The sequence below is a fragment of the Lissotriton vulgaris genome, chromosome 8 (genome assembly GCF_964263255.1).
Source record: "Lissotriton vulgaris chromosome 8, aLisVul1.2, whole genome shotgun sequence".
Lineage (NCBI taxonomy): Eukaryota > Metazoa > Chordata > Amphibia > Caudata > Salamandridae > Lissotriton > Lissotriton vulgaris.
In genome coordinates, this window is record NC_141696.1 from 105159943 (window position 1) to 106313375 (window position 1153433).

At 47.9% G+C, this 1153433-nt stretch overlaps 2 protein-coding genes and 1 long non-coding RNA gene across 4 annotated transcripts; 1 reads left to right on the forward strand and 2 right to left on the reverse strand.

The window, feature by feature from the left end:
- Positions 1–12711: 12711 nt before the first annotated feature.
- On the reverse strand, positions 12712–957650 carry NUP98 (nucleoporin 98 and 96 precursor). Of its 2 annotated transcripts, none has more exons than XM_086933760.1 (33): positions 957444–957650; positions 867244–867347; positions 820941–821042; positions 798724–798900; positions 797018–797157; positions 778937–779044; positions 761077–761257; positions 753683–753849; positions 676173–676313; positions 635079–635160; positions 600985–601077; positions 600300–600437; positions 591332–591465; positions 556664–556848; positions 527825–527941; positions 504971–505242; positions 482422–482535; positions 481936–482074; positions 460976–461153; positions 431759–431920; positions 416205–416381; positions 385214–385367; positions 358228–358657; positions 343394–343617; positions 284750–285016; positions 220844–221001; positions 208841–208984; positions 177145–177296; positions 163961–164182; positions 109790–110031; positions 83599–83753; positions 67491–67599; positions 12712–14815 (listed from the first exon to the last, which is right to left on the reverse strand). In XM_086933760.1, the coding sequence occupies exons 2-33, from the start codon at positions 867317–867319 to the stop codon at positions 14598–14600; spliced, it is 5358 nt and encodes a 1785-aa protein (XP_086789886.1). In that variant the 5' UTR covers positions 867320–867347; positions 957444–957650; the 3' UTR covers positions 12712–14597. The 2 variants fall into 2 exon arrangements, with proteins under 2 accessions (XP_086789886.1, XP_086789885.1); XM_086933759.1 differs by having other exon boundaries at positions 284750–285019.
- Positions 957651–1050060: 92410 nt separating this feature from the next.
- On the reverse strand, positions 1050061–1052214 carry LOC147693546 (uncharacterized). The gene is made up of 4 exons (XR_015299112.1): positions 1052150–1052214; positions 1051292–1051429; positions 1051126–1051176; positions 1050061–1050938 (listed from the first exon to the last, which is right to left on the reverse strand). It is a non-coding gene; the product is annotated as an uncharacterized LOC147693546 (long non-coding RNA).
- Positions 1052215–1069744: 17530 nt separating this feature from the next.
- TAF10 (TATA-box binding protein associated factor 10) lies at positions 1069745–1137913 on the forward strand. Its single transcript, XM_086933761.1, has 5 exons — positions 1069745–1070206; positions 1112531–1112688; positions 1113125–1113189; positions 1136204–1136318; positions 1137083–1137913. The coding sequence occupies exons 1-5, from the start codon at positions 1069966–1069968 to the stop codon at positions 1137170–1137172; spliced, it is 669 nt and encodes a 222-aa protein (XP_086789887.1). The 5' UTR covers positions 1069745–1069965; the 3' UTR covers positions 1137173–1137913.
- The last annotated feature ends 15520 nt before the right edge of the window (positions 1137914–1153433 follow it).

The following is a 1153433-nucleotide window of genomic DNA, read 5'->3' on the forward strand; positions in this document are numbered from 1 at the left end:
AACCATAGTGCACAAGTTACTACTTGTGTAACGATATATCTGTAAGAGACATTAGTTAGTGATAGATTCCTTACCTTAGAATATCCCCAGGCGTCAGACTGGATCCGGAAACTTTTGCGTAGCAGTACCCTTGCGCGTCCGTAGGCGTCGTCTGCGGCTCCGCGTCTGTCGTCAGCGTCGTGGGCGCCGTGATGACGTCGGAGTACTTAGACGCCGCCTCCGCGTGCTGAAGTCAGTTCTTAGACACAGCTTTTCCGCGCCAGAAACGCAGAGCTATGCTAAAAACCAATACTGGTGCCTTGAAACTAGGGCCCTGAAAGGGGTTGACCTTAACCCTAGATATCGGTTCGCAGAACGGGGAGGATGGGTGGGTCGGTAAGGAATATATCACTTACTAATGTCTCTTACAGATATATCGTTACACAAGTAGTAACTTGTGCATCTGAAAGAGACACGTTAGTGATAGATTCCTTACCTTAGAATAGATACCCCAGCAATACCAACCCCGGTGGAGGGTCTGCGAACCAATAATCACACCAGAAAGTCCTGGAGGACGGAACAGCCAAAAAAGCCATCCCTCCGGATTCGGCTGTCCAGGCAATAGTCTCTTGCAAACGTGTGCAGCGAGGCCCACGTAGCCGCCTGGCAAATGTCCTGCAAGGGCACACCTCGGCCCAAGGCATTTGTAGTCGCTGTGGCTCGATTGGAATGAGCCCTCAGCCCAACAGGGGGGTTCCTTCTTTGCCAAGGAGTAACACGTCTGGATACACAAGATGATCCACCGCGAGATGGGCCGCTTGTGTACCGCTTTCCCCTTCTTAGCGCCCACGTAACCAACAAAGAGTTGGTCATCCACCCGGAACGGGCGTGTGCGATCCAGATATAACGAGAGCGCACGTTTTGGGTCCAGACTGTGGAGCCTCTCTTCCTCTCTCGAGGGATGCGGAGGCGGAAAGAAGGTGGGCAAGGAGATGGATTGCCCAATGTGGAAGGCCGTGACCACCTTGGGTAGGAAAGAGGGCCTTGTCCGTAACACAACCTTGTCCGGATGGACTGAAAGGAAAGGAGGTTTACAGGATAGAGCCTGGAGCTCACTCACTCTCCTGGCAGAGGTGATGGCTACCAGGAAGGCAGTCTTCAAAGTAAGAAGGCGAAGAGGACAGTTGTGGAGCGGCTCGAAGGGAGCGCACATCAGAAATGTAAGAACCAAGTTCAAGTCCCACTGAGGCATCACACAGGGAACAGGTGGAAACGTGTGTGTGATGCCTTTCAGGAATCAATTTACAATAGGGGACTTGAACAAAGAAGGTTGATCAGGCAGCGTTAGGAAGGCTGAATGGGCAGAAAGATAGCCCTTGATAGTGCCCAGAGCAGAGCCCTGCTGGGCAAGAGAAAGAAGGAAGAGAAGAACCTCAGAAAGAGGGGCAGAGAGAGGATCCACAGCCTTTGCTGTGCACCATGCCACAAATCTGTTCCACCTGCAGGCGTATACCGACTTTGTGGAGGGACGCCTGGCTGCCAGAATGATTGTACAGACTTCAGGAGGCAAGTTAAATGGCCTCAACTATCGCCGCTCAATCTCCAAGCATGGAGGTGGAGACTGGACAGGTTCGGGTGGAGCACCGTCCCCTGCTGCTGCGACAGAAGGTCCTCCTGAAGAGGCAGACGAACCGGGGGATCGACTGACATACTGAGTAGCTCAGGTTACCAGTACCTTCGTGCCCAGTCCGGAGCCACAAGGATGACTTGTGCCCGGTCGCGCCTGATCTTCAGCACTCTGGGCAGAAGTGGTATAGGCGGAAAGGCATACAACAGACTGCAACTCCACTAGCGACGAAAAGCGTCTCCGAGCGAGTGCCGCCTTGGAAATTCCAACGTGCAGGACCGATGACATTGCGCGTTCTCTTCGGTGGCGAATATATCTAACCAAGGCTCTCCCCACTGCAGAAAGAGACCTTGCGCCACGTCCGAGTTCAGACGCCATTCGTGATCCATCATGCACCGGCGGCTGAGTTCGCCCGCCCTGGCGTTCAGAGAACCTGCCAGGTGTTGAACCACCAGGGTCACGCCCTGATGTTCCAGCCATTGCCAGAGGCGCAGAGCCTCCTGGCAGAGGGTCCACGACCCCACCCCGCCCTGTGTGTTGCAGTACCACACGGCGGTGGTGTTGTCCGTGAACACCTGCACTACACTCCCCCGGACAGAGGGGAGGAATGCCTTCAGTGCTAGACGAATCGCCCGCAGCTCAAAAAGGTTGATATGGAGCCGGGACTCCGCCGGAGACCAGAGGCCTCTGATCTCCGCCTCTCCCATGTGGCCTCCCCAGCCCTGGAGGGACGCGTCCGTCACAACTACGTGCTCCGGTTGGGGAAGGGAGAGGGATCTGCCGCTGACCCAATCGCGGTCCGTGAGCCACCACTGCAGCTGTCTCGCAGTGCCCTCCGAGATCAGGACATGGTCGGACGGGTTGCCCTGATGCTGGCCCCACTGAAACTTCAGGTCCCACTGCAGAGCCCGCATCCGCCAACGGGCGTGATGCATGAGAAGGATGCAGGAAGCCATCAGCCCGAGAAGCTGCAGCGTCAACCGGACCGAAACTCGGGATAACGGCTGGAAGATTGGAATCAGAGCCTGAATATCCCGAACCCGCTGTTCGGGTGGGTAAACCCAAAACTGCGCCGAGTCGAGAACCGCTCCGATGAAAAGGAGCTTCTGAGAGGGACACAGGTGTGACTTTGGCACATTGATGGAGAACCCCAGCTGGTGCAAGAGGTCTGCCGTCGTCTGGAGGTGGTTGACTACTGTCTGGGGCGAGCCCGCCTTCAACAACCAGTTGTCGAGGTAGGGGAAGACTGAAACCTCTAACCTGCGCAGATCAGCTGCGACCACCGCCATCACCTTCGTGAACACCCGTGGGGCGCTTGTAAGGCCGAAGGGGAGCACGGTAAACTGAAAGTGCTCGTGGGCTACCGTGAACCGCAGGCAACGCCGGTGGGCCGGCAGGACGGGGATGTGGAAATAAGCGTCCTGCAAGTCCAACGCTACCATCCAGTCTCCAGGGTCTAGGGCAGCTAAGACCTGAGCCAGAGTCAGCATCTTGAACTTCTCCTTCCGGAGGAAGCCGTTGACGTTCCGTAGGTCCAAGATAGGGCGTAGGCCCCCTTTGCCCTTCTTGGGTACCAGAAAGTAGTGGGAGAAGCAACCACGTCCTACTTCTGGCCCAGGAATGCGCTCGATGGCCCCCTTGGCCAAGAGGACCGAAACGTACTCCTGCAGAAGCCGCAAGTGATCCCCCGATACGCGGTGGTGTTGCATGGCTTGAGGGGTCGTCACGAAGGGGAGGGAGTAGCCCCTCCGGACGATCTGCAGCACCCACCTGTCCGAAGTGACAGTGCGCCAGTGAGAGTGGTGATGGCGAACCCTGCCCCCCACTGGCGTCACATGGGCCGAGAAGCACGGACTAGGAGGGTTTAGAGGCGGATGCTGCGGGGGAAGGTGTGGACTGGCCTCGCCGTTGTCCCCGACCGCCTCCACGGCGATTTCCACGGCCGCCACCGCGCTGGAAGTTAGTCTGCGGCGTGTGGCTGGCAGCACGTGTGGGGGCGCCCTTTCCTTGGCCACGAAAGGAGCGAAAGGCACCAGTTTGCTGGCTCGGGGCCTAGAGGCCCAAGGACTTGGCCGTAGCCCTGGAGTCCTTAAAGCGATCAAGCGGATGGTCTGCCTTGTCGCCAAAAAGGCGACGGCCATCAAACGACATGTCCATCAGAGTGTTTTGGACATCTGCCGAAAAGTTGGCGGACCTCAACCAGGCGTGGCATCTAACCGCCACCGTCGTTGCCATCGCTCTACCTAGTGAGTCGGTGGTATCCAGCCCACACCGGATAGAATATTTGGCTGCATCCTGATCCTCCACAAGGGCTTGGCCGAGTTTGGCCCGTACCTCCAACGGACACTCTGGCAGCACTTCCGCAACCGTCTCCCACAGAGAGTGGGTGTAGCGGCCCAAGAGGCATGCAGTGTTGGAAGACCGCAGTCCCAGACTAAGGGAGGAGAAGATCTTTTTTCCGTACTGCTCGTACCTCTTGGATTCCCTGTCCGGCGGAGCCGACGGGAATGCGGTCTGGGAATTGGAGGCCTGGATGACCAGACTCTCGGGGGTGGGGTGGGTGGACAGGAAACCTGGGTCGCCCGGGGCCGGGCGGTGGCGTCTGGCCACATTCCTATCTACGGGCGAACCCGTAGCGGGCCTGGACCAAGTGCCCAAAAGAACGTCGGTCAAGGCCTCATTAAAGGGCAGCAGAGGCTCGGCTGAGCTTGACTGCGGTTTAAGGACCTCAGTGAGGAGGTTAGTCCTCACGGCCGCGACGGGGAGCTCAAGGCCCAAGGCCTTGGCAGCCCTCAACACCACACTATAGGTTGCCCCCTCCTCCGAAGCCATGGTAGGAGGGGAGACAAAACCAGTGTCTGGAGAGGTGTCCAGGCCACTCACTCCCCAAGTTCCCCTGTCCAGTCCTCTTGAGACTGACAGTCTCGGGTCGGAGGGTCCTCAGACCCCTCCCAATCCTCCTCATCACCCATCTCCTGATACTCAGGGTTTTCAATCAATGGGGCCGATTCATAGAAGTGAAAATCTCCAAACGCGGTCGGAAGCGGCGCCGGGTCGGAGGGTCCTCAGACCCCTCCCAATCCTCCTCATCACCCATCTCCTGATACTCAGGGTTTTCAATCAATGGGGCCGATTCATAGAAGTGAAAATCTCCAAACGCGGTCGGAAGCGGCGCCCAGCGGCGCCGTTCCGACGTCAGAACCGGAGCGAAGGAGGCATCGGGGGCGGCACCGCCCGAGGACGGCGCCGGAGGCGACATCTGACGGACCGACGCCGGGGGGGTCGTAAGGTCCACCGGCTTGACCCTGCGGCGTCGGGCCCGAAGGCGCCGGCGGTGTCGGGACTGTGGTGCCCTACGGCGCCGGCGGCGTCGGGGCCGAAGCACCCGACGGCGTCGGGCCTAAGCCCCCGACCCGCTAGGGGCCCCAGACGCGTCCGCTGGGCCCAAAGGCGCCGCGGAGCCCGTCGGAGGAGAGAGGGACCTCATGGCCATGAGGAAGCGCTCGATCTCCACCCGCGTTGCGTCTCGCCCAGGGACCGGAGGGTGTGGAGCTGGACGCGACACCCGCGACTCCGAAGGAGCCGCGTGGGCAGTGTCACCCAAACCCCCGGCCGCATCGCGCGAGCGTCGGGGGAGTCAGAAAAGCGATGACGCCTCTTCGACTTCTTGTGCTTCTTACCGGACGACGACTTCGACCCGGAGGAGTGGTGCCGACTCTCGGAACTGTGGTGGCTCCGAGCCCGCGACCTGTCCCTCGAACTCCCGTGGGACCGGGACCTCTCACGGCGCGGGCCGACTACCGGAGTTCGAGTCCCCTGCGTGACCGCTCCCGCTGGCTTTCGAAGAGAGGGCCCGGCAGTCGGAGCAGGCCTTGTTGTCGTGGTCGACGCCTAGACAAGTTAGGCACAGGTGGTGAGGATCCGTGACCGACATCGTGCGGTCGCAATCCTTGCAGTGCTTGAAACCAGGCATCCCTACGGCACCGATCGGAGTCGTAAGACTTCGAGAAATGATCAAAAATGATCCAAAAAAAGTTAGTCAAAAATTGACTAAGGGTTACTGCTTTTTCGAGATCTGCGCTTGCTGGTGCGGAAAAAAGAATAACTGACGTCAGCACGCGGAGGCGGCGTCTAAGTACTCCGACGACGTCATCACGGCGCCTACGACGGACCCGCAGACGCCTACCGACGCGCAAGGGTACTGCTACGCAAAAGTTTCCGGATCCAGTTTGACGCCTGGGGATATTCTAAGGTAAAGAATCTATCACTAACGTGTCTCTTTCAGATAAGAACAATAGTTACTTACCTGTAATCTGTGGTTCTCCAGTATTGGTGTCTTTCATAGATTCACATGCCTGAATCATTCCCCGTCGTCGGAGTGGGAGTCCCACGGTACATAAAAAAGCAATAAAATGCTATAAATATATAGTAATACCAATAGAAAAGAACCAGGAAGTAACACAGCCAATGGTACAGTAGGCAAAAACTTCCCATCTATGACTATCATAGTCATTTTGTATGGTCCAAACTACAGCCAATCAGGCGCTAGCACCCACCAGAATGTTCTCCCCAGAGGCTCAGGCTCTCAGATTTTCTCGCAAGGAGTGAAGGTAACCATAATAGCCTAAAAGCCTCTGAGGGGAGGTGGGCGGGTTGCATGTGAATCTATGAAAGACACCAATACTGGAGAACCACAGATTACAGGTAAGTAACTATTGTTCTTCTCCAGTATTAGGGGTGTCTTTCATAGATTCACATGCCTGAATCAGAGTAGCTAGCAGTACATATCTTTGCTGAACAGACGCTCATAACACCTAGCTTGTCCGCTAGTAATGTAAATAACAATGCGAAGTGAATAAACACATATCATATAAAGCATAACATAATGCAATCAAGAAAATATGTGAAAACATAACCTAAGAAGCGTCTGACAGCAGAAACAAGGAGGTGGGAAAACAGAGGCTCACCTTAATGAAACAGGTTCCGTAGAACAGCTCGACCCACAGAAGTATCAGCCTCGCTGATGGACTCTAGACAGTAATGTCTGGTAAAGGTATGGCGGCTTGCCCAAGTCGCCGCCTTGCAGATCTGCTGAAGTGGGACTCCAGCAAATAAGGCCGTAGATGAGGAGACTGCTCTTGTAGAGTGCGCTCTGGGCGCAGATGGTAACGGTCTCCCAGCCTGTGCATGGCAAAAGGCAATGGCAGCAGATATCCATCTTGCAATAGTCTGTTTTGATACTGCCTGCCCTTTACGAATCGCACCGTAGGTAATGAACAACTGGTCGGAGGTGCGTACAGCAGAAGTTCTTTGTAGATAGAATTTGAGACATCTTCTAATGTCAAGCGAGTGTAGAGCTCTTTCCGCAGGAGTTTGCGGGTCTGGAAAAAATGATTTAAGAACAATAGGTTCGTTCAAATGAAAATCCGAAGGCACTTTCGGAATGTATTTGGGATTGGTGCGAAGTATTACAGAATCGCTAGTGAATTGGAGGAAAGGATGATGAACAGTGAAAGCTTGGATATCACTAACTCTCTTGGCGGATGTTAAGGCTAAAAGCAGTGATACTTTCCATGAAAGATACTTCAAGTCAGCTCGATGGATGGGCTCAAATGGGTGACGCATGAGTTGACCCAGAACCACATTCAGATGCCATAAAGGAGGTGGACGACGTACTGGAGGGAACATTCTAAAGAGACCCTTAAAGAACTGTTGAATAATTCTTGATGAATACAGAGAATTGGACCCATCCTGTCGATATCTGGATATTGCAGCTAGAAATACTTTCAAAGTAGCATGGGACAGACCTGTTCGTGCCAACTGCAAGAAAAAAGGAAGAATTTCCTCAGGTTTTGCCAAAAAAGGGTGAACACCTGCTGAACGGCACCAGATACAGAAGCGTTTCCATTTGAGACTGTAAGTCTTGATGGTTGCTGGTGCTCTAGCTTTGGCCAACACCTCTTTACAGTCTGCTGGGATGTTCAAGTGTGCAAACTCATGGTGTTCAGGAGCCAAGCTGCTAATCTCAGCGATGCTGGGTCCGGATGAAAGACTTGACCTTCCTGAACACTGAGCAAGTTCGGGATTGGATGTAACTGAATTGGTTTGATCTCTGATAGTAGGAGGAGCTCTGTAAACCAATACTGGCGCGGCCATCTGGGCGCGATCAGGATCAGTCGGCAAGGTTCCTTCCTCATCTTCCTCAGAACCTTGGGGACTAATGGAATCGGTGGGAAAGCGTACGCAAACCTCAGGGACCAATCGAGGGAGAATGCATTCCCCAGAGAACTCTTGTGGGGGTGCCAGCTGGCGAAGCTCAGGCATTTGCTGTTGGTACTTGTCGCAAATAGGTCTAGGTCTGGCCAACCCCACTGATGAAAGATGTGGTCCACTGTGTTCTGGTGGAGCTCCCATTCGTGGTTGGTGATTGTGGTCCTGCTGAGTGCATCCGCAAGGACGTTTTCCATTCCCGGAACATGCACCGCATGTAACTGTACATTGTGGTGAAGAGCCCATGTCCATAATTCCTGCGCCTCTTGAGACAGGAGAAGAGATCGAGTTCCTCCCTGCTTGTTGACGTAGTGCATACTTGTTGTGTTGTCTGTTCTTATCAACACATTGGTGTTCTGAATGATGGCACAGAACGCCTTGAGGGCAAGGAAAATGGCTCTCAGTTCCAAACGATTGATGTGCCACCGTTTCTGTTGTACAGTCCATTTGCCACTGATCGTGAAGCCTTGCAGATGAGCCCCCCAGCCCTCGAGGGATGCATCTGTAGTGATGGTGAGACTTGGTGGTTCTTGAAGGAACGCATGACCCTGACTGAGATGACATTTCTGTGTCCACCACAGGAGAGACTCTTTCATGAGTGTTGTGATTTGAATGAGGTCCTCGAAAGTGCCTGAAACCTGTTGCCACTGCAGTACTAGTTCCTCCTGGAGCGGCCTCATTTGAAGTCTGCAATTTGGAAGCAATGGAATACAAGCCGATGCCATCCCCAGAAAGGATTTGTATAGTCGGACAGAAGCTGACTTTCTTTGCATGAGATCTTGTGCTAGCCGAATTATTTTCATTTGTCTCTCCTTGGAGACGAAGGCTTTGCATTTGTGAGTGTCCAACATTGCTCCTAAGAATGCTATTCTTTGAGACGATTGCATTTGGGATTTGGAGAAATTTATTGTCAGGCCTAGAGACTGAAACAGGTAGAGACACTGGTGAAGGTGACGATGAACGGTGCCATGAGAATTGGCCTTTATAAGGCAATCGTCCAGATATGGGAAAATTTGTATTCCCTCCAGCCGGAGGTGCGCAGCTACTGGAGCTAAAACCTTCGTAAAAACTCTTGGAGCTGACCGTAGTCCAAAAGGAAGGACTTTGAATTGGTAGTCCCTGCCAGCCACCCTGAAGCGAAGGAATTTCCTGTGGCGAGGTAGGATGGGGATGTGGAAATATGCATCCTGGAGGTCTAGGGTGACCATGCAATCTCCCGGTGATAAAAGATGCAAAATTTCTTGAAGAGAGAGCATCCGGAAAGTTAATTTCCTTAGGTATTTGTTTAATGCTCGAAGGTCGAGGATCGGGCGCCACTCCCCGTTCTTCTTTCTGATCAGGAAGAACCTGGAGTAGAATCCTAGTCCTCTCATCCTCTGAGGAACGCTCTCGATAGCTCCTTTTTGTATCATCATTTTGATTTGGGTAAGCAGCTCCTTCAGGTGAGCTGGAGGCGGGCCCTTTGGCGGTACATTTGGGGGAAATTTTTCGAATTCTAGGGCATGGCCCCTGGCGACAATATCCAGGACCCATTTGTCCGTTGTTATCGACTGCCAATTGGAGTAAAATTTGGAGATTCTTCCGCCAAGTCTTTTGAGAGGGTGAAAGGACGGTGGTGGCAGGTGAAGAGTATCATTGTCGCTTGTCCTTGCCGCGGTATGTTGTCCTACCCCTGTTTGGGGTGTATTGAGATTTTTTCTGCCCATAAGACTGGTAGCGCTGATTTTGGTAGCGCTGATTACCCTGACGGTATGAGGATTGTTGATGTTGTTGCTGGTATCCACCTCTATTGAAGGACGTTCCTCGTCCTCTCGCTCCTCGAAAGGGCGGTTTGTGAAATTGTAGAGTGCCTAAGGATTTGGCCGTTTCGGTATCCTTTTTGATAGTCTGTAAGGCCTCTTCTACCTCGGGGCCGAATAAATATTCGCCATCAAATGGCATGTCTAGAACTCGGTTTTGCACTTCCTGTCTAAAGGCCGTGGAACGTAACCATCCTTGTCTACGGAGAACCGCAGCCCCTGCTAATTGGCGAAAACCTGTAGATGCCACATCAACAGCTGAATCAATTATCTCTTCAGAGGTCCTTTGACCTTCATGGAGAATCTGGAGTGCTTCTGCCTTGGATGGCTCAGGGAGTAGGTCGATAAATGGTGAGATGTCGGACCACATTTGACGGTCGTAACGACCTAAGATGGCTAGTGCGTTAGCAGCACGGACAGTTGTTGCAGCCATGGTGGAAACTCGTTTTCCTATTGAGTCTAGGCGTCTGCCATCTCTATCCGGTGGTGCCGTAACTGCAGAGGACGGATTTCTGGCCCTTTTCTGAGCCGCCTGGACAATTACCGAGTCAAGTTTTGCTTGTCCAATGAGACAGGCAGGCGTCTTGTCTGGAGCTTTATATTTCTTATCAATTCTTGGCAAAACTGGAGGAATGGAAGCCGGTGTTGACATCACCTTAACGCCTTCCTTCCAGATGAATTCCACAATGGGTATTGTTTTAATTTGTCGTCTGGGTTGATCTTTAAAATCGTAAAGGAAACATTCTTGTTGAGTATGCTCCATCTTCATATGAAAACGTGCAGTTGCACGCTCCATCAGCAAGTGGAAATTTGCTACATCAACAGGAGGGGAGGCCGACGCAGTCTGAGGAGATGTAGAAGGAGATTGGACCTGATAGTCCTCCCACTCCGATAAATCATCCACTTCTCCTTCCTCCCGTTGGTCGTCATCTTCCGAGGATTGCGGGTCCTCTTCGTGAGCAGGTTGTGGGTGTGAAGGTGGGACCACCGATGGGAGCACGGGTGGAGGCGTTTCCGAAATTGGAGTTGCTTGTCCAGAACCTGCCGATTCCGAAGGTGGAAACCTCCGATAGTAATCGTCCAGCATAAGTTGTAAATTGGATATTAAATCCAAAGGCACTTGACCAACCGGGGTAGTGACAGGCATCGATACCTCAGCAGGAGTGTGAGGATCCTCATATTCATCATCTTGAAGTTTAATATGTAACTCCGATGGACTAGTGGCCTGTCCAAAAGTATTCTGGGCCATCTCATTGTCACTGTCAGAATCCAGTAGTTGGTCTGGGACTTCAGAGGACACCTTGTGAGGTGAAACACGCAGGGGTGAAAGGCTCATTACAGTGTTGCGCAGCTGTTCTGCTGCTTGGCGTGGTGTTAAGAACACCGTCGACGGAGACCACACCTGTAGTGCCGTGCATGAGGATAACTGCGGCGTCGATGGATTTGTCGCCGACTGATCACCTCTCGTCGACGGGACACTTTTCGGCAACGAAATAGTCGTCGTCGACGGGATACCCGTCGTCGACGGAACACTCGTCGTCGACGGAACACTCGTCGTCGACGGGACACTCTTCGTCGACGGGACACCTTTCGTCGACGGGACACTCTTCGTCGACGGGACACTCTTCGTCGACGGGACACTCCTCGTCGACGGGATACTCTTCGTCGACGGGACAGTCTTCGTCGACGGGACACTCTTCGTCGACGGAACATTCTTCGTCGACGGGGCACTCTTCGTCGACGGGACACCTTTCGTCGACGGGACCGTCTTCATGGTCGAGTCACTCCTCGTCGACGGCGGTATTTTCGTCGACGGCGTAGAGCCTGATGAAGAGCTCGTCGACGGAGTCTTTCTCGTCGGCGGTAAAGCCTTTAAAGACGTCGACGACGAGGCGTCGACGACGGACGTCGACGAGATAGGCCTCACAGAAACAAAAACCATCGTTGGAGATGCCGTAGACGAGGACATAACCATACTAGGTTTAGGAGACGAAAATGTTACCGTAGATGTCACTGAGGTCGTCGTCCTCGTCGACGAGGAAGCTGAAGAAGACTTCACAGGAGACGGAGATGGATTCTGTGGTAAAATCCTGTCAGAAGATAAGGGAAGCTTGAGTTTCTTCCCCTTTGAGGAAGCAGAAGCGCCTTCCATGCCCCTGGAGGTGGGGACAGCCTGAGAAGTGGAAGGCTGATCCAGTCCCTTAGCAGGTGGTTGTTTTTTAGACAGCTTAGCCCTGGGAGATGACATTTCCTCAGGCGCGGATCTCTTCCTGGAGGCTGAAGTGGAAGCAGATGTGACACTGCCTACTTCTGAAACAGGATTTGGAGAATCCTTTAGCCTCTTCAACCACAGCAGTAAACGACCCTCTCTATCTCTGAGAGTCTTCTGAGGCATTTTTCTGCAGATTTTACAATCAGAGGCCTGGTGGTCTGGGTAGAGACAATAAATACACTTATTGTGTGGATCCTTCTCAAAAAGCCGAGGCTTACCACAGCAGTCACAGGTTCTGAAGAGAGATTTCTTTGAAGACATCCTGAAGAGAAGACACAGATGAAGTAGGAATTGAAAAAACTGAGCAGAGCTCAGGGAGACTCCCTTCACACGACGTGCGGTAGAAAATCTGAGAGCCTGAGCCTCTGGGGAGAACATTCTGGTGGGTGCTAGCGCCTGATTGGCTGTAGTTTGGACCATACAAAATGACTATGATAGTCATAGATGGGAAGTTTTTGCCTACTGTACCATTGGCTGTGTTACTTCCTGGTTCTTTTCTATTGGTATTACTATATATTTATAGCATTTTATTGCTTTTTTATGTACCGTGGGACTCCCACTCCGACGACGGGGAATGATTCAGGCATGTGAATCTATGAAAGACACCCCTAATACTGGAGAACTAATCTTACTGAGGTCTCCTGCTTTTCTTCGCACAGGAAACTATTTCAGGCTGTCTATTGTACTGAAATTGTATGTTCACATTATTAGCAGAGGATCTAAATGAGCATACAATCTCAAAGGAAATCACAATTCAATTAAGAGACAATGTTATAAATGTTTTATTTGCTTTTCTTTAAAAATATCAGGTTTCTCAAAAACAGATGGGGCAAAATCTAGGATTTAGTCATAATTTGGCTGTTTTAATAAAAACCTTTTTACATAATCTTCATGCATATGCTCCCTTAATGAATCAATACCAGCAACTTGGTCAAGGTGCATCATACACAGATTAGCAGTGATTGTTTCTGGACGTAGGCAGACACTGCCCAGACACTAGGAATAGATCAACAGGGTTAAAGATAGTCTCTTCAAGAAAAAAATATAGCAATTCCAACAACATTGTACACATTAGTTTCTAACATTAACAAGAAAGTTCACACAAACAAGACAAATTTAACATTTTGCTTGTGTACAAACAATATTTCCATACCATAAAAATACAACAAGAGCATTATATTGTATACCTAAAAAAATATACACATTTTTCAACAAATGGATTTAGACTGAACGGTTAGGGTGTGGTCAACTGAACACCAGACAGGAGAGTGCAGAGATTCTTGTTCACTAAAATAAACTCACAGGTGAGGGTTTCAATGGCCTTTCAGATCAAAAAATTTCCATTTAAGACTAGCTGAAAAGCCCTGCTCCCTTATGAAGTAGCATTGACTATTATTCAGATATTTCATTAACCAGCGATGACCTACTGGGTCAACTCATGCAGTCAAGCCAGTAACACTCCCCATGCATATCCCCCTCTCCTCCATTGGAACAGATGCACTGATCCCTACACTGAGTGACAGGGCATGCACAATCATGTATGCCTCCATGCAAGGGGACACAGCTGCAATGATGGAGGTTGTATAGAAGGAGCGAGGGGAAAGTGGTCAGATCTCCAACAGCCCCTGGCAATAAGACTAGTTTGCTGAAAATGCAAGGCCGGAAGGTGATCAGAAAAATTCAGGCCACATTAACAGTCAGGTTCTTAAAGTTATCAGACCAGGTTGTTAGTTTGAAGAGGTGAGGCTGGGGAAGGTGAGCCTACAGTCTAGTCTGGTGATGAAATTAATTTACTTCTACTTCTTATATTATGGTGCTTTTACAAAGTTTCCTAACAATGAATTCGGAGCAAGACAAGTCAGAGGACGCATGGTCTTCCAACACTAGAGCACCAGAAGCAGCAACTTCACAAAACAGAGAACCAGTGTTTTAATTACCTTGTAATTACATGGGCCCCCAAGAACAAAAAGGTAAAATACCCTTACACATCCTTTTTGTGAAGTTTGGAACATTTTATTAGTGGCTTGTCTTGCTTCCAAAATTTGGCTTAGACAAAAGTAAATACATTGGATTCTATGACTCTTGTGAAACACTCGTCCTTAATACCCGGCTGTGAAATCCTGTTTTCTTTCACAAAATTCCATCTTAAAAAAAAAAAAAAAAATTCAAAGCACTGCACACCCTCTTCATGCAAGGATTTGTAAAAACAGTTTAAAGCTGGTTCTCCCATCTCTCTGGTGAGAAATTCCTCATCACATCTCCTGCCGCTGTGTGTTCTTCTGGTCATGTGGCCTTTGTGCTGTAGAAGAGGAGTTATAAATATGCAAGAGCAGTCAATAAAAGGCTTAGAAAATAGTTGAGCACTGTATACAATCATTGTCTCTGATGTCACGCAGGCCAAGAACTGTGATGAAAAAAGTTGCTTTATTGACTGTGCCAAAGTGTGTTGGATGTGTGTGAATAATGGAGCTCTCTCCACTTTCATAACCAAGTCTGTTAGGTAAGGAGCCCAGCACACAATACGAACACATCCTAATGGCAGACGTCTTTGCCCGGGAGAGGATGATATACCTCTTAATCAAGGGCAACACAAAATGAAAGACTAAGAAATGGTAAAAAGCAGAGTACTTCAAAGCAAGCTGATCTTTTGTCACTGACTGCCAACCGTCAGTTCTCGTAAATAAGACTGCGTGAGACTGCGCAATTCCTCCAAGGCATAGTCCTCTGGCATGGGAAGCCGACCAATGTGGGGGCCAAGCAGGCGTAGTGGAACTCTCTGGAGATCTGGGGTAGGGTCAGATGTGGATTCAGGAGAGTGCTGTAGACTCAAGACCACCCGGAGAATGTTGGCGATGCGCTTGGCCATTTCTAGAAAAGAAAGAAGAATGAGCACTTGTCTTTTGCAGCATACAAAGCTAATTATTTCTGAAACTCACCTACTGAAACAAAGTCAGTATGAATGAACAGAAACTAGTCATCAACATTTCAGAATACCATTTTTAAACAGCACAAAAAGCACTCTCAGAAATCAGGCATTCAGTTTAAAGTACAATAAAACTGAAACATTACAGTAATATCTCAAATATTTGCATAACGGGTCTGAAAGGAAGAAAAAGTTACTTATGAAAAACAGTGACTAAAAAATATGGAATATAAATACTCCCCGCTGATGGCTGTGGAGTGAACTCGCTCCAGTTGCTGTATTTGAGGGTAGATTCCTAGAACAGAGGTTCACTCAACTCTGATGACTGATGTCACATGACGAACAAAGTCTCATAAGTGGATGCATCCATAGCACTTCTTGAATGTGCATCATCCAGTTGGCCAAACTGCATTCAATCAGGAAACAAACTATCAACCCAAGTGATAAGGGAATTCTCTCTATCTCCTTTGTCACCCATGCATCTCTCCTTTGTTACCCATGCAGGTTTTCTTCTCAGCTTGACTGATTTCCAATATTCACTGTAGATTATTGTACCATACTGTTTCATCCAGGCTGGTGCTATGAATAAGTGTTTGAGGACCTTGCACCAGTTTTGATACTAAAGCATTGAACTTGCTTATTCCATCTATATCCATAGTTGCCAGCATCTGCTAGGAGTGGCAATTTGGGGCCGTCTGGTTGCTAACATATTGAGTAGGAGTTTGCCTCACTTTAAGAATATGCTGTGCAAGTGTTCACTGACCAACTTATATCAGTACAACAGTCTCTGATCTTGTTGAATAAATAGTTTGCCTTTCCTGGCAGGTGTTTTGTGGAGATTGAAACTTTGTCTACAGCCCACTTGCAGAGGTGCTGAGCCTCCATTCATAGCATATGGGGACTTGGTTTCTTGTTTGCTTTTTGAAATGATACATCCGCAAGCTGTCCTTGCCTTCAGGGCGATGGGTGTTTCGTGGATTCAGGGCTGAACTGTTCATAGGTAGATTTAAGTGGCTCGGAAATTTTAAAATCTGATGCAGAATTACCTTTAATTGATGGCAAAGTAGTGCTACAGAGAGCTCCCAAAGAAGCATGGCCTTAGCCATTCATCGAGGCATCTGTGATAAAAAAGCAACTGCTATCACAGTTCTTTGATCCAGAGACCTACAGTGACATCACAGGTGCAACCCAGCACCAACAGATCGTTTCTGAGAGCAGAGGTCAGTCTGACCTAGTCATTGTAGTCACCCCTTTTTACATCCGTTTCCAGTCTGTTTGTTCTTCCGATAGCTCCCTCATATGCGGAACAATGAAGAACTACGTAACGAAGGGGAGGACACCACTAGGAGGGACGTGTAAGATGTCACAATGCACGTATCCTCCTTTATGAAGCTTCTAAATAAGAGTTTCTATTTTTGTTTTCATTCTCCTAAGGACAGATCTTATTGGGTGCTCACTAGACCTGCACAGACAGGCCCAAGTTAAGTGGTGATGTTTACTTTCTTGATGGATTTTGCTTTTAAATATATGGAAATACCTGATGTTCTTAAGTCACCACTGGAGGCTTGCATTTTGGAGCCCAAACTGAAGAACTGATGTGATAATCTTTCCTATCAAGACATATCGCAGTCACTTACAGTGCTGTTTGTGGCCAGGAACATAGAAACCAGAATCCTGCAGGGTGCTGGAAACTAGGTATTCTTCACTCTCAAAGTAGAAGATAACAACCTGAAGATCTTTTTTGTGAGAAACATAAGCTGCTGTAGATCCAGAATGGCCAGCCATATTTTGGCATTCTCCTTCACTCAAATACCTGGAGCAAAACTGTGTGTTTCTCTCTGGCTCATGGGCACATTGTATTCATACCCTACACCAACCCGGGCAGAATAATCTCACATACCAACCATATGATACTTCTCAGGATTCACCACTATGGATGATTTAGTCTCAAACGGCTTGCAGTCCAGCCCCCACTTTCAACCTATATCCGGACAGAATGTTTAGACGAGGCGAATAATAGGTTCGGGGGTTTTAAGTAGGCGTGCCCAGTTACCCAAATCGGATTGTTACACCTTATTTTTCCCATGTAAAAGTTCTAAAAACATATTTTTTTTCAAAGCCGAAAAATCGATGAATCTGGGAAGTGAACACAAAGTTTGAAGCTTGAATTATTAATTGGGGTTGCCAGTAGTTCACCACAAGTAATAAAGTCACTAACCTATTAGGTGCAGGCAAACTTTAAATATATCAAATTTAGCTCAACCCCTGTAGCTATGGCATACAGCAGACAGGCTCAACTTTGAGAAAATGTGTTCAGAACCAAAATAGTTATAAAGTAAAAAAAATAAATAAAAAAAAAAGAGGAAAAGCTTAAACAAAATGACAACAAAAATCATATAAGGAGATATGAATTCGTAAAGATTGAAGAGAAAAGGCATTAAGATAAAGTAAAGCGCCAATCATTAATCACTGTTCACAGACCGGAACCTAGGTGCAATTTCAGGCAGACTGCAATGGAGTGCGAGTTGGATACACTAAGCTGGTTCTTACCGGTCAAAGATTTTATCTTCTGACTTAGGCCCTGAAATAGAATTCAAAATCCTTCAGAGTGGGGCGTGGCAGCAGTCTGTATCTTGCAAAGTACCTTCGAAGTCAGATGGGGAAATTGAGTGAGGTCTTTATTTTAGCAGAGTAAGCTCAGAGCTGGAAAAGAAAAGTTTGCGCACAGGGAGGTCATCTCATTTGCAGGATACTTTTGGAGCTTACGCCCAAAGGTTCTACCTTCGGACTTAGTCTATGTGAGAAAATGAGGGTCTGTAGCAAAATCCCAACCACACTTTTTTGCCTGGCTTTTGATCAACTTTGACTATAGAGTACTGGGTCCCTGCTGTCCAGGTTCCCAGTACCAGTGTTTTTTCCCTACAAACATGTCCACAGTTGGTACTTCTGCCCCACTGCAAGTCCCTAGTAAGTTGTACTCTGGGTACCTATGGCAAGGAGGCTGAAGAGGCCCCCCTGTGACAACCTCACTAGGGCTATTCCACTGCCCCTGCAACTGGCATTCCCTGGTGAGGTGAAAAAATGACCAAGTTGACATGGCACACTGACTGTGAGCCATGTCAGCTAGCACTTCCTAAGATATAGGCAAGTCACCCCTGTAGCAGGCCTTATCAGCCCTAAGGCAGGGTGCACTATATCCTAGGTGTGGTCATATCTGCATGAGCAGATATGCCCCTACAATATTGGGTCTATGCCTTAATATTGTAAGTGCCAGGGAAGTCAGAGCGTATATGGGCTGGGAACTGACAACTCTAGTTCCACAGCACCATGATGGCTACACTGAACCCAGGAGTGCTTGGTACCCAACAGCTCCTTGTAAAAAATCCACACTGATCCCAGTGTGGGATTTATTACACCATGTACTCAGAGGGCTATACAGACCCTGGTGTGAAACTTACTGACTTTAGGCAGTCTGCCATGCACAGCCATCTTTCAAGACCCCTGGGTGGAGAGCCTCTGCTCTCTGGGAACGGAAACAATGCAAATCCCGGGCAGAGGTGTCATACCTTCTCCCCTAGGATGGGCTCAGTTCTCCAAGGGGAAGCTTAAAAGGCCTGTCGCCTTTGTAATGTGATGCTCATCCTCTGCTGCTAGCAGCAGATGGCAGCCTCCGGCTTACACCTCCAACCTTTTGGTGGGAAACCAGCTGGAAAACTCAGACTACATCTGCCAACTCCACCCCTCAGGTGGAGGAGGCGAAGGTAAGAACGCTTTTCAGTCCCCTCCTTCTTAAAGATTAGGAGATTCCTCCAATCAGGGCTAGGTCAGCGTCCCCTCTCATTGGAGGGTGGCATAATAGTGGGTGTAGTCACCCTAGGTAAGATGCTCATTGGCCCTACCTGCAACTCCCTAAAACGCCCCCTAAGTTTAGTATTTAGTGGGCTCCCCCAGACATGGAAACTAGATCTGCGATGACTTAGGAATAAAGAAGACATTCCTGCAGAGAAGACTGAAGATGACTGCCTTGGCTCAGCCCTACCGACCTGTCTCCAGCGTCTGCAAACCTAAGATCCTGTCTTGCAGCCAGCGACCTCTGAAAACCCTGGGAGGACGGGTACCTTTGAAAAATAATCTAATCTCCTGTGGACCTATCCAGAAGAAACCTACTCAAAGGACTCTGCGCCAAACATCCACGTCCGAGTCGGAGTAGCCCACCAACTCAGTGAAGTCTACCAAGTGATCTTGACCTCCCATTCAGCATTGGCTGGCCGCGCCTGACCTCCACGATAACACCTGCAGCCTGAATCCAGGGGGTCCCCCCCAACCGTGACAGGCTCCAGTAAAGAGACCCAGACATCAAAAAGGCATCTCTGCACCTGAAGTACCTGGGCCTTGGTGAGATGAACCAACAGTGTCCCTGCGACCCGCTACATCTCTACTTAGCTCTGCTGTCGTTGGTCTCCCTCGAGCAACCACCGATGCGGCGCATGCAGCCTGTTTGTCGAAAGAAGAAACTCAATTGAAAAGGATTGGGCGCCCGACGCTGATTTTGCACCGTGCTCCCGGCCACCCCTGTGCCGCCTGTGGTGTATGTTTGGTGCTGCTTTGTGGCTACCACTGTGTTTGTGCTAACCCCCAAAACTTGGCCTGTGTAACTGATCTACTAACATGCAAGCAGTGTGGCTCCAGGCACCCCCAGTCTCCCATGGAAAGCATTGGATCTAACTCAGACTTTGACCTCTGCACCCAGCAGCCCCAGTGTCGCTAATGGTGCAGTATTGGTACTCACCAGACCATTGCTTCTTGCTGACTTTTGGGCCCGAAGACTGGATTTGTAAGTGTGGTACTTTCCTGTTAAACCACATTATTGTTTTACCCATAGGATAACATTGAACTGATCTGAAAATACTCTGTCGATTTTTGAAAGTGAAGAGTATTATTTAAGAACTTACTAACCTTAATGCGAAGATCTTCGCCTTAAAATAAAGTACAAACAAAGATCATTTTTCTAAAATGAGTGTGGATCTCCTTTTTTCGTCGAGTGTTCATTACTGGTCAATGTTGTGCAACAAATGTCTTACACTCCTCTGTGTTAGGCCTAAGGCTGCTCGCTCACACTACCACTAATAGAGCAATTTGGGTTTTACATTGAGCCCTGTACACTTTTGAATAACCCCTGGACTGGGTGCACGGTATAACCCATTAGTGGGCATACCATATACAGAGCCAGCTTCGTACAGTATATTTTTTGGAGTTTGGATGGATCCAGCAGGGCAACGTAGCAGGTTGTATCTAGCAGCAAACAAAAGTGTGTCTGAGTTGTTTACTTGCCCAGCAAGAGTGAGCCTTTGGCAGACTGATGTGGGTGATTGGGTCAGGCCAACCGGAGATTTGGAAGTCCAACGTCATTCAGAGATTTCAGAATGTGTCTGGCCACAACTTAGGGTCCTCAGACCACTGAGGCAGCACCTAGGGATCGGAACAGACAGGGGGGTAGCTTAGTCATTTACATTCGGGGTTGTGAATCTCAAACTTGCCAACTAAAAAGCAGTGGGCCGCAGGTTGGGGATAGACTGTTTCCATGAAGTACAGGGTCAGTACAAAAGTGTATTAGGTGGGCCTCTGTCTAGAGTGACAGTGAGGGAAAAATGAGGGGCTGGATTGCTATCCAGAGCAATTGACACTGGTTAGGCTATTCACAAGCATTACTTCCATCAACATTTTGGTGTTTGATTGCTAGTAATACACCTGGAAACCTGACTGTGGCACAGCTTTCCAAGTGTACTACAACCAATGTATGTGAATTTCAAAAAGTAGTATATTTTCACCCATTCCATAAGTACTTCCATGAGTGCAGATTTACAATTTTTGGGTAAACAAGTCACTATAAGGGCCTGGTTTACCAAGGTACCTTACATTTTTGAGTAAGTTTGGTACTTTTTGGCTAGTCACAAAATCCAAGTGTAAATTTACTCAAAGTGTAACTTACATGCCTCTACCAAATTGAAGAGCCTGGGACTATTCACAAACAGAATTTTACAGTGCGTTTTGTAGTACTACAATAGTACCACAAAATGCTATTCACAAATTGCACTTCTAAAGTACGAATGCAACGAAGTGCATTTTGTAAATGGCATTTTGTATTATGCTTGTACTGCTCTTGATGTACTTCAAAATTCAGTCTGTGAATAGCCCCCAGGCTCTTCATGTAAATCCTAAACATGGACTATTTTATTGTAGATGGAGCAACATTATAGTCTAGTAGATCAAACATAAGTGTGGCTTGTACAGCGCCTGTCCTGAATTCAAGTATTTAAAAATGCACTGATATGTGAAAATAAAGTCAATGGAGGCTCTCAAATAAATTGTTTGCCTAGAATCTCACAATTTGGAGAAGCAAGAAAGCCAGTATTTAGCTATCCGGGGGGACAGGGGGGGGAGGGGGGTTATTGGGGTGTCACTCCAGGAAATTGGCCTATTGAAGCTTTTGATTACCTTTTAGTCACACAGTTTATCCGCCAACTGGCCTTTGGAGTCCCCTTCTTTGCCCTGAGTACAAGTGGGAGCAGGCCCAGCCCTTGCGGGTTCATTGCGCAGGATCAATCTTTTGTTCTTCCACAGGTCCAGAATGCATTCGGGGAGCTGGGGACAAAGTCCATTTGTGTATAGTACAGTACTCAGTACTTTTACCCCACTCCTACCAGTGGGGAAAAAGTTCCTGGGGTTAATTCTACTTACTTTACAACACAACCTATTTGACTTACGGCAAACAGTCTCAGAGTGCTGTATTCTAAGGGAGCTCCCAAAATAATCTCTGTAAAAACAGAGAGGGACCCAGAGACCCAAAGGAGTAGGGTACCAAAAGACAAGTCTGTCAAAAATAATCCCCTTTGGGATTTTGTAGGAGTATCTTATCTCTTGTGGCCTAGTGCTCCTCCACCAGAACAGAGCATCCTGTTCTGGTGGAGGAGCACTAGGCCACAAGAGATAAGATATTCCTACAAAATTGTGAAATTTATAGATCTGGAGTTACTTAATCACATGTTATCATAATACTGGTGGCTCTCTCTGCTTTTTAATTGGAATCATTTTCCCTATCTACTGTCCCACATTTTATTATGAATTTTTATTCTGACAATGTACTGTTTTTTTAATTTGTTTTTATTATGAATAAAATGTACAAGGTCTTTTGTATGTCTGATTCATGTTAATCATTTATTGCTCCTTACTGTATGTATATGTGTTTGTCTGATAGAAAACTGTGGTTTACTCTCATACTCACCCAAAGGGGATTATTTTTGACAGACGAGCTCCCAAAATAATACAGACCTTCTACTCTTGAAGGAAACTTGTGTGCCAGGCAGGGGTATGTTTAGGGAAAAAACAGTTGTCTTCTCCTATGGTTCTCACTCTGCCAGGTCTCTTCTTAGCTCTAAAATATGAATGGGCAGGCCTCACATCTGCCCCTTTAGAGTTAGTGAAGTTTCTGGAACCTCTCTAGCTGCCCCTTCTGGGATGATAGGGGGCACCTGCCCCATGAGGAGCTTTGTACTGGGAACCAGTCAGCAAATATGCATATTACAAAGGTTTATACTGAAACAATCAAATGAAACTGTCAGCTAGATAAATAAATCTTTGGTAACAACCTTTTATGAAAATAATGTCAACTATATGCAACATTAACTTCAAATTAAACCCAAACCTTGTGGAATCGGGCAATTTATAACCAAAAGCCTTAAAACCTGCAAACAGTAAAGCAAGAGATCAAGAATTAGGACTAATCAAAAAGAATTAAAGGGATCAATACCCCTGTTAAAGGTACAACAGCATCAATTATGGACTAAACTAGGAATCCATTTACAGTAAAAATAAGCACAAGTTTTTGTCACTAGTAGGATTTGGCTCTCATAAGTACAACACAACAGGAGAATGTCACAAGGTATAATAAATGGGGACCATCTTAAGCAATTATATGGCTCTAATAATCAAATACATGTCAAGGTCACAAAAACACTTGTGCCACCAAATTGGAAGTCACTACAGGAAATAAGTGGCTAACTGCAGCAACACAGTATCACATGCCTCAAGACGAATCTAGATCGCAAATTCCGTTATAAAAACAGAAAAGCTAACTAGTCTGTCTGCCTAACTGCAGTGGTTAACCCCATTCTACTCTCAGGCAAAATTTCAACTTCTTGGAAAGATTCAAACATACAATTGATTTATGAACAAGGGCTCAAAACAGAACCCAAAAGTTATTGTATGATATCATTATTGCAGTAGATGGGATTTTTGTTCGCTAAACTGTTACACAAAGAAACACGCAGCGTGGGCAACAGGAAATAATTAAGTTTCATCAAACCGGGTTAAAACCTGGTTGTTAAACCCTAGATAACATGGTTGCATTACCGGTCTTGTCACTGTAGTGCATGTGAAAGATAAGAAGTTACACACATGCTTCATTGACTAGGTAGACCAGAGTAAACTATGATCAACATTTCCAACCTGGGGGAACATACCCCACTAGACCCGATTATCTTTCTTCATTTAGAATCCTGGTCCAGGTAAATGAAAGTGATGGAAGAGGCTGATGCCTAGAATTCAAACATCCAAAGGGCCAAAACAAGGTTGTTTATTAGCCCTGCTCCTTAGATCTCACAGATCTTTACGAAACACGGAAGGACGGCAATATTCCGAACGTTGGCCACATAAACATACCGTGTTTGGCTCATGCAGATGATTTGGAGGTATTCTCAAAAACTCTAAAGGATTACAACCTCAGTTGCCACATCTACATTATATTAAATGATGTCAAAACGATGTACAGTCCCTGTATAAGTGGATGATTGAGCAATGTGAAATAGATCCTGTGAATAATTACGTGCATCTTGGCCAAATGAACAAACATGTCAGGCATTATTAAACATTTCACAACAAATACAGAGTTGCCGCCAAAGGTCTATGATCAAAGCGATTAGTTCAAAACCAATTCCCTTCCTAACATGGCTCTCGAAGTATATATACTGAGGCACTATTGAAACTAGACAAAATATTGATGAACTGTGTAAGAATATTGCACAATAGACTATCAACTCATCATCCTAGAATGAGATTGGAGCTGTGAATACCCTTAATACGAACACAGAAGAATAACGTTTTGAATTACTTATGTGGCTCCCTTCTCAGCGCAAGATAATTCTGTTCTGAGGAGGTAATTCATTCTACTGGGAAACAGGTAATCTTTTCACGCCATGACTTGTTGAGGAGGATGCAAGAAGAATCTTTTCCATTCCTAATCATCCTGGCTAACATGAACAAGATGGAATTCAATGGATAAACAGTTCAATTTGATTTAATATAAAGGCAAGTATTTGGGCTATAAAACAGCAGTTATCTACAGCATAACTATGCTTTAAGGAGTCAACAGAATTTTGATTCATCGCTAAAATTGGCTGTTAAAAAAAAATAATGTTACTTACCCTGTTAGCACCTGTTGCACAAGTTACTTACCTTCGGTAACAATATATCTGTAAGAAACATTAGTTAGTGTTAGATTCCTCCCCTTAGAATATCCCCCGGCCTCAGACTGGATCCAGAAAGTTTTCGTCAGAAGTACCCCTGCGCGTCAGAAGGCATTGTCTGCGGCGTGATCGACAGAATGACGCCGGAGTACTTAGACACCGCCCTCGCGCGCTGACGTCAGTTCTGTACATAGCTTTCCGCGCCAGGAATGCAGAGCCATGCAAGAAACCGACACTGGTGCCATGAAACTAGGGCCCTCAAAGGGAGATACTTTAACCCTAGATATCGGTTCGCAGTACGGGGAGAATGGGTGTGGAGGTAAGGAATCCAACACTCACTAATGTTTCCTACAGATATATCGTTACCGAAGGTAAGTAACTTGTGCATCTGAAAGAAACAGGTTAGTGTTTGATTCCTCACCTTAGAATAGATACCCCAGCAATACCAACCCCAGTGGTGGGCCTGCGAACAAGATCACACCAGAAAGTCCTGGAGAACGGAAAGGCCAAAGAAGCCATCTCTCCGGACTTGGCTGCCCAGGCAGTAGTGCTTGGCAAACGTGTGCAGCGAGGCTCACGTAGCTGCCTGACAAATGTCCTGTAAAGGGACTCCTCGACCCAGGGCAGTAGTAGCCGCCGTGGCAAGAGTGGAAGCGGCGCGCAGCCCCACAGGAGCTTCCTTTTTAGCCAAGGAATAACAGACCTTGATGCACAGAACGACCCACCGAGAGATGGTCCGCTTGTGCACCGCCCGTCCCTTCTTGGCGCCCACATAGTCAACAAAGAGTTGGTCGTCCACCCGGAACTGTTGTGTGCGGTCTAGGTAAAAAGAGCGCACGTTTTGGGTCCCGACGGTGGAGCCTCTCTTCCTCTTTTGAGGGATACGGAGGTAGAAAGAAGCTGGGCAAGGTGATGGACTGCCCGATGTGTAAGGCAGTAACCACCTTGGGCAGGAAAGAAGGACGAGTCCTCAGAACAACTTTGTCCGGATGGACAGAGAGGAAAGGAGGCTTAGAGGAAAGGGCCTGGCGCTCGCTCACTCTTCTGGCAGAGGTGATGGCAACCAGGAAAGCAGTTTCGAGCGTCAAAAGACGAAGAGGGCAATTATGAAGTGGGAGCGCACATCAAATAAGTAAGAACCAGGTTCAAGTCCCACTGAGGCATCACGAAAGGAACAGGAGGGAACATGTGCGTGATGCCTTTCAAGAATCTATTTACAACTGGGGACTGGAAAAGAGAAGGCTGATCAGGAAGCCTCAAGAAGGCTGAAATGGCGGAGAGATAGCCCTTGATAGTGCCAAGAGCAGAGCCCTCCTGGGCAAGAGAAAGAAGAGGAGAACCTCTGAAAGAGGGGCAGAGTGGGTCCACAGCCTATGCTGTGCACCATGCCACAAATTTGTTCCACCTGCAGGCGTATACCGTTTTTGTGGAGGGACGCCTGGCTTCCAGAATGACTCACAGACTTCAGGAGGCAAGTCAAATGGCCTCAACTGTCACGGCTCAGTCTCCACGCATGTAGGAGGAGGCTGGACAGGTTCGGGTGGAGGACCGTCCCCTGCTGCTGCGACAGAATGTCCCCCTGAAGAGGCAGTCGAATTGGGGGATCGATGGACATACTGAGTAGCTCGGATACCAGTACCTTCGTGCCCCATCCGGAGTCACAAGAATGTCTTGGCCCGATCGCGCCTGATCTTCAGCACTCCGCAGAAGTGGTATAGGCGGAAAGGCGTACAACAGACCGCAATACCACTCGCGACGAAAAGAGACCTTGCGCCACGTCCGAGTTCAGACGCCATTAGTGAACCATCATGCACAGTTGGCCGAGTTTGTCCGCCCTGGCGTTCAGGGAACCTGCCAGGTGTTCAACCACCAGGGAGATGCCCTGGTGTTCCAGCCATGTCCAGAGGCGCAGAGCCTCCTGACAAAGGGTCCACGACCCCACCCCCGCCCCGCCCTGTTTGTTACAGTACCACATGGTGGTGGTGTTGTCTGTGAATACCTGCACTATACTTCCCCAGACAGAGGGAAGGAATGCCTTTGGTGCAAGTCAGATCGCCCGCAGCTCCAGAAGGTTGATATGGAGCTGGGATTCCGCCGGAGACCATAGGCCTCTGATCTCCCCCTCTCCTATGTGGCCCCCCATCCCAGGAGAGACACATCCGTCACCACTGTGTGCTCCGGTTGGGGTAGGGAAGAGGGATCTGCCAATGACCCAATCGCTGTCCGTGAGCCACCACTGCAACTGACCCACAGTGTCCTCAGAGATCAGGACGTGGTCGGACAGGTTGACCTGATGCTGTGCCCACTGGAACTTCAGGTCCCACTGCAGAGCCTGCATCCGCCACCTGGCGTGATGCACTGGCAGGAGGCCTTCAGCCCCAGGAGTCGCAGTGTCATCCTGATAAAGGCTGAAAGATCGGAATCAGAGCCTGAATATCCCGAATCCGCTGCTCAGGAGGATAAACCCGAAACTGAGCAGAGTCCAAAACCGCTCCGATGAAGAGGAGCTTTTGGGAGGGACTCAGGTGTGACTTCAGCACGTTGATTGAGAACCCTAGCGAGTGCAGGAGATCGGCCGTAGTCTGGAGGTGGGAGAAGACTGTCTGGGGCGAGCCTGCCTTTAACAACCAGTCGTCGAGATAGGTAAAGACTGGAACCCCTGATCTGCGCAGATGAGCTGCGACCACCACCATCACTTTCGTTAACACCCGAGGGGCACTGGTGAGGCCGAACGGGAGCACAGTAAGCTGAAAGTGCTTGTGGCCTACCGTGAACCACAGGTAGCGCCAGTGGGCCGGCAGGACGGGGATATGGAAATAAGAATCCTGCAAGTCCAAAGCTACCATCCAGTCTCCAGGGTCTAGGGAAGCCAGGACCTGAGCCAAAGTCAGCATCTTGAACTTCTCCTTCTGGAGGAAGCCTTTGACTCTCCTGAGGTCCAAGATAGGGTGTAGGACCCTTGTGCCCTTCTTGGGAACCAGAAAGTAGTGGTTGTAACAACCAGGTCCTACTTCTGGCCCAGGAACGCGCTCGATGGCCCCCTTGGCCAAGAGGGCAGCAACTTCCTCGTGCAGAAGTCGCAAGTGATCCCCCGACATACGGGGGTACTGCGGAGGCATTCCTGGAGGGGTCGCCTCGAAGGGGAGGGAGTAGCCCCTTCGAACTATTTGCAGCATCCACCTATCCGAAATGATGGTACACCAGTGGAGTAGGTGATGGCGAACTCTGCCCCCCACTGGCGTTGAATGGGCCTGAAAGCTTGGACTAGGAAGGCTTTGAGGCAGATGCTGCGGAAGTGGACTGACCGGGCCTCTGTCCCCCTGCACTGCCACGGCGGGTACCACGTCCGTGACCGCGTTGAGGTTGGTTCTGCGGCCTGTGGGTGGACGAACGTGTGGGGGCACCCCTTCCTGGGCCACAAAAGGGGCGAAAAGCAGAAGTTTGCTGGCGCTGGCCTGACAGGCCCAAGAACTTGTCCAACAGCCCGGGAGTCCTTGAAACGCTCAAGCGCACGGTCTGCTTTGTCACCAAAAAGGCGACGGCCATCAAAGGGCATGTCCATGAGTGTGTTCTGGACATCCCCGAAAAATTGGCGGAACTCAGCCAGGCGTGGCGACTGATTGCCACAGTGTGAGAAGTTGGCCTGGTATATAATGCTCACTAGTTCTAGTGATCACTTTGTACCATGCCAAGCAACCCTTATGATGATGGTTGTAATTCAACCTTGTAGACCAGTTATCCTAGTGGTAACGTGGACAAAGCAGTCTTAGGCTAAACTCTGAAAGGCATGTGAAGCCAGCTGTTATACCATACACAACCCCCTTGAATACCAAATGAAAGGGACACCACACAGATATATATTGAAAATATATATTGATTTATTAACTATAAAATCCCCTGGACTCTTTATGAGCACAGAAGCACAAGCGTTAAATCACAAGACAGTTTAAAATACACAAAAGTTGCACAATATGGATGAGCCCTAGGGGCCACCTAAACCATATACTAAATAAGTGGTATAAGAGATACCAGGAGGAAAGTGAAGAGGCCTAGGGCCTTGGGAATCGCTGGAGCTATTCGAGACTGGAAATAACTAAGTCGGGAAAGGCCCACGGGACTCGGATGCAGTGTTCAAAGTGCACGCACTTTACAATACAAAGTCTATGGTGCGTAAAAAGCACAAAGTTAGAAAGTTAGGAACCTTCCGAGTGACCTATGGAGCTGAAACTTAAAACACAGGCCCTTGGGATGTGTACCAGTGCAGGAGCACCGGCGGAGCTGAGTTACCTCACCCACAGGAAGCGGGTGCACAGGGTCGAAGATGTGTCGGGTTTCGTCACGCTGGTCGATGGTGCTTGGAGCTGAAGAGGCTGCAGGCGGCTCGATGAGAAGAGTTCCGGTGGATCCAAGGGTGGATCTGAAGAGTTGAAGACCTGAAAGCAGAGGGGACAGTGTTCAAAGTCACTAGCCAGTGACTACCGTGGAACCAGATTGGAACCAGGCGATGTCGGGTGCAAACAGGCGTTGTCGGGTAGCTTCTTTCTGCAGCCACGTGGATACCCGGGGTCGAGGACGTCCAGGAGTCGGTCACGAGCTGTCCCACGTAGGCTTCTCGCTGTTGGCGATGTCGGCGACCTGATCGGAGCAAACAGGCCTTGGCAAATGCAAGCCACGCAGAAGTCGAAAGATGCTGTTCACTCGGACCAGCAAGGTCAGAGCGGGTGCTCCTTTTCACAGGAGCTTGGGTAGGTCTGGAGCAACCAGACCTGCTGTTTAAATCTTCGGGTTCGTCGCCAAGATGGCCGCTGGCCGCGTGGCTAGTGGCCGGGATGGCGCGTCGAGTGGCACAGTGCAAAAGGGCCCCACGCAGATCGTGGAGATGCTGGGGGGCTGATCTTCGGTGCAAGGGCTGCTCGGTGGTGGGGGTTCTCAGTCCCCAAAGCACAACGTCGAGGATGCCTCAGAAGCTGCGCAGTCAGCTTTACGAGTGTCTTCCAAGAGGTCCGGTCCCACGTCACTCGGTGCCTCCACGGGTCCCTTCTTTGCAGGGACTGTGGATCGGGCTCTGAGAGGTCTGGGAATCTGGTTCTTGTCGGGCTCTGGGCTCGGGCTCCGGCGGGAGGCGGCGGCAAAGCAGACGTCGAGTTGCTGGTTGGTGCCTGTGTTCACAGGGTGGTCACTCCTTGGCCACAAGGGAGATTCTTCTTCAGTCTTCTGTGCAGCAGAATGTCGAAGTCCAGTCTTCTTCTTAGTTTTAAGTTGATTTCGGGATGATCTGCTGTGCAATGGCACTGCTCCCCCTCTTATTCCAATCTAGGGGGTGGATCACCTACTAGGTCCCTCCTCTGGGAGGAACCAGGAAGGGGGGCGGTTACACCCCCTTTCCTTTGTCCAGCTCCGCGCCAGGACTGGGGCTGGAAGGCCCCAGAACCGGTTTGGGCTGGCCTATGCACAGGGACACCTTGTGTGCCCCGGGCATGTCTGATTCTATTCAGCCCTGTCCTACCCAATACACAAAATCCTGTCTGGGGTGGTGCTCGCACCTCCCAAGGCAGGAAACCCTTTGTCCAGGCCACCATCTGCCGAGTTTCGGTCAGCAGCAGGAGGCCAGACTTGTGTCTGTGGTGGCAGCATCCATTTTGTGATGCTGAGGCTCTGTTTAACTTTAACCGGGGTTAAGGCTACACACATGTCGTGTCCCTCTAGAAGGGTGGAATGCTATCCCCGTCGCCAGAATTGGCGAGGGGATAGTATTCCAATTCGTATGACACCTTACTCGACATGTTTTGATAAAGCCAAACCAAAGATAGCATTTAACCGCGAGGATTATAATGCACTTAAGAGTATATGGTATGGCAATATCCCGGAACAGCTTAGGGAGTGGTTCCCGACAGCTGCAGACAGGCTCAGCTCATGCTAGAGCACCATCTCACATATTTCCAAGCACTCTGCCTCCAGGATTGATGAGGCCTTCCATAGGAGTGGCTGATAGGAACATATGTGTCCAGTTTAGGGTTAGGCACAGGCATACTGTACCTAAGTAAGAGGTGATTACACCAACTTACCCCAGCTGAGTGATCAGCCAGTTGTGTCAAATATGGAGGCCAGGCCAGGGGTGGCACAATACATGCTGCAGCCCCTGGTAGGCCTTGGCTACACCTATGCCCTGGGTACCTATGGTACTCTACTACAGGGGCTCATAAGGTGAACCAGTCCCAATTGTGTTATGCACCTAAGGTACATGGAGTCCATTTTAAGGAGAGAGCAATCAGCCTGGGGCCCTGAATAGCAGGATCCCAGGCCAACTAAGTCAAAAACCAGCTAAACACCAGGCAAAAAGTTTGGGGGTAACCATAGTCAGATATCCACCTTCCTACATAACCCCCCCCCAAACGAAAGGAGATAAGGCTATCCTTGACCAGGTAAGCCTATATTGCCTAAGTGGCCATATAAGGAAGTACCAGCTCTGGCTTGGTAACCCCCTGTCTCATGGTCCACTAAGCAATCCCTCACCCTAAGGGTATCTGAGGGTCTCCACCATAGGGAATCTCTACCTGTGGTGTGTCTTTGCAAAGTCAAAGGCTGGTGTTTGGATGGAGTACTGAAGTGAGTTTCCTCTGTAGGGCTCAGCTTCCTCCAATCACTCTCCACCATGTGTGCCTTTCTTTCTCTGACTGAGTTGCACTGTGCTCTCAGGGTCAACCTCTGGCTACCTAAAGCTGGAGGCTGGGTCCCTCTGTTTGGCTTACTGGAGGGACAGTTCAGGTTTGGGCCCTTAGGGTCCCAGGTTTGGCTGTGCCCAACAATATCCATCTGGGGGAGGTCCCTAACTACTTTTAAGGGGGATCCCTCAGGAGTTTTTAAAGTTTTCACCTCACTAGGGCTACTAGTTTCGGTGCCCCTAATCTGCTGATGGGGGTGCTTTATTTGACAGGGGGCCCTTTGGGTCTCACTGTCCTTCTTGTCCTCTGCAGCCCTGGGCTGAGTAAGGCAAGGTAGAGAGGGGCAGGTTACCTGCTCCAGACTGGGTCCCACCTGAGAAGGGTCCACTGCCATCAGAGGCTCTGTTAGGCCAGGCCTAACAACCTCTGGGACAGTTCCTTCATCAGGGGTATGATCAGTTCCCTGAGGAGGCTGATCCTTTCCTAAAGTCTGGTGGGAGGGAGATTTCTCTTCCTCCTCAATGCTCTCTGTTTGGGTGTAGTGATCCATCATTTCAGGCTTCACTACCCATGTATCAGTTTGAGTTTGGGCTGTGGCCATCACAGCCCCACCAACCTTTTCAGGAGGAGACTCAGTCTGGGTATGGGCTGTTACTAGTACAGCCCTGCTACTCTTTTCAGGAGGGAAGTTATCTAAAGATGGGGCTGAGGTTTGCTCAGCCCTCCCAACCTTTTCAGGAAGGACATCTTGAATTGGGGCTGTAGCCATCACAGCCCCACTAACCTTTCCATGGAGATTTACCATTCTAGAATGGGTCTGCTGTTCAACCTCAGCCCAGGCTGAGATTTCCAAATCATTTCCCAGTAGGCAATCTACAGGCAAGTTTGCTGACACTGCCACTCTCTTTGGGCCAGTGACACCTCCCCAGCTAAGATTGACTACTGCCATGGGATGATTGGATTCTATACCATCAATGTTTGTCACCTGATATTTGGCATCAGGTAAAAGTTGCCTTGAGGGGACTAGACATTCAGCCACCATGGTGATGCTAGCCCCTGTGTCTCGGAAGGCCTCAACTTTCAAGCCATTGATGAGGGGCTCCTGTCTATACTTGCTCAAAGTGTTTGGGCAAGCAGTGAAATTGGCAAACCCCATGCCAGTCTCATAGACAAGAGTATCTGAGTTAGGGGACCTGGATAGGCCAGAGTCCACCTGTCCTCCAAAAGTAAACCCACCCAAATTCTTGGGGGTGCTCCCACCACCTGGGGGACCACTGCTAACAGTGACAGGAGGTGTTGGAGCCTTACCTGGAGGTATATTCTCCTTATTGCCATTCTTGGGACAACAGCTATCTGTTTTGTAATGCCCCACCTGTTTACAGGTATGACAATAAGGCTTTTTCTGGGTTGTAGAAGTGTCTTGGGACCCACCCCCATTCTTGGAGTTTTGGGGCCCTGGGGAAGTATTTTCCTTACTTTTATCCCCACCCTTCTCTTGAGGCTTGGTAGTCTCTTTCTTTTGGTCACCACCCTGGTTCTTAGGCCTGATCCTGGTTCTGACCCATTTGTCTGCCCTCCTACCCAATTCTTGTGGGGAGGTCAGATCAGAGTCAACCAGGTGCTGATGTAGAAGCTGATTTTGACAATTACTTAAGATTTGCTCTCTCATAATTAAATTATACAATCCTGTATAGTCAGTAACCTTACTTCCCAGCAACCAGCCCTCCAGAGCCTTAGTGGCACATTCAACAAATTCAGACCAGTCCTGAGTCTGTGTCTTCTGGGTATCTCTGAACATTAACCTGTACTGTTCAGTGGTTAAGCCTAACCCATCAATCAGAGCACTCTTCAGGACCATGTAGTTTCTAGAATCCTCATCACTAACTGTGAGGAGTCTGTCTCTGCCTCTACCTTCAAAGGAGAGCCACAAGATTGCTGCCCACTGCTCCTGAGGGATCTGCTGTACCATGCAGGCTCTCTCAAGTGCAGTCATCCATTTGTGGATATCATCCCCAGCTTTGTAGGGGGGCACAATCTTACTCAGGTTTCCTGTATCAAAAGACCTGTCTTTATCCTTATGGATATTGCTGCCACCAGTGGATCCTAATCCACTCTCTCTAGGCTGTCTTGCTCTAGCAAGTTTCTCCTTGGCCAGGGCAACCTCTAACTCTTGCCTCTGGATCCTAAGCTCAGCCTCTCTCATCTTGGCCTCATGTTCCCTTCTCTGAGGGCTAGTCATCTCTCTTCTAGAGTGACCATGAGAGCCTCTAGAAGCATGGGAGTTGTCAGAGTCACCTGAGTGAGTCCTTCTCCTCCTAGGCCTCTGGTTAAGTCCACCTGGGGGTCTGAATGGGTTGTTACCTGATTCATTCCCAAGTAAGCTTAAGTTAGCCTGGTTCAGTCTACTGACCAGCACCTGACTATTTCTGTCATCATCTGACTCACTGCTTTCCACCTCCTCCTCCTCTTCTTCTTCCTCTACATCTACCTGAGGAGCTCCAGTGGTGGAGGCCTCCTCATCTACCAGGATGATAGGGGCAGGGGTGTCTACAGTGTCATCCTCTGAAGGATGGCCTCCTTCAGCATCCCCTGTGGGGTTTGCTTTAGAGGGCTTTAGAGTCTCAGACTGATCTAAGAGCTCTCTTAGGTGGTCTGTAGTAGGGGAAGGCCCTGTCTTCAGACCCCTTAAGACACAAAGCTGTCTTAATTCCTTAAAGGAAAAAATAGCAAATTTGGATGGTGCCCTTGGAGGGTCACTCTCAACAGGAGTAAGTCCACTGGACCCCTCTGCTCCAGACATTGCTCTAGTGTGGGTGGATGTGTTGCAATCTACCTACACTGGTGTTTACCTACTAAACCTATCTAGTAGTTGTAGCTAGGGTGTGCTACTCCCTTTGCTCTACAACAACTAAGTTCAGTAGAACTTAAGTATACTAGTCTTGTTTTATATGTACCTAGCAGGTACCTGTATGATCTTTCAAATGATAATCTCAAAGATTGTAATGGTAAAACAACAGCAAGCTCAGATCCCACCGCTGCCACCAATGTGAGAAGTTGGCCTGGTATATAATGCTCACTAGTTCTAGTGATCACTTTGTACCATGCCAAGCAACCCTTATGATGATGGTTGTAATTCAACCTTGTAGACCAGTTATCCTAGTGGTAACGTGGACAAAGCAGTCTTAGGCTAAACTCTGAAAGGCATGTGAAGCCAGCTGTTATACCATACACAACCCCCTTGAATACCAAATGAAAGGGACACCACACAGATATATATTGAAAATATATATTGATTTATTAACTATAAAATCCCCTGGACTCTTTATGAGCACAGAAGCACAAGCGTTAAATCACAAGACAGTTTAAAATACACAAAAGTTGCACAATATGGATGAGCCCTAGGGGCCACCTAAACCATATACTAAATAAGTGGTATAAGAGATACCAGGAGGAAAGTGAAGAGGCCTAGGGCCTTGGGAATCGCTGGAGCTATTCGAGACTGGAAATAACTAAGTCGGGAAAGGCCCACGGGACTCGGATGCAGTGTTCAAAGTGCACGCACTTTACAATACAAAGTCTATGGTGCGTAAAAAGCACAAAGTTAGAAAGTTAGGAACCTTCCGAGTGACCTATGGAGCTGAAACTTAAAACACAGGCCCTTGGGATGTGTACCAGTGCAGGAGCACCGGCGGAGCTGAGTTACCTCACCCACAGGAAGCGGGTGCACAGGGTCGAAGATGTGTCGGGTTTCGTCACGCTGGTCGATGGTGCTTGGAGCTGAAGAGGCTGCAGGCGGCTCGATGAGAAGAGTTCCGGTGGATCCAAGGGTGGATCTGAAGAGTTGAAGACCTGAAAGCAGAGGGGACAGTGTTCAAAGTCACTAGCCAGTGACTACCGTGGAACCAGATTGGAACCAGGCGATGTCGGGTGCAAACAGGCGTTGTCGGGTAGCTTCTTTCTGCAGCCACGTGGATACCCGGGGTCGAGGACGTCCAGGAGTCGGTCACGAGCTGTCCCACGTAGGCTTCTCGCTGTTGGCGATGTCGGCGACCTGATCGGAGCAAACAGGCCTTGGCAAATGCAAGCCACGCAGAAGTCGAAAGATGCTGTTCACTCGGACCAGCAAGGTCAGAGCGGGTGCTCCTTTTCACAGGAGCTTGGGTAGGTCTGGAGCAACCAGACCTGCTGTTTAAATCTTCGGGTTCGTCGCCAAGATGGCCGCTGGCCGCGTGGCTAGTGGCCGGGATGGCGCGTCGAGTGGCACAGTGCAAAAGGGCCCCACGCAGATCGTGGAGATGCTGGGGGGCTGATCTTCGGTGCAAGGGCTGCTCGGTGGTGGGGGTTCTCAGTCCCCAAAGCACAACGTCGAGGATGCCTCAGAAGCTGCGCAGTCAGCTTTACGAGTGTCTTCCAAGAGGTCCGGTCCCACGTCACTCGGTGCCTCCACGGGTCCCTTCTTTGCAGGGACTGTGGATCGGGCTCTGAGAGGTCTGGGAATCTGGTTCTTGTCGGGCTCTGGGCTCGGGCTCCGGCGGGAGGCGGCGGCAAAGCAGACGTCGAGTTGCTGGTTGGTGCCTGTGTTCACAGGGTGGTCACTCCTTGGCCACAAGGGAGATTCTTCTTCAGTCTTCTGTGCAGCAGAATGTCGAAGTCCAGTCTTCTTCTTAGTTTTAAGTTGATTTCGGGATGATCTGCTGTGCAATGGCACTGCTCCCCCTCTTATTCCAATCTAGGGGGTGGATCACCTACTAGGTCCCTCCTCTGGGAGGAACCAGGAAGGGGGGCGGTTACACCCCCTTTCCTTTGTCCAGCTCCGCGCCAGGACTGGGGCTGGAAGGCCCCAGAACCGGTTTGGGCTGGCCTATGCACAGGGACACCTTGTGTGCCCCGGGCATGTCTGATTCTATTCAGCCCTGTCCTACCCAATACACAAAATCCTGTCTGGGGTGGTGCTCGCACCTCCCAAGGCAGGAAACCCTTTGTCCAGGCCACCATCTGCCGAGTTTCGGTCAGCAGCAGGAGGCCAGACTTGTGTCTGTGGTGGCAGCATCCATTTTGTGATGCTGAGGCTCTGTTTAACTTTAACCGGGGTTAAGGCTACACACATGTCGTGTCCCTCTAGAAGGGTGGAATGCTATCCCCGTCGCCAGAATTGGCGAGGGGATAGTATTCCAATTCGTATGACACCTTACTCGACATGTTTTGATAAAGCCAAACCAAAGATAGCATTTAACCGCGAGGATTATAATGCACTTAAGAGTATATGGTATGGCAATATCCCGGAACAGCTTAGGGAGTGGTTCCCGACAGCTGCAGACAGGCTCAGCTCATGCTAGAGCACCATCTCACATATTTCCAAGCACTCTGCCTCCAGGATTGATGAGGCCTTCCATAGGAGTGGCTGATAGGAACATATGTGTCCAGTTTAGGGTTAGGCACAGGCATACTGTACCTAAGTAAGAGGTGATTACACCAACTTACCCCAGCTGAGTGATCAGCCAGTTGTGTCAAATATGGAGGCCAGGCCAGGGGTGGCACAATACATGCTGCAGCCCCTGGTAGGCCTTGGCTACACCTATGCCCTGGGTACCTATGGTACTCTACTACAGGGGCTCATAAGGTGAACCAGTCCCAATTGTGTTATGCACCTAAGGTACATGGAGTCCATTTTAAGGAGAGAGCAATCAGCCTGGGGCCCTGAATAGCAGGATCCCAGGCCAACTAAGTCAAAAACCAGCTAAACACCAGGCAAAAAGTTTGGGGGTAACCATAGTCAGATATCCACCTTCCTACACACAGTCACGGAAATCGCTCTGCCTAGCGAGTCCATGGTATCAAGTCCACATCTGATGGAATAGCGTGCTGCGTCCCGCCCCTCAGCAAGAGCCTGGGCGAACGTGTCTGGGCCTCCTCCGGGCACTGGGGCAGCACGTCCGCCACCATATCCCACAGAGAGTGGGTGTAACAGCCCAAAAGGCATGCAGTGTTAATGGATCGCAATCCTAGACTGACCGAGGGGAACAGTTTCTTCCCAAACTGATCTAGCCTTTTGGATTCCTGATCCGGGGGAGCGGTCGGGAATGCGGTCTGGGACGAGGAGGCCTGGATAATGCAAATGCTACTTACCAGTATGCATCTGTTCTTGGCATGTAGGGCTGCTGACATTCATATCTGTGCATAGATCGCCGCCTAGTGTTGGGTCCGGATGATTGCACATTGTTGTCCTGGAAGAGTCTTCGAAGTATCACGAGATAGGTGGCTCCTCCCCTGGACTACAGTGCGCATGGGCATCGCCTCCATCCCCAGATTGTTTTTAGCCATTGGCAGAGATGGAGTGAACTGTGTGAGTGATGATCATGCTATGCGTGTATATAATAAATACTGCAGCTGCTACAGGCGCCGGGGAGGAGGGCGGGCGATATGAATGTCAGCAGCCCTACATGCCAAGAACAGATGCATACTGGTAAGTAGCATTTGCAGTTCGAGGCATGTGGGCTGCTGAATTCATATCTGTGCATAGAATACATAGCAGTGCTCCCCTCATTGGCGGCCGCCCGTGCCAGCTGCAGCAGTTTGAAAAAGTGTTTTGAGAACAGCCTGTCCAACAGCTGCCTGCTGTTTGGAGTGTATGTCTACGCAGTAATGTTTAGTAAAAGTATGTGTGGTAGACCATGTGGCTGCCCTACAAATATCTTCCAAAGGAATGTTCCCAAGGAAGGCCATAGAGGCCCCCAACTTTCTGGTGGAGTGGGCTCTCGGTGGAATTGTGAGAGTACGTTTAGCTTTAGCGTAACAGATTTGAATGCATTTCACAATCCACCTAGCAATACCAGCTTTGGAAATAGCGTTACCCTTGTGGTGTGAGGCAAAAGCAACGAAAAGTTCCTTGGTCTTTCGAAAATCTTTTGTCCTGTCAACGTAGTACATTAAGGCTCTTTTAACGTCAAGAGTGTGGAGCATCCGCTCCGCCAGTGACTCGGGGTTTTGAAAGAACACTGGCAACTCTATTGTCTGGTTTAAGTGGAATTGAGATACCACCTTAGGCAAAAATTTAGGGTTAGTGTGGAGCACCACCCTGTTGGCATGGACTTGGAAAAAAGGCTCTTGGATGGTGAGTGCTTGCAACTCACTAACCCTCCGTAGCGATGTAATTGCTACCAAGAAAGCCACCTTCCAAGTTAGAAACTGCAGCTCACAAGAGTGCAGTGGCTCAAAAGGGGGACCCATCAGCCTTGTAAGAACCACATTGAGGTTCCATTCTGAAGCTGGTGGCGTCCGTGGTGGAATAACCCTTTTTAGCCCTTCCAGAAAGGCCTTAATAGCAGGTACCTTGAAAAGTGATAGGTGCCGCCTATTCTGGAGGTATGCGGCCATTGCAGACAGGTGAATGCGGATGGAAGAATACGCTAAATTGCATTGGTACAGATGAAAGAGGTAACAAATGATGTTCTGGATGGAAGCATCCAACGGGTCAATGTTGTGGTTTGCACAATAAATGACGAACCGCTTCCATTTAGCCGCATAACATGCTCTAGTAGTGGGCTTCCTTGCCTCCCGAATGATGTCCATGCAATCGGGGGGAAGATTGAGGTAGCCAAACTCTAGGACTTCAGGAGCCAGATCGCCAGGTTGAGCTGTTGCGGATCTGGGTGCTGAATGTCGCCATGGCTCTGCGTCAGAAGGCTGGGAGTGAGGTGAAGCCTTTGATGCGGTACCACGGAGAGTTCCAGAAACGTGGTGTACCATGGTTGGCGAGCCCACGTTGGAGCAACCAGGATGAGAGTCATCGAGTGTTGCCTGAGCTTGCCTGCCACCAGCGGAATCAGAGGCGCTGGGGGAAAAGTGTACGCAAATCTGCCTGACCAGTTCATCCACATCGCATTGCCCTGCGATTGCGGGTGTGGGAACCTGGCGGCGAAGCTTTGGCATTTTGCGTTCTCCCTTGTGGCGAACAGGTCTATCTCTGGATGACCCCGCTTTTGGAAGGACGGTTGGAGTACTGATGGATGTATCTCCCACTCGTGCATTTGGTGGCTGTGCCTGCTGAGCAGGTCCGCCATCTGATTGTCCTTGCCTGGGAGGTGCTCCGCCATGAGGAAGATGTTCCTCTGAATGCCCCACTTCCACATGCTCTGAGCCAGATGAGACAGCTGCGGAGAGTGTGTGCCTCCCTGCTTCTGAATGTAGTACATGGCTGTCATGTTGTCGGTCCGGATCAACACGACCTTGTTGCACAGATGTACTTTGAATGCCTTCAAGGCCATGAAGATTGCCATCAGTTCCAATACATTGATGTGCATCTTCCTTTGCTGTAGCGTCCATAGTCCCTGCACTGTGTAGTGGAGTACATGCGCTCCCCAACCCTGGAGGGAGGCGTCCGTTGTCAGGATGATCTGTGGCACTGGCTCTTGAAACGGTCGGCCCTTGCAAAGGTTTTGTGGATTCCACCAATGCAGAGAGTTGTATGCCTGACCGCTCACCAACACTAGGTCTGTTAGTTGCCCATGAGCCTGAGTCCACTGACGTGCTAGGCACTCCTGGAGCGGGCGCATATGTAACCTCGCGTGCGGGACGATGGAGATGCAGGAGGCCATAATGCCTATCAACTGCATGAACACCCTCGCTGGAAGCGAGTGCTGTGGTCTGAATCGTTGGATCAGCGTCTGGATACTGGCGATTCTCACTGAGTTTGGCTGCGCAGTGGCTGCCAAAGTGTCTATTGTCACGCCCAGATACTGCCGTACATGGGCGGGTTGGAGATGTGATTTTGGGTAATTCAGTGAGAATCCCAGATTGTGCAGGAGATGAATGGTGCGGGACACGTGGTTCGCGCACTGCTGTTCCGAACGTGCCTGAATGAGCCAGTCGTCCAGATACGGATAGACGTGGACGTTCTGGCGTCGTAGGTGCGCCGCCACAGTCGCCAGGCACTTTGTAAAAAATCTTGGCGCTGTGGTGACTCCGAAGGGCAGAACCCTGAACTGGTAGTGCTGGTCTTGGATTGTGAACCTGAGGTACTTCCTGTGGGAAGGATGCAGTGGAATGTGAAAGTACGCATCCTTGAGATCTAGCGTTGCCAGGAAGTCCCCCTGCTGAAGCAGAGGGAGAACCTGCTGCAACGTGAGCATATGAAAATGCTCCGACAGAACGTACCGGTTGAGGGGCCTGAGGTCCAGGATGGGCCTGAGGGATCCGTCCTTTTTGGGAATGAGGAAGTACAGAGAGTAAACTCCTGTACCCCTTTCTTGCAGTGGCACGAGCTCTATTGCTCCTTTTTGCAGCAGGACTTTGACCTCCTGCTGCAACAAGAGCAAGTGCTCGCCGGACATAGGACGGTTTCTTGGAGGTATGTTTGGTGGTGTGGACGTGAGTTCCAGACAGTAACCGTACTGAATAAGAGATTTGGCCCACCTGTCCGTGGTGATGGATTTCCACACGGGCAGGAACTGCTGGAGTCTCCCCCCGACCGGTGTTGTGTGGTCGGGGGGCAGTGACAAGGCGTCACTGTTTGTTGGTGGTTGAGGACCTGGAGCTGTTTCCACGTCCCCTGCCTTTGACGTTGTTGCCCCTGTAACCGCCTCTACCCTTGTTGGTGTATGAGGTCTGGGTGTTGGTCTTGTAATACTGGGTGGATTGCGATGCCTGACCCCTTGAGGTGCCTCTGTTACTGGAGCGGCGAAAAGAACCACCCCGAAACTGCTGTGACTGGAGGGCCCCCATAGACTTAGCAGTGTCCGTATCTTTTTTCATTTTCTCAAGGGTTGCGTCCACTTCAGGGACAAACAGGTGGTCTGGATTAACTGTTTGATTTAAGATGGTTGTCTGTATGTCTGGTTTGAAGCCTGATATCCTAAGCCAGGCATGCCTACGCAGTAACACGCTAGTGTTCACAGCCCTGGAGGCGGTATCGGCCACATCCAATGCGCATTTAATGGAAGCATTGGTGATGAGCTTCCCCTCCTGAATTAACATTTCAGCTGCCTCCTTGTACTGATCAGGCAAGTGTTGCAGAAGTGTTTCAAGGGTGTCATAATGCGCCCTATCGTAGCGTGCAAGTAGGGCCTGCGTGTTTGAAATGCGCCAAATATTAGCTGCCTGCGCAGCAATACGTTTGCCTGAGGCCTCAAAGATTTTGGATTTTGTGTCTGGGGGAGGAGCATCACCCGTGGTCTGCGAGTTTGCCCGTTTGCGTGCGTTGGATACCACCAACGAATCCAGTGGCAAGTGTCCCTTGATGTACGTTGGATCAGTGGGCGCTGCCTTGTATTTTTTGTCAATACGCGGATTAATGACTCGCGCCCGAGTGGGCTCCTTGAAGACCTCTGGCGCGTGCTTCAGCACTCCCTTGAGCATAGGCAATGTTTTGACCGACTTTTCAGCCACTGAAAAAGTGTCAAACAGAAAATCCTCATCCACAGGGTCCGCATGGAGTTCGACATCGTGGTTTGCTGCAGCCCTCTCAATCAGAGCATTGAAGGCTGCTGAGTCCTCGAAGTTTTCGCTGCAAAAAGCTGCGGTTGGTGACCCGACTGAGGGTCCACCGGGTCGCCTCCAGCAGACCAAGGTTCGTTGACCTCCTCCGGATCCGAGTACGCAGGATAATTGTACTCGTCTCCCTCATCTCCGTCACCTTCCCCATTGTTAGAATGTGTAGGTGAGAGTTCTAGATTTTGTGGAGATGCCGGCTCCCTAGGGGCAGAAGTACCCGCAGAGTCCAACTTCCTTTTGAGTGGAATACGAAAATGTTCCAACACCGGCTCCGTGGTGATTTTCCTCTTAAGGAGAGATAGTTTGCCTGTGTCGGCGTCGATGACAACCTCTCAACGCTCTTCTTCTGCGAGTGGCTGTAGCTGAAGCTTGGACACTACCAAAGACGCTTTGGGCGTCGACACCGGCTTCAAAGGTACCTCGTCCCCATGCTTTGGAGCGAACGCCTTCGGCGTCTTTTTCGGCGGCAGCAGGAAGCGGATTGGCGTCTGTGCCTTGGCCGCCTGCTGTGCAGGCTTCGGCACCACACTCTTCGGTTCCGGGGCCGCTGCATCCTTCCGAATGCGTTGAAGGGACTCCGTGACCTTCTTTGTTAAGGACGGTGAGGGCTGGACCGGCTCGAGCGATTCCTCCGAGTCGGGTCGACGAGTGAAGGCACGGTCTTCGGAGCCGACACGTCACCACCCTTTCCCTTGACGGCCGGAATTGGCGCAGCCAGAGCCTTGGGGTCGTCCTGACGCTTCTTCGAGGGTCTTTTTGGGTCGTCTACCTCGACCATCTTCGGCGCCGACGCGGCCGCGTCGGTCGTCCTTGCCTTCGGCTTCGACACCAGGGTCTTCTGGTCGGCCATCTTGGCTTGGCTTTTGGTGTTGGCGGCCATTTTAGGCTTCTTTGGAGCTTGAAGTCACGACAGTGAGACTTTCACTTTCGGTTTCGATACCGCTGGCGTGGTGCCCGGTGGTTTCACTTTCAGTTTCTTAACCGGGAGTGGCGCATCACCAATGTCCGTGGCCGGGCCCGTAGGCGGAGCCGTGGGACGAGTAGTAAGGTCTTGGGTAAGGCCCGAAGGCGATCCCTCGACCTGGGCCGTATCAAGGGGATTGACCCCGGAGTCAGTCTGGGGGTGCTCCTCCTCCGAGCTATCCCCCACGGTGGCAATGGCCCCGTCGTCGTCCCCTACCTCTCCGACGCCTTCATCAAACTCCTCGTCCCCCGCGTCGTAGTTTTCATCGTCCGACGCTGGGCTGGAGTCCGAAACTTGTAGGAAGGTGTTGTCGCCAACATCTTCCTCGAAGATGTCGTCCGGCGGGGGTGCTGATAAGTGGGCCTGGAGTCTAGCGGCCCGACGAAGCTTGAGAGTTTTCTTGCACCGGAACTTTGAGCAGGCCATACATCTGGCCTCGTCATGGTCCGGCGACAGACATTTGTTGCACACTGGGTGCACGTCGAGGTGTGAATACTTTGAGGTGCACACCGGGCACCTCTTAAACGGAGTTCGTCCCATGGTAGTAGTCTGGAGCGTCGTGTAGGCCCGTCCGCGCCGACAGCACGCGGAGGGGCAGCAAGAGTTTGGAGCTGAAGAAATAACAACCCGAACGATGGACAATACCGACACCCGTCCTAAAGACCTTTTGGTCTCAAGTTAGAAAAGTTAAACAACTATCGATTCAGACAGAGGGAACCGAAACACATCCGAACCCAATGGCGGAAAAAAACAATCTGGGGATGTAGGCGATGCCCATGCGCACTGTAGTCCAGGGGAGGAGCCACCTATCTCGTGATACTTCGAAGACTCTTCCAGGACAACAATGTGCAATCATCCGGACCCAACACTAGGCGGCGATCTATGCACAGATATGAATTCAGCAGCCCACATGCCTCGAACCCAGACTCTCAGGGGTGGGATGGATGGACAGAAAGCAGGGGTCGCCCAGAGCCGGGCGGTGGCATCGGGCCACGTTCCGATCTACAGGGGGCACTATGGAGGGCCTGGACTAGGTGCCCGTCAGAACGCCAGTGAGGGCCTCATTGAACGGCAGCAGAGGCTCAGAAGAGCTTACAGGCGGTTGAAGCACCTCAGTGAGGAGGTTAGTCCTAACGGCCACTGCAGGGAGCTCAAGTTCCAAGATTGTGGTCACCCTGCGCAACACCACAGCATAAGTAGCCCCCTCCTCAGTAGCGACGGAAGGAGGAGAGAGAAAACCAGAGTCAGGCGATGTGTCAAGACCACTGGCATCCCCCAGCTCATCTGCCCAGTCCTGACTTAACTGTCACTGCTGTGCCAAAAGGTTCTCAGACCCCTCCCAGTCCTCCCATTCATCCGTGTCCAGATAAACCGGCATAAAGAACAGAGCCGGGTCGTAGGTGAAGGGGTCACCCATCGACCCCGGAGATGGTGCTGAGCGGCGCCGTTACGACGTCAGACCCGGACTGAAACCAGGGTCGTCGTCGTCTGAGGACGGTGCCGGGAGTGGCACCATAAGGGTCGGCACCAGCGGAGTAGTCGTGAGGTCGACTGGCGTCGACCGGGATACAGGCCTGGATCCCAGGGGGTCCTGAGGCGCTGGGACCTAAGTCGCCGACGCCGCCGGCACGCTAGGACCCCCAATCGGACCCGTGGGCCCCATAGGCGCACCAGCAGGCCTCGAAGGCGGGAAGAGAGTGCTCATGGCCACAAGAAAATCTCAAATCTCGTCCGGAGTTGCATTAAGCCCAGTGACCGGAGAGTGTGGATATGGACGTGACTCCTGCGGCTCCGACAGAATCGCGCGGGTGGTGCCACCTTAACCCTCGGCCTTGTCGCGCGAGGGGAGTCAGAAGAGCGATGTCTCCTCTTCGACTTCTTTCCATGCCTCTACTTACCTAAATGCGAGGACTTTGAGCCAGACGAGCGGTGATGGCTGCAGCTCAGCGACCGGTCCCTCGATTTTCTCCTTGACCGGGACCTCGAGCGGAGCGGAGCCGACTGCGGAGCTCAAGAAGCTTACAGGACCGCTCCAGCCTAGCTTTCGAGGTCTAGGCCCGGCAGTCGGGGCACAACTTGTCGTCGTGGTCAGCCCCTAAACAGTAGAGACACTGGCGGTGGGGGGTCGGTAACCAACATCAGTCGGTGACCAGCGTCACACGGCTTGAAACCGGGCACCCCTACCGGCACCAGGAATCTAGGTCGACTCGAAAAAGATAGTCAAAAAGACCAAAAAGTTAGTCAAAAATTGACTAAGGGTACTAGCTCTTCCTGGATCTGCGCTTGCTGGCGCGGAAAAAAATAAGAACGGACATCAGCGCGCGAGGGCGACGTCTTAGTACTCAGACAACGTCATTCCAACTATCATGACGCAGACGCGGAGCCACAGAAGACGCTTACCGACTCACAGGGGTACTGCTGAAGAAAACTTTCCGGATCCAGATGAAAAAGAAATCTAACACTAATGTGTTTCTTTCAGATCTTGGCATGTAGAGCTGTAGATTCACATGCTTTGCATACTCCTGCTTAGTATTGTGTCACGATGTTTGCAATTTGTTTTTCTTCTAAGAAGTCTTTCCTAGTCACGAGGTACGGTGACTCCTCCTTTCGGTGATAGTGTGCATGGTCACCGACTTATTTAGATTTTTTTCCCACTAGAGGGTGAGAATGGAATAAGTAAGTTTAGTGTAGAATGTCCATGCGTATAAATGTATAATGAAGAACTGCAACAGCGACAGGTACCCGGGGAGGCAGGTGGGTGCATGTGAATATACAGCTCTACATGCCAAGAACAGATGCTTACTGGGTAAATAACATTATCCGTTCGAGGCATGTGTGCTGTAGATACACATGCTTTGCATAGACTAAAGCAGTATACCCCCAAAGTGGTGGCCAACCTGTAGATGTTGCAGTTGTTTAGAACAGTTTTTAAGTACTGCTTGGCCTACATTAGCCTGTTGTCGTGCTAACACATCTACACAATAGTGTTTGGTAAATGTGTGTGGTGTGAACCATGTAGCTGCTTTACATGTGTCCGCTAGAGAAATTTTACCTAAAAAGGCCATAGAAGCCCCTATTTTGCGAGTGGAATGCGCTCTAGGGGCTATAGTCAAAGTCTTTTTGGCTGTAGCATATCATTTTTGAATGCATTTAACAATCCATCTTCCAATACCAGATTTAGAGATAGAATTGCCTTTATGAGGTGGAGCAAATGCTACAAACAGTTGTTTTTGGGATGTCCTTTTTCCTATCTATGTAGTACAATAAAGCTCTTTTAACGTCAAACATGAGAAGAGCGTGTTCTGCTACAGAATCAGCTTGAGGAAATAAAACTTGTAACTCAACTGATTGGTTTATATGAAAAGCAGAAACTACTTTGGGAAGGAATTTAGGGTTGGTACGAAGAACTATCCTGTCTGTGTAGCTGAAAGAAAGGCTCTTCTAGCGTTAATGCCTGTAACTCACCAACTCCCCTCAGGATGTGATAGTGATGAGGAAAGCAACTTTCCATGAGGGGAACTGTAAAGGGCACTAGTGTAATGGTTCAAAAGGTGGACCCAATAGCCTTGTGAGAATGTTGAGATTCCACAATGAGGCAGGAGAAATCCTTGGTTGCATTACCCTTTTAAGCCTTCCATGCAGGCCTTGATTACTGGAACTCTGAATAGTGACAGAAGTTTCCTATTCTGTAAGTATGCAGCTACTGCTGCAAGGTGCAAACGAATAGACGTGTAAGCAAGTCCTGTTAGTTGTAAATGTAACAAATAATGTTTTGTATAGAAGCATCTAAAGGATTGATTTAGTTGTTATTGTAATATACAGCAAATCTCTTCCATTTTGGGGCTTAGCAAGCTCTGGTGGTAGGCTTTCTTGCTTCTTTTAGAATATCCATACCTTCTGGTGGTAAATTTAAATAACCATACTCTATGACTTCAGGAGCCAGATCGCCAAATTCAGTTATTTGGGATTTGGAGGTCTTATTTCTCAATGTTTATGTGTGAGGAGACTGGAGGTCAGGTGTAGTTTTTTATGTGGAACTGGTGACGGCTACAACAGGGTGGTGTACCATGGTTGAGGAGCCCATGTGGGAGCTACCAGAATTAGTGTGAGGGATGTTTGCCTGAGTTTCCGAACCATCCAGAGAATAAGCGGGAAAGGCGGAAAAGCGTAGCCAAATATTCCTGACCAGTTCATCCATAGGGCAGTGCCCTTTGATAGCGGGTGTGGGTACCTGGAGCCGAAGCTTGGCCATTTGGCGTTTTCGGCTGTGTTGAATAGGTCTATTTGTGGAAATCCCCACTGTTGGAAGTACTGAAGGAGAACTTGGGGGTGAAGTTCTCACTCGTGAATTTGCTGCCTTCTGCTGAGGAGATCGGCAATTTGATTGTTCACTGCTGGGAGATGTTCTGCCTGAAGATAAATCTTGTGATGGATCGCCCAATTCCAAATGAGTGAGTGTTGACAGTTGGAGTGTGTCCCCCCCCTTGCTTCTGCACATAATACTTTTGAGTCAAGTTAGTTCGGACTAGGACAGTTTTGGCTATGAGATGCATTTGAAAAGCTTTTAGTGCTGGGAAAACAGCTAAGAGCTTTAGATAGTTGATGTGGAGAGTCTTGTGCTTGTTGCTCCACATGCATAGTGTACTCTTTGAGATGAGCCCCCAACCTGTTAGAGAGGAGTCTGCTGTGAGCACGATCTGTGGAACAGGGTCGATAAAAGGACGGCCTGCTGATAAGTTTTGGGGCCTCCACCACTGCAGAGAGCGATGGCTACGGCCGTCTACCAACACTAGATCTGTGACTAGACCCTGTGATGGATTACACTGATGTGCTAAGCACTCTTGTAGGGGCCGTATGTGAAGCATTGCATGGGGTACAATTGGGTTGCAAGACGCCATCATGCCCAGTAGTTGCATGAACACTCTGGCTGGTAATGCTTGGGTGGGTTGACACTGTCGAATGGTAGCCTGAATATTGTGAATTCTAGGTACATTGGGAGAGGCTAGAGCTTTGACTGTCTAGACTGTCTCCTAGTTAAGACTGCAGTGCATCTGTGAGGGATGCAGGTGACATTAGTGTGCATTGATGGCGAAGCCAAGTTGATGAAATAGATCTATTGTGATCTGTGTGTACTGCACACAGTTCTGGTGAGTGCTGGCTTTGATGAGCCAGTCATTTAGACAGGGGAACACATGAATGTGTGGTCTTCTGAGATGAGCAACAACTACTGCCAGGCATTTGGTATAAACTCTGGGAACGGTAGTCACTTTGAAGGAAAGTACCTTGAACGGGTAATGCTTGCAGCTATCACAAATCTCAGGTATTTGCGATGAGCCGGATTAATTGGAACATCAAAATATGCATCTTTTAAATCTAGAGTAGACAAAGTCTGCTCTTTGTAAACGTGAGAGTACCTGTTGAAGTGTCACCATGTGAAAATGCTCCGACCGTTTGCAACGGTTTCGCTCTCTCAGAGCTAGAATATGTCTTAGGGAACCGTCCTTTTTGGGGATAACGTACAGAGAGTAAACCCTTGAGCCCTGGTTCTGTAATGGAACTAGCTCTATTGCCCCTTTTAGTAAGAGGGACTGGACCTCTTGTTTTAGCAAGTGCATGTGTTCTGGAAATAACTTGTGAGATCGAGGTGGAATGTTTGGGGGATTGCTGGTAAGCTCCAGGCAATAACCATGTTTGGTAAATCCAAGAACCCATTTGTCTGATGCTATAGACTGCCAAATGGGGAGGAATTGTGGAAGCCTTCCCCCGACAGGTGTGATATAATTGGGGGTAGAGTGGGAAAGTCACTGTTTGTTGGGGGAAGGAGAGTTATGGGATGTGTTGCCTTTACCCCTACCCTTGAAGTTGTTACCTCTATAACCTTGAGAAAATCCTCCAGAGGGAGAGGACTGGTTTTTACCTTTGTAAGTTGAGGAATTTTGATCTGGGGATGGGGTTTTTGACCCTCCTCTGTAGGAGGAGACACAAAAGGAACCTCTGTTGGATGCAATCTGAAGTGCTCCCATAGATTTAGCTACTTCAGTGTCCTTTTTCATATTTTCTAACATCTGGTCAACGATAGGAGCAAATAGGTGTTCCTTCTCAAACGGTGTGTTAAGAATAGATTGTTGGACCTCAGGTTTAAACCCTGAAATCCTTAACCAAGCGTGTCTCCTGAGCAGGATGCTGGTATTAACCTCTCTGACTGCGTTGTCGGCGTCATCTAGAGCACATCGAATAGAGGAATTAGAAATGAGCTTACCCTCATTTACTAAGTCCTGTGTTATAGCCTTATGCTCATCTGGGAGATACTGGAGCAATTGCTCCATTTCATCCCAGTGTGCCCTGTCATACCTGGCTAAAAGGCCTTGGGTATTCGCAATGCAACATTGATTTGCTGCCTGAGCAGCTATGCGCTTGCCAGAAGCGTCAATTAGTTTGGACTCTATATGGCAGAGGAGCATCTCCTGATGTTTGAGAATTTGCTCGCTTGCGAGCATTTGATACTACATTGGAATCTAATGGCAATTGTCCCTTGATAAAGATGGGGTCTGCAGGAGAGGCCTTATATTTGTTGTCCACTCCATTAGTTAAGATGCAGGCTCTGACTGGATCTTAACCTCTTCGATGCTCATGACGGCTCCTGGCAGTCATGAGTCGCGGTGGGCATGTGCTGATGACGGCTGAGAGCCGCCATGACCACGCCCGCGATTGGAATCTTCAGCACTGCGGCGGAATTCGCGACGCAGTGATTAGGTTAAAAATATCATCAGCAAGACGCATCAAACCCTTAAGCATTGGAAGTGATTAAGATGAACTCTGTGTGGATGCTAATGTTGTGGAGCTCTACCACATGGTAATGTGCAGCCCTGGAAATGAGTTCTTAGTGTGATGCATTGTCGCCTGGAGGATCCACTTGGTAATCTGCTCATGAATCTATTGGAATATTCATCCCTCGATCATCTGCATCATCGTCGTCATGATGAGATTGAGGAGATTACTGGAGTGTAATCTGCAAAGGATTCTCAGGTGGTGACGGAGGTGCTGGAGGTGGAGGTAGATGTAAAGGACTTTTGTAAATGTAATGTAAAAAATGTAATGTAATGTAAAAAGGATTTGTATAGCGCTGCGTTCACCGGACGGTTTCTTGGAGCTTATCACCAACCCAGGAGGAGGCAAGGAGGGGAGAAAGAAGAACTTTATGTATAGACACCGCGGAAAAGGTGAGTTTTTAGGAGAGAGCGAAAGTGAGGATAGGAAGAGGAGAGTCTGAGGTCTAAAGGTAGGGAGTTCCAGAGTGAGGGGGCCAAGAAGGAGAATCTAAGACCTCCGTGCTTTTTACGCCTGTACCTAGGTGTCTGGAGGAGGGCGTGATGGGAGGAACGGAGGTGTCTGGGGGGGGGCGTACGGATGAAGAAGAGAGGAGATGAAAGAGGGGCCGATACCGGCCAGGGATTTATGGGTTAGGCAGCCAAGTTTGAACTTGCAGCGCTCCGACACAGGAAGCCAATGAAGGGCTTTGAGGAGGGGACGAACGTGGTGATGTTTTGGCTGACGATGGATAAGACGGGCGGCCTGATTCTGGATTAACTGAAGTCTCTTTATTTGATATTGTGGAATGCCTGCGTATAGGGCGTTGGCGTAGTCGATCCGAGAGATGACTAGCGCCAACAGCGCCAGGGTGAGAGCTTCAGTGGTCAGGAAGTGAGCTATTTTCCGGATTTTTCTGAGCTGGTGGAAGCAGGAGGATACTGTAGCGCTGATCTGATGATTCATGGAAAGATCTTGTGAGATGTAGACCCCTAGGCTTTTTACTTTTTCAGCGGGACTAGGAGGGGGGCCAAGGGAGAGGGGCCAGAAGGTGGAGTTCCATGGATTGGCTGGGCCTCCGACAAGAATGAGCTCCGTCTTGTCGGGGTTAAGCTTAAGGTGGTGAGCGCCCATCCAGTCGCTGATATGGCAAAGGGTGGACTGGAAATCCTGGGCCGCTTCCTGCGAGTCAAGGTTGAAGATGAGCTGAATGTCATCTGCATAATTAAATGCAGAGACATTCCTGCCACATTTTTTCTTCAAGGGGATTTTGTAAGTAGTGTCCTTTTAGAAGCTTGCATTTTTGAGGTGGTTTTATGTGAATATGGCCAGTGTCAGGGTTAATATGTAGTGTCTTTTGCTTCGGATCGGGTGTTAACGGAATAGTGTCCACTTTCGGATCTGAAGGGGTCTCTGTGTTTCGGTACTGATGGAGGCTGGCCTTTCGGCGTAGAAGGTTTTGGCTCCGAGGTTGTTTGGCTGTTGGCGCAGGAGATTTTGGCTCCGAGCTGGACTTGTGCTTGGAACCAGAGGCTTTCGGCTCGGAGGAGGATTTTTGTCGACTTAGTACAGAGCCGGAAGGCTTGACGGGTGGTTTTGGTGCCGGGCCCAGAGGCGGAGCGTCGGAAACATCGTCTTGGTGCCAACATTGGCCAGGACGGCATGTGGTGCCGGAGCCTCGTGTTTTTTCAAAATAGTTTGTGGGGGCAAGGGGTCATTGGTACTCACGTCACCTTGTGCCTGCAGCAGTTCTTTAGCGTCGAGGTCTTTCTCGAGCTCAGAGTCATCTTCGGAGAAGGCTTCTTCCTCCTATGCCGCTTATGCCTCGATTTCTTCTTGGCGGGAGTCTTCACCGAAGATGTCAGGCTTGTCTTTGATACTCTGAAGCTGCATCTCTTGACATCGAGCCAGACGATCGCGAAGAGTCTTCTTCGTTCTGAACAATCTGCAACCGTCGTAGCCTTCTTCCTTGTGCTCCGGAGACAAGCACAAGTTGCACACCTTGTGTGAGTCAGTGCGCTGATACTTCGCGTGGCACTGAGGACAGAATTTAAAACAGTCGATTGAGAGCTGGCCCTGCGCTGTTAGGCTTCGATGGCCACCCACAAAGCTTTCCGATCAAAAATAGATTCCGGTGTTGAAACAATACGCGGAGAAGGGTAGAGAGGATTGCGCGTCAAGTGGAATCCGAAGAACGGTTTCAAACTGGAGCGCAGCAATACACGTCCGAACCAGATGTCGGAAAAAAACAAACAATGGAGTCGATGACCATGCACACTATCCACGTAAGGCGAAGTCACCTTACCTCGTGACTAGGAAAGACTGCTTAGAAGAAAAACTAGCAACCATTCGGGCCCAACACTAGATGGCAGGAATATGCAAAGCATGGGTATGTACAGCACACATGACTCGAAAGAAACAGTTCCCTGGCTACTTTATATGCCACTTATTCAATGAGGGTGGTCCTTGACTAAATTATAGAAACTTCAAGTGGCTTGCCATTTATGTGCCTCTAGTAATTAAGGGCCAGGGACAATAAACAGCAAAACTTCAGACAAGTTGGCTTGCAGTTAATTTAGTGGGTGCTGCACCATGCTGCAAATCTGCCCCAATAATGGTCACACAGTGATTTTGCAGAGGGATGCCTAGCAGACAAGATTACATCAACTACCTTAGGAAGAAGGTCAAATGAGGTCAGCAGTTGCCAATCTCCAAGCATGGAGATGCAAATTGCGCAAGCATGGGTGAAGTACCATGCCATCTGCTGCGATAGAAGACCCTCTTGAAGCAGAAGGTTGATTGGAGACAGATTCATGTCCCGGATTTCCAGGCAGCACACACTCCAGGCCCAATACAGGGCCACTAAGTTGAGTTGAGTCCTCCCTGATCTTTTTCAAAACTTGGTGCAGGAGAGGCAGTGGTGGGAAGGCATTCAGGAGTCCCGAGTGGCACTCTAGGCGAATGAGTCTCAGAGAGACAGGCTTCTTGGGAACTCAACACTCAAAAGGGCTGACTTTACACATTCTCGCAGTGGCGAGAAGATCAAACCAGACTTTTCCTCACAGATGGAAGGTCACTACAGGTCTAACTGCCATACGTGACCCACTAAGTGTTGGTGGCTGAGTTTGTCCGTCATGAAGTTTAGAGATCCTGCTAGTTGGTTCCCATCAAGAGAAATGTTTTGGCAGTCCAGTCACTACCAGGGGCACACATCCTCCTGGGACAGGACCAAAGGCCCCACCAGCCCTGCCTGTTGCAGTACTCTATGGTGGCGGTGTTATGAGCAACAGCTTTCCTTTGATGGTAGGCAGACAGGCCTTCAATTCCAACTAAATCACCCTCAAATTAAACAAATTTATGTGGAGCCAAGCTTCCGAAGGAGACCGGAGGCCTGTAATTGCCACCTCTATCCCAATGGCATCCCCAAACCAGAAGTGATGCACTTATCACAACTGTCTAATCTGGATGGGGTAAAGAGAGGGTCTGCCACTGCCCCGATCACCGTCCAACAGTCACCAGTGCAGGTCATTTCAGTCTTCTGAAATCTGGATACAATCCAACAGATTCCCCTGATGCTGTGCTCATTGGGACTTCAGGTCCCACTGAAAAGTCCACATACAACATCTGGCATGTTTTACTAGCAGGATGCAGGAACCCAACAATCCCAGCATCCTCAGAATGATCCACACAGATCCAGGACAGAAGCTGAAACATCAGGATCACAGCCGGAATGTCCTGAACACTGTACTTCAGGGGAATGTATGGAATCATACCGTATGTGAAAAAACAATCCCAGGCATACACTGAGGAAAATACACAATAGATTAAACAAACAAACTAGTTCAGTTAGAAAAATTATTCATAGTTTAATTTGATAAAAAGGGGATAATAAAAATTGAACACATTAATCACAATTGATAAAAAGAATGATACATATGTATTCACAAAACAGATAAAAAAAGGTTAAATGGTATCCAGTCAACGCGTTTCGACATATACAATATGTCTTCATCAGGACATTAACCATCAACAAGCTCTATGTGGCAGCAAAATATGGGGACATGTGTTGAGTCTCTTCTTTATTTATCCAATGATTGGAAACACGGTCAAGAGATCCCTAAGAGTAGAGTTTATAAGTCCCACAAAGTTGATTCCGGTCTTTAAGTTGGGAGATAAGATAGTTAATTAGAATGCTGTATTGGCTACCTAATGGAAAAGGTGAAGTCGCTTATGGATAGGGACAACTGTTACTAGTAGCAGCTGCACGTGACGATAACTCTAAAGCTGTATTATTGGAAGTGGGGGAGACTCCTTTCAGGACGTTATATAGTCATGATCGTCAAAAAAAGAGACATGGATAATGAAGCCGTATGTAGAGCCGACTTACTGCAAGGCGGATTAAACTCCCAAAGCGTACGTAGGCACTTTAACGCACAGGCGTGTCCGTAAGCGCCAAGGGAAAAACGCCGCTTCCGAGTGAAGTTGCAGTTAAATCTACACGCACGTGATTCCTCCTAAGTACATATAGTTCCGAGAGCGCCAAAGGTAGCCAGCTGCATCCGGGGTTCTGTCAACGGGTCAGTTTGCGAAAATAGAGCGACCAATCATACCGTATCCAGAATGCTATTAACGTACGAGTTACTTACCTTCAGTAACGATATATCTGTAAGACACATTAGTAGTGATAGATTCCTTAACTTCGAAGTACCCCCAGGCGTTCGACTGGATCCGGAATTTTTTTTTGTCAGCAGAACCCCTGAGCGTCGGTAGGCGTTGTCGTGCGGCTCTGCGTGCGTCGTCGGGATGACGTTGCCAGAGCTACTTAGACGCACGCTGATGTCAGTTCTGTACACTACTTTCCGTGCCAGGAACGCAGAGCCATGCAAGATAATGACCACTGGTGCCATGATACTAGGGCCCTGAAAGGGATGACCTTAACCCTAGAAATCAGTTAGCAGAACAGAGAGGATGGGTGGGGCGGTAAGGAATCTATCAATACTAATGTTTCCTACAGATATAGCATTACCAAAGGCAAGTAACTTGTGGACCAGAAAGAAACGCGCAGTGATCGATTCCTGACCTTAGGATACCCCAGCAATACCCACCCCGGTGGTGGGTCTGCGAACCAAGATCATACCAGAAAGTCCTGGAGAATAGAACGGCTAAAGAAGCCGTCTCTCCGGACTTGGTTGTCCAGGCAGTAGTGCTTGGTAAACTTGTGCATTGAGGCCCACGTAGCTGCCTGTCCTGCAGGGGAATGCCAGGTCCCAGAACAGTAGAGGCTGCAGTCACCCTGGTGGAATGGGTGCGCAACCCAACAGAGGCTCCTTTTTAGCCAAGGAGTAACAAGCCTTTATGTACAAAACGACCCACCGAGAGATGGTCAGTTTGTGCACAGCCCAACCATTCTTGGCACCCACGTAGCCAACAAAGAGTTGGTCATCCACCCGGAACTGTTGTGTGGGACTCAGATAGAAAGAGAGCGCACGTTTTGGGTCCAGACGGTGGAGCCTCTCTTACTCTTTAGAGGGGTGCGGAGGCAGAAAGAAGGTGGGCAAAGTGATGGTCTGCCCGATGTGAAAGGCGGTGACAACCTTTGGAAGAAAGGAAGGATTAGTCCACAAAACAACTTTGTCTGGATGGACAGAGAGAAAAGGAGGTTTAGAAGAAAAAGACGGGAGCTCACTCACTCTTCTGGCAGAGGTGATGGCAACCAGGAAAGCAATCTTTAAGGTAAGAAGACTAAGAGAACAATTATGAATTGGCTCAAAGGGAGCGCACATCAGAAAGGTAAGAACTAGATGCAAGTCCCACTGCGGCATCACAAAGGGAACAGGAGGAAACGTGTGATGCCTTTCAAGAACCTATTTACAATAGGGCACTTGAAAAGGGATGGCTGATCAGGGAGCATTAAAAAAGCGGAAATAGCTGAGAGATAGCCCTTGATAGTGCCCAGAGCAGAACCTTGCTGGGCCAAAGAGAGGAGAAAAAGAAGGACCTCTGAAAGAGGGACTGAGAGGGGATCCACAGCCTTCGCTGTGCACCATGCCACAAACTTATTCCACCTGCAGTCATACACCGTTTTTGTGGAGGGACCCCTGGCTGCCAAGATAACATTACAGACTTCGGGAGGCAGGTCGAAAGACGTCAACTGCAGCTGCTCAATCTCCACGCAAGGAGGTGGAGACTGGACAGGTTCGGGTGGAGGCCCGTCCCTTGCTGCTGTAACAGAAGATCCTCCCGAAGAGGCAGATCGAGGGAGCGATGCTCATACTGAGTAGCTCGGGATACATACTCTTCGAGCTCAGTGCGGAGCCACAAGAATGACTTGGGCCCGGCCGTGCCTGATCTTCAGCACTCTGGGCAGAAGTGGTATTGACGGAAAGGCATACAACAGACAGCAACTCCACTCGCGATGAAAAGCGTCGCCGAGCGAGTGCCGCCTTGGAAATTCCAATGCGCAGAACTGATGACATTGCGCGTTCTCTTTGGTGGCGAATAGATCTAACCAAGGCTCTCCCCATTGCTGAAAGAGACCTTGCACCACGTCAGAGTTCAGATGCCATACGTGATCCATCATCAGCTGAGTTCGTCGGCCCTGGCATTCAAGAAACCGCCAGGTTTTGAACCACCAGGGACATACCCTGATGTTCCAGCCAAGCCTAGAGGGGCAGAGCCTCTTGGCATATGGTCCACGTCCCCACCCTGCCCTGTTGCAGTACCACATGGCAGTGGTGTTGTCTGGGAACCAGGGGTGGGGAATTCCTATCTCCCGACGCCCGAGACATCTAGATACCTTACAAGGGCAAGAGGATTTTATTTCGAACTTTTCCAAAGGACAAGTAGACAGTCTTACAGTAATCCGATACACAGATTCAGCATGCAGCTGGTTCAACCCTTTTGGTCACAGCCAGTTAATTAAGAGCTCTGAGCAGTTTACTGGCAGTGAAAGGGTCAATGCAAAAGCTGGGGCCTACACTTTAATTTCCCCAGAGCAGAACAACAACATGATGGCACTCAAATCACTAGAATGTAAGAGGCTGCCTTAAAGGCCTCTTGGCTTCTGCTCTGACTTTAACCTTGTGACCCCATGCCTTTTATTCTGTGCTTCACCCTTGAGCCTCAAATCGGCCCCAAGATCCCTCCTCACCCTCGCTTCTGGGGGCCTGCAGTAAAGCCCATGCGTTCCCTTCTCTTGCAGCCCCTGCACAGCACACCTTGTTTCACCAGGTGCCTGTATTTGCTAACCCCGTCCCACCCCCTCTGCTGTCCCCTTTGACTGCCCTGACCCGCTCCCCTTGGCCTCTCATATCTTACCTCAACCAGTGCTTACATTACAGTTCATTAGTTTCCCCATGTGGAATTCAAGCAATCCTCAGGCACACCCTCATTTCTCTCCTTGCAATGGGGCTCTCATCTCACTTTGTGCGTGCACCAGGGGCATCTGAACAAGCTGCTGTAGCAGCTACAGCAGCTGTGGAGTTCTTAAGGGTCCTCTTCTTCGTGCATGTCCAGACAAAGGTCCATAATTGACATGAAAGGATGGTTGGATATATACATGGATGAATGAGTGAAATGATAGATGTAAGGATGGATGAGTGAAAGAATGGATGGATGAGTGCAAGAATGGATGGATGGGGTGAAAGTGGATGGATGAGTGAAAGGATGGATGGTTGAATGAAAGGGTGGATTGATGGATAAGAGAAAGTGGATGAATGGCTAAAGGAGTGGATGAATGGATGGATGGATGGCTGGGTGGAAGGATGGATGGCTGGGTGGAAGGATGGATGGCTGGGTGGAAGGATGGCTGGGTGGAAGGATGGATGGATGGATGGTTAAGCAAAACGATGGATGGAGGGATGAGTGAAAGGGTGGATGGATATGAGTGAAAGGGTGGATGTATGGGGTGAAAAACCAAAGAGCAGATGGATGGATGGAGGGATGAGTGAAAGGTTGGATGGACATGAGTGAAAGGGTGGGTGGATGGGGTGAAAGACTGAAGAGCAAAAGGATGGATGGATGAGTGAAAGGGTGGATGGATATGAGTGGAAAAGAGGCTGGAGGGGGGAAAGGTGAAGGAGCAAAAGAATGGCTGGATGGATGAGTGAAAGAGTGGATATGAGTGGAAGGGTGGATGGAGGAGGTGAAAGTGGATGGATGGTTGAGCGAAAGGATGGATGAGTGGAAGGAAGGGAGGAGGGATGGATGAGTTTGATTGATAGATTTGGAGCTGTAAGGATAGGTTTGGCCAAGGGTGTTATGAACCACTCACTTTAGCAGCTACAGTGAGGGTGGAGCTCTTGATGAGCCTCTTTTCTCTGCAGCTCGGCAGACAAAGGCCCATAATTAATGTGTAAGAGTGAGTGAGTGAAAGGATGGATGAGTGACAAGGATGGTGGATGGACGATGGATGTATTGATGAAGGAAAGGGTGTAAAGATAGATGGGTTGCAGGGTGGATGGTTCAGTAAGTGGAAGAATGGATGAACGAAAGGGTAAATTGATGGATGAGCGGAATAATGGGTGAGGGAAAGGATGGACAGATGGATGGATGGATACGTTTGGGGATGGATCTGTAGATTTGGATATGGATGGCCGGATGGATGGATTGACAAACAGAATGGTGAAAGGCTGATGAAAGAATGAATGGAGGCCAATGCAAAGGTGAAATGCTAGATATCAGTAGGTGAATGAAAGGATGAATGGGTAGATTTGAAGAAAAGAGGCAAAATATGGAAATCACTAGTATTCATTTCCTTCTATACTATGAGCCTGACCTAACCAGAGAGGCTATTATCTGAGCTCTTCTATAATGAGTGCTGCCATTATTTGACGGTGCACTACATGGCACCAAAGGGATAAGTAGATTTTGTACAGGACAAGTAGATTTATGAAGCTACCTGTCCCATGGACAAGTAGATATTTTATTAAATTCCACACCCCTGGGGAACACCTGCACTACTTTCCCCCTGACAGAGGGGAGGAATGCCTTCAGTGCAAGCCTTAAGCTCCAACAGGTTGATATTGAGCTTGGACTCCACCAGAGACCAGAGGCCTCTGTTCTCCGCCTCTCCCATGTGGCCGCCCCATCCCAGAAGGGACGCGCCCATCACAATCATATGATCCGGTTGGGGAAGTGAGAGGGAACTGCCATTGACCCAATCGCGATTCGTGAGCCACCACTGCAATTGACGTGCAGTGCCCTCCGAGATCTGGATATGATCGGACAGGTTGCCCTGATGCTGTGCCCACTGGAACTTCAGGCCCCACTGCAGAGCCTGCATACGCCATCTGGAATGATCCTCAAGCAGGATGTAGGAGGTCATCAGGCCCAGTATTCGGAGGGTCATCCTGACCGAAATCCGGGACAGAGGCTGAAAGATCGGAATCATAGCCTGAATGTCCCAGACCCGCTGTTCGGGAGGATAAACCTGAAACCGCGCCAAGTCCAGAACCGCTCCTATGAAAAGGAGCTTCTGCGAGAGAATCTGGTGCGACTTCGGCACGTTCGATGGAGAACCCCAGAGAATTCAGGATGTCGGCCGTAGTCTGGAGGTTTGAAAGAACTGCCTGGGGTGAGCCCGCCTTCAACAGCCAGTCGTCGAGATAGGGGAAGACGGAGACCCCTGATCTGCGCAGATGAGCTGCGGCCACCGCTATCACTTTCGTGAACACCGGGGGGCGCTGGTAAGGACAAAGGGAAGCACAGTGAGCTGAAAATGCTCGTGGCCTACCGTGAATCGCAGGTAGCGCCTGCAGGCAGGCAGGACGGGGATGATATGAAAATAGGCGTCCTGCAAGTTCAACGCCACCATCCAGTCTTGCGGGTCTAGGGCGGATAAGACATGAGCAAGCAGGAGCATCTTGAACTTCTCTTTCCGGAGGAAGCGATTTATGTTCCGAAGGTCCAAAATAGGACGCAGGCCTTTGTCCTTCTTTGGAACCAGAAAGTTGTGGGAATAACAACCACAACCTACTTCTGGCGTCGGAACGCGCTCAATGGCCCCCTTGGCCAGGAGGGCCGCAACTTCCTGCTGGAGGAGTGCCAAGTGATCCCCCGACATGCGGTGGTCCTGAGGTGGCATGGCTGGAGGGGGATGTCTCGAAAGGGAGGGAGTAGCCCTATCGGCCAATTTGCAGCACCCACTTGTCCGAAGTGATGGAGATGATGGCGTATTCGTCCACAGACTGTGAAGGCTTGGAAGTGGATGATGCGGGGTTGGAGCTGGAGTGGCCCGCCCGCTGGCCCCCTGAACCACCGCGACGATTCCCACGTCTGCGGCCACGTTGAGACTGTTGCCGCTGTGGCCTGTGGCTTTGTGAAAGCTGTGGGGCACCCCTTCTGTGGCCACGAAAGGAGCAAAAAGCAGAAGGCGGAGGAGGCCGAATGGCCGACATGCCTAAGGACTTGGCCGTAGCCTGGGAGTCCTTGAAGAGCTCCAACGCACTGTCTGCCAAGTTGCCAAAAAGGCGAATGCCATCAAAGGGCATGTCAATCAAGGTGTTTTGGACATTCCCTGAAAAGCCAGTTGTCCTCAAGCAGGCGTGGCACCGAAGCGCCACCGTCGTGGAAATAGTCCTGCCCAGTGAGTCGGCGGTGTCCAACCCACAACATATGGTTAGCTTTGCTGCATCTCTCCCAGACGTAAACGCCGGGATGAGAACTGCTTGGGCCTCCTCCGAGCAGTTGGGCAGCACCTGCGCAACTGTGTCCCACAGAGAGTGGGTATGATGGCCCAAGAGGCATGCGGTTTTCACCAACCACAGCGCTAAGCCGGCAGAGGAAAACAGCTTCTTGCCAAGTTGATCCAGCTTCTTGGATTCCCTATCCGGAGGAGCAGTAGGGAATGCGCTTTGGGAAGCTGAGGTTTGGACAACCAAGCTCTCGGGAGTAGGCTGTTGGGTAAGGAAGAGGGGGGGGGGGGGTCGCCCGGAGCCGGGCAATGGTGTCGGACCATGTTCCTATCCACAGGAGCCCCTGTGGTGGGCCTGGACCAGGTGCCCAAAAGAACGTCTGTCAGTGCTTCATTAAAAGGCAGCAAGTGCTCCGAAGAGGTAGCCACCGGTTGGAGCACTTCCGTCAGGAGGTTAGTCCTGACGGCCACTGTAGGAGAGCCTTGGCTGCCCTACGCAACACCACTGTGTAACTGGAAGACGGTAGCCACGGTAGGAGAGACAGAATGCCAGGGTCAGGTGAGGTATCGAGATCACTAGCGTCCCCAAAATCCTCAGCCCAGTCTGCATCGTAAACACAGTCCTGTGCTAGAGGGTCCTCAGACCCCTCCCCGTCCTCCGAAGTCTGTGGAACAGGCTCAAAATAAAGAGGAGGGACATAGGGCAGAAAAGGGCCAATCGGCGTCTGGCGACGTCGGAAGTGGTGCCGGGGGAGATCGGCGCAGGTGGAGGTGTCACAAGCTCGACCGGCGTCGATTAGGGTCCAATCCCGGATCCCTGGGGGGCCTGCGGCATCCGGGCCGGAGCCGCCGGCGACACCGGGTATGGAGCCGCCAGTGATGGCAAAGAAGACCCTCAGTCGGCCCGCTGGCGCACCGGCAGGGCCAGACGGCCCAAAGAAACTCTTGCACCTGAGCAGGTGTCGCCCCCGCACCTGGAAAGGGGGGGTAGACTGGGGGCGATGTCGCAGACTCCGCCAGAGTCTGAGGGGGTGGCACCGCCCACACCCTCAGCCGCGACAGTCGAGGGGAAGTCGACTTCTTGGAATGCTTTGACTTACCTGACCCAGAGTGCGAGGACTTCGATCCTGAAGAATGGTGAGGACGGCTCCGCGACCGGTCCCGAGACCTCGAAAGGCACGGAGCCGACTGCCGGGCTTCAAGCAACTTTCGGGTCGCTCCTGCAAAGTCTTCGGCGCCATGGCCCGGCAGTCGGGGCACAACTTGGGGCCGTGGTCGCGCCCCAGGCAGTAGAGACACACGCGGTGGGGGTCCGTCACAGACATCATGCGATGACAGCCCCACAGTTCTTGAAACCGGGCATCCTTACGGCACCAAGAGTCGATCGACTCGAAGAATAGAGACAAAAAGCCTAGAAAAAGTCGGTCAAAAAATGACTGGGGGTACTGCTCTTCCCGGATCTGCGCTTGCTGGCGTGAAAAAAGAAAGAACCAACGTCATCCCGGCGCCCACCACGCACGCGGAGCCGCACGACGACACCTACCGACGCGCAGGGGTACTGCTGCCGACGACGGACATGGAGCCGCAGACTATGCCTACCGACACGCAGGGGTACTGCTACGCAAAATTTTCCGGATCCAGTCTGACGCCTGGGGATATTCTAAGGTAATCTAATACTATCCTGTTTCTTTCAGATATTGCGCATTCTTTTGGGTGGCAAATAGATCTAACCAAGGCTCTCCCCACCGCTGAAAGACTTTGCACCAACTCAGAGTGAATAAGCCATTCGTCATCCATCATGCACAAGCGGCTCAGTTCGAGAATCTGCCAGGTCTTGAACCACCAGGGACATACCCTGATGTTCCAGGCCCTTCCGGAGACGAAGGGCTACCTGGCATAGGGTCCACGACCCCATCCTGCCCCTATTTGTTGCACAACCACATGGCGGTGGTGTTGTCTGTGAACACCTGCACTACTCTCCCTTTGACAGAAGGAAGGAATGCCTTCAGTGCAAGACAGATTGCCCGAAGCTCCAGAAGGTTGATGTGGAGCCCAGACTCCGCCGGAGACCAGAGGCCTCTGATCTCCGCCTCTCCCATGTGGCCACCCCACCCCAGAAGTGAGAAATCTGTCACCACTGAACTATGGTTGGGGAATTGAGAGGGATCTGCTTTTGACCCAATCCTGGTTAGTTAGCCACTACTGCAATTGGTGTGCAGTGCCCTCCGACATCTGGACGCAATCGGAAAGATTCCCCTGACGCTGTGCCCAATGGAACTTCAGGTCCTACTGCAGAGCCCACATATGCCACCTGGCACAGTCCACCAGCAGGATGCAGGAGGCCATGGGGCCCAGTAGCCGCAGGGTCCCTCTGACCGAAACCCAGGATAGAGGCTCAAATATCAGAATCATAACCCGAATATCCCAGACTCGCTGCTCGAGAGGATAAGCCGGATACTGCGCTGTGTCCAGAACCGATATGATGAAGAGGATCTTCTGAGAGGGAATCAGGTGCGACTTCGGCACATTGATGGTGAACCCCAGCAAATGCAGGAAGGCGGCCGAAGTCTGGAGATGCGAGTCGACAGACTGGGGCGAGCCCACATTCAACAGCCAGTCGTCGAGATAGGGGAAGAATGGCCCCCCCCTGATCTGCGCAGATGAGCTGCGACCACCACCATCACTTTCGTGAACACCAGAGGGGTGCTGGTAAGACCAAAGAGGAGCATGGTAAACTGAAAGGGCTCTTGGCCTTCCGTGAACCGTAGGTAACACCAATGGGCTGGCAGGACGGGAATGTGAAAATAAGCATCCTGCAAGTCCAACGCTACCATCCAGTCTCTAGGGCCACGGCAGACAGGACCGGCGCCAATGTCAACATCTTGAACGTCTCCTTCCGGTTGACGTTCCTGAGATCCAAGATAAGGCGCAAGCCCTTGTCCTGCTTGGACACCAGAAAGTAGTGGAAATAACAACCACAACTTACTTCTGGGGCAGGAACACGCTTGATGTCTCCCTTGGTAAAGAGGACCGTAACTTCCGGTTGGAGGAGGGCCAGGCGATCCTCCGACATGCAATGGAATTGAGGTGGCATGGATGGAGGGGTAGTCTCGAAGAGGAGGGAGTAGCCCCTTCGTACTATCTGCAAAACCCACCTGTCCAAAGTGATGTTGAGCCACTGGGGGAGGTGATGGCGAATCCTGACACCCTCTGGCAATGGGTGGCCCTGAAAGGTCGGACTAGGAGTGTTTGGAGGCTGCTGCAGAGGGTGCGCTGGTGGACTGGCCCGCAGCTGGCCCCCTACGGTGGGATCAACGTTCCTGGCCGCACCGAGGCAGAGCAGCTTGCGCATGCCAGTGGCTCTAGGCGGAATGTGGCGGGGCACCCCTTTCGTTGCAACGAAAGGGGCGAAAAGCAGACTGCGCTGGGGCGGGAGGTGGAAGTGAAGCTTAGTGTCTGGCAGCAGCCCTAGAATCCTTAAAGCGCTCAAGCGCGGTGTCTTCCAAGTCGCCAAACTGGCGACAGTCATCAAATGGCATGGCCAAAAGTGTTGCTTGGACATCAACGAAAAGTCAGTGGGCCGCAACCAGGCATAACGTCTCAGTGCTACTGACGTGGAAATCGTTTTGCCTAGTGAGTTGGTGGTGTCCAGCCCACATCTGATGGCGAACTTTGCTGCATCTCTCCCTTCGGCAACTGCACAACCGTGCCCCACACTGAGTGAAAGTAACGACCCAAGGGATATGTGTTCACTCGACCGCAGTCCTAAGCTGGAGGAAGAAAACATTCTTCCCAAGGTGGTCCAGCTTCTTGAATTCAGTATCAGGTGGTGCAGTAGGGAATGCACCCTTGTAAGTCTATGCTTGGACCACCAAGCTCTCAGGGGTGGGATGCTAGAAGAGGAAAATGGGGTTGCCCGGGGCTGGGTGGTGGTGTCGGGCAATCATCCTGTCTACCAGAGCCACCGTGTTGGGTTTGGACCAAGGGCCCAAAAGGATTTCCATAAGGGCCTCATAGAATGGCAGCAGAGGCTCAGAGAAGGCCGCTGCCAGTTGAAGCACCTTGGTCAGGAGGTTAGTCCTGAACGCAACTGTAGGAAGCTCAAGGTTGAGGGCCTTGGCCACCTTACACAACATCACTGCTTAAGATGCACCCTCCTCCGTAGCCACGGTAGGGGGAGATAGCATGCACAGGTCTGGGGAGGTGCACAGACCACTGGTTTCCCCCAACTCCTCTCTCCTGTCCGGTTCCTTTAACTGGTCTGCCAAAGGGTCCGCAGACCCCTCCCAGTCCTCCTCGCCCTCCTCTGGTAGGCACTCAGGGCGATAGGGAACACCAGAACAGTGGCACAAAAGTGTCGGTCGGCGCCGTTCCAGATGTCGGTCGATGCCTGTCCGGCTCCGTGCTCAGAGGTGTCACGAGGTCGACCAGTGCCAATACGGATCCAGGCCTGGATCCCTGGGGGCCTTGCGGCACCAAAGCCGCCGGCATCGAAGGCCTAGAACCCCCAGCCGAGCACACCGGGCTCAAACATGCGCCATAGGTGTCGGGCTGCCTAAAGATGGAATGGAGGGCTTCGTAAAAGCTACGAAGTTGGGCAGGGGTTGCTCCGGCACCCGGAAAGGCCGGAGTCGACCCAACCAGCTCCGCGAGCGAAAAGATGTCGCCAAAGATCACAAAAAAGGGATACAAAAAGTGACTCGAGATACCACTCTCTCCAGATCTGCGCTTGCTGGCTCGTAAAAAGAAAGAACTGACGTCAGTGTGCAGGGGAGGTGTCTAAGTAGATACTGCGATGTTATTGCGGCAACCAAATGCCAACGACTAACACGGACAAGACTGACACCACCCACCGACGCACAGGGGTACTGCTGGAGAAAAATTCTCCAGATCCAGTCGGACACGTGGGGTAATTTTAAGGTGAGGAATCCACAACACTTTCAGATACAAGGGTTTTGGCTGGCAAAAACATACCTATTGAGTGCAATAAACCAGATGAAAGGTACTCTAGTTTCATCAGGCGCTCAAGAGAGGCTAATGTTTCTCCTTACATGTGTGTGAAATATGCAATTACTGTTTGCCTTTCAAACAACAAGGCTGGCAGAATGGTAAGGCCCTTTACAACCAGATGGACCATCACTGCTGGATACACAGTTTTGAGTGGAGGCACATTGAAGGGAGACAGCATCAGGTTATAAAAGGTACAGGTCAATGCCTGAACACTAGAAGCGACTGACTGGTTAGGCACTAATGTATGAGTTACTTACCTTTGCTAACAATGTATCTGGTAGAGACGTTGTCTAGCCGCAGATTCCTTAACTTAGAATTATCCCCAGGCGTCAGCACCTCTGCGCGCCGGGGGACGGCGCCACATGACCCCGTCCTGATGTAGTCGACGGACGTGATGTCAGCGAGGTCATATGAGTCCCTCCCGGCGCGCTGACGTCAGTTTCCTTCTTTTCCGCATGCAACGCAGACCCGGAGTAAGAGCTTCCTCTGGCCCGTTTTCAGGCCCCTTTTGACGCTTTGTATCTGGAACAGTGTGTAATGACTTCGGGTCTTTAAGACGTGTGCTTTCTGTTCGCGGCAAATGTCCGCGACGGACCCACACCGTATCTGCATGTGGTGTCTGGGTGAACACCACGACTCGACTGATTGTGACGCCTGCCAACAACTCAAGCCAAAGTCCCAGTGGGAGCGCCGGTTAAAGCTACTTTCGGCTTGCCTGTCCCGGTCGGAGTGTCACGGCCCCCGACCTCCTCGGCGGCAGGTCCCGGTGGCAGTGGGTTCCGTTTGTGGCATCAGTCGCCGTCTGGTTCCCGTGTGCGTCGCTTACCCGTTCCTGGTAAGTCCTGGCGCCTGTCGCCGAGGTACTCGTCCTCCCTTCCTCCTGTTGTAGGGGGCACTACTTCACGGACTTCTCCAGATGTGAGAGTCTGCCCTCCCCTATCAGCCATTTCCTGGCGCGGGGGCGACTCGGACCCAGATAGTGGCTTATGCCGCAGCCCTGCAGGTCTCCCTTGGGTACCCCCTTCTCTCCCTGGGGCGTCCTCGGACCCCCTGCCGCATGCGGGGTCTCCGGTGGACTCGCCGGTGGGTTCGCCCCTGGTGCCCTCTGAGCCCAGTTCCTCTAGGGATGATGGAAGTATGGAGTCTTCAGGGCACGGCCCGACTGGGTTCCCCTCTTCGGCCCATAGCACCCCTAGTGCGCCGCATAGTCCAGTGGGGTCCCTGTGGCGTCACAGGTGGTTGCTGGTACTCGCAGCTCGTCTTCGAGTCACCCTCGGCCCTCCGGACCGGTAGCTGCCTCTTCAGGGCCGAGCGGCGCCGGATCAGCGCCATAGACTTGCCTCCCCAGCTCTGGCTCCGTTCTTAACTTTGGAACCGGAGCCTTTTGTGGTTGAGGCTGAGTCGGCACCAGACGAGGCAGAGTCGGCGCTGGCCGAGGATGCCCTGGCGCCGCTGGATCATCGACTACTCTCCGGAGGAAGTTCGCCATCACCCCAACGTCGCCTGATCCGTCCTTGCCTCTCCCCTCCTTGGAGTTTGTGGCTCCAGCGGACTCTCCGCCTCCTCAAGAACCCCTTTAGGGCCCTCATTCGTCCATGGGGCTTCCTCCCTTTGGACATTGGTCTGCTCAATCCTCTTGGAGGGCGGCTCAGCTTACAGCCCTCACCCACGGATAAGTTACTGTCCCTTCCTCGGAGGGCTACTGAGGCTGGTGTGGCATTTATGAGGGTTGTTTCCATGGCCGCCCACATTCTTCGTATGTAGCCCCCTTCAGTTCCCCTGCCTGTTGACCCCCCCTGTTGGGTGTTCACCACGGTTCGGGGAATGCAGAGCCGCTTCTGCCTTTCGAAGCCTCTCTTTATGATGCCCTTCTGGGGATCTGGGCTCGGCCGGCGTCGGGTGATCCGGTGGCTCGTTCCATCATGCACCGCCACCACCCTGAACGATCTGGTTTGCTTGTTTGTTCATCCAGACGTTCAGGGACTCGTTCTGCAAGCTGCCTTTCCTTCCTTGCCTCCGCTGCCGCTTCATCTCTCCCGGGAGTCCAGATGGCTGGAGTCGTGGGGTCGTAATATTTTCGCCTCCACTAGCGCGGCTCTTCGCTCCCTCAATACAGTGTGTGTCTTGGCTCTGGCTACTTCTGCCCTTTGGGACTCAGCCAAGTCTCCTCTCTTCCACCTCTGAGAGCGCGGCGCAGAGTTGCTGCTGCAAAAAAAATCTGGATTCAGTCCGACGCCTGGGGATAATTCTAAGTTAAGGAATCTGTGGCTAGATGTCGCTATCAGATACCTTTCTGTTACAAAACGTGCTAGTAGTGCTTGTTAACTTATGTTGAGATATAGAAGAGGGTCAACCTTGCATCCAACTAAGGCTCACTGGTCACTGTCCTTCATCCTTCTGTGATACCATTAAATTGGAAAATAGCAAAACATGTTATTTCTAGGGATCAGAACGGGCAAAGGAGCTCTATTTAGTGTTACAAAAATAGGTTATTATATCAAAGAAAGGTTTTATATCAGCTTATATAAATCTTACCTGACTGAGCTAGGCGGTCCTTGGCATTGTGACACTGCAACTGTTCTATTCGGCTGCAAAGAGACGTCACTTTTGTATGCAACCTCTCCAACTCGTACCCTGAAAATTCCTGCAGAAAATACACACTACACTCAGATGTTTTTCATTTTTCAGTATGCCAAGAGTACAAATTGTTAATTTAAGTAAACAATATCCTGTGTCCATAGCCGTGCAAGTAACCAAGTGCAACCTTCTTAAAGTCAACTAAACAGAAAAAAATATACAGCCCTCGATAGGTGCATACAAAGTAGTATTTTTGTTTTCTGTTGCAGGTCACCTCATTAAAAAAATTAGCTTTGAACCCACCTGTAGTAAGATTTAAAGGGCATGCTACCTTCATGGAAATAGCAGCAGCCCGCAAGGAAGCCAGCAAATGTGTTTGGAATTAGAAACAGTTTAGAATTGACAAGGTGAGATGAAATAGGTTTCAAACTGATGTGTGGAGACACCATCTATTACATGGACCGGCATAGCCTACAAGAATGTGGAGCAAGTTACTTACCTTCAGTAACACCCTTTCTGGTGTCCATCTAATCGCAGACTCCACACCTTTGGAATATCCGCAGGCACCAAACGCATTTCGGATATTTTCCTTATCAGGGGTGCTGGCGCTTTGTGGTATGCATTCTGATGTATGTCAGTTTCATTCATTTTTCTCAACCCGAGACTACAGACGCTTATCATTTAACGAACTGTAAGTGACACTGCGCTGATCTCTAAAGTGGGATGTTTTAGATGGGAAGTAAGAAAGAGGCCACTCCACAGAACAGGGAGGTGGGAGGACAGTGAGAAAATCTGAAGTCAGAGTATCCACCAGAAATAGTGCTGCCAAAGGAGTGGCCTGAAGCTACATGAAGCCAGGCATGTGGGCTTGAGCTTCAGCGCTACTGCCCTGCAGAGGCACTAATCCTGACAGAAAGGGGGCTACCATGGACTCCAACTAACAAAGCGTGGCTGCCAGGAGGGGACCCACGGAGGCACTCCACCAAACTCCGGGAGAGACCACCGCAATCAAAGAGGCGGCAAGAGCCGTGTGGCCTCGCATCTAAATTGGCTGGCGGCCCACCCGGGCATGACACATTATAACGGAGGAGGCCATGGGAAGCAGTGGTGCAGTCTTCAGCCCGTGAGCCCCAGGAACAACAAAGGGGGCGGGGCCAGAGAAAGGTGTTCCTCAGTGCAAGTGGGGCAGCCTGAGTAACCAGATCCAGGGAACAGGATCGCCCGAGGCCCTGGGGAGAGTCAGGCAGAGAGCCACATCGACAAACTTATACAAAGAGCTGCCCAGAAGGAGAAAGTTGTGAGGTGGGACAGACATGGACAATGATGAGCCTGCCTGGCGAGTGCCACGGGGGAGAAGAGCAGGGTGCTCGTGCCCACCGGCGGCGGAGTACACTGTGGTGGTGCTGCCTGTGGCCAGGGCTTGCGGGCCTTCGGAGTGGTTTGGGGGGCACAACAGCGTTACTGCTATGGGGAAGCCCCGTATCCACAGAAGACGACTAGGAAAGAGAGCTGTGGGACGTGAGGAGGCTTGTGGTGCAGAGATAAACCAAGACCTGTATGAGGGCTGGAAGAGGTTTTGGGCAGCCAGCACCATGTGGAGGGTGCAGTGAGCTGTGCATGACTGCCGCCTTGGAAATTCGAACGTGCAGAACTGCTGGCATTGCGCATTCTCTTCGGGGGCGAACAGATCAAACCAAGGATATCCCCACTGCTGAAAGAGACCTTGCAGCATCTCCGAGTGAAGACGCCATTCTTGATCCATCATGCACCGATGGCTTAGTTTGTCCGCCCTGGCGCTCAGAGAACCGGCCAGGTGTTGAACCACCAGGGACATGCCCCAACGTTCCAGTCACGTCCAAAGGCGAAGAGCCTCTTGACAAAGGGTCCAAACCCCACCGCTCTGTTTGTTGCAGTACCACATGGCGGTGGTGTTGTCCGTGAATACCTGCACTACCCTTCCTTTGACAGAAGGCTCCAGAAGATTGATGTGGAGCCAGGACTCGACCAGAGACCCTTGATCTCCGCATCTCCCCTGTGGCCGCCCCATCCCAGGAGTGACGCGTCTGTCACCACTGTGAAGTTTGGTTAGGGAAGGGAGAGGGATCTGCTGTTGACCGAATCCTGGTTCGTGAGCCACCTCCGCAATTGGTGTGCATTGCCCTCCGAGATCTGGACGCAATCTGAAAGATTCCCCTGATGCTGTGCCCATTGGAACTTCAGGTCCCACTGCAGAGCCTGCATGTGCCACCTGGCATGATCCACCAGCAGGATGCAGGAGGCCATGAGGCCCAGCAGCATCAGGGTCATTACAACCGAAGTCCGGGATAGAGGCTGAAACATCGGTATCATAGCCTGAAAATCCTCGACTCGCTGCTCGGGAGGATAAGTCCGAAACTGTGCTGTATCCAGAACTGCTCTGATGAAAAAGAGCTTCTGAGAGGGAATCCGGTGCGAACTTGGCACGTTGATAGTGAACATCAGCGCATGCAGGAGGTCCGCCGTAGTCTGGCGGTGGGAGACGACAGCATGGCGAGCCCGCCTTCAATAGACAGTCGTCGAGTTAGGGGAAGACTGGAACCCCTGATCTGCGCAAATGAGCTGCGACCATAGCCATCACCTTCGTGAACATCCTAGGGGTGCTGGTAAGGCCAAGGGGAAGCACGGTAAACTGAAAATGCTCTTGCCCTACAGTGAACAGTAGGTAACGCCTGTGGCCGGCAGGACAGGGATGTGGAAGTAAGCGTCCTGCAAATGCACCGCGACCATCCAGTCTCCTGGGTCGAGGGCAGACAGGACCTGAGATAATGTCAACATTTTGAACTTCTTCAAGAGGGGGCACTGGTGGACTGGCCCGCCCGCTGGCCCCGGGCCAACAGAACTGGGTCCAACGTCCCCGGCCGCACAGCGGCTGGGTAGCTTGCGCTGGTCTGTGGCCCTGGGCACCTCTTCCGTAGCCACAAAAGGGGTGAAAGGCCGACAACTGTGTGAGAGGTGCCAGCGAGGTCCAAGGATCTGGCCGCAGCTCTAGTGTCCTTGAAGCGCTCGAGCGCATTGTCTGCCTTGTCGCCAAACAGGCGACGGCCACAAAGGGCATGTCCAAAAAGGTTGAATGAACATCCCCGGAGAAGCTAGTGGACCTCAGGCAGGCGTAACAATCGTTCTACCCAGCGAGTCGGCGGTATCCAGCCCACATCAAATGGCGAACTTTGATGCGTCTCTACCCTCTGCGACTGCACGGCAGAGTACGGCCCGGGCCTCCTCTAGGCACTATGGCAGCACTTGCGCAAGCGTGTCTCACACAGAGTGGGTTCAACAGCCCAAGAGACATGCGATGTTCACCAAACGCAGTCCTAAGCTGACGGAAAAAAACATCTTTCCAAGATGGTCCAGTTTCTTGGATTCCCTATCCGGGGGAGCAGTAGGGAACGCGTCTTTGGACATTGAGGTTTGATCCACCAAGCTCTCAGGGGTAGGATGTTGGGAGAGGAAAATTGGGTCAACCGGGGCTGGGCGGTGGCGTCAGGCAATCATACTAGCCACAGGAGTGTAAGAAAGTTGCTCTGTATATACTGGGCCAAACTAAGGTACAGTGTGCACACTGGGGTTTGGCAGAGACTAAAGTTCCATATAACCTTACTCTCTAAAGAGGTAGCTTGGTCGAGCAGTAAGGCAGTATCAGAGGACAGTGTAAAGCATTTGTTGTACACACTCAGTCAGCAAATGGTCTCACAAACTCAAGAACTGAACTCTAGGCCAATTGTTTTGTATCAAAAGATAGAGTTTTATTTTAGAGCCAACAAGGTATCAACATATACTTTTTCAGAATGAGTTACTTTAGTTAAATACTTTTTGATTACAATAGTTACAGTGGTGTCAATAGGCAACACAATTTCAAACACAATGATACATTGAGCTCAATGAGAATTTCTAGTTGAATGCAATTAGTTACTTTAAGGATTACTTTTCTAACCACAGGACTGGATCCTAGATTCAGTCCTGGGACATCTCCTGTAAACAATTAAGTAAAAGCATTTTGGTTACAGTAGTGATTTGTAAGGAATATTATTGTATTTTAAAAGTTGACACTTAGAAACTTTTTCACATAGAATCACCAATGTTATCCTATGGGAGGAAATCCACTTAGCAGGTAAATAATGCTATAGTTACTTTTTCTTACTCAGTGTTGGATCCTGGATCCAGCACTGGTGCATCTCCTGTAAACAATTGAAAGAGTTTGATTATGTCATATGGGCGATTTTTAAAAGAAATATTTGTAAGTTTGGAAATTGGACCCTTGGAAAATGTTCTAGTGAAAACCAGACAATGGTTTCCTGAGGAGGAAAATTGAGTTAACAGTAAAATACTGTTATAATAACTTTTCGGGTCCAGTGCTGGGCTGAAAGATGCAGCACTGGGTTCTCTCCTGATAACAGGTGAGTAAATCAGAATTCGTTGTCCGGCTGATTTTAGATGAATATTTTAAAGTTTCAAAACTCCACACTTAGAATAATTTTCAAGTGAAAACAGTTAATGTTACCCTATGGAAAAAAAGTGAGTTATCGGCTTTTGGGTAAGTTCTCGACTGGCAGAGTTAAGGTTCTGGGCATAGACTCAGGGGTCTCCCAGGGTCAGCCGGGTGCAGAGGTAGTAGGCCCAATGTTATTTTATGATAGGCAGGGAGCCTGTGGGTGGTGGCTGATGGCTAGCAGGCCACGAGGCTGTGGGAGCTGGGCTCCTGGTCACTTGCTCGGGGGAAATGGGGAAGTAGATTAGGACAGAAGTTCTACTCCCAGGGGCATTCGGGCGGTTGGGTGCAGGGCGCTTTTGAGCCGTCAGGAGCACAATGTTATTCAATGGGAGACTTGGAAATCAGACAAAGACTGCAGGTTCGGGGACAGAGATTCTTCAGGTGCGACCCCCACTTCGAGAGGTAAGTTAGATAGCTGGGGGTTATGTAGCCACCCAGGAGTTGGGCACAGGGGGCCGTGCGGCGCAGGGGTGTCTTTTGGTGACGGGAAATCTTACCCTCAGCTTGTCGCGGTTGAAGGGGTCCCTGGTTGTGAGGCTGCAGGCATAGTCAAGATCGTCGAGGAGGGTCTTTGGGCACTGGGTTCTGGGTCAGTCGCCGGGGGGACGTCCTCGTGGTCTTTGTCCACTCAGGCACGGGCCAGGTTTGGCGGGTGCAGAGTGTGCTGGATTTGCGGTTCCTGGCTGGCACCAGGGGTGTTGCTGTTTGAGCAGAACCACTGCTCATAGGAGTCCCAGTCTTTTTAGAGGATCAAGGCAGGCAGGTCCTTCGGGGTTTTCAAGGTTGCTGTCCGCAGGAGACGCCAGGGTTAAGCAGGAGCAGGTTCAACGATCAACAAGCCTGTAGGGTTCTGGGGGAAAGACAGTTGGTGTGGTCCTCTTGTTAGCTGCTGCACAGCGGGTCTTGTTTCTTGTTCTTCTTGTTTTCAAATCGGGATCTGAGGAAGGAAGGTTCAGGGTGCCCCTAAATACTAAATTTAGGGGCGTTACTGGTAGGGCAAGGGCAGGGACCAATGTGTCCCTGTCCTGGGGTGACTACACCCCCTATCCTGCTCCTCTCCTGTGGGAGGAGGCAGGTGCCTAGCTCTGATTGGGTAGAGCTCCCCATCCTCAAGATGGCGGTAGCCCGGAGTTGTACCTCACCTCGCCTCTCCCACCTGAGGAGTGGGGTTGGCAGAGGCTGGTACTCCCCCCTTTCCTTCCTTTGTTCTTCCCGCCAGAGTGGGGGGTAAGAACCAATGGGGGCCAGTTGCTGAGTACAGCAAGTGGCCTGGAGAAGCTCACAAAGGCGGCATGCCTTTGAAGCTTCCCCTGCCCATCCTAGGAGAGGAAGCTTGGCACCTCTTCCCAGGATGTGCATTGCTTCAGGCCCCCCGAGAGCAGCAGGCTCTTGGCCCAAGGATCCAGATACATGTCTGGTGGCGGCAGCCTCGGTAGCCACGCAGTCAGGACAATGGGAGTTGGTTAGATTTCAGGGGTCATCTCTAAGATGCCCTCTGTAGTGAAGTTGGCATTAAATCCCACACTGGCATCAGTGTGGGTTTAATGTGCTGAGAAGTTTGATATCAAACGCGTCAGTCTTCAGTGTAGCCATTATGGTGCTGTGGAGTTCGTCATGACAACCTCCCAGCACCATATACTCTTAATGGCATCACTGCACTTACAGTGCCCAGGAATGGCCTTGGGTACTGTAGGGGCACAGGGCTCATGCACCTTTGCCCACACCTCTGGCATAGGACACCCAGCAAGAGGGGTGACTGAGTGGATGCCAGGGCAGTGTGGTTGTGGGCAGGGCACACAGGGATGTGTGCCATGTCGACGGTTTAGTTCTACACCTAGACATTCAGCCTGCGACGGGTGTGTACAGGTGTGTGTGTGTGTACGGGTGGGTGTGTGTGTGTGTACGGGTGGGTGTGTGTGTGTGTACGGGTGGGTGTGTGTGTGTACGGGTGGGTGTGTGTGTGTACGGGTGGGTGTGTGTGTGTACGGGTGGGTGTGTGTGTACGGGTGGGTGTGTGTGTACGGGTGTGTGTGTGTGTGTGTGTGTGTGCGTGCGTGTGTGTGTGTGTGTGTGTGTGTGTGTGTGCGCATGCGTGCGTGCTTGTCAGGCTACAGGGCCCTTAAGGGTGGCAAAATAAGAGCTGCAGCCCTTAGGAGTCTTCTCTGGTCACCATGCCCTGGGTACCTGCGGCACCACTTAACAGGGGCTGACGAACAAGTTACTTACCTTCGGTAACAATATATCTGTAAGAAACATTAGTTAGTTAGATTCCTTAGCTTAGAATATCTCCAGGCGTCAGACTGGATCCAGAAAGTTTTTTTCGTCAGCAGTACCCCTGCGCGTCAGTAGGCGTTGTCTGTGGCTATGGTACGTTGTCGGCACGGGGATCGCCGGGATGATGTAGGAGTACTTAGACGTCGTCCTCGCGCGCTGACATCAGTTCTGTACATAGCTTTCCGCGCCAGGAACGCAGAGCCATGCAAGAAACCAACACTAGTGCCATGAAACTAGGGCCCTCAAAGGGAGATACCTTAACCCTAGATATAGGTTCGCAGAACGGGGAGGATGGGTGGGGCGGTAAGGAATCTAACTAACTAATGTTTCTTACAGATATATCGTTACCGAAGGTAACAAACTTGTTCATCTGAAAGAAACACGTTTGTTAGATTCCTTACCTTAGAATAGATACCCCAGCAATATTATTCCTGGGGTGGGTCTGTGAAACAAGATCTCACCAGGAAGTCCTGAAGAACTGAACGGCCAAAAAGTCATCTCTCAGGAATAGACTGTCCAGGCAGTAGTGCTTGGCAAACGTGCGCAGGGAGGCCCACGTAGCTGCCCGACAAATGTCCTGCAAAGGGATACCCCGACCAAGGGCAGTAGTAGCCGCCGTGGCCCGAGTGGAATGGGATCGCAGCCCGACAGGAGGCTCCTTTTTAGCCAAGGAATAACAGACCTGATGCACAAAATTACCCACCGAGAGATGGTTCGTTTGTGCACCGCCCTTCCCTTCTTATCGCCCACGTAGCCAAAAAAGAGTTGGTCGTCCATCAGGAACTGTTGTGTGCGGTTGAGATAAAAGGAGAGCGCACATTTTGGATCCAGACGGTGGAGCCCCCCTTTCTCTTTCGAGGGATGCGGAGGCGGAAAGAAGATGGGCAAGGTAATGGACTGGACCTTGTGAAAAGCAGTAAGAACCTTGGGCAGAAAAGAAGGATGAGTCCTCAGAACAACCGTGTCCGGATGGACTGAGAGGAAAGGAGGTTTAGAGGAAAGAGCCTGGAGCTCGCTCACTCTTCTGGCAGAGGTGATGGCAACCAGGAAAGCAGTTTTGAGAGTCAGAAGATGAAGAGGGCAATTATGAATGGGTTCAAAGGGAGCGCACATCAGATAAGTAAGAACCAGGTTGAAGTCTCACTGAAGCATCACAAAAGGAACAGGAGGGAACATATGCATGATGCCTTTCAAGAATTGATTTACAACAGGGGACTGGAAAAGAGAAGGATGATCAGGAAGCCTCAAGAAGGCTGAAAAGGCAGAGAGATGGCTTTTTATAGTGCCCAGAGCAGAGCCCTGCTGGGCAAGAGAAAGAAGAAAGAGGAGAACCTCTGAAAGGGGCGCAGAGAGTGGATCCACAGCCTTTGCTGTGCACCATGCCACAAGTTTGTTTCACCTGCAGGCGTATACAGTTTTTGCGGAGGGACGCCAGGCTGCCAGAATGACATCACAGACTTCAAGAGGCAAGTCTATTGGCCTCAACGGTCACGGCTCAATCTCCACGCGTGTAGGTGGAGACTGGAAAGGTTCGGGTGGAGGACGGTCCACTGTTGCTGGAAGGTCCTCTTGAAGAGGCAGACGAATCGGGGGGGATCGACTGACATACTGAGTAGCTCCGGATACCAGTATCTTCGTGTCCAGTCCGGAGCCACAAGGATGACTTGGGCCCGGTCGCGCCTGATCTTCTTAGGCACTCTGGGCAGAAGTGGTATAGGCGGAAAGGCGTACAACAGACCGCAACTCCACTCGCAATGAAAAGCGGCTCCGAGCGAGTGCCGCCTTGGAAATTCCAACGCACAGAACTGATGACATTGCGAGTTCTCTGCTGTGGCGAATAGATCTATCCAAGGCTCTTCCCACTGGTGAAAGAGACCTTGTGCCACGTCGAAGTTCAGACGCCATTCGTGATCCATCATGCACCGATGGCTGAGTTAGTCCGCCCTGGCGTTCAGGCAACCTGCCAGGTGTTAAATCACCAGGGTCACGCCCTGATGTTCCAGCCATTGCTGGGGGGGGGGGGGGGGGGGGGGGGGGGGGGGTGGGAACCAGGGCCAGTGTCGTGCGGGGATGGCTTCGGGGGCGACACCCTAGGGGTCGACGCCGGCGGGGTCGTAAGGTGGACCAGTGGCGATCCGGATCCAGTGGGGCCCTGCGGCGTCGAAGTCACCGACTGCGCCGTGGCCGAAGCACCCAGTGGTGCCGGGGCCTTAGCACCCGGCCCACTTGGGCTCAAAGTCGAGACCGTGGGGTCCGAAGGCGCCGCAGAACCAGACGGAGGAGCGAGCGACCTCATGGCCGTGAAGAAGGCATCGATCTCCTCCGATGTCATGTTCTGCCCAGTGACCGGCGGGTATGGAGCAGGCCGCGCCGTCTGCGGCTCCGGCGGAGCAGCGTGGGCGGTGTCGCCCAAACTCCCGGCCAGTTTGCGTGAGCGTCGGGGGGAGTCAGAAGAGCGATATCGCCTCTTCGACTTCTTGTGCCTCTTACCTGAGGATTTAGAGCCCGACGAGTGGTGTCGACTCGCCGAGCTGTGATGACTCCGGCTCCGCGACCGGTCCCTCGACCTCCTCCCGGACCGGGAACTCTAGCGGCACAGGGCAGACTGCCGGATCTCGAGGCGCTTACGGGACCGCTCCCGCCTAGCCTTCGGCGTCAAGGGCCGGCAGTCAGGGCACGACTTGTCATCATGGTTGGCCGCTTAGCAATACAGGCACCGGCGATGGGGGTCGGTAACAGACATCAGTCAGCTGCAGTCGTCACAGGGCTTGAACCCGGGCATCCCTACTGGCACCGATGGAGTTGTTTGACTCGAAAAACAGATCAAAAGGATCGAAAAAGTTTAGTCAAAGAATGAAAAAGGGTACCCCTTATTCCAGATCTGCGCTTGCTGGCACGGAAAAAAGAAGAACTGACGTCAACGCGCGAGGACGGCGTCTAAGTACTCTGGCGACGTCATCCCGGCGCCAACGACGCCGGACGCGGAGCCGCAGACTACGCCTACCGACGAGCAGGGGTACTGCTACGCAAAACTTTCCGGATCCAGACTGACGCCTGGGGATATTCTAAGGTAAGGAATCTAATACTAACCTTTTTTTCAGATCTTGAGCTTTTGCTTTGTGCTCATCTGGGAGATATTGGAGCAATTGCTCCATTTTATCACAGTGTGCCAACTCATACCTGGCTAGAAGTGACTGGCTGTTGGCAATGCACCAATGATTTGCAGCTTGGGTGGCTACTCTTATCAGAGGCGTGAATTCGTTTTGAATCTGTCTGGAGGGGGAGCATCCCCTGTAGTTTTTTAATTTGCCCATTTACGGGCATTAGAGACAACTAAGGAGTCTAAGAGGTAACTGCCCTTTAATAAAGACTGGATCAGAGGGAGCAGGCTTATATTTTTTGTCTAGGAAACCAATGCAGGATCACACTGCTTCACCTCCCAGCAGGTCGCCCCTGAGCATTGTGGTCAATGCGGTTCACCAAGCGTGTGTGCTTGCAGGATTGTCTCTAGTAATTACGAAGTTGTACTGGCCATCTCTATACACGTGTTTCTGGATCATTATCCTTGGTCAGTAGAGATTAGGCATCAAATATTTGGGGTTGCTGAGCAGGCTGCCAAAGTATTCTCAGGTCACAGTACCTCTCAAGGCACGCAGGTGCCTCTCCACGAGCTCGTCAGCTTAACCGGCTCGAGGGAGCCTTTTAAACAGGAAACCAATGTGGGAGAGGTACTGTGACCTGTGAAGACTTGGGCACCATTTCAGCAACCCCGGATGACTTTTCTCTGCTCCTTAATACTTTTTGCTCTCTGATGACGGGTTAAACCCAGAAACACATGTCTAGAGATAACAGCACTACCTGCACCAACTTTGCTGGAAGACTACAGCAACTTTGAAAGTAAGCGTACTGCATTTAACAGGATGCAATGGGGTGAACTGTGCTGGGATGAGAGTCAGTGGGCTCCACCCCCCCCCCCTATATTTGTTGTCTATTCTGGGGGTGAGAAAACAAGCACGCACCCAGACCTTAAAAATATCATCGGCATGTCTCATCATACCTTTGAGCATAGGTAGTCTGGCAAGCCCTGTGCGCTACTGAGCGTTTCAAATACGAAATCTTCCTCTAAAGATTCTTTCTGTAGCTGTACTCCATGATATTCTGCAGCTTTAGCAAGTAATTATGGATATCCAAAATTGACGTTTGTTTCGGGCTATGGATGTGGACGCTTTAGGTTTTTACGGCGGGCAGTCGCCCGGCAGCAAATACTCTGGGCGTGAAGGATTCCCCCTGCCACAAGCCTAAGGGGTGCCTCCACTACTAATTGATTAATTCCCGGTCTCTCACATTCCGGAGAGGCCATAGGAGACAACACCTGTGCAACTTTTACAAGATAAGGTTGTAAAGTTTTTTGTCCCACACCATTGGTTGAGGCGCCTTAGCGTGCGCCAACCGCAGAGTGAGGACGTTTCTTGGTCCTGATGAATGCTGAGCTGACTATTGGCTCATTAGCAGAAACATGTTGACCCACTTTCTTCTTTTTTGATTGATTTATAGGACTCTATGGTTCAAATTAACATAACCATTCACACGTCCGCTATTCTCACTGGTTTTAATGGAGTTAGAACTACCCTCTTATTAAAAGAATGTTTCAGTTTGGGGAGTAGTCCATACTCCTTTTAATTCACTTCTTCTTATCACACCTTTTGATACTATTCTTTCTATAAGAACCCAATGAAGACAACTGGCTACCAACTTTTAGTTGGTGCCTGAGGGTTCTTTTCTTTCTACTAAGCATGCTCACCTTACCTCCCTACTGTCTTTGGATCTGTTTTGGTGGTAGAAATTAAACTACTCCATGACCTTCTTTTCTTCCTTTTTAAAGTTATGTTGTCACTCTTCTGTTGATTGAAATCCATTATTGCTAAGGGGTACAAGAGCGGCAGAAAAGAAATGAAGCAAGTTTGAAAGCATGACGTCATGCTTTTAAACTTGCTTCATTTCTTTTCTAAATACAGCGCTGCTGGGTGCTGATTGTGGGCCTTTGTGAAAGGATTCCTGTTAATTGCAGCGCATGACGGGCGCTGTGATTAACAGGAATACTTTCCCAAAGGCCTCAGGGGAAACAAGATGGACCTTGGAGGTTTGGACCTTGGAGGTGTGGATCTTGACAGCTGTTGCTGCTTGTGGACAGCCCCCAGAAGCTCGGTTCCTGACACAATGCAATATGAGTGGGAAGCTAGAGTATTGCTCACCTCTCCAAAAAACACAATTCAAACCTAAGTTTCCTGTATATAAGCACTGGAATGGCAATGTAGAAAATTAGATTCTGCATTCATAAATGGACTTCACGAACGCAAAATTCTACACATTGGATGTTAATTTTAGGATTGTGTAAGGTAAGCAACACGTTTGCAAATGCAGACTTCTGTTTTTGTTCACAAGTCAAAAAGTCATTGAATCATATTTTTTACATGATCAAGCATCACAATCTTTTGCCTGGATTTGAAAAAAAATTATTTTCATGTATGTTTTGGTTCTAACTATTTCGGACATGAGTAAACAGTAAAAGAACATTTTTCAATATCTGAAGAGGAGGTCGATGCTCAACAGTTGCAATTATCTATTTGTCCATTGAATCAAAAATGTATGCTTTTACTGATTGATTAGAAATGATACATAAGATATCTTTAAAAGGACTACTATTTAAAGAGAATGTTTCCAACTGGAACTATGTCCGTGAAGCATAGGTAATCCTTAAAGAGCTGGACAGCAGAATCCGTCTATGAGGTAGTGAAAAGGATCGGCTAGTGACTGTTACAACTTTCTATAACATTATACATGTCCAGAGCACTTTGCATTAAAACTCGTCTGGTGAACGTACCACTGTACATTTTGGTCCTAAATGTTACGGCAGCATGATGAAATTCCATTTAGCACTGCACATGCCAAATAGAATTACTTAAACATCTCTAATGTAGCTTCTGTGATACCTGTGTTTTACCAGATCATCATGATCATTTATCCATGTGTAATACAGCATGAATAGCGTGCAGTCTAGCAGCAGGTAACTGTCTTTATTTAACCCTTAGTAGAGTTTGTTCTTTCAGAGTGTCTTGTAGAGCTGGCATTAATTGGCTAATGAGTTCCACAGTACACAATTGTAGATGGAGTGTATTCAATTATTATCCGATTGGCTCTAACTTGAATCTAGGGGTTTATGCTATTTTACATTTTTTTGTTGTTTTCTTTTGCACAGGCATGGCCCAGGGGCATAAAAGCACTTTCCAAGAGAACCAGATCTTACACATTATTTTTTTACGCACCAGGAGATTAAGTGATTTGCCCAGAATCACAGGATGGTGAGCCAAGGTTGGGATTCGAACCTATTTCCCCGGTGCTAAAGTCAGCAGCTTTAGCCCTTAGGCCACATCCCTAGCCAGACCTTTCCAAGTCTCGCCTATAGACAGCCTTTAGCTATTTTCGAAGACGTAGTGTGGGCAAATAGCAAACTAAACCCCCCCCCCCCCCAATTCGACCGGTACCTCAAATTCAATCAGGAGAGTGAAGCTAGTAAGGTCTATCCTCCCTAAAAGAGGTCCTTTCATCTCTCCTATCTATTAATCTCTCCACCCTTTAAGTCTTTCATCCAGCTTCCATTTAATCTGTCTATTCATGCTCCCATCCGTCAGTCTTTTCATCTAATCCATCCATCCTTCCTTTACCATGGCTCCATCCATCCATCCACCCAACCATCCATCCATCATTTTACCCACCTTTTATCAATCACCCATCCTTTCACCCTTCCATCCAGGTTTCCATCCATCTATCCAAACTTTCATCCTTCAATCCATTCTTACGTGCACCCACCCATGCAAATATACCTTTACTCTTCCATCTCTCAAACCTTTCACCTTTGTATCCATCCTATTATTGACCTCTCCTTGTCGTAGTTTCTTCCTTTTCATATTTCCTATATTTCATTCGTCCTTTCTGCCCTCCCTTTCTCTTTCCCTTTATTTTCCTCATTCTTTCTCCATCTCTTATGGCTCCTAGCCCGCATTTAGCAAAGAAAAGCAGCAAGTTTTTATATAGTGCAAACACAACCCAAAAGTTTTAGAGCACTTTACATGATTTATTATTATATATTGTTTTTATTGTTTTGTATGCATGGGGAGTAATTGATTTGCCCAGAATCACAGGATGTTAGGTCTGACCCGAGACTAAAAACCCATCTCCTAAATCGACAGCTCGAGTATTAAGCCACAACCCCAACTTGATGCATGAAACAACCATTGACAAAGCCAATAGTCTTGGCTTCTTGTAGGTGTAATGTTACTTGTATTATATATCTGGATGCAATGACAGAAGCAGCAAAATATCAGTAGAGTGGCACACTATGCGATGCACATATTTGTATGTTAATTGCTTTTAGCCACACCCTTAATTACATCGGTTACGCCCCTTTGAAAGATCCCCGAGTATTTTCATCCCACTCAAAGCCCTGGTCTACACGCGCGGTCAGGTTCTTGGCGCACATAGCCTTGGCTGCAGCGCACAGAGACCTTACTCTGCCGCACACAGAGGAAAATAATTAGAGGGAACATTGGCGTCGGGAAGGCTTTGCAGGGTAAGGATTTGGGTTGCTATCTGTAGGTGAATCAGTGTTGTAATCCTTCGAGGGATCTATTGGTGAAATATTGTCCCCCTATCATCATCATCAGGTGTTGGAGCTAGTTGGTGTAATGAGAAAATGCTCCAAAGCTGCAGAAGATGGTGCAGGGGAAAGTAGTGGGAGGAGGAGGAGGAGGAGGAGGAGAGGGGTTAGTACCTACATTCTTCCTCTTCAAAGGAATATGATAAAGGGTGTCCTCTGACTCAAGTTTGCGTTTGAGGTGATTTAGTATGGACACGTCCTGTATCTGGATTTATATGAAGTTCCTTTTGTTTTGGGTCCGATTTGGCTGTTGGGGCGTCGAAAATCGTGCAACTTCGGAGGAGCAGTTTTTGGTTTTTAGGCACAGAGGATTTCGGTGCTGGGGTAGAATGACTGACGTGGAAGGTTTCGGTTCCGAAGGACTCTTTGATTTCGGTGTCAATGATTTAGTCTCAGAAGCGGTTTTCGGCTATGAGCCTGAAGGTTTCGCCTCAGTGCCAGACTTTGGCCGACTCGATACTGAGCCGGAAGGCTTAGTGACGCATTTCGGTGCCAAGCCAGAGGGTGGGGCGTCAAACATCTTCTTGGTGCCGAATGTGGCCCAAAGGCATGGGTGGAACTGAAGCCTTTTGTTTGGGCCGATTTGGATTTTGGGGCAAGGGGTGTTTGGTACTCACGGGACGATGACCTTGTGGTAAGTCTTCCATCTCGGAGCCCGATTCGGAATAGATGCAAGTTCTTCTTGGTCTTCCTCTGCCCTTGTGAGTCTAATTCATGCTCGGATCCTTCACCGAATAGGTCTGGCGTGTATTCAACGTTTTGACTCTGCATTCCGTGACGTCGAGCCCGACGACCGCAGAGCGTTTTCTTCGATGGAAACGATCTGCATGTCTCGCAGCTCTTAATCTACTATTGAAGCCCAGCATTTAAAAGCTGTATCCGAGGATCACAATCCAATAAAATTTGAGCTTTGAGTCTCTTTGTACGAAGAAGGCACCTGACCACCTCATGATAATGCATCAGCATGTACTGCAAGTAGGTTCCAATTATTGGAAAAAAACAACTTTCTTCCTCAAAAGTAGTCATGCTGTCTATTAGGTTCAACATGATGTGCACATATTACTATTTGGTGGTTATGGAAGGAACATTACGGAAGTTTAACATGCCTCTTTCTTGTTTCACTAGCCTTCACCTCTTCAGGTGAGTGTGGAAAATATGCTTCGAATGGATGTTATTTCCTCAATTTAATATGTAACTTGAGAGCCTTAGGGATGTACATACCTGTCCTACTAACATTAATGCCATATAAACTTGCATGTAGTACGCATGTTATAAAGTATTATATTTCTACTATAGTAAATAAACAGAAGATGAATCTAAGGGAGAGTCCTGCAGCATATGAAAAATTGGGTACAAACTGCAACCCTATAATATAGGAATATTTTTCTTCTTTGAAGTAAACCTTGACCGCATTGGTATCAACCCGACACAGAACTTTCAAAGGCTGCCTTCTCGCAAGTAAACAAAAGCCCTAAAGAAGATTCTTACATAAGGGGCTTGCACACATTTGCCTTTGGGTGTCACATTCAGAAATATATTTATTACATCACCTGCTTAATCCGGTTAAGCATCTCAATAATATAGATATAGTCCAAATAAACCATCCCTGCAGTGTCCCAGTCCTGTATGAGAGTACTGCGCTCAGGCGACGCCAGGTCTTCCAGAAATCCCTTCAGGTATTCATATTTCTCATTAATGATGGCATCTGTGGGAGTAGAGCTATGTATTAAACATCTAGTGAAAGAAAAATGTTCACGTTTCTAGACAAGAAGCAGATCAAATAATATGTAAATCGGTCAAAAATGTATACAATTGCAAAGTGTGTTTACTATTACATGATCAACAAACCTGACTAAAAGAAAAGTAATAGGACATGGAGAAATTACCAGGTATGGTTAGGACAAAAACCAATTGATGCAAATCGCCCCACACCAGCATATTGCCATGGTACTGCTGAACTTCCATTCATACAGATTTATAACAGTTTTTCATCCATACACAATCAATTTCATGAATTCTTCACTTTATCCAGTACCATTAAAGTACAAGTTACTTACCTTCGGTAATGATGTGTTTGGTAGAGACAATTCTAGCTGCAGATTCCTTAACTTAGAATTACCTCCAGGCGTGACTGGATCCGGAAAACTTTTCTGCCATAGAGTCCCTGCGCGCCGGCACCACGTGACTCTGCCCTGACGTTGTCCGTGACGTCAGCGAGGATACAGAAGTCCCACACCGGCACGCCTACGTCAGTTTTCTTCAGCGAACTTGTCTGCGCCACAACGCGGAGCCATCACAAACAAAACTGTGAGAATACTGGAACAGTGTGCGAAGACCCAGCTATACAGAAGGGAAAGAAACGAATGGTGAGGAACAGCACCATACAGAATTAGTGCCAGGTACCAAGGCACCAAGTCATGAAATGAAAGAATAGAGTACAGCTACTGTAAGCAAGCTTGCAACCAACATAACAGCCTCCTTGGCAGTAGAAAGCATGTGAAAAGAAAGAGTACAGCAGACGAAGAAGGCTTCCACCATCGCCCAGAGGCCGAAGGGTTCCAGGCCAGAATGGAAGATCAATGACAAGTCATCCCCCAACGACACCAGCAAGGCGTGGGGACTCCCAAAAAGAACAGAGGGTCGAAACCCAGCCAGGGGACCTCCACCCCAAGGACTATAGAAGTCAGAAGTGCAAGAAACACAAGGAAGCAGGACACAACAAACCCTACATTGGAGACCAAATGCATGGGCACAGAAGTACCCAGGCATTCATCCACTAATCACCAGGAGAAAGGAATGGAGCAACAAGGCGAGCATCCCCCTAGGGAGGGAGCAGGAAAAAGGCACTCGCAGAAGACCGCCACCCTGAAGCAGGAGAGTGCAGAAGACTGAGAAGGGTCCTCGCAGAAACAGGGAGGAAGGGCGGGTAGTAAAGGAATCTGCGGCTAGAATCATCTCTACCAGATACATCGTTACCGAAGGTAAGTAACTCGTACATCTGATAGAGACTACAAGCAGCAGATTCCTTAACGTAGAATAGATACTCTAGCCATACCCAAAGGGGAGGAGGGTCTGCAAGAGGACCTCTCCAGCATAGAAGAGCACAAGACCCCCAATAGGGGACCAGTCACGGGGACAGGGAAATAGCCCCGTCCACCACAACAGGGAATGAATCACAGGCCCTGAGCTGACGAGAACCTCAGCATCATTGAGGAACACCTGACCCACAGGGGATGTGTTATAACGACAAAAGAGGCAACCCAGCCTTCACCAACAAGAGAAGCAAGGGTAAAACAAAGGAGGCCAGGACACCTCAAGCCCAGTCAACGTACCAGGGACCTCCACCAGAAGCCCCAAGGTACAGACAGCGCAGAGGGACAAGAGCTACCTAGAGACTCCAAGGAGAAAGGGCAGAAGTACAGCAAAAGCCTGCCACCGGGAAACATACCCAGTGAACAGGGCAGCCTAGACCAACATAACGTGAGGTCAAGACAGACCAGCACCTCAGCCATAAGGCAGTCAAGAAGGACAAGAACATAATCACCCGATGGCCCTGCAGGGCAAAAAGCAGGAGCGCCAGGGCCCATGCCAAGGTCTCCGGACACAGAAGAGCAGGCGGGGGCGGCCGGCTGCTGACAACGCTACGCAACTAAACGCCCAGACCACGTCAGGCTCAGAACAAGGACAAGGCTAGTAAACCGTCTGGAACGACCCCACAGGGGATCTCCCCGGACAAAACCGATCCACGAAGCGGTGAGATCGGCTAGAAAATAAGAGTAACAAGTAGGATGGGCCAGACCGTCGACACAGGAAACTACGTCCTCAGAAAAACCAGACAGAGGACCAGACAAAACGGCAAATAAAGGCGAAACACTGCGCACAACGCCGTGGATGGCCAAGCCATAGTAAGGACCAAAGGCGGCACCACCGTAAAACAGGAACGCCAGGAAGGGCGAAGAACACGCAAGGAGGAGTCCACACCCTCCCCGCATAAGACAGAGCTGTACAATAGCTACATGTACCCCACATAGGGTAGGATATGTCCCAAGAAAGAATGGGAACCACTCTTAAGGAAAAAACAATCCCGCATCAGAGAACAAAATCATAGACCTGCGGCAGAAACCACAGAAGGCTTAATAATCAGCCAAAATACTCCTTCATACCAAAAAATGGAAGAGCGGGCCAACCAAGAATCCCAGAGGGCACAGTATCCCTCACAGAAAATGTAACATCCCACCAAAAACCAAATATCAGAAGCAAGTGTGATAACATCCCCCACCAAGCCGAAAGATCAGAAAACCAACCTACGGAGGAGGACGACAGAGCCCCACAAGAAGACGCTGAAAGGCGGAGTCTGCATGAGTATTAACAACAGGAACCCATCAACAGGGAGGTCGACCGGACGCTCTCTAATATTTTCAGGAAAAACCGCATCGAGTAGCCAAGCATGGTGACGGAGAGCCACAGGAGTGGCCATAGCACGGCCAACAACATCAGCAACTTCCAAAGCCGCACGAAGAATAAAAGCGGGCAACTCTCTACCATCCAACACATGGCCCCGCAGATCAGCACGGGCCACCTCATGAGAGACATGAGAAAGAAAGGACTGCGCAGAATCCCTCAGGCTAGAATTAGCCCTAGGCAGCACACACAAAGTGTTAAGCGCCCTCAAGGCAGTACTGGAAGAAGCAAAGACATTACGTCCCCATGAATCCAGCCATCGGGCCTCCTGAGACGGAGGGACCACCACCACAGGCAAACGCGGAAAGGCGTTACGCAGTGGAGCGCCTTGAGTAGAAGGGTGGAAAGAAAGGCAGACCGGGTCGTGCGGAGCAGGACAATGACGGTGCAGTAGTGCCTGAGGCACCGGATCGCCTGAGGCAGGGCGCCCCAAGCCCCCATAAGAGAATTATGGAGTGACGCTTCAAAAGAAAAACAACTCCCGTCCACCAGAGCCCTGGTGGAGAATCTCCAAGAGGTTGTCTGTAGGAAATGGAGTGACAGGTTCACCCATCCTCAGAATACTAGCAGACGTGGAAATAGCCCGAACAAAGGCAACACTGGCCTCGGTAGGGTGCCGCGGAGGTGAAAGTAATTCCTCCGTGGGTGACTGTTGCAGACTAAGCCGCCCATCCCCTAGTCTAGGGGGAAGCAGCCAGCCCCGGCATACAGGAGGATCCACAGAGGAATGGAGAACCTGAGGGGCCCCACGGGAGGGCGTAGATGCCGGTAGAGAAGCCTGCAGCGAGCCACGGAAGGAAGAATCCAAGTATTTAGGCCGTGGGGACGGCGTAGAGCATTCCCTGGAAGATGCCAGTGAAAATGCAACTACACGGCACCCGGTCTCCGGGGAGGAACACACCAACAGGTGACAGACCTCAGGAGAAGGGAGCTCAGGAGACTAATCCAGAACCAGGTGAAGCTCCGTGGAGTCCATCGGCGCCTGATCGACGTCGACCGGTGCCGGAGTAGGGCCACATGGTGCCGGGTCGACTCCAGCCACCACATGCTCTCTAGGAGAATGGGGCGAGGCCGGCGCTGAAGAGGCGAAGGCGCGGCACCGAAACAGCGTTGGCTCAACCTCAGACGAGGTAACCGCCCGCGTCGAGGACCGAGAGGGGCTCGGGAAGGCGCCCCAGGCCCCGGCCTCCACCCGCAACTCCCCTGGAGCCGGGGAGGAAGGCTCCTGGGGATGGCTCGACCTCTGGTGAGGCAGCCGCCTGCTCAGAGAATCGAGAGGGACTTGGGGCCAAGCCCGGAGGCCCGGCGGCCACCTGCGACAACACAGGGAGCCCTACAGGGATTTGCGGCGAGGCAGGGACGCTAGGCACCGATGAGGGAAGCCCCGAAGTACTGCACCTAGACGGCGCTACCCCTCCACGACCTGAAGCCGAAACCTGAAGCCAAAACCTTTGCCGCCGGTGACCCAGCTGGAGTCCCCGGACAAGGCAAGAGATCCGCACACATCTCAGGCACCTGAGAACGGCAGGTAGGAGGGCGAAAAGCGGGGGCGCATGTCCCGAGGGGAGTCCGCGCCCATCGCGGAAGTACAAGGCCTCAGACATACTGAAAGACCTACCAGCCGGTGAGCCACGGCGAAAGGCGATTCCGGCGGTTCCTTGCCTCTGAGGTAGGGGACGGACGCTGGGACGACATCGTCCTGGACAGGCTTGCCGACAGCAAATTCATCCGGTGCTCCCGCCAGGCTTAAGGTGTTGGCAGGCATCGCAGCTTTCAGAGTCATGGTGCTCACCCAGTCACCACATACAGATCAGATGAGGGTCCGTCACTGACATGGAAGTGCACAGGATGTACAGGTCTTGAAGCCCGAAAGCATTCGCACATTGTTCCACCAAACGGCAAAGCATAAAAAGAGAATGGAAGGCCTGAAAACAGGCCAGGACAGAATCCGGAACCACGTTGCACGCGGAAATAGAAAAAAGTGACATAGGTGTGCTGGGTCAGGACTTGTGTATCCTCGCTGACGTCGCGAACGACGTCAGGGCGGAGTCACGTGGTGCTGTCCCCCCGGCGCGCAGGGAGGCTGTGGCAAAGTTTTCCGTATTCAGTCTCACGCCTGGGGATAATTCTACGTTAAGGAATCTGCGGCTAGTAGTCTATCAGATTGTTCATTACATGACCTCCTCAAACATATCTCCTTCAGTCACACCACTGCGCTCCATTGGACGGACCACAGCTGCGTTCACTTTATCTACGAAAAGGCCACAACCCACAACCATCCTCAACCTACTCTGCGAAGAAACTGGAACAAAATCACCATCGACCAGATCTCCTCATCGCTTCTTCAAAACCCCCCTGCCCACTCCTCGAACCCCAACCGAGCAGCCATTAACCTCACTCAATGGCTAACCAACAGCGCCGACAAACTTGCTCCCCTGAAAAAACGTCAAATCAAACTTCAGCAACAAAAACGCCCCCTGGTTCAACGATGAGTTTAAGAAATCCAAGAAACTCTGTCGCTCCCTTGAGAAGGCATGGAAAAAAGACCCTAACACCAGCACCAGGAACGCCTTCAAAAACGCCACCCGCATACACCACCAATTGATCCGAACTGCCAAGAAAGCCGCTTTCAAAGACCGACTTGACAACAACGCCCACAACAGCAAGGAATTATTCAACATCGTCAAAGAGTTCACCAACCCCACTGCCAACTCCAACGACATCACTCCCTCCCAAGCCCTCTGCGACTCCTTAGCTTCGTTCTTCCACGACAAAATCGCAGACATCCACAGCAGCTTTGACAACCAACCCGGAGACCAACCCACCCAACCCTCCACGGTACCTTCACCGCCCTTGAACATCCTTAATGACTGGAACCCAATCTCCACTGAGGACACCATTCGCCTGATGAACTCCATCCACTCAGGATCTCCCACAGACCCATGCCCTCACCACATCTTCAACAAAGCAGATTCCATCATTGCACCACACCTCCGAGACATCATCAACTCCGCCACCTTCCCAGAAATCTGGAAACACGCCGAACTCAGCGCCCTTCTGAAAAAACCCACAGCTGACCCCACCGAACTCAAAAACTACCGCCCCATATCGCTCCTTCCATTCCCGGCCAAAGTCATCGAGAAAGCTGTCAACAACCAGCTCGCCGCCTTCCTCGAAACTAACAAATCCCTCGACTCCTCACAGTCCGGCTTCCGAGCCAAACACAGCACTGAGACCGCACTCATCGCAGCAACAGACGACATTCGTACTCTACTGGACAATGGGGACACTGTCGCCCTCATCCTCCTCGACATCTCTGCAGCCTTCGACACAGTCTGTCATAGCACCCTGTTACAACGCCTCAGAAACATCGGAATCCAAGGAAAAGCACTGGAGTGGATCACCTCATTCCTTACCGGAAGAACACAGAGAGTCCGCCTCCCACCTTTCAAATCAGAGGCCACTGAAGTCATTTGCGGCGTGCCACAAGGATCCTCACTCAGTCCCACCCTTTTCAACGTATACATGAGCCCCCTCGCGGCCATCGCACGTCAACACAACCTCAACATCATCTCCTACGCTGATGACACTCAACTGATCCTCTCACTCACCAAAGACCCTAACACCGCCAAAACCAACCTACATAAAGGAATGAAAGAAGTAGCCGAGTGGATGAAGCACAGCCGTCTGAAACTGAATTCCGACAAAACAGAAGTCCTTATCTTAGGTACCTCCCCCTCCGCCTGGGACGACTCGCGGTGGCCAGAGTCCCTTGGAAAAGCACCCATCCCTACTGACCACGCACGGAACCTGGGCATCATCCTGGACTCCTCACTCTCGATGACCAGACAAGTCAACGGCGTTTCATCATCTTGCTTCAACATTCGTCGCATGCTCAAAAAAACATTTCGCTGGATCCCCACTGAAACCAGAAAAACGGTCACCCATGCACTGGTCACAAGCCGCCTGGACTACGGAAACACCCTATACGCCGGTCCTACCGCAAAACTTCAGAAAAAACTCCAACGCATCCAGAACGCATCTTCCAGACTCATACTAGACATTCCGCGTAAAGACCACATTTCTGGTCACCTGAAAAACCTCCACTGGCTCCCCGTCAATAAGAGGATAACATTCCGCCTCCTGACCCACGCACACAAAGCACTTTACGAACTTGGACCCGAATGCCTCAATTCACTACTCTCCTTCTACACCCCCTCCCGCCAGCTACGCTCCGCTCCTCCCGCCAAGCCCTTGCTGCTGTACCTCGCATCAACAAAACCACCATGGGAGGAAGATCCTTATCCTACCTGGCAGCTAAAACCTGGAACTCACTTCCCATTCACCTTCGCCTCACTCAGAACCACCTGGCATTCAGAAAGCAACTTAAAACTTGGATATTCGACAAGTAATTCCCCACATTCCACAGCGCCTTGAGAGCCTCTGGGTATGTAGCGCGCTATATAAATTAACTGAATTGAATTGAATATAACTATTACGTTTGGGCCTGCTTTTCATATGGCCATAGGAACAACCACATTTATTTGAATGATTAAACTGGAATGCATAAGAATAATGTTACTTACCCAGTAAGCATCTGTTCTTGGCATGTAAAGCTTCAGATTCACAAGCTTTGCATACTCCTGCCATCTAGTGTTGGGTCTGGATGTTTGAAAATTGTTTTTCTTCGAAGAAGTCTTTCCAGTCACGAGGTAAGGTGATTCCTTTCGGCAACAGTATGCATGGGCATCAACTCCATTGTCAGATTGTTTTCCCGCAGAGGGTGAGAATTGAGTTAGTAAGTGTAGAATTGAGATGTCCATGCGTATGAATGTAAAGTGAAAACTACAACTACAGGTACCCAGGGAGGCGGGTGGGTGCATGTGAATCTATAGCTCTACATGCCAAGAACAGATGCTTACTGGGTAGGTAACATTATCCGTTCGATGCATGCGAGATGTAGAGAACATGCTTTGCATTGACTATACAGCAGTATACTCCCAAAGCGGTGGCTAACCTGTAGTAGTTGTAGATGTTTGAAACAGTGTTTTAAGTACAGCCTGGCCAACATTAGCTTGTTGCCTTGCTAACTCATCTACAAAATAGTGCTTGGTGGATGTGTGAGGTGTAGACCATGTTGCTGCCTTACAGATGTCAGCTAGGCGAATATTCCCTAAGAAGGCCATAGTAGCCCCTATTTTGCAAGTGGAAAGTACTCTAGGGGGTATTAGCCAAGTTCGGTTTGCTTTCACATAATGTCTGGCTACATTTCATGATCCATCTTGCAATGACTGATTTAGATATGGGATTGCCTTTGTGTGGTGGCGAAAAAGAAATAAAATGCTGCTTTGTTCTGCAAAATTCTTTTGTTCTTTCCACATAATATAGTAAAGCTCTTCTAACATCACTTGTGTGTAGAGCTCGTTCTGCTACAGAACCAGGTTGAGGAAAGAACAAAGGTAACATCTGATTAATACAAAAGGCAGAAACTACTTTAGGATGAAATTTAGGATTGGTTCGAAGAACCATTCTGTCTTTGTGAAGCTGAACGAAAGGCGCTTGTATAGTTAATGCCTGGAGTTCACCAACTCTCCTTAGTGAAGTGATTGCGATGAGAAAAGCAACCCTCCATGAGAGGAATTGTAATTGACACATGTGCATTGGTTCAAATGGTGGACCCATTAGCCTTGTAAGGACTACGTTTAAGTTACATACTGGTGCAGGTGGGACTCCTGGTGGCATCACCCTTTTTAATCGTTCCATAAAGGCTTTAATCACTGGTACCCTGAACAGAGTTAAGCGCTGTCTGTTTTGCAAGTATGTAGCTACTGCTACTAGATGTAAGCAAATGGATGTGTAGGCTAGTCCAGATTTCTGCAAATGTAACAGATAACAGGCGATGTTCTGCACGGTAGCATCAAGAGGATTGATATTGTTATTTTTTACAATAGATAAATTGTTTCCATTTTGCTGCATAACATGCCCTAGGAGTAGGCTTACTAGCCTCTTTTAGGATATTCATACATTCTGGTGGTAATTGTAAATGCCCATTTGTGGGTCCCCTGTTCACTTTGCCAACGGATTCAAGCGAGCCTGGCTGATGAGGGGTGTTACCCCGAAACAGATCTCAGGATGCTTGGTAGTTCGGGCTTGACTGTTCCCATGAGGCACAGGGTCAAGAATGATTTGCATATAGCTCTGTCTGAACTGGGGTGGCAAATGAGCTAAAGAACGATGATGGATTCAACCCAGATCTGTGACTGGGGGCGAGTGTCTGAAAAGTTTAAGCGCTCTGTCCATCATCTCTGTGTTTGGTAATTGCAAATGACCAAACTATGACTTCAGGAGCCAGATCGTTAGGTTGAGTGCTTTGGGATTTGGATGCCTGATTTCTTTATGGCTCCGAGTGAAGTGACTGGAGTTGAGATGCAGCTTTTGGTGATGAACTACTGACAGCTCCAGCAGGGTGGTGAACAGGGGTTGATGTGATGTGCCCATATGGGAGCTTTGTGAATCAGTGTGATGGATGTTTGCCTGAACTTCCAAACTACCAGCGGAATGAGTGGGAGAGGCAGAAAAGCGTAAGCAAATATCTCTGACCAGTTCATCTATAGGGCATTGTTTAGGAGAGCGGTTGTGGGAACCTGGAGGCGAAGCTTGGGCATTTAGCATTTTGTGCTTTGGAGAACAGATCTGTGTGAGGAAATCTCCATTCCTGAAAGTTGAGGAGAAGGACTTTGGGATGAAGTTCCCACTTGTGGATTTTCTGCCTCTGTCTGCTGAGAAGGTCTGCAATCTGATGGTTTACTCCTGGAAGATGCTCTGCCTGGAGATCAATCTTGTGGTGTTTGCCCCATTTCGAAATGGCTTGTGCTAGGAGTGACAGCTGGAGAGTGTGTAAACCCCCCCACCACCCCATCGTTTTTGTATATAGTACATAGCTGTCATGTTGTCCGTGCGGACTAGGACAGCTTGGCCTATGAAGTGAATTTGAAAGGCGCTGAGTGCTAGAAAAATTGCTAGTAGTTTTAGGTGATTTATATGGAGACTTGTGCTTTTGACTCCACAACCCTTGGATTATGTGATAGTGTAAGCAAGCACCCCAACCAGTGAGCGATGTGTCTGCTGTTAGCACGGTCTGTGGAACAAGGCTGATGAAAGGTGAAAGGCCACCCTTTGGATACATTTTGTGGGTTCCACCACTGCGGAGAGCGATGGGTGATGCCATCTACCAACACTAGATCGGTCAATTGACCCTGCGGCTGGTTCCACTGACTTGCGAAGCATTCTTGAAGGGGACACATGTGAAGTCTTGCATGGGGAACGATAACTATGCAAGACACCATTATTGCAAGCAGTTACATGAAGACTCTTGCTGGTAATGATTGATTGGGCTGAAACCGAGCGACAAGAGACTGAATACTGAGAATACTGGCTGCATTGAGAAAGGCTAGAGCTCTTTGAGTGTCAATGGTGGCTCCCAGATAAGTTTGTGTGTTTGAAGGCTGCAGATGAGACTTCAACACATTCACTGTAAACCCTAGTTGGTATAGTAAGTGAATTGTATAATGAGTGTGTTGGAGAAACGTCTGGTAAGTGCTGGCTTTGATGAGCCAGTCATCCAGGTATGGGAAGACATGGATGTGCTGTCTTCTCAGGTGAGCTGGGACTACTGCCAGACATTTGGTAAAAACTCTGGGAGCAGTGGTAATTCCAAACGGTAGTACTTTGAATTGGTAATTTTGACCCTCTATCACAAATCTGAGATACTATCGATGAGCAGGGTGAATTGGAAATACGTGTCCTCTAAGTCTAGAGTAAGCAAAGTCACCCTGCTGTAGAAGTTGGAGCACTTGTTGAAATGTTAAATGTGGAAATGTTCTGACAGTATGTAGTGCCTTAGTTCTCGGAAGTCCAGATTTGTTCTCACGGAGCCGGCCTTTTTGGGAATTAGAAATTACAGGGAGTACATGCCTGACCCTTGATATTATAATGGTACAGGCTCTATTGTTGCTTTTAGGAAGAGAGACTTGGCTCCCGGTTTGAGCAGGTGCAAATGTTCTGGTGACATTTTGTGAGAACGAGGTGGAATGTTTGGAGGATTGTTGGTAAGCTTTGAACGCTCATTTGACCGAACAATCATTTGTCTGTAGTTATGGATTGCCAAATGGGGAGGAATTGTAGAAGACGTCCCACGACAGGTGTAAAATGATCAGGGGGAAGGGTAGGTAAGTAACTGCTTATTAGGGAACAAGAATTACATGGAGTGGAACCCTTGCCCCTACCTTTGCCATTGTCCCCTCTGTATCCTCACCTAAAAAAGCCTCTTGGAGGAAGATGGATTGTTGCCTTTGTACGAGGCAGCATTATTGTCTGAGGATGTGGTCTTTGACCCCCCCATGGTAGAAGGAGCCACACTTTGAAGGAGACTGTAGGGCTCCCATTGAATTCGCTACCTCAGTGTCTTTTTTCTTTTTTTCCAATGCCTGATCTACTTCGGGCCCAAAGAGATGCTTTTAATCAAATGGAGTATTCAAATGGATTGTTGGGTTTAAAACCGGAAATCCTTAACCAGGCGCGTCTCCAAAGTAAGACAGTAGTGTTAATCTCTCGATCTGCGGAGTCCGCAACATCTAATGAAGGAATTAGAGATGAGCTTTCCTTCTTGTACTAAATCCTTTGTACATCTGGGAGATTTTGGAGCAATTGCTCCATTTCATCCCAGTGCGCTCCATTATACCTGGATAAGGGGGCCTGGGTGTTGGCAATGCACCAATAATACTCTGCCTGGGCGGCTACTCACTTACCAGAAGCGTCTAATAATTTTGACTCCTTGTCCGGAGGGGGAGAATCCCCTGAGGTTTGTGAATTGGCCCGTTTACAGGCATTAGAGACAACCAGGGAGTCTAGTGGTAACTGCCCCTTGATAAAGACTGGATCTTACGGAGCAGGCTTTTATTTTTGGTCTATTCTGGGAGTGAGAATACGAGAACAAACAAGGTCTTTAAATAGATCGGCATGTCTCATCATGCCTTTGAGCATAGGGAGAGTGACTGGATCTATGTGTATTACTCAGTTTCAAACAAGAAATCCTCTTCTAGGGATTCTTTATGTAGTTGTACCCACTGATATTCTGCTGCTCTAGCAAGTAATTCTAAATACACCACAATGACGCCAGGAGGGGAAGACTTTGCAGGGTAAAGGTCCAGGTCATTGTCTGTAGGTGAATCAGTACTGTAGTCTTTCCAGGGATCTACCATTAAATGAGTATTGCCATAATCATCATCAGGCTGTGGTGGGTGAGAGTTGGTGAGATATGTAAATGTTCTAATGCTGGAGAAGGTGCTGAATGTGTAGGGGAACGTTGTGGAGGAGGAGGAGGAGGAGGAGGAGGAGGAGAAGTGTTAGTACCAACATTTTTCGTCTTTAAAGGAATTATAAATATCCTCAGACTCGGATTTGCGCTTCTGAGGCAGTTTAGTAAGAAGGTGTTCTGTATAAGGATTAATGTACAGTTCCTTTTGTTTTGGGTCTGATTTGGGAGGTAGGACGTCTAAAGTTCAGATCATGCAGCCTCAGGGTAACATTTTCGGTTTTGGCACCGAGGACTTTGGTGCCGCGGTGGAATGACTTTTCAGCATGGAAGGTTTGGGTTCCGAAGTAGTTTTCGATTTCGGCATTGAGGATTTCGGCTCTGAAACAGTCTTCGGATTCAAGCCCGAAGGTTTCGGCTCAGTGCCTGACTTTGGCCAACTCAATCCCGAGCCGGAAGGCTTGCAATGTGTTTCGGTGTTGACCGTGGCCCAAAGGCGGAGGTGGAACTGAAGCCTTTTGTTTGGGTTGAAATGGATTTCGGGCATGGGGTTTTGGGTACTCAAGGGGCGTTGACCTTTGGGTATGTTGTGTTCCAGCTTGAAGTCCGATTCTGGGATAGATACAGGTTCTTCTGCTCCTCTAGGTCCATTGTGCAATTTTTCTTGCGCGGATCCTTCACCGAAGCTGTCCGGCATGCATTCAATGTTCTGGCTTTGCATTTCACAACTACAAGCCAGACGATCACGGAGCGTTTACTACGATCGAAATTATCTGCACGTGTTGCAGTCCTGTTTGTTGTGCTCCGGAGATAAGCACAAGTTGCACACTTCGTGTGAGTCGGTGGGCGGATACTTTGCGTGGCACAGAGGACAGATTTTGAATGGAGTCCGTTCCATCGACTGCGAGGTAGACCGATGCAGTTAGGCCCAACGACCTTCCATGAGTCTTCCAATCGAAACAGAATTTTTTTTCAACCGATACGATGAGTGGTGGGATACACATATGAAACAATACCGACGTGGGTAGAGTGGATTGCGCACCAAGGGGAATCCGAAGAACGGTTTCCAACCGGAGCGCAGCAATACACGTCCAAATCGATGGCGGAAAAAAGAATCTAACAATGGAGTCCATGTCTATGCACACTATCACCGAAAGGTGAGAAAACAACTAGATGTCAGGAGTATGCAAAGCATGTGATCTACAGCTCACACGGCTCAAACATGTTGTTCGTTGAAGCAAACCCGAGGTATTGCCTGTTTGCTGTTTGCTGGTTGAACTGGAATGTAAAAGTATGCATCTTTTAGGTCTTATGCAGTCATGAAGTCTCCCTGTTGGAGAAGTGGTATGACGTCCTGTTAAGTGACCATATGAAAATGTTCTGACAGGATGCATCTGTTTAAAGGTCTGAGGTCTAGGATGGGTTTTAGAGCTCTGTTCTTTTCGGGTATAAAAAAGTAAAGGGAGAAGACCCCTGTTGAAATTGAACTAGCTCTATTGCTCCTTTGTTCAGTAGAGCTTGAACTTCCTCTTTTAATAGCTTTTGATAGTCTGTTGATAATCTGTGGGTGCGAGGTGGAATGTTTGGAGGTGTTGAAGTGAGCTCCAGACAATAACCATTTTGGATAATAACCAACACCTATTAATCAGATGTGATACTTATCCATGCGGGAAGAAATCTTTGTTGACTTAACCAGACAGGTGTACTGTGACCGGGGTTGGGGGAGGGGGTGGGAGGGTTGGCATAGTGGTTGAGTCAAGGTTTGGTCATGGTTGAGGGGGTTTGTTAAAACAACCTTTACCTCTGCCTCTATTGTTGCCTCATTAGGATCCCTTATAGTATCCTCTAGAGGAGGATGCTTGACTGTTTTATTATATGAGGTGGGATGTCTCAGTGGAGGTTGTTTTAGATCCTCCATGATTGATGAAATGACAAAAGAAACAACTTTGTGATTGTGCCTGAAGGTTCCCATTGCTTTGCTGGTTCTTTGGCTTTTTACATTTTTTCAAGGAGAGTATCCATCTGTGGCCCAAAAAGATCCTCCCCATCAAAGGGAAGGGCTACTAAATTTTATTATGCTTCCAGTTTGAAACCAGATACCCTTAACTAGGCATGACGTCTAAGTAGAAGGCTGATATTTATAACCCTAGCAAGTATGTCAGCTGCATCAAGGGCACATCTTTTACTTGTATTGGAGAGAAGTTTTCCCTCTGAAGCAATTTGGTATGCCCTTTTTTATGTTCTTCTGGGAGGTATTGTAGAATTTCTTCCATCTTGTCCCAGTATGCCCTTTCAGAATGTGATGATAGAACAATGTAGTTATCAATTCTCCAATGATTGCACGATTGTGCTGCTACTCTTTATACAGCTGCTTCTGTACGTTTTGCTCTCTTGTCTGGTGGGGGATCTTCACCAGTTGCTTGAGTTTGCTCATTTACGAGCAGTAGCCACTACTAAAGAGTCTGGTGTGAGTTGACTCAATGTATGTAGTGTCTGCTGCTTATCAATGCTAGGAGTAATAATCCTAGATCCAACTGGGTCGTTAAAAATGTCTGTGGTATCTCAGAGCATTCCTTTAAGAATGGGAAGGTACTGTGTGGAATGTGGAGCAGACGAAATTTACAAACAGAAAATCATTCTACTGCCTCAGTGTGTAGTGTTAGTGTTACCCTGTGAAAGTTAGCTGCCCTACTTATAAGGTCATTGTAAGTAGTGGTGTCATCAGGATGGGAAGGTTTGAATGGATAAAGATACGTATGCGTATTATCTTGAGGGTCTGTGTCAAATGCCCCTCAGCCATCTTCTAGTGGTAATAAATGCTTGTCATCACCATCTACCCCCACCATCCCATGAAAAAAAGTAGTGATCCCTCTGATGAATCTACAGGGCCATCAATTGGTGACTTGCAGTGATTGAGTTTGTACATCTGGTATTGGAGGAGGACTAATGCGAAGTAGGCTTGTATCTTTGTCCTCTATTTTTTGCGACAGTCGGAATATATATCGTTTCTTGAAAAGGAAGTTGTCTTTTTGCTGGTTGTACTTGTTCCTGAGGGGGCCTGGTAAAGATTCTTCCGATATCAGGGTGAATAAAAGTGTTTTTGCCAAGAATCCCGCTGCTGATGCAATTACTCAAGTACTGGCTGTCAATGTCCCCTCTAATTCTTTGCTTCTATGTGCGGCAATAAAGGTTCTGTGTGCACAGTAGCCAAGTCTGTGTGCGCCGAAGGCATGCAAAAACTCACTATGAAAGTAATTGCAGAGCATGAGATGCCAAAGTCAGTAGGTTTTGCCACTTAGTTGTATGTAATGACATATTTAAGTCAGACGTATCATACACTAACATGATCATACCAGTTCGCCATGACATTTACTTTACCAACACTTGCATAAATATATGCAGAAATGACAGAACTCAAACATCTGTACCATTCAGTAAATTTACTTTGAATAGTGTAGGGGAAGCATTAAACAGTTTTCAGGTTTCAGGTTTTCCCTTGTAAGTCATGAGTAGCTGATCTAGACATGGTGTTTCTCGCCATTGCATAACATTTATTATTTCCACCACATTAGAACACCAAGTTTACATGCGTTGGCATGCTAAGTGAGAACAAAGATTTGCTGAGCTAGCTATGCCCGACAGACAGTACTAGATGAGCTAGCCATGCCCTGACATTGGACAGCAACAGTTATCTGCCTCTGGGGCGCAAACATAACTCTGGATCATGTAAGAAGTGAAGCTTCATGTACGCCAAGAACATGAAAGAGTGGAAGGCAGAGCTCTTGATGACATGAGCTTAGGTAAACTGCCAGGCCTCCTGCTTTCTATCGAATGTTGCATCTCCTGGGGCTGACCCTGCACAGTTTGTTGTCATCCAGGCATACTGGCTCTTTTATCCCCCAGCTTTCTCTGGTGCACCTGAAAGTCCCAAGTGCCCTTGGCGCTTCCAAGTAAGATTCCACCAGAGACTATCCCTGGCCCTGGCCTACCCTGCTCAGGCTCTTCCTGACACTGCCATGCAACTGGCCAAACCTCTTCCTCTGTCAAAGGACTTGCCAGTTGATCCACTGCCAGTGTTCCAACCATCACAGATGTGTTACAAAATGTGGCAAATTTCCAAAAGGTGAAAGCCATTTTGATATGATCCCAGTGCCATGCCCAACAGTTGGTGAAGAAAGAGTTCTTGCAGGCCTTCACCTAGTGACAAGTACTTTGGCAGGTTTGATAGGATATTAGGCTCTGAATGAGACCACATTCATATGGCCTATACCTTCAACCATGAGGATGGTAATGAAGTGGGTAATCTGGTAGGGACAGTTTGACTCTGCAGAAAGCAAGTGGCCTGGGCGATTTTCCTGCGGTAGATCTTTAGAGTCCATCAGCACCTCCGAAAGAGGAGGTCGCCTTCTTCATGGCTGTGCTACCCAATGTTGCTGAGGATTCTTGATTGCCTTTGCCCGTAGATGAAAACAAAGCGAACCACATAGAGATTACGCAGTCAGCCTACTTTGCTTTGGATCCCTTGCTCTTTCAACATAGCTCTCATTTTGGTCACATGGAGTAAACCAGTTTCTGCTCAGGTGGTGAATCAGGTCACCCAACGCCTTCATCCTTCACCATAACCTTCCCAGGCTCACTCACAGAGACTCCTAGCATAATCCTGACGTTTTCCTCTCTACATCCTGAGACGGAATCTAAGAGGATTGAGGCAATGGGGATGAAGTTGTTCTTTTCAGGGAGCCTAGCCCTTTTGCTTCATGAAAGCGGCTTGCCTTCTGGCCTGTTACTCTCATGGTCTTTAGGAGATTTCACAAATGTTTTTCCTGAATCTCCCTGATCTCTTTTGGGACCATTTTGCAAAAGTGTTGCATGATGGTCAGGACTCGGCCAAAGAGAACCTCTTCTGTTCCAACCTACTGTGGAATCGTGGGGAGGTCCATGGTCTTCTTCATTACCATGCATCACTATGCCTGGATGATCTCAACTGGCTGTTTGAGGATGGCCAGTTGATTCTTATGAACATTCTCTCTGATGATGCTCATGTTTTTGCAAAGGTAGCTGACTTGCCCTTGGAGCATTTTAAACAGGGCTGTGGCATGGTTCGCTTATTGGCCTGTCTACCCCTGCTCTTCGGTTCCACAGACAATACTGTAAGTTCAGGGGTACTCTTGAGGTATACTTTTCTGGCACCCTTCACAGCACATGAAGTAGAAGTCCAACCAGTTCTTTCAAGAGGACATGGTGGTTCCAAGGGTCGCTAAGGACAGCTGCAACATTCCTCCTCTCCAGAACTGCATAACCATTTTAGATTGCCCTTGAGGGAACACATGTGGTAAAAGGGGGGAGGGGGGGTTTGGGGGGGAATGCCAGTTCACTTATATCATTAGCTGCCCATCACTATAGAACATTGGTTCCTTCAGAGTGTCCAGTATTGCACACCCTTCCAGGACATGTCCTCTGCCATTATACGTTTTCTTTATACCCTTACAAAAAACACGCTTTCACTCACTACCACAAATATTTTTTTACCCTTTGACACTGTCAGCACTTTATAGAGGTGGGCGAACCATTGGAGGCTCGAGCCAGATGCCTGGCTCTCGCTCACTTTGAGGTCATCTTGGAATCTTAAGACCAAAACGAGCTGAGCTTTCATGTGGCTTCGGCCTGCCACCCACACTCTAAGCTCCTATGCCAAGAATTGAAGATAAACAATAACCCTTGATATATAGCAGGAGAGAGAATAAGATACACATCTAGTTCCAGAACTGCACAATGTGAAAAAACCTGGAACCTATCTTAGCTTCCCATCTTGACCAAATTGTGCGATCTTAAGCAAATATATTATTTTCCTGTGCCTCTTTTTTTCTTCATTATTGTATACGAAAGTATCTTGGAATATGTAACATGAGGATGTGTGTAGTACAAAACATCTGGTTCGATTTAATTGACTATAATGTTGCTCCACTTATAATATAAACATAGGCCATATATAGAGCTTACGTGACAACTGACAACTCTTAGTTCACTAATGGCATTTTGTTTCTAAGTTCATATTTAAAAAGTGCCCGTTTTATTAAATGCTTTTCAATGTAGTGAAATATTCTGATTTACTACAGGGAAATTCTTCCGCATGTTAAAGAAATATGCTTTCTGGAATTTTGAAGAGACTCATATTTTTGTATAATGTTTGTTGCACAATTTACACACAATACATTATGAGGACTTGGCTCATGCACATGTTCGAGCCAAGCCATACCCTTGCTTAGGACACCCTTTTCATTTTTTTACTCTCACACCTCTTATACTTCACTATCAATATCTCAACGTTTCTTAAGCAGCAGTGCCTTTGGTGCATGTGTCTCCTTTGTTCCAAATGACACAAATGTGACTTTCACTCTGTGCTCTACAGAGAGGCCAAAGATTGCATGAGAATGCTTCCGGAACACCATAATGACCCAGTGAGAGGCACTAGGAGAAACTCACTGCTTTTAAACAATTTCGGGGCACTCCATCTTGCACCGATAATAAACCCCACCCACACCCTGAACCCATCGAAACACTTGGAGGAAATTCAGCTTGTACGATGCGCTGTACACGAGTCAAAAGCTGAATGAAAAAATATCTTACTGAAGCACATCTGGTAAAGTAAAATATTACTAGAAGCAAGATTGGATATACCATGCAACACGAAGGCAAAAAAGTGAAATATAAGAAGGACTGAATTGCTGATCTGTATTACTTTTAGAGTTCTTGAACATATTCGAGAAAAACTGCTTTTACCTGCAACATTAAGGGCAAGAAGACAGTAGTTGGTGTGAACTCACTTCTAGTTTCACTAGAGCTACCCCCACATAACCCCCTGGCATCAGTCATTCAATCAAGGAAGGCTGCTTGAAACCTGAAAGGCCTGTGTCATACAAAACACGCTTCGATGCTCAAAGCGACTGCTAAGTGTCCAATTTATTTTAGCAGACCCCACCCCCAGGGAACCAGTCACACAGGACTGCTTTACACCTTACCAAAACCGCAGGCCCGCTCCCCCTGCTGAATTCCCGGCCTCCTACATCTAAATTATTTACATGGAACATGCAAGAAGCTGTCCGAAGCAGGTGGCTTCTGCAAAATACGTTTGTTCTGGAACAAAATACCCCGAGTGCACTCACTTCTCTAAGAGGTCGCCGGAGCGAGTGCACGATCCTGCAACCAAGAGAAACTTTTCCGTCGCTCCTTTAAATGAGCACTTGAGAAAGACTCCCTTTGTGCATGTTCAATGTGCATGCCCCACAAGAGAACCTGTTTACAACAAGGGGTGGTGAGGGACAGAGTCTCTGAATTAAGCAGAAAGCTCTCACCCAGTCAAGAGATCAGGGCTAGATCCAACACCGTTTTTCAGCTCACTGCACCATCCCAGTTTCAGAACCTGGCTGTATGCAAATTAGTCTGTTCCTGTCCCAGTTCATCACCACCCCCTTTTCTAAATCGTTTTTGGCCACTATAGGTGTGGCAGGGTATACTCAGACATGAGTCCCTTTCTCACTGCTCCATCAGGATTCAAGCAAGCCGGGCCGAAGAAGGCTGAAATGCCAGAAACCGGTCCCCGGTAGCTTGTCTCCTTTCTGGTGAAGAATTGGCTTGGTAGTTTAGTCTGCCCTGTTCCCATGATGCACTGGGCCAGGGACAGACTGATTTGCATATAGCCAGGTTCTGAGCTGGGATGGGGCAGTGAGATAAATAACGGTGATGGATCAAGCCCTGATCTTTGGACTGGGTAAGAGTGGTCTGTTTAACTCAGACACTCGGTTCATCACCACCCCCTTTTCTAAATCACAAGAGAACCTGGGCACTTTTAAACGGAAAGGCGTGCAGCCTAAAGGGAACATAGCTGGCTGTACAGTCTCTGAAGAATGAGCAACTGTTTGTTTTTTTGGTTCCAACCTTAATTGATCTTCAGCAACTTTCGATGCGAGTGTTAAGGTTCCATACACATGTTTTTCGATGCGGAGTCTGGTCGTTTTTTCAGATCCGAAGGTTTGGGTTCTGAAGGTGTTGTAGCGTCTGCTTTATAGAGATTAGTTGCAGAAAATCGAGTCTATTCTGATGCAGAGTGTTACGGATCAAGGACTTGTGCTTTAGGCTGTTTCTTCTGACCCAATGTTAGATGTTCTGTAATCAACCAGTTGGTGCAGAGTAGACCATGGCCCGTAAGCTATGGTGGCCCAACAGCAGACTTTTGGGGTGTTGGTTGTTTGGGTGGAGACAGACGGGTCAAATTACTCCATTTATTGCCCTGAAGAGATGTCATCATGCTATACATCGGAGTCAGAGCTTTGTTCTGGAGACAAGTTACCCTCGTCTGTAGCCGACGAAAGTACCTCCATTTCTGTTTCCGGTTCCTCCAAACCGAAAGTGTCCGGTTTCTCTCCGATGGTGCGCTAAGATATCTGTAGTCTTCTAGCCTTCAGATCACGTAAAGACTTCTGCAACCAGAATGACCTGCAAGTGACGCAAGTTTCTTTTTGTTGATCAGGAGATAAACAGGAATTACACCTTGTGTAAATCTGTGTGTAGAAATATTGCGTGACACGAAGGACACATTTTAAAAGGTGTTTGATCCATCACCCCGTGGTTGTTCTTTCGTCAAAAAATGTAGAAGAGAATTTACGCTCCGAAGGGCGCAATCAAATAGATTCCACTGAACAAACTTGATATTTATGTAATATTTCTAGAAATACTGCTCCTAATGACTGTGATGAGCAGAGGACAACACGACTGAACCCGATGGCGGGGAAAAACCCCCAAATAATCTAACAATGGAGTGGATGACCATGCGCAATACGAGCAAGAGAAGGCGAAACTATGCCTCATGACTCAAAAGACTTCTTCGAAGAAAAGCAGCTTGCACACTTAAGAGCCCAACTTTAGATGGTAGACTTATGCTAAGCATGTGGATCTGCAGCCACACATGCCATCAAACAGATATATATAGTAAGTTACGGAAACAAAGCAGCTTTTCATACAGACATCCACACTACGAGAAATGGACAACATGTTCAAGCCCAGATGAAAAAGACCATTCCTATTTGAAATCAAGTAGCAAGACCAATGCCCTTAAGTTAAACATTTCTTTTTTAAAAAAGCATTTCTATCTGAAGGTGCTAATGCATCAGGGCTTTCGAACTGGGACATTATAACATTTAAGCAGTAATATGAATAATACATATCAGAGAATAACATATACCATTCTAATAAATAATTATTTTATAGAATGTTGCTACAGCAGAATAAATGGTAGATGGAAAAGTAGGACAGGAATAAAAGCTGCATGGATAATCTACCTTACTTCGTGCAAGAAGGTAAATGCTACTTACCAGTACGCATCAGTTCTTGGCATGTAGGGCTGCAGTGTCACACACTAGTGCATAGATCCCCATTTGGTGGTGGGCCCGGATGATTACACTTTGTTGTTGTCCTGGAAGAGTCTTTGTATGATAGATGACGACTCCTCTGGAGCATAGTGCACATGGGAATTGACTCCATCTTCAGATTGTTTTTCGCCATTAGGGAAAATGATGGAGTTGTGTGAGAACAGAAAGATGTCCATGTATGGTGTATTTATTTAAGATAATACTGGAACAGATAGAGGTAGCCGAGGAGACGGGTGGGCGTGTGCGACTCTGCAGCCCTACATGCCAAGAAAAGATGCATACTGGTAAGTAGCATTTACCGTTCGAGGCATATGGGCTGCAGATCACTCCCTAGTGCATCGATAGAATAGCAGTTCTCTCCATTAGCGGCGAGTACCAGTATCTGTTGCAGTGGTTTGGAATAGTGTTGAGCACAGCCTGGCCCACAGCAGCTTGTTTTGATTGCACATCTACAAAGTAGTGCTTTATGAATGTATATGCAGTGTAGACCATGTAGCTGCTTTGCAGATATCATCTAAGGGATTCTCCTCAAGTCTGTACGTCTCCATCATCCACACCGCCGAACTCCTCTGGACCGACCACCGCTGCATCCACTTCGCCTTCCAGAAACCTACCACACACCACCGCACCCAACAGATCCCCCGCCACTGCTGGAGCAAAATCACTGAAGACCAACTACACGCAAACCTCGCTCTCAGCCCACCAACCGAACCCTTCAACACCGACTAAGCTGCCCACAGCCTCAGACGCTGGATCGAGGACTGCGCCAACACCCTCGCCCGCTGAAGAAACCCCCCCACAGAGACACCAGCAAGAGGGCTAGCTGGTTCACCTCAGAACTCCTAGCCTCCAAGCAAGCCTGCCGGAAACTAGAGAAGAAATGGCACAGTGAACAAACTCCGGACAGCCACGCAGCAAACAAGGACGCCATCCACAACCACCATCACCTCATCAGGGCCGCCAAGAGGACCTCCTTCAAAGACCGCCTCGACAACAACGCACACAACAGCAAGGAGCTCTTCAACATTGTGAAGGAACTCTCCAACCCCAGCTCCAACACCAACGACATCCCGCCGTCGCAATCCCTGTGCGACTCCCTCTCCACCTTCTTCCACCGCAAGATAGCAGACATCTACGACAGCTTCAACACCCAGACAGCCCCAACAGACAGCAACACAACACACCCTCCGTACACCATCGACCACGACCCCCTGCTCGCCTGGGCCAGCATGAGCATCGATGACACTATCAAGACCATGCACTCAATCCACTCCGGCTCTCCGTCAGACCCATTCCCGCACCACGTCTTTAACAGAGCAAGCAGCTCCATCGCACTCCACCTGCGCAACGTCATCAATCTCTCCCTCGAGACCGCGACCTTCCCAGAGATCTGGAAACACGCAGAGATCAACGCCCAACTCAAAAAACCTAAGGCAGACCCAAGAGACCTCAAGAACTTCTGGCCCATCTCTCTGCTCCCCTTCCCTGCCAAGGTTATCGAGAAAACCGCAAACAGACAGCTAACCCGATACCTCGAAGAAAACAGAATCCTGGACCCTTCCCAGTCAGGGTTCCGCAGCAACCACAGCACAGAGACTGCCCTCATCGCCGCCACCGACTACATCTGGACAACGGCGAGACCGCAGCACTCATCCTAGACCTCTCTGCCGCCTTCGACACAGTCTGCCACCGCACAATACGCGCACGCCTCCACGCCGCAAGGATCCGAGACAAGGCTCTGGATTGGACCATCTCCTTCCTCTCTGGCAGAACCCAGAGCGTCCGCCTCCCCCCATTCCTTTCCAAAGCCTCTGAGATCACCTGCGGCGTACCCCAGGGATCCTCTCTCAGCCCGACGCTGTTCAACATTTACATGGCCCGCTCGCACACGTAGCCCAACCTCAACATAATCTCCTACGCAGACAACACTCAGCTGATCCTCTCCCTCACCAAGGACCCCATCACCGCTAAAGCCAACCTCCACGAAGGAATGAAGGCCGTCGCCAACTGGATGAAGACCAGCCGTCTGAAGCTGAACTTTGACAAGACGGAGGTCCTCATCCTCGGCTCCAACCCTTCAGCCTGGGACGACTCCTGGTGGCGGACGCCACTGGGGGAAGCCCGACACCCACCGACCACGCACGCAACCTGGGAATCATCCTCGACTCAACGCTCTCAATGACCATGCTGGTCAACGCAGTCTCCTCCTGCTTCAACACCCTCTGCATGCTCTGCAAGATCTACACATGGATCCCAACAGATACAAGAAAGACGGTCACCCAGGCACTCGTCAGCAGCAGACTCTACGACAGAAACGTCCTCTACGCGGGAGCCCCCACCAAGCTCATCAAACAACTACAACGCATCCAAAATGCCTCGGCACGACTGATCCTCGACGTACCACATCACCCCCCCACCTGAGAAACCTGCACTGGATCCCCGTCAACAAGAGGATAACCTTCAAGCTCCTCCCCCACGCACACAAGGCACTCCACAAGACTGGCCCAGCCTACCTCAACAGAGGGCTCTCCTACATCCCCAACCACCAGCTATGCTCTGCTGACCTCACTCGCCACCATCCCTCGCATCCGAAGAACAACCACCGGTGGGAGATCCTTCTCCCACCTCACCGCCAAGACATGGAACACCCTCCCACTGAGCCTACGACAGACCCAAGACCTACTGACTTTCAGGAGGATACTAAAGACCTGGCTGTTCGATCAGTAGCCCACTCCCCCTAGCGCCTTTAGACCCTCGCGGGTATGTAGTGCGCTATACAAATGATGGATTGATTGATTGGGTCTGGATGGAAAAGCTCTTCTGTAGAAGCATCCTTTTTCGGCACCGGCTTGGTGCAAAGTTGTTTAGAAGGTTTAGAAGTGTCTATTACAGTCTTTGGAGCAGATTTTGGTTTCGGTTCTTAAGACTTGTGGTCACAAGCTTTCTTCGGCTCATGTTTTTTGTTCGGATCCGGAGTTATTGATTCCGAACTGTTTCGGCTCGACCACTTTAGATGCCGAAGTGTTTTTCGGGGCCGAAGTGGGCTTTGGTGTGATTGGTTTTGGTACCGGGTTTGTTTTCGGTCCGATAGTTTTCAGAGCTGAAATATGCTTCGGTGTCTAGCTTGTTCTCGACTCGACTGATTTGGGTACCGAGGTTTGCTTCGGTGCCGGAGTTAATTTTGATTTAAGAACCTTTTGTTTTTCGGGACCGAGAGGGTGGCTCGAGCCCGAGTCGCCTTTAGGCTTTTTGGTAGTTTTCTTTGCCGGGCCCGAAGGTGGGGCGTGGAAAGTTTGTGATCGGTGTGCACCTGGAGGTGGAGGTGGAAGCAAAGCCTGTCCCGGTATGGGGTGTGAGCAGGGTCGACCTTTGTACTCACGACCTATTGACCAGCTGGAATGGGATAGTCATCGTCTGCTTGTTGTTCGGCTCCAGAAGCTGAATCCTCTGCCTCAGAAACAACGTCATCCTGCTGTTGTTCTTCGGACTCTAGATCGATTGGAGTTTAGTCTACGATGAGATATGGTGTTGATGAAGGGGATTGTGCCATGACTCTTCGAGCTCAACAGTCCTTGATCGTTTTCTTGGAACGGAACGAAGAGCAGGCCTGGCAATCTCGGCTCTCGTGCTCTGGGGACTAGCACAGATTGCACACCTCATGTAGATCAGTGTGGGGATATCTGTGTCCACACTGAGGGCACTTCTTGAAGGGAGTTCTTTCCATGAGCCGAAGGCCCAATGGCGCAGTTGGGCCCAACGGCCCCAATGATCGCTGGAATCGAAAAGTGCTGGAGTTTTCGATGTGAGTATGCAGGAAAGTGCGATAGAAAACGATACCGACGGTAGAAATCAAGCAATGGGTGTCGAAAGAAGATCGGTAACTGGACCGAGCGACAAACACATCCGAGCCCGATGGCGGAAAAAAACAATCTGAAGATGGAGTTGATGCCCATGTGCACTATGCTCCAGAGGAGGAGTCATCTATCATACAAAGACTCTTCCAGGACAACAACAAAGTGTAATCATCCGGGCCCACCACCAGATGGCGATCTATGGACTAGTGTGTGATTTGCAGCCCATATGCCTCAAACATGTAAACCTGAGAAAAAAATAAGATCTTTTCTTCTGCAAATGATCATCAATGATAGAGCAATGCAAGAACTTGTCAACATCATACAATCAAAGCTGAGGGGGGAAGTGTCCAATGCTGTCAAGGCATTTGGTCACTGAGGAGTTATCAAAAACTTTTAAAAACAGAAATGAGCTGTGAATACCCTTTACTGCAAACAAAAAGATGATATTTTTGGCCTTGGCTGGATATTTTTTTATTTATACATCACTTGATTTCTATTAGGCCATGTTAGCCTCATCGATGTTACACCTATTCCTCTGCTGTGCTGGACAGCAATAAAAACGGGTGTGGTCATGACGAGCTCAGCTCGTCATGAGCACAGGAGCACTGTGCTGCTTGACGAGCTGAGCTCGTCATGAGCACCGAAGGGGTTAATAATTCAAGGGTTCAGTTTTGAAGATTCAGCTTACCTGATGCTAGATACCTAGTGACCAGTTTGTGACATTGGTTCCAATGTCCGGCTTTGGACAGGTACAGGGCTTCCTTGTGCTTGTCACCTTCCTTCCTGGCTCGCATAGCTTTAGCTTCGTGAATCCAGGATGCAGGAACACAGAGCCTCTTTATCAGGAAGTCCTCCTTATCGTGGGACTCTGGTGTCTCAGACAGGGTGCAGTGACGGTTCAGTAGCTCACGAACTGCCCTCTCACGCATCCTGAAAAAGAGATCATACTTAATATAAAAAATAGAGAGAGGAAACTTTAGATGGAGATTAACATTTGCAGCACCCTGTAAAAAAATCACTAGTATTAAGAGTTTGCACCATTTTCCAACATAAGTGGCAACTTTGGCAAGAAACTGATCAACAACGCAGCAACAATATAAAAACATTTGCCTTTATATGGGCACTTATTGAAGTAATCTTACAAATCTCCATGGAATTCTTAGTCTATTGATAAGTAGTGCCAATGTTATTTTGAAATCACCTAAAGAACACTAATCTCCAAACAAACACACGCATTTGGCTCACTTAAAATGCATCTCAACTCCAATGGTCTGTTTTCGAAAAGTGACCTGTGCATTCAACTCATGAATGATTATATAAAACCTAGTGATAATGTTCTAATACTGCCATCCCTTTTATTGAACTAATATTGCAATGTGAGTTGCATAAAGGTTTGAAGTTAACCATACTTAAGTTGACAAAGGATGAATAAATTACCTTTTATTCACCTACTTGTGACATACCAGGACGTTTCTCAAGAACAAGTTATTTTGCCTTTAGCAATGCTCTTTGTGATGAAAATAATGATTCCAGCAGATTCCTTACACAAGACTTTTCATATCAAATGCCAGACTGGAGTAGGATTTTTATTTAACAGCACTGTGGCGATACCAACACCGGATGGCGCCGTTTGGAGTCGGGTACAGAGCCAGTGATAAAGTCGTTGCAGGGCGACCAATGTGAGAGTAACATTGGTTTGGCCAATTTATTCCATGGTCAAAGTCTTATGATGCAGAGATTGAGCCAAAAAAAAGAAAAACATTGAAAAAAATAAAGTTTCCTTCTCAAGGAGAAGCTGAAGAACAGTGTACGGAAACTGCAGGAGCTATTGTTAGCAATCAAAAAGAGACTACTGAACGTAAGTAACTTGATCTTCTAATGGATACCTGCTGCCTAAATTTCCCTACACCAAACACTTTCAACTATGGTTGATTAATGCAGGTAGAAGAATAGACACGTTTTTATTACACCCAAAAAGAATAAAGGCATGCCGAGCCAATTTGAGATGTTGCTTAATCATCCAAAAATTAAATGAGGTCCAAGTACCTCCATGTCAAATCATCTGGATTTGCAAAAGAGTTTATGTACCACCCCGCAAACACCCTCCATTAGCCCCAGTGACAGGTGTTTCCAAAAGTTCATAGTAGGCCAAACAAAGTTATCTAGAACAGGACTGCTTTGATGGTCTTGTCTAGCTTATTTGCCTCAAAATGTATCGTTTGCAACCTGCTGCTAAAGCTTTTTTTGTGTGGATGGAAAAATGGAGCCCTCCTGGGATACAAAAAAGGCTGGCAAAGAAATCACTTGCCTCATGCAGAACTCCGCGACCACTTTGGAGAGAAAAGGAGGCTTGACTTAGAAGTTGTGTTTGTGCAAAGGGCGAAGGATATCAGGCGGTAATGCATTTAGGAGCCAATTATCAAAAAAAAGTGGTTCACATGGATAATATGCAGTACAGGTGCACTACTACCATTGCCATCATCTTTGTAAACATACGCCGGGATCCAGATGAAAGGTGAGCAGGAACTGCTGATCTTCGCCTGTTTTCTAGGGTTGGGGAGCTATTTTAACACTAAAATAAGAACAAGTACCGCCTAAGCACACCAACATGTCCTGTGATGCACAAGTTACTTACCTTTGGTAACGATATATCTGTAAGAAACAATAGTTCGTGTTAGAATCCTTACCTTAGAATATCCCCAGGCGTCATACTGGATCCGGAAAGTTTGTCAGCAGTACCCCCGCGCCAGTAGGTGTCGTCTGCGGCTCCGCATCCGTCGGCGGCGTCGTGATCGCCAGGATGACGTTAGAGTACTTAGACACCGCCATCGTGCACTTAGGTCAGTTCTGTACATAGCTTTCTGCGCCAAGAACGCAGAGCCATGCAAGAAACCAACACTGGTGCCATGAAACTAGGGCCCTCAAAGGGAGATACCTTAACCCTAGATATCAGTTCGCAGAACGGGGAGGATGGGTGGGGCGGTATGGAATCTAACACGAACTACTGTTTCTTTCAGATATATCGTTACCGAAGGTAAGTAACTTGTGCTTCTGAAAGAAACCAGTTAGTGTTAGATTCCTTACCTTAGAATAGATACCCCAGCAATACCAACCCCGGTGGTGGGTCTGGGAACCAAGATCACACCAGAAAGTCTTGGTGAACGGAACGGCCGAAAAAGCCACCCCCCGGACTGGGCTGTCCAGGCAGTAGTGCTTAGCAAACGTGTGCAGCGAGGCCCACGTAGCTGCTTGACAGATGTCTTGCAAGGGGACTCCCCCAACCCAGGGCAGTAGTAGCCACCGTGGCCCGAGTGGAATGGGCCTGCAGCCCAACAGGAAGCTCCTTTTTCGCCTAGGAGTAACAGACCTTGATGCACAAAACGACCCACCGAGAGATGGTCCGCTTGTGCACAGCCCATCCCTTCTTAGAGCCCACGTAACCAACAAAGAGCTGGTGATCCACCCGGAACTGGCGTGTGCAGTCTAGACAAAAGGAGAGCGCACGTTTTGGGTCCAGATGGTGGAGCCTCTCTTCCTCTTTCGAGGTATGCGGAGGTTGAAAGAAGGTGGGTAAGGTGATGGGACTGCTCGATATGAAAGGCTGTAACCAGGAAAGAAGGACAAGTTCTCAAAACAACTTTGTCCGGATGGACAGAGGAAAGGAGGTTTAGAAGACAGAGCCTGGAGCTTACTCACTCTCCTGGCAGGGGTGACGGCCACCAGAAATACAGTTTTAAGAGTCAGAAGACTAAGAGGACAGTTGTGCAGTGGCTCGAAGGGAGCGCACATCAGATAAGTTAGTACAACGTTCAAGTCCCACTGAGGCATTACGAAGGGAACAGGAGGGAACATGTGGGTGATGCCTTTGAAGAATCTATTTACAACAGGGGACTTGAAAAGAGAAGGCTGATCAGGAAGTCTTAAGAAGGCTGCAATGGCCGAGAGATAGCCTTTGATAGTGCCCAGAGCACAGCCCTGCTGTGCAAGAGAAAGAAGGAAGAGGAGAACCTCTGAAAGAGGGGCAGAAAGTGGATCCACAGCCTTTGCTGTGCACCATGACACAAATTTGTTCCACCTTCAGGCGTTAGCCGATTTTGTGGACGTCAGGCTGCCAGTTGATGTGGAGCCGGGACTCCGCCGGAGATCAGAGGCCTCTGATCTCCACCTATCCCATGTGGCCCCCCATCCCAGGAGGGATGCATCAGTCACTACTACATGCTCCGGATGGGGGAGAGAGAGGGATCTGACGCCGACCCAATCTTGGTCCGTGAGACACCATTGCAACTGTCTCGTAGCACCCTCCGAGATCAGGTTGTGATCGGACAGGTTGCCCTGATGCTGTGCCCACTGGAACTTCAGGTCCCACTGCAGAGCCCAAATCCGCCACCTGGCGTGATGCACCAGTAGGATGCAGGAGGCCATCAGCCCCAGGAGCCGCAGTGTCAACCTGATCGAGACTCAGGATAAAGGCCGAATATCCCGAACCCGCGGCTCGGGAGGATAAACCCGAAACTGTGCAGAGTCCAGAACCGCTCTGATGAAGAGGAGCTTCTGAGAGGGACTCGGGTGTGATTTCCGCACGTTGATGGAGAACCCAAACAAGTGCAGGAGATCGGCTGTTGTCTGGAGGTGGAAGACAACTGTCTGAAGCGAGCCCGCCTTCAACAACCAGTTGTCGAGATAGGGGAAGACTGGAACCCCTAATCTGCGCAGATGAGCTGCGACCACCGCCATCACTTTCGTGAACACCCGAGGGGCACTGGTGAGGCCGAAAGGGAGCACGGTAAACTGAAAGTGCTCGTGGCCTACCGTGAACCGCAGGTAGCGCCGGTGGGCCGGCAGGACGGGGATGTAGAAATATGCTTCCTGCAAGTCCAACGCTACCATTCAGTCTCCAGGGTCTAGGGCAGCTAGGACCTGAGCTAAAGTCAGCATCTTGAACTTCTCCTTCCAGAGGAAGCCGTTGATGCTCCGGAGGGCCAAGATAGGGCGTAGGCCTCCTTTGCCCTTCTTGGGTACCATAAAGTAGTGGGAGTAGCAACCACGTCCTACTTCTGGCCCAGGAAGTGCTCTAAGGCCCCCTTGGCCAAGAGGGCCATAACTCCCTCCTGCAGAAGTTGCAAGTGATCCCCAGACATGCGGTGGTACTACTGTGGCATGGTTGGAGGGGTCGACTCTAAGGGGAGGGAGTAGCCCCTTCTGACGATTTGCAGCACCCACCTGTCCGACGTGATGGTACGCCAGTGGAGGACGTGATGGTGGACCCTGCCCCACACTGGCGTCAAAAGGGCCTGAAAGCTCAGACTAGGAAGGCTTTGAGGCAGATGCTGCGGGAGTGGATGTGGACTGACCTTGCCGTTGTCCCCCTGCACCGCCACGGCAGTTACCACATCCGCAACCGCGTGGAGGTTAATTCTGCGGCGTGTGGCTGGCTGGACGTGTTGGGGCGCCCCTTCCTTGGCCACAAAAGAGGCGAAAAGTAGAAGTTTGCTGGCGCTGGCCCGACAGGCCCAAGGCCTTAGCCGTATCCCTGGAGTCCTTGAAGCACTCAAGCACACTGTCTACTTTGTCGCCAAAAAGGTGACGGCCATCGAAGGGCATGTCCATGAGCGTGGACTGGACATCCCCCGAAACATTGGGGGATCTCAGCGAGGCGTAGCGACGAAACGCCACAGACGTGGAAATCGCCCTGCCCAGCAAGTCCGTGGTATCAAGTCCACATTGTATAGAATAACGTGCTGCATCGCGCCCCTCAGCAGGGGCTTGGGCAAGCTTTGTCCGGTCCTCCTCCGGGCACTGGGGCAGCACGTCCGCAACCGTCTCCTACAGGGAGTGGGTGCAACGGCCCAAAAGGCAAGCGGTTTTGATAGACCGCAGCCCCAAACTCAATGAGGAGAACAGTTTCTTCCCAAACTAGTCAAACCTTTTGGATTCCCGATCCGGGGGAGCGGTCAGGGACGTAGAGGCCTGGATCACCAGGGGGGGGGGGGGAAAGGGGGGGGGGGGGATACGGACAGAAAGCTAGGGTTGCCCGGAGTTGGGCAGTGGCGTTGGGCCACGTTCCGATCCACAGGGGAACAGTGGAGGGCTTGGACCAAGTGCCCATCAGAACGTCCGTGAGGGCTTCATTGAACGGCAGTAGAGGCTCCGAAAAACGTATTGGCGGCTGAAGCACCTCGGTGAGGAGGTTAGTCCTCACAGCCGCGGCAGGGAGCTCGAGAGCCAAGGCCTTGGCTGCCCTGCGCAACACCACACCATAGGTAGCACCCTCCTCTGTAGCCACGTAGGGAGGAGAGATTAATCCAGTCTCAGGCGATGAAACTATACCACTGGCCTCCCCATGCTCATCTGCCCAGCCCTGACTCAACTGGCACTGTTGTGCCAGAGGGTCCTCAGACCACTCCCAGTCCTCCCCTTCATCCATGTCCTGATAAACAGGCAGAAATGACGGAGCCGGGTCGTAGATGAATTGCTCACCCATCGACGCCGGAGACGGCGCTGATCCGACACCGGACCTGGACTGAAACTGGGGACGGCGTTGTCCGAAGACTGCGCCAGGAGCGACACCAGCGGGGTTGGCGCCAGCGGAGGAGTTGTGAGGTCAACTGCGTCGACCGGGATCCAGGCCTGAATCCCCCGGGGCCCTGCGGCGTAGGGAACGAAGTCGACAATGGCGCCGGGGCCGAAGCAGTCGACAATGGCGCCGGGGCCGGAGCCAGTCGGGTCTGCGGGGCCCGAAAGCGCGCAGACCGGCCTAGACGGAGGGATGTGAATCCTCATGGCCACTAGGAAATCACGTATCTCCTCCCGCATCAGCCCAAGGACCGGAGGGTGTGGGGCTGGATGCGGCGCCTGCGGCTTCGGCGGAGCAGCGCGGGTGGTGTCACCCGAACCATCAGCTGCGTTGCGCAACTGGCGAGGGGAGGCGGAAGATCGATGACGTCTCTTCGACTTCTTTTTAGAATGCCTCGACTTACCGGAGGACTTGGAGCCCGACGAGTGGTGATGGTTCGACGAGCGGCGATGGCTGCGGCTCCGCGACCGGTCCCTCAACTTCCTCCTCGACCAGGACCTTGAGCGGAGTGGAGCAGACTGCCGGAGCTCAAGCAGCTTGCGGGACAGCTCCCGCCTAGATTTCGAGGTCAAGGCCCGGCAGTCGGGGCTCGACCTGTAGTGGTCGGCCCGAGGCAGTAGAGACACCGGCGGTGGGGGTCGGTCGCCGACATCAGGTGTTAACGGGCGTCGCACGGCTTGAAACCAGGCATCCCTACTAGCACCAGGAGTCTAAGTCGACTCGAAAAACGATCCAAAACAGCCCAAAAAAGGTAGTCAAAAAATGACTAGAAGTACTGCTCTTCCAGGATAAGCGCTTGATGGCGTGAAAAAAAAAAAAAGAAGAACTGACGTCAGCGCGCGAGGGCGGCGTCTAAGTTCTCAGACGACGTCATCCCGACGATCATGCCAACGACGCACGCGGAGCCGCAGACGACGCTTACCAACGCGCAGGGGTACAGCTGACAAAAACTTTCCGGATCTAGTCTGATGCCTGGGGATATTCTAAGGTAAGGAATCTAACACTAACCTGTTTCTTTCAGATTTCAGTAATTAAACAAGTTGAATGGTCACAATCTTAAACCGTTGTTGCTTAGAAGTTGTGAGGAACTGGTTTAGACATTGCAAGGCCTGGACTGGGCAGAGGGCGCCTCCTTTCTTTGGAACACAATGGACAATTTCTAATAACACACTGTTTCCAAAGGAGACAGCAGCAGGGAAAAGGGTGGAAATCTTTCTAAATAGGGGAGGGAATTTCCTAAGAGAACAATCTGGATGTTCAACAGGTCTGAAGCCATCCAGTCTTGTTTTTTGAAGAAAGAGACCCTTCTCTGTAACCCCATCAATGAATGGAGAACAACTTGTTTACCTATGGTAATGCTCCTTCTGGTGGTTTCCTCACCTTTAGAATATTCCAAGGTGCTAGACTGGACCCGGAAGATACAATACAACATTTCTCCCTCATGCCCGTAGGTGATTTAGAGCGGTTTCACATCAACTTCATTCCGCCCCAGAAGGGAAAAACCTAAGACGCATATGAGGGAAAAAATTGGGTTTACCATGCCAGTGGAAGCACAGTATGGGAGTACATCATCCTCACCATCTCCATTGTCTTCTCAAAAGCCAATTGACTGATCAGAGTTGGTGCTGAAACATGGTGCGCTGAAGAGCAGGAAGGCAGCCCAGTGGCAAAGGCATTGTTCTATCTTAATCAGACTGTACAGAGACAGTGCGTCGGACTGATTCTGGACGATACTTTGGAGGCCATGGTGAATTTGGCACTACTACTGGTACTGAGTCCTCCTCCAGTGCATCAATGCTGAAGAGACCAGCATGAAATACTGAGCTGGAGTGAAAGTCTGCACTGAAGCCAAAGTGGAAAAAGAGACTGGTTACGGAGAACAGACTGCACCGCAGACAAATCTGCCAGCAGTACCCCAACTAGAGGTCTCTCCGGATCTTGGGATGCCGAAAGCTCGTCACAAGGTGCAGCATGAGTGCCAAAATTATGCATCATGACCTCTCCAAAGGCCTTAGTCTGTTGCAGTGTTGCCGTTGGTGCAGCATCTGCTGTGTAATCTGCTCATTACTGGTGGACCGGGAGTGACACCATGAGGCAGTATGACGCACTTGCAACTTCTCTGGTAGAAAGTGGCAGGATGGGGACTTACCAGTAGACTTGGATCACAAAGAGGACCTGTCCCGGGAACAGCCCTGAGAGCAGCGTCAGTGCCTCAACTTTCAAGCAGGTATTGCATGATTGTGTATGGTATTCTAAGATGTACAACATTGATTCACGTTTCCGGATCACCTTCGGATTCATGAGGGCACAATTTTAGCAAGGCTTGGAGTTATGCCTCAAGCCCAAAATCAGAGGCATACCTCGTATGAATCAGTCACAGACATTTGTTTATGACGGTCCTGACAAGGTTTAAACCCTGTAATTTTTGGAGGAGCCATGTTCCTTTGTAATGTGTTTTTCTGGAGCAAGCTCTGGATTCACATTCGAAGATGCAGGAAAAAAGTAGGTGACGTTGGAGACCAGGTGTTGGTGTCACTTATGGGGTGGCACAAAGTCAACACGGAGATGCACAACGTCATATACCAGCTTGCGGAAGCACTGCTGTTTTTCATCTTTTGGCTCTAGTCTGGCTCCTTGCGATATTCTAAATGTGCGAAATCGGTGGTTAGAAGTATCCATAAGAATGTGTCAAAGTTTTAGACGATTGAGGTGGAGGAAGAGGAGAATGAAGACTAGGCCCGCCTACCTCTGCCTCCACATAGGTAAAACAAGGTGTGGTTGGTTACTGCTACACTGAGCAGGTATGCTGAACCTGAAATTGTGATACTGCTGCAAAAAGCATCTTTGAAAAAAATATATTCAGTGTTAAGGATTTCAAAATTGACCACACTTTACATTTAATTTCCAAGTGCTCATGTTTTGGCCAGTGTATAAGATCAAAATGTATATTTCCTTTTTTTAGCTTCCTCAAAAATTGCCCATAAGTCATTACACAGCGATGCAACAGTCCATTTGTCTTGCTGCCTGTTTGCCCCTCCACATATTGATTGATTGTTTCTCTTCATAACTATTTGTGTTAATGCTCAGCAATAGTGACAAAGGTACATGGCAGGGTATTTTCAGTATCGCTTTGGGGGCAACTCAATGCCTGTTTACTTCATGAAATGGAGTCCATGATGAGTAAGCTATGTGGTATTTAAGTAATTTAACCGCATATATTTTTATCAGGTGTTCCTAGATACCCTGTGTTCATGCTCCAGTGCCAATTCCCACTCTTTTCCTTGAAACTGTCTGACTAGTGATTCCTCTCAAATAGAGCACCATGTGGGCATCCGGTCATAGATGGGCTCAGTTTGCTCTGCCATGTGGTGGTGTACCGAACAATTTTCTACTAATCCAGCCACTACCATTGGAGTAGTGCCTCCTAAAACAGGACCAAGGATCCTCTCTATCCTGCTTGTTTCAATACTACATGGAAGGGTCTGTTGGCTGTGAGGACCTGTACTGTCCTTTCCTTGATGGATGCCAGGAAGGCTTTCACAGGACCAGCTGGATCACCTGTAGCTCAAAAGGGATCTGGCTCTACGCCAAAGACCAGAAGAACAACTTACAAACGTTTGGTAATGCTCATTCTGGTGGACACTAAAGATCCCTCACCTTGTGAATACCACCAGAAGCCAGACTGAATCTGGGAGATTTGTCTTAGCAGTTCACTTGAGCGCTAGTAGGCGGCCTCATGTAGCCCTGCATCAGGTCTATCCTGCTCCGGATGTGATGTCAGTGTCACCATATTACTTCCTCACCACACTTCAACAATCAGTTTCTTTCTTATGTCGGTTTGTGCCATTGGACGCAGAGCCTTCAATAATCAAATGTGTCGGAGTACAGATCTCTAAATGGAATATTTTTAATGTGGACCTAAAGAGTCTATTCCACTGAAAGGGGAGGAGGGTAGGTTAGCAGGGACTATGCAGTTACACACAGTATCCACCAGAGAGATGATTACCAAAAGTGAGTAACTTGTTCTTCTGATGGATATAAACCACAGATTCTCGACCGTGTGAATAGATACCAAAGCAGTACCTTCCCAGGTGGAGCGTCTGAGGAATGGCCCAGACCACAAAATCAAGCAGGATTGAACAGACAAAATGCCCCTCCCTGCAAAATGCCAGACCTGGTTGTCCAGACAGTAATGCCTCAAATGTGTGAAGGGATACCCACATAACAGCCTGACAGATGTCTATGAATGGCACTCCACGTGCCAACCCAGTGGCGGTAGCCTTGCCTCTTGGCACAGGACCTACAACCTTACTCCGGCCTGCTTGCTGTCATGCCAAATAGTGGTGGGGTTGTCAATAAGAATCTGCACTAGTTTCCCACCCGGAATCACAGTAGGAAAGCATCCAATGGTAAGAAAATAGCCTGCAACTTCAAACGGTAGATGTGGAGCCAAGTCCCACCGCAGACCAAATGCCTCTAATCTCTAATGTCCACCTCAACCAAGATGCAAAGCCTCAGTCACTGCTTTCAGGTGTGGGTGGGTAGGGTGTAGCAGCTGCTGCTGACCCAATTGCACCCCTTAACAAGCTTGCAGAAGCTTTTAAGGACTAGACAGATGACAAGCAGCTCTAGGTAGTTGAGATACCGACCCAGGTGGTGGTGGAGTCCAAGCACCTTGCTGTCATGTTGCGGAGATGTGCGCACCCCCCAGTAAGCGATCAGGCAGTGGTAATCATCACATTCAGAAGATATCCAAGAAACGCTTCCTGAGCAACAGGTTATTGCTGTACCACCATAGTAAAGAGCCTAATGTGGGCCTTTACCAACACAAGTTTGTCCCAGTGACCTTCTGCTTGTTATCACTGCCTAACAAAACACTGTTGGAGTGGCTGTAAGTGTAATCTGGCATGTGGCAGAAGTGCTATGCAGAATGCGGTCATAGCCAAGAGCTTCATACAGTTAGCAAATGACTGGGCAATAAAACCCAGTAGCAGCTGCTGAAATGCCACTACACTGCTGGTTGGGATACGTTTCAGCTGTGATAGCATTCAACATTGTGCCCAGGAAGGGCTGGATCTGTTGGGGTAGGAACTCGTGTGGTTTTATTTTGAACCCCTAAGCTGTGGTCAGGGTTACAGCTGCATGAGTATCTGCTAGGCATCGCTGACTGCTGCTGATCTTAATCAACCAGTTGTTGAGGTACGAGATGACATGGGTGTTTGCTCGGCACAGATAAGTGGCCACTACCGTCAGACAATTGTAAAGACCATGGGAGCTGTAGTGACTCCAAAGGGTAGAACTGTGAACTGGTACTGTTGTTTACTTGTCACAAAGTAATTGCACTGGTGATGGAGAGGGTAGGTGAAGCTGTGTAGATAGGCATCAAAGAAGTAACCTTTGCAGAGAATGATGAAGCCCTGCAAGGTTGTAATATGCAAGTGCTCAGACAAAATGTACCGGTTCAGTGGCCAGAGGTCTAAGATGGGCCATAGGGAAATGTCTTATGGAATGAGGAAGTACAGCAGGAAGATGCCTATGCCCAATTGGAGCGGGAGAATGGGTTGGAGCGGGGGAATGGGCTGAAGCGGGGGAATGGGCTGAAGCAGACCTTTTAGAGGAGCGCTGGGACCTCTTCTTTGAAGAGGGTGCGGTGGTCTTGGTTGAGGAAGTGTCAGTGTGATGGTACATTGGTGCGGTGTGGAATTCTAAGCAGTAGCTGTACTGAACCGCTAACACTCATTGATCGAAGGTGATATCCTCTCAGCTAGGGTGAAAATCTTTTAGTCTATCACAACAGGTATGTGATCGGAGTGAAGGGATGGCAGAGCACAAGTCAGTCTGTGCTTGGGAGAAGAGACTCTTTTACAGGAGCTACCTCTGCCTCTCTTCTAGCACTTGTTATGCCTGTAACCACCCAGAGTATCCACTGAATTGTGAAAAGCCTGGTATTGGTAGGTTTGAGGCTAGCCAGAGCGCGTAGTCTAGTTACAGCCTCTGGGTTACTGCAAATGAAAGGTGCCCTTGAGTGACAAATTGCAGGGCACCCATGAACTTCGTGAGCTATGTCCTCTATTTCTCATCTTTTCCAACATCTAATCCACTTGGGGCCCAAAGAGATGTTCCCATTGAGTGGGATGTTCAGGAGGAGTTGGACCTTCAGTATGAACCTGTAAACCTATCTATGGCAGCGGTGCAGGCAGTGTCAGTAGCATAGAGGCAGCTGGAAAAGTTGGTGTTGGAAATACTCTTTACTTTAGCAACTAGCTCTGCAACCTCCTTCTACCTTCAAGTCACAGGGAGGTGAAATCTTTCGTAACTTAACAGCAAGCCAACCAAAGTGGCAATAAGCAATTGGGTGGCTGCATCAACTCCAACAAACTTGCTGGCAGCGCGAAGCACTTACTCTTTCTCCTTAAGGGGGCATTCCCATTTGCTTGAGCAGATACCCACTCTCCTGCTGTGTGTACTACCAGGGAATATGGGTGGATCTGGCCATGGATTTAAAGTGGCTTATTAAGAGAAACTTTATATTTCTTCCCTACCTTTGGCATGACAAATTCTCGACAATTGTTTTGGGCGGACATGAACATGCATTGAGCATAGGGAGGAAGTGGACAGAATGTTCTAAAAACCATGCATGTTGACTTTATGGTGGTGGGCTGCACTCAAAATGACTGCATGATTCACATATGTATAATCCGACGGGGATTGCTCAGCTGGGTATGGAAAGAGGAGCAGTTAAGCCTAAAAAAAAACACTAGGATCTTGTCTCTCTCGAAGCAGTACAACACATCCTGTGGCTTGAAGCTTTTTCAATAAGAAAAATAAATTGTAATGTCTGAGGCAAATATTAGATAGCAAGAGTAGGCACACAGTTACACGGAGCCCATTAATAGGATTTACAAAATCTTACCCTCGTGTAAATAAAAAACAAAATCAAAATTATAATAAAATTAGGCACTGTTAGACCTAGTACCATTGGTGTGAGTCTCCCTTCCATTTTTAACTAATTGCCTCCTCTCTTTTTTATATGTTTTGCTGGTTTAGATGCAACAGTGCAAGTGCTCTTTATGTTAAATTGTTGTATTGATTAGTGACCATAGAGCCCGGGGCCTGTAAATCAAATGCTGCTAGTGGGCTTGCAGCACTGATTGTGCCACCCACAGAAGCAACTTGTAAAGTGTGTCTCAGGCCTGCCATTGCAGAGCCTATATGCAGTCTAGTACTGCCATGTCGACTTGGTAAGTGCACCCACTTGCCAGTCCCTAAACCTTCCCTTTTCTACATAGCAGGCACCCCTGAGGTAGGCCCACGGGCAGGGTGCATTGCATGTAAGGGGTAGGACATGCCCTGATGTGTGCGGCATATCCAGATAGTGAATTACAGCAATTTTAGTTTTTTACTATTGCAAGGTTACGTGTCCCCATAGGCCAGAATGGGCAGTTTGATTATAACAGCTTATAATCCTAACTGACCCAGGTAACATGGTAGAAATTATAGTTTAGATGCCTGAACTCAGAATGATGAAATAAATCTTTTAGTGAAATTGGTTTTAACATTCTGTGTTTTTTTAATACCACTTTTAGAAAGTAGGTCTTTTCTTGCCCAACCAACAGTAGCCTGCCTCTGCTAGGTTGTGTATTGCGTGTCTGGTTTGTGATTGACAGGGGCTGGGGAGGCTTCAGGAGACAGGGTGAGTCAGCATATGGCTAAATAGACCAATCTGCACGTAGAGTGGTGGGAGTAGCAGCACCTAGGCCTGAATAGGGCTGTGCCTGCCTTCCACAATGCTGGCTCAACCTCCTGTGGTGTGTCTGAGGACCCTGGCCCAACCTGACAAAGGAAAGGAGTCCTGTAAACAAAGAGCTCCAGGATTGCACAGAACTGGTTTGGACTAGGCACAGACACGCTGCCTTCAGAGACAAAGGATTTGGGGGAGTAAAAATGGGGACCTAGAACTTTAGATCACTTCTGGGAAAACAAGACAAACCTTTGCCAAGGAGAAGAACCAAGGAAGCTGCAGGAGTTTGGACTGGCCCGCTGCCAGTGTGCTGTTTGCTGGGATGGCCTGCAGTGGTTTCTTCATTGCCAAGGAAAGGAGAAGGAACTTTTAAAAAACTTTCATCATCTTGCAGAATATTACTCCAAGGGCTTGATTTGAGCTTGCCTCCTGACCAAAGTTTCGGGGATACCACACTTCACCTTTTCTGTTTGCCTGCATCTGGAACTTGCTGTTCAAGCTGCTACAGAAGGAATTCGACAATACTGACTAGCGACGCCGTCATCTGCATCGAAGCCGTGAGCGCTGCTCGGACTTGCAATGTAGACCCGACACCGGCTGCCGTGCCACATCGACGCCAGCGAATGACATCGTAAGCCTGCCATAGACGTGAGCGCTGCTCCGACTTGCGACGTAGGCCTAACTCCTGCAGCTGTGCACCATCGACTCTGAAGCCGACATCATCGCAAAGCTCGTCTACGTGGGTGGTCAAAAATCCATCAACTTTGTGACATTGTACGGAACCGTGGTTTCGGCGCCGCACCTCCCAGACGTCGTGAGCTGTCTTTTTTCACTTTTCCAAGTTACTGTTCTCTGTGGGTCTGTTTTGAATCCGGGCCCGACGCTGCTCACCTCACGGTCGGCGCAGTACTTTGAGATTTCTTTGACCTTGACGTCGTGATGAAAGAGTTACTTACCTTCGGTATCGATATATCGGGTAGAGATACAGTCTAGCCGCAGATTCCTTAACTTAGAATATCCCCCAGGCGTCAGACTAGATCCGGAAAATCTTTTTTCCCAGCAATACCTCTGAACGCCGGGTGGTGGCGTCGCCCGGCTCAGTCCTGACATCGTCCATGGTGTGCTGGCGCCAGTTTTCTCCTTTTCCGCATCCTAACGCGGATCCGGGAAAGTAATACCGCGGGCCTGTTATTGTTTATTACTAGCCTTTAATGCTTTCGCGTCCAGGAAGAGCGTTCGATGCCCCTTCTAGGCTTCAAACCGCGCCAGTCCTGCTCGTGGCAGATGTCAGCGGCAGACCCTCACAAAACTCTGTAGATGGTGTTTGGGAGAGCATCCTAACTCAGTGGAGTGCGACGTTTGCCGCGTGCAGCTGCTGTCTGCCCGATTGTCCCGAACGGACCCCTCGCACTGCAGGTCTCTTTCTCCAGCGGAGTCATCCACGCAGCGGGGCTGGTCCTGGCACCATCGCCGTCATTTGCCTACCAGGGTCCTACTTCTATCTAATCCAATAAGTGTAACATTTTTATCTATATTTTTATAAATTTAATAAGTAGCTCAACATTTCATCTCTTGTTCCCTGCAAAGGTTTTTTTTTTAAATCATGCAATGAAGTTTTTCTTCTTTCTTTCATTTGCCTAACTCAGGTAAGCATTACCCCCCTACCTGTGGTGCCTCCGGGCCCCACAGGGGGCGGGGGTAGGGATTACAGTTGGGACATAGCCGGCAGGTTTACCCTCGGCTCCAACGGAGTGCCCTGACTCGGACACTAGAGTCGCAGCACTTAAGCATCCCCCCCCCCCGGCGCACCTCCGGGCCCCATAGGGGGGGTAGGTACTCGGGTTGGGTCACCGCCGGCGGGTTTACCCTCGGCTCCAACCGAGTGCCCTAACTCTGAAACCAGAGTCGCCGCAACATCGGGACACAGCCCGGAGGGGCATCCAACGAAGTATAGCCCTTCCATAGCGCTGTCGCACAGCCTTCCGAGGCTCCCTGCAGCATCGCTGGGGGTGGCTGTGGTGCGGTGCACAACACTGTTTCGGCGTACTCTCCCGCAGGTTTCCACCTCGGGAATGTTGAGTCTACGCCGGTCCAACGCCAAGAAGGATTGGGGAGTGGGGTTGTGGGGCCATTTGTGAGTGGAGGTAGGGATGCATTGCTAGATCTACCCAGTGAGAATAGGAGGTCTAATGCCCACATGAAGGAAGCCCTGATGACAAGGTATGGTTTGACCCCAGAACTCTAGACAGAGATTCAGGAATTGTAAGAAGCTGGAGGCAACCACTTGGGTAGAATATGTATCTTTCTTTTGCAGAGCTATGGATGGTTGGGTGAAGGGTAGCAAAGTACTTTTGAGGCGCTTTATGATTTGTTTGCTTGGGAGCACTTGTCTGCTAATTGTTTTCCAGAGCTACGCCAGCACCTTATTGATAGCAAGTTAACTAACCCTAGGAAGCTTGCTGAGGAGGCGGACAGCTGGGTCAGCACCCAGGTCCATAAGGGTCACGTGAGAGACTTCGCCAAAGGTGGGCAGGGTCCCCAGCAGAAGATTGGGGGGAGGACAAGGGTAAACAGAGTGAGTTCCATAAAGGGACCCAAAGTAATTCCCAAGGGAACCAAGAGAAGGGTTCCCAGCCTCCCCCTGAGAAAAAGTCAGATGCCCAGACAGGTAAACCTTGGGGCCCGCTACATGCTTTCAGTGTAAGCAATTTGTACATCGTTGGTATGATCCCCAGTGTCCCCAAAAGGGTCAGTATGTGCCACCCCATCAGAAGGTGAGTGTAGCCCTGTGGGCCAGGGAGGGAGGAGATAGGTGCGCAAGGTGTGTGGAGTCCTTCAGAAATGTCCCTCGTCTGTTTAGGAGACTTTGAGATGGTCCTTAAGACCCAGCTGCTTGATCACACTAAGAAATACAGGCAGTGGGTGACCATCAACGGCACCGGGGCTACTGTGACAGCTGTCTATTGCCAGCTGGGGTTGTATGATTTTACTTCGCAATTAATTAGCACGCATGGCAGTACAACGCATACTTTACTACGCATGAGCAACTGCCACCCTGACATTTAGCACGTAGCTATTTATCATGCTGCTTTTTACCACACTTGTTATTATTGCTGTAATCCATTGGAACACATAAAAAGGCCCATCCCTCACATTGTAATTAGCATATTCCTTTTCTTTATCTGACCAATTCCAAGTAAGTAATGGGTTCGTTTGTCTTGTCACTTTGTGACCCTTACAAACGTTTCTACAAGCAAGACGACAGAAATACCTTACAAAGAAGGTCACCTGCCATTTTCAAACTGCAATTTTAAATATACAAGTAGTCACGTTTTTTCTTATTTTTTAAAAGACTATTCCGAAACTTATTTTGTTCATAATGGTCATTGACCCTCCTAAAAACCTATATAAAGTGTCGTCCAATATTTTGACATCAGTGGTTCGCCGCCATCGAAAGAGATCACACTGTTGTTATTGACCGGAGAAAACATTTTTTCAATTGGACCAACACTGCCATCTAGTGACATAAGTACATTGATTTCATAGAAAGAAGCATTTTCGAACAACAATAGTTTATTCCCTGTAACCTTTTTAAAATAAATATTTATTAATTATACATTACAGAACTTTTGACTAGAAAGTGGCAAGTTCTTAAGAAAGAACAGTCATCTACAGACCAGAGAGACGAGGTAAAGATTTTTTTGCATTGTATTTTAATAGTGAAATGTAAATGTAAAACATATATGTTAACCTTAAAAACTGTTATGTGGAATACATTTTCACAACTTAAGTGTGTGACGTATGATATACATGTACATGTAGTAGAGGATGTGAAGATACCAAAAGAATAAATGTTGTCAGAGAGCATGGGGCAAAATGTTACTTGTAACACAAAACGGCAATGGACAATGTCTTGTGGTGAAAAAGTGTCTTTTTTCCAGTCTCCTTGCAAAGGATCCTTTTCTCAGAGTAAGAGTATATCAGTGAATGGTTGGTTGTCTTATAAATAATACAATTCATTTAATTTATATTGTAAAGTAACTGAGAGGCAGTGATAGAATTTTTATCTGAGGTGGGTGCTTAAATCAGGGAAGGAGTTGGTCAGTGTCTGGGGACAGCTTTTATATTCTTACTCCGCTGGGTCCTTACCTCAGGGAAAGTGTTTGACACTGATTTAAACCCCAAAATAAAGTATCTTTACTCAGTAAATTAGTTCAAAGTAATGGAATAGTTCTAAAGTATAACTAAAACATGTGCTTGACCTTCATGTTTGTTTATCTAACCAAGTATTTCACAGAAAGCAATTTCCATCAATCTTCTGGGAAAAAGGAAGTAAAGCCTGAAACATCAGTTACAGAGAAAACCAAAATAAAAAATAACGAATCTTAAGGTACAAATGACACAATTTTGCCTTAACTAAATTTTTAATTTCAGCAGGAGCAACCATCTAAATCTGAAGATCTTTAAACATGAAGGGTTTTTAGCCTCATCGACGCTCATGACGAGGAGCCACGGTGCTCGTGCTCGTCATGACTATTGGAACGCTCGCACGCTGGGCTAATGCCCCTGCTGTGCGAGCGTTCTGAAGAAATGGGTGTGGTCATGACTAGCTCAGCTCGTCATGAGCACTACCACCGTGGCTCATGACGAGCTGAGCTGGTCATGAGCACAGGGGCGCTGTGCGTGCCCCCCTCCACCCAGCACAGCGGGGGAATCAGCCCCGCATGCAAGGAGCTAAAGTAATACTGAAAATGTTGAGATTGTTGAACTAACTTTAAAAATGTTTGTTTTAATTTGTAGGTTAAACAACATTTTTTTAACAACTTTTCTAATCCTTTTCTTGATACTTCTCATTTCAGCTACCTCTATAAAGAACACCAGGAATACCTATCAAAGGTGGAAAGAGAGACCAGCAAAAGCAGCTCTTCCAATAACACTTTTGAAAACAAAACTCCATCTCCAAAGAACTAAGAAATGCAAACCTCAGGTACAAGGGAAAACCTTTTACTTGTCTTCTAAAAAAGGACCATAATTAACTTTTCTATCTAATTAAAACTGTCGATAAATAGTTTAGCACTTTTCAAATGTGTTGTTTAAACTTTCTCTTGCCTCTTTTCCATTTCAAAAGTAACCTCTTTTTAGGTCTCGGCTAGCGTAGGCGGCGCACATGCGCAGTCTAGCTGGCAAGAATTAATGACTGAGGAGCAAGGGTAAACCAAGCCCCTCTTCTCCATTGGCTGGCTTCCTAAACGGCGGCCAGCCATTGGAGAAGTAGTCTCAGTGACGTCATTCTCTCGATGTAAGCCCCGTCCATTTCGGATTGGGGGGCGTGTTTTTTCAGTTTGTTCTACCCTCTACTCCATTGGCTGAAATGGTAAACAACAAGTCAAAAACATGCCCGTTGTTTACATTCCAGCCGAAGGAAAAGAGAGAAGAAAGAAAAACGCGCCCCCCCAATCTGAAAAGGACGGGGCTTACAGACTCCTGCTGGCTGTCTTGCTGTTTAGGCGTGAGCCTACGTAATGCTGGTTGATCGTAGCTTCCAGCGGCTCTAGCCTTCTGAGGGCCTGTTCCGCAGGGAAGTGTGACCGGTGGCTTTTGATTTGTTTTCGGGCAGCGTCGGGGTCCAGCTACAGCTTCAGTAATGGTGAGTGAGAGGGAATTGCCAGTGTGTAGAGAATGAGCGAGCACCTCAGAGTGCGGGTGTAGCGGAGACAACGCCAAAATGTAGCTTAAAGCACAAAAGTGAAGGGACTGAGTGAGCACCACGAACTGTGGGTTTGAGGCAGTGGGTTAAGATGCATGACTCGTGCGAAGCTCCAAAGGAGTATCGTGTTTTGGGAATCCACGATTTCAGTGTCCATGGTCTGCAGCTTCACATACGAGGTTTGAGAGGTAGCAAGGCTGGGGCGAAGAACACTTCACTATGGCCAGTGAGACGGAACTGGTCAGCAGATGGGGCATGGAAAGCTAGCGCGAGGTATGTAGCATGGGACACTATTCAGGACAAAATTTCGTGGATATTCCTACGAAGTGCACTAGCCAATGGATATCCCGCAAACTGGGTATGGCCAGTGTTGTACGATCGGGCGACCGAATGCAGCCTGAGTAAAGTGGAATATGGAAATTTGTTGGAGCGGAGATACTCAAGGGTGGGGAATTCCTATCTCCCGACGCCCGAGACATCTAGATTTCTTAGGAGGGCTAGAGGTTTTAATTTGCATTTTGTCCAAAGGACAAGTAGACAGTTTTATAGTAATAAGATACACAGCTGTTCAACCCTGTAGGTCACAGCCAGTAAATAAATTGCTCTGAGCAGTTTATTGGCAGTGAAAGGGTCAATGCAAAACTGGGGCCTGCATTTTATTTTCCCCAGAGCAGAACAACAAAATGATAAAGCAGAGCTCAAAGTTTGAGCCAGCTCGATAAGCTTGTGTGGCTTCCAGGTTCTCCCCTGGTCCTTTTATTATCTTCAAGCATGAGACACACATCGAGCTTCTGCAGCTCCAGTACACTCGCAGCAATGACATGTAAGAGGCTGCTTTTTGTGCCTCTTGGCCTCTTGCTCTGACTTGAACTGTATGACCCCTGCCTTGTATTCTCTGCTCCACTCCTGGGCCTCATAGGGCTCCAATATCCCTGCTCATCTCCAACATTTGATTTCCCTTCTTATGCACCCCCTCCTTGGCACTTTGTGTTTTCTGTACACCTTATTACACCCGGTGCCTGAACCACTCCACCCTCCTCTGCACTCTAACATCCCTGACCCGCTCCCCTTGGCCTCTCATATCTTACATTAAAGCTCATCAGTTTCCGCATGGGCTTTCATGCAGGCCGAAGGCCACCCCCGATTCTGTACTTGCACTAGGCCTTTTATCTCACTTTGTGCCTGCATCCGGGGGCATTGTGAAATCACCGCTGTAGTAACTACATCAGCTGTAGAGTTTTTGATGGGCCTCTTCAGTCTGCAGGTCCGCAGACAAAGGCCCATAATTGACTTTAAAGGGTGGGTGGGAGAGTGAGTGAATGGGTGGATGAATAGATGCATGGATGAATAGTGAAAGGGTGGATGGATAGGTGCATATATGAATAAGTGAACAGATGGATGTATAGATGTATGGATGAATACATGGAAGAGTGGATGATAGATGCATACATTAATGAGTGAAAGGGTGAATGGATAGATGCATGTATGAATCAGTAAACGGGTGGATATATAAATGCATGGATGAATACGTGCAAGAGTGGATGATAGATGCATACATTGAGTGAAAGGGTGAATGGATAGATGCATGGATGAATAAGTGAGGCTGGATGGATAGTTGGATGAATGAGTGGAGTGAAAGGGTGGATGTTTAGATGCATGAATGAATGAGTGAAAGGGGGACGGATAGGTGCATGTATGAATAAGTGAAAGGGTGGATGGATAGATGCATGGATGAATACGTGCAAGAGTGGATGATAGATGCATACATTAATGAGTGAAAGGGTGAATGGATAGATATATGGATGAATGAGTGAAAGGCTGGATGGATATATGAATGAATGAGTGTAGTGAAAGGGAAGATACATGGATGAATGAGTGAATGGATGTAAGGATGGATGTTTGAAAGAATGGTAGGATAAGTGCAAGGGTGAATGAAGGGATGGGTGAGTGGATGGATAGGTCGAAAGTGGATTGATGAGTGAAAGGATGGACGGCTTAGTGAAAGGGTGGACTAAGTGATGAGAGAGTAGATGAATAGATGGCTGAGTGGGCGGGGATAGATGGCTGAGTGGGCGGGGATAGATGGCTGAGTGGGCGGGGATGGATGTGTGGGTGGCTGGGTGGAAGGGTTGATGGATGGATGGGTGGACAGTTGAGTGTAAAGGTGGATGGAGGAATTAGTGAAGGGTGGATGAATATATGAGCAAAACGGAAGATGTACGGGTGAAAGGGTGGATGGACGAGCGAAAGCATAAATGGAGGAAGTGAAAGGATAGGTGGATAGGAGTGAAGAGGAGGATGTGTAGAGTGAAAGGATGGATGGATGGATGAGTGAAAGGAAGGCTGGATTGATCAGTTGGGTTGATAGGTTTGGAGATGGCAGGATAGCTTTGAACAGGGGCTTCATGAACACCACACTTTTCAGCTACAGTGGAGGCGGAGCTCTTGATGGGCCTCTTCTGTCTGCAACTCGGCAGACAAAGATTCGTAATTGTGAAAGGATGAAATTGAATGGATGTGGGTGAAAGGATGAGTGAGTGAGTGAAAATGTGGCTGGCTAGATGGATGGATGGATGGATGGGTTACAGGGTTTGAGGATTAGAGAGCGAAAGGATGGATGAGTGTAAAGGATAAATGGATGGATGAGTGGAAGGATGGATTTATGGATGGGTTGAAGAGTGGGTGGAAGGATGAGTGAAAGGGAGGGTGGATAGATGAGTGAAAGGGAGGGTGGATAGATGAGTGGAAGGGAGGGTGTATGGATGAGCAAAAGGATGGATGGATGGTTGAAATGGATAGGTTTAGAGATGGATGGGTAGGTTTGGAAATGGATGAGCGGATGGACTGACGGACGAACAGTTCGGTGAAAGGCTAATGGATAAAAGAATGAATGGGGGCCAATGTAAAGGTGAAATGCCAGATATCAGTGTGTTAAAGGATGAATGGATAGATGCTGAGATGGAAGAGACAAGAGAGCTATTCTGGCGAGGATTCCAATGAATTTTTTGCTTGCTTGGTGTCATAAGAACTTTGGATCAACGTGGTGGGTATTTTAATTTTCTGATTACTCACTTGGCCTACACTATGCTCGTTTCTCTACCTTGGGATTATCAGCTAGGAGTGCTGCTGTATGCAGGCGCGTTCTTACTAGACCGCTGGTATTTGGTCTCAAAAAGTCCATATTGACATAGAAATTCCTGGCACTGAACAAAACTACTTCATAAAAGAGCAGACAATTAAGCCAGCTCACAGATAGGAAGAGATAGCATTTTAATAAAAGCACACGGTCTTGGTTAACTCAGATTTAATTGGGGGCTCAGTTGTTAAAGTCACAAAGGGCACCCATGATATATGACTTTGTATTCCTGCAGATCTATATTTTTCATGAATTCACATGAATTTCCTTAAGTAGGCCAGGAAACCGTAGTCCTAGAAAATCTTTGTGAATTGCATCTTAGCATGAGCAAATAATGAATGCCCCTATGGAAATCTGTTGACTGTTTACAAGTTCACTTTTTCTCCAACCACATTTTTCCCAGCCATGGAAGAAACTTTACTTCTGCCATTGTCAGGGGTAAATTACCGACCTTTCTCAGTATGGGAAAAGATTACAGAAGAGCTGGTAAAAAACTCCAAAATTCAAATCTTTCTATAGTAATAGACTGACATAGCCAGAAAGGCTATTATCAGAGCTCTTCTATAAAGAGATTGCAGCCATTATTTGACGGCGCACTACATGGCACCAAAGGGACAAGTGGATTTTGTTACAGGACATGTAGATTTATAAAGCTACTTGTCCCATGGACAAGTGCATATTTCATAAAATTCCACACCCCTGGATACTGTATCCTTTTTAGATCTTGTGGAAGTAACGTGATCGACCCATCCCTGCAAAGTTGTCCCACTGAAGAAGTATGACATTTTTGTCTGTCTTATATTTGCCCATTTGAGTTATGCAGTATAGCAAGCAGAAATGTAGTCCAATACGGAGCTTGTAAGTCTTCTGTGTTCGTTCAGGGACATGCAGTTTAGTGTTTTGTAATTAAAACATAAGCATTATACTTACCATGCTGCTGCAATTGAAAACAAAAGGACTATATGAACTATGTGTCATGTTTGGGGGACACTAGAACCAAACAAGAGAATGTCCTCCCATGTAAATAGGCTAGGGTACTGGGCACCACTTCCTGCCACATGGACTGGATAGGGTGTGTAGTTAGACCATGGCAATCCAGGCTAGGGCTGCATGCATTATTGTACTTCTTCATCGTATGCACCATTAGTAAATGTGTGTCAGCACCTGGGAGTCCCTACAAAATTAGAGGAGGTGGATGAGCGTTTTATATGGTCTGGCTGTTGAAATAGTTTACTGGAGCCCACGGTGGGGCGTGGGTTGAATTTTGAGCATATAGAGATATAACATGTCTGAACTGTTGATAATTCAAAAGTAGTCTGTGGAGTTGCAGGAGCACAAGTTCATATTGTGCTAACTTTGCACTGAGAAAAGATTTGTGTGAGATTCATATGGAAACCATTTCTTTTCTTTCACTCTCGATGCATGCCTGCTTTATACATTTGGAACAGAATGAAAGTGAGACTGGTCGCTGAACCTCAGATCTCGAGCACTGAAATATTGTCAAGAAGTTATTGTTTATTCGACTTCCCACAAAATATTTCCACCATTCCTGAACTGGGGAATCTGGCCTGAGCTGCCTTTGCAGTGTTCTGGGAAAGTGGTGTGCTCAAACAGAAAATAGTAATTCAACTAGGGCTCAGCAGAAGAAACAGAAAAGGAAGAGTTGATGACCGTGAGCAACAGACTACTTAGAAGAAAGGAAGAAGACAGACATGTGAAATAAAGAGCAAAAAATATGTGTGTTTGTGGAGATGTTGGAGGGATAAATATATATTGGTTTGAGAGAAGGGGAGAAAAAGAGAACTTGTGACAAAAATCTGGCAGATAGACAAGAAAGACTCTGCTTACAGAGACCAAAATAGAAGGTTGTGACAGGACAGAAAAGGTGATAGAGACATCTGAGAGAAGGGAGAGAGACAGCTGAGAAAGATGGGTCAGACCTACAGAGCAGAAGAGTAAGGGACTGGAGTACAAGAAGCCATGTTGTGAGAGAACTCTGAGAGGGAAAAAAAAATAGGGATTCATGTGGAAGAGAGGACCAATGAGACAAACATGATAGAAAGATATACTGAGAGATGGGGGAATGGATATCGATTATGGGTTGCAATGGGTCGCAGTTGTGGCTCCTGGATTGTTCTTTTTTTTTAAGTTTGAAGTTTATTGAAATATAAAGAAACAAAGACAGAAAATGAAGAAACAATCAAGAGTTATGAGAAAATGAGCCCAATCTTACATAATAGCAAATTACATTGGGGAAACTGAAGCATAAAATATAAAAAATAGGCAATGAATATGAGGAACATAGAGGGATGTGGAGATATCTTAAAATATGAAAGTCCTGGATTGTTCTTTGAAAACCCTTGCAGTGCTTTTGCTCTCTCATGACATCTGATGTGACAAAATCGGTGGCAATTACACAGTGGGAGCTGCATTTGTGGGTGTTAGGTCTCCTCCCTTCCTGTTATGTGCCCATTTCTTATTATGCCAATAATGAATAATAGTCTATTACTCAATATTAGTGTAAAAAAATTAGTCATAGTAGCTGTAACAGGACATGTTCTAGCCGCTGCGGTAAGTTAAATAAAATGCTTTTAAATGTATGTTGTGTTCATGTGTGCAAGTGTGCGTGTGTGATATAGCGTGTGTAAGTGCGAGAGTGAGTCTGTTTTTATGTGCAAGCATGTTTGTGTGTGAGTGAGTGAGTGTGAAGCGTGTTAGAGAGAATTAGTTTGAACGAGAAATGAATATAAACAAGCATTTGCAATGCAATAGGTCTTGCATTAGGAAAGTGTGAGCTATTGGTATTGTAAATGACACATTTTTTTAATATGTGTTGGCTTTGAAAATATATAAATGAATAGCATTGTTATTCACAAAGCCAATAGCTTACACTTTCCTAATGCGAATCCTATTGGCTATGGCAATGCTGGTTGGTAGCAGGCAAGGACAGTGCTGTTGTGGTGCTGAGTGATGGTGGTTTATTTAGACCTTTATGTTAAGCAGTTCAGGGCTGAGTGATGCGGTGGTGCCTGTGAGTGATGCGGTGGTGCCTGTGAGTGATGCGGTGGTGCCTGTGAGTGATGCGGTGGTGCCTGTGAGTGATGCGGTGGTGCCTGTGAGTGATGCGGTGGTGCCTGTGAGTGATGCGGTGGTGCCTGTGAGTGATGCGGTGGTGCCCCACAGTGATGCGGTGGTGCCCCACAGTGATGCGGTGGTGCCCCACAGTGATGCGGTGGTGCCCCACAGTGATGCGGTGGTGCCCCACAGTGATGCGGTGGTGCCCCACAGTGATGCGGTGGTGCCCCACAGTGATGCGGTGGTGCCCCACAGTGATGCGGTGGTGCCCCACAGTGATGCGGTGGTGCCCCACAGTGATGCGGTGGTGCCCCACAGTGATGCGGTGGTGCCCCACAGTGATGCGGTGGTGTCCCACAGTGATGCGGTGGTGCCCCACAGTGATGCGGTGGTGCCCCACAGTGATGCAGTGGTGCCCCACAGTGATGCGGTGGTGCCCCACAGTGATGCGGTGGTGCCCCACAGTGATGCGGTGGTGCCCCACAGTGATGCGGTGGTGCCCCACAGTGATGCGGTGGTGCCCCACAGTGATGCGGTGGTGCCCCACAGTGATGCGGTGGTGCCCCACAGTGATGCGGTGGTGCCCCACAGTGATGCGGTGGTGCCCCACAGTGATGCGGTGGTGCCCCACAGTGATGCGGTGGTGCCCCACAGTGATGCGGTGGTGCCCCACAGTGATGCGGTGGTGCCCCACAGTGATGCGGTGGTGCCCCACAGTGATGCGGTGGTGCCCCACAGTGATGCGGTGGTGCCCCACAGTGATGCGGTGGTGCCCCACAGTGATGCGGTGGTGCCCCACAGTGATGCGGTGGTGCCCCACAGTGATGCGGTGGTGCCCCGTGAGTGATGCGGTGGTGCCCCGTGAGTGATGCGGTGGTGCCCCGTGAGTGATGCGGTGGTGCCCCGTGAGTGATGCGGTGGTGCCCCGTGAGTGATGCGGTGGTGCCCCGTGAGTGATGCGGTGGTGCCCCGTGAGTGATGCGGTGGTGCCCCGTGAGTGATGCGGTGGTGCCCCGTGAGTGATGCGGTGGTGCCCCGTGAGTGATGCGGTGGTGCCCCGTGAGTGATGCGGTGGTGCCCCGTGAGTGATGCGGTGGTGCCCCGTGAGTGATGCGGTGGTGCCCCGTGAGTGATGCGGTGGTGCCCCGTGAGTGATGCGGTGGTGCCCCGTGAGTGATGCGGTGGTGCCCCGTGAGTGATGCGGTGGTGCCCCGTGAGTGATGCGGTGGTGCCCCGTGAGTGATGCGGTGGTGTCCCGTGAGTGATGCGGTGGTGTCCCGTGAGTGATGCGGTGGTGTCCCGTGAGTGATGCGGTGGTGTCCCGTGAGTGATGCGGTGGTGTCCCGTGAGTGATGCGGTGGTGTCCCGTGAGTGATGCGGTGGTGTCCCGTGAGTGATGCGGTGGTGTCCCGTGAGTGATGCGGTGGTGTCCCGTGAGTGATGCGGTGGTGCCCCACAGTGATGCGGTGGTGCCCCACAGTGATGCGGTGGTGCCCCACAGTGATGCGGTGGTGCCCCACAGTGATGCGGTGGTGCCCCACAGTGATGCGGTGGTGCCCCACAGTGATGCGGTGGTGCCCCACAGTGATGCGGTGGTGCCCCACAGTGATGCGGTGGTGCCCCACAGTGATGCGGTGGTGCCCCACAGTGATGCGGTGGTGCCCCACAGTGATGCGGTGGTGCCCCACAGTGATGCGGTGGTGCCCCACAGTGATGCGGTGGTGCCCCACAGTGATGCGGTGGTGCCCCACAGTGATGCGGTGGTGCCCCACAGTGATGCGGTGGTGCCCCACAGTGATGCGGTGGTGCCCCACAGTGATGCGGTGGTGCCCCACAGTGATGCGGTGGTGCCCCACAGTGATGCGGTGGTGCCCCACAGTGACGCGGTGGTGCCCCACAGTGATGCGGTGGTGCCCCACAGTGATGCGGTGGTGCCCCACAGTGATGCGGTGGTGCCCCACAGTGATGCGGTGGTGTCTGTGAGTGATGCGGTGGTGTCTGTGAGTGATGCGGTGGTGTCTGTGAGTGATGCGGTGGTGTCTGTGAGTGATGCGGTGGTGTCTGTGAGTGATGCGGTGGTGTCTGTGAGTGATGCGGTGGTGTCTGTGAGTGATGCGGTGGTGTCTGTGAGTGATGCGGTGGTGTCTGTGAGTGATGCGGTGGTGCCCGTGAGTGATGCGGTGGTGCCCGTGAGTGATGCGGTGGTGCCCGTGAGTGATGCGGTGGTGCCCGTGAGTGATGCGGTGGTGCCCGTGAGTGATGCGGTGGTGCCCGTGAGTGATGCGGTGGTGCCCGTGAGTGATGCGGTGGTGCCCGTGAGTGATGCGGTGGTGCCCCACAGTGATGCGGTGGTGCCCCACAGTGATGCGGTGGTGCCCCACAGTGATGCGGTGGTGCCCCACAGTGATGCGGTGGTGCCCCACAGTGATGCGGTGGTGCCCCACAGTGATGCGGTGGTGCCCCACAGTGATGCGGTGGTGCCCCACAGTGATGCGGTGGTGCCCCACAGTGATGCGGTGGTGCCCCACAGTGATGCGGTGGTGCCCCACAGTGATGCGGTGGTGCCCCACAGTGATGCGGTGGTGCCCCACAGTGATGCGGTGGTGCCCCACAGTGATGCGGTGGTGCCCCACAGTGAGGCGGTGGTGCCCCACAGTGATGCGGTGGTGCCCCACAGTGATGCGGTGGTGCCCCACAGTGATGCGGTGGTGCCCCACAGTGATGCAGTGGTGTCTGTGAGTGATGCGGTGGTGTCTGTGAGTGATGCGGTGGTGTCTGTGAGTGATGCGGTGGTGTCTGTGAGTGATGCGGTGGTGTCTGTGTGATGCAGTGGTGTCTGTGAGTGATGCGGTGGTGTCTGTGAGTGATGCGGTGGTGTCTGTGAGTGATGCGGTGGTGTCTGTGAGTGATGCGGTGGTGTCTGTGAGTGATGCAGTGGTGTCTGTGAGTGATGCAGTGGTGTCTGTGAGTGATGCAGTGGTGTCTGTGAGTGATGCAGTGGTGTCTGAGTGATGCAGTGGTGTCTGTGAGTGATGCGGTGGTGTGGATTAGTTACTTACCTGTAATCCTAGTTCTCTTCCAGGCGTATCCTCATCAAAGTCTTAAGCATTAGAATATTCCCGCCCATGCGCGGGACCCCGGAAACAATATATTATATGTGCCCCACATATATATAGACATATATATATATAAATATATATACATATATATATATATATATATATATATATATATATATATATATATATATACACATATATATATATATATATATATATAAAAATAAGCAATTGCAGCCAAATAAAACAGTAGAGCTGGAATATGCTGTGAAGAATTTCCACCATACAGTGTATTTTGCATTAGAAACATGAGAAACAACACCAATGCTTGTTTAGAAACTGTTTTAATGCTCAGAAAACAGTAGAAATTCTTATAACACACTGTAAGCATATACAGCTCCAAGGCTGCATTGCAAATACCCAGTCTAAAAAGACTGAAAAGCTAACTTGTAGCTGAATGTACTAAAACTGACGCTGTGCCTTTAAGGCACCTCTGCCCCTAGCTTCCCATCATGCCACAGGGGTTACAGTTAGGTCAGTTGTTCTTTTCGGAGACTGAAAACCAAACCATGGTAATAACAGGTTAAAAACATCTCCTATTTAATAAACAAAGTCCTTTGCCCGGGGAGGCGGGAGGGTTGCTTATGACTTTGATGAGGATACCCCTGGAAGAGAACTAGGATTACAGGTAAGTAACTAATCCTTCTCTTCCAGGGGATCCTCATCAATAGTCATAAGCATTACAATAGAATAGCGAGCCTCACCTCATCCCTGCGGGCAAAGGAATCAACAGATAACATTCATATTTGTAGGCCCAAAAATAGGCCTTATTCTACCCAAATAGGTTTCTCAAGGAGGCTTGCCCTACTTGAGAATCCGCTCTGGAGTCAGACTCTAGGCAATAATGCCTTGTAAAGGTATGGACTGATTTCCATGTCGCAGCCTTGCATATTTCTGACATAGGAATGTCATGTAAAAACGCTATTGTGGCTGCTTTCCCTCTAGTGGAATGAGCTTTGGGTGAATGTAACAAAGGTTTGCCAGCCAGCTGGTATGCTAGTTTGATACATGAGACAATCCATCTGGAGATGGATCTTTTGGCTGCTGCAAACCCGGTCCTCATTGAACCATAATTGACAAAGAGTTGGTCTGTCTTTCTGGTGTCCTTCGTTTTTTCTAGGTAAAACTTTAGCACTCGTTTAAGATCCAACGAGTGCAACGACCTCTCAGCTGGGGTCGATGGGTTAGGAAAGAACGAAGGAAGGGTAATCGTTTGATTTATATGAAAATCCGATACCACCTTTGGAAGGAAAGATGGATGAGCCCTCATTACTACTCTGTTGTGGTGAAACACTGTGTAAGGTTCCTTGGTGCAGAGTGCTTGTATCTCGCTAACCCTGTGCGCAGAGGTTATTGCCACCAAGAAGGCCGCCTTCCAAGTGAGATGCTGCAAGGAGGCCTTGTGTATAGGCTCAAACGGTGTAGACATCAGCCTGGAGAGAACCAGATTCAACTCCCAGGGAGGAGAAGGATTTCTCACAGGGGGATAGACCTTCTTTAATCCCTGCAGGAAATCCTTAACCACTGGGACTTGAAAAAACGATGTTTGTGTAGGTGATTTTCTGTACGCTACTATGGCGGAGAGATGAACCCTAATAGAAGCGTATTTCAACCCTGATGTAGCCAAGTAAAGAAGGTATGGAAGGACTACCTCTTCTTGTCCTTTGGTGGGATCAAAGCCATGGTCCTTACACCAAATGAAAAATCTTTTCCACTTGAACGCATAAGACGCCCTTGTGGAAGGTCTCTTTGCCTCTCTTAAAATATGCATACATTCCGGAGGCAGATTTAAGTGTCCATATTGCAAGACCTTAGGAGCCATGCAGTCAGGTTCAGAGATGGGAGGTTGGGATGCAGGATCCTCCCGTTCATTTTGCTCAACAGGTCTGGCCTGCACGGCAGGCGTCTGTGTGGACACAGCGACAGATGTAACAGGTCTGGATACCACCATTGTCGCGGCCAATCCAGAGCAATCAGGATCATGTCCTTGCTCGATCTGATGAGCTTGGCCACCACCTTCGGAATCGGTGCCAGAGGAGGAAACGCATAGGCGAACATTCCTGTCCACTCCAGCAGGAGAGCGTTCCCTTGCATCCCTGGCCGGTGGAACCTGGACACGAAGGCGTGGCATTTGGCGTTTTCGTCGTCTGCAAATAAGTCTATGTCTGGACGACCCCAGCAACGGAAGAGTTCTTCGACTACTTCGTTGTTTAGCACCCAGTCTGGCTGATCTTCGAAGTGCCTGCTGAGAGCGTCTGCTTTTGTGTTTAGCTCGCCTGGAAGGTGCACTGCCACCACCGACAGTCCCCGAGCCAGAAGCCAGTGCCAGATTGTCTGGGACTCCAGAGACAGAGGGCGAGATAGAGTTCCTCCCTGCTTGTTCAGATAGAACATAGTTGTAGTGTTGTCCGTCTGAACCAGGATTTTGTCCGTTGTTATTGCTGGAAGGAACGCTTTGAGCGCCAGATGAACTGCACGAAGCTCCAGCATGTTGATGTGGTATGTCTGGAGGTTGGTCGACCAGCGACCCTGAATCTGAAGATGACCCATGTGAGCACCCCAGCCTTCTAGAGATACGTCCGTTACCACAGACAGCGAAGGAAGAGGTTGCTGAAAAGGGACTCCCTGCAGGACATTCCGAGGACGAGTCCACCACTGTACTGAGGTCAGTGCTGCTTGAGACAGGATGATTCGATCCTCCCAATCTCCTGTCGCTTGGTCCCACTGATCTTCCACAGACTCTTGTAGAGGCCGCATCCTCAACCTGGCGTTCGGTATGAGGAAGATGCAGGACGCCATGGAGCCCAATAGAGACGCTACTTCTCGCACCTTTGGACGAGGAAACTGAAGTAACTTTTTGCATTTCTGCCCCATGGAAGATAGTCTCTCATGCGAAGGAAACGCTCTTCCTAACTTTGTGTCTAGAACTGCTCCCAGATAGTGGATAGTTTGCGTGGGCTGCAGGACCGACTTTTCTGTGTTCACGTGGAGGCCGAGCCTGTGTAGTTGTTGAAGACACAGGTGACAGTCTTTGGTGGCTTGACGAGGGGACGGACTCTTCAGGAGCCAGTCGTCTAGATAAGGGTACACAAAGAGACCTTTTTTGTGTAGACATGCCGCTACCACTGCCATGCACTTGGTGAATACCCTTGGTGCGGATTTGAGTCCGAAGGGAAGCACTGGCTAGTCCATCTAAGCCAGTGGTGTGTTCTGTTCCAAGACGACGCTGGAACAAACTCAAGCTGGATGAGTTTTTTCATCTCTTATCGGCTGATCCGCTTGACGTCTCGGGCCCGCCGGATCTGGTATATGACAGGTTTAGCGACTGGGTCTCTAGGGCCTTGGACACCCTTATCCCCTTGGTGACCTGTAAAACTAGAACTGGCAAGACCAGCCCCTGGTACGACGACTCTCTGCGGGCTCTGAAGGTCTCTTGTAAGCGCGCAGAGCGGGCATGGCGCAAAGCCTATTCCAGCTCTGAGAAAGCCCTATATCGGTCAATGGTCAAGGTGTACCATCGGGCGGTATGTAGAACTCGTGCCGCTTTTTATGCGACACAATTCAGGAATAGTTCGAACCCAGCAAAGGCTATCTTCAAGGTACTGAAAGACCTCACTGCCAAAAAAGTCACAACTTCACATCAGAGCTCTGTGGAGCATTGTGAAAAGTTGGCAGAGTTTTTCCTGGAAAAGGTGAATGCCATCTATCGAGCCTTTCCTGTGGTCGTTCCCTCGGCAAATCCATTCTCTAAGCCACCACCATCTGAGGGACTATATTCTCTACCTTTACTAACCTCTGATAGCCTAGGCACTTTGGCCCGCAGAGTGAAGTCTGGGTCCCCAGAGGATCCACTTTGCCCTGAAGTGTTCAGGGACCTAGCGGCACATAACATCTCACCGCTCTGTTCCTTGGTCAATTTGTCACTTACAACTGGCGAAGTTCCATTGAGGTGGAAACGAGCCATGGTTCGTCCTATTCTGAAGAAACCTAGCCTGGACGGGAGCAAGCCGGAGAGCTATCGGCCTATTTCACTCTTGCCATGGCCGGCTAAGGTGATGGAGGCACACGTAAATGCTGTTCTCTCGGAACATCTTCGTCGAGCAGATATACTCGACGCCACGCAGAATGGGTTTAGGGCAGGTCATAGCACGGAGACGGCTCTGCTTTATATGGTGGAGCACCTACGCTCCGTGCTTGACGCGGGACAAACGGCAGCGCTGGTGCTATTAGATCTAAGCGCTGCCTTTGACACCGTCTCGCACCCTATCCTTCTGCAGCGGTTAGAGGAGGCTGGTGTTACCGGCACTGCTCTCGAGTGGTTCCGGTCGTTCTTAACCAACCGGGCCTTTAGCGTGACCGTCCCACCTTATCAGTCCAAATTCCATCCGTTGAACCTGGGCGTCCCCCAAGGCTCCTCGCTGAGCCCTACGCTGTTTAATCTTTACGTAAGGCCGCTAGCTGAGGTTGTCAAACAATGGGGTATGACCATGGTGTCATATGCCGATGACACCCAGCTAGCGGTCACGATCAGCGGGGATGCCGAAGTCGACGCTCCCAGGTTTCAACAAGGACTGAGGGCGGTCGCTAGCTGGATGACGTCCAATTGTCTTCAGCTAAACGCTAGTAAGACCGAGGTCATGGTATTTGGTAGACAGCCGGAACTGTGGGGAGAGAGATGGTGGCCGGAGGAGCTGGGTACTGCTCCCATCCCAGTCGCCGAGCTCAAGAACCTCGGGGTCTGGCTGGACCCTTCCCTTACGTTTGCATGCCACACTAAACGCACGGCTGCATGCTGCTTCGGCATCTTGCGTGGGCTCCGTCCTGTGCTAAAGTTCTTCGATGCCCCCACTAGGCAACTCATGGTCCAAGCTACAGTCATCTCCAGGCTGGACTATGCGAGCTCCTTGCTGGCCGGTTTGAATGTGGCAGAGATAGGGCGCCTGCAAAGGATCCAGAACGCCGCGGCGAGAGCGGTGGTAGGCCTTCCAAGATTCTGTCCTACCTCCAGCACCATACGGGCGTTGCATTGGCTTCCGGTGGCTCAGCGGATTCAGTTTAAGGTCCTCTGCGTCGCCTACAAGATCTTGAAGGGGTCCCCGGCAACGATCCTCACGACCCTACTGGCCAATTACATCCCAGCTCGACCCTTAAGATCAGCAGACCTCGAACTGGCTGTGGTGCCGCGCTTTAAGCGTAGTAGGGCCGGTGGACGCTCATTTCGAGTGCGGCCCGCTGCGTTGTGGAACTCCTTACCCCCGGCAATTCGCGCTATGAGCGATTTGCTTTCTTTTCGTCGCGCTGTGAAAACGTTTTTATTTCCTTAGCTGTTTGCTTGTGTTGTTTTATTTAGTTGTGTTGTGTAGCTGCCTTGTCGGGCGCCAGGACGCTCCTTAGCTGGAGCATCTGTGCGCCAAATAAAAACCACATAACATAACACAACATAACATAACATAACTTTGTACTGGTAATGCTTGTTCCCTACCAGAAATCTCAAGTACTTCCGATGACCTGGTGTTATAGGAATGTGGAAGTACGCGTCTTGTAAATCCACCGAACACATCCAATCTCCAATTTGTAGGTGAGGACATATCTGATGAAGTGCCAGCATGCGAAACTTCTCTTTGACCACCACCTTGTTGAGGGTTCGAAGATCCAAAATCGGTCTGAACTTGTCCTCTTGGTCTCTTTTGGGGACTAGAAAATACCTTGAATACACTCCTCTCCCCTTTTGGGATGGGGGTACCTCTTCGATTGCGTTTTTCTTTAAGAGGACGTTCACCTCCCTTTTGAGGAGTTTTAGATGGTACGAGCGAGTCTTTTTTGAAGGAATCGGTTGTGGTCTCTTCCGGAAACGTAGCGCATATCCATTGCGCAGTATATTCAGCACCCACCGATCTTTTGTGATGCTGACCCACTCTGCCAGGTGTTGCGAAGCACTTCCTCCCACTGGAGTGGGTAACGGCGCCAGAGGAAGCCACTGCTCAGGCCTTGCCTCCTCTAGGCGTGGCAGAGGACTGATGATGTCCGCATCTGCCCGATTTTCCTCCTCTGTATTGCGCCTTCCCTTGTGGCTTGTTTTGAGACCATTGAGGGGTTTGAACCCTCTGTTGGCCTCCCCGGTTCTTGTTGGCCTTGAAGCGTCGCTTGAACGGCTCTTTCTTTTTCTCCAGACCAACAGCCTTCACTGTGTCCAACTCTGTCTTCATGCGGGTCATTTCCTGATCGGCATGCTCCCCGAAGAGTGAAGATCCTGAAAAAGGTAGATTGAGGATGCGCTGCTGGGCATCTGGTTTGAGACCAGTTAAACGCAGCCAAGAAGATCTCCTCGCACATATTCCATGTGAGTAGGCATGTCCTGCTAGAAGGGCGTTATCTGCAGATGAACTAATCATTTGGTTCGCCACCAAACAGCCCTCCGTCACTGTCTCCTCAAAGTCCTTCTGGTCTTCCTTGGGCAATTTCTCTTTGAATCGTTCCATGGAGTCCCACAGGGCTCTATCGTTCCTTCCGAGAAGGGCTGATGCACTAGAGACTTTCAGGGATGAAGCTGCTGTGCTGCATACCCTGCGTCCCCAAGAATCTTGCGTCTTGCTGTCTTTGTCAGGAGGAACTGAAGAAGAAGGAGCGACTGTGTGATTCTTCTTAGCTGAGGCTACTATAACTGAGTCCGCAGCAGGCTCTCCCTTAACAAAGATAGGATCTGAGTCGGCCGGCCTATATTTCTTCTGGATACGTGCCGGTACCGCCCTGATCGTTGCTGGCGTGAGGAAAACCTCTTTGATTGGGTCCATTATCCCTGGAACCAATGGGAGCAAAGGCCGTGTATATGATTTGTGACAAAGGGTCTCAAAAATCACAGTAGTGGAAACCTCTGGAACAGCCATCTCTATATTAAGTTTGTGAGCCCCCCTTTGTAAGACGTCCAGATACGTGTTGACGTCGTCAAGCGGGGAAGCTCTGGAACGAGGGCTGTCTGCCAGCGTTGGAGAGTAATCCCCTTTAGAAGATCTAGACGAAGATGAAGAGGAGGATGATGGAGTTCTCCTTCTCCTGTGGTGAGATTTCTCCTTCCTCACTGGTGATCTTCTCGGTCGTTCTTCCCTTCGAGGAGAACGTGATTCTCTCTGATGCTCCCTTCGTGGAGATCTCGATCTCTCAGTCCGTACCTGCCTTCTCGGTGTTCGAGATCTGGGTTGCTCCCTCCTTGGTGATCGAGAGACCCTGGGGGTATGCGACCTGTCCGCTCGTGAGCGTGATCGGTGACTGGTAGGACTCGGTCTGTCTGCCTCTTCTGCCAGCTGCTGAAGAGGGGACCTGTGTTCTGGACTTAAGTACCTTCGTAGTCTCTCCGTCGCTCCAGAATCCTTCCATTTACTCAACGGACCATACCATCTTGGCGAGAGTCTTGCCTGTGTGATATGCCGTCGCTGGGGTGTCTTTTGCACCGGACTACTACTCCTAGAAGAGGACCTCGATGAACCAGAGGTACTTAAGGAGGAATGGTGAGAAGCAGATTGTGTCACTAGGACTGTCGAAGGCACTGAAGGAGATCTCCGTCTCACCGGTGTTGGAGGACGTCTCAAAAGTCTTTCCCTCGACTTCGAACGCCTCTGCGGCGTCGACGGAGTGATAACCTTCGACGTCGAACGCTTCGACGTTGACCTGTGGTCCCTCGACGTCGATCGGCGATGATGAGCCGACGACGGAGTCTTCTCCCTCGACGTCGAACGGCGTCGTCCTGCCTTCGACGGAGGTCTCGCCCTGAGGTCGACCGAGGTCTCGACGCCGAACGGCGTTGCCCTGCCGTCGACCGAGGTCTCGACGTCGAACAGCGTTGCCCTGCCGTCGACGGTGGTCTCGACGTCGACCGACATTGGTCTGTCGGCGACGGAGATGTCAATCGACGTTGTCCTGTCGTCGACAATGCCCTCGACGTCGACCTGACATGTGGCGACGGCGGAGGATCGGACATCCTCTACGTCGAGCGCCGACGCGCTGTCGACAATGATCCCTTCCTCGACGGCGAGCGTCCGAGGGGGCTCTTGCTCCTCGTCGGCGGAGGTGTCATACTCTTGGAAGCCTGTCGACGTAGAGACGACAGCGAGTGTGACCTGTCCCTCGACGCCGATCGTCGCCTGGTTGACGACGGCGGAGGTGACATATGTCTTGACGTCGATCTTCTCGTCGACGGTGATCTCGTGGCTTCTCTCGACGCCGATCGTCGCCTAGTTGACAGCGGCGGAGCTTTCTTCGTCGTCGGTGAACTTCTTTTCGACGACGATTTCCTCATCGACGCCGGTCCCGACGTCGACGGAGCCTTTTCTCTCGAACTGTCCATCAGATGTTATTTTTTCAGCGCCGAGCCCGGTGCTGAGGTTGATGGACGCTCTGACTTGCCTTTGGAGGGAGTTCTGGGTCTCTTTGAACTCTTCCTCTCTGTAGATCTTCCCCTCATGGATCTCTGGGCCAGACCATAGAGCCTGTTCCTCTCTCTGTCTTTAAGAGTCCTGTCAGACAGATTTTTACAATGTGAACAGTCTTTAGGATCATGATCCTCTGGGGCAAGCATAAAATACAGACCTCATGAGAGTCTGTTTTTGCCTTCTTGTGGCCACAAGAAGGGCAATCATCAAATAATGAGGGCATCCTGACAGGAAAACCTCACAAAAAATCGACTGCTAAGCAGTTATTTACTTGACCCTGATGTTAAAAGTCAAAGTAAATCAAAAAAATTGTTCTTTAGAAGATTTTCTGACTGAAAAAGGCAGAAAAGTGTGGAGCTGTGTATTCAGGGTCCTTCCTGAAGGAGCCGGAAAGAACAACTGACCTAACTGTAACCCCTGAGGCATGATGGGAAGCTAGGGGCAGAGGTGCCTTAAAGGCACAGCGTCAGTTTTAGTACATTCAGCTACAAGTTAGCTTTTCAGTCTTTTTAGACTAGGTATTTGCAATGCAGCCTGGGAGCTGTATATGCTTACAGTGTGTTATAAGAATTTCTACTGTTTTCTGAGCATTAAAACAGTTTCTAAACAAGCATTGGTGTTGTTTCTCATGTTTCTAATGCAAAATACACTGTATGGTGGAAATTCTTCACAGCATATTCCAGCTCTACTGTTTTATTTGGCTGCAATTGCTTATTTTTATATATATATATATTTATATATATAGGTCTATATATATGTGGGGCACATATAATATATTGTTTCCGGGGTCCCGCGCATGGGCGGGAATATTCTAATGCTTATGACTTTGATGAGGATCCCCTGGAAGAGAACTGTGAGTGATGCGGTGGTGCCCGTGAGTGATGCGGTGGTGCCCGTGAGTGATGCGGTGGTGCCCGTGAGTGATGCGGTGGTGCCCGTGAGTGATGCGGTGGTGCCCGTGAGTGATGCGGTGGTGCCCGTGAGTGATGCGGTGGTGCCCGTGAGTGATGCGGTGGTGCCCGTGAGTGATGCGGTGGTGCCCGTGAGTGATGCGGTGGTGCCCGTGAGTGATGCGGTGGTGCCCGTGAGTGATGCGGTGGTGCCCGTGAGTGATGCGGTGGTGCCCGTGAGTGATGCGGTGGTGCCCGTGAGTGATGCGGTGGTGCCCGTGAGTGATGCGGTGGTGCCCGTGAGTGATGCGGTGGTGCCCGTGAGTGATGCGGTGGTGCCCGTGAGTGATGCGGTGGTGCCCGTGAGTGATGCGGTGGTGCCCGTGAGTGATGCGGTGGTGCCCGTGAGTGATGCGGTGGTGCCCGTGAGTGATGCGGTGGTGCCCGTGAGTGATGCGGTGGTGCCCGTGAGTGATGCGGTGGTGCCCGTGAGTGATGCGGTGGTGCCCGTGAGTGATGCGGTGGTGCCTGTGAGTGATGCGGTGGTGCCTGTGAGTGATGCGGTGGTGTCTGTGAGTGATGCGGTTGTGTCTGTGAGTGATGCGGTGGTGTCCCTGAGTCATATGGTGGTGCCCCAGAGTGATGTGGTGGTGTTCCGTGAGTGATGTGGTAACAAAGTCCTTAATAGTGCTCCTTTTATATAACTCAGAAGGATGAAAGGCTGAAGGAACCTTCCACTTTATGAACCCGGATCCACACAATTTAAACAGAGACAGACATGTGCTGTGGATGTATTAGTCAATGAGTAACCAGGCCAGCTCTGCAATTTATATTTGAAATGGTGAAACGCTGTCATTAACTATCTGCTCTTCTTTTATTTGCTAAAGAGAGTACTAGAATGTCCAGTTTTTTTTGTAGCTTTATATAGCGCATAGTCGGCCTGAAAGTATTGGAGCGCCGTACATGAGCGCCAGATACATTACACAAAGACACATTCATTTTTGGGTAGGCACAGGGGGATTAACTGATTTGCACAGATTCAAATGAATCATGTTGGACGAGTCCCTCGAGCGCGTGCAAATGTAGTGAGCGTTTTAATTTAGTAATATGTTTGTAAAACATTTTTTTCTTAACATTTTTAAACATATATTTCTTTTCGTTTAAAAAAAATACCTGGGTATTAAAACACTACCCAACCTAATACCCCTATATCCCAAGCATCCCGCTCCTAAAGGATGGTTTTGTATTTTCTTATAAAATATTGTTCATTATGCATGTTTAATGGGATGAGCATCAAAATGTAATACTCTGATATTTTATTTCAAGCCAGACAAAAAAAGACATGGGTATTAAAACAGTACCCCACCCAATACCCCAGCATCCCGAACATTCCACTCCTAAAGGTTAGCGTACTATTTTCTTATAGATAATTGTTAATATTTACAAAATTAATGCAATGACTCCTCTAATTGAATTTAATACTCTGGGCTTTTTACAAAGAAAAATATCTGGGTATTACACCAATTCTCTTACATCCTAAACATCCCGCATAAAAATAATCATGTACTTCATCCAAAAAGTACTTCATCCTATTAAACATAACATTAACCATAGTAAGTTCAAAATATTTTAATAAATAAAAAATGCCCAATTATTAAAATGAATTCTATTTTTAACCATCGTTAAAAAATATTTCTGTACATCAAACCCCTCCACACACACACAAAACATGCCATCAAATTCTATATATTAATTATGCATTTTTATATGTTGATTAAATCAGAACGTAGGTGCACACTTGACTGAGCTGACTTCCAGGAAACAGCCCAAGAAAGTGAACTGGGCTGACACCTGTCAGAAGGCTATAGATGCCCTGAAGACTGCCATGTGCACAGCACCCGGTGCTTCAGGCGCCCAACATCTCAAAGGAATTTATTGTCCAAACAGACGCTTCAGAGCATGGTGTGGGGGCTGTTCTTTCACAGATTAATGAGGAGGGACTAGACCAACCAGTAGCCTTCATCAGTAGTAGGTTACTTCCATGGGAACAGAGGTGGAGTGCAATGAGGCATTTGCTGTGGTCTGGGCACTGAAGAAGTTGAGACCATAATTGTTTGAGACTCACTTCCGTCCCCCTCAGATGGTTAATGCAGATGGCGGGTGAACCCAAAATTGTTGAGGTCGTCCATTTCCCTACAGGGGATGGACTTTACGGTGGAGCACTGCTCTCATACAGAACACGCCAATGCTGATGGTCTGTCCAAATTTTTCTGCCTTCGGGAACAGAACTCCTAAGGGGAAGGGTAGTTCTCCCCACATTTCAGCTGGAGGGGACACGTAAAAGACCTGGTACCATTGGCGTGAGTCTCCTTTCCATTTTTTACTGATTGCCTCCTCTGGTTTTGATATGTTTTGCTGCTTTAGATGGTTTGGGCACTGTGCTACTGCTATTCAGTGCCACAATGCTCCCTATGTTGAATTGTTGCACAAGTTACTTACCTTCGGTAACGATATATCTGTAAGAAACATTAGTTAGTGTTCTATTCCTTGCATTAGAATATCCCCAGGCGTCAGACTGGATCCGGAAAGTTCGTCAGCAGTAACCCTGCGCGTCGGTAGACGTCGTCTTGCGGCTCCGCATCCTTCGTCAGCGTCATGATCGCCGGAATGACGTCCCCAGAGTACTTAGACGCCGCCCTCGTGTGCTGATGTCAGTTCTGTACATAGCTTTCCGTGCCAGGAACGCAGAGCCAAGCAAGAAACCGACACTGGTGTCATGAAACTAGGGCCCTGACAGGGAAATTCCTTAACCCTAGATATCGGTTCGCAGAACGGGGAGGATGGGTGGGGTGGTAAGGAATCTAAAACTAACTAATGTTTCTTACAGATATATCGTTATCCAAGGTAAGTAACTTGTGCATCTGAAAGAAACACGTTAGTGTTAGATTTCTTACCTTAGAATAGATACCCCAGCAATACCAACATCGGTGGGGGGTCTGCGGAACACAATCACACCAGGAAGTCCTGGAGAACTGAACGGCCAAAGAAGCTGTCTCTCCTGACTTGGCTGTCCAGGCAGTAATGCTTGGCAAACGTGTGCAGCAAGGCCCACGTAGCTGCCTGACAAATGTCCTGCAAAGGGACTCCCCGACCCAGGGCAGTAGTAGCCGCCGTGGCCCGAGTGGAATGGGCGCGCAGCCCTACAGGAGGTTCCTTTTTAGCCAAGGAATAACAGATCTTGATGCACAAAACGACCCACTGAGAGATGGTCCATTTGTGCACAGCCCGTCCCTTCTTAGCGCCCACTTAGCCAACAAAAAGTTGTTCGTCCACCCGGAACTGTTGTGTGCGGTTCAGGTAAAAAGAGAGCACATGTTTTGGGTACAGACGTGGAGCCTCTCCCTCTTTCGAGGGATGCGGAGGTGGATAGAACGTGGGCAAGGTAATGGTCCGTCCGATGTGAAAGGCAGTAACCACCTAGGGTAGAAAAGAAGGACGAGTCCTCAGAACAATACAAATAGAGGTGGGGTCGCACACCACTCACACACCAGCGGGATCGCCCCTAAGGACTGTGGTCAGTGTAGTTCGTATTCTCGTGTTCCGCGATGCATCTTCTTTCGATTCTCTGCTATCTTCGCTTTCTTCGCCATCCCTGTACAAGTGTTTCGGGGTATTTACCCCTCATCAGCAGGGATTAGGCCATCTTCTTATCTTCTGGGGTTGCCGGTGGCTGAGTCCTCAGAACAACTTTGTCCGGATGGACAGAGAGGAAAGGAGGCTTAGAAGAAAGAGCCTGGAGCTCACTCACTCTTCTGGCAGAGGTTATGGCAACAAGCAGTCTTTAGAGTCAGAAGACGTAAAGGGCAGTTATGAAGTGGCTCAAAAGGAGCACACATTAGATAGGTTAACACCAGATTCAAGTCCCACTAAGGCATTACAAAGGGAACAGGAGGAAACATGTGAGTAATGCCTTTCAAGAATCTATTTACAACAGGGGACTTCAAAAGAAAAGGCTGATCAGGAAGCCTCAAGACGGCTGAAATGGCCAAAAGATATCCCTTGATAGTGCCCAGAGCAGAGCCCTGCTGGGCCACGGAAAGAAGAAAGAGGAAAACCGCTGAAAGAGGGGCAGAGAGGATCCACAGCCTTTGCTGTGCACCATGCCACAAATTTGTTCCACCTGCAGGCATATACGGTTTTTGTGGAGGGATGCCTGGCTGCCAGAATTCCATCACAGTGCCCAATCCGGAGCCACAAGGATGACATCGGGCCCGGTCGCGCCTGATCATCTTAAGCACTCTGCGCAGAAGTGGTATAGGCGGAAAGGCGTACAACAGACCGCAACTCCACTCGCAACGAAAAGCGTCTCCGAGCAAGTGCCGCCTTGGAAATTCCAACACTCAGAACTTTTGTCATTGCACGTTCTCTTCGGTGGCGAATAGATCTAACCAAGGCTCTCCCCACTGCCGAAAGAGACCTTGCGCCACGTCCGAGTTCAGACGCCACTTGTGATCCATCATGCACGGACGCCTGAGTTCATCCGCCCTGGCGTTCAGGGAACCTGCCAGGTGTTGAACCACCAGGGTGATGCCCTGATGTTCCAGCCATGTCCAGAGGTGCAGAGCCTCCTGACATAGGGTCTACGACCCCACCCGCCCTGTTTGCTGCAATACCAAATGGCGGTAGTTTTGTCAGTTAACACCTGCACTACACTTCCCGGACAGAGGGAAGGAATGCCTTCAGTGCAAGTCGGATCGCCCGCAGCTCCAGAAGGTTGATATGGAGTCGGGACTCCGCCGGAGACCAGAGGCCTCTGATCTCAGCCTCTCCCATGTGCCCCCCCCATTTCCAGGAGGGACACATCCGTCACCACTGTGTGCTCCGGTTGGGGAAGGGAGAGGGATCTGCCACTGACCCAATAGCGGTCCGCAAGCCACCACTGCAACTGTCTCGCAGTGCCCTCCGAGATCAGGACGTGGTCAGACAGGTTGCCCTGATGCTGTGCCCACTGGAACTTTAGGTCCCACTGCAGAGCCTGCATACGCCACCTGGCGTGATGTACCAGCAGGATGCAGGAGGCCATCAGTCCCAAAAGCCATAGGGTCAACCTGACCGAAACTCGGGATAAAGGCTGAAAGATCGGAATCAGAGCCTGAATATCCCGAACCCGCTGCTCGGGAGGATAAGTCTGAAACTGCGCAGAGTCCAGAACCGCTCCGATGAAGAGGAGCTTCCGAGAGGGACTCCAGTGTGACTTCGGCACATTGATGGAGAACCCCAGCGAATGCAGGAGGTCAGCCGTAATCTGGAGGTGGGAGAGGATTGCTTGGGGCGAGCCCACCTTCAACAACCAATCGTCGATAGGGGAAGACGGGAACCCCTGATCTGCGCAAATGAGCTGCGACCACCGCCATCACTTTTGCAAACACCCGAGGGGCACTGGTGAGGCCGAAGGGGAGCACGGTAATCTGAAAGTGCTTGTGGCCCACCGTGAACCGCAGGTTGCGCCGGTGGGCCTGCAGGACGGGAATATGGAAATAGGCATCCTGCAAGTCCAACGCTACCATCTAGTCTCTAGGGTCTAGGGCAGCCAGAACCTGAGCTAACGTCAGTATCTTGAACTTCTCCTTCCGGAGGAAGGCATTGACGCTCCTGAGGTCCAAGTTAGGGCGCAGGCCCCCTTTGCCCTTCTTGGGAACCAGAAAGTAGTAGGAATAACAACCACGTCCTACTCCTGGCCCAGGAACGGGCTTGATGGCCCCCTTGGCCAAGAGGGCCGTAACCTCCTCCTGCAGAAGTTGCAAGTGATCCCCCGACATGCGGTGGTACTGTGGTGACATGGCTTGAGGGGGTCGCCTCAAAGGAGAGGGTGTAGCCCCTTCAGACGATTTGCAGCACACACCTGTCCGCAGTGATGGTATGCAAGTGGAGTCGGTGAAGGCGAACCCTGCCTCCCACTGGCGTGGAATGGGCCTGAAAGCGCAGACTAGGAAGGCTTTGAGGCTGATGCTGTGGACGTGGACTGACCGGCTCTGACCCGCGGCGGGCTCCGCGACCGCGTTGAGGTTGGTTCTGCGGCCTGTGGCTGGATAAACGTGAAAGGGACGAAAAGCAGAAGTTTGCTGGCGCTGGGCTGAAAGGCCCAAGGACTTGGACGTAGCTCCAGCATGCTATCTGCCTTGTTGCCAAAGAAGCGACGGCCATCAAAGGGCATTTATTTTTCACATTTTTAAAGCGCACTGTTACCCGGAGGTGTCCTGGCGCTGTATGACTGAGAAAGCATGTGTTACATCAGGGAAATCAGTTTGTAAAAAGCCAGGTCTTCAGAGCTCTTCTGAACGATAGAAGGTCTTGTGTCTGTCTTAAGCTGGGCGGTAGAGAATTCCAAGTTTTAGCTGCTCCCAAGGAGAAGCTTCTACCCCCCCAACGAGCTTTCCTGACTCTAGGGACTACCACCAGCCTTTGCTCAGCCGATCTAAGAGCTCTTACTGGTTTGTACCAGTGAAAAAGCGCTTTCAAGCATTGAGGGCCCAGGCCGTTGAGTGCCTTGAAGACTATGCACAGTGATTTAAATATTATTCTTTTCCGGACTGAGAGCCAGTGTAGCATCACCAGGTCCCGCGCCACCGAGTCACGTTTGGACGTTCCTGTGATCAAGCGGGCTGCTGCGTTTTGCAGAATTTGCAGTTTATTAAGAATTCCCTGTTGTGCGTTTAGGAGCAAACTATTGCAATAGTCTAGGCGAGATAACACTAGACTGGTAACCACTGTCTTTTTATGCTCTTCTGTAAGAAGCGGTATAACTTTCCGTATTGTTTTAAGCATAAAATGGATGGATGAGGAAAGGGTGTTTATTTGGGGCCTGAAGGATAGCGAGTCATCCATCATGACTCCCAGATTTTTAACTTCCGTGACCGGTATCGGAGGAGTCCCCATTTCCTCTGGCCACCAGCGGGGGGACCAGAAATTATCTCTGGTACCAAAAAGCAAGACTTCAGTTTTCGCTGAATTCAGTTTTAGGCAGTTTTCTGCCATCCAAGAACTGACTTCACGCATACAGCCTCTGAATCTGTCTGCTGTGTGTTCTGTTTGACCCGGAAGTAGCGACACCACTATCTGGGTGTCGTCTGCATACAATGTTAATTGGAAGCCAAAGGATCTAATCACTGGCGCAAGGGTGGAAACAAACATTAAAAAGGGTGGGGCTCAGGGAGGACCCCTGAGGGACGCCACAGGGGAGTACAAAAGGGTCGGACTCAAAGGTGCCTAATGCTACCTTCTGAGACCTTCTGGATAGGAAGGCATGTAGAATTTTAAGAGCCTTTCCTTGTATCCCACAGGCCCTCAACCGGTCCATTAAGTTTATGGTGGACCGTGTCGAAGGCCGCAGACAAGTCTAGTAAGATCAGAGCCGCTCTACCTCCTGTATCCATTATTGATCTAGTGCTCTGGACATCCCCTGAAAAGTTTGTGGACCTCAGCCAGATGTGACGACGAATCGCCACCGTTGTTGAAATCGCTCTGCCCAGCGAGTCCTTGGTGTCAAGTCCACATCGAATGGAGTATCGTGATGCATCCCGCCCCTCAGCAAGAGCTTGGGCGAGGCGTTTCCTGGCCTCCTCCAGACACTGGGGCAGCACGTCCGCGCCACCGTATCCCACAGAGAGTGGGTGTAACGGCCCAAAAGGCATGCAGTATTAATGGACCGCAACGCTAGACTGACAGAGGAAAACAGTTTCTTGCCAAACTGATCCAGCCTTTTGGATTCCCGATCGCTGGGTGAGGTAGGGAATGAGGTTTGGGACGTGGAGGCCTGAAAAACCAGGCTCCCAGGGGTGGGATGTACGGACAGAAAGCAGGGGTCGTCCGGAGCCGGGCGGTGGTGCCGGCCACGTCCCGATCCACTGGAGGAACTGTGGTGGACTTGGACCAAGTGACCAACAGACTGTCAGTGAGGGCTTCATTAAACTGCAGCATAGGCGCCGAAGTGGTTACTGGCGGTTGAAGCACCTCGGTGAGGAGGTTAGTCTTCACAGCCGCTGCAGAGAGTTCAAGGCTCAAGGCCGCAGCCACCCTGCGCAGCACCACAGCATAAACTGCCCCCTCACATAGGGAGGAAGAGAAAACTAGTGCCAGGCGAAATGTCTAGACCACTGGCATCCCCCAGCTCATCTGCCCAGTCCTGACTTAACTGGCATTGCTGTTCCAGAGGGTCCTCAGACCCCTCCCAGTACCCCCTCCATCATTGTCCTGATAAACAGGCCGAGACCGGGCCGGGGCTGAAACTGGGGACGGCGTAGTCAGAGGACGGCGCCGGGGGCGCCACCGAGGGGGTCAGCGCCGGAGGAGTCGTAAGGTCATCTGGTGTCGAGCAGGATCCAGGTCTGCATCCCACAGGGTCCTGCGACGCCGGGACCGTAGTCGCCAGCGGCACCTAGGCCGAAGCCATCGGCAACACAGGGGTAGGACCCCCAGTCGGACCCACAAGGCCCGAAGGCACGCCTTTGGGTCGCGACGGCGGAATGAGTCCTCATGGCCACGAGGAAGTCTCAAATCTGCTCCAGAGTCGCATCAAGTCCAGGGACCAGAGGGTGTGGGGCTGGATGAGACTGCACAGGCCCTGCCGAAGCAGCGTGGGAGGTGCCACCCGAACCCTCTGCTGAGTCACTCGGCCGGCAACGGGAAGTCTAAGAGCGAAGATGCTTCTTCGACTTCTTTTTGCCATGCCTCTACTTACCCGAATGAGAGGACTTGGATCCAGACGATCGATGAGGACTGGGACCACGAGGGTCGCGGAGCAGACTGCCGGAGCTCGAGCAGAATACGGGAAGGCTCCCGCCTAGCCTTCGACGTCAAGGCCCGGCAATCTGTGCACGACTTGTCATCTTGGTCGGCCCCCAAACAGTAGAGACACCGGCGGTGGGGGTCAGTAACCAACATCAGTCAATGACAGGCGTCACACAGCTTGAAACCGGGCATCCCTAATGGCACCAGGAGTCATTGTCGACTCGAAAAAGATAGACAAAAATGTCCAAAAAGTTAGTAAAAAATGACTAAGGGTACACTCTTCCCGGATCTGCGCTTGCTGCCGCGGAAAAAAGAACTGAGGTCAGCATGCGAGGGCGACGTCTAAGTACTCCGGTGACGTCATTCCGGCGATCACAACGCCGATGACAGACGCGGAGCTGCAAGACTACGCCTATCGATGCGCAGGGGTACTGCTGAAGAAAACTTTCCGGATCCAGTCTGACGCCTGGGGATATTCTAAGGTAAGGAATCTAACACTAATGTGTTTCTTTCAAATGTATTGATTAGTGACTCCATGATTGGCTTATTTGATTAACTTGTCAGACCCTACTACAGTGCACCTTAGTACCCAGGGCCTGTAAATCAAATGCTGCTAGTAGGCTTGCAGCACTGATTGTGCCACCCTCAGAAGCAGCTTGTAAAGTGTGTCTCAGGCCTGCCATTGCAGAGCCTGTGTGCAGTCTAGTACTGCCATGTCGACTTGGTAAGTGCACCCACTAGCCAGTCCCTAAAACCTTCCATACTCTACATAACAGACACCCCTTAGGTAGGCCCAAGGGCAGGGTGCATTGTATGTAAGGGGTAGGACATGCTGATGTGTGTGGCATGTCCTGATAGTGAATTACAGACATTTTTGTTTTGCACTATTGCAAGGTTACCTGTCCCCATAGGCCAGAATGGGCAGTTTGATTATAACACCTTATAATCCTAACTGACCCAGGGAACATGGTAGAAATTCGAGATTAGTATGCCTGAACTGATAAAATACATATTTTAGTGAAATTGGTTTTAACATTCTGTGTTTCAAAATACCACTTTTAGAAAGTAGGTATTTTCTTGCCTAACTATCAACGCCTGCCTCTGCTAGGTTGTGTAATCCTTGTCTGGAGTTTGAGTGACAGAGGCTGGGAATTCCAGGAGACAGAGTGAGTCAGCCCAGTGCTTAATGGAGAGGTGGGAGGAATTGCACCTGGGACCTGAATAGGGCTGTGCCTGCATTCCACAATGCTGGCTCAACCTCCTGTGGTGTGTCTGAGGACCCTGGCCCAACCTGACAAAGGAAAGGAGTCCTGTAAACAAAGTGCTCCAAGACTGCATAGAACTGGTTTGGACTAGGTACAGACACTCTGCCTTCAGAGACAAAGGATTTTGGGGTATAAAAAAGGGGACCCAGACCTCAAATCTTTAGATCACTTCTGGGAAAACAAGACAAACCTTTGCCAAGGAGAAGAACCAAGGAAGCTGCCGGAGTTTGGACTGGCCCGCTGCCTGTGTGCTGTTTGCTGGGATGGCCTGCAGTGGTCTCTTAATGCCAAGGAAAGGAGAAGGAACTTTTAAAGGACTTTCATCATCTTGCAGAAGATAAGCCTGTCTGCTCGTGCCAAGCTACCAAGGGGGTGAGCAGGGGTTATCCACGAGTGTAATCACCTTTCCCTGACTAGAAGCAAGGGTCCCTATTTGGTCAAAGGTACCAACCTCTGCCACTAGAGACCCCCCCAGGTCCAACAGCCACCAACCTGCTAGAAACTCAAAAGAAAAGGTTAGGAGATTAAAACTGAAGGCAAACAGGAAATCTACAGCAAAAACAACTCGTACAATATGAGCCTACTTGTCATACTATCTCCTAACTATGTCTAAGGTAAGGCAGAAAAAACATCCATCGTGTTTTTATTCTGTTTTCAATACACTATTCTATTTAGCTTTCATTAGCGCATTTAATATTGCCTTCAAATTACACAAACTTTGGGTTCTTTGGTGTAGGAAAGTAGGATCTGCTTTCATGATTACTACTACTTTTTGCTGGTGTTACTCTGTTTTCCGACTAGTTTTACTGGGATCCTGCTAATTGGGATCCCAGTCACGGTGCTTTCTATCTAAATTGGACTGTGGTAAGTACTTGGTACCTTCCCAATTGACTACTGGTGTACCCTTCTAAGTCCCTAGTATATGGCACTAAGGTACCCCGGCATAGGTACACCAGGGGTCTCCCATGGGCTGCAGCTTGCATTGTGCTACCCATGAGAGACCACTCAAACTGTGACTATAGGCTTGCCTTGGCAGCCTGTGTAAGCTGGTACTAGCACCACTTACATCAAATGTAAGTTTTCTTATATCTGAGGTCACTGCATTTAAAACCTACAAGTCTCCCCTAAGGTGGGCTTTTCAGTACTGAAGGTAGGGTCTAGGTTATATGTGTGAAGGTGCCCCAGCAAGAGCAGGACACCCACTACAAACCCCGGAGTTGATTCTCCAGGATTTGTAAGTGCGGTCAACCATTTCTATACATATAGTGGCATTACGTAATGGCTATTTATTGGCTGTCCCGAATCAGGGCATGTTTCGTATCAAACATTACCAGTGTTGGAGGTATGATTCCATGCACCAGGGAGCTTCCCCGGAAACCCCCAGTGTTCCCGTTAACAGCCTTTCAAGGTCTGCCAGCAAGCTAGTGCTGCGGCGACCACAGACATGATTCAGCCCTTCTGCCGAGCTCGAGCAGGGGAAGGTAGAATAGGTTTCCTGTCACAAGGAGGTGTGACCACCTCCCAGTCAGGACTTAGTGCGCGCTGGGGGCGCTTGCCAGTGCCACCAGACTGCTTTTTGAGGGGCCCATTTGGTGCCCTCCTTTTATACTCCAGTTGTGAACTGTTCAGGGAGCCCTTGGCTCCTACTATGGCACTAAACTGGACAAAGGACATAGGAGTATCCTCCCCTAAATCCAGTACCTCCTCTGGGCGGGAAGCTTGAATCGTCCCAACCCTTTCCCTAGAGTACATAAGGGCGTACCTATGGATGGCTCTTCAGATTCGTCGTGGGACAAGATTCAAACCCTAAACCACTTCAACTTTGACCGTCTGGGCACCTTGGACTGCGCTTGGAAGTGAGACTGCATCAAGGAACATTCCTGCTACTCCTGGTCTCGCTGTTTGGCAAGTCTTCGTCATCCGTGACTATGCTTCATCCAGGTTCCTCTCCAGGCCTGTGGGCATCAAAGACACTCAAAAGAATCTCCCTCCCTGCAGGCCAAGCAACGAAGCTGACAAGTCTGCTGCGCAAGACATCGTACAGACTCCGAAAGGCTGAGCAACACAGGTAGTGGTTCTGCAACTCCAGAGGCCTATCCTCTCAGCAAGTTTGAGATCAGTAGCCCTCTTCGGAACCGTTGGATACGAATGTCTGTCTTTGTTCTCACCACATCCTCTGCTCCATGGGCCTGCATCTCTGGTGAGCTGCTCAAGGTCGTCTTGAGACTCCTGTGCCTTAGGCCTGTGGGTCCTCTTGAGGTTCTTCTCTGGCTTTAGTGGGTTCCCTTACTTGCTCAAACCCCGCTCTGACTCTCCTGCAATTGGCGAGTCCCTTGCTGTTCTAAACATTACACCTTCTTAGTTTATCACATCTGTTGCTGCTGACAAAGCTTGTTGGTGTTACCGCCGGACACCGACCCCCTGGTTCTCGACTTCCGACATGGGACAGCTTGTGAATGGCTTCTGTCCTTCCACAGTGTCGCCTGGTCCTCACAGCTGCAGCGTCAATGTCACCGTCCTCACTCCTGCATCTTCCGTCATCTGTATTCCATGCCTCCTGATCGACATTCGAGTGGTACAGACTGTCCCCTCTGCTTGCAGGTACTCCTCTTCAAAAAACCATCCTTGGATTTCACCGGACTCTTGCACCATCTTTAACAGCTGTATTTTTCCTGAAGTTGTCCATTGTGGTCTATGGCGGTTTCAAACGCCACTTCGCACCTATTCACCCGACTTCCCTGGTGCAGGTGTCTTGGTTACTGGGGTATTCATGGGTGGGGTGGCTCTCCAACCTTCTGCCTTCCAAGAGGTTTCTTCAAGGTCCTCTGGGAAGGGTCCTACAGTCAGACCATTTTCTCATCCCTTTTTCTGCTAACCTGGCTTGCCTGTGCGTGCCATATACTTTCTAAAAAGTGTGAGAAAGTGGCTCTATTTTTACTGGACCAGAATAAGGTACAGTGTGTATAGAGTCCACAAACCCCAGAGGTATAACAGAGGTTAAAGTCAGGGCTGACCTTACTCTCAAAAGTGGTAGCTTGGTCGAGCAGTTAAACAGTGCCAGAGGACAGTGTAAAGCATTTGTTGTACACACTCAGTAAGCAAAAGGTTTCACACACTCAAGGACTGAACTCCAGGCCAATTGTTTTTATATCAACAGATATAGTTGTTTTATTTTTAGAACCAACAGGTATCAAAATATACTTTTCTCGAGAGGAGTACTCTCATGCAATTACTTTGCAAAGAGGCAAAAAGCTTTGTGAACACAATAGATACAGGGGTTGCAGTAGGCAACAATTCTAAACACACTATAGCATTGAGCTTAATGGGTTTTCATCATATAAGTACAGTTGATTACTTTGTAGATTACTTTGGTAGTTCCAGGACTGGATCCTAGGATTCAGTCCTGGGGTCTAAGCTGAAACCAATTTAGTAAATTGTTTTACTTATTGTAGTGATTTTCCAGGAATATAAAGCGGTTTTAAAAGTTCACACTTAGAAACTTTTCAATGAAAATCTGGCAATGTTATCCAATGGGAGAAAATTCAGGTTGCAGGTAAAGTACTATCTGGTTACTTTTGTAATCTACTACTGGGCTCCTAGGTCAGCACTAGGGTTTCAACTTAAAACAGGTAAGTAATTACGTTTCAGTATTTTGTATGATTTTTAAAGAATATTTCAAGTTTTCAAAAGTAGACAGAAGAAATTTAATAGAAAAGCAGACAATGGATTCCTATGGAGAAAATACAGGATACTAGTAAACCCGGTAAGGATTACTTTTGCAGTTCAGTACTGGGCTACAAGGTACAGTACTGGCTTCTCTCCTGAGCACAGGTGAGTACTTCGGAATTCGGTTGATTATATATGAATATTTTAAGTTTTCAAAAGTAGACACTTGAAAGATTTTTAGAGTCAAACCAGTCAATGGCAGGTAAGTGAGTTATCGGTTTCCAGGTGAGTACTCGACTGGTGAAGTTAAGATTCTGGGCATAGACTCATGGGTCCCTCAGGGTCAGGTAGGTACACCGGGGCAGCTGGGTGCAGAGGTAGTTAGGCACAATGTTATCCAATGAGGGGCAGGGGACTCCGGTTGGTGGCTGCTGGCTAGCAGGCCACGCGGCTGTGGGAGCTGGGCTCCTGGTCACTTTCTCAGGGCAAAGGGGGAAGCAGGATAGGGCAAAGGTTGCACTTGGGTGGCTGGGTGCAAGGTGCTTTTGAGCCGTTGGGAGCTCAATGTTATTTAATGGGAAAGGTAAAAGAAAAGATGAACAAAGGCTGCAGGCTCGGGGAGGAGACTCTTCAAGGGCGACCACCACTTCTAGAGGTATGTTGGGATCTTGGAGCACAGGTAGGTACCCCAAAGGAAGGCGCAGGGGGCTGCAGGGCGCCGGGTGCAGGTGTGTCTTTAGGTGTCGGAAAAGCATACCCTCGGCTGGTCGCGGTTGGGGGGCCCATGGTTCTGTGTCTGCAGGCGTTGTTCTGGGTCGTCGAGGATGGTCTTTGGGCACTGGACTTCGGGTCCAACTCGCCGTGGGGACGTCCTCGTGGTCTTGGATCACTTTGGCACGGGCCGGGCTCGGCGGGTGCAGGGTGGGCTGGTCCGGAGCTTTCTGGTTGGCACCAGGGGTGTGGTTGCAGCAGAGCCTTTGCTGATGGGAGTCCCCATCTTCGAGAGGGTCAAGGCAGGCGGGTCCTCTGGTTGCTGTCCGCAGGAGTCGCCGGGATTAGTCAGGAGCAGGTTCCAGGGTCAACAGGCCGATAGGGCTGGGGCCAAGTCAGTTGTCGTCGTCCTGTTAGCTGCACGGCCTGGATCCAAGGGGGGCCTGCTGCGCCGGAACTGCCGGCAGCGAAGACCTAGGCCCCCCAAACGAGTCCGCAGGGCCTGAAGGCGAGCCGGAGGGGTCGATACGCCCAAAGATGGCATGCATTGCCTTGTAGAACATACAAAGCTGGGCAGGGGTCGCTCCGAGTCCCAGAATGGGAGGAAAGCTGGCAGTCTACCTCCGTGCGCGGAGCCGCTGGAGTGGCACCACCTGCGTGCTTAGTCGGACCGGCTGACCAACTAGGTGAAGTCGAAGAGTGATGATGCTTTTTTGACTTCTTATGCTTCTACTTACTCGACCCAGAGTGCGAAGACTTCGATGATTTTGAACCGGAATGGTGGTGGCTCCGCGACTGGTCCCTCGACCTCCCTCTCGACTGGGACCTCGAACGGCGCAGAGCCGACTGTCTGCGTTCAAGCAGCTCTCGGGACCGTTCAAGCAAAGCCTTCGGCGCCATCAACAGACAGTCGGAGCACGACTTTGGGTAGTGGTCGCGCTCCAGGCAAGAGGCACACGCAGTGCCGATCAGTCATCGACATCAGTCAGGTACAGGAAGCGCAGACCTTGAAGCTGGGCATCCCTCGTGCACCTGTTTTGAGTCGGATACTCGAAACAAGAAGTCGACAAAAGTCAAGAGAAACGTAGTAAAAAAAATGACTGAGGTACTGCTTTTCCCGGATCTGCACAGGCTGGCGAGGAAAAAGAAAGAACTGACGTCAGCGTGCAAGGGCGGCGCCTAAGTAGATGACGCAGTGTCATCCCGGCGACCATGATGCAGACGACTGCCACGGAGCCGACCTGCTCCACATTCCGACGCGCAGAGGTACTGCTGACGAAAAAACTTTCCGGATCCGGTCTGGCGCCTGGGGGTTATTCTAAGGTAAGGTATCTATAACTGACGTTTTTTTCTTTCAGATTTCAACTTTTAAAATGAAGTACATACTGTCAAACAGAAATAATACAACACTTTCTTGACATCAATGTTATCTGAGCAAGCCGTATGCACAGTTATATCCCTACATCTGTCAAATCCAAAGCAGTCTGCCCAAAACCAATGCCCAGAACAAGTAAAGTTGTATTAACCCACCCAGACAGAAGTGTACAATAATTCCTTTTTCTGTTTTACCTTATGTGCACAATGAAGGGCCTAAAAATGTTGAAAAAACAATTAAGTATAAAGCAAACCAAAATGACAGAATTCACATTAAATAAAACAAATACTTCTTAGGGAACATTTTACATCTCAAACTCTGGGTAAGAGTAGATGTTAAGCAGTTTCATAATAACCAGTCAGTTGTTCGTAATCCATAAAGCAAGCTTACTGTGCATTTGTGATGTGTAAAAGAACGAAAATCGCCCATTGCCACAGTCCCGCATTCTCCAGCTGGGCAGCGTAACTGGCATGCAGCACTCCCTGGCTTTGCTCTGATAAATGGGTATAGTTCAAGGCCTGTAGTACTGTCCACAAGTGCCAACTGAGGCGGTAGTCCAGGGGGTCAGAAGTCACGCTGCTAGGATCAAGCAACTGATAGAGCTCATAATGCCTACAAAAAATAAAATAGAAACAACATTTTCATTACATTGTGGCTCATGCCTCGCTAACCACCAGGAGTGTGAACGAGGAATCAGTAACAGAAATTAACATCTACTTACCTATAGTAAAAGCATTGCTGTTTGATATTCTACATTCACAGGCAGTGCATTGATGACATTTAGTGGTTGGGCTCAGAAAAGTATCTTGGCATTGAACAAATTAGTTACCTTTGATAACGCTGTATCTGATAGACAGGATTTAGTTGGAGATTCTTTACTTCAAATCCTCCCAAGGTGCCAGAGTGGATCCAGATACTTTTCTTCCCCCACAGCACATCAGCAGAGTCCATATAATTTCCCAGTCGACACGCTAACGTCAGTTTCCTCTGTGACTAATGTCCGTGCTTGAAAAGTGGAGCCACAGATAGAAACTACCTATTGGAACAGTATGCCAAGATCACAGACATGTGTCACAACCCTACTGAATCAAAATTTCAATAAGAAACAGCCAACAAATGCAAGACAGAAAGCAGGAACAGCAATGTCCTATCATCCTCCAACGAGATAGACATGGCCTTCAAGAATACAACCATACAGGACGCAGCAGTATCCAGATATGAAACCAGAAGAACCTGTGACACAACAAGGATATCCGCAAAGAGGAATATCCCATATCGGGCTCAATATGAAAGAGAGAAAGAACGAAAGAAAGAAAATAGTTTGCAGAGTGGGGAGGATGGGAAGGGCGTAAGGAATCTGCAGCGAAATCATTTCTCTACCAGAAAGAGCGTTAGCCAAGTTAAGTGACTTGTTCATCTGATGGAGACATCTAGCCGCAGATTCCTTGCTTAGAATCTGCTACTCAAGCCATATAATCCCCAGAGGGACTGCACACTGAAACTACAAAAGAATACAGAAGTAAAATAACCAGGTCCAGAAGACAATGAGACAGAAAGAAAAGCTGAGGAAAACATGAAACTCAGCTCTAAAAGTCCCACATAAGGGACCAGACTCAGAAGAATCATACACCGAAAATCATGGGAGCAGAATGTAGGTTAATCAGACACGTCACTGCCTAAGGAATTGAACAGGAGAAACAATAAAGTTTTGATCCGCAACAACATCTGACTCATAATGTAGCAATAACTGTGCACGGACCCACAGGACAGACAAAATAACTAACAATGTTAGGAGAAAACATCCATGTCAAGAAGAAAACGCCAATAAATGATCTAACAAGGCCATAAGAGATCGTGGAACTAATCTAGGAGATTGAACAGGTACTGTGGATCATTGAACCTCTAAAAAGCAAGCATGTGCAATGCAATAGGTCTCGCATTACTGATAGTTTTAGGTACTGGCTTTGCAAATAATAATGCAACGCCAATAGCTCATACTTTCAGTAATGCCAGACCTACTGCATTGTAAATGCTTGCATAGTGAGCCAGGAACCAGCATTGTATTTCTCGGCGCAGTACCGCAAGTTGCTCCTAGATGTCCCTAGTGAGCAAGGTACTAGCACTGCATGTCTAGGTGCAGTAATGCAAGCTGCTCCTAGAGGTCCCTAGTGAGCAGGTTTGAGAAGTTGCTGCTGCTACATTAAAAAGTAGCATTAGTAGATTTATGTAATTCGTCATTTCACTTCAAGGCTTTGATAAGTTGGCCAGGAGTTGTGGTTAGACCGATGTTTACATTTCACCACCCTCTAAGCGACGCATGCCCATTGTTGGAAAAATAGGCATTAGTTGTGAGGCCTGCACAAATGAGGGGTCTACATTTGTCCTTCACTGGGAACCAAACACACCATTGTAGCGCTTGACTCTCAGGGTAGCATTGCAGAGCAGTCTAAGGCTAACTTAAGGGAGGTGGTGAGGGCTAGTAATTGCCATTTACAGGTACGAAGAAATAACACTCAATAACTGATTGTCCAATCTGTACTTTTCTTTATAAAAAGGAAGAGTACATTTATTACACACACTACTCAATACTATGCATCAATTTACAAATAAGCATTAGCTGTTGGAAATACCTCTTGACATTGCATAAACATTCCCACACCTTCGCGGGGGGGTCTAGTACCACCACTCACACGAATGAACATAATTTTGCCCGCAAATGCAACGGGTTGACCATAATCTGGAGTGAGGGCCCTTCCCACTGACATCACCACAGTGGTGGACCACCCAATTATTTCAACAAACATTTATAATGGGAACGCCTGCCATAGTGACACATAACCCTGAATGCGAGCATCTCATACTGACCATACAGCTTACACACTTAAATCACAGTGGCTGACAGTCTGGTTGTTCAACTAACACAGTAGCGAGAATACATGCTTAGGCACCACTTAGAATGACAGGTACTTATCATATCCGATAACATGTATAATGCAAGTCAATCACAGCCCATAAAAGGCATCACATGATTCTGCAATTACAACCAGGCACCCTTGCAGGAATGCCTAGCAAAATATTTCCAAATTACTTATTTCACATATTGCATGTCCCCAAAAGGAACTATGTAAAAGCACCACCAGTGCAATTACACCACCCCCTACCCCAAGGGGATGTCCCCAGGAAGGCAATCCATGTTCAGCCTTTCATACCTCAGTGTAGTCCTAAGCATCGGCTCCTAGCTGAAGAACAAAAGTTCCACCATTAGGTAGGCTTGAAAACATGAATGAACCCTTTTAAGGAGTCCTTTCCTTGAAGACCCCCAGAGACTGGGGTGGGGACTTTTCACTTTTGTGCTAGGGGGTCTGCGTTGCTCCTGTAGCTCCCTCTGCACCTTTGCAAACAAATGGCGATGGCCTAATCCTTCTGGGGCTACCACACACCGAAACAAGCCAGTTTTACTGCAGGCTTCACCATGCCCTGCAAGGCATTATGGGGCGCTTTCTGGAGAAGCGTGAATACTTGAGCAGTGGCTCTCTCGCTGCTCTGGGGAGAGCCACAGTGCCTTTGATGGCGGCTTCACACCGCATCCACTTTCTCTGGGGTCCTGTCCCACCGGAGCTCCCCGCATCATGGCGAGTTGGAGAGCAGCTCTGGGAGCCCACTCATGGCTACTTTCGTCGGCTCCCAGACTGGCCAGCACCCTTGTGTGCTGCCGTGGGAGCCAGCTCTTCATTCTGGACAGACACGGATGATGCAGACGGTCGGGCAGGGCCTCATGGGAGTGAAACAGAACTCCCTCCTGCTTCTTCCTGCAGTGGTGGGGGAGTGTGATGGCACTCCCCCCTCCTCTCTCTAGCCCTGGGCCCAGTGAAGGGTCCTGGACCCCACCCACCTTCACAGGGAGAGCATGGTGCTGCCCGACTTCTGCTTCTTTGGGGCACGAAGATGGGGGCCCGGGCACGAGGAATCTCTTCACGGGGGTGCAAAGGCACTCCCCGGCTTAGACTTCAATGGGCCCCGGAGTTGGGGGGTAACGGGCTGCGCAAACAAGGCTCCAAGGCGCTCCCCGCGCAGCCCTTACACGGATGCACAGGTGTCCACATGTAACCAGTGCGGTGCCCCTTACCCTGGCTGCAGTCCATTTCATCATAAACGAAGATGGGGGGCCCGGGCACGAGGAATCTCTTCACGGGGGGTGCAAAGGCACTCCCCGGCTTAGACTTCAATGGGCCCCGGAGTTGGGGGGTAACGGGCTGCGCAAACAAGGCTCCAAGGCGCTCCCCGCGCAGCCCTTACACGGATGCACAGGTGTCCACATGTAACCAGTGCGGTGCCCCTTACCCTGGCTGCAGTCCATTTCATCATAAGTTCACTGTGGGTGAGTCTCAGCTTATGAGGCTCTCCCACAGTACAAGGTCAAAAATCAGGTGTTCAAAAAGCGAAAAATCCAGGCAGCTTAGATTGTCAGAACCACCTTCTCACATCCACCTTCACGTAAGGAAAGACTTAAACGGGGATGTTGATAACACATAGGTAAAGCCTCTAAAAATGTTAATAGGAGCCATTTCATTGAAAAGTAGCAGCCACGATTGGCAGGGGCTGCTTTAAAAGTGAAAGCGCACATGGCGCATAGGAAAGCATGTCGTGCCTGCAGAAGGACAAAGGCATTAAATAAAATAGTGCTTCCAGACTAAGGAAGACGCACCATGTAACTGAAGTAAAATGGCAGGTACTCATGGGAGGTTACAAATAAAGACAAGGTGGTACCAAAGAGGTACTAACATGCCTATGTATGAATCAGAAACCAGCATTTACGAAGGACGATGACACAAGCCAATGACAAATATGGGTGGAGATTGGGTGGGGCTTCCATTGCATACTTCAATACAGCATGCCACGCAGAGCAAGCAGCGAATGCATGCTGCGGCTAGGCTCGATCTAAAAACACTGAGCAATCTATTAACACCGCAGAAAGAATCATGCAAGCTTTGTTGAAACGATCTGGGGTTGAACAAACCTCGACTACTATCTGCATATAAGCTGCCATCAATAGTAAAAGAGCTAGAAACTAGAAGATCTCTAGGGAAATCTATTGAATATCCATATACTTGGAAACATAAAAACCTAGAATATCACTAGATATACATATAGGACCTAGATCTATAGGTGTATCTTCATGGAGAAGGAAGAGCGTAGGAGTATGCTTATGCCTCCACACTAGAGGGATAAATTGAGGTGACAAAAAAGAATGGTACACAGTACTGATATGGTAACAGACATGGAGCAGTACAGCACACAGAGAAAACAAACTAATTGCCACCAAGGAATGAAGGAAGGTGCATGAAAACCACCACAAAACAAGGTAGCATAAAAAGAGGAAAGAGTCCAACCAAAGGGAACCCCTATAGCACAGTGTAATGCTGGACCTCAAGCGCATGAGTACCTGACCTCAAAAGCTGCGAATAAAAGCATCCACAGATGATGGAAGAAAGAAGGTGAAAGCACAAGGTGGAGTTCATAGCAACCAATTTCGTAGGTAAAATGTGAGAAAGTGCCCTCTTTCTGCATGGTTGCCCCCATTTTTCCTGCTACACAGGTACACAGGGCCTCTGTTCTTTCACTAAAACTGCGTTGAAACCCAACCCCAATTGGCATCTCTGGCCACAGGTATCTAGGGCACTGTGACCAGGGAAGGCTTTTAATGGCTGCAGCATTTATTGTACCACCCCTAGAGGTCCTTTACCTTTACACTTACACGCTGCCTTTGTAGACTGCGTGCAGAACAAAGTGAAGAGTCGACATGGAACACATCCCTGTGTGCCATGCCTACAACCCACTGCCCTGCCATAGATCAGTCACCCCTCTAGCTGGGTGCCCTATACCAGAGGTGAGGATACAGGTGCATGAGCCCTGTATCCCTACAGTGTCTAGGTCAATTCTTAGACATTGTAAGTGCAGTGCTGCCATTAAGAGTACATGGTGCTGTGAGTTTGTCATTACGAACTCCATAGCACCATATTGGCTACACTGAAAACTGAGAAGTTTGGTATCAAACTTCTCAGCACATTAAACCCACACTGATGCCAGTGTGGGATTTAATGAAAAATGCACACAGAGGGCATCTTAGAGATGCCTCCTGAAAAACAACCAACACTAGATGTCAGACGTATGCAAAGCATGTGATCTACAGCTCGCATGCCTCGAACAATATGTTTTCGAAATGCCTCAGCCCTCTTCGACTCCCTATCGGGTGGAGTGATAGCAAATGAAACGGGGTTCATATTGCTGGTTGAAGATTGAACCACCAAGCTCTCTGTAGTTGGACGCTTAGTGAGAAAATCAGGAATGCCAGGAGGCAGTTGGATGCTTGGCCATGTGCCTATTCACTGGTGGGCAGAAAAAGGGTGTTGAGCAATTGTCAATGAAGGTATCCCTGGGGCCTCATTAAATGGGAGCAAGAGCTTAGATGAGGCTGGCCCAAGCTGAAAATGTTTCCCTGAAGAAGTTTATTTTGGTGTCGATTGAAGACAGCTGCAAATCCAGGAACTCAGCAGCCCATCGCACCACTACTGCAAGTGATGCACTCTCTTCAGCTAGTGGTCCAAGTGGGGAGTAAAACCATTTTTCAAGGAAGGCGTCATGCCAACCGGTGACCTCTTGTAAGCCAGTGTAAAAGTTGTCATCAGTATAGTGAAGGAGGAGAAAACCGCCCCAGCCTTCATCAACTCCCTCTTGGGAAGTACCTTGTTCAGATTCAGTCAAAAAGATAATGGAGCCTTTGATGGTACCTCCGATCCGGTAGAGCCACTGGTTCTGAATGATGCTGTGTGATGAACGGTTGCGCTTTTGTAATCTTGTTGTGCAATGTCGTTAGAGATCTGGCTGAAGAGGGTGTTAGATTCTGGCATTCATACAGTATCTTCTGGTGCAAGAGTCGTCACTATAAGAGTCTATGAGGATGGGCCCGAGCACGTCTTAAGGCCGGAGTGGGCATCTGTACTGGAGTCAGTACAGGGTCCAGAGTGGGTTCCAGGGGTTTCCCATGGTGCGGAGGACCAATCAGCTGGCAGTAACCAGATTGGAGGCCCCTGCGGTCCTTTGGTGCTAGAGGGAGCTAGAATTGTGTAAAAAATGTGCAGCATGACCTCCAGAAAGGCTTCAATTTGCTGCAGTATTGCCAATGGCCTGGAAAACTCTGGGCACAATGGAATCAGTTGGGTGGATGGCTCTGTGACTGTGGGCCTAGAGGGAGACTAAAAACATTGTTATGCCCTTGCACCTTTTCTTCGGTTACACAGTGAAGGGATGGAGAAGAGTCCCACTTCGTTTTTTTATGTTTGCTTCTAGACTTCGATTTTGGAGTCTTTTGTAATGGATCTTCAAAATGTCTGCCTACATAAGTCCTTTTTTGTCCACAAGAGAACTTAGTTTCTGTATGCTCTGTGCCACATAGGGAAAACCAGGATATCTTCATTCCAACAATTTACAGTTCTCCATTTCAGAGACCGAGATGTCTGGCAAACAGATACTTTAAGGAGGGAGACAGTAGGTGAAAAATGTCATCTGGCTTCTGTATTTTGACAATCTAGGGGAAAAACGTTTTTCAGATGATAGTGGACGTTTCCTGGCCCTTCAACTGGACTGTTCCCTGAAGCAGGATTTGCACAACTGGTCTTTGACTAGAATTGCATCGACAGCAAAAAAAAAAAAAAAAAGAAGAAGAAAGGAAGTGGCTGTAGTAGAATTACTAGTGGCTATGATCAGCTCAAGGACTCCACCCATCACTGTTTTCTTCGGTTCTGGCATTTTTGATCGATTGTTGCTAGCAAGTCTAGCTATGAATGGTTGTGTATTTCAAATGTTTGACTATAAGCTTGGACTTTGAGGAACTGTTAATCATCTTCCGATATGCATCAGCTTTATGAGTTCACTTCACAGTTTTAGCTTCTATGCACAAGGTGCTCTTTGTTGTCCTTTCTTACTCTTTGAAGCAGTACATGGGTGTATGGCGTTTCTAAATGTCTACATTGTTTTCCTTCAAAAACATATGAAATGACTAATTTTAATGTCATCTGAAGATTCCTTTTTATATCGGGTGCACCCCTCTAATAGATCAACAAAGTGGATGCTGTTGTGAAAGACAAGTCTCTAATGATGGTCTGTCCAAGCTGATCATCAAGATTTGATGTTCTGTCCACCCTGAAAAGGGTAGCAATGCTGCTGCAGGCATTCAAACAACCCAGTTCCCTGGGTGCTTACTCTGTTGCTTCTCCAGACATTTTTGTACGTTTCTCATAGAACTCTGACATTGCAAACAATACAGGATGACAATTAATAAAGAAGAGATCATATGACATAAGTTGTATGTTTTTATTAGCATGCTGCATTTCTGACAATCTGAGGACAGTCTCTTCTCTGAAGAAAATCATTTTGCCCTCCTGGTGTCCTTAAGTGTCCCTAGGATCTGAATGGTGTGTGTCAGAATGACTGCTCTTCAAGCAGTTAACATGTAAGCCTGGTCTGTTCATTACCGATACTGTCTGAAACCCTGTTTTACTCTCTCTTAAAAGCTGGCCATCAGGAGCAAGTTGTCCAGACAAGGATTATTGAAAATCCCTTTCCTTCCTGAACGTGACTACAACGGTCATGCACTTGGAGAACATTTTCAAGTCAATTTCAGGTCAAGTGTAAGCACTTGGAATTGGAAGATTTAGTGTTGCACTACAAGTTGTAGATGTTTGATCTGTTTATGAGAAACTAGCATACAGAATTAAGCATCTTGGGGCGCTATGGCGCAGATTCAATCACTAACAGAGTGGGGAAAGATTTAGTGAAACACTACATTTTTTAACTCTATTCGCAATTCCATAACAGGAATGTACTTCTAGTTCGTCCCTTTTTGATGACCTTGCAGTACCTCAAGAATATGCCCTGTAACTTACCTGCTATTCTCAACACAGTTTCCATACTCATCTTCTGTGCTCTTTCAAGTAATGTGCCTTCATGTGGTTTACTGTTGGAACAAGAGCAGTAATGAGTCACAACAGTGATGTTTTGCAACTCTTATATGTGTGTATGCAGGTAATGAGGGTGGAGTAGGGGACGGCAATATTTTTGGAGGCCTGCGTGGATCGAATTTGGAACACTTAACCTGCTGTGTTCTATGTGGGTTGACCTCTTCCCCCTGAAGTTATTTGATGAAACCGACCTTGGGCAGGAGTATACATGGATGGAGTTTGAAGGTTACTGGTAGTAGTGCTGATGGAACTTGATGGTGTTATCGGCATTTAGTATGTTGGTAAAGGAGCAGAAAGAAATCCAAAAACCATAAGAAGTCAACTGCTTTCTGTGTCTGCATCTGCATATATGTCATGCACTGTTATCTCTGTGCTATGTGAACACTGAATCTTTGAAGGTAATACTCAAGAATTATTGAAATGAAATGAAATTTATAAAGCGCATGGCTGCCCGTAAGCGTCCCAGCGCTACCATGCGAAAATAAGAGGCTCTAAAGGGGGGCAGGGGAATTTAGGCTTTGGGAAAAAGAAGGAATTTAAGACATTTGCGGAATTTGCTAAGGGATGGTTCAGTGCGAATGTGTCTCGGGAGGGCGTTCCAGGTTTTTGCTGCATTTACCGAGAAGCGACGGCCTCCCGAGCGGGCTTTCCTAACTCTGGGGACTATGACCAAGTTTTCAAGGTCCGATCTCAAGGCCCGTGAGGGTCTGTACGGGCGTATCAGGCTATTTAGGGCCTGGGGACCTTTACCTTGAAGAGCTTTGTGGACGATGCATGATGATTTAAAGGAGATACGTTCACGCACTGGGAGCCAGTGCAAGGTTTTCAGCAATGGTTTTGCTGATGCTCTTCTTGGGGCGCCCAGGAGCATCCTGGCAGCAGCGTTTTGTACTCGTTGTAGGGTGTTGATAGTGGCTTCCGGGGCTGCCAGGAGCAAAGCATTACTATAATCCAGTCTGGACAGGATCAGTCCCTGAATTAGTAGTCTTCTAGATTGGAAGGGCAGCAGTGGCAGGACTTTCCGCACAGTTCGGAGCAAGCCGAAACATGTGCCTGCCACTTTCTGGGCATGTGCCCTGAAGGTTAGTTCAGGCTCGAACCATACCCCCAGGCTCTTGATTTTGTCTTTTGGTGAGGGCACCTCTCCCATGCAGGGGGGCTAAGATGTAGTGGGTAGAGAGGAAAGTTGGTGACCCAGCATTAAAATCTCGGTTTTTGCTCCGTTTAATTTGAGCTTGGAGTTAGTCATCCAGGAGAAAATTTCCGAGAGGCAGGCTAAGAGGTTGTCTGAGCATCCCGAATTTTGCGTCAGCGAGACGACTAGTTGGGTGTCATCAGCGTAGGTGACGCATTTAATCCCGAACGGGGCTACTACCTCCTCCAGTGGGGCCATATAAACATTGAATAGGGTAGGGCTCAAGGATGAGCCCTGGGGGACTCCGCACTGGAGGGGAGTAGATTTGGACATGATGCCATTTTCCCAGATCTTAAATGCTCGTTCATCCAGAAAGGATTCCAACCATTTCAGGGCCATTCCCGTGATCCCGAGTCTTGCAAGACGGTGGACTAGTATTTTATGGTCCACCGTATCAAATGCAGCGCTTAGATCCAGGAGGATCAGAACTCCGGACCCCCCTGAATCCAAGATGCATCTTGCCTCCTCAGTACCACTATGAGGGCTGTGTCAGTGCCCTGGCCTGGGCGGAAGCCCGTTTGTGAGCCACTCAGCAGGTCATTGTTTTCTAAAAACCCAGAGAGCTGTTTATTTACAATTCTTTCAGCAATTTTTCCCAGACCAGGCAGCAGCGAGATAGGGCGATAGTTGGCCAAATCGGCCATGTCTAGGCCTGGTTTTTTCAAAAGAGTCTTGATTCTTGCTTGCTTCCAGCTGGGTGGAACCACCCCTTTAATGAACGAAGCATTTAGTAAATCTGTTGCAAGGGGGGTGATGGTGTCAGCTACTTGTTTGAGGATATACATGGGAGTAGGGTCAGAAGGAGATCCGCTCTTCACTGCGGAGAGCGTATTGCGGAAGTCATCCGTGGTGATGGTTCCAAGACTGTCCAGCCGGGGTGAATGAATCGGGGCAGGGGGGGCTTCATCGCCAGCAGCGGGGACAACCTGTGGGAGGGAGTCAAGTATTCGTCGGACTTTGGTGTCGAAATACTCTGCAAGCAGGTCACATCTAGCTTCTGTGCACTCCTGGTTGGTAGTTGGAGTGGGGGATTTAAGCAGTTGCTTCACAATTTTAAAGGTCTCCTTAGAGGAGTTGGCGGATGTGTTAATTTTTTCCTCAAAAAAGGCTGCCTGGGTTTTCTGCCGTGCAGCTTTATACAGTCTTAAAGCCGCCTGGTAGGAGAGCTTACTGTTGGCTGCCCAGTCCTTCCTCCAGGTGCGTTCCAGCTTTTTACAGTTTTTCTTGAGATCCCTCAGTTCATTGGGTCGCTGTGCATTGGGTCTCATGCCAGGAAGCCAATGTCAAGAACACAGTGTCATGGAGAAAGCATGGCAGTATCAGTATGCCTACCAATCTTCATTCACAGACCTTTCCTTTTACTACGACTTTAAGAACATATTGCTAGTCTTTGCTTGGTACTGATTTGGCAAATCTCAACGGAATTCTAGAAACCTGGATCATATTCTGAAGAAGCTGACCACTTTTGCACATTGCTGCATTGTTCCTCAAATCAGTCCCTAACTGCCTTTATTTTGCTTTTCCCTATGTCCATTGTTGGAGAGGTTGAGAAAATATGATCTCTGTTTGATATCCACTGATATAAATTGGGTGAAGTGTCCCCTCACATGAACAGGATCTTGCACTGGTAGGTTTCGTTTATTAGCAGGACAAGGTATTCTTTTTATACAGACAGTTGTAGAGATAACCATCACTGTACCTAGCTGTGCTGGTCTGAGCGATAGGAGAAGCACCAGAATCATTCTGTCAAGAGTTTTAAATGAGTTATTGAGCTTTATTGTTCCCCTCACCAACACATCATTGAAAATTAGTGTTTAGTCTATTGGAGACCTTGAATGGGGAATCTGGAGAAGACATTGGAAGAACAGTCCACCTCGGAGATTAGAAACAGTATCGATAAGGGCTTATGAACTTTAGCAACTAGGTGATTTTGATATATTCCTTTTTCACATCTCTGCAGAGTATAACATTCATGTTAACTTGGAGGAACCCTCTGCTGGACAACTGAAGCTAAATCTGGTGCTTCATGCCTTGGAACATACATTAACATGTCCTGTAGCTGGTCCTGCAAAGTGTCTCTTTGTTAAAAACATAAAAGTTATTTTACTAAAAGTGAAAATGGCCAATAGTGTGTGCCGTGAAATCTATGACCTTGACATGAAGCTTTTAGGCACAATCCTCGATATTGTGAGCTTTGTCTAAGGCAAACGTGTGCAAGATGTGGATATCAGACTCCCTGTATTTTAAGGCTGACAAATGGCAAGCAAAAGTTATTTTTTCAAGATCCGTCTTGACTAGCATGACATCAAATCCTTCAAGGATGATCATCAATACAAGAATGCCGCTCATGAAGCAATCCATCCTCTTTTTTCAATTTTTGATTTAATCCCCATAATGGTGGGGGGGTCAGTACTGTGGTGAAAGTAGACGTTCTCTAACTTTCTGCTGTTGAGCCACAGCAGCAGGTTCTAAGGATAGTCTGGATTGTTCTTTTCCCCTCAAATAGATGCCTTCAAAACACTTTCACTCACAAAGGATATTCTTAGACTATTTGATAAGTAGTGTACAAAGCTTAAAAACTGGCTTGTAGGTCTTTTCTGAACCTCATCCCATTATAGTTAAAGGCACTTCACATAGAATGAAAGTATTTCTGACCAGCAAAATCCGTCTGATCGCAATACACTAAAAACACAACTGAAATACTAAACAGCAGCCTAATTCTGACTGAAAAACACAATCTTAAAGTTGCAAAAGACAGAGGCCAATGTTTAGGGAAACTCTCAGTAGAGAGCAGAAATAAAGTGTTGGAACTGTCCAGGCTGTGCGTTCCAGTTTAGCTGGGTCAGCCTGCAGCCTTAACGCCACAAACCGGTTATTCTTCAATGTATTTATGTTGACTGTGATGGTCTTAAACTGCCGAAGGACTAAAAGGATGGAAGTGGAAACCGCAAAAAGCCCCCAAAAAGAAAAAGGTATTGAAGTTGGACACTGCAAAATAATTCAATAAAGCATAAGAGAAAAGGATTAAGATCCACACAAACGGAAAGAAGGGGGAAACTGAAGCCTGGAAGAATATGGGGGCATCTACATCCACATCAACAACCTTACTTTTTAGAATAAAATACTATAGACTGGCTTGCCACCAGGACACTCCAACATTCTGGATGCAGTATGACTTGCCTACTGTGAAAGGAGGCTAGACAAGGCATGGTGCATACCTCCAAGGAGAGGACATAATTTAGGACTATTCTGCCTTCAACAGTGTAATACTAAGCAGGCTAACTGTTGAAGTAATCCAGATGCTGGTAGGTTCTGTGGAAAGAAAGTTCAGGTAAAGCACAACTTTCCATATTATGACCTACCTGTCACTGTACAGTTTTAAGAGATGGAAGCACACATCTCGAAGGGGTCTCTCCTCTCGCTCTTCCACAAATTCTTCTTCCATGCTTATCCCAGAATCTTCTAAATAGGGAGGTAATGGGCTGCAGGCATATTTTTCTCCTTCTAGAGGGTCCTGTTGAAAAAACACGAGGTGCAGACATTTCAGAATTTTACTTGTACAAAACCTATATGACAGACAAGGCCTGATTTTATTAAAATCAAATTGAAAGTATAAAGAATAAAAACATACAACATTGCTATAAACCAGGCTCCAAATTTAACAGAACAATGGTAGAACTAAAAGAGAAATGAAACTACCATTTGGCCCCCAAACACCAACCAAATACAAAGAATCTTTTTTATTAAAGTTCCTGTAGATTTCTCATCTGTGAAATATGTCTAAGATGAACCTGGAAAACTTAAATTTCACAAATTGGCACATGGTGATGCTAAAGCAGCAGCTACATGGGCATTGCCAGGTGTGATACCAGCTGCTACCAATAACTTGGGTGTATCCAACCTTTCCCACACATTCATAGCAATGACAACAATTTCGAGATTATACGCTTAGAAAAATCATTGCCAAACAATCAGATAGGAGAAAGAGGTAAAGGTGAAATGACCGGAAAATAGAAATATACATTACAAAAAGGCTACTGAATGTGAATTAGCTGGCAAGTCTAATGGAGACTTCTGCCTTCATATTTATCTTTTGAAAGATTCTCTTAGCAGTGGTCCAAAGCAGGGTTCAGGTCTGAGGAACACTGCAAATAGCAACAAACAGCCCTATAACCAGTGTGAGAAAGTGGCTCTATATATACTGGATCAAAGTAAGGTACATTGTGTATAGAGTCCACAATCCCCAGGGGTATAACAGAGGTTAAAGTCAGGTGTGACCTTACTCTCTAAAGAGGTAGCTTGGTCGAGCAGTATGGAAGTACCAGAGGACAGTGTAAAGCATTTGTTGTACACTCTCAGACAGCAAAAGGTTTCACACACTCAAGGACTGAACTCCAGGCCAATTGTTTTTATATCAAAAGATATACTGGTTTTATTTTTAGCAACATCAAAATATACTTTTCTTAATATGAGTGGCTTCAGGTTATTACTTTGCAGAAAGGTAATAGACTTTGTAAACACAATAGATACAGTGGTTGCAGTAGGCAACACAATTCTAAACAATTCAACATTGAGCTCAATGGGTTTTTCGACATAAATGCAGTTGATTACTTTATAGATTACTTTGGTAATTCCAGGACTGGATCCTAGATTCAGTCCTGGGTTCTAAGTTGAAAACAGTTAAGTAAAAACGTTTTGGTTATTGCAATGATTTTAAAAAAATGTAAAGGTATTTAAAAAGTTGACACTTCGAAACTTTTCAGTGAAAAACTAGCATTGTTATCCAATGGAAGGAAATTCAGTTATGAGCAAGTATAGTAAAAATTACTTTTGCGGGTCAGTACTGGGCTGAAAGGTTCCGTACTGGCTCATCTCCTGATTCCAGGTGAGTATTTCAAAATTCGTTACTCGGCTGATTTTATAGGAATATTTTAGAGTTTCAAAACTTCACACAAGATTTTTCGAGTCAAACCAGTCAAAGTTATCCTATGGCAGGAAAGTGAGTTATTGCTTTCCAGGCGAGTACTCGACTGGTGAAGTTAAGGTTCTGAGCATAGACTCAGGGGGCCACCAGGGTCAGGTAGGTACAGTTGGTACACCCTCAGCGGCACAGGGGTAGCCGGGAGCAGAGGTAGTTAGGCCCAATGTTATCCAATTAGAGGCAGGGGGCCTTCGGTTGGTGGCTGCTGGCTAGCAGGTCACGCGGCTGTGGGAGCTGGGCTCCTGGTCACTTGATCAGGACAAATGGGGAAGTAGGATAGGACAGGGTGCACGGCCAGAGGCACTCTGGAGGCTGGGTGCAGAGTGCTTTTGAGCCGTTGGGCGCTCAATGTTATTCAATGGGAAAGGTAAAAAGGGAACAAAGGCTGCAGACTCGGGGACGGTTATTCTTCAGGTGCGACCACCACTTTGAGAGGTAAGTTGGGATCTTGGAGAAGAGGTAGGTACCCCAAATGAAGGCACAGGGAGCCGGGGTATCTTTGGGCGTCAGGAAATCTTACCCTCAGCTGGTCGCGGTTGGAGGGGTCCCTGGTTCTGAGGCTGCAGGCGTCCCCTGCTTCGTAGAGGAGGGTCTTTGGGGACTGGCCTTCGGGTCTTAGTTGCCGGGGGGTCGTCCTCGTGGTCTTGGATCACTCGGGCACGGGCCGGGCTCGGCGGGTGCAGAATGGGTTGGTCTTGTGCTTCTTGGCTGGCACAAGGGGTAGGTTTGTTGAAGCAGCGCCTCTGCTTATGGGAGTCCCAGTCTTTAAGAGGGGCAAGGCAGGCAGGTCCTCCGGGTGTCCCAAGGTTGCTGTCCGCAGGAGTCGCCGGGATTAAGCAGGAGCAGGTTTCCAGGATCGACAGGCCGGTAGGGCTGGGGTCAAATCAGTTGGAGTCGTCCTGTTAGCAGCTGCATGGAGGGTCTTCTTCTTGATCTTCTTTCTTATTTTCTTATCAGGAACTAAAGAAGGAAGGTTCAGGGTGCCCCCAAGTACTGAATTTAGGGGAGTTACAGGTAGGGTATGGGCAGGGACCAATAGGTCCCTGTCCTGGGGTGGGTACACCCCCTAGCCTGCTCCTCTCCTCTCCTGTGGGAGGGGGGCAGGAGCCTAGCTGTGATTGGGCAGGGCTCCCTATCTTCAAGATAGCCGGAGCCCGGGGTCGTGCTTCACCGCGCCTCTCCCACCTGAGGGGTGGGGTTGGCACAGGCTGGCACCCCCCCCCTTCCTGACATAGGGTTTCCCGCCAGTCTTCCCGCCAGAGTGGGGGTTAGAACTGGTGGGGGCCAGTTGCTGAGTACAGCAAGTGGCCGTGAGAAGCTCACAAAGGCAGCAGGCCTTTGAAGCTTCCCCCTGCCCATCCTGGGGGAGGAGACCTAGCACCTCGCCCAAGATGTGCATTGTTGCAGGCCCAGGAGAGCGGGGTGCTCTCCACCCAGGGGTCCAGCAACATGGTTGCTGTGTGTGAGCCTCTGCAGCCATTCAGAACAGACGTGGATTGTAGTTTAGGTCTAAGATGCCCTCTGGTGCATTTTACATTAAATCCCACACTGGCATCAGTGCAGGTTTAGTGTGCTGAGAAGTTTGGTACCAAACTTGTCAGTCTTCAGTGTAGCCATTATGGGGCTGTGGCGTTCGTAATGACAACCTCCCAGCACCATATACTCTTAATGGCATCACTGCACTTACAGTACCCAGGAATGGCCCTGGGTACTGTAGGGGCACAGGGCTCATCCACCTATGCCCACACCCCTGGCATAGGGCACCCAGCTAGAGGGGGGACTGAGGTATGCCATGGCAGTGGGTCCTGTGGGCATGGCACACAGGGATGTATGCCATGTCGACTCTGTTTAGTTCTGTACTTAGACACTCAGCCTGCAAAGGCAGTGTGTGGGTGTCAGGGTACAGGGCCTCTAAGGGTGGCACCAAAAGTGATGCAGCCCTTAGGGGTCTTCTCTGGTCACCCTGCCCTGTGTACCTAGGGTATCATTTACTAGGGGCTGACAGGTGGCCAGAAATGCCAATTGTGTTTGAGGTGAAATACAGTTTTAGGGAAGGAACACAGGCCCTGGATACCTGGTTGGCAGGAGTCCAGGGCACACTCAGTCAAAGCACATCAGCATTTCAGCAAAAAGTGGGGGCATACCAATGCAAGAAAGATGGCACTTTCCGACAACCAGGAATACTGAACAGCATTTCCTAAACCAGCATAGTCCTAGAGTTATGGTAAAAAATGAATGATTGTAATAAGGCTTACATTTCTGCTGACTGTGTCAGAGATGAATACCATTGTGGGGTCCCAATTGCCTCAGTTTCCATCTGTCATTTATACTCAAGGAATGCACAATACAATTCAGTGACTGGTTGACTGGCTAGTACTCTAAAAGTGGCCCTTTCACAGTTAGTCCTGTACCCAGTTGTATAGTAATAGATGTTCTGGCTACTCATTAGGTGTGATGAGCATGGTAGCTTTCTGTGTCGTGGTCCGATCCTGTGCATTTGCACCTGGGTGTCTGTTCATCATAGATCATTACATCATTTGGTATGCTTTCTTTGGCAGCTTAAGCAACTGGTTTGGGGCTCTCATGGGATTATCTTTACTCACAATGGTGGAACTGGTCTGCCTCTGCTGTGTCTTGTGGAAGGGGTGTATGGTTATCAGTCTTGCCCTCTCCTTTGCCTCAACATCTGGTCTTGTCCTTTCATTCTTCCCTTGCCTTCTCTGGATTTAGACCTGCTCATGCCGTGAGGTATATCTGCTAGGCTACCTTTGGGCATCTGTTGAGTTAGTCCACAATGTTGGTTCGGCACTGTGTTCACCATGGTCACTGGCATCTTCCCCTCTCCTTCCCTAAACCTCCCAAGCTTCCTACTTGGATTGAGGCTTGTGGTATAAGTGCCTCATAGTCCTGGCCTAATGTCACAAGTGTACTGCATTAGTGACTTATGTCTGGCTGTATGGGCATCATGGGTGTCTATGATGTGGTGGGCCTTGAGGGTCACACCCTGGTGGGAGTTCTCGTCCCTCAGGTCTTGAGCTAGTCTTGGGGGTCTTGACTTAGGCTCTGTGCTATTCTCAGGGCCTGTTTTTTCAACTTTCTGTAGTGGCACCTGGGTGGCCATTTTTGGTTTGTTGTTCCTTAGGCCTTCTCTTCAGCGAGTATATACTTCGGCATGCAGGAGTTGTTCACGGGCTCTTTGGTAGATTGTCTCCTCTGGTGTATGGGACTTGGCCTGCTGTGGAGTTTTTTTCCCTTGGCCAGGGGTTCTGCTCTATTTCCTTTCTAGATGCCAGGTTACTTGAAGTGGTGGTGAGCATCTTATTTCTGGATGGTCCTGTTATGAAGCCTTCTGCCCAGAATTTGTGTTTGCAGTCTTCCTGTGCGGTTGTTTGTATTCCTGTTCTGCTCTGTTTTTCTGAGCTGTGGCTCAGTTCCCCATTCCTGCGATTCATGATCTGATTCTGCTTTGTTGTAGAGGAAGTCTGCTCATGTTTAGGTTTCCTTTTAGCTATGGGCAGGCTTGGCAGTTCAGTGGGCCGGTTGTCATTTTTCTTTTTTTAGGCTTGCTCCTCCTTATCTCCCATTCTGTGTTTGCTATGAGTGCGAGGTTGATCGTTGCTTTTTTGGGATGGTGTGCTCGTTTGTGACTGGCCTTTCTGAATGTATTTCTTACTGTGTGGATATATTCTTTCTTCCAGGGTACCTGACATTACTTTAAGATTCCAGTGGTTATTGGGGATTAGGACCGGGGATTCCCTGCTTGTATAGCCTCACGAATATAAAAACTGAGACAAGGAAAGACTGAAGAAGCAACACACCGATTAATTACAAGTAATCTAAATTACTTGGATTATCCTTACTTATCCTAGTACTTTAGGCCTGCCCTTAATTGTGTGGTTCCTGTGCCTCTAGGTCCTGCCCGCCTACCTGACCCTTAGTCCACACCCACCTTCCTGTTGGCTCTAGGGTATCTACTCCAAGCTTTCGGTATAGTCAGATCGGAGCATGGTTGTCTCATTACATTCTGTGTTGCAAGTGGAGAGGTCTGAGAATGTGTTCAGAGGGTAGGAGGGAGAGTTTTTCTAGTGTTAATCATGGCCACATGATGCATGTTGGAGAGGGGAACTCGCCACACTGACAAAAGTACTGAGACAATAAAAGGAATATGCTACTTACCAGTATGCATCTGTTCTTGACCTGTAGGGCTGCTGACATTCATATCTGTGCATAGATCGCCGCATAGTGTTGGGTCCGGATGATTGCACATTGTTGTCCTGGAAGAGTCTTCGAAGTATCACGAGATAGGTGGCTCCTCCCTCGGACTACAGTGTGCATGGGCATCCTCTCCATCCCCAGATTGTTTTTCACCATTGTGGCAGAGACGGAGTATAGTCCAGTAAGAGATGGCCATGCAAAGAGTGAATGCTACAGCTGCGACAGGCACCGGGGAGGCGGGTGGGCGATATGAAGGTCAGCAGACAAGAACAGATGCATACTGGTAAGTAGCATATTCCGTTCGAGGCATGTGGGCTGCTGAATTCATCTGTGCATAGAATGTATAGCAGTATCTCCCTTAGCAGTGGTTGCCCGTGCCAGCTGCAGCAGTCTGAAAAAGAGTTTTGAGAACAGCCTGTCCTACAGCAGCTTGCTGTTTGGAATGTACATCTACACACTAGTGTTTGGTAAATGTATGTATGGTTGACCATGTGGCTGCTCTACAAATTTCGTGTAAAGGAATATTTCCTAGGAAAGCCATGGATGCCCCTAGTTTGCCTGTTGAATGCGCTTTAGGGGGAACTGTTAAGGCGCGTTTTGCCTTTAAGTAACATATCTGAATACACTTAACGATCCATCTGGCCTTACCCGATTTAGAAATAGGGTTGCCTTTGTGTTGTGTTGAGAAAGCAACAAACAACTGTTTTGTCTTTCAAAATGCCTTAGTTCTAACTATATAGTATAGCAGAGCTCTTTTGACATCTAGAGTATGCAAGGCCCTTTCAGCAACTGTTTGTGGATTTTGAAAGAACACTGGCAGTCTATTGTTTGATTCATATGAAAATAGGATACCACTTTTGGCATGAATTTAGGGTTTGTTCTGAGAACTACTCTATTCGCATGTATTTGAATGAATGGCTCTTGAATAGTTAGGGCTTGCAGCTCTCTAACTCTTCTAAGTGAAGTAATGGCAATAAGGAAAGCCACCTTCCAAGTAAGAAATTGTAGTTCGCATGAGTGTAGTGGTTCAAAAGGTGGTCCCATAAGTCTGGTTAAAACTATGTTTAGATTCCAGACTGGTGAAGGTGGGTGCCTTGGGGGAATTACTCGTTTAAGTCCCTCCATAAATGCTTTAATTGCTGGCACTCTAAATAGTGAAAGGTGTTGCCTGTTTTGGAGATATGCTGCTAACGCAGCTAAATGTATCCTGATGGATGAGTAGGCTAAATTGCAACATTGTAGGTGCAAGAGATAGCAAATGACGTTTTGTGTAGAAGCATCTAATGGGTTTATATTGTTGTTACTGCAGTAAATGACGAAACGTTTCCACTTTGCTGCATAACATGCCCTAGTAGTGGGTTTTCTTGCCTCTTTGATAATATTCATACAGTCTGGAGGCAAGTTGAGGTATCCAAATTCTAGGATTTCAGGAGCCAGATCGCCAGGTTCAGCTGTTGTGGATTTGGGTGTTGGATTTCTCCATGGCTCCGAGTTAAAAGAGTGGGAGTGAGTCTCAGTCTTTGATGAGGCACCACTGACAGTTCTAGGAACGTTGTGTACCATGGTTGCCTTGCCCATGTGGGAGCAACTAGGATTAGCGCCAGTGAATGTTGGTGCATTTTGCATGCCACTAGCGGTATTAATGGAGCTGGGGGAAAAGCGTACACAAATTTGCCTGACCAGTTCATCCATATCGCATTGCCCTGCCACTGCGGATGTGGGAACCTGGCGGCAAAGTACTGGCATTTTGCGTTTTCGCTTATGGCGAACAGATCTATCTCCGGTTTTCCCACTGCCGGAAGAATGGTTGGAGCACATTGGGGTGAATCTCCCATTCGTGCATCTGTTGACTGTGCCTGCTGAGCAGGTCGGCTATCTGATTGTCCTTGCCTGGGAGGTGTTCTGCCATGAGAAACATGTTCCTTTGAATGGCCCATTTCCACACACTCTGAGCTAGATGCGATAGTTGTGGGGAATGTGTTCCTCCCTGTTTTTGAATAGAATACATAGCTGTTATGTTGTCCGTCCGGATCAACACAGTCTTGTTGCACAAGTGTTTCTTGAACGCTTTTAGTGCTAGAAAGACCGCCGTCAACTCTAGTAGGTTGATGTGCATCTTTTTCTGTTGTACAGTCCATAGACCCTGGACTGTGTAGTGCAGGACATGGGCTCCCCAGCCTAGCAGGGATGCATCCGCTTTTATCACTATTTGTGGGACAGGCTCCTTGAACAGTCGTCCTTTGCAAAGGTTTTGTGGATTCCACCAATGCAGAGAGTTGTATGCCCGACTGGTCACCAACACTAGGTCTTTTAATTGTTCCTGAGCCTGGTTCCACAGTCTTGCTAGACACTTCTGTAGCGGACGCATGTGTAGTCTGGCATGAGGGACTATGAATATGCATGAGGCCATCATGCCTGTTAGCTGCATAAACACTCGAGCTGGCAATGAGTGTTGTGGTTTGAACCTTTGTATTAACGTTTGCATCCCGTTGATCTGTGCTGTGTTCGGATATGCCTTTGCTGCTAGTGTATCTATTGTAGCTCCCAGGTACTGTTGTACGTTGGAGGGTTGTAGGTGTGACTTTGGGTAGTTCAGCGAGAAACCTAGACTGTGCAGGAGATGAATGGTCTTTGACATGTGGCTGGCACATTGCTGGGCCGATGGCGCTTGTATTAGCCAATCGTCCAGGTATGGGTACACGTGAATGTGTTGTCTCCTGAGATGCGCCGCCACTGTTGCTAGGCATTTTGTGAACACCCGTGGAGCTGTTACACCGAATGGCAGGACTTTGAACTGGTAGTGTTGTCCTTGAATTGTAAACCTGAGATACTTTCTGTGAGCAGGGTGTATTGGTATATGAAAGTATGTGTCTTCGAGGTCTAGAGTTGCTAGGAAGTCTCCCTCCCGCAGCAGTGGTAAGACTTGTTGCAGAGTGAGCATGTGAAAATTTTCTGATGAAATGTACTGGTTGAGGGGCCTGAGGTCCAATATTGGTATGAGAGACCCGTCCTTTTTGGGAATGAGGAAGTATAGTGAGTATACTCCTGTTCCTTGATGTTCTAATGGGACTGGTTCTATGGCCCCCTTTTGCAGCATATTGATGACCTCTTGCTGCAATAATGTTATATGCTCCTTTGACATTGGACGGTGTACGGGTGGTATGCTGGCTGGTGTGGACGTGAGTTCTAGGCAATAGCCATGTTGGATAATTTGCCTGACCCACTTGTCTGTAGTGATGTTTAGCCAGACTGGTAGGAACTGTTGTAGCCTTCCCCCGACCGGTGTTGTATGGTCTGGGGGTAGTGCCAGGAAGTCACTGTTTGGTATTAGTGGAGGATCTATTGGCATTGCCTCCACGACCTCTGCTCTTGTTATTATTTCCTCGGTATCCACCACAACTTGGGTTTTTATTGTATGTAGTTTGCGTATTACTCTTGTATGTGGAGGATTGCTGCGATGTGTTACCTTGCGCTCCTCCTCTGTAGTTGGAGCGACGAAAGAAGCCTCTGTGTTGTTGGGACTGAAGAGCCCCCATTGACTTTGCGGTCTCTGTGTCCTTTTTCATTTTGTCCAGAATTGAGTCAACTGCTGGACCAAACAAAAAATCTGGATTGATTGGCTGGTTAAGAATTGTGTTCTGGACCTCAGTCTTAAATCCAGATATGCGAAGCCATGCGTGTCTCCTAAGCAGTACGCTTGTGTTGATAGATCTGGCAGCTGTGTCTGCCGCGTCTAGAGCACACTTAATAGAGGCATTGGTAATGAACTTTCCCTCCTGTACAAGTTCATTGGCCTGAACTTTAAAAGGCTCAGGTAAGTGTTGGAGAAGTGGTTCTAAACTGTCATAGTGCGCCCTATCATATCTAGCCAACAAGGCTTGAGTATTGGCCATTCTCCATGAGTTTGCTGCTTGAGCAGCTACACTTGCCTGATGCCTCTAAAACCTTTGACTCCTTGTCAGGAGGTGGAGCCTCTCCAGTAGTTTGAGAATCTGCACGCTTTTGTGGGTATGGGGACCACCAGTGAGTCCAGAGGCAGTTGTCCCCTAATGTAAGTAGGGTCTAATGGTGCAGCCCTATACTTTTTTTCAATTCTAGGGTGGATGACACGTGCCCTAGCAGTGTCTTTGAATAGGTCATTTGCGTGCTTTAGGACCCCTTTTAACATGGGAAGTGTTTTGACAGTCTTTTCTGATGTTGCAAGAGTATCAAACAGAAAATCTTCCTCTATAGGATCTGCATGCATTTCTACATTATGGTAGAGCGCTGCTCTATCTATTAATGAGTTGAATGCCACTGTGTCTTCTGTAGGTGATGGCTTAGCTGGGTATGCAGGTGCGTCTACAATGTGTTGAGCCTCGTCTGGGTCACCCCCCATGGTTGTGAATTTGGGTCTACATTTGGGTTTTGTGGATAACCAAAACCAACATCTGTGAGGGGTCTGGATGGATGATCTCCTCTTCCACAGTCTTTTGCCTAGGTGCCAATGATTTAGGTTTGACCTTCTTCGGTTCGAAGCTTTGTTTCAGTTCAACCGTTTTCGGTGCCGTGATCTGCTTTTGCGGTTTTATGGGCAGTGTCTGTCCGACAGGTTGTCGGTGCGACGTCTTTTACCGATTGCACCACTTTTTTGGGACCGATTGGTTTTATTCGCTCGACAACCTTTATCGGGAGTCATGGCTTGTTCGGCTGTACGGGTGTTCTTGGAGCCTGTGGCTTCGGCTCGATGCCCTTCTTTGGATCGATGGGCTTCGGCTCGGCGACCTTCTTCGGATCGATGTGCTTCGGCTCAACCGTTCTTGGTTGGTCTACTTTCGGTTTCATTTTCGGGTCGACGACCGGCTTGGGCGTAGCCCATTTGCTTTCGTAGACCAACTTTTGCCCTTTTTCGGCTGTCGAACTGGATTTGTTCGAGTCGACGGCCCTTGATTTCGAAGGTTTATATGGAACGCTGGCCTTCGGCTCGGCGCCCTTTGTGTTTATCCCCTTCGGTTCGACGACGTTCGGTCCGTAGACTGTTGTGTCGATGACTTTCGGTTTCGATTGAACCAGTCTTGGATTACGTGTTTCAGAAGGCTCTTTTTGTATATTCTTAGCCGGGCTGTATTGCGGGGCTATAGAATCAGTGTTTAGATTTTGGCTAAGGCCTGTTGGCGATGCCTAGACCTGAGTCTCTGATATAGGTGTAGTGTCTGTGTGGGGTGTTGTACTCACAGTTCGCCCCTCGTTGTCATCGGAGTCGTCCTCGACAGCTACGATGCCTTGGTCATATTCATCGACCTCAACGATGTGTTCTTCCTCGACAATATAATATTCAGAGTCGTGCTCGGAGTCTTGATCCTCTTCTTGATCAGAGTCTTCGACGTCTACCAGTTCTTCCTCGTCATCGAAGATATTCTCGGGCTCCGGTGCCGACCTTTGCATCTCTTGCCTTGCCGGCCGCCGATTCCGGATCGTCTTTTTGGACCGGAACTAGGCACAAGATAGGCAATCGTCTTCATTATGATCTGGTGATAAGCATTTGTTGCATAAAGGAAGCTTATTTGTATGCGTGAACTTTGAGTTAGACTGCGGGCAATATTGGAGTGGACTTCGTTCCATCGACCGTCTGTCCACGTGGCGTCGAGAAGGCCCAAGGGCCCGATTCGACGACCGGAGTGCACGTAAATTGTGAAGAACGCTTTTCGGTACCGATCGAAAACAATACCGACGAATCGGAAGGCCTTTTGGCTTATTAGAGAAGTTTATTTCGATTCCGAACTTGGAGTACAGGAAAATGCATCCGAATCCAATGGCGGAAAAAAACAATCTGGGGATGGAGAGGATGCCCATGCGCACTGTAGTCCGAGGGAGGAGCCACCTATCTCGTGATACTTCGAAGACTCTTCCAGGACAACAATGTGCAATCATCCTGACCCAACACTAGGCGGCGATCTATGCACAGATGAATTCAGCAGCCCACATGCCTCGAACGTAAAGCTACCAATATGAAAACTCTGCATTACTGACCTTTGACCAACTGAGCTTATATTTTCATTTCAACCTCACAAAAAAAACAAGATAAGCTGATGAAATCCAAGATACAAGGAACGTGGCCTTTCCAGTATATTTCCCTTCTCCCTGGGGCTTGTGACCTGAACAGCAGATAAACAATTCCCTCCATCCCGCCATCCCCTTCCTCAACAGTAGATCCGCCCCCATGGCGACGGTTCAGTATGGAGACAAAACAGAGGATATGTTTAGGGGAATCCCCCAAAAGGTTCTGAGAAACCTGGTAATCTTGAATATGAAAGTAACTATAAAGTGCAATTTGAAAATAAAGCCTGGCCAGTTCATCAGATGGAACACGTATGAATAAGAGCGCGACAGCTGAGGGCACTAGCACTTTCTACCATAGAGTATCTCTGAGGAAATGGGGTGTATTATATGAGGAGGTTGTGCAACCTCACTGTGTAATATACTCACCAAACCCTTTAGGACCCTGACTTTACATATTTCAAACCCTCAGCTTAACCCTGGGTAGCTGTGGCACTGAGCATCAAGGCTTACATGGAGTAACAAGTGCTAAGCATTTTAACAGCACGAAAACAAGAAGAATAAAACACAACACTTATGAAATCCAACACCAATTTATAACAAGCATTTGCAATGCAATAGGTCTCGCATTATTTAAGTTTGAGCTATTAGCATTGTAAATGGCAATTGTTTTTTGCTTTATGCTATAGTTTTTTTTTTTACATAAAAAGCTTCATATAAAATATGTTTTATTAAAGTTATTTATGCAGTATCTAAATTTTGTTTGCATAAAACAGTATAATAATATCTTAGTAAAAAAGTCAAATATTTTAATGGAAATTCACCAAATGTTCATTTATGTGTTGGTTTTGAAAATAGCTAAATTAATAGCTTTGTCATTTACAATGACAATAGTTATAACTTTCGCAAATGTGACACCTATAGCATTTGTAATGCAACATTTGTATTTACGTGACTTAGATGTATTGATATTACAAATAACAATGGCTTTTAATGTTTTTTAATACTTAATAAAAGTGATTGTAATTTATAATGGCAATAGCTTAAACTTTTGTAAATAACTTTTGTGAAGATTATGTTCAGTGTATTTTATTGTAACAAAATCCAAGAACAGAAGTGAAATATTAACATCTTTTTGTGACATTTGTAATAAAGCTTGAAACATTGAGAGAACATATTTGTGCTGTGGTGGTGCTGAGTGATGCTGTGGTGGTGCTGAATGGGGCTGTGGTGGTGCTGAATGGGGCTGTGGTGGTGCTGAATGGGGCTGTGGTGATGCTGAGTGATGCAGTGGTGATGCTGAGTGATGCAGTGGTGATGCTGAGTGATGCAGTGGTGATGCTGAGTGATGCAGTGGTGATGCTGAGTGATGCAGTGGTGATGCTGAGTGATGCAGTGGTGATGCTGAGTGATAATGTGGTGGTGCTGAGTGACTGCACTCACTGTCACTCTGCACTCACTGTCACTCTGCACTCACTGTCACTCTGCACTCACTGTCACTCTGCACTCACTGTCACTCTGCACTCACTGTCACTCTGCACGCACTTGCACTCACTGTCACTCTGCACTCACTCTGCACTCACTCTGCACTCACTCTGCACTCACTCTGCACTCACTCTGCACTCACTCTGCACTCACTCTGCACTCACTCTGCACTCACTGTCACTCTGCACTCACTGTCACTCTGCACTCACTGTCACTGCACGCACTTGCACTCACTGTCACTCTGCACGCACTTGCACTCACTGTCACTCTGCACGCACTTGCACTCACTGTCACTCTGCACGCACTTGCACTCACTGTCACTCTGCACTCACTGTCACTCTGCACTCACTGTCACTCTGCACGCACTTGCACTCACTGTCACTCTGCACGCACTTGCACTCACTGTCACTCTGCACGCACTTGCACTCACTGTCACTCTGCACGCACTTGCACTCACTGTCACTCTGCACTCACTGTCACTCTGCACGCACTTGCACTCACTGTCACTCTGCACGCACTTGCACTCACTGTCACTCTGCACGCACTTGCACTCACTGTCACTCTGCACGCACTTGCACTCACTGTCACTCTGCACTCACTGTCACTCTGCACTCACTGTCACTCTGCACTCACTGTCACTCTGCACTCACTGTCACTCTGCACTCACTGTCACTCTGCACTCACTGTCACTCTGCACTCACTGTCACTCTGCACTCACTGTCACTCTGCACTCACTGTCACTCTGCACTCACTGTCACTCTGCACTCACTGTCACTCTGCACTCACTGTCACTCTGCACTCACTGTCACTCTGCACGCACTGTCACTCTGCACGCACTGTCACTCTGCACGCACTGTCACTCTGCACGCACTGTCACTCTGCACGCACTGTCACTCTGCACGCACTGTCACTCTGCACGCACTGTCACTCTGCACGCACTGTCACTCTGCACGCACTGTCACTCTGCACGCACTGTCACTCTGCACGCACTGTCACTCTGCACGCACTGTCACTCTGCACGCACTGTCACTCTGCACGCACTGTCACTCTGCACGCACTGTCACTCTGCACGCACTGTCACTCTGCACGCACTGTCACTCTGCACGCACTGTCACTCTGCACGCACTGTCACTCTGCACGCACTGTCACTCTGCACGCACTGTCACTCTGCACGCACTGTCACTCTGCACGCACTGTCACTCTGCACGCACTGTCACTCTGCACGCACTCTGCACTCACTGTCACTCTGCACTCACTGTCACTCTGCACGCACTCTGCACTCACTGTCACTCTGCACTCACTGTCACTCTGCACGCACTGTCACTCTGCACGCACTGTCACTCTGCACGCACTGTCACTCTGCACGCACTGTCACTCTGCACGCACTGTCACTCTGCACGCACTGTCACTCTGCACGCACTCTGCACTCACTGTCACTCTGCACTCACTGTCACTCTGCACTCACTGTCACTCTGCACTCACTGTCACTCTGCACTCACTGTCACTCTGCACTCACTCTGCACTCACTCTGCACTCACTCTGCACTCACTCTGCACTCACTCTGCACTCACTCTGCACTCACTCTGCACTCACTCTGCACTCACTCTGCACTCACTCTGCACTCACTCTGCACTCACTCTGCACTCACTCTGCACTCACTCTGCACTCACTCTGCACTCACTCTGCACTCACTCTGCACTCACTCTGCACTCACTCTGCACTCACTCTGCACTCACTCTGCACTCACTCTGCACTCACTCTGCACTCACTCTGCACTCACTCTGCACTCACTCTGCACTCACTGTCACTCTGCACTCACTGTCACTCTGCACTCACTGTCACTCTGCACTCACTGTCACTCTGCACTCACTGTCACTCTGCACTCACTGTCACTCTGCACTCACTGTCACTCTGCACTCACTGTCACTCTACTGTCACTCTGCACTCACTCTGCACTCACTGTCACTCTGCACTCACTGTCACTCTGCACTCACTGTCACTCTGCACTCACTGTCACTCTGCACTCACTGTCACTCTGCACTCACTGTCACTCTGCACTCACTGTCACTCTGCACTCACTGTCACTCTGCACTCACTGTCACTCTGCACTCACTGTCACTCTGCACTCACTGTCACTCTGCACTCACTGTCACTCTGCACTCACTGTCACTCTGCACTCACTGTCACTCTGCACTCACTGTCACTCTGCACTCACTGTCACTCTGCACTCACTGTCACTCTGCACTCACTGTCACTCTGCACTCACTGTCACTCTGCACTCACTGTCACTCTGCACTCACTGTCACTCTGCACTCACTGTCACTCTGCACTCACTGTCACTCTGCACTCACTGTCACTCTGCACTCACTGTCACTCTGCACTCACTGTCACTCTGCACTCACTGTCACTCTGCACTCACTGTCACTCTGCACTCACTGTCACTCTGCACTCACTGTCACTCTGCACTCACTGTCACTCTGCACTCACTGTCACTCTGCACTCACTGTCACTCTGCACTCACTGTCACTCTGCACTCACTGTCACTCTGCACTCACTGTCACTCTGCACTCACTGTCACTCTGCACTCACTGTCACTCTGCACTCACTGTCACTCTGCACTCACTGTCACTCTGCACTCACTGTCACTCTGCACTCACTGTCACTCTGCACTCACTGTCACTCTGCACTCACTGTCACTCTGCACTCACTGTCACTCTGCACTCACTGTCACTCTGCACTCACTGTCACTCTGCACTCACTGTCACTCTGCACTCACTGTCACTCTGCACTCACTGTCACTCTGCACTCACTGTCACTCTGCACTCACTGTCACTCTGCACTCACTGTCACTCTGCACTCACTCTGCACTCACTCTGCACTCACTCTGCACTCACTCTGCACTCACTCTGCACTCACTCTGCACTCACTCTGCACTCACTCTGCACTCACTCTGCACTCACTGTCACTCTGCACTCACTGTCACTCTGCACTCACTGTCACTCTGCACTCACTGTCACTCTGCACTCACTGTCACTCTGCACTCACTGTCACTCTGCACTCACTGTCACTCTGCACTCACTGTCACTCTGCACTCACTGTCACTCTGCACTCACTCTGCACTCTGCACTCACTCTGCACTCACTCTGCACTCACTGTTTCTGCACGCACTCTGCACTCACTGTTTCTGCACGCACTCTGCACTCACTGTCACTCTGCACGCACTGTCACTCTGCACGCACTCTGCACGCACTCTGCACTCACTGTCACTCTGCACGCACTGTCACTCTGCACGCACTGTCACTCTGCACGCACTGTCACTCTGCACGCACTGTCACTCTGCACGCACTGTCACTCTGCACTCACTGTCACTCTGCACTCACTGTCACTCTGCACTCACTGTCACTCTGCACTCACTGTCACTCTGCACTCACTGTCACTCTGCACTCACTCTGCACTCACTGTCACTCTGCACTCACTGTCACTCTGCACGCACTCTGCACTCACTGTCACTCTGCACTCACTGTCACTCTGCACGCACTCTGCACGCACTCTGCACTCACTCTGCACTCACTGTCACTCTTCACTCACTGTCACTCTTCACTCACTGTCACTCTGCACTCACTGTCACTCTGCACTCACTGTCACTCTGCACTCACTGTCACTCTGCACTCACTGTCACTCTGCACTCACTGTCACTCTGCACTCACTGTCACTCTGCACTCAGTCACTCTTCACTCACTGTCACTCTGCACTCACTGTCACTCTGCACTCACTGTCACTCTGCACTCACTGTCACTCTGCACTCACTCTGCACTCACTGTCACTCTGCACTCACTCTGCACTCACTGTCACTCTGCACTCACTGTCACTCTGCACTCACTGTCACTCTGCACTCACTGTCACTCTGCACTCACTCTGCACTCACTCTGCACTCACTCTGCACTCACTCTGCACTCACTGTCACTCTGCACTCACTGTCACTCTGCACTCACTGTCACTCTGCACTCACTGTCACTCTGCACTCACTGTCACTCTGCACTCACTGTCACTCTGCACTCACTGTCACTCTGCACTCACTGTCACTCTGCACTCACTGTCACTCTGCACTCACTGTCACTCTGCACTCACTGTCACTCTGCACTCACTCTGCACTCACTGTTTCTGCACTCACTGTTTCTGCACGCACTCTGCACTCACTGTCACTCCGCACTCACTGTCACTCTGCACTCACTGTCACTCTGCACTCACTGTCACTCTGCACTCACTGTCACTCTGCACTCACTGTCACTCTGCACGCACTCTGCACTCACTGTCACTCCGCACTCACTGTCACTCTGCACTCACTGTCACTCCGCACTCACTGTCACTCCGCACTCACTGTCACTCCGCACTCACTGTCACTCCGCACTCACTGTCACTCCGCACTCACTGTCACTCCGCACTCACTGTCACTCTGCACTCACTCTGCACTCACTGTTTCTGCACGCACTCTGCACTCACTGTCACTCCGCACTCACTGTCACTCTGCACTCACTGTCACTCTGCACTCACTGTCACTCTGCACTCACTGTCACTCTGCACTCACTGTCACTCTGCACTCACTCTGCACTCACTGTTTCTGCACGCACTCTGCACAACATCTAATTATTTTAGTTCCTAAAATTATCTTGCAGAGTAACCTAAATTGAGGACTGTCAGGAAACGCAAAAAGAGTCTGCAGAAAGAAAACCGTATCCATTACACCAAACATTACCAAAGGTTTGCAACTTTTTCGCTGAGGGGGAATACTAAGGAAATACCAATTTTAGGCCTGAATGTGCTGTTTGTCACGTAGTAATATGTTCCCAATATGTGCTGCTCAACCATGACAGCCAAAACTACTTCTACCATGTCATTTCCGAGGGGAGCCAAATGTGCATCTGTACGCTGTTTGGATCTGGGGGGAACATCATGCCCGCATTCTGAGTCTTTAACGAGCTCCGTGGAGCCCACCTTTTTACACTAAAAATAATGCAGGTGATACAGGTGCAAAACGGAGGTTGGGCAGAAGATCGGCATGTCATTTAATTAATAATTGATGATAATCAAATGCCATGCCGATCTTCTGCCCAACCTCCGTTTTACACCTGTATCACCTGCGTTAGTTTTAGTGTAAGAAGGTGGGTCCACGGAGCTCGTTAAAGAAATCAGACATAAAAAGACAAGGCAAAGCCTTCTCTCTGGCTGCTTTAACAAGCTCCGTGGAGCCCGCTTTTTTACAGTCTGGCTTCTTGGCTTGTGTATCACTGCCGTACTCCTGTTCTCCTGTTCTACTGAACAGGAATCCCTCCCATGCCAGTTCCTTACCTTACTTGCGAAGAGGATCCCACGGTGGGCAGCAATAACGTGCCTCAAACGGTCAGAGGCGAGAATAACGTGCCTCAAACGGTCAGAGGCGAGCTGCATATGCCAGTAATGGCGACTACTACGCCTGTGAAAGCACGACTCGTACGTACGTGCGCTCTTGGGCCAAATAATTTTCCCGGATTATGCAGGCAGCAAGTTTTTTGCGCTGCAGCTGCAATAAGGTCAATTTTCCCAACGTGAGCGCGGCGCCCCTGGCTGCTCATGACGGCGCACCGGGGCGCCGCGGCGCACAGTTTGGGAACCACTGTTCTAAGCATTTTTTATGCAGCGTCGTTTTGCGCCGGCCTGCGACCAGGAAGTCAGGCAGGCCGGGCGGGACAACCGGAAGTAGGAGGGCGGGAGCCTACCCCGCCTCCCACGGAAGAGCCGCGATTGTTTGGCGCACCGGAGCAGGCAGGAGCCTACCCTGCGCCCCGGTGCCGAAGAAGGGAAGAAGAGTCTTGCTGCCGGTGGGAGCCGCTGCACTGAGGATGCCGGTGAGTGGGGCTTCGCCTTGTTGGGGGGGGGGGGGGGGGGGGGGGGGGGGGGGGGGGGGGGGGGGAGGGGCATCTGTGTGCGCGCGGCGGACTGTGTATGTGTGTGAGCGTGCATGTGTGTGTGTGTATGTGTCCTGGAGTCTGTGTGTATGCGTGTGTGTGACGGGGGGGGGGGGGTTGCCTGTCTGGGTGCCTGCGTGTCTGTGTAAGTGTAAATGCGTGTGTGTGGAGCCGAGAGGAGAGGGGCTGGTGTGTGTGGAGGGGTCTCTGTGTATGCGTGTAGGTGACGGGGGTGTGCCTGTGTATGCGTGTGTATGTGCGCATGCGTGAGTGCTGTGTATGCGTGTGGCTGTGATGTGCGCATGCGTGAATGTTGACGCGCGTGCACGCAGCTCAATCCAGCCAGGATAAGCTCGTCACAGTTTCTTGTCCCTCATTCCCCCGTGTCAGGCAACATTAAGTCTCCAGCCTGGACGCATCCTTCGGATGCGATGTCCAGGCGAGACCTAAAAATAGACTATTTTTATGAGAATTTAGACCACACAGTGAAAACGATACACCAGAGTGTTACTGAGACCTAGATTATAACAAGTAATAATGAACAAGTTACTTAGCTTTGGTAATGCCATATCTGGTAGAGGCAATCTAGCCGCAGATTCATTACCTTAGATTCCTTATCTTGGAAGTTTCCCCGGGAGTCATACTGGATCTGGAAATTTTCGTGAGCAGTACCCCTGTGCACTGGTAGCTGGCATCATTCGGCTCCACATGGAGTAATCAATGTCGGAATTGACATGCCCCGAGCCTATATAGGCGCCACCGCAGCCTAATGCCATCAGTTTCTTTTCGTAACTTTCCATGCCAGGAGAGTAGAGACACGAAAGGGGCAAGCCGTGTCCCTAGAAATCCGTTCGCAGAGCAGGGAGGATGTGTGGGTCTATAAGGAATCTGCAACAAGACAGTCTACAAGACAAGGGATTACTAAAAGGAAAGTAAATTGTTCATCTGATAGAGAATTCTAGCCACAGATTCCTTACCTTAGAATAGATACCAAGAAAATACCTCCCAAGAGGTGGGTATGCTAAACAATTTCACACTAAGATATCTTGCAGGACCAAACAGACATGCCCAGCACGCCGGATCTGAGCATCTAAGCAGTAGTGTTTGGTCAACGTGTGCAGAGATGCATGGCAGACGTCCAAGACTGGAACGCCACATGCACTATACCAAAGTGAGATATAGTGTGCAGAGTCTAGTGGAACCCCAAAGGTAGGCAGAGGTAAAAGTAGATAGCACCTTACTCTCTATATTGTGGGCGAGCAGTAAGGCTTTATCAGAGGGTAGTGTTAAGCATTTGTTGTACACACTCAATCAGCAAATGATTGCACACTCAAAGATTGAACTTCAGACCAATTGGTTTTGTATATAAATATTCTTTTAGGTATTTTATTTCATAGAACCAAGCAAGCCTGGGACAGATAAGTGATTTTATACTTTGCAGTAATACAGTTTTGAATTGCAGTTGTATATATACTTTGGTATAGTTACAGTAGAATTACTGGTAATGCAATACATTGAAATATTGTACATATACTTTGTATTGACTTAAATAGGATGTCAAGTCAATCACTTTACAGAATCCTTTTCTTACACAGTGTAGTATACCTGGATACTGCACTGGTAAGTAACTGCGCTTTGGTTATTTGGATACAGTTTTAGAGACTTTTATAGATTTTCCAAATCCACACTTAGAAACTTTTTTATAGAAAACAGTCAATGTTATCCTATGGGAGAAAATAGTGTTATCAGTTACGAGGTAAGCACTTTGTTGTGGGAGTTGGGATTCGGAGGGTTGGTTAGACATCGTAGGTTGGGACACAAGGCTGTGGGGCGTCAGGTGCAGGGGTCTCTTTCAGGGTCGGATCGTCTTACCAGCTCCTGGTCGCGGTTGGGGACCTTCCGGATTTAGGCTGCAGGTGTTGGCTGGAGGCAGGTCAGGGATCTTGGGGAGCCCTCCTCGTGGTGATGGACCACTTGAATTCGGGCCGTGGGCAACGGGTGCATAGTGGTGCAGACTTGCATATTTTGCCGGAGCTGGAGTCTGTGGAGGATTTCGCAGATGGAGGGGTCGGCTTCAAGATCAGAGCCAACCAGCCCAAGCAAAGGCAACCCACGCAGGATACACAAGGAGCTTCTGGTGCAGACCAGGAGGGTCTGAGGCACTTCACCTTTGCAGGGAAGCAAGGGCCAGTCTGGAGCAACCAGACCTGCGATGGAGTTTCAAAAAGGATCATCGACAGGGGCTACTAGCCAACGGGCCAGCAACCGGACACCGCGTTGAGCAGAACACAGGCAGAAGGGCCCCACGCAGATCTCGTGGAGTGTGGAGGGCTGGTCTTCGGTGCAGGTGGAGCTCTGTGTCTGGGTGTCTCAGTCCCCAGGGCACAGCTTCGAAGAAGCCTCAGGAGCAGCGCTGTTAGCAAGTTCTCGACTTTAAGTTACCTGCTTCCACGGGTCCAGACGCCTTCCACGGGGCTCAGCTGTGCTGGAGTCGTGCAGTGGGGTCAGAGGGATCCGGGAGTCGAGGTCTTAACACCTGTGCTCGGGTTCCGGCAGGAACGGGGACAAAGCAAGCCGTCGAGTTGCTGGATGGAGCCTGGTTTCCCAGGGTGGTCACTCCTTGGCCACAAGGGAGATTCTTCAGTCTTCAGCTTGGATGAATGTCGAAGGGTCCAGAGTTTCGTCTTCAGTTGATTCCAGGATTAATCTACTTTCTCCTGGGTCAGCTCCTACCTTTATACAACTAAAGGGGGCTGGTTTGCTCACTAGGTCCCTCCTATGGGTGGGACCAGGAAGGGGGGTGGTTACACCCCCTTTCCATTGTCCTGTTTCGCACCAGAACTGGGGCTGGAGTGCCCCAGCAACCGGTTTGAACTGGGGTATGCATGAAGCACCTAGTGTGTCTCAGGCAGGGTCTCAATCTAGTCAGCCCTCCCTGTCCCTATACACATCCTCCTGTCTGGGGTGGTGCTCGCACCTCCCCAAGCAGGAAACCTATTGTCCAAACCTCCGTGACTGGAAGGACTCCCAGCAGCAGAAGGTCAGACTTGTGTCTGTGGCAGCAGCATCTATTTTGTAAAGCTGGGGCTCTGGTTAACTTTAACCGGGATAGTCAGAACATGTCTTCTCCCTCTAGAAGGGTGGAATGCTACCCCCGTTGCCAGAATTGGCGAGGGGGTAGTATTCCAAAGTGTATGACACCTTACACAACATGTTTTGATAAAGCCAAACCAAAGTTAGCATTAACCACGAGGATTATAATGCACTTAAGAGTATATGGCATGGCAATATCATAGAACAGCTATAAGGACGTGGTTCCGAAAGCTGCAGACAGGCTCAGCTCATGCTAGAGCACCATCTCACACATAACCAAGCACTCTGCCTTCAGGATTGTTAAGGCCTGCCATAGGAGTGAATTATAGGTTACTATGTGTCTATATGTAAGTAGGTATAGGAATACTACACCTAAGCAAGGGGTGATTACACGACCTTGCCCCAGCTGAGTGATCAGCCAGTTGTGTCTATTCGAGTGGCCAGCCAGGGGTGGCATAATACATGCTGCAGCCCCTGGTAGGCCTTGGTTAAACCTATGCCCTCAGTACCTAGGGTACACTTTTGCAGGGGCTGACAAGGTGACCCAATTCCGAATTGTGTATGTACCTAGAGTACATGGCTTGAATTTAGAGAGTGCGCATCTGGGCTGTGGGTCTGATTAGCAGGCCCACAGCCACATCTAAGTCGAAAACCAGTAAAGCAAAAGCAAAAAGTGGGGGTGACCATAGGAAGCAGACCCTACTCTCCTACACGTGGGTTAACAAATCAGGTATTCACAGGAGACTAAGTCTTTTATTTGGAAGGCAGGGCAAGTCCCCTGAGTTCTTGAGGTTGCTGGCTGCAGGACACACCGGAGTTTCACCTCTGCAGGTTCGAGGTGGGGACAGGCCAATAGGGCTAGGGCCAAGTCAGAGGGCGTCCTCCTCTTCTCAGCTTCGGCACGGCTGTTTGGACCTTTTCTTGTAGTAGTTTCCTGTCTGAGGGGGGCAAGGTTTGGGGTGCCCCCTAAATACTATATTTAGGGGTGTTTCCGGTTAGTAAAGGTTGGGACCAATGGGTGCCTTCCATGGGGTGGGTACACCCCCTATTATGTCACCCTCCAGTGGGAGGAGAGCATAAACCTCACTCTGGTTGGCTGGGTCCCCCCATCTGCAAGATGGCAGGGACTGAGAGTTGGGCTTCACCTCGCTTCCCCCACCTGAGGGGCGGCGTCAGCAGCCTCCGAAAGGGCTCGAGTCGAGCCAGCAACCTTCGAAGGCCTGGGCTCGAGCTGGCAACCTTCGAAGGCCTCGGCTCCTCGAGTCGAGCCGATGTCTGACCTCCGAAAAGGTCCCGACCGTCCGAGTCGAGCCGGCGTCAGCGACCTCTGAAAAGGTCTCACATTCTCGAGTCGAGCCAGTGACCTCCAAAGAGGCCTCGACCCTTCCAGTTGAGCCAGCGTCAACAACCTCCGAAAGGCCTAGAGTCGAGCTGGCAACCTTCAATGGCCTCGGCTCCTCAAGTCGAGCTGGCGCCGGAGATCTCCGAAAAGGTCCCGACTGTCCGAGTCGAGCCGGTGACCTCCGAAAAGGCCTCGACCGCTTTGAGTCGGACCAGCGTAGACTTTCCCCGGGGTGGAAACCTGTGGGAGAGTACGCCAAAGCAGTGTCGTGCACCGCGCCGTAGCCAGCTCCAGCGATGCCGCAGAAAGCCTCGGAAGGCTGTGCAACGGCGCTATGAAAGAGCTAAATGCAGTGGGGTGCCCCTCTGGGCCATGTCCCGACGTTGCAGTGACTCTGGTGTCAGAGTCAGGTCACTCGGTTGGAGCAGAGGGTAAACCCGCCGGCAGTGTCTAAACTGGAGTCCCTACCCCCCCTATGGGGCCCGGAGGAGCGGGAGGGAGGGGGCAAATGCTTACCTGCGGCGACTCTAGTGTCAGATTCAGGGCACTCGGTTGGAGCCGAGGGTAAACTCGGCGGCTGTGTCCCAACCAGAGTCCCTACCCCCCTGTGGGGCCCTGAAGCACGTCTGGGAGGATGGGGGGGGGGGGGGGGCGCAATACTTACCTGAGGTAGGCGAATGACGGCGATGGTGCTGGAACCGGGCCCGCCGCATGGACGACTCCGCTGGAGAAGAAGACCTGCGTCGCCAGGGGTCCATTTGGGACATACGGGCAGGTAGCAGCTTCATGCGGCTAACGTCTCACTCCACGGAGTGATGGTGCTCTCCCAAGCACCATATACAGAGTTCGTGAGGGTCCGTTGCTGACATCTGTTGCGAGGAGGACCGGTACGGTTTGAATGCCCACAAGGGGCATCGAAAACACTGTTCCAGGACACGAAAGCGTCGAAAAGGCCTGTAATAAACAATAACAGGCCCGAGGTATTACTTTCCCGGATCTGCGTTAGAAACGCGGAAAAGAAGAAAACTGACGTCAGCACACCAGGAGGGGCTTATATAACTACAATGACGTAACTTCCGCGGACGACGTCAGGACGGAGGTAGACGGCCCCACCTCCCGGCATGCAGAGGTATTGCGGGGGGAAAAAAATTCCGGATCCAGTCTGATGCCTGGGGGATATTCCAAGTTAAGGAATCTGAAGCTAGATGTCTCTATCAGATATCTATGGCCCGCACACACAAGTCGTTTGAGAGTTGGTTATATTATAATATGAAACTGCAAAAATCCTTGGGTAGAAGTCTTGTAGAGCATTAGCACGGAGATAGAGTTGGGAAATTTCAAACCAGTGCCGCTTGCCTAAAGTAAAATACATCAGTAACTGCAGAGAGCTGTGACAGGTAATGTAACACTAATCATCTTAGGGAACAAGTTCCATATGGCCCTCAGAGTGGTTATACTCACAGATGATGGTTTTGATTACATTGGATGTATTATATGGAGTGGAAGTGAAACCTCACTATGTAATATACTTACAACCCCTTTAGGAGCCTTAAGAATAGTTTGTTAAACTTTCAGTTCAACCCATGGTAGCTGAGGCTCTGAGCAGCAAGGCTTACACAAAGGAAAGGGTGTAAAGCATTTAAACAGCACCAAAACAATTTAAGAAATCCGACATCACTCAAGAAATCAGACACCAATTTATACAAATGGACTCTTTTTGCATAAATTTCAACATCACATCGAAAAAGATCCACTAGAAGGTTCCGGAGAAATGGAATTTACAGGAAATACATTAAAGCATTTCACTCAACTATGAACAGGCATTGCCAAATTCAACAAATTTTATGCTTAGAAACTTTAATGAAAACTTGGGTAAGTGTCAATACTGTTTGGTAGAGAATTACTTGGGGTAAACAATTCTGCAACAGTTCTATTAATTTTGACATGAGATTAAAGTCGAGCTTAACATAAGTTGTTGGATGTCTTGGAGTGCCCAATTTGGTTGCACAGTTGAGGAGTTAGCACGGCATGTAATCCTGCGATCGCCAATTGGGCAATGAAGCCTTTCCACATTAAAAATTGCATTTTTACTGTCAGGAAATGTAAACTACATGTCCTTCCAGTGTCATACATTGCACCCTCACTTAGGACTCTGTATGCTTGCCAGAGGGGTGACGCACACAGATACCCTGGGGAAGTGGAGCCTTTGCCACTGCTCTCAATGGCAAAGTCAGACCAGCAGCACACAGCCTGTGGGCAGTGGCAGACTAGAAGACCAGTTTTACTTGGGGGACCTTCAGGATAGCACAACTAGTGCTGCAACCCCTGAGGAACCCCTCTAACGTACATGCCCTAGGTATTTGATACCATATACTAAGGACTTTCACTTAGCCAGTTACAATTGGGTGCAGCCAATACGACATACACTTTAGGGGCAGGGCATTGGTACAGAGGTCTGGTTAGTAGTCAGAAAACAGCAGCATCAATCCAAAAACTTGGCGGTGACCACAAAAAAGAGGCCTTTCCTTACAGTGGTATTACATTCAAAAGACTAATAACTAGGGCAAAAGCAGGAGCAAGCACAGAAGCTTTAAACAAGCCAAAAGTACAAGTTACTTACCTTTGGTAACAATGTATCTGGTAGAGACTATTCTAGCCGCAGATTCCTTAACGTAGAATTATCCTCAGACACAAGACTGGATCCAGAAAAACGTTTGGCACAGCATTCCTGCGCGCCTGGGGTGGGCAGCACCACACGACCCTGCCCCGACGTTGTCCACGCACATGACGTCAGCGGGGCCTCACAAGCCCCACCCCGGCGTGCCAACCTCAGTTTTCTTCTGATAACTTTTCTGCGCCACAATGCGGAGTCATCACAAACAAAACTGTGAGTATGTGAACAGTGTGAGAAAAAACAAAGAAACAGAAAAGAAAGAAGCGAATGGTGAGGTAGAGCACCATCAGGACAGTGCCAAGCACTATAACAGTGAAAGAAGCAGAGCATCACTCCAAGGGGCAACCTTGCAAGGGGAGGCAATATCCTCCATGGAGGCAGAATCATGTGAAAAAATGTCATGGCAGACGACAGAAGCCTGCACCCACAGTCCATAACAGTGAAAGGGGCTAACCCTGAACAGAGAAGAAATGACTATCTACCCCAAGACAACAACATCAAAGAGTAACACCCCCCATAAAAAGAACTAAAGGCCGAGGCACAGCCAAGACGCCCAAACCCAGACGACCGCAGAGGAGTCAGAAACCCCAAACAATGACAAAGGGTGAAGAATAGGAGCAGGCCTCGCACTTGGAAAGAACAGGGAGTAGGGAAGTAGAAGGACACAGAAAACCACTGTTCAAGTACCAGAAGGGCAGGAGTGGAACCAATGAACAGAGCAAAGCACTCCGCCAGGAAAGGAGCGAAAGAGGTACTCACAACAGGCAAAACCACCCAGAGAGGAGCAGGAGACCAAGCAGAAGGGCCTGGCAGAACTGGGAGGCAGGGCGGGTCGTGAAGGAATCTGAGGCTAGAATTGTCTCTACCAGATACATAGTTACCGAAGGTAAGTAACTTGTACATCTGATAGAGACTACTAGCCGCAGATTCCTTAACATAGAATTAGATACTCCAGCTATACCCCGAGGGGAGGCGGGTCTGCGAGAGAACCTCACCTAGCTTGGAATAAACACAGGGCCCCAACAGGGGATGTGTGAGGGGGACAGGAGGGAAGGCTCAGCACCCACCAAGAAGAGGTAAGCAAGAACCAGAGAAGGTAAGGCCAGGAGACCACAGTCTACCCGCGGTACAAGGGGCATCCGCCAGAAGAAACCCTCAGAGGGACAGCCAGTGTCAAAGAGTACCAAAATAAGAAGGAACCACCCAAATCCCCCAAATCCAAGGAGAAGAGGTGGAAAACGGAGGCAGAGCCCACCGTAGGGCAGTTGAACAGGCATCAGCCCGAGGCAGTAGACAAGAACGTCTGCAGCCGAGAAGCACAGATGTGAAAAAGGAATACACATTGCAGCAAGCCCCAGCAGAGCAAGGGGCAGGAGCACGCAAGTACACAAAAGTCCACAGAAGGGGACTACAACGACCAGGCATGCGCAGCCAGAACAAGCCAAAAGCAAAACGAGTGCAGGGGCAAGGCCTCAGAAAGGACCGCACCGGTGGCACAACCGGACCCATGGAAAGAGGTGGGGCCAGCCTAATAGAAAGAGGAGAAAAAACAATGCAGAGCAAGCCGATGACCAGAACACAGGAGAACACCCTGGGTACCCTAGCCGACCAGGAACACAAGGCAGAGGGCCAGGCCGGAACAACGGTTAACAAGGTGGAGACACCCTACAGTGGAAGTGAGAGACAATTATTGGTGAGAGGGGAGGAGGACACGCTGTTGGCCCCGCGCCGGACGGCCAAAGACAGTACGTAATTACAGGTGAACCATTACCATGTTCTGTTGCTGTTTTGACCTTGTGCACACAAATGTAACCATCGTGCTAATTGTATAATGCCACTAATGATTGTAGTTCTATGTGATCCTGAAGGTCTGAAGGTTATGATATGATGCTGAAATGGTGTGCAACTCTGCCAGGGATGTCTGTACACTGTCTTTAATGCTGCAGTTTGTTCTCAATAAAACTCTTGTAAAAAAAAATTTACTTATCAGATTGCGATAAACTTTGGTCTTAAAATAAATTACAAACAAGGTGGAGACAGCCCAACACAACGCCTTAGACGGCATACCGGAGCCTGCTTGGCGATTTATTAGATACTGAGCAGGACAGAACCTGGAGAAGTGGAAGCAGGGCCAAGACAGAAGACAGCATCCCGCGGTATACAGGGATGCCAGAGAAAGCGAGGAACCCAAGAAGGTGTCCTCACCCGCCCAGCCTAAGACAGAGCTACACAATAGCTACAAGTACCCCACCTAGGGTATGACACGTCCCAAATAACCAATGGGAACATCTCTTAGAGACAAAATCCTGCAGCAGAGGTCAAGAAACAACAAGGAACCTGCGGAAGCACCACAGATGGCATAATAATCAGCCAAAATTACACAGATGGCTCAATCTAAGGACCCATATGACTTTACCAACAGTCAAAAGAAAAACACACCACTAGATCAAAAGGGCTGTAGCAGCAGCCAACAGCAGAGGGATCAACTAAAGGACCCTGAAGGTATCCACACGGAACACACAGGCGGCCAACCGAAACACCAGGCCGAAACAGCAAAGTGGGATAAAGGACTCCCTAAAGGCACCGGAGTACCAACAAGTCAAAGCCTACGGCTGAGGAGGACGGAGCCCGCAAGAACTCTTTGAATAGCGGAATCCGTGTGGGTGTTAAATAAAAGAACCCCATCAAGGGGCAGGTCAACAAGACGCTCCCTAACATTCTCTGGAAAAAGACCATCCCACAACCAAGCATGGCAGCGGAGAGCCACAGAACTTGCCATAGTGCGACAGTAGGAATCAGAAACCTACAAGGCTGAACGAAGAATAAACGCAGCCAACTCCCGACCTTCTAGCACATGGTGCCGCAGGTCCACAGAGACAGCTTCCTGGGAGCAGCGAGACAGGAGGGACTCCACTGAATCCCATAGGCTGGAGGTAGCCCTGGCCAGCACACAGTGTGTTGAGCGCTCGCAAGGCAGCACTAGTAGAAGCAAAGATGTTACGCCCCAGGAGTCCAATCACCGGACCTCCCGTGACAGAGGGAGTAACAACGAAGGCAAAGAAGGAAAGGCAGTCTGCAGAAGAGGGCCCTCGGTCGAGGGGTGGCAGGAAAGGCAGACTGGATCGTGCTGAGCTGGACGGTGGCGGTGCAGGAGTGGCTGAGGCACCAGAACTCCTGTAGCAGGGCGACCCAGGTCCCCAGAAGAGAGTTGTGGAGCCAAGCCTCAAGAGGAAGAAGCAGCTCCCCTCCACCAGAGCCCTGGTGAAGGACTTCCAACAAATGGTCCATAGGAAAGTGAGTGACCGGTTTGCCCATCTGTAAAATGCCAGCGGCCGTGGTAATGGCTCAGACAAAGGCAACACTTGCCTCCGTAGGACGACGCGGGGAGAGAGCAATTCCTCCATAGGTGAAGGCTGCAAACTTAGCCGCCCATCCCAGAGTCCAGCTGGAGGAAGGAACGGCCTGCCCCTGTAGCAAGGGCGAGTGGGGAATCTGAGGGGGTCTCCAGAGAAGGCGGAGAAGCCTGCTGGGCAACCAACCGTGAGTAGCGGAAGAGAGGGTCCGAGAGTGGAGGCCACGGAGACGGCAAAGAGCCCTCCCTAGAAGAAGCCGGGGAAAAAACAACGACTAGGTGTCCAGTCTCCGGTGAAGAGGAGACGACAAACCTCCAGAGAAGAAGGGACATCTGGAGACGAGTCGACGACCCGACGAAGGGACGGCGCCGTGGAGTCCGGCACAGGCACCGATGTGTTCCCGATGGGTGCCGAAGCGGTCCCCAGGGGCACTGAGTCAACCACCACCATCACATGTTCGCTAGGAGAATGGGGCAGGGTCGGAGCAAGGTTGGCTAAGGAACGGCGCTGCCACACGCGGCACCGCCGGGCCCGGGGAGGAAAGCAGTCTGCGCTGGAAAGGCATCTGCCCGGCCTCTGGTAAGGCAGCCGCCTGCTCAGAGGACAAAGGGGGGCTCGAGGACAAGCCCAGAGTCCCGGCGATCTCCTGCAACACCACAGGGAACCCCACGGGGATTTGCGGCGAGGCAGGGACGCCATGGGTCAAAATGGGGAACCGCGCAGGGCCGCACTTCGACGACACCACACCCTCAACCTGAAGCCGAACTTGTCGGCGCTCGGGCCGAAGCCGCCGGCGACTCTGCGGAAGGCCCCGCGGAAGGCAAGGGATCAACGGACGTTTCAGGGAGAGGAGGGGGGCCAAAGAAGCCTGCAGAGCCGCAGCATAGACTTTCATTTGGGCCCTAGTCGCCCCAATGCAATGAAACTGTGGATAGGGTGGCGAGGGCGCACGTCCCAAGGGGAACCCGCAGCCTCTGCTGAATGAGAACAAGGCCTCTGAGACAAACTGCAGGACCTGGCGAGGGACGCCCTTGGGGCCGCGGTGAAGGACTATGCGGCAGTCAGAATCGGTGGCTCCTGGCGTCAGAGGTAGGGGACGGACGCTGTGACTAGACCGGCCTGGACAAGCAGGCTGACTGCAATTTCATCCAGCGCTCCCACCGAGACTTCGGTTTGAGGTGCTGACAAGCGTCGCAGTCCGTAGAGTCATGGTTCTCGCCCAAACACCACATACAAATCGGGTGAGGGTCTGTCACCAACGCAAAGCGTAAAAGAAGGCCTGAAAACAGGCGGGAACACAATCCTGATCTGCGTTGCGTGCGGAAAAGAAGGAAACTGAGGTTGCTGCGCCGGGGTGGGGCTTGTGTGACCCCGCTGACGTCACATGCGCGGACAAAGTCATGGCAGAGTCCTGTGGTGCCACTCATCCCCGGTGCGCAGGGATGCTGTAGAAATCATTTTTCCCGATCCAGTCTCACGCCTGGGGATAATTCTACATTTAGGAATCTGCGGCTAGTAGTCTCTATCAGATTGTTTAATGCTGAAGTTTATTTATTTTATACAAGATCCTGCAGGCCCTCTTTCCACCTCACCTTTTTAAAGTGATGCGGTTTATACTTAAACAAAATGTCAGATATTTTTCTACAGCTAATTTTAGGTATCTACATAGAAAAGCAGTTAGTCCCAATATAAGTAAGGCTTGACATGATCTCAATGTTCCAAAACTTTAGAAACATATAATCCCTCATTCCTGCACAGATTTTGCCCAATAAAGGTAATTACTGAAGGTTTTTAACCTGGCATTTTACTATTTGAAAGTCATGCTGCCACAATGTGTTATTTATATAGGCTGGCAGTATCAACTGCTAGGTGGTGGGTTTTTAGTGCAGAGTAGCAGAAAGGATTATTAGGGTCTAACTCAGAATATACACCCGTACCTGAAATGCTTCCTCATACATCTTGAGAGCTGCAGCAACAGAGGCAGTAGGGGGTAGCATGTACCACAGATGGACAGCGAGGCAACGCTTCCAGTCCAGTTGAGCGCACACATTTATGCATCTCTTGTCTGACAGATGCCACACCTGCAAAAAATTTAAATGGATTAAAAATATTTAATGCGGACACAACATCAAACAGGAATTTAAATGAAATGTTTCTGTCTTTGCCAAATGTTGTAAGAGAAAGTCTAACAATCCTAAAGCACAAGTTACTTACCTTCGGTAACGATATATCTGTAAGAAACAGTAGTTAGTATTAGATTCCTTACCTTAGAATATTCCCCAGGCGTCAGACTGGATACGGAAACTTTTACGTAGCAGTACCCTTGCGCGTCGGTAGGTGTCGTCTGCGGCTCCGCGTCCGTCGTCTGCGTCGGGATGACGTCGCCGGAGTACTTAGACGCCGCCCTCGCGCGCTGAAGTCAGTTCTTATACATAGCTTTTCCGCGCCAGAAACGCAGAGCCATGATAAAAACCAACACTGGTGCTATGAAACTAGGGCCCTGAAAGAGGATGAACTGAACCCTAGATATTGGTTCGCAGAACGGGGAGGATGGGTGGGGCGGTAAGGAATCTAATACGAACTACTGTTTCTTACAGATATATCGTTACCGAAGGTAAGTAACTTGTTCATCTGAAAGAAACAGGTTAGTATTAGATTCCTTACCTTAGAATAGATACCCCAGCAATACCAACCCCGGTGGTGGCTCTGCAAACCAATAATCACACCAGAAAGTCCTGGAGGAGGGAACGGCCAAAAAAGCCATCCCTCCGGACTTGGCTGTCCAGGCAGTAGTGTCTTGCAAACATGTGCAACGATGCCCACGTAGCTGCCTGACCGATGTCCTGCAAGGGGACACCCCGGCCCAGGTCAGAGGTAGCCGCCGTGGCCCGAGTGGAATGGGGCCTCAGCCCAACAGGAGGCTCCTTCCTTGCCAAGGAGTTACAAGCCTTGATACACAAGACAACCCACTGAGAGATGGTCTGCTTGTGTACCGCCCGTCTCTTCTTAGCGCCCACAACCAACAAAGAGTGGGTCATCCACCCGGAACTGACGTGTGCGATCCAGATAGAATGAGAGCGCACGTTTTCGGTCCAGACGGTCGAGCCACTCTTCCTCCTTTGAGGGATGCGGAGGCGGAAAGAAGATGGGCAAGGTGATAGACTGCCCGATGTGGAAGGCCATGACAACCTTGGGCAGGAAAGAGGGCCTAGTCCGCAACACAACCTTGTCCGGATGGACAGAAAGGAAAGGAGGTTTAGAGGAAAGAGCCTGGAGCTCGCTCACTCTCCTGGCAGAGGTGATGGCAACCAGGAAAGCAGTCTTCACAGTAAGAAGGCGGATAGGACAGTTGTAAAGTGGCTCAAAGGGCGCGTAGATCAGGTAAGTAAGAACCAGGTTCAAGTCCCACTGAGGCATCACGAAGGGAACAGGTGGAAACGTGCGAGTGATGCCTTTCAGAAAACGAGTTACAATAGGGGACTTGAAAAAAGATGGCTGATCAGGCAGCCTTAGAAAGGCTGAAAGGGCAGAAAGGTAGCCCTTGATAGTTGCCAGAGCAGAGCCCTGCTGGGCAAGAGAAAGAAGGAAGAGAAGAACCTCAGAAAGAGTGGCAGAGAGAGGATCCACAGCCTTTGCTGTGCACCAGGTCACAAATCTGTTCCACCTGCAGGCGTATACAGACTTTGTGGCGGGACGCCTGGCTGCCAGAATGATATTACAGACTTCAGGAGGCAAGTCAAATGGCCTCAACTGTCGCCGCTCAATCTCCAAGCATGGAGATGGAGACTGGACAGGTTCAGGTGGAGGACCGTCCCCTGTTGCTGCAACAGAAGGTCCTCCTGAAGAGGCAGACGAACCGGGGAATCGACTGGCATACTGAGTAGCTCGAAATACCAGTACCTTCGTGCCCAGTCCGGAGCCACAAGCATGACTTGGGCCCGGTTGCGTTTGATCTTCTTCAGCACTCTGGGCAGAAGTGGTGTAGGCGGAAAGGCGTACAACAGACCGCAACTCTACTCGCGACGAAAAGCGTCTCCGAGCGTGTGCCGCCTTGGAAATTCCAACGGGCAGAACTGATGACATTGCGCGTTCTCTTCTGTGGCGAATAGATCTATCCAAGGCTCTCCCCACTGCAGAAAGAGACCTTGCGCCACATCCGAGTTCAGACGCCATTCGTGATCCATCATGCACCGGGGGCTGAGTTTGTCCGCCCTGGCGTTCAGAGAACCTGCCAGGTGTTGAACCACCAGGGTCACGCCCTGATGTTCCAGCCACTGCCAAAGGCGCAGAGCCTCCTGGCAGAGGGTCCACGACCCCACCCCGCCCTGTTTGTTGCAGTACCACATGGCGGTGGTGTTGTCCGTGAACACCTGCACTACACTCCCCCGGACAGAGGGGAGGGATGCCTTCAGTGCAAGACTAATCACCCGCAGCTCCAAAAGATTGATATGGAGCCGGGACTCTGCCGGAGACCTCTCCCATGTGGCCTCCCCAGCCCAGGAGAGACACGTTTGTCACAACGTGCTCCAGTTGGGGTAAGGAGAGGGATCTGCCGCTGATCCAATCGTGGTCCGTGAGCCACCACTGCAACTGTCTTGCAGTGCCCTCCGAGATCAAGACATGGTCGGACAAGTTGCCCTGATGCTGGGCCCACTGAAACTTCAGGTCCCACTGCAGAGCCCGCATCCGCCACCTGACGCCTTCAACAACCAGTCGTCGAGGTAGGGGAATACTGAAACCCCTAACCTGCGCAGATGAGCTGGGTCCACCGACATCACTTTCGTGAACACCCGTGGGGCGCTGGTAAGGCCAAAGGGGAGCACGGTAAACTGAAAGTGCTTGTGGCCTACCGTGAACCGGCAGGACAGGGATGTGAAAATAAGAGTCCCGCAAGTCCAACGCTACCATCCAGTCTCCCGGGTCCAGGGCAGCTAAGACCTGAGCCAAAGTCAGCATCCTGAACTTCTCCTTCTGGAGGAAGCCGTAGACTTTCCGCAGGTCCAAGATAGGGCGTAGGCCCCCTTTGCCCTTCTTGGGAACCAGAAAGTAGTGGGAGTAACAACCACACCCTACTTCTGGCCCAGGAACGCGCTCGATGACCCCTTGGCCAAGAGGGCCGTAACTTCCTCTCGCAGAAGACTTAAGTGATCCCCCGACACGCGGTGGTACTGCGGTGGCATAGCTGGAGGGGTCGCCTCGAAGGGGAGAGAGTAGCCCCTTCGGACGATTTGCAGCACCCACCTGTCCGATGTGAAAGTGCGCCAGTGGAGGAGGTGATGGCGAACCCTGCCCCCCACTGGCGTCACATGGGCCTGAAAGCTCGGACTAGGAGGGTTTTGAGTCGGATGCTGCAGGGGTAGGTGTGGACTGACCTCGCTGTTGTCCCCGAACGCCGCAACGGCGGTTACCACGTTCGCCACCGCGCTGGATGTTGGTCTGCGGGCCGTGGCTGGCAGGACGTGTGGGGGCACACCTTCCTTGGCCACGAAAGGAGCGAAAGGCAACAGTTTGCTGGCGCGGGGCCGAGAGGCCCAAGAACTTGGCTGTAGCCCTGGAGTCCTTAAAGCGCTCAAGCGCACGGTCTGCCTTGTCGCCATAGAGGAGATGGTCATCAAACGGCATGTCCATAAGGGTGTTTTGGACATCAGCCGAAAAGTTGGCGGACCTCAGCCAATCGTGGCGACGAATTGCCACCGTTGTTGCCATCGCTCTTCCCAGCGAGCCCGCGGTATTCAGCCCAAACCGGATGGAATACCATGCCGCATCTCGACCCTCCACAAGGTCTTGGGTGAGTTTAGTCCGGAACCCCTCCATACATTGTGGCAGCACGTCCGCAACCATGTCGCACAGAGAGTGGGTGTAGCGGCCCGAGAGGCACGCGGTGTTCACTGACCGCAACCCCAAACTAAGTGAGGAGACAATCTTTTTACCATACTGTTTGTATCTCTTGGATTCCCGATCGGGGGGAGCCGTCGCGAATGCGGTCTGGGAGTTAGAGGCCTGGATGACCAGGCTCTCAGGGGTGGGGTGGGTGGACAGGAAGCAAGGGTCGCCCGGAGTCGAGCAGTGGCGCCTGGCCACGTTCCTATCTACAGGCGGACCTGTAGCAGGCTTGGACCAAGTGCCCAGAGGTAGGCCTGACAAGGCCTCATTAAATGGCAGCAGAGGCTCAGCCGAGCTTGCCTGCGGTTTAAGGACCTCAGTGAGGAGGTTAGTCCTCACGGCCACGACGGGGAGCTCAAGGACCAAAGGCCTTGGCAGCCCGTGTGAGCACCACACTATAGGCAGCCCCCTCCTCCGTAGCCACGTGAGGGGGGGGGGGGGGGGGGGGGGGGGGGGGGGATACCAAAATCAGTGTCAGGTGAAGTGTCCAGACCACTGGCCTCCCCTAGCTCACCTGCCCAGGCCTGAAAAGACTGGCACTCACGTGCCAGAGGGTCCTCGGACCCCTCCCAATCCTTCTCGCCACCCATCTCCTGATACTCCGGGTCAAAGGATGGGGCCGGGTCGTAGAAGTAAAAATCTCCTAGCGGGGTCGAATACAGCGCCGGACCAGAATCGAGGGTAGGACCGGGGACGAAGTCGTCCTGGGACGGCGCCGGAGGAGACACCCTGGGGGACGGCTCCGGCGAAGTCGTAAGGTCGACCTGCGACGACCCGGATCCGGATGTTCATCACCACCCCCTTTTCTGAATCGATTTTGGCCACTATAGGTGTGGCAGGGTATACTCAGACATGAGTCCCTTTCTCACTGCTCCATCAGGATTCAAGCAAGCCGGGCCGAAGACGGCTGAAATGCCAGAAACCGGTCCCCGGTAGCTTGTTTCCTTTCTGGTGAAGAATTGGCTTGGTAGTTTAGTCTGCCCTGTTCCCATGATGCACTGGGCCAGGGACAGACTGATTTGCATATAGCCAGGTTCTGAGCTGGGATGGGGCAGTGAGATAAATAACGGTGATGGATCAAGCCCTGATCTTTGGACTGGGTAAGAGTGGTCTGCTCAATTCGGACACTCTGTTCATCACCACCCCCTTTTCTGAATCGATTTTGGCCACTATAGGTGTGGCAGGGTATACTCAGACATGAGTCCCTTTCTCACTGCTCCATCAGGATTCAAGCAAGCCGGGCCGAAGACGGCTGAAATGCCAGAAACCGGTCCCCGGTAGCTTGTTTCCTTTCTGGTGAAGAATTGGCTTGGTAGTTTAGTCTGCCCTGTTCCCATGATGCACTGGGCCAGGGACAGACTGATTTGCATATAGCCAGGTTCTGAGCTGGGATGGGGCAGTGAGATAAATAACGGTGATGGATCAAGCCCTGATCTTTGGACTGGGTAAGAGTGGTCTGCTCAATTCGGACACTCTGTTCATCACCACCCCCTTTTCTGAACCGGATCCGGATGCAGCAGGGTTCTGCGGCATCGGGACCGAAGTCGCCGACGGCACCGGAGCACCCGACGGCACCGGAGCACCCGGCCTGCTTGGGGACCCAGTCGGGCCGCGGAACCCGTCGGAGGAGTCTGGTTCCGCAGGGGGGTGGGGGGTTAGTCGCCTCTTCGACTTCTTGTGCCTCTTACATGAGGACTTCTAGCCCGAAGACTGATGACGACTCCCGGAACTGTGGTGACTCCGGCCCCGCGACCAGTCCCTCGACCTCCTTCCGGACCGGGACCTCGAGCAGTGCGGGGCTGACTGCCAGAACTCGAGTCGCTTGCGGGACCGCTCCAGTCTAGCTTTGGACGTCAGGGCCCGGCAGTCAGAGCAGGACTTGTCATCGTGGTCGGGGCCCAGACAGTGAAGGCACTGGCGATGAGGGTCGGTAACCGACATCAGTCGGCTACAATCGACGCAGGGTTTGAACCCGGGCATCCCTACCGGCACCGTCAGAGTCGAGTGACTTCGAAAGATGATCAAAAGTGATCGAAAAAGTTAGTTAAAAAATTGACTAAGGGTACTACTTTTTCCCGGATCGGCGCTTGCTGGCGAGGAAAAAAGAAACACTGACGTCAGCGTGCGAGGGCTGCGTCTAAGTACTCCGGCGACGTCATCCCGGCGCCAACGACGCCAGACGTGGAGCCGCAGACGACACCTACCGACGCGCAAGGGTACTGCTACACAAATGTTTCCGGATCCAGTCTGACGCCTGGGGATATTCTAAGGTAAGGAATCTAATACTAACCTGTTTCTTTCAGATTATAGGTTACAGTAAAGCATGCAAACAAGTTAAAGAAAAAGATTACTTTCCTGTCACCATCAGTTTGCAGTTATTTTTTTTTGTCCTGATAGAAGTTGTGGCTTATGACTGAAGAAAGTCATATCCTGCGGTCATGGCATCAATTTCTTTTGTAGACTTGAAGTGGCTTATTTGGGTGGTTAGGGACTCACAACAAAATTCCACTATGGTTGAAGTCAACATAGGGGTGGCAGAGTGGGCTAAAGAACGGTGATGGATTAAACCCAGATCTTTTGACTGAGTGTGAGTTTTTGATTGATTTAGATGCTTCGTCCATCACCACCCTCTTTTGTATCACAACATAGGAATAAAGGCAAATAATACTATGTTTTGGTCTTCCACAAACTTAGGACAATTTAGCCTGCAGCACCTCTAATGGAATACTAACTTTTGTACCCCCCTACCCTAAAACTCCTGAAATATGGGGATGTCAACAATTTGGGATTCTCTGTGAGATTTGGTGAAGAGGAGGAGTATATTATTCCAGGTTGAGTCAGGCATAATACCTGCCTTAGAATCTAAAGTCTCCTAGGAGGAGTTGTGGTGGTCAAGCAAGTGATAGGGTACAAAAGATTGGTCTTTCTTCTGCAGGATAGTGGCATAGTAAGTATGTATTGAGGAGAAGGATTTTGTTTTTCCGCTTAGCAGACAATTCAATGCATTTTATATCCTGCTGGTCCAGAATTGAAAAACATTTTAGTTGCTTAAAGAATAAACGTCTTCACTAGTTGACAAAATGGAAACGCTGTGATTGACTGAATATGAAAAGCTTTGACAGTGTCTGTCGAGGCATAGTAAATTCATGTTGTATAGACTGATGGCATGAGTCTTGATGCAGATCTTACCATAAATGCTTAAGGTGTCAATGCTGACCTAGTGTGCCAAGAGTAGGCAACATGTGCACCCCCTTTTGAATACATTCTTGGGGCTGGCCAAAGTGGTCTTGGATAAAGCTTAGGTGGAGGCAGTGCATTTCCTGAGCATGTCCCTGCTGGTAAACCTACGGGCAGAGGATTACGAAAAGGCTCTGGAACATTCTCTGCGCAGAGGTGTATTTCGTGCCAATATTTTAATATTGATATACTTTCTGGCAATAGAGCACGTTTCCTCATTATAATCTGGAAGGCAGTATGTTCAGAAAGCATATGTGTACTTGTAACATAATTTGTATTTGCTACATGAGGGGCCGCCCCCAGATAGTAAAGGCATACTGGCCGATGGAGGAAACAAAATAAGGTGAAGGGAAAATCCTTTTAAAAAAGTAGGAAGCACAAGTTACTTTTAAAATCTGGACTAAAAATAGATTAAAAAGTAAAATGAACAGAGCCCAGCAGCATGAGAGCATTTTTCAAAGGGGCTGAAAACTGAACAGGCTTAGAGGTTCAAATGTATACCCTCCTGAACAGGATGGGGAGGCTGGACCCTTAAACTGTATTTGTCTCTAGGCACAGTGAGTAATAAAGTCTATCTGACCCTTATCTTTTTGGTTTTAAACGGTATATACAGCAACCCAGACTGTAGTCTGAAGCTTTTATTTTTTTAATTTTTAAGTGAAATCTAACAATTTCCTACAAAAGAAAAAGATAATGTGGTATTAGATCGGAATTTGAAGACCTATTAAAATAATAGGCTATCACCCTTCTTGTAAAAGTATTCTGGGAGATAGTCAGTATTCATAAATGTCAGGTAATTTCATGGTGCAGAAGTAATAGGATACAAAAAAATAAAATAAACCTCAGGAAAGACCGTTTGAAGTTTCCTCCTTAACAGAAATCAATTGCATTTAGCAAGAAGTTTTTTTAATCTAAATTGTCATGGTGCTGCAGAATCCTAATCTATGTTCCTTGGCCAGAAGCAAGACTGGATCCATGAAGAAATATATTTTTACAGTCATACCTACCTGTCAGGACTCTATCCCTCGAGCATTACCTGATAGAATGATGTAATAGGTTTACATTGAATAATTTGTCCTGCCCATTTTCCAAAACCAGAAGAGACAAGGGAGAAAGAGGGATACATCATACTATCAAATACAAAATATATTAGAACATCTCACTTTCTCAAAACAGAGGAGGAGGGTGGTGACAGTCACCTTGACCTTTTCAAGCCTGATCTTATACCGAACGTAGTCCATGACTACTCTTGGAGGCAAAATGCAAGTTGACTTCTACGTCACAGGAGAGAGGTCTTTCCATGAGTTACATAGCTCTAAGCGCTTGCATATTGAAAACAAGATAACTTTCGAGTTCACCATAAACCACTAATGGGATGTTTCTGTAACTAAGCACACAGAGGATTAGTGAAGCTTCTGGAGATAAAATAACAGTCTAAATAGAAAACTTCCCGCTTTGTGCCAGCAATGTAAGGGGACAACCAGGTCTGCGATACTATAATCTTGCTGAGTAATTAGACAAAAAAATGATTTAGTGATATCAGAAAACATAGAATTGATGACATTCTCAGCCTTGTATAAGGAATCAGGTAGAACAAACAGCAAAACGATGGATCCAATGGTTGAATTATTCTCAAGGACTGGTGTAAGCTTAGGGGCACATTCCAGTCAATTGTTTTTCATCTACTATGTCACTCTACACGGAGACCCAACATATGCAACCAGTCTTGGTCCATTATTAATAGTGTAGTCTGAACGGGCCAGGCCTGGGGCATCAAACACACCAAATGAAGCTATGTGATCCCCGAAGACATACAAAGGAACCGTTTGTAATATGATGGGGGGGGAGGAAAAGTGGTATTATTTACCAGATACTGCTTACTCAATATTTAAGCGGAAACACTTTTCCATCCTTGTGTTTGAGACAGCACCCAGGAACTGGAATTTGTCCTGTTTGTAATAGGGAGGACTTTTCCAAATGTACTGATAAGCAACTTACTATTCAACCTAGCATTGTCTACTGTAAATGGACTATGACTAATTCTGGGACAGTACTCTATAAATTTGATATACAACCGAGGAGCAGCTAACACCACTGGTAGAAGCTCCAGAACAAGACCGATGACATACAAGAACATCAAACCGAAAAAAACAGAAAATGTTTTTTTTCTCCAATTACAAACCTTTAATATTTCTAGTGGAACAGTCTGATTGGAATGTTAAAGATACACATCTTGTTCTAGAGACAAACTATGCCTACAATTCCAGGGCTTAAGGAGCTGTTGTAATTAACTTTTATTTCTTATTACCTTTAGAGACTGAGCCCTAAACTTGACCTGCGATGACAAACTGATTTGGAAAATGGATGCAACTATATCATCATAGACCTTTCTCAGACAAGAGTGCTCTTACCTTTGTGCCCATCGGGATGAGATTTCACCTTGATCGTAAGCGGTTTAAAGTGTGCAGTAGGGCCAGAGGCAGCCTTCTGGACAATGGGAGGTAGTGCTCACTATTAATTATCTGCAGGACAGAGGTAACCACCACCCAATTCTACAGAATTCTTGCCTCCTGCCTCATCAGAATGTGGAGTCAATAGAGAGGGATTCAAAAGTTATAGGGGTAGATGTGGAAGATGATTGTTGCCTCGGTCTCTAACAAAAACACTGCCCCTTCAATGACTGAAATAGTGGAGTGGTGTTGGCGAAGAACAATGGTTTCGGATACAGTCTTCTGAACCCAAGAGACTAGTGGAACTGCTAGCCCCAGAGAGGAAGTATTCGGTTAAACTTCTTTAAGGAAGGATCTAACTTTTCACACAAAAAACACTCCATTCAACAGCAAATTCATTCACTGTGTGTAGACACATGAAAACCCTCAATATCTCATTAAGTCATGGTGATGAGTTAACATGTCTAAATCAGTTTTTAGAAAATGCTTAAAATCATTCGCTCTGTGTTTCATTAGCTGCCAGACTAGACTAATCACAAAACACAGCTCTTTGTGGTCAAATTAGACATTTCCTTGAATGTATGGGAATAACAGATCAAGAGGCAACTCTTAAAGAGTAGGCTTTCTGCCCCATCACTTCAGTCTTTTGACTGAGAATCTGGTGGTGCACTGGGCTTCAGCTTTTATGATTAAGCATGAAACAAGAGGCTTTCAAAGGAGAGTGGGCTTTCAAAGGAGAGTAAGAAGCCTAAACTTTGGGACAGACGGTAAGTCTTTGCATAGTTTGGTGGGGCACCCCTGACGTGGAGGTCCATTTTTCCCAGGTGACAATGATCTTGTAAGCTTGTAAAATCTCCTTAAGGTGGTCCTTTTGCTTCACATCTGTTGCAGACAAAGGCATACTCAAGACTTCCACATCATTTGAAATTACTGAGAAGATGGATAAGTGAACCTCTGTTGAAAATGTTGCTTGTACTGTCATTTCAAAGTACATCTTTGTCATAATGGATTCTAGGAAACCACAAGTTCTGCATTATTGCCTTAATCCTCATCTAGCTGCAAAGAATCATGGGAACTAAAATACACACATCTGTCCCAACAATTGCTCGAACCAACAACATTATGGGGTAAAGGCAAAGTCTCTGGTAATATTAGTCATTCAATTCTGCTACTATTTTCCTGTAAGTCTTCTGTATATGGTCATAAGCGTGAGTGGGAGAGCCAGAGGTTTCATGACTGATGTCTTTGGCTTAATTACCTACATCATAACGAACTCCAAAAGTGGCATACTAGTCAACTTGCCTTGAAATCTTTGGTTTCACCAGTGTTCAACAAAGACTACTAGCATTCAAACCATGACCTTGGCAGGGGCAGCAAGGCTACCATCTCTCCCAACATGTGTTGAGAGGGGAAGGGCATTGCAAACTGAGGTGAATTATGCAATGGAGTGTCAAGGGTAATTGCTCCAACAGTAAATGCCACCTGCTTATCTACCAACTCCTATTGACCAGAATATAGTCCTGATATGACCAGGCCAGTCCATTCTTAAAATATATTAAAGGCCTCAATTTGTCATTAAAAGGTCCATTTTTGTTTGACTGAGCAGTGTATCAAACCTTAAAGCTCAATGCCACATTCAAGTTCACATTCAACTACTTCTACAAAGCTATCTGCAGAATTGGAGTTTGGACCTGCAGGCCTATAGTTCGATAGAAAATATGCTGCAGAGGGGAAGTGAACAGCTGTTCAGGGAAGTTATAGCAGAGAATGAAATTTGATGCATTATTTTCAGGATAACCTGCTGCAGCATACAAATGCAAGGTCCATCCAAAAAGCGTGCTAACAGATTAGATAAAAGGCCCTAAAACTGAAGATTTACACCTTTCATTAAATCTGAGCTTCATGAGCTATGCATCATTCCATCATAAGGACTCCAAAATAACCAAATAATAATAGGGAGATTTGTAGAGCGCATGGTGACGCCGACGGCGTGTCCCCGCGCTGAGATCCTGGTGCAGGCTGGAGGGGAGGGAGGAGGAACACTATTGAGAGTAGAGAAGTGTTTTCAGTTTAGCTCTAAAGGTGGATTCTGAGGGTTCCAGGCGGAGCTCCATAGGGAGTTCATTCCAACCAGTTCAAGGTTAGGAACACATTCCTTGCTTTCGAAAGCAGATGTTGCATTTAAGAGCACAAATGTATCAAAAGCCACTTCAGTGGTATTCTCAGAACTGATTAGTTCCATGGTAGCTAGAATGGGACTGGTGTCAGACAGTGACATAGCATGTACATGCAAATAGTGCGATTCTAAGTTAGGACAGTCCATATTTAAGAGGAAATGTCACTAACACTGCATGCCACAGATAAACTTACAGGTTTCCCAGACAACAGTGTGAAGATGCGCATCCTCTCTTCTTGGATGAAGCAATCAGCCTGCAATTTATTCCAGTCCACCAGCTGCATCATCATCAGATCCCTTACCTGCTGGCAGCCCACCAGCTGGGACAGAAGAATGGAAAGCCTGTGATCACCTAAAGCAAGGACACTGTATTAGTATAACATTTGTTTTATTGTTATGCATCATACAGAACTGTGAAACATTATGTAAACAAAGGATATTAGGTGTAAACTGTCAACATTTCATTAATAAGGCCAGTTAGAACCCACATACATAGAAGTTAAAAAACATTCTCAAGCACTTATTTCTGTAAATATACAAGATGGCATACAACAAAGCTCTACAATTTTTCATGAGTACCCCATGACTTTAGCAGGTTCTCGTGCAGTATGTAGTGTCCGGGCCAGCATGCAACACATTTGCTGCATCTGGGCCAGAGAAACCCTGAGGCCTTCCAGGACGACCAGCTAGATCTCACTGGTCATGTTCCATAAATAGAAAAAAGCATTTCAATTGACTATTTGTGGATGCTTGCACCACAGGGCTTGCAGGTGTTTGGGGTCTCGTCAAAAGGTCAAAGTTTCTAGGAACTAGCAAGTGCCTTCTGGCTACAGGCCGGCATATTGCGTCTCAAATGGTTAAAACCTATTTGTCTCCGTTTGGGTATTTCTAATCTGAACAGCTTTCTCCAAGCACTTTATTGGCCTCCTAATGAAATGTTTTGTTTCTATATTTTTAACTTTTTCAAAGGTTTTTTAGCTATTTATTAATATGTTTCTGCAGATGTTTGACATTTGCTTCCTGTTGTAGATTTGTCATGGTATGTTATTTTGTATTCAAATGTGCATCTGAATGTTATTTCTGTGATATGTATTTGTTTTTTCCTTTATCATTGTGAATTTTTATGTGGCCCTCTTTGAGAGCCAAAACATAATAAAATAAATAAATATGTACAGGCCGGCTAACATGAGTGGCCACGCTTGCCTCAAACCAAGTGGCCATGAATGTGCCCTTAAGGACCTCGTGTTCCAGATGAAGTCTGACCTGGTTAAAAAAATTTCAGTCAATGAAATGGATATTGATTCCACAGTAGGGAATTGTAAAGCAAGCACTTCTGCTGCTCGTCGCACTACTGCAGCACAATAGGCGCTTTCTTCCATTGGTGGGGCAGGTCTAATTTTGTCTCTGGTGAGATATCTGCCCATTGGCACTGAGCAAGGATCATTACCGCTCTTCATCAGTTGAATGAAATGGAGCAGGTAGTCTATTGAGAAATCATAAGAATAGTGAGGGATATTGGGCATGCTATGGAACACATCGGAGTCTGACCCAAATGCTTCTGATACAACTGGAACTGAGAGAGGCAGAGGCCGAATGTCTGAATGTATAAACCAATGGTTCTACCACAGTTATTTCATAGAACACAGGCCTGGAACAAGCAGATGTCATTTTGAGGTCAGAGCCCTGTGCCATAATTTAATCTAATATCTGCACCCACATGGCTGGAACTGGAGTGGACCATGGGGCCAGAGTGGGAGTCTGGATAAACTATGGTACAGGTTCAGGAATAGGACCTAAATGGACAGTCTGTATACCGGGAGAGCTTGCCGCTGAAGACAAACTGGGTACTCATACAGCTCCATGAGCCCAAAGTCATGCAGATTTAATCAGTAGTGTGTAGAAAATCTGCAACTTGGCCTTAAAGAATATTTGCTGCTGGTTCAACAATTTCCCAGAAAATATGGGGCCTGCTGGGAACAAATACAGGCCCAGCTCTGAACCAGAAGATTGGATCCTTCAAGTGTCGACTTTGGGACCTCAGCAAACTTCTAGTGGCGGAATGGGATCAAGTTTTGCTTTGTTTTAAGGTTATGGCAACTTTGTATTTCAATTAACCGGAAGACGTTGCCCAGCAACTGAACTTTGAAAGATAAAAGGAATTTGAATACAACCAACCTTGTTACTAGTCCCACACTTTGGAGAGGGACCAGATTCAAATGAGAGCCCTTATGCTTGGTGACAAAGCTTCGCCTTTCACTGCCTGAACAGGGGCATAGAGGCGCACTTGTTGCACAATCTTGAGTCGTGACCAGAGTTCAAGCATCATAGGCATATGTCGAGAGAGCAGGTGACGGACATCTAATTTCTGCTTGAATCCTGCCACTTTCTGGTGCGATATCTTTGGATACTCGAGATACATGTTGAAGGCCATGGAAAGAAAGGAACAGATATAAGCGCACGCATGTGGCCCTTATTTGCAGCTCTGCTTCATCACTTCGGGTGAAAAGGTCACCACAAAACATACATCACCACTTAATGACAAGTGGAAAGTACAGCAGAAAACAAATAAGGATCTCCAGGTGCAGTTGGGCATGCCTGGGATCAGCAGGGGAGTGTGGCGGAGCAGGCTAAGTTGGTAGATGCTTTTGCTTGAGCTCCATTGCCATCACCATTCCATCGACGATTATCCGTAAACTGGTGGGGAGCTCAATATTGCAGAGAGAGTGGCTAATAGCCCTTGGAGTCCCCACTCGTTCGCTGTACGGCTGGCAGTGTGAGGCAACAGAGAAGAGAGCCTGGTGTGGGAAGGAGAGTCAAGAGGCCACGGGGACGACTAGTGTGGCAGCACAGAAGTGATTGGGAGATGCTGCAACGCCAGGGCTACAGACAGCTGTGACTGCTGGCGGGGGGGGGTCAGACTGAGCCTTGCTGTGTCCTGAGGTGGTGCGGTCCCACCCAAGAGTGAACGACCCAGTGGAGGATAGGCCTGTGAGCACAATGCTGCTGGCCCATGGAAACCTGGTTTGCAAGAAGAGGCTGGGAACCTGGGCCCTATGGAGGTTGTGCAGCAGCACACTGGATCGAAGCGGCAACTGAGGTGACAGCAGGCTGTCATACTGCAGAAAGCAGGGGTGTGGGCCTAGAGTGTGTACATAGTCCAAAGAGGAAAGCTAAGACAAGTCGACAATTGGAGGAGGAAGGACCTATTGCATGCCACATTCTCCAGCTAGGAAACATGCAAAGGCTTAGAACAGTGCTGGTAGACAGATTGTAGATGCACTGTAGTGCTCTTTTGGATCATTCAGGGGCACTGACCTGTGCTGGTGGAGGAATACCGCAGGACACCACAAGACTCAGCTATGGGTTAGTGCTTTGCTATTGTTCCTGAACTAGGCTGTCTGCCTCATCCTAGGGTTTACCAAAGAGACAGGTGGGCTGGAGGTAGTTGTCAGAGCACAGGCCCCGATCAGGAGTAAGTCACCCTACTCCAAAACGAAAGGGTTCATTACACCAAATCTCATGAGATCACTGTCAGTGGGTGACATATCTGGTGACAGCAGAAGACAGACCTGATCTAGGTCAGGCTTCTCCCTCCCGCAGCCCAAGGGGGGCATCTGGATTGCACTCCATATCCACCTTGTTTAGTAATAAGGTATAATTTTCATGCCACAGTTGAGCCCAAAGTTCACTTAACTTGTTCATACTACAATTTTTCTGTCTTTTGGCGGTGGCATTATTTTTAAGTTGAGGTTTGTTGTGGGCCAACAGGTGTTTCTGCAGACAAAGTATGGGTAGACAAATTGGGAGAGGGAAGTTTTAAGCCTGGGTTTGAACAGCAGCAAGTTTTCAACGAAAGAAGATGACAGAAGAAAAGAAATACCTTATATAACTCATACTTCTCCATAATATAATAAACATTTGAGTTAAAAAAAAAATACTGGGCTAGTGTTGAGAATGAAAAGGAAAACAGAGTAACGCCCAATCTAACGTGAACCAATGCACTATAGTTAATGGACAAGAACCAAACTATACACCCATGTGGGTAACAATATGAACATGCAGAGGCAACCACAAGAGAGGTCTATACATTGCACTAAGCAGTGAAGTTGTAAGATCATGAAATATACCTAAACTAGAGGTCTATTGATTTGCACAAGGAAAAGGGAAAAACCCCAAAACACCTCGCGGAGAGGTCAAGAAATGTGCATGTATGTGCGGGACAACAGTCCACACAACGTTTGAAACTTGAGGTAAAAGTGTGCACTGAAATAAAAGAGACATACCTCCTATCAGAGGTCAATGTTGTGCAAGAAACTAGCGGGAACACAACCCACGAGAAACACCTTGTGAAGAGTGTGAGAAAGTGGCTCTATATACACTGGACTATAATGAAGTACAGTGTGTATAGAGTCCACAGACCCCAAAGGTATAACAGAGGTTACAGTCAGGACTGACCTTACTCTCATAAGTGGTAGCTTGGTCGAGCAGTAAGGCAGTACCAGAGGGCAGTGGAAAGCATTTGTTGTACACACTCAGTCAGCAAAGGATTTCACACACTCAAAGACTGAACTCCAGGCCAATTGTTTTTATATCCAAAGATATAGTTGTTTTATTTTTAGAACCAACAGGCATAAAAATATACTTATCTAGATACGAGTACTCTCATGTAATTACTTTGTAAGGAAGCAATAAAGTTTTGAACACAATAGATACAGGGGTTGCTGAAGGCAACACAGGTCTAGACACACTTTAGCATTGAGCTCAATGGGTTTTCATCATATAAGTACAGTTGATTACCATACAGATTACTTTAGTAGTTCCAGGACTAGATTCTAGATTCAGTCCTGGGGTATAAACTGAAACCAATTTAGTAAAATCGTTTTAGTTACCAAAGTGAATTTTTATGAATATAAAGCGGTTTTAAAAGTTCACACTTAGAAAATTTTCAAGGTAAATCTGACAATGTTATCCAATGGGAGAAAATTCAGGTGCAGGTAAAGGTAGGTACCCCAAAGGGAGGCACAGGGGGGCTGTAGGGCGCAGGGTGCAGGGGTGTCATTGGGTGTCGGAAAAACTTATTGTCAGCTGGTCCCGGTTGGGATGGCCCCTGGTTCTGAGTTTGCAAGCGTCGTCTGGTTCGTCGAGGAGGGTCTTTGGGCACTGGACTTCGGGTCCCAGTCGCCGGGGGGACGTCCTCGTTGTCTTGGTTGGGTTGGGCTCGGTGGGTGTAGAGTGGGTTGGCACAGAGGGAGTTGTTGCAGCAGAGCCTCTGCTGATGGGAGTCCCAATCTTAAAGAGGGTCAAGGCAGGCAGGTCCTCTGGGTGTTCCAAGGTTGCTGTCCGCAGGAGTTGCCGGGATTAGGCAGGAGCAGGTTCCAGGGTCGACAGGCCGGTAGGGCTGGGGCCAAGTCAGTTGTTGTCATCCTGTTAGCAGCTGCACAGCGGGTCTTCTTCTTGATCTTTTCTTGTTGGGATCTAAGGAAGGAAGGTTAAGGGGGCCCCTAAATACTGAATTTAGGGGCATTACAGGTAGGGGTGAGTAAACCCCCTAGCCTGCTCCTCTCCTGTGGGAGGGGGCAGGAGCTTAGCTGTGATTGGGCAGGGCTCCCCATCTTCAAGATGGCCGGAGCCCGGGGTTGTGCTTCACCTCTTCTCCCCCATCTGAGGGGTGGGGTTGGCACAGGCTGGCACCCCCCCCCTTCCTTATGTAGTTTTTCCCAGCAGTCTTCCTGCCAGAGTGGGGGGTCAGGACTGGTGGGGGCTGGTTGCTGGGTACAGCAATTGGTCTGGAGAAGCTCACAGAGGCGGCATGCCTTTGAAGCTTCCCCCTGCCCATCCAGGGGAAGGAGACCTAGCACCTCGCCCAGGATGTGCATGGTTGCAGGGCCAGGAGAGCGGGGGCTCTCCTACCCAGGGGTCCAGCAACATGCCTGCTGTGTGGCAGCCTCTGCAGCCACTCAGCCCAGACGTGGATTGTTGGTTAGGTTTTTAAGGGGCATCTCTAAGATGCCCTCTGGTGCATTTTATATTAAATCCCACACTGGCATCAGTGCGGGTTTAATGTGCTGAGAAGTTTGGTACCAAACTTGTCGGTCTTCAGTGTAGCCATTATGGTGCTGTGGTGTTCGTAATGACAACCTCCCAGCACCATAAACTCTTAATGGCATCACTGCACTTGCATTGCCCAGGAATGGCCCTGGGTACTGTAGGGGCACAGGGTTCATGCACCCGTGCCCACACCTCTGCATAGGGCACCCAGCTAGAGGGGTGACTGAATTATAGCAGGATGTGTGCCATGTCGCCATGTCGACTCTTCGTTTGGTTCTGCACCAGGGCACTCAGCCCGCAAAGGCAGTGTGTGTGTGTCAGGGTACAGGGCCCCTAAGAGTGGCACAATAAGTGCTGCAGCCTTCCTGTGTCTTCCCTGGTCACCATGCTCTGGGTACCTAGGGTACCATTTACTAGGGGCTTACAGGTGGCCAGACATGCCAATTAGGTTTTAGTTTCAACACAGTTTTAGGGAAGGAACACAGGCCCTGGGTACCTGGTTGGCAGGAACCCAGGGCACACTCAGTCAAAGCACCTCAGCAGTTCAGAAAAAGTGAGGGCTTACCAATGCAAAATACATGGCACTTTCTCACAAAGAGGTGAAAACAATGTGCACCGTAATAAAAGACACATACCTCGTAGAGAGGTCAACATTGTGAAAAATAACAAATGGTCAAAGGACCCATAAACAAAACCTTGGACACCCTATGTAGAGTAAAATGTAAACGTAAGCCAGGACTGAAACCTAGACATTGTGCACTGTGTGAAGGTAAAATATATTGTACACCGTACAACACTAAAATTATTGTGCACAATTAACGGAGTAAAACATTGTGCACTGTGTGAATGAATGTGGAGGTCCATTGCTGTGCACTGTGGTGGCAGGTAAGCCATCAAGAGTAAACCTAGAAGCAAAATTTGCACATGCGCTGTAGTAAACAGACATGGTACACAGTGTGAGGTAAGTGTAAAATTAGAGTACAGACAACCTTGGTAGAGACAAAATCAGTGTGTACTATAGAGATGTGACTTGAACCCTCATGACACCCTAAGTAGAGTAACAGTAAGACAAAAGCTTGGCAAAGGTCTCTTGCAGTGTTCCCGAACGCAAGAACTGAGACCTTAGTGTAAAAACATGTGAGCGAATGCATCACACAAACTGAGTGAGAAACCCCAACTTGCACAGACCAACGACTACCTGCGAAGTAAATTTCACTGTAAAAACCACTGAAAGTGCTGCTGAACTGTCATTTTAGCATAGAATAAAACGTACACACATTGCTTCTGTGCACCAAACTAAAAATAGACCAAAGGTAACACAATAAAAATTTACCTAGTGTGAAAACAAATATATGCGTAGACAAACGTCAACGAGTGGCCCAAAAGTTATAGGTGGTACGGCCAAAAGTGTCCATGTTGTGAAGCAGTCTGTGGCAGGAGTCATGTTCCCAGGGAAACGTCCGATGAGATGCACAGAGCGGAGTGAAGACAAGAGAAGATCGCGGTAAGCAGGGACGGCCGCGCCAGGTGACTTGCGGCAAAGACGTTCAGCGCAACATTGCACAGCAGCAAACTGTGGTACAACAAGGAAAACGTATAATCATGGGGGTGGGGGAGGCAGAGTGAGAATCCTTTCAGTCTCCGTAGGTAACTTTATAATCAGAAGGGGGAAAGGATCACTGGTCCTGCTTAAACCCTGGGCTCACAAGTCAAGGACCTGGTATCTCCCAAAACATATATGACTCTCATACACGTGTATACTGATCGTGATGGTCTCCCTTTTGCGGTATATACGGTGTCCCCGCTTTTCTACACGTGCGTGCGTAATCATCGAGTCATTTTTTTGTCTTGTGCACCCTCCACCAGGAGGTTTGCCTTAAGGTTTAAGGCAGTAGTGATCGTGGAAAGTGGGGGGTAGTAGTGGTGTGGTTAATAAAAAATCCGGAAAACCAGACAAGAATGCTTTAATAAGTCTGGGTTCGGACAAGGGTTAAAAATTACGGATGCACTTTGCGAATTGATAAGGGATTCTAGTGCAGTGCATTTATATTGTTAAAAAGAGGTCAACATGTTTCAGCCTTTGGTAGTCAGAAGATCTATAGGCTTTCGTCAGGACCAATGGGGTAAGTGAATAGTGCAGAAACTGTGAGAAGAAAAAAGGTATATTGACCTGATTCTTCGTGACTTTAAGGTTTCATTGTACCTGCAAATGTAAAAAACATACGCACACAGACAACGACAAAGTAGGGAGAAAAGATAAGGAAAAAACACATAATTATGTACAATAGTACCTTACATTTTTATAAGGATTTTTTATTAACCACACCACTACTACCCCCCACTTTCCACGATCACTACTGCCTTAAACCTTAAGGCAAACCTCCTGGTGGAGGGTGCACAAGACAAAAAAATGACTCAATGATTACGCACGCACGTGTAGAAAAGCGGGGACACAGTATATACCGCAAAAGGGAGACCATCACAATCAGTATACACGTGTATGAGAGTCATATATGTTTTGGGAGATACCAGGTCCTTGACTTGTGAGCCCAGGGTTTAAGCAGGACCAGTGATCCTTTCCCCCTTCTGATTATAAAGTTACCTACGGAGACTGAAAGGATTCTCACTCTGCCTCCCCCACCCCCATGATTATACATGTCAAGCAGCAAACAGCTGTGGGAGAAAGTTGCATAGGCACTAAAAAAAGCCTTTGATATTATACTGCCTACAAATCGTATCAACATGGCAGGAAGCTTGGGACTCAGTTACACAACTGAGGACTATGATGAAATCTTGGCAAGACCACCCCTACTCATTGAAGGTGACCTCAACCAGACTCTGTCCTCAACGGCAGAATGGGACGAGTTAAGCGAATTAAAGAAAGAGCAAGTACGAACAGCAGTGCACGGTATAATAATGACCGAATATCTCCGAGTCAATGCTGCACCAAGAGGTCTATGGGTGACGAATGCACCACGGATTTTCTTAAAAGACCTGGCATTTAGGAAGGATTGGTCTTTCATATCCTGGAAATGTACCAGAGACTATCTGGTATTAATAATAAAAACGGCAACTAGACTTACGGATGAACTCGCGGTCAAGATCGAGATTTTGGAAACAAAACTGAACAACACAATCAACATAACCATCTATAAAACACGTCTCGACGAAATTAATAAAGAAATGAAAGACAGTCAAGAATACCTAACGCAGACTAAATTGCAAAAGTTGGCAAAAGAATTAAAAAGATTCTCTTTGGAACGAATTCACCCCTACAGTAGCAAAGACTACAAACCCAATGATAATTCGGACACGACAAGCATGTCTTCAGACAATAGCTCAGATCAGAGCGGAGACGAAACAACAATCAGAGGCCGTGGGAACTTTAGGAATAAAAGAGGACAACGAAGAGGTCGAGGCAACTATTGGCGACCCCCTTTTTTCCAAGAGAATATGCAAGGAATGCCATTCCACCCATTCAATCCCCAGTTCCAAGGTTGGCCTAACCCATACTTTCAAGTACCCATGAATCAGCAAATGCCACCACAAGGGGCTCAAAATTATCAACAAAGCCGTCCTTTTTTAGGGAATGGCCAGAACAATCGACGGTCAAGACAAAAAGCAGTGACCTGGTCCGACCAAGCTCGACAGGTCCAAACCAGGAGCGTTACCAAAGCCAACACAGGACAAGGTCCGACAATCTAATAGTCAATTTGACAGGATTAGAACTCACAGAGAACCAGACCAATGTCCTGAACAAAGGATTAGGATATGTGCCAACCCCAAAAACAGACGTCTTCAAAACCAAATGCGAACTCGCCAACTTCTGCCGCACGCTGAAACTGAAAGCTTTTTTCAAAGGAGATCAACAACCCCAAGAAGGAGACAACTCTCAGAAGGAAATCTACCTTTTGCCCGCTCAACTCACAAATCCCTATTGAAATAAGCACATTCGAACAGGCCATCATGAAGGAAGTTGAAGAATTGAATCATCAACCTCAAAAAACTTTCCAGAACCTAACTAAAGCAGAAAAAGCTGCTCTGACAGAACTAAAAGACAATCATGACATAGTCATAAAGCCTGCGGACAAAGGCGGAGGGATTGTCCTGCTCACAACAGAAGGATATGATAGACAATGCATGGACCTACTGGCAGACACTAAATTCTACCAAGTGATCACAACCGACCCAACAACGCGCCTACAAAGAACAATATCATTAATGATTGAGGAAGCAGAATGCAATAACTGGATATCAAAGAAAGAGGCGGACTATCTAGTAACAAGAACACCAGTTACACCTTACTTTTATTCTCTGCCCAAGACGCACAAAGACAAGATGCCACCACCAGGAAGACCAATTGTCTCGGGGATCAATTCTATTTTAGAGCCACTATCGCAATTTGCGGACCAGTACTTGAGACCACTGGTCCAAGCCACTCCTACTTACCTAAAAAACACACGAGACTTGATCAATATGCTACAAAACTTCGAATATTCAGAAAGCTGTATGCTCCTAGTAGGACTGGACGTCGAAAGTCTCTATACAAGCCTTCCTCAACAGAAAACTTTAGAGACTCTCGAAACCATCTTGTTTAACATCGACTGGCCACACCGGACCCCCAGACACTTCGTATTGGAATGTTGCAGATTGGCCCTTATGGAAAAAAAATTCCAATATAAGGACACCCTCTACCTCCAGCAACACGGAACATCTATGGGCAGCACCTTTGCGCCTAGCGTAGCGGGTCTGTACGTGAGCACTTTTGAACAGACCTATGTACACAACGCACAGAACCCCTTTTTTCGACATATACTCTTTTGGAAGAGATATATCGATGACATTTTCCTAATCTGGAGAGGAGACAATACGTCACTGACAGAATTCCACAGGTGGCTGAACGATCAGGACGATTGTCTCAAATTTACATACACATCCAATGCACAGAGCCTGGACTTCCTGGACATCACTATTTTCGCAAAGGAGAACAGTCTACAAACAAGAACGTTCTTTAAATCCACTGCAAAAAACAGTCTACTATCCTTCAACAGCTTTCACCCCCGCCCGCTAAGGGAGAATCTCCCATACAGCCAGTTCTTACGGCTAAGAAGAAATTGCAGCGCAATAAATGACTATAAAACGCAAGCAAAAGATCTCTGTGAGAAATTAACAACTCGAGACTACCCAAAAAGAATAATCAACTCCTGTGCAAAACGAGCCAGAAACCAACCGAGAGAATCTCTCCTCGAGAGTCACCCAAAACAGACTGAAGACAGGACCACGTGTGTTACAACGTATAGCCCAATAACAAATCAGGTGAAAAAAATAGTTAACCGCAACTGGAAGATTATAACATCAAACACCTTGACCTGGCCAAAACCAAGATTTGCGAATAAAAGGAGCACCAATATCAAAGATCTGCTGGTCCACACGAGACCACCACCAAGAAAAAAGAAACAACAACCAGGCCTTGGAATAATCCTCCAATTACTGGACACTATCCTTGTGGCTCCTGCGTAGCCTGTGCTACTACAAAACCAACAAAAGAATTACAACTACTCCCAAACATGTTATGGAAATTGAAAAGACACACCAATTGTAACACCAGTCACGTGGTATATATGATCACATGCCTGTGCAACATGAGATATATTGGGATGACATGCCGAAAAGCAAAACAGAGACTCAGTGAACACAGGAGTAATGTTAACTGTCAGAAAAACACAACCAAGATGTCGTCACACTATAAAGAAAAACAACACACTGTCAATGATCTCCACTGGGTGATCCTGGAAAGCCTTGAGACAATCGACAGAAACGCGGAAAACATACTGTTCGAGAAAGAACAGCGTTGGGTTCATAGGTTAAAAACAGACACCTTGGGCCTGAACGATTCTGTTCCATGGCTATCTCTCAATAAATAATCTGTGACTTCAACTCCCTAGAATCCACCTATATAAGGTACCCTAATGTCCTGGTATCCCTGCCCATTTTTGGTGACCACAAAGTATGTACTCTACCAGTGATCCCAAAATTAAGCCCAATACTGTAGCTCAAAAAAGACCTAAAAACCTCTGCATTCTATCTTAAGCGCAAAGACTTATGACCCCACTCGAGCCTGTCTCACTGAATGAGATGTCACAACAAAATAACACCGAGTCCTTTACAAAATTTCCCCATTTTTAATTATGAACTAACCGATTTGTACTCCTTATACCACCAACAATAATGGTAGTTTAATTTTATAAGAGACTATTGGCACCAATCGCGATAGTGTTTCTTTTATTTTTACCGCCACGGAGTTAAAAATCAACCAGGAACCGCATCACCCTGTAGTTCCGGGTGAGGAAAGGCAGAGCCAGCACATGCTGCCGGGACCGAGTAAGAAGGCACTAAGGTACTGGGTAAACTAGACGCACTGAACAAACGGGAAACCGTAAGTAAACAAAGCGCACTTGTTAACTCCCCTCTTTCTGACACCTTACAGTAAGGCCTCTCTCGATCAGCCTAAATCCCCGAGGGAGCAATTTCCGAATTAAAACAAGGTATGCGCATTGTTTAAAAGAGCGCGCATAGCGTATTGAGCATGAAAACAGCCACGCAAAACCAACGACGCGTGGAACACCTTATTGGCACCTTTAGCACGCCTTTAACCCGCATAAATACATCCTTGGATTACTCAGAGTGTGTGCAGTGAAACAGTCCATTCACACTGTTTAGCGCTTTTCATTATAGACCACGCACAGTGAAACTGTTAGAACTATGAGCACTTCATTACAGTATTATGGTCAGTACTATGGGCACCTCAATATAAGTCGAAACGAAGCATGAGAATGGAAGAGTTGACGCCCGAAATGAGTATGACGGGAAGTATTGCCATTTTCTGGTTCCTTATAAAAATTTAAGGTACTATTGTACATAATTATGTGTTTTTTCCTTATCTTTTCTCCCTACTTTGTCGTTGTCTGTGTGCGTATGTTTTTTACATTTGCAGGTACAATGAAACCTTAAAGTCACGAAGAATCAGGTCAATATACCTTTTTTCTTCTCATAGTTTCTGCAGTATTCACTTACCCCATTGGTCCTGACGAAAGCCTATAGATCTTCTGACTACCAAAGGCTGAAACATGTTGACCTCTTTTTAACAATATAAATGCAATGCACTAGAATCCCTTATCAATTCGCAAAGTGCATCCGTAATTTTTAACCCTTGTCCGAACCCAGACTTATTAAAGCATTCTTGTCTGGTTTTCTGGATTTTTTATTAACCACACCACTACTACCCCCCACTTTCCACGATCACTACTGCCTTAAACCTTAAGGAAAACCTCCTGGTGGAGGGTGCACAAGACAAAACAAGCATTGGAAATGCAATAGGTCTCGCACCATTAGAGTTAGTGCTTTTAGAATTGTTTATGGGTTTTTTTTGTAAATGTTTAGCATTTTTGTTTCCTGTAGCCGATGCTAAAGAATTACAAATAAAAAAAGCCATAAACATTTCTTAAAGCTCTAACTGAAATGGTCTGAGACCTATTGCACTGTGTGAGGGTGAGGGGTTGAGGGTGAGTGAGGGTGAGGGTGAGTGAGGGTGAGTGAGGGTGAGTGAGGGTGAGGGGTTGAGGGTGAGGGGTTGAGGGTGAGTGAGGGTGAGTGAGGGTGAGTGAGGGTGAGGGGTTGAGGGTGAGTGAGAGAGTGAGGGTGAGGGGTTGAGGTTGAGGGTGAGGTGTTGAGGGTGAGGGAGGTGTTGAGGGTGAGTGAGGGTGAGGGTGAGTTAGGGTGAGGAGTTGAGGGTGAGGTGTTGAGGGTGAGTGAGGGTGAAGGGTTGAGGGTGAGTGAGGGTGAGGTGTTGAGGGTGAGTGAGGGTGAGGGTGGGTGAGCGTTAGTGAGTGAGGGTGAGTGAGTTGTTGAGGGTGAGGGGTTGAGGGTGAGTGAGGATGAGGTGTTGAGGGTGGGTGAGGGTGAGTGAGGGTGGGGGTGAGTGAGGGTGGGGGTGAGTGAGGGTGAGGGTGAGTGAGGGTGAGTGAGGGTGAGGATGAGTGAGGGTGAGGGGTTGAGGGTGAGTGAGGGTGTATTATTTCTACCAAAAAGAGAGGAGGCATACGCAGCTCAGTGGACTACTGCATCCACTGCAGAGATCTCCAATAGTCTAAAAGGTGTACGAATCCCGGCAGGCCCGCTATTCTTTACGTCCTTCTAATCAAGCATATATTGCCAATCATGCTCTCCAGGGCGCACACGTATGTACAGCCACACCCCCTCCAGCAGTAACACTGTTTCTTTGTAGCTGGATTTATGGGCAGAAAACCCCCCAAACAAACTGGGGGGGGATTGAGGAGGGGCTACGAAACACAAAGGGGATGGCACATACCATGGTTACCGCACAGGGCTTGCCCGCATCCCCCGCCCCCTCCGTGCAAAGGTTTGTCGAAGTGAGCCTTGTGGCAAAGGGTGTTCAAGTGTTGGGTTTAAAAATGTACGTAAGGCATGGTATGTCCATGCTGCTATTAAAGTCCGGGTCTAACAGAGGGAGCCTCCTCTTAAGAGGGGTTTTGCTGCAGCAATCCAAGATGGCGGATTTGTTGAAAAGCTGCGAGTAAACTGACAGCATACTCGGCACCTTTTTATAAAAAAACGATTTGAGATGGCTTCCATCATGTCATGTGGCGATCTGAGTTAGTTCCGTCATTCCTTACGTAATATCTTGTTTGTCAAACTGTAGACATTTTGCTCGTTTCGGTCTGAATTTTATTTTTTTTCCTTCATTTTGCATCATCTTAATCAGTCCGTGTTATGTATGTATTGCCTGTTTTTTTCCAGGCTCTCTCCCGAGCAAGTAGGAGTAGTTTCTGTCCTGTAACTCCAGTTCTGTAGTAGGGGTATCTCTGTTATAGTCATAATCTAGTGAATAGTCCCGCCCATGTGCGTGGACCCCGGCAATCAAAAATAATCTCTTAAGTTGTCAAAAGAATGCAGGAACTGCAAAGACACTTAAGAGAGAATTAAAGACAAATAATGCAGCCTATATCCACAGGCTACACTGTCCAGTACTTCAACTAGAAATTCCACCAAAATTCACCACACACAGCCCAGCCTGCTAGTTTCTACCATAGAGAAACCTGCCTCCCCAGTCAAAGACCCAGGAATGATAGAGAGGAAGGTAGGGACAGACAAGCCCCATAGGCTGCCATTATGTGGCTTAAACAGGATACTGTGCCTTTAAGAGAACCTTCTAGACTTCTCCCAGTATCCCAGAATGCATAGCAGGTCCAACTTACTTTCAGTTCTTTTTGAAGGCGTATAAAACGCCAGACCTGCAGCATTGTTTACATGAAGAATTCTCCACCGGGGAGGAGGGAGGGCGCTTATGACTATAACAGAGATACCCCTACTACAGAACTGGAGTTACAGGACAGAAACTACTCCTTCTGTAGTAGGGGATCTCTGTGTATAGTCATAATCTAGTGAATAGAATGGCAAGCCCATCCCCACAACTAAGCGGCGGTGGAGAGTAAATACATAATGCCACTATTGTGCGAACAAATTCCGCAGTGAAGCCTGTCCAACCTGAGCGTCTGCCCTGGCGTCAGTGTCCAGGCAGTAATGCTTAGCAAAGGTATGAACCGACTTCCAAGTGGCTGCCTTGCAGATTTCAGCAATCGGCACGTTACGGAGCAGAGCCGTCGTGGCAGCTTTGCCCCTGGTGGAATGAGCCTTAGGCTTACCTCCTAAGGTCTTATTAGCCTTCTGATAACACAATTGTATGCAGGACACAATCCACCTAGAGATGGATTGCTTAGAGGTCGCAAGACCTGTCCTGACCGATCCATAATTGATAAACAACTGGTCAGACCTACGAATATCTTTGGTTTTATCCAGATAAAATTTCAACACCCTCCTAACATCCAGAGAATGGAGAGACCTCTCCGCTGGGGACGAAGGGTTCTGAAAGAACGTAGGTAAAGTTATAGTCTGGTTGACATGAAAGTCAGAAATAACCTTGGGAAGAAATTTAGGGTGAGTACGCATAACAACCTTAGCAGCATGAAATACAGTATAAGGTTCATTACAACACAACGCCTGAATTTCACTCACCCTGCGGGCCGATGTAATGGCCACGAGGAACGCCGCCTTCCAGGACAGGTGCTGCAACGAAGCCTTATGAATAGGTTCAAAAGGTTCCTTCATCAACCTGGACAGCACCACATTCAATTCCCATGAAGGCGAGGGAAGCCTGACAGGAGGGAATACTTTCTTCAATCCTTCCAGAAAATCTTTGATCACGGGGATCTGGAAAAAAGGAAGTCTGTGAAGGGCATTTCCTGTAGGCAGTCAATGCAGCCAGATGAACCTTAATGGAATGCACATTAAGGCCAGACTGCGCCAAATGTAAAAGGTAAGGAAGGATGACATCTTCCTTACAGGTCGTAGGATCATGGTTCTTAGACTGGCACCAGATACAAAACCTCTTCCACTTGTAAGCATATGAAGTCCTAGTGGAAGGTCTCTTGGACTCCTTCAGAATGTCCATGCAATCATCGGGCAGATTAAGATGGCCATACTGCACTATCTCAGGAGCCATGCCGCCAAACTCAAAGACGATAGGTTGGGGTGTAACATCCGTCCCCCGAACTTCGTGAGAAGGTCCGGCCTGCACGGCAACCGAATGTGAGGAAGGAGAGACCGGTGAAGCAGGTCCGTGAACCACCACTGCCTGGGCCACTCCGGGGCGATGAGTATCATCCGAGCCCTGGACCGGGCCAGCTTGATGAGCACCGCCGGAATCAGGGGAATGGGAGGAAAGGCGTACAGAAAGTTGTTCGTCCAGTCGATCCATAGCGCATTCCCCAGCGTCCCTTGCTGGAAGTACCTGGAGGCGAAGTCTCTGCACTTGCTGTTTTCGGCGGTGGCGAACAAATCTACGTCTGGAGTTCCCCACCTTGCGAAGACTTCTCCTAGTACTTCGCCGTTTATGACCCATTCGTGGTTTTCCTGAAGCAGTCTGCTCAGTGCGTCTGCCTGAACATTCTGCACACCTGGTAGATGGGTGGCCGTTATCGTCAGTCCTCTGGCCAAGAGCCAGTGCCAGATCGTCTGCGCCTCCTGTGACAGGGTGCGCGATCTCGACCCCCCCTGCTTGTTGAGGTAATACATCGTGGTGGTATTGTCCGTCTGTACAAGCAGAGAGTTGGTCCGGAAGGACGGAAGAAAGGCCTTCAGCGCCAAGTGAACAGCTCTGAGTTCCAGGAAATTGATGTGATACGTGGCCTCCATCGGTGACCACGTGCCTTGAATCTGCAGAGTCCCGGAGTGCGCTCCCCATCCCAGAAGAGACGCATCCGTCACGACCGTCTGCGTGGGAATGTCCTTGTGAAAGGGAACCCCTCTGAGGAGATTCTCCGCCGAACACCACCACTTCAGGGACTGAAGAGCATGCAGCGATAGGCGAATCTCGTCGTCCCAAGATCCTTTCCTCTGATCCCACTGGTCCTCCAAGCACTCCTGCAACGGTCTCATGTGCAGCCGTGCGTGTGGCGTCAGGAAGATACAAGAGGCCATCGATCCCAGTAGAGAAGACACCGTCCTCACTGTTGTAGATGGAGTCGTCATAAGAGCCTGAGCCTTCCGAAGGAGTGATAATCGTCGCTCTTCCGAAGGAGACACGCTTGCTGACAGCGTATTGATGGAGGCTCCCAAGTACTGTATGCATTGGACCGGAGTCGGAACAGACTTGGCCATGTTGATGTGCAACCCCAGCTTGTTCAAGAGAACGCACGTCTTCTGGAAGTGTGCTCGCGCTTCCGAGAAGGAGGATGCCTTGATCAGCCAATCGTCCAAGTAAGGGTAGACGAACACCTTGTTCTTCCTCAGGTGTGCCGCTACCACCGCCATGCACTTCGAGAATGTCCTTGGCGCAGACTTCAGCCCGAATGGGAGTACTGTGTATTGATAGTGATTGGTGCCGACTTGGAACCGCAGGAACTTCCTGTGTTTGTGAGCAATGGGCACATGGAAGTAGGCATCCTGTAGGTCTATCGCGCACAGCCAGTCTCCCTGTTGCAACTGAGGGTAGATCTGGTGCAACGACAGCATGCGGAACTTTTCTCTGCGAATCCACTTGTTTGCCTGTCGCAAATCCAGAATGGGCCTGAACTCGTTCTTGTCCTTCTTGCGAACCAGAAAGAACCGGGAGTACAGACCTCTTCCTCTCTGAGACAGAGGTACGTCTTCTATCGCCCTTTTCCTTAACAGGATATCCGCTTCCGCCTGAAGCTCGCGCAGCTGAAACTGCGAGCTGACCGGGGGAATCGCTGGAGGAGGGCTGGTGAACCGAAGACTGTATCCATTGCAAACAATATTCAGCACCCACTTGTCCTGAGTAATTTTTCTCCACTCTGCCAGAAAAAGTTGGATGCTTCCCCCTACCGGAGTGGGTAACGGATCCGGGGGAAGTAAGTTCCTAGGGCCTAGACCCCGCCTGGCCCTTGGGCGCCGGAGCCGACTGCTGGCCTCCTCTGCCCCTCTGCCGCTTCTGGAACGGCTTACGGAACTGCTGCTGCTGCTGTTGTGAGTGTCCCGAAGCCTGTCCCCGTCCTCGGCCTTGACCTCCGAACCGCCGCTGGAAAGGGCGGTACTGCTTCTTGGTCTCCTTGGGCTTTTCCAAGCCCACAGCCGTCAGCGTTTCGGCCTCCGCCTTCATGCGGGCCATTTCATCATCAGCGTGCTTCCCGAAGAGGGTCTCCCCGGAAAACGGCAGATTGGCCACCCGCTGCTGCGCGTCCGGTTTCAGGGACGTCAGCCGGAGCCATGCGTGGCGCCGTTGGTTGATCCCGTGGCAGAACCCGTGAGCAGCCAACAGGGAGGAGTCCGCAGCCGCACTGATTATCTGGTTGGCCACCAGCATACCCTCACTCAGGACCTCCATGAAGTCTTCACGCTGCTCCCGAGGCAAATGCTCCGCAAAGCGCTCGAGGGAGTCCCAGAGGGCGCGGTCGTAACGCCCCAACAGAGCCGTTGCACTCGCCGCTTTCATGGTTGTCGCGGAAGTCCCACAGATCTTTCGTCCCGCCGAGTCCATCCACCTAGATTCCTTGTCCGGGGGGACCGTGGAGGTCGGAGTGGTGGCGTGCTGCTTGCGGGCCGCCGTGACGATGACGGAGTCAGGCGGAGGCTCCGCTCTCAAGAAGGCCGGATCCGATTCGGGAGCCCGGTATTTCTTCAGTAGCCTGGAAGGGGCCGCTCTCGTCACAGCCGGGGTGAGAAACAGCGCCATAGCCGGTTCTTCCAAGCCCGGTACCAGGGGCAGGAGGGGACGAGACATGTGCCTCTGATGCAGAGTCTCGAAAATGACGGACGTCTTCGGAGTAGGCACCGTCAGTGTAATGCCTAGCTTCGCCGCGCCCCGCAACAGGACGTCTTGAAAGGCAACCAGGTCGTCTATCGGGGACACTCTGGTGTCCGGCGACCCCGACAGCGTAGGTGAATAGTCCCTGGTCCCAGAAGATCTCGTGCGAGAGCGGGATTCGCGCCTCCTATGGCGGTGTCTCGACCTCGTGGGAGACCTGCGCCTAGAGCGAGAACGAGACCTGCCAGCTCTAGGGCGCTCCTTCGGTTTGCGAGGAGGGGTCTTCCGTGGCTTCTCACGGGGACTCTTCGGAGCCTCCCGGGGCTTCGGTTTCGGGGTCCCCTTGGGAGGAACAGGCAGCGACGGCAGCGAAGTGGACCTCGGCGGAGGGACCACCGGCTGCGGGGCGGGCCCATGAGGTGGGACCGGAGGTGGATCAGAATCCCCCTTAGGAAGTGGTGGTATGGGCGGAGGGTCCTCCTTCGGTACGGGTGGAGGAGGAGGAGTCCCGGGTCGAGATGGAGTGTACACTTCCGAGTACACCGAGCCCGGTGACCCTTTAGGGGACGGTCGTGGGGAGCCATCCCCATCCGCAGGCGACCTCTTCCTCTTGCGACCACCGGAAGTGGCGTGACTCCTGGGGCTAGAGCCCCCTCTGCGCCGTTTGGGAGAAGGAGATCTACTCCTCGGCGCTGACCGCTGTCTGCTGGACGCAGAATGACGCTTCTCCGGCGTCGAACGGCGCTTCCTGGACTCCGGCGTCGAACGTCGTCCCCTCGACGTCGACCCTCTCATCCTCGGCGTCGAACGTCGACTCCTCGGCGTCGATCTCCTCTTGCGCGATCTCTCACGCCGTCCTCTCGACGTCGGGCGGTCCGCCCTCGGCGTCGATCGTCGACGTCGCCTTGTTGTCCCCGACGTCGAGGAGCCCCTCGACGTCGAACGTCGGTGTCGCCTCGACGACGACCGACGGTGTCGCCTCGACGGCGAGCGTCGGTGCCGCTTCGACGGCGAGCGCCGAAACACGTCCCTGCGCCTTCGGCGTCGGTATGAAGCCGTCGACGTCGACGAAGACGATGACGTCGACGGCGGCCTCGACGTCGGCTTCTCCTTCGCCGTCGATCCGCCACGCCGTCTCGACCCGGAGCCCCGGGGAGATGGGGAGCACGCCGTCGTCATCCCTCTCGACGCCGTCGTCGAAGCCTTCGACGTCGACGGAGAATGGGACCGTTGGCTGGACTTCCTGCCCCCGGGGAGCCCCCCAGGGGCCTCAGCAGAGGCAGAGGGATCCTTCCCAGGCTGCCCAGACCCACCTGCAGCACGTTGACGCCTATCCTCCAGGCCAGCCAGCCTGATCTTCAATCTGTCCCTGAGGGTCCTAGCAGAAAGCTGCTGGCAGATAGCACACTCCTCAGGGCCATGATTCTCCGGAAGGCACACGATGCAGACATCATGGGGGTCGCTTTTGGCCTTCTTCCTCTCACATGCTGGGCACTTCACAAAAAGGCCAGGCATTTTGGAGCCCCAAAACACCTAAAAACCAGCACAAAAGGGAGAGGAGAGCACCAAGAAATAAACTGTAACACTTTTAAAAGACAAAAGTGCAAAAACGAATTCAATAAACCCTTGAAAAAGGGAGAGCTCAATGCCAGGGTCCTGTAAGCAGGAGCCGGAAAAAAGAACTGAAAGTAAGTTGGACCTGCTATGCATTCTGGGATACTGGGAGAAGTCTAGAAGGTTCTCTTAAAGGCACAGTATCCTGTTTAAGCCACATAATGGCAGCCTATGGGGCTTGTCTGTCCCTACCTTCCTCTCTATCATTCCTGGGTCTTTGACTGGGGAGGCAGGTTTCTCTATGGTAGAAACTAGCAGGCTGGGCTGTGTGTGGTGAATTTTGGTGGAATTTCTAGTTGAAGTACTGGACAGTGTAGCCTGTGGATATAGGCTGCATTATTTGTCTTTAATTCTCTCTTAAGTGTCTTTGCAGTTCCTGCATTCTTTTGACAACTTAAGAGATTATTTTTGATTGCCGGGGTCCACGCACATGGGCGGGACTATTCACTAGATTATGACTATACACAGAGATCCCCTACTACAGAAGTGTGCATAATTGTTTTAGGGGTTCACCAGCATTCCACACTTCTGGCAAGAGTTGGCGGGCCTAGACCTGTGCAGCAGGATTGCATAAATTAACCGGCACCGTTTACAGTGAGCGGACAGATGTAATCGGCCGTGTTTATTCTAGCGCTGGAACGATGCGCTGCAAATGTTCCTTGATTTATGGCGCGGTCTCGAGTTCTACACAGTTTACATTGGTCGAGGACAAAACTCGCTGGGTTTGCTAAAGTAGTTCAGAGGTTTCAAGATGTTTAGAGTAGCCGGATATTTGTAATTTTACGAGGATATGTTCTCTGAGCGGAACCAGAGCGGTGCGAGGAGGGTGCCGGGGAAATGGGTGTGGAGGCTGCAGGCCAATTCAAATCCACCCTTTCTCACAGCCCTTTTAGAAATCTGGCGTATAACACCGATTGACCAGTTTTGTTACCAGTCGCGAGACATGTGTGCATCCGAGCAGGCTAGGATGCACCGAGCCCCTAGAGTGTTGAGACATAAGGGCTTTCCGAAGCCTTCGTTTCCGGTCCAAAGTGAGATTGTGCGCTCAAAATGGAGTCTTTATGTGAGGCCTCCGCCGGATAGATAGCTGGGGCAAAGAAAACGCCTCACGACTCTTACCTTGGTATTCACGGAGAGTCCCCGCCACTGGCCTGCAATGGTGGGAAAAGGAGAGGCCTTTTCCTCCTCCTGCCATGCTCCTCTGGCCTTTATGTTTTCAATTGGCGGCTGCAAAAACAAACAAATGCGACACGGCGGGAAGGGGAGGGGGGCGGAGCGGGGGTGTGGGAGGAGTGCGGCTGGCTGCCTGATAGAGTGGAGAGCGGGCGGGCAGAGAGAGTGAGGGGGCGGAGCGGGGGTGTGGGAGGAGTGCGGGAACAGACGGGAGGGGAGGAGAGTAGGAGGAGGAGTAGGGGAGGCACGGCCTAGCGGCCGTGCAATCAAGAAGTGAGGGGGCGGGAGAGTAGGCAAGGCAGGCGGCTGGGGCCATGTGCACGCGCTTTTAAGCTCAATGCGCATGCGCATTGAGCTTAAAAGTCACGGGCACTGCAAGGAATCGCCACGATTCCTTGCAAGTAGGATAAAGAGTCAATGAGCCCCCATAGTCTCGCTTGCTCGATGCGCATGCGCATCGACAGGCGAGACCTAAAAATGACTCAATGATTACGCACGCACGTGTAGAAAAGCGGGGACACAGTATATACCGCAAAAGGGAGACCATCACGATCAGTATACACGTGTATGAGAGTCATATATGTTTTGGGAGATACCAGGTCCTTGACTTGTGAGCCCAGGGTTTAAGCAGGACCAGTGATCCTTTCCCCCTTCTGACAAAAAGGAAAACGTCAGAGGATCTTCGGATGGAAGCAAGAAGGAGGTAGGTCGGCGCAAGCTACCTTTGACACGCGTAAAAGCGCGAGCAATACTTGCCTTTTGAATTAGAAGGTGGTGGTTAAAGTCAGGTCTCAAAGTAGTCCATAAATTAATTACAAATTAAAGCTCACCTTGCCACGTGTGAATTACGCTGAGTGTCTCTGGACCCGCACACCCTTAAGACTACGCTCTGCCAGACACCGCCAGTGAAGATCTTTTCACATTTCTGTCAATGTGAAAAACTTAGAAAAGCAATAGAAAAGACGCTCCGTATCTCCTCTCTGCTGCCGATCTAAAACTTACATAAGATGTACGAGGATGACGATCGCAGTGAGGGGAAGCTTGTAAGTAAGGCAACAGCTTCTTTTTCTGGAAGCACAGTTGAAGACTGGAGGTTAATTAAAAACCTTCACAGGGCCCAAGAGACACTAAGAACAGCAGGACCAGATCAGTACTGCAGAAATCTCTCTTGATGACTGCCAAGCACTCCCCAAGTAGGTGCTCTCTAAACAGCAGAGATAGGCGCTGTAGCGACAGCATGCAGTACTTTGATCTGCGGTTGAAATCCACTTAGAGTAGATGCAGCTACAGAACAGCCTTGAGCTGTAGCTTGAAACAGACGCTGTAGGGACAGCAGGACAGACCTTTTGAGATGCTTTGGGAACAGCAGGTAGAGGCTTAAACTGCGTAGAAACTGGCGCTTTTGCGTAGAGGGCTACCGATGGGAGGTCACTGGTGGGGCTGATGTACACCAGTAGAGGAGTAAGTGCATCCTTCTGATGTGGGTTGTCCTCTCACATACTTACCTGGCCAGTGTGTGTGTGCGCAAAGGGCAGTCATTGAGTTCTTTTTCTATTATTTCTTTTCTCTTTTATAGAAAGGAGGATGGGAAACAGGAGATTTTTATCTGTTTCTTCAAGTTTCTTGGTTGTTTTCTTCCTCTCTATCTCTGCTATTTTTCTTCCTGTATTTTCCTGTCTTGTACTCTCTTCTCTATTATGTTCATCTAGTTTCAATGCCTGATTTTACTTTCCTCTTCTCTGTTTGGAAGAAAAGAGGATATGTTATATCCTAGATATGTTGTATCATCCATCTCTCCACCAGTGGAACCCTGTAAGGATGATGTAACATGGAATGTTGGTGTAGGAAAACCATAGTTGGAGAAGGGCTGAATTCCTTGCTGGCTGCTCCTGGTGGGGTTGTATTACTGATCATGTAAATAACAAACAAATCTTCATGAACCGCATCTACCTGCGTGGAGTGAGTACTACACACTCATTCACCAAAGATTGAACATTTACACTGTTTACAGCATGTAAGTGGAAAAGGGTGGAGTAACTAAGAAAAAGCCCCTTTTTGCATGGTTGCTCCTCACATTTTGCCAGATACTGATGCTCTTTGAGTGTGACCTGGGTTCTTGCCAACCAGGTACCCAGGGCCTATGTTCTTTCTCTAAAACGACTCGCAGACTGGCTTCAGACCTGGCCAAGGCACAGACACTGCACTCCTTGTGGCAGTGGAAAGAACCAGGGAAATCATCGACTCAGGAGGATCAGTGGCAGTGGTCCTCCTAGACCTAAGTGCGGCCTTTGATACGGTCAGCCACCAGGTTCTAATCCACCGCCTCGGGACTGTTGGAGTTAAGGGCAAAGCCCTGAAGTGGCTCTCGTCCTTTCTCTCCCGACGCTCTTATCAAGTATGGGAAGGCGAAAGCCGGTCCTCTTCCATCCCCCTCCAGTGCGGTGTGCCACAGGGCTCTTCCCTGAGCCCTACGTTATTCAACGTTTATATGGCCCCACTGGAGGAACTTGTCTCACCCTTCGGAATCACCATCGTCAGCTACGCCGACGACACGCAACTGGTGGTCACTCTCTCCCACCCCAAACTCGAGCCCTCCAACCTCCACGACTGCCTTACCAGCATATACCAGTGGATGAGCGACTCCGCCTTGAAGCTTAATGGCTCCAAGACAGAGATCCTGGTCCTCGGACAAAAAACTACTAACATCCCTTCCAACTTCTGGCCCGCCTGCATGGGCGAACCTCCCACTTCCAAAAAGGAGGTCAAGAGCCTTGGCGTGTGGCTGGAGACCGACCTTACCTTCCGGACCCAGGCCAGAAAGACGGCCGGAACCTGCTACGGGTTACTTAAATCCTGCAGGAAAGTAATCCCTCTCCTACCCTTCCAGTCGCGCCTTATGCTGATCCGGGGCTTAATCCTATCCAGGTTGGATTATAGCAACGCCATCTACCTGGGCGCCCCGGAATCCACCTTCCAAACTCTGCAAAAGGCTCAGAACGCCACCGCCAGACTCCTAACAAGCACCCCGGCCAGATCATCGGCCAAACCCGCTCTTAGGAAGCTACACTGGCTCCCGATCAAAGAAAGGGTCATTTTCAAGGCCCTCTGCCTGGCCCACAAGGCTCTCCATAACACCGGCCCCCCCATACTAAACAACTGGATCACCCCCTACAGACCCACGAGAGCGCTTCGCTCAGAGCACGGAAACCTTATCACGATCCCCATGGTGAAAAAGGCCCGGATAGGGGGCCGCCGCTTCTCGGTAAACACCGGACTCAAGTGGAACGCACTCCCTCTGAACCTCAGAACAGAGCCTGATCTACTTCGGTTCAGAAAAACCCTCAAAACTCTCCTCTTCCCCTAATCAGGTCTCTTACCTATCCGCTCCCCCTCATGAGTTACAGGGTTCTAGCGCTGGGATACCCCTGTGGTGACTACGCGCTCTACAAAACTCTAAAATAAAATAAATAAAAACTGTACATTGTACTTCCAAACTGGCACCTCCATGGCCACATGTAAGTCCCTTGTAACAAGTACAATAGGTACCAAGGTCCCTATGAACAGGGGAGGATTCAGAGGAGTGCAGCACATATTAGGCCACACTTAGATGCCCTGTACTCTAATACACAAACACAGCCACTGCAGGCTGCATGTTTTGGTGCAGAAAAAAGTGTAGTCGACATGACACATCCCTGTGTGCCATGCCTACAGCCACTGCCTCTGGTAAAGGTTCGACACCCCTCTCTCTAGCTGGGTGGACTAAACAATTGGTGAGAGTACAGGGGCATGAGCTGTGTACCTCTACAATGGCTGAGTATATTCTCGGGCATTGTAAGTACAGTACAACCATAAAGAGTATATGGTCCGGGAGTTTGTCATTACGAACTCCACAGCTCCATAATGACTACAGATAACTGGGAAGTTTGAGATCAAACTTCTCAGCACATTATACCCACACTGATGCCAGTGTGGGATTTAATGAAAAATGCACTCAAGGGGCATCTTAGAGATGCCCCCTGAAAAACGACCTGACGCACAAGTTACTTACCTTTGGTAACGATATATCTGTAAGAAACAGTAGTTAGTGTTAGGTTCCTTACCTTAGAATATCCCCAGGCGTCAGACTGGATCCGGTAAGTTTTGCGTAACAGTAGCCCTGCACGTCGGTAGGCGTCGACTGCGGCACCGCGTCCGTCGACGGCGCCGGGATGACATCGGAGTACTCGTGCGCAGACGTCAGTTCTTATACACAGCTTTTCCGTGTCAGAAACGCAGAGCCATGATAGAAACCGATACTGGTGCCATGAAACTAGGGCCCTCAAAGGGAAGAACCTTAACCCTAGATATTGGTTCGCAGAACAGGGAGGATGGGTGGGGCGGTAAGGAATCTAACACACTACTGTTTCTTGCCGATATATCGTTACCGAAGGTAAGTAACTTGTGCATCTGAAAGAAACAAGTTAGTGTTAGATTCCTTACCTTAGAATAGATACCACAGTAATACCAACCCCGGTGGTGGGTCTGCGAACCAATGATCACAGAACGGCCGAAAAAGCCATCTCTCCGGACTTGGCTGTCCAGGCAGTAGTGTCTAGCGAACGTGTGCAGCGAGGCCCACGTAGCTGCCTGACAGATGTCCTGCAAGTGGACTCCCCGACCCAGGGCAGTATTAGCCGCCGTGGCCCGAGTGGAATGGGCACGCAGCCCCACAGGAGGCTCCTTTTTAGCCAGTGAATAACAAGCCTTGATGCACAGAACGACCCATCGAGAAATGGTTTGTTTGTGCACCGCCCGTCACTTCGTAGTGCCCACGTAACCAACAAAGAGCTGGTCATCCACCCAGAACTGGCGTGTGCGGTCCAGATAGAATAAGAGCGCACGTTTTGGGTCCAGATGGTGGAGCCTCTCTTCCTCTTTCGAGGGATGCGGAGGTGGGTAAGGTGATGGACTGCCCGATGTGGAAGGCTGTGACTACTTTGGGCAGGAAAGAGGGACACGTTCTCAAAACAACTTTGTCCGGATGGACAGAGGAAAGGAGGTTGAGAAGATAGAGCCTGGAGCTCACTCACTCTCCTGGCGGAGGTGATGGCAACCAGGAATACAGTCTTAAGAGTTAGAAGACGAAGGGGGCAATTGTGAAGTGGCTCGAAAGGAGAGCAAATCAAATACGTCAGAACAAGGTTCAAGTCCCACTGAGGCATCACGCAAGGAACAGGAGGAAACATGTGAGTGATGCCCTTCAAGAATCTATTAACAGGGGACTTGAAAAGAGAAGGCTGATCAGGAAGCCTCAAGAAGGCTGAAATGGCAGAGAGGTAGCCTTTGATAGTGCCCAGAGCAGAGCCCTGCTGGGCAAGAGAAAGAAGGAAGAGGAGAACCTCTGAAAGGGGGGCAGAAAGTGGATCCACAGCCATTGCTGTGTACCATGCCACAAATTTGTTCCACCTGCAGGCGTATATCGTTTTTGTGGAGGGACACCTGGCTGCCATAATCACATCACAGACTTCAGGAGGCAAGTCAAATGGCCTCAACTGTGGCCGCTCAATCTCCCCGCATGGAGGTGGAGACTGGACAGGTTTGAGTGGAGGACCATCCCCTGCTGCTGCGACAGAAGGTCCTCCTGAAGAGGCATACGAATCGGGGGATCGACTGACATGCTGACCAGTATCTCCGTGCCCAGTCCGGAGCCACAAGGATGACTTGGGCCCGGTCGCGCCTGATCTTCAGCACTCTGGGCAGAAGTGGTATAGGTGGAAAGGTGTACAATACACCGCAGCTTCACTCGTGACGAAAAGCGTCTCCGAGCGAGTGCTGCCTTGGAAATTCCAACACGCAGAACTGATGACATTGCGCGTTCTCTTCAGTGGCGAATAGATCTAACCAAGGCTCTCCCCCACTGCTGAAAGAGACTTTGCGCCACGTCCGAGTTCAGACGCCATTCGTGATCCATCATGCACCTGTGGCTGAGTTTGTCCGCCCTGGCGTTCAGGGAACCTGCCAGGTGTTGAACCACCAGTGTTCCAGCCACTGCCAGAGGCGCAGAGCCTCCTGGCAAAGGGTCCACAACCCCACCCGCCCTGTTTTTTGCAGTACCACATGGCGGTGGTGTTGTCCGTGAACACCTGCACTACACTTCCCTGGACAGAGGGAAGGAACCCCTTCAGTGCAAGTCGGATCGCCCGCAGCTCCAGAAGGTTGATATGGAGCCGGGACTCCGCCGGAGACCAGAGGCCTCTGATCTCCACCTCTCCCATGTGGCCCCCCCCAGCCCCGGAGGGAGGCATCCGTCACTACTACATGCTCCGGTTGGGGTAGGGAGAGGGATCTGCCTCTGACCCAATCGCGGTCCGTGAGCCACCACTGCAACCGTCTCGCAGTGCCCTCCGAGATCAGGACGTGGTCGGACAGGTTGCCCTGATGCTGGGCCCACTGAAACATCAGGTCCCACTGCAGAGCCCACATCCGCCATCTGGCGTGATGCACATGAAGGATGCAGGCCACCAGCCGCAGCGTCAACCTGACCGAGACTAGGGATAAAGGCTGAAAGATCAGAATCAGAGCCTGAATATCCCGAACCCGCTGTTCGGGAGGATAAACCCAAAACTGCGCTGAATCCAGAACCGCTCCGATGAAGAGGAGCCTTCTGAGAGGGACACAGGTGTGACTTCGGCACATTGATGGAAAACCCCAGCAGGTCCAGGAGGTCCGCCGTAGTCTGGAGGTGGCTGACGACTGTCTGGGGTGAGCCTGCCTTCAACAACCAGTCGTCGAGATAGGGGAAGACTGAAACCCCTAACCTGCGCATATGAGCTGTGACCACCGCCATCACTTTCGTGAACACCCGAGGGGCGCTGGTAAGGCGGAAAGGGAGCACGGTAAACTGAAAATGGTTGCGTCCTACCGCGAACCGCAGGTAACGCAGATGGGCCGGCAGGACGCGGATGTGAAAATATGCGTCCTGCAAGTCCAACGCTACCATCCAGTCTCCAGGGTCTAGGGCAGCTAAGACCTGAGCCAAAATCAGCATCTTGAACTTCTCCTTCCGGAGGAAGCCGTTGACGTTCCGCAGGTCCAAGATAGGGCACAGACCCCCTTTGCCCTTCTTGGGAACCAGAAAGTAGTGGGAGTAACAACCACGTCCTACTTCTGGCCCAGGAATGCGCTCGATGGCCCCGTTGGCCAAGAGGGCCGTAACTTTCTCTTGCAGAAGTTGCAAGTGATCCCCCGACACACTGTGGTACTGTGGTGGCATGGCTGGAGGAGTCGCCTCGAAGGGGGAGGAGTCGCCTCGAAGGGGAAGGAGTAGCCCCTTCAGACGATTTGCAACACCCACCTGTCCGATGTGATGGTGCGCCAGTGGAGGAGGTGATGGCGAACCCTGCCCCCCCACTGGCGTTAAATGGGTCTGAAAGCTCGGACTAGGAAGGCTTTGAGGCGGATGCTGCAGGGGTGGATGTGGACTGGCCTCGCCGCTGTCCCCTGGCACCGCCACGGCGGTTAACACGTCCGCCGCCGCACTGGATAGTAGTTTGCAGCCCGTGGCTGGCAGGACATATGGGGGCGCCCCTTCCTTGGCCACGAAAGGGGCGAAATGCAGAAGTTTGCTGGTGCTGGGCCGACAGGCCCAAGGACTTGGCCGTAGCCCTGCAGTCCTTAAAGCGCTCAAGCGCACTGTCTGCCTTGTCGCCGAAGAGGAGACGGCCATCGAACGGCATGTCCATGAGAGTGTTCTGGACATCGGCCGAGAAGTTGGCGAACCTCAGCAAGGCGTGGCGGCGAACCGCCACCGTCGGTGCAATCTCCCTGCCCAGCAAGTTCGTAGTATCCTGCCCACATCGGATAGAGTACCGCGCTGCATCTCGCCCTTCCGAAGTGCTTGAGCGAGTTTTACCCGGGCATCCTCCGGGCAAGTTGGCAGAACGTCTGCGACCGTGTCCCACAAAGAGTGGGTGTAACGGCCCAAAAGGCAAGGCGTGTTGACCGACCTCAACCCCAAACTGAGTGAGGAGAACATCTTACTGAACTGTTCATACCTTTTGGATTCCCGATCAGGGGGGAGCTGTCGGGAATGCGGTCTGGGAGTTAGAGGCCTGGATAACCAGACTCTCGGGGTGGGTGGACAGGAAGCTAGGGTTGCCCGGAGCCAGGTGGTGGAGTCTGGCCATGTTCCTATCTACAGGAGAATCAGCAGCAGGCCTGGACCAAGTGCCCAACAGAACCTCAGTAAGGGCCTTATTGAACGGCAGTAGAGGCTCCGAAGAGCTTGCCTGCGGTTTTAAGACCTCAGTGAGGAGGTTTGTCCTCACGCCGTGACAGGGAGCTCAAGAGCCAAGGCCTTGGCCGCCCTCGTCACCACCCAGACAGAGGAGAGAGCGACCTCATGGCCATGAGGAAGGCATCGATCTCCGGTGTCTTGTTCAGCCCAGGGACCGGCGGGTATGGAGCTGGCAGCAGTGCCTGCGGCTGTGGGCGGTGTCACCTGAACCCCCAGCAACATCGTACGAGTTTCGGGGGGGGGAGGAAGTCGGACGAGCGATGTCGTCTCTTCGACTTCTTGTGCCTCTTACCTGAGGACTTGGAGCCCGACGAATGGTGTTGACTCGCCAAGCTGCGAGGACTGTGGCCCGCGACCAGTCTTTCCACCTCCTACTCGACCTGGACCGTGGACGACGCGGGGCAGACTGCCGGAGCTCGAGGCACTTACGGGACCGCTCCCGCCTAGCCTTCGACGTCAAGGCCCGGCAGTCGGGGCACGACTTGTCGTCGTGGTCGGCCCAAAGGCAATACAGGCACCGACAGTGGGGGTCGGTAACCGACATCAGGCAGTTACAGTCAGCACAGGGCTTGAACCCGGGCATCCCTACTGGCACCGAGAGTCTACCAACTCGAAAAAGGACCCAAAAAAGATCAAAAAGTTAGTAAAAAAGTGCCTAAGAAGTACTGCTTTTTCCAGATCTGCGCTTGCTGGCGCAGAAAAAAGAATACCTGACGTCAGAGCGCGAGGGCGGCGTCTAAGTACTCCGACGACGTTATCCCGGCGCCGACGACGGACCAGGAGCCGCAGACTACTCCTACCGACACGCAGGGGTACTGCTACGCAAAACTTTCCGGATCCAGTCTGACGCCTGGGGATATTCTACGGTAAGGAATCTAACACTAACCTGTTTCTTTCAGATTCTAGTGTCTTGGCTGACTGGCTGCTCGCCAGCTACCACCCCCAAACATGTATCCAGGCAAATGGGTTGAGAGCCTACTGCTCTCAGGGTCCTGAAACAAAGCACATCTTGGGCAGAGGTGCCAAACCTCCTTCCCCAGGATGGGCCGGGAGATGGGCAGGGTCCACGAAGGGGAAGCTTCAAAGGCTTGCCACCTTTGTGAGCTGCCTAGTCATTTGCTGCCCCTAGAAACTGGCCCACACCGGTGCAGACCTCCTCCTTTGGGAGGGAGAATCAGCAGGAAAACCGATAGAAGGGAATGGGGGTAGGGGGGGGGGCACCTTTGCCAATCCCACCCCTCAGGTTGGGGATGAGAGGCTAAGTCTCTGCCATCTTGAAGATGGGGGTACCCAGCCGACCCGAGTGAGGGTTATGCAAGCCTCCCACTGAAGGGGGCCATAATAAGGGGGTGTACCCACCCCAGATAAGGGAACCATTAGTCCCAACCTTGACCTACCTCAAACACCCCTAAACGGAGTATTTAGAGGCAACCTTACCTCCTCAGACAAGAAGAAACTAGAAGAAGCTGTGCTGAAGGAAGGTGGAGAACACCAACTGACTTGGCCCCAGCCCTACACGCATGTCCCGGCCTAGACCTGCTCCAGCAAAATCCTGGTGTGGCCTGCAGCCACCAGCCCCCCAGAACCAGGAGGACGTGTCCTGCCTTCCCCAACCAGAATTTGTCTCCTGTGAGCACAGGATTTGCACCCCAACAGACTCTGGCCAAATCCACAAGTCTGCACAACTCTGCACCCAATGCCCACAACCAGAGTTTGAGTGGCCCAACATCATGAGGTGGTCTCCCCAGCGATCCTGCCTTGCCTCGGGTCTCCAGACGACACCTGCAGCCCCTTTCTGGAGGATCCCCTCAACCGGAGCCAATATGAAGAATCAGTTGCTAAAACAGAACCCTGCACCAGACACCCCACAGCCTTGGGTGGCACAACCGACGGTGTCCTGGTATCCCAACTTGCCTCTACAACCGGTGGCCGCCTCCAGAAGATCTTTTTGCCCGATACTACAGTGTTTGTTGCAACCTGAGAATCACCATTGAAAGTCAGAGCACCCGATGCCAAACCACCACCTAGCACCAGGCCGCCCTAGAGCTGCTGCGTGCTTACTTGAAACCCCTTTTGCCCAGAGCTAAAGTCCAGGAGCTTTGCTCCCTCAACCTTGCAGCCTGACTGAGCAGCCACCAACCAGAGGCCCCCTATCCCCCATTGAATAACTTTGGGCCTCAGCACTCTGCACCCGGCTGCCCTAGTGTCACTGACGGTGCGTTCAGAGTGCATCCTTGACCTTGGGGGAACGCTTGTTCTAATCCCAGAAAACCAACTCCCAAAACTAAGTACTTAATGTTGAAACCGATAACTTCATTTTCTCCCAGAGGATTGCATGGACAGCTTTTCTTTGAAAATGTTCTTAGTGTGGAGCTGGAAAATTGTACGGAACCTTAAGAAACTGTATATTTACAAAAACTGATTTACTCACCTTTGATATAGGAAACGTCCCAGTGATAACTAGACATATCACACGGAGTAGAAAAAGTAACAAGAGTGTAGGAAGTTGGCTCTGTATATACTACAGCAGAATGAGGTATAGTGTGCACAGAGTCCAGTGGAACCCCAACGGTAGGCAGATGTAAAGTTAGATAGCACCTCATTCTATATTTGTCGTAGTGTGGTCAAGCAGTAAGGTAGTATCGGAGGATAATGTTAAGCATTTGTTGTACACACTCGGCAAGTGAATTTACACAAAGACTGCACTTCAGACCAATTGTTTTTGTATAAAAAAATTCTTGTGGTCAATTTCTGCAGAGCGTTTCCCTTCTTCATTCTGACATACCCCACAAAGAGTTGGTTCTCCATCCGGAACTCTTTTGTGCTGTCAGGGTAGAACAGCAACACTCTTTGGGTCCAGACGGTGAAGGTGCTACTTTTCCTTAGAGGGATGTGGCGCAGTGTAAAAGGTAGGCAGGGAGGTGGCCTGGCCTACATGAAAAGTAGTGACCACTTTCAGCAGAAAGGAAGCTCTAATGCGAAGAACCAGCTTGCCTGGGAAGATGGTCAGCTATGGAGGCTTAGGTGACAGCCTGAAACTTACGGACCCTTCAGGCAGACAATATTGTCACTAGGAAGAAAGCCTTGATGGTAAGGAGCCTGAGAGGGCAGTTGTGTAGTGGCTCAAAGGGAGAGCACATTAGAAAGGGGAGTAATAGATTAAGCTCCCACTGAGACCGGATGAAGGTGGAAATGTGTTGCAGACATTTCAAAAAACCTATTCACAGAGGGGATTTGAACAATCAATCATATTATATCATTTGTAAAGCGCACTACTCATCCATGAGGGTCTCAAGGCGCTGGGGGTGCTGCTACTGCTCGAAAAGCCGGATCTTGAGGAGCCTTCTGAAGGTCAGTAGGTCTTGGGTCTGCCATAGGTGGGTGGGGAGGGTGTTCCAGGTCTTGGCGGCGAGGTGGGAGAAAGAACAGGGAAGGTTCATCTGGCAACCACAGAACGGCTAAGATGTCGAAAGATAGCCTTTTAAGGTATTTAAAACAAAGCCCTGCTGGACAAAAGAAAGGATAAAGACAACGTCCTGAGAGAGAGGAGAAGAAAGAGGGCCAGTCTGTCTCTCTGCACACCAAGCCACAAACTTTTACAATGGCAGGTGAATACTGTCTTGGTATAGGGACGCCAGGCTGCCAAGAGTACATTGCAGATTTCCGACAGAAGGTCGAGAGCAGTCAACAGTCACAGGCAGAGCATTGGCAGGTTACACATGAAGAACTCTTCCCTGCTCCTGCGACAGAAGATCCTCCTAAAGGGGCATCTTGATCAGAAGACCGATTGCCATGCTCAACAGCTTGGGATACCAAACTCCCCAAACCCAGTCCAGAGCCACAGGGATAAATTGGGCCTGGTCGTTTCTGATCTTCTTGACAACTTTGGACAGGAGTGGTATGAGCAGAAAGGCATACAAGAGGCCTGAGCTCCACTCGAGACTAAAAACATCTGAATGAAAGCCGCCCTGAAAACTCCAGCGCACAAAAGGAATATGCTACTTACCAGTATGCATCTGTTCTTGGCATGTAGGGCTGCTGACATTCATATCTGTGCATAGATCGCCGCCTAGTGTTGGGTCCGGATGATTGCACATTGTTGTCCTGGAAGAGTCTTCGAAGTATCACAAGATAGGTGGCTCCTCCCTTGGACTACAGTGCGCATGGGCATCCTCTCCATGCTCAGATTGTTTTTCGCCATTGTGGCAGAGATGGAGTATAGTACAGTAAGGGATGCCCATGCAAAGAGTGAATGCTACAGCTGCATCAGGCACCGGGGAGGCGGGTGGGCGATATGAATGTCAGCAGCCCTACATGCCAAGAACAGATGCATACTGGTAAGTAGCATATTCTGTTCGAGGCATGTGGGCTGCTGATTTCATATCTGTGCATAGAATGTATAGCAGTATCTCCCCTAGGGTGGCTGCCTGTGCCAGCTGCAGCAGTCTGAAAGAGTTTTGAGAACAGCCTGTCCTACAGCAGCTTGCTGTTTGGAATGAACATCTACACAGTAATGTTTGGTAAATGTATGTATGGTGTTCCATGTGGCTGCTCTGCAAATTTCGTAGAATTTTTCCAAGGGAAGCCCCAAGATTGCGTGTGGAATACGCCCTAGGGGGAACTGTTAAGGTGCGTTTTGCCTTTAACATATTTGAATGCACTTAAGGATCCATCTGGCTATCCCGGATTTAGAAATAGGGTTGCCTTTGTGTTGTGGTGAGAAAGCAACAAACAATTGTTTTGTTTTTCGAAAGGCCTTGGTTCTATCTATATAGTATAGTAGAGCTCTTTTGACGTCTAGAGTATGCAAGGCGCTTTCAGCAACCGTTTGTGGGTTTTGCAAGAACACTGGCAGGTCTATTGTTTGATTTATATGAAAGTGGGATATCACTTTTGGCATGAATTTTGGGTTGGTTCTGAGAACTACCCTATTTGTATGTACTTGAATGAATGGCTCCTGAATAGTTAGGGCTTGTAGCTCACTAACTCCAAGTGAAGTGATGGCAATAAGGAAAGCTACTTTCCAAGTAAGAAATTGTAGTTCGCAAGAGTGTAGTGGTTCAAAAGGTGGTCCCATAAGTCTGGTTAGAACGATGTTTAAATTCCAGACTGGTGAAGGTGGGTGCCTTCGGGGAATTACTCGTTTAAGTCCCTCCATGAATGCTTTAATTGCTGGGACTTTAAATAGTGAAAGGTGTTGCCTGTTTTGGAGATATGCTACTAACGCAGCTAGATGTATCCTGATGGATGAGTAGGCTACATTGCAACGCTGTAGGTGCAAGAGATAGCAAATGATGTTTTGTGTTGAAGCATCTAATGGGTTTATGTCGTTGTTTCTGCAGTAAATGACGAATCATTTCCACTTTGCCGCATAACATGCCCTGGAAGTGGGTCTTCTTGCCTCTTTGATAATATTCATGCAGTCTGGAGGCAAGTTCAGGTATCCAAACTCTAGGATCTCAGGAGCCAGATCGCTAGGTTCAGCTGTTGCGGGTCTGGGTGTTGTATTTCGCCACGGTTCTGAGTTAGAAGACTGGGTGTTAGTCGCAGTCTTTGATGGGGCACCACTGACAGTTCTAGGAACGTTGTGTGCCATGGTTGTCTCGCCCATGTGGGCGCAACTAGGATAAGCGTCAGTGAATAATGGCGCATTTTGCGTGCCACTAGCGGTATTAGTGGAGCTGGGGGCAAAGCGTACACAAATTTGCCTGACCAGTTCATCCATATCGCATTGCTCTGCAACTGCGGATGTGGGAACCTGGCGGCAAAGTACTGGCATTTTGCGTTTTCGCTTGTGGCAGAATGGTTGGAGCACATCGGGGTGAATCTCCCATTCGTGCATCTGATGACTGTGCCTGCTGAGCAGGTCGGCCATCTGATTGTCTTTGCCTGGGAGGTGTTCTGCCATGAGAAATATGTTCCTTTGAATGGCCCATTTCCATATGCTTTGAGCGAGATGCGACAGCTGTGGGGAGTGTGTCCCTCCTTGTTTCTGGATATAATACATCGCTATCATGTTGTCCGTTCGGATCAACACAGTCTTGTTGCATAAGTGTTTTTTGAATGCTTTCAGTGCTAGGAAGATTGCCATCAACTCCAGGAGGTTGATGTGCATTTTTTTCTGTTGCATAGTCCATAGTCCCTGAACTGTGTAATGCAAGACATGAGCTCCCCAGCCTTGCAGGGATGCGTCCGCTGTCATCACTATTTGTGGGACAGGCTCTTGGAACAGTCATCCTTTGCAAAGGTTTTGTGGGTTCCACCAATGCAGAGAGTTGTATGCTCGACTGGTCACCAACACTAGGTCTTTTAATTGCCCTTGAGCCTGGTTCCACTGCCTTGCTAGGCACTCTTGAAGCGGACGCATGTGAAACCTGGCATGAGGGACTATGAATATGCACGAGGCCATCATGCCTAGGAGTTGCATAAACACTCGAGCTGGTAAGGAGGGTTGGGGTTTTGAACCTTTGGATTAAGGTTTGCATTCCGTTTATTCGTGCTGCGTTAGGATATGCCTTTGCTGCTAGTGTATTTATTGTTGCTCCCAGGTACTGTTGTACGTGGGAGGGTTGCAGGTGGGACTTTGGGTAGTTTAGCGAAAATCCCAGGTTGTGCAGGAGATGAATGGTCTTGACATGTGGCGTGCACATTGCTGGGCTGATGGCGCGTGTATTAGCCAATCGTCCAGATATGGGTACACATGAATGTGTTGTCTCCGGAGATGTGCCGCCACTGTTTCCAGGCATTTGGTGAACACCCGTGGAGCTGTTGTTACACCGAATGGTAGGACTTTGAACTGGTAGTGTTGTCCTTGAATAGATACTTTCTGTGAGCAGGGTGTATTGGTATATGAAAGTATGCGTCCTTGAGGTCTAGAGTTGCTAGAAAGTCTCCCTGTTGAAGAAGCTGTAAGACTTGGAGAGTGAGCATATGAAAATGCTCTGACAGAATGTACATGTTGAGGGGCCTGAGGTCTTCTATTGGTCTGAGCAAACCGTCCTTTTTCGGAATGAGGAAGTATAGTGAGTATACTCCTGTTCCCTGATGTTGTAGTGGGACTGGTTCTATGGCCCCCTTTTGTAGCATACTGATGACCTCTTGCTGCAGTAATGTTATATGTTACTGCGACATAGGACGGTGTACGGGTGTATGTTGGGTGGTGTTGACTTGAGTTCTAGGCAATAGCCATGTTGGATAATTTGCCTTACCCACCTGTCTGTTTTGATGTTTACACAATGTAAAGAACAGCCTAGGCGGAAGTCTTAAATTGCCTACACAGTGGTAACAGGACAAGAGACTTAAAGAGGACAGTTTCCAAGAATTACGTATTTGTATAGAACAAATTTATTAAATAAAACAATTAAAAAATACATCTCAAATGGCACATTAAAATTACATTTCAAAAATATAAATCACAATAAAAAACACATAATCAGTTCCTTTTTACAATGAAAATGGGGGAGTGGTGTATCAAGTTGTGTGTCGACGCGTTTCGGAGGCCAGCGCCTTTCTCAAGACAGGGGACAACTTTCTAAAAATAAAGACATATTTTAGTACAACATTTAAACAGATTTCTAACATCATATACGTATCAACAGTTCATATTCAACTCTATAATTTAATGTAAACATTTTTGGTTAGAAAAGCGTGGAAACTGTGCATAAGGAAGCTTCTGTCCTGTCTTTATAGGCAATTTTAAGCTCAGTGAATAAGAGCAAAGGTTAAGGGTTGCCTCTACTGTAGCTCACATAATTAATATTATCAAGGATCTCTCATGGTACAGAATTGCAGGGTTACATTTGCATAATAAACAGAAAAATGATTGACCTTGTATTGGTAAATGATCCGAAGGCTCTTTGGAAAGAGCAGGAAATCCAAGATATATCCTAAAGCTGATATTGCACATAGATAAATTCACATAAATCACGTAAATCACTGTTCCCCAAAATAATGAACAAAAACGTTTTCTTTACAAAAAACACTGCTTGTTTTGATAATGCAATTAGAGTTATACCTTTCGCCCCGAGGATAAACCGGAGATAAACATAAATACATTTTATTCAATTGACCGGATACCCACAGGAGACATCTTCTATTTTGCATTTTATCTTATATAGGGGAAGTGGTAGAGATATGTAGACCAATAGTTGTAGCAGAAGGAAAAATAGGGTGGAGATAAAGAGGAAATGATTCAAAATTTGAAACTCCATATTTATAACGGTACGTTCCTATTGTTTTGTTTCAGAGTATTATTTATATACGAAAAAGTATTATTTATATACAAAAAGGTAGGCCTTATTAAATCAAGAAGGTTTCAAAAAACTATTGATTTATTGTCGACATACCACATTCATGGTTAGATTATGATATTATCTAACTTACCTACAGCTAGGAACAGTCTGTAGAACCACATTTTTTTATATTTCTTTCAGGTCTTTGGACGATTAGAGGATCCAATTGGTATTGGTGACAGAAATCTGCAAAATTCATTATCAAAATAAAAAGATTTATGTAATACTGTAAATTATATGTGGTCTGAATTCAGCGAGATTTTTCCATAAAGATGACGTACCTAATCTGACCAATAATAGTTTCTTATGTAAGGCTGATGACGATGTATATTCCACTTTTTAGATTGATGCGGAATGGATGGATTAATCTGTGGGGAGGTTTAAAAAGGAAAAAATATATGTATATATAATCGGAGGCTACCTCACTACTTAAATGTTGCTTAGTTTAAACACAAGCCTGATATAAACGACTATTTTACCTGATAATCACGGCGATAGTGCGTCGCCTTCACGGAGTATGACCAGTTAGAGAAGGGGCTTCATATTTTTTGGAAATAGCACCTGTGTTAAAAACATATATAGCAATCACAGATCAATATTTTCTGTGTTTGTTTCCAGAGTTAATTCCCATACCTACAGATTTGGGAGGGAGTCTTACCTAATAGTGCATAAACTTCTTAAATGACAGTTGTTTGAAGGTTTCTGAGGATTCTATTTAGCTGCTTGTCATAACTCACAAACCGATAGGAAAATCCGCATTCAGCTGTAAAGGAACAGGGGTTTATTATAATGTTCCTTTTTAACAAGAGCTACCTATATCTTTATAAAAAAATTATAGAATATTTATTGGCATACCTTATGAGCTAGATTATTCAAGGCTTACTTCAGAAGCGTGGGTATTGCCGAACGCCTTGGTTGTAGGTTTCTGGATATTACTTACAACCCAAAATAATTGGAACATTGTTAAAAATAAAGCCAGTGAAGGTTCGTTTAGTTTGAGCGGGGATTGCTATTCTAATTAGCGATCGCGTTTACATACCGGCGGCGTTTCTGGTCGTAGCGTGTGAAGGCGGTCTTCTGTTCCAAACGTGCTTCAATGCTGAAATGAAGCACAGAGTTTCGCGCCTCTAAATATACTGGCAGGTGAAGCCAATTAACCTACTTTCACCGGATGCTTAGGTGATAAAATGCGAGGAAAGACTATAGGGCATACATGGTTATTTACGGAAGACGGACTAATTCGTTTATGCAAAGCGATACTTGCACGCAAAAGAGAATGCATTATAGTCCAAAGGGGTCAAATTCACACAGAACTTTCTTCCTTTTTGTACAATTGGTAACGCTGGCTTAATGGACTAATTCCCATAGTCGTCCGCCAACTCGCCCCTTGTGTGTAAATAGTCATATTTACTTAGATGGAGGATACTATATCTCAGGATCAATTCTAAATGAGAATAGTGCATTAGTAACCACATCGAGCAGTGAATATGCCAGATCAGCCTTTCAAGTGTGGTCAAAAAAATCGCGTTTTAGGGATGAGTTTAAATGAACTCATTCGTGTTAACAATAATTCCTATTTGAGCAAAGATTTCTTTTTCTCATACCCTTATTAAAAAAAGCTTATGTAGATTCTCTAATTGGTAAATTTATATGAAGAGAAGGGTAAATATATTTATTCAAAAAATGAAAGGGAAATTAGTCATTTCCCTGAAAAAGGGGGCAAATATTTATCTTGAAGCTCTAATGTACATGTAGAGCTTCAAGATAAATATTATATAAATTTACCAATTAGAGAATCTACATAAGCTTTTTTTAATAAGGGTATGAGTAAAAGAAATCTTTGCTCAAATAGGAATTATTGTTAACACGAATGAGTTCATTTAAACTCATCCCTAAAACGCGATTTTTTTTACCACACTTGAAAGGCTGATCTGGCATATTCACTGCTCGATGTGGTTACTAATGCACTATTCTCATTTAGAATTGATCCTGAGATATAGTATCCTCCATCTAAGTAAATATGACTATTTACACACAAGGGGCGAGTTGGCGGACGACTATGGGAATTAGTCCATTAAGCCAGCGTTACCAATTGTACAAAAAGGAAGAAAGTTCCGTGTGAATTTGACCCCTTTGGACTATAATGCATTCTCTTTTGCGTGCAAGTATCGCTTTGCATAAACGAATTAGTCCGTCTTCCGTAAATAACCATGTATGCCCTATAGTCTTTCCTCGCATTTTATCACCTAAGCATCCGGTGAAAGTAGGTTAATTGGCTTCACCTGCCAGTATATTTAGAGGCGCGAAACTCTGTGCTTCATTTCAACATTGAAGCACGTTTGGAACAGAAGACCGCCTTCACACGCTACGACCAGAAACGCGCCGGTATGTAAACGCGATCGCTAATTAGAATAGCAATCCCCGCTCAAACTAAACGAACCCTCACTGGCTTTATTTTTAACAATGTTCCAATTATTTTGGGTTGTAGGTAATATCCAGAAACCTACAACCAAGGCGTTCGGCAATACCCACGATTCTGAAGTAAGCCTTGAATAATCTAGCTCATAAGGTATGCCAATAAATATTCTATAATTTTTTTATAAAGATATAGGTAGCTCTTGTTAAAAAGGAACATTATAATAAACCCCTGTTCCTTTACAGCTGAATGCGGATTTTCCTATTGGTTTGTGAGTTATGACAAGCAGCTAAATAGAATCCTCAGAAACCTTCAAACAACTGTCATTTAAGAAGTTTATGCACTATTAGGTAAGATTCCCTCCCAAATATGTAGGTATGGGAATTAACTCGGGAAACAAACAGAAAATATTGATCTGTGATTGCTATATATGTTTTTAACACAGGTGCTATCCCAAAAAAATATGAAGCCCCTTCTCTAACTGGTCATACTCCGTGAAGGCGACGCACTATCGCCGTGATTATCAGGTAAAATAGCCGTTTATATCAGGCTTGTGTTTAAGCTAAGCAACATTTAAGTAGTGAGGTAGCCTCCGATTATATATACATATATTTTTTCCTTTTTAAACCTCCCCACAGATTAATCCATCCATTCCGCATCAATCTAAAAAGTGGAATATACATCGCCATCAGCCTTACATAAGAAACTATTATTGGTCAGATTAGGTACGTCATCTTTATGGAAAAATCTCGTTGAATTCAGACCACATATAATTTACAGTATTACATAAATCTTTTTAATTTGATAATGAATTTTGCAGATTTCTGTCACCAATACCAATTGGATCCTCTAATCGTCCAAAGACCTGAAAGAAATATAAAAAAATTTGGTTCTACAGACTGTTCCTAGCTGTAGGTAAGTTAGATAATATCATAATCTAACCATGAATGTAATATGTCGACAATAAATCAATAGTTTTTTTAAACCTTCTTGATTTAATAAGGCCTACCTTTTTGTATATAAATAATACTTTTTCGTATATAAATAATACTCTGAAACAAAACAATAGGAACGTACCGTTATAAATATGGAGTTTCAAATTTTGAATCATTTCCTCTTTATCTCCACCCTATTTTTCCTTCTGCTACAACTATTGGTCTACATATCTCTACCACTTCCCCTATATAAGATAAAATGCAAAATAGAAGATGTCTCCTGTGGGTATTCGGTCAATTGAATAAAATGTATTTATGTTTATCTCCGGTTTATCCTCGGGGCGAAAGGTATAACTCTAATTGCATTATCAAAACAAGCAGTGTTTTTTGTAAAGAAAACGTTTTTGTTCATTATTTTGGGGAACAGTGATTTACGTGATTTATGTGAATTTATCTATGTGCAATATCAGCTTTAGGATATATCTTGGATTTCCTGCTCTTTCCAAAGAGCCTTCGGATCATTTACCAATACAAGGTCAATCATTTTTCTGTTTATTATGCAAATGTAACCCTGCAATTCTGTACCATGAGAGATCCTTGATAATATTAATTATGTGAGCTACAGTAGAGGCAACCCTTAACCTTTGCTCTTATTCACTGAGCTTAAAATTGCCTATAAAGACAGGACAGAAGCTTCCTTATGCACAGTTTCCACGCTTTTCTAACCAAAAATGTTTACATTAAATTATAGAGTTGAATATGAAGTGTTGATACGTATATGATGTTAGAAATCTGTTTAAATGTTGTACTAAAATATGTCTTTATTTTTAGAAAGTTGTCCCCTGTCTTGAGAAAGGCGCTGGCCGCCGAAACGCGTCGACACACAACTTGATACACCACTCCCCCATTTTCATTGTAAAAAGGAACTGATTATGTGTTTTTTATTGTGATTTATATTTTTGAAATGTAATTTTAATGTGCCATTTGAGATATGTATTTTTAAATTGTTTTATTTAATAATAAATTTGTTCTATACAAATACGTAATTCTTGGAAACTGTCCTCTTTAAGTCTCTTGTCCTGTTACCACTGTGTAGGCAATTTAAGACTTCCGCCTAGGCTGTTCTTTACATTGTGTATTTTTCCCTGACCTAGGGGTGCATGTCTCTATTCAGTTATACAGGGAACCCTTGTTTGATACAAATGTAGTGATGTTTAACCAGACTGGCAGGAATTGTTGTAGTCTTCCCCCGACCGGTGTTATATGGTCTGGGGGTAGTGCCAAGAAGTCACTGTTTGGTGTTAGTGGAGGATCTATTGGCATTGCCTCCACCACCCATGCCCTTTGTGTTATTTCCTCTGTATCCACCTCTGTTTGTGTTTTTATTGTATGTGGATTGCGTATTTGTTTTGTAAGTTGAGGGTTGCTGCGATGTGTTACCTCGCGCCATTCCTCTATAACTGGAGCGACGAAAGGAGCCTCTGTGTTGTTGGAACTGAAGGGCTCCCATGGACTTTGCTGTTTCGTTGTCCTTTTTCATTTTGTCCAGAATTGAGTTAACTGCTGGACCAAACAAAAAATCTGGATTTATAGGCTGGTTAAGCATTGTGGCCTGTACTTCGTTTTTAAATCCAGATATGCGAAGCCATGCGTGCCTTCTAAGCAGCACACTTGTGTTAATGGATCTTGCAGCTGTATCTGCCGCGTCTAGAGCACACTTAATGGAGGCATTGGTGATAAGCTTTCCCTCCTGTATAAGTTCATCTGCCTGCTCTTTGAAAGGCTCGGGTAAATGTTGGAGAAGTCCTTCCAAAGAATCATAGTGTGCCCTGTCATACCTGGCCAGCAAGACCTGTGTATTGGCTATTCTCCATGAGTTTGCTGCTTGCGCTGCTACTCTTTTGCCTGATGCTTCTAAAATCTTAGACTCCTTGTCAGGAGGAGGAGCCTCACCAGTTTGTGAATTTCAACGCTTTCGTGCGTTGGACACTACCAATGAGTCTAGAGGCAGTTGTCCCCTGATGTATGTAGGGTCTACTGGTGCAGCCCTATACTTCTTTTCTATTCTAGGGTTGATGACACGTGCCCTAGCAGAGTCTTTGAAAATGTCATTTGCGTGCTTTAGGACTCCCTTTAACATGGGGAGTGTTTTGACACATCTTTCTGATGTTGCAAGTGTGTCAAATAGAAAGTCCTCTTCTATAGCATCAGAATGCATATCTACATTATGGTAGGTTGCAGCTCTGTCTATTAATGAGTTAAAAGCCACTGTGTCTTCTGTTGGTGATGGCTTAGCTGGGTATACAGTAGGGTCTGTAATGGGTAGAGCCCCCTCATTGTCTGGCTCACCTCCATCACCCCATGGTTGTGTATTGGGGTCTATATATGGGTTTTGTATATCTCCAAAACCCCCCCCTGCATCCTGATCTTCATCTAGGTTGTAGTCAGAGCGTGCAGGTGAGTGTGGTGTGTATGGAGTAGCAGGCATAGATGGAGAGATAGGTTGGAAAAGAATAGGAGAGGTAGCACAGTCTCTTTTCTTTTTTAGGGGAATTTTTGAAAAGCCTTCACTTGGCACTGGTCTTTTCTTCCTTGTATAAACAGTCACTTTCCCAGTATTTGGGTCAATATATAGTTTTGACTGATCTTCTGTGGATGGGTCTGGATGGATGATTTCCTCTTCCACAGTTTTTTTCTTTGGCACCGTAGGTTTTGGTCTGTCCTTTTTCGGTTCGATACCTTTACTCGGTTGGACCGCTTTTGGTGCCTGGATTGGTTTTTGAGGTTTAGTCGGTCCGACGTCTTTTACTGGCTTCACCACTGTTTTCGGACCGAGCGGTTTGGTCGGTTCGATAACCTGTTTAGTGTTTAGAGTTGCGTCTTGAGTTGGTTGTTTTGGTTCGACGCCCCTTTTCGGATCGATGGGCTTTGGCTCCACCAATCTGGTGTGGTCTACTTTTGGTTTCTGTTTCGGTTCGATGACCGCCTTGGGCGTAGGCCTTTTTTGTTCGTCGACACCCTTTTTTCCTTTTTCGACCGTTGAACCCAATTTGCTCGAGTCGACGGCCTTTGGCTTGGAGGTCGATTCGACGGCCTTTGGCTTGGAGGTCGATTCGACGGCCTTTGGCTTGGAGGTCGATTCGACGGCCTTTGGCTTGGAGGTCGATTCGACGGCCTTTGGCTTGGAGGTCGGGCAGAAACTGGAACAAAATCACCACCGACCAGCTCTTCACATTGCTTCACCAAAACCCTCCTGCCAAATTGCAAATGCTACTTACCAGTATGCATCTGTTCTTGGCATGTAGGGCTGCTGATATTCATATCTGTGCATAGTCCGCCACCTAGTGTTGGGTCCGGATGATTGCACATTGTTGTCCTGGAAGAGTCTTCGAAGTATCACGAGATAGGTGGCTCCTCCCCTGGACTACAGTGCGCATGGGCATCGCCTCCATCCCCAGATTGTTTTTAGCCATTGGCAGAGATGGAGTGAAGAAAGTGAGTGATGACCATGCTATGAGCATATGTGTATATGAATGAAGACTGCAGCTGCTACAGGCGCCGGGGAGGAGGGTGGGCGATATGAATATCAGCAGCCCTACATGCCAAGAACAGATGCATACTGGTAAGTAGCATTTGCAGTTCGAGGCATGTGGGCTGCTGAATTCATATCTGTGCATAGAATACATAGCAGTCCCTCCATTAACGGCGGCCGCCCGTGCCAGCTGCAGCAGTTTGAAAAAGCGTTTTTAGAACAGCCTGACCAACAGCTGCCTGCTGTCTGGAATGCACGTCTACACAGTAGTGCTTAGTGAAGGTATGTGTGGTAGACCATGTGGCTGCTCTACAGATGTCTTCCAAGGGAATGTTACCTAGGAAGGCCATAGAGGCCCCCAACTTCCTAGTGGAGTGGGCCCTTGGTGGGATAGTAAGAGTGCGCTTAGCTTTAGCATAACAGATCTGAATGCACTTGACTATCCATCTAGCAATCCCCGCTTTGGATATTGCATTTCCCTTGCGTTGTGTGGCAAAAGCAACAAAGAGTTGTTTGGTTTTGCGGAAATCTTTTGTCCTGTCCACATAATACATCAAGGCCCTTTTCACATCAAGAGTGTGGAGCATGCGCTCCGCCAGCGTCTCTGGGTTTTGGAAAAACACTGGCAATTCAATTGTCTGGTTCATGTGGAACTGTGAGACTACTTTGGGTAAGAATTTAGGGTTAGTGCGGAGCACCACCCTGTTAGCATGTATTTGGAAGAAAGGTTCTTGGATAGTGAGCGCCTGCAGCTCGCTCACCCTCCGCAGCGATGTAATTGCTACTAGGAACGCAACCTTCCAAGTCAAGAACTGGAGCTCACAAGAGTGCAGTGGCTCAAAGGGAGGACCCATCAGCCTTGTAAGAACCACATTGAGGTTCCATTCTGGAGCTGGTGGGGTCCTTGGTGGAATGACCCTTTTGAGTCCTTCCAGAAAGGCCTTGATAGCAGGGACCTTAAAGAGTGACAGGTGCTGCCTATTTTGGAGGTATGCTGCCATGGCAGACAGGTGAATGCGGATGGAAGAGTACGCTAGATTACATCGATACAGGTGAAGGAGGTAACATATGATGTTCTGAATGGAAGCATCTAGCGGGTCAATGCTGTGGTTCGCACAGTAGATGACAAACCTCTTCCATTTAGCCGCATAACAAGCTCTCGTAGTGGGCTTCCTTGCCTCCCGAATGATGTCCATACAATCGGGGGGAAGATTGAGGTAGCCAAACTCTAGGACTTCAGGAGCCAGATCGCCAGGTTGAGCTGTTGCGGATCTGGGTGCTGAATGTCGCCATGGCTCTGCGTCAGAAGGCTGGGAGTGAGGTGAAGCCTCTGATGCGGTACCACGGAGAGTTCCAGAAACGTGGTGTACCATGGTTGGCGAGCCCACGTTGGAGCAACCAGGATGAGCGTCATCGAGTGTTGCCTGAGCTTGCGTGCCACCAGCGGTATCAGAGGCGCTGGTGGAAAAGCGTACGCAAATCTGCCTGACCAGTTCATCCACATCGCATTGCCCTGTGATTGGGGGTGTGGGAACCTGGCGGCGAAGCTTTGGCATTTTGCGTTCTCCTTTGTGGCGAACAGGTCTATCTCTGGATGACCCCACCTTTGGAAGTACGGTTGGAGTACTGATGGATGTATCTCCCACTCGTGCATCTGATGGCTGTGCCTGCTGAGCAGATCTGCCATTTGATTGTCCTTGCCCGGGAGATGCTCTGCCATGAGGAAGATGTTCCTCTGAATGGCCCACTTCCACATGCTCTGAGCCAGGTGAGACAGCTGTGGGGAGTGTGTACCTCCCTGCTTCTGGATGTAGTACATGGCCGTCATGTTGTCCGTCCGGATCAACACGACCTTGTTGCACAGATGTACTTTGAACGCCTTTAGGGCCATGAAGATTGCCATCAGTTCCAACACATTGATGTGCATCTTCCTTTGCTGAAGTGTCCACAGTCCCTGCACAGTGTAGTGGAGTACATGCGCTCCCCATCCCTGGAGAGAGGCGTCCGTCGTCAGGATGATCTGTGGGACAGGCTCCTGGAATGGTCGGCCCTTGCAAAGGTTTTGTGGATTCCACCAATGCAGAGAGTTGTATGCCCGACCGCTCACCAACACTAGGTCTGTCAGTCGCCCATGAGCCTGAGTCCACTGACGTGCAAGGCACTCCTGAAGCGGACGCATATGTAGTCTCGCGTGCGGGACAATGGAGATGCAGGAGGCCATCATGCCTATCAACTGCATGAACACCCTCGCTGGAAGCGAGTGTTGGGGTCTGAATCGTTGGATCAGCGCCTGGATACTGGCGATTCTCACTGAATTTGGCTGCGCAGTGGCTGCCAGAGTGTTGATAGTCGCGCCCAGATACTGTCGCACGTGGGCGGGCTGGAGATGGGACTTTGGGTAGTTCAGAGAGAATCCCAGATCGTGCAGGAGGTGAATGGTGCGTGACACGTGGTCTACGCACTGCTGTTCCGTCTTTGCCTGAATAAGCCAATCGTCCAGGTATGGAAAGACATGGACGTGCTGGCGACGGAGATGCACCGCCACCGTCGCTAGGCATTTTGTAAAAACTCTTGGTGCCGTGGTGACCCCGAACGGCAGGACCCTGAACTGGTAGTGCTGGTCTAAAATCTTGAATCTGAGAAACCTTCTGTGGGAAGGATGCAGGGGAATATGAAAATAGGCATCCTTCAGATCCAGCGTCGCTAGGAAGTCCCCCTGTTGAAGCAGGGGAAGCACCTGCTGCAATGTGAGCATATGGAAGTGCCCCGAGTTGATGTACCAGTTCAGCGGCCTGAGGTCCAGGATCGGCCTGAGTGATCCGTCCTTCTTGGGGATTAGGAAATACAGGGAGTAAACCCCCGTTCCCCGTTCTTGCAATGGAACGAGCTCTATAGCCCCTTTTTGCAGCATGACCAGAACTTCTTGCTGCAACAAGGTCAAGTGCTCGTCGGACATAGCACGGCTTCTTGGCGGTATGTCTGGTGGAATAGATGTAAGTTCTAGACAGTACCCGTACTGGATAAGAGATCTCACCCACCTGTCCGTGGTGATGGATCTCCACGCCGGCAGGAACTGTTGGAGTCTCCCCCCGACAGGTGTCGTGTGATCGGGGGGAAGTGACAAGACGTCACTGCTTGTTGGTGGTGGTGGACCTGGATGCATTGTTTCCACGTCCCCTGCCTTTGATATTGTTGCCTCTGTAGCCACCCCTGCCCTTGTTGTTGTTATACGAGGACTGGGAGCCACTCTTATAGTATTGCGAGGATTGGGATGCCTGGCCCCTTGAGGTGCCTCTTGAGTTGGAGCGTCGAAAAGAACCACCCCGAAACTGCTGGCTTTGTAAAGCTCCCATAGATTTGGCAGTTTCAGTATCTTTTTTTCATTTTTTCTAGGGAGGCATCCACCTCTGGGCCGAACAGATGGTCAGGATTCACTGTCTGCCCCAATATTGTGGTCTGTATGTCGGGTTTGAACCCTGAAATACGAAGCCAGGCATGACGTCTAAGTAAAACACTTGTATTGATGGCCCTTGAGGCAGTGTCAGCTACATCTAGGGCACACTTGATGGACGCATTTGTAATGAGTTTACCCTCCTGAATGAGCATCTCCCCCGCCTCCTTATACTGGTCAGGCAAGTGTTGAAGGATGGCCTCTAATGTGTCATAATGGGCCCTAACATAACGTGCGAGCAGGGCTTGAGTGTTAGAGATCCTCCAGATGTTTGCTGCCTGTGCAGCAATGCGTTTGCCTGATGCCTCAAAGATTTTAGACTCTTTGTCAGGGGGAGGAGCGTCACCAGTCGTTTGCGAATTCGCCCTCTTTCGAGCGTTGGAAACCACCAGGGAGTCCAATGGCAAGTGTCCCTTAATATAAGTGGGATCCGTGGGCGCCGCTTTATACTTCCTGTCGATGCGAGGATTGACCACCCGCGCCCGGGTGGGCTCCTTGAACACCTCCTGTGCATGCTTCAGCACTCCTTTAAGCATTGGAAGCGTCTTGACTTGCTTCTCGGCGACTGAGAAGGTGTCGACCAAAAAGTCCGCATCCACTGGATCCGAGTGGAGCTCGACGTCATGGTTCGCCGCAGCTCTCTCTATCAGTGCATTGAATGCCGCCGAGTCCTCCGTCGGGGACGTCTTTGCGGCAAAAAGTTGAGTGTCCTGCCCCGACTGCGGGTCGTTTGCGTCGTCGCCTGCTGTCCAGGGCACCTGCTCCTCGTCCGGATCAGAGTACGCAGGATAGGTGTACTCGGCCTCTTCCTCGTCGACGTCAGGCACGGGGGAATGGGCCGGCGAGTGTTCCAGGGCTTGTGGAGACAGTGGTTCCATCAGAGCCGAAGAGTCCGCAGAGTACTTTTTGCTCTTGAGTGGAATCTTAAAAGGTTCCAAGGTCGGCTCCGATGTAATCTTCCTCTTGAGGAGCGACAATTTTCCCGTGTTGGCGTCGATGTGCACCGCACGACGTTCTTCCGCCGCGAGCGGCTGGAGCCGAAGCTTTGACACCACCAAGGCAGCCTTCGGCGACAAGATGTCCTGAGAGTGTCCGCTCTGCTTAGGCGCGAAGGCTTTCGGCGCCGACTTGGGAGGAAGGGTAAAACGAATGGGCGTTTGCCCCTTGGCAGGCTTCGTCGAGGGCCTAGGCCCCGCCGGGTCCTGGCTGGGAACCACAGACTGCTGGATCCGCTGTAAGGATTCTCCCACCTTCTTGGTAAGGGACGCCGAGGGCTCAAACGACTCGAGCGATTCATCGTCTTCGAGAGCGTGTTCGACGGTAAGCCTCTTCTTCGGCGCCGACGCCCCATGGCCTGGCGCACTGTCGGCGTGACGCTTTTTAGAAGCCGTCTTCGGGTCCGCGACCCCTTTCGGTGCCGACGCAGCCGCGTCGGATGCCTTCACCTTCGGCGCCGACCCAGATGGCTTTGGGTCGGCCACCTTTGCGCGGCTCCTCTGGTCAGCCATTTTGGCGTGGCTCTTCAAGTCGGCCATTTTGGGTTTCGTGGAAGTTGACGCCTCCAGAACCTTTTTCACCAGCGCCACTTTTGGTTTCGTTTTCGCATCCGAGGGTGCGAGACCAGTTGGCTTCACTTTCGGTTTCTTGTGAGAAATGTCCATGACCGGGCCCGGAGGCGGGGACGTAGGACTGGTCGTTAGATCTTGGGTAAGGCCCGAAGGCGATCCCTCGACCTGGGCCGTATAACGGGGAGTAACCCCGGAGTCTTGTTGGGGATGCTCTTCGTCCGAGCTATCACCCATTGCGGGACAAGCCCGGTCGTCGTCCCCTACCTCGTCGGAGACTTCGTCATAGGCCTCATCACCCGCGTCGCCGGTCTCTTCTTCGGACGCGGGGCCGGAGTCCGATTCTTGTACGTCGTCCTCTCCCTCAACCGATTCCTGGAAGATATCATCAGGTGGGGGTGCCGAAGCCGACAATTGAGCCTGGAGCCGATTAGCCCGGCGAATCTTCAAAGTTTTCTTGCTCCTAAATTTGGAACACGCCATGCAAGTGTCCTCACGATGATCCGGTGACAAGCATGTATTGCACACGGGGTGCACGTCAAGGTGAGAATACTTTGAGTGACACAGCGGACACTTTTTGAATGGCGTCCGCTCCATAGCAAGAGTGTAGTGTAGGCCCGTCCGCGTCGAAGCACGTGGAGGGGCAGTAGGAGATCAGAGCTGAGAGTCAGTAAGGAAAACCGAAACGCAACAATACCGACGCCCAGCCTAAAGACCTTCTGGTCTCGAGAAAAGTAGAACAAACTATCGGTCCCGAGAGAGGGTACCGAAACACATCCGAACCCGATGGCGGAAAAAAACAATCTGGGGATGGAGGCGATGCCCATGCGCACTGTAGTCCAGGGGAGGAGCCACCTATCTCGTGATACTTCGAAGACTCTTCCAGGACAACAATGTGCAATCATCCGGACCCAACACTAGGTGGCGGACTATGCACAGATATGAATTCAGCAGCCCACATGCCTCGAACCATCGGACCCAAACCTAGCAGCCACCAACCTCACACAATGGATCACCCACAGCGCTGACGAATTAGCTCGCTTGAAAATCCATCAAATCAAGCAAGGTAGCAAAAAAGCCAGCTGGTTTAATGATGACCTTAAGAAATCCAAGAAGATCTGTCGCACTCTCGAGAAAGCCTGGCGAAAAAACCCAACCACTGACAACCTAGCTACCTTCAAGAACGCCACCCGCAAAAACCACCAACTGATCCGATCCACCAAGAAATCAGCATTCAAGGATCGACTCGACAACAACGCCCACAACAGCAAGGAACTATTCAACATCGTCAAAGAGTTAACCAACCCCACCGCCGGCACCAACGACATCACCCCCTCACAAGACCTCTGTGACTCTATAGCCTCGTTCTTCCACAACAAAATCGCTGACATACATAACAGCTTTGGAGACCAGTCCGGAGACCAGTCCACCCCACCCACCTCCGAACTAAAACCCCCCTCCAACAACCTTTGCGCCTGGAACCCAATCACCACTGAAGATACCAGCCGCCCGATTAACTCCATCCACTCAGGATCGCCAACCGACCCATGTCCCCACCACATTTTCAACAAAGCAGACTCAATTATCGCACCCCATCTCCGAGACGTCATCAACTGCTCCCTCAACTCCGCGACCTTCCCGGAAAGCTGGTAACATGCCGAACTCAGCGCTCTCCTGAAGAAACCCACAGCAGACCCCACTGAACTTAAAAACTACCGCCCCATTTCGCTCCTCCCATTCCCTGCCAAAGTCATTGAGAAAGCCGTCAACAATCAGCTTGCCGCCTTCCTCAAATCCAACAAATCCCTCGACCCTTCACAATCCGGCTTCCGAGCCAAACACAGCACCGAGACCGCCCTCATCGCACCAACAGACTACATTCGTACTCTACTAGACAATGGAGAAACAGCTGCCCTCATCCTACTTGACCTCTCCACAGCCTTCGACACAGTCTGTCATAGCACCCTTATACAACGCCTCAGCAACGTCGGAATACAAGACAAAGCATTGGACTGGATCATCTCATTACTCGCCGGAAGAACCCAGAGAGTCCGCCCCCCCCCCTCTTCAAATCGGAAGCCACTGAAGTCATCTGCGGCGTTCCACAAGGATCATCACTCAGTCCCACCCTCTTCAACGTATACATGAGTCCCCTAGCATCCATCGCACGCCAGCACAACCTCAACATCATCTCCTACGCAGACGACACCCAGCTGATCCTCTCCATCATCAAAGACCCAAACACCGCCAAAACTAACCTACACGAAGGGATGAAAGAAGTAGCCGAGTGGATGAAGAACAGCCGTCTAAAACTGAACTCGGACAAAACGGAAGTCCTCATCTTAGGATCATCCCCCTCCGCCTGGGACGACTCATGGTGGCCACCGGCCCTGGGAACCGCACCCATACCAACGGACCACGCACGCAACCTGGGCTTCATCCTGGACTCCTCCCTCTCGATGACCAGACAAGTCAACGCCGTCTCATCATCATGCTTCAACATCCTACGTATGCTCAAAAAAATCTTCCGTTGGATCCCCACCGAAACAAGAAAGACGGTCACCCATGCACTGGTCACAAGCAGACTGGACTACGGAAACACCCTTTACCCCGGAACCACAGCCAAAATACAGAAAAAACTCCAACGCATCCAAAACGCATCAGCCAGACTCATCCTTGACATCCCCGCAAAGCTCACATTTCCGGTCACCTGAAAGATCTCCACTAGCTCCCCGTCAACAAGAGAATAACGTTCCGTCTCCACACCCACGCACACAAAGCCCTCTACGACCTAGGACCCGAATACCTCAACATGCGCCTGTCCTTTCACACCCCCACCCGCCAACTACGATCGTCCAATCAAGCCCTCGCCACGATTCCTCGCATCCAAAGATCCACCATGGGGGGGAAGATCCTTCTCCTACTTAGCGGTCAAGACCTGGAATTCTCTTCCCATCCACCTCCGCCTTACACAGAACCACCTCTCCTTCAGAAAACAACTAAAAACTTGGATATTCGATAAGTGAAGTACCTCCCCTCCCTCAAGCGCCTTGAGACCCCCTGGTGAGTAGTGCGCTATACAAATTTTAAACTTGAACTTGTGTCGACGAGTTTTGGTTTCGATGGGCCTGGCCTTGGAAAACGTGTCTCAGATGGCTCTTTTTGTATGTTCTTAGCCAGGCGGTATGGCGGGGCTGTAGAACCAGTATATTGGTCTTGGCTAAGGCCAGTTGGCGATGCCTCGACCTGAGTCTCTGATATTGGTGTAGTGTCTATATGGGGCAGTGTACTCACGGTTCGCCCCTTGTCGCCATCGGAGTCGTCTTCCGCAGCTACGATATCTTGGTCGTATTCTTCGACCTCGACGATTTCTTCGTCGATGTAATAGTCAGAGTCGTGCTCGGAGAAGTGCTCTTCTTCTTGATCCGAGTCTTCGGCGTCAATCAGTTCTTCGTCGAAGATATTCTCAGGCTCTGGTGCCGACCTCTGCATTTCTTGCCTTTGCGCCCGTCGATTCCGAATAGTCTTTTTGGATCGGAACTGGGCACAAGCTAGGCAACTGTCTTCATTGTGATCTGGAGACAAGCATTAGTTGCACACTGGATGTTTATCGGTGTACGGGAACTTCGAGTTGCATTGCGGGCAGTACTTGAATGGACTTCGTTCCATCGACCGTCGGTCCACGTGGCGTCGTACAGGCCTTACAGCCCGATTCGACGACCGGAGTGCAAAGTAAAGTTAAAGGATGTTATCGGTACCGATCGCAAACAATACCCACGAAACCGAAGGCCTTTTGGCCTTTTGAAAAGTTTTCCGAACTTGGAGTGCTTTTAAAGTGCATCCGAACCCAATGGTGGAAAAAAACTGATCATGGAGAGGATGCCCATGCGCACTGTAGTTCAAGGGAGGAGCCACCTATCTCGTGATACTTCGAAGACTCTTCCAGGACAACAATGTGCAATCATCCGGACCCAACACTAGGCGGCGATCTATGCACAGATATGAATTCAGCAGCCCACATGCCTCGAACCTGCAGACATTCGCTCTCTCAGCAGTGGCGAACAGACCTGACCACGGCTCTCCCCACAGCTGAAACAGACCTTGCACCACCTCTGAATGGAGAAGCCATTCGGGATCTGCTAGGAATCTTTGGCTGAGTTCATCCTCTCTGGCATTCAGAGAGCCTGTCAGGTGTTGAACCGCCAGGGATATGGCCTGCTCTTCCAGCCATGTACTTCACAGTCAAAATGAGGCTCCCTCCTCTGTAGCCACGGTAAGAGAGTCCAAGCCAGAATCTGGGGGAGGAGTCCACTCCACTGGCATCTGGTCTCAAAAAAAATATTCGAGAAGAGTAGAAAAGAAATTAAGTGACTGGGGTAGATCTGCTCCAGATCTGTGCTGACTGGCGCAGTAAGAAAAGAACTGACATCAGCGATTTGGGGTGGCGCCTATAGTAGCACTGCGGTACAAAAGGGGGTGGGGATGGACGGAGCATCTGAACCAATCAAACACTCACACCCAATCAACAGATCTGGGTTGAATCCATCACCGTTCTTTAGCCTACTAGGCCACCCCAGTTCAGACATGGCCATATGCAAATCAGTCTGACCCTGTGCCTCATGGAAACAGTCCAGCCCGAACTGCCAAGCCATGCCTTCCCTGGACCGGAAACAAGCTTCCTAGGACCGGTTTCTGGCATTACAGCCGTCTTCAGCCAGGCTTGCATGAATCCAGTGGCAAAGTGAGCAAGGGACTCATGTCTGAGCATACCCTGCAAACTTATGGCGAACAAAGCGGTACAAAAGGGGGTGGTGATGGACGGAGCATCTGAACCAATCAAACACTCACACCCAGTCAACAGATCTGGGTTGAATCCATCACCGTTCTTTAGCCCACTGCCACCCCAGTTCAGACATGGCCATATGCAAATCAGTCTGACCCGGATTGATTGGTTCAGATGCTAGATGAGTGGGCTAAAGAACGGTAAGGGATTAAACCCAGATCTGTTGACTGGAATGCTCCGTCCATCACCACCCCCTTTTGTACCGCTATAGAAGCACTGCAGCATCACTTCTGGCATGGACGATGACACGCGTGTTGGACAGGCCACATGAAGGGCCGCTCTCCCCCGGCCCAACCAGGCCTGAGTACCGTCACGCAAGTACCACACATCATCATTGCACGTCTTCCGCCCTCTCAGGGCCCCTGCCCGCGAGCACGCTAACCTCGTGGGTCCGATCCACTGCCGGCCCACGCTCCCAGCCCGGGCCGCCATCTTGGACACTTCACCACGAGGCCGCCTGGCCCCCGATCGACCTCAACCCAGGGCCTAGCCCGGCCTCAGACATTCCGGCACCACCCTCCACCCAGGAGGTGAGCGGGCTACTTGGCAAGTCAATGGGAGAAAGAGGTGCCGATGGCTCTCCCCCGCCAAGTGCCGCTCGCCCATCGCCTCCCCGGGCGCTGGCTCCACCCCCCTGCTGGGTGTCTGGACTCCCTCATCCCGGACCTCCCGACCTCCAAGTGCGAGGGTCCGGACATCAAAGCACACCAGCCCTATAACTGGGGCAGCTCCAGAGCAGGAAGGCAGTTGTATCTTGGAGTCGAGAGACGTAAAGAGGAACTCATCCTGGACGGACTACTGGCGCTGCCGTAGCTCTGTCCTGTGCACCATCGTCCTGCCTGTTGGCGCTGCCACAGCTGTCGTAAACCTTCATCCTTCATCGTCGTCGGGACCTGCTGGCGTGGCCGCGGACCGTTGTAACCGTCATCTTTCACCGGGACCTGCAGGCTCCGCCGCGGACCGTCATCCTTCCTCCATCCATCTCGGGACCTGCTTGGCTCCTCCACGGCCCGATCATCTAGAACGCCGAGCTCGAGGATTGAGAGCTATTTCTTTACTCATTGGTAACTAAGACTGTCCCGCTACCCCTTTCCTCAGCCAAAGACTAGAATCGAGGGGACCCCTGAGTCCAGACCTCCTTGTATCATACCAACGTAACCTAAGAATTGCAGATAAAGTCTCGTTAACCTTCAATCTTGTGTGGTGTCCGTCTGTGGGGGGGAAGTTACTTGTCTGTACAGTCGTTGGAGACGGCTCTCCCTGGAGACCTCTCCCCGTAATCTCGGCCGACCCTCCAGGTCCGTCTAACATTGGTGGCCAGCGGCGCGATCCGAATCACCGCATAACGTACAGAGAGTAGCTCACCCCACAACGAATCACAATGACAACTAAGGAAAGCGGATCAACCGAGAAGTTCCAAATGGAAAAGCTAGAGGAATACAGCCATCGTGAACTAAAGCAGTTCTGCATCGAACTAGGTATCGCTACCACCGGACTAAGCACCAAGGACGATTTTAAGCATGCCCTAGAATCTTGGGCAGAGACCGGGGATGCCGAAGCCCCTGAGCAAAGCACCGCGAAAAAAACCACCACGGCCCCTGAAGGGCAAAGAACGGGTCTCTCGCAAGACGAGATCCAGGAAAGAGAAAGAACCAGACTACACGAGCTGGAAATGGCCCGACTCAAGATGGACGTAGAACTCAAGTTGGCCGAACAAAAAATCAACTTAGAGCACCTGCGTCTCCGAGAAGAAAGAGAAGAGAAACAGAGACAAAGGGAGCTCGAGGAAAAGAAACTGGCGTATGAGCACGAACGGAACCTAGCCGAGATCAACCTGCGCAAGCAGAATAAAGAGTTAGGGGTGCCCGAGCGACCCCACACCCCAGGGACCACGGAGAGAAAGGTACACATCCCCAAGGATGTTGTCCGAGAATATTTCCGAGAGGACGACATCCAGCAATGGTTTAAGGCCTATGAAATCGCTATGACTGCGCACCGGATCGATAGAAGCGATTGGGGGGCCGGTCTATGGGGCAGATTCCTCAATGAGGGCCGCGATACCCTACTACAGCTCCCGGACCACCAGATGACCTCCTACGACCATATGAAAGCGGCCCTCCTCACCCGCTATGGCCTCACGCCCGAGATGTACCGTCAGAGGTTCCGAGACTGCACACGCATCCCGGGTACAACTTGGGTGGACTATGTAACGTACTTTAGCCGAGCTTTCGAAGGCTGGATCAGAGGGAACAACGTCACGACCTACGAGCAGCTGTTCAATCTGATGGTATGGGAGCATCTGTCCAACAATTGCTTCATTGAACTACGCCAACACCTCCTCGACAGCAAGTTAACCGATCCCCGGCAGCTCGCAGCCGAAGCTGACCGGTGGGAGATCACCAGAGTGGGCCGGAATGGGTCCTACGAGCAGAACAGGAACAACAATGGTCACCACCGACCCAGAGGAGGAGGAGGGGGCCCAGGACGAGGAAGAGACAACACTCCGGCCGCCCCCGTTACCAGCACCACCCCCCCGGCCAACCGGGGCAGCACCCCGGCGCGACCGGGGTACAGAGCCAATGTCACGTGTCACCGATGCCAACGAGTCGGCCACTATGCAAACGACCCAAGCTGCCCGCAGTATCAGAGTCCAAAACCCCGCCATGTGGCCGCCGCGGCACTAGGGGAAGAACAGATCTCCGAGGAACAAGAAACAGACGAGCAAGAGTATCAAGAGTGGGAGCCAGCCGCCATGACTCTCGCGTGCTTAGGGGGAAGAGACATGGTCCCGCGGATCCCCCTACCCGCTAACACCCAGAAGTACAGCCAATGGGTGAGCATTAATGGACAACGGGCCGAAGCCCTTCGGGACACCGGGGCCAGTGTGACAGCCGTCCGCTGTCACCTGGTGACCCCAGAACAATATCTACCGAACATTCTCTGCCCTGTGCGATCAGCCGACAACTCGGAAAGTCTGTGTCGGATGGCCTGCGTCCCCTTTGAGTGGGGAGGGGTCTCCGGCATGTTGAAGGTGACGGTCCGAGACGACGCCCCCGTGGACTGCCTCCTCGGAAATGACCTGGAGAGCTCCCCGTGGGCAGCCGTGGAGCGAAAAGAACACTTGGGGATGTTGGGCGTCCCGGACTGGGCGTGCGTCACCACCCGGTCCATGGCCGCCCGTGCCAACCATCACCTGGAAGAACCAGAATGGCCGGCGCCACCGCCTCCGGTCGCCCCAGCCGAGACCCCCGACCATGACACCCCCCTCGAACCTGCTCAACCTTCCGACCTCGCTAACCTTGACCAGTGGGCCCAAGAGGGGGGACCCACACAAGAACAATTTCGCCAGGAACAGAAGACCTGTCCCTCCCTCGAGGGACTCCGCCAACAAGCGCTCGCCCAAAGCGCAGGGGATACCTCCGGAACTCATTGGGTCTACTGGGACAATGATCTGTTGTACAGCGAGCAACGACTCGCCGAGCTGGGGGCCAACCGAGTACTAGTAGTGCCCCTCCGCTTTAGAGACTTCCTGCTAAACCTGGCCCACGATGTCCCCCTGGCAGGACACCTGGGACAAGATAAAACCTACAGTCGCCTGGTGACCCACTTCTTCTGGCCCAAAATGAGAAACGATGTGCACCAGCATTGTCGATCTTGCCCCACGTGCCAAGCCAGTGGGAAGAGCGGCCGCAAACTAAAGGCCCCCTTGCAACCTTTTCCAGTAGTCACGACCCCATTTGAGAGGGTCGGAATAGACATTGTGGGACCCCTGGACCCGCGTACAAAACAAGGCCATCGCTTCATTCTGGTGCTAGTGGACCACGCCACCCGCTACCCTGAGGCTGTTCCTCTCCGGACCGTGACAGCCCCAGTGGTCGGCCGGGCCTTGATGGGGATCTTCTCCCGTGTGGGGTTCCCCCGAGAAGTCGTCAGCGACAGAGGCACGAACTTTATCTCCAAATACATGAAATCCCTCTGGCAACAGTGTGGGGTCACCTACCGATTCACGACCCCCTATCACCCCCAAGGAAACGGACTTGTTGAGCGGTTCAACTGCACGCTAAAAGGGATGATCGGGGGATTGGAAGAGCCCCTCCGTCGCCAGTGGGATGTGCTGCTGCCGTGCCTCCTCTTCGCCTACCGAGAGGTCCCACAGAAATCCCTAGGCTTCAGCCCATTCGAACTGCTATACGGGCACCCAGTGCGGGGGCCGCTCAGCCTGATCAAAGAAGGCTGGGAGATGCCTCCGGCCAAGAGCCCTCCAGATGTCTTCCGGTACCTCCTCGCCCTCCGCAACCAGTCCCGGCGGTTCAGAGACCTAGCAAAAGCCAACCTAGAGGCCAGTCAAGAGGACATGAAAAAATGGTATGACCAGAACGCCTCATCCATTGAATTCGAGCCGGGGCAACAGGTATGGGTAATGTCCCCCACGGAGCCATGCGCTCTCCAAGACAAATGGACGGGACCCTTCAAGGTAATCGAGCGCAAGGGTCCTGCCACCTATCTGATCGATATGGAGTCCTCCCGGAACCCACTCCGAGTCCTCCACACCAACAGACTGAAACCTCACTTTGCACGAACAGAACTCAGCCTACTGATGGCCACAGACAATGGGGTTGAAGACGACTCCGAGCCTCTCCCTGACCTCCTGCGGACCCAGGAGCAAGACGGCTCCGTGGATGGGGTCCGACTCTCGGAGACCCTCACCAGAGAACAACGCCAAGAGTGCCAAGCCCTCCTGTCACAGTTCGCCAGTCTGTTCTCCCTCACCCCAGGTGTCACTTCCTGGTGTGTGCACGATGTGGACACCGGAGACAGCCCTCCTATCCGCCACCGGGCCTACCGCGTACCTGATCGGGTACGGGCCTGCATCCAGGCGGAAGTGGCTAAGATGCTCACGCTCGGGGTCATCGAGCCCTCAGACAGTCCATGGGCCAGCCCGGTCGTACTGGTCCCCAAAGCAGCCGCCCCCGGAACCACACCAGAACTACGGTTCTGCGTCGACTACCGGGGCCTGAATGAAGTCACCAGAACGGACGCACATCCCATCCCCCGGGCAGATGAACTGGTCGACCGAATGGGAGCTGCCCGCTACCTCAGCATCTTCGACCTGACCGCAGGTTATTGGCAGATCGGCCTCACACCCCGAGCACAAGAACGTTCTGCCTTCTCCACCCCCGATGGGCACTACCATTTTACGGTCATGCCCTTCGGCATGAAAAATGCCCCAGCGACTTTCCAACGGCTCGTCAATCAGGTCCTGGCGGGGCTCGAGGGGTTCAGCGCCGCCTACCTAGACGACATCGCTGTGTACAGCCACCATTGGACCGAGCACCTCCACCACCTCCGAGCAGTGCTGCAAGCCCTTCGGCGAGCTGGCCTCACGATCAAGGCCAGCAAGTGTCAAATTGGACAAGGGTCTGTGACCTACCTCGGACACCAGGTGGGAAGCGGCCTAGTGGCCCCTCTACAGCTGAAAATTGCCGCCATCCAGGACTGGCAGCCCCCTATCACCCAAACCGAGGTACGAGCCTTCCTGGGCCTCACGGGCTATTACCGAAGGTTCGTGAAAGACTATGGTACCATAGTGGGGCCTCTCACCGAACTCACGTCAAAGAATCAGCCCAAGAAGGTGAACTGGACCCCAGAGTGTCAAGCGGCTTTCGAACAGTTGAAGGCCGCCATGTGTTCCGCTCCTGTGCTCCAGGCCCCAGACTACAGCCGGGAGTTCGTCGTCCAGACGGACGCCTCCGACCAGGGCATTGGGGCGGTCCTGTCTCAAGTGAACACCGAAGGCCTTGATCAACCGGTGGCCTTCATCAGCCGGAGACTCCTACCACGGGAGCAACGCTGGAGCACCATAGAGAGGGAAGCCTTCGCTGTAGTATGGGCCCTCAAGAAGCTCCGGCCCTACCTTTTCGGCACCCACTTTCGGGTGCAGACCGACCACCGACCCCTGCAGTGGCTGATGCATATGCGGGGGGAAAACCCAAAGTTGCTACGCTGGTCCATCTCCTTGCAAGGTATGGACTTCACAGTCGAACACCGGCCTGGGTCGGACCACGCCAACGCAGATGGCCTGTCCCGGTTTTTCCGCCTCGACGAGGAGAGTCCCCAAGAGGATGGGTAACTCTCCCCGCCTTCAGATGGGGGGGACGCATGTTGGACAGGCCACATGAAGGGCCGCTCTCCCCCGGCCCAACCAGGCCTGAGTACCGTCACGCAAGTACCACACATCATCATTGCACGTCTTCCGCCCTCTCAGGGCCCCTGCCCGCGAGCACGCTAACCTCGTGGGTCCGATCCACTGCCGGCCCACGCTCCCAGCCCGGGCCGCCATCTTGGACACTTCACCACGAGGCCGCCTGGCCCCCGATCGACCTCAACCCAGGGCCTAGCCCGGCCTCAGACATTCCGGCACCACCCTCCACCCAGGAGGTGAGCGGGCTACTTGGCAAGTCAATGGGAGAAAGAGGTGCCGATGGCTCTCCCCCGCCAAGTGCCGCTCGCCCATCGCCTCCCCGGGCGCTGGCTCCACCCCCCTGCTGGGTGTCTGGACTCCCTCATCCCGGACCTCCCGACCTCCAAGTGCGAGGGTCCGGACATCAAAGCACACCAGCCCTATAACTGGGGCAGCTCCAGAGCAGGAAGGCAGTTGTATCTTGGAGTCGAGAGACGTAAAGAGGAACTCATCCTGGACGGACTACTGGCGCTGCCGTAGCTCTGTCCTGTGCACCATCGTCCTGCCTGTTGGCGCTGCCACAGCTGTCGTAAACCTTCATCCTTCATCGTCGTCGGGACCTGCTGGCGTGGCCGCGGACCGTTGTAACCGTCATCTTTCACCGGGACCTGCAGGCTCCGCCGCGGACCGTCATCCTTCCTCCATCCATCTCGGGACCTGCTCCTCCACGGCCCGATCATCTAGAACGCCGAGCTCGAGGATTGAGAGCTATTTCTTTACTCATTGGTAACTAAGACTGTCCCGCTACCCCTTTCCTCAGCCAAAGACTAGAATCGAGGGGACCCCTGAGTCCAGACCTCCTTGTATCATACCAACGTAACCTAAGAATTGCAGATAAAGTCTCGTTAACCTTCAATCTTGTGTGGTGTCCGTCTGTGGGGGGGAAGTTACTTGTCTGTACAGTCGTTGGAGACGGCTCTCCCTGGAGACCTCTCCCCGTAATCTCGGCCGACCCTCCAGGTCCGTCTAACAACGCGGAGTCGAACAGCGCCACCTACTAGCACGCAGGGGCAGTGCTGTCGAAAAATTCCTGCACGCAGTCCGATGCTTGGGGAATATTTTCTAAGGTAAGGAATCTGCGGCTAGAAGTCTCAATCATATTCTATAATTTAATGAGCACAAAATAAAATAGAGACCAGACTTTGTATAACCCTTGGATCAGCATGCATTACCAGTCAGCCCCAGAACAATTATCAATTAATCGGTCATCTTGAAAGTCAAAAGCTGGTGAAAACAGTTATGCATTTGTTCAAATGTAAGATGCCATCAATTTGGAGATACGTCTTTGTGCTGTGTTCATCGCAGATCTTCTAAAACTAAATACACTGGCAGTGTATTGTACAATTTTTATACAGTCCCTACTGCAGGCATCTCTTTTTGTACTCTCAACCACAGGGGTAACCTTAGCTGGCTTACGAAGGGTGAACGCTGCGCCCTTTTGATGTTCAGCAACTTAGATGCTGTCACCCTTCATTGTGGACGAAGCTGGTCACATTTGTTTAGTACCAGTTGGGATACTCTTGTGTGGTTGTGAGAGATCATGGCAGATCCCGTAGTGATGACGTCCACATGATGAGCTACACGGAAGGTAGCGGAGCTGGCGATGTTTTGGGACAAAGTCAAACTAAGGTCCAGGTCTGACAATGGAACTTGGCTGTTGTACGGATCAGCACTTGGTCCGACGTGGAGACTTGCTACCCTGTTTTTCCTTCCTTTACTTCACAGCGGTGGCTTCTAAACTACAGTAACTAGGTGCTTAGCTTCCTCTTAGAAGCCCCCTGAGGTTCCGTCATCAGCAGGGGAGGGGTTAAAGCCAGGCACACTGTAAACAAATCCGAGACTGATGTGCTAGAAAATAGTGTATTGGGGTCACTGCTCTGCAAACAAAATCAGGCATGTGAACCTGCACCCTGCAAGAGAGGTGTCCATATTGAAGGTCACCTGTCGTTTTCTTTGTCCCTATCTATGTCTTTTTTTTGTCCCCAACTCTGGTACATTCCAACATTGTACCTTTCAACATTGTAACTTTCACTTAACTTCCCTCAGCCCCACTCAAACAAACCTAATTATTCAAACTCTTGACTTCTGTATTTTCTTATATTTTGTTTTTTACATATCTGCAGATTCCATTGAAGAATGATTGTCAGTATGTGACGTGTGTGGCAGGAAAATCTTTTTAACCGCAGGCGAGTGCAGCTTTGGCAGAGTATATGTCACAAAGTGTGAAACAACCCCTTATCAGGATTTTTACCACATGAAAGTCTACCTTTCAGTATTTTATTAAAACATAGAGAAAACAAATTTTCAACCTTCCAAAAATGGAATCAAACCCAGATGAAATCACTAAAGGCTCAATGTCAGAAGGTATCCATACCTGAAAGCTGGGATAGTTTACAAGCTTCACTTATCCTCTGTCCGGTCAGATAGCTGAACACTGCTTCTGTGTGATTATCGCGATGAGATATAGACACTTCCTCCTCAATCCGTTCTGCTGCAGTCTGAGACAGCCAGCGAGAAAATGCTTTCCTGCGTTCCAGACTCTGAACATATTCACTTGGCTCATCCAGACTGGCCTCCAACTCCTTTAAGCTGCCCCAGATTGCCTCGCACAATGTCCATGTTAGGTGCCAGTGCTTAACCACTGCTGAGAAATAGGTGAAATGAAATTAACATTAATGTGAGAACAGGGTGCCGGCTGCAGAAAATATTAACATGTTAGATACAGTGCAAAAACATTTAAAGCACTATACTAAAAACCTACAAGTTACTCAGCATAGCCGTTTGTGTTTTCCCAGTCCCAAGCCTGCACCCTCAGTCCAGACTGATGAATACATTTCTCCCTGAATAGAAACTCCTCCACTGTATACTTCGAAGACATTTGACCCCAAGCACAACAGTCGTTTTCCACACGCTCCCAAATCGCTCTTCCCTATACCGCCAACTATCCTCGAACACACTTGCTTCCCTTCACATCTCCAACTACCAAGCCTACATTTCTAAGAAAGTAAATGGGTTTATGTGCAGAGGTGGTGTCAGATTAGCTATATCAAGTAAGGTGGGTTTTGAACAAGACTGAATGAACTTACTAAGAATAGTAACGTGTTTAGTACCAAACTTTATTAATGTATCCAATATAATTACAGTAAGCAATGATGAGCACAGTAACAAGAAATAACAAAATGGACAGAAAAACTATCACAGGTTCAGATATTGCAAAGGGGTGCTTGATAATTAAAACCATTGCAGCTGAAATGGTGGCAAAAAGAAGTTAAGAGGACAGCAAAGGCAGTGAACAGTATAACTCGGAAGACCTATAACTTTTCTATTTGGCAAACTTCATGACAAGACAGTGTACACAGCAACAGAACCACAGTATGAAATTTCATATACAATCCGCGTGACACCTAGGTTTTTTGCTTGATCCATGATGCGTGTTGACTGGATGACTAAGTGGACGCAAGACAAAACGTACCGGTTTAATGCAGAGAATGAGACATTAACATCCTTCACATAACCTCCACAGTGCAGAGGATGTGTAAGACTTGTCCTTTGCATATGCGGTGAGGTGGAAAACAGTGCTTTCACAAGGATTCTTTTTGAAATGTTCTTCTGACATGATTAAGGAGTTTCCTTTGCGTCCAGAGAATATATATTTTTCCACACTGACAAGTAGCGCACGGACATCAAGCATTGTCAAAATGAAAACATGTGGCACTATTAGGTGCTTGCTGCTTTCACTTTGGTCAGTGATGGAGGGGCTACCTCAGCCCAGATCAATAAGCATTGTTCAATACAAAAGAGGTACTGCTGGAAAGGGGACAATGTTTTCTTTGTAATAGTACCTATTCTGAGTGGGTCCCTCTTTAGAGATTCCCACAGAAAACCTACTAGATGAATAGGTTCCTCACATTTGGTAACGCCTTATCTGATAGAGACTATCTAGCCACAGATTCCTAACCTTAGCATACTCCCCGGGTGTCAGACTGGATCCATAAACTTTCGGTGAGCAGTACAGCACTGTCATTCTACCTTGACTGCACAAAAGAGTTCCGGCTGGACGATCAACTCTTTGTGGGTACGATGGATCATGCTCTGAATTAAGATCTGCTACACATTGGCAAAACAAGTAACCGCCTCAAGGAGGTAAGCTCACTATCCATCTCGATATTGTTTTGTAGAGGCCAAACCAGTTCTTACTGGTCCATAATTGATGAAAAGCCTATCTGATTTTCTATGTTACTAGTTTTGTCCAAACAGAATTTCAACACCCTTGATACATCCAAGAGAATGGAGAGATTTCTCAGCCAAGTTGAAAGATTTGTGTAAGAAAGTGGCTCTATATATACTAGACCAAAGTAAAGTAAAGTGTGTATAGAGTCCCCACTCTCCAGAGGTATGGCAGAGGTTAAAGGTAGATTTAAACCTTACTCTCTAAAGTGGCAGCTTGGTTGAGCAGTAAGGCAGTAACAGAGGACAGTGTAGCAAATGGTCTCAGACACTCCAGAACTGAACTCTAGGCCAATTGTTTTGTATCAAAAGATATAGATGTTTTATTTTAGAACCAACAACAAAATGTACTTTTCTCAATATGAGTGACTTTAGGTAATTACTTTGCAAAAACGCAATAGACTTCATGAACAATAGCTACAGTGGTTGCAATAGGCAACACAATTTCAAACACAATTTAACATTGAGCTCAATGGGTTTTTCTACATAAACGCAGTTGATTACTTTTGTAACTCCAGGACTGGATCCTAGATTCAGTCCCGGGACATAAGCTGAAAACAGTTCAGTAATAGCGTTTTGGTTATTGCAGTGATTTTTAAAGAATATAACTATTTTCAAAGTTGACAGTTCAGTACTGGGCTACAGGGTACAATACTGGCTACTCTCCTGATCACAGGTGAGTAATTCGGAATACGTTATTTGGCTGATTTTAGATGAATATTTTAAACACTTTCCAATTTCCAAGTGAAACCAGTCAATCTTAACCTTTGGAAGGAAAAAGAGTTATTGGCTTTTAGGTAAGTACTCAACTGGTATAGTTAAGATTCTGGGCATAGACGCTGGGGTCTCCCAGGGTCGGAAAGGTACAGTAGTTACACCCTCAGCGGCACAGGGGCTGCCCGGTGCAGAGAGAGTAGGCCCAATGCAATCCTTTGGAGGGTAGGGGGCCTTCGGTTGGTGGCTGCAAGCAAGCAGGCCACGCGGCTGTGGGAGCTGAGCTCCCGGTCACTTACTCAGGGTAAGTGGGGGAAGTAAAGTAGTGTAGTCGTTGCACTTCAAGCGGCACTCGGGCAGCTGGAGGCAGGGTGCTTTTGAACCGTCGGGCACTCAATGTTAACCAATGGGAAACTTAAAAAGTGAACAAAGGCTGCAGATTCTGGGATGGAGATTTTTCAGGTGCGACCACCACTTCGAGAGGTAAGTTGGGATCTTGGAGAAAATGTAGGTACCCCAAAGGAAGGCACAGGGAGCCGCAGGGCGCCGGGGTGTCTTTTGGTGTTGGGGAATCTTACCCTCAGCTGGTCGCGGTTGGAGAGGTCACTGGTTCGGAGGCTGCAGGCGTCGAGGAGGGTCTTTGGGCACTGGACTCCGGGTCACAGTCGTCCAGAGTTGTGCTTCACCTCGCCTCTCCCACAGGAGGGGCCGAGTTGGCATAGGCTGGCACCCCCTCTTTCCTCACTTAGGGTTTCCCGTAGTTCTTCCCGCCAGAGTGTGGGTCAGAACCAGTGGGGGCCAGTTGCTGACTACAGCAAGTGGCCTGGAGAAGCGAACAAAGGCGGCATGCCTTTGAAGCTTCCCCCTGCCCATCCTGAGGGAGGAGGCTTGGCACCTTGTCCCGGGATGTGCATTGTTTCAAGCCCACCCCCCCCTCCCCCTAGCCCCCCCTCCCCCCCCCCCCAACTAGAGCACGGGTTTGGGTGCAGCTCGTACCCGCCACTCCAATTTGTCCACTCGGCGTTGTTTGCACCCTGGGCCCCGGGTATGACTCGTACTTCCGCGCGCTGTCGGTTGGGTCACCTCTCCTGGCGGTGATAGGCCAGGGCCGCTAGTACTCTGGAGCACGAAGGGCTTCGGGGTCCGGTCTCCGGGATGGGGCCCGCCCAGAAGCGCCACTGTCTCCTAGCGCTCCCTGGGAAGTGGCGCACAACGGTCCATGCGTTTCGTACCCTGGAGCGTACCGGCTTCAAACGCCTCCAGGTTCGGGACGGGGCTGATGTCGTCAAGGTGCCGGCTCAGGAGCATAGGTCCACAAGCGTTCCCAAGTACGGGGCGTACTGCGGCAGATGCATGGCATACACTGGAGCGCACAGGTCTGCAAGCGCCTCAACGTACGGGGCGTACTGCGGCAGATCATGGCGTACACTGGAGCGCACAGGTCCACAAGCGCTTCCAAGTACGGGGCCTACTGCGGCAGATGCGTGGCGTACACTGGAGCGCACAGGTCCACAAGCGCTTCCAAGTACGGGGTGTACTGCGGCCGATGCGTTTTGGCTCAAGCCGCGGCAAAGCCAGCTGGGCTCAAGGGGGACAAGTCAAGCTTCCCGTAGGGTCAGGAGAGCCGCGATCCAGTCAGCAGGGCTCTGGGGACTGTGATGGGGACGCAACGTTCTTCTCCTTGGACGGGCCGCGAACAACTCAGCGGGGCCCTCCGGTTCCAGGATAAGCCTGGCTCTTCCCGCCAGATCTCCCCGTTATATTCCCCCTTCTTCCTTTCAAGTCTTGAACAAGCCAGCTGGTGCCTTGTGGCCTCGGGCTGATTGCTGGCGCGCCTGGCCATCTAGCGCTCGTCCTCTTTGAAGTTGGCAGGTGGGGCTTTTCAGCTGCCCGGCAGGTAGCGGGGACGCTCCTGGCAGGAGGTGCGAGTGAAACTCCCCCGCCCCATTCTGCTGGGGGGAAGGATTGTTAACCATCGCTGGACAGGGGGGTGATGGGGGGGCCCAGGCTACTCTGAGGTTGTGGCTCTGGGGGGATGGCGCTGGTGGGCTGGTGTTTCTATTGTGGGTCCCTGGTGCTAGGCTGCCTGCTACTATTCTTCTGGGATCCAAGGGGGGTGGGGGTTCTGGAAGCAGGAAGGCCAACGCCAAGGAGGACGGGTCTAACACACGTCCCCCCCAGCTGAAAGGCAGGGAGAACTACACATTCCCTTGGGAGTTCTCCCCACTGAGGCGGAAAAACCTTGATAGACCATCCGCATTGTCGTGGTCAGTACCCGGGCGGTGTTCGACGGTGAAGTCCATCCCCTGGAGGGAAATGGACCATCGCAACAGCTTGGGATTCTCTCCCCTCATCTGCATGAGCCACTTGAGGGGCCAGTGGTCGGTTTGGACCCGGAAGTGAGTTCCGAACAGGTAGGGCCTCAGTTTCTTCAGGGCCCAAACCACTGCAAAGGCCTCCCGCTCGATGGTGCTCCATCTTCGCTCCCTGGGTAGTAATCTCCTACTGAGGAATGAGACTGGTTGGTCTTGGCCCTCCCTATTTAGCTCGGATAGAACTGCCCCTATGCCATGTTTGGAGGTATCGGTCTGGACAACAAACTCCCGAGAGTAGACAGGGGCCTGGAGTACTGGGGCGGTGCACATGGCTGTCTTCAAGGTGTCAAACGCCTTCTGACAGGTGGGGGTCCAGTGCACGTTCTTAGTCTGTCTCTTAGGGGTCAATTCTGTCAGGGGCCCCACTATGCTGCCATACCCCTTGATGAATCTCCGGTAGGAGCTGGTGAGGCAGAGGAAGGCCCTCACTCCGGTCTGGGTCGTAGGGGGTTCCCAGGCCAGGATGGCGTCGATTTTGGGTTGGAGGGGCGCCACCTGGCCGCTCCTTACCTGGTGCCCGAGGTAGACCACTGACCCTTGCCCAATCTGGCACTTACTGGCCTTGATGGCGAGTCCGCCCAGTGTAGGGCCAGTAACACCTCCCAGGGGTGTCTCAAGTGTTCTCCCCGGTCGGTGCTGAACACTGCAATATCGTCCAGGTATGCAGCGCTGACTTTATCCAGCCCTGCCAGTACTCGGTTGACCAGTCTCTGGAAAGTGGCCGGGGCGTTCTTCATCCTGAAGGGCATCACCCGGAATTGGTAGTGCCCATCGGGGGTGGAGAAGACAGACCTCTCCTTTGCTCCTTCGGTGAGGGCAATTTGCCAGTATCCTGAGGCCAGGTCGAAAGTACTGAGGTAATGGGCCGCTCCTAGACGGTCAATGAGTTAGTCTGCCCGGGGAATGGGTTGGGCATCCGTTCACATGACGGCATGGAGTCCCCGGTAATCCACACAGAACCTTAGTTCGGGCGTGGTCCCTGGGGCGGCAGCTTTCGGGACTAGGACCAGTGGGCTGGCCCACTGACTGTCAGAGGACTCCACTACCCCAAGGGCAAGCATTTTGGAGATCTCCTCCTTAATGCAGGATCGGACTCTGTCTGGGACACAATAGGCTTTGTGCCGCACAGGGGGGCTGTCCCCAGTGTCCTCGTTGTGGACCCACCAGTCGACGACACGGGGGACCAAAGAAAAGAGGTCAGAGAACTGTCTCAATAGCTGGCGACAGTCTTCGTGCTGTTCAGGGGTCAGGGAGGGAGGGAGGGAAGAGGCTCACTCCCTCCACGGAGCCATCCTTTTCCTTAGCACACAGGAGATCGGTAAGGGGCTCGGTCTCCTCCGCCTCGTCATCGGCGACTAGGAGCATGCTCACCTCAGACCGCTCGAAGTGGGGTTTGAGGCGGTTCACGTGGAGGACCCTCAAAGGGTTCCTCGGGGACTGTACATCCACCAGGTAGGTGACCTGGCTCTTGCGCTCCACCACTTTGAAGGGACCGGTCCATTTGTCCTGGAGGGCGCAAGGCTTCACCGGGGCCATCACCCAGACCTGCTGCCCAGGCTGAAACTCGACCAGAGTGGCAATTCTGGTCATACCAGCGTTTCATTTCCTCCTGGCTAGCCTCGAAGTTGGCCATTGCGAGTTCCCTGAATTTTCGAGTCTGATTCCTTAGAGTCAGGATGTAGCGGAATATGTCCTGGGGAGGGTTTCGGGGGCCGTCTCCCAGCCCTCTTTGACTAGGCTTAGCGGCCCGCGGACGGGGTGACCATAGAGTAGTTCAAAGGGGCTGAACCCCAGGGACTTCTGGGGACTTGCCGGTATGTGAACAAGAGGCAGGGTAGGAGGTTGTCCCACTTCCGCCTCAGGGGCTCCTCCAGGCCCATGATCATTCCCTTGAGGGTCCGGTTGAATCTCTCAACCAGACCATTGCCTTGAGGGTGGTATGGGGTGGTGAGCTTGTACGTCACCCCGCACTCCTGTCACAGGGACTTCATGTATTTTGAAATGAAGTTGGTCCCCCGGTCGCTCACCACCTCCCGGGGGAATCCCACCCGGGAGAATATTCCCATCAGGGCCCGCCCCACCACGGGCGCCGTCACTGCTCGGAGGGGGATGGCCTCAGGATACCCGGTGGCATGGTCCACCAGGACGAGGATGAATCTGTGGCCCATGGCGGTCCGGGGGTCCAGAGGTCTCACAATATTGATTCCGACCCGCTCATAGGGGGTACTGACCACCGGAAAGGGCTGGAGAGGGGCCTTGCGCCTTCCCCCACTCTTTTCACTGGCCTGGCAGGACTGACAGTGGGTCGTTACGTTGTGGCGGATCCTGGGCTAGTAGAAATGGGTGACCAGCCGGTGGTAAGTCTTATCTTGTCCCAAGTGCCCAGCTAGAGGCACGTCGTGAGCTAGGCCCAGTAGGAAGTCTCTGAAACATAGGGGTACCACCAGCACCCGGGCTGACACTAGCTCAGCAGATTTAGGCTATCTGTAGAGTAGACCATTCTCCCAGTAGATCCAGTGGGACCCAGACTGGTCTCCGGCCGCCTGGTCGGTGGCCTGTTGCCGTACGCCCAGGAGAGTGGGGCAGGTGGTCTGTTCCTGGCAGAACTCTTCCCGGGAAGGCCCACCCTCCTGTCGCCATTGGTCCAACCCCGGGAGGTACCCCAGCTCTGCGATCTGCTTGCCAGTAGGGCCCCGGGCATCTCCTTCCGGGTCGGTGTCCCTTAGGGGGTCGGGACTGGAGGGGTCCGGTTGTCCGCCCTCCTCTTCTCCCCCCTCTAAGGCGGGGCTCTGGGCCCTTCCTTCAGGTCCCTCGCCTTCTGGAGCACTCATCCGTGCGGCCATGGCCCGAGTGGTGGCGCACACCCACTCGGGTAGGCCCATTATCCTCAGATGGGTCTTTCGTTCCACCTGGGTCCATGGGGAGGTCTCTAGGTCATTGCCCAGTAAACAATTGACTGGCATGGAGGTTCGGACCGCTACCTGCAGGGTGCCAGATACTCCCTCCCATTCAAAGGGAATTTGGGCCATTTTGCAGAGGTTCTCAGAGTTGTCGGCCGCAATGACGGGACAGAGGACGTGAGGGACAATCTAATCCTTCGATACTATATGACAGCGAACAGACGTGACACTGGCACCAGTGTCGCGAAGGGCCTCTACCCGGTGTCCGTTGACGGTCACCCACTGCGCGTACTTCGTAGTGTTGGGTGGTAGCGGAGTTCCGGGGACCATTCCTCCATCCTCTAGGGAAATCAGGGACATCGCTCCGGGTTCCCACTCCTCGGGAGCTTCTAACTCCTCCTCGAGGGTGACTGCTGTCAGGTGACGGGGGGATTTGCCAGAGATGGTCGGCTTTTTGAAGAGGGGACACAGGGGGTCACTGGCATAGTGGCCTGGTTGTTGGCATTTGTAACAAGCTGTGGAGGTCCTTAGCCCCGGTCTGCCGGGGGGGGGGGGGGGGGGGGCTGGGGCAGGGCTTGGTAGGGGGGAAGATGGTGATACTGGCGGCTGGTTTCCTTGGGGGCTACGTTGGGGCCCTGGCGGGAACTCCCGCGGCCTAGCTTGGCCTCGCTGTCAGGGGCCCTTCTCATTTCTAGCACATAGTCACCCACTGGGCCCCTGGGGACCCGGGTGTTCACCCAGCCGGTCTGCCTCCACAGCAAGCTTTCTAGGGTTAGTAAGCTTGCTGTCAAGGAGGTGCTGACTCAGTTCTATGAAGCAATTTAAGGAAAGGTGCTTCCAGGCTATCAGATCAAATAATTCTTCGAAAGTGGTGACCTTGCTGCCCTTGATCCAACCCTAAGGCTCTACTGTAAAAGTTGACATTCTACCCAGGTGGTACCCAGGAGCTTCTTGCAATCCCGGAACCGCTGCCGGTACATCTCTGGGGTGAGCCCGTACCTCTCCAACAGGGCTTCCTTCATATGGCTGTAGGAATTCAGTGCCGTGGATGGTGGCTCTAGCAAGGTATCCCTCCCTTCGCTTAGGACCCGCCCCCACAACCCGGCCCCCCAATCCTTCTCAGGGACCCGGTGGGAGGTCATCGCGCCCTCATAGTTCAGTCAAAAAATGACTAGGGGTAGAGCTTCTCCGGATCTGCACTAGCTGGCGCGGAAAAAAGAAGAACTGACGTCAGCGCGCATGGGCGGAGTCTAAGTTTTCAGATGAGGTCATTCCGGCGCTAACGACGCCGGACGCGGAGCCACAGACGACGCCTACCGACGCGCAGGGGTATTGCTACGCAAAAATTTCCGGATCCAGTCTGACGCCTGGGGATATTCTAAGGTAAGGAATCCATCACTAACGTGTCTCTTTCAGATATACTCCTTGACTACGTCTTTGGGGATGTGGACCTTGGTTTCTACCGGGAGCGGGGTTCCTCTGTTCCCCGGGAGCCCGGCTCCCTCACTCCTAGCCTTGAGCTCGAGCTCCTTCAGGCTCCGTTCGTGCTCTAACTGTAGTTTCCTGCCCTCATGCTCTCGCTGCAACTTCTTTTCTTCCAACTCCCCATGTAACCTCAATTCCTCTATAGATAACTTCCCTTCTGCTAATTTTAACTCCCCTTCAATTTTGAGCTTAGGTAGCTCTAGCTCATGGGCTCTGCTTTTCTCTCGTTCCGCTAGCTCCCCGGGGGACAGTCTTCTATCTGACGGGTTACTACGCGCAGCGGAGGCTGCTCTCTCGTTCTCTGGGGCCCCGGTTTTGTCCTGCCACGCATCCCCAACACTGTTCTCTTCTACTGGGGGAGGAGAGGCTCTCGACTCTACCCAGGCCCTCAGGGCCTTTTGGAGATCCTCCTTGGTGCTCAGGCCAGTGGTAGGGATTTGAGCGTCTTTACAGAACTGTTTCAGGTCTTTGTGGGTGTAGGTGTCAAATTGTTCTTCTTGAAAGACTGGGTTCCCGTTAGGTGCGGTAAGACTCATGGTGGTCAGGGGGTAACCCTCCTTCAACTAGTTCGGTAGATATTTGGGCAAGAAGGTTCAGTTCTGCAATCTCAGGGCTCTGTTCGGCTTCGCCCTTGCTATGTAGTGTGTCAGCTGCTCCCCTATACAATGACCACAAATGCGGATTCTGATCCTTCCTGTTGCTTCCAGTGTTGGAGGTGGGAGGTCTCTGGGGGACAGAGGTAAGTACTCCTGGCCACCCGGGACCCCTCTCCTCCAGGAACGTTACAGAGCTCTAGAGTCAGGCCTCCATGATAGGAGGGTTACGCATTTATGGTCATGTACACAGCCACACCAGCACACTACAAAGGGACACCACACCAATAGGTTATAGCCAAACAAGTTTTTTATATATGACTCTGCATCAGGTCAGGGGGTATGTACACTTGGGTTAGGGGGTTCAGATTTGCTTCTGGAATGACCTGGGCGTCTGGCTTGGATAGGCGGGAGACTTTGTGGGTAACTCTGGATACTCACAGTCTCTAGTCCTGTCGGTTTGGGAGGGCTGTGGGATTCAGCACTCCTAGTCCGGATGTTGGGGGCTAAGTTTCCGGCGCACAGCTCTCAATCCTCAAGCCGCGGGATACGGAGGGTTGCAAGGTAGAGGTATCAGGCGTACGACTCACAATCCTAGAGTCACGTGATACCGAAGGAGTCTAGAGCGCGGGTGTGAGAAGTTGGCCTGATACAAAGTGCTCACTAGAATATCAGTCCAAACAACCCTTATTGATGATTGGTTGCAAGTCAACCGTAGACCAGCTATCCTAGTAGCATGGACAAGAGCAGTCTTTAGGCTAGACTCTAGAGGGCGTGTTAAGCCAGCTGTTATACCATCACATATACCCCTTGAACACCAAGTGAAAGGACACCACACAAGTTGTTATGAAAATAAAAGGATATTTATTTAGAACACAACAACCCTGGACTCTTTATGAGGACAGGGTGCTAAGCACAATACAAAGCTCTTATGAAAATACTCAAAGTCGCACAATTTACACAAATGCCCGAGGGGCACAAAAAACCATATACTCTAAAAGTGGAATGCGAAATTACTAGCAGGTAAGTACTACTCTAATAGGCTTTAGGATCGCTAGGGCTGGACTACTGAACCTTCAGATTACTAGCAGGAGGCCTAGGGGGATCGGGTGCAGAGTGTGCACTCTCACGCGGGATGCGGGACAAAGTCTATGGATGCTAGATTTCGTAAAGTTAGTGATATCGGACGAATCCGACTAGGTAGAGCTGAAACGAAAAAGGATCTGGACCTTTGGATAGTTAAGCTATGCCAGAGCACCGAAATGCTCAGGTTACCTAGCCCAGGGGCTGCGGCTGCATGGTCTGAAAAGTCGTCGGGAATCCTCTTGGCAGTCTATGGAGCCTGAAAGAAGAAGTTGCTGGCAGGCGACCAGTGAAGAGATTCGGAGGGATCCAAACCTGGATCGGTGATGGAGGATACCTGTAAGCAGAGGGGACCAAGTTCTGAATCACTAGCCAGTGATTAGATGGGCACCAGGATGGCACCGGATGGAGTCACCTCGACCAGGTGAGTGGGCGACGCTGGGCTCTGCAGTCTCTCAGACCAGGAGGCGTTGTCGGCGACCAGGATGGAGGTGCGAGCTGTCCCACGAAGGTATCTGCTGTCGACGTCGCTGGACCCAGGATTGGGGCAACAAGTCTTGGCAAATGCAAGCCCACGCGGTGGACTTAAAATGGCGTCTGGAGTGGACCAGGAGGGTCCGGGGTGCTCCTCTGTTGGAGGGGAGCAAGGGCCAGTCTGGAGCAACCAGACCAGCGGTGTTGTCGTCGTGGTGCGTCGTCAAGAGGGCAACAAGCCAGCAGGCAAGTAGCCGGACAACGCAGTGAGCAGCAAAGAGCAGAAGGGCCCCACGCAGATCTGGTGGATGCTGGGGGGTTGGACTTCGGTGCTGGAGCTGCTCAGGGTTAGGGCTTCTCGAACCCCAAAGCACTCACTCGAGGATCCCTCGGCGGTCGTGCTGGATGAGCGTTGTGCAGTTCTGAAGATGGCCGGTCCCTCGAGGTCTCGTCACACCCACGGATCTCAGCTGGGCTGATGATGTAGGTAGAGGTCAGAGGTGCCAGGGAAGCCGGGTCTCGTCGTGCTGGTCGGTCGGATTCCGGAGGAAGGACGTGCAGCAAACCGCAGTGTTCTTAGATGGTGCCTGCGGGTGCAATCTTGAGAAGAAGTCTTGAGTTCCTTTCGTAGAAAGTAGTTTCAGGATTCAAAGATGATCTAATTTGGAAGGGGGCCCGCTCCTATCTTTATACTAAGAAAAGGGGCTGGCACGCGACTAGGTCCTGCCCATGGGTGGGACCAGGAAGGGGGGTGGTTACACCCCTCTCCCATGCCGGACTTTCCCCAGCTCAGGGGCTGGTGTGCCCCTGGACTGGTTCTAGCCGGCCTATGCATAGTGAGCACCGGGGTGCCACTTGCAGTCACCTTCCTCTAAAGCCCTGCCTACCCAGGATACACAAAACCCTGTCTGGGATGGTGCTAGCACCATCCCAGACAGGAAACCCTTTGTCCAAGCTCTCCTCGCTGGAAGGACTCCCAGAAGCAGGAGGTCAGACTTGTGTCTGTGGTGGCAGCATCCATTTTGTGATGCTGAGGCTCGAGTTAACTTTAACCGGGGATCACAGTTACATACATGTCGTGTCCCTCTAGAAGGGTGGAATGCTAACCCAGTCGCCAGAATTGGCGAGGGGTTAGTATTCCAATTCGTATGACACCTTACTCGACATGTTTTGATAAAGCGATACCAGAGTTGGCATATAACCGCGAGGATTATAATGCACTTAAGAGTATATGGTACGCGTTATCATGGAACAGCTATTAGGACTTGGTTCCGCAAGCTGCAAACGAGCTTAGCTCATGCCAGAGCACCATCTCAAATAATTCCAAGCACTCTGCCTTCAGGATTGTCAAGGCCTGCCATAGGAGTGACTGATAGGAATCTATGGGTCCATTTTAGGGTTAGATATAGGTATACTATATCTAAAGCAAAGGGTGAGTACACCACCTTGCCCCAGCTGTCGTGCAGCCAGTTGTGTCAGATTTAGATGGCCAGCCAGGGGTGGCATAATACATGCTGCAGCCCCTGGTATGCCCTGGGTACACCTATGCCCTGAGTTACAGGGTCTGATAAGGTGGCCCAGTACCAATTGGTAAATGCACCTAAGGTACACGTGTCAATTTAGTGAGAGAACAGCTAGGCTGTGGGTCTGATTAGCAGGCCCACAGCCAGGGAAGTCGTAAACCAGTGAAGCAAAAAGCAAAAATCTGGGGTGATCATAGGATTGCAGACCCTACTCTCCTACAACGGGTTTGGGTGCAGCTCGTGCTCGCCACTCCAATTCGTCCACTCGACATTGTTCGCACCCTGGGTCCCGGGTACGACTCGTACTTCTGCGCGCTGTCAGTTGGGTCACCTCTCCTCGCGGTGATAGGCCAGGGTCGCTCGTACTCTGGAGCGTGAAGGGCTTCAGGGTCCAGTCTCCGGCATGGGGCCATCCCAGAAGCGCCACTGTCTCCTAGCGCTCCCTGGGACGTGGCGCACAACGGTCGATGCAGTGCGTACCCTGGAGCGTACCCGCTCTCAAACGCCTCCAGGTATGGGTCGGGGCTGTCGTCGTCGAGGTGCGGGCTCAGGAGCGCACAGGTCCACAAGCACTCCCAAGTACGGGGCGTACTGCGGCAGATGCGTGGCGTACACTGGAGAGCACAGGTCCACAAGCGCATCCAAGTCCGGGGCGTACTGCGGCAGATGCGTGGCGTACACTGGAGCGCACAGGTCTACAAGTGCTCCCAAGTACGGGGCGTACTGCGAAAGATGCGTGGCGTACACTGGAGCGCCAGGTCCACAAGCGCATCCAAGTCCGATGCGTTCTGGCTCAAGCCGCGACGAAGTCAGCTGGGCTCAAGGGGGACAAGTCAAGCGTCTCGTAGGGTCAGGAGAGCCGCGATCCAGTCAGCAGGGCTCTGGGGGACTGTGATGGGGACGCAACATTCTTCTCCTCGGACGGGCCGCGGACAACTCAGCAGAGCCCTCCGGTTCCAGGATACAACTGGCTCTTCCCGCCAGATCTCTCAGTTATATCCCCCCTTCTTCCTTTCAAGTCTTGACCCAGCCAGCTGGTGCCTTGTGGCCTCGGGCTGATTTCTGGCGCGCCTGGCCATCTGGCGCTCGTCCTCTATGAAGTTGGGAGGTGGGGCTTTTCGGCTGCCTGGCAGGGAGGTGCGAGTGAAACTCCCCCGCCACATTCTGCTGGGGGGAAAGGATTGTTAACCATCGCTGGACAGGGGGGTGATGGGGGGCCCAGGCTTCTTGATGGTTGTGGCTCTGGGGGGGATGGCGCTGGTGAGTCGGTGTTTCTATTGTGGGTCCCTGGTGCTAGGCTGCCTGCTACTGGGGGGAATCTGGGGGCGCCCTGCTGATGGTGCTACTATTCTTCTGGGATCTGTGGTGGGTTCTGGAAGTAGGAAGGCCCAAGCCAAGGAGGACGGATCTAACAGAGGGGCAGAGAGTGGATCCACAGCCTTTGCTGTGCACCAAGCCACAAATTTGTTCCACCTGCAGGCGTATATCGTTTTTGTGGAGGGACGCCTGGCTGCCAAAATGACATCATAGACTTCAGGAGGCAAGTCAAATGGCCTCAACTGTCGCCGCTCAATCTCCACGCATGTAGATGGAGGCTGGACAGGTTCGGGTGGAGGACCGTCCCCTGCTGCTGCAACAGAATGACCTCCTGAAGAGGCAGTCGAATCGGGGGATCGATGGACATACTGAGTAGCTCGGGATTTGGGGCCACAAGAATGCCTTGGGTCCGGTCGGACCTGATCTTCAGCACTCTGGGCAGAACTGGTATAGGCGGAAAGGTATACAACAGACCCCAACTCCACTCGCGACAAAAAGCACCTCCGAGCGAGTGCCGCCTTGGAAATTCCAACGAGCAGAACTGATGACATTGCGTGTTCTCTTCAGTGGCGAATAGATCTAACCAAGGCTCTCCCCACTGCTGAAAGAGACCTTGTGCCACATCAGAGTTCAGACACCATTCGTGATCCATCATGCAACGGCGGCTGAGTTCGTCCACCCTGGCATTCAGGGAACCTGCCACGTGTTGAACCACCAGGGAGATGCCCTGGTGTTCCAGCCATGTCCAGAGGCGCAGAACCTCCTGACAAAGTGTCCATAACCCCACCGGCCCGGTTTGTTGCAGTATCACATGGCGGTGGTGTTGTCCGTGAACACCTGCACTACACTTCCCCGGACAGAGGGAAGGAATGCCTTCAGTGCAAGTCAAATCGCCCGCAGCTCCAGAAGGTTGATATGGAGCCGGGACTCCGCCGGAGACCAGAGGCCTCTGATCTCAGCCTCTGCCATGTGGACCCCCCTCCCAGGAGAGACGCATCTGTCACCAGTGTGTGCTCCGGTTGGAGAAGGGAGAGGGATCTACCACTGACCCAATCGCGGTCCGTGAGCCACTACTTCAACTGACTCGCAGTGCCCTCCGAGATCAGGACGTGGTCGGACAAGTTGCCCTGATGCTGTGCCCACTGGAACTTCAGGTTCGACTGCAGGGCCCGCATCCACCACCTGGCGTGATGCACTAGCAGGATTCAGGAGGCTATCAGCCCCAGGAGCTGCAGCGTCATCCTGACCGAAACTCGGGATAAAGGCTTAAAGATCGGAATTAGAGCCTAAATGTCCCGAACCCGCTGTTCAGGAGGATAAACTAGAAACTGTGCCAAGTCCAAAACCGCTCCAATGAAGAGGAGCTTTTGGGAGGGACTCAGGTGGGACTTCGGCACGTTGATTGAGAACCCCAGCGAGTGCAGGAGATAGACCGTAGTCTGGAGGTGGGAGAAGACTGTCTGGGACAAGCCAGCCTTAATAATACCCAGTCGTTGACATAGGGGAAGACTGGAACCCCTGATCTGTGCAGATGAGCTGCGACCACCGCCATCACTTTCGTGAACACCTGAGGGGCACTGGGGAGGCCGAAGGGGAGCACTGTAAACTGAAAGTGCTTATGGCCTACTGTGAACCGCAGGTAGCACCGGTGGGCCTGCAGGAAGGAGATATGGAAATAAGCGTCCTGCGAGTCCAACACTACCATCCAGTCTCCAGGGTCTAGGGCAGCCAGGACCTGAGCTAAAGTCAACATCTTGAACTTCTCCTTCCGGAGGAAGCTGTTGATGTTCCTGAGGTCCAAGATAGGGAGTAGGAGCTCTGTGCCCTTCTTGGGAACCAGAAAGTAGTGGGAGCTCGGGATTTGGGGCCACAAGAATGCCTTGGATCCGGTCGGACCTGATCTTCAGCACTCTGGGCAGAACTGGTATAGGCGGAAAGGTACACAACAGACCCCAACTCCACTCGCGACAAAAAGCACCTCCGAGCGAGTGCCGCCTTGGAAATTCCAACGCGCAGAACTGATTACATTGAGTGTTCTCTTCAGTGGCGAATAGATCTAACCAAGGCTCTCCCCACTGCTGAAAGAGACCTTGTGCCACATCAGAGTTCAGACACCATTCGTGATCCATCATGCAACGGCGGCTGAGTTAGTCCGCCCTGGCATTCAGGGAACCTGCCAGGTGTTGAACCACCAGGGAGATGCCCTGGTGTTCCAGCCATGTCCAGAGGCGCAGAACCTCCTGACAAAGTGTCCATAACTCCACCGGCCCGGTTTGTTGCAGTATCACATGGCGGTGGTGTTGTCCGTGAACACCTGCACTACACTTCCCCGGACAGAGGGAAGGAATGCCTTCAGTGCAAGTCGAATCGCCCGCAGCTCCAGAAGGTTGATATGGAGCCGGTACTCCGCCGGAGACCAGAGGCCTCTGATCTCAGCCTCTGCCATGTGGACCCCCCCTCCCAGGAGAGACGCATAGTATACCTATATCTAAACCTAAAATGGACACATATACTCCTATAAGTCACTCCTAGGCAGGCCTTAACAATCCTGGAGGCAGAGTGCTTGGAACTATGAGAGATAGTGCTCTAGCATGAGCTGAGCCGGTCTACAGCTTTCGGAACCAAGTCCTTTAGCTGTTTCCATGATAACGCTATACCATATACTCAAGTGCATTATAATCCTCGCGGTTATTGCTAACTTTGGCATAGCATTATCAAAACATGTCTTGTAAGGTGTCATACGAATTGGAATACTACCCCCTCGCCAATTCTGGCGACGGGGGTAGCATTCGACCCTATTAGAGGGACACGACATGTTCCTAACTGTGAACCCCGGTTAAAGTTAAACTCGAGCCTCAGCATCACAAAATGGATGCTGCCACCAGACACAAGTCTGACCTCCTGCTGCTGGGAGTCCTTCCAGCGAGGGAGGCTTGGACAAAGGGTTTCCTGCCTTGGGAGGTGCTAGCACCACCCCAGACAGGATTTTGTGTATTAGGTAGGACAGGCCTGAAAGGAATGAGACATGCCTGGGGCACACTAGGTGCCTCTGTGCATACCCCGGTTCAAACCAGTTGCTGGGGCACTCCAGCCCCAGCTCTGGCGCGAAACCGGACAAAGGATAGGGGGTGTAACCACCCCCCTTCCTGGTCCCACCCATAGGAGGGACCTAGTGATAGTACAGCCCCCTTTAGCAGAATAAAGGTAGGAGCTGGTCCCATTCCAAGTTAGATTATCCTGAATTGATTTTACAAGAAGAAACTCTGGACTTCGACGTTCTGCTCTACAGAAGACTGAAGAAATCTCCCTTGTGAGCAAGGAGTGTCCACCCTGCACCAGCAGGCACCATCAAGCGTCCAGCGGCTTCACTTTGTCGTCTTCCCTCGAGGATCCAGACTTCAGAGCCCGACGAGACCCGGATTCCCGGACCTCTCCGACCTCTACCGACATCTGCAGCACAGCTGAGATCCGTGGGTGCGACAAGACACATGGGACCGGCCATCTTGAAGAAACTGCACTTCGCTTCCAGCACGACTTCTGAGGTATCCTCAACTAAGTGCTTTGGGGATTGAGAAGCCCCAGCTCCGAGCAGCTCCTGCACAGAAGATCAGCCCTCCAGCATCCACGAGATCTGCGTGGGGCCCTTTTGCTTGATTGCTGCTCGACGCGTTGTCTGGTCACTTGCCAGCTGGCTAGTGGCCTCCTAGACGACGAACCTTGAAATCCACACCGCTGGTCTGGTTGCTCCAGACTGGCCCCTGCTTCCCTGCAAAGGAGAAGCACCCCGGACCCTCCTGGTCCGCACCAGACGCCGATTCCACTCACCTCGTGGGTTGCCTTTGCCAAGGCCTGTTGACGCCGAATCCGGATTCAACACCGCCGACAGCGAGAGCCTGCGCAGGACAGCTCGTGCCTCCATCCTGGTCGTCAAAGACACCACCTGGTCCACATGGCTGCAGAGTCAAGCGTCCACTCTTCACCTGATTGCGACAACAGCCTCTGGTTCCCTCCTGGTTCCACTTCAGTCACTGGCTAGTGACTTTGAACATTGTCCCCTCTGCTTTCAGGTCTTCAGCTTCACTGATCCACCCTTGGATCACACCGGACATCTTCCTCCTGGTCGCCTGCAGCATATTTTCTTTCAGGCTCCATAGACCTCAACGCAGAAACCCGACACGACTTCGCACCTATGCACCCGCAGCCCGTGGATGAGGTAACGAGAGCATTTCGGTGCTCAAGGGTAGATCGACTCTCCTAGTGTCCAGATTCAGTCGTTTTAGTCCTAACTAGACAGGATTGTCTGTACTCACCTTTTTCTTGAACTGTACTGTCCATAGACGTTGTTACACATCTCGCGTGTGAGTTCACATTCTGCACACGCGTTCCGTGGGCCTCCTATTACTTACCTAAAGTTAGGATAGTGTAGTCCCAGCGATCCTACAGCCTTTGGACAGCTCCATTCCTTCTATCGACTTCCTTATACCACTTGTTTAGTATATGGTTTGTTGCGCCCCTAGGGCAACATTGTAACTCGTGCAACTTAACGTATTTTTCTTAAGAGTCTTGTCATGTGCTTAGCCCTCTGATCTCAAAGAGTTCAGAGGTGTTTGTTAGTTAATAAGGAATATGCTACTTACTAGTATGCATCTGTTCTTGGCATAGAGGGCTGCAGAGTGGTACATTATGAATAGATCGCCATCTGGTGTTGGGCTCGGATGATTGCACTTTGTTTTTCTCTTGGAGAGTCTTTTGTATCCTGGTGACTCCTCCTTTGGTTGGTAGTGCGCATGGGCATCGGCTCCATCCTTAGATTGTTTTGCCATAGTAGGGTTAGATGGAGTAGTATGATAGAATACAGATAGGAATGCCCATGTAAGTGTATCTAAATAAGATAATGTTGGAACAGACACAGGTTTCCGGGGAGGCTGGGAGGGCATGTACCACTCTGCAGCCCTCTATGCCAAGAACAGATGCATACTAGTAAGTAGCATATTCCGTTCGAGGCATATGGGCTGCAGATGGTACATTATGAATAGACTATACAGCAGTTCTCTCCCTAGCGGTGGTCACCCGTGTCTGTTGCAACTGTCTGAAATAAAGTCTTTAATACAGCTTGTCCCACTCTAGCTTGTTGTGTTGTGTGCACATCTACACAATAGTGCTTTGTGAAGGTGTGCAGTGTAACCCAGGTAGCTGCTTTGCATATGTCATCTAGTGGAATGTTTCCGAAAAATGCCATAGATGCTCCTAGTTTACGTGTAGAGTAAGCTCTAGGAGGAACAGTTAATGTTCTCTTTGCTTTTAAGTAGCATATTTGAATACATTTTACAATCCATCTGGCAATGCCCGCTTTAGAGATGGGATTGCCCTTATGTGAAGGAGAAAACGCAACAAACAGCTGTTTTGTCTTTCTGAAAGTTTGTGTTCTTTCTATATAGTACAATATTGCCCTTCTGACATCCAATGTATGTAGGGCCCTTTCCGCTACCGTTTGTGGTTTTGGAAAAAAAAACGGTAATTCCACTGACTGATTGATGTGGAATGCAGAAATTACCTTTGGTAGGAATTTTGGGTTTGTTCTAAGAACCACTTTATTTTGGTGTAACTGCATGAATGGTTCTTGAATCGTAAAAGCCTGCAACTCACTTACTCTTCTAAGTGACGTGATAGCTATGAGGAAGGCCACCTTCCATGTGAGGAATTGTATTTCACACCTATGCATAGGTTCAAATGGTGGCCCCATTAGTCTGGTAAGCACTATGTTGAGATTCCAGACTGGGGAAGGTGGTCGTCTTGGTGGAATGACTCTTTTGAGTCCCTCCATGAAAGCTTTAATTGCTGGTACTTTAAACAGGGACAGATGTTGCCTGTTTTGTAGGTACGCCGCTATACCTGCGAGATGAACTCTGATAGAGATGTATGCTAAGTTACATTGCTGCAAGTGTAGTAAATAGCAAATGATCTGTTTAGTGGATGCGTCCAGAGGGTTGATGTGCTTACTGTTACAGTGTATAGCACACCTCTTCCATTTTGCTGCATAACATCCTCTGGTGGTAGGACGTCTTGCTTGTTTAATGATTTCCATACATTCTGGTGGTAAATCTAAATATTCAAACTCTATGACCTCAGGAGCCAGATCGCTAGGTTCAATTGTTTGGGATCTGGGTGCATTATTTCTCCATGGTTCTGTGTAAGGTGCATGGGTAATAATTTTAGCTTTTGATGTGGCACCTGTAGTAGCGCGGTGAACCACGGCTGTCTTGCCCACGTGGGTGCCACTAGTATCATTGTCATTGAGCGCTGCTGCAGTTTCCGAACCACTAACGGGATTAGTGGGAGAGGGGGGAAAGCGTAAGCAAATCTGTTGGACCAATTTATCCATAGTGCATTGCCCTGGGACCGTTGGTGTGGGTACCTGGATGCGAAGTTTTGGCATTTTGCGTTCTGATGATTGGCAAACAGATCTATCTCTGGTTGCCCCCATCTTGGGAAGAATGGCTGCAGTATTTGGTTGTGCAGCTCCCATTTGTGTACTTGTTCTGACTGTCTGCTTAGGATGTCTGCTATCTGAATTTGAACTCCTGGTAGGTGTTCTGCTAACAGATAGATCTTTTGAGGAATGGCCCATCTCCAAATGTCCTGTGCTAGTTTGGATAGTTGGAGAGAGTGTGTCCCCCCTGTTTTTGAATATAATACATTGCAGTCATGTTGTCTGTTCTGATCAGGACTGCCTTGTTTGTTATCTGTATTTGGAAAGCTTTTAGTGCTAGAAATACTGCTAATAGTTCCAAGTAGTTGATGTGCAGTTTCTTTTGCTGCACACTCCACTTCCCCTGCACTGTGTATTTGTCCATATGCGCTCCCCATCCGGAGAGCGATGCGTCCGCTGTTATTATCACTTGTGGAATCGGTTCTAGGAACGACCGTCCTTTGGAAATGTTTGTTGTGTTCCACCACTTCAGAGAGCGATGCGTACGGTCGTCTACCAACACCAGATCTGTAATCTGACCTTGAGCCTGATTCCACTGTGTCGGTAGACACTCCTGTAGTGGACGCATTTGTAGTCTGGCATGTGGTATTAGCAGTATGCAGGAGGACATCATGCCTAACAGTTGCATAAACACTCGTGCTGGTAGTGAGTGTTGTGGTTGAAATCTTTGTATTAACCCGACCATTGTTTGTATCCTGATCGGATTGGGGTATGCTATTGCTCTTTCTGTGTCTATAGTAGCCCCCAGGTATTGCTGAATCTTGTTTGGTTGCAGGTGTGATTTTTTGTAGTTCACCGTAAACCCTAGGTGGTGCAGCAATTGAATTGTCTTCTGTGTGTTGTGAAGACATTCTTCTTGTGACTTGGCCTTTATTAACCAATCGTCCAAGTAGGGGAAGACATGTATTTGTTGTCTTCTCAGGTGTGCTGCCACCACAGCTAGGCATTTTGTGAACACTCTTGGTGCCATTGTGACCCCGAACGGAAGGACTTTGAATTGATAATGTTGTCCTTCCACTACAAACCTTAGGTATTTTCTGTGGGCTTTGTGAATTGGGATATGAAAGTAAGCGTCTTTTAGATCCAGTGTAGAAAGAAAGTCCCCTTTATTCAGTAAAGGAAGTACTTGTTGGAGCGTGACCATGTGGAAATGTTCCGAATTTATGTATGCATTGAGAGGTCTTCGGTCTAAGATTGGTCTTAGGGACCCATCTTTTTTGGGGATTAGGAAGTATAGAGAGTATACTCCTGTTCCTTGTTGGTGTTTTGGAACATTCTCTATTGCATGCTTTTGTAGCAGTGCTAGTACTTCTTCCTTTAACAATGTCAGATGATCTTGACTCATTGGACGCTGTTTGGGGGGGGATGTTTGGTGGGGTAGCTGTGAGTTCTAGGCAATAACCATGTTGGATAATTTGTCTCACCCACTTGTCTGATGTGATGTTTTCCCAGACAGGTAGGAACTGTGATAGACGTCCCCCGACCGGTGTTATGTGGTCTGGGGGAAGTTCTATGAAGTCACTGTTTTGGGGTTGAGGCGTTGCGGTTGTTCTTATTTCCGCAGCCTCTACCCTTGTTGTTGTTACCCCTGTAACTACCTCTTGAATTACCTTTGGGTGATGTAGGTGTGAAAGAGGTGGATTGCTGATTTGTTCCTGTATTTTTTGAGCCTCCTCTATAGGTGGATCTACGAAAGGAACCTCTTTGTATTGGCTGTTGCAATGCTCCCATTGACTTAGCCGTTTCTGTATCTTTTTTAATTTTTTCTAAGGTCTCATCTGTGCTTGAGCCAAAAAGTGTTTTTTGATCAAATGGTTGGTTCAATAAGGACGGTTGTACTTCCTGTTTGAATCCTGAGATTCTAAGCCATGCATGTCTCCTTAACATAACACTGGTGTTGATGGATCTTGCTGCAGTGTCTGCTGCATCTAGGGCGCACTTAATGGAGATATTAGTTATTATCTTTCCTTCCTGTATTAACTGATCTGCCCTTTTTTGATGTTCTTTGGGGAGATGTGTGATGAGTTTTTCTAATTCATCATAATGTGCCCTGTCATAACGTGCAAGTAGTGCCTGTGTATTGGCTATACGCCAGCTATTTGCTGCTTGTGATGCTACTCTCTTGCCCGATGCATCTATTAATTTTGACTCTTTATCAGGTGGAGGAGCCTCTCCTGTAGATAATGAGTTCGCTCTTTTACGAGCGTTTGAAACTACAAGCAAGTCCAGAGGTACCTGCCCTTTGATAAATATTGGATCCTTTGGAGCCGCCTTATATTTTTTATCAATTCTTGGGTTTAACACCCTAGCCCTCACTGGGTCTTTGAATATTTCCTCTGTGTGGCTGAGAAGACCCTTCAGCATAGGTAGAGTACCTGATGTTCTCTGTGCACTAGGTAGCGTCTCTAATAGGAAGTCCTCTATTTGAGGTTCTGTATGTATATCTACCTTATGATATTTTGCTGCCCTATTAATGAGCTGTACAAACCCTGTGTTATCAGGTGGTGAAGGCTTTGAGGGATATAACTCTGGGTCGTTGTCCTCATCTGACCCTACGTTATAATTTTCCCATGGGTCATCCTCATCTGGGATGGTTTCCTCATCCCCTTGAGGTTCTCCCTCCCCTGGATCACTGTCTACATCAGACTGAGGTGTAGATGGTCTTGGTGTAGAAGGCGCAGGAATATTTGGCATAGTGTGAGGAATAGGAGAAGAGGGTGTGACTTTAGGTCGAGGAGAAGTAGGAGGAGTTGTATTTATCCCCAGTGTTCTCTTTTTTGAAGGAAGAGATTTGTCTTCTATCTGTTTATTCTTCCTCTTCCTCGTCACTACTTTGCCAGTTTGCGGATCGATAAACAAAATCTTTTGTTTGGGATCTGTCTGCTGCTCCTGTATCGGTACCGAAGGCCTTGGTTCCGAAAGGTGCTTTTGTTTTCGATCGTCAATGTTCGGTGTTTTCGGCACCGAGTGTTTACTCGATTCAGACTTCTTCGGTGTCGAGTGAGTCTTCGACGTCGAATCATGTTTCTGTTTCGACATGGAATGTTTCGATGCCGAGCTTTCCCTTGCATGAAGCTTCGGTGTCGAAGTCGATGTCGACCGTTTCTCGGATCCGACATGGTGGGAGACCGAGTGTTTCGGTTTCAGTTTCGGTTTCGGTTTCGTTGCCGGGCCCGAAGGCGGGGCGTCGGAAACTTTTTTCTGCGGTTTGACCGGGCTCGAAGGCGGGGTCGTTACCACACGGGGTCGGTTTTTTGGTAAGGGGACGTCGTCACTCACGGTTTGTTGCACGTCAAGTTCTTCGACATCCGACTCGTCCCCTTCCGACCCCGACTGATCCTCATGATCCTCTTCTTCCTCAAGTTGCTAGTCTCCGAACAGCTCCGGGATCGCCTCCGACTGCATTCTGGAAACCTCGTGTCTTCGAGCTCGACGATTTCTAATCATCGACTTGGAGGAGAATGCTGCGCAGGCTTCGCAGTCCCTGGATCCGTGTTCAGGCGATAGGCAGAGGTTGCACACCTCGTGTAGGTCCTTGTGTGGGAACTTAGCACCACACGTTGGACATTTCTTGAATGGAGTCCTTTCCATGGACTCCGGGCTTGACTGCGACGAGAAAGGCCTCTTGTTCGTCGACGTAGATCAAAGTTTTTTCTTCGATGTTGAAGTCGAAACGCGCCGGAATGGAAATGAAACGCGTTCGATAACAATACCGTCGAATTGGAAAGGGAATACGCGCCGATAAGTCACTTCTTTTCGAAGTTGATCTGGAGCGTCTCAATCCTCATCCGAACCCGATGGCTGAAAAAAACAATCTAAGGATGGAGCCGATGCCCATGCGCACTACCAACCAAAGGAGGAGTCACCAGGATACAAAAGACTCTCCAAAAGAAAAACAAAGTGCAATCATCCGAGCCCAACACCAGATGGCGATCTATTCATAATGTACCATCTGCAGCCCATATGCCTCGAACATATCTTGTTTATTTTCATAACTACCTGTGTGGTGTCCTTTCATTTGGTATTCAAGGGGTTATATGTGGTAAAACAGCTGGCTTCACATGCCAAAAGAGTTTAGTCTAAGACTGCTTTGTCCATGCTACCATTAGGATAGCTGGTCTATAAGGTTGACTTACAACCAATCACCATAAGGGTTGTTTGGACTGATACAAGGTGATCACTAGAACTAGTGAGCATCATATATCAGGCCAACTTCTCACAGCTTGGACAATAGGTTTCCTGCCTTGGAAGGTGCTAGCACCACCCCAGACAGGCTAAAGTGTATTGGGGCAGGGAGGGCTGAAAGGAATGAGACACTGCCTGGGGCACAATGTGTCCGATGCATAGTCCAGTTCAAACCGGTGCTGAGGCACTCCAGCCTCAGCGCGAAACTGGACAAAGGGAAAGGGGTGTATCCACCCCCTTCCCTGGTCCCACCCATAGAGGGGACCTAGCAGGTAATCCAGTCCCTAAATTTGGTATATAGGTAGGAGCTGAGTCCCAAGACTTTAGATTTATCCTGACTGAAACTTGAAACGAAACTCTGGACCTTCGACATTCTACCTGAAGATAGAAGACTGAAGAATCTCCTTTGTGGCCAAGGAGTGGCCACCCTGCACAAGCAGGCACCATCCAGCGATCAACGGCTTGCTTTGTCGACGCTCCCGCCGGAGCCCGAGCACAGAGCCTGACAAGAACCGGACTTCCAGACTTCCTTCAGCCTGATCCACAGCCCCAGCAAAGCTGAGACCCGTGGAGGCGACGCGAGACGTGGGACCGGCCATCTTGAAAAGTCAGCGACTTGCTTTCCGTGCAGCGTCTGAGGCATCCTCGAAGCTGTGCATTGGGGATTGAGAAGCCCCAGCCCCGAGCATCATCTGCACCGAAGATCAGCCCTGCACACTCCACGAGTTCTGCGTGGGGCCCTTCTGCATTTTCCTGCTCGACGAGTCTGTCGGTCACTTGCCCGTTGGCTAGTGGCCATCGTGACAAAACCTTGAATTTACACCGCTGGTCTGGTTGCTCCAGACTGGCCCCTGCTTCCCTGAAAAGAAGCAACCCATCAGACCTTGCTGGTCTGATTAAGAAGCCAACCTGTGTGGGTTGCCTTTGCCAAGGCTTGTTGACTCCAATCCGGAAGCAGACACCGCCGACAGCGAGAGCCTTCGTGGGACAGTCCTGGTAGTCGTCGACGCCTCCTGGTCCACGTGGCTGCAGAGACTAGCTTCACGACATCACCTGATTGCTTAGCGACATCGCCTGGTTCCTTCCTGGTCACTAGCTAGTGACCCAGACTCTGTCCCCTCTGCTTTCAGGTACTCTTCATCTTCGATCCGCCCTTGGATCCAACCGGACACTTCTCTCCTGGTCGCCTGCAGCATCTTTCTTCACGGCTCCATAGGATTCAGCGACGAAACCCGACACATTGACACCTATGCACCCGCTTCCAGTGGGTGAGGTAGAAATGCGTTACTTACCTGTAACTGCAGTTATCCAGTATTGGTGTCTTTCATAGATTCACATGCCTGAATCATTCCCCGTCGTCGAGATGGGAGCCCCGGTAAATAGTAAAGTAATGTCCTATAGACCTACATAGAGAAAAGTAGGCCTAAGGGCCTTGCCTTAGTAGCCTATCTATGTCCTTTTGTAAAAAGGACCAAACTGTAGAAAGTAGCCAATCAGCTACCACCTTCCTCTAGAACCTTCCTGCCAGGAGCCTCAGTCTCTCAGATTTTCGTACGCACCAAGCTAGGTAGGCGTAATATATGATAGAGAGAGAGAGAGGAGACCTTCCTGGGGAGGCGGGAGGGTTGCATGTGAATCTATGAAAGACACCAATACTGGATAACTGCAGTTACAGGTAAGTAACGCATTTCTTATCCAGTATTATGGGTGTCTTTCATAGATTCACATGCCTGAATCAGAGTAGCGAGCAATACATTATGCACATTTGTGAAGAGACAGTATAAGCAGTCTGAGATAATACATATCATACGACTAGCAACCATCAACAAGTAAATAGAATAAAGAAGTAAATGTGCATACCAACAAAGGATGGTGGGAAGGAGGAATGCATCTCACTGGAATAGATGGCGAAGTACAGCCTGGCCTACAGCTGCATCCTGCATCAGTTCCGTATCCAGGCAGTAGTGCCTGGTGAATGTGTGCGGCGACTTCCAGGTCGCTGCTCTGCAAATGTCCAGAATTGGCACCCCAGCGAATAGTGCCGCTGATGTGGACACAGCTCTTGTGGAATGAGCTCTGACTTTGGAGTGTAACGGTCGTCCGGCTTTGTCATGGCAAAAGGCAATTGCAGAGGATATCCATCTTGAAATGCTTGGTTTGGAAAGTTGCATGCCTTTTCTTGGTCTGCTGAAGGCGATGAAAAGCTGATTCGTTTTTCTGAAATGCTTTGTTTTGTCCAGGTAAAATTTAAGACATCTCTTTAGGTCCAAAGAGTGAAGGGATCGTTCAGCTGCAGTACTAGGATTTGGGAAGAATGATCGGAGGACTAGTGGTTCATTTAAGTTAAAGTCCGAAGGGACCTTAGGAATGAAGCGAGGATTAGTCCTTAAAATCACTCTGTCTTCCCTGAACTGCATGAAGGGATCTTGGATGAAAAGAGCTTGTAGCTCGCTGACCCGTCTCGCTGAGGTCAGAGCTAAAAGTAGGGCTGTTTTCCATGAAATATATTTGATATCAGCCCTATGGATGGGCTCAAACGGATGTTTCATTAATTGGTTGAGTACCACATTAAGGTGACGTGTTGGTGGAATTCTGCGTGCCGAGGAAAGGATCTGTAGAGCCCTTTAAGCAATTGCTTAATTAATCTGTGGGACCAGAGAGATGGTCCTTTTGAAGTTCTTGTGAAGCGGGATATGGCTGCCAGATGAACTCTGATGGAGGCATGGGCAAGTCCAGATTGTGCCTAGTGTAATAAATATGGAAGGAGCTGCTCTGGAGTGATCTGAAAGGGATGGAGATCGTTGTCCATACATCAAAAGCAAAAGCGTTTCCATTTTAAGGAATAAGTTTAGTTTGTGCTGTCTGCTCTTGCCTTTACTAGGACATTCTTGCACTCCTGTGGAATGTTTAGTTGGTAGAACTCTCGGTACTCAGGAGCCATGCCGATAATCTGAGAGATTTCAGATTCGGGTGGAGTACTTGGCCTTTGGACATGGTGAGTAGGGATGGATGCTGGCCCAGATGGATTGAGGGTTGGACTGAGAGTCGACAAAGGTCCGTGAACCAATGCTGCCTCAGCCGGAACGGGGCAATGAGAATCAGTGTGCAGTGCTCCGTCTTCATTTTCCGAATGACTCTTGTTATCAGGGGAAATGGCGGAAATGCGTACGCAATCACGTTGCGCCATGCAATGGAAAATGCATTTCCTAGTGACCGCGATTGGGGATGCCAGCTTGCGAAGTTGTGGCATTTGGCGTTCTCCCTGGTGGCAAAGAGATCGATCTGCGGTCTCCCCCATTTCGAGAAAATGTTGTTTAGAACAGTTTGGTTGAGTTCCCATTCGTGGGACAGCGACCTCTGTCTGCTCAGAGCGTCCGCTATGACGTTGTCCTTGCCTGGGACATACTCTGCTGTTAGCTTGATATTGTGCAGTACTAGCCAGTTCCAAATTTTTTGAGATTCGCGAAATAGAGTCAGCGAACGTATCCCTCCCTGCTTGTTCAGGTAGTGCATTGTTGTTGTGTTGTCTGTTCTTACAAGCACTGCTGAGCCTTTGATGCGCGGGAGGAAAGCCAGGAGAGATAGGAAAACTGCCCTCAGTTCTAGGAGGTTGATGTGGAGTTTCCTCTCTTGGTCTGTCCACTTGCCACTGATTTGCAATTCTTGAAGGACTGCTCCCCATCCTTCTAGAGAGGAGTCTGTAGTTATGACATGTGGAGTTGGAGGCAGCAGGAACTTTAGTCCTTGTGATAGGTTTGTGGATGTCTTCCACCAGTGTAAGGCCTTGGTAATTTGTAGAGTAATCACAATGTGATCCTCGAAAGAGTCTGTACACTGAGTCCACTGCTTGGTCAGGGCCTCTTGGAGGGGGCGCATTCTGAGCCGACAGTGAGGAATGAATATGCTACTTACCAGTATGCATCTGTTCTTGGCATGTAGGGCTGCTAACATTCATATCTTAGCATTAGATCGCCGCCTAGTGTTGGGTCCGGATGATCGCACATTGTTGTCCTGGAAGAGTCTTCGAAGTGTCCTGAGATAGGTGGCTCCTCCCCTGGACTACAGTGCGCATGGGCATCGGCTCCATCCCCAGATTGTTTTTCGCCATTGTGGCAGAAGATGGAGTGTAAAGTGTAAATGATGTCCATGCTAATGATTGAATACAATAGTATATCTGCAGCTGCGACAGGCACCGGGGAGGAGGGTGGGCGATATGAATGTTAGCAGCCCTACATGCCAAGAACAGATGCATACTGGTAAGTAGCATATTCAGTTCGAGGCATGTGGGCTGCTAAATTCATATCTTAGCATAGAATATATAGCAGTCCCTCCATCAGCGGCGGTTGCCCGTGCCAGCTGCAGAAACCTGAAAAAGTGTTTTGAGAACAGCCTGTCCTACAGCAGCTTGCTGCTTGGAATGCACGTCAACACAGTAGTGTTTTGTAAAGGTATGTGGTGTAACCCACGTGGCTGCTCTGCAAATGTCCTCTAAAGGAATGTTCCCTAGGAACGCCATGGATGCCCCCAATTTGCGTGTGGAGTGCGCCCTTGGGGGTATTGTTAAAGTGCGCTTGGCCTTGTGATAACAAATTTGGATGCACTTAACAATCCATCTGGCTATTCCTGCTTTGGAAATCGGGTTGCCTTTGTGTTGTGGTGAGAAGGCAACAAAAAGCTGTTTTGTTTTCCTAAAGTGTTGTGTCCTGTCTATGTAGTACATCAACGCCCTCCTTACGTCTAACGTATGGAGCATTCTTTCCGCCACCGTTTGCGGGTTTTGGAAGAATGCCGGCAAGTCTATAGTTTGGTTGAGATGAAACTGTGACACCACCTTTGGAAGGAATTTGGGGTTAGTACGTAGCACTACCCTATTTGGATGAATTTGAATGAATGGCTCTTGTATTGTGAGCGCTTGTAGCTCACTAACACGCCTCAGTGACGTAATAGCAATCAGGAAAGCTACTTTCCACGTCAGGAATTGTAGTTCACACGAGTGTAGTGGCTCAAATGGTGGTCCCATCAGTCTGGTGAGGACCACATTGAGGTTCCACACCGGAGCTGGCGGTGTTCTTGGGGGAATGACTCTTTTCAGACCTTCAAGGAAAGCTTTAATGGCAGGCACTCTGAAGAGAGAGAGATGCTGCCTATTTTGAAGGTAAGCTGCGATGGCGGATAGATGTATCCGAATCGAAGTGAACGCTAGCTTGCACTTGTAAAGATGCAACAGGTAGCAAATGATGTTAGGGATAGATGCATCTAGCGGGTTGATGTCATTGGTGGTGCAGTAAATGACAAAACGCTTCCATTTTGCCGCATAGCATGCTCTGGTTGTTGGTTTCCTTGCCTCCTTGATGATGTCCATGCATTCAGGAGGTAGGTTGAGGTACCCAAACTCTAAGACTTCAGGAGCCAGATCGCCAGGTTGAGCTGTTGCGGATCTGGATGCTGAATTTCTCCATGGTTCTGCGTCAAAAGCCTGGGCGTGAGGCGCAGTCTTTGATGCGGAACCACTGAGAGTTCGAGGAACGTGGTGTACCAGGCCTGGCGCGCCCACGTTGGAGCAACTAGGATGAGTGTCATCGAGTGCTGCCTTAGTTTTTTCGCCACCAGTGGTATCAGAGGTGTCGGCGGAAAAGCGTACGCAAATTTGCCTGACCAGTTCATCCATATCGCATTGCCCTGCGATTGCGGGTGTGGGAACCTGGCGGCGAAGCTTTGGCATTTTGCGTCCTCCCTTGTGGCGAACAGGTCTATCTCTGGATGACCCCACCTTTGGAAGTACGGCTGGAGTACTGATGGATGTATCTCCCACTCGTGCATTTGATGGCTGTATCTGCTGAGCAGATCCGCCATCTGATTGTCCTTCCCTGGGAGGTGCTCCGCCATGAGGAAGATGTTCCTCTGAATGGCCCACTTCCACATGCTCTGAGCCAGATGAGACAGCTGCGGTGAGTGGGTGCCTCCCTGCTTCTGGATGTAGTACATCGCGGTCATGTTGTCCGTCCGGACTAACACCACTTTGTTGCACAGATGTACAATGAAGGACTTGAGCGCCATGAAGATCGCCATCAGTTCTAGATAGTTGATGTGCATCTTCTGTTGCTGCGTTGTCCATAGTCCCTGCACTGTGAAATTGAGCAGATGAGCTCCCCATCCCTGGAGAGATGCGTCCGTTGTTAGGACAATCTGTGGCACTGGCTCCTGGAACAGTCGGCCCTTGCAAAGGTTGTGTGGAGTCCACCAATGCAGAGAGTCGTATGCCCGACTGGTAACCAACACTAGGTCTGTTAATTGTCCCTGAGCCTGTGTCCACTGATTCGCTAAGCACTCCTGGAGCGGGCGCATATGCAACCGTGCGTGAGGGACTATGAAGATGCAGGAGGCCATCATGCCTATCAACTGCATAAACACTCTCGCTGGAAGTGAGTGTTGTGGTCTGAACTTTCGGATTAGAGACTGCATGCTCTCTATCCTGACTTGGTTTGGTTGAGCTGTGGCCGTCAGGGTATCGATTGTCGCACCTAGAAACTGCCGGACATGTGCCGGCTGAAGATGCGACTTTGGGTAATTCAACGAGAAACCCAAGTCGTGAAGGAGGTGAATGGTGGTTGACATGTCTGCGGCGCACTGCTGTTCCGACTTGGCTTGAACAAGCCAGTCGTCCAGGTAGGGGTAGACATGGATGTTCTGCCTCCTGAGGTGCGCTGCCACTGTCGCCAGGCACTTGGTAAACACCCTTGGGGCCGTGGTGACTCCGAAGGGTAGGACCTTGAACTGATAATGCCTGCCTTGGATTGTGAATCTGAGGTATTTTCTGTGGGACGGGTGAAGTGGAATGTGGAAATAAGCATCCTTGAGGTCTAAGGTTGCTAAGAAGTCCCCTTGGTTTAACAAGGGAAGAATCTGTTGCAGTGTAAGCATATGGAAATGTTCTGACAGTATATACAGATTGAGGGGACGGAGATCCAGAATTGGTCTGAGAGAACCGTCCTTCTTTGGAATAAGGAAGTACAGGGAATATACCCCTGTGCCTTCCTCCCCCACTGGCACGAGCTCGATTGCTCCTTTTTGCAGCATCACCACCACTTCCTGCTGCAAATAGTGCAAGTGCTCTGCGGACATAGGCCTTTGCCTTGGTGGAATGTTGGGTGGAGTGGACTTTAACTCTAGACAATAACCGTACTGAACAAGTTGTCGCACCCACCTGTCTGTGGTGATGTTGAACCAGACGGGCAGGAACTGTTGTAGTCTCCCCCCGACAGGTGTTAAGTGGTCGGGGGGCAGTGACAGAGAGTCACTGTTTGCTTGGGGTAGAGGCGCGTGAGTTGTTGTTCCCTCTGCCGCGTCCTCTGGTGCTGTTTCCTCTGTAGCCCCCCTTGTTCTGTTTGGGGTACGAGGATTGTGCTCCACCTCTAGAGAATTGTGACTGCTGACCCATTTGTCCTCTGGTGACTCCACGTGCACCTGAGCGACGAAAAGTATTGCCACGAAACTGTTGTGATTGAAGGGCCCCCATAGATTTGGCAGTTTCGGTGCCTTTTTTAATTTTTTCTAGGGTGGTGTCAACATCTGGACCAAACAGCCTATCAGGATTGACTGGTTGATTAAGTATGGTTGTCTGAATGTCAGGTTTAAACCCCGATATGCGGAGCCACGCCTGTCGTCTCAGCATGACGCTAGTGTTAATGGTCCTAGCGGCTGTGTCCGCGGCATCCAGTGCACACTTTATGGCTGCGTTGGAGATCAGTTGTCCCTCCTGTATAATCATTTTGGTGCCCTCTTGAAACTGTGGAGGCAGGTGTTGCACAATTTGCTCTAGGGTGTCGTAATGCGACCTATCATAACGTGCCAATAGTGCCTGTGTATTTGCAATACGCCAGAAATTGGCAGCCTGCGCAGCTACCCTTTTGCCTCCTGCCTCTAGCACCTTGGACTCTTTATCCGGGGGAGGAGCTTCACCCGTTGTCTGGGAGTTGGCCCTCTTCCGGGCATTTGCGACCACCAGGGAGTCAAGAGGCAACTGTCCCCGAATGTATGCAGGGTCTGCAGGTGCTGGTCTGTACTTTTTTTCAATACGTGGATTGACCACCCTCGCCCTGGTAGGTTCTTTAAAGATGTCCGCCGCATGCTTGAGGACCCCCTTGAGCATAGGCAGTGTCTTTACATTTCTTTCTGAAACTGTAAAAGTGTCAAATAGAAAATCCTCTTCAACAGGGTCAGCATGCATGTCCACATCATGATTAGCAGCTGCCCTTTCAATGAGTGCATGGAAACCTGCAGAATCCTCAGTTGGGGATGCACGTGTACTGAAAGGCTGTGGGTCTTGTCCCACATTATGGGTGTCTTGGTCCCCAAAGTCATCAAATGAATCCGGCTGTGCATCTGGTTCATTAGCTGGGAAAGTGTATTGGTCATCCTCACCATATCCCTCACCGTCAGAGGGGTCTGGAGACGGAGTTGGGCTCCCTCTTGGAGGGGACTGGATAGGTTCCATGAGGCCTGAGGCGTCCTGTGGATACTTTTTCTTCTTCAGGGGGATGACATAGGAGTCCACCGGCTGCGAAGTTATCTTCCTTTTGTAAAGGGTCAATTTGCCAGTATTAGCGTCGATAAAACACTCCGAATCCTCTTCTGAGTCGATTATTCGACCCGAAAGTGCCCCTGCCGTTGACGAATCCGACTTCTTCGGTGCCGATTTTGTTGCGAAGGCCTTCGGCGCCTCCTTTGGCGGCAGAAGGTAGAGGAGTTTACTGGCAGATTTGACCGGAACGTCTATCGCCTTCTGTGGCGATGGCGTCGGCGCCGACGAAGCAGCGGCTTTCTCCCTAATTCTCTGTAGGGAAGCAGCGACGAGGGACGTTTCATTCGCAGTGGCCTTTGGCACAGACGAGGAATCCTTGATCTTTCCCTCGGATCCGACGTTCTGTTGGCCCTTCAAAGTCTTGGACGATGATGCTGCGTCCGCCGCCCCAGAGGCCCTGGATCGATGCGCAGATGTGGCAGCTTTCGATCCATGCGATTTCGACGGCTCCGTTTCTACCACGCGCCCGATCAACTTCCCAGTTGGCGTCGGGGCCGTGCCGCTGTCCCTGGCGGGCTTTGCCGGCGTCGTAGCGGTTGACCTGTGCGTTCCGCCCTTTTTAGAGGATCCCTCCTCTGGCACCGATTTTGACACGGTGGAATCGACAGATTTCTTCGATCCCTGTGGACCGGAGGTCGAGGGAGTCGATGAAGCAGCGTTTTTAATTGTTTTTGGTGGTACCGCCGCCATCTTAGGGACGCTGGAGTCCTTAAGTTTCAGTTTCGTTTTCGATTCGGCCATCTTAGGTGTAGTCGATACCGTATGTTTCGGTTTCGATACAGTCTGCGCAGCAAGTAAGTCCGTGGCCGGGCCTAAAGGCGGGGCCGTGGCTTGCGCGACGGGGTCTTGGGTAAGGCCGACAGGCGATCCCGTGACCCGTTCCATATGTCCGTAAACTTCGGGGCATAGCTCATCCCCTGAGCTATCTTCCACGGCCCCATAAACTTCTTCGACGTCCCCTACCTCGTCGACGTTTTCAAGGTCTTGATCCACGACTCCGTCGTCGTCCTCCGGATCCGCCTCGACCTCGGACTCGGGCGGGGAGATTTGAAGATGACGGCTCAGGCCCTCTTCTTCCTGGTCGTCGAAGATGTCGTCCGGTTCCGGGGCCGTTTGGTAGGCCTCCAGGCGCACCGCGCGCCGAATCTTGAGTGTCTTCTTGGACCTGAAACTTGCACAGGCTCTGCAGTTTCCTTCGTTATGGTCTGGTGAAAGGCATTTGTTACAGACCGGGTGCGCGTCTATATGTGGGTATTTGGCCCCACAGAGCGGACAGAGTTTAAAAGGACTCCGCTCCATGCCGGAAAAGTTGCTGTCGAGTCGCGATGAGAAGGCCTCGAAGTCCGAAGAGCAAAACTCCGCTGATTCCGGCTCCGAGAGACGGAAGAACTCGAGACCGCACGCAAACAATACCGACGTTTGAAATACAAGGCCTTTTGGCCGAATAAAGTTATGTTTTCTCGGTTCCGACAGAGAGACGTCGAGACCGCATCCGAACCCAATGGCGGAAAAAAACAATCTGGGGATGGAGCCGATGCCCATGCGCACTGTAGTCCAGGGGAGGAGCCACCTATCTCAGGACACTTCGAAGACTCTTCCAGGACAACAATGTGCGATCATCCGGACCCAACACTAGGCGGCGATCTAATGCTAAGATATGAATTTAGCAGCCCACATGCCTCGAACTGAGTAGTATACACGAGGACATCATCCCTAGGAGGGACTTGAAAGTACGGACTCGGATGGTGTTCTTTGAAGTCACTGCGGTGGCCATAGTAATTATTTTGTGTTTCCTTTCCTGCGATGGGAATGCTGTTGAAGATGTCGTATTTAGAGTTGCCCCTAGAAAAGTTATAACTCTGGAGGGCTGTAAGGTTGACTTCTTGTGATTGAGTGTCAGGCCCAGTTGTTTGAAAATATTGAGACAGGCGTTGGAAGACATTTGTGCGCCTGCCATCGATGGTGCTTTCACCAGCCAGTCGTCCAGGTAAGGGAAAACCTGGTGTCCCTGCTGACGAAGGAAAGCTGACACTGGAGAGAGGCACTTTGTGAAAACGCGAGGTGCCGATTTGAGGCCGAATGGGAGGACACAGAATTGGTAGTGCTGCCCTGCTACAGCAAATCTTAGGAATTTTTTGTGGCGGTTGTGTATTGGGATGTGGTAATATGCGTCTTGCAGGTCCAAAGACGTCAGAAAGTCTCCTTCCTCTAGAACAACAGGACATAGGCTACTAAGGCAAGGCCCTTAGGCCTACTTTTCTCTATGTATGTCTATAGGACATTACTTTACTATTTACCGGGGCTCCCATCTCGACGACGCGGAATGATTCAGGCATGTGAATCTATGAAAGACACCCATAATACTGGATAAACAAGAGTACTCCGGTGCTCCTGTGGGTATTGACCATCCTAGTGTCTAGGCTTCAAGTAACTTTCATAGAGTCCAGTTAAAAGTGCCCTAACAGAACTAGTTTCAAACTCTTTCGTTACCACACAAACTCTTCGGTAACTTGTGTGTGAGTAAAGACTCTGCGCACGCCTCCCGTGGGCCTCCTGCTTCCTATTCCTTGGTAGTACAGCGTAGCCCCATCGATTCCATAGGCCCTAGGACTATTCATTTTCCGAGCAGTGGTACTTATACCACTTTTAGTCTATGGTTTAGCGTGCCCCTAGGGCCCTACTGTATTTTGTGCAAATTATTGTATTTTAATTAAGTATCTTGTTATGTGCTTGTGCCTCTGACCTCATAAAGAGTTCAGAGGGATTGTTTAGAAATAAATACATATATATTTTATATATATCCTAAGTGGTGTCCTTTCATTTGGTATTAAAGGGGTTACATATGGTAAAACAGCTGTCTTCACATGCCCTCTTGAGTTTAGCCTAAAACAGCTTTGTCCATGCTACCACTAGGATAGCTGGTCTATAAGGTTGACTTAACAACCATCACCATAAGGGTTGTTTGGACTGGTGCAAGGTGCTCACTAGAATATATACCAGGCACACTTCTCACATTGGTGTGCAGTGGTTGGGATTTGAGCTTGCTGTTTTACCAATTGTAATATTTGCAATATCATTTGAAAGATCACATAGGTACCTATAGGTACATATAACACGATTTAGAATACTTAAGATCTACTAAACTTAGTTGTTGTAGAGCAAAGGGCCTAGCACACCCTGACTACAACTCCTAGAGAGGTTCAGTAGGAAAACACTTAGTGTAGGTAGGTGCACACACCTCCACCTCACTAGATGATGTCTGGCACAGGTGAACCAAGTAGATCTCTACCTGTGGTGATTGACCCTCCCAGTGCACCCTCCAAATTTGATATACTCAGCTTCGGGGAACTGAGGCACTTGTGTACCACAAGAAAGCTGAAACAAGGGTCTAACCCTACCCTTCAGCAACTGATAAAACTCCTGGAGGAATCTGAAGCTCTAAAAGCCTCTAGCACAGGCCCTACAGGGAATGCAGATGAGGTCCTACCCTCAACAGATGATGATCCTGACCCCCTAGTCCTAGAAGATGAGGAGGATGAGGTTGATGAAGATTCTGGAGAAGAGGTAGACAGCCAGGTACCAGTCAGAAGACTTAGCCAGGCTAACCTAAGCCAATTTGGGGCGGAGAATGGGACAGCCCCATTCAGGAATCCAAGTGGGCTTAATCAGAGGTACAGGAGGAATAGATCTCCCACAGGGGACTCTTCACTACAATGCTTCTAGGGGTTCTCAGAGGGGAATGACTTCTCCTCAGAGGAGAGAACACCAGGCTAGGATGAGGGAAGTCAATCTCAGAATTGAGAGAGAGGAACTTGCCCTAGCCAAGGAGAAACTTGCTTTTGACAGAAAGGAGGTTAGGTCGGCTAGAGCCCACTGGTGGCAGCAATATCACAGGTCCTATGACAATAGACACCGGAGTAAGATTGTGCCCCCCTACAAAGATGGGATGACATCCACAAATGGATAACTGCTTTGGAGAGGGCCTGCAAAGTACAGCAGGTGCCCCAAAGTCAGTGGTCAGCAATCTTGTGGCTCTCATTGTCAGAAAAAGGTAGAGATAAGCTCCTCACAGTTAGTAGAGGATGCATATAACTACACAGTACTGAAGAGTGCTCTGATTGATGGGTTTGGCTTAACCACGGAACAGTACAGGTGGATGTTCAGGGATACCTAGAAGACAGACTCAGGACTGGACTGATTTTGTAGATTGTGCTACTAAGGCTCTGGAGGGCTGGTTATTGGGCAGCAAAGTACATGACTACACAGGATTGTATAATTTGATTATGAGGGAGCAGATCCTTAGTAATTGTCAAAACCAGCTTCTACACCAGCTTCTACACCAGCACCTGGTGGACTCAGATCTGACCTCTCCACAAGAATTGGGTAAGTGGGCAGACACATGGGTCACAAATGGGTCAGAACCAGGATTAGGCCTAAAGAACAAGTTACTTACCTTCGGTAACTATATATCTGTAAGAAACAGTAGTTAGTATTAGATTCCTTACCTTAGAATATCCCCAGGCGTCAGACTGGATCCGGAAATTTTTGCGTAGCAGTACCCTTGCGCATCGGTAGGCGTCGTCTGCGGCTCCGCGTCCCTGAAAGGGGATGACCTTAACCCTAGATATCGGTTCGCAGAATGGGGGGGGATGGGTGGGGCGGTAAGGAATCTAATACTAACTACTGTTTCTTACAGATATATTGTTACCGAAGGTAAGTAACTTGTTCATCTGAAAGAAACAGGTTAGTATTAGATTCCTTACCTTAGAATAGATACCCCAGCAATACCAACCCCGGTGGTGGGTCTGCGAACCAATAATCACACCAGAAAGTCCTGGAGGACGGAATGGCCAAAGAAGCCATACCTCCGGACTTGACTGTCCAGGCAGTAGTGTCTTGCAAACGTGTGCAGCGATGCCCACGTAGCTGCCCCGGCCCAGGGCAGTGGTAGCCGCCGTGGCCAGGGAGGAATGGGCCCTCAGCCCAACAGGAGGCTCCTTCTTCGCCAAGGAGTAACAAACCTTGATACACAAGACGACCTACCGAGAGATGGTCCACTTGTGAACCGCTCGTTTCTTCTTAGCGCCCACGTAACCAACAAAGAGTTGGTCATCCACCCGGAACTGGCGAGTGTGATCGAGATAAAAGGAAAGTGCACAATTTGGGTCCAGACGGTAGAGCTGCTCTTCCTTCTTGGAGGGATGCGGAGGTGGAAAGAAGGTGGGCAAGGTGATGGACTGCCTGATGTGGAAGGCCGTGACAACCTTGGGCAGGAAAGAGGGTCTAGTCCGCAACCCAACCTTGTCCGGATGGACAGAAAGGAAAGGAGGTTTGGATGAAAGAGCCTGGAGCTCACTCACTCTCCTGGCAGAGGTGATGGCAACCAGGAAAGCAGTCTTCAGAGTGAGAAGGCGGAGAGGACAGTTGTGAAGTGGCTCAAAGGGAGCGCACATCAGATAGTTAAGAACCAGGTTCAAGTCCTACTGAGGCATCACAAACGGAACAGGTGGAAACGGGTGTGTGATGACTTTCAGAAAACGATTTACAATAGGGGACTTGAAGAAAGATGGTTGATCAGGCAGCCTTAGAAAGGCTGAAAGGGCAGAAAGATAGCCCTTGATAGTGCCCAAAGCAGAGCCCTGCTGGGCAAGAGAAAGAAGGAAGAGAAGAACCTCAGAAAGAGGGGCAGAGAGAGGATCCACAGCCTTTGCTGTGCACCATGCCACAAATCTGTTCCACCTGCAGGCGTTTACATACTTTGTGAAGGGATGCCTGGCTGCCAGAATGACATTACAGACTTCAAGAGGCAAGTTAAATGGCCTCAACCGTCGCCACTCAATCTCCAAGCATGGAGGTGGAGACTGGACAGGTTCGGGTGGAGGACAGTCCCCTGCTGCTGTCACAGAAGGCCCTCCTGAAGAGGCAGACAAACCGGGGGATCGACTGACATGCTGAGTAGCTCGGGATACCAGTATCTTCGTGCCCAGTCCGGAGCCACAAGGATAACTTGGGCCAGGTTGCGTTTAATCTTCTTCAGCACTCTGGGCAGATGTGGTATTGGCAGAAAGGCTAACAGACCGCAGCTCCACTCGCGACGAAGAGAGTCTCCGAGCAAGTGCCGCCTTGGAAATTCCAATGCGCAGAACTGATATTGCGTGTTCTCTTCGGTGGCGAATAGATCTAACCAAGGCTCTCCCCATTGCAGAAAGAGACCTTGCGCCACGTCCGAGTTCAGACGCCATTCGTGATACATCATGCACCGGCAGCTGAGTTCGTCCGCCCTGGCGTTCAGAGAACCTACCAGGTGTTGAACCACCAGAGTCACGCCCATATGTTCCAGCCATTGCAAGAGGCACAGAGCCTCCTGGCAGAGGGTACACGACCCCACCCCGCCCTGTTTGTTGCAGTACCACATGGCGGTGGTGTTGTTCGTGAACACCTGCACTACACTCCCCCGGACAGAGGGGGGGGAAGAATGCCTTCAGTGCTAGACGAATCGCCTGTAGCTCCAAAGGTTGATGAGACCAGAGGTCTCTAATCTCCGCCTCTACCATGTGGCCTCCCCAGCCCTGGAGGGACGCGTCAGTCACAACCACATGCTCCGGTTGGGGAAGGGAGAGGGATCTGCCGCTGACCCAATCGCGGTCCGTGAGCCACCACTGCAGCTGTCTCGCAGTGCCTTCCGAGATCAGGACATGGTCGGACAGGTTGCCCTGATGCTGGGCCCACTGAAACTTCTGGTCCCACTGCAGAGCCCGCATCCGCCATCGGGAGTGATGCACCAGAAGGATGCAGGAGGCCATCAGCCCCAGAAGCCGCAGCGTCAACCTGACCGAGACTCGGGATAAAGGCTGAAATATCGGAATCAGAGCCTGAATATCCCGAACCCGCTGTTCGGAAGGATAAACCCGAAACTGCGCAGAGTCGAGAACCGCTCGGATGAAGAGGAGCTTCTGGGAGGGGCACAGGTGTGACTTTGGCACTGATGGAGAACCCCAGCTGGTGGAGGAGTTCTGCCGTCGTCTGGAGGTGGCCGACGACTGTCTGGGGCGAGCCCGCCTTCAACAACCAGTCGTTGAGGTAGGCAAAGACTGAAACCCCTATCCTGCGCAGCTGAGCTGCGACCACCGCATCACCTTCGTGAACACCCATGGGGCGCTGGTAAGGTCGAAGGGGAGCACAGTAAACTGAAAGTGCTCGTGGCCTACCATGAACCGCAGGTAGCGCCTGTGGGCCGGCAGGACAGGGATGTGGAAATAAGCGTCCTGCAAGTCCAACGCTACCGTCCACTCACCTGGGCCCAGGGCAGCTAAGACCTGAGCCAGTGCCAGCATTTTGAACTTCTCCTTCTGGAGGAAGCCATTGACGTTCCGTAGGTCCAAGATAGGGCATAGGCCCCCTTTGCCCTTCTTGGGAACCAGAAAGTAGTGGGAGTAACAACCACGTCCTACTTCTGGCCCAGGAATGCGCTCAATGGCCCCGTTGGCCAAGAGGGCCGTAACTTCCTCTTGCAGAAGTTGCAAGTGATCCCCCGACACACTGTGGTACTGTGGTGGCATGGCTGGAGGGGGTCGCTTCGAAGGGGAAGGAGTAGCCCCTTCGGACGATTTGCAGCACCCACCTGTCCGATGTGACAGTGCGCCAGTGGAGGAGGTGATGGCGAACCCTGCCCCCCACTGGCGTCACATGGGCCTGAAAGCACGGACTAGGAGGGTTTTGAGGCGGATGCTGCAGGGGCAGGTGTGGACTGGCCTCGCCGTTGTCCCCGACCGCCACCACGGCGGTTTGCACGGCCGCCACCGCGCTGGAAATTAATCTGCGGTGCGTGGCTGGCAGCACGTGTGGGGGCGCCCCTTCCTTGGCCACGAAAGGAGCGAAAGGCACCCGTTTGCTGGCGCGGGCCGAGAGGCCCAAGGACTTGGCCGTAGCCCTGGAGTCCTTAAAGCGCTCAAGGGCATGGACTGCCTTGTCGCCAAAAAGGCGACTGCCATCAAACGGCATGTCCATGAGAGTATTCTGGACATCGGCTGAAAAGTTGGCGGACCTCAACCAGGCGTAGCGATGAATCGCCACCGACGTTGCCATCGCTCTACCCAGTGAGTCAGTGGTATCCAGCCCACACCGGTTGGAATAGCGTGCTGCATCTCGACCCTCCTCAAGGACTTGGGTGAGTTTAGCCTTGACCTCCGCCAAGCATTGTGGCAGCACGTCCGCGACTCACAGAGTGGGTGGAGCGGCCCAAGAGGCATGCGGTGTTGGAAGACCGCAGTCCCAAACTCAGGGAGGAGAATACCTTCTTGCCGTATTGCTCATACCTCTTGGATTCCCGATCAGGTGGAGCCGAAGGGAATGCGGTCTGGGAGTTGGAGGCATGGATGACCAGGCTCTCGGGGGTGGGATGGGTGGACAGGAAACAAGGGTCACCCAGGGCCGGGCAGTGGCATCTGGCCACGTTCCTATCTACCGGACCTGTAGCGGGCCTGGACCAAGTGCCCAAAAGAACGTCAGTCAAGGCCTCATTAAACGGCAGCAGAGGCTCGGCCGAGCTTGACAGCGGTTTAAGGACCTCAGTGAGGAGGTTAGTCCTCACGGCCGCGACGGGGAGCTCAAGGCCCAAGGCCTTGGCCACCCGTGTCAACACCACACTGAAGGCTGCCCCCTCCTCCGTAGCCACGGTGGGGGTGAGACAAAACCAGTGTCTGGCGAAGTGTCTAGACCACTGGCATCCCCAAGTTCACCTGTCCAGTCCTGCTGGGACTGACACTCACGTGTCAGAGGGTCCTCAGACCCCTCCCAATACTTCTCATCACCTATTTCCTGATAATCAGGGCTGTGAAAGGATGGGGCCGGTTCATTGAAGTAAAAGTCTCCAAGCGGCGTCTAAAGCGGCGTCTAAAGCGGCGGCGGCGCCCGAAGGCAGCGCCGGAGGTGACACCCTAGCGACCGGCGCCGGTGAGGTCGTCAGGTCAACCGGCGACGACCTGGATCCGAAAGCGGATCCAGCGGGGCCCTGCGGCGCGGGCCTCGAAATTGTCGGCGGCAAAGCACCCGCCGGCGTCGGGCTGAAGCACCCGACCCGCTAGGGCCCCCAGATGGGTCCGCCGGGCCCGAAGGCACCACAGAGCCCGTCGGAGGAGAGAGGGACCTCATGGTCATGAGGAAGCACTATCTCCTCCAGGGTCGCTTGCTGTCCAGGGACCGGAGGGTATGGGGCAGGTTGCGACGCCCGCGACTCCGACGGAGCCGCGTGGGCGGTGTCACCCGAACCCTCGGCCGCATCGCGCGAGCGTCCGGGGGGGGGGGGGGGGGGGGGGGGGGGGCGGGGGTTGGGGGTGTTGAGTCGGAAGAGCAATGACGTCTCTTCGACGTTTTGTGCTTACCTGACTACTTCGAGCCTGAAGAGTGATGTCGAATCCCGGAGCTATGATGGCTCCGAACCCGCGACCGGTCCCTCGACCTCCGTCCAGACCGGGACCTCTCACGGCGCGGGGCCGACAGCCGGAGCTCGAGCCACTTGCGGGACCGCTCCCGCCTAGCTTTGGAAGTCAGGGCTCGGCAGTCTGGGCAGGCCTTGTCGTCGTGGTCGACGCCGAGACAGTGAAGACACCGGCGGTGAGGGTCGGTTACAGACATCAGTCGGTCGCAGTCCTCACAGGGGTTAAAACCAGGGATCCCTACCGGCACTGTTCGAAGACTCGAAAATGATCAAAAGGAATCGTAACAAGTTTAGTCAAAAAGTGACTACGGTACCACTTTTTGCGCATCTGCTCTGCTGGCGCGGAAAAAAGAAGAACTGACGTCAGCGCGCGGAGGCGGCGTCCAAGTACTCCAACGACGTCTTCACGGCGCCCACGACGGACACGGAGCCGCAGACGACACCTACAGACGCGCAAGGGTACTGCTACGTAAAAATTTCCGGATCCAGTCTGACGCCTGGGGATATTCTAAGTTAAGGAATCTAATACTAACCGGTTTCTTTCAGATCATCAGGGTAGTGACCAGAAGAAAGATTCTACCAAGCCTCAAGAGAAAGGTGGGGATAAATCTAAGGACAAGTCCTCCACAGGGCCCCAAAAATACAATGATGGGGGTGGGTCTGAAAACACATCATCCAACCCTAAGAAACCTTATTGTCATGCCTGTAAACAGCCTGGCCACTGGAAGACTGACAGCAGTTGCCCAAGAGCCAACAATAAGGAAAACATTCCCCCAATACTCCCAAACCTGTTACTATTAGTAGTAATCCCCCAGGTGGTGGGAGTGCCCCCAAGAATTTGGCTGGGTTTACTTTGGGAACTCATGTGGACTCTTGCCTAACCAGGTCGCCTAACTTAGCTACTCTTGTCTGTGAAAATGGCATGGGGTTTGCCAACTTCACTGCTTGTCCCAACACTTTGGGGCAAGTACAGACAGGAGTCCCACATCAATGGTCAGAAAGTTGAAGCCTGCTGAGACACAGGGGCTAGCACCACTATGGTGACTGACAGTCTAGTCTCCTCAGGACAACTTCACCTATCAGGTGATCAACATTGATGGAGTGCAGAAAGATCATCCCATGGCAGTAGTTAATCTCAGCTGGGGAGGTGTCACTGGCCCCAAGAGAGTGGCAGTGTCTACAAACTTGCCTGTAGATTGTCTACTGGGGAATGATCTAGAGGTCTCAGCCTGGGCTGGGGTAGAACAAGAAACCCATTCCAAGATGGTAGGCCTTCCAGGAAAGGTTAGTGGGGCTGTGATAGCCACAGCCCCAGCTCAAGCAGAATTCCTTCCTAAAGAGGTTGGAAGGGCTGTGATGGTCACAGCCCAAGCTCAGGCAGGCTTTCCTGAAAAGGTTGGCAGGGCTGTGATGGTCACAGCCCACACCCAAACAGATTTTAGTGTTGTGAAGCCTGAAACTATGGATCACTCCACTCAGACAGAGCATTAAGGAGGAAGAAAAGTCTCCCTCCCACCAGACATTAGGTGAGAGTCAGCCTCCTCAGTGAACTGACCCTACTCCTTGTGAAGGAACTGCCCCAGAGGTAGTCAGGCGATTCCCTAGGCCTATTCATTTTCCGAGCAGTGGTACTTATACCACTATTTTAGTATATGGTTTAGCGTGCCCCTAGGGCCCTACTGTATTTTGTGCAACTTATTGTATTTTAATTAAGTATCTTGTTATGTGCTTGTGCCTCTGACCTCAAAGAGTTCAGAGGGATTGTTTAGAAATAAATACATATATATTTTATATACATCCTGTTTGGTGTCCTTTCATTTGGTATTAAAGGGGTTACATATGGTAAAACAGCTGGCTTCACATGCCCTCTCGAGTTTAACCTAAGACTGCTTTGTCCATGCTACCACTAGGATAGCTGGTCTATAAGGTTGACTTAACCATCACCATAAGGGTTGTTTGGACTGGTGCAAGGTGCTCACTAGAATAGTGAACATCATATACCAGGCCAACTTCTTACTGTGGCGTCCAAGGACTGCGCCGGGAGTGGCACCGTAGGGGTCGCCGTCGGCGGAGTTGTGAGGTCGACTGGCGTCAACAGGGATCCAGGCCTGGATCCTGGGGGTCCTGCGGCGCCGGGACCGAAGTTGCCAACGACGCCGAAGCCGCCTGCACGCTAGGACCCCCAGTCCGACCAGCGGGGCCCGAAGGCGCACCGGCAGGCCTCTAAGGCGGAAAGAGTCCTCATGGCCACGAAAAAAATCTCGAATTTTGCCCGGAGTCGCATTAAGCCCAGGGACTGGAGGGTGTGTGACTGGACGCAAATCCTGCAGCTCTGGCAGAGCCGCGAGGGTGGTGCCACTCGAACCCTCAGCCTAGTCGGGGAGGGGATGTCGCCTCTTCGACTTCTTTTTCCCAAGCCTCAACTTACCTGAGTGCGAGGACTTAGAGCCCGACGAGCGGTGATGGCTGCGGCTCCGCGACCGGTCCCTCGACTTCCTCCTCGACTGGGACCTCGAGCGGCGCGGAGCGGACTGCCGGAGCTCGAGAAGCTTACGGGAACGCTCCCGTCTAGCTTTCGAAGTCCAGGCCTGGCAGTCTGGGCACGACTTATCGTCGTGGTCTGCCCCTAAACAGTGGAGACACCGGCGGTGGGGCTCAGAAACCGACATCAGTCGGTGACCGGCGTCACACGGCTTGAAACTGGGCATCCCTACCGGCACCAGGAGTCGAAGTAGACTCGAAAAGATAGTCAAAAATACCAAAAAAGTTAGTCAAAAAGTGACTAAGGGTACTAGCTCTTCCCGGATTTGCGCCTGCTGGCGCGGAAAAAAGAAGTGAGGGCGGCGTCTAAGTACTCCGACAACGTCATTCCGGCGATCACAACGCTGAACGTGGAGCCGCAGAAGACGCCTACCGACGCGCAGGGGTACAGCTGATGAAAACCTTCCGGATCCAGTCTGACGGATGGGGATATTCTAAGGTAAGGAATCTAACGCTAACATGTTTCATTCAGATCTGCTGGAATAAGAAGGATCGGTGGAAAAGCATAGAGAAATGTCCTTGACCAATCGATCAAAAGAGCATTCCCCTTTGACCCTGGCTGGTAAAATATGGAGGCATAATTTTAGCAATTTTTGTTTTCTGCACCCGCAAACAAGTCTATTTTGGGGTAGCCTCATTCTTGAAAAAAGGTGTTCGAGGACTTTGTTGTTTAGAACCCAGTCATGGTTGTCTTGAATAATACAGCTGAGGCAATCTGCTTCTGTATTTTGACCACATGGAAGGTTTACTGCTGTAATGGTTAGGTTCCTCGCTATGAGCCATTACCAGATATACTGTGATTCGAGGGACAGAGATCTGAAATGTTTTCAACAATTGCGGACAGGGTTTTTAGGTTGAGGGAAATACTGGGCGCACTGCTCACAGGTAATGCGCAGGAGATATAGTGTTAGACAGTATGTGCATGCAGGTGAGCGGCAAATCCCTATAACCTCTCAAAAGTGTGTGTGGAGACACACCGTATACAATATAAACAAAACCTGCTGCACACTAAATACAAAGTACATGCATAAGAGATGTCTCAATGGACATAAAAGTTCAAATTTTCATGGACGAAGAAGGGGACCACCAGAGTTCCGGCTCCTCTTTTATTGTTCATACATAGCCAGCCGACACGTGTTTCGTCGCAAGAAAAAAACACTATTTCCGCGACTCCTCAGGGCTGTGGGTAATGAATGTAGAACCACAGGTCGCAGTGCCGGTGATAATTCCGACCCGGCTCTGCTCGAGACCGGGTTGAGTCTTTGTCAGACTGTATTTCGTAGTTCCGAAGTAATGCTCTCCAGCGAGTATGTGGAGATGCTTCGTTCAGTAGTGTTGCTTAATTAAGAAGTATTCTAGATGAATTGCTCGGGATTGTGTCCTTGTCCACGTTATGAAGCGCGGGCAGTGTTGAGACTTCTGAAGAGTATATCCCTGTAGCGCTGGGAGAAAACGCCGACAGTGCTAGTGTTCCAGTTTTCGGTTCCGGGTACGGAACCGAAAACTGGAACACTCGCACTGTCGGCGTTTTCTCCCCGCATATCCCTTGAGTCTGTAAACGACCAATGTGAACACCCCATCCTTGGAGGGACGCCTCTGTAACAAGAGTTTGCATTGGGAGATTTTGATGGAAGGAGAATCCCACTTTTCGATTTTTCAACTTAGTCCAACATGGGAGAGACTCGAGTGCAGACCGAGAGTTAGTTTCTGTTCCGAGGTGTTTGAGGACTGTTTCAACTGATCCTCCAGACACTGCTCCTGTGGTCTTGTGTGCAGTCTGGCATGGGAAGCTATGAATATTCAAGATGTAATTTATCCCTGTAGGGCTGATCTCGGTCGGGATATGTAGGATGAGTTTGTAACAGACACATTTTAGGCAGAAAGGACAGTCTCTCCTCTGAAGGATACACTTTTGTGGCTATGGAATCTAGGATAGCACCCAGACAGTATCTTTTGGACATTATGTACTATTGATTTATGTTGACTTGATGAAATAGTCATGAGAATGTGTCCAGACAGATCTAGAAATGCTTTAGAGTTGTTTTGGAGGATTGACTCTTTATTAACCAATCGTCTAGATAGGGATAAACACATCTTTTGCTTTCTTAGATGTACTGCTATGCCAGCCATGCATTTCGAAAAAGTCCTGGGTGCAGAATTCAGCCCATATAGAAGAACTGTGAATTGAAAATGTTTGGAGCCTACTAGGAATTGTAGACATTTTCAGTGTTTCTGTACGATCAGTATGTAGACATAGGCATCTCGTAGGTCTATAACACACATCGAGTCTCCTTGTTGTGGCTGGGGGCATACTTGGTATAATGCAAGCCTCCTGAACTTTCATATTTTATACATTTGTTTAGAATTCAAGACTAGCACAGGTCTGAATTCTTGTGTGGGTCTCTTCTTCCTAACCAGAAAGTACTGGGAGTAAACTCCCAATCTTTTTTGATAGTGTGGAACCTCCTCCAATGCATTTTACAACATCAGTCTGTTGACCTCTTTCTGAAACCAATCTATCTAACAGTCCAATGGTTTGGTAAGTGGTATTGAAGGAAGAGGGGATCTGAAACGTAGAGAGTATCCACTCTGCTCAATATTCAAGAACCATGTATTATTTCGCGCCACTCTTGGACATAATTGCCTATACTTCCTCCTACTACTGTAGATGACCAAGAATGACATTCATTCCTTTGCTGGAGGTTTTCCTGTGGAATATAATTTGTAGTTGGAGAACACTTTCTCTAGAAGATTTCCTGTGGTGGCACAGATGCCTTGGTTGCTGCTTCTGTTTGTACAACCAATGAGGGGTTTGAAACCTCGGAATGAAATAACACCAGTCATAAGGCCTGTATAGTCTTCTGAACCCTTTTTTCTTCTCCAGGCCTACTGCTTTTAAAGTTTCTATTTCAGACTTAATTTGTGACATTTGATCATCCACATGCGAGCTGAATAATGTTAAGCCTGAGAATGGCAAATTAGCAATCATCTGTTGTGCTTCAGGTTTTAGGCCGGTCGGACTCAACTAAGTTGCATCTTGTGCAGATGTCATGGCTGTACCCGTGCACTACCAAGTCGGACAAATCTATTGTGGCTACAATTATTTGATTTTAGACTAGCATTCTTTCATTAAGGATCTTTTGGAAGTCTGGTCTATCTTCATTGGGGAGTTTGTCAGTCTATTTTTGTAAAGAGTCCCACAGGGAACAATCATATTTTCCCAAAGGAGCTGTTGTACTTGCTACATTCATAATTGATGCAGAATTTCTGCCCATTTTTCTTTCAAAGGAGTCCATCCTAGTTGGTGCTACAAGTTCCAGGGGGGCTATCCCTTCATGTCTTCCCCCAACTAATCCTGTGAAACATACCCAGAAACCAGTCGCCTAAATCTGCTCCATGAACGGCGACAACACAGCACCGTGTAGACTTCTGTATGGGACGGAGGAAAGGTGTCGGTTGACAGCACAGATGCAAGGAGCCGAGGCAATGCGGACCCTTTGAAACACACAGACATATCATGCACTGACTTGGGCCCGAAGTCCTCCGCCGCAGTAGAAACAGGCACTGGTGGGCCGACTGACGTCACATCGGAGTCAACCAATGTCACTAGTAGAAGCCCCAAAGGTCTGTGTATCCGAGACTAACTGCCAACGAGCCCGAAACCCCCGGCGGTGACTCCGTTACCGCCCCTACAACCTCCTTGGGGCCATCAGGCACTACAGAGGGAGACAAGGGCCCAAAGACAAGATGGCGAGCCATGTAGTACTCCAGCATCTGGTTCCAGGTAGCCCCGGATCCAGAAAAAGTTGGGAGGTGCAGGAGTGACGCCGGAGCAGGAGTAGAAGGGACTTCACGATCCACATCGTGATTCGAAGGAGCCAGAGAGGGCTGGGACTTTCATCTCTTGTGACGCCTCTTACTGCGTAGCCAGAGACTGGGACTTCTGCCGTTTACCACAGTGTAAAGAGCAGAGCTCACAGGAATGACTCCTAGACCAGGAGGATGACAGAGGCCGCAAGGTATTTTTAAATTCTCACTCCCACCCCACTCACACCTTTAAAACTTTACCCAAACATGCAGGTCGTAGCACGCCTCGTTCCGCAGCAAAATGGGAAGAACCCAAGGATGAAGCATGCTAGTACCTCCTCTAAGGTGGCCTAATCTGAAGTGGGCACAACACAACTTTTAAGAGTTGGCCTTGTTTGTGATGGAAAACTTAGGAACTCTGGGAGAGGATTATGCCCACTTCTTACAGGAAGAGGTCATATAGAGGGTGTAGTGACCCCAGAGTAGGAAGCCCATTGGCTACTACCCTGCACTCCCCTAACGCCCCTACATACAGGATTATGGGGAGCCCCTGGCACCGGAAAAGCAGATTATGCCGACCTGAAAAAAGGCGGCGGACAACAAGATTTGCAAAGAACAAGAACAGGAAACTCAGCAACTGACATTGTGCCAACCTTGCCGGCCTGCCTGCTGACAGACAAATGCACCAAACGACAACTTGTCCTGCAGTGGCGTTGTCTTCAAAGAATGGGAGACCCGGTAGCACGTCACCCAGGAAGCAAGAACTCCCATGGAGCAGTGGGCTGTTCCCCTGCCCCTTGCAAGTACCAAAGACATTGCTGTGAGGCTCCAAGACAGTGAGAACCCAACAGGAGAAAGCACCAGTGCACCCGAGCCACCTAGTCCAAGCTGAAGTAGGCCAAATGTGTCAACATGGTCCCCAGATCCTCCAGACTTGAAGCCTACCATGAGTTTCCTCACTGTGGACCTCGACGCCACCTGCTGCCTATGGTGCCTAAACCTATATAAAGATACAGGTCATTTTTATAAATTGGCATGTGGATCTCCTTATTGAGTCGTGTGCATAATTTTTGACTATTGTGTATATTTGTAGATGTGCTACAATCCTCTCTGTAAGCCTACGGCTGCTTGACCACACTACCCTCTAAAAGAGCACCATGGGATTGCTAAAGTATGTCTCTTGTACCCTCATAAGGGAAACCCTGGATTTTTTGCACGATACATCTAATTTTTGTGAGAAAGTGCCATCTTTCTTGCATAGGTATGCCTTCACTTTTTGCTGAATTGCTGATGTACTTTGACTGAGTGTGCCCTGGGCTCCGGTCAACCAGGTGCCCAGGGTATGTGTTCCTTCCCTAAAACTGTGTTGAAACCAAAAACCCAATTGGCATCTCTGGCCACCTGTCAGCCCCTAGTAAATGGCACCATAGGTACCCAGGGCATGGTGACCAGAGAAGACCCCTAAGGGCTGCAGCACTTATTGTGCCACCCTTAGGGGCCCTGTACCCCGACACCCACATACTGCCTTTGCAGGCTGAGTGTCTTGGTGCAGAACTAAACAAAGATTCAACATGGCACATATCCCTCTGTGCCATGCCCACAAGCTCACTGCCCTGGCATCCATCAGTCACCCCTATATCTGGGTGCCATATGCCAGTGGTGTGGGCACAGGTGCATGAGCCCTGTGCCCCTACAGTACCCAGGGCCATTCCTGGGCACTGTAAGTGCAGTGATGCCATTAAGAGTATATGGTGCAGAAGATTGTCATTACAAACTCCACAGCACCATGATGGTTTCACTGAAGACAAAGAAGTTTGGTATCAAACTTCTCAGCACATTAAACCTGTGCTGATGCCAGTGTGGAATTTAATGTAAAATGCACGACAGAGGGCATCTTAGAGATGCCCCCTGAAACCTAACCAACTCCCCGTGTCCTGACTGCGTGGCTACAGAGGCTGCCACCACCAGACATGTTTCTGGACCCCTGGGTCGAGAGCCTGCCGCTCTCGGGGGCCTGAAACCATGCACATCCTGGGACGAGGTGCCAAGCCTCCTCCCCCAGGATTGGCAGGGGAAGCTTCAAAGGCATACCGCCTGTGTGAGCTTCTCCAGGCCACTTGCTATACTCAGCAACTGGCCACCACCGGTAATGACCCCCACTCTGGCGGGAAACCCTAAGTGAGGAAAGGGGGTGTACCAGCCTATGCCAACTCCACCCCACAGGTGGGAGAGCAAAGGTGAAGCACAACTCCGGGCTCTGGCCATATTGAAGATGGGGAGCCCTGCCCAATCAGAGCTAGGCTCCTGCCCCCCTCCCACAGGAGAGGAGCAGGTTAAGGGGTGTACTCATCCCAGGACTGGGACCCATTGGTCCCTGCCCTTGCCCTACATGTAACGCCCCTAAATCTAGTATTTAGGGGCACCCTGAACCTTCCTTACTCAGATCCCGATTGCAACAAGAAGAACAAGAAGAGCTGCTGTGCAGCTGCTAACAAGAGGACGGCACCCACTGACTTGGCCCCAGAACCCTACAGGCCTGTTGATTCTTGAATCTTCTTCTGCGAAACTCCGGCATCTCCTGCGGACAGCAACCTCTAAAACCCCGAAGCACCTGCCTGCCTTGAACCTTCCAAAAGACTGGGACTCCCACAAGCAGTGGTTCTGCTCAAACAGCAATACCCCTGATGCCAGCCAGGAACCGAAAATCCAGCCCACTCTGCACCTGCCGAGCCCGGCCCATGCGATCCAAGACAACGAGGACGTACCCCTGGCGACTGTGACCAGGAGCCAGTTCTCAAAGACACTCCCCAATGAACCAGACAACGCCTGCAGCCTCAGAACCAGGGACCCCTCCAACCGCGACCAGCTGAGGGTAAGATTTCACGACACCAAAAGACACCCCTGCACCCAGCGGCTCCCTGTGCTTTGCTTTGGGGTACCTACCTCTTCCCCAAGATCCCAACTTACCTCTCGAAGTGGTGGTCACACTTGAAGAAGCTCCGTCCCCCAGTCTGCAGTTTTTGTTCACTTTTTAACTTTACCATTGGATAACATTGAGCGCCCGACGGCTCAAAAACATCCTGCACCCAGTCGCCAGAGTGCCGCTAGAAGTGCAATCTCTACACTACTTCCCTTCCCCACTTGCCCGGAGTAAGTGACCAGGAGCTCAGCTCCCCCAGCCGCTTGGCCTGCTTGCTTGCAGCCACCAACCGAAGGCCCCCTACCCTCCATTGGATTGCATTGGGCCTACTCTCTCTGCACCCGGCTGCCCCTGTGTCGCTGAGGGTGTAAATACTGTACCTTTCCGACCCTGGGAGACCTCTGAGTCTATGCCTAGAACCTTAACTTCACCAGTCGAGTACTTACCTAAAAGCCGATAACTCACTTTCCTTCCATAGGATAACATAGAAGAATTTTCGAGTGAAACCAGTCAAAGTGTGAAGTTTTGAAACTTTAAAATATTCATCTAAATTCAGCCGAATAACAAATTCCGAATTACTCACCTGTGATCAGGAGAGAAGCCAGTACTGTACCTTTTAGCCCAGTACTGAACCGTAAAAGTAATTATAACTGTGCTTACTTGTAACCTGAATTTCCTCCCATAGGATAACATTGCTGGGTTTTCACTGAAAAGTTTCTAAGTGTCAACTTTTACTAAACTGTTTTCAGCTTAGGTCCCAGGACTGAATCTAGGATCCAGTCCGGGAGTTACAAAAGTAATCTATAAAGTAATCACCTGCATTTATATGGAAAACCCCATTGAGCTTTATGTTAAATTGTGTTTGAAATGGTGTTGTCTATTGCAACCACTGTAGCTGTTGTACATGAAGTCTATTGCCTTTCTGCAAAGTAAATACCTAAAGTCACTCATATTGTGAGAAGTATATTTTGATACCTTGCTGGTTCTAAAATAAAACTATATATTTTGATACAAAACAATTGGCCTAGAGTTCAGTTCTTGAGTGTGTGAGACCATTTGCTGACTGAGTGTGTACAACAAATGCTTTACACTGTCCTCTGATACTGCCTTACTGCTCGACCAAGCTACCACTTTAGAGAGTAAGGTTATATCTAACTTTAACCTCTGCCATACCTCTGGAGACTGGGGACTCTATACACACTGTACCCTACTCTGGTCCAGTATATATAGAGCCACTTTCTTACAATTTTGATATATCAAAGAGCCAGCATCCTACAGGGGCAAACTTTCTAGGAGGTGTGGGCGGAGGCGGAGGACAAATGATAGTTGCTGGGCCTGCCTCAGTACACCGTAGGAAACTGGTTAGGCTGTTGGATGGGCTAGTGAAAAGGAATTCCTTTGGAAAACCTAGGAAATTCCTATATTGCATGTGCAATTCACACAGGCTGGGGACACCAGGCCAAAAATCTGGGCAGACGATCTTTCATACCACGGATGAATCAGCTTTTTCCGCGAACAGGCAAGAGACATCAAAAGGCATGTTTATCAGGCTGGATTGAATGTTAACTGAAAACCCTGTGGAACACAGTGAGTCATGATTAAAAGCAACCGAGAACCAAAGGCCTGCTCCAAGGATCCTGTCTGGATGCTCCTGGACCATCCTGACCAACTTCAACAAAATTGTCTTTCAGTTGGTCAGGCATACTGGGCACCAAAATGGCTACAATTTCTCAGAGCACATAGCTGTTTCTTGCACGAAGTGAACAGACCCTGGCGGCAGAGTACTTGTGAAGAACACCTTTATACCCATGGTCTCATCTTCTGGAGTCCTCTGTCCAGAAGGGCCGTGTGAAATGTTTTTGGGTTCTGCTTTGAGCATGACTAGGCTTACACTACTTATCTCTCTGGAGAAGGATGGGTAAAGATCAAGTCAAGATCTCTAGGTGTGGTCTATAATGGCAGCAGATAAGTCTGCTCACGGCCAGATAAGGTATATCAGCCAAGATATTAAGAGTTATCCTCAACTGTGTTAAGTGGCATCTCTAGCACCTAAGCGTGTCTTGCTAAAAACTGCCATAAAAGAACGTGCTCCAGGGGGAGCTTGCCATGAATGTCATCTGTGGCACGTTATAAAGTGCACTGTCATCCAGCAGTGCCCAACAGTTAACAATATCAGTCGATGGAGGGAGCAAGTTTGACGAATCACTGCCATCTTCATCATGAGGGTCATTTGAATTTGATCAGAATCTGAACCCAAATAAAATCCCTCAGTTTGGTGAAAAAGCCCCTAAGGTCAGACTCCATTTTAAATAGGCCCAACTCCACTTCAGGTATGGGGAGTAGCCATTTTTACCCCAATTTACTCAGAATAATTGTCACATCTGCCCGTGATACAGATGTCTAACCTAATCATTCTAAGAACCATTTAAGGGTCAAGTCATTCAGACAATGACAGTTATCACACCTGATGCAACATCATCAGTCTGAGACAAGTGTCTAGTTATCACAACCTCAAGCTCAACTAAGAGCAAACACAGACAATGTCAAAACAGTGTGGTCTGAACCGATGTCTATTTATTTAATACGATCATCCGGATAGGTCTAGAACATACACCTTGATGCAAATCGGTCTAATTCCAATCCTTGATGAGAGTTCGTGTTAAGAGGGTTGTCACTTGACCACTTGTCAGGAGAGGTCCTTTTGCCAGATTAGTGGCACAAAATACTCCTGGAGATGGTCTTGACTGCTGCCAGCACACCAAGATGATAAATTGCACTTGATGCAATTAACAAGCAGAGGCCAGGAGAAAGGATGCAGCCGTGTGTTTTAATTTTGGAGAAATCACTTCCTCCATGCCTCTGTGATAACCACAGCTTTTGTCGTCAACAAGATATGCAGAGCATAGCTTCTCCCCGTGAAAGTCTGTACTGCAAGTTCTACTTTCCATGCTCTCCTAGAATAGCGCATAGAAGTATGTGTTTAGGGTGTTATTTTTTAAATGGTGTTTAGTGTCAGAAATGCTAATTTTATTATTGTTCACAACATGCCTATTTGCTATTTTTATGATATTCTGTGTGGTTGTTTTAGTTGTGGGGAGAAACAGGTTTACTGTGTCACAATAAATACTTTTAGTTAAGTGTCTTTTCTTCCTAAAACCATCTGTGTGTGTGCGTGAGAGATATTGTAAAGAGCAAAATAGGTTTGTTTTTGGTACCATGGTGCCTCAGATCCTGGTTTAGTGAATGTTAGTAACCCAAAGGCACTTGAACAATGTGGGACTCAAATAACCGTTTTTTCACATTCAGTGCTGGTGCACTGAACCAAGTCAAACGTATTGTATCTGATGACACTATTATTGACAGACGCCTTATGGAAATGTATAACAGATTCCGTGAACGAGGTTACCCCGACACTGTCTTACAAATAGCACAATCACGTGTGGCCACCATCTCCAGATCCAATAGCCTGGCCAAAACATTGAAAAGCCCAGAACAACGCATGGTACTAGTCTCAAAATTCTCCACGGCAAGCCCAGCTTACAAAAGGATTATATGGAAACATTGGCCCATTCTACAAAATGAAACTGATTTTCAGGGAATCTTTGACAAGCCTCCGATATTCGCTCATACTCGGAGTAGAAACATTAAAGAGATTCTTGCTAGGCCCACCGATGAACCCAAACCCCACCGTGGTACTCAACCTTGCCTGAACTGTAATCATTGCCATAACGTCATCAAAGGTAACACTATACAGCATCCGATGAGAGGACACAACATCAAACTTCAAGTCGATGCAACCTGTGACTCCTCCAACTTAATTTATGCCCTAAAATGTCCATGTGGCAAACTTTACGTTGGTAAGACTGAACGGAAAATAAAAACTCGCCTAAACGAGCATAAATCCAACATTAGATTGAGATTGGAAAAATCCAACATTGCCATGCACTTTATTGATGCACGCCACACCATCGCTCAACTTAAATTCATAGTCTTAGAAATTGTTTCTAGGAAAGAAGGTATTGACAATACTAAACTGCTATTAAGGAGAGAAATGGAATGGATTTATCTATTGCAGACTCTTAAGCCCCATGGGCTCAATGATCGCACTGAATTTAGCGGTTTCCTTTGATATACTGCTCAGATGTATTTATGACATTGTATAATTGTCTGTTTCACCATCCTCCGATTTCCATTTTTACATTTTTTGCACATTTTTTTACTTGTCTCACACTCTGTCACTGCTCCCTCACGTAGTAATCCTCCTCTCTGTAATGGCCGCTGTATTTTCCCCACTAACCACTCCCATCCGCATGAATCAACCTTTGACGTTAGTCCGTCATCACTTGTTTTCCTACATACGCGGTAGCCTTTCACTCGAGCACTGTTGACAACGAGCTGGATACCTGTGGATAGCGGAGCCTCGCGCTACCAGCCACCATGAAGTAAGCCTTGGTTTTCCCCGTAATTACAATGCCCAATAGCGCCTGCTTAAAAGCGCTCGCATGTACGTTTTATAATGCTCGGTTTCAGTTGCACACGCGGTAAAATTCCTTGCACCTACCCCAATACCTCACTCTAGCCCCGTGCACGTTTATTTATGTTCATGAACTACCCAGCCCACACACCATTAGCACGAGTAAATGTCCCCACGACTCCCCCAGTCCACTCACTCCCTGACACCCGTTTTTGCTCTTCCTCTGCAGCTCTCCGTGATCAGGGCTCTTAAGCCCGAAATGCATTGGAGTTAAATGTTCTTATGATAACTTCAAACGAACACGTTGTCTTCTGATATGCTGTTAATATCAAACCAATGCAACATGAAAACAATGAATTGAAGAAAATAAATATCATTGTTAAATGAACTTTGAACCACTTCTTGTGATCCATACCGGTGTGCCTCTTTGGGGATGTATCAGCGGTCTTCCGCATACACTACTTCACCAAGTTCACCCAAGACACCTGTAGGTGGGTAAGCAAACCTTTTAGAGCTACGCCACAGCCATAATTTACGCTACCGTGGCATTAATATTACCTTGGCCGAGGCCCAGGTTAGGTGCCTTTCTTGTATCTGGCCTCTTCGGTTAGCTGTTGCACCTCACTTCTGGAAAGCATAAGTACAGCCTTCGTTTACAAGGAAGAGCTTTGATCAGAGCCAGAAATCAGTGATGGAGTTGGAATTGGAGTCAGACGCCAGAGTACGGAGCAGACAAGCTCTTGCTGGGGCAACCGTCAGAGTAATGTGGGAAAAGGGTGGCTTTAGTAGGCACCAGAAGAACACTTTGAGACACTGTCCTGGATTTAACTGGTGATAAGGGTAAACACTGCTGGTGGTTTACCAATCTGGGGAATTAAACTGTTCCATGACGCCCGCAGGCACATCAGAAGCTGTGGAATGAAACAGAGCAGTGTCGGAAAATCCGTATAAGCATCAGAACTAGAAAATGTGCTGCAGAGAAGCCGGAACGGAGTCTCTACTGGGCCAAGGCCGGAGCTGGCAGTGGCTTTCACCGGATTGATAATCACCAACTCCTGCTCAAAGAACTCAAATCGAGGCGGAGAATAGGGGAGACCGACACCTTGAGCAGGAGCAATCCTTGGGAGAAGAATTATCCTGCAGTCTGGTAAATTTACTTCTCTCCAACTTAAGTTTTCAAGGAAGAAGACCGACTGACATGGAGCATGGTTGCAGGCACAGCCTATCGCTCATCGTACACGCCATAAAAGATTTTGCCTCTAGTTCATTTATTACCTGGTCACACTACTTGGAGTCATGATCCAGCACAAGAACCACAGACCGACTTTGTGGGGAACTGAAATGAACATCTATGACAGGATAGGTAAGGCTTAGAACTTGATTTTTCTGAGAGAGACAACCATAAGCAGTGCAAAACTAAGACCGTTTGTGAAGATATTTACAAGGAGCACCTGAAGATCCGCAAAGGGTGCAGAAAAAAAGAAACTAAAGTCAGGTCAGTTGGGTAGCTCGAAATGGCTATAGTGACCTAACATCCACACCACAATGGATGACTAGTTGGAGCCAGTACAATTTTTCAGCACAGGAGAGCTATTACAAAGTTTTCAAATCCAATCTGGTGCTATATTCTGCACGTAGAATTATCCATCAGAAATATCCACTGCAGTGTTTTATAAAGAGTGATATGATTTCCACTGGCTTCATCAAGGTATTAATGTGAAAAAAGTCACTTTGAAGCTTTTTTTAAAGACTTGCTACTGACATAGCCACAAGCTAGCTGAAAAAAGCAAGCATGCACATCTATTCATTCATTGCAAAGCTATCATACAATATAATGGACTGTACTTTTCAAACGTAAACCTGATCACTTTAACCGTAGATTAGGTTACTTACTTTCAACTTCATTTGATGTATATTGGTCTCTCACCCACTCAGCATAATCGTGAATTGCAGCTACTCCCAGATTGGGAGCTATGAGTGGACATGGTGGAGTGGTGTCAAATGTACTGTGCCTCAGCACAATTTCCAAAGGCATCTGATAACACTGAAGTTCGTCTGCTTTCCTTTCCATCAGGCTTAATTTCTCCACATGCACTTTAAATGATGATTCAGAAAGTCTGCAAAAATAAAAAAGCATAAAAATTCCTACAGTGTGGTCAGACTAACAAACATGCACAGTCACAGTGATATACAATGCCAACGTACATTCTCTCAGTTCTTGCAGGTTGGGTTGACCATGATAAAATGATTTGCCAGTAATGCTATTACTTTATCATGGATGAATTTATATGATAACTAAACATGGATTGGTTTGAATCAAAATCTAAAAGTTAAATGCTGATAAAATATTCATAACCTTACAGGTTTTTTTTTTGGCACCACATCAAGTATTAGAAACATTCTCATTTTACTTTTTCCATAAAGAACACTTAACACCTTGACTGCTGCAGCAATTCCTGCTGGGTGCTGAACTTTTCAGATTTCCATGCTTCATGACGAGCTCAGCTCGTTATAAGCACACAACCAGTGTACTGCATGACGAGCTGAGCTCGTCATGAGCATGGAAGAGGTTAAATTAAAATTGTTTTGATGCTGCTTCTCAAGTCAGTTCCAGTAAATCTGAATGGAAAAATGGTTCAAAATAGCTGCAGAAGAGCAATGTTGATGGTCCCTTTATCCTTCTTTGCTAAGGCCAACTGAGCCCATTTCTGTATAGGAAACTCAAAATGAACAGTAACATTTAATCTTCTATTTTAATCTCACTATGCAGAAAACCTCTAATGAGGGGATGACACATGCTCATCAATCTGGAAGGACATCCTGACTAAGGAATTCTTATTCCTACAGTTATGTAGCATGTCATTCGCCAGCAATGTAAAAATTACAGTTGTAACTACTGGGAGGGTGTAATACTCCTTGATATGCCATGCCACATGTAGTATTAGAAGCATCTGTATAGCACTTACGACAATATAGGGCACTGTAGCACTTCACAGAGGTAGCACTTCACAGAGGTAGCACTTCACAGAGGTAGCACTTCACAGAGGTAGCACGCCACTTCATGTGGGTATACGGTTGGAAGATTGTTGTTTTTGCTCTGAGCCTGTGTAGAAATCATTTCCATGTTGTGCGTGATGACCACCAAGTCGGAGTCATTGAATATAGGATGCAGATATTGGTAGCGTGGTGGATGAGTAAGTGTGAGACAGTCATGCATTTTTTTTGTAGTTTGTAGTTTGACGACAGTTCACAGTAGCTATGCAGGTTCCTTTGAATTGGTATTTTTTTCTTTTATCTTCTCAGTTGGTTACTACAATGGCTGAGGCAATAGGTCATCCACCCAGATCTTATGATTCCAAGAGAGGTAACCGTTGTAGAGAATGGGGAAATTGAAGCTCTACCTAGATCCAGTCCTTCCTTCATATGAGGGCCATTATTAGACCCCAATTAAGGAGATATTTCAAGATGCACTGTGTTATTATCCTTTTTAGTCATTACAGTAAGTGACTACCTGGGACCTGCAGGGTGGACTATACTAGAATCCTCTGATGACAGTTTGTGGTAGACCTCTTAGGTCTTTAATAGACCGTCTGGCTAATACTGAGTAGCTAGTTAAGAAGGCTGGTATCATTTCTATCTGTGCCCTCAAGCAGACATTACAGCTTGCCAGTAGTCACATACATCATTACTTGCCATGAGTGAGACCAGTGCATAACTTGGTAAAGATGTGCTGTTCTGAGATATATCTGTCTCTCTCCATCGATACATACATACATATACACATGGGCACATATACACACACGCACATATATACACACACATACACAGGGAAGGAATTGAGAGGGCGCAGTGTCCTACATTGTCATAATAAGTGCTACACTGATGCTTTTAACACTGTGAGGCATGGCCAATCTAAGATTATTACATCCACCCCCACCAACCCCTGCTAATTGCTACTATAATTTTCTACTTCGCGATTTAAATTTTGTGTGTATTGGAAAGTGACGTACACCTGTTCACACTTGTGAGTATTACAGGCATACATTACAATGCCATCCAAAGGTGTTGGTAATTCAGAGGTTTGATCCGATATCAACATGGCTGCCCGATTAAGGTTATATATTTGAATTCAAGACTTATATTGTGTCAAGTTTCTCCCATGCACCCTCTTTTCATCTACTTCAAGAGTAATCTCCAATTACCTATCACCCACAGGTTACCTTGATATTTCAATGTTATCTTTTCTAAGGGTCATGCATCTGGGAATTATCCCTTGCTGGCGAGTGAAATGTTACATAACTAATCAGAATTACCTGGCCAGGGTATCCTCCCCAGATTGATGAGCAGGCCGTCCCATTGGAGGTTTTCTGAACAGTGAGATTAAAATTGAACGATAAATATTACCTTCATGGGCACCAAAAAATAGCAGGAATAGTAACCACGGCCTACTTCTGCTGCTGGCGGGCAAGGAAAGATAGTCCACCTCAGCCAAGCCTGACGCAAGTGAGTGGCATGGGTGGGGGGTTGTTACGAAGGGCAGGGAGAAGCTCCTTCAGACAATTTGGAGAACCGAGCAGTCAGATGTTATCACCTCCAGTAGTACAGGACATCAGCCACCATCCTCACTACCATAGAAAATGAGGCTCCCACCTCCATAGCCACAGCAAGGCCTCCTAAAATTCGGTAAATTGTGCAGGGGTCGCGATGGCTTTCAGGAAACTAAAGTAGGTGCGGAGACAGCCCAGCGGCACTCAACAGGGGAGCATGCCTCGAGTGCTGATGCCGTCTCATACGACTTTGACGGAATGGGGTTAAGTCTAAGAACGCTTCGAACTCTTGCTCATTTTTTGTGGGGGACTTACAGGAATCAAACAACTTAGACTGTGATGAAGATTGATGGCTCCGCAACCGATCACAGGGTCTTCCTCTTAACCAAGATTGAAACAGTTGTGGCGCTGCATGTCAAGCAACAAGGAACTTGAGGGATGAGTCCCTCAAGGCCTTGGGGTGCAAAATAGCCAGAGGTCTTGGCATTGTGGTTGTAGTTGCCCTCAAAACAAGGACAGATGAGGTGTGGGTCAGTCACCTACATTCGTTGGTGAAGGGTGCTGCCACACCAGGAGACAAGTGTCAGAACAAAGTAGAAAAATTACAGTAAGAAGTGACTGAGGCTAGTTCCCTCCAGAACTGCGCTGGCTGGTGCGAAAAGGAACGGACGTCAGCGCGCTGGGGTGCCACGTATGTAGGCATCGCACATGTCATTTCCAGCACAGACGACACCATGCAGAACTGAATGATGCCACATACCGGCATGTAAGGGTACAGATAATGACAATTTTCCAGATCCAGTTGGATGCCAGGAGATTATTCAAAGGTAAGAGTTCTGCGGATAGAAGTCTGTCAGATAGTGCTGCAGAACCAAGTGGTCAAAATGACCATCCTGAGGACCTGGGAATCAATGCAGTACGGTCTGATGAAAGGATGAGCAGATGCGCACGTGGCTGCCCGGCATTTGTCCAAAACATTAACACCCTGATTTAGGGCCGGACAGCAACATTCACTCTGGTAGAATAAAGATCAGGAGGATCCTTCTTTGACCAGGCATACCAGAGTTTAATACAAAGATCAAGTTCTCATTATACAGTCCCTTTTTTTGACGACTTGCTTTTTTCTCACTGGTGAAGACAATGAACAGTTGAGTATGACAGTAGTTCTTAGTTCTATCTGAACAAAAACCAAGAGCATGTCAAAGGGGTCTAACCAGTGTAGCCTCTACTCCTCTTTAGATAGGTGTGGTGGAGAGAAGAATGAAGGGAGTGTGACACAGTCTAAGCACTACACTGGTGCTAACAGCATGGCCTATACCATTGGTGGTGTCCAGACCAGCACAGTACATGTATGTATGTATAGGCATTTATATAGCGCACTACTTACCCGTAGGGTCCCAAGGCGCTTCGACCGCTGCGAAACCCTTCCTGGCTTCCCTGAGAGATGGTCCCTTAATGGGTATCTCCAGGGTGAGACCAGGCATCCCCGACGGTCTGGTGGGGCCGTTGGTGAAGATGAGGCAAGCTAATGCCCAGAGTTGCCGAGTGTGATCGCTGATCAGAGTGGGCACCGAGGCGAGAGAATTATCGAGTCCGCTGACCCTGGTCCAGAAACCTGCCGCGCCGGGAATCGAACCCTGGTCCCGGGCCGTCCTCTGCTCTCGGGTCTGCCGCCTCTAACCAGTGAGCCACACTACTTCACATATATTGATGCATCCTGTCCATGCAGAATTGTTTAATCAAGTGGAGCCCTGAGGATCAAGGACAGCAATAAGATCTCACGAGCCCTGTCCCACACAACGTAGGTGTACTACACAGAGGGCATACTGAACTGAAGCAGCGTAGGGTCAGGCTAGCCAATGAAAAAACTATGTCAGGTGAATCAATAAGATTTTATTCTCCCTCAAGGCGGTTTTAGGGGAAGGCATTTGAAGTAATGCACAAGTTACTTACCTGCGGTAACGATACATCTGTAAGAAACAGTAGTTAGTATTAGATTCCTTACCTAAGAATATCCCCAGGCGTCAAGACTGGATCCGGAAACTTTTGAGTAGCAGTACCCTTGCGCGTCGGTAGGCGTCGTCTGTGGCTCTGCGTCCATCGTCAACGCCGGGATGACGTCGCCGGAGTACTTAGACGCCGCACTCGCGCGCGGACGTCAGTTCTTATACATAGCTTTTCTGTGCAAGAAACGCAGAGCCATGATAAAAACCAACACTGCTGCCATGAAACTAGGGCCCTTAAAGGGGACGACGTAACCATAGATATCGGTTCGCAGAACGGAGAGGATGGGTGGGGCGGTAAGGAATCTAATACTAACTACTGTTTTACAGATATATTGTTACCGAAGGTAAGTAACTTGTGCATCTGAAAGAAACAGGTTAGTATTAGATTCCTTACCTTAGAATAGATACCCCAGGAATACCAACCCTCGGTGGTGGGTCACACCAGAAAGTCCTGGAGACGGAACAGCCGAAAAAGCCATCTCTCCGGACTTGGCTGTCCAGGCAGTAGTGTCTTGCAAACGTGTGCAGCGAGGCCCACGTAGCTGCCTGACAGATGTCCAGCAAGGGGACTCCCCGACCCAGGGCAGTAGTAGCCGCCGTGGCCCGAGTGGAATGGGCCCTCAGGCCAAAAGGAGGCTCCTTTTAAGCCAAAGAGTAGCATACCGTGATGCACAAGACGACCCACCGAGATATGTCCGCTTGTGCACCGCCCGACCTTTCTTAGCGCCCACGTAACCAACAAAGAGTTGGTCATCCACCCGGAACTGGCGTGTGCGATCCAAATAGAATGAGAGTACACGTTTTGGGTCCAGACGGTGGAGCCTCTCTTCCTCTTTCGAGGGAATCGGAGGCGGAAAAAAGGTGGACAAGGTGATGGACTGCCCGATGTGGAAGGCTGTTTAGTCTGGACCTCCACCGGACATTGTGGCAGCACGTCCGCGACCGTGTCCCACAGAGAGTGGGTGTAACGGCCCAAGAGGCACGCGGTGTTGACTGACCGCATCCCTTAACTCAGGGATGAGAATACCTTTTTCCCGTATTGCTCGTACCTCTTGGAGCCGTCGGGGATGCGGTCGGAGAGTTAGAGGCCTGGATGACCAGGCTCTCGGGGGTGGGTGGACAGGAAGCAAGGGTCGCCCGGAGCCGGGCGGTGGCGTATGGCCACGTTCCTATCTACAGGCTGACCTGTAGCGGGCTTGGACCAAGTGCCCAGAAGAACGTCAGACAGGCCTCATTAAACAGCAGCAGAGGCTCGGCCGAGCTTGCCTGCGGTTTAAAGACCTCAGTGAGGAGGTTAGTCCTCACGGCCGAGACAGGGAGCTCCAGGCCCAAGGCCTTGGCCGCCCGCGTCAACACCACACTGTAAGCAGCCACCTCCTCCGTAGCCACGCTAGGAGAAGAGACAAAGCCAGTGTCCGGCGAGGTGTCCAGACCACTGGCACCCCCTAGCTCACCTGCCCAGTCCTGATAACACTGGCACTTCTGTGCCAGAGTGTCCTCAGACCCCTCCCAATCCGCCTCGCCACCCATCACCTGAGACTCAGGATCAAAGGATGGGGCCGGGTCATAGAAGTAGAAATCTCCCATCAGCGTCGAGAATGGCGCCGAGCGTCCCGGCCCCGGACCCGAATCGAGGGAGGGATCGGGGACGGCGCCGCTCGTAGGCGGCGCCAGGGGCAAATCCGTAGCTGTGAAAACAGTTGAGGCACCGTCACCACCTTAGGGCCCAAAGGCACTCCAGGGGAAGGTGAAGTACCAAAGATGGTGTGGAGAGCACGATGATAATCTCTAATTTGGATCAGAGTCGACCCAGCTCCAGGAAATGAAGGGTGGCGTGGGGGAGACTATTGCACAGGGTCCTCAGGCTGAGGGCATGAAGAGCAGTGTAAAACCAGGTCGTGAAGAGACAATACTGCGACTTTGACCGGTTGCGACAAGACTTCCTACTGGGAGGCGACAGGGAGTGACGCCCAGGGGAACTGTGAAGACTCCGTAGAACAGGAAGGAGACAGATCAATGAGACTTGGAGGGTTGTGACAAGGGCGCTGACAGGAGCAGTAGGCGTCGCTCCCGCAGAACCTTCAGAAGTTGACAAGTGCGCACTCCTCTGAGTCGTGGTGCTTGTCCAAGCACCACATATAGACAGAATGAAGATCTGTGGGAGACCACTGTCGAGCACAAGACCCACAATGATTAAAACCAGAAGGCGGGCGTGGCTTGGTGCCGATGGCAGAGGTCGCCTGAGAGCCGAGCTCTGAGATCGAACCCGCATTAATCCTGTTCAATCCCCCCCAGACTCCCCTTGAAAGTCGGGGGAAGGGGTGCTGCTGCATCGGAGCTGCGGAGCTCTGCCTTGGTGCCCCTCTATGTCCGGGAACAATGATCGGCATATCCCCCGGGGTGGCTTGGGCAAAGCGAATAATATGGCGGCCGAGGGGAGGCCCTGGGACGCCGAGCGGTTGTGACCACGAACGACCCTGCGGGTCCCCCGGGGCTCTGATAGCACTACCGGAGCCCAGGGACACCAGCTGTGGGGCGGCTCGTGTTTGGCCGAGCCAAGCGCAGAGAACGTGAGCGGTGGACGACTGACCCGGTGAGGAGAGCCGCATCGCTTTGCGGCGGGCCGATGCCCTGAGGCCTACGAGGTTGAACCCGCCCTCTCAACAACTACCGAACGCGGAGCCACTGTCTACTGGACCCCTCAGGGCGGATTGCACCACCGCCAGACGACGGAGGAAGGGGCCGGTGCATATCTGGCATTACTAACTGTGTGGGGGGTAGGGGCCGTGGACCGCCCTCCCTCCACGCCCACCTGGCCAAACGTGTGGCACATCCCGAGATTCCCTGGGAGGCATCGGGGCCTGACCCCCGCTGCAGCCGCGGCTGAGGCCAATAACGCGGAGAGACGGAGCTGTGGGGGGGCTGCTCGACGCCCCGTGAGATCCCCGGGGCCTCAGATTGCCAGCCTGAATTACCCGCAGAAACGAACCAGCTGAGCTTCGTGGCGCTGGAGGTGTCTGCGGTTGCATGGCCTGGGGCCCACGCATGGACAATAGCTAGTGGAGGCTGCAATAACATCCGGGGAGCGGGGACGTCATTGTCGGGTGGAGATACCGCTGGTTCCCCCTGGACCCACAATAATGGAGCCCCCGCTCGGCGCCCTACTGACAGCAGTTCGCATCCACGAAGGCGGACTAGAGTACCCTGTGAAGAGACGCTGTGAGGGGCGGTGAGCCGCAACAGTGAAGCACCGTACTGGAGGCGCTGATGGAGGTGAGACGAGGATTCCAGACGGGAGCCCGGGACAGGTGGTGACTGCAGGCTGCCTTAGAGGCCATCGGTGGTAATGAACAGCTGGACGGGGAGAAGGTCGCCGTCTGTTCTGGTAGGGTCACCCGCCATAAGAGCGCAGTGCAAGCCTGCACAGCGATAACAACGGAGCGAGTGAATGTCTATGACTGCACTGGAAGTGGCTTTTGCTGATGAATGCCGCTCACGAGTGTCCTTCCTAATGAAATGGTGTTGAGCCCTGATAATCAGGGCTCCTCCTGACCAACTGAGAGGCGTGTATACGGGACATGGTTATGAAGGGCGGCCCTGCTGGCGATTGCGCCCTGAGATGGCAGTTTCATGAGTTGGAGCTGAGGAAACTGGGTTATGTGCTTTGCAGTAAGAGTGGCCTGTGACGCTCGCTGTGCTGTTGCCCGTCTCACAGTTGACACCGCAGAGGGCGCTGGAATCCTGCTAGCATAACACCCAAGTTGTTCGGTAGGTGTTGGACTGGAGCTTTGTCATGAACTGGGCGACCCCACTTTGAATGGCTGCAGCTGATAGCCGCGGCACTGTGGCCAGAACGGCTTTCGCCTGAGGTGGCTTCCCTGTGTTTTTGCTGGCGGCCTCTGTGCTCGCCGTGCCTGGGTTGTAGCTCAAACAGTGGCAGTGGTGAAGACTTCAGAACGCTGCTCTACGCAGATCCTATTGCTTCTGCGCTATATCTCCCTTCCCCCCAGCTATGAAGTGGGTGGTACACCCCCACCATGGGTAAGCCTAAAGGGACCAAGAGTGGGGCCCAACCAGCGTCGGACACTGAGACACCGGACAAGGGGGAGCCGTCTGACTCGGGCCAGCCACAAGACGCACAACTCCAACTTCAGCTAGACATGATTTGGACTGCGATAGCAGATTCCCGAGATGCCCTCCAGCAGGATATAGCGCAGGTGGCCAGGGGCCTAGGACTGCTGCCAGCTGATCATGGGAAGCTATCCGATAGGGTCAAGCTGATAACGGACACAGTTCAGACCCTCGAGCCGGCACATAAGGACCTTACAATCGCTATGACTAATGCGCTGGAGAGGAGAGAGGAGGAGGAGGCCGATGGGCATAACCGCCAAAACAACATTCGGATAGTGGCCTGCCGGAAAAAGTGGAGGGGCGAGACATGGTACGCTATCTCGAAAACTGGCTCCAAGCGATGGTGGTGCCGGAGGGTCTCCACCTTCTACACACTGGAGCGGGCACATAGAGTTCAGTCTAGACCACCGCAGCAGGGCCGCCCCCGCGCCCGGTGGTAGCCCGGCTATTGCACTATCGGGACCGAGATCTACTACTCCAAACAGCACGAGCGAACGGCCCCTACCAGGTAGAGAACAGCAAGGTTAACATTTTTCCTGACTACACTTACGAAACGCAACGCCGACGTACCTCCTTCCTGGCAGTTAAGAGGGAACTTAGAGATGAGGGCCTGCATTATTCCCTACTCTTCCTGGCTAGACCGAGTAATTGTGGACGATACAACTTGGTTCTTTGATACTCCTGATGATGCCTGTGCTTGGCTAGAACTCTACAAATCTGAAAAGGACGTCATCGGACAACGACCAAGATTAGGCTTGGAAGGATTACCTCAGCGCAAGTCGCAACAGATCCGTAACAGACAAAGGGGACTGAAGAGACCGTCACAGTCGGAGACAACTGCTGAGCGACTGGGATTTTAGAAGTGGTGTCCACCCTATCGGGCACACTGACCTCCCAATTGCAGGGAGATGTGGAGTCGGAAAAAGGCGATGACCAATCAGATAATGAGCGTTCAGAAACGGACAGTGTAACTTTACCCGTGGTGACACCGGCGACGGCGGAGGAAATGCTGGATGAAGGGTAGCGGCACCCGGTGAGCTGTACGAGTTCGACTCAAAGACTGGGGTGAACTGTTTGCTGTGGGCGGGAGTTGCTGAATATGGCTGGGAGGTGGGTGATCATTAAGATGTCGTTTACTTAGGGCTCGATCGATTTGAGAGGAGCTTGGGGACTGGGCGGCTACCCGTTGGCGGCCAACCCTCCTTAACAGCCCTTAAGGCATACCCACAGTGACTACTGTTGGGTTAGTCCAATGTTGCTATGTGGGAGAGTTTGGATGGGAGCTAGATGGAGGTTACTAGGTCCTGTTCTGGGGGGGGGTGTGGAGTTGGGGTTCTTTTGGGGTGTTACGGGGAGGGCTCGTCATCGATGCAGAGGTATTACCAAACCTAGGGCTCCTGAGGGGCGGATGGGGTGGAATGCACAGCGCACTGTGGGACACTGGGTGATTCAGCTAATTTAAGATGTATGACCTGAAATGTGAGGGGGCTTCACACCATGACGAGACGCCACAACATCCACGCTTACCTGATACGCAGGGGAGTACAGGTTGCATTCCTCCAAGAGACGCACTTGACAAAGGCTGAAGGACTGGCATTGCAGCGTAGGTGGAGGGGTCAGATATACAACACCACATATTCGGCATTTGCCAGGGGCGCCTTAATCTGGATTAGAGCTGGGATCCCGTTCCAATTAACTAAGCAGATCATTGACCCAGAGGGCAGGTTTGTAGCAATAGCAGGAAGGTTACGGGGTAAGGATATTGCCTTCTGTAGCGTATATGCGCCCAACGTTGACCAGTTGTCCTTTTTAGCGACCTTGTCCGGATCCTTGGCGCACTTTCTCGTGGGGCCGCTAATAATGGGTGGCGACTTTAACTCTATATTAGACATATCTCTCGATAGGTCACACCCGCCTTTGGCGGACTCTGACGCACCGTACGGCCAAGGGTAGATTAGAATGGCAAACGAGGTGGGGCCTCAGACACCTGGCGTGCACAACATCCTCATGACCGAGATTACTCCTGCTTTTCGGGAATGCACGAGCTTCATGTAAGGCTAGACGCGATGCTATGCTCCCCAACGCTCATGCCGGCGATAGTACGAACTGAAAACTTGTCGAGAACAGTGTCGGACCGTAACCCTTTATTACTCACTTTGCAGTGGTTACCTACCATCTCCAGGGTCCCTACTTGGCGGCTGCGTCCCGAAACGCTGGAAGAACCCCTTGTTCATGATGCGCTGGGAGAGCACACAATACTTTGGCGACAATGATGGCACGACTGAGGCGAGGGCGACTGAGTGGGACGCTTTCAAGGTCGTCATCAGGGGCTTTTTTATAAGGACACATGTAGGGGTGCGGAAAGTACTCCTGGATGACTTGGAACGGGCTGATAAGAGGCTTCGCGAAGCAGAACTATTAAGGCTTGGTCACCCTGAGCTGCAAGGCCAGGTTAGTGAGGCAAAAGAGGCGGTTGCGGCAGAGACGGAGCGCTTGCGCGGCTTCGATTATAAGGCGTACATAGCGAGAACCCATGCAGAGGGGGACAAAGCAGGAACCCTGTTGGCCTGGCTTGCCAACCCCACCAAAAGAGAGTCTCCCATAGTGACCATGCGCACAACGGACGGAGCAGAGGTATACACCCAGGCTGAGATATCGCAGTGCTTTGCAAGCTACTATGAAACTATGTACAAGAGCACATTAGTGACCGGCGCTCCAGACACAGATGCCTTCCGGGAATGGCTTTGCTTTCCAACATTGGATCATGAGCAGGCGAAAGAGCTTGGCGAGGAGATAGAGATAGGGTTAATACGGAGCGCCATAAAACATATGGCGCGCAACAAGACCCCAGGCCTAGACGGTGTCCCCATAGAATTCTCTGGGAAATACACTGACCTAGTGCCCAGGCAACTCGAAGTCTACAAAGAAGCGAAACAGCTGGGGCGACTACCACGCTCCATGCGCGAAGCACTGGTAATACCCTTATTGAAACCAGGGAGTGAGGCCGGAGACACTGCATCATATAGGCCGCTGTTGATGCTCACTACTGATTATAAAATACTAAGCAGCATTCTAGCGTCTCGTCTGTTACATCATATGACGACGCTAGTCCACAAGGACCAAGCTGGTTTCATACTAACGTGCAACACGACTACGAACATACGCCTTTTGGTGCGATAACTGGAGGGAGCTCATCCCGAGGTTTCGCAACCTATGATACTATCAGTAGACATAGAGAAAGCATTCAATAGCCTGGAATGGGAATATCTCTATAAAGTGCTGAAACGCTTCGGTGTGGGGGACGAGTACCTGCGGTGGACGACGGTGCTATATAACTCTGCAGTGGCCAGAGTGAAAACGGCTAGATTGATATCGCCTCAATACTCGGTGGAAAGGGGTACGAGGCAGGGTTGCTCGCTGCCCCCCTTGTTGTTCGTGCTGGCGATGGAACCCCTTGAGATGACCATTCGAATGGGAAACCACTATGGGGGATTACACAGTGGGGTAGGGCGATAATACGTGTCGCTGTACGCAGATGACCTCCTGCTTTTTCTCGAAGATGCTGGCAAGGCATTGCGGAGGGCCGCAGACCTACTTACGAGATTTGGGGTACTATCCGGCCTGAAGGTGAACTGGCCCAAGACGTGCCTGTTCCCAGTGTGTCGGGGGGGAAACCCATCCCCTCACGACTCGAGAGATGCGGTGGGAACCCAGCTGCTTTAAATACTTGGGAGTATACATTTACCACACGCCAGCCGATCTGTTTGAGGGTAATATCGGACGCGGACTACGGGCACTGAAAGGTAGAATGGCCTTTTGGGCTACACTCCCGTTGTCGGTGGCGGGCCGAAGAGCGCTGTTGAAGATGGTGGCGCTTCCACGGCTCATATATTATTTTAGGACATTACCAGTATGGATACCCGCCAAAACCTTCCGCCTTCTAAAATCCATGATAGTGTCTTTCCTCTGGGGGCGGGGCGCCGGAGGGTAGCTCTAACGACATTGAGGTCTAAAACGGAGGGGGGTCTGGCTGTTCCCGATTTAGAGCTATATTATTTGGCAGCTTAACTGCAGGTCTACACACAGGAAATAGCTTGTGAATTCAGAGGTCCAGAGCACAAAAGAGGCCTAGGCATACCTCGCCATGTTCTTTCTTTTATAGCGCTACAGCAGAAATTGGACCTTAGAGAGCTGACTCAGGAGGAAAAAAACATCCGGTTATGCTGGAATCAGTCGCAACGAAGGGCGGGCGGGCTACACCCGTATGCCCCTGAAATCCCCATAGAGATGCTAACAGCGCTGCCACATGGTGGCGATTGGTCGCGACTGCGAGATTGGGAAGAGGCGGGAGTTCAAATGATAGGAGACCTGTATGAAAACAGGGAACTGCTGCCGTACCCGACACTCCTAGAGAGGTTCGATCTACCTGGGGGGGGGATTTTCTGCTGCATGCCACGCTGACGCGAGCTATACAGAAACATTGGAGGGAAGGTGCGATGGAGCCTAGAACGAAATTGGCTTGCCAATATACCATGATGGCGGCGGGCACTTTTAAGGCGGTCACTTGCCTCTACTCCAGAATGCTTAGTGAGGGGCTGCCACCTTTAGCAACTCTGAAGGGAAAATGGGAAGCTGTCGTAGGGAAAGATATTCCCAAGACGGTGTGGGCACGGATAATGCGGAGGGCCTGGAAGAGCGCGTGCAATGCACGGTTTCAGCTCGTGCACTTCTATATCCTCCATCGGGCATACCTGACACCAGGTAAGATCAAAAAATACTTTGGAGTGGATTCGGCAGCGTGCCCCAGGTGCACGACGGCGGGGGCAGAATTAGATCATATGCTGTGGACGTGCCCTGTGTTAGTTCCTTACTGGAATGTGGTAGGAGACACCCTGAAAGCGGTAACTGAGAGGGACCTGGAATTTGACTTTGCCGTGGGTGTTCTACACTGGTTCCCCCATACTCCCAAAAATAAGATTACGAGTAAATTCATAGATATGGGGCTCATATTGGCTAAACACGAAATCACAGCACTGGAATGCGACAGTAGGACCAAATTGCACTAGATGGAAGAATGAATTCCTTAAGTGGGCCGGAGGTGAGGGGGCGCTAAGGTTCCAAACTGCGCGGCGGCAACGCAACGAAAAGGCCTTGGAAGCAGCCCAGGCGTGGGATGCATTAATGCAATCTTTGCGAGACTATGGTATGCAGGAGGAAAAAGTGGAATAATCACACAGCTGGAGAATGTCCCCTAGACATGACAGGCACATCACATAGAACATTATTTAACACTCCTGTGCATGCAGCATATTACAACTGGTGTTGATTGTAATCATCGATGATGGGAAATTGGAGAGGTGGGAGGGTTTATAGGGGAGTTCTTTAAGAAACTTGAAAGAGAGTGTTGAGGTTAATCCTTTACTGGGGTTCTGTATCGTTATCTTGTTTACATCCTAGCCCGTGATGGGATACATAACTGAGGGCCTACTTTGAGAGCGTAGGTGAGCATAGGCATTTACTTGATTTTGTATGATGTATGGAACAAAACCCAATAAAAATTGCTTAAAAAAATAATAATAAAAAATGATTAAAACCAGAAGGCATGGAAAAAGGCACACTGTTCCAGAATAAAAACGGTGTAGTAGGCCAAAAAAGTAGCCTGAGGAACTGCTTCTCCAGATCTGTGTTGTAGCGCAGTAAAGGGCTTATAAGGACTCCATCACATCCGACGGACAAAGTCGCTACAGAGTCGCACAACTACCTCAACCGACGAGCTGAGGTTGTGCTAGAAAGTTTTACGATCCAGTCTGTGCCTGGGGGAAATTTTAAGGTAAGGAATATGTGGCTGATTGCCTCTATCAGACAGCAATGACACACAAAAATAAATCACATCCAATTCTGACAATGCTACAGATGCACAATAGTGGCAGCCACACAAAAAAAAAAACACTACAAATTTGACATTTTAGGATGTGTTTCAATAGGCAGTACACCTTCACTTCCATAATATCGTGAAGTTGTATTCACACAATAAATCACTTACGATTTGGCAGAGACTGGTTTGGGCAAGAATCCGTAGTCCATCGATTCAGAGTTCTGAAGATTGCTAATCTCACCAGATCCACTCAGTTGCTTTCCATTGTGGGCTAATGTCCAATTCGGACCCCAGCCAACACGAAATGATCTTCCCATAAAAAGAGCCATGTCCATGAGAAGCTTGCCGTGGCCATGAGTGACTGACTGCTCTAAAGGCACCGGGCCCTGCAGCCTGCGTGCTCCCACAGTCTTCAAAGGTACTTCAGGTGTTGAACCTGGCATGACAAAGGCAGAACTGAGAGGACCAGGTACAGACCATGGTGAATGAGAAGAGGGTGGGCCTGTTGAGGAGACTCTGGGACTAAAACTATCTTGAGAAGCAGCACGTGGAGAAGGAAGCGCTCCAGTCGAGAACCTTGAGTGAAGCAATCCTCCCACTGAAAGAACAAAAATATAGTAACTTTAATGTAAACACAGGTAAGTGTAAAGGTGACTTTTTATTAAAAAAATTACTCTAGCAAAATAAATGTACATCCAGTATGTAAACATTTGACTAATGGTAAATGTTATATCAATATTTTAGAAGAAGGCAGACTGTACTAAAGTATGATCCGAGCACCGTATTATTCCACAACCTCATTTGAAGGGTAGGAAAAGACAATTACTAATCACACTCACAAAATATGTTCCTAAAATAATTAACCTAACAAACAAGTTACTTACCTTCGGTTATAATCTTTCTGGTGGACATCGTCTACCTGCAGATTTCTCACCTCGAGTGCCCTATAGGAACCAGTATGGGTCCAGAAAATTTGAAATAGCTCCACTTCAGTAACTTGTAGCGCCTTGGCTTAGACTAATTTGGAGTAGTCCCAGGTTATTACATCACTGCATCTTACACAGCACCACATTGGCATGCCGAAGTCAGCATCCAGTCTTTTCTTTTTTTAACAGGATAGGAGGAGACTAGGTTTACTAAATTGACAGAAAATGTGATAAAAAACCTAAGGGCCATATGTATGACCACACATTTTCCCGTAGACACAGAATGGGTAAAACCATTTGATAAATCTGGCCCTCAGTTGCCCAACATTAAAAAATGCAATAACTTGTCTTCAAAAAAGGAGTTGGGCAAGTTCAGTGAGGAATCTGTAGGTAGAAACATAATTCACCAGAAAGATTGTTACTTAAAGTAACTTGTTCTTCTGATTGACTTTTCCAGCAAATTACTCAACTCTTTAATCTATATAGAAGTAGCATCTCCAAGGTGGAAGAAGCAGTACCTCCAATGTGGTGTGAATGAAGTAGTCAATGCAAATCCAGCAACAAAGATCTGTCATAGTTGCCAGCCTTGTGGACTTCAGAGTGCCAGAGTAGTGCCCGGTGAAGGTGTGGAGTGAAACAAACATCGAAGCTCTGTAAATCAGCCCACCATAACAAAACTTCAAGAAGCGGTCTTTGTGCCCTGGAGGAATGGGTCAAAGTTCATTTTGGCAAGGGTGTTGCAGATCTTGTTGCATAAAAAAATAATCAATCTGGAAACTGTCAGCCTCTCAACTGGATTGCACTTGGGGCCAGGTTACTCCCCCAAAAAGTTGGCAATCAACCTGAAAATCGCAGCACTGTTGATGTAGAATCTAAGAGCCCATATGAAACAATTAGAGAGAAAGGGTTTCAACAAAAGGAATACTCCTAGTCACCTTATGATATATACTAGAAATAGAAGGAGTATACTCAAGAAGAAATCAGAGAAACACTATAAGTGAAAAAAAGGAAAACTGATTCTTTTTTAAAAAAGACCCCTCACTCACCAACCTGGTTGGTGACATGCTTTATCATAGGGGTCCCACCCGAGCAGCCGAATGCTACCCAGGTGTGCTTCAACACCTGATTACAGTGGAGCAGGTTATTCGCAACGATGGTGCAGGTGAGTGAAAAAGTGAGTTTAAAATGGTCTTTATCGTACTCCCTAAATTTTTAATATGGAGCAATAGGAAAAGATTAAAACCAGGGTGTGATACCAAAGTAGGCTAAATTGAACTGCGGTATCTACAAAAGATGGTGATCGTGGTGGCCTACTTGTTTCAACCTGTTGGTGATATATTACTAGGTTTTCTTAAGGACCTATAAAAACACCCTAGCGGTATGCACACGCTAAGGTGCACCACGTCTCTGGGTCACTCGTGAACCATGCTGTGTACTTACAGTATGGTAACCTCTCCGCCTTCTGTGAAAGGAAAAAAATATGGTACCCTCTCAGCCTTCTGTGGAAGGGAAATAATCTGAAAAATAAATATACAGTCCCACATAGTTCAAGTTATTATCGTGTGATGACCATTACATTCCTTTCGTTCATATCTTCGTTGAGCTTTTTTACATGGTACGTGCAGGGAGCACACGCACCATGCACGACATAGTTAGTGCGTTGTGAATTCACATACTACTGGTGACGTTTTACCATTCTCGAACAGGAGTGAAAAACCCACCCCTATTCGTGTGAACATAGCCACATTTAAACATTTTTCAAGTCGGTGTCTCATTGCTCAACATAAAAGTGAGCGTGCTTTGTTTGTCGGAGCTATTCAAATATACGTATGCACAACTAGTGTCAATGCGAGCAGACTGTTCTAGGGGACATGGTGTTTTCCTTTCACAGAAGCCTGAGAGGGTCCCATATTATTGTTCCTTTCACAGAAGGCTGAGAGGTTACAATACTGTAAGTACACGGCATGGTTCACGAGTGACTCAGACGTGGTGCATCTTAGCGTGTGCATACCGCTCTGGTCTTTGTTCAGGTCCTGAAGAAAACCTAGAAATACCACAAAGAGGTTGAAACACAAACCACCACAATCACCATTTTATGTAGCTACCGCAGGTCAATCTAGCCTACTTTTATATCCCACCCTAGTTTTAATCTGGTCTTATTGCTCCATATTAAAAATTTAGGGAGTACAATAAAGACAATTTTAAACTCACTTTTTCACTCACCTGCACCATCGTTGCAAATAACCTGCTCCACTGTAATCGGGTGTTGAAGCACACCCGGGTAGAATTCGGCTACTCGGGTGGGACCCCTATGATGAAGCATGTCACCAACCAGGTTGGTGAGTGAAGGATCTTTTTAAAAAAAGGAATAGGTTTTCCTTTTTTTCCACTCTCGTATCTCGCCGATTTTTTTGTGGTATGCTCTTATTGTTTATTGAATCTAAGGGCCCAACAGGGATTCAAACTGTTTAGAGGAAGTGAATAAAAGTAAGCAAGGTGAGAAAGAATGAAGTCTTAGAAGAACTGGATTATTCAGAAAACCATTAAGCTAAAGGAAGGGATAGACAAAGTCAGCAGCTTGCCACATGCTAAGTGGACAATGGTGTGAGAAAGTGCCATCTTTCTTGCATTAGTATACCCCCACTTTTTTCTAACTGCTGATGTGCTTTGAATGAGTGTGCCCTGGGCTCCTGCCAACCAGGTACGCAGGGTCTGTGTTCCTTCCCTAAAACTATTTTGAAACTAAAACCCAATTGGCATCTCTGGCCACCTGTCAGCCCTTAGTAAATGGTACCCTAGGTACCCAGGGCATGTTGACCAGAGAAGACCCCTAAGGACTGCAGCACTTATTGTGCCACCCGTAGGGGCCCTGTACCCTGGCACCCAGACACTGCCTTTGCAGGCTGAGTGCCTAAGTACAGAACTAAACAAAGAGTGAACAAGGCACACATCCCTGAGTGCCATGCCCACAAACCCACTGCTCTGGCATACATCAGTCACTCCTCTAGCTAGATGGCCTATGGCAGTGGTGTGGGCACAGGTGCATGAGCCCTGTGCCCCTTCAGTACCCAGGGCCATTCCTGGGCATTGTAAGTGCAGTGATGTCAATAGGAGTATATAGTGCCGGGAGGTTGACATTACGAACTCCACAACACCATAATGGCTACACTGAAGACTAACAAGTTTGGTATCAAACTTCTTCGCACATTAAATCCACACTGATGCCAGTGTGAGATTTAATGAAAAATGCACCACAGAGGGCATCTTAGAGATGCCCCCTGAAACCTAACCACAATCCACGTCTGGACTGAGAGGCTGCCTAGGCTGCCACACAGCAGACATGTTGCTGGACCCCTAGGTGGAGAGCCCCCCGCACTCTTGGGCCTGCAACAATGCAAATCCTGGACGAGGTGCTAGGTCTCCTCCCCCAGGATGGGCAGGGGGAAGCTTCAAAAGCTGCCACCTCTAAGCTTCTCCAGACCATTTGCTGTACCCAGCAACTGGCCCCCACCAGTCCTAACCCTACTCTGGCGGGAAGACTAGCGGGAAAAACTACGTCAGGAAGGGAGGTGTGCCAGCCTGTGCCAACCCCACCCCTCTGGTGGGTGAGACTAGGTGAAGCACGACCCCGGGCTCAGGCCATCTTGAAGATGGGAAGCCCTGCCCAATCACAGCTAGCTCCTGCCCCCCTCCCATAGGAGAGGAGTAGGCTAGGGGGTGTACCCACCCCATGACCGGGACCTATTGGTCCCTGCCCTACCTGTAAAGCCCCTAAATTCAGTATTTAGGGGCTCCCTGATCCTTCCTTCCTCAGATCTCGATAAGAAAAGAAGAAAGAAGAAGATCAAGAAGAAAACCCGCCGCGCAGCTAACAGGACGACAACAACGGACTTTGGCCCCAGCCCTACCGGCCTGTCGATCCTGGAACCTGCTCCTGCCTAACCTCGGCAACTCCTGCGGACAGCAACCTTGGGACACCCAGAGGACCTGCCTGCCTTGACCCTCTCGAAGATTACGACTCCCATCAGCAGAGGCTCTGCTGCAACCACACCCCAGGTGCCAGTCCGGGAGCTCCGGACCAGCCTACTCTGCACCCGTCGAGACTGGCACGTGCTCGTGTGAACCAAGACCACAAGGACGCTCCCCCGGCGACTGGGACCCGAAGTCCAGTGCCTAAAGACCGTCCTCGACGACCCAGGCGATGCCTGCAGACTCGGAACCAGTGCCCCCCCCCCCAAACGCGACCAGCTGAGGGTAAGCTTTTCCGACACCCAAAGACACCCCGGCGCCCTGCAACCCCCTGCGCCTTCCTTTGGGGCACCTACCTGGGCTTCAAGATCCCAACTTACCTCTCTAAGTGGTGGTTGCCCCTGAAGAGTCTCCATCCCAGAGCCTGCAGCCTTTGTTAATTTTTTGACTTTCCCATTGAATCACATTGAGCGCCCGACGGCTCAAAAGCACCTTGCACCCAGCCGCCCGAGCGCCGCTGGCCTTGCCACCTTTGCCCTATCCTACTTTCCCATTTGCCCTGAGCAAGTGACCAGGAGACCAGCTCCCACAGCCGCATGGCCTGCTAGCCAGCAGCCACCAACCGGAGGCGCCCTGCCCCTCATTGGATATCATTGGGCCTAACTAGCTCTGCACCCGGCCGCCCCTGTGCTGCTGAGGGTGAACACACTGCACCTACCTGACCCTGGGGGACCCCTGAGTCTATGCCCAGAACCTTAACTTCACCAGTCAAGTACTCACCTGGAAACCGGTAACTCACTTACCTGCCAGTGGATAACATTGAATGGCTTGACTCGAAAAATCTTCTAAGTGTGAAGTTTTGGAAACTTACAATATTCATATAAAATCATCCGAATTCCGAAGTACTCACCTGTGATCAGGGGAGAAGCCAGTACTGTACCTTGTAGCCCAGTACTGAACCGCAAAAGTAATCCTTACCGGGTTTACTAGTAATCTGTATTTTCTCTATAGGAATCCATTGTCTGCTTTTCCATGAAATTTCTTCTAAGTGTCTACTTTTGAAAAATTGAAATATTCTTTAAAAAATCATACGAAATACTGCAACGAAATTACTTACCTGTTGTAAGTTGAGACCCCAGTGCTGGACCTAGGAGCCCAGTACTGGATTACAAAAGTAACAAGATCGTACTTTACCTGCAACCTGAATTTTCTCCCATTGGATAACATTGCCAGATTTCTGTTGAAAAGTTTCTAAGTGTGAACTTTTAAAATAGCTTTATATTACTGAAAAAATCACGGCAATAACAAACGTTTTTACTAAAGTGTTTTCAGCTTAGACCCCATGACTGAATCTAGGATCGAGTCCTGGAACTACCAAAGTAATCTACAAAGTAATCAACTGTGTTTATATAGGAAAACCCATTGAGCTCAATGCTAAATTGTGTGTAGAATTGTGTTGCCTACTGCAACCCCTGTACCTATTGTGTTTACAAAGTTTATTGCCTTTCTGCAAAGTACTCATCTGAGACCTCTCATATTGAGAACAGTATATCTTGATACCTGTTGGTTCTAAAAATAAACAACTATCTGTTGATATAAAAACAATTGGCCTGGAGTTCAGTCCTTGTGTGTGTGAAACCTTTTGTTGACTGAGTGTGTACAACAAATGATTTACACTGTCCTCAGGTACTGCCTTACTGCTCGACCAAGCTAGCACTTTTGAGAGTAAGGTCAGCCCTGACTTTAACCTCTGTTATACCTCCGGGGTTTGTGGACTCTATACACACTGTACCTTATTCTGATCCATTATATATAGAGCCACTTTCTCACAAATGGTGATCAGAAAAAACTTTTCATAGTAAGCAGCCTAATTGGTCCAATTTGCAAGGGCTCAAACAGTGGGCATCAGATAAGGTACCAATGTGGGATGACAAACAGCTAATGGTCAAACGAATTTGTAAACCTGTGCAAAAATGAATAACAGGAGGCATGAAAAATAATTGCTGTCAGGAAAAAAATAAAAGCCAAAAGGGCAAGAAGCAACCCTGAACAGCATCTACAGCAAAGCCCTGCTGGTTCAAGAGCAGGCCTGGGAGCAGTTCGCGGAGTTTCGCTACACGGAACTCCGTGAAGTAACAAAAAAGCTCCTCAGAGTTCTGCAAGTGGAAGAGTGCAGTACGAACTGCTGTTCACACTGATCTTCCTACCGCTCAGGTAGGAATTCTACCCGAGCGACAACTATGCGCTCGCCAACTTACCGTTCACAAGCAGGGAAAAAAACTCAGCTGCACTACGTGGAGCGGAGTTTACTACACTGAGTGGAGTTTTCTGCACTCCGAAAGCTCCATGGAGCGCTGAGTGCAGAAAACTCCGCAAACTTTGCGAATGGAGCAGAGTTCACCACCCAGGCCTAATTAAGGGCAGTGTAAATCACAAATCAAACATGTGTTGAGAGGATAAACTTCCTCCTCAGTGCAACCAGTAACAAAGAGTGACCAATGTCCAGATTAAACTGCCTTAACCGACAGGTGACAAGAGGACGTCCCCCAACTCTGCAGGTGGATGAAAAGAACTCACTCAGGAGACAAGAAGGTGGTGACGCTGGAAGTTTGAAGGCAGACCATGTCCTTCCTTCTGCAGGAGAAGGTCCACCCAGAATGGAAGAGGAAAAAGGACAGGTATAGGCGGAGCATCCTAATATTACACCCTTGAAAGCCAGTACAGTACTATTCAGGCGTTTTTTTATAGTGTGCAGCTACCTAATCAGGCCTCCCAGCGCTGAAGACAACATCTGTCAGTTTGCTAGATGCCCCTAAAAGTGAGCGAAAGAAGACGTAAAAAACAAAACGATTTTAGGAGTTTCTTAAAACTAGATTCGGATCGGTTCATTCAGAGGGCGACGAAGTGATCCCCACACCTTAAACAGTTAGCCCTAGAGACTGTAAGCAACCCTAGATTCCAAGACCACAGAGAGCTCCTGGGAGTATAAGGATTGAGGAGTCGCTGTATGAGCAGTGGAGCTCTCCGAATCATAGCCCGATGGGTGAGGAACCGTGTTTTAAAGTGGATTATTTTCTGCACTGGAAGCCAGTGCAGGGCTGCTAAAGCTAGAGAAGCTACCAGGTGTTTGAGAATTTTTAGAAGAATCCTAGCAGCAGCGTTCTTGACACCTTGTAGTCTTTATCACAGACTTGGGGCTTCCTTGATAAGGAAAATGCTACTTACCAGTAGGCATCTGTCCTTGGCATGTAGAGCTGCAGATCCACACACTGTACATAGATCGCCATCTGGTGTTGGGCCCGGATGTTTGCACTTGTTGTATTGGAAAAGTATTTGGAAGTCACGAGATAGGCGACTCCTCCTTTGGACAATAGTGCGCATGGGCATCGACTCCATCATCAGATTGTTTTTTCGCCAAGCAGAGAAATGAGGGAGTTTTGTTAGATTGTCACAAGGAAGGGTGGAGGATTCCACCCTTGGTGGGTGTGTGCACTTGTACAATGACTAATTGTTTATATATCATTAGTTTTTCAATACGGCGTCATGAATTCCACATATACCCTATGCATTTCAGGTCATATGGACCCTTCCTCAGGGGTCTATAAAACGGAACAGAAAAGGAAACTTAGGCTAGCTCTACAGCATATAATTCACAATTAGAATTCACCAATAATAAATCATAAAAAAGTATAAGCATGTTCTCAGTTCATTGATACATATATACATTCTAAAGAAGACTACATGGTTGTATAATGGTAAAATCACGTTTCTCTATTTGTTTTAGATTAGTACTGTTCCTGTATGACCTATGATGACTATCTACTGCTCTGAATTTCTGGCGCCGTTGCATGTAAAAAGAAGAACTGGATAAGACTACTATTAGTCATTGTACAAGTGCACACACCCACCAAGGGTGGAATCCTCCACCGTTCCTTGTGACAAAATATCAAAATAGTGTTTCCAGACAAAAAACTCGGAAGGAGCTGCACAAAGATTAAAAAGAATTAACTTATAAAAAATAAGTGCACACAGAGTGCACCGACAGACTTAAATAGGAGGTTTTTTAGAAAGAGATGTCCATGTATGTTGTATCTAAATAAGATAATACTGGAACAGTTAAAGGTAGCCGGGGAGGTGGGTGGGCGTGTGTAAATCTGCAGCTCTACATGCCAAGAACAGATCCATACTGGTAAGTAGCATTTTCCGTTAGAGGCATATGAGCTGCAGATCACACACTATGCATATGTTATGTTATGTTATATTGTGTCTTTTATAGCGCTCGGCTGCTCAGAAGAGTGTCCCGGCGCTTTATTGACAACCTAGGAAGACAAACACAACACAACAGATTAAAAGAAAGCAGGGTCAACAGAACACAAAGAGACTAGGAGGCAAAAAGCAGGTTTTCAGGCCCTTCCTGAAAGCCAGCAGATTTGGGGTGCTGCGTAGAGTCAGGGGCAGAGTGTTCCAAAGCTGAGGGGCACAGAGCATAAATGAACGACCTCCAATACGGGCCCTCCTCACACGTGCAACAATGGCAAGGAACTTCGACTCTGACCTCAAAGATCGGGCAGGACGATAAGAAACTAGCCTCTTCTGAAGATATTTTGCCCCGTGGCGTAGAAGGCCTTGTGAGCCAGGGTTAGAGCTTTAAAAACTATCCGCTGACGGACAGGCAGCCAATGAAGCGACTGCAACAGGCCAGAGACTTTGACTCGCCTATGCAGGCCAAAAATGGCACATGTTGCCGCGTTCTGGACCACCTGCATCCGTTGCAGGAGATATTCAGGCAGGCCAAGATATAAGACGTATAGTACTGCTGTGCATAGATTGCACAGCAGTACTATCCCTTAGCGGCAACCACCAGTATCTGCTACAGTAGTGTGAAATAGTGTATTGAGTACAGCCTGGCCCACTCAAGCTTGCTGTTTTGTTTGCACATCTACACAATATTGCTTTGTGAATGTGTGCGGTGTAGACCATGTAGCTGCTTTGCAGATGTTTTCCAAGGGAATGTTTCCTAAAAATGCCATTGAAGCCCCTATCTTTCGGGTAGAGTGGGCTTTAGGGGGAACAGATAATGTACATTTTGCTTTGTGATAGCAAATTTGTATCCATTTGACAATCCTCCTTGCAATACCAGACTTTGATATGGGATTGCCTTTATGTGGTGGTGAGAAGGATACGAAAAGTAGTTTTGTTTTGAGAGAAGGTTTTGTTCTGTCAATGTAATAAAGGAGTGCTCTTTTTACGTCTAGAGTAAAAAGAGCTCTTTCTGCGAATGTTTGTGGTTGCAAGAAGAATACTGGCAACTTCACAGACTGATTGAGATGAAAAGGAGAAATTACCTTAGGGAGGAATTTTGGATTGGTTTTGAGAACCACCCTGTTATGATGAAGTTATAAAAATGGTTCTTGAACAGTTAGTGCCTGTAAGTCACTGACTCTTCGAAGGGAAGTAATGGCCCCAAGGAAAGCAACTTTCCATGTAAGAAATTGTAACTTGCATTTATGCAGAGGTTCGCATGGAGGGCCCATTAGTCTTGTGAGAACAATGTTTAAATTCCACACAGGTGAGGGTGGTACCCTGAGAGGAATTATTCTTTTGAGACCTTCAATAAATGCTTTGATGGCAGGTACACTGAATCGTGTTAAGTCTTGTCTATTTTGTAAGTAGGCTGCTATGGCAGCGAGGTGTAACCTAATAGATGTGTATGCTAGATTATACCTTTGAAGATGTAGTAGGTAACATATGATACGTTGAATAGACACAGCTAAAGGATTGATGATGTTAGAGCATAGCACAAATCTTTTCCACTTGGCTACACAGCAGGTTCTAGTGGTGGGGCGTCTAGCCTCTTTGATAACGTTCACACAGTCAGGGGGAAGGTTAAGGTAACCAAATTCCAACACTTCAGGAGCCAGATCACTAGGTTGAGCTGTGCTGGATCCGGGTGTCTGATCTCTCCATGGTGCTGTGTTAAGAGGCGTGGGGAGAGGTGTAGTTTTTGGTGCGGGACTACTGAGTTCCAGCAATGTTGTGTACCATGGTTGTCTGGCACATGGTGGAGCAACTAGGATGAGTGTCAGTGAGTGTTGCTGCAGTTTGAGCACCACCAGTGGAATCAGTGGGAGAGGCGGAAAAGTGTATGCAAATTTGCTTGACCAATTCATCCATATCGCATTGTCTTTGAACAATGGGTGTGGATATCAGACGGCGAAGCTTGGGCATTTTGTGTTGTGATGTGTGGTGTAGAGATCTATGTCCGGTTGCCCACACATTTGGAAAAACGGTTGGAGAACCTGCGGATGAAGTTACCACTCGTGAATGTTGTGTTTGACGACTTAACAGTTCTGCTATGTTGTTCTGGACTCCTGGAACGTGTTGGGCTAGGAGAGAAATTTTTGAGGAATAGCCCATCTCCATATGCTCTGTGCTAATTGAGAGAGCTGTAGGGAGTGTCCCGCCTTGTTTTTGTATGTAGAATATTGCTGTTATGTTGTCAGTGCGGACTAGGACAGCTTTGCCCGATATTTGTTTTTGGAATGATTTTAATGCCAGAAAAACTTGCCACTACCCAATGCTCTACAGTCTACTCAGGGCTGTCTTGGGGTCCAAACGATGAAGCCTCTTCTCCTCCAATCGTGCCCCTCTTCTCCTCCAATCGTGCCCCCCCCCCCCCCAGCGAATTGAGACCCTTATGGGTGAGTTATTGTGCTTTGCAAGCTACTTGATTGATTGGTTCAACATTCAGTAGCTGAGGTACCCAAACATGCGTGCCCATGAACTGCGAAGAGGAGCTCTACCACCTTAATAAATACTCAAGGGACCAAAGTGATACCATAGTGATTCTCCTAACCGGGCTGGAGGAAATAGGCCTACATTCATCAGCAAGTGCCTTGCTGGCCTCCTTTCTGGGAGAAAGATCTTTCTCGGTTCAGCTCGGGGAATTCACTTCAAGGTCCTTCAGTCTGCCTTGGGGGGTACCCCAGGGCTCCTCGCTGAGCCCCTCCCTGTTTAATATTTTGACGCCCCCTTAGCCAACATCATTAGAAATTGTGGGTTCATCCCACTCTCCTACGCGGATGACACCCAAATAGTGGTGGCAATTTCAAATAACACTACCAAGACTGCGGAAAAATTTAGGCATTGCATGGGCCAGGTCAGTCATTGGATGCAGGCTAACTGCTTAAAACTTAATGGCGACAAATCGGAGGTGATGTTTCTGGGGGCTGAACTAAACATCTGGTGTAGCAATTGGTGGCCCGACAGCCTCGGAAGATGTCCATCGCCAGTTGACAACGTAAAGAACCTGGGGGTTACATTCGACTCGAAACTCACCTTTAAGGCACAAATAAACAAACTCGCATCCCCTGTATGGTACACATTAAAACTTATCAGGAAGCTGCTGTCATACATCCCTCCGGACACAAGCAAAACCCTGGTCACCTTGTTGGTCCTCTCAAAATTAGATTATGGAAATGCACTTTATGCATGGTTACAAAAACAGCTATTAGCAAAACTCCAGCGGATGCAGAACGCAGCAGCAAGGCTGGTACTGAACATTCCTAGGTTCAAACCGGTGGCCCAAGAAATGAGGTCTACACTGGCTCCCTATAGATAAAATTATCCAGCTTAAATCAGCTTGCCTGGCCTACAAAACACTGCATGGATCGGGCTCTCACTTCCTAAAGAGAAATCTAAAACCATACGAACCATCCAGGTCACTAAGATTGAGTAATGCTAAGCTTCTCATAACCCCCAGATTTAAACAACTACGTTGGGGGGGAAGAAGCTTCCTAGTAAACACAGCAAAAACATGGAACAAGCTACCGATGGAATTAAAAAACAGCCCCTCACTGTTGGCTTTTCGGAAAAACCTGAAAACTTGGCTTTTCTCAGCTTAGTCCAGAATTGCGGGCCGCAAGGCTCTTTCACTTCTGCAGCTCAGATCATTAGCTCCAAGACGCCCGTGGGCATTCGTGCGCTCTATAAATCCCCCAATCAAATCAAAATCAATCAAATCAAAGGGCAGGACAATGTACTTAAAGTGTTATTTCCCCAAAACAACGCACAAGAAACCCCTGTGAAACTGCAGAATTAAATGAAAGAAGGCATCTTCAAAGTCCAATGACAACACAAACACCAGGAAAGGACATGAGCCAGTCATCATATTGGATTAGTCCTTCTGAATGTAGGTGTTCAAAAAGCGAACATCTAAATCTCGGACTGAGTCCACAGAATTTCTTAAGTACATGGAAGAAACAAGAGTACATCCCATTCCTCCTCCTCTCTGGAAACTCTTTGGTAAGGATAGAGGCATGTTATGCTAAAGCCTGACCATAAATAAGGAGAGCTGTAAGTGCATAATAAACAAGACAACCTGCAGAACCCACTTGCATGGGGTGAGGACACAAACCCAGGGCAGGAGAAAATGTTTTCTGCCCACTATATGCAGCGCATGACTAACAAGGTATCAGAGTTGGTTGATAGCAGTAGGTGAAAAGGATAAGGAAGTCAAACCATGTTGGTGGACCATCTGCTCGATTCCATTTTCTCCAATCTTGGCTGCTTAAAAATCCTCTCCCCGGTCCCGCTGATGTGGACTGACCATTCAGTAATCCCATTCTCTCTACTGTGGCGGAGTAGTCGATGTGGTTCGTCCTGCTGTGGTGGCAAAACGCCCATGGCATAAGCTAGACCGGGAGGTGCTTGCCATGCGGTTAGCAGAACTTAGACCTCAGCTTCCCACAGATATCGAGGAGGCGCATGCGTGCTTTCAGGACTGGCTGATAACTGGTCTGGACAGCTGTATTCCAGCAAAGCAGGGAGGTAAGGGTCATGGGCCATCTAATCCTTGGTTCACAGACCTTCTAACGTAGGCAAAGAAAGGGTGCAAGCTGCTGAACGTGCCTGGCGTCGCTCCTATGAGCCATCGGCCAAAGCTGTATATCGTGGGGCAGTTAAAGATTATCACAAGCTTATCCGCAAAACACGGGCGGAGTTTGTCGCTGATAAAATCTTGACAAGCTCCAATCCCACTAAAACTATTTTTAAATTGCTTAAAAATATGAAGAGTGCAGGTTTAACCAGTATTTCCCCTGTAGCGTCAAATCATCATTGCGAGGCTTTAGCACTCCACTTTGTGGAAAAAGTGGAGTTGATTTATCAGGGCCTATCTACAGGGAACACCCACATTGAAAACGCTGTGCTAGTAGGGCCAGACAATGGGATGAATAAAGGCTTGTTATTCCTGCCATTGCTGTCGCCGGAGGAGTTTGAGATCTTAAGTGCTAAGATCAAGTCGGGTTCGCCGGCTGACCCTTAGGCAGCGAGTCACTTTCGCCAGCTTCAATCTCTCATCTCCCCTGTGGCTTTAGAACTGGTTAACCTCTCACTGAAATCAGCCACCGTCCCAATGGCGTGGAAGATTATTCCATTGTTAGAAAAGCCATCACATGACCCGGACGACCCAGGCAATTATTGCCCCGTATCTCAGCTCCCGTTCATGGCGAAAGTGGTGGAGGCACATGTAAATTCCATCTTATCTAACTACATTGATGAGCATAATATCTTTGACCCATCCCAACATGGGTTTCGCCCCCGCCACAGCACGTAATCAGCTCTTTTGGCGGTCACGGAATCCATCCGTAGTAGGTTGGATGTAGGTGATTCTGCGGCCTTAGTCCTATTGGATCTAAGTGCCGCATTAGATACGGTGTCTCATGAGATTCAACGTCTCTGGATGGTCTGCATTAGGGATGTTGCCCTGGAATAGATCCGGTCCTTCCGGGCTGGGCGGTCGTTCCAAGTATCCGTGCCGCCGTTCCATTCTCAGGAGCATGCCCTGGGCCGGGGGGTTCCTCAAGGTTCCATCTTGAACCCACTTCTATTTAACCTGTATGTGGGACCCTTGGCGGAGGTGGCCAGAGGCAGGGGTTGTCACTGGTGTTGTATGCAGACACCCAGCTGGTGATCGCTTTCTCCAAAAAAATGCTGTATCAATCAGGAGAATTTTAAGGAGGATTTATCGATTATCTCGGACTGGATGAAGGCTAATTGCCTTCAATTAAACGCCAGTAAGTCCGAGATTCTATTGTATGGGAAGGACCAGGGACTCTGGTCAGAGAAATGGTGGCCTGATCATCTGAAACCCGCGCCGTTGCCGAGGGAGACGGTAAAGAACCTGGGTGTTTGGTTCGACACATGACTCACTCAGCACAGGTAGCGGATCCTAACGCTGCCGGCTTGACGATAACCAAACCTTGCCTCTGACGCTCCCAGCGCGAGGACTTAGGCCACGCCTCTTTCAGGCCACGCCCACCCGCGTCGACTATAAAGCGCTGATCACAAGCACCTGACAGCCCACTGACCACACTCCTGAGGCGGTAGCCGGGAGAGCCTAAAGCGATCTTTATTTTAAAAATTGTAAAACTGTCACTATTTTTCTGTGTGCTAGCTTTTAAAAGCACTATTCACCACGCTCCCAGCAACTCACTCAGCACAGGTAGCGGATCCTAACGCTGCCGACTGGACGATAACCAAACCTTGCCTCTGACGCTCCCAGCGCGAGGACTTAGGCCACGCCCCTTTCAGGCCACGCCCACCCGCGTCGACTATAAAGCGCTGATCACAAGCGCCTGACAGCCCACTGACCACACTCCTGAGGCGGAAGCCGGGAGAGCCTAAAGCGATCTTTATTGTAAAAATTGTAAAACTGTCACTATTTTTCTGTGTGCTAGCTTTTAAAAGCACTATTCACCATGCTCCCAGCAACTCACTCAGCACAGGTAGCGGATCCTAACGCTGCCGGCTGGACGATAACCAAACCTTGCCTCTGACGCTCCCAGCGCGAGGACTTAGGACACGCCCCTTTCAGGCCACGCCCCCTGACCTCCCCCTTGGCAACCACTTACATAATGTGCCTCGGACGGAAGCGCAGCGGGAGCGCCGTTTGCGCGCCGAAGGCGCGCCTAAAGCAAGCCCGTCTGCGCCCGTTATCGCCAGACCAATCGCCTCTCGCCAGTCCCCCTGCACAATTCGTTCGTCACACAATACAGTATGACAGGGAGTCTCTCCTCGCACACAACCCCGACGCAAGATGCGACAAGCTGGAAGGCTGTCTAGGACAAACCGGTCTGTACTGCAAGTCCTGCCGATTCTCGACACCCACACCTGGTCTAGCAAGACAAAAAATTACTGCGCATAAATACTCCTCCCTCACTGTCCTCCAACTCAATGTCAGATCCCTTGTGAAACACCACGCTGAAGTGTTCACCCTTATAACTGAGGAATGCCCAGATATTATGTTTCTATGCGAAACCTGGCTCCATGACGAACAAACTAGTATCCAGAACCTCTCGCTACCCGAGGGCTTCTCTATGAAAACCATCAATAGAGACTCTAGGGGTGGTGGGATAGCTGTCGTTTATCGAACGACATACAACTGCTCCTTCATAAAGGAAGCTATCTGGGGTTGCGAAAGCGCTCGGTTTAAGATCTCCACCAGTCCTCAGTTCACCCTCTCTGGACTCTATATCTACCGTCCCCCCGGCCCTACCTCTAGGTTCATTGAAGAACTTCTAGATGTAGCTCACACTCTAGTGGTATCCTCTCCCAACTTCACCATCCTGGGAGACCTCAATCTCCACTTCGACTCTATATCTGATCCAACCATCAAGAACCTACAGGCGGACCTCACTGCCCTTCAGCTAAACCCGCTTATTCACACCCCCACTCACTCTGCCGGGCACCTATTGGACCCTGTTTTCTCTAACCTCTGAGGCCACGGCTGACCCCCCCCAAACCCATGGGCTGGACCGACCATTCCCTTATTAGTTTCTCCTTGAGGGTCAGAGACCCGCTCACGAAAATTACTTCTAGCTCCTGCTATAAGAGGCCTTGGCACAAATTGTCATCTAATGACCTCACTAACAATCTAGGCGACTTCCACCTTAACCCTGAAAACAGAGACATAAATTCAGCCTATGCTGCCTTTCATGAGTGGATCAACACAGGACTTGACTTCCTAATCCCAGCGAAGTGGACCAAAACCCGTAGTACCCCTTCTAACCCATGGTATAATGAGAACCTAAAAACCTTGCGGAAAGACTGCAAAAGAGCTGAACGCCATTGGCCACCCGTGCATCCTTTTATGCTGAAGAAATCAGCTTAAGCACAAACCCCTCCAAAACCATCTTTAAGCTGGTACAAAAACTTCAAAACAGCTCAAATCCAGCCCCATGCATTACCTCCTCACAACAATGTGACGACCTCGCCACCTTCTTTATAGAAAAAGTGAGAAAAATCTACATCACTTTTCCACAGGACCTCCTGGAAAACCCCAAACCTCGTAAACTCTCGCCCGACAACCCCAGTTTGCCTCTTATACCCAGTATAGCCCATGACGATCTAGCCAAACTATGCACAAAGGTTAAGTCCGGCTCACCTACCGATCCTATGAGACCTGCCAAATTTCTAGAATCTCTTGATTTCTTCCTCCCCCCCTGGCCACCCTACTCAACCTCTCCTTCTCCTCTGCGGTGGTTCCCACATGCTGGAAGCAGGCAAGGGTCTCCCCGAAAAAGCCCACACTAGACCCCTCAAAGCCAGAAAATTTTAGACCTATTTCGCTGCTTCCATGGGTTTCGAAACTAGCAGAAGCCCACGTGAACAAAGTACTGTCCAATTATATGGCACAATATCAAATCCTGGACCCCTCTCAGAACGGTTTCAGGCCAGGATTCAGTACCGAGTCCGCCTTGCTGACCACTATTGAACACCTCCGGAACATCCTGGACGCCGGTCAAAGTACTGCGCTGATTTTACTGGATTGATTTTACTTGACCTCAGCGCGGCCTTTGATACGGTCTCCCACCCCCTTTTGCTAAAACGTCTCGAGGCCATAGGGATCAGTGACCTAGCTCTTGAGTGGTTTCGCTCTTTCCTGAAGGATAGATCCTTTCGGGTCTCAGCCCCCCCATTTATCTGTCAGTCTCACCCCATAGAGCAAGGAGTCCCGCAGGGGTCGGCGCTTAGCCCTTCCCTTTTTAATCTCTACGTCCAGCCTCTCGCTGAAGTAGCAAAAGAATGGGACCTCACGCTGGTGTCGTACGCCCGCGACACGCAGCTAGTCATTTCTCTATCTGAAGGCCCCTCGATCTCAGCTGCGAAATTTAAGAATGGCTTAGAGGCAGTCGCGCGTTGGATGTCACAACTGCCTACAGCTGAACGCTGGAAAAACAGAGGTGCTGCTCCTGGGTGAAAATCCCTGTTACTGGAGTGAGCACTGGTGGCTGTCCTTACTCGGCCCCATCCGTTCCCCCAAAAATGTGGTGAAAAATCTAGGTGTCTCGGTGGACTCCTCCCTCAATTTCCAGACACACACCAAGAAAGTGGCTGCTACTTGTGTGGGCCTGCTGAGGAGCCTTCACCCGATACTTGGCTTTTTCGACCCCAGTACGCGCCAACTGATAGTTCAATCTATCATTCTGGCTCGACTGGATTATGCCAATGTTCTTTTCCTAGGCATCAACAAAGCAGAGATGGCTTGGCTGCAACGAATACAAAACTCTGCAGCCAGGGCTGTCGTAGGCCTCCCTCGCAGATGCTCTGCCAGAAATACCATCCAGAAGCTACACTGGCTACGTATTGAAGCCCGTGTTCAATTCAAGGCTCTCACCACTGCTTTTAAAATTCTTAGATCTGACTGTCCCGGGCTCCTACGCCCACTCCTAGTGCCTTACACACCCCAGCATGCCCTACGCTCCTTAGGACAACACTTGGTGGTAGTCCCTCGTACTAGGCTAAGCAGAATGGGTGGCCGTTCTTTCAGAGTTTTAAGGGCGAAGCTCTGGAATTCTCTGCCTCCCCACATTCGCTCCTTGACCAACTTGTTGGCCTTCCGCAAGGCGATTAAAACATTTTTGTTCTCCCTAACTTAATTTTTCTGTAGTTCCTCTTCCTCCTCCTCCTCCCTTCAGGTTTCTGTTATGGTCCAGCGCCGGGACGCCTCGTTGCTGGGGCAGCTGTTTGCGCTTAATAAAATATTAACATAACATAACATAACAATCAATAAGCAAACAAGAGCTGTAACCGCAGTCTGCTTTGGGCTTTTGAGGGTATTGAGGCCCTTGCTTGGCTTCATCCCTCCCAGAGTACGCCAGACCATCCTGCAGGCTTCCATTCTTGCGAGGCTTGACTACGGCAATGCCTTATATCTAGGTGCCAATAAAGCTAGCATCAAGCGCCTGCAGGGGGTCCAGAACGCGGCAGCACACATGTTAGTGGCACTCCCAAGATCTCACTCAGTGGCCCGGTGCTCTTGAAGCTTCACTGGCTGCCAATCGAAGCCCGCATTCAGTTTAAGGTGCTATGTACTGCGCACAAAATTCTGCGGCTCCAAGCCCCTATTGGGTTATTAGGTCTACTGAAGCCATATCTGCCTAGACGTGCTCTGCACTCGGCTAATCAAGGTCTGGTCTGTGTCCCTCGAGTTAATAAAGCGAGGGCAGGGGGTCGCTCGTTTGCTCTCTTGGCGGCCAAACTGTGGAAATCTCTTCCAGCAAGCATCCGAGCCATCCCTAACCTTCTGACATTTCGGAAATCCTTAAAAACTTGGCTGTTCACCACTATTTGATATTTGTCGCTCGCTGTGTCTCCCTGTCTTGTTCTGGTTTCTGGCTGCGCTGGGACGCCTCGTTGCAGAGGCAGCCATGCGCATTATAAAACCTTAAATAAATATTCCTCATTAAACACTATGTCACCCCCCCCCCCCCCCTCCCCCCCTCCTCCTCACACTCTGGTTTCAAAACATCTCACTGGCCTGCTGCATAGGCTGAGATGGCTGCCGCATGTGGTAAAGCTAGGCCCCGTGGGAAACACAAAATTCCGATATTGATCAAAGTGGCAGAATGGCCTTAGCACATCCCACTGTGACCCACTTGAAAGCTGAATCTGTCTTGCCTCTAAATAGTTTGGAGCTATCAAAAGGAATTTCCTTAAGGGATGCTTGCACATCCCCAGAGATATGCATCAGGCCTAGCAGAATCAACACACTAGTTCCCACAAAATCTGTGGTGTCCATAAAATAATTTGGCTGCATTTGGTCGGTCATGGACGGTCTGGATAAATGGATTTTTAAACTGTTGTATGTGATTTCATAGAAAAATGATTTCAGGGAATACCATTACCGAGAAACCATTTAATCTAATCTGTTTAAAAGAGATTTTCAAAATCAATGGCATTTACCTTTCCGTAGAAACCAATTCATAGAATGTCTTTAGTCGAAATTGGCTTTTGAAGGCTTATTTTTGAAGTGTAAATGCAATGGTTGCAGCCTTACTTTCAGAAACTGCGTTGGAGATATTTCAGAGCTTTACTTCACAAGACATTATTGCATATTTATATTTTTTACACTGTCAATTACTTCAGATGCTTTTAATTTGCTGAGCACTCACCACCTGTAAACGCCATCCACCGCTGATCCCTCACAACCCCTAAACACCCTCACCACACCTGAACTACACTCATCTCTGCAGCCTAAATGCCCTTTTGACCCCAAATATCCACTATCCTTGAACCATACACTCACTAACCCCAACTCCACCCATTCCTGAACCCTACAAATCCCTTTCTATGCCTAAACCCAAACCATCCCATAGCCCTTAAAACATCTTAGTACACTCCCACCCATCCCTGAATTCTAAACACTCACTGCCTTTAAATGCCAGCCATCCATGACACAAAAGAACTACACATCATACTAAACTACCCATCACCAAGCCATAAAATATCTTTAACTTTAAAAAGCCATAAACTCCGCCCATCAATGAATCCTCAAACCCCTCAACACCTTTACACTCCCTCCATCCCTGAAACTTCAAAACATCTCACACACCTAGACACCAACCATCCGTGAACCCTAAAAAACCCTCACCACCCCTATACCCACCCATCTCTAAACCTTAAAAAAACCCTTTCTATGCCCGAACTCCATTTACTCCTGGTCACTAAAATCCCCACATCATCCTAAACATTACACAAACCTGAAATCAAAAACACCACAGAAGTCTCCAACTCCAACCAAGTTTAATGCAATTTTGGATTTTTCCTTAAAATTGCCTTTCCTTTTTTGTATATCCTTAAAATTGTTTCACCTTAAAATTGGTTTTCTTTGGTATGGTTTCCTCCAATGTGGTTTCTCAGTTTTAGCTTTCCATTAGTGAACACACATTTTTAAACACCTCAAGGAAAGCTAGCAAGTTCTTGCTCACCATATTCCATGGGGCATCCACCTAACAGGTAAATAGCATTCAGAGACCACAATGATAATCTGGCACAATAGAACACCCTCTTGCAAAATGCATCACAATTCTGCTGTTCCCTGCCTAGCAGTGTGGTAGGAAAGGCATTAGGGTTCACTTTGTAATTCAAAGCCTGCTCCAAGACTTTCTGGTGTTCTGTGCTGTGTTAAGGACATCTATTGAGTCTAGCAAATGCACAATTTACCAGAGGCAACAAAAGAACAAGTTAGTTAAGTTTGACAAAACTCTTTAGAGGATACTCCAACTGCAGGTTCTTCACTTTGTGAATATTCCCTCATGCGTCAGACTGTATCCAGAAACTTAAAAGCATTTCTCCGTCACACTAGGAGGTAGTGGAGTTCTGCTACAATATTGATGTGTGGTCACAACTGCTACCCAAAGTCGCTGGCTTTGGATGCTTTTGAAAGCTGGTCTTTGCCCTCAGACACAGGGCCCCATAGTAAATTGGTATGACCAATGTGCAGCTCTCTAGTTGGAACCCTTTTAGATGTAAAAAAAGACCCTTCCACAAAACTAGGAGATGGGAAGATCAATGAGGAATTTGCAGTTCCAGTATCCATCAGAAAGGGCATAACCAAAGGTAGATAAATGTGTTCTGATGAATACTTCTAACTGTAGAACTCAACTTGTGAAGAGATACTAAAACAGTACCACCAAGGGGTGGAGTCTGTGGAACTGGTTAAATAAAAAGTAGAAGGACTAAACAGGCAAAATACCCACCAGGGAAACAGTACTTAATGAACATGTGCACCAATTCACTCATAGTAACCTGAGAGATATCAAGGACAGGCACTAAAAATGCTAGAGGAGTAGTGGCAGTCTTGGCTCAAGAGGTATGAGCTCTCAATCTTTCAAGTGACTTTTAGGTAGCACAAAGCAGATTTGTATGCAGAGGAGTAGCCACCTGAAGGAACAAGTTACTTACCTTTGGTTATGCTGTTTTTGGCAGAGTATCTAGTTGCAGTGTCCTCAACTTTTGAATATTCCCCAGGCATCAGACTGTATCTGGAAACTTGTTTAGCAGTACTTCTGCGGGCTGATTGGTGATGCAGTCAAGCTGTTTCGGTCCGGAAATTATGAGCGAGCCATATATTCACCACTCCCACATGCTGACACCTGCTGCTTTTGAGATTGTCGACACTGCCAGACAGAGCCTTGTCAGCAGATTAGTGTGACAAAAGTGCAGATTCTTAGAATTGGGATTGGGATAGAGGGTGGAAGAATGGGATAGGACTCTGCAGCTAGAAAGAGTCATTATCAGAAATAGCATTACAAAAGATTCCACACCTTTTGACTGATACCAAAGCGGTACCTATATGGAGGTGGGTCTGTGAATGGTCTCAAATTAGAAAGTTCTACAAGCAAAATAGCCAGCCCTCTGTGACCCTGACAATAAATGTATGGAGGGACACTGCGCAGAGGCCTGACAAATGTCTTGGGAAGTGATTCAGCATGCTAGTAACTTTGGACTTGGTAGAATGAGCAGGGAGTCCTCCCAGGGGCAGCTCTTTGGCCAATGTGTAGCAGACCTTAATGCAGAGCACGATCCAGCAGCAGATTAATCACTTCCATGGACTTGTTCCCCCCCAAAGAGCTGATCATCCACCTGGTTTGGTACGATCCATTGTAGAAGCTCAGTTGTCCCTTGGCGTACATGAGGAGCCTCTCCTACTCCCTAGATGGGTGAGCTGGTGCAAAGAACGCTGTCAGTGTGATGTTTTGACCAAAGTGGAATGGCATCACAACTTTAGGCAGGAAGGATGCCAGGTTCCACAGAACCAGTTTGTCTGGAAAAAAAGGTTGTGTGCAGTGGGTTGACAAAGAGCTTGAAGCTCACTTACGGCATGCTGATCTGATGGCAAAAATACATTTTTGTGAAAAGTCGCAAGAAACAGCTGTGAAGCAGCTCAAATGAAACGGACATCAGAAATGTGAGGACCAAGTTAAGGTTGCACTGTGCCATAACGAAGAAAGATGGAGGATAAAAATGTTGTAAACCTTTCCAAAAGCGCTTAACAACTGGAGACCTACACTAAGAGGGCGAATCCAGCAACCGCAAAAAGGCCGAAAAAACTAAAAAGGTAACCTTTAGCTGTGCCTAGAGCAAGATTTTGCAGGGCGAAGGACAATACAACAAATGAAATGTCCGATATTTTCCCTGGAGGAGATCTATCTGCAGAGAACTGCACCAAGCTACTGATTTGTCCTACCAACTGGGGTTTCTGGCTGCCATGTTGTAATTACTAAAAAACAGAAACCGACATTTGACCTCTGTCCTTTAACAGACAGAAAATGTGTCAATATAAAAACAAGATTTAAAGACATCTTAATTGATCATTTACTTTCTGAATTAACAGAATACCTGTTCCTTTTCAACTCACTAGAAGGGACTAGAAGGTCCTAAAAATACCTTGACAGTATTAAATCTGACTTGCCATAGCAAATGGGTGAATCTATTTTTAGAAGCCTGAAGAGATGATCTGTCAGCTTGTCGCAAGTGGGTGACATGGGTGGAGGAGTAGTCACAAAGGGGAGGGAATAGCCCCTTTGGATTATCTGCAGAACCCAGAGGTCTGGTGTTTTAGACCTCCAGGGGTGAATTAGATGGTGTATACTGCCTCCCACTGTGTGCCCATGATGGTTGGAGGGCACACAAAAAAATATTTTGCGGCTACCGAGGGGATGGGAAAGACTGCCCAACCTCCTTGACCCATGAGATCTATGGGTACAGCGTCACACGGCCACGCAGTGGCTAGGTGCTTGTAGACACGGCTGGAAGCCCCTTCCGAGGCCAGGAAAGGCCATGTAAAGGCTCCAGGAACTGGCAGTAGCCCTACTGTCCGTAAAGCGCAACAACGCTGAATCTGCCTTGTTTACAAAGAGACAGGAGCCATCAAAGGGCGTATTTATAAGCGATGCTTGGACATTCTACAAAAAGTCAGTTGTCCTCAGTCAGGCATGGCGCCGCAAGGCCACTGTCAATGAAATCACTCTGCCCAGCGAGTCGGTGGTATCCAGTCCACATCTGATTATGAACTTTGCTGTGTCTCCCAACAGCCACAGGCTGGGAGAGCATGGGGGTTCGACTGTCCCGACCCATGGAATCGGTGGGGTCCGCATCCTCGGCCACCCAGAGGCTGGGAATCATGCATGCAGTGGTGGCTGAACGGGTAAAGATGTACCTGGAAGCACCTTCCGTGGCCACAAAAGGAGCGAAAGGTGGACTGGGGTTGGAGGGGGGCCATGGAAAACTCCGCTATCCTTGAAACGCTCCAGTGCGGAGTCCACCTTGTCTCCAAAGAGATGGAAGACATCAAAGGGTATGTCAATAAGCAAAGCTTGGACATCCCCTGAAAAGCCAGTCGACCTCACCCAAGTGTGGTGCCATAAGGCACCGACAAAGACACAGGTCTGCCTAGTGAATCAATTGTATCCAGCTCACTCTGCATCATGAACTTTGCTGTATGTCTACCGTCTGCTATAGCTTGCGAGACTATTAGACTATTGGAAGCAAGCTACCTCCAATTCCGGAAGGGAGTCAAAGCTTGGCTTTTTAATCAGTAGCACTTACAATATTTCAGTTAACGCTCGCAGATCCAAGGCGCCGGGAAACCCTCAGGGTAGCTGTTGCGCCTTACAAATGTATTAAATAAAATAAATAAATATTAGGCAGGTGCCCTCTGGGACCCTATCCAGCACCTGCACTACCGATCCCAAACTTCATGGGAGTAATGGCCCAAAAGGAAAGCGGTGTTCACGGACCGTAGTGCTAGGATGGTGGAAGAAAACATGTTCTTGCCTTACCTACGATGTCCCGCCTCTTGGATTTTCTATCTGGTGGGGTGCTAGGGAATGCCCTAGGATTGTCATGCTAGGTGGAGGCTTGGACTACCAAGCTCTCCAGGGGTGAATGACGACGACAACGACGACGACGACGACAACGACGACAACAACAATAATAATCCACATTTGTAAAGCGCAAACCATCACCCGTTAGGGTCTCTAGGCGCTGGGGGCCGTCAGGAAGATTAAGAAAGCTATTGCCCAGAGTCACATGGTGCTGGGCTAATCTGCCTCCGGCCCCAAGGATCGAACCATGATCCCCAGATTCCGGAGTCAGTCACCCTGGCCGCAGCGCCACACCGTGAGGCAACTAGGTACCCTGCAGCTGAAAATGGCAGCTGGCAATCGTCCTGTTCACAGGAGTCCCTGTGCAGGGCGACAGCGGCGGGCAATTGTTCTGTTCACAGGAGTCCTTGTTCAGGGCTTTGACCAGGCCCTGGGAAGGATGACCGTAAAAGTTTTATTAAATGAGAGAAAAGTCTGAGAAGGGGAACTCCTGGCTGAACTACCTGTCAAGATAACAAGGCTGACTGGGGCCAGGGATGGACTCCACCAGTGTGGAATCAGTAGGAGCCCCTACCAAACCTGCAGGTCTGAAGACGCACCAGCGAGGACATGATACCAAAAATGAGGTGCATGACCTCATAAAATTTATAGAGTTGGGTGGGGGTCGCTCTAACTCCCGAAAACTGAAAAGCATGGAGCCGGAACAAGCTACACAGCGGAGCTCGGCCTTGAATGATGACACCCTCTCATCAGATGACTTCAACAGATGGGGTTAAGTCCAAGACCTCTTAAACTTCTTGCTCTGCTTTTTCTTGTGGGACGACTTTGACGAAGATCTATGGCACTACAACTGATCATGAGACCTTCCTATCGACCAGGATCGACATCGAGCAGCAATGAGCTTGAGAGACTGATCCCTCAAGGCTGTGGTGTGCACGGTGCCGCAGATGAAGCCGGTCTTAGCATCTTGGTCGTGCTCAAGACACTAGAGGCAGACAAGATGCGGGTCCGTGACCAACATCTGTTGGTGACAGTTGGCCCAGGGCTTGGCCCCAGCCTTCTCTAGTGGACAAAAGTGCCACACCAATAGAATAATCTCAAAAAACGTTGATAAAAAGTCGAAAAAGGTCAGGGTAGTTCTCTCTGGATCAGCACTGACTGGCACAGAAAGAAAAAAACGAATTTCAGAGAGCTGGAGTGGCGCCTATATAGGCCAGCGCGGATTACGCCACACGGAGCCGATTGACGCCACCTACCAGCACGCAGGAGTACCGCTCATAAAAAATTTCCTATTCTAGTCTGACAATTGGGGATAATTCTAAGGTCCAGGATCTGCAGCTATAAATCTCTATCAGATACCAGAAACAGCTACTCACTGAAGGCATGTAGAATCCAGTCTCTCAGTACTACTACTACTACTACTATCGTTTGATTTTATCGACCCTATTGACTAGGTCGCTCACCAAGACAGAAATCCTTGACACTAGTCTTAAAGCCTCATCTGTATTCTATGTGACTTGCTTTTAAGTATTTCAAGACGCCTTCTTTTTTTTTAAGCTATTACCTGCACTAATGGAGATAGGGTTAGACCCAAGGGCATCCAAGCCACCCCTTTTGCTCCTCTTTCAGGGAACACAGATTCACACAAATAGGGCAAGAGTACTTTCCCTTTGGGAAAAATAAAAACGTTCAACAAATCTAAAAAAAAAAAAAAAGTCTGACGTTTCCCCACAATTAAAAGACTGAGAAAGTGATGACATGTAGTCCACTGACATAAAATGGTTACACTCTTAATGGAAGTGCTGTAAAGGGGGACTATCAAAGTTATATTGTTTACAAAATTGCTCATGATGTTCCAGACTGAGTGAATATTTCTAATGTTACGATGTTAAAGATACTGTAAATGCATGAAGTATGAAAGTAATTGGAACAGTTTCTAATGAATGGCTCTGAACGAAGCTTATTTGGCAATATAAAAGGTGCATTGTGTACCACGCAACCCGTAATGTTGCCTTACCCAGAAAAACTTATATAAAGGAGTCTGTATTTAGCATACATAATAATATGTCCTCACTAATTTCCAGTTACCTGATGGCCGAAGTTTTACTTGTGATTGCGAAATAGAAAGTCTAGGGGTGGTGACCTCTTGAACAACATCAGTCCTTGAAGGAAATGCAGTGAAGTGCTGGTGAAAAACGACATCTGCATCATCTTCTTCAGCAAACAGAGAAGCTTTCATGATCTATTTAAGAAAATGAATATAAAGGTCAGAATGAGATTGTACATTAAATCGAGTGAACTCAACCAATGCAGTAGCAGCTTTCTCTCTCTCCAAGTACATTTCCTATTAAAAATATACTTTTCTGAACGCTTTTACATGTATCTCGGAGCAGTATACATATCCATCCAGATCCACAAACAGAAAATCAAACAAAATCTCACACCCCCAACCAATGTCACATACACAAACAAACTGATGGGGATTGGAACCCACCCCCTTCCTTAATTACAAATATCCATAATACCCAATAAGGTAACAATGATTGTCACAGGATATCCATATGCTGATGTAAATAATTAATTTACTCTCTTAATTTCTATGCAGGTAAGTACTTAATTAATGATAACTCAATCAGAATGAAGGAAAACAGAGTCCGTGGTGTAAGAGTTTCTAAGGGTTTTATTCCTCATAAAGGAATCAGGATATCATGTTCTGACCACCACACAGGGTGTCAGAAGGGATAGATAAGCGCGCTCCCGTTTATTGACAATACATAGCTTATATACTTGATTTACATCATAATGTTCAATGTAAGAGGCGTAACAGCTGAGAGAAAACAAGATAACAGTATACACGTGGTACTAGTACATCATCAAGAGGCGTAAACTAGGCGTAAACTAGGAGTGTGTGCTAGAAACGTCACTGATAGGTGACGCAAATGGGTGGCACCAAGGGGTGGTGCTAACAGAATGTTGCAATGTCAGCAGAAATCGGAAGCTTGGATGCGCGCGCAGCTGCATGACGTGTGATAGACGGGGTGCAGGGGACTTGACATTTACACTGACGGAAAGAGACAGAAGTCTGGCATGTCAGATCAACTTGTGCTTCTATCATATCTGATATCTGATGTTTAGGAACTAAGCTATCTGGGCAGAAAGGTCTCTAGAGCAGAAGCTATTCTATACTTGCTGTGAGTGCGTGTATAAGCGCCTGAGTGTCTGTATGAGAAGCGTGGGGGCATGGGGCCTTCCATGGAAGCATGGCAACAGAGGCTATGAATTACTTGCATAAAGACAGGTCGGCCCTTTAGCCCTGTAGCTGAGGAAGGATGTTTACTGAAACTAGCAGGCTGGAATGTATCTTCGGGGAGGAAAACAGATAACTCGAAGGTTATAGTCAATCTTGGCAGGCAGCAGGCTGAGCTGAGCACGGAGGGCCGCGTTAGAAGTAAGTCAGAGTTCACGGGTACGGGGGCTGCTTGGGCAGGGGCCCTCGCAGTCAGAAGCCAGAAAAGAGGCTCGGTGGCAGAGATTCAGGGCCTACTTTCAGCCAGGCTGAAAAACGTAGGAATACACTTCAAAAAGACGTTGGCATAGCATACTTAGGAACGGACCATCGAACCCATTCATGGTGGGTCTGAAAGAGGACAAGTTAACGTTGGACGCAAATGTATTTGCGTCTTCATAGCTGGCACAGGAGGGAAGTTACATGCACTTTTAACTCGTACATGGAGTCGGTGGGGTACTCGCTAGGGAACACAACATGACCATAAAATTTATATTACCTCAATGCCTACAGTATTTGATAATCCTCCTTCCCCCTTACAATGTTTGATTCCGCAATGTAGCCTAAACACTGAATGTTCATTTCCTAATCCCTATGCCACACCTTCATCCACCCGTTCACTCTACTGTAAATCCAAATCTACCTCTGGTGTATCCCCTGGGTTTGAGAGCCCATGTTACATGTCTCCCAAAAGTGCTCTCAATGAGCTTTTACGTTTGTATGTACTGCTCTCATGCGTCTTCCCTCTGCCTCCTAAACACATTGTGAAGTGCTTACAGACTGCCACAGGGATACAGGTGATAAAAGGAGGACATTTTCATGTGGCTTGATGCTCCTTGTACGTATATCAAAGGATCAAGAAAAAGAGGTCTTGGGAACTCGTGGAATTATTGTATATATATTTTTTTAAGACTATTCCACATTAATTATCGAGTAGCCTTTAAGTCAATAAGAAGGCATAAGAAAGCATTGTGCTTAAAGCAACTGGCAGCTAGGTATTTATTAGAAAAGACAGGAAGAACAATTTTCTATTTTGTCATAATTACCTGCTATCTTCATTAGGAGAAACATTTTTGGAACAGTGAAACCGCTGGGAACAAGCAGTCATGTCTTCACAATTTATTTCATATAAATACACAGCTTTAAAACAGACATACAGTATAGAAAATCAAAAAGTGACTGATTAAAGTGTAATTACCTCAACCAACATAACGAACCGTTACAGATAGAAAATACAACCACTATTATATCAATTAAGATTTATCTTTGCATGTCAACAATTATCTTGACAAAAAGATAAAAGTAGGGGCATCCTCAATATACAACATCCAAGTTACGTTTAGGAATAAATTACAATAACATTTTTGATAAGTGGTCCATGCTTGTCAGTAGATATTTCCTGTACAAAACCGAATTTTAACATTGTCTGTACATTGGCAGAGTGTGTGTGTCTACTTATTATTATATTTCTACAAAAGCGGCTTCGGTCGATGCTTCCTCAAGGTAACTTAAAATGCCAACAAAAAATAAAATTTGATTCAACAATCTGACACTGACGGATTCAACAAGGGGAGTTGTCTGCTTTAAGAGGAGTTTAAGCCAGAAAATGCATGGTACCTAATAAAATCTAAAATGTGAATATGGTAAAGAAGCAGGAAAAATGTGGTTCAGATATAACTCAAATCCTCGCAACCAGCCATTCCTAACCTGTGTTCCACAAACCCTTGGGGTCCGCGAAGCCTACTCAGGGGATTGGCGAGAGTTTAGAAAAAAATAATAACATTAATACAATTAAAGTATATACATAAAAATGTAAAATTTAACATTTTCAATTGCTCTGTAAACGTGAAGGAATTTGAAATTGGACATTAAGATTTACATTGGTATCCTATGATTAATATTTGGAGCAGCACAAGTAAGACAAACAGAATGTAATATGGAGAACGGGTGGCTTCATCCAATGCACTGGTGTGCACGGACAAAGAAAGAGTATGCTTTAGGAAGAATGAAAGCAGTCATGTGATAGACTAGCATATTGCTTTGACAAATACAATGAAGACCAAATTATTTTAAAAAAAAACACCAATCTTCTCATTAAAATTAACATCTCAAATGTTTGTATATTTTTGTTTGTTAACGAATATGCTACTTACCAGTATGCATCTGTTCTTGGCATGTAGGGCTGCTGACATTCATATCTGTGCATAGATCGCCACCTAGTGTTGGATCCAGATGATTGCACATTGTTGTCCTGGAAGAGTCTTCGAAGTATCACGAGATAGGTGGCTCCTCCCCTGGACTACAGTGCGTATGGGCATCCTCTCCATCCCCAGATTGTTTTTCGCCATTGTGGCAGAGATGGAGTGTAGTACTGTAAGTGATGACCATGCTAAGAGTAATTCTGAGTGCTGCAGCCGCTACAGGCGCCGGGGAGGAGGGCGGGCGATATGAATGTCAGCAGCCCTACATGCCAAGAACAGATGCATACTGGTAAGTAGCATATTCGGTTCGAGGCATGTGGGCTGCTGAATTCATATCTGTGCATAGAATACATAGCAGTCCCTCCATTAGCGGCGGCTGCCTGTGCGAGCTGCAGCAGTCTGAAAAAGTGTTTTTAGAACAGCCTGTCCTACAGCTGCCTGCTGTTTGGAGTGCACATCTACGCAGTAGTGTTTAGTAAATGTGTGTATGGTAGACCATGTGGCTGCTCTACAGATTTTCTCTAAAGGAATGTTACCCAGGAAAGCCATGGAGGCCCCTAACTTTCGTGTTGAATGGGCTCTTGGGGGAATCGTTAATGTGCGCTTAGCCTTTTGATAGCAAATTTGTATGCACTTAACGATCCACCTGGCTATACCTGCTTTTGAAATGGGGTTGCCTTTGTGTTGTGGTGAGAAGGCAACAAACAGTTGTTTTGTTTTCCTGAAATCTTTTGTCCCATCAATGTAGTACATGAGAGCTCTTTTGACATCTAGTGTGTGGAGCATTCTTTCTGCCACTGAATCTGGATTCTGGAAGAACACTGGCAGTTCTATAGTTTGATTTATATGGAACTGTGAAACCACCTTACGCAGAAACTTAGGGTTAGTGCGCAGCACAACCCTGTTGGAGTGAATCTGTATGAATGGCTCTTGGATAGTTAGTGCTTGAAGTTCACCAACTCTCCGTAGCGATGTAATTGCTATTAGAAAAGCCACTTTCCACGTTAAGAATTGTATCTCGCATGAGTGGAGAGGCTCAAAGGGTGGACCCATCAGTCTGGTAAGGACCACGTTTAGGTTCCATACAGGTGCTGGTGGGTGTCTGGGAGGAATAACTTGTTTGAGTCCTTCCAGAAAAGCTTTGATGGCGGGTACTCTGAAAAGTGAGAGATGGTGTCTGTTTTGGAGATAAGCTGCTATTGCGGATAAATGTATACGTATGGAAGCGTAGGCCAGATTGCATTTGTATAGATGTAATAGATAATAGATGATGTTTTGAGTGGATGCATCTAGCGGATTAATGTCATTATTGGCACAATAAATGATGAAGCGCTTCCATTTGGCTGCATAGCATGCTCTAGTAGTGGGCCTCCTTGCCTCCTTTATGATATCCATACAGTCTCAGGAGGCAGGTTGAGGTAGCCAAATTCTAGGACCTCAGGAGCCAGATCGCCAGGTTGAGCTGTTGCAGATCTGGATGCTGAATGTCGCCATGGTTCTGCGTTGCCTGACCAGTTCATCCATATCGCATTTCCCTGCGGCTGTGGGTGTGGGAACCTGGCGGCAAAGCTTTGGCATTTTGCGTTCTCCTTTGTGGCGAAGAGGTCTATCTCTGGATGACCCCACTGCTGGAAGTACGGGCGGAGTACGGATGGATGCATCTCCCACTCGTGCATTTGGTGGCTGTGCATGCTGAGCAAGTCCGCCATCTGATTGTCCTTGCCTGGGAGGTGTTCTGCCATGAGGAAGATGTTTCTCTGAATGGCCCACTTCCACATGCTCTGAGGCAGATGAGACAACTGCGGAGAGTGTGTACCTCCCTGCTTCTGTATGTAGTACATGGCAGTCATGTTGTCCGTCCGGATCAACACCACTTTGTTGCACAAATGTACCTTGAATGCTTTCATCGCCATGAAGATTGCCATCAGTTCCAGAAGGTTGATGTGCATCTTCCTTTGCTGTATTGTCCATAGTCCCTGCACTGTGTAGTGGAGTACATGAGCTCCCCATCCCTGGAGAGATGCGTCCGTTGTCAGTATTATCTGTGGTACAGGCTCTTGGAACGGTCGGCCCCTGCAAAGGTTTTGTGGATTCCACCAATGCAGAGAGTTGTATGCGCGACCGGTCACCAACTCTAGGTCTTTTAATTGTCCTTGAGCCTGATTCCACTGACGTGCTAAGCACTCCTGAAGCGGACGCATTTGTAGTCTTGCGTGCGGGACTATGAAGATGCAGGAGGCCATCATGCCTATCAATTGCATGAACACTCGTGCAGGAAGCGAGTGTTGTGGTCTGAATTTTTGTATCAGCAATTGAATGCTGTTGATCCTCACTGAATTTGGCTGTGCTTTGGCTGCCAGAGTGTCTATTGTCGCGCCCAAGTACTGCCGTACGTGGGCGGGCTGAAGGTGGGACTTTGGATAATTCAGTGAAAATCCCAGGCTGTGAAGTAGGTGAATGGTGTGGGACATGTGGGTGGCACATTGCTGGGCCGACTTTGCTTGGACAAGCCAGTCGTCCAGATAAGGGTAGACGTGAACATTTTGTCTCTGTAGGTGTGCAGCTACTGTCGCTAGGCACTTGGTAAACACCCTGGGTGCTGTTGTTACTCCGAAGGGGAGAACTTTGAACTGATAATGTTGATCCTGAATGTTAAATCTGAGATCTTTTCTGTGTGACGGGTGTACTGGTATATGGAAATATGCATCCTTTAGATCTAGTGTTGCGAGGAAATCTCCCTGACTGAGCAACGGTAAAACCTGCTGTAATGTGAGCATATGAGAGTGTTCTGATAGGATGTACTCTTTTAGGGGCCTGAGGTCCAGTATGGGTCTGAGGGACCCGTCCTTTTTTTTGGGATCAAGAAGTACAGCGACTACACCCCTGTACCTCTCTGTTCTACAGGCACGAGCTCTATGACTCCTTTTTGCAGCATGGTGACTACCTCCTGCTGTAATAATTGTATATGCTCTGCGGACATAGGACGGTGTCTTGGGGGTATGTTGGGTGGAGTGGATGTTAACTCCAGAAAATAACCGTACAGGATAAGCGGTCTCACCCACCTGTCTGTGGTGATGGATTTCCAGACTGGCAGGAACTGTTGTATCTCCCCCCGACCTGTGTTGTATGGTCGGGGGGCAGTGACAAGACGTCACTGTTTGTTGGTGGCGGAGGATCAGGAGGAGTTGTTTTCACGACCTCTGCCCTTGGTGCTGTTTCCACGGTAGCCACCCCTATTGGTCTTATTGTAGATGGTCTGCATGCCTCCCTTCCTATACTGTGCCTGCTGGGACACTTGGCCTCTGAAGCTCCTTTATTGTTGGAGCGACGAAAAGAACCACCCCTGAACTGCTGGGACTGAAGAGCTCCCATAGACTTTGCAGTCTCCGTGTCCTTTTTAATTTTTCCAAGGTGGTGTCCACTTCTGGGCCAAATAAGTGATCAGGGTTAACTGGTTGATTGAGTATGGTGGTTTGTATTTCAGGCTTGAAGCCGGAGATTGTCAGCCAGGCGTGTCTACGTAATATAACACTGGTATTAATCGCCCCGGCCGCAGTGTCTGCTACGTCTAGTGCACATTTAATAGACACATTGGAAATAAGTTTTCCTTCCTGAATCAGCATTTCTGCTGCCTCTTTGTACTCATCTGGAAAGTGTTGTAACAGGGTTTCAAGTGCATCATAATGAGCCCTGTCGTATGTGGCTAAGAGTGCCTGTGTGTTGGAGATTCGCTAGACATTGCCCGCTTGAGCCGCCACCCTTTTCCCTGAGGCTTCTAGCACTTTGGACTCCTTGTCAGGGGGAGGAGCATCACCCGTGGTTTGAGAGTTCGCTCTCTTACGAGCATTGGAAACAACTAGCGAGTCCAATGGCAACTGTCCCTTGATATACGCAGGGTCCCCAGGTGCTGGCTTGTATTTCTTTTCAATCCTGGGGTTTACCACTCTGGCCCTTGTGGTCTCCTTAAAGATGTCTCCAGCGTGTTTTAGGACACCTTTTAGCATGGGTAGAATTTTGACAGTTCTCTCAGAGGTTGAGAAGGTGTCAAATAAAAAATACTCCTCAATAGGGTCAGTATGGAGTAGGACATCATGATTTTTGGCTGCCCTCTCAATAAGTGCGTTGAACGCAGCCGTGTCTTCTGTTGGTGATGTCTTAACAGCATAGACATGGCTGTCAGTGGCAGTTTGTGGCTCCCCTGGGTCAACAGCGTCTGTCCAGGGTTCAGTGTGGCCTTCTGGATCAGTGTCGATAGGATAATTATATTCCTCATTGTAAGCGTCTTCTACATCCGCATCTGAATGTGTGGGTGAAGAAAAACCAGGCTCTTGTCCATATGGTTGCAGAGGCTCAGACAGAAGAGGTGACGTTGCTAAATCCCTCTTTTTCTTTAATGGAATCTTATACAACTCCATTGGTTGTTCTGGGACGATCTTTAGCTTGTGAATGGAAAGTCTACCAGTTTCAGCGTCGATGAATTGCCTCGGTTGGTCTTCCTGGAGAGGCTGTCGGTGCTTTGTGGCCGCAAAGCAGTTGCTGGCTTTTTCCCCATGGACACTTTCTTGGCCGGGTCGACGCCAGTGTGTGGGGCGAACGCCTAAGGCGGTACCGGTGGCGCCAGTATAAACTTTCAGTGCCGACGCCTTTGGAGTTTTTCTGACTGGTTTTGGTGGCGGAGCGGTCTTCGGTCCGACAGCTATAGCCTTTTCCTTTATGCGCTGCAGCGAGTCCGATACTTGCTTTGAAAAAGAGGCGGATGGTTGTGTTGAGTCGACGGGATCTTTAGAGCCACGGTGTGTTTTGTGCTCAATGTCCTTGCCGACTTCGGGACGCTTAGGATCGGTAACGTCCTGCGCTTTGAGTCCTTTATTTGTGTCACCGGTCTTTGGCGCCAACGTCTTTGGGTCGATGTTCATGACCTTTTTCTTCGTCGCCCCGGATTTCGGCTCGACACTTTAGCGATCTCTCCGGGTCGATAGTACTCTTTTGTTGCGTCGAAGCCGACGGTCGAGAAGCCTTCGATCCAATCAAAGTTACTTGCACTTTCGGTTTGGTTTCCGGTGCTTTCGGTTTTGTGGTCACCGATGTTGTTGGTTTCGATTTCGATCGACCGATGGCTCTTTAGAAATGTCTGTAGCCGGGCCTTGAAGCGAGGCTGTAGAACCACTTGTTTGATCTTGGGTAAGGCCTTGTAGCGATCCCTCGACCTGAGCATTATTGAGTGTGTTAGTGTCGGTCTGCAAACCATCGGGCGGGCCTAGCTCCTCGCTCGAGCTATCTTCTATGGCCCCAAAGGCCTCATCGTAGTCTCCTACCTCGTCAACGACTTCGTCATGCTCGACCATCTCCTCCTCTTCTGCGTCATAAGTGGAGTTAACCTCCGACGCAGGATCCGACTGGATCTCTTGAACGTCCTGCTCGACCCCTTCATCGTCTTCAGCATCAAAGATGTTCACCGGGTCAGGCGCTGTCTGCTGGGCTTCCTTCCGCGCCGCGCGTCGAATGCGAAGAGTCTTCTTGGACCGGAACCGAGAACAAGCCATACAGCTGGCTTCATCGTGATCCGGAGACAGGCACTTGTTGCACACCGGTCGGACGTCGATGTGAGGATACTTGGAGTTGCAAACGGGACACCTCTTGAATGGGCTCCGTTCCATTACGATCGTCGATAAGGCCTCTGGCGTCGACCGGGCCTTTGGAGCTGAATAGCCACGCAGCTATTCACTAACGCCCGGCTCGAGAATTGAGCTGGAACGAGTACTCGGCACCGATCGCAAAGACAATACCGACGATATCTATAGGCCTTTTGGCCCAAAAGAAAGTTTTCAACCGATTCCGAACTTGAGTTAGTAAATATACATCCGAACCCAATGGCGGAAAAAAACAATCTGGGGATGGAGAGGATGCCCATGCGCACTGTAGTCCAGGGGAGGAGCCACCTATCTCGTGATACTTCGAAGACTCTTCTAGGACAACAATGTGCAATCATCCGGACCCAACACTAGGCGGCGATCTATGCACAGATATGAATTCAGCAGCCCACATGCCTCGAACTTAAATATATTTAATACGTCATCTATTAATCTGATGTATATATCTGTGTGTATTATTTTGAGATTCAAATTGTAGAAATTGTTTAGGCACTGATCGACTGAGGTCTGAAAAGCAGAGTTGCAAATGGATTTGATTGAGCAATTCTTAAATTTGCCCATAATTTTATTTCTTATCACCTCTAATTTTTATTTAAATATTGTACCAGGATTAACCCACCTAGCATTCAAACCTAATTCAGTCACGTTCTACAGTGCATGGGTAATCAAAGGAAGCAGGAGCACGTTATCTTGGGTAAGTCCTGAAGAGCATGTTGGTAGGCAGTAATGGAACAGACCCATAGATAAGTGCAAACCAAAACTTTGACAGCCACAGGATTAGATGTAGTACTCACAGCCAGCTCAAAAGGCAGAGTGGGTGTAGGAAGCTGGCTCTGTATAGGACATTGCCACCACGTGGTACTACTGTACACAGAGTGTAGGGGTTCCCCAAACGTGTACAGGGCTCAAAGCAAAACCCAAAGTGCTCTATTAGTGGTAGTGTTTGTGAGCAGCCTAAGGAGTAACAGGAGTGTAAGGCATTTATTGCACACACAATCGATAATGGACGCTTGACACACGGAGATCCAGATCAAATTTTATAAAATCATACTTTGTACTTTATTTTAAGACCCAGGTCTTCGTACTAACGTAAGTATGTTTTTAATAAAAAAATACTTCGCACTGTCAAAAATCGAAACGTGGAAATTTTTTCACACTATCCAAAGTTATCCTATGGAGAAAACCATATTGTGGTTAAACAGGTGAGTATTGAACTTACAATTTCAGTCTTCGGAGCAAGGACCAGGGGTCAAGTAGGAACCAAAACTGCACCACCAGGAGCACATGGGCGGCTGGGTGCAGAGGTCAAAATCATCAGAGTTCAACCCAATGCTTTCCAATGGAGACAGAGGGTGCCTGGAGCCACACTGCTTGCAAATAAGTACATCAGCTGCAGGGTCCAAGGAATGGTGGTTAGCACAAGCAATAGAGGGGGTGGGGGGGGGGGGACAAAACCGCACCAAGCATACACCACCAACGGCAAAGGGGCAGCCGGGTGCAGGGTGCAAATTCGCAGTCGAGCAACCAATGCTTTTCAATGAGGATTTTCCTGCGGCCTTGGGTGGCCAAACAGACGTGCTAAACCAACCCCTAACCTCCCAACTTACCTTTCGAATAGGTGGTCGCACACAGGAGACTTTTGTCACCAAGCCTGCAGTGCCTTTCCAAACCGGAAGTTTCCCATTGAAAATAGGACACTACCTCAAAACAGCACCCGGCTGCCCTAGTGCCGCTGAGGGTGTACCTTTGGTGCTACTTTGTTTCCCCAATTGCTCTGAGCTAAAGTCCAGGAGCTTTGCTCCCACAACCAAGTGGCCTGCTTGTCCGCAGCCACCAACCAGAGGCCCCTTTCCCCCCATTGGGAAACATTGGGCTTTAGCACTCTGCACACGGCCGCCCCCTAGTGCTGCTGAGGGTGTAACTAGAGTGCATCCTTGACCCTAGGGGACCCCTGAGTCTACCCCCCCAGAACTTCAACTTCCGCTACCAAATACTTACCTCAAAAACGATAACACTATTTCCCTCCTGTGGAAAGTTACTAAGTGTGGAGTTTGACAACCTAAAGAAATTCTTTAAAATTGACATTTACAGGAAATGTCCCAGAGTAGTATCTAGGTACACTACTCTGAGTAAGAAAAGTAATCCAGAAGTATCTTACCTGTAATTTTACTGAAAGTCCCATTCAAAGTATATGTACTGTATTCTGAAAAGCATTGCATTATCAGTAACACTACTGTACTCAAATCAAAGTACATTTAAAATAGCAACCCAAACTGTGTTACAATCTGTACATTTACTGCAAAGTACTTATCACTTACCGGTGCCAGGCTTGCTTGGTTCTAGGAAAGGAAAATGCTAGTTACCAGTATGCATCTGTTCTTGGAATGTAGAGCTGTAGATGTAAATACTTGTACATAGATTGCATTTGGTGTTGGGCTCGGATGTTTGCACTTTGTTTTTGTCTTGGAAGAAGTCTGTTGTCACGAGGTAGGTGACTACTCCTTGGGACGATAGTCCGCAAGGGCATCAACTCCATCTCCAGATTGTTTTGCCATGGAGGATCATGATGGAGTTAGTAAGAAATAGAAAAGGATGTCTATGTGTAATGTATCAAAGTAAGATAGTACTGGAACAGATAGAGGAATCAGGGAAAGCGGGTTGGCGTATATGAATCTACAGCTCTACATGCAAAGAACAGATGCATACTGGTAAGTAGCATTTTCCGTTCGAGGCATATGAGCTGTAGATCGTATACTTGTGCATAGACTACACAGCAGTTACCTCCTTAGCGGTGGCTACCTGAATCTGATGCAGTGCTTTGAAAAAGTGTTCTTAATACAGCCTGGCCCACACTAGCTTGTTGTTTTGCTTGCACGTCTACACAATAGTGTTTTGTGAATGTGTGTGGTGTAGACCAAGTTACTGCTTTGCATGTCATTGAAGGGAATGTTCCCTAAGAATGCTATAGATGCCCCTAGTTTACGTGTGGAGTGAGCCCAAGGGGGCATGGTTAAGGTGCGTTTGGCTTTAGCATAGCATATTTGGATGCATTTAACAATCCACCTTGCAATTCCTGCTTTTGAGATAGGATTGCCTTTATGAAGTGAGGAGAAAGCCACAAAAAGTTGTTTAGTCTTTCTAAAAGGTTTTGTTCTTTCAATGTGGTAAAGTATTGCTCTTTTAACATCTAGCGTGTTAAGAGCCCGTTCTGCAATGGAGTCTGGTAGAGGGAAAAACACTGGGAGTTCTACAGACAGGTTAAGGTGGAAAGCAGAGATGACTTTAGGTAGAAATTCTGCATTAGTCCTAAGAACCACTGGTATGATTGATTTCGAGAAAGGGTTCTTGTATGGTTAATGCCTGGAGTTCACGGACTCTTCTGAAAGAGGTGATCGCAACCAGGAAAGCTACTTTCCAGGTGAGAAATTGTAATTCGCATTTATGCATAGGTTCAAATGGGGGAGCCAGTAGCCTGGTAAGTATCACATTTAGGTTCCATACTGGGGATGGTTGAACGCTAGGTGGAATTATTCTTTTAAGTCCTTCCATAAATGCCTTGATAGCTGGTACCCTAAACAAAGACAAATGTTGTCTGTTTTGGAGATAGGCTGCTATTGCCGCAAGTTGTAGTCTAATGGATGTATACACTAGGTTACATTGTTGTAGATGCAAATGGTAACATATGTATTGAATAGAAGCATCTAGTGGGCTGATTTTGTTATTTGTACAGTAAATTACAAATCTTTTCCACCTTGCGGCATAGCAAGCTCTAGTAGTAGGAAGTCTAGCCTCTTTAATGATGTTCATGCAGTCTGGCGGGAGATTATGGTAGCCAAACTCTAAGACTTCAGGTGCCAGATTGCAAGGGTGAGTTTATTAGGATCTGGATGCCTTATCTCTCCATGGTTCTGAGTGAGAAGTTTGGGTGAGAGGCGTATCTTTTGATGAGGAACTACTGATAGTTCCAAGAGGGTTGTGAACAATGGCTGTGGGGTCCCTGTTGGAGAAATTAGGATCATTGTGAGGGAATGCTGTTTGAGTTTCCGTACCACTAGCGAAATGAGTGGGAGAGGCGGAAAAGCGTAAGCAAATTTGCCCGGACGAGTTCATCCATAGCGCATTACCTTTGGACAATGGGTGTGGATACCTGGATGCGACGCTTGGGCATTTTGCGTTTTGGTGTGTGACCAACAGGTCTATTTCTGGGTGGCCCCACATATGAAAGAATGAAAGCAGAACTTGAGGATGAAGTTCCCATTCATGGATCTCCTGTTTTTGGAGACTGAGTAGATCTGGGTAATTTATGTGGAATTGTTTTTGCTAAGGGGTCCATATGCCCTGAATGGTATGGGATTGAAGATTAGCTCCCCAGCCAGTGAGCGATGCATCTGCTAGCATTATCTGTGGAATCGGGTCGAGGAACGGCCGCCCTTTGGAAATGTTTTGTGTGTTCCACCACTGCAGAGCGCGATGGGCGTGGTAGGCTACCAACACCAGATGTATTAGCTGACCTAGAGCCCGGCTCTACTGACGTGCCAAACACTCCTGTAAGGGACGTATTTGGAGTCTTGCATAAGGGACGATGATAATGCAAGAGGCCATCATCCCGATTAACTGCATGAACACTCGAGCTGGTAGTGAGTGTTGAGGCTGAAATGTTTGTGTTGAAGCTTTTGTGGCACTTATCCTGACTGGGTTAGGGTATGCTAGAGCTCTTGAAGCGTCTATTGTAGCCCCTAGATATTGTTGTATGTTGGACGGTTGGAGGTGGGATTTGGTGAGGTTTACCGTGAATCCCAAGTGGTGAAGCAGTTGGATTGTTGTGTGTGTGTGTGTTGCACACAACTGCTGTGTGATTTGGTTTTTATGAGCCAGTCATCTAGATAAGGGAAAACATGAAAGTGCTGTCTTCTTAAGTGGGCTGCAACTACTGCGAGCCACTTGGTGAAGACTCTGGGTGCTGTAGTCACCCCGAATGGGAGGACCTTGAACTGGTAGTGTTGACCATCTACCACGAACCCGAGATATTTCCTGTGAGCGGGGTGAATGGATTTAAAGAATGCCTACTTTCATATTCCCAGAGTGGAGAGAAAGTCGCCCTGTTGAAGTAGTGGGAGCACCTGTTGAAGAGTGACCATATGGAAGGGGTCTGACTAAATGTTATGTTAAATCCTTTTATAGCACGCAATAGCTACTCCAAAGAGTGCCTAGCGCGGAGCCAAGAGGGGTTTTTAACATAGTAGCCAGCAAATACGGGAACAGGTGAGTTTTTTAAAGTTTCTTAAATACGAGCAAGTCTTGAGTGTTCCGCAAATGGAATGGAAGAGCATTCCAAGCCTGAGAGGCCTTAACAGCAAGAGAGCAGCCACCCAATTTGAAGCGGGAGAAGCAAGGCACCCTCGCCAACAAAAGGGCAGAAGGACGCAGAAGTCTGGGCGGAACAGAAAAAGAGAACCGTTTCTGTAGATAGATCGGCCCATGATCATAAAGTGCACAGTGAGCAATTACCAATGATTTAAATTTGACCGTCTCCACCACGGGCAACCAGTGCAGGGCACGGAGATGAACACGCACACTACTACTCCTAGCGATTCCCAAAAGCAGCCTGGCGGCCACGTTCTCAGTCACCTGAATTTTATTCAAAGAGTAGCCAGGGATGCCAATATACAGGGCATTAGCATAATCCAAGCGAGACAGGACTAATGCCCGAATAACCGTCTCTTCGGTAGACCTAGGGAGGAGAGGGAGAAAACTCCTGGGTGTTTTAAGGAGGCCAAAACAGCAGCCTGAAATCTTTTTCGCCTGAAGAGAAAGGGAGAGGTTATCCTCGAACCATACTCCTAGATTTTTAGTGGATTTCCCATTAAAAGGAGAGGGAAATCCAGAAGGCCAAATCATATTTCCGAAATCAGGCGGAAAGTTGCCGTAGAGAAGAATCTTTGATTTGTCTTGGTTACACTTTAGTTGCACCCTTGCGAGCCACCCAAACACCGAAGACAAGCACTTCTGTACCGGCAGTATGGAGTCCTCATCCTTACCCCATGTAAAGAGGAGCTGGGTGGCGTCAGCGTATGTTTGTTTGTATAACTTTATTCGATGTACAATATCATAAAAGTTTTGTTATTTTCCCTGGTTTAAAGACTTTAAAAAAACATTAAAAAGCATTTACACAATAAAACTATGATATGTTACAAAGTATGCTATCACCTTAGCCCCCAACTCCTCAGCCAAAAAGACCAGAGGAGTAACATAGATATTTAACAGAAGGGGGCTAAGGGAAGACCCCCGAGGTACACCCGTAGTGACCACCTGCAAAGAAGAGGCAGCCGGTGGCAGCCAAACCTGTTGGGTTAGCCCTTCCAGGAAGGACCTCAGCCCCCCCCCGGAGCCAAACCAAAGACACCAATCTTCATGAGGCGGGTGAGCAGCTTGGAGTGCGGGACGTGTCGAAAGCAGCAGACAGATCGAGCATAATCAGAGCTGCTCTACCACCAGCATCTAAACAGTCACGGATGGCTTCACAGATCTCAACCAACGCTGTCTCTGTGCTTTAAGAGGCAAGAAACCCAGACTGCGCCAGATGCAAAGCATCGGATTTGTCCACAAACTCAGTGAGTTGTCTGGTAACCACCTTCTCACAGACTTTGGCTAGGCTGGGGAGGAGGGAAATCGGGCAGAAGTTACCAGGAGTCAGGGGGTCGAGAGTAGGCTTCTTCAAAAGGGGAAGAATTTTGGCCTGTTTCCACTCCGACGGAACCCGGGCTTCACCAAGGGAGGCATCGATAATGGAATTAACCTCAGGGTTAATAGTCTCCACTACTGCTGCCAACAGTCTAGCCGTGCAGGGATCCGTGGGAGAGACAGACTTCAAACCCTTTAGGATCTTCAGAGAGCTGACCAGATCCACAGGGGCAAAAGCTGACAGCACGTCTTTCAAAGCACCCTGCGGTGGCACAGCAGGCCACGCGACAAGGGGAGGACCAGGGCAAGAAGCTAGGGACTACTGAATCAGGGAAATTTTATCGAAGAAAAAATTAGATAAAGTATTGCACCAATCCTCAGTGGGAGGGAGAGCACACTTTTGAGCTTCAGGAGACTTAAAACTCTGAACTATATGGAAAATCTCCTTGGAGTTATTACGGGCCTGCTCAATACGGGCTGTAAAGTATTGTTTTTGGGCCTGAAAAATGGCAGAGTAGTACATTTTTTGTCTCCCCCCATAAGGGCGGCCTTAGCCAAGGGACAGTACCCACTACGGCGCCAAATCCGTTCAAATTGTTTACATTCCTGCTTAACCCCTTAAGTGCTGCTGACGGCCAATGGTCGTCAGCAGCGCTACCTCCCCAGTGCTGCGCACGACCATTGAACGTCCATTCAGCACTAGTTCTAATGGACAGCGCAGCACTGGGGAGAAATGTTTACACGCAGCTAAGGTGTTAAGCAGGCACAAGCTACCTATATTATTTTTATCATTATCAGTTCATGTGTATAAAGGTACCCCTATAACCATGAGTGGGTTTATCCGACTTTTATTGTAGACCCTATAACTATATCTTATTCTTGACATATTCATCGTCAATGCTCCTTATTTGCAAACCTAAACATTCCTCAATATTTTTAAGCATAACTATTAACCCTATGCTTAGCTCTGGAGTAGCGAGCAGTTTTGTTTATCTGTTAATATTGACATATATTTTTTGATTAAATGCTTCCTCTCGCCGCCCACTACATGTCGGCTCGTAAATCAAAGGCAACAGCTGCTATAAAAACATGCCTTTTTCGAATTGTTGGGTGCAATAGACTATAGGCTTTAATTAGTGCACATTGATAGCGTCTAGGAACGCCATCTTAGAATGGGTTATTTCCCCTCTATATTGTGTATTTTCTTTGATTACTACATACCGACGACATTATTCAAAATAATAATTTAGGTATAGATATATAGAGACCATTGTAATCAATTATTGTGTCTATGTTAACGACACTCAGCAGACATAATTTATTCGTTGTCTTATGTACTGCATAAACCTTTGACTCGTTACGCGCTGCATGTTTTATGGAGCGACATTTTGGAACAGGTAGGATTCGTGTTATGCGGCCCAGTATCCGTTATCGCTTTCTACTACCCTTGTGTCTAAGCCCGTAATTTTTGGCGCCAATCTCGGGGCTTTAAATGTCAGCCCGTATTGCGCAGGTTCACTTTCCCGGCTGGAGGTACCTTCGTGACGTGACGTCCCCCGTTGTAGGAGCAGCACTATCTTGTTGCCCATGTCGTCTTTTCTGATGTAAGGTAAGAATGGGCGAGGATATTCTGGGAATCTAGATGCCATCGGACTTCTAATTTGCGAGCTTAGCTCGTACTACCTCCTTTTTATTTTCGAGTACAACCTTGTAAATACCCCCCGTTTTCTCTTTCCCTCCCCCCTCCTTTTATCCCTGCAGTTATATAATATCTGGCACCATCAAAAACGCCATCTTTTTAACCACCCCTAGAATACGGATTAAAGAAACGAAATTTATATACTCTCGTGAATACACAAGGTACGTGTTCACTCTATTTGGTATGTGATGTGTATTGCTTGGTACCAATTGTACAAGCCTGGTTTTAGAATAATGATTCAAATTTAATATAAGTCCATGATCATCCTCCCCATTTAATGGGATTCTTTTTATCCTTTCCTTTTCCTACCCACAGTCACGAGCCATCTGGCCTATTGCGGATGTCCATATCCCCTCCACGAAGTTATACGCTTACAACAGAAATTCATAGGTATTCCTTTTCTCTTTGTGTACCAACCCGTTTTTTAGTAAACGTGTCATTTGAAATTAGTTGACTCCAACATGCTATTTACGTGGTCATTTGTTAACCTCATCCCCATATGTCCCGTTTTTCACCAATATAGTATCTTTGGCTATGCGGACTTTATGATCCTCCCGCATCCTTGGCTTTATCCTCCTTGGTGCTGTTCATGATCAACGTGTTTGAATTTAAGTCGATGTCAATGGTATTCAAGGTATTGGTAATAACATCATGTGGTGTTTATATACGTTATTTAATTACTTGATAGTTATACGTTAGTATACACCCTAATAGCCCACATACTAAGACAACATTGGAACCTTACTACGTAACCGTATAGTCTGCCAGAGTGTCTACTGGCACTCTCTGCCCTGTGAGAGCGTGAATGTATTGCCTCTATAAAGTTAGTTTTCCACAATAGATAGGCCATTGTCAGTATGCTCCTTTAACCCCCTCAAGATGTAAGGAATGCGTTAGACTTACCATCTAGATGGCGCCTTATGTTCATAGTGACTTATCAATTTGAAAACCCCTTAAATTCTCTAACTATCGTTATTTATTTAATCTTTTACATCATTTGTTGATCAGGTATTAGCCTCTATCAAGTGCTTCTGACTACTCACATGTACGAAGATATCAACAGCTTTTATGAGATATCAATGTAAGTGTTTATCTAGATTATAGTAGATTTGTTGTCCTAGATGAATAGAAACCTTTCTGTTTCCATCCTCCTTCTATGAAGGTCATATGTACATAGCTCAATATTAAGGGCAACATAGGCATAACATAGAATAATGCTCTTTGTATGATTAAGTACTGCACAATATAGTTGAAAGTATCTGTCAATCATAAGACAAGAAATGACCACATTTTAATGCCTTTAATTGGTAGTCTGTGAAGATTGATGAATTTGTTAGATATAATATGAACTTGTAGCTTATATGATCTTTGTTTTTAATGTCCTTAGATATTGTTAAATAATGATGTAAGTTATAAAAATAAAACCATGACTTGATGTATATCCTCTTTTTTCTGTATATGTTTTCCAGATTATCAGCAGAGACTCCTGAAGAAGGCGGTTTTCTGCCGAAACACGCGTCGAGTTCTTTTATGATTATATTTCTAATGCTTTTTATGTCATTAATTTATGTGAATGTATTGTGTTTTGCAATGTGTTTGGTTTATAGGATATATACTGATTTGTAATACTTGTGTCTGCTTTTAATGAAGTATACTTTTACCTTATCATATAGCCTGTTTATCTATAGGATTTTTATTCATACTTATTAAATATATATTTGTATACAGTTTAATTTTTTCGTTATTTCTTCACACTACTGGTTTTGGAATAATTGGTTATTTACTCTGATGACGTCCTAGGATTGTTTACCCACATACAAGTCTGAGGAAAACCAGGGATTCGAAGGAGAGGCCCTCGAAAATCTAGATGAAGTTGGAGTAGCAAGCAAGGACATAGACTTAACTAACCAATTCATGAAGCCCGCAAGGCTCCTATTGAGATCTTAGGTAAGGGCAGGTCTAGATGCCGACAGAACCACTGCCAAAGTAGAAAGATCAACTTTTTTAAAAGCTGGTTTCCGAGAGTTCGATCCCATCGCACAGGCCGAAGCTAGCTTCCAAAAAAAAATAAGGGGGATAATATGGTCAGACCATGAAACTGGGTAGGGTCCTCGACCGAAATACTAAAATTAGAGCATATGGGGTGAAGGATAGGACCGCCCTGATGAGTCGGATGGATGACCCATTGCGACAATTGGACAAGCTGAAGGATATCCCCCAGTGCAATGGCATCTTTTTACTCCGCCTGATCAAGGTGGATATTCAAATCCCTTAAAAACAAATTGAAAATAGAAGAGCCCTAGTGGGCAACGCATCACCTCAAGACTGCAAGAAAGAACGAGCAGAGTCAGGGGGTGATAGATCGGAGTGCCTCCTAACAGAAAATGGGGAGAGAACTGTGAGAAGTTGGCCTGGTATATGATGTTCACTATTCTAGTGAACACTTTGCACCAATCCAAACAACCCTTATGGTGATGGTTGTAAAGTCAACCTTTTAGACCAGCTATCCTAGAGGTAGCGTGGACAGAACAGTCTTAGGCTAAAAGACTCTTGGGGGCGTGTAAAGCCAGCTGTTAAACCATATGTAACCCCTTGAATATCAAATTAAAGGACACCACACAGGATATATATAAAATATATATGTATTTATTCACTAACACTCCTCTGAACTCTTTATGGGATCAGAGGCAAAAGCACATAACAAGTTACACTTAGAAATACTTTAAATAGCACAATTTACAGTTAGGCCCTAGGGGCGCGTAAAACCATACACTAAGTAAGTGGTATAAGAACCACGACTCGGGAAAGGAGAAGGCCTAGGGTATCGCTGGGGCAACACTATCTGACCCTTAGGTTAGGAGTAGGAGGCCCAAAGGCGGCGCGTGCAGAATCAGTACTCTCACGCGAGAGTCAATAGAAAGTCAATAGGAACGTAAAAGGTAAACAAATGAAGATTTAGGACGCTTCCAGTCTAGCTAGAAGGTTACAACTAAAAACCTAGGCACTTGGATAGTCAATACCCTTGAGAGTACCGAAGTACTCGCGTTACCTCACCCACAGGAAGCGGGTGCATAGGTGCGAAGATGTGTCGGGTTTCGCCGTTGCAGTCTATGGAGACTGTGAAGAAAGATGGTACAGGCGACCAGGAGGAAGATGTCCGGGTGGATCCAAGGGTGGATCGGAGTTGAAGAGGACCTGAAAGCAGAGGGGACAGAGTCTAGGTCACTAGCCAGTGGCCGGGTGGAACCAGGAAGGAACCAGACATCGTCGAGGAGCAATCAGGTGCTGGGGTGAAGCTTGTCGTTGCAACCACGCGGACCAGGAGGCGTCGAGGACGACCAGGTGCTGGAGAGGAGCTGTCCCACAAAGGTTCTCGCAGATGGAGGGGTCGGCTTCAAGATCAGAGCAAACAAGCCTAAGCAAAGGCAACCCACGCAGGATACCCAAGGAGCTTCTGGTGCAGACCAGGAGGGTCTGAGGTACTTCACCTTCTCAGGGAAGCAAGTGCCAGTCTGGAGAAACCAGACCAGCGGTGGAGTTTCAAAAAGGATCGTCGCCAGGGGCTACTAGCCAACGGGCCAGCAACAGGACAACGCGTCGAGCAGAACACAGGGAGAAGGGCCCCACGCAGATCTCGTGGAGTGTGGAGGGCTGGTCTTCGGTGCAGGTGGAGCTCGGTGTCGGGGTGTCTCAGTCCCCAGGGCACAGCTTCGAGGAGGCCTCAAGAGCTGCGCTGTTAGCAAGTTGTCGACTTTTCAAGTTACCTGCTTCCACGGGTGCCGACGCCTTCCACGGGACTCAGCTGTGCTGGAGTCGTGCAGTGGGGTCAGAGGGATCCGGGAGTAGAGGTCTGGTCACCTGTGCTCGGGTTCCGGCTGGAACGAGGACAAAACAAGCAGTCGAGTTGCTGAATGGTGCCTGGTTTCACAGGGTGGTCACTCCTTGGCCACAAGGGAGATTCTTCAGTCTTCAGCTTGGATGAATGTTGAAGGGTCCAGAGTTTCGTCTTCAGTCGATTCCAGGATTAATCTACTTTCTCCTGGGTCAGCTCCTACCTTTATACAACTAAAGGGGGCTGGTTTGCTCACTAGGTCCCTCCTATGGGTGGGACCAGGAAGGGGGGTGGTTACACCCCCTTTCCTTTGTCCAGTATCGCGCCAGAGCTGGGGCTGGAGTGCCCCAGAAACCGGTTTGAACTGGGGTATGCATGAAGCACCTAGTGTGCCTCAGGCAGTGTCTCAATCTATTCAGTCCTCCCTGTCCCAATACACATCCTCCTGTCTGGGGTGGTGCTCGCACCTCCCCAAGCAGGAAACCTATTGTCCAAACCTCCGTGACTGAAAGGACTCCCAGCAGCAGGAGGTCAGACTTGTGTCTGGCAGCAGCATTCATTTTGTGATGCTGGGGCTCTGGTTAACCTTAACCGGGATAGTCAGAACTAACATGTCTTCTCCCTCTAGAAGGGTGATATGCTACCCCCATCGCCAGAAATGGTTCGTAATGCACTTAAGAGTATATGGTATGGCAATATCATAGAACAGCTATAAGGACTTGGTTACGAAAGCTGCAGACAGGCTCAGCTCATGCTAGAGCACCATCTCACACATAACCAAGCACTCTGCCTTCAGGATTGTTAAGGCCTGCCATAGGAGTGACTTATAGGTTACCATGTGTCTATATGTAAGTAGGTATAGGAATACTACACCTAAGCAATGGGTGATTACACAACCTTGCCCCAGCTGAGTGATCAGCCAGGTGTGTATTTGAGTGGCCAGCCAGGGGCGGCATAATACATGCTGCAGCCCCTGGTAGGCCTTGGGTACCTATGCCTTGGGTACCTATGGTACACTATACAGGGACTCACAAGGTTGACCCAATATCCAATTTGGTATATGCCTACAGTACATGGAGTCCATTTTACAGAGAGAACAGATAGCCTGGGGTCCTGAATAGCAGGATCCCAGGCCAACTAAGTCGAAACCAGCTAAACACTAGGCAAAAAGTTGGGGGCAACCATAGTCAGGTATCCACCTTCCTACAAGAACTTAATACTAAAGTCCAGCGCCTCCCCTTCACCCCAGGCATGGGTCTCACCCCTAATAAAATCCCACTTCTCCCTGAATATGATCGCCATTCCTACACCCCTCCCCTCCAGGTGATCAGCCCTGGCGATTTTATATCCCAAAGTGGTGGCCAAAGTAGGAAATGGGTCGGAAGTTATATTCAACCATTTTTCAGTGATGAACAAAAGGTCGGTCAGAAAGAAGTTCAAACACTTCACAATGACATTTTTTCAGGGAGCGCACCTTGATCAAAGCTGCGGAGATGGAAAGCAGCTTAGAGGGCTTGGGCCGATGGCCCAGGGGTTGCGGGGATACGAGAGGTGCTGAGTGTAAACAAAATCCACAGGCACTACATGTACAATCCTTGGCAACCTGCAGGTCGAACTGGGAATGAATATGCCCTGTCGACTTGCAAAGAGCTTCAAGCACCTCCCTGAGGTAAGACAGCCTAGCCTCGGCGCCCGAAGGCCAACGGGCAGAGTAACTGGCCCTGGCCTCTTCCGAGATGCTGACTGGCGCAGACGGGCTTGCCTTTGGCGCACCGCCTCCGCGCAGCGTGCATATTTATGTGCCGGTAGCCAAAAAAAGCTAGAGAACACCCTGCCAGAAAATGGCGTCTCTGAATGGCTGACCGGCAATGCAGGAAGTGCAGCCCCCTCCCCCTCCTCCTCCCCCCCAGAGATCGGTGTTCAATTCCCCACAAACAGTATTCTTAAAAGACCAAGAATTCGTTTCCAATTAGCAGCAAAGATCACATAACATTCCTATGCTAATTAAAAATGTTTAAAATAAAGTGGCAACTAAAAGATGTACAAAGAGAAATGCTAGTGTGAGGGAATGTAGAGGTTTAGCGGTCTGAGGTTCAAATGGGCCTGAGAGAGCCATCCTTTTTTGGGATTAGAAAATAGAGGGAGTGAACCCTTGTGCTTTGATGAGGCAAGGGGACTGGTTCTATTGCATGTTTTGTAATAAGAGAGAGAACCTCCTGTTTGAGAAGTGTTAGATGTTGTGTGGACATTGGACGTTGTCTGGGAGGAATGTTTGGGGGGGTAGATGCGAATTTCAGGCACTAACCATACTGGATAATTTGTCTTACCCACTTGTCTGTTGTGATTAAATTCCAGACAGGTAGGACCTGTGATAGATATCCCCAGTCAGGAGTGGAATGATCGGGGGTAGTGGAGGGAGGTCACAGATTGGTGGTAGGGGAAGTGCGGGTGGAGTTTCCCCTGCCTCTTCCTCTATTATTATTCCCTATGTATCCTCCCTGAAAAATATCATTTGGAATAGGAGGATTGATTGAGGCTTTTATAAGATGAGGAGGTGTTTTCTGATGCAGCCGTTTGAGACACCCCTATAAAAGGGGCGACGAAAAGAACCTCTATTAGAGGGTAGTTGTAATGCCCCCATGGCTTTAGCAGCGTTGGGGTGTCTTCATTTTTTCCAATGAAGAATCAACTGTGTGGCCAAAAAGGTGTTCTTGATCAAATGCTGACTGTACTTCTTGTTTGAATCCTGAGATTCGATGCCAAGGTTGTCAGCGTAGCAAAACACTGGTGTTAATGGCACGCGAGGCTGTATCAGCTTTATCAAGGGCACATTTGATGGAAGTGTTTGTGATAAGTTTACCCTCTTAAATGAGGTCATGAGCTTTATCCTTGTATTTGTCTGGTAAGCGTTGCATCAGTTTTTCTAGTTAGTCATAGTGAGCGTTTTTTAGGGTCGGTGCCCTTCGGTGCAGGCTGTTTTGGCTCCGAAGGCTTAGTTTTTCCCTGTTACGGATCCGAAGGCTTTTCTTTTGGTTCCGAAATTTTTTCTTTAACTGGTTTCGGCTCCGATGCTTCAGGTTTAGCTGGTTCCAAAGCTTTCGGTCTCGTGTTATCGGTTCTGAAGTCTTTGATGCATGTGAAACTTTTGGGTCCGAAGAGGTCTTCGGTGCCGACAGCAGAGCGTCAGACTTAGCATTGTGTTTCGGTGCCGAAAATGTGGGTTTAACACCTGGACTTGGTTGGCTCAATCCCGCGCCGGAAAACTTGTCTTTATATTTCATAGCCCGGCTCGAAGGCGGGCCGTCTGAAATAGTATCACAGTGTCGAACTGAGCCCGAAGGTGTAACTGGAGTCTTTGTGGCCTGTTGGGGCTCCTTACTCAGGGTTTGTGGAGCCGGAGTGATGTTGGAGTCCTCTTCCATGTATGAGGTGTAGGCTTCAGACACAGAAATGTGTCCTCCTCCTTCGGCGCCGTGTTGGAATTCCAATTCTTCTCTGAAGAGGTTTGGTACCAGACTAGTGCAGAGTCTCATCTCATGATGTCGAGTCAGACGGTCACAAATCATTTTCTTCGATCGGATTGATCAACAGGCCTCACAACTGGTTTCTTCGTGCTCCGGGCAGAGGATACAGACCTTGCGTGAAGTCCATGTGTGGAAACTTAGCACCACACCCAGGGCGTTTCTTAAATGGAGCCTATTCCATGGACTGCTGGTGTAGTCGGTGCGGGTTGATCAAAGTATTTGGATTTTTAAGATGCGCACAGGAGAGGGGGAGGCTAGGGGGTGTATCCACCCCAGGACAGGGACCTATTGATCCCTGCCCTTGCCCTACCTGTAAAGCCCCTAAATTCAGTATTTAGGGGCTCCCTGAACATTCCTTCCTCAGATCCCGATAAGAAAAGAAGATCAAGAAGAAGAAGAATACACGCCGCGCAGCTGCTAACAGGACGACAACAACTGACTTGGCCCCAGCCCTACCGGCCTTTCGACCCTGGAACCTGCTCCTGCCTAATCCCGGCGACTCCTGTGGACAGCAACCTTGGGACACCCAGAGGACCTGCCTGCCTTGACCCTCTAGAAGATTGGGACTCCCATCAGCAGAGGCCCTGCTGCAACCAAAACCCTGGGGCCAGCCAGGAAGCTCCGGACCAGCCCATTCTACACCCGCCGAGCCCGGCCCATGTCAAAGTGATCCAAGACCACGAGGACGTCCCCCTGGCGACTGGGACCCGAAGTCCAGTGCCCAAAGACCCACTTCGACCACCCAGACGACGCCTGCAGACTCAGAACCAGGGCCCCCCCCCCCCCAACCGCAACCAGCCGAGGATAAGCTTTTCCGACACCCAAAGACAACCCAGCGCCCGGCGCCCTGCACCCCCCTGCACCTTCCTTTGGGGTACCTACCTGTGCTCCAAGATCCCAACTAACCTCTCGAAGTGGTGGTCGCCCCTGAAGAGTCTCCGTCCCCGAGCCTGCAGCCTTTGTTCACCTTTTACCTTTCCCATTGAATAACATTGAGCGCCAGACGGCTCAAAAGCACCCTGCACCCAGCCGCCCGAGTGCCTCTGACCGTGCAACCTTTGCCCTATCCTACTTCCCCATTTGCCCAGAGCAAGTGACCAGGAGCACAGCACCCACAGCCGCGTGGCCTGCTAGCCAGCAGCCACTAACCGGAGCCCCCTTGCCCCTCATTGGATAACGTTGGGCCTAACTACCTCTGCACTTGTGCCGCTGAGGGTGAACCAACTGTACCTACCTGACACTGGGGGAACCCTGAGTCTATGCCCAGAACCTTAAGTTCACCAGTCGAGTACTCACATGGAAACCGATAACTCACTTACCTGCCATTGGATGACATTCACTGGTTTGACACAAAAAATCTTCTAAGTGTCTAATTTTTGAAAACTTAAAATATTCATTCAAAATCAACCGAATTCCGAAGTACTCACCTGTGCTCAGGAGAGAAGCCAGTACTGTACCTTATAGCCCAGTACTGAACCGCAAAAGTAATCCTTACAGGGTTTACTAATGACCTGTATTTTCTCTATAGGAATCCATAGTCTGCTTTTCTATGAAATTTCTTCTGTCTACTTTTGAAAATGTGAAATATTCTTTAAAAATCATACGAAATACTGAAACGTAATTACTTACCTGTTTTAAGTTGAGACCCCAGTGATGAACCTAGGAGCCCAGTACTGGATTACAAATGTAACGAGATAGTACTTTACCTGCAACCTGAATTTTCTCCCATTGGATTACATAGAAACTTTTCAATGAAAATCTGGCTAAGTGTGAACTTTTAAAACAGCTTTATATTCCTGAAAAATCACTACAATAACAAACGATTTTACCAAATTGGTTCCAGCTTAGACCCCAGGACTGAATCTAGGATCCAGTCCTGGAACTACCAAAGTAATCTACAAAGTAATCAACTGTACTTACATGATGAAAACCCCTTGAGCTCATTGCTATAATATGTTTAGAATTCTGTTGCCTACTGCAACCCCTGTATCTACTGTGTTCACAAAGTTTGCCTCTTTGCAAAGTAATTACATGAGTACTCATCTCGAGAAAAGTAGATTTTGATACTAAAAATAAAACTATATCTATTGATATAAAAAACAATTGGCCTGGAGTTCAGTCCTTGATATAAAAACAATTGGCCTGGAGTTCAGTCCTTGAGTGTGTGAAACCTTTTGCTGACTGAGTGTGTACAACAAATGCTTTACACTGTCCTCTGGTACTGCCTTACTACCACTACCACTTTTCAGAGTAAGGTCAGCCCTGACTTTAACATCAGTTATACCTCTGGGGTTTGTGGACTCTATACACACTGTACCTTATTCTGGTCCAGTATATATAGAGCCACTTTCTCACACTGGCCCGACAGGCCCAAGGACTTGGCCGTAGCCCTGGAGTCCTTGAAACGCCCAAGAGCACTGTCTGCTTTGTCACCAAAAAGGCGGCGGCCATCGAAGGGCCTGTCCATGAGCGTGGCCTGGACATCCCCCGAAAAATTGGCAGACCTCAGCCAGACTTGGCGACAGACCGCCACCATCGCGGAAATCGCCCTGCCCAGCGAGTCTGTGGTATCGAGTCCACACCTGATCGAATAACGTGCTGCATCCCGCCCCTCAGCAAGGGCTTGGGCGAGCCGTGCCTGGGCCTCCTCGGGACACTGGGGCAGCAGATTCGCAACCGTGTCCCACAGGGAGTGGGTGTAACAGCCCAAAAGGCAAGCGGTGTTGATAGACCGCAACCCCAAACTCTATGAGGAGAACAGTTTCTTGCCAAACTGGTCAAACCTTTTGGATTCCCGATATGGGGGAGCGGTCGGTAACACGGTCTGAGACGTAGAGGCCTGGATCACCAGACTCTTGGGGGTGGGGTGTATGGACAGAAAGCTGGGGTCGCCCTGAGCCGGGCGGTGGAGTCGGGCCACGTTCCAATCCACAGGGGGCACTGTGGAGGGCTTGGACCAAGTGCCCATCAGAACTTCCGTAAGGGTTTCATTGAACGGCAGCAGAGGCTCCGAAGAGCTTACTGGCAGCTGAAGCACCTCGGTGAGGAGGTTAGTCCTCACGGCCGTGGCAGGGAGATCAAGAGCCAAGGCACCATAGGTAGCACCCTCCTCCGTAGCCACAGAGGGAGCAGAGCTGAATCCAGTGTCAGGTGATGTATCCAGACCACTGGCCTCCCTCAGTTCATCCGCCCAGTCCTGACTCAACAGGCACTGTTGTGCCAGAGGGTCCTCAGACCCCTCCCAGTCCTCCCCCTCATCCGTGTCCTGATAAACAGGCAAAAATGACGGAGCCGGGTCGCAGGTGAAAGCTTCACCCATCAACGCCGGAGACGGTGCCGTTCCGACGCCGGACCAGTACTCAAACTTGGGACGGAGCCAACTGAAGACCGTGCCGGAGTAACACCATTGGGGTCAGCACCAGCGGAGGAGTCGTGAGATCAACTGGCGTTTACCGGGATCCAGGCCTAGATCACCCAGGGACTTGCGGCGTCGGGACCGAAGTAGATGACGACGCCAAAGCACCAGACAGCGTCGGGGTGCCTAGTTGGATCTGCGGGGCCCGAAGGCGCGCGGACAGGCCACGACAGAGGGAAGCGAGTCCTCATGGCCACAAGGAAATCACATATCTCCTCCAGCGTCGCATGCAGCCCAGGGACCGGAGGGTATGGGGCCGGATGAGACGCCTGCGGCTCCGGCGGAGCCGCTCGCGAGGTGTCACCTGAACCCTCAACCGCATTGCACGACCGGCGAGGGGAGTCGGAAGAGCGATGTCCCCTCTTCGACTTCTTTTAGAGTGCCTCGACTTACCGGAGGACTTGGAGTCTAACGAGTGGTGATGGCTCGACGAGCGGCGATGGCTGCAGCTCCGCGACCGGTCCCTCGACTTCCTCCTCGACCAGGACCTTGAGCGGCGCGGAGCAGACTGCCGGATCTCGAGCAGCTTGCGGGACCGCTCCCGCCTAGCCTTCGAGGTCATGGCCTGGCAGTCGGGGCACGACTTGTCGTCGTGGTCAGCCCAGAGGCATAGAGACACAGACGGTGGGGGTCGGTCACCGACATCAGGCGGCGACAGGCGTCACACGGCTTGAAGCCAGGCATCCCTACGGCACAAGGAGTCTAAGTCCACTCGAAAAGAGATCAAAACAGATCAAAAAGTTAGTCAAAAAATGACTTGGAGTACTGCTCTTCCCGGATCTGCGCTTGCTGGTGCAGAAAAAAGAAGAACTGATGTCAGCGCGCGAGGGTGGCGTCTAAGTACTCAGACGACATCATCCTGGCGATCATGACGCCGACGGCTGATGTGATGTGATGTGAAATGCATTTGTAAAGCGCAGCATACACTATAAAGTTTCTTGGCGCTTGACGACTGACACGGAGCCGCAGGCGACACCTACCGACGCGCAGGGGTACTTTTCGGATCCAGTCTGACGCCTGGGGATATTCTAAGGTAAGGAATCTAACACTAAACCCGTTTCTTTCAGGACCATTCCAATAGAGAAAAGCAGCAATTACAATATGGACTACAAATTTCTCACTCACTGAAATCTGTACAGCTTCCCCTTGGAAACCTGTTCATACATTCACTAACACTACTTTCTAGATTCAGATACTCTAGCAGAAGCCAAACTATGCCAAGCAAAACTCTGGAAGCTTCTTAAATGACTTCCTCTGTCAGTTCTTTTCGATGCGGACATATTTTGCAGCTAATTCATGTCTAACAGCCCGGTAGGGGGGACCTGGTTGGGGGAGATAGGGCTGTGCACATTGCTTTCTCTCTATTCTAGTGTTTATGACTAGCAATGATGATCCTACAAAGCAGACGAAAAGGGTACATACCTACAGTCCTTGTTCCGCATCAAAGATAGCTTCACTGAAGTGTTTAACGACACTCCTTTCTCGCTGGCCAATACAATCTGTAGATAGTTGGGGCCTCAACTTGCCATAAAAAAAATGCCTCTAGGAGGCAAATTGCCAGTACAAGGCATAGTGCGAAGGGGTGTCTCAGCTTCTTGAAAAGAGTCTCCTTTTTACGTTATCTTTAAGCCCCACAAATTTCCTACCTTCATGTACTCTGTAAATAAATGGCCCTGTATATTACGTGCTGCGATGACGTTCCTTCTTAATCTACATCCATTCAGAAACAAATTAGGCCTCTGATAGGTTTCCGTTATATGTTCTTATTAATGGACACTATTGCTGAAGTTTTAAAAGGAGAAAAACTATGTAAAAAGGTGCTCCAGGGTCCACAAAATGCAGCAGAGAATATTCTACAATTTAGGACTATCAATGAAGATCCAACAATGCAGAAATAATTTTCTTCTGTCGCTCAAGTAGTACATTGGCAAGTCTTTTTAATATTGAGCCCTCTTAAGCCTACAATTTGGGAGGCGGCTTCAACTTGGGATTTGGAGGTCGAAGTCACTGTGCACAAACGTGGAGATGGACTAGACACCTTGCCGAGGTTCTCAACCATATAGAGAAGTTTTGTCAGCGCTGTTTAGCATTGCAGGAACATGTTGAGGGTCAGTGCCCCTTAGTGTGCTAAAGGTAGTATCTGGATCAGCATATACCTCAAGGTCTTGCCCTGCTTTTGTTTTAGCTCCAAGATCAATGCCAGACTCCTGTGGGAGCGATGCTCTGCCTCCACAGCGGATTGGTATAGGGCTAGAGACTGACTTGAGTGTGCCATCCAAGCGTGGCATCTCAACTTAGTTTTCAGCGTATGCTGTTGCATTTTGAAATCTTCTACTTCTATGATTCAGCATCAGAGCTTTCCGGTGGGAATGCAGATTCTTCTTCTTGATGGAATTGTCTGGTTGATGGACCAGCGTCGTCATCCTCAAAGTGTGCATGGGGACTTTCAACATCACAAATATACTGGACGTGCAAGGTATGTGAGATTTCTGATATGCATTTTGTAATGCACCCAGAGACTGTCTCACCGTTGTTTAAGAGTCTTTACTAAGAAATGCGAGGCGGTCCTCACAGCTGGACTCCTATTATTTTACTGCAATTCGCACATAGGTCGATACAGTTTTATTCCAATTCTATGTTGCCTATTTATGTTTTGTTCTCTTTTTAAAACAATTGTGCTTACTTAAAACAAACGTAAAATGAATCACAAAAGGTTTGCCAACCTTAAAAACTATTCAGATAAAGTCGTAACAACTGGCCACAAGTTCAATACCCAACTATGGAATTCACCTGCAGAGTGTGTGGATTTATTCCCAATGAAGAAGCAATGTATGATGACGCAGACATGGGTTCTTGTTCCTCAGTTGTGTCATCATCCATTGTGACATCTGGAAGTGGCTCCTGGGTAATATCTGCCATATCACTATCCAGTTCCATCACACTTCCAAGCTGTTCAACCACGGGGCTCTGTAGAGAACAAACAAATCGAGATTACCATTAGTAAATGAATGGTCAGATAGCACAAAATATACATGGTAGTATTCATAGTTTTTTGATGGCTTAGCAGATGACACATCTAATCCACCAACTGGAATTTAGATGTTGAATGATGAGTTTACTTAACAAAAAATTAGATTGATAACCTCAGTACTTTGAGATGCGAGTTGCACATAAGGAGTTTAAGCATCTTGGCTGAAAGTCATGCAACACAAAGCAATTCAATTAATTGAAAGGTGCCATTAAAGTTACCAGGGTCACCATACACCACTTAAATAGCCATTATAAAGGAGTGTGTCCATTCAATGAAATGTCAAGACAGCAAACAAAGGAAACTATGCCCACAAACACACTAGATTACAGCACTGAATCAGTGTCATTCCCACACCTCCAAATTCAGCACGAATTTAGTATGCCAGAAGGAAATGTGAACAGTTGCAAAATTTGAAATGGGTAATGAGAGAATGTTTCATAATTATGAGGAAAATTAAACTGGACAAATTCAGCTCTACAAATAAATTTGAAAATAATTACGACTTAAAAATTCAAAGATGTTAGATGTGCATAAGCAAAGGTAAACATGTGGTTTAACATACTATATTGGTAAAATGTAATAAGACATGCAATATGTTTGACTGAATGAGTCGACTATTCAGTTGTGTGGCCTTTGAATAAATAGTAACTACCAACTAGATTACTTGGTCATTAATCTCACTAAGCAAAGTTAGATTTTTGGCCAAACCCATAAATCTAACCTGTCAAATTTTAATTTGAAACAGAGAGATTGAGCGCTTGGCTTGCACTTTCCCCAGCTTCACAGATCTGACATAAATTAGTCCGTAAACCTGTCCCTGAATCAGTCACAATAGCTGTAGTGTTAAATGCAAAAATCTTGAAAGGGAGAAGCCAGAGACACAGAAATTTGACTTCCATACAAAACCTCTTAGTCTTCATGCAAACAGAAAAGGTCAGAAAACTAATTCGCATCATCATGAATAATTGTCATACGACAAGAGATTTTTTTTGTCAGAATATACAACCAAGTCAAAAGACTACTTGAGATACATATGCAAAGATGTGTATTTGAATCTAAGATTCCTAGGCCTTATATAACTGTATGCACCAAGGAAACAGCTCAGCAGGTTACGCTATTGGAATGTCCACTCCTGTCTATAATTGTGATTTTTACTCTTCTTCTCTTTGAAAGGAGCTATAGAACATATCAGTCGAAGGGCTATGTTACTCGAGATGGGCAGGAAGGAGCCTCTGCCAATTAGCTGGGCGGCATACTGGAAAACTATCAATGACAGTTGTCACACTGTATTTATCTCTTACCATTTGTCACAAGCAGTCTTTAAGCATAACAGCTTTAGGATATTCATTGTTTTAACAGAAAACACATCATTACTCCCCCAGACTGGAATGTCAGTCGAACACAAATAAAATTGATAGTGCTTTTAACTTTTTGTCCATCCAAACAATAAGATTTGCAAGTGACCTTATGTGCCTACTAATCAGCCACGACTACCTTAGTGGCCTCTTTAAGACTGCACTCAAACTAGACCACAACAATCATAAGTGACAAAGGCACATCACCTCTGCAGATGCAAATTTGAGCCAAACCATGACGCACAACAAAGCAGATATTCAAGGAAGTAACTTGTCTAAGGGAGTAGCTGAAAAGGATTTAAAAGTTTGTATTAGTGCAACAGTGTTAGATCTGTCAGCTCTAGGGTGGTCTTTCCCTTGCTTCATTTTTCCCACCTTCTTTTTTGTTGGCCCTTAGGTCTCCGGGCACCTTTCCATGGCCAATCCATGCTAAGGTGGAGGTGCTCTCTACTCCAAACATGGCTGCCACTGGCCCCTGCTACTGCAGCGTGGTCTTTTTCTAGTAGCACCCTAGTTGCCAGGAGCTGGCTGGGACCCCAAACATTGTTGCAATGCCAGCCTTCCATCGCCTGCCCATAGATAGAGTGGGGAAGCTCCTGGAACTTTCCAGAAGAAAGGCGGAGCCTATTTTTGCCGCCTTAGAGAGTGGTCACCTGACCTGGGCATATATAAGGAAGGGAGGGAAACTTTTTAGTCAGTTGGTCACTGACCTGGGGGACCCACGCAGGAGATTTAGGCGGTAGGGCCTAGTCAGGGACCTATGCCACTGGGAGTGACAGGGCTTAGGCGCTGCCTTCCAAATAGAGTGAGGAACCCTGAACTAGCCCACTGATCTGGCCCGGCGGGAGGGGAACCCATTGACCATCTCCAGTGACCTGCTGAGGAGACTTGATACCAGCCCTCAACTCAACCCCCCCTTTTTAAGGAACATCCCCTCAAGGGCGCAGGACCCATCTAGCGCCAGGAAGACTACTTTCTTGTGTTACCAGGCCTAGTGGGGATCGACCAGGTACGGTGTTGTGCCACTTCTGCCCCCCCCCGGTCTTCACTGTCCTGCCTTCCCCTTGCCTAATTGCCTGGGCCGTCTGTTAAGCGCTCTGACTGCCTGGCGCTGGCCCCCTGGACTGCCTGTTTACTGAGCAAGAGATTGCCTGCATTAACCCCCCCAGCGCTCAACCCCTGTGCCCTCCGGCAGAGCTGCATCTGCAGACTGGTGAAACCTGCCTAATTGCTTTTCAAGCGCTCTCCTGCAGGGCCATCGGAGAAGCACAGCTATCCCCAGAGCTGCAAAGTTCTTAGAAGTGCTATAACCCTTCCCCACCCCGCCCCTCTAAGCGCGGGGCTGTGAGGAACTGCCTCCACTCACGAGCGCTGTGCCAACTAGGCGCTTGAGTGCGAATTCGGGCCCCTCACGATCGTGCCATGATCCTAGAGGCGCTGGGGGCGCGAAGAAGCGCTAGACTGCCTTACTCACCGCCGCGGCCCCGAACTGTTTCACCCAGCTGTAGCCGCTGCTGTTGGGCCTCTGCCGACATCGGAATTAGCCCCCCCGGCGGCCCTCAGAGCCAGGAGAGGGCCGCCGCTGCATTCCCTCAGGCCGCGGTAGGCCTTGAAGCCGGCAACCCGCAGCCCGTGACGGGGGAGTCAGCGGAAACCCCGCCCGCCGTGCACTCATTGGCTCCCTGCGGGCACGCCTTTGCCCCCGATTGGTCCACAGGGGCTCTGCAAGACCGAGAGAGGCCCGGAACCGGCGCCAGAGCCCCAACCAGCCCGGAGGAGAGCCGTATCACGGCAACTCAGCGAGGGGAAGACCGAGGAAAGCCCGAGCCCCTCCCAAAAACCGCTGCAAGGCCTGAGAAGGCCGAAGATAAAAAAAGGTAACCCCGGGGGGAGGAGGGCGGCCGCAGAAGTGCACGCAGGGCCCCCAGGGAGATCGAAGGAGGCCCCGGGGCCGCCTCTCCCCTGCGGGGACTGTTGTTGGGCCCTATTGGCCCCCCTGAAGCGGGAAGACGTAATTTGGACTGGGCCAGGAAAGTATCTCAGCCCCACTAAACCGCCTCCAGAGACCCCTTCTAACGGGAAAGCCAGGGGGGAGAGACAGAATGGTTAAAGGCCCCGAGGAGAGGTGATATATGCCAAAGGCCAGTGAATATGTTCATGACATGCAAATTTGCCACAATTGCCTGGGTCTCCTCGCCTATTGCAATGTTGGACCTACTGTAATGCTCCTTTGAAGCCTGATGCAGGGCCATGGGGGCCTAATGAAATGCTGGGGGAAGAGTGTTGAAACGCTTATTCCTGCCTGATTGGTAATGGCCTGGTTATTCGTGGGCGGTGGAATGTTGGTTCGTGCCCACTAATATGGTTATTGTTCCATAGGGAAATGTTGATGCATTGCCTACCAGTAGATAATGAAATTCCCTACTCTGGTTTAATGTCATGCAAATTTCTGACGCAATGAAAAGTTTAGGGGGAGGTAATGAAAGGCTGAGCCTTCAATGAAATGGTTATTCTTGGTGAAATAATTTAATGATATGTTCCACCTTAGATTAATGCTATGGTTACCGCGACAGGTTATATTGAATACTGAATTGCTCTCTGGATGAAGGGATCTAATGAAATGTTTACCTTGATGCACTGCTCTAGATAAAATGATTGGACTTTTACTTAAGCTCACTGTTGTGGTCTCCATCATTGCGTGTGCACTTATTGTCTCAGTGGGTGTGTGTACTGTGTAGTCACTTAACACCTGAGCTTCTGGGTGCCTACCTGCTCGTGCCAGGCTACCCCCGGGGGACTGGTGACCACAGTTCCTACAAACAGTCTTTCTGGTAGCGAACATTTAAGCATTGTTTATGTTTCATGTAAGTTTAGGTTGTTTCAACAAGCAGTTTCATTCAGCAAGAGAGAAGCACATCAATCTTTATTTCTAAAAATACTTTAGGTCGAGCCTGGGCTGCACATGCACTGCTCTGCTAAACATGCTGTAGTAAAGTACGCTCATACAGTGGCGGCCGTGCCTTTAGTTTATTTGCAAAAAGAACAGTTGATGGACAAAATGCTGACCAATGTCATACATTCACCTCAGTACAGAGATCTGTGCCTAAATCCATCGTTTCTTTGCTCACCATGCCATTCCAGTTTGAACCCACCCATATGCAAATCAGTCTTGACCCTGTGCCCCATGGGAATAGTCCAGCCCGAACTGCCAAGCCAGGTCTTCCCTAAACTGGAAACAAGCATCCTAGGACCGGTTTTGGGCTTTCAGCCATCAACCAGGATAGCTAGATTCCAGTGGCATGGAGAGCACGGGACTCATGTCTGAGCATACCCGTCCCACTCGGGGTGACAAATGCAAAAACAGTTGATGGACAGAATGCAGAACAATGTCATACATTCACCCCAGTACAGAGATCTGGACCTAAATCCATAGTTTTTTTGCTCACCATGCCATGCTCAGACGTGAGTCCTGTGCTCTCCACGCCACTGGAGTGGCCGCCGGACAAGAGGTCGCCTAAGAGGCTCGGGATCACAGTTCATGTGTAAATCCCTGTTTATGCCTTCTACACAGCCTTTTACTATACCTCTACTCCGTGCGGAATTACAACGCTCTACTTAAAGCCTACCTGTGGACTGCTGCACAACGGGAATCTATTTGGACAACGAAGTCCGTGGATGGCTCTGAAGTCGGGTGCGTCCATCGCCCGTGGGGGCTCCTCCTGTACTTTCCCCATTTATAGGGCTGGGGTAAAACGGCACCTTTCTCCACCTCGCCGTGCCTCGACTGCAAACCGGGCACACAGGGGTTGGGACCCCCCCATCGTACATCTCCGACACTCAGCTTCTCTCCGCTTCCCCTCAGCAGTCCCGGTAGGTCGGGCGGCTTGACCAGGGCTGTACACGCGAACTGGGCTACCTCAGACCGCTGCCTCTGAGAGCGCGCTGAGCGCTTTTTTACAAAAGCAGCAATCCAAAGAGCGCTTTTTTACAAAAACGGCAATCCAAAGATTGAGGAGTCGTTGACAAAGCACCGGGATCGCGGTGGAAGTCTCGCGGGACTCACACGACGCCCAGACCTGCTACTCAAGACACAACTGGTGAGTGACGACAGGATAAAGATAAAAAGACTGGCGAAGGAGCAGAGAGGGGATATTGTTTAAAGAAAACAACGGAAAAGACATGAAACGCCCCGCCTGACCTTAAAATGGCGGCCGGTAAGGACATAAAATGGCCTTAAAATGGCGGCCGGCGAGGGCAAGGAAGGAATAAATTATTCATAATCGATAGGCTGTTGACGTCCTTCTCCACTCCGATCTTGCTGAGGCAATAAATACAACGGTACTAACAGTGCTAATGAAAGAATGGGCCAAAATAAGAAAATAGATTTGATACAATCAGATATTGGGGAAGCAGAACACACACCGACTGATTTTAAAATGGCGGCCACCCCGAACATACAATCTAACAAATGACTGGTACATAATTACAATCTTCCTATCGAGATCTGTGCTAGTCGCTCACCGCCACAGCTCCACACCTTGGAGCTTAAGTGAAGTTCATCACTGAAACACACAGCAAGCAGATAGCAGCATCGCCCTGCCTGACCATAAAATGGAAGCCACCTCAGACGTCCTGAATGGGAAATAACCACATTTAACCCCTTCCGTGCTTCGAACGTCCAAAGGTCGTCGCGCGCACTACCTCGCTGGTGCTGGTCACGACCGTTGGACGTCCGAATCCCGTTAGCGCAATCGAACGTCCGCACTGGGGCGGAATGTTCGACGCGCTAAACGGGTTAAGCACAACAAAAATGGAAAATAAACATAAGAAGAAAATAGACACAAGAAGATAATTTAAAAGAACAACATTTAAGAGAGCGCACTCCACCAGATAAAGACCTTAACACCTGTACAAGTGATGCAACTAGCAAGGATGGCCGACAACTTAGAATTGGTCGGTATAAATGCACACTGCATAATATATCCTTCTCACCTATCCAAGACCGCAGTTAAGAAATACAAACACAATCTTATGAGGAAAAACCCGAACACTTTGATTTCCGACCCCTCATTTAACGCTATCAAAGGCATGATTATAAACTACCTGATATTTTTCACCAGAAAAACAGCTAAATGGCGCACTGTCATTACAAAGATGCTCAACATAAAAGCTGTTAACAATACCCCACAGGGCACAAAATTCTTGATCATACCATCTTCAAGACTCAAGGCAGACTTATGCATAACTGTGTACAAGAATGGAATAGTGCTTATTCAAGCCGCCAATAATGACTTAGAAAAATTTGACAACATATTTTTGACATTAAAAGACTATGTAGAGAACCCAAAGGATCAACTACAGCGGAATGAACAAGTGAACAACCCAGACACTACTCACTCTACCACAACACGCTTCATATCACACAGTAATCCGCAGGATCAACAACAAGAAACACCACTAGGAGACGCAGAAACCCTACTTCCAAGAGATCCTCATCATCATCAACAATCTACGATACTAGGAAACAAAACGAGGACGGAAGACAGCCCGGAGGGAGAGGACGCCGAGAACACAGAAACATCGATATATGAGGCTACTGCCCCGGCACAAATACAGAGGGAAGAATCATCAATGCTAGACCAGGAGACGGATCCACAAAGATCATCGAGTCTAGAAGGCAGTATGAAGAATGAAGACAGTCGGGATGAAGAGACTATAGAGAAAACAGAAACACCCTTATTGACACAAAGATCAGAGAGAATGGAAGACATCACGGAGAATACAGAAACCACAAACAGCGAACACAGGAACGAGAGGATGGACACCCCTAATACTTCGCATCAGACCCTGAGAGATATCAAGGGGTTACAGACACAAATTGTCAATATGTCCCAAGACATCCTTAGCACACGGAAAACAATGGAAGAGTTTCTGGAAGTCACGATAAACACGCTTTCCAAAATAAAACACATCCAAGAAGCTACGAGTAATTCCCAAGAAAAAAGGAAGGAGATCGCCATGCCACCGATAAACAGGCAGAACCGTCCTGATAGGTGTTCTAGTTATTTAACAGAGGATGAAACCCTAGCCATACTCCGAACATATGAGCTTTCGAGAACATAGTAGAGGAGAGGAAATAAGAACAGTCCCGATTGATGTGAATAGAACAGCCAGATACAAAGAAAGGAAACCTAACCTTAACAACTTAAAACAAGTCCAATTATCTAACGACTTGTCGGAACAGGTCTCCAGTAACACAAGAAAAGCTCTGAAATATCTTCTGCTCAACTGTAGGTCCGCAGTAAAACATGCTTCAGACATCGCGGCCCTCATTATTAGCGAGGAATACGACCTTGCAATCCTAACAGAGACATGGCTGTCAGAATCATCATCTACAATCATGGATCTGCTAGTGCCCCCTCATTACAACATAGTGAGACTAGACAGACCAAAAAAGATAGGAGGCGGTATAGCCTGCATACACCGATCGGACATAGAAATCAAACTAAATCAATGCGTCTCCCTAGAATCCTGCGAATATCTTAGTCTAAATATACGAGACTCAGAATATCAAAGATGTAACTTACATGCCTTATACCATCCTCCTGGAAATAATGTCACTTTCATAAACCAGCTAATGGAGATCATTACAGAAAACTCTAACACCCAATCTAACGACATATTTCTGGGCGACTTTAACCTACACTGGGACGACAAGAAAGATAAACAGATCAGTGCTCTTAAAGACTTTTTAACTAAGCTGAACCTTACTCAAAATTGCACACAGCCGACTCACGTAAAAGGAGCGACACTGGATTGGATTATATCAAAAAACAAGTACATAATGTTACAATCAACTATGCAATGTGACTGGTCCGATAACCATGCAATAACTTTCCTAATACCCACCGTGAAAAGGAAAAAGACCATGCAGCCTATTAAACTCAAAAAGTGGACCCGGGACAACAAGGATGAGAATATTGAACGGCTAGTTGAAAACTGTGAGAAAGATCTGAATCCACCCGACAACGTGCAGAATGTAAATGAACTCACGGATCACTACACTACAACAATAACAAACATAGTCAACACTACCATGCCATTAAAACAGAAAAGGATAACCGAAAAGGACAAAAACCCTTGGTTCAACGAGGCACTGAATGATGATAGGCGGAAATTAAGAATGGCTGAAAGAAAGTGGAGACAACACCCTTCAACACCCGAACTGAACTCACTCAGAAAAATCAGAAACGAGTATAACTAAAAGATCCTCAATTCCAAAAAAGAATATTTTAGATCAGAACTAGATAATGCTAGAAACCGACCAAGTAAACTCTTCGAGATTTTAAAGCAACAATCCAACAAACTAGCCAAAACAGCCCAAGAAAACACTAAAACTAAGCTGAATTGCACAGAATTTTCAACCTTCTTCACCAACAAGGCCAACACTTTGGAAATTGAGCTCAAGATGGCAGCGGACAACATGCCCGTCAAACCACACAGACTTATCAACCCCATCCCGACAGTCAACCACGAGGAGTCAAAAAACACGGCGCATTGGGATACCTTCAAGCTTTACGATCAGAATACTATCGCCAAAACATTATCGGAAATCAAACCAAATAACCACTATAATGACCCTCTACCTGCCAAATGTTTACAAAAAATCAACCACATCGTCATCCCTGTTTGGACCAGAATAATAAATGCCTCGCTATCACAAGAGATACTTCCTGATTGCTTAAAAAAAGGCCAAGTTGTACCCATCATCAAAAAACCCACAGCGGACCCAGCAGACCCTAATAATTTTCGCCCAGTTACCGATATTCCAGTACTGGCCAAACTAATCGAGAAATGTGTACAAAACCAACTGAGCCAACACATTTCAAAGTTCACACTTCTAGACGACTGCCAATCTGGATTTAGAACAGGACACAGCACAGAAACAGCAATCCTGCATATTGTCGACGATGCATTACAAGCCTAGATCAGAATACATCTTGTCTTCTAGTACTTCTGGACCTGTCCTCTGCATTCGCAACGGTAAATCATGAAAAATTACTAAACAGGCTACATAACAGGATGGGAATATCGGGAAATGTGCTTACATGGTTTGAATCCTTCCTTCAGAATAGATCTCAAAGATTTTTGGTCAGCCAGACACTATCCACATCATGTCCTAATGTGAGCGGAGTCCCACAAGGATCTACACTATCTCCTTCACTCTTCAACCTGTATGTAGAACCATTGACAAATTCTTAGAGGCGCAAACATATCTTATCATATGTAAGCAGACGACACACAGATATACATCAAGATCGCTTCTCTGGAAGAGATCGCTGCAGAGAACGAGGCCTTAAAAATGTCATTAAACTGGTTGACCAGCAATCATCTGAAGCTAAATGCACAAAAAACGGAGTTCCTTTTGATCTCTCCACCTAAGAACCACATGGAAGTGAAAGAATGGGCTAATTTGATCACAGCACTAAACTGCACTCCTACTCTAGTGGACTCAGCAAAATCATTAGGAATCACTTTAGACAAGAACCTTGACATGAGAACACACATCAAATCTATGGCAAAAAATGCACGCTTCCACCTGAACTATATCAGGAAAGTGAAACCATTCATCTCTACGGCTGATCTCAAAATGGCAGTACAATCCTTAGTTATCTCAAGGATTGAATATGGATGTACTACTTTAGCAGGTCTACCAAAAATTTCCACGGCACCCCTAAAAGCATGTCTCAATACTGCTGCAAGGATCATCACCGGAACTAGGAAATTCGATCAGATCACACCACACCTGAAAGCTTTAAACTGGCTACCATATGAAGCGAGAATCCAATTTAAAATGGCATGTATCACACACAAAGCGCTTCACTTCAAAACACCAAGATACCTGGCTCAGAAAATGGAGCTATCTGGAGGAAACAGGCTGGCCAGAAGTGCCAATGAACTGCTGCTGAGACCACCCATCTTCCGGAAGAAGAAAACATACGACAGAGCTTTTTCAGGGGCAGCGCCTAGAATCTGGAACTCACTCCCACCAAATATTAGGAAAATTACTAACACGGCAAAGATTCAAGAGGGAAATTAAGATTTTCCTAATGAATAAGTTTCTCACTTAGGCAAGAAGAGACATCACCTCCGCTGCGACAATGTGGGGCCAAAAGCAGTAATACTAAGGGAAGCAAATAGATATCCTCTAATTGCACAGGGAATAATCTACAGGCGATATACTTACCCAGAACCTGAATGGAAAATGCACAGATAAAGACTAGTGGTCCTATTATTATTATACTACAATTTACAGTACTGTAAGCAATATGATTAGCATGTATGATAAACTTAAGAAGAACACAACCGAACTTATTATGAGAAAAGACTGTACTATCGTATACCTTCCCACCACATATCAATATGAATCGTTCTTCTACATTACTATATACCTTCCTACCTCATTCTCTGAATGTTTTTGATATGCTAGACTTAGCCCTAACCACTTGTATTGTATGGTACTTGTATTTGCATTCCGTGAAGCGCTCTGATACCCAAGGGTCACGTTCGCGCTATACAAAACTTTCTAAATAAATAAATATCCTGGCTGATGATAGCCAGAAACCGGTCCTAGGATGCTCGAGTCTGGTCTAGGGAAGACATGGCTTGGCAGTTCGAGATGGACTGTTCCCATGAGGCACATGGTCAAGGCTGATTTGCATATGGCCATGTCTGAAATGGGGTGGCTTGGTGAGCAAGAAAACTATGGATTTAGGCCCAGATCTCTGTACTGGGGTGAATGTATGACATTGTTCTGCATTCTGTCCTTCAACTGTTTTTGCATTTAGTTTATTTGCGGCACCAAACAATTTTTTTTAATTTATTTTTTTACTATTAAATTCATTTTTTTAAACTGCCCCGTGCAAATGTTTCACTTTAAAGGTGGCCACGCCTCTTTCCTTAGACAAGCCACGCCTATGGAAATGGACACGGTCGCCATTAAAGTAACAAGCATTACAAATGCAATAGGTCTCGCCTTTTATTAAGTTAAAGCTATACAATACCATTAGCAAAGCAAATGGCTTCAACTTAATCAAAGGTGAGACCTATTGCATTATCAATGCTTTTTTTTTAGGCACGGGGAGATTAAGTGATTTGCCCAGAATCACAGGAAGATGAGCGTGGTAGCAGAGACTCGAACCCGGTTACCCAGCTTCAAAGTCGACTTCTCTAGCTGCAAGGATACATCCTCTCCTCAAGCACTCCACCCGTGTTTTTTTTATCTCAATGTTCTTATTGACACCTTTCTCTTTCCCTTCTGCCCACTAAGTGCGACATACGCTCCTGGCACCACCTGTACTCACCCCTCCCCCCAGCCTCCTGTTTTTATTTTCAGTGGTTGGAGCCTGTTCTGTGAGACGCAGGTTGTCTGCTGTGTACACAGCGTGGTTTGGACACGTGTGCGGCATCCACCTGGCCAGGGCTGTCACGTGCACATAGGGTCATGGAGGCTGCCCCCACAGCCCCTCCCTTCTGGAACCTACATAGTGAGTGAAAAGCCTTATTATGAGCGGGGGTCTCCCAGCCCATGTCATGCCACCTGTGGGAGCTTCCGTGGACCATAGGGGCGGGGCTATGGAAAGGGGAACACATGACCGAGCCACCCATCCCCCACCTCATGAAGTGGTATGTCCTGGGTTACTGTAAGGGCAGGGGGGCCCTTGTCACTCCCGGCATCTCTAGGAATGTAGTTACTGTAAACTGCGCGCCAGGTAACTCACTTACGCTTGCATGCAGCCTCAGTGAACTTTGGAGGACACTGGGTAGGGCACCTCCTCAGTCCCACCCCTAAAGTAGTGTAGTGACCACTCACTGTAAACGCTGTCTCTCGAGGAACTCCCTCTCACACCTGTGTATGTTGTGCCATGGAGATCATTGGCAGCCAAGCAGTTCCCTGTCACCCCCTGCGTCAGTGTAACCGTTTACTATAAACTCAGGCTGCCATGGTGCAAATTTGTAGTGCAAAGCTGCACAGCAGCCAAAGTTTCTGCACAGCATTTTTCTAGGTGGAGAGAGCAGGGTAGAGTCATATCTACTAAGATCTCTCTCCCACCGCTGGTGCACAACCAGGGTGCCTAACACTAAGCACGTACCTTTGCACCACAGTGCACCATAGTGCAATGGTGTGAGGCGCGTGAGGGACACTGCACTGAATATGCCTAGAAAAACTTTAAAGCTTTTCACACATTGGATGTATTATACAGTGCCGCAGACATTAAAACGTTTCACCAATTTAACACCAACAACGGTGTGTAGTGAATCTTCCATTATGAAGCTGGAATTTGTGTCGCGCACAGTCTCGCATTAGTATGCCTCACAGCGCTCTCGGCTCCCTGGGATGCATTTCCACAGAGTTCCAAGGTTCCCACCATGGACAGGAGTCTAGGAGGTCCAGGGATGATATGTTGCATGTATTGTGCACTAACCCCTAGCTAGATTGGGTGCCAACGTTTCAAGTAATTAATTTACTTACCTGGCTGCATGAGCGCTATAAAAGATGTGTGGCCAAGACGGAAGGCCAGGACCGTGTCAGTAACGAGCTACAAATCTAGTACAATTGCTCAGAATTTTCTAGAAATTTCTAAACTGCCACAACCCCTCTAAACAAACAAAAGGTTCCTTAACCTAGCATTGATATGAAAAAATGAAAATCCTTACCCTTCCATTAGTGTTGCGAAGTGACTTAGGAGACCTTGGGCGCTATATGAATCTGCCAAATAAATAGATACTGCTTCCATTGAGTAATTCCCATAAACTTTATATATGGACAGGACAAGAAGCCGCTAAATGGATTAGATTTGGTAACATTTAATAGTAAGCTGTATTTTGATAGAGCTGACTAGTGTCTATGTTAACCAGTCTTCTAAACAGCAGGTATGGTTTTTACCTAACCACTAATTTTATCCGTTTCAGGTGGCTAAAACTTTGAGTGGACGTGCCACGATTTTTAACGGTTACCTTTAGGTTAACACACTTCTGCAGGTGAAGCTTAAACGTTCGTAGCGACATCAAAATTAACTTCCCTTTTGCGTTTAAACGGCAAAAATATGTATTGCCGCAGTCACATGCAGTCTTGTCAGCCTGAGGGGGATGAACTGCCGGCCCACCCCTACCTTGTTCTGAGTCTCCATGGGCTACCCAAAGATCACTGCAGTTGGCTCTCAACCCGCTGAGTTATCTAGCAGCCTATAAAACCAGGTTCTAAGCCTTCTGAGATCTTCAGAAGTCACGCAAACTTACACAAAACACCCCTTGATCAGTCACCTATGTTTCGAGTAGACAGACATTCCCCAAACAACAACCCCCAAGATGCAATCAGCCCAAAGATGCCCAGAGCACACAATGTCACAAAGCACAAGCCCCCGGGATGCCCAGAGAACACAAAGTCGCGAAGCACGCAGCCCCAGGGATACAGAGAGCACACAGCCCCCAGGATGTACAGAGCACACAGCTGGGGTCAGGCTTACCATGGTGCTGTGAGTCCACTCAGCAAGTGACTCGGCACACGCCGTGTTACAGACCCATTCCCATGCACTGAATGGGGAGCTATGTCCCGTGCCCGTCAGCCACACGCCAGCCAATCACCACTCGGGCTTTGTGTGTACAGAGAGACAAAGTGATGCTCACCTTTTCACCGGAAGTTACTTTTTTGGAGAGTGGAATCAAGTGTTCAAGGCAACATTCAAAGGGACACTACATTAGTTTTCAAAATATAATAAGAGACAGACACAGGAGCAAGGGAGGGGCCGAGACGTTGACAGGAAATCAACCTGAAGGGTGATTGCCAACCAAAGGTCACCCACCCAAAACGCAGAAAGGTAGAATCAGGGACCCTGCAAGTTAATTCCCTTACTCTTCAGACTCGTACTTTTTCTGACAAGCGTTTTCATTGCTAAAGAGAAATACGCATTTTGGCTATCGGTCCTTGCACCCGTCTACATCTACAGACTGGGCAGCAGTGTTCCATTCAAACCGCAATCTTCCTTTGAATACGCCAGAAGCCGCCTATCAACTAACACCCAGTAAACATACAAAGAGAAGCCATCTTTTGCAGTCTTTGATTAAAGGGGAGGAGAGTAATAACAAGCATCCACCTCTTGTCTTTATGGGGCCATGTGTTTTGAACACATGGACCCAAAAGATAAGAAACCTTTTGCAACAATAGGAAAGCAGGCAAGCCTGTCCAAGTCAGCAGTCTGAAAAAGTCAAAAAGTACACGTCATAAAAAGCTTTTCCAATGGCTGGACACCGTTTAGCATAATCACCGACGCCAGCCAATGTAAAAGAGGGGCAGGGCTTAAAGCCCTTTACAGAAGTTACTCTAAATCATTAATCTTGCCGAGCAAGGTAGCATGTGCGCAGCCACGCTAGCAGAGACCTAAAAACTCAGCAAGGGGCACTTTTACAATTAATAAAAAAATGTTAGGGAAGTTGACAAAAATGCTTTTTTGGTGAAAGCGCCCCATATTGCGCTTTCAATTTAATGGTGGCAGTGTCTTTCTTTAGACACGGCTTGTCTAAGATAAGGGGCGGTCACTTAAGTGAAAGCGCTGCATATGTGCGCTTTCACAAACTAGCATTTGCAATGCAATTGGTCTTGCATTTACGAGAGTTGTGTAACTGTAAGACCTAGTGCATTGCAAATGCTTGCTCTTATTAGTTGCCAAACACCATTGGTGATGTACAAAGACAGAACATGATGAAACTAGTTATCTTTTGGTGGAGAATCCAAGCACCTGTGCTTTCAAATTTAAGCCAACAGGTTTGCCTCAACCCGCAAGACGGCTATAAAAGCAATTTTTATCTGACATCTTAATATCTCTACTGCTGCTTCGGGTATACAGCAACAGGTCACATTTAAACGGATATTCTAATGTATATGCTTTGAATTGGCTTACCGGGGATGGAGGGGTTGGTTTGCCATTGAGCGCCATCTGCTGGACAGTTTGCCCAGGGGGTGGGACAGGTGCAGTTTTTAACTTTTTTGCATCCGTTTTAGCCAAGTTATCTTCTTCTTCCTCATCAGACTCTTGTAAACCATACTTCGAAAAATGATCGACCTATCGAAAAAAGAAAATATATTAGACAGAACATGTCTGGATACTATAATGTATGGCAAACTACATACTCTAGATCTTGACCTACTTTTGTTCATGTTTGGCTCTACTCACCTTAGGTTGAAACTAACATCTGCTATTTGTTTAAGAATACTCGCATATGCCGAGAAGAATATGACCGAAGGTAGTATATAAACACAAATGTTAACAATGTGGGGTGAATGCATGTAGGCTGTAGAGGTGGAGCTCACCTGTTTCGTGCTTGGGTAATACACCCATATGTTGCGGTGCTCTAAAGGAAGAGGAACTCACCCTGCACCCTCCAAATGGGATCCAACAATGAATCCTATCAATAATACGAGACCATGCTCCTAAGCAAAAGCTTCAAATTCACACAAAATTTGCAGGTAATTAAAACACAAAGAATAGTCTTAGTTTCCTTTCTTTCTTCTCTTAGCCAGCCAACACTTGTTTCGTCATGTAGGGAAAACGGGATTTAAGGTATGCGATTAACATATGGCTTGCGGTCACCATACAGGAGTGCTATATATTTTGTATCAAATTCTAACTTTGACTGATCAGACATAGAATAGAGAGAAATACAGGTACACCTTAACATAAGTGGTCGGTGTAAATGTTGGGTTATGCATGAGATTGTTACACCGCACGGTTTGGATATAGATTCATGCCACGTCCTATTTAATTCACAACTGAGCATGGTTAATCTGAGTTGAGGATTATTTTAAAAATTGGGACTTTTTTTTTTCTCAACAGATTGGACTAGAGTTTCATGAGTATTTTGAGCATGGGTTTCCACGCATTTACACTACGAGGTGTTTCCTTATGTAGCACCAAGGCACAGGTGCATTCGGGCGGTGTTTTATATGCACACTGCAACCAGTATGATGTCGTTTATTGTATCTTTTAGCCCTATAGAAGTCATGGTTAATCCCAACACAACAAAACACGTTGGCTGTCTAAGAGAAGAAAGAAAATAAAGAAACAGAGAATATTCATTGTGTTTTAATTACCTGCAAATTTTGTGTGAATTTGAAGCGTGTACTTAGGAGCATGGTGAAGTATATAAACCCAATTTAACACTAGTGACAACTGAATAACCTTGTAACAGCCCATTTATTCCCTATGATCATGCAAACAGCCAAGAAAAACACTGAGTAAATGAGACAAAACTATACCAAACTGTCCACCTGCACACTGCTCTAATAATATGTCCAGACATGTGGAATCATTAGTAAAGTACCACAAAAAAAAGTGCACTGCAAATGTTGTAGCCTTAGAGAAGCGGCTGCTATGTAAAAAATACATACTTTAATTTACCTGCATTTGCGGCTATAAGGAAAATATGCTACATAAAATAAATACCATATTGTTTAAAAATAAATTCACTTTTGCCATTCTATTTGTAACCACTTAAAATGCTGCTGTAAAGAAAGAAAATTACTTTTGAACTCACTAGGTAATTATTTTTCTTCCAAATTGCCAATGTTTCTCATCTGGGGTTTACCACTTACCAAAATATGTCAAAAATATTAAGGTTGTTTTATTGTTTTGATACAAATAAGTTAATGAAGTATGTAAGTTGTAAAGGCACCAGTAACATTCAAACTTTAACTGTGAGAATTGTAAATGGTTATAAATAGTGGTGGAAATTAGTCAAAAGTTATTCTGTGCAAGTGATCTCTGCACTTAGATAAGATAAGCAAAAAAGGGGATTCTAAAAAACTATTCATATCTGAAAACTCACCATTATTCTGAACAGTCGCAGGAGTGACTTGTCCAAACCGGGACAACACTATCCTATTGTGTGATTCTGCTCCTGAAAGCACTCAAAAAGGCATGCCAATATACACTTAAAAATAGTTAACCCACAGGGTGTTCCTACCAGAGGTTACAGAAACAAAAACACAGCCTAGCAATACATCCAATGACACAGATGACACCCAACTTATCCTCTACCCGACAACCACAGCCAGAACCAACTTCACCAACTGCATGCAAATGGTACCAGTCGGGATGCAAAACAACTGCCTGCTGCTCAACTCAGACAAAACATAAGTACTGATATTCAGCAACAAGACCTCCCCATGGTACTCCACCTGGTGGCCGTGAGCGCTAGCACCAACACTCTCACCCACTCCCACAGACCTCACAAGAAATCTAGGGATCATCCTAGATGACAAGCTCAACATGACCGTTAAAGGCAATGCAGTGTGCACCTCCTGCTTCCACATCCTACACATGCTGCGAATGATCGACAAAGGGTTGCCTCAAAATACCAGTTGGACTGTCAAACAGGCACTCATCACTAGCAGGCTGGACTACAGTAACACACCCTGAGCCAGAACCTCTAACAAATCCTACACAGACACTAGACTCTCCAGAACACCTGTGTAAGAGTCATACTCTACCTCCCACCCCACACTGCACCGCGCCCACCTCACACCTCAGGAAGCTTAACTAGCTCCCCTTCACAAGCACTGCCAATTCAAACCCACACATACAAAGACCTACACATCACAGGACCAGAATATCTGAACAGCCACATACACCTTCACCAACCCAACAGACACTGCCTAATTCACACACACACATTCCTCACTTCAGCAAAAACTAAATTGGTGGTCGCTCATTTTCCTACATCTCACCCAAGACATGGAATGACCTCCCTCAACACATCAGTGTCCTCCTCACTTCTTGAGTTCTGCAGAAGCCTAAGACCTGCTATTCGTGTAAGTACCTTGGTGACAACAACCCTACACACCTGCCCAAGCGACAAACTCTTGAGTGATTAGCGCGCTATAAAAATCAATACAACATAAAACCCACATCAAGAGCTTATGCAGACAAGCTGATCCCCACCACTAAACTGAGACACAGCAAATTAGGGACTGAAGACCAACAACTAGTTCAAGGCAGAATTGGGAAATCGAATAAGAGTGTAAATAACAGGAATGTCACGGACTGAAATTGCGCTCTGAAGAGGATAAGACATGCTGCCCACCACACACAAGGGCCTCCCACAAAGCCAACCAACTAAAAATGGGCCTTAGATCAGACGGATGAACCAAAGCACAAACTAAAAAAATCTTCAAGTGACCAGCCCAAAAGTCCTAAAACATCAAGCTGTACCTCCCAACACTGATGAACTGATGACATTCTCAAAAAACAGATGAAAAAATCCCCAATTTCATATTACTTAACCATGTTCTTTTAATATGCTGATTTTAAGCAATTGTATGGCTGGACTGTTATTTAATATAACCAGCAGAGGATAAACGTGCGGAAGATGCTGACTTTTGAACTTTAACAGTAAAAAACCCCAAGAGCTATAAACCTGGCTTTCCAATACATCTCTGCCACGAAACTACTATGAGCCTATGACAAAATGTTGGCATGGAATTAGACTGATTAATGTGAAATTCAGATACTACTTTGAGAAAAAAAACTTGGCTGGGTCCTAATGACTACTTTAAGACTGTGCAGCGTTCATAGTAACAAGAGGCTTGAATATCACTAACCCTCCATGCCATAGTTATAGCTATTAAAAAAAGTAGCCTTCCATGAAGTACATGCAAATGAACCCTATGAATAGTTTTGTAAGAAGAACCCATTAGATTAGAAATACAAAAACTGAATTCCCAAAGATGGTCTAACTGGTGGAAAACCTTTATAATGATCGTAATAGCAGCAAGACATACCTTTAATAAAGAACTGCAAATCTAATCCAGTAAATAAGAGAAAGTCTTAGTTCCCTAACTTTTCTGTCACTTTGTTGGAGAAATGGGTTTTCAATACACCAGATGCAAAATACCTTCCATTTGAAAGCATAGGAAGAGTTTGGCTTATTTAAAACAGCCATACATGTCCCTAGGAAGAATCAGGTGCCTGTACGGTAGCAGTTCCGGAGACGTGACATAAAAAAACAAGACTAGTAAGTTGGGTTGTAGGATGTGACTGCTGAATATTCATTCAGATCCTATCAAGATAAGACTCACTCTGGAGAAAGCAAATTTGATGATTACTGATGGAACTGGAAATATGGTGGGAAGTGCTTGCAGAAGCTTATCTGACCAGTCGATCAAAAGAGCATTTCCCTTTGTTCTTGGTTGGTAGAACCTAGAAGTGAAAACTGGGCATCCAGTTTGCTACGTTTGTGAACTGATTTAGCTGTGAATACCCTCAAGTGCCGAATAATTTTCAAAGTACTTCATTTATGACTCGCTAGTGACTCTCTTGGATAATCACAAGTGAGTATATCTCTGTATTCTAAACCCCTGGAAGGTTAACAGCTGAGTTGCAGGTCTCTGGCTATGCGCCATATCCAAATAGTTTGTGGTTCAACAGCAGTTTGGTCCCTTCTTGCTTGTTGATGTAATGAATTATTGCAGTACTATCCATTTGAACAAGCAAATAATTGGTCTTTAGTGCAGGAAGATACGATATGGGCTGTACTCAACTATAGCAGACTGATACGGTGCAGGTTTCAGGGGAACGTGTGGCAGTTGATAAAACTATGAAATTATCAAAAATTAAGCCAATGCTAACAGGACGCAGCAAACAATCACTCAAAATACAAACTAGACCAAGAAATATCTTAACCTGTCAAAATACAAACACTTAGTCAACTCACAAACCACCTGGAATTATACATTACTAGAAGCTGCAAAGGTATTCTGTCTAATGAGGAACAGTAGATCTGCACTTATATCAATACAGTATAATCTAAGGTCAGTGACAGCCACAGCAGGAGAATGCATATCAGACCTACATGCGGATCGCGTCAGCATGTGATAATGCACTTGCAATCTTACTCATCACACGCCTAAGAAGCCTGCTGTACAGTCCATCACTCACTTGCACTAATTACCACATTATTATCATTATTGTTAGGGACCATATTATCATTATTGTTAGGGACCATATCAAAGTAGACTGTGGCAAGGTAAATTTGTTGATCATGCTTAACAAATGATAGGATTTTAATACTATAAACCATTTAATTCCAATATTCAAAATCATTTTGACAGCAGGTTCTTTGTCAGAAACAGCAAAAACAGTTTGCATCCTTCGTGGACAGAAAATCTCAGTTATCCAAATATTCAAATCACCACAGATTACAATTTCAGTGGTGCACCAAAGGGTTGTCTGTCATCACACATGATCAGTGCATCTCAGAAAGCCCGGTAGAACTTACTCATTGCTAGGTAGATTTTCACAAGAATGCTGAAACAGAACTTTTCCAAATAATACATAACTGCAGTACGGATGACAATGGAAGGAAAGTTTCTTGCCAATGAACTTAATACTAAATGGTCAAAAATAGAATTAGTGCTAACCGGGTTAAAACCTACCAGACTACGACCAACTACAGATCTAATATACTCAATGGAATGGAAGACTTCATTCGTCTTTCACACGAAAACAACTTATCACGTGAACAATTTACTAACCACAGTGAAACGGGTATATAATCTGAAAAACATTCAAATAAAATTGTAGTCAGTTGCATAGATTGCAAGCCCTTCTAGAACAAATAGTGATCATCACAACTGCTATATATCTGTAAGTATGGACTGTTGAAATGTCTTCATCTGGGTATTTAGAAAGAATGGTAACAAGTTTACAACAAAATACAGACCGCTGAAGCTAAGAAAAATAGCAAAGATAACAGGGATAACATACTTCACGGGAATAGCAGAGATTACACCAGCTGACTATCCAACGAATACTGTTCAACACCCCTGTACATGTGGTTTCATCACCTCTGATAATACATGACTGTTGCCCACTTGGAAAAGCCTTAAAATTGTTTAACAAGTAACTTGCTAACTAAAAGTAACAAAGCAGGAGCTGCTAAATTGTCTGAATGATTTTTCCAAAATTATGGACAGGCACATCAACCATTGCTACAATAAGCTAAAACATTTTTTCTTTTCAGTCCATGTCAGAATACAAAAGTGTATATTCTGGGAACCTTCAGGGAAGTCCATGCCTAAAGTGGGAGTGAAGGTGCCACATCGCCCCAAGGGATGAACTATTTTCCCAATTGTAGTAGGAGGGACCGTCAATTCTTTGAGGACTGCTGCTGCTTTCTTCCGAGCAATTTCTGCAGTTAATCCAGCAAACAAATCTGCAAAGAGTGACACATACCGTTTTTGGAAGAGGAAGCTGGGCCTTAGACCAATCTAGATGCTAACATGGTGAGTTTACAGCAGGAGATTTAGCAGTGTGAGCCAGGGTTTTTCACTTTGTAGGCTGTTCATCAACTGACCAGGTAAACCACTCCTTCCCAAAGTGGGGAGGGGGTGTCTTGCTAAGGAAGGGCTCTTTTAGTCATGCATGTTCCCTCGCACCCTTCTATAGCTTCTGAATGTTAGCAGACAACATGCCCAAGGCACCTAGAAATCCACCTTGTGGCTCTCACAACACAAGATTGATACAAGGGGTTTGCAGATCTTGTTGCAGATACTCTACTATTGGATTGGATTAACGTGTAAAGTTGCCTTGCAGTGAAGAGATCCAATACATTTTTCACCTATCTTCAGAACTAACATGGAGTCAGTACTCAGCAAGGATTCGGGACTGTGCCCAGGGTTAGGTGCTGCAGCAACCATCGATGAGAGCACCAGACAGCAGAAAGGCACAACTTGCTTGACTCTGTACCAGCCTGTGTATTTCCATGTTGACCATTTAAGAGGAATGAAGCGTCTCACACCCATCTACTGTCCTTTATATCAATCTATTTTAAACTAGCAATCATCTTCACAAAGTCTTCGAAGTAAATACTGACACGCCCCCACATTTCCACCACTGATTATGTACTCTTGTTTCCAGCCGAAAAGCTCTGGTTATTTCACATTTCACCAGTGCTCTGCCAGACATAGCACTCAAAGAAAATAAAAAGCTAAAGCTAACCAGCTGTTAGTTTTGCTTGCTTTTCCCTGGAGGCAGTGCAGGAGCAGGTTGATTACACAATGAAGTTAAAGGCTTGAGGTTTCTGTCTCTGGTGTATCAGATGAAAGCAATCACAGCATAGAGAATTGAGTAAGGCTCAGAAGCCGAAAGGCTGACATATGCGGATTTGTGTCCTTGAATTCCATTCTAAGCCCAAGTAAAATGACCCTGGAAACAAAACTCATCATTTGGAACTGCAGCTGAATAAGGAAAGGGACCCTCAGACCACCATAATAAATTGGTCCAGAGACCATCAGTTAGACCAATAAGATAAAAAGAGCTCTATATCTAACTGTGGCATATTCAATAGGCCTGCCACATGAAAGGACCACATGGAGAGCATACATTCATATTTTGCAGGACACTCTGGGAACATTTCCAGACGAGTCCGCTGCTCAAAAGTGCACTCATTCAGGTCACCACACAGAATTAAAAAGGTCACACAGTCAGAACATTTCCAAGTTCCAGCACTTTTTCTAGGGACAACAATCCATGAAAGCAAGATAGTGACCTGATTTATTACCAGATGCATTGTGGGGAAGGTTCTGTACCAGACCAATAACCAGATAACCATTAAATCAAGCAAAGGCAGTGAGTATTAAGGTCCCCCTTTTGTTTAATTTGGGCAGAAAAAGAGTTTCATGTCAGATGAATCCAATAACTGGTACATGTGTATTGGTTGAGGTCCAGACACCTTCTGACAAAGCTTCCAGTGTATTCCTGGTCTTAGTACATGCAACCTGTAGCTTCAGCGTAATAAGAGGTCTTATCATCTTAGGTTGTTAGTGCACCTCGGCATACTCAGGCATTGTACCAATAAGTAGGCCTGTGTAAGAGGCTTAGAATGGTGCATTTCAGAAACTGAGTTAGGTTGGGCTTTGTTTCCCCTAACAAAATACTCAAAAATATAATTGGATTATAAAATGTTGGTCATAATATTGAGAATACAAAATATCATGGACGAAAATATGTAAGTATATTATTTTAACAATTTATTATTGTTAACTGTATTGCATTATGTAATTATTTATTTTATTGTGCAATTTATATTTTATCATTTTCAAATATTTTAATTTAGATTTGTTTGGTTCGATTAATTATGAGATTGGGTGGGTAGTGTTTTATTATAAATTCATTTTTTATTATTTGCTTACGTGTTTAATAAAGTTAATTTATCAAATGGATTTTTAACCTGGATTGAGGGAGATTGAGTGACTAGTGTACTTGTATATCAATTTGATACAATATATGATAATTGTTAATTTTTTATCTCTAAGTTTAAATCTAATTTAACAAATGTATATTTGGTACATGGGGCATTTTTGGAATGAGAAGGTAGTGTTATTTTAATAAATATTTGAATAATAGCTAGAATAAAAATTATCGAGTTTACTAATTATCTATTACGTTTCTTTATTTGGGATGGTTGATGGAAAGGGTTTATTAATTATGAAAAATTTATTATTTTGGTGCGACTACATTTGATAATATATATATATTTTTTTACACTTAATAAATGTAGGACTTTCAAATAGATTACATTACGAAAAATTGAACCAGTGTCCTGTTTTTTTACCCATCGTCCCCATTACCCTCACAAGCTGAAAGCAGTTTCGCAAGATTTGACTGTCAAAATAGTAAATCCTGCTGATGGTAAGTTGCTGTTCATCATTTTATCAAGGATTTTTTCAAAGTTATTTTGAGCATAATTAATTTAAAGTAAAACGTATATATTTTAATAAAAAAGTATCTATTTTCTTTAATTTACAATACTTTTGCAATTTAAAACCATTTTCTAAAATGTAAATAATTATAACGGATAAACAAATTTAAAATGCTTGAATTAAAAAAGAATAGTTATCTATATTTTGTTTTAAGTTTCAATATACATTACACAATTTTATTTATAAATTGTGTCAAGTAAATACGTTACTGTAATTTATAATTTAATATGAAATTGAATTTTTATTAATTATAAATGTTTTATAAAAATGAACTAAAATCCTGATAAATTGTCAACTAATTTGATATCTATTTTATTGTAATCATTCCTTTTACACAGTTATTTCATTCATTTTAAAATCTAGAAACACTGATTATTTATAATTAAATACACTTTACATTCAAATGTTGATACTTTGACTGTATTTTTTTAAACTTTACATTCCGTGTGTAAAGTCAATGTTTTCGTGGACTGTTAGCACAATATTTTAGCAAATTATATTTTCTCATACAAACTGGTTGGTAGGGCACCTCGAGCTGAGCAACATACAATGGACCTTCATTTCATAGCTTTCATGGGCATCTCACATGACGCTCCATCTAAAGTATGTGACGCACCTCGAAGTCACCAATGGGGAGTTGGTTCTAATCTGCTTATGGCTTTCTTAACTCTACTTCACCGATGAAAGCCCCACCAATGAAATCATATATAAATGAACTGTAGGCTGGAAGTGCTGCACTGTCAGAGTTACTTAGCACCCATGCACTGCAAAAAATGTGCATATCTGCTTCAGAGAAGGGACATTTGACACTTTAGAATTTACCAATGTCACAGGCAGGGACAAATATAGGACACTAGGGTGGTTGTGACTGATCAGAGCCTGCAATTTACTTTCAGTTGGTTCATTACACCAAGGCTTGCTATTCAAACAGTTTGGTGGTTTTGCCTGCATCTCAGGAGAAACAATTAATCTGAATCGTATGGGAAGAGAATATCCCAGCGCTAAATTCTTTAAAAAAAAATTCAATGGGAAATGAAAGAGCATACGAGAAACCTGCAAATCCTTCTTAGCGAACCCCTTAAAGCAAGCAAAAATTTCATATGAAAAAAGAACAGAATGCTCATCATCATAAGGATTATAAAAGGTCTGACAACCTTTGTTCGTAAACTATTCTGATGAGAAGGGATGCTGCATACTGAAAACATTGCCTCACCATAATGTATGATAAATTGTCTTTATGGGGTGGAGGATCTGGTCATCAGTAGGTCTAAGGACTCTGGCCAGCAAAACACAAGAAACCATGTCATTAGAATAAAATCCTCCAGATCCGATTTGGAGCACAGAGTGGCTCAGAGGTAGGAATAATTCCATTACGGATAAGGTCCAGCTAGTCGTTGTGCAGAAAAAAAGGACTATCCTACTTTTTAAATCTGCATTGTGAACCAAATATTCATGCTCTGAAATCAGTACAGCTTTGTCAGCAAACCAACTCCTCATCAATCCGCATACCAAAAATGATTCAAACTGAGTTATGTCATGCTTCCGAGGCCATAAACTTTCCTGCTTCATCAGTGACCCAGAGCCCAGATCAAGCAGCACTTTGCTTAGATTCAAACATTAGGGCACTCTATTCACAGTAGACTATTAATTAGTTGTTGGGAAGATACTAGCCATGACTTGAAGAAAGCAAATGTCAGTATGGACAGAACTTCTGTACCAAAAAGCACCTTAACCATAGTTACTTGGACATGCAGATTACTTTCCATAGCCTCCAATGACACCAGCAAGTAAAATTCTCTTCTCTATGCACAATTTACTAATACATTTTTGGGCTTTCCCATTTTGCAAAATGCTTGGCTGTTTACATTTTAACGGTGTACACATTTTACTAAAATGAATCTGTAGTGCATAATCAATACTATACTAGAACCTTGATTTTAGATGCAGACTCAAGTGATGTTTATACATTAATAGAAGACTTCCGCATATTAGGCACATCAATAGAAAATGCATGCATAAATAAGGATCTTGCAAGTAGCAAACAATCACATTTGGCTTAAGTCCAGACCGACATAGCACAGATGTAGTGCGCTTAAAGGCCTTGTATGAACTTGAGAAATATTTTTTCCATTGATCTCAAGTACTTATGGCATTCTGGAAGAAATAACCCTGTACCTAGAGAACTGCCTCCAAATGCTTTGCTTTACAAATTAGGTGGTTGAATCACTAAGAAGTTTGCTGAAGGTAATCTAGGGTGTCTTGATTGAACACAGGGTTCAAAAAGAAGTCCGAGAAGCTGGTACACAGCTATGATCAAACCTGCATTCAGTGCACAGTGTTACTGTGGCAGCCAGTGTAGAGATCTGATGGCAAGGGAGAAAAGGGTATTTACATCTCATGACACATGAGCCGCAGTGCTCAACTTAGGACCTTTTGCAGTTTTTTTTTTGGTAGGCCAAGAATATAGTTCCAATGAACAAGACAGGATTACGGCAATGAGGACTGGAGTGATCTTTTGTGGGCTCAGAGGACAAGAAAGATGCCCTAAAGCAAGAATAAATACATGCAGAAAATTTGTTGTCGCAAATATATACTGTAGGAAAGGTTCTCTTAACATGGTCACCCCCACTTTTTGGCCACCGGTACTGAAGCTTTTGATTGGAAGTGCACTGGGTCCCTGCTAACCAGGTGCCAGTGCTCCTCCCCTAAAACAAATGTGCACATGCTAGGCAAGGAATTAAGCACCTGAGTAAGTCCCTGCTAAATTGTACCCCTGGTACTCATTGCATGGGTACTAAAGCGAGTCCCCAAGGTAGCAGCTATTATGCCACCAAAGGGACCCACATACAAACTGCATGCAGACTGCCATTACAGGATGCGTGAAATTGTGACAGCCATTCCGAAAACATGACATTGCCCACACAAGTTTGCAATGCTCATGTACACTACGAGCACAATATGCAAGTCACCCATACAGCAGGTCTTTAGAGCCTTATGGCAGGGTATATTATATATTACAAGTGGGGGCACATCTGCATGAGCAGCTATGCCTCTCTGATGCCTAATTCCATTGCTAGTCATTGCAGGCAATCAGGAAGCCATTTTAAAGATATGAACTTGTCTTTATGAGTTACCCAGTGACAATCACTGAAAATGTTGTTTAGTATCAAATACCATGTCTTGATAAATCTGTACAGATGCCAGCATCAGATTTATTGGGACATGCACACAGAGAGCACCTTAGCGGTACCCCTTGAAGCCCTACTAGTCACCTAGTGTGTTGGCAGACTGGTTTTCATCCAGCCTGTCACCACAGACTAGTTTCTCAACCCCTGGAAGGGAGAGTCCGTTCTCTGAGTTCAAGAACCATGCCTGCTTGGCAGAAGGTTTTTCTCATCTCTTCCAGCAGGACGGCTAGCGATTTAGCATCTCAAGGCCAGAGGCTTCAAAGCCTCTATCACCTTTGAAATGTAACTCAATAGCACACAGTGTGACGAACTTGCAGGTTTTCACTACAAAAATTGAGAAGATTTATCGAGATATATCTGATCAAAACTGAGGTAGCACCCCTCCTCCGGTGGCGACTAGCACGAGCTATATTAGCCATCTGCCCGCTTCCACGCACGCTCCCCTTCTTGGATGGCCAGATCTACATCCAACTGCTCTCTTGGAGAATTTGCTTAAAATAAAATGAGGCTCACCCACTGATCCTCTCCCCATCTAAATTCTCAGACTTCTGGATACTTCACAGCTTTCCACGATTTGTTCAACACTTAATCTCTCTCTGCAACATGCTAGAGTCCCAGCGTGCTGGCAGTATGCTATGGTGACTCCTTTGTTGAAGAAACCCAGGGCGGATCCTAAAGTCCTCTCCAATTTTCGCCGATTTCATTGTTGCCAGCATTCTCTAAGGTTATGGAAAGGCATATCTTCCATCACTTAGCTCAGTTCGTCTCCACCAACAACCTACTGTATCTTTATCAATCTGGGTTTCGTCCGGGCTTTTCGACTGAGACTACGCTTTCGGGCGTCACCGAGAACCTTCGCCTTATGCTCGATAGAGGAGATACAGCCGCACTGATCCTTCTCGATCTCAGTGCGGCTTTCAACACTATCTCCCATAATATCCTCCTCAGATCTCTGGCTGCCATGGGCATTGGTGGCAACGCTCTTAAATGGTTGGCGTCCTTTCTAACCGATCGGACGTTTCAAATCTTCTCTCATTCTTCTACGTCCAGAACATATTCTTCACCTTACGAGGTACCCCAGGGCTCGATTCTTAGCCCTCTTCTCTTCAATCTTTATGTCACTCCCTTGGCTCATATTGTGGATCGTGCAGGACTCACGCTGTTTACCTATGCTGACGACTCACAAATCGGTTTCTCCCCCATCACAATCGGATAAGACCTCCACCTCCCTCCTTTAGTCGGGTCTTAGGGAAATAGCCTTCTGGATGAACCATAACCTACTCAAACTGAATGGAGGGAAGACGGAGGTCCTGATCCTTGGGAAAAAACAAGATCTTTGGAGTTCCAAGCACTGGCCAGTCGAAATGGGACCCCTTCCATCTCCATCCGAGCACGTGCGCAACCTGGGAGTGACTATAGACAATGGGCTGACAATGCAAGCCCAGGTGTATAAAGTGGCGGCCATCTGTTTCACTATTCTGCGCTGGCTGAGGAAGATCCTCTGGATGCTGCCCGTGGACACCCAGAGGTCTGTAGTTAATGCCCTGGTGACCTGGTTGGATTACGGGAACATACTCTACCTGTGGGCTAACAAGGCAGTTACTAGGCGCCTACAACTGGTCCAAAATGCAGCAGCACGTTTACTCTGCGGCTGCAAGAAAGACAAACATCTCAGGGCGCCTCAGGGATCTTCACTGGCTCAGAGTAGAGAGCCGAGTGAAATTCAAAGCCCTGAGCTACATGCACAAAATTAAAACTGGGAAGGCTCCCAGATATCTGCAAACTCTTGTAAAAATGTATTCCCCCGCACGCACACTTCGCTCATCCTCTCAAGTCCTTTTCTGCATGTCTAAATACAGATTGTCAAGAATGGGCGGCAGGTCCTTTTCCTTCTTAGGTCCCAGACTCTGGAACTCCCTTCCTAATGCCATCTGTTCTGATAACTGTTACGGTTGTTTCTGTAAAGCCATCAAAACCTGGCTATTTACTCAGTAAATGTCTTCTGTGTCATATGGCTCCTGTTTCCGTTAGCGCCGGGAAACCCTTCTGGGTAGCTGTCGCTCAATAAATAAATAAATAAATAAATAAATAAATAAATAAATAAACTCCCGCTTCCCCCAGACCTAGGGAGGCCCACCCCTTAATTTGGGGCCCATTTGGCACCAGAGCAAGCAGGAAATTAGTTATTCTGGAGGCGTGTTGGTCAGGCTAACCACATCCCTAAGGCGGACTACCTGAAGTGAACAGCCCGAGAAGCGTTTCATCAGCTTGAATTTTGGTGAAATAGGGATTTCTGGTTTAGGATTATACTCACTCCCTACAGGACGTGAGCATTTAGGGGGGCGTAGTCACCCTAGTGGCAGGTAGTCTGTCGGCTACTACCATACTACCATATACTCTCCTAAACACCCCTAAATTGATTATTATGTGGTCCAGCAGACGCCAGATTAGACTTCCTGGGTACTGAAAGAGAACAAAGAGCAGACACAGTGAGAAACAACGACCTGCACAGAAACTTGCGCCAAATCCTGCTTTGCTGCTTGCTCTTTAAAACTTGCAAAGATCTACTTGTCCTGCAGCTGTGCAACATCCCCCAACAGTTGGAGGATTGTCCAGCACTTCTATAACCAGCTAGCATCCACGTTGGGGTGTAGGAGCCCTCCCCCTGCATCTGTAGGCACTGACGCATCTGCTCGGTTCACTGTGTTGCAGGCCATTGAGCATCACTTCAGGAGGAGATCTTCATGGCTCTAGGTCAGCTCAGTCTCTAACGAGTTTCGAGATGTTAAACCCTCCAGGAGCTCCCCTGCACCAATACCCTGAGTAACGGACACTTGCATCAGCCAAGGCTTGTGTTCTGTCCAGCCTGGACACCAACACCTTGGAAGCCTTCCTGCACATCAAGGGACATCAGGACAGACTAGAGTGGCCCTGCTGTTCTGTTTTTCACCCCTCTTTAGATACAAACTGTGAGAGCCTCAAAACCCAAGTAGTCAGCCAGCCAAAACTTCTGCACCAGAGTCCCACAGCCCCAGGTCTCTGACTTCTGGCTGCCTCCCCTGGACCTAGGGGTCCCCATGACTTGAGCCCTCCTTTCGGTTCACTCGTACTTGCCACAAGTCCCCTTTGCTTCTACGGAGTAGCGTTTGATGCTACCATCCCCACCAACACCTCTGCACCCGGACACAACAGGTCAGTTAAAGGGAAACACTGGTGGTACTTTGGACCTTGGTCCCCTAGCACCTTAAGTCCCAAAGGACACCTCGAAAGCTAATTGCAAGTACCTGTTTGCTAGGTGTGTTTTTCCTCCCATGGGTTATTAACACTGTAGCGTTCAGGCCTCATGTCTCAATACTGTTATTTGAATATTTAACTGTTTTTTTCTAAAATCTATATCTCCTACTGTACTTCAGTTATTCTAAAGATATTTGTGTCTAAATTAATATACAAATGTACTATATTTTTATAAATTGGTCTTGCATGTCTTATTGACTGTGGGCCAATTGTAGGAGCCCTAATACCGGTCGGAAACGGCCGATTTCGGCCGTTTCCGACCGGTATTGGGGTTTTCAGATGTAGGGGCATGTTATTTTAAGAATCGGTAATTTTACCGATTCGGTAAATATACCGACTCTGTAAAATACCGAATCAGTATATTTACCGAATCGGTAAATCCATATGTAGGTGACACTCCTAAGAGTGCCACAGGCCCTTAAGAGTCGGTATTTTACCACACAATGTTATTGTGTGGTAAAATACCGAATTCAGGTGTGCATGCACATCTGTGCAATGTGACACACAGACATGCCCTTAGGGCATGTATGTGTGCCACATGTCACACTAGCCTGTACTTGGGGTGCTAGAGGGTGTCAAAGTGACACCCCCTGCACCCTTGCAGGATTCGGTATTTACCAATTCGGTAAATACCGAATCGGTGTTGCCCATTGATTCCTATGGGCTTCAAGGCCCATAGGAATCAATGGGCAATATCGATTTGGTATTTACAGAATCGGTAAATACCGAATGTTACAGATTCTGTAAATTAGATTTTTAATTTACCTACATCTGCCTCCTTCTAATTTACGGATTCATAAATACCGAATCTGTAAAATTCTGTATTTATGAGTCGGTAAATTAGATTTACTTACATCTAGCCCTGTATGAACTAATTATTTACTGTGTATACAACAAATGCTTAAGACGCCTCTATAATAAGCCTTAGCTGCTCGACCACACTACCACAAATATAGAGCACTTGGAATTATTAAGCTATGTCCTGTAAACCAATAAAGGATAGATAGATAGATAGATAGATAGATAGATAGATAGATAGATAGATAGAAGATAGATAGATAGATAGATATAGTATTTCCTGAAACTGAAGCTCGGCTGCAAATAAAGAAAACTTGAAAATACTGGAGGTCGTGAGTGCTAAGAAGGTGGTGGTGGATATACATATACCTATATAACTATATATATATATATATATATATATACATATATATATACATATATATATATATACATATATATACATATATATATATATATATATATATACACACATATATATATATATATACACACATATATATACATATACACACACACACACACACCCACACACACACACACACACACACACACACACACACACACACACACACACACACACACACACACACACACACACACGCACACACACGCACACACACACATACACAAACTGACAACACTGGCATTCCTTAGGGGTCCATAATATCCCCTCTATTATTCAACATCTACCTAACCCACTTACCAAATCTGATTAAATCATACAACCTCACCTGTTTCGACAATGCAGATGACATCCAAATCATTTAAAAAATGGACAGCCTCTAAGATCCCTACAATTCAAAACTCAATAACTGCCTTCATGCCATAAACACATAGATGAATAACTATCTATCCCTCAATACCGCAAAGACAGAATATGAATGCGGAAAAAGGCAAGCCTATTGTCATAAGGCCTAAGTAAAAGGATGCCCCTCTAACATCAAGAGAAGTTAGAAACCTAAGAGCAACCATGGATTCAGACTTCTCTTTGAAATCTCATGTTAGCAACGTCACAAAGAGTGCCTTGTACACAATGAAGACACTAAGTTGGATCTTACCAACAAACTGCATACCAAACTCTAGCTCGTAATCTCCAAGCTGGACTATGCCAACAGCCTATACCTTGGAGCACCCGCATTCATTTTAAGCAAAACGCAACTCATCCAAAATGCTGATGCAAGGCTTCTTCTCCGCCGTCACCCATGAGAACGTATGACTCTAGACCTGCAATCGCTCCACTGGGCAATGTTCAAGCACTCTGAATTGTCCATAGAGCCTCCCAAGGAAAAGAATACTATACCCACAAAACCAACAGAACACTGCATGCCAGGGTTAAACTATTTATACCAACTTTTACTAAGAAATCTGTAGGAGGCACGGCTTTCTCAGTACAAGTTGTCAAGCTCCAGAGCTTGCCTAAGAGCCAACATTTGAAGCACCCAGGATCAGATACACTTCAGAAGACAGTTGGAAACTTGGCTATTTCCTAGATAACTGCACTAACTGCATCTAGGTAACAGAGCCCAAAAAAAGTATCACACCCTCAAGCGCAATCCTCCGCTTACAAAGTGCTTTCATTCATCGAGTAAGCAAAAAAAGGCTGAGCTCTAGTCCGCTGGGGCAATCCGTAGTTCTGTACTTCCATTTACAACTGCTTTGGCCCACAACATTAGTAAAACCATAATACACAGCAGACGGCAACAAATATTAACATACCTATTAAATTCACATAATACATCTGCTATGAGGGCTGTCCACCATAAACACTGTATACCAAAAAAACACAATCACCACATCATCAACAGGTTTGGAATAACTGAAAAGCTCGGTCACACATTACTGGAGAATCTGGGGATTTTAATACAGTCCATTCACTGCAGGTTCCAAATATCTGTACAATCTGACTGCTTCTTTACATTTCACATTGACACTTGTATATGGGCTGCTGGTAAAAATGTCTATCCCTACAGATCTCTCCACTTCTCTCTCTCCCTTCAGCCAAGCCAGCTCAGGACCACGACTATAGACAAAATCTCAAGACCAAACAACCCAGTTCTGCAACTATCAAAGCAGACTATAAAATATGAAAAACAATCAAAAAGTGGGCAACAGAAATTTCTATAGTACTATCTCCTTTAGGATGATTGTGAGACCCTCAACAGTTATTTTCTATAAGCAGCAGTGTCCTTCTGACGTACTTCTAGTCGATAGTAACATCATAGGGAACATCATAGGGTCTAACCTCCACCAGGAAGATTAGTCTCCTGATTTTCAAAGACAATTCAGGATCCCAAAATTTTGAAAAAGTATAAACATTATCTCCCACCCCCAAATTAAAAGAAAATAATAATTAAAAAACACGTGTGGGGGGTAGTGGCAAGTTTAAAAATGATAAAGTATGTGTACAGGGAATATTAGGTCCCACACATTTATGTGAAATAGCAGGTGAACAGGTTTCAGCCTTCTTGTGCCTTCTGCGCTTTAGTCAGGACCTCTGATTGTTTTCATGGATCCCACTAGGGATACCAGCAGGGACTCTTTCCCCTGCTTTTTTAATCATATACTCGTATAAAAAGGTTCGACATAGGTATTTACACTCTCCTCTTACAGGTGTCCCTTTTCGGGCTTCATAACATTACGAGAGGGATGCGGGTAAAAACGCTCCTCTAGCATCGCGAGCCTCCGACGTCTTAGCCATCCCTCTTGTCCTGAAGTAAGCCACCGCAGAAGACGCAAGTAGGCTGAAACATGTTGACCTGCTATTTCACAAAGATGTGTGGGACCTAATATTCACTATACACATCCTATTTAATTTTTAATCTTGCCACTACCCCCTTTTGTAAATATAACAATGTTTGAGATTTTAGAGGCAAGAGGTCATTTTAATACACTTTTTCACACTTTAGTGATCCTAAATTGTCTCTGAAAATTAAGGGACTATTATTCCTGGTGGAGGTTAGACCCTATAATGTTACTATCGGCTGCAAGTACGTCAGAGGAACACTGCCACTCACAATCAAGCTAAAGGAGATCCTACAGTTGGAATTTAGACAGCTGGGTTAGTATGGCCTGGTGTTCTAGGATACCATCAGGTGCTGCGCCACCATGAAAAACCCTTTGGACTTCAGCCGCATCCAAAGGCGAAGGACCCTCATGGCACAGGGTCCATAACCCCACTCCACCCTGCTTGCTGCAGTACCACATAGTGGTGGTAATGTCCGAACAACTGAACCAGCCTCAGTTTATTAGAAGGCAGGAAGGCTTTCAACACCAAGCAGATGCTTATAACTCCAACAATTTTATGTAAAGCTGAGACTTCGTCGGAAAGCAAAAGCCTCTCATATCCACTTCTCCCAGATGGCCACCTCAGCCCAGAAGAGATACATCTGTCTCCACTGTCAACCCTGGGTGCAAAGGGAGAATGGTCTGCTGCCAACCAAAATCGCAGTCCTGTAGCTACCACAGCAGGACTTTTGCAGTTTCCTACAATATCTGCTCTAGTGCAGAGAAGTCCACTTGATGTTGCTGCCCCAGAGACTTAATATTACACTGCAGAGCCCACACATGCCAGCTGGCATGCTTGACCAGCACGATACAGGTCATCAGCCCCAGCAGCCTCAGAGTCGACTTCGCCGAGATCTAGGATCGAGAAAAAGATTGGGAATCACTGCTCAAATGTACTTGATTTTCTGCTCACTAGAGGCAATACCACAACATCTACAGAATGACTGATCAGAGGAGGAGTCAAGTGTGACTTTGGCCCATTTATAGTGAAACCCAGCGATGAGAAGAGGTTCACTGTAGTCTGGAGGTGGTTGATGACTGCCTTGGGAGAGCCCTCCACCAGTCAGTCAGTCAGTCTTCAAAGTAGGGTAAGACTGGAACAATCTACTTCCAAAGGTGTACTGCCATCACTTTTGTGAACACCCATGGCGCACTGTGCGGACAAGCGGGAGCACAGAAAACTGAAAATGTTCATGGTGCACCATAAACCGCAGGTAAAGCCTGTGGGCCCGGAAGATGGGGATGTGAAAATATGCGTCATTCAGGTCCAACACTACCATCCAGTCCCCAGGGTTTGAGGGAGGAGCATCTTCGATTTATCCTTCAGGAAGGCTTTGAGAGGAACACAGGTCCAGGATTGGACAAAAGACCAAGAAGTAGTGCAATTCTGGGTCCTAAAAAGGGTCTACATGTTGTGCTGCAGCAAAGACAGATGGCTTCCATGTCAGCCATTCTTAAGACTGTTGCATGGACGGAGAGGACACCAAAAACAGGAAGGCATATCACTGAACGATCTGTAACACCCACTCTTCTGAGGTGATGGACTGTGACCTTGGCAGGAAACTCCAGATCCTGTGCCCAACAGGAGGGCAGTGTGCTGGAAAAGGCACATCAAAGAGGCTTGGGGGAGCAGTAGCCAGAGGGACGGTGGACTGTGTAGCTCACTGGCCCTGTTTGTGTATTATGAAGTCCTCTGCCATGGCCACGAAGGGGCTGGGATGGCTGATGGGCCGACAGGGTCTGCTGACTGTGTGGAAACCATCTGCCAAATAAGCGCAAAGGGTGAAACTGGGGAGCTGGTGGGCGCAGAGCAGTAGAGAGACCAAAAGAGCAGGCAGAAGCTCCGCTGTTCGTAAAGCGCTCGAGCACTTAGTCAGCCTTGTTCCCAAAAAGACAGAACCCACCAAAGGGCATGTTCATCGATCAGAGTATTTTGGACACCTCCTAGAAAGCCAGTGGAGCACATACAAGCATGTCACATTGCAACACTCGCCGCACTGGCGCAACCCAAAGAATCTGTGCTATCTATACCACAATCTGTACAAAATTGGCTATGTCCCAGGCATCTCACATGGCCTAGGAAATAAGAGGTACAAGTCTCCTCTGAAACAATAGGCAAGACTGGACTCAGTGAGTCTCGTAGGGCATGGCTGTCGCAAACCATTTAAGCAAGAGTTATTAAAAGATTACCAGACAAGACCTGTGGAGGAGAAAACTCAGTGTACAAAGGGGTCAATACATTTTCATTCCATGTCCAACGGGGAAGCTTGAAAGAAACAAATTAGGTTGCACCCTGCTACCTGAAGCCTGCAACACTCAAGTAGCGAAGGAAGGCTCTCATGCAAGAAAGTCTGAGTCCCCAGGACCTGAACGGTGGCCTCAGGCAATAGTCATGATTTACCAGGGGCCCTTGGAGAGGGTTTACCCAGGTCCCCAAAAGGCTTGTCTTTCGAGGTCTTGTTGCACTGGGGAAGAGGCTCAGAAGCAGCGTGGCCAGGATCAGAATCTATGCCAAAAATGACATAAGGAATATGCTACTTACCAGTATGCATCTGTTCTTGGCATGTAGGGCTGCTGACATTCATATCTGTGCATAGATCTCCGCCTAGTGTTGGGTCCGGATGATTGCACATTGTTGTCCTGGAAGAGTCTTCGAAGTATCACGAGATAGGTGGCTCCTCCCCCGGACTACAGTGCGCATAGGCATCCTCTCCATCCTCAGATTGTTTTTTGCCATAGTGGCAGGGATGGAGTATGATACAGTAAGTGATGTCCATGCTATAGAATAATTCTGAGTGCTACAGCTGCGACAGGCACCGGGGAGGAGGGCGGGCAATATAATTGTCAGCAGCCCTACATGCCAAGAACAGATGCATACTGGTAAGTAGCACATTCCGTTCGAGGCATGTGGGCTGCTGAATTCATATCTGTGCATAGAATGTATAGCAGTCTCGCCCTTAGCGGTGGTTGCCCGTGCCAGCTGCAGCAGTCTGAAAAAGAGTCTTGAGTACAGCTTGTCCTACAGCTGTTTGGAGTGTACAACTACGCAGTAGTGTTTGGTAAATGTATGTATGGTAGTCCATGTGGCTGCTCTACATAAGTCTTCTAGAGGAATGTTTCCCAGGAAAGCTATGGATGCCCCTAACTTGCGTGTTGAATGCGCTCTTGGGGGAACTGTTAATGTGCGTTTAGCTTTCTGATAACAAATTTGTATGCACTTAACAATCCATCTGGCTATACCTGATTTGGAAATGGGGTTGCCTTTGTGCTGTAGTGAAAAGGCAACAAACAGTTGCTTAGTTTTCCTGAAAAGTTTTGTCTTATCTATATGGTACAGGAGAGCTCTTTTAACGTCTAGGGTATGCAGAGCTCTTTCTGCCACTGAATCTGGATTTGGGAAGAACACTGGCAGTTCTATAGTCTGATTGATGTGAAACTGGGATACCACCTTTGGCATAAATTTAGGGTTTGTACGTAGCACTACCCTATTTGCATGAATTTGTATAAATGGCTCCTGAATAGTTAGGGCTTGTAGCTCACTAACTCTTCTAAGTGATGTAATCGCCACTAAAAGCGCCACTTTCCACGTTAGGAATTGTATCTCACACGAGTGTAGAGGTTCAAAAGGTGGTCCCATCAGTCTGGTTAGAACCAGGTTCAGGTTCCAGACAGGTGAAGGTGGGTGTCTTGGAGGAATCACTCGTTTGAGGCCCTCCATAAAAGCTTTAATAGCAGGTACTCTGAAGAGTGAAAGGTGTTGCCTGTTCTGAAGATAAGCTGCCACCGCAGCTAAATGTATACGTATGGAACTGTAGGCTAGATTGCATCTGTGTAAATGTAAGAGGTAACATATGATGTTTTGAGTAGATGCATGTAGCGGATTTGTGTCATTATTGGTACAATAGATGACAAATCGTTTCCACTTCGCCGCATAGCATGCTCTGGTTGTAGGTCTTCTTGCCTCTTTGAGAATATTCATACAGTCAGGAGGCAAGTTCAGGTAACCAAACTATGACTTCAGGAGCCAGATCGCAAGGTTCAACTGTTGCGGATCTGGGTGCTGAATGTCTCCATGGCTCTGCGTTAAAAGACTGGGTGTTAATCGCAGCCTTTGATGAGGCACCACGGAAAGTTCTAGGAACGTGGTGTACCACGGTTGCCTCGCCCACGTTGGAGCAACTAGGATGAGTGTCATGGAGTGTTGTCGCAGTTTGCGTGCCACTAGTGGTATGAGTGGGGCTGGGGGAAAAGCGTACGCAAACCTGCCTGACCAGTTCCTCCATATCGCATTGCCCTGAGACTACGGATGTGGAAACCTGGCGGCGAAGCTTTGGCATTTTGCGTTTTCCCTTGTGGCGAACAGGTCTATCTCTGGGTGACCCCACTGCTGGAAGTACGGTTGTAGCACCGAGGGATGCATCTCCCTCTCGTGAATCTGGTGGCTGTGCCTGCTGAGCAGATCCGCCATCTGGTTGTCCCTGCCTGGGAGGTGTTCCGCCATGAGGAATATGTTCCTCTGAATGGCCCACTTCCACATGCTCTGAGCTAGATGTGACAACTGTGGAGAGTGTGTCCCTCCGTGCTTCAGTATGTAGTACATGGCAGTCATGTTGTCCGTCCGGATCAACATGACTTTGTTGCACAAATGTACCTTGAACGCCTTCATTGCCATGAAGATTGCCATCAGTTCCAGCAGGTTGATGTGTATCTTCTTTTGCTGTGTCGTCCATAGTCCCTGCACCGTGTAATGGAGGACATGCGCTCCCCATCCCAGGAGAGATGCGTCCGTCGTCAGCACTATTTGTGGTACAGGCTCTTGGAACGGTCGTCCCTTGCAAAGGTTTTGTGGGTTCCACCAATGCAGAGAGTTGTATGCGCGACCGGTCACCAACACTAGGTCTTTTAATTGTCCTTGAGCCTGGTTCCACTGCCATGCTAAGCACTCCTGAAGCGGACGCATGTAGTCTCGCGTGAGGGACTATGAAGATGCAGGAGGCCATCATGCCCATCAACTGCATAAACACTTGTGCAGGGAGTGAGTGTTGGGGCTTGAATCTCTGAATCAGTAATTGAATGCGGTTGATTCTTGCTGAGTTTGGCTGTGCCTTTGCTGCCAGAGTGTCTATTGTCGCTCCTAGGTACTGTTGTACGTGGGCGGGTTGGAGATGAGACTTTGTGCAGTTTAATGAGAATCCGAGGCTGTGTAGGAGGTGAATAGTGCAAGACATGTGGCTGGCACATTGCTGGGCTGACTTTGCTTGGATAAGCCAGTCGTTCAGATAGGGGTAGACGTGGACATGGTTTCTCCGTAGGTGCGCAGCTACTGTCGCTAGGCACTTGGTAAACACCCTGGGGGCTGTTGTCACCCCGAAAGGCAGGACCTTGAACTGGTAGTGCTGATTCTGTATTGTAAACCTGAGATACTTCCTGTGTGCTGGATGTATTGGTATGTGGAAATACGCATCCTTTAGGTCTAGTGTTGCGAGGAAGTCTCCCTGAGTGAGCAATGGTAGAACCTGCTGTAAAGTGAGCATGTGAAAATGTTCTGACAAGATGTATTGGTTTAGGGGCCTGAGATCGAGTATTGGCCTGAGAGACCTGTCCTTTTTGGGGATTAAGAAGTACAGCGAGTATAACCCTGTACCTGTATAGGGACGAGTTCTATGGCCCCTTTTTGCAGCATGCTGATGACTTCTTGCTGCAATAAGACTAATAGCTCTGGGGGACATAGGACGGTGTCTTGGGGGTATGTTGGGTGGAGTGGAGGTTAGCTCTAGACAATAGCCGTACTGAATAAGTTGTCTCACCCACCTGTCTGTGGTAATGCTCTCCCAGACTGGCAGGAACTGTTGTAATCATCCCCCGACCGGTATTACATGGTCTGGGGGCAGTGACAAGGCGTCACTGTTTAGTATTGGCGGAGGATCTGGTGTTATTACCTCGTCCTCTGCCTTTGCTGCTGTTGCCACGGTATCCACCTCTATTGTTTTTATTATAGGTGGTCTGCGTGCTCCCTTTATTGTATGGAGTTTGCTGGGAGGCCTGGCCTCGTGTAGCTCCTCTGTTACTGGAGCGACGAAAGGAGCCTCCTCTGAATTGTTGCGATTGCAAGGTACCCATAGACTTGGCTGTCTGTGTCTTTTTTTAATTTTCTCTAAGATTGTGTCCACATCAGGACCAAATAAAAAAATCAGGGTTCACAGGCTGATTTAATAATGTGGTTTGAATCTCAGGTTTGAACCCAGAGATGCGCAACCAAGCATGTCTCCTCAGCATGACACTTGTGTTGATGGCCCTGGCTGCGGTGTCTGCTGCGTCTAGAGCACATTTAATGGATGCGTTAGATATGAGTTTTACCTCTTGTATCAGTGTTTATGCTCCCTCCTTGTAGGCATCATAAAAACATGGCTCTTTCCATAAATGTTTTACACCTTCCCTTCCCCCCTCTGGAACAATAGGTTGCATACCAGCGCTGGGACGCCCTAGGGTAGCTACGCGCTTTAGAAATCCAATTTAAATTTCATCCGGCAAATGTTGTAGCAGTTGCTCTAGTGTGTCATAATGTGCCCTATCATATCTGGCTAATAGGGCCTGTGTATTAGAAATTCTCAAGATATTAGCTGCTTGAGCAGCCACCCTTTTCCCAGAAGCTTCTAATACTTTAGATTCCTTGTCTGGAGGAGGAGCATCACCAGTAGTTTGTGAGTTGGCACGCTTACGAGCATTTGATACCACCAAAGAGTCCAATGGCAGCTGTCCCTTAATATATGTAGGGTCCACAGGCGCCGGTCTGTATTTTCTTTCAATTCTGGGGTTAACAACCCTTGCTCTTGTGGTTTCCTTGAAAATGTCTCCTGCGTGTTTATAGACACCTTTTAACATTGGCAATGTCTTGACTGACTTCTCTGAAGTGGAGAAAGTGTCAAACAGGAAGTCCTCTTCAACTGGGTCAGCATGCATTTCCACATCATGATTTTGTGCTGCCCTTTCAATTAAAGCGTTAAACGCAGCTGTATCTTCTGTTGGCGAAGTTTTAACAGGATAAGAAGGAGTGTCAGGAATGGTCTGTGACTCCCCCTGGTCAGCAGGGTCTGTCCAGGCTTGAGTCTGGTCCTCCTGATCCGTGTCCGCAGGGTAATTATATTGTTGATCATCGTCATACCCCATATCCTCATTAGTGGGTGTTTGTGAGTATGCAGAAGTGTCCTGGCCATGGTACCTCACAGTCTCAAAAAGTAAAGGCGATGTTGAAGAATCCCTTTTCTTTTTGAGCGGAATTTTTTATGATTCCAGAGGATTTTCCGACCTGATCTTTCTTTGATAAATAGTAGGTCTGCCAGATTCGGAGTCGATATGTAGCTTCGACTGGTCATCATATGAGGGCTCTTGGTACACAACGTCCTCTTCTAGAGGATGACTCCTCTTTCCCATTGACACGTTCTTGGGTGTTTCGACCCCAGGTTTCGGATTGAGCGCCTTAGGGCGTGCAGTCGGGGCAGTCCGAATTTTATCGGTGGCATATTGTCTTTAGACAGACTGACCTTCTTCGGGGCCGGCGTCGATGTAGGTCCGACCGACTTTGCCTTTTCGCCAATATGTTTTTGGCCCTGCGTCGACTTCGGTGCTTGTTGCGTCGGAGGCGCGCTCTTCTGCCTCGATTTGACGTGGTCCTTCGAGGTGCTTTTGGATTTCGGCTCGAGGCCTTTGACGAGCTGTGCCTGTTGTCTCGTTGCTTCGGATCAAGAACCTTCCGAGACTCAAGTCCCTTGTTTGTGTCGCTGTCCGTCGACATCGACCTCGTCAGTTCGACGTGCTTGCCTTTAGTGGTGGACTTCAGCGCACCGATCTTCGGTTCGACACCCTCTATTTTTGACCCCGCAGGGTCGTCGACACTTCTTTTCTTCGTCGACTCAGATGGCTTCGAACTCTTCGATCCGAAGACAGCAGTTTCGGTTTCGTTTTCGACTCGATTGCTTTTGGTTTCGTTTTAAGTAGTTCGACCGATGGCTTGTGTGGTATATTCTTAGCCGGGCCGAGACGCGGGCTATAGAATGTTCATAATCTTGGCTAAGGCCTTCTGGCGATGCCTCAACCTGAGCCCTTGGAAGTCTTTCAGTGTCTGTTCCGGGCCCCGTACCCACTGTTGGCCTGGGTTCATCGCTCGAGTCGTCATCGACTGCTCCAATGGGGGATACGTCGACCCTTACCTCGACGACGTTTTCATCTTCGACTTTCTCTTCGTCGTCTTCATAATAGTTGGAGTCATGCCCCGAACCGGGATCCGACTGCTGTTCTGGATCCTCAGTCTCGACGATCTCATCGTCCTCTTCGAAGATATTCACCGGGTCGGGCACTGGCTTCGACATAGTTTGCCTCGCTACGCGTCGGAGTCTAAGTGTCTTTTTCAACTTGAATCGCGCACAAGCTAGACAGTTGTCCTCATTGTGCTCTGGTGATAAGCACTTGTTGCACACCGGGTGTACATCGATGTGCGGGTACTTAGAGTTACAAAGGGGGCATCGTTTGAACGGGCTCCGTTCCATCGACGATCAGCCTCTGGTGTCGAAAGGCCAAGCGGCTCTCTTCGACGTCCTGCTCGAGAATAATTGGAACAAGAACTCGGCACCGATCGAAAACAATACCGACGACCCCGAAGGCCTTTTGGCCTTTAGAAAAGTTTCCGAACTGGAGTAAAGAAAAGTACATCCGAACCCAATGGCGGAAAAAAACAATCTGAGGATGGAGAGGATGCCCATGCGCACTGTAGTCCGGGGGAGGAGCCACCTATCTCGTGATACTTCGAAGACTCTTCCAGGACAACAATGTGCAATCATCCGGACCCAACACTAGGCGGCGATCTATGCACAGATATGAATTCAGCAGCCCACATGCCTCGAACATAAGCATTTCCTGCTTGTAGGCAAGTGAACCATGTCAGAATGAGGGCGGTCTAAGAAGTGGCATCATGCTAGATGCCCGAAAAGGTAGAGACTGCCGAACAAAGGCATTGGTTGGTCTACCAGTGCTGCTAAAGTCTGCTTGGAAAGGTCCTGTCTCAGTGGTGGGGATGGCGCTGGTATCAGCATCGGTACTGGGGTAGGCATAGATTTGAGAACGGATACAGAATGTCCAATTGGCGCAGAGGATGAACTCGCAAGAGGAGTCTCAGTTGGGAGGTAACTCAACCCGAAGGTGCTACAGAGGAGTCGGTTGAACAAACAAGCACATTATGGCCTCCTAAAACCCACGTCGTTGAACAGGAATTGCCCCGGGCCAGGAAAATGCAGGCTGTCTTGGAGGCGATGTCAATACTGGCCCTGGAGAATTGCTTCAGGAGTGGGTCCCGGGTCACCCCGCTCATCACACTATATGGAGGCTAAGCCTGATTAAAATTGCTTCTTCATCCTCTTGGACTTACTGGAGGAGTGCAAACTCAACGTCTCTTGGCACCACTCGCCAGAACAAGATCAGGATTGGCTGTCCCTGAAACTTTAAACAACTAGTCCCTCCCTTGTGCTGGGCAACAAACAACTGTCTTTTGTTTCCAGATCGCCTACAGGTGCATCTGGGCATAGTCCCCAGAGGTTTCGGGATGACCGAGACAGACAAGGTGAGGAAGAAAGACATACATTTGTCTGTGACATTCGCCACAGGGCTTAAATCAGGATGATTTATTTGGGGACAAGTCCCTTGCACACAAACATTTTCAAAAAGTTGATTAAATAAATAGTGCTAGAGAACAAGAGTAGCTTCGGATTCACATCTGTTGGCATGGAAAGAAAGGAACAGACGTCAGCGTGCCTAGGTGGTGCATTTAAATGCCTGTGTAAGTCACATCTGGTGCAGACGAAGAGCCACATGTCACAACTTTCTCAGAGCGCAATGGTAGAGCTTCAAAGATTTCTGGATCCAGTCTGATGCGAGACAAAGAACTTATTGCAATTAATCTCACTTATCAAATTAACTAAAGTTTCTTCACTGGAATGTTCCTTACTGCCACCTTCAACAAGTGAGATATACAGCATGTTACACATGCACAAGCAAAAGAATCAACAAACCACAGAATTTAAGGGGAAGACATTATATTTACACAACTATTTCGTATGTAATTTGACTGGGCCTGAAGACTCTGAAATGGGGTCGCTCACATACAAGATAAGAGACATGACTTAACGAAACAATATATACACATTTTTTATTCATGGTAAAATATAAAAGCTTTACTGGTGTATACTCTTGTGGAAGAAACAACCAGATACAAACAGGTAAGCCGGCTACAGTGCTGGCATTACCTTGAACACCCAAGACCCAGTCTCCGGCCGATAGTCCTTGAAATGAGCACCCTGCTTGCGAGATGCTGCTTCCAATCTGTTTTCATAGTTCATCTCTGCTAGACGTTCTGGAGTCTTTATCAAGGATCGAGTTGTTTTATCCATAGGCCAAACACCATCCAACGTCACCTCAGCTCGTCTGTTAAGAAAGAGAAGAATAATGTCACAACTAGAAATTACTTTGGTGTGGTTTCATTGCTGTGCACTCAAAAGGCAAACACTACAGTATTCTGTATAGGTTTAATCATATTCAGATAAGAGAGGAATACAAATCTACTTATATTAGACGTTTCAATAAAGGTAGAACTGGGCTCAGCACATAAATGGGAAGAGGGCAATTCTATATTAACTTAAGTATCCTAAGGATTCTCCACTTGTTCCTAAAGTACTGGAAAAAGCAGGGTCAAGTAACATTGGACAATATGTTGCTATTCAATACTGTATAATGGACTTCCTCGCCAGGCTGTTCCTTGGTCCATGAATGCTGGATTGTTTGCAGATTTTAACATGAGAATAATTAAAAAGGAAAATAGTCTATATTATTACTAAGAAAACCTGTTTTTGCTCCAGAATTTATTAAGTAACTTTGTATGGACTGTATCCAACCCAGCAAAAAGTAATACATGCCAAAAGATTACCAAATTGCATCTTAAACAAGATTCTTTTGCTAAAATGTTCTAGCCTTTGAGTTTTTAACAAAAGGTGAACATTCTACAGCAGTACCAATATTCTCATCTTTATTTCTGCCTTCGTCAAATTATTGGATACCTCTAGCCTAATCAGCTTTCCTCTTTAAATGGCATTAACTTTAAATCTATTTGCCCATGTAGAAGCACCACTCTTTCAACTGGTTTCGCCAGAAGAATTACACACACCCTTTTGACTGAACATTTTGCAAACATACATAACAAAAAGTAAAATAAGTATCTAAGTATAAAAAATGTTCAACTGGAGAAGCAGTTTCTGTATTGGTTGAACCAATCAACAAGTTAGGTGTGTGTTCTCTTAAATATATATTTCTTGCTGTTCTTAAAGTGCAATGAGGTCAACATTTGCCACTGAAACATGTGCTCACTGGCAAGGCAAGAGTTTGAATCCCACTAAAGATGACTCCGCCTTCCATCCTTCTGAAGTTCAGCAAACTGAGTATCATTAAATGGAATTTTATTTACAGAGCGAATTTATGAAGTTGACGTGGTATGAAGCTCAATATAAACAATGTAGTATTTATATGGGCACCTTTAAGTCTATTAGCAACTGCCTTCCATTTTTGATCCAGTCCACTACATTCTTTTAAAGGGCCAGACCACCATAGCCAGGGTTCACAGTCTGGTATCAGTGCGAATCACAGTGGTGGCTACACATATGTACAATTGATAAGTTCAATCTGATAAAAAGAGTCCTATATGGATAGTATGAAGCTTGTTTCCTAACATTTTTATCCTTTGAGCATCCCCATAGATTATATAACACTTGCACTGTAGATCATTTGTATAGTTTTAGTCATGATTTGTTCAGGGCAAAAGGTACCAGAGGTGACCGCATAATGTAATGTAATGTGTCTTGTAAAGCGCACTGCTGCCCTGAGGCGTCGTGGCGCTGTAGACCGCTGGGGAACCCGTCCTGGCTATCCCTGTGAGATGGTCCCTACTGGGTATCTCCAAGGTGAAACTAGGCATCCCCGGCGAATGTGGGGGGCCGTTGTAGAGATGAGGCAAGCTAATGCCGAGTTGCAGAGTGTGATCCCTGGTTAGAGTAGGCACCGAGGTGAGAATTATCGAGTCCGCTGACCCTGGTCCACGACCCTGCCGCGTCGGGAATTGAACCCTGGTCCCGGGTCGTTCTCGGCTTCCGGGTCTGCCGCCTCTAACCAGTGAGCCACACCACTCCACTAAGATCCTTTACTATACAGAGATAAGGCATTCTCAGGTTCCACTGTGCCTCAGTGTAAGAAAGTGGCTCTGTATATACTGTTCCAAAGTAAGGTACAGTGTGCACAGAGTCCACAATCCTCAGAGGTTTGGCAGAGGTCAAAGTTAGATATAACCTTACTCTCTAAAGTGGTAGCTTGGTCGAGCAGTAAGGCAGTATCAGAGGACAGTGTAAAGCATTTGCTGTACACGCACAGTCAGCAAATGGTCTCACACACTCCGGAACTGAACCCTAGGCCAATTGTTTTGGATAGAAAAATATATTGTTTCATTTTAGAACCACAAGTAGGTATAAAAATACTTTCTCAGAGTGAGATGTTGCAATTGAATACTTTCAATGAGCAATAGACAAATGCAACAGATACAGTTATTGCAATATGCAACACAATCTTAACCCAATAACATTGAGCTCAATGGGAATATTAAGTTAATGCAATATCAATTACTTTGCATAGGTTTTTCTTACTCAGGGCTGGATCCTGGATTCAGCCCTGGTGCATCTCCTGTAAACAGTTGAAAGAAATAGTTTGTTACACAGGCGATTTTTAAGAAATATTTGTATGTTTAAAAAATCGACAAGAGTTTCTGGTAAAAAACAGGCAATGTTATCCTATGGAGGAAAATCAAGTTCTCGGAAAATCACAGTTTTAATTACTTTTTAGGGTCAGTGCTGGGCACAAAGATCCAGCACTGGGATCTCTCCTGGTAACAGGTGAGTAATTTTGTTTTCGTTGATCGGATGGTTTTCAGTGAATATTTCAAAGTTTCAAAACTCTACACTTAAAAGAATTTCCAAGTAAAAACCAGCCAATGTTACCCTATGTAGAAAATGCAAGTTATCGGTTTTCGGGTAAGTACTCGACTGGCAGTTCTGGGGGTTAGACTCAGAGGTCTCCCAGGGTCAAGTAGGTACAGTAGTTACACCCGCAGTGGCACAGGGGCAGCCGGGTGCACTCGCAGGGCCAGACTGGGAACCCAAAGCAGCCCTGGCTATTTTCTTGGACCAGCCCCTGATGAAGCTCTGCCTGGCACCCCGAAGAGTGGGAATGCTTGCTTGCTACTTTGGTTACAGGCTGCCATTATTGCAGCACTGTTACATAACTGGCCCTCAGACTGCAAAACCAGCCCCCACCCTTTCAGCCTCCCAGGGAAATGCCTGATGTCCGCTAAGGCCAGTCCGGCAATGGCTGCATAAATACTTTACACATTACCTCTAAGTCAACCCTGGCTGCTTTTGTGCCAAACTACCAGAGAGTTAAGCACAGATTAATTTAGTGACTTTTGTAGTTCATCCTAATAATCATTCTGAGAAGGATTATGGTTGTTGCCTGAGTTACCCAATTTCTTACAGTTTCTAATATGGCATGGTGCCTGTGAGAAGGTGGCCTGATATGCAGTGCTCACTATTCTAGTGAACACTATGTATCAGTCCAGACAACCCTTATGGATGATTGGTTGTAAGTCAACCTTATAGACCAGCTATCCTAGCAGCGTGGATACGAGCAGTCTAAGGCTATAGACTCGAGAAGGCGTGTTAAGCCAGCTGTTATACCACACATATACCCCTTGAACACCAAGTGAAAGGACACCACACAAGTGTTATGAAAATAAACAGTGTATTTATTAAAATCACAACAGCCCTGTACTCTTTATGAGGACAGGGTACTAAGCACAAAATAAAACTCTTACGAAAATACTTAAGTTAGCACAGTATACACAAATGCCCGAGGGGCACGGAAAACCATATACTCTGAAAGTGGAATGCGAAATTACTAGCAGGTAAGTACAGTACCAATAGGCTTTGGAATCACTAGGACTTGACTATAGAATCGTTAGATTACTTCTAGGAGACCCAGGGGACTCGGGTGCAGAGTGTGCACTCTCACGCGTGATGCGGGACAAAGTCTATGGTAGCTAGTAAAGACAAAGTTAGTGTTCTCGGGCGAACCCGACCTGGTAGGAGGAAAACGAAAGTGGATTCTGACCTTGGATAGTGAGGCTATGCTGGGGCATCGAAATGCCGAAGTTACCTAGCCCAGGGGCTGCAGCTGCATATGTCTCAAAAGACGTCGGGAATCCTCGTAGACGGACCAGGAGTCTGGAAGAAAGATGCTGGCAGGCGACCAGTGAAGAGAGTTCGAAGTGATCCAAGCCTGGATCTTGAAGACAGATGACACCTGAAAGCAGAGGGGACCAAGTTCGTGACTACTAGCCAGTAGTCAGGTGGCACCAGGAGGGCACCGGATGGTAGTCACCTCGACCAGGTGAGTGGGTGACGCTGTGCTCTGCAGATCTCACGGACCAGGAGGCGTTGTCGGCGACCAGGATGGAGGAGCGAGCTGTCCCACGATGGATGAAGCGGTCGGCGTCGCTGGACCCAGGATTGGGCAACAAAGCCTTGGCAAATTCAAGCCCACGCGGTGGACCTAAAATGGCGTCTCGAGTGGACCAGGAGGGTCCGGGGTGCTTCTCTTTTGGAAGGAAGCAAGGGCCAGTCTGGAGCAACCAGACCAGCAGCAGTGATGTCGTCGGGCGTCGTTAAGAAGGCCACAAGCCAGCCGGCTAGTAGCCAAACAACGCGGTGAGCAGCATAAAGCAGAAGGGCCCCACGCAGATCGTGGAGATGCTGGGAGGCTGGACTTCAGTGCTGGAGCTGCTCAGGGTCGGGGCTTCTCGGACCCTAAAGCACTCACCAGAGGGTTACTCGGCGGGCTTGCTGTAAAGAAGTCGTGCAGTCTTGGCGATCGTCGGTCCCTCGAGGTCTCGTCGCACTCACAGTTCTCAGCTTGGCTGTAGAGGTGAGTAGAGGTCAGAGGTGCCAGGGAAGCCAGGTCTCGTCGAGCTGTGTCGTCGGATTCCTGAGGAAGGACTTGCAGCAGACCGCAGTGTTCTCAAGATGGTGCCTGCGGATGCAGGGTGACTACTCCTTAGTCACAAGGGAGAATCTTGAAGAAGAAATCTTGAAGTACTTTTGCAGAAAGTCGTGTCTTGATTCCAAAGATGATCTAATTTGAACAGGGGGCCCGCTCCTATCTTTATACTAAGAAAAGGGGCTGACCCGGTGACTAGGTCCTGCCTATGGGTGGGACTAGGAGGTGGGTGTTTACACCCCTCTCCCATGCCGGACTTCCCCCAGGCCAGGGGCTGGTGTGCCCCTGGAACTGGTTCTGACCGGCCTATGCGTAGTGAGCACCGGGGTGCCACTCAGCAGTCACCTTCCTGTAAAGCCCTGCCTACCCAGGATACACAAAACCCTGTCTGGGATGGTGCTAGCACCGCCCGGACAGGAAACCCTTTGTCCAAGCTCTCCTCGCTGGAAGGACTCCCAGCAGCAGGAGGTCAGACTCGTGTCTGTGGTGGCAGCATCCATTTTGTGGAGCTGAGGCTTCGCTTAACTTTAACCGGGGTTCACAGTTACATACATGTCGTGTCCCTCTAGAAGGGTGGAATGCTAACCCCGTCGCCAGAATTGGCGAGGGGTTAGTATTCCAATTCGTATGACACCTTACTCGACATGTTTTGATAAAGCAATACCAAAGATAGCATTTAACCGCGAGGATTATAATGCCCTTAAGAGTATATGGTATGCGTTATCATGGAACAGCTATTAGGACTTGGTTCCGCAAGCTGCAGACAGGCCCAGCTCATGCCAGAGCACCATCTCACACGATTCCAAGCACTCTGCCTTCAGGATTGTCAAGGCCTGCCATAGGAGTGACTGATAGGAATCTGTGTGCCCATTTTTAGGGTTAGATATAGGTATACTATATCTACAGCAAAGGGTGAGTACACGACTTTGCCCCAGCTGTCATGCAGCCAGTTGTGTCAAATTTAGGAGGCCAGCCAGGGGTGGCATAATACATGCTTCAGCCCCTGGTAGGCCCTGGGTACACCTATGCCCTGAGTTACAGGGTCTGATAAGGTGGCCCAGTACCAATTGGAAATGTACCTAAGGTACATGGAATCCATTTTAGAGAGACAGCAGTAGGCCTGGGGTCCTGATTGGCAGGGTCCCAGGTCGACTATGTCAAAAACCAGCTAAAACACAGGGCAAAAAGTTGGGGGCAACCATAGTCAGGAGGTACCTTCCTACAGTGCCAGTATGAAAAACAATTGCAGATGCTACAATGAGCAGGACCACATATAAGAACCTCACAATTATGTGAATATCAAATTGTATAAAAAAAGACAAATATGTTTTAAAAAGTGTTTGAAGATTTATAGCACTTTGGTTACAATTATTTTTAAAGTTCACAAATAATGGTTTTCTAAATACACTAGGCCCAATGTTTTAAAATGTGTATATAAGTACAAACTGAGCTCGATCAAGGAAGTGGATGGGGCACACCGCAGTATATCATGCACAGTACCATTAAGCAAAAATATTTTCATGCATAAACATTTGAAACCGAAGCAGTAAATGGTTTCTAGACTTTCAAATGAAAACGCATGCAATTCATTTTTTACTAATGTTTCTGAAACTCATTCTGGGAAGAAGGATACCCAGGCTGCGGGGTGATTGCCCCTTTCAGGCACCCCTAACTATACTAAATCCACACCCCTGTCTTAATGCACAACAAAGAGCGTTTTCAGCTCACATTTCCTGTGAAGTGGCCATCTTTACGCCACAAAAATACAAAATAAATTTGGCTGACATCGTTTTTGGATACTCAGAGCAGTTCTGTTCCATTGGACACTAGAAGACACTTTTGGTTGGAGAGAAGACTGGATTCGAAATAACTAGATTGTGTGCATGAGAACACCATAACATTTGAGGCGCGTGCGAGTTTTACAAGTGAACGCAGCAAATTTCCTACGCGCCCTAGAAGATAGGCAGGCTGCTGAATGCAGTTTTAAATACTGTGACACCATTTTTTTCATTTCATGATACAACTAGAACTCAGTGTAAAAGTTTTGCACTGAGTTCAAGCTGTATCATGAAATGAAAAAAATTGTGCGTCACAATATTTACAAATAGCCGCATGCCGAATATTTCCTTGTCTGCACTCCTGCTAAAAAGGTCTTTTTCGCACAGTAGTACTGTGCCGCCCACCACCCATAAATCAGATCTGGCCACCACTGCAAACCAACAAACCGCACTCACCTGCGCTGCGGGCGGCAGACAGGGGAGATTAACTTCTGGGTGCGGATCTCTTTCCTGGCTGGCCTGTCCTGCTGTCTCCCTCTCTGGCCTCTGAATTCCTGCCTCGACTTCGCCTCAAAGCAGTGCAAAAGGGGGTGGTGATGGACGGAGCATCTGAACCAATCAAACACTCACACCCAGTCAACAGATCTGGGTTGAATCCATCACCGTTCTTCAGCCCACTCTGCCACCCCAGTTCAAACATGGCCATATGCAAATCAGTCTGACCCTGTGCTCATTGGAACAGTCAAGCCCGAACTGCCAAGCCATGCCTTCCCTGGACCTTCTTTGACATGAGAATTCATATATATGTGTGAATAATACGCATTTTTATTGTCACTATCCCTTCCTACACCACCCTCACGACTGCACATCCCCCTTATCCCCCAGGGGCACTGTTACAACTGTAATTTGTGTTATTGATTACTTTCCACTATAATGTGAATTAAACATTATAGCTGTCATTTTTGGTTTCATTGAGTATATTTAGATTGTTTTTTTTACTAATACGCTTTTCCCACTGGGACCCCTTCTTCTTAACGCTATATACCCAGGTCCCAGTGACTACATTGGGTTAACCCTCTCCTTTTGTACCATTCCCTGGACCGGAAACAAGCTTCGCCTCAGTCACGCGCCCTTTCCAATGCGCATGCGCCCTTTCCAATGCGCATGCGCCCTTTCCAATGCGCATGCGCCCTTTCCAATGCGCATGCCCATCACTGCAGAGTGCAGACCCTACCCTAAAGAAAACAGCGGCGCTGCGGAGAGGGTGACATATGCACGCGTCTTTAAAAATGAAAATAATTTATTTGAAATCGGAGCGGCACCGCAGCTCAAACCAGGCCTCTGACAGCCAGCCAAGCGGCCTGATTGTGCTTAATGAACTGCTGTAAGCACGGTGTTCTGTTGTTGGGGCCGATTTGGACCGACCACTGTCGGTCCAAATTGGCCCCAACAACAGAACCGGCCCTCTGTCACGAAACCGGCCCCCAACCCATCCAGCCTACCGAGGGATTGCCCGGTGCCCGGAATGACCAGTCCGGCCCTGGGGTGCAGAGAGAGTAGGCCCAATGTTAGCCTATGACGGGCAGGGTTCCTTTGGTCGGTGGCTGCTAGCAGGCAGGCCAAGCGTTTGAGAGCTGAGCTCCTGGTCACTTACACAGGGCAAGTAGGGAAGTAGAATAGAACAGATGCTGCACTTCCAGTGGCACTCGGGCGGCTGGGTGCAGGGTGCTTTTGGACTGTCGGGCGCCAATGTACTTCAATGGGAAAGCTGCAAGATGAACAAAGCCTGCAGGCTCGGGGACAGAGATTCTTCATTTGCAACCACCACTTCGAGACGGAAGTTGTAGGTTGGGTAGACACCCAGGAGTTGGGCACAGGGGGCCGTGGGGCTCCGGGTGCAGGGGAGTATTTTGGTGTCGGGAAATCTTACACTCACCAAGCTGGTCGTGGTTGGAGGGGTATCTGGCCGTTAGGCTGCAGGCGTCCTCAGGGGTGTCGAGGAAGCTCCTTGTGTGCTGGATTCATGGTCACAGTCGGTTGGGGGGGGGGGGGCGGACAGGTCCTCGTGGTGTTTGTTCAATCAGGCACAGGCCAGGCTCAGCAGGTGCAGAGTGTGCTGGATTCGCGGTTCCTGGCTGGCACCAGAGTTTTTTGCTGTTTGAGCAGAACTACTGCTCGTGGGAGTCCCCGTCTTTGGATTAGCTAGGCAGTCCGGTCCTCCAGGGTTTGAGGTTGCTGACCACAAGAGACGCCAGGGTTTAGCAGGAGCAGGTTCGAAGGTCGACATGCCTGTAGGGCTGGGGCCCAGTCAGTTGGTGGTGTTATCTTGTTAGCAGCTGCACATCAGGTTTTCTTTCTTGTTCTTCTTTGTAGTTTCGGAATCGGGATCTGAGGAAGGAAGGTTCAAGGTGCCCCTTAATTACAGGTAGGGGAAGGTCGGGGACCAATGGGTCCCTTCCCTGGGGTGAGTACACCCCCTATTCTGCCACTCTCCAGTGGGAGGGGGGGGGGCAGGAGCCTGCCTCTGATTAGGTAGGGCTCCCCATCATCAAGATGGCGAGAGTCCGGAGTTGTGCTTCACCTCGCCTTCCCCACCTGAGGGGTGGGGTTGGCAGAGGCTGGCACACCCCCTTTCCTCACTTAGGTTTTCCCGCCTGTGTTAAAGTCAGAGTAGGGGTCAGAACCGGTGGGGGCCAGTTGCAGAGTACAGCAAGTGGTCTGGAGAAGCTCACAAAGGCGGCATACCTTTGAAGCTCCCCCTGCCCATCCTGGGGGCAGAGGCCTAGCACCTCACCCCAGGTTGTGCATTGTTGCAGGCCCACGTGAGCGGATGGCTCTCTACCCAGGGCAGGGGTCCATCAACATGTCGGCTGGGTGTCAGCCTAAGAAGCCTCTGTCAGGACGCGGGTTGTGGGTTAGTTTCAGGGGGCAACTCTAAGTTGCCCTCTGTCGTGCATTTTACATTCAATCCCACACTGGCATCAGTGTGGATTTAATGTGCTGAGAAGTTTGATACCAAACTTCTCAGTGTGAGAAAGTGCCATCTTTCTTGCATTGGTATGCCCCCACTTTTTTCTGAACTGCTGATGTGCTTTGACTGAGTGTGCCCTGGGTTCCTGTCAACCAGATACCCAGGGCCTGTGTTCCTTCCCTAAAACTAAGTTGCAACTAAAACCTAATTGGCATCTCTGGCCACCTGTCAGCCCCTAGTAAATGGTACCCTAGGTACCCAGGGCATGGTGACCAGAGAAGACCCCTGAGGGCTGCAGCACTTATTGTGCCACTCTCAGGGGCCCTGTACCCGGACACAGACACACTGTCTTTGCAGGCTGAGTGTCTGAGTACAGAACCAAACAAAGAGTCGACATGGCACACATCCCTGTGTGCCATGCCCACAGAACCCACTGCCCTGGCATACCTCAGTCACCCCTCTAGCTGGGTGCCCAATGCCAGAGGTGTGGGCCCAGGTGCATGAGCCCTTTGCCCCTACAGTGCATATGGTGCTGGAGGTAGTCATTATGAACTCCACAGCACCATAATGGCTACACTGAAGACTGACACGTTCGGTATCAAACTTCTCAGCACATTAAACCCTCACTGATGCCAGTGTGGGATTTAATGTAAAATGCACCAGAGGGCATCTTAGAGATGCCCCCTGAAAACCTAATCTACAATCCACGTCTGGGCTGAGTGGCTGCAGAGGCTGCCACACAGCAACCATGTTGCTGGACCCCTGGGTAGGAGAGCCCCCGCTCTCCTGGGCCTGCAACAATGCACATCCTGGGCGAGGTGCTAGGTCTCCACCCCCAGGATGGACAGGGGGAAGCTTCAAAGGCATGCCGCCTCTATGAGCTTCCCCAGACTATTTGCTGTACCCAGCAACCAGCCCCCACCAGTTCTAACCCTCACTCAGGCGGGAAGACTGACGGGAAAAACTACATCAGGAAGGGGGGTGTGCCAACTTTAGCCAACTCCACCTCTCAGGTGGAGGAGGCGAGGTGAAGCACGACCCCGGGCACCGGCCATCTTGACTTGGCCAATGCCCTACCGGCCTGTCGATCCTGGAATCTGCTCCTGTCTAAACCTGGCGACTCCCGCGGACAGCAACCTTGGGACACCCAGAGGACCTGCCTGCATTGACCCTCTTGAAGATTGGAACTCCCATCAGCAGAGGCTCTGCTGCAACAACCCACCTGGTGCAAGCCAGGAAGCTCCGGACCAGCCCACTCTGCACCAGCCGAGCCCGGGCCGGGCCGGGCCAAACCGAACCAAGACCACGAGGACGTCCCCCAGGCGTCTGGGACCCGAAGTCCAGTGCCCAAAGACCCTCCTCGACGAACCAGACAACGCCTGCAGACTCAGAACCAGGGGCCACCCCAACCGCGACCAGCTGAGGGTAAGTTTTTCCGACACCCAAAGACACCCCTGCACCCAGCGCCCTACAGCTCCCTTTGGGGTACCTACCTGTGCTCCAAGATCCCAACTTATCTCTCAAAGTGCTGGTCGCCCCTGGAGAGTCTCCGTCCCCGAGCCTGCAGCCTTTGTTCCCCTTTGACCTTTCCCACTGGATAACATTGAGCGCCTGACGGCTCAAAAGCACCCTGCACCCAGCCGCCCGAGCGCTGTTGGCTGTGCCACCTTTGTCCTATCCTACTTCCCCCCTTGCCCTGGGCAAGTGACCAGGAGCTCAGCTCCCACAGCCGCGTGGCCTGCTAGCCTGCAGCCACCAACCGGAGGCCCCCTTTCCCCCATTGGATATCATTGGGCCTACCTACCTCTGCACCCGGCCGCCCCTGTGCCTCTAGGGGTGAACTAACTGTACTTACCTGACCCTGGGTGACCCCCGAGTCTATGATCAGAACCTTAACTTCACCAGCCAAGTGCTCACCTGGAAACCGGTAATTCACGTACCTGCCATTGGATGACATTGACCAATTTTGACTCAAAATTTTTTGACGGGTGGCGTTTTGAAAACTGAAAATATTCACATAAAATCAGCCAAATGCCGAATTCCGAAGTACTCACTTGTGATCAGGGGAGAAGCCAGTACTGTACCTTTCAGCCCAGTACTGAACCGCAAAAGTAATCCCTAGCGGGTTTACTAGTAACCTGTATTTTCTCCATAGGAACTCGTCTGCTTTTCTATGAAATTTCTTTTAAGTGTCTACTTTTGAAAACAGCTTTATATTCATGAAAATTCACTACAGTAACTAAAACCTTTTTTATAATCTGGTTTCAGCTTAGATCCCAGGACTGAATCTAGAGTCTAGTCCTGGAACTACCAAAGTAATCTATAAAGTAATCAACTGTAACTTCGTGTGGAAAACCCATTGAGCTCAATGCTATAGTGTGTTTTAAGATTGTGTTGCTCACTGTCAATACTGTATTAACTGTGTGCCCAAACTATATTGCTCCTTTGCAAAGTAATTACGTGAGAACACCCATATCGAGAAAAGTACATTTTTACAACTGTTTGTTCTAAAAATAAAACCACTATATCTGTGGATATAAAAACAATTAGCCTGGAGTTCAGTCCTTGAGTGTGTGAAACCTTTTGATGACCGAGTGTGTACAACAAATGCTTTACACTGTCCTCTGGTACTGCCTTACTGCTCGACCAAGCTACCACTTTGGAGAGTAAGGTCAGTTCTGACTTTAACCTCTGTTATACCTCTGTGGTTGGTGGACTCTATACACACTGTACTTCATTCTAGTCCAGTATATATAGAGCCACTTTCTCACACTCAGTCTTCGGTGTAGCCATCATGGTGCAGTGGAGTTCGTGATGATTACCTCCCAGCACCATATACTCTTAATGGCAGCACTGCACTTACAGTGCCCAGGAATGGACCTGGGTACTGTAGGGGTACAGGGTTCATGCACCTGTACCCACACCACTGGCATAGGGCACCCAGCTAAAGGGGTGACTGAGGTATGCCAGGGCAGTGTTTAGTGGGCATGGCACACAGGGATTTGTGACATGTCGACTATTCGTTTTGTTCTGCACCAAGACACTCAGCCTGCAAAGGCAGTGTAAGTGTGTGGGTGCGTCAGGGTACAGGGCCTCTAAGGGTGGCAAATAAGTGCTGCAGCCCTTAGGGCCTTCTTTGGTCACAGTGCCCTGGGTATCTAGGGGACCACTTACCAAGGGCTGACATGTGGCCAGAGATGCCAATTGGGTTTAGGTTTCAATACAGTTTTTAGGGTAGGAACACAGGCCCTGGGTACCTGATTGGCAGGAGCCCAGGGCACACTCAGTCAAAGTACATCAGCAATTGAGCAAAAAGTAGGGGCATACCATGCAAGAAAGATGGCACTCTCACATTCAGTCTTAACTATTGTGTTTCTCTTAAATAGCAATAAAATTGGGTCTTAGTATAAATGTTCATTTTACATGAGCTACTAATGTTGCCTATATTAGGACAACCCCACCCCAACACCCCTAAATAGAAATATCCACTAATGAAAATCTACTGGTTTTCTTAACAAATTAGTTAGCCAAAATGTATTCATCATGTTACAGTCCTTCAGCACATATAGTCCTAAACCCTCTGTCCAGGCACTTCATCATATCATCTTTTCCACTTTGACTTCGTATTCACCCAGAAGTGATCAGAGTTCATGCCAAACATGGTATTTGTACTTTTTCCAGACATTTGTCCTAGCCATGTCCTCTGCTCTTAAGTTGGTCCTGATTTTTTTCTTATATTAACTAATTAAGGACTATTCGCATGCTAGGAAATAGTCGATAACCAGGACGATACACCTTTCTATTGTGGAAGTCTATCCTCAATTTTCATATATAATTTGGGGATCTGTCCTGCAAGCTTAGTTTGCTAGTAAAAAACAAAAGTTTATTGTCCTTCATATTTTGAACTTTCTTTTAATGGCCATTTTTACCTGCAGATTACCTATCCGCTTAACGGAACCGAAAGCTGCAATCCTCCGAGGAGGTAGGTCTGAAGGGATGATCAAATGTAGAAATTATGGAACACAGTGTGAACATTTTCCATTCCTGCTCACTTCTGAAATCAAGCGATAATGCTTAGCTATGTCTCTGCACAACAAATCTCGGCTACCCGACCACCACAGGCAAGTGCTTTATTCTGAAGGAACAATCGTGGAATCCCCCCAGTGCGTCCTTTTTGGCAAGGGTGAAGCACTTCCTTCCCTCCCCCCTCCCCTCCCCCCCAAGAGTGTTATACTGCGCGACAGAGTGCTGTTCCGCACTGCCTTGCCTTTCTTGCTAGCTGCAAACCCCACAAAGATCTGGTCATCGGATCAGATCTACTTTGGTGCGGTTAACAAAACTGACCACTCTTCAGGGGTCCAGGAGATGTAAACTCTATCCTCCTTGGTGAGAAGGAGTAGAAGGAAAAAAGCAGTAAGGGTGATTAACTCTCCAAGATGGAAAGGGGTCTCAACCTTGGGAAGGAAATCTGCTTTAGTCAAGAAAGACACATTTGAAAAGCAGGCATATGCTCATTGCCTGCAACTCATTGAGTCTTGCTGAAGTGACAACCACAAGGAAAACAGTTCTAAACGTTAACAGACAGGACTGGCAACTCAAGTGCCTCAAAGTAGCAGCCATCAAAAAAGTATAAATTAGGCTTGAGTCCAAAAAAAGAGAGTGGAAATATGTGCAAGTCCATGCAAAATCCTAATCATGGCAGGGAATTTGAAACAGAATGAATGGTCTGGGAGGCAAGGAAAATCCAATAAGACTGCAATGTATCCCTTGATTCCACCCACTGCACAACCCTGCTAGGCCAATGATAGAGAGAAACCAAGGACCAATGAAATGGGCACCTTCAAGGGGGTCTACTTTCTATTCACTATACCAAGCAACACATTTGTTTCAGATTTAAGGATAGACTGACTTTTTGAAGGGGCAACAAGCTGATCGAATAACGTCAACCACCTCCAGGGGCAGCTGGAAGGCGCTTAGGTATCTGTGCTGATCTTCAAAGCCTCCATCTTAATGTTTGGAGGCTGGGCTGCAGTAACTTACCCCCTTCAAGTGGGTGAGAATGGCCTGGTACGAGCTGTAGAGGGAGGTGAACACAAGGAGCACCTCAGGTGACCTGCATACCACTCCCTTCTTGGCAAGATCAAAATGGCAGAGTATGGCTTAGGCCTGGGGAACTTCTGAGAATTAGAGGAATTAAGGGTATGAAAGGAAATAAATAGTAAAGTGGAAAACGCCACCCTAACTAAAACTCATCCCGCAAGGCTCCCTGAAATGAATAATGGAGAGCAGAGAACTGTGGGCAGTGAGTATTCACCTGAGTGGCGACAGTGTCTACCTGAGGAGTCCCCCACACGGCTAAGATGCTTTGCACTACCCTCCAGGTACAGATGCCACTCGCGGTCTACAAGATGGCACTATCGACCCTGCCAATGCGAGTCCTTATTGAAAGCTTCTTTAGTGGGTCTCAGTGAAACAGTAAACCTCAATACTGGTTGCAGCATGTAAAGCTATTTATGACAAAAGCCCCCTGTAGCCAAGAAATGTCATAATAAGATGCTGTCTGAGGAGCAAACTAAGAACACTGGCTCATGTGAAACTTATCCTTACTAGATACTGCAAAAGCCACTCTAATGGAGACTCCTTGGCCACTTGTGTGGCTTCACTCTGAAATGGTCCGCCTCAGCTGATCCAGGGGGCTGAGGATCATTTTCGTTTGAAGAAAAAAGTTAAGACCTGGCTTTGTAAGAGACCATATAACTAGATTTATGGTGCTGTAGCATACATTTTGAAGTGACCAACAGGCTACATGAAGTCTGGTATAAAAGTAATTCCTTAGGTACTAATAGTTAACTGGAAGAGGCCTGCAGAAATGATGGTAAGCATTGCTCTGCATTTGTTTACTACGAGTAGGAAAAGTTATACATTTTTATAGCAACAAAGTAGCTGGAAAATTAAAAATGGGCTAAAAAGCACATGATCGGCATGCTGACAACCATTTTAATTCCTCACTTTAACAAGGGTAAAAGACGAAAGCAAATAGTTTCCATGTGCATATAAAGTGATGCAAAAAGAATTGGTACCATCCTGAGTCTATGATTTGAAGTGAAGACATATCTGTCCTTCAAATAGTCCAAACTTTGTTATAACAGCAAGTAAATTAAACACTAGCTATCGCCACAAGAACATCATAATAACCATCAAACTTGGTGGCAGAACGCCGATATGAGCCTGCGTTGAAATCCCAGGATCATGACACCTCATTCATTGAGTCCACCATGAACTACTCTCTAGAACAGCACACTCTAGAGAAAATGTAAGCCCCTCGATCCACAGATAATGTTTAGCCGAAAGTGGAACATGCAAAAGGGCGAGGGTCCAAATACACTCATACATCTACAACTGTGCCTGAAAAATACTCTGCATTTTAATACAGCAAATCAAATTTTAGAATTGAAATGAAATGCAGTGGAGGTACTTAAAGAGAACCGTGCATAAACAAAAACTATTAAGAATAGGCAAGGGGGTAATAAGGTGAAATAAGGTGAGCATATAACACTGAAGTTGATTCAAAGCATGGTGCGACACACTGTATTGCATAAGAATAAAGGGTGCAATCAAAGGGGGAAAAAAAAGGGCGGGAAAACAGTAAGTCGCTGCAAACTACTCGCTGTTAAAGAATAATCAAAGTTTGAATTCAGCCAGAGGCATTTCTCCTGGAGTTCCAAAGGCGGTGTCATCGTCTGGGGGGAGGGGGGGTTCCTATGGGGGGAGGGGGGGTTGTAGCACTGGGTGGAGGGTATGGGGGGGGGGTAAAAGTTAAAAAATCCTCATATATGGAAAAAGTTCATTTATACAAGGTTCTAGACGGGCAGAAAACAATAGCCGGGTCATGAGCAAGTTACACATTTTTAAAACCCTCTCATGGAACGTGAATGGGTTGGGGGAAATAAGGAAGCAGTCCCGGGTTTGTGAGTTTTTAAGGAATTCAGAAGCGCATCTTATAATGCTTCAGGAAACTCATTTAGAGGCAAATGCTTGTAGCACACACTTCAGGAAGTTGAGGTGGGGCCAGGAAATTATATGCTCTAGGCAGATGGGAACAACTAGGGGGGTTTCAATAATAATTCGGGCAAATTGTGGGATATGTCTGAAAAAATACGAAACAGATCAGACAGGAAGATGGTTGGTGGCAGCCATATCAATTTATAACATCCCTTACACGTTTGCAGTATATTATGGCCCCAACGACGATAACCCTGGCCCGCTATTCAAGTTAGCGGCAGCCTTACTAGAGACTACGGGCCCAGTAATCCTGGGGGGCGATTTTAATTTGGTTTTTGATCATACACTAGACAGAACCTCCAAAGCTAAGTATCACGCTCCCACTAAATCACTCTCTACCTTAGGCTGTATGATGAAAGACTTCAGTCTGTTAGATGTATGGAGGATGAAATCGGTTCCACCAGGTGGGTTTACATTTTACAGCAAAAAGTATAAACACTACTCAAGGATAGACCACTTCCTAACTGATCAACATCTTCTCTCAGACATCAGTTCCCTTTTGTTTATACCCGTCGGGATATCCGACCACGCAGTTTTGGAACTGGTTTTCCTATTAAGCTTGAGTCCCTTAAATACCAGATGGACGTTGGAAAGGACATTGTTGCTTAGTGATCAGGTAAAAAGAGAAGTAAGAGAAAAAACTATTGAATTCTTTGCAATTAATACAGGCTCCTCTACCCCTCAGGTTGTTTGGGAAACTTATAAGGCCTTTTTGACAGGGGTTTGGAGTTCTCTAATGGCGCACAAAAGAAAGGCTATAAAAAACAAAAGGCGGGAAGATATAGAGGCAATAACTAGCAAAGACTCTGAGCTACAAAGAGCCATCCTTTCAAATTCCGAGAGGGTCCCGGCATTAGAGAAGGAGCTTTCAGATCTACAACTTCAACTCAAAATCTGTGACGAGAAAATCATAAAAGAAAAAGGGGAGACCAGTAAATTAAAGAACTTTGAATATGGAGAAAAATGTGGGGCCCTTCTAGCATGGAAATCCAGAGAGGAAAGAAACAGGAACAACATTAAAGTCTTAACTCAGAGAGACAGGGGTCCCAATAGCGGAAGATGGAGGTATTAGAGAAGAAGCCAGGGGGTTTATGCAGAGTCTCTATACTGAGGACAAAAATCCAAAGCTAGAAGAGATAGAGACTTGGCTGTCCCAGAGAAATTTACCCCAAATTTCCGATCTAGATAGGAGGTATCTAGAAAGTGAGATCATGGAGGGAGAAGTATTAAATCAATTACAGAAAATGAAGAGGGGTAAAGCCGCAGGTTCAGAGGGGCTTCCGGCTGAGGTCTATTTAGAATATACGGAACTGCTGCCCGTCCTTACTACACTTTTCAACTGCTTACTATGCCAGGGTCACAGTACCCCCCCCTACATGGGCTGAAACTACAATAACGCTCATTGCAAAACCAAATAAAGACCTTAAGAAAATAGAATCCTACAGGCCAATTTCCCTTCTGAATTCAGATATGAAATTATACTCGGGGATTTTAGCGACCAGACTTGCTAAGATAATAAAATCTATAATCTACTCTGATCAAAGGGGTTTTATCCCGGGGAGACAACTAAACGAATTAACCTTTCAAGTGATAGGAGCTATAGACTACACTGAAGATAAAGGCCTTCCGTTAGCCTAGGTCACGATAGACGCGGCCAAGGCTTTCGATCAGGTCAATTGGAAATATCTCTGGGCCACAATGGCTGCGTTTGGATTCCCCCCAGTTTTTATAGAGGGTATTAAATCATTGTATCATAACCCATTGGCAAAAGTATTGGTTAACGGGGCCCTATCTGATTGGTTTGATATATCCAGAGGAACCCGGCAGGGCTGCCCCCTCTTTTGTTTGACATTTATATGGAGCCTTTTGTTTGTGGTATTAGAGAAGATAATGTAATTCAACCCTTTAGAATGGCAAACATGGAGCTAAAAACTGCCCTATATGCCGGCGACCTTTTATACACTTCTAATCATATAGAAGCTATACCCAGGCTATTTAATCTAGCTGAGGAATTTGGAAGGCTGTCAGGTTACCAGATAACCAAGGAGAAGACAGATAATGGGGTGGAATAATAATATTCCTATACAGGGGGTGAAACAAAAAATGCGATATCTAGGAATTTATTTAACTCAAGAATTAAAGAATATCCCGAAAATCAGTTGGCAGACTGTTGTAAAAGATATTATTAAAACATTAACTAGATGGGGTAGTCTACGATTAAATATATATGGACGAGTTACTCTTATTAAAATGTCTATACTCCCTAAGCTGACCTTTCTATACAATTCCATTCCTCTATCTTTCCCGTTGAAAGAAATCACGAACCTTCAGGGTAAGATCGGCTCTTTTATGTGGGCCTGTAAATCTCCCAGGATAGTCTGGAAAAAATTGAGGGGTTTAAAAATCGGGGGTCTGGCTTTACCAGACTTACTACTCTACTGCCATGCCTTTCATTTAAAAAATTTCAGGCTACTCGCTAACATACTAGATTCATCTTCACAGGGCTGATTATTCCAGGATTTATTACATGACTTACCAAATGGCCAAGAGTTCTTCTTATTTAAGTTTGGCGACCAGAAATTCTTTAAGAAAGTCCGTCTTAAGATTCTGCAGACTGCACTCAGAAATTGGGGGTTTATCCGGAAGGCTTTGGGAATTCCTTATTACCACACTTTGCTCCAATTTGGGATTCCCCGGGCACACCTGCATGTCTCCAGGACCAGCTTTCTCTGCCCTTGAGAATAGCTGGAGTACAGAAATGGGGGGACTTATGGGTGGACTCAGGTCTTATGGATTGGAACTCCCTGACGTCACTAACAAATGGGTCACTGACAAGATTCAAATTTTATCAATTATCTGCATGGTGGTCAAGTCAGACATTACAGCGGGAAACATACTGGAATTCTTGATGCAATTCATAGGGCGGGGGGCCTGGAATCGAGAAGTATCATTTTGGTATAAATTGCTTACAGATGTAAAAGATAATTTAGATCTTGAACTGACAAGCCTCTGGGGTAATACCATAGCTGAATATCCCGAAGAGTTCAGTAAAATTTGGTCAGATTCTTTCTCTTTATCCCAGAGATTAATTAAACCAGCTAATTTAAGGCGTAACCATTTGTTTACGGCTTATCGGGTGTATTGGACCCCGTCTAAATTGCATAAGATAACGCAGGAGAACTACCATTGCCCCTGTGTAAACTTACAGCAGCAGATGACATGCATGTATTCTTGGAATGCCCCGAGATTCAGGAGTACTGGAGGGCGATAGTTGGCTTCTTGGGTGAGGTCTTATCTACAACTATTTCCTGTACTCCTAGGCTAGTATTCTTTGGTTTACCCTGTGAGTATAATAACTTCTTTTCACAGTTTATTTTTTACGTGGTGATTATAGCCAGGAGGGAGATATGCAAAGAGTGGAAGTCAGTGGCCCCTCCTAGATTTGCAGATTGTTTAAAAAGCATAATGAAAGATTGTGACATGGACATGGCTGGTCGAGCTGAAAGCTCTGAGAATGTATGGTCAAAACTGGAGGCCTGGTCGAACAAGTAAACAGTCCGATGATTATGCCAGAGGTTGTGTCGGTCCTGTCCTTCCCAAGTCTGAGGTATTCCATCATAAGACAGGGGAGTTGGATAAGGAAACAACCCACCTCTGGGAGATCTCCGTTAGCCATATACTGACCCCGGGCGGTTTCAGAAATGTCAGTACAGAAGGCGACAGTGAGACCCATCTAGAGCATATAACATCTTGTGGCATATATGAGGACAAAAATGTTTTTTACAATAGGCAAGCTAAAAGCATTTCTGCATGAAGGAGTGGGCTAGAATTCCTCCCAGGTCAGGGGAGAAGCCGATGAACTTTTACAGGAAACGTTTACTTGAAGATGTTGGTGCCAAACTGAGATATGCACACTCCTAAATAAGGGGGCACACTTTTTCGACACAGTGCTACTGTATGCCAGCTAATATGTTTTTCTAAAGTATGAACGTGTTATTGGTCACAGGAGATTAGATTTAGCTACTGGACATACTTGGTGAGGACTAGATGAATGTCATGTGTATCAATGAGTAAAGCCAGTATCTTAACAGGGTGTCATTTTGGCAGATTACAGTAGTTCAAGATGGAAAAATTACACTGTTTAAGGCAGAAGAGGAGCGTCACAGTTACAAAAAATATCACGTAGGAACAGCTAAATACTAAAAGCAAGGAACATGGTTTACAAATTACTATTTCCCAAATCTGAGAAGACGGTACCTGTCTGAAACATTTAATTTGAGGTTATCATATGAATATATAAAAAGTATACCTATTTAACCCTTCTCCAATAGGAGGCTTCTTCTCATCATCCAGATAGACAATCACTTCTTTCCTACGAATGTGCACAATCTCATCAAGGTTCAGGTTTGTCAGATTAACCTCACCTTCAAAAAAGATGGATCCATACCCTGTGAAGCAAATAAACAGTCAAACCTACACAGGGTAAAGCAATGCAAACTTATGAACAAAATGTCACTATTTCTAACACTTAAATACCATGCAGGTAAACGTATTCCATTTGTGGAAAGATTCAAAATGAATAAAAAGTTGACGAATCTGCTTTACTGTGGTACTTCAAGAGCTCAATATTTAAAAGAAAAAATTGTTGCTGTAACAAACATGTATAAAAGATCATGCCAAGCAAATATAAAGAACCAGGGAGATAACAGCCAAGGACCTAAGGCTTTCCATGGCTTACCATAAGGAACTGCAAATTTGGCTTAAAAAGAGTAAACCGTATAGTAACCAGACTCACCTTTGCGCCCAATTGTAAAATTGTTAACTATGCACTCTCCACAATCATCCGTCATCTGTGCAAGCTCATCCATTGAAGGGATGGTATAATATCCCACCCTGGTCAGGATAATACCTGTGACAAAACAATTAGGTTATTACATGTCAGAAACCAATGCTACGCCCGCAAGAGTTGAAAAGTACCATTAGGCAACAGCGAATATATGCATATCCCGTACCACAAGTCATGTACAAGGACATCTACCCAACATATCACATTTTACAATTTGCTTATCATAACTAGCTGTTTTTTCTCAGTAACCAACAGTCTGAGTCTTTAAGGCTAGTTTGGGTGTAATCAGGGTGCTTAAAGGTACTGGGAAAGCCTTGTGAACAGGGACTGGTTATTACTGCGCAACTCACAAAAATGTCAAGACCCGTATTCTGGTCCTAGAATCTCTAGATTGAGCGATGGAGACTTACTCTTGGAGGGGGATGTGGGCTTGGAAGAATAGATAAAGTTAACACAGTCATTAATATCCAGTCACTTGTAATTAGTGTCAATGTCTCAGTAGAACAATAACATCTACACGAAAAGTCTTTACATTGCTGCAATCTAAAAAACAAAATAAAGCAGTACTGAATTCACACATTCTGGAGCCAGGGGGAACACCGGTTTCTTCAACTCAAATTCAACTAGGGTGTTTCAGGTGCAATGAGATCAGGAAGGAGTTGATGAGTGTTTCTGAGTTTAGTTCTTACTCATATATGCGCAAATGGTAGCTGCAAATGGGCAGATGCCAGAGTTGGAACTTGCTGTCCCGGTCATACTGAACAGAATACGATGATCACTGTCCAAGAGCTGGTGACCTATCTAAACAGGCACACGAAGGTTGTCCATAGATTCAGGTGACATCCAGAGCCGACAGGAGGATGCAAACTCATGACAAAAACTGCCATCAGGGTACTGCTCTGCAGACACCAGTGATGGTGCCTTTGCACATAGGAGGATCAGAGGATTTTCAGAAGCCGGAGTGCAAGATGGCCTACATGAGGTGAAGTGCAATGCATAGCCATGACAACTTAAAATAAGGTTATGGAGGTCAACAACACCCGAGGTGGCCTGCAGAAAGACTAGCTTTTCCCATGACAGTAGCCACCACAGCACTACTGAGGAAAACAGAGGTTAAAGGAGGAAGAAGTTATGTGGATGCGCTGAGAAGCGTTCACACCTCTGCAAAGGCTCTTTTTACTGCAACTGGACCTCAGCGCAATGACCAAAACAGTCAGTCCCCGTGGTTTTAAATTTAGGTTGCAGATGGTTTAAAGCACCCTTCACCCTAGCTTCTTGCTGGATCACTGCAACAGCAGACTTCATCTTATTGATCTACAGCATATACATTCCTATATCACTAGGACCTTTACAGCAACTGAGCTCACTGACGGTATTCCATAAGGAAACTCTTTCGCAAGAAAGTGCTTTGTATCCTCACAGGAAGACTGCCAGATTAAATAGAATCATGGCAGGTGCCACTAGAAAGCGACGCTGTATAGGAGGTAGAGGAGGAGCAATTCTACCTCCGGATTGATGAGGGCCTTGTAGATATAGATGCATCATTACAAAAAGCAGTATCTTTGGCCTTTCAACCCATGAGCATGCGGCTCATTATGATGGCAGTGAAAGATGATGGCACACCCCTGTGGCAGAAGGCTTTTACCTAATCACACTCAAGGTACCCAGATGGGTAAGGTAGGGACAAAACCATCACGGCCCCCTGCCTCACATGTGCCTGCCACAGATGCCTCTGAAAGGCTTAGACGAGCCTTACTTATGAACTACAATTTCCTAGACTGCCTTATGGGCAATGAAAATCCTTTAAACAACACAGAGGATGATGTTTACACCCTACAGAGGGAGGAACTCACAAATATCAGGGAAGATTCAAACAATCCAATTAAGATTCCGCAGTCTGGGGAGGAACCGGACCCTAGCAGACTCGGGAGACCAGAACACAGTCCCAAATACAGGGTCAAGAATGAACCTCGTAAATACCAGCAGGTGCAAAAGACCCCTCTGCTTGACAAGCAAGTTTGGGAAGTCTGGAGGCAGAATGCCCAAGACCATCCTTAGCAGAAGAAAAGTCTGCTTAACCACCACATTGGATTGCAAAATTACGACTTTCATTACAAAATTAATTAAAAAAAATAGAAGGGGAAAGACAGTTCTTGAAAATAGTGTACAGATAAACTCCTTCACAGAATGGGGTTACTAAAGAGGATCCTGGACATGCCAAAAAGGGACAGACATACTGGCAACCCTATATCTCCATGGGTCTTTCAGGAACTGTTTTAACTGCTTCTCTTCCTTTCCGCACAACAGATCGCATAGATTCAAATTAAACTAGGATCTGTCCAATCTGACCCCCAGAGACGATCAGGGTTTCTTGAGGTTCCACTCTTTCTCCCACTTTTTAATCTGTAATTCATTTAATCCCAAATTCTCCAACATCTCTTATCACATGTACAAAGATGATACAGAACACTAAATGAAAATATCCTCTCCTGCAGATGTCAAAACACTTAATGATAACTTGCTGAAAACCCAACACTGGCTTACCCTTAAACCATATTGTACTAAAGGCTCCTCCTAAGAGTACTAATCTGGATGCATTACGGCCTGACCATGCTAAACTGTTCTCCCTATGTTATTGACCTACAAATCTCCTTGGAATAATCCTAGATAAAAACTTAGACATGCAGGCCCACATCAGCACCACAACTGTAGGACGACTCTCTTCCTAATCAACTCCCAAAGAAAGATAACACTTTCCCTCCCCCTAGTAGACTTCAAGATGTCAGTTCAAGTCCTTGTAATCTCTAGACTGGAATATGGGAACGCAACCATCATTGTGCCGACCAAAACCAAGATCTCTCCACTCAAGTTTGCCCAAAATGCTGCAGCTCATCTCATCACAGAATCCAGAAAAGAGTAAAATAGCCTGTATGAAACACAAAGCACTTCTCCACAATACCCCAGCCTACATCTCTCAGAAACTTGAGTTCTCTGGGGGCAGTAAAACATCTCAAAGATCCTGCTCTCAGTTACTTAAGACCCCGAAATTCGAAAAGAAGAAAACCTACAAATGCTAAACATTTGAGCAGCATCACAAATTTGGAACACACTACCTCCAGTAATCAGGCTAATCCCCTCTACTGCCTCCTTCAAGAAAGTGGTGAAAGCCCTACTGTTAACGTCTTTTCTTCCATAACTGAGTCTCCCAGTACAATTGCAGGGCTGCCCTAGTGTCTCTTGTTATGGATCGGTCTTGTATTTGTATACTTGAATGCTTGTACAGAGCTCGGATACCCTTAGTCATGTTTGCACTTTATAAAACTAACAAAAAAGTTACTTACCTTCGGTAACGATAGATCTGTAAGAAACAGTAGTTAGTATTAGATTCCTTACCTTAGAATATCCCCAGGAATCAGATTGGATCCGGAAATTTTTGCGTAGCAGTACCCTTGCGCGTCGGTAGGCGTCGTCTGCGGCTCCCCGTCAGTCGTCGGCGCGGTGATGACGTCGGAGTACTTAGATGCCGCTGACGCCAATTCTTAGACATAGCTTTTCCGCGACAAAAACGCAGAGCCATGTTGAAAACCAACATTGGTGCCATTGACACTAGGGCCCTGAAAGGGGATGACCTTAACCCTAGATATCGGTTCGCAGAACGGGGAGGATGGGTGGGGCGGTAAGGAATCTAATACTAACTACTGTTTCTTACAGATATATTGTTACCGAAGGTAAGTAACTTGTTCATCTGAAAGAAACCGGTTAGTATTAGATTCCTTACTTTAGAATAGATACCCCAGCAATACCAACCCGGGTGGTGGGTCTGCGAACCAATAATCACACCAGAAAGTCCTGGAGGACGGAACGGCCAAAGAAGCCATCCCTCCGGACTTGACTGTCCAGGCAGTAGTGTCTAGCTGCCTGACAAATGTCCTGCAAGGGGACTCCCCGACCCAGGGCAGTAGTAGCCGCCGTGGCCCGAGTGGAATGGGCCATCAGCCCAACAGGAGGTTCCTTCTTAGCCAAGGAGTAGCATGCCTTGATACACAACACGACCCACCGAGAGATGGTCCGCTTGTGTACTGCCCGTCCCTTCTTAGCGCCCACGTAACCAACAAAGAGTTGGTCATCCACCCAGAACTGGCGAGTGCGATCGAGATAAAACGAGAGCGCACGTTTTGGGTCCAGACGGTGGAGCCGCTCTTCCTCTTTTGAGGGATGCGGAGGCAGAAAGAAGGTGGGCAAGGTGATGGACTGCCCGATGTGGAAGGCTGTGACAACCTTGGGCAGGAAAGAGGGTCTAGTCTGCAACACAACCTTGTCCTGATGGACAGAAAGGAATGGAGGTTTGGAGGAAAGAGCCTGGAGCTCACTCACTCTCCTGGCAGAGGTGATGGCAACCAGGAAAGCAGTCTTCAGAGTAAGAAGGCGGAGAGGACAGTTGTGAAGTGGCTCAAAGGGAACGCACATCAGATAAGAAAGAACCAGGTTCAAGTCCCACTGAGGCATCACGAATGGAACAGGTGTAAACGGGTGTGTGATGCCCTTCAGAAAACGAGTTACAATAGGGGACTTGAACAAAGATGGTTGATCAGGCAGCCTTAGAAAGGCTGAAAGGGCAGAAAGGTAGCCCTTGATAGGGCCCAGAGCAGAGCCCTGATGGGCAAGTAAAAGAAGGAAGAGAAGAACCTCAGAAAGAGGGGCAGAGAGGATCCACAGCCTTTGCTGTGCACCATGCCACAAATCTGTTCCACCTGCAGGTGTATACCGACTTAGTGGAGGGCCTCCTGGCCGCCAGAATGATATTACAGACTTCAGGAGGCAAGTCAAATGGCCTCAACTGTCGCCGCTCAATCTCCAAGCATGGAGGTGGAGACTGGACAGGTTTGGGTGGAGGACCGACCCCTGCTGCTGCGACAGAAGGTCCTCCTGAAGAGGCAACCGAACCGGGGGATCGACTGACATACTGAGTAGCTCGGGATACCAGTACCTTCGTGCCCAGTCCGGAGCCACAAGGATGACTTGGGCCCGGTCGAGTTTGATCTTCTTCAGCACTCTGGGCAGAAGTGGTATAGGCGGAAAGGCGTCCAACAGACCGCAACTCCACTCGCGACGAAAAGCATCTCCGAGCGAGTGCCGCCTTGGAAATTCCAACGTGCAGAACTGATGACATTGCGCGTTCTCTTCGGTGGCGAATAGATCTAACCAAGGCTCTCCCCACTGCAGAAAGAGACCTTGCACCACGTCCGAGTTCAGACGCCATTCGTGATCCATCATGCACCCGCGGCTGAGTTCGTCCGCCCTGGCGTTCAGAGAACCTGCCAGGTGTTGAATCACCGGGGTCACGCCCTGATGTTCCAGCCACTGCCAGAGGTGCAGAGCCTCCTGGCAGAGGGCCCATGACCCCACCCCCCCCCCGTTTGTTGCAGTACCACATGGCGGTGGTGTTGTCCGTGAACACCTGCACTACACTCCCCCGGACAGAGGGGAGGAATGCCTTCAGTGCAAGAATAATCACCCGCAGCTCCATAAGGTTGATATGGAGCCAGGACTCCCCCAGAGACCAGAGGCCTCTGATCTCCGCCTCTCCCATGTGGCCTCCCCAGCCCTGGAGGGACGCCTTCGTCACAACTACGTGCTCCGGTTGGGGAAGGGAGAGGGATCTGCCGCTGACCCAATCGCGGTCCGTGAGCCACCACTGCAGCTGTCTCGCAGTGCCCTCCGAGATCAAGACATGGTCGGACAGGTTGCCCTGATGCTGGGCCCACTGAAACTTCAGGTCCCACTGCAGAGCCCACATCCGCCAACGGGCGTGATGCACCAGAAGGATGCAGGAAGCCATCAGACCCAGAAGCCGCACCGTCAACCTGACCGAGACTCAGGATAAAGGCTGAAAGATCGTATTCAGAGCCTGAATATCCCGAACCCGCTACTCGGGGGATAAACACGAAACTGCGCCGAGTCGAGAACTGCTCCGATGAAGAGGAGCTTTTGAGTGGGACACAGGTGTGACTTCGGCACACTGATGGAGAACCCCAGCAGGTGCAGGAGGTCTGCCATCGTCTGGAGGTGGCCGACGACTGTCTGGGGCGAGCCCGCCTTCAACAACCAGTCGAGGTAGGGGAAGACTGAAAACCCTAACCTGCGCAGATGAGCTGTGACCACCGCCATCACTTTCGTGAACACCCGTGGGGCGCTGGTAAGTCCGTGAACCGCAGGTAGCGCCGGCAGGACGGGGATGTGGAAATAAGCGTCCTGCAAGTCCAACGCTACCATCCAGTCTCCTGGGTCCAGGGCAGCTTAGACCTGAGCCAGAGTCAGCATTTTGAACTTCTCCTTCCGGAGGAAGCCGTTGACATTCCATAGGTCCAAGATAGGGCGTAGGACCCCTTTGCCCTTCTTGGGTACCAAGAAGTAGCGGGAGTAGCAACCACACTCTACTTTTGGCCGAGGAACGCGCTTGATGGCCCCCTTGGCCAAGAGGGCCGTAACTTCCTCCTGTAGAAGCAGCAAATGATCCAGATATGCGGTGGAATTTCGGTGGCATGGCTGGAGGAGTCGTCTCGAAGGGGAGGGAGTAGCCCCTTCGGGCGATTTGCAGCACCCACCTGTCCGATGTGACAGTGCGCCAGTGGGAGTGGTGATGGCGAACCCTGCCCCCCACTGGCGTCACTTGGGCCTGAAAGCACGGACTAGGAAGGTTTTGAGGCGGATGCTGCGGGGGAAGGTGTGGACTGGCCTCGCCGTTGTCCCCGACCGCCTCCACGGCGGTTTGCACGCCTGCCACCGCGGTGGTTGTTGGTCTGCGGTGGGTGGCTAGGTGCCCCTTCCTTGGCCACGAAAGGAGCAAAAGGCACCCATTTGCTGGCATGGGGCCGAGAGCCGAGAGGCATTGGTCGTAGCCCTGAAGTCCTTAAAGCACTCAAGCGCATGGTCTGCCTTGTCGCCGAAAAGGCGACTGCCATCAAACGGCATGTCCATGAGGGTATTCTGGACACCCACAGAAAAGTTGGTGGACCTCAACCAGGCGTTGCGACGAATCGCCAGCGTCGTTGCCATCGCTCTGCCCAGAGAGTTGGTGGTATCCAGCCCACACTGGATGGAAAAACGTGCCTCATCTCGACCCTCCGCAAGGGCATGGGCGAGTTTAGCCTTAACCTCTGCCGGGCATTGTGGCAGCACGTCCGCGACCGTGTCCCACAGGGAGTGGGTGTAGCGGCCCAAGAGGCATGCGGTGTTGGAAGACCGCAGTCCCAAACTCAGGGAGGAGAATACCTTCTTGCCGTATTGCTCATACCTCTTGGATTCCCGATCAGGCGGAGCTGACGGGAATGCGGTCTGGGAGTTAGAGGCCTGGATGACCAGGCTCTCTGGGGTGGGGTGGGTGGACAGGAAAGAAGGGTCGCCCGGGGCCGGGCATCTGGCCACGTTCCTATCTACAGGCTGTCCTGTAGCGGGCCTGGACCAAGTGCTCAAAAGAACTTCAGTTAAGGCCTCATTAAACGGCAGCAGAGGCTCAGCCGAGCTTGACTGCGGTTTAAGGAGGAGGTTAGTCCTCACGGCCGCGACAGGGAGCTCAAGGGCCAAGGCCTTGGCCGCCCGCGTAAACACCACACTGAAGGATGCCCCCTCCTCCGTAGCCACGGTAGGAGGTGAGACAAAACCAGTGTCTGGCGAAGTGTCCAGACCACTGGCATCCCCAAGACCTGTCTAGTCCTCCTGGGACTGACTCACGTGCCAGAGGGTCCTCAGACCCCTCCCAATACTCCTCATCACCCATCCCCTGATAATCAGGGTTGTCAAATGATGGGGTCGGTTCATTGAAGTAAAACTCCCTAAGCACCGTCGGGAGCGGCGCCGGAACCGGGTCGAAGGAGGCATCGGGGACGGCACCGCCCGAGGACAGCACGGGAGGTGACACCTGAGGGACCGGCGCCGGTGAGGTCGTCAGGTCGACCGGCGACGATCCGGATCCAGAAGCGGATCCAGTGGGGCCCTGCGGCTCCGGGCCTGAAGGCGCCAGCGGCGTCGGGGCGGAAGCACCCGACCCGCTAGGGCCCCCAGACAGGTCCGCTGGGCCCGGAGGTGCCACGGAGCCCGCTGGAGGAGTGAGGGACCTCATGGCCATGAGGAAACGCTCGACCTCCTCCGGCGTCGCTTGCTGGCCAGGGACCGGAGGGTATGGGGCAGATCACGACGCCCGCGCCTCCAACAGAGCCGCGTGGGCGGTGTCACCCGAATCCCTGGCCGCGTCACGCGACCGTCGGGGAGAGTCAGAAGAGCAATGACGTTTCTTCGACTTCTTGTGCTTACCTGAAGACTTCGAGCCTGAGGAGTGATGGTGACTCCCGGAGCTATGATGGCTCCGACCCCGCAACCTGTCCCTCGACCTCCGTCCGGACCAGGACCTCTCGCGGCGCGGGCCGACTGCCGGAGTTCGAGCCGCTTGCGGGACCGCTCCCGCCTAGCTTTCGAAGTCAAGGCCCGGCAGTCGGAGCAGGTCTAGTCGTCGTGATCGACGCCGAGACAGTGGAGGCACCGGCGGTGAGGGTCGGTGACCGACAGTCGGTCGCAGTCCTCACAGGGTTTAAAACCTGGCATCCCTACCGGCACCGTTCGGAGTCAAAGACTCGAAAAAGGATCAAAAGAGATCACAAAAAAGTTTAGTCAAAAGTGACTAAGGTACCACTTTTTCCGGATCTGCGCTGCTGGCGAGGAAAAAAGAAGAAGAACTGATGTCAGTGCGCGGAGGTGGTGTCTAAGTACTCCGACTACGTCATCACGACGCAGACGACGGACCCGCAGACAACGACTACAGACGCGCAAGGGTACTGCTAAGCAAAAATTTCCAGATCCAGTCTGATGCCTGGGGATATTCTAAGGTAAAGAATTTAATACTAACCTGGTTCTTTCAGATTAATTATCACGAGATGTCCTATTGGGACGAGCACAACATGCAGCCTGTGTCTTAGGAAACGCATATTCACTTTTACCTGCTCAAAGAAGCAAGTCCCTACTGAATAAAATCAACCCAAAGTTGGGCAAGCTGGTGACCACAGAGGGAGGAGCAGTGGCTGAAAGTGGTCTCTTTAAAGTCACTTTTGTTAAAGCATTTAGAAAATTTATCACAACCTTCTCTTCTCTGGACAAGGCCAAAAGTCTATGCAGCAAGTTCTTAGTCAGAAGGTTTATGAAAGTGCTGGTAGAATTCCAGCACTAAACAATATTCTCCCTCGTCTCATTTCTGTACAAACTACCAGTTCCTTATCCGATTCATGGACACTCAGGCCACCCATTGTTAGTATACATTATTTTATGTCATTCATTCTCATTTTCATTTTTTAGATTGATTGTTTTTTTATGGATTTCGTATTATAATTTTCTGTATGTTTGTAAAAGCTCTTCTAATTTTATTGCTAGCAATGGATCATATTCTTCCAATTCATTTTGTCTTGTGTAATGTCACCAATTTACAAACGTTCATGTATTATACCCAGTTTCATTTCTAAGAATGCTTATACACAACTGGAGGAAGATAATGTGGGATGCTTCAGACCACAACAGAGTTTCAGCTAGAATTCTATTGACTCCCAAGACAAAAGAACAGGCCCAATTCCCCGTTTTTCTCATAAACAAATACATTGCTTATAGACCAGAAAGTAAAGGCCCTCATTGAAAAAAGGGGCAGGGGCACCAACAATTTTGCATCCAAAGGGATTCTTAAGCAACCTCTTTCTAGAGGAGAAAAATGAGGAATTGCATCACACTGTATTTTTTATTTTTTTTGCTGAGTGTTATATAGCGCAAACTTGACCCGAATCTGGAATCAGAGCGCTTTACATAGCACCAGTTACGTTACATGAGAACACACGTTCATTTTCTTTTTGTTAGGCACGGGGAGATTAAGTGATTTGCCTAGAATCACAGGATGTTGAGCGTCGTTACAGAGACTCAAACCCAGATCCCCAGGTCAGAGGTCGAGCGCCCTAGCAGTTAGGCCAACTCCTCTCCTAATCAACTTGGAGTACAACAAATGGCTGGTTTACCGCAAATTTAAGATGAAAGGGATACACCACCTCAGGCATATTATCGTACCAAACAATTGGATGGTAAAGGCTGGACCTGAAGGATGCAATTAACTGCTTGGAGGAATTTGGAGCTTTCAGGAATGGGGCATAGGACACTGCATTCTTTAGAGAATTCACTGTCCAGTTTACTTTCTTTGGCATAATTTTGAAAGCAAAGTCTGTGAGCGGTCTGAATGGACCGACAGTCCTTCACAAACCTCCTAATACCTGGTCAAGCCAAGGAATGCCCTGACTGAGGTCTGGGTTGTTGGGGAGCTACCCAGGCCATAATTGTATGGATCTTGAGTTGGAGTGGCTGAACATGCCCTTAACCTACCAGGTGGCCCAGGTACACAGCCATTACCTGCCCTAGCTGGTACTTACTTGCCTTGATAGTGAGGCCTGCACTTCTCAAAGCCTCTAGGACCTTGCCAAAGTGGCTCAGGTGATCATGCCAGGTGGAGCTGTAGACTGCAATATCATCAAGATAAGCTGCACTAAAGGATTCCCGCCCAGCAAGGACTTTGTTCACCAACCGTTGGAAGGTGGCAGGGGCAATTTTTTAACCCAAAGGGTATGTTCACCAACCGTTGGAAGGTGGCAGGGGCAATTTTTTAACCCAAAGGGTATCACAGTAAACGAAATGCCCATTTGGGATGGAGAATGCAGATTTTTCTTTTGCTCCAGGGGTCAGACCTACCTGCCAGTCCTCAGATGTGAGCTCAAGCTAAAAGCTACGGAGATATTTGGCTACACCTAACCCATCAATCAGTTCATCTGCTCTAGGGAATGGGTGTGCATTAGTTTTTGGCACAGAATTGAGGCCCCTACAGTCCACATAAAACCTTTCTTTCTTTTCACTGTGGAGCGAGGTTTGGGGACCAAGTCAACTGGACTGGCCCAGGGGCTCTCTGAGAGTTCACGGACACCCAATTTCAGCATCTATCTTACTTCAGCTTGAATGTACTCTCTGACATTATCAGACTGCCTGTAAACTTTGCTTTAGACAGGTAGGATGTCACCAGTGTCCACATCCTACCTACCTGTCAGGTAGTCTGACAAGGGGGTCAGAGAGAAGAGCTCAGCATACTGATTTACTGATTTAGGACTAGCCTGCAGTCAGCTTGGTTGGTGAGGGTGTCTAAAAAGACCACTCCATCAACAGACCCATTTTGTAGATTGATGGAAAGGAGATTAGTGAGAGGTTCACTATTTCCGGTCAATTATCAGTGATCATGAGCAAGGTCATGTCAGCTGTCATAATAGGGCTTCATGCGATAGACATGAATCACGCTTTTAGGGTGTTTGATACTGCCAAGGTACACCAGATAGGTGAACTCCCCTTTTCTTTCAAAGAGAGGCTAGGGCCCACTAGACTTATCTTGGAGTGCACTAGGGGATATAGGCTCAAATTCTCATACCTTCTGGCCCGGTTTCAATTCTACCAGAGGAGCATTTTGGTCACACCACTGCTTTTTGAAGCTCTTGGCTGGCCTGAAGGTGTTGGCTTGCTTTCTACATGTATTCAGCCATCCTGAAACGAAGGCCAAGCACATAGGCCTCTGTCTGGTTTTGGCTCTTTGAGAGGTTTTTTCCCCAACCTTCTCTTACAACACTCAGAGGACCTCTAACCAGGTGCCCAAACAAAAGTTCAAAGGATGAAAACCGCAATACCTTTAGTGGCACTTCCCTGTAGGCAAAAGGCAGCATCTCCGGCTGAGTTTTTGAGTCATGCCTTTCAAAGTGTGGTTGAATCTCTCCACCAGGTCATTGGTTTGTGGGTGATAAGGAGTGGTGAACCTGTAGCTCACTACACTCCTCCCACATGGGTTTTAAGTATGCAGACATGAAGTTTGTACCTCTATCTGATACTACCTCCATCGGAAAATCCACCCTGGCAGAGACACCAAGTTGGGCTTTTGCCGGCAGTGGTGGACCTTAGCAGAATAGCTTCAGGGTACCTGGTGGCATGATCCACTACCACCAGAATGTATTTGTTCCTTGGGCTGTTGGACGGTGCAGGGGCCAAACAATGTTGAGCCCGAACCCTTTCAAAGGCTACCTCAACCACTGGAAGTGGAATTAAGGGGGCCTTCCACGGCCAGATCCCCAATAACTATAGAACACGTCCCTGAAGCGAAAAGCGTTTCTGAAGGGACTTTCGCTTGCAAGAAACAGCGGAGGCAATGGAAACAGGGCTGATGGTATCCATTAAGCAGGGGCCCGCAGGAACAGAGCGACGAGGACCTACATGCCGGGTAGCAGTGAAAATGGAAGTATCTCGCGGGCCACTAATAGTGAAGCGAGCCAGCACGACTATTGAAAGGGAGACAAGCTCTTTAATAAAGAGGGGAGACCACAGGTACGGGAAAGGAGCAAGACACTTTAGTGAAAGGGCGTAGGAGACAGCAAGGCTCATGAACTACTGGGGAGAGAAGACCCCGGAGGAACTGGAAAAGAGTGACAGCAACATTGTAAATAAAAATAAATAAGTAAACATGCGCGGCCGAGCCGGACTAATTAAATAATCAAGCGCGGCCGAGGCGGACCGCACAGAAAATAAAAGCACACCGCTTTAGGGATGAGAACGCTCCCTTTTGCCCTGCGTGGTAAAATAAATAAACAAGCGCGGCCGATATCCAGTACGGGTGGGTGAGCCGGAAAAGAGACAGGGAGCTAACAAAAAAGCCTCACTCCAAATCAAAAGCGCATGTTTAACAAAGTGTGATGCGCGCCAATGAGAAGCAGAGGTGGAGCTTCTACCCCACTTCTGAAAGCAACCCGACAACAATAGATCGCGCAGAGTGAGCAACGCATTAACTGCGACGCTAGGTGCATTTCTCGGACGCGCAGAGGACGAGTGCAACGGGCTCGCCTAAGGCAAGCCCATCTGCGCCCGTCCGCGGCATCCCCCTGAAACACTGTGCAACACCAAGGCCCTTGGGACTTGAATCAAGCAGCGTTGGGTCATATCATTGATGCCGGGATTTTAAGTGCTCACCCCCTACCTTCTCTACCACCCAATCTGCCTTCATTAGTCCGACCTTCCACCTGCCCCAGCTCTTCCACTTCTCAAGCAAGTGACACACCGACCATCTCTGCTTTCTTATTAAACACTCGGTCGGCTGTAAAACACCATCTCGACCTGTTCATCTTCTTGGACACTCAGAAACCTAACCTACTGTTCCTCACGGAAACCTGGTTTTGCCAGGACTCCCTGCCCAACTTGCTTGCGGCCCTGCCCTCTTCTTACTATGCTCTTCGGGCAGATCGACCTCCCGGCAAAGCGGGGGTCGGGGGTTGGGGGTTGGGGGGTGGGGGGGGGGATGATAGACACCTATCACCTGTGTTTTGATGTATCGCCCTCCTAAAAATATGCCGCACTTTCTCCCAGCTCTCCAGGACCTGCTAGCTACATTAGCTGTGAACAACTTGGCGGTCCTGGTACTTGGAGACTTCAACTTTTGGCCATCTGATCCGGCTGAAGACGCCCCCTCCAGAGACTTCACGGAATCACTTCACAGTCTGAACTTTATATCACATATTCATACCCCAACCCACGTTCAGGGTCATATTTTGGACCAGGTTTGGTCCCTTAACATCCCTATCCATGCTCCTGTCGCACAAGTTACTACTTGTAAGAGACATTAGTTAGTGATAGATTCCTTACCTTAGAATATCCCCAGGCGTCAGACTGGATCCGGAAACTTTTGCGTAGCAATACCCCTGCGCGCCGGCAGGCGTCGTCTGCGGCTCCGCGTCCGTCGTCGGCGTCGTGAGCGCCGGGATGACGTCGTCGGAGTACTTAGACGGCGCCCATGCGCGCTGACGTCAGTTCTGACACACAGCTTTTCCGCGCCAGATACGCAGAGCCATGATAGAACTAACACTAGTGCCATGAAACTAGGGCCCTGAAAGGGGATGACCTTAACCCTAGATATCGATTCGCAGAACGGGGAGGATGGGTGGGTCGGTAAGGAATCTATCACTAACTAATGTCTCTTACAGATATATCGTTACACAAGTAGTAACTTGTGCATCTGAAAGAGACACGTTAGTGATAGATTCCTTACCTTAGAATAGATACCCCAGCAATACCAACCCGGTGGTGGGTCTGCGAACCAATATCACACCAGAAAGTCCTGGAGGACGGAACGGCCAAAGAAGCCATCCCTCCGGACTTGACTGTCCAGGCAGTAGTGTCTTGCGAACGTGTGCAGCAAGGCCCACGTAGCTGCCTGGCAAATGTCCTGCAGGGGGACACCTCGGCCCAGGGCAGTTGTTGTCGCCGTGGCCCGAGTGGAGTGAGCCCGCAATCCAGCCGGGGGCTCCTTCCTCGCCATGGAGTAACATGCTTGGATACACAAGATGATCCACCTAGAGATGGTCCTCTTGTGCACAGCCTTACCCTTCTTCGCGCCCACGTAACCAACGAAGAGCTGGTCATCCACCCGGAATTGGCGTGTGCGATCTAGGTAGTAGGAGAGCGCACGTTTTGGATCCAGACGGTGGAGCCTCTCTTCCTCTTTCGAGGGATGCGGAGGCGGAAAGAAAGTGGGCAAGGTAATGGACTGCCCGATGTGGAAGGCCATGACAACCTTGGGCAGAAAGGAAGGTCGTGTACGTAACACCACCTTGTCAGGATGAACAGACAGGAAAGGTGGAGAAGAAGAAAGAGCCTGGAGCTCACTCACTCTCCTGGCAGAGGTGATGGCAACCAGGAAGGCAGTCTTCAGAGTAAGGAGACGAAGAGGACAGTTATGCAGTGGCTCAAAGGGAGCACACATCAGATAAGTGAGAACAAGATTCAAGTCCCACTGGGGCATCACGAAGGGAACAGGAGGGAACATGTGCGTGATGCCCTTCAGAAATCTACTCACAATAGGGGACTTGAATAAAGAAGGCTGATCTGGTAGCCTCAAGAAGGCTGATAGAGCAGAAAGGTACCCTTTAAGAGTGCCCAGAGCAGAGCCCTGCTGGGCCAGGGAAAGAAGAAAGAGCAGCACTTCCGAAAGGGGTGCCGAGAGAGGATCCACAGCCTTTGCTGTGCACCATGCCACAAATCTGTTCCACCGGCAGGCGTATACCGACTTTGTGGAGGGACGCCTGGCTGCCAGAATGATATCACAGACTTCAGGAGGCAAGTCAAATGGCCTCAACTGCCGCCGCTCAATCTCCAAGCTTGTAGGTGGAGACTGGACAGGTTCGGGTGCAGGACCGTCCCCTGCTGCTGCGACAGAAGGTCCTCCCGAAGAGGCAGACGAATCGGGGGATCGACTGACATGCTGAGTAGCTCGGGATACCAGTATCTTCGTGCCCAGTCCGGAGCCACAAGGATAACTTGGGCCCAGTCGCGCCTGATCTTCTTCAGCACTCTGGGCAGAAGTGGTATAGGCGGAAAGGCGTACAACAGACCGCAGCTCCACTCGCGACGAAAAGCGTCTCCGAGCGAGTGCCGCCTTGGAAATTCCAACGCGCAGAACTGATGACATTGCACGTTCTCTTCTGTGGCGAATAGATCTAACCAAGGCTCTCCCCACTGCTGAAAGAGACCTTGCGCCACGTCCGAGTTCAGACGCCATTCGTGATCCATCATGCACCGGCGGCTGAGTTCGTCCGCCCTGGCATTCAGAGAGCCTGCCAGGTGTTGAACCACCAGGGTCACGCCCTGATGTTCCAGCCACTGCCAGAGGCGCAGAGCCTCCTGGCAGAGGGTCCACGACCCCACCCCGCCTTGCTTGTTGCAATACCACATGGCGGTGGTGTTGTCGGTGAACACTTGCACTACGCTCCCTCGGACAGAGGGGAGGAATGCCTTCAGTGCTAGACGAATCGCCCGCAGCTCCAGAAGGTTGATATGGAGCCGGGACTCCGCCGGAGACCAGAGGCCTCTGATCTCCGCCTCTCCCATGTGGCCTCCCCAGCCCTGGAGGGACGCGTCCGTCACAACTACGTGCTCCGGCTGGGGTAGGGAGAGGGGTCTGCCACTGACCCAGTCGCGGTCCGTGAGCCACCACTGCAGTTGTCTCGCAGTGCCCTCCGAGATCAGGACATGATCGGACAGGTTGCCCTGATGCTGGGCACACTGAAACTTCAGGTCCCACTGCAGAGCCCGCATCCGCCACCTGGCGTGACGCACCAGAAGGATGCAGGAGGCCATCAGTCCCAGAAGCCGCAGCGTCAACCTGACCGAGACCCGGGATAACGGCTGGAAGATGGGAACCAGAGCCTGAATATCCCGAACCCGCTGTTCGGGTGGGTAAACCCGAAACCGCGCCGAGTCGAGAACCGCTCCGATGAAGAGGAGCTTCTGAGAGGGACACAGGTGTGACTTCGGCACATTGATGGAGAACCCCAGCAAGTGCAGGAGGTCGGCCGTAGTCTGGAGGTGGCTGACGACTGTCTGGGGCGAGCCCGCCTTCAACAACCAGTCGTCGAGGTAGGGGAAGACTGATATCCCCTGCCTGCGCAGATGGGCTGCGACCACCGCCATCACCTTCGTGAACACCCGTGGGGCGCTGGTAAGGCCGAAGGGGAGCACGGTAAACTGAAAGTGCTCTTGGCCTACCGTGAACCGCAGGTAACGCCGGTGGGCCAACAGGACGGGGATGTGGAAATAGGCGTCCTGCAAGTCCAACGCTACCATCCAGTCTCCTGGGTCCAGGGCAGCCAGGACCTGAGCCAAAGTGAGCATCTTGAACTTCTCCGTCCGGAGGAAGCCGTTGACGTTCCGCAGATCCAAGATAGGGCGTAGGCCCCCTTTGCCCTTCTTGGGTACCAGAAAGTAGTGGGAGTAACAACCACGTCCTACTTCTGGCCCAGGAACGCGCTCGATGGCCCTCTTGGCCAAGAGGGCCGAAACCTCCTCTTGCAGAAGTTGCAAGTGATCCCCCGACACACGGTGGTATTGAGGTGGCATGGATGGAGGGGACGACTCGAAGGGGAGGGAGAAGCCCCTTCGGACAATTTGCAGCACCCACCTGTCCGAAGTGACTGTATGCCAGTGGGAGAGGTGATGGCGCACCCTGCCTCCCACAGGCGTCACATGGGCCTGAAAACTCGGACTAGGAAGGTTTCGAGGCAGGGGCTGCTGAGGGAGGTGTGGACTGGCCTCGCCGCTGGCCCCGACCACCGCCACGGCGGTTCCCACGTCCGCCACCGCGTTGCTGAACATTCTGTGGCGCGTGGCTGACGGTACGTGGTGGGGCGCCCCTTCCGTGGCCACGAAAGGAGCGAAAGGCACCCGATTGCTGGCGTGGGGCCGTAAGGCCCAAGGACTTGGCCGTGGCCCTGGAGTCCTTGAAACGTTCCAGCGCATGGTCTGCCTTGTCGCCGAAGAGGCGACGGCCATCAAACGGCATGTCCAGGAGGGTGGCCTGGACATCGGCCGAGAAGTTGGCGGACCTCAACCAGGCGTGGCGTCGAACCGCAACCGTCGTTGCCATCGCCCTGCCCAGTGAGTCCGTAGTATCCAGCCCACACCGGATAGAAAAGCGTGCTGCATCTCGGCCATCCGCCAGGGCTTGGCTGAGTTTAGCCTGGACCTCCTCCGGGCATCTAGGCAGCACCTCCGCAACCGTGTCCCACAGGGTGTGGGTGTAGCGGCCCAAGAGACAGGCGGTGTTCACAGACCGCAGCCCTAGGCTCACAGACGAGAAAACCTTCTTCCCGAACTGTTCATATCTCTTGGATTCCCTGTCGGGCGGGGCCGACGGGAACGCGGTTTGGGAGTTTGAGGCCTGGATGACCAGACTCTCGGGGGTGGGATGGGTGGACAAAAAGCATGGGTCGCCCGGTGCCGGGCGGTAGCGTCTGGCCACGTTCCTGTCCACAGGGGGGCCTGTGGCGGGCTTGGACCAAGTGCCCAGAAGAACGTCACACAAGGCCTCATTGAACAGCAGGAGGGGCTCCGCGGAGCCGGACTGCTGTTTGAGGACCTCAGTGAGGAGATTAGTCCTCACGGCCGCGACGGGGAGCTGAAGGTTTAAGGCCTTAGCTGCCTTCGTCAACACTACGCTGTAAGCAGAACCCGCCTCCGAAGCCACAGTCGGGGGCGACGTAAATCCAGTGTCTGGCGAGGTGTCAATACCACTGGCCTCCCCAAGCTCATATGTCCAGTCCTGATGTGACTGGCAATCACGTGCCAGAGGGTCCTCGGACCCCTCCCATTGCTCCTCGTCACCTGGCTCCTGGAGACCAGGATTAACAGCCAGGGCCTCCTCGTGGAGATAGAAGTCTCCAAAGGCCGACGGAATCGGCGCCCAGCGGCGCCCCTCCAACTCCTGAGTAGGACCGTAGGAAACATTGGGGGCGGCAACCACATCGGCTGCCGGGGACGACACCTGAAGGGACGGCGCCGGCGAGGTCGTAAGGTCGACCGGCGAGGTCCCGGATCCGGAGCCGGATCCAGCGAGGTCGTGCGGCGCCGGGACCGAAGTCGCCAGCGACGCCGGGGCCGAAGCACCCAACGTCGTCGGGGCCGAAGCACCCGACCCTGAAGGACCTCCAGAGGAAGCCGATCGGCCCGAAGGCGCCACGGGAACCGACTGGGGAGGGAGGGCCCTCATGGCCATGAGGTACCTCTCGACCTCCTCCTGCGACGCGCCGTGCCCAGGGACCCGAAGGTGTGGGGCAGGCGGCGACACTTGCGACTCCCGCGGAGCCGCGTGGGCGGTGTCGCCCGAGTCCCCGGCCGCATCGTGCGAGCGTCGGGGCGGGTCGGAGGATCGATGGTGTCCCTCATGCCTCTTACCTGAGGACTTGGAACCAGACGATCGGTGTCCACTCCCGGAACGTCAATGACTCCGACCTCGCGACCTGTCCCTCGACCTCCCGTGGGACCGGGACCGGGACCTGGAGCGGCGCGGGGCCGACTGCCTCAGCTCGAGACGCTTGCGGGACCGCTCCCGCCTAGCCTTCGACGTCAGGGCCCAGCAGTCGGAGCAGGATCGATCGTCGTGGTCGAGGCCTAAGCACTTCAGGCACCGGCGATGGGGGTCCGTGACCGACATGAGTCGGCCGCACTTCGAACAAGGCTTGAACCCGGGCATCCCTGGCACCGATAGTCGAGAAGTCGACTAAATAGAAGATCAAAAAGATCAAAAAGTTTTCAGTCAAAAAGTGACTGGGGGTAGAGCTTCTTCCGGATCTGCGCTAGCTGGCGCGGAAAAAAGAAGAACTGACGTCAGCGCGCATGGGCGCCGTCTAAGTACTCCGACGACGTCATCCCGGCGCTCACGACGCCGACGACGGACGCGGAGCCGCAGACGACGCCTGCCGGCGCGCAGGGGTATTGCTACGCAAAAGTTTCCGGATCCAGTCTGACGCCTGGGGATATTCTAAGGTAAGGAATCTATCACTAACGTGTCTCTTTCAGATACCCTCTGTCTGTGGTCCGACCACCACTTGATTTCCTTTTCCTTGGATTTCAGTCCGACCACAAAACCCCCCCTGCCCAAGAACACCTGGGCACGTAACTGAGGCAAAGTTGGCATTCCTTTGCTCTGCTCCTCTTTACTAGCCTCTAGTCCAGCCACAGATGAATTATCGTACTCCTCCACCCAGGCTGAGTACAAGACAGCCATCCTAGACGCTAAAACTTGCTATTTCTCGAATAAGATCCTTCGGGCAGAGAACCAACCCAGAGAAATTTTCGCCACAGTCTTTGAATTGGCCTCTTCAGATAGGACCACCTCCAGCCGATACCTTCTCAGCCCCTGTGTGACTCGCTGAATAACTTTTTTATTAACAAAATTGCAGCCATTAAGGCTAACATTCCTCCTCCCTCCCCAGCTTTTTTAAACCCCGACTCACCACCCAACACCTATCACCTCGACCACATAGCCCCCGGTCTAAAGAAATCTTTCTCTCCTTGCTCCCTTGCGTCAGTCTGAATCTCCTTCCGACATCTGCCCGGCCTACATCTTGCGCGACATCTTTCTAACCTGCCCTTCCCCCCCTTACCTTTCTCAATGAGACCCTTAAGTCAGGAATTGCCCCCCCTTGTCACAAATCAGCCACCATCATTCCAATCTTAAAAAAACCAGGTGCAGATCCAACAGCGCTAGTAAATTACCGGCCCATCTCCCTTCTTCCTTACCTGGCCAAAGTCCTCGAACGCCATGCCACTAAAGTCCTCAGTTCTTTCATCGAGGACAGCGGCTATCTCGCACCGTGCCAAGCAGGGTTCTGCCCTCTCCTTTCGACCGAAAAAGTGGTGGTCTCTGTCATTGACACACTCAGAGAGGAGCTAGACGCTAACCTTCGACAGGCACTGGTCCTTCTTGATTTGTCGGCCGCCTTCGACACGGTGGACCACACCATCCTTCTTTCCCGTGTCGAGGCGGCAGGCATTGGAGGTTATGCCCTGGCCCGACTTAGGCAGTCAAATCTGGCGAATTTTTCCTCCCAGGCCCGCAAAGTGCAATGTGGCGTCCCTCAGGGATCTTCTCTCTCCCCCCTTCTTTTTAATTTGTACATCTTCCCGCTTATTTGTGCCTTGCAGAAGATGAAGGTCACTGTGTTTAATTACGCCGATGACCTCCAGCTCATTTTCAACCTCTGATTCTCCTGATTCTATTCATAATTTCCAGTCGGTGATGGTCTTGATCAGGGATTGGATGAGCTTTAACCATCTCAAGCTCAACCCTGATAAGACCGAGCTTCTTTTCACTGGCGGTAAACTCAACCCTTTGACTCCTATTTTTTGGCCCCCCCTCTTTTGGTCCCTCCCCTTCTCCTTCTCCCTCTGTTAAGACACTGGGGATTACCCTTAACCAACAACTTACCTTACACTCTCAGATCAGCACAGTGGTTTCCTCCTGTTTTTTTACTTTGTGTACTATTCGAAAGATCTCAGTTTTTTTCCTTTTCAGCTCTTAAATTGATCCTGATGGCTATGGTCCTTTCCTGTTTAGATTACGGGAACGTTCTGTACAATGGCGCCCCCGCGTACGCCATCCGACGGCTCCAACTGGTGCAGAACCAAGCAGCCCGCTTGGTCTATGGCTTACCCAAATCACACGACACTACCCTCCATTGGCTCCCTATCAGAGAAAGGGCCCTTTTTAAGATGGGATGCATCACGTTCCAGGCCATTGCGGGAACAGCTCCGTCTTTTATCAAGTCCAAAATCGAACCCTATATCCCCAGCAGACAACTGCCTTCTTCCTCTTTGTCCCTCTTGGTGGTGCCCAGGTTCAAGAAGAGCAGAATGGGAGGCTCTAAGTTCTCCGTCCTTGCTCCGCAATTTTGGAATTCTCTACCTCTCCAAATGAGATCAATACCATCCGACCTGGAGTTCCACAGCACCCTGGAAACGACTGTTTTCACAGGCTTTTAAAATCTAAACTGCTTTACCCTCTAACTCAGGAATCATCCTCCTCAACAGCGCCACGAAACCGCCTGGTGTACGAGCGCTCAATAAATACCTTTAAATTCAAATTCAAAAAGGAGCTTGATAAAAGTCGAAAAAAAGTTGGTCAGAAATAGAGAGAGAGGTAGCCCTTTGGATACGTAACTGCTGGCACAGACAGAAAGGAACAAAGAAAATAACATGTGTGCTGGGATGGCCCCTATATAGGCACCACGCACGTCACATCAGGCGTGGGCAACTTCAATACAGAGAAGTCGTGCCACCTACCTGCACGCAGAGGTACTGCTTAAGATATTCTGGATCCATGCGCCTGGGGAATATTCCACTGTATGGAATCAACAGATAGAATTCTCTTAAGAGAAATTCCATACACACTGTACTGATGAAAACGTTTGAAGGAAATATCAGGAACAGCAAGCTCCGAATATGCATTGAATGATATGGAAAAATGCGAACATTGATACACCAAGGTGGACACATTACAGCTCCAATGAAGTTATCTATGCGTTGTTTCTAACGTCAAGACGGAACCAGTGTCCCCTACTGGCACAAGAGAACCATGCAAGCATTTCTGGATCCAGTCCAGCACCTGGGGATATTCAACAGTTGAGGAATCATCAAGTGGAAGAAGCCATTAATTAGAATCTGATTTTAGACTGCTTCACACTGGAAAACATCATTGTTTTGTTTCTACTCTATCGCATCTTTCAACCAGAAATCTTGTTTTCTTCAATCATATTTGAGCTCAAGAATTGTATCATACTACGCTGCACTGTACTTTTAGACAGCATTTTGTTGAAAGTACTTCATAAATACAATAAAATGAAGTATCATTACTGTAAATCTAGGAGTACCTATTATGGCTCTCTTTTCAAACGCATTTAAGTGTAGTTTAAGGTATAAAAAGCTAAACAATTAACCCTTGTGCTGTCTCATTGATCTAGTAAGAATTATTTAGCCCAGGTTACAAGGTCATCACCTCCCTCTCTAATGACGACATCCTGTAAAAAATGTAAAGTCTTCACTAATGCTCTTATGATCATTGTAATGTAAACTTTACCTGCAGGATGCGACGGATGACTAGTACTGAGCTCCTCTTCTCGGTCATCTTGCAAAGAGTCATCATTGAACGAGTTGTCTTCACTACTGCCCTCCAAACCATTGCGCAATGCATTTCGCATATTCAGGGCCACAATGGTGTCATCCACATGGTTATGTTTATTCTCCAGAGTGTGCGGTGTAGGCTTGGCAACTGGATTTGTGTAGAATCTACTCATCTCATTGTCTTCGTCATCATCTCTCTGGGCATCATTTATGTGGTTCTCCACTGACCTGAAAAAAACAACTTTTTATTTTCGTTTTTTACATGAGCTTGTAAATATAACAAAACTATATGCCAGTATAAACATAAGATGCATAACAATGCCAGTTAATCGAGCATTCACTACAAACAAAAGTAAAAAGTGTACTATTGAACTTAAGAGTAAAAAGAAAATGTATGAAATAAATCAAAGGCATAACGCTTTCAAAAGTGAGCAAACACTGCCAGCAGTGTGCAATCCAAAAAGGCAGCACAGCACCAAGCAAGGAAGAGTGCCAGTGGGGCAATTTAGCAGGGCAAGTATGCATCAGCAGAGGACCAGGGTGTAGAATGATGGGTAACTAGGACAAGCGACCCAGTCCAGACTAAGGAGGTCAGAGTCATGAAAGGCAAGCGGTCAGTAGAAAATGGAGTTTAGGAAAGTGGACCAACAGGTGGATCTTTCCAGACACCTTAATTATACCAGCATTTTTCAACTTATGACTGTTCAAATTAAAATAAAGGGGCCGCCAAGGCAATCGCTCTCACTTACAGAACCTTAATGGCGAACACACTGGTAGACCTGAGTAAGCTACTAGGGTGCTGGCAGATAGACGTGCGGGATATAGACAACAGAGACTGGAGGGACGCCGTACAACTTACCCGGGAGGTTGCAATACAAGCGCACTTCCGCCCGATACAACTACAAATACTGCACAGGATCTACTACACTAGGAGATTACTCCACAAAATAGGCCTTGGGTAGCGAGGAACCTTCCTCCACAGTGTGGGACTGATAACAGTTTGGAACGGTGCAGGACAGGGATACAGGCCAGGCCATAGACCGCAGTGGGTATACAGACTGACAGGCATCCCTGGAGGGGATAAGACATCATATCATAACAAAAGATAGTGGTTAACCTGGAGCTGCTGTTGGCAAAAAGGATAATACGGAATTGGGGTGGGCAGATCAACCACAAGTCCAGGACTGGGTGATGAAAATGAATAGGTATTGAACAACAGAAAAACTGGTCTAAGAGGGAAAAGGATGCCCCAAGAAGTTTAGGAAAGTAAGGGAGAGCTGGGTCATTGGGGAAGACTATTACAGTCAGAGAGGGACAGAACATTGGCAGTCAACACCAGTGAGAAGTGCGACAGTGCCAAGGACAGGAAGGAACCACTAGAGTTGGTCAAGCCATTATGAGAGATGGATTACCGCCCAGAACTATACCCAAAGGTACCAAAGAAAAACTGTAGAAAACGGAGTCAGAGGCAGATTCACAAGGGGAAGACTGTGCAAGGCTTGTAGCTGTATGGTTTGTTGATTTGATAACATAGCTTCAAGGTAGGCATGTTGCTACCGACAATGTAACACTAGAAAATACATTTAAAAAATAAAAATAAATAAAGGGCCGGTGTTGCAAAATGACCTGTTTTGAGGTGGTCGCCCCCACCAGTTTTTAATTTTTTCTATGGCTCACCAACGGGTAATCCTAACTTCAAAACGAGACACTGCTATCCAGGCGCAGTGTATATGATTTGATCCGGAAAGCATGTTGATAGTGGTATAACACCAGATTGTCGCATTTAACTGTCTTATAAAACCATTGTGTATGGTGCAGAAATATGCCCATAGCATGGAATGTTAAATGTCACTAGTGGACTGCAGCACTTACTATTCGATCCACTACAGAGGCACTGAAAACATGTCTCAAGGCCTACTCTATGTAGCCTGACCACTGCAATGTAAAACTGGCATGGCCTGTCAAAATATTCTTTTTTGACAGGAAAAGACTACCTTTTACAGATTAGTAAGTCACCTCTATTTAGGCCCTGTAGCCTACAAGGCTGAGAGCATGGTACTTAAAAGTGGGACATGTAGAAATGAATGTACCATTTTGCTACAGTTACAAGACCCCAAAAGCTATTTTCACTGTAGCAGGCCTAGCTATCCAGTGCAGAAAGGTTAAATGCAAGTACAAATAGCAATACTGCTCACTCTGGGATGGGACAAGTTAGAAAAATGATAAAGCACTACTTATAATTGCTATTAAAATATAATTCATTGGAGAGGAGGAGCTACGACACCAACCAAGATGGCCGCATAGTCTCCCGGCTCCGCTGACCTCCGTCCTTTGCTCCATCATCCTGTTGCTTATCCTGATTACCTGCACCGGATCTGTGTGTGTGATCCGACCCGCACTCCAGTGGTGCAATCCCGGAGTTTCTCCGACGTTGTGGAGCGGAGCTACGTCGATGGTCGCATTGAGGCCTAACCCAGCAGAGAAGCCGGGGTCTCGAGTGCTGGCTCTGCCGGGTCCGAGTTGAACAACAACGGACTGCTGAAGGTGGTTGGGTCTGGTCTCTGGAACACTGACTTTTTTGATTGTTTTGCCACCATCAGCTGCCTGGTGCCCTAAAGAAGGTGAGGTGACGAGTGACGCACGGTGCTGTGTCGCGGGGGTCCCTGACCGGGGGTCCGGCATTCATATCGCTGTTCCCCCGGGTCGGTGCCTCGCTGCGTACTACTGCTCGCTAACCGCAGTCCCTCATGGCTTCCTCCTGCTCCGCCTAATTTTGCCCCGGAGAAGGCGCCTCTCCGTGGGGTCCACCATGTTGGAGGACGAAACGAATCTAGCGGAACAGGCTCAAAATGGCCCGTCACTGCGTACGGTGCTGGAGGAACTCATGGCACTTAAGGGAACTATTGAAGTCCAGACTTGCAGTTTGTTGTCTGTGACGGACGGACTCACAGGCATGAGACCGGATCTTGACTCGACGCCCGCGACCCGGCAGCCAGCCCGCTTTTCAATGGATGTCTCGGGGGTGTATCTTGACCCGGCGATGGAAGCAGTGTTTGCCCCTATTGAAGTGGATCTACCTGACTGTACTGTGCCTGGTCATCCCACGGAACCGTTGGAACCCCCGATTGCGTATCCCCCGGAACATTTACATGTCGTCTCCATTTTGGATCCTTCCACTTTCTATCCTTTGCTGTTTCGGACCGTGTCGACTCCCCTCCCCCGTCGGTCTTTCAAGATGGCGGATGGGGTAAAACTTGGCTTCGGAGGCGGGGAGGGTCAACATTGGTACCAGCCATCTACATCGGGCCCTGCCGTTCTTTTCTCAGCTGTGTACTCCTGTTCGGTAGACTTTGACAGTACTTTGTGGGAAGTGCTTTCCTTAATTGATGACTTCAGTGAATTTGATAGACGGGGCCAGGGTTGAGATTCTTCTCCGAGTCTCTCATTGTGGCACTATGTTTAACGGGATTGTTTATTATTGACCTAACGGAGTCCGGGGCGGGGCTGGCTACGACGGGGGGAAGGAGACCGGGAGCCCGTAGAACTATGCCCTCCTCCGATTTCCCTCATTGTGTGGGGTTCTTTGCCTTTTCCTTTACTACTATATTTCGGGTTCTGGTTACTGGGCGACAGGCACGCTGCGAGGGGGGTGGCCGTAGTCATCAGCAGGGGTGCAGGATGGGGGGGTGTGGGGGTGGGTGTTTCGTTTTTATTTTTGTTCTATGGCCTCTTTTCTTCCTTCTCTTCCCTTGCCTTTTCTTTCTTTTTCCTTTTCCGGGTTAGTGTGGTGGGTTCGGCTTTCCTTACATCCTTGTTTCTACATCTGTACCTTGACTTTTCTGAGGTTCTGGTGCTGTGGGGCCGACAATAATGATGGCGTAGACGAATAATAGTGTGCTACTTATCCTGATGTCGTATGTCTTAACGCCGCTGACCTACATGATAGCGAACTTACTTTGGACACGTCGTTCTTTTGCTCGCCCCCTTTTGTGATCCGAGACACTGTACGACACCTGATCCTTTCAACTTTTTATATGTAAAATGAAAACCTCTTATCCTGTTTCCGAGTTGAACTGCTTTTGCAACCGATGTGCTTTGTGGATGGAGTTCCTATGCTCCCCAGGGAGGATGGGTCTGACGTTGGATTGTAATAACGTACTGAAATGCCTAGCGGCCAGCCCTGGGGGTTGTAGGCCAGTGTCTGTATATGATTGCAAATGTTAAATAAAGGTTTTAAAAAATATATATATATATATATAATTCATTGGTGAAGTCGCAATTTAAATAAATACTAGCTTACCCGTCGCGCGTTGCTGCGATCTCAGAAGAAAGGACATTTAAGGAAACTTGTTATGATAACATTCAAATTACATTGTGTCATTTTTATTGAAACTTATTCATTTTAATATGGAAAACATTTTAAAGTGTTGTTTTAATTCTGTTTATTTATTTGAGTGCTTGTGGATACACAGTATTTTTTGTTTCCGTTTTCCGACGCTTGAGCTGGCCACATACAGTTGTCCATGTGAGAAGCACGGATTCTCCAAATCTAGTCCACACACTTGCAGCGATTGTCCTTGTGCTTTGTTGATAGTCATTGCAAAAGCGAGTTGCACCGGAAACTGTAAAGATTCAGTATTGGAAAGACTATGAGGGCATTGGGGGGGTCGATATTTAACAAATTTTTCTTTTCTTTGCCAGAAACCTTCGCTGGAGTGTACAAATTACTTCCCAAAGTTTCATGGTGATCGGATGACTAGTGTAGTAATGCATAAAGGACAAATACATACTTTCGTTTTTATACATATATATAGATTAAAGGAAGGAAAATGCTACATACCAGTATGCATCTGTTCTTGGCATGTAGAGCAGCAGATTACTACACTTCGCATTAGATCGCCACCCGGTATTGGGCTCGAGTGATTGCATGTTGTCTTGAAAGAAGTCTTTTGTAGTCACGAGATAGGCGACTCCTCCCTTGGACGATAGTGTGCATGGGCATCGGCTCCATCCTTAGATTGTTTTTCGCCATGATGGGAAATTATGGAGTTAGTAGAAGTAAAGAAAAGGATGTCCATGCGTGTGCATCTAAGTAACATAAAACTGGAACAGATACAGGTCCTGGGGAGGCAGAAGGGTGTGTAGTAATCTGCAGCTCTACATGCTAAGAACAGATGCATACAGGTAAGTAGCATTCTCCGTTCGAGCCATATGAGCTGCAGATACTACACTTCGCATTGATTGTAAATGTAAATGTAAATGTATTTGAGCTTATATAGTGCACAGCTACCCACAAAGGGTTTCCCGGCGCTTGCTTAGGGAACCCGTCCTGGTATTCCCCTGTGAGATAACCCCGGCAGGGTATCCACAAGGTGAAAGCCAGGCATCCCGCCGCGAGGGGCCGTTGTGGAGATTAAGCAAGCTATTGCCCAGAGTCGCAGAGTGTGAACCCGTGAGTTGAGAAGGCACCGGAGCGAGAATGATCAAGTCCGTGGAATTTTTTGAGCCCAAGACCCGCCGAGGCGGGGAATTGAACCCTGGTCCAGGGCCGATCTCAGCTTCCGGGTCTGCCGCCTCTAACCCCTGAGCCACACTTCTCCACTGTGTGCCGCAGTGTCTCCCCTAGCGGTGGTCACCTGTATCTGTTGCAGTAGTTTGAAAGAGTTTTAAGGACAGCTTGGCCTACTGCAGCTTGCTGCTTGGCTTGCATATCAACACAGTAGTGTTTAGTGAAGGTGTGTGTTGTAGACCATGTTGATGCCTTGCATATGTTCTCTAGGGGGATGTTCCCTAAGAAAGCCATAGAGGCTCATAGTTTGCGTGTGTTGTGCACTCTGGGAGGAACTGTTAATGTACGTTTTGCTTTTTGATAGCATATTTGTATACATTTTACAATCCACAATCCACCTTGCAATTCCACCCTTATAGATGGGGTTGCCTTTATGAGGTGGAGAGAAAGACACACAATTGTTTGTTTTTCGAAAAGATTTAGTTCTATCTATATAGTAGAGAAGAGCTCTTTTAACATCTAGTATGTGTAGAGCTCTTTCTGCTACAGAGTCAGGGTTTTGGAAAAACACAGGTAACTACAGATTGGTTTAAATGAAAAGGAGTAAAGACTTTTGGAAGGAATTTAGGATTAGTTCTTAGAACCACTTTGTTATGATGTAGTTGTAAAAATGGTTCTTGTATTGTGAAAGCTTGTATCTCACTTACTCTTCTAAGAGGTAATAGCAATAAGGAAACCTGTTTTCCACGTAAGGAATTGCAATTCACATTTGTGTAAAGGCTCAAAAGGGGGTCCCATGAGTCTTGTAAGAACAAAGTTTTATGTTCCACACTGGAGAAGGTGGTAACCTGGGGGGAAGGATTCTTTTTAATCCTTCCATAAACGCTTTAATAGCAGGCACTCTAAAAAGAGACAGATGTTGTCTGTCTTGTAAATACGCTGCAATTGCTACAAGGTGCAGGCGTATGGATGAATATGCTAAGTTACATCTTTGTAAATGTAAACGGTAGCAAATGATATTCTGGATAGACTCGTCCAGTGGATCAATTTGGTTATTATTGCAATAAATGGCAAATCTCTTCCATTTAGCAGCATAACAAGCTCTGGTAGTAGGTCTCCTGGCCTCTTTAATGATGTTCATACAGTCTGGTGGTATGTTAAGATAACCAAACTCTAAGACTTCAGGAGTCAGATTGCCAGATTCAGTTGATTTGGGTCTGGATGTCTGATGTCTCCATGGTTCTGCATTAGCAGGGAGGGTGTGAGGCGTAACGTTTGGTGTGGAACTAGAGGAGTTGTAGCAGTGTGGTGAACCACAGTTGGTGTGCCCATGTGAGAGCTACCAGGATTCATTTGAGACTCTGTTGTCAGCTTGCGTACTACTAATGGTATTAGTGGTAGTGGCGGAAAAGCGTGTGCTGTGAGTACTATTTGTGGAACAGGTTTGAGGAACGGGCGCCCTTTTGTCAAGTTTTTGGTGTTCCACCACTGCAGAGAGCGATTTGTGTGTCGCTGTCTACCAACACCAGGTCTGTTAGTTGCTCTTGAGCCTGGTTCCACTGTCGTGCTAGACATTCCTGTATCGGACGCATCTGCAGTCTTGCATATGGCACAATAAAAATACAAGACGCCATCATGCCTATTAGTCTCATGAACACTCTGGCTTGGAGAGAGTGTTTATGTTGGAAGACGGTGACTAAGGTTTGAATGCTCTGTTTCCTTGCTGGACTGGGATACGCTAGAGCTGTAGACATGTTTATTGTAGCCCCTAGATACTGATGTATATGAGGGTTGCAGGTGCGACTTGGTGTAGTTGATTGTGAACCCTAAGTCGTGCAATGTTTGAATTGTCTGATGTGTGTGTTGGACACACTGATTGAATGACTTGGCTTTTATGAGCCAATCGTCTAGATAAGGGAAGACATGTATTTGTTGTCTCCTGAGATGTGCTGCTACTACTGCTAGGCACTTTGCGAATACTCTTGGAGCCATTGTCACTCCGAATGGAAGGACTTTGAACTGATAATGATGTCCTTTCAGTACAAACCTTAGATACTTCCTGTGAGCAGGATGTATAGGAATGTGAAAGTAGGCGTCCTTTAGATCTAGTGTTGTAAGGAAATCGCCTTGTTGCAGCAGTAGGAGCACTTGTTGTAAAGTGATCATATGAAAATGATCTGATTGTATGTAATGATTGAGGGGCCTGAGGTCGAGAATTGGTCTTAGTGTCCCGTCCTTCTTGGGTATTAGAAAACATAGCGAGTAAATCCCTGTTCCTTGCTGTTATAGAGGAACTATTTCTATTGTGTCCTTTTGAAAAAGCGACAGAACTTCTTGTTAGAGCAGAGTAAGGTGTTTTGCAGACATTTGACGCTGCCTGGGTGGTATGTGTGGAGGGGTTGCTATAAGTTTGAGGCAGCAGCCATGCTGGATACTTTGTCTTACCCACTTGTCTGTTGTGATGGAATTCCAGACATGTAGGAATTGTGTTAATCTGCCCCCCACAGGAGCGGAATGCTGTCGGGAAGCAGAGGGAAGTCACGGTTTTGTGGTGGAAGAGGATGAATTATTGTTGTTACCCAGATCTCTTCCTTTGTTGTTGTTTCCTCTATATCCTCCACTAAAATATCCCTTGTTAGAGGATGTTTGTGTGTTAAATTTGAAGGATATTGCATTGTCTACTCCAGTCTGTTTGGAGTCTCCTCTGTAGAAGAAGCGCCGAAAGGAACTTTTAGCTTGTGTGGACTGTAAAGCTCCCATAGATTTGGCAGCGTCTGTATCCTTTATCTTTTCAAGTGCTGTGTCTACCTCTGGTCCAAACAGTTGATTTTGATTAAATGGTTTATTTAAAATGGTAGTTTGCACTTCCCGTTTAAATCCTGAAATGCGTAGGCACGCATGTCTTCTAAGTACGAAACTAGTGTTTACAGCTCTAGATGCGGTGTCTGCCACATCTAGTGCGCACTTGATTGAGGCATTAAAAATTAGCTTGCCTTCTTGTATAAGGTCGTTTGCCTGCTCCTTATATTGGTCAGGTAGATGTTTTAGTAGTTTCTCTAACTGATCATAATGAGCCCTATCATATCTTGAAAGGAGGGCTTGTGTGTTAGCTATACGCCATATGTTGGTAGCTTGCGCAGCTATTCTTTTGCCTGAAGCATCTATTACTTTGGATTCTTTATCAGGTGGGGGTGCCTCACCTGACATTTGTAAGTTTGCCCTTTTCCTAGCATTTGGCACAACTAGTGAATCTAATGGTAGTTGTCCTTTAATGTAGGCAGGATCTGCAGGTGCAAGCCTATATTTTTTCTCAATTCTAGGGTTTAGGATCCTAGTACATACAGGGTCTTTAAATATCTCCGGAGCATGTTTGATGACCCCTTTAATCATGGGAAGAATTTGATCAGACCTGCGGGCGCTAGAGGGCGCGCAAGCAGAATGGCCGCAGTCATGTGAGGCTCCTGCAGCATGGATACAAAATCCGATATTTATCCTTCTTTTCCACCTCCTTTGCCCATCCAAACCACTCTCAGACGAAGAGACTACAGTTATGCAGCCTCGGTGAAAATTTTAACACCCTACGTCTTATCGTCATGGAGATATGACGACCGGAGTTTTAGACCGGAGCTGAGCCTAAGATCGACTGGAAGCGCTGGTGGGTTCTGCAGCCTACGATAGACCGCGGAGTACCACGAGGCGGACAGGCCTCGTAGAGAGAACTCCGGTGGAGCAACCTTCCGGAGTTAAAGTAAGATCCTCTGAGAAGCGGGGGGAATCTGTGGTGCTACTACCGCCCGCAGCTGCACCACTGTTTTCGCGACTCGAGGTTTATGCTGCCGGTGAGAGGACGCTGTACGGTGCGTGAGGCGAGCGGCCTGGGAGAGGAACGGCCATACTGCGCGAACATTAGGATGTGACATCGCACTATAATTGAGCCTGAGCAACCTGATCGGAGACTGGGAGCTTTAAACACCGACCCGCTCCATACCCGGACATTGCAGATTGGGCACTGGCGACGTCGGGAGCTGACCCTTGCTGCTGAATCTCCCTCCCTCTCCTCCCCCATCGGGGACAGATACCTGCATGTCCCGGCGGAGCTCAGAGACATCGCGGAGCCCTTGGCTGGTGGGGACAGCGACCAGCATTAGTGGGTTCGGCTACCGTGCCCCCACCCCTGCAGCGGATACTGCCGGTACTTATCGCCTGTCGGTAAATCGCCGGGACTCCTTACCCGGAGGGCCATAAATTGTGGCGTTATGGACTTCTGACTTGCCGGCTGATAACTTGGGAATCACCTGCCTTTCTGCTGCGTTGTGGCGGACAGAGGAGTGCTGTGTGACATCGATCCGCCGTTTTATGACCCCGCGCTCCTGCTCTCCCTGCATATGTCATAGGAGCTGCTTGCTGAGCCAAGGGGGTGACTTACATCATGCACCTAGACAGCTGGCCAGGCACGACGCGCCCCTGACTCCTTGTATAGAGAAACTGATAACAAGAAATAAATTCCTTTATCTCGAACAGCCACCTGCCGAGGTGAGACTCCCTGCGCTGTGGCTACTCTCCCAGATAAGAGTATTGACTGTATATGTACACCGATGTCACAGAACTGTTCTGACTCCCTACAAGCCTCAGCGTATTAGAGAAGGGGACTACATAACGCGTGGCTCTTACTAATGAGTACAGACACCAGCCCGCCCCGCGAAAACCGCGAAAAGCGTTTCTCACCTTCTGCATCCAGTCCCTACAAACGGCCTGCCATGGGCAAACCAGACAATCGGCAGCCCAAACTGTCGTTCGACTGTGTCACGTCCAAAAAGGGGCTACGAAGCACACAGGATGCGGGAAGCTCTCAGACCCCTTCGGCGACAGAAAATGGCTCCAACTCCGTCACGTCCGAACTGCAACAGATGATGCAGGAAATGAGGCAAGGATTCGCCACAATAGTGGACAAAGTTGACAGGATGTCGTCAAGAATGGATGCCATGGTTCAAAAAATGGAAGTTCATGAAGAGCGCATCGCTGCAACTGAACGGCGTATATCCGAAAATGATGACACCACGGCCTCCCACACGACGCAACTTTTAAGGATGGACAATGTCCTCAGTCATAGCTGCTAAGAATGAGGAGTTGGAAGCCCGCAGTCGTCGAAATAACATTCACGTGATAGGCCTGCCAGAGTCAACCAACACGGGACGCATGGAGGAATATGTGGAGAAGATACTCACTGCGGCGATTGGAGCTGACGCATTTTCCAAACAATTTATTGTTAAAAGGGCGCACTGATCACTTGGGCGAGGCCTAATCCCGGAGCCCCGCCGCGACCCATCTGTGAGAAGTTGGCCTGATATATGATGCTCACTAGTTCTAGTGATCACCTTGTATCAGTCCAAACAATCCTTATGGTGATTGGTTGTAAAGTCAACCTTATAGACCAGCTATCCTAGTAGCGTGGACAAAAGCAGTCTTTAGGCTAAACTCTTTATAGCATGTGAAGCCAGCTGTTTTACCACATATAATCTTTCAATACCAAATGAAAGGGACACCACACAGGTTGTTATGAAAATAAACAGTTATTTATTAACTAACATACACCTCTGAACTCTTTATGAGGTCAGAGGGCTAAGCACATGACAAACTCTTAGGAAAAATATGTTTAAGTTGCACGAATTACAAAGGTGCCCTAGGGGCACGACAAACCATATACTAAGTAAGTGGAATGTGAGAGTCAATAGAAGGAATGGAGCTGTCAAGAGGTTGTAGGATCGCTGGGACCACGCTATACTAACTTGAGGTAAGTAATAGGAGGCCCACGGAGCGCGTGTGCAGAGTGTGAACTCACACGCGAGATGCGTACAAACGTCTATGGACAGTACAGTTTAAAGAAAAGGTGAGTACGGACGTTCCTGACTAGATAGGACAAAAACGACAATAGAACTGGACACTAGGATAGTGAAGCTACCCTTGAGCACCGAAATGCTCGTGTTACCTCACCGACAGGCTGCGGGTGCATACGTGCGAAGTCGTGTCGGGTTTCCGCGTCGAAGTCTATGGAGCCTTGAAGAAAGATGCTGCAGGCGACCAGGAGGAAGATGTCCGGTGCAATCCAAGGGTGGATTGGTGAAGAGAGGAACCTGAAAGCAGAGGGGACAATGTTCAGAGTCACTAGCCAGTGACTGGAGTGGAACCAGGAGTGGAACCAGATGTTGTTGTCGCGATCAGGTGAAGGTGGACGCTTGTCTCGGCAGCCACCTGGACCAGGTGGTGTCTTCGACGACCAGGATAGAGGCACGAGCTGTCCCACGCAGGCTCTCTCTGTCTGCGGGGTCGTCTCCGGATTCGGGTTCAACAGGCCTTGGCAAAGGCAACCCACGCGGTGAGTGGAAACGGCGTCTGGAGTGGACCAGGGGGGTCCGGGGTGCTCCTCTTTTGGAAGGGAGCAAGGGCCAGTCTGGAGCAACCAGACCAGCAGCAAAGTTGTCGGTGTTCGTCGCCTAGGAGGTCACTAGCCAGCCGGCAAGTAACCAGACAACGCGTCGAGCAGCAAACAGGCAGAAGGGCCCCACGCAGATCTCGTGGATGCTGGAGGGCTGATCTTCGGTGCAGGAGCTGCTCGGGTCGGGGCTTCTCAGTCCCCAGAGCACTTGGATGAGGATACCTCAGGAGTCGTGCTGGAGCGAAGTGCTGCTTCTTTCAAGATGGCCGGTCCCACGTGTCTCGTCGCACCCATGGGTTTCAGCTGTGCTGCAGATGTAGGTAGAGGTCGGAGAGGTCTGGGAATCCGGGTCTCGTCGGGCTCTGAAGTCTGGATCCTTGCAGGAAGACAACAAATGGAAGTCGTGGTACGCTGATGGTGCCTGCAGATGCAGGGTGGACACTCCTTGCCCACAAGGGAGATTCCTTCGGTCTTCTGTGGAGCAGAACGTCGAGGTCCAGAGTTTCTTCTTGTGAAGTTGATCAGGATAATCTAATTTGGAATGGGTGCAGCTCCGACCTTTATCCAGCTAAAGGGGGCAGCACTACGACTAGGACCCTCCTCTGGGTGGGACCAGGAAGGGGGTTGGTTACACCCCCTTTCCTTTGTCCGGTCTTGCGCCAGCTCTGGGGCTGGAGTGCCCCAGGAACTGTTTTAGACCGGCATATGCACAGGGACACCTTGTGTGCCCCAGGCATGTCTCATTTCTTTGAGCCCTGTCCTACCTAATACACAAAATCCTGTCTGGGGTGGTGCTAGCACCTCCCAAGGCAGGAAACCCTTTGTCCAAGCCTCCCTCGCTGGAAGGACTCCCAGCAGCAGGAGGTCAGACTTGTGTCTGTGGTGGCAGCATCCATTTTGTGATGCTGAGACTCGAGTTAACTTTAACCGGGGTTCACAGTTACATACATGTCGTGTCCCTCTAGAAGGGTGGGATGCTACCCCCGTCGCCAGAATTGGCGAAGGGGTAGTATCCCAATTCGTATGACACCTTACTCGACATGTTTTGATAATGCTATACCACAGTTAGCATTTGACCGCGAGGTACATAATGCACTTAAGAGTATATGGTATAGTGTTATCATGGAACAGTTATTAGGACTTGGTTCCGCAAGCTGCAAACGGGTTCAGCTCATGCCAGAGCACCATCTCACATAATTCCAAGCACTCTGCCTTCAGGATTGATAAGGCCTGCCATAGGAATATACGTGTCCATTTCAGGTTTAGATATAGGGATATTATATCTAAAGCAAAGGGTGATTACACCACCTTGCCCCAGCTGTCGTGCAGATAGTGGTGTCAGATTTGAATGGCCAGCCAGGGGTGGCATAATACATGCTGCAGCCCCTGGTAGGCCCTGGGTACACCTAGGCCCTGGGTACCTAAGGTACACTGTACAGGGACTGATAAGGTGACTCAGTATCCAATTGGGTATGCACCTAAGGTACATGGAATCCATTTTACAGAGAGAGCAGTGGGCCTGGGGTCCTGAGTAGCAGGGTCCCAGGTCAACTAAGTCGAAAAACCAGTAAAACACCAGGCAAAAAGTTGGGGGCAACCATAGTCTGATATCCACCTTCCTACACCATCGTTGCAAGGCTCCTAAATTACCGCGATCGTGATACTGCATTGAGGGCGGCACGCACCAACCACACCCTTACTTGCGAGGGGGTCAACTTCTCCATTTATCCGGACTTCACGCCTGTGGTGCAGGAACAGTGTAGCAAATTCCTGGAAGTCAAGAAAAAGCTCTGAGCGCTACAAGTGGACTATGCACTACTGTACCCAGCAAAATTGAGTGACACTTCAAGCTAAGCAGCACTTCTTTACGAACCCACAACAGGTGGAAGAGTTTATGAAGAAACTGAAACGAGAACGTGCTGGGAACAGGCGAAATGGCGATGAAAGACAAGAAGATTTCCACTCGGCAAATAAAGATGAGTAATATTAGACACTACCTACCTGAGTGCTGTTCCATCCCATGGGTCTCCCTCTCAGGCCCACTGGCGGGACTAATATGAAAGACGATTCGCTTGCTGTTCGAGGGTCACCGGATGGGCACTGGACTGTTGGTGGTAAAGTATTCCAGGCAACCCTCCCCCACTCCCTTGATTGCGCCCAAGTGTGGCCGAACAGGACGATGGGCGAGGTGTGGTGGGTGGCTATGTGCGCGCCTAGTTCGTACCCCATAGGGAGTACCCCAATGCACTTGTTGACATTGATGCAAATGTTGGGTTGTTTTGGAACTGTTGAGGGTGGGGGGAGGGATGGGGCTACTGGCAAGTTGGGGTTGCTTCAGTGGGAGGAGGGTGGTGGCGCACTGATTGGAGCAGAATGGGACCTTTCTGCTATCTTCCCTGACTCATTTGAACTACTTTTGGCAATATATGCCGTTGTCTAATCGCGATGCGTGCTCCGGCACTTAAATACCAAAGCGCCTAACATATGCTATAACTTAGACTTGCATGTTGACGTGTCTTGGATTTTGATATTTGCCCGAATGCACTATGAGGTTTTGCGATGTGGGGAGGATGGGAGGAGTTACCTTGCACAATATCAGATGAGACTTATCGCATTGATTGTAATTGTGTTTTATGGGATCTTGCGATGTAGGGAGGATGAGGGATGGAACTTTGCGCAATATTGGATAAGACTTATCGCATTGATTGTAAATGTCTTTTAAACTGCTTCCAGAATGGGACTTTTGGTGTTGTTGCACAGAGGGGAGGTGGGAATGTTTGGTTACAATGTTACGAGATAATGTTAGTCGCGAAACCTACCGAAGAGTTGCTATATCTTGATACAACAGGAATTTGTAGTTGTATGCGAGAAGGCATTCTCGCAGTGCAGTTTATACACAAAAGCACAAGGCTACTGACGACCACCGGAATGCATGCTATACTGAAATTCAGAACGATTGATCACTGGCCATCGTCAAATAACCTTTTTAGTGATGAGACCCTACACCACTCATGGGGGACACTGACCTAAATATTTCAACGTGGAATGTAAGAGGCCTTGGGGACCCCAGGAAACGGCGACAGGTTCTATCGTACCTGGATCGCCACTCAATACACATCGCCTTTCTCCAAGAAACTCACTTCAGGGCACAGACCACTCACACCTTTGCCAAGCCAACAGGTGGGCGATCCACACTGTGTTCTCATACTTCTCGACATATGCTAGGGGCACAGCAATTTTGGTAAGAAGGGGTACACCCTTTGCTGTGGCTGGGTCCAAGATAGACTCTCAAGGGAGATACTGCAAGATGTGGGGTAGACTAGGGCACATAGCGGTAACATTGGTGTGCTGCTACGGTCCCAACGTTGACGACCCGGGGTTCTTCACTGAGCTGTGGATGGCGATTGTGGGAACGGGGCCTCACCACCTCATTTGGGGAGGCGACTTTAATACCACACTAGACCCTTCCTTGGACAGATCACACCCAGCCCCACAACATTACACTAGGGCGCGAACGGAACTTCGTGCTGCAGTTACAGACCACAATTTGGTAGACGCCTGGAGACACCTCCACATTGATAAGAGGGAGGGCACGCACTTTACAGCGCAAGCGCGCTCATGGGCCAGGCTTGACTATACATTCCTGACGCCACAGCTATATACCTCGCTTGTTCGATCACAGCACCTCCCCAGAACATATTCGGATCACTCCCCTGTGAGAATCACACTGCGCTCGGCGGACCTAGGCCCCCCCACAACTGCTTGGCAAATGCAACCTACGATGTTACTAGACGCCACCTTTCAAGAAGAGCTCCGTGATGAGTGTCTGGATTCTTTCAGGAGGAATAAAGATTCAGTTAGGGACGTTGAAACTATTTGGGACGCGTTCAAGGTAACGTTAAGAGGGATTTGCATTGCTAAAGGAGCCGGGGTCCTAAAGAACATTGTGGCCCGAATACTGACATTGGAAAAAGAACTTAAACGCCTAGAAACGTCATTGGCTAATGCTCCCACTGATTCTGCCGTCTTGAAGGTACGGGAAAAAATTTCTGAGTACGCTGCTGAAGCCACAAGGGAATCAAAATTTAGAGGCAAGTACTGGACCGCTCGCCGCTATGGCGAAGGCGAAAGACCAGAAAAAGCCTTGGCTTCCACGATTAGACTGGTGCGCACACCCAATATTATATTAGAACTCGAAGACCCAGAAGGTGTGTTGATTCGAGACACTACACAAATCCTTAATTCCTTTGTGTCACATTACAGCACATTGTACGCTTCCTCTAGAGTAGGAGATCTTCGGCTGCAAGACTACCTAGCTGACGTCTTCCTGGGCTGGCTTAGTGATGCACAAAGGGCTTTTCTTAGTGCGCCCTTTGAATAAGATGAAGTGAGAGATGCGATTATGGGTATGAGGTCAGGGAAGGCCACGGGACTAGACGGAATCCCAATAGAATTTTATAAAACTTACATTGACTTTATGGCCCCGGTATTGCGAGAGGTCTATGAAGATGCCCTTGAGGTAGGCCATTTACCACCGTCTATGAGGATTGCACTTATTACATCACTACTCAAACCCGGAAAACCTGCAAACAAATGTGACTCTTATCGTCCACTCTCATTGCTAATCGCATCAGCCTCCTGCTTCCCACCCTGATACTACCCGACCAATCCGGATTTGTGCCTGGCAGGGCAACCTCACATAATTTGCGTACTTTTTTCTCCGTCCTCACTCAGTGCACGAAGACCAACCAATGGCGGCCGTTTTCCTCGATGCCACTAAGGCGTTTGATTCCCTTGAATGGAATTATGTGTTTAGAGTCCTGGAGAGGATGGGCTTTCCGGCAATATTCATCTCCTGGATCCGGCTCCTTTATGAGCGCCCGATGGCCAGAGTACTTATTAATGGCAGACTGTCTGCGGAATTCCCTATTACCAGGGGGACCAGGCAGGGGTGTGGCCTCTCGCCTCTCTTATTCGCGATAGCTACGGAACCTTTAGCCGCCAAACTGCGACAACATCATAGAGACAGTGCACTACGTTGTTTTCAAAGGCAAATACTAATATCGATGTATGCAGATGACATCACTTTGTATATACGTGATCCGAGCGAAAACCTGAACCCCATTCTTAGGGAATTCATACAATTTGGTAGACTCTCAGGAGTTCAGATTAATTGGGGTAAGTCTTGCATATTTCCGCTCACGCCTTCCACAACACGCTTTGACTTGGATTATCCTATCACCTGGAGCGACAGATTTTAAATACCTGGGTATACACAAAGAAAAAGATAGAGATGAGCTACTCCGAGCCAACTATGGCACTACTATGACTCGTATTATTGATAACGTGGCACGTTGGATTACCTTGCCTCTTTCTATGGCAGGCAGGACATCCTTGATCAAAATGGTAATCCTTCCACAACTACTATACCTCTTTTTGAATACTCCGTTCTACCCGGGCAGGTCCTTTTTTCAACAACTTCGGTCAGAACTCATTAAACTTGTATGGGGCGGGAAGTCCCCTCGTCTAAAATGGGACACCCTAATTCGGCCCTATAACCAAGGCTGTTTTGGTGTACCGGCTTTTGAACTATATTACCAGGCAGCTCAAGCTCATTATGCCTATTTTTGGGTACATCAACCTAGATATATGCCCCAGCTAGCCGCTGAGCACTGGCTGGCCCATCCTATCCCTATAGAGGGTGCACACTACGCTTTGGTACCTGGCAGGGACAAAACGCCCACCACAGTGATGAGCACAGTTACCGCATGGGCCCGACTGGCTGCTAGACTGGAGGTGGCAATGCTCTATGCGCCGTTGTTGCCACTGGTCTACCACCCAAATATGCCCTTATTGCAAGAAACGGGATTCCGCAGACTGCTCCACAAGATTCATGTAGAAACATGGGGGGATCTATATCATGATGGTACGTTTCGCTCCATGGAACATCTGTATGAAGGCATACAACCATCTCCGCTTGAAATCTTTCTATACATCAGGCTCCGTCAAGGACTGAAAGCACTGACACCTGACTTTCCGAATGAACCTGTGGCCTTAGTCCCTTTGCAGCTTATACTCCAAAATGACAACCCTTGTAAGCTAGTGTCGACAATATACAGGACAGTACATACACAAATAGATTACCTACCTTTGGCAGCCAAACTGAAATGGGACCTAGATTTAGAAATTCCTCTCACAGACAAGCAATGGGCATTTTGCCTCCAGCAAACAGAACGCATCTCTGCTAGCAGTAGACATAGAATTATACATTATAAGTTTTTACATCGCATATATTACACCCCGGCCCGAATGTGTAGACTTCAACTTCGCACTACTGACAACTGTGATAGATGCCATGCTCCAGGGGCTGACTTCTTACATCTTGCATCGGCGTGCGATGCAGTCCAACTCTACTGGGTTCAGGTACTCGCAGCGCTGTCCAAAATGATTCACACTGTCATAGCTCCCTCCCCTGTTCTAGCGCTATTGGGGTACGTAGAACCCCTACAGGCGGCACATTGCAAGTTTGTTGCACTGGCCCTCTTGGTGGCAAAAAGGAGAGTTGCATGTTGATGGGGCAGGGGCAGGGCCCCTAAATTCAAGGAATGGCTACATGATTTAACTTATTGCCAGGAACAGTTGAATACATATTCTGAATTGTTGCCAATAACTTCACGGCCCAGCGATATTTGGTCCCCTTTGCAATGTTACCTATCCCAAGAGAATACCGATACCGGAGAAAGGCCACCGGTCTAAGAACCCCCTTGCCTGTCTCATTGGGGTACTCTTCACTATACGGACAGATGTGAGGTACCATCGGGTGGCCTGGGTTGTTGAGGCCAAATTGGACGTGATCTTTGGAGGGAGGAGGGTGCTTCACAAACAGACATTGGATCATCCTGCTAGGAGGCTTTTGTATCAGAGCTGACATATGGGGAAGGCTTTCGCTTGCAGTGCGCTGTTTCTGTGATGACCTCCTTTCTCGTGGGACTACAGTGAGGTTATGTGGGGCCTGTGCTATGGTACGTGCTGTAACTGATTGCACTATTGAAATGACTGATGATGCTATTGCATTGAAATACTGTGATATATGTTCCGGTGATCTGACTACACCTGCATTGTGAAAAATAGACTGAAATGTGTAACTGTAATGCACTCTTTGATGAAGGTTATCGATATAAAACCCACAATTAAAGTTTAAAAAAAAAAAAAAGAATTTGAACAGTCTTTTGCGTTTGTTCAGATGTGTTTAACAGAAAATCTTACTCTGCCTCATCAGAATGCATAGTGACTCCATGGTAAATGGCAGCTCTGTTCAGCAGTTGACCAAAACCAATGTTATCTTCTGGGGGAGAAGGTTTTGATGGATATGACTGTGGGTCAGGGATATCTGGCACATCCTGTGGGTTTGGGTACTCACAGTCTGTTTCATCTACAGGGTATGGGAAAGGCTGATCTGTGCCCATCCCTCTTCCTAAACTATACTCATCATTTTGAGTTGAGTGTGAAGACAGAAGAGGAGAATGTGGAGGAGAAATATGTGGTGAATTGTTAAGAGGAACAGGGGATGAAGGAGAAAAGTATAGGAGAAGGATGGTGCATAGGAGATGTGGCAGAGTCCTTCTTGGCAGGTACTACAGGTGTGGGTGTTGCATCTGCCTTCCTCTTCTTGTCTGGTGTAGTGGATCCAGGACCTGTCTTTGGGTCAATGTAGATCTTTTGCAGAGGATCTGGTTAGAAAAGGTCTTCTCCTTGTGGAACCTTTGTCAGCGCCAATTTTTTCGGTTCCAGACGAGGTTGCTGTCTGTCTTTAGCCTTAGGAGGTGTTACAATGTCCTTTGGCGTAGTTTTTGGCACCAAAGGTGTCGTTTTCGGTGTCGTAGGCTGTTTCGAGGGCTTGGGCGCATCGGAATCAGGCCTTGTTGGTTTCGGTAACGAAGACGATGGCTTCGGAGTGGAAGCTGGTCTCGTCGGCTACGAGGCGTCAGACGCTGGCTTCATACCTTTGTCTTTAGAAGTCGACGGTTTCGGAGCAGAGATTACTTTGGGTGCCAAGGGAGCTTGTGGGATCCGCACACGCGGCTTGCTCGGTACAGAGCTACCGGAAGGCTTAATTACTTTCTTCGGAGCCGGGCTCGAAGGCAGGGCTTTCGAAGTGGTTTTTCGGTTGCGCCTGGGCCCGGGAGGCGGAGTGTTGTCCTTTGCCTTCTATCTGGGTGTTGTGTGTGGTGCATCCGAACCCAGTGGCGGAAAAACACAATCTAAGGATGGAGCCGATGCCCATACGCACTATCGTCCAAGGGAGGAGTCACCTATCTCGTGACTACAAAAGACTTCTTCCAAGACGACAACATGCAATCATCCGAGCCCAACACAGGGTGGCAATCTAATGCTAAGTGAAGTATCTGCAGCTCATATGCCTCGAACATCAAGTTTTAGAAAGTCATCTGTTCCTTGCTTGAACCACTAGGAGGATAATTAAAATTAACCTCGGACAGTTGATTCAGCCTGTACTTGGCCTGAATGAAGTGTTATTGAAGTGTGCATTTCCTCCCAGAAGCTAGAGAATAGGTCATTTTGATTGCCAAGAAGACCTGAATGGGCAGCGGTGACGGCTGAGTTGGGCAGAATATTCAAGGCGAGGGCTGGGGTCATTGTGTCGACACAACAGTGCCAGATCCTGCCCGGCAGGTCTAGCACATGTGAAATGTCTGCGCTCTTGAAAGTTATGAAACAGAAGCAGATAATTGCTGTGTACCACCTGCCTGGTCACTGAGGCACCCTGCTTGGTCTTACTAGTCTTCTGTCTCAAACTGGATTTTAGTGTTAAATGTGGGCGGGAACAGGGAATTTCCCTATGGCACTCGAATACACAGCACCAGCCATCAGAGCCCAGGGTTATGGAAGCTGAAGACTTCAGCCATATTGGCACTGCCCTGGCACATGGAATTTTGGGTCTATTTGCAGTAAAGCACACAGAAACTAATTTAAAAAAGTGGGTAGGCTTGCCTCAGGAACGTTTACCCTCATTAGTGACGGAGTGCCCAGGAGTCACCCCACCCAGTAGCTGAGTCCCCAAGACACCATCCTTCGAAATCTTTCTGGACATACAGGAGATCAAAAGAGGACTCGACCTGCCGCATGTGACCCAAGAGGAGGTTTGAAGGGCTGGACGAAACAGGACCTGCGTACCTCAACGACCGCCACACATTCCACGCACCCACCAGAGACCTCTGCTCTACCCAACTAGCCCTGGCCACAGTCTCACGAATCCACACGAACACGTCTGGAGCAAGATCCTTCTACCTCGCAGCAAAGACCTGTAACATCTTGCCTCTCCACCACAGGCAATCGCCATCACTGCCTCAATTCAGGAAGGACTTCAAGACCTGGCTCTTCTACTGAACCACAGTGCAGTAAGATGGCTCAGCAGTCCAGCTTCCCCCTCCTTCAGCGCCTCGAGACCCTTACAGGTGAGTAGTCGCACTTTACAAGACACCGGTTTGATTGACCTGCTCCATCTTGTATCCAGGACAACAATCTGGACTCGCTGGCTCACCTCTTGTGAAGCTACAAGGACACAGGCTACAAGAGACCTTTCCCTGGAAATGACCAGCTGACCAGTAGCTACCAGACCTCAACTGGTCTTTGCTGACTGGCTCTGTCTGACACTTAAGTGTCCCTAATTGCCCTTCCGCTACGTTCTGGAGGCCTTAGAGGTGGGCACCAAAAGAACATATGGAAACTTGGGACAACTTTTCCACTAGAGCAACTCCCCATAAAAAATATCCGGCCAGCACTTCTACAGCATCAGACTGAATTTCATCCCACTCAAGCTACCCAGCACCGCAGAAAAAACAAGCAAGCCCCATTCTGCATTAGGACTTACAAACATTTCAGTGAGAGATCTCCAAAGCTCTAGCGGGACTAACCTGCTTCATGAACCCTGCCTTCAGTTCCATAGTAGCAGCTACAATTTCAGCAGTGGCCCAACCAGGAAGGATTTTTCTTCTCAAAAAGTGACAGATACTTTCTGCGTTGGGACATAGAAGAAATTGCAACTCTTTTTCCTTCAAAAAAATTTTTTTAGTACCTTCCTGAAGTGGGATTTTAAAAACTTTTTCGAACTTTTAGACATCCAACGACACCATTTTACTTTGTGTATCCGCCTCAAATTTTGCCCATCTCCCACTACCATAAACTAATTGCCAATTTGTGCTTTTTCACTTACATTTGGGAACATTTCCATCTGCACTTACCCTTTGGTTTTTCTCTGTTCCTAAAGGTTTTATTTTTTTATTTGTTCGTGGAGTTTTATAGTGGTTTCTATGACTTTTTGTATTGTGTGCACAGCTTAAACACATTACATACTTTCTTTTTTTTAAGTACAACTGTTTTGTGTCACGTTACCAGGGATTAAGCATTTATTCATTTAATTTGTGTAGAATCTAGCAAGCAGTAGCCTTATCCTTCTAGGTGAACCACATGTCCACCCCAAATAATTTCCTCTTTCCTACAGCAAGTATTTCAATTATTAACATTATAATTCTTGAGGGCTTAAAGAATGTGTTCATTTTAAGTGCACATAACGGGGACATTCACCTAGTTTCAAACAAATGCCCGTAAGTGTGTTTTGAGGCAAACATGACATAATTTGTAAGAATGAAACTGAATGTTTCAGCAATGAAGGGCTCTGCCTGTTCATGTCCCAAATTGGTTTGTTTAATCACTTGTTTAATTTTATTGCATGGCCTAACCATTAAACAGCAAACATGACCAGAAAAAGCAGTTCTACAACAGAGGTGTTGTAAAAAAACAAGCAGTACATACAAGCACAACATTTGTTACAGTGATCAATTCTAACTTACCGTCCCCCATTCTCTGGGTACTCTGATGGAGAAGCTAGCTCATCTCCGTCTCTGTTGATTGGTGAATACAAGCTATTGCCACTAAGGTTCTTTAAAACAAGCTTCTTGATGCTTTTCCTAAGAAAAAGTATCAAACATGTAAATTAAATATAGCGCAGAACTGTCAAATTTAGGCAGTAGCAGACTTTAACTAGTTTTTAACACTAGTACAAGACTAAGAACATTGTTTCGGGTTTCCAGGACAACAGTGTTTTACTAGGTATAGAGAAGCAGACTATAACAAACATGATGGTCCATAAGGGGATGATTTCTTTATTGACTGAGGCACAGATCAGCTCAGTTTGCTGTGCACAATTATGGAAAGACCCAAAAGCATAAAAGGTTTTCTATACCGTGCTGTTGAAACGGACGTCTTCTTCATGGCTCTGGAGTGTGTGCTTCCGGGCCCTTTGGTTATTTGCTGGAAGTCATTTTAAAGTTCCTGTAGGATTTTACAATGGAGGAATGTATTTGTGGCTATTATCCACTAGCAAATAGAAGGCTTTCCAGATAGCTAGATATAAGACAGCATTCGTAAAGTCCTCTGGATAGGAACTACCGACTACTTGGATCAACGATAACCTTTGATCGAACAGAAGGCATTGTTTAAGCACACATCAAATCAGCTGGTCCCTTGGTTCAGTTAGTCATCCAGATAGTGGAAATGCATAACGTACTGTCATATAGATGCTTCTTTTCTATATACTGTGTTAAGTTAGCATGAGCTTATTAAATGTTTAAACGCCATTTTTCCTTTGGCTTCAGTTTGCACACGACACATACTTGTTATTGTAGCTTTCAACCTAGAAGAACGTTGTGATTTATTTGAGAATAATATGTTATTACTCTGATATCAGTCTTGCTTGGTACATTGTCTGCACAGTGAGTGCTGAACCCTCTAAGAATAACTCGACACAAGGTTGCTGTGAGGTCTGATCTTCGCACCACATTAGACATAACACAAATACAGTTGCTGCCAACATTGGGCTCTAAGCGGGTTTAAGATAGAGTTACTGGGAATGCAAAGACACACTTGATGATGCCTCGCATGCAGAGCTGGTGGAAGATGATGTGATCCTCTGCCACTGAGATTTAGAGGTATGGGCCCGCCCTGCTAAAACCCAAAAAAGACCTTCATAGATATAATATTATACTAAATAGGGAGGGTGAGAAATAGGTGTTATTAATTCCTATTCATTTCAGCATTATAATATGCTATCACCGTTTGCTTACTATGGACTAGTAACTATGCTGATAACTTTGATTCTTATAATATGTTTGCTTGTATTATATAAGATACTGCGTTTGAGAACCTTGCATTAGTAAATAAATATTTCAAATATGCACGTGTCCTCTTTTACTCCACGTTCTGGTTTGAAATGATTATAGAGCGAAAGAGTGTTCATGTGTTCCACGATACCCGAGGTGACCTTAGTTCATGTTCTGGTTTGTCTAAGCATTGGCAATTTGTTATGACCAATGAGACACTGTAGCTAGCTCGGTAAGGGGATTTTGGGTACTGAGGTGAGTTTTGGGTCATCCTAATTCACTGAGGTTCCAGATCTCTATGCACAGTTCTGTAGGAGAACGGAATCCCTGCTACATGGCGCCCGATCGTTGGTGGTCTTATATCATGACACTCGAGTAGTATATCATTCAATCCTTAACCCCTTCATTGCCGTTTCCGGAAAACGGTGGTGTCGGAAAAACCTACCTATTTTTGAAATAGGTCTTTTTCAAGCTTGAATCTATCTACAACGGTTTCCTTGAATTACTACCCAGTTGTGCTACAAAGTAACTTTTGTTTTTTCACGTTCCTGTGCTGTCATGGCCCAAGCTATGGAGATTCCGCAACATAGTCGCATTGCGGTGCGTGATCATTTGCAGGCTTATAATGTCCCTTTGGAAGGCTTGGCTGTGATAATGGTGGTGAGTGCGGAACATGCTTATCCATACAAACTATTTTATTCATGGGTAACGTTTCCGGCGGTGGACGCAAATTCTGGTGTGTTCCACACGTACACTCCCTCTGCTGTACCTAATGAGTATACTCCGTACAGAGCACAGGAAGTTCCTATTGACGTTTGGCAGCATGGAGTTTGGTGGCGTCCTACCCCATTCTTTAACCGCTCCGAGGTTAGGTCCTTTGTCCATTCCAGGCGCTAGTTGGCCTGTTTTGGCTGGATTTACTCCTCATCCTCTTCACGGCAATTGTAACGTGGCTGAACTCAGACGACTACATGTAATCGCGATTGCCGTGATTAGAGCCTTAGTGCATTACATGGGCCGTAATCTTCCGGGTGGAGCCCCGGGGGGTGCGGCGCTTCCGGCATCGCAGGGTGGTTTGAAAATCAGCCCTGTCATGGTCAATTCCGTAGTGGGCAAGAAGCCCCAGGATAAGGATTATTTTCCTTTCTGGCTTGCCGAGAAATTTGACCAGCTGGAAGCTGTATTTCCTAATACGACTCCTGGTGAAAAACACCGGATTCTTACGCTTAGTTTGCCGAAGGATTTGACCCCTGAACTCGTTGACTGTGAGACCTAGGGTAAGACTTTTGCAGCGGTCTATTCGCGGTGCTACGGCACCCCGTCTATGTCCGTGCTGTCTTCGGTCCTTAAACGTGTTCAAGATGATCACGGACCGGAGTCTGCGCTTAAGTTGGGTATGCGCCTGTGTGGCACCTTTGATGTGGTTTGCGATCTGATCCTTGCAAATGTCAAGGGAGATGCAGTGAACCCCCGACAGTTAGCGAAGATTATTGTGGCGGCTTATAAAACCGTGGGTCGCAATGCCAAGGGTCTTAAGCCTTTTTCTGTTAAGGAGAAAAAGCAGCCCCAGGGACAAACTTCGGAAACGGAGGTTCAGCCGAAGTCCAAAAAACAAATTTGGCCTAAAAAACCGAAACGGGGAAAGCAACAGCAACAACAACAGACCCAGAATTCTCGCCCTGCGTCTCCGTTGCCTGCGCAGTCGGAACGAGTTTATGATTTGCGCGATCGCGCGATGATTAAATCTACTGATCGTTTTCAGGCTTCTGATCAACGCTCTCCTCGTTCCTTTCAGGACTCATCTGCCCCGACAACCGGTGGTGGAGGGGGCGGCAGGGTGACCAGCCCCGCCCGAGGAACGGTGCAGAAAAGCAGGAGGGCTCTACGCCTAAGAGACCGCAGTTTGCAAAGAAGAAAGTCGCAGCCTTAACAGCGCATCGATATGCCCCAGATAGTGAGAACGCGGCTTCGGAATCGGACGTGGGCTCTGACCTTGCTGGACAGCGCAGCGGAGATTTCCATAGTGAGAGAGGCCCTCCGTCCACTAGTGAAGGTGACAGCGACTGATACTTATGTTGTCATTGAAACAGCTGATACCAGAGTTGCTCCCCCTGATAGACTTTTTGAAATTGTCCTGTAATCGAGGGTGACATACAGCGAACCGTAAAAGGGGTATTCTGGGAAAATCTTTCATCTACATATGACATTTTGCTTTCGGAGGCTGACTGGCCCCCACCTTTTGTGCTTGGAGCTCCGCGAGGGGAGGAGGTAATCCTCCCCAGTTTCGCGAACACTGTCTCGAAAGAGGAAGCGCAGTGTTTTGCAGAAGAGTGGTCTCTGGCTCTTGCGCCGGTTGTGTACCGCAATCAATGTGGTTGGGATAAATTGTCACCGTGCCAGGAGATTCCTTTACGGTCTCAGCCGCAGCCTCAACCTCAACATCCCATTCGACGTGAAGCTAAAACTTCAGTCGCGGCGATCCTTGAACAATTGGAATATCAAGGTGTAATTGAAACGTGTGTGTGTGTCACCGATGAATAACCCTCTTTACTGTAAACAAGCCAAACGGCTCATATCGTTTGGTTTTGGATTACCGGCATTTAAACTCTCATTGCCGTAATTGTGCAGTACAGAATACTCATGGCTATGCCCTAGTGAATAGCCTTGTGCGTAAGCGGTTCAAAACCACGCTTGGCATTTCCAATGGTTTTTATGCCCATAGATTGGACGGTCTAAGTTCCAAATGGACCTCCTTTACATGCGGCGGTATACAAAAAAAGTTTTTGCGTCTCCCTATGGGCTATAAGAATAGTCCTAGGGTTTTTTCCGCCCCCATTGTCTCTTTTGGAGAGAATCGACCCGGATGCTTGTTCATATGTGGATGACATATCTCACAGACGACGAACTTTGGGAGCATCTGTGTCGAGTCACCAGGATAATATATAACTTTGTCGATCTCGGTTACAAGTTTAACTTTGCAAAATCGCACATTGCAGAGTACACAGTGTTGTTTCTGGGCTACGAGCTCAACAATGAGGAAAAAGGTTTGGCTCCTCACTTCCTGGAGAAATGCGCCCAGTTGCGCTCTCCGACAACACTGAAAAAATTACAATCTTTACTGGGCTTCTTAAATTTCGGGAGAACATACATTCCGGAATACGCCCAGCATATCAAGCCTTTGTATGCTTTGATACAACCATCTTTTTCCAAATCATGCTGGCTGCCTGAGCATTCGGCAATACTGCAATCTTTGCAAGCTGATCTGCTCGCTTCTGAATATTTACAGACTCGTGATAACCAGACCAACCTGGTGATAAGTTATCCCTGGGACAGTAGGTTTCACGTACCTAACTTTTAATGAAGGAGATACAGTACCTATTGCTTACAAGTCACACTTGTACACTTCGACTGAAATGCGATTTTCCACTGTGGCGAAAGTTTTAACTGCTGTGCAGATGGCAATTCTCAAGGAACGTGCCCCGTCACAGGGAAAACGCATGTTGGTTGTTACCCAGTGTCCTGCCTTGGAGGCAGTTACGAAAGCCAGTGTACCAAATTCCAAAGCTTTGCACCCTCAGTGGATTCAATGGGCTGCATCCTTGACATCCCAGGATGTCACGTTTATTTTTTATGCCACTTTACGGTCTCAGGAGTACTTGCAGTATGAATTTGTTCATCCGGCTCCTTCAGCAATGCAGCCTTTGTAGGATTTCCATTGCATCATTTACACTGATGGTTCGGCGCAGGTTGCGATGGCTCTAAACATGCCTACGTTTCCGCATGCGCCATTGTGGTCCGTGCCATGGTGAACGATGAGTTCAAGTCCAGTGTCGTGCACACGCAGACACTAGGGGACTGCACCGCACAATTAGCAGAGCTTCGTGCTCTGATGCTTGCATTAGAGTACGCTGATCCTTGTGTGACGACTTTGGTCGTAAGTGATTCTTACTACCGTGTCCAGTCTTACAATGAGAACTTGATCTTTTGGATTCAGAATGAATTTCGCGATTCTAAGGGTAGCACAATAAAACATTAAATGATCTGGGTCCGAGTGGCTGAACTTAAGGAGCAGTTGCCACTTGTGTTTGTGATTGATACTCTTGTTCACCAGCGTGTAGGGGTCCACGCTGTTGGCAACTCGCTTGCTGATGAGGCGGCGAAGTCAGCAGTATCAAAATACTTAGTTGCAGCGGTTACACGGTCCAAAAGTAAGATAGATGATGACATCTTGGCGGCTGTAGCTGCCACTGGGAAGGGAGGTAAATATCCTGCGGGGTTCCCTTCGAAGTACACATACCACTTAAGTCCCGATAAGGTTCCTTATGTGAAAATTCCTGATGTTGGTGAATGCTGGATTCCCAACATGGATCGCAGAGCTACGTTGATTACAGCGGCGCATGAAGGTGTGGCGTCTGCGCATGCGGGCGTCTCGGCCACTGTAACTCAGCTACAACAAAGGTTCTGGTGGCGGGGACTGTACAAACAGACGCGCGATTATGTCCTTTAATGAGACATTTGCCAGCAGATTAAGCCTTCGACTGCTGCGCGTCCGCCTCAGACACACTTGTACATATCTAATAAACCACTGGGTTGCGTTTATTTGGATCACTGCGGTCCCTTTTCTTCTGATACTGCGTATAAGTACATCTTAGTAGCAGTTGATTCATGCACACGCTTTGTGTGGGTATGGCCCCATCGCAGCGCTGATTCACGGACTGTCATAAGAGATTTGCGCGTCTTTGTAGGGATTTTTGCCTGTGGTACCTTCCATTCGGATCAGGGTCCAGCTTTCGCCTCTAAGGCGTATAAGGATGCTATGATTTCGTTGGGGGTCCAAGTCAAGTTTTCGTCTCCATACAGGCCTGAGGGTAATAGTGTAGTGGAACGAATGAACCGTGACTTAAAGCAATCTTTGACAGCTCGAGTTATAGGCACTGGCAGAAACTGGTTGGCCCATCTCAATGGCGTGCAGCATGCGCTTAATATTCTCCCTAGAAGGTCTCTGGGTGGGCAGACCCCATACGAAATGCTCTTTGGTATCAAGATGTATGTACCTGACCTCGACGGTCTAGACTGAAAGGCCCAGGCCGCGGCCTTTGACATAGATGAACATTGCAATGTTTTACAGGATCTACAAAAGACCAGAGACAGTCTTGCTAAGGAACATTTGCCCTCCACATCGGATGTTGCATTGCAGATCCCAGTAGTTGGCTGGCTACCCCAAGTTGGAGAACTGGTTCGAGAGAAGATCGATAACAAAGAATTTGGTCCTTCAGATCGAGCTCCGATTCCAGTTCTTGAAGTGAAGGGCACAAGAACAGTCATTTTACCACCGCTTCCAGGTCGTAAGGAAAACAGATTTATCTCTTTTGACAATGTCAAGATACACAGGGTGGCCGATTCTTCATAGCATGACACCGGCGGTCTCCTGTCCTTCGATTGTGAGAAATTCTGTGTTGGCCATTAGTTCTAATACTGTACCAGAGGTGGCCCTCGAGATGCCGGTTATTTCCAATCCTTTATTGAGTACTTTTCCTGTTAATGACAATGATGACCTGAATTACACCTATCCAACTGATTTATCGATGCCCGATTTGCAGACTCGTTTGGCCACAGAATCCCGATTCTCTTTTGACTCCGTTTCAATACATTAAAAAAAACCTCAAGTTTTGCAATTTATGCCACTTTATTTAAAAAACATTTTTTGATTCCCCCTTGGACATATATTTGGGTGATTCTTTTTTCAATGTATCTTTTTATGTCAATTGGTTTTGTGTTTTATTTTTTCCGTCTGATCGATTGACATTATGTCAAAGAGAGAACAGGGGTTCGGCACCTTAATGGAACATTGGCCCCACTTTCCTCATCATATTCAGCACACAGACTGAAAAGAGACTTGAATATTGTTAACATCACTGCTTGGCCTGCTCTTGATGGGATTGTGTGGGATGCGGTTAGATTTCAAATCCATGGCCCCACTGAAGTGATTAATGTTCCTAATGTGCTTAGAGTAAACATGGGGGATGTAGTGAAACAAAACATACGTTCTGATGATTGGGATTTTCAGGCCGTGGAAGCTCTATTCTCTGATTTGAAATATTATGCTGCCTTTGATGCTGAAGATTTATATTTAGATTCCATTAATTATGGTGATTTGTTTTGCTTTCAACATTTTGGTAATCATTTTCTACATAAAACAAGTTCCAGGAGGGTTACTGTAAATTACACTCAGTGGGAACATTGCCCAGCACCGTTACAAGAAAGCTCTAGTACTTTTTTGAAGTACACCTATTTTACCGGCTTTAATTAATCAAGTCCTGAGTCATTTTATTTTAAAATGACACAAAAGTCCATGTCCAAGGTTAGACTTACCGATACTAAATTGTTGTATTCGAAGTCCTTTCTAGACAAATTAGCTGTTGAGGGCTATGAGCTATGGAAGGAAACCATTGACCTTAAATCAGTGTGGGGTTCTAAGAGTTGGCAGGTACAAGGCACTGAGGCTTTGCACCGTGCATGTCTCATCCCGAATCATATGTTGTTTTTAAATTCAACTATTTCACAGACAACATGCTTTGGCTTGGCTACTTCAAAAAAATTGAATACCCCTATTATTCCTGATTTGAATGAATATTCCGGTTGGGATAATTATACTAAATTGTCCATTCGTGATTTGCAGACATTGTTACATAATTCATCCTTTAACATATCCAGTTTGCATCCTAAGGGTTGGCTGTTGTGGCAAAGGAGCTCTGATTCTTGCCAACGTCGCTTTCTTGGGGTAACTGAAGGTTTTACGCAAGTTAGGCCTGATCCCCGTTTTGATGCTGGTCATACTGTCACCACTTACTCAGTGGGCAAATGATGTCAGAATTGGCGACATCATTCAACTTTGGCTGCAGTTAAACTACATCTGTCCCAGTTAAATGATAATGTGGATTTAAATGATTTTATAAAAGGCCCGGCGAATGGTAGATCTAAACGATGGATTTATGCAGTTTACAATGAAATCTGGAAAATTGAGGCTGCTAAACGCCTAAGGGCAATTGACCAAGCTAATTTGGAAAAGGTGCTTGCAGTTGTCGATAACAGTACTAACATGCTTTCTTCCCGAATTTACACGTTGAATAATATTGTTTCTTCTGTTGTTGACATTGTGAATGATGAGGGGTCTATTATACCATGGTCAAAATCAATTGCGTTCTGTAATGCAGTTTACATGGACCCTACAGACACTTAAGGCTGGTCGTGTACCCTGGAGTTACATGAACGTGTCCTCCCTCTTTGCCCCATTTAATTTGAATGACAAACAACGCATGCTTTCAATGCGTGACGCATTATTTTCTATGTTACATATTGAAAGGTTAGAATCTTTACCGTTTTCTGTAGCTGAAGCCACTGCTGCAACGTGGCTTATCCATGGATTAATTACATTACCTTTTGCTTTGTACAAATTTACCAATTATATGCGGTATATTGCAATAGGGCGATATGAACCACTAGGTAGCGCATTCCTCCATGAGGCATGGTCCTCTACCATACACATACAGATGCCTGAAGGATGGAAAGGAAGTGAATCTTAATGGAAAAGAATGCACGCAGTCGCCTGACCGTTCATTAATATGCAGACATATCCAGTTACACGGTTCTTGTAACCAGGACCGGCCAAATTTAGCCTGTGTTTTAAAAGGCACACCAGTTCCCGCAATAGTTCCCACATTCACATTATTGATGAATGGTAGTTATTTGCTTTTAAATAACGAAGAGTGTTGTGGTTTAATTATCGGTATAGCTTATGTGGTAACAGTATCAGAGTGTGTGGTCTGTTGCAAAAATGTTCTGTATCCTCCTACACATGGGAATTCAGATGTTTCCATCTGGCCGCGCATCCCAACCTTGAAAGCAGAGTTCAATGGTATGACTAGAATAAGAGCCCTTTTGTCTCAAAAAGAAGTGGCCCTGAGCAACCCGAGAAACTTTTGTCCTTCACATAGCTAACACACCCACAGAGGTGCAGGCACTTTTAAATACTGACTTGCCATTTCATTTTTGCGAGCTAGTTCATCAAATCTTTAATGCCTCCTCCACGTCTGGCCTCGCTCACTTTTTTAAAATAGTTAGCAGTGGTCTCGTGACTTCCTTTGAGAAAATATTTGGTGTCATCCCTGCGTTCTTTCATTCTATATTTTCAAGTCTGTTTGGCGGATTCCCTGTTTTGCTAGCATTGGCTGCAGGCGTTTTGATAATATTTTGTTTTATTAAACATGGATGCCCGTCATGCACTAGGAGCCGCACAGCCCCTCCTGACACGGTTTCGTAACCGGATGCTTGATTACTATGGCACCCTGCCGCTTGCGACTTTAAGCACGGCATTTGGATTATCATTTTGATTTTCCTATTTCACATGTGTCCAGCCTGTGTTTCATTGCCTGAGCTGCGATTTCGACTGGGCCCTTGATTTCTGTCTCTGCTTGACGGTGTCTCCTGACGTCGATTTTAATCATCTGATGAGCCCCGTAGTTGCTCACGAGTTGGTTTGTTCTGGCAAAAGGATTATGGCCTTGGCAGCGATGCATGGACTAATGGGTCATTGGGACATACTCGCAGCGGCGCATGAGTTCTTGGCACATAGCTTTCTTGAGAACCCACCAAGTTGTCCTCTGATGATGCTAGAGGATCCGGTGCTGGAGGAGCACGTATGTTGGATGGCTGAACTGTTTTCGGATGATGACAGTGATTTCATGTTGGAAGCTGTTGCTGCATATTTTGCATATTCTGTCCAGTCATGAAATGCCTTGGAGACTTTGCTTATTTAGGCACGTACCGGTTTGTATTTTTGGAAGGTGCCTCTTTCTTACGAAGATTTGTTTTTAAACGCCCAGGCCTATTTCCTTGAACTGCTGGGGCCTTGGGTTGAAGACTTTTGATGATTTTGTTTGGCCACTGTAGGCATTCATTTATATTTTTTGAATTTAGCTTAGCTCAATCTTGTTGAACTCTGCTTTCATGTTATGCCTCTATTCTAGTGTTGGCTTTCCTTATTTTTGACCGTGCTCGGATCATTGGGGGGGGGGGGGTGTCATATAGATGCTTCTTTTCTATATACTGTGTTAAGTTAGCATGAGCTTATTAAATGTTTAAACGCCATTTTTCCTTCGGCTTCAGTTTGCAAACGACACATACTTGTTATTGTAGCTTTCACCCTAGAAGAACGTTGTGATTTATTTGAGAATATGTTATTACTCTGATATCAGTCTTGCTTGATACACTGTCTGCACAGTGAGTGCTGAACCCTCTAAGAATAACTCGACACAAGGTTGCTGTGAGGTCTGATCTTCGCACCACATTAGACATAACACAAATACAGTTGCTGCCAACATTGGGCTCTAAGCGGGTTTAAGATAGAGTTACAGGGAATGCAAAGACACACTTGATGATGCCTCGCATGCAGAGAGCTGGTGGAAGATGTGATCCTCTACCACTGAGATTTAGAGGTATGGGCCCGCCCTGCTAAAACCCAAAAGAGACCTTCATAGATATAATATTATGAGGGGGCGCTAGAGGGCGCACTAGCTAATGGCCGCACCTCTGTGAGGCTCTGGCTGCCTGGCCAGCATTATCCTGCTTTCATCCGCTTCCCCTGCAGATGGATGCCTGAAATTCGCACCGCTGCTGGATGCACCTGAGCTGCGGCGCCGGTCCAAATCTGGAGGAGATTCGACGCCCAGCGCCTGAGTTACGGCGCCTTGAGAGTGCCCCGAGGGTCGCTGCTGTGGAGGGCCGCTGGCCGGGGCCGGGAGCTGTGACACCTGAGGCCGTGGCTCTACACGAGGCGGCTAGGCCTCATCATCGCGCAACCCGGCCGGACCTGCGGGAGACCTGCTGGACGTGTGCCGGACTGGCGGAGGTGAGTCTCGCCCCCCCCCCTGAGAAAGCGGCACTGGGGGGTAGGGCTGAGCACCGCGCCACCTCCCCTGCAGCAGCGGCGACAGGTCGGGTGTCTGCACCCTGAACCCGGCGGAGGCCGCGGCGGCCATCCCCAAGGACGCGACCCTCCGCCTGGAGGACTTCACCCGGACCCGGTTGGGTGTGCTGCTGCGCCTGTGCACGGCGGTTGGCTGGGCCCCTGATCCCGTCGGAGGCTGCGGGGGGACTCCCCCAGGGGCGCAATCCTTTACCACGGAGGACTCCAGGAGCATGGCTTCATAAAAATACATCTGCAAAAAAAACCTGATCACAGTACTTCCTACCTCCTCGGAGTCCATGGTATAACCCATATGCAGATAAATCCCTGCTCTCCTAACTGTGCTGTGACTGAGCTCCGAGTACAACTGCAGTGAGCAAGGGTGTGGGGAGGAGGAGGACGTCGGATTACTGCCTCGCCCTGTCGCTGCCTCCCGCGGCTCTCGATATTGCCAGTCTAGTGCATCGGAGCATCTGTGCACCACCGGGACGCCGAATTGCTTCCTCCGGCCCCGGCGGCCCCTCCTGATCTTTGCCTTTCTGCCTTTGCACTTATTTCACCAACGAGTAGCCAACAGCCAAGTTCAGAAGGCACAGCGCACTCTGCTCCCATTCGATAGAGTCGATAGAGTCGGAGCGAGCAGGGAGCAAGGGAGACCCTGTGCGAGGATGCCGAGACTCTAGCTCTCTTTCCTGGCTCATAGCAGCCGTTACACTCCCCTCAGCCAGCGGGGACTGACACTGCTCTCACGCAGGGCGGCAGCGGGTACCGTCGGCGCTCTTGTGCCCCTGAGTGCGTGGTCCCGCCGGCGGCTGCGGCTGGGGCGTAAGCCCTCTGATCTCGCCCTCCACTGCCCTATCCTGCCCAAGGTTCTCCTGCTGCTGTCGGGGGCTGATGTGCTGGGGGCTGGCCGGCTCTCAGGTCAGGTGGGAGCTGCGTTAACCCCGCTGACAAGACTCTGACGCGGTCGCCCCTGGGGCACTATATACGGATCGACCTGCGCGCGGGCTCTGCTCGTGGGGCCTGACGGGCCGATCACTCATTCCAGCCACTGGGTGCTGGCGGATTGGGCACCATGGGCAAGAACGATGCCAAGCAACCCAAACTGTCCTTCGAACCTGCAGCCTCGAAGAAACCAACTCGTGGCGCAACGGGCGCCGGGAGCTCCACGGGACAGCCAAGCACCGAGGTCCCTCCTGCGGTCATAACACCAGAACTGCGCCTGATCATTGAGGAGATGCGTCAGGGATTCGCAACGGTTGTGGACAAGGTTGATCGGCTATCTTCCAGGATGGACGGCGTAGTACAAAAAGTGGAGGTGCATGAAGAGCGGCTCTCTGAGGCGGAGCGACGCATTTCCGCGGCCGAGGACACTGCCGCGACGCACGACACACGCCACACGCCTTGCCCGCATGGACAACATCCTCAGAGTGACAGCGGCGAAGAATGAGGAATTGGAGGCGAGAAGTAGACGCAATAACATCCGCGTCACGGGGGTTCCGGAGTCCACCAACACTGGACGCATGGAGGACTATATTGAGCGCATACTGCAAACGGCTGTGGGCAGGGAGGCCTTCTCGAGTCAATTCATAGTAGAGAGAGCGCACCGCTCACTGGCCCCGGTCCCCAAGCCAGGGGCGCCGCCGCGGCCTATCATCGCCCGGCTACTTAACTACCGCGACAGGGACGTTGCCCTTAGAGCTGCCCGCACGCATCGAAATTTATCCTGTGATGGTGTACAGTTTTCACTCTATCCGGACTTCACGCCCATGGTACAGGATCAGAGGAAAAAGTTCCTTGAAGTGAAAAAGAAATTGAGGGATATGCAGATCGACTACGCCCTTCTTTATCCGGCCCGGCTCCGGGTAACCCATCAGGGCAAACAGCACTTCTTCACGAACCCACAGCACGCTGAGGATTATGTTAAACGGATTCGCACAGAGAGGAGAGACAGGCGTAACGAGGGTGCGGACGAAGCGGGAGGGAATCCTGCTGAACAAGATGAATGACTCATAACGGCGCCCTCGTGTGTTTTCTGCCACTCGCACCCTGTCGCACTGCTGGAGTAGGGGCTGGGTGCTGCTGGCGGTGACATCGGAGTCCCCGCCCTGGCTGCCTTGTGGCGGCATGCTCCCTCATCGTTTGCTTGTTGTACCTGCCTCGCTGCACCATGGACCCCCAGCAGACTACTGGCCCAGCTGGCGCGCACTGCTCCTTTGATTGACTAGCGCCTGGGACGCACGCACTGATATTGCTGCAGGTGACTGGGCGGGTGGCAGTTGGGAATGGAACTGAAATTATTATTGTTTTCTACAATTAGAGGGCTGTGGGTCCGGTGCTGTTGGTTTATTCGTAGAGGCTTACATGTACAGGACTACTTTCGGCCAGGCACCACCCCTTCTTCTCTGTCTTCCCCATATGGTATATGCGGGAGGGGAGGGGAGTGTTGGGGTGAGTAGACGTGTACCTCTGATGCCCCCAGAAGGGGATTCCCCACATGGTTTTGCTGTGGTTCTTGAGTACGGGGTTTGGGAGGGGGGGAGGAATTGCAATACTGGCAAGTTTGGGTTGCTTCAGTGGGTTGGGGGAGGGCTCGGGGAGTGGGGTTTCTGTTACTGTGAATGGAGTGAGGGGGAATGTTTAATTGTTGAGGGGGGGATTGTTGGGAGAATGAATGACTGTGCGGATGGTAGTGGCAGTATCACTGATCTAGACACCCGACGATACTATACGCGGTGGTTTTTGGTACAGGATGTGGCACCACAGGGTGCTGGGACTATTTGCACTCATTGGGTACGGGGATGTGATGATGAGCACGGGTGATCATGCTTTAAATACTGTGTCTATAATCTCCTGGAATGTCGGAGGCCTTAATAATCCGCGGAAATGTAGGAATGTGCTGGGATACTTAGATAGACACCAGGTGCAAATAGCTCTACTCCAGGAGACTCACCTTAATCCACGGAGCATCCCTCGCTTTGCAGACAGATGGGCGACCGTGCGGGAGTTCTCCTCTTATTCCACCTATTCCAGGGGCACTGCCATTTTGATTAATAAACGACTAGCGTTCCAAAAACTGGGTGTTCGGACGGATAGTGAGGGGAGATATGTGATCCTCTGGGGGAGACTGGGCACTGATGTGGTTATGCTCATCAACTGTTACGCACCCAACATTGACACACCTGGGTTCTTCTTGACACTATGGGGACATGCACTTGAGGTCGAGGCCGCACATGTGATCTGGGGGGGGGGGGACTTTAATCTCTCCTTGTACCCGGGGGCGGACAGGTCAGACGGTAGCGGACAGTACAATACGAAAGCCGGGGAGGCGTTGCGGGGCATACTGGAGGAAGCGGGATTGTTGGATAGCTGGAGGCACTTACATCCTGGGGCTAGGGAGGGCACCCACTTCACCACGCATGCACGTTCATGGGCCAGGATTGATTACTGCTTCATCTCACGTGGTCTGGCTGGTGGCGTCGCCAAGGTGCGGCACCTACCTCGAACATATTCGGATCACTGCCCTGTGCTGACCGTCCTGGAATTGCCTGGATATGCGAGAATACGCCCACCGTGGCGGCTATTCCCCTCGGCCCTCCTTGACCCGGTATTCAAACATGAACTCGGAGAGGAAATCGAGGCCTTCTTCCCTAGGAACAAGGGTTCTGTTGCTAAGGTTGAGACGATCTGGGAGGCTTTTAAGGTCACCGTGCGCGGAGTCACAATCTCTAAAAGCTGTGGCGTGTTACGGGACATAGTGCGCACGTTGACTGGTATTGAATCAGAACTTAAAGCGTTGGAGGCGGAGATGGTCGGTAACCCTTGCCCTGACCTAGCGATAGCATTCAGAACCAAGTTATCCGAATTTGAGGAGGAGGCGGCCAGGGAAGCCAAATTCCGTGGTAAGTACTGGACGGCTCGACGCTATTGCGAAGGAGATAGGCCGGGAAAAGTTTTAGCGGCGCTCACTAGACACCAGCGATTTGCCACGCACATACTGGAAATCACTGATGGCGAAGGCAGGACTTATCAGGACACTAGGGGGATACAGGACACCTTTCTGCAGCATTATAAACGGCTGTATACCACGCAGCAGACTGGAGAGGTTGACCTCAGTGGGTTCCTCGACGACATTGCATTGTGTTGGCTGAGTGATAGTGATAGGGCTTTCCTGGGGTGTCCTTTCGAGATTGATGAAATTCGAGATGCGATCATGTCACTCAGTAACGGTAAAGCCGCGGGACTGGACGGCTTGCCGGCCGAATTTTATAAATGTTATATAGGCATAATGGCACCAGTGCTGAAGGAGGTGTTCGAGGAGTCGCTGGAGGAGGGGACACTACCGGGCTCGATGAGGGAGGTGGCGATCACTTCGCTGCTTAAGCCGGGGAAAGACCCGAAGGATACCGATGCCTATAGGCCCTTATCGCTACTAAATTGCGACGCAAAGATTCTTGCGAAAGTGCTCGCCACTAGGTTATCCCTACTTATGACTACCCTGGTGCTGCCGGATCAGGCTGGATTTGTTCCGGGTAGAGCTACGTCCCATAACCTCCGCACCCTGTTCTCCCTCATACCTACCATTTCGCCGGACCTGCCGGTCGCTGCTGTGTTTCTGGACGCCACCAAGGCGTTCGATTCGGTGGAATGGGACTATCTCCTGGCCATTCTAGGCAGGATGGGCTTCCCCCGGATTTTCATTGCCTGGGTGACATTACTCTACACCTCTCCAGTTGCCAGGGTCATCATCAACGGAGTGTTGTCGTCGCAGATACCCATCACGAGAGGGACTCGGCAGGGCTGCCCATTGTCGCCCCTGCTTTTTGCCCTAGCTATCGAACCCCTGGCTTGCAGGATCCGGCAATTGCATAAGGACAGCGCCTTTAACTGCAACCAGAGACAGATAGGCATATCCCTCTATGCGGATGACGTTACCTTATATGTGCGGCGCCCGCAAGTACACCTCAACCCCCTATTGAGAGAATTCGTGTTATTTGGTGGAATCTCCGGCGTACACATCAATTGGAAGAAGTCGCAGTTCTTCCCCCTCACGCCCTCGGTGACCCCTTTCCCGCTTGATTACCCGCTGGAGTGGTGTAGTACGGATTTGAAATACCTGGGAATTGTTGTGTCACTCGCTAAGGAGGACACGGTCCGCCTGAATTATGGGGTGGCCATCTCCAAATTAGCCGATACTGTGACTCGCTGGTTGGCCCTCCCACTGTCGATGGCGGGAAGAGCCTCCCTGATAAAAATGGTCATCCTTCCACGCTTCCTCTACCTCTTTCAAAATATACCCTGTAGGAGAGTAGGGTCTGCAATCCTATGATCACCCAGATTTTTTGCTTTTGTTTCACTGGTTTACGACTTTCTCTGGCTGTGGGCCTGCCAATCAGACCCACAGCCTGGCTATTCTCTTTCTAAATTACCTCATGTACCCTAGGTGCATCCACCAATTGGTACTGGGCCACCTTATCAGACCCTGTAACTCAGGGCATAGGTGTACCCAGGGCTGCCAGGGGCTGCAGCATGTATTATGCCACCCCTGGCTGGCCTCCTAAATTTGACACAACTGGCTGCATGACAGCTGGGGCAAAGTCGTGTAATCACCCTTTGCTGTAGGTGTAGTATACCTATACCTAACCCTAAAATGGACACACAGATTCCTATCAGTCACTCCTATGGCAGGCCTTGACAATCCTGAAGGCAGAGTGCTTGGAATCGTGTGAGATGGTGCTCTGGCATGAGCTGAGCCTGTCTGCAGCTTGCGGAACCAAGTCCTAATAGCTGTTCCATGATATCGCATACCATATACTCTTAAGTGCATTATAATCCTCGCGGTTAAATGCTATCTTTGGTATTGCTTTATCAAAACATGTCGAGTAAGGTGTCATACGAATTGGAATACTAACCCCTCGCCAATTCTGGCGACGGGGTTAGCATTCCACCCTTCTAGAGGGACACGACATGTATGTAACCGTGAACCCCGGTTAAAGTTAACTGAAGCCTCAGCTCCACAAAATGGATGCTGCCACCACAGACACGAGTCTGACCTCCTGCTGCTGGGAGTCCTTCCAGCGAGGGAGGCCTGGACAAAGGGTTTCCTGTCCGGGGCGGTGCTAGCACCGTCCCAGACATGGTTTTGTGTATCCTGGGTAGGCAGGGCTTTTCAGGAAGGTGACTGCTGAGTGGCACCCCGGTGCTCACTACGCATAGGCCAGTCAGAACCAGTTCCAGGGGCACACCAGCCCCTGGCCTGGGGAAGTCCGGCAGGGGAGAGGGGTGTAACCACCCCCCTCCTGGTCCCACCCATAGGCAGGACCTAGTCACCGGGTCAGCCCCCTTTTTTAGTATAAAGATAGGAGCGGGCCCCCTGTTCAAATTAGATCATCTTTGGAATCAAGATACCACTTTCTTCGAAAGGACTTCACGATTTCTTCTTCAAGATTCTCCCTTGAGGCTAAGGAGTAGTCACCCTGCATCAAGCGGGCACCATCCTAAAGAACACTGCGGTCTGCTGCAAGTCCTTCATCACGAATCCGACGACCCAGCTCGACGAGACCCGGCTTCCCTGGCACCTCTGACCTCTACTCACCTCTACAGCCAAGCTGAGAACCGTGAGTGCGACGAGACCTCGAGGGACCGACGATCGCCAAGACTGCACGACATCTTTACTGCAAGCCCACCGTGTCCTCCACTGGTGAGTGCTTTGGGGTCCGAGAAGCCCCGACCCTGCGCAGCTCCAGCACCCAAGGTCAGCCTCCCTGCATCTCCACGATCTGCGTGGGGCCCTTCTGCTGTTTGCTGTGCACCGCGTTGTTTGGCTACTAGCCGGCTGGCTTGTGGCCTTCTGAACGACGCCCAACGACTTCACGACTGCTGGTCTGGTTGCCCCAGACTGGCCCTTGCTTCCTTCTTCAAGAGAGGCACCCCGGACCCTCCTGGTCCACTCCAGACGCCATTTTAGGTCCACCGCGTGGGCTTGAATTTGCCAAGGCTTTGTTGCCCAATCCTGGGTCCAGCGACGCCGACAGCTTCTATCTTCGTGGGACAGCTCGATCCTCCATCCTAGTCGCCGACAACGCCTCCTGGTCCGTGAGATCTTCGAGCTCAAGCGTCACCCACTCACCTTGTCGAGGTGGCTACCATCCGGTGCCCTCCTGGTGCCCACTGACTACTGGCTAGTAGTCTCGAACTTGGTCCCCTCTGCTTTCAGGTGTCATCTATCTTCGAGATCCAGGCTTGGATCCAACTGAACTTTCTTCACTGGTCACCGGCCAGCATCTTTTCTTCCGGCTCCTGGTCCGTCTACGAGGATTCCCGACGTCTTTTCAGACCTATGCAGCTGCAGCCCCTGGGCTAGGTAACTTCGGCATTTCGGTGCCCCAGCATAGCCTCACTATCCAAGGGTCAGAATCTACTTTCGTTTTCTCCCTACCAGGTCGGGTTCGCCCGAGAACACTAACTTTCTACTTCCTAGCTACCATAGACTTTTGTCCGCATCTCGCGTGAGAGTGCACACACTGCACCCGAGTCCCCTAGGCCTCCTAGAAGTAATCTAACGATTCCCTAGTCAAGTCCTAGCGATTCCAAAAGCTATTAGTACTGTACTTACCTGCTAGGAATTTCACATTCCACTTTCAGAGTATATGGTTTTCCGTGTCCCTCGGGCATTTGTATATACTGTGCTAACTTAAGTATTTTTGTAAGAGTTTTGGTTTGTGCTTAGTACCCTGTCCTCATAAAGAGTACAGGGCTGTTGTGATCTTTAATAAATAACTGTTTATTTTCATAACACTTGTGTGGTGTCCTTTCACTTGGTGTTCAAGGGGTATATGTGTGGTAAACAGCTGGCTTAACACGCCCTCTCGAGTCTTTAGCCTTAGACTGCTCGTATCCATTCTACTAGGATAGCTGGTCTATAAGGTTGACTTACAACCAATCATCAATAAGGTTTGCTGGACTGATACATAGTGTTCACTAGAATAGTGAGCACTGCATATCAGGCCACCTTCTCACATACCCTATTACCCGGGAGCCTACTTCTTCAAAAGACTTCGGTCTGAACTGCTTCGCCTATTTTGGGGCGGGAAACAACCGCGCCTCAGCTGGAAAGTATTGACGCAACCGGGGTGGATTCGACGTGCCTGACTTGGAGGTGTATTACCTCAGTGCGCAGGCTCAACATGCTTATTACTGGATTCACCCCACTCCCTTCATGCCTCAGGTGGCAGCTGAGGACTGGATAGTTCACCCGCTGCCGCTTAAGGGCATGCTGCTGGGCCAGATCGGGGACGTTGAAACGCCTGCCACCACTGTAACTTGCACCATGGACGCTTGGCGTAGAGTGACTAGACTACTGGAAGCCCCCATGCTCTACTCACCGGCGCTGCCCCTTTCATATCACCCGAAATTATCGCTCCTGACGGAAAATGGATTTCACTCCATGTGCAACCGCATCCAACTTCATACCTGGGGGGACTTATTTCATGAGAAGCGGTTCCGCACTAAGGAGCAGTTCTTTGGTGCTACTCCCCCGACGCCAATGGAGGTCTTTTATTACATCCGGCTTCGACAGGGTATGAAGGAGATAATTCCTGGCTACCCGGAGGAACCGGGCGCGGTCCTGCCGCTGCACATCATGCTTGTTTCGGACGGCAGACATTTGGTGTCGAAGCTGTATTCGGCCATTCGAGAGCAACGGCCCCCTGTTCCGTCCAAGGCACGTACTGCCTGGGACGCTGACCTACCCATTGCTCTCACTGATGAACAGTGGGGATACTGCTGCTCGGTTACCGCACGAGTCTCCTCTAGTTGTAGACTGAAAATTATCCACTATAAATTTGTGCAACGGTATTACTATACCCCAGTTCGGAAACTGCGATTTCGACTGTCGGATGACGACAGATGCGCGCGGTGCCGTGCGGAGGGCGCAGGTTTCCTCCATCTGGCCTGGGAATGTGGAGTAATTCGGGAATACTGGGAGCAGGTGCATGCCGCGTTGCAGGTGATGATCGATGGTCCTCTTGCCCTTGAGCCGGTGATGATGCTGCTGGGTTATACCAAAAACATTCCCAAATCGGATCGCAAGTTTGTCGATCTCGCGCTCCTTCTAGCTAAACGGAGGATTGCATGCAGATGGGGAGAGGGAGGGCACCTAAGTTTAAGGAGTGGCTGGACGACCTTAAGTACTGCCAGGATCAACATGGCGTTTATGCGGACCTTATGCCTACCCGCTGTAGACCCAGGGACTTCTGGTCCCCCCTGCAGGTTTACTGGCTGTCCCAAGCTACCGGCAGCGACTCCTCTGGTGAGGACGAGCCGATTCCTGGCCCATGAGCATGAAAATGCACATTACACTGCACTCACCTTGATGCACACCACCCGATGGATTGGCCCTTGACCAGTAGTGCTCCACCCCTTATATTCCTCTCGTGGTTAGCTCCCTGGGGCGCGCAGCGGCTCCCTATCCACCTGGGCACACTCATAACATATTGATACACCGGGCGCCGGGGGTGTCTCACTGGGCGACGATAGGGAGACTTCGGACTGATGACATTACGAACTCCTGGTTCTCCTTGCTGAGGGGATGCCTGACTACGAGGGTGGGGGGGGTCCCCCCCTTTGCAAATTGCACAGTTACGATGGCGGGGGGAGGGATGCGGGAACAGTGGCTTCTGACTCCGGAACATTGTTGGAATTCGTCTATGTTGTACCTTGCCCGCTGCAGATGATGGGTGTCCGCTGAATGTACCATGATCGATACTGTACAGGATAATTGATGCTGTTACTGTCATGACTATGTGATGCACAATGTTAATAAAAAAAGGTTTAAAAAAAAAAAAAAAAAATAGATATAATATTATACTAAATAGGGAGGGTGAGAAATAGGTGTTATTAATTCCTATTCATTTCAGCTTTATAATATGCTATCACCGTTTGCTTACTATGGACTAGTAACTATGCTGATAACTTTGATTCTTATAATATGTTTGCTTGTATTATATAAGATACTGCGTTTGAGAACCTTGCATTAGTAAATAAATATTTCAAATATGCACGTGTCCTCTTTTACTCCACGTTCTGGTTTGAAATGATTATAGAGCGAAAGAGTGTTCATGTGTTCCACAATACCTGAGGTAACCTAAGTTCATGTTCTGGTTTGTCTAAGCATTAGGAGTTTGTTATGACCAATGAGACACTGTAGCTAGCTCGGTAAGGGGATTTTGGGTACCGAGGTGAGTTTTGGGTCATCCTAATTCACTGAGGTTCCAGATCTCTATGCACAGTTCTGTGGGAGAACGGAATCCCTGCTACAGTAAGAGTTACTTACCTTCGGTAACGGTATATTTGGTAGAGACTCTGTCTAGCTGCAGATTCCTTAACTTAGAATTATCCCACAGGTGTCAGACTGGATCCGGAATTTTTTTGCAGCAGCACCTCTGCGCGCCAGGGGAATGTGCCACACGACCCCGCCCGGACGTCATATACGGATGTGATGTCAGTGAGGTCATACAAGTCCCTTCCGGTGCAGAGACGTCAGTTTTCTCCGCAGAAATGTATCCGCGACAACGTGGAGCCACCAACAAAACTGTTAAAGTATGGAAACAGTGTGCGGAGGAGGAAAAATCTGTAAAACAAAGAAATCAGATGGTCATAACATCATCATAAAGGACAGTGTTAGACACTGTATACCAAAAAACCAAGAAGTAAAGGCAGAGCACCGCTCTGAGAAACAACCACACAAAGTGAAGCGTAGACCCTCCCCAGAGGCTGAGTAACAAAGGAAGAACGTCCTGATAGACAACAGAAAGGCTGCCATTACAACGCAGAACTGTGCCGGCCAACAAGGTGACATTACAAGGAATGGCGTATTCCCCCGTAGAGATCGAAGGGCTGAGGCACAGCCCAATAGGCCCCAAAAGAGGCGACTACAGAGGAGACAAGAAACTCTAAACCGATGGAGGAGGCGGGAGGTAGGGAAAAGAACAGGAGAAGACCCCACACTGGAAGGACCATATTAGAGGAATGCAGAGAAAGGGAAAAATGAATCACGTGTTGAAGGCGAAAGCAAAAAGCACCACTCCACAGGAAGAGAAGCCACCCAGAGGGAGGCGGCTGCAGAAGGCAAAGTCTGAAAGGGTTGCACCAACTTGAGCACCCTGCATGAAGACCACTGCCAACTGAAAGGAGGCAAGGTGGAGAACCCCACCTGGAAAGGTACTCACAGAACGGGGAGGATGGGTGGGCGTTAAGGAATCTGCAGCTAGACAACGTCTACCAGATACATCGTTACCGAAGTTAAGTAATCGTACATCTGATAGACCTCTAGCTATCAGATTCCTTAACTTAGAATAGACACCATAGCCATACCCCAAGGGGGAGATGGGTCTGGGACAGAACAGAAAGTGCCCGAGAGCACTGAGCCGGCAACAGGGTGACGGACTATGGGGATAGCTGTGGCGGTGCAGCCAATCAGCTTGGAAGAGCAAGAGACAATGGGAGGCAAAGGCACCACAAGACTTCAAGAGGGCACCAGACCTCACCCGTGTGAATACAGGATGGAATAACGGCACTAAGCTACAATCCCAGAAGGAAAGAGTTCATAATGATGGAAGAAAGAACTACTCCCAGAGCCCCCAAGTTGTCACTAGCCAAGATCCAGAGGGCAACATGGAGTGACATAACCAGAGCCTACCCGGCAGGCCTAAGCAAGGGAGGCCAGACAGGCAGCAGCCAGGAAGCAGAGGGCAAGAGGCAGGGACTGAGCAACGTCCCAGAAGCGCAGGCGTGAAACACAAGACACGCCAAGTGCAACACTCAGTCACAAGAAAGCGTTGGGGTCGGACAGCAACCGGCTGAAGCACACAGAGGCGGACCACAACAAAGAACATGCACGTAGCACACAGCTACGGAGACGAGCAAGTGGCGTGGCTAAGACGATTAAGGGACTGCCCAACAAGGTAACTTGAAGGCCAAGGGGAAGAATGCACCCAAAGGGAGACAGATGCAGGGTGCAGCACCCGTGACGACCCCCAGAAGTGGAACTAACCTTCAGACACTGATAAGGGTGAAACCTGAAGGAAAAAAAGACACATCCTAAGGGTGTGTCATCCGAGGCACTAAAGATGCCTATAGGAACCGTGAATAAGTGCACGCAGAGCTGTGGAGAACAACCTCAGATCTCCGGAACCACCACCTCCGACTGGGAGGCAAAATGCAACCCCACAGAAGAGAGGGGCTGTTCAGTACATGAACGGGACAGACAAGACCCCCAAGAAGAAGAGCATCCAGAAGAGGAGGCTCACCCCAGGGAGTGGAACCATGGAAACCCTTGTTGCCGAAGCAGCATGAAAAGGCTCCGATGTGTATTATAAAACGTGCAAAAGAAAAACGCTGCTGTGTAGAACAATGGCAAACCTGAGCACAAGGCACCCAAGTGCTCCCCGAAAAACTGGGATATAGGACCAGACCTCGCAGAAGCGAAGAAAGGCAGAGGCGTATAAAAAGGATACCCAGTGGTCATCAACATGCAGGTATACATAGAAAGGGCGAGCCACTAGACCAACGCAGCTGCGGGCGTTATAGCAGGAACCTGCCTAATGCACCGGTGGCAGGGTGGCAGCCTCGGAAGAAGCGTCTTGAAACACAATGAAAAGACGTCCCAAGGGACAACTGCTGAAGAACATTCAGTAACAAGGTGCAAGCAGGACGGAACCAGTGGCCTGTGGGAGGCAGTGCCAGAAGGCACAACAAAGAAAACCGCCCTAAACAATAAGATAATGATGCATGGGGATGGGAGGAGCCCAAAGGGACTGAGGCAAAGATGGATCTGGTGTCGACAGACGTTGGGGTGACGGCGCACTTTCTCCGAAGAGGAGTATACAACCTGGCGTCGAGGCGGCACCGCCTCAGCCGCGCCCGGCACCAACTCAGCCTCGCCCGGCACCAACTCAGCCTCGCCCGGCACCAACTCAGCCTCGCCCGGCACCAACTCAGCCTCGCCCGGCACCAACTCAGCCTCGCCCGGCACCAACTCAGCCTCGCCCGGCACCAACTCAGCCTCGCCCGGCACCAACTCAGCCTCGCCCGGCACCAACTCAGCCTCGCCCGGCACCAACTCAGCCTCGCCCGGCACCAACTCAGCCTCGCCCGGCACCAACTCAGCCTCGCCCGGCACCAACTCAGCCTCGTCCGGCACCAACTCAGCCTCGTCCGGCACCAACTCAGCCTCGTCCGGCACCAACTCAGCCTCGTCCGGCACCAACTCAGCCTCGTCCGGCACCAACTCAGCCTCGTCCGGCACCAACTCAGCCTCGTCCGGCACCAACTCAGCCTCGTCCGGCACCGGCACCAACTCAGCCTCGTCCGGCACCGGCACCAACTCAGCCTCGTCCGGCACCAACTCAGCCTCGTCCGGCACCGGCACCAACTCAGCCTCGTCCAGCACCGGCACCAACTCAGCCTCGTCCGGCACCAACTCAGCCTCGTCCGGCACCGGCACCAACTCAGCCTCATCCGGCACCGGCACCGACTCAACCACAACCACAACCACAACCACAACCACAACCACAACAGGCCACAGGGAGCCCCACTGGACCATGCGACGCAATAGGAGTGCTATGGGCTGAAGAGGGGGACTCAGCCTGGCCGGGCCCTGACAACGCCATACCTCCATCACCTGAGGCAATGTGCTCAGTCTCCGTCGGGGGCAAACCCACAGCCGAGTCCACCGGAGACCCCGCACACAGCGGGGGGTCTGAGGACGACCCAGGGAGAGGAGAGGATCCAGGGAGGCCTGCAGGGCCAGCGGCATAAGCCGCCATATGGGTCAGAGTCGCCCCTGCACCAGGAAATGGTGGATAGGGGAGGGCAGACTCTCGGGGGAGCACGTCCGGAGAAGTCCGGGAACTAGTGCCCCCTACAACAGGAGGAAGTGAGGTTGATGACCTCGGCACCAGGACTTACCAGGTACAGGTGAGCAACGCACACGGGAACCAGACGGCGACCGATGCCGCAAACGGAACCCTCTACTACCGGGACCTGCCACCGAGGTCAGGGGCCGTGACAACTGACCAGGACAGGCAAGCCGAGAGTATCTTCATCTGGCGCTTTGAGTGCTTGGCAGATTTCGCAATCCGCCGAGTGGTGATGTTCGCCCAGGCAACACATGCAGATAAGGTGTGGGTCCGTCGCGGACATTTGCCGCGAACAGGAGGCACAAGTCTTAAAGCCCGAAGGCATCTCACACTGTTCGAGACACAAAGCGTCAAAAGGAGCCTGAAAAAAGGCCAGAGGAACCCCTTACTCCGGATCCGCGTTGCACGCGGAAAAGAAAGAAACCGACGTCAGCACGCCGGGAGGGACTTATATGACCTTGCTGATGTCACATCCGTGGACAACATAAGGCGGGTCATGTGGCACTGTCCCCCGGGGCTCAGAGGTGGTGCTGCTGCAAAAAAAATTCCAGATCCAGTCTGACGCCTGGGGATAATTTTACGTTAAGGAATCTGCAGCTAGATGTCGGTCAGATACCCTTCTACAATACAAATCAGGCTATGGCTGATAGGAGTTCAGTGAAGACAAAGCTGAACTAAGTCTCAGACTGTACAGTTCAGGGTGTAACGCTAGCTGTGAAATTTGGAAGATTTAATGCAAGCTTAACTTGGGCCAAAAAAACACCACAATTCCAAAAGCAATTAATAAGGATTAGCACCAAGGTAATCATTCTTTGTTTCAAAAGATAGCAAATAAAATCTGGGTTAGAACTTGAAGGCCTTTCTGTAAGCAGAAACAGCTCTATTAATAACTCAATGATCACTGCCACATCTTTGAAGAGCTTTTGGGAGACATTTCCTTTAATAATGTGGGGTCAGTAAAAGACCGCTTGAGCCCTTCAACCCACAAAACCTAACAGTCCCAAATAGATGTTAGGGTTGGGAGATAAATCATTAGCAACATCGAATATCGGAGAAATAAGATCACCATTTACCAAAAGCAGCTGTAGGAACACAAGTGTTTTTCTTTTCCGAGCAAAGCGGTTTGGTTTCTCAGCACAAACTGCCAATTGGTCACTTATTGATCTCGACTCCGACAGTGGGAGTTGAAAAGTGCCTGCTGCTAGCACTCAAATGACAGACTACAATCATTTCTGTGCTCATTTTCTGGATTGTGACAGCAAAACCATTCCCCACATCAGAGGTGTGAAGGTACTGTTCTCCTGGCCCATGTGGTGAGAGAGGGAACAAGACACGGCACACTATGGCCACAGAGTGAGTAGGGAATAGTTCATGCTTTATGTAGCACACAATCATGGTGAGGGACCCAGTTATGCTGATTGGATGATCGCAGTCTTCCACAGACCACAGTAAAAAATGACTGGCTAAAACCAACTGTACACCGCCCCAGTAACGGTTGGACTGGGCTGAGGGTGCAGTAGTTAAACTCACTCAGAGGGTCCTTTGAGTAAAGATCTTATGCCAACAAATTTACACCCAATAATCTTGCAATATTGTCAAGCCTACTAGAGGTATAACAAAGTACACTAGAAAAATATGATGGGCAGGGAGGCAAAGTGTGTACAAGTCAAGTGGAGGACTTTTGTTCCAACATACACCAGCAGCCCCTCTAAGTTAGTATTTTAGTATAATGGCATGATTCTTGAGAAATATATCAACTTGAGATATAAAATTAATCTCGGATAAGGTGGGGGTCAAAGAGGTCTTCAGATTCAGTTTCATTATCGGGTATGGAAAATTGTTGATCACAAGTAAGGCTTACAGGTCTTCCAAATGGAGGAATCTAACTTTTAGAAAATCGAATATTCTTTGTCAGCCAAGCACTGAACCCCTCTGAATTGAAAAAAAAATCCATGCACACAAAGCATCAATTTAACCAGTTTAGCAGAATTAAAATTGACAGGTGGAAAGTGACCAAGCGCCAGATTACAGAGAACATGGTCACGATGCTAAAATAAACATGACTGGGAAAACGAAAAGGCAAACCTATTCTGTGAAAAAAGGGCAATCATAAGCAAGCAATGAATTGAAGTACTAGTTACAAGAGGCAGAAAGAAGGGGGGGGAAATAAGTAACTCACTCACTCAGCTACAGAACCTGCTAACTTTACAGCCTCAGGCCTATTCTACATCAACGTCTGGAACTGTAAAGGGCATTTGCCATCTACAATGCCAACAGCAGAAACAGTAGCCATCCTCAAATACCAAGACTCCCTACATAGACATCCAGCCTCAAGAGCAGCACATTTAGAAAATGTCTTAATCAGCAACTTGGCAATCACATTGCTCAATATCAACTCCTTGGCCATTGAAATCTGGCTTCAGAGGGTCACAGTACTGAAACTGCTATGGTCCATACTGTTGACGCTTTACGCGTACTCGATCAAAAAGAGTTATGCTTACTTATCCTACTTGACTTAGCAGTATTTGACACTGTCAAACACAAGGTTCTCAAGAACCTCTTAGGAATATAGGAGTTGTCTCCCTGGTACCGTCTTAAAATGGTTCTCCTCATTCCTACAAAACAGATCTCAAACAGTCTTGATCAATCACGCCCTATCCAACCAGACGCCAGTCACAATCTGCATTCCCCAAGGCTATACACCTTCCACCACCCACTTCAACCTATACATAGAACCCCTGACCAAAATCCTCAGACTCCAAAATATCATATGTATGCTGGTGATAGACAACTTTACATGAAAATGTCCTCACCTGAAGACATCATTATCCTCAACACCTTGGCTAAAGCTGAATACTGGCTTACTCTCATCTGCCTAAAACCTTGTGCCCACAAAACCAAATTACTATTAATCTCTCCACCCAACTCCACCTCTAACATCAAGGACTGGCTCCCATTTCTTACATCCTTTAACTGTACTCATATCTTTGGATCCACAAAATCCCTATGGATAATTCTAGACAGCAACCCTTCCATGCAGAACCACATCAGCGCCTCCATTAGAGGGGCTAATCACCAACTTCACACATTAAGGAAACTGAAACCCTTCCTGCCCACTGCAGATCTCAAAATAGCAGTTAAAGAACTTGCAATCTCCAAACTTGACTATGTAAATGCTACCCTTGTGGGCCTACCGAAAATAAAACTTGGAACATTGGGGGCTACCCTAAATGCGGCTGGGCAACAAAAAAGGGATCATATCACCCTGTCCTAAATGTAATGATCTGGCTACCTTACCAGGCAATGATTCTTCTAAAAAAAAATTCCAGCTTGATGCATAAAGCCATCCACCACAATACTCCTTGATACCCAACTCAGAAATTGGTCCTATCTGGTGGGATTAGATTCTCTTGTTTGCGTTATATAAAACTTCATAAATAAGAATAAATACAAAATGAGATACTATAACTCTGCACAGCTCGACGTTTTAAATGATACATTAAAATTTTTCGCATTGATACTAAAAAACAGACAAAAGCAGTGCAAATTAACAGAGAAGTCAGTTGACCAAAATGATAGTCCCTAAAAGGATTTGACTGACAATTCATCAAGAGGCACATTAATATACATAACCCTCTTCAAACTTACTTCGGCATAAAGCTTCCGTTGGAAAGTGAGGGTTCATCATCATCCAGTCCATCAAAGAGCTGAGATTTCGAAGATCCCGTCTGCAAGGCCTTCGGTCGAACTCTTGTAGCTGGGCGAGGAGTCAGCTTATAATGCGTGGGAGTCGTCAAGGCTTTTTGTGCAGCTGGATTTGTTGGCTTCAGACGCTAGAATAAAAGTTACACCAATATGAGCTAACAAAAGTGGAATGAGTGGTTAGTCCCAAAGAACTGGACAAAGAGAATTTCACCTACTTTCTCTGATCCAAATTAGAGACTGGAAGTTTAACATGCATTGCATACACTTACTCAACTAACAAATCTCTGGCATTGTTGCCACCACATGTTTCATTCTGTCCAAGGCCTTAGGGAAAATGCTTGACATTTGCCTTCTTTTGCTCACTAATTGATGGTCCAAAACTTAATCACCTCAGATTAGACTACGGGAATTCCCTTTATTTGGGACTTCCTAAGTGCTTTACCCAGCGACTGCGGACGGCTGCTGCTAGACTGATCTTGAATGTACCAAAACACCCAATATGTTGCCTATACATGCAGACCCTCACTGGCTGCCAATTCACAAAAGAATCATTATCAAAGCTTTAGTATTTTTTTGTAGCGTCTTTTCCGATAAGGACCTAACATATCTCCAAAGATTGGTTAGTTCCTATACCACCATAAGACCTCTTCGATTCTCCAATAGCAGTCATAATTATGCCTCTGTTTAAGTGATCTTGACTCTGGGTGGATGCTTCTCCCTCTTAGCTACAAAGCACTGGATCGCGTCCCGTCACGAACTTAAGGTAACCTCTGAATCTTCCTTTAGAAAACGGTTTAATACATGGCTCATTCATTTCAGCAAAGTAGCACCTAGTGCTTAGCCGGAATCTCACTCCATTAGGACACCCTACTTTGGGTAACACCATGAATCTATATTCATTCCTTGATTATTTATTTTCTTAAATCATTTAATTACATTTAATCACCAAATGCAAAGGTTAGTGGGTACAATACACAAACAATACCAATTAGTAAAAAAATTAAAATGTTTTAACATAAGAAAAACCGTATTTGTAAAAGAAAACAAACAACTTGCATCAAACACTGAGAAAAACGGGGCAAGCTTCACTTATACAACACAGGAAGACCAGAGTAAAAAAGAACAGGCATTGGCAAAACCAATGGTCTCACCTCAAAATACAAGAGCTAGCTATTGGTATTGCCAGTCATTTGTAAAGCATCAGCAAAAAAAAGAAACATGCCAATGGTGCATCGTGACATAAGCAGTTGCACTGATGCCCATCTGAGAATGTTCACATATTAGAGCACGTCAATTCTAGGACCAAGAAAAATAGGACTACATCACCCCCATCGTTATGCAACTCCATAAGCCAGTGTTCTTCAATCTGTGGGGCGCCCCACTGGGGGGGGCGCGACACCCTCCCAGGGGGGGGCGCTCACTCCACTTTAATTTGACCTTTGTGCCCTGCAGTCGTCTGTCTATGCAAGTCTTCTTGAAGCACTCCGGACTCCGGTATGTGGAAGGGGGAGGGAGGGGAGATCGATAGCGCAGGAGGTGCCCGTTCTTTTGTTATGTTAACTCTCCCAGGAGGGGGTTAATCACAGAGCTGACAGCTTCAGCTGCAGTGGGACACGCTTTTTAGGTCTCGCCTAGACGAAAGCAAAAGCGAAGCTTTTGCTGTCTATGCGAGACAACTTATGTTGCCACTTTTCTGGGAATATTGTGGACATCAGACTGTTACGAGCTTTTTCTGCTGTAGTCAGGCTGTCACGAGCTTCTCCTTTGGAGATTTGACCTCGTGAGCGCGCCTTGACTGCATCTAATGGGCCGTGCGCTTCCTTTAGTCAGTTTCACTTTGTTTCATTTCAAAGTGCAGGCGTCAATGTGTCTGGTAGTTGTTCATGTGGAGTGCCTTCTGAGTTCGTGAGCGCGCCTTGACTGCATCTAATGTGTGTGGCTTTTTTTTTTCAACGTGGCCCGGGCGCTTGCTTCAGTCAGTTTCGCTTTTAAGGTGCAGGCGTCAATGGGTCTGGTACTTGTTTTATTTCCATTTAATGCTCTTTGGAACAACAATTTTATATTACTTGTGTGTATTACCACTGGCCAGAATTTCAAAGACTTATATTCACGCAGGTGAAATAATACTATTGTGATTAGGGCCGATTTTTGGAGTCTGACCGTTCAGAGTGGAGCTTCAGAGTGGAGCTTCAGAGTGCAGAGTGGAGCTTCAGAGTGCAGAGTGGAGCTTCAGAGTGGAGCTTCAGAGTGCAGAGTGGAGCTTCAGAGTGGAGCTTCAGAGTGCAGAGTGGAGCTTCAGAGTGGAGCTTCAGAGTGGAGCTTCAGAGTGGAGCTTCAGAGTGGAGCTTCAGAGTGGAGCTTCAGAGTGGAGCTTCAGAGTGGAGCTTCAGAGTGCAGAGTGGAGCTTCAGTGTGGAGCTTCAGAGTGCAGAGTGGAGCTTCAGAGTGGAGCTTCAGAGTGCAGAGTGGAGCTTCAGAGTGGAGCTTCAGAGTGCAGAGTGGAGCTTCAGAGTGGAGCTTCAGAGTGGAGCTTCAGAGTGGAGCTTCAGAGTGGAGAGTGGAGCTTCAGAGTGGAGCTTCAGAGTGGAGCTTCAGAGTGGAGCTTCAGAGTGCAGAGTGGAGCTTCAGAGTGGAGCTTCAGAGTGCAGAGTGGAGCTTCAGAGTGGAGCTTCAGAGTGGAGCTTCAGAGTGGAGCTTCAGAGTGGAGAGTGGAGCTTCAGAGTGCAGAGTGGAGCTTCAGAGTGGAGAGTGGAGCTTCAGAGTGCAGAGTGGAGCTTCAGAGTGCAGAGTGGAGCTTCAGAGTGGAGCTTCAGAGTGCAGAGTGGAGCTTCAGAGTGGAGCTTCAGAGTGCAGAGTGGAGCTTCAGAGTGGAGCTTCAGAGTGGAGCTTCAGAGTGCAAAGTGGAGCTTCAGAGTGGAGCTTCAGAGTGCAGAGTGGAGCTTCAGAGTGGAGCTTCAGAGTGGAGCTTCAGAGTGGAGCTTCAGAGTGGAGCTTCAGAGTGGAGCTTCAGAGTGGAGCTTCAGAGTGGAGCTTCAGAGTGGAGCTTCAGAGTGGAGCTTCAGAGTGGAGCTTCAGAGTGGAGCTTCAGAGTGGAGCTTCAGAGTGGAGCTTCAGAGTGGAGCTTCAGAGTGGAGCTTCAGAGTGGAGCTTCAGAGTGGAGCTTCAGAGTGGAGAGTGGAGCTTCAGAGTGGAGAGTGGAGCTTCAGAGTGGAGCTTCAGAGTGGAGAGTGGAGCTTCAGAGTGGAGAGTGGAGCTTCAGAGTGGAGCTTCAGAGTGCAGAGTGGAGCTTCAGAGTAGAGCTTCAGAGTAGAGCTTCAGAGTGCAGAGTGGAGCTTCAGAGTGGAGCTTCAGAGTGCAGAGTGGAGCTTCAGAGTGGAGCTTCAGAGTGGAGCTTCAGAGTGGAGCTTCAGAGTGGAGCTTCAGAGTGGAGCTTCAGAGTGGAGCTTCAGAGTGGAGCTTCAGAGTGGAGCTTCAGAGTGGAGCTTCAGAGTGGAGCTTCAGAGTGGAGCTTCAGAGTGGAGCTTCAGAGTGCAGAGTGGAGCTTCAGAATGCAGAGTGGAGCTTCAGAGTGTCAAGAGCAATGCCAATAGCTCTAACTTTAACAAAGGCAAAACCATTGCATTGTAAATGCTTGTTATTTTACCGAATCACATGCTCATGCTGCTGCCTGGTTTGTCTACATGCACACAGGCAGAATCACTCGGTACAAAATGGCTCCTGTTCACTCGTCAGTACGGTCTTGCGCCGCCCCACCTTCCCCCTGCCAAATACATTCATTCCAAATACTGCTTATTTTCATATCAGACTGACTTCTCACATCTGGGATAGCAGGGGCACCTTCCACAGTGATTAGTGCTTCACAAAAAATAATTCTCGGCTAGCGCTCAGAAGCCTTGAAGCTTTGATTGAATGACACTGCAGTTTGATGCCCCGCTCGTTTTTTGATGCTATGCGTTCCAGACACTGATTTTATTAAGACTCACTTGGAGCTCTAAACTGTCACTTGATCTTTCTTTGGGTCATTTCGTTTGCCCGGAAGGACTAACATATCTGTGAAACCCTCTTCTTTTATAGTTTGAGCATCGTCTTCGTTTAGCAGGATAAAATTATACATTTGAAAATACAAATATCCGGGAAGAGCAGAGAGCAAATCTCCGCGATGTTGGGCATTCTCCTATCATAAAGGAAGCGTGTTGGTGGGACCTGTGGCATCTAACGCATCATTTAACCCTATATGCGTGGGCACCTACCACAATAATGTATAGGATGAGTTTGTTCCGTTCCCGTTTTTTATTTGATGTAAAACTCAAATCACTGCACACTCTCTACTACACACTCTCTACTACAGTCACTACTCTCTACTACACATTCTGCTACACACTCTCTACTACACTCTACTACACACTCTCTACTACTCTCTACTACACACTCTCTACTACACACTCTCTACTACACACTCTCTACTACACACTCTCTACTACACACTCTCTACTACACACTCTCTACTACACACTCTCTACTACACACTCTCTACTACACACTCTCTACTACACACTCTCTACTACACTCTACTACACACTCTCTACTACACACTCTCTACTACACTCTCTACTACACACTCTCTACTACACTCTACTACACACTCTCTACTACAGTCACTACTCTCTACTACACACTCTACTACACACTCTCTACTACAGTCACTACTCTCTGCTACGCACTCTACTCCACACTCCACACTCTACACTACACACTCTCTACTACACACTCTCTACTACACACTCTCTACTACACACTCTCTACTACACACTCTCTACTACACACTCTCTACTACACACTCTCTACTACACACTCTCTACTACACACTCTCTACTACACACTCTCTACTACACACTCTCTACTACACACTCTCTACTACACACTCTCTACTACACACTCTCTACTACACACACTCTACTACACACTCTCTACTACACACTCTCTACTACACACTCTCTACTACACACTCTCTACTACACACTCTCTACTACACACTCTCTACTACACACTCTCTACTACACACTCTCTACTACACACTCTCTACTACACACTCTCTACTACACACTCTCTACTACACACTCTCTACTACACACTCTCTACTACACACTCTCTACTACACACTCTCTACTACACACTCTCTACTACACACTCTCTACTACACACTCTCTACTACACACTCTCTACTACACACTCTCTACTACACACTCTCTACTACACACTCTCTACTACATACTCTCTACTACACTACACATTCTACTACACTCTACTACACACTCTGCTACACACACGCTCTACTACACACTCTACTACACACCCTCTACTACTCTCTACTACTCTACTACACATTCTCTACTACTCTACTACACACTCACTACTTTCTACTACACTCTACTACAGACTCTCCACTCTCTACTCCACACTCTCTACTCCACACTCTCTACTCCACACTCTCTACTTCAATCTCTCTACCTCAATCCCTCTACCTCAATCCCTCTACCTCAATCCCTCTACCTCAATCCCTCTACCTCAATCCCTCTACCTCAATCCCTCTACCTCAATCCCTCTACCTCAATCTCTCTACTTCAATCTCTCTACTTCAATCTCTCTACTTCAATCTCTCTACTTCAATCTCTCTACTTCAATCTCTCTACTTCACATTCTGTATTACACACTCTCTACTACACACTCACTACTCTCTACTACACACTCTCTACTACACACTCTACTACACTCCCTACTACACATTCTCCTACACTCCCTACTACACATTCTCCTACACACTCTACTACACACTCTACTACACACTCACCACTCTACTACACACTCACCACTCTACTACACACTCACTAGTCTCTACTACACACTCTCTACTACACACTCTCTACTACACACTCTCTACTCTCTACTACACACTCACTACTCTCTACTACACACTCACTACTCTCTACTACACACTCTACTACTCACTTACTACTCTCTACTCACTCTCTACTACTCACTACTACTCTCTCTACTACTCACTACTACTCTCTCTACTACACTCTCTACTACTCACTCTCTACTACTCACTCTCTACTACTCACTCTCTACTACTCACTCTCTACTACTCACTCTCTACTACTCACTCTCTACTGCTCATGACAATGCCATTTATTTATCTGTTTCCAAAACCAACACATAAATAAAACATTTGTCATTTACAATGCCAAAAGCGCTAACTTTTGCAAAGGCGAGACCGTTGCATTGTAAATGCTTGTTGTTTTTAGCAGAGGAGACCCCTCGCCTCCCACTGCACCTGAAGCATGTCAGCTCTGTGAATTAACCCCCTCCTGGGAGAGTTAGCTCTTCCCAGAACGGAGACAAAGTTTCCAGGGACATAATGCTCCGTTTACTTTCTCTTGTATTTGTTTGCTCATGATTGTCACTTTTGCCTCATGTAATTTAGCGTTTGCTTTTGTAATTTGTTCACTTGTAATGTTCTCATGTATCAGTTCTGTTCCTATAGTGAAGCGCTCTGACCCCTTCGGGTAAAGTCTGCACTATATAAAAACGCATAAATAAATAAATAAAGGGGTTGGGTGGGGGGGGGCTGAAAGTGCCAGCTCTATTCTACAGTCTTGCCTCATGACCTTGAATCATTTTAAAACACAATGTTGTAAATATCGTTGCTTTTAGTCAGCGGATCACCGCCGATTTGTCGTTCGCCTGCACTGTGGTTCCTGAAGACTGCAAGAGACTGCCAGAGACCTCTCACGGCCCCCGCTTTGCGGGAGCCGTTCGTGCAGAGGTTTTGAGGGATAAGGAGGTCATCTGACCGGAGCCCTTTGTGCCGCGGGACTGCGAGGACCAGCATTCCGTGCGGCGTGGACAAGCCGCAGCTGGTCCTCTTCCCGCCCTGACCTCACCTGGTTTTAAAAGCTGCCTAAGTCCACTGCCGGTTGTTGCTTTTAGTCAGCGGATCACCGCCCATTTGTCGTTCGCCTGCACTGTGGTTCCTGAAGACTGCCAGAGACCTCTCACGGCCCCCGCTTCGCGGGAGCCGTTCGTGCAGAGGTTTTGAGGGAGAAGGAGGTCATCTGACCGGAGCCCTTTGTGCCGCGGGACTGCGAGGACCAGCATTCCGTGCGGCGTGCACAAGCCGCAGCTGGTCCTCTTCCCGCCCTGACCCTCACTATTTAATCTTCCACAGACTCGAAAACGCGGGACGCGCGCGGGTCGTAGCATGGGGCGAAGCCCGGGCCAAGGGCGGGCCCGTTCTAGCCCGTTACTGACCGGGCAAGACCGGACCGGGCCACCCCTCTTGGCTGTCTGGTTGTGCTAGATAGCCTCAGTAATAGTTGTCTTCGCACACTATAGCCCTGGGATATTGCCCAACGATGTATTCGCGTGAAAGTCGGAGCAGGGCTGTTAAAACTGTGAAAAAGGCTACAGGGACTCTGGATGATTTCATCACAAGGACAAATACGAACATTGACATTGAGATCACTAAACTACAGCATAGAGTATCCTTGGAGTTGGAGGCAGCTAGAAGACTGTCTTCAGACCTTGCACTGGGTAAAAAATCCTCCTTAGGTAGCATAGCCCTAGCTAAAACTCCTGAGCGTTCATCTGGCCCCACACCCATTATTATATCGGCCGATGTGCACTTCGCTCCTGAGGAAACCGCCATTTCTTTCCGTTGTCATAATAGACTCACCTCATCACACAGCTAATAGCAATTTATTTCAAAACCCTACTAAAGTGGATATGCTGCTGGTGGATGATAAAGGGGAGAAAGCCATAGGGAAAGAAAAGACCAAGAGCAAACAGGGTGAAAACAAGGTAGAGCCAAAACAAAAGAGAAAACGCAAAGCCATGACAGTGTACGCTAGGAAAAAGGCTAAAGTGGCTAAAAGCCAGTGTCTCATAGGGGGGGCTATGAAACTAGGGAGCGGAAGTAGCTCGAAATATCGGACGCTCTCAACTACGCCAATGTCTAATACTAGTGATAAAATGGAAGCGTTGAATTCGGATACAATAGACGGCCGGGCCCCCTGTTACTAGGGATGAGAAGATCATCACAACTGTGGTAGAGTTAGAGGGGGGTAAAGAAGAGTTTTTGAAAATTGTGTGGGAGACATTAAAGAAACTTCTTAGGCCGCTGGAAGTTAGGTTAACTTGTATTGAAAATCAGCTCATTGAGGTGGAGAAAAGTATCATCACCCTGTCCAGTTTAAGTTTAAGTGGCAGTGAGCTACAAAGCTCTGATGTAGTTGCTAGCTCTTCATTGGCTCCTATTGCGAACCCCTTGGCACCACCGAAAGTAAAACCCTCTAACAAACAACACTTGAAGAAGCACGTACCAAATGTAAATAATCAGATTGTGAGTGTCGTCGATACTCCTATTGCGACCCCCTTGGCACCACTTAAAGGAAAACCCGCTAATAAACCACTCTTGAAGGGTACTGTACCAAATGTGATTAATCAAATAGTGAGTGTTGTCGATACTCATCCTCCAGTGCACACTGCTTCTGCATTAAATGAGTCCTCGGTCCAGAGAACCTCTGTAAATAAAGCTTATAATCACAACTACCAGGCACCCCATGTTAGAGATAATCCAAGCGGAGGATTTATAGATCTTCCGCCTGATGCAAGGCCTTTTGTAGTTGTACTTACCGGGGTCCCTGAACTAGGTAATCAACACGGGGAAACATTTTGGTCCTTGAAAAACAAGGTGATATATTGGCTGAACGAAAACAAGCCTGTTCCTAATCATATGAAAAGCAGAATTTTTATGGTACGAAGGGTGCCTTGGATTGGCCCTATAAACAAATCAATTCCGGGTGACTGTATTGTTGTTTCATTCGAGGAACCCCATACTGCTCAACATATATGTACATGGAACACTTATGCAGGCACATCTATTGAAGTTAGACCCCTAACCTTCTTTTATCCCCCACTGAGGCGTACCAACTATGGGGGTAATTGGGCCATGATCAATCAATATTCTAGGCGTGGTACCGAATTTGGTAGGCAGGGTAACCACAATGTGTGGAATGGAATCCCTACCTACAATAGGTTTAGCTGCTTAGATGGAGTTGATTGACTCGTGCCTCTGCTAAGCTGCACCACTAGTTCCTATGGCACACATCACCCACCCTGTGATGAGAAAACTTCCACCAAATTTGACAATAGTGAGGTAATATGGGCAAAGGGTGAGGGGGGTAATGACCGTTGTAATAATGGGGATGCCCCAGCTAAGGAGTGCCTTCTTGAAGCCACCCTTATGAACCCAGAAAATGAAGAGGGTTGTTTGGGTGATAGAGCCGACAACGTGTAGTGGGTCTGGCTCCTCGAATGGAACCGCACACTGTAGATGGTACGTCGCAGGACAGTGTGATATCACCAGTGGCACCAATACCGGTCACTGTAAAGCCAACTTGTCCTGGTAGCGGGACAAATCCACCACTGCTCTTGATCTCTTGGAATATTGCGGGGGTAAATAAAAATCTGAGGGACCCAGAGTGGGCAGATTATATTGATTCTAGCGACTTTTGTCTATTGCAGGAAACATGGGCAATACACACCTCACAGGATAGGGTTTAAAACATTTGGCATTGGGGCAGTTCAGTCCAATAGGGGTAGGCCTTCGGGGGGACTCATCACATGGGTCAAAATCACACTGAAGATCAAGGCTGAAGTAATAGAAGCTGGCTCATCGGACATTTTGGCCCTAAAATTTACAAATATGAATGGGGTAGAATGCTATATAATTCATGTTTATAATAGACCCTTAGCACACTCTATAGACTCTCCCACTCCTGAAATCCTGGATAGCTTTCTGAAAAGGGTGGTTGGTGAAGCCGCAGTGATCTTGGGTGGTGATATAAACTGTAATTCTGAACCCGTTCTAGGGCTTGCAGACGTTTTTGAGGATGAAGATCAAAAAAAATATCGTTTTTCAACCATTCATTTTTAATGTGTAAAAGTCTATTACATGCATTTTACAGACAAAATGTGTTTATGCGTCATGCGACTTCCATATGAAAAGTTTATTTTAGATCAATACATGACCTCACATATGAGAAATAGAAGGTGGTGACAGATTATTTACAGTAATATTAGTGAACTGCTGTTGTGTCACATACTGAAAACACACATCACTATCCCTGAATATCCGATGTACACACATTTAGTATTTGACCAAAGAAGGCATGAAAGAGCAGAGACTTGATCATAAAATCAAAGCTGGTCCGAACAGGGGCCCCAAAAATACATTTGGGCCACAGGCCCCAAAATCCTTAAAATGTCCCTGAAAGTTTATTTTAAAATTACACAGGCAGGCTTATAAATAAGAATTATGTATTCATTTGAGCTATGTAATAAGCCTCTGTCATTTCACCACACCCACCTACTCACAAACCTGCAGTTTACCAAGCACTCTTATTGTATTGAATGTTATTCGCTGAATATGCCCGGAATGTGCGCGTGGCGGTCGAGTCCAGACATTTCTGTCAGGTGGTGGGGGTGTCCAACATCTAAAAAAAATCAGCTGGGGGGCTCAACCTACAAAAGTTTGAAGACCTCTGCCATAAGCTCCCCTTGCTGGCTCACAATTTACAGCATCTTCAAAACCAACTGCATCATTTCCAAAGCCACCACTACCAGCATCCCCACTTATCTCGCCATCTTTGGTGGCTCATGGTATGCCTGCAGCCAGGCCATGCTCAGTTTGGAGACATTTATTTATTTATTATGCAATTTATACTGCGCAAACTAAACCCTAAGGTGTCAAGGCGCCTTCATAAGACATAAGTATTCAATCTATGCAACCAAGATACGGAACAACATCTCCATAATATTAAGGCAAACGCGTACTGCTCCAATGTAGAAAAAAGTTTAAAAGTTGAAGACCCCTATTTAACACCTTCAATGCTATGGGAATTCCCCTGCTGCGCTCGGTTTGGCCCATTTAAATTAGTTCATGCCGAGCTCAGCTCGTCATGAGTGTAGCAGCAGGCTACTGCATGACGAGCTGGGCTCGTCATGAGCGTGGAAGGAGTTAAAGAACTCTCTCAATGTTGTAACAATCCAACAAACAGTTATCTCCATTACTCGTTGGTTGTAAGCTTGCCTTTGACACTTGCATCACTCAGCTGCCTATTTGGTTAGCATTATACAAATCACATACATAACTATTAAAAAATCCTATTTCAAGATGCGGACTGTAAGAAAGTGTATTAATTTGTGTGGTTTTGAAACCTCATCATGTAATATTGACAATCGTTATCAGGTCCAGGTAGGTTTCTTTAACAAAACTATTAGCTCAGCTCCCTGTAGCACAGAGTAATGTGGCCTAAATAAAGGAACAAGTGTAAAGCAATTAGAAGTACCGAAACAGGTAAGTCAGATTCACAACCCAAAAATCAAACACCAATTCATAAAAATAGAGCGCATTTTTAACTTGTACACTAAAATTACATATTAAGGGAAACCAGAATTTGTTTTTCAAAGGTAAGCAAATTTGCTTTTCAAAAGATTGAATAAATCATTGTAATCGTTTGAGCAGTTTTCAAGCCACTTCTGAGTTAGGTTAAACCTTTTAGTTTGCTACGGCCACAATGGATTTCGTTTTTCAGCAATCTTAGGGTACTCAGTGTCTTTTGCTGCTCCAACACGGTCTACCCAAGAAGTGGTCATGATGCTGGGGATACAGGATGTTTAAGAGATGCGGTGAGTAGTCCTGGGACCACCCTGGTACCGGCAAGCAGCAGATGTCCTCTATGGCCTCAGCGATCTGCCTCCGATGGTGCGGGCCAGACACTGGTCAACTCATCTCCTGGTACCAGCAGTTGCTTGCAGGAGATTATTTTTCTTGCAGGGCACCAAGAGCCCACTTTGAAATCTGCCACTGTTCTCACAGATTTGAGGACAACTTGATAGATCAGGACTGTCTCCCAGCAGGCACTTCAGTATTCTGTAGCGGCAAGCATTCCTGGGCAGCTGGACCCTCGAGAATGCAGGCGTCTCGGCTTTTGTGTCACTGGTGCAGAACAGAGGGCTGGCAAACTAGCCCTTGGAGTCACTTTGTCACATCTTCCATCCTGGCATCAGTGGAGCTCTTTCACAAGTGGGCATAGCTGGCACAGTCCTCTATGTGGGTGTGCGGGTGCAGTCCAGTCTTGGGTGAAGCCTCTTTGCTGGCTCCAGGGAGCAGCAGGGCAGTCCTATCTTCCTTCCAGTCCCGTAGTGATCTGAGAACTGTTTGCCTGGGGTGCCACTTTTATGCAATCTTCTCATTTGTCAAAGAGGACTTACTAGCCAAAGGTGAAATAGTTCATACAAGGCAAACTTTCCCACCTTACTCCAGGATAGCACAAGCCTGCTTTCCCTGTGAGGAACTATGGGACAGGAGGAGTGGCTCATTATGCGGAGGACTCCTGGGATGTACCCAGCATAATGGTTAACACATCCCGGAAAACCAGTTTTGCAACAGGCTTTCCTCCTCTAGAGGCGATGTAAGCCTGTCAGCCTACTAAAATGAACTGGCAGATGAAGGTGCGATCACCATTAGTTTAACATGGATGTAACCTTACGGCTAGAGTGATCGACATAGAAGCGGAGGAACCAGGTTTGTGTCTCGGCAACGACACTCAACATCCTGTGCAAATCACTTAATCTCTCAGTGCCTAACAAAATGAATGTGTCCTCATGTAACAAAACTGGTGCTCTGTAGTGCTCTGATACCCGATATCTTCGGGTCTAGTTCGCATTATATAAGACTCTACAAAAAAAAAAAACAGACAACGGCATCTTTGAAGCTGTGCCATTTATGGCCATCACCCCATAGCCATCCCGGTGGAGGAGTGTTCGTCTCCTTCCATAAACAATTCTTTGTTCACTGTAGGGGGTGATTTTTACATTTTGCGTTTGAAAATACCACTTTTAGAAAGTGGGTATGTTCTTGCTCAGTCATTAAGTGTGCCTCTGATGGAATGTGGATTGCCTGTCTGGGTTTTGGATGGCAGAAGGCTGGAGGGGGGGCAAGAGGGGCTCCAGATGGACTAGGTAGGTCAGGAAAGGGCTGAATAGACCTGGGCTTTGATGGGGAAAGGGGGAGGAGATTTCCGTGCACCTCACAGGGCCTGGTCTATCGCTGACAAATGCAGTCTCCACCTCCTACCAGGTATTCACACCAGAGAAGGCCCAATTGGTTCTGGCCGGGCACAGACACCCTCTGCATGAAAGATCAAAGGATTTTTGGACATAAATACTGGGTCCAAGACTCCTGGACTTCAGAACTCATCTGGAACAAGAACAATGCCAAGAGGGAGAAGCTGCGAAAATGAACGACTGCTTTGCTGGCCTGACCTGCATTAGACACAGCAAAATTAGTTCTGTTGGGGACGCAATCGATTTGAAAAATTTATTGAATACATAAAAGGACAATTATTTCCAGCGAACAATATATTTAGAAAACAAACAACTGACCCCAGTGGAAGAAAGGTAAATCTTTAGTATTTAACCTTTTGGCGGATTGATTCAAAATGCATTAAGCAAGCTGCCCAAAACAAGACAATACATAGACCAAAAATACATGAGTGAGTGGTGACTGGTGACTGGGTGTGGAAAACGGTTTAAACAATAACAGGCCAAATCATACAGTTAGACAAAATAATACATCAAAAATATCCACTGAAACTCGCAATAGTCCCAGACAAATAATTTCTTTGGTTAGTTAGGACTTTGTGCAGGCGGATATATATACAGAACGTCGACGTTTCGACCCTAGACGAAATGCGCTGGTTTATGTGCATCTACAGCGGGTCTTCATCAGGACTGGAATGTGATGGGACAGCCTATGAATGTAAGATAAAATGTGGTCAGGGCCTTGGGTGTATCACTTTGAAAACAAGGACTGGTATTGAGTGTCCAAATCAGCAGCTTGAACACAGAATAAATCAACACACGCAGAGCATGCCTTGAACACCTGCTAATAGGCATAGTGTGTATATAATCATTATGCGTGTCTTACTATTTGACCTCGAAAATCGTTTAAGTCCACCATTCACTGTTTACAGTAGGCACTAAAGATTTACCTTTCTTCCACTGTGGTCAGTTGTTAGTTTTCTAAATATATTGTTCACTGGAAATAATTGTCCTTTTATGTATTCAATACATTTTTCAAATCGATTTAGTCCCCAACAGAACCAATTTTGCTGTGTATATCTCTTACCCAGGTTCTGAGGGTTACTGGGTTACCCCATTATTTTCAAGGGCTGACCTGAAGTGGCTGCTTCTGTCTTGGACAGTGAAAGGGCTGGACTGGACTGTCTGCAATCCAATGTGTGAGTCTCTCCAAGGGCTTGAGGTAGATCTTGCCCCCTGTTCAGGAAGTCTCAGGAACAACAAAGACTTCAAGCTCTTCTGCCCGCAGCACTGGAGACTGGGTGTTTTGTGCTGCTAACAGAGGAAAAGCAACTCAACCAAGTCTACGATGCCGCTGCAGAGTCCGTGTCCTGAAGGCACCGCAGAGGGCACCGCTGCAATACCACACCGCAACCTTGGTTTCACAGACGCCTGTTGACGCCGTCACTGAGCCGCTGCTCATACCGCGACCTGTGGGCATCGCACTCTGCACCGCCTTGCTTAATGAGGACGCCTTGTCCTGCCTGACGCCGCCACTTCCCGCCTTAATAGACGCAGCTGCTTGCACCGTGGTTAGAGGGCACAGCTCGTAAGTCACAACGCACCACCCTCACCCCGGACTGCAGCCTTGGCCTACTGACGCCGGCACCATTAACTCCAATTCGTCAGCAGACAGCGCTTCAGCAACGACAAAGCTGCTGCTTGCACTGGGGCCTGCTAGCACCGTGGCGAGCACCGCCTTCAGCTCACACCGCGACCCTGGTCTCAATGACGACGCCATCTGATGCTGCCACCGAGCCGATGCTCGTACCGCGACCTGGGGGCTCCACATGGCGACCGGGGGCACTGCTGCACTTCACACCGCAGCACCAGACGTCTGCCGGTGCCAGCGCTCCTGCTTCCACCAGAGAAGAGCTCGACCTGCAACGCGATTGACTTTAAGGGTCTCAGTGCCCTGCATTTCTCACAGGTACTGTTTGCGGGTCTTCCCGACACCGTAGCTGGCCCACGACCCGCTGAAGTTACATACCTACCCGATGGCGGAAAAAAACAATCCAAGGATGGAGTTGATGCCCATGCGCACTATCGTCCAAGGGAGGAGTCCCCCATCTCGTGACTACAAAGACTTTTACCAAGACAACAATAAGGTGCAAGCATCGAGCCCACCACCAGATGGCGATTAATGCAAAAGTATGAATTCTGCAGCTCATATGCCTCGAACATCTATTTACAACAGGGGACTATAAAAGAGAAGGCTGATCAGGAAGCCTAAGGAAGGCTGAAATGGCAGAGAGGTAGCCCTTTAAAGTGCCCAGAGCAGTGCCCTGCTGGGCCAAAGAAACCAGGAGCAAGAGAACCTCAGAAAGGGGATCCACAGCCTTTGCTGTACACCATGCCACAAACTTATTCCATCTGCAGGCATATACCATCTTAGTCGAGGGATTGGCTGTCAATTTTAAGTCACAGACTTTGGGAGGCAAATCCAATGACGTAAACTGCTGCTGCTCAACCTCCACGCAAGGAGGTGGAGGCTGGACAGGTTCAGTGGAGGACGGTCACCTACTGTTGTGACAGAAGATCACCCCGAAGAGGCAGTCGGATCGGGGGATCGATGGCCATGTTGAGCAGCTTGGGATACAAGACTCTACGTGCCCAGTCAGGAGCCACAAGAATTACTTGGGCCTGGTCGTGCTTGATCTTCAGCACTCTGGGCAGAACTGGTACAGGTGGAAAGGCGCACAGGAGGCTGCAGTTCCACTCGTGATGAACTGTCACCGAGTAAATGCCGCCTTGGAAACTCCAACACGCAGAATTGCTGACATTGCGCGTTCTCTTTGGTGGCAAATAGATATAACCAATGCTATCCCCACTGTTGAAAAAGCCTGTGCACCACCTCAGAGTGTAGACGCCATTCGTGATCCATCATGCACCTGCGGCTGAGTTCGTCCGCACTGGCATTCAGTGAACTTTCCAAGGGTTGAACCACAAGGGATATGCCTTGATGTTCCAGCCATGTCCAGAGACGGAGGGCCTCTCTACATAAGGTTGATGACCCCACCCCGCCTGGTTAGTTGCTGTACCACATGGCGGTGGTGTTGTTGGTGGTGAGCACCTGCACTACTCTTCCCCGGACAGAGGGAAGGAATGTTTTCAGTGCAAGACAGATCGCCCGGAGCTCCAGAAGGTTGATGAGAAGCTCAGGCTCTGCCGAAGACCAGCGGCCTCTGATCTCCGCCTCTCCCATGTGGGCGACCCATCCCAGAAAGGACACTGAAAAAGAGAAAAAATTATGCAGCGGAATGGATCTGGGAATCTTTTGTACTGGAAGGACCCCTAAATTAATCCTTCACCTGGAATATATATCCAGAAGCTTTCTTTAAATATTCAAAAACCACCACCACCATATGGTTCCCAGTTGTGTTTATATGCATGTTTTTTTTTTTGAATGATCAATACACAACATATAAAAAGTCAACAAGCAACATGTATATACATAAAATTCAATATACATAAATAACAACAAATATCTGTACACAAAAATATACAATTTCTATTTAGCCGAAGTACTATTACGGATGCGAATCAAGATTTTTTGGAACACAATTCTATTTTGCAATTTGTATCAACAAAGATAGCCCATCTATATAGGTACAACGAGAGAATATTCATAAACCTTCTTCAATCATTAGGCTGCGCTGAACAATTCCTTTCTGTACTTAATTCAAATTTTGGGGGATTTCTCCAAAATGTGGTGTCAACGTGTTTCAGCCAGATCAGTTAGGGTCTCATCAGGACTGGTGTAAAAGGAAACCTTTGGTTATTTCAGCTTGCTTAGTGCCTGTGAGAAGTTGGCCTGATATATGATGTTCACTAGTTCTAGTGATCACTTTGTATCAGTCCAAACAACCCTTATGGTGATTGGTTGTAAGTCAACCTTATAGACCGGATATCCTAATGGTAGCATGGACAAAGCAGTCTTAGGCTAAACTCTTTTGGCATGTGAAGCCAGCTTTTTTACCACATATAACCGCTTGAATACCAAATGAAAGGACACCACACAGGTTGTTATGAAAATAAACAAGATAATTATTACTATCAAAACACCTCTGAACTCTTCATGAGATCAGAGGGCTAAGCACATGACAAGACTTAAGAAAAATACGATAAGTTGCACAAATTACAATGGTGCCCTAGGGGCACGTCAAACCATATACTAAGTAAGTGATATAAGGAAATCGATAGAGGAAATGAAGATGCCCAGAGGTTGTAGGATCGCTGGAACTACACTACCCTAACCTTAGGTAAGTAGCAGAAGGCCCACGGGACGCGTGTGCAGAGTGTGAATTCGCACCCGAGATGCGGGACAAAGTCAATGGACACTACAAATTAAGAAAAGGCAATTAAAAGACAGTTCCGACTAGTTAGGACTAAAACGACAGGATACCTGGACACTAGGAGAGTCAATCTACCCTTGAGCACCGAAATGCTCTCGTTACCTCACCGACCGGCTGCGGGTGCATAGGTGTGAAAGTGTGTCAGGTTTCCGCGTCGAAGTCTATGGAGCCTTGAAGAAAGATGCTGCAGGCGACCAGGAGGAAGATGTCTGGTGCGATCCAAGGGTGGATCGAGGAAGATGTGGACCTGAAAGCAGAGGGGACAGAGTTCAAAGTCCCTAGCCAGTGACTGGAGTGGAACTAGGAAGGAACCAGAGGCTGTCATCGCGATCAGGTGAAGAGTGGACGCTTGACTCTGCAGCCACGTGGACCAGGAGATGTCTTCGACGACCAGGATGGAGGCACGAGCTGTTCCACGCAGGCTCTCGCTGTCGGCGATGTTGGTTCCGGATTCGGCGTCAACAGGCCTTGGCAAAGGCAACCCACGCAGTGAGTGGAAAAGGCATCTGGTGCGGACCAGGAGGATCCGGGGTGCTTCTCCTTTGCAGGGAAGCTAGGTCCAGTCTGGAGCAACCAGACCAGCCATGTAGATTTCGTGGATCGTCGTCTAGGAGGTCACTAGCCAGCCGGCAAGTGACCAGACAACGCGTCTAGCAGCAATCAAGCAAAAGGGCCCCACGCAGATCTCGTGGATGCTGGAGGGCTGATCTTCTGTGCAGGAGCTGCTCGGGGCTGGGGCTTCTCAATCCCCAAAGCACTTTCTCGAGGATGTCTCTGAAGTCGTACTGGAAGCGAAGTGCAGTTTCTCCAAGATGGCCGGTCCCACGTGTCTCGTCGCACCCATGGATTTCAGCTGTGCTGCAGATGTAGGTAGAGGTCGGAGAGGTCTGGAAGTCCGGATCTCGTCGGGCTCTGAAGTCTGGTTCCAGGCAGGAAGGACGATAAAGTGAACCGCTAGGACGCTTGATGGTGCCTGCTTGTGCAGGGTGGTCACTCCTTGGCCACAAGGGAGATTTCTCCAGTCTTCTGTGGAGCAGAACGTCGAAGTCCAGAGTTTCTTCTTTGTAGTTTCAAATCAGGATTAATCTAATTTGGAATGGAACCAGCTCCTACCTTTATTCTCCTAAAGGGGGCTGTACTGTGACTAGGTCCCTCCTATGGGTGGGACCAGAAAGAGGGGTGGTTACGCGCCAGAGCTGGGGCTGCAGTGCCCCAGCAACCTTGTGTGCCCCAGGCATGTCTTATTCCTTTCAGCCCGTCCTACCTCAATACACGAAATCCTGTCTGGGGTGGTGCTAGCACCTCCCAAGGCAGGAAACCCTTTGTCCAAGCCTCCCTCGCTGGAAGAACTCCCAGCATCAGGAGGTCAGACTTGTGTCTATGGTGGCAGCATCCATTTTGTGATGCCGAGACTCGAGTTGACTTTAACCGGGGTTCACAGTTACATACATGTTGTGTCCCTCTAAAAGGGTGGAATGCTACCCCCGTCGCCAGAACTGGCGAGGGGGTAGTATTCCAATTCGTATGACACCTTACTCAACATGTTTTGATAATGCTATGCCAAAGCTAGCAATAACCGCGAGGATTATAATGCACTTGAGTATATGGTATAGCGTTATCATGGAAACAGCTAAAGGACTTGGTTCCGAAAGCTGCAGACGGGCTCGCTCATGCTAGAGCACCATCTCACAATTCCAAGCACTCTGCCTCCAGGATTAAGGCCTGCCATAGGAGTGACTTATAGGAGTATGTGTGTCCATTTTAGGTTTAGATATAGGTATACTATATCTAAAGCAAAGGGTGATTACACCACCTTGCCGCAGCTGTGTTACCAGCCAGTTGTGTCTGTTTAGATGGCCAGCCAGGGGTGGCACAATACATGCTGCAGCCCCTGGTAGGCCTTGGGTGCACTTATGCCCTGGGTACCTATGGTACACTGTACAAGGACTTACAAGAGTGTCCCAATACCAATTGGTAAATGCACCTAAAGTACATGGATGTTAATTTAGAGATAACAGCTAGGCTGTGGGTCCGATTAGCAGGCCCACAGCCAGGGAAAGTCGTAAACCAGTGAAGCAAAAAGTACAATCTGGGGTGACCATAGGATTGCAGACCCTACTCTCCTACAGTGCCCAGTAAATGACCAATGCCAAACTAACAATGGTACCAGGAGGATTAGTTTTTTTACAGTATCACAACGTGCCGTTTGTGTTCCCATGAAGGGGCCTCACATGTCACGGAAGTATCGGGCACTCTCTACGATCAAATTTCCCAGTATCTAGGTCGTAAATATAATTTACATCACCACGAGTATGAAGAGTTGTCTGCAGCAGAACTGCTCTCGCAACCCAGCTCCCCAGAAGGGATGAGTCTGTCACCACCAAGGGTTCTGTTTGGGGAAGGGAGTGGGTTCTGCAGTTGCCCCATTCCTGGATTGTGAGTCACCATTGCAATTGTCGTGCAGTGCCCTCCGAGATCTGGACGTAATTGGACAGATTCCCCTGATGCTGATGTTGATTGAGAACCCCAGCAAATGCATGAGTTTGGCCGTGGGAGAGGACTGCCTGGGGCGAGTCCGCCTTTAACAACCAGTGGTCGAGATAGGGAAAGAGAGGAACCCCTGATCTGCGCAGATGAGCTGCGGCCATCACTTTCGTGAACACCCGAGGGGCGCTGGTTTGTCAAAGGGGAGCCCAGTAAACTGAAAGTGCTCGTGGCCCACCTTGAACCGCAGGTAACGCCGGTAGGAATGTGATGTGAAAATAAGCATCCTGCAAGTCCAACGCTAGCTTCCAGTCTCCAGGGTAAAGGGCAGACAAGACCCGAGCAAGGGTCAACATTTTGAACTTCTCCTTCTGGAGGAAGCGGTTGACGTCCCTGAGATCCAAGATAGGACGCAGGCCCTTGTGGTTCTTGTGCACCAGCAAGAAGTGGGAATAACAACCATGACCTACTTCTGGGGCAGGAACGCGCTCGATGGCTCCCTTGGCCAAGAGAGTCGTAACTTCCTGTTGGAGAAGGACCAGACGATCCCCTGACATGCAATGGTACTGGGGTGGCATGGCTGGAGGGATAGTCTTTAAGGGGTAGGAGTAGCATCTTCAGATTATCTGCTAAACCCACCTGTACGAAGGAATGGTGCTCCAGTGGGGAGGTGATGGCGAATACTGCTGCCCACTGGCGTTTGATAGGCCTGAAAGGTCTGACTAAGAGGGTTTGGAGGTTGCTGCAGAGGGGTGGGTGGTGGACTGGCCAGCCGGCTGGTCCCTGAACCACGTTGGTGGTTCTCACGTCCTCAGCCGCGATGAGGTTTAACAGCTTGCGCTGGCCTGTGCCTCTGAAAGGAACGTGTTGGGGCACCCCTTCCGTGGCGACAAAAGGGGCGAAAAGCAGACCATGTCGGAAGCATGGTGGAGAGGCCCAAGGACTTGGCCGTAGCCAGAGAGTCCTTGAAGCGCTCTAGCGTACTGTCTGCCGTGTCTCTGAACAGGCGACGGCCATCAAAGGGCATGTCCATCCAGGTTTTCTGGACATCCCCAGAAAAGAGAATCGTTCTCAACCAGGCGAGGCGACGAAGCGCCACTGACATTTAAATGGTCCTACCCAGTGAGTCAGCAGTGTCCAGTCCACAGCGGATGGTGAACTTTGCGGTTTCTTTTACCCCAGCAACAGCGGGGGAAGAGCACTGCCCGGGCCTCCTCCGGACACCGAGGCAGCACTTGCGTCACTGCATCCCACACGGAGTGGGAATAATGGCCTAAGAGACATGAGGTGTTCACCGACCGAAGCCCTAAGCTGGAAGAAGAAAACTACTTCCCAAACTGATATAGCCTTTTGGATTCCCTGTCCAGTGTTGAGGTAGGGAATGTGCTTTTGGACGCTGAGGCTTGGATTACCAAGCGCTCGGGGAAGGGGTGTTGGGAGAGGAAAGCAGGGTCACCATAGGCCGGGCGGTGGCGTCAGACAACCATCCTATCCACAGGACCCCCTGTAGTGGGCCTGGACCAAGTGCCCAAAAGGGGCTCATCAAACAGCAGCAGGGGCTCCGAAGAGCTTGCTGCCGGTTGAAGCACCTCTGTCAGGAGGTTAGTCCTGACTGCCACAGTAGGTAGCGTGAGGTATAAGGCCTCAGCCACCCTACACAACACAAATGCGTAAGACGCTCCCTCCTCCCTAGCCACAGTAGGAGGAGACATGCAAAGGTCTGGTGAGGTGCCCAGACTACTGGCATCCTCCAGTTCCTCTCTTCGGATCGTATTCCAGCTGAGCAGTGAGAGGGGTCCTCAGACCCCTCCCAGCCTTCCTCACCCTCCTCAGGCAGCCAAACTGGCTAAAAATGGCCAGGGTGGAATCCAGGCACAAAAGTACCCATCAGCGCCGGTCTGCCTCCGTATTCACATTGGGTTGGAAGCTAGGGTCGACGCCAGCTGGAGGTCCAGCCTGAGTCAGCTGCAGACAAGTTGCTGGTGCAGTCGGCACCGGTGGAGGTGTCACGTGGTCGGCCGGTGCTGATCTAGATTCAGGCCTGGATCTAAGGGGGCCCTAATGAGCAGAGGCCATAGCCACCGGCGTCGAAGGACTAGGGCCCCCAGCCGAGTCCGCAGGGCCCGAAGGCACACCAGCGCAGTCGGGCTGCCCAAAAATGGCATGCATCGCTTCACAGAAAGCTCGAAGCTGGGCAGCGGTCGCTCCCGGGAAGGCCGGAGTCGCCCCTGAAGGCTCCGCACGCAGAGCTGCGGGAGAGGCACCACTTGCACCCTTCATCGCGCCGGCCGACGGAAAGTCGAAGAGCAACGATGCTTCTTGCACTTCTTGTGCTTCGACTTAGTTAACTTAGAGTGCGAAGACTTCAACGAGCAGTGATGAGAATGGCTCCGCAACCAGGACCTCGAATGACGCGGAGCTGACTGTCGGGCCTCGAGGAGCTTTCGGGGCCACTCCGGCAAAGACTTCGAGCCATGGTTCGGCAGTCGGAGCACGACTTGGGGTCGTGGTCCCCCTCCAGGCAGAGGCACAAGCGGTGCGGATCAGTCACCGACCGGAACCGCATGCATTGAAACTGGGTATGTAAATGTAAATGTAAAAGCGCACTGTGACTCCAAGGAGTATCCTGGCGCTGAAGACCGCTGGGGAACCCGTCCTGGTTTTCCCTGTGAGATGGTCCCTTTCTGGGTATCTCCAAGGTGAAACCAGGCATCCCCGGCGTCTGTGGGGGGCCGTTGTAGAGATGAGGCAAGCTTAATGCCCAGAGTTGCCGAGTGTGTTCCCTGGTTAGAGTAGGCACCGAGGCGAAAATTATCGAGTCCGTTTGACCCTGGTCCACGACCCTGCCGCGTCGGAAATTGAACCCTGGTCCCGGGCCGTTCTCTGCTTACGGGTCTGCCGCTTCTAACCAGTGAGCCACACCACTCCATCCCTCGTGTACCAGGAGTCGATGTAGGATTCGTAAAGAAGTCGACAAAGTCACAAAAAGTCAGTAAAAAATTGACTCTCCGGATCTGCGCTTGCTGGCGCGGAAAAAGAAAGAACTGATGTCAGCGCGTGAGGGCTGCGTCTAAGTAACTTCTGAGACGTCATCACAGCGACCACGACGCAGACGGACGTGGAATCAAACCGCTTCACGGCTGTGCGGCCAATGCTTGTTCTACTAGTGCAAAGTTACTCCAATATGACCACAGAGGCACTATCACCACGATGTGAAAGTTAATTCAGACACTTATGTTAGTTATGCAGCAGTTTATGTTGAGAGCCGCGAATGCATTAATTTTGCTGGTTAGCCCATGCATTGCACACAGCAAAGCGGGAAACACTGGGCAGTATTCTTGTGCGAAGTTTAAACGATACCAGATGCACTGCTGATATTACGATAGTCACAAACATGGCTGCGCTGCATCCTTCAGCACGTGGGAGCACATGTAAGCGTGGTCTTGCTATGACGGCCTTTGTTGCTGTGAGCCCCTCGGGTCTTAATATCTTCGGTGGTTTGCCTTGCAGTCGTTCCTTGCTCTGGTTAGTGCCAGCTGAGGAGTATGACGCCTTTTTTTTTTTACTGTTTGCTGTTTATTTAATGACGTTTGAACTTCACGCCACTCTCCTGTTATTCAGGTATCTGGGCCAAGGGAGCTGAAGTTATGAGAATCCGTCATGGAGGCTCACTCCCATAGCACTTCCCCGACAGAGAAGAACAAAGTTGTGAATTCCATCTTGAAAGGGTTCAGTCGAACAGATGTATGCAGGAAGGCCGTCACCTCCAGCACAACCTCCAATGGTGAGTAACCGGAGGGATTTACAAGCAGCGGTGCATAGAGTCATTTTGTGCGCACTGCATTCCTTCTGTGTTGAGCATTTGCACCTGGGTCATTGTTTGCCCGAAGTGAGGAAAGGCTAAAATAATCCAAAAAAGGCTTTAGGGAAAGCAAGTAACCCACGCACTGTTTCAAACACTTTTTTTCTTAGAACATCCGAGTTTGCCCGATTGAATCTTCGTAAGTGTGAAATGTATAACCAGAACATTTTGTTCTGGAATTTTGGCGAGCAACTCCGGTTAGCAATGTAGGCATTCAGAGCATTTTTCATTTCCCTGTGTAAGCTGGAGAGGGATTAGCTAGATCTATGCTTACCATACTTAGACCATGTTACGTACACCCTTTTGAGTTGAAAAACGATTGAATTATATTTTAAACTTATCTAAACGTGTGCAGCTAAAAACAGCCAAAGGCTCAAGTTGCCCCATATTTGCCAGTCTCATAGTACCAAAACTAATCTTGAACAAGCACAGAGAAAGACATTTATTTCTGGGTTGTTTCTTTTCCCTCCCCTGTCGCACACGTTTCAAAAGTCCCTTGTTTCCTATTTCTTTATATGCGTGAAGCGGCCACCCGCCATTTCCATTAGGTTGCATTACTTTTATACAATCGTGGCACCCGTGCCAGTATCACGATTGCATCAAAAGTAAAAAAAATTGGAAAAATAAAATGTTTTTCTATTTCTTTACTTTTGATGCAATCGCGGCACCCGTGCCGTTAACGCAATTGGAACAAAAGTAATGAAAAGAAAGGAAATGGCGAGCAGTCACTTTAAGCACGTAAAGAAATAGGAAACAAGTATTTATCTATTTCTTTACTTTTTATGCAACTTATGTACTTGAGACAATCTAAGGCTGGGCGGCCAAATGAGTGTACATTGTAACGAAGGTCACTGGACAACTTTACGTTCCCCACTCGTACAAAGCATTGTTTTAAGATGCCCATTTGTTTAAGGTGAAATGAACTAACTACAACTCCCAGAATGCATCAGGTTGCTGAATGAGAACCTAAGACATGAAAACACGGACGTCATTATGCCATAGTTCTCTCAGTTTTACACCAGAGGCCGAAGGGATTAGGATTCAACATGGACTTTGCAGTTAGTTATAGATCAGATACTAAAAGCAATCCATGAAACGAGTAAACCGTGAAAATTGTGTCTTCCTTAGCAAAAGAGAATCTTAGGCTTGCTAAGCTGCTGGGACCAGATAAACGAGGTCACAAGAGTCACCTTCGGCCGTTCCAGGGTTTTTATGCATTAGCACCCCAAGACTTGTGTTGGGCCCCTACTCAAACTTGAAACTGTATAAACTCGGAGTCTCAAACTCCTCAGTGACCTTGGCTAATAGCCAGAACTAGCGGAAGCCTCTTAATATGGGTCAGGTAGAAACTGAATCATTGTTACGCGGGCAACTGATCACTGCGAACACAAGTGCAAAAATGAATCAAGTTCTGCATTTTTAATATAACTAAAAAACTGCACATATTAGAATACAAAGCACTACGAGCTAAGAGTCAATGGCACAAAACCTCTTGATAGTCTTAGAAAGAAGATGGGGGTGGTCTTGGTTAATCGGTGGAGAGGGAGCAAAAGCTGAAGTAATTTTATTTATTTGTGGAACAGCTTAATTCAGAAACACTGCACCCAGGAAAAGACACAAAGGCAAAATTAATAGTTGCAGGATGTGTGGCTCTTCGACTGACGGTCAAGTTGGTGAACGCTTCCTGGTTCCTGCTTGAAATAGGCAGATCCCACAGCTCAGGTACAGTCACTAAGAGGAAAATGTAATATAGGTCTAGTTTGAAGGCTGCAGGTTTCTAGAGGGCATGCACTTTAAAATAGATTAGATGTATTTATTTTTGAGGTCTCTTTTAGTAGCCTGGAATTGCCATTCTTTTATTGTGCATTGTATTGCAACTGCATTTATACAGTGCTTACTACTCCTACTTTGCGTTTGTGGAAGATTCTAAAAGGACTCACTACTTTTCCAAGAGTCGGTGCAAATTCTATGGTAGTGCTTGCATTGGACATTCTGAGTTCTTTCTATAGTACTCAGGTGCTTTCTTCGTGTTTTCTGCTTATTCGATATGTTTAAAATAAAAACTGTTTCCCCCCCATATTACTAAACTTGGCCTAGATTGAATTTTTTTGACTTAATGCACAAGTTACTACTTGGGTAACGATATATCTGTAAGAGACATTAGTTTGTGATAGATTCCTTACCTTAGAATATCCTCAGGCGTCCGACTGGATCCGGAAATTTTTGCGGCGCCGTGATGTCGTCGTCTGAGTACTTAGACGCCGCCTCTGTGTGCCGACGTCAGTTCTTAGACACAGCTTTTCCGCGCCAGAAACGCAGAGCTATGCTAAAAACCAACACTGGTGCCTTGAAACTAGGGCCCTGAAAGGGGATGACCTTAACCCTAGATATCGGTTTGCAGAACGGGGAGGATGGGTGGGTCGGTAAGGAATCTATCACTAACTAATGTCTCTTACAGATATATCGTTACACAAGTAGTAACTTGTGCATCTGAAAGAGACACTTTAGTGATAGATTCCTTACCTTTGAATAGATACCCCAGCAATACCAACCCCGGTGGAGGGTCTGCGAACCAATAATCACACCAGAAAGTCCTGAAGGACTGAATGGCCAAAGAAGCCATCCCTCCGGACTTGGCTGTCCAGGCAATAGTGTCTTGCAAACGTGTGCAGCGAGGCCCATGTAGCTGCCTGGCAAATGTCCTGCAAGGGCACTCCTCAGCCCAAGGCAGTTGTAGTCACCGTGGCTCGAGTGGAATGAGCCCTCAGCCCAACAGGGGGTTCCTTCTTAGCCAAGGAGTAACACGCCTGGATACACAAGATGATCCACCGCGAGATGGTCCGCTTGTGCACCGCCTTTCCCTTCTTAGCGCCCACGTAACCAACAAAGAGTTGGTCATCCACCCGGAACTGGCGTGTGCGATCCAAATAGAACGAGAGCGCACGTTTTGGGTCCAGACGGTGGAGCCTCTCTTCCTCTCTTGAGGGATGCGGAGGCGGAAAGAAGGTGGGCAAGGTGATGGATTGCCCGATGTGGAAGGCTGTGACTACCTTGGGCAGGAAAGAGGGCCTTGTCCGCAACACAACCTTGTCCGGATGGACTGAAAGGAAAGGAGGTTTACAGGATAGAGCCTGGAGCTCACTCACTCTCCTGGCAGAAGTGATGGCTACCAGGAAGGCAGTCTTCAAAGTAAGAAGGCGAAGAGGACAGTTGTGAAGTGACTCAAAGGGAGCGCACATCAGAAAAGTAAGAACCAAGTTCAAGTCCCACTGAGGCATCACAAAGGGCACAGGAGGGAACGTATGCGTGATGCCTTTTAAGAATCGGTTAACAATAGGGGACTTGAACAAAGAAGGTTGATCAGGCAGCCTCAAAAAGGCTGAAAGAGCAGAAAGGTAGCCCTTGACAGTGCCCAGAGCAGAGCCCTGCTGGGCAAGAGAAAGAAGAAAGAAGAACCTCAGAAAGAGGGGCATATAGAGGATCCACAGCCTTTGCTGTGCACCATGCCACAAATCTGTTCCACCTGCAGGCGTATACAGACTTTGTGGAGGGACGCCTGGCTGCCAGAATGATGTTGCAAACTTCAGGAGGCAAGTCAAATGGCCTCAACTGTCGCCGCTCAATCTCCAAGCATGGAGGTGGAGACTGGACAGGTTCGGGTGGAGGACCGTCCCCTGCTGCTGCGACAGAAGGTCCTCCTGAAGAGGCAGACGAACCGGGGGATCGACTGACATACTGAGTAGCTCGGGATACCAGTACCTTCGTGCCCAGTCCGGAGCCACAAGGATGACTTGTACCCGGTCGCGCCTGATCTTCAGCACTCTGGGCAGAAGTGGTATAGGCGGAAAGGCGTACAACAGACCGCAACTCCACTCGCGACGAAAAGAGTCTCCGAGCGAGTGCCGCCTTGGAAATTCCAACGCACAGAACTGATGACATTGCGCGTTCTCTTCTGTGGCGAATAGATCTATCCAAGGCTCTCCCCACTGCAGAAAGAGACCTTGCGCCACGTCCGAGTTCAGACGCCATTCGTGATCCTTCATGCACCGGCGGCAGAGTTCCTCCGCCCTGGCGTTCAGAGAACCTGCCAAGTGTTGAACCACCAGGGTCACGCCCTGATGTTCCAGCCACTGCCAGAGGCGCAGAGCCTCCTGGCATAGGGTCCACGACCCCACCCCGCCCTATTTGTTGCAGTACCACATGGCGGTGGTGTTGTCCGTGAACACCTGCACTACACTCCCTCAGACAGAGGGGAAGAATGCCTTCAGTGCTAGACGAATCGCCCGCAGCTCCAAAAGGTTTATATGGAGCCGCGACTCCGCCGGAGACCAGAGGCCTCTGATCTCCGCCTCTCCCATGTGGCCTCCGCAGCCCTGGAGGGATGCGTCTGTCACAACTACGTGCTCCGATTGGGGAAGGGAGAGGGATCTGCCACTGATCCAATCGTGGTCCGTGAGCCACCACTGCAGCGGTCTCGCAGTGCCCTCCGAGATCAAGACATGGTCAGACAGGTTGCCCTGATGCTGGGCCCACTGAAACTTCAGGTCCCACTGCAGAGCCTGCATCCGCAAACTGGCGTGATGCACCAGAAGGATGCAGGAAGGGGAGCACAGAATACTGAAAGTGCTCATGGCCTACCGTGAACCGCAGGTAACGCCGGTGGGCCGGCAGGACGGGAATGTGGAAATAAGCGTCCTGCAAGTCCAACGCTACCATCCAGTCTCCTGGGTCCAGGGCAGCTAAGACCTGAGCCAGAGTCAGCATTTTGAACTTCTCCTTCCGGAGGAAGCCGTTGACGTTCCGTAGGTCCAAGATAGGGCGTAGGCCCCCTTTGCCCTTCTTGGGTACCAGAAAGTAGTGGGAGTAGCAACCACGTCCTACTTCTGGCCCAGGAATGCGCTCGATGGCCCCCTTGGCCAAGAGGGCCGAAACTTCCTCCTGCAGAAGCCGCAAATGATCCCCTGATACGCGGTGGTGTTGCGGTGGCATGGCTTGAGGGGTTGTCTCGAAGGGGAGGGAGTAGCCCCATCGGACGATCTGCAGGACCCACCTGTCCGAAGTGACAGTGCGCCAGTGAGAGCGGTGATGGCGAACCCTGCCCCCCACTGGCGTCACATGTGCCGAAAAGCACGGACTAGGAGGGTTTAGAGGCGGATGCTTCGGGGGAAGGTGTGGACTGGCCTCGCCGTTGTCCCCGACCGCCTCCACAGCGCTTTCCACGGCCGCCACCGCGCTGGAAGTTAGTCTGCGGCGTGTGGCTGGCAGCGCGTGTGGGGGCGCCCCTTCCTTGGCCACGAAAGGAGCGAAAGGCACCAGTTTGCTGGCGCAGGGCAGAGAGGCCTAAGGACTTGGCCGTAGCTCTGGAGTCCTTAAAGCGCTGAAGCGCATGGTCTGACTTGTCGCCAAAAAGGCGACGGCCATCAAACTGCATGTCCACTAGTGTGTTTTGTACATCGGCCGAAAAGTTGGCGGACCTCAACCAGGCGTGGCATCTAACCGCCACCGTCGTTGCCATCGCTCTACCTAGTGAGTCAGTGGTATCCAGCCCACACCGGATAGAATATTTGGCTGCATCCCGGCCCTACACAAGGGCTTGGCCGAGTTTGGCCCGTACCTTCAACGGACACTCTGGCAGCACTTCCGCAACCGTCTCCCACAGAGAGTGGGTGTAGCGGCCCAAGAGGCATGCGGTGTTGGAAGACCGCAGTCCCAAATTAAGGGAGGAGAAGATCTTTTTTCCGTACTGCTCGTACCTCTTGGATTCCCTGTCCGGCGGAGCAGACGGGAATGCGGTCTGGGAATTGAATGCCTGGATGACCAGGCTCTCAGGGGTGGGGTGGGTGGACAGGAAACATGGGTCGCCCGGGGCCAGGCAGTGGCGTCTGGCCACGTTCCTATCTACGGGCGAACCCGTAGCGGGCCTGGACCAAGTGCCCAAAAGAACGTCGGTCAAGGCCTCATTAAAGGGCAGCAGAGGCTCGGCCGAGCTTGACTGCGGTTTAAGGACCTCAGTGAGGAGGTTAGTCCTCAAGGCCGCGACGGGGACCTCAAGGCCCAAGGCCTTGGCGGTAATAGGGGAGACAAAACCAGTGTCTGGAGAGGTGTCCAGACCACTGGCATCCCCAAGGTCACCTGTCCAGTTCTCTAGAGACTGACACTCTCGGGTCAGAGGGTCCTCAGACCCCTCCCAATCCTCCTCATCTCCTGATACTCAGGGTTTTCAATTAATGGGGCCGGTTCATTGAAGTAAAACTCTCCAAGCGCCATCGAAAGCGGTGCCCAGCGGCGCCGTTCCGACGTCGGAACCAGAGCGAAGGAGTCATCGGGGACAGCGCCGCCCGAGGACGGCGCCGGAGGCGACACCTGATGGACCGACGCCGGGGGGGTCGTAAGGTCCACTGGCGACGACCCAGATCCCAAAGCAGGTCCAGTGGGGTCCTGCGGCGCCGGGCCCAAAGGCGCTGGCGGCGTCGGGGCCGAAGCACTCGACGGCGTCGGGCCAAAGCCCCCGACCCGCTAGGGGCCCCAGACTGGTCCGCTGGGCCCGAAGGCCTCGCGGAGCCCGTCGGAGGAGAGAGGGACCTCATGGCCATGAGGAAGCACTATCTCCTCCGGCGTTGCGTCTCGCCCAGGGACTGGAGGGTGTGGAGCTGGACGCAGCGCCCGCGACTCCGACAGAGCCGCATGTGTGGTGTCACCCTGCCCCCCCGGACGCATCGCGCGAGCGTCGGGCGAGGGGGGGGAGGGGTCAGAAGAGCGATGACGCGTCTTCAACTTCTTGTGTTTCTTACCTGACGACGACTTCGACCCGGAGGAGTGGTGCCGACTCTCGGAACTGTGGTGGCTCTGAGCCCGCGACCTCCCGTGGGATCGGGACCTCTCGCGGCGCAGGCCGACTGCCGGAGTTTGAGTCGCCTGCGGGACCGCTCCGGCCTGGCTTTCGAAGAGAGGGCCCGGCAGTCGGAGCAGGCCTTGTTGTCGTGGTCGACGCCTAGACAAGTTAGGTACAGGTGGTGAGGATCCGTGACCGACACAGTGCGGTCATAAGACGTCGAGAAATGATCAAAAATTATCCAAAAAGTTAGTCAAAAATTGACTAAGGGTTACTGCTTATTCCAGATCTGCGCTGGTTGGCGTGGAAAAAAGAAGAATTGACGTCAGCACGTGGAGGCGGCGTGCAAGTACTCCGACGACGTCATTGCGGCGCCCACGACGCTGACGACTGACGCGGAGCCGCAGACGACGCCTACCAACGCACAAGGGTACTGCTACGCAAAAATATCCGGATCCAGTCTGACGCATGGGGATATTCTAAGGTAAGGAATCTATCACTAACGTGTCTCTTTCAGATAAAAGGCGCAGTAAAGTTGTTGTTTTTTAGGGTGCTGCAAGCCACAAGAAATGTTCAGTAATTTTACTACAGCACTTAGTAGTGCTGAACAGAACGTCATTTTTTCTTTGACTGAATGAAGGTGTTGGAACCTGTCTTTTACTGCTATCTAACTTTAAAATTAGCCAGACACTCTTTACTTGGTACATACATAAAGTATACATAGCCACTCTACTTAGGCAGGAATGGACGACAAAATGTGCGTCAAAAAACACATTACTGAAAGTTTGAAGATTAGGTGTTGCATTTGTATTTGCAACGCCAATAGCGCAACCCATCACTAATGCGAGACCTAATGCATTGCAAATGCTTGTTATAAATTGGTGTGGATCTCCTTATGGAATTGGGTGCCTCATTTATTGACTATTGTGTATTTGCAGATGTCTAACACTCTTCTCTGATAAGCCTGAGGCTGCGCAACCACACTACCCCGTAGAATAGCGCCTTGGGATTGCAAGAGCAAGCCCCTGTCCACTGTTCGGGTCCAGGGAAGACATGGCTTGGCAGTTCGGGCTGGACTGTTCCCATGAGGCACAGGGTCAGACTGATTTGCATATAGCCATGTCTGAACTGGGGTGGCAGAGTGGGCTAAAGAACGGTGATGGATTAAACCCAGATCTTTTGACTGGGTGTGAGTGTTTGATTGATTCAGATGCTCCGTCCATCACCACCCCCTTTTGTACCACTGAAAGGAAAACCTGGACTCCTGGCAGAGTATAACTTTTTGGTATACAATATAAGGAGCCAGCTTCCTACATTCCCTGTTCCTGGAATGGCTTCACACTTACAAGAATGGGGGCAGCATGCAGTTTCTGAAGCCAATTGCTGCAGATAGAGAGAAAAGGCTATTGGAGGTCTGGGCAACAAAGTAGTGACTTCCTGAAGTCACTTTTCTATTAAAAGTTACATTAATTACAAGCTCAGCAACAAGTCGGGTTTAATGTAACAATTCATTTGAATCCTTGGAGTAATATCTTCGGTGGTCCCAAATGGAAATTATTACTGACCTAAGTAGCTAGTGAACTGCATGTTAGCCAAACGTACCACCAGCCCTGCTACAGTGAAAATGGATTCTGGGAAAGGTGACATGAGCAAATTGATCTATGGCTTTAATGTTCACTTTAAGGAACTAAAAAGTTGGAATTCCCCAGGACAATTGCCATAACCATCACTCTCCCCATGCATTCATTTTCTGGTGAAAACCATTTTGATAGTCATGTTTCAGTTAACTGGCAAACAATGGAATTTGTAATCTTACTTTACATTATCAAGTCAGTCAAAATGCTTGTGGTCGAGTTTCGAATACACTATATGTACGGACAAGCATTTCCTCCTCCAGTAAGTAGCAGTAAATGTACTTTAACAGCGAAGTGTGTCCCAGGCATGCAGCAAGTACCTGTAACATGTGCATTATGGCCAAGTCATGAAACTACTGAATAGCGATATTTGTAAAGCCTGTACAGCAGAATTAATGGACCTGCCAATCCTCAACTATCACAAATGTTTTAGGCCTCCTGAACATTCCTCATGGACCCTCCTCCCTGGAATTACAGGTACAAGACGAAGACCTAAAATCCAGGATTCATCAGACGAGGAATCTGACTAAGTGGATAACACCTATTGGTCTCCAAGCCTATACGCAGTTGAAGTACAGGCCGCACGAAAACAGAGTTTACCTTAACTAAAATATATCAGAAGAGCAATAACACATAAGTTACTTACCTTCGGGTAACACTCTTTATGGCAGGTACTGTAGCTGCTGAGTCCTCCCCTTTAGAACACACTAGGCACCAGACAGCATTAAGCAGTGTTTTCATAGCAGTGCTCTCATGCTCCACTATGCTGTATGAGGAAATAGACGCCGCCCCCACAAGTGACTGAGCTGAATGCAAATGCCACCAATGCACACAGATTCTTCACATTTGCCATTTTGGCAATGTCAGACGTTTGTCAGATTATTCTGGTCGCTGGGATTACCCGTGCTTGTCAGCTGTCCAAAACACTACTGGATGAAAAATGGGTGTAAAGGACAGCTGGGTGTGCATTCAGTTGCTAAGGAAAGAAACCAAGAAGTTAAAATCCTCAATTATCACTTATTCCTCTATCTTAGACCCAGTGAAGGCCGGCCTGGTATGTGGTGGATAGAAGAGTACCTAGAGACACTGGTTCCATTTGTGAACCTAAACTTTGGCAATATCATTTCAAAAGACTTGAGGCACAATTGAGGCAGCCAGATGCATTCTTCTTAATCTATCTGTCAGGAATAGGCAGACAATCTGAGATACAATGTATAGGTTTTATTTTGGACTGCTTCACAAATCAACCACGAATTAGAACCTCAATATGCCTTTAGCTTATTACATAAGCACGATCCAGTTTGAGACTGGATCACTTTAGTTATAATGGTTTATCAGACTTTAAAATGTACCTTATCACTTTTAACCCGTGTAGAAAAGTGCACTGCATATATTCCTTACTTCTGTTTCCTCAAAGTTCGGGTGGTTCTCCACACACCTCCAGCCTTTCTACCAAACTTTCATATTAATCAAGAAAGTAGAATAACGAGCTTCCAGTGTTATACTTAAAAGATGCAAGTAGACTCTAAAATCTTATCGCTCACACATCCTCCCCGCAGAGCTTCGTCAACCATAGCAACTCTTCCTCAAGAACACAGGCACTAAAGGTCCCCCATAAAATTATGCATTCATAAAATGATTGCATGCAAAATTAAACTGGTCCTAGGATGCTTGATTCCGGTCCAGAAAAGACGTGGCTTGGCAGTTCGGGCTGGACTGTTCCCATGAGGCACAGGGTCAAGGCTGATTTGCACATGGCCATGTCTGAACTGGGGTGGTGTGGAGTGCTAAACAACTCATGGATTTAGGCCCAGATCTCAGTACTGGGGTGAATGTATGACATTGTTCTGCATTCTGTCCATCAACAGTTGTTTTTGCATGCAAAATTAAATACCATGCCAACAGTCATTACTAAATTATACTTATAAGCAGCAAAAGGGAGATTAGGAATTTCTCTGCCTCATAGGTGAAATCAGTTAAATTACTATTATACACACACATTGATTTTGGCAGAACACCTAAAAAAAACACCTATGTTCCAAATTTCTCAACAAATTATAAACAAAAAGAAATAATAATCAATAACTTTTGTGAACTTGTAGGGAAAAAACACTTACATTCCTAAATTTTAAAATAGATATAATTGTTTTGTTACAAAAATGTTTTGTTAATTTAATTTTAAAAACCATGCAAGTAATTATATAACTAGTTACAAAAATTACATGAATACCATGCTCACCTCCTCCTTTTTCTTTGGATCAGACATAGGATTTCTGAACAGAGGCGAGTCACCAAATGGTGAGTAGGCCAGCGTATTTATCTGTTGCTGTAGAACAGCCTGCTGCGCAGCTGCAGCATTTGGATCAGTCAAACCTAGATGCATGGCAAAATAGAGGTATGTATCAGTAATTGCCACAGTTTTCACAAAAAAATCTATTGAAGATTTTCAAATGATAAATGGGAAAGTTAATGGTAGGAGGATTTAATTATTCCTCCTTTCCCGAAGAACAAGTTACTTACCTTTGGTAACACTTTCTGGTGGATACTGCAGATTTCCACTTCGCTTTGCCCCAGAAGGGACAGCACATTGCCAAATGTAAGCACTTCACCTGTGTTCATTAGTTTATTTCTACCCCTTCGTGTCCTCGGACACAAAACCTGAACAATTGTTGGTACCTGTGTGCCAATTACTAATTTAGAACCTTTTTTAAATGTTAAAAAGAGGCCACTCCACACAGCTGGGAGGTGGCAAGGAATTGAGAAAGTTGCAGTTAGATAGAATATCCATCAGAAAGTGTTAACGAGGTAAAGAAAGAAAATAAGTTACTTACCTGTAACGGTAGTTAGCCAGTATTGGAATGTTTAATAGATTCATATGCTTGAATCATTCACGGTCATCAAGATGGGAGTCACACGGTACCTTACAAAAGCAATGCAAGGTAGACTAGAAAGGCCCTAGACCCTTCAGTTTAGTAACACAGACCATAAGCATTTACAGTTCGCTGTGCTCCTCTTTGGCTGTGGGTATTTTTAGGCAACCATTTGAAGATCTTTCAAAGCATGTGTAGAATGTGGAAGCAACTGAGGGCCCAACACAGCTATATGTAGGTCAGGCTTGACCCTGTGCCTCATGGGAACAGTTCCAGCTCAAAATGCCAAGCCAGTTCTTTCCTGGACTGGAAACAAGCATCCTGGGACCGGTTTTGGGCTAACAGCCCTCATCAGCCAGGCCAGCTTGAATCCAATGGCAAAGTGAGCAAGGGACCCACGTCTGGGCATACCCTGCCAACTAAGGGCTAACAAAGCAAACAAGGAGATGGACGGAGCGCTAAAACTTTTCAGACACTCACCCCCAGTCACAGATCTGGGTTGAATCCATCATTCTTTAGCTCACTTTGCCAACCCAGGTCAGACACAGCTATATGCAAATCAGTCTTGACCCTGTGCCTCATGGGGCGAGTCCAGACCGAACAGCCAAGCCAGGTCCTCCCTGGATCAGAAACAAGCATCCTGGGACCGGTTTCTGGGTATTACCCTTTATCAGCCAGGCTAGCTTGAATCCAGTGGCACAGTGAGCAAGAGACCCATGTCTGGGAATACCCATCCCACTTAGGCCTGGCAGTTCGGTCTGGACTGTTCCCATGAGGCACAGGGTCAAGAATGATTTGCATATGGCTGGGTCCCTAACTGGGGTGGCGTAGTGGGCAAAAGAATGATGGATTTAACCCATATCTTTTGACTGGGGGAGAAGGTTTGCATTGTTTGCATTCCGTCCATCATTTGTTTGCTTGCTTACTATACAAAGCTTAGACAATACCACTCAAGTTCCCAAAAGCAGTATTTAACAGACTTTAGGAGAAACTACTGTTGTCTTTTTGTGGATAATGGAACACCTATTCACTAGGACTACATGTCAAGCTACTGAGGATAGAGGATTGGGACTTCTAAATATGAGGACTTACATACAAGCATCCCTAATTCGCCCAGCCTTGGATATGAATCACAACATATGGGGGGAAACTATGGCTAAAGGTGAAACGTAGATCCAGTTCTCAAAGTCTTTCACAATCATCATCAGTCCTACAGGATTACCAGTATGAGAAAGGAAGAAAGGGTCCACATCCTTCCCCTCACCAGTGATTCCAACTGTACGCAAACCTAGATTTCAGCCTCAACTTCTGGATCAAGGGCTTTAAAAAATGGAATCTGTATAATCCAATGTTAGGTAATCTTTGTGTTGGGGAACTTTGTACAAGCAAGGAAACCAATATAATGAGCCTAACACAGGAGTAGAACTATCGATTAAGCCAATTATTGCACCGATCAAACAATTAGAGAGGTGTGAGAACAGGCAGGCAGGAAAAAGAACTACTTAGGTCTAGTCATTCCTGTAAACCAAGACAGAGGTGCATAGCATGGCTTTTGTGATAAATAAGCGACCTATAAGCGACCAACAGATAACACAAATAAACATGCAGTGAACTGAAGGAGAGACCTAGTGAAACTGATGCAACTTATGGTCTAAAATTTGGTCTAGGGCATACAGCATTAAGAAAATTCATATAAAATTATGAAAAGGTGGTATCAGTCCCCTTCTTGATTGAAGGATGTGTCTCGGAAGACTGTGGCGAGAAGGGCACACTACTTCATACATGGTGGTCCTGCATTCATATACAAACTATTTAGACGGAGGCAGTGTCCCAGATTAGAACTTTAACAGGTATCACCTTACCACTACATCCTTTTGTTGTATAGCGTTTTAGGACCCTAGTGTAATTTTCCAGATTAATGCCCTTATATAGGTATAACTTACATTACCCTTATATAGGCATAGAAATTATAACCATATTTAGACATAGCCCATGCAGTCTAAATACAGGCATGGATACTTCCACTAGTTCCGAAAAACCACAATTTCTTGGAAAACTCTACTTCAGGAGTCAGGGACATCCCCTTGCTTGAATGTTGATTTGTCCTAAATCATGGAGTTTTCAAAGAACTACCATTCCCTTGGGGTTCTTTGCTGATGTTATTATGCCCGACTTTACGTCAAACCAGGCACCTTCAAGGTAGAAATATGCCTACACTTGCCCTAGCAAACACACAGTGGTTCGGAGCAGCTCGACTATCAGTCAAGAGGTCTTTATTCGTTTCACATCATAAAAGACAAATACATATATATTTTTAAAAAACGATTCATTTTGCATATAAGATAATAAATACATTTCATTTAAAAGCAAGTTAAAAAAAGTATTACATTTTTAGACATTGATGAACGAGAAGACCCCTTGCTACATAAAAACAGTGCTACTTTAAACAAATAGTCATAAAAACTATACAATAAAAACATCATTTGCCAAGGTTACGGGTTCGGATTGACCACGCCCAACTCACAAATTTTGCTACACCAATAGCGATGGAGGGGGAAGTATCAGTTTTAAGTATCCTAAACGCTGCAAGAGCAGAGCTGGTGCCTAGTAACCGACAGACTGGTAAAAGCCAAACTTTCCTGGGTAACAAATATATAGGGCAGCAGAAAAAAAGATGTTCAATATTTTCCACTGCTGTTACACAGAAGGGACACTTATCACTACCACCAGTAGTCCAAGAGTGCGTAAATGTAAATGTATTGGCATTTATATAGCGCACTACTTACCCGTAGGGTCCCAAGGCGCTTCGACCGCTGCGAAACCCTTCCTGGCTTCCCTGAGAGATGGTCCCTTAATGGGTATCTCCAGGGTGAGACCAGGCATCCCCGGCGGTCTGGTGGGGCCGTTAGTGAAGATGAGGCAAGCTAATGCCCAGAGTTGCCGAGTGTGATCGCTGATCAGAGTGGGCACCGAGGCGAGAGAATTATCGAGTCCGCTGACCCTGGTCCAGAAACCTGCCGCGCCGGGAATCGAACCCTGGTCCCGGGCCGTCCTCTGCTCTCGGGTCTGCCGCCTCTAACCAGTGAGCCACACTACTTCACTTACCTGTGCGTAAGCCCCCGCACAGGTAACGAGCCTACTCGTAGTTGGTGGTACAGTTTGCGATCCTTTGGCTTGGTGATTAAGTCCCAATAGGCTTCATATTTAGGGACATCTTTTACAACCAGAAATTCCAGTGTCATGGTAGGACCATCAACCATAGCGGATCTCCTCTGTGATCCAATGCCAGTAAATATCTTTGAGTGCCTTCTTTGAGGGAAAGGTCGCGTGTGCTGGATCAACCCATAATGCCTCCAAATTTAGATTTTTCAAGAGCCTCCTGAGGTGACTGAACCAGGGTACCCTGTAAGACCCTTCAAGACCCCTCACATCGTCAATGGCCTCAGCGAACAAGGATAATTCCGGTGTAGTCCACAGGCGCCGCCAAAACGCCAGTGGTCTATACCGTACCTCATCCTCTATGGATTTGACACCTAGGTCTAGCTGCAGGGGTAAGCAGGGTGTCGATTGTGGGAGACCAGTTGCCATTCTCAGGAACCTATTCTGAGCCACCCTCAAAGAGGATAAATCACTATACCCCCACAGTTCGGCACCGTAGATCGTTGCAGGAATTACCTTGGAACCATAAATTTTAACCAACGGTGCCATGGGTTTGGTGAGAGATTTTGCATACTCCTTCAATAAGGCTCCCCCAAGTTGCGCGTGTTTCAGGGTCATAAGATCCATTTGAGGTTTCCAGCTCAAATTCTCACTTAATGTGACACCCAGGTATGTAAAAACCTCAGTTTGATCCAAAATGGCGCCGCTCATTGACACCTTGGCCTTCACAGCCTTGGGGCCTCGCAGAACCATGAATTTGGTCTTACTGACATTCACCTCTAACTCGTGCTCGCTGCAGAAACACTCAAAACGGGCCAGGGCGGACTGCAATCCCTGCCTCGTTTTAGAAATAATAAGCGTGTCGTCCGCGAATATGAGGAGGGGAATTTTCCTTCCAGCAAGGGTGGGCTCGTCCGTTGGGTAGTTAGAAAAATACTTGGTCACCCCATTAATAAACAAAGAAAAAAGCGTGGGGGCCAACACGCACCCTTGTCTAACCCCCTTAGCTACTTTAAAACTATCAGTGACTTCCCCTGGACCACCCCATCTTACTTTGGCGTAGGTATTTGTGTGCAAATTGATCAGCAGCACCACCAGCTCTTTGGGCATGCCTAGATCCAGCAAAACTTCCCAGAGCTTGATCCTGGGTACAAGGTCGAAGGCTGACCTGAGGTCCACGAATGCCGCAAACAGGCCTCCCCCAAGAAGGACCACCTTCCAATATATTAACATAAATCTAAAAACTTCTCTAAGATCCCCATATGTTGCGGAAAACCCGTCTGGAGAGGACTTAAAACATCATGGTCAGAAATCCAGGTCTGGATCCTACCTAAAAAAAGGCGGGCCACAATCTTTTGTACAGCATCAATGAGGCTTATGGGTCGGTAATTTGCCGTTACTGATCGGTCACCCTTCTTATAAATGGGGAAGATCTCCGCCCCAAGCCATGATTCAGGGACTTTCGCACCCCTTGCCAATGCATTGGCCAGGAGAACAATATATGGGACCCCAAAGGTCCTGTTCCTGCTTAAACATGTCAGCTGGTATGCAGTAAGGACCTGGTGCTTTACCCCCCGGGATAACCCTTAGCACTGCCCTAACTTCAGTAGGTGTAAAAACCAAAGCTTCGTTGGTAGTAAAATGCGTCAAATTAGCGGGACTTGAAACATTCTCTTTGAATTGATTCCCGTAGTACTCAACCCATTCCATTGGCTCTACACTATTTGTGGGGGATCTGTCCTGTGGGCGATTGCCCCATTTAAGCTGCCGCCAGAATTTGGTCATGTTATTACTCTGGCAAGCCTCCAACAATTCCTTCCAACGGATCTCGTCCCAATTCTTCTTAGGAAGTGGCCTGCACAACTTTATAAGTGGCCCTGCAGCAGCGAATTAAGGTCTGATCTCTTGATCTTAAGGCTGCATGTAGCGCCCTTTGTGATTCCCTGCAGGCGCTATCATACCAAGTTAAGGGTTTCAGCTTATGCCTACTAGGGGCAATAGATTTAATAAAGAAGGTTTTGAGATTTAAAAAAAGATCACTATGTAGTGATGTAATATTATCCAGAAGGGCCGACTCCTGACTGAACCCGCTGATTTGGGTCATTGTATCCCTCAACATGGTTCTAATCCTTAACAGAACCTCCTCATCCAGGGCTATTTTGGGCCAACTAACCCTTCTTTCATTGTTGGTCAATAGGACCTGTGGCAGGGACACCTCTGCCACCGTGGGCACTGCAAAAGCTCCTTAATCGATAGAACCAAGGGATGATGGTCACTCTCGACTCTATTTACTACCACCATATCCAGCAAACTAGGGCACATTTCCACATTCACCAGGATATAGTCAATGCGAGAGCCAGATATACCATTATCAAAAGTCATTGCCCCCATCCTATCGGACTTCAGACGCCCATTTACTGCACGCATTCCCTGGTTCAAACAAAGACCCTTCAAAAATATGGCTGATTGGGACCATTTCTTGATGGGTTGTAGTTCCAGACCCCACAAAGAATCCTCGTCCTCGGTGAGCATACCATCATCCAACCCCATAGGTTCGAAACAGGTATTAAAATCCCCCAATACCACCCTGTTTGTATTCACCGGTAAAGAGCTTAGGAATCCGTCCAACATAAACGCAGCAGGAGAACATTTTCCCCCTTGGATACCCCTCATGTAGGTATTTACAATCACCATATTCAGTCCTGAAGACGAGATTACCCGTATGGCTAACATATCGGGGTTATCCAATGGGAACTCTTCCACTGTTACACCTGCATGTTGGCGTACCCAGATGACTAGACCACCCACTGGTCTACCCCTTGCACCCTTCACTGCAGGTCTAGAGTAGTTCAGAAACCCAACACGAAAAATAGGCCCAAGGGCCCAGGTTTCCTGAAATGCCCAAATGTCAGAATTATCTATAAAGGTCCCCCAATCCGGCAGATCAAGCTTTGATTCAAGACCAGCAGTGTTCCAGGAGCATATCCGTAGCTTCGACAAACAAGGGTCGGTTACCCCCATCTATCTACTTGCCCGACGCAGCTCGCCACAGCAAGTGCCGAAGGAAGCCGACCCTCCAGCTGACGCACTGAAAGAGAAGCTGTCCTTTTAGCTCGCTGAGAATCCAGCTCCAGTGTTTCAAAGCTCCCCTCGTGGGGTGTTGGGAAATCTAGTCCGAGACAGAGAGATACCAGACCTCCTTCATTCTAAAACCAAGGTACAGAGCTGATTAGACCCTAAGAAATCTTGGATAGATTCTTGGCAAAAGAAAATAAACCTATACTACACCATACTTCTTCCCTCGTACTAGACTTCGGTTAGGTACATTGGGGTAGACGTATTTTAGGAGCGCCAGTTGAGTACTTTTAGCAATTGTTATTTATGTATGTATTTTATGGCTTAGAAACCATACCATGCTTTTACAGTATTATTTTATAATACTCTTCTCGCTGTACGCATTATACTTTACAGCCTGTATTACGATTGTAGCAGTTCATTTCCTCTGCATGAGAAAGAAGACTGCTCAATAAACCTTTTATTGAAAACGCCAGTCTCTCTATTTCTCTGCAACTCCGATGAAACGAAGTATGCACGATTGACTGAGTAAAATATCTATCTATTGTTTCCACGACTGAAGATACGTTTTTATTCTTGGGGAAACAAAGTTGTCAGAAACTAATACCTTCTTGTTTATTCGAGAAAGTTTCTAGTGTGAGCTAGCTGGCACTCACAATTAAGTTTAATATATTCAATAGAGACCTAGTCGACCTAACTCCTACGTCAATTCTATAGGATATGTTATTCCAATGCGCCGAGCCGATTGGGAATATAGGACCTACACTACACTTTAGTGATACTTTCTGGGGATCCAGGCAAGAACAATATAAATCAATTAACCATACTAATGGGTAAGCTAATTTCCCACCATTTTCTGGTGGCTAGATTAGCAACTGCCCAGGTCTAGAAACTAATCCTTTAATTAGCCTGCGGAGAAGAATGTGGAATCTCTAGGCTATGGAGAAGTTATCTGTCATTATACATATCATGATCAATTTGAGCAGTTCTGGATTCTGTTCAAATTACATATGAAAAGTACCTAAGACTTGGGTGGGGATCCGACATCTATGTCGGATGTCATGAGCCATTCTTGGCAATGTGTTATGCGAGATTCTAGTTCCTCTTTATACTGAGGAAGATGAACAGCATCAAGTAGTTACATGATAAACTTTCAAAGAACCTTACTATAAAATGATATAAACTCCATGGGAAAACAACACTATAATTTTACTTAGACTTGTTGATTGAAGCAAATCATGCATAGGGTGATGTAACAGGATTTAAGCAAATTATGCTATCAAGATGCTGTATAACATATATCCTTGTAATGGATCAAAAACAAAATACTAGTTAAAAAATATGTTTTAGGAGGTTTCTAAAAGGAAATTGTTATTTCGTAGATCATTTCCCCAATAGAAGCAGAATAAATGTTACAGAGGTTGCAAAAATACACGAAGGAGAAGGCTCTTAAATGGAGCAAAAAAGGGGTATAAAAATGCTTATTTATCAGACTCCAGAGGATACTGCACAGAATCCTCTTAAAAGGCACCCCAGAAGAAATATTTTGGGGGGATAATGGAAGATCTTCCCCCATAAGTTCCAGGGCTGATTTGCTAGAGTTTTTCTTAAACACGTAAGCATATTTCCTGTTGCTGTTATACTTTCAGGAGTTGGGTGAAAGATTCTACACTGGGTCACAGGACTGTGATATCCAACTAAATATAACGGACTCCCTCTTCTACAGAAGCGTGAAGGACGTCAGCTACAGTGGGAAGGAGTAGGGGATTTGGAGAGAATGGTGTGGGCACTAGGAAGATAACCGGAGATACAGATAAGCAGAAAAGGTAAAGTATTGGTGGAAGAGTAGCAAATTGTCCAGGCTTGAAGCAACCCCTACTATTCCCATGCTAAAGTAGTCCCAACTATTGTTCATTGATAGCTTTAATAAAAATTATATAAAAGTTTTAAAAAACAGACCAACCCCATCCTGAAATCCTCAACAGCTTAAGTCAACATCTTTAATACAACAATAGAAACTAGTTGAAGGATAAGATCTAGTTTGGAAAGCAAGCTGGGTTAAATTCAGAGGTACCATTTGTAAGAAAACATCAGTTCACATACCCATTTGGCCAGCAGGAGCTCCAAATCCAAGACCGGTGTTTGTGTTGAATCCCCCAGTTCCAAATGCTCCAGTTCCCAACGTTCCACCAAGTTTGGGTTGTGAGTTACCAAACAGAGATGTCTGACCTGCCGAAAGAGCTGCAGGAAAATTAGAATAATGCAGCAGATTAGTTAAATTCAAACAAGAACAGGGGTAGCCTATTGATATTCTTATCTATGAAAATACACAAGTCCCATGTGCCAATACCAACTACTTAGTATGTGAAGCATGTCAGTTCACTAAAAAGTGAGTCTTGTTTGCAACTTTAAAAAAATGACCAACTTGCTCACATAATGAAGGTGCAATCTGAAACATCTTTGTAGTGCAGGTTGCATGCATTAGTATAAGTTTCAAGATATTTAGAAAAGATCCCACTTGGCCAGGGACACCGATGACAAATTCTGACCCACATCCATCAATAGAAGTTATGCCATCTAAAGCCAATTAATTCCAAGTTTGCTGTGAAGAAAACCTTCCGCTAGACAAAAGGAAGGCTGTAATGGCAACTACAACTATTCATATTACAAAGGTTGCAATGCCACAAGAACAAAGGAGGTTCGTTAGTTAACACCACAAATACTGCTTCACACTAATCATAGTGAAGACTGCATGCAAACCACAATTAAGTGTGCGTTGAAGGTTTACCTGTTCCAAATCCTGTTCCAATTCCGGTTCCCAGAGTTCCAGTGGCAGGTTTATTTCCAAACAGACCAGTTCCAGCAGTGTTTGCACCAAAACCTAAAAATACAGAAAAATCAATGCGCCAAAAAAGCCACGAATTTCTAGAATACAAACACTGAGTGCTGTAATTAAAGTCCTTTGACGTCCTGTGTATACCACCTAAAACATTTTCCTCAAATCAAAGTTCACATAAACCAAAATAAAGTTCTGCTATCAGAACAAAAAAAACCTTAACAGTAGAACAGCAAAATAGACAGTGTAATCCAGATCAGTTCAGGTAAAAAAAAAAAATAGATAACTGGAACATCTACCTGGATTTTAAACAATGCCTGATGCAATATAGACAGAAGCTCAATTTTTCTTTACAGTGCCCAAGCACCAAACTGACTGAATTGCAACTAAACTTACACCCCACCAACAGCACAATTGAATTAACCAAGTCATTCATGCTTTTGTGTTTGAATCGATAAGTCAGATCCTGATAGACCGGTTAACACTGACCAGGTTCAGAGTGCAGTTGCATTATGACTATATAAAACTACATACTTGTTTGTGTTGTATGCTTCAAGCAGAACATAACTAGTTTTTCACAAACTTTTAAAAACACAGCATACACTTCTGCTGTGGACTAGCACACTTGCTTTAGTCACAATACATATTAGATTATAACTATGCAAACTAAGTCCTAATAGAATTGGAATGGATTCTTCTTGCGTTAATGTGGTACATACTAACTCAGTACTACATACTGAACATTGCATGACTGGAAAGGACACAAGCCACAAATCCTCCAGCAGAAAAAGGTGTGCCCAGCTCTAGTTCCATTTTACACTGACTACACCACACACAGGAAAATATATCTTTATGGTGTTCTTGGGTACTAATGCTAACCACTCTGGGAAGAACCAACATAATTTGGTGGTGAGACATAAATCTGTAAATCAAAAGAATTAAAGGCCACCTTCAACGCAGGCTTCCCCTATGCATTTGCATGCACAAATAAAGTATTTTAATAATGGAATCAAGGAATAGGAATAGGTTTAGCGATTGTGTGAAGAGTTCACCACACTCTTCCCAAATGCACATTCAAAAAAGATGGAAACTAAGGGAACAATTTCATCAGCAAAATGATAACCAGAGTGTTTTTAGCTAGCAAATGCAAAAGTAAATTAGAAGCATCAATGCTCAAGGCTAAATTTGCTTTATCAATATTGAATTGAATTGCTAAAATCATTTAAAAGATTCAGTTGTTTAGTATGCTACTGCAGTTCAATCCTTAATCTTTATAATTAAAAAAAAACACAAAGTGTCCTATGAAACATGAATTAAGGCACATACCTTTGCTTTCTATTATCCAGTGTAGCCTACTTATCTCAATTGGCTAAAGAAAGTTTAAGAAGGATTAAGCATCAGAATGAAGCTAGATGCAAAATCAGTTAGGAATGTGTCTTTTAAAAGAAACCTCTTTAAAACACTCTTGTAATGACAGCAGTTATGGGGCTCACTTTGGAAAGGTCCATCAAGACGCTGCTCAGCACTCCTCCAGCCATAACCTATGCCGACCTATCCCCATATGTAACAGTATACAGTTTTCAACCTTTTTCCAATGTTTGAACCCAGGTGTACTTGGCATTTTAGAGGAAAGCAAGTTCACAGCAAATTATTATTGAGTTAACAAGAAGCTTAGGGCAATGTGGGTCAGTTTGAACAATATTTTCCGTGCATAGGTACCAGGAGACATGGGCCAAAGTAAACATATTAAAGGATATGAAGGACTTTTTTGTAACAAATTCAAATCTGGCAGATATTCCACCTTCATTGCATTTCTAAGCCAGTATTTCCAAAATAAAGAGAATATAAGATTATGGTCCTTACATAGTTTGAGGAGAACAATGCTGAATCCATTTAATTTCAACAGACATTATTCTAAAGACAGCCTTGGTTACTGAAAACCTCACATTCTATGTTAGGATCAGAGGAGAGGGTTCTGTATTTCCATCTCCAGCAGTCTAAAGAAGCTCAGAAATGAGATCAGCAATAGAAAACTACAATTCACCAGAAGCTTGCCATAGATACTACATCCATCCATCAATCATAGGCAGTCACAATCCATATCGGTCTCAGTTTTCCCCTGTAGCTCCCTATACTTCCTGGTCAGATGTAGTTCATTCCAAGGTCTTGTTCTCAGTTACGAGTTTCCCCCCTCACCATGATCACAAGGATTGCAGCTCAAACAAGGAGGCACAAGGAAGATACAGTCCTACATTGAGAGCTCAAATCTCGTTTCCAGGTCTTCTCAATCTTTACTGGGATTCTCGGATCCTTGTCCATTAGTGTACTCCTGACTGATGCTCAGGTATGATAACACCCTCTGGTGCGTGATGGTTCCCCAAGGATCAAGGCATGATTTAAGAGGCCACTTAACTAGCCCAGGCCTTCTGAGGCTCTTAGTGAGCCTGGGTTGACCGCAGCAGTAAACTGTAAAGTTAGTCTAGGAAATCCCGCTCTGGATGGTTTATGTAGAAGTGTTTGAACTCTATGTAGCAGGGTTTGTATTCTATGGGGCAGGACTTGACCACATAGTAAATTCAGTCCGCCAGAAACAGAACCCTCACCTCTGCCAGAAGGGCAGCCAGAGAGGGAACAGTGGGAGTGATCATCAATTGTTCTGCAAACTGTTATACCATCAGTTTGTGAAAGCCCCCTGAACCCAGACTTTTCACTTCAAGACATGATTTTGCTCTTCTCTCCATCCGATCCTCAGTTCCATTAAAAATTCAACAAAACAGGCTCCCATTGTGGTATCAAAGTGTTTAGCGGGGAAAATGTGTTAAATCTTTTCAACACATCACAAATAGCGATATAAACAAAAACAGAGGATTCAACAAACACAAATAGGCTGATAATCAACCATTAATGTATCCACTTAAAGTCCTTGCTTTACAAAACAATAAGACATTTAACAGGTGGACTTGCAACTGATGTGTGCTGTGAACACACACATGGCCACATTTTATAACATTCACAACCTCAGTCAGCTACTGCTGCTCAATTTTCACAAATGGAGGTGTCAATTTTGTGGGCCCTTGTGCAGAACACTACCTTACTGCTGTGATAAAAGTACCTCCTGAAGCGGCAGCCTGAAGGGAGGAAAAATGCTCAATCCCAGAAGTTACAGTACCACACTCTCCTGGCCCAACCTGGAGGCCCATCCCAGTGACAATAGGTTGGCCTTGGCCCAGTCGTTCCTGATCTTCAAAACACGGTGCAAAAGAGGAAGGGGCAGAAAGGAATACAGGTTTCCAATGCTCTACCCTAGCCCGAACGTATCTCAGAGAGAGCATTACTTGGCACTCCAAAGTGCAGAAGTTTTGACACTTCATGTTAGACTGTGGCAAAAAGATCCAGCCAGGGTATTCTTTACTGCTGGAAGACGTCCTGTGCCACATTTGGGTGCAACAGCCATTCCACATCTGCCTGGGGCAGTCGTCTGATCTCATTTGCCCCGGTGTTTGATGGTCCGTCCAGGAGGTTCATGACCATGGAAATGCCCTGATGTCCCTGGCAACTCCAGTGGCGAAGAGCCTCTTGGCACAAAAATCAGCCCCTCCACACACAAACACAAATAGCACCCTGCTTGGTGTAGTCCCACATAGCACTGGTGCTGTCCATGACGACCTGCAACAGTCTCCCCTTGAAGGATGACAGGAAAATCATCAGGTGAATGGCCAGCAATTCCAACAGCTTGAAGAGGAAGCAGGTGTCCACCTAAGAGTCCTCTGATCTCCAACTCTCCCAGATGACATCCCTGACCCAGCAGCAACGAATCAGTCACCACTGTTAGCTCTAGATGGGAAAGGGGAGGGGTCTGTAGCTAGACCACCTGCTATCCTGCTATCGACCAGCCACCGTAGCTGATCTTTTGCAGTCTACTCCGAAATTAGGATGGAATCCAACAGATTCCCTTGGTGCAGGGCCTACTGAGAATTCAGGTTCCACTAAAGGAGCCCACATATGACACCTGGTCTAGTCGATGAGCATGATGCAGCAAGCCAAGCGGCAAAGAAGCCTAAAAGCCATTCAGTGAGTTCCACGACTGCAGCTGAAATATCAAGATCATAGCTAAACTGCCCTTGCTTGTTGTGACAAAGGGAAGGTCTTTAACTGCACCATAACCCAGATGTTTCGAATGAAAGCAAGGCGTTGCAAAGGAGTCTGTTGTGACTTTAGCACGTTGACTGAACCCCAACAATGTTGGGAGGTTAACAGTCATCTGGAGGTAGCCTACATTGGACGGAGGAGTCCACCCTCCACAACCAGTAGTTGAGGTAGGGGGAAAAGTGACAGCCCCAACCTCCAAAGGTGTGCCACAACTAATGGGCACTAGTGAGGCGAACTTGGAGCATGGCAAATTGATGATGCTCCTGGCCTACCTTGAACCTCTGATAAAGTCTATGGCACACACACATGAAAGTATGCATCCTGCAGGTCCATGGATAGCATCCAGTCGCCCAGCTCCAAGGCAGATAGAAATTAGGCCATTGTGAGCCTTTTAAATATGTTGTTTTGCAGGAAGGCCTCCAGGGTTAAAGAATCGACACAGAACAAAGGCCTCCATCCTTCTTCAGCACAAGGAAATAGAAGTAGTAATAACCCATGGCTGCACCTACAAGCCTCTCGATGGTCACTTTGGACAGTAGAGCTTGCACCTCTTCCAGTAAGCTGGAGAGATGCACATCTGTGATCTGCTCTGATGTGGGACAGAAAGCAATGGAAGGGCAAATCCCTGATGGATGACATGGAGGACCAAATCTTCGAATACGATTGACTGCGACCGTAGGAGAAAATGTTGGATCCTGCCTCCTAGAGGGTGGTTGTGTGCTGCAAACTTAAGAAGCTTGGAATCTTAGGCCGCAGGGGAGGGGGATCTGTGAAGATCAGTGCCCTTGTGTCCAAAATGTCTGCCTGGATTTTACCATAAGGGATGAAACTGCTGGGAAGACTGCATGACAGTCTCCAAAAGGCCAAAGGAACTAATTGTGGCTCAACTCTCCTGAAAGCATTCCATGGCCGTCTCCCCCAAACTGAAGAGATCAGTCTAAAGTTGTATCTGTAAGGGACACCTGAATATCCCTGGAGAAGCATGTAGACTTCGTCCAAGTGTGGTGACTGAGCACCACATGGGTGTACACTGCCTGACCCAAGCAATCAGTATCCAGGAAAGACCTAATAACATGCTTGGTCGCATCTTGCCCCTCCGGAATGGTTTGAGACAAGGAGATGCTCAACTCCTCAGGCACTGCAGGCATGATTGGGCCATCCATGTCTCAGATGGTAAGACTATCTGTGAAGCAGGAAACTGGCATCAGCGGACCTTTAGGCCAGACTACCGATGAGAATATTGGTTTCCCGAATGACTCACGACATCATCTGAGTCCGGGGAGAGCCATGGGAACTAATTTGAATTCACCTTGCTGGTGGAAATTTAAACCACCAGACTCCGTATTCTGATGTGGAGCCAGAAAATCAGGGTTGAATGCTACAGGTCTATGGCGGTCTAAGCTGATGAAGCACATGAGGGCAGCTCCGTGGCAGAGTTCTGTCTGAATCTGATTGTATGGGGGGACTTGGCACATCAAAGTGGATTCAAGGCACTGCCTCTGTCAAGGCTAAGACTATTTTGGATCAGGGTCAGAAAGTAGTATTGTTAGAGTGTTCGCCTTCAGAGTCAAAAGGGTCAGTGTTTAATTGCCAAGCCCAGATTTTGGAGGTAGACTGAAGTCGGCACCAAAGTCGGTGTAGAACTGAGAGACACAGGTTATGGATGGTGGATCCGTTCGTTACAGTCTAACTGGAGGTGCAGTCCCAAATGGCCTCTGTAAATGCCTTGTTTTGGTGAAATTGTATTTGTATGGCACTTACTACCCTTGACAAGGACTTGAAGCGCTTTTCAGCGAGTAGCACACTACTCCTGAACCTAAAAAGGTTTAGTGGTGAATTAGTAGAGAGAAATATTAATTCATTTGAGTGATGGGCACACAAGTCTTAGTTGGAGTGAAAAGGATATTGGGAGGAGGAAGGGTCTAGAAAGTGTTGACTGGGAGATCCTAGTTAATAGGAGGAGGTTTGGGGTGAGTAAAGGAGAGATGGAGAAGGGACGAGTCTCTAGAAATGTATTAGGGAGTACATAGAAGTAAAATGGGGTCTTGGATGAGTCTTAGGAGGGATACATGGGGAAGTATTTAGAAAGTTGTTTGGGAGTTCTTAGTAATAAAATAAGGTTTGGGATTATGCAAGGAGGGAAGAGTCTAGAACACGGGTACTCATAGTACGGCCCGCAGGCCGTCAGCGTCCCGGCAAGCCTTCCCTGGCGGCCCGCGGACCTTGCACAGATCATGCCAGTGTTTTAATTTTTTTATTTTAAAGGGTGTCTGCAAACACAAGTAGCAGCAGCGCGACTCGGAGACTGCTGCTCTGTGGGGGCCGGCCGGGCGATTCCTGCCATAGTTCGAGTGGAGCTGCAGGGGCGCTGAGAGGTGAACAACACAGCCTCATTAACATGTTAATGGTCTTTTAAAGACCTGTTAATGCGCTCGGTGCGGCTGTGTGTGTGCTCTGAAGCTGTCTTAGCCTGGGCTGACACAGAGGCAGGGTGAAATGACAGAGGAAGGGTGAAATGACAGAGGGAGAGGGAGGGAAAGGGAAGGCGAGGGAAAGAAAGTGAGACAAAGTAAGGGAGAGAAAGGGAGACCGGGTGAGGGAGTGAGAGAGGGAAGGAGGGAAAGGGAAAGGGAAGGCGAGGGAGGGAAAGGGAGTGGCTTTACTGGCTACCCTCAACCAAAGTTAAAGGTTTCGAACAAGAATGAACTCTTAACTGGTATAGCCTGCAGCAGAAAGGCTATTTGACATTCTGTACCCTGCGAGTAGAATGTTGTAAATTAAAGGGTGCAACAAAGACCAATGTTGGATTGCTGATGTACAAGTTGTATGCAACACCATTTTCTTTAATTGCGCACTCAACATTCTAGTGACCAAATAGACCAGTTTAATTTGCTGTGACGAGTAACTTTTCCTTGGGTTGTGGGACTTGAAGTTGGCTTCCCCGTCCCCTGCAACTTGCGTTGCATTTTGTATTCCAAGTCTTCATATGTAAAAGTTAGCACAAGAACTGATGTGTTGAAGAATAGCCTAATTTTATCGTGGGCACATAAACACATTAACTACTAACTTGACAATTCACTTGTATCCAACTTGACAATCCTCTGGCTCAAATTTTCCTGTCATTTTGGTTAGGATCTGGGGTTGTAGCAGGTTAATTGGATTGGTAGATTAGAGCTGAAAGTAGGCGGATAAAGTTATCATGGCAGCATTACGAATGTTAAAATGCTTATCTTTACTCATATTTAACTATGTGAAGTTTAGGAGGGTGCCATGTGCTTTACTGCAGAGTCCTTTGCACTCGAGTCTACTGCATTCAAGTATCTATTAGCTTTGATTCAAGAATAGTTTCTGCCTAATACTAATACACTGGTAATAATTGTGAATTCTTCTTACTGCAGGCAAATAATGGAACAAATCAAGGAGTGCAGAATCCCTGAAGTTGAGACAAAGTGAGGGAGGGAAAGGGAGACCGGGTGAGGGAGTGAGAGGGAAGGAAGGAAAGGGAAAGGAAGGAAGGGAAAGGGAGGGTGAGGGAGGGAAAGGGAGTGACAGTGAGGGAGTAAGGGAGGGAAAGGGAGGGAAAGGGAGTGACAGAGTGAGGGAGTGAGAAAGGGAAAGGGAGACAGAGGGAGGGAGACAGAGGGAGGGAGTGAGAAAGGGAGGGAAAGGGAGGGAGAGGGAGGGCGACAGAGAAAGAGCGAGAGGGAGGCAGAGAGAGAAAGAGCGAGAGAGGGAGACGGAGAAAGAGCGAGAGAGAGAGGTGTGTATGCCGGGTCTGGTGGCTCAGTGGACGAAGGTGTCCGCTGCAGGGACCAGTGATCAACCTCATGGTCAGTTTTTTTGGTTGCTCTAGCCCCGCCCCCTCCCCCACTGGCCCCGCCCCCACTGGTGCGGCCCTCAGACACAAACCACAGTGTAAATTTGGCCCCCAAGAGAAAGTTTGTGAGTACCCATGGTCTAGAAAGTGTTATTTTGGAAATCATAGTCAGAGTGGAGGAAGAGGATATATTGAGAGAGGTATAGATTGGGTAGTGCATTGGAAAGTCTCAATTTTCTTTTACAGTAGGAGTATAGTAATAAATATATAGAGACATAAGCACATGGGAGATATACATGAATAAATAAGGAAGGTAGAATAGCAAGATTTAAGATGTATTTAATAAACTTAGAGGTTCTCAAGGCGCTTGGAGAGGGGTCGGAATTACTTCTCGAATATCCAGGTTTTAAGTTGCTTTCTGAATGCTAGGTGGTTTTGAGTGAGGCGAAGGTGCATGGGAAGTGAGTTCCAGGTTTTGGCCGCTAGGTAGGAGAATGATCTTCCTCCCATGGTGGTTTTGTTGACGCGGGGAACAGCAGCGAGGGCTTGGTTGGAAGAGCGCAGCTGGCAGGGGGTGGGTGTAGAAGGAAAGACGTTTATTGAGGCATTCGGGTCCAAGTTCGTAAAGAGCTTTGTGTGCGTGGGTAAGGAGGCGGAAAGTTATCCTCTTATTGACGGGGAGCCAGTGGAGGTTTTTCAGGTGACCAGAAATGTGGTCTTTACGTCTAATATGAGTCTGGCTGATGCGTTCTGGATGCGTTGGAGTTTTTTCTGAAGTTTTGCAGTGGTACCGGCGTAGAGGGTGTTTCCGTAGTCCAGGCGGCTTGTAACCAGTGCGTGGATGACCGTTTTTCTAGTTTCGGTGGGGTTCCAGCGAAATGTTTTTTTGAGCATGCGAAGAGTGTTGCAGCAAGATGAAGAGACGGCGTTGACTTGTCTGGTCATCGAGAGTGAGGAATCCAGGACGACGCCTAGGTTCCGTGCGTACTCCGTCGGGATGGGTACTTTTCCAAGGGCCTCTGGCCACCAAGAGTCGTCCCAGGCGGAGGGGGAGGTACCTAAGATAAGGACTTCTGTTTTGTCTGAATTCAGTTTCAGACGGCTATGCTTCATCCATTCGGCTACCTCTTTCATTCCTTCATGTAGGTTGGTTTTGGCGATGTTTGGGTCTTTGGTGAGTGAGAGGATCAGTTGAGTGTCATCAGCGTAGGAGATGATGTTGAGGTTGTGTTGGCGTGCGATGGTCGCGAGTGGGCTCATGTATACGTTGAAGAGGGTGGGGCTGAGTGAAGATCCTTGTGGCACGCCGCAGATGACTTCAGTGGCCTCTGACTTGAATGGTGGGAGGCGTACTCTCTGAGTTCTTCCGGCAAGGAATGAGGTGATCCATTCCAGTGCTTTTCCTTGGATTCCGATGTTTCTGAGTCGTTGTAACAGGGTGTTATGACAGACTGTGTCGAAGGCTGCGGAGAGGTCGAGGAGGATGAGGGCGAATGTGTCTCCATTGTCCAGTAGAGTTCGGATGTCGTCTGTTGCTGCGATGAGTGCTGTCTCAGTACTTTGTTTGGCTCGGAAGCCGGACTGTGAGGAGTCGAGGGATTTGCTGGCTTCGAGGAAGGCGGCGAGCTGGTTGTTGACAGCTTTCTCGATGACTTTGGCCGGGAATGGAAGGAGCGAGATGGGGCGATAGTTTTCTCGTCTCGAGGTGTGGTGCTATGATGGAGTCTGCTTTGTTGAAGATGTGGTGAGGGCATGGGTCTGTGGGGGATCCTGAGTGGATGGAGTTCATCAGGCGGATGGTGTCCTCAGTGGAGATTGGGTTCCAGTCATTAAGGATGTTCAAGGGGGGTGAAGGTACGGCAGAGGGTTGGGTGGGTTGGTCTTCGGGTTGGTTGTCGAAGCTGTTGTGGATGTCTGCGATTTTGTCGTGGAAGAACGAAGCTAGGGAGTCGCAAAGGGTTTGAGAGGGGGTGATGTCGTTGGAGTTGGCAGTGGGGTTGGTAAACTCTTTGACGATGTTGAATAATTCCTTGCTGTTGTGGGCGTTTTTGTCTAGTCGGTCTTTGAATGCGGTTTTCTTGGCAGTCCGGATCAATTGGTGGTGTATGCGGGTGGCGTTTTTGGAGGATATGTACATATTGTGATGGATAAATTAATGGATAACCATAGGAGTCTACTCAAATGACATAAAACTGCAGTGGCCTATACACCTGCTTAGACTATTAAAACCATAGGTAATATGTACATTTGTTAAGAAGACCTGATTATCTATATTTATAATGTTTACATATTTATACAAATAAAAGCAAATATCTAGATACATATAATCAATTGAAGTGCTAGTCTACACACGGATATGCTGTACATTTGTGTTTGAGGGTGATGGTTATGTAGGAGAGCCAACTCTTCAGAAGTCTTCGGAAGATAAGATAGTTATCCATGCAACTTATGTTTGGGGGTAGTGAGTTCCATAGTTTGGCGACCTGAACAGAGGAGGATGGGCCATCTATGTTTTTTTTCCTTGTATGGGGAGATTTTGAGGCAAGGTGAAAATCTGGAGAGGAAGTTCCTTTGTTGAATGCATTTATTTATTTTATTCCTGATAAAAAAGTAGCCCATTCCATGTATTGCTTTGGGAGTGACAAGACAGCTTGAATGTGGATCTTCTGGCAACCGGTAACAAATAAAGAGCCATCAAGGCAGGGGAGATGTGAGCTTAAGGCTTTACATGGAGGAGTAGTTTGCCAGCAGAGATCTGAATCTGTTCATAGTTGATGAAGATGATCCGTGGTATAGGCCTATTTGCGTCAAGTTTAGACAGTACAAGAGAGATAGTAGCCTGGACCGTGGGTGGCAATCCCAGGTGAGGGAAGATGCGTTGCAGAGATAGCCCATTAAAGAAGCTTGACCTTGCTTATATGTCCACTTAGGCATTCATTGATAGTTTAGAGTCCATGGCAATTCCATGGTTTCTCACTTGCTTGGATACTTTAGGAGGTGGTCCCAAAACGTTAGGGCAGGCGGTGAGTGGGTCATATTTATTCCAGTCGCCACAAGTGAGCATTTCAGTTTTGGAAGCATTCAATTTGAGATGGCTCCATGTAATCCACTGATCAATGGCTCTGAGGCAACTGAAATTCTTTTAGTTGCCAAAGTCTTTGGGGCTTTCCAGTTTAAGGAGCATTTGTGTGTCATCCGCAGAGTTCTAGCATGCGAGCTGAAATTGACTGATCATTGACAGTAATGACTTCATATAGATTTTAAAACGCATGAGTGAGATAGAGGGATCCCTGCTTTTGTGAAGCACAGTTTGAATGAGAAAGTAGGAGAATGGATGATTTTTGCTGTTTTTTTTGTTTAAAAAAAAATCTTATTAGGTTTTGTAAGACAAAAAACATCAACAGCATACAGACCTACACACAGTGACATCCAAAGACTGCGAGCAATGCTCCTATCAATCCGAAAGTACACAGCCTTAGTGCCAACAACCCAGCTAGGGGCAGGCGGCGAATTGCACTCAATGCACATTTACCTGTTACCAAAAGGCCAAATCACCCAAGATAGCTCCGCAATCCCAGAACACATTCTGCCTGCAGCATATTTCCCATATCACCCACCCAGAACCTTTCTTATACCTCAGAAGCAGGCTCTGCCTCCTCTTCACCTTTAAGCATCTGTGCCATAACACACCCCAAAAATTCTTGGGGCAGCTACGTGGTGGAAGTAGTTCATTATAGTTTTCCGACTGCGTGCAGCAATAGATCACATCATGCAACCAGTGCTTAACAGTGGGTATCGGCCCCCTCATCCAACACTGCGCCACCACCCGTTTAGCTATAAGCGTGCCCATGTCCACCAGTCTACGTGCAGCTTTAGGTAGCCTTTTGGAGTATCCCAGGAGTGCCATCGCAGGGTCCGGATCCAGTGTCATCTCAACTATTCTACTCAGTTCCCTGAAAACTTCTACCCAGTATGTGTGAATTCCCGGGCACAGCCATGCCAAGTGTAAGAAGTCTTCTGTTGGGGCGCAGCATCTCACACGTCGCCTCTTACCGTGCTTTTGCTCGGTTTTTAAGGTAGGATCTGATTCAGTCTAGCACAGTCCGCTCCATGCAGGCTTCATAGAGTCTTTGTATTAGGGTGTCACTGTCAACTGTGTTAAAGGAAGCTGAGAGGTCCAAGAGAAGTAGTGCAGTGTTCCAGCCAACAGTGCTTTTAAAGTAAACCCAGGTGGCAATGAGGGCAGATTCTGTGCCTCTTCCAGGATGCAATCTGTTTGTAAGTCAGAAAGTATGGAGTCATCTTCAATGAATTGTGACATCTGGGCGAATGCTGCTCTTTCTATCATTTAGCTCGGGAAAGGTTCATTTGCAAACGGTCTGGAGTTGCTGGGGTCCAGCAGGTTCAGGTTAGTTTTCTTTGATAACGGTCATATGTATGCCTTTTTGTTTTTTTAGGTCTTCTGGTAAGAATCCCATAGTTAAGGAAATGTTGATGATGATTCTTACTGTTGTGGCAGCAGAAGTAGTTAGAGAAGAATGTTCTTGAAGATTTGTGGTGGACCAGGGTCAGAAGGGCTGCCAGCAGTCCTTGCTTGCTTTGACCAGATCCATAAATTCACTTTGTGATATTTGTTTGAAGGAATGCAGAGGCTGGGTTAGCCTACTCTTAGAGGGGATGTTTGGAAATGGTTTGGTACTGGTGGTTTCCCTTTGTTTTAAATAGGAGTCCAATGTGTCTGCTTTGGTTGTGTAGTGATGTGCCAGTTTGTCCATGAATTCTTGAGTAAAATGATAAGTTCCTTCTATGCATTTAGGTTTACAAAATTCTGTGAGAAATTTATAAAATTCTATATTTGCACATTTTGCTTTTTGAATTCTTTCTGAATAGTACCTTTTTTGATTGCTGAGTTGCAGAATCTGTTAGGTTTCTGTAGGTGAAGTTTGTCCTGATTACATTTGAGCCAGGAGCGCTGCAGCTTTCTAATTTGCGGTTTTATCTTTTAATTCTGTATTTCTCTAAAGTGCCCATTTTCTTGTGTCCTGTTTTGTAATTCTTAGTGGTATTAAGATATCAAAAGCTTCCTGAAGCCACTCAAAGTTTTTTAATGGAATTTATCGGGTCTAGATTAGGGTTGGATGCTAGATGGGTTGCCAAGTATTCAAAATGTCGTTTGTTCCACAGTCAATAGAGAGATGCATGCAATGTGGGTTTTGGTGTGTGGCTTGTGGGGTTTTAGGTTTGAAAGCTAGCAAAAGGTGGTCCGACTGACTTGAGTAATCATTTGAAAGGTAACTAGTTCTGTATTTGCTAAAATATACCCTGCGTCTAGCTGTGTGAGCGTTTGTGGACGATCTGATATAGGTTCAATGTGCCTATGCCAGTGATGATTGTTTTCGGATGGGGCATATTGGGTTTGTCAAAACATGCACCAGGTGTCATTACTGCTGGTATTAGCAGTACGAGGATAACAATAGTGTTACTTGGGGTTTTGTAGACAACTCACATTTTTTAGAGGAACGTACTTGGTTCCTTTTTGACATTACAATGGTCAAATTCTGCTTCAGAATCAAAACCTGCTTGACAGGTGTGCTGGGTTCACACAAAAAAACTTGACACTTGGAATGAGAGAACAGAATGCCAAGATAATTCTTGTGGCTCTATAATCTGGTTGCAAAAGGACTCTCCTTTTGTCCTACCAGACTTCTGTCTCTAGGTTGGTTATGGATACAGTACCTGCTCTAAACTGGATTTTAGGGTCATGCTCATCTGCTTAAACATCTCTATTATGAGGATCAAGGGAATTGGTGAAAAAGCATAAACAAATTTACCTGACCATTGTATTGATAGGGCACTCCCGGGGGATTGGCGGCTTAGGTACTTGGACACAAAGTCTTGCCATTTTGCTTTTTTTTGTGTTGCGAACAAGCTTGCCTGTGGGGTTCCCCACTAGTTGAAGCCTCGTAGCACTTGCTAGTTCAGTTCCCATACAGGGTGTGTGTTTTTTCTGCTAGTCTCTCTACTGCAGGGGTTGAAAGTTGGAGTTGAGAAAAAATAAACTGTTTCCATCACTGTATCAGTGTTGTTCTTGCACTTCTGGTAACACCTTGCCTTTATGAGCTAGTCATCCAGGTAGGGGTAGACTGGATCCCCTTTCGCAGTTGTGTTGCTACAGTGCCATGCAATTTGTTAGAACCCGCAGTGCTAATTTTATTCCGAACTCCAGTACTGCGAACTGGTAATGAGACTTGTTAACAAAAAAAGTTTGGAAACTCGTGTCTTGTTCATTGGCATATGGAGGTACACATCCTTGAGGTTCATGGTTGTCATGCAGCCCCCTTTTTCAAGGGGCAGAATAACTTCCTGCAGTGTAGTCATTTGGAATTTCTGCATTTTGAAGTAACTTTTGAGGGTGCAGAGATTCCGGATGGTAATGAATGACAAATCTGCCTTGGTTACTAGGAATATACAGAGTAGGCCTCTATTTCTCTTTATGAGATCAGTACTCTGGACAGACTTTATTTGTAGCAGATCTGTCACTTCTTTCTTTAGGTTCAAAGTGTCCTTGTTGCTTTGGCATCTTACCATTGGTTTTATGTTAGGTGGTGTTTGAAGCAGTTCTGTTCAATATCCAAGTCAGATGAGTTTGATTATCCATTTGTTGGAGGTGATGAGTTTACCATTCCCAGAGGAATTCTAAAAATCTGCCCCTTGGTTGAGTGGCAGGGGTGTTGTGCGCAGCTTCTCCTAATGCTGCTCCCCTTTTGTGGGTAGAACTTAAAAATGCAGTCTGTTGCCTTGCTGTGGCTCAGTTGCTGAGCAGCGAAACAGGCATGGAACCTTGCTGGTTGTGAACTGCCTAGAGAAGGCATTCTCCTGTGAGGGGTGGCTTCGCCCCTGAATTGCCCTCTGGTCTGCAAGGCACCCATAGATCTTTTGTCGCTATCCTTTTTCACTCTTTGGAGGGAGTCATTCACTGCTGGTACGGAAAGTGACTCTCCTGTGAAAGGCATGTTAACTACAGATGGCTACTGCTTGAAACATGAAAAACTCTGCAGGAGTGCCAACCGAGTGCAGTCCCTGTGCACAGCTGTCCGTTTGCAGAACTCGCAGCAGTCAAGGCCGACTTTCAAGAAGTAGTTTCGGTCCTGTAACTCCAGTTCTGTAGTAGGGGTATCTCTGTTATAGTCATAATCTAGTGAATAGTCCCGCCCATGTGCGTGGACCCCAGCAATCAAAAATAATCTCTTAAGTTGTCAAAAAATGCAGAACTGCAAAGACATTTCAGAGAGAATTTAAAGACAAATAATGCAGCCTATATCCACAGGCTACACTGCCCAGTACTTCAACTAGAAATTCCACCAAAAAGACCACACAAACAGCACAGCCTGCCCAGTTTCCGCCATAGAGAAACTTGCCTCTACCAGTAAAAGCCTCAGGAATGATAGAGAGGAAGGCATGGGCAGACAAGCCCCATAGGCTGCCATTATGTGGCTTAAATAGGATACTGTGCCTTTAAGAGAACTTTCCAGAACTTCTCCCAGTATCCCAGAATGCACAGCAGGTCCCTTTTACTTTCAGTTCTTTTTGAAGGCATAACACGCCAGACCTGTCGCATTCCTTACATGAATATCTTTCTCCACCGGGAAGGAGGTTGGGCGCTTATGACTATAACAGAGATACCCCTACTACAGAACTGGAGTTACAGGACAGAAACTACTCCTTCTGTAGTAGGGGATCTCTGTGTATAGTCATAATCTAGTGAATAAAATGGCAAGCCCATCCCCACACCAAAGCGGCGGTGGAGTAAAGAGAAATAATACCACTATTGTGCAAACACATTTCACAGCGAAGCCTGCCCAACCTGAGCGTCTGCCCTGGCATCAGTGTCCAGGCAGTAATGCTTAACAAAGGTATGGACCGACTTCCAAGTGGCCGACTTGCATATTTCTGCAATTGGAACATTACGGAGCAAAGCTGTCTTGGCGGCTTTGCCCCTGGTGGAATGAGCCTTAGGTTTACCTCCTAAGGTCTTATTAGCTTTTTGGTAACACAGCTGTATGCAGGACACAATCCATCTAGAGATGGACTGCTTAGAGGTAGCAAGACCCGTCCTGACCGATCAATAATTGATAAACAATTGGTCTGACCTACGAATATCTTTGGTTTTATCCAGATAAAATTTCAACACCCTCCTAACATCCATGGAATGTAAAGACCTTTCCGCTGGAGATGAAGGATTCTGATAAAACGTAGGCAAAGTTATGGTCTGGTTGACATGAAAATCCGAAATATCCTTGGGAAGAAATTTAGGGTGATTACGCATAACAACCTTAGCAGCATGAAATACAGTACAAGGTTCTTGGCAACACAACGCCTGAATTTCACTCACCCTGCGGGCCGATGTAATGGCCACGAGGAACACCTCCTTCCAGGACAGGTGCTGCAACAAAGCCTTATGAATAGGTTCAAAAGGCTCCATCAACCTGGACAGCACCACATTCAATTCCCATGACGGCTAAGGAAGCCTGACAGGAGGGAATACTTTCTTCAAGCCTTCCAGAAAATCTTTGATCACAGGGATCTGGAAGAAGGAAGTCTGTGAAGGGCATTTCCTGTAGGCAGTCAATGCAGCGAGATGAACCTTAATGGAATGAACATTAAGGCCAAACTGCGCCAAATGTAGAAGGTAAGGACGGATGACATCTTCCTTGCACGTCGTTGGATCATAGTTCTTGGACTTGCACCAGATACAGAACCTCTTCCACTTGTAAGCATAGGAAGTCCGAGAGGAAGGTCGCTTAGACTCCTTCAGTATGTCCATGCAATCTTCTTGCAGATTCAAATGGCCATATTGTACTAATCTGAGGAGCCATGCCGCCAAACTCAAAGACGAGAGGTTGGGGTGCAACATCTGTACCCCAAACTTCGTGAGAAGGTCCGGCCTGCACGGCAGCCGTATGTGCGGAAGGAGAGACCGGTGAAGCAGGTACGTGAACAACCACCACTGCCTGGGCCATTCCGGGGCAATAAGTATCATCCGCGCCCTGGACCGGGCCAGCTTGATGAGCACCGCCAGAATCAGGGGAATGGGTGGAAAAGCATACAGAAAGCTGTTCGACCAGTAGATCCATAGCGCATTCCCCAGCGTCCCCTGCTGGTAGTACATGGAGGCGAAGTCTCGCCATTTGCTGTTTTCGGCGGTGGCGAACATATCTACATCTGGAGTCCCCCACCTTGCGAAGACTTCTCCTAGTACTTCGTCGTTTATGACCCATTCGTGGTTTTCCTGAATCAGTCTGCTCAGTGCGTCCGCCTGAACATTCTGCACACCTGGCAGATGGGTAGCCGTTATCGTCAGTCCTCTGGCCAGAAGCCAGTGCCAGATCGCCTGCGCCTCCTGCGACAGAGTGCGCGATCTCCAACCCCCCTGCTTGTTGAGGTAATACATCGTGGTCGTATTGTCCGTCTGTACAAGCAGAGAGTTGGTCTGAAAGGACGGATGAAAGGCCTTCAGTGCCAAGCGAACAGCTCTGAGTTCCAGGAAATTGATGTGATACGTGGCCTCCATCGGGGACCACGTTCCTTGAATCTTTAAGTCTCCGGAGTGCGCCCCCCAACCGTGGAGAGAAGCATCCGTCACGACAGTCTGAGTGGGAATGTCCTTGTGGAAGGGAACCCCTCTGAGGAGATTCTCCGCTGAACACCACCACTTCAGAGACTGAAGAGCATGCAGAGACAGTCTTATCTTGTTGTCCCAAGATCCTTTCCTCTGATGCCACTGGTCCTCCAAGCATTCTTGCAACGGTCTCATGTGCAGTCGTGCGTGTGGCGTTAGGAAGATACAAGAGGCCATCGATCCCAGTAGAGAAGACACCGTCCTCACTGTTGTAGATGGAGTGGTCATAAGAGCCTGAGCCTTCCGAAGGAGTGATAATCGTCGCTCTTCCGAAGGAGACACGCTTGCTGACAGCGTATTGATGGAGGCTCCCAAGTACTGTATGCACTGGACCGGAGTCGGGACAGACTTGGACATGTTGATGTGCAACCCCAGCTTGTTCAAGAGAACGCACGTCTTCTGGAAGTGTGTTTGAGCTTCCGAGAAGGAGACCTTGATCAACCAATCGTCTAGGTATGAGTATACGAACACCTTGTTCTTTCTCAGGTGCGCTGCTACCACCCCCATGTACTTCGAGAATGTTCTCGGCGCAGACTTCAGTCCGAATGGCAGTACTGTGTATTGATAATGATTGGCGCCGATTTGGAATCGCAGGAACTTCCTGTGTTTGTGTGCAATGGGAACATGGAAGTACGCATCTTGTAGGTCTATAGCACATAGCCAGTCTCCCTGTTGCAACTGAGGATAAATCTGATGCAACGACAGCATGCAAAACTTCTCTCTGCGAATCCACTTGTTTGCTTGTCGCAAGTCCAGAATGGGCCTGAACTCGTTCTTGTCCTTCTTGCGAACCAGGAAGTACCGGGAGTACAGACCTCTTCCTCTTTGAGACAGAGGTACGTCTTCTATCGCCCTTTTCCTTAACAGGATATCGGCCTCCGCCTGGAGCTCGCGCAGCTGAAACTGCGAGCTGACCGGTGGAATTGCTGGAGGCGGGCTGGTGAACCGAAGACTGTATCCATTGCAAACAATATTCAGCACCCACTTGTCCAGAGTAATTTTTCTCCACTCTGCCAGAAAAAATTGAACGCTTCCCCCCACCGGAGTGGGTAACGGATGCAGGGGAAGTAAGCGCTTAGGGCCTAGACCCGGCCGGGCCTTTGGTCGCTGGTGCAGACTGTTGGCCGCCTCTGCCTTTCTGGCGCTTCTGGAACGGTCTTCGGAACTGCTGCTGTTGTTGCTGCTGCTGTCCCGAAGCCTGGCCACGCCCTCTGCCCTGTCCACCGAACCGTCTCTGGAATGGGCTGTACGATTTCTTGTTATCCTTGGGCTTTTCCAGACCCACAGCTGTGAGTGTTTCGGCCTCTGCCTTCATGCGGGCCATTTCGTCATCTGCATGTTTACCAAACAGGGTTTCGCCAGAAAATGGTAAATTGGCAACCCTTTGTTGTGCGTCAGGTTTCAGTGACGTGAGGCGGAGCCAGGCGTGCCTTCGCTGGTTAATCCCATGGTAGAAACCATGCGTCGCCAGGAGGGAAGAATCGGCTGCAGCACTGATAACCTGATTTGCCACCAACATCCCCTCATTCAACACCTCCTGGAAATCTTCTCTTGTCACGAGGCAGGTGTTCTACAAACTGCTGGAGGGATTCCCAGAGGGCTCCGTCATACCGCCCCAACAAGGCCGTAGCACTCGCAGCCTTCATGGAAGTCGCCGACGTCCCACAAACCTTCCTCCCAGCCGAATCCAGCCATCTAGATTCCTTATCTGGTGGGACTGTGGATGACAGAGTGGTGGCATGTTGTTTTCGAGCCGTCGTCACTATCACAGAGTCTGGAGGAGGCTCCACCCTTAGAAAAGCCGGATCCGAGTCGGGAGCCCGGTATTTTTTCTGTAGTCTTGAGGGGGCCGCCTTAGTTACAGCCGGGGTGAGAAAAAGGTCCATGGCCGGATACTCCAGGCCTGGTACCAGTGGTAGCAATGGATGAGACAGGTGTTTCTGGTGCAGCGTCTCAAAGATTACCTATGTCTTAGGCGTGGGCACCGTCAACGAGATGCCCAATTTTGCTGCACCTCTTAACAGGACATCATGAAAGGACACCAGATCGTCAACCGGTGACACCCTTGTCTCCGGTGACTCCGACAAAGTCGGAGAATAGTCCCTGGTCCCTGTAGACCCCGTCTGGGAACGAGACCTGCGCCTCCTGTGGCGTCGTCTCGACCGTGTGGATGACCTGTTGCACGACCGTTCCCTTTTCCTGGAGCGAGATCGTGATCTCCCAGTTCGTGGACGCTGCGCCGGTCTCCGTGGAGGCGTCTTCCGTGGTCTCTCCTGGGGTTTCGGCTTAGGCGTCCCCTTAGGAGGTGTAGGGAGTGGAGGCAGTGACACCGACCTAGGCGGAGGAACAGGAGGCATCTCCGACCGAGGAGCAGGCCCATGAGGCGGAAGCGGTGGTGGTGGTTGTCCCGAGGGAGGAAGTGGTGGAAGCGGAAAGTTGACGGGAGGATCCTCCTTAGGTACAGGAGGTGGGGGCGACTTCGGCCGAGGTGGTGTATAAACCACCGAGTACACCGAGCCCGGTGACTTCTTCGGAGGAGGGGACTGCGAACCAGCCCCGCCAGTAGGCGATCGTTGTCTGTCGTCCTCCACCAGACCCCCAGCGTGACTTCTGGCGCCAGAACTCCTGCGCCGCTTAGGAGAGTTGGAAAGTCTCCGAGACGCCGATCTCTTTCTTCTCGCAGCCGAGAGTCGCTTTTCCGGCGTCGAACGTCGCCTCCGCGACTCCGGCGTCGAACGCCGCCTCCGCGACGTCAAACGTTCAGTCCTAGACGATGAGCGTCGACTCCTTCTCGATGCCAACCGCTTTCTCGAGGTCCGCGACGTCTAGGATCCCCTCGACGCCGACCGTCTTCGACGGCGAACGGCGGTGTCGCCTCGACGGCGAGCGCCGACGCCTGTCGCTCCTCCTTCGACGTCGATGACAACGAAGAATCAGTCAATGGTGATCTCGACGGAGGCCTACCCAGGCCCTTCGACGTCGATCCTTCACGCCGTCTCGACCCGGAGCCCCAGGGGAGATGGGGAACACACCGTCGTCATCCCTCTCGACGTAGTCGATGCAATCAATGCCGACGGAGACCGGGACCGTTCGCTGGGCTTCCTGCCTCTGGGGAGCCCCCCAGAGGCCTCAGCAGAGGCAGAGGGAGCCTTCCCAGCCTGCCCAGACCCACCTGCAGCCTGCAGTCGTCTCTCCTCTAGGCCCTGAAGCCTAATCTTCAGCCTCTCCCTCAGGGTCCTTGCTGAAAAGTTCTGGCAGATGTCACATTCTTCAGGGACATGTGCATCAGGGAGACAGAGTATGCAGACGTCGTGTGGATCAGTCTTGGACTTCTTCCTTCCACATGCTGGGCACTTGTCGAAGAGAGCAGGCAATTTAGAGCCCTAAAAAGCCTGAACAAATACACAGGAGTGAAGGGAAACACCAAGTAATTAAACTGAAAACACTTTTAAAACCAAAAGTGCACGGAGGCGCTAGGGGGCGCACAGAGGAATGGCTGCCTAGGCGCGTAGCTCCGCCGGGCGGGGCACTTGAGCAACCCCTCGGAGCGCTTATGCATACAGCCACTAATACGACCCCGACTGTGGGCATTCCGGCTCACGCTACAGACTGCGATTAGCTTCAGTAAAATGCGCTCTGAGCGGCCTTTGATGTGGCGGTAACTGCCACAGCGTATATCGGATCCCCTAGACAAAATGGCGACGCCTGGCTGCTGTGGTGCCCCGGTTGGTGTGTGTGGTGGGGTGCACTGACCGACTTGCCAGGCTTCACCGCTGCTCTATACCTATATAGAGCGGCATACATAGTCAGTCTCCCAAAAATATTGCGTGCACTGGCAGCGACCACGGCGTGGAACTCCGAGTGCCCCCTGCACTGTGCAATGCACCCCTCTGGAGCACGGAGCAGATGCCGCTACCCATGAGATTGTTGGCGGGATAGACGGGAGACCTCAACATTGGCGCCGATATCACCAACAGGCAGGAATAACGTCAATAGCTAACCGGGCGGCCTAAGGTTCTGCGAAGGGGCCTGATCTAACTTCCCCCATAGACTTGAATTGCAGGACGAGGGCGGCTCCTCTCCACCAACCGCAACGTGTGCAAAGAACTCACGGTGGTCAGGCTCCTGTACTCACACCACCACACAGCCAGGTGGTATCACCGCATCACACTGCGCCATGGGGAAGCCTGAAAAACAACAAACCAGGCTCACATTTGAGACCAAGAAGACGAATAAGACCCAACCAGAGCAGGTGGAGGAGGAACATGACACGGACCCCTCTGAAAGTAATGTCATGGACAATATTCTGAAGGCCATCCAGGCATCAAGGCAGGAAATAAATGAGAAACTAGACCTCCTGACGGGCCGAATAGACACCATGGCGGCGAAACTGGACAAGCAAGGTGAAAGACTGGACGTGACGGAGAAGAGTATCTCCGCAGTAGAGGACGACTCGCGCGCCACGACGGCCAACTGCAAGGGGATGGAGAAGGTGCTGGAGGTAATCAAGGCCAGGTCGGAGGAGTTGGAAGCGAGATCCAGGAGGAACAACATACGTATAGCGGGCCTGCCGGAATCCACGAACACAGGGCGGATGGAGACGTACGTGGAAAACCTGTGCAAAGAACTTTTTGGCGACGATCAACTATCGCCCATTTTTATTGTGGAGCGTGCCCATCGCTCCTTAGCCCCAAAACCAAAACCGGGTGCTACACCTCGGCCGATCATAGCAAGAGTTCTCAATTACCGCGACAGAGACACTATCCTGCGGCTGGCGAGAGAGAAAGGAGAGATCCAACATCAAGGTAATAGGCTGGAATTCTATCCGGATTTCACGGTGGCGGTACAACAGGCACGCAAAGAATTCAATGAGGTCAAGGCCAAACTTCGAGATCTGCAAATACCTTATGCCATAATGTATCCAGCACGCTTACGGATCACTTGGGACGACAAGCCGATATTTTTGGCGACGCCTAGAGCCGCAATGGACTTCTTGAAATCAACGGCCGGCAAAGGTAAAAGAAATAATCGCAGACACAAACATCAGGACTCAGAATGAAGGTAAGACTGTTTTATCACCATTGATACTGTGCCTGAACAGAAGTATGCGCTGACTTGTCTCACTGCCTACCAGACCGCACAGTGTGAGTGGCCTTGCCTCCCCACCTCAGACTTGGGACTCCTACAGGCACATTGAGACGTACGGACTAGCTGCTCCCTTGCCTGTACGAACTATGAACAGAAACATTCTACAGCCCCTTTGCGTACTGTCAAAATGACGGACTACGCGAATGGAACTGTAATGACCTCGCAATGGTCGGCTCTACATAGACTTGGGTAGATTCTCAAACCACTATTCTACATATTATGCTTTACCCCAAGGGAGATCGATTCTTTCTTAAGGCGCCTTCCAGCACTGACTCCTGGTCAGTTGGTGCCATGCCAATGTGAACCCGAGTGATCTGTTTATAACCCATAGATCCGCCCCCATCTTCTTGCGAGGATGGAATGCTGTGCCCTCGGCGGACCTCTACTAGGGTGGTCCCCAACTTGTTATGTTACTTATGGAAATGTTATGGGTAAAATGGCTTCGGCAGGATTGGGTTGCTGAAGTGGGTGGGAAGCGGGGTAGTTGGGGTTTGTTGTTCTTTGGGCCAAAGGACCAATTGAGATGCACTGCTGAACGCCATGTGACAATATGCATCAACTATGAGTCAATGCACGATGTTAGACTTTATATTGTTATGCTAGGATCGAATGAACTGCGATGTACTATGCCAAATTTGATTGATTGCCTAGGCTGTGTAGGGGGCCGCCTAGTCTGGAGAGTGGGTTGCGATGTCCAGCTATGCTGTACTGGGGGGACTGAATTGGCAAGGGGAGGGCAAGACACACTCCTTAGCAGTATGGGGAAGTGGAATAATGACTAGCCATAAGCTGAATTTTATTACATGGAATGTGCGGGGGTTTACTAATCCTAAGAAAGTCAGACAAATCTTTGCTACCCTCGACAGACATCACATTGATATCGCACTGATCCAGGAAACACACATCGACCCTACCACAAAAAGGTCCATTGGCACGCGTTGGGCAGAGTCCACGCACTCAGCGGCCTATTCATCCTACTCTAGCGGGGTCATGACACTGGTAAAGAAAGGGACAAATTACACGGTTACACGCACGATTATTGACACCAATGGCAGATATGTGATAATTTCTGGAAAGCTGAGGGGGCAATGTGTAACAATAGTGAATGTATATGGCCCAAATGTTGACGCTCCCGAATTCTTTCAGGAATTATGGGACCACCTATTGAACTTCACTGACACGACCCTGATCTGGGGGGGCGATTTTAATGTGGCTATGTGTGCTGCTGTAGACCGCTCCTCATCCTCCGTAGAACCACACAAAAAAGCCGGGGAGAAACTGAGGGATATGATCAATCAATCAATCAGTGACACTTATAACGCGCGCTACATACCCGTAGGGTCTCAAGGCGCTGGGGGGGGGGGGGGGGGGGGGGGGGGGGGGGGCGCTACTGCTCGAACAGCCAAGTCTTCAGCTTCTTCCTGAAGGAGAGGTGGTCTTGGGTCAGGCGCAGGTCGGGACGGAGGGAGTTCCAGGTCTTGGCGGCCAGGTAGGAGAAGGACCTTCCTCCTGTAGTCGCTCTTCGGATGCGGGGGACGGCGGCGAGGGCGTGGTTGGCTGATCGGAGGTGGCGTTTGGGAGCGTAGAAGTTGACTCGGCTGTTGAGGTAGCTCGGGCCTTGGTCGTGTAGGGCTTTGTGTGCGTGGGTGAGGAGGCGGAAGGTGATTCTTTTGTTGACGGGGAGCCAGTGAAGGTCTCAGATGTCCGGAGATGTGGCTGGTTCGTGGGATGTCGAGGATGAGTCTGGCTGAGGCGTTCTGGATCCGCTGGAGTCTCTTCTGGAGCTTGGCGGTGGTACCGGCGTAGAGGGCGTTGCCGTAGTCCAGTCGGCTGGTGACGAGGGCCTGGGTGACGGTCTTCCTGGTCTCGGTGGGGATCCACCAGAAGATCTTCCGTAGCATGCGTAGGATGTTGAAGCATGCCGAGGAGACGTTGTTGACTTGCCTGGTCATGGAGAGGGAGGAGTCCAGGATGAAGCCCAGGTTGCGTGCATGGTCTGTCGGTTTGGGTGCGGTGCCCAGGGCGGGAGGCCACCAGGAGTCGTCCCAGGCGGAGGGAGAGGAGCCCAGGATGAGGACCTCCGTCTTGTCCGAGTTCAGTTTCAGGCGGCTGGTCGTCATCCACTCGGCTACCTCTTTCATCCCTTCGTGCAGGTTGGCTCTGGCGGCGGCGGGGTCGTTGGTCAGGGAGAGGATCAGCTGGGTGTCGTCGGCGTAGGAGATTATGCTGAGGTTGTGTTTGCGTACGATGGCCGCAAGGGGGCTCATGTAGACGTTGAAGAGGGTGGGGCTCAGAGATGATCCTTGGGGGACGCCGCAGATGACTTCGGAGGCCTCTGACTTGTACGGTGGTAGGCGGACTCTCTGTGTTCTTCCGTCGAGGAAGGAGATGATCCATTCCAGCGCCTTGTCCTGGATTCCAATGTTGCTGAGGCGCCGTACTAGGGTGCGGTGGCAGACCGTGTCGAATGCCGCGGAGAGGTCTAGGAGGATGAGGGCCGCTGTTTCTCCATTGTCCATCAGGGCTCGGATGTCATCGGTGGCGGCGATGAGGGCGGTCTCGGTGCTGTGGTTGGCTCGGAAGCCGGACTGTGAGGGGTCGAGGGATCCGTTCGTCTCGAGGAAAGCGGCCATCTGCTTGTTGACGGTCTTCTCGATGACTTTGGCTGGAAACGGGAGGAGCGAGATGGGGCGGTAATTCTTGAGGTCGGTGGGGTCCGCTGTTGGTTTCTTGAGTAGAGCGCTGAGTTCGGCGTGTTTCCAGCTCTCGGGGAAGATGGTGGTGTCGAAGGATGTGTTGATGATGTCTCGCAGGTGGGGTGCGATGAGAGCGTCGGCCTTGTTGAAGACGAGGTGAGGGCAGGGGTCGGTCGGAGATCCGGAGTGGATGGAGTTCATCGTGCGGATGGTGTCTTCGGTGCTGATCGGGGTCCAGGCGTGGAGGGTGGTGGTGGGGGGTGGTTGCTCGGTCATGGTGTGCGTTGGTTGGTTGTTGAAGCTGTTGTGTATGTCCGCGATCTTGTTGTGGAAGTATGAAGCGAGGGAGTTGCAGAGGTCTTGCGATGGGGTGATGTCGTTGTTTCCTGCGCTGGGGTTGGAAAGCTCTTTCACGATGTTGAAGAGTTCCTTGCAGTTGTGTGCGTTGTTGTCCAACCGGACCTTGAATGCTGTTTTCTTGGCGGCGCGGATCAGCTGGTGGTGTTTCCGGGTGGCAAGTTTGAAGGAGGTCCTGTTGTCCGGTGTCGGTTCCCTTCTCCAGACTTTCTCGAGGGCTCGGCAGTTCTTCTTGGAGCTCTTGAGTTCGTCGGTGAACCATGGGGCTTTCTTGCTGCCGGGTCTGCTGGGCGGGGTCCTCAGGGGGGCGAGTTCGTCCGCGCAGTTGCTGATCCACTTCGTGAGGTTGTCGGCGGCCTGGCTGGGGTTCGCTGAGCTGGCAGGAGGGTGCTGGCTCAGGGAGGTGGCGAGCTGGTCTGCTGTGATCTTGTTCCAGCTTCTGCGGGCGGCCTGTTGCTGGTGTTGGTGGATCGTCGTTTTCTTGAAGGTGAAGTGGACGCATGGCTATGATGGCGGAACTGGCGCTTAAAGACATCTGGAGGGTAAGGCACCCGACAACACCGGGTGCGACCCACGTCAACCTGGCACATGGAAGCTGGTCGAGGATAGATTATTGGTTGGGGACGGGCAATACTGTGTTGTGGACCACGAACATCGACACTCCCACGCACACTATCCGACCATAACCCTGTGACACTATCACTTCAGGTACCTCACTACCAGCCCCCACCATTTAGCTGGCGGTTTAATGCGCAGGCGTTATTAGATCCTTTATACCTTACTGCTATAACTGAGGCTATTAAGGATTACTTCCGCTTAAATGTGGATTCGGTAGACGATCCCTGTGTACTATGGGAAGCATTTAAGGCTAGCGTCAGAGGGGTATGCATTAGCACGACGTCAGGCATCCTTAAAGACATTAGAGCGCAACTCACCAGGCTAGAACGGGATATGTCTGTCCTAGTACAGGAATATGCCATCACAGGAAATTTAGAGCTTCTGGGCCGACTAAAATTGAAACTCACTGACCACCAAAACTTTGCAGAAGACGAATTAAAATACGTAACTAAACGACCACTGGCCAGAAGTTTCGGTGAGGGAGGCCGTCCTGGCAGGGTACTCGCGAGGAAAATATGCACGGGAAGGGACACACAGTTCATAACTCATGTACATGACAAAAATGGGATACTTCACTCACACCCTACAGACATACTTAACAGTTTTGTTGATAACTATGCAGATCTGTACACATCCCAGGATCCAGCTCCACCGCAGGAAACCTTCCAGAACCTGCAGGATATTGCTTTAGCCTGGTTGTCAGACAACCAACGGGAATACCTGGCTCGGCCCATTACGGTGGAGGAGGTCGTTGAAACCATACAGGCGCTCCCCAACGGGAAAGCACCAGGCCCGGATGGTTATTCTTGTGAATTCTATAAACAATTTGCTGATCTTCTTGCCCCTCATCTGGTTCAGATGTATGGCGCGGCCTTTGACCAGGCAGTACTGCCACCGACGCTACGTGAGGCATTGATAATCACCCTTCTAAAACCGGGCAAACAACCGGATCAATGCGATTCATACCGCCCACTATCGCTTCTAAATGTGGACTCAAAAATCCTGGCCAAACTCCTGGCGGACCGTCTACAGCCCCTGATGACAAACTTGATACTGCCTGACCAAGCCGGCTTTATCCCCACCAGAGCTACATCGCACAATACCACAACATTGTTTGCACTGTCTCACTACCTTCAACCACAGACCAAAGCAGCGGCAGTAATGTTGGACGCTGCTAAGGCCTTCGACTCCATTGAATGGGCCTTCATCCGCACAATTCTACAGAGAATGGGTTTCCCGGTGAGATTCATTACATGGATCACACTACTGTACACACGTCCTACGGCACGGGTAAGAGTAAACGGGTATGTTTCGGGGCCCTTCGAAATAGCGAGGGGGACGAGGCAAGGGTGCCCACTATCGCCCCTACTCTTCGCACTTGCGCTGGAGCCCCTGGCATGTATAATAAGGCAAACACATAATCATTCGGCCTTGCACTTCCCTGGGAGACCCTTGCACATCTCGCTCTATGCGGACGATATGCTCTTATATGTGTGAGACCCGGAGCAGAACCTAAGCCCATTGCTTCGGGACTATGTACGATTTGGGCGGCACTCCGGGTTACAAATCAATTGGGAAAAATCGTCCATAATCCCGCTTACTGACTCCACCGCACAGTTTGTATCGGATTTCCCCTTGAAATGGCAGACGGAACCTACTAGGTATCTAGGTATATGGTACAGTCGAGATCCAGAAGAAGTCATCAGAACGAACTATGGGAGGGTATTCACGGACCTGGAGGGCAAAGTGGCTAGATGGATACAGCTACCATTGTCACTAGCCGACCGTATCGCCATCGTTAAAATGAATGTCCTGCCTAAATTTCTCTACTTATTCAATAACATACCGATCACACCCCCCAAGGTGATTTTCACAAACATCCGATCATTAATATTGAAACTCATTTGGGCGGGTAAACAGGCTCGTATTGATCTCCACACCTTGACCCTACCCTATGAGAAAGGGAGGTTCTGTGTACCAGACTTTAAGCTATACTATTTGTGTGCACAGGCCCAATACCCGTCTCACTGGTACCATCCCACCCCGTACCTCACGCATACGGCGGTTGAAGAGGGAGACACCTCACCAATTCCACTGTCCGCGATAGTGACACACAAACGACCCCCACTTCACTCAAAAGATATCAACACAGTAGACACAACGGCCCGGGCATGGAGGACACTGGGAAGGTTAGCTCACAAATTACCGTTGTACGCACCGGCGCTGCCACTGAACTTTCACCCTGAGGTGCCAGTGACAAACGAAAAAGTGGGTATGGCTATTCTAAGGGATATCGGTATAGCCACATTTGGGGACATGTATCATGATGGGTCTTTCCGCACGGTGGAAGATTTGACATATATAAGCAACCCAACACTACTCTACAAATTCACGCACTACAGGCTGCAAAGGGCGATCCAAGCCCTGTACCCGGACTACCCGAATGAACCACCGATTTTGCAAACACTGCAACTAATCATAACATCTTCAAACACATCGCACCTGGTGTCTAGACTATATAGGATGGCTCAGAGCGAAATCCCACACTCTTCCGCAAAAGCAATGCAGAGATGGAATGACACCTTACCTGAAGCATTGACAGAAAAGGACTGGTCCATCGCCTGCACCCTTCTTAAACTGCTCACCCCTAATGGGAATCTGCGCATCACACATCTGAAATATCTACACCAAACCTATTACACACCCAACAGACTACATAAATATGGGTTACGAGACAATGCAAGGTGTAAACGTTGTGGATGTGATGAGGCAGACTTTGTCCACTTAGCCTGGCATTGCCTAAAGATACATGAATATTGGGAAATGCTAATTGTAGTACTAGGCAAAATGGTGGAACTGGACATAGACTGCACCATGAAAATATGCTTATTGGGTATTCTACCTGAGGTCAGGGCGAGAAAGGGTAAGTTTTGTGCGGTGGCCCTATTGGTTGCTAAAAGGCAGGTGTCCAGGTGTTGGGAAGGGAAAACGGTTCCTACGGTTAAGATGTGGCTTAAGGACCTAACGTACTGCAGAGATAAATTGCTCACCTATGAGGAAGAATTGCAGAGACGACAACGTCCGAAAGACTTTTGGTCCTATCTGTCGGATTACTTGCTAACTATTGAGGGTGACGGGGACTCACTATAGACTTGCATGACCTGTTGTGGTGGCTAGAGTTTTAGTGCCATATTTCAGCATCCTGCATAACCTGAAATACCTTTTTTTTTTTCTCTCATGACACATTGAGACCTTGATATGCATAAGTGGCACCAGAGTGCAGAATTGACCTACGGCTCTTAATTTCACAGTTCGAACTGTTCTGTTTTATGGACTTTTCAAAAAAAAAAAACACCTAAAAAACTGAAGATTCATGTACTAACGAGATGTAATAGGTCTAAGCGAACAGATGTATGAACCTGAACTGATGCATGATGTGCCGCTGGACCCTGCGGGTTGCCAGCTGAATGGCTGTGTACAAATTCCGTATCAGCAGCTGCCGTATGCGGCCGGCCTCCGGGTTGTAGGCCACTGGCAGTAATGACTGATAACTATGTCAATAAAGATTTTGTTGAACTTAAAAAAAAAAGTGCACAAATTCCAATAAACCCTTGAAAAAGGGAGAGCTCAATGCACCAGGGTCCTGTTAGCAGGAGCCAGAAAAAAGAACTGGAAGTAAAAGGGACCTGCTGTGCATTCTGGGATACTGGGAGAAGTTCTGGAAAGTTCTCTTAAAGGCACAGTATCCTATTTAAGCCACCTAATGGCAGCCTATGGGGCTTGTCTTTCCATGCCTTCCTCTCTCATTCCAGAGGCTTTTACTGGTAGAGGCAAGTTTCTCTATGGAGGAAACTGGGCAGGCTGTGCTGTTCGTGTGGTCTTTTTGGTGGAATTTCTAGTTGAAGTACTGGACAGTGTAGCCTGTGGATATAGGCTGCATTATTTGTCTTTAAATTCTCTAAGTGTTTTTGCAGTTCTGCATTTTATGACAACTTAAGAGATTATTTTTGATTGCCGGAGTCCACGCACATGGGCGGGACAATTCACTAGATTATGACTATACACAGAGATCCTCTACTACAGAACAGGTGTTATCGTTTTCTTCTCCTATGCCAAGGCCTTTTTCCTTTTCTGATATTGCTAGAGGAATTGTTAAAGAGTGACTGACTTCCTACTTTTGGTGGGCACACCAATTCTAGGGGGCATTGGAATTTATGATCTTCATTGGACCACTGCTGAATGCCACATTGTCTGACCAAACATATCCACCCGTTTGCTTTTTTCTGCCTGGAGGTGGACCCATAGATGCTGCCGAGCTGGCCCTCCTGCAGGCTACAGACATGATGACTGAACCTGCGGCCAATTACTTAGCCCCTCCACTGTGGAGGGTCTAATTTTTTTCTCCATCCGTGGAGAAACCGCCTACAATGTGGTTAGCTCTATTCCCTGCTCCAACACCCTAGGTAACATTGGGAGGAACTGGCTACAATGCGATGGTAGCAAGGTCTTGAGCAGGATGAAGCATTCCCCTTGCCCCTCTTCTAGTTTAACCCTGTAGGGGTCTGCTGTACTCTTCCCCACTGTGATGTATATCAATAGGTCATATGGCGGGGAGGACTCCAAGGAGTATGTGTCCACCCCCTCTTCCGGGGACTATCTAGAAGTCCTGCCCATCCTCCGGTGGTTCCTCTTCAAAGGTGCCTTCTTGGTACTGGCCATTGCTCCTCCTCTTCTGACAGTCTAATTGCTACCAGTGGGGGCAACTCTGGATGCTCCACTTTGGCCTTAACTACTGTTTCCAAAGAAGTGTACCTGTAATTTATGTTTCAAGGAGTCAAACCCCTTTCTGAGGGCCTCCATTTTAGTTCAGAGACGCCTTTTCTTCCTCACGACTTTAAGCAGTTTGTTTTTTGTGCAGATCACGGGATGCTCCTCTTCTTATGCCGAATCTTTCACTTCTGGGATTGGCTTCCCCCTCCCATTTTCCCTGATCGCCTTTCGGAGTACAGGCCTATCCTGAGGGCCTATCTAGTGTACTCCTGCTATTGTTTGGGGCCTTTGAAGTTGAAGACTTCTTTGATGTGGAGTCTGACCCTTACAGTTATGTCCCCAATCTCCAATGTACCTTGTATCTCCTGCTTTCGGTGTCCTTCGCACCGTTTCTTCAGTACCTTTCCCTTCTCAGCGTCAGCAGTCTCGACCTCGGAGTCCTGCCATTGCGCTGTATTAACGACGCTGTAGGTCACCTCCATCCATCCTGGTGGTACGCTCCTGCATTTACACGGTGGTGTAGTGAACCCACCTCTAATTCTTCCTTAGTTTAAGGGCTTGGTCTGAAACTCAGTGCAGGCTTTGCACCCTTCCATTTCGTGGTCTCTGAGAAGGCACAAGTTGCAGACTTGCTGACTATTCTTCTGTGCCAACTTTTTGTGACATCTAGGCACAACCTGAACAGTTTATGCTCCATATCCCCGATGCATTCTCCGTGCCATACTGCTGAAGACCTTGCGGTCTTGCAGGGTTATCCAACCCAGAGTTTGGCGTTCCTCGCTGATGTTTTCCCAGAGCTCACTTCAGCTCATCCAGGCCCCTTGGTGGAAAAAAGAAGCAGGATATGGCACAGCGCAATAAATCTTCTGGGTCATACGGCTCACGTCATAGTGGAGGGACACTAAAAACTGTTGAAGACTATGCCTCCCCAAAAAAATAATTATCATGTGTCGATGGATACTCAAGCAGTCATGGTAATAGTACACATCACCCAGCTACTTCCATTGCGGGGGACAGATTTTGTGCCACTATCGAAAGAGATACTCTTTACTTTAGACTATGAACCTAAACAATTAAGTTGTATGCATCTTCCAATAGTGGCAAGGACAGAGAAGGAAGATAGATGCTGCTTTCTTCATCGAGAGGCCACCTACATAGAGTAATGTAGCTGCATTCCTATCAAATAGCACAGACGGCACAGATATTTGGAAAAATGCAGGATAAATGTTAAAAACTATTTACCAGGTAAAAGGTTAAAACTGTTGGACAAAGCAACAAAAATATTTATGCCCAAAATATGACTTTTGAAAAAAATTATGTCTAATGCAGAGCCTTGCGTACAGAGATCCTACTATAAAAGAAAGAAAATTCTGAGGGTTCAACTAAGTTGTGCTGAAATATGGGGTGGGAGGAGGTGATTTTTTTGGGTTGCAAAGAAGCAATAATGCAGGTTTTCAGACATGCCAGGTTGTAAGCCAATAAAGACTCCTTTCTGGTATTTCTTTTAATTTTTTTTAAAGAAGATAAATGTTGTGCCGCATGCTAATAAACTTATTTTACAAGTATATATAAATAATTAAAGAGAAAAATAAACATTAAATATTGATTTTGGATAAGTACTTTTTCTAGAATGTTACCTCTTCTCCCCATTGAAAGTTCTAGATTTTACAAATGGGCAGATCTAGTGAATACTGATAAATATATAAGAATCCATGATCGAGATGTGGGTTTGCAGTTCATACTGAAATTAATTTAAATAATGTACAGCTCACTGTGCATCTTTACTACTTAAAAAAAAGTCAAACGTAGGCTATAAGAAAACTTAGAACCTTAAAAGCACTGGCTAACAATCCCATATGGTTGGCAAAATACTGCCAAAATAGAACTTTCGCATACCACAGCACCCTTCATCACAAAGATTGATAAATACAGCACATACATAAACTGATGTGCACAATACTGCACCATATTTTACATACCTGAATCGCGATGCATAGAGAAGAATTTACTCCAAGTAAGCAACAGAAAGCAGACCGCCCTATGCAGAAAAACAGGTGCAGGCTGCAGTACACCACCCTCCACATAAACATAACACTACATTAAGATCTCCCAAATTCAAACTCAATTTTAGCTACAAACTAATCTAATCTACACAACCCCATTATAAACACCATATACTAACTTCAATAAACAGATAAATCAATTGTAGGCCTTCCAAGATCGACTCTAAAGGATGTCCAGCAGGAAAATGGGATGTTACTCGTCATTAACCAACATGTATTCACATATCGAAGCACTTGAATGATAAAAAGTAGAAACATGTTTAAAGTCATGTTTCAAGTGATGATGCTGAATCGCATGGGTACAGATGTAGCCATATACGTGCCCAGTGAACCAATAGTCGGGGTCCCCCCCCCCCCACTTTTGAACAGTGATAAAGGCTTTCCTCTAGTATGATGCTCCACTATAATTATTTTTCAAAGTCAATGGAAAGGCTACTGTCGCCAAACAACTGATTATAAGCAAGTACGACATCTGCTGAAATAAATACGCACAACCACCTCAAAAAGGCTGCCAAAGGAAACATTTAGAATTTCAAAAGTGGGTTTCTTGCAACATGCGCCTATGTGTGCATATCACCCAATTTCCAGATGCCCAACTATCCTCTATTACCTGTAGGACGCTCACTATAACCTGAGTGAGATCGGTTTGTGTTCTACTTGGTGTAATGAAGGATGGTCATCCCAAATTGAATGTATGGCAAGGTTAAAAACATTTGTATCAGTTAATAAAATCAGATTTATTTCATTACCAAAGAGCCCACCAGTGGTTGTACCAAAAGATGGTGCGCTTGTTGTGGTGGTTCCAAATCCAACAGGTTTGTTAAAGAGGCTCTGAAAGGAGAAAACAGCTTGTCATTTAGAAACTTAAGGCAGAACGAAGGAACAAGTCTAACAAGCTTAATATGTAATCATTGTAATATTTAAAATGAGTAAAAACAAAGTAAATCACCATAATGTAGCTCATGCAGCAAGGTAAATGTACCAGTATGGGTCACAATTGTAACAGTTACCATTTACTTAATTTGTGCACTTTACTGCTTTTGAGTAGTAAAGTTCCATTAATTAGATGGGGAAAACATGGTTTATTATAAGTAAAATCCTGCAGTGTGACTTTGAATGTTCTATATTTTATTTAGAGTAAAAGTATGAATTATTAGGATTTAAAATGTACAAAAAACTTGTTGTGGGCAACTTTCTTCTAAAACTTTTTTGGCATCGACTTAAACTTCATGAAATGCATGATGTATATGTCCCCAATAAAAGTGATTTACCCACCCCAAAAAATGACCAAATAAATAAAAGGTGAGCCAGGCAAGACTTACTGATAATGATTTTTTAGCTTAGAAGACAGAATATCAGTAGCCTTTATGACGTAAACTGGCATTGAGAGCCTTAGGATTAAGGCCAGACACCAGCACTTGCCATAAAAGATGTTCCAGTACTTATTTAACAGCATCACAACTCAGATGAAAAAGCAGTTATCGGTACTCTATGCTTTGAACTCATTAGTGGGGTTAGCGATTGACTTTACTTAATACATCACTGTGGACAAAGGATTAGTACAACTGGTTCTCAATTCGAAAGCAATTTATTATTCAATAACAGTAAAAACAAGAAACATTCAGACTGTTAGTTAATGATCAATTATTAACCATATTTAGCTAAACACTGAGCTTCACACAACTGTTGAATGAAAGGCAATGATTGGTGAACAAATAGTTAACCCAATGTGTATTTGCAAGGTGAACCTAAGTTGGCATGTATAGCACCACCCTAAGGCAAGAACGGAGGAAGCCAGGAGACCACAAAGAAACAGTCTCAGACCCACATGTTAAGCAAGGATTGACAACGTCAAACGTTCTGGCTTTTGTTTTGTAAAAATATTTTATTAAATTTCAACAAGAGACACAGATTTGGCAGCACATGGCACCACCAAGCAACCTTCCTTGTACAAGCAGTAGAAATTAACAAGAACAATTTTTTTTAAAAAAACGGTTGTTTGATTTAGTTGCTCGCCGTGAAATGGATCCAAAAAAAAAAAACTGCAGCGAATGGTGCGCACGCGCCACTGCCAGCATCTATCTTTAATTATGGCGGCTGTATCTGGCCGCCATAATTGAAGACATATGGGTTTTAGTGCGCGTAACAGACAATAATAGGCCATAGGCGGAGCTACGCGACCGCCTATGGCCTTTTGTTGTTCTGTTATAAAACATCACGCATGCAAAGTACAATCAAAATGGACCTTGAAAGGCATATGCACGAGCTATGTGGAATTTCAAGGTCCATTTTTGAAACCCTAATAAAAGGGCTTTTCGCTCGCGAGCCCTAAAAATTGATATTTCCTCACCACTTTAAGCTCAGTCCTGCCAGATGGCATTCCGCTACAAACTACAGCAAATTTGAACATTAACAACTGAATGTTCAGTTTGTGCTTAATGGTATGCTTCGATCATCTGCTTTTTGATGGAGACTTCAAGCCCCAGAATCCTCACCTTTTGAATATTCCTCAGACTGAATCCGGAAACTTTTAAGAAGCACCTCTGCATGCCGGTAGGTGGTGCAGTGAGACTCCCCATTGACTGTTCCGCTCAGGAAAAGGATGTGTGAAACCTGCGTATGCGCAACTACCATGCCCAGACATCAGTTTTCTTTCCACACCACCAGGCGCTGATCCAGCGCTTAGTCTCTTTTAGACATCTTCCTCATCCAAATTTCCAACATGCAAGGGGAATATCCCCTTCCAAAACAACGTGTTTTAAATCATGTAAGGACTGTGGCAAGCAAATGTCTGACAGAGCCTCTTGAAATATGCATGTGGTATTTGGAGTCAAGTCATGAATTCAAAGCCTGAAGTGATTAATGAACCTAAAGGCCATACAAGACTGCAAAGCGAAACTATACATCTCCGAGCACGCTAAGTCTCTGTGACGAGGCTGATCCAAGTAGGTAGTTCGGAACCAGATTCTGAAGTTGACGGAATTGTTTCAGAACTCTGTCTTTATCTCGATCAGTCATCAGAAAGTTGAAGGGGAAAAAAACCCACAAGAAATTTAGGTGGGACTTGACTCATTTCCACCACTCACATTCTCCTGAGAAGGCACAAGAGTGGCACTATACATCTCAAACTCACTCCCAAAATCGATCAATGTCAGTATTTCAGAAATTGATTCAACACAATCTGAGATTCTGGGCTATCCACCATACCAAAGCAGATGGAAGAGTTCTGAGAAGCCATGTTCGGACTCTTCAGGTCCTTTAAAACTCCCTCTGGAACTTCTTCGAACATCATGGAGTCGAGAGGACTTCCATCATCTGGATTACTGCAGCAGGTTTACCCTTGGAACCAGTTGTACCCTCCAACCGCATCCCAGGGCAGTCTCCGGCTCAAGTTCCAACGCCCTCTCCAGCACCATGGTTCACACCAGTTTCTGAAACTTCAACGCTGACTCAATCAATGCTGGAAGACGAGATACCTATTGTACACTCTGAGTCAGAGCTGTTCGATATCGACTGATGCTGCACCAAGCCACTGTCGATGCACCACTTCCTCTGTCAACCTGCCACCAGTACAAGGGACAAAACACACCTTGCACTCCCTGTTTGGCACAGAATCGGACAATGATTACCATGCAGATAATGACTTGACTGCCATGCCATTAAAGAGAACTCATATGATGACCCAATAGAGAGTAGTGGCCTCGATATCTCCCTACCAGAGTTGGGGATACTCTCACTCCCTGGTCCTGCCAGTGAAGAGAGCGCTTCAAACGCCTAGGTGATGCGTAGAGTGGTTTAAGTCCTTGATATTCAACTCCCCACCTTGAAGGTTAAGACCAATGTCCTGACAGAAGTCATACATCAAGGGCTAACATCCACTGCACCTCTTGCCTTTCAATGATTCACTTACAAATACCATTTTGGAGGCTGCGCCAAACTTTTCTCTGCCCAACTCCACCCCCCCCCCTCCTTCTAACCGCCAGACCACAAGATACTACCACCCTGACCCAGGCCACCTGCGTTTTCGTCTTAGTTCCACTATCCAGAAAGCCTGGTGGCGCATGAATCTACAAGCAAACCAAACCCAAACATATCCAAACACTTTCCCAGATATTGAATCAAAAAAGAGATGAGCCCTCTGGAAAGAGTATTCTCAGCCACCCCTTTGGCTCTTAGATCAGTGAATGCCAGCTGACTCTTGGGGTGCTAGTCCCAAGCTCTTCTTTGGGATCCACTGGCTCAGGTGTTCCTGAAGATCTCCAGCCTTTTCGTTGGCAGGCTATACAGGATGGCTGTGAAGATCCCAAGTCCACAATTCGTTGTAGCTTGGAAACCACCAATTAATCGGGTGGGTGTATTCGCTACTATGCTTGGCTGGTGTTAACCTGTTTATATGATGTCCAGTCATCCTTCAAGCAACATGCCCTTTGATGGGACTTGCCAGTTTGCAGACAAGGCAGATTCCACTCCAGAGGTTCGAGGAGAGTAGGGCCACGGCACTCTTCCTGGGCTTATCTGCTTTACCTCGAAAACCGGGTCACTCCTATTACTCCTTTCATGGTTTCAGCAGAGGTATCCAGTACCAACAGCCAACCCAACCACAACAAGATGCCCAGCAGTTTTGCAGCTGAGGACATGGTGCCCAACTTTAACGGGATGCCCTGTTCACTGCACCACCACCTGCTAAACCCTTTTAGCGCACCAGGGGCAGAGCACAGCAAACCGCTGGGAGGAAGGATCTGACTATTCTTGCCAGATAGTCTGTCCACAACTTCAGAAAGGTGGGTCCTGAAAATTGTTTGGATGGGGTATGCACTAACATTAGTTTCCACGCCGCCACACAGTATGCACTAACCGTAATTTCCTCGCCGCCACACCTTCCACTATTCTCATGCCCACTGAAGGAGGACCATCTGTCCGTTTTGCAGCAAGAATGTGCAAGCTCTTTTAGCTAAAGTGGCTATTGAGAGGGTGCCTGCGCCAGAAGTACGACGTGGTTGCCATTTCCGCCACTTTCTGGTGCCCAAAAAGGATGGAGTCCTTTGTCCTATTTTAGGTATGCACGCACTCAACTACTTCCTTCGCAGGGAAAGATACAAAATGCTCACTCTAGCCCAGGTCTAGTCTGCACCTGGCCCATCAGCGCAATCATTGGTTCCTGGTGGGTCAGAAGCACTTACAGTCCACAGTGCCCCCCCCCCCCTTTGATCTCAGGTCCCTTGGGTGTTCACGGACATGATGGCAGTGTTAACAGCACACTTTTGGAGGTCGAGCTTGGGGAACCTCGAGCTAGGTGAAGTCTTTCCCTAGCTCGAGGACTGGCTACTGAAGGCAGGCTAGCACCATGCAGACGTCAGCCACCTAGAAACTATGGCCAACCTCCTCATCCTTGGGGTTCACTATCAACATGCTGAAGTCACATCTTACTCCTTTTCAGGCTCTCCCCTTCATCAGAGGTTTGGTTTTGTGACTTTTCCCCGGGGAGTGTCCAGGACATTCAAGCTAGAATTACGATCTTCCAGTCTCAGTCCTGGATTTTAGTGAGGTCGACTCAGGCTGCTGGGAGGGATAGCTGTAGGAATCTGGCTCTGTATATACTATACCAAAATGAGGTATAGTGTGCACAGAGTCCAGGGGAACCTCAAAGGTAGGCAGAGGTAAAGGAAGATAGCACATTACTCTATTTGTGGTAGTGTGGGCGAGCAGCAAGACTTTATCAGAGGGTAGTGTTCAGCATTTGCTGTACACACTCAGGCAAGAAATGGGCTGCACACACTCAGACTGAACTCAGACTAATTTGGTTTGTATAAAAATGTTAAGTTATTTTATTTCAGGAACCAAGCCAAGCCTGGCACCGGTAAATGAAATAAATGCTTTGCAAAATATTATGCAGTATTTACAAGTAAATGCAAGTTCAAATGCAGTTGTTTGAAATACAGGTAAGTCAAGGTATTGAAATTACTGTAACGATTACTTTAAGTTACTTTTTCTGTTCCGTGTGATAGGGCTAAATATCACACTGGACCAAACACGACGGAGCCACTCTATGGAACCCATCCGGCTGCACAGCCCCATCCGGAGTTGTATGAATCCAATAAATCGAACTTTAAATTACGCCTCTTTTAATCTTTCTTTTTACACATGACATTTTTCTTCTTCAATTTATTTTAGTCATTCATCTGCGTGCAATGGTGTGAATACAAACGCAGTAGGGGTACACCCAATGCATTTCGGGAACACTTTCCCTTCATCAGGGGTATCTGTAATGCAAGAATTCAACAACACCTTCAGTATACACATGATGTTCCTGAAATGAATACAAAAACTTCAATTAAACCCATTATATAAACACTGCAGCTGAGCCGATTATGTAAACATGGACTGCCCGGATACAGTTTTAACCGGTCACTCATTACCACCCCCATCCCAATAAACAACCTATACTACGCGTTTTCCCCATTGAGACAACTCTAGTACAAACATCACCAAGCCCACAATGCTACCACTCCATCTAATGGGTAACCCCCTATTCTCAACTCCTTTCTGTGCTTACCGTGGTATTTATTCTTTGTTAAAAACCAAATTCTAAAGTACGTTACACATATCCGTAACATTAAAACAGTTCCACCACGCCATGTCATTTTCCTGCTGTTTCGAGGCCCTTTCTTCTCTTGTCCCAATACTGCTTTACTAACTTACTAATCGTCTCCACCTTATGTATCTCTCTCAATTAAACAACTAACGTACTCATGCATTCATAAAAGGCGGAAGCCAAACTGCTAAAAGGATTCCCTATCTAACACGGTATCCTTCAATCCTGCTGGGATTATCTAATACTACTTGTCACAGAGTGCCCCTGGTTGTCTCGCTAATTAGAGTAACCCGACCCAAACCAAATGGCGAATGTAATGAATCCAATTGCGATTGTTATATTTACCTATTCCTTATTGCACATTCTTAGCCCAGTCTTTCAACTTCAATGTAATGCATTGTGTTCATCAAATAATTTAGCCATGAAAACTTGCTGTTTAAAAGTCTGCACACATGTCCAATGATACCCCCTTATTGTTCTACGCCGTTCGTGACAGGAAAACACCCCTCCTTTGATCATCTTCTTCACGAGTCCCGGTACTCTCCATTTTCCACTTTCAGCTTTGTGGGTGCTATCTCACAGTGAGGACAGAAATTAATTCAGACAACGGGGAAATGGCGCGAACCGAGCTTGCACGCTCAGAGAAAAAGTTTAAATGGTCAAGCATGAAGAAATATAAAACCGAAAAAAAGAAGGTGTGCATCTCACTCAAACAATCATTGTCTAGATATCACACTGGGACATTTCCTAGAGAAAGGGTAAGTAAAATCAGTTTTGCACAATTGTTTTTTTCAGGTTTCCATACAAATTCACGTCACAGAAAATTTTTCAGGGAAAAAACAGTCAATAGGTTCCTAAGAAGAGAAATAAAGTTAACGGTTACCAGGTAAGTAATCGATCTTTGGGGTGGAGTTTCTGGGGTTAGAACGAGGGTTCCCCCAGGGTCAAGGATGCACCCTCAGTGGCACTAAGACAGCTGGGTGCTGAGGCCCAATGTTATCCAAAGAGGACAGGGAGCCTACGGCTGGTGGCTGCTTATGAGCAGGCCTCGGGGTTGTGGGAGCAAAGCTCCTAGTGTTAGGCTCAGGGCAAAGGGGTATCCTGTTAAGCACAAAAGGTGCACCTGCAGCGGTGCAGGGGCGACTGGGTGCTGTTTTGGCGTTGGGTGCCCTGCTGGGTTCAATGGGGATTCTACGGTTTCAACAAAGACTGCAGGCTCGGGACGAAGATCTTCTGGAGGTGACCACCGGCTGAGCCAACCAAGGTCTTGGGGCTTCAGGTACAGGGGTGTCTTTAGGCGTCGAGTTTCTCTTACCAGCTCGGGTCATTCTCCAGAAAGAGGCTGCAGGCTTCGCTGGGGGATTTGAGGCAGGTCAGAGATCACCAGATCTCGGGTCAGAATACCCGGGGAGACCTCCTCGTGGTGTTGGGTCACTTGAATTCAGGCCATGGGAGACCGGTGCAGACTCGCGGATTCGGCCAGAGTCTGTGGGTGAACAAATACAGTGTTCAAGGGAGACAGTCTTTTCCTTGGAAGGCAGGGCAGGTCCTCTGGGTTCTTAAGTTTACTGGCAGGAGGACACCTGAGTTTTGCTTCTGCAGGTTCGAGGTGAGGTCAGGCTAGTAGGGTTCGGCCAAGTTAGTGGGCCAACAACAAGAAGGGGGGGCGGGGGGGGGGGGGGGGGGGGGGGGGGCTCGCGAGCTTGTTATGGTCCAGTGTCCGTGCTCCTCAAATGCTAGCTAGATCATAAGGGACACTGTTCCAGGTGTAGGGTGCGGTATGTCACCCAACCTGAAAGAGGAGGTAAAGAATAGGGGAGAGGTAGAGAAAAGGGGGTGAAAAAGAGAAAGAGGCAGAGGTTCGTTCACAGTATCAAGGATCCAATCCCGAAGGGGAGAGCTAAGTCTTGCCTCTTAGTCGCCCTCACACTCCCCGAAGGACGTCATGCTTCATCATCGGGCCGGTGCTGCAATGCCCGATGGGCCCCCGAAGGGTCTCTTTTGTGGAGATCTTTTAAAGAGAAAAGCCATTTGGTGAGTGTGGGTGTGTGTGTGGGGGGGAGGGGTATCCTGGGAGAAATAGTGGAGAAGTGCGTGCGGAGGTGGATAAAATTACCTAGGGATTTTAGTGTGGTACCCCTGGTAGGTTAAAAAACCAAAGGGTTAGTGAGTCACAATAAGGCATAATGTGCCAGTGTAATTAAACACAAGGTCGACATGTTTCATGCTATGAATGTCCTAGTGATCTGTAGCGTTTCTTCAAGACCTAGAAAAGGAAAGTGAAAGTGCACATCAGAAAGGGGGGGTGGGTTCCGTAGTGGTAACCCCGTTGCTGAGAGGTAGCTCGGAGTGAACCCTAGGATGGTGTACCTAGAGGGGTCCACAATCTCTGGGAGTAGATGTGTCCAAGCGGTGCCCTCTTATTACACGGGAGGTGTATCCCACGGCTATGCGTCGCTGGTTAAGCCCGTATCATAGTGAGGTTATGACTGGTGCCTTGTCCTGTGCACCTACCCTCGCCAGTGGCTGCCTGAGTGTAAGCACGACGGAACACCCCTCCCCCCTCCTTTCTGACGTGCACTTTCACTTTCCTTTTCTAGGTCCTGAAGAAATGCTACAGATCACTAGGACATTCATAGCGTGAAACATGTCGACCTTGTGTTTAATTACACTGGCACATTATGCCTTATTGTGACTCACTAACCCTTAGGTTTTTTTAACCTACCAGGGGTACCACACTAATAAATAACCCACTAGTGGAAACCCCTAGGTAATTTTATCCACCTCCACACGCACTTCACCACTACTTCTCTCTGGATTCCACCCACACTCACCAAACAGCTTTTCTCTTTAAAAGATCTCTGCAAAAGAGACTCTTTGGGGGTCTGTGGGACTTTGCAGCGCCGGCCCGACAAGGAGCATAAAAAGCTAGTTGATGAAGCATGACATCCTTCGGGGTGTGTGAGGGCGACTAAGAGGCAAGACTTGGCCCTGCCCTTCGGGATTGGATCCTTGATACTGGGGTTGAACCTCTGCCTCTCTCTTTTTCACCCCCTTTTTCTCTACCTCTCCCCTATTCTAATCTTTACCTCCTCTTTCATGTTGGGTGACATACCGCACCCTACAACAGGAACAGTGTCCCTTATGATCTAGCCAAGTTAGTGGGCGTCGTCTTCTTAGCTTCAGTACAGCTGGACGGTCCTTTTCTTCTTGGTCGTTTCTTATCAGAGGAGGAAAGGTTCAGGGATGCCCCTAAATGCTAGATTTAGGGGTGTTGCAGGTAAGTACAGGTTGGGAACAATGGGTTCCTTCCTTGGGGTGGGTACACCCCCTATTATCCCATCCTCCAGTAGGAGGGGGGGGGGGCATATGCCTCACTGCTTGGCTGGATCCCCACATCTGCAAGATGGCGGGGACTGAGTTGTGCTTCACCTCGCCTCCCCCACCCACAGTGGGGTTGGCAAAGGTGGGCACACCTCCCTTCCTCACTTTGTTTTCCGGCCGGTTCTCCCGCCCAAAGTGGGGGTCAGAACTGGTGGGAACCAGCTGCTGGAAGCAGCAAAATGCCTGTGGCAGCTCACAAAGGTGGCAAGCCTTTGAAGCTTACCCTTCGTGGACCCTGCCCATCTTGGGGGAGGAGGCTTGGCACCTCGTACCAGGATGTGATTGTTTCAGACCCAAAAGAGAAGCAGGCTCTCGATCCAGGGGTCCAGAAACATGTATAGTGGTTGCAGCTGATGAGTAGCCACTCAGCCTGGGCTCTAGTGTTAGGTCACTTTTCAGGGGGCATCTCTAAGATGCCCTCTTTGTGCATTCTTCATTAAATTCGGCACTGGCATCAGTGTGGGTTTAATGAGCCGAGTAGTTTGATACCGAACTTCACAGTTTTCAGTAAAACCATTAAGGTAATTTGGAGTTTGTAATGACAAACTCCAGGCACCATATACTCTTAATGGCATTACTGCACTTACAATGTGTAGGAATTGGCTTATGCAAATGAAACAATTGATGGACGAAATGCTGGAACATACAAACATTCAACCCCAGTCACAAGGATCTGGGTTAAATCAATCATTCTTTTTCTCACCACACCACCCCAGTTTGTACCCAGCCATATGCAAATCCATCTTGACCCGTCCAGCCCGAATTGCCCAGCCTGTTCCTCCCTGGACCGGAAACATGCATTCCTGGGACAGGTTTCAGGTCATCACCCTTCATCAGCAAAGCTAGCTTAAATCCAGTGGTGTAGTGAGCATGGGACCCACATCTGGGCATACCCTTCCCACTTTTTGTATTTGTCACAGAGTGGGACAGGTATGCCCAGATGTGAGTCCCGTGCTCTCCATGCCACTGGAGGTCAAGCTATCCTGGCTGATGAGGGTTGAAACCCCGAAACTGGTCCTAGGATGCTTGTTTCCAGTCCAGGGAGGACCTGGCCTGGCAGTTCGGCTGGACTGTTCCCATTGGGCACAGGGTTCAGACTGATTTGCAAATGGCTAGGTTTAAACTGGAATGGCATGGGGAGCAAAAAAACGATGGATTAAGGCCCAGATCTATGTACTGGGGACAATGTTTGACATTGTTCTGCATTCTGGCCATCAACTGTTCTTTTTGTAAGAATTAGCTTAAGCACTGTAGGGGTACAGGGCTCATGCACCTCTACCATTGCCACTGGCATAGTGCACCCAGCTGAGGGGCGGCTGATATATGCCGGGACAGTGGGTTGTAGGCATGGCACACAGGGATGTGTGCCAGGTCTACTCTTCACTTTGTTATGCACCAAAACACAGCATGCAAAGGCTGTGTGTGTGTAAAGGTACAGGGCCTCTAAGGGTGGCACAATAAGTGCTGCAGCCCTTAGAGCCCTTCCTTGGTCAGAGTGCCCTGGGTACCTGTAGTACCTTTTAGAAGAGACTTTCATGTGGCCAGGGTGGTGCCAATTGGGGGAGCAAAGGGACATAGGCCCTGGGTCCCTGGTTAGCAGGATCCCAGGGCACACTTAGGCTAAGAGCATCAACACCAGGCAAAAAATAGGGGGCAACCTTGCAAAAAGGGGCACTTTCCTACACTATCAAGGTGCAGATTACTCAATCTCTAATCCTCCCTGTTTTGTGATTGGCCTGTATCCATTAATAAGATCCCAAGTCTACGAATCTACACACTGGTCACAAGCAATTTGCTATTGGGGTTCTGCATCTTGGGGAGAGGATTTTCTTGAAAACTGACGTCAGTGTGCAGAAGTGGCACCCATATGGGCTCCACACATTACTGAGGCGGCATGAACGCGGAGTCGCACAGCAAGAACTACCAGCGTGCAGAAGAACTGCTGAAAAGTTTCCAGAACCATTCGAATACCTGGGGAATATTCAAAAGGTGAAGAATCTGTGACGAAATAGAATTGCTATCACACTCTCGGTCCCCGGCGGCCATCTTTAATTGCCGCACGCTGACAGAGGTCAGTGTTTCACTCCTTGCACACAGACCGGCCCTGCTGTTATTTAAGAGCCATGGTCTTGACGCGCAGCGGTCGCGCCAATGTCTCGACGAAGGCGCGACAAAGGCAAGACCGTCTGACCGTCTGAGACCGAATGGGACCAGGGGCCATAATTTATACCCAAGAACCTTACTCCCCTAAACCAACTATACAATATTCGTCAGGACAACTACTTAGCTTGCAAGGTAGGAGGGGCGTAAATTACTATGTCCGGTAGAGGCTAACTCGTTGTGTAGTGGCTGTAGCTATGGTTTCAATAACCCTAGTACAAACAAAAGGGACTCCAGGCTAAATAAAACATACAATTTCTGGAGCATTAATCGTCGCTCCCTTTCAAAAACACAAGGACATTTTTAATTTGTTAAATAGTGAAGGTCCCGATGCTATTTTTTTAACGGAAACTTGGTTAAACGATAGTTCTGGTCCGGATATGGCATGTGCACTCCCCGACAATTACACTATAATACGGAGAGACAGAATCCTCAGAAAGGTGGGAGGGATTGCGATTCTTTATAAAAAGTGCTACTCATGTAAATGGGAGAATCTCCCGCTGCAGGAGAGCTGCTCTTTTTAAACGTACTCTCTCAACTCGCTCTATCTGGGGCCTTGATCTATCGTCCCCCGGGACCAGCTGGTTCGTGGGTGCCTCTATTGTCAGACCTGTTGGCTCCTTGGCTACTTAAATTAGCCAATTTTACAGTCCAAGGAGACCTAAATCTTCATCTGGAAAACTCACTGTCCTGCAAGTAAGGCGCTTATTGCGGATTTAGCTGCACTGAATCTCTCTTTGTAATGCTGGCCCTACTCATATAGCTGGTCATTTTTTGGACCCTATTTTCGTTAACCTACCTGATATTGTCTGCAGGCACTGCCTTTGTGTTGGTCTGACCATTTTGCAGTTACGTTTCGAAATAGTAGTTTACTTAACCTGTCCCCATTGCCCTCTGACACATCAGGTCGAACCAGAAATTGGGAAAAATTGGATATTGTAAAGTTCAATCAGCTACTGTCAAGCAATACTCCATCTCATAACTCCATATCACTGGCTTCATTGAATAGTATTTATAGTTGGATTAACTCCGCCTCTAATGTTTGCCTGCCAGCCTCGGCGAAAAAACGTAATAACCATCGGCCTCCGGCTCCCTGGTTTACAGAGCAGCTACGAGCTGAAAAGACCAAGTGCAAGGCTTTGGAAAGAAGCTAGCGAAGGAACTACACCCTCGAGTCCAAAAACATCTATAGAGCCACATTGAAAACATATCATGCTCTATGTAAGAAGGCACGAGCTGACTGTCTCCTCTACTATTCTGGGCGCAAAAAACTGTCCTCGTACTTTATTTTCTATGGTTAAGAAGTTAGCAGGTTCAGAGACTCAACCTAGTCCACCTATTCTTGATGAACCACAGTGTGACTCTCTTGCTAACTTCTTTATAATTAACCCCTTCCATGCTGATGACAGAACGGTTCCGTCATCAGCTACGGGTGAGCTGTGCTGATGACGGAACCGTTCCGTCATGAGCCTGTTAGAACCTTAGAACCCTCAGCACAGCGCGAAAATTCGCGCCGCGCTGAAGGGGTTAAAGTTAAACAAATCCATCAGACACTAGGTGGAATTTGTGTTTCAAACCCGGCTCCGCTTGATAGTGAGCGGGTTCATACTATGTTAGAAGATTCCCGGTAAAAATTGGAGCAGAGGTCTTTATTGGACACTGGTGCCTTTAAAAAAATCTTAGCGAGCATTAAATCGGGCTCGCCATGCGACTTGATCCCTTCCACAGTACTTCTACAGATGGACGAACCCGCTTTAAGAGTGGTCATGGAGCTACTAAATGCGCCTCTTAGGGAGGCATTAATGCCAATGGCCTGGAAACAGGCTATGGTCCTGCCATTGTTAAAAAAGCCAAATGCAGATCCGGCCATGCAGTTTAACTTTAGGCCCATTTCCCTGCTCCCAACTTTTTCTAAAGTTTTGGAGAAGCATGTGAATGGCCAATTAGCTATGTTTGTGGAATCTTCTCTAATTTTTGCATACATCACAATCAGGTTTTAGGACAGGGTTTTCTACAGAGACCACATTGCTGGGCGTCACGGAGGTGCTTTGTCAGCGCTTGGATGATGGTAATACAGTGGCCCTTATATTATTAGTGTTAAGAGCCGATTTTGATACGGTTTCACACACCATATTAATAAAATCTTTACAGGCATTGGGCATCGCTGGTTCGGCGCTTGGCTGGCTGTCCTCTTTACTATTGAAGCGAACCTTCCAGTTGTTCTCCTCTAGGGCCACTTCAAAGTCCTTTACATCCCAGTATGGAGTACCTCAGGGGTCTATTTTGAGCCCACTCTTTAACATTAATGTGCAGATCCTAGAAGTGATTGCTGAAGCGGCTGGGCTTACACTGTTTTCATACGCCGATGATACTCAAATCATCTTTTCTCTGTCGGCTGATAGGAAACAGGACCCGTCTACTCTGCAATTGGGATTGCGCAATATTGCAGCATGGATGCAGCTCAATTTGCTTAAGTTAAACCGGGATAATGCGGAAGTGCTTATTTTTGGAAAAAATTGGAACATAGGGGGCCCTCTACATTGGCCAGACGAAATGGGACATTTACCCACGCCCTCCTCTCAGGTCAGCAATCTAGGCGTAATTATTGACAACAAATTGTCAATTAAACAACAGGCAGTACAAATCGCAGCCACCTGTTTTACCATCTTAAAATGGCAAAGAAAAATAATCTGGGTGCTCCCTGTGGACACCAAAAGGACGGTAGTCCATGCACTTGTAACATCTCACTTGGATTACAGCAACATCCTTTTTTGGGGGTCTAACAGATGTATTGCGTAAGCTTCAGGTGGTGCAAAATTCTGCTGTCCGATTGCTATTTGGACTTCCTAGAATGTCTAACACGGGTAATGCTCTGAGAGAACTGCATTGGTTAAAGTAGAACATTGTATAAAATTTAAGGCCCTGTGTTACATGTTCAGAATTAAGATTGGTTCTGCTCCTAAATACTTACAAGATCAGGTTCGCCCTTACTATCCTTCGACTACTTCGCTCTTCTGCGGATGAGCTTTTTGTGATTCCTAGGATTAAGCTGTCAAGAATGGGTGGTCGATCCTCTCTGCTGGGGCCCACCATGTGGAATTCCTTACCTGCTGCAATGCGGAGGGAGAAGCTGCTCCCCAATTTTCGTAAACAATTAAAAACTTTTTTTTAATCAACATTGCTAATGTTAGCCATTGTTAAGCTTCTGTTGGCTTGCGCTGGGAAACCCTTGTTGGGTAGCTGTGCGCATTATAAAACAAATTAACATTACATAACAACAAGCATTTGCAATGTAATAGGTCTCGCATTAGGAAAGTGTGAGCTATTGGTATTGTAATTGACCATTTTTTTAATATGCGTTGGCTTTGAAAATATATAAATTACTAGCATTGTTATTCACAAAGCCAATAGCTTACACTTTCCTAATGCGAGTCCTATTGGCTATGGCAATGCTTGTTGGTAGCAAGCAAGGACAGTGCTGAGTGATGTGGTGGTTAGGCTCCCGAGTGATGTGGTGGTTGGGCTCCCGAGTGATGTGGTGGTTGGGCTCCCGAGTGATGTGGTGGTTGGGCTCCCGAGTGATGTGGTGGTTGGGCTCCCGAGTGATGTGGTGGTTGGGCTCCCGAGTGATGTGGTGGTTGGGCTCCCGAGTGATGTGGTGGTTGGGCTCCCGAGTGATGTGGTGGTTGGGCTCCCGAGTGATGTGGTGGTTGGGCTCCCGAGTGATGTGGTGGTTGGGCTCCCGAGTGATGTGGTGGTTGGGCTCCCGAGTGATGTGGTGGTTGGGCTCCCGAGTGATGTGGTGGTTGGGCTCCCGAGTGATGTGGTGGTTGGGCTCCCGAGTGATGTGGTGGTTGGGCTCCCCGAGTGATGTGGTGGTTGGGCTTCCCGAGTGATGTGGTGGTTGGGCTCCCCGAGTGATGTGGTGGTTGGGCTTCCCGAGTGATGTGGTGGTTGGGCTTCCCGAGTGATGTGGTGGTTGGGCTTCCCGAGTGATGTGGTGGTTGGGCTTCCCGAGTGATGTGGTGGTTGGGCTTCCCGAGTGATGTGGTGGTTGGGCTTCCCGAGTGATGTGGTGGTTGGGCTTCCCGAGTGATGTGGTGGTTGGGCTTCCCGAGTGATGTGGTGGTTGGGCTTCCCGAGTGATGTGGTGGTTGGGCTTCCCGAGTGATGTGGTGGTTGGGCTTCCCGAGTGATGTGGTGGTTGGGCTTCCCGAGTGATGTGGTGGTTGGGCTTCCCGAGTGATGTGGTGGTTGGGCTTCCCGAGTGATGTGGTGGTTGGGCTTCCCGAGTGATGTGGTGGTTGGGCTTCCCGAGTGATGTGGTGGTTGGGCTTCCCGAGTGATGTGGTGGTTGGGCTTCCCGAGTGATGTGGTGGTTGGGCTTCCCGAGTGATGTGGTGGTTGGGCTTCCCGAGTGATGTGGTGGTTGGGCTTCCCGAGTGATGTGGTGGTTGGGCTTCCCGAGTGATGTGGTGGTTGGGCTTCCCGAGTGATGTGGTGGTTGGGCTTCCCGAGTGATGTGGTGGTTGGGCTTCCCGAGTGATGTGGTGGTTGGGCTTCCCGAGTGATGTGGTGGTTGGGCTTCCCGAGTGATGTGGTGGTTGGGCTTCCCGAGTGATGTGGTGGTTGGGCTTCCCGAGTGATGTGGTGGTTGGGCTTCCCGAGTGATGTGGTGGTTGGGCTTCCCGAGTGATGTGGTGGTTGGGCTTCCCGAGTGATGTGGTGGTTGGGCTTCCCGAGTGATGTGGTGGTTGGGCTTCCCGAGTGATGTGGTGGTTGGGCTCCCGAGTGATGTGGTGGTTGGGCTCCCGAGTGATGTGGTGGTTGGGCTCCCGAGTCATGTGGTGGTTGGGCTCCAGAGTCATGTGGTGGTTGGGCTCCAGAGTCATGTGGTGGTTGGGCTCCAGAGTCATGTGGTGGTTGGGCTCCCGAGTCATGTGGTGGTTGGGCTCCCGAGTCATGTGGTGGTTGGGCTCCCGAGTCATGTGGTGGTTGGGCTCCCGAGTCATGTGGTGGTTGGGCTCCCGAGTCATGTGGTGGTTGGGCTCCCGAGTCATGTGGTGGTTGGGCTCCCGAGTCATGTGGTGGTTGGGCTCCCGAGTCATGTGGTGGTTGGGCTCCCGAGTCATGTGGTGGTTGGGCTCCCGAGTCATGTGGTGGTTGGGCTCCCGAGTCATGTGGTGGTTGGGCTCCCGAGTCACGTGGTGGTTGGGCTCCCGAGTCATGTGGTGGTTGGGCTCCCGAGTCATGTGGTGGTTGGGCTCCCGAGTCATGTGGTGGTTGGGCTCCCGAGTCATGTGGTGGTTGGGCTCCCGAGTCATGTGGTGGTTGGGCTCCCGAGTCATGTGGTGGTTGGGCTCCCGAGTGATGTGGTGGTTGGGCTCCCGAGTCATGTGGTGGTTGGGCTCCCGAGTGATGTGGTGGTTGGGCTCCCGAGTCATGTGGTGGTTGGGCTCCCGAGTGATGTGGTGGTTGGGCTCCCGAGTGATGTGGTGGTTGGGCTCCCGAGTGATGTGGTGGTTGGGCTCCCGAGTGATGTGGTGGTTGGGCTCCCGAGTGATGTGGTGGTTGGGCTCCCGAGTGATGTGGTGGTTGGGCTCCCGAGTGATGTGGTGGTTGGGCTCCCGAGTGATGTGGTGGTTGGGCTCCCGAGTGATGTGGTGGTTGGGCTCCCGAGTGATGTGGTGGTTGGGCTCCCGAGTGATGTGGTGGTTGGGCTCCCGAGTGATGTGGTGGTTGGGCTCCCGAGTGATGTGGTGGTTGGGCTCCCGAGTGATGTGGTGGTTGGGCTCCCGAGTGATGTGGTGGTTGGGCTCCCGAGTGATGTGGTGGTTGGGCTCCCGAGTGATGTGGTGGTTGGGCTCCCAAGTGTCCTGGCTGGCTCAGAAGCGGTCGCTCCCCTGGCATTGGTATCGTAGCGCTGACTCTGCTTGTGATTTAAATTGGTGATAGTACTCTGCTAAGATCGTAGCGCTTCACTGCTCCTGGCTGCCCACTCTGCATATTGTAAATGTAAAAGTATTGCGATTTATATAGCGCACGTATCACCCGGAGGCATCAAGGCGCTTGCCTTGGGAACCCGTCCTGGTATTCCCCTGTGAGATAACCCCAGCAGGGTATCCACAAGGTGAAAGCCAGGCATCCCGCCGCGAGGGGCCACAGTGGAGATTATGCAAGCTATTGCCCAGAGTCGCAGAGTGTGAACCCGTGAGTCGAGTAGGCACCGGAACGAGAATTATCGAGTCCGTGGAATTTTTGAGCCCAAGACCCGCCGAGGCGGGGAATTGAACCCTGGTCCAGGACCAATTTCAGCTTCCGGGTCTGCCGCCTCTAACCCCTGAGCCACACTTCTCCACCACCATATTGTGATCTGTGATTAAATTGCTCATAGCGCTGACTCTGCTTGTGATCTAAATTGGTGATTGTACTCTGCTAAGATCGTAGCGCTTCACTGCTCCTGGCTGCCCACTCTGCATACTGTGATCTGTAATCAAATTGCTCGTAGCGCTGACTGCAAAGCTAGCATTGTGTACATTAGCAAAGCCCTGCTTGTGTTGTTTTTGTCTTCGCTTTCTGCTGCCACCATTTAGTTGTTCTGCCTCCCAGCCCCTCTCTCCACCCCGCCCCGCCTCCCAGCTGACCCCACCACGCCCCTCCCCCTCCACTATCCATATATGACCGATGATTCTACGCGGAGCGGACACGCCCTATGCGCGCCGAAGGTGCGCCAAACGTAAGCCCGTCTACGCCTGTCCGCGCCTGGACCGCGCCCAACGCCAGACCCCCTGGCCCTCGCAATACCCACTCCACCCGCATAACGTACGCCGCCGCAACCCTTCTAGACCTTAGCTACGAAGCTGCCCCGGGACGTACCCACGGTCCCTTCACTTGCCACTCCTGCAAATTCACCAGCATCAAGACCCATACCACATCCACTAACCCCACAAACAGCTCCGACTCTAACCACCTGAAGTGCATCTTGCTGAACACCCGATCGATCCACAAACATGCCAGTGACCTCTGGGACCTACTCGACACTAAATCACCAGACGTCGCCTTCCTTACTGAAACATGGATGAACGCATCATCAACACCCGACATCGCCATAGCCATACCGGACAACTACAAGATCATCCGAAAAGACCGCACTGTCCAAACAGGAGGAGGCATCGCCATCGTCCATAAGAACACCATCAAAATCACAACCAGCTCCGACGATATCCTTACAACCGCCGAACACCTCCACTTCCAGATCCACACCGACCCTAGGACCACTGAGGCACCCTCATCTACAGGCCTCCAGGAACCCGTAAACAATTCAGCGAAGACATCACTGACTTCATCAGTCCACATGCTCTCGCCTCCGAGAACTACATTATACTAGGAGACCTCAACTTCCACCTGGAAAAGAAAAACGACAGCAACACCACCAACCTTCTTGACAACCTGGCCAATCTCGGCCTCAAACAACTTGTTGACACCCCCACCCATTTAGCCGGACATACGCGCGACCCAATCTTCACCTCCAGCAAACACATCTCCTTCGATCACACCACAGCTCTCCATTGGACGGACCACAGTTGTGTTCACTTCAGCTACAAAACCACCTCGACCCACAACCTGTTCCCCGCAGAAAATGGAACAAAATCACCACCGACCAACTCCTCACATCGCTCAACCTAAACCCACCCGCCCTCTCTTCGGACCCAAACCAAGCGGCCATCAATTTCAAACAATGGATCACTCACAGCGCTGACGAATTAGCACCCTTGAAAATCCATCACACCAAACAAGACAGCAAAAAGGCCCCCTGGTTCAACGATGACCTTAAGAAATCCAAGAAGCTATGCCGCACCCTCGAGAAAACATGGAGAAAAAACCCAACCACCGACAACATGACCACCTTCAAGGCAGCCACCAGCAAACACCACCAGCTGATTCGGTCCACCAAGAAATCAGCATTCAAGAACCGACTCTACAACAACGCCCATAACAGCAAGGAACTATTCAACATTGTCAAAGAATTCACCAACCCCACCGCAGCCTCAAACGACATCACTCCCTTCCAAGACCTCTGCGATTCGTTATCCTCCTTCTACAACAAAATTGCAGACATACATAACAGTTTCAAAAACAGCTCTAACGAACCATCCTCTCCACCACCCTCAGAACCCAAACCCTCCTCTAACAACCTCAGCGCCTGGAACCCAATCACCACCGAAGACACCATCCGCCTAATGAACTTCATCCACTCTGGCTCACCAACAGACCCATGCCCCCACCACATCTTCAACAAAGCTGACTCCATCATCGCACCCCATCTCCGTGATATCATCAACTACTCTCAATTCTGCTACCTTCCCAGAAAGCTGGAAACATGCCGAAGTCAGCGTCCTCCTGAAGAAACCCACTGCAGACCCTTCTGAACTTAAAAACTACCACCCCATATCCCTCATCCCATTCCCGGCCAAAGTCATTGAGAAAGCCGTCAACAGCCAACTCGCCGCCTTCCTTGAATCCAACAACTCCCTCGATCACTCACAGTCCGGCTTTCGAGCCAAACACAGCACCGAAACCGCCCTCATCGCAGCAACAGACGACATCCGAACACTACTGGACAACGGAGAAACAGTGGCCCTCATTCTACTCGACCTCTCCGCCGCCTTCGACACGGTCTGTCACAGCACCCTCATACAACGCCTCAGCAACATCGGCATAAAAGAAAAAGCCTTGGACTGGATCATCTCGTTCCTAGCTGGGAGAACTCAGAGTCAGACTTCCCCTGTTCAAATCAGAAGCCACCGAAGTCATCTGCGGTGTACCACAAGGCTCATGTGGTGGTGCCCCCCCCCCGAGTGTTGTGGTGGTGCCCCCTGAGTGATGTGGTGGTGCCCCCTGAGTGATGTGGTGGTGCCCCCTGAGTGATGTGGTGGTGCCCCCTGAGTGATGTGGTGGTGCCCCCCCTCCCCCGAGTGATGTGGTGGTGCCCTCCCCCCCCCCCCGAGTGATGTGGTGGTGCCCCCTCCCCCCCCCCCCCCGAGTGATGTGGTGGTGCCCCCCCCCCCCCGAGTGATGTGGTGGTGCCCCCCCACCCCTGAGTGATGTGGTGGTGCCCCCCCCACCCCCGAGTGATGTGGTGGTGCCCCCCGGGTGACGGGGGTGAGGGTGACGGGGGTGAGGGTGACGGGGGTGAGGGTGACGGGGGTGAGGGTGACGGGGGTGAGGGTGACGGGGGTGAGGGTGACGGGGGTGAGGGTGTGTGATGGCTGGGCAGACATACGACAGAGAAGAGACTGCGTGGTGACTGCTTTGGTCAGTTTCAGAATCAGGAGAGGCAGAGTCAGCACAGTCTGCGGGGGATCAACGTGTCTAGAGGCAAAGCATAGCCGATGTAGCATTGCAGCTAGCAAGTCGAGTGTTTTCAAGCTGAGTGTCTCTAGAGAGATGGCAACACAGCAACAGCATTTGAGGAGCAAGGCTACTGTAAACAAGCACGGTATGCTTTCACTTTCGTCCAGAAACAAACTCTCTGCATTGCTATGGTGGGGAGGGGCGGGCGAGAAGGAGAGCATTCCTTTCAAGTCTGATGCAAGGCAGCGTCAGCCTTTGAAGTCTGCTGCAGAGGCACAGACAAATGGTGGTGTGCGATGTGCATGCGGGGGAGCGGCAGCCTTTGAAGTCTGATGCCGAGGCACAGACAAATGGTGGTGTGTTATGTGGCTGGCAATGGTGTGCACGCGCATAGTCACATGAACTGTATGCGATCCGCAGCCGTTTTGGTAGACTTTTCTTTTCCGCTTACTATAATCTCGCCGCAGCAACGCGCAAGCGCATTGGCTCAGGCGAGACCCAAAAAGCGTTACCAAAGGTAAGTAAACTTTTCCAACGAATGAGTCTTATCCAATATAATTTTCTCAAAGTTCAAAATTCACAAATTCGAATCTACAAACTTCACGTCCATATGCAGACGGCTGAAGTCCCCTGTGATCGATTTCTGTAGGGGCCCATTAAAGAGGCACATCTGATGAGGCGATTAATAGCACTACAAAAAGGTCCCAGGTGACACCCTGAATTAGTATCAGCAGGGAATGAAGAAGGCAGAACAGGGACAATAAAACGAGAAGGCATTATTTTTTTTAATGACTATGCCATTAATGAGATGGGAAACCTCCCCTGTGGCCCTAGATTTTAGTTTGGATAATTCAGGGTAATGCAGTAATCCTTGCTTGCTCAATACGTGCAATGAGATGGGTCAGTCCAACTTCATGCTGCTAGACGCTAGAAGTGTTTGCACCTTGAAGTGCTGTATATTGACACACTTTAAGCAGACTTTAATCATCTAGTTTAGGTCACACATTTTGCAAGTGCTTTTCTTCAAAGAAAAGGCTTCCATTTGACTGATGATACTTCCCCCTGAAAGTCACAATGCACCAGGCCATATTCAAACTTATACTGTGAGTAGGTGTAGGAATGTGAAGCAGTATGTGTGTATTGGTAGAGAAATGTGTTTAGAAACAGAGCGTAGTATGACTATTAGAGGTCGTAACGTGACCTCTCATTCTGGAAGTGGGAGCCACATTGTAATCTACAGCGCTACGAGCTGCAAACCAACTGTTACAGGTGACATTTTATGGTAGAAGACATGCTCAGCATAGACTAAAGCAATGCCCATTTCCCTAAAGGTTTGGCTTGAGAACAGTAACGGGAAATATTTGGAACAGTTTTAAGTGCAGACTGTCAGACGTGAAATTTTAGCGTGGCATGAATTGCCGCACAGTAAAGCTTAGGAAATATGTGGAAAGTAGACCACTTAACAGCTTTACAAATGTCTGCAGTTTTGCTTTGTCATAGAAGATTCAAATGTATTTGACGAACTATCTGGCAAGGCCTGCTTTAGAAGGAGAATGCTACTTACCAGTATGCATCTGTTCTTAGCATGTAGAGCTGCAGAATTACATATTTGTGCATAGATCGCCATCTGGTGTTGGGCTCGGATGATTGCAGTTTGGTGTTGTCTTGGAAGAAGTCTTTGTAGTCCCGAGATAGGTGACTCCTCCCTTGGACGATAGTGCTCATGGGCACCGACGCCATCTTTAGATTGTTTTTCGCCATGATGGGAAATTATGGAGTTTGTAGAAAACAGAAAAGATGTCCATGTGTAATGTATCTAAGTAAGATAACATTGGAACAGACAGAGGTTCCGGGGAGGCGGATGGGCGTATGTCATTCTGCAGCTCTACATGTTAAGAACAGATGCATACTGGTAAGTAGCATTTCCCGTTCGAGGCATATGAGCTGCAGAATACATACTTGTGCATAGACTATATAGCAGTGCTCTTCCCTAGTGGTGGTCACCTGTATCTGGTGCAGTGGTCTGAAAAAGTGTTTAAAGAACAGCCTGGCCTACAGAAGCTTGTTTTACATGCACGTCTACACAGTAGTGTTTGGTGAAGGTCTGTGGCATAGACCATGTTGCTGCCTTACAAATGTCATCTAAAGGAATATTCCCTAAGAATACCATGGAAGCTCCTAGTTTGCGCATTGAATGTGCTCTAGGGGAAACTGGTAATGTAAGTTTTGCTTTGTGGTAGCATATTTGAATACATTTGACTATCCACCTAGCAAAGCCAGCTTTTGAGATGGGGTTTCCTCTATGAGGTGGGGAGAAAGCTAAAACCGTTGGTTTGTTTTTCTAAAAGGTTTAGTTCTGTCAATGTAATAAAGTATAGCTCTTTTTGACATGTAGCTTGTGAAGAGCTCTTTCGGCTACAGAATCGGGTTTTGGGAAAAAAACTGGTAATTTCACGGATTGGTTAAGATGAAAAGCGGAGATTACTTTGGGAAGAAATTTGGGATTGGTTCGAAGAACCACCTTGTTATGATGTATTTTTAAGAGTGGTTCTTGTATGGTTAAAGCCTGGATCTCACTTGCTCTTCTAAGAGGTGATTGGGAATAGGAAAGCTACTTTCCATGTAAGGAACTGCAGTTCGCATTTGTGTAAAGGTTCAAATGGAGAACCTGTGAGCCCAGTAAGGACAATGTTTAAATTCCACACAGGAGAGGGTGGGACTGTGGGAGGAATTATCCTTTTATGGCCGTCCATTAACACTTTATTAGCAGGTACCCTAAATAATGACTAATATTGTCTGTTTTGTAGGTTGGCCGCAATAGCCGCAAGATGTAACCTTATGGACGTGTATGCTAGATTACATCTTTGTAGATGAGGTAAGTAGCAAATGAGATTTTGAATCAAAGCTTATAATGGGTCAATTTTGTTGTTATTGCAGTAAATGACAAATCTTTTCCATTTGGCTGCATAGCAATCTCTGGTAGTAGGGAGTCTAGCTTATTTAATAATATTCATACAGTCCGGTGGGAGGTTGAGGAAACCGAACTCTAGGACTTCAGGAGCCAGATTGCCGTGTTCAGTTGAGCTGGGTCTGGATGCCTTATCTCTCCATGGTTCTGTGTAAGAAGCTTTGGGGAGAAGTGTAGTTATTGCTGTGGAACGACAGAGTTCCAGAATTATTGTGAGCCATGGTTGTCGGGCCCATGTTGGACCAACTAGGATCATTTCGAGAGACTGTTTGAGCTTGCGCACTACTAATGGAATGAGTTGGAGTGGCGGAAAAGCATACGCAAATCAGCCTGACCAATTCATCCATACCGCATTGCCGTTGGACAATGGATGTGGATACCTGGCGGCAAAGGTTGGGCATTTTGCGTTAGCGTGTGTGGCGAACAGATCGATGTCTGGATGGCCCCACATGTGAAAGAATGGATGAAGAACTGGAGGAGGAAGTTCCCATTTGTGTATCTGCTGTCTGACGACTGAGCAGATCTGCAATCCGATTTTGTATCCCTGGAAGATGTTCTGCTAAAAGGTATATCTTTTGTGGGATGGCCCATCTTTATATGTTTTGCGCTAGTTGAGAAAGCTGCAAAGAATGTGTTCCTCCTTGTTTTTGTAGGTCATACTTTGCTGTCATATTGTCCATGCTGACAAGGACAGTTTTGTTGGGGAGATGTGGTTGGAATGATTTTAATTTGAGAAAGATTGCTAGTAACTCCAGCTGGTTGATGTGGAACACTTTTTGTTGAGGGGTCCACCTGAACTAAATGGTGTTGTTTGGGACATGGGCTCTCCAGCCGGTGAGTGATGCGTCCACTGTTCGCACTATTTGTGGAACTGGGTCTAGGAACAGACGCCCTTTGGAAAGGTTTTGTGTGTTCCATCACGGCAGAGAGCGATGTGTGCAGCTGTCCAACAACACCAGATCTGAAAGTTGACCTCGAGCCTGGTTCCACGGACGTGCTAAGCATTCCTGTAAAGGGCGCATCTGCAGTCTTGCATGGGGTACTATGAAAATGCAAGAGTCCATCATTCCTATGAGCTGCATGAACACTCAAGCTGGTAATGAGTGTTTGGGTTGACATTTTGTGATGAGGGTATGCATACTGGCTATCCTGGCTGGATTGGGGTATGCAAGAGCTTTGGAAGAGTCTATTGTGGCCCCTAGATACTGATGTATGTGGGATGGCTGGAGATGTGATTTGGTGAGGTTTATGGTGAACCCCAAGTTCTGGAGTAGATGAATTTTTGGGTAAATGTGATGAACACACAGGATGTAGGACAGCCAGTCATCCAGGTAAGGAAGCACATGAATTTATTGTCTCCGCAAGTGGGCAGCTACCACCTCCAGACACTTTGTGAAGACTCTGGGTGCTGTGGTAACTCCGAATAGGAGAACCTTGAACTGATAGTGTTGACCGTCCACTGTAAACCTTAGATATTTCCCGTGAGCGGGGTGTATAGGAATATGGAAGTAAGTGTCCTTGAGATCTAGAGTGGCAAGGAAGTCGCCTTGTTGAAGCAGTGGAAGGACCTGTTGAAGAGTGATCATGTGAAAGTGATCTGACTGTATGTAGATATTGAGAGGTCTAAGGTCCAGTATTGGCCTGAGAGTACAGTCTTTTTTGGGAATGAGAAAGTAAAGGGAGTAAACCCCTGTACCTTGATGCTGGAGGGGAACTGGTACTATTGCATGCTTTTAGAGCAGTGAGAGAACTTCCTGGTCCAGGAGTGTTGGATGTTCTGTGGACGTTGTTTGGGCAGTACGTTTGGGGGATTTTCAGTACGTTCCAGGCAGTAACCATACTGGATAATTTGTCTTACCCGCCCGTCTGTAGTGTTGGAGTTCCAGACAGGTAGGAACTGTTAGTCTTCCTCCGACCGGAGTGGAAAGGTCTAGAGGGAGCAGAGGGAAGTCATTGTTTGGTATAGGGGGAGGATCGATTGTTGTTACCGCGGCCTCTCCCTTTGTTATTATTTCCCCTGTAGCCACCTCTAAAATATCTATTATTGGGGGATGTTTGTGGGGGGCTCTTGTAGGAGGAGGAAGTAGTGTCTGTACTAATGTTTTTGGATCCGCCCCTATAAAAAGAGCTACAAAAGGAGCCTTGTGTTTGAGACTGTTACGCTCCCGTAGATTTTGAAGTGTCTATCTTTTTTCATTTTTTCTAAAGCTGTATCTACAGCTGGGCCGAACAGGTATTCTTGATTGAACGGCTGATTTAAGATTGTGGATTGCACTTCCTGTTTAAAACCGGAAATGAACAACCATGCATGTCTTAAGTAGTAAGACATTGGTGTTGATCGATCTAGAAGCAATGTGTGCTTAATCAAGGGCACACTTGATGGATGCATTTGTAATTAACTTGCCCTCCTGGACCAGATCATTGCCTTTGGCCTTGTATTATTCAGGCAAACGTTGAATTTGGTCTTCAAGTGAGCCCTGTCATATCTGGCAAGTAGTGCCTGTGCATTAGCTATCCTCCAGTAATAGATGCATCAGGCAAACTAGTTGCCTCCCAAGCAGCCAATCAGTTTAGACTCTTTGTGGAGGTGGAGCATCACCAGAGGATTGTAAATTAGCCAGTTTCCTTGCATTGGACACTACCAGAGAATCTAAAGGGAGTTGTCCTTTAATATAGGCCGGATCATTGGGGCAGGTCTATACATTTTTTATAATTTCTAGGATTGAGAATCCTGGTCCTGACAGGGTCTTTAAATAAGTCAGGTGCATGTTTAATGACACCTTTGCGCATAAGCAATGTATGTAGGGTCTTTTGTGACTGGGCCAAAGTATCCAATAGGAAGTCCTCTTCCATGGGGTCTGAATGTAGTTAAACACCATGGTATTGCGCAGCTTTATTAATAAGCGGACTAAACCCTATATTGTCATCTGGGGGAGATGGTCTTGTTTGGTATGCATCTGGTTCAAGAAGGTCTGGAGGATCTGAAGGATCGTTATAATCTGGCCATGTATCCTGTGGTATAGAAGTGTCATCATCGGGGTCATTTAAAGAGTCATTATGGTGTGCACCCCTGCCCCCTAAATCATCCTCATCCTGTGGTGGTAAGGGTGAGCATTGGGGGGAGTGTATGGGAGAGTTTGTAGGAGACAAAGGTTTATTAGAAGGAACAGGAGAAGAGAGTCTTAGTGGGGGAGTTGCAAAGTTTCTTTTCCTGACAGGTACCTCAGGAGAGTATGAGGTATCTAATTCCCTCTTCTTTGATGGGAGGCTGACAATATGGCCTGTTTTAGGGTCCACATGCAAGGTCTTGTTTTGGATCGCTAGGATCTGGTTGAAACAGTTCTCCATCCGTGTTGTCTCCTTTCGTGGCAATTTTTCCGGTTCCGGACGAGGTTTGGATTTGTCCTCTGGAGCAGTAGGAGAGGTTTTGTGCTCCTTTGGCTTGGATGTAGAGTTGGAAATGGGGGGTGATTTAGTATAGTCAAAGTAGTACATATTTTAATGTAAAACATTGGTACAGCTCATTTCACACCTAAATGTGGTTGAGTAGAAATGGTAACTCAATAGATTTATTGATGTTGAAAGGGAAGACTACTTCTGGCAGAAAACAAGTCTGCATGCTACCTTTGTGCAATCTGATAAATGGCTCCTTTACTGTTAAAGCTAGTAATTCACTAACCTTGCAGAGGGAAGTGGGAGCTGATGGGGAAGGCCACTTTCCAGAAAATTAACTGCAGTTGACATAAGTGCAGTAGCTGGAGGCCCACCAGTTTGTGAAAAAGCAATGTTAAGGTCCTGGAAGTGTCTGAGGTAGGGTAACCATTTGGAGACATTCCATAAAGACTTACCATGGATTCCATAGATGTACTGGAATCTACTTGATGTACTAGTGTTCAGTGTATTGCAGGTAAGTGGCTAGATTGACTAGGTACCCAATGGAAGGGTAAACTAGTCCTGATTTTTGGAGGTGCAACCAGTAACAGCTGAAGTTTTGTACTGTAGCTGCTAACAGCCGTTTGTTCAGATTGTTACACTAATGAATCAATCTTTTCCATTTAGCCGCAGAAGCACTTCCGCTTAGTGGCCTTTCTGACTTAAGGATTTGGGTGCAATCCTCTAGAAGCTGCAGGCACCCAAACTCTCGGGCTTCAGGTGCCAAACCACAAGACTAGCAACCAGAGGTTGGGGTGGGGCAACTGGCTGTGATTCTGTATGGACAGATGTCGGTGCTGGGAATCCTTTTTAAGGGGCAAGTGAAAATCTCCTGGGATACCATGTACCACGGCTGCAGGACCCAGCTGGGAGATCTGCAGACTAGAGAACTGCCCATGGATTGTGGGTGCAGTTACCTAGAGGCAATGCATTTGGCAAAGATATCTACCCTGGGGTTTCATCAATGGTAGAAGTATTATCTGAACAAGTGGGCGTTGATTTCCCATTTGTGGGTTTCTTATTGCATTCTGCGGAACAGGCTTGCAATATTATTGTCCACTGCTGGGAGATGTTCTGCTAGGTTGGCAATGTGGTGACATTGCTCAGTGCCAAATTAGCTGGAAAACTGAAATTAGTACATGGCAATCATTTTGACTGCAGTGGCTTGGGGTCCGAAAAGCATGTAGTGCCATGTGTAGACAACGTTCATGTGGTGGCAAGTCACCCTGAACTGCGAGCTAGGCTACGTGTGCTTCCCACCTACTGAGTGAGATATTGATTGTCGTAGTGCCTTGCTATTGAGCAGATCTTTCCTTCACCCAAAGCTGTAACTGTTTACCCATCCCTACAGTGTGGGGCGAACAGTGGGCTCCATCTACACTAGATCATCCCACTGGAAGGTCCGTTATGACCTCGGTCTCACAAGGCACTCTTGAAGAGGGCCCATGAGTAATAGGGCGTTTGAGACATAATTTCCTTCAGTTTCATTATCATTCCCACTGCCAGAGGACGTTGACTGGTAAAGGGGGCCAGGGCACTCTTTGAAATACCACTCTGTTGCTGCTGGGGTAGCCTTTGCCAGTCGCTGAATTTAGTGTGGGCTCCCAAGAACACTAGCCTCTGTTAGAGGAAAAGATGGGAGTTGTTGGTACTACCTGAGAATCCCTGTGCTAACACTTAGCAAGCTATCGACAAAGGCATTTCACTCAACTGCTGTTTTTTATTAGCCAGTTGCGAAGGATTGGACAACCATGAATGCAGTTCTGCCAAATACACCCTCCTCTACTATTGCCAAGCATTTCTTGAACACTCTAGGAGCTGTTCTGACTCCAAAGGATAGTTCTTTGAATTGATACTGAACTGATACTGAACTCCACTTACAACAATCTGAGGTAGTGTGGGGAACTGGGCTGTGAAAATACGTGGCCTTTTACAATCTGGTTTGGGAGTGCCACCAGGTTGCCAAATACTGGCAAATAATCTTCACCACATTATCTATAGTGATTGTGAGGCAGGTAGACCTTTCCCGCACCACTGCACAACTGGGAGTCACACGCAAGTTCAGTGACATGGATGGGGACAAAACCCTGGTGGGGATCAGTGCCACGCTAGGCAAGATGGACATCGCCAGATTCTTGAGGGCCGACTCCCCTCCTCCACTGGATCCTTGGGAGACCGCGATGGACTGGTTTGCCGTGCAGGGAAAGGCAGTCTACATTTCCCAGGGCTGCCCCAGGAAACACAGACATATGGGAGAAGTGGATGGCATACCGAAAGACATACATGTATCTTCCAGTATAGTATAGTGCACATCCAAGACAAATATCATGCTATTGTATGCGGTTAAGACTGGGGCTCTTTGCTAAAAAAAAAAAAAAAAAAAGAAAATCTGATAAAAAAAACAAAAGACAAGGTAAGCCAATTCAAGGCAACAAATAGGAAGCAAGCAAACAAGAGTGACAAAGCCAACCAATCATGAGCAATGGGCGTGCTGCAAGCAGAGTACGTTTTTGGTAAGACCACAGATTGTCCCCTCTGGTAGGTTAGGTTTAAAAATGGACAGAATAGTTACAATTTCAAACCATTGAGCAAAAGAGCTTAGAGGCAACTTGCCAATTTATACATGGGAAAACTAGACCCCTTGAAAAACAAGTTCACATCTAAATACTAGAACGACCAACAATGAATTTCTGCTTCATAAGGCCCTAGGACCATTTGGTTTGTTTTCTTCATCTTGACCTTCTCTATATTTAATGACTGTAAATGCAATCTTTAGTGGACCGGATGATTGCGCCATCGAAGTGTCATACAATCCCAATGGCCTAACTTGTACCACCTTCAAAAGCAAGCTTTGACCATTTGATTAATCCATTGTTGCAGCCAAAATATGTTAAGGCTATCTTGTAAAATCCCAAATGATGAAGGGCGGATCCGAATGGTGACTGATGGGTATTTGTCCTCATCCACGGAGAGCTCTGTGTCACTACCTGGTTGTAAGGGTGAGTTTTGGTCTGGTTTCTTGTTTATGGGCACACTTACCTGAGACCCTCTGGTACCTTTGGTGTATATTTTATCTTGTAAACCTGCCTAACATTTTATAGTGCATTTAGCCTGGAAAGTCAGTGATGCACATTGTTAGTCTTAAACAAGCAGTGGCAATGCCAACAGGTAAGGCTTATGAATACACTGCGAAGCCAGACCTAAAAATCCATGCATGTTAATGACTTCTTCCCCTGCCATCTGTGGTTCTGCCAGAGAGAAATGGAATAAATGAACGAGGCATCTAATACACTTCTACAGCATTACAATGTCATGTGTGGGCCCCTTAAAGGGCAAGCTCAAGCAGCTGGGTAAATAAATTAAATGATCACAGCAGTGTGGAAGGCAAGCACTTTGTGGGAGCACCACTTTTGCCCAATCAAAAACATGTACTCCTGGCTCACAATTTGTGGGCGTAGCCAAAGCCCATCTCCGGATGATTCTCACACGATTGTCTGGCTACAGCTGCACTGTCAAGCCAGGCCATAAACACAAAATCTAGAAGGACCTGCCTGCTACATGACCTGAACATGACCTGCAGCTGCTGCATTTTACAAATACTTTTGGATTTACTGCATTTGCCACATAATCCATTATATGCTGCATAGTAAGTAGATTTTAACAAAAATAATGTATTTCTATCCCTTATCGAGTAACGGTTACTGAACACGAGGTGACTTGTGTCGCTACACAATGTAAAGAACTTCACAAAGACTGAATGGTCATCTTTATGTTGCTTATTGCTCTAGTGGGGTGTTAAACAAGTGCTAAGGAGATGAAACCTACTTGCAGGAAATGTTAACATGTGTAGGAAGCTGGAGTTCTGTCGCAGTACCCATCCACTTTTTGCCTAATACTTGATGCAACTTTGACTGAGTGTGTACTGGGTTCCTGCTAACCTAACCCCAGTACTAGTGTTACTCCCCTAAATTGTACCACTGTTTTTCACAGTTGGCAAAACTCTGGCCTACCTTTAAGTCCCTTGTAATGGGTAACTATGGTACCAAAGGGCATGGTAGTCAGAGAAAGGCCTTTGAGGGCTGCAGCATGTAATATGCCATCCTCCGAGACCTCTCACCACAAATATGCATCACTGCCATTGCAGCCTGTGTGTTTTGGTGCAGCTAAAATTAAGAGTAGACATGGTATACATACATGTGTACCATGACTACCACTCACTGCATGAGGCATATGCAAGTCACCCTTAAGGCAGGGTGCATTATACCTCATGTGAGGACCAACCGGCATGAGCAGATAGGCCCCAATAATATCCAAGTCCATTCCTAGATATTATAAGTGCAGTGAAGCCATAGAAGAGTATATGGTCTGGAAGCTGGTCATTACGAGTTTCACACCACCATAATGGCTTTACTGACTCCTGGGATGTTTGGGATCAAACATCTCAGGATAATAAACCTGCACTAATTTCAGTGCCAGATTTATTGACTCTTCTAGAAGAGACCCCTAAACCAAAACAGCCTCTGGTGGGTTCCGTGACTGGCACCACAACATAAGTTGCAGGACCACGGATATGAGAGCTCTCGCTCGTGCCAGAAACAAAGCCTTTCATGGGTGAAGGTCCTAACACCACCTCTCCCCCCACAACGCACCCGGTCAGGAAGGGCTGTCAGGAAGGGCTGAGCAGCTTCAAAGGCCTTGCAGCCTCTAGGATGTGACACCCCCCCCCCCATCCCCCATCCCTCCTGCTAGTGGGAGAAGGCCCACTTCCTGTCTTCTCCCCCAATTTTGGCTGCAAAGGTTAGCAAGCCTGCGAGGTGTGCCCACCTCTACCACCCCACCCCTCAGGTCGTGGAGGCGAGGTGAAGCCCATTTCTCGGTGCCTGCCATCTTGCTGTTGGAGGGCATCTCCAACATGTGGTGAGCACATCAAGGGTGTAGTCACACTAAGGTAAGTAGCCCAATGGCTAGTACCTCCAGACCCCTAAAAAGCCTCCCAAATACAGTATTTAGGGGGCAGCCCTGAACCCCGGTCGATAGATTCCGGCAACCTACGAAGGACAACGGAATAAGTTGTACATCAGAGGAGACTATAAAGAAGAAGGGACATGGCCCCTGCCCTACCTTCCCACCGTTTCCTTAGATCCAGCACCAAAAGCTGACTTGTCCTGCAGCCAGTGACCTCCAGAATCCCTGGGAGAACTGGCTGTATACTAAAAGACCGAATCTCCTGGGAACGGCAGCTCGGTTCAGAAGAAAAATCCAAATAAAGGCTCTGAGGCTGCTGAGGACAAAGCAACTAAACACCTAGAACAACCAATGCACCAGTCGCCTACAGGCGGGTCGACGTGAGCCCCTTTGGGTATAGTGTTGGTGCTGCTGAGTGCCCAATCCCCCCCCCTTTGTGTGCTGGTTGATCCCATCTCCTGTGTTTACCCATCACGGGCGGCGTGAGACCGCCATCCCCCTTCCTCCATAGGATAACATTGGCACGCTGCATCCGGCCGCCACAGTGCCGCTGGTGGTGCACCCTATGTGCACAATTGACCCTCTGGAACCTTGGTTCTACCCCTACAAATGTAACGTTTTACTTACCTGCAATTGCTAACTTCGTTTTCTTTGTAGGATTTTATGGTGGGTTTTCTCTAAAAAATGCTCTACATAAAGCGGTCTTGTAATGCCAACAAAAGTAACTTATTGCCTTGAAAAGAGTTAACCTGTTTCCTAATGTCCTGTGTTGCTTAGAAGGTGTTATAAGTAGTTTCATGCAAACTATAAAAGTAATTGCAGAGTTATCTAGAAATAATCTCGAAATTATTTTAAAATGTTTTGAACAGTTTACAAAGCTTTTCTCAAATGCAAAAGTAATTTGAATGTTACTAAAAAAACAGTGTTCACTGTATTTTGAAAAAAAAGTAACATTGTATGAAGAGTTTAACTTACCTGCTACGAAGTTTAACTTGGTTGTAGAAATAAAAACAACAAAATAACTTTTTATACAAACAATAGGTCTGATTCAGTCTGAGTGTGTGACATCATTTCCTGCCTTAGTTTGTACAACAAATGCTTAATAACACTCTCCTGCTAAGCGGGACTGCTCAACCACACTACCACAAAAGAGAGTAAGGTATTATCTACTTTAGCCTCTGTAAAGCCTCAGGGGATCCACTGGACTCTGCACACTATACCTTACTTTATATATACAGAGCCACAGCTTCCTACAATGTACAAAAATGACAAAATAATTAACTAATAGTATCACAAAATTGATACATTCCACAGCATAATTTGCCTTTTCTTGCCGCATAATTGAATCAACCCTGCTGCATATCTTTGTCCTCCCCTGCTGCATAATTCCAGTGGCCCAGAGCACCTAAAACATATTTGACAAATGGCATTTTCAACCTTAAAGGTGTCACTGGGCACATAGTAGAAACTTACACCTGAGGCAAACTCAGATCAGATTGGAGTATACTTCACTAAAAGAAAAATCAGGAGGGGGCGTGGCTTGGCGGGCGAAGATGGCGGTCGCAGCCTTGTAGAGCTCCCGCCGGCCCGGACTTAATTCGATCATTTATCCTGACCCCCGAGCCCACTGTTGGTGCCCAGTGATTGCTTTCGATCTGGTGAAGTCTCCTGCCTACTTTGGTGTGCTGATCCTGCAATTCCTCCCTTCCTGTGATCGAAGGGAGGCGGCGGCGGAGTGCGGCCTGGTGGCCGGCCGGAGACCGGGGTCCTCGAGTTTCGCGACGCCTGGTGGCAGCTGTGACCTGGCGGGTGCGGGTGGCATCCGCTACGCCGCCCTTGGCTCATCTCTTCGACCGCGATCGCCTGGAGATCGGGACGGTGCCAACAGCTCCTACCCATCGGCTCACCCCCTGAACGACCAACGAGCGGTGGCGGTGAGGCGTGGCCCCGCGACAGTCTGGAGACGGGATTCCTTGTGCCCAGAGGCGGCCGGGGTTGAACTAGTGGCCGGTGGGGACATCCGATCCGCCTCCCCTGGCTCGGCCCGCTGGATACGGCTGCCCACAGACTGCGGACCCGCAGATTCCTCCTGTTATACCCTGGACGGCTGCTTGTGGGGACGAGCGTGGGTGCGGCCTGTTCTGCCGGGGTGACGCCGGGACCTCGATTTTCGCGACATCCGATCGCGGCGGCCGGCCCGCATCCCTCCCTGGGGCCTCATCTGGGCCGCCCCGCTCAGGATTTGTGACAGTGCCCGAAGGTTCGAAGGTGGTGTCCGCCCTGCCCAGCGCTTGCCATGACCAGGGACAGAGGAGGTGGCCCGCCTAAACATGGCCCAATCGATAAATTCACCGGGCTGAGTGGTGGCGCCGGGGCGGCCGGTGGCAGCGGCGGCCCCGGGCCGGACAATGCAGCTATCCTAGCGGCCATCACCCAATCCCAGGACATGCTCGATGCCAAGATTGGAGCGGTTGGGGCGGATGTCACGCTCCTGCGCCAGGACCTTCGCAACGCGGTGGAGCGGATCGCTGGGGCCGAGACCCGTATCACGGAGACTGAGGCGGACATTAGTGGCCTGAAGAAGCGCCTAGCGGAGGTGGAGAGCGTCCAAAAGACACTGGCGGCCCGCGTGGAAGATGCAGAAGGGCGCGCGCGGCGCAACAACCTCCGCTTCATTGGATTTCCAGAGCGGTGCGAGAAGGACAACATGGAGCGGTTCCTGACCGGGTGGCTGGAGAGCTGGCTCCCCGAAGGGGCACTGTCTACGTGCTTCGTGATTGAGAGGGCCCACAGGGCTCTGACCCAGCGGCCACCGGAGGGTGAGCGCCCACGGCCAGTTATCGCCCGCCTGCTGAACTATCATGACCGGGATGTTATCCTGCGGGAGGCGAGGAACAAGGGCTCCCTCACCTTCGAGAATCATACCGTCATGATTTTCCCGGACTACACGAAGATGGTACAACAGCAGCGGCAATCCTTCATGGACGCTAAGGCTAAGCTTCGGGACCTCAAGCTCCAATACTCGCTCCTGTATCCGGCTCGCCTGCGAGTAATATATCAGTCTCGGACCCATTTCTTCGATTCGCCTGAGGAGGTGTTCCGCTGGACCGATGAGGCGGTGCGACTCCGGCCCCATGCCCAGCCGGGGCTGGACCCGGGCAGGTCTCAGGGATCGTCGCCGGAGCGGACGGATCGCCAGACCAAGAAGGGCCGCCATCGGAGGTCTCGCTCCAAGAAAAGATCGGCTTCCGCCTGTGCGTCGCAATCGGGTGGTGCCAGGGACTCTGAACACTCCGATGCGGGCAGCTGAACATTGTTGGGCCTACACGCACTTTGTATGCTGCATACTGACTTGCTCTGCTTTGGCTGGTGAGACTGTTCCATTTTGTCCTTGATGTGCCAGCCGGTTCCCATGTGAAGACCTCAGTTATTGACATGGGGGCGCTGTGTGGCTCGGAGGGTACCATGTATGGGCCTCAGACCCTCACGGATGTGAGTGTTGTTGGGGGGGTGGTGAGTGTGTGTCATGGTGGGGTTGTGGGGATCCATTGGTATGGCGGGCCCTGGGTCCTCTGTTTTGGACTCGGGTCTCTCCATGCCGCGACAGGTACTTCAATGTTTTCTGAGGTATTGGGGTGGTGGGTGTGGGGTGTGGGGGGGTGTTTTGGTGTTGCACTTGTTGTTGGGGGGGGTCTGGGTTGGGAAGGGGGCGCTGAGTTTGCGGGCTGGGGGGGTGGGTCCACATGTCGGGGGCTGTGATTCTTGTCGATTTGCGGGTTGCACCTGGGTGGGAGGGTGGGCCAGATTTTGGACTATATATTGACAATGGCTGATGCTGCGATTGTGTCTCCTTCGAAGACCCTGCGGGTGGTGACATGGAATGTGCGGGGTATCCTGGATAAGATCAAGCGTGGGGCCGTGCTGCGGTGGGGGAAGAGGGAGATGGTGGATGTCCTCCTGCTTCAGGAAACGCACATGCTGGGCTCCAAGGCCCTTAGCCTCCAGAGGTTCGGTTATCACCAGGTCTATCATGCTGGCTTTACGAGGGGATCACGGGGGTGGCCATATTGATACATCGTAGGGTGGCCTATGTTCATGAGAAGCAATGGATCGACCCTCAGGGCAGGTTTGTCTTTGTTAAGGGCCTACTGGGTTCCGAGCCGGTGGTCTTTGGAAGTGTTTACGCCCCTCCCCCCCTGCAATGGGCACTGTCTGAGCGGCTGTTTGCGTTGTGGGACGAGATCCCCGAGGTCCTGACTGTGGTGGGGGGTGATTGGAATGAAGTCATGGATGTGGGCCTGGACCGCCAGCGGCGAGCGCGTGTGGTGTCTGACCCCCCTCCCGCGGCTGCCCCCACCCGGTTGTGTGCGACGGTGCGCAGTCTGGGCTGGATCGATGTGTGGCGGCATTTTCATCCCGCAGTGCAGGCCTTCACGTATGTATCGGCGGTGCATGGGTCGTTCGAGGCTCGATTATTTGTTTGTACCCGGGGCTTGTCTGAGCCGTGTCAGGGACGCCACGATACTCCCCAGGGGCCTCTCGGATCATTCCCCTGTCCTAGCCACCTTGACCCTCCCCTCTAAACGACAACCCTTTCGCTGGCGTATGTCCGCCTGGCAGTTGCAGCGGCCGGAGTATGTGGCGCACCTACGTGAAGAAATCGATCACTTCTGGCGCGAGAACTTGGTGAGGGGGGGTCGATGCCATTGTTGTGTGGGAGGCGCTGAAGCCCACGATCCGGGGCATTGATATAGCTTGGTGTGCGGCCGCTCGGCGGGAGCGTCGGGAGGCCATTGTGACTGCCGCGGCCCGCGTGGAGGAGCTGGAGCAGCGTGGTCGACTCGGGGGTGAAGAGGGCGTCGTGCGACAGCTCCTGCAGGCCCAGCAGACTTATTCCTCGGTCCTGTACGAGGAGGCCCAGCAGGCGTGGCTCGCCACGCGCAGCAGGGTGTATCAGTGGGGCGATAAGTCCTGCACCATGCTACATAGGCTTTGCCAGGCGACTTTCCAGCCCCTGGAGCTACCCGGCCTTGCGGCGGGGGATGGCTCAGTTATGACCGACCCGGATCGGTTGGCGGCTAGCTTTGCCCGCTACTACGAGGCACAATACGCTCCTCGTGACCCACTGGTGGAGGGCGAGATTGCCTCATACTTGGATGACCTACTCCCGCAGGCAGTCCCGGAGGAGACTAGAACGGCCTTGGAGGCCCCGCTTACGTCCGAGGAGCTTGGGGAGGCCCTTGGCCAATTGAATACTGGGAAGGCGCCCGGCCCTAGCGGTTATCCTGCCGAATTTTATAAAAAGTTTCATGTCCAGCTGGGACCCCACTTTCGCAATGCCCTAGAGGCAGCGCGGTCTAGAGGCGAGCTGCCACCTGACTGGCGTCATGCTGAGATTGTGGTCTTTTTGAAGCCTGGCAGGGCGCCGGACCGCCACGATTCTTACAGGCCAATCTCCCTCCTCAATATCGAGGCCAAGATCTTGGCGAAAGCCCTGGCGAACCGCCTTCTGCCCCACATCGCCGACCTGGTCCACCCTGACCAGGCCGGGTTCATGCCGCACAGGGCCACCCGACATAATATCCGGCGGGCGCAGGCAGCGATCGACGCCATGGGTGCTAGGGATGAACAGGCCGCACTCCTCCTTGCGGACATGGACCGGGCCTTTGACTCGGTGAGTTGGGCGTATCTGTTCACCTTGTTGGCCCGCCTCAACCTCGGGCCTGTTTTCTTGTCCTATATCCGTCTCCTATATACCAATGTCACGGCGTCGGTCCGTGTAGCCGGTGCGGTCTCAGGGCGCTTCCAAATCGGCCGTGGTACTCGGCAGGGCTGCCCGCTGTCCCCCTATCTGTTTGCCCTGGCCATGGAGCCCCTGGCGTCGCGGATACGACTGGATGCCCATCTGCGTGGCTTTGTCTGGAACGATACCCTTACGGATAGAATTGCACTTTACGCAGACGACGTCCTCCTGTTCCTTACCGACCTGCGGCGCTCGGGCCCTCGAGTTTTGGAGATCATGCGGGGGTTTGGCGAAGTCTCAGGGCTCCGCCTTAACCTGTCTAAGTCGACCCTGTGGGTTTTACGTGGCGGAGTGATTGCCGACCCTTGGGCCGCCGACCTGCGCGTGGCGACGGACGGCCTGAAATATTTGGGTGTTTTCCTCTCGACTTCGCGAGCCGTGGCCTGGACACGCAGTGTCTTGCCGGTGTGGGAACGGGTCCAGGCTGATGTTAAAACATGGTCCAGAATGCCACTTACAATCTTTGGGAGGTCGGCCATCTTTAAGATGGTGGCGCTGCCGAGACTGTTGTACCAACTTCAACATTTCCCGCACCCTATTGGCATGGAGTGGTTCCGCCAGGTGAACTCAGTGCTGAGCCGCTTCCTGTGGGATGGCGGAGCAGCCAGGGTGGCCCTGAGGACGTGCTTTCTGTCCACCTACTGTGGTGGTTTGGCCACATCCGACCTCCTCTCCTACTACCAGGCGTCACATCTTCTTGTCCTTAATGAATGGTGGTACGGGGACAGGAGTGACCCGGCTTATGCCCTGGAAAGACATCTCATGGGTGACCGTACACTCCACACCGTTCTTTACTCGGCCCGTATACGCCGTGGGTTGCCGTCGGTGACAAAAGTGGTCTTTGCAGTGTGGCGGCAGTCTTTGCGCCGCATGGGTTGGTGGGGCAAATTAACGGCTGAAACGCCGCTGTGGCACAACGGTTTGCTCCCAGAGCTGGCGGCCCTGGCCGGGTTCGAGGGTTGGGAGGCTATTGGAATTACACAACTGGGCCAGGTCATGTCAGGCGCAACCCTCAAGTCCTTTGAGGAACTCCGAGTGGAGTTCCAGATGCCTCAGTCCCAGTTCTTCCGTTACTTACAGCTGAGACATGCCCTCGCCCCAAGCATTGCCGGCCTCGACTCCCTGCCGGAGTTCAGCCCGATTGAGGCGAAAGTGTTTATGGGAGACTTGGGAGACAAGAAGGTCTCTAGGATTTATCAGTCCCTTGTTACTCACTGCTCATCTACTCTCAGCTCCCTTCGGGAAGCCTGGGAGGTAGACGTGGGCGCCTTGGACGAGGACGACTGGAGGGAGGCACTGGAGTCCCCGCGCGGCTCCGCTATCGCGGTTCGGCTCCGCCTGATACAATTCAAATACCTGCATCGTGCCTATTACACACGTGAAGGCTGGCTTGATTGCGTCATCGGAGTGCCTGCGCTGTGGGGAAGTGCCTGGCTCCCTGTTGCATACGGTGTGGTTGTGTGGTCGCCTGGCTGGCTTCTGGAGGGGCGTATGGAATTGCCTGGCTGAGGTCCTGGGCTGGGATCTTCCTCGAACCCACCGGCTAGGCCTGCTGCACATCATGGAAGGGGTTGGGGGCAACATATATAAACGTCATCTGTTGCTCCTGGGCCTGGTGGTCGCTAAGCGTGACTTGGCTCGGGCCTGGAAATCTGTGAGGGCCCCCCCCCCTGTCTGCGTGGAAGGCTGGGCTGGACTACTTTATGGGTCTTGAGAAACCGGTCTTTGAGGCGCGGGGCTGCCCACGCAAACACTTCAGGATCTGGAAGCGGTGGGCCGACTACCGTGGCCTGTCCTTGGAACCCCCGGCGGAGCAGGAGGAGGACATTTGATCGCAGGGACTTTTCTGGCCCCAATGGCAAAACCCAGGTTGCACTATACCTGCTTCCTCTATGTGAATCGTCTTTATGTTGCTTCTGTACATGTGTGGCGGGGGGGGGGATGGTGGGTACGGGTGGGGGTGTAGTTGGGGTTGGGATGGGTTGTTAGGGCATTTTTAAAGCCGAGCTTCATTGATATATGCTTCGCGAATGCTATGTATGTCATCATTGCATTGATACTGATGTGGTGATCTTGGTGTGTGAAGATGCCACATTCTTGATACTCTTTTGCTCAATAAAACTGGTTGTGAAAAATAAGAAAAATCAGGAAAGACCCACGAACACCTCGACAGCACTTTAGGTCAAGCTCCTGCTTGGTGATGTAATCTCCAAAGGGAAATCACTGGTCCTGTGAAGGGAACCTGTATTAAGTGCTTCGCTGCTGTAGAAATACTAACCCAAGTCTTTTGTTGCCTTTTCTGTTTCTTGAAAACTGCCATAAGCCGAGCAACCCAAAATGAGCCAATCGCAGGTAAAGAATTAAGGTGATAAGCAGATTAACAGTTTGCATCAAGGGAGTGAATCTCAGAAATATAACTGACATGAGTAAACCTCACTTGCCGAGTAGGATCAGAATCAAAACAGTGCAACGTTTGCTATGCAAAAACTAAACAGTCCACCAGCCTACAAAGTGGACATCCACAAGTTTTAACTGACTGGATTTAGCAATAGAGTAGGAAATGGATCAGAGCTAGATGACTTCCTTCACCCGTTTCTTTTACAGAGAAAAATGAACGACATGTGTAGCAACACCTATATTTACTAAGTAAAGGGTGGGGGAGCAGAGGATTCAACAAATCCAATATGGAGCAAAATGATTGCAATAAAATGAACCCATAGTAAAGTTCTTATGAATACTTCCGTCCGCAAAGGAGACTTTACAAGTGCGATAAGTGAATGGCATTAGCTCTTGCAGGGACCAATGAAATAGCAAGTCAGGGCTTCATAATGGCAGACAGAGTATAATCGCACATTCAAAAGTCCCTATAAGGAAAACTAGAATATTTATTGTTTTGTTTGATTATTCTTCTACCCACAAGAAAAGAGTGTGCACAATTAGATAACTGCTCCACAAGTCCCATCGTTGTCGAACTGTTTATACTGATGGTGTTTTGGGTACATAACATTCCAATAAAATAAATATAAAATTTCTCAGATCACATGATTACACAAGCTCTGACAAAATTGTCTCAGACATAATTTTGCACGGAAATTCTTTTGCAGATTTAGCATACTGAGCCAAGAATTTCATGGAAAACCTGATAGGAGTTACTGTCAAATATAATTTTTTAAATGTAAGCATACCGATCCACCAACAGTACCAAATCCGGATGTAGGTTGTCCAAAGAGGTTAGTTCCGGCACCAAACCCAGTACCAGCATTCGTATTAGTAGCTGCTCCAAACAGTCCAGTAGATGGTGTAGCTTGGGTACCTCCAAACAAGCCCTGTTTACAGAAAATAAGCAGATAGTGAATATACAAACCTGAATATGTTGACAGTATCAGTTTACACTGTACGGCAGAACATCTCAATGCAAAGGCACGCTGATAGTATGGCATGCTACATGAGGAAGACAAGGAAATATGAAATTAACGTCCTACTCAGTCAATAAGGCTAGTTACCTAGGAGGATCGTTACCATCTTTAAAAAGAACTCTTGTTGGAACCTTCCAAAAAGCCAAACCTCTTTAGTCAACAAGTTTTTAGTTTTTTTAAATCATTTATTTTCAAATCAGATCTCAATAGGCCTGAAGGGAAAAAAGGAAAATGTTACTCATCCTGCAAGTATCTGTTTGTAGCGGGAAGTTTTGCGGATTCACATGCTGAAAAAACTCCCACCATCCAGCGTTGGGCTCAGACGTTTTTCTTTGACGATGCACTGTGACTCCTCCCATAGTTGGCAAAATTCATGGATACTTTCACCGCATTATATTGTTTTGCGCACAGCAGGTGTGAGTAGTAGGTTATGTTAATTTAACATAATATGCATAAATCACCCAGGGAGGGATATCTCAGTGTCTTAGTAAACCATGAGCAAGGCAACACTAGTATTTGAAAAGCTCAATCTTGAGAATCTTTCTGAAACGAAAGTGGTCTGTGCATTTCCGTATGTGAATAGGTAGTCTATTCCAGTAGTTTGGGGTCAAGTAAGAGAAGGCTCTGCCCCCGGAGTGTGTTTTTCAAATTCGGGGCACAGTGAGAAATCTTTTCCCCATAAATCTTCAGGTCTGCCCGGCTGGTAAGGAATACGTTTCTCAGCTAGGTATCTGGGTCACATGCAGTTTAGTGATTTATGCACTAAGCAGCAGATCTTCAAAGTGATTCTCTTGCGCACCAGAAGTCAATGAAATGTGCGTAAAAAAGAAATAGAGGCTGATCTGGCTTGCATATTTCGGATGAGGCGGGCCGCTGTATTTTGGACCACTTGAAGTTTATCAAGTTGAGAGAGTGGGGAGTAAAGAAAGTATGGTACACATTGGTAAAGGAAGTGTTTAATTAAAGTACAAGATTGGTGATCGGTCACACGCTTCTGTGGAGGAATGTGGGTGGATGAGAATCTCAGGCCTACATGCAACAAACATATACTGTGTTACAGCGTACAAAACATTTTCCATTCGAAGAATGTATTGCTGTAGATACACATGTAGAGAATGCAGTTGTCTGAAACGGTTTCCTTCGGGCGCTTTGGTAAACCATTGGCGGTTGTCTGTCTTAGATATCCACACAATGTGTACTAAAAGTAAGTTCGGATGCATTGAGTATCCATCTGGAAATGCCTGCGTTGGAGATGGGCTGGCCCTAGTGTGGTTTTGAAAAGGCTATGAACAACTGGTCAGCTTCGCGAAAGGACTTGTTCTCGATGTAGTACATGACAGCCCGTTTAACTACTAAAGTGTGAAGTGCTCCTTTTGCTAAAGACTCCAGTTGAGGTCTGAGGTGGAAAGATGAAACTACCTTGGAAAAGAATTTAGGGATAGTCCCGAGTACCACCCCATCATAATCCTGAAAGAAGGGCACTTGTAGTAAGAGGGACTGCTGCTCACTACTATGTCTAAGAAACACTATGGCCACAAGAAAGCCTACATTCCAGTAGAGGTACTGGAGGATGCAAGAGAGCAAAGGCTCAAAGAGAGAGTGGGTTTTCTCAAGTCTAGTGATTATATTGAGGTTCTACACTAGTGCAGGGTGGACTTTGGGAGGGGTGATTTTTTTTATAAGGACCATGAAGAATTCCAGACCGATGTTGGGAAAGGGAGGAATGTTTCCCATTTTGCACCTAAGCAACTTTGCATAATGGCTGCTAAATGTAAGAGTAGACTAGGCCGGACTTCTGCAGGTGAAGCAGATAGGAAATTATGTACTGGACGGAAGGATTTAGAGCAATCCAGATATTTGGGCATGAAGTAACTGACAAAATGGATTCCACTTTGCTACATAACAGGCTTATGTGGTAGGCCTGTGGGACTCTGGTAGGACCTCATAGGTCCTCACGTGCCAGATCTCTAGATTGAGCTGTTTGGAGTCAGTGAGTCTGATCTGTCCTTGACTCTTTGCGAGAAAGTACAGCCTGGTGTAGTGTCTCTGGTGAAGGTGGATTGACCTCTCAAGTAGCACAGAGTACTAGGGCAACCTTACCCACAAGAATGGTATGAGGAGGAGGGTTTAGGAGGTTTGCTGCATCTTCTGGACTGTTAATGGAAAGAGTGGGAGAGACAGAAAAGAGTAAGCTAAGATTCCTGACCAGTTCATTCATAGTGCATTACGCATGGAATGCCTGTGTCTGTACCTGGAGGAAAAGTTATGGCTTATTTGAATTTTCAGGGGTGGTGAATAGCTGTAGGAGTGGCATGCACCAGCACTGGAAGTGGAAGTGGAAAAGCAGAACCTACATTAGAAGTTCCCACTCATGGACTTGTTGATACTTCCTGTTGAGCAGGTCGGCCAGGCGGTTTTCAACCTGGAAGTTCTGGTGCCATGAGGTGAATGTGGTGGCTGAGTGCCCACTGCCATGTCTTGTGGCAGTAGTGACAAGAGGAGTGAGGGAGTACCATCATGTCTCTGGAGGCAGTGCAGGCTGTCATATTGTCGGTTTTTAACAAAAAATACATTGCCCTGAATGAAGGAAAAGGGAGACTGAGGGCAAGGTGTATGGCAAGAAGCTAGAGGTAGTGGATGTGGCGCCCCTGGTAATGGTTCATACGGCTTGTATGGTCCTGGGTTTCAGATGCGTTCTACAGACAGCTCTACTACAGATTGTTGCTGTTCCACCACATTAGAGAACAACAGGGGCTTACACTTACCAACACTAGATCTTAAAGTGAGTTATAGTGTGCCCAGAGTCCAGTCGAACCCCAAAGGTAGGCAAAGGTAAAGTTAGATAGCACCTCTATTTGTGGTAGTGGGGTCGAGCTGTAAGGCAGTATCAGAGGACAGTAGTAAGCATTTGTTGTACACAGTCATCAAATGAATTCACACGCTCAGACTGAACTTCAGACCAAGTGTTTGTATGAAAGGAAAATGCTACTTACCAGTATGCATCTGTTCTTGGCATGCAGGGCTGCAGAACCACACTATTGCATTAGATCACCATCTGGTGGTGGGCCCGGATGATTACACTTTGTTGCTGTCATGGAAGAGTCTTTGTCTGTTGGATGACTCCGCCCTTGGATAGTAGTGCGCATGGGCATCGACCTCATATTCAGATTGTTCTTCGCCATTGGGCAAATGTTGGAGTTGTAGGAGTACAGATAAAGACGACCATGTGTTGTGTATCTAAATAAGATAATACTGTAACAGATACAGGTAGCCGGGTGGGTGTGTGTGGTTGTGCAGCCCTACATGCCAAGAACAGATGCATACTGGTAAGTAGCATATTCCGTTCGAGGCATATGGGCTGCAGACCCCACACTATTGCATAGATTGCACAGCAGTTTCTCCCTTAGTGGCGACCACCCGCATCTGTTGCAGTAGTTTGAAATAATGTTTTGAGTACAGCCTGGCCCACACTTGCTTGTTGTTTTGCCTGCACATCTACACAATAGTGTTTGTAAATGTGTGCGGAGTGGACCATGTAGCTGCTTTACATATGTCATCTAATGGTATATTCCCTAGGAATGCCATAGATGCCCCTAACTTACGAGTAGAATGAGCCCTAGAGGGAATGGATAGAGTGCGTTTTGCTTTTTGGAAACAAATTTGAATGCACTTAACAATCCATCTTGCAATGCCTGATTTTGAAATAGGATTGCCCTTATGTGGAGGAGAAAAGGACACAAACAGTTGTTTAGTTTTACGAAATGGTTTTGTCTTATCAATGTAGTAGATAAGCGCTCTTTACATCTAATGTATGTAGAGCTCTTTCCGCAACTATTTGCGATTGGGGAAAAAATACTGGCAACTCAATAGATTGGTTGAGGTGGAACGGTGAAATGACCTTTGGCAGAACCTTTGGATTTGTTTTAAGAACCACTTTATTGTGATGAAGTTGTATTAATGGTTCTTGAATTGTTAATGCCTGGATCTCACTCAGTCTTCTAAGTGAGATAACCGCTACTAAAAAGGCAACTTTCCATGTAAGGAACTGTAACTCACATTTATGTAATGATTCAAAAGGAGGGCCCATAAGTGGTGAGAACAATATTTAAATTCCATACTGGAGAGGGTGGTATTCTGGGAGGAATTATTCCTTTGAGCCCTTCCATAAACGCTTTAATTGCAGGTACTCAAGTCATAAGCTTTTATTAGATTTGAGAAATACAAATCATACAAGCATAAACATATAAAAAAAACAATTCATTGCATACGTTCTTGTTCTAAAACAAAATGACTCAAGTAAACTCGAGAATAATTCATAAAAGAAGAAGGGAACATACACTGGCGTACGCTGGACAACAATACATAGTTAAAGGTATAATATGGAGCTAAAAAAAAGGTCATGAGTGTACAGACAGGAATAAATATAATTATCGCACAAAGTACTTTTCCTGGCAGCTGTACATTTTGAAGCAAGGGTTCCAATCTGACTCGGGCAAACATGGGGAGGTTAATTTCATGTATAAACAGAAAGATAAAAGACCGTGCATTTACATGCGGTGGGCATGATACAAGATTAAAATACAATATACTGTTAAAAAAGACATTTATGTACAGACAGGAATATATAAAGTTATAACAGCACTATGCTCTTCCTGGCAGCTGTACATTTCAAAATAAAAGTGGCAACAAAGAAACAGATATCCACGTTCTCTAGGGAGGATAGTAGCTCTAGAGATTTTTTTTGAAGATCGAATATTGTATTTTAAAAGGATAGGTTTTAGATATCTTACCCTTAAAAAGTGATAAAATTTACAGAAAAGTAAAAAATGACAGCAGCTCTGGCGTGAAGTATTGTCACACGGGCAGGGAGTCTCAGATCTTATTTTCTGGTTTGGGAATGCGACAAGGTGATGTACAATACCCAACCTGACTGGGGTTAGTACAAATTGGTGTGAGGGACGAGAGACATTCGAAAGGTAGGCTTGAAACCCCGGGGTTAAGTTTAGTTCCTTCTAGAACTTCACAGTGGCTAGCTTGCCATACACCTTATCTCGCCCTTTCTTTTTAAAATTTAAAAATGTTTGTTTGATTTCTTTTTTGGGGATTGCAACCGCCAGTTCAGGGTCAAGGAGAACATCAATTTCAAATAAAGTTTTATTCCAGGAATGAATGTATTTCAACCACTGGATGCGTGATGAATAGTCCAATCCTATACAATCAAGAATAATTTCTTGAGTGAATCGAGTCTCTGGCTTAACCCAAATAGAACGCCACAATAAGAGTGGCCGAACGGCTGCTAAGTCAGAAATAAACTCGATCCCTACCTCATCATGAATTAGTTGGACAGAGGCAGAGGGGGGGGACACAGAACAGTCTTTTTAGAAACTTGTTTTCATCTTTTTGGAGCGAAGAGCCCTCAATATGTCCCCACACACCCGCCCCGTACAATGCAGAAGAAACACAACTTATATTATATATGTTAATCATATCTACGATACTTCTCGATCCGAGCTTGGATGCAAATCGGAAAATACTACTGGTAGTCCGCATCATTTTCAACCTGATGTTATCGAACTCGGATGTCCATGACCCGTCGTTGGCGTAGGTAATTCCCAAATAACAAAATGATTTAACGTGTGTCATCTTGTCGCTATCCAAGAAAAAGCTATACTTCAGTTTATTTGCAGACTGCCCGCACAACATTACATAAGTCTTAGATTTGTTCACGCGGAGCTTCCTGTTTTGAATAAACAGCATAAATCTGTCAATGAGTCGCTGTAACCCAATCTGGGTGCGGGATAAAAGAACAGCGTCGTCCGCATATAGTAAAATTGGGACAGGTTTGCCTCCAATCAGGGGGGCATCTGCTGGGATATCGACCAAGATGCGATCAATATAATTAATAAAAAGGGAAAATAAAAGAGGCGCCAGTACGCATCCTTGGCGAATACCCCGTGAAACTTTGACAAACGGTGTACATTCGCCTGAGGTGCCATAACGGACCTTACAGGATAATTTCTCGTAAAGCCTGGCCAAAAAGTGGACAATTTCCTTCGGTGCCCCTGACTCTAGCAAAACCTGCCAAAGAATAGCGTGATCAACTAAATCAAACGCGCTGCTCAGGTCAGCAAAACATAAAAAAAGATTGCCCTTTTTGACTACAGTGTATTTATTGATAATGAGGTCCAAATGTACACATTGCTCCAAAGTGCCCATGCCTTCCTGAAGCCATACTGCACTTTTGTTAAAATATTCATGTCTGTAGCCCAAGTTTCTAGTCTTTTGAGCAAAATTCTGCTCATGACCTTTACTGAGGCATCCAACAAAGAGATCGGACGATAATTGGAAGCCTCAGATTTGCTACCCTTTTTGAATAGGGGAATAATAACTGATTGGCCCCAGGAGGGAGGAATGTTACCTTCTGCTGCGCAGTTAAAAGTCCTCACCAGGATAGGAGCCCACAAGTTTGGTTCAGCTTTTAGTAAATCGATGGGGACCCCATCGGGGCCCGGGGCCTTCCCCCCCTTGCTATTGGAAAGCCCTTCGTGACCCTCCTCCAAGGTTACTCCCAGGGGTAGAGGTATCCAAGAGGACGACTCGATAGCTGACGCAGTTAGGGGTATCCCTTCTGGGTTAAAAATATTAGTAAAGTGGATGATCCACTCATTACATGCAACGTAGGAAGTTATTTCCAGGATACCATCAGTGTTCAGAAAGGGGCTATTAATTGTTTCCCAATAAAGTTTAGTTTTTGGTATCAGCTGCTTCCTTCAGCTTATCCCAAGCTTCACTTTGTAGAACCTTTTTCCTGTCGGAAATTGCCATTTTATAGTTAGCCCTTAATTGTTTTATTCCATTGCTGTCTCGGGGTTTGATACCTAAAGCTTTCTTCAGTTCCCGTAGGGCTGCTGTACAGGATTTATCAAACCATCCACGTTTTATAACTCTGTTAGATGGGGATTTCTTGGTAAAAATACCTTCAATAATGGTGTTAATCTTGATAAATTGTGACAACAGGAGATCAGGATTAATGACATTTTTAGGTCTCGCCTGTCGATGCGCATGCGCATCGAGCAAGCAAAACTATAGGGGCTTATCCACTCTTTATCCACCACTGCAAGGAATCGTGGCGATTCCTTGCAGTGCACGAGAAATTTAAGCTCAATGTGCATGCGCATTGAGCTTAAATGCGCGTGCACATGCCCCCAGCCGCCTGCCTTGCCTACTCTCCCAGCTGGTGCCGCTCCACCCCCTGCGGCATCAAAGGCTTTCACGGCCGGCCGGCCATGCTTTCAGTTTCACGACCGGCCGGCCGTGTGAAGCCCGCTCTCCCTGCTCCGCCCCCTGCTCCGGCCGAGACGCATTTCTCCTCACTCCTCCCCCCTCCTGGGTCAGGTTACCCTGCTTTGCGTAGACTCTTTCAGGTACCGCCCATCCCGCACATGGAGCAGTCGCAGTCCACTGAACCCGTCGTCTGCATGCGTCTTGCTCTTTCCACTTGCTGTAGATATCCATATACGTTTTGTAAAGCAAGAAGTTGGCTCTTAAAGCCTTCGTTCATCGGCTTGTCTCGCTGCATGAGCCGTTGGTACAATCTCTTGAAATCCACCGTGTTTGACCTGCTAGCCTACAGTATTGTATATCCGGGGGGCTGTTCATTTTTCTAACTTGTTTTCAGAGATATGGACCTGGAAACGAAATGTGTAGTGTGGCAAGAGCTTGCCTGACTTGGCAGGAAGATATGATAGTTGCGTGGGTAATGTCCACTGGTTCATTGATGGGATTTTTTTGCAAAGACCCACTTTCTTTAATTTTTGATGGAGAAATTCAGATTACACATTTTTCTGTTAGCGTGGTTAGTTGGTTCGTCTACCAGGCAATTCCCTGATATTTTCATTCCTAGTATGGCAGTCACTGGTATCACCCTCAACCCCTCACCCTCACTCACCCTCAACCCCTCACCCTCACTCACCCTCAACCCCTCACCCTCACCCACCCTCAACCCCTCACCCTCACTCACCCTCAACCCCTCACCCTCACTCACCCTCAACCCCTCACCCTCAACCCCTCACCCTCACTCACCCTCACTCACCCTCCCTCACCCTCACTCACCCTCAACCCCTCACCCTCAACCCCTCACCCTCACTCACCCTCAACCCCTCACCCTCACTCACCCTCACTCACCCTCAACCCCTCACCCTCACTCACCCTCACTCACCCTCAACCCCTCACCCACAACCCCTCACCCTCACTCACCCTCACTCACCCTCAACCCCTCAAACTCACCCTCACTCACCCTCAACCCCTCACCCACCCTCACCCTCACTCACCCTGACCATCACTCACCCTCAACCCCTCACTCACCCTCACTCTCACTCAACTACTCCCCCTCACCCTCACTCACCCTCAACACCTCACTCACCCTCACTCACCCTCACCCTCACTCACCCTCAACCTCAACCCCTCACCCTCACTCACCCTCACTCACCCTCACTCACCCTCACCCTCACCCTCACTCACCCTCACCCTCAACCCCTCACCCTCACTCACCCTCACCCTCACTCACCCTCACCCTCACTCACCCTCACCCTCACTCACCCTCACCCTCACTCACCCTCACCCTCACCCTCACTCACCCTCACACTCACCCTCACACAGTGCAATAGTTCTCAGACCATTTCAGTTAGAGCTTTTAGAAATGTTTATGGCTTTTTTTATTTGTAATACTTTAGCATTGGCTACAGGAAACAAAAATGCTAAACATTTACAAAAAAACCCATAAACAATTCTAAAAGCACTAACTCTAATGGTGCGAGACCTATTGCATTTCCAATGCTTGTTTAAACAGTAACTGATTTCCATTTTGCAACCAACTATGACCTCCCTCTGTTTGGCCATGGAGCTGGTTCCAGACCATTTGATCCTCAGACCATTTGGTCTGAAAGGTACTATATTGGTGGAACAGGTTTCTCCAGTCACTAGTTTTGCACCCCGTCCCGGTAGGGTAACGCAGATGCGGTTATGGTCACTTAGGCTTTCCTCTCTGATATACAGGTTTAAAAAGTCTCCTGTGCTGGAGAACAGGATATGGTCTATAAATGTCCCAGCATCCCTCCCTGTAAAGGTGGGGCAGATGTCATTCAAACTGTTTTTGTTACAACTTAACAAGTATAAATCTAGTTTATTCAACAGTTTGTTTAAAATTGAACCATAGTGGCAATGTGGGAAGTGAAGGGAATCCTCGCTCTCACCCGCACCCCCCCTATGATTAACCATCTCCGTTCCAAAGCCACAGGGATTCCCTTTTGATAGGTGACATGGCTGCAGATTAAAGTCCCCTGCCCATAGAATGTCTGCCCTTCTATTTGAGATGCCCAGAACCCTTACGATTTCCTTTTCCAAAGGGAATAGAATATTCCTTCTGGAGGCATCAAAGATGTTGTTATAAAAATTAACAAGGACCAAATCATTTCCCTTAGTACATTCGACCCTCACTACCTGGCTGTGGGTTCCCACAATCTAGCTACTTCTGACTTTGCAATTACACAACTTATTGGACAGAAGTAGCAAAAGACCCCCCTTAGCCCTACCTGAACTGGATTTGGTGGCGTTGAGGCAATGGGATGAATAACCTTCTATATTTATATGCTCTTGGCACCAGGTTTCTTGAAGGAGGATTATATCAAATCCCTCCCCTATAAACTTAGGCCAAAAGGGGGTGTCCAGTTTCCCTGCAATTCCGGCAATATTCCAAAAAATGAGGGTAAGGCCAGCAGACTCGATTGGACCATAGACAACCTGCTCCGACTGAGAGGCAAGGGCTATGATCGGGTTATCCTCCCGGGCGCTCGGGCATGGGGCAGTCTTAGGGGCATCGAGGACCACACACGCTTCATTACTAGTACATGGATCACCTCTCCGAGGGTACCCAATTACAGGCCTACAAATGGGAATTTGGTTATTACAGGGGTAGGGTTTGAGAGGGAGAGGTTGTGTGGGTCTGCCTTCCTGAACAGAGATCTCCCATATGGCCACATGTCCACTGGGGTGTATGCAATCCATAAAGAGAACTGCTTGATCACTAGCGTGGACATGTAGCATACGTGCCACCGACCTTAACTGCCTATTGTCGGACTGGCTTGAAGATGGTGAAGCATGAAGTCAGTCAACCATCTCAAGGCAATCAAATCTGTTATTAGTGTGAATACCTCGCCACCCGTCGCCCAAAAAATGGCCTTTGTTGGGATACCAGGGACGAGGTACCCATTCCCTGCTCCTGCTCTTTTGGGTCAGCCATGGACCTCCAGAGTTGTTCTGGGGGTAAAACCCAGTTTGGTGGTGGTATTGGGTGATGATAGTTATATACGGGGGGATAGAAAAAGGAGAGTCGATGGGCGTCGATTCCCCCTTTCTTCTCCAGGTCTGGCCATGAGCAAATATGATTCACGGTGGACGCATCTTCACAAGTAACAATGACGCAGTCCCCCTCAATACTTAGGGCTCGCCCCCACCCATGGTACTCTACGTACAGATGATATTCTACTGGTGTTTGGAGGCTGTAATGGCCTATTAATACTAAGCCATTGGAGGATTTTATTCAAAAGGGACCAGGGTTGTTCGTCTGATCCTGCTGTTAGTTCGGGTACTCACGTTAGGATCACAGTAAAAGGGGATACCTCAGGTGGCAGATGAACTGGGCGTTTGGATCTAGACCCCCTCTTGCCCTCTAAAGGATGTAATTTCGGGGGCACCGGGGGTTTGGTTTGAGGTGGCTGCGAGGACACCTTGGCCGTGGTATGGTTGGCAGCACCTTCTCTAACCCCCTTGAGCCGGGTTACTTGTACAGGATCTTCAGACAGAATCTGCTCAAGGTCCGGGGTAATCTCAAGACTCCCTGTCGAGTCCAATTACAACGACAGGTTGGTGGCTGATAGATCGACCGCATTTGGGATGGAATGAACTTGGGCTGTTGCACCAGTCTGTATTAGAACTGGGATAGGAGAAGCTGATGGAAGCGGGGTTAAAGCCGCTGCTATGAGGCCCATTGAGGATCTCCGGGCAATCGCAAGGTCCTGAGACACCCTACGTTCTAATAAAGAAATATTTTGATTAATAGCCTCAGTAGTTTTTGAGATGAACTGGTCTATAGGGCCTGTAAACAAGGCAGTTCTAAGTGCAGTCTTACTACTGGAACTCCTGGTCATTGTTGTAAAGGTTCGAGGTTTAGTTCCAAAGTACACAAATGTCACAAAGTCAATACCTTTAGTAGATGACGGCGGCGTCTGGTAAGTAGGAACCAAGGGGGGTGGCCCAGCCCAGCCTGGAACGGGCTGAAACGGGCCCGCCCTTGGCCCGGGCTTTGCCTGGCATCCCGCGAGGGAGGCTGTGCGCTACTTTTATGCGCCTCCTGGCGCTTCCAGTTAGGTCAGCTTGGCGCAGTGCCTGTTGGGGGATGTAGTTCCCCAGACCCCGCTCTCCGCTCTGCGGCAGTCTCCCTGGGCCAGCGGGAGGCGTGCGGCGGGAGGCGGGTCTGCTCCTGTGACGGTTCGGCTGTGGCAGAAGTTGTCAGGCACCTTGCGGTGTGTAGTTAGGTCAGCCAGGCGATTTGCAAGGTACTATTCAAAAAGGTTTCCTCTAAACAATGACAAATGTCGGTTTTGAAGAAATGCTGCTATAGCAGCAAGATGTAACATGATTGAGGAGTACGCTAAGTTAGATCTTTGTAGATTTAACAGATAGCATATGATGTTTCGTATGGAAACATCTAAGGGATTGATGTTATCTGTGCAATACACAACAAACCTTTTCCACTTTGCTGCATAACATGCTCTAGTGGTAGGGCATCTTGCTTCTTTTATGAAATTCATGCAATCGGGTGGTAAATTTAAATATCCAAATTCGAAGACCTCAGGAGCCAAATCGCTAGATTGAGCTGCATTTCGGTCTGGATGCATAATCTCTCCATGGCTCTGTGTCAGTAGATGTGGGGAGAGTTTTAATTTGTGATGTGGTATTACTGATCGCTCTAGTAGCGTGGTCTACCAGGGTTGTCTTGCCCACGTTGGTGCTATGAGAATCAATGTGAGAGAATGTTGCTGTAGCTTGAGTACCACTAATTAAATTAGTGGGAGAGGTGGAAAAGCGTACGCAAATTTGTTTGAACAGTTCATCCATACCGCATTGCCGTTGATAATGGGTGTGGGTATCTGGCGGCGAAGCTTGGGCATTTGGAGTTGTGGTGTATAGCAAACAGATCAATTTCTGGCTGACCCCACTTTCGAAAAAATGGCTGAAGAACTGGATGATGAAGTTCCCATTCGTGTATATGTTGCCTCTGACGACTTAACAGATCTGCAACTTGATTGTGAACTCCTGGTAGATGTTCTGCTAAAAGAAAATGTTCTGAGAATGGCCCACCTCCAAATGCTCTGCGCCAGCAGGGAGAGCTGTAGGGAGTGTGTTCCTACTTGTTAGGTCTCGTAGAGAGACCTTTTGCCGTCCATCCACAAAGCTGACTTTTTACGATCCGGATTTTGACGAGTGCATGTGCTCTCGTGCACAAGCTTGCCCGAGCCTTCTGCCTGCCTCCTGCCTTGAAGGCAATCTGCTTCTCTGCCCCCCTGGCAGCCAAACGCTCTTCAAAGGGTTTGCTCCACGCACCCCGCCTGCACCACTCTCCATACTTCTCCCACCTCCCACAGCCGTCCTTTCTGCCTGCCTCGCACACCACATCAAAGCGTCCAGATCACAGCCTGTCCAGCCTGTGCTTTCTCTCCCTACCCTTAACCCTTCACCCTGCCACCACCTCTCGATATCCCTCTCTTCAGGCTGCAGCGGCCTTCTCCTCATCCCTCCTGCTTGTAAATATTTATTTTCTGCTTGCTCTTTGTTGTGGTTTACCTTTGGCTCCAATCCACCCCCCCTCCAAACCTCCCACCTGTCGAGTATTTCGGACCTTTTTTTAATATTGTGTGTGAGGGCTGCTTTCTATCCGGGCCACGTTCATAAGGTTCGCTTATTTAAATTCTGTTCTGCTGACATGCATAATATAAAAGAAACTAAACGTCCTGAACATACAATCCAACCCCGCCATCCCCCTTTTGCTGTTGTCCTCTACAGCAGCTTCAGAAGGCCGGCGCTTTTAGTGCTCGTCATTAAACTTACAAGGGCGCCGCGCTTCAGTTTTCAGCACAGCGCCTGCTTTTATCAAATGCAGGGGGCCCCATCTCCCCTATCGTTGTCGATGTGGTTTGTAGTAAGTAATAACATGTATTCAGTTTGCTGCAGTCACCAACCTATTAAAAGTATCATGTGGCCTTCTAAATAACCGTATCACATATGGGTGGCTTTCAATTTGATGCATGTTAATTACTGGGATGGTATTTGGCGGCGCTGTGAACACAATAAAACATGTCCCTGCAGGCGCCGTCCCACCAGTCACCTGTACATTGGATTCTTGCAGACAACGAAGGTTCGGCTTTTTCTTTCCTCTCTGGTATAAACTTCACGAGACCATAGAAAGCACGGGTGGGACATCTGCCAAGCTGCGACGGACGTCCCGTCTGCTCTATTATAGCGCACAGATGGCCATTCGCTGCGGCTTGGCACATGTCCCGCTTCCATCAAAGTCTGAATCGGGCTGCGAGGCTCTAGTGCTGCGAGGACCAAGTCTGAGCACACTGGTCAACTCTTGCTGTGTGCGAGGATGGATCCATCGTGTCTTAGGGTTTAAAGAACATGGGATGACTTTTGGAGAGAAGCAGAGTGAAGGTCATGTGCGATAAAGTGCCTGGCAGCAGCAGAGAGCGCTGTGCTGACATCAGTGACAGTCCTGCCTTCGTAGCACCCTCACGCAGGCCCCGTGGTATGGACAGCGCCTTGCAGTAATGGCAGATACACTCTCGGCGCTGCACAAAGCGTCACTACCTCATTGTGCATTGGAAGCCGCAACACCCACTAGACCGCGCCTAGAGGCAGTAATCAAGTGCAGTGTGCCCTGCCAGCTTACAAACACACTGCCGCCATCAAGGAGAGTCACCAGGCACTGCGCTGCTGCTCGCTTCGAAGCACCTAGGCGTATGCACACAGTGTCACTCAGTCACGCTCTTCCTCTCGTCCCATTCTTTGCCCAGTTGTCTTCTCTTCTTCTCCATTTCAACCTCTTCTTTCTCTATGCCTCCTGTCTCGTGTGCTCCTCCCGGGTTTGTGTGGTTTCTCGTTTGTTTTTTTCCTCTCTCTCCACAGTGCTTGTATCCGTGTTCCACCTTTCTGCTCCTTCAGTGTTCTCCCTTTTCTGTTCTACTTTCCCCTCACCCCACCCTCTTTGCCCCCTTACCACACCTAACCTTCTCTTCGCGGTCTCTCCACATCTTCCTTTTACATACTTTTCCCTTCTCCCCTGTCCCCAAGCTGAAGACAGTAAAGGGGGGTTGTAAATCCAGTATTTGTAAAGCACGAACAGTTACCCGGAGGCATCCCGGCGTTGGGGGCCGTCAGGAATATTACGCAATTTATTGCCCAGAGTCACATGGTGCTGGGCGGACTTGTTTCCGTTTCCCACCCGCTCCTACATTACGACCGCTCTACCTCACACCAGCTTTTTTATTTATTTTAATTGGAGCTTTTGTGATAAAAAATATTTATTTTTCTATTTGCCGTCTTCCAAACTGAATTGGGAAAAAAAAGAAAACTGGAGCAAAACGCACCTATGTAATGTCAGCGAAGTGCGCATACATTCTGATGCATGCGTTTGACAGTGGAATAACTGCACAGCCATTGTGTGGGCATTTTGTTATACATTTTTATTTTGATGATTGCGGGCAGCATCTCAATGCTTTGCAGCCCCACCAAAAGCAATTGGCAAAGCTAATTCGTTCCAACGACCTGACCTATTTGCTCTACCAATGCTTTTTTCCAGTTTACCCTTCTAGGGATTTTTGTAAGACGGATGCACAGACTCAGTCCGATAGTAGTGATCGGCTAGAAAATGTCTTAAAGACATTGTTTCTAGAAGTGTATATGTTCTTAATCTATTTATGTCACAGATTACGTTCTATGCCCCCACACCCCCTCGCCCCCACACCTCCACACCCCCACACCCTCACCCCCCCTCACCCTAACCCTCACCCCCCCTCACCCTCACCCTCACACCCTCACCCTCATACCCCCTCACTCCCCTCACCCTCATACCCCCTCACCCCCCCTCACCCCCCTCTCACCCCTCTCACCCCTCTCACCCCTCACCTTCACATCCCTCTCACCCTCGCACCCCTCACACACCTTCACATCCCTCTCACCCCTCACACACCTTCACATCCCTCTCACCCTCACACACCTTCACAACACTCACCCTCACACACCTTCACAACACTCACCCTCACACACCTTCACAACACTCTCACCCTCACACACCTTCACAACACTCTCACCCTCACACACCTACACAACACTCTCACCCTCACACACCTTCACAACACTCTCACCCTCACACACCTTCACAACACTCTCACCCTCACACACCTTCACAACACTCTCACCCTCACACACCTTCACAACACTCTCACCCTCACACACCTTCACAACACTCTCACCCTCACACACCTTCACAACACTCTCACCCTCATACCCCCTCACCCCCCCTCACCCTCACACCCCCTCACCCTCACCCCCCCTCACCCTCATACCCCCTCACACCCCCTCACCCTCATACCCCCTCACATCCCTCTCACCCTCGCACCCCTCACCTTCACATCCCTCTCACTCTCGCACCCCTCACCTTCACATCCCTCTCACCCTCCCACACCTTCACATCCCTCTCACCCTCGCACCCCTCACACACCTTCACATCCCTCTGACCCCTCACACACCTTCACATCCCTCTCACCCTCACACACCTTCACATCCCTCTCACCCTCACACACCTTCACATCCCTCTCACCCTCACACACCTTCACATCCCTCTCACCCTCACACACCTTCACATCCCTCTCACCCTCACACACCTTCACATCCCTCTCACCCTCACACACCTTCACAACACTCTCACCCTCACACACCTTCACAACACTCACCCTCACACACCTTCACAACACTCACCCTCACACACCTTCACAACACTCTCACCCTCACACACCTTCACAACCCTCTCACCCCTCACACACCTTCACAACCCTCTCACCCTCACACACCTTCACATCCCTCTCACCCTCACACACCTTCACATCCCTCTCACCCTCACACACCTTCACATCCCTCTCACCCTCACACACCTTCACAACACTCTCACCCTCACACACCTTCACAACACTCTCACCCTCACACACCTTCACAACACTCACCCTCACACACCTTCACAACACTCACCCTCACACACCTTCACAACACTCACCCTCACACACCTTCACAACACTCTCACCCTCACACACCCTCACAACACTCTCACCCTCACACATCCACCCCCCCCCTCACGCCCCCTCACCAGCATAGCATAACAAAACATAGTATAGCATAACAAAACATAGCATAGCAAAACATAGCATAGCAAAAAAAGCATAGGATACACACCCCCTCACCCTCACACCCTCACCCTCACTCACCCACCCTCAATGACCCACCCACCCTCACCCGCATCGCATAACAAAACATAGCACAGCAAAACAAAACAAAACCTAGCACAGCAAAACAAAACCTAGCACAGCACAACAAAACCTAGCACAGCAAAACAAAACAAAACCTAGCATAGCAAAACAAAACAAAACCTAGCATAGCAAAACAAAACAAAACCTAGCATAGCAAAACAAAACAAAACCTAGCATAGCAAAACAAAACAAAACCTAGCATAGCAAAACAAAACAAAACCTAGCATAGCAAAACAAAACAAAACCTAGCATAGCAAAACAAAACAAAACCTAGCATAGCAAAACAAAACAAAACCTAGCATAGCAAAACAAAACAAAACCTAGCATAGCAAAACAAAGCAAAACCTAGCATAGCAAAACAAAGCAAAACCTAGCATAGCAAAACCTAGCATAGCAAAGCAAAACAAAGGAAAGCAAAACAAAGCATAGCAAACCAAAGCATAGCAAACCATAGCATAGCATAGCAAACCATAGCATAGCATAGCAAACCATAGCATAGCATAGCAAACCATAGCATAGCATAGCAAACCATAGCATAGCATAGCAAACCATAGCATAGCATAGCAAACCATAGCATAGCATAGCAAACCATAGCATAGCATAGCAAACCATAGCATAGCAAACCATAGCATAACAAACCATAGCATAACAAACCATAGCATAACAAACCATAGCATAACAAACCATAGCATAACAAACCATAGCATAACAAACCATAGCATAACAAACCATAGCATAACAAACCATAGCATAACAAACCATAGCATAACAAAACAAAGTTTAGCATAGCATAACAAAACATAGCATAACAAAGCATAGCATAACAAAGCATAGCATAACAAAGCATAGCATAACAAAGCATAACAAAGCATAGCATAACAAAGCATAACATAGCATACCATAACAAAGCATAGCAGATCAAAACCTAGCATAGCATAACAAAGCATAGCATAACAAAACAAAGCATAGCATAACAAAACAAAGCATAGCATAACAAAACAAAGCATAGCATAACAAAGCATAACATAGCATACCATAACAAAGCATAGCAGATCAAAACCTAGCATAGCATAACAAAGCATAGCATAGCATAACAAAACAAAGCATAGCATAACAAAACAAAGCATAGCATAACAAAACAAAGCATAGCATAACAAAGCATAACATAGCATACCATAACAAAGCATAGCAGATCAAAACCTAGCATAGCATAACAAAGCATAGCATAACAAAACAAAGCATAGCATAACAAAACAAAGCATAGCATAACAAAACAAAGCATAGCATAACAAAACAAAGCATAGCATAACAAAACAAAGCATAGCATAGCAAAACAAAGCATAGCATAACAAAACAAAACAAAGCATAGCATAACAAAACAAAACAAAACATAGCATAACAAAACAAAGCATAGCATAACAAAACAAAGCATAGCATAACAAAACAAAGCATAGCATAACAAAACAAAGCATAGCATAACAAAACAAAGCATAGCATAACAAAACAAAGCATAGCATAGCATAACAAAGCATAGCATAACAAAGCATAGCATAACAAAACAAAGCATAGCATAACAAAACAAAGCATAGGATAGCAAAACATAGGATAACATAGCATAACAAAACAAAACAAAACACATAGCATGGCTTAACAAAACATAACAAAACATATAATAGCACAGCAAAACACAGCATAGCATACCAAACAAAGCAAAACATAGCATAGCAAAACATAGCAAAGCAAAGCATAGCATAATAAAACGCAACAAAACATACCATAGCATAACAAAGCATAGCAGAACAAAACAAAGCATAGCAGAACAAAACATAGCATAGCATAACAAAACATAGCACAGCAAAACAAAGCATAGCCTAGCAAAACAACAAAACATAGCATAACAAAACACAACAAAACATAGCATAACAAAACAAAGCATAGGATAGCAAAACTAAACATAGCATATCAAAACAAAGCATAGGATAGGATAGCAAAACATAGCATAACAAAACAACAACACATAGCATAACAAAACACAACAAAACAGCATAGCTTAACAAAACACAACAAAACATAGCATGGCTTAACAAAACATAACAAAACATAATAGCATAGCAAAACACGACATAGCCTACCAACACAACAAAACATAGCATACCATTGCATAACAAAACATAGTATAGCAAAACAAAGCATAGCATAATAAAACACAACAAAGCATAGCATAATAAAACACAACAAAGCATAGCAAAACAAAACACAACAAAACATAGCATAGCAAAACATAGTATAGCAAAACAAAGCATAGCATAATAAAACACAACAAAGCATAGCAAAACAAAACACAACAAAACATAGCATAGCAAAACATAGCATAGCAGAGCAAAACATAGCATAGCAAAACATAGCATAGCAAAACATAGCATAGCAAAACATAGCATAGCAAAACATAGCATAGCAAAACATAGCATAGCATAGCAAAACATAGCATAGCAAAACATAGCATAGCATAGCAAAACATAGCATAGCAAAACATAGCATAGCAAAACATAGCATAGCAAAACATAGCATAGCAAAACATAGCATAACAAAACATGGCATAACATAACAAATCAAAGCATAGGACAGCATAGCATAACAAAACATAGGATAGCAAAACAAAACATAGCATAGCATACAGCATCACTCAGCACCACCACAGCATCACTCAGTGGCACCACAGCATCACTCAGTGGCACCACAGCATCAATCTGTGCAACCATTCGACAACAACTGGTTCAAATATGTTATCTCAATGTTTCAAGCTTTATTACAAATGTAACAAAAAGATGTTAATATTTCACTTCTGTTCTTGGATTTTCGTCACAACAAAATACACTGAACATAATCTTCACAAATGTTATTTACAAAAGTTTAAGCTATTGCCATTATAAAGTACAATAACTTATTTAAGTATTAATTATTTAAAAAAATTAAAAACCATTGTTATTTGTAATATCAATACATGTAAGTCACGTAAATACAACACATATTGCATTACAAATGCTATAGATGTCACATTTGCGAAAGTTATAACTATTGGCATTGTAAATGACAAAGCTATTAATTTCGCTATTTTCAAAAACAAAACAAATAAAAAATTTGTCATTTACAATACCAATAGCTCAAACTTTCCTAATACGAGACCTATTGCATTGCAAATGCTTGTTTTTGAATGTAGTACATTGCTGTCATATTGTCCGTCCTGACTAGTACAGCTTTGTTTGATAGGTAATGCTGAAACTATTTTAGAGCTAGAAAGATCGCTAGTAACTCCAGATGATTTATATGGAGTAGTTTTTGTTGCAGTGTCCATGTACCCTGTACTGTGTCTTTGTAAACGCACTCCCCATCCTGTGAGAGATGAGTCTGTGGTTAGTATTATTTGTGGAACAGGTTCTATAAAGGGCCGGCCCTTAGGAAGGTTTTTGATGTTCCACCATTGCAAAGAGCGATATGTACGGTCGTCAACCACCACCAGATCGGTTATTTGTTGTTGAGCCTGATTCCACTGACTTGCCAAGCACTCTTGTATGGGGGGCACTTGTAGTCTTGCGTATGGTACTATGAAAATGCAAGATGCCATCATTCCTATTAATTGCATGAACACTCAAGCTGGAAGTGAGTGTTGTGGCTGGAATCTTTAGATGAGATCCTGTATACTTTGTATTCTTGTTGGGTTGGGGTACGCTATTGCTTTGGAGGTATCTATTGTGGCACCTAGATACTGCTGAGACAGGGACGGTTGGAGATATGACTTCTTTTGATTTACTGTGAATCCTAAATTGTGTAGCAGGCAGATTGTTTGATGCATGTGCTGTACACATTGGTTGTATGATTTTATTAACCAGTCGTCCAGATATGGGAAGAGATGAATGTTGTCCCTTCTTAAGTGTGCTGATACTACTGCTAGACACTTTGTGAACACTCGAGGTGCTGGAGTTACTCCGAAAGGGTGTACCTTGAATTGGTAGTGATGACCTTCTAGTATGAACCGTAAGTTCTTTGTGTGATTGATGGGAATGTGGAAGTAGGCGTCCTTGAGATCTAATGTGGCAAGGAAGTCGCCTTTCTTTAGCAACGGTAGAACCTGTTGTAGTGTGACCATATGAAAGTGGTATGATTGTATGTACAGGTTTAGGGGCCTTAGATCTAGAATAGGTCTGAGGGACCCGTCCTTTTTGGGAATGAGAAAGTATAGAGAATAAACTCCTGTGTTTTGATGTTGTCTTGGGACTGGTTCTATTGCATTCTTTTGCAGTAGAGATGCCACCTCTTGTCTTAGTAGTATGAGGTGTTCCTGTGACATGGGACACTGTCTGGGTGGTATAGTTGGAGAGGTGGAAGTGAGCTCCAGGCAATAACCTGACTGAATTATTTGTCTCACCCACCTGTCTGTGGTGATGGAGTTCCAGACAGGTAGGAACTGTTGTAACCTCCCCCCGACAGGAGTGGAATGGTCCCGGGGGGATGGAAGGAAGTCACTGTTTGGGGGTAGAGGTGTTGCGATTGTTGTTGCCTCTACCTCTGCCCTTATTGTGGTTTCCTCTATACCCTCCTCTATAATAACTCTTGCTGGGCGAGGTTTGGTTGGACGGCTCTGTAGGAAGAGGAGGTATTGTCAGTTTAAAAACTCCTAGAGGCGCCCCTATACGAGGAGCGATGAAAGGAAGGCCTATGGGCTTGGGTTTGTAAAGCTCCCATGGATTTTGCCGTATCTATCTTTTTTCATCTTTTCTAGTGCACGATTGACTGATGGACCGAAAAGGTGTTGCTGGTCAAATGGTTGGATTAAGATACTGGCTTGTACTTCTGGTTTGAACCTAGATATGCATAGACATGCATGGCTACGCAATTGTACTCCTGTATTTATTGCTCTAGAGGCTGTGTCTGCAGTGTCTAGTGCACATCGTATGGAGGTATTTGTAGAAGCCCTGGTCTTATATTGCTCTGGCAAGTGTTGCATGAGTGACTCTAACTCATCATAATGAGCTCTATCATATCTTGCTAACAAAGCTGGAGTGTTAGCAATCCTCTGAGCATTGGCTGCTTGTGAGATGGTGCGTTTCCCTGAAGCATCTAAAAGCTTAGACTGTCAGGGGGTGGAGCATCCCCTGTTGTCTGCGAGTTAGCTCTCGCATTTGACACTACTAACGAGTCCAATGGCAAATGTCCTTTAATATATGCTGGATCAGTTGGAGCCGCTTTGTATTTTCTTTCTAGTCTGGGGTTAATTACCCTGGCTCTGACCGCGTCTTTAAATATTTCAAGTGCATGTCTCACCACTCCACTAAGTATTGGTAGTGTGGTTGTGGTCTTATGTGACGACAGTAGTGTCCATGAGGAAGTCTTCTTCCACTGGATCTGTGTGCAAATCTACTCCATGGAAAGTGGCTGCTCTATGAATGAGCTGCGTAAACCCAATAGTGTCATCTGGGGGAGATGGTCTATACGGGTATGCGTGGTCTTGTAAGAGATCTGGTGCATCTGGCGCATTATAATCTTCCCATGGGTCACCTGATAGCCCAGGAATATCATCTGGGTCATTAATGTAGTCTATGTGTTGTTCACTTTCTACCTCCTGTGAGTAACTGTCCCCATCATCCTCATCTTGTGGTATAAGACTAGGTGTACTAGATGGTGAATGTACAGGAGAAATATCTATTGGTATTTCTACTTCTGGTGAAGGAATCCTTATGAGGGAAGTTTGAGCATGCTTCTTTAGAGGAACTGGCGGTGGTTTAGGATAGTTCATCTTCCTCTTTTCAGGCACTGTAGTGACATGTCCAGTCTTTGGATTAATATGAAGAGTCTTTTGCTTTGGGTCAGGTTGGAAAAGCTCTTGTGCTGGAAAATCCTTTTTCGGTGCAGATTTACCTTGTTTGGGGCCGAAATGTTTAGGTTTTACAGTGTCTATTGTCTTTGGAGCAGGTTTTGGTTTCGGTTCCGAAGACTTATTATCTTGTTTTTTCTTAGGATCCGTGCTCTTTGGATACTTGCTCTTTGGATTCAAGATTTTTGTTCCCGGAGTACATTTGAACTAGTCTACCCTCGGAGCCGACGTATGTTTCGGTACCGGAGCAGGCTTCGGGTCCACTTTTTTCAGAACCGGGGTGGTCTTCGGTTCAGTATCTTTAGGAACGGACTTTCGGTTAACGGCTTGCTTTCGGCTCGACCGCTTTCGGTACCGATGGGTGCTTTGGTGCCGGCGTTGGGTTAAGGACTTTCTGCTTATCGGGACCGACAGACTGACTCGAGCCAGAGTCGACTGGAGGCTTTTTTATATTCTTCGCTGCAGAGCCAGAAGGCGGGGCGTCATAAGGTTTTGGTCAGTGTGCACCTGGACCCGAAGGTAGAGGTGGAACCGAAGCCTGTCCCGGTATGGTGGGGTGAACAGGGTCGATGCTTGTACTCACGACCTGTTGACTAGCTGGAAGATAGTCATCTTCAGATTTATCCTCAGGTCCAGAAGCTGAATCCTCTGCTTCAGAAGCGAGGTCTTTGTGCTGCTCTTCTTCAGCATCCACGTCGATCGGAGCCTAGACTATGATGAGGTCTGCTCTCGATGAAGATGACTGCGCCATTACTCTTCGAACTAGACGGTCCCTGATTGTTTCTTGGACTGGAACGAAGCTCAGGCCTCACAGTCTCGACAATCGTGCTCTGGAGATAAGCACAGATTGCAAACCTCATGAAGATCGGTGTGAGGGAATTGGTGTCCACACCGAGGGCACTTCTTGAAGGGTGTTCTTTCCATGAGCCTAAGGCCCAATGGCGAAGTTGGGCCCGACGAACGCTGGAATAGAGAAGTGAAGCCTTTCTTCGACGCGGATAACCGGAATCCCTGTCGAAGACTATGCAAATGGTATTAGGATTGATTTATGAATTTGAAAAGAGATCGGTAACAGGACCGAACGAAGAACACATCCGAGACTGATGGCGGAAAAAAACAATCTGAAGATGGAGTCGAGGCCCATGAGCACTACGATCCAAGGGAGGAGTCATCCAACAGACAAAGAATCTTCCAGGACAACAAAGTGTAATCATCCGGGCCCACCACCAGATGGTGATCTAATGCAATAGTGTGCGGTGTGCAGCACATATGCCTTAAACATATTCTTTTGCCTGGCACAGGTAAGCAATAAATATTTTACAGTAGTGTAGGAAAGTGGGCTTCTGTTGCAGTAACACCCCCCCCCACACTTTTTGCCAGACTACTGATGCACTTTCACTTGACGTGCACTGGGCCCCTGCCAATCAGGTTCCCAAGGCCTGTGTTCTTTTCCCAAAACTAACCCAATTGGCATCTCTAGCCACAGGTCACCCCCTGGTAAATGGTACCACAGGTACCCAGGGGACTGTGACCAAGGAAGACCTCTAAGGACTGAAACACTTAATGTGCCACCCTTAGAGGTCCTGTACCTATACACACTCACACCTCTACACCCAAACCCAAACCTCTACACCCACACCTCTACACACCCACACACCCACACCCCTACACACACACACCCACACCCAAACCTCTACACACACCCAAACCACACCCACACCCAAACCTCTACACACACCCAAACCACACCCACACCTCTACACACCCCCACACAAACCTCTACACCCCCACACCCAAACTTCTACACACACACACACCTCTACACACACACACACCTCTACACACACACACACCCAGACCCCTACACACACACAGACCCCTACACACACACAGACCCCTACACACACACAGACCCCTACACACACACAGACCCCTACACACACACAGACCCCTACACACACACAGACCCCTACACACACACAGACCCCTACACACACACAGACCCCTACACACACACAGACCCCTACACACACACAGACCCCTACACACACACAGACCCCTACACACACACAGACCCCTACACACACACAGACCCCTACACACACACACACCTCTACACACACACACACCTCTACACACACACACACCCCTACACACACACAGACCCCTACACACACACAGACCCCTACACACACACAGACCTCTACACACACACACCTCTACACACACACACACCTCTACACACACACACACACACACACACCTCTACACACACACACACCTCTACACACACACCTCTACACACACACACCTCTACACACACACACCTCTACACACACACACCTCTACACACACACACCTCTACACACACACACCTCTACACACACACACACCTCTACACACACACACACACACCTCTACACACACACACACACACACACACCTCTACACACACACACACGCACCTCTACACACACACACCTCTACACACACACACACCTCTACACACACACACACACACCTCTACACACACACCTCTACACACACACACACACACACCTCTACACACACACACACACACACACACACACCTCTACACACACACACACACACACCTCTACACACACACACACACGCCTCTACACACACCTCTACACACACCTCTACACACACACACACACACCTCTACACACACACACACACACCTCTACACACACACACACACACCTCTACACACACACACACCTCTACACACACACACACCTCTACACACACACACACCTCTACACACACACACACCTCTACACACACACACACCTCTACACACACACACACCTCTACACACACACACACACACACACACACCTCTACACACACACACACACACCTCTACACACACACACACACCTCTACACACACACACACACACCTCTACACACACACACACACACCTCTACACACACACACACACCTCTACACACACACACACACCTCTACACACACACACACACACCTCTACACACACACACACACCTCTACACACACACACACCTCTACACACACACACACCTCTACACACACACACACCTCTACACACACACACACACACACACACCTCTACACACACACACACACACACACACACCTCTACACACACACACACACACACACACCTCTACACACACACACACACACCTCTACACACACACACCTCTACACACACACACACCTCTACACACACACACACCTCTACACACACACACACACACCTCTACACACACACACACACCTCTACACACACACACCTCTACACACACACACCTCTACACACACACACACACCTCTACACACACACACACACACCTCTACACACACACCTCTACACACACACCTCTACACACACACCTCTACACACACACCTCTACACACACACCTCTACACACACACCTCTACACACACACACACACCTCTACACACACACACACACACCTCTACACACACACACACACACCTCTACACACACACACACCTCTACACACACCTCTACACACACACACACACACACACACCTCTACACACACACACACCTCTACACACACACACACACACCTCTACACACACACACACACACCTCTACACACACACACACACACCTCTACACACACACACACACACCTCTACACACACACACACACACACCTCTACACACACACACACACACACACCTCTACACACACACACACACACACACACCTCTACACACACACACACACACCTCTACACACACACACACACACACACACCTCTACACACACACACACACACACCTCTACACACACACACACACACCTCTACACACACCTCCACTCCAAAGGTCCTGATGGCTTGTGGAGGACCTTGGGATCAAACGGCCAAATTGTCGATGCTCAGAGCAGAGAGCGGCATCGGATTCAAAGCATTTGTTCATGGCATACTGAAGGCCAAAGGTGGCAGCAATCCCAAAGTTGACAGCAGTCCTGAAGATGGTGTGGTCATGGAGGATTATGCCCTACCCCTTAGGGGAAGGTTCTTTGCGCCTACATGAGTTGTGGTCAATCACCAACAGCACTGGTTAACTATGCCTTTATGGAAGCCGGCATGGTCTACTTTCAAAAAACCACATCAGCGAAGACATTTAAAAGTCAACCCCATGAAGTGGGTTTCAAAGGTGGTGGTCATATTCACTTAATACAAATGTAGTGGGATTAAAGCCTGAACACAATGAACTGAAGTGTTGAGAAAGTTTGAACAGTCCCTTAATATCGCTGTACCCCACTGTACTTTGTTTGTTAACTATCTACTAAAAATCCAGCGAAGACAAGTGTCCCTTATTCTACTTCATACAAAGTATGACCACCCCGCCCTCCAAAAAACAGTCATTCCAAATAGTTAATAATGAGCTACAGCTAAGCGGCTCAAATTTTGCATCACAAACTTTAAAAGACCCGTAATGACTGCGGAAAGAAAAGGAGTTACTTACCTGTAACTGCTGTTCTCCAGTATTGGTATCTTTCATAGATCCACATGCTTAAATCATTAGACGTCATCGAAGTGGGAGTCCCACGTTACCAAAGTAAAGCAGTATGTATCACTATCATAAGCTATAATGGCAATGAACAATCAGTTTAATATCCTATCCCCTTTTTAAAAACAGACCAAACTTGAACTATAACCAACCCGGCGTCAGCATCTTCTAGAACACTCCCAAGAGGGGCAGAGTCCCTCAGATTTTAAAGCACAAGAGGGAATTATATAATCCTGAGTTATAAAGGGAGTCTCTCAGGGGACAAGGGTGGGTCACATGTGAATCTATGAAAGATACCAATACTGGAGAACTGCAGTTACAGGTAAGTAACTCATTTGTTTCTCCAGTATTGGATCTTTCATAGACTCGCATGCTTGAATCAGAATAGCAACCAGTTACTGTACGTAACCGTTATGGTAATACAAGTGCCCTTTGAGGAACGGTGGGTAACAGTGGGATACCTCTTAATTTAAAAAAAGTATTACATTACATGATATATATACACGCACACAAACACACACCTCATTGTATGAACACTCAAAATATATGATAAAACAATCATGCAGTATACAATCATATGCATCTGCATCTGCATCTGCATCTGAATTGTAATCATTACTTACCGTTATAAAGCCTCACATTATTGGAACAGATGACTTAAGACGGCCTGGCTTAGGGCTGCATCACTGGCCTGTGTCGATTCCAGGCAGTACTGCTGCATGAATGTGTGGGTGTTCTAACACATAGCAGAATGACATCTTCTGCAGAGGAACGCCTGCAAACAGCGTAGCTCTGGAGAGGCAAAACTGAATGAGGCAAAAAGTCATCATGCAATGGTGTCTTTCATTACTGAAGTACATCGGTGAGATTGACCATAAGACACTAACAATTGATCAGCTATTTAGTACAATGCAGGCATAATTTAAGACATTGCTCAATATCCAATGTAGAAGACCTTTCAGCCGGGGATGCCGTATTTGGAAAACAAATAAAGTGCGATAGGTTAATTAAGATGAAATTGCGATGAAACCTTGAGAATGAATTTTGGATTTGTTCTGAGAAGCACAAAATCAGTTTACTGAAAAAAGTTCTTGCACTGCGAAAGCCTATATGTCGCTGTCTCTTCTAGTGAAAAGTGAGTCAACAGTAAAGTGACTTTCCATATGAGAACATTTGAGGTCTGCTTAGTGAACGTTTCAAATGGAGGTTTCATAATTTGAGAGAGAAGTGCAATGAGATGCCATTCTCCGTGAAGAGTTGGTACCAGGGGGAAAGCGCTCAACCGCTTTATAAATGTTTTTATTATTCTTGTTGAACAGACAGACTGCGCAGAGCATCTGTACCTTGAAATTGCGGCATGATGACCCTTGACAGACGCATGCAGCATTCCTGATCTAGCAAGCAATAGGAGAAAGCAGAATCTGCTCAGGTGATGCCTTTAATGGAGGCAGGTTATATTGTTGACACCATGAACAGAATTGCTTCCATTTTAACTTGTATATTTTGTTTGTGGCTTCCGCTCTTGCTTTGGATAGACTACCCCTACAGTCCTGAGGGATATTGAAGTCTCAGAACTCGTAGAATTCGGGAGCTATGCATGCAAGGGGAGAGAGGCTGGTTCTGGATGTAGGTCCGTGTTCGAGCTGTTGGAATGTAAATGGGATTGGACAGCAGGAGGAGGTCCATAAACCAGTGCTGCCTGAACCACTTGAGAGCGATCAAAATGAGTAGACCATGTTTCATTTTCACCTTATTGAGAACCCTCAGTATGCGAATGAAGGGAGAAAAGCGTATGCATAAATCCCGGGCCATTTTATTGAAACGGCATGCCCACCTATGACCCTGGAAGCAGGTACAGACTGGCGGAGAACTGGCATTTAATGTTATTCTCTGTCACAAAGATCCAATGCTGATTTTCCCAAATGGCAAATGTCCATGGCGATGCTGTGGGTGTCCGCTAAAGTGTTGCTTACGCCTGACAAATGCTCGGCCCTCAAATGTTTTGTGGGCTGTGAGCCAGCTCCAAAGCTCCTGGGTTTCCTGAGAAAGCGTTCGCCACATTGTGCCCCCTTACTTGCTATCGTACATGCTGGCCGTATTGTTTGTGCGTACCAGCACTGAAGATCCTGCCATTCGATGTTGAAAATCTTGCTGGGTGAGAAATTGAATTCAGCTCAAATTGATATGCATGGTTTTCTGATGCGCAGCCCACTACCCTTGAATTTGCAGGTCCTACAAGTGACAGAAATCACCACAAATGCCTCCCTAGAGGCCGGGGCGAAGTCAGGTACCAATGTGAGTCCTTTCGAGAAAGGATATATCGGAGACCACCACACTAACGTTGCCACCATCTTTGGAGTGATGTTGATCAAGTCTTCCAGCAACCCTTCAGATTGTATCCACTGCACTTGCAGCTCTTCTTGCAATGATCTCGTCTTTAGTCATGCTAGCAGGAATAGGTTGATTGTGGAAGAGATCGTGCCCAGTAGCGACGTGTACAGCTGCACATAAACCTATTTGGTTTGAATATCTTTAGAGCCAAAGGTGTTAATCTCCGCTGTCTGTCCCGCGAGAGAAAGGCTTTGTTCTGGTTTGTACCCAGGTTGGCTCCTAGAAATATTGTCTGTCTTGGAGTAGCTGAAGATTCGATGATTCACCATAAGACCCAGTTTGAGAAACAATGAGAGGCAAGCTTTCTTCGCTTTGGACACTTGCAGTGATGTCGAGGCTTTCAGCAGCGAGTCATCTAGGGATGGGAATTCCTGATGACCTTGGTTTCGGAGAGTAGCTTCTACCGGGGCAAGACATTTGGTGAATATGTGGGGGGCTGACTTTAGGTCAGTTAGAAGGAATCTTAACTGGAAATGTGTACCAGCTACAGTAAAGTGGAGATATTTGAGGTATTTAGAATGGATGTGGAAGTAAGCATCCTCTGGGTCCAGAGAGATCATGTAGTCTCGGGTGTTCAGTAGGTGCAGGATATCGGAGTGATCATATGAAAGGATTGCTTGTTTCACTTACCGAGGTCTAAGAAGATAGGAGACTTAAGTGCCCATATACTGGAACAGTTTGTTTGACAAGTGTCGGTTGTAAAAACCAATGGATTCCAGCAAGAGGGACTCCAGTGGACTTTACAAAATGAAGCAGACCCCCTTGAATTGGTGAGACCAGTCCCCCGCCAGCTGCAATAAAATCAAGATGCTTCATGACAATTGCAGCCTGCTGGGCTGGTCTAGAGTGAAGTAGTGTGGCTCACTGGTTAGAGGCGGCAGACCCGAGAGCAGAGGACGGCCCGTGACCAGGGTTCGATTCCCGGCGCGGCAGGTTTCTGGACCAGGGTCAGCGGACTCGATAATTCTCTCGCCTCGGTGCCCACTCTGATCAGCGATCACACTCGGCAACTCTGGGCATTAGCTTGCCTCATCTTCACTAACGGCCCCACCAGACCGCCGGGGATGCCTGGTCTCACCCTGGAGATACCCATTAAGGGACCATCTCTCAGGGAAGCCAGGAAGGGTTTCGCAGCGGTCGAAGCGCCTTGGGACCCTACGGGTAAGTAGTGCGCTATATAAATGCCAATACATTTACATAGACTGAGCCCGAAGTGAAACGGTGCCCTGCAAGCCTGTAGTGGTAGCTAAGCTTTCACCAAGTTTCAAGCAACAACTCCGCTCCTGTCCTGTCTACCTCCAACCGCCAAAGTAACAGAGGACTACATTTGTCGAAGCCAAGCCTTGGTGAGCGCCAGTCGAGTGATCGGCCATTTGAACAACACCTCCAGCCTGAGAGCACCTCACAGCAACGGACATACGCAGCGGCCCCGCTGCTGGGTTCCTGCATCCTGAAGTTGGAATAGTCAAGTGTGGTAAAGCATCTTTGGTGAAATCTGCCCTGGTGATTGGCAGCTTCCAGCTACCTTGCAACTGAAGCCGCCGAGCAAGGTAGAAGAAATCGAGCTGTTGAACCAGGGTCCGAGGACCAAAAAGGCCTCTACTCTCCGTGCATGGAGTCCAAGTGTGGTCTTGTCAAGTGCAGCAAGTTTGACAGCACCCGCAGATCCCGTTCAGTACTAAGGACGGTCAAGTCTCCTCTGCACCTGGGCCCCCTGAGCAAGGTAAAGAAATAACAGATGTTGGAACTTGGTCTAGGGAACTGCATGACCTTATCCACTAGAGTTCGTTTGAACTCACCCTGCAAGTGACCAAGCAGCACCTCAGTTTCTCCCAGTCATTTGTATGGGACCAGTTTGAAAGACATACTTAATTTATTTTTTAACACTTCAAAAGCCCACAACTCTGTATGTTTGTACGTTACAAAGTTAGTTTTGGTATCTATATTTATAGGAAAATAAGCTATTTTTATAAATTGGTTTCCGATTTCTTCCGAGTTGTCTCAGTTATTTATGCACCATAATGGTACTGTAAAATGCTTGTATCACACGTGGAGGAGTAGCGAGTGGTTTTAAGAACATGGCACGTGCTCAGTGAAAAAATACTGCCTATGTCACAATATTGTGACATGTTTCATCATTGTGCTTGCTTCAATACACCCCCATGCAGACCAACACCTGGGGTGGCGCAAAGGGAGGGGGAAGACAATACAAACATGAAAAGAATAATATACAGTTATATTTCTGGGATCACCGAAAGAAAAGTGCAGTGAGGGTTAAAACTAGTGGTGTCTCTGCTCAACAAATGATCCTGGACCCACGGACTAAAGCTAAAAACTTGAAGGATGGTGGTGATAGGAAAGAATTAGGAGTTCCTTCAACCCTCCTTACTGCCAAAGACTCTAACCTAGTTCCCCATATAGGAGGTCAACCACCCTAGCAGTTAGACCACACCCTCTCTCCAAATAATGGAAATATTCACACCGACGGGGCGGGAAGAAATGGATGTAACCAGCACCTGATTGAGGTAACTGTTTACAGCTGGTGTCTCGGGGGAGGGGGGTGATTTTAGAGGGCGGGGGTTAACTCAGGGGGGAAGGGATGTTGCTTTCTGTGGGAGCTTTGTTTTGTATATGCCACCATGAGCGGTTGACTGGACGGTTGATGCGGTCTGTACTGAGACTGGAAGGACTGGTACTGATGGGAGTGCTGATAGCTTCCCCTGTAGGTTGCAAACCTTGTTCCAAGCACCCTCCCCCGAAAGGGCAACTTTCCAAGCTGGGGGGGGGGGGTGGGGGGGGGGGGGGGGTTCAGAGGGATCATGACGTAGCTGTGTCGTTTTGATGGGAAACAGAGCATCACCTACGTACTTTCCAAACAATGATTCTCCAAGCGCTGGTCTTCCTGCAAGATTTCTCTTGCTTCAGATCGCTTTTCCTCAGGCACTAGGTCAATCAGGGTACTAATATTTGACTAATGCTGCCTTTTAGAAGGACCTGAATCACCAGAAAATTGCATGCACCAACGGTGATGGCAGACATGGTGGAGAAACACTTGCCTATGTTGTCCAAGCCTGTTGGCACAAAGATAGGTGCAGAAGGATTTTAGGAGCGACGTTGTGCCACTTGGGAAAATACAGAATCTGGTTTGAAGTATCCTGTGAGGCACGCAAAAGAATCCTCTGGAGTCCCTGCATTTTTTTTTAATTAATACAAGTTAGATAAAGAAAAACTGAGCAAAGCTCAGACTTCCTCCACACGACGTGCAGTGGAAAATCTGAGCTATTCACCCACGCTTGGGAGTGTTCCAGAGGGTGCTGTGATCGGACTAGTTATAGTTCAACTTTGGTCCTTCTTCAAAAAGGACACAGATAGGCTATTAAATTGATTATTCATTGCCATTATAGCCTACGATAGTGATATATACTGAATATTGCTTTACTATGGCACAGTGTGGGACTCCCATGAATGGGAATGATTCAAGTAAGTGAATCCATGATAGATCCAGTACTGGAGAAATGAAGGATACATAGCGAGAGCACCCACCCATTCCATATAGTCCACTAGCATCATATGAATCTTATTCAGGTTTCTTGTGGTGATATTCTAGAGCCTGAGGAGTGTGCTAAGGTGAGGAACCTGTGATTAGATAAGAGTATCCATCAGAAAGTATGATGGATACTTCTAACTGTAGAATCCTAACAGAACAGATTCCAAAGCAGAACCTCTCAGGTGGAAAGTTTGGCAAGGGGTCAGACCGACTGATTAAAACACCCAGCAGGACTGAGCAGCTGAAATGTAATTCCAGCAAGACATGGCTGACAAGGCAGTAGTGCTTTGTGAACATATGCACTAAAGCCCAGGTCACAGCCCAGTAGATGTCCAGGACAGTCACTCCATGTGCCAAAGTAGTGTAAAGATAGCTGGTGGAATAGCCTCTTAGTCTGGCAGCTGCTCCTGGGCAAGAGAGTAGCAGATCTTAATGCAAAAGACTATCTACATCAACAGGGTTCTCTCCCCCACAGCCTTTACTCTTTTCACCCTAGAGTACCATACAAAAAGCTGAACAATCACACTGTGGTCTTTAATCTTATATAACAATTTAACTAAAGAAGCCCCACATACTGTTTCAATCATGGAGTTGCAAAGATCACTGGCAGGGTGATGGATTACCCAGCGCGGAAAGGAGTCATGAAGTTATGCAATGAGGCTGCCTGAGTACTCTGCATCAGTTGCCTTGGCATAAGGTGCTGTAAGGCAGTTGCACAGCCATAGCCTCATGCTCACTCACAAGATTACTTGAAGTAGTTACAATGAGAAAAACGTTATTTTAAAGTCAGGGGACCCAGGAGCAGTTCGACATCAGTTAGTGGGCATACATATGAGAAACGTCAAGACCAAGTTAAGGTCCTACTGGGGCATCACAAACAGTTTGAAAAGAAACGTGCATCAAACTTTTTATAAAGCTCATCACAAAAGGTGAATTAAATGAGGGAAGCTGTTCTGGCAAACAAAGACAGGTCAAAAAGGCAGAAAAATAATCTCTTTTAGGGCCCACTGACACCTTGCTGGACCAAAAACTACATCTACAAATTATTATCTGCCAGCTTCGCTTGGAAAGGGTCAACCTTGCCGACAGCACATCAAGCCACAAATCTGTCCCAGCCCTCAACATAAATGGACTATGTGGAAGTAAAGGATGGCATCCACCACTTCAGGCAACAGATCAAAAAGTCAATTGCCACAATGCAATCAATCTCCATGCATGGAGGCATACAGTCCCAACCCTGCAGTTGGACAAAATCCTCCTAATCTAGTAGCCCGATCAGTGGACTGATGCTCAAGCCCAGATGTTTCAGGTACCACACTCTCCCGGGCACACTAGGACGACCTGGGCAGAGGTATTCCTGATCTTTCTCATAACTTTAAGAAGCCAGGGGAGTGGGAAGGTGTACTGGAGTCTGGTGTTACATATCAGTCAGATTGCATCTCCTAGCAAATGCTTGCGTGGAAACTCAAACGTGTATGTTTGCCACAGCACATTAGACAGTGGCGAAAAAATCTAGCCAGGGTTCTTGGCACTGCCGAAAGATGTTCTGCACCACCAAATGACCATCAGCAAGATTTTTCTGGCCCTGTACCAGAGGGCACAGGTGTAGTGACCCAATAACCCGCTACCCTGTCATCAAGATTGGTCAGTGCCGTTTCTTTATTGGGTTACTGGGAAACGGTCAGCGAGATCGAATCGGTGGTCCTGGAAGACCATACGTCTTCTCTGGCTGAGAGAATTCATGACAGACAATGCACAGGTAAATGTCATTTGTACTTGCCTAGCTTCTACTAACTGCTTGGAAAGGGTGGTTGACACCTGTGTTGTGCTCTCCTGACATGCAAGCATGTGTTCCACAGGACTTTCTGAAGATGCACTTGCATCTCATGGATATGCCCTTTGATGGCCCTGCCTCAGTACTCTTGGATCACTATCAGATGAGCTGTAGGGTATGAATTGAGATTCACTTTAAAGGTTGAGGCCTGACACACAAGACTATCTTGAGTAGGATGGTTAGTGAGAAAATTAGGATCGAATGAACCAGTCTGCAACACAGGACCATCTGTATTCACTGATGCGCAGTAAAGGGTTTGACCAAGCGCCTATCAAGGTATCACTGAGGGCTTGGCTAAAGGGGAGCAACAGCTTAGCTGTGTCTTGCACAGGCAGCAAAATTCATGGTAGTCTTGACTCAAGGTATCTGCAAATTCAGGATCTCATTGCCCTTGAACAACTTTTGCAAAATTGTGCATTGGCCTTCACTGGTGGTTCAAGTGGCTGTGTAGGAGAGTGGGTTTCTGTAGCAGTAATCCCCCCCCCCCAATTTTCTGTCAGACTACTGATGCACTTTCACTTGATGTGCCCTGGGTCCCTGACAATCAGGTTCCCAGGTCTGTATTCTTTCCCCAAAACTAACCCAATTGGCATCTCTGGCCACAGGTCAGTCCCATGTAAATGGTACCACAGGTACCCAGGGAAGACATCTAAGGGCTGCAGCACTTATTGTGCCACCATTAGAGGCCTTGTACCGCTACACACACTGCCTTTGTTGGCTGCGTGTCATGGTGCAGAACAAAGTGAAGAGTCGACATGGCACACTGTGTGCCTTGCCTACAACCCACGGCCGGCATAGATCAGCCGCCCCTCTAGCTGGGTGCACTATACCAGTGGTGAGGGTACAGGTGCACAAGCCCTGTACCTTACAGCGTCTAAGTCCATTCTTAGACATTGTAAGTGTAGTGCTGCCAATAATAGTATATGGTGCTGGGAGGTTGTCATTACTAACTCCACAGCCCCATAATGGCTACACTGAAAACTGAGAAGTTTGGTATCAAACTTCAGCACATTAAACCCACACTGATGCCAGTGTGGGATCTAATGGAAAAGGCCCACAGAGGGCATCTTACAGATGCCCCCTGAAAACAAACCTACCACTAGTGTCCAGGCTGATTGGCTACTTTCAGCTGCCACCACCAGACCATGTTTCTTGACCCCTTGGTCGAGAGCCTGCTGCTCTCTGGGGCCTGAAATAATGCACATCCTGGGATGAGGTGTCAAGCCTCCTCCACAGGATGGGCAGGTTCACGAAGGGGAATCTTAAAAGGCTTGCCGTCTTTGTGATCTTCCGAGGTCACTTGCTGCTCTCAGCAACTGGTCCTCACTGGTTGACCCCCACTTGGGCGGGAGAACTGGCAGGAAAACAAGTGAGGAAGAGAGGTGTGCCAACCTGTCCTGCAGCCAGCAACCTCGAAAACCCCGGAGGACCTGCCTGCCTTCAACCACAAAGTCTTCTTTCTCCCATGAACACAGGATTTGTTCATCTGCAACCTCTGGCTCCGGCCAGACAGAGGATCCGCCCCCCCCCTAGCGCACACCTGCCGTCCAAGGCCCGAGCCTGTGAGAAAGCGGCTCTATATATACTGGACCAAAGTAAGGTACAGTGTGTATAGTGTCCACAATCCCCAGAGGTATAACCGAGGTTAAAGTCAGGTCTGACCTTACTCTCTAAAGTGGAAGCTTGGTCGAGCAGTAAGGCAGTACCAGAGGACAGTGTAAAGCATTTGTTGTACACACTCAGTCCGCAAAAGGTTTCACACACTCAAGAACTAAACTCTAGGCCAATTGTTTTTATATCAACAGATATAGTTTTATTTTTAGAACCAGCAGGCATCAAAATATACTTTTCTCTATAGGAGTACTCTCAAGTAATTACTTTGCAAAGAGGCAATAAACTTTGTAAGCACAATAGGTACAATGGTTGCAGTAGGCAACACAATTCTAAACACAATTTAACACTGAGCTCAGTGGGTTTCTCTACATAAACGCAGATGATTACTTTATCGATTACTTTTGTAACTCCAGGACTGGATCCTAGATTCAGTCCTGAGGTCTAAACTGAAAACAATTTAGTAAAAAAGTTTTAGTTATTGTAATGGTTTTAAAGAATGAAAAGGTATTTTAAAAGTTCACACTTAGAAACTTTTCAGTGAAAATCTAGCAATGTTATCCAATGGGAGAAAATTCAGGTTACAGGTACAGTACGTTCTTGTTACTTTTGTAATTCAGTACTGGGCTCCTAGGTCCAGCACTGGGATCTCTACTTAAGACAGGTAAGTAATTACGTTTCAGTAGTTGGTAGGATTTTTAAGGATTATTTCCAGTTTTCAAAAGTAGACACTCTGAAGAAATTTCATAGAAAAGCAGACAATGGATTCCTATGGAGAAAACTCAGGTTACTAGTAAACCCGGTTAGGATTACTTTTGCGGTTCAGTACTGGGCTACAAGGTACAGTACTGGCTTCTCTCCTGATCACAGGGGACTACTTCGGAATTCGGATGATTTTATAGGAATATTTTAGAGTTTCAAAACTTCACACTTGAGATTTTTCGAGTCAAACCAGTCAATGTTATCCTATGGTAGGTAAGTGAGTTAATGGTTTCCAGGGGAGTACTCGACTAGTGAAGTTAAGGTTCTGGGCATAGACTCAGGGGTCCCCCAGGGTCAGGTAGGTACAGTTGGTACATCCTCGGCGGCACAGGGGCAGCCAGGTGCAGAGGTAGTTAGGCCCAATGTTATCCAATGAGAGGCAGGGGGCCTTCGGTTGGTGGCTGCTGGCTAGCAGGCCAGGCGGCTGTGGGAGCCGAGCTCCTGGTCACTTGCTCAGGGCAAATGGGGTAGTAGAATAGGACAAAGGTTGCACTGCCAGGGGCCCTCGGGCGGCTGGGTGCAGGGTGCTTTTGAGCCGTGGGGCGCTCAATGTTATTCAATGGAGATCTTGAAAAGGGAACAAAGGCTGCAGGCTTGGGGACAGAGGATCCTCTGGTGCGACCAACACTTCGAGGGGTACGTTGGGATCTTGGAGGATACGTAGGCACCCAGGAGTTGGGCACAGGGGGCCGTGGGGCACCGGGTGCAGGGGTGTCTTTTGAGGTCGGGAAATCTTACCCCCTGCTGGTCACGGTTGGAGGGGTCTCTTGTCCTGAGGCTGCAGGCGTCGTCTGGGTAGTTGGAGGGTCCTTGGGCACTGGATTCCAGGTCAGGATCGCTGGGGGATGTCCACAGGGTCTTGATTCACTCCAGCACTGGCTTGGTGGGTGCAGAGTGGGCAGGGTTCGCGGTTCCAGGCTGATGCCAGGGCTTGTTACTTGCTTTGAGCAGTACCACTGCTCGTGGGAGACCCAGGTAGTCGGTACAAAGGCAGTCAGGTCCTCCGGGGTTTGTGAGGTTGCTGATCACTGGAGACGCTGGGGTTTAGCAGGAGCAGGTCTTGTTCCTTGTTGTTCTTTCTTGTTTCGGAATCCGGATCTGTGGAAAAAGGTTCAGGCTGCCCCTACATACTTAATTTAGAGGAGTTACAGGTAGGGCAAGGGCAGGGACCAATGGGTCCCTGTCCTGGGGTGGGTACACCCCCTAGCCTGCTCCTCTCCTGTGGGAGGGGGGGGCGGGAGCCTAGCTGTGATTGGGCAGGGCTCCCCATCTCCAAGATGGGCAGAGCCCGGGTCGTGCATCACCTCGCCTCTCCCACCCGAGGGGTGGAGTTGGCACAGGCTGGCACCCCCCCTTTCTGACGTAGGGTTTCCCGCCAGTCTTCCCGCCAGAGTGGGGGTCAGAACTGGTGGGGGCCAGTTAAGTACAGCTAGTGGTCTGGAGAGGCTCACAAGGCGGAATGCCTTTGAAGCTTCCCCTGCCCATCCTGGGGGAGGAGGCTTGGCACCTCGTCCCAGGATGTGCATTGTTGCAGGCCCAGGAAAGCGGGAGCTCTCCACCCAGGGGTCCAGCAGCATGTCTGCTGTGTGGCAGCCTAGGCAGCCTCTCAGGCAAGACGTGGATTGTAGGTTAGGTTTCAGGGGGCATCTCTAAGATGCCATCTGGTGCATTTTATATTAAATCCCACACTGGCATCAGTGTGGGTTTAATGTGCTGAGAAGTTTGATATCAAACTTGTCAGTGTTCAGTGTAGCCATTATGGTGCAGTGGAGTTCGTAGTGACAACCTCCCAGCACCATATATTCTTAATGGCATCACTGCACTTACAGTGCCCAGGAATGGCCCTGGGTACTGTAGGGGCACAGGGCTCATGCACCTGTGCCCACACCACTGGCATAGGGCACCCAGTTAGAGGAGTGGCTGAGTATGCCAGGGCAGTAGGTTTGTGGGCATGGCACACAGGGATGTGTGCCATGTCGACTCTTGGTTTAGTTCTGCACCAGGGCACTCAGCCTGCAAAGGCAGTGTGTGTGTGTCAAGATATAGGGCCCCTAAGGGTGGCACAATAAGTGCTGCAGCCCTTAGGGGTCTTCTCTTGTCACAATGCCCTGGGTACCTAGGGTACCATTTACTAGGGGCTGACATGTGGCCAGAGATGCCAATTGGGTTTAAGCTTTAGTATAGTTTTTAGGGAAGGAACACAGGCCCTGGGTACCTGATTGGCAGGGACCCAGGGCACACCAAGGAAAAGTGCATCAGGTATCAGGCAAAAAGTGGGGGGGTACTGCAACAGAAACTCACTTTCTCACAGAGCTCACGTGGGCAAACACCACGAGGCAGTCACCCTGACGATCCGGACCCCAGATCCGGTGACCCCTGACATGCCGCAAGCCTCCAGCAGACGCCTGCAGCCTAAATCCAGAAGGCCCCACTAACCGCGACCAGGAGCTGGTAAGAAGATCCGACCCCAAAAGGCACACCTGCACCCGACGCTCCACCGCCTTGAGTGCCCAAACCAACAGTGCCGAACCAACCCCTAATTTTCCAACGTACCTCTCGAAGTGGGGGTCGCACCCAAAAGACCTTCGGCCCCAAGCCTGCAGTGTATTTACAAACCAGAGGTTCTCCATTGAAAACAGGGCATCAGACATCGAAACAGCACTTTGCACCCGGCCGCCCTAGTGCAGCTGAGGGTGCACCTTTGGTGGTACGTTGTTTCTCCATTCGCCCTGAGCTAAAGTCTAGCAACTTTGCTCCCACAGCCAAATGGCTTGCTATTCAACAGCCATCAACTGGAGGCCCCTTATCCCCCATTGGATAACATTGGGCCTCAGCACTCTGCACCCAACCGCCCTAGTGCCGCTGAGGGTGTAACTAGAGTGCATCCTTGACCCTAGGGGATCCCCGAGTCTACCCCAGAACCTAAACTCTCACTACCAAATAATTACCTCAAAACCGATAACACTATATTCCTCCATAGGATAACGTTGACTGTTTCTCTGTGAAAACTTTTTAAGTGTTGAGTTTGAGAAACTAAAGAAATTCTTTAAAAATTGCATAATCTAACAAAAACGATTTTACTTACCTGATTTCAGGAAATGTCCCAGAGTACTATCTAGGTATACTACTATGTGTAAGCCTAGTAATCTCAAAAGGTACGTACCTGCTATTTTACTAAAACGCCTATTTAAGTTTATGTACTGCATTTCTCTGCATCCATACTGTAAATCAAACCAAAGTGCATATACAATTATCATTCAAACTGTATTTCAATTGCATTACTACTGTAAAGTATTTATTGCTTACCTGTGCCAGGCTTGCTTGGTTCTAGAAAATAAAATAAAAGGATATTTGTATACAAAAACATTTGGCCTGAATTTTCAGTCGAAGAGTGTGAATTCATTTGGTAACTGAGTGTGTACAAGAAAAAAGCTAAACACTGCCCTCAGATACTGCCTTACCGATCGACCACACTACCACAAATAGAGAGTAAGGTTCTATCTAACTTTACCTCTGCCTACCTTTGGGGTGCCACTGGACTCTGCACACTATACCTCACTTTGGCATAGCATATAGAGAGCCAGCTTCCTACAGCTGGTCAGTCCCTGTATCAAGGGAGCTTATCAAGCCCACTGGTTTCTTAAAGGTCCTAGTAAAAGTTGTTATCTGTATAGTGAAGGAGGAGAAAATCCATCTCCTTCTCTCCCCACCTTTATTATCTACATCTTAAAGTGTACCTTGTTCAGAGTCAAAGCCAAAATAGTGCCTCTTCTGCTGGAGCACAGGCCTAAATAAAAGCACTTGTTCAAAGTCAGCTGTATGACTGCTTGCACTTTTGCAATTTCTCAACCCAACGTTTGTCAAGATCAGGCTGGAGTTGGTTCAGTGTCAGCCATTGGAATCCGAACCAGATCCTCTTCCAGTGTTGGTACACACGTCGATGAGGAGGTGCCTGGCACTGGTCTTGGGGCTGGAGTGGATGTCTCTGCCATTGGTACAGGGCATGGAGAAGGTGCCAAGGGGTCAGGTGGCACAAAGGACGGATTGTTGGGCTCTTTTATCCCCTGCAGCCTGCGTGGTGCTGCGGATTACCCTCTCCTAAGTTTCGCCGCAAGCAATTACATAAATTAGAGCAAGAGTTTCATTTTGTAAGCGCTTTTTTTAAAAATTCCAGTTTATATGGCGCGTAGTCACCCGGAACATATTGGATTGCTTTACATGAGCACGATGTTGAGCCGACGCTGAGGTTTGAAACTGGTTCCCCAGTGCCAAAGTTGGCAACTCTGGCCATTACGCTACATCCTCTGGTGCTAGTGGCTTATTCTATCTTACTTCAGGGTTTGTTAGAGGTGTTTCTGCATGGACTTCCAGTGTTGTGCTGTGAAAGGAGTATTTTATGCAACTCTGAACCGTGTAAGAAGGCTCTGGGTGGACCGCCGGCACCTGAGTGCTTAGAACAGGACTTTTTTTTCCACATCGCATAGCACCCTCTTTACCTGAATACACAGGCACTTGACCATAGACACGACGAGGGCAATCTGTTCACAGAAATGACACGTCTTCCTGTCTCCTGGGAGAGAGGGAGCTCTCAGTCACAGCTTTGGAGGGTGTATGCAACCTGTTCCAGCTGCCCGCAGAAGACAGGGTCTTTCGCAAAGCCCTCACATATGTTCTGCAAAGAGCAAACCTTGAGTACGTTCATTTTGCACTATTTTTGCTCCTCGGGTAATAGGGAATGGAACAAAGAGGTTTGCGCTTACATTTAGATCAAACCATACTTCCCTGCAACATAAAACCAGCAAGGCAATAAACTTTTTCAAACATTTTTCTGCACTTTATACAAAGCAAAGCAAACAATGTTTTTTAATCACATCTCAAAAGCTAAACCTATGGCTGAATTTGGAGCAAAATGAAGACAGTTTGTTTGAAGCCTTCACCCTGGTCATGTTCTATAGCCATAGTCTTCTGCCACTTAAGACCCTAGTGAGAGTCTGTGAGCACTAGGTTTTCCTTTAAGCCGGAGCACTCAAGACCAGCAGTTGTGGTTTACAGAGCTCTGTTGTAAACAGGGGTGAAAATCTTGCCATATTTGCTGTGCATTTAAAGACTGAGGTCTGTTCCCCTCCCCCCCGTGTTTTGTTTTGGCAGCAAAGCAATGAACGTCGCCAACCACAAGCAACAGACTTTAAATAACGCATTTTCATGAGCAATTAAAATGGAATTTTTATTTTCTTTAGATAACTTGTCCCAGTCTTACACCATTCACATTCTTTTTTAAATTGCAAAGAAAAACAATTTTAGTCAAAAAAAGGACATTACTTGTCATGAGCCACATCTGCGTAACGACATTTAAGTGTATCCCCCAAAATCTAAAACACATACTCTATTAAAAGCAGCACATGCTGTCCATTGCAGCCCTTGCCCCTTGCTTATTTAATTTGGGCGCCGTGTCAGTAAGTGTTCGTGTTTTGTTTACTTCGCTTCCCATCACAATCGCGTGGTCACAGAGCCTTTACTCCAAATACACAAGTTACTACTTGTGTAATGATATAGCTGTAAGAGACATTAGTTAGTGATAGATTCCTTACCTTAGAATATTCCCCAGGCGTCAGACTGGATCCGCAAAGTTTTGCATAGCAGTACCCCTGCGAGTCAGCAGGTGGCATCGTGCGGCTCCGTATCAGTCGCTGGCGTCATATGCACCGAGATGACGTCACGGAGACTACTTAGGCGCCATCCATGCGCGGTCAGTTCTGTACATGACTTTCCGCGCCGAAACGCAGAGCCATGCAAGAAACGGACCACTGGTGCATAAAACTAGGGACCTAAAAGGGGATGACCTTAACCCTAGTAATCAGTTCACAGAACGGGGAGGCTGGGCAGGCCGGTAAGGAATCTATTACTAACTAATGTCTCTTACAGATATATCGTTGCACAAGTAGTAACTTGTGCATCTGAAAGACACGTTAGGGATAGATTCCTTACCTTAGAATAGATACCCCAGCAATACCAGCCCCTGTGGAGGGTCTGCGAACGAGATTACACCAAAAAGTCCCGGAGCACGGAACGGCTAAAGAAGCCAGCTCTCCGGACTGGACTGTCAAGGCAGTAATGTTTGGTAAACATGTGCAGCGAAGCCCACGTAACTGCTTGACAAATGTCCTGCAAAGGAACTCCTCGTCCCAAGGAAGTAGTGGCTGCAGATGCCCTGGTGGAGGAGCACGCAGTCCCACAGGAGGCTCCTTCTTGGCCAAGGAGTAACATGCTTTGATGTACAAAATGACCCACCGGGAGATGGTCCGTTTGTGCACAGCCTGACCTTTTTTAGCGCCCACGTAGCAAACAAAAACCTGATCATCCACCCGGAACGTTTGGGCACGCTGCAGATAGTGCGAGCGCACGTTTTGGGTCCAGACAGTGGAGCCTTTCCTCTTCCCGTGAAGGATGCGGAAAGAAGGTGGGCAAAGTGATGGTCTGCCCGATGTGTAAGGGCGTGACAACCTTTGGCAGGAAAGAAGGACGGGTCCTCAAAACCACCTTGTCCGGATGAACAGAAAGGAAAGCAGGTTTGGGAAAAAAGAGCCTGGAGCTCACTCACTCTTCTGGCAAAGGTGATAGCAACCAGGAAAGCCATCTTTAGAGTGAGAAGACATAAGGGACAGTTATGAAGGGGCTCAAAAGGAGCGCACATCAGAAAGGTCAAAACAAGATTCGAGTCCCACTGAGGCATTATGAAGGGCACAGGTGGGAATATATGAGTAATGCTTTTCAGGAAACGGTTAACAACAGAGGACTTAAAAAGAGAAGGCTGATCTGGAAACCGCAGATAGGCAGAGATGGCAGAAAGATAACCGTTAATAGTGCCCAAAGCAGAGCCCTGCTGGGCAAAAGAGAAGGAACAGAAGGACTTCAGAAAGAGGGGCAGAAAGGGGATCCACAGCCTTTGCTGTGCACTATGCCACAAACGTGTACCACCTGCAGGCGTACACCGTCTTGGTGGAGGGACGCCTAGCTGCCAGAAAGACATCACAGACTTCAGGAGGAAGATCAAAAAGGTGTCAACTGTCGCCGCTCAGTCTCCACGAAGGGAGGTGGAGACTGAACAGGTTCGGGTGGAGAACCGTCCCCTGCTGCTGCGACAGAAGATCCTCGGGGGATCGATGCTCATACTGAGTAGCTCGGGATACCATACTCTTCGAGCCCAGTCTGGAGCCACAAGAATGACTTGGGCCTGGTCGCATCTGATCTTCAGCACTATGGGCAGAAGTGGTATAGGCGGAAAGACGTACAAAAGACCGCAGCTACACTCGCGTCGAAAAGAGTCTCCGAGCGAGTGCCGCCTTGGAAATACCAACGCGCAGAACTGATGACATTGCGCATTCTCTACGGTGGCGAATAGATCTAACCAATGCTCTCACCACTGCAGAAAGACCTTGCACCACGGCAGAGTTCAGACGCCACTCGAGATCCTTCATGCAACAGCGGCTGAGTTCCTCCGCTGTGGCGTTCAGAGAACCTGCCAGGTGTTAAACCACCAAGCTAATGCCTTGATGTTCCAACCATGTCCAGAGGCGCAGAGCCTCCTGACAATGTCCAGGAACCCATGCCGCCCTGCTTGTTGCAATACCACATGGTTGTCTTGGATCACTAAAACAATATCGATGGCAAAAATATAGAACGACAAAAATATCGAGTAAAAAATATAGGACAAAATATCGACTTCCTATCTCTAAACAGGTAAGTACAAAAATATCGAATCAGAAATATCGTTGTAAAAAATAGTCAACATATAGAATTTTGTAAATAGTTAAAAGTAATTTAAAATGAATGAAATAATAAATATAACTAACTTAAATAACATTAAAATTAATAAATAAAAATCTCTCTCTCTCTCTCTCTCTCTCTATCTCTCTCTATCCATCTCTATCTCTCTCTATCCATCTCTATCTCTCTCTATCCATCTCTATCTCTCTCTATCCATCTCTATCTCTCTCTATCCATCTCTATCTCTCTCTATCCATCTCTATCTCTCTCTATCCATCTCTATCCATCTCTATCCATCTCTATCTCTCTCTATCCATCTCTATCTCTCTCTATCTCTCTCTATCCATCTCTATCCATCTCTATCCATCTCTATCCATCTCTATCTCTCTCTATCTCTCTCTATCCATCTCTATCCATCTCTATCCATCTCTATCCATCTCTATCCATCTCTATCCATCTCTATCCATCTCTATCCATCTCTATATCTCTATCCATCTCTCTATCTCTATCCATCTCTCTATCTCTATCCATCTCTCTATCTCTATCCATCTCGCTCTATCTATAACTAAATATATATAGCAGACCGTCCCAACCTTGTTCGGGAGCATTCAGGCTTCCCCTACCCCCGCATGCTCAGACATTGGCAAGCAGCCCGTGCCCCTGCCCGCCCCGTCCCCCGCCTGCCCCGACATTGCCTTTCCTCAGCCGATCTGTTTTCCAGTCTGGCCCGACCCCCGCCTGGCCTGAGTCAATGGAGGTCAGACAGTACTACCTGCAAAATGTTCCACCCGTCACCTTGTTAGTCCATGTGCCCCGCCTGCCCCGACCCCCGCCTGCCCCGAGATTGCCTTTCCTCAGCCGATCTGTGTTGTTGTAACTCCCCGTCCCCCGCCTGGCCCGACACCCGCCTGCACCAACATTGTCCCCGGAGCCTTAGCTCAGCCGCCGCTCCTTAGTTCACCACTCCTCGCCGCTCTGCTCCTCACCGCCTGTGTTGTTGTAACTCCCCGTCCCCTGCCTGGCCTGACACCCGCCTGCCCCGACATTGTCCCCGGAGCCTTACCTCAGCCGCCGCTCCTCAGTTCACCGCTCCTCGCCGCTCTGCTCCTCACCGCCTGTTTGCCGCCGCCGCTCCTCCCCCGCGCCATGTCCGCCTCTCCGCTGCTCGCACCGCCGCTGACCTGTCTGCTGCTCCTCAGGTCACCGCTCCTCCCCCGCGCCATGTCTGCTGCTACTCGGACGCCGCTCCTCCCAGTGCTCCTGACGTGAGCACGCACGTGGCGACCGGCGCTACTTTGGAGGGACTACTTTTTTTTTTTAATAGAAATTTTGTAAATAACGTTTATTTTTTTAATTTATATAGCCTATGTCCTTCTGCTTGCCCTGACGTTTTCAAACATGTATTGGGTGTTTCGATTGGTGGTGTACTTTGAGTTTACCTGGCTCAAAGAACACAGTTCTCTCTTTATAATAGTAGTATAGATATAGATATGAGTGCAACAGTAGGGAAAGCATTGGATACCGGGAAGGTAAAAATTACTATTCCCACTCCAGAGAGTGCAACAGTAGGGAAAGCGTTGGATAGAGTAGGGGTAAATATTACTATTCCCACTCCAGTGAGTGCAATAGTAGGGAAAGCATTGGAATCAGGAAAGGTAAAAATTACTATTCCCACTCCAGAGAGTGCAACAGTAGGGAAAGCGTTGGATAGAGTAGAGGTAAAAATTACTATTCCCAATCCAGAGAGTGCAACAGTAGGGAAAGCGTTGGATAGCGTAGGGGTAAAAATTACTATTCCCACTCCAGATAGTGCAACAGTAGGGAAAGCGTAGGACAGCGTAGCGGTAAAAATTACTATTCCCACTCCAGTGAGTGCAACAGTAGGGAAAACGTTGGACAGCGTAGGGGTAAAAATTACTATTCCCACTCCAGTGAGTGCAACAGTAGGGAAAGTAAATACTATATATATATATATATATATATATATATATATATATATATATATATATATATATATATATATATATATATATATATATATATATATATAAAAAATTATTAATACCAATTACAAATTAATTAAAACAAACACTTATATAATCAATTAAAAATACAAATAAAAAATTACAAATAATTACCTACTAATACAAATTATTTACCAACAATTAACAATTAAAAAATAATTAAAAATTGGATTTAAAAAAAATTAAAAATTGAATTACGTACAATTAAATTACTTCCCACCCTATTCCCCTATAAACCCACTACAGAAAATAAAATGAGCATAATTATCAATTAATAAATTATTAAAATTACCCATTATATTTTAATTAATTACCAATTAATTATCAATTAATTCAAAATAAATGCAAATAAATAAACTTACATATTTAAATATTTATAATTAAATAACTTCCCACCCTATTCCCCTATAAACCCACAACCCGCTACAGAAAATAAATTACTAAAATGAATATATATCAATTAATCAAACATTTTTTACCAATTATATTGTAATTAATTAACAATTAATAATTAATTCAAAATAAATACCAATGAATAAATTAACATTTAATTATAATGAAATTACTTCCCACCCTATTCCCCTATAAACCCACAACAGAAAATACATTACTAAAATTAATATATATCAATTAATCAACAAATTTTACCAATTATATTGTAATTAATTAACAATAATTAATTAACAATGAATTCAAAATGAATACCAATAAATAAAACATATTTAATTAATTATAATTAAATTACCTCCCACCCTATTCCCCTATAAACCCACAACCCGCTACAGAAAATAAATTACTAAAATGAACATAATTATCAATTAATGAAAAAATACCAATTATATTTTATTTAACAATTAATGATTAATTAACAATTCATTCAAAATAAATACCAAAAATAAAACATTTAATTAATTATAATTAAATTAGTTCCCACCCTATTCCCCTATAAACACACAACCCGCTACAGAATTATATTACGCAAAAATTAAATACCATAATAATTAACTAATATAAATAATAAAATAAATACACTTTTCAAACATATACTAACATAAAAAAACCTTTAAAAATTGATAGTAACTTACATCAAATTCGATATTTTTGTAGTCTATATTCTGTCCATTCTATATTTTTGTAATCTATATTCTGTCCATTCTATATTTTTGTAGTCTATATTCTGTCCATTCTATATTTTTGATTCAATATTAATGCTATCCTATTCGAAATTTTTGTAATCTATTTTCTGTCCAGTCGATATTGTGTCCATTCTATATTTTTTAATGGATATTTATGCAAATCGATATTAAAAACTAGATATTTTGAGTGTATACCGGTTGTCTGTGAACACCTGCGCTACACTTCCCCGGACAGAGGGAAGGAATGCCTTCAGTGCAAGTCGGATCGTCCGCAGCTCAAGAAGGTGGATATGAAGCTGGAACTCCGCCGGAGATCAGAGGCCTCTGATCTCCGCCTCTCCCAAGTGGCCTCCCCATCCCAGGAGGGACGCATCAGTCACCACTGTGTGCTCCGGTTGGGGAAGGGAGAGGGATCTGCCACTGACCCAATTGAGATTCGTGAGCCACCACTGCGACTTTCATGCAGCACCCTCCGAGATCTGGACGTGATCAGACAGGTTGCCCTGATTCTGCGCCCACTGGAACTTCGGTCCCACTGCAGAGCCTGCATAGGCCATTTGGCATGTGTCACCAGCAGGATGCGGGAGGCCATCAGGCCCAGAAGTCAGAGGGTCATCATGACCAGGATAGAGGCTGAAAGAGCGAAATTATAGCCTGAATATCCCGGACTCGCTGTTCGGGAGGATAAAGCCGAAACAGTGTGGAGTCTAGAACCGCTCAGATGAAGGGGAGCTTCTGAGAGGGACTCGGGTGCGACTTCGGCACGTAGAACCCAAGCAAATGCAGGAGGTCGGCCATAGTCTGGAGGTGGTTGACGACTGGCTGGGGCGAGCCAGTCTTCAACAGCCAGTTGTAGAGGTAGGGGAAGACTGACACCCCTGACCTGCACAGATGAGCCGTAACTACCGCCATCACCTTCGTGAACACTAAAGGGACACTGAAAATGCTCCTGGCCTACCGTGAACTGCAGGTAATGACGGTTGGCCGGCAGGATGGTAATGTGAAAATAAGCTTCCTGCAAGTCCAACGCTACCCTCCAGGCTACAGGGCAGACAGGACCTGAGCCAGAGTTAGCATCTTGAAGTTCTCCTTCCGGCGGAAGCGATTGACGTTCCGGAGGTCCAAGATGGGGCGCAAGCCCCCCCCCTTGTCCTTCTTGGGGACCAGGAAGTAGTAGGAATAACAACCACTTCCTACTTCCACATCGGGAACGCACTCGATGGCTCCCTTGGCCAGGAGGGCCGTGACTTCCTGACGGAGAAGAGCAAAATGATCCCCTGACATGCGAAGGTACCGAGGTGACATGTCTGGAGGGGAGGACAGAAAGGGGAGAGAATAACCTTGGCAGATTATCTGTAGCATCAACCTGTCCCAGGTAATTACGCACGAGTGGTAGAGGTGATGTTGAACCCTGCCAGCCACTGGCGTGGGCTGCTCCCTGAAGCTCGGATTCGGAAGGTTTGGAGGTGGAAGCAGCGGAGTGGAGGTGGGCCGACAGAGCGCTGTTCCCACACCCGCCCCTGCGGAATCCACAGCCGCGTGGGGCTGGTTCTGCACAAGCTTGGTAGTGGACGAGCTTGAGAGCCCCTGCCCTGGCCACAAAAGGAACGAAATCCAGGAGTGGCAGGGATCTTCGTAGAAGGACCCAAGGACTTGGCCGTGGCCCGACAGTCTTTAAAGCGCTCAAAGGCATTGTTGGCCTTATCGCCAAAGAGGGGGGAGCCATCAAAGGCCATGTCCATGAGCGAGCCCTAGACATTGGGCAAGAACCCAGTCGAATGCAACCAGGCATTGCGCCGCAACGCCAGTCGTGGAAATTGCCCTGCTCTAGGAATCCGTGGTGTCCAGACCACACCTGATGGCAAACTTCGCTGTGTCCTTGCCCTCCGCAATCGCTTGGCAAAGTACAACCTGGACCTCCTCAGGACACAGAGGTAAAACCTCGGCCACCGAATCCCACACTGTGTGGGAGTAACGGCCCAATAAGCAGAAGTGTTAACTGACCGCAACCCCAAGCTGGCTGAGGAGAATAACCAAGTGCCAGGCGATGACGCCTAGCGACCTTCTTATCCACTGGCGCCCCTGAGGCCAGGTGCAACCAAGTGCCCAAGAGTACTTCGGTGAGAGCCTCATTGAAAGGGAGCAGCGGTTTAGACGACGTAGACGCCGTCTGGAGCACTTCCGTAAGGAAATTGGTCTTAAGGGCCACTGTAGGGAGGTCGAGAAGGAGCCTCCGCAGCACGACGCAGCACCATGGTGTAGAAAGCGCCCTCCTCCATCGTAGGTGGGGGAGAGGCAAACCCCAGGTCAGAAGACACATCAAGCTTGCCTGCATCTGGAAGGTCGTCTACCCAATCCTGCTCGGAGTCACACTGCTGGGCAAAGGGGTCCTCGGAGCCGTCCCAGTCCTCGTCCGGCTCCGGAGTAGCTGTGGCGGCAGGGCCAGAGCGAGGGCAGACTGCGTCGGGGACGGCGCCAGGCCGGAGCCGCATCCCAATGCGGATCCCAGGTCGGAACAAAATGGTCCGAGAACCGGGGAAGGAGTGGGATAAATGGCACCCAGTGCGGCACCTGTGGAGGAGCCGGGGGCGGAGGCAAGGGCAGCGCCGGGGCTGGAGCCAGCGGCGCTGCACCCTGTGGCGCTTGGGCCGGAGCCAATGGCCTGTCGCACCGGAGGCGGTGGCGCCGGGCCAACAGGATCTGGAAACGGGACTGCGGGGCCCGCAGGCGCGCCAGCAGTAGCCAGAGGCCTAAAAAGGCAGTCCATAGCAGCAAGAAACTCTTGCATCTGTTTGGGAGTCGCCGACGGACCAGGGTATGGCAGGTAGGCCACAGGACTCCCAGGCTCCGGAGGATCCGCAAGGGCAGAGCGCCCCTGTCCCCCCTGTCCAACTCCGAGGGGGAGTCTGAGAGCGAACACGCTTCTTCAACTTCTATTCATGGCGTAGCTTACAGGAATCTGAAGGCCAAGACTTCGATCCCAAGGAGCGATGGCTTAGCTCCCGCGAGCGTTCCAGTGTACAGCCCCTAGACCCTGAGCGGCGGTGAGAGGAGTGCCGGACCTCCAGCAACTTCCAGCGTGTTGGACTTGGCCCTCTTGGCAGGGTCATCCCTGAACTTTTTGCCTTACTCCAATATTCTCTCTGACCTGTTTTTGTTGGTATAATGACTCTGGGCACTTTACCACTGCTGACCAGTGCTTAAGTGCATATGCTCTCCCTGTATAAAATGTATATGTGATTGATGTCCATGATTGACTTATTTGGATTACTGTCAGACCCCAGTAAAGTGCACCAGGAGTGCCAGGGCTTGTAAAGACAAATGCTGCTGGTGGGCTTGCAGCACTGGTTGTGCCACCCACAGAAGTGGCCTAGTACAATGTGCCTACGGTCTGCCATTGCAAGACCTGCATGCAGTCTGGTACTGTCATGCTAACTGCGCAAGTACACCTGCTTGCCAGTCCCCAAACCTTCCCTTAACTTCATATTAGTCACCCCTATGGTAGGCCCAAGAGCAGGGTGCATTGTAGCATAAGATAGGACATGCCCTGATGTGTGTGGCATGTCCTAATAGTGAATTACAGCCATTTTAGTTTTTCACTATTGTAAGGCTACCTACTCTCCATAAGCCAGAATGGGCTGCTGGAATTATTACACTCTATAATACCAGGAGACTCAGAGAACATAGTAGAAAGTCAAGTTTAGCATGCCTGAACTCAGAATAATAAAATACTTCTTTCAGTAAAGTTTATTTTAATATCCTGTGTTTGCAAATGCTACTTTTAGAAAGTTAGCATTTGCTGCCTAAACATTTCAGCCCGCCTCTGCTCATGTGTATCTGCTGTCTGGGTTCTGTGAGTGACAGGGCTAGGGATGACAGGTGGTGAGTAAGGGGATTACACCAGGATGGGTGGAGGGAGTGCCCCTTGACTCTGAATAGGGCTGTGCTCTGCCACCCCAAAGCTGGCTCCGCCCCCTGGGGAGTGACTGATGACTCTGCAGTGCACCTGGTCCAGGAAGAGAGAAGACTGTCAGAGTGCTCCTGACTGTACTGGTCATCACAATGCTGGCGTATCCACCCCAGGGAAGGGACCCATTGGTCCCTGCCCTTTACCTACCTGTAACACCCCTGAATTTAGTATTTAGGGGCACCCTGAAGAGCATAAGTTACTTACCTGTAAACTGTGGTTCTCCAGTATGAAAACAAGTTACTTACCTGTAACTTTGGTTCCCCAGTATTGGTAACTTTCATAGATTCCCATGCTTTGTATCATTCCCCGTCGTCGGACTGGGAGTCTCGGTAATAAAAAATATCATAGTAGTAGGTACAAAAGAGAAAGGAAAGGCCTAGGCCTCATTCCCTTTTGTAACATATCAGCCTCTTTTTGTAAAAGAGACCAAACTCTAGGCATCAGCCAATCAGAAGAGCCTCACCCTTAGAACCTTCCTGAAGGAACCTCAGATTTTCGTAGCCGTAGTGTGCTAGACACCATACTTGCTGAAGGCTGAGCTTTCCCCGGGAAGGTGGGTGGGCGCATGGGAATCTATGAAAGTTACCAATACTGGGGAACCAAAGTTACAGGTAAGTAACTTGTTTTCTTGCCCCAGTATTGGAACTTTCATAGATTCCCATGCTTTGTATCAGAATAGCAAGCAGTAAACAATATAAACACATTTTGTAAAGAAGTATATCATAACATTAGAAAGAAAATTACAAAATGTGTTACCCATGGAAGGTGGGATAGAAAGGAAAGCTCACCAATCACTGGAAGAGGTTTCTCAGGACAGCCTGGCCCACAGCCACTTCATCCTGCTGCAATGACTAAGCAATAATGCTTAGTGAACGTATGTACGCTGCTCCAGGTAGCAGCCCTGCAAATGTCTTTGATATGTACCCTCGCAAAGAGGGCCGTAGAAGAAGCCACTGATCTCGTTGAGTGAGCACGGATCCTGCCCACCAGAGGTTTTCCTGCTATCTTGTGGCAATGCAGAATAGCACTCGAAATCCATCTTGAGATCCCCTGTTTGGATAGAGGGAGACCTTTGTTTGGACCGCCGAAGGCAATGAACAATTGCGAAGATTTTCTAAAGTCTTTTGTTCGGTCTATGTAGAATTTTAGACATCGTTGCAAATCCAGAGTGTGCAATGTCTTTTCCGCTGGAGTGACTGGGTTCGGAAAAAATGTTTTTAGGATCACAGGCTCATTTAGGTGAAAGTCAGTAGGAACCTTGGGAATGAACCTTGGGTTTGTCCGCAAGATGGTAGTGTTCTTTTTGAACTGCAAAAACGGTTCCTGGATAGTTAGGGCCTGCATCTCCCCCACTCGCCTTGCCGATGTGAGGGCCAAGAGTAAAGCTAACTTTCATGACAAGTATTTTAGGTCTGAGCGGTGAATCGGCTCGAAAGGTCCCTTCATTAGTTGAGCCAGGACTAAGTTTAGATGCCATGTTGGAGGGGGAGATCGAAACTGGCGGATAGACCCTGAACAGGCCTTTGAGGAATTGTTTGACAATTCTTGAAGACCATAACGAAGGACCAGAATCAGATTTTCTGAATCTCGAAATCGCTGCTAAATGAACCTTGATAGTAGAATGGGACAGACTAGACTTAGCTAGCGAGAGTAGGTAAGGCAGGAGTTGATGAGGTTTTGACGTGAAAGGATCAATCTTTTCTTTCTTACACCAAATACAGAATCTTTTCCACTTCAGTCTATGTTTTGTTTGTGGACGGCGCCCTAGACTGAGAGAGGATGTCTTTGATCTCCTTGGAAAGAGGAACATTCATGTATTCTCGCTGGTCAGGAGCCATGCAGTCAGGTGTAACGATCTTGGGTCTGGATGCCAAACTTGTCCTTCGGACATTGTTAGGAGATCCGGAAAATCCTCCAGCCCTATTGGAGGAACTAGCGACAGCAGATGGAGCTCGGTGTACCAGAACGGTCTTGGCCATGCCGGGGCTATAAGGATTAGCTTGCATGGTTCCGTCCTCATTTTCCTGATGAGGCGAGGAATCAGGGGAATCGGTGGAAACGCATAGAGAAACCTCCCCGTCCAGGCTATTGATAGGGCATTGCCCAATGAGCCATGATGGTGGAACTTGCTGGCGTAGGCTCGGCACTTCCTGTTGGTTGGCGTCGCAAAAAGGTCCACCTCTGGTGTGCCCCATGTTTGAAAGAGCAGATGTAGAACCGGTTTCAGCTCCCACTCGTGACTGACTGAGGTGAGTCTGCTAAGCCTGTCGGCGCCCTCGTTTAGCACTCCTGGTAAGTGCTCTGCCTTTAGAGAAATTCCGTGAAGAATTGTCCATTCCAGAATCTGTTGAGCCTCTCGCGACAAGAGGAGTGACCTCGTTCCTCCTTCCTTGTTCACATAATGCATAGCCGTGGTGTTGTCCGTCCTGACTAGCACTTGTGAACCCTGGAGACGCGGAAGAAAGGCTTGAAGAGCTAGCCTGATCGCTCTCAGCTCCAACAGGTTGATGTGTAGCTTTTGGTCGCTTGGAGACCAATGGCCGCTGATCTGCAGGTCCTGCATCACTGCTCCCCATCCCTCCAATGACGTATCCGTTGTCAGTATGTGAGGTGAGGGAACGCTTGCGAAGGATAGACCTTGGCATAAATTGTTGATGCGACCACCAAAGTACTGCCTCCTTCATCTCTCGAGTGACCATCACTTTGTCGTCGAACGATCCGTGCACTTGCTGCCACTGGAGGTCCAGTTGCTCCTGCAGGGGGCGCATCCGGAGCCTGCAGTGAGGGATCAGGGGAATACATGATGACATCACCCCCAGCAGCGACTTGTAGCTGCGTACAGAAAGACACTTTTTTCCTCGAAGGCCTCGTGCTAATCTTTGCAGTTTCTTTATCCTCTCTCGAGTAGGAAATGCTTTTGAGAGCTGCGAATCTAACATTGCTCCCAGGAACTGCGCTGTCCGTGATGGCACCAGCGTGGATTTCTCTGTGTTCAAGGTGAGACCCAGATTTTGGAACAGATTGGTGCAAGCCTGCACTGCGTCCTGCGCGAATGCTCTGGTCGGGGCCTTTAGTAACCAATCGTCCAGGTAAGGGAAGACCTGGAAGTGGTTCCTTCGCAGAAATGCTGCTACCGGTGCCAGCATCTTCGTAAAAATTCTTGGAGCAGAGCGAAGGCCGAACGGCAAAACTCTGAACTGAAAATGGCTCTTGGCTACTGTGAAGCGTAGGAACCTTCTGTGTGCTGGGTGAATCGGGACATGGAAGTACGCATCCTCCAGATCGAGCGTGGCCATGAAATCCCCCGGGTTGACCATCTTCAAAACGTCCTGCAGGGATACCATCCGGAAGGATAAGGAGATGATAGGCATTTAACTCCCTGAGGTCCAGGATGGGGCGCCATTTCTCCTGAGTCTTCCTCACCAGGAAGAACCTGGAATAGAAACCTTGGCCCTGTTGGTTGGAGGGGACCGGCTCCATCGCCCCTTTGCAGAGCATTTGTTGTACTTCGAGTCTTAGGAGACGCAGATGTTTTGATGGAATGGCTGACGGGGGTCTGGGTGGAGGGACTTCCATAAACTCCAAAGTATGTCCTCGTCTGATGATGTTGAGCACCCAACGGTCCGATGTAATTTGGGACCAGTTCTGAAGGAATTTTGACACCCTGCCTCCAACTGATGATCTCTTGGAGGAGGGAGCAGTAGGCAGAGCCAGAAGGCCGCTATTGGCGTTTGGACGAGTCCCGTCCACGGGCAGCCTGCTTGCCTTTGTTGTAAGGCCGTGAGTAACCAGAGGACTGGCCCTGTCTCTGTTGGTATGTCTGGCGGTTAGGCTGGTATCCAGAGCTGTTTGAAGAATAGCGCTGTTGTTGGTATGCCCCTCTAAGCACCTCCTCTGCCTCTTGCGCCTCTAAAAGGAGTTTTGCGGTACTGGAGGGTTCCCAGCGATCTAGCTGTCTCCATGTCTTTTTTGATCTCCTGAAGAGTATCGTCGATCAATTTGCCGAAGAGGGCCTCGCCATCAAAAGGTAGATCAAGGACCTTGTTTTGGATTTCTGGCCTAAACCAAGTCGCCTTTAGCCACCCTTGGCGTCTCAACACTGCCGCTCCTGCCAAAGCCCGAAAGGACGTTGTGGCAATGTCCATGGCACAGTCTATCATCTCCATGGAGACCGCTTTACCTTCTTGTAAAGTTTTCTTGGCTTCCAGCCCAGATTCTGGTGGAAGTTGTTCCAAATAAGAGCTATATCGCACCATAACTGGCGATCATATCGTCCCAATATTGCCAAAGCATTGGCGGCGCAAACCAGAAGGCTAGCAATGGATGAAAATCTCTTGCCCGTGTTATCAAGCCGTCGTCCATCCTTGTCAGGAGGGGCCGTCAAGGGAGCAGAAGGGTTCCGTGACTTCCTTTGCGCTGCCTGTGAGATAACAGAGTCCGGTTTGGGATGTCCTGTTAGCGCTGCAGGTCCATCCTCTGGCGCTTTAAACTTTTTATCTAGGCGCGGTAGCACAGGGACCACCGTCGCTGGGTTTTTCATGGCCTTCAAACCTTCCTCCCATAGGTGTTCCACAATTGTAATGGACCTGGTAGTTTTCCGGTGAGTTTCTTTAAAAATCGTACCTGATCTGAGTCTTGGTTATCACCGGATGACACATCCGTATCATTATCATGATCCCCATCTGGATCATCGGCTGGCTCAGACGTAGCCTGAGGCACTGGCCGCTGTGGTTGAGGAGGAGTCTGTATTGGGTACACAGGAGGGACTACCGAAGATTTGTCCCTCACAGGTGTCGACGGAGCAGACCTCCTCGGTGCTGGTCGCTCAGCTTTCGACTTGTAGTCCTGCAGCATCTTGTGTAGGTCAAGCAGGAATGTCGTCGGGACTGAAACCATGTCTTGTGGTTCATAGTCCCGAGAGTGGTCTGTTTGTGGATAGTCGCCTCCACCTTGTTCATATGCCTCCTCTGAGCCCGTTTCTTGACGAGAAGTTGAGATGGGCTATTCGCATAATCAAAACCATCCTGACCCTCTCCCTCAGAGTCCTCTTGGTCCAGCAACATAGTGGGAGGTAAAGAGGCCACCCTCCTTGGGGGATGTCATTTCAGGCGTGATCCTTGTGAGAGAAATCGTTACCCTTCTCTCTGCAGCCAGTATCGTCGGTTGGTCCGTCGACGCCGGAGAAATCCTCGTCGACAAGATAGGAATTGCAGATGTCGTCGTCGACGCCACCGACGACGAGCCCGCCGTTGATGTAGAAATTGTTGTTGTCGTCTATGCACTCGTCGACGACATGACCGTCGTCGACACCGTCGTCAACGTCGTCGGCACTACTGTCGTCGTCACCGCCGTTGACGATGATGGTTTCTTCGTCGACTATGTCGTCGGCATACTCCCTGTCGACGCTGCCGTCGAGCTCTTCTTAGACGACGACGGAGCTTTTGTCGTCGACGAGCCCGTCGACGGGACCAATTGGATCTTGGGCTTCATTTTCGTCGTCGACGGAGCTACCGCCGACGAAGTCTTCGTCCTAGGGGACTTGGAATTCCTCTCTGAAGAGTGTGATGAGGGTTTTTTGAAGGCTGGGTCTGTCTTCTCACCCCTAGGAGGCGAAATCAGTTCTGCCTTGCCCGTCCCACTGTGGTGGGGGGAACCTCCTGAACCCCGGCCATCAGACTCCCTGGGGGTCTTCTTTGAAGCCTTTGAGGGGCGCCCAATAGAGGAAGATGGGGAACCTCTACCCCTTTTCACTGACCTTCTTGAGGAAGCAAATGAAGCCGATTTCTCCTCATCACTGGAAACTCCATTTTTCCTTTCCTTCTGCCTCTGCAGCCATGTAAGAAGCCTCCCAGCACGATCTCTCAAGGTCTTGGTAGAGAGAGTGCGGCAAATCTTACAGTCCTCCGCCTTGTGATCTGGATAAAGGCAGTAGATGCAGTCCTTGTGTTTGTCCTCCACGAAAAGCCTTTTCTTCCCACAGGTGGAACAGGGCTTGAAAAGTGCTTTCTTCTTCTCAACCTCAGACATCTTGATGAGAAAAGAGTTTTCTGAAGAATTCTGAAGAAAATCTTGAAGAAATAACTGTAGAAATGATTTAGAAAGAGTTGAAAATAGAGCAGAGCTCAATGGAGACACACTAGCACAACATGCGGTAGAAAATCTGAGGCTCTGAGGTTCCTTCAGGAAGGTTCTTAGGGGGAGGCTCTTCTAATTGGCTGATGCCTAGAGTTTGGTCTCTTTTACAAAAAGAGGCTGATATGTTACAAAAGGGAATGAGGCCTAGGCCTTTCCTTTCTCTTTTGTACCTACTACTATGATATTTTTTATTACCGAGACTCCCAGTCCGACGACGGGGAATGATACAAAGCATGGGAATCTATGAAAGTTCCAATACTGGGGCAATGGTGTCTTTCATAGATTCACATGCTATAATATTCCCCGTCGAAGTGGGAGTCCCACGGTACATAAAATAGCAGTAATATATGCATATATAGATGAAAAAATTACATCATCATACATATAGAGCAATAAGATATAAAGAGATCATAAAGTTAAGAAAGTACCATAGAACAGAATAGGCCCACAGCAGCCTAAGGGAGAATTCACTTTAGTAACATATTAGAGTCATTTTAATGGTCCACATTCCAGCCAATCAGGCTATAGCACCCTCTAGAACCTTCTCCTCAGAAGCCCAAGTCCTCAGATTTTCGTAGCACAAAGTGATCAAGCGTGCATGAGGAGAGGAGAGCCTCTGAGGGGAGGAAGGGTGGGCCGCTTGTGAATCTATGAAAGACACCAATACTGGAGAACCATAGTTTACAGGTAAGTAACTTATGTTATTCTCCAGTATTAGGGGTGTCTTTCATAGATTCACATGCTTGAATAAGAATAGAAAGCAGTAAAGCACAACATGAGTCATAAAGGTAGCATAAGCAAAGCGCTTAGAGACCCCTGGGTTATAGAGCGCTATACAAATCGAAATAAATAAATAAATAAAGTACATAACACAACTGTGCATACTAGGATTAGTTTGAGAAAAAACCTTTATGACTGGAGGCGGGAAGCAACAGAGGCTCACCTTATTGGAAAAGATTCCGTAGCACCGCTTGTCCCACAGCCACGTCTGCTGATCCGAGACAGTAGTGCTTCGTAAACGTGTGTCTGCTCGACCACGTTGCAGCTCTGCAGATGTGGCGTAGAGGCAATCCCGCAAAGAGGGCTGTGGAAGTTGACACCGCCCTTGTGGAGTGGGCGCTTACAGGAGTAGAGCGGGGCTTACCAGCCCGTTGGTGGCAAAAAGCAATGGCAGAGGAAATCCACCTAGTGATGGATTGTTTGGTAACTGGCTGTCCTTTGCAGATTGGGCCATAGGCCACGAAGATCTGATCTGATTTTCGAAAAGGCGCAGTGCGCTGAATGTAGAATTTCAAACAGCGGTTTAAGTCCAATGAATGCAGGGAACGTTCTGCAGGAGACTTAGGATTAGGGAAAAATGTCTTAAGGATGACAGGTTCATTAAGGTGGAAATCGCTTGGAACCTTAGGAATACATTTTGGGTTGGTGCGTAGTGTAACCGCTTCTTTAGAAAACTGAAGAAAAGGAGGTTGGATTGTAAATGCTTGAATGTCACTTACTCGCCTGGAGGATGTTAGTGCGATCAGAAGAGCAACCTTCCACGTGAGGAATTTTAAGCCCGCTGGGTCTTCCACTTCAACGACGGGGAATATTTAAGCATGAGAATCTATGAAAGACACCCCTAATACTGGAGAACCTTCCTTCCTCCGATCCAGTAACCACAAGAAAAAGAAGAGTAGAAGGACAAGAAGCCAAGCAGAGCTAACAGGACGACTCCTACTAAATTGGCCCCAGAACTACAGGCCTGTCTGGCCTCGAACCTGCTCCTGCAAAACCCCAATGTGTCCAGCGGTCAGCAACCTCAAAAACCCCGGGAGACATGCCTGCCTTCACTTTCCCAGCTGTTTCTCCCATGAACACCGGACGCATTTGAACTGCAGCTTCTGGTGCCAGCCAGGAACCGCGAATCCAGGCCACTCTGCACCCGCCGAACCCGCCCTGAGCTTGAGTGGAAAAACACCACGAGGAAGCGCTCCGGCGATCCTGACCTGCCTCAAGCCAAAGCCTGCAACCTTAATCCAGAGGACCACCCCACCTACCGCGACTAAATCAGGTAAGAAAATCCGATGTCCCAAGGCACCCCTGCACCAGACTCCCCACAGCCTTGTGTGCCCAACCAAACGGTGGCTAACCAACCCTCAACATCCCTACTTACCCCTCGAAGTGCTGGTCGCTCTTGGTAGATCCTCTTCCCCGAGCCTTCAGTGTTTCTTTGTCCCGGAGAATCTCCATTGAAATCAACAGGGCATCAATACAATCACCCACCTTTCCCCCCCCCCCCCCTACCCCTCCCCACGCCCGAGTCTAATCCCAGAACCCTAACTCAAAAGGTTGATTACTTACCTCGAAACCGATAACCTGTTTTGCCTCACAGAATAACATTTACACTTTTTCTCCCAAAAATGTTTTAAGTGTCGACTTTTCAAAACTAAAAATATTCCTTAAAAATCACACAAATTACCAAAACGCATTTTCTCGGCGGTTTTCAGGAAATGTCCCAGTGCTGAATCTAGGTATCCAGCACGGAGTAAGAAAAGTAAAGTTAAAGTAACTTACCTGCAAATTGAATTTCCTTCTGTAGGATAACATTGCTGATTCTTGTGAAAAAGTTTTTAAGTGTCAACTGGATAACCTCAATGAGGTAGACCGCTTATTAGCAAGGCTGGCCAAAAGATTCGAACTAGAGTCCAGACTCATGGCTCTGGAAAAAGAAAGGAAAGAGATGGGTTTAGCACCCATCAATGGTGGCAGCAATACAAATAACAATGATAAAGAGCAATCTTATGATCCTAAAATCCCCACAGGGATTGTCCCTAAATTTGAGGAGGGTGATGACCTACCTAAATGGTTCACATCCTTTGAGAGGGCTTGTGACATGAGGAAGGTGAAGAAACCTCTCTGGGGGGGCACTCCTGTGGGAACTGTTCTCTGGTAACTGCAGAGACAGGCTTCCGACCCTCTCTGGGCCAGATGCAGGGCCCTATGACCTCATGAAGAAAACTCTGAATGAGGGATTTGGACTCGCCACTGAGGACTACAGAATTAGATTCAGGGGGGTTCAAAAAACGCAGAACCAGCCCAGGATTGATTTTGTAGACTACTCAGTAAAGACACTGGGTGGTTGGTTAACTGGGCACAATGTGCATGACTTTACTGGACTTTACAATTTGTTTATGAAGTAACATATATTAAGTAATTGCAAGAATGTAAAGTTACATCAGCATTTGGTAGACCTAGGTCGAATTTCGCACCAAGAATTGGGAAAGACAGACCACTGGGTCAAGACTAGGGTGTCAAGGACAACCCCTGGGGTGACCAGAAGAAAGTGGTTACAAAACCTCCCCCAGGTGCTTAGAATCTCCAAGATAAAAAGCCTGAGTCTTCTAAAGCACCCCAAAAGCCTGCACAGGGGGTGGGTCCCAAACAACTCTATACCCCATAGCCCTAAAGTGGGAAGAACTTTGATCCTTCAAAAGCCTGGTGTAACAACTGTAAGAAGTTGGGACACAACTGTAGACAAGTCTTGCCCTAGCAATAAGGCCCCTAGTTCAACAAGTACAGCTACTTCTGGTGTAGCAAGTCTATAGATGGGAACAGTGTGCCCAGAGCATATCAGGTTGCACACTAAATCAGTTCTAGTTTCAGAGGGGGGGGGGTTGAATTTGCCACTGTAGCTGTGTGCCCACCCAACTTAAAGAAATACTTACAGTACCCTTGGATCCATGGAACTAGGATAGAAGCTCTGAGGGATACAGGTGCCAGTGTCACTATGGTGAGAGATGCACTGGTTTCCCCTGAGCAATATTTGATTGGGCGTACTTACCCAGTCACCAATGCGGACATTGTTAACACTAATCAGGCTATGGCGATATTAGACTGGGGGGGGACAGAGGGGGGTGGTGGTGGGGGGGGGGGGGTTTACTGGCCTGAAATAGGAAGTGGTCTCTTGTGAGAAAGTGCCTTCTTTCTTGCATTGGTATGCCCCCACTTTTTGCTGAACTGCTGATGTGCTTTGACTGAGTGTGCACTGGGATCCTGCCAACCAGGTGCCCAGGGCCAGTGTTCCTTCCCTAAAACTGTGTTGAAACTAAAACCCAAATGGCATCTCTGGCCACCTGTCAGCCCATAGTAAATGGTAACATAGGTACCAAGGGGATGGTGACCAGAGAAGACCCCTAAGGGCTGCAGCACTTATTGTGCCACCCTTAGGGGCCCTGTACCCTGACACCCACACACTGCCTTGCAGGCTGAGTGTCTAAGTACAAAACTAAACAAAGAGTCGGCATGGCACAAATCCCTGTGTGCCATGCCCATAAGACCCAATGCCCTGGCATACCTCAGTCACCCCTCTAGCTGGGTGCCCTATGCCAGTGGTGTGGGCACAGGTGCATGAGCCCTCTGCCCCTACAGTACCCAGGGCCATTCCTGGGCACTGCAAGTACAGTGATGCTATTAGGAGTATATGGTGATGGGAGCTTGTCATTACGAACTCCACAGCACCATAATGGCCATCCGGATAACTGACAAGTTTGATACCAAACTTCTCATCACATTAAACCTGCACTGATGCCAGTGTAGGATTTAATGTAAAATGCACCAGAGGGCATCTTAGAGATGCCCCCTGAAAACCTAACCTACAATCCACGTCTGGTCTGGGTGGCTGCCGAGGCTGCCACACAGCAGACATGTTGCTGGACCACTGGGTGGAAAGCCCCCCACTCTCCTGGGCCTGCAACAATGCACATCCCGGGCGAGGTGCTAGGTCTCCTCGGTCTCCTCCCCCAGGATGGACAGGGGGCAGCTTCAAAGGCCTGCCGCCTTTGTGAGCTTCTCCAGGCCACTTGCTGTACTCAGCAACTGACCCCCACCAGTTCTAACCCCCCACTCTGGTGGGAAGACTGGCAGGAAACTCTACGTCAGGAAGGGAGGTGTGCCAGCCTGTGCCAACCCCACCCCTCAGGTGGGAGAGGCGAGGTGAAGGACGACCCCGGGCTCCGGCTATCTTGAGGATGGGGAGCCCTTCCCAATCACAGCTAGGCTGTAGCCCCCCTCCCACACTAAAGGAGCAGGCTAGGGGGTGTACCCACCTCAGCCAGGACAGGGACCTATTGGTCCCTGCCTTTGCCCTACCTGTAACGCCCCTAAACTTAGTATTTAGGGGCACCCTGAACCTTCCTTCCTCAGAGCACAATAAGAAAAGAATATCAAGAAGACCCGCCGTGCAGCTGCTAACAGGACGACACCAACTGACTTGGCCTCAGCCCTACCGGCCTGTCGATCCTGAAACCTGCTCAATCCCGGCGACCCCGGCGGACAGCAACCTTGGAAAACCCAGAGGACCTGCCTGCCTTGACTCTCTGAAAGACTGGGACTCCCTTAAGCAGAGACTCTGCTTCAACAACAATACCCCTGGTGCCAGCCAGGAACCGCAAATCCAGCCCACTCAGCACCTGCCGAGCCTGGCCTGTGCCAGAGTGATCCAAACCCACGAGGACGTCCCCCTGGCAACTGGGAACCGAAGTCCAGTGCCCAAAGACCCTCCTCGACGAACCAGATAACGCCTGCAGCCTCAGAACCACGGACCCCTCCAACCGCTACCAGCTGAGGGTAAGATTTCCTGACACAAAAAGACACCCGGGAACCCTGCGGCTCCCTGTGCCTTCCTTTGGGGTACCTACCTCTTCTCTAAGATCCCAACTTACCTCTCGAAGTGGTGGTCGCACCTGAAGAATCACTGTCCCAGAGTCTGCAGCCTTTGTTCCCTTTTTACCTTCCCCATTGGATAACATTGAGCGCCCAACGGTTCAAAAGCACCCTGCACCCAGCCGCCCGAGTGCCGCTGGAAGTGCAACTACTACCCTACTCTACTTCCCCACTTGCCCTGAAGTAAGTGACCAGGACCTCGGCTGCCACAGCTGCATGGCCTGCGTGCTTGCAGCCACCAACCGCAGGCCCCCTCCCCTCAATTGGATTGCCTTGGGCCTAATCTCTCTGCACCTGGCTGCCCCTGTGCCGCTGAGGGTGGAACTACTGTACCTTTCCGACCCTGGGAGGCCCCTAAGTCTATGCCCAGAACCTTACCTTCACCAGTCTAGTACTCACCTGCAAACCGATAACTCACTTCCTGCCATAGGATAACATTGACTGGTTTGACTCGAAAAATCTTCTAAGTATGAAGATTTTAAACTTTAAAACATTCATCTAAAATCAGCCGAATAACGAATTCCGAAGTACTCACCTGTGATCAGGGGAGAAGCCAGTACTGTACCTTGTAGCCCAGTACTGAAACGCAAAAGTAATCTTTACCGTGTTTACTACTAACCTGGATTTTTTTCCATAGGAAACCATTGACTGCTTTGCTATGAAATTTCTTTGAAGTGTCTATTTTTGCAAACTTCAAATATTCCTTAAAAATCGTACTAACTACTGAAACGTAATTACTTACCGGTCTTAAGTATAGATCCCAGTGCTGGACCTAGGAGCCCAGTACTGGATTACAAAAATAACGAGAACGTACTTTATCTGTGACCTAAATTTCCTCCCATAGGATAACATTGCTAGATTTTCACTGAAAAGTCTCGAAGTGTGAACTTTTAAAATACAGTTATATTCTTTAAAAATCACCGCAGTAACCAAAACGCTTTTACTAGACTGTTTTCAGCTTAGGTCCCGGGACTGAATCTAGGATCCAGTCCTGAAGTTCCAAATGTAATCTATAAAGTAATCCAGTGCATTTAGCCCATTGAGCTCAATGTTAAATTGTGTTTGGAATTGTGTTGCCAATTGCAACCACTGTAGCTATATTAACTTTCTGCAAAGTAATTACATAAAGTCACTCATATTGAGAAAAGTATATTTTGATAACTGTTGGTTCTAAAATAAAACTATCTTTTGATATAAAAACAATTGGCCTAGAGTTCAGTTCTTGAGTGTGTGAGACCATTTGCTGACTGAGTATGTACATCAAATGTTATACACTGTCCTCTGATACTGCCTTACTGCTCGACCAAGCTACCACTATAGAGAGTAAGGTCAGTTCTGACTTTAACCTCCGTTATACCTCTGAGGTTTGGGGACTCTATACACACTGTACCTTACTTTGGTCCAGTATATATAGAGCCTCTTTCTTACATCTCTCCAAAGCTACAAGCTGCATGTCTGCTTGGCAATTACCTGGAAACCTCAGCCTGGGCTTAGGTTGAACTAAAAACCCATGCAGCAATGCTGGACATCCCTGTATTGGTGTGTGTAAAAACAAGAGCACCGAGCAAAAGGCAGGATGACAAAACAGATTTGGAGCCTGAAAGAATGGCCCAAACTACTGGGGACTGGGAAACAAGCTTCAGTACAGCAAACAGATCAGGACCCCTCTCCTCCGGAAGAGGACATGGACACCCCAGAGGGAACTGAGCCTATGGAGCTTGACCCTTACCAGGTTGAACTCTCGGGCCCAGGGGGACCCTCTGGGGAAGAGCTGTGCCGGGGTCAGCAAGACTGTCCCACTCTTGAAAGCCTGAGGCAGCAAGCAGTTTCAGAAGCAAAGGGAGATGTCAGTGGTACCCACAGAGATTACTGGGAAGAGGGATTACTGTACACTGAGGAAAAAAAAACAATTCTGGAGCCACCAGGAGAGTGGTAGTGCCACGGAAGTACAAGGAGTTCCTAACTTTAGCTCACGACATCCCCCTAGCTGGACATCTGGACCAAACCAAAACTTGGGAAAGGCTAGTTAGCCACTTTTACTGGCCCCAGATGCACCAAAAGGTGAAGGAGTTTGTCAGCGCCTGTGTTACCCATCAAGCCAGTGTCAAGACAGGTGGCCACCCAAAGGCCCACCTGATACCACTGCCTGTGGTGGGGGTTCCCTTTGAAAGGGTGGGTGTGGACATAGTGGGTCCACTTGAACCACTCACAGCCTCAGGAAACAAATTCATTCTAGTGGTAGTAGGTCATGCTACTAGGTACCCAGCAGCAAATCCACTTAGGACTACTACAGCCACTGCAGTAGCCAATGCTCTCATTGGTGTCTTCGCCATTGTAGGGTTTCCTAAGGAGGTGGTTTCAGACAGAGGTTCCAACTTCATGTCTGCTTACGTAAAACACATGTGGAAGGAGTGTGGAGTGCAGTGCAAGTTTACTACACCATATCACCCACAAACCAATGGTCTTGTTGAGAGATTCAACAAGACATTGAAAGGTATGATTATGGGGCTCCCTGAAAAACTCGAGAAGATGGGATGTCCTTTTACCATGCCTGCTTTTCGCTTACAGACAAGTGCCACAGAAGGGAGTAGGGTTTTCCCCCTTTGAACTTCTGTGTGGCTATCCTGTGCGGGGACCACTGTCTTGTAAAAGAGGTTTGGGAGAAGCCTCTCCAAGAAGCCAAACAAGATATTGTGGACTATGTGCTTGGCCTAAGATCCAGAATGGTTGAGTACATGGAAAAGGCATCCAAGTATCTTGAGGCCAGCTGTGGAGCTTCAGAAGCACTGGTATGACCAAAAGGTTGCAGTAGTTGAATTTCAACCTGGGCAACAGGTGTGGGTTTTGGAGCCAGTGGTACCAAAGGCACTCCAGGACAGATTGAGTGGCCATTACCCTATCCTAGAGAAAAAGAGTGAGGTCACCTACTTAGTTGACCAAAAAAGGGTTATCCATGTAAACCACCTCAAGCTCTACAATGACAGGGCTGACATCACCATGCTGATGGTGATTAAGGAGGAACAGGAAGCAGAGAGGGACCCTCTCCCGGACCTCTCCTACAGCCCAAAAGATAAGTCATTAGATGGAGTAGTCTTTTCAGACACCCTCTCTGCCCAACAGCAGACTGACTGCAAGCAAGTCTTGCAACAGTATGCTAAGCTCTTTTCCCTGACCCCTGGTCTGACAAACTGGTGTAACCATGATGTGGACACTGGTGACAGTGCACCTGTCAAAAACAAGATCTATCGACAGTCAGACCAAGTCAAGGAAAACAACAAAGCTGAAGTCAGCAAGATGCTGGAGTTAGGAGTTATTGAACCCTCTGAGAGCAACTGGGCCAGCCCAGTGGTTCTGGTCCCCAAACCTCATCCACAGGGTGGAAAGAGAAATTAGATGTTGTGTGGACTATAGAGGGCGCAACTCTGTTACCAAGACAGATGCTCACTGTAAGAAACTAGATCTATATATACTGCACCAAAGTGAGGTACGGTGTGTATAGAGTCCAAGAGTCTCCAGAGGTTTGGAGGAGGTTAAAGTTAGATATAACTTTACTCTTCAAAGTGGTAGCTTGGTCGAGCAGTAAGGCAGTATCAGAGGACAGTGTATAATATTTGATGTACATACTCAGTCAGCAAATGGTCTCACACACTCAAGAACTGAACTCTAGGCCAATTGTTTTGTATAAAAAAAATACTGTTATTTTATTTTAGAAGAACAGGACAGATCCCTACATTTCCTTGAGCCTAGTGTCTACTATCTGCAAAAAAGCGATACACTTGGAACATTCCTTCGCCACCATGCAACGCCATATAATTAAACTGCCAGAAATGACTTGTTTATTTGGGAGTTTCTTTTATAGTTTGTAAGTTACATGGGAATTAACTTTACCTAATAGCGCTTTATGTTTAAATGGCATTCCCCGAAGTACGGGTAGTGGGTATTTACTAGGACCAAGAGCTATTTTTTTCCTGCTCTAATTTTTTGTCACTGTGTAGCAGAGTTGTGTGTACAGCGTTGCCAAACCTCGGGGTAGGTTACAGTATAAGCACGATTTTGAACAGGCAGGTGCATTTACTTGCAGAGCGGTCAGTGTTTTATTACCAGGTGTTCATTCCTACGGTAGCCTCCACTTGACTGTGGCCAGTCAATATAAGGCAGGGTGGCATCAATAACATAGCGCGACATCACCTAACGTGCGGTTATAGAATGAAATAAGCACCATACCACTACACGCAACATGATTCAACTCCACATAATTACACTACTCAATACCACATAAACACACCCCACATAAAACCACTATAACATAGCAACAATCCACACAGATACTCCAGATCATGTCACATAATTCCACCCAACCACAGTTTCAAGCAACAAAATTCAACTCCACTCATATCCATTCCCCCCCAACCAATTCAACAGCAAACCCCATAATTCAACTCACAATTGCACAACACACACATCCAATCCATACTCAGAATTCAAAATCATGCCACAAAATTCAACAGCACACCACATAATTATATTCCACTACATACCACTCCAAAACACAAAATACCAATCCACATAATTACACTCCATGACGCACAATGCCACTCCACATAATTGGAGTACTCAATACCATAATTACTATCCACATAATTCCACTGCACACCATGCCACATAATTCCACTGCACAAATCCACTCCACACAATTCCATCAAACACACACACACACACTATTCCATCAGACACACACACACACTATTCCATCAGACACACACACACACACTATTCCATCAGACACACACACACACACTATTCCATCAGACACACACACACACACTATTCCATCAGACACACACACACACACTATTCCATCAGACACACACACACTATTCCATCAGACACACACACTATTCCATCAGACACACACACTATTCCATCAGACACACACACACTATTCCATCAGACACACACACTATTCCATCAGACACACACACACTATTCCATCAGACACACACACACTATTCCATCAGACACACACACACTATTCCAGACACACACACACACTATTCCATCAGACACACACACACACACACACTATTCCATCAGACACACACACACACACACACTATTCCATCAGACACACACACACACTATTCCATCAGACACACACACACACACACTATTCCATCAGACACACACACACACACTATTCCATCAGACACACACACACACACTATTCCATCAGACACACACACACACACTATTCCATCAGACACACACACACTATTCCAGACACACACACACTATTCCATCAGACACACACACACACACACTATTCCATCAGACACACACACACACTATTCCATCAGCCACACACACACACACACACTATTCCATCAGCCACACACACACACACACACTATTCCATCAGCCACACACACACACACACACTATTCCATCAGCCACACACACACACACACACTATTCCATCAGCCACACACACACACACACACACACTATTCCATCAGCCACACACACACACACACACACTATTCCATCAGCCACACACACACACACACACACACTATTCCATCAGCCACACACACACTATTCCATCAGTCACACACACACACACTATTCCATCAGTCACACACACACACTATTCCATCAGTCACACACACACACACTATTCCATCAGTCACACACACACACACTATTCCATCAGTCACACACACACACACTATTCCATCAGTCACACACACACACTATTCCATCAGTCACACACACACACACTATTCCATCAGCCACACACACACTATTCCATCAGTCACACACACACACACTATTCCATCAGTCACACACACACACACTATTCCATCAGTCACACACACACACACTATTCCATCAGCCACACACACACTATTCCATCAGCCACACACACTATTCCATCAGCCACACACACTATTCCATCAGCCACACACACACACACTATTCCATCAGCCACACACACACACACACACTATTCCATCAGCCACACACACTGTTCCATCAGCCACACACACTATTCCATCCGCCACACACACTATTCCATCAGCCACACACACTATTCCATCAGCCACACACACACTATTCCATCAGCCACACACACTATTCCATCAGCCACACACACACTATTCCATCAGCCACACACACTATTCCATCAGCCACACACACACTATTCCATCAGCCACACACACTATTCCATCAGCCACACACACACACTATTCCATCACACACACACACACACACTATTCCATCAGCCACACACACTATTCCATCAGCCACACACACTATTCCATCAGCCACACACACTATTCCATCAGCCACACACACACTATTCCATCAGCCACACACACTATTCCATCAGCCACACACACACTATTCCATCAGCCACACACACTATTCCATCAGCCACACACACACTATTCCATCAGCCACACACACTATTCCATCAGCCACACACACACTATTCCATCAGCCACACACACTATTCCATCAGCCACACACACACACTATTCCATCACACACACACACACACACTATTCCATCAGCCACACACACTATTCCATCAGCCACACACACTATTCCATCAGCCACACACACTATTCCATCAGCCACACACACTATTCCATCAGCCACACACACTATTCCATCAGCCACACACACTATTCCATCAGCCACACACACACACTATTCCATCAGCCACACACACACACACTATTCCATCAGCCACACACACACACTATTCCATCAGCCACACACACACTATTCCATCAGCCACACACACACACACACTATTCCATCAGTCACACACACACACACACTATTCCATCAGTCACACACACACACACTATTCCATCAGCCACACACACACACACTATTCCATCAGCCACACACACACACACTATTCCATCAGCCACACACACACACACTATTCCATCAGCCACACACACACTATTCCATCAGCCACACACACACACACACACACTATTCCATCAGTCACACACTATTCCATCATCCACACACACACTATTCCATCAGCCACACACACTATTCCATCAGCCACACACACTATTCCATCAGCCACACACACTATTCCATCAGCCACACACACTATTCCATCAGCCACACACACTATTCCATCAGCCACACACACTATTCCATCAGCCACACACACTATTCCATCAGCCACACACACTATTCCATCAGCCACACACACTATTCCATCAGCCACACACACTATTCCATCAGCCACACACACTATTCCATCAGCCACACACACTATTCCATCAGCCACACACACTATTCCATCAGCCACACACACTATTCCATCAGCCACACACACACACTATTCCATCAGCCACACACACACACACTATTCCATCAGCCACACACACACACTATTCCATCAGCCACACACACACTATTCCATCAGCCACACACACACTATTCCATCAGCCACACACACACACACACTATTCCATCAGTCACACACACACACACTATTCCATCAGCCACACACACACACACACTATTCCATCAGCCACACACACACTATTCCATCAGCCACACACACACACACTATTCCATCAGCCACACACACACACACACACTATTCCATCAGCCACACACACACACACACTATTCCATCATCCACACACACACACACTATTCCATCAGCCACACACACACACACTATTCCATCAGCCACACACACTATTCCATCAGCCACACACACACACACTATTCCATCAGCCACACACACTATTCCATCAGCCACACACACTATTCCATCAGCCACACACACATACACACTATTCCATCAGCCACACACACACACACTATTCCATCAGCCACACACACACACACACTATTCCATCAGCCACACACACACTATTCCATCAGCCACACACACACACTATTCCATCAGCCACACACACACTATTCCATCAGCCACACACACACTATTCCATCAGCCACACACACACTATTCCATCAGCCACACACACACACACACTATTTTATCAGTCACACACTATTCCATCAGCCACACACACACACTATTCCATCAGCCACACACACACACTATTCCATCAGCCACACACACACACACTATTCCATCACACACACACACACACACTATTCCATCAGCCACACACACACTATTCCATCAGCCACACACACACTATTCCATCAGCCACACACACACACACTATTCCATCAGCCACACACACACACACTATTCCATCAGCCACACACACACACACTATTCCATCAGCCACACACACACACACTATTCCATCAGCCACACACACACACACTATTCCATCAGCCACACACACACACACTATTCCATCAGCCACACACACACACACTATTCCATCAGCCACACACACACACTATTCCATCAGCCACACACACACACACTATTCCATCAGCCACACACACACACACTATTCCATCAGCCACACACACACACACTATTCCATCAGCCACACACACACACACTATTCCATCAGTCACACACACACACACTATTCCATCAGCCACACACACTATTCCATCAGCCACACACACTATTCCATCAGCCACACACACACACACTATTCCATCAGCCACACACACACACACACACTATTCCATCAGCCACACACACACACACACACACACTATTCCATCAGCCACACACACACACACACACACTATTCCATCAGCCACACACACTATTCCATCAGCCACACACACTATTCCATCAGCCACACACACTATTCCATCAGCCACACACACTATTCCATCAGCCACACACACACACTATTCCATCAGCCACACACACTATTCCATCAGCCACACACACTATTCCATCAGCCACACACACTATTCCATCAGCCACACACACACACACTATTCCATCAGCCACACACACACTATTCCATCAGCCACACACACTATTCCATCAGCCACACACACACACACTATTCCATCAGCCACACACACACTATTCCATCAGCCACACACACACACACACACTATTCCATCAGCCACACACACTATTCCATCAGCCACACACACTATTCCATCAGCCACACACACTATTCCATCAGCCACACACACTATTCCATCAGCCACACACACTATTCCATCAGCCACACACACTATTCCATCAGCCACACACACTATTCCATCAGCCACACACACTATTCCATCAGCCACACACACTATTCCATCAGCCACACACACACACACACTATTCCATCAGCCACACACACACACACACTATTCCATCAGCCACACACACACTATTCCATCAGTCACACACACACACACACTATTCCATCAGTCACACACACACACACACTATTCCATCAGCCACACACACACACTATTCCATCACACACACACACACACTATTCCATCAGCCACACACACACACACACACTATTCCATCAGCGCCACACACACACACTATTCCATCAGTGCCACACACACACACTATTCCATCAGTGCCACACACACACACTATTCCATCAGTGCCACACACACACACTATTCCATCAGCCACACACACACACTATTCCATCAGCCACACACACACACACTATTCCATCAGCCACACACACACACACTATTCCATCAGCCACACACACACACACTATTCCATCAGCCACACACACACACACTATTCCATCAGCCACACACACTGTTCCATCAGCCACACACACTGTTCCATCAGCCACACACACTGTTCCATCAGCCACACACACTGTTCCATCAGCCACACACACTGTTCCATCAGCCACACACACTGTTCCATCAGCCACACACACTGTTCCATCAGCCACACACACTGTTCCATCAGCCACACACACTGTTCCATCAGCCACACACACTGTTCCATCAGCCACACACACTATTCCATCAGCCACACACACACACACACTATTCCATCAGCCACACACACTGTTCCATCAGACACACACTATTCCATCAGACACAAACACACTATTCCACAACTAACAATACCAATTCAACCCACAAAATTCCACTCCACATACATCCGCTCCGAACAAAAACACATGGGGCAAAAGACATGGTCATTTACAACACCAATAGCTCTTACACTCACAAATGCAAGGACTATTGTATTGCAAATGCATGTTGGAGTTTGCATTTGGACTTTGATGTGGACTTGCCAAAGGAGTTCAACCAAAAGTATACCTCTCAGAGGAACAGCCTCAGGAGAAGGATAGTCTGCGTCTGCAAATTAGAGCAGCACTTGCACAAGGGCCTCACATTATATTCGGGAACATACATCATGCTTTTTGGTTTCAGATTGCCTTTGCATGTACAAGGGGGCATTTGTTGCATGACTTCAGAGTCCTGTTCCAAATCCAACACTAGAAACAACTCGTGCGGGTCTGTGATAGTCATTTGCTTTCTACATCCAAGCAATGGTTTGACATATATTGTTTAGGATGGGGCATCATTCCCTAGCACACTTGATGAAGTTTGGAAGTTGTTGCGGGGCTGACCATATAAGGAGCAGAGCTCCAGCTCAGCTTCAGAAGGCACAGAATTAAAGGAACTGACAAGCATGCACGGGTGGCACTTATATACAGTGCTGTACAGTGACAAAACTGAACCCCTCAGCGCCACCTAGCAGTTCACAGGAGCATTGATAGAGAAAAGCTTCCAGATCTAGTCTGGTTCCAGGGGACTAGTCTATGCTCCAAGTCAGAACTTAGATTTTCATCAGATTCCCACCAAAGTTTGGGGCAGGTTGCAGTGACAGATTATGTAAACAGATTGTATGTGACCTGTCTGAAGAAACGTTTCAATCCAACTGAACCCCAGATATGCACTTTAGGTTGAAATTGCATGGATTGATTCTCAAATTAAGTAAATCACTACCAGTGGCCTGTTACAGGTTATGGTACATGGCAAGATATTACTGAGTCAAAGATTTTGCCTTTGATATACTAACTCAGGAGGTTTAGAATGCATGGACGATATTATTGGGATTTCCAAGTCTGTGTCGCAGTTGCAGATGAAAATGTTCCTGGATAAGTGAATTTCTTTAGAAGTGAAGCAGTCCAAGGATTAGGCCATTACATTTTTTATTTTGTTTGGGGGGGGTGCAATACATGACATGAAGGTACTGTTCCTCCAGCTGTGTTGTACATGCTACTTTAATAATGTAAAGCAAGAATAATTACGTTTTTGCATTTTCCTTACAGGTGATGGCTTTTTGTTAAGTGGCAAGCACAAAGAGATGATGGACAGATCGCTGAAACTTTAGACACTCACTGCCAGTCACTATTAGATCTGGGGTGAATCCATCATCGTTCTTTAGCTCCTTTCACCACCCCGGTTCAGACACAGTCCTATGCAAATCAGTCTTGACCCTGTTCCTCATGGGAACAGTCGAGCCCGAACTGCCAAGCCAGGTCTTCCCTGGACCTTAAACAAGCATCCTGGGACATGTTTCAGGGTAAGGATGTCACCTTTCACATCCTAAAACACCCAAGATGATGGACGGAATGTTGCACAATGGCAAAACATTCACCCTCAGTCACAGATCTTTGTTAATCCATCATGTTCTTGCTTACCAAGCCATCCCAGTTCAGACATGGCCATATGCAAATCAACCTTGACCCTGTGCCTCATGGGAACCGTCCAGCCCAAACTGCCAAGCCATGTCTTCCTGGACCGGAATCAAGCATCCTTGGACCGGTTTCTGGCTATCGGCCATCTTCAGCCAGGATAGCTTGACTCCAGTGGCGTAGTGAGCACGGGGCCAACGTCTGGGCATACCCTTCCCACATAGGGTGAACAGCAAAACACACAAGAAGGACGGAATGTTGCACAATGGCAAAACATTTACCCAGTCGCATTCTGTCCATCAACTGTTGTTTTTGCATTTGCCACCCAGAGTGGGACGGGTATGTTCAGCCGTGAGTCCCGTGCTCTCCATGCCACTGGAATCAAGCTATCCTGGCTGATGAGGGCTGAAAGCCCGAAACCAGTCTTCATATGCCCGTTTCCAGTCCAGGGAGGACCTGGCTTGGCAGTTCAGGCTGGACTGTTCCCATGGAGCACAGGGTCAAGACTGATTTGCATATGGCTGAGTTCAAACTGCAATGGCATGGTGAGCAAAAAAACGATTGATTTAGGCCCAGATCTCTGTACTGGCGTGATTGTATGACATTGTTCTGCAGTCTGTCCATCAACTGTTGTTTTTGCACCATTCACATCCTAGACAAGGAAACTGATATGCATTGTCCCACAGGATCATTCCCTAGCCCCACCCTTTTCAACATATACATGACAATGCTCGCCATCATCTGACCACAAGACACACTCGACTCCTTCGATGGCGACACCCAAATCATTCTCTCCCTCACGGATCAGATAAACACCATCAGAACCAACTTCACCATCTGCATGACCATGGTAGCAGACTGGATGTGAACCAACTCCCTGAAGCTCAACTCAGACAAGGCAGAAGTACTGTTCTTCAGAAACAAAACCTCCCCATGGGAATCCACCTGGTGGCAATCTGAGCTGGGACCCACAGACCATTAAAGAAATATAGGGATCATCCTAGATGACCAGCCCAACATGACTGCTCCAGTCAATGTGGTGTGCAGCTCCTGCTTCCAGATCCTATGCACGCTGCCAAAAAGATCTTCAAAAGGTTGCCTATGAACATAAGATGGACAGTCACACCAGAGCTCTACTGCAACACTCAACGCCGGAATCTCTAAACAACTCTAACAGACTATAGACCATCCAGAACGCAGCCACAAAACTCATTTTCTACCTCCCATGCCGCAAACACACAACGCAATTCAATTTGCTTCACTGGCTCCCCATTCACAAGCGCAGTCAATTCAAACTTCACACATACATACATAGCACAACACAGGAACAGAATACCCGAACTGCCGCATACACTTTCACCAACCCATCCTATGTCCTGCGCTACACACACACACACACACACGCACACGCACACACACCCTCCGGAAAAGAAAAACTGAAGGACACTTATTTTCCTCCATCGCACCCAAGACATGGAACTACCTCCCTCCTTGGGACAACACACCTACACACCTTGCCCAAGTGCCTGGATATCCTCTTGGGGGATTAGTGCGCTATAGAGACCAACTTAGTTATTTTTCAGCTTTGCTGTCAGAATATGGAATTTGCCTGGCATATTCACCCTTTCAATTTCAGTTAATTCTTAAAAATAAAAGCAACCACACAAAAACAAAGATGCAGATAAAACTGTAATTCCGAGCTTACCATGGTGCTGGGCTGCTGTTGTCCCAAAGTGTTTGTGTTCCCAAATGAAAATCCGGTGTTTTGAGCAGTAGTGGTCTGTCCAAAGGGTTTGCTGAATAGGGTGGTCGGCTGTGTAGGTTGTGAGGGTCCAAAAAGACTTCCTGTGTTTCCTCCAAATCCAGTTGTAGCTTTAACAAGAGAAACATTTAATGAAAAACACTGTAAAAATGATTAAACTTCAAATGAAATTATTAGGAGGAGCAGAACCATTTTTAAACGCCTCTTCAGAAAAGCACTTGCACCCCTCCTCAAACAAGTCAATTTCAAACATAAGATATGCAAAGAAAGTCTAAGCAGGCTCCACTGAAACAAAAATAGAAACAGCAAACATAAGACAATCTTGCTTACTACTGTTGCACCCCACAATCCTCAAAGATAAGCTAGAAACCAGTCACCATTAATTAGAAGACTGAATTAACATCAATTTCCTCCTTCAGTACTACTAGTCCAGGTTCACACTAATCTGTAGAACTGAGAACCTGGTTGTGGAGAAAGCCCTTAGATTTATAACATGCATACCTGTGTCTTTATGGTACGTATGGAGGGATGCATGACTAAGTCTGGCTTGGTTTGATTCAAAACCTGTGACAGAAAACACTGCATTTCCCATCAGCAACTGCTCAGGGAATTACTGAACCATCTCTCTAAAGAACAGCAAAATGACTACACAGAATCCCAACTTTCTGAAGTAACATGCCCAAGATATAAAATATTATCCAACCACCAAACAGACTAGCTCTTTCAGCCCAGTTCAGAAATAAATGGTTTTATGTTTAAAGCACGTCTCTTCAGTCACTTATCAGGACACTCCCAGCTTCTACCAAAAACACCCCAATTCCACCTCCCTCCTAATTGCTCTGAAATATTACATAGTCTTTCTAAAACACATTCCATAGTAGTAGTAAACTTTATTCGGTTTCAGCGTACAATAAAACCATAAAAGTACAAATTAAATACATTCATCATCAAGTAGAGAGAAGGAACATGCATGGATATTTATGAACTGCTAATATTAATATGAAATGAAAAGTATGCAGCGAAAAAGTTTTAAAAAAGAAAAATGGGAAAGAAACCTCCAAAATATAATTAAAGATTCTTCCTATGTACAATACAAAATTAAAAAAACTTGGTAATGAGTAAAACAAAGAATTCAGAATCTAGGTGTTGAAGAATCAAAAGGACGGGGCGACACAGATGTAGGCCTAGCCTTTTTTAAAATAGGTACAAGGTAGTGTTTCCTAGGTTCTAAATACAATTTGAAGAAAAGGATCATATGTATTGTGGATTGGGAAGAGGTACCATCGCAGGGACACTGAGGAAGCGGCCGGAACCAATCGTTTACTTAGGGAAATGTGGTCATTCTAAAAAGGTTATTTAGCCTGAAATGTGTCTGTAAGCGTCTTCCCTGATGTGCTTGACCACATCCGCTTGTGTCCACAGGACCCTCACTATGAGTTTTTCCATGTGTGCTCCTCATCCCTTTTGGGATGCGTATGTGGTGATGGTCACTGTTGGTGTTGGTGGTAATAGAAGCTTCCCCTTTGTTATGTTTCCTTTGTTCCACCATGATATCTCCTCGTGCACTGCGTGCGTTACAACCACTAGGTCCTCTCAACACCCTGCCGCTTGTGACCATTGGTCCTGCAGCCACTCCTGGAGTGGTCTCATGTGTAGTCGTACATTTGGTACTATGTGGATGCATGAGGCCATCATGCCCATCATTTTGCTCACCGTCAGATCTTGCCCCTTCTGGTAGAGGCGCGCCTCCAACAGCGCCATCATTCTCTTCTCGCTGGGGAACACCTTCCCCTGCACGGTGTTGATTGTTGCCCCCAGAAATATCTTGACCTGTTCTGGGTTTATCGAGGATTTCTTCCAGTGGATGGAGAAACCCAGGGCTATCAGTGTGTCTGTCATTATTTGAGCGTGCGGTTTGCACGTGTTGTATGACTTTGCCTTTATTAGCCAGTCGTCTAGGTAAGGGTATACTTGTATCCCTTCCCTCCTTAAGTGCGCAGCGACTGCTGCCAGAAACTTTGTGAATACCCTCGGTGCTGATTTTAGTCCGAAGGCCAATGCTGTGAATTGATAGTGATCTGAGTGGATTGCAAAACGTAGCAGATGTTTGTGCCGTCTGTTCATTGGGATGTGCAGGTAGGCATCTTTTAGGTCTATGGTGACCATGAAGTCCCCTGTTTGTATCTGTGGAAGTACTTCTTGCAGGGATGTCATTTTGAATTTTTGTGTCTTTATGAATTTGTTGAGGAACCTTAGGTCCAGGATGGGTCTCATTGTTTCGTCTACCTTGGGTACTAGGAAGTACGTAGAGTACACCCCCTTGCTTCTTTCCATGGGAGGTACAGGCTCGATAGCCTCCTTTAGTAGGAGCTCCTCTGCCTCCCTCTGAAGAAGCTCTAGTTCCTTCTTTGCTAGTGCTCTTTTCTTTGGTTTTCTGCTTAGTGGTGTCTTTTCTAACTCTATGCAGTACCCGTACTGTATTGTGTTGATGATCCATTTGTCTGTTGTAATCTTTCTCCACTCCTGGAGAAAACGTTTTAATCTTCCTCCCACTGGTGTTACGTGCTCGTGGTCTTTCGGTGCGGGACACTCCTGTTTTTTGTTTTTGTGCTCCACCCTTGGAGTTTTTTTTAGGGTGTGCACTCTCAATGTGGCCGAGTCACTTGGAGGTGGTTTGCTGTCCACCCCTCCTGTTTCCACGTCCACTCACCCTCCCACGAAAGGACTGGCCCCTATGTTGGTATTGCCACTGATGTTTTTGCTGGCCTTGTTGTGTATGGGTGTCGCATTGGTGGGAATGTTGGAAGGTCTGATGCGACGTTCCCGGTTGGTTTCACCCTCTCCCGTGTGGTCTCAGTGACGGGGTCCCTCTCTTCGCTCCCCTGAATTGCAAGGTCCCCATGGATCTTGCGGTGTCATCCTTTTTGAGCTGTGAGAGCTTGTCGTCCACTGGTGCTCCGAACAGTGTTTCACCGTTGAACGGGGTGTTCAGGATGTTGTGTTGCACCTCCGGTTTAAAGCCTGATATTCTGAGCCAGGCTTGTCTTCTTTCTGTGATGCCCAGCATCATAAGCCTGCTGGCCGTGTCTGCCCCGTCCAGTGCTGTTTTTAGGCAAGAGTTTGCCAAGTTCTTCCCCTCCTCTACCAGGTGCGAAGCCCTTTGTTGGTATTCCTGAGGGAGGTGTTTCAACAACTGCCCCAGTTCCTCCATGATTTGGTAATGGTGTCTGTTGAGCAGTGCGTTGGAATTAGCCATGCACCAGTGCATAGCGGCATTCCTTTCGATTCTTCTTCCTGTTAGGTCCATCCTTCTGCTCTCTTTGTCAGGGGGTGGACCTGAAGTAGTGGCACATTGGCCCTTCTTCTTGCTGTTGCAGTGATGATGGAGTCAGCAGCAACTGACCCCTGTATGTAGGGTGGGTCCTTTGACGAGTGCTTGTATTTTTTTCTCCGTCCTTGGCGTGGCGGGTTTACAAGTAGCAGGCTCCTTGAATGCCTCTCTTCCTTGCCCTTTGATGCTTTCAAGCACCGGCTCCTAGTGTGCATTGGGAGTATTGTTTCTACTAGGAAATCCCCTTTCGGCACCTCCTCCTCGAGCTGGACTCTGAACGCTGTTGCTGCGTTCTTGATTCATTCATTGTAAAGTCTAATGTCGTCCGGCGGCGAGGGTCTTGCTGGATATGTGTCCACTCCCTCTTCTGCACTCTCAGCTTCGATGTCCTGCCACTCTACCTCCTGTGTATCAGAGTATGTCAATTCTTGGTACACCCTCTGGTCGTCATCTCCCTCCTCTTCGTAATAGGGGGTATCATCTTCCTGATATGCCAGATCTTCCAAGCTCTCCGACGCTGGTTCTACCTCGAATTCTTCCTCTTCTTCCTCGACCAAATGTACTACCGGTGACTTGGGCCTCGAAGGAATTGTGTAAGATTTCATTTTTTCTTCGAAATCTTTCTTTCGCTGCAGTATGTTCTCCATCTCTGCTTTGAGTCTCTTCTTTCTTTCCAACTCCGCCGCCTGTTCGGCGTAGAGTAGTTGTGCCGCTCTCTTTGGCGCGCTAGATGGTGTCGAGATTGTTTCGGCGGCGAGGCTTTTTTCGGCGTCGAGACTAGTCTTGCGTCGTCTACTTCGAAGATGTTTTCGGAGTCGAGCGCTCCTTTTCTTGGACGCTTTTCGACAACTTTGGTTGGTCGCCGTCCCTCGGCGCCAGGGAGTCCTTCTGTGAGGATCCGCTGGGCCTGGATGTTGCTGCGGACGCCGAAGTTCTCGGCGCTTTCTGGGTCTTGCCCTCGTTTTTTCGAGAGTCTTGGGAAGACTGTCGAGAGTCTTTCGGGCCTTTTTGGGGCGTTGAGTCTCATACCTTTTCTGTAGTCTTCTTATTATCGGTCTCTGCGACCCTGTAGCCGATGTCTTCTTCGGCGACGTAATCCTCCTCGTCAGTCGAGAGTCCCAGGTCTCGAAGGGACGGTGGTTGGTCCTTGCCCTGCATGGTGTAGTTTGCTATTCTTTGCCTCTCTCTCACTCGAAGAGTCTTCGCGGTGAATGCGGAGGAGACGTTGCAGTCCTTGCTTACGTGGTCGACCGGCAGGCAGAGGTTACAGACTGGATGTTGGTCCTTCTGCGCGTACTTATGATGGCAGTTGCGGCAGATTTTGAATGGTGTGTTGTCCATATCTTGCGTTCAGGGGGCCCCTTGATTGCGCATTCTCCTCTGGACGTCGAATTGTGGTGAAATCTTTTCTTTCTTTGTCCTTTCGATGGTGTAGTCTTCCTTTGTCTTCTCCAATGTTTTTCTCTCCAAAAACTTGAGTCTTGCTTCTTCTCTCCTAATCTCTGGAGCCCTCTCGGGAACGATCTAGACCCAACGGCGGAAAAAAGAATCCGAAGATGGCGCCCAAGGGTGGGAGCTTCCGCAGGAAGCATGCCGACGTCAGAGGAAGGTCACCAAAAGGTGGGACGTCGACGCCCACCTGGGCTACGAAAAAAAAAAGACTACGATTCCGGACCCAACCACTAGACTGCGGAAAAATGCACAGCATAGTGAATCCAGAAAAGATTCACGCTGCAAAACTGTAATTATCCCCCTGACTGGGTGACATGTCCAACACGCTATCTGGGGATAGGGATAAGCCACAACATACACAAACTTTGGACGGAAAACTACGGCAGGGCGGTGGACTGGATCGAGGAGATGGTGCGCCGTTGGAAAACGCTTCCCCTCTCCTTGATCAGCCGAAATGAGGTGGCTAAAATGATAATCTTGACCAAATTGCTAAACCTATTTGTCTATGTCCCCATCCCTCTCACTTCGCACTTTTTAAAAACACAGATCCTCATGATCTACCTGGGGTGGGCGGGGAGACAACCTAGGATATCCTGAGAGGTACTTACCTTTCCTCAGGGTGGGCTGGCGGCTCTTGACTTTTCTCTCTACGCTGACAGCGAGCAGGTGCAGTTCCTACACCACTGGGCAGACCCTGCGCCCTTTCAGCCTCATGTGGCCATTGAGCTAGATATGGCAGCACCGTTTCCCCTTGCCACTGCTGTGTATCAACCGTATACGCGACCACACAACGAAGTGGACACTGTTCAAACAATGCGTTGGGCGTGGGCGGACTTGTGCAAACAAGCGAACTTGGATGTGCTCTATGCTCCTTCTATGCCACTGGCCAATAACCCACTGATACCCCCACTCATGGACAATAAGGCGCGGGGACGTGCGCAGATGCATCGGCTGCGGTGGGCAAGGACGTCTTCCTGGGTGACACTTTCCTAACTCTGCAGCAATGAGCGCTTCCTGCACAAGTAAGTTTGACACATTTCCGAACCCCCCCCCCCCTCACAAACACACACACACTCTACCAGCACTTGAGAATGTTCTGGAGGTGGAGTCAAGCCGCAAGCTAATCACTCAAATCTACACTATCACACAGCGCTATTCCCCAATCACTATCACAGGGACTCGCATGGAATTGTAGGGGAGGGGGGGAGGGGGGGGGGGGGTGCAGATATCACAAACAACCAGTGAAAGCTTATCTGCGGGCAGTTGGAGATGCTATCCCCCAACTATCGCCTCAGACTGATCCACTTCAAGTATATTTATCGATTATATCGGACCCCGGTGCAACTGCGCTGCATGGGGCTGCGGCACGATCACGGTTGGAAGTGTGGGGCCACTCAGGCAGCGTTACTACACCTACCATGGCAGTGCAGACCTATAGCTAACTTCTGGTCACAAATACTACACCACATCAACAACATAATTGGTCAGGAGCTGCCCTGCACGCCGCTGGTAGCGCTGCTGGGTGCTATTTCGGATGTCCCGCCGCAGTTGAGGAAATTAACAGCCATGCTCTTGCTTATGGGAAAGAGTCAGGTGGCTCTGCAATGGAGGACAGCCTCCCCACCGACAAAGAAGGAATGGATCTTGAGTGTCACTCAACGCAAGACCCAGCTAGAGGGTTTCTGGGAGCTAATGCCACCACAGTCTCGCCCCGGAGACATATGGGAACCGATTGTCAACTAGTTAAGCACAATAGATACAGATGATCCCTAATATGGCTATCGGGAGGTTGTGTCACTTATGTTGCATCGAAATGCTGGGAAGCTGTTCTATCTACTGCACTGAGTATCTATGAATAGACCCAGGAGTGAAAAAGATTGTATAACAATATGCCTCAAGTGTTGGTCTAAATTCATATGTACTGTACCTACTACGACGTCATCTTTGCATCCTCGACCAAGAGGTCTAAAAGCAATGTACTGCCGTTTTGTTCTGTTTGTAATTTTACAAATAAAACATTTTTTTTAATGTAGGTGGCTCACTATATTTCCTTCAAATGTAAAAAAGTTTTCTGTTGTGTCTAAATTGCTTTTCTATAACATGCAAACAGTAAAGACTTCAAAACCCTGGCTACACTACTTTCTTACTAAATCTCGAAGGATAAAACAAATTGGAATGTTTGGTAGAAATACTCAGGCGGATGCTCTGTTTGTTATAAATAAATATTTCAATAGACCTTTTAAAACAGATTTCTTCTTAATCTTAAAAGCACTAAATAAGACAAATATGTGAGGTTATAAAATGGTGCCTCGATAGTCCAATCTACGATCTTATGAAACAATAGTGGAAGGAGGTTAGTAGGTGAGCACAGGGGGACCATGGATCAGACAGTCTAATCACATGCCAGATAAATCTGTACAGTATGTGCTACCACGGTGATGTTGGTGAAGAGATTCACAAATTAAGGAATATGGACACAGAAGTACTCAAATTAATTCAATAGTTACTGATTTTGTTCTTTTGGGGTCAGGACACAAAATCAGTCAATACGTACTAGTTCCAAAAGCAGTTTTATTCGGGCCAAATCCTGTGTTCGTAGCAGCAGACCCAAACAATCCTGCAGAGGCTGTGGACGTGGCAGCAGGAGTGCCGAACAAGCCAGTAGCCCCTGCCGCTGCAGCCACGGGATTCTGAGGGCCTTTGCGGTTCACCAAGTAGTCTTCTAGTCTCAGTTCCTAAGACAAAAACAAATATTACTTACATTTCACAGATGAACATTAGAGCATCTTCAACAATTCAGTTACAAAGAATTAAAGGGTTTAAATTGGTAAATGGGCATGTGCTTATTGCATAAACGTCTGAATGCCACCAAGAATTCAGCAACTTGCATGCAACGCTAGTGTTCAAATGTCGCTTCTATGAGGTAATATGGAAACTGCTCAGAATATTTAAGGCATTTATATCATTGTCAACATATGCAATAGTAAATCAAATTTAGTTATCTTGAATTGTTTACGTTTCTGAGAATGAAACTATAGTAGGAGAAATTATAGAAATTGTCAGGATTAAAAATGTTTAGTAAGTATGTGAAAGCATTTTTTAAAGCTATTAGGTCCAACTGTTCAAATACAAAAAAACAATAAACAAATTAAAATTAAATTAAAGGAATTTATGAAATTGTAAATAAAGGTATACCAACTTTCAGCATTAAACACTAAACCAAAGTGTAACCTTCAACTGCCAAGCTGAAGTGTTAACCCACTAGGTCTTAAACCTTTGGGGCCAAACCAAATGTGAGTTTCAGTCGCTGTGTGGCATGCTCAAGACTTATTATGACTTGGTTTACAGCCAGCACAAGCAGGAGCAGATATGCGGCCTTTCAAACACCCATTCAGTCATGGAATGGACACTCCTTAGCAATGCCTGGTTAACCTTCCCACGTCCGGCAACCACTTTAGCATTAGGCCCAGTGATTTGGCGACTGAAGTTTAAGCTTTAGTTTTAACACTGATAGACAAAGTATATTTTCAATGGTTAAAACTCCACCAGATATGCTTGTCCCACAACTAGCAGTGTTCCAATTCACAGTCCAGCATCCCCTCATCAATCAAGGTACCACCAGAGATGAGGCAATCCAGGGCACTAATCTTACTCTGGTCTAGAGGACGTACTGGCTTGTACATCCCAGCACCACACGCATTTGGGCACATTAAGAGACAAGGGTAGGCAAAAGGTAGGTCAGAAATCTGACATACCATTTAAATCAATCAATGAATCCTATAGCCTTTACCATTGCCGCAACACCACGACCAAATGAAGCTCAAATGAGCCTGAAAAATCCTGCATACAGTAATAAAGTAAGACATGTACAGAATTAAAGCGGACTAACCATAAACCATCCATCTGCATAGGGTATAACAAAGTTCATCACAGTAAAAATCTTCCACCTAGAGGGTTTGTTGGAAGGAGGTAAGAATACAAAAGCCCTTGTCTAATATGATAAATCGCTGAGATTTCATACCTCAACATGCATGTCTACAGCCTATAACAATATTTCACCCTTAAATGCCTATTGACATGAGCTTTCACAATAAATGTCAGGCCTACTACCTTCATTATAACTTTTCATAATTAACAGAGGAGTCCTGTAGCCTAGCTTAGTTGCAGGTCACGATCACCAATTCAGTTCAGCTGTCCTGAGAATATGCTTCCGCACTATATGATATGAAGAGTTTTTCTACAGCGCCTAACTACCCGGAGGCCTCGTAGCGCTTACGGAAAAGGTAGCAGAATCACATCAGTCTACACCGCTAGGGAAGCATTCCAAACAGGTGTGTTTTTAAGAGCTTGCGAAGGGTTAGCAAGTTGTTGTTCCCCCGCATAGCTTGGGGAAGGGAATTCCACAATTTAGCAACAGTGAATGAGAAAGAGCATCCTCCCCATCTCACCTTCCTTATTTTCTTAGTGGTAGCCAGATATAAAGAGCTAGAACGTAGAGTCCTAAGCGGCAAGTAGGGTGTTAATAATGGGTGTGAGATGGATGGGCCGGTCTTCCACATGGCTTTATGTGCCAAGCACATAGCTTTGAATTGTATCCTGGCAGCAATAGGTATTCAGTGTAACTGTTGCAATGCTGGCCTTGCTGATTGCCGCCGTGGAACCTGCAGGAGCATCCGTGCTGCACAGTTCTGAACTACTTGTAATTTATTTATTGTGGCTTGAGGGGCTCCCAGGTACAGATTATTTCCATAGTCCAGCCGGGACATTATGAGGGCTTGGACCATTATCCTTCTGGCCTCAAATGGGAGGGGAATAATTGTACAGAGCATTCTCAGCAATCCATAGCAGATTGATGAGAGCATGGTGGCCTGGTGTCCAAAGTTAAGGGAGTTGTCAAGCCAGATGCCTAAGCTCTTTATTTGTGGGTTTGGAGATGGTGCGGGACCTAGACATGGCGGCCACATGGGGACCGAGACAGTGGGTGATGGATTCGCCAACAACATGATCTCTGTCTTGTCCCCGTTGAGGCGGAGGTAAGAGCGCTCCATCCATCTGGCCATTGCTTCAAGGCAAGGAGCCAAGGTGCTAGACGAACCCTTGTCATGGTGGAGTGATACCACTAACTGAGTATCGTCTGCATAGCGGACGATCTTAATGCCAAATGGATGGATAATCCTTGCTAACGGCCTCATGTAAATAATAAAGAGCGTCGGACTTAAGGCCCCCACATCCCAGAGGCAAACTGGAGGAGGCCACATCTCCCTCGAAGACCTGGAAGTGGCGGTCGCTGAGGAAGGATGAGAACCATGCCAGTGCAGCGCCTGTTACCCTGACACTCTTTAGACGGTCGGCCAAGATGGTGTGATAGACCTCAGTGCAGCGTTTGATACGGTCAAAGAGAATGATGGCAGCCATTCCCCCCTCCTCCACCAACTTCCTTGCCTCCTCGGTTACCACCAGAGCGGTCCGTCCCGTGGTGAGGACGGAAGCCGGTCTGCGTGGCATGCAGCATGTTGTTGGATTCTAGATGGTTGACCAGGATATTATTGTGTTTCTCCAAAAGTTTCCTCAACCAGGGCAGGAGCGAGATTGGGCGGTAGTTGGAAAGGTTTAATTGATCCAGACTAGGCTTTTTCAATAGGGCCCTGACCATCACGCACTTCCACTGGGAGGGGACTGTACTAGTTGTAATAGAGGAGTTCAATACCTCGATGATTGTTGTACGGACGGAGTCAAGAGCCGCCACGAGATGTTGAGGAGGAGCAGGGTCCGACGGGGAGCCTGAAGACACCTTACCAATGACCTGATCTAGTGTATCTGCGTCCAAAGGGCGAAATTGTTCCAACACCGGAACCGGGACCGAACCAGTTGCCTCGGTTTCCTCTGGCTCAGGCTGATTAAGGGGGAAGGCTGTATAGATGGCTTGGATCTTTTGTTGAAAGAACACTGCTAGTTTGTTGCAGCGGGTCAAAGCCCCTTCCCTCGATGGAGGTATTTGAGGTGGGGTAATCCGAGATTTCGCTATCCAAAAAATCTCCTTGGGAGAGTTGGCGGCCGTGCTGATTTTAATTTCATAGAAATGGGCTTGTGCAACTTTGATTTCAGTTTTATATAGCCTGATGGCCTTCCTATAGGCTTCCTTCCTATGCTGTGTGGAATCCTGTCTCCAGATCCTTTCTAGTTACCGGCAGGATTGTTTTAAAACCCTAAGTTTGGAACAGAACCAAGGGGCTTCGTTTTTCCTAGTTTGTTTTTGAATAACTGTTTTAGGAAGAATTCTATCGAGAGAGTCCTGGATACAGTTATTAAAGTTATTTGCCTCATCAGTGTTAGTTCCCTTTGGGGGTTTCGAGGCCTCTAGGGCTAACTTCCATTCCGCCAAAGGGAGTAGACTAGGGAAAAGTACAGTTAAAAAAAATAACTTTTCTGTGGAAAGAAAGAACTTTCGCTCAAGGGCTTGTGCTTGTCCTGCAGGTTTGTTTCCTTTAAATATAGAATTGATTCTCTTAGTAGTACTGCTGAAATTTGTTTCTTCATACCATAGGATCAAGTGACAGCTCTGCTGTCAAGCTAGACCTCCAGGTAAACCAAGCGATTGACAGAGGAGATTTTACCATGATACAGTAAGTTTTACAATTATCCAAAGACACTATGCTAAAATCAGAAAAAAAACAATGGATAATAAGGCATACGGGTCTGTGTGTGCTTATTATTGATAAAATAGTAGATAGGTTACTGACATTACACCTCACTGCACAGCTAATACAGATCAGTGCAGAACCATATATCCAGGTCGAAGGATGACATACCATTCGAACTTCTGAGACACTTAATGGATGAAACTACACACAGAAAAGATAAAATGGCTTTGTAGTCACTGGACACATAAAAAGCCTATGGCACTATTATGGCACTACCTGTTCTAAGTGCTTGAGGCTATGAATTTTGACCCGACCTTTGTTAAAACTGTTAACCTTTTGTACAAAAAAAACAATGGCAAGGGTAAAGTCCAATGGGGTTACATCTGAAGAATGGGAACTAGAGGGGCACGACACCAGGGTGCCCAAAGTCCTCACAACTGATCACTCTATTAATAGAGCCTTTAGCAGGTCCATTTAGATCCTCATTCATTGGGCAACAGAAATACACTGCGGTAGGCACCTAGTATCGCTGTATGTGGACAACCTATTGATTTATTTAATGAGGCAGACAGAAGCCATTGTTCTTGAGAACCTAAGGCCTGCATCTAGCTCAATATGGTCGGAAGTGATGGCTACCAAGAAGGCATGCTTTCCAGGTAATATTATGTAATGAAGCTTTATGAATTGACTTCAATGGAAGAACCATTAACTTAGAAAGTACCACATACGGTTTCCAAGTAAGAGAAGGTATTGTGGGAGTGGCCACTCTCCTAATACTTTCTAAGAAATCATTAGCCACAGGCATTCTGAAGAATGAGGTTTGTATAGGCAGTAATTTCTGCAAAGTGAACTTTAAGGGATGAAAATCGTAGGGCCAGACATTACTAGATGAAGATAAGGAATAACCAACTCTTCCTGGCCTTTAAACGGCTCATGTTTTTAAAGCACCAAATACCGAATCTCTTCCATTTGAGTGGGTGAGACGATTAGGTGGAAAGACGCTTGGTCAATCATACAATGTCCATACAATTGTGTGCCAAGATCAGATGTTCATAATGTAAGAATTCAAGAGTGCAGAGGCTAATTTAAAGTCTGAGATGCAGAAACTGGCCCTAGAACTTGTACAGGAGATTCTCTGAATGGCAGCGCCATGTGTGGTCACTGATAGATGTAGTAGGTCCGTCAACCACCACTGGTGCAGCTACTCTATTGCCATCAGGATCATCCTGACCTTTGAGTAAAACAGCTTGATCAACACACTGGGCATTAGAGAAAAAAGACAATACTTACAAAAAGTTCTAAAAGCAAATCGAAAGAACACTCCTTTTCGACCCTGGATAGCAGGATCTAGAAGCATAATCTGAGCATGTCCTGTTTCCAGCGCCTGTAAACCAATCTAATTTAGAATAACCCCAGTTGTGAAAGAAGTTTAGCAGAACTTTATTGTTGAAGACACATTCAAGGCTTTCTTGGAACGCCCAGCTAAGCGAGTCTCCTTCTGTACTTTGAGTTATTGGCAAGTGAACACCAGTGCTATTAACCATTTCAAGATAATTAGCGATTCAAGGGAAAGAGATCTGGAATTAGTCCCTCCTTGCTTGTTAAGATAATACATTGTAGCTGTATTGTCTGATCAAAAGTAGTGTGCACTGCGAAGGAAGAACATTTCAAAGCCAGACAGACCGCTCTCAGTTCCAGCAAGTCCAGTATTCAAGACTCATTTGCCGGTCATGGAGTGCTACTTTTGTAGATGGTTGATAATGCACCCTTCACCCGACCCCAGCACACCACCAGCCTTTGAGAAATCTACCTGCTATGGCGAACCAGATTTTATTAGGGAAGAGTTATTTTTAGGGTCTACTGGCACATTCTGGCAGCTGACAAAGAAAATAAGTCCAGTTCGCTCAGAAAGTGAGAGATCAATAAAGATGCCTTTAAATCTGGACTTTAACTTGTCACACTTGCTCAGCGTTCAGAGACTGAGGTCAAATTTCTGCATATTTCTTAAAATTTGCTGCCTAATTTACCCTAAAGGTTGGTGTTTACTTTTCTTTCTCTGACTGCAAAGTTAGAGGATTTTGTTAAGTGAACTACCCGACAATCGTGCTGTATACAGAGTGTGAACTGAAAGACTGTAGTAGGATGGCAATTTTTTTCTCTAACATACAACATTTAAATAGCTTGCAAGAGAACTATACAAACATTTCAAAATATATTTTAGTAGTTATGAAAGCACATTTTTGTAACGGTGATGAAAAAAATATTTATATAGGATGAAAACAAATCATAGCACTTTACGCCATGATGTGAACATCAAATATATTTGCTGAAACCCAATTTTCACAGATTATGGTCTATACGATATATAGCTTTGTCAGTAAAACTGCAAGATTGTGGCAGTTTCAATGGAAAATATGCTTTTTGTAAATGACAGTGCACCATCACATCATGAGTCAGTAAAACATTTATTACAAATTAGTTTTTAAACATGACTAGAGACATTCCTCCTCCCGCCCTGATGACAATCCTATTAGTGACCTAAGAGGCAAGTCATGTGTATCCTATATGTGGGCAAGATTCTTATTAAAAGCATAAGGTAGAGGTAAAAGCGCACAGCCTAGAGTTCAGTTATGTTTCATAGAAAAGTCTCCTCAGATTCAAGCGTGCTGCTCGGGTGGCGCCTCTTGTCTTTGGCATCCTAAATTATAACTTGGGAGTAGTGCTTGCAACACCAGTGAAAGCATACCCAATGCATTTCGGGCATCATAGCCCTTCATCTGGGACTTTAAAGACGTATGTAAATGTCAACTGAATGTTGTCTTGAATACGAGTAGATCCTATGGGATCGTATGGGATTGATGAGCGGGTTGATTGGAAGTGAGGAGCGGAGAAGCAGAGAGAAAAGTACAGAGAGTTTTGGAAAAAAGACGGTCAGCTGTTGCTTAAAACCAATCCGAGTTGGAAAGATCCAGGAGGCCAGGAGTTTGGAGTGTGAAGAGTTCACAGGAAGCAGGCTCGTAATCTACTCTTATTCAAGACAACATTCAGTTGACATTTACATACGTCTTTAAAGTCCCAGATGAAGGGCTATGATGCCCGAAATGCATTGGACTGACGATTTACTTTGTGAATTGATATAAAATGGAAATCTAAAGCAAAATGAATTGAACATGAACATGAATATGAATATCCGAGCATTTTATGAATAAAATAAGAGCATTGGATAATTTGAACAGTTGACCTTTTTGGATTATTCAGATAAGGAATCCTGGGAGGGCCAGGAGATCATTGAGAAGTGCGCTAGGGGATGCTTTCACTGGTGTTGCAAGCACTACTCCCAAGATTCTTATTATACATGGAGCAAGCGTTTAGTCTATTAAATCAAAAACATGTTTTTTGTATAGCAGATGTGCTGAAGTTGCATATTTGAAGGTACAGTCATATGTAGTAACAAAGAAAAAGTAATATCTATAAAAAAAAAATGTGCCTACGATCACACAACTTGAGCTCAGTTTATGGGTCAAGAACATTACAGTAAAGTTGACTATTCAGGTCACTAAGCCTTCATGTCTGGTAATATTTTTACGATTTTTCGAGACCTGAAGTCCGAGCAACTACTGGGGGGCGGGGGGTTTAGGAGATGGCTTCCCTGCAGTAACATATTATTGCTTGCCACCTCTTCCACTGAAGAGTTGCATTAATGGCACCACTGCCTCAGTTAGTATGGTTACATATTAGGAAGGTGACATCACTCGGAGAAAGGAAACTTCTTTCAAAAGGAATGTATCGTCTCCGGTTTTCTTTTTTTTCTCTATGCCTACAGCTCATAGCTTCATTTACAATTTAATGCACCTCATTTAGTCACCTTCATGACACCCAAAAACAGTTGCCTGAGAATGTTAGATTCGAAATACACTGTTGCCTTGGGTTTCATGCCAGTTAGCCTCAACCAAGATTACCACTGGACGCGAATGCCATGTGAGTAGCCATTAGCTGCTAATCAGATATATCCAGAACTGCGCTGATGAGGACTAGAGACAAGCATCCCGCATTAAGTATTTCAAATGCCCATAATGAACTATCTCAAGAGTCATGCTGCTAAACATCAGCAGAAGAGGTTAGGGGGCACCATCTGGCCCACGAATTTCATAAGAAGTTCTAGTCTGCACAGATAATTTTGCCCCTCGAGTAAGTTTGTATGTTGCAACGAGTTCCTCACCAACTACTACCTTAACAACGCTGTATCTTAAACGACTGTTTTAACCATGATTTTTGTCACAAATTCCTTTACCACGAATTTTCATGGTAAATGGAACCCCTCCCACCCCCTAAAAAACGAATCCGTACTCCTTACAACTACCCTGAACCCCTCCCACCACCTAAAAACTAACCTGAACCCCTCCCACCTCCTAAAAACTAACCCAAACCCCTTAACTACCCTGAACACCCATCCCACCCCCACAAAACTACCCTGAACGCCCCCACCCCCTAAGAACTACCCCAAACCCCTCTTACCTGTGCTGTTCCTGTGCTACTTTCCTCTCGCTCCGTCCATCTCAAAAACTAGACAGACTTTGCCTTAACCACGCACATGCGTGGTTAAGACAAAATCTTGTTCGGGCAAGTCGTTGTTCGTCATTTCGGATGTTTCCCCTTGAGTAAAGCAGTTTGATTAGAACCGACTGGATCAGGGGAATCCGAGGAAAGGCGTAGAAAAATCTGCAGGACTAGTTGATCCATAGGGCATTCCCCAGTGTGCCTTGTTGGAAGAACCTCGAGGCAAAGCCTGGGCATTTTTTGTTTTCTGCAGTGGCGAAATAAGTCTCTGTGCAGAGCGCTTAACATTCTGAAAATGTTTGCCACAACATCTTCATGAAGGACCCAATTGTGATTTTCTTGAAGGAATCTACTTCAGGACTCTGCTTGAACAAATGGGAGAAAAGTCAGTGATCTGCAAGTCTCTAGCTATCAGCCACTTCCAAATTGTTTGGATCTCGTGAGATAAAGGTTCGGACCCTCCTTGTTGAGGTAGTACATTGTTGTTTCGTGCAGTCTGCCTGAACAAGCAGGAATTGTGCCTTGAAGGATGAGAGAAAAGCCTTAAATGGTAGGTGAACTGCTCTTAGCTCGGGAGATTGAGATGATAGGTCATCTCTCTCAGACCAGGTTGCCTGGATTTGGAGGAGATCCATGTGCGCTCTCCATCCTAACGAGGCATCTGTTAATATGGTCTGGGAAAGGACATCCTGATAAAAAGTCATTCCTTGACGCAGATTCGTAGGAGAGCACCACCATTTTAGAGACTGCTTTTAGTTTTTTTTGGGGGGGGGGGGTGGTGATCTGGTCAACCCAAGTACCCGTAAGTTGGCCTCTCTGATGTAGACATTCCTGGATAAGTCACATGTGGAGACTGGTATTTGGAGTCTCTACTCCAAAAGATACTCTTGCTTGAATTGTATCGATGGAGGTCCCAAGTAATGCAGAGTTTGGACTGGAGAAGAACTTGACTTGGTGTGATTGATTTGCAGACTTAATCTTTGGAGAGGATTGCTGGTCAACTGGTAATGTAGTCTGGATTCGTAAGGTGTTGACGCCTTGATCCCAGAGCCAGTCATCTAGACAGAAGTAGACAAAAACTCTGAGCTTTCTGAGATGTGCAGCTACTATTGCCATACACTTAAAGAAAGTTCTGGAGGCTGATTAGAGGCCGAACGAAAACACTTTCCACTGGTAATGATCGTAACCTCTGACAAACGTCAAGAATTTGCAATGCTTCTTGGCTATTGGGATATGAAAGTACGCATCTTGGAGATCTATCAAACTTAGCCAGTCTCCCTGATGACTAAGGATAGATCTGATGCAGTGCCTGCATCTCAAGTATTTCTCGTCTAATCTACTTGTTGGCTAATTTCAAATCGAGAATGGGTCTGAACTCATTTCTGGGACCTTTTTTCCACCAGACAATAACAGGAATAAATGCCAGTTTTGGGGGGAGGAATAGTCTCCACCGCATGCTTCTGTAGAAGGTTTACTTCCAAGAGCAACATCTGTCAATGGTGACTGGATGATTTTGGTGGAATATTTGGCAGAGGACTGGTGAACCCAAGACAATGCCCATTTCAAACAATATTTAGTACCCAGGCGTCTCTTGTGACCGCTTGCCACTCTTAGGAAAGGAGATGAACTCGCCCCCCCTCAACCGGAGAGGGTAATGGAAGGGAGGGAAGTAGAGATTCATGTTTTAGAGGCTGTTGTAGGCTTTCCCCCCTGAGCAGGCTGTTGTGTGGCTCTTCCTTTGGGTCGACTACTTTGCAGCTGTTGGAAAGGTTTATGCGGTTGGTTTTGCTGGTGACCTTGGTCCCAGTGAGGGTTTTTAACCCTTTGTGGGTAAAAACAGTAGGTAAGGTTTGTAGGGCATTTGTTATTTCTGCTTTCCCAGACTTACTGCCTTTAGGGTCTCCATTTTGGACTTAATCTGGGTCAATTAATCATCCATATAACTGCCTACTAGTGTAGATCCCGAGAATGGAAGGTTAAGAGTCCTTCGCTGGGATTCATATTTAAGGGCCATAAGATGGAGACCACAAATGCATTCTCAAGGCCCCCTTGTGGAAGTATTTGTGGGCTGCTGGTAATGATGAGTCAACAGCGCCGATTATCTGTTTGGATACCATCATACTCTCATTGACCACTTTCAGGAAGTCCTCTACAGGGAGTTCTGATGAAGATTCTTGAAAATGACCAATGTGAAGGGTGTAGGAGCCGGCATCTGGATGTTTAATTTCAAAGTGCCTCTCACCACCACCTCCTGGAAGGTGTTGATGTCATCAACTGAGGAGACCCATGGCCAAGGCAAATCAGACAGCTTTGCTGAGTATCAGCCTGCACTGGTTTAAGTGGAAGACTAGGACGCGCTAGGTCTTGAGCTTGTTCATGACCTGGACACATGATAACGATGTGAGCATCTGGAGGATGGCTGAGATGAGGAATGCCGGAACCTGTGGCGATGAGTGGAGTAGCTGGAACAATGGGGAGATCTGGAAGGCAATTGTTGTGGAGAAGGTAAAGGCCTCAGAGGAGGAGCTTCGACAGGTTGTGTTTGCGGAAGAGGTACTGGCGCTGGAGGTGGAGGAGGACCTGGAAGTGTAGGTGGTGGAGAAGACGCATGCGGAGGAGTAGGAGAGTCTGGCAGCATTATATGGGCAACAACTGAGAATATACCCTTGTTAAAATGTAAAATCTGTTTAGTTTTTAGGGCTCGGCCTACGTCACCACTTCGTCAGAAGTGGGGCGGAGCTCCGAGCCGCCTTGTTACGGGGCTCAGAATAGTGAAGTAAAAATACCTCACTGCGCGAGATTTTTCCGTAGTTTATTTTGGCATCTGCATGCTAATTGGTCCTCGCAGTGCTGTGTTTCTAGTAGCCTTCACGCAATAGGCCATATGGATTTCAGTTTGTGCACTTCCTGCATATTCTGTGCGGTTACGCGCAGGGGAGTGCAATAAATTGTCAATTACGAGCTGTCAGGGTGCCGCGGTAATTGAACCCAGATGTTCTGGGCGCGTTCACCAGTCTGCAGTGAGTTTGGTGGGTGCGCGTTCGTCTGCATCCTTTAATGTGTAAGTGTTGGCCTTTGAAGAGCTGGCTTGGTCGTGCGCCGATAGAGAGCCACAATCTTCATTACCCCTCAAAGTATGTAAGTGCGTTTGTATTGGAGACAGTAACGTCCAGGTACGAAACTGAATTCTTTTCACTGGCTTACGAACAGTCCCACATTTTGCCGCATTCTCCTCATCTCATCAAAGGGGCTCATGTCTTGTTCAGCAACAAAACCAAACCTCCGAGAGCAGGAATGTGTTTCTGCATGGAGGGTCCGAGCAACCGGGTTGCAACAGTTGTGCTTGTGTGTCTAACCATGGGCCTCATGACAAGTAGGTTGATTTTAGGTGCAGGGATACACAGACACTGTTGACACACACGGGAACTTCTCACACACGCAGGCACTGTCCACACACACAGGCACTGTCCACACACACACACACAGGCACTGTCCACACACACACACACAGGCACTGTCCACACACACACACACAGGCACTGTCCACACACACACACACAGGCACTGTCCACACACACACACACAGGCACTGTCCACACACACACACACAGGCACTGTCCACACACACACACACAGGCACTGTACACACACACACACACAGGCACTGTACACACACACACACAGGCACTGTACACACACACACACACAGGCACTGTACACACACACACAGGCACTGTGCTCACACACACACCCAGGCACTGCTCACACACACACCCAGGCACTGCTCACACACACACCCAGGCACTGCTCACACACACACCCAGGCACTGCTCACTCACACCCAGGCACTGCTCACACACACCCAGGCACTGCTCACACACACACACAGGCACTGCTCACAGGCACTGCTCACACACACACACAGGCACTGCTCACAGGCACTGCTCACACACACACACAGGCACTGCTCACAGGCACTGCTCACACACACACACAGGCACTGCTCACACACACACACAGGCACTGCTCACACACACACACAGGCACTGCTCACACACACACACAGGCACTGCTCACACACACACAGGCACTGCTCACACACACACACAGGCACTGCTCACACACACAGGCACTGCTCACACACACACACACACAGACACTGCTCACACACACACACACACAGACACTGCTCACACACACACACACACAGACACTGCTCACACACACACACACACACACTGCTCACACACACACACACACAGCTCACACACACACACAGACACTGCTCACACACACACACAGACACTGCTCACACACACACACAGACACTGCTCACACACACACACACACAGACACTGCTCACACACACACACACACAGACACTGCTCACACACACACACACAGACACTGCTCACACACACACACACAGACACTGCTCACACACACACACACAGACACTGCTCACACACACACAGACACTGCTCACACACACACACACACAGACACTGCTCACACACACACACACACAGACACTGCTCACACACACACACACACACACAGACACTGCTCACACACACACACACAGACACTGCTCACACACACACACACAGACACTGCTCACACACACACACACAGACACTGCTCACACACACACAGACACTGCTCACACACACACACAGACACTGCTCACACACACACACAGACACTGCTCACACACACACACACACACTGCTCACACACACACAGACACTGCTCACACACACACAGACACTGCTCACACACACACAGACACTGCTCACACACACACAGACACTGCTCACACACACACAGACACTGCTCACACACACACAGACACTGCTCACACACACACAGACACTGCTCACACACACAGACACTGTTCACACACACAGACACTGTTCACACACACAGACACTGCGCGCACACACCGGCACTGCGCGCACACACCGGCACTGCGCGCACACACCGGCACTGCGCGCACACACCGGCACTGCGCGCACACACCGGCACTGCGCGCACACACCGGCACTGCGCGCACACACCGGCACTGCGCGCACACACCGGCACTGCGCGCACACACCGGCACTGCGCGCACACACCGGCACTGCGCGCACACACCGGCACTGGTCACAGTGACTGCAGTTTGTGAGTGTGCCGGGTGAACAGTGTGTAGTGAGTGCAGAGTGAGTGCGAGAGTGACAGTGAGTGCAGAGTGAGTGCAAGAGTGACAGTGAGTGCAGAGTGAGTGCAAGAGTGACAGCGAGTGCAGAGTGAGTGCAAGAGTGACAGCGAGTGCAGACTGAGTGCAGAGTGACAGTGAGTGCAGACTGAGAAGAGTCCCGTTAGCGCCAATGTCGCGAACAAAAACATGATTGTGACGTATCGCGTCCGCGTGATACGCACGGCGTAAGCGCACCCGGAAGCACTCTAGTGAATACGATCGCACAACGTAGACATCAGACGCGCTTACGCGACGCGACCCGGGGCGCGCCCGGGGGAGCGTCGCGTAAGCGCATCTGTCATGTGACCTGAAAATAACACTTTTTATTGGTGCAGAACAGTTTTGGTTTCATAATGATGTAATCCCTGGTCTTGTGACCTGAAAAATAACACTTCTCATTGGTTCAGGCCTTTTTTTTTCCAAATGATGAAATACCCCACCTTTTTTCCTTATTCTGACTTTGTCCTTTGACTGAGGAAGACCTGTTTGTACCTCTCTGTACCTTTTTGAACTAAAAAATGACTTCAGTAGCAGCACCAGCTGGAGCATCTGCACCACCACCACAACCACCAAGAGGACCACCACAAGATTACATTGGTGGTCAACAAGAGGAGGAAGAGGAGGAGGAGGAGGGGGGGGGGGAGGAGAAGATGGCTTGAACACCACAATACCCCATACCAGCCAAGACCACACATTGTATGGGAGTTTTTTTCGATCCCAGAGGGCAAGAAAAAAAGTCAATGCGGCCAAGGTGACATGCCTAATCTGTGAGGTTCTGCGATGGGTTTGTTTTCAGAAATGTAGTGGCGCTAAACGAGTTGTGGATCCGTCGGGAGCAATGTTTATTTGTGGTTGGTGCAAATGGCACAGAGAAAAAACCCTAAACTCTGTGAAACAGGGATGGCAGGGATCCTTCCCTGTAGTAACTTGTGAGCAGAAAGCCAATGCACACAACAAATCAATGTGATCTCAGTAGTCTGCACCATACCCGGCGAGACCCGCCTTCATTCTACTCCTGGATTTTCCTCGAACACCAGATGTTAATCACGACGACTACATCTACTTCTCGGCTTTACCCGCCGTTTTTCTATCGCCCGTCCACATATACCCAGACGCATTCCCACAATCAAGTTTGCTTTGCGGGAACACCCGATTAGGACCGGGTCGGAAGTATCACCGTTCCACCGACCCCGCTCCTCATGCCCTTTTTACAGCCCTGAAGAGTCACGGGTTAACTCCCTGCTTGACGAAACACGTGTCGGCTGGTTTCATGTTCTCAATATATATATCAAAAATTAAATAAAACGACACAAAAAAGAACACATCCGTGTTACTGCTTTCTTAACATTTGCTGAAGACTACTGAGATCACATTGATTTGTTGTGTTCATTGGCTTTCTGCTCACATGCCTAATCTGTGGCATGGAACTTTCTAGGGGGAACCCGAATAAAAAATATTCATTTCGGAAACACCATGATTAGACACATGCAGCGCAAGCATCCAATCAACTATTCTGCTGCAGAGATGAGGGAACTGGACAGTAACCCTCCACAATCTACAAGCACCACCTCCAAAACAAAGCAACCCCCTCCATCGGGACCAGAGGCAAGAGAGACGATCCCTTGCGTTCAGCCACAGTTTGCAGATTTCTGAATAACCTGTAAACATTGTGGGAAGACCATCTCCTACAGTGAACAGAGCATAAAGCTCATCGTCCTAGCTGGGGACAACCACAAATGCCCCAAAAAACCCTAATTATTTATTTTCTTTTGCTCCAGTTGAGCCATTTTCAATTCCCTGTTTTTTCGTTTCTCCCCATGAAAAATACAAACAAAATATAAAACTGTTCAGAAAACCCAAAAAAGGTAAAAAATGTTCAAAAAAACAAAAAAATATAAAACAAAAAGGAAAAAACAGTTTATAACTACCTCCAATTTATAAAAAAAGGCTACATTTTTTTTAAACTGTCATTCTTCTTTCCCCATGGGCTGCTCCCCGGTGCGCGTACCGGGCGCTCCCCCCGCGCCGACACCGGAGCGAAGGAGGTATCTGGGACGGCGCTGGAGGTGACACCTGACGGACTGACGCCGGGGGGGTCGTAAGGTCCACTGGCGACGACCCAGATCCCGAAGCGGGTCCAGTGGGGTCCCGCGGCGCCGGGCCCGAAGGTGCCGGCGGAGTCGGGCCGAAGCACTCGACGGCGTCGGCCCGAAGCCCCCGACCCGCTAGGGGCCCCAGATGGGTCCGCTGGGCACGAAGGCCCAGCGGAGCCCGTCGGTGGAGAGAGGGACCTCATGGCCATGAGCAAGCGCTCGATCTCCTCCGGCGTCTTGTCTCGCCCAGGGACCGGAGGGTGTGGAGCTGGACACGACGCCCGTGACTCCGGAGCACGTGGGCGGTGTCACCCGAACCCCCCCCTGCTGTGTCGCGCGAGCGTCGGGGGAGTCAGAAGAGCGATGACGCCTCTTCGACTTCTTGTGTTTCTTACCTGACGACTACTTCGACCCGGAGGAGTGGTGCCGACACCCGGAGCAGTAGTGGTGCCGACACCCGGAGCTGTGGTGGCTCCGACCCCGCGACCTGTCCCTCGACCTCCCGTGGGACCGGGACCTCTCACGGCGCGGGGCCGACTGCAGGAGTTCGAGTGGCCTGCGGGACCGCTCCCGCCTGGCTTTCGAAGAGAGGGCCCGGCAGTCGGAGCAGGCCTTGTCGTCGTGGTCGATGCCTGGACAAGTTAGACACAGGTGGTGAGGATCTGTGACCGACATTGTGCGGTCGCAATCCTCGCAGTGCTTGAATCCAGGCATCCCTATGTCACCGATCGGAGTCGTACGACTTCGAAAAGACGATCAAAATGATCCAAAAAGTTTGTCAAAAAGTGACAAAGTACTGCTTTTTCCAGATCTGCGTTTGCTGGCGCGGAAAAAAGAACTGACGTCAGCACGCGGAGGCGGCGTCTAAGTACTCAAACGACGTCATCACGGCGCCGACGACTGACGTGGAGCCGCAGACTACGCCTACCGACGCGCAAGGGTAATGCTACGCAAATATTTCCGGATCCAGTCTGACGCCTGGGGATATTCTAAGGTAAGGAATCTATCACTAACGTGTCTCTTTCAGATATATATATATATATATATATATATATATATATATATATATATATATATATCCCATTTTAAATGCAATCTGAAGAAACTTGCCCTAAGAGCCTTCCTTATAGGCTGCACATTATTCTTGTCTTAAGTATTTCTAAAGGCCTTCCTGAAGAAAGGCGAACATTTACACTTAAGACATATTAAAAAGTGATCGGGACCCCACATGTGGCGGGACTATTCTGTTCTTATGACTATCATTGGAGATCCCCTGAGAGAGACGCTCAACAGATACATTATTCTCCGCCAACTATAACCTTCAGCCCGCCATGCCATGGTTTTGTCCTCACATATCTTAGACTCTACTCTAAATCAGAAAAATGTTCTTTCAATGCATTTAGATCTGCTTTCAATGTTTAATGAAAGGCAAGAGAATTATGCTTTTCGCTGAATGCACTTTTATAGAGTGGACCTCCCAATCACAAGATAATGCTTTGGAAAGGCAATCTAGCTTTTGACGGATAAGAAATCGTACTTTTGGAATGCGGCTAAAGATGCTTCACCGCACACAACTGAATGGCCAGAGCACATGAAGAGCAGAATTTACATGTGCATATGCACACACCCCATGATTAGGGCAAAAACACACTCCTTCACAGCAAAGCTCCTTCGTGTATATCTGCCTACATCAGTTTGAATTGGACTTAAATGTTGAAAATTTAAGAGGGGTCAGAGCTGAAAGAGATACTCACATTATTTCAAATTATGTGGAGATGTTTCAAACATTTACTAGATTACACAACACCTTCCTGTTTCAGAACAAATACAAACAAAAGGCACGTCTAGGGCAGGACAATAACTATGCCAGATGGATATACTCACCTCCAGACATTTGGTTTCGTACTCCTTCATGGCAGTTATACACTGATGCTTGGTACTAATGTTAGTGCTGACTCCACCTTTAACCATTGTGTCTGTGCCAGTGGGGGCCTGCAAAACAATTTCACAGAAAGATATAAAGGCTCGTGAAAAAATTACATCATAACCAAGTCACCAAACCAGACGTTTAAAAAGGCGGCCAGGAGATGAATTAAATTTCAGCAAGAGCCGGGAGCAATGTAAGAGGGGATTATGTCATTTCAAAACAAAAGGCAGGCAAGATAACATGACAATACACCTAACTTAAACATATATTCCCGTGCCCATAAACAGTCTGATTAAACTGCACTGAATGAAGTAACAGGGTCTTGATCAAAAAGACTCAAAATAAGCAGTAGATGTACAAGATTGTACTACCTGTAAACTTTATCAAAGATATCTTTATCAGCTCATGAACACAGATTAGTCCTCACCCACATGCAGGAAACTGGAACGCTTAAAACAGAGGAAGATATCGGAACACAAAGCTGAATAGAAGGCACGTGTAAAAGCAGTTTTTGCATTAAATGGCTACTGCTGGCTAACCAACCTGCTCTATATCCAGGGCATTTCACTATACAATACATCCCCTGTGCCAGTTGCCCAGCCATCAAAAAATTGATAGCAAATTGTGAAATATCCATAGCACAGTTGGATCGTTTTTTCAGTCCATGGGACTCAGTTTTCATCATGGGATGTGCTTTTAAGTATCCCTTCCAGTTAGAGCGGGCCTTAAAGTATCATGAACTGCAGTGGTAAATTAAGACAGTGGCAGCTGTGGTGACTTGATTTATGAGCTTTGCGAGCTCTAGCCATGAGTGAGTCACTAGATGTGTGGAAATCCTCTTGTAGTGACCTGAGGAGACGAGTCTCCAAGCCCTAGGACAGAGTTTGCAAGGAGAAGAGAGGTGGGGCAAGTCACTACTGGAAAATCACCATGCCCCATAGTGATGTGGCGAAAGAGTGGAGAAGCCATATTGTCTGAAACTAATCAGAGTACTGTTGGAGGCAGGAGAGGAGTGGCATGGACAACGAAGCACTGGCACTGCTGGTGTGACAAAACTGCCCAGTAGTCGATATAAGGAACAACTGAAAGAAGTGACAGCAGACTGATCTGCCATGCACGCTTACTTTGTGATTAAGATCCAGTTTGGAGGAGTAACAGCCTGTGCGTGCCACTCGGCACCAACATGGGAGTGAGAGTTAGTGTATATGGGTTTGGGGAACAAGAGGGTGCCTGCAGAAGAAAGACTATGATAATGTCAGTCTAATGGTTGGATTATGTGGTTTGAAAACTGAATAAAAATATTGAAACGAAGATATTTAAAAATTTCAATAAGCCTTTTCAAAGCCATGCATGGGAAGATGGACCCTCAAATAGACCGAATATGCTACTTACCAGTATGCATCCGTCCTTGGCATGTAGGGCTGCTGACATTCATATCTGTGCATAGATCGCCGCCTAGTGTTGGGTCCGGATCGCACATTGTTGTCCTGGAAGAGTCTTCGAAGTATCACGAGATAGGTGGCTCCTCCCCCGGACTACAGTGCGCATGGGCATCGACTCCATCCTCAGATTGTTTTTAGCCATTGTGGCAAAGATGGTGTGTAACTTCGTGAATGATGACCATGCTAAGAGTATTTCTGAGTACTGCAGCCGCTACTGGCGCCGGGGAGGAGGGCGGCCGATATGAATGTCAGCAGGCCTACATGCCAAGAACAGATGCATACTGGTAAGTAGAATATTCGGTTCGAGGCATGTGGGCTGCTGAATTCATATCTGTGCATAGAATACATAGCATTCCCTCCATTAGCGGTGGCCGCCTGTGCCAGCTGCAGCAGTTTGGAAAAGTGTTTTTAGAACAGCCTGCCCTACAGCTGCCTGCTGTTTGGAGTGCACATCCACACAGTAGTGTTTGGTAAATGTGTGTGTGGTAGACCATGTGGCTGCTCTACATATGTCTTCTAAAGGAATATTTCCAAGGAAAGCCATGGAGGCCCCCAACTTCCGGGTGGAGTGGGCCCGCGGGGGGATTGTTAGAGTGCGCTTGGCTTTCTGATAGCAGATCTGAATACACTTAACAATCCACCAGGCTATACCAGCCTTGGAAATGAGATTGCCTTTGTGTTGTGGCGAAAAGGCAACAAATAGTTGTTTTGTCTTCCGAAAATCTTTGGTCCTATCAATGTAGTACATCAAGGCTCTCTTGACGTCAAGCGTGTGGAACATTCTCTCCGCCAATGACTCAGGGTTTTGGATGAATACAGGCAGTTCTATAGTTTGGTTGATATGGAACTGTGAAACCACCTTAGGAAGGAACTTGGGGTTAGTGCGAAGCACCACCCTGTTGGAATGAATTTGTATGAATGGCTCTTGGATAGTTAGTGCCTGGAGGTCACTAACGCGTCGTAGCGACTTAATCGCTATTAGGAAAACCACTTTCCATGTTAAGAACTGAATCTCGCATGAATGCAGTGGCTCAAAAGGTGGACCCATCAGTCTTGAGAGGACCACATTTAGGTTCCATTCAGAAGCTGGTGGGATTCGGGGAGGAATGACTCGTTTGAGTCCCTCCAGAAAAGCTTTGATGGCAGGTACTCTGAAAAGGGAGAGATGCTGCCTGTTTTGGAGGTAAGCAGCTATTGTGGATAAATGTTTACAAATGGAAGCATAGGCCAGATTACATTTGTATAGATTTAACAGATAACAAATTATGTTTTGAGTAGATGCGTCCAGCGGGTTGATGTTGTGGTCTGCACAATAAATGACAAACCGCTTCCATTTCACCGCATAGCATGCTCTGGTGGTGGGCTTCCTTGCTTCCCTGATGATGTCCATTCAGTCAGGAGGCAAGTTGAGGTAGCCAAACTCTAAAACCCCAGGAGCCAGATCGCCAGTTTGAGCTGTTGCGGATCTGGATGCTGAATGTCGGCGTGGCTCTGCGTCAAAAGCCTGGGTGTGAGGCGCAGCCTTTGATGCGGTACCATGGATAGTTCTAGAAACATGGTGTACCATGGTTGGCGTGCCCACGTCGGAGCAACCAGGATGAGAGTCATCGAGTGTTGCTTGAGCTTGCGTGCCACCAGCGGTATTAGAGGTGCTGGGGAAAAGCGTACGCAAATTTGCCTGACCAGTTCATCCATATCGCATTGCCCTGCGACTGTGGGTGTGGAAACCTGGCGGCAAAGCTTCGGCATTTGGCGTTTTCCTTTGTGGCGAACAGGTCTATCTCTGGATGACCCCACCTTTGGAAGTACGGGTGGAGTACTGATGCATGTATCTCCCACTCGTGCATTTGGTGGCTGTACCTGCTGAGCAGGTCCGCCATCTGATTGTCCTTGACCAGGAGGTGTTCCGCCATGAGGAAGATGTTCCTTTGAATGGCCCACTTCCACATGCTCTGAGCCAGATGAGACAACTGTGGAGAGTGTGTACCTCCCTGCTTTTGAATGTAGTACATGGCCGTCATGTTGTCCGTACGGATCAACACGACCTTGTTGCACAGATGTACTTTGAATGCTTTCATCGCCATGAAGATAGCCATCAGTTCTAGAACGTTGACGTGCATCTTCTTCTGCTGCGTTGTCCATAGTCCCTGCATCATGTAGTGGAGAACATGAGCTCCCCAACCCTGGAGAGATGAGTCAGTCGTCAGAATGATATGTGGCACAGGCTCCTGGAACGGTCGTCCCTTGCAAAGGTTTTGTGGATTCCACCAATGCAGAGAGTTGTATGCACGACCGGTTACCAACACTAGGTCTTTCAACTGTCCGTGAGCCTGATTCCACTGACGTGCTAAGCACTCCTGAAGCGGACGCATATGTAGTCTCGCGTGCGGGACTATGAAAATGCAGGAGGTCATCATGCCTATCAACTGCATGAACACTCTGGCCTGAAGAGAGTGTTGAGGTCTGAAATTTTGTATCAGCGATTGAATGCTGCTGATCCTCACTGAATTTGGCTGTGCTTTGGCTGCCAAAGTGTCGATGGTCGCACCCAGATACTGCCGTATGTGGGCGGGTTGAAGGTGGGACTTTGGGTAATTCAGTGAGAATCCCAGATCGTGAAGAAGGTGAATGGTGTGGGACATGTGGGCGGCACACTGCTTGGCCGACTTTGCCTGGATAAGCCAGTCGTCCAGATAAGGGTAGACATGAATGTTCCGTCTCCGTAAGTGTGCTGCTACCGTCGCCAGGCACTTTGTAAACACCCTGGGTGCAGTGGTGACTCCGAAAGGTAGGCTTTGAACTGGTAATGTTGATTTTGGATGGTGAACTCGAGGTATTTTCTGTGCGACGGGTGCAGTGGAATATGAAAATACGCATCCTTCAGATCTAATGTTGCGAGAAAATCTCCCTGACTGAACAACGGTATGACTTGCTGCAGTGTTAGCATGTGAAAGTGCTCTGATAGAATGTACTGATTGAGGGGTCTGAGGTCCAGTATGGGTCTGAGGGACCCGTCCTTTTTTGGTATCAAGAAGTACAGTGAGTAAACTCCTGCGCCTCTTTCTTCCACAGGCACGAGCTAGATTGCTCCTTTTTGCAGCATGACGAGTACCTCCTGCTGCAATAAGTGCAAATGCTCTGTGGACATAGGACGGTGTCTTGGGGGTATGTTGGGTGAAGTGGATGTTAACGCCAGACAATAACTGTACTGGATAAGCTTTGTGACCCACCTGTCTGTGGTGATGGACTTCCAGACTGGCAGGAACTGTTGAAGTCTCCCCCGACAGGTATTGTATGGTCGGGGGCAGCGACAAGGCGTCACGGTTTGTTAGTGGCGGAGGACCTGGAGTTGTTTCCACGACCTCTGCCCTTGGCACTGTTTCCACGATAACCACCTCTACTTTGTTTGGTGTATGTTGTTTGCGCGCCACCTTTATTGTACTGAGTTTGCTGGGACAGCTGGCCTCTGGAAACACCTCTATTGCCTGAGCGACTAAAAGAACCACCCCTGAACTGCTGCGACTGTAGAGCCCCCATGGACTTTGCAGTCTGTGTCTTTCTTGATTTTCTTCAAGGTGGTGTCCACCTCTGGGCCAAATAGATGATTAGGGTTTATTGGCAGATTCAGAATGGTGGTCTGTATCTCTGGCTTGAACCCGGAGATTCTGAGTCAGGCATGTCGTCTCAACATGACACTAGTGTTAACGGCTCTGGCCGCGGTGTCTGCTGCGTCCAGTGCACATTTGATAGAAGCATTTGATATGAGCTTCCCTTCCTGTATGAGCATCTCAGCTGCCTCCTTATATTAATCTGGCAGGTGCTGTAACAGGGTCTCCAGTGTGTCGTAATGGGCCCTGTCATACCTGGCTAAGAGTGCCAGAGTGTTTGAAATGTGCCAGATATTGGCCGCTTGAGCTGCCACCCTTTTCCCAGATGCCTCTAGCACCTTAGATTCTTTATCTGGGGGAGGAGCATCACACGTTGTTTGTGAATTAGCCCTCTTCCGGGCATTAGAAACAACAAGAGAGTCCAACGGCAACTGTCCCTTGATGTAGGTAGGGTCCCCAGGCGCCGGTTTGTACTTCTTTTCAATCCTGGGGTTTATCACTCTGGCTCTTGTAGGCTCCTTAAATATTTCCCCAGCATGTTTCAAGACACCCTTCAACATAGGCAGAGTCTTGACAGCCCTCTCAGAGGTGGAAAAGGTGTTGAACAGAAAGTCTACTTCAATAGGGTCAGCATGGAGCTGGACGTCATGATTCTTGGCTGCCCTTTCAATGAGTGCATTAAACGCTGCTGAATCCTCAGTAGGCGACGTTTTTACAGCATACACATGAGTGTCTGGAGCAGTGTGTGGATCTCCAGGGTCAGCAGCATCTGCCCAAGGTTCATTAGTATCATCTGGATCAGTGCCCACAGGATAGCTGTATTCGTCATTATCACCTTCCCCAGTGTCCACATCTGAATAAGTGGTGGAGACACTATGGCCACGTGGAGATACAGGTTCTACAAGAACAGGTGTTGTAGTAGAATCCTTTTTTAGTGGGATTTTATAGGACTCCATTGGCTGTTCCGGGGCAATCTTTTGTTTATAAATAGAAAGTCTGCCTGTCTCGGCATCGATAAACTGTTCCTTTTGCTCTTCAAGCGAGGACTGTCTATGCATTTTGGCTGGGACCACAGTTGTTGGCTTCGGCACCATGGACCCCTTCTTGGGCACGTCGACGGCCATTTTAGGAACGAAAGCCTTCGGCACCACTTTCGGTGGCAGCGTGAAGTGAATGGGCGTCGACGTCTTTTGAGGCTTATCGGCAGGCATCGAAGGTGGAGGATCCTTTGGCTCGACAGCCGCAGCCTTGTCCTCGATGTGCTTCAGGGATTCTGCCACCTGCTTCGAGATGGAGGCGGACGGCTGCGTCGACTCGACGGAATCCTTCGAGGCACCAGCAGGCGTGGACTCGGGGGTTGTACCGCTCTTGGCCTTGTCCGGCCGACGCGGAGGCTCGAGAACCTTCTGATTACCGAGTTCTGTGTCGGTGTCGACTGTTTTTGGCGCCGATTTGTTCGGGTCGACTGCCTTTACCTTTGCCTTCGGCGTGCCAGACTTTGGCTTGACGCCCTTTAGCGGCCTCTTCGGGTCAATAAAGCTCGTCTGCTTCGTCGGTGCCGATAGATCCGAGGACTTCGAGCCGGCCCAAGCAATACGCACTCTCGGTTTTGATTTAGCCTCGAGTGCTTTTGGTTGCCTCGACACCGGAGCTTTCACTTTCGGTTTCCATTTCGCAGATTGCAGCTCCTTAGACATGTCCGAAGCAGAGCCCGAAGGCGGGGCCGTAGAACTTCTTGGAAGATCTTCCAATAAGAGGGCCCGTCTGTGCCCGTCCGTGTCCCGGACGCGGCCAGCGCCAGCCCCCCGGTCGGTACCCCACTTATACCCCACAGGACCAGAACTCGCTACTCCCGTGAGTACCTTATGGCACTAAGAGCGAACTCCTGCCCTTGCAGTGACAAATGGGAGGCTGCTGACAATCCCTCGCGGGTTTGTCAAGCCTGCAACTTTCGCTTTCAGCCCATTCTTACATGTCCTACTCAGCATTCCGATGATTCATCACACATCCGTGCAGGCCTGATCAACGCCAGATCATTGGTCAAGCACACCGATGATATCTTTGAATTACTGAGCGACAATCAGTTCGATCTCCTCTTTGTCACGGAAACTTGGCTAAATGAGACATGCAGCCCAGCGGTCGAATTTGCCATCCCACGAGGTTTTAAAATTGTTAGAAATGATCGCCCTTTAGGCAGAGGTGGCGGCATAGCAGCCATATTTAGAGAACAATGGACACTCTCTCTTGACCTTCAGGGCCCCCCAGCTGATGCCGAGATGCTTCATTTCTCACTATCACTTGGGGCGCATTTTACTTTAGGGGGCACTCTGGTTTACCGACCACCAGGTCATGCAGGTAAATTCCTGGGTACACTGGAGGACATAGTAGTCCCACGGGCTTTGAGATACTCCAGATACCTTCTCCTGGGAGATTTTAATATCCATGTGGATAATCTAGATCTTCCTGACACGGCCCGCTTAAACAAAGCTCTCGCTATGGCCCAGCTTAAACAATGGGTTAAGGCACCCACTCATTCAGGTGGACATGTCCTTGACTTGGTTTGTACCAATTTTGACATTGACATGACTCACCCCGAAATAGTGACCTGGTCAGACCACATGCTGATTAGATTTACCTGGACCCTGACCCGCCAGGCCAAGATCAACCACCCAGCTGTTCACAAACAGAAAATTAACGTAGAGATCTTGTCTGAACATCTAGACACCTCCCGCCCAACTCTTCCTCTTGAAATTGAGTCAGCCGTTAGTTCATTCAATTCATGGATTGCATGTGGGACTGCTGCATCAATAAAAACAGGTCGGGTTTGCAGATTGCGCTCTACCCCTTCCAAACCTTGGTTCTCCCACACCCTCCGTGATCTTAAATCAGGTTGCAAAAAACTTGAACGGATATGGAGACAAGCCTATCTCCCCGAGGCTAAAAAGGACTTGAGGATGGCGCAAAAGAAGTACTATGCAGCGATTAGATCTGCAAAAAGCCAATACTACGAAGGGCGTATAATTAAGGCCAATAACAATAGTAGGGAAATCTTTGCTATTGTGAAAAGCTTAACCTCATCCTGTGCGAACCCAACCTGTACTAACCTCCTCGGAGAAATGGTGTGAAGAACTCTGTGTTCTTTGTTGATAAAATCACCAAAATCCAGGACGATTTACTTACTGTATGCAACAGCTTTCCACCCTCACTGGTCATTCCGTCCCCCGTGATGCCTGCCCCTACGGAACAGTTTGACCATTTCACCCCAGTAGAAAAAACAGACATTGTTAGTATCCTTGCTGCCCTACAATCAGGATCCCCCTCTGACCCCTGTCCTGCCAGAGTGTTTGCGCGTCTTGCAGACACAGTCGGCTATGAGGTAACACATATCATTAACCGCTCTTTCCTCACTGCTACTGTTCCGGCCTGCTGGAAGCAAGCTAAATTGCTCCCACTCTTAAAAAAAAAAAAGGTTTAGATCCCGCTGTCCCCGCTAACTTCCGGCCCATATCACTGTTGCCGGCTCTAGCAAAAATATGTGAAAAGGTTGCTTTCACACAGCTGGACAAATTTGTAGAAACTTCCCAGGGACTCCATCCAGCGCAATCAGGCTTCAGAGCAGCCTTCAGTACGGAGACGGCATTGGTTGAAATATCCGAGGCTATCCGGGAGTGCCTGGACGGAGGTGGCAGAGGGGCTCTGATTTTATTGGACCTCTCTTCCGCCTTCGATACGGTCCCTCACTCCCTCCTGCTCACTAGACTAGCGGCCATAGGCATAACAGGCTCCGCCCTTTACTGGCTGACATCTTTTCTAGACAATAGATCTCAGCAAGTCTGGATGCTGCCCTTTGCCTCCTCTCCCAAGAAACTTGCAACTGGTGTACCTCAGGGCTCTACCCTTAGCCCCCTGCTTTTTAATATATATCTGACCCCGCTCATCTATCTCGCAGAACAGCTGGGAGCAAAAATTATGGCCTACGCTGACGACACTCAACTTCTGTTCACATGGCCAAAAAACAACCTGGATACGTCGGGAGCCCAATCCTGCCTATCATCTGTCTTTCGATGGCTAGCCCTCGCCCAACTAAAATGTAACGAAAGCAAATCGGAAATCCTGCTATATGGTTCTTTCCCAGACAACTTTAGCGACTCTCTTTGGCCTGCCGATCTGCCATGCCCCAAATCCATCGGAGGCCCTGCAAAAAACCTTGGAGTCTGGTTTAACAATGACCTCAGATTCGAGGATCATTTAAAAAAAAACTCACTGGATCTGCTTCTCCACACTTAAAACATTACTCAGGTTCTTCCCTCTCCTCCCGAGAGAGGCCAAGGAGACTGTCATTCGCGCCCTTATACTATCCAGATTGGATTACGCGAATGGCCTCTTCTGTGGCCTACCAGCCTACCTGATTCATCGTCTCCAAGTTATTCAAAATGCCGCTGTGCGGCTTTTGTTTAACATACCCAAAAGTTTAAGTGTTCGTCAACCTCTCCGCACCCTTCACTGGCTCCCAGTTGCTCATAGGATTTCATTTAAAATCCTTGTCCTCGCTTATCGAGCTGTCCATCAAACCGGCCCAGTCTATTTGAGGAAAGGATTTTCCCTATATGTTCCCAACCGACCTCTCAGATCAACTAATCTGCACCAAATGACTGTACCAAAGTTTAAATACAGCAGGCTTGGTGGCCAATCCATCTCTGTCAGAGCTGCGAGAGCCTGGAACACCTTTCCTCTCCATATGAGAACAGCCCCATCTATTACTGTGTTTAAGAAGGGACTGAAGACCCACCTCTTTAACATCACTGTATAGGGTCTCACTCCTTTCTCTACACTGGAATCACTCTGCCTCTCACCTACCTCGCGCCAGGATACTATTTTCTTAGTAACAGAGCGCGCTACAAAAGCCTCTATAATAATATAATAATCTTGGGTAAGGCCCTATGGCGATCCCTCGACCTGTGCCTTATGATGTGTTTTGGGCCCAGTATCAGTTTGTGGGCCTAGCTCCTCGCTCTAGCTATCTTCCATGGCCCCAGAGGACGTCTTCCGCATCGAGCATCTCAACATCAGCGTCGTAGCTGGAGTCGACCTCGGATGCGGGATCCGACAGGTTCTCGAACCTCCTGCTCTGCTCCTTCATCATCCCCGGCATTGAAGATGTCCACCGGTTCAGGTGCCGTCTGCTGGGCTTCCTTGCGTGCAGCGCGCCGATGCAGAAGTGTCTTCTTGGATCGAAAACGGGAACAAGCCATACAGCTGGCTTCATCATGATCCGGCGACAGGCACTTGTTGCACACCGGGTGGACGTCGATGTGGGGATATTTCGAGTTGCACACGGGACATCTCTTGAACGGGCTCTGATCCATGATGGTTCGTCGATAAGGCCTCTGGCGTCGACCGGGCCTTCAGCGTCGAAAAGCACGCGGCTCTTCTGGATATCCGGCTCGGGAACGGAGCTGGAACTGAACTGGGAACCGATCGCAAGACAATACCGACGAAAAAACTAAAGGCCTTTTGGCCTAAAGAAACTGTTCTATTGATTCAGACTTGAGTGAACCAATATGCATCCGAACCTAATGGCGGAAAAAATAAATCGGAGGATGGAGTCGATGCCCATGCGCACTGTAGTCCAGGGGAGGAGCCACCTATCTCGTGATACTTCGAAGACTCTTCCAGGACAACAATGTGCGATCATCCGGACCCAACACTAGGCAGCGATCTATGCACAGATATGAATTCAGCAGCCCACATACCTCGAACTCCCATAAACCAATGCTACAAATGCAAGCTGGCCAGAGAAAAGATTAGCAAACATCACTAGGAGGACTTAACCTGCCTTTTGGGCACAATTTAAAGTTTGGCAGACAGGTTGCATAGTCACAAATGTGCCTGATATTTCATCCCCCTTATTACAAGAGCGTTCTATCCTATGGTACTTTTAATAATACGTATGGATATTAATCACGTTTGTGACAGAATAAAGCTCCTCCAGGCTCAAAACCAGGTTCTTACAACAGATATTCCAAGGTTTTTCAGAAATGGTTTACAGTTACACACAAACAAAACCCCTGCACTGGAAAAACAACAATAATGTCTGGGTGACTTCTAGTTACTGTAGCGTAAGTAAAGAGTGCACATCGAAAGTTTCTCAAAGTCAATAGATTGCAAAGTGCCGAGAAAGGAATTTCAATGAAGTAGAGTTCTTGGTAAAAAAACAACGGTTTATTGTTCCTCTTGTACTGGCCAACACCTGTACTACAAAATCCATGTCACTTTTTTGACACAATGTCACTCCATGGCATGCCCAGTTTTTCACTCACCTATGGTCACCAACCACTTTTCACTCAATTCGTATAGAACAACCATACAAATGCATCTTTTGTATCTATACCCAGCCCTGAAGATTCGCAGTCTGTTTCCCTGCGATGAAACACGTGTTGGCCAGTACAAGAGGAACAATAAACCGGTGTTTTTTTACCAAGAACTCTACTTCATTGAAATTCCTTTCTCGGCACTTTGCAATCTATTGACTTTGAGAAACTTTCGATGTGCACTCTTTACTTACGCTACAGTAACTAGAAGTCACCCAGACATTATTGTTGTTTTTCCAGTGCAGGGGTTTTGTTGTTTGTGTGGATTTTAGGATCCAACTTTGAGCGGTTACGAGGGATTACCGCCCGCCCTTTTGCCTGGATTCTGATACCTCATAGCAGTACAACACTTTGCGGTTACTGGGTTGCGCGCCTGACGTTCTCTGGAATACCTTAAACCCTCCCAGTAGATCAATGGTTTACAGTTACATCCTTCATGGTTTGCCAACAAATACCATCTTAAACATACTTTTGAATATCAAGCATTTCACTATATAACATTGTTGTTCTGTTCCTTAACCTAGTCCTAAGTAGCAAAGTGACCTTTTACCTACATTTGTCCTACCTTGCTCTGCATAACGGTTCTAGCATGGACCTTTTACCCAGTTATGTGCTGAATAAATGTCAATTGCTTTCCCTGAATCCAGCCTCATTATTATGTATTATGTATTAGTAAAATCACTTGCACATGACATACATAACAGGCTCAAAACGTAATGTGAGGAGGGTCACCTGCCCACCAAAATGTGCGCACAATATATCATGAAACGCTCAGGTTTCTTCACAAAGTTCAACTTTATTCAGTTCAATATTTGTAATGCAATCCAAGAACTGGATTCAGTTACACGTTCAAATTAAGCATCATATGCAGGCATAATCATCAACTTATGTTGCAATAGTTAATGCTGTTTACAGTTTTTCATAAGTACCCAATGTATTTCGGGTCGACAAAGCAGGACCCTTCGTCAGGGGTCTGTAAAGAAATGAAACAGGACCGGATAACGTACTCCACTCAACAGTAAATGACAACAATAAATACTCAATTCATGCCAAACGTGCATAATGTGAAAACCTGGTCAAAACTAATCGAGTGAACGGAAGGGTGCAAACTAATCAGGCAGTAAATTACTCTGTGGGTTTAACAAATCGCTTAACAAAATACAATTAATGTGCTCAAAGGAGGCGTAGTGCGGTAGCGATCATGCACAAACTGATATGATCAACTACGAGACATGCGGGATTATCAAAATTACAGGCGAACGTCAGATTTAAATAATCACTACGATATGCTGAAGCACACAGCGCGTGTGTGACGATTCTTGTAAACTAGCTACAATAACTTACATCGCACTGGAACAAGCCGTGTCTCTACTCTACTCGTGAATGGGGGCGTTCAGGAAGTTAATTTACGCACAAGTTAAAAAATAAAAGGACGGACTGGTAGCTATCACCTGATCGGAGTGACTACCAATGAAAACGCGAGAAACGCGGGATGCACTAGTCATGTGACAGGGGTGTATTGGATTCATGCGGAAGTAAACAATAGTGCGCAAATAAAGTTATGTTGAAGCACAAAGACCAAGGTATTCATCATGATAAATCAATGACATCAATAAACATAAAAGTGAGTCCATATACAACAAGCATAATGTGATCAAAACAGCTCAAGATCAGTTAACATGACATCAATGTTAATGGTATGATAATGAGGAACACAGTCTACAGTCAATGTGAGGTTCAAATGGCCTTGTATTAAAGAAAACACGAATATTCTATCCATTCATTTAACCCCATGGGAAGGGTAGAATTCAGTTTTTGGATCCAAAAATATTCGGCTCTTAGTCTTAGTTTGACAGGATCCCTGTTGCGGTACTGCGGTACTGTCTCCAAAACCATGAAACGTAATTGAGAAATTTGGTGTCTTGCTTCATTCCAATGGTTGGCTACTGTGGATTTTTTATTGGCTAGTCTTATATTGCTCTTATGTTCAGTGATACGGACTTTCAATTTGCGTTCCGTTTGACCCACATATGTTTTGCCACAAGGGCATTTGATCATATAGATGCAATTGGTGGTGTCACAAGTGCTTGTGTGGTATAGTTCAATTTGGTGACCTTTTGTTGGATGTGTTATCTTGTTACCAGTTATAACATTACTGCAATGAGTGCAGTTTTGACATCTCAACATACCTCGCCATTTAACATCCTCTTTTTTGGGTGCATTAAGAAGTTCTTTTAAGTTTCTTGATCTTTGAAACGCAAATGTGACTTTGTCATTATACAAACCGATAAGGTCAGGTTCTGATTGAATCAATGGCCAGTGGTTATTAATGATTCATTTTATCCTACTTGATTCAGTGGAATATTTCAACACAGTTTTTTGATCTTGACTTTTTATTTTTCTTTCAACATTTCTCTGGATTGTGTGGAAACTTTTACTAAAGATGAATCAAGGATATCTTGTGGATAACCCCGTTGACGGTATTTTTTCGTTTGTTCTCTCAAGGAATCTTCTAAATCTGCCTTGTTAGTTGTGATCCTTTTCAATCTTATGTATTGTGAAGTGGGTAAATGCTTTTTCAGCAGCACTGGATGGAAACTTTGGAATAGCAAACTTGAGTTCCTATCAGTTTTCTTGATGTGAACTTTGGTACTGATCTTATTGTTCTGCATCAATATTTGCACATCCAAAAATGCTATGGTTTCTTTATCGATGTTATAGGTGAATTTTAATCGATTTACAAAAGGGGTTTACAAAAGGGGGTGGTTTACAAAAGGGGGTGGTGATGAACAGAGTGTCTGAATTGAGCAGACCACTCTTACCCAGTCCAAAGATCAGGGCTTGATCCATCACCGTTATTTATCTCACTGCCCCATCCCAGCTCAGAACCTGGCTATATGCAAATCAGTCTGTCCCTGGCCCAGTGCATCATGGGAACAGGGCAGACTAAACTACCAAGCCAATTCTTTACCAGAAAGGAGACAAGCTACCGGGGACCGGTTTCTGGCATTTCAGCCTCTTCGGCCCGGCTTGCTTGAATCCTGATGGAGCAGTGAGAAAGGGACTCATGTCTGAGTATACCCTGCCACACCTATAGTGGCCAAAATCGATTTACAAAAGGGGGTGGTGATGAACAGAGTGTCTGAATTGAGCAGACCACTCTTACCCAGTCCAAAGATCAGGGCTTGATCCATCACCGTTATTTATCTCACTGCCCCATCCCAGCTCAGAACCTGGCTATATGCAAATCAGGTGAATTTTATGCGCTCATTCACAGTATTCAATGTCATGATGTTTTCTTCCAATCTTTGTCGTGAACCTTTCCAGATAAGGAAAATGTCATCAATAAATCTTTTGAATACCATGAGGCCTTCAGTCCACATAGGGTTCTCCAAAATGTGATCAGTTTCAAATTTGCACATGTATGTATTGGCATAAGAGGGCGCCCCCCCCAAAGCCCATCGAAGTTCCATTGCACGGATTAAAAAATCTTCCCTGCCACTCAAAATAACTAATATAATGCAAATTGCATTAATTCCATGATGAATATTCTCTGCGATTCTTCCAAATCACTGTTCACAAGACTCCATTCCAGGGCTTCAATGCCCTCATTATAGGGAATCGACGTGTACAACGCAGTAACGTCAATCGTACATAACCAGTATGTCACATTTTCAAGATTCACTGAGTTCAGTAAATTTAAAAAGGTTGTAGTGTCTTTTATATAGATTTTGTTCTTCTGCACAATCGGTTGTAGGAACGCATCAACAAACTTCCCTATGGGTTCAGAGATGGACCCGCAGGCCGAAACTATGGGTCTAAAAGGAGGATTGATGGGATCTTTGTGCTTTTTAGGCAACATATATAGTTGCGGTCTTCTTGGAAATTTCATAGTGAAAAATTTGTGAGTCTTTGGGTTGATCCAATTCATTTCTAGTGCGTGATCTACAATTTTTTGAAGGATCAATTGATATTAGTTTGTCGGATCAGATTCCAAAGGTAAATAAATATTTATCAGAAACATGATCATTAACCCTTTCAATGTAAAACTTTGTGTCCATTACGACAAGAGCTCCTCCCTTGTCGGCCTTTTGGAATGTCAAACTTTTGTATCTGCTTAGATTCTTAAGCGTATTCCATTCCTTCACAGACAGGTTGCTTTTCTTTGGTTTAGAGAAAGGAATACATTGCACTTCTGATAGTACAGATCTTTCAAACGCTTCAATAGTCTTATGTGACAATGGTGCACAGAAGCTACTTTTAGGTCTGAGGTCTTTATCCCATGTTTCTTCTGTCACAGTGTCTTGAATGTCTTTAAAGAAAAATCTTAACTTCAGAGACCTAAAGAATTTAAATAGAGCCATTTCTGTTTCTGCAAGGTTGGAACGGAATGTATGAACAAATGTCGAGCCTTTGTTTCTCGCGTTTTCATTGGTAGTCACTCCGATCAGGTGATAGCTAGCGGTCTGTCCTTTTATTTTTTAACTTGCGCGTAAATTAACTTCCTGAACGCCCCCATTCACGAGTAGAGACACGGCTTGTTCCAGTGCGATGCAAGTTATTGTAGCTAGTTTACATGAATCGTCACACACGCTGTGTGCTTCAGCATATCGTAGTGAATATTTAAATCGGACGTTCGCCTGTAATTTTGATAATCCCGCATGTCTCATAGTTGATCATATCAGTTTGTGCAGGATAGCTACCGCACTATGCCTCCCTTGAGCACATTAATTGTATTTTGTTAAGCGATTTGTTAAACCCACAGAGTAATTTACTGCCCAATTAGTTTGCACCCTTCCGTTCACTCGATTAGTTTTGACCAGGTTTTCACATTATGCACGTTTGGCATGAATTGAGTATTTATTGTTGTCATTTACTGTTGAGTGGAGTACGTTATCAGGTCCTGTTTCATTTCTTTACAGACCCCTGACGAAGGGTCCTGCTTTGTCGACCCGAAATGCATTGGGTACTTATGAAAAACTGTGAACAGCATTAACTATTGCAACATAAGTTGATGATTATGCCTGCATATGATGCTTAATTTGAACGTGGAACTGAATCAAGTTCTTCGATTGGATTACAAATATTGAACTGAATAAAGTTGAAATTTGTGAAGAAACCTGAGCGTTTCATGATATATCGTGCGCACATTTTGGTGGGCAGGTGACCCTCCCCACTTTACGTTTTGATATTTAAAGGCACGGCTAGACGACGTGCGACAAATGAAGCGCCAAATCTAAAAGACTTAACAATTTGAAAAACTGAAGAGAAAAAAAGAGTGCACGGGGATAACACTTATTGCATACATAACAGGCTAACATACTCTGTACAAAAGTCATCCCCATCGTCATCATAGGGCGACATGGTTACTTTGCATAATTACAATTATTGATTTAGCTCATCTACATAATCGTACTCACAACAGATTGTAGTAGAACCCCTAAGGCTACCCTTTTGGTATAAAAGTATCATACCTTCACTAGATAAACAGAAGCAACACTTCCACGCTGATAGAAGACACTGAGGACCCTGCACACTGAAGCTTCAACACCCAGCGGTCTGACAACCCTTCCAGAGTGTCCAACTTGTGACCGAAACGGGGCCCTTCATTCTCGCCCAGGGGATTCTTGGCTTCAAACCCACATACATGCTAGGTTCACGTAGGTAGGGTTTGCATAGTAGGCTTACGTACTATTGTCATGTTTATATGCCTTCATAAATTCACTGTTTTTGCACCAAGGTAGAATTCTACATTCTATTTACTCTGTTGGTACTTGTAATCTTTGACATTTGCTTCGGTCTATTGACTTTCACAGCAAACATATTATAAACTAGACTGACGCTGGTTCAATAAAAACTTATTGAAAACATCCCCAACGTTTATTCTGTGTATCTCTCTGAGACTAAGTGAGCACGATTGAGCAAAAATTACTATATCTACGATCACTGCAGGGTCAAGGATTGTCATGATCAATGGTTGCCAGAAACTATTCGCTCCTTGGTAAGATTGAGAGGTTTATGGTGGCACTGTGAGCTAGCTGTTCTATAGGCTGGCAACATGTGGGGGTGTGTAGAATCAGTCTAGAAAACCAATCCCTCAGTTTGTGTTATCTACAAACGTGCAGATCCTTTATATTTTTAGGAACTATACAACACTGTTTTCTTTAACAGTAACAGTCAAACATTACATTCATGTCTTAAACTGGTGTGGGATACACAATGAGACACCATTTGTAAACAAATGTTTGATACCATATCAGAACCTAATAATACAGATAGTAAAAGCTTTGGCACACAATTTAATGACTGGTGAAGGGAATACCGAAATAGTGGTCATTGAGCATATGAATCTTGTAGACAGCTAACAGGCCAAGCAGAGCTATGGTTCTAGTCCACACTCTAAATACACCTATACTCTAGATGATGCATATTCACTAAGTGAACAAAATGTCAAAGAAAAGTGCCAGTGCAGAAAATGTCCTAAAAGAAATACATATGTTGCAAAATAGTGAAACAAATACAACTGCACTTCTCATTTGGTAAGTTCAACTTAAAGGCAAGTTGGTTTGCTAACATTTGTGCATTCAAAGCACTATAGGTTGTATATACAAACTCACGTTGAATTTGATGGTTGTTCCAGTAGGGACTGCTGTAAAGCTGGTTGGTCCGAAGAGTGAGCCAGAAGTACCCCCAAAAGGATTGGTGGTGGTGCTTGTGGTTCCAAAGAGGCCGCCAGTGCTGGTGCTTGTCCCAAAGTCTATATATACAAAAGAACAGAAATGTAAACAATGTGTACAAGTCATTCAACGCGGACATACAACAAAGTAGTAAAACCACACAGTTGAGGCAAGAGGTAAGAATATATATATTTTTCTTTCTTCACTGAGACTACATAATGCTAGTATAGTTGAAAAGGCATTTTCAAATTTAAAAGCAATATTACAAAATGGGCAGAATATGACTGAATTGGCATACTGAATCAATAGACTTGTGTAAATCAAAGTGGGACAGCACTGCTAGAAAGAGCCTGGCCTTTCAGATGGAGTCCAACAGAAAGGGTCAGAGAGTGCAATTCTTCTAGAAGGGAATCACTACCTCAAAATATCACTTTTACAATGTTCACTTTAATCAATTGAAGCTTTTGAACGTAATGTGATGCAGCCCAGTATGTTGAAAGGCTGTATGGCAGATGGGGAAAAAACATCAATGCTGCATACCAAGGACCTGTCAAACAACCATTTCACTAGGTTCAACAGAAACCCTTGGCTTGAGCCTACATCAATAGTAAAACTATTAGCAGAAGAGATCAAATGGAAAGGGTATTGTGATAAGCAATTACTCATTCAGCAATTTGCCTGCAGTTCCATTGAAAGGGGCATCTTTGGGGAATAATTCATAAACATTTACAGGGATCAAGGCGGGAGAAGGGTGTGGGGGCAGACAAATTTACATAAAACGTGGTAAAAGGTAAATGTTGTATAGGAGGGTTTACGGATTTTTCCTTTTTTACCTACAAAGATAAAGTGCTCCCAGACAACAGTAGTTTTGATCCAATCAAAGTGATTGCATTATGAACATGGAGGCAAGAACTATTTGTTTCATCAGTTCTCCAACTTAAGAGGTAAAACACAGAGGATGTCCATTTTGCTTTGCTAAAATTTCATGCACTATCACCAAACCTTCACTATACAAATCGTCTGCTTATTCAATGACTTTGGCAGGAGAATTACTATTGTTAAGGAACTCAAATGACTGTACTGATCTTCCGCATCATTCCCAGCGCCATGCCTCGTGTGCCTCTGATTGCAGAGTTTGAGGGAACAATAAAGTCTCAATAAAACAGTATATTTGGTCATAAATGCAGGAATCTCAACGGGTTATCTATGCAGAAGACATAAGGACAAAGACATAGCCTGAAAATATCCAAACAATTCCTCACTATTTCCTTTCTGATGAATGCTGCGTGGGTTAGAAGAGCACAGGACTTCCTCATCTGGAAACATGAAGGGAAATAAAATCAGTGTTTTTAAAAACCTCTTAAAAAAGGAGAAGGAATCTTAAAAGCCATCATAGGTCCCAATGACAAAGGCAAAAACATTTCTTGTGTTGCTAAATCATGGATAAAACAGACTAACATGCAAAAAAATGTGCAAAAGCAACTAACACTAAATAGCCATTTAAAACAATGATCCGTTAGACACGCAAACCAAACATCGCATTAAGTAAAAGTGGAAGAAAGTATATAAATATGTTTTTAACTGCAGTGAGCTTTATTTATTGCCCAAAATAAAACAAAAGGTAGGCAGAAAACCTGCTCACTTACTTCCAAAACCACCAGGTTTAGTCTGTCCAAAGGCATTGCTCTGGGTTGAAAAGAGGCCGCCTCCAGTGTTAGCAGTCCCAAACAAGCTGTTTGTGGTTCCTGTAGATGCTCCAAATCCAAAGCCAGTGCTCGTGGAAGTTGCTGGCTGGCTAAATGTAGTTGCACCAAAGAGTCCCCCTGAAAAGAAAAGACCAAAGTTATCAATGGAGGCAATCTGAAAATGCAAACCATGATTGTCCCGCATATTTAAGGAAAAGAAACCTTAGAACAAGTTGCATAACTTCAGTAATGCTTTCTGGTGAATACTCGAACCGCAGATGCCTCTCCTTGTGAATATTTCCCCAGGCGTTATACTGCATCTACAAACTCGAACCGCAGATGCCTCTCCTTGTGAATATTTCCCCAGGCGTTATACTGCATCTACAAAAAAGAAAGCAGTACTCCTCCGTGCTGGTAGGTGGCATTGTGCCATTTTGCACCAATGTCGTTCTGCTCAAGAAGTGACCAGGAGGGTTGCATTTAGGCGCCACCCATGCAAAGTGATATCAGTTGCTTTTGAAGGCTTGTACATGCCCTCAGGTGCAGAGCGCACCAGTGTGCACATCTCTAGTTGGAGACCTTTTTTGTCTAATTGTATTTCTATAGCGCTTACTACCCCCTGATAAGGCATTAAAGCACTTTTCTGCAAGTAGCACGCTACTCCGAAAACCAAAGGATTAGTGGTCTAATAATATAGAGAAATGGCTAAAAATAAAAAGGCCATTCTACAAAACGGGGAGGATCTGTGAGGACAGAGGATCAGAAAGGGTAAAGTATTCCCCAGCAAGAGTGTTTCGAACGGTAAGTAACTTGTGCTTCTAAATAGACTCCTCAAATTGTGAATAGACACCAAAGTATTACTTCCCCAAGTGGTCAGTTTGTGGGATGCCTCAGACCAAAAAGTCTGAAAGGACAGAACAGATAAAATGCCCTTCGACAGACCGGACTGTCAAGGTAATAGGGATTTGTGAACATGTGCACTCCTGCTCATGTAGCAGCTTGGCAGATCTCAAGGTCATGCACTCAGTGCGCAAGTGCAATCTTAGCAGCCTTGGCTAAAGTAGAATAAGTTGAATGAGTCCTTAATCCTTCAAGTGGCTGCTTCTTACCTCAATCTTAGGAGATTTATTTTTGCAGAGGACCATCCACCTAGAGACTGCTTTTTTCTGCACACGTTGCCCTCCTTAGCTCTCAAGTACCCCACAAAGCGCTGATCATCCACCTGATGGTCCCGGGTATGAACAATGTACAAACTAAAGGTTACCCTGGGGTCCAAACGTTGGAGTCTTGCCTCTTCTTTCAAGGGGTGAGTTGGGCAAAAGGAAGTCAGAAGGATGACAGCCTGCCCATTATGGACAGTTGTAACTACTTTAAGCAGGTCTGCAGCTCAACTTCTCAAAACAAGTTTGCCTGGAAAAAATGTTGTGAAGGGGGTTCTGACCATCTTATCGGTCTGTTTTTTTTGCTTTTTGTATCAATGTAAAGAGAGTAACCCTTATGTATCAAGGGAACAGGGTAAAGTAAAGCTCAAACAAAGTAAAAGGAGTTCCCTTGAGTTTGCTAAATTTTTTGCTTTTTGGTCACCCGGTTTTTTAACTTTTCCTTTGGGGGACCGTCGTAACCTGTAACCCACACACGGTAAACTCCTGGTAAAATCAACGGTTCGTGTTTTTTGCCAGTGTCTGCCTTTTAAGAAAAGGCCACTGCGAAGCAGCCAGGGTAAGGAGCACTTGGCTGGTTACATGTGAACATGTGTGCACACGCATGTACACACGAGAAGTCTGCATGTGGGAGCGCAAGAACTGCGCACAGGTAGGCAGGCGCTGAAAGGACTATGCAGAGTTGGGTAGTGACCTGGAATAGGCCTTATAATGTGGGTGTACACATGTAAGTCAGTGTGCTTCACTGTTTTACTGTAGGGACGCTTCATACTCCTATGGGAAAGGCTGCCTGTGAGAGTAACTCAAGTTCTCTTTGTGGATAGAGACTACAGAGTCACACCGATGTACACTGTAACCTGTGTAAAAATAACAATTCTGTTGAGTCCAAAAGTTTATCTGTACAGCTTATGGGTCAACCAGGAATGTAATTTGACGCACTAAGAGAAGAATCAGAGTCCAAGCTTGTTGTCAGCATGCTAGACTGGGTTAGTTACTTTTCTTTCCAGCTGCAGGGACAAATTCCTCACCCATCAAAGTAAGCAATTAACAGTGCTTAAGCCAGCTCTGAAGGAGGTCAGGATTGGGTAAACTACTCTGCAGCAATCAGCCAGCTGTGATCCTATGCAAGGAAGAGGACCTGCCACTGGTCACTTAAAGAAGGGAGACCAGACCTCTGGAGCCAAGGCGGGAAAGGAAGGGGGAGGCTCCTTTGAAGATTTATTGGGGAAAGGCCGTGGCAGTAATGTCAGTGAGGGGCGGAGCTGAGACCCACCCCCAGAGCCTATGTGGCAAGTGACTCCATCTTGAGCTATCCCAGAAGACTGTGCAGGGAGTTAGGAACTAGGGTGGAATAATGTGGCACATCAGGATAGGCCAGAGGTGTGACCCTGCTGGACATTCCTGCCCCCACTTAAAAGGTCCTGCGCAGGGGAGCGAACTATCTTGGTTGTGTATTTCTACCTGGCAATGGACTTGGAGGCAGTTATTATGGACAATTGGTAGATTAACCCCCTGAATGCCATCTGGCCCCCAGGACACTGATTGACCACTGGACCAGTGAGGGTACTCCCCAGGTCCACGCACGCTGGTGCCCTTACACCCCCGGAGGACAAGTTGCGGAAAAGACTGGGCTCTGCGGTAAGAGAGAGATCGCAAGAGACCCAGAGAAACCAAAGCGAAAGGCTGGAGCAGAGAGCCGGTGATACCAGCTCCCCTAAAAGTGTGTTCAACTTGCAGGCCAGAAGAAAGTGTGCCAGGTGGCAATGGCTCGCCACCAGGAGGAAAAGGCAACCAGGATCATCACAATCGGCCCAAAAGGGCCGGAGATATGCCCTAGAACGGTTTTGGTGACCTCGGACCATTGGCTGAGGCTCCGCTGCAGTTTTCAGCTGTGCCCCCAGCTGAAAACGGCAGTAGTGGGGTGCCCCAAGGAAAGGCAGGAAGTGGCCTGGGAACGCATCACTGGGCCAGACGAGAGAAGATTGAAGAGGGGGAGCGCCACCACGTCCTCCCATGCGCCACCACGTCCTCCCATGTGCCCCAACCGCCCAGCAAGAATCTGCTTAAAGGAGCTGGTAGACCAGAAACTAAGTGAGGATTCCTGTGGCAGCACACTAGCACTGGCCAGGCTGGCGAGAGCAGCTGGGGTGGGTTCCCCGAGCTGCTCTCCAATTACCCAAGTGCACATAGGGTGCTCAGGTGGGGCCGGGCACCCCAAAGACAAAACAGCTAAATAAACCAGCATCACGGCTCTCCCCAGGGCAGCACAAGAGTCGCTTCTTACAATTTCACTGCCAAGCCAGATGTGCGCCCCATAATGCCCTGCGGGTCCTGGCCATATATTCCTTTACAAAAATCCCTCGTTTTGGTTCTGTGGTGGCCACAGGAGAGCAAAGGCACCACCACCAAAGGAGTAAGTAAGATGTAGGGGAGTTGCAGGAGCAGCGCAGCCTCCCACCATAAGGTTACAAAGATCCCACCCTAAGTTGGCGGGGGCATTAGAAAGTTAACACCTCAAGGTGGTCAAGTGCTTCTCCATGTCGAAACCTTTATTTCATTATTGGGAAAATTACTCTCTATGGGCAAAAGTTAAGACTGGAACCAGTTGTGGCCTGAAAATGTCAATGTGAGTTTTTCACATTAAGAGACACCCACCCTCTAGGAGTTAAAGGTGGTAACTTCTTGTGTATTTACTAAAGTGATGTTGTCCTCTAGGGTCTGTGTGTAAAATGCAGTATTTTTTATAAAAAGTGTTGATGCTGTAAACACCCTCTAGAAGTGAGAACTATAGTTGCATTAATGCGATTAGAATTGTGTTGCTAGGAGGGGCCATTCTAAAAGTGGTATTTCATGCTAAAATCAACTGATTGCTGAGGAAACAATCGCTCCTGTGGTCCAATAAAGGTTTTTATAATCGAAAAAAATGCACAATGGCAATGTACAGGGTTAGATTGATGTCAGAAGGAAGGTTGGCCACAGACACCGAGGACTCCTCAATTTGTAAAATGTTTATATAGTAAGTAGGTAAGGTAAACAATATATACATAGAGCTTGGAAGTTGAAATACTTTTGTACAACAAACAATAGTTAAACAATAGTGAGTGGTGTCCCAGTGAAAACGTTTAGAACCTAAACTAATGGGGACATCTTGACATGTACAGCTGCAGAGTGACATACTTGTGCATAGATAGACATCTGGTGTTGGGCTCCGATGATTGCAGTTTGTTGTTGTCTTGGAAGAAGTCTTTGTAGTCATGAGATAGGAGACTCCTCCCTTGGACGATAGCGCGCATGGGCATCGACTCCATCTTTAGATTGTTATTAGTCATAATGGGAAATGATGGAGTTTGTAGGAAACAGAAAAGATGTCCATGTGTAATGTATCTAAGATAACACTGGAACAGATCGAGGTTCCATGGAGGCGGGTGGGCGTATGTCATTCTGCAGCTCTACATGCCAAGAACAGATGCATACTGGTAAGTAGCATTTTCCGTTCGCTACATATGAGCTGCAGAATACATACTTGTGCATAGACTATATAGCAGTGCTCTCTCCTAGAGGTGGTCACCTGTATCTGTTGTAGTGGTCTGAAAAAGTGTTTTAAGAACAGCTTGTTATTTTGCCTGCACGTCTACACAATAGTGTTTGGTGAAGGTAAGGTGTGTGGCATAGACCATGTTGCTGACTTACAAATGTCAAAGGGAATATTCCCTAAGAATGCCATGGAAGCCCCTAGTTTGCGCGTTGAATGCGCTCTAGGGGGAACTGTTAATGTAAGTTTTGCTTTGTGGTAGCATATTTGAATACATTTGACTATCCACCTAGCAATCTCAGCTTTTTAGATGGGGTTTCCTTTATGAGGTGGTGAGAAAGCTACAAACCGTTGGTTTGTTTTTGTAAAAGGTTTAGTTCTGTCAATGTAATAAAGTATAGCTCTTTTGACATCCAGTGTGTGAAGAGCTTTCTGCTACAGAATCTGGTTTTGGGTAAAAAACATGTAAGTCCACCGATTGATTAAGATGGAAAGCCGAGATTACTTATGGAAGAAATTGTGGGTATGTTCTAAGAACCACCTTTTTTATGATGTATTTGTAGAATGTTTTTTGTATGGCTAAAGCTTGGATCTCACTTACTCTTCTGAGAGAGGTGATTGCGACTAGGAAAGCTACTTTCCATGTAAGGAACTGCAGTTTGCATTTGTGTAAATGCTCAAATGGAGGACCCATGAGCCTAGTAAGGACAATGTTTAAATTCCACACCGGAGAGTGTGGGATTGTGGGAGGAATGATCCTTTTAAGGCCTTCCATGAACGCTTTAATAGCAGGTAGCCTAAATAATGACAAATGTGGTCTGTTTAGTAGGTAAGCCGCAAGGGCCGCAAGATGTAATCTTATGGACGTGTATGCTAGATTACATCTTTGTAGATGCAGTAAGTAGCAAATTATATTTTGAATCATAGCATCTAGTGGGTCAATATTGTTATTGCAGTAAATGACTAAACTTTTCCATTTAGCTGAATAGGTAGGAGGGCATGTAGATTCTTTAATAATGTTCATACAGTCCGGCGGGAGGTTGAGGTAACCGAACTCTAGGGCTTCGGGAGCCAGACTGCCAGGTTCAATTGAGCTGGATCTGGATGCCTTATCTCTCCATGGTTCTGTGTAAGAAGCTTTAGGTAGAGGTGTAGTTTTTGGTGTGGAACGACAAAGTTCCAGAAGTGAACCATGGTTGCCGAGGATGTTGGAGCAACTAGGATAATTTTGAGAGACTGTTACTACTAATGAAATGAGTGGGAGTGGCGGGAAAGCATACACAAATTTGCCTGACCAATTTATCAAGATCACAGTGCCCTTGGACAATGGGTGTGCATACCTGGCAGTGAAGGTTGGGCATTTTTTGTTTGCGTGTGTGGCGAACAGATCTATGTCTGGATGGCCCCATATGTGAAAGAATGGTGAAGAACTGGAGGATGAAGTTCCCATTTGTGTATCTGCGGTGTCTGGCGACTGAGCAGATCGGCAATCAGATCGTGTATCCCTGGAAGATGTTCTGCTAGAAGGTGCATCTTTAGTGGGATGGCCCATCTCCATATGTTTTGCGCTAGTTGAGAAAGCTGCAAAGAATGTGTTCTTCCTTGTTTTTGTATGTAATACATTGCTATCATATTGTCCGTGTGGACAAGGACAGTTTTGTTGGTGAGATGTGGCTGGAATGATTTTAATGCGAGAAAGATTGCTAGTAAATCCAGGTGGTTGATATGGAGCACTTTTTGTTGAGGGGTCCACCTGCCCTGAATGGTGTTGTTTAGAAGATGGGCTCCCCAGCTGGTGAGTGATGCGTCTGCTGTTAGTACTATTTGTGGAACTGGGTCTAGGAACGGCCGCCCCTTGTAAAGGTTTTGTTTGTTCCACCACTGCAGAGAGCGATGTGTGCGGCTGTCCAACACCAGATCTGAAAGTTGACCTTGAGCCTGGTTCCACCGACGTGCTAAGCATTCCTGTAAAGGGCGCATCTGAAGTCTTGCATGTGGTACTATGAAATGCAAGAGGCCATAATTCCTATGCGCTGCATGAACACTCAAGCTGTTAGTGAGTGGAAGGTTTGAAATTTTGTGATGAGGGTTTGCATACTGGCTATCCTGGCTGGATTGGGGTATGCAAGAGCTTTGGAAGTGTCTATTATGGCCTTTTCTTGACAGGTACTTCAGGAGAGTGTGAGATATGTAATTTACTCTTCTTTGATGGGAGGATGACAATATGACCGGTTGTAGGGTCCACATGCAATGTCTTGTTTTGGATCGATAGGATCAGGTTGAAATAGTTCTCCCTCCGTGCGGTCTCCTTTCGGTGCCGATTCCAAACACAGTTTGGATTTGTGCTCTGGAGCCGTAGGAGAGGTTTTGTGCTCCTTTGGCTTGGATGTAGAGTCTGAAATCTTTTTCAGATCCGAAGGTTGTCGATGTTTGTTTGGATCCGAGTCCTTATGGTATTTCGGTGCCAAAGAGCTCGATGCTGAGGCCTTTTTGGACGTAACGGGAGTAGGGTGTATTCCCGATTTCGGTACAGACTGTTCTTTGGGTACTGATATGCGGCTTGCTCGGTCCCGAACTGCTGGAAGGCTTTTCCTTGGTCTTCAAACCGGGCCTGGAGGCGGGGCTTCTGACGTTTTCCCTCGGTCTCGACTATGGCCTTCAGGCAAAGTTTTGACCGGAGCCGCCTTCTTTTCCAAGGGGGCCGAGGCAGGGGCATTTTTACTTACTCGTTGACCTGGAGCAATGTGGTCATCGGAGTCGGAGTCATCAGCTTCGGAAACTATGTTGAGATCCTCAGAGTCTTCTGCCTCTGAACATCGGGACCCTCATCGATGTTGTGTGGCACCTGTGAAGCCTGTTGAGCCAGAACGTGTCGTCGAGCCAAGCAATCACGGATAGTCTTTTTAGAGCGAAAAGAGGCGCAGGCTTGGCAATCCTTTTCTTCGTGCTCTGGCGAGAGGCAAAGGTTGCAGACCTTGTGGTGGTCACGGTGTAGAAATTTAGCTCGACACTGGGGCATTTTTTTAATTGAGTCCTTTCCATTAGCCGTAGGCCCAAATGGCGCAGATAGGCCCAGTGGCTTGCGTCGATGCCCGGAATCGAGGAGTTTGTGGGTTAGCACGTCGAAGTCATGTGATCAAAACAATACCGTCGAGTAGTGATTTGCACGTCGAAAAGGTTTGGAAACACGGTACCTACCAGAGAGACAAAAGTCACATCCGAACCTCATAGCGGAAAAAAACCTAATGGAGTCGATGCCTATGCGCACTATCGTCCAAGGGAGGAGTCACATATCTCGTGACTTCAAAGACAACTTCCAAGACAACAAACTGCAATCATCCGAGCCAAACACCAGATGGCAATCTATGCACAAGTATGTATTCTGCTCCCAGACCTAGGGTCGACATGTCGACATTAGAGTCATTACACAGTCCATGCAATCCCCCTGAACTGAAAAGGAAAAAGTAATCCCTGTCAGAGGGTTATGTTTATAGTTTGGACCAGACTAGAAAATGTTTTTCTCCGCCCCCCCCCCCCCCCCCATTCGTATTTATGTATCATCCATGTTACTTTTGTACAGCACAACCGTTACTCATCACGAAAGGTCACTCATTGCACACTAGTATGTTTTGTAGTTTTTGTTTTTTGTATATCATGTCACAGGACAGCCAATCTAATACACTTTGAAGAGGCAAGCATACCATTTACTGCATACCCAAGTGATTTGGCTTGGTTTGTTTTTGGAAATAATGTCCTTACAGGTTACCACTTTTGTATCCTGCATTATTTTATTAAAAGATAAGTCTACATCTTTACCTAGTGCATTATCTTATTGGGTTACCTGCTTAAATACAGTGAACAAACTGTTCAAATGCACCGCATTACCTTGGCGGTTGATGTGAATGGTTTGTCCACAGTATTGTCAAGGAAAATCCTTCTGGTGGCAGTAAAAACCAAAGTCAGGGCCCCCCTGTCCTAGCATGTCTGGATAAGTGGCCTGGATTGCAGTATGGGATTGGAGTTGGCGATGCATTGATTTTATGTGCTCAAGTATATAATAACACTTTGATTATATAGGTTTTTTGATTAGGATTTACTGGTGTTTTTAACTGAAAGAGAACATTCTATATATATTGTCCTGCGGAAGGTGGCATACAATTATACAAAGGCCATCGAAATGCGTCGACGTATTTTTGGTTGTTACATCCAAGGATCTAGCTGGGTAGTGACTAAATGTAATGATTCAAGGACACCCAAGAGATATTAAAACAATGAATCCTATATGGAGTAACGAATTCTTGATGTTTTTAGGAGTATACATTGTGGTTTGTTCTCTCACTTTATTTTATTGGTTTATCTTGCAAGCACATTTGTGTTTTTCATTACGTATGTATTCGATGAAATACCTTTTTGTGAAAACACTTTTAATCATTGTATAAGTTTTATATATTATATTAAATTTATTTTTGTATAGCATGTGTTTATGAGTATTGTTCTGCCTAGCTGACTATTGGGGCCCTGGTTGTCTCGATTTGGGAGTGTGATTGGGAACGAGAACTCATTAAGGACAAATGATGTTGAGTACATGGGCATGTATGGTTAGGATCAATTAGCACAGCGAAATCAATTTCCCAGGAGAGATTTGCTCTTTTATTGGTGGTGTAGAAGACCCAGGGATGTCCACAAAAGCACCCAAATATATGACCAGCGTGGGAAGATTACAGGGGCATTGTGTTAGAACCGGTCTGCACTATACGATAACTGGTTAATGATGAGATTCGTCTGCTTATGGGATAAGATGGGATCTGAAGGGAACGGACCAAGTGATCTTGTTACTGGACATACTCTATCATATTGCAAAAATGCGGGTGGGGCAAACTGTACAGGTATATGCTTTTCGTTATGCATTTCTTTCTTATGCTCTCAGTTTCTTTATTTATTGCCCTTTTGGGCCTAGTGCATCTTGTAAAACCAATGAAAAGGTGTTTTAAAAAATATATTCATTAAGTGCCAATGATAGTTAATGGTCGTGGTAGACCGCAACCTGGGGCAATTTGACGCTTACCGCGATGGTGCGCAGTTCAGCTACAGCAAACAGATTTGACCTGGTCAAAGACTTTACCTTCTGACTTTTGTATTTTAAAGTCCCAAATCGACCATAAAAGTACACTTCTAAAGCCCCCCTGAACTTCAGAGGAGGCACTCAGACTAAAAGGGTGTCAGGCAGACGCAACCAGTAGTGTCCAACTAAGGTCCAGTTGCCCTGATCAGCTGGGCAGTTTTAGTAAAGGCCTCTTGTAACTTGTATCCCTGGAGCCAGCCCTATGACCCTTTAAGTCAATGTCTTATTACTGGGTAAAAGAGGAAGCCGGTTCAGTTCTCCAGGGATCCTCTCAAATCACAGACCGAAGGTTCAGTCCTCATCTAGAGTCCAGGAGTGTTCTTAAGTGGGTGTCTTGAGATGCCACATTTATTCCTGGTGAAAATTGCAAAAAACACAGTTGATGGACAGAATGTAGAACAATGTCATACATTCACCCCAGTACAAGGATCTGGGCCTAAATCCATCGTTTTTTTGCACTCCACACCACCCTGACTTAGACACTGGCTATATGCAAATCAGCTCTGACCCTGTGCCTCATGGGAACAGTCAAGTCCGAACTACCAAGCCATGTCTTTCCCAGACCGGAATCAAGCATCCAAGGACCGGTTTCTGGCTATCAGCCTTCATCAGCCTGGATAGCTTGACTCCAGTGGTGTGGAGAGCCTGGGATTCACGTCTGAGTATACCCAGCACACTCGGGTGAAAATTGCAAAAAACACAGTTGATGGACAGAATGTAGAACAATGTCATACATTCACCCCAGTACAAGGATCTGGGCCTAAATCCATCGTTTTTTTGCACTCCACACCACCCTGGGTTAGACACTGGCTGTTGGAAGGCGGTGACCCCAGGGGTCAAGAGGACTCTCCTAACCACCCGGGACCTCCTCTCCCACAATTACTGCCGAGTCTTATCGAAGGGGGAGTCCCCGCCGGGTAGGACTGATCGTACACACGGATGACACACCACACTTCCGAACGGACACCACACCGTGATTCTTTATCAAGTATGAACTTTATCAAGATAAAAGTAAGGAGCAATACACAGCGATCGAGGGATCGCGAAAGTCTTGTAGCAAGGGGAACGGGGAAGCGGGAGATTCTTAGAGGGCCAGCTGGCACACCACGTACCCTGCGCACAGTTCTCAATCCTCGAACTGGAGGGTACGGGGACTGGCGATGGGTCTTGCTGTCCTACTCACTTCAAGTTCAGGTGGTCTGTGGGCAGCGTTGCTGATCCAGCCGGACCAGAGAGTTCTTCAAGCCGCGACAAGGTCAGCAGGGCTTGGTCAGGAGTACTTCGTCGTACTCGTAGGCAGGTGGAGCCGCGACAGCGTCCGCAGGGCTCTGGATGGTAACAAGTGTCTCGTATTCTTAAGAGGGGGGCCGCGACGAGGTCAGCAGGGCTGCGGTGGTTCAGATCTTACTCTCGAGAGGGAACCGCGACAGCGTCAGCAGGGCTCCGGTGGTTCAGTTCTGTCGGTTCGAGGATGAGCCGCCACAACGTCAGCAGGGCTCGGTGGGTCAGAGTCTGTTCTCCTCAAGGTCAGCCGCGATCAGATCAGCAGGGCTTTCTTGTCCAAGATACAACTGCCGGCTAGATGGAAGGCAGGCTGTCTTATAGTCCAGGAGCTCTTTGATGTCCGGACCCTCAGAGGCAGGAGGCCGGAGGTCCGAGGGCCAGGCGCCCGATTGTCTGGGTGGCTAGGTCTTTGATGCTTTTGGACCATGCGTCCAGGGAATCCCAGACGCTCATCAAGGCCTGGAGCCAGCTCGCTAGAAAGCCAAAGGGTGCGATCGAAATCAGCCCCAAGGCATCGTTCGGAGGTGTGAGGCCAACCAGTCTCTCTGGAGGGGGGCCGGAGGTGTGATGGAAGCCTTGGTTTCGGGTACTTGGTGAGTCGTTCATCCCCCGGGCGGGTCGGGGCACGCCGGACGCACATGCCCAGCTGCAGCCGGGAGCGGCCAGAGGCTGCCGAAAGGGAAGAAGGCAGCCGGCTGGCGGGGTGGCCAAACATGGAGTCTGATGGTCACGTGCATGGGCACAGGCACGCAGTCTGGAGGTCGCCTCGGGTCCGATATAGGAGTCTTGTGTATAGTTCTGGTTGGACGGGAATCAGTTCCGTCCGTCGTGCTGGGGTTATGGGGGTCAGCGAGGGCCTTGCCACGAGGCCGGGTCCAACATGCGTCCCCTCCAGCTGAAAGACGAGGAAAACTACCCATCCTCTTGGGGGTTCTCTTCGCTGAGGCGGAAGAAGCGGGAGAGGCCGTCTGCGTTGGCGTGGTCGGCACCAGGCCTGTGTTCCACCGTAAAATCCATCCCTTGGAGAGAGATGGACCAGCGTAGCAGTTTAGGGTTCTCTCCTCATCTGCATGAGCCACCGGAGAGGACGATGATCGGTCTTGACCAGGAAGTGGGTACCGAACAGGTAGGGCCTCAGCTTCTTCAAGGCCCAGACTACTGCGAAGGCCTCTCGCTCGATGGTGCTCCATCTCTGCACCCTGGGTAGTAGTCTCCGGCTGATAAAGGCTACTGGGTGATCAATCCCCTGGTCGTCCACCTGGGAGAGCACGGCTCCGATGCCATGTTCGGAGGCGTCGGTCTGGACCACGAACTCTCTGGAGTAATCAGGGGCCTGTAGTACTGGAGCGGTGCACATGGCTGGTTTCAATTCCTCGAACGCCTTCTGGCAGGTGAGGGTCCAGCTAACCTTCTTGGGGTTGGCCTTGGCTGTCAACTCTGTGAGGGGGCCTACAATACTCCCGTAACCCTTGATAAATCTACGGTAGTACTCTGAGTCCTAGGAAGGCCCGCACCTCGGTCTGGGTCATGGGGGTCTCCCAGGCAGTGATCGCGTCTGTCTAGGGTTGGAGGGGGGCTACGAGGCCGCTGCCGACCTGGTGTCCGAGGTATACAACGGAGCTTTGTCCTATTTGGTACTTGCTAGCTTTAATGGTGAGCCCGGCGCGGCGCAGGGCGTCCAACACCTCCCAGAGGTGGTGCAGGTGCTCGGGCCAGTGGGCGCTGAACACCGCAATGTCTTCGAGATACGCTGCGCTGAAACTTTTCAACCCGGCCAGGACCTGGTTGACCAGTCGCTGGAAGGTGGCGGGGGCGTTTTTCATCCCGAAGGGCATCACTCTGAAGTGGAAATGGCCATCCGGAGTGGAGAAAGCAGACCTTTCTTGGGCCCTCTCCGTGAGGCCGATCTGCCAGTAGCCACTGGTGAGATCAAAGGTACTGAGCCGACCCTAGGCGGTCAATGAGTTTGTCGGCTCGGGGGATGGGGTGTGCGTCGGTTCGGGTGACTGCGTTGAGTCCGTGGTAGTCTACGCAGAACCTCAGCTCAGGAACAGCGCCGGGGGCGGCCGCCTTCGGAACCAGGACCATGGGGCTAGCCCATAGGCTGTCGGAGGCTTCTACCAGTCCCAGGTCCAACATTGTCGACTTCGGCCTTGATGCAGGCTCGAACTCGGTCAGGGACTCGGTAGGCTCTGTGTCGTACCGGAGGGCTGTCTCCGGTGTCCACGTCGTGGACGCACCAACTGGTGACGCCAGGTGTGAGGGAGAAGAGGTCTGAGAATTGTCCCAACAACTGGCAACATTCTTCATGCTGCACGGGGGTGAGGGAGGAGGAGAGACTCACTCCCTCTACGGAGCCATCTTGATCCTTTGCACATAGGAGATCTGGTAGAGGGTCAGTCTCCTCTTCTTCTCCGTCGTCGGTGGCAAGGAGTAATCCCAACTCAGAAAGCACAAAGTGGGGTTTGAGCCGGTTCACGTGTAGGACTTTCACGGCATTCCTGGCTGATTTCGTATCAATGAGGTAGGTGACCTGGCTCTTGCGCTCTATCACCTTAAAGGGTCCAGTCCACTTGTCCTGTAGGGCACAAGGTTCCACTGGGGACATGACCCAAACCTGTTGGCCGGGTTGAAACTCGACCAGAGTGGCATTCTGGTCGTACCAGCGTTTCATCTCCTCTTGGCTGGCCTCCAGGTTGGCCTCCAGGTTGGCCTCGGCCAGCTCGCGAAACTTCCGCGTCTGGTTCCAGAGGGTCAGGACGTAGGAAAACACATCGGGGGTGTGCTCGGGGGGGCTGTCTCCCAGCCTTCCTTGACCAGGCTGAGGGGACCCCGGACGGGGTGCCCGTAGAGCAGCTCGAAAGGGCTGAACCCCAAGGATTTCTGGGGAACCTCTCGGTATGAGAACAGGAGGCAGGGCAGGAGGACGTCCCACTTGCGTCGCAAGGGCTCCTCGAGACCCATGATCATTCCTTTCAGGGTGCGGTTGAACCGCTCCACCAGGCCGTTACCCTGGGGATGGTATGGGGTGGTGAACCTGTACGACACCCCACACTGTTGCCAAAGGGACTTCATGTACCGGGAAATAAAGTTTGTGCCTCGGTCGCTCACCACTTCCCGCGGGAATCCCACCCGGGAGAAGATTCCCATGAGTGCCCGGACCACGACCGGGGCCGTCACGGTCCGGAGGGGGATGGCTCTGGGGTATCGGGTGGCGTGATCGACCAGAACCAAAATGAACCGGTGACCTAAGGAGGTCCGGGGGTCCAGAGGTCCGGCGATGTCGATCCCCACCCTCTCGAAGGGGGTACTGACGACTGGAAAGGGCTGGAGGGGAGCCTTGCACTTGCCTCGGCTTTTGCCGCTAGCCTGACACGTGGGGCAGGACTTACAGTGGTGTTCCACGTCGACCCGCATGCGGGGCCAGTAGAAATGGGTCACTAACCGTTGGAATGTTTTATCTTGGCCCAGGTGTCCCGCCAGGGGCACATCGTGGGCCAGGTTGAGGTGGAGGCCGCGGAAACGTAGGGGTACCACCAGCACGCGGGCTGACCCTAGTTCGGCGGTCTTCTGTTCACTGTAAAGTAGGCCGTTTTCCCAGTAAAGGTAATGGGAGCCGGACTGGTCTCCAGCGGCCTGGGCTGCGGCCTGTTGCCGGAGCCCCTCAAGGGCAGGGTAGGAGGTCTGCTCTTGGCATAACTCCTCTCGGGACGGTCCTCCTTCTTGGCGCCACTGGGCCAACTCGGGGATATCTGCTAGGGTGGGGGCTGGCTCGACGGCGGGTCCGAGGGGACCTTCGTCGGATTTGCTTCCTTCGGTGGAGGGCTGGTCGCAGACCGTGGGGTGCTCGCTTCCCTCGGGGACATCAGGGGCTGCACTGGGGAACTCGGACTCTTCGTTCCCAGGGTTGGACATTCTGGCGGTCATGGCTCGGGTGCTCACACAGGCCCATTGGGGCAGACCCAACATTTCTAAATGGGTCCTTCTTTCTACCTCTTTCCACTTGGAGCTCTCTAGGTCATTCCCCAGGAGGCAGTCTACCGGCATGTCCGTGTGGACCGCTACCCGTAGATCGCCCGAACCTCCCTCCGACTCAAATGGGACCTGTGCTATCTGGCAGGTGCGGACGAAATGGTCAGCTGCTATCACTCTACAGGAGGTGTAAGGGATGATCATGGATTCGGGGACTAGCGTGTATCTGACAGACGTGATGCTGGCTCCTGTGTCCCTAAGAGCTCCTATGCTGCGCCTGTTAACCTTAACTGTCTGGCGATACTCTTCTGTGTTGTCGGGCAGGTAGTCTCCTGGGATCAACTCGCTATTCCCCAGGGAGGCTAAGACCATGGCTGCGGGCTCCCACTCCCCCTGTTCTTCTATTTCTTCCTCTTCTAGGGCCACTGAGGATATCTGTCTGGTGGAGGGGCCAGTGGGAGTGGATTTCTGGGTCATGGGACATCGAGGATCACCGGCATAGTGCCCGGGTTGCTGACACTTGTAGCATGTGGCGCTGGGGCGGAGCCCCGGGGGTCCTGCGCTCGGGGCGGGTCTCGTCGCAGGAGGAGAGCGTGGTGCCTGGTTTCTGGGGGGACTACGCTGGGGCCCTGACTGGGATCCTTGCTGTTTGCCTCGACCTCCCCAAACTCGCTGGCGGGAGGATCCTTGGTCGTTCCGGGGGGGGGGGGGGGGGGGGGGGGGGGGGGGTCTCCCCCGGTCGCCCGGAACGACCAAGGATCCTTCTGGACTCGGGTGGCCACCCAGCGATCGACTTCAACAGCCAGTTTCCGCAGGTTGGCGAGCTTGCTGTCCAGGAGATGCTGTCTTAGTTCCACAAAGCAATTGGCGGACAGGTGCTCGTAAGCGACTAGGTCGACTAGGCCTTCGAAGGTGGTCACATTGCTGCCCTTGATCCACCCATCTAGGGCCCAGGTGAAGTAGTTCACATAGTCTACCCATGTGGTGCCAGGAATCTTCTTGCACTCCCTAAACCGCTGGCGATACATTTCTGGCGTTAGACAGTAGCGGAATAGGAGAGCGTCTTTCATGTGGGGGTAGGCGTTCATGTGTGCGGTCGGTAGGTCCAGCAGGGTGTCTCTCCCCTCGCTGAGGAAGCGGCTCCACAGACCGGCCCCCCAGTCCTTCTCGGGGACCCGGTGGGCGGATGTGGCAACCTCGTAGGCTTTGAACCACTGCTGGATGTCGTCCCCTTTGTAAAACTCCTTCACGACGTCTTTGGGGATGTGCACCTTCGTTTCTTTGGGGACCACCTGCTCTCCAAGTCCCGGTGGTCCGGTTGCTTCTGCTCTGGCTTTCAACTCCAGTTCTTTGAGGCTGCGCTCGATCTCAAGCTGGAGTTTCCGACCTTCATGCTCCCTCTGGAGCTTCTTCTCCTCTAGCTCTCCCTGGAGCCGCAACTGCTCGAATGACAACTTCTTCTCTGCAAGTTTGAGTTCGCCCTCCAATTTGAGGCGCGCCAGTTCGAGTTCATGGCTTCGGTTACGTTCTCGGTCGGCCATCTCTTCCGATGACCGATCCCTCCCGGTTGCTGTGCTCCGGGTCGGTTGCTGGATTCTCTCACCGGCCGGCGTACCGGTTTCGGTCTGTGGCCTCCCTCCCTCGTTGTCTTCGGTCGGGGGGAGGGGTGCTCCGGACTCTACCCAAGTGGTAAGCGCTTTCTGGAAATCTTCCTTAGTACTTAGTCCAGTACTTGGGATACTCAGTTCTCTGCAGAACTGTTTTAGCTCTCTATGGGTGTAGTCTTCCAAGAGGTCTTTGTCGAATGTGGTCTTCACACCAGATTCTGTGGTCGTCATTATTGCTCTTTCTTTCTCGTGCGTTTGCTGCGTGTGGGTTCAGGTAGTGTGTCAGTGGTACGATCTTTAGACGTAGGTTTGTATCGCGTCGCTGCAACCAATGTTGGAAGGCGGTGACCCCAGGGGTCAAGAGGACTCTCCTAACCACCCGGGACCTCCTCTCCCACAATTATTGCCGAGTCTTATCGAAGGGGGAGTCCCCACCGGGGAGGACTGATCGTACACACGGATGACACACTACACTTATGAACGGACACCACACCGTGATTCTTTATCAAGTATGAACTTTATCAAGATAAAAGTAAGGAGCAATACACAGCGATCGAGGGATCGCGAAAGTCTTGTAGCAAGGGGAACGGGGAAGCGGGACAGTCTGAGAGGGCCAGCTGGCACACCACGTACCCTGCGCACAGTTCTCAATCCTTAACTGGGGGGTACGGGGACTGGCGATGGGTCTTGCTGTCCTACTCACTTCAAGTTCAGGTGGTCTGTGGGTAGCGTTGCTGATCCAGCCGGACCAGAGAGTTCTTCAAGCCGCGACGAGGTCAGCAGGGCTTGGTCAGGAGTACTTCGTCGTACTCGTAGGCAGGTGTTTCGTATTCTTAAGAGGGGGGCTGCGACGAGGTCAGCGGGGCTCCGGTGGTTCAGATCTTACTCTCGAGAGGGAGCCGCGACAGCGTCAGCAGGGCTCCGGTGGTTCAGGTCTTATTCTTCGAGAGGGAGCCGCAACAGCGTCAGCAGGGCTCCGGTGGTTCAGTTCCGTCGGTTCGAGGATGAGCCGAGACAACGTCAGCAGGGCTCGGTGGGTCAGAGTCTGTTCTCCTCAAGGTCAGCCGCGATCAGATCAGCAGGGCTTTCTTGTCCAAGATACAACCGCCGGCTAGATGGCAGGCTGTCTTATAGTCCAGGAGCTCTTTGATGTCTGGACCCTCAGAGGCAGGAGGCCGGAGGTCCGAGGGCCAGGCGCCCGATTGTCTGGGAGGCTAGGTCTTTGATGCTTTTGGACCATGCGTCCAGGGAATCCCAGACGCTCATAAAGGCCTGGAGACAGCTCGCTAGGAAGCCAAAGGGTGCGATCAAAACCAGCCCCCAGGGATGGTTCGGAGGTGTGAGGCCAACCAGTCTCTCTAGAGGGGGGCCGGAGGTGTGATGGAAGCCTTGGTTTCGGGTACTTGGTGAGTCGTTCACCCCCCCGGGCGGGTCGGGGCACGCCGGACGCGCACGCCCAGCTGCAGCCGGGAGCGGCCAGAGGCTGCCGAAAGGGAAGAAGGCAGCCGGCTGGCGGGGTGGCCAAACATGGAGTCTGATGGTCACGTGCATGGGCACAGGCACACGGTCTGGAGGTCGCCTCGGGTCCGATGTAGGAGTCTTGTGTATAGTTCTGGTTGGACGGGAATCAGTTCCGTCTGTAGTGCTGGGGTTATGGGGGTCAGCGAGGGCCACGCCACGAGGCCGGGTCCAACACTGGCTATATGCAATTTTCACCCCGAGTGTGCTGGGTATACTCAGACGTGAGTCCCAGGCTCTCCACACCACTGGAGTCAAGCTATCCAGGCTGAATAAAGGCGGATAGCCAGAAACCGGTCTTTGGATGCTTGATTCCGGTCTGGGAAAGACATGGCTTGGTAGTTCCGACTGGACCCATGGGGCACAGGGTCAGAGCTGATTTGCATATAGCCAGTGTCTAACCCAGGGTGGTGTGGAGTGCAAAAAAACAATGGATTTAGGCCCAGATCCTTGTACTGGGGTGAATGTATGACATTGTTCTACATTCTGTCCATCAACTGTGTTTTTTACATTTATTCCTGGCATGAGCTAGTGGATTGGAATTACTCGTGGGCGTGCCCTAACCAATGGGATGAAAGTCCACGGAGTCAACTCTACCCAGGTTGGGCATCTTCATGATGATAAAATCTTTCAACCACACTACCTGGGGAGAGTGGTGTGTGTGTGTGTGTGTGTGTGTGTGTGTGTGTGTGTGTGTGTGTGTGTGTGTGTGTGTGTGTGTGTAAGAGGACAGTGTGTGGGTAAGAGGACTGTGTGAGTAAGAGGACTGTGTGAGTAAGAGGACAGTGTGTGTGTGGGTAAGAGGACAGTGTGTGTGTGGGTAAGAGGACAGTGTGTGTGTGGGTAAGAGGGCAGTGTGTGTGTGGGTAAGAGGGCAGTGTGTGTGTGTGTAAGAGGACAGTGTGTGTGTGTGTAAGAGGACAGTGTGTGTGTGTGTAAGAGGACAGTGTGTGTGTGTGTGTAAGAGGACAGTGTGTGTGTGTGTGTGTAAGAGGACAGTGTGTGTGTGTGTGTGTAAGAGGACAGTGTGTGTGTGTGTAAGAGGACAGTGTGTGTGTGTGTGTAAGAGGACAGTGTGTGTGTGTGTGTAAGAGGACAGTGTGTGTGTGTGTGTAAGAGGACAGTGTGTGTGTGTGTGTAAGAGGACAGTGTGTGTGTGTGTGTAAGAGGACAGTGTGTGTGTGTAAGAGGACAGTGTGTGTGTGTGTAAGAGGACTGTGTAGGACAGTGTGCGCGTGCATAAGAGAGGACAGTGCGCGCGTGCATGAGAGAGGACAGTGCGCGCGTGCATGAGCGAGGACAGTGCGCGCGTGCATGAGCGAGGACAGTGCGCGCGTGCATGAGCGAGGACAGTGCGCGCGTGCATGAGCGAGGACAGTGCGCGCGTGCATGAGCGAGGACAGTGCGCGCGTGCATGAGCGAGGACAGTGCGCGCGTGCATGAGCGAGGACAGTGCGCGCGTGCATGAGCGAGGACAGTGCGCGCGTGCATGAGCGAGGACAGTGCGCGCGTGCATGAGCGAGGACAGTGCGCGCGTGCATGAGCGAGGACAGTGCGCGCGTGCATGAGCGAGGACAGTGCGCGCGTGCATGAGCGAGGACAGTGCGCGCGTGCATGAGCGAGGACAGTGCGCGCGTGCATGAGCGAGGACAGTGCGCGCGTGCATGAGCGAGGACAGTGCGCGCGTGCATGAGCGAGGACAGTGCGCGCGTGCATGAGCGGACAGTGCGCGCGTGCATGAGAGAGGACAGTGCGCGCGTGCATGAGAGAGGACAGCGCGCGCGTGCATGAGAGAGGACAGCGCGCGTGCATGAGAGAGGACAGCGCGCGTGCATGAGAGAGGACAGCGCGCGTGCATGAGAGAGGACAGCGCGCGTGCATGAGAGAGGACAGCGCGCGTGCATGAGAGAGGACAGTGCGCGTGCATGAGAGAGGACAGTGCGCGTGCATGAGAGAGGACAGTGCGCGTGCATGAGAGAGGACAGTGAGCGTGTGCATGAGAGAGGACAGTGAGCGTGTGCATGAGAGAGGACAGTGAGCGTGTGCATGAGAGAGGACAGTGTGCGTGTGCATGAGAGAGGACAGTGTGCGTGTGCATGAGAGAGGACAGTGTGCGTGTGCATGAGAGAGGACAGTGTGCGTGTGCATGAGAGAGGACAGTGTGCGTGTGCATGAGAGAGGACAGTGTGCGAGGGAGAGTATGTGCGAGAAAGTGTGCGAGAAAGCGTGTGTGATAAAGCGTGTGCGTGTGAGAAAGCGCTCCTAGCCTACATATTCTGGGAGGCTCAGAAGTTACCTATGCCCATTCAGGTCAGCCTCTTGTTTGCTCCTGGGGGGCATTTCACATCTATTCAAAAGCCAATTACTGCTGGCAGACATGGGAGAGTAAATGCAAATTTTGCCTCTTGGAACTTCAAACAGGGAAAAGTTACTTTCCTTAATATGAATTTAAAAATCTCACTGCCATTAAACTACATTTTTGATAACTATAAAAACATTGTTTAGTTATTCTTCTAGCTAATCCCATTCCCAAGATAAACTATTAGGGTTTTTAAATCGTACTCTGGTTTTCTACATAGAACAGCTAGGCTTGCCACAGTTAAAGACAGCTTTTGGGTGCTGTTCACTCAAAGGAATCCTAAAATAACTTTTCTACATGTCCTTCACTTTAAATACCATGCGTCCGGTATTATGGATGACGTAGTCTATGTTTTTTGGCCTGTCAAAAGGGATTGTTTTGACAGGTCAAATTGTACGGTTTAAAGTGCCACAGTCAGGCTAGAAGAGCAGGCCTGAAACCATGCTGTACAGCGTCACTGTAATGGATGAGACAATAGGTGCTGTGGTCCAATAGCAACATTTAACTTGCAGGCCCTGGGAACCTTTTGCACTATATGCTAGGGACTTACACAAGTTAAATATAACAATTAGGAATAAGCCAATTCAACCATGTTTAAAGGAAGAGCGCAGGCAACTGGTTAGCAGGAGTAAAGTACAAAGAGTTCTAAAGCCAGCAAAAATATAGGGCCCTGCAAGTGGCGAGAAATACGGGGTAAACATGCAGAAAAGATTGATTTGCTACAGGGACAGTGTTAATTTTTCATAATCACCTCTACCAAGTGGATCTCTGCTAGGGGATCGCCCAGAAACAATTCTGTAGCCAGGATCCACACATTAGACAACAGCGATACTTTGAAGGGGGTATAAGAAGCCACCCAGGGCAAGGGAAGGAGCTCCCCCCCAGTCATTCTGGCACCTTGAGCGGGCAAACTAGGAGTTTGCACCCTGCTGACATACAAACAGGGGTGAAGAAAGCCCCCTAGAGCACCATGGATAAATGTTCAAAAAGAGAAGTGGAGCACAAGGCTATGCCCCACTGCCACCAACCCCCTGCCTGCGCCCATGGCAGGAAAGGCTGGATTTCTTTTTAGCAGTTTTTCACTATGAAATTCAAAAACCCTGGGTACATTTAGAATCCTCAACATTGGAGGGGGGAAGGCGCTAATATTGTCTGGATTACTTTAGAGGGAAAAAGTTAAGGTTTAAATCTGAAATGCCCAACAAAAAAGAAAAAAAAGTAATTTAAAAAAATGGCTCATCACTTGGGACGACACAGCAGCTAAGGGATTCCTTATTTAAGAATATGGTGTGTGACTAAGCCGGTGGTCATCATTTACTTATTTATTTTTTGAGCTAGAATTGTTTTAACATTATGCTAAGCACATACATAACAGATATGGGCTCAGCCAATATTGTTAATAGCTTTTGTGTATTGGAAATCTATTTATGAAACGTTCTACACAATAAAATATAAAAAAATAAAAAGATCTAGGTCTGCAGTGTGTAATTGACAATTTATCTTACATGGACACACAAGCTAACTTAAAAAAATATATATAAATCAGTTTTCACTATCAAAGCACCACCTCGAGCCCACAGATCGTCTAACAAGCATGCACCAGTCTCAATGGCAAGTTAGGCACCTGGTTTATTCTGAGTGGTCCCAAAGAGGCCTCCTGCATTGTTATTTGTTCCAAAGGCAGTCGCTCCAAAGCCTGTTGTAGGGGTAGCGCCAAAACCAGCAGCTGTGGGAAAAAGAAAAAAAAAAAGGGCACTGAGGATCAATCAAAATATACTATCTAAAGCATATGCCTACTGCCATGACAAACCAATAGACGATCAAAACTCCATGGAAGATTCTACCATCTTACCACAATCGCTCCATACTCAGTACTGTAGGCACACTGTATCTAAACAATGCAGGGCTGTTAGAAATGGGATCCCTGGCTGGCCGGGGCTTGCGTTAAAGTCAGAGATCACCATTCCTAAGTCAGGGCAAGGGAGTTACACGCCAAGATAACCCCTGCTCACCCTCTAGGTAACGTGACGCGAGCAGCAAGGCTAAACTTGGAGGCTATGTAGCTTGTGTTTGCACGCGCACCCAGCAACAACACCCAAGGCCCACCACAAAGGAAACTCCACACAAGGTTATATGTAAAAATAGCCTTTGTTTTACACCAAAACACATTAGATAAAATCACACACTTTACAATGTGCCAACAGGCACGGGCAGAATTTACAGGGGATTATGTACAAGACAGGGCCACATGGACCACTGTCAGGAATCAGCACTTTTAGAACTAGCACTTAGAACATAGAATTTAAATCACTGTAGCACAAAATAGAAAAATAGAGCACACAACCAGTCACCACTGGTAACAGGTAAGTATCACCTACGCAACCCTACCCACCTTAGGAAAAGGTCACGCAGGGAACCAGGACCTAACTAGCAACACCTGTACTAGCAAGAACAACCACCTAAGTATCACAATACCTGTAGTGGTATAAGCACATCACACATGATGCATCACAACACATTCAGAGGTGTAGGGAAGGAAAACACATGATGCCTAAAAATATTCAGAGGTGTAAGAACAATTGCGCAGCACTCACATAAGTCACCACCTGTGACTGTACCCAGGCCAACTGGCCTTGTGGAGGCTAGGACGCCCTGTGTCCCAAAGTCAGGGGGGCCTAAACGTAGCAGCTGCCCACTAAGTGCTGGGCAGCTGTGCGAGACAATGCTGGGCCAACGCTGGAGCCTTGCAGGCTCTGCCCAACTGACGGTCCCCTGAGCCCCTCTGGACTCTACCAACAAGAAATGCCCCCTAGAGCCTCCGTGGCTCTGAGCAAGAGGTGGGGCAAGTGGAAGGCTCCAGGCTCCGAAGAACAAATGTGCCCCCTGAGCCCTCGTGGGCTCTTCATACAATGTGGGCAAGGTGGGAGCATCCCGCTGCCAACTGGGGCCGCTCGCGCCTTCTCTGTGCTTGAAATGCCACAACAAGCCTCTCTGGGCTCCACGTAAAGAAATATGCGGTATCGTTTGAGCCCCTCCTGGACTCAAGAGAACCAATGCCCCCGGCGTTGGAATCTCTCGTGGGGGACTCGAGAAGCAACTCTCCCCTGGCGTCGGAGCCTCGTGGGCTCTACAACAATGGGGCCCTCACAAGCCTCTTGTGGGCTCTACCAACAACAATGCCCACGGGCTCGAAATACACACATAGGGCCCTGGCAGGCTCTGAACTATGGAAGGGCCGGGGAGGCACGCTGCCACGTGGGGGCGCCCGGGAAAACTAACCGGGCCAATTCCCAGCTCCCCTCCGCTTACCGGGCTCCTGTCTCCTGCGGCTGTTGTGGCTGCCGGGCTCTATCCTGGGGACACCGAAGCCCCGCCTGCTCCTCCGGCTCCGGTCTCCCTCGCACGGGCGGGTCGCTGTGCGGGAGCTCCTGCTCCTCGGGGATCCTGCGGTGTCCTCGGGTTTGGGCGGCCTCTCTCTCGGCAGCTTCCAGGGGAGGCGGGGTGGGCTCCCGGCCTCGTCCTGCTGTCCGGCAGTCCCGCCCCTGGCCTGCCTGACTTCCGGTTCAGGCGCCGGGGACAATCTCGGGCAAACGAGGGGTAGGTACCCTCTTTAATTTAACTATAAAGCGAGGTGGGCACTCGCTTAGGCAATAAAAAGAAATCGCCGCAAGGTCCCTGGCGGAGTGGGCACTCGCCAGGGATTCCAAACTTGGCAAATAAGCGAGGAAAATGCCAGGTGGGCACCGGCTACTAACAGAAAGCATTCCTGTTGGAGCTGGCCCTTTTGGCAGGTTCACCCCGAAACTGGTCTTTTTCCTAGCCTGTTTCTGTGACCTGGTGTTGGGGTTTTTGGGCCTCTGCGCACTTTTTCACTGTGGTACAGTGTAAAGTGCGTGAGCTCTCTGTATGTGTGGTGAGTGACCTGCCCTCTCATAGGAATGGATGGGGAATATGTATGCCCATGGTAGTTCCTGATGTGTGGGGAGTGCAGGGTCAAGTTTGGTATGTGCAAACTCGTGAGATTGAATGCTGCGCATTGATATATGCGGGATGATTGTGTCTAGTGTAGAAGTGCCACTTCTAGAAGTTGGCATATTTGTGTAATTTGTGCCTGGCGTGTGATTGGCTGGAGCCTGGCTCCAGGAGGGTGCCTGGGCCTGCTTGTGGATTGACTGTCTGGTTTGAGGGTGACAGGGGCTGGGGAGACCCCAGGAGGTTGTCTGAGTCAGCCCTTGGTTGAATGACTGCATCTGCAACTAGAATCGTGGGAGGAGGTAGCACCTGGGAGTGAATGGGGCTGGGTTTTCCCCACACAATGCTGGCTCCACCCCCTGTGGTGCGTCTGATGTCCCTAGCCTGGCCTGTGAAAGGAGTTCCCTATAACCAGTTGTAGCTGGTTCTCACACTGCCTGCACCCTGCTAGACCAAGGATTTCTCTGAATAAAAAGGGGCTGTGTCCCCTTACAAAATGTTCCTGTTTCTAACTTGAATCCTGCCAGGGGCGTGCTGCTACTTGGGCTCAGGGGAAGGCTTGCCTCCCTGGGCCCTGCCCAGCCCCTGGATACCTGATAGACTGCTGGAGGACTTCTTCTTGGGGGCCCTTTCTGCCTGGCCGACGATGGCTGGGAGACTTCACTTGCCCTAGAATCCTTGTCCTGTAATGCCCTGCAGCTGCTGGGACCCTCCTTGCTGTGGGGGTCCTTTCTGGGGCGTTTTCGTGATTTCTGGGCTAAGCGCTGTCGTTTTCGCGAGGAGGGAAGCGCTCCTGCCCTTTGTGCCCCTGAGCTTGCAGGTGACTACCCTGCTTGGCGCCCGATTCGTGCTAGGTCTAATTTACAGGTGCCACCCCGCTTATTTAGGTATTTAACGGTGCCCACCCTGTTTCTGCAATTATTTGGTCCTTCGAGGGTGCCCACCCCTCATTATTGCCCCCGTTGGGTCACTGCCGCAGCCGGGCCGCAAAGAGGAAGTCAGGCACGTGGTCCGGACGTGGGCGGAGCCTGCGATCCAGCAGGAAGTCCCGCCCGCCGGCCAGAGAGGGAAGCCTTGGTTTTCGTTGCCGGTCTCCCATGCGATGGGGGGGGAGACCGGAGATGTGCCCAGGGTGTTGCGGCCTGTAGCGGGGCTACCCTGTGCTGAGGGAGCCCCGGAGAAGAAGAGAGAAGAGCCGCTCGCAGCAACGGAGGGTCCCGAGGAGCGGGAGCTCTCCTCCGACGGCCGCCGCCAGACCCGGTGAATGAAGGAGGGCTGGGGCCTTCCAATGAGAAGCAGAGCGGCCGCGATTGATAGCGGGCCGCTCCACCGACAGGGGCATTGTTGCATGTAGAGCCCTGAGAAGGGGGCGTCGGGGCACATTGCCGGTGCCCGCCCCCTCCTGCCTGCAAGAGGTTTGTTCACGAGCCCCGAGAGGCTCACAGCGCCCCATTTGTCGAGGAGCCCACAAGGGGCTCAGGCGCCATAGTTGTTAAGGAGCCCACCAGGGGCTCAAGCATTAGTAGTTCCAGCCCAGAGAGTTTCTTGAGTGCCACATTTGATAAGGAGCCCAGAGAGGCTCGTGGCCGCATTTCTTTGCTTGGAGCCCAGAGAGGCTCAGGGGCGACCAGTTGTTCAGAGCTTGTGTGGCTCCCACGTGGCCCCATCATTTTTCACAGCTGCCCAGCACTTCGTGGGCAGCTGCCACGTTTAGGCCCCTGACTTTTGGACACAGGGTGTCCTAGCCCCAACAAGGCCAGTTGGCCTAGGGACTGCCACAGGTGGTGGTGGCTTATGTAAGTTTGGCACAATTGTATGGTTTTTCCTGCACCTCAATGTTTTTAGGCATCATGTGCTTTTGCGCGATTGAGTTGTGTTCTGGCACCTCTGAATGTTTTTATGCATCGTGTGTCATCCTTGTTCTTACACCTCTGAATGTGTTGGTTTACGCATCATGTGTCTTCCTTCCCTGCACCTCTGAATGGGTTTTTGATGCATCATGTGCCTTGTTCTTACACCGCTGAATGTATGTTTTATCAATCATGTGTTTTCCTTCCCTACACCTCTGAATGTTGGTTATGCATCATGTGTAATGTGTTCTTACCTATACCCCTAAATGTATTTTATTCTTAGGTGGTTGTTCTTTCTAGTACAGGTGGTCCTAGTGAGGTCCTGGTTCCCTGCGTGACATTCTCCTAAGGTGGTTAGGGTTGCGTAGGTGGTACTTACCTGTTACCAGTGGTTACTGGTTGTGGGCTATATTTGCTAATTTGTACTACAGTGATTTTATATCCTATATTCTATGTTCTAGAAGTGCTATTTCTACTAAGTGCTGATTCTGACAGGCACCCACGTGGCACTGTCCTGTGTAAATAATCCCTTGTGAATATTGCCCGTGCCAGTTGGCACCATGTATATTGTGTGATTACTATCTGATGTGTTTTGACAATACAGAAGTTATTTTTATATAACCTTGTGTGGAGTTCCTTTTGTGGTGTGCCTAGGATGTTGCTGTTGTGTGCGTGCGCAAATGCTTTACACATTGCCTCCGGGATAAGCCTGTCTGCTCGTGCCAAGCTACCAAGGGGGTGAGCAGGGGTTATCTTGGCGTGTGACTCCCTTGCCCTGACTAGAATGGTGGTTTCTACCTAGCTTTGGCGTCAGCCTTAGCCAACCAGAAATAGCCGGTTCTAACAGCTCCCAAGGCGCTAGGGGGAGAATCACAGCGCTCCCAAGCGCTATAGGGCAACACAAGTCCAGGACAAAGGTCAGCCCCAAGGTTCCTCAACAGAGCAAGGCAGGGGGGGGGGGGGGGGGGGGGGCAAGGCTGGGCCAGGGGCCAGCTCACTGGGCCCTCCAGGCAGGAAGGCAGTGCCAAGTGGCGGTTCCTCCTGTCGCCCAGCAGCTGCCCCCCTCAGGTAGGATCAGGAAAGAACATTTTCATGGGGTCACAGCCCCTCTTTTATACACCTTTTCCCTTTGTCTGGCTTCAGGGTGAGGGGAAATACCAGTCGCAGCTGGTTTGTGAGCACTCTTGATGTGCTCAGCCCCTCACTCTATTCACTGGCAGGGCTAGGGACTTTAGACGCACCACAGGGGGCGGAGACAGCATTGTGTGGGGAAAGCCCAGCCCTATTCAGGACCCAGGTGCACTCCTCCCCAGCCATCAGCATGCTAATCTCCACACTCATCACCGGGCAGACCCATCCAGACTCCTGGAGCCAGGCTCACCCGCCAGCTCCAGCCAATAACGTGCCAGCACACTCACTGCACACACACACCTATGTCTAGAAGTGGCACTTCCACACTAGACACATACACGCCGCACATATCATTGTGCAGCATTCAATCTCACGAGTCCGCACATACCAAACTCAAGCCTACACACCTCACGCATCAGGAAGGAGTAGTTTCTGTCCATTAACTCCAGTTCTGTAGTAGGGGTATCTCTGTTATAGTCAATCTAGTGAAAAGTCCCGCCCATGTGCGTGGACCACGGCAATCAAAAATAATCTCTTTAAGTTGTCAAAAAATGCAGAACTGCAAAGACACTTAAGAGAGAATTTAAAGACGAATAATGCAGCCTATATCCACAGGCTACACTGTTCAGTACTTCAACTAGAAATTCCACCAAAAGACCACACAAACAGCACAGCCTGCCCAGTTTCCTCCATAGAGAAACTTGCCTCTACCATTAAAAGCCTCTGGAATGAGAGAGGAAGACATGGACAGACAAGCCCCATAGGCTGCCATTATGTGGCTTAAATAGGATACTGTGCCTTTAAGAGAACTTTCCAGAACTTCTTCCAGTATCCCAGAATGCACAGCAGGTCCCTTTTACTTGCAGTTCTTTTTGAAGGCGTAACACGCCAGACCTGTCGCATTCCTTACATGAATATCTTTCTCCATGTACCACCACTGCCTGGGCCATTCCTGGGCAATAAGTATCATCCGCGCCCTGGAACGGGCCAGCTTGATGAGCACCGCCGGAATCAGGGGAATGGGTGGAAAAGCGTACAGAAAGCTGTTAGACCAGTTGATCCATAGCGCATTCCCCAGCGTCCCCTGCTGGTAGTACCTGGAGGCGAAGTCTCGGCATTTGCTGTTTTCGGCGGTGGCGAACAGATCTATGTCTGGAGCCCCCCACCTTGCGAAGACTTCTCCTAGTACTTTGTCGTTTATGACCCATTCGTGGTTTTCCTGAATCAGTCTGCTCAGTGCGTCCGCCTGAACATTCTGCACACCTGGCAGATGGGTAGCCGTTATCGTCAGTCCTCTGGCCAGAAGCCAGTGCCAGATCGCCTCCGCCTCCTGCGACAGAGTGCGCGATCTCCAACCCCCCCCGCTTGTTGAGGTAATACATAGTGGTCGTATTGTCCGTCTGCACAAGCAGAGAGTTGGTCTGAAAGGACGGATGAAAGGCCTTCAGTGCCAAGCGAACAGCTCAGAGTTCCAGGAAATTGATGTGATACATGGCATCTGTAGGAGAGTAGGGTGTGCAATCCTATGATCACCCAGATTTTTTGCTTTTGTTTCACTGGTGTACGACTTTCTCTGGCTGTGGGCCTGCTAATCAGACCCACAGCCTAGCTGTTCTCTCACTAAAATGCCATGTGTACCTTAGGTGCATTATCCAATTGGTACTGGGCCACCTTATCAGACCCTGTAACTCAGGGCATAGGTGTACCCAGGGTCTACCAGGGGCTGAAGCATGTATTATGCCACCCCTGGATGGCCATCTAAATCTGACACAACTGGCTGCACGACAGCTGGGGCAAGGTGGGGTAATCACCCTTTGCTGTAGATATAGTATACCTATATCTAACCCTAAAAATGGACACACAGATTCCTATCAGTCACTCCTATGGCAGGCCTTGACAATCCTGAAGGCAGAGTGCTTGGAATCGTGTGAAATGGTGCTCTGGCATGAGCTGAGCCTGTTTGCAGCTTGCGGAACCAAGTCCTAATAGCTGTTCCATGATAACGCGTACCATATACTCTTAAGTGCATTATAATCCTCGCGGTTAAATGCTATCTCTGGTATAGCTTTATCAAAACATGTAGAGTAAGGTGTCATACGAATTGGAATACTAACCCCTCGCCAATTCTGGCGACGGGGTTAGCATTCCACCCTTCTAGAGGGACACGACATGTATGTAACTGTGAACCCCAGTTAACGTTAACTAAAGCCTCAGCTCCACAAAATGGATGCTGCCACCACAGACACGAGTCTGACCTCCTGCTGCTGGGAGTCCTTCCAGCGAGGAGAGCTTGGACAAAGGGTTTTCTGTCAGGGGCGGTGCTAGCACCATCCCAGACAGGGTTTTGTGTATCCTGGGTAGGCAGGGCTTTACAGGAAGGTGACTGCTGAGTGGCACCCCGGTGCTCACTACGCATCTGCCGGCTAGAACCAGTTCCAGGGGCACACCAGCCCCTGGCCTGGGGAAAGTCCAGAATGGGAGAGGGGTGTAACCACCCCCCTTCCTGGTCCCACCCCTAGGGCAGGACCTAGTCGCGTACCCACCCCTTTCTTTAGGATAAAGGCAGGAGCGGGGACCCTTCCAAATTAGATCATCTTTGAATCAAGAAACTACTTTCTACGAAAGGAACTCTCGACTTCTTCTCAAGATTTCTCCCTTGTGACTAAGGAGTAGTCACCCTGCATCCGCAGGCACCATCTAAGAACTCTGCGGTTTGCTGCACGTCCTTCCTCAGGAATCCGACCGACCAGCACGACGAGACCCGGCTTCCCTGGCACTTCTGACCTACCTCTACAGCTAAGCTGAGAACCGTAGGTGCGACGAGACCGAGGGACCGGCCATCATCAGAACTGCACGACTTCTATCCAGCACGACCGCCGAGGGATCCTCTGGTGAGTGCTTTGGGGTCCGAGAAGCCCCGACCCAGAGCAGCTCCAGCACCGAAGTCCAGCCTCCCAGCATCCACGAGATCTGCGTGGGGCCCTTCTGCTTTTTGCTGCTCACCGCGTTGTTTGGCTACTAGCCCGCTGGCTTGTGGCCTTCCTAACGACGCCCGACGACATCACCGCTGCTGGTCTGGTTGCTCCAGACTGGCCCTTGCTCCCTTCCAAAAGAGGAGCACCCCGGAACCTCCTGGTCCACTCCAGACGCCATTTTAGGTCCACCGCGTGGGCTTGAATTTGCCAAGACTTGTTACCCCAATCCTGGGTCCAGCGACGTCGACAGCATCATCCATCGTGGGACAGCTCGCACCTCCACCCTGGTCGCCGACAACGCCTCCTGGTCCGTGAGACTGCAGAGCCCAGCATCGCCCACTCACCTGGTCGAGGTGACTACCATCCGGTGCCCTCCTGGTGCCATCTGACTACTGGCTAGTGGTCACGAACTTGGTCCCCTCTGCTTTCAGGTGTCATCCATCTTCGATCCAGGCTTGGATCACTCGAACAATCTTCACTGGTCGCCTGCCAGCAACTCCTTTCTTCAGGCTCCTGGTTCGTCTGCGAGGATTCCCGACGTCTTTTCAGACATATGCAGCTGCAGCCCCTGGGCTAGGTAAACTCGGCATTTCGGTGCCCCAGCATAGCCTCACTATCCAAGGGTCAGGATCCACTGTCGTTTTCAACCTACCTTATCGGGTTCACCCGAGAACACTAACTTTGCTTTTACTAGCTCCCATAGACTTTGTCCCGCATCCCGCGTGAGAGTGCACACTCTGCACCCGAGTCCCCTAGGCCTCCTACTAGTAATCTGAAGGTTCAGTAACGTAGTCCTAGCGATTCCAAAGCCTATTAGTACAGTACTTACCGGCTAGTAATTTCGCATTCCACTTCCATAGTATATGGTTTTTCGTGCCCCTCGGGCATTTGTGTAAATTTTGCAACTTGAAGTATTTTCGTAAGAGTTTTGTTGTGTGCTTAGTACCCTGTCCTCATAAAGAGTACAGGGCTGTTGTGATATAAATACACTGTTTATTTTCATAACACTTGTGTGGTGTCCTTTCACTTGGTGTTCAAGGTGTATATGTGATGGTATAACAGCTGGCTTAACACGCCCTCTAGAGTTTAGCCCGAAGACTGCTCGTATCCACGCTACTAGGATAGCTGGTCTATAAGGTTGACTTGCAACCAATCACCATAAGGGTTGTTTGGACTGATGCATAGTGATCACTAGAATAGTGAGCACTGCATATCAGGCCAACTTCTCACAGCATCCGTCGAGAAGCATCCGTCACACAGTCTGAGTGGGAATGTCCTTGTGGAAGGGAACCCCTCTGAGGAGATTCTCCGCTGAACACCACCACTTCAGAGACTGAAGAGCATGCAGAGACAGTCGTATCTTGTCGTCCCAAGATCCTTTCCTCCGATACCACTGGTCCTCCAAGCACTCTTGCAACGGTCTCATGTGCAGTCGTGCGTGTGGCGTTAGGAAGATACAAGAGGCCATCGATCCCAGTAGAGAAGACACCGTCCTCACTGTTGTAGATGGAGTGGTCATAAGAGCCTGAGCCTTCCAAAGGAGTGATAATCGTCGCTCTTCCGAAGGGGACACGCTTGCTGACAGCGTATTGATGGAGGCTCCCAAGTACTGTATGCACTGGACCGTAGTCGGGACAGACTTGGACATGTTGATGTGCAACCCCAGCTTGTTCAAGAGAACGCACGTCTTCTGGAAGTGGAAGTGTGTTTGAGCTTCCGAGAAGGAGGAGGCCTTGATCAACCAATCGTCCAGGTATGGGTAGACGAACACCTTGTTCTTTCTCAGGTGCGCTGCTACCACCGCCATGCACTTCGAGAATGTTCTCTGCGCAGACTTCAGTCCGAATGGCAGTACTGTGTATTGATAATGATTGGCACCAACTTGGAATCGCAGGAACTTGCTGTGTTTGTGCGCAATGGGCACATGGAAGTACGCATCTTGTAGGTCTATAGCACATAGCCAGTCTCCCTGTTGCAACTGAGGATAAATCTGATGCAACGACAGCATGCAAAACTTTTCTCTGCGAATCCACTTGTTTGCCTGTCGCAAGTCCAGAATGGGCCTGAACTCGTTCTTGTCCTTCTTGCGAATCAGGAAGAACCGGGAGTACAGACCTCTTCCTCATTGAGACAGAGGTACGTCTTCTATCGCCCTTTTCCTTAACAGGATATCGGCCTCTGCCTGGAGCTCGCGCAGCTGAAACTGCGAGCTGACCGGTGGAATTGCTGGAGGCGGGCTGGTGAACCGAAGACTGTATCCATTGCAAACAATATTCAGCACCCACTTGTCCAGAGTAATTTTTCTCCACTCTGCCAGAAAAAATTGAACGCTTCCCCCCACCGGAGTGGGTAACGGATGCAGGGGAAGTAAGCGCTCAGGGCCTAGACCCGGCCGGGCCTTTGGTTGCTGGTGCCGACTGTTGGCCGCCTCTGCCTTACTGGCGCTTCTGGAACGGTCTTCGGAACTGCTGCTGCTGTTGCAGCTGCTGTCCCGAAGCCTGGCCACGCCCTCTGCCCTGTCCTCCGAACCGTCTCTGGAACGGGCGGTACGATTTCTTGTTATCCTTGGCCTTTTCCAGACCCACAGCCGTCAGTGTTTCGGCCTCCGCCTTCATGCGGCCCACTTAGTCATCCGCATGTTTACCAAACAGGGTTTCGCCAGAGAATGGTAAATTGGCAACCCTTTGTTGTGCGTCAGGTTTTCAGTGACGTGAGGCGGAGCCAGGCGTGTCTTCGCTGGTTAATCCCATGGCCGAAACCATGCGCCGCCAGGAGGGAAGAATCGGCTGCAGCACTGATGACCTGATTCGCCACCAACATCTCCTCATTCAAAACCTCCTGGAAATCTTCTCTCTTGTCACGAGGCAGGTGTTCTACAAACTGCTGGAGGGAATCACAGAGGGCTCTGTCTTACCGCACCAACAAGGCATTGGCACTCGCAGCCTTCATGGAAGTCGCCGACGTCCCACAAACCTTCCTCCCAGCCGAATCCAGCCATCTAGATTCCTTATCTGGTGGGACTGTGGATGACGGAGTGGTGGCATGTTGTTTTCGAGCCGCCGTCACTATCACAGAGTCTGGAGGAGGCTCCACCCTTAGAAAAGCCGGATCCGAGTCGGGAGCCCGGTATTTTTTCTGTAGTCTTGAGGGGGGCGCCTTAGTTACAGCCGGGGTGAGAAAAAGGTCCATGGCCGGATCCTCCAGGCCCGGTACCAGTGGAAGCAGTAGTGGTGGTTGTCCCGAGGAAGGAAGTGGTGGAAGCGGAGGGTTGACGGGAGGATCCTTCTTCGGTACAGGAGGTGGGGGCGACTTCGGCCGAGGTGGTGTATAAACCACCGAGTACACCGAGCCAAGTGACTTCTTCGGGGGAGGGGACTGCGAACCAGCCCCTCCAGTAGGTGATCGCCGTCTCAGTCGTCCTCCACCAGAACTACTCCTGCGCCGCTTAGGAGAGTTGGAAAGTCTTCTAGACGCCGAGCGTCGCTTTTCCGGCATCGAACGTCTACTCCGGCGTCGAACGCCGCCTCTTCGACGTCGAACGTTCAGTCCTCAACGATGAGCGTCGACTCCTTAGACGCCGACCGCTTTCTCAAGGTCCGCAACGTCGAGGATCCCCTCGACGCAGACCGTCTTCTCGACGGCGAAGTCACCTCGACTGCGAGCGCCGACGCCTGTCGCTCCTTTTTCGACGTCGATGGCTCGACGCAGACGCCGACGAATCAGTCGACAGTGATCTCGACAGAGGCCTACCCAGGCCCTTCGACGTCGATCCTTCACGCCGTCTCGACCCGGAGCCCCGGGGAGATGGGGAACACACCGTCGTCATCCCTCTCGACGTAGTCGATGCAATAGACATCGACGGAGACCGGGACCGTTTGCTGGGCTTCCTGCCTCTGGGGAGCCCCCCAGAGGCCTCAGCAGAGGCAGAGGGAGCCTTCCCAGCCTGCCCAGACCCACCTGCAGCCGTCTCTCCTCTAGGCACTGAAGCCTAATCTTCAGCCTTTCCCTCAGGGTCCTTGCTGAAAAGTTCTGGCAGATGTCACATTCTTCAGGGACATGTGCATCAGGGAGACAGAGTATGCAGACGTCGTGTGGATCAGTCTTGGACTTCTTCCATCCACATGCTTGACACTTGTCTAAGAGAGCAGGCATTTTAGAGCCCTAAAAAGCCTGAACAAATACACAGGAGTGAAGGGAAACACCAAGTAATCAAACTGATAACACTTTTAAAACCAAAAGTGCACAAAATCCAATAAACCCTTGAAAAATGGAGAGCTCAATGCACCAGGGTCCTGTTAGCAGGAGCCGGAAAAAAGAACTGAAAGTAAAAGGGACCTGCTGTGCATTCTGGGATACTGGGAGAAGTTCTGGAAAGTTCTCTTAAAGGCACAGTATCCTATTTAAGCCACATAATGGCAGCCTATGGGGCTTGTCTGTCCATGCCTTCCTCTCTATCATTCCAGAGGCTTTTACTGGTAGAGGCAAGTTTTAGTAAGGAGGAAACAGGGCAGGCTGTGCTGTTTGTGTGGTCTTTTTGGTGGAATTTCTAGTTGAAGTACTGGACAGTGTAGCCTGTGGATATAGGCTGCATTATTTGTCTTTAAATTCTCTCTTAAGTGTCTTTGCAGTTATGCATTTTTTGACAACTTAAAGAGATTATTTTTGATTGCCGGGGTCCACACACATGGGCGGGACTATTCACTAGATTATGAGAATACACCGAGATCCCCTACTACAGAACTACCAGGGACACAGACATTCCCCATGCATTCCTATGGGAGGGCAGGCCAACCTTACTCCACGCACTCACGAGCTCGCACGCACTTTCCACTGGGACACAGTGAAAGTGCGCAGAAACCAAAAATCACCACCACCAATTCACATTAAAATAGCAAAAAGTTTAGGGGTGAACCTGCCAGAAGGGCCAAGTCCAACAAGGACTATTAGAACAAGTAACATTTATTGCAGAAAGAACAAACCATGGAAACATGCAACGTTAAAACAAACTTAAAACAAGTAAAAATGGATTAAATTTTAATTGACATCAATGCTAACAACATTTCATTATAATATTACAAGTTTGTGCAGACTATAAATACCCCAGGAGTTTCAGTATCAATATACAGTGGCAGTCCCCACTGAGAATTAATGATTCAGTCCCTCTTTCCATCAAAAACGCATTTTTAGGCTGGACTTTAACTTTTGACCACATGGACAGATTTGCACCAAATATGGCATGGCTGGGCAGATAGTCCACCAAGGTAAGGCATTCCCTCTTTCGAGCTGCTCCATACAGGGAGGAAAAAGATTAAAGGAGTGAAAAAAAAGTGTTCCCACATTTTACCTCCAAAAGAAAAAAAGTTAGCGCTTGCCTACAGCTTAGCCCACTGAAGGGATTAGCATGTAAATTGAATTTACAGAAACCAGGTTTTTGATTATCTTAAGTACATGTTTTTGGGAAACATGCATTTAAAAAAGTTGCAGATTGTAGTCCTTACAGGTTACCACTTTTGTATCGCTCATTTGGGATTTACGAATCCACAAGTTAAAAAAAAAAAATTTCAAGTGTTGTTCTGCTTCGCGGGTCCGGGGTTGATACAATAGATCAGAGTGATTTGAATGGCTGCAACAAGAAAAGAAAACAAGCATTTACAATGCAATGGTCTCGGCAGCATTAAAGGTAGAGCTATTGGCATTGCTCATGATTTTATTTTTTTTAAATCATAAATAAATGGCATTGTCATTTACATTGCCAATAGCTTAATCGCTTGCATATGCGAGACCTATTGCATTAGCACCCACACAGAGAGTAGGTAGTAGAGTGAGTAGTTGATAGTGAGTAGGATAGAGTTATTAGTAAAGAGAGTATTAGAGAGCGAGTAATAAAAAGTGAAAGAGTGAGTATTATACAGTGAGAGAGTGAGTAGTAAAGAGTCCTAGAGCCACACACAATTACGTGCACAGCCACACCTTTACATATACAAAGTGTATTTTTATTTTTAGTAGTAAAGAGTGAGTAGTATAGTGACTAATTATGAGTGAGTAATGTGGAGTAGTAGAGAGTGTAGCAGAGTGTGTAGTACAGTATTACAGTAAGTACTATACATTAGATGCTTTTTAGTACAGTGAGTAGTAGCGAGTAGCTGATAGAGTATTACAGTGAGTAGAGAGTGTTAGAGTCGTATAGTAAGTATTCGAGTGAGTATTGATAATATTTGATATTGAGTATTATAGAGTGACTATTTGAGTGATATTTGTGAGTAGTAGAGAGCGTAGTAAAGGGTGTGTAGTAGTGTGTAATAGAGCGTTATAGTGAGTACTGTGGAGCATTTATTTGTGAACTAAAGTGAGTAGGGAGTATTAGAGAGTTGTTGAGTAAGTACTTTAGCAGTAGAGTGAGTAGAGACGTTGCCTTCAAACATATGGGTATTTACTTCTGATGGACAGAATATTCATTTTGATAAATATTTTATGGCCAAAACCAATTTCAAAGGTAGGTCTGCCATGATCAAGATATATCTGGCATGCAAAGGAGCCAACATATTGGGATGGAGAGATCAAAAGCGATTAAAAATCACTTTGAAACCCAACATGGCAGATCCAGTTTTGATAGTAAAGGAAGGTAATATGAAAGATCATTTCATTGCTGCTTTTCCTCAAGTGTTCACAAATCTGGGAAAGCTAATAGGATTTGAGCATGAAATAAAACTGAAGATCAATGTTGAACTAGTAAGGCGGAAAGTAAGAAATGTTCCATTCAGTATCCAAAAAGAACTTTAGGAATTACTGAATAACATCCAGGAAGATTATTTTATTGAGGAAATGGTAATCTTCAGATTGGGTGTCTGTGGTGGTACTAGCAAAGAAGAGCAATGGTGTTGTCCGGCTTCGTGTGGAGTTAAATGCATTAAATAATAACAGTTAGATCAATAGACATCCTCCTCCAAGATTACCGATCTGTTATCTGTTCTAAATGGGGCCAATATGTTTTTTACTCTGAATCTGTAAAATGCTTACCACCAGGTGGTGGTGTCTTCTGCTTCACAACTGTGGATTGCATTCATTACTCCAGTTGATGTGTACCAATTTATATGAATGCCAGTTGGACTCGCGTCATTGTCCTCCATGCTCCAAAGGATAATGTTTAGTCTATTTAAGGATATGGAGGATCATGTTTGTTGATTTCAAGATTACTTTTTCGTTTTTTTAAAATATAAAAGTCACCATGTTAAACTTATGTCAGAAGTATGCAAAAGACTGACAGGGGGCTTGTTTTTAGTGCTGACAAATGTTAACATTTTGTCTACCGGGTGGATTATTTGGGTCACACAATATCTGATAAAGGTATGAATTGTAACAAATCCCTGGTAAAAGCAATAAGTGATGCCCCAGCACCAGATGACAAGGAAAAGTTGACGCCCTTAATAGGGCCATGCAAATATTATGGAAAATCTGTGAAGAATTTCACATCGGTAATGGAACCATTACGCATGCTGCTGAGGAAAGGTGTGGAGTTTTAGTGGAGAGCTGCACAAAAGAGGGCTTTTAATGATATAAAAGATCAAATCATCAATACACCTGCTTTGCAACCAATCAACTATGGAAAACATTACATACTTTATGTGGATGCCTGCAGATATGACTTGGCACCGTCTTGTCTCAGAAATCTATGAACTCAGAATGGGTGGGCCTCAAAGACTAAGTGAGACTGAGAGAAAATACTCGGTTATAGAGAGGGAATTTCTTTCTAGTGTTTGGGCAGTCAGCCATTTATGACATTTTGTGTGGGGAACCAATTTTTCTTTACAAACAGACAACAAACCTTTAGTCAATATGCCTTCACCTGTAAGTGGGAAAAATTCTTATGCTTGTATTGCATGTCTGTGTTCAAAATTGTAAGGATGGATAAGTTACTTACCTGTAATCCTAGTTCTCTTCCAGGGGTATCCTCATCAAAGTCATAAGCACTGAATATTCCCGCCCATGTGCGGGACCCCGGAAACAATATAAAAATATATATGTAAAAAACACATATCTCGCTCCACATATATGTATGTACATATATTATTTTTCTCACACCAATGCAGCTCCATAACTGAGGCTAAAACAATGTAAACACATATATATATGCACTGCAATTATTTAGGAAGCAAAAGGAAAGAACACGCATTAGGTCAAATAACCTTTGAACTTTGAGTTTTAATGAGTAAACCACTCATAAATCCTGAACATTGCTTGTAAATAGACATTGTTAGCCCTCAGGCTGCATTGTAAAAACAATAGCATAGAAAATGAAACCATTTTCAGCAAAAACTGGCACCGTGCCTTTAAGGCAGCCATGACCCCAGGCTTCCCATCATGCCTCAGGGGTGACAGTTAGGTCAGTTGTTCTTTGCATAACCCTGAAGACAGGGCTCAACCACAAGATTGAAATAGTACCAAATCTCATTTACCTGGGGAGGCGGGTGGGTTGCTTATGACTTTGATGAGGATACCCCTGGAAGAGAACTAGGATTACAGATAAGTAACTTATCCTTCTCTTCCAGGGGATCCTCATCAATAGTCATAAGCACTGAATAGAATAGCAAGCCCATCAACCACCTGCAGGTAAATGAGAAGTACATGACCCAACCAAATCATAACAGCCAAATACTCAGCTGTTAAACAGATTCCTCAGGGAGGCCTGGCCCACCTGGGTATCTGCTCTCGTGTCAGAATCTAGACAGTAATGTCTGGTAAATGTATGGACAGACCTCCAGGTCGCCGCTTTACAAATCTCAGACATGGGCACATCATGCAGGTAAGCCGCCGTGGCCGCTCTACCTCTAGTGGAATGCGCTTTAGGAGTACCCCCCCCAGGAGGTTTCTGCGACAATTGGTAAGCAAGCTTGATACACGAAACGATACACCTGGAAATGGAACGTTTCGACGCTGCATGAACAGTTCTAATCGATCCGTAATTAACAAACAATTGATCAGAATGTCGAATAGACTTGGACCTGTCCAGATAGAACTTTAAAACCCTTTTCAGGTCCAAAGAGTGTAACGTCCTCTCAGCTGGAGTAGAGGGATTAGGAAAGAAAGTGGGTAAAGAGATAGACTGATTGACATGAAAATCTGATACCACTTTCGGCAGGAAAGAAGGATGCGTTCTAAGCACCACTCTGTTCAAATGAAAAACTGTATACGGTTCTTTAGTACAGAGAGCCTGAATTTCGCTCACCCTACGGGCTGATGTAATCGCTACCAAAAAAGCCGCTTTCCATGAAATATGCTGTAAAGTAGATTTATGAATGGGCTCAAAACGTGGGCCCATCAATTTTGATAGTACTAGGTTCAGCTCCCAGGGCGGAGAAGGAGGCCGTACAGGAGGGTACACCTTTTTCAGACCTTGCAGGAAATCTTTTACTGCTGGAAGCTGAAAAAAAGAAGTCTGTGAAGGTGATCACCTATAAGCTGTTATAGCGGCTAAATGCACCTTAATGGAGTTAAACTTCAAACCTGCTTTAGTCAGGTACAAGTATGGAAGAACTGCTTCTTCCTGACTCTTCACTGGATTGGGACCATTCTGCATGCACCACATATAGAACCTCTTCCACTTGCATGCATAAGAATGTCTTGTGGAAGGACGTTGTGCTTCTCTCAGAAGAGACATGCAGTCCTGTGGCAGTCCTAGATGGCCGTACTGAATGACCTCAGGAGCCATGCTGCCAAGTTCAGTGACGGAAGGTTGGGATGGTGAATCCTCCCGTTCATCTTCGATAACAGGTCCGGCCTGCATGGAAGCCTCTTGTGAGGAGACACTGACAGGTGAAGTAGGTCCGTGTACCACCATTGCCTCGGCCAGTCGGGGGCAATCAGAATCATTGTTGTGCACGAGTGGTTCAGTTTGCTCACCACCTTCGGGATCAGTGGAAAGGGTGGAAAGGCGTACACAAATTGCCCTGACCAGTCGATTAAAAGAGCATTCCCTCTTGTTCCTGGTCGATAGAACCTGGAGGCGAAGCTTGGGCATTTCTTGTTTACGTCGTCCGCGAAAAGATCTATGGAAGGATGACCCCATGACTGGAAAATGTCTTCTAGCACTTCGTCGTTGAGAACCCAGTCTTCTTTGTCTTCGAAGTGCCGACTTAGTGCGTCCGCCGTCACGTTCTGCTCTCCCGGGAGGTGGACTGCTTGAACAGACAACTTGCGAGCCAGAAGCCAATGCCAGATGCGCTGAGCTTCCAGAGACAGCGTCCTTAAGCGAGTTCCTCCCTGCTTGTTCAAATAGTACATCGTGGTGGTGTTGTCCGTCTGTACTAGAACCATTTCCTTCTGAAGCGAGGGAAGGAACACTTTGAGAGCCAGGTGGACCGCTCTCAATTCCAGCAAGTTGATGTGATAAGTGCTTTCTTTGGAAGACCACAGACCCTGCACTTGTAGAGGACCCATGTGCGCCCCCCAGCCTTGCAACGATGAGTCTGTGATGATCGTTTGATTAGGAGGAGGTTGATGGAAGAGAACTCCCACCTGCATGTTCTGTCTCTTTGTCCACCACTGGAGGGAAGATTAAGCTACCTCCGACAAAGTGATCTGATCGTCCCATCGATCTGAATGCTGGTCCCATTTGTCCTCCAGATCCTGCTGAAGAGACCTGTGGCGCAGAATTTGCTGGCACTTAAGCGCTATCGAAAACTGTCTCTCCTCCGAAGGAAACACTTTTCCTACTTCGGAGTCTAGCAGAGCTCCTAGGAAGTGGATCTTCTGAGTGGGTTGAGAGACAGACTTGCTGTAGTTGACATGCAGGCCTAGACGCTGACAAAGTTCTATGCATGTCTGGAATTGATTCCTTACATTGCCTGGAGTTGGACCTTTCAACAGCCAATCGTCTAAGTATGGGTATACAAAGACTCCCCTGCGGCGTAGAGCTGCCGCCACCACTGCGACACACTTCGTGAACATCCTGGGAGCCGACTTCAACCCAAACGGAAGGACTTTGAACTGGTAGTGGGAGGTCCCCACCCGGAATCGTAGGAATCTCCTGTGATCGGGCCGTATTGGGATATGAAAGTACGCATCTTGAAGGTCCATCGAACACATCCAACCCCCCTTCCTGCGATGTGGATATATTTGGTGAAGCGCCAACATGCGAAACTTTTCTTTTCGTACATGCAGATTGAGTGTTCTCAAGTCCAGAATGGGCCTGTATTCCTCCTTTTGGCCTTTTTTTCTGACCAGAAAATACCTCTAGTACACTCCTTTCCCCCTTTGGGCCACCGGAACTCTCTCGATGGCTTCTTTTTCGAGGAGTGTCGCTACTTCTTTCTTTAACCTTTGTAGCTGGTGGCTTGACGTTGACATCGGAGGAACAGGTGGAGGTAGGCGATGGAAACGAAGACAGTACCCATTCTGCAGCGTAGACAACACCCATTGATCTTTCTTAATGGCCTGCCACTCTGTCCTGTGAGGCGCAATGCTTCCCCCCACTGGACTGGACAACGGCGCTGGGGGAAGTGAAGACTAATTGCTTCTGAGACTTATTGAAGTTGTTGCCTTGGCGCTGATTTCCATTTCCTTTGGAATTGTTCTTGTTTTTGTATTGCGACTTGTTGGCCTTGTTGGTTCTGGCCTTTCTGCCAGTGAGGGGTTTGAACCCTCTGTTTCGAAGAGCCTTTGTTGTTCGAACGGAACTTCTTCCGGAAATCCTTTTTCTTTTCAAGCCCCACGGCTTTGAGGGTATCTAACTCGGTCTTCATCTGTTGCATCTCCTCATCAGCACTCGCTCCAAAGAGAGACTTGCCTGAAAAAGGAAGATTTAGGATTCTGGCTTGAGCCTCTGGTTTCAATGCTGTGAGGCGTAACCATGAGGATCTCCTCGCTGTGATTCCATGCACATAGCCATGCGCAGCCAGCGTTGCCCCATCTGCCGCCGCTCCTATAATCTGATTGGAGACTTGACCGCCCTCCATCAGAACCTCCTCAAAGTCCTTTCTATCTTCCTGAGGAAGTTTTGCAGAAAACCTCTGAAGTGAGTCCCACAGAGCTCGATCATACCTGCCGAGCAGCACTTCCGCATTGGAGACTTTGAGGAAAGAAGCTGAGGTGTTACAAACTCTTCTCCCCCATGAGTCTTGCACCTTGCTGTCCTTATCCGGAGGTACTGTGGATGAGGAAGCTACCGCATTGGATTTTCTAGCCGCCGCAATGATTACTGAATCTGGCGGGGGGTCAGATTTGAGGAACAGAGAATCCTCGTCCGGAGGACGATACTTCTTGAGAATCCTCGCTGGAACGGACTTCACCGTTGCCGGAGTGAGGAAGACTTCATTCACTGGTTCCATTATACCCGGGACCAACGGCAACAAAGGTTTGGGTGCCGTTCTGTGTTGTAGGGTTTCAAATATGACAGTCGTCTTGATCTGCGGAGCTGTCATAGGCACTCCCAGCTTCAGGGCTCCCCTGCCTAAGATGTCTTGGAACGAGAAAATATCTTCAGTTGGAGATATCCTCGAGCGTGGACTGTTTGTTAGGGTCGGAGAGTACTCCCTGTGAGATCGGGTCCTCGAAGAACTTGAAGAGCTACGTGTCCTCCTGGACCTAGATCTTCTACTTGAGCGCGTTCTAGAACGAGATCACTCTCTGGGACGAGATTTTCTCCTACTTGAGTGCCTAGAACGAGACCGTTCCTTGCGGGGGAGAGCCTGGTCTTGATACCGTTTTAGCCGATCTGCCGTCTCCTTGTCCTTGGCCCAGTGGTGAAGAGGTCTATTCCACCTTGGGGAAAGACTAATAGTAGGAGATTTGTGGATGGGATCCTTCACTGGTGAACATGACCGAGGAGGCTGATCCTGTTGCGACCTTGCAGGGGATTTGGACCTCTCCCTATCCGATTCGCTGTTTTGTCCATCCGAGTATCTGCCACTCGGAGATGAGGAAGATGAGGAGAGGCTCACTAGAGATCTAGAGGAAGACCTCGACCGAGATCTCTCTTCTGCAACCCTCCTTCTCTTGGCAGGAGGATCCTGTGCTGGAGATTGTTCCACCTCCGCAGCCGATGCTGAGCCTGGAGAACCAAACTGCGGTCCTAGGACGTGAGCCTGGCCCAATGATTCACTCTCTTTCTCCTGAATCACCTTCTTCAAAGGTGACCTCTCCTGTGACCTTGCAGGAGAGATGTTCTCTGGCTGCGAAACGCTCCGTTCCCTGGATCTTCGCTGATCCATCGACGGTGGTTGTATCGACGCAGAGCGCCGAGCAGGTAGACGCTCTCCCGACGTCGACCTTGATTTCTCCAACGTCGACCTCGGGTGGCGAAGACTGTCCTTCGGCGTGGAGCATCTCGCCGTCGAAGGTTGTCTGCTCAACGTCGACGGAGGCTGTTTCGGCGCTGATCGCCGGTGTGTTGTAAGCGACTGGGCGTGCCTCGAGTCCGAATGCCGCTTCGAAGTCAAACGCTCTTGATTGGGCGTCGACGTGGGCTGCTTCGACGACCGACGATGTGTCGACAGAGGCTCCCTCGACGCCGAACGACCATGATTAGTCGTCGATGGAGGATGTCTCGACGCCGAACGCAGATGGCCAGGCGTCGACGGAGAATGCCTCGACGTCACAGCATGACGATGCTGCTTCGACGTCAGGTGGCTCGCCGTCGAGCTCTTCTGCTTCAACGGTGACCTATCCCTCGACGCGGTCTTTAGCGGAGGTACCTTAGATGTAGACGCTGAAGACATCGTCGCAGTCGACTGCTTCTCCAACGCCGATCCCGACGCCGAATGTGAACCAGTCGGGGCTTCTTTCGACGTCGACCGCGCCTTCCGACTTTTCTGCTTCTTGGGAGATCTTCCTCCCTCAGAAAGCCCATAAACCCGAATTCTCTCACGTTCTTTCAGAGTCCTGGATGTTAAAACCTGGCAGTGTTAACAGGTTTTAGAAGAATGAGATTCTGGTAGGCACAGGATACACACTGAATGAGTGTCAGTCTTGGCCATCTTCCTTCCACATGAAGGGCATTTGTCAAAGAGGGAAGGCATCTGACAGAAAAATCATCTTTTTTAAGCCTAAAAAAGGTTTCAGCAACACCCTATGTCTAAAAGACGTCGAGTGAAAGCAAAAGATTGTAGGTAACAGATATTTTTGACAAAAAGCCAAAAATAAAGGGAGCTGTTTCACCAGGGTCCTGACTGAAGGAGCCGGAAAGAACAACTGACCTAACTGTCACCCCTGAGGCATGATGGGAAGCCTGGGGTCATGGCTGCCTTAAAGGCACGGTGCAAGTTTTTGTTGAAAATGGTTTCATTTTCTATGCTATTGTTTTTACAATGCAGCCTGAGGGCTAACCATGTCTATTTACAAGCAATTTTCAGGATTTATGAGTGGTTTACTCATTAAAACACGAAGTTCAAAGGTTATTTGACCTAATGTGTTTTCTTTCCTTTTTGCTTCCTTAATAATTGCAGTGCATATATATATGTGTTTACATTGTTTTAGCCTCAGTTATGGAGCTGCATTGGTGTGAGAAAAATAATATATGTACATACATATATGTGGAGCGAGATATGTGTTTTTTACATATATATTTTTATATTGTTTCCGGGGTCCCGCACATGGGCGGGAATATTCAGTGCTTATGACTATTGATGAGGATCCCCTGGAAGAGAAATAACTTTGATGTCTCTCGTGTCTGGTAAACAAAATAGAGCTGCTGATTGTTTATCGAGATCACCATCTGGTGACGTAGAAGAGAATGCCTTTGGAAGTGAAGATTTAGACGTAGTGGCCTGTGTGACTGAAGTGTTTGCGGCACTAGGAGAAGGCTTGAGGAAGGAAGCATGGATTGAAAAAAATTCCAAGGATAATGAACTTAAGCAGATAACGAAATACATACGTGATGGTTAGCCATCCATTAAAAGTATGAAAGGTGCTCTACATTTTTTATGCTCAAGTGGCTTCTAAATGGAGCGTAATTGGCGATGTTTAGACATGACAAATGCATTCCTCCGGCAGGTATAAGGGAACGGTTGTTGAAATTGTATCATTGGGGGCATATGGGAATGTCTACATTAAAAGATGTATTGTGTGAGAAGTTTTGATGGTGGGGTATGGACGCTTATGCAGACCGAATGGTAAGGCAATGCACAGTATTTTCTGCAGCTGACAAGAATTGTAATACCATAAAACACAGATGCAATATGTAACAGGGCCCAAGTTTGCATGTCAAAAAGGTCGGGTGGATATTTAATTACCATTTAAAAATATCCAGACAATGGCACAGGGGAAAAGGAAGATGGCGGTGTGAAGCAGCATATGCGCCGACGCTCTCCCTGCTCCACCGCTGGCCCCACTACTCACTTCCCAGCTGAGGGTCGCAGAGCTGTGGGAATCGTGAGGCTGCAGGAGCTTCTTCCAGAGGTCTCCTTTGGTCCTGCTGTTTGCCTGCCGATTTTGTGAAGCTGCATCATTACCTGCTGCTTACTGGGATGGTTTGACTGTGGGAGCGGCAAAGCTGTGGGGACGTATAGCATCTCTCCCTCGCGGTCTGCTCTGGTCTATGCCAGTTACTGGTGGGCTCTGCTCCGGTCCACTCTCTGTTTCTGCCTCTATTCATCTTTGTCTGGAGATGGGCAGCCGTGTAGTGGTTAAACACTTCACCTAAGGTCCTCTGAGGTTTGCCTTCGATGAGCTGCCCCATGGTCGGTCTACTTTGATACCTGCCATTGAGGAACGTGGAGCAGTGGGAACCATGAGGCTGTGGGACGCCTCCCCCGAGGCCGGCTTTGATCTCACTGGCTTTGCTTGTGGTCTGCCCACTTGTTGGTGTCGTGAAGCCGGGTCCATGAAGCTTTGTAGACGTCGCAGACTTTCTATCCCGGCTTTTGTTCTGGTCTTGTTCTTGCTGGGCTCCGGTGCAGTCTTGGTCTCAGCTCATCTACACCAGACGCTCGCCCTCCGCTCTCCACTGTAAGACCAGCGGATGTGTTGCATCTCAACTATAGACCGAAGGGTTTTTCAAAGCCGCCGTGCTTGGTGGTTCTCTTGGTCAGACTCGCTCCAGCTCTCTCACGCGCCACAATTTTCCCAACTGCTCTTGCAGTCTATTTTTACGCCGCTATTTTGTCACAGAAAGAGTCCGCACAAGAAATGGGCCCGCCACGCAACGCAAAAACCAGGCGCAACAATACTTTCACACTGGCGGGAGAAAGCGAAACACTGTGCTGGGGGTAAGCCCTATAGATCGATTAATACAAATACTGCTGCGTTCGCTAACATTAATTCAAAAGAAAAGAACAAAAATACAACAATAATAAATCCTGTGGCTGAGAGGCAGGCGGGAAACTAAGCAGCACAACCATGTTGCTCTGAGGCGAGGAAAAAATGCCTCGGAGAAAGCATCGTCATTTTGGGATTCGGGGCGTGGTTTTCATTCTCTCCTCTTCCCATTGGCTGGAAGGTAAAATTCCAGCCAATGGGAAGAGGAGAGAAAGAAAAGAAAGAAGAAAAAAACGCCCCCGGATCTGGAAAAGACGTGGCTTGAACAGAGTGACGCCCTCTTCTCCAATGGCTGGCCTCCGTTTAGGAAGCCAGCCAATGGAGAAGAGGGGCGGGTTCAAGCCCCCATACTAAAAAAACATTAAATCTTGGCTGCGCGAGCACTGCTACGCAGTGCAATGCTAGTCCGAGACCTAAAAGCAGTTTCAGTATGTACAGGACTACAGGACCCTCCTATATCCACTGGAGGAGATGCCAGAGGGGAATCAGGAGGAGGGGACTGAGTATGAGCTTGGTAATTGTCCCAATCTGTGAGAACAGCTTCATCATCCTGGTCCATATTATGATCATCCTCATCAGTGTCCTGAGAAACTGGAGACTGAACCGGTGCAACCAAACGGATACTCTTGTCTATGTTGGCGGTGGAGAGGCCTGCGTAGAGGGTGGAAAGCGAAGATTATAGTCATCCAGCATACATTACAGGTTTGATATTAATGAAATTGGCAACTGAGCCATAGGAACTCCTTGATCGCCATCATAGTCATCTTTTTTATCAGCAATGGAGACAAGAGACTCTAGATCATTATAATCATAGTCCTGGCATTTTATATGTAGTTCCGACTGGCTATTTGCAGCTCGAAAGTGGTCATCTACATCCGATCTGTCGGAGGCATCCTCATCTGCGGACGCAAACAGTTGAGCAGGCAGCCTTGAGGAAGGCTGCAAAGGGCTCAAAACCAGTGGCACTGGTCGTCATTTTTGGGAAGAGACAGCGGTTGTAGCTGTTGCCACTGTGAAGGTGGTTGCAGTCGCCAACGAAAAAAGCACCGTCGACGGTCCTGTCGACGAGCTAGTCGCCGATGTAGTCGACAATGTCTTTGTAGACGACGATTGAACTGGCGATGCTGGTATCGGCGAGGTCTTGGACGTCGACGGAGCCACCGTCGACGGCAAGGATACCGCTGACGAGACTGCCGTCGACGAGGTACTTGCAGACGACAAGATCTTCATCGACGATGATGTTAACGTCGACGATGAAGTACGCGTCAACGTGTTAGTCGACGAGTGTTGTTTTTGAGGAGCCGTCGACGACGTGGTCTTTTTTGAAGTGATCCTGATCGTCGACGAGATAGGTCGAACCTCCAGAACTGTCGACGACGAGGCAGAAGATGTTGTTTTAGTCGACAGAGCAGATAGTCGTCGATGTGGAGATGGCGTCGACTGTTTTAGTCGTCAGCGAGCCCGTCAACGGGCTGGCACCTTTTATAGAGGAAAAGGGCACAGCAGGGGAGGAGCCAAGCTCGCGACCGTGATGGCCGCGTTGTAGCTCGGCTCCGTCAACCTTCTCGCCTGTTCTATTAATCCTGTGCCTTATCCTGCCCCGAGGAGACTTATTCAATGGAATATGGAAACATGACAGATCGCTGATACTTACCATCTGCTCCGGATGCTCCTGGGTGCTGCGGATCCTGAGCTGTGCCCTTGTTCGCTCCGGAGCCTGCGGGGCGGGCCTGGACTTCCCTGCGGCTCCCGACTGGAGCGAGGTTTCTGCGCCGGCTCCTGGGTGAGGAGAGGGGTCGACCGGAGAGGCCAATGTGCGGTTGGACCGGTGGCGACTGACCGGGTCCGGTCTGGCGGTCCGGGGACCTGGTGTGACCTGGTGGCGGGGTGCCGCATCCCACGGACGGGGATTGACCGCATGGGAGACTCGTCTCCCCTTTGTTCTCCTGGCCGGCCATTTTGCAACCCTCCGTCCGGACTCGGCGGGCGGCGCCCATGGGCCGGAGGCGCTGGCTGCCCCCAATATTTTGGTGGCCCGCTTCCCTGCATCGGTGGTGAGGTTGGCTGTCCCCGGCTGGAGTTCGTTGAGCCCCGCTGGCAACCGGATTGGGGCTGGAGTCTGCAGCGGCCTCGCCGTGCCGACAAGATGGCGGCCAGCGCCCTGTATCTCAGACCCGTCGTAGACGGGAACATGGACCTGCCGCACGGCACGTTTGCTGAATACTATAGGGGTGCTCCTACGATTGGCGACGTCCTCGCTGCCTTGAGTTCTTGCCGTGAATCCATGATTTTGAGTGCCGCTGGGCCGGATGACGATCTTGACGGGCTCATTGAGCCACCCCCCACGTGTGCGGACCAACTGCTGAACTGTGCTGCATGGACCTTCCCGGAGGTTGAAGAGACTGCGGCCGTCGCTCGTTTGGAGGTCTGGATGCCCGTTGCACTGCTTCCTCGGGAGTTCGTCCCTGGAGTGGAGATGATGGATGGACTCCGGCCGGGGTCCGTCCGGGCCTGCCTTGCCGTGAATCCCGGTGATTGTTCGCCTTGCCCTGCTGAGCCGGGGTCCGATGCTTGTCCTATTCTTGCGACCCCCCCTTCTTTGTAGGCGGGGCAGTGCTTGTGCTGCCTGCTGTTGTTGTTGTCGTCCCTTCTTGCTGGTCCGATCTGCGGCCGCCATGACTTGTGCGGTGACTCGTGGCCTGGAGTTCTTGCGTTTCACTACTGGCCCGTCCTCTTCTGGTTCATTGTATACTCCGTGTCCATGGCTCTGGACAGAAGGGGACAGGGTTGAGATAACTTGCATCGGCGGACTACTACTTCGTGATATGGACAGTTGGCCTGCTTTCGATTGTACAAGTATGATCGTTTCCTCCTCATGTTCCTGGTATCTGACTTTGAAGTGACTTCCTCTTCTCGTGGTTTAATTGTGTTCAGGTGGGTGGTGGGAGTAGATCGTTTTGATTGTATGTCTCCTCTCCCACTGGTTATTTCTTCTCCCTTCCTTCTTTTTGTCTACATGGTTCTTTCTTACTTATTGACTCTTTTATATTTCGTGTTTCGATTAGGGCGACAGGCACGCTGCTGGGGGGTAGGCCGTAGCCTTCTGCAGGGGTGCAGGGTGGTGTTGGTGGGATAGGGTCTGTATTTTCGTTTTTTCTTTCTTAATTGGTTCTATGGCTCTTATGTATCTCTCTTCCAGGACGCCGCGCCTGCATGTATGCCTCCTGGGGCTTCTGCCAGTATAGTACTTATGGTCTCAATGATATTGATATTGCCTGCACATTTCTGTATCCTGTTTACCTTGAGTCCATGGGCGAGGTTCCTTTTTTGTGTGCTGGGTCGTCGACATGGGGCGTACGCTGTGGTGCTGCGTTCTTTCTTCCCTGTTTTATCATCTTCTTTCCTTGATGCCCTTTTTCCTCTCCCCCCCTCCTTTTTTTTTGGGTTGATATAGCGGATGGTGCCTTCTATGTTATGACTGACTTCCTTAAGCTGTACTGGTGCGTACTTTCGTGGTAGCGGGTGGGGGGGTGGCAGCGGTGGGCATTGTTTGCAGTTATGGGACTGGAGCTTGCTTTACTTCATTGTAGCCACTATTTCTACACCTCGCAGTGTCTTGTATTACTGTTTGCCGACGGCCCATCACGGACTTTTGGATCTCAATAATTGCAATATTCCTGCTATACACCCCATTATATTATAAAATTAACCTTCCTCCATCCTACTCACGGCGGTCTCCTTGGGATTTTCTGCCTTAATTGTTTGCTCTTGGTATGTCGGAGACCTGCCGGAGACCCCTCTCCTGATTTGTGCGCTCATATTGTGTGGTGGCCGGCCCGATGGGTTGTAGGCCCGTATTTGTAAGCTTGTCATGCACAAAGGTTTAAAAAAAAAAAAAAGAAAAGAGCACAGCAGGAGTCTGCGACGCCAGAGAACTAGGTCCCGTAGGCATGGAGGCCGGCAGACGCCGTGGGAAAACTGGATTTTGATCCACAGACAGCTTCTTTTTGAGAAAAGGAGAAGGAATCTCAGTCTCACACCCACGTTTAGGAGAGGTCTTAGAATGATGGGAAGATACAGTCTAAACGTCAGACACAGGGTTGTCTGAAGTCTTCAACTTCTGTAGCCACAGAAGGAGACGGGCCTCTCTATCCTCTAATGTCTTTGTTGAAAAAGTCCTGCACAACTTGCAATTCCTAACCTCATGAATCAGATATAAGCAATAGATTCATTTCTTATGAGGGTCCTCAGAAAAAAGGCGAAGTTTTCCACAGGCAGCAAACGGCCGGAACAAATACTTTTTTGAAGAAGACATTGTAGAAGATTTTGAAGATTAGAAGAAGAACAAACTGAGCAGAGCTCAGGGAGACTCCCTTCACACGACGTGCGGTAGAAAATCTGAGGGCCTGAGCTTCTGAGTAGTAGGTTCTAGAGGGTGCTTCAGCCTGATTGACTGGAATATGGACCAAATAATGACAATGATATGTTAGTAAAGTGATACTCTTTTATGCTTTCTATGAGTCAATGCTGTTCTATGGTACTTTGAAGTTTTATGAAAAATCTTATATCTTCATACATATTGTTTAATGTATAAATTTTATTTATTTACATATGTATATGTACTTTATGTATACATGTTTCTTACTAGTATTTTATGTACCGTGGGACTCCCACTTCGACGACGGGGGAATTATTCAAGCATGTGAATCTATGAAATATACATCCTAATACTGGAGAACTGGACACTTGCTCCTCACATGTCCCGAAGTTAAGAGGCACGGTTCTGACAAACTTACTGTACGCGGACGACCTAGTGCTGATCAGCAGAACCCAGATAGGACTTCTGCACCTCTTAGATGCCACGCACAATTTCTCACGTCTGGAAGCCTTAAAAATAAATTTTTAAAAGTCAAAAGCTGGGAGCGTAAATCCGCACAAGAAGTCACATCCTAGCTGGTGCATGATCGGCAAACGACTGGATCAAGTAACAACCCATAAATATTTGGGCGTGCTTTTAGATAAAAACAATTCTTTTAAGCCACAGCGTGAATCCTTACGAAGGGAGTAATGACCTGCTTGGCATTAAAGCCCCTGAAAAGACTGCTATCGGACGGAACTCTTGATCACCTTTTAAAAGTCCTGCGTGCAAAATTACAGCCAGTAATCACCTTGGGGAGCGAATCCCTGACTGGAAGAGATGCTGCTACCCGCGACTGTATAATTGCAACTTCCTATCGGGCGATATTCCAGCTCCCCAAATAGGTTTCACCAGCTCAAATAAGGATGGAATTTGGCATCCAAAAACAGGAAATAGAAAGGCAGGGAGCCTTCTTAAAGAGCTGGCACAAAATCAGAGCAGCTGATACAGGGTCTTTGAACATTCAACTCTGGCATGAGCTGTCCCGCACTGGAAAGCTGCCAGCTAACGTTTACCTTCTGTACTCCCTGCAGGCTCTTGGCCTGGCAGATGCCTGGAACACTCCAATGGGCCATTTGGTTTTTAAAAAGCTAGTAACAAAATCAACAAGGCTGATATTGGCCATAGAGGAAAAGAAAACGGTATCCAAGAGAGCTCAGGGTTGGGTCGTGCTTAATAATTATGATGCCCTTAAACCTCAGCCCTACCTCAAGGTCGGATCCAAGCTTGAGATCAAAGAAACATTCCTAAGCATACAGCTGGGAGTCGGCCCTATCAACCAGTTTATGCCCCAGTGGGAAAGAGGGGGCGATCAGTTTTGCCGTCTGTGTGAAAATAACAGATTTTGATCCATAAAATATGCAAGAAGCTAGATGATATTCACAAATTACTGTTAAAACCATTATTGAAGCAGCATGGAGTAAGGACCTGCAGGCAGGTAGTGATGCGGTGCTTTAATCCCTCCTTAGTGCAGCAAATCTGTCACCTTACAAAATGATTTGATCTGACAACTTTGAGACTGAAAACTCCTGCCAACAGCAGAGACCAACTATAGAGTGTGGTAGACGCTGAATTGGACCACTCTACTGGTGTAAAATTAGATAGTTCATATAATGGACTTTAAACAGGCTCGGAAACCTGTGCCAGCAGTGCTATCATATTCGAAACAATTTTATGTCTCTTAATTACAAAACAGAAGGATTTCTTAACTTTGTACCTATTTTAACTGTTTTTTTAATGTAACATTTTTGATATTAGTCTAACGTTCTGATGCAACGGTTTTAATTAATCACGCATAATAAAAATTACTTACTTACATTCGTTAAATGCAGAGCTATTGGCTGTGCAAATGGAAAAGTAATATGGTAGACAAAAAAAAAAAAAGTATGTTTCTTTAATTTATTGACTTTTGTAGTAATGGCAACACACCGTTGCGGCATGCCGACAATTACCAAAGTGAATAGAGGGGAAAAATAGTTGCTAGTCCACACTTCTTACTTTTGCATTTGCAATGCCAATAGCTCTGTATTTAACTAATGTGAAACCTATTGAATTGTTTTAGTTAGCGGATGTCCTGGCGAGCATCCACAGACTGAAGGATTTGTCAAGGGTTGCATGGGAGATTCCCAAAGCCCTGTGGCACTCTGCAGAAACGAACAGGAAGATATTAATTCTGGCTCTTGCAAACACCACGAGCAGGAGTGGTGCAGTCTCCGCCCACAAGGACCTTGGGCATGGAAGGGAGTGGTCGGGTCACACCACTAATCCCACCCCCACCCCCACCAGACAAACGCATGGAGTGAGCATCACACCAAGGCAAGGCTGGTTGTTGCCAAAGGGGATATGGTGCTGGGGTCTATATAACTATACCGGTCCTTCACCTTTCTACGGGGTCCAGGAATGGGGTCCCGGGCTCGGCTCTCAGGGAGATGGGGGGTCCTAGGTACTATCGAAGGTCTAGGAAGGTGGCTATGTGCTCACCTGCTCATTTTTCTTAACTTAGGAGGTAACCATTACTACAACACATCACCTATCATTTCTTGCTTGTTTTGCTCTGGATGGTCAGAGCTAGCCACAATGAACATGACTACTGGCCTCTATATAAGTTGCAATTTACAGGGAGCTGGATTTGTCATCTCTCAGCATCAGCCTTTTCCGTTGTCTGGCTACTAGTGATCCTCCGCCACTGGCAGAGGAATTTTGCATAGCCCCTCCACTACCACCCAGCAAACCCCCTCCTAGGCCCCAGAGCCTCCTGGCTGTTTTGCAGGTCACCAGGGTGGCAGTGGAGTCCAGGTATTGCCCCCAACTGATTCTCAGGGGGCATAAAGGAGTCTTATGAGTAGAGTCTCACTCGCAGCACTTTCACAATAGTTAGACTAAGCATGCTTACTGCCAGTGTCCGGCTTTTAGGATCAGGCCACTGCAACGTAGCTAAAGTAAGAGGCACTGGGCTGCACATGTGAAAACACAAATGCATTGCTAGGTAACTATGCACAGGTAGCCTGGTGCAGAACAGACTCTGCAAGGATAGGTGCGGACCAGGGTAGACCTTATGGTATTAGTGGACATTCATAGTGTGAGAAGTTGGCCTGATATACAGTGCTCACTATTCTAGTGATCACTGTGTATCATTCCAAACGACCCTTATTGATGATTGGTTGTAAGTCAACCTTATAGACCAGCTATCCTAGTAGCATGGACAAGAGCAGTCTTTAGGCTAAACTCTAGAGGGCGTGTTAAGCCAGCTGTTATAGCATCACATATACCCCTTGACACCAAGTGAAAGGACACCACACAAGTTGTTATGAAAATAAAAGGATATTTATTTATAACAAGTCTACCCTGAACTCTTTATGAGTCAGGGAGCTAAGCACACAACAAAACTTACGAAAATACTTTAAGTTGCACAATTTACACAAATGCCCGAGGGGCACGAAAAACCATATACACTAAAAGTGGAATGCAAAATACTAGCAGGTAAGTAACAAGATCCAGAGGCCTCAGGATCGCTAGGACTACACTACTGAACCCTAAGGTTAGGAGCAGGAGGCCTAGGGAGATCGGGTGCAGAGTGTGCACTCTCACGCGGGATGCGGGACAAAGTCTATGGATGCTAGTTTTCGGAAAGTTACTGTTATCGGACGAATCAGACTAGCTAGACTGAAAACAACAAAGGATCTGGACACTTGGATAGTGAACCTATGTTGGAGCACCGAAATGCTCAGGTTACCTAGCCCAGGGGCTGCGGCTGCATAGGGTTCAAAAGACGTCGGGAATCCTCGTTGAAGTCTATGGAGCCTAAAAGAAAAAGTTGCTGGCAGGCGACCAGTGAAGATATTCGGAGGGATCCAAGCCTGGATCGATGATGGAGACGACCTGAAAGCAGAGGGGACTCAGTTCTTAATCACTAGCCGGTGATTAGGTGGGCACCAGGATGGCACTGGATGAAGTCACCTCGACCAGGTGAGTGGGCGACGCTGGGCTCTGCGGTCTCTCGGACCAGGAGGCGTTGTCGGCGACCAGGATGGAGGTGCGAGCTGTCCCACGAAGGTGTCTGCTGTCGGCGATGCTGGACCCAGGATTGGGGCAACAAACCTTGGCAAAGTCAAGCCCACGCGGTGGAGTCAAGATGGCGTCTGGAGTGGACCAGGAGGGTCCGGGGTGCTCCTCTTTTGGAAGGGAGCAAGGGCCAGTCTGGAGCAACCAGACCAGCGGTGTAATCGTCGTGGTTCGTCGTCAGGAGGGCCACTAGCCAGCAGGCAAGTGACCGAACAACGCGGTGAGCAGCAAAGAGCAGAAGGGCCCCACGCAGATCTCGTGGATGCTGGGGGGCTGGACTTCGGTGCTGGAGCTGCTCGGGGTTAGGGCTTCTCAAACCCCAAAGCACTCACTCGAGGATCCCTCGGCAGTCGTGCTGGATAAGCGTCGTGCAGGTTTTGAAGATGGCCAGTCCCTCAGGTCTCGTCACACCCACGAATCTCAGCTGGGCTGATGATGCAGGTAGAAGTCAGAGATGCCAGGGAATCCGGGTCTCGTCGATCTGGTCAGTCTTGATCCGGAGGATAGACGTGCAGCAAACCGCAAGCGCTTAGATGGTGCCCGCTGGTGCAGGGTGGCTACTCCTTAGCCACAAGGGAGAGTCTTCAGAAATAGAGTCCTTTCGTGGAAAGTAGTCAAGATTCAGAATTATCTAAATTTGGGAAGGGGGCCCGCTCCTACCTTTATTCTAAAAAAAAAAAGAAAAAAGGGGCTGGCACCCGACTAGGTCCTGCCCATGGGTGGGACCAGGAGGGGGGTGGTTACACCCCTCTCTCTTGTCCCAGCTCAGGGGCTGGTGTGTCCCTGGAACTGGTTCAAGCCGGCATATGCACAGTGAGCACCGGGGTGCCACTTGCAGTCACCTTCCTCTCAGCCTTGCCTACCTGGGATACACAAAACCCTGTCTGGGATGGTGCTAGCACCGCCCCTGACAGGAAACCCTTTGTCCAAGCTCTCCTCGCTGGAAGGACTCCCAGCAGCAGGAGGTCAGATTTGTGTCTGTGGTGGCAGCATCCATTTTGTGGAGCGGAGGCCGTGTTAATCTTTAACTGGGGTTCACAGTTCCATACATGTCGTGTCCCTCTAGAAGGGTGGAATGCTAACCCCGTCGCCAGAATTGGCGAGGGGTTAGTATTCCAATTCGTTTGACACCTTACTCGACATGTTTTGATAAAGGGATAACAAAGTTGGCAAAATAACCGCGAGGATTATAAGGCACTTAAGAGTATATGGTACGCGTTATCATGGAACAGCTATTAGGACTTGGTTCCGCAAGCTGCAAACGGGTTCAGCTCATGCCAGAGCACCATCTCACATAATTCCAAGCACTCTGCCTTCAGGATTGTCCAGGCCTGCCATAGGAGTGACTGATAGGAATACATGTGTCCATTTTAGGGTTAGATATAGGAATACTATATCTAAAGCAAAGGGTGATTACACCACCTTGCCCCAGCTGTCGTGCAGCCAGTTGTGTCAGATTTGGATGACCAGCCAGGGGTGGCATAATACATGCTGCAGCCCCTGGTAGGCCCTGGGTACACCTATGCCCTGGATACCTAAGGTATACTGTACAGGGACTGATAGAAGGCCCAGTACCAATTGGTAAATGCACCTAAGGTACATGTGTGTCAATTTAGAGAGACAACAGCTAGGCTGTGGGTCTGATTAGCAGGCCCACAGCCAGGGAAAGTCGTAAACCAGTGAAGCAAAAAGCAAAAATCTGGGGTCATCATAGGATTGCAGAACCTACTCTCCTACACATAGTTCAGCGAGTAGAGTTTCCTGGAAACTCTGTAGCGCTTATACAGTATATGTATAATTAATTCTACAGGCGTACATGGCATTAGTAGAAAAGATCCATTTATGGAGTAATGTTTATTGAGAAAGAATTTTAAATCTCAAATTATGTTTATTTGACTGTATAAAACAATCAATGTGGAATGTAATTATGAAATGTACTGAAGCAGCAGTATTTCTACCATGTTTATTAATGGCTGCTTTGCACATGCACTTTATAAAGCGAATGGTGATGCCTTTGGGCTGTCATGTGATCAAGGGAGGGATCCCCCGAAACGCGTTATGGTGGCAATGGTTGAATAAAGAAAGCACGATAATCACCGGGTCCACACTCGTTTGTCCTACATTTAAAAAACCTATGAAATTCACTGAAAAAAAAACATAGGTTTCACACCAGTTATAGTTAGGAATTAGCATTTAAAAAAACTATTAAATTCACTAAAAAAACCATAGGTTTCACATCAGTTATAGTTAGCTGGAAATTTTACTGACATAAAACAATTGAAATTCCAAGTTATAGTTAGTTGGACTCACTGTAACTTGCGCGTGTAATGCACTGCTGATGACGTCACATATTACATCACTCATGACATGGTCAGTGACATCACTCATGACATCACTCATGACACCATCCAGTGAATGTGTGCCTTTCTTTAAAATAGGTTTTATATATGTATATGTAAAGGTAGATGGAAAAATAAATGTTTAAATAAGTGTGTAAATGGATGTTTTTAAAAAAAAAAAAATGATTGGTTAACTGGCTTATTAAGTGTATCTTAGTGAATACATATATGTCACGGGTCCGACAAGCAAGAGACTGTAAACCCCAAAGACTGGTGGTCCGCCACCCCCCCTTTCACCATGCACCTTTTCCCCACAGCCACAGACCGGTTCTTGGTACGAGGAAGCTGGAGACATTGAGAAGAATTGGCCTGACAGGATGAACGTATTTGGCTCCTTTAAGGCAGAGGGTTGCGACTACGAAGCTCCACCCCTGGTGACGACAAAAGCAGGAAGTTCAGGCACGAAGGCGGACGGCGTTTCCCAGGAGGCGGAAATCGAGGAGGAAGCAGGACGAGAACGAGGACGAGAAGAAGACGGGAACGACAAGCCAGGAGGCCAACGGTTGGACGCTTCGCCCTGCCACGCACCCACGGGAGTAGCGTGGCTACGAGAGGTACGGGGCCAGGTTGGGAGGTGGAAACAGCCACCACTGTAAACTCCCGCAAGAGATACCCTTTCCCTGAGCACGAGCACTCCCACGCACGTCCGTTAAATAAGTTAAGCACTACGCCTTGGTTGTGTTCCCTCACTCCCGGCCCTTATAGTCATTTCCCGAGTACAGGACGTAACTCGCCTTTCTCTTAGTTTCCTTTCTTTTATGGTACCACGCGAGAACCTTGGGCCAAGACTAATCTGGAAGAAGACTACCAAGACCACAAGGCACCGCGGCGGACCTCCTTGTACAGAGACTAGAGACACCTTTTGAGTTACATGAAAAAGACGTACATTCCAATAAAGCCCTCCTTGAAACCCTTACTGAAGGCACCCGTGTTTCTCTTTGAGCCGACAACCCCTACTCACGTGGTCGAACCCCCTGCTAACCCGGCACCCCCGGGACAATATATTAACGTAATGTTTAAATATTTAAATATATGTATCAGTGTTTCACTTTGTGTATAAGTTGCTGCATGGGTTGGTGAGTAGCTACATGTGTGTGTATATAGATTATTAGATTTTTTTTAGTATCAGTATGAGTGTCTGTATGGTTTGGTGGGAGTGTTACTTAGCACATAGATGCCTCAATGACTGACTCACTGTTTGTATGTGTTTTGAAGACGGCATATGTGCAGGACTGTATGGGTGGATGAGTGTGTATATGCGTGTGTTAGTGAGTGAATGACTGTCTCATTAGTGTCTTTAACAGTAACTACATATGTTTTAATCTAGTATATGTGAGTATTGATGTATATGAGTGAGTATATGTGAGAGTGAGAGATTGAAAGAGTTATTATTTAAATAAGTATGTGTTTCTATAAGTGATTGTTTAAGAGAGTAAGTATGTGTAAGTTTCCTTAGAAGTAAGGTGGTAGTGTGTGTATAGCTGTATATGCAAATAAATGGATGTTTAATAGTTTATTTGCATGTGTGAGTAACTTTTGGATGACTGTCGGTGTGTAACAGGATGTATAGGTGTATCACTACATATGATGAGTGTATATATGTATGAGTGACTATATAGAACTGTTGGTGAATGACTGAATGTGTATATAGATGGTGGAATTATTGAATTGGTTGTTGTAACTGGTATGGGTATCTCCATTTTTAAAAAAAATGTAATTTATATTTTTCAATATGCGTTTCATGGGTTACATTACAGTGAAAGGAGGTCTGTCACTCTGTCACAAGGATGATGTCATGAGTGATGTCACTGACCATGTCATGAGTGATGTAATATGTGACGTCATCAGCAGTGCATTACACGCGCAGGTTATAGTGAGTCCAACTAACTATAACGTGGAATTTCAATGGTTTTAGGTCAGTAAAATTTCCAGCTAACTATAACTGATGTGAAACCTATGTTTTTTATAGTGAATTTCATAGTTTTTTTTAATGCTAATTCCTAACTATAAGTCTCACTTTATAAGTAAGACTGTTAGCGCTCTAGTTGTTTAGAACACTTTGGTACATTCTGTCATTGGGCTACAGTTGGGCTATATTTTTTTTTTGTCTCTGGTGGCCATCTTTGGGCTACATTTGGGCTACATTTTGGCTCTAACATATATATAGCCCAATGTAGCACAATACATATTTTTTCAAAGTTAATTTTCGTAAAAACCACTTAATAGGGCTACCAGTCCCTACAATTTTTCCAATTTTTTTTTTTTTGGGAGCGCTCCCAGTGCGCGCCCCGGGGAGCGCCCCGAAGAGAGTACTTCTATAAAGCGCTCCGGGGCGCGCTCCGGGGAGCGTCCCGTAAGCGCCAATATCGCGAACGAAAAGATGATCGCGACGTATTGCGTAGCCACGTCCGCGTGATACGCACGGCGTAAGCGCACCCGGAAGTACTCGAGCGAATACGATCGCGCAACGTAAACATCTGACGCGCTTAGCCGACGCGACCCGGGGTGCGCCCGGGGGCGCGTAGCGTAAGCGCGTCGGGTCATGTGACCTGAAAATAACACTTCTCATTGGTTCAGGACAGTTTTTTTTCCAAATGATGAAAGACGCCACCTTTTTTCCTTATTCTGACTTTGTCCTTTGACTGAGGAAGACCTGTTTGTACCTCTCTGTACCTTTTTGATCTTTATAATGGCTTCAGTACCAGCAGCAGCTGGTGCATCTGCCCCACCACCACCACCACCACCACAACAACAACCAAGAGGACCAGCTAAAGATTACATTGGTGGTCAACAAGAGGAGGATGGTGGAAGATGGCCAACTGAACAAAATACCCCATACAAGCCCAAGTCACACATTGTATGGGAGTTAAAGTGAGGGCGATAGATAAAGTGAGGGCGATAGATAAAGTGAGGGCGATAGATAAAGTGAGGGCGATAGATAAAGTGAGGGCGATAGATAAAGTGAGGGCGATAGATAAAGTGAGGGCGATAGATAAAGTGAGGGCGATAGATAAAGTGAGGGCGATAGATAAAGTGAGGGCGATAGATAAAGTGAGGGCGATAGATAAAGTGAGGGCGATAGATAAAGTGAGGGCGATAGATAAAGTGAGGGCGATAGATAGATAGAGTGAGCCTATAAATAAACCCATCAAAAAATAAACACCTAAAAAACCAAAATGCCTGATTATTGAAAAGGAATAGACCAAGATATTAGATTTGTGCAAATACAGTGAAGGGGCAGGACAGAGTGAAACGGAAACAGAGGCCAAGACAGTGAAGGGGCAGGAGAGAGTGAGCCGGAAACAGAGGAAGAGTGGAGAGGCCAATACAGGGAAGGGGCAGGAGAGAGTGAGACAGAAGGCCTCATTATTGTAAGGGTGTGCAAAGCAGGTAGGCATTGGCCCACGGAGCTTTTGTGGTGAACACAAGTTATATAGAAAGCTGTATCGGTGGAACCATAGAAACGTTTGTTGTCATTTTTAGGTCTCGCCTGTCGATGCGCATCGAGCTTGCGAGACTATGGGGGCTTAAACAGTCTTTAACCAACTTGCAAGGAATCGTGGCGATTCCTTGCAGTGCCCGTGAAATTCAAGCGCAATGCGCATGCGCATGGGCTTAAACAGTCTTTAACCAACTTGCAAGGAATCGTGGCGATTCCTTGCAGTGCCCGTGAAATTCAAGCTCAATGCGCATGCGCATTGAGCTTAAAAGCGCGTGCACATGCCCCCAGCCGCCTGCCTTGCATGTATTTTCCCTCAGGCGCACTCCTCCCACAACCCCGCTCCGCCCCCTCCCCTGCCTGCCGTGTCGCATTTATTCAGTTGCCTCAGCCGCACTCCAGGCCCCTGCTGCTTTCACACCCTCTCCCCGCTCCGCCCCCTCCCCTGCCCGCCGTGTCGCATTTCTCCTCCCCTTCTCTGCCTTCCCTCCGCCTTGTCTCTTCACTTCTTGGTTGCACGGCCGCTAGGCCGTGCCTCCCCTACTCTCCTCCCCCCTCCTCCTCCTACTCTCCTCCCCCCTCCTCCTCCTCCTACTCTCCTCCCCACTCTCGCTCTCCCAGCACAACTTTGCCGCTCAGGTTTGGACCCCCAGAGCGTTTACTTTTCAAAGTAAGTCGCAGATTAGAGCGTTACAAATCTCCAAGGTGAACTCTTCCAAAGTCGCCCCACCCCAGAAGAAGTCACCATCTGCCACTGGTGTGGTCTTTCACATAGGTAGTAGCCTTCTGCAAGCCAGAAAAGACTGGGGACGGCGACACCATCACCTCCCAACCCCCCAACTCCCCACCTTCACGCCCTCCTCCATTTCCATCTACACTGCCCCTCCTGCTCTGCAGAGTGGTTGTGACAAAAGCCAGCGAGCTCGCTCCGCCGCGGCCACTCCCCTCTGACTGTGCATTTCCAGACATGTTCATTAGCCTCGCAACAGACACCTTTGGGGCTGCCCTGCATGTCTAATTCATTCTCCAAACGTTCCATTTTTGCCAGCGCAAACGAAACGATGGGCTGAGAGTCAGCGTCGGGGAAGATGGTCGAGGTATTTTATGCGGTATTGATGGGCCAATAAGGGTAGACATCGAGGAAATTCTGTGGGTAAAGCTTTTGAAGAAAATTATACGAATATTTCATTATTGAGACCTGGTAATCGACTAAATGAAGTAAACATTTAGATCCGATGAATTCACAATAGCGGATTACGCAAGTCATAATTGTACTGTTTATAAACTTGATAGATTTGTGGTAAAAGTTTGTCTTCTAATGTACTTGAAGATCAAAAAGTCTGTTTAATAATTTATGTTGTTGAATATCAGGACATTCACTTATGGGCTGGCTTAGGCAGATACTGTATGACACAAGTGAAATCTCTTCGCCGCAAAGAAATGGAATCTAAACTCCCTCACCCACAATGCTTTTGAAAAACCCAGAGGTACGGGTTGAGCACTAATACAATAGCTCCGGCCCCTGCTCTACGCCCCCTCCCTTCTCCAACCCCTCCCCACTCTCTCTCCCAGCACAGCACCATCAAAAAACCCCAGCCGACAGTGCAATAGGTCTCGCAGCATTTGAGTTAGAGCTTTTAGAAATGTTTATGGCTTTTTTTATTTGTAATTCTTTAGCATTTTTGTTTCCTGTAGCCAATGCTAAAGATTTACAAAAAAAAAACAAACAATTCTAAAAGCACTAACTCTAATGATGCGAGACCTATTGCATTTCCAATGCTTGTTTAACAGCAGGCAGTGGTCTTAAATGAAAAGAAAACTTACACTGCGATTCGGTATTATGATGGGACATCCTGAACACGCCCGTTCCTAATACCGAATTGTTGTGTAATTGAAATTCCATATTGCGAGTCGGTAACATGTAACCGTATTGCAAATAGGAATTCATACATACCAAAAAGCATTTTACCTGTCGCAAACGGCGCGATTCTGCGAATTGGCCGTTTGCGACCGGTAACATGCATGATAGTTGTGGCCCAGTATCTCTTAAGCAGGAGCCTTTCTACTCAGAGTATTGTCGGCTGCAGCCTGCCTTCTACTCTTTTCGGCGCGCGCTCACCTGCCCCACAGCCGGTTGGGCCTTTGCCGTTAATCAAAGGGCGCCAGCCAGTACCCACGCCGCTTCCCACCCAGGGGCGCACAACTTCCTCCAAATTGCTCTCAGGCAGGCCGCTGGTTCACGCGAAGGCTTCCGTCTATGCTCTCAGATTGCCAATTATGCATAATGAAATAATAAGAGAAAGCAACGACCAGCAGCGAAACAGGAGCTCCCCCGCCTGCTCTCTGTTAATCACCGCCAAACACTTCCGGAATGCAGTCACCTCACAAAGATCTCTGGTTGCCGTGGCACGGTGGGCAGTGACGACATAGGTGCGAGAGCACTAAGGCAGATATCTGCACACAGGCACAGTATACACATGTCTATTTCTTTGCAATAATGATCATGGAAAAAGAGGTTGACTGTGGTTAACCCATGAAATACTATGAAAGATTGTGACATCACGGACTTCATCACCCCACACGCGCTCCCCTCCAAAGATTACATCCTTCTGGGAGACCTCAACTTTCACCTTGAAAAGAACAACGACCGCAACACCACCACCCTCTTGGACAACCTCGCCAACCTCGGACTTAAACAACTGGTCACTTCCCCCACCCACATCGCAGGTCACACACTCGACCCCATCTTCACCTCCAGCAACCATGTCTCCTTCAGCCACACTACGGATCTCCTCTGGACTGACCACAGCTGCGTTCACTTCACCTACAACAAGCCGAAACCCATCATCCACCCCCAACCAACTCTACAAAGAAACTGGAACAAAATCACCACGGATCAGATCTCCACATCGCTCCTTCGAACCTCCCCAGCCCTCTCTTCTGACGCCAACGAAGCCGCCTCCAACCTCACCCTTTGGTTATCCAACACCGCCAACACCTTAGCACCACTGAAAGAACGTCAACACAAACTTGGCAACAAGAAGGCCTCATGGTTCAACGATGATCTCAAAAAGTCCAAGAAACTGTGCCGCTCCCTTGAAAAGGCCTGGAAAAAAGACCCATCCACCAGCAACAAGGACGCCTTCAAAAGTGCCACCCGTACTCACCACCAACTGATCCGAAAAGCCAAGAAAACAGCATTCAAGGATCGACTTGACAACAACGCCCACAACAGCAAGGAACTCTTCAACATCGTCAAGGAATTTTCCAACCCCTCCGCCAACTCCAACGACATCACCCCCTCTCAAACCCTCTGCGACTCCCTAGCCTCTTTTTTCCACAACAAGATTGCCGACATCCACAACAGCTTTGACAACCAACCCGGAAGCCAACCCACCCTACCTTCTGCTGACCATCCTCCCCCCGTAAACACCCTTAACGCCTGGAACCCAATCTCCACTGAGGACACCATCCGCCTGATGAATTCCATCCACTCTGGATCCCCCACAGACCCATGCCCCCACCACATCTTCAACAAAGCAGACTCAGTCATTGCTCCGCACCTCCGGGACGTCATCAACTGCTCCTTCAACTCCGCCACCTTCCCAGAAGATTGGAAACACGCTGAACTCACCGCCCTTCTGAAAAAACCAACAGCAGACCCCACCGAACTCAAAAACTACCGCCCCATCTCACTTCTTCCATTTCCGGCCAAAGTCATCGAGAAAGCCGTCAACAACCAGCTCGCCGCCTTCCTCGAAGCCAACAAATCACTCGACCCCTCACAATCTGGCTTCCGAGCAAAACACAGCACTGAGACCGCCCTCATCGCAGCAACAGACGACATTCGAACTCTACTGGACAATGGAGACACAGTCGCCCTCATCCTCCTCGACCTCTCTGCAGCATTCGACACAGTCTGCCACAGCACCCTTTTACAACGCCTCAGAAACATCGGAATCCAAGAAAAAGCACTGGAATGGATCACCTCGTTCCTAACCGGAAGAACCCAGAGAGTCCGCCTCCCACCATTCAAGTCCGAGGCCTCTGAAATCATCTGCGGCGTACCTCAAGGATCCTCACTCAGTCCCACCCTCTTCAACGTATACATGAGTCCCCTCGCGGCCATCGCCCGCCAACACAACCTCAACATCATCTCTTACGCGGACGACACTCAACTGATCCTTTCTCTCACCAAGGACCCCAGCACCGCCAAAACTAACCTACACGAAGGAATGAAAGAAGTCGCCGAATGGATGAAACAAAGCCGTCTGAAACTGAACTCAGACAAAACAGAAGTCCTCATCTTCGGTACATCCCCCTCTGCATGGGACGACTCCTGGTGGCCAGATGCCCTCGGAAAAGCACCCATCCCGACAGACCACGCACGGAACCTTGGCGTCATCCTGGATTCTTCTCTCTCAATGAACAGACAAGTTAACGCCGTATCCTCTTCCTGCTTTAACATTCTTCGCATGCTCAGAAAAACATTTCGCTGGATCCCCTCCGAAACAAGGAAAACAGTCACCCACGCTCTAGTCACGAGCCGACTGGACTACGGAAACACCCTCTACGCAGGTACCACCGCTAAACTCCAGAAGAAACTACAACGAATCCAAAACGCCTCAGCCAGGCTCATATTAGACATCCCACGCAACGAACACATCTCTGGTCACCTTAAAGACCTCCACTGGCTTCCCGTCAATAAGAGGATCACTTTCCGACTGCTTACCCACGCACACAAATCACTCTACGACATCGGACCAGACTGCCTCAACTCTCGACTGTCCTTCTACACCCCCTCCCGCCAACTTCGCTCTTCCAGCCAAGCCTTCGCCACTGTACCTCGCATCAACAAGACCACCATGGGAGGCAGATCCTTTTCATACCTGGCTGCCAAAACATGGAACTCACTCCCCGCCTACCTTCGCCTAACCCAGAATCACCTAGCCTTCAGAAAGCAGCTTAAAACGTGGATATTTGACAAATAATCCTCCTCCCCTTCCTAAGCGCCTTGAAACCCTCTGGGTATGTAGTGCGCTATACAAATTTTTTGACTTGACTTGACTTGACTGTCCAAACTGAGTCAGAAGAGGACTGTGGCTTGCATTAAAGATAAATGAGGAGAAAATATACAAATCTTTCTAGTGAACTCTAATATTGTCTCACATCTCCTATTTACCAATGAAAAAAACAATGAAAAGTAAACAGTTGAAACCTTACTTGGAAAAGTTAATGCTGCATAATTATTGGTGGGACAATTAATTCATAACAAAGTCACGAAACCTAACCGGTGCATGATGTTCTTTGCGGACTTCCCCTTGTGCATCAAGGACCACTCTCTACTCGTTGGAGTGTTCTCCCTGTCATCTGTTACTAACAACCCATTCACAATCAGCACTGTCCGCCCACCAGGAATGTTTCAGGGTTAATCCTCTGTGCATCACCAATTCACGCGGTTGCTCTTTCTTTCCAATTTGATTTTAAACGCTATATAAATGCAATTTCAATACAATAGTTACTTTCTGAAATCCTCACGGGTTTCTGAAACTGCCTCACGGGTTACCCACTGTGTGTATTACGTGTTCTGTGACGAGACCTGGTAGGGCGGGGGCTGCCCGCGCATGCGCGGCATTTCTCACTTTCATTCCGAAGAGCCCCGGTTAGAAATGCTGCGCATGCGCGGGCAGCCCCCGCCCTACCAGGTCCGGCAGCTGAAGTCCCGTCGTGAAGAACATCGGAAAGGGGCTCCCATGCCTAAGGGGAGAGGAGCCCGGTGAGTGGGGGTGTGCGCACGCGTGGCTGTGTGAGCGCGTGGCTGTGTATGCGTGAGTGTGGCTGTGTATGCGTGAGTGTGGCTGTGTATGCGTGAGTGTGGCTGTGTATGCGTGAGTGTGGCTGTGTATGCGTGAGTGTGGCTGTGTGAGTGTGTTTGCGCACGGGAATATGAGGCACGAGAGGGGCACGGCGCCGTGCGGGCCCACAAGGTGAAATCTGCTCTCGTGCCCCTCTCGTGTCTACATTCCCAAATACGGGCAACAATAGGTCTCGAGCAGACTCTGCTCGACCTAAAAAGGTGGCCTAGCTGTTGTGTTAAGGAAAACATTACACGTCACTAAAGTTGACAACATCTTCATAAAAGATTGTGAGGCCCTTTTCACCAGATGCAATACTACAGTCTTCCTCCTGTAACTTCCTGCTCCTTCACAGACCTCCACCTAGCAAGGCCACATTCCCAGACGCACTACACTACAATCCAACCTATGCATTCTGGGTGACCACAACATTTGGTTTGACAAACCAAATATGCCCCATCCGAAGAAAAAAAAAAAAAAAAAAAAAAGAATCGCTTGCCTAGAAGCACTGAACCAGCATCAGATCGTCCACAAACCCACACACCTCACTGGACACATCTTAGATGTCATTTTTACTAATACAGAACTAGTTTCCTTACAAACGGTGACTCCAGTCACATGGTCAGACAACCATTTGCTAGCCTTCCAACATAAAACACTAAGCGACGCACAGAAACCCACCATACGTGCATGCATCTATCGGCCGTGAAACAAACTCAATTTGGAACACTTGGAATCACAAGTAGCATCCAGTACAAATCCAGAAACAATAAATTCAGTAAAAAAACTATGAGTTACTACAGGAAGTTTGTAATGTCCTAATACCACTAAAAACGACACAACAGAACAAGAGCAAACAAGCCCCTTGGGGGAACACAGAGCTAAAAGAAATAAAACAAATTTCTCAAGCAAACTGTATGTGCATGCGTTAATAGATTATATGCTTCTAAAATCACAAAAAAGAAATGAAAAAGACTGAACAAAGATTAGCTGAGAAACACAATTACCAGAAAACAAATACAACAAAACCATTTCTTATCCAAATATTCTCCTCCAACAGCACAAGCCAATAGGTCTACTAGATTTACCCAAGCAGTTAAGCTTGATGGCTTTCCCTACAAATCTAATAAGTCAATATTTTATTAATAGCGAGGCACTAGACACAGGTGGATGCCTAGTAGCATGTTTGCCTCTATATAGGAATTCATACTAAAAGGTGGCCAAATCAAAAGCTTCAACTGATGCGGACTTCAACATCTGTCAAGTAAATAACCTGTATAAAACGCTCTGATACCCTCTTGGGTCAAGTTTGCGCTATATAAAACTTTATAATTAAATGATAAATAAAACGCTGTGTGGCTCAGGGCAACAGAGCTGGACAGGCTCTTGATCAAGAGAAAGTGAAAAACAATTCAAGAATATTCATTAACCTTTAATTAGGATTCAGATTCCATATTGCAGAAAACATGTACAGTAAGTAGGGAATCAATGGGGAATCTATGTAATAGAACTATTAAACAAAATCAACTATTTAATAAATACATTTAGAAAGCCATGTTACATAGAAAATGTTGCTTACTCTGTCCAAAGGTGGATGTTGCCCCGAAACCACCAGTGCCACCACCAAATGGTGCTCCAAAGGATTTATTGAACATCTTCACAGTAGATTATGGCGTCATATATCTGTGAAAATAAACAAAATTAGACTGATCAACATGATGATAGCCAAACAATTAAACATACTTTGAATCAATTCAATTAAGCTTTATTCGGACATGAAAGTTAGAGTCATACTTAGAATCACAACGGGCAAACTCTAATAATCCAATTAGCTTCAGCAATTAGGTTAAAAAGTTAAAAAAGTGGGATCATGGCAGCGGAGAAAAAAATAGTTGGTTGTCTAGTGCCACTGGAAGGACACGTTTCTATAAAAACTTAAGATGTAGTTCCGGACAGATCAGGATTCTTCAGTCCACTAATTCCAATGAACAGGTGGTAGAAGGGAGTGTAGCTAAAGGATGATTAACAAATGGTTATTCAGGTTTATTCGCACGTCAGAGCCAGTATAGTCAGTCACAAAGGTGGAAGATTACTCCTTGACAGACTAACTTCAGAGTCTAATAGTGTCAAAACATTCTATTAAGTTCTCTAAATCATCTACAAAATGAAACGGTTTCTGAATTGTTTTTATTTAATATAGGAGGAGCAAGTATAATTTACTACAACAAGCTTAGGTAGTCTAGATTTAAACTCTTTATATGCAACCCCAAGCCGATTGATTAAAAATTCTGAAGACAATAAATGACAAAATTTGTCACACCGAAGGGCCCTTAATTTGAGTTTAACACGTATGCTGCCATAAAACTAGATGCCTACAAACCCATTAGCAAATCCTGAGTGATGCTATACTCCCTTAAGGGAGAGTAATCCACTTGTACAGGTCTTTCTCCTATGGTGTAATTTTAAGATCTGCAAGTTCTTTATGTAGGGCCAAAACTTCCATTGTGATGCAAGGTATTATAAAAACAGTAAGGACACTGCCAGTCCTCTGAACCTGGACACCCTAGCATTATAGAAGCCTTTACATTACATATTTATAAAGCACCTTTGTACTTTAAGGTAAATATTAGCAGTAGTATTTGACAAAATATCAACATGCATAGTTATAACAAATGAGTACACATTAACATGGTCACCTATGTACTTGAGCACAGAATGATTAATATTCAGGCTCAGTGTTCGTTGAATAGACAGACAATCCAAGATCAACATTCCAATAAAATTCATCAAGAAGTATTTCACCAAACCTCTGGGTTGGCAGAACTACCTTTGGTCAAGACTGGCAAATTGCACCTCTCCAATTGCACAAATTTTGCATTGATAGAATCCTGTTCACCAGCCATATGTCACTGCAGACCAAGCTGAGTCCTGTTACCATCTTTTCTCATCATTTACAAATACTTGCAGGACATACACATTTGTGTGTTAATTTAATAACTCCCAAACTCTTAACGTAAGATACCAAAACGCCATTATAAGTGACCTGCAGAACACCTAGATGTCATTCAACTTCCTTAAACCCAACCACTCCAAGATTAAATGTTTATTCTTCAGCCTCACCCTACATTTGTACACTCAGATGCCTCTCAATCCCGTTACACATTAACACCATGCCCTCCTCCAAACACCTAGGCATTGCTTTTAACTCCACAACACCATGTTTCCATGAGCTACAAATTCCAGTTGTGACCTTTCAAAATGTAATTGGATTAAGAATACAACAAAAACACAGTATATCAAATGATACCACCGTCATCTACTATGCACCTACAGAAAAATATGGGGAAAATCAAAAATGGGGTGATTGTGGTCAAAGGTGCCCTGGAGGACATGAATACGTTCATATCAAGGAATTAACATGTTCCAAAATATACTCTGGTACAAGGATATATTTTTTTTTTTTGTCCTCATATCCACCATGGTTTAAGAAAGTCATTTAGAATAAGCATAGGTACAGTTGACACAGTATTATAACTGGGAGGAATCATTTCGAGGGGGAAAGCCATGAATCCCACAACTGTCTTAGCTTGATATCCATTTTGGCTACCAATGGGGAGGCCTACTGCAGGGCCTGGGCCGGGCTATGACCGGACAACTTCTGGATTTTGGCACCATAGTAGTGTAATCATTGGACCCGGGAAAAAAAAAAAACCCCGGATCTTTATTGTGCCCATTCGAGCAGATCTTTATTGTGCCCATTCGAGCAGATGCCAAAAGGCCCTTTTGTTTTGGTTTCCTGGTCTGGCTAGATCCATACGTGCCGTCTGTAAAATAGATGTCAACCAATCCCCATGGGAAGAAGGGAGAGAATCCTTCCACCTCCTGCAGATCCCTCTCCTTGCCAAAAGGACCGTGTAAAAGACGAGGCTTTTGGCTGTGTTTTGATTTGTCCTCAGGACTCCAAAGATCACTAATGGTAAATCTATGATAATTGGGAGACCTAACGATGCCGTAAGAGTCTTACCTATGGCCTCCCAATATGCTACAATTCGGGGACATTCAAAAAACATGAATATCTAAAGCTGCTATCTGCCCGCACCTTGCACATGCCACTGAATTTCCTGAGGCAAATTTGGATAATCTTTGGGGAGAGTAATACGCCCTATGAAGGGTAAAAAGATGGTTTCTGCGAAGCCATGAGGGTTTCACGATATTTTTTAAAAGCTCAAATGAGGTAGACCAAAGTTCTTGTACGTCTTGACTCATTATTAAGTCACCCCAAAGTTGAGTTGGTAACTTAAATTCTCCATCAGATTCATCTAGTAGGAGATTATACCATTGTGAAATCTCACGTTTGGTTGAAGGGATACTTACCAATTTAGTTATTAGTAGACTATGCCCACCAAGAGGAAACCTATTTCGTTTTATTGGTGGATTATATGCCTGTGTCCAGCTACTCATTTGTATGTATTTAAACCTTGAAAGGGTTGGACCTATTTTATTCTGTAAATGCTCCCATGAAAGCAGGTCCCCCTCATATAAGAGATTCCCCCATTCTTTAAGGCCTGCCTCTCTCAAAGGAGTGGCTAGAGTATCTTCCAACCAGGCTGGACTATCAGGTAACCCCCAAAGCGGTGTTATATCGCAGTAATACCCCTGTTTAATTGATTTTATTACCTCAGACCAGGTTTTCGCCAAACCAAGCAGGACCTTCAATTTGATCTTTAAGAATTTCGGGTTGCCAAATTTGAATAAGTATCCCGACTGGCTGAGGCCTTCCCCTTTCAACATGGCTGAAAATATTAATCCTACCCCATAGTTTGTAGGTTTTTTTTAAAAGCATTCGAACGTGTGATAGCTGAAAAGCCCACAAATATAATTTTAAGTCTGGTGCGGCTAATCCACCCTTCTCCCATCGCCGTCTAAGCTTCTTCCAAGCTATTCTTGATAGTTTTTTGTTCCAAATAAAAGAAGTGATATCTGATTGTATTTTAGTTATGTGAGTCTGATCAAAATAAAGGGGAATGGTGTTAAAAAGAAAAGAAAGTTTAGGCAAAATGGACATTTTTACGAGACTAACCCTCCCAATCAAGGATAATTGAAGGTGGGACCATGCATGCATTAATTTCCTACATTCTTTAATAATTGCTATGATATTTACTGTGGCTAGCTTATTAATATCTTTTATGAGATTTAGGCCCAGATAGCATAATGAATAACCCTCCTGTATTTCCAAGGAACTCGGATTGTCATTCCAGACCAACATCTCTGTTTTTGATGTATTGATCTGGTATCCTGATATTTTTCCAAACCCCTTAGCAATTTCAAATATAACAGGGAGTGCCATTGTAACGTCTGATGTAAAAACGAGCAGGTCATCAGCATATAAAGCCACCTTTTCCCACCCTCTGTGACAAAAAGGAATGATGGCATTCTCTCTCCTCAGTTGTTGTGCGAGAGGTTCAATATAAAAGTCAAACAGAAGGAGGGAAAGCGGGCAACCCTGCCGAGTCCCTCTGGTTATATTATAGGGGACCGACAACTCGCTGTTAATTAATAGGCTTGCCGATGGACTGGCATACAATAGACTAACTACACGACAGAATCTCTTCCCCACTCCAAATTTAGCCAGGGCCCCCGACAGGTACACCCAATTAACCCTGTCGAAGGCCTTGGTCGCGTCCAGAGTGACAGCAGTCAACGGCAAATTCTGTGACACCGCGATATCTATTGCCCCCATTAAGTTGTATGTCAGTTCATATAGTTGTCGGCCCTTTACAAATCCTTTTTGATCTACATGGAGGACTGCCGGGGCTACCAAGGCCAACCTAGAGGCTAAAATTGTGGTGAAGATCTTATAGTCCACATTTAAGATTGATATGGGCCTGTATGATTCACAGACGTCCTTAGGCTTCCCTGGTTTCAATATGAGTGTAATTGATGCGTTGTCCCATGATGACGCAGGAGTCTGGCCTTCAAGAAGGATCTGATTGAACATCTTAGTAAGGAAGGGGGTTATCTCATCCTCTAAGATTCTATAAATTTCTGCAGGTAGCCCATCGGGCCCCGCAGTCTTTCCCTTCTTGCTTTTTTCTATAGCGGCTTAACTTCTCCTTCGGTGATGATATCCTCCAATGCTTGAGACTGAGCATATGTAAGGCTGGGGAGATTCAAATGTCTTAGCCAGTCGTCGACCTCCCCAGATCGGGTTACAATGTCCTCCTTATAGATAGACTCAAAAAAACCTTAAAGGCCCTTCTAATCTCGATATCCGATGTAAAGGAATCGTTGCCCACCTTGATATTTGCAATATTGTTCCGGACCGGATCTGATTTAGTCTTCCACGCAAGCATTTTACCTGCACCTTCGCTGTACTCAAAATGGGCTAATTTGCTTGCTTCCCATCTCTGCTGCAATCTAAGATTCAATACTGAACCCAGATTGGCTTTCAAGGTCGCCATTTCTTTCCTACAGTTATTTTTAATGGACTCATCTGCCCCAGTATTACTGTCGATAAGACATTGGAGATTTATTATCTTTTCCTCTATGGACAGAATTTGTTCTTTATATTGCTTCCTTTTGTATGACACTTTCCCTGTTAGGAGTCCCCTTAAAAATGCTTTGAACGAGTCCCAGACGATCCTTGTAGTTGCTGAGTCGTTATTGATCAGAAAAAAGTTGTGTGCTTCTCTATTAAGATATGATATATCATCAGGTGAAGAGAGAAGTGAACGATCAAAGCACCATCTAGAAGGCAGTCTCTCCGTTACATAGGTTAGGTCCATTAGTACTGCAGAGTGATCTGAGAGATGCAGAGGTAAGTATTCGATGGATCTTACGAGTTCAGCCAGCTTTCGGCTAATTAAAATAAAGTCAATCCTGGACTGGTGTTTAGATTTATAATTCCGAAAAGACACTCCTTGCTGGTCCCCAGACCTCTCCCTCCATATGTCAAGATACCCATATGTTTTCATTGCAGATTGTAACACTAACCTAGATTTTGACAAAGCTAACGATCGACTATTGGGGGATTTATCCAAAACTGGGTTTAGGACAATGTTAAAATCACCAGCTATAATAGTTGGCTCAGAAAAGGAGAGCAAATGTGAGAACATAGTCCCCAATGTAGTAGGATCATCCTGATTCGGCCCATAGTAGCCCAAAACTGGTTTGAGAGCCTGCTATTACCACGGAGGATATCGACCTGTTGAGATAGCAGCCTAGCTTTAGCCCCTTTCTTGAAAATTATAGAAACCCCTCTAGTATTACTGGCCTGAGTAGTTGAGACCGCAAAGTCTATCCACCTATTTCTTTTAATTAAATCCATCATCTCTGAATGTGTTAAATGAGTCTCCTGGAGAATAAAGACCTGCACATCCAGATCTCGTAAGTATTGCATGATTTTGTTTGCCATAGGTTTGGTGCGCAGGCCGTTAATATTCAAGGAGAAGTATTTTATGTTAACCATCTTTGACATACATATCCAACCAGAGAGAGAAACAAACAGATAAGACTAGACCGACCCATAGTGGTCTAAGACTCTTGATAAGATTGCGATACCACTTTCTATCAAGACTATCATATCTTGGCTTTGAGGACATTTTTACTTTTTTTCCACCCCCCACCACCTACCCTAACTACGTGCCACCCACCCATCCCCCTCCCGTTCCCTGGAAAACCCTTGCGATATCTAACCGGTACAATGTCCGGTTGATAGCGCCCCTCCGTGAGCTCCTGGAGAGATACCCCACCTATATAAATGTAAAAAAAAATAAAGAAACTTATCTAATAGGGACACTCAGTTAATTGTATTACTTATTATCTCTTGGGGAGATTTAGTTTTACTCTGTATGCATAAGAACTTGGAGAAGTCAAGAAGTGGCCGTGGACACTGACTCTTCTTACTGAATCTTATAGTTAAGACTTCTTATTACTTCCCATCTGCATCAGGAGTTCATCCGCTGCTTGCACTGTTCAAATATTTGTCATCTTATTGTTATACATTATTTTCATACCAGCAGGAAATGTTAATTGAGCTGAGGCCCCCAATGCTCTAAAAGCTTCCAGGCGCCTCTCAAACGCCCATTGCTTCTCCAAGGTAATTCTTGAGAGATCTGACCTTTTTAAGAATGTAAACCCCTTTGCAACCAGCCATTTTTGTTTTAGCGCAAGATTAAGTATTTGTTCTTTCAGAACGTATGTATGAAAATTTACTAAGATTTTACGGGGTTTAGATCTCTGGGGGTTACATCTAAAGGGATCCCTGTGAACTCTCTGGATATCCAATGCTAGTTCTTCTAGGGAGAGGTCTAAATTCAGGGACTCTTTTAGCAAGCCAGTTATAAACTGTTTTAAGTCTGAGTCCTCTGAACCTTCAGGCACATTCAAAATTCGGAGATTTCCCCTCCTCGCATTGTTTTCCAAAGTCTCCATCCTTTCACTGAGTACTTGCTCCTCTCTAGAAAGCTTCTGAATATCTACTTTCGCCTGGTCCAAATAGATAGAAAGTGCTCCTGGAAATTAACAGAACCCATTTTTTGAGGACTGTAATTTCACCTCATTCATGTTAAGATTTCAGCACGAGACTGAAGAGAACAGGGGTGGGACAGCGTTTGAGTACACAAGTAGCCCCAATGTGTAGATTTGTCTACCCAAGCCAGGGACCAAAAAATTGAGAGTTGCCTTTGGAGATAATACACTTCGTCACGTAGCCTGCTGCAACTAGAGACTTCCTAGAAAAGCACAACAAAAACGATACCAAGGACGTGAAGAGACTCACACCAGACTCAGATTTTAATGATGCTCAAAGGATTTTATTAATGGACTTGATCTATTATATAGCATGCTCCCTCTGAGCTGTAGTGAGGTACTGTGACTGGAGGAAGTAACTAGTTTTCAAGTTGTAGGTTTAGTCCAACGTACTACTTTCATTACCACCCCTTAGTCCTAGCTAGAGCCAGTGCAGTTAGTTACAGGTATCTTAGGACAGAGTGTTGTTTGCATGTTAAGGATGAGTGTTTCCTATCATTGTACAAGCATTAATTTAAACTAGAGTTGTTTTAGGTCTAATGTCATGTACTTTGTTTTAATTTAATGTAGCTCCATCCTGGTGGAGGTATCAGCAACCTGTACAATGAGACAGTCATGCGATAAGCAGCATCCTTTAGGTTAACATATCTTCATTAACAATAAGTAAAACATTTGAAAAGAGAATTCAGAAAATCAAGTAGAAGGAAGGGTTCGGAGGAAGGAAGTCCAACCTGTTGGACCTCAAGCTGGGTGGGAGCATGGAAAGGAAGAGAGAAAGGTAAGTAATAACAAGCACTGGCATAGCCAATAGGTCTCGCCTCTGGGACCTTGCAAGTGTTTTGCCAGAGGTGTTTGGAAGTTTGATAAGAGATGCAATATAGCATAAAGGGATATAAAAAAAGGAAACCAGGAAAGTGTGATGGAGGAAGAAGAGGGCAGCAGATGAGCTGCTGGGGGCGGAAAGGGGGGACCATCTGGAGGACACTGCGAGGCGCTGAGAGTCGAGCTGCACAACAACTTCAGGCTCCGCTCACGTTTGACGCCGCAAACGTCAAAGTATAAACAATTATGTGACACTTTTTGCAGTTATATGTTGTCTCAACATCCCCAGGCAGTGAAAGTTTAGGGCTTCACGTACGAACTTTAAGGGTAAACTTGGAAGCAAAACAGCCGAAAGTACATGAATAGAGGGTCCTTATTCCCAAACCGATATCGGCTTGTTTTGTTCCCTCTGCAGTGTTGAGTCTGCAGAAGTGGGGGTGGAAAGGTGGGGGGGGGGCAGGGAGGGGGGGGGGGGGGGGGGGTTGGTTCATGCAGAATAAAGCAGCCATGAATGCAGTCAGCCAGGAGGGGGCACCTCAAGCAGGCGCTGCAAAACAAGAGAGGGGCTGCTGGAGGTGCATGGAGCAAAGAACAGGGTGGGGAGGGAGGCGGGGAGAGAAGAAGGAAGGCGCGAGGCAGGAATGTAAAGATAAACAAGTAGGTACTGCTCACTCCCGGAGGCAAAATGCTGATGTGATGAGAGGAATGCAGCTGACACCCTGCGCGCCCCTGCTCGCTCCCAACAGCAAACGCTGTGGGAGTGATCAGTAAACAAAGAGGTGGGACATGCGCCTGCCTTTGGCCATTTGCGTGCTTTCATTATTGAAAATTACACGCAAAGGCCAATCCAATATGTGGGCGGAGTCAAACCCACAAGAAGAAGTTTAGAGCGATTACAAGTAGCCTCCCCATAGAGCAGTGCATGCCTAGGCTCGACCTAAAAAGGGGTAAGGAGAGGTGGAAGCAGATGTAAGGAGAGATGGAAGCAGATATAGGAGAGGTGGAAGCAGATATAGGAGAGGTCGGAGACAGATCAGGCAAAATAGCTTAGCTACATGGATGCCAGAAGAGTGGACCTGGTTTAGATGAACAGGTTTGTATAAGTTAACAAGAGTTTCCTGTCATTTCCTCACCAATAATACATGTTCCCAAAACATATAACTGGCCCTCAGCGAATGATATTTCACCAGATCAAAACATGGCTACAAATATTTTCTTTTGTTAAGTACTATGAAATATAGGGAAGATTGAACAACCGGCATGAGTGGACTCACAGTGGGTCAAGGCAGCGGATTAGCTACATCTGGGATGGTCGGAGGAGGGAAAGTAGGCATGGCAGTCTGATAACATTCTTGTCTAAGAAAAGACCGTAACAAACAATTTAAGGATGGTGCAGGAGCTGAGTGAGGATACAATGTGGTGTAGTGACAAGTGGCATGGGCATTAGTTGGAACTGTGAGCCGGAGCAACTATAGACTGTAGTTGATGGAAGGGATATATGGGTGAACGACTCCGCCAGGTAAGGGCGATTAGGGCATCTCATGGACAATGGTTTTTAGGGCTCGCCTGCTGATGCGCTTGCGCATAGCTGGGAGCAATATTGCAGCTTAAACAGAGTTTAACCAACTCTGCGATTTGTTGCAGTGCCTGAAGCGCGTGCACATCAAAGCCACCAGCCTCCTCAGGCATCTCAAGCTTCCCCCAGCCGGCATTTCTCCTCCCCTAATTATTCACTGCACGGCCGGCCGGCGAGCACATCAAAGGCTGCTGCTCCCGGCCCCTATTCTTCCCTTCTTGCCTCTTCTTGCCTCTCCCCGCCTCCCCTTCCCACCACAGCAATGCCGAGGGATTGTTTGTACTGCAGCCTAACCATCTTGCACGCTGCTCTTGAAACAATAACCGTTGTTGGTCATGATATAATTAAACGCTCTAATTATTTTATCAGGGCCACACAGAATTTTATAAAGTCTTTTGCTGGCATTTTCGTTTTATGCTGATTGCCATTTTACACCTTTCACATGCTGCCGATTTGCTTCGAAGGAATACATTCATCCTGCATCCCGTTACTAGAGCTTTCTCCTCTTCTGCTATATATGGGTTTAAGTTGAATTTCATTGATCTCTTTTACTAATGATTTATAAAAAGTGCCACCCACCACCCAGCTCCACCCACCACTCAGCGCAACCAGAGCACCACTCAGCGCAACCAGAGCACCACTCAGCGCAACCAGAGCACCACTCAGCGCAACCAGAGCACCACTCAGCGCAACCAGAGCATCAGGGATGTGGAATTCTTATAGCCCGACGCCCAGGACATATTGTTTGGGGTCAAGGGCAAAACGTTTTAATGTGTATTTTGTGCTTGGGACAAGTAGGCCTAACCCCTTGCAGCACAAACCCTTTGGCTGCCAGTTTGCAGTAGCACATTAAGGGCCAGGGAAGGACAAATTAAGTTATTTGTGTGCCTATGTTAATGCTGTTCCAACTTCTATTTATGGTTCATTAATTGAAATCCTTTATTATTAGGTGAGTGCTCTGAGCGCTCTAAGTAAATGTAAGTTCTGACTGGACTACTCACAGTGGTTACAGTATAAAAATTTGTACTCACGGTTTCAAAGTTTAGCAATATGAGGCTATGCATAATGCTCCCAGCATGCTCTCCGATTAGATGCAAATATTTGCAGAAGCTGGAGAGCAAGATAAACGACTCTTTGCTTTCAATATAAAATCTTCCTAAAAAAATGAAAGTAGGAAAAAAAACATTTTGCTAAACTGTGAAATTTCAGGTACTGTTTCTTTGCAGCATCATTTAGTAAAATGTGTTGATGCATGCTAGTATTTCGCAAAAACACTCATATTGGAAAATCAGTGTAACCAGCTTCAATAAGATCATGAGAAACATAAAAATAAACAAGCATTGGCAAAGCCAGTAGGTCTGAAATTAGTGGTCAGCCCTCTAGTTTTGCCAATACGTGACATGTTTTGGCAGGGTTTCTGTAAAGCCTTCTTGATGTGAGAGCTGCCTGGCCCTCACCATTATAACAAACAATGGCAAAGCAAAAAAAAAAAATTGATCTAAAAAAAGCACTCACTGCCACATCAGTTACTGCCAATGAACAAAACCACTCTGTGTGCCTACATACTCCCTGCGAAAGAGCCCAACGCCGCCACCCACAGCGAAGCTGATACAGAGAGAGAATTTTAACAAACACAAAAGATTGTGGTCAATGCCAGACCAAACTAGGGGTCATATTATTAAAGAAAGTCTCAAAAGTGCACCCCTGGTATTTGTCCTTGCATTAAGTGCTGCTATATAGCTTTCGTGAATTCACCAGAATTTACAGAAGTAGGCAAGAAATGCACTCCCGGAAAATATCCGTGAACTGCAGTTTATCGTGAGCAAATATGCATGTGTAGATTTGCTAATGCGAAAACACAAGTGTTTGCAAGGTCACCCTCCAATCAAGCGCTCTTCTCCCAGCTCTGGAAGAAGGTCTACGTCTGCCACTGTCAGGAGCAAATCTCCAACACTTCTCAGCATGGGAAAAGATTAGAGAAGAGTTGTTGAAAACCCCTAAAACATGCAAGTCAGTAGATCTGCACAGAAGCAAAGGGCATTACAACCCTGGAACCACCGCTCACCACTACCCCCAGTCCCAGCATGCAGATCCGCAGAAACGCAGCAACACAGAGGGATTGCTAGCATTCAAAAACCACCACATCATGAGCCCTGGCACAATCAGAGAGGTTATACTAGAGCTTGCATATAATGAGTTTGCTGCCACAATCCGTCGCTGAACCACATGGCACCAAAGGGACAAGTGGATTTTGTTACAGGACAAGTAGATTTATGAAGCAATTTGCCCCATGGACAAGTAGATATTTTAATAAATTCCACACCCCTGAGAGCATCACTCAGCACAACCAGAGCATCACTCAGCACAACCAGAGCATCACTCAGCACAACCAGAGCATCACTCAGCACAACCAGAGCATCACTCAGCACAACCAGAGCATCACTCAGCACAACCAGAGCATCACTCAGCACAACCAGAGCATCACTGGTTCAAATATGTTTTCAATGTTTCAAGCCGTTTAAGCTTTCACGCTTTATTACAGATCACAAAAAGATGTTAATATTTCACTTCTGTTCTTGGATTTTCGTCACAATAAAAAACACTAAACATAATCTTCACAAAAGTTATTTACAAAAGTTTAAGCTATTGCCATTACAAATTAAATTATTTAAGTATTAATTATTTTAAAAAATTAAAAGCCATTGTTATTTGTAATATCAATACATCTAAGTCATGTAAATACAAAACATGTTGCATTACAAATGCTATAGGTGTCACATTTGCGAAAGTTATAACTATTGGCATTGTAAATGACAAAGCTATTAATTTAGCTATTTTAAAAAAAAACACACAAATTAAAAAAAATTCATTTATAAGACCAATAGCTCAAACTTTCCTAATGCGAGCCCTATTGCATTTCCAATGCTTTTTTTTTTAAGTTCACAAATTTGTATTGGGAGTTTAAGTGATCAGCTGTGTACTACAGTCATAAACACAAAGGAAAAGGGTACATAAGGGTAAAAACATATGAAAATATACATATGAAATTATACATGTGAAAATATACATAAGAAAATATACATAAGAAAATATACATAAGAAAATATACATAGTTATGTTGCATCAATACACTGATATGAAGGCAAGTCTGCGAGAAGCACACATTATCATATTTAACATATTAACATGTTGCCAGAAGTCTCAGAGTAAGGGGTATATAAAATCCTGTATGGAATAGAGTCTAACATTAGCGCACCAAGATTAATCTTGAGATTGGCAGATTGTCTATAGAAGTGGTGCGCAATTTCACAAGACAATCATGGTGGCTTGTGCAAGTCGAAGTAATCATCTAGTGAGGTCCAGAGTTTCCTATGTGGGGGGGCTCCAAGGGGTAGAGGCAAGGGCTATATTATCGGCTCCTCTGAGGTTGGAGATCCAGTTAAGCCAATGGGGGAAAAGAGGCCTTACTCGTGTCTTTCCAATTCAGTAGGATTTTAACCGCCGCCGTCAACAGTAGGTCAAGTAGGGCTTTGTCGTTATCATTGAGTGTGACGGCTTTGGTAAATCCCAGCACGAGGGTTGAGAATTCTCTCAGGAGCGAGATATGTAAGACTTTGGTGATGAGGTCAAAAATGTTGTCCCAAGAGGTGGTAACACATGGGCATTTAAATATTAAGTGTTCGAGGTCTCCACCTTCTTCTCTGCAATTCCAGCAGGTATCGTCGTCCCTAATGTTGTGTAGAAAGAGCCTCTTAGGCGTCCAAAAGGCTTTGTGGAGTAGCCAGAACTTAGTTTGGGAGAGAGTGGGGCTTATTTTGTGGCGTGTGGTGGATTCCCAAGTCCTGGCCCACTCTATTTCTGAAGTTGGTGTGGACGAGTAAGATTCCCAAAAGAGTTTTAGGGATTTAGTTAAGGTGGATCTTCGTGGGCGAATTAATTTGTAGATTCGAGACTTGATGGCCAAGTCTATTTAGCGTAGTGAGGAAGCCAGGGAGGGAGGAGGTGAGATCACTCAAGTCTGCCTTTGTGAGTGCTACTTTGACGTGAATGAAGTTATAGAATTCTATGTGTTGGAGTTGATATCTGTTCTGTATTTCAGTGAAGGAGAGCGGTGACGATCCCTCAAAGAGTTGGTGAGGGAAGTGTATACCTTTAGCTATCCATGTGGTGTTATGTAGTGGTTTCCCTTTATATGTTAGGGTGTTGTTCTGCCAGATCGATTCCCATTTTGACTTCCGAAATTGGTGTGGTAAGTGTTTGCTCACTTGAAGTAGGGCCGTTTTGGAGTTCTTAAAGATGGGGCCCGAGCCTAGGGTGGGCCTAAGTTTAATGGTAAGAAGGGCGGAGGGGTTGAGGCCTTGGAGAATGGATCTTTCCACGGACAGCCACACTGGGGTGTAGTCCGTCTGCGGCGTTATCCAATATGAGCCTTGTTTGGCCAGAAAGGCTGTTAGGTATAGCTTAAAATCCGCCAGGTTGACTCCCCCCAGGCTTTTATCTAACCGTAGTTTCTTCAAACTAATTCTGGCTTTTTTACTCTGCCAAAGGAAAGAGGAAATAATTTCTGTCCAATTTGTTATGGAATTCTTTGGAGAGGGTAAGGGGAAGCATTGTGCTGAGATAGTTAACTAAAGGGGATACCATCATTTTTATGGTTTCTACCCGACCCCACCATGTAATGAAACGGGGGGACCAACCATCAAGGAGTCGTTTGATTTTGGCAAGGGTAGTGGTCTCATTGTGTCCGAGTGTGCTCAGAAGGGCGTCAGTAAATTCTATCCCCAAGTATTTAACAGCATCCGTTTGCCATGTTAATCCCGAGTCACCTAGGACTTCCTTGGTGGTATGGACGTTTAGGGGTTTGACCTCGGATTTGTCTTTGTTTAATTTATAGCCAGATAGGGTTGAGTATTTACTGATTGAGGACATGAGTCCAGCAATAGAATTTGTAAGGTCTTCTGTTGCGATTAAGATGTCATCAGCGTAAGCTGCTAACTTTACTTGTGTATCTCCGAAAGAAACACCTGCTATGTCTTTGTTGCGCTTGATATCAGTTAGGAGGGGTTCAAGGGCCAGGAGGAAAAGTGCTGGGGAGAGCGGGCAGCCCTGCCTGGTGCCCAGATAGAGTCGAAACGGGTTGGAAAGGGTACCATTGATTGCTATTCTGGCTGATGGGGAGGAGTATAGGGCCATCACCATTTTGACAAAGGAGTGGCCGAGGTTGAAAGTATGCATACATTGCTGGAGAAAAGACCATGAAACCTTATCGAAGGCCTTTTCCGCGTCCAAGGTTATCGCTACCATTGGTGAGGAAGAGTTCTTAGCTTTCTCCAGAAGGTGGCACAGTAGTCTGGTATTGTCGTTCGACATCCGATGTTTCAGGAAACCAACCTGTGCTGGACTAATCAGTTTTGGGAGGAAGGAATTTAGTCTGTTCGCTAAGATTTTGGCATAAATCTTGCAATCAAGATTTATCAAAGAGATGGGGGCGGTAATTTTTGGTGTGAAGAGGGTCTTTCCCTTCTTTGAGGATAACTATCATAGTGGCTTCGCTCATCGAAGGGGAAATGCTTCCACTGGTCGCTGTGGAATTGAAAAGGGTTTGGAGCGTGGGGTTGAGTAGGTCAGTAAAGGCTTTATAGAAGGCTGCAGAGAAGCCTTCTGGCCCGGGGGCCTTGTTGCTCTTCAATGTTTTGATGGCTGCTGTGATCTCTGCGCTTGTGATGGGGGACCCTAGCTGAGTCTTATCTACATCTGACAATTTGGGGAGTTGTAGGGACTCAAGGTAGTAGGTACAGGCTGCCATGTCTAATGGTTTATCGTTTTTATAGAGATCTTCATAGAAGGCTTTAAATGTGTCTAGGATTTTGGATTGTCTGGTGTGGGTGTTGTTTGCGGAGTCTTTTATTGAGGATATGGTTGATCGCTTCTGTTTATGCTTGAGGTAGGAAGCGAGGAGTTTACCTGCTTTGTTTCCCTAACATAATTTTAGGGCATTGAAACGGTTGATCCATACCCCCGCTCTTTTACTAGTGATGGTGTTGTATTCGTATTTCTTTTTGATCAGTAGGTCTAGTGACTTGGCGTCGAGGGGATTGGATTTGTGGCAGGATTCTAAGGTCCTGATCTGTTCCAGTTGTTCTAGGTCCTTATTTAGAGCTTTGTTTGCTTTGGCTCTAATATTGATAATGACCCCTCGGATTGCGGCTTTAAGTGCGTCCCATAGGGTGTTAGGTGCAATGTCTTGGACATCGTTTAATACTAAATATTCCTCAATGGCGTTTGCTATGAGCAATTTGTTTGTGGGGTCGGATAGGATTTCATCATTAAATCGCCATCTTCTAGGGGGAAGGACCGAACGGGATCCAGCAAGTTTGGTGCGGATACAGGCGTGATCAGATAATAGTTTAGGGGCTATTTCAGTTTCTTCTATCAGGTGTGTGAATGAGCTTGAAATTAGGATAAAATCAATGCGTGAATATGATGTGTGGGGCGGAATAGAAAGTATAGTCCCTCCCATCAGGGTTTTGGAGGCGCCAGGAATCTTTTAGGCAGTAACGTTCGCAAAGGCGTAAGAGGGCTTCATGCGAGCGGGAGGAGTGGAATGTGCATTTGGATTGTCTGTCTAATATCGGGTCCAGGGGTAGGTTGAAGTCACCCCCCACTATCAGTAGGTCGTCTTGTGGGATGTGTTGTATTGAGCGAGAGACCGAGTACCAGAATTCAGGATCATCAGAGTTGGGGCAGTAGATGTTTATCACGTGTATGGGGTCATCTTCCCTTAGTAGGTGGATCACTGATAGTCTTCCCTCCTTGTCATGAGAGTGTGAGACTAGTGTCAGGTTAAATTTTTTCGCTAATAAAGTAATTACACCGCCTTTTTTGTGTGTCGCAGGTGAGCTCAGTATGTGTGACGACCAGTGTATGTTCAGAAAACGAGAGTCTTCTGACAGTTTGGTTTCCTGAAATAAGACGATGTCCCCTTTTGTTTTAGCGAGGTATTCAAATATTTTCCGTCTTTTTACCGGGTGGTTGAGGCCCTTGACATTCAAGGAGATTATATTAAGGTCGTCTGCTAATGACTTGGCGTTAGACATCAGTATGATTCAAAGTCGCTAAGTAGTGATCTGGTGAAAAAAAACGCTTGGAGTGCGGGGTGTCGTGAGTTGCCCGCGCGGGTTGGGCGGTGGGTGCAGAATTTGAATCGTTGTATTTAGTGTGTATAGCCTGCATAGTTCAGTGTAAGGAGATGCAACTTTAGGTAAAGGGTGGAGGCTACAGACAGTATACATAATTTGAGGGTGCAGAGAGAAGTGAATGCTGTACCTGTAAGAATTAAACATAAGCAAAAGGCAGTACAAAATGTAAGTAAAAACTCTTAATCTCTGAAGCTTCTTATCCCCCAGTTTCTTCCCCCCCTCACTTTCACCCAGTGTCCTCCCCTCCCTCCCCCCTCCTTCCCCCCTCCCTCCTCTCCTCCCTCCCCTCCCCCCAAATGCGTACATAGGGAGTATGACGACAGCACCTTGCTAGGTAGAACAGAAGTAATAGTAACAGTAACATAGTAACAGTCCCAGTATAGTAAGCAATTGGGCATGATTAAGTCCCGCTGCAAGAACCGGATTAACATATATTTTGACATATGAACCAATAGCAAAGTCCTCTGGTAGGGTTAAGATTGGGTCATATCAAGAGAGAACATTGGCTCTAACTAGTATCTCAGCAAAATGAGGAGTCTATTAGGTTCCCCAGGACTAGGTATTAAATGTTGGTGAACGAACTGTAGGGCTAGGTAGCCAAAGGTCCGTTTGGTTTGCGGTGGGTGAGCCATATATAACAAGAATACAATAACTGAGGCTAAGATAGCATAAATTGAACATTAGCATGACTCTATATCAAACCTCGATTCCTAAAGTATCTGAAGTGGCACAGTCGATTTAGATTATAAACTCACGGTACAGGAGAGTACTCAGGCAGGATGATGGACTTCGTGGCTGAAGGGTTGACAACAGGATAGAGTTCTTGAAGACGGACACATCTCGAGCCCGCAGATAGCAAATCACAATCTGGTTAGTGCGGGAAGTCAGTTAATCGAATGTGCTGTAGCATGAGGCGTTAGAGTTGTCGTTTTCCTTTTATTGGAGAGACCAGTTGATTGGTCCATTTCTTGTTCATGGCGATCTTCGAGGAGACCCGCAAGGACTCTGGGGTCCGTGAAGAATCTTGGGCGGCCATTTACCATGATCTTGAATTTAGCGGGCCCTGCGAAGGAAAAGGCAATGTTTTTGGATCCGAGTTTGTCACGGAGATCAAGGAAACCCTTATGGACTTCCATCGTGTCCTTGGAAAAGTCCTGTGTGAAAATGGTTCTTTGGCCTTCCCACATGATGGAGTGGTGTTTTCGTGCATATTGGAGAATCATCTCGACGTGCTGGAACCTGAGTGGTTTGCATATCAACGGTCTGGGGCCTTTATTGTTTTTAGTAGCGAAGGTGGGGATCCTGTGTGCCCTATCCAGCTCGAGGCCGTGCGGGAAGTCTATTTTGGTGATCATGGGGATCCAGGTTTCCAGGAAGGCCACGCATGAATATGCGTCCTTTTCAGAGTTCTCCGGTACGCCAAAGATTCTAATGTTCCCCCTTCTGTTCCGATCCTCCAACTCAGCGTTGTGACGTTTGAGAGCGTCCGTGATGTTCTCTAGGCGTTGGATTTTTGTCGCTGATTGCCGTGCTAGATCTTTCACGTCGCTAATGCGCTGTTCGGCCACCCCCAAACCAGTATTCATTGCGCTCATGTCGGCTCTGATCGCTGTGAGCTCGAGCTGCATGGAGTCAGTGTTAGCTTTGGTAGATTTAGAGAGTTCATGGTGGTCTGCCAGTTTAAGAATAATTTCCATCGTGGCCGCCATGTCCGTTTTGCTCTTAATGGGAGAGTCCGAAATAAACGGGTCTGGTTTCACCTTCTTGGTAGAGTTCATCTTCCCTGCCCGACATCGTGGTGTAATAGAGTGGCGGTAGAGATTACACCCGGGTGAGCTTGACGATGGTTCGGGCGGGGTTGTAGTCGACGAGCGAGACCTCAACCCTTTATTGCTTCACGGCTTGGCGTCGGATTGAAGTTGTTCGCAGTAGGGTGCAGGTCAGCCGTGTACAGGTCTGGCAGGAGGGCACAGCTGGAGATTGGTGCTTATTGGGCTGTGTCTAGAGGCTAGTGGACAGGGTTGGATGGCTAGGGTTGATCGCGGGTTGGTAGCTAGCAAACCACTGGATGGTAGGTTGGGGTGAAGAGCATCGCCCAGCTCTCAGTACGCAGGTCAGAGGGCTACCTTCTGCATGAGGAGGCCTCGAGATGGGCAGAGGCACAAACTGTAGGTCGATGAGTGCGAGGCGCAAGGCAGATCAACAGCTTTCAGGCGCGTGCAATCGCAGTACATGAGGCATCTCTCACCGCGATGTGAAGGTAGCGAGGGCCTTTTGGCGGTCAGCGTCTCCGCCTGTGTGGAGAAAGCGTGAAAGTGCGGGCAGGTCTTGAAGTACGTAAGCCCTTCAGCGCCGCTCATAGGGCAACTCTCCTATTGTTGGGTAGATCAAGGGGGTCTTGCGCTGGAGAAAGGAATTCTCCATAAGGTGGTGGATGTGGGGCACTTTACTAGTGGCAGAGTCTCAAGGTGTAATGAAACGGTGAAGCCGCCGCCATTTTGGGGTCAGGCACGTCAGGCCGATCTTGGGCTGCAGCGGCAGTTTCATATAGAATTCTCACCTCGTAGGAGATCAAAGTATTGTTACAGGCGGTCCTCTCTTCCAGCTGGTCAAGTGGTGGGTGATTGCTGGCTGTGGGGATCCCGTCCAGCGCTCGGTGTCAGGCAAGGGTTATGTGACTGGGCGCCGCCATTTTGTATACTTCGGATGCTGGAGCGTGGTCGGCCAACAAACCTTCAAGAATGACCGCAAATAGGCATCTATGGTCGCCGATCAAGTTACCGGAGGGCACCTCATGGTTTTGGGCATCAGGTTACTTGATTTTCGGCCGTGTTCCCACGGGGGATCACTGGGGTAGAGGCTGCAGTCGCTCTCCTGGACTACGGAGCTCCCGGTTAGGCGGCCATTACCACCGCCGTCCAAGCCACGCCCCCCATGGACAATGTTTTTTTAATGTGTGTATCTCATATAACGCTGCTCCAATATTCGGTTTAAGGTTTCTGATGTTCTGCATAAACAAATGTTAATAAAGACAAATTTTTAAAAAAAATTCAGGCTGCTTTGCCGTTAAGCAACAGGTTTGTGAGTGTAAGTCCAGCGGGCAATAATACTTTAAGGTTCCAGCTCACATGCAGAACCAAAAACGCATTTACTCAAAACAAATCATCAACTTATCACCCACTTCTTATAGGCTCCGCAAGTAAAAAGCAGCTTGCTGACCTACAACTAATGGCATCTTTTTAGAACAAATCTAAATTAAAATAAACTGACCCTTCATATAAAAAAAGCCAATTCCTTTGCTTCATTAGGACACAAATTGTGATAGCGTATGCAGTCATAGCAAGACATTGTACAAGGTATTACAGCAGAATAGAGGGTCAAATAGTAAGTACAAGCGCTTTAAGTCTATAGGTCATGCACAGGAAACCACGAATGCTGTTTAACACATTAAAGCTTGATTCAGTGTATTTGCTAAGACCTTAAAAAATGTGGTAAAAAAAGGAACACTCTACAGGACGTATACACGATATGAAGCACTGAATGCGAAGAACAGTGTGATGACCGTGTACTGTGATGTAAAACTGTTTCTCATATATTCCAACTGAAGAACTTCCTGGAAGGCAGAATGATATACCATAAGGTCAATAGCATGATGTGAGACCATCATTAAAAAAAAAGTGTTTAAGAAAGATAAAAGGAATGAACATAACTAACATAACTAACGAACAATGAGGCACAAAATCTCACATTATTATAAAATCTGGAACTTCAACAAGGTTAGTGTCCAGAGGAAAGGTGGCAGGCATTCAGGAAAAGACAGACCGCTAAATCCAAAACACAACTAATCATGAATTTACTTGAAGTAGACCTTTTAAACCTTTAAAATACAGCGTACATAAATCAAAATACTCCAAAAACTCTGCTTGAAACGAAGAAATTCACGGAGATCACCACTTCAATATCCGGGTTGACCAACATATTTTGCAAGACTCTGTTTGTGCCTTTCACATGAGAACGGTCTGATTTCTGCATTCTCTGCTATTCCTGGAGTTCAGTCTGAACATGAGGTGCAAGGTCGATAAAAATACCCCTTGTTATTATGCTCTGGTCAGTCCCTAGCACCTAGGCAACACCTGCTAAACCCAGCTGCAAAGCTGAAGACTCGTGCTTTGATATTACGGGGATGCATGTTGTTCACACACTTGGAGGGAGATCTTTCCTTGGAGAAGAGCTATGCTGTACCTATGATGTAAACCTACCATCTAGGCTTTAAAGTATGGGGTCTGCTGACAAACCCAGAGATCTTCCTTTATATAATAAACTTCACCTTACCAAGGGGAGGGTGGTTAGGTGTGAACATTCTCTTTCCACGGTATGTATAAATGACAACCCCCTTTGTGTTCTATGGTATTCTAACAATGCTTACTGTATTGAGTTTATGCATTTTGCTGCTAGTATTGGCTCGTATACTGCATCATAGAGGACGATAGTTAAAATAAACATTTTGAACTATAGAGTGACACTGACAATCCTTATTGTGGACAAGAGTGAGTGACCAAAAAGCGATGTCTTGCTCCGGCGATTCCCGAGAGAGTCAATGTTATGTTGTAGGTTGTCTAATCATTTGTAGATTCATTATTGTAGGAGAACGAATGAGACACTACAACTAGTCTGTTTTGGGATTTTGGGCACTAAGGTGGGGGGAAGGTACAACCCCTATACACAGAGGTCCTGTTTTTCTGCGCATAGTTCTGTGTATGTGCAGGATCCCCGCAACAATGTCTTCGGGTTCTAAACCATAACCTAGCCATATATCTAGTTGTGTTAGTCCAGACATACATATGGAACATTCCCAGCAGGGGGATTTCCTTAACACTTTCCTAAAGGAGTTTAATCTAGTTCTTATCTTTAATAAACGTGTTTCTTCTATTACTCCCTATATTCCCCCTCACCCTATTCAGAACAAGGTTTGGCATAGCCAATAGTTCTCGCCTTTGGGACGTTATAAGTGTTAATGTTTTTAAGGTTGAAATGTGGTACACGTGCACCAGCTGCTACATGGGCAGCGACGGGGTCATTGTACCAATACTTTTATAGATCAACAGTGTGTGATCCTGAAAAAGTAAGTAATCTCCATGTGCCTAAGTTTCTTTACATGTAGAACTTAGAAAAGCTTAGAAACTGGTTAAATGTTGTTATTAAGTGATATAAAAAAACGGAAGTTAACCTTTTCTGCAGTAGCCAAGCAGATATCTGAGGGGCGTGACATTTCTAAACGTTTCATTTCCAATTTAAGGAACTTGGCTGCAGTTTGCAGGACCCAACTATACCTGTGGATTTTGGAGCACATAGTGCTGTGAGGGTCCCCACCGTACTTCAAAACAGTTACCGCAAAATGCCAAAACATGGCAAGGTGTGCGATGTAGCTGAAAACCATCCTGACCACACAACCCTAGAGAGAGCAGACTGCAATTCTGGGTGATCCGAACAGGACTCATGTAGTTTCCTTTGCACTTAAAAAATATATATATATAAAATGAAGAGCAGCATCTCTAAAGAGGGTCAAAAGGTGCCCCCTCCCTGCCAGCTCTACTCGGAGTGACAGGGGTGTCGGGGAGCAAAGCCCTCTGCCAGGCAGTGCCATCTGCAGCCACACTAGGTTGTCTCCGTCAAACAAACACATCTTCCTCTGCCAGTTTATCCCCCACTGTGCCGCCCATCTGAAGCAGGTGAGCTAGGGGGTGGGGCGCAGGGTACAGCGGGGCCAAGGGGGGGAGATGGAGTATTGGGAAAGTGGGAAGCGTGGCACAATGTCAAATCCTGCAGGTGTGTGCCGAGAAGCAGATTAAATTAGCCCCATTAAAGACCGTATTTTCACTGGCGGACTGTGCCTAAGTAGGCAGGACACTTGCAGTCTCAACCCCTACCTCTGCCATCTGCTCACGGCACAGTCTGCTAATAAGCAAGCTAGCCACGTGGTTACGACAAACAGGTGGTGGGGTAGAAAACTAGTAGCTATGCCCACCCCGGCTGCCCTAAAAGAATCGTACGCAATAGCCACAGAGTCCGTACAATGGCATGTTGAGCAGACCAGCTATCTAGGAAGTGTGCCTACAGTCTGAAGTTTATATGTTTAACCAGAAGGCCACAAAAGAGTCCTGAAATTGAGAACTTTCGACTAATAGGACTGACTAGTCAGCAATGTGCCAAGAGGTAGTTTAGTTCGTTGGCAGCATGCTCTATAGAACAGTTCTAAACACAGCACAAATCACTTTAAAAAGGTATGACACGAGGTTGTATAAAGATCTCAACGAGGCACACGAGTAGTGAGTAAATTAATTCAAGTTTATTGAAGAGGATAAGAAAATATGTCCGTACATTAAGCCTGGGTCTTACCGGTCATCTCTGGAATCACGAGCGCTCAGCGTTCCCGATTCCAGAGATGACATCAAAACACCACACATTTCCCTTCGTAAAAGAAAAAGAATTGCATGAACAGAAACCTATAGATATACAATTAGTAAATCGAACATAAAATGCAAAAATGTAATGCATGCAGCATTAGAGAGAAAAACTACATCTTGAAGAATACATACTTGTGAACATATGACAAATGAAACTAGATATTTTTATACAAAACATGGATGAAAACTTTACAACCTATACCGAAATCTTTACTTGTCAAAAGAGTAATCTTTATGCCACATAGGACTTTGACGGTTTTTTTGTGGACGTCGATTACAAGGAACACCACGAGATGAAGTAGTAAATTTTCTCCAATTTTTCGCGGCATTGGCAGAATTCGAACAAGAAGGTACATAAGAATCATTGACATTTCCATTTGGCCAAAACCAACGAGGAACTTTAACAACTTTAGATAAACTCCACACATTTCCATCTGATAGTTCAACTACCTGCCTGCCAATGCGTATGACTTTCAATGGATCAGAATACCGTGACTCTCCAGATTTGATTAGTCTGTTTGTTTTTTTACACTGACCCAATCATTATCAATTTGACAAGAAACATCTTTCGAGATATTAGTATTATCCTTATTGGTCAAATTTGACATCCATGATTGAGTCATATTAGAACAACTCTTCCTTCCCCTCATTTTTTCAGAAGGAGACAGATCTCCCATACTCCTAGGAGTATTTCTATAACACCACAAAATCTCACTTAACGCTTGCTTACAATCTCTTCCATTTCGTAGTGCTAACTGTAACCCTTCCTTAAATACTCTTATCCACCTTTCAACTATTCCATTGCTTTGTAGATAGTATACAGACAATCTTTTATGACTGATTCCATGACTCCTCATAAAACCTTTCATTTCAGTAGATCTAAATTGCATACCATTATCAGTGGTAATAGAACCAGGAAAGCTTTCTCTCTCAAATATCTCGTTTAAGAATTGTATTGAAACCATTTTAACCTCTGGCCATTGAGAAAATTGATCTATTACAATAATGGCATAAACAACACATTTATTATAAGTTAAAGGTCCTGCTATATCTACTGAAACACACTCCCAAACACGACTTGGTCTAGAGAGTGGTAAATGCTCATAAGAAATATGCTTTTGAGATTTGTCATTCAAACAGCATTCCATGCAATCTCCAACTTTATGCTCTATGGCTTTGTCCATTGCTGGCCACCAAAAATCGCTTCAGATTCTGTTTTTCATGCTGGTCATGCCTGGATGACCTTCATGAGCCATATTTAAAATAACTTGTTGTAATTCACTAGGAACCATCAATTGCAAAACTCTAAACAAAATATCATCATTCAGAGATAACTCATGAGCAATCGGAAAGAAAGGAATTCATTTTTCTGACAGATCAGTTTTTCGTGGCCATGACGACTTAATGATACAATATTTAGATATGTTAAATTATATGTTATCACATGCAGATCTCCAATCATGTTCTTGAAGACAACCTTTAGATATTTCACAAACAGAAATAACACTTTCTAAATCAGTATCATCTTCTACAATATGGTCATCAGGTGCAGGTAACCTCGATAAGCAATCTGCCAATATGTTTAAGCCAGGAATATACTCCACCTTGAAGTGAAAGTCTTGTAATTTGTATTGCAATCTTGCAATTCTCGAAGTTCCGTTTCCACAACCCTTTGTGGTGAACGAATCAACTAAGGGTCTATGATCACTCCTGACTTTTAAAGTGGTACCGTAAACATATTTACGGAAATACTCAATTCCCCACCAACAAGCTAGAGTTTCCTTTTCCAATGTGGAATACTTGCATTCAGCTCCTCTTAATGGTCTGGATGAGAAACCAATAGTGACTAACTGACCTTTCTGGTTTTGCATCAATACCGCTCCAATCCCTGCATTGGTGGCATCACTAACGATGACAGAACTGCATGCAGTGTCAAAGGTTTCTAATGCAGGTGCTGAAATAATACTTTTCTTTAACATTTTAAATTCCTCCTTACACTTATCATCCCACATAAATGACAAATTTTTCTTCATTAAGCATCTCATATTGAAAGTCTTATCAGCGAACAAAGGAACAAACTTCGCATAATATTCAGCAAGCCCTAAGAAAGATCTGAGTTGATCTTTATTTTCAGGATCTGGGGCTAGATCAATGGCTCTCATCAAGTTTCGTTTTGGAGAAATGCCATCCTTACTAATTGAGTGACCTAAATAATCAACTGATGACACAACCAAATTTACATTTGTCTTTTGTGAGAGTAAGACCATTGTCTTGTAAGATGCATAAAACCTTGTGTAAAATGTTTGTGTTCGGAGGAATTGGATGCAAAAATCAAAATGCCGTCTTGAAAATATAAGACATTTGCAATGTCTTTAAATAAATTATGCATTACCCTCTGAAACACAGAGGAGGCAGATATCAAGCCAAATGGCATCCTCTTGTATCTGAATGCCCCTTCTGAAGTGATAAATGACGTGAGATGTTTACTGTCATCGTGTAAAGCTATCTGATGGTAAGCGTTGGATAAATCCAGGTAGTAAATATTGATGCCCCTTTCAATTTTGTGAACCTATCATTTATATTTGGCAAGGGATGCCTATCAACCCATACATTATCATTTACATCCCTCAAATCAACGCATAATCTCAGCTTGCCATTAGGCTTAAGTGCGACGACCACTGGAGATAGCCACGCGGAGGATTCTATTTCTTCAATTACATCCAATTTACACAACCTTTGTAATTCACACTTAACAGCTTGTCTTGAATGTAAAGGGACATTTCTCACTTTGTGCACTTTTGGTATGGCATTTCGTTTCACAACAATTTTATGAACAAATTTCTTTAAAAGACCCAACTTCACTGAGGAGAAAACATTAGGAAATCTCCTTTCCCATTCTAAACCTGGGTCTGATTCTACACTAGCTATTAAATCAGAATACCCAAGTACCTGTTCCGGATGATTAGGATCTAGAGTTATCATCAAATCCCTTTGTTGTGGCCACCCCAAAAGACAAGAACCCTCTTTTGCCACATATACCTTTGTACAAATTGTCTTTCCTTTAAAACTTAAAGTCGTTTCGTAAAATCCTAACACATCAATGGGTTTTCTAGTATACCCAAGCAACCTTATGTCAGGAGGAGATGGACTAAGATTAGGAAATTCTTTTATCCATTCCTCACCAATAAGAGTGTGCCTTGCACCAGAATCAGCCATAATATTTACCTCTTTTCCTCCTATGACAACAGTGCAATAAGGAGCATCTTTTACTGATGTATCAATTTCATATACCGCTAGAAGAGATTCATAATCTTCCATGTCACTCATTACTTCTTTAACATTCTCTTCAGTTTGACCTTTACGATCAAAATTTTTGCTTTTGAACTTATTCTTATTTCTACACATTTTTGTGAATGACCTTTTAGTTTACAGTATCTGCATACTTGACCTATAGCTGGACACTTCTTGTCATTTGCAAAATGACAAGAAATACCACACTTGAAACAAATATATTCTTTTTTTTCTTGAAATTGTAAACTCTTATTTTTCAGTTTGTCGTCATCACAGTAGGTTTTCTAGACTAGATTTACTTCAGAAACTTTTTGTTCAGCAAGTTCCTTCAGACCTAATTTCATATCCTCAAAGCGATGAGCAAGGTCTAAAGCTTTGTCTAAGGTTAAGTCTTTAGTATCCAATAACTTTCCTTGAAGTTTAACATCTGCAACCTTGTGCACCATTTGATCACGCAGCATTTGGTCTTGGAAAGTTGAATAGTTGCACTTTGACACTAAAATCCTTAAATCGTTCGTGAAAGAGTCAATTGATTCATTGGGCATTTGGCCTCTACTGAGGACTTCGTGTCGTGAAACCACTTCATTAATTTTTTTAATATACCGTTTGTCCAATTGACAAATAGCTTCTTCATAAACATCCACTTCTCCTTCAGTGGTGGAAGTTGCATTTCCACTTGGAGGTAGATGACTCAAAACGAGTCTACCTTCTGCACCCAAACAATGTTTCAAAATAGCCAATTTTCTTTTTTCAGTGTAGTCATCACCACCTATTGCTTCAATATATGCTTGAAAACCTTCTTTCCATCTTTTCCATTCTAAAACTGGTTCACCAGGAGAAGCTAGAAAAGATGCTGGTGCAGAAATTTTTTCCATTTTAGGAGTATTTGATGAAATAAATAAAAAAATAAAAAAAAGTTTTAAACTTATTATGCTCTATATTTTACATTAAAATTGTTAGAATAGCCTAACTTGAAGAAACAATGCATGTATCCACAAATGTTCACATGTAAAATATGATATAGATGGTTTAAATGAGGTCTTGCATCTCAAATATGGCCATTGAACGTTGTAATGCTTGCGAGAATGGCTTTGGTGTTAAAAGCAATCAGTAATTGCAAATCGGTTCCCAAAGTATGGCCGCCTTATGTTTTGACGTTCATACGTCATGCAACATCATTTGCGTATGCTTAATAAGAAGCTGGTTCCCAAAATATGGCCGCCTTACGTTTTGACGCTCATACGTCATGGGACACCTTTTGAGTCTGCGCAAAGCTTGGGACGCTCCGAGTGGACAAAATGCTTGAAAATCAGTAAAAGACTCACCAGACCCTCAAGACAAACTGGGCTTTCACCATCTGTCGTTGTGAGTCACGACACATCATCCGGTAGAGTGCATAGAGATGAAAATAAATACTCCGCCGCACTTGCCCTTCAGGACTCTGATCTGCATCAAGCAGGACTCCAGGCTTGAAAGTTTGCCTCCGATCGTCGCCAATATAAAGTTCTCAACGAGGCACACTAGTAGTGAGTAAATTAATCCAAGTTTATGGAAGAGGATAAGAAAATAAGTTCCTGATTCCAGACAGGACATCAAAACACCACAGTATGCGGACAGGCACGAGTTGCAAGCTGCCCAAGAGTTGCACACCCTATACTACAATTATGTAATATATTATTTGACAGGCAAAATTGCCAGGAGAGAGCGGGTGCCTCTGTGAGCAAGGAATGCAAAAATAATCAAGACTGATTTACAAATGGCTGGGTCCAAACTGGAATGACATGGTGAGCAAAACAACGATGGATAGGCCCAGATCTCTGTACTGGGGTGAATGTATGACATTGTTCTGCATTCTGTCAATCAGAACAGATCTGTTGACTGGGTGCGAGTGTTTGATTGGTTTTGATGCTCCGTCCATCACCACCCCCTTTTATACCGCTTTTGGCTGCCATAAGTGTGGCAGGGTATGCTCAGACGTGAGTACCTTGCTCACTTTGCCACTGGATTCAAGCAAGCCGGGCTGAAGACGGCTGGAATGCCAGAAACCGGTCCTCGGAAGCTTGTTTCCGGTCCAGGTAAGACATGGCTTGGCAGTTCGGGCTGGACTGTTCCCATGAGATACAGAGTCAGACTGATTTGCTTATAGCCATGTCTGAACTGGGGTGGCAGAGTGGGCTAAAGAACGGTGATGGATTAAACCCAGATCTTTTGACTGGGTGTGAGTGTTTGATTCAGACGCTCCGTCCATCACCACCCTCTTTTGCACCGCGCGGTTGAAAACCGGAACTGAACCATATTTTACATTTCAAGCTAACAAAAACATTGGTTTTTGCTCACCAGATTTAGGTTACATATATTCCACTGGTGTTTAGTGGTCCCAAAAGGGTGGAAAGATGATAAAATTATAGATCCTTGCAGCAGAGACCATGAGTCTCGGCAAGACTCCTTGCAGTTTGTAATGTTTTTGGGTATTTTGATTAACCTTGGAAAGATTTATATCACCCCTTTTAAAGGAACAAGTTTGTCGAATTCACCCAGCCTGGCTGTTTTTTTACAATTGGTATATGATACATTTTCTAGCTGCATGGTTGCCTGCTTTTTAAACAGTGATGTTAACCTGTTAAAGGGGTGCCCTGTTGACTGATTGTTTTTTAAATAATGTATTACTTTTGCATTTTTATAGAGCATCTATGTGATGCTTTTGTTTTTATTAAGTTGGTATCTTTTAACCCCTTAACTTCAGGTGGAAGAATTGAGGGAAGTGGTTGAGATGATGGCACGTTGCAAGGCGCCATGACCAGTTGGACTCCTGGTGGTGTATCATCAGGCTTTTTCTGGGTTGTTACTCCTGCACATATTGGAGACCCTTCAAGAGTTGAGAGGGTATGGGATACTGCCACATTCAATGTGGGAGGCAAAGATTATTATGCTCCCCAAGCCAGGTAGGCATTCTACTGGCCTTGGCTCCTAGAGGCCCCTGTCCTCACTGGGGATCAACACTAAGATCCTGGCCAAGGTACTTGCGGCCCGATTGAAGTGAGTGGTAACTAGTCTGGGGAATGATTGATCCCTGGTAGGAGGGACCCACATGAACGTACAGAGACTCTCACATGCTACACTATAGCTGATGAGGACCCATAGGTCGCATTGGTCACATTAGATATTGAAAAAGCATTCGACACACAACTGGGAGTATCTCTATAAAGTACTAAGAAAAATGGGACTCTGCCCAGTTTTCCTCTCCTGGGTGTGATTAATCCATAGTCAGCCAGTACATAAACCATGAAAGGGGAATGAGACAGGGGTGCCTCATGTCACCACTCCTTTTTGCCTTGGTGATGGATCCTTTAACAATTTGGCTACATAGAGATATAGCTGCGTGGGGTATAGAGGTGGGTGGCGGGGGAGAACACTCCCATTGTCTCGCTTTATGCAGATATGCACTGGTCTACCTTACGCACCCGGAGAGGTCGGTGGGAATAGTATAAACAAAACTGTCCTCTTCCCTTTATCGGTACTAGCGGGTGCAGACCAGGCTGACCTCCAGTAGCGAAGACTTAGATTTGAGACAGAACATTTTCGTTACCTGGGGATACAGGCAGCTCACGCTTCAGAGGTTCGCTACAGGCTTAATATGGGTAAAGTGTTAGAAGCCTCCATTTTTTTTGGATTCGCTTACTCTCGTCTGTGATGGGCAGAGTAGCCCTATGCAAGATGGTGTTGCGGCCATGTTCCCTGTACGTGCTACAGAACACCGTGTTCACTATCCAGAGGTCAACATTTACTAAACTGAACAGTCTGCTAGTGTCCCTGGTGAGATGGATAATAGGAGCAGGTAAAGTTAGACATACAGAAGTTGGACATGGAGCTATTTTGTAGGTCTGCTGCACTACACGGCACAGTGGTGCATGGATGAGGAAAAGACACTGCTCGGGGACTGGGAAGCTGTAGCGGTCCTCCTAAGATATCTCATGCAGGGAGCGAGTGTCCCGCAGGATTGCCCCTTTATTCCCAGGCCCCTGCCACTTGCTGAACGACAATGAGTCATACAGGTGCTACGAAGGGCGCTATATGCAAAATTACCACTTATCTGGCCGAAGCCTTTAGACAGATACAGACAGTAATGAATAGAACAAAGTGGTATGAGGGGACTGCACCATGGATGGAGATTTGTTTCCAAACTGTGCTTTCCTCACAATGGGAAAGGCTTGGGATCTATTTCAGCTGCAACAGGGCCAGTTCCTACAGTATGCCAAGATGTCCCGAACCCCATGCAAAAACTGGACAGATTTCCCAGAGGTGCCTGCATAGACCTAGACACTACAGCTCCACTACAGGGTTGATCTCCCTTATTTACAGAGCTCAATCAGGGGATAGGCAAGTTGAAATGAGGACCTACCCAAGCCACTCTAGGAGGGGGCCTGGATAAGAGCCTGCGCTAAAGTCTGAGAGGTAGCCAGTAACAAGCGATTTAAATCAACCGTTTTTATTGCTTGCATCGCACTTATCCGATGCCTCAAAGGCTACATAGAATTACAGCGTCACGTTGGCTGCCTGCCCCAGATGTGGGACAGATCCAGCAATGTTTCTCCATATAACAAAGGAATGTTGGAAACTACAAGGTTAATAGAAGGGAGTCCTGGGGATGCTGTGAAACGCTGCACGTCTTCCGGTGGGTGCTTCGGTTGCTCACTGTCTATAGTGGGTACTCTTGGTTTCAAAGAGAGGGGCTAAGACAAGGGACAGATTTGCCTCATTAGGGCCGACGCTAGCTTAGAGACTTATAGCTATCCACTGGGCACAGCACAACCCACTAACCTTTCAAAAATGGATGGCAGACGTGTGAATGGGGAGTAGAAGAGGGAAGACTGCTACGGGTGGTGAGCACTGAAGAGAATACAGAACGGGACCTGGAGTTATGGGGAGAAATATTGAAAGGCCTAGCTGCAGTGAAGCCTCAGGAGATTGCCTCCCCTGGGGTCACCCAGGAAGCAGGCGGAGCGAAAACGGTCCCGTATGTGTAAGATCAATACCTCCCCACCACACATCTTCCTTACTCGACTGAAGCCCCCCGGATATGGGCAACTACACGTGTGGATGGTGGGTTGCAGAGACTCATGGATTGCGACTGTTGCATCATCTGCCCTCCCCACACCACTGACCTGCTCGGCCCTCCTATTTGCCCTTCCCCCCCCCCCCCCCCCTTTCATTGCCCTCTGGCCAAATGTATTGGAGATCTGCTGCTGCTTATCTTTGTTTTTAGGTCGAGCCCGGGCAGCACATCCACTGCTCTGCGAAGAATGCTGTATTTATGTAGGGACTTGAAGCTCTGCCTACTGTCGGCCCATCTTATCAATTTGCGGAGACAGTCCTTACTAAATGTTGGCTTTTGATTTGTTAATAGGCTTATGAGTCCCTCCTGAGTACCTCCCGGTTTTCTTTGGTAACCTCCCATCAGGACTGGCCATTTTACCCGTGCCCTTAACATATTAATTGAATTAGCCCTTAGGGAGAACGCTTTGCCGAATTAATTAAAAGCACTTGTGGGACACCAATTTTAGCAATGGCGGGAGGGGTTTTTAAATTTTTTTAATTAGCAGCACGCTTTCAATCACACAATGACGCCACGCACCACTCACGGGACGGGTAGCACAGCTCGTCCAACTCGTTGCATTTTTAACATTAAATTATGGCAACCACACGTCTTGTCCACAGCTTGTCCAACATGCGTAATTTTTTTACATTTCTTTCCAAATATGGGGATTGTTTTGCGACCTCCCTCTCCCTGGGACATTCAAGGTTTTATTTTGGTTGACAAACAAATGCTTTTGTTTGTAAAAGCACTCCATGCTGCGGATTCACTTTAAGAGCTGCCGCGGACCTCTTTAGAAATGGCTCGTCTGAAGAACGGGGCGTGGCCTCTATTAACATGAAAGAGTGGCATGGGGCACTTCTAAACAAAACAAAAAAAACTGAATACAAAGGGGGGAGAAAACATGCGGCTGCATTCTGCACCACAAATAAAACAAAGGCGCTGCCACCACTGTGGAGTGCAATAAAAAAAGTGTTAGGAGGGAGCGCGTCTTGCCTGCAACAGCAGGCATGTGAAAACCATTGAAAGAAATCGTGATTGGAGGATGTGATTAAAGCCTACTGAGTAACACACGTAACAGGGTGTGTCGCCATGGGAGATTACAAAATGAGACAAGGCGGTACTAAGGTGGGATTGCCAAGCCTTTTCACCAATGAACAGCCTCAGTTTACAGTGGACATCATTGACAAGCTAATGAAAAATATGGGTGGACCGTGGGCGGAGCTTCAAGTCCCCACCTTGATACAGCATGCCTCGCAGAGCAGCACATGCGCTGCTCAGGCTCGACCTAAAAATATGGTTTGCTGTGCTAAAATCACCATCTTCCCAGCTTTCAGGAATATGCAGAGCTAAAAAAAAAAAAAAAAAAAAAAAAACCCTTACAAAAACTGCACCAGTTTATGCATTTTTTTTTTTAACCACATGGCTGCTGGGCGTTTTCCCCCCCTGTGCTGGAAAACCACTGATGCCATTTGTTCATGACGAGCTCAGCTCGTCATCAGCACATGACACCTTTGGGTGATGACGAGCTGAGCTCGTCATCAGCATCGAAAGGGTTAAAGAGGTAGCCCATTTTTCCTATTTTTTTCCTCTCTCAACCTACGTCCAGTTTGTGGTAGAAACCAGTGCGAGACTTCTAGGCGATCCACAAAAACTTTAGATTTCTGAAAAGTAAACAAAATTCTGTTTTCAGCAAGGGGTCATTAGTGTAGATCAAGGTTTCCCAAATAAACTAACTGCTGAAATCAATAAATATTGAAAATAAAAGAAACTGCCATTTTTGACAACGTTTTTAATCTAACTTTTCATCACAATAGATATTTACAAAAAGCAGTACACTATTAGGTCTGCTCGAACCTTCTGACTACACAGGGTTTGTAGGTTTTCCAAGAACCTAATGTACCTAGAGCAAACTAGCATGCACTGTACAATGTTTATTCATTGTGGAACCAGTATAGACCAATACATCTGGTGAAATATGTAGAGTGAAAAACGGGTATCAAGAAAACTTATGCATTTCTGAAACTCACACAAGAGGTTGAGTTTAGGCAGTGTGGTTATTTGTACATCTCCTAATTTGTGGGTACCCATACTAGCATAGGATTAAGAGGATATTTTTCTAAAGGTTTTCTTACACATTGACTTGCATTTGGAAGGCACAAATGCAACGGAATCTAATTGGTACTAAAAGATATTCTTTTTTATGCACCCACAAGTATTACGACAAAATTGGTACCCAACTTGTGAGGGTAGTCCTGGTGCCTGTGACAGAAAACGGCCCAAAATGCAATATGGATACATCACATTTTCCCACTCAAAACGGATGCTTTTTTTGCAAAGTGGGTAGCTGTGGATTTTGGGCCCTAGCTCAGAAGGCGCCTAGGGAAATCTAACATAACTACACAACTAGTATACAGGTGCATGCCTACATTGGCTCTCATTAGCTAATTTTATCCAGAAGCCATTCGAACCTTACCTAAAATCATGCATTTTTCTTACATTTCTGAGATGAAACTTTTGTCATCCACAGGAATCCACAAAATAAAATTCATACCACCAAGCGTACCCCATTTATGCAGATAAAAAAGCGGCGTCACTTGTGCGGCTGGGACAATTGCCCGCAACGGGAACAGATCAAACAAAAACGTCAATAGGAGCCCTCAATCACAGAAATGTAAGGAAAACCTGTGATTTCAGGCAAAGTTTGAGGTTTGCACAGCATTGGGGCTGTGAAGACCTTGTGGGATCCATACAAGGCACACCACCCTGGAACCCTCTGGTTGTCTAGCTTTCAAAAATATCTGTAGTTGGTAGGTTACCATGAATGGTGGCCAAGCACAGCCTCAAATTCTGCAGTTTCCCAATCGCTGATCGCTCCATAAGTCACCTTTGGGGCCTTTTGTGTCGTGGTCTTTGGGCCAAAAGACTCAAGTGAGGTAGCGTTCTCATCGAAAGACATGTAGGAACTACGAATGTTAGGAATGTGTAGCTCCCCACATATTCCACACACAAATGTGAGGAAAATGTATATTTTTATCCAAAGTCTAGTTTTGCTGGGCATTGTAGTAAAGAAGCTGTGGAATCCACTAAGGACACTGCCCTGGACTCCCCCTGGTGTTTTCAGACCGGTCTGGGTCTGGTGGGTTTTTCCAGGTGGCAGCCTACCAAGGCTCAACAAGCATTGGCATAGCCAATAGGTCTCGCCTTTGGGACCTTATAAGTGTGTAGTTATCCAGCACAATATTCTTGGTGCAACAACATCAAGTGTTGCATGGCTAAACACTTATAAAGTCCCAAAGGTGAGACCTATTGGTTATGCCAATGCTTGTTTTGAGTGAGTGGCTCATGCAGGTATGCCACTGTGAGGTAGAGATGCTGCAAGTGCTTTTACAAGAGCCCCTGTGACATTGTGCATCTTCAAAATGTATCTTGGGTCTGGTGTAATACTTTTAGCTCCTATTCTCGTCTTCTCGCACCCAATGCATCCTTAAATGTCCCATGTACAGCCGGGGTTGACTACTATTAGCCCTGACCTCCAGTGACACTTTACCCATCACAGGTGGTGGTTGAAGTGGTGGTGGACGTGGTGGTGGTGGTGGTGGTGGTGGACGTGGTGGTGGTGGTGGTGGTGGTGGACGTGGTGGTGGTGGTGGTGGTGGACGTGGTGGTGGTGGTGGACGTGGTGGTGGTGGTGGACGTGGTGATGGTGGTGGACGTGGTGATGGTGGTGGACGTGGTGATGGTGGTGGACGTGGTGATGGTGGTGGACGTGGTGATGGTGGTGGACGTGGTCGTGGACGTGGACGTGGTGGTGGACGTGGACGTGGTGGTGGACGTGGACGTGGTGGTGGACGTGGAGGACGTGGTGGTGATGGTGGCAAGATGTGGTGTTGGACATGTTGGTGGTGGTGGACGTGGTGGTGGTGGTGGACGTGGTGGTGGTGGTGGTGGTGGTGGGTAGGAGGGTGCTGGCAGAATGTGTAAGGAGAGGAGAATCTCGAAGGGGCACATGGAAGAACAAAGAGGCTGAATATTAGAAACAAAACAGTGAGTAGATCGCACGCAAAACAGATTTAACGGGGTGGTCTCTTCTTTTAGTGCTGTGAATGCTCCTTAGCACCCCGTTTTTAGTAATCAGGGTGACCATGGAGAGATTAATTGATTAATCACACATGATGATGGTGTGCGGAAGCTGGTGTTACAACATTTAGTAATCTAAATGTCAACAGATTAGGTACAAGGCTACATCTCACGGGAGGTGAGGGAAGACCACTGCTTTCACTTTCCAAGCACTTCCACTCGTCCTTGTGGCGGCATCCACCTTGCAGGAGCGAGCAGCGGCGCAGCCACTTTAATTACAAACAAGGTGGATGCCGCCACAAAGGTGAGTGCTTGAAAAGTGAAGACCAATTGCATTTATGGAATCGCAAATTACGATTCCTTAAATGCATTCGCAAAATAGGGAATTGCAATTTTTGCAATTCCCTATTTTGCGGATGCCTTTTGGGATGATACATCCCACAATGCTTTTATCCATTCGCAAACGGGCCTTTCTATGAATTGGCCTGTTTGCGAACGGGAAAACAGCTTGATACATCTGGCCCTAACGGGCTTATTTTCAAGCCCCTTGCACCGCCGGTGCGTCGCATTTAATATGCGGTAAAGTCATACAGTCAGCGATAGGGGCTTGTAAATAAGGCCCTATGTAGTTGTGTATGCAGTTGTGAATTGTTGGCTCTGCCGTGGCTGCTGAACTGCGACTGGTTTCCAGCACAATCTCCCCAGAGGATCAAATTAAACAAAGCACCAGTTATAGGCAGCTCCACAGGAATGATGCGGCAGAGGAGGACCAAATTATGTGGCAAGGTGCATTGAATCAGGAAAAGTAAACATTTTCCTTCACGTTTTGGGAGATTTTTCATTAGGTTATCCTTTTCTTACTGTTAACATGGTCTGGGCAGAAGTCTCACTATATTAGTACCAGTTTAACCGCCAAATACAGCATTAAACCACAGCAAGGCAACCTACCGATGAACCTTTGTGTAGAGGCTTCCATTGCTTGGGAAAAATTTTGCCACGTTTTTAGAAAATGTTGATTGGTTTGACCTAGAAACATTTGTTGTTAAAACGGGCAGATTATGCATCAGATGATGTGCTATGCACCAAATGTGGCAATCCATATTTATGTTTCCACAAACACTGCTTGCGCATGTTAAAAAAAAAAAAAAAAATTCACAAAGAAAGTAAAGATGCATAGGGGTGTTCTACAAGTGAATTGTTAGTTGAATGAGTTCGGATCACAAGAACATGGTATAAACTCAGTACGCTTGTATCCCTAAACGCTCAATACAATTTTGAAATAACTATCAAACCTTCTTGATTTGTTTTAGTTACCTCACATGACATACGACCTCACAAAAGATGTTGCCATTTAGAAAGCTTGTTCTGCAAAGATAAAAACGTTTAAAGTGCGACTATAAATGGAAACTCCAGCCACCAAACACGTTCACCCACGAGAAAGTTGAGCGTCCATCTTTACGTTCTGGTAGAAAAAAAAATATTTTTTGACGTAATTTTTGAGTTTTATAAACAGGTTGGAGCTTTTCCTGATTAAAAGGTCAGCCGTGCAATACTGCTGGTGCGTTAAGGTTGCGCAGGGTGATTACAGGAATGTCTCTTTCCAAAAAGTCAGTGCCCCGGTCTGGTGCCATGGTTCAGACGGCAAGTGGTTTGTTGCTGCTTTGGTGCATTTAGGCAGGACCACTGGAATTATGCGGTTGTGCAGCCGTGGCGTTTTCACATAATTAAGGATCTGTCACATTTGACAACTAATCCATAATGTGCCTCATAATCTGCAAATTTTACCCCCCCCCCCCAAAAAATGTTTTTTAGCTAAAACGGTTCAAATGTAATAAACAAGCATTTGCAATGCAATCGGTCTCACATTAGGAAAGTTTGAGCTATTGGTATTGTAAATGACAAATGTTTTATTTATGTGTTGGTTTTGAAAATAGTGAAATTAATAGCTTCGTCATTTACAATGCCAATACTTTCGCAAATGTGACACCTATAGCATTTGTAATGCAATATGTGTTGTATTTACGTGACTTAGATGTATTGATATTACAAATAACAATTGCTTTTAATTTGTTTTTAATAATTAAATAAAAGAACAGGCATGTCCCTAGAAAGAGGTACTGCTGGCACAAATGTAAGTGAATGTTACGTTTATTATTCACACAGCTTTAGAAAAAATAAATATATGACTGTTTGTATTCAATGTTCAAGTGTAACATAGCCCAATATTAGGTCACGTCAATGAATAGACACGGTGACATTCAAATAGCTTACAGCGGAATTTGATTATACCGATTTTACATTCATTAGCAAACTCAGGTGTTCTATTTTACGTTACGGGTACGTTGATTTGATTTGCTTTTTGGAAAAGTCTTTTGGGGGTCTATGCTATGGACGTCTGAAGGCAGGGCATTTGACTGAAATGAGATGGTCTCTCAATTTTGAATCATTCACATTTTAGCAACCAGCGGAAAGGTCTTGTCCATAGGGGACGCTGTAGTTAAGTTTTGCGGCTGTGCAGGGCCAGTGTACTTTGGTATCAATTAAATACTGCGTTGAACGCTACCCTTTTCTGTGGAGGGGTTTTCAGTCCACACAAAGCAATCAGTCTAAGTCTTTCTGGGAGCTTCCCCATACTCAACTGTTTTTAGGTGCAAGTTAGTTATCCAAGGGGAAAACAGCAGTCGTTGCCGGTTTGTTTTTAAGTGGGGATAGGTTTCACCTCTGTGGGAAACAAGTTCGAGAGGGAGTGTCAGTCAGATTTTTAAAATAGTTTTGACTAGATCTTGGTCGAAGACAAAGTGCCCACTGTGCCTGAATCACATTATATAGTTTCGTTTTCTAGGCAGTGCATTTTCACTTAGAGTTAAGTGCCCACAGAGAGCAGGTCTCCCATGTTTCTGTGGAAATTCTGTTAGTCTTGGAGTCTGATTCTAGTACCTATTTTAGAGATCATAGTGTTAACTGAATCGCGTCATACATACTAGTAGGCAGTACATTTTTTTTGCGTTTGGCCTGGAGAAGACAAACTCGCGTTTAAAATAGCACAATTGTTGGGGCTGGCTTTACTAAAAAGAACATTTCTACTCTTACAAACCCTTTTTGGCAACATCAGGATAATTAAAGACTGTGGGGAAATACACAAAGTGCTATCATAGACTATGCAGTTTACATGCAGCTCTTTGATGGCAGTTCATAGGTCACTGTGCTATATTAGGATTTTAACTTATTAACCACAAGTATCAAAAGCAGGTTTGTGACATGAGCAGTAACCCACTGTGCTGTCCAGAGTACATGTTCTTTGCAGCAGGCAAATTAACTCTGTGCTACCTTATGAGACAAATCTGCCACTAGACAAAACTCTGATCTCTCTCCAGCAGGAACATTAATCACCACTTATCTTGATATTTTTACTGATGCCTGAAAGTTGCTGTACACACAAGAGACTCTGTAGCAGGCGTTTTAAATTTAAAACACGTTATTTCAAAACAGAGTCCCCCTGCCCTCCACCCCCAAATTCAGAGCCAGGTGTCGCTGCACCCCTCGCACCACCCTAAACTAAAGCTGGTCCTCTGTATAGAAACCCTTTGATATTACGCTTACTAGATAGTCATGTGCGGTGTGCATGAATGTGTATTGTGGACTCCGAAGACAGGGTTATGGAACCAACTCACTGCTTACCATTGATTGGTTTTCCCAGCACTCACTTCCAAGTGATTTATTCGAGTACCTTCTGGTCAATTTTGTGGTTGTCCCTCCTGAGAACCATTGCCTCTTTACCATTACTTTAATTGACTGGCATCTTGATATCCACTGCTTGCTTTGCAAGCACTACTATTTTTTGTGTTAAGTACTCCATGAGAGTGCATTTGTTTGGGTTGTCGCCCCAGTGTACTTCTCTCCTCCTGCACTCTGTGTTGCTCTATCACCAGAGTGCTTCTCCCCGTCACTGTTGCGCTCACTTGTATGCTTCTCTCCATTGCCTCTCCACGTTGCTTCCCCCCCAAATGCACCATCCTTTCTCCCAGGTGTTCATTTTCCACATCCACCATCCGTGTTGCTTCCCTGTCCCTCGCCTGTGATGCTATCACATTCTGTGTTTTAGTGTCCCACACCTCTTTCCATGTTGCTTCCGTGATCTCCCCACATTCTCTAGTGTTGCTTCGACCACCCCCATTTTTTTGGTTCCCACCGCTACGCTCACTTAAAGAGATGTCTACTGACCTACGAACATAGGTATATAGATATACACTCCCTAATACTTTATCTTTTGTTACTGATCCAACTCAGCTTGGTAAACAAAAAGAAAAAAAAACACCTGTGCCATTTTGAATGTGTACGTGCCAACAAAATGACATATGTGGCTGCATCTAAGGCTTTTTTGGGGGGCAAATTTGTAACACTTCACAGTATTGGTGATGCTGTACAAAGTGGCTTAAAACCATTAGCAAAGACACTAGGTTACAAAGGCAATACCTATTGGTATTAAGCCTATCTGTTGGAGCAGGCTAATCGGTCTAATAATTCCCCCGCTCTTCGCATGTATTGTCATGTACACCGCAGCATTCAATGGTGCGAACTGGCAAATTCCCTGGAATAAATTACACTGCTGGGGGAACTTTGCAAAAAGAAAAAAAAATGCCGGATGCATTAATTGCACTCTATTCTCAAACCTGGGAGAGAATCAAGTTCAAGCCAAACACAGCAACCACCAACGTTTATACGGACCAAGGCCTAAAACAAGGATGTGCCCTTGCATGCATGCTTTTCAACCTGCACACTGCAGATTTAGATCAATCTTTAAAAGCTGCAAATCGGATAGTGCCCAAAATTTGCCTGCCAAGTCTAGTATTGATGAAGTATGCAGAACATATCTTAATGGACCACACCAAGGTGGGAATGCAAAAAAAAAAAACCTGGACGTGCTAAATGTGTACAATTAGGGCCTCGAAAAATCATTAAAATGTTACCTAACCTACTGGTCCAGTGACTTAAATAATCTACTCGAACTAATTATAATGCTCTTGATCCATAAACTGGTTTCAAATGATGTGATCCTGGGCAAAATATTTTAATTCACTGAGACGCCTATATCATATATGAGTGTACCTTCAAATATGTTAGTTCAGCATGTCTGCTGCACAAAAACACTTTAGCTCCATATATAATACAATTCTAGCCACATATAGAAAACACGGGACCACTGACTTGCCTCTTAAGTTCATTAACTGAATTGTCATCAGGTCGGGGCAGGAATATTTCTGAAATCCTGTTTAACAACTACCACTTTTAATAAACACATGTGAAGCATGAAGTGGTAGCATACTTGTTTGCAATCTGCAGATTTTCTATTGAAACGTACATCTATTACATTTCCCTCGGACGTTTTTTACTGATAAGACTGTGTAGTGTACAATGTTTGGAAATGGAGTTTCTGCAAATACTGGTCATTGCTAATCACCAAGTAAAGTGTTCTTATTTGTTCTGCTCCTATTTAAATCTTTGTTTGCGTCACTTCTGAATAACAAAACAAAAAAAAAAGGTTTTCTTCTCCTGATATATTTCGAAGTACTATTCTTTTACAAGTTGTTAAATGTGTTAGAAAAAAGCAGCCTTTTGTTTCACAATGATTGCCAGACAGCTCACTTGGCAAAAACTACTAACTGTAATAAGAGAAAGAACTAAACGCCATTTTCAAGGCTAAAGTAACAATCTGTAAAAAGACAAACATTTGACCCCTGTCCTTGAGACGAGTGGGTGCTACAATTAGCTCCTCCTGATAAAATCGGACTTGCCATAGCGAGTATTTTTAGGTCTCACGACCAATCGATGCGCGCAAGCGCATCGAGCGGAGCGAGAATTCATGTCGGCAAAACACAAGTCAAACCAAGGGCTTTCAGCCCCGTGGTTTTCTTGCAGTTCACGTGTACATGCACGCGCATCGCATGCAAGCGCAGCCTCTCGCATTCCCAGGCTCTCCCGCCCCCATCCGGCATCAGGCACTCCTCCCACACCTCACGGACATCTGTTCAGCACGCGCATCGCATGCAAGCCCAGCCTCTCACATTCCCAGGCTCTCCCGCCCCCATCCGGCATCAGGCTTCTCCTCCCCTAGCAGCACTCCTCCCACACCAGCAACTCCCCCCTCCCACACCAGCACCTCCCCTCTCTCTCCCCGCAAACACAGCCTTGCCCTAGCAGCACTCCTTCCACACCAGCACCTCCCCCCTCACACACCAGCACCTCCCCCCTCCCTCCCCGAAACACAGCCTTGCCTTAGCAGCACTCCTCCCACACCAGCACCTCCCCCCTCCCACACCAGCACCTCCCCTCTCTCTCCTCGCAAACACCTTTGCATGGTTTCTAATGGTGACCAGCCTTTCTCGTCCAGTTATCACAAGCCTTGTAAAATACACTCCCGAAGCCTGTCTCTGACCTGACCGTGTACGGACAGCCCTTCTCAGATGCAGGGCCTCGGTTTCGTGATGTGGTTGTTGTAAACCTACACGTCCTGCGTGTGGTTAGTTTGTGAACAGTTGTTGCCGACATGTCCGTCCGCTCCCAGGCCTGACTTGTTGGCAGCTAGCTTCTTTATAAGCTTCGGGGGGCCAGTGAGGGTTTCTGATCTCCAGTTACGTCAATTTAATTTTGTTCCTCGCTTGCTTGGAGCTTTGTCAACGTGCAACGTATACTTTCAAACCCACACTCGTGGTTGGCATGTAACCAGTGTAGAAAAAAAAAAGTGAATGATTTTGTTTATGTGAGGGGCCAAAAGTAATCGTCTTTATGAATGGTAAATAATAAAGTGATTGTGAACATTGAGCAATAAATGGTACAAAGCAAGTGTGTTCATGTCTTCTGTTTTAGACACAATGTCCTCCATCCATCGAGGTGTTTACAATACAGCCACTGAATCGTAGATGAGGGCAAAGGTGTGTTCAGTTGAATAATCCCTAGTGAGCGAGGACTACAACTCCCAGAATGCATTTTGCTGTTGGGGAAAAAGCACAGGCCAGTGTTCTTAGTAAAAATCTATTACTTTAGTAGCAGAGTAAAACACATTGACACCACTACATATCTAAGAAAGTTCCATCAAATTATCGGCCTACTTTTCGTATTGTGTAGACTTTAGTTCCAGCTAGAAACACCAGTAATTCCACAGCAAAGTTCTACCAACAACTTTTTTATTTTTATTAAACTTATTCTGGGTGCTCATGTTGGATGGGAAAAACATGATCCATGTGTGTGCTGAAACGCTGCATTCATTTTAGTTGTGTATGCAGTCTACTGCGTGCATTGGAAATATAAATGTGCAGTTACTTGTACTTGTTTTCTACTGAGCAGTGTAGGCACGGTCCTTTCGTAAGAATTTTGGACACTTTTATAAATTAAGGAAGTGCAGATGCTCAGTACCTATTAATTGGAAGTACCAATACAATTCGTTGGTAACAGTAGTGCAGGAGATGAAATATGGTGGTGCTGAAAGCATGTTTTTAAGATCTAAAATGAGAACAGCTTTTACATTCTGAGAGAGGAGGACTGGGGTAGCTTCACCAAGTAATACCCACTTTTACCTTCTGTTTTGTTTAAACTTGAATCCTGAGGGAACATCCTGAATGGTGTGCATGAATCGATACATAAGACCATTAGTACTGCAAACAATGCAAGCTGGGTTGCCTTTTAATTCTTGGATTTTATGACGGAGGCTCAAAAGGGATCTGTGGCTTTATACATAAACTGAATCGGTGTTTCTGAGATGTCCTGAACTTTAGATTTTCAGTAGACCTAAATTTGATTGAGATAATTCCTCGGGTATGAAAAGGTCTTCGCCCTCTCCGGCAGATTTAGAAACAAGCACAGGCGTTGCCAATAGGTCTCGCAGTAGGAAAGTTGGAGCTATTACAATTGCAAATAACAATGCCTTTTATTTTTGTTTTCATTTTTAAAAACATAAAGGGCTTTGTCATTTACAAAACCAATAGCTCCAACTTTCCTACTGCGAGACCTATTGACAACGCCAGTGCTTGTTTTTTAGGCCTTCGATTTGTACGGACAAACTGGTGCCGAACTGCACGAAGACAAAGATTGTTATATTTGGGAGTTACCCTAACAAGCACAAGTTGCAATGGAGATTAGGAAACCTTAAAATAAGGAGTGCCCCAAAAACAGCTACCTGGGCGTATGGTTCGCATGAAACAGAAAGCCAAGCAACAGAAAGCCAATACAGCACATTACTCACATGGAAGAAAAGGGAAATTCAGTGGCCTATGGTTAGTGAAAACTCCACACAAGCCTGCACAGCCCGCCTACTGAAGCAATGCGGAGGGCACTAAGAGAGAAGGTCCTACCTACCATCTGTTATGGCAAAACAGCCTTACCCAGGACTTTAGTGGATACTACGGAGAGGGCACAATCTCGAGCCTATATGAGCATTCTTTAGAGTATCCTCATATGACCGAAATTTCAATTAATAAAAAAAAAAAAAAAAAAAAATCCTAGTACGCCTAAGGTTTGGCTTCAGCAAACATTCTCTCTAGAATTCGGTCGCCATCATTCAGTAATAGAACGCTCGTACTTCGGTGCCAAACACAATGAAAGAGGTCCAGAAAGGCATATTCCAAGCCTGGAAGAACCAACCCCATGTAAGATTACTTGACTAAGGCATGCACAAAACTAAATTTGGCCAGGAAAGATTGTAAAAATATCCCAATCCAGCCAATGTCATTCAAAAATGGCACTGAAAAAAACAAGTTAGGTGTTGTTAATAAAGATGGATCCTTTGTTGGTTGGAAGATCTAGATTTGCTGTATAAATTATATCTTAGTTACAGGTTTATGGTAACGCCCCCACCAGGAGCAGCATCCACACACACGCTGAACAGCAGGGAACTCAGAACTGTGGAGATCACGCACAGTAGTCAAGACAAGTCCCCAGCATTAGGCTTCTTTCTATCTAGGCAGGAAGACATCAAAACGATAAAAGAGTCCAAATGCAACATTAAATTCATATTAAAGTCGTACAGGGAAAAGCTCCTCCAGCTATACCTGAAGAGTGCTCCAAGGAAGACCGTGCTCAATCACATCCTCATGTCTCTTCCAATTAAAGAGCTAAACGGAAGCTGGCAGTCACACCCCCCCACCCCCCCGCTCTCTCATGCTGATTTGCGCAGATTATGCCACTCAAGTGAGGAAACTCTGGAGCACTGAATCTGCATATATATGCCTGGCTCGTCGGACCACATATCACACTTTACTAAAACCAGTAGTCTTAACACATGGGATGCGCACTTGTTGGGAAGCAAAAGAATTAATCTACTGCTTGGAAACCTCGGCCGAGTTGGAATTTATGGCCTTAATCCAAAGTCTGCCCACTCGCTAAGAACTCACAACAAGCATTTGCAATGCAATAGATCTCGCATTAGGAAATGCTATTAGTATTGTAAATGACAATTTTTTTTAATTTATGTGTTGGTTTTGAAAAAGTGAAATGAATAGCTTTGTCATTTACAATGCCAACAGTTTGAACTTTTGCAGTAGTGTAAGAAATGCTTGCAAGCAGGACAGAAACTTAATGTTTTATACTGTGTTAATGTCATTGTCTGTTTACATGGCTCCTGAAGTTAGTTTGATGTGCATGCATGTTCACCAAGTGGGCATACCTTATATTGTTTGTCTCTGTGCAAAATACCTGTGTCTCAGTCACAGAAGTGTGTACAAAGCGTTAGTGTTGTGTGAGGAAGAGTGTACAGAGTGGAAAATAATGTACTAAAAGAGGATAGTGGAAAATTAGAATTAAAATGTCGCCATCTCTCAAAATGTGGCGCGTGATACAGAGACAGCAAGAAGTGGAATGGAAGTATGTTTTTGTTTTTCAAAGCAACGCAGATAAAGGAGTGAGAGAGCCTCCAAAATAGTAGTTATTTCAGTATAACGAGAATTAGAGAAGGATGGGATGGAGAAGCAGAGATTATAAGCTATTGCAATGTGTGATGTTTTAAATCATGAACGGTTTAAAGTTGCTAAATTAAAATGCCATATTTAAAAAAGCATTTACAATGCAATAAGTCTCGCAGCATTAAAGTTTGAGCTATTGGCATTGTATGACAATGTGTTGCATTAATTTGTTAGCAAACTCTGAATTGGTGTATAAAGAGGATTTGCAAACTGTGAAATGTTGCTGAATAGTAAGCAACGTTCTGAATAATATTGTTTGCTAGTCATCCTTGGGTACTAGAGTACTTCACTTGAGGCAGAGGTATTATCTTTAGACTACGGGTGTCGGTGCCGCTTGAGCTAGAAACAGGGCCAGCTTTAGCAGTGGTGCTGCCCGGTGCGACAAACTTTTTTGACACCACCGCATCCCCCTTCCCCCACCTCCTCCCTCGGATTCTCTCATTACCACTGGGTAAAAAGTGGACCTCATCTTCCCTTAGGCCCTCTCTCAAAAACATTTCATTTGCTTTGTGTGTAGTATAGAGTAGTAGAGAATAGTAGAGAGTGTGGAGTCGCAGAGAGCGAGTCGCAGAGAGCGAGTCGCAGAGAGCGAGTCGCAGAGAGCGAGTCGCAGAGAGCGAGTCGCAGAGAGCGAGTCGCAGAGAGCGAGTCGCAGAGAGCGAGTCGCAGAGAGCGAGTCGTAGCCTGGTTCCATGAGTATCGCTACTGGTTTCTAGGCCTTTGACCGGGGTGAGCCGTTGTGCTGATTACTGGTCCTATTTCCTTTGGGGTCCTGGTGAGAGGCTTTCACCCGTGACAGCGCTGCTAGTCCTCTTGTTTCTTGATGCAGCACGAGCTAGATCGACAGGAGGGACATCCAGGCGCTTTACAAAGCATCATCCAAGTCAAACCTAGGAGGCAACACGGTGGACGTGCAGAGAAGTGAACGTCAAACACCTACATTGGAGTGAAAGGTTCCATTATTTCCTGGGTTAAGGGGCGCAGGCTGGCATCAGATGAGAGAGTTCGTGTATTGCATGGCTGAGTGACCAACCTCGAGGCGCTAGAGGCGGAGGGGGACGGGTATCTGCAAGTCCTTCTGAGGACGCCGGGCGCAGGCTGTGAATCTCAGCTTCCGGCTCTGGCAGCCTCTGTAGACATGTAATGTTAGTTGTCGGCGAGCCACACCCTCCTGCACGCTGCTTTACCAGGTGAAGTGGGGGGGCGGAGGGGCCCTTGTTTAAATGCCAGGAACGCGCAAGTACTCCTCTCCATAGCCCTGCTTTTCCATACATAGCCCCAAGATCACAGGCTGGTGCACGACCTAGAAAGTGCCCTCTGGAGCCGCCACAGTGCCTTGAAGCCGCCCGCCAGGTTTGAGATGTTTATTTCCTTCGACTCTGATGCATGGCACGGAGGACGCACACACAGCATCTGAGCTGTGTGACTTTTTGCAGATGTGACACTTTGTGCATTCTGGGGTTACCCTGCTAGTGACCACAGGTTTGGTTTTGAGTGGCCTGTAGGCGCCTGCTGCCTGTAGACCGACCCCGGCCCTCCCGGGGCCCTGGACCCTTCATCTGTGGTACGTGAGCAGGATGAAGCCCATCGGTGGTGGGTGGTCGCTGAGGTCACTGTCTGTTGAACATTTGAACTCCTTCCCAGCGGCACGGATGAGCCTCGGTTCTTTCATTGTCTGCCCTTGAGCAGAGTGCTGTGCAGCAAGACTGTCTCTGGGCACAACGGAACGAGCCTGCCTCTCTCATCGAGCCCATGGGGCACTATCTTTGCCATCTTAAGAGGGAAGCGTCAGCAGGCACACAATCGGCAGCGGCTGAAAGCGTGTTCCTAAGAGTCTTCGAAAAATGGTTTTACGCGCATTTAAACTTTCGCAACCGCTAAAAAATATACGTTGGATTTCATTTTCAATAAACTTAGATTAGATGGTATGTTTAGCGCATGATGTTTAATTATTTTATGTGTAAATCCTTAGCGCTAAAATTTCATATCAACCCCACAACATACCATTTCATTTTAAAAAGCCCAAAGTTACAAAAAATAAACTTACCAACCACGCTGCCAAACATTTCAAAAGCCGCAGAACTCAACTTAACAGCCCTTCGCAGAGTACTCAGATGTAATGCAAATTAAAAGTCCAACGCTGCCCCAACAAGTACAAACAGCAGCCACCGCAGCGAACACGGAAGACTACAAAACCGAAAGCAGCTCAGTACTGGGCTGTAACTGAGGGCGGGGGCTGCATGTGCGTCATTCCAAAGTTTCGTTTTTAGGAGCGAGCCCCGGAGCGAAAACAAAGTGGCAGCTGAAGTCCCGGGTCCCAGGAGGGGGCCCGGTGAAGACCAGCGGATACCAGTGCGGACCTCCCATGCCGAGACTGACCCACTGGATGCCAAGGGAGAGAGACACGGAACACGCAGAAAGAGACCGGTGAGTGGGGGAGATGTGTGCGCGTGTGTGCGTGTGTCTGTGTACATGTGTCTGTGTGTAGAGCACGGTGAGTGGGTGGGGGGGATGGAGGGGTGTCGGGCGTGTGTATATATGTGTGGCTGAGTGTCTGCGCGTGCGTGATCGTGATCCATGGTGACTGAAGAGCCTGCCGGAATCAGAGCGCGTGTTCGCGCGCTACCTGATCAGATTCCGGCAGGCTGCGTGCCAGTCTCTTGTCTCTGAGTCTTATTAGTCCTTGAAAGCCAAACTGATTACAATAGGGCTCCACAGCGACAATCGCTTCGCGATTGCGTCGCAGTGCGAGCCCTAAATACGAAATATACTGTTAAATGTGCTTTCATACCGACTTTAATTTCAATATAGTGAAAGGCTTAAAGTATTTCACCATGTTTATAATAAAATGTGGCCACACTAACAATACTGTTTAAGACAGTATCCTTAAAAAAAAAAAATAAGTACATGTTTTTGCTGGTTCAAAATGTCCTGAGTAAAGCGTGAATTAAGGACATCAATAAAGGCGGATGTCTGTGTAGCTTGTGCTCTCCTGGCACCTCAGGTCGGTTTAGTGTGAACACGTAATTGACAAACCCATAGTCAAGCAGGATGTCTCAGTCTATGTTGTTGCCCACTGGTGCCTGTTGTCTGTTTCAAGCAGAGAGGAAAGAGGAAAGAGCTGGAGAAGGAGGATGCACACGCTGCTAAGGGGGAAGAGTGGGGGTACCCCCAGAAGAATGGCTCTGTCTTGTCCCCGGCTGAGATTTTACTGAACTAGACTTAAATCCGTTTAATATTCTATGCAATACATCTTCAATTTCTCGTTACTACACTAGCAAATTAAGAGGGTGTTGCATATTTGTGTTTTCTACAGGAAACTAGTGACAGCTTGTTTACCTTTGTAAACAAAATGAACTGTCTTGTTCTGAAGAACGATTTCCCAAGCCCCTGCAAGAGCACAGCTCACCTCTTTACTGGAGCGCACTGGAGCCGGGGACTTTTGATTGTAGTCCGTTGAGAGGGTGATGGGTTGCCTGTCCACAGTTCTCCAGAAGCAGCAGGGTGCTAACGGAACACAACGTGTTAATTGATGAACCCCCCACAGTACAGAGAGCACTGCGAAGGGTCGTGGACGGAGGCACTACACTGGTCTGCTGTTGGCGAGGGCAGGCAATGTTAAAACAAAGGCGCTGTCCGCCCTATCAGCTTCTGCCTGGGTCAATCTGTTACCTGGGTTGGTAGTGGAGACACGCCAGGCTATGTGCTTTTTTGATGTAAAACAGTGAAGGCACAGAGTCAAACAAAGTGGACGGTGGTTCACTCAGTGAGATTCAGAGGCAGCCCGGCCGGCTGGGTTTGATTGATCTGAAATGATGGCAGCTGTGTTTACACCATGAATAAAGGCAGTGCTATGGGAGGTGCTGGAGAGATCTCCGTTTTGTTTGCCCCCCGTGGTGGCCGATTAAAAGAGGGGAGAGGGGGGGCATTGAAAGTTACAAGGGTAAACACGAATGAACCATAGCCATCCGTAGCGGACATCTAAAAAACAAGCATTGGCCGTGAAAGACACGGCCGTGAAAGTGCGGCCTTAAGACGTGCTTAAAAAACAAACTCTCGGCATTGCTGTGGAAGGGGGAGGGGGCGGGCGGAAAGCGCGGATAAAAAAAAAAAAAAAAACATTAGAGTAAGTGTGGAGTGCCGCACTGCTTAACAAGCTCTCTGCATTGCATGGCGGGGGGGCGGGGGAGCAGGGGAGCGGCCTTCCTTTGAAGTCGAAAGGGTGGGAGTGAACGAGCATATGGGGTGTGAGCGATAACGAAAGTAAGGGAGGGAGCAGGAAGTGAGGCCAAGCGCGCGCTGGCGAAGCTTCGCGCTTGAATGCCTCACATGCACTGGGCATAATCCGCATTTCAAAGCCCTCTTGGTAGGATTTGCTGGTGCCCCTCTATCTCTCGCAGGCAATGCGCAGGCGCATTGGCAGGCGAGATCTAAACAAAGGCGCAGCTAACAAATCAAAAGTCTGCCTCAAGGCAGAAAAATCTAAACCAAAAACCTTTCCCCCCACAATTAGCATTCTGCACCTTCAGACGTGGCTGCAATCATGACCTCACAGCACACAGGGCGCCTAATATAAGATTTTGCGCAATACGACGGATTGCTGAAAGACTTAATAAACAGAGCGGACACGCGAAAGACATTTTAATTGAGTCTCATGTACAGTTAATATTTTTTCCCACAGACATAAAAGAGTAGTGGATACATGAAAGGCACCTCAACCGAGTCTTGTGTACCACTGATATTTCATTATTACCAATTATATGATGTCCAAAGTCTTAAAAATAGCCGGCACACGACAAATTGTATCTGCGCCCTGTGGCGCACTCAGTTGCCATTTGCAACAATTTCAAATTCATAATTTGCCCTTTGCATCAGTAATGGTTGGTTTCAACTACAGCATGTCGCACTTTCACAATCAGTGAACACAAACAACTCACGGGGAGTCAACCAGATGACAGAGTGCATCACTTTCCTTTGTTGACAGACTCAAGAACAGTGTTTACATGAAAGGTATTTTAACTCTTTGCTTGCTGCCGTCGGCCGACGCAGCCCGTCCACCTTTTAGAACGCCCGCACTGAGCCGAAATAATGACCGCAGTTACGGCGTTAACGGAGGCTTTATGCACGCTTATATTTTACTTTTATATACGATAGATACGATAGAATGCCCGAACCTTTTACAACAATAGTGGATCTATGAATTAGAATTCTATTTGTGTTTAATGGCATGTGCCGGTCCTTTTGTAACAATGTGAATTAACTGAATCAAATAAACTTACTACAGTGGTAGTCACTACATACTGATATTGCCAATGCTGGTTAGGTTTAAAAGCACATTACAGGGTTTGAATTATGTATTGTAAGCTGAAGGCAGTTAAACCACTCATGGGTAACTTACAAAAATCAAAAAAGGAAAAAGTATTGCCATACAAGCCCAGGCATTCAAGTTGCACTTCTTTAAAGTGCAGATGTCCAAGCTATGAGGCAAAATATCGTCACTCACAGTGCAAGGCATCCAATGGCTGAAGAAGGCGGATTCACCGGTCATGCTGTAATGGGTAGAAGAAAAACGTGAAAAACAACAGGATAGACCATTGGATGAAGAGTGCCGATCAAAAGGCTCTCTATATTTATACATGTATGCATTATTATTTTTTAAAGAGGCTATCTCCAACAGACCGAAAACAAAACTACCTACATCCTAACTTTAACCTCCCATCTAAATTCAAGTATATATACTATACGTGCTCGGGTTTCACTTTATTAAATAAATCAGGACTTCGGTTTCGAAAGGCTCTACGGTGTTAGCCAAAAAAAAAAAAAAAGGAAGAGTACTGGCTGCTTACGGTGCTCGATTTCTGCGACTCGTGCTCCATGTTACTTTTGATGATTTCCAACTTTAGAAGGCCCCAGACTTGAAGAGTGCATTCATTTAGGAGAAGCACATTTCACGTGTGGGATTCCTCTCTTACTACATCAGCAGAAGCCTCACGTCTCAGGCCTTATGTCACAATGGATGCAATCTAGAAGTCGGCCGCTTGAGTCATAAATGGTTATTTTCACGGTCTCCCGTCTACTGCTAGGGACAGCTGGAAAAGTGATATTGTATGGCCCTTAGGGCACTCAGAATGAACCCATCTGCAGTGCTCCTTTCACAGACTTGGGACGCGAGACTTGGGGAGCAGGAGTACTTCTATGAGAAGAGCAATAATGACGCTGCATACTTCTGCACTGGAAGAAGCATGGCTGCCACTCTGAAGGCAGCAAGCTAAGTAAACTCCGGTAAGGTTAACAAAGGCTATCAAATGTTTATTTCAGCTATCACCTACTGCAGGTCCAAGAGCAAAATTGCATCTCTGCCCCCTCTAGCTGTATGTCTTGGGTTAAGGGACCTTTAAGTAGCTTTCTTTCACCCAGTAGTCTTAGGTCAGCGCTGGGATTCAAGGTGTAGCTTTCAAGTAGGATGGGGGTATCCCAACCCGTGTCAGAGTGAGTGCACCCACACTAACCAGTGGATGGGGTAGACCAGGAGCTCCGAGTAACGCAATGGTGTGTGTAGCCCATACCGTTATGTTTAATGGCGGGTGCAGTGACTCAGTGTAGTACCCATTCTAGACAGTTGAGACAACTCCTCCTCGCTGTTCAATAAGAAGAAAAAAGTGTTCAGGTGAACAAGTCAACAACTTCAGCCAGACAAAGCCACATAAGCATGTATGCATAACCTCCTTCAACAATTTTAAAAAGATTGACTAATACATCTTATCATCTAGATTCCTCACAGAAAAATCAGCCTAGAGCTGCTTTCATAGACTGAGTGTCAGTATCTCCTCCCCATCTTTTGATAGCCAGCCTGTGATAGCTGGGCTCCAGAACTGACACGCAGATGGAAGTAAAATTAAGTACTTTAGGCTGAATCATCGAACCTACCAGGGGAAAGGAGAGTAAAAGTAATGCTAATATTAGAACAATGTTACAAGATGGGTGGCGCCTGTGGAGAGAGGGCCGCGCAAACAGTCTGGACTATTATAACAAGCATTGAAAAAGTCAATGTTTAACAGAAAAGGTTCTCGAGCTTCACTAATACACATAAAATGTACATTAGATAATGAAGCAGTGCAAATCTGTAATTACCATTGCTTAGAAACAGCATCAGTGCAATAAAACTTAAAAAAGTATGTTATTACAAAAAAACAAAATTCTAGGGGGCCAAGAGCTCAGTGACATGGTAAGCCCAGAAAGAGTATTGCAGGATCTGCCTTCTCGCTGTCGCTAGAGAGAGAAAGTTGCAATAAACCAAACAAGACTGTCGAAACAGTCCCATTAGACTACGCATGATGAAGGGGTATACTTCATGCATATACACAACACAAACATTACAAGCCTTTACGAAAAAAACGCTTCATTGTACTTAACTACTACGCTGAACATGTGTGACAGCTTTTTCTTCCTTCAGAGACACGGATAAAATGAATCTAACTGGACTATTGAAATGGAATGAAATAGGATTGCACAATGTGAAACCAGAAAATCAGATATCAAGCGGAACTGCACCACTTGCCCAAATTTTGTGATCCTAGCCAATTGTTTTAGTTCACTTTGCCTCCTTTTTAGGTCTCGCACCTGCGAACCGATCGCGAAGCGATAGTCGCTGCGAGACTCTATTGCAATCATTTCTGCTTTTAAGGAGCCAAGGGAGACAGGAGACAAGTGATGTGCACGCGCAACCTTGCGGACTCGGATCAGGTCGCGCGCGCTTCCTGTCTCCCATGGCTCCTTGAAAGCAGACACACACATACAGTCCCCCCCGCCACACACACACCTAGAGAACCCCCCCGCCCCCGACGCGCACACGCACTCACACCCACATAGAGAAACACCCCCCCGCCGCGCATACACACACCTTTAATAAATTCTGAAGCCCCGATGAGCTTGGTAGTTCTGCCATGCCGCCGGGAAGCCGGGGGCCGTCCTGTATCATCAGCGGGGCAGCAGGAAGGAAGCAGCCGGCGAGGCACAGCGCGCCCGGCAGAGTCTAGAAGTCAGGCGGAGCGCTGGAACTTCAGCTCTCAGAAACACCCTAAAGAAACATCACGTGGTTATCGTGCGCCAATCATGGGTCGCTAGGGGGCCGTTCCTAAGGCTTTGCTTCGTCTGAACAGGCTGCGTAGTCCCTGCACTTCAAGAGGGACGTAATACTTTTACGTGAAGAGTGCCGACACTTCTCAGAAACAAGGACCAACAGGGTACCTGCACTTCCATTTTTGTATATTTTAGGCACGGTCTAGACGTGCAGGATGAATACAGTGTTGGAAATATAAATATAAAAGCACAGCTACTCACCTGCCCAGACTGCCAGTTTGCTACAGACAAGCAGATGTGCTCTCCAATTAAAATAACTGAACCTCTGTTGAGAAGTACTGGTCCTCTCCCTTGAAAGTTAGAGGGGTGCTCGAGAGTACCGGCCCCTTCAAAGCATGGGGTTATACCCCCAGTGGCAAAGCCATGTACGTTTTGATAATGTGCGTGTCAACCCCAGGGATACAACTACCACGTTATTTACCCACCTGACAGGAACAGGAGTGCTTCAATACCGACTACAGGCGATGCTGCGAGTGACTGTAGAACAACGCCGTGGCTAGGTTCTTTTTGCTGTGTGGGTTGCCAGCAGTGTCACTGTTGGTTGGTGTATTGATGAGTTTGTACATTTTAGAGATTACATTAAAACATTGATGAGACTAAAAATATATTTGTTCATTAAAGTTTCTTAACAGTTTCATTGAGTCGTCTGCATGTTCTGTGTGTTTAAGTGTCACTGTGAAATTGTGACTTTACGTTGTATAATTGAAGTTCTCTGGTGTATCAAAGTCATGGGCGAGATTTTTATTAGGGAAATTTATGGTTTTCTACTAACGTTTCAGAATAAAGCATAACACATCTCCTGTTTAAGACCACAACTTAAATCTTCTGAAATTACTCAAATATTGTGAGCTAATTTCACAAAGCCCACATGTAAGCTCAAGGTTTGCATTCCGGGAGTGAGGTCATTTGGGTGCAAGGTTTTAGCCTCTGGTCCCTATTTTCTATATGATATCTGCCGGTTTACTGTTAGGTCGCTAGTAAAAGCAAGTTCTGCCTGAGAGCTTGCCAATGAACTTGCCTGATCAGGTTAGCAAGAAATTCATTTCAAAGCTCCCTCACATCACAGTTACCATTTTTAGCACTCTGCCAGAGCACAGGCAGCTGATGCCTCTGCGGGGACTACCCCCGGCGCCCTCAAGTTATGGAGTCGCACTGGACCGGACGCGCATTGAAGACTGACACCCCCCCCTCCCCCCAATCAAGGCGCTCCACTAACCTGCAAATTAATAGCAGAGGCCTCCCCCTGGAAGATATTCTGCATTCAACTCAATTACAGAGCACTGCAGAGGCCACTGCACACCAGGATATAAACGGCACTTAGCTCCTATGCACATGCGTGCTGTCTCACTCCCTGTAGCATGCAGTGAACTGGGAACCACGCATATAGCTCAGGCGTGTGTTGCACCACTGGGGGTATATTACACCCTCCCCCAATTAAAGATTGTACCCCAGAAAGTGCACCAAGGCTAGGGTTATTCCCTAAGGATTTCTCCACAGTAAGCTCATCTTAGCGTAGTGGCGACTTTATATCTGAGCACCAACACACAACGTATGGACCTGAGCTCTAAGTGCACTAAGAAGGCCCGGTGGACATGCGCACATAGTATATGCACCCTGTTAGTTTGGAAGTGTACAGCACTCGAACGCATGGCAAGTGGTACAGAGAGTAGCGACTGGTTCTAAAAGCACAGCTACGTCTGGCTTCATATGGCACAACTGAGCCATCCCCTATGGGCTGTCGGCGCAGCATTTACGCGAGTTTAAGCTATTGGCATTGGAAATGACAATGCCTTTCATTTAGGTTTTAAAAACCAAAACATAAATAAAAGGCATTGTCAATGCCAATTGCTCAAACTGGTTTCTCTGTCTCACCTTCCTCTCTCCCAACTTCACCCTCCTTTCTCTCCACTACAACTTGCTGCCCCACCCACTTCACCCTTCCACCGACTCAAATTACAATAACTTTTATTCAAGTATTAATTATTTAGAAAAATTAAAAGCCATTGTTATTTGTAATATCAATACATCTAAGTCACATAAATACAACACATATTGCATTACAAATGCTATAGGTGTCACATTTGCAAAAGTTATAACTATTTGCATTGTCATACACAATGCCAATAACTCAAACTTTAATGCTGCGAGACCTATTGCATTGTAAATGCTTGTTCTTCTTGATCACATAAGAGCACCTTGAAATGCAGGGCTTTAGGATATGCGCTGTACAAAACCTTATCTTGGAACTGATTTATTGAACTAAAATGCTGCCCATTTAAACAACAACCCAGGGCACCCAGAGGTTCCACTTGCCTCTTAGTTCACGCTTGTCATTTTTGTTAGGGTTGGAGGAGGCATGAATATTTCACCGTCCAATTTTTTTAAATTTTTTTAGTGATAAAAAAAAATTAAAGGCATTGATGTAATCGGATATACTAAGATGAAGTGCATTTGCTGGGCAATTATACACACGTCTGAATTTTGACGGGGACTTTATAATATTTTTACTTTTTTGTTGCAAGGTGTCATAATCTATGGCTCATACACAAGTAATCAACACAGCAGGCAACAAAAGAACGGAGTAGAAGGCTTAATGACAGTAAAGAGTCAGGGCATATGTGCAGAAGTTATTGCAAGTGAGATGGCCAATGGTTATTGATTGGAGACAAGAATAAAGAGATTATTAAAACATGTTTTGAAAGTATTATCAATGGCAGTAAGAGTTGTAGGTTCATAAAATAGAAGGGAGAGGTGATGAAAATAAAAAGTGAGTGGAACAGTGTTAGCAGTCTTGAAGCAGGCAACTAAATTTGAAGAGAGGTTCTAAGTGAAAAGGCTGCAAGGAACAAGGGGCAACAAAGCCATATTTTCCTCGAACAGAGGCCATGTTTTCCAGCTAAATGAAACGTATTACGAAACTGAGAGGATGGGATTTGATAGCAGTGAGAGACTCATTACCGTTGGTGACACAGAGCAATTAAAGAGCAAACCTATGTATTTAAGAAGCTACAATTCAAGTCTTCTAAAGAATTAAGAAGGGTCCTTTGATAAAACCACACAAAGGAAGTGCAAACGTAGTTAAAAGGAAAATGTTATCCATTCACATCAGTTAATTTGACTTTAAGCGCATCAGTTTGGAGTAAGAAGTGCTAGTACATTAAAACATTAATTATACTAATAAAATGTAGTTTGACCACTGGCAATGAAATGTACGTGATAGTTAAAAAAAAAAAAAAAGAACGTTAAAATGACTGTAAAATGATTTGCGCAAAACAAAATTATTCTATAAATGAGAAATATTGGGAAAAATAAATAAAGGACACATGGCTTAAACTAACAGCAGCAGGGCACTAAATATTGCCATAGATAGCATAGCTAATAATAAATTCATTGCAGAACGACTACTAGAACTTTTTATTCTTAAGGAACATGAACATGTTCCATTATTGTGCAATACCCTTGGTTATACTAGCTCAGGTGCAGTCCTATCCATCTTAAAAGCGTATTTCAAACCAGGTAAATACTTCTACATAACAAATATTCTGTTGGGTTCTCAATAATCGAGTGAAAACAGAACCTTTTGACTATAGATATAAAAAAATCTGGCTCTACGTCCATAAACCTCTTCTTTAATACCATTTACAACAATTCCATGGAGTTGTGCTCTAATCTGTGTATTTTGTACATTTACGAGCAAGGGTTATGAAAAATGCATCTTCAATGAGCACTTCTTGACAAAAGAGCATTGAATGGTACCTTAATCAGACTTACTCTTATCAATTTATTCACAAAAATGTTATATTTCAGCAATTGGCCAGAAGCGCCAAGCACAAATATCCACCTGTTGTCCTATTGCTTGGAGTATTAGACTCCAAGGAAAACCCAAAGTTCATTTCCTAGTTACTACTTCAAAATTTGACTATTCAAATTGTACCATCCAAAACATTTCAGACCCATATTGAGCTAATGGAATACATTTACCAGCAATAGTCATGACTTGATTAATCAGTAAACAGCTGTACCAGGGATAATATTTTTACAATCCTGTCAAACCTAATAGGTTCAATCAATGTGCACAAACCAACTTAATGATTTTGTAAACAGCATGCTAAATAAAAAACACCCATCAACTGTCTCTAGCATATTTGTTCCCAGCTCAAACTGGGATTTCCAATGGCTTTTTCTCAACGCAACCAACACTTCAACAATTTTATTTGTGTAATCAGCAAGTTGTTCGATATTCAAGAGGTATATTTCCACTGCAACCCAAAAGGTTTGAGATCTAGCAAAAGTAAACCACCTACAAAAAGTACTCAAGTCACATGGAAAGATCCTACCTTTGAAGGATAGGAATTGTTCAAATTGCCTAGGTTAAGCCAGAAATAAACAGATTAAATAAAATGTAGTGCTATCCGGCAGCCTTTCTTGTTGAAGTTTCATGTTGGAATCTTCTCAGACAAGAGTCCATTAAGCAGCAATTTCACCTGGACTCAAATTTCAGCAGTTAAAACAGCAATAACTGAACAGCCTTCTACAGGAGGGAGAGATCAGCAGAGTTTAAATCTGCTTTAACAACAACAAAGTAGGAAGAAACATATTGGCTGGCTAGCTATATCCCTTTCAAAGTAAAAATATGCATGATGATGCAAGGGAAACCAAATGAGGTGTAACAGAAAAAAAGTCCAGTCATTATGGGCGGAGCTTCTCTCTCAATACAGTACAGCATGCCTCGCAGAGCAGCACATCTCTGCCCAGGCTCGACTTAATAGCTCCTAAAATGAGAATAGTGGAAGGACACAAGTACTTTGGCCATGGTCCAGGGGAGGGGTAACACACACGAAGAGGAAGTAAAACCCACAGAAGCTAAAGAGTAAGAAGCAACCAAATGAGAAACACAATGTTATGTAATTCTTGGGCTCTAAGTCCACTGTAAGAAGACAAGATGTCTGGCAACAGACAGCCCATGTGATGTCTAGTAGAAGGCTTACAAAGCATAGTCCATATTGTGTTTTGTACAGTTCTAAAGACAAGCCAGGTATACGCATGGTCCAAGCATAATTCGTCAGACCAACTTGTATATATAAAAGGTTTAAAGAATGCACAGCTGTGTGAAGGGGTGTTATTGGTTGACTTGGGCATGGTCACCACCTCGGGTACTGTGATGGGTATCAAGCAAGCGGCACAAAAGGGGGTGGTGATGGACGGAGCATCTGAATCAATCAAACACTCACACCCAGTCAAAAGATCAAAGATCTTTTGACTGGGTGTGAGTGTTGATTGATTCAGATGCACAGGGTCAGACTGATTTGCATATAGCCATGTCTGAACTGGGGTGGCAGAGTGGGCTAAAGAACGGTGATGGATTAAACCCAGATCTTTTGACTGGGTGTGAGTGTTTGATTCAGATGCTCCGTCCATCACCACCCCCTTTTGTGCCGCTTTTGGCCGCCATAAGTGTGGCAGGGTATAATCAGACGTGAGTCCCTTGCTCACTTTGCCACTGGATTCAAGCAAGCCGGGCTGAAGACGGCTGGAATGCCAGAAACCGGTCCTCGGAAGCTTGTTTCCGGTCCAGGGAGGACATTGCTTGGCAGTTCGGGCTGGACTGTTCCCATGAGGCACAGGGTCAGACTGATTTGCATGTAGCCATGTCTGAACTGGGGTGGCAGAGTGGGCTAAAGAACGGTAATGGATTAAACCCAGATCTTTTGACTGGGTGTGAGTGTTTGATTGATTCAGATGCTCCGTCCATCACCACCCCCTTTTGTACCGGGTATCAAGTCAGGCACACATCCTCGAACAAGGAGCTATACTGCCACCTCTGGGGTGTAGGATAGTTATTGGTTTTCATATGTTTTGTTTGTCCTGGTTTTCCCCTTTCACCAAATTCGGATGTCGCCCAAGTTACCCATATGTACTAATAATGTGCATATTGCCCTCAACGCCTTTCTTTTGTGCTCTGGATAGATTGGCAAACTGTCAACTATGACCCTTTGACCCCATCGTTCTTAGTATCTTTCAAAGATTTTATTTTGTAATTTAAGTATTTTCATGGCTGATGCTACAATTCATTGATGTTGAAAACCCGAATCATGGGATTCAATACACAAGGGCTGTATATCTGTGCATTACAGTTCTATAGAAAACAGATGTTTTCTCACTTCTACTCTTGGTTACTTCAGATAAAGCGATCAGAAATTAGTTCCTTTTCACCATACAGGCGCTTTAACCAACTATGCCAAATCTCCACCTCTGGGGTAGGTGTGCGCCTTTTACTCGTGCAATGTGTGTGAACTAAATAGTATTATGAGGTTATATACCTAAAACTAAAATATTTTACTTTAATTCCAAGCAAATAACTGCAAAATACTGCAAAAAAAAAAAAAAATACACACCACACACAGAAAGACTTCCAATATGTTCAGCTGAAAACTCACAATCCAAAGAAAAATGTTGGCTATATTATATATGAGGCTGAGAGAGATATATATATATATATATATATATAAAATCCGCAACATTCTATTGGGAATAACTTTGGCGCCGGTTGAGGAATTTGCGTGTAATTTTCCAAAATTTTGGCCAGCTCCGCTCCTTCCCTGAAAGTTTCAGGGGGATTCGTTAAGTGGGGGATGAGAAAAAAAGGGGTTCCCAAAACGTGTTTTCCCCATGCAATTTTCCAAAGGACGATCTGACACGGCTACAGCTCGAACCGCTGAACGGATTTATGCCAAACTTTGCAAAATTGTAGGGACTGGTACACAGATGTGCCTTTGCTATATTTGGTGATATTTGCTCAAGAGTTTTTTACGAAAATTAACTTCAAAAACACATATCTATACGCGCGCTCAGAGCGCTCACCGGTACGCGTACCGGGGAGCGCACCCGGCGCGCTACGGGAGTGCGCGAGCGGAAAGGTGATTGGCTGTCAGATGTCTCAACATTCTAAACAGTCCGGAGAGTCCGCCATCTTGTGTCTCAGTAAACTCGAGACACCTGAGGTGAAAATAAAAAAGGGTGAAATTATTAAAAGGGGGCAGGGTAGACACCCCCTGACCCCTTAGGTTTTCTGAGGGGGGCCTAGAAGGACCCTGAAGGACAAAAAATATATTATTTTTTATTTGAGGGGTAAGCGCTGGGTGCATTCCTGTGTACGCTCACCGGTACGCGCACCCTGAGCTCACCACTTCACTCACTCCTTTACAATATATATATATATAAAGAATATAGCTCTTTTTGGAGAATTGGAGGTAGTTCTAAAAAGAACTGTTTTTTTTCTTTTTTAGTTTTATTTAATGTTTTTTACTTTTTCCGAACGTTTTAAAAAAAAAAAATTTCCCCAGAGCAAAAAAAAAAAAAAAAAATAGGGAATGCCAAACTGCTCAACAGGAGCAAAAAAAAAAAATTAAAAAAAAAAAAATAAAAAAAGGAGGGGGAAAATTAGAGCTGGGGATGGCAGCGGTGGTTTTCCCTTGTGCGTACAATGTTCAATATACTCTGTTCTCCGTAGCAAAGCAGTTCATCACACTGCTTACACTTGATAGTGATATCATTATAAACAGGCTGAATATTGGGTGTCTTCCTCTCACTGATGAAGTTCTCTTGGGGGATTATGTGCCAGGTCTCTGATACTCTCCCAGGCATAGTTCTGGGGGTGCCTCCGTTGGACATGGCGAATCATTGTGGAGTTGCCAAAACTGTACTTTCTTCTAGGGTCACCTCTTGAAAGAACGGTTTGGCGGATTTTACACACTCCACCTTTGGAGCAGTAACCTTTATTTCACCTGGTGGTATGGTAAAAAATTTCCAAATAAAGTGCTCCTTCACCTTGGGCTGAGGAGGTTCCTCCTCAATGAAGTCATCTGAATCCTCACTGCTGCTGGGTGGTCTGGCAGCCATTCTTTTCACTAAATAGAAGAACAGAAAGGAACAGGTCTTGCTGTCTCCAAAGTGAAAGAAGAAGTGAAGGAAATAAGTGGGGTTTTCATTAGTTGTAAAAAAAAAAAAAAAAAAAAGTTAACAACCAATGTAAAGAGTTATTTTAAGGTCACTTGACTTGACGCGCTTACGCTGCGCGCACCGCGGTGCGATCGTAGGCGCTTTCGGGGGCGCGCTTACGCGGCGCGCCTGAATGACGTTTTGCTAGCTTTTCGGAAATGCATTTAATGTTAAAATACGGTTATTTAAAATCAAAAATACAAATTTTATAAGTATGCCACTTAATATCTTGCATTATTATTTAGTATAAATACATACTTTTTTTCCCGCACGCGGAAATAGCGCTCTCGGGTGAGCTTACCGGTGCGCGCACCCTGAGCGCTACAAGACAAAATGATTAATAAAAAAAACCTACATGAAAAATACATTCAAAAAATAATTTGAGAAAAAAAAAAAAGTTAAAAAAAACGGCTAATAAAAAAAAATTCAATTTAAAAATCGTAGGTTACCCATAGTGGGTAATCCAGACTTCTCCCCGGGGATGGAGCCGGGGGCTTTTTCCCATTGGACGACCGCGGGCTGCAGAGTGCTCTTCCAGCTCTACGGACCGGAAGGCGTGATTCCTTTTCAGCAGCTCCGACAGGAATTTGGCCTGACGGAGCTGGATAGATTGCGCTATATGCAGGTTCGGCATTGGGCCCTCCAGCCCCAGGTGCGAGACTCCGCTGCTCGTCAAATTACACCGTATGAGCGGTGGCTGGTGACCCGGACCTCCGATGCCAAATTGATCACTGATCTGTACAAGCATCTACAACCCCCGCCGTTTCACTATTACAACCCAGGGAGGGAGCGATGGCACAGGGAATTGGGTAGGACACTCAGCCACAAGGAATGGGACAAGATTGCATACCGGGCACGGCACTCTGCGTATCATACTGGCCTTACGGAGACCTTCACTAAGGTGTCTACATACTGGTACTATACCCCGGAGAGACTGTATGAGATGCATAAACACACTGACAAGGGGTGCTGGCGGGGTTGCGGGCAGGTGGGTACCCTCTCGCACATTCTCTGGGACTGCCCCGTGCTGACTGCCTATTGGAAGGAGGTTTTGGATGAGGTGGACAAGCATTTTGAAATCGAGCTGCCGCGCTTTCCGGCGTATGTCTTGCTGGGCCTTCCCAATGACCTAATGTACCCATTGAAGTCCCGCAGTGGTAGGCAGATTGCAATTGCGCTGGGATCTGCGGTCCAGAATATCCTTATCCACTGGCGCACCGCCACTGTCCCCTCCATTACGGGCTGGTTGCATAGGCTCTGGCATGCGTTAGGGATGGAGAAACTGTCGCTCACGGTGGCGGGGGAGAGAGACCAATTTGAGGAGCTGTGGCAACCCTTCCTTGCGCTGCTGTCCACCGAATTTAGGGAGCTCACCTGCCCGAGGTACCTTAGACTTCTTAGGTTGACGCCACCGGTGACCCCGGCGGAATAGAATGAGTGGGGGACGGGTTCCTGGGTGGGGGGGGGGGGGGTGCGTTTTTTGGGGAGGATGATACTGGTAATGGGCCATTGGACGGGGGAGTTGGGGGGAGTTTGGGAACTGTTCTTTCTTCTTGGGGGGGGGGGGGGGGGACTGGGAGGGGTTGGGTTGTGCTTTGATGGGTTGCTAATGGCTTTCACTGCTCAGATTGGGGTGTTGGATATGTGCACAGGGGATGCACGGGTTGCATTTTACCTTTCCATTTATCGTTGCTTCTCCTTTGGACTAACAAACTGTTCCTCGCCAACACTCCTGAGTTGCGCCTCTTTTATTGTACTGTATGTAACCCTAACCTCCTATTCCCTTTCCCTATGTTCTTTTGTCTTAATAAAAATGCTTTAAACCTAAAAATCGTAGGTTACAAACTCGACATACAAAGGAATTAGCTTTTAAAAAATCCTTTGAAATTCACTGAAAAAACCATAGGTTTCACACCAGTTATAGTTAGCTGAACATTTTACTCAAACAAAACCAATGAAATCCCCACGTTATAGTTAGTTGGACTCACTATAACTCGCGCGCAATCAGTAGCTGATGTCACATATTACATCATTCATGACATCTCAAATGACATCACTGATGACATCTCAAATGACATCATTCATGTGATAATATAATGCACCTCCACACACTCTAATCTAACCTTTGATACATCCAGTGTTGAATACAGACTACCATTCCTGAAACCATTGACACACCAATACTAGTTACTACATACACACTCACTGATTCCTAAGTCTACACACACATCCACTCATTCACCCATACAATCACTCATACATACAGTCACTCATCAATACAACACTATCATATTCACTTATACACCTATACTGACACACTGCCACATACATATACACACACACTTTTTCGCTGAAAAAAATAAAAACAAAAAGGTTACAGAAACGTTATAGTTAGGCTGACATTTCACTCGTACAAAAATCAGAGAAATGCAGCCATTATAATTAGCTGAACTAACTATAACCTGGTGGGGGATGAAGTCTACTTCAGTCCCTAGGTCCTCAGGACACAAGGGGACCTCATCACCTCTCCAGCAGTGCGCCAAGAGGCGCGTTTGCAGAGTGGTGTAAAAAGGGGCGTGGCCTTTGACCACCTTTCAGCAATCCCACTGTGTGGGGCTTCTGGCGGTACCTGGTGGGCTAGTTGGCCCCTAAGGACCCTCAGCAGCGACGTGGACTTCATCCTCCCACCAAGAGCACACCAGTGAGTTGACGGCTTCCTTTTATTTTAGGTAGGCGGGCTGTGTGCCCCCTCCTTCCCTTGATCTTTTTGGGCCTCAAGGACCCCCATCCACCAGGGCCCAAGCCCTTTTTTATTTTAAATAAAAAAAATAGAAAGGGATGGGGCACACGGCCCCCCTTCCGAGACAAATTTTGGACCCGAATGCACAAGTTACTACTTGTGTAACGATATATCTGTAAGAGACATTAGTTAGTGATAGATTCCTTACCTTAGAATATCCCCAGGCGTCAGACTGGATCCGCGAATTTTTGCGTAGCAGTACCCTTGCGCGTCGGTAGGCGTCGTCTGCGGCTCCGCGTCAGTCGTCGGCGTCGTGATGACGTCGGAGTACTTAGACGCCGCTTCCGCGTGCTGACGTCAGTTCTTAGACACAGCCTTTCCGCGCCAGAAACGCAGAGCTACGCTAAAAACCAACACTGGTGCCTTGAAACTAGGGCCCTGAAAGGGGATGACCTTAACCCTAGATATCGGTTCACAGAACGGGGAGGATGGGTGAGTCGGTAAGGAAGCTATCACTAACCAATGTCTAATGTCTCTTACAGATATATCGTTACACAAGTAGTAACTTGTGCATCTGAAAAAGACACGTTAGTGATAGATTCCTTACCTTAGAATAGATACCCCAGCATTACCAACCCCGGTGGTGGGTCTGCGAACCAATAATCACACCAGAAAGTCCTGGAGGACGGAACGGCCAAAGAAGCCATACCTCCGGACTTGGCTGTCCAGGCAATAATGTCTTGCAAACGTGTGCAGCGAGGCCCACGTAGCTGCTTGGCAAATGTCCTGCAAGGGCACTCCTCGGTCCAGGGCAGTGGTAGTCGCCGTGGCCCGAGTGGAATGAGCCCTCAGTCCAACAGGGGGTTCCTGCTTAGCCAAGGAGTAGCTCGCCTGGATACACAAGATGATCCACCGCGAGATGGTCCGCTTGTGTACCAGCTTTCCCTTCTTGGCGCCCACGTAACCAAAAAAAAGAGTTGGTCATCCACCCGGAACTAGCATGTGCGACCTAGATCGTAAGAGAGCACGTTTTGGGTCCAGACGGTGGAGCCTCTCTTCCTCTCTCGAGGGATGCGGAGGCGGAAAGAAGGTGGGCAAGGTGATGGATTGCCCGATGTGGAAGGCTGTGACTACCTTGGGCAGGAAAGAGGGCCTTGTCCGCAACACAACCTTGTCTGGATGGACCGAAAGGAAAGGAGGTTTACAGGATAGAGCCTGGAGCTCACTCAGTCTCCTGGCAGAGGTGATGGCTACTAGGAAGGCAGTCTTCAAAGTAAATAGGCGGAGAGGACAGTTGTGAAGTGGCTCGAAGGAAGCGCACATCAGAAAATAAAGAACCAAGTTCAAGTCCCACTGAGGCATCACAAAGTGAACAGGAGGGAACGTATGTGTGATGCCTTTAAGGACTAGATTAACAATAGGGGGCTTGAACAAAGAGGGTTGATCAGGCAGCCTCAAAAAGGCTGAAAGAGCAGAAAGGTAGCCCTTGATAGTGCCCAGAGCAGAGCCCTGCTGGGCAAGAGAAAGAAGAAAGAGAAGAACCTCAGAAAGAGGGGCAGAGAGAGGATCCACAGCCTTTGCTGTGCACCATGCCACATATCTGTTCCACCTGCAGGCGTATACAGACTTTGTGGAGGAACGCCTGGCTGCCAGAATGATGTTACAGACTTCAGGAGGCAAGTTAAATGGCCTCAACTGTCGCCGCTCAATCTCCAAGCATGGAAGTGGAGACTGGACAGGTTCAGGTGGAGGACCGTCCCCTGCTGCTGCGACAGAAGGTCCTCCTGAAGAGGCAGACGAACCGGGGGATCGACTGACATACTGAGTAGCTCGGGATACCAGTACCTTCGTGCACAGTCCGGAGCCACAAGGATGACTTGTGCCCTGGTCGCGCTTGATCTTCTTCAGCACTCTGGGCAGAAAGGCGTACAACAGACCGTAACTCCACTCGCAACGAAAAGAGTCTCCGAGAGAGTGCCGCCTTGGAAATTCCAATGCGCAGAACTGATGACATTGCGCGTTCTCTTCGGTGGCGAATAGATCTAACCAAGGCTCTCCCCACTGCTGAAAGAGGCCTTGCGCCACGTCAGAGTTCAGACCCCATTCGTGATCCATCATGCACCGGCGGCTGAGTTTGTCCGCCCTGGCGTTCAGAGAACCTGCCAGGTGTTGAACCACCAGGGTCACGCCCTGATGTTCCAGCCATTGCCAGAGGCGCAGAGCCTCCTGGCAGAAGGGGCCACGACCCCACCCCGCCCTGTTGTTTGCAGTACCACATGGCGGTGGTGTTGTCCGTGAACACCTGCACTACACTCCCTCGGACAGAGGGGAGGAATGCCTTCAGTGCTAGACGAATCGCCCGCAGCTCCAAAAGGTGGATATGGAGCCGGGACTCCGTCGGAGATCAGAGGCCTCTGATCTCTGCCTCTCCCATGTGGCCTCCCCAGCCCTGGGGGGACGCGTCCGTCACAACTACGTGCTCCGGTTGGGGAAGGGAGAGGGATCTGCCGCTGACCCAATCGCGGTCCGTGTGCCACCACTGCAGCTGTCTTGCAGTGCCCGCCGAGATCAGGACATGATCGAACAGGTTGCCCTGATGCTGGGCCCACTGAAACTTCAGGTCCCACTGCAGAGCCCGCCCCCGACCCGCTAGAGGCCCCAGACGGGTCCGCAGGCACCGCGGAGCCCGTCGGAGGAGAGAGGGACCTCATGGCCATGAGGAAGCGCTCGATCTCCTCCGGCGTCGCGTCTTGCCCAGGGACCGGAGGGTGTGGAGCTGGACGCGGCGCCGCGACTCAGACAGAGCCGCATGGGCGGTGCCACCCGAACCCCCCAACCGCGGCGCGCGGAGTCACAAGAGCAATGACGCCTCTTCGACTTCTTGTGTTTCTTACCCGACGACTACTTCGACCCAGAGGTGTGGTGTCGACTCCCGGAGCTGTGGTGGCTCCGACCCCGCGACCTCCCGTTAGACCGGGACCGGGACCTCTCGCGGCGCGGGGCCGACTGCTGGAGTTCAAGTCACCTGCGGGACCGCTCCCGCCTGGCTTTCGAAGACAGGGCCCGGCAGTCAGGGCAGGTCTTGTCATCGTGGTCGATGCCTAGACAGAGTAGACACCGACGGTTGCAATCCTCGCAGTGCTTAAATCCAGGCATCCCTATGGCACCGATCGGAGTCGTTCGACTTCGAAAAGATGATCAAAATGATCCAAAAAGTTAGTCAAAAAGTGACTAGAACTACTGCTTTTTCCAGATCTGCGCTTGCTGGCGCGGAAAAAAGAAGAACTGATGTCAGCACGCGGAGGCGGCGTCTAAGTATTCAGACGACGTCATCACGGCGCCCACGACGCCGACGACTGATGCGGAGCCGCAGACGACGCCTACCGACACGCAAGGGTACTGCTACGCAAAAATTTCCGGATCCAGTCTGACGCCTGGGGATATTCTAAGGTAAGGAATCGATCACTAACATGTCTCTTTCAGATAGTCAGTTTTGCATTGCTGGCTTTTTATAGGAATACTTGTGTACGTAGGTGTGACCACTTTCTCCACACAATACAAAGGTGTACTTCTCCTGAATAATTTGTTTACCCCACCGTAACTGTCCAACTAACCGAGCGGCCCGGGATACACTGTACACTGTTCTTGCAAGTTTTGCTTACAGGATGACTTATTGAATGTCCCAAGAATACACGGCTTCTAGGGAACTTTAGCAGGCCTTGAAAACTCTTAAAAATGTTACAAGACTTTAAGGTCTAGTAACTTACATAATCTACTCAACCTATTTCTAATGCTTTTGATCCACAAACTTGTTTCAAATGATGTGATTTTGGACAAAAAATTTAATTCGCTCTTTTGCGCTGAACGTGTAAATACAGCGGGCTGTGAGTGCAGACTGTGCTATTTGCTTCTCAATCTTAGCTGGGGGGGGCCTGAGACATGTAGACCCCGGCGCGCCCCACCGCAGCTTGCACCTCTTCACATTATCCGGGGGAATGTCTCCCATTCCATTAAAATGTGCACCCGCACTATGTAAATGACAATGCGTTTTATTTAAGTATTAAAAACCAAAACATAAATAAAAGGCATTCTTTTACAATGCCAATAGTTCAAACTCACGTAAATGCGACAATGCATTACAAATGGTAGGCATCACGGACAACAGGAGAGCGAGGGTGGGGAGGAGGCACGGACAACAGGAGGCAGGGTGGGGGTAAAAGAAGGCACCTAAACACTTTGTGCCTGCAGCAAGAGAAACTGAATAAAGAAAACAGTGCTCACAGTCTAAATAACACGTTTCGTATAACAACCGAAGTAAAGGGGCCAGTTGCCATTGGAGGTGACGAATGAAGAGGAGGGACTATTAAGCCTATTTATATATAAATCAGAACAAATATGCTACTTACCAGTATGCATCTGTTCTTGGCATGTAGGGCTGCTGACATTCATATCTGTGTCTAGATCGCCGCCTAGTGTTGGGTCCAGATGATTGCGCACTGTTGTCCTGGAAGAGTCTTCGAAGTATCACGAGATAGGTGGCTCCTCCCCTGGACAACAGTGCGCATGGGCATCCTCAGATTGTTTTTCGCCATTGTGGCAAAGATGGAGTGTAACAAAGTAAGTGATGACCATGCCGAGAGTAAATCTGAGTGCTGCAGCGCTACAGGCGCCAGGGAGGAGGGCGGGCGATATGAATGTCAGCAGCCCTACATGCCAAAAACAGATGCATACTGGTAAGTAGCATATTTGGTTTGAGGCATGTGGGCTGCTGAATTCATATCTGTGCATAGAATACATAGCAGTCCCTCCATTAGCGGCGGCCGCCTGTGCCAGCTGCAGCAGTTTGAAAAAGTGTTTTTAGAACAGCCTGCCCTACAGCTGCTTGCTGTTTGGAGTGCACATCTACGCAGTAGTGTTTTGTAAATGTGTGTGTGGTAGACCATGTGGCGGCTCTACATATGTCTTCTAAAGGAATATTTCCAAGGAAAGCCATGGAGGCCCCCAACTTTCGCGTGGGGTGGGCTCTTGGGGGAACCGTTAATGTGCGCTTGGCCTTTTGATAGCAAATCTGAATGCACTTAACGATCCACCCGGCTATACCAGATTTGGAAATGGGGTTGCCTTTGTGTTGTGGCGAAAAGGCAACAAACAGTTTTGTTTTCCTAAAATCTTTGGTCCTGTCTATGTAGTACATTAGAGCTCTTTTGACGTCTAGTGTGTGGAGCATTCTCTCTGCCACTGACTCTTTCAGTTCTATAGTTTGATTGATATGGAACTGTGAAACCACTTTAGGCAGAAACTTAGGGTTAGTGCAGAGTACCACCCTATTGGAGTGAATCTGTATGAATGGCTCCTGGATAGTTAGTGCTTGAAGTTCACTAACTCGTCGTAGCGATGTGATTGCTATTAGGAAAGCCACTTTCCATGTCAAGAACTGAATCTCGCATGAGTGTAGAGGCTCAAAAGGTGGCCCCATCAGCCTGGTGAGGACCACGTTTAGGTTCCATACAAGCGCTGGTGGGTGTCTGGGAGGAATAACTCGTTTGAGTCCCTCCAGAAAGGCTTTGATGGCAGGCACTCTGAAAAGTGAGAGATGCTGCCTGTTTTGGAGATAAGCTGCTATTGCGGACAAATGGAAGCATAGGCCAGATTGCATTTGTATAGATGTAACAGATAACAAATGATGTTGTGAGTAGATGCATCTAGCGGGTTGATGTTGTGGTCGGCACAATAAACGACAAACCGCTTCCATTTTGCCGCATACCATGCTCTGGTGGTGGGCTTTTTTGCCTCCCTTATGATATCCATACAGTCAGGAGGCAAGTTGAGGTAGCCAAATTCTAAGACCACAGGAGCCAGATCGCCAGGTTGAGTTGTTGCGGATCTTGATGCTGAATGTCGCCATGGCTCTGCGTCAAAAGCCTGGGTGTGAGGTGCAGCCTTTAATGCGGTACCACGGATAGTTCTAGAAACGTGGTGCACCATGGTTGGCGTGCCCACGTTGGAGCAACGAGGATGAGTCATTGAGTGTTGCTTCAGCTTGCGTGCCACCAGCGGTATTAGAGGTGCTGGGGGAAAAGCATACGCAAATATGCCTGACCAGTTCAACCATATCGCATTGCCCTGCGACTGTGGGTGTGGGAACCTGGCGGCGAAGCTTTGGCATTCGGCATTTTCCTTTGTGGCGAACAGGTCTATCTCTGGATGACCCCACTGCTGGAAGTATGGCTGGAGTACTGATGGATGTATCTCCCACTCCTGCATCTGGTGGCTGTACCTGCTGAGCAGGTCCGCCATCTGATTGTCCTTGCCCGGGAGGTGTTCCGCCATGAGGAAGATGTTCCTCTGAATGGCCCATGTCCACATGCTCTGAGCCAGATGAGACAACTGTGGAGAGTGTGTACCTCCCTGCTTCTGTATGTAGTACATGGCCGTCATATTGTCCGGATCAACACAACCCTGTTGCACAGATGTACCTTGAAGGCTTTCATCGCCATGAAGATAGCCATCAGTTCGATAAGGATGATGTGCATCTTCCTCTGCTGTGCTGTGCATAGTCCCTGCACTGTGTAGTGGAGTACATGAGCTCCCCATCCCTGGAGAGATGCGTCCGTCGTCAGAATAATCTGTGGCACAGGCTCCTAGAACGGTCGGCCCCTGCAAAGGTTTTGTGGATTCCACCAATGCAGAGTTGTATGCGCGACCGGTCACCAACACTAGGTCTTTCAACTGTCCTTGAGCCGGATTCCACTGACGTGCTAAGCACTCCTGAAGCAGACGCATGTGTAGTCTCGCGTGCGGGACTATGAAGATGCAGGAGGCCATCATGCCTATCAACTGCATGAACACTCGTGCTAGAAGGGAGTGTTGTGGTTTGAATTGTTGTATCAGCAAAACCATGCTGTTGATCCTCACTGAATTTGGCTGTGCTTTGGCTGCCAGAGTATCTATTGTCGCTCCCAGATACTGCCGTACGTGGGCTGGCTGAAGGTGGGACTATGGATAATTCAGTGAAAACCCCAGATCGTGAAGGTGAATGGTGTGGGACATGTGGGCGGCACACTGCTGGGCCGACTTCGCCTGGATAAGCCAGTCGTCCAGATAACGGTAGAAGTAAACGTTCTGTCTCCGTAGGTGTGCAGCCACTGTCGCCAGGCACTTGGTAAACACCCTGGGCGCCGTGGTCACTCCGAAAGGGAGGACCTTGAACTGATAATGCTGATCTTGAATGGTGAACCTGAGGTCTTGTCTGTGTGACGGGTGTAGCGGTATATGGAAATATGCATCCTTCAGATCTAATGTTGCGAGGAAATCTCCCTGACTGAGTAACGGTAGAACCTGCTGTAATGGGAGCATGTGAAAGTGTTCTGATAGAATGTACTGGTTTAGGGGCCTGAGGTCCAGTATGGGTCTGAGGGACCCGTCCTTTTTTGGGATCAAGAAGTACAGAGAGTACACCCCTGTACCTTTTTCTTCCACAGGCACAAGCTCTATGGCTCCTTTTTGCAGCATGACTACTACCTCCTGCTGCAATAATAGCAAATGCTCTGTGGGCATAGGACGGTGTCTTGGGGGTATGTTGGGTGGAGTGGATGTTAACTCCAGACAATAACCGTACTGAATAAGCTGCCTCACCCACCTGTCTGTAGTGATGGATTTCCAGACCGGCAGGACCTGTTGCAGTCTCCCCCCGACCGGTGTGGTATGGTCGGGGGGCAGTGACAAGACGTCACTGTTTGTTAGTGGCGGAGGACCGGGAGCTGTTGTTTCCACGACCTCTGCCTTTGGTGCGGTTTCCACGATAGCCACCCCTACTTTGTTTGGTGTAGGTGGTTTGCGTGCCTCCTTTACTGTATTGTGTCTGCTGGGACAGCTGGCCTCTGGAAGCTCCTCTATTGTTGGAGCGACGAAAGGAACCACCCCTAAACTGATGCGACTGTAAAGCCTCTATAGACTTAGCAGTCTCAGTGTCCTTTTTGATTTTTTCCAAGGTGGTGTCCACCTCTGGGCCAAATAAGTGATCAGGGTTAACACTCTGATTTAGTATGGTGGTTTGAATCTCGGGCTTGAAACCGGAGATGCTCAGCCAGGCATGGCGCCGTAACATCACACTTGTATTAATTGCCCTGGCTGCGGTGTCTGCTGCGTCCAGCGCACACTTGATAGATGCGTTTGATATAAGTTTCCCTTCTTGTATTAGCATCTCTGCTGCCTCCTTATATTCATTTGGCAAGTGTTGTAACAGGGTTTTAAGTGTATCATAATGAGCCCTGTCATATCTGGCTAAGAGTGCCTGTGTGTTGGAGATGCGCCAGATATTGGCTGCTGGAGCTGCCACCCTTTTCCCTGATGCTTGTAGCACTTTTGATTCTTTGTCAGGGGGAGGAGCATCACCCGTTGTTTAAGAGTTCGCCCTCTTACGGGCATTGGAAACAACCAGAGAGTCCAACGGCAGCTGTCCCTTGATATACGTAGGGTCCCCAGGTGCCGGTTTGTATTTTTTCTCAATTCTGGGGTTTATCACCCTCTCCCTTGTGGTCTCCTTAAAAATGTCGCCAGCATGTTTTAGGACACCCTTTAGCATTGGTAGAGTCTTGACAGTTCTTTCTGAGGTTGAGAAGGTGTCAAACAAAAAATCCTCTTCAATAGGGTCAGCATGGAGCTGGACATCATGATTTTTTGGTGCCCTTTCAATAAGTGCATTAAACGCAGCCGTGTCTTCAGTAGGCAAGGGTTTCACAGCATAGACATGACTGTCTGGGGCAGTGTGTGGATCTCCTTGGTCAGCAGCGTCTGTCCAGGGTTCAGTGTGATCTTCAGGATCAGTGTCTACAGGATAACTGTACTCCTCATTGTCACCATCCCCTGCCTCCACATCTGAGTATGTGGGCGAGATAGGAGCAGTGTCTTGGCCATGTGGTGTTAAAGGTTCAAGGAGAAGAGGTGACGTAGCAGAATCCCTCTTTCTTTAATGGAATTTTATATGACTCCATAGGTTGTTCAGGGGCGATCTTTCGCTTGTTAATAGAAAGTCTACCCGTCTCGGCGTTAATAAATTGCCTCGACTGATCTTCAGGCGGAGGCTGTCGATGCTTGGTGGCCACCTCCGCAGTTGTAGGCTTCGGCCCCATGGACACCTTCTTGGTCGCTTCGACGGCCGACCTAGGGGCGAAGGCCTGTGGTACCACCTTCGGCAGCAGCGTGAACTGGATGGATGCTGACGATTTTGGAGGTTTACTGACAGACTTCGGGGTGGAGTAGCCTTTGGTCCGACAGTAGTAGCCTTCTCTGTAATGCGTTTCAGCGAGTCCGACACCTGCTTCGAAAAGGAGGCGGATGGCTGTGTTGACTCGACTGGTTCCTTCGAGCCACCGCCAGGTGTGGATTTGAGGTCAGTACTGCTTTTAGCCTTGTCGGGTCGACGCTTAGGATCGAGAACTTTCTGAGTTCCGAGTCCCTTGTCTGTGTCAAGGGCTTTCGGTGCGACTTCTTCGGGTCGACGTTCTTGACCAGTTTCTCGGGTGCCCCGGTCTTTGGCTCGACACCCTTTAGCGACCTCACCGGGTCGATAACACTCTTCTGCTTTGTCAGTGACGATGGTTCAGAGGTCTTCGAACCGACCAAAGCAATACGCACTTTTGGTTTCGATTTAGTGTCCAGTGCTTTCGGTTGTGTAGACACTGATGGTTTCGATTTGTCAACCGAAGGCTCGTTAGAAATGTCCGTAGCCGGGCCTTGAGGCGAGACTGTAGAACCAAGTGTACGATCTCGGGTAAGGCCATGTGGCGATCCCTCGACCTGAGCCTTATCGAGTGGATTGGTTGCGGCCCCCATACCAACGGTTGGGCCTAGCTCCTCGCTCGAGCTATCTTCCACGGCCCCAAAGGCCTCATCGTCGTCTCCTACCTAGTCGACGACGTCTTCATTATCGACCATTTCCACATCTGCGTCGTAACTGGAGTCGATCTCCGATGCAGGATCAGACAGGTTCTCTCGAACTTCCTGCTCGACTCCCTCATCTTCCTCGGCATCGAAGAAGTTCACCGGGTCAGGTGTCGTCTGCTGGGCCTCCTTCCGCGCAGCGCGTCGAAGGCGAATCATCTTCTTTGAGCGGAACCGAGAACAAGCCATACAGCTGGCTTTATCGTGATCCGGAGACAGGCACTTGTTGCACACCGGGTGGATATCGATGGGAGGATACTTGGAGTTGCTAGCAGGACATCTCTTGAACGGGCTCCGTTCCATGATGGATCGTCGATAAGGCCTCTGGCGTCGACCGGGCCTTCAGTGCCGAAAAGCCACGCGGCTCCTCTGGATGTCCGGCTCGGGGACAGAGCTGGAACAAGTACTGGGCCCCGATCGCAAAGACAATACCGACGATAACTAAAGGCCTTTTGGCCAAAAGGAAAAAGTTTTTATATAGATTCCGAACTTGAGTTAACAAATATACATCCGAACCCAATGGTGGAAAAAAACAATCTGAGGATGGAGTGGATGCCCATGCGCACTGTAGTCCAGGGGAGGAGCCACCTATCTCGTGATACTTCGAAGACTCTTCCAGGACAACAATGTGCAATCATCCGGACCCAACACTAGGCGGCGATCTATGCACAGATATGAATTCAGCAGCCCACATGCCTCGAACACCAGCATTTAGGACAGACCATGACAAGCCAATGGCAAATATGGGCAGAGTGGGCGGGGCTTCTATTCGCTACTCAACCATAAGTCTTACTGAGCAGCGCATCCCCGCTGGCTCTATGCTCGACCTAATAAACCTTTTCCGAGCAACAATTAGTTAAAAGACAAACTGACATTTGACATCTTTCCTTGAACAGACTGCAAACGTGTCAAGATAAAATCAAGAATTCTTTACTGCTTATTCACTTTCTGAATGATCAGAACACCCTTTATTTCAAGTCTAAATTTACTTGCCAGATGGATAAGTAGGAGCTAAAAATAGCTTGACTTGATATACTTTTACTCGCAATTGTAAGTGAGCGGGTAGATTTTTTGAGGCCTGTTTAGTCAGACAACTTTTGTTCTGATGAGACCTGAGTACTAACCACAGGTCAAAACAGACATTCCCTCCTTAAGTTGCTTTCAAAACATGTTATGATTTACCAGGACATCTCAGAAATGAACAGCCAGATTATTTGCTTATATTTGTTTGATATAAAATTCTATGCAACCCTGGTATCTGTTCAGAGTCTTGTTCTATACATACTTGTTCACTAACTGAGCACGGGTCGTGTGCACTAATTTGGATGCATAATGAAATGTATATTGTCCTTCTACTAAAAATGTGAAAACAATCATATTAGATATTGTCTGTACCCTTTTTCAATAACATTGGTTATGATACAAGTTACTCAGTTTCACACTTTTAAAGCAAAAGTAGAAGTAGTATCGGTGAACGTGTCCCACAGGACATTTGTTTGGCTTATTACTTTAGGGAATTTAGACAGAGTTCTTGATGTTTGCCTTATTTTCAAAGGAAGATATGCTCGCTCAGTTTGAGGAACGTAGACCCGGGATGCATTCTTTGACACTCACCAACTTAAAGACAAGTTTTCTTGAGCTTCAAGTAGCTCGCGACACAAGAGGTTAGTATAGGTTCACTTAACAAGTACTCAAGGGAGAGGTGTGGCGCCGGGGCCAGGGCGACACACTGGACGCTGGGGATCACGGTTCGATCCCAGACTCCGGCGGCAGGGATCGGACCAGCACCATGCGACTCTGGGCAATAGCTCGCTTAATCTTCCCAACGGCCAACAGCGACGAGATACCATTTGGGGGGGTGATTTGTGCGCTATACAAGTACTGGATTTTTTATTTTATTACAGGATAAGTCACGACTTTGAGGAGGATAGGCATGAAAGGGTAGTCTAGGTGTACTTTCACTGAGAAATTGCATAGGCAGATACTACAGGTACACATACCATCACTTCATTTTCACCCACGGATTCAAAGCCATTGGCACTGTACTCGCCCCAATACTTAATTACTCTCCGCTCAACTCAGCAGAAGACTCCAAACCATGCAGAACGCAGGAGGCAGCCTCATCAAAACATGCAGATACCCTGCACCTCAAACAGCATCACTGAATCCCCATCCACAGCTCTGTTCAAACTCCTGAAACCCATTCAAAACATTTTACAGAACTGGTCCAGCATACCTCAATAAAGCCTCAGATTTCAGAAAGCTTCCAGACACTTTTGCTCAGAATAGGCAGCACTAGAACAAGGAGACTAGACTTCTCCTAATTAGGCCCAAAGGGGCAGAATGAACTGCTTCTGCATATATGCGCAATCTCTAAGAATAATGCATTCTGTGCAAAGCGGAACACTTGACTTTGTTACTCCATGGATCAGCAACACAATACCCTATCGGCTAATAATGCATTTTACAAACAAATCATAACATTAAATAGAACTTTGCACCCAGCGCTACACATAAGGGTAAAATGTATGTCCTGCTTACCATGTTCATACTCTGTCAGTATATGTTCAGTTTAATGTATGACAAGTGCATTACAGACACAGCACTGCATTTAACTGTGGAAGTGACATATGCTACTTTCTCACGGACTACCCTGTATGTCAAAAACTAACGTTCTTTGTAGGTTATGACATTCTCTTTAGGAAACTTGGGTAGTATTCCCCAGCAGGTTTGCCTTAGTTTCAAATGTAGATATGCTCAGTTAGAGGAATACAAGTCTCGGAAGGCATTCTCGGACACTCCCAATTTGCATCCACAAACTGGAAGGAGTTGGATTTACCACAGTGAGTGCGCTAAAGAAGCATGCAAGACATGTTTTCCTGATCCTCATGTGTTTCACAGGAGCCATTAGTAAAGGTTCACTAGGCATGCGTTCAGTAATGTTCTGAATGGAGGCAGTTACTTGACAGTTGTTAAAAATGTAGTCAAATGTTTCTTTTGTGAAGGTTGTGGATGCACCAGCTGCAATTATGTCCGGCAACATGGGGAGCATGCTACCACGATTGAAGTGAGTCGTCTTAGTTAGTTACATCTCAAATCAATATTATACAATTAAATGTCTAATTAAATAAATGATGCTTAACAGTGACAATAGATGGATTAACTCACTCAAAAAAAGCACCTCAAGACCGGTCTCTTCGACTGATATGGAGCTGCCCCCTCCCACCTAGTCCCTTAAAACCCTCGCGAGCGAGTAGTTCGCTTTATAAAGCCCTGATTGATTGAATTCGGTTTTCAAAATCTACAATTAGACTCTGCAATTTTAATGTAAGCTCATAAAACAGTTACAATAAATTAGTTTCTGGCTACTTCCAACAGCAGACAAAGTCCGCTGACACACCAACAAAAATATAAACATATGCTGTTGCTTACCTGGAGGAAAGCAAGTCTATACTGCTTCTACTTTCTGTGCCCCACAATAAAAATACAAATAGATTAGATAGAATTACTCCAGCCAATCTCCCAAAAACATAACCAGACAAGTGCAGAAGCCGATCAATTACATGGGCGAGGCATTGATTGATACAAGCCTAGTTGGAAGATTGACAGGATTTTACATTGAGCAATTTAAAAGGAAAATGTAAAGTACTCATGGCTCTTGAATATATTGTATGTAGCACCTATGTATTAATACAAGGTAGTGTTTACAATAGTTGTGATCCTTTTTCAGGCGCATAATACTAAAGCTCAACATTTCAAGCAAAAAAAAAAAAGCGGTTTCTTGCATTGCATCCCAATATTTATGTTCATAGCAGATAATTTATAGTCTCAAAGAAATGAGAGCGCCTCTGTGTTCACCAAGAGGGAATAGAGCCTGTAGGAGAGTAGGGTCTGCAATCCTATGGTCACCTCCGATTTTTGCTTTACTGGTTTACGACTTTCCCTGGCTGTGGGCCTGCTAATCAGACCCGCAGCCTAGCTGTGCTCTCTCTAAATTGACAACCATGTACCTTAGGTGCATATCTAATTGGATACGGAGTCACCTTATCAATCCCTGTACAGTGTACCTTAGGTACCCAGGGCATAGGTGCACCCAGGGCCTACAGTATGTATTATGCCACCCCTGGCTGGCCATCCAAATCTGACACAACTGGCTGATCAATCAGCTGGGGCAAGGTGGTGTAATCACCCTTTGCTTTAGATATAGTATCCCTATATCTAACCCTAAAATGGACACATATCCTCCTATCAGTCACTCCTATGGCAGGCCTTATCAATCCTGAAGGCAGAGTGCTTGGAATTATGTGAGATGGTGCTCTAGCATGAGCTGAGCCCGTCTGCAGTTTCGGAACCAAGTCCTTTAGCTGTTTCCATGATAACGCTATACCATATACTCTTAAGTGCATTATAATCCTCGCGGTTATTGCCAACTTTGGTATAACATTATCAAAACATGTCGAGTAAGGCGTCATACGAATTGGAATACTACCCCCTCGCCAATTCTGGCGACGGGGGGTAGCATTCCACCCTTCTAGAGGGACACGACATGTATGTAACTGTGAACTCCGATTAAAGTCAACTCGAGCCTCAGCATCACAAAATGGATGCTGCCACCAGACACACAAGTCTGACCTCCTGCTGCTGGGAGTCCTTCCAGCGAGGGAGGCTTAGACAAAGGGTTTCCTGCCTTGGGAGGTGCTAGCACCACCCCAGACAGGATTTTGTGTATTAGGTAGGACAGGGCTGAAAGGAATGAGACATGCCTGGGGCACACAAGGTGTCCCTGTGCATACACCGGTCTAAACCAGTTCCTGGGGCACACCAGCCCCAGAGCTGGCGCAAGACCGGACAAAGGATAGGGGGTGTAACCCCCCCCCCCATCCTGGTCCCACCCAGAGGAGGGACCTAGTCGTAGTACAGCCCCCTTTAGCTGGATAAAGGTAGGAGCTGGTCCCATTCCAAATTAGATTATCCTGAACACCTTTACAAGAAGAAACTCTGGACTTCGACGTTCTGCTCCACAGAAGACTGAAGAAATCTCCCTTGTGGGCAAGGAGTGTCCACCCTGCACAAGCAGGCACCATCAGCGTCCAGCGGCTTCCCTTTGTCGTCTTCCTTCCAGGATCCAGACTTCAGAGCCCGACGAGACCCGGATTCCCAGACCTCTCCGACCTCTACCTACATCTGCAGCATAGCTGAGATCCGTGGGTGCGATGAGACACGTGGGACCGGCCATCTTGAAAGAAGCAGCACTTCGCTCCGCACGACTTCTGAGGTCACCTCGTCCAAGTGCTTTGGGGACTGAGAAGCACCGACCCAGAGCAGCTCCTGCACTGAAGACCAGCCCTCCAGCATCCAGGAGATCTGCGTGGGGACCTTCTGCCTGTTTGCTGCTCGACGCGTTGTCTGGTCACTTGCCGGCTGGCTAGTGACCTCCTAGACGACGAGCTCCAAAATCTTCACTGCTGGTCTGGTTGCTCCAGACTGGCCCTTGCTCCCTTCCAAAAGAGGAGCATCCCGGACCCTCCTGGTCCACTCCAGATGCCGTTTCCACTCACCGTGTGGGTTGCCTTTGCCAAGGCCTGTTTACTTCGAATCCGAAGCCGACACCGCCGACAGCGAGAGCCTGTGTGGGACAGCTCGTGCCTCCATCCTGATCGTCGAAGACACCACCTGGTCCACGTGGCTGCAGAGACAAGCGTCCACCTTCACCTGATCGCGACGACGACATCTGGTTCCACTCCTGGTTCCACTCCAGTCACTGGCTAGTGACTTTGAACATTGTCCCCTCTGCTTTCAGGTTCTTCTCTTCACTGATCCACCCTTGGGTCACACCGGACATCTTCCTCCTGATCGCCTGCAGCATCTTTCCTTCCAGGCTCCATAGACTTCAATGCCGGAACCCGACACGACTTGGCACCTATGCACCCGCAGCCTGTGGGTGAGGTAACACAAGCATTTCGGTGCTCAAGGGTAGCTTGACTCTCCTAGCGTTCAGTTCCAGTCGTTTTAGTTCTACCTAGTCAGGATTGTTCGTACTCACCTTTTTCTTGAACTGTACTGTCCATAGACACTGTTACGCATCTCGCGTGTGAGTTCACACTCTGCACACGCGTTCCGTGGGCCTCCTTTTACCTACCTAGAGTTAGTATAGCGTGGTCCCAACAATCCTACAGCCTCTGGACAGCTCCATTCCTTTTATCGACTTTCACATTCCACTTACTTAGTATATGGTTTGTCGTGCCCCTAGGGCACCATTGTAATTTGTGCAACTTAAACGTATTTTTCCTAAGAGATTTTCATGTGCTTAGCACTCTGATCTCAAAAAGAGTTCAGAGGTGTATGTTAGTTAATAAATATCTTGTTTATTTTCATAACAACCTGTGTGGTGTCCTTTCACTTTGTATTCAAGGGGTTATATGTGGTAAAACAGCTGGCTTCACATGCCAAAAGAGTTTAACCTAAGACAGCTTTGTCCATCCTACCATTAGGATAGCTGGTCTATAAGGTTGACTTACAACCAATCACCATAAGGGTTGTTTGGAATGATACAAGGTGATCACTAGAACTAGTGAGCATCATATATCAGGCCAACTTCTCAGAGCCCTAAATTACTTAAGGTAAAAACAAATTTTCCCTTTTGGTAGCTGGTCTTGAATGAACACTAAGAATGTCAAAATCTATTCCAACCAACGTTGGAAACTAACACATGCATACATGAAACATTTGTAAAAGAAATTGAGGCTTCGTCTCTTGGAGCATAGATCGGCCCTGAAGACAGGTAAAGTCAATGCCCCGTTAGTTGAGCATTATGGGAAACTGAACCATAAACACACAGAATTCACTTGGTTCATTATAGAAAAGATCACCAACTCTAAAAGAGGAGGAAATGTGGAAATGAAAAGGAAGAACAGGGAACAGTGGTACATATGCACACTCAATACAGTACACAAAGGATTAAATAGTAAAGAGGATTGGATGAAGATTGCAATATAGGGAGGTTTAGCTTCAGCGGAACGAGCAGCTGTACAGGAAACACATGATAAACACCGTACCATTTTGAATACAAGTACCATTTTGAATATAAATATCTCCCTAGCTCAATAAAGTGACTGAGACACATAATCATCAGGGTATTAGTAAAGTGTAGTTGTTGAGATCCATCCATATAAATGTTTAAAAAAAATTTAAATAGACAAGGAACGTTAGATTAATGGTTAGATAAGATAGAAAGAAGGAAGGAACAGCAGATGAACTTGTGCACAGAGTACTGGAAACAACAGAATATGAGGAGTACATAGCCACATCTACTAATTAATAATACTGAATATGAAACTAAATGTAGCTACTCATTGTCTATAAATCAGGACATTACCCGGGTAGGAGAATCAAAAAATCAGTCTTAAATTGAATTTTATTCACAGAAAATAGGAAAAAACGTATAGAGACATTTTATAAAATGTTCCTAAATTCACGGAAGAGAAGTGTAGACACAAACGAGTTATCATATCATTTAATAACACGCTAACGATGTATACAACTAGAAGTTTGCGATGTATGTACGGCAGTAATCGATGGTACAAATAAAGTTTGGTGGATTGAATGAAGAAAGAAGTGGGATAAAGAGGGCAGTCCCGCCAAATATACGTCCCGATATGACTAGGTTAAATAGAGTCAAGTTGGTATCGTTGTCCCTTTTCTATTTTCCGGACTCGTTGCAATACGTACGCGCCGGAAAGAAATCCCTTCAGGGAAGTGCATCGTAGGACGAAACAGGTATGTAAAAACGAGGAGATATGTCCTTAGAGAGGGCCAACCCTATGGAGAGTTTTGCACTAAATAGGGAGGAATACTGGGTAGCAGGATACGAGCATTTGAGCGGAATTTAGAGGAGAAACGTATTTTGCGTTTGCGTAAACCCACCTAAAAGGGTAACCGTCGACCCAAGGTGGGCATATGCAGTGAGGATGAGGCAGCAGGATACGAGTACTTGAGTGGAATTTAAAGGAGAAACGCATTTATTGTGTTTGCGTAAACCCACCTAAAAGGGTGACGCCGTCTCATGGGGGGCACACTATACTCTTATGCAGTGAGGAGGAGGTGTGGGCAGTAACGCGCAAAGTATTAAACTGGATATGGAAAGCGTAGTGAGGAGAGTTCCACCGACATGCAGTGAGGACGAAGGGATTCTGAAGAACTAATGGAACGTGAATGTGCCTGGTTATATTTTAATAAAAAAATAGGAACATGGTCTCCGCACATAATGGTAGTGATAATATCCCTCCAGATAGTGAATTAAATAGAAAGGGTCGATATAGGTAAATAATAAAAAATAATATACGAATTGAGCATTTTGTGCTAGCTATAAACATACCTAAATTAACCTAAAACATGAGAGAATGGATGAAGAACTCACTAATGAGTTACCGCTCTCTCTCTATCCATTATTCCTGCAGCCACAAGCATTACATTACCTGGGGAATGTACAACCATTGGATACATCAATCAAGGGTCCACACCAGGTGAGATATCATGTTTAGAGAGTCAGTTGACCTCCACAAGATATAGAGGAGAGGTTTCGAATGATTGTTTGTGTCTCCTTAGAATTACCAGCCAATGGTGAAGTATCAATAAGGAAAACATACACACCAATTAATGAAGAAGGAGCGATGGGGATAATAGAAAATCACTAGAAGTTTGATAATAATCCCAGGTTTTAAGTTATCAGAATATTTAAAATATACACGATATTAGGTGAGGATAGTAATTTATAATGGGATTCATCTAACCCACAGGCCATATTTAGAAAACAATACAAGAAAAAGACCGTGGAACGAAACCTTGAAGTATATCAGCTCAATACCTTTGAGCTTTTGAAGAGGTAATCACGCGGAAAATATTAAAACTTACCATTATAAGCACCACGTTAATTTATACTCAAGATAACTCCACTTGAGATTAGCATTAAGAAATCGATTAGAACAAGTCTGTATAATGTATATAGATCTGAGAGATATACAGATGTTATCACCCCATAAGATATATCTACATTTCTTATGTGCATGAGAAAATTGCATTATTTAATCAGGCGATAGGAACGATAGCTTTCTTCCCTCGGCCCTGTGTAAATCTTTGTGCATGAGAACCAAATTAACTAGGATAGCATAACTTCCTTCTTGTTCCATTCTTCTTAGTGCAGAAACCGCCTAAGAATATCATAAAATAAGGATTGGGACACTAGTTCCTTACCATTGTGCGAACGCACAGGTAGGTCACTAGTACCATCTGTCAGTATGAGTGTGACGTATGCAAGGAGATTGAAAGTTGTGAAACATTTGTAAATGTAAAAAAATAAGGAGGGGCAAATCATTTGGGATGTTACCCTCAACAACTTGTGGATAAGGTATATATGCTTTTATAACTATGTGCCTAAAAAGATAATGATGTACTTGCCTGAAAGGGGTAAAATAACGCGGGCAATATGGAGTGTATTGTAGAAAAAAGTGGCCCGAAAAACGTTATGAAGTTTTATTGAAAAGGGGAAAAAAAAAAAAAAAGAGGGGGATTTGATGTTTGTACCATGAAGTCCATAGTACAATAATTCTTTCACACTGAGTTGGGGATAATGTACAAACAATTTTTATGAAATAACATTTATCGAATGATAGGCTAAGAATGGACTATTAACTGTGGGTAATAGATTGATTTATCGTTGATATAGGCGATGCTGTACTAAGGAGAAGTAAATTGTTTGGGTCCTGAAGAAGGTGGTTGTAGACCAAGTTAACCGCCGAAACGCATTGATGCTACATTGACGGTTAAATCAGGAAGGGTCAACACTAGTGTGGATATTGGTTATGAGACCCAGCCTAATGTTGTACCACAAAAAACCTTGATTAACATTCTGAAGACAAGGTGTATTGTCGTGGGGTTGTTCTTCTCCAATACAACTGTATGAATTATGTACTGTAATGTGTTTTTAATTGCTTATTTTATTCACATTGAGTAATATGTGTTTTTAATGTTCTAAATAAAATAGCTAGTTTTGTATACAAATGTTGAATTAGTCTCTTTCTTTTATAAATGTTTAATGGATGCATGTGTTAGTTTCCAACATTGGTTGGAACAGATTTTGACATTGTTAGTGTTCGTTCATGACCAGCAACCAAAAGGGAACATGTTTTTACCTTAGATAATTTATCATTACAAAATATTGTTTTTAGTGAAGGATGTACTGTTTTATAATAAAATAACTCACTAATAGCAGTATACATTGTATGACCAAAAAGAAAAACATAGTTTTCGGCAATACAGTTCTCCATAATCACAAACAGAGAACCATGCAACAATGCCAAATTTAAAGATGTCCTATTTGATACAGTAACCAACACCTATCTGTCGCACCCAAACACTTACATTCTATGAGAACCCCTATGATTTGGCAAGAAGAGCAACCATGACTACAGCCATCACAACCAACCCTGAAGCCTTCAACCTACAACCAATTGTTTCTGGCCCAACTTACTGAGGAAGACACACGTTAGATGTTGTATTTGCACACTTCAGAAAAGCCACAGTCACAACATACAACTCCCTGTAAGCTGGAGTGATCCCAACACTGTGACCTTCAGCATCTACACATCTATTAATAACACATAGAAGATAACAAAAAACAACAACAGCAAACAAGTGTACAGACAACAGAAAAACCTAGACATTCAACAACTCAACACCCACCTTTAAAAGGACTAAGTAAACATGTGGCCGAAAGACACACAGCTGTATTCTACAACTGAATCCCCACTGCATTGGACAAACAGATAACAAAACAAAAAAACACTCCTGCGGCTAACCACAAAAGGAACACATGGGTTTACTCACAACATCAAAAAATGATTACAGCTCATACACCACATATTGAGAAAATCAGGAGATGAAACAGACAAAAGAATGCTAAAGCTGTATAACAGAGCCTTCAAAAGAGCCAGAGGTACATAAAGATACCACTACACCACGTGCATTAGTTAAGCAGACTGCTCTTACAAAAAACCACATCAAATTCTGTAATCTAGAGTACCTAAAAACTGAAACACCACGATCATGCGACTTGTGACAAAATCAAAAAACTTAACTCAAAAACTACACAGATTGAATAAGGCCATAGGAAGAACGCAAACACCGCAACACCACAGGATGTAACCACCACAAAGAAAGACACCAATTGTCATCCATCAATGCATACCTTCAATACCCTGTCACAAAACAAATGTCCTTGACATTGTAGCCAGACCATGAGATCACCATCAGACCCAGCACCGCCAAGAATCTTTAAAGATATTCTTCGCTCAACTTGTACAGGAGTTAGCCAGATGCCTTTTCAAAAAGTCCCTGGAACTTGGTTCATTTCCACCTACACTCAAAACCTCCTACAGACTTCTTCTCAAAAAGGTGAAACGTGGACCCATCTGATCCAGCAAACGACAGGCCGATATCAAATGGACCAGTCTTAGGAAACATTTTAGAGAACAGTGTTTACTCCTCTACACTTTACCGCTGATTAGGACTTACTGACAGACCAACAGTCAGTTTTCAGACCAGGCAAAGGAACAGAGTCAGCGATCCTATTAATCTGTGGTGATCTCAAACCAACAGTGGACAAAAACGCAGTAGCTGCCTTATTAATCAGTTGCATTTGACACCAACTACCACCACAGGCGCTTAAAAATGAAAAACTCCGAAGACTACTTCAATTCAAATTTGGATGTCTGCCTTTGTGCCATAAACAAATGGGTGGTTAATACCTATCCAAAGCTCAATACCGCAAAGACATGTTATGACATGTGGACAATAGCAAAACAGCCAGCCTACTGCCATATAGCCTAATGAACTTGAAACCCCTCAAACAACATCTATAAATGTTAGAAACCTAGGAGTAACCATGGATTCAGACCCATCCTTGATACTGTATGATAACGTCACACAGACTGCCTTCTACACAAATAGCATACTACATCAGATCTTCCCATACCTTGTAGACAAACTACAAACCCTCTTCACGCTTCTTATCTCAAAGCTTGACTATGCCAAGTCTATATCTTGGCATACCCACATTAATTATACTCAAAATATAGCTCATCCATAATGCTTCTGCAAGGTTTCTTCTTCACCTTCACCCAAAAGAATGTTGCGTGCTTATCTAGGATCCTGATCGATACTGTAACCTTATGCCCCTATTCGGCTATAAATCCATTTATTCCCTATATTGGCATAACCGTTCAAGTGCGATATTCAGAAAGTCATCTCTGGCCTCACACGAACAGAGCCACATTCCAGAATAGTTTTCTCTGCCACTTCCTTTGCAACCAATTAGTGCAATGACAGAGCAGAAGTCACTATCTGAGATTCCTAGATTAACACTCCGAGTTCTTCAACAAGATAAAAACTCAGCAAACCTGGAAATCCCCGCTTGCTGTGTTTTGATTAGTAATGGAACTCTAATGAGCAACTGATAGCGATCACTTCCTAGTGACATCTTTAATTGACCTCTTATGTCCAGCAAACTTACGTCAAACCAGGCACCTGTCAGGTATAAATATTACCAACTTTGCCTTAAGCAATTGCCCTGTTGCTAGCGGTGTTGCAGCCTGTTGCCCGTCGCTTGATGAAGCTGCTGTATGCAAGCCGCTGATACCATTATCGCTGCTAAAGCGCGAACGATGGTGTGGTGAAACTAGGAGCTGAACAGCCGTCCCTCTGCGAAGAGCCCAGCAGATGCCAGCTGCCCGCGGACGCTGTCCCCCCCTCCTTCTCCTCCTCGACGCGCTGAAGAGAGACGCTGCCTTTCTCCTGCCGAGAAATCCAGCTCCAGCGTTTCTGGTCTACCCTCGCGGGTGACTGGGATACCGAGTTCCCCCTGAAGGAGATACCAGACCTCCATCATTCTATTCAGAGGTATGGTGTTGACTAAACCCTTAGTGAGAATTCTTGAAGCAAACCTTGGCAAAACCAACTTAAACTGAAGCTACTTACTTACTCCCCTCCCAAGTATTAGGCTTAGGTCAGGTACACTGGGGTAGGCGTAGTTAGAAGCACCAGTTGAGTATTTTAGCCTAATGTATATATGTTTTATTACTTTTAAACCATTGTATGGCTAAGAAACCATATCAATGCTTTTACAGTATTATCTTGCAATACTTATCTTACTGTACGTACTTTTTATCATAACAAGTCTTGCAATTGTGGCAAAACATTTCTCTTGTACGAGAAGAAAGACTGTTCAATAAATGTTAACCCTTTATTGACAAACGCCCGTCTCTCTGTTCTCTACATATCGTGAAAGTAAACTGCACCAACCTGACTGAGTAAAATAACTGTCTATTGTTTCACACGACCCTAGAGATTGACTCTTGATCTGAGGAGCAAAGTTGTCATGTTGCACGGTTGTTGGAAAACTGAATCCCTTCTTGTCTGTGCCAGGGAAGCTGATCACTTCCTATTCAGTCAAGAAAGTTTCCAGTGACCTCTGAGCTAGTTGGTAACAAACCCAATTAAGTTTAGCATAGTCAGTAGAGGCCTGGAAGATCCGCACTTCTACGTTGATACTACTGTTTATGTTATTCCAATGCGCAGGGCCTAGTGGGAAACTAGGAACTACACTACAAGAAAGCATGACTCTAGTCCTAAAATCGCTTCACTGGCTACATATACCCAGAAGGCGCAGTGTTCAGGCACTCTGCTTTGTCCCCAGCTCCCCAAGAAAGATGACCGCTATACTTACAGGTTAAATTCAAGCAATACAAGCCAAACAGCACACTGTGCCCTGGTTTGCGCCAGTTATTATACCACCTACCAAAGGAGACAGGAGGCACTGTTTTCTTAGTACAAGCCACAAAACTCTAAAAAACTTACTACCAGTCAGCATTCGAAGCACCTAAGAGCATACATACTTCTGAAGAAAGCTTAATCCCTTTGATGTGCGTGTCAGCCAACAGCTGTCGCGAGCACTACCTTGGTAGTGCTGCACACATCCGTTGGCCGACGGGGCCCCACCCACTCTTCAGAACTCCCGCACTTCGGCGGAATTTGCGCTGCGGTAAAGGGGTCAAATACAGAGCTATTTTCTAGATAACTGAGCTACCCGCATCCTGGAAAAATCACTCAGAATATTGTTGCACCTCGCAAGTACATTCCTCAAACCTACAACCCACTAATCGCAAACAACTCAACCAGCAAACTTATTTCTATATACAGGTAAGCAATAAAGGGCTGATATATATATATATATATATATATATACACACACACACACATACACATAATAGGCAGTTGTCAACAACAAATTGTAATGAATACCGCTTAGTCACATATCTGCTATGAAGGCAGTACATCACCAGCACTGTACAGCCAAAAAAAAATATATCACCAAATGAAGAGGAATGGGACTGCAGATATCGGTCACACATTAATAGACAACGTGTAGGGCTTTACATAGTCTATTCCTTGAAGGTCACAAATATTGATACAAGCTGACCGCTTCTCACATTGGCTGATAAAAATGTCCATCCGAACAGATCTCCTCACTCATTTCTCTCATTCTCCAACCATGCCAGCTCAGGACCACAACTATATACAAAATCTCAGATTGTATCTATATCATGAAAACCCGTAAGGGACATGCAGAGCTGTTCAAAGCTACCAGCATACTGAAAAACAAAACTATGCATCTGTCTTTATCTCTTCATTATCCAACACACTACTATGCAATGAGTCCCAGAACAGCACCTCAGTGGTCATCACACACAGCCAGGAAATACTTCCCACATAGGATCAAAACAAAAACAACATCTCTCCAACATCACACTCTACACTATGTAGCATGCTGCTCGTGTAGAGAAGTGCTTCAGCGACACACATATGGTACTAAACACTACATAAATACTGCACTACAGCTGTCAAGCTTACTATGAAAGAAGGGGGTTTGGCTTGAATTGCACTAAAAGTATCTCACTATATTAGTCATCGATATAGTCACAAGATCAATATTACTCATCGGTACAGTCACCAGATCTACATGACAACTTATTGATTTTCAACGAGTTTAACAGTATGTGGACATCACCTATGCACCCCTTGAGAGCCACGTTACACACATGTATACGTTTCACATCCAGCAATGCCCTTGTACGAATGTCCACCATCCCAACATACCAAATGGTTAACACAAATTCCAGCTGGGTCGCTCAACTCAGCTAGCAAAGACATGTCAACCTCCCAACGATCTAGTCCTAACTACTACCTTTCAACTAGAGATCGTCAACACAAACCACCCGACTTCATTATCCTTAGCGGCCCAATGTGTTGAGATGTATGCATGATAACACCGTCCCCTTAGCCTCTCAGTTTTACAGAGTCTCCTCCAAGAACTACAACAGCCAACTTAGGTTTCCACTGATATGCACTGGGCTGAATAAATAATGACGGTGGTCATGACAAAAAATGAACAATTTAAGGCTAATAATCATTGCCAAGCGCTGGGTGTCCCTGTGAACAAGGGCCCGTAGAGACACAGGATACACAGCATAGTTGTCACTAGATGTGTCTAATGTGACGCTGCACTGGGGTAAAGTGCTAGTGAGCAGCTTCCCAACACTTTATTGCCCATCAGCAGACACCAGCCATCCCCAGGACAGGGGCTGAGGGAATGTAAACATGGGGGGCTTCTCACGAGGGGCCAGCCAACACCCGTGTGGGAGATGCCCAGGGCACCCGGTGGCCAGCACACACCGACTGAGGGAGAGGTCAGCGGCCAGACCCAGCAGGACACTGACAGCCTGCGGGGAGACTGGTACAGGGCGGCTAGCGCTGCCCAGAGCCGCCTGTCACCCCCCTTGGGCCTCTCCCGCCTGCACACGGCCCGTCTCTCCGTGCGTCACCTGGCCCCGCGGCGCCAGCACTCACCGTTCGCCCGGCTCCGCGTGCTGCCGCCTCTCTCTCCGGTCCAGGGGAGCGATCCAGGGAAACCAGCGCGGAAATCGAGGGATACAAGTGCGTCACCTCCCAACACAGCGCGCGCAGCGTAATAGCGTCACGAGTCTGTGGCAGCTGCGCTAGTCAATCACCATCGTCCTGGAAGACGATTGGAGGGTGCGCCTGTCAATCAGGCTCAGTTTCTTTCCCAACAACTCTTGCTTTTGAAAGCGAAGCAACGACATGGCCCCGCCTGCGCCGTACATCCCAGTGACATGTGCAGTCGAAAGAGAAAAAGGACTGACCTGCGTTGAACGGTCTATGGACGGAACCAACAACATGCCCGCACTCCACCTTCCCAGCAATACGTGGTGCGCATGCGCACACGTCTGGCTGGTAGCTTGCATTAGATCGGAGAACCATACTCTGCTGGATTGATGTTGACAGTCCAGATGTTGAGTTTGTTGCTATTGCTGCCGCGTATATCCTGCTCATTCCCTTGCTTGTGTACCAGCCACGGGGCTGCCTGCAGAATCATCTAAAGTGTGTGTTTGTGTAGTGTGTCTGCACAGGGATACATGTACTTGTGAGGGTTAAACTGGTACAGAAAATAGAGCGGGGCACCAAAATAAAAGTGGTTTCCTTTAGTGAATTAGGTAGCTAAAAAAGAGGCCAATGTTTGCAACTTCAGGTAGTTTTCAACTTGTTGAGATTCTCTGTATAAGTGTTTTGTAAGGTATGGAAGACTGAGGTAGACTTGAACTTGCTGCAGGTAGATTTTGTTTTAATATTGGGTAATGTAATGATGCTCTTTCTCCCCCAATAACTTTCGGAGTCGGATGATGGTGCCGACCTCTTTATTCAAGTACATACATACAAGGAGCGCAAAGCATGTCCTACGCCCAGCCTGCTCGCGCCCTGAATGCCGCGCTCCGCCTGCCGCGCCTCTACGTCAACGTACGTCACGTAGCCACGTGACGTACCGTGCTAGCGCGCTCACTACATATCTCCCTTTTTTCCAAAGAGTTATGTGAACAAGTCCTGACTCATATCATAGTCTCTGAACCTCACTGGTGGGACCACCGCCCTGCCCCTTCTCGTCAGTCTTACCGGGGAACTGGCAGTCGTAGCTTCTTCACTCTGTCCACTCTCTAGCGCAGCCGCGCTAGGCACACCCCGACTGCTGTCTTCCTCCGGCTGACACTCTGCACTTGCCTCTTGATCTTCGTTACTACTTTCTCCTAAGTCCGGGCCTTCACCACCATAGTCACTGGAGTGGTCACTGTTGCTCTCACTCTCTTCCATGTTGCCTCCACTTCTCCAGTTGAGTATTTTATTGCACCTGGCCATGCGATCCTGCGACCACACATTTCCATCGCTCAGCAAAGCCGCCCGGCCCTTGATTTCCACAACTCTCAGGGGCCTGCTGTACTTACTTTCCCCTTTTTTCTGCAGTGTGGGCAGTCTTACTCTCACCCATTCCCCCTTTTCGAGGGCAGTGTCTTTTACATTCCTCCTCGCATCATAGTGTTTGGTATACACTGCTTGTGCCTTCTTCAGATTGGCTTGCACCACTGCCGGTGACCACTCACTCTTGATAACTCTGTCCTTCCATATCCTGTTGTCTTGGGTGAACGGCTCCCGGCCCCTTAATATCTGGAAAGGGCTATAGCCAGTGTTCGTGGGAGTTATCCGATACGCCCACACCATGTGCCATATCTCCGCCTCCCAGTCTTTGTTGTCTGCAATAGCCGCTTGTATCGAGCCCATCACCACTCTGTTGAAGCGCTCCACCAACCCATTCCCAGCCGGGTGATATATGGATGTGTGTTCAGACGCTATTCCATTTCTTTGCATAAATTGATTCCATTTATCAGAGCGGAATTGGGGCCCATTGTCACTAAGAACACACTTAGGGATGCCCTCTCTCACAAAGGTCTCTGCCATGAAGCTCACTATTTTCTCAGTGTCCATTGTTTCTTCGATCTTTACTTCCGGCCATTTCGAATAACGATCCACCATTACACAAATGTATTTCTGTATACCTTGTGCATTCAGCACTGGCCCTAAAATGTCGATGGACAGTTCCTCCCACGGGTTTTGTGGAGGATCAATCTTTCCCAGGGCAGGGCGCAATGGTTTCAGCGTTTTGTCTGCACCCTGGCACCTCAGGCACTCTCTCACATGTCTTTCCGCTCTTATGTCCATTCCTGGCCACCAATAATTCTGCTTGGCCCTTAGTTTTAACTTTCCCACTCCCAGGTGGCCTTCGTGTAACATGTCCATCAATCTGGGTATCATCGTTGACGGGGGTATGACTCTTTCCCCTCTGTATATAAATGTTCCCTGGTCATCCATTGATAGTTCCTCTCTCACCTCGAAGTAGGGGACAAGGCCACGCTCCAGTTTGCATTTGTCCGGCCAGCCTCTCACAATGTAGCCCTTCACTATCTCCAGATTCGGGTCTCCTTCATATGCCGTTCTCCATTCCTGTTTGCTGATGGATACTTCGAGGTCCCCGGTGAGTGCGACCCACTCTTCCTCCGCCTCGGGGCATTCTGTACTGGGCTCCATCGCTGCCGCCCTACTCAGGTAGTCCGCCACCTTGTTCCTGTCCCTGGAATGTGTTCAACATCATAGCGGAACTCCATTAATTTGAGCGACATTTTCGAGATCCTCGGTGTCGCTTCCGCATGTCCGCTAGATGTGAGCACTTTGAGCAGGGGCTTGTGATCGGTCCTCAACCTGAACCTTGTGCCCCACAGGAACTGGCGGAACCGGGACATGGCCCACACCACCGCCAACATTTCTTTTTCAATCACACTATATCTCTTTTCAGTGTCGTTCAGGGTGCGGGATGCGAAGCATATGGTTTCGACTCTCCCTTGGCCTCGGTCTTGCATGAGGACTGCCCCCAGACCTTTATCACTCGCATCTGTGGTGAGTATGGTGCTTCCTTGGGGGTCGAACCCTTGCAGTGGAATTGCCCCTGCCACTTCTCTCTTTATCATTTCAAATTCCCGTTGAGCTTCTTCTGACCAACAGAATTCGCTGTTCTCTCGGGTTGACAGCCTCATATGGTGAGTTTTCGAGGCGAAATGTTCAATGAACTTCCCATAGTATTCCGCCATTCCCAGGAATGACCTGACTTCCTCCTTGGTAGCTGGTGATGGTGCGTCGCAGATCGCCTTTACATTTTCACTCTTGGGGGTCACTCCTTGAGCACTGATTTCGTGGCCCAAGTACGTTACCTTCTCCATCCCTATCCGGCATTTGGCCCATTCTGCTGTGAGGCCCTTCCTGCCAGGATGCCCAACACCGCCTCCAGCTTCCTGTCGTGGTCCATCCTGTCCTGGCCCATCACCAATATATCGTCCTGGAAGTATTGCACTCCCTTGATGTCCTGAAACAGCTGGTGCATGAGCTTTTGAAACACCGCAGCCGCCGAGGCTAGCCCGAACGGCATGCGGCGGAATCGATAGCATCCGAAGGGAGTTATAAAGGATGTTAAGCTGCGGCTCTCTGGGTGTAACGCTATCTGGTGATATGCTGAGGTCAAGTCTATGGTGGAGTACCACTGAATACCCCTTGTGCTGGCCAGCATCTCCTCTATCCGGGGAAGGGGAAACTTCTCCACCACTATATTTTTGTTCAACTCACGTAGGTCCACGCATAAACGGACCTTCCCATTCGGTTTCTTCACCACCACCAACGGCGATAGCCATTCAGCACATGCTATCGGCTCGATGATCCCTCTTTTCTCCAGCTGTTGTAGTTCTTCCTTCACGTCGTCCCTTACTGCCAGCGGGATGTTTCTCACCTTGTGTGCCACCGGTACAGCTCCTTTTTTGAGTATGATCTTGTGTGCAAATTTGTCGAGTCTGCCCACTGAGCCTCCGAAGACCGTTGGGAACTTCTTCCTCCATTTATTCGTGTCCAGCGCTTCCTCCGGCTCCGTCAATAATATCTGTTCCTTGCCTCCCGGGTCTAGCTTGATGCCCAGGTCTCCTTGGTCTAGCCACCCTAGGACGGAGGGACCTTTCTCGGAGACATACAGTTTGCACCTGGCCTCTCTGCCCCTGAATTTGAAGTTCAATTTCCTGCACCCGGCCATGGGGATTCGATCACCATTGTAGGTAACGGGACGTATGTCCAGCTTGTCCAGCTCGGAGCCCAGTCGCGGAGCAAACTTCTCTTCCCACACGCTCCGGGGGATGATGGTATAGGGCGACCCTGTGTCCGCCACCACTTGGACTTCGACGCCTCCGATCTTCATTTCCATGACGGGTTTCATCGTTCTTCCTCCGCCGGTGCCACGGCCTCGGTTGTTTATGCTTAAGATTTCGTCGTAGATGCAGAGGACTGTGATCACTTCTTCCTCTGCTGCTTCTTCTGGCTCCTCCGATGCTTGGGCCACGTACCTCACTGCGTTCTTGGCTGCCTTCTTCCTGCACGCCTTTTCAAAATGGCCGACTATTCCACAGAACGTGCATTTGGCGCGAAGCGCGGGGCACTTCCGGTCGTGCGCCTCGTGCGTCCAACTGCCGCATCTGTAGCAAGGCCGTTTGCTACTTCCGGCCTGTTTGCCAGGGTTGCCTGGGCTGTTCCGCCATTTGTCGGGACCCTTTTCTGGCTGTTTCCGTGCCTGATTATCCTTGTGGTGTTCTTCCTCGTCTACTTTGTTCACCGTTCCTCTGGGTACGATCTCTTTCTTCGTAGCCGCTGCACACCTTCGTGCCAGTTCAGCCCTTTTTACTATCACCAACACGTCCTTGAGCGAGGTGTCCCCCGCGGCCCATAGCTTGTCCTGCACGCTCGTGCACGTGGTGTGCATCACCACTTGGTCTTTTATGAATTCACTTTCCCAGTTGGCATATTTGCACGAGACCGCTAGTTTCTTCAACGCCGCCACATACTCTTCCACCGTTTCCCCGGGTAGTTGCTTCCTTTGCTGGAAGTTAAACCTGTCTACTGAGACGCACACTGAGGGTTTGAAGTGTTCTTCTAGGTCTTCCAGCGCATGGGCATACACGTCGTCGTCCTCTGTCTCTCTTTTCTTCGGTACCAAGCTTTTGTAGATCCTTAGGCCTTCTGGGCCCAGATTTAGCAGCAGGATGCGTTTCTTTCTCGGCGGCTTGAACTTCTCCTCGCTCTCGTCTTCCATCACTTCTATGAAATTGTCTATGTATTCCTTCCAGTCCTCCCATTTCATGAGCGGTTCCCCTGGTCGGGGAAGGAACTGGACTGGCGCTATCGCGTAGCCCGCTTGTACATTCATCTTCTCCACCCGGGATGCGGGCAGCGTACCTTCCAGGCTTCTCGGGCTCCCTGGTGCACCGTTTTGTTCTTCCTTCTTAAACAAGGGTGGAGGGCTGTTCCTTTCAGCCCTTTCCTGTTCGGGTGGAGTAGCCAGTGCGTATCCCGGTGGGCCGTGACCGTGACTGGCTTCCTACCTCGGTTGTTCAGGGTACTTCGACCGTCGCTATTTGTGCTCTCGGTGCTTCGTTCTCCTTGCTGATGGTTGCGTTGCGCTCCTTGCCGTGCCCTATGAGGGTGGGGTCGCTGTGCGTACCCTCGGGCCTTCCTCGTTTCTCCTGCGCCACCACTCCGTTCCGCCGTGCTTCTCGTAGTCTGCGTGGTGGGGGTCGTGGGTCGGTATCCCACCCTCGTCGCCACTGTAATGATGCTCTTTCTCCCCCAATAACTTTCGGAGTCGGATGATGGTGCCGACCTCTTTATTCAAGTACATACATACAAGGAGCGCAAAGCATGTCCTACGCCCAGCCTGCTCGCGCCCTGAATGCCGCGCTCCGCCTGCCGCGCCTCTACGTCAACGTACGTCACGTAGCCACGTGACGTACCGTGCTAGCGCGCTCACTACAGGTAAATCACTGATTCTTTTTGTCCGAGTTTGCCTTTGACCTGGATGGGAGCAGAAGTTCAAAGTAGTAGAACTGATACGACTCTTAGTACAAAAAGATCTCTTCTGCAGATCAGGGTCGGATTGGGATCACAATTCGGCCCGGGCACTGACGAAAAAAGTGGCCCACATTCAAGAGGCGTGGCCCATATTTAAGGGGTGTGGCCCACATTCAAGGGGCGTGCCCTTTCATGAAACACCATTTGCACAGACAATGAATGAAAGTGGGAGGATACTATTCTTGCACACGACACAGGGCAAAGGTGCCAATGGCCTACATGTTGAGCAACTAAAACAAATAGCAAGGCCCCTTTCTGTCACAAAATTATTCCAGCCCTCTAGCACAGGAGCACCTGAAAAGCAGCAAAGCCCCTGCTATTACTAACCTACTCAGCCCTCCCCAGACCTTCAGCTCAGGAGCACACGAACAGAGGTAAGGCCCCTGCAATTAGTAAATTAATCAACCATCCAGGCCTTGGGAAAATGTCCTGGCAGGGGAGCACAAAACACAGCTTTCTGGGTCATCCAAGGTAGCCAGGTAGCCAGGGGGAGGGTGAGGTGAAGCTGGTGCATGGGAAGTGCCTTCCCAGTGTGTTCTGGCAGTTTGAGTGTTTACCATTTACTGTAGTGTTACCCTTGTACCTGTGTATGGTACCCTTTTGTAACTTGCACAAGTCACTTTTCTCTTGTAACACACTGTTTGCTACCTCTCACTTTTGTTTGCTTTAGATACTTGCACAAGTGCCACCATTGCCTACGTAACGTTTGTTCTTGTGCTGGAGTGTCTGCCATTAATTGCAGTATTATACCTCTACTTGTATTTTGTACGCTTTTGTAACCTGCACACATATCTCTTTTTCCTCCTGTAATGTATCGTTTGCTCCTCTTGCATTTTGGTTGCTCACTATTGTCACTTTTGATTCATGTAACTTAACGTTTTCTTTTGTAATTTGTCCACTTATAATTTTCTCCTCATGTATTATTGCTGTTCCTAGTGTGAAGCGCTCTGACACCTTCAGGTAAAGTCCGCGCTATATAAAATCGCATAAATAAATAAATAAAACAAAAAAATTCCAAACATCACCAGGCCCCCACAGGCAGACCCATTCTTCCTCGCCCACTATGCCCTGAATGTGAAGAGCTGTGGGCGAGGTGCTAAGACTAACACCGTTTCTGGGCTGCATGGGCCCCAGGGGGGCCGAGGTGCAAAAGGCCTGAGAAACACCTGACCCCCAGGGAGGCCGATTATTGCAAACAATCACCCCTCCCCAGCCCAGCCTCAGCTTGATTGCTTGGCAGGGTAGGGGTGAAGGAGAGCCCACAGCTGACAATCGCTGTCTGGCCGCACAGCGAGGCTGCTTTCATTTTCTCAGTCTCAGTCTCGTGCCCTCCGTGGGCCGTTTTTTTTTCCTCCCCTTTCCTAGTCCACTCTCTGTGGACTGGGACAGGGGAGAAAAAAAAACGGCCCACAGAGGGCACTGATGCACCGGCCCTTCGGCCCATTCCCGAATGCCCGCCTTGCCAATCCGCTCCTGCTGCAGATGCTCTGATACATTAATCTGCCGTACTAGAAAACAAAATTGTCACCTGAACATGGTTGTCATCAGGTGGGGGCCGTGTGGGGGCTCATATCTTCTACGGTAAACATTATCTCTTCTCGTGCCTAAAGCTTGTTCCCGCCCACCGTGAGTTAAAGTGGAAACTAAATTCTGTGATTTTTAGTCTATAGACAGCTTTAGCTGTGTGTAATCGAAAACTGAAGACCTATTGTGTTTAATCAATAAATATCGTTGTCTTCGAGTTAGCCCTTTATGCATGATTGAATGACATTTATAATTAGATCGCTTCTCTGTTCCTAATTTGCAGGCTGCGCACTCTATTCTTGTCTTTGTCTCACCCATTTTAGATTGGGATCGCATTTATTCTTCCAATGCTGATGTCTCACCTTGAGTTGCAGTGTATGAGAAGCTATTTACGTGGCCCTTGTTTTCTCGTTTCCTGTCTCTTCCTTCCCATAACCGCCTCTTTTAGTAAACCCTTCTCTCTCTTCCCCTCACACGTCTTTTGTTATTACATTTCCCTTATGCAACAGGTTGCTTCCACAGCCTTATCATGCGCCCAGTCCCCCCACACTTTACTGGCCGACAGCTAGGGTGACCAGACGTCCCGAATTTCCCCGGACGGTCCCGGTTTTTGGAGAAGTGTCCCGACAATATTCTCCAAATTGAAGAAATCTCCTGGTTTTTGGGTAGTGCCTGGGTTATTTCAAGAAATGTCCCGGTTTTTAAGGGAGAGTCGGGTGAACCTGCATGTTAATCACAGTGTTATGCAGGCTCACATTTCGACTGACCCTCTTAGCAATGGGGACAGAAGTTCACTTCTTTAAACTCTCCTGCTGTGCTGCTTCGCCTCATTTAAGCAGCACATAAGGATTTAATGAGGTTGAATTCAAAATTTGCGAACATACGTGACAAGAATTTTCAATTCTATTAAGGACACGGAGGCGAGGATTATGCTTCTCATTTCTTTACTGAAGAAATCTCAGCAGCCAATCAGAAAACAGTAAAAAAAAATAAACACTACAATACCCATGAACACACACTGGGTATCACATTACAACCATAGAGAATCCCCTATAAAAGGCCCATAAGACAATGCCATATCTACTTTCTTTGGTAAGCAATACAGATAAAGTGAGGACACCAGTCCAACATTTGTGAAGAACGTGGAAAGAAAAGAAGTCCGAGCACTGAAAACAGCAATCCAACGGGCTGGAAACAGATCACTGGATGCATGCAAACTCAGAAAAACCGGAACCTGCAGGTATCCATAAGATAGTGCATGGAGCAAGATCAACGAGCCTCATTTGGGATCAGAACCTGAAAAGAAATATAGAGTTGTAATACACCATTCCCTCATGGCATAAAGTACATTAAAAGGGCAAGGAAAAACAAGGAATATACATATAGTACAAAATATACATATGCAGTTAAGGCAGATAATGTAAACAACCATATGTAATAGAGAAATGGGTGGGATAATCCTCGCCTCTGTTTCCTTAATAGAATTGAAAAGTCTTGTCACGTGGGTTCGCAAATTTTGAATTCTATGTCAGGACCGGAGGCTCCGATTATGCTTGTTTAAAGCTGCGCCACCACTACAGACGCAATATCCACAATCTGTTTATAATAAAAGGTCTTAAACATTAAATCGGATGACCAATCCTGAGGCGGAAGCCGGGAGCATCACAATCCTTTTTAAAATTTCATGTGTCACAAATAACTTTGTATTTTAAGCTATCACTCTGTTTCCTGGCACCTCAGGACTTCACTGTTTGAACTCCTAGCTCACTGCACAGTGGATCTAATCGCTGTCAGCGGACCCGAGATACAAAACAAACAAGATCGCCATTGCCGGCGAGGCGCGAGGCCACGCCCACTCCGAGGCCACGCCCCCGCCCTCACCGGTATAAAAACACTGACTGCGAGTGTTTTCAGTGGAACCTTGTAACCTCCTGAGGCGGAAGCCGGGAGCATCACGATTCTTTTTAAAATTTCATGTGTCATGAATAACTTTGTATTTTAAGCTATCACTCTGTTTCCTGGCACCTCAGGACTTCACTGTTTGAACTCCTAGCTCACCGCACAGCGGATCTAATCGCTGTCAGCGGACCCAAGATACAAAACAAACAAGATCGCCATTGCCGGCGAGGCGCGAGGCCACGCCCACTCCGAGGCCACGCCCCCCGCCCTCACCGGTATAAAAACACTGACTGCGAGTGTTTTCAGTGGAGCCTTGTAACCTCCTGAGGCGGAAGCCGGGAGCATCACGATCCTTTTTAAAATTTCGTGTGTCACGAATAACTTTGTATTTTAAGCTATCACTCTGTTTCCTGGCACCTCAGGACTTCACTGTTTGAACTCCTAGCTCACCGCACAGTGGATCTAATCGCTGTCAGCGGTCCCGAGATACAAAACAAATAAGATCGCCATTGCCGGCGAGGTGCGAGGCCACGCCCACTCCGAGGCCACGCCCCCCGACCTCACTGGTATAAAAACACTGACTGCGAGTGTTTTCAGTGGAACCTTGTAACCTCCTGAGGCGGAAGCCGGGAGCATCACGATCCTTTTTAAAATTTCATGTGTCACGAATAACTTTGTATTTTAAGCTATCACTCTGTTTCCTGGCACCTCAGGACTTCACTGTTTGAACTCCTAGCTCACCGCACAGCGGATCTAATCGCTGTCAGCGGACCCGAGATACAAAACAAACAAGATCGCCATTGCCGGCGAGGCGTGAGGCCACGCCCACTCCGAGGCCACGCCCCCGCCCTCACCGGTATAAAAACACTGACTGCGAGTGTTTTCAGTGGAACCTTGTAACCTCCTGAGACGGAAGCCGGGAGCATCACGATCCTTTTTAAAATGTCATGTGTCACGAATAACTTTGTATTTTAAGCTATCACTCTGTTTCCTGGCACCTCAGGACTTCACTGTTTGAACTCCTAGCTCACCGCACAGCGGATCTAATCGCTGTCAGCGGACCCGAGATACAAAACAAACAAGAACGCCATTGCCGGCGAGGCGCGAGGCCACGCCCACTCCGAGGCCACGCCCCCGCCCTCCTTTACCTCTTGAAATTATGTGCATCCCCCGTACGCGCAGCGGACGGGCGCAGCGGGTGCGCCGTTTTCGCGCGCCTAAGGCAAGCCCGTCTTCGCCAAGTCATCGCCTCTCGCCAGTCCCCCTGCTCAAAAAACACGGACGGCATACCATTATGACAAAGATCTTCTCTGTGCACTCAACCCGGGCCTACGCTGTGACAAGTTAGAGGGCTGCATTGGACAAACTGCTCTTCAATGTAATTCCTGTAAATTAGTTATATCGGAGCCACGACTACCCCGACACAAAGCTATCAGAAGGAACCATGCCTCGCTCACTATCTCCCAGCTCAATGTCAGGTCCCTGGTAAAACACCATGCTGAGGTAAAAACGCTACTGATAGACGAGAACCCAGATATTATGTTCTTGTGTGAAACCTGGCTTAGGGATGAACTAACTAGCATCCCTAATCTGACGTTATCAGATGGGTTCTCTATGACCTCCATTAACAGAGACTCTAGGGGAGGCGGCATTGCCGCCATCTATAGAACATCTTATACCTGCTCATTTCTAAAGGAAGACATTACGGGCTGCGAATGCGCGCGTTTTAAAATCACCACTAGCCCTCACTTCTCCCTCTCTGGCCTCTTTATCTATAGACCCCGGGGCCCACCTCTAAATTCATAGAGGAGTTCCTAGAGGTAGCCCATGCATTAATCACTAGCTCCACTAACTTCCCGATCCTAGGGGACTTAAACCTTCACCTTGATGCCATCTCGGATCCAACCATTAGTAATCTCCTAGCGGACCTAACAGCCTTGCAGCTGACCCCCCTTATACAATCCTCCACTCACTCTGCTGGTCACATACTTGACCCGGTTTTCACTAACATTTCAGAAGCCAGAGCTGATCCTCCTAAACCTATGGGCTGGACTGATCACTCCCTCGTCACATTTGCGATTCCGGTCGCTACCCAACCCAACAGGGCGGCACCCGCCTCCTGTCTTAAACGGCCCTGGCACAAACTCCATAATATGGACTTTTCTGCCAGCTTAGGAGAACCCAACTTCGAATATACAAACAACATTAACACGTCGTATGCTGCTTTTCAAGATTGGATCACCAAAGGACTGGACTCTATTATACCGGCCAAGTGGACTAGAGGACGTAACACCCCCTCTAACCCATGGTATGACGAGAACTTGAAAGTACTTAGAAAGGAATGCAAAAGAGCGGAACGTCACTGGAGGAAAGACTACAGCCACAAGGACAAAAATTCTTATTTGGCCATACTCAAATCATATCACAAAGCTAAACGCGCTGCCCGCGCATCCTTCTATGCCAAGGAAATTGATTCCAGCCCCAACCCCACGAAAACAATTTTTAAAATAGTCCAAAAATTACAAAACGGTGGCAACCCTGCCTCGTATATCTCCTCCACTCAGCAGTGTGAAGACCTCGCCACCTTCTTTCCAGAAAAGGTGAGGAAGATTTACAACTCCTTCTCACACAACCGCCTCGGATTGCACTAGCTCTCCCAACGTCCCCTTCAAGGGTTCCAGGCTCACCTGCCTGCCAGCAATCTCTCATGCGGACCTAGCTAAATTCAACAGGAAGGTGAAATCCGGTGCCCCCTCAGATCCCATGAGACCAACCCATTTTCTAGGAGCTTTGGACTTCTTTCTCCCCTCTTTGGCCTCGCTCCTCAATCTCTCCTTTTCATCGGCCACAGTACCCATATGTTGGAAACAGGCCTGGGTCACTCCCATAATCAAAAAACCTATCCTAGACCCCACAAAACCGGAGAACTACAGGCCCGTCTCACTGCTCCCCTGGGTGTCCAAACTAGCAGAGGCCCATGCGAACACCGTACTTAATGACCATATGGCAGAAAATAACATCTTGGACCCCTCCCAAAACGGGTTTAGGCACTTCTTTCCACCACTGAACACCTCCGGAGGATTATGGACACCAGTCAGAGTGCTGCGCTGATACTGCTCGATCTCAGCGCAGCCTTTGACACGGTCTCCCATGATATCCTATTGAGTCGCCTGGAAAGCATTGGGATCCAGGACCTGGCACTGGAATGGTTCCGTTCGTTCCTTGCGAACAGGTCCTTCCGTGTGTCAGCCCCCCCATTTATTTCCCAATCACAAGCTATCCGCCAAGGAGTCCCGCAGGGCTCTGCCCTCAGTCCATCCCTTTTTAATTTGTATATGCAGCCTCTTGCGGCAGTGACCAAAGAATGGGATCTCACGCTGGTGTTGTACGCCGACGACACACAGCTGGTAATCACCCTCACTGAGGTGCCCTCCACCGACGCCACAAGTTTTAGGGATGGACTGGCCGCTGTCGCCAACTGGATGACTGCAAATTGCCTACAACTGAATGCAGGGAAAACCGAGGTGCTGCTCCTGGGCAAGAACCCCCAGTTGCTGGAATGACCTTTGGTGGCCCCCCCTGCTGGGCCCCACTCCCCCTCCCAAATCTCTGGTTAAAAACTTGGGAGTATGGCTTAACTACCAGACCCACACCAAAAAAGTAGCCGCCACCTGTATTGGGCTGCTGAGAAGCCTTAATCCCATTCTAGGCTTCTTCGACCCCAAAACGCGGAAGCTCATCGTCCAATCCACAATCCTTGCCCGGTTGGACTACGCGAGTGTCCTACTACTGGGCGCTAACAAAGCTGAGACAACTAGATTTCAGCGAATTCAGAACTCTGAAGAAACCAAACATAATAACATAGTTAATTTTGCAGAAAGGTGTTTGCCTGACAGATATTTATTGGAGGGCCAAGCCTCCAAGAATCGTAAAACAATAGAAACATCCCATAATTCAACATATTTAGGGCAAAGAGGTTTTACCAACCTGATAACCCTGAGTTGCTTGCAGACTAAGAGATGCTCACCAGCAGGTTTGTCATTGACTGTTATATGGCCTGCAGAAATGGCAGATCAAAAATTATTAACCGTTCTATAGGCAAGACCGGAAGAAGCAATGGATGCAAGAAAATTCACAATCAAAGAGATCTCCGCTGTAGCGGGATCCACCTCCCGTTGATCGCACCAACTACACCATCGTTTCCAGGCAGTGGAATAACGTTTGTGTGTGTTGGGAGACCAAGCTTCGCTGATAAATCTGGTAGCGTCTCGCGAAAGGCCTGGGATTTTCCAGAGATGCCCTAAACCCACCAGGCAACTAGAAGGAGTTGACCCAATTCTATCAATGGATGCAGGTTTTTGAGAGGGTCCAGCAACAGGTTCCAGCATTGGGGAAGAAGGTGCGGCACTGCACAAAGCATCTCTAGAAGAACCGGGAACCAAGCCTGAGCCCTCCAAAGAGGAGTGATCAGAATCAATTCTGACTTATAATCCATTGTGCGTGCTAGGACCCCTGGAATCATCACAAATGGGGAAAGGCATAACACAGAGGTGACGGCCAGTCCTGCAGAGCTTCCGGATCCGGACGCCAACTGAAAAACATTGGAAGTTGCCTGTTGAGTTGAGAGGCAAATAGATCGATCTGGCATGGACCCCAAAGCCGAATTAGAGACCTGAATACACGAGGATGAAGCCTCCAATTGCTGAAATTTCTGAGATGACTAGAATTCCAATCGGCAATCAGATTGTTGCACCCCGGAAGATACTCATCAATCACTGTGATTTTTCTCTGAAGGCAAAAGTGCCAGAAATATTTTCTGCTAAAATCTTCGACTTCGTATCCCCTAATTTGTTCACATACCGTACCGCTGACACATTGTCCATGCGGAGAAGAATGCAACAATTAGTTTTACGTGGAGAAAGACAACGAATCGCAAAGAACCCTGGCATGAGTTCCAGACAATTGATATGGAGAGAGCAATTCGATCTGGGACCACCGGCCCCCTGTAGTTACCTGACCGCAACGGGCTCCCCATCCCCACGACTGGCGTCGGACTCTATCACCACTTCCGGAGACACTCCGAACAGGGTTCGACCATTCCAAGACTCCATGTGTTCTAACCACCGCAACATCTCCCACCTCACCTCCTCCGAAAGAGGAATCTGATCTGAATATTTGAGGCCTTTCTGGAAATGGCGGATTTTGAGTCGCTGAAGTGCTCGGTAGTGGCGAGGACCCGGCTCTCAGAGACTCCATGACAGGCCTCAGAAGTTCTGTGAAGCACCAAGGTGCCGATGAGAGGCCGAAAGGGAGAACCTTGTACTCGAACCAGAATCCCTGCCATTGGAATTGCAGAAACCGACGATGAGGACCGTAAATGGATGTTAGAACTGGGATCCCTGGCTGGCCAGGGCTTGCGCCAAAGTCAGTCAGAGACCACCATTCCCAAGTCAGGCCAAGGGAGTTACACGCCAAGATAACCCCTGCTCACCCTCTAGGTAACGTGACGCGAGCAGCAAGGCTAAACTTGGAGGCTATGTAGGTTAAGTGTTTGCGCGCGCACCCAACAACAACACCCAAGGCCCACCACAAAGGAAACTCCACACAAGGTTATATATAAAAATAGCCTTTGTATTATACCAAAACACATTAGATAAAAACACACGCTTTACAATGTGCCAACAGGCACGGGCAGAATTTACAGGGGATATGTACAAGACAGGGCCACAGGGACCACTGTCAGGAATAGGCACTTTCAGGCTTAGTACTTGGTAGAATTAGCACTTGTAGGACTAATAATTAGCACATAGCACATATAATAGCAATCACTGTAGCACAAAATAGAACATAACCAGTAACTACTGGTAACAGGTAAGTACCACCTACGCAACCCTAACCACCTTAGGAACCGGTCACGCATGGAACCAGGACCTCACTAGCACCACCTGTACTAGGAGAAAAACAACCACCTAAGTATCACAATACCTGTAGGGGTATAAGCACATTACATATGATGCATCACAACACATTCAGAGGTGTAGGGAAGGAAAACACATGATGCATAACATACATTCAGAGGTGCAGGAGAACACAATTGCGCAGAACTCACATAAGTCACCCCCTGTGACTGTACTCAGGCCAACTGGCCTTGTAGGGGCTAGGACGCCCTGTGTCCCAAAGTCAGGGGGCCTAAACGTGGCAGCTGCCCACTAAGTGCTGGGCAGCTGTGTAGATAATGAGGGCAAACGTTGGAGCCTCACAGGCTCTGCACCACTGACTGGGCCCTCAGGAGCCTCTCTGGGCTCTGAACACAATGTGGGCTGTGAGCCTCTCTGGGCTCTAAACAATTCACTGCCCCTAGAGCTTCGTGGGCCCTCAGAACAAATGCGGCGCCGTGAGCCTCTCTGGGCTCTGAAACCAACTGCTGCCCGCTTTGCTGGAGTCCTCCTCCTGGGGACTCAAAAAGACAATTGCCCCATGGCCTTCTGGGGCTGGAAAACAATGTGTGCCCGTGTCGTTGGAGTCCCTCGTGGGGGGGACTCGAAATAAACAAATGTGTTCCGAGCCTCTTGGGCTCTAAATAAAATGAACTGTGTCCTTGAGCCTCTCGGGGCTCTGAAGAACAAATGGCCCTTTCGGTGGAGTCCCTCGTGGGGGGAACCCAAAATACACTTGTGGCACCGAGCCTCTGCGGCTCGGTATAAACAAAATACCCCCGGAGCCTCTAACTTCCACAAAGAAGAATGCCCCCCAGGAGCCTCGGCCTCGCACCAAACCCCCCGGGCAGCTCCACTCACTGGACTGCCTTCAGGAGGCGGCGGGACGCTGGTCTCCTTCTTCGGCCGGAGCTTGGCTCTCCTCTCGGGTGCCGCGGGTGGGGCTCCTCCTCTCCGGGGCCTCGCTGAGGACGGGACGGCTGGCTCTCCATTGGTGCTTGTGGCCGCACCTCCGAGGCTCCCGAGCTCTTCTCTTCGGTGCAGGAGCGCGGGGTGGGCTCCCGGCTGCTTCCTGTTGTCTCTAGGTCCCGCCCTCGGCCTGCCTGACTTCCGGTTCGGCCGAAATGGCCCGCGGCGGTGTTTCTGACACGGGGTAGGCTCCCGTTATATAAATAAATAAACGGGGCTAAGCACACATAAAAAGAAAGCGCTTCTAATCGCTAGGGGGCACAAGAGCGGCAGACAATGCGGGGTGGCGCCCGCTCAGGCAAAATATAGCGCTCTGAGCGCTAGCAGGCAATAAAGCGCTCCCCAGCGCGGGCAGGAAATAAATAAAGCGCTTCCAGCGCTAGAGGCCCATAGTCCAGGACAAAGTCGTTCAGGAGGTGGGGGGGGGGGCAAGGCTGGGCCCCAGAGCCAGCTCACAGGGTCCCCCTAGGCAGGGAGGCAATCCCCAGTGGCGGTCCTCCTGGCGCCCAGCCACAGCAGCAGCCCCCCTCTAGATAGGATCAAGAAGAGAACAAATTGTAAGGGGGCACAGCCCTTTCTTATACAATGAAACCCTTTGTCTTTGTGCAGGGTGGGGGAATAACCAGTCGCAGCTGGTCTGGGAGCACCCTTGATGTGCTCAGCCCCTCAATCTATTCACTGGCAGGGCCAGGGTCATCTGTCACACCACAGGGGGCGGAGCCAGCATTGTGTGGGGAAAGCCCAGCACTATTCAGGACCCAGGTGCACTCCTCCCCAGCCATCAGCATGCTAATTTCCACACTCACCACCGGGCAGACCCATCCAGACTCCTGGAGCCAGGCTCACCAGCCAGCTCCAGCCAATCACGTGCCAGCACACTCACTGCACACACACACCCATGTCTAATAATAATAATAATAATAAAGGATTTTATAAAGCGCCTGGTGACGCCATCTCGGCGTGTCCCCGCGCTGTGGAGAGAGAAGCAGGGGAAAAGTGAGCGACCTAAAGGGCGAAAAGGTGAGTCTTCAAAAGTCTCCTAAATACGGCCTCTGACTCAGCCAATCTAATGTGCAGAGGAAGAAGGTTCCAATTCTTGGCCGCCAGCGCCCTAAAGGAGCGCCCTCCCATTCTTGCTTTGATAATCCGGGGGACACACAGAAGCCCGGTCCCCTTGGAACGCAGTTCTCTGTTGGGCACATAGGGGATTGCAAGATCCTTCAGATATTCAGGGGCTACCTGAGAGGTAATCCTGTAGCACAAGAGGAGCGCTTTAAACAAGATTCTCTTTTTTATAGGGAGCCAGTGAAGAGCAACTAGTGAAGGCTTGGAGGCCGCTCTTCTGGGAAGCCTGAGGACCAGACGGGCCGCCGTGTTCTGGAGAACCTGAAGTTTTTTAATGTTCTTCTCAGTGGTACCTAAGAGAAGGACATTACCGTAGTCAATACGGGAGGTGACCAGGGCTTGAGTCATCGTGCGTCTGGCCTCTAGAGGAAGGAGGTCTAGGGTGCGATTTAAGGTCTTCAGTACACCAAAGCACTTTCCTGTTAGCTTCTGGACGTGGCTGTCATAGGAGAGTCTGGGATCAACCCAAACACCCAGGTTCTTAGCTTCCTTACATGGGGAAGGCATGGTACCTAGACAGGAAGGCCACCAGTCCCGGGTCCAGCTGTCCGAGTTACCCCCAATCACCAGCACCTCAGTTTTAGAACCATTGAGCTTGAGGCAGTGTTGGTTCATCCAGCCTGCAAGCTCCTGCATGCATGTTCTAAAATTAGCAGCAGCCAAGGTGGGTGTCTGGGATAGGGAGATGAGGAGTTGCGTATCGTCGGCATAAGATACGATTTTTATGCCGTACGATTGAACCACCTCCGCCAGTGGAGCCATATACAGGTTGAACAAGGTGGGGCTCAGGGCAGAGCCCTGAGGCACCCCCTGTTCAAGGGTGATGCTGTCAGAAAGGGAATTACCTCTCTGAACCTGGAAGCTTCGGTCTATAAGGAAAGATTTAAGCCATCCCAATGCCTCCTTTGTGACCCCAGCCTGGTTTAGACACTGTAGCAGGGTGGAATGGGCCACAGTGTCAAACGCAGCACTGAGGTCGAGCATTATGAGTGCCATCGTATGACCCTCATCAGCTCCTGCCCTAAGCGTTTCAGTCGCTCTCAGGAGGGCTGTCTCGGTGGAGTAATTAGTCCGAAAACCGGACTGGGAGCTGTGCAGGCATTTATTAGCTTCAAAGTGAGCCATAAGTTGTTTGTTAGCAATTTTTTCGGTCACTTTGGCCAGATAGGGTAATAGAGAGATTGGTCTTAGATTTTCCAAGGTGTCCTGACTTACATTAGGCTTCTTTTTGATAGGTAATACAATAGCCTTCTTCCAATCAGTGGGTAGGTGCGCAGAGGAGAAGGACAGCTGAATAATCTGCCTGAAGTAGGGTTCCAGTACCTGTAGGCCCTCTCCGAGTACTTTCGGGGGAGCAGGGTCCCGAGGTGAGCCTGATTTGACGCTTTTGCAAATGTTTATAAGCGTATCGGGAGTGGGAACCGAGAAGCATTGAAGGCACGACTCAGTGGACTTAGTAACAGCGCTCTCTGTAAAATCATGGCCAGACGGCAGCTTGTCAGAGAAACTGGTATAGATGTTGGTGATCTTATCTGAGAAGTAACGAGCAATTTTATTGCAAGTTTCCACTGAGTTGTCGCAAGGCGCATTGTCATTAGTGAGCACAGAAATTTCCTTAAAAATTTTAAAAAGCTCTTTGGAAGAGTTCTCTGCCTCCCCAATGCGTGTCTTGTAATGCATGGCTTTAGAAATACGGATTTTTTTATAGTATTCCTTTTGCGCTTGTTTATATTGAAGTTTAATAACTGGGCAAAAATTAGTGCGCCAGTCACGTTCTAATTTCTTGCATGCAGATTTGCAGGCTTGTAATTCTGCGGTGTACCAGGGAGTGGATTTTCTGGGGCTGATGAAATTTTTTAGGTTGCGAGTAGGGGCGGTTTTATCTAGGGCCCTTAAAATTCTGTCCTGTAACTGACTGTAGGCTATTTCACAGTCAGTGCTTTCAAGAGAGTCTCCTGTTCCAATCAAATTATTGAACGTATCCTGAGAGAAATTTTTCCATTTCCGGCGCTGGTACCGAAGAACCGTGTCATTTTTATTCAGATCGGGCTCAGATCTATGCAGGTAGAAAGGAACAATAGAGTGATCTGACCAGGGTACTGGAATGGGAGAGAGAGCATGTACTCTGGAGACGTTCCCAAAGATGGGGTCAAGAAGGTGACCTTGTCTGTGAGTGGGATCAAAATTTATAAGATCTAGCTGCAGAGACTGGAGAGCAGACCTAATGTCCTTGGCTCCAGAATCATGGGGGTCATCAAAGTGAGCGTTCAAATCGCCTAGCACCAGGAGATTATTCTTCCTAATAGCAAGGTGAGCAGTGTTTTCGAGAAGGCTGGATGTAAAATCATACAGTCTCCCGGGAGGTCTGTACACAAGAATACCAGAGAAGGAGAATTGTGAGTTAACTAAAATAGTAAAAAGACCAGCTTCGCAGTGATCTATGGTCAGAGGCGATAGGGAGCACTGCAGGGGGGTTTTTGTGGCAATAGCAATTCCGCCTCCCCTGCCATCCTTCCTGTCAAGTCTGGTCAAGGAAAAACCAGAAGGCATGGCTTCAATGATGTCTGGGTCAGAGAGTTCCCCAAGCCAAGTCTCCGTGAAAAACATCACATCAAAGTCATCATCCTCCAGTAGTTGATGAATTTGTATAGCGTGTTTACCCAGAGAGCGGCAGTTAATCAAACCCGCCTTAGTTCGTATTAAAGAGCCTGCCCTGATGGGTGGTTTGTTAGGCGTGAAAGAGCATGAAGGGCAACAATGCACAAGCAGCGCCTCCATGGTGTGAAAGCAGGATAAGGTGACTCCAGGGCGGAGATCTAATAGCGCCTGTCTATCATACCGTATACTCTGGGATGTGGAGTGGCCAGGAGTCGTCGCCCCGCGCCCCGTCCGGCCGCGGACGGGCGCAGACGGGCTAGACTTTGGCTCGACTTCGGCGCGCTTCCGGCGCGCCCGCTGCACGCGTCCGCTGCGCGACCGCGGACATCTGCACATTTATGGAGGGGGTAGGGGCGACTAGAGCGCGGATGTTGCAGCCCTGAGCCCGGAAGTGATTGGGCTCCTCCTCCACCCTCCGCAACAAACGTCCAAGATGGGCGCGGCGGACCGGGGCGGGAGTAGGCGGTCAAGATATCCCAACAGCTGCTATCAGCCAATAGGTGAGGCACAGAAAACAGTTTTCACATTAATACACCGACCAAGATTAAAATTAGCCAAACGCGCTAAGTTTAAAAACGCTGCTAATACAGCGCTATCAGTGCATGCTGTGTACACGAGCGTCAGCGGATAGAGCAAGCCACTGCCACCGGCTTTCTCCTCTCCACCCTAGTGTGGCACTTCCACACTAGACACATACATGCCGCATACATCATTGCGCAGCATTCAATCACACGAGTCCGCACATACCAAACTCAAGCCTGCACACCTCACGCATCAGAAACTACCAGGGACACCGACATTCCCCATGCATTCCTATGGGAGGGCAGGCCAACCTTACTCCACGTACTCAGAGTGCGCACGCACTTTCCACTGGGACACAGTGAAAGTGCGCAGATCAAAAATCACTACCACCAATTCACATTCACAAAGCAAAAAGTTTAGGGGTGAGCCTGCCAAAAAGGCCCGGGTCCAACAGGAACTGACAGATGATACGCATCCTTCAGATCTAGACGGACCATCCAGTCCCCTTCCTGAAGAAGGTTTCGAGGAAGATGGATGCCCTCCATCTTGAAGTGCCGATAAACAACCCAGCCATTGAAGTCCCTGAGGTTGAGAACTAGTCTGGACCCACCCCCTTTCTTTTGAACCAGAAAGATGTTGCTTGTGAAGCCCTGAGGGTGATGGGTGGTCTGAATTATGCTGTCAGGGTTGTCAGCAGCGCAAGAAACGAACAACGCCACTAACCTTTTCACCGTAGTCAGCGGAAACGATGGTCATTGAAAATTTCCCCAGTTCTCCTGAACGCGACCCCCAACAGAGGAAGTGAACGCTACTACTGGAGGTCGTGCCCTGGGGAAAAAGGGAATGGGAGAAAATAATAAAGTGTGCTGCAGTTGCCCTCGTACCTTCCTGGTCCGGTCATAGAGTCCAACTAACACCCTTCTAGGAATTGGCACTGCAGGGATGAGAAATAAACAATGATGAGAAGCACCCCTCTCCCATGACAGCAGGGTTCTCAAGGGTAGCGTTTCATACATGCACTCACCAGGAGTCCTGCAGCTACTATAGGAAGAACTGGAGTAATGGTAGCACACATTGAAAAGGTCTGCTAGCTTAAATTCGAGTATGCAGTTCATAATGTAGACTGTTAGTATGATTACGACAAGCAGCATTCCCTTCCTGATACCCAGAACAATACCGAATGGAGACGCTGATAGCAAGTTGCCCCAAAGAAATCCAGTTCTACTTCAAGATATGCATGCCTCCAAACTGAATTGTACAACATTCAATGTAAATGGCACATTCCATGAGAAGCAGAAAATAAAACTCCTTGCAGGTACTTCACTACCATAGTCTGACAGCAATACCAAACATGCGAGGCTGGTGGGCTGATAGATGCTCAGCGGGTGAAAGGTTTACTTCTCTTGTAATGAAGGCAGCTCTCCGGCGCTCCTCCATCGTAACTCAAAGAACTCAACACAAAAAGAGAACATGTCACAGTAGTAGTGAAGGTGGAGCTCCAGCGCCCCTTCACCGTAATCCTGAAAATGCTGTGCCCTAATAAACAAAACGCGGGATGAAAGGAAGCGCTCCGGCGCTCCTTTCAAAATACCTGAGACGCGTCCGGAAGTTTATCAAAACGTGAACCTGAAGTCTTTCCGATGCCTGACATCAAGCGGGAGTCGCTGAATTCATGGCAACGCGGTTGAAATCTTCTCACTGGAATCCGGCGGGGATCACCTTCCACCACCTTCCTGGAGCTCAGAGTTGGATTGTCAAGCACTTTCCTCAGGAGGAGGAAGTGCTTAAGTAGGGAGCCAGCTTCTTCCGCATTGTCTCCTGACGCGCCCCACTGCCTGCTGCGAACTGTAGTTCCTAAGGCTCCTCTTCCAGTTCCACCCGCGCCCTCGCATACTAGGGAGGCGTGTTCGTGCCCCTCTGGTGATTCCTTTCAGAGTGAGTGCTACAGTACCCCCTCTCAAGGATCGCCGACTCGGCGGTCGTCCAGGCCTTCCGAGCAATGGAGATTGTGTTCAGGTTCCCGTGTTCTGTCTTCTACCCCAAACCCTTTCCAGTCTATCAGGTATTGAATCCTTCCCCTGACAAGCCGGGAATCAAGGATATCCTGTAGTTCGTACTCCTCCTGCCCGTCTATCTCTAATGGGAGAGGTCTATCTGGTAGCCTCATACTGGCATGACAAGAGAGACTGACAGAGAGAGACTGACTGAGAGAGAGACTGACTGAGAGAGAGACTGACTGAGTGAGAGAGTCTGACTGACAGAGACTGACTGACAGAGCGAGAGAGAGACTGACTGACTGGGGTAAAGAGAGAATGACTGACTGAGAGAGACTGACTGACTGGGAGAGAGAGAGACTGACTGGGAGAGAGAGAGAGAGACTGGCTGACTGAGAGAGAGATTGACTGACAGAGAGGGAGACTGACTGACAAAGACTGACAGAGAGAGAAAGAGACGAGAGACTGACAGAGAAAGAGAGACTGACTAACCGAGAGAGAGAGAGACTGACTGACAGAGAGAGAGACTGACTCACAGAGAGAGAGACTGACTAAGAGAGAGAAACTGACAGACTGAGAGAGACTGATTGAGAGAGACTGACTGAGAGAGAGAGACTGACTGACAGAGAGAGAGACTGAGACTGACAGAGAGAGAGAGACTGACTGACAGAGAGAGAGACTGACTAAGAGAGACCGACTGAGAGAGACTGACTGAGAGAGACTGACTGAGAGAGACTGACAGAGAGAGACTGACTGACAGACAGATAGAGAGCGAGAGACTGACTGACTGACTGAGAGAGACTGACTGAGAGAGACTGAATGACAGAGAGTGGTAGACTGACTGACAGAGAGAGAGACTGACTGACAGAGAGGGACTGACTGACAGAGAGAGACAGAGAGAGAGAGAGAGAGAGAGAGAGAGAGACTGACTGACTGAGAGTGACTGACTAAGAGAGACTGAATGACAGAGAGAGATAGACTGACTGACTGAAAGAGAGATACTGACTGACAGAGAGAGAGAGAGACTGTGATGGAATTGGGGTCAAAGTGTGTATGAAGCTATGCAATGCCTCTTAAGATTGCTATTGTCTAATAAAAATAAAAATGTATTATCAAAATGTGCTCTTTGTAGTTATATCTGCTTTTGAAATACTGCATTGTCGCTTTGTCCAATGTTTTAAAAAACGGAAACGGGAAGGAGCAGTGAATGCACTTTTGTCAAAACTAAACGATGAGTGGGCCCGATGTTGTATATCATGACAGGAGTCTGCATCAGGAAACCCACCTAAAATTGGGCAAACTTCCCCGTCCTACTGATGGCAGGGACCCTGTAATGAATGGACCACCACCTATGACAGCCTGCTGGCAGACTAAGCCCAACCTTTAACTCCACCATCCAGTGTTACTATTAACGGCTGCATTGGTGACAGTGGCGTAACAATCGCCCGCATCCCCTGCAGTATGGCGGGTCGCTGGCCTGAGAGCTCTAGACAGGCATGGAGGATGGGAGGGGGGCCCCCTCCATGTAGTTTGCAGGGGGGCCCCCTCATGTTTCGTTACGCCACTGAAAACACCATTTTGCACCATAAAAGTTACCACCCCAGAAGCTTGAAGGCCAATTTGCCGTATGGGCAAATGTTGCGTATCCGGAGAAATTGCTCTGAGATAGCTGACTATGACCACCATGCCCAGGTGTTCTGCAATGAAATGATCCATAGAGGGTACCCACGAAAACTGTTGAAGAATTCCCTCAAAAGGGCCAGATGCACCCCTCGGGAAACTTTACTGCAGGTCAAAGAAAAGAAGGAACTAGATAAACTAGTTTGCGTTACAACCTTTGGGCCAGACACGCATAACCTCAGACAAGCGGTGCTTAAAAACTGGCACCTGCTTGAAAATTTAGAATGCCCATTTCCGCGTCCCATCTTCGCATATAAAAAGAATAAAAGCATGGGGGAACAAATAGTGAGAGCAGATCTTCTAAAATCTCAGCCAAAACATGACCTTCAGGCATTATGGGACATGAAACCATTAGAAGGCCACCACAGATGCGGCAATTGTGTTGCATGTGGGAGCACGATCGAAGGTAACGAGTTCCAGCACCAAGGAGTCAAGTGGAGACATCTAGGTTTTTCAAATTGCAAAACCAAAAACGTGATCTATGTGATCATTTGCCCTTGTCAAAAAATTTACATAGGCAAAACAAATCAGCAGGTCAACCTCCGAATAGGACAACACAGGTCGAGAATTAAAAAGAAAATACTTACAGCCCCTATGGTTGAACATTTTGTTGAGATGTCACATAGTGAAACCGACTTCAGGTGGTCTGTCCTCCATACAATGAGCAACGTACAACGCCCTGCGGACATTGAAAGGATGCTACTCGAGAAGGAAGCATATCTCATCCTGAAATGTAATTGTACAATGACTGGATTGAATAATATGACCGAATTGTCAAGAATCTGAGACTTTCCATCACACTGCCCGGTTATACTCGCAAAGAATGAATCACTTCATTTGCAGTAAAAGTTCTTGATTCGTGAAGTGATGCATTAAAATATGCATTCCTTTTAGTACTAATGACAACAACCCTGTGATTTCTATCTTTTTAATATTTTGGGTGTCCAAATAAACCCAACATGCCACCCACGCAACCATGATTCATGCGTTCTAATTTTGAATACACTACAACTCCCATAATGCATTGACTTCACAAGTGAGCCCCTTATAGCTAGACAAAATGGCGGCCGGCTACACATTTGAGCTAGGAGCAACCGAGGAGCATAACAGAAAACGAGTGGACTGCGCATGCAGGTAATGAAATCTACGCGGCAGCGCAGAACCTCTTTTTTTCACCCCGCTGAATGCGAAGCGTCTAATAATGCGCTTCATCATGTTTTCAAACAGAACGGGAGATTTGTTATCCCAAGCGGAACCCGCCAAGCACTAAATAGAAGGCGAGGCTGATTTACCTACAGCCCCGGATGGGGCGGTAGACGGGAGGCGAGAGGTGACGCCTAAGCATGGGCGAATTTTGCGAATCTGGCGTTCGCGAATTTTGCGAATTTGCAAACTCGCAATCCGCAAAATCCGCGAATTCTCGCGAATTTGCGGATTTTTTTTGTGTTTGCAAGGATTTCTGCCAGTTCGCAAGGATTTCTGACAGTTCGCGAGGGTTTTGTAACAGTTCGCAATTGCGAACTTACATGTCGGCTCGCAACGGTCACGATTATGTTGTTTCTACGTCTGGTTCATCATCACAGGTTCCCAGCACCCTCTGTTTCACCCCTGCCATCCTCTGTTTCACCCATGCCGCCCTCTGGTACATCAATGCCTTATGCCACCCTCTGGTTCATCATCACTGTAGATTATGGGGGGAAAAAGCAAGCACACCTGCCTGCTTCAACTGACATGAATTAATTTGGGGTTGATTTATTAATGTGTCAGTGTTTTAAAATTCCAGTCTGGCACCTGCTTCCTTATCTGTAATTTGCTTTCTGTTGCAGTGCAATTTTTTTTTCCAGGACCTTTGTGGCCTACTTGTAGCTATTCTATGAGCCTGCTGTGAGGGTCAGAGCAGGGTCATTCAATTGTTGCAACTAGCAAATGAACTCTGGAGGGGCCCTTGTCAGGAAGCACTACAGGGAACGGTTACTAATGATGAGTTTGAACTTTTGAACCTGCTTTCACTTTTGCAAAACTCGTTTTTCTGCAGAACAGCATTACAGCAACCATCCCACCAAGCTTATATGAGAAAGTTGATTTCTAATCCAAAAGTTATCCAAAGAAAATCAAAAGGCCTCAAATCCAAAAAAGTGCAGGCAAATGTCAACCTGAGGAGTTAGTCTGATAAAAATCATAATTTTCAGAAGGTCTATGATGCTTGCTAGTAGATTTCTTGTGCAGAATTGCAATTTTTGTAATTTCGCGAGTGCGAGATTGTTGCTGCCCGCCGCACCTACATGTTCGCAATTGCGAACTTACACAGCAAAGAAAAAAAATCCGCTGCGTGCAAATTTGCGGATTTTGCGGGAAATTCGCGAATCTCGCGGATTGCAAATTTACCGAAAATCCGCAAAATCGGCGACTGTAACGGATTTTCCGCCCATGCTTAGTGACGCCTTGTTCTACCGAAGGCACAGGTATGCAAACCTGTTTCTGTAGCGAGGCGGCCGTTTTTATGTAAACATGTGAATCCATTTAAGTATTGTGTGCTCACAAGTGTGTTATACAAACAGGTAGACGTGGAAGGACTCAAGGAACAAGAAAAAAAGAAAGAACAAAGGCCTTTGATTGGTACCATCACATGATTTGAAGGTACGAGATGGGTTTGGGAATAACACGTACCTACTCATTCTAGTTGACATACAAGGGTTATCTAAAAGCAGGCTATATGTCATTCAATTAGGATCACAAGAACAAAGAACAAGACATTCTCCCGCCCCCCGGTGCAACGCAAGATAGCGCAGTTCAAGGTATGAAAAACCACTCTAAAAACAGTACTAGGTGGCCTTTAAACCCCTGGTATTGCATTGAATAAAAATAGGCAATATGTTGTTTGTTTCACAGACTGTCGCTTGTGGAATAAAGTGCCCAGCTTGACAGTTGAGGAAAAGAGTTGTGCCCAGTGATAGAAGCTAAACTACATAGTATCACACAGGTACATTTGTTTTTATCCAAACGGTTGAGTTTCAACAATAGAGGCTAATTGGTTGTATTAAAACTACCTTTTTCTGCATCCTAACAGAATAATACAAAGCCCTGAAGATGGTTTGGACACTCATCGTCCGAACTTAAAACGCGTCGGCTACCCCAACAAGAGCGAATTGTAACAACTAAAGTGTTTCAGGATAACACTGATACATGTCTCTATTTGCTCTTTGAATGTAGTAATTTCATTCTTGTTTATGTAAAGAATTTTGATCATTGAATTGATCTCACACATTGCAAAATTCTGCACTGCAATTTATATTGAATGTTGGATGTAATGTTTATATTTATTGTTTGATATTTTCGTGAATATGCTTTCTTGTCAATTGTTCATTTAATAGGTTTGTCAACAGTTGTTTGTTTTGTGTATTCTCTTTCTGCCATTCAAAACGTTTTCTGTACGAAAGAATATGATTAAAAGGTATAAATAAATATACCGGACCGGATTTAAATAAGAGTGTATTTGGTCCTCAATTTAAAATAATTGGAGAGGGGGCAATTTTTTGTGTGCTACAATTATATAGGGCCCAGCCCTCCTTCAGCCCCACCAAGGGTCTACCTCCTTTTTGTGTTCAATGACTGAAGTAAGGACACATGAAAGACAGGGTGAATATGCCACGAGTGAGGCAGTGATAACCTCATGGCTACAGGGTTGATAACTTCCTCAGTACTGTAGGGGCCTACATATCTGGGTTTTAACTTGTTTATGCCCTTCAGATGTAAATTATTTGTGGACAGCCAGACCTTATCCCCCACCTTGTATTCAGGTTCCTTTATTCTTTTCTTATCAACAAAGTGTTTTTGTGCTGCTTGGGCTGTTGTCAGATGATGCTTGGCGTCTATCAATACAGCCCTGAGATGAGCATCGTGTTTGTGAATGCTTGGTACCTTGGATTCAACAGGCCACTCAAATGGGAGCATGTTAGGATGATGACCATACAGGCAGTAGAAAGGTGAACACCACAACTTGGCATTTGTAGCGTTGTTATAGGCAAACTCCGCCATCCATAAAAGTGTGGTCCAATTCAGGGTGTTCTGCAAGGTGAAACAGCGAAGATATTGTTCTAATGTCTGATTCAGACGTTCCGTTTTCCCATCCGTCTGTGGATGATAGCTGGAAGAGAGCCTGGCCGCTATATTCATGGTTTTGCAGAGGGCCTTACAAAATCGAGAAGTGAATTGAGAACCCCTGTCTGTGATCAGGACATTGGGTATTCCATGAGCTCTCACAACATGTTGCAGAAACACCAACGCGAGTTCTGAGGACGTGGGTAGATGTTCCAAAGAAATGAAATACCCTTTTAGGGGTCTTTACCATACTTCTTGAGATAAGTTATCATGGAAGGGTCTACCTCGGGCGTTTCCACCAATTTATCAGCTAAATCTGTCCGAGGACATTCAGAACGCAGACACGCTCTCACATCTTTGTCAAAAGGTTGGCGAATATGAGACTGGACATAATCCGCTTCCTCTGCGATGGGAGCCAGGAAGACGAATTAGGGTGCACAATTTCTGTAGGATCAAAGGTAAGGAGTTGAGGATGTGTAGGTGCATCAGCAAAATGCTCTTTACGAGCCTTCTTAGCAGGATGGGGAGAAGCTTCATGGTTTGAAGACGTGCCAGAGGAAGTGTCCCCATCGTCCATCTGACGAGAATGTGAAACCGGAACATCTTTGGAAGAATGACCATAGGAATGGTCATTAGAGAGAGCCTTGGCTAACTTAGCAAAGTCAGACTTATGAGGATTCGCAACCTTTGCAGCGGTCGAGGAAGAACGACTAGAAGAATTAGGCAGCCAGCCCTGTTGCAAAGCATAGAAAACACAGATGACATTTTAAAGGCTCAATAGCGTGAACCAGCGCTTTATTTACAGAGTGTTGGACACCCACATCAAGTACTTCAACCAACTCTTGCTCTATGGACCCAGAGGCCCGTCATCATAGTAAAACCCTTCCTCATCATAATATTCAGCCATAGTAACACTAGAAGTGTCAATAATGCCCACAGGAGGAAGTGTAACACTGCAACCAAGTGCATTGTCAGAAGGCAAAATAAGGGGGAGGTGATATACCCCAGGCAAGCCAACAACTCAGATACAAAGTAACTGTGAACAATACAAATTAGGCATGGATTGAGGGCTTGCCAAGAACCACTCTAGGCAATCCCTATGCACAATTATCCAGCCCAAACACATATTGTGTGAGGTTTGGACGTAAGACTGGGGCTGCAATAGGCCAGTGGGCAAAGAGCATAAACAGCAACAAAAGACAGGGTTTTAGGTTGAGGGAAATACTGGGCGCACTGCTCTACGGTAATGCGCAGGAGATATGTTGTTTAGGCAGAAGGTGCATGCAGGTGAGGGGCAAATCCCTGTAACTCCTCAAAAGTGTGTTTTAAGGACACACCGAATACAATGAAAGCAAAACCTGCTGCACACTAAAGACAAAGTACAAGCAAAACAGATGTCTCAATGGACATAAAAGTTCAAATTTTCATGGGCGAAGAAGGGGACCACCAGTGTTTCGGCTCCTCTGTTATTGTTCATAGATAGCCAGCCGACACGTGTTTCGTCGCAAGAAAACACACTATTTTCGCGACTCCTCAGGGCTGTAGGTAATGAATATAAAACCACAGGTCGCAGTGCCGGTGATAATTCCGACCCGGCTCCGCTCGAGATCGGGTATCGGTATTCGTCAGATTACGTGTTGCGTAATTCGGAAGTTCTGTTCTCCAGCGGGCATGAGGAGATACTTAGATCAATGGTGTTGCTAAGTTAAGCAATCTTCAGGGTGAGTTACTCAGGGTTGTGTCTTTGTCCACGTTTGTGAAGCGCGGGCAGTGTGGAGACTTCTAAGGAAAAGTATCCCCGTAGTGCAGGGAAAACGCCAACAACGGTGTTGTTCAGGGTTTGGTTCCGGGTGCGTCTCCACACTGCCCGCGCTTCACAAACTTGGACAAAGACTCGCGATTCCTCAGGGCTGAAACAAATAGATAAACGACAATAGAGCATGTGTTTCGCATGGATACAGTTACAGCAAGACCTCGGTATGAGGTCTGTACATACTTATTTTAGCTTCCACTGCAGTGAATGTACAGCAATTCACCTGTTTTCATCTCAGTGCCACCCCAACCCATTCGTGTCGAAAGTGTGTCAAATGCCGATATTTATAGTCGACGTGCTGGTGACTGGTGAATTTGTGATGACACGTTGAGCGAACCTAAATATCATTCATGAGACGAATGATATGTAAAATAATAGATGTCAGAGCGGAAAAGTATTCTATCCGTGCACGACTCATTCATACTACATGCTTTGTGAGTTGTGAGCAGTAATAGTAACTGTGACTAGATGCACAAAAGGGCACATACCTAGATGGCACCATCAGACAACTCAAGGACAGAATGATGGAACATATAAGGGCGATATTGAACTGTGATCCTAAATATCCCGTAGCTTTACACGTAGCTTCCTGCCAGAATGACAAAACTAACAAAGTGGTTAGATTCTTTGGCATTGAGACAGTCCCTCTGGGCGTCAGAGGGGGTAACCGTGAACTAAGACTCAGACGTACAGAGGCAACTTGGATCATGCGTCTGAGGTCTGTAGAGCAAGGACTCAATTACGACCAGGAGATGCAGAATTTCCTGGGAGATTGAGCACTTAAATTTGTAAACCCAAGTTGCAATACTGTAATACATTCGTACTGTATGTGGATCTGTGTTTGTTAAAAGGTTATACATCTTATGATTAATTGATGTGCGTTACATTGCTGATCCTTCATGTCTTGATAACTCTCCTGTACTCTATAATGCTTTAGGACATGAGTTTTTGAATGACATACAATTTTGAGAAAAACTTATGTTAGATATATGTGAATACGCAACTACAAATGTAATTTTATATTTGAAATTTGGATGTGATTGGTACTTTGACTCACGTATGACTGGGATCTGCACCGGGAGACTGACCATGTCTATTCACGGTGCTCACAATCCAGTTAACCTGGAGGTTCGCTGAGATCTTCTTTCTATTTTCTGTCTCATGGTAACACTGTAGTCATGAGTTCAGATATATATTTTTTTATGCATAAAACCCTGACGCCCCCCCCCCACCCCGTTTTTTTCAAAGGGCGACATCGTTACATGACATTGACTTATGCTTATCCACAATTGGCACGACAAATATCGATATAACAGAACTTGTGATACCGACCACTTTATAAATAACATCATCAATTCAGCGCTTAATAAAAGGTATTATCGGGATTCGAATGGGGATCCAACATGGACACATCCCCAACAAACATTACCGTTCTAGTCGACCGGGCACGCAACGCGGTGACGTATATAACGTCCTGGGAGACCCGGTCACGTGTCCAAACAGGAACACAGCCCGGAGGTCAGGACGCGCTACACTTCGCTCCAGAGTTGAACACAGGTAAAGAGGGGAGCTGGCACCCACATTACGTTTGACATTCCTTACAGGAATTGGTCACTTTTGATTTGGACGATGTACTTGACTTCATCTAATTTTGATACTATTTCAGCCTGGGGTTTCCCGTCGTTTTTCGAGCCGTACTCAGCATCAAAAAGAATCGGAACCATTGAATAGGTAAGCCTGCACTATTCATCACTCTAGTTGCAATCCCATCATATATAGTATGGATTGGATGCATTCTTAACAGGGCCCCCATCATTTCAGAACTGCACCCGGTTCGACGCTTTCTACATAAATTGGAATCACCAAATACTGTGACCTCCGAGCCCAATAGAACCTGCTATACCTCAGACATGTAAGTCCTTTACAAAGCATTAATACTTTGTTAATGATATTCTAGATCTTGCCTCAATAGATGTGTCATTTACCTATGGGTATTCTGGATAATACTCAAAAGTGTCAACAAGTTGATATCTGCCCGTTAGAAACCATTTTACGATGTTCCCATGTATTTCTATACTTCGTGCACTAGCTATGGAACCCAATTCATAGTTTGGATGAGTCACTGTTGCAGTCTTAAAGTTCTAGATAATGAAATTTCTCTGGACGTACGTTTAGTGACCCATAATATTTGGTCTAGTTACAGAACCGAGAACTTTACCCTGCATCTTATATACTCACACCGAGTACCATCGGTCACGGGCCCGGCTGGGTCGGAATTATCACCAGCTGAGCTGTGAGCCTCCATCTTTATTATTTTTTCTTACAGCCACACTATTTTTGTTTTTCTTGCCTCACTTCTTTGACTGTACTGTGTTCTATCCGTGTACGACTCATTCATACTACATGCTTTGTGAGTTGTGAGCAGTAATAGAAACTGTGACTAGATGCACAAAAGGGCACATACCTAGATGGCTGTGTCAAAGTCAGAAGGTCTGTATAATCAATGAGAAATGGACAGGAACAAAAAGGGAAAGACCTCATCACTAAGTATCATAGTCAAAGAAGTGAGGCAAGAAAAACAAAAATAGTGTGGCTGTAAGAAAAAATAATAAAGATGGAGGCTCACAGCTCAGCTGGTGATAATTCCGACCCAGCCGGGCCCGTGACCGATGGTACTCGGTGTGAGTATATAAGATGCAGGGTAAAGTTCTCGGTTCTGTAACTAGACCAAATATTATGAGTCACTAAACGTACGTCCAGAGAAATTTAATTATCTAGAACTTTAAGACTGCAACAGTGACTCATCCAAACTATGAATTGGGTTCCATAGCTAGTGCACGAAGTATAGAAATACATGGGAACATCGTAAAATGGTTTCTAACGGGCAGATATCAACTTGTTGACACTTTTGAGTATTATCCAGAATACCCATAGGTAAATGACACATCTATTGAGGCAAGATCTAGAATATCATTAACAAAGTATTAATGCTTTTTAAAGGACTTACATGTCTGAGGTATAGCAGGTTCTATTGGGCTCGGAGGTCACAGTATTTGGCGATTCCAATTTATGTAGAAAGCGTAGAACCGGGTGCAGTTCTGAAATGATGGGGGCCCTGTTAAGAATGCATCCAATCCATACTATATATGATGGGATTGCAACTAGAGTGATGAATAGTGCAGGCTTACCTATTCAATGGTTCCGATTCTTATTGATGCTGAGTACGGCTCGAAAAACGACGGGAAACCCCAGGCTGAAATAGTATCAAAATTAGATGAAGTCAAGTTCATCGTCCAAATCAAAAGTGACCAATTCCTGTAAGGAATGTCAAACGTAATGTGGGTGCCAGCTCCCCTCTTTACCTGTGTTCAACTCTGGAGCGAAGTGTAGCGCGTCCTGACCTCCGGGCTGTGTTCCTGTTTGGACACGTGACCGGGTCTCCCAGGACGTTATATACGTCACCGCGTTGCGTGCCCGGTCGACTAGAACGGTAATGTTTGTTGGGGATGTGTCCATGTTGGATCCCCATTCGAATCCCGATAATACCTTTTATTAAGCGCTGAATTGATGATGTTATTTATAAAGTGGTCGGTATCACAAGTTCTGTTATATCGATATTTGTCGTGCCAATTGTGGATAAGCATAAGTCAATGTCATGTAACGATGTCGCCCTTTGAAAAAAACGGGGTGGGGGGGCAGGGTTTTATGCATAAAAAAATATATATCTGAACTCATGACTACAGTGTTAGCATGAGACAGAAAAAAGAAAGAAGATCTCAGCGAACCTCCAGGTTAACTGGATTGTGAGCACCGTGAATAGACATGGTCAGTCTCCCGGTGCAGATCCCAGTCATACGTGAGTCAAAGTACCAATCACATCCAAATTTCAAATATAAAATTACATTTGTAGTTGCCTATTCACATATATCTAACATAAGTTTTTCTCAAAATTGTATGTCATTCAAAAACTCATGTCCTAAAGCATTATAGAGTACAGGAGAGTTATCAAGACATGAAGGATCAGCAATGTAACGCACATCAATTAATCATAAGATGTATAACCTTTTAACAAACACAGATCCACATACAGTACGAATGTATTACAGTATTGCAACTTGGGTTTACAAATTTAAGTGCTCAATCTCCCAGGAAATACTGCATCTCCTGGTCGTGATTGAGTCCTTGCTCGACAGACCTCAGACGCATGATCCAAGTTGCCTCTGTACGTCTGAGTCTTAGTTCACGGTTACCCCCTCTGACGCCCAGAGGGACTGTCTCAATGCCAAAGAATCTAACCACTTTGTTAGTTTTGTCATTCTGGCAGGAAGCTACGTGTAAAGCTACGGGATATTTAGGATCACAGTTCAATATCGCCCTTATATGTTCCATCATTCTGTCCTTGAGTTGTCTGATGGTGCCATCTAGGTATGTGCCCTTTTGTGCATCTAGTCACAGTTACTATTACTGCTCACAACTCACAAAGCATGTAGTATGAATGAGTCGTACACGGATAGAATACTTTTCCGCTCTGACATCTATTATTTTACATATCATTCGTCTCATGAATGATATTTAGGTTCGCTCAACGTGTCATCACAAATTCACCAGTCACCAGCACGTCGACTATAAATATCGGCATTTGACACACTTTCGACACGAATGGGTTGGGGTGGCACTGAGATGAAAACAGGTGAATTGCTGTACATTCACTGCAGTGGAAGCTAAAATAAGTATGTACAGACCTCATACCGAGGTCTTGCTGTAACTGTATCCATGCGAAACACATGCTCTATTGTCATTTATCTATTTGTTTCAGCCCTGAGGAATCGCGAGTGCGATGAAACACGTGTCGGCTGGCTGTAGACCTCATTAAAAGACTCCACGATTTACCCTTCAATTGAACTTTTATGTCCATTGAGACATCTGTTTTGCTTGTACTTTGTATTTAGTGTGCAGCAGGTTTTGCTTTCAAAGAGCATAAACAGCGCTACTCCGGCGCTAATAAGAAATCGTAATACCGGCAAAAACGCCGGAAAAGTAAAGAAAATGGCTGCAGTGCATACCTTTAGTTGTGCTCAATGTTCCTATGTTCTACTTTTTTTGTTTTTTTAGTGACACTCGCACTGCTCTGTGATTTTAACAAAAAAACATTAATCACAACAGTTCCTATTGCCTCCAGAATACTGTGCTGGATATGTTGAAGGCAAACAAACTAGATAAATAACATAATTTATGACACTTATGATTGCATGCACCCACCATTTTGCTTGTTCACATCTATTATATGCTCGACTCACGTTTCTAACCATGACAAAGGGACCCAACCATTATCTTTGGATCTCCTTAGTAATTTTTAATACACACCTTCTTTACCCATTCTGCTCACATCTATTCACTAACCATCACACTCTACATCGTCAAAAAAGAAAAGATCACCGGTAAAGAGTGCCCCCGAGGGGCCCATCGGGCATTGAAGCACCGGCCCAGCAAGGAGCTGCCCGATGATGAAACATGACACCCCATGGGGTGTGTGAGGGCCCTTACTCCTAAAAGGAGCTCTTCCCGTTGATTCACCACAACACCTGGATGCCCACATTGGTACTGCACACTCCTTGTTCTCATAGCTGTATAAGGGCGTATTCCGGACCTCACAAAAAGCCAGAGTCCCTCCACCTTTGTATCAATTGAGCTTCTCACCATAGATTACACCAGTGATACTCAAAGTACTGACCGGGGCCACTTGTGGCGCTCCTGACATTCACATGCTGCCCTCCTGACCTTGACATGCCTGCTAAATGACAGCAATGCGCTGATGTAATTAGAGAGCACTAACATTCGGAAAGAATTTAAATAAATGGTTAAGAGTTTATTTATATCTAAATGAAGTAAAAGAAAAGAAGCAAATGTGTCCTGCACCACTAACTTTAGCAACACATTTACTTTTAAGATATCTAGCATCTAACGTGTACAAGGATGATAAAAGCCTATTCAAAATTCATAAAAGTGTATTTCATTAACATGCTGAAGCTTAGTACATCAGATTATATCAGTGCATTAAGAAGCATTTTTTAAGTTGTTCGTTTTAAAAAATGAGCGTAGAAACGTTCATGCCTCCGCCACCCTGACAACAATGCCAGTTGTGAACTAAGAGGCAAGTCAATTGTAGTGTGGACTCCTCTGGGTGACTTGGGTTGTTATCATACATGGACAACATTATAGTTTATTTAATCAAACACAAGGAAAGGTTTCGTTGATCATCCATTCAGGACTCATGTATTGCAAGGTGTTCTTATATGTGATGATATAGAAAAATGTGGCAAATTGAAGTAAAGCAATTGCCTAGGATCACACAATTTGGTCAAGTGGGGAAGCCTGGATTGATCCCAAGTTTTTTGGTTTCTCATTGTGCAATTCTATGTCATGCCAAATCAGTAATCAAGTTGCTTGGTTTTTACACTTGACTCTCCCAAAGGAGCTTTAGAAGGCAGAGAAGGCTTACTCCAAGATACCGTAGAAGGATAGCATCTCTGATACAGCATAACATATTATTGGGAAATCTATGGCTCTTCGAGGAGTAGGGGTTTATTTTAGAGGGCAGCATGGAATGAAACCTCCAAAATAACTTACTGAGCACACCATGTACATGCTTCGCTTCCACTATGCCTACCTAACCCCCTATTCTCCTGAGGCGGAAGCCGGGAGCTACAGGCACGAGCACTCGCTCATTCTTAAAAATACTTGAGAGTCACAAATAACTTGTACTTTTGCTAAAATCTACCTGTTGATATCCTGTGTGAATGTGTGTGTGTTGATTTTAAAAAACCTCACCTTCTCACAGCTGCACTCTCCCGCCCACAGCCTCACAGCGGATCCTAACGCTGCAGAGGACTCGCAGGGTAAACAAACTTTGCCGCCATTTCCCGCCGCACTCTGAGGCCACGCCCCTTTTTACGAGGCCACGCCTCTCTAACCAAGTCCCCCTTCCTCCATAAATATGTGCATGTACAGAACGCGCAGCGGGCGAGCGCAGCGGGCGCGACGTTTGCGCGCCTAAGGCAAGCCCGTCTGCGCCCGTCCGCGCCAGCTCCGGGCCTAGGGCCAGCCACGCTGCCAGTCAGTCACCAGCCCCAAGAATCATGTGGAACAGCATACAGCTACTAGACCTAGGTAAGACATCCTGCCCGTCTCCCATCACCTGTAGCTTTCCCCTACCCTGCCCCTTCCTGCACAAATGCCCCAACTGTCCTTTTTCCTCTGTCCCGACTGGACTCGTACTAGGAATAGCACACCAACTACCAAACAACCCCCCCCCCACCAACACCTACTCCATGGGTTTGGTGAACTGTCGCTCTCTACCCAGTCACGCCAATGACATCTGGCTTCTACTGTCTACCTTAGCCTGGGACGCACTGTTCCTAACAGAGACATGGATTAAAGACTCCTCCAACCCTGACATCGCTCTAGCTCTACCCACTGATTACAGTTTCACGGGACTCAGCCGTGAAGGCTCCAAAACAGGAGGAGGAATCGCGGTGATTCTAAAGAAGCACCTGAAAATCACCTCAAGAAAAATCTCTAATATTAACCCCATTGAAGCTATGTACTTCTCTATCACTGACTCCTCTACGGCCGTCTGCTCAGGGATCTTGGTCTATAACCCCCCGAACACCTCTCAATCGGCTGTCCAAGAGCTATTGGCTGCAACAGCAGATCTCTCCCTCAAACATCCCCACTTCATGGTTCTTGGAGACTTCAACCACCACGTTGATGTAAGTAGCTGTAACCGTGCCTCCCAACTCCTCGAATCCATGCAAAACATCAATCTTACGCAAAAAGTAAAAGGCCCTACTCACAAAGCAGGCCATACCCTTGACCTTATTTTCTCGAACAGCGAGAAACTCCAAATCCTCCCTTCACTACCCCTACCATGGTCCGACCATTTTCTTATACCCTTCGAGCTACCCCTGACTCTAGCTACAAAACAAGAGTCCTCCATCAGATCTCAGGGCAGAAAATGGCACAAACTTACACTTGCTACCCTAGAACCAAATTACCACAACAGTCTTAGCCCTCTCCCGGACGACCTCAACAAAGCTGTGAGCACACTAAATAGCGACCTCACGTCCGCCATCGAGAAAGTAGCGCCTCTTCAAAGCCTGTCCTCCCGTAGAAAACAACCATCGGCCCCTTGGTTTACGGAAAAACTACGGGCACACAGAAGCATGTGCAAAAAGCTAGAACGACAATGGAGACAGAACTACGATACCGGAGCTAAAGCCCTCTATCGTCAAAGCCTTAAAGAGTTTCGTAAACTAAAACGCCAAACCATGAGCACTTACTTTTCTGAAACAATCGACAAAGCAAAAAACTTGACCAAAGCCCTATTCAATATAGTGAAAGAATTCACTCACCCCAGCGCACTCTCGACCCCTGTGCCCATGTCACTGACACTATGTGAAAACGTATCCAACTTTTTCGAAGAAAAAATTGCCAACATAGCGGCAGCAATCCTTCAGAAAGATTCAGATACCACCAAAGACCCAATCCCCAATAGCACTCATGCGTTTACCTCATTCCAACCACTTAGCAAAGAACTTGCTCTAAAACTATTTTTGGAATGTAAATCTGGCTCACCTCTGGACCCAGCCCCAGCTCTTATCATGAACGAAATTGCCCCCATCATCATTAACCCCCTACTTGACATCTGGAACTCCTCACTACTCACTGGGGTTGTTCCCGCAGCCTGGAAACACGCCATGCTGATCCCTCTCCAAAAAAAAAACGGCGTCGACCCTTCCTGTCTAAATAACTACAGGCCAATATCACTTCTACCCAAACCCGCAAAAGTTCTGGAAAAAGCTGTCCAAAAACAACTGTCACACTACTTGGAATCCAACTCCCTATTCCACGACACCCAGTCAGGTTTCAAACCGGACTACAGTACCGAGTCGGCGCTACTCGAGGTATCTGAATCGATCCGCGAATGCACGGACAAGGTAGAGGAGGCCATGCTAGTCCTCCTCGACCTATCCGCAGCGTTCGATACCATCTCGCATGAAAAACTCCTGACCCGCCTACAAGAAGTTGGCATTAGCGGACCCCCACTTGCATGGATAAAATCCTTTCTCACAAACAGAATACAGCAAGTGATGCCAGGACCTTTTCTCTCCTCCAAAAAACAGTTGATCTGGGGCGTCCCACAGGGCTCTGCCCTCAGCCCGCTCCTTTTCAATGTATACCTCAAACCTTTGGCCAAAGTTGTAGAATCCTGGGGCGTCAAAGTAACCTTCTACGCTGACGACACCCAACTGGTGTTCTCCTTCAAAGAACACACTGAAAAATCTTTTACCAACTTCCGCCTCTGTATGCTCAACATCGCAGCCTGGATGTCCGCCAACAACCTGAAACTCAATACAGACAAAACCGAGGTACTGTTCTTCAATCAAAAATCGCCTATACCCTCCAACCTCTGGTGGCCGTCTGAACTCAACCCCCCCCCAGAACCAGTTCAAACCGCACGCAACCTTGGCTTTCAATTCAACACCTCCCTCTCCTGCAAAACTCAAGTCAACAAAGTCACCTCAGCCTGCTTCGGCAAACTCCGAATGATAAAAAAAATCATCCCATACCTCCCACTGGAGTCCCGCAAAACGGTGGTCCATGCCCTGATTACCGCTCATCTGGACTATGCCAACAGCCTATACGTAGGCGCCCCCACTTACCTCATCCACCAACTTCAAAAAGTCCAGAATGCGGCGGCCAGGCTTGTCTGCAATGTCCCCTATCGCCATTCCATCACACCCCATCTAATCAAACTTCACTGGCTACCAATAAAACTCCGTATCCAATTCAAGGCCTTAACACTGGCCTTCAGAGCGCTCAATGACAGAGGCCCATCCTACCTACGTCACAGAATGAGGTTTTCACAAGCACCAAGAAACCTGAGATCTAATCATCTTCGCCTCATGATCTGCCCCCGCTTTCGCCTCACACGTACAGGGGGAAGGGCCCTGGCAGTAACAACCGCCAAACTATGGAATCAGCTACCCACTGAACTAAGATTCCTGACGTCCGAACCCCTATTTAGAAAAAAACTAAAGACCTGGTTATTTTCACAGATCTAAAACCCCTCTGTACTTCCCCCCGACCCTCCTGAGACTATGTCTTCAGCGCCGGGACACCTCCGTCGGAGGTAGCTGCGCGCTCTACAAAATTCAAAATAATAATAATAATAATAAAATACCCTCTCCCTCCTTGCTGGCATCAATGAGGCAACCAGGCACACCACAGACCACACTTTGTGGCCCTGGGAAGATGTTTGTATGTACCCATGAATTATACGCATATTTCAGAAGCAAGTGTTTTAACTGCTTGCACTATCTGAACCTCATTTATCTTGGGATTTGCTCAACAAATTCAGGACTCGAAAAATCATAAGGATTTCACTAGACCTGCAGGTATAGCAACTTGAAAAATCTACTCAACCTAACTGTAATGCACTTGACCTCTGTCTCTGAAAGCCGAGCAAATGTGACAAGTTAACAAGATTTAAAGGCATTTTTATTGCTCATTGACTTTGTCAGAAAGGGTGAGCAGGACTGAAAAATAGCTCGTCCTAATTAAATCTGGCTCGCAAATGCGAGCGGGCGAGTGGATTTTTCGAACCCTGAAATTAATATCTCTGCAGGAGTTGCTACAGCTCCCTAAGCTATCTTATAAATGTAAGTTGGACACGCTTTACAATCTCATTTTTTCCCTTTTGTAATTTGTCGTAAAGGCTGAGATTGTGCACCCCAAAAATGTACCTCAACATAATGCCCACGGATGAAATGAAGCAGATGACTTAATTAAGAGAGCTGATGTTCACTATTGGGTAGGAAATAGACGTTGGTAGGATTACGAAAACTATCATCTTTGTTTCAGTTCCACTCAAGCTTGATTAGTACATGAGCTTGAGAAGAAATTGAACGGAAAACATGGCCATCAAGGTTCAGAACAGGCCTAAGAGAAGAAATCATATCTTAGCTGTAGTGCACAATGCCTTTGTTGATGACCTTAAGTCCAAAGTAAAAGTGGGCAGAACAATCCCAGCAGGATAATTAGAACCTATTTTAATAAAGCTCAGCGAAACAATGTTGAACAGAAGGTGGAAGTATTTTCTGGTGTTCATAAGAATCTGACTGGCAAGGATGTTGTATTTCAATTACCAGAAATCCAATCTGATTGATCCAGTACTTCCTAGGTCAATCAGTTTTAGCACTTATTTTCTAATTTAGGTAAAGAGGTCAGCACATAACTTCTCAGTGGGTAGTTGATGGTATGGCATCAGCCGAGAGGTGATAGTATGGTACTGGGGAGTAATACACACCAGTCTGTTCCTGAAGACACTTGTCAAACAAGGGGAAGGCATGGCTGCCAAGATTTCAGTGTATACACGTGTTATATTTCTATTTTCTATGTTTACAGTGTGCTATGTGTGATATTAGCGTGATTCATGTGACAGTTTGAGTGACACTATTTCAAGCATTTAAAAAAGAACACCTAAGACCCCCAGTTCTGTAGTTTGTTTGCATTCAGGTACTTGTAGTTCTGCATTTAAAATCGAAATAGCAACACAACAAGTTCTTTATCTCTTAAAGAACTACACCCCGAGTAGAAGAAACACCCCCCGTGCAAAGGCCTCTCATAAGTTGCATCTTTGTCACCACCTTCAAAAAGGTGGATGTAAACTATAAACGCCTTTAATAAGAACCACACATTCTAAACTGATCTCCTTGCCTTCCCTGGTTCCCTTTCTCGGCTTTTTACATTTTATTCTATTTTACTTTGTTCCCAACCAGGGAGAGGTATGCTAATGGAGTGTGTACATCAGGGAAGAGGAATCTCATATACTATTGGGCATAGCAATGAAATAAAGTTTAAAGCTATTGTTTCCCCTCTTGGTTGCCTTCTGTGACAATCTGTGAACAATGTCTCAGTGAACGATAGATAACGAGCAGACATGACCGTGGCAGTGGAAGACTGCAAACCGCAGACCGAGACTATCTGGGGTGCTGTGCTGCAGTGCCCAGTACCCCTAAGATAGTGTTTGTGCACTAAGAGATGTATCTCATCCTCATCGTGGTGGGTGCAGCATGCCACGGGAATGATGACTGTGGCGGTCAGTCAGGTAGGGTGTGCAGCATGTCTCCAAAGCTGCCCCTTTTGACTCGAATGCTGCACAGCCCAGAGACTGTTGTGCTTCTGTGCCTAAATAGCCACATCCCGGGACCCAATCACAAGACATATAGTGATGTGACTGGGCATGACTGACAGAAGCCAGCCCAAAGTACACTGTGAAATCAGTGGCGTATCCATAACAAACATAGGCTCTGCTCATACCCAGACCCAGGCTTTCAGCTGCCTGGGGCACTGTAGTTGCTGCAAACCTCGAGTCGTGCTGGGCCATGCTGATGTAGCAGAGCACCTCAAACAATGTGCTGAAGTATAAGAACTAATGATTTACATGTGCAGTGTATACTAATGTACTGATGTGGGAACAAGCAATATTATTCTTTAGTCTAACCTTTGAGGTGTGGCACTAGGCAGGGCTGGTAAGGCTAGATGTAGAATTTATGGATGGAGTCCATCAGAGGTTTCAGACAGTGATCAGTAGTATGATATGGTATGGTGTTGGAAAATGGCCCTCTCTGTAGGGGAGGAAATATACAGTAGTCCCTAATTCTCCAAACAATTGGGGGAAAGCTATCACCAAATTAATGTAGATGACAAGACTCACAATCCCTTAAGTACCATATCCACACATGTAATAACTCACAATTTTAGAGGAAATAAAATCAAAAACAATTAAACCGATATGTAGAAAATTGTACAATTTATTCAGATGATTTATACATTCATAAAAAAATACTTTCTTGTGCCGTATAAAACATTTAAAAATGTGTAAATACACATGAAGAATAAAAAAGAAAGATCATGAACAAAGTTTGGTCAATAGAACAAGAGAATGCACCCTGCCTTTTGGTATGAGGGCCCTAACTGGAGGGTCCCGAACTGATCAAATAAGGGGTGATTAACCCGGGAGTTGGAGCTGCACACTACACACACAGGGTCATACCAGAGAGACTCAACAGGATATATTCAAAATATATTATTTTATTTTCTTTAAATATATTTTTTCCTCTTTTTTAAAGTAAAGATATCAAAAAGCATATAAAAATGGAGCCATATTTACAAACTCCATAATGCATGGGAAACATCACAAAGAGCATATACACTGATGAAGAGACAATAAGAAAAACCAAGAAGTAATGCTACATTCAAACTTGCCCAGCACCACTCATACTTCAAACACATTATCTTATATACATCCTCTCACTATACCCTACATTCAATCAAACAACTCTCATTCTTCCATTCATTTCTCAATCCTGGCGTATGCAACACATAGATGCCCGATATGTTGTAAAGATCGGAATGTTCCTCCAGGCAGATGACTTTTAATACGGGTCCTGATGTAATTAGGACAAGAAACCGTATTCCTGGAAGTGCAAGCCGACGCGCGTTTCGGTGACCGGCCAATAAGGCCACACCTTCGTCAGGGCTAAGGGTAGTACACTGGGCAAGACACAAGTATAAAATCTGAAAAATAAAATACAAACAAATCTCAGTGTTCCAAATTTACATATATCTAATTTCCATTTATCAAAAGACTTATTGCATTTCCCAGAAACACATTTCATTAGTTGATTATGGCCTAGCATTTTAGGACACATATAAGAAGGCACATTTCCTTTCTTCATAGATTAATTTCAGCTTAGCTTTTTGAAAACATTTAAAAAAAGAGAAACAAGTCATGATATAAGTAATGTTGACCTCCTGTGGTAGCGCAACATCCAACTACCCAGAAACACTCCCAAAACAAGGTTCCCTGTTTCGTGGAACCCAAGAGGGGCCAATTGATAGCCCAGGCTGAATGAACTAGGCAGAGCTTATTCCGTAACACCAACACACATTTCTTAGATTATGGACTCACTTACACTCACACACATACATGGCTTAGATCTATAGCTGACAATTTATAACGGGCACTCTATGTATTTTCTTAACTAGGGACAGAGGAACTCAGTTCCTAATCTAGTAACATGGGAGATAGGAAATGGTAGTTGAGTTATTTTTAATAGTCACATACGATGAACTTTACCTGTATATTACTCAGTTGGGACGAATCATAGATGTCCAGAGGGCAGAGGCTACAGCCTTTAGTTTTCTTTTACTGGACTCCAAAGCTAAAATTATTTAGAATTGGAATGAGTTAGACCCATATTGATAATTTAATGTTTTTTAGCCATAGTACAATAAACCATTTTATGAAAAAATCCTAATTTATTGTACAACCCTCATTCAAAGATATATATGCAGGAGGGACTTGAGATTTCCAATGTTAATGAGGAAAAGTGTCCACAGGGTTTTTTAGTTGTGAATTTCATAACGTTATGCATGCATCAGTTTATCTAAACAGATTAACCTCAGTTCCCTCTATTAGTCCTGGGCGTTTAAGGATATTATGCATCCGTTTATATATACAGGTTAACCTCAGTTCCTTCTATTAATCCTGGGTAGTTAAGGATATTATATCTCATTTACCTATATGACATTGGAATCATACCATCACACAGTGGCGTAGAAAGGCTTGATAGTCGGATTTCAGATTTTAAAACATTATTTGAATTCTCCCTGTGGGGGTGATAGGAAACATCTTTTTTAGTTTTTTACTCCACTATACAACTAATAATAACACAAGTGATAGGTATTATCGCCTTATATTGTTTACCAAAGTAAAGTACCATTCAGATGGCGTTTTCCCACGAATCAAAGATCAGAGGCTGGTGGCGTTCGAGGACGGTTGGCAGGTTCAATATTCCAATTTCTATGGGAGATGGGGTAGATATTATCATAAGAGCAGATTCACCCTTTGTTTTTGCATAATAGCCGACAAACAATCAGATAAACACGTACCAGTGAAACCTGAACGACCTCTAATATAGTGGTGTCCACTATCGGGTATCACCGGTAACTTGAAGTCCTAATGCAAACGGTAAAGGTCGAAAAAAACTGCCCTTAGTATCACAGTATAACCATTAAATCAAATCAAACCACAGGAACGTTTGTGGAATTTACCTTCTAAGTTAGCGGTCGTCATTTTAGTTGGGATTCAGATGGTTTCTCTACTTGCTCTGTAGTTACAGACGCCGATGTCGGTCAGCCTAAGATGTAAATGCGAGAACGTATTATATATCTCCTAAATCTAGTTAGTATACCCTCCCGTTTTCATGGTCTCGTTCTACGTCAGCTTACCTTGACCAAAATGATTGTTTTCCTCTGATGGGGTTCCGTCGACCACGCCAGTCGACCAAGTGCGGGAGACAGGATTCTCACTCGTTTCCTTAATGTCCCCATTTAAATAATGTGATTTTCCCGCCTAGTTTGAACCAGGATCGGTCGTCTCGGTGTAAGGTAGACATAGATGATGGGCTCATTTCTTACATTCGCGTTTTTGGTCGCCATCTTGTGTAAACCGACCAAGAACTAGTACTGCTTTAAGCGCCATCTTATGTAGACTATCAGGGAACTGATGCACTGTTTGTCCGTGTATCTTTTCAAAAAACAATAAAAAAGGAATTAATTATCTTACCCTTAGGGCCTATCCAGCATTTTAACCAACCCTGGGCAGGTCAAAGGCCACTGGGGGGCAGTTGTTATATAGCCGTTTTTTTGGGGTCCCTTTTATGATGGTAAATGAGAAATTCGCACATGTCCAAATAACCCAATGTTACCTATTTCCTTAAAACCCTTCTTTATGTCACTGTGCAACAGATCGATTGGAGGTCTTTTTACAGAAACGTCTGATGCCAGGGGCAGTCCTCATTTAATCCCTTGTCAACAGCATTTAGATAGAATATCCAAAATACCTCTCGTTTTTTTCGCAGGCCCACCGGGTCAGTTCCGGGGCTGGCTTTTATCTTTTCTAAGATGAACCAGCGAAGATCCGCTTCGTCATGCTTTTTTTCGAGCCAGTGTCTCACCAACGGGGCTGCTAGCTTTTGATTTCTGATATTAGATTTGTGTTCAAGGGACCCCAAAAAAACGGCTATATAACAACTGCCCCCCAGTGGCCTTTGACCTGCCCAGGGTTGGTTAAAATGCTGGATAGGCCCTAAGGGTAAGATAATTAATTCCTTTTTTATTGTTTTGAAAAGATACACGGACAAACAGTGCATCAGTTCCCTGATAGTCTACATAAGATGGCGCTTAAAGCAGTACTAGTTCTTGGTCGGTTTACACAAGATGGCAACCAAAAACGCGAATGTAAGAAATGAGCCCATCATCTATGTCTACCTTACACCGAGACGACCGATCCTGGTTCAAACTAGGCGGGAAAATCACATTATTTAAATGGGGACATTAAGGAAACGAGTGAGAATCCTGTCTCCCGTACTTGGTCGACTGGCGTGGTCGACGGAACCCCATCAGAGGAAAACGATCATTTTGGTCAAGGTAAGCTGACGTAGAACGAGACCATGAAAACGGGAGGGTATACTAACTAGATTTAGGAGATATATAATACGTTCTCGCATTTACATCTTAGGCTGACCGACATCGGCGTCTGTAACTACAGAGCAAGTAGAGAAACCATCTGAATCCCAACTAAAATGACGACCGCTAACTTAGAAGGTAAATTCCACAAACGTTCCTGTGGTTTGATTTGATTTAACGGTTATACTGTGATACTAAGGGCAGTTTTTTTCGACCTTTACCGTTTGCATTAGGACTTCAAGTTACCGGTGATACCCGATAGTGGACACCACTATATTAGAGGTCGTTCAGGTTTCACTGGTACGTGTTTATCTGATTGTTTGTCGGCTATTATGCAAAAACAAAGGGTGAATCTGCTCTTATGATAATATCTACCCCATCTCCCATAGAAATTTGAATATTGAACCTGCCAACCGTCCTCGAACGCCACCAGCCTCTGATCTTTGATTCGTGGGAAAACGCCATCTGAATGGTACTTTACTTTGGTAAACAATATAAGGCGATAATACCTATCACTTGTGTTATTATTAGTTGTATAGTGGAGTAAAAAACTAAAAAAGATGTTTCCTATCACCCCCACAGGGAGAATTCAAATAATGTTTTAAAATCTGAAATCCGACTATCAAGCCTTTCTACGCCACTGTGTGATGGTATGATTCCAATGTCATATAGGTAAATGAGATATAATATCCTTAACTACCCAGGATTAATAGAAGGAACTGAGGTTAACCTGTCTATATAAACGGATGCATAATATCCTTAAACGCCCAGGACTAATAGAGGGAACTGAGGTTAATCTGTTTAGATAAACTGATGCATGCATAACGTTATGAAATTCACAACTAAAAAACCCTGTGGACACTTTTCCTCATTAACATTGGAAATCTCAAGTCCCTCCTGCATATATATCTTTGAATGAGGGTTGTACAATAAATTAGGATTTTTTCATAAAATGGTTTATTGTACTATGGCTAAAAAACATTAAATTATCAATATGGGTCTAACTCATTCCAATTCTAAATAATTTTAGCTTTGGAGTCCAGTAAAAGATAACTAAAGGCTGTAGCCTCTGCCCTCTGGACATCTATGATTCGTCCCAACTGAGTAATATACAGGTAAAGTTCATCGTATGTGACTATTAAAAATAACTCAACTACCATTTCCTATCTCCCATGTTACTAGATTAGGAACTGAGTTCCTCTGTCCCTAGTTAAGAAAATACATAGAGTGCCCGTTATAAATTGTCAGCTATGGATCTAAGCCATGTATGTGTGTGAGTGTAAGTGAGTCCATAATCTAAGAAATGTGTGTTGGTGTTACGGAATAAGCTCTGCCTAGTTCATTCAGCCTGGGCTATCAATTGGCCCCTCTTGGGTTCCACGAAACAGGGAACCTTGTTTTGGGAGTGTTTCTGGGTAGTTGGATGTTGCGCTACCACAGGAGGTCAACATTACTTATATCATGACTTGTTTCTCTTTTTTTAAATGTTTTCAAAAAGCTAAGCTGAAATTAATCTATGAAGAAAGGAAATGTGCCTTCTTATATGTGTCCTAAAATGCTAGGCCATAATCAACTAATGAAATGTGTTTCTGGGAAATGCAATAAGTCTTTTGATAAATGGAAATTAGATATATGTAAATTTGGAACACTGAGATTTGTTTGTATTTTATTTTTCAGATTTTATACTTGTGTCTTGCCCAGTGTACTACCCTTAGCCCTGACGAAGGTGTGGCCTTATTGGCCGGTCACCGAAACGCGCGTCGGCTTGCACTTCCAGGAATACGGTTTCTTGTCCTAATTACATCAGGACCCGTATTAAAAGTCATCTGCCTGGAGGAACATTCCGATCTTTACAACATATCGGGCATCTATGTGTTGCATACGCCAGGATTGAGAAATGAATGGAAGAATGAGAGTTGTTTGATTGAATGTAGGGTATAGTGAGAGGATGTATATAAGATAATGTGTTTGAAGTATGAGTGGTGCTGGGCAAGTTTGAATGTAGCATTACTTCTTGGTTTTTCTTATTGTCTCTTCATCAGTGTATATGCTCTTTGTGATGTTTCCCATGCATTATGGAGTTTGTAAATATGGCTCCATTTTTATATGCTTTTTGATATCTTTACTTTAAAAAAGAGGAAAAAATATATTTAAAGAAAATAAAATAATATATTTTGAATATATCCTGTTGAGTCTCTCTGGTATGACCCTGTGTGTGTAGTGTGCAGCTCCAACTCCCGGGTTAATCACCCCTTATTTGATCAGTTCGGGACCCTCCAGTTAGGGCCCTCATACCAAAAGGCAGGGTGCATTCTCTTGTTCTATTGACTGTTTTTTCCCCCCCTCTGGCCTGCCTATATCAATTAGTTACCCGCGGGGAACCCCCTTCTATTGCTCATGAACAAAGTTTGGTTGACGCAGCATTTCGGTGTTATGATACGACCTTCATCAGGACAAGATTCTGGTTTAAAAAGAAACATACAGTTAGAATCCTTTACTTTTTTCTTTTTTTTTAAATACATAGTACATCAGTGGTATTTAATAAGCAGAACATCCAAAACAGTTTTCAAAGCACTATTAAAGGCACAGTTCTATCCTCTATTGTTTATTAAACATGTGGTATGGATTTGGGATTACGGAGGAGTTGGAGGTTGTTGAGAGGGTTTGTCAGATGTTCTCACTGGGGATTTAGCAACTGTTTTACTTAGGCCAAATCTTATCTCAATTTGTTGTACCTTATATGTGGAGTGGATTGGTAATCAATCCTTCTTATTCAGATGGCGGTTTCTTCCTCGATAATATAGGTGCCCTTCTGATAGGGTGATACTGTGTCTCTGGATGGTAGAACACATCTAAGTGATTAAAATATGGGATATGATGTTACCATAAAGGGGAAACTGCCAATCGGTGATCTAGTTGTATATCTGTCACTCAAGTAACAGATATCAAGACAAGATGTCGAATTTCCCTCACAGAGACCACCTGTACCGCTGCTATTAGGATATAATCAAGCCTCGAGAGACTCCCATGTGCCCCCGAATAAAAGGTATTGTAGCAGGGTTTCCGTTCTCCCACAGAACTGTGCACAGAGATCTAGAACCTGGGTGAATTAGGGTGACCCAAAACTCACCTTAGTATCAGAAATCCCCTTACCGAGCTAGCTACAGTGTCTCATTGGTCATAACAAACTCCCAATGACTTAGACAAACCAGAACATGAACTTAGGGTACCTCAGGTATCGTGGAACACATGAACACTCTTTCGCTCTATAATCATTTCAAACCACAACGGGGAGTAAAAGAACACACGTGCAAGTTTGAAATATTTATTTTTCAATGCAAGGTTCTCAAACGCAGTATCTTATATAATACCAACATACATATTATAAAAATCAGAGTTATCAGCATAGTCACTAGTCCATAGTAAGCGAACGGTGATAGCATATTATAATGCAAAAATCTATAGAATTCTGTATCACCTATATTTCGCGCACCCTATTTAGCATACTATATTATATCTAAGAAGGTCTCATTTGGGTTTTAGCAGGGCGGGCCCAAACCTCTAAATGTCAGCAGAAGAAGATCACATCATCAGCTACCAACTCTCTGCATGCGAAGCACCATCAAGTGTGTTTTTGCATTCTTAGTAAGTCTATCTTAAACCCGTGTAGAGCCCAATGTTGGCAGCAACATTATTTGCGTTATGTCTAATGTGGTGCGAGGATCAGGCCTCCCAGCAACCTTGTGTTAGGTTATTCTTAGAGGCTATAGTTCTCAGTGTGCAGACAGTGTACCAAGTGTACCAAGCACAACTGATTTCAGAGCAATAACATATTATTCTCAAATAAATCACATCTTTCGTCTAGGTTGAAAGCTACAATAATAATTATGTGCCGTGTGCAAATTGAAGCCGAAGGAAAATATGTTGTTTAAACATTTAATAAACTTATGCTAACTTAACACAATATATAGAAAAGCATTAATTATATGACAGTATATTGTGTCTATCCGGGGTGCAGTTGCCTCCAGCAATCCACTAAACCCAGTGCATCCAAGAAGTTGCCCAGCCATGATTGTGATTTCGGAAGAATCCTGGGGGGCTACGATCCTCACTACCACAGACAACCGAGTTAAAGTCACCACCCACAACCAACATACCCTCAGGGAAACTCAAAACCACCCTTCCTAAATCAGAAAACATGGTGGATTGGCGGCCCGGCGGGATATATACAGAGAGTATTTATTTATTTATTTATTTTGAAAGTTTTATAGAGCGCGAACCAGATCCGTGCGGATATCAGAGCGCTTTACAAGCAGTGAAAATGTATACAAAAAACAGTACACAATAGTATTATATATCAAGCAGTATGAGATATAAAAACATAATGCAGCAGTGCACAGTACAGAAATACAGATATGTGTGGATAAAGTGTGCATAAATAAAACAGCCCAGAGAGGTAGATCAAAAGCTGAATCCTAAGATGCGCTAAATCTTGTCTCTGATATAGAGAAACGTGCGAGCCGAGAGAGACAACGTGCAATGTAGATTGTCTGTTTGCATCTATATAGGTCGTGAATGTCAGAGAGGCTCATGTGAATTTTTCCATGAGGATCGCCTTTACTTCCTTTTTGAACAGTGCAGTAGATGTGGTAAGTCTGGTTTCTGGGGATAGTGCGTTCTAAATCCTAGGAGCCATCTCTGAGAAGGAGCGTTTGTAGGTTTTCGCCTTATAAAATCTGTGTGGCTTCAGTAATAGGCTTTCTGCACTTCTTGTGGATCTCTTGCCTCCCGAGATAGACAGTTTCTGAGAGAGATAGCTGGGTGCTTTATGGTGAATGGCTTTGTGGGTTAAGCATGCTCTTTTTAGGTGAATTCTGGCTTCTCATGGTAGCCAGTTCAATGCTTTCAGGTTGGGGGAGATGTGGGACCTTTTTTTTGAGCCTGTGATGAGCCTGGCTGCAGCGTTGATGGTGGCTCTTAGAGGTGCTGTTGTATCTTTGGGGAGACCGCAAAGAGACACACTTCCGTATTCGATCCTGGGGATAACTAGAGCTTGAACTGCCGTTTTGAGGTCGTTTTTTGGTAGGAAGGGTTTAAGTTTCCTTAGAGTATTAATCTGGAAATTTGCACCTTTTGTTGCATTGGCAATGTGTTTATGCATTTTGAGGTTGCCATCAAGGGTTATACCCAGAGATTTAGCTGAGTCAATTATTGTCGGTTGCACGTTGAATGCCGTGAGGTGTTTGAACCAGTCCTGGAGGAGGGGGATTTTGGAGGGTGGAGCTATGAGTAGGAATTCAGTTTTGAGTGCGTTAAGTTTGAGGTGGTTCTCAGTTAGCCATGTTTGGGTGTTCAACAGTGTTTGGTTGAGTAGTATGACATCATCAGGAGTGTGAATCGTCAGATAGAGTTGTGTATCGTCTGCATACATGTGAAATTGGACGTTGGATGCTTGCAACAAGACAGTAAGAGGTTCCATGAATAGATTGAACAGTGTGGGAGATAGAGCGGACCCTTGTGGGACTCCAAGAGTTACTGGAACTGGTTTGGAGAGGGAGTTATTGACCTTGAATTTTTGGGTCCGGTTTTGAAGAAAGGAGGTAAACCAATTGAGCACTGACCCTGATAGACCCATTCTGAGGTTCAGTAGATTGGTCAGGTTCTCATGTTTGACCGTATCAAAGGCAGAGGAGAGATCTAGCAGGATGAGTAGGCATGAACCATTCTGGTCGAGTATTTGTAGCGCATCATCGATAATGTGAGTCATGGCTGTTTCGGTGCTATGCCCTGCTCTAAAGCCAGATTGGTGATTGTCAAGGAGGTTGAAGAGGTCAATATGTTTTGTCAATTGTTGGAGGACGCATTTTTCCAAGAGTTTGGCTAGGGTAGGGCTGTTCGAAATAAGTCGATAGTTGTTAAGATCCATCGGGTCAGCTGTGTTTTTTTTCTAGGATGGGTGTGACTTGCCCTATTTTGAGGGCGTCAGGGATGCATCCTTGCTGTAGAGAGCTGTTGATGATCTTGGTCCAGAGCGGCAGGATCAGGGGGGTTAGATCTTTAACTGCGTTAGCAGGGAGAGGATCGGTGGTATGATTGGCTGGCTTGAGGGTGCTCAGAATCTTGCCTACAGCTTCTTCCGTGTATGGGTCGAAGGAAGACCACGCTGCATCATTCTTTAGTTGAAGTTTTGAGGTTGTTTGTTGAAGCGGAGTTGGAGATGGAGATGAGGGAGGTATTTGTAGCCAGGAAGGGTGGCCCCCGCCCCCTGTGACCCGGAGTGAGCCCGTAATGTGTGAACCCCCCCTCTTGTCTCCGCAGGCGCCCGAGGTCCCAACATGGAACCGAGTTGAAGAGACCTATAGCCGCGACGAGGAGGATTTAGAACACGGACCCTTTAACTGGCCAGGTATGCTCGACGAGGAGGAGGAGCCAGCACTCGCCATAAAGGACGCGCATCCCCAAGACCAGGGGTGTCTTTACACCGGAGGAGCGGTCAGAGAGGATTGGAGAGGCGGAGAGGCATGGAGCAGAGGAGAGTCGTGGAGCAGAGGCGTATTGCGGAGCGGAGGAGGAGAGTACGAAGAGGAGAGTCGACGGACCGAGGAGCGGGAGGATCGAGTCGAGGGAAAAGCAACATCGGAGGACAGAGCGGGAACAGACGCTGGAGGTATCGCGGACACGAGAGCAGCTTCGGGACAAGGGGCACCATCGGCGGTAAACCCTACCTCGACAGAGGAGCAGACACCGGGAAGCCGACGCCTGGGGTTTCTACGAAGACCAGCGGGATCTTCAGAGCCAGGAGGCCAACGGAACCACGCATCGCCCAGCCACTCCCCCGGAGGGGCGTGGCTAACAGAGGTGCGTGACCGAGTAGCGGGGTGGGTGTGGTACAAGAGAAGGGGAGCCCCCTGACCCTAAGTTAAACCCCTCATACACGTCCCTCACTGTCCCGCTATCAATACGGCATACTGTTTAGTCTACTGTACTGATACACCCTCTGTTTTTGGTTATCCCCTTCGGTGGAGCCCGGGCCAAGACGGAGACCGACGAGAGTGGAAGAAGGGGCCCGAACAGGCGGCGAGAGGAGGGAGTTATCCGCAAGAGTAGAAGAGAAAGAAGCAGGTCACCTCGACGGCTTACCTCCAGAAAAACGTGTACTGATAGACTATACAGCTCAATAAAGCCCAGTTTAAACCCTACTAAGACTCGCCTACTGCCTATACCCGTCCAGCCGGTTACAGTGGTGGAGAATGCAGGCACATCTACCGTCTGTGTAACAAAGATGGATGAAATCCTGCAAAGACTAGCGAAGGGACAGGAACGGCTGGAATGGGTGATAGAGAAACAGATCCAATCGGCGGACGCCGATAGAGAAATTATGAAAGCCGCAGTGACTGCTCATGCCCTGGACCCGGTTATCCCTACAGTGGCCGCAACGCCGGGATCCGTGCCCCACAGTATTGGCGGAGTATCCCTTCAGAAATACATACCCTGGGAGGACCCCGACTCTTTCCTCCTCAATTTTGAAAGAGCTGCAAGGGCCTAAGGGTGGCCCGTGGCCAAGTGGCCCTTCTTTTTGGCCCCCTTATTGGTTGGGGAAGCACAGGCTGCCTACCAGGTGGCTAATCCGACGGGAGACACCGCCTATGTAGACATCAAACGCATTATACTTGATCATTTGGGACTGGATACAGAGGCGTATCGGATCAGGTTTAGGAAGGAGAGGGGTGTCCCCGGTGAAACGCCCAAAACATTGTTTGTACGTCTAAAAATGGCGGCCGACAAATGGCTGACCCCCACCGTGTGCTCAAAGGAGGAGATTATGGACAGGGTCTACTTAGAGCAGTTCTTAGAGGCTCTACCCTTCGCCACGCAGAGGTGGTTAAGACAACACCATAACCTCACCACCGCCCAGGCCGTGGAGATGGCCACCACGTTTACAAGGGCCCAACCCAGGCCCTTCTCCGCCTGGGAGACGGAGAAACCCAAAACACCGGTGAAAACGGAGAAGAAACCCATGAGACCTACTGAGACCGTAAAACCCAAACCCTGGAGACCAGAACCGCCGATGCACAGTGGGCCCCAGTGATTTGACTGTGGTGCCTGGGGGCACATCGCTCGAATGTGTCCCAGGAGAAAATCGGGTGAAGAACCCATGGAGGTCAGATACCTCCCAAGAACCGTGCTGTACTCGGCGGAGATGGGACCAGCCTTCAGAGTAAGTGTAAGGGTGAATGGGACCCCCATACAAGCGTTGTTGGATTCAGGTTGCCGCCAGTCGGTGGTGCAATCCCTACATGTGAAAACAACTCAGCTAATCCCCGAAGACCAAGTATACATACGGTGTGTTCACGGGGATGTAAGGCCCTATCCGGTAGCGCTCCTCCCCATACACCCTGCTGTAGGTAGGCCCCAGTCCATTAAGGTTGGAGTATTACCGACTCTCCCAGAAGACCTCATTATCGGGACGGATAACCCGGCCTTTCTGGAGATGTTCCATAGGAGCCTGGACCCCCGAGAAGGGAGGTGCACAGATCAGCACCCCAAGCCTGCACTCGTGACCCCGGAGCCCTGGGTCCTAGACCGCAGCTTCCGTTTCTCCCAGGCTAATGATGCGACGTTATACAACGCATGGGACAGCGCTTAGAGAACCCAAGGACAATCCCCTTTTAGTTATCCTCGGTTCTTTTTGAAAAATGATCTCCTTTACAGGCAGGGGGCGAAAGACGATCCCGAGCAACTGCTCGTTCCCATGGCCTTCCGGGAACAGGTGTTGTTCTACTCGCACGCACATCTAGTGGCTGGCCACACTGGGGCCGAGAAAACCGCCCAGAACATCCTTCGCCATTTCTACTGGCCCGGCATATATAAAGACACCATGGAATACTGCCAGACGTGTGAAACGTGTCAAAAAAGGAACATGACCAGGCCCCCAGCAGTACCCCTACAACCGCTACCCATTATAGGGGTACCCTTCGAACGAGTGGGTATGGACATAATCGGGCCACTTCCAAAAACCCGGAAAGGACATCAATATGTCCTAGTAATGGTGGATTATGCCACCAGATTCCCCGAGGCCTTCGCATTGTCCTCTACCACCACCAGACAAGTCGCAGATAGGATGCTGGAGCTGTTTTCAAGGGTGGGGTTCCCCAAAGAAATTCTTACCGTACAGGGGACACCGTTTGTGTCGAAGCTAATGAAGGAAGTCTGTCAACTACTGAATATACAGCAAATAAGAACCGCTGTATATCACCCGCAGACAGACGGCCTAGTAGAGAGATACAACCGGACATTAAAGACCACCCTGAGGAAAATGTTGGAAGTGAACGGAACGGACTGGGATCAGGTGTTGCCCTTGGCCCTTTATGTGATCCGAGGGCAAAAACAGGGCAGTACGGGCTTTTCGTCTTTTGAACTCCTTTACGGGAGACAACCACGGTCTCTCCTAGACATGACGAAGGAGGCCTGGGAGAAGGAGACCCCCGAAGAGACCATGAAAACCCTGGAGTACGCCCGGAATCTACGGTCTAAATTAGGAAAAATGAGAGACCTGGCCTATACTAACCTGGAACAAAGCCAGAGACGGCAGAAAAACATCTATGACAAAGGCAAGCGATGGAGGAGACTACAAAAAGGGGACTGGGCCTTAGTGCTTTTACCATCCTCCACGCAGAAGTTCAAGGCAGAGTGGGGAGGGCCTTTTCGCGTCATATCTACCATCAGAAACACCAGCTATAAACTTCAGATACATCCCAGGAAGACCCAAGTTTACCACATAAACTTGCTCAAGAAGTGGCTGGGCCCTCCGCCTTCCGGGGTACATATGACCGAGCCAACAACCAGCTCAGACAAGAGTACACTATGCCATCTCGTGATTAACGATGAGTTACGGGACAAAGAAAGAAAATAATTAATGACAACCCTACTGCGGCATTCCCCTGTCTTCTCAGACCAACCGGGACGGACCACGCTGACGGAACATCAGATCAGGACTCCCCCAGGTACAGTGGTGAAGATACGGCCGTATCGTATTCCTGAAGCTAGACGAAGAGGAATACAGCAAGAAGTGGAGGACATGCTGAGGTTGAAAGTGATACGTCCCTCCAACAGTCAATGGTCCAGTCCAATAGTGATGATCCCCAAACCGGATGGAACCCGTCGGTTCTGCATGGACTTTCGCGCACTCAATGATATATCCACCTTTGACACCTATCCCATACCCCGGATTAACGAATTAATTGAAAAGTTGGGCGAGGCCAGGTACATTAGTACCATAGACTTAACCAAAGGATACTGGCAGGTGCCCCTGAGGGAGGAAGATCGTCACAAAACGGCCTTTTCCACGGACACCGGTCATTATGAGTTTACAGTCCTGCCCTTCGGGCTGCATGGGGCACCGGCCACTTTTCAGAGACTTATGAACAATGTATTGAAAAACCATAAGGAGTACACATCGGCCTATCTAGACGACATCGTGGTGTTCAGTCCGGACTGGCCGATGCACCTGTCCCATATGAACCAAGTGTTAAACACTCTCACCACTGCTGGGTTGACGATCAACGCGAAGTAAACCCGACTGGCCTTCCAGAAGGTGAAATACCTGGGATACGTGCTCGGACACGGTCTTATAGAGCCCCAAATCGAAAAGGTCCGAGCGATAGCCGAAACCCCCTTCCCGAGCACGAAGAAGGAGATGCGTGCGTTCCTTGGGCTGATTGGATATTACAGGCGTTTTATACCACAGTTCGCCTAGCTGGCCGCCCCCCTCACAAACACCCTCCAGGCCAAAGTCAGACAATCAGATCTGTCGTCTCCCACGAGTGAGATGCTAGACGCCTTTTCAACCCTTAAAAGGATGATTACCACAACGCCGATCCTGACGTCCCCGGATTTCAACCGCCCTTTCTCCCTGCATACCGACGCTTCGGATTACGGTATAGGGGCGGTTTTATCACAAACCGGAGATGACGGGGTGGACCATCCGATCATCTATGTTAGCAGAAAACTGTTCCCAAGAGAGCTCAAGTATCCAACAGTGGAGAAGGAGTGCTTGGCCATCAGATGGGCCGTGGACAAATTGGCCTACTACCTTGAAGGATGCCCCTTTACCCTGTATACGGACCATGCCCCCCTCCAGTGGATGGCTCGTAACAGGTCCAACAATCCCAGGGTGTTAAGGTGGTTCCTGTCTCTGCAACCTTTTGCCTTCAAAGTGTGTCATAAAAAGGGAGTGGACAACACTGGTGCGGACTACCTGTCCCGTAATCCACTTCCCGAACGGAAGTGTCCAGGGGGGTAGGTGTGTAGCCAGGAAGGGTGGCCCCCGCCCCCTGTGACCCGGAGTGAGCCCGTAATGTGTGAACCCCCCTCTTGTCTCCGCAGGCGCCCGAGGTCCCAACATGGAACCGAGTTGGAGAGACCTATAGCCGCGACGAGGAGGATTTAGAACACGGACCCTTTAACTGGCCAGGTATGCTCGACGAGGAGTAGGAGCCAGCACTCGCCATAAAGGACGCCCATCCCCAAGACCAGGGGTGTCTTTACACCGGAGGAGCGGTCAGAGAGGATTGGAGAGGCGGAGAGGCGTGGAGCAGAGGAGAGTCGTGGAGCAGAGGCGTGTTGCGGTGCGGAGGAGGAGTGTACGGAGAGGAGAGTCGACGGACCGAGTAGCGGGAGGATCGAGACGAGGGAAAAGCAACATCGGAGGACAGAGCGGGAACAGACGCTGGAGGTATCGCGGACACGAGAGCAGCTTCGGGACAAGGGGCACCATCGGCGGTAAACCCTACCTCGACAGAGGAGCAGACACCGGGAAGCCGACGCCTAGGGTTTCTACGAAGACCAGCGGGACCTTCAGAGCCAGGAGGCCAACGGAACCAAGCATCGCCCAGCCACTCCCCCGGAGGGGCGTGGCTAACAGAGGTGCGTGACTGAGTAGCGGGGTGGGTGTGGTACAAGAGAAGGGGAGCCCCCTGACCCTAAGTTAAACCCCTCATACACGTTCTCACTGTCCCGCTATCAACCTATGCACTGTGTGGTGCCTCAACCCCCTGCCCTGATACGGCATACTGTTTAGTCTACTGTACTGATACACCCTCTGTTTTTGGTTATCCCCTTCGGTGGAGCCCGGGCCAAGACGGAGACCGACGAGAGTGGAAGAAGGGGCCCGAACAGGCGGCGAGAGGAGGGAGTTATCCGCAAGAGTAGAAGAGAAAGAAGCAGGTCACCTCGACGGCTTACCTCCAGAAAAACGTGTACTGATAGACTATACAGCTCAATAAAGCCCAGTTTAAACCCTACTAAGACTCGCCTACTGCCTATACCCGTCCAGCCGGTTACAGTATTGTTATAGGAGGGTAAGACTGTAGGACTGTGAGGTCGTTGAGGAGATCCCTCTTGAGGTTTTCTGTTTTGGTGTTAAAGAAAGCCGAGAATTCTTCACAGGTGGGTTGGATGCCTGAGGTATCTTGTAGTTGTTTAGGTTCGTCTCTAGATTGTGATTTAATTAAATCAAACAATTTTTTGGGTCTATTTCTTGCCTGATCTAGTTAGTGAGAGAAAAATTCGGCTTTAGTGCGTTTGATCTTTCTGTAATAGTCTTTTCTCTTCCTTCTTAGAGTTTTCAGGTGTTTGGCAGAAGGGACTGATCTCCAGAGACGTTCTGAGGTTCTAAGAGAGCGTCTGTCATCGTTCAGCAGGTCATTGAACCAGGGTTTAGTGTTTTTAGAAGGCACTCTCTTTAGTTGTAGAGGAGCGGCTTCATTGATAACCGTAGTCATTGTGTTAAGATAATGATTGGTGAGGTCATTTACAGAGGAGAGGTCCTCCGGAGGCAGGAGTAGTTTATGTGAGTGAATGGGCAAAGTGTTGGGCTTGAGTATTTTCAAGTCTCTTTTCCAAATTTTTGGTTTAGCAGATTGGGCTGCAATAAGTTTCACTGTTTCCCTGATGAAGAAAGTAATGATGTAGTGGTCTGACCAATCACAGGGGAGGATTGAGTCAAGCTGGATGGAATTGTTTTTGGAAATTATTAAGTCCAGGATTGCGCCTTTTTTGTGAGTGGGGCTGTTGCAGAATTGGGCGAGGTCAAGCGTGTCGATGAAGTTTTTGAGGCTGTTGACCGTTGGATCATCATTATCATTCCAATGGAGGTTGAAATCGCCTAGAAATATTTGGGTGTTTTGACGTCCGATGGTTGTTGTGATCATTTCCATGAGGTGTTCAATGAAAGTCAGGTTATCACGCGGCGGGTGATATATGGTGTGAAGAGAGCAAACTGGCGTACCATTACTGGTGATGTCGATGCACGTGTATTCACAAGAGGAGAAGGTGGGGAAAATGGCTCTAATTACTGATAGGTTGCTCCTATGTATGCAAGCTATTCCTCCCCCGACTTTTACACTTCTGTCAAGTCTGATGATGTCATAGTTAGGTGGTATCAAAATGTCCAGAAGGGGTGAGGAGAATTCAGTAAGCCATGTCTCTGTTAGCACAATCAAATCAAGCTCGTGAGAGATGATGAGGTCGGCGACATCTACTGCGTGTCTAGCGGCCGATCTACAATTCAGGAGGGCGCATTTGAGAAGGGGTGTCGTGAGAGAAGGGGTGGGATCGGGTGTGAGTGTGATTCTTCTAAGGTTCTTATCACTGATTCCTCTATTGTTATGAGTGGCGGTCTGTGTGGATTGGAGGTGATAGCCCTAATCGTGTGTGTCGTGGCACTAGGGGAGATGAGAGGGGGATTATAGGAGAGTAAGAGGGAGCAAATATCTTTCTCCGAGAATGGGTTAGTGCATCGGATAGGGCGGGAAGGGAGGTTGGGGGATGGCATGGAGTTCCATGAGAGGCGATGGTGCTTGTGACTATGTGAGATGTGCATAGAGGGGTAGATTGATCTAGCAGTGTATGTCGATCTGACGTGCGTTGGTTGTCTAGCAATCATCTTTTTGACAGTGTGGAGTTCTTCTTTGATTTGTAGGAGTTCAGACAAAATCCTATTGTGACTGATACTTTCCATTGTGTGTGAGTAGGTCTAAGAAGAGTGGAGGGTGATGTTGCATGGATGGGTGGAGGGGCACTTATTGTGGGTACAATAGGTGAAATGGATGGTTGTTGTTGGTAAATAGCAGAGGTGGGTGTAGCTGAGAGCGGACAGAGGATAGAAGGGGGGGTGCGTTCGGGGTGGGTGTGGCGGAGAGCCGATGTGTGTGCCAGTATTCGGTCTGTGTGGTGCAGCTGGGATGTGATTGAGTATGTTGGTGGTTGAGGCGTAGGGCGGATGGTTGGGAAGTAGGGGTTGATCTGAGGGTTGGTAGATAACGATGTGTTGGGGTGTGTCCTGGGGCGAGTGGGGATGAGGTGGGCGGAGGGTGGATGATGGGGATGTGTGTGCCAGTATTCGATATGTATGTTGGGTCGGGGTGTGTATGAGGGTGTTGGTGGGTGGGGTGTAAGGGGTTGGGCGGGAGGTGAGGGATGATCTGTGGGTTGGTATGTCGTGGTGGGGTGGGGTGTGTGGGGGGGAGGGTATTCTGGGAGGTAGGGAAGGGTGGGTGTGATGTAAGAGGGGGGTGGGGATGAAGTGGGCGGGGGGTGGATGATGGGGATGTGGAGGAGGTGACATATGTGTTGGCAGAAGAGTTGGATTGGGTAGGGGGCGAGTGAGGGGTTGAGGCAGGGGGATTGCATGCATGATCTTTAATGATGGGGAAGATCTTCTCAAGTAAATTAAGATTGTGATTCGTGGCTTGCATGAGGATTGTGCCATTATTGTAGATAGAGATTGTTGCTGTAGCTTGGAAGAACTGTGAAGGTGCGATAGAGATAGCTAACCCATGTGGGGATTTTCTGGAGGAGGAGATCGAAAGTAGTGTAAGGAATGCTTTGCGCTATTGGGCTCTGCGTTTGGTGTGGAAAATGATGTTGGTTGTAATGTGTCCCTTGTGCTAGGAAAAGTAGGGGTCAGCGAAGAGGGTTTCGGGATGCAGTTTTAGGATGTTATGTTTGAAGCGTTTAGAGGCTTTTTGTGAGAGGTGTGGAAGGTAGATGATATTGAAAGTATGCGTGCCAAGGGGTTCCATGTTACGTGTAGAGCAAAAGATAGGAGTGTGGGTGCCTAGGATCGTCGTGGGATAGGTTGTGTGGGTCCGGGACTTAAGTTGTGTGTGTACGGGACTTAGATGAGGTGATGGTGATCAAATCCACTCAAATAGGTTAATTTGATATTACATAATATAACCATAAGCATAAAAAGTCTATATCGCCAATATTCGCCTTGCGTTCCAACAGACAGTTGATAGTTCTTAGAATGCGTCTTTGAGTCCTCAATTAAAGGTTCAGAATTTGAATCTTAGATAATTTAAGAGGGTGGTCGGGTAAGATCCTTGTAGCGTAGTCGTTCCAAGATGGCCCCCGCCTTGGTAAAAACCTCCTAGCACACAGTGTAGTCCTATGTTTTTTCCCATTTACTGTGGATCTCCTGGTGTAGTCTCATTTGAATTTCCATGCAACCTTTGAGATGCCTTTAGTCTGATAAGCTTTTAGTCCTTTCTCTATTGTGATGCTTTTGCATTCAGGTCCACCTGGCTTGCTATGAGTGACCAATGAAAGGGGGGAGGGTCATTCTCTCTTGTTGTTGTGGAGGACAGCCATTTTAGCCATCAGTGCCCCCATGCCGATGTCAGCCATGCTAGTATACAAAGCAATACTCAGTGAGGAGTTAAAAATATGTAGAGGTGCAGTGATCAACATGTTACCACAGTGGATGTTGTTATAGACAATAAGATCTGGCTGTAAGCCAGGTCAGGGCCAACCGATAATTCTCTGAATTGTAGGGTCAGAAGTTGTATTGCTTGACAGATCTTAAGCTTAAGATCGTAAATCTCCACGTTGTCAGCGTTATTATGTGCTGAGCTGTGGGGGCGGGGCTAGTAGAAACGTTTACGTTGGAGCCCGCAGTGTTTATCACTCAATTATCTACCCCATGACTCTGTAGCGGAGCAATGATGTAAGCGCTGTCGCAACAGGGCAGTCTGCATTTGTCTCGCTCGCTTGCAGTTACCTCGTCTGTCAGGAGCGAGCGGCGAAAGATGCCCGGGGGAGCCGCTGCGGTGGTAAGGTGCGGTCCGCCTTCTCGGGTGAATCACCGTGCAGGAACGAGGGGCATATGATGTCTGCTGCAGTGATGTGGGTGATGTGAGGCGAGCCGCCTCGTCAGGCGAATCGGAGCGAATGAAGGAGCTCTCGCAGCCCAGAGGAGCCGCTGCAGTGTTGTGAGGCTAGCCGCCTCCTTGGGTGACTCGGAATGAGGGAAGGAGCAGCTTTTTCTGCCCGGTGGAGGGCTCTCCCTGCACGGTTGCTCCTCTGCAGTGGAGTGGAAAACTTGCCATGCACCCTCAGACCCCTGCGCGGTCCGAGGACAGAATGGGCTAATTTTGACCCCGAATAGCCACGTCCACAGGCTCGTCCAGGGATAGACGTGTCCTACTTCTGCCGCAGTGTAGGTCGTCCGCGTAGTTCAGCTTCAGCCCCGAATCGAGCCTGCCTCCAATCGTGACAGAGAGGTCAGCCCGCTCCTGTGGCCACCACAATCCGCTACCAACTAGTTGGGGTGACGAAGGTTGGCAATGAGGAGTTCACCCAGTTCGACGCCATTCACACAGCATCAATGAAGGCGACCGAACCGGCGACCATTAGCCAGGTGAGCAACGATATATCAGCCCGATCTTTCCAATGTTCTGAAGTTGCATCCAATTACTCTTAAGAGGATCTTTTATGTTCCGTTCCAAGACAGGCACTAACAGGGATAATCCACTTCGGGGATCCCAAGTGATTTGGAGCTCCTTCGGGGGGCTCCTACCCGTCTGCAGGATTTGGTTTTCTTATGGAGATCGTCTTCCCCTCCCAGCGGCCCGTAATGGCCGGATATCAGCCTCTATCATCCAGCACAGTGTCGTCTATCTCCAGGGGGAGGGAGCTCCTAACGAGGACGCCCGCCCCCCTCGACCCAGTAGTAAATCCGGAATGTGCCGCCAGACGATAGCCCCGTCTATTTAATGCATGGCATGTGTTCCCTATCAGATGTGTTTCCTGCAATAACACTATATCCGGTGAAAGACGCTTCAAATATTGTAAAACTATCCCCCGCTTTATCCTATCGCCCAGACCATTGACATTCCAACTCAGCACCCTCAGCCCCCTACCCCCCCATTCCAGAATTGAGAACTGTGCTCCCCCCACAAAGAAACAGGGACAAAAGACGGAATATGCAGCAAAGTGAAGACTCGAAATAAACAAAGGAACAAAGACCCCCCCCACCCCCAGAGGAATCCCCAAAACACCCCCCCCACCCTGCACCCCTGCGTTAGACCAAAAAGCCACCCCAACTTGCAGTGTGCCTGTCGCCCCATTAAACTAACCTACAAAAAGAGAGAAAAACCCCCTAGAGGAGGAAGAGTCCCGAGTCCTCCCACCCCGGGTAATCACCGATATATGTACATAAGAATCATCAAACCACAGCTATAAGTCCATAGAGCTGGCACGCCGGTAGTGACTCATTCCTCCTGTTCCTCCAGGCCACCTTCAGCGCCTCTTGATTGTTCCGGGCGGTTCCGATGCGCCGGCAGAGTATCAAGCCAGTCGCTGACAACCTCAGGGCGGTCAAAGAAGAGGACACGTTCCTCATATTCAATCCTCAATCGGGCCGGGAAAAGCATGGCGTATTTCAGTCCCATGTCTCTAAGTCGCTGTTTCACCCCCGTGAAGCCCATGCATTGTTTTTGCACCGCCTGTGTAAAGTCCGGATAAAAACTGATCGATGCGTTTTCAAATTTCGTGGGACCATTGGTGCAAGATGCTTGAAGAATAGCGTCTCTGTCCCGAAAATTAAAAATACTGGCTATGATAGGCCTCGGGGCGGCACCCAGTTTAGGCTTCCCGCCTGGAACTCTGTGGGCACGCTCCACCGTGAAAAAGTTACTGAGGCCCTTGGGTGTTAGGTGATTCAGCACAAGGTCCTCCACCAGAAGGTCCGTGGAGAATTCCGTGGAAGTCTCCGGAACACCAATAATGCGAACGTTGTTGCACCTAGCCTGGCTCTCGAAATCATCCAGCCGACGGGCAAACAAGTCATTAGATGTCCGGAGATTTCGGACTTCGGTCTGAAGGTCCGAGACATCAGTAGTAAGACTTGCAGTCTTAATGTCCAGGGACTTGACCCGCTCATTGGTCTTTGCGAGATCCGTCCTGATGAGGTTAACTTCAATTGCCACTGTGTCTATCTTAGAAGCTAGTGTCTCGTACTGCTGGCCCATAGAGGTCATCACACTTGCAATGGCGCCCATGACGTCCCGCAGTGTCAATTCTTCCGTCGCAGGAGAACAATCTAAGGTCTCATCCGAAACTTTACCCACACCACCAGGGGATCCCTTCGGGCGGGTGAAGTGATCCATAGTATTGGTTTGGGCGACACCCCCTCGGTACATGCCCCTGGTGGCCCGCTTCTCACTCTCTGACTTGCCCGCCATATTGGATAGCGAGCCCTGATGGGCCTTTTGAGATCTGGTTAGAATGGCTCTCCGCAGAACTGACTTGTGGAGTCCGGGGACGAAGGCGAAAGACAAAAGACAAGTCTTGAGCCGGCAGCAAGACACGGGCCAGCAGTGTCAACAGGCAGCAAGTCGCAGCAGACAATGACCAAAAACGAAACCGAAAGTACCACAGGGGCAGTGGCCGAGTCTCACTGGCCGTTGTTGTTCAATTGCCACCTGGGTACCTCGGGGACTCAAGTCCGTGGATAGTCGTTGATGTAGGCCGCAAAGTTTCGAAGTGTAGTGAGTCCGGTTCCCGGCGGCCAAACTGATTTTTGAAAAGAGATAAAGTGTCAGCAGGGCATCAGCTAGTAGAACCCGTCATCAAAATCAGGATACGTGGCAGGATAGATGCGGGAGGCGGAAAGGGTCTCGGGAGCCCTGTGCTCACGCGTCCATCTTGGATGCGCGCGAAGCTCCTCCCTTTTTACAAATTTTTAATTGTTTTATACGGCACAAGAAAGTATTTTTTTATGAGTGTATAAATCATCTGAATAAATTGTACAATTTTCTATATATCGGTTTAATTGTTTTTGATTTTATGTCCTCTAACATTGTGAGTTATTACATGTGTGGATATGGTACTTAAGGGATTGTGAGTCTTGTCATCTACATTAATTTGTGGATAGCTTTCCCCCAATTGTTTGGAGAATTAGGGACTACTGTATATTTCCTCTTCATTACTCCTTGTCCCCTATTGGATTCATAAGGAGACCTCCCTACCTTTTTATATTCCTTTCTGTAGGGGCACACCAAACATTTTGCCTTCCTCCTCTTTTTTGCTGAATTATTTTTTGTTGGCTTTAGGACTTTACTACTGCTAACCAGTACTAAAGTGCATACGCGCTTTCCTATAAACAGGTTATAATTGATTTACACCTGTTTGACATACTTAATGTACTTATAAGTTCCTTGTAATGTTGTAAACCATATACCCACGGCCTGTAAATTAAATGCTAACAGTAGACCTGCAGCACTGATTGTGCTACTTGCACAAGTAGCCTTTCAAACCTGTCTCATGCCTGTCCCTGCAGGACCTGTGTGTGCCGTTCGCTGCTACTTTCACTTGGCATGTAAAACCCTTTGCCAAGTTTAAAACTCCACTTTTATTACACATATGTCACCCCAAAGGTAGGACCTAGGCAGCCCATAGGGCATGGTACTGTGTAAGTAGAAGATAGGACATGTACTTGTTCTGCATGTCTTGGTAGTGACAAACACTGAAGTTTGTTTTTTACTACAGTGAAGCTTACTCCTCTCATAGATTAACATTGGGAATTCCTTAATACACATTTAAACTGTAATTCCTGATTAGAAAGGAGTAGGTGCATCATGTTTTATATCTTTGGAATGGTAAAGATAAATCCTCTTTACTGGTAAAGTTGGATTTACCATTACTGTTTTAGGAATGCCACAGTTAGAAAGTGGACATTTCTCTGCTCTGTGTGCCTGGAGCCTGTCTCCAATACATATCTGGGGTGGGTTACAGCTACACTTCGTGCATTCCCTCTAGACAGCCACAAACACAGGAAGGTTAACTGTTTCTGCATACTCATCTCCATTCTGATGGCTCTTCCTGGGCAGGAAGGGATAGAGAACCTGACTCTTACATCTGAATAGGCAGCGCTCTGTTCCCACACAAAGGGCTGATTACTCTCTTCTGATAGTCTGAGGCCAGGGCTGGGAAGAAAGGACCTACTGTCACGGTTCACCGAAATATCCTCAGGGTCATGCCGATGCTCAGAGGGGTCCACTTCTCGACAGCCCCAAGTCCGGAATATAGAGGTTGACTCGGACTGTTAGGATGGTCAAGCGGGGGAAGGAAATGGTAGGAACTGCAGCTAGGGAGATCTGAGAATGACAATAAAAAGTAGTTAACAATCCTGTTCCTCTAACCTTCATTCAATAACTACTTTACTCGGAAAGCGTAAGAGCATATGAAATTTGTGTAAGAGCTACCTGTAAAGGAAAAGAAGTTGCTCTATGCCAGAAGAGATAAGACAATGTTTTCAGGATACCAACACAAATACTGTCATGAAGAAAAACAACCTAAATAGTATATGTAAATGCATTTCTAAAGGCGTCATAAGCATGTGTACAATAGGAAACACCTAGACAGCCTCACCTACCCAGATTGGCAAGTGGATAGAATGCAAAAGTGTTCGACAGTGACTGACTTCCTGGTCACCCCCTACTGACCTCCCCTGTAGGAAACATATAAGAACACACAAGAAAGAAAGGCCACTGTTATCTGTCTTTTCTCTTGGTACTCTACTTGTTCAAAGAGATAGCATAGTCTTTGGAAATGTTCACATGTGGTGTTTATAATGCCATGCAGAGTCTGTTTCTGAGGCTGTGCTGAGTATAGATCTTAGGCAGGGCTTTAAGTGGGCTGGGTCTCACCGGGTCTGAGCACCGGCAGTTTTTTAAGGGGGCCTCGAAACGGGTCTCTATCGGGCTCTGTTTTGTGCCCTGGTCCGTTGTTTTTTTCCGGACTGCAGTGACAGCAGGCACATCGGTGTGCGAAGGGTGAACGTTGTAGGGGGAAGGGAAATCCTTTAAAGAGAGTCATTTTCTCTCTGGATTTCCCTTCTCTTTTTGAATCTCAGGAGCGGAAGCATTGTTGTGGTTTTATCAGGGCTTTAAGTGGAAGTTTTTTCAATATGATATACAAGCCGTAGTTGCTGCTTATTTATCTTATGCAACTAACAACCATTGACAAAGCCAATAGTCCTGACTTGTAGGTATGATGTGACTTGTTGTATCACATAGCTGGATGCAATGACTGGAACAGCAAGCTACAAGTCGGGCAGCACACTGTGCTAAACACAGATTTTTAGCTTATGTGTTTTTAAGCCATGCCCTTAATTACACTGACCACGCCCCTTTGAGAGACCCCCCAGTTTTTTCATCCCCCATAAAGCCCTGGTTTTAGGATGCTTCCAATCATGCATGGAATGTATAAGTATTTGTGAAATGCTATGCTGGTCTCCTTGCTTCCATACTTAGCCAAGGTTTTGGAGGCACATGTCGCAAAATCCATGTCTGCCTTTATAGAACAGTCCGGACATTTTGACCCCCACCAAGCCGGCTTTCGTCCAGGTCATTCGACTGACACGGTCATCTTGGCAGTCCTGGACGAGCTCCGTAGGGAGGCTGACATTGGAACCCCTCAAGCCTTGGTTCTTTTAGATCTGTCGGCCGCGTTCGACACGGTGGACCATAAGATCTTGGTGGACCGTGTCGGACGCGCAGGCTTTCAGGGCAGAGCCTTTAGATGGGTCACCTCCTTTCTGGAAGACTGCACACGTTTTTTTTGTCCTGGCTAACTTTACAGCGCCAGGGCTGAATACCACATGTGGGGCTCCCCAGGGTTCTTCCTTATCCCCACATCTGTTTAACATCTATTTACTCCCCCTGATCAAAGCCTTAAAACAGAGGAAAGTAACAACATTTAACTACGCAGACGATCTGCAGCTTTCCTTCACCAAAGATAATTCCACTGAATCTATTACCAACTTTCAGGACACTATGGTGTTCATCCGCCATTGGATGGATTATAACCATCTGAAGCTGAACCCCGGAAAGACGGAGGTACTGCTGATAGGAGATAGTCGTATCTCCTGGGGCCCTCATTATTGGCCAGCAGAACTAGGGCCTTTCCCTAAACCCTCCTCTTCCGTAAGAAGTCTGGGGGTGACTATTGACAGAGATCTGTCCTTAAACACTCAAGTGGGTACAGTAGTTTCTAAATGTTTTTTCCAACTACGAAAGATCCAGAAGATACATCACTTGCTCACCCAGACAGCATTGATACAAGTTGTGATTGGCCTAGTCTTGTCCCATCTAGATTATGCGAATTCAATCTATCTAGGCCTCCCCTCTTATCAGATCAAGAGGCTCCAGCTTGTACAGAACCAGGCAGCACGACTGATTTATCAGCAGCCTAAGTGGCAATCGGCCAGATCCTTGATAAAAAAGCTACATTGGCTCCCACTGCTTCAACGGGCCACCTTCAAAACTGCCGGTCTTACATTCAAGTCCCTAAATTGTTATAGCCCTATTTTTATTAACGAACTGATCTTGAGATATATTCCAACCCGTGATCTCCGTTCTAAACATCAAAATCTGCTGGTGAGCGCAAAGTTCAAACGAAAGCGGCATGGCGGGTGTCGCTTCGGATATCTGGCACCACAACTCTGGAACTCACTCCCATGGGAGATCCGTTCTTGCCCCAATCTGCTTCAATTTAGAAAGCAGCTTAAGACATGGCTGTTCATACAGGCACATGAGTAAACCGACCCCACTAAAGTCAAGTCAGAACAGTCAACTCAGAACAGCTCGAAATAGCGCCATGAAACCTTGGTCGAAGTGCGCTTTACAAATTGGTTATAACATAACATACCATAACATTTGTGAAATGCTATGCTGGTCCTTTTTGTGTGATCGTGTTTTGAGTACTATCCCCTGGTCCTGTTGCTGGGTACAGGGGGGAGAAGGGCAATTTTTGGTCCTTAAGTGAGACCGTGTTTTGTTGAAGGGGATCCATGGTCTTGTGGTGAGACTGTGTCTCTGTACACAGTGCAGATTGAGCCCTCAGAATACCGTTGCGCACCTCTAGACATTAAAAGTAAATACAAACCTGTACAGTGTTATTCTCGAGCGCAGCGCAAGCCAGCACAAGCACAAGCACGAGACACAACACTTCCCCTTTCCTTCCAAAAACTAAACCAACAAAAAGGAAATAAAACAATAATACAAAAGAACAGTGGATACAATGATAATTCGAAAAAGTAAATATAGTAAAAGGAGCACACGTTAGTGACAAAATCATCAAATCTTTTTTTGGTTTGCTGCAACCACGTTTGGAACGTGGAACAACCACTACATCCTTGTTAAAATGAATATCACTCTGTACATGGGAGACATCCAGCTTAGTACTCTGTACGTTATTGCTTGAAGGTTCACACATGGAAGATCCGTCACAGTAAAGCGGTACACCAGAATTGTTAATAGATTGCGAAGTAAAACTAGTAGATTGGAAGGTAACACTAGTATCCTGAACATCATCAATCCAATCATATTTTTTAACATTATACATCTTAGTCTCTGGCTGTACACTGATATTTCCCTTGAACAAAGCAATTCTATTAGCATTCCACACTCTTCCATCACTCAATAGAGCGGAATTGCAAAGAACTTTAATGACTTTGAGAGGTGCAGAGTACTTACTGTCACCTTTACGTAGCATTCTCCATTTCTTTACCTTGACAATATCACCAACTTTAAGGGCTACACTTCTTACTTTCTTTGTTTGTTTTCCATCCAAGGTTATTTGATTATTTTCATGGTTTTGTTTGACATTCCTCACTGACCATGAAACCAACTTAGTGCAATTAAGCCAACCCATATTGTCTTTTGTGCGGGGAGAACATCCTCACATAAGTTCAAAAGGGGAATAACCAGAAGATTGGCATTTAGTAATCCTATAAGCTTAAATAGTTTTCTTCAATTAATTCTCCCAATCTTTGTCATTACTGTTGGAAAGTTCAATGATGCCCTTTATTACTCTGTTGAAGCGTTCCACGCTACCATTTCCCTCTGGGTGATATACTGAGGTTGTTCTATGAACAATCCCAGATTCCTTTATACATTTTTTTTAAACAATCCCTTACAAATTGCCCACCATTGTCAGAAATTATGTCTTTAGGAAGACCGTCTTTACAAAAAACTTCTCCTAGGAAGTGTAACACATTTTCAGTGTCTGCTTTTTCTACAAGTTTGTACTCAGGCCATCTTGAGAAATGATCCACCAGCACTATGATATGTTTCTGCAGACCATCGATGTTCTTGACAGGACCGAAAACATCAATGCCAATCCTTTGCAAAGGCATATTAGGAATAACAATGAGATGTAACGAAGTTTTGCAGGTGATCCAACTTTTATCTGAATTAGCACATTCAAAACATTTGCGTACTACTCTTTCAATGTCTTTATCGACAACTGGCCACCAATAGAATTGCTTAATTCTACATTTAGTCTCTACAATACCTAACTGTCCCTCATGACAAAGGTTTATAACCTTGTCACAAAAGATCTTTGGTGGGATTAATTTCCCTCATCTAAGGAGTAAGTCATTTTCAAGGGAAAGCTCATTCCTAATTTCCCAAAAAGGAATGAGTACTCTATCAAGGACAGATTTGTCTGGCCAACCCTTTTTGACAAATTTGGACACGTCTTCAATCACTTGGTCAAGAGAAATATTCTTGACCCATTCGCTATGAGGTATGCTCATGAGTTCATTACCAAAAATACTGGCTACAAACCATTGGTCCCAATCATTATCAGAATTTTCAATGACAGCTAAGGGACTCCTGCTTAAAAATCAGCGATTCTGTTGCGTATACCAGGAAAATATTCCACATCATACAGAAAACCTAAAAGCTGTACAGAAAAACATGAAATTCGAGGCAAAACATTATTAAGGCCATGAGAAGTGAGGACTTTAGTGTGCGTAACGTGACCTTCGTACCGCAAATAAACTGTCTAAAGTGTTTTAGTCTCCACAAACAACCAAGAGCTTCTCTTTCGATCACAGAATATTTTTCTTCCGTGATGGTAAGAGCTCTTGAAGCAAACACCACCACACATTCAGATCCATCGCTTTGCAATTGAGAAAGAACAGCGCCTAGTCCTTTTTCACTAGCGTCTGTGGTGATAAAGCTTTTAAGTTTAGGATCAAATCCTTTGAGTGCTGGTGCAGAGCAAATATCTTTTTTTATACCATCTAAGCTAGTTTGGCATTCTTTGGTTCAATGAAAAACACTCCCTTTTTTTAGTAGGTGTCTTATACAAAACATTTTGTCCGCAAAATTACTCACACATTTTGAATAATACTCTGCAAGTCCCAAGAAAGACCTAAACTCATCCTTATTTTGAGGGGTTGGAGCTTTAAGTATTGCATCAACAAGTTCAGATTTGGGATGGATGCCACAAGCACTAATTTCGTGACCCAGGTAAGTCACGCTTTCCTTCTAATTGTGCACTTAGACTTTTCGGCTGTAAGACCTTTAATCTCTAATAGCTGTAAAACTTTGGATAAAACTTTGTCATGTTCATCAATATCTTTGCCCATAATGAGAATGCCATCTTGAAAAAAAAAACATTTTTCATTTGCTTAAAAATGTGATGCACGATGCGCTGAAACATTGCTGCAGCCGATGCCAAACCAAAGTGTACACATTTAAATTGAAATAGACCGATTAGAGTGACAAAGGCTGTGAGATGTTAGCTGTCAGCATGAAGGGGGACCTGATGGTATGCAGAAGTTAGGTCGATAGTTGAAAAACATTCCATATCTTTAGTTGCAGATAGTAATTCAGAAATTCTAGGGAGGGGAACATATCAATAAAAATGTTCTTATTAAGTTTTCTGAGGTCCACACACAAACTGATTTTTCCGTTGGCCTTGCATGCGACCACCAAGGGGGCAACCCAATCAGATGATTCGATACCCTCAATTATGTCTTTGTCCACAAGTTTTTGTATTTCATTATGGACCTCATCCTTAATTCCCAAGGGAATATTCCTTACTTTGTGAATGCAAGGCTTGGCAGTATCTTTGAGGCTAATTTTGTGGGAAAAACCTTCCAATTCACCAACACTCCCTGAGAAAACTTTAGGAAACTTAGAGAAGAATTCATTGCTCATGTCTATTTGAGGCGGGTCAATGCATAAAACAGGTTTTGCACTATTAGGGTCAAGGCGTATTCCAAGTTCGCCTTGATCCCACCAGCCCAGAACACAGGGTCCATCTTTGGAAACATATAATTTACATAACGCAAATCTTCCTTTAAACTCAAACATGAGTCTGCAGAACCCCAAAAGGTCAATGGGTTCATCAGTATAACTTACTGGGTGCACGTCGGGAATTTCAAGCTTAGGACCAATTATGTTACTTAATACTTCTTCCCATCTGTTTCTATATATAAAGGTGTAAGGCGATCCTGAATCAGCCATCAAGGTTACATTTACGCCACCAGCTTATAACTCACAGACTGGTTTTTTCCTTGTTTTGCTCTGAAGTTGAACCAAAGTTTCATTATCATTAATGCAGCACACTTTGTTGTTATTACAATCTGATTCAATACTATCATTGTCTTCATCACATTCATCCACAATACATTTAACAGTTTTAGAATTACGACAAGCCTTAGCGAAAAGGCCAGTCATTTTACAGTATGCACATTTTTGGCCTAAAGCTGGACATTTCTTGTCATTTGCCAAGTGTGTAGAGCTACCACAACGATAACATGTTCCTTTTGCTTCAAATTTGTTGGAACTCTGTCTATTTTTACTTTTCCTATTAGGTATTTGTTTATCAAATTTCATCTTTGACTTCTCTGAACTGTTCTGATTTGAAATGCTTACAATTTTAACCATTTCATCACTGTTGTCGCTCTTGGCTTTGTTAATAACTGTTTTGGCACACCTGGAAGACATGGCTTGGCAGTTCGGGCTGGACTGTTCCCATGAGGCAGAGGGTCAGACTGATTTGCATATGGCCATGTCTGAACTGGGTGGTGGAGTGAAGTAAAGAATGATGATGGATTAAACCCAGATCAGTTGACTGGGGGTGAGTGTTTGATTTGCTCAAGCTCTCCATCCATCATGCCCTTTAGGATCCACTTTCTAAGCAGCCTGGGACAATGGCGGCCACTGTCGATCATTTATAACGCGAATGGCGTGATTGTGCACTACTAGTACTGATGCACTCTAGTCCTAGAATGATTCTGATAATACTGATAAAGCAATATGTTAGGAGCTATATCTGTGTTACATACTGAAATCAAATCAAAAAACCCAGAGGCGTTTAAACTTTAACTTTAATTGTCTGTACTATCTGCTGCATTAGATGTATTGTTTTCTAACGTTCATTAATGTTGTATCTTCTTTCTCTCGCAATGTCTTTAATTTAGTGTCTACATTTGTGAGTTTTTTTCATTGTATATGCTGCTCAATAAAAAGAAAATAAATAAAAAAAGATAATCTAAACCCCACAATTTCACATTATGAATACATAACACAGATAATTTCCTAATTGTTTATGAGGGTTTAAGCGCTGCGAGGCCTCCGGGTAGTTATGCGCTATATAAGTGCAATTTTTCATTTCATTTCATTTCCTGGGAAGCATAGAGAGAACCAATGTCTTATCTGTTATCGAAACCTAGCGGCTAATGCGTGAATGATTTTCAAAACCTATGTATAAATCGCATTACAATTTCAGTTACAGTTGATGGAGAGGCGATGCCGACTCCTTGAGTCTGAAGCAGAGGCATGGGAAATGTGTAAAGTCCCCTTATATGAGTCTCACTTGAGTGGCCGAGATTTCATAATATTTCATGCAAACCCCAACCTTATCCTTACTTCGTCCTGCAGCAACCCCAGCTCCCCTGTTAGCAGCAGTAATATTAAAGAAGCACATGCAATGCAATAGGTCTCGCATTTACACAAGTGTAAGCTATTGGCATTGTAAATGGCAATGCCTTTTATTTATGTTTTGGTTTTTAAAACATAAATAAAAGGCATTGTCATTTTCAAGGCCAATAGCTTAAACTCTCGCAAATGCGAGACCTATTGTATTGCAAATGCTTGTTTGTTTTGCTTGTTGTGTAACAAGCAATGCATCGAGTTTGTGAAACATCATTTGCTTTGTATGTTACCCTAAGGGTCTGAAGATAGTTGCCAAGGTATGCTATGTAGGGAGTTGTTTTACTGTCCTCTATTTAGAGGCAGCAATCCCATTGTTTAGAACTGTTACCTTTACTTTTCAGAGCACCTTCATAAAAGTGTCTTCAATATATCCAGAACTGAGAGGCAGAAACAGCCCTACTTCAAGTATGTATAAGGAAATATAGTTTATATGAGGCAGCCACACACAAAGGTTGATTCTTTTCCTACTTCTTTTAGGTTAATTGCAGAAACAATTGAATTGCAACACAACATCATAACCTGAATAGGCGAGCAGCGTCTAAAGAAAGGGGAGCAGCCACCATTAAAGTGGTCTCGCATTTGCAAGAGTTTGAGCTAATAGCTTTAGAAATGACAATGCATTTTATATATGTGTTGCTTTTGAAAAACACATTAATAAAATGTATTATCATTGTCAATGGCAATAGCTTCAAATCTCGCAATTGCGAGACCTATTGCATCGAAATGCTTGTTGCAATCTTCCTTTCAGTGCTAATGTATTGAGACGTGTTTGACATGAGAACGGTTTAAAATCTTTAAGTCTAGATCAGCTAGTTTTATTGATCACTCGCAACTAGTACAAAAATGATTGAGTTTGTCCTCCTCCAAAACTATTCAACTTTTGATTGAAAGGTCTTTTTACAAAAATGAGAACACAGAAGAACTGCAAATTTGTGCTGTCGTGCGCCAGTATTATGATTGAATGGTGGGAACAAGAGTATGAGTGGCAAACAGCTGAATATGACTTCTTGCAACAAATCTGTCTCTGGGTGGGATTCATAGACAAAAACTTTATAATATGGAAAGGTGATTGGGATACTCCTTTAAAGTATGTAAAACTTTAAAATGAGAATCAGTGTGTAATGTCGTCGTTCCCCCAGCAATGATGACGCTGCAACCTTGTTTGTAGTTTAACCCTGCTTTATTAGACACGTCTATCTCTAAAGAGCGCCGAGCCTCAACTGCCGTAACGGCTCTGCGCGCCAAACATTTACGCAGCGCGCGTAGCCTTGCGCGGGCGTGGCACGTCATGCGGGTCACGTGACGTGCGTACACTAGAGCGCGCTACTACATATCTCCCCTTTTTTCCAACGCACTGATAGTTACTCATAGTCCACTGTTCAATTCATAGTCTCTGAATCTGGCCGGCTTAACCACCACCCTGCCCCTACGGGTCAGTCTTACCGGGGTGTTGGCTTCTCACTTTCGTTGCTTCCTTCGAACTCCTGCGCGGCCACGCCTTCTTCTCTCTCTCTTCGACATCCTCCTGCCCTCTGCTCCTGATCATGTACCACTGTCTCTAGTTCTTGTGAACCTTCTCCATTCTCCTCAACGGCTGTCTCTGGGGGCTCCTGCTCAACCGACTCAGTCTCTTCCTCCCCCAAGTCTGTGGTTCTTTGGTCCCAGCTCAAGATTTTGTTACATTTTGCCATGCGGTCCTGCGACCACACGTTTCCGTCGCTCAGCAAGGCTGCCCTGCCCAGGACTTCCTTCACTTGCATGGGCTTGCTGTATTTGCTCTCCCCCTTCCTCTGCGCATTGGCCAACCTCACTCGCACCCATTCTCCTTCCTCCAGGCCAGTACTTCGTACATTCCGCCTGCGGTCGTAATGTTTAGTGTAGACTGCTTGGGCCCTGTACCGACCGTATTTTTGGTCCAGATGGGATCAGCTCCTAGGAGCCCCTATAACCCAGCCGGAACGTAATCACCTCCCTCCTTAGAACGTATTTACAATGGGTATGGATATATGTATGTACATCTCGTACCTAAGGATGGGGAAAATTGCAATAAACATGCATAGGTTTTCTACAATATCCTATTCACACCAACTAGTCTCGTGGCCACTTAGGCCCAGACTAATCTACCCTGGGGCAGGTCTGATTATATACTCTCACACACTGATCTCCCTCAGTGCTCACTCGACACGCAATCCAGCGTGTCTACACACATGGGCCTGCAGTCCCAGTGCTCTCAATTACACCCGGTCCGCAATCCGGCAGACCTACACACCGTGTCCCTCCGGTGTTCTCATTCACACACGGTCCGCAATCCGGCAGACCTACACACCGTATCCCTCCGGTGTTCTCATTTACACACGATCTGCAATCCGGCAGACCTACACACCATCTATCTTAGGTGCTGTCATTAACGCCGTGTACCAACGACGATCACTTTCCTATGACCACTTAGGGAAGAAGTCTTTCATTATCTACTCAGGATACAACTACGATAACAGAAATTGGTATGGCTTTCCAAATTGCAATATGTACCTTCTGCTCCTGACATCAAATGTTCCCTTCCTTCCTCATTATTCAATCATCTCTTACCTGATCGGGATTCGCATCCGTTCATGCAAACAATGTTTGACTAGAAGACAAGGTTACCTCGATTGAACAAGAATGCAAGGCACATGTCGGTTCACTAAGAACTGGGGTGTTTTATTACAATAAAAATAAACACAATACTACACAATGTATATTCTGCAAAGAAAAGTAAAAGGTTAGAACGCATGCTTAATATGGGAAAGGGCGGAGGTCACCTGGTTAATATGAAGTTGGGGTTCGGCAGTCATCTAGGTTCCCTTCTCGTCTCTGTGTCTTGGCTCGTCTCGGAATCACACCTCAGCAGTCACGGGTACACGTCTGCACCGCTATGCTCAATCTCCTCTGCTTCCCTCCAAGTCACCGGAACCTTGCTTGCTCTTGACTACCGTCTCTTTCTCTCTCTCTCTCTGTCTCTGTGCGCTCCGCGCTACTTCTCCTTCAGTCTCTCTCAGAAAGAGTCTTGGTTTCAAATCTTTCATGAACTTCAAAATGGCGACTGTCCGCCTCGGAAATAATTAATAGCATAGATGCTAACGGCTAGCTGCCGCCTACAGACTGACTGACTCACTGCCTAACACTTTCGCTAATATCAAAACCTGTCTCTTCATGGAAAGTTACGGCCAGTAACCTGCCGCCCACCAAATTCTTGTACCTCCCCGTACCAAGGACACGTTCCCAGCCGGCCGGCCTGGAGTTGTGTCTTCGGAGTGGAGAAAAATACAGTCTTTCGATAAGGGCCAGCCTGAACCGGTTCTCTCCAAGCGAACAACACCTCAAAACTAAAATATTACATTTGACCTAGAAAGCCTCTCAAGCTACCAGGCAGAGGGCAAGATGGAGTCTGTCCCGTTTAAGGCCTACAAGGCCCAAAATACGCATAACTCCATAGAAGATATACTAACACTCTTGCAAAAGGATGGATCATCACTAATACTTATATATCTATCCCCTAGCTTAAGTTTATAAGCCCTGATCTAAAGAAAAGGGTACGAAAATGCACTACTGTGCCTCATGGATAGGTCCTACTTATAGTCCTAATCCCTATACTATAAGGGTAATAGGCTGGAGTCATCTTCCATCATCCTCCCTCTAAAGAGGGTCGAAAAAGTCGGCCATTACAGGCCCTCTCAAGGTTGGCTCGTACCACAGCGGGTGACCATTCACTGGTGACCGTTTTTTCCTTCCACACTCTTTTGTCTTGTGTAAATGGTTCGCGTCCTCTCAATATCTGAAACAGGCTGTAACCCGTGCTTGTGGGCGTGATCCTGTAGGCCCAGATCATGTGCCAAATAACCACTTCCCAGTCTTTGTCGTCGGATATGGCAGCTTGGATCGACCCCATCACCACCCTATTGAACCGCTCCACTAAGCTGTTCCCGGCAGGGTGATAGATGACAGTGTGTTTGGCTACAATGCCATTCCTGCTCATGAATTTACTCCACTTCTCAGACTTGAACTGGGGTCCATTGTTACTAAGCACCGTCTTGGGGATGCCTTCCCTCACGAATGTATCTGCTAGGAACTTGATGATGGTATCCGCGTCCATGGTTTCTCATATCGTTATCTCAGGCCATTTCGAGTACGGTCCACCATGACACACACATACTTTTGGACGCCTCGTATGTCCAGCACCGGGCCCAGGATGTCCACACTCAGTTCCTCCCAGGGGTTCTTTGGTAGTTCGAACTTACCCAGTTCGGGGCGGAGCGGTTTAAGGGCTTTATCGGCTCCTTGGCATCTGTTGCAGTTCCTTACATGTCTTTCCGCTCTCGAATCCATTCCCGGCCACCAGTAGTCTTGTCTGGTCCTCAATCTTAATTTGCAGATCCCAAGGTGTCCCTCATGGAGTGTATCTAACAGTCTGTTGATGAGGTTCGCGGGTGGTATTACCTTCTCACCCCTGTCCACAAACACTCCCTTGTCATCCATCGACAGTTCTTCTCTGATTTCGTAGTAGGGTCTGAGTTCCCCTCCGAGTGTTCTCTTCTCGGGCCACCCTTGAGTAACGAACTTCTTCACCTCCTTCAACGCCACATCCTCATCATATGCCTGTTTCCATTCTGGGAGACTGATGGAGGCCTCCTGGTCCTCTGTGAGCGCCACCCATTCCTCCATTCCTACATTGTTCTCACCACTTGATTCCATGGCGGCTGCCCTGCTTAGGTAATCTGCCACTCGATTCTTATTCCCTGGTATATGCTCCACATCATACCGGAACTCTAGTAATTTCAATGACATTTTTTAAATCCTTGGTGTGGCCTCGGCATGTCCGAGCCGACGTCAGCACCTTTAGCAGGGGTTTGTGGTCTGTTCTCAATAAGAAACGTGTGCCCAACAGAAACTGTCTGAATCTCGATGTAGCCCACACCACTGCCAGCATCTCCTTCTCAATTACGCTGTACCGCTTCTCAGTGTCCGACAGTGTGCGTGAGGCGAAGCTTATGGTGTCCATCTGTCCTTGTCCTCTGTCCTGCATAAGGACTGCTCCCAGTCCTTTGTCACTGGCATCTGTGGTCAAAACTGTTCTGCCTTGGGGGTCGTACCCTTGGAGAGGAATGGCCCCAGTGATCGCTGTCTTGACTGCTTCAAATTCACTCTGTGCCTCTTCTGACCATTGAAACTCAGTGTTATCCCTTGTCAGTTGCCTCATGTGGTGGGTCCTCAAGGCGAAATGTTGCACACATTTTCCATAATATTCGGCCATACCGAGAAATTACCTGACTTCGTCTTTATTGGTAGGTGGGGGTGCATCGCAGATTGCCTTAACGTTTTCAGCCTTTGGGGTTACTCCTTCCACCCCTATTTCATGTCCCAGGTATGTTACTGATGCCATCCCGATGCGACAATTGGACCATTCCACTGTGAGGCCTTTCCCTTCCAAGATCTGTAATACCCTTTCCAGTTTCGCGTCATGGTCCGGCTTGTCTCGGCCCATCACCAGGATGTCGTCCTGGAAGTACTGGACACCGGTGGTTTTCTGGAAGAGCTGGTGCATTAACTTTTGGAAGACTGCAGCCGCTGAGGCTAACCCAAATGGCATGCGGCGGAATTGGTAACACCCAAACGGAGTGATAAACGATGTAAGATGGCGGCTCTCTGGATGTAGGGCAATTTGGTGGTAGGCGGAAGTCAGATCTATACTGGAGTACCATTTGATGCCCCGGGTGCTGGCCAGCATCTCCTCAATTCTTGGCAGAGGGAACTTTTCCACCACAATGTTCTTATTGAGCTCCCTAAGGTCCACGCACAACCTGACCTTTCCGTTTGGTTTTTTGACTACCACCAATGGCGCCAGCCATTCCGCGCATGTGATGGGCTCGATGATCGCTTTCCTTTCCAGGTCCTGGAGTTCTTCTTTGACCGCCTCTCGTACCGCGACGGGGATATTCCTGGCCCTGTGAGCCACGGGTACTGCCTTGTCTTTCAGGATGAATTTGTGTGAGAATTTCTCTAGCTTCCCCACTGTGCCTCCAAACACCCTGGGGAATGTTTTCCTCCATCTGTCCAGGCCCGGCCATGTTCCCTGTTCAGTTAACAAGATCTGTTCCTTGCCTCCAGGATCCAACTTGATGCCTAGATCGCCCTGGTCCAGCCACCCCAGCACAGAGGGACCCTTCTCTGATACATAGAGCTTACAATAGGCCGATCGGCCCCGGAACTCGAATTTCAGTGGCCGGAAGCCGCCATTGGTATGCGGTCCCCGTTGTACGTGACTGGGCGGATGTCCAGTCTCTCCAGCTCCGGGCCTAGTCGTGGTGCAAACTTCTCTTCCCACACTGCCCTCTGGACGATGGTGTACGGTGAGCCGGTATCGGCTACTACGCTGATCGTGATTCCTCCTATGGCCATCTCCAAAACCGGTTTCATGGTTCTTTTGCCATCTATGCTCATTATTTGTCCATCCACTCCCAGTACCTGGTCATATATGCATAGCACCGTGACCACATCTTCCTCCGACGCCGCCTCCTGGGTATTGCTGTCATGGCTGACTAATCTCACCATGCTTTTAGAGGCTTTTTTCCTGCACACCTGCTCGAAGTGACCGATTATTCCACAGTACATGCATTTGGCGCGAAACGCCGGACATTTCCTATCGTGCGCTTCGTGCGCCCAGTTTCCGCACCTGTAGCATGGTTTCCGGTTAGTTCCCGCTTGCCTTCCTGGCGGATCGCCATTGCTGCTCCCCTTGGTGTTACTCTTGTCTACTGTCCTTTTTGTCTGGTGGTCCTTAAGGGACTCTTCCTCGTCCACCTTGTTTACCATGACGCTGGACGCCGTCTCTTTCTTTGTTGCGTCCGCACACCTCCTCGCCAGTTCTGCCCTCTTGACAATGACCATTACGTCTTTCAGGGTGGTTTCTCCACTGGCCCACAGTTTGTCTTGTACGGAAGTGCATGTGGTGTGCATCACCACTTGGTCCTTTATAAATTCTTTCTCCCAGTTGTCATACTTGCACGTGGCCGCGAGCCGTTTTAATGCTGCCACGTACTCCTCTACTGTCTCTCCAGGGCGCTGCTTTCTTTGTTGGAAGTTAAATCTGTCCACCGACACACACACCGCTGGTCTGAAATGTTCATTGAGGTCGTCGATTGCATGAGCGTACACATCATCGTCTGTGCTGTTCCTTTGCTTCGGCACCAGGCTTTTGTAGACTCTCAACCCTTCAGGGCCTAAGTTCAATAGCAAGATGCGTTTCTTCCTCGATGGTTTGAATGTCTCTTCACTCTCGTCTTCCAGAACACCGATGAAGTTGTCGATGTACTCTCTCCAGTCCTCCCACTTCATCAGCGGTTCTCCCGGTCTGGGCAGGAACTGCACCGGCGCTGTCGCATATCCTGTTTGCACGCTCATCCTTTCACTCTTGATCGTGGGCTGGTGGCTCGTTTGGCCTTTGGGGCTCCCCGGCGCGCTGTCTTGTTCTACCTTATATGCGTGGTCCTGGGGACTACCTGCGTCAGCCCCCTCGCTCTTTACCAGGTTATCCAGCTCGTTTCTTTGACTCAGTGGACGCTTGCCGTGTCTTCTTCAGCTTGCGCCGTTTTCGACCTCTGGGGATCTTCGGGTTGTTTGGCCCTGCGGCGCTCTTCAGGGTGCCTGCTAGGTGGTTGTCGTCGGTGTTCACTGTGGGGGTGGGGATCGGCTATCCCACCCTCGTCGCCATTGTAATGTCGTCGTTCCCCCAGCAATGATGACGCTGCAACCTTGTTTGTAGTTTAACCTTGCTTTATTAGACACGTCTATCTCTAAAGAGCGCCGAGCCTCAACTGCTGTAACGGCTCTGCGCGCCAAACATTTACGCAGCGCGCGTAGCCTTGCGCGGGCGTGGCACGTCACGCGGCTCACGTGACGTGCGTACACTAGAGCGCGCTACTACACAGTGTAGTCTAAATTTGACGATTAATCTTAGCCAGAGATAAATGCTGTTTTTTGATATCTTGGCTATTGTCACTGAAAATATTCGAACAACAACCCCCCACCGAAAATAAGCTGCTACAAATTGTCTGTTCCATGCAAGTTCCTGCCACCCAACTCTACTACTGAAAAGCATACGGTATGGAGAGCATCTGTGTGCAAGGCACAATTTTAGTGCAAATGAGGACTTTGTTCCAGAAACTGAATTTTTTAAAATTTTCTATGGCAGTTTTCTTAGATGGTACAAGTCACGATAGTAATAATCCACACGTGAGCAGATATTTCCCATCAATTGTTCGTCTTAAACAACAACAGAACCCATCCAGAAACTGAAAAAATAACACAGACATGTGTTGATCTAGGTTATAAATGTGGTCTTATGCAAGCGCGAAGGAAAGTCTCTTCTTTCAGCACAAACTCTCTGTTGTTTAATAGTACGGAGCGAAATGATGCTAAAAATATGAGTGGTCAAAACACAATGAGACATAAAAAAGTACTCCATGAATCATTGGCAGTTAATGAAAATGTTTGTTTGGCACCTTTTTTGTACAAGATGATAGGAAGAATCGAAATCTCAACAAATAACCTTTACTAAACTTCCCAATCTTGGTGACTTACTTACAAAATCACACTTCTCTGCTGTCCAGCAGGGAAAGGGATGTGATTACTTCCAACACTGCATATGGATTTTTTACTTACTGAAATTTTAAATACTGTAAATGTGGCTTCAAAGCACTTAAATGGTTTGGCAGTGACTGTAAATTAAAGAAAATAATTTACATAAATGTGTTTATTGACCATTAAACAACCTATTTGATTTATATTATTGTGTGTATGTGCAAAAAAACCTTTATGTAGGAAGCACGATCCTCCAACTTAAAACCTGAATTGCAGAACACTTTAGGGCCAGTGAAAACAAAGATTTGAAATATGCAGTTCCATCACATATATGTATGAATCATAATGGTATATCTGAGCTTCTAAAATTCCTGAGGCTGAAACATGTTTCACAGGACATTCACCAAGGAGATAGAAGGTACTTAGAAGAAATGGAAATATATTCTGAACCTAAAAAGTATAGAACCAGAAGGTCTGAATAAAGAGCTGAGTCTTTTGGTACTCTAATAGTGGATGATTAAAGTATTATTAGGTCTTCATAAAACTGTAGATGTATCCGATTTGCTTTCCAATTTTTGATGCTTCTGTGTAACCCTGATGAAGGGAACGGTTGCTCTGGAAACACACTGTGCCGTGTGAAGCTAGTGTGATGGAGATGTGAAAAAGCTTTTCAATTGGAATCCTGTGAGATAGTATTGTACTACAAATTAGTAAAGAATAGAATTTATTTTTCTAAACTGGCAAGCAGAGCTATTTATTTTGGTTGATTGTGTGCTGTGAGATTTGTTACCAACTGGAGAAAGTGAGAGTTGGAATATGAAGGAATTGAGTAACCGGGCTAGGCAGTTGCCCAGTAACAGATTTTTCACCAGCACCACAGCTAGAACTGTTAATATATTATGGACTGCAGCATGGTCATTGTGAAGGGCCGACCCTTACCTCCAGGGGGCGGCGAACCAATGTGGACTCCCATACCTTCGGAACAACCCGTACCGCAACTCAGACAACCCAGGCTACTCCTCTCTCTATCTCCCCACAGGCGCCGACGGTAACACCGGTACATGGCGGACCGGAAGTGACCTTTCGTGACCCCGGAAGTGTGGCGGGTACTGAAGGACCGGAAGCGACCACACCTGACCCCGGAAGTCATTCTACTGGATTCCGACCAGATGGTAGAAAAGCCGACGACTCGGAGGACTCAGGGTTCCCAGCAGCGGACTCGTGGCAGGAGTTAGCAGCGCGCGAAGAACCAGCAGCGGAAAGCGGAGGAGAAAGGAAGAGCCGAAAGGAAGAAGAGGAAGAAGACGTTTGGTGTGAGGACTGGTGGCGTCCTCAGGAGGTGGCTGGAGAGCGGCCGTAACTCGGAGGAGAGTTACGGCGGGGCACGTGAGTACCTTGTTACCTTCCTCCGTGTTTCCCCTTTGTAGTAGTGTACATAGCGTAAATAGTCTCCCGAACCACACTCACTGTAAAAACGTACACCGACACTGTATAGAACTGGGCACTGTTTCCCCCTCCCAACCACTCTCTCTAGCCACTACCCGTCTTTTCTCCCTCTCTACCTACCCTACCGCCCTCCCTCACGACCGTTTCAAACCCCTCTCACTTCCCGGTGCAGGTGACAGTATTACGAGGTTCATTGTCCTCTGGACTAACCGCCCTGTGTCTCTTTCTATTTACCTCCGAGGGGCACAGCGTTACCTACACCACGGAAAGACGACCTCAGCCCAGCAGCGGACATCCTACTGACGACGCTTCCCCGGATCCTCATCCCCACACCCTTACCTGGACTTCCACCCGGACAACCGTACTTCCTAAACTAACTTTCTGTATAATCACTAAAGTTCTCGCTAATCATAGCGCACTTCATACGGCCTCCACCCCTGTTATTCCGGCCCGCCCTAACCCCCACTCCACAGTTGGTGTCAGAAGTGGGATCGCCCGGAAGCATGGAGGCCGCGGTCAAACAACTGGCAGAAGGCCAGGAACACCTGGGCAAATATGGCTTCACCATCAACCCATCCAAGACCACTTTAGCGGCCCAGAGTGTAAAATATCTAGGATACTTGTTGGGTGAAGGGCACATTCGTCCTCAAGACAGCAAGGTTAAGACCATCCAAGCCATACCCTTTCCCCAAACACGAAAAGACCTCCGTGCCTTTCTGGGAATGTAGGGCTATTATAGGAGGTTCATCCCCAACTTTTCCCATACCGCAGCTCCACTGACTGACCTCCTAAAGAAGACGGCAAAAACAGAGGAGATCCTCAAACACTGTTCTCCCTTACTGTTGCGTGCCTTCAACCTCCTCAAACACTCCCTGACTTCTGAACCTGTGCTAATGAGTCCTGATTATACCCAGCCCTTCATACTACAAACCGACGCGTCGGATCAGGGTTTGGGGGCAGTGCTGTCCCAAAGAGATTCAGAGGGAGCAGAAAAACCCATCCTTTACCTTAGCAGGAAGCTTTTTCCCCGAGAGACTAACTATTCCGTTGTTGAAAAGGAAGCACTCGCTATAAAATGGGCGGTGGAAAGCCTCCGTTACTACCTTGAGGGACGGGAATTCCTTTTGTATACCGATCACGCTCCACTTGAATGGATGGCCCGCAACAGAGGACATAATGATCAGGTGCTTCGGTGGTTCCTCTCTCTCAAACCCTTTCGCTTCAGAACATTGCACCGGAAAGGGCTAGAGCAGGGTAATGCGGATTACCTCTCCCGGTATCCGCCACCCACAACCCCTACAAGAAACACTCCTAGGGAAAGGGAATGTGAAGGGCCGACCCTTACCTCCAGGGGGCGGCGAACCAATGTGGACTCCCATACCTTCGGAACAACCCGTACCGCAACTCAGACAACCCAGGCTCCTCCTCTCTCTATCTCCCCACAGGCGCCGACGGTAACACCGGTACATGGCGGACCGGAAGTGACCTTTCGTGACCCCGGAAGTGTGGCGGGTACTGAAGGACCGGAAGCGACCACACCTGACCCCGGAAGTCATTCTACTGGATTCCGACCAGATGGTAGAAAAGCCGACAACTCGGAGGACTCAGGGTTCCCAGCAGCGGACTCGTGGCAGGAGTTAGCAGCACGCGAAGAACCAGCAGTGGAAAGCGGAGGAGAAAGGAAGAGCCGAAAGGAAGAAGAGGAAGAAGACGTTTGGTGTGAGGACTGGTGGCATCCTCAGGAGGTGGCTGGAGAGCGGCCGTAACTCGGAGGAGAGTTACGGCGGGGCACGTGAGTACCTTGTTACCTTCCTCCGTGTTTCCCCTTTGTAGTAGTGTACATAGCGTAAATAGTCTCCCGAACCACACTCACTGTAAAAACGTACACCAACACTGTATAGAACTGGGCACTGTTTCCCCCTCCCAACCACTCTCTCTACCCGCTACCCGTCTTTTCTCCCTCTCTACCTACCCTACCGCCCTCCCTCACGACCGTTTCAAACCCCTCTCACTTCCCGGTGCAGGTGACAGTATTACGAGGTTCGTTGTCCTCTGGACTAACTGCCCTGTGTCTCTTTCTATTTACCTCCGAGGGGCACACCGTTACCTACACCACGGAAAGACGACCTCAGCCCAGCAGAGGACATCCTACCGACGACGCTTCCCCGGAACCTCATCCCTACACCCTTACCTGGACTTCCACCCGGACAACCGTACTTCCTAAACTAACTTTCTGTATAATCAATAAAGTTCTTGCTAATCATAGCGCACTTCATACGGCCTCCACGCCTGTTATTCCGGCCCGTCCTAACCCCCACTCCACAGTCATATTTGGCAGCACAGATAAATAGAAGGGTCGGGGAAATCCTGTTGTAGTGACAGGTGTAATTCCACCAAAGCAGGATGATGTCCTACAGCAATTCCAGATTGAGGAGGATGAGGATTTTCTGAAGGACAGTTGAAGTCAACAGGTCTAAAAGTTTAGTTTCAGCACTTATCATAGGTAGATGAGCGTCTACGGTTTGCGAAAAGAGGTTTATCAGTGAGAGCCTTGAGGTTAGAGCAAGAATGCTGATAAACGTATTTGAGACTGTTTCCCAATAATTCACTAGCTTTTTCCAGAAATGCAACATGCATTCACATTGTTGTGTTGGGCTTGTGCCACCTGCATCATTAGTTTGTGCTTCCTCGTTTGGTCTTGTGATTTTCTTCTGGTGAGCACAGCGTCTGGCGGAGGATGAAGTATGTCGATGTCAGGAGAGATGCAGATTTTGCATGTTGGTCGGCTGTTTTCCAAATATGTCTTTGTATATCAATCGGCGAGGTGAAGCCAAGTGTGGTGAACCAGGTCATCAGATGGGTTGTGCTTCCATTGTTCTTTGCCATGGTAAGGTGGTTGTAATGATCTTTACATGAACATTTTGGTTTAGTTATTGGTTATTGTTGGTCTCTTCTTTTAAAGGCAAGTCGATGTTTTTGTAATGCATTATTTGAACACGATTCATTCATGAACTTCCAGGAAACATTGTGAATGCTTTGTGATGGATGAGAATGTGAATGCTTTCAAAATGGATTTGAAATTCTATGTCAGGATCGGAGGCTCTGATTATGACTCTCATTACTTTGCATTTATTATACAGCAGCCAATAAAAACACTTTTTTATATGTAAACTACAAATCCCATGAGCACTAGGTGCCTCATAACCATTGAGAGTACCCTATATAAGGTCTCACAGAGGTAGTCACTTCCTCTTTCTTTGCTGCTCCGCAGCCTGTTAAGTGCCTTCCCTTACTACTCTTCTTGTATGGTAGTGTATGGGTTTGACCATGGAATAAGCATTATAAGCGCAGTTTGCTTAAGCGCTGGATGTTTCTAAATTGTATGGTTAATTGCGGTATTTGCGTTGTACATCAGCGTTTTTCTGTTTATTTACAGCCTTGTCTGCTTTGCACCTCCGTGAGTGTCTGTCGCACGTGCTGGGTTCTCCGTCGTTGGGGTAGCACTTCTGCCTCCCCGGCCGGGCACGTTGTGCCGGTGCCTGGCCTCATGTGGAGTGGGAGAGTGGGGGCAAGGACTATGCATCGCTCGTTCGCACTGAGTCCTCTTTCCATTGCAACGGGCGGCCGTTTCCACGCATGCGCGGTGGCCATTTTGGCAAATTGTCCCAAAAGCGTTTACAGCTACGGATCAAAGCGGGAAAAATGAGCTGCATTTCAACGTGCTTTTTGCCCGTTTGCTGCTCCCGGTGACGCCCGATGCTCTGTAATCACGGAGGGCAGTAAATATTGTGCATAGGCTCTGCCAAGAGAGGTTAGGCAAGCCCTCCCTCCACCACAAAATTCATTTTGGCTGCCTGGCTTGCGTGGGGTTTTCCTCTCCCCCTGATTCCTCTGTAATAATTGGGACACACTTGGCTGGGTGTATTATAATAGTACATTATCACTGCGTCTCATACACAATGGGCAAATTCTTCTTTGAGGACGAATATTTGGAGGAGGAGCCGTCCAGCTCTCTGGAACAGGACCTCGTAGAGGCCCTAGATGGTGGCGTGCAACATTCTGTAAACACAGCCCTAGTAAGAGAGATTGCACCCCTCAAGCACCATTTAAATAAATATGCACTCCAGCAGGGGTGGATCCCTGCAACAGGTGCTCGACCATCAGCCAGTAGCAAAGAGGGCTCTAACCCTCACACAGAGGATTTTGCTCGGCTCTCCAGGGCCTTGGCAAATGACCATTCTTTTAATGTGCAAAAAGAGTCTACTGACTCCATGCAGGGAGAGACTCCTCATCAGACAAGGATTCACAGGAAGAGGAAGCACCCGGATCAGCGAAGTAGTCTAGGAAGGAGCACCACATTGAGGTTCCTAGACAGCCTAAACACGTTTGAACCGGCAGACATTGTCCACCCTAATTCCACTGCGTGGCTCCCGTCGCAGGAGGTGGCGAATTACGTGCAATCGCGCCTCCGACATCCCTAAGACAAGGACGACAGGGCCCGACTGCGGTCGGAGTGCCCGAGGCCTGATTTAGCGGCGCTAGTTGCGGAGACCCCCGAGGTGGATCCTACAATGATCACATATTTGAAGAAATATGCAAAAGACTCGAAGAAAGGCATAGACCGCATCTGGCGGTCATGCCAGGATAAATTATTAGACCTATCAGGACCTCTCACCAAAATATTTCAGGCCAAGGAGTCCGGATCTCCGATAGACTCAGATGACCTGATCGAGTGGGCACAGCGGGTAGTGTGCCAGTTGGGCAATGCCAACTGCGCCATGTCGAGTGAGAGGAGGCGATATATCCTCCTCAAGTTGGATTCTAAGCTAGCAGAGTTGTCCTCTTCAAGGACGGGACGCGTGGCCCAGGGTCTTCTCTTCGGTCAGCCATTTTTTAAAGAACTGACCAAGTTCGTGGCCACATTCAGTGGTCTGGATAAGGCACAGGAATCACTCAAGTGCGCGTTCGGCCATGTTTTCACCAGGGCCGGACGAAATCGAGGGCGGTCGTTCAGCCGTGGGTACAATAAAAAAACACAGTTGATGGACAGAATGTAGAACAATGTCATACATTCACTCCAGTACAAGGATCTGGGCCTAAATCCATCGTTTTTTTTGCACTCCATACCACCCTGGGTTAGACACTGGCCATATGCAAATCAGCTCTGACCCTGTGCCTCATGGGAACAGTCCAGTCCGAACTACCAAGCCATGTCTTTCCCAGACCGGAATCAAGCATCCAAGGACCGGTTTCTGGCTATCAGCCTTCATCAGCCTGGATAGCTTGACTCCAGTGGTGTGGAGAGCCTGGGACTCACGTCTGAGAAAACCCAGCACACTCGGGGTGAAAATTGCAAAAAACACAGTTGATGGACAGAATGTAGAACAATGTCATACATTCACCCCAGTACAAGGATCTGGGCCTAAATCCATCGTTTTTTTGCACTCCACACCACCCTGGGTTAGACACTGGCTATATGCAAATCATACTGGGGTGAATGTATGACATTGTTCTACATTCTGTCCATCAACTGTGTTTTTTGCAAGTGGGTACAATCAAGGCACCTCACATGGACAACAGCATCAAAGAGGAGGTTACCAGGATCATAACTCCGGCAACACCTCCTTCTATCCCTCTCGAAGAGGTCTAAACCGTTTCCGAAAAGGCCGATTTGGTGGCAACCAGGGAAACCACCAAGACACCGGAAATACAGTGGAGACTCATCCTGTGTTCAGAAGTAGTTCTGGGGGGTCGAATTCAATTTTTTCTACAGTTCTGGCAAGCGATCTTGCAAGATGCTTGGGTCTTGGAGACGGTTCAGGAGTACAAACAGGAATTGTACGATACTCCCTCTAAAGCTTCCCTTCCTCCTCCCATAAATTTTTCCCATCAAGATCAGGATTTCATTACAGACAAAATTCTCGCCCTTCTCAAGAAGGGAGCTATTGTTGCCAGTCAGCCCCACCCTCGAGGTTTCATCAGTACGGTTTTCTTAGTCCAGAAAAAAGGGGGCGGATGCAGATTGGTTCTGAATCTGAAGGAGTTCAATGGGTGGCTCATTTACCAACACTTCAAAATTGAGGGCATCCATTTGTTACGGGACCTTCTACTGGAAGGGGATTGGATGGTCCGTCTGGACCTGAATGATGCATATCTTTCATTGCCCATCTACACTCCGCACCGGCGGTTTCTACAATTTCTCTGGCAGGGTGTTTGCTACGAATACAATATCCTTACTACTGACTTTCGTCAGCACCTTGGTGCTTCACGAAACTCCTGCGCCCGATCATTGAATCGTTGCGAGCTCCAGGAGTTCGCTTGATCGTCTATCTAGATGACATCATTATCATGGCCCGTTGCCCTCGCCTGGTACTCGTGCACCTAGAGAGGACCATCAATTTGCTTCAGAGCCTGGGTTTCGTAGTGAACCCTCAGAAGTCCATTCTATCCCCCACGCAATCTATAGAATTTCTGGGTTTTCAGGTCGACTCTCGGAGCTGTCAGCTTCTCCTTCCCGCGCAAAAGATCAGAGCAATCAAGAAAGAATTGAGATTGATTGTGAACAAACTGATTGTATCATTGAGGTCGGTGGCCCAAGTGATGGGCCTGTTAGCCTCATCGATTCAGGTTATATTTCCGGAACCTCTTCATTATCGAGCACTCCAGCATTTGAAGATCCAACATCTCCGCAAAGGCCTCGGATATTCAGAACCATAGAGGGGACCACGATATTATCTGTTATCGCCACCAAGTGGCTATTGCGTGAATCATTTTCAAAACCTATCTTGGCAGTTCGGGCTGGACTGTTCCCACAAGGAACAGTGTCATGACTGATTTGCATATGGCTGGGTCCAAACTGGGGTGGTGTGGTGAGCAAAGGAATGATGGATTTAACCCAGATCCTTGTGACTGGGGGTGAATGTTTGCATTATCCAGCATTCCATCCATCAATTGTTTTTTTTGCATATTTCACCCTAAATGGAAAGGGTAGGGTATGCCCAGACGTGGGTCCCGTGCTCACTACACCACTGCATTCATGCTAGCCTGGCTGATGAAGGGTGATGCCCTGAAAGCGGTCCCAGGATGCTTGTTTCCGGTCCAGGGAAGACCTGGCTTGGCAGTTCGGGCTGGACTATTTCCACAAGGAACAGTGTCATGACTGATTTGCATATAGCTGGGTCCAAACTGGGGTGGTGTGGTGAGCAAAAGAATGATGGATTTAATCCAGATCCTTGAGACTGGGGGTGAATGCTTGCATTGTCCAGCATTCCATCCATCAACTGTTTTTTTTAATATGAACACAGAACATGTCATAACAAGTCCACCAATCACTATTCAAGTACCCCTACAAGAGGGACAGACACCCTCTTGCTGACTCTTTCTTTACTGCTTGAAAGTGTTATCATATTTGTTCCATGCTTATTGTTTTATTGATGTGCTCGTTGAATGTATATGCGCCCAAGATTTACTGCCATTTGACTAGCCTAACAGGCTTATCCTTTGGAAGAATTCCACAACCTGGGCCAAATCCGAGCCTCAAACTGGTCATTGATTCCATCAGTGGCCAACATTGTCAACAAGCATTGGCATAGCCAACAGGTCTCGCCTTTGGGACCTTACAAGTATTTTGTTATGCAGCACAATATCCTTTTTTTTTTTTTTTTTTTTTTTTTTGGTGTATGACATTTATTGGCACAAAAGAGATAAAAGTTACACTGCGTCACGCCAACAACCCGGAGGCAGGCCGCTATCAAATCAAACAACACACAAAGAGTGTTGAACCATCAGGAGTGACACAAACAGTCAGGTGGCATGACTATAGGAGAAACACACTGTAAAGGAATAAAACACATAGCAGCAGTGTGACATTAGCACGGTAATTGGTCTTACATTTTGTTCAGCGCCGTAGACAGCCAGACGGATCTGCAAGTGGTATTGCTGCCTCGTAACCCTGTAGAGAGCAACAGGCCACAGCCTGCTGCACCGGCAGTATGGAAAAATACGTCTACGGCCACTGTTTTCGCCCAACCCACCCCAACCAGCAAAAAAAAAAAAAAAAAAAAAGAACAACGAACATTGGTGCATGTCTGTAACTTCATTAACAACGACAGAGGCTGTCCAAAACCCCTGAACCAGGGACAGATAATAGTAACACCTAACAAAAGGTTCAGGTACACAGTTTCAATAGCAAACTACAAGTTAATACAACATTTTTTTTGTTCAAGTGAAAGAAAAGAAGGAAAAAAGAAGCCTATGTTTCAAAACCCATTACAAAAAATACTCATAGTTTATTAGACATATAATTTCAGATAAAACACATTACAAATCAAATGAACGCTCATAAGAAAGTGTTGGCAAAACTAAGACAACCTAATTCATATTACCAAACACGTGGCTAACATACAAACATTACATATATAGGAGAGACAAAAAAAACAAATATAATGTGTCTTTCACAGTTTGTGGCCACAGAATGCGTCGACGGCGTTTCAACCGCTGGGTGACTATGCGGTCATCATCAGGACAAACAGTGGTTTGAGCGTTTTCAATAACTGTGTGAAAGGAAATTACAATCACTAATTACATTCAAAGGGGTAGGCTTCTTTAGAGGAAAAATAGAATGTAAGTAAAAGGAAAAGACACCATTTGTGAGAGGAAAAAGAAAAAGAAATCAGCAGGAAACTAACACCACAACCAGAAGTGATACTTTATCACCAAAGATAATAAATAAATATTTACCAATATTAAAAGCAGACCAAGTTTTGAACGGCAGGTGCAGGACGTTAAAATCTGCAATTCACAAGAAATTTATGATTGATTCTAGTGGTCTATAAATCCACTGAACTAGCCATACTCGTTAGATAAAGGGCCCAAACAAGACCACACAAGTCAGATAATTACTCACTTGTTGAATAAATCACAGGTCCACATGACACAATTCGAGGACTGATAAATAAGCTTGCATGCGAGTGTATCCTCAGTACAGCAAGAAGTCCATAGGGAGCATTTAATTATGACCCAGCGTTTGCCCAATTAATCGGCACTAGGAATATAAGAAACAATGAACAAAAGATGACAAACTGTACTAATCATCTGACAAACCTCATCGAATAGAGAGGCCACAGGAATTTTAACTTCACCCAGGATTGGTTGGGGTTCTAGTCTCAAGACTGCCTGGGGTTAGAGTCCCAGGAGGAATTCAATCCATACAATTATACACAAATAAAAATTATAATAATAAATAAAAACGAAGGTGTCAATCTCTATTGGTCGTCTACTAGAAATCGACATATCAAGTAACTGCCCAGTGGTTTGCTTCTTACAAAGCTACCTTAATTTAAGGCACCATAGATTAATCAGGCAACGTGTCGAAATAGGAACGTGCCATAAAGCACAACCATAATTTACCAGCACAGAGGTACACAAGTAGTAAAACTGAACTGTATTAAATGACACCAGAGAAGTCTATCGGAGAGCAATTGAGATGGCCCTCAATGTACAATATTTTCACTTATTCGTAAGCCACATGGATATGTACTAAGCAACTCCAACCTGAAATACAAGTGTTAAAAAATAGTTGCAAATTATACCGTGTGACACAAAACCTAGTGCTTATTTAAACAGGTAACACGAACATTACGCAAAAGAAATTCTTCATAGAAAAACTAACCAATGTTTGTTAAGTCCGTGAATCGAACTTGACAATTCACAGTACTGCTGCATCATAACAAAAATGATGTTTAAACAACATGCAGATACTCACTAAGTCCGCGGGTCAGACAGGATAATTCACAGCACTGTTACACACAGCAACCTTAGCTCGCAATTGAGCCGGCATGTGTTTATAGAAATAGAAAGAGGAAAGAAACCTCACAAACTCAGCGGCCATCTTGGAACAGTAAAAGAAGTCACCAAGGGCACCATCAGTCAATGTGATGCACGGGCATTGCTGTCCATAGTTTAAAAGGCACAAAATTCCAATGATTTAATGTGTAACAAACTAAGAGTCTGTAACTTCAAGCACACATCATTGCACGCATACAGAGGGTTGTGTGTGCCCGTGCCGGGCAACCATATAACAGCATCAATCAGTGGCAGAGCCAGGAGTCAACCGCCCGGAGGGGGGGGGGGGGGAGGGGGATGGAGGAACAAGGCGAAATAGCAACGCCCGCTGCCTCAGAGGGGACGGAAAGGTTCATACAGGGCAGTATCAAAGCGTCCTGGAGGCGGGAGTCGGGAGGTGCAGTACCGCTCCAAAGCAAACTCACGCAGCTCGAATCTATCAGACCAACAACAGCAGTCACTCATCCACAAGTCCCTATCCCATGTCATCCGAAACTCCCACAGCAGGTGACATTCCCGAAGCATCCGAGCCAGCGCGCTCTCTAGTCCATTGCAGGAAGGGCTCCCAGATGTCGTTAGGTCTAGAAGCAGTAGGCATCGTTTCCCAATAATGCGTGAGCTGTGCATGACCATATGCCACATCCTTAACCCACGCTGTGAATGTTGGCAGAGCCTTCCGGCCCCAGTGCAAGGACACCTGACGCTTAGCATATAGGAGTAGCAGCGCGTGTAACTTTCTATCACAGGGTTCCGTGTCTTTGACATAGCCGAGCAAGCCCAGCAGTGGAGAAGGTGTATCAGTCCTGTGTAGTATTTGGTTAATGGCAGTGAATATGTCTGACCAGTACTCTCCTAATCTGGGGCAGCTCCATGCTACATGAAGGAAGGATGCATCCTCTCCGCCGCATTTCCAACAGGAGGCATCAGCGCGAATGCCCTTACGGTGCAGCAGTATCGGCGTACGATAATAGCGATGGAGAAACTTAAAATGAACTAGCCGTAAACGGTAATTCGGAGACAACGCCGTCAATTGCTTACAGCAGTACTCCCACACCTCATCCGTCAGAGGGTCTATCAGCTCAGCAGTCCAAGCCTGCCTGGCTGTTGGGACCGTTGCCGGGGCCTGCTCCTGCATGCAATTATAGAGCCTCGATACCAGTTTTTTGGGTGAGGGTCTCGAAAGCAAATTCTGGAGGGCATCAAGTGTCGGCGGTGCCTTTGGGAAGTGGGGCCACATTTTCTTGCAGGATTCCCTAAGAGAGTGGTATAGGAGCGCATCAGCAAAGGAGTCAGGCTGGTCAGCCTCGCAAGCGCCCAGCTCCTCGAATGTACCGTCAGGATATACATCCGCAAAGGTGTGCAAACGCTTCCCACGAAGTGTGAGGGAGTCACCCCTGGCACACAAGCAAGGTAACATCGGGTTGCCCCGTAGGGGGATAGCTGGCGCGTAGAGTAAGGTGAGTCCCGCTCTGTTACGCAGTTCACGCCAGGACCAGCAAATCATTTCTACGGTGTCCACGTCTCCCGAGGGGCGCGAGACTTTTCCATAGAGCGCCACGCGTAGCGGCGAAGGGGCTACAGCTGCCAGCTCCACCGCCACATGCGGCTGGTAGGGAGTTGGAAAGACCCAAAAATGTAGGAATTGTGCCTGAGCGCATAGGGAGTATAACTTCAAATCCGGCGCACCAAGACCACCCTGCCGCAGTGGGAGCGTGAGCAGGTCCCAGGAAGTTCTCGCCTGACCCCCATCCCATACCAAATTCAGAAGCAGAGACCGGACGCGCGCGTGAAAGTGTGCCGTCATTGGCAACGGAATGTTGACAAAAAGGTACAAAAATTTTGGGAGAACCACCATTTTGGCCAGCGCTATCCGCGCAACCAGGGAGAGGGGGAGCTTGTTCCAAACTTCTACTTTCCGCTCCAGCCAGTCCACCGCCCTGCCAAAGTTAAGAGACCATAATTCCTGCACATCTCTACTGACCCAAACCCCTAGATATTTGACAGCGTCAGTTTCCCAACGCAGGGGATAGTCAGGTGGCGGCCGACCAGTCCCGTCAGTCAGCGGGAACGCCACAGACTTCGACCAGTTTATGGAAACTCCCGCTAGGCCCTCAAAGCGTACGAATTCGCGAAGGAGTGGGTTCATGTTTTCTGTGGGGTTGGTGACATACAGGGTGACATCATCTGCGTATAGCGAGATCAGCAGGCTACGGGAACTAAATCCAATTCCCCTCGCCGTGTGGTGCTGTCGAATCCTGGCCGCTAGCGGCTCCATTGCTATGGCAAAAAGAAGAGGAGACAGTGGACGCCCCTGTCTGGTCCCTCTAGTGATGGTAAAGGGTGCCGATACAAGGCCATTCACACTTACCCTGGCTCTGGGTGTGTCATATAGCAGTCTGATGAGGGTGATGAAGTTACGGCTAAACCCCATCCTACTCAGGATTCTGAACAAGTAGTGCCACTCCAGGGAATCGAACGCCTTAGTGGCGTCTAAGAACACCACAGCTGCCTGGACCGAGGGGTGTAGATAATGTAGGATAGAGAAGATGGTCCTGAGGTTGTGTGAAGTGGCTCGGCCAGGGATAAACCCGGATTGGTCGGGGAGCGCTATAATAGGTAACATTGGCTGCAGTTTGTCTGCAATAACCTTTGCATAGATTTTTGCATCCACGTTAATTAGGGGTGAGGGGTCGATAGGAGTCCAGGAACAGCTCATCTTTGTCAGGCTTCAACAGCGTGATGATTAAGGCTTCGCGCATGGAGTCTGGGAGGGAATTCAGTTCAAGGGCTTCCACAAACACCGAGTGCAGTTTCGGCGCCAATTCCTCCGCATATGTTTTGTAAAAGGTCGTTGTCAAGCCATCAGGGCCCGGGGCCTTGTTGGCTGGCATGCTTTTGATTACCTGAACAATGTCCTGCACGGTCACTGGGAGGTCCATGTACTGCCTGTGGTGATCATTAAACCAGACTAGGGCAGGAAGCTTTCCAGGGATGCAGGGACAGTGGGCTGTCTGGAGGTGTATAGGGACGTGTAGAATTCAGTGAAGGCGTGTAAAACGGCTTCTTGCCCCATGACCAGGGAGCCCTCGCTATTGTGTATGGTGTGAATGTAGTGCGTCTGTGCGTGAGGAGCTATCAATCTAGCCAGGGTCCTACTAGGCCTATCCCCTTCCCCATATCTGCGGGCTTCAGCCTGTCGCCCCAGGAACTTAACCTCGCATTGCGCCTCCTCATTAAAGGCCAGTATCTTGGATTTTAAGCTGCCCGCAAGCTCCAAAGTCGGCTCCCGGCAAAAGGCCAAATCTAAATCCACCAACTCCCGCTCTAACTGGGTCAGCGACTGACGGATAGTGCGCAATACCCCCGCCTGCCTCGCTATGCATTGTCCCCTGATAACCGCCTTGAAGGCGTCCCACACAATGGCCTCCGAAGAAGCGGAGCCTTCGTTTTCAGCAAAATATTTGACAATATCAGCTCGGATCTCCTCAACGAACACCAGATCAGTTAGTGCGTGAGGGGGTAGGCGCCATGTGAATGCTCTGTGTACATTGTCTGGAATGCGCAACTCCAACATGCAGGGGGCGTGATCTGAAAGTGATCTAGCCTGGATCTCTACAGACACCACCCACGTCGCCACTTCAGGCGACACCAGCCAGAAATCCAAGCGGGACCAGGCAGATTGATGGCATGTATAGCAAGTCCCCACCTTGTCCCCGGGATGTCTAACCCTCCACACATCTGACAGCAATCCCTCTTCCATAACATCTAGGACAGCCTGACGCGCTCTAGCATGCGTGGGCCTACTCGCCCCTCTCCGGTCCATGTCATCATTCAACACATCATTAAAATCACCCCCCAGAACAATCGAGTGACAGTCTAGCAGTGCAATTTGCGCCCAGACACTCCGAAAGAAGTCCGGGTCATCCACATTCGGACCATAAATAGCAGATAGAACAATCGGTCTCCCCTGCAGCGAACCATGTATTATAACATAACGCCCCTCCTTGTCCAGCACACAAGTATGTTCCCGCCAATCCAACCCCCTACGTACAATTATAGCCACCCCTCTTGCATAGTTCGAATAGATAGCAGAATAAACATTTGACCATCTCGAATGTTTCAGCCTGGGCGAAGGGGTTGTATTAATGTGAGTTTCTTGCAAAAAACAGATGTCTACTTTATGTCTAGTCAGCGTACTGTGCAGCAGTTGGGCTTTTTTGTAATCCCCAAGGCCTCGAATGTTCCAGGTCCACAGTTTAACCCCCCCCATGACTGAAGTGTCGTGAAAGCTGCAGGGCCTTTTGAGCCCCGCACACATACCACACATCGACCCTGCAGCACAATATCCTTGGTGCAACAACATCAACTGTTGCATGGCTAAACACCTATAAGGTCCCAAAGGCGAGACCTATTGGCTATGCCAATGCTTGTTATTATATGCACATTGACCCCACCTGTTATTTCTGATATCTACTTTGCAATTGAGTGGCACTTGTTGTGGAGCGGGAGTTTTGGCGTCTTATGGCTCCACTGTGTTCACAGGCTTTAGCCAGTGAGCACAGTGGATCCATAAGACGCCAAAACTCCCGGCTGCCATACTTCGAGCCTGAGCACACAAGACTTGTCTTTACATTTTATAAAGTGGCAATTTGAATACTTCCTTATCCTTTGGGCCTCCATGATGCTGCATTCATCAATCAATCAGTCAATCAATCAATCATTCAGTATTTTGAAAGCGCAGCACTGTCACCCCTAGGGGTATCTGGGCACAGAGGGAGTAGTGTCTCTGTCAAAAAGCCAGGTCTTGAGCCTATTTCTGAAGACCGCCAGGGAGGGTGGTGTTCACAGGTGGAGGGGCAGGCCGTTCCAGGTCTTGGCAATGATGTAGGAGAAAGATTGGCCTCCGCTGTGGCTGTGTTGATGCGGGGGCAAGGGCGAGTGGAGCGGAGCCCCTGTGTCTTGCAAACAGATGGAAGTTCAGTCGGTGGTTGATGTAGGATGGTCCTTGGGTGTGAAGAGCTTTTGTGTGTTTGGCATCTCTTCTGGATAGGGAGCCTGTGGAGGTTTCTAAAGTGTAGAGTGATGTGGGTCTGTTTGTGGAGTTCTAGGGTGAGTCTGGCAGCAGCGTTCTTCATGGTCTGGAGTCTTCTGAGGAGCTGGGTGGAGATTCCAATGTAGAGAATGTTGCCATAGTTGAGGTGGTTGGTGAAGAGGGCCTGTGTGATGGTCTTTCTGGTGTTGATTGGAATCCATCTGAAGATTTGAAGGAATATGCGATTGATGTGGAAGCAGGAGGAGGCGACTGCATTAACTTGACATTTCATGGTCAGTTGGTTGTCAAGGATGATGCCGAGGTTGCGTGCATGGTAGGTCAGCGTGGGTGTAGGTTCGAGTTCTGCTGGCCACCACCTGTGTGGAGATGTTCTTCTCGAAGAACAAAACTTCTGTTTCATCGGAGTTGAGTTTGTGGCAGTTGTCTTTCATCATTTTGGCTACGTCGGTCATGGCATTGCAGAAGTTAGGTTTGGCGTTGGAGGGGTCCTCTGTGAGTGAGAGGATTAGTTGAGTGTCATCAGCCTATAAGATTATGCTTAGTATGTGGGATCTGATGATATCTGTGAGGGGGTCATGTAGATGTTGAACAGGGTGGGACTGGGGAATGATCCTTATGGTACGCCGCATATGATGTCCTTGGGTACCAAGCTGTAGTGGGGCAGGCGGATGTGCGCTGTGCATCTTCTGAGGAAAGAGGCAATCCATTTGAGGGCATTTTGCTCTATGCCGATGTTGTAAAGTCTGCCGATGAGTTTGTGGTGCAAGACGGTGTCGAACACATACATAAAGTGTTATGGTTGCAACAGTACTATAATGACTTGTATCGTAGGAACAAGGATTACTTCCTCCACTAGATAACATTAATTCCATTCAACCCTTTGTTTATCTCGGGTCTGCACCTCCCTAATTTCCCAGAAGTATACAAAAGAGTGATGGATAGAGTACTTTAATTAAGCTCAACCACTGGTATTTACTGAGGCCGCATCCCGGTCCATCGTTATTTTGAACACCATGCCCTCATAGTTTGGACCCAGCCATATGCAAATCAGTCTTGACCTTGTTCCAGTGGGAATAAACTAGCCCAAACTGCCATGCAAAGCTCTCCCTGAACCAGAACATGAGCTACCTAAGAACGCTTTTGCCCTTATTAGGGCCCATCATTCAGGTATTGTTAGAATCCAGTGACACATTGTGCATGGTACCTACATCTGGGCATACCAGTCCCATTGACAGCATCATACAGAAGCAAACAAAAGGTGATGGATGAAATGCTGAATTGATCTCAGCCACTGGTAATTAGTCCAGCTGCATACCAATCCATTGTTATTTTGTACACCATTTCACATCAGTTTGGACGCAGCCATGTGCAAATCAGTCTTGACTCTACTCTAATGAGAACAGTCCATCCCGAACTGCCAGGCCAGGTCCTCCCTGAACCAGAACACAAGCAACCCAAGACTGATTTTTCCCTTTTTAAGTCTTTTTAGTCGGGTATAGATTGGTTTCAGTGGCACATTGTACACAGGACACACGTCTAGGCATACCCATTCCATTCACGGCATCATACAGAAGCAAACAAAAAGTGATGGACGAAATGCTGAATTAATTTCAGCCACTGGTTATTACTCTGGTCCGCATTCCAATTCAATGTTATTTTTCAAAACATGATACCTTAGTTTGGCCCCAGCCATATGCAAATCAGTCTTTATGCTGCCCCAATAGGAACAGTCCAACTTGAACTGCCAGGCCAGGTCCTCCCTGGAAGAGAATACAAGCAACCCAAGACTGGTTTTGTCCTTATTAGGGCTTATCAGTCGGGTATAGCTTGGTTCTAATGGCACAATGTGCCCCTAATTTCCCTTTGTGGGTGGCAATCTGTGGGTATAGGTCATTATGGCAGCATCACAACCCTTGGATATTGACAGGTTGCAGGACTACTAGGAAGTGGATCCTGCTGGTAGTTATTTTGAAGAAGAATCGGTTGAGACTTTGGACACTTTAGCAAGAGTGCTGGTGGTAGCCCTTAAACCTATTACAGCTCAGTTTAATAGCGGTGCCCAATGTCAAGATGGTGCACACTTCGCAGCCTCTCCAGACCCATCAAAGATCGCCTCAAAACCAAAGCCTTTTAAAACCAAGTCTCAATCAACAAAATGGCCTCGTTCGGCAACATTTTAAAAATTATCTCAGACATATCTGGAAGATCACAACTACAGAATTGTGGCGGTTCAGCAAGCTGCTTCAGGGTCACTTTTCCTGACTCAAATGAATGATACCAATGACTCAGATCATGCCATCAAGTCGGACTCATCCCAGGAGCCACTGTTCTCAGGGTAGAAGAAGATTGGAGAAGGCATTCTGTTTCACCTGCTGGTGCACCCAGAGGCCACATTGGAGTGCTATCTCTGGGTCCAGATGATACCATTCACCAAAGATCCTCCAGCTGGGTGCCACTGTACGAGGTGGCTGGATAGTCTCAGGTCAGATGGTGGAAGAGCTTTGACAAGGAGGTACATAAATCATCTCCAAGCAGAATGCCCCAGACCTTTTTAAAAAGGCCAGGTAGCCAACACACTGGATAGTGATCCAAATATTGTCACCTTGATGTATAAATTCATTAGATATCACAAGAAAAGGATCAACAGATCATAATTTGTATGCCAGGACAAGCTTCTGGATTTGGCGGGACCACTAACTAACATTTTAGAACTGGCCTACAAGGTGAAATAATCCAGTTTGCCTATGAATCCCGAGATTTTGTCTAGTTGAGCGCAAAGAGCTCATTGTCAACTTGCAATACAATTGCGCTATTCTGTCAGAGTGCAGGAAATCTATACCAATGCACTTCAATCCCAAGCTTACTGAGTTGGTCTCTGCGGAGGCTGGCACCGTGGTAAATGGCATGTTGGTTGAAGACCCGTTTGTGAAAAACTTGGGTAAATTTGTGATCACTTTTACAGCACTCGTCAAGGCAAAAATGTCATTAAAAAAGGTTTTTCCACCCTGGCCTTTTTGGATGGGCTGGTTGATACAGGGGTCAATTGCATGGCTGTCCATTTCTCCGAGCCCTCAAAGAGGTTTTCCCTCCCCCAGATGGGGAAGTTGGTATGATGGTGCACGCTGAAGAATATTTTCCCTATCCAGAAACAAAGGAGGCCGCCGTAGGTTCCACAGAGGAGGCTATAAAGGACTGTCCACAGGATGTTCTGAGTCAAGATTTACAGGTAAAGATTATTCCTGGGTCAAGTGTGATTTTAGGGGCAGAATGCGCCATTCTATACAATATTGGCAGATGGTAACACAGGATGCAGGGGTGGTGGAGACTGTTTAGGGTTCCAAACTCATGTTTTACGGCAGCATGTGCATCCCAGACAATTATATTTTTCCTTACAAGAACAAAGTTTTACAGTTTCAGAGATTTTGAATTTATTGGCCAAGGAGGCGATATGTCACACTGATCTCCATCCAAGGGATTTCTCCCAGGTAAGGAAAAAAGGAGAAGGTTGCAGGTTGGAGTTAAATTTGCAGGAATTCAATGAATGGATCTTATATCACCATTTCAAGATGGGGGATAGCCATCTTTTGAGAGACCTCTTAAGGCAACATGTTTGGAAGGTGAGGTTGAATTTGAAGGATTCCTACCTTACTTTTCCGATTTTTGCTCCACACAGATGCTTCCTTCAATTCCAGTGGAGGTCTTGTTACTACGACTTTCAGGTATTACTGTTTGGCCTTTCATCGGCTCCATGGTGTTTAATCAAACTAATGAAACCGGTAGTAGAGTCTCTTCAGGCCAAGGGAGAATGAGTGATAGTTTATCTGGATGATTGATTATTCCAGCCCAAGAAGAAGGCACAATAAAACTGAAATGATCATGGACAATCCACTTGTTACAGGAATTGAGCTTAGTGATCAATGCTAAGATCAGTATTGACTACGCCACGGTATATAGAGTTTATTGGATTTCAAGCAGATTCAATGATAGTTCAGTTACTGCTCCCTCTACAAAAAATACTGAGCATCAAGAAGGAACTGAAGTCAGCCCTGACTAATCAGAGTTTATTACTGCATTTTGTGGTCATGCTTGTAGGCCTTTTGACATCTTTGAATGAAAAGACTTTCCTGGTCACCCTGCAGTACAGGGCCCTTCAGGGACTGAAAATCCAGCACCTTCACAGGGGTCTGCCCTATGCAGACCAGGTGAAGCTGTCAGGTGTGGAGGCTACGGAGCTGGAGTGGGCCATTTTTGGCAGTCAGATGAAGATGATAGAATTGAAGTCTGCAGATGGGGTTGGGAGCCCGGTGCAGTTTATCGTCCACAGGGGGCAGATATTCGAGAGAGGAACTGAACCTTTACATTAATTGTTTGGAGCTGTTGGTGGGTTCTTTTACCATCAGAATCGTATTACTGCAGAAGGTGAGCTGTTGTTTTCTCCTGGTGATTGACATCATCTCTGCAGTGTGATCAACAATCTCGGTGGCATGAAATAGGGAATGTTAACAGTGTTAGCAAAGAAATGTTTGCACTTTTGCCTTCAACATCACATTTCGGTGGTGACAGAGTACATTCTAGGTCAACGAAATGTAATCACGGATTGGAACTCCAGGTACTAGTCAGACAACAGCTACTGGAGGTTACATATGCAGGTGTTTCACTCATTGAATTGGATGAAGGGTCCATTTAGGGAGACCTTTTCACACCCAGGTTACACAAACAACTGGAGAAATTCTTCAGTTGGAGGCCAGATCCACTGGCGAGTGTCATGAATACTTTCCTACAGGATTGGTTGGGGAATTTCCATTAGGCGTTTCACCTTTGCTAATGATTCTGAGAGTCACAACTCAGGTGATGAGACAGAGGACAGAGTTGATCCCGGTGACTCTCTTGTTAAGAGGGCAACCTTGGTTTCCGGTGCTCTTGAAGGTCACTTGTGATTCTCTGGAAGAGATTCCAGTCTTTCCAAATCTCCTCAAGGCCTCGTTGGGTCAAACAAAGTCGCTTGTGCAATCAGTGATCCTGGCACTCATGGCTTGGAACATTTCAGGAGTTGATGGCAAGTGCCATGACTTTCACAACAGGTTCCCTTCTACATGAAACCGTCTTGATCATACGACACACATAAGGAATATTCTTCAGTCCGGAAATGATGGGTTTGTTAGTTCAATAAAGAGATTATGGATTCCATGGGAGGCAGGATTGCACATGGTTTTACATTTTTTGTCTGAACTGGCAGCACAGGGACTGGAACACTTATCAGTAAATAATGTTCTTTCTGCCATTACGGCAGGGAATATCCCTATTTATAGCAAACCACAGAAGAACACCTGATAGTATGTAAAATGATGAGGAGAGTTAGATTTTCCAGTCCTCCTCAACCTTGGTACACCACAATATGAGATCTTAAAGTGGTTTTAAAGTTCCTAGAAAGTGGCCCAAATAAAAGCTATTTATCAAGGAAGCAATTGTCAGCCAAGCTAACAATGTTGTTATGACTCATCTCCTGTAGAAGGGTTTCTGATGTGAGAGCCCTGGATTGATCAGGTAGAGTGTTTTTTCCAGATGGAGACTTGTTTTTAAACGTACAAAGGCAAATTCATGTTGCATTGCACATTCTGCATTTCCTAATACCAAAAAATGATGTGATGTACAGAATCAGTATGATGGTAGTACCAGAGAGCTTAGAGAGGATGGTAGAGGCCAATTGTTAATTATGCTCCAGAAATCTTCAAGGCCAGTGGCTTCAGCAACTCTGGCCAGATGGGTATGATGGCTTTTGTCTGAGGCAGCTATTGATGTTTCCATTTTTAGGGCACACCCAACACAAGGTGCAAAGGCATCAAAAGATTATACTTTGCTTTTAGACTTGAAGGTATTATGAGAACAGTGGATTGGACGTTCTATTTTAATCCTATTGAGGACGCTGCTTCTGTTGTTGTGGGTCAGCTTTAAACTAGTATAATCTGAGCCTTCAGTCCTGTGACAAAATAGAAAGATCTCTAACTATTGCATCAATAATGTACAATTATAACACAGAGACAAGGATTATCCTACCCACTGGTATTGTCTTACTGGTTTAATTGATGAGTTGATATGTATTGGCTACAAAAACGTTGATTACCTTCCTTTTGAAAACTTGTGATAATTAGGTTAGGTACTACAATTTTTGGCAAGAATTACATTTTGGTGTCCATTTTAGGAAACGAACAGAAGCAAGAGTGAGGAGACAAATGACAATCCAGCCATGATGTTCTTCAATTTCCAGCCTTCGCATAGGATTGAGGTCCTGAAGTTCTGTCAAGAATGAGCTGCTCCAAGGTAAACAATCTGAGGTTGTAGTATGATCAAAATGTTGGACTGGATTGCTTGTCCAATGTTCTTTGAAGTTGAGACTTTTGGTTTTTACAAAGCTAGAGTTCTGCATAGAAAGAGAATGTTGGCTACTGTAATTCTTTGCACACATTTTAGTACCTAACCTAATTATCACAATATAAAAAGTGAAGCTAATCAAAGTTTTTGTTGCCAATATATATCGACTCATCAATTACACCAGTAAGACAATACCATTGGGAAGGACCATCCTTGTCTCTGTGTTCTTAATATAACTGAACATTCTTTGATACTTTTGGTGTTCACAAAGCTAGAGTTCTGCATAGAAAGAGACAGAGAGGTGGAGTCTGTCATATTTGGAGGGGCACTTGCATAGTGATTGATGGACTGTGTTATGGCATGTTCTTGTGTTCATGGGAAATGTAGTTATACTTTCAAACATTTTGATTGTCTACTGTAATTTTGCACTACAGAAAAGAGATGCATAATTATTGTCCATGTGTCCTTAATAGAATTTAAATTCTTGACACAATAGCTAGAAATCTTTTTATCCTGTGTGTCAGTGTACCATGCAGCCACTCCATAACCCTACTTAGAATTAAAATTTCCCCTTAGGATATCTCCCAGTACCTCCATGACTCACTGTTTTTTTTGATAGGTCGAGCAAATATCACATTCATTTTTGTCCTGAAAAGTTGGCAGGTATGTCAGAGAGGTGGTGGATGTTTGGACCTGACATCTGTAGTGTTCCACCTTGACACAGCTATTGTGAGACAGAGCTACAGCACACACCTGAGACACTATGGTGTGTTACTACGGGAGCTTTATTCTCACACCACTACTCTCGTCCCTGTCCCTACTCTGACTGCCCGGTTCCTGTTCCCTGGCTCCTCCCGTTCCTGCTCCTCCCTCCTAGCTCCACCCCAACCACTAGACTACCACATACAATCCTACATCTCCCCCCTTCTTAACAAAATGAACTTAGTTTCCACATTGTTTGTAAGTCTTCCATCCACCACACGGGTTGACGAACAGCTTGTTCTTCAAGCATCAGTAGTGTCGAATCCTTGGTGGTCCTGACTTTGATCAGTCTTTCCGGTGTCTTGGCCACGATGTCCTTAACCGCGGGAATGCACTTTTGAGAATGCAACCCATTGCATGTAGGCTGCTTATTATTCGGTTCCGCAGTTGTCGTGGTTCTTTCTTGTTGTGTGACTGCTGCTGGCTCAGCTCGGCAGTGACCGTCTGCCTTCCTTGGTGACTCTTGGTCTATTGCCGATTGATCTCCTTCGGGAGCGGACGATGGGCTGGTCTTCTTCTGAGCTCCCACCTGTGGTGTTGTTTCTCTTTGTCTTGTCAGGTTGGGAACCGCACTGTTCTTCTGTTCACCATCGGTCAGGTTGGGAACAGCACTGTTCTTCTGTTCACCGTCAGGCATGCCAGACATTAGCGTGTTATCTGACATGGGTGTCCTGTCTTGATTCTTGGACTCATGTGCTGCCTCTGTTTGTTTCTTCCCTTCCCACTCGTGTTTGAGGCTGGCGAGACCCTTGACCACCCGGTCATGTGTCTGTTTGTCTCTCATTCGGTGGCAGTTCATCTCTGTCACCACGTTCAGTCCTCCCCGCGGGGTGACGGGATAATCCTTTACCACTTGGTAGATATTGTCCCATCTCTTTGTTCTCCTTCCGTCAGTTCTTTGAGTCAACCTCTCTGACCCCATCAGGGGTGACGGTATATTATTCATGTCTTGATGTGGCGATGACGGACGTGACTTGTTGTCCTTTGGTTCTGTTGTGCGTCCGGGTGATTGATGCCATGGCCGTGGTCGGGACCATGATTTTGTTGATCCGAACGATCGGACAGACATGTCTTCCGACTCGGAGGAGTCGGTTGCCGATTTCCTTTGAGAACGTTCTTTTGAGGGCGTCGTGACTGATACGTTTATTGAGTTGGTATGCTGGGATGACATGCTCCTGGGGTCAGAGCTATCTACGGAGCATTTCCTTGGGTATGTCTCTTTTTGTGTTTTCTGTGTTGTTGCGGTGGAGGGATCGTTTACTTCATTAGTTTGGTCTCGGAGCATTTGGTCTTTACCCTTTTCACGGGACATCAATTGTCCCTTCTCCGCTTTCTCGTTGACACAACTGTCTGGAGTGCACATGCCCCTCCCTTTTCGGTGTCTGAGTGGCTTGCCACTCCTCATGTGGTTGGTTTCTTCTTCTCGCTTGTTGTTTGTGTTAACGTCCGTGCCATTGGGGTGATTTGTCTCACCACTTGATGCTTCCTCGGACTCATCTGTAGACTTTGGTGCATAGCGGGAGGATGGCCGGGGTTGTTTGTGTGCTGGTTTCCGGCATTGACGGGATAGGTCCCATCTTCCGTAGTTCGTCTTTCTTGCCTTCTTGTTGAGCAATCTGCCATCTTGTCCATGGGTGTGATCTGTCCCACTTGACACTTCATCTGTTTCATAATCATTCTCATCATCGGTTGACTGACTCCTTGAGGTTGAGTAACTCCGTGAGGTTGTATCAGTATCATCATCTGTTGACTGACTCCTTGAGGTTGAGTAGCTCCATGAGGTTGTATCAGTACCGCTTTCGCAGTCCTGATTCATCCTGGTCTTTTGTGATGGTGACTTGGAGTGTTCCATGACGCTCTGTCTCTTGTTACGTCTTTCGCAGTCCTGATTCATCCTGGTCTTTTGTGATGGTGACTTGGAGTGTTCCATGACGCTCTGTCTCTTGTTTCGTCTTGACTCTGATTCACCCTCCCTCTTTTCAGCTTTGTTTGTTTCCTGGGCCTCACCCCTAGGCATATGGGGTGTCTCTTTCCAGACATCCATGTGTCTTGCATTCGAGTGCACGTCTTTCGAGAAGTCTTTTGCTTTTACTCGCACTCCAGCCTCGGCCCCTCTGATGATTCTCTTTAGCGACCATTGCTCCTGAAGAATCTTGCGCTTCGTGTCTGCGCTTGAACAGCCTTCGATTATTCGGAGCCGAACTGCTTCTTCATTAGTAAATGTGTTGAAGTGGCAGCAGGGTACCAGACTTAGTAACCGAGTAATGAACCTCGGCAGTGGTTCTCCTGGTTCCTGCCGCGCTGTATTGAAAGCGATGCGAGCATGATCCACTTCCACCAGTGCATGGAAATGGGCACGTAGCTTCACTTGGAGTCTTCCATAGCTCTCTGTGTCCCTTTTGGGAAATGATCTGATTAGGCGACGGCCCTCATGACCGACTAGCTGGAGGAGTAGCGTCAAACATTTTCCATCCCTGTGTTCACCGATTGCATCAAGAAAATCGTCTAGGGAATCCAGCCACCGGTTCCATTCGGGACCCAAGTTCTGACCGTCAGTCTGTGACACTGGGGGTGGTACTTCAATGCAAGGACTGGGCCGGTGGGTTGCTTTTACCGCCGCCATGAGGGAGGTGTGTTTTATCTGCTATCGTCGTAGAATTGTTCGCTTTGTTTCCCGTCTTGTCTGCTGACTTTCTTCGGCCAGGATTCCGTGTCTAGCCGTCTCCTTTGATTTCGGGCAGGTTCGCCACTCCTGGGTGACTACTGTATTCTGTCCGCCTTTAGCACGACTGTTTCAGGAGGCCTTACTGAGTTGGGCTTGGATTTCCCTGATTTCGGAAATGGCCACCACTCAGCTGGTCCACACATGACACTTGGCTCAGCACCTTCCCGCTTTTATTGGGGTGGCCTGCTAACTGCAGGTGATTTGGGGTTCTCCTTACCGTTGATCATCTATCTTTGCGTGGCGCTGGAGGGTTGCGTCGGTATTTGCTTTTGTTCGGTATGTTCCAGATCTGGAGTTGCTTGGTGCATTTAAGATGTGCACTCGCCTGTGTTTGCTGACTTCGGGACTTGTATTTATCCGTGTTTGGTATGTTCAGGTCTGTATTGGCTCGTGCTCGTGGCGTTCTGGGTTTGCATTTGCTTACTTTAGTACCATTCGATATTCGGGCCAGCTTATGCTTGTTTGCATCAAGGCTTGCTTTTGCTCATGTCTGTTTGTGCTGGAAGCATGTGCTTGCTTGTGCTGGCTCTCAGTGTGTCTCTTGCACTTGCCAGTGCTTGTTGTGTTTACGGTTGTCTTTATTTGTATCTTGCGTTAATTGATGCTCGTTTTGTCATTGGTCTCGCATTCACCTTTGCGTGTCCTAATGCAACTCTTGCATTTACTTGTGCTTGTTTGCCTTTGTTATTGCTTTTGCCAATGCTTGCTCACTTGTATCTGTCACTGCGCATTCATTGACATAGTCCGTCACTTGCCAGTGTTCATTCAATATAGTCATTCCATTTGCCAATGCTTGTTGATCTGCGTGTAGCAATGCTTGTGTCTCTTTGCATGGATCAATGCTTGTTTATGTGTTTTGCCTCTTGCCTCAGCCTGTGCTTGTTTTCCTTTACACTTGCCAAAGGTTGTTTGCTGTCTTTAGTGCATTTCCAGTGCTTCATTGATGTTTCAGGCTCTTTGCCTGACTTCAAAATGGCCGCCTCTATTTTGCACAGGGAGGTCGTCCCAGAAATCGCCTGACTTAAAGATGGCCGCCGCTAGGGAAGTCTCGTGTCTTACAGGGTTTCATTCAGGCTCTCATTCTCCACTTGGCACTCACCGGCAGCCAGCCTCTTCATGCAGCTCGCCCTCCGCACCTCTTCAGACGCTCCTCAGACACTGGAGCAATCAGACGCGATCCAGGCGAGCTCCCTGTTTACCGCGCGTCAGGTAGGCGATGTCTCACGCATCGGGGGTGAGCTTTTCTTCCGTTTTGGCGCGAACAGCGCTCGGTCAGCACCGCTTGGCAGGCGGTCTCCGTGGGGCGCCGTCCTCCACGCGAGGGCACTTTCTCTTCTCTCTTGGGGTCTGGCAGAGTCAGGGTAGGCTCCTGGCTTCTGCTCCTGCAGCGCTGGCTGGACACCGCGCTCTCTTGCGCAAGTCGCGTTTTAGCGCGAAGGGGTCACTTCTGCCTCGGGCGTTGCGACGCTTGGTGCCTCGGCTCCCTCTTGAGTCCCTCCCAACTGCTGGGGGGGGGACAGGGTCACCTGCTATTGGCCTCACGTGGCAGGTCGCAATTTCGTCCTTCTGGTCAGCGTCGCCTGCTCCTCGAGGCACGCTGGGGACAGGGCTCTCTCGTGAGGGTCTGTGGGGTTCAAGCACATCCCACCCTCGTCGCCAGCTGTAGCATCCTGCTACAATAAACACAGACACTATGGTGTGTTACTACGGGAGCTTTATTCTCACACCACTACTCTCGTCCCTGTCCCTACTCTGACTGCCCGGTTCCTGTTCCCTGGCTCCTCCCGTTCCTGCTCCTCCCTCCTAGCTCCACCCCAACCACTAGACTACCACATACAATCCTACATCTGGGTGCAGTTGATGGGATAAATACAAGATGTACCATCAGGGGCCTGTTTCTTAATAGTGTATGAGTGGGACATAACTTATCCAGAGTGGGAGTAGAAGCCAGAAAGGCTTACTTCATTCCCAGGGCAACATAATACTTCAGATGTTCAGGCCCAGAGTGTGCATGTCAATACCCATGGTGTACGCAGAAGAATCTGATTTTCAAGCTACAAAATAGGGTTATTATGTCTTTCTTTGAATAAATGTTGACTACTTAAATGAAAGTTAAAGACATGCATGTCAACAGACCTAGATAGCATTTTGAAATCAAAATTGGCTTTGTTTGACCTGTTAGCCACCTAAACGTGCCTCTGTTTCACAATATATTAATGTGAAAAAAATACATTCCCCTATTTTTTTTCAAAATCTCCCACTTTCCATTTGTAAAAATGTTAGCCTGTATGGTTAAAGGGAAATTAACTTTCTTTGTCTTTTCTTCCATTATCCTCCTACCACGATTGCACGATGGTAGGTACAGGTAGGTACGACAGCATTCCCACTCCCAAACTAAGTTCCAATCAATGCACAAAACTAACTTATGAGTACTTCAAATATGTGCTCTCTGGCATAGCATATTTGATATCCATAGTTGAAGGTCACGTGACTTTCTCGAGCGAACATGTCAAATGGAGACTCAGCCAATAGTCCTCCCTTTGTTTTCATAGCTCGTGGTTTTGTGACAGGAAAACATTTTAGTCCCGCCCATAAACAATGCCACTGCGCAGCTCTTTGACGTCAGAGTCTAAAAGCGCAGGCTGTCGGGAAACGACCGTTTCTGGCCAATAGGAATCCGACGTTGCTCAAGAAGACGGCTCGTCTTAATGTGTGCGCCGTATCGTGCCTGAGCGCGCGCTGTCACAGCTGTGTGTGTACCAGGTCTGTCACTGACTGCTGACCGAGTTGTAGAGGGCGATACGTGTATTGACACATCTCTGCCGCCATGAGCACCGCTGTCCCCGGCGGGGTGGGAGAGCAACCGGAGCCGCCGAGCGCCGTGCCTGCCCCCATCCAAGAAACTAAACCCAGCCCCTCCGCCTTGGGTGTCCCCGGACCACCTACCTCCAGCGGCACGCCCGGGCCCGTGGGGGGCAGTGGAGCTGGATCCGCAGCACCAGGGGCAGTGGCGGGCCCCGGCAGCGGCCTCCCTCCAGGGAGAGAGACGGGGGAGCGGAGAGCGAGTGGTGAGTGTCCTGGGGCGATTAAACGTGGGTGACACCCTGGTGTAGATAGAGGGGAGATCTCCGGGGCAGATATGAGAGTTACCAGGCATTGGGTTCAGTCCCTCAGATTTCAATAACTTTGGGGTTTTCCGTTATGGTAGCTTTTCAACAACGCAGGTTCAGGTAAACAAATATTCGTGTCTTAGTTGTGTACGTAGTTGTGTTTTAGATGTTGCTGGTCTCTTTAAATAGACCTATCATTTCAGATACGTGTTGGCATAGCGTTCCATATGTTTGGTACCTTTCCAGAGTATGACTATTTCAGGGCTAAATACTCTCTAATGTAGGCAGAGTGCAGCTTGACCAGAGCCTGTGTTTTAACGTTTCTGCCAAAGTGCTGAAGATTTTGAGATTAGTATTTTTGTTTGTTGCTTTTTTTATGCGAATCGCCTTATAGGCGATGCACGCAGTCTTAATTGAAAGGAAAGTGACAGGGGAGCTAATGAAAGGACCGACGAACTGCTCTGAAATCTTTGTTTCTTGGAGTTTGGACACAATGCCAAACGGATGAGCCTTTTCAAAGGAGCTAGGCGAACATTAGGCAGTCTAACCAGTTTCTATTGTCTATGCATGAAATAAGTGAACTTTTTTAAAGTCTTAGGAGCAATTTTACACGGCATCTGACATTCTAGGCCATATCTTTTAAGGTGGAGTAGTAACAGGCATTCTAGCTGAAGTGATAATTTGGCAAGAGGCATATATCGTGCTGTTTAGTAGAGCACTTGACTGGTTCTTTTATTTAGAGATAAGAGATAATCAACTCCTTAGGGTTTAACTTACATTTCCTGTTTCTCGCCCAGATTTGAAATTCCCTAAGGGAGAAGGCTGAGGTCTTGAGGTTGTTCCACTATTCAATTTTAATGTTTAGTTAGTTATCAAACTATTGTAGCATACATTGACAAAGGCAATATGTCTGGGTATTGTCTGAGACTACATGCAGTGGCATTGCCAGAGGACGAAAGGAGAACATACGTTGGCCTCTAGAAACAAGTGAGTAGAGGGTACTGTGAGTGCCAAAGTGCAACCTTAATAAGGGAGGTTGGTGGGGTAAATAATTCAATGGCAAGGGGAGAGCTAGAATGAGGACTCTCGAAGGGGCATAGGGATGTCTGAAAGGAAGGTTCAGGCCTCGAAAAATCCTACAAATGTTACTAGATCTACAGATCTAGTAACTTGAATAATCAACTCGACCTAACTGTAATGTACTTGACCCCTAAACTGGTATCAAAGTGTGTGATCACAGGCAAATATTTATATTTTACAGAGTCTCCTTTTTCTTAATTATCACAAGAGCACCTTCAGCTATGTGGAATTCAGCATTTCTGCTGTACAAAAAAACCTTGTTTGATTTAATAGACTAAATATTTGCTCCCTATATGCTAAAACATCTAGCTCACATATAGGGTACACATTAGCCTGACTTGCCTCTTAGTTTACTAATGGCATTGCCATCAGGGCGGGGGAAGAATGTTTCTCAGTTCATGTGTAAAATTTCACTTTTAATAAATCTACTACTAAAGCATGATGTGCTAGCACACTGTCATTTACGGACAGCGCATTTGTTATTGAAATGGGTACAATTTCTTGCACTAACATGCAGTTTTACTGATAAAACTATATAGTTTATAAACAATATTATGTGCAAACTGGGTTTCAGCAAATATGTTTATCATTTGCACATCACTGAGTATTCTGATTTGTTCTCATCCTTTTAAAATATTGCTTTTCATCACAGAGAATTATAAAAAAATTGCTTTTATGCCTAATGACATATAATTTGAAATGTTTGTACAGTTCACGTATTAGCTATTTAAATGTTGTTAGAAAAAAACTCTTAACATCTGACAGCCTTTTATTTCACACTTTATGTACAACACCATTGTCAGACAATTCACTATACAAAATCCTCTACTTTTCTTTCTCTGACTCCAAAGTTAATTGTAGGAAGACATAACTGACGTTTTACCTCTCTGAACCCAGATAAAATGTGACCAGCTGAAAACCAGATTTAAAGGCATCTTTATTGGTCATTCACTTTGAGAGTGAACAGAACACCTGTTCTTCGTCAGCTCGCCAGAACGGGCCAGTAAGCCCTAAAAATAGCTCGCCATAATAAGATCTTACTTGCCATAGCGAGTGGGAGAGTAGATTTCTCAGTGCCTGAGGTTGGGTGTATTTCCCTTGGGCCATCAGGAAGTTGTTGTCTAGAAGCATATGTAAGGAAGGAAAGTGCAGTGACAGAAGAAGGGACGATGTTGTGTCAGGAGAGCATATAGAAGAATGGCGGGTTCAGCCCTAGGGAAGAGTGTTTGGAATGAGGAGAGACACATCCCCAAAAGGATATTTAGAAGCAAGGAGCACACTTGCAGTGCCAGGCGTGTATCATCAAACAAGACCTGGTCTCTCCAGGGTTGTGCAAATGCAATTACACCTCTGTAATCCTGGCACTCTGGAGCATTTGGCATTGATCGGTGGACGCTGGTTGATATTTCTAGACTGTCAACTATTATGGTATTGAGGCACTTGATAGCCTCTGAATGTCTCTTTAAAACGGATCTAGGGTTTTCATTAAGATGGATAACAAGTTAAATGGAAACAAGAACAAATCAAAAGGTATTAGGTATTTAAAAATTGCATTGTTCCTGCAGTTGTTTATCTCCAGAATGCAACGCACTGCACTATCTCATTAAGTGTCAGTAATTATAACTTGGGTGTAATACTGGCTCTAAAAAGAGAAGGTGTAGAACAACACATTGCTTTTGCTTGATGGGCATGTGAAGGTGAACAAAATAATTACTCCTTAACCAAGCAGTATGTGTCTCGAATTTGAATGTTGGCAGAAAAATTCTGACTGTAATGCTCGATATTGCCCGGACCAGCCGAGTGAGAGGTAGGACAGACGCCGACCCGCTTCCCGTGGTAGTGACACTACACCTTAGTGTCTACACTGGCCGGTACTGTTGCGGTCCATCGCTGACCCTAATGGGGTTGTTTTCTGATCTACATGTTACCACTTTATAGGGTGATGTAAGTGTGGTCTTTTCCTCACTAAACCATGTTACTGACCACTACCAAAAAGTGTAGGTAGATCTTAGTTGGTCCTGAAGAATTGCCATAAATTTGATATAAAGGCAAGAAGCATGTTGACCGATCTCACTAGCGTAGAACCTCACATCATAGAGTGAATATACGTGCATTGTTTAAAATTGTCTTCAATGGTCCATCTCTCCCTATTTTTAAATTCACATCCCCCTACACATCACCATCACCTACACTGATCTAGGGCCCTCACACGCACTACACCCAACGGAATACTGAATAAAGATCTCCGCCAAGAAGCCCCCATCACGGGTGCCGATCGAGTATTGCAGCGCCGACCCGATAAGGAGCAGACCCGATGATGAAGCATGACACCTAGCTGGCTGGATGTGTGAGGGTCTTTTTCCGAAAAGGAAAAGTTCTCCTGATTTCCAACTCCATGTGGAACACCTAATCTTACACAACAACCAGCGTTGAACACTAGGAACTGCATACCAGTATTGTTTAGATGTAAATCTGTGAGGCCAATTTCCATCTACACGTTACAGCGATACGGTAAACAGAGCGATTTGGACCCGGGATTCACACCCCACTAGTCATTGTGGCTTGTTAATGATTGCCATATGAAGGTTCAGTGGGAGTAGTGCAAAAGGATGTGGTAGGAGGAATGTTGGAGGGAAATGTGCCCTGCGCGGTCTTTAAAGTGTGTTCCCCCGAGCTGAGTAACTGACTCCTTGTGAGTCTCCTATCCTCACTTTCATTTTGACTCGACATCGCACTAACCATTCATGTTTGCAGAAACCTAGATCTTTTCTTGTTAATCTGAAGTTCAGGAAATGGTCTGTAACCTTTGAGGGGTGCATCAAGCTTGGCCTCATATTACCGCTCGTGGATTTGGTGTTTGTTGGCTGGAGGTTTGATACTGTGTGCGGGACTGCGAGGGCCAGCGGCCCTTGGTCCCTGACGCTGGTGCCTCTTCCCGCCCCTCCCACGCCGGATCTTAAAAGCAGTGTCATAGAACACCACAGTCATAGAACACCACAGTATCAGATAGCGAACCCAGTGGCATTAATTTGAGAACCGTATTATACATGCACTAGCGGGTGCCGCTCGTGGAGGTGGTTTTTGTTGGCTGGAGCTGTGATACTGTGTGCGGGACTGCGAGGACCAGTAGCCCTTGATCCCTGATGCTGGTGCCTCTTCCCGCCCCTCCCGCGCCGGATCTTAAAGGCAGCGCCTCGTGGCCCCCGCTTCGTGGGAGCCGCTCGTGGAGGTGGTGTTTGTTTGCTGGAGCTGTGATACTGTGTGCGGGACTGCGAGGACCAGCAGCCCTTGATCCCTGACGCTGGTGCCTCTTCCCACCCCTCCCACACGCTCTATTCCTCGGGCCACGCCCTCTGCGCGCTGAACGCGCGCCGGGCGAAGCCCGGGCCAAGGGCGGGCCCGTTCTAGACCGGACCGGGCCACCCCTCTTGGATTTGCCGGTCACATTCGGGTGTGAAGAGGGCTCTGTGCCAATTGCTAATCGTTCTTACACCTTAAGTGTGGGGAATGTGTGGACGGGAGACCAGGAGTAAAGCAGTGACGTCGGGCGCATATGTAGCAGGTACATTGGACAATTTTATTATTAGAGCCAGCTCTCTATTATCGCATGAAATAATTCTGATGGAGCGGCGGCTCTCCCAGGAAATTGCTACTGCCAAGAGATCTCGCTGGGCCACATAGCGGATGCAAGCACACCTGAGAGAGGCCCAGACTTTCCCGCAAATGAAGTTTCTGAGCATGGTGATACCTTAGTAATTACTGAGTCTCCGCACCCCAGGGGCAGTGCTTCGCCATGTGGAGAATCCATTTTACTATCCATACCCGAGACCACATTGCCACCCAATACGCCGATACTCCGCTAGCTGATAACACTGAAAGGCTAAACACTCGCTAGCTACGGGGAACCGGGAGGGTGCTGTACCGAAAAGGAAACGTGGGGCGCAAACACTTGGTGGGAGGAAGTCTAAATTTGCTAAAAATTCTAGCCACTCTGACTCCGTGGACAAAGGGAGAGCCAAGGAGGTTCCTATAGTTCCTATAGTTACCATTGAACCCGCTACCATTCCAATAAAAAGCCCACCCATACTAATTCCAGGTGAGCTGAATAATAGTATCACAACACCGGTAGGGGATGATATATCGATTGCTCATAGGTGCCCTCCTAAAGTCATTGCTCAATCCTCTAGAATTTAGGCTTGCCCAGATTGAGTTAAGGCTGTCAAAAGCTACAGTAGCTACTGCGGAACATTTGAAACCAGATAAAATCGTTCAGGGGGGCGGGGAGTGGGATAACAACCAGGGGGGAGTGCTAACATCAAACACTCGGCCTCCTATTGATTTCCTGTCCCACAGTGCAGTGTATTCCTAATAGGAACCCTACTCCTCTTCTCCCTCCTACTGCCCCATCAGTAACCAAAAAGCCTAACTTAAATGTCAAGCCAAAAGCACAAGAGGGCAGCACTCTAAAAAAGAATGTGATAATAGATTTACCTCCCGATGCAAACCCCCTTGTAGTAGTCCTAACGGGAGTCCCTGAGTTAGACCCCCCAGCCAGAGAATCATTTGTGTCACTTAAAAATAAAGTTGCTGACTGGCTGAACAAAAATAGACCTCTCCCTGCCCAAATTTGTAGTGAGATCCTGATGGTTAGAAGGGTGTCCTGGGTGGGCCAAACTACAAAAAATATTAATGGTGATTGTGTTCTGGTCAACTTCAGGGACCCAAGGACTGTATCTCACATATGTGACTGGCCGTATCGCGATTCCGAGACAACTATCCAGCCACTCCCATTATCTTTCTTTTACCCACCTGCTCTTCCACGTTCGAACCTAGGGATAAAGGAGGGCTGGGTGAAAGTGGAGTCTAGAGGGGTGAGCAGGGGGATTAGGGATAGGTTTGATAATATCCATTTGCCTAGCCAAAATCTGAATTACAATCGGTATAGTTTCTTGGACATGGTCGATAGACTACAGCCCAAGCATGTGGTCGCCTGTGGACCCAGAGCATTGGATGGACTCAACAGCACCCCAATTGTTACCAGTGGGAGTACCACTGATGGCCAATTGGTTAGGATTCAATGTAGTAACCAGGTAGCGTCTAACTACCTAAGGTCACCAGCCTGTTCACCTCCCGGTATCAATGACCAGTTCAATCTGGTGGAAGATCTAAATATCCCATCAATTCTACTGGGCACTTCGAACACTTTGAGACCAAAAGTAATGGGCTCTAGGCTGTCAATAGGGGGCACCAATACTAGTGCTAATTCTGGTTCTTTGCTGATATTGTCTTGGAATCTGGCAGGTTTGCCCAATAAAATGGCTTGTCCGGAGTGGGGATCGTTCGTTGACAAGCATGACGTTTGTCTTTTTCAAGAAAATTGGGCCAGAGCGGACCAAACACGTATTGGTTTTGCCTCATTTAATGTACCTGCACGGTGGGGGGGAAAGGGACGCCCGTCAGGGGGCCTGACCATTTGGGTGGGCTCCCACTTGGGATGTAAGGCCAAGTCTATGAATACTCTGTCTGATGATGTCCAGTGTGTAGTCTTAGAGTGGCCTAACGCCTTCAGGCTCGCACTGGTTAATGTGTATTCTAGACCTGTTAATATAACTAGTGAGTCTAAAACTATTGAGGAATTGTCTTTATTCCTAAATACCATCCCCTGTGGCACCTCTCTTGTAGTAGGGGGTGACCTGAACTGCCACTTTGAGCCACTAACAGGCATGACGGACGGTGTAGCTCTGGAAGAAGATGACTACTGGTTAATACCACCAACAGTGGCCCCTTCACCCAGGTCAATGACGCCTTTAGCCGTCCAAATCACGGCTCTAACTCTCAATCATTCAATCAGGGCCTGTAATGGACGCGTGCATTCAGACATTCCTCCAAAGTGCACATTTAATAAGCCGGGACATGAGTCACGGCTGGATTACATACTAGTCGAAACTTGTTTATGGTCCAAGGTCATTGACTTTAGGGTCATTCTAAGAACTGAGAGTGACCTTAATGCGTTAAACCTGTAAATGTCCATTCCCGGATTTGTGATAGAGAACAATAATGGTAGTGATTACCCTGACCTGAGGTTGACTCTAGCCAACAATAGGCATAGAGTCAGGTGGGACAAACTAGTAGCACATCCTGAGGACGTTGCCAAGCTATACGCTCTGATCGTCCCTGTATTCGAAGAGGTCAGTGCCTTAATTTCGCAAACCCACTCCCCTGATATGTATAAAAAGCTATGGAACCTTCTTGGGGATTTAATAAGTATTCTGGCAGAGGTACTTAACCCACGTGTGACTAAGCGGCTGATTCGAGGTAATGGAGCTTCATGGTACAATGCCGCCTGTAGAAAGGCGAAGGCAGAGCTGGTAATGTCCCTGAAGCAGAGCACCAACAAATTATTAATACAAGCCAGGAGAATTTGAATATAAGCGTCTAATTCACTGTGCTAAGGCGGAATGGGATCATGATAAATGGGTGAACTTAACCGCTGCACTTGAAAGCTAGAGACGCACGTAAATTCTGGTCAATTGTGAATACGGGGTCTGGCGAGCCAGCACCAGCCGGCCGTTGAAGCAAATATAGCCGCTAATGTGTGGGAGGACCACTTCCGTGCCTTATATGTATCGGATAATGGTGTATTGGCAGGGGCCCCAGGGGAGACGCTGCTAACTTCTACTCGACATTTAGAAGTGGTTGATTTCACTAAGGAGGAGGTCTGTGTTGCAATATCCAAACTTGCAGCTGGAAAAGCCCCGGGGCTGGATAAGCACCCGGGCGACCTCTTCAAGCACGAACCCAAGGTATGGGCCCCATATTTACTAGCCATCTTCAATGCAGTCTTGAGAGGTATGGCGGTACCCTATTCTTGGCTGGGCGCAGAGATTGTCCCTATTTTTAAGAAGGGCTCTCCTCTGCTCCCAGCCAACTACAGGCCCATCAGCCTCATCGATGTGCCACAGAAGATCTTCGCGAGGCTGATCCTAGATCGCCTCCAGGACTGGATTGATGACCATTCAATCTTGAGTCCCTATCAGGCAGGGTTTAGAAAAAATGTATCCACAATCGACCAAATTTTCCGCCTATCTTTATTGTATTGGAAAACCGTCAGGATTGAGGGCGGTAGCCTATATACGGTCTTTGTGGACCTACGTGCGGCCTTTGATTTGGTCCCACGAGGGAAACTCTGGTCTTTGCTTCTAGAGATGGACATCCCACCCCAACATTTGAACATACTAATGAGGCTTCATGAGGAGAATTTTGCACGGGTCAGGTGTGGAAAGAACGGATTGTTGTCATCTAGATTCCCCGTTGACAGGGGGGTAAGACGGGTGCGTTTTGGCACCCACTCTGTTTTGCCTCTACGTCAACGGGGTAATCGCCCATCTGAACAGAGTACCGAATAATGATGCCCCCAAGCTTGCTGGCAGTAGGGTGCCTGCGATTATGTTCGCAGACGACACGCTGCTGCTGTCTAAATCTCCTTTTTTTTTGTTTTTTTTTGTTTATATATATATTTTTATTGACAACACCGGAAAACAAATCGTATCAAAAGAAGAGCCATTATTACATAAGCAATAGAAGTATCAAACCAGCAAATCAAATGTTCAGCAAAAGATCATCATTACATATCAGAACATGTAACTATCATTGTGATTCGAAGTGGCAAGGTACCTTACTATCTTTTACTTTTGTTTCTAAACTTAAGTCCGAATAAACGCTCCCCAGATTTTATCTAATTTCATCATTGATCGGACACCTCTAGTTTTGGCCAGTGAGGATTCCATGGTATAGATTTTGTTAACTAGTGACCACCATTCCATAATATGTGGCGGATTTGAAGCAATCCATACCCTAGCTATAACCAATCGGGCACATGAAAGTAAAATAATCATTAAATCCTTATATGGGCTGCTTGGTGTTCGTAAACCCAATAATACCGCTATTGCTGATAGGGGAGTAAATATAACTTGTTTTTGATTTAGAATAGTTTCAAATCCCGACCTAAACTCTAATAGTTTTGGGCAGGAAAAAAACATGTGTTCTAAGTCTGCTGCCACCATACCACATTTTGGACACTTAGTTCGATCCCCTATTGAGGTATTTCGAGACCATTTTGAAATTCTTAGCGGAGTATAGTATAAGAAGCATATTGTTTTATAAAATTGGAGCCTTAAACTAGAGGACTGTACCAAATTATAAACACTACAAAGGGTAGTAGATATCCTATGGGCAGTTATGTTGACACCCAATTTTGCAGACCATTTTACAGCAAGTTTAGGACTGTCATCCATTTTGTGGTGACTGAGACATTTATAAACTTCACTTATTAAAGATTTAGTCTTCTCTGAATATATACAAAACCATATATCCGAGTCGCACACTGCATTGATATTCATTTTACATATTAAAAAATCTCGAATTTGTATATATTTGAACCGCATATATTCAGGCAGCTTATAAAGAACTTTGAGTGTCTCAGAATCTAGAAATCCTGTCATGCCATAAAGATCCGCTAAAGTATTTATACCAAGATTGGCCCAGGCCCGCCCTGCTCCATCATTAAAGATTCCCGGTAATCCCGGGTTATCCCATAGCGGCAATTTAGGATGAAAGAAAGAAGTCCTAGCAGTGGTCAAAATTAGATTCCAAATTCTAACCGCCGCTCTTGCTGTCTTAAACGTAACCCTTTTAAAATAATTGGGGTCGTTTACTCTCGCTAGAAATTGATTAGAATCCATACCAAACATAAATTGAGTTTTAGAATAAAAAAGACTACGAAGGCTTCCAAAAAAAGTAGCAAAAAAATATAATCTAAAATCTGGGAATTCAAGCCCACCTTTATTGAGTGGAAGTTTAAGTAAGAAAATTGATCTTCGAGCTTTCTTATACCCCAAATGAAGCTGCTAAAGATCCCGTCCAATTTTTAGGTCTCGTAGAGAGACCTATTACTGTTAAACCAAAATATTACCTAACCAGGCGGAAGCAGGTCACTCAAGAGGATTTCCAACAGTTCACGTGAATCACGTGACCACAAGCTCCTCGTGCACGAGCTCGCATTCGATCATCAAAGGCAGCCCAGGCTCCCTCACACAAGCTTCTCCCAGCAGCCCGCCCACCCCCAATTCCTCTCCATATGGTCGCTCGAGTTGCAGGCAGCCCACCCCCTCCCTCTCCAGCGCCTGCCTTCCGTGACTCGCATTCCATCATCAAAGGCAGTGAGAGCTTCAAAGGCATCAGATTCCCCGCTCACTGCTTCACACTTTGACTTGTTTTTGTTGCTCTTTGCACCACCTGGTTTGACATCTGGATAGTTATGAGACCTGCTAAACCACCGTATGCTCCATTTAATAATGACATGCCTATTCGACTTCAGTGCTGCCCTTCAACTTTGAGACCAATCAGACCACAGCCAGACCACTTTGACAACATTACATGGTGAATAAACATACGTATATTTACCTTCAGTATAAGTGAACTACAAAAGTGCACTTTAAAAAAGAGTAAACGGGGTTTTTCTTCAACATCAAAAGCCACCCCTCTATCCGTGCGCAGACTCGTGATATAAAGATTGTCTGTCGACAATCTCCGAACACAGATTATGCACAGCGCTCTGGCCCGGGGCTGCGCCACGTGTTCTCTTCTCCACAGCTTTAGAAACCCCCCTCCACCGCATCATCGCTGCTTATCCGTCCCATGTGACTCGCTTCCTCAACACTACCTGACAAATTCCTTTTATCACTTCATATCGCACGAAAACAATGACAACAATGAAGTCCCAAATTAAACCCATTTCACACAAACGCCCAATGCCTGAGAGTCAGCAATTGGTTTTTAAACCTGATTTATTCGGTGAGGCTTTTCTTTCAATAGCTGACACCCGAGAAACCAGGGCAGGGAGGCATTACATGCATGCGCGGTTGCATATCGCGGCAGAAAATATAGGCATTTCCTCGCAAATGAGGAGGGATGATGAGCGCCGCCGGCCTGTGCTCGGAGGGAGGGTTTGGATCGCTGTCATGATTGTGTGAGGGTTCATACACAAGAACGGGGTCACAACAAAGGCCTATAGAAAAAAGAAACTTTCAAAATGTAAAATCTGTTTTGAATTTTTCATATTATTAATCATATTTAGACTTGCACCAGCATCATACACTCTTTAACATCATGCACAGGTCAGTGTTTTTTTTTGTATCTTTATGTAGAGTAAACTCGACCCGAAGATATTGCATCGCTGTACATGAGCATCTGTTATATTACACAGGGTCATATTCATTTTTTTTTAGATTAAGTAATGTTCCCGTAATCACAGGATGTTGAGCCGACGCCAGAACTCGAACCAGGTTCACCAGTTCCAAAGCCGGCTTGTCTGACCGTAATGCCACATCCTCTCAGTTTGAAACATCTGCATGAATTTTAAATATCAATAACATAACGTTCTGTTAAAGGTACAACAGCGATGTTGAAAGTGATTTAAGGCAGAGTGTGCTGGTCTAGGGTTAAACCGTTCAAAATTATGGTGTGTGGGTTCTCATACCTAGTTTATTTAGTGAATCTGCGCGCGAACTTTTTTTTTTTCCCTAACTTTAGTGGTGCCCTTTGTAAGTTTAACAACCTCAGCGTCCTGCTGTCCTTGATTTGCATGCCACAGATGTTGCAGAGGAAAGATTACAATCTTTCTCGCTCATCTACTTTGCCCTTAATTAGCCTGCCTGATTTCCTTTCTCAAGTGTAGGGATTTACACATACAGTCACACTCCAGTAGACTTTCAGTCTGCCTTTTTACCCCAAACAATTTGAGTTTAGTTGCAAACACGTAGCTCCAGCCTTCCTTTTAAGAAAGGAAGTGCTGGTGTTGTAAATAGGCAGCAGCTTTACATTGTATATGTATTTTACTACAAACATGCATGTAACTCTACATTTGTTGTTTTGTTTCTTAAATAAAAAGGTTTTTTGTGTGCTTCTTACTGTGAGGGAATAGCAGTACTTAGTAAAATAAATACACATGTCGCCTTTAGTGGAGCTACGATACCAACTCAATTTATGTGTACCTACAAACACTCGGCTACAGCCGCTGTCCTAGTACATAACTTGCAAGGAATACAAGGGCGGTACTTTTATGAGGCAGCACCTTTACACTGTATTTTTTTTTTTTTTTATCAGCAGAACAAAGAGCATATAAGCTAAAAATGTAAACTGTATTAATTGCAGTGTTTTTTCTACTACTTAATTTGAAAGGAAACATGTGCTGGGGCTAATATCAGACAGCAATTATCTGCTGCTGCTGATAGGGTGACCAACCGTCCGTAAATTTCACGGACAGTCCGTAATTTCGGCTGTCTGTCCGTGGTCCGTGAAGGATTCTTTAACGGACGCCATTTGTCCGTAATTTTAACCGGGCACAGCTTGCCCCCACCTCCCTTCTTGACTCCGATGCTGTATGAAAGCTCAGACCCCCAGCAGCAGAGGCACAGCGGGATGGCAACCCTCACACCTCCAGCCCTTGAGGAGCTGTTAAGAGGTGCTTGAAGGTGACAGAGGGAGGGGCGGCAGGTTCAGGAGCAGGGGGCATCCATTCACATGCAAACAACCCTGAATGCGTCTTGTATCTGCTATTTAGAGGGGGGCTCACACATTCCATTTCTACCCAGGGCCCCAAACATCCTAGACTCGGCCACATTACACCCCTGATTACACCGAGGCAGCACCTGCTTCTCTTCACCGAGCTTAATTACGGTCACTAATTTGTAAGCAAACCTCGGTTCTTCAAACATGCATAATGTAATACAATAAAGAAATGGCACAATCGCACCCACAAAGTATGGAGGACTATCAGTTCATTCAGTATCTCCTGTAAGTACTGTACATCACAGTGGGGGATGGCATTTTGGACAGAAAGCCTGTCGTCTCGTTGTCTTGTGCAGGAGGGGGCGAGAAGCCCAAGATGATACTAGAATACTGCATGCCCACCCCTGTGCCCACCCTGGTGGATCACGTTCCCTCTCCTATGATAACTCCTGCTCCTGTCCCCCCATGTGGTGGCTCCAGTCCCGTTCCCCCCCCCCCCCCCCCCCCCTGCCTGTGATGGCTCCTGTCCCCCATGTGGTGGCTCCAGTCCACCCCCGCCTGTGATGGCTCTTGTCCCCCCCTGTGGTGGATCCTGTCTCTGCCCTGGGTGGCTTCTGTCCCAGTCCTGGAACAGCCCCTGCAGCGAGGGTGAAGTTCTTGATGGGCCTCTTCTCAAAAGGGCTCAGCTCAAAATTAATATGTTAAGGTGGGTGAGTGAGTAAGTGAAGGGATGGGTAAATGGCTGGATGAATTAGTGAAAGGGTGAATGGATGAATGAAAGATTGAATAAATGGATAATGAGAGAGGATAGATGGATTGATGAGTGAGTGGAAGGATGGAAGAGAGAGAAAAGGTAAATAGCTGGATGTACGGGTGGAAGGGTAGCTGGATGATGGATGAGGGGAAAGATGGATGGATGAGGGGAAGGATGGATGGATGGATGAGGAGAAGTATGGATGGATGGATGGAGGGGAAGGATGGATGGATGAGGGGCAGGATAAATGGATGGGATGGATGGATGGATGGCTGAGGGGAAGGATGGATGAAAGGAAGGAAGGATGGATGAAAGGAAGGATGGATGAAAGGAAGGAAGGATGGATGAAAGGAAGGATGGATGAAAGGAAGGATGGATGAAAGGAAGGATGGATGAAAGGAAGGATGGATGAAAGGAAGGATGGATGAAAGGAAGGATGGATGAAAGGAAGGATGGATGAAAGGAAGGATGGATGAAAGGAAGGATGGATGAGGGGAAGGATGGATGAGGGGAAGGATGGATGAGGGGAAGGATGGATGAGGGGAAGGATGGATGAGGGGAAGGATGGATGAGGGGAAGGATGGATGAGGGGAAGGATGGATGAGGGGAAGGATGGATGAGGGGAAGGATGGATGAGGGGAAGGATGGATGAGGGGAAGGATGGATGAGGGGAAGGATGGATGAGGGGAAGGATGGATGAGGGGAAGGATGGATGAGGGGAAGGATGGATGAGGGGGAAGGATGGATGAGGGGGAAGGATGGATGAGGGGGAAGGATGGATGAGGGGGAAGGATGGATGAGGGGGAAGGATGGATGAGGGGGAAGGATGGATGAGGGGGAAGGATGGATGAGGGGGAAGGATGGATGACGGGAAGGATGGATGACGGGAAGGATGGATGACGGGAAGGATGGATGACGGGAAGGATGGATGACGGGAAGGATGGATGACGGGAAGGATGGATGACGGGAAGGATGGATGACGGGAAGGATGGATGACGGGAAGGATGGATGACGGGAAGGATGGATGACGGGAAGGATGGATGACGGGAAGGATGGATGACGGGAAGGATGGATGACGGGAAGGATGGATGACGGGAAGGATGGATGACGGGAAGGATGGATGACGGGAAGGATGGATGACGGGAAGGATGGGTGGGTGGGTGGATGGATGGGTGGGTGGGTGGATGGATGGGTGGGTGGGTGGATGGATGGGTGGGTGGGTGGATGGATGGGTGGGTGGGTGGATGGATGGGTGGGTGGATGGATGGGTGGGTGGATGGATGGATGAAGGGATGGATGATGAGGGGAAGGGTGAATGGATGGATGATGAGGGGAAGGGTGAATGGATGGATGATGAGGGGAAGGGTGAATGGATGGATGATGAGGGGAAGGGTGAATGGATGGATGATGAGGGGAAGGGTGAATGGATGGATGATGAGGGGAAGGGTGAATGGATGGATGATGAGGGGAAGGGTGAATGGATGGATGATGAGGGGAAGGGTGAATGGATGGATGATGAGGGGAAGGGTGAATGGATGGATGATGAGGGGAAGGGTGAATGGATGGATGATGAGGGGAAGGGTGAATGGATGGATGATGAGGGGAAGGGTGAATGGATGGATGATGAGGGGAAGGGTGAAAGGAAGGATGGATGGATGATGAGGGAATGGATGGATGATGAGGGGAAGGGTGAAAGGATGGATGGATGGATGGATGATGAGGGGATGGATGGATGATGAGGGAAAAGGATGGATGGATGGATGGATGGATGATGAGGGAAAAGGATGGATGGATGGATGGATGATGAGGGGAAGGACAGATGGACGGATGGATGATGAGGGAAAAGGATGGATGGATGGATGGATGGATGAGGGGAAGGAAGGATGGATGGATGGATGATGAGGGGAAGGATGGATGGATGGATGATGAGGGGAAGGATGGATGGATGGATGATGAGGGGAAGGATGGATGGATGGATGGATGGATGATGAGGGAAAAGGATGGATGGATGGATGGATGATGAGGGAAAAGGATGGATGGATGGATGGATGATGAGGGGAAGGACAGATGGACGGATGGATGATGAGGGAAAAGGATGGATGGATGGATGGATGGATGAGGGGAAGGAAGGATGGATGGATGGATGATGAGGGGAAGGATGGATGGATGGATGATGAGGGGAAGGATGGATGGATGGATGGATGATGAGGGGAAGGATGGATGGATGGATGATGAGGGGAAGGATGGATGGATGGATGATGAGGGGAAGGATGGATGGATGGATGATGAGGGGAAGGATGGATGGATGATGAGGGGAAGGATGGATGGATGATGAGGGGAAGGATGGATGGATGATGAGGGGAAGGACGGACGGACGATGAGGGAATTGATGGATGATGGGTGGGTGGGTGAAAGGATGGATGATGAGGGAATTGATGGATGATGGGTGGGTGGGTGAAAGGATGGATGATGAGGGAATTGATGGATGATGAGGGGGTGGGTGAAAGGATGGATGGATGGATGGATGGATGGATGGATGGATGGATGATGAGGGGAAGGATGGATGGATGGATGGATGGATGGATGGATGGATGGATGATGAGGGAAAAGGATGGATGGATGGATGGATGATGAGGGAAAAGGATGGATGAATGGATGGATGATGAGGGAAAAGGATGGATGAATGATGAGGGGAAGGATGGATGGATGATGAGGGAAAAGGATGGATGGATGGATGATGAGGGGTAGGACAGATGGATGGATGGATGGAAGATGGGTGGATGGGTGGATGGATGGATGGATGGATGGAAGATGGGTGGGTGAATGGATGGATGGATGGAAGATGGGTGGGTGGATGGATGGATGGATGGATGGAAGATGGGTGGGTGGATGGATGGATGGATGGAAGATGGGTGGGTGAATGGATGGATGGATGGTGGGTGGGTGAATGGATGGATGGATGGAAGATGGGTGGGTGAATGGATGGATGGATGGAAGATGGGTGGGTGAAAGGATGGATGGATGGATAAGTGGGTGGGTGAAAGGATGGATGGATGGATGAGTGGGTGGGTGGATGGTGGGTGGGTGAAAGGATGGATCAGTGGATTGGATGGTGGGTGGGTGAAAGGATGGATGAGTGGGTGGGTGGATGGTGGGTGGGTGGATGATGGGGGTAGGTGGATGAGTGAAATGATGGATGGATTGATGGATTGATAAGTGCAAGGGTGAATGAATGGACATATGAGTGAAAGGGTGGGTGTAAGGATTGATGAGTGAGTGAAAGGGAGGGTAGATGGACAAAAGGATGAATAGATGTGTGAAGGAGTGAAATGATAGATGGATGAGCGATAGGGGCAATGGATGGGTGGATGGGTGGATGGGTGGATGGGTGGATGGGTGGATGGGTGGATGGGTGGATGAGTGGATGAGTAGATGGATGGGTGGGTGGGTGGATGGATGGATGGAAGGAAGGCTAAGGGAAAGGGTCGATGGAGAGAGAAAGGGAGGATGGATGATGACTAAAAGTGGATGGGTGGAAGGATTAGTAAGTGAAAGGATGGCTGGATTGGTGAAAGGGTAAATGGCTGAATGGATGAGTGAATGGATGGATGGGATGAAGAGTGGATGGATAAGTATACAGATGGATAGGGTGAAAGGGTGGATGGATGGATAATGGAGGATGAGTGAAAGGATGGATGAGGGGATGGGTGAAGGGATGGATGAGTGAAATGATAGATGGAAGGATACATGATGGATAGGTTTGCAAATGGTTGAATATGTTTGGAAATGGCTGGGCTTACTTGTATACCATTGTGCGACCTCTGATGTGTCTGTAAAACGTACCTATTGTCCTGAAGTTTTGTCCTGAATTTCGACCTCCTGTCCTGAATTTGTGTCCTGAATTTTGACCCTTTGTCCTGAATTTTTACACTCACCGTCCTGAATTTGCACCAATGCCAGTTGGTCACCCTAGCTGCTGAGCGCCACAACCCACCAGTTTATATGTAGCATTGCGCGATCTCTGTTTATTTTGAGGCGGAAGTGTGCTGTGGCTTTGGACATGCAGCAGCTTCACACCAATTATTTTTGTAGGTTAGCCTGTCTAAAAAGACGACCATAGACCTGTTTTACCCCACACTTGCTATTTACCAAACTATAACGAAAAACATAGCGATTTACTTAGCCTTTCCAATGAGTGCAAATGCATCTGTGCCCAGCTAGCTTGAATAAGTTAAACATGCCTGAAGTGTTCTTTTAGGGACTAACAGCGCTGAGGAGAAAATACAAATGACCAAAAAAGTGCACCTATAGAGCTACGCCACAACAAAAAATGATGTGTACCTACAAACACGTGGCTACCGCCGCTTTCATAGTGCCTAATTTGCAGAATATAAAGGTCCAGTTCTTTAATTGAGGCAGCAGCTTTACACTGTGTGTTTTGTTTACCCTGCTTAACACAAAACTCACGAACAGTACAAATGGGGAGGGGATAGTGTTTTTAAAGGTTAAACTTGCATATGTGCAAATTTTAAAAACATGTTTAATTGTGTAATGGTAATGTATAACCTCTAATTGTAGACAGAGCACTTAATATCTCTTTACACACACAGAATATATATGAAGGAAACTGGAGTTATGCTATTTACACCCCCTCACACACCCCCTTACACCCTCACACCCCCCTCACACCCCCTTCACCCCCCCTCACACCCCCCTCACCCTTACACCCCCTCACCCTCACACCCCCTCACCCTTACACCCCCTCACCCTTACACCCCCTCACCCTTACACCCCCTCACCCTTACACCCCCTCACCCTTACACCCCCTCACCCTTACACCCCCTCACCCTTACACCCCCTCACCCTTACACCCCCTCACCCTTACACCCCCTCACCCTTACACCCCCTCACCCGCACACCCCCATCACACACCATCACACACCATCTCACACCCCCTCACACCCCCTCACACCCCCTCACACCCCCTCACTCACCCTCACTCACCCTCACTCACCCTCACTCACCCTCACTCACCCTCACTCACCCTCACTCACCCTCACTCACCCTCACTCACCCTCACTCACCCTCACTCACCCTCACTCACCCTCACTCACCCTCACTCACCCTCACTCACCCTCACTCACCCTCACTCACCCTCACTCACCCTCACTCACCCTCACTCACCCTCACTCACCCTCACTCACCCTCACTCACCCTCACTCACCCTCACTCACCCTCACTCACCCTCACTCACCCTCACTCACCCTCACTCACCCTCACTCACCCTCACTCACCCTCACTCACCCTCATCAGCATAGCATAACAAAACATAGCATAACAAAACATAGCATAGCAAAACAAAACATAGCATAGCAAAACAAAACATAGCAAAACAAAACATAGCATGGCTGAACAAAGCATAACAAAACATAATAGCATAGCAAAACACAGCATAGCATACCAACACAACAAAACATAGCCTAGCATAACATAGCAGAGCAGAGCAAAACATAGCATAACAAAACATAGCATAACAAAACATAGCAAAACATAGCATAGCATAACATAGCATAGCAAAACAGCGTAGCATAACAAAACATAGCATAGCATAACATAGCATAGCAAAACAGCGTAGTATAACAAAACATAGCATAGCATAACAAAACATAGCATAGCATAACAAAACATAGCATAGCATAACAAAACAGCATAGCATAACAAAACATAGGATATCAAAACAAAACATAGCATAGCATACAGTATCACTCAGCACCACCACAGCATCACTCAGTGGCACCACAACATCACTGAGCTCCAGCACAGCATCAATCTGTGCCACCATTCAACAACAACTGGTTCAAATATGTTATCTCAATGTTTCAAGCTTTATTACAAATGTAACAAAAAGATGTTAATATTTGACATATGTTCTTGGATTTTCGTCACAATAAAATACACTGAACATAATCGTCACAAATGTTATTTACAAAAGTTTAAGCTATTGCCATTATAAATTACAATAACTTTTATTTAAGTATTATTAAAAACCATTGATATTTGTAATATCAATACATGTAAGTCACGTAAATACAACACATATTGCATTACAAATGCTATAGGTGTCACATTTGCGAAAGTTATAACTATTGGCATGGTAAATAACAAAGCTATTAATTTCGCTATTTTCAAAAACAAAACCTAAATAAACAAGCATTTACAATGCAATGGTTTTGCCTTTGTTAAAGTTAGAGCTATTGGCATTGCTCTTGACATTATTTTTATTTATGTTTTTTTTAACATAAATGGCATTGTCATTTACAATAGCAAATTCAACCACTCATCTAACCCATCTGAACACCCAGCCACTGATCCACCCGCTCATCTATCTACGCATGCGCTTGCCAATCTCTTCATTCACCCACCCAGCTGCCCACTTGTCCATTCCTCTACCCACTCATCTATCAAAGCAGGTGCCCGCCGACCTCATCATACATCCGCTCCCTCGTCCCTCCCTCCAGCTGCCCACCTACTCATCCATCCACTCATCCTTCCACCTATTCATCCATCCGCTCACACATCCATCCGCCCACTCATCAATCTGCTCATCCTTCCACCCACCCATCCGCCCGCTCATCCTTCCACCTACTCATCCATCCACTCATCCTTCCACCCACTCATCCATCCGCTCATCCTTCCGCCCACTCATCCATCCGCCCACTCATCCATCCGCCCACTCATCCATCCGCCCACTCATCCATCCGCCCACTCATCCATCCGCCCACTCATCCATCCGCCCACTCATCCATCCGCCCACTCATCCATCCGCCCACTCATCCATCCGCCCACTCATCCATCCGCCCACTCATCCATCCTTCCACCCACTCATCCATCCGCTCATCCTTCCACCTACTCATCCATCCGCCCACTCATCCATCCGCCCACTCGTCCATCCGCCCACTCGTCCATCCGCCCACTCGTCCATCCGCCCACTCGTCCATCCGCCCACTCGTCCATCCGCCCACTCGTCCATCCGCCCACTCGTCCATCCGCCCACTCGTCCATCCGCCCGCTCGTCCATCCGCCCGCTCGTCCATCCGCCCGCTCGTCCATCCGCCCGCTCGTCCATCCGCCCGCTCGTCCATCCGCCCGCTCGTCCATCCGCCCGCTCGTCCATCCGCCCGCTCGTCCATCCGCCCGCTCGTCCATCCGCCCGCTCGTCCATCCGCCCGCTCGTCCATCCGCCCGCTCGTCCATCCGCCCGCTCGTCCATCCGCCCGCTCGTCCATCCGCCCGCTCGTCCATCCGCCCGCTCGTCCATCCGCCCGCTCGTCCATCCGCCCGCTCGTCCATCCGCCCGCTCGTCCATCCGCCCGCTCGTCCATCCGCCCGCTCGTCCATCCGCCCGCTCGTCCATCCGCCCGCTCGTCCATCCGCCCGCTCGTCCATCCGCCCGCTCGTCCATCCGCCCGCTCGTCCATCCGCCCGCTCGTCCATCCGCCTGCTCATCCTTCCACCCACTCATCCTTCCACCCACATAGCTGCCAAGGTTTCAGATTGCTTTGTGTGACATTTTCAGAATTGTACTTTAATTATGAGTGACCTTTAATGACTACGAGTGACACTTTCTCACGCGCAAAATCAAGCAATGAAAATGAGGGAAATAGGTATAGGCTGAATAAATAAGACTTTACGCAAATGAGTACAGCGTCTTGTTAACAAAACTGTAAATATCACAATCGAACTGCACTTTAACACTATTGAAATCATTAACCCCGAGCGGCCGCCCCTGTTGGCGCGCCGCTACCTGCCCAACCCCGCAGGCATTGGCACACATCAACATGACCCACCGGCTATCACAGAGGCTTTGCTGACAGACTTTGGCGACACCACTGGCACAGAAAATAATTGGACGGGCAGCGGCACCACTCATAGTCACAGAATCCATCAGTACTGTGACCCCGACCGTCTCAACAGGAGTTTGTGGGCTTAATGTCACTTAAGTCAGAGAGTAACTTCAGCTGTAACAGGGCACATGTACCAGGGCACACTGTACCCTCTCACCCCTTAGTTGAACCAAAAGCACGCATTTTATGTGCAGACTTCTTTCTGGCATCCTGACGCCCTCAGACATCCCGAAGACTCTACCCGCTAAACCCCGCAATGGAGCAGCACCGACAAAGGCAGCAGTTATGGTTATAAGAAGCAACAATTTTTAAGTTAGGAGGGGCACAGTTTACTAGTAATCCATTAGGGTAAGACAGTTACCGCTTTCTTTCTTTCTTTGTGATGTGTTCCGACCACCGGCCGCTGCAATCGCCGTTCACTGTGTGACGTGCAGCTCAGCTGTAACTGAATTAGGCGCGGTGCTGGTCCATTAGATTTTGACTGCACGCAGCCGCCCGGACCGGTGCGGGAAGCAGAAGGAGGCAGCGCTGCATGCGCCATGATTAAAGCTCCATCGCAAATTTGCCCGTAACAAACCCCCCCGCCTTTGGAAGCAGGACGTGACGGCCCGGGTGCCGCGTGAGACAGGAGCAGGAAGGCGGGTGCCCTCAATCCCGGACCAGATTCGGGGGCGTTGACGAGAAGAGGCTTTCGGCTGACGTAGCCAAAAGCCAAAAATTCTCGGGAACGCCCCCGAATCTGGTCCGAGATTGACGGACAGAGCCCTCTCCCAATGGCTAGCCTCCATTTATGGAGCTAGCCAATGGGAGGAGGGGGCGGATACCCGACCCCACACAGAAATCATAACGTGAAGGGACGGTGCAGGGAGAGGCTGAGAAGAGTGCATCAGTGAAGGGACAGTGCAGGGAGAGGCTGAGGAGGGAGTGCATCAGTGAAAGGATGGTGCAGGGAGAGGCTGAGGAGAGAGTGCAGCAGTGAAAGGATGGTGCAGTGAGAGACTGAGGAGAGTGCAACAGGGAAGAGACAGTATAGTGGAGCTGAGGAGAGAGTGAAGGGATGTTGCAGTAAGAGGCTGAGGAGAGTGCATCAGTGAAGCGATGGTACCGTGAGAGGCTGAGGAGAGAGTGCAGCAGTGAGTGATACAAGGAAAAGCACTTGAATGGATCACCTCGTTCCTCACCGGAAGAACCCAGAGAGTCCGCCTTCCACCATTCAAGTCAGAGGCCACTGAAGTCATCTGTGGAGTACCACAAGGATCCTCACTCAGCCCCACACTCTTCAACGTATACATGAGCCCCCTCGCAGCCATCGCCCGCCAACACAACCTCAACATCATCTCTTACGCGGATGACACTCAACTAATCCCTTCTCTCACCAATGACCCCAGCACCGCCAAAACTAACCTACACGAAGGAATGAAAGAAGTTGCCGAATGGATGAAACAAAGCGGTCTGAAACTGAAAACAGAAGTCCTCATCTTAGGTACATCCCCCTCTGCATGGGACGACTCTTGGTGGCCGGAAGCCCTTGGAAAAGCACCCATCCCGACAGACCACGCACGGAACCTAGGCGTCATCCTGGATTCTTCACTCTCAATGAACAGACAAGTCAGCGCCGTCTCCTCATCCTGCTTCAACATTCTTCGCATGCTCAAAAAAACATTTCGCTGGATCCCCACCGAAACCAGAAAAACAGTCACCCACGCTCTGGTCACGAGCCGACTGGACTACGGAAACACCCTCTACGCAGGTACTACCGCTAAACTCCAGAAGAAACTCCAACGAATCCAAAACGCCTCAGCCAGGATCATATTAGACATCCCGCGCAACGAACATATCTCTGGTCACCTGAAAGACCTCCACTGGCTACCCGTCAATAAGAGAATCACTTTCCGACTGCTAACCCACGCACACAAATCACTCTACGACATCGGACCAGAATGCCTCAACTGACGACTGTCCTTCTACACCCCCCCCCCGCCAACTACGCTCTTCCAACCAAGCCCTCGCCACTGTACCTCGCATCAATAAGACCACCATGGGAGGCAGATCCTTCTCATACCTGGCTGCCAAAACGTGGAACTCACTCCCCACTGACCTTCGCCTTACTCAGAACCACCTAGCATTCAGAAAGCAACTTAAAACGTGGATATTCGACAAATAATCCCCCTCCCCTTCCTAAGCGCCTTGAGACCCTCTGGGTATGTAGTGCGCTATATAAATTTTCTGACTTGACTTGACATGGTGCAGTGGAGGAGTGAGGGCTGCAGCCTGGATGGGGGGGCTGAGCAGAGAGTGCAGCAGTGAAGCGATGGCGCAGGGAGAGGCTGAGGAGAGAGTGCAGCAGTAAAAGGACAGTGCAGTGTAAAAATATGCCTTACCTCTAACATAAACTAAAATCAACATACATACCTGTCTGAACAACTCCGTGCACAGTGGTGCACATCGCTGAAGGGAATCGCCACGGGCCATGTTGAACCTAGAAAAGAGAGAATAAACATAAGATTAGCAACAAAAAAAAATGGCTTACCTCTGAAAGAAAACAGAGACAGAGAGTGAGGTAGTGAAAGGGAGTGAAAGTGACTTAGTGAGATAGAAATAGAGAGAGTGAGGTAGTGAGAGAGAGAGTGAGGTAGATAGAGTGAGACAGAGAGAGTGAGGTAGTGAAAGAGTGAGTTAGTGATGGAGAGTGATTTTTGGTGGTAGTGAGATAGAAACAATGAGTGATGTTGTGACATAGTGAGATAGAGAAGGACTGAGGTAGTGTAAGAGAGAGTGAAAGTGACTTAGTGAGATAGAAAGAGAGAGAGTGAGTTAGTGAGATAGAGAGTGACGTAGTGAGTTGGAGAGAGAGAGTGAACTTGTGAGCTAGTGAGAGAGTGAGTCAGCGAGAGAGTGTTGTAGTTATTTTTTGAGTGAGTGACTTGTGTTATAGTTAGGTAGTGAGAGTGATATGGAGAGAGTTAGTGAGAGAGAGAGTGAGATAGTGTTATAGATATAATTTGAGTAGTGATGTAGTTATTTTTGTTTTGTGGGAGAGTGAAGTAGATATAGAGTGAGGTAGTGAGAGAGAGTGAGGTAGTGAAAGAATGAGGTAGTGAGGGTGAGAGTTGTTGTGCTGTATTGAGATAGAAACAGATGTTGTGAAGTAGTGAGCTAGAGAGAGAGTGAGGTAGTGTATGAGAGAGTGAAAGTGAGTTAGTGTATTTGAGAGAGAGAGAGAGAGAGAGTGAAGTAGTGAGTTAGAGAGAGAGTGATGTAGTGAATTTATGAGTGTCATGATATAGTGAGAGAGAGATAGTGAGATAGAAATAGAGTGAGGTAGTATATAGAGAGAGTGTGAGGTAGTGAGATAGAGAGAGAGAGTGAAACAGTGAGTTAGAGAGAGAGAGAGAGAGAGTGAAACAGTGAGTTAGAGAGAGAGAGAGAGAGAGAGAGAGAAGTTGTGAGGTAGTGAGAGAGTGTTGTAGTGAATTTTTGAGTGTCATGATATAGTGAGGCAGTGAGATAGTGATATAGTAATAGAGTGAGGTAGTGATGTAGAGAGGGTGAGGTAGTGAGATAGAGAGAGTGAAGTTGTGAAGTAGTGTGTTAGAGAGATAGTTACTGTGATATTGTGATGCTGTGAGAGAGTTGAGTAGTGAGGTAGAGATTGAGGTAGAGAGAGAGTGAATGAGAGATAGTGTAGTAGTGTGAGAGATAGTGAGGTAGTGAGAGAGATAGTGAGTTAGTGAAAGAGAGTGGGGTAGTGAGAGTGGGGTAGTGAGAGTGGGGTAGTGAGAGTGGGGTAGTGAGAGTGGGGTAGTGAGAGTGGGGTAGTGAGAGTGGGGTAGTGAGAGTGGGGTAGTGAGAGTGGGGTAGTGAGAGTGGGGTAGTGAGAGTGGGGTAGTGAGAGTGGGACTTTGAAGGGACGGTATAGTGGAGCTGAGGAGAGAGTGAAGGGACGGTACCGTAAGAGGCTGAGGAGAGAGTGCAGCAGTGAGTGATGGTGCAGTGGAGGAGTGAGGGCTGCAGCCTGGATGGGGGGCGGGGCTGAGCAGAGAGTGCAGCAATGAAGGGACAATGCAATGGGGGGCTGAGCAGAGAGTGCGTCAGTGGAGGGATGGTGCAGGGAGAGGCTGAGGAGAGTGCAGCAGTGAAGGGACGATGCAATGGGGGGCTGAGCAGAGAGTGCATCAGTGAAGGGACGGTGCAAGGAGAGGCTGTGGAGAGTGCAGCAGTGAAGGGACGGTGCAAGGACAGTGCAAGGACAGTGCAGGGAGAGGCTGAGGAGAGAGTGCATCAGTGAAGGGATGGTGCAGGGAGAGGCTGAGGAGAGTGCAACAGTGAAGAGACGGTATAGTGGAGCTGAGGAGAGAGTGAAGGGATGGTGCAGTGAGAGACTGAGGAGAGTGCACCAGTGAAGGGACGGTGAAGGGAGAGGCTGAGGAGAGTGCAGCAGTGAAGGGACAATGCAATGGGGGGGGCTGAGCAGAGTGCATGAGTGAAGGGACAGTGCAGGGAGAGGCTGAGGAGAGTGCAGCAGTGAAGGGACGATGCAATGGGAGGCTGAGCAGAGTGCATGAGTGCAGGGACAGTGCAGGGAGAGGCTGAGGAGTGCTCAGCCTCTCCCTGCACCGTCCATTCACTGATGCACTCTCCTCAGCCTCTCCCTGCACTGTCCCTTCACTCATGCACTCTGCTCAGCCTCCCATTGCATCGTCCCTTCACTGCTGCACTCTCCTCAGCCTCTCCCTGCACTGTCCCTTCACTCATGCACTCTGCTCAGCCCCCCCCATTGCATTGTCCCTTCACTGCTGCACTCTCCTCAGCCTCTCCCTTCACCGTCCCTTCACTGGTGCACTCTCCTCAGTCTCTCACTGCACCATCCCTTCACTCTCTCCTCAGCTCCACTATACCGTCTCTTCACTGTTGCACTCTCCTCAGTCTCTCACTGCACCATCCTTTCACTGCTACACTCTCTCCTCAGCCTCTCCCTGCACCATCCATTCACTGATGCAGAGAGTGCAGCAGTGAAGGGAGGGTGCAGAGTGCAACAGTGAAGGGACGGTATAGTGGAGCTGAGGAGAGAGTGAAGGGATGGTGCATCAGTGAGAGGCTGAGGAGAGTGCATCAGTGAAGGGACGGTACCGTAAGAGGCTGAGGAGAGAGTGCTGCAGTGAGTGATGGTGCAGTGGAGGAGTGAGGGCTGCAGCCTGGATGGGGGGGCTGAGCAGAGAGTGCAGCAATGAAGGGACGATGTAATGGGGTGCTGAGCAGAGAGTGCGTCAGTGAAGGGATGGTGCAGGGAGAGGCTGAGGAGAGTGCAGCAGTGAAGGGACGATGCAATGGGGTCTGAGCAGAGAGTGCATCAGTGAAGGGACGGTGCAAGGAGAGGCTGAGGAGAGTGCAGCAGTGAAGGGACAGTGAAGGGACAGTGAAGGGACAGTGAAGGGACAGTGAAGGGACAGTGAAGGGACAGTGCAGGGACAGTGCAGGGAGAGGCTGAGGAGAGAGCATCAGTGAAGGGACAGTGCAGGGAGAGGCTGAGGAGAGTGCAGCAGTGAAGGGACAGTGCAGGGACAGTGCAGGGACAGGCTGAGGAGAGAGTGCATCAGTGAAGGGACGGTGCAAGGAGAGGCTGAGGAGAGTGCAGCAGTGAAGGGACAGTGCAGGGAGAGGCTGAGGAGAGAGTGCATCAGTGAAGGGACAGTGCAGGGAGAGGCTGAGCAGAGAGTGCATCAGTGAAGGGACAGTGCAGGGAGAGGCTGAGCAGAGTGCAGCAGTGAAGGGACGGTGCAGGGAGAGGCTGTGGAGAGAGTGCATCAGTGAAGGGACGGTGCAGGGAGAGGCTGAGGAGAGTGCAGCAGTGAAGGGATGGTGCAGTGAGAGACTGAAGAGAGTGCAGCAGTGAAGGGATAGTACCGTGAGAGGCTGAGAGAGAGTGCAGCAGTGAGTGATGGTGCAGTGGAGGAGTGAGGGCTGCAGCCTGGATGGGGGGCTGAGCAGAGAGTGCAGCAGTGAAGCGATGGCGCAGGAAGAGGCTGAGGAGAGAGTGCTGCAGTGAAGGGATGGTGCAGTGAGAGGTTGAGGAGAGTGCAGCAGTGAAGGGATGGTGCAGTGAGAGGCTGAGGAAAGTGCAGCAGTGAAGGGACGATGCAATGGGGGGCTGAACAGAGTGCATCAGTGAAGGGACGGTGCAGGGAGAGGCTGAGGAGAGAGTGCATCAGTGAAGGGACAGTGGAGGGAGAGGCTGAGGAGAGAGTGCATCAGTGAAAGGATGGTGCAGGGAGAGGCTGAGGAGAGAGTGCAGCAGTGAAAGGATGGTGCAGTGAGAGACTGAGGAGAGTGCAACAGTGAAGAGACGATATAGTGGAGCTGAGGAGAGAGTGAAGGGATGGTGCAGTAAGCGGCTGAGGAGAGAGTGCAGTAGTGAGTGATAGAAATAAACATAAGATTAGCAAAATAAACAAAATGGCTTACCTCTAACAGCAAAACAGCAGCATACATACCCGTCTGAACCACTTCGTGCACAGCAGTGCACACAGCTGCATGGAGACGCCACGGCCATGTTGTATCTAGAAAAGAGAGAAAAAAACCTAAGATTAGCAAAATCAAAAAGATAGATTACCTCGAACATCAAAAGAGCAGCATATCGGAACCAGTTCGTGCACAACGGTGCACGCAGCTGCACGGAGACGCCACGGGCCATATTGGACCTGAAAAACAAAGAAATAAACATAAGATTAGCAAAATAAACCAAATGCCTTACCTTAACTGAAAAACAGCAGCATACATACCTGTCTGAACCACTTCGTGCACAGCAGTGCACACAGCTGCACGGAGATGCCACGGGCCATATTGGACCTGAAAAACAAAGAAATAAACATAAGATTAGCAAAATAAACCAAATGCCTTACCTTAACTGAAAAACAGCAGCATACATACCTGTCTGAACCACTTCGTGCACAGCAGTGCACACAGCTGCACGGAGATGCCACGGGCCATATTGGACCTGAAAAACAAAGAAATAAACATAAGATTAGCAAAATAAACCAAATGCCTTACCTTAACTGAAAAACAGCAGCATACATACCTGTCTGAACCACTTCGTGCACACAGCTGCACGGAGACGCCACGGGCCATCTTGGACCTGAAAAACAAAGAAATAAACATAAGATTAGCAAAATAAACAAAATGGCTTACCTCCAACAGCAAAACAGCAGCATACATACCTGTCTGAACCACTTCGTGCACAGCAGTGCACACAGCTGCACGGAGACGCCACGGCCATGTTGGACCTGAAAAACAAAGAAATAAACATAAGATTAGCAAAATAAACAAAATGCCTTACCTTAACTGAAAAACAGCAGCATACATACCCGTCGGAACAACTTCGTGCACAGCAGTGCACACAGCTGCACGGATACGCCACGGGCCATATTGGACCTGAAAAACAAAGAAATAAACATAAGATTAGCAAAATAAACCAAATGCCTTACCTTAACTGAAAAACAGCAGCATACATACCTGTCTGAACCACTTCGTGCACAGCAGTGCACACAGCTGCAGGGAGACGCCACGGGCCATATTGGACCTGAAAAACAAAGAAATAAACATAAGATTAGCAAAATAAACCAAATGCCTTACCTTAACTGAAAAACAGCAGCATACATACCTGTCTGAACCACTTCGTGCACAGCAGTGCACACAGCTGCACGGAGACGCCACGGGCCATATTGGACCTGAAAAACAAAGAAATAAACATTTATTTATTTTATTTTATTTATTTTATGTAGCTTATAAAGCGCACAGCTACCCCCGGAGGGGTGTCCCGGCGCTAGAACCTGAGTCTCAGAGGGGAAAAAGGGAACAGACAGGGGAATGACATGAAAGATCAGAGTCTAGAAAAGAGCCAGGTCTTGAGTCTGGCCCGGAAGACAGATTCAGAGGAGCAGAATCTGAGATCGACTGGCAGGGAGTTCCATAGTTTTGCAGCAATGACGCTGAATCCTCTGCCACCCATTCTGGAAAGTCTGAAGCGGGGAGAGATCAGGAGGCATAGGTCATTGGATCTTAAAGATCTGATGGACCGAGATATTAAAACTCGTTTTTTTAGATAGTTTGGTCCACGATCATTAATGGCTCGATGAGTCAGAGTGAGGATCTTAAACTGAATTCGGCTAGCCACAGTAAAGCCAGTGCAGTTCCCTACGATATGCGGCAACTGACTGACGATAAGAAATGTTACCAATCAGCCTCGCTGCCGCATTCTGGACAATCTGAAGCCGGTCAGTCAGATATTGGGGAGCTCCGGCATAGAGACTATTAGCATAGTCCAGGTGGGACGTGATGAGAGCGTGGGTGACTGTCCGGCGGGAATCCAAAGGGAGATAGGGAAGGATTTTCCGGATCATGCGTAGCTTTAGGAAGCAAGCCGAGGTCACTTTTTGAATCTGGGTTTTACAAGATAGAGAGTCATTGAAATGGAAGCCCAGGTTGCGGGCCGAATGGACGGGAGAGGGAGCGGGATCCAATGCCGTGGGCCACCACCAGGAGGAGGGGATGGAGTTTTTCTGGTTAAAAAACACCTCTGTTTTGTCAGCGTTGAGTCTTAGATGGTTTTCAGACATCCAATCACTGATGTTGTTAAGACACCGGCGGAAGTTGGAGAACGCGGAGTCAGAGTGGCCCCTAAAGGAGAACACTAGCTGAGTGTCATCAGCATAAGAGACCACCCTGACTCCATAGGACTCCACCACGCCGGCCAGAGGGGCAAGATATATGTTAAAAAACAGAGGGCTGAGGGCCGAGCCCTGTGGCACACCGCAAGATAAGGGTTTTTCCTCCGATCTGAAGGGCCGCAACAGCACCCTTTGGCTTCTTCCAGAGAGGAAGGACTCGATCCAACTGATGGCAGTGCCGCCAATGCCCATCTGCCGTAGTCGGTCAAGGAGGATGGAGTGGGATACCGTATCGAATGCCGCGGACAGGTCGAGGAGGACCAGCATGGCCTCCTCGCCTCTGTCCACGCACTCTCGAATGGTCTCCGAGACCTCCAGCAGAGCCGTCTCCGTACTGTATCCTGCCCGAAATCCAGATTGCGAGTCGTGCAGTAGTAAGTTGTTCTCCAGGTACTCCGTGAGTTGCAGCTGCACGGCTTTTTCATAAGATTAGCAAAAGATTAGCAAAATAAACAAAATGGCTTGCCTCCAACAGCAAAACAGCAGCATACATACCTGTCTGAACCACTTCGTGCACAGCAGTGCACACAGCTGCACGGAGACGCCACGGGCCATATTGGACCTGAAAAACAAAGAAATAAACATAATATTAGCAAAATAAACCAAATGCCTTACCTTAACTGAAAAACAGCAGCATACATACCTGTCTGAACCACTTCGTGCACAGCAGTGCACACAGCTGCACGGAGACGCCACGGGCCATATTGGACCTGAAAAACAAATAAATAAACATAAGATTAGCAAAATAAACCAAATGCCTTACCTTAACTGAAAAACAGCAGCATACATACCTGTCTGAACCACTTCGTGCACAGCAGTGCACACAGCTGCACGGAGACGCCACGGGCCATATTGGACCTGAAAAACAAATAAATAAACATAAGATTAGCAAAATAAACCAAATGCCTTACCTTAACTGAAAAACAGCAGCATACATACCTGTCTGAACCACTTCGTGCACAGCAGTGCACACAGCTGCACGGAGACGCCACGGGCCATATTGGACCTGAAAAACAAAGAAATAAACATAATATTAGCAAAATAAACAAAATGCCTTACCTTAACTGAAAAACAGCAGCATACATACCTGTCTGAACCACTTCGTGCACAGCAGTGCACACAGCTGCAGGGAGACGCCACGGGCCATATTGGACCTGAAAAACAAAGAAATAAACATAAGATTAGCAAAATAAACAAAATGCCTTACCTCCAACAGCAAAACAGCAGCATACATACCTGTCTGAACCACTTCGTGCACACAGCTGCACGGAGACGCCACGGGCCATATTGGACCTGAAAAACAAAGAAATAAACATAAGATTAGCAAAATAAACAAAATGGCTTACCTCTAACAGCAAAACAGCAGCATACATACCTGTCTAAACCACTTCCTGCACAGCAGTGCACACAGCTGCACGGAGACGCCACGGGCCATATTGGACCTGAAAAACAAAGAAATAAACATAAGATTAGCAAAATAAACAAAATGCCTTACCTTAACTGAAAAACACCAGCATACATACCCGTCGGAACAACTTTGTGCACAGCAGTGCACACAGCTGCACGGAGACGCCACGGGCCCGGCTGCAGCACAACACCTGAAACCGCGCCCCTTTGAGAGTATGGAGTGAAAGCCGCTTCCAGCACTCACTCACTCAGCCTGTTTGCAGTCACTGGCTGAATTAATTGTGTACACTCCAGGCAACGGCACCTTGTTTCTACCCAGCCAGGCTTTCAGAGGCATCAGCACCAGCCTCGCGCATGCATGACTCTGCCCCATCCCTTCAAGCCTCTAAGATGAATCTTTTACATTCCTCGGCCTTTCAGAGCCATCAGTTCTCAAGTGACTGGCACCTCAACATCCCTGCTTGCAACGCAGCATCTCGGCCCTTCAGAGCATCTCACCCACTCGCCTCAACCATCAACCCTCTTCCCTCGTCGTCTACTCCTCCCCCGTCACTCCGGATATTTATTATAATTTATTTACACCAACAGGATCCCAGAAATGACGGCGGCTGCAATGAGGGCGGGTGCCGTCAATGCCGGACCAGATTCGGGGGCGTTCCCGAGAACAGGCTTTCGGCTGACGTAGCCAAAAGCCACAAATTCTCAGGAACGCCCCCGAATCTGGTCCGGCATTGACGGACAGGCCCGTCTTCCAATGGCTAGCCTCCATTTATGGAGCTAGCCAATGAAAGACGGGGGCCGTTCCTGTCTCCCGTACTATTCTCATTAGGTTTTCGCCAGGCAAACCCTAAAAATGTGTCATTTACAAGACCAATAGCTCAAACTTTCCTAATACGAGACCTATTACATTGCAAATGCTTGTTTAAAGAGTTATTCACACCTAAAGGGATAGACCTAAATAAATAAAGAAATGTTGGCAAAATCTTCATCTTGATAAGATTAATCCGCCCTGTAAGATTTAGAGGAATCTTATGCCACTTTTTTAAAAGAACGGATACTTCTTTCAATAATGCATCATAATTAAGTACATTTATTTCTCCTATTTTAGATATTTTCACCCCTAAATATACAGCAGTCTGGCAAATACCTTTAACTGGGATCGGAGGCGTATTATTCATTATGACCTGAGTTTTACTTAAGTTTAGTTTATAGCCAGAAATAGTTCCAAATTTATTTGCTTCTTCCGTAATCCCATGTATTGCTTCCACCGGATCTGTTGAATATATGGCTAAATCATCAGCTTATGCTGTAATTTTTAGAACATTTGGACCGAATTTAAAAGGAGCAATACGAGGTTGCGTCTGAAGGGCATTTATAAAGTCAGGGCCGGACTGAGAAGCAAAACCGGCCCTGGCAAAGTGCTCGGCCAGCCCCCCCACCCCCTGGGGGAGGGGGGGGGGGGTTAGGGGTGCGACCGCGCTCTATGCCTGGGCCGGTTTTCGACCGATTTTGTTACAGGGCCGTTTTTTGCAGCAACGCTGCATAAACGGCCCTGTAACAAAACCGGCCCCACCGTTGCGGCGCACCGGGGGATTGCCTGGTGCCCGCAACGGCCAGTCCGGGCCTGTATAAAGGGCTCCATAGAAAGCGCAAATAGTAAGGGTGACGGGGGACATCCCTGGCGCGTACCCCTTAAAATTAGAAATTTAGAAGATAGCATACCCGAATAGCCTATTTTCGCATTAGGGTGATCATACAATGCCTGTACTCGCCTCAGATATTGTCCCTTAAAACCATATCCATATTCAATCATAACAGCCCAAAGGTAATCCCACCCCACTCGGTCAAAAGCTTTTTCAGCGTCTAATAAAATCATACCGAGTGGGGTGGAATTAGTTGCTGCTACGTCAAATGCTGTTATTGCCATGTTTACGTGTGCTGTAGTATCCTTGCCTGTCACGAAGCCGTGTTGTTGTGTGTTGACCAGTTTTGGCATATGAGGAGCAAGTCGCATAGCTAGAGCTTTAGCGCATACCTTTGCATCTACATTTATCAATGAAATGGGTCTATAGGACCCACATTCCAATGCAGATTTATTCTTTTTTAGAAAGAAAATAATCTTTGCAGTCCGCCAGGAATCGGGAGCCTTCCCATTTTCATCGATCACGTTAATAACCATACAAAAGAGAGGGAGGAGTTCTTCAATGCAAGTTTTGTATAATTCTATAGGAAGCGAATCCTCCCCTGAAGCCTTGCCTGAGGGAAGAGATGCAATCGCAAGTCTTAGCTCGGCAATGGTGATCTTCTCCTCTAGCTGTTCCATACCTTCTCTATCTGTGTCTCTATTAACTACCATGTTCTGTTGGACATACCATTCTATAGCATCCCCCCGTAGGCCAGCTTTTCGGTGTATACAATTTCCTGTAATAATTAACAAACTGCTCCAGTATTTGTGTGGGTTGAGTATAAGTAACATTATTGGGGCCCCTATATCAGCCCTTTCATCGGCAGCTTTATATGCAAGAATTCTCCCTATTCTGTCTCCGCTCTCATATTGCGACAATTGTTCTTGTGCAGTTTGACACAACTTTTTTCCCTAAAGGAATTTGTGATGGTGGACCGCAGACTTACAAGTTTCATTTCCATACTAGCAACCGTATTTTGCAGGCTTTGTACTCCTAATTGAAGGGTCTCCGCCAATTGTTTTTCCAGTGACAGAATATGAGATGTTGTAGCTTTTATCTCATTCCTTCTTTCAGCATTCTGTCGGAAAATAAATTGCTGGGCAAATCCCCGAATACTTGCCTTAAGAGCATCCCACACATAAGCGAAGCAGAATCAGAATTAAGATGGATTTCTATAAATTCCTTAATATCCTCTTTTAACTGTAAAACAAATGTTGAATCCACTAGTAAATATCTAGGAAATGAGAATAACCTTAACTCCTGTACCCTTGGTATAATGCTAAACACCAGAAGTATCGGATTGTGGTCCGAGGCAACCTTTGGGCAAATCTCCATAGTGCAAGACTCTAGTATCTTATCAGATGCCCAAGCCATGTTAATCCGTGAGCAGTTTGTGGGGTGCTGAATAATAAGTATATCCAGCTTCGTTAGGGTGCAAATTTCGCCAAATATCTTTTATAATTTTTAAACATCTTTTTATTGAACAAAAGAAGGAACATTACACAACTCAAAACTGACCGGAGCGCATTGAGCGACTGCAAATATACATATAGAGAACATAGACTTCCGTGTAAGACCAATAAATCAAAATGTAAAGAATGGGCTTAGGCGTGTTCCGATTCCACATTGGCAGGATCCACATCAGGTGGTGTACAAATGTCCCCACGATAAGCGTTCCAAACTCCCCAGACCGTACCCCACTTGTGGGGTCGCCCCCTCGACACATACACAGACCTCTCCCGAAACATACACCAGTCGAGGTTCTCCATCCACTTCCCAACCCGAGGCGCCCGAACAGCACCCCAGAGTTGTGCAATATTACGTTTGGCTATTGCACAAGCAAGAGTGACCCAGAGTTTACCGTGACTCGAGAGGTCGGAGGGTTCCCAAACATTCAGCAGACAACGACGCACCTCTAACTCAATCCGCACACCCCATACTTCACTCATCTTCAAATGTATCCTCGTCCAAAAATCACAGACCTACTCACACTCCCACAGAATATGAAGGAACGTTCCAGGCATTCCACACCCTCTTCGACAATCTGCAGACACGGCCAACCCTATCCTCGACAATCCAGGGCCCGTGGTGTAGGAACGGTGCAGAATCCTGAGTTGGACCAAACAAAGTCCCATTGGGACCGCCACTACTCTAGGGGATGACACCGCCTCCCTCCAATCTTCCTCATCCAGAACTAATCCATCCGCCACCCACTGTTCCTTAAGCCGCACCAGGGGATCCTCAGTATGATTAATGAGTTTTCTGTTGGTCAACGATATTGCTTTGGTAGGCAAATAACCATCCAACAGTCGGTCCTCCAGCGGAGAGGCCACCGGAGGTGTCTCGCCCCTAGGGATTACAGCACGTAAAGCATGACTAACCTGAAGGTATCTAAACCGTTCAGTATCATGCAGCTGGTACTTGGCCTGCAACTCCTCAAATGTCAACACCCTATCCTTACCCCACATATCTCTGTGAAATTCCAATCAAATCCCAATGGTCAAACCCTTTAGTTTTCCACAGGTTACCCAACATCTCGGAGCTCCACAAAGGCGTAGCCAGCGTTATTCGCCCTGCCCATTTAAGGGCCCTGTTAGCCTCGTGCCATAACCTCGTCGCCGTCGATGGAGGACCCACCAAAGGGAAGCGACCATTCTTCGCATACAACACTCTAGTATACTCTCCCCCGGGCACTTGGCCACGGTCCATCGCAAAGCCCGGGTCTACCGGCGAGCCATAAATTGCATGATTAATAGGAGCCAACTGGGACACCCAATAGTATTTCCTGATATTAGGCAGACCAATGCCCCTGTCATACCAGGGTAACATCAATTTTGACAATGCAATACGCGGCCTCCCTTCCCACAGAAGCCCGCGCTGCAAAGATTCGATCTCGTTAAAATACGACGGAGGTACAGGGTCGAAGGAATTCTGCAGAGCATATAAAAAGCGCGGGAGAGCCAACATCTTAAAGAGGACGGCGCGGCCCACCAAGGAAAGTGGTAATGCTTTCCACTTTGCGACATCACCACGCAGTCTGGCCAATGGGGGAAATAAATTCAAGCTAAAGCGTACCTTGGGGTCCTTCGATATCTGAATCCCCAAATAACGAAAACCTACCAACTCCAGCTTCACCGGGCAATTCACTGGCACTCTGGGTGGTTCGCCACTTAACACAAAGAGGACCGACTTCACCCAGTTGATAGCGAAGCCCGAGTGTCTCCCGAAAATAGCAAGTATATCCATAAAAACCAACAGGGAACTGTTAGGAGAGGTCAAATACAACAGGATGTCATCAGCATATAGCGAAATATTATCCTCCCATTCCGACGTCCAATGCAGTCCTCTAACCGAACGGTCCCATCGTACCCAGGCCGCGAGCGGTTCCAGGGCAAGGGCGAACAAAAGTGTTGAGAGATGGCAACCCTGAAGAGTGCCCCTGCCAAGTGAAAAGTCGCGGGGCCTATGGTTGTTTACGACCACACGAGACAGGGGGGCTGAGTAGGGAAGGCGAACCCAACCAATAAATTCGGGGCCAAACCCCAACTTCTCCAGGACCGCCAAGAGGTACGGCCACTCCACTCGATCAAAAGCCATGGTGGCATCCAGGGACAACAACACCGCCGGTTCATGGATGCGGGACGCACCCGCCACCACTCCGTGGAGCCGGCGGAGATTAAGGGCAGTGTTCCTACGCGGCATAAAACAGGACTGGTCCGGATGCACCAGCGTCGTGATAACCTTCACTAGACGGGAGGCAAGCAGTTTGGCTAGCACTTTAGGCTCTACATTCAAAAGGGAAATCGGACGATACGACAAACACTCCAGACGCGGCTTACCGTCCTTATAAATGACCACAATGTTCGCTAGGCGTTGATCATAAGGCAACTCGCCACGGTCTCTACTTTCAAGATGCATATCTTTCAGGTGCGGGCATTGGCATGAAGCTTATACAATTCGATGGGGAGACCGTTCGGGCCAGAAGCCCTGCCGGAGTGGACCACCTAATGGCCATCGCCACCTCATCATTCGTGAGAGCAGAGTCCACAAATTCCCTGTTCTCAACAGACGGAACCTGCATCGGAATGTCCCGAATCATGTCAGCATTTTCTCCCTCCGTAAAGTCCCCTGCCGAGGTATAGACCTCCTCAAAATATCGGGCAAATTCATCCACAATCAACTGAGGATCCGACTAAACCGCCGCGCCCGCAATACGCAGTTCCGGCACCAACCGAGACCCCCAATCACCTTTTTCCAACCACGCTATCAACTTTGCGGTCTTGTCGCCATGTTCATATATTCTACTCTGCGTGGTGGCATGTGTCTTTGCTCTGTCACGTGTCAGGGTCCCGTACTCATCACGGAGCAATCTGAGGCGGTGCCCCGCCCCAGGGTCGCTCCCCGAGGAGACAGCAGCTTCCAAGACCAATAGCTCCGTCTCCACCCTATCTATTTTCGCCCTGCTCTTCTTCTTTTGCCCAGATACTAGTGAGAGAACCTCCCCCCTTGCAACAGTTTTATACGCTTCCCACAGGGAGCACTTCGACGTAACCGACCCTTCATTCTCCTGAAAATAACAATCCGTGACACGTACAAGCCCCTTCCTGACAGCAGGGTCCTTCAGACGCCACGCGTTAATCGGTGCAACCCCACATCGCCCTGTCCCATCCGCAGACAAAGCCAAATCGGCAATTGATCAGACACTCCCCGTGCCAAATGAGTCACCTCCTGAATAAAGGCCGCCTGAGACGCTGGTAATAAGACAGTCTATCCTAGAACGTGAGTGGTGCGCTGCAGAGGCGTGCGTATAACCCACATCACTAGGGTGCCGAACTCGCCATCCATCCACCAGACCCGACGCAGAGATAAAATCTGCCACCCATCTACGAGAAGGCAAAAGCACACGGGAGGGGTGCCTGTCTAATTCACCATCCAGTACTGCGTTGAAGTCCCCGCCCAGTACCATTATCCCAATGGGTAGAGTCAGAAACACCCGGCCCAAATCACGGAAAGTATCCACCTGTAATGCTGGAGGGACATAGATAGACAGAAACGTGACAGTCCTGCCCTCCCAAAGCCCCGATATTCCCACATATCGGCCTCTGTTGTCAGACCACGTCGACTGAATGGTGAGAGGAAAGGAGTTCTTCACCAAGATCCCCACTCCTCTAGAGCTAGAAGTAAAGCTCGCATGGCACTAATTTGTAGCCCCCTCTGTGAAGCGCCATAAAACGTTTACCCATTAGATGAGTTTCTTGTAGCAACACCACGTCAGGCGAGTGTCTTCTAATCAGCTGACTCACCATAGTGCGCTTGATCCTATCACCCAAGCCATTCACGTTCCAGCTGAGGATGGAAAACCCCAGCCCCAACCTAGCGGAAGCCATTCATATCTCCGAAAAAGCACAGGATATCCATGGGCACCCATAGCGAACTCTGGTCACACAAAACAAACAAATCAACAAACAAAACCTCCCAATTCCCAAGCCCCCAATCCCCCTCCCTGCACCCCTGCATGTAGCATACACACATCCCCAACTCGCAGTGTGCCTGTCACCCCCAACTAACTAAAAGTATCTAAAAGTAGAAATACGGAGGAGGACCTTACAAAAGGCCGCCCGCCCCCACTACCCCCAACCAACCGCAGTCCCCCTGCACAGTAAAATACAAAAAAGGGCCCCAACAAAAATAGTCCAGGGGGGGGGGGGGGAAGAAAGAACAACCCCAACCAGTCTCACTAAGCCACCAATAATGTTAATTTGACACAGGCTCGACGACAAGTCACTGTTCTTCACTATCTGTCCGGGCCTGAGCCCCAGGGTCCGGACCCTCGATCCGATCCAGCCAGTCCGCGGCTACCGCAGGATTATCGAAAAACCAAGTCTTCCCATCATGTTCAATCTGAAGACGAGCCGGAAACATCATCGAGTACTTCATATCCCGTTCCCTCAGCCGCCGTTTGATGGACATAAAGTTCTGCCGCTGTTTCTGCACCATTTGCGTGAAGTCTGGGAAGAACAACAGCAAAGCGTTCTCATAGGCCAGCGGGCCCGAGGATCTTGCGGTTTGCAGGATAGCATCTCGGTCCCGAAAATTCAGGACCCGGGCAATTATGGGACGAGGAGGCGCACTAGTCTTCGGACGACCACCTAGAACTCTATGGGCCCTCTCCACTGTGAAAAAGTTGCTGAGGCCCTTAGGCTTGAGATATTGCAGAACGAGTTCCTCGACAAAGAGATCCTGAGTCAACCCCTCCGACCTCTCCGACACTCCCAGAATGCGGATGTTATTGCGGCGCGCCTGTCCTTCATATTCATCGAGCTTTCGGTCAAATTGAGTCCGGGCCACCTTAAGGTCTCGAACCTCCTTCTGTAGCCCCGACACATCCTCGATGAGACTCGTCGTCTTAATTTCCAAGTTCTTAACTTTCTCCGTCGTTTTAGTAAGGTCAACCCTTATGAGGCCCACTTTGATCGACACCGAGTCCAGCTTAGTGTCCATCTTACCCAAGGAAGATTGGACCCCGGTGATCGCCGCCATCAAGTCTTTCATAGTAAGATCCTCCAAGGCTGAATCGCCATCCCTACCCCCCCATCGGGGTATGTTTCGCATCAGCTGGGGACCCCTTGGAGATGGCGTACTTGTCCATTTTGTTAGACTGAACCTGACGAGTATTCTTCATCGATTTTAGTCTGGGGCTTCTCAGTCTCCTCTCGACGCCATTGCCACTTCCAATCGGGTCCAGGCAGCTTCCTCAGAAATGCGATCTCAGACCAGGATAGGTGGACTCCGCACGCCGCGGCTCTCCTGCGACAAACCAGGTTCCGACCGGCCACTTCCGGTCCCGGAGGCCGATGTTGTCGCACTCCACTGCGGACAGCGCCTCACTCGGGGTCCCGGTGTCCACGCCCGGAGGCCCTCAAAGTTTCGGACGATGATAATCTGTCGCCAAAGCACCCAAACGAACCAGAATTTCACCTAGTGACTCAGGTGCTGGTCCCCCACCCGATGGTAGGGACGGGGTTCAGGATAATGTGCTGGATGGCTGGTCAGGATGTGGCGGCCGGCGGATCAGAGGCTCAAGCGGCCATCTTGGTTGCTAGCGCGGCTCCTACGCCAAATATCTTTTAAATTATGCAAGCGAGCAAGTTCACGTATAGCAGCTCGCGTCTTATACATCCGTTCAGAGGCGCCATGCCTCGTTGTATCCAATTTATAGTTCATTATGCAATTAAAATCGCCCATCAGTATGAGTTCTCCTTCCCAATCCAATAATTCGATGTTCAGCCAATCAAAGATAGACTAATTATCAATATTGGGTCCATATACCACACATAGTACGAATTTACCCGTCTCCAAAATTATTTGTACAATCGCCCATCTCCCTCCTTTATCGGAGGCAGTTTTAACCTCCTCTAATTTTAGTTGACTTTTTTTAAGAATAGCGACCCCTCTGATAGAAGCATTTAGTGTAGAGCTAACCACTACCTCATAACCCAGTTGTCCCAATAGGTTCCTGTCTTTATAGCATATGAGTCTCTGTTCTTACCTTCTTTATTCCCAGTGATTCTTGTTTCTATAGAATAAAATTTGATTAACTGAAACTTCTTTCTTCTTCTTCTTCTTTCGTCGTCCTCCTCCTCCTCCAGACTACACCAGAGCTCCTCAACTATAGGCAGGAACTCCAAGAAATTTTAAGCCTACCCAACGTGGGGAAAATTCCATGGTTCAAGTATATAAAGAACGAATGTGGGAAGTTGGGAATACCAACACTGTGGTCCGACCCAGAGACAGCTTGTAACATGGTCTCACGTAAGCACCTGGCCAGACTGTACTATGATGGCAAACTAACTGCTTCTTTACAAAACTCACATACCGGCACCCTAACTGAATCTTTTTTTAAAGATTGTTATTATTTCGAGTGTGTCTTGGATGATATTTTCCATATTTTAACTAGAAAATTATACCTACAATGGAGATACGGTACCTGAATTTATCTCGCACACATTGTGGCACGATTTCAATAACAGCTAGCACGATAGCGGTTATTGAAATCGTGCCACAATGTGTGCGAGATAAATTCAAACGAGAGAAACACAAGCGGAGCGAACGTGGCGCTCCACGCGTCAATCAAGTTTGAAGCCTACGAGGTATGAACAGAAAATCTAGTATAAAGAAAAACGGCTGGCCACCATACTCGTTGAAAACAGGAATACCCCATTACTCTCTGCGAAAAGAGCCTTCAATAAACTCGGCAACTATCAAGAAAATCGAGGGATCATAAGGCAAAAAATATACCAAATTCCACTATTAAAATAGGGAGATAATCTGTATTGAAAACCAAAGAAACATTTGTATAAGTCAGAAGATTTATTGTAGATAATTGATGTTTATTGTTTGTTTTTGTCACAGTTGTAAAGCAAAATTTTGTGATGTCTTTGTGTAGAGCACAAATCATTTGTATGTTTATTTGAAATGTTTTTGAAACATTTTGGGTTATGATTTGACCATGTATTCATTCTTTGTGTGAAAATACAAAACCAATTCTGTAAGAAAATAAAAAAGAAAAGAGTAAAATAAAAATACTAGGATAAACATAGTTGTTTGTCTTGAGAGCAGAAACTAGTAAAGCTCATTAAAAAATACGAGGTATAGGTGCACTTTCATGTATATCATTAATTAGCATGTCCCTTCAGACCCGCTGTTTGACCTCTTAATTTTGAGTTGAGAGAAGTACCAGTTCTATGCCGATCGAACCTCCTTTTGGCTCTGCCATGGTAAACCTCTGACCTAACTGCCCATATGTCAAAGGCATGCCAGGTTACAACGAATGTCGTCTCGCTATATTTCTAAGGCACCCTGACTGTGCCTTATTTTTTCTGTTTGTGTCCCCCATGCTAGCGAGGGGTGCTTTCTGTATGCTGGGGGATTTACTTTTTGTGTTGAGGGAAAAACTCTCCCATTGATGATTTATTTCCTCAATACAAAACAAATTGCAGTACGGGTAATTTAAACATGGCACCCACTATGTAACCCTTTGGTGCTTTGAAGAAAGTGGACACGTGTCCCTTAGTCTGCATCTTATGTTGGGATTCATATTTGCCACCAGGAGATTCCGCTGCATTTTTCTTTCAGACTAATTGGTCTGTTTTATTTCCCAGTACCCGTGTCTGCAGCAGTAGCAGCCGCGCCATCTGAAGGATCCATGTCCAATGGAGTCTACGTGCCACCAGGCGCAGCGAATGGAGATGTCAAGCCTGTGCTTTCCACTACTCCATTAGTTGACTTTCTGATGCAGTTGGAGGATTACACGCCCACAGTAAGTCTCATCTTACTATTGAATGTTTAACTATAAATATTCAGACCGATAAAGAGCATGCTGGCTGCAGTCATGCACTGCAAACAGTTTGATTAACTAGGTCTAGCTCCAAGATACAGTAGCTATAGTGACTCATTTGGGATCAAGTTACATCTTTGTGAATGTTTATCTTTTTGATGCTAGCTTCCATTACTATGAGTTGAAAATATGTGTTCAGCTTAGAAAAGAAAAAAGCCCCTTAAGGAAACTTGAATATTGTTTAATCTTTCAGTTTCAGAATTGCCATTCTCATGCTTGATAGATCCTGTCTCAAATGAAAACTTGAAATATGTCTCTTCTTGTGTGAAGATCATTGGTGTTCAATTCCGTCATATGTTTGGGTGCCCCTAACATTTGAAGATATTTCAGTAATTAGTTTCTCATTTCCCACTAACAGATTCCAGATGCAGTAACTGGATATTACCTCAATCGTGCTGGCTTTGAGGCATCGGACCCTCGAATGTGAGTAAATAAATGGGTCCTAAAGTGGTGGAAAAAAAAACTTTCAATTGATTGAATTCCCCTGTAGAACTCGGGGCAAAAATGTAAGGGCATAAGGTTTTTTTTTTCTTTCAATCATCCAGCTATTGAAGTGAACACTGCGCTTCATGCTAGAATTATTTTATGTCTGCTGTAGAAAAAGTAGCTGGTTCTGTTTGTCAGTGTCACTAGTCAACAGTTGAGCTAGGTTGTGGCGCTGATTAACACTAAACTGCCATCCTCCTAACTGAAGGGAAAGCGCACACCGAGATTGGTAACTGTTGCGTTCACTCTCACCCTAGGTGAAAATGGGGTCAGGGTTAAGAAGGAGAGAGAAACATTGAAGTGTTTCCTTTGATCTGGTCTTAAATCGGTGCACGTCCAGTCTCCTTCCCCAGGGCTTTCCTGTGGCTCCTAACAAGTGTGATTTTAAAGAATAGAAAGCGTGCATTAAGATATCACCACAGGTAATCAAGCTTGTTTGTAAATTATTCAGTAACAATGCAAGTTTACCTGATGCTCCAGTAACTGGGCAGGTGATAACCCCCAGAGAGTTCCAGGAAACCTTCCTGGACTCAGGATCACCAGCAGTTAACACACATGCAGAAAGTCAACAGACTTGGAGAACTTAACAGGCAAGTCTTAATACAGTGGAATCTTTAAACAGCACAGCTGAAAAATCAGGAATGGTTAAGGGGCGAGGGAAATGCAACAAACATGAAAGGCCATGAAAATGGGAACAAACTAATGTCATTTTTCGCTTTACAGCAAAAGGTTGCAAGGCAACTTCTTACCTCCATCTGACTCCACTTAAACTTACACCAGAAGTGCTTACACCAGAAGTGCTAACCCTCTTCTCCTATTGGTTGGCACCTGCCGCTCACCTGATACCTTCTGCTTCCCCAGGTCCACCCTGCACCTTCTTATTCTATACACTCCATTGTGAAATTTGTTTCCCTGCGATATTCAGCTGTTTTCTTAGTCCTATCTTATTTACCAGCCTTAGTCTCTAGTTCCTTATAGTCAGCAGTATTTATAACCTAGAATGTGGTAACTAGCTTTTTTTTTATTTACCAGCCTTAGTCTCTAGTTCCTTATAGTCAGCAGTATTTATAACCTAGAATGTGGTAACTAGCTTTTTTTCTGTAATGCCAAGATATAAAATAGCATCCCCGCTCTCTGAACTATGTGTGTTCCAGATGATGGTACCTCATCTAGCCAAGCTTTTGCATCATCTTTTTTTCGAACCACAATGGTTTCCATGACTCCAAGAAGTTTATTCTTAACTGTTCTTTTGAGCTGCCATGAAAACCTCCTATACTAAATTTGTGCTTTTTCTCTCTCCCTCCATATTTGGCTACCCCAGTTGTTCTTGGGAAATGTACTGCTCGAATCGAGGGAGCATACGGGTCTCCACTCAGCTAGTGCGTTCTTTTCCTTTTTCTTTGCTTGAATTTGCATTGCATTCCAGCACCATATGTTTTTACAGACAGTCAAACTTTTGGAAATCTGTTTCCTGCAACCCTAGTTCTGGTAAGAAATTGTCCCTTACAAATGCGAGACTTAGTTTTGTTGCGAGTGGTAGCTGAACTCCCTCACTGCTGGGTGTAATTCTCCAAGCGCATTTCCTCAAGCAAGGGCTTCAATGATGAGTCAGATATCAGAGGAAGTATGTGGGGTGGGTGAACACCAAAGAACCATACAGTTATTTAACGATTGAACCTAAGAACCTGCAATGTCCATAACAAGTTAAGAACATTTCCAAATATTTAATGAGGGAAAAGGGTACAACCTCCCCACAACAGGACCCTTACTAATCCCATTTCCCCCCCCACTCTCAGCCCCTACTACCCCACCTGCTCCCCCACCGCCACTAACATACACTCAACCCCCACTCGGCTCTCTCCGCCCGACACTAATGCCCTCATCCACAACACCAACCTCCTCCCTACGCCATCCATACCCTTCCCTCCCAACCCCTCTCTCCGATCTAACACCAACACGCACACCGCCACCATGGAGCCTTGCGCGAACACCATCCCACCCCCTCACCCGCATGCTAACTCTCAGGTCAGTCACTCACCCATAACTTCCATCCCAAACACCAACATTTATCCCATACTGGACAAGATTATTTCCACCCTCCTCGAGCTCAAAGAAGACATTCACACCATCAAAGAAGACACTCACACCATCAAAGAACTACTCCTCACACACCCCAGACAAGCCTCACACACCACCACCCACCCCCCCAATCTGCGCCCCACCCTTCCGGACGACTCTCCCACTCTGCACCTCTCACACCGGACCGCGATCCCTGTCCACAATCGCAACAACCGCCCCCATCGCCCATGCAACCCTCTTTCAGACCTCGACACACTCACCCTCCTCCGCTCCTACGACCCAGTTCCCCCAAACCACACAACCGCCACACACCTCCATTCCCACGATACACTCAAATCCCCATAGACCCCCACTCTAAACAACAGAATTCTGTCCCTGAGAATCTCAGAAAAGTCCCCCTCACCCTAGAACCCTCTACCTCCCCTGTCACACCCCGACTCAAGTGCACTCTCCTCAACTGCAGATCGGCCTCTAGACACTCCTCCGCCATCGCTGATCTCATCTTAAAATTGGACCTTGACCTAATCATCCTTACTGAAACCTGGCTAACCGAATCTTCTACACCTATAATGGACATTTTGGTTCCCCCCAATTACCACATCATTAGACTCGACAGATCTGGCAAGACAGGTGGTGGAATTGCATGCATATACAGGAACAATCTTTCCGTTCTGAAAGTCACCGCACCTTCCTTACCCTCCCCAACTTCCTATGAATACATATGCCTCGACATTATCAGTGAGGGCAAACCGATATGCTCTCTTCACAGCATCTACCACCCACCCAGGGACAACCTCACCTTCGCCCAACAAATCATGGATCTGATCTCTACCAACTCCGGACGACAGGTCACTCAAATTTACCTTGGCGACTTCAACCTCCACTGGAACGATCTCAATGATGGGGTGGTAAACAGTTTTAAAACGTTCCTCAATGCCCTTGACCTCACACAAGTATGCAACAGCCCGACCCACGAGAAAGGCTCTATCCTCGACCTTATCTCCAAAGAGGACGCCATCCAACTTGAGTCTATTCAACCCTGTGACTGGTCAGATCATCATATCGTTACATTCTTCATCAAGGAGAAAGTCAAATTGAGCAAGGTCCAATCCTCCAAGCCTAAAGTCTGGAAAAGAGACCTGAAAAAACTCAACCCAAACTCCCTACCCCCAAACAGTCATGACCTCCTACTCCCTCCGACTGGCGCCACGGACGTCCAATCCTTGACCGACCACTATCTCAACGCCATGACCACAATAATTGATGAGGCTGCACCCATGCAGCTAAAAAGAGTCTCCGCCAAAATCTCCAAACCATGGTATGACGGGAGTCTTAATGAGGAGAGACGAACCATGCGGTTGGCAGAGCGCACTTGGAGAATGGCCCCCTCTACACTGCACCTAAAAACTCTGAAGGAAAAAAACGCCTACTTCAGGAAAATAAAGCGCTCAAAATCAGCCTTCTTCAGCCTTCAGCTCGACCAAGCAAAAAACCGCCCGAGAGAACTTTTTTGAGCTAATCGGAACACAATCTAAGGAACAACCCCAACCACCCATCACTGTGCGCAAAGCACCCTCCTGTGAAGACTTCGCTGCTTTCTTTACCCAAAAAACTGACAACATTAAGAGCGATCTCCTCATTGACGCAAGCCTTTACCCCAAACCCCACTGCACTGCATCCACTGAACCAAAAAACAATGCTTCATGGTCATCCTTTGACACCTACTCTGAAGAGGAAATTGGCAAACTGCTCAGCACCTTAAAGCCATCCAATCACCTCACGGACCCCCTCCCTGCTAACGCTGTCAAAGACTTCACCCCGCTGCTCCTCCCACTCTGGACTAAAATTATCAACAGCTCACTCCAACAAGGAACCATCCCTGACACCCTCAAAGTCGGACAAGTGACACCATTACTAAAGAAACCTACAGCCGACCCATCTGATCTAAACAATTACCGTCCCATTACCAATACTCCCACTCTCGCCAAACTCCTGGAAAAATGCGCACAACTACAACTGACCAAACACATTGATCAGTTTGATCTCCTCAACTCCCACCAATCAGGCTTCCGAGCAGGACACAGTACAGAAACCGCTATGACTCACGTAATTGACGACGCCCTTCAAATCCTTGACCAAAATGATACCTGCCTCCTCATCCTTCTTGATCTCTCTTCAGCATTCGACACCGTTAAACATGAGAAACTACTCGAACTATTAAACACAAGAATGGGTATATCTGGAAATGTTCTCAAGTGGTTCGCTTCCTTTCTACACAACAGGTCGCAGAAATTCAAGTGCAACAACCTTTTGTCCTCGCCAATACCTGTGTCGTTAGGCGTCCCCCAAGGATCCTCCTTATCCCCAACTTTGTTCAACCTAGTTATGGAACCACTCGCCACCTTGTTACAAACATCCAATGTATTCTTTCACATGTACGCAGATGACACCCAACTATATCTCAAAGTGCAATCCCCCAAAGACATTGTTCGCCTGAACTCAACGATCAGAAGCACCCAATCCTGGCTGGCCGATAATCATCTCAAACTCAATGCTTTGAAAACAGAGTTCCTTCTGATCGCACCTCCCGCGAAGATCTCTACCACTCAAACCTGGCTTAAACACCTAACTGCACTCAATGTCCAACCAACCATCGTGGACTCAGCAAAATCTCTGGGCATAACACTCGACTCCAATCTCGACATGCAGCAACACATCAGCAAGGCAACGAAGGGTGCGAACTATCAAATCAATACACTGAGGAAACTCAAACCCTTCCTCCCGGCCAAAGACTTCCAAACTGCAGTACAAGCACTAGTCATCCCTCGAATAGAATACGGCAGCACTGCCCTCTGCGGTCTCCCTCTAACTACTACGGCACCCCTAAGAGCTTCTCTAAACGCTGCAGCGAGACTCATCACGGGGTCAAAAAAACACTCGCATATCTCCCCTGACTTGAAAGCCCTGAACTGGCTGCCTTTTGAAGCCAGAATACATCTGAAAATCGCTTGCATGACACACAAGGCTGTTCACCTGAGATCACACGGTTACCTCGCCCAGAAGCTGACAATCTCTGGCGGCTCTAGAAACACTAGAGGCACAAATAATCTTCTGCTAAAACCTCAGATTCCGGAAGGAAAAAACTTATAAACGCTCCTTCTCAGGAATGGCACCCAGGATCTGGAACTCACTCCCTCCTGAAACTAGACTCATCCCCTCCATCACACTCTTTAGGAAAGAAGTAAAAGCTATCCTCATGGCTAAACACACTTAATCTATTAACGTGAATTTTAAAAGTCTCTGCACCGATCTGTATTATCTATGATCCCTCGATTATTCGTATTACTTGCATTACTGAATTACCAGACTGTCTATGCTTACAACTATTTTTACTACTTGCATTATTGATGTACCTGTTTACTATGCTTCCCCCATGTACATACCCCACCCCACCTATACCTACAACTGTGATGTACCCTATGGCCTGTTATTCACCCTCCTGGTGTTATTCTATGCTCTGTAAAGCGCTCTGATATCTGCAAGGATCTTGTTCGCGCTATATAAAACTTTTAAAATAAATAAAATGAATAAAATTGCACTGGCATTCACTTATAAATGCATATTCTACCCCATAAGAAATAATACAGCAACACACAGGGTTACATTATTTTTTCCACTGCAATTGTCCAAAGTAAATCTAAAAATCAAAACACCGGAGGTTAGGAAGGGCACCTGTACATTGCATTTGAAAGTCAGATTGACTGGGGAGGTGATCCTCTGTGGTTGTATATTGCTTCCACGTGAATATGTATGTACAGAACGTTATGTTGTAATTTTGTTTACTTCCTTTAAACCTGTTCTCAATACACCAGTTCAGTGTCGCTAAGTTTCAGATGTTGACTTTGTAAACAGTACACAAGTGTGTTTTTGGCTAATGAAGGCTTTGAAAACTTTCTGGCCTTTCTTCACTAGGATGCCCAGAAAACTGTTGTTCAGCTTCGTGCCTCCTTTTCAGTCCCTCTAGGCGCACCCTAATATCCTTTAAACCGGTCCACTAGTTACCAGTTAATAAAAGAATAACTTTTAAAGCTTTATTGCTTGCCCACTGCGCCCTGCATGGAGTAGGACCTTATCTGAATAGAAGAATCCAGCTCTATTACCCTGGTAGTGCCCGCCTTTTGAGAAAGACTTGACTGATCGTGGTCCCATGGTTTAAGAGAGCTAGACGTGGTGGCTCGTTCATTTCAGTTCGTGTGACCCCGATTTGCATCTTGGGAAACATGCCAAATGAGACTGCTTTTCGCAAACCACTGAAAACGCTTCTTTCCAGCCTCTAATATCACATGTCAGTTAATAAAAGAATAACTATTAAAGCTTTATTTTTTGCCCACTGCGCCCTGCACGGAGTAGGACCTTATCTGAATAGAAGAATCCAGCTCTATTACCCTGGTAGGGCCCGCCTCTTGAGAAAGACTTGACTGATCGTGGTCCCATGGTTTAAGAGAGCTAGACGTGGTGGCTCGTTCATTTCTGTTCGTGTGACCCCGATTTGCATCTTGGGAAACATGCCAAATGAGACTGCTTTTCGCAAACCACTGAAAACGCATCTTTCCAGCCTCTAATATCACATGTCTGTCTGTACTCACATTAGCGCTGGGGTACTATCTGGGTAGCTGTGCTCTGTATAAGTTCTGTCATTCGTTCATTCACAAGATGCTTTCCACACACTAGTTTATCCTAACTCCTTAGCTGGCTAGTAGCTCCACCGGTGACTTCTCAGATTCTATCAGCAAGTTGTGCACCAGGGTTCAGTAACCCAGAGCATAATGTTATTTTCTCCACTCACCTCATACCAATATGCCCATTATTCCTGATCACTATATTCAACTGTAAGTGATTCCGCAGCCCCCTAGCTTACCCTAGGTTAAACTTTTCTAAGGCTTCTGCAGAGAACAAGCTGCCCAATCCTTTCAGTAGATAACTGAAACCCCCAGGCCAGAGCTTAGTGTGGAAGCTGGTGTGACCATTTCTACTCCAGTATTGGGAGCATGAATTCATCAGAGGCAGGCTGTTTTCTCTTGACCAAAGGTAGGTTACAGCTTTTCTCTTTGCTTCCAAATCTCAAACACGTTAGTTTCATGATGGAAATTTTGAGACAAGTGAAGCCCTCTCCTACCTGTCTAAACACTAACTTGATTGTTCTTTGCACTTGAAAATGATTCTTGTAACTTCTACAGTGTTTTCCAAAACTATCACAGGGACCAAGGTTCGCCCAATGAGGAAGGCATTAAAACCTATCCTGCGTAGAAAAAGTATTTCACACTGTACAGTGCTGTCATTAGCAACATTGTTAACTGTGAACATAAAGTTATAGCTAATGTACCTACACATTTTGTTACCTCTGGCTGATTTTAATGTTGGTTTTTTTTTTATGTATTTACTGCCACTGAAGTGCAATTTCTAATTTAGGCTTGTTTTTCCTGGTTGTCTTTTGAAACGACCTAGGCATGGATGCTGTTCACACAGAGCTGCCTGGTGTTTCTTTTTTCTACTTGTGTACTTCTGTGTAGCCTCTCGGTGCAATGTGACTTGGGCTTTGTACACCTCTCCTGATGTCAAACCGACTATTCATGCATCACGTTTCCATGCCTATCTGGTATTCTTCATAGGCAGGTCAGCTATAAGGGAGCCCTGCATTGCAAAGGGGAACATGTTATGTTACAGAAAGCATACATCAGCTTGGTACTATTTATCCGGCTCTGCGGCTAAGCAGAGGCCACCTTTTTTGCATTCAAAAAAAGCTTAAAGAAAAACACAATGGCTTCACCTTAGTATAGGTAATTGACTACACTTCTTCAGCTTTACCAATATACTTGCATGTACCACGCCATGATTTTATAAAATGGAGTGTTACCTGGAAAAACCTGCATCCTTCCTGATCACAAAGTACTACCCCTACCCCGGATTCTAGCTCTTGATAGAAGTGTTATTGACATTTGATACATATACAAAGGGGTCACCGCAAGGGAAGCGTATTGTAGACTACATACACTAGAAGTGCTCTGGACTAACAAACAAAAATTATATAGTAATAATGAGGAATTTTCAGGTATTGTCATTTATTTATCAACACCGAATATCTACCATTACCACATTACAAACACATTTAATAAATAGCCCCAAAAGGGGAGAGGAAGGAAGGGGAAGGAGGGGTAGTGCTCAAGGAAGTGTAAAGTCAAGGAAAATAAACACAGTCAAAGAACAAATAATAATTACAATATTACAATTAGAGTTGTGACAATTCTGATACAAAAGCCAAAAATCAAGGCGTACATTGAAAATTATTAAACTAATGACATTCAACGGTCACATACTAAATTCAGAATTATCAGGGGCATGTGCCGGAAGTCCAAGAAAGGAAAGAGCCGTCGACGTTTCGACCCCTGTCTATAGGCTATGTTAAGTCCTTTATCGGGGTCTTCATCAGGACATATACAGGGAAGAAGTGGAGTGGGGCAATCCTATCTGAAAAATTAAAACAAGAATTCAGACTTGGTACGTTATGAGAATAAATTGAATTAACACCGTCCTATATGGCAATACTGAATTCATTAAATTAATTACCATGGAGTAAAGGCCCAGCTGGGCTCTAAACGTAGGAATTGAGTAAGCCACGCAGGATGTCGTGGTCGATCTCAGCGATAATATTTCGCAACTACAGAGGAGAAATAGTCAAATCAATTGGAAGAATAAGGATGAATTGCAAGTAATACTACCAGTAGGGAGGTGTGTTGTCATTCAACACTGTCTACTTAATTAAAAAACGGGACTGAACTTACACATGCTTCAACCATTAGGACGAATGGTGAGTTAATTGTTAAACCACAGTCGTCATTTGTCGGATTCAGAAGTCTGAAAAGGGCGAGGGTGCAAGCAGAATGCACGGGCTGTGGGTGAAACAAATCGACAAATAAGAGGGGTTATCAATGATGAAGCAGCACTAAGTAAATGGCCCATCACTGCGAGCCACAGTGTTACCTGTCAAGCTCAAACACACTTACATGAAAAAGCGGTGGGGACCAACAGCCGCTGGTTAAGTTGGAAACATAGGACACAATTCGATTGCGGTAAAAGTCGCTGTAAAATATAAGACAGGGGCTCTGTTGTAAGTTAGGTAAAAAGGCTAATGGGGAAGACACGCTTCGTGTAAAAATATCTGGAGTCTGTTACATACCTCCGAGTTGATAGCGGGAGGGAAACTAAGCAGCCTATCTTGTGTCCGGCACGAGTGTGGTCTGTGGTGAAGTCGTCTTAAACCACCGCAAGTCAGCGAAGGCAGTGTACGGACACCCGTTCCGTCAGCCTTAATACGATTGAATCCTGCAAAAAGCACGGAGGCAACCAATTAGAAGGGGAACCTGTCTAAGGTTACAGATGGCCGCGAAAACATCTCGGCAAGGGCGTACTGTTACTTACAGATGCCCTAGGGGGCCGCTGCAGTCAACGCCGGTCGATAGAAACTCCGCAGGACCGCTACGCGGAGTTAGGGGCGGAGTCAGTAGATGTTTGCCACAATAGAAAGCGAAGAGTTACTCAAGGCTAGTAATGTGATCGCTAGTGTGGTAATGCGAGGGAACATTACTAAATTACAATTTGGATGAAGATTCTTGTACAAAAGCTGATCATCGTGTGTGATCGCTAGATGGCTAGAATGGATAAATACATTAAATTAATGAATAAATCATCAGTTCAACAGTTATATCGGTAATAATACCCGCGCAACTCTCTAGCAAGAGGTTGTAAGCGAGGTGCATAACATTTAGTCTACTAACAGATGTTACTGAATTAAAACAAAGGATTCATGTATGTGCGCCCGTATGACAATTCTATCCCATAAGGGAAAATACCGGCTCGTGCACTTCTCCAACATGAGTGTAAACGAGTAACATTGATTACATATGATGTGACAAGCATTACAGAAAATTGGAAAACTACATAATCTGTCATAAAGGATATCAATCTGAATCAGATGATTAACCAAGCGCTGCCAATTGTGCTAAACTACTGTCCTGCTCATTGAGACCATTTTTAATCGAGTCTAAGAGGGACATCCATTTGGATTCACGTGTATTTAGTACTGTCAGTAGATTACCCCCTCTTCTACCTAGGGATACCTTTTCAATTACAAGCCATCTCAAATCAGACACCGCATGTCCTGCTTTTTGCCAGTGTTCTACCAGGGGTGCGCCCACCACTTTGCATCGCAGTCTACTGCAGTGGGAAGAAATACGGGATTTGATTTTTTGTTGGGTTTGTCCCACATATACAAGACAGCATGGGCATTGGACAATGTAGATAACGCCAGTTGAATTACAATTCGTGTAGTGTTTTAAGGTGTAGGTACGCCCACCATGATCAAAAGTCTTAGTCTGAATGGTGGTGTCGCATGCTATGCATGTGCCACATCTGTGGTGTCCAACCAGAGGGGGCAGATTCCATAAGGTCGTGAGAGTTGGTTGACTCGCTGGTTCCAAATAAGAATGGACAACCATGTCCCGTATATTTTTGGCTCTCCTAAAGGAGTGAAGAGGGAGTTGAATTTGCTCAATCTCATCTGCCACCAAAGACCAGTTCTTATTGAGGATTTGCTTGATTTCGTTACTCCGTGTCGAAAAAGTCGTGACACAGATGATACGATCTGGCCCAGTGTGATTAGTAACTTCTGGGTTAAGCAAAATGTCGCGTGGGTTGTACCACGCCCGTTTCCTGGCTCGTTTCACCATTCGGGCCGGGTACCCCCGCGAGGTGAGACGCTCACTTAGGACCTCAGATTCCTGGATGTAGTTGGCCCGAGTGGAGCAATTTCTCCTAATTCTGAGAAATTGCCCGACAGGCAAATTGTCTTTGAGACCTCTGGGATGAGGACTCCCATATTGCAGCAAAGAGTTGCGCTCAGTCGGTTTCCTAAATAAGGTGGTTTGTAAGCGGTCTCCTTCCGTATAGATGGAGATATCCAAGAAAGGTATGGCTACGTTGCTGGATTCCATCGTGAATTGGATATGGGGGTTTCTTGAATTGAGCCAATCATGGAATTCTTTCAGTTGTTCTTTATTGCCCTCCCAGATACACAGGACATCATCAATGTATCTGACCCATAAGGTCAACCTGGCCTGGAAAGGATTATTAACTGAAAAGATATGTTGTTGTTCGAAATGATCCATATATATTATGGCCAAATTTGGAGCGAAGGTAGCCCCCATGGCTACCCCCTTTGTCTGCAAATAGAAACCTTCTTGGAAGATAAAAAAAGTTCTGCATCATGGCGATACTCAGCAACTCAATTATGAAGTCCGTCGGGACTGGTACAGGGGCCGGTCTTTTGTCTAGAGCCTCTCGCATCACTTCCAGAGCATCCTGTTGAGGGATACTGGTATAGAGCGATACGATATCGCAAGTAACCAGGAGTGCACTTTCTGGGTTGAATGGTCTCTCATCTATCAGATTGATTGTCTGTGTCGTGTCACGTAGATAAGCCCTGGTGTTAAGGGCAATGGGCTTTAGGAAGAAGTCAACATATTTACACAGGGGCTCTAACATAGACCCACAGCCTGACACGATAGGACGTCCAGGGGGGCTGTTCAGATTCTTGTGCACCTTCGGTAAGGTGTAAATGGTTGCCAGTCTCGGGAATTTTTGGTTAAGGAATTTAAATTCTTGCTCACTCAGGAAACCGGCATCCAATCCTTTCTGTGTAGCTGTCAAAATTGTAGATGCCAATTCACATGAAGGGTCACTTGGTAGTTGCCGATAACTGACACCATCTGACAATTGTCTGTAGATTTCTTCCTTGTATTTGGAAAGGTCCTGCACGACAATCGCCCCGCCTTTGTCGGTGGGTTTAATAACGACCTCTTTGTTGGTACATTGGCCTGTTAGGGCCTTCTTCTCTGTTTTGCTTAGGTTCAATCTAACAAATTTACAGACAATTGTCAGATGGTGTCAGTTATCGGCAACTACCAAGTGACCCTTCACGTGAATTGGCATCTACAATTTTGACAGCTACACAGAAAGGATTGGATGCCGGTTTCCTGAGTGAGCAAGAATTTAAATTCCTTAACCAAAAATTCCCGAGACTGGCAACCATTTACACCTTACAGAAGGTGCACAAGAATCTGAACAGCCCCCCTGGACGTCCTATCGTGTCAAGCTGTGGGTCTACGTTAGAGCCCCTGTGTAAATATGTTGACTTCTTCCTAAAGCCCATTGCCCTTAACACCAGGGCTTATCTACGTGACACGACACAGACAATCAATCTGATAGATGAGAGACCATTCAACCCAGAAAGTGCACTCCTGGTTACTTGCGATATCGTATCGCTCTATACCAGTATCCCTCAACAGGATGCTCTGGAAGTGATGCGAGAGGCTCTAGACAAAAGACCGGCCCCTGTACCAGTCCTGACGGACTTCATAATTGAGTTGCTGAGTATCGCCATGATGCAGAACTTTTTTATCTTCCAAGAAGGTTTCTATTTGCAGACAAAGGGGGTAGCCATGGGGGCTACCTTCGCTCCAAATTTGGCCATAATATATATGGATCATTTCGATCAACAACATATCTTTTCAGTTAATAATCCTTTCCAGGCCAGGTTGACCTTATGGGTCAGATACATTGATGATGTCCTGTGTATCTGGGAGGGCAATAAAGAACAACTGAAAGAATTCCATGATTGGCTCAATTCAAGAAACCCCCATATCCAATTCACGATGGAATCCAGCAACGTAGCCATACCTTTCTTGGATATCTCCATCTATACGGAAGGAGACCGCTTACAAACCACCTTATTTAGGAAACCGACTGAGCGCAACTCTTTGCTGCAATATGGGAGTCCTCATCCCAGAGGTCTCAAAGACAATTTGCCTGCCGGGCAATTTCTCAGAATTAGGAGAAATTGCTCCACTCGAGCCAACTACATCCAGGAATCTGAGGTCTTAAGTGAGCGTCTCACCTCGCGGGGGTACCCGGCCCGAATGGTGAAACGAGCCAGGAAACGGGCGTGGTACAACCCACGCGACATTTTGCTTAACCCAGAAGTTACTAATCACACTGGGCCAGATCGTATCATCTGTGTCACGACTTTTTCGACACGGAGTAACGAAATCAAGCAAATCCTCAATAAGAACTGGTCTTTGGTGGCAGATGAGATTGAGCAAATTCAACTCCCTCTTCACTCCTTTAAGAGAGCCAAAAATATACGGGACATGGTTGTCCATTCTTATTTGGAACCAGCGAGTCAACCAACTCTCACGACCTTATGGAATGTGCCCCCTCTGGTTGGACACCACAGATGTGGCACATGCATAGCATGCGACACCACCATTCAGACTAAGACTTTTGATCATGGTGGGCGTACCTACACCTTAAAACACTACACGAATTGTAATTCAACTGGCGTTATCTACATTGTCCAATGCCCATGCTGTCTTGTATATGTGGGACAAACCCAACAAAAAATCAAATCCCGTATTTCTTCCCACTGCAGTAGACTGCGATGCAAAGTGGTGGGCGCACCCCTGGTAGAACACTGGCAAAAAGCAGGACATGCGGTGTCTGATTTGAGATGGCTTGTAATTGAAAAGGTATCCCTAGGTAGAAGAGGGGGTAATCTTCTGACAGTACTAAATACACGTGAATCCAAATGGATGTCCCTCTTAGACTCGATTAAAAATGGTCTCAATGAGCAGGACAGTAGTTTAGCACAATTGGCAGCGCTTGGTTAATCATCTGATTCAGATGGATATCCTTTATGACAGATTATGTAGTTTTCCAATTTTCTGTAATGCTTGTCACATCATATGTAATCAATGTTACTCGTTTACACTCTCATGTTGAAGTGCATGAGCCGGTATTTTCCCTTATGGGATAGAATTGTCATACGGGCGCACATTATACATGAATCCTTTGTTTTAATTCAGTAACATCTGTTAGTAGACTAAATGTTATGCACCTCGCTTACAACCTCTTGCTAGAGAGTTGCACGGGTATTATTACCGATATAACTGTTGAACTGATGATTTATTCATTAATTTAATGTATTTATCCATTCTAGCCATCTAGCGATCACACACGATGATCAGCTTTTGTACACTCGTTTACAACCTCCTGTGCGAGGGTTGCACGAACGTAATTTTTCATAGTCTCGTAATAGCGCTAATTTGCTAAAATGTGTTCCACCTCAAATAGTGAATATTGCCGTAAGAATCTTCATCCAAATTGTAATTTAGTAATGTTCCCTCGCATTACCACACTAGCGATCACATTACTAGCCTTGAGTAACTCTTCGCTTTCTATTGTGGCAAACATCTACTGACTCCACCCCTAACTCCGCGTAGCGGTCCTGCGGAGTTTCTATCGACCGGCGTTGACTGCAGCGGCCCCCTAGGGCATCTGTAAGTAACAGTACGCCCTTGCCGAGATGTTTTCGCGGCCATCTGTAACCTTAGACGGGTTCCCCTTCTAACTGGTTGCCTCTGTGCTTTTTGCAGGATTCAATCGTATTAAGGCTGACGGAACGGGTGTCCGTACACTGCCTTCGCTGACTTGCGGGTTGTGGTGGTTTAAGACGACTTCACCACAGACCACACTCGTGCCGGACACAAGATCGGCTGCTTAGTTTCCCTCCCGCTATCAACTCGGAGGTATGTAACAGACTCCAGATATTTTTACACGAAGCGTGTCTTCCCCATTAGCCTTTTTACCTAACTTACAACAGAGCCCCTGTCTTATATTTTACAGCGACTTTTACCGCAATCGAATTGTGTCCTATGTTTCCAACTTAACCAGCGGCTGTTGGTCCCCACCTCTTTTTCATGTAAGTGTGTTTGAGCTTGACCGGTAACACTGTGGCTCGCAGTGATGGGCCATTTACTTAGTGCTGCTTCATCACTGATAACCCCTCTTATTTGTCGATTTGTTTCACCCACAGCCCGTGCATTCTGCTTGCACCCTCGCCCTTTTCAGACTTCTGAATCCGACAAATGACGACTGTGGTTTAACAATTAACTCACCATTCGTCCTAATGGTTGAAGCATGTGCAAGTTCAGTCCCGTTTTTTAATTAAGTAGACAGTGTTGAATGACAACACACCTCCCTACTGGTAGTATTAATTGCAATTCATCCTTATTCTTCCAATTGATTTGACTATTTCTCATCTGTAGTTGCGAAATATTATCGCTGAGATCGACCACGACATCCTGCGTGGCTTACTCAATTCCTACGTTTAGAGCCCAGCTGGGCCTTTACTCCATGGTAATTAATTTAATGAATTCAGTATTGCCATATAGGACGGTGTTAATTCAATTTATTCTCATAACGTACCAAGTCTGAATTCTTGTTTTAATTTTTCAGATAGGATTGCCCCACTCCACTTCTTCCCTGTATATGTCCTGATGAAGACCCCGATAAAGGACTTAACATAGCCTATAGACAGGGGTCGAAACGTCGACGGCTCTTTCCTTTCTTGGACTTCCGGCACATGCCCCTGATAATTCTGAATTTAGTATGTGACCGTTGAATGTCATTAGTTTAATAATTTTCAATGTACGCCTTGATTTTTGGCTTTTGTATCAGAATTGTCACAACTCTAATTGTAATATTGTAATTATTATTTGTTCTTTGACTGTTTATTTTCCTTGACTTTACACTTCCTTGAGCACTACCCCTCCTTCCCCTTCCTTCCTCTCCCCTTTTGGGGCTATTTATTAAATGTGTTTGTAATGTGGTAATGGTAGATATTCGGTGTTGATAGATAAATGACAATACCTGAAAATTCCTCATTATTGTTATATCATTTTTGTTTGTTAGTCCAGAGCACTTCTAGTGTATGTAGTCTACAATACGCTTCCCTTGCGGGGACCCCTTTGTATATGTACCATATAGCGCCCAGGTCCCCGCGACTGCATGGGTTCAACCCCCTTTACTGTAACGTTATTGACATTTGAGACCTAGAAATATCTGTGGCCATATAATATGGTTTTTGGTACTATGAATGATGAGTTTATCTAGGACTGTACAGTAAAGCTTTAATGTTGCTTACCTTTGACGTTCTCAATTTAAATTCAAAGTGCAAAAAGTCGCACTAGCTCCCAGTGATTAAACTAAATTTAAAAAAAACACCAAATCTCAAAGCCCCTTTCGCCATAAATATATGTACATGATATTTATTCAAAAAAGGTTCAATGATAATTGTGGTACATTCATCAAGAAAAATAAATCAACAATATCTATTCACATACCAATATAACAATAACAATACTCCCAATACAATATATGTTGACCCAGACTCGGGCCCCCACAACAGACACAATCAAAACTGAATCATACTGCATATATATCAGTCATCCATAGACGTACAACACAAAATCAATACAATCAAACAGTATTTATACATGTAGGACAACTTATACTGAAATTAGAACCCCTTACTTTAAACATTGGGAAGCTTATTTTACATGCATATTATACAGAGACCATAAGTTTGCAGTCATCAATAGGATCACTTGATTCCTGAATGGTTGAATTTATCAAATGTTATGGTCCTTGTATTCCAAGGCCATGTAAACGCCGACGCACATTTCAATGAAGACCCACAATATAGGTTGCACCATCCTCTGGGTGCAGAATGAACAAATTCAAACAAGTGGGAAGGAACCTGGAGGGTATCCGGGGGGCTGAAGGGGGGAGAAGTTCAAATACGAAAACATAAAAAAATTCACTTATACGGCAAGAACCACAATGACTGACCAAAGAAATCTCCAGGTTAACTGAGTCTCTGTACTAAGGGATACACTTCAGCGTGTATACGATAAAGTATGGAGAAAACACTCCTACTGTCCAGATGTAGACTGGATGGTTGGACCACTCTGCGTTATTCTGTAGTCGGTTGCTTAGGATGAAACCGGTCCGCACAAATGACGGTGTCCATAAATAAAGCCTGGATTGCCACCATTGAAGTTTTACCTAGTATGGTGCATGACTACTCATAATGTCCAAATATTGAAATTTCTCTAAAATGGCTTTGGTAGACTATCTTTGAAAGACTGTAATTAAAATTCCCTGATGCAAAAAACAAACTTGATTGATTAATATTGTCAATAATCACTAGTTAGGTGAACCTCCGTTCTTTGTGTTTGCATATGGGGGGGCTCAAGTGAAACTTTTTTTATGATAATGATGTCCTGCGGATTGCCTTCACACCCCTTTTTCTCATCCCAACCCTCCTCCTGCTATGACCTCCAAAACGAAAAACTAAAAAATGTCCAAATCCTTTCCTCTTCTATCCCTCCACTATCCTTTTCAATCAAAATAACTGACTAACATGTCCACCTCTTAAATTAATTTCACTCTACTAGTTTACCACTAATCCTTTATGGGTTCCGGAGTAGGGTGCTACTCACCAAAAAAACGCTTCAGCACCCCATCAGGGGTACCAAGCGCTATATAAATGCAAACCTTTTCCCCTCTGCTATCCCTCTGCTATCCTTCTCAAGCCAAATAACTGCAAGTATTTTGAGTGGTGGATATGTTAGTCATATTTCACTATACTAATTCACCACTAATTTTTTATGGGTTCCGGAGTATCTTGCTACTCACCAAAAAAGCGTTTCAACACCCCATCAGGGGTAGCAAGCGTTATATAAATGCAAACATTTTCCCTCTTCTAAACCCACATTATCCTTCTGACTCCAAATAACTGACTAACATATCCACCACTCAAATTACTTTCAAATTTCACTATACTAATTCACCACTGATCCTTTATGGGTTCCGGAGTAGCGTGTTACTTGCCCAAAAAGCACTTCAACACCTCGTCAGGGGTAGTAAGTGCTATATGAAATGCAATACAATATATGTGCAGGTAACTGTTCTAAATTGTACAGTACACTTCCCCCATATGTACTGGACTCTTTATCAATGTTAAGATTGTCAGTCTTCCCTTCAAGCAAAAGATCTTGCAAGGCAAAAGTCTGGAAAGTACAGGACGGTACTCTTGGCCCATTGGCTAGTGCCTTCGTCGCTCCACTGAATAGTGGAATTCAGCAGCTAATCCTCAAAGGGGGTTTATATCCCTTCCAAGATACCATTTCTAATTAAATCCATTTACCTTGTAAGACCGCATGATGCCACTTCCCTTGTGGGAAGACAGAATATAATGTGGATAGTGATGAAGTTAGATTTACTTTATAGGTCCAAGCCTACCAGACATGGCAGCTGTCTGGTCTATTAACGAAATCTTGGACATTCTGAAAGCTTCCCTGGGTATGCTTTCCACCCTTTGCTTACCATTGGGTTTGTGTCTTGTAACTCACATTTGCTTGCTTTCTATTTGCGGGCTTTATTTGTTTTAGGCTGTCCGGCTTGAGTTCACCCCTCTCATGGAGCATAGTCTATTTACTGTATTCTTTCATAAGTGCTCACAATCCGTAAACAGGCCTTTAAATCTTGTTCTTATATTGTCACGTTTGCCGTGCATTCAGAGACTAAGGTTAAATGTCGGTCTCTGTCTATCCGGGGAGGTTGGTGTTAACTTTTCTTTCTCTGATTTTTAAAGTGCTAGGATTAAAGTGGCGATCTTGCTGTGAAAGGAAGGGCCTTTTTCTATCACACAACAACATTTAAATGACCTGTGCAGATATTTGAGAATCTCTCCGAATTAGGAAAGCGCAAATGAAGTATATTTTGTTTGAAATTCTGAAGTGTGGTGGCAGCAAATGTTTTAATACGATCAACACCAATCTGTACACTAGGTGATGACATTTCCACACATAGTTTGTGCGCTGTATAGTTTTATTAGTAGAACTGTATGTCTGTGCAAATGTAATAGTCCTTTCAATTGTATGTGATTTCTGAAATGGCAGTGCGCTACCTCACCTTGCATACTTCAGGCTACGCCCTTCTACTCCACCCAGCACCACACTGTTCTCCGCCCTGCCATGACACTCTAAGTCCTTGCACTGTTAGCCATGCTGAAATGAAACAAAATCCAGTATTTGTAAAGCAAAAATAATTCCTGAGGGTGTTAAGGCGTTGGGGGCCGCTGGGAAGATTAAGCAAGTTATTGCACGGAGTCGCATGGTGCTGGGCTAACCTGCCGCCGGGGATCAAACCGTGAACACCTGTGTTCTGGAGTCAGGCGCCCTGGCTGCTGCGCCACACCTCTTCCCAGCCACGCTGGTGTACAACATGGCTAAAACACATTGGAAATGCCAATAGCTCTTGCATAGGCGTGACTTATTGGCTTTGCAAATACTTGTTCGGGGTTTGCTGCTGTCCCTGTAACAATTAATCCAATAATGAGCTCATTAGCAAATGTTAGATGGGGAGAAACTGTCTTTTGATGGATGTACCATTTGCTTTCTCCTGTCCTCTCCTTATCTGGTTGAAATTGCTGCTGTAGCTACTGCGTGCAGAAATAGGCATCCTGATGTCAAATTGTGGTTGTGTGCAACCGCTGATGAGGGCCTCCATCTTATCCTTAAGTCCTTCTTCAGCACTCATTTATTCTGCTATGGAAATAGCAATCATCAGTTCGCTGTAGTGGCGGTCTTCAGTAGGCAGGGGTGCTTAAAAGCAACTACGTTTAGGCTAAAGGTCCAAAACAAAATCACAAACATGCTGTGTGATGGTAACTGCTATTTGGAAAGTATGTTGACAATGCATTCCAAAATATTTACAGATACTGAAAGTGCCAGATCGTTGGGGACATTGTGATAGCCACAATCCTTTTGTGGCAGAATAAAACAGTACCCAGCCCGCAGGTTACACCAGCCATACCGATGCCCAACATACCAACCTCAAGAGTATTGGCAATTCTTTACCCCTCAGCAGCAACAATAGCCAGCATATAGACCATTTCAAACTCAGACCTACAGTAAGACCTCAACCTAGTGCCAAAGGTTCAGGACGCTAGATCTCATGGACAAGTGGAAGGCACTGGCTATTGTCTTCAGACCCTGTGTGATTTCGGGCACTGAAGTGGGCGAATTTCCTACTTTCTACAACAAGCGTGCCGAAATAGTCAGACAAGTGGGTGTTTTATGTCATTCAGTGACCATGAGCTCGAATTAATTCAGGGTCCAACACAACACCTCAAACAAGTTGAACCCAAGCATTTAAGTTTGTTGACCGCAGAGGTTAGCAGTATGCTATAGAAAGGAGCCATAGTATCTGGTTCTATTTCAAGTACTTACTCGGAAGGAAGAAGGCTTAAAAAAAGTGGAGACCCATTTAACCTGTTTGTAAGGAAACCATCTTTCAGAATGGTAACACTTTAAGAGGGGCTACAGTTAATCATGAATAACGAGCATATGGCATTGTTGGATATCAAGGATGAATATTTCCACATACCAATTCACCTAAAACATTGCATTTTCCTAATATTCTAGGTGGCTGATAGCACTTATCAGTTTTGTTTTCTACCTTTTGACCTTCGCTCTGTTCCTAGAATATTTACCGAATGCCCAGCCCCAGTAGCAGCTCATCTCCAACATCTAGAGCAGCAGACCTATCAATATCTAGACAATTGGATGGCCAAATGCTTGTCTTTACCATCTACAAGATGCTGTATTACAGATTGCATTTAGCTCTTCAAGGTGACCGTAAGCAAATTATCCTTCACACACTCTCAAAGATTAGAGTTCTTAAGCACAGTCATGGATACAAGAAGAACAATTGTGAATCCAAAAAGACCAACCTCGCTGCTTCATTATCTCACTTGCCAAGCTATTGAGTGAAGTCCAAGTGCATCTCGGAAGGTGCCTTCTAGGCAGTGGCGGTCAGTAATTTTGACTGGGATAGGTGGCGTGTGGTACACATGCACACATGTACACTCACTCGCACCCATGCATTCAGAAACAAGCGCGCACACACCAATTCACAAACAACATTCATATATTTATTCATGCATGCACCAAACGTTCAAAAATAGAAAACCTTCTTGCCCTACAGCTCTCGAAGAGGAAAGCCTTGGAGGTCCCAGGAGGGTTGGGGCTGCTGACTTCTCTCGTTGCTTACCTTTGGCCCACCAGTGAGAGGAGGCAGCATTCCCTCACTCATCGCAGACTGGGATAGGTTCAGTGATACTTGCTGACCCCATCTCACTCCGTGGCAAGTTGTCACTGATCGACTCTGCCCTGAGCACTTCATGGTTTTAAAACTGAAGCGCTCGGGTACAAAGTAATCTGTGCCGATCTCTCACATCATGAGGGAGAGGACCTTGAGGTTTCTTTTGCCAGGCTGAGGTTGCTCCCAATGGGTTGTGGCAAAGTTCAGCTCAGGCAGCCACGACTCTGCACATTTAGCACATATCTAGCTCCTGACTGCCGGACCTGATCAAGAATATTGTCCATCAGGGTGACTTTTGCTCAGCCTGATGCACTCTTCTTCAAAGTTACTCTGATAGCAGGCTCACATGATAGTCACTCACAAATGAGCCATTACTTGGGTCCTATAAAATTGTTAAGGACTTCTTAAAAGGTCTATTCAGATTGTACCCACCACCAAGGACCCCGCCAGCAATGGGGGAACTGGACGTTTCGAGTTAGTGTCAGTTCCTTTAAATGTAAATCCACTGATTGGTTATAAAATACCTCACCTGGAACACAATGACTATACTAGCCATCTTATCAGTGAGAAGAGTACGTGGAATCCAGGCTTTCACAGTTGGAGAACCCTACTTGCACTTCCCCCAAAGACAGAGTTACTTCAAGAAGACACCCTGTACTCAAATGTGTATTAATAAACAGAACTGGAGAAATCGAGGTAATTTAAAAGACCAGGCCTAGCCGTGGTTCCTTTGATGACCGTGGTATACAGACACACAAAAAAAACTGTCCTGACAGGAGACATTCTTGGGTGGAGCCTAAGGCGATTCTGTTGGGGATAGGGGAAGCTGTTCTTTTTATTTAAGATGCATGCTGCTGCAACCTACAAGTGGTTAACGGCTGTGCACTAGAAAAATGTTACCGATTTGAAGCAGTATCTAGCTTTTATTTTTTGTTTTACAACTTTAACATTTTGGGTTAAGGAAATGTGGCATGCTGTGCACAGTCATCGTGTACATCCTTGAAAGCTATTATCGGGAGGAAATTGGTATTCATCCACACCCCAGAGTCACATGACATGATTTATCTAGCAAGTTCAACATCCTCAAGTTAAGATCGTGTGGCAAGATCTCTCCCCAGCCCGTCTTGAACATTACTTTTTATGCAAAATAGACAGCAATTTGTTGCACCGACATAGTCAGGAGGGGGGTCCTACTGGTATTAGGCCTGGCAATTATTTGTTAGGCCGGGTCATCCTCCATCTCGGAGGGAGACCTCATCCACAAATCTGAGGCCCGTAGTGTTTTCTACATTGTCCGGTGTAAGCCGCCCGTTCTGTGTTGTCGCCTTATGTAAGTGGTGAATGGTCGCCATGTTATCTAATTTGGCCATTCTGTCCTGCGCAATAGCTGGGAGTTTCTCCTTAGCGTAGAGGTTCCACACCCTCCCGCATCACATGTTGAGTGAGGGTGCTGTGCCTGGGGTTGTGTCCACATCTGCGTGATACAGTCAGGCTGCCAGAAAGAAGAGCGAGAGAAGCCGTCCTGAACGAGTAGATTTGAGAAGAGCCTATCCGCTCCAGTATCTAGCTTTTAAATTGTTTATACAGACTTCTAAACATGAACCTCCTATTTAACGCAGCCCAGGTCTAGAAAACTATTAGCTAACCTCTCTTCTAATACACCAGTGAAAAAGTTGATTATTTTTTTTCGATTTGTAAAATTTGCAACAGTTTTGAATTTATTCAAAGTATTTGCCATTGTTTTTTATAGAATTCGCTTAATATCTTTGGCTGCTCAGAAGTTCATTTCGGATATTGCCAATGATGCCTTACAACACTGCAAGATGAAGGGAACGGCCTCGGTTAGCTCTCGCAACAAAAGCAAGGTATGTACAGGCAAGTCTCCCGTCTAAAAGAGTAAACTCGGGTCTGCTTAACACTTTAATTTGAGCTCTTAAACTTTAGTTGTGCAGGCTAGAGATTTGGCTATTTTAGTTGTTACAAAGGTGGGCATTAATCTTGTATAATGAGTAGCAGCTAGAATTAAGATTCGCTGTCGTGATCCTAAAGAGCTTTTAATATTTCCCACCATAATATGTTGACCCCTTACTTATTAATTATGGTATTGACGTTGTCAGTTCTACTTGATGTCTTCTTATTTTTCAACTAGCTATTGCCTCTCTATGGCCCTAGTTTTAATGAGGTGAATACTTAAGCTAGCTTGTGGCATCTACATAACTATTTACTAATCGCAACACTCCACTCCAAGAAACCATAGCTATGGCTACAACACACCAGCCTTCTGTATAGGCCCAGGTCTCCATGACCTGCTCAGATGGAGAAAACAGAAATTTTTAGCTATTTAATGACTGCTGTGTGCATATTTATCTCTACACTTAGGCTGAACCGCATTGAGACACCATTAACTGGTGTTGTGTATAATAACTGTTTGCTGTGTGTATCTTTTGAATATACTCAATGTGGAGAGAATATGTGAAAGCTTTTGAATTACAATATTCTCTGCCCATTGTATTAATTTTACTATCATGAATGCTACACACTGTGTACCTGCGTCTATGTAATTTTATTGCCTTATGAATTTTGTTTTTGCTGTTCATTTACGTTCTTTTCACTATTGTCTCTTATTCAGGATAAAAAATACACACTCACCATGGAAGATTTGGCACCAGCGTTATCAGAGTATGGAATTAATGTGAAGAAGCCTCATTATTTTACCTAAATGCTCTACTGTACAGCTCACAAATGTTCCAAGAACGGTAGCCTTCTCAGATCTGCTTCAAGTAGACACTGGCCTGCTGTTGCTGCTGCTGAGACATGGTGGGCTTGTGGCACTTGGATTCAAAAAGGTTGTTGGCATGGATTTTAGTTTCTAGGCAGCTATTAGTTATGCGAGTAGACGATCACAGTGGAAGTTATACACTTCTACCCAGTTCAGCTTGAATGTTGCTAACGCGTGCCTGCTGGAGGGGCCCATGCCCTGGATTTTCGGGAGACTAAACCCTAATTCTGATGGAGGGACAACACTAGAGCATGGAATGGTCAGACTTTATTTCATTTAAGTTCTAAACGCTAGTTTGGATGTTGGCAATTAGCTGGTAAGAGTTAACTATGATGTAGCAGCAACTATCAGGCAAGCATTGAGGATGAAGGGCGTGTGGTGTCCCTTATTAAATCCAGTGAAAGTGAAGTTAGGAGGTGTGCAATTAATCTAAGACTTTGCTATTTTCTTTTGTTATAAAACGTAAACGAATTAGAACCTCCACTTCTCCTATCATTGTAAATATGTGATCTTTATTGGTTTCAGATTAAACTTAATTTTTTTGTTGTCTAATGTTTTGTTGTGCCAAGTGATGTGGTCAGACAAATAATTCAGTTGGATGTAAATTTTTATATCACGTACAAATTGGAGCTGAATTTTCATATCACTTAACCTGTAAAATAAAGACTACTTTTTATGGTACTTTGGTTCTATTTCCTCTTAGGCAAAGTATTTTGTATTCTGTATTATACTTGGCTTGCTATGGTTGTTTTTTTTCACTCCAGAAAATGTGGCGAAAAATAGTCCTTGATATATGACCATACTAGATTTAAAATGTAACCGGTTAGCTTTTCTATATTTGTATGGAAAACCTATTTGCTTGTCATTTTATGATCACCAAACTGATTTTCGAACTCTGTATAGTGTGATTTTGCTAGATTAATATTAAGCAATATGGAGGGCCACCATGTATCATTTTCTTTTTACCATTATTTGGTTACCACCAACCAAATCTATCCTCACATGTTCCAGAAGCACCAAAGAAGACTTGAACTGATATGGTTTAGGGATGCATTACCTGAATGCAACAAATACATTATAACAGACCCGGGCCAGAAGGACAATTACAGGAGGCCGGAGGACTATAATTACGAGACCCAGGACTATGAAAACAAGCGCCAGGAGTATCTACATCAATAGGATTAAGATCAGGAGAACCAAGAGGAGCCATAACTCTACCAGGAATTGAGGGCAAAGAAGACCAGGGTAGGCTGATCAGGACCTGAATGATAAGGAGGACCGGGGAACTATGAAGGTGGAGAGACCAGTTCCATCAGGATAAATATTAGCAGCAGGATCAGAAAAAACCTGTACCTGAAGGAGTTCCAAGACTAAAAAGGCTATTTAACGGCCAAGAGGAGGACCATGAACAGGATGAGGAAGATTGGGAGAGGGAGGATTGGAAACTGCTCCTGGTGGAGGTCCGAAAGAAGCGGGGAATAGCAGAACACAAAGTGGAGGACCAGTAGGGCGGTGATGGCGATGAGGAGAAGGACCAGGATGGAGAGAGGAAAAAGGGACGACAAGTTCAGAACCATGGCTTGTGGGGTAAAGGCCAAGCACCAAGACCAGGAGGAGGAGGACCAAAAAGCAGACCAGTAGGAATAGGAAGACCAGGTAGTTAGGAGTAGGATCAGGTGGGTGAGGAACAGCCTTTACTTGGGCCTCATCTTTCCAACCCATTTAAAAGCGTACTTAACCACCTCAGCTATTTTAAAATGCAGTCTGTTTGTGACCAATTAGCAGGACTGAATTGTAATCGCATTTTACCTTGTTGCTTACTAATTTAGGGACAGTTTGTAAAAAATAAAAAAATAAAACGCACATGTTGACTGTCATTGGCTCCTCTCCTCATGATAGTGCCCCTCATAACTCTGTTCACCTTCAGTTGCACCCCTTTATGGGAATACTATAAACTATTTTTCTACCTCTGTTTCTACACTGATGCCACAGTTTTTTTTCGAGAAGAGTACCTTTCAGAATGCAGCAAGCATCTCATTAACAGTTCATAGAGGGCAGGGATAGCTCTTGTATACCTAGATGGATGTGGTATTCATCACTGTTAGATCTGTCAGCCTTAGGGTGGTCTTCCCCCAAACTTTTTTCCTTCCTCCCCCTTATTTTTGCTGATCGCGTTGTTGCTGGCCTTCCACCACTGCACGCATTACCACTGCTAACTAGTGCTAAGCTACATGTGCTCACTCCTTAAAACATGGCAACGCTGGCTTATACCCAATCGGCATATTTAATGCACTTGTAAATCGCTAATGACGTGTCATTACCAGTGTTCAGGACCTGTAAATTAAATGCTACTAGCGGGCCTGCAGCAATGACTGTGCTACCCACTTAAGTAGTACTTTAAACATGTCTGAGGCCCATGTGTGCAGTTTTTAACTCCATTTCAACCTGGTAAAATAAACCTTTTGCTAGGGTTAAAACCTTCCTTTTTAATACACGTAAGTCACCCCTAGTGTAGGCATTGGAGGCAATGTGCAATGCATTTAAAAAGCAGGACAAGTTTTACATGCCCTTGTAATGAAAGAGCATACCTCTCCCATAGGATATCATTGGAGTTACTTTTAATAAGCTGTAATTTCCAAATGGGAGTAGGTAACCAGTTCATGTTTGGTATCTTTGGAATTGTTATATAAATCCTAACTTATGGTGAAGTCTAATTTTAAATAACCATTTTGAAAATGCCACGTTTAGAAAGTTGGTATTATTCTACCTTGGCCATTTAGTGCCTGCAGCCTGTCTCTGGGTCAAATGACTGGGTGTAGTTGACAGTTGGGCTTTTTGTTTTGTGAGAGTGTCTTCTTTGACATGGTTAGCCCCCCATCTTTTGCCTGGAAATTGATGTTTTGATTGTAGTGCACAGGGTCCATGCCAACCAAGTCCCCTATGCCTCTGCCTCTTCCCTAAAACTATTCCATAATTTGCCCTTCAGGGCCCCTGTAAGTCCCTAGTAAATGGTACCTAGGGCATTAAGGTTGAAGAGGGTCCCCTAGGGACCCGTCACCTAGGCAAAGTAGACTGCTACTGCTGCATTCCTGGCCTGGTGCAGACATGATAGTCTACATGGCACACTGTGTGCCATGCCAAGTAGCACTGCATTACACTGGCTGCCGATAAGGGAGAGAGTCCTGTTTAAGGCAATGTGTGTATCACCGCATTCTACAGGGGACTGCCCCCTCCTATTTGTCGGAGCTACTAACCCTCTATGCCCCTACCCGCCAACTAAGATCATGTGGGATGGATTTGGTGTGCGTTCCTGCGACTAAGAGAGCTAGGATGGGTGGATGCTCGTTCCACCTGTTGGCTGCCCAGTACTGGAATAAACTTCCCGTGCACCTCCGGTTGGAGGATCGAGAGCTTTTTCAGGAAAGCTTTGAAGACTTATCTTTTGTCATTGTCATTGTAATTGTAGTTGGATTTATAGAGCGCATTATCACCCAGGGGTCTCTAAGCGCTATGATAAGGGTGCACCTGAGCCAGGAGGGGTAGGTGGGCTGCTTAGATAATGCCCCAGGCCTCTGAGAAGAGCAGCGTCTTCAGCCTCTTCCTGAAGGGAAGGAGGTTAGCTTCTTTGCAAAGACTTGCCGGGAGGCTATTCCTTGCTTGGGGGATAGAAGTCGAGAACGCTCTCCCGCCCATAGAGGACAGGTTGAAGCGGGCCATACCAGTAGGTTGGCTTCTGCTGACCGAAGCGACCTCCTGGGGACATAGTTGGTTAGGCGGTCCTTGATGTACCTCGGGGCTTTACCATACAGGGTTTTATGAGTGATGCTTAAACTTGATTCTTTGACTGACCGGAAGCCAGCGTAAGTCGCGTAGTAGAGGAGTGGCATGTGCCCGTCTTGGTTTTTTAAAGGTCAACCTGGCTGTGTCATTCATGACAACCTGTAGACTAGCCACTAGTTGTTGTGAGGTGCCAGAGTACAGAGAGTTGCCATAGTCCAGGCGCCACAGAATCAGGGCTGAAACTGCCCGTCCAAGGGTGGCAAAGGTGAGGAGCAGGGACAGTTTTCGCAATTGTCTCAACAGTCCAACACAGGCTGCTACGACTGCCGACACCTGTTGTGCCATAGATAGTTTGGCATCAATCTTGATGCCCAAACTTTTTACGGCCATAGCTGGTTCTGGAAAAGGCCCCAGTTCCTTAGGCCAGTAAAGATCGTTCCAAGGGTTTGGGGCTGTGGTGACCGCCAGTACCTCTGTTTTGTCGGGGTTTATCTTTAAAGAGTTTGCCGCCATCCAGTTGACAGTAAATTTTAGGATGTTTTGCATCTTTAGGTGGGCTGATGGTGAACTGTCGATCTGGACGATAAATTGGGTGTCGGTGTAGTTATAGATCCGACACTCCAGCTGGTTTAGTGCGGAGATCGGAGGCTGCAAATAGTCGTTAAAAAGAAGGGGGCGAAAGTGCTGAGCCCTGCGGTACACCACACGAGAGAGTAGCTGGATCAGACACCAGATCGGTTAATTGGACTCTCTGGGAACGGTTTTGTAGGAAGGAGGTGAGCCAGGCAAGTGCTGAGCCCTGGATTCCCAGATCCGTAACTTGCCACAAAAGTTGGGAGTGATTTGACCGTGTCAAGTGCCGCGGATAGGTCTAGCAGTACTAGGGCACAGGGCATTTTTTTATCAGCTCTAAGTCTCGGGTCATCCAGCACGGAGAGTATGACTAATTCCGTGCTGTGATGGGCCCTGAAGCCTGCCTGATTCGGTTCTAGGAGGTGGTTATCTTCGAGATGGTGGGAAAGGGACTGTAGAACGTGCTGTTTGAGTATTTTGACCAAAAAAGGCAGCTGAGAGATTGGCCTAAAATCTTTCAGGTTTGAGGTGTCTGCGCCAGGTTTCTTTAATAGCGGGATAACCCGGGCCTCTTTAAAGCTAGCCGGGACATGCCCTGATTCTAGGGATTGGTTCAGTAGGGAAAGTACCTCATCCTCAATTCCTGGAAGTGCCATTTTAAAGTCTTTTGGCGGACAGGGGTCCGCTGGTGAGCCTGATTTCACCCGTCCCATGAGCGTAGTCAGTCTCCTTAGTTAGTAATGGTAAGGCAGTAAGGGGGTTAGCGTACCTCGGGTGGAATGGTTGGGCCTTAAGGGCAAGGGAGCATAGAGGTGCGGTGGATTTCTGTCAGGAGGTCATGTATTTTCCCCGAGAAGTAAGACTGGAATTTATGACAGTCTTCCTGGCTGAAGGAGGGTTTTTGCCCCATGTCCTTTCGTAATTCATTCAGGACCCTGAAGGTTTCTTTCTGGGGATTGACTGCTGCAGCGATCTTAGCCTCGTAGAATTCAGCCTTCCGTAGTGTAATGGCCTTTTTATAGGAGGCAAACATTAATACATAGGCTGACTTGGCACTGGGTTCGTAGGCTTTGCGCCAGGCTCTCTCATACTGGCGGAGTGATTGTTTTAGCTCTCTGAGTGCCCCTTTGAACCAAGGTGCCCCTTTCCCTTTGTTCACGATTCTGACCCTGCAGGGTGGTGCCACAACATCTATGGCATCCTTAATCCTGCGTGAGAGGCTGACACTATCAGCGTCTAGATCTAAATTTCCCTTCCGTGATGGAGGTGTACCCGGATGGAGTAGGGAGGCTACTAACTCATCTGCCTTAATCTTGTTCCAGCTTTGCAGTACTTTCCACCCTGGCTGTGTATTAACCGCTTGTTTGGGAGGGGGAAGTCTGCCTTGGATTAGATAATAATCTGATCAGGAGCAAGGGGTGATGGCAATGGGCTAGACAGTGGGTGAGATGACCATACCAGATCAAGAGTATGGCCCCTCACGTGTGTCGGACCCACCACTAGTTGGCGAAGTTCTAGAGAGGTGAGGACCTCTTCCAGCTGCCTAGCCTGGCTGTTTTTCAGGGAGTTTTCCCAGTGGAGATTAAAATCCCCCATCACCACCATACCTTGATAGCGGGATCGAAGATCGTGGATTAATTCCAAGAAAGGTTCCATGAACCCGTGTGGTGTGCGTGGCGGCCGATAGACGATTAGCATTATCAAGCAGTCCGTTGGGGAGGAGAGCTTAACCCCCAGTACGTCGGCACCCTCAATATTATCTGCATAGAGGGTTTCTACCTTGAGTGAGCAGTTGTGGAAAAAGGCAACTCCCCCCCAACCCTACCCCTCCCCTGCCCCCCCCCCCCGCCCCCTCCTTTCATGCTACTAGGTCTATTGTGGTGGATGGCTGTGAAGTTTGGGGGAAGCGCGGCTACCAGGTCCGGGGTAGAGGACTCTTCCCACCACGTTTCCGTGAGGCCTAGGATGTCCAGATCGTTCTCTTGGAGTGTAAAAACCTCGAGACTGCTTCTGCAATGAGCGGGTATTCAGCAATGCAAAGCTGGAACCTTGCGAGCTTGCTGGCCTTGCCGGCCACGGGGGAAGCGTGGGGGAGTTGATATTTATGGCTCGTGCTTGAGGTTTTAGCAGCCCTTCCTTCCTGAGTAAGTCTGTGAGTGGGTTATCCAGCGGAGACGCGCCTTGACTTAAGGATAGGAGCTCCTGCCTGCTGTATATATGGTGGGGACCAGGGGTCCTGGCCCCTGGGCCCGGCCGGGCGCAGCGGGCTTGCCTTAGGCGCGTGCGCTTGCTCAGGCATTGATTATATGCCGGTGACTCCTCCCACCACTCAGCCCTGCTGTGCAGCGGCTGCCTGTTCCGAGCACTAGACTGATTCAGTGCAGGAAGTGCTAAGAAGCGGAAGTGAGGGGGCGCAGGGAGCGAGATGCGGGATTCCAGGTAAGAACACAGACTTTGCAAGTTTTACATGTAACAATTTAAAAAAAGTTTAAAAACGCAGCGTAGCACAAATTCACAGCGTTTCCTTAGAGCTAGCGGTGTTTCCAAGCAGCCCAACCGTAAACTCTGTGAAGCCCTTTTCCCCAGGGATAATTAGGAAAGAGGCGGTCGGGTGGACTTCTTGCAGTGGCAGCGCAGAGACACACTGGCTGAGTGTAACCAGGCGCTTTATAAATGTGCTTATAATAATAATAATAAGTCACCCCTCTATCAGGCCTTGCAGCCCTACAGTAGGGTGCACTATACCACAGGTATGGGCAAATCTGCATGATCAAATCTGCCCCTACAATATCTAAGTCCGTTCTTTGATATTGTAGGTGCCAGGCAAGTTATAGAGAGTGCATGGGCTGTAAACTCGACAATTTGAGTTCCCCAGCACCATGATGGCTTTTCTGAACCCAGGAGTGTTTGGTACCAAACTACTCCTCTCGATAAACCCACACTGATGCCAGTGTGGGATGTATTGTTACATGTACTCGGAGGGCACCTCAGATGTGCCTCTTGAGAACCTACCAACCCTGGTGTGGTCAAAGACTGCCTGCAGGCAGCCTGCCACCACAAGACATGTTTCTGGACCCCTGGGTCGAGAGCCTCTGCTTTCTGGGATCAGAAGCCATGCACATCCTGGGCAGAGGTGTCCACTCTCCTCCAGGATGGGCACGGTGCTCGAGAGGGAAGCTTCAAAGGCCTGCTGCCTCTGCAATGCGACCGCCCCCCAGCCTCTGCTCTTAGCAGCAGATGTTGGGTCCCAGTTTACACCCCCACTTTGGGATGGATACCTAGGTAGAATAGGCGGTGGAGGTGGCACCTCTGCCAACTCACTCCCCAAGGTGGGAGAGGCGAGGTGAATTGCTTCTTTCAGTCCCTGCCATCTTGAAGATGGGGATGGGGAGACCCCTCCAATCAGGGCAAGGACTATGCCCCCTCACACAGGAGGGTGGTATAATTGAGGGTGCAGTCACCTCTGGTAAGGTGCCCATTGGCCCTATCTGTTACTCCCCTAACACACCCCTAGATTTAGTATTTAGGTGGCTCCCCCAGACCTGGAAATAAATTCCTGCCAACTAAAGAAGAAAAAATGCAAAGAAGACGCTGTGCAAAAGAAAAATCCTGCAAAGAAACCACTCCTGTCCAGCAGTCAGCGGCCTCCACAAACCCTGGGAGAACTGCCTACATCTGAAGAAAACCAGAACATCAGAGGACAGTAGGCCCTTCCACAAAGAAAACGCCACCAAGGACTTTGGTAGCCTCTTGATCCGCAAACCTAGACCACTCTGCACCCGACGCTTCCGTCCTGTGTCCAGGTGGCCCACCGATCCAGAAAAGGTTCCCCAGCGACCCGGAGTCCAAGCCCAGTGTTGACTGGCCCCTGCCCTGACTCCCCCCCCCCCCCCCCCCCCCCCCGACTCCACTACGACACCTGCAGAGTGAATTCAGAGGCTCCCCCTGACCTGCTCCGGTAAGAAGAATCTGATGTCAAAGGGCACCCCTGCACCTGAAGTCTCTGGGCCGTGGTGAACTGAACCTACGGTGTCCCTACGACCCTCGACACATCAACTTACCTCTGCTGACGCTAATTTCCTCTGCATCTTCTGGTTCGTCGCCTGCAGCCTGTTTGTCAAACCGAGATTCCTCATTGATTAGCATTGGGCCCCCGATGCTGTATTTGCACCCAGCACCCGTCCCCCCCTGTGCCACCGCTGGTGGTGTATTTTAGGTGCTGCCTTGAGGCCCTCTCTTGTGCTTGCTCTAACCCCCAAAGCTTGGTCCCTGCAACCGATTTTCCTACCTGAAAGCAGCATGGCTCCAAGTGCCCCCAGTTTCCATTGAAACGCATTGGGCCAAACCCCGAATTTGACCTCTGCCCCCAGCCGCCCCTGTGCAGCTGGTGGAGCGGACTTTGTACTTACCTGAACCTTGCCCTCTGCTGATCTCAAGCCCTGAAGACTACAACTGTAAGTTGGTTACCTACCCGTGAAACTACATTATTTTCCTCCATAGGATAAGATTGAACTGTTTAAAAATTCCACTAACTGTCGACTTTTAAAAGTGAAACTTATTTTTCCTGAAAAAAACTTACCTTTTTGTGAAGATCTTAGTTTTAAAATGAAACTCAAAGCTTATTTTTCTAAAATTGGTGCTGATCTCCTTTTTGAGTAATGTCAGTTATTGGTCAATGTGTGTGCAATAAATGTCTTACACACCTCTGTGTTAGGCCTAAGGACCGGTGCAAGGTATAACCACTTAATAGTATACCATATACAGCACCATCTCCCTACAGTATTCCTCCTAGACAGCCATACACAATAGAGAGCTTAGGTGTGCCTGAATGGACCTTCACTGGCAAGAAGGGAGGGAGGAGCTGAGCACTGCCCCACTTATGCTTGAATAGTCTGGGACTCCCTCCACACAAAGGGCTGCATACACCCTATAGTTTGTCTGGAGCGAAATCAGACATGGCGGAATGCCCGGAGACTTCAAAGGGAATTTCTAGGCGCTTTCCACACCTTTCAGAGGAAGGGCACCAGGTATAAATATTGGAGCTCAGACACTACCTCTTCAGTACACTTCTGCACCTGTAGCTTCTCTGCCGCGAAGAAAGGCTGCTTAAGGCAGAGCTTTCCAAACTGTGTGTCCCGACACAGTACTGTCGCCTGCAAAGGGTGGGTGTGTCGCAGGATGACACTGGTATTAATGGGCACTTAGCAAATAACTGCTGCTAAGTAAGAGGCACTCCTTTGAAAGAGTAGCAGCTGCGCAGTTTCGCTGACACTCTGCTCTACGGGGGGCCGGGCGATTCACAACAATGCAGTAAATGGTCTTTTAAAGACCTGCGAAGTACTGGGGTGCTGTTGTGTGTGTGTGTGTGTCCAGGAAGCTGTCTCTGCCCAGGCTGAAACACACACGGGGTTAGGGAATAGAGGGTGACAGACAAAGGGAGATAGAGCGAGGAAGACAGAGGAGGGAGGCAGAGAGAGGTAGGGAGACAGAGAAAGAGACAGGGACAGACCGAGACAGGAACAGACAGATCGAGGCAGAGACAGACAGACCGAGGGAGACGGGGCCCGACACAGACAGACCGATAGAGGCAGAGAGACGGAGAAGGAGAGGGGGAGAGAGAGAGGGAGACGGAGGGTGACTGAGGGAGGTAGACAGTCAGGGGGAAACGGAGACACACAGAGGGAGACAGACACACAGAGGGAGACAGACACACAGAGGGAGACAGACACACAGAGGGAGACAGACACACAGAGGAGACAGACACACAGAGGGAGACAGACACACAGAGGGAGACAGACACACAGAGGGAGACAGACACACAGAGACAGACACACAGAGGGAGGAGACACAGAGGGAGGGAGACACACAGAGGGAGGGAGACACACAGAGGGAGGGAGACACACAGAGGGAGGGAGACACAGAGGAGGAGACACACAGAGGGAGGAGACACACAGAGGGAGGAGACACACAGAGGGAGGGAGACACACAGAGGGAGGAGACACACAGAGGGAGGGAGACACACAAAGGGAGGGAGAGGGAGACACACCAAGGGGGAGAGGGAGACAGACCAAGAGGGAGACAGAGCGGGAGACAGACCAAGAGGGAGACAGAGCGGGAGACAGACCAGAGGGAGACAGACCAAGAGGGAGACACGACCAAGAGGGAGACAGACAAGAGGGAGACAGACCAAGAGGGAGACAGACCAAGAGGGAGACAGACAAGAGGGAGACAGACCAAGAGGGAGACAGACCAAGAGGGAGACAGAGCGGGAGACAGAGCGGGAGACAGAGCGGGAGACAGAGCGGGAGACAGAGCGGGAGACAGAGCGGGAGACAGAGCGGGAGACAGAGCGGGAGACAGAGCGGGAGACAGAGCGGGAGACAGAGCGGGAGACAGAGCGGGAGACAGAGCGGGAGACAGAGCGGGAGACAGAGCGGGAGACAGAGCGGGAGACAGAGCGGGAGACGAGGGAGGAGGGCAACAGAGGGAGGTAGGGAGACAGAGGGCGGGAGGGAGACAGAGGGCGGGAGGGAGACAGAGGGCGGGAGGGAGACAGAGGGCGGGAGGGAGACAGAGGGCGGGAGGGAGGGAGACAGAGGGCGGGAGGGAGGGGAGACAGAGGGCGGGGAGGGAGGGAGACAGAGGGCGGGAGGGAGGGAGACAGAGGGCGGGAGGGAGAGAGACAGAGGGCGGGAGGGAGGGAGACAGAGGGCGGGAGGTAGGGAGACAGAGGCGGGAGGGAGGGAGACAGAGGGCGGGAGGTAGGGAGACAGAGGGCGGGAGGTAGGGAGACAGAGGGCGGGAGGTAGGGAGACAGAGGGCGGGAGGTAGGGAGACAGAGGGCGGGAGGTAGGGAGACAGAGGGCGGGAGGGAGACAGAGGGCGGGAGGGAGACAGAGGGCGGGAGGGAGACAGAGGGCGGGAGGGAGACAGAGGGAGGGAGGGAGACAGAGGGCGGGAGGGAGGGAGACAGAGGGCGGGAGGGAGGGAGACAGAGGGCGGGAGGGAGGGAGACAGAGGGCGGGAGGGAGACAGAGGGCGGGAGGGAGACAGAGGGCGGGAGGGAGACAGAGGGCGGGAGGGAGACAGAGGGCGGGAGGGAGACAGACAGAGGGAGACAGACAGAGGGAGACAGACAGAGGGAGACAGACAGAGGGAGACAGACAGAGGGAGACAGACAGAGGGAGACAGACAGAGGGAGACAGACAGAGGGAGACAGACAGAGGGAGACAGACAGAGGGAGACAGACAGAGGGAGACAGACAGAGGGAGACAGACAGAGGGAGACAGACAGAGGGAGACAGACAGAGGGAGACAGACAGAGGGAGACAGACAGAGGGAGACAGACAGAGGGAGACAGACAGAGGGAGACAGACAGAGGGAGACAGACAGAGGGAGACAGACAGAGGGAGACAGACAGAGGGAGACAGACAGAGGGAGACAGACAGAGGGAGACAGACAGAGGGAGACAGACAGAGGGAGAGACAGACAGGGGGAGAGAGAGAGACACAGACAGAGGGAGGTAGACAGACAGACAGAGGGAGGTAGGGAGACAGACAGACAGAGGGAGGTAGGGAGACAGACAGACAGAGGGAGGTAGGGAGACAGACAGACAGAGGGAGGTAGGGAGACGGAGGGAGGGAGGGAGACAGACAGAGGGAGACAGAGGGAGAGGGAGACAGAGGGAGACAGAGGGAGAGGGAGACAGAGGGAGAGGGAGACAGACAGAGGGAGAGGAAGACAGACAGGGGGACAGAAACAGAAGGAGACAGAGCGGGAGACAGGGCGACAGACAGAGGGGGAGATAGAGGGAGGGAGGGAGAGGGAGACAGACAAAGGGAGGGAGACCGACAAAGGGGGAGAGGGAGACCGACCAAGGGGGAGAGGGAGACAGACCAAGGGGGAGAGGGAGACAGACCAAGGGGGAGAGGGAGACAGACCAAGGGGGAGAGGGAGACAGACCAAGGGGGAGAGGGAGGGAAACAGAGGGAGACAGAGCGGGAGACAGAGGGCGACAGACAGAGGGTGGAGATAGAGGGAGGAGGGCAACAGAGGGAGGGAGACAGAGGGAGGTAGGGAGACGGAGGGCGGGAGGGAGACGGAGGGCGGGAGGGAGACAGAGGGCGGGAGGGAGACAGAGGGCGGGAGGGAGACAGAGGGCGGGAGGGAGACAGAGGGCGGGAGGGAGACAGAGGGCGGGAGGGAGACAGAGGGCGGGAGGGAGACAGAGGGCGGGAGGGAGACAGAGGGCGGGAGGGAGACAGAGGGCGGGAGGGAGACAGAGGGCGGGAGGGAGACAGAGGGCGGGAGGGAGACAGAGGGCGGGAGGGAGACAGAGGGCGGGAGGGAGACAGAGGGCGGGAGGGAGACAGAGGGCGGGAGGGAGACAGAGGGCGGGAGGGAGACAGAGGGCGGGAGGGAGACAGAGGGCGGGAGGGAGACAGAGGGCGGGAGGGAGACAGAGGGCGGGAGGGAGACAGAGGGCGGGAGGGAGACAGAGGGCGGGAGGGAGACAGAGGGCGGGAGACAGACAGAGGGAGGGAGACAGACAGAGGGAGGGAGACAGACAGGGAGGGAGACAGACAGAGGGAGGGAGACAGACAGAGGGAGGGAGACAGACAGAGGGAGGGAGACAGACAGAGGGAGGGAGACAGACAGAGGGAGGGAGACAGAGGGAGGGAGACAGACGGAGGGAGACAGACGGAGGGAGACAGACGGAGGGAGACAGACGGAGGGAGACAGACGGAGGGAGACAGACGGAGGGAGACAGACGGAGGGAGACAGACGGAGGGAGGGAGGGAGACACACAGAGGGAGGGAGACACACAGAGGGAGGGAGACACACAGAGGGAGGGAGACACACAGAGGGAGGGAACACACAGAGGGAGGGAGACACACAGAGGGAGGGAGACACACAAAGGGAGGGAGAGGGAGACACACAAAGGGAGGGAGACACACAAAGGGAGGGAGAGGGAGACACACAAAGGGAGGGAGACACACAAAGGGAGGGAGAGGGAGACAGACCAAGGGGGAGAGGGAGACAGACCAAGGGGGAGAGGGAGACAGACCAAGAGGGAGACAGATAAAGGGGGAGAGGGAGACAGAGGGCGGGAGGGAGACAGACAGAGGGAGGGAGACAGACAGAGGGAGGGAGACAGACAGAGGGAGGGAGACAGACAGAGGGAGGGAGACAGACAGAGGGAGGGAGACAGACAGAGGGAGGGAGACAGACAGAGGGAGGGAGACAGACAGAGGGAGGGAGACAGACAGAGGGAGGGAGACAGACAGAGGGAGGGAGACAGACAGAGGGAGGGAGACAGACAGAGGGAGGGAGACGGAGGGAGACAGACGGAGGGAGGGAGACGGAGGGAGGGAGACACACAGAGGGAGGGAGACACACAGAGGGAGGGAGACACACAGAGGGAGGGAGACACACAGAGGGAGGGAGACACACAGAGGGAGGGAGAGGGAGACACACAAAGGGAGGGAGACACACAAAGGGAGGGAGAGGGAGACAGACCAAGGGGGAGAGGGAGACAGACCAAGAGGGAGACAGATAAAGGGGGAGAGGGAGACAGAGGGCGGGAGGGAGACAGACAGGGGGACAGAAACAGAGGGACAGAAACAGAAGGAGACAGAGCGGGAGACAGGGCGACAGACAGAGGGGGAGATAGAGGGAGGAGGGCAACCCAGGGAGAGAGAGAGACAGAGGGAGGGAGACAGACAAAGGGGGAGAGGGAGACAGACCAAGGGGGAGAGGGAGACAGACCAAGGGGGAGAGGGAGACAGACCAAGGGGGAGAGGGAGACAGACCAAGGGGGAGAGGGAGACAGACCAAGGGGGAGAGGGAGACAGACCAAGAGGGAGACAGATAAAGGGGGAGAGGGAGACAGAGGGCGGGAGACAGAGGGCGGGAGACAGAGGGCGGGAGACAGAGGGCGGGAGACAGAGGGCGGGAGACAGAGGGCGGGAGACAGAGGGGCGGGAGACAGAGGGCGGGAGACAGAGGGGCGGGAGACAGAGGGGCGGGAGACAGAGGGGCGGGAGACAGAGGGGCGGGAGACAGAGGGGCGGGAGACAGAGGGGCGACAGACAGAGGGGCGACAGACAGAGGGCGACAGACAGAGGGCGACAGACAGAGGGCGACAGACAGAGGGCGACAGACAGAGGGCGACAGACAGAGGGCGACAGACAGAGGGCGACAGACAGAGGGCGACAGACAGAGGGCGACAGACAGAGGGCGACAGACAGAGGGCGACAGACAGAGGGCGACAGACAGAGGGAGGAGGGCAACAGAGGGAGGGAGGGAGGGAGACAGAGGGAGGTAGGGAGGTAGGGAGACAGAGGGCGGGCGGGAGGGAGACGGAGGGCGGGCGGGAGGGAGACGGAGGGCGGGCGGGAGGGAGACGGAGGGCGGGCGGGAGGGAGACAGACAGACAGAGACAGACAGAGGGAGAGGGAGACCGACAGGGGGACAGAAACAGAGGGACAGAAACAGAAGGAGACAGAGCGGGAGACAGGGCGACAGAGGGGGAGATAGAGGGAGGAGGGCAACCCAGGGAGAGAGAGAGACAGAGGGAGGGAGACCGACAAAGGGGGAGAGGGAGACAGACCAAGAGGGAGACAGATAAAGGGGGAGAGGGAGACAGAGGGCGGGAGGGAGACAGAGGGCGGGAGGGAGACAGACAGGGGGACAGAAACAGAGGGACAGAAACAGAAGGAGACAGAGCGGGAGACAGGGCGACAGACAGAGGGGGAGATAGAGGGAGGAGGGCAACCCAGGGAGAGAGAGAGACAGAGGGAGGGAGACCGACAAAGGGGGAGAGGGAGACAGACCAAGGGGGAGAGGGAGACAGACCAAGGGGGAGAGGGAGACAGACCAAGGGGGAGAGGGAGACAGACCAAGGGGGAGAGGGAGACAGACCAAGGGGGAGAGGGAGACAGACCAAGAGGGAGACAGATAAAGGGGGAGAGGGAGACAGAGGGCGGGAGACAGAGGGCGGGAGACAGAGGGCGGGAGACAGAGGGCGGGAGACAGAGGGCGGGAGACAGAGGGCGGGAGACAGAGGGCGGGAGACAGAGGGGCGGGAGACAGAGGGGCGGGAGACAGAGGGGCGGGAGACAGAGGGGCGGGAGACAGAGGGGCGGGAGACAGAGGGGCGGGAGACAGAGGGGCGGGAGACAGAGGGGCGGGAGACAGAGGGGCGGGAGACAGAGGGGCGGGAGACAGAGGGCGGGAGACAGAGGGCGACAGACAGAGGGCGACAGACAGAGGGCGACAGACAGAGGGCGACAGACAGAGGGCGACAGACAGAGGGCGACAGACAGAGGGCGACAGACAGAGGGCGACAGACAGAGGGAGGAGGGCAACAGAGGGAGGGAGGGAGACAGAGGGAGGTAGGGAGGTAGGGAGACAGAGGGAGGTAGGGAGGTAGGGAGACGGAGGGCGGGCGGGAGGGAGACGGAGGGCGGGCGGGAGGGAGACAGAGGGAGGTAGGGAGGTAGGGAGACGGAGGGCGGGCGGGAGGGAGACGGAGGGCGGGCGGGAGGGAGACGGAGGGCGGGCGGGAGGGAGACAGACAGACAGAGACAGACAGAGGGAGAGGGAGACCGACAGGGGGACAGAAACAGAGGGACAGAAACAGAAGGAGACAGAGCGGGAGACAGGGCGACAGAGGGGGAGATAGAGGGAGGAGGGCAACCCAGGGAGAGAGAGACACAGAGACCGAGGGAGGTAGAGAGACAGAGGGAGGTAGAGAGACAGAGGGAGGTAGAGAGACAGAGGGAGGTAGAGAGACAGAGGGAGGTAGAGAGACAGAGGGAGGTAGAGAGACAGAGGGAGGTAGAGAG

What these genes read in the sequence shown, in the direction of transcription:
- NUP98 (XM_086933759.1), bottom strand. Translation starts at nt 867,319, where the DNA reads ATGTTCAATAAATCCTTTGGAGCACCATTTGGTGGTGGCACTGGTGGT. An exon ending in GACCACTCAGAATAAACCAG is followed by an intron (nt 798,901 to 820,940) that starts GTGCCTAACTTG and finishes TTTTCTTTTCAG; the next exon opens with GGGGACTCTTTGGTGCAACT. An exon ending in ATTGGAGAAGGGTTAAATAG is followed by an intron (nt 461,154 to 481,935) that starts GTATACTTTTTA and finishes CTTTCTTAACAG; the next exon opens with ACGAGCTGAGGTGACGTTGG.
- TAF10 (XM_086933761.1), top strand. Translation starts at nt 1,069,966, where the DNA reads ATGAGCACCGCTGTCCCCGGCGGGGTGGGAGAGCAACCGGAGCCGCCG. An exon ending in GGGGGAGCGGAGAGCGAGTG is followed by an intron (nt 1,070,207 to 1,112,530) that starts GTGAGTGTCCTG and finishes TTTATTTCCCAG; the next exon opens with TACCCGTGTCTGCAGCAGTA. An exon ending in GCTCTCGCAACAAAAGCAAG is followed by an intron (nt 1,136,319 to 1,137,082) that starts GTATGTACAGGC and finishes TCTCTTATTCAG; the next exon opens with GATAAAAAATACACACTCAC.